The sequence below is a fragment of the Monodelphis domestica genome, chromosome 1 (genome assembly GCF_027887165.1).
Source record: "Monodelphis domestica isolate mMonDom1 chromosome 1, mMonDom1.pri, whole genome shotgun sequence".
NCBI classification, from domain to species: domain Eukaryota; kingdom Metazoa; phylum Chordata; class Mammalia; order Didelphimorphia; family Didelphidae; genus Monodelphis; species Monodelphis domestica.
The window spans coordinates 286840915-287994347 of NC_077227.1; the positions used below are offsets into that span (position 1 = coordinate 286840915).

Here is a 1153433-nt window from a genome sequence, read left to right on the forward strand (position 1 = left end):
AGTAAACTTAAAAATAAAAAACAAATACAAAATTTAACTAAATCTCATCCTTTGAAAAATTAATTGTCTTTCCTGTACTCTGATTAAAAAGAAGAGGGCAGAAAGTTAAATCAATGAGATAGCAAATGAGCAAAATGAAATCGCAACAAAACCAGAAGAAATAAAAAGAAGAGGAACATCTTCAAAATTATAAAATACTCAACTAATAAAAGGCCAGATAAAGATCTTAAATAACTTAATCTCAGAAAAGGAAATAGAACTAGCCATAAAGGAACTCACAAAGGAAAAATTTGTCCTGATGAATTCAAATATCAAAATTTTAAAGAACACATAATATTTGTGCTTCACAAATTATTCTCAAAAATTGAGAAAGCACCCTTCTGGGATCCTTTTATGAGACAAATATGGTCTTAATGAGGCAGCTGACTCAGTGAATAGGATACTGGGCCTGGAATCAAAAAGACCTGAATTCAAATCCAACCTCAATTGCTTCCTACCTGTGTGACTCTAGCCAAGTCACTTAACATTTGATTTTCTGACATAGGGATCTAGTGAAGAAAGAAATGGCAAACCACTTCAGAATCTATGCCAAGAAAACCCTGTGGAAAGCCCAAGGGACCATAGAACTGTACATGACCTTTCACACAGCAATACCTCTACTAATACTGTATCCCCAAAGAGATTAAAGATAGTGGGAAAGGACCTTCTGGTATAAAAACATGTTTAGTAGCTCTTTTTTGTGGTGTCAAAGAATTGGAAACTAAAGGGATGTCCATCAATTAGGGAATAGCTGAATAAGTTGTGGAATATGATTGTAGTAGAATATTATTGTGCCATAAAAAATAACAAACAAGATGATCACAAAGAAACCTGGATTAATAGGAAATGATGCAAAGAGAGCAAAACCAGGAGAATGTTGTATATAGTAACAACAATAGTGTATAATGACCAACTATTATCAACACAAGGATCTAGGACAACTCAAAGGGAATCATGATGAAAAAAGAATGATGATAGAAGGAACACTCAGAGTCCTGAAGCAGAACAAAGCATACCATTTTTCACTTTATTTGCTCCATGAATTTTTCTCTAGTATAAGCAATATGTATCTTGTTTCACAACATGGTAAACATGGAAATATATGTTGTTTACTAACATCTGTACAACCTGTATCATATTACCTTCATTCTTGAGGAAGGAGCAAGAGGGAGAGAACACGGTTTGCAAAATTTCAGAAAATAAGTATCAAAAATTGTATCAACATGTATTCTGGAAAAGTAAAAAAAAAATGAAAGATGAAAACCCCATGGGTAATGTGTTCTATGGAGTCACATAGTCAGACATGAATGCCTGAATAACAAAACAAAAACACTATTCTAATACCTAAACCAGGGAAAGATAAAACACAGAAGGAAAATCTAGACAAATATCATTCATTAATATTCTCTTAAAAATTTTAAACAAACTCTTGACAGACTATAGCAATTTATACAAGAAATAATTAATTTTGATTAAATACAATTTATACCAATGATGCAAGTATGTTCCAACATCATTAAACAATCAATATCCATCATATTAAAGTTAAAATATACAAAACCACATGATCATCTCCATAGATGCAGAAAAAATCTTTGACAAAGTGAAATATTATTTTATGCTTTGAAATACTACAATGTTTAGGCACAAAAAGACCTTTTTAATATCATAAAAAGCATCTCTCTAAAATAAAAAACAAGCATCATATGCAATGGAGATACACTAAAACCTTTCCCAATAAATATGGGAATAAAGCAAAGATGCCCACTCTTATTTGACAAAGTGCTGGAAATGCTAGAAACAGTAATTAGACAAGGAAAAAAATTAACATAAAGAAAAGATAAAACTATTCCCTGCTTTCTGATGACATACATACCTGGAAAATCCTAGGGAAACAGCAATGATACCAATCTAGATAATTAAAAGCTTCAGCAAAGATTCAAACTACAAAATAAAATGTCAAAGATCAACAGCATTTCTATGTATAATAACAAAACACAAGAAGCAAAAATAGAAAGGGAATCCCATTCCAAGTAACTACTAGATTCATAAACTATCTGGGATTTTATATGTAAAATTCTTATATACATTTAATTACAAAGTACCCCTTAAAGAAAGAACTTAAATAGCTAAAACAATATTTAATGCTCCTTGGTAGGCCATGTCAATATAACAAAAATGACAATACTCCCAAAATTAATTTATACTTCTAATGCTATACCAATCAATTTATCAAGGCAATGTTTTCTAGAACTTGATAAAATAATTTTAAAAATTCATTTAGAAAAAAAACAAAAGATCTAGAATATCAAGAGAAATTATGAAAATACTTCTTATTTAAAGGGATAAAGGGGAAATAGCACTTCCAGTGCTCAAATATATTATAAAGTCATCAAAACTATCTGGTGTTGTTTAAAATATAAATAGGTTAATGAAACAGACTTGACAAGGAAGTATCAGAAACAATGGAAATGAATAACTCAGTATTTGATAAAGTTAAGACACATAAATTATCTATGGGAATAAAGACTCCGTATTTGATAAAAGCAGCTGGAAAAACTAGAAAGCAGTCTGGCAACAATTCGGCTTTGATCACACCTTTTGGCCAACATCTTTGACCACATTCCACAATGGTTGGTTGTGGCCCTTTGTTGAGTACAAACGGAGGGACCAAAATGACATTAGTATGTAGGGTCAATGTACCGTGTGTCCATTGTGACTGATGATTAGATGAATATGAGCTTGACCTATCATAGTATGGAGACAAACAACCCATATGAACATTTGGGATGCATCTCATATTTCTTTTGAGCTACTACTGAAATTCTGCATTGTTCATAGTGCCTCCTTTGATGTGAGCATACCATGCAGGAGAGTCCTGATCTGATGTCTCCCATGTCTCATAAACAATCCTAAAATTCTATAGAGAGACCTTGAGAAAGTCTTTGTATCTCTCCTGACCTCCTCTGAGCTCATACTTTGTGTGAATTCTCCATATAATAGTCTTTTAGGCAAAGGTAAGGTTGGCACTTCAACAACATGGCTAGCCCATTTAAGGTGAGCTTTCTGCAAGAATTATTTGCAGTTCAGGTGAAGAAAGGACCCAAGTGCCAGGTACTTTATCTTGCCAGGTGATCTTCAGAATTTTCCTAAAACCATTCAAATGGAAATGATTCAGTTTCTTGCCTTTAGCATTGATATACTACCCATGTTTCCCAGGCATACAAAAATGAGGTCAGCACAATTGGCTCTGTTGGCAGCCAATACCTCTTCTATTCCACAATTTCCTTTGGACCATCTCAAATACCGAGCTAGCTCTGGCAATACGTGCATCAACCTCATAATCTATGTGGACATTGCTGAAAGTAGATCACTAAGGTAAATGAACTCATCCACAAAATTCAAAATTTCTCCATTTCCTGTAACTGATAAGTTTCTTGAATGGATGGTGAGACTAAAATATGATGATTAGAATAAAATAAAATTAGGAAGGAAGCAGATCATATACTTCTCACAGCTATGGGTAGGAGATATATTTTTTCAAGTACCTTATGTATAAGGAACTGTGCTAAGCACTTAGGAGAAGGAGCAAAGACAATTCCTGCTTTCATGAAGCTCACAATTTAAAGGAGACCACATGCTCATAACTAATTAAAAATATGCTATACTAAGTTAGAATGGAAACAAAACGTTAGGGCCAAAAAAAGTGTAATTGGTGCCAATATCATCTATAAATAAGGGGGATGTTATTTTTATTTTAAAATTTAAAAAATTTTAAATATTGTCCATGTTTACATATTTCATTTCCTTTCCTTCCCCTCTACCCTCCCCCCACTCCCAGATCCATCAGCACTTCCACTGGGTTATACAAATGTTATCAGTTATATCTATTGCCATGTTATTCATTTTTGCAATAGAACAATCGTTTATAACCAAAACTCCAAATCATATATCCATATAAACAAATGAAAAGTCATGTGTTTTTCTTCTGTATTTCCACTCCCACAGTTCTTTCTCTTGATGTGGATAACATCTCAAAAATCCCTTGGGATTGTCTTGTATTAACAAAGTCCATTACATTCCACAATGTTTCACTTTCTGTGTATAATGTTCTCGGTTCTGCTCATTTCACTCTGCATCAGTTCCTGGAGACTTTTCCAGTTCATAGGGCAATCCTCCAGTTCATCATTCTTTATAGCACCATCAGATACCACAATTTGTTCAGCCATTCCCCAAATGAGGGACACACCCTCATTTTCCAATTTTTTCCCACCACTAAGAGCCTGGCTATGAATATTTTTGTACAAACATTTTTCATTATTATCTCATTAGGGTACAAATCTAGCAGTGGTATTGCTGGATAAAAGGGTATGCATTCTTTTAGCCCTTTGGGAATAGTTCCAAATTGCGTTCCAGAATGGTTGCATAAATTCACAACTCTACCAGCAATACATTAGTTTACCAATTTTTCCACAACACCTCCAACATTTATTATTTTCCTTTACTGTAATATTGGCCAATCTGCTGGGTGTGAAGAGATACCTCAGCATTGTTTTGATTTGCATTTCTTTAATTATGAGAGATTAAGAACATTTTTTCATGTGCTTATTGATAGTTTTGATTTCTTTACCTGAAAACTACCTATTCATGCCCCTTGACCATTTCTCAATTGAGGAATGACTTGATTTTTTGTACAAATGACTTACTCCTTTTAAATTTGAAAAATTAGACCTTTGTCAGAGGTTTTTCTTATAAAAATTTTCCCCCAATTTGTTGCTTCCCTTCTAATTTTGGTTACATCAGTTTTGTTTGTACAAAACCTTTTTAATTTAATTGTAATTTTATTATTCATTTTACATTTTGTCATATTCTCTATCTCTTGATTGGCCTTAAATTCTTTCCTTTCCCATAGATCTGACAGGTATACTATTCTATGTTCACCTAATTTACTTATAAATACCCTCTTTATATTTAAATTGCTTACCCATTCTGAATTCATCTCTCCCATATTGTTTTCCAATTTTCCCAGCAGTTTATGTCAAATAGTGGATTTTTGTCCCTAAAGCTGGGATCTTTGAGTTTATCAAACACTATCTTGCTTAAGTCATTTACCCCAAGTCTATTCCATTGATCCATCTTTCTATCTCTTAGCCAGTACCATATTGTTTTGATGACCCAATTGCTTTACAGTACTGTTTAAGATCTAGTACTGTTAGGCCTCCATTCTTCACATTTTTTTCATTATTTCCCATGATATTCTTGATCTTTTGTTCTTCCAAATGAACTTTGTTATGATTTTTTCAAATTCTATAAAAAAAGTTTTTTTTAGTTTGATAGATATGGTACTAAGTTAGATAGTTTCGGTAGGACTGTCATTTTTATTATATTAACTCATCCTACCCATGAGCAATTAATGTTTTTCCAATTGTTTGGATCTAGTTTATTTGTGTGAAAGGGGTATTGTAGTTTGTGTTTAATTTAATTGTGTTTATTCCTGAGCAGATAGATTCCCAAATATTTTATATTACCTAGAATTATTTTAAATGGACTTTTTCTCTCTAACTCTTGTTGCTGGTTTTTATTGAAAGTAAATAGAAATGCTGATGATTCATGTGGCTTGATTTTATATCCTGCAATTTTGCTAAAATTATTAATTATTTCCATTAGCTCTTAGTTATTTTTCTCAGGTTTATCTGCAAAGAGAGATAGTTTAGCTTCCTCACTACCTACTTTAACCCCTTCAATTTATTTTTCTTCTCTAATTGCTACAGCCAGTGTTTCTAGTACAATATTAATTAACAGTGGTGATAACAGGCATCCATGCATCACTCCTAATCTTATTGGGAAGGCTGCTAACTTATCCCCATTGCAGATAATATTTGCTAATGGTTTTAAATAAATACTGTTTGTTTGTTTTTTGAGGAAAGACCCTTCTATATCTATATTTTCTAGTGCTTTTAATAGGAATGACTGTTGTGTTTTGTCAAAGACTTTTTCTGCATCTATTGATACAATCATGTGATTTCTGTTGGTTTGGTTATTGATATGGTCAATTGTATAGATGTTTTCTTAATGTTATACCAAACTTGTCTTCCTGGTATAAATTACACCTGGCCATGGTGGATAATCCTTGTGATGACTTTCTATAGTCTCCTTATTAGTATTTTATTTAAGATTTTTGCATCTATGTTCATTAAGGAGAATAGTCTGTAGTTTTCTTTCTCTGTTTTGGGTCTTCCTGGTTTGGGAATCAGTACCATATATTTGTCATAAAATGAATTCGGTAAGACTCCTTCTTTGCTTAATAGTTTATATAATATTGGGATTAGTTGTTCTTTAAATGTTAGATAAAATTCACTTGTAAATCCATCAGGCCCTGGGGATTTTTTCTTGGGAAGTTAGATATATTCTTTTATTTTTAATTTTTAAACATTATTTTATTTGGTCATTTTCATACATTATTCATTGGAAACAGAGATCATTTTCTTTTCCTCCCCCCAAGCCCCTAACCCCTTCCCTAGCCAACGTGCGATTCCTCTGGGTATCACATGTATCCTTGCTCTGAACCCATTTCCTTGTTGTTGGTATTTGCATTAGGGCACTCATTTAGCTTATGGTCAATTATGTGGATGGTTTTCCTAATATTGAACCATCCTTGCATTCCTGGTATGAATCCTGCCTGGTCATAGTGGGTGACCCTTGTGATGACTTGCTGGAGCCTTTTTGCTAGTATCCTATTTAAGATTTTTGCATCTATATTCATTAGCAAGATTGGTCTATAGTTTTCTTTCTCTGTTTTTGACCTGCCTGGCTTTGGGATCAGTACCATGTTTGTGTCATAGAATTAATTTGGTAGAACTCCTTCTTGGCCTATTCTGTCAAATAGTTTGTTTAATATTGGGGTTAGTTGTTCTTTGAATGTTTGATAGAATTCATTTGTGAATCCATCTGGACCTGGGGATTTTTTCTTAGGGAGTTCTTTGATGGCTTGTTCAATTTCTTTTTCTGAAATGGGGTTATTAAGGTAATTTATTTCTTCCTCTTTTAGCCTAGGCAATTTATATTTTTTTAAGTATTCATCCATATCACCTAGATTGCCATATTTGTTGCCATATAATTAGGCATAGTAGTTTTTAATGATTGCCTTCATTTCCTCTTCATTAGAGTTGAGGTCTCCTTTTTCATCTTGTATACTGTCAATTTGGTTTATTTCTTTCCTTTTTTAATTAGACTGACTAGTACTTTGTCTATTTTATTTGTTTTTTCAAAGTACCAGCTTCTAGTCTTATTAAATCAAAAGTTCTTTGACTTTCAATTTTATTAATTTCTCCTTTGACTTTTGGGATGTCTAATTTAGTTTTCATCTAAGGATTTTTAATTTGTTTACTTTTTAGTTTTCTAATTTGCATACCCAATTCATTGACCTCTGCCCTTCTTAATTTGTTAATATATGAACTCAAGGATATAAATTTCCCCCTGAGTACTGCTTTGGCTGCATCCCATAGGTTTTGAAAGGATGTCTCATCATTGTCATTTTCTTCAATGAAGTTATTAATTTTTTCTATGATTTGTTCTTTAACTAATGGTTTTGGAGAATCGTATTGTATAATTTCCAATTAATTTTTTATTTATCTCTCCATGTACCCTTACTAATTATTATTTTCATTGCATTGTGATCTGAGAAAGATGCATTTATTATTTCTGCTCTTTTGCACTTGTTTGCAATGTTTTTATGCCCTAATACATGGTCAATTTTTGTGAATGTACTATGTGCTGTTGAAAAGAAGGTATCTTAATTTTTGTCTCTAGTTATTTTTCTCCACATGTCTACTAATTCTAATTTTTCTAAGATTTCATTCGCTTCTCTTACCTCTTTCTTATTTATTTTTTGGTTTGATTTATCTAGTTTAGATAGAGGAAGGTTCAGGTCTCCCACTAGTACAGTTTTTCTATCTATTTCTTCCTTGAGCTCCTCTAGTATCTCCTTTAGAAATTTGGATGCTCTGCCATTTGGTGCATGCATGTTGAGTACAGATATTTCCTCATTGTCTATACTGCCTTTTATCAGGATGTAATTACCTTCCCTATCTCTTTTAACTAGATTTATTTTTACTTTGGCTTTGTCGGATATCATGATTGCGACTCCTGCCTTCTTTTTGTCAGTTGATGCCCAATAGATTTGGCTCCACCCTCTTACTTTCACCCTATGTGTATCTACCTTTCTCATATGTGTTTCTTGTAGACAGCATATGGTAGGGTTTTGGACTCTAATCCACTCTGCTATTCACTTGTGTTTTATGGGTGAGTTCATTCTATTCACATTCAGAGTTATTATTACTAGCTGTGTATTTCCCAGCATTTTGATTTCTGCTCCTTTTCCTGCCTTTTCTTCTTTTATTATTTCCTTCTACACCAATGTTTGCTTTTGAACAGTCCCCCTTGTTCCCACCCTTATTTTACTTCCCTTTCTACCCCTTCCCTATTTATCCCCCCCTTATTTTCCCTGTAGTCTTTCTAAAATTAACCTCCCACTCCCTCCCTCTCTTGTACTGCTTCCCTCCCCACCAGATCATTTGTTACCCTTCTACTCTTTTATAGGGTGCAAATCTATTCTCTGCCCCCAATGGTTTGGATTGTTTTTCCCTCTTTGAGTCACTTTCAAAGCACATAAAAGTTGAGTATTTCCTGTCTCTGACCTCTTTACCCTTCCAGTGTATTGATGTTCTCCCCCCTCCCACCATGAGCTTCTTTGTGACATATAAAATTACCCTCATTTGTTTCTTTTCCCATTTCTTTTAATATTCACCTATTTTTAAGCTCTAGTTATATATGTATATTTGCATACTCATGTGTATGTATTTTTGCATGCATATATCTATATACCTATTTATGTCTTGTCCTTTCATCCTATACAGTTTGTTGCTATTCCCTCTAAGTATACTTCTTTTTGCTGCCCAGGTAATAACAACAGTTTTTAAGAGTTACCAATGACCTCTTTTCTTATAGGGATACATATCATTTTAACTTATTGAGTCTCTTAAAAATATTTTTTTGTTTTTCTTTTTTCCCCTCTTTTTTAATTACCTTTTGATGATTCTCTTGAGTTCTGTGCTTGGACATCAAATTTTCTGTTCAGGTCTGGTCTTTTCTTTACAAATTCTTGGAATTCTTCTATTTTGTTGAAGGACCATACTTTCCCCTGAAAGAATATAGTCAGTTTTGCTGGGTAGTTGATTCTTGGTTGTAGACCTAGTTCTCTTGCTTTCTGGAACATCATATTCCATGCCTTTCTTTTTTTCAGTGTGGATGCAGCCAGATCCTGAGTTATCTTCACTGTGGTTCCTTGGTATCTGAATGACTTCTTCTTGGCAGCTTGTAATATCTTTTCTTTGGTCTGATAGTTCATGAATTTGGCTATAACATTCCTGGGTGTTGTCAGTTGGGGATTAAGTACAGGAGGTGATCTGTGGATTCTATCAATCTCCATTTTTCCCTCTTGTTCAAGGATTTCGGGGCAGTTTTCTTTAATAATTTCCTGTAATATAACGTCCAAGTTTTTCTTTTGTCATGGTCTTCTGGTAGGCCAATAATTCTTAAATTGTCTCTCCTTGAATGATTTTCTAAATCCTCTGTTTTGTGAATGAGATGCTTCATATTTTCCTCAATTTTTTCATTCTTTTGGTTTTGTTTTTTAGTGTCCTGCTGCCTTGTGAGGTCACTTGATTCTAGTTGTTGTATTCTGGTTCTTAAAGACTGGATTTCATCCTTAGTTTTTTGGTCGTCCTTTTCCTTTTGGTCAGATTTTCTTTGGAGGTCATCTTTCATCTTCTTCACCTCATCTTTCATCTGCTTTGCCTCATCTTTCATCTCCTTTGCCTCATTTTCCAGCTGGTTGATTTTGGCTTTCAAGACACTATATTCTGTTTCCAGATGACTTCTCTTAGTTTTTAAGTTCTTTTCCCAATTGTCTTCAGCCTCTCTTAATTGTATTTTGAATTGCATTTTGAGTTCTTCCAAAGCCTGTATCCAATTCGCTGGGATTTCTGATTTTTCCTTTGCTGATCCCTCCCCCTCTGTTTCATTCGCTCTTTGCACATTACCTGTGCAGAAGCTGTCTATTGTAATTTCTTTCTTCTTTTTCTGTTGTTTGCTCTAGTTTACCCCTTCTTTGCTCCCCCTATTTGGCTGTGCTCTTGCTCCTCTCATTTTGTTTTGGTTTTGGAGCTGTCAGTCTCCCCTCTTGGAGCTTTGTCAGATCTCTTGGTCCAGTCTCTAGGGAAGGAATGTTAGCTTCCCTGTCCTCTGGAGGCTTTTGATTCGATTGAGTTCAACTGGGTCGGGCTGTATGTGGTATGAGGCTCTGAGACTCTGAAGACTCCTGGAAGGCTGGGCCACCCAGGCTCTCTCCAGTTCTCTCCAGCTGCTTCTCAGCTGTCCGCAAGTGCCTTTGCATGACTCCCTAAACTCTGAGGAGTTCTGATGGAATTAGGTTCAACTGGATTGGTCTGGATGTGCCCTGAGGCAACAATAAGACTGGAGCCCGATGGAGGGACCCAGCCACAGCCCCTTCTCTCCCTGGCTTCCTCCCTGCTGTCCAAGCTGGATGCTCCGAGCCTGGCTCCCCGCTGCTCACAAGGTAGACCCTCCAAACCAGCACCTTTGCCCGCTCAGAGGTTCCCGCTGCTGCTGGGGGCGCAGCCCTCTGGGTTGTGGGGGAGGGGTCCTTGGACCTTCGCTCTGCCTTCCCCTTAGCCCTGAGTATTCTCGGATTCCAGCTTTTGGGGGGGTGTACCTTTTGATTTGAGTCCAGAAGGAGGGTTCCCCGCTTTTGTCCTGTTGTTCAGCTTGAATTTCGGTGCCCTAGGAGCATTCAGTCTGTATAGGTAAGGAAGGGTGTTCCACGAGGTCTGAACTTTTGCTGCTTGCTAATCCACCATCTTGACTCCGCCCACCCTCTGGAGGCTTTTGATTAGATTAAAGTCCAGCAATCAGTGAGGATGGGTGTGGAGCCTGGGTTTCCCCTGAGTTCTGGAGACTTTTGATGGGATTAAGTTCAGCTTAGTTGGGCTGGGTGTACTCTGAGTCCAAAACTTCCTGGAAGGCTGGAGCAAATATGAAGGATCTCCACAGCTCTGGCCAAGCTGCCAGGTCTGTGCTCCCTCTCTAGCTCCTTCTCTGTGGTCTGTGTTGGATGCTCTGAACTTGGTACAGCCCTGCTCACAAAGTACGCCCTCCAGACCAGCACCTTTGCCCACCCAGAAGTTCCTGCTGCCACTGGAGTCTCAGTGCTCTGGGTGGGAGGGGGGATGGGTCCTGGGACCTTCCTTCTGTTTTCCCCTTAAACCCGAGTATTCTCAGATTCTGTCTTTTCGGGGGGCATACCTTTTGAATTAAGTCCAGCAGGAGGGTTACTTGACTCTGTCTTGTTGTTAAGTTTGTTTTTCAGTCCCCTAGGAGCATTCAGTTTGTGATCGATTAGGAAGGGTATTCAGAGGTCTGAACTTCTGCTCCTTCTAGGCCACCATCTTGTCTCCACCCCCAGGAAATATATTATTAACCAAGTAAGAGATTTGCAAAAGATCAAATAGATAATTTTGATTGCATAAAATTGATCAAAATTAATCTACCTAGATAAGGAAGAAAGTGACCTTGAATAGAATTATCTGACAAAAGTGTAGTGTCCAAAATATATTAATAATAAATATGCATAGTCATTCTTCGATAAGAGAATCAAAGAATATGAACAAACTTCTCAAAAGAATTGCAAAGTATTCACAACCAGTCCAATAAATATCTATTAAGTACTTGCTCTGTGTGTAAAAAGGAATTCTTTAATTTCTTTAATTTAACAGGGGACCTGGAGGTCCTCTTACAATAGAGATGTGTAGGGATTAACCAGCCCACAGTGACAGGAAGTAGGAAGGGGAGGGGGCTGCTGAACCAGCATCATTTGTAGGCTGTCGGTTGCTAACAGTTAGGAGGGTCAGTTACTGACAGTTGGTCTATCTATTGCAGATAGTTAGGCAGTCGTGGCGAAGGTGGTTCCTGAGGTGAGTTGGTCGTTGGGGGTTGGTTGCTAGTGGTGCAGTTGGCATTTAGTTGCAGGAATATAAAGATGGGCCTGAGCTTACTTAGAGGGCTTTTGGCTTTAGCCTTTAAAGGGTTTTTTGCCTCTGGGATCTCTAGAGAGCAGGAGGTCTGTCTGATAGGCAAGGATCTGCTGACAGTTGGCTACTGACAGTTTGGGTTGCTATAGAAATGATTGAAGGAATGAGTGAGTGGTAGCTGTCTATTATTTTAGGGAGTTAGGTAGTTAATGAAACATTTATAGATAATGTAGGGTTAGATAGGCCTTGTGTTTGCCAGGCAAGAAGAAGCTGTCCTCAGAAGACAGTTAGAGGTAGTTATTAGGAATTTTAGTAGTATTTGGAATTTTAGGTATATTTATAGAGTATAAGATTAGTAATCTCTCTCTGCCTCTTTCCTATATTTCTCTCCATTACTATATTCATTTTATTATTTTCTTTTACTATTTCTATTTTAACTAAACTAAATTTTTATTTAGTTTTATTTTCTCTGGCTCAAAGGGATAATATTAAATTACAACTCTACTATATTCTCATTAAAACTTAAATTATTAAAAACTGCTCTCTTATTTTGTCAAAACCCCTATTTTAACCCTTACAAGAATCACAGTTCCTACATGCAATTAATAAAGGGGAAGATATTCCATGACCTCAAAGACTTTATAATTTAATGCTAGGAAGACAACTCAGAAAAGGAGGCAGGAAAGTGAGGAGAGGGAAGACCAGGAGGTAACTAGCATAAGGCTATCTTGTTCAGGGGAGTTGAAATCAGGTAGAGAAGCAGATGCAGAGTGGAGTAAGCCAAAAAGTCCAGTTTCTGCCCTCTATAAATTAAGACACTGGAAGGTTTGGTACTTAACTCTCCAGCTCTTCCAATTAGAAGGAAGAATAGGATGAGGGAGGTCTTGTCTGTCAAAGCTTGTTTGCAGCCTATTGATGAGATTAGAAGTGATAAGCCTAAACTGGAAGAACATCTTTTCTGTTGAGTTGAAACCAGACAGAACAGAAGAAGGTGAGTGAAGAACCACATGAAAGGATATTCCAAATCATCGGGGGAGAGAGAGAGAGAGAGTTGCAAATTAAGATAGCCCTGGGATTTTAGCTCAAACTATGCAAACTCACAAAAATTCAGACTGCCTTTCAGTTTTCCTAGCAATTTTTATCAAATAAGGAACACTGCTAGAGGGATTGTGGAGGAATGAGAAGCACACTATGTGTGAATCTGTAAAATGATGTAACCATTTAGGAAAGCAATTGGGAATTATGCAAAAAAAAACCAAACAAACATTGCTGAGATGTCTATATTTTTAGACCCAGAGACTCCATTGCTAGGCTTATACCTCAAGGAAGTATTTGATAAGAAGAATGAATTCCTATAAATTATAAAATATTCTAGCAACATTTTTTGTGATAGCAAAAAATTGAAATTAAAGTAAATTCTCATTGATTGGGGAGTGGCGAAACAAATTGTGGTACATGGAAGTAATGGAATATTTCTATGTTGGAAGAAATGATGTATGTGATGAATCCAGAGAAGCATGGAAATATTTATGGAACAGGTGCAGAGTGATGTAAGCCTAGCCAAGAAAATCATATTTGCTGTAACTACAACAATGAAAATAGAAAAGAACAAACACAATACACATACCCACAAATAAAAAGTAAGCATAACAAAATTATAAATATCAAGCATAACTAATGAAATAAGAGAATATTCCTCTTCCACCTACCTGTCTATGTAGGTGAGACATCCAGGGGTGTAACAAATTGCATGTTTTCAAACTTTTAACTCTATCAGTTGTACTGATATTTTTTTCCTCTTAAAAATACTATTTTTTATGATAGCTCTCTGGAAGGGGGAGGGATAAGGATAATAGGGATAACTATAATAGTGTAAGAAATAGAAGACAGTGAAAACATTAACAAAAGAAAAGGATTAAAAAAATATGAGGACCCTACATAAGAGCATAGAGTTAGCTGGAAACAAGGAATTCCACTAAATGTTGAGCTGTAGAGAGACTATTACATCGCTTCTTGGCCTTTTGGCTAAGATCAAGTGTTGAGAGAGACCATTCCAACAATACAATAAGGAATTTCCTGGAAGTTTGGAGAAGGAAAGGAGAGGCCTTGCTTTTCCCCTTAGCCTAGATCTCCTTCCCCTTCCCCTTATTTCTCCATGCTTTGGCCAAAGAAGGACCTTGTAAGTTTTGAAAGGTCAGGATGACATTGAACTGCCCATACTCCCTTTGGGGTCCTTATGGCATTGAATCAATTGATAACAGAGTCAAATCAGGCAAGACTGGATGTAGATTCATGACTCCACAAGGAGTTCAACATTGAAATAACGTGCCTAAGGGGGGATTTCTTTAGCACTTCCATAAATAGGAGAAAAGGCATTTTGGTAGTTAGGAGCTATGGGTTACCCTTTTGCCACATGTTTATTCTCTCTAAGCTTAAACCCACTTTCCCCTAGATTCCATATGTATTTGTGAGAAAATATGTCACAGACATCTGGGAGGATGTTTTATGCCAAATGCCACCTTATTGTCATATACTACTTTCTAAAAACTACTTAAGGCTGGCTAAGTTGATTTTTAACTTCTAATCATGGGGGGAGCACACCAATAGGTTCTTGAACCAGTGGCATTAGGGAATCTCTCTTCCTCAGAGATACCCCTACATCCCTGATGAAGAGGATGTAGCCTTATTTTAGAACCCAACACCTACATGTGAGAGTGATTGTTTGGCATGTGTTCTCAAAAGCTTAAATGGGCCAAATGTCTAAGGATAGATTTGCTACTTTTGTTGTTTTTTATATGTTAATTAATTATAAGAACCATCCTTTCTTGGTATGGAAACAAATTAACAAGTGTATGCTATCCATATACACATTAACAATTACCTCAAACTCTATCTCCTTGATGTCTTCAACAAATAAGATATTGAACAAAATTTTGGCCCTATGTGAATGCTAATATGCTTACTACACCTCTAGTGTACCTTACAGTCTAAAGATTGACTCAAGACAGTTGAGTTAAATTATAAATTCAGATCATGAACAACTTTAGCCCCTATTTGTTTTTTGGCCATGTATCCCCTTATGTGTTCATGACCACATGTACAGAAAAGTGGAATCTTGAACGCTGGAAAAGTTTCTTGGAACCTAGTCAAGTCCATGAAAGCAGGTCTGTATTGCTGTGAAAACAGGCCAAGCAAAATTTCAGATTCTCTCCTTTACTTTTATTCTTTTTTTTCTCCTTCAATCAATTATGCCATTGAAACATTCTAAAATATACATCTGGAAGCAGAGATTAACAGAAAACACCTCAGTTCCTCACCAATCAGTGCATTAAAGGATGGATAAAGGAAAATTATTGAAATATCACTGACTTATTTGGGAGACGGGACTGTCATATAAAAAGTTTCAAATATGTCTAACAAGCAGTAAGAGAATCTTATCCATTCATTCCCATTATTATCAAACAATAGTTATCTCATTAGCATCCATTACACTGAGAGGAGAACTTAAAATATTGACGTGTAAGCATTTAACTTTTTGTTTTTAAAAACATCTGCTAATTGACATTATTACTATATATTTCAGCCTATGGAAAGAGATGCAGAAACATGATATTGATGCTGTATCATAATAAATCAGTAAAGTATTATTATGAATAAAAGAAAAAGTATAATTTGAGTCAATAAGTCAATAATATTTATTAAGTCCCTATATTCTAAGTTTTGTACTAAATCTTGGGGATAAAACAAGAGAAGGAAAATACAGTCCTTGTACTTGAAGAAACAAGCTATAGCTAGGATAAAGAGGAAATCATTATCATTATTAAGAGAGAAGGCACTGGAATCAAGAGGACTTGGGAAAGACTTCCTGGAGAAGATGAAATTTTAGAAGGAATTTGAAGGAAACTATGGAGGAGGGAGAACATTCAAGACTTTGGGGGACAGCCAGAGAAAATGCCCAGAGCTCAGAGAAGTGTCTTGTTTGAGAACAGCCCGGAAGCCAGTATCTCTATTGACAGATAATTCAACATTGAACATAGTTATTATTTCAAAGTTATGGCAGTAGCTGTGAAGCAATCGGTTATATAGAGATCAATTCATGTCCAGGATAGGTAAATGCACAGCCCTAGGCAACCAGTTGCTGTAATGGCTGCTTCAGAGACACCCATGTGGTTTGGGGAGGAGTGAGCTGCATTGGTTATGGGAGGCACTGGAGTGCTCTGTTCCTGGGAGAGCATTCACTCTAGCTGATGCCATGGGAAAACCTCCCAGGAAGTTGCAAGAAAGACTTTGTAATATGCAAAGATAATCCTAGTTTGACTTCTGTTGGGCTAACTCTTTTCCTGCTTAGATGGCCTCCTTTAAGAGATAATGTGGAAGAGGAGATGCCATGGGTCTTCTCATCTAAGACCAACATATGGCCTGCTGAATATGCTCCTACTGCATTTTTTTCCTTCAGATGACTGAAACTCACCTTAGTTAAGGAGTCTGGCAGTTAAGTCCATCCTGGCTTTTATAGCCAGACTAACATTGTTGCACTATGTAGTAAGGAGGGACCTGGGAGACCAGTCCCCTAGGTAGTAGTAGGGTAGTACTCATTTGGCAATTGTCTATATTTGGGTGTAAACTTCGTGAGATCTGTTCTTTGTAAAATTTCTTCCCAGAGACTAAGGTGCTATAAGGATGAGTGTCCTATGAAATTGTAGGGGAAATGTTTATACATTAATTCTTGCTATACCTTTGAAATAAATAACCCTTTGCTCTTTTAGTACCCCACTGTCTGTCTACCCAGAGGAGGTAATTGTATCTCATCATCTGTTCTCTGAGATTTAAATTGATCATTTAATCTGAGTTCATCTGTCTGATAGTATTCTTTCCATTTCCATTTTCATGGTTACTGTGAACACTATTCTCCTGATTTTTCTCTTTCATTCTACATTAGTTCAAATAGATCAAACCATGTTTCTCTGAATTCTTCACATTGATTATTCCTGGTGAGACAAAATTATGTTACATTTATGAACCACAGTCTATCCCAAATATTATAGACATTAACATTATCCTGTTACCCATATTTTGACAACAAAAAAGTATTCATATACTTTGACATAAATACTACCTGTTTTGGTTATTATTTAGATTACTGGATCAAAGGTGTACATGACTTTTCTCCCATAGTTGCAAATTGTTTTCCAGTCAGTTTTGCTTTTGACCACTGCCTCTTTTAATTTACTGTCCCTCTTATCCACTCCCCTTTCTCTTGCCTCTTTCCCTTACTACTTCCTTATTGGGCTAAATTGAATTTTGATATCTGACTGTGTTTTTGTTATCATATTAAGAGTGAGGTTCAACTTTTGCATATTCTGAAAACCCCAGTTTTGCCTTCATTATAAAATTCCTTTCTTTCATATTTCTTTTATATGACAATATTTTCCTAAATCCTCCTTTCCTTTCCTTCTTCTACTAGTTTATACTACTTTCTCATTCCATTCTTCTTTTGAGATTGTATCATAATAATAGACCCATGGCCTCCAAATGTGTCATAGACACATTCTAACTTTCCTAATAATAATAAAGTTCTTAGGGATTGCATGTATCATCTCCCCATATAGAAATAGAAATAATTTAATCTTATTAAGTCCCTTATGATTCCTGTTCTTTTTTTGTTTGTTTGTTTCTCTGAAGTCTTCTGTTTAAATGTGAAGTTTTCTATTCAGCTTTGGTCTTTTCATTAGGAATGTTTGAGAGTCCTCTATTTCATTAAATGCCCATTTATTCCTCAGAAGGATTATACCTAGGCTTTTTTTTTTGCTGTAATCCCAAATCCTTTGCCTTCTAGAATATTCTATTCCAAGACTCCTTCTCCTTTATAGTGATAGATACTAAATCTTTTGTGATCCTGACTGTGGCACAATGATATTTGAATTGTTTCTTTCTGGCTACTTGTAATATTTTCTCCTTGGCCATGGAATTATAATATTACTGTGATCTTTCAATCTGGGATTCCTTTTTAGGAGACGATCAGATGCTGGGAGCCATCAAAAACCACACCATTTGACATGGTCACACTTGGAAAGTGGGGACTGCAAAGCAGCCCCCAAGAAAGATGAGACACCCAATAAACCCCCCTGAGTGATTTTCCTTATTAACATCCCCTTATTGTTGGAATTGCTATGATTATTCCCCAGGAAAAATAGAAGAGAGCAACATGCTTGCAGGGTTAATACAGATGTCCCACTCTGTCCCCATGCAGTATCACCAGGAGAACCCACTTACAAAGTTAAACCTAAGGATTCTTATGTACCCACTTAGATAGGACCCTCTTTTCTAGGTTTAAAACTTCTGGCAAATCTGTGCTCAGAATTCCCCAACCTAAATCTGGGTCATGTTGATTCTACCCTCTGACCCTGCTCTTAACAATAATGTTTTGCTTACTATCTCCTTGGCTTCACATCAGTTGTTAGTAGCTATGGAAACATTTATGTTGAGAATGAAATTGTGTGCCAAGTAGATGAGTGATCATGAGGGTATAAAATAGAGCCAAGCTTCAGCCAAGGTGGAGCAGTTTATCCTGTGAAACCTGTGCTGCAGGTTGAATATGAAAGCTGTGTCCCATTCATCATTCCAACAACACCATCCCACCTCCAAGACCCCTTCCCTTGTGGGAGGCTGGACCCGCCCCCAGGAATCAGAGGATTTGATTTCTATTTTACTCCCTGGTTCTAAGATGGCTGAACAATTATCTCTGATGATTTCTTAAAATATGATGGCTAAGCTCTTTTATTTTGTCATGGTTTTCAGAGTCCTATAATTCCCTTAATCTATTTAATGAAATAATTTATATTTTCTTCTATTTGGTTCAATCTTTAGTAAAAATTGTTACTTGATGTCTTATGGAGTCATTAGCTTCCAATTGACCAATTCTAACTTTTTTCAAATAATATTTTATTTTATCCCAGTTACATATAAAAACATTTAAACATTTGTTTTCTAAATTTTTAAGTCCATAATTTTCTACTTCCCTCCCTTTCCCACTCCCTGAGATTGCAAGCAATTTGACATAGGTTATAAATGTAGGATCATGCAAAATATATTTCCATATTAGTCATATTGTGGAAGATATATATATATATATGTATGTTTGTGTGTGTATTTTTTAATGAAGAAACTAAAGTGGAAAATAGTATACATTGATCTACATTTAGACTTTATCAGTTCTTTCTCTGGAGGTAGCCAGCATTTTTCATCATGAATCCTTTGGAGTTGTCTTGCTGAGGATAGTCATTCACAGTGATTACTATGCAATATTGTTGTTACTTTATACAGTGTTCTCCTGGTTCTGTTCACTTCACTTTGCACCAGTGCATGTAAATATTTCCAGGTTTTTCTGAAATCATCCTGCTTGAATTTTCTTATAGCACAATAGTATTCTAATACAATCATATACCACAACTTATTCAGCCATTCCCCAATTGATAGATATCCTCTCAATTTCCAATTTGCCTCCACAAAGAGAATTGTTTTAAACATGTTTACAAATAGTGTTGTATTATTCCTTTTTAAAAGAAATCTCTTTGGGAAATAGAACTAGTAGAGGAATTATTGGATCAAAGGGTATGCACAGTTTTATAGTCCTTTGACTATAGTTACAAATTGCTCTCCATAATGCCACCAACAAGTCATTAATATCCCATTTTCTCCACATCCCCTACAACATTTATCATTTTCATTTTTGTCATATTTGTCATGCTAATGTGATGTAGTGTCTCAGAATTGTTTTAATTTGTATTTCTCTAATCAAGAGTCACTTAGAGCATTTTCACATGACTAGATAGTTTTGGTTTCTTCTGAAAACTTTGACCATTTATCATTGAGGCATGACTTGCATTCTTAAAAATTTGCCTTAGTTCTTTAAATATTTGAGAAATGAGGCTTTTATCAGAGACACTACAAAAACAATTTCCCCAGCTTGGTGCATTCCTTCTAATCTAGGTTTCATTGATTTTGTTACTATAAATTTTTTCAAATTTAATGTAGTTAAAATTATCCATTTTATCTCTTGCAGTGCTTTCTATCTTTTGTTTGGTCATAAATTCTTCTCTTATCCATAGCTCTGACAGAGAAACTCTTCTATGCTCTCTTAATTTGTTATGCCAACACCTTTTACTTCTAAATCATATACACAGTGAAATTGCTTGTCAGTTTAGGGAAGGGAGAGGAATGAAGGGAGGGAGACAACAAGAATTATGTAACCATGGGGAAAAAAAGTTTAAAAAGAAAAGAATATTTAAACCCTGTACTCATTTTGACTTCTCTTGCTATGTAGTATGAGCTATTGATCTTTACCTATTCTGCAATATGGCTTTCTAGTTTTCCCACCAGTTTTTGTCAAATAGTAAACTCTTTTCCCAAAAGTTTGGATCTTAGAGTTTATCATACACTAGTTTACTATACCTAAACTACTCTATTAATCCACCACTCTATTTCTCACCCAATACCTGTTTGATGATTGCCACTTTATAAAACAGTTTGAGATCAAGACCTCCTTCCTTCACTTTTTTCCCATTAATTCCCTTGAAATTCTTGACCTTTTGTTCCTACAAATGAATTTTGTTAATATTTTTTATAGTTCAAAAAAAGTTGTGGCATTGAATTGTTTAGATGTAATTATTTATGTGAAAAGTGTTTTGTAACTGTGTTCATATAATTTCTGGGTTTCCTTTGGCAGAAAGACCCCTGGAATTTTGTCTACAGATTAATGGTATTTCTCTATTTCTTGCTACTGGATTTCATTGGTAAAATATAGTGTGTTTATTTTACATCCTATAAATTTGCTAAAGTTGTGAATTATTTCAACACGTTTTCATGTTGATTATCTAGGATTCTCTAAGTATATAATTATATCACCTGCAAAGTAATACTTTAATTACCATGTTGTCTGTTCTAACTCCTTCAATTATGTTTTCATCTCATTGCTACAGCTAGTGTTTCTAGTACAATATTGAATAATAGTGATGGTGATCTGCATTCTTGCTTCACCCCTGATCTTACTGGGAAGCTTATCCTCATTCCAGATAACATTTGCTAATGGTTTTAAATAGATAGTACTTATGCTTTTGAGGAAAGCTTCATTTATTTCCCTGTTCTCTAGGTTTTACTAGAAATGGGTATTATATTCTGTCAAAAACTTTTTATGCATCTATTGAGATAATCACATTATTTCTGTTGACTTTATTATTAATATGATAAATTATGCTGATGGTTTTTCTAATATTGAATAAGCCTTATATTACTGATATAAATCCCACCTCATCATAGTGTATAATTCTTGCAGTATATTGCTGTAATCTTGTTGGTAATATTTTATTTAAAAATTTTGCAACAATATTCACTAAGGAAATTGATCTATAAGTTTCTTTCTCTATTTTTTGCTCTTCCTGTTTTAGATATCAGCACCTTATTTGTTTCATAAAAAGGAATTTAGTAGGACTTCTTTGCCAATTTTTCCAAATAGTTTATATAATATTAAAATTGTTTTTTAAACATTTGGTAGAATTCATATGGCCCCTGGGATTTTTCTTACAGAAGTCAGCAATGGTTTATTCAATTTATTTTTCTAAAATGAGTTTATTTAAATATGCTTTTCCTGTTCTAATAATCTAGACATTTTACATTTTCACAAATGTTCATCCATTTTGCTTAGATTGTCAGACTCATATATAACACACATTATATAGCATATAATCAGGCAAAACAACACTTAATAATTGCTTTGGTTTCCTCTTCATTGGTGGTAAATTGACATTTTCCAGTTTTGATACTGGTACTTTAGTTTTCTTTTTTAAATCAAATTAACCAATGATTTATATATTTTTTTTTCTGAAAACCAGCACCTAGTTTTACTTATTAGTTCAATAGTTTTTTTTTTACTTTCAATTTTATTAATCTGTCCTTTGATTTTCAGGTTTGTGAATTTGGTGCTTTATTGGGGATTATCTTTTTCTAGTTTTTTTTAGTTGTGTGCTCAGTTCATTAGTCTGCCTTTTCTCTATTTTATTGATGTAAGCATTTAGAAATATAAACTTTCCCCTAAGAATAGCTTTGACTGCATCCCACAAATTCTGATATGCTGTCTCATTATTATCATCCTCTTTAATGAAATTATTGATTGTTTCTTATGATTTGTTCTTTGGCCCACTCATTCTTTAGGATTCAATTATTTACTTTCCAATTAATTTTTAATCTACCTTTCCACAGCACTTTATCAAATATAATTTTATTGCATTATGATATGAAAATAATGCATTTAATATTTCTGCTTTTCTGCCTTTGGTTGTAAGATTTTCATGCTGTAATATATCATCAGTTTTTGTGTAGGTGCCATGACAATTGAATAAAAGGCATTATTCCATTCTATTCCCATTCAGTTTTCTCTAGAAATCTATCATATCTAATATTTCTAAGGTTCTATTCACCTTGATTTCTTTCTTGTTTATTTTTTGGTTACATTTATCTAGTTATGACAGGGTAAAGTTGAGATCCCCCACTAGTATAGGTTTACTATTTCCTCCTGTAATTTATTTAAGTTCTTTAAAAAACTGAATAGTATAACATTTTGTGAGCATATGCTTAATATAGATATTATTTTTAATTGTCTGTGGTACCTGTGATCAAGAAATAGTTTCCTTTCATATCTCTTTTAATTAGATCTATTTTTGCTTTTGCTTTGTCTGAGATCACGATTGCTACCTCTGCTTTTTTTTTAACTTCAGTTGAAGCCTAATAGGTTCTACTTCAAATCCTTACCTCTACTTTATCCACATTTCTCTGCTTCAAAGGATTTCTTGTAAATAATATATTGTAGAATTCTGGTTTTTATTCCACTTTGCTATCAGCTTCCATTTTATAGGTGAGTTCATCTCATTCATATTCACAGTTGTGATTACTGTATATACCATTTCCCCCATCTCTCCTGTCTTTCTCCTCTCTCCTTTCACCTGTCTCTCCTCACAAATGTTTTGCTTCTTACTGCTACCTCTCTTCAATTTACTCTTTCTACTATTAGTCCTTCCTCCTCTTATAAACCATACCTCCTATTTTTCTATAGGGTAAAATAGATTTCTATATCAACCTGAGCATGAAAGTTATTTCCTCTTTGAGCTAATTTCAATGGGAATAAAGTTCATCTATTGTCTACCACTTTCCCTTCCACTATAATAACTCTTTGCATCTCTTCATATATGATAATTTACCCCTTTCTACTTCCCCCTTCTTTCTGCCAATGCAATTCTTTCTCATCTTTGAATTTTTTAAATATCATTCTAACATATTCAGTTTATTTCTTTACCCTCTATGTGTACTCCTTTTAACTGTCCTAATTGTGATAAAGTTCTTAAAATTTACAAGTATCATCTTCTCATATAAGAATATAGTTTAACCTTACTGAATCCCTTATGTTTCTCTTTCCTGTTAACTTTTTGATGTTTCTTGTATTTGAACGTCACATTTTCTGTTTGCTTCTGGTCTTTTCATCAGGAATGCTTTAAACTCCCTATTTCATTAAATATCCCTTTTATCCCCCTGAAGGATATATTGTTTTACTGAGTAAGTAATTATTGGTAGCAATCCTAGCTCCTTTGCCTTCTATAATATCAAATTGCAAGTTCTCCACTCTTTTAATATTGAAGCTGTTAAATCCGATAAAATCTTGACTGTTTCTTTCTGCCTGTCAACAGTATCTTCTCCTTGACCTGAGAGCTCTGGAATTTGGCTATAATATTCCTGGAATTTTTACTTTGGTGTCTCTTTCAAGAGGTGATAGGAAGGTCCTTTCCATTTCTATTTTACCCTCTTCTTCAAGAATATCAGGGCAGTTTTCCTTGATAGTTTCTTGTAATATGATGTAAAAGGTCTTTTTGATCATGGCTTTTGGGGAATTCAATAATTCTTTAATTATCTCTCCTGAATCTATTTTCCAGGTTAGTTGTTTTCCTAATGAGATATTTCACATTTTATTCTTTTTTATCCATTCTTTTGATTTTCTCTCTTTTTTCCTGATTTCTCATGGAATCATTACCTTCCACTTGCCCAATTCTAATTTTTTTAAGAATTATTTTCTTCATTGAATTTTTACCTCCTTTTACATTTGGCCTGTTCTACTTTTATGAAAGTTGTTTTCTTCATTGAATTTTTGTACATCTGTTTTCCATTTTTGTGCTTCCTTTACCAAAGTCATTTCTTATTATTTTCATACATCACTCTCATTTCTTTTCCCAATTTTTCTTCTACCTTTCTTATTTAAAACCTTTTTGAGGCCCTAATTCTAACTTCTATGGTATTATTTCTTCAATGTTTTTGTATCTCTTTTGCCATTTGGTTAATCCTGATTTTTAAGAAGTTATTTTCCTCAGTATTTTTATACCTCTTTACCAAGTTATTAATTCATAAATAAAAATTGTTCTTGTTTCTTTTCTCAATTTTCCCTCTACCATTCTTATTTGATTTTTTAAAAAACCCTTACCTTCTCTCTCAGAACTGATATAGATTCTGTGACAGAAATTCAGTAAGGACTAGGCAACAGGAGTTAAGTGACTTTCCCACAGTCACATAGCTAGGTAATTCCTGAGGTCAGATTTGAATCCAGGTCCTCCCAACTTCAAGTCTGGTGCTCTATCTATTGTGCTACCTAGCTGTCCCCTTAATTAATTTTTTTTAAAGTTTTTCTCACTTTTATCTTTGTCTTAACTTTTCTAGAAATTCTTATGTCTAATCTGTGTTTTTCCCCTCTGTGGCTGTGCTTGTAAATGTTTTCAAGTCATTGTCTTCTTTAGAGTTCATGTCTTGAACTTTTCTTTCACCATAGTAGATTTTTATGGTTAGGTTCTTTTTTTGTTTTTGTTGTTTGCTCATTTTCTCAACCTATTTCTTCACTTTGGATTTTATATTAGAGTTGGGATCTGCTTGCCTCTTGTGGGGCAGTGACTAGCCTGAACTTTTATGCCCTACTATTTTCATGGCTAGTTCTGGAGACCAGTAAGTTTTTAATATTTCCAAAATATCATGATATGGTATGTGGTCTGATCACTACGCTCCTTTTCTATGCTCTGGTCCTACCCAAAAGGAATAAGTTCCTTATGGGCAATATAGCTGCCAAATGGCCCCCATAATCTGGCTGATATTAGTACAGGTATCTACCTGTAATCTCTAATCAGGTGTTCAGTCTTAACCTTATCTGGGCATTGTACTGCCACTGCCTTCAAGATCCATTGGTGGTGAGGCTAGTGCCCACCCCACTGTCCATAAGCCTCTTTTTCTATCTTCCTAAATTGTCTTGGACTAAAAAAAATTACTCACTGCAATTTTTGTTGATTATCGCACTCAGAATTTAGTTTGATGTAATTTTTTTTAAGTTCAAAGGAAGCTGTTTAGGAGAACTCGGTAAAATTTCTCATTTCACTCCATTGCCTTGGCTCTGCCCCTTTATGGGATTCAAAATAAAAGTAGTTTTCCCTGGGTGCTATGAAGGGGAAGTTAGTAGCTTACTCTCAATAGTTTTCTCATTAGTTATCTTCCTCTAACCAAGTGGGCACTGAAAAAATGAATAAAAAGGAAAGAAAGAAAACATGGATATCTGGCAAATACATTTATCCAAGGAAAAAAAAGAAATATTAGGAAGTTTTATAGATTTGTGCATATAATAGGACACAAAATAATGAATGAGCTTTTGAACTCAGTTGGTCTTAGTTGAACTCAGCTCAATTAAGCAGAGAACAGTCTCATTGGTGAAATCTACTTTTAACAGTATCTATAAATTCAGGTCCTAGGAGTGAAGGGCAATGTTGAGTAGCTAATCTCCATATTATATATAACTACTCTGGATACTCCTTTTAGTTATCAAAAGTTTACGCCATGCTTCTCTAGAACTCTCCTCTCTCCTCTCAATTCTTTCCACATGTAAGCAACTACTAAATATAATAGCACCCTCATCCAGTCAAGGGTCAGGCTTTTCAGTCAGTACATAGTATGACAATATGTCCTTCACTGGCCAGTCCTCCTGGGGACAAGTGAAGTACAGATGTCACTTTTTATATTTAGATTACATATCCACATGGACCTTATTGTGGTACCTACCAGGTGAAAGATTCTGGTAGAAACTTAACTTCTGCCAACTGCTTTCTAGTTTTCCCATCAGTTCCTTCAAATAAGGATTACTTCTCTCAGTAGTATGTGTTTTGGGGTTAATCAAACATCAGACTTTTCTGTTGATTTCTTCTGGATCTTGCTTATCCAGAGGCAAAAGTCGTTACTGTTACATTGATCTATATATTTAATTTTTAACCAGTACTAATAACTTTGATGATTATAGATGTAATTTATTTGGAATTTAGAATTACTAAGCCTCCTTTCATTACATATTCCCTGAAATGCTAGTACTCCTCGTCCACTCTAAATGAAATATTTTTATTACTTTGTGTACTTTCATATTTACAGGGTTTTTTTTATTATATTCCTAATTACTGAACTCTAATTTATGTGATGAATATTTTTTAGTCTTTGTATGACATTTGTTTGGTTTGGTAAGTTAACAAATAATGTTTTATGTATTTTATAGTTGTTTTTAACAGAATTTAACTCTCTCCTGTTATATATAAAAAGTCTGATGGTTTCTCTGAGTGCTATATTTTCCCCAAATATATTGTTTAAGTTATTTTATATAAAACCATCACCAGTGTATCTGCTAATCAATAAAATTTTCCCTTCTCTTTAATATACCATATTCTCTAATTTTATTCTCTTTTCTAATTGTTATAATTAGAATTTCTAGCATTATATCAAATTATAGCGGATATAATGGCCTTCCTTTACCTTGATCTTATATGCAAAGTTTCTAGCATTTCTAGATTACAAATAATTCTAATGATTCTAGATAGATTTTTAAAATGAAGTTTTGAAAGGCCCTTTAATTATGTGCTATTTTAGTGTTTTAAGAAATAGGTGCTGAATTTTTTAAGGTTTTTTTCTGTACCAATTGATTTTTATTTTTATTACTTTATGAATATGTTTTTTATTTATGTTAGAGTATATTTTTCCTATTGTAAACCATTTTTAATTACTCATATAAATCCATCCTTGACATAGTGACTAATTTTTAAATAGTGTGGTATGTATCTTTTAAAATATTTTTCCAATATTTTTTCATAAATATTTCTTAATGATATCTATAGTACATTTTTTCTCTGCATTATCTTTCTTTGGTTTAATGTCAGAACATAGTTGTTTCATAAATACATCATATTCATAGGAATGGAAGGGTCTTTCCTAAAAATAATAAACAGTATTTATCTAAAACCATCAGCCAACATCATCTGCAATGGGGATAAACTATTCCCAATAAGATCAGGAGTGAAACAAGGATGCCCATTATCACCTCTATTATTTAACATTGTACTAGAAACACTAGCTGTAGCAATTAGAGAAGAAAAAGAAATTGAAGGTATTAAAATTGGCATTGAGGAGACCAAGCTATTACTCTTTGCAGATGATATGATGGTCTGCTTAAAGAGAATCACCTAAAAAGCTAGTGGAAATAATTAACAACTTTAGCAAAGTTACAGGATACAAAATAAACCTGCATAAGTCACAGCATTTCTATATATCTCCAACACATCTCAGCAGCAAGAATTAGAAAGAGAAATTCCATTTAAAATCACCCTAGACAATATAAAATACTTAGGAATCTAACATAATAAAAATGACCATCCTACCCAAACGTATTTACTTATTTAGAGCCATACCCACAGAAGTACCAAAAAACTTATTTCCTGTATTAGAAAAAACCATAACAAAGATCATTTTGGAAGAACAAAAGATCAAGGATATCCAGGGAAATAATGAAAAAAAAAACTGCGAAGGAAGGTGGCCTTGCAGTACTAGATCTCAAACTATACTATAAAGCAATGGTCATCAAAACAATATGATATTGGCTAAGAGACAGAAAGGAGGATCAGTGGAATAGACTTGGGTTAAGTGACTCAGCAGGACAAGCCCAAAGATCCCAGCTTTTGGGACAAAAATTCACTATTTGATAAAAACTGCTGGGAAAATTGGAAGACAGTGTGAGAGAGATTAGGTTTGGATCAACACCTCACACCCTACAACAAGATAAACTCAGATTGGGTGAATGATTTGAACATAAAGAAGGAAACTATAAATAAATTATGTGAACACAGAATAGTATTCATGTCAGATCTTTGGGAAAGGAAAGATTTTTAAACCAAACAAGACTTATAAAAAGTCACAAAATGTAAAATAAATAATTTTGATTAAATCAAATTTAAAAGTTTTTGTACAAACAAAACCCATGTAACCAAAATTAAAAGAGAAGTAACAAATTGGGAAACAATCTTCAAAACAAAAACCTCTGACAAAGGTCTAATTCCTCAAATTTACAAAGAGCTAAATCAATTGTGTAAAAAAATCAAGCCATTCTCTAATTGATAAAGGGGCAAGGCACATAAATAGGCAATTTTCAGTCAAAGAAATCAAAAGTATTAATAGGCACATAAAAAAGTGTTCTAAATCTCTTATACTCAGAGAGATGCAAATCAAAACAACTCTGAGGTATCATCTCACACCTAGCAGATTAGCTAACATGACAGCAGAGGAAAGTAACGAATGCTGGAGGGGATGTGGCAAAGTCGGGACATTAATTCATTGCTGGTGGAGTTGTGAATTGATCCAACCATTCTGGAGGGCAATTTGTAACTATGCCCAAAGGGCACTAAAAGACTGTCTGCCCTTTGATCCAGCCATAGCAGTGCTGGGTTTGTACCCCAAAGAGATAATAAGGAAAAAGACATGTACAAGAATATTCATACCTGCACTCTTTGTGGTGACAAAAAAAATTGGAAAATGAGGGGATACCCTTCAATTGGGGAATAGCTGAAGAAACTGTAGGTGATGGAATACTATTGTGCTCAAAGAAATAATAAACTGAAGGAATTCCATGGGAACTGGAACAACCTCCAGGAATTGATGCAGAGTGAGAGGAGCAGAACCAGGAGAACATTATACACAGAGGCTGATACACTATGGTACTTCTCCATTATGTATGTATGTATGTATGGACTGTAATGTCTCCATTATGTATGTATGAATGTAATGGACTTTTCCATTAGTGGCAATGCAGTGATCCTGAAGAACTCAGAGGAATTTATGAGAAAGAACACTATCCACATTCAGAGGGAAAACTGCAGGTGTAGAAACATTGAAGAAAAACAACTGCTTGATTACATGGGTCAAGGGGATATGATTGGGGATATAGACCCTAAATGAACATCCTAGTACAAACATCAACAACATCGAAACAGGTTCTGATCAAGGTCACATGTGGAATTGCCCATCGGCTACAGGAACAGTGGGGGGTGGGGAAGTAGGAATAGAATATGATTTTTGTAACCAAGGAATAATGTTTGAAATTGACCAAATTAAAAATAAATTAATAAATACATCATATTCATAAAATGTTTGATAGACATCACTTTGTATAATTAGAATTTTGTATCCCTGGACTTCATTTCCCAGAATTCTACTTTAGTCTTCAAGTTATGTCCTTATGTTTTGAAGATAAATTTCTGTAACTCCACCCTCTGTATATATCTCTTTCTTCTCCTGCTTTTCCTGGTCTTGGAAACTGTTCTTTACTGATGGTTTTTACTTTCCTTTACTTCCAAGTGATTATTAATAAATCTTATAAAATATAATACTTGGAGTATTGGATATTAGTGTTTAATCTAACATTTCATAAATCTGCTTGGGACTAGAACATTTTAATTTGTGAGTTCATCTGAATGATATTCAACTTATTTTTCTGAAATTATACTATTAAAATTTCCATTTCCTTTCTTGTTCATCTGATTATTTTATATTTTTGTAAATATCCAACTAGAGTATATGGACATATAATTAGATTTAATAATTTCTTGTTTTTTTTTATCTTTCTCAATTTGCTTTGAATTTTTCATTTTTATTTTCTTTTTTGGCAAGTCGGTTTTCTTCTCTTTTTAAAAAATATATTAGTTAATAGTTGATTCATGTTATTAATCATTTAAAATTAATTCATTTTGTTTTTATTTTTAATAGATTGTTTTCAGTTGTGTTTCCTGATCTCTTATTTTTAGAGTTTCTTCTTTTGTGATTTATTGGATATTATTTATTTGTTGACTTGATAGCTTTTTTAGTTGCATATTCAATGCTCTCTGTTATATCTGATTATCTTAAGGAGACTTATTTCCTTTTTCTTCTTTTGATTGCTATTATCTCCATTTTTATAGTTGTTGAAGTAAAAGTGAACAGAGCTGAGCTTAGCCAGAGCATTTCACTGTAAGACCTTGCTGAAAATCGAAAATCTTTTTTTATTTTGTTAGACTATCAAAGACCAATATATGTTGGCTGCTTGGCAAAATATTACCAACTTTCTTGATTTAAAGGCCCATGCCACATCTATATAATGTGTAATTAGAATTTGGTTCCCCAGGAGAACTTTTCCCAGAATCCTTCTTTCATCCTTATGTTTTGGAGAGAAGTTTCTGGAACCTTGCCCCCCCCCTCCCACCCACCCTGTGTGTGTGTGTGTGTCTCTCTCTGTCTTTCTCTCTCTCTCTCTCTCTCTCTCTCTCTCTCTCTCTCTCTCTCTCTCTCTCTCTCTCTCCCTCTAAAACTTTAATACTTTCTTCCTCCTGTTGTAATTAAAACACCATAAAAAATTTGGCAGCTGACTTGAGTGTTTCATTTAGGAATTACATAAGTGAATTCCTTGATGACCTTAAATTTATATATATATATATATATATATATGTGTGTGTGTGTGTGTGTGTATATATATATATATATATACACATATATATATATCAGTCTTTTAAAGTGATTTCAATATCACAATATCACAAACACCCAAGAATGAGTTCTTAAACTGATAGGACTAGAGAAAATGATTTAGGAATATTATTAGAACCCTGAGGATGTGATATAGCTAGCCACAATCTGGGATTTGATTCTTTAGTCCCAGTGGAAGTGGGGATAAGGGCCACTAGAGTCTAGAGGGCTACATTTACAATATCTTCACTTCAAGAATAGTAACAGTCAGAGATACCTTGTGGTAAAAACAATATCCTTCCTACTCTGCCCTCCGTGCAAGTTAGCTTAGTTTTTCCTTGAAGGATATTCCTTGAGACTTGGTTGGCTCAAGGGACTAAAGACTTAGACTCTTATGTCCCTTACTCATTGATAAGTTACTCTGATGCTTGGCTGGTGCATTATGATAATGTTCAGCTAAATCAATTTAGAGTGTCCTTGATGCTTGTACTCTGTATAAGTCTTCTTCTACAATGGCTAAACAAACATATATTTTCTTAATTATCCAGTGGCTTCATTTTATTTGAATACTAAGTCTAAACTTCAAGGGGACTGGCCAGAATCAGACTCAAGCCAGAACATACCTCTAACCATCTCCATAATCACAAGTGACTTCTCCTTACTTATGGAAACTGAGTTCTCCCAAGACACAGAAATAAGTTTTTTCTCAAAATGTCTCTTCCTCTTTCCCAGATTGAAGTTATGATAGATTCTTAAAGAAAGACAACATCTTGGATTTCTTCCTCTGTTTTCTTTTAATGTTTCTCCAGACATGACAGGTAAACAATCAGATTCTCCCAAGGCTCCTCTTTTTTTTTAATAATTGAAAATCTTTAATTAATTAATTAATTAAGAATATTTTCCCATAATTACATAATTCACATTCTTTCCCTCCTCTCCTTCCCCCCCACCCCCACAGCCAAAGAGAAATTCCACTGGGTTTTACCTGCCTCATTAATCAAGATCTATTTCCATATTACTAATATTTGCATTCTGGTGATCATTTAAAGTCTACATCCCCAATCATATCCCCATCAACCCATGTGATCAGGCAGTTGTTTTTCTTCTGTGTTTCTATTCCCTCAGTTCTTTCTCTGCATGTGGATAGTGTTCTTTCTCATAAATCCCTCTGAATTGTCCTGGATTGTTGCATTGCTGCTAGTAGAGGAGTCCATTATGTTTGATTATGCCATAGTGTATCCGTCTCTGTGTACAATGTTCTCCTGGTTCTGCTCCTTTCACTCTGCATCACTTCCTGGAGGTTGTTCCAGTTCACATGGAATTCCTCCAGTTCATTATTCCTTTTAGCACAAATAGTATTCCATCGCCAACATATACCACAATTTGTTCAGCCATTCCCCAATTGAAGGGCATCCCTTCATTTTCCAATTTTTTGCTATCACAAAGCATACAGCTATAAATATTTTTGAACAAGTTCAAGGCTCACTCTTAATAGATTCTCTCAAGACTTATTTCTCATAAAATTATCTTTATAAAATTTATCCAGAAAATAATAGTTGATAGTTTAAACAAGAAAGAAGTTTCTTCACAAGCTTGCCATAGGTCCTTAGAGAGTAAAATTGAACTCATAAATACTCTTCCTAACTCCACAGGGAAAAGCACTTAAAAAAAAGAAGTTAAAATTGTAATTTTTAGTATTTTCTCTTTAAAGAGACAGTAACAGTTCCTATAACCTCTGTAAGGAAGTCTTTTGGAACAAATGTTACATATACAGGATAAGTGCAAGACAAATTTTTATTTTGGGAACTGGAAGAGAGTAACAACTGAGGGGAATCAAGAATGGCTTAAGGTAAAAGGTGGCACTTGAGCAATGTTTTGAAGGAAACAAGGAATTCTAAGCTGAGGACGTTTACACAGGTTTTCCTAACTCTAAGTCCAATACTAACTATAATTGTTTCTTCTGTCCCTGCATCTTATCTGGATGATATATTAAACTGTTGCTCAGGCAACAGTCAAGACTTTTCACTCACCAAAAAAAATCTCAAGTCCTTAGTTCTAGGTGGGTCACAATAAGCAAATTCCTTTTACTTTTTGCTTGTATCAGAGCCTAGGTTATGTGCCCTGGCCTCTTTCTCAATATAGTCCTAGATGTTTAAACACATGCCTTGCTTTTAATTTGCCCTTTTTATAATGATTAGGCATTTAGCTTCCAAGCCAGGCAAATTGCCTTGAAATTTTAATATCATAAAGAGGTGTGTAGTAATGAATGAGGGGAAGGGGTAAAGTTGACCCATCTTTACTATCCTCAAGCTTTCTCTCCAAAAAATGTCTGCCCCCTTTTCATAAGACACAAGGTCTCTGGATCCATTCATAAGACATATAGAAAAGAATGAGAATTAAAGGACAAAGGAAGCAAAATAATTTCCCTCCACCTTCCTATCCCAATAAAAAATAAGAAGAAAGTAAGGAACCTGAACTAAAACAGCCATAAGGCCTAAAATGAAAAGTTATCTTGCTCAGTTAGTAACTAGTATTTAGCATTCCAATCACACTTCGCAATTGAAAAGGATTTTACTTAGGTATTTTTTGAACTATGAGTAATGCATTGAAGGTTTTAGTATTCTGAGATAGAACAATTTCTTTTCCAAAGATAATTATGTATGAAAGTTGCATGGACTTTGTAGCCCAAACATTGGGCTTAGAGTACCAATGCCCTGTTTACTCTTAGCCAAACTAAAGGTTATCCCTAAGCATACTGTAAAATCTGAGCTTGCATTAAGTGATGATAACTGCCTGAATAGATAGGCTTCTTAGATCTGACCCCACTAAAATAAATCCCTACATATGCAAGAAAAAATTAATAAGCACCAAAAATTCCTTCCTTCCTGGAAATAAAAAGTATTTTATTTTACTTACTTAAATTTGATTACTATTTAAAGCAGATTTTTAAAAATTATACACATTATTTTGGAGTTTTCTTTAATCATGCAAGTGTCTTCTAAAATTTAAAGGATATATCCTTCTAATGTTTACTTAGTGCAAGAATTTTAATCAGTTGATGCAATGTCATTTTCAGCAGATCTAGCACAAAGCCTTGAATGACTTAGTCACTCATTACACTTTATTATCTTTATAAATTATATTTCAAGATCAGCTGAACTTTCTTGTACACTTAGGGTAACATTTAAGTTTTTAAAACTATTTTTTATTAATTTATTTGTTTACTAGTTACATTAAAATTCCCAGGCATCTCCCCTCCTCTCTCTCTCCTCTCTCCCTGCACTAGAGAAGGCATCATCTGACAAAAAATGCACATATATAAACTATGTCTTATGTGTTTCTGTTTATCTTTCTCTGGAGGTGGACATTCACAAGTTATTCTTCAAACATTAATTCTGAAACTATAGATAATGTTATCTTGGTCATACTTGTTCTGCTTTTCATAATTTCATTTTCAAAATTAACTCACTCATCATTTCTTATAGAGCAGTAGCATTCCATTTCAATCATATGCCACACAACTTGTTCAACCATTCTCCAATTGATGGACATCCTCTCAATTTCCATTTCTTTGTCACCATAAAGAGAGCTGGTATATAAATATTAGAACATAACAGTTCTTTTCCTTTTCCTCTGATGACTTTGGGAAACAGAAAGAAGAGTGGTATTGCTGAGTCTAAGAATATACATAGTTTTATAATCTCTGGGTATAATTCCATACTGTTCTCCAAAATTGTTGAATTTTAGTGTTCTTTTCATTTTTATTTATTTTTGGGTGGCAACTCAGTTCTAGAAAGAGCTAGGGAAATTTTTTTTCCTTTAACTGTCTGAAGAAAAAGGAGAGGGAATGATAGATTATTGAGCTAAAGAGGACTTGGCAACCATCTGGTTACACATTTTGCAGAAAAGGAGACTGAGGGGTCATATCTCTTTAGAAAAGATAGTAAGGAGAGTCAGAATTAAAACATGGGTCCCCTGACTTCACACCCATTCTGATGCTCCTCTATTCTATACTGCCTTTCTTGGAAGTGAGGAAGAGATCCCAAGAAAGTTCCAATTTAATTTAAATCTTGCCTCTAAACAAATGCTATCCACATCTAGAGAAAGAACTGTGGGAATAGAAACACAGAAGAAAAACATTTGCTTGATCACATGATTTGATGGGGATATAGACTCTAAATGATCACCCTAATGCAAATATTAATAATATGGAAATAGGTCTTGATCAATGATACCTGTAAAACCCAGTGGAATTATTCATTGGCTACAGGACGGGAAAGGGAGGAGGAGAAGGAAACAACATGAATCATGTAACCATGGGAAAATATTATTAGTTAATTAATTAATTAAAACGCTAAAATTATAGTAAAAATACATCAAAGGAGGAAGAAAATAAATCAACAAAAAAATGAAAAATAAATAAATAAACAAATCTTGCCTCTAAATCTCTACTCGGTGTTCCTTTAGTTTCCAAATTTCACAGTCCAATTTCCCCTTCCCCATTTTCTTCTGAAAGTCCTTAAATGGGCACACTGGCATCTAGATATGAGAGGATAGGATATGATCTGTTTGCATCTTGCATTTAACCATTTTTGCTTTGTTTTGTTTTAAGGGGTAGAGGGTGGAGGGACCAGCCCCTTCTCAGCTTCAGTGTAAGGCACTGGTATCTTCAATACCAGTACAATAGACCAGTACAATACAATAGGCCTTCCTCCTATTTCCTCTGTTTCTCCACCACAGCTTTCAAGCAGAGAGCTGACTGCTAATGTAGAGGATCCACGGAGTCACACATCGAAACTGTGAACGAGCAGTTAAGCATTGTTCTCCTAGATTAGCCAACTCTCAGTCGGAGTTACAGAGATTTTAACAGCAGCAACAAAATCCCAAGGACAGTGGATTCCACCTCTCCTATATTCCACCCCTTCCTTCAGAAGAGAGCTCCAGAAGTTACAACCAAAGACCTTCAGCCGCTAGAGGCCAGCGCAGTGCAATGCTTGGTGTGGGCGGGTTGTGGGATGCGACTAAGAGGGCTATCCAGCATCTGGAGTCTGAATCAGGGGGTTCTTAACCTTAGGTACACAAATTCGATTTTTTAAAAATACTTTGTAAACTATTTCAACCCCTTTGTAATCTTATGGTGGGTTTTTTTTTTTTAATTTCATTTTGAGAAGGGGCTTCAACATACTGCCAGAGGAGTTTATGGCACACAAAAAAGATTAAGAACTCACTGCTCCATTTCTTTATCTAGCTTTTTAGGAACTCGTCGCCATTCGAGACGCTAAATAAAGACTGTTGCTAAAGTTACTTCGAATTGGCAAATACTACAAAGTGGGAGAGTTCTGGGTAGAGAAAGAACGCCAGCTTTTATAGGTTAAAAATATCCCTAGTTTGATGAATACGTGGGTACATCAGATCCCTTTAGGTGGTATCCTTTCCCCCTCATTAAAAAAAAAAAAGTGTTAAATAAAACTCGAGTACTCTAATTGGATTACAAGATCAGCTTACCCTATCTAAGACAGTGTGGTTTAGTGGAAAGTGCTGTAAACTCATTGTCAAATCGGGGCTCCCATGTTTGCTCCTGCTGTCACTGTGAGCAAAGTTATTTAAACTCCCTTGACTTCTAATTTCGTCATGCGGAAAATGAAGATAATAATGCTTGTACTATCATCTCACAAAGCAACATATAAACGTGCTGGGCCAAGATTTTCTTTAACAAAAGAAAAAAAAACCCCATAAGTCTTGCTTATACTTAAGACAAAGTAGATGGATGCACCCAAATACGCCAAGCCTTCATTAAAGTGAGATCATGGAATTTGATAAAATAAAATGTCATGACGCACACAGCTTAAGGTAAAAAGATGGATGCCAAGAAAATGCCCTTATTGGAAACAATGCAACAGACCTGGGGAAATTGATGCTGCTCGGTATTGTCTGCGGAGCAGAGTAGAAAGATCCAGCCTCAGAAGTCAGGAAGACTAGAATTTATGTCTTGCTTGCTTAATTGTGAGTTGGGTGGCTGAGAAAAATCACTTAGCCTCTCAGTGCTCTAGGCAATTCTCTGAGCCTATAAATTGTAGAGAAAATACTGATATACATTGGTGGAGGGAAAGTCTTCACTAGGAAGTCTCCTGTTCTAGAGAAATCATACAAGTCTGATCCTTATCCCCTTAGTATTAAATTATTTTTTTAATTATACACTTAGGACCTGTATTTCATGGGTAGTTCTAAAATATATATATATATTAAAAATTCTCAAAGTCATTAAGGAGTTTTATGATGTTAATGGAATTAAGAGTACCTTTTCCTAGCAAAGTACTGGTCTTTAATTTGGTCTTTAATTCCCTTTCCCATGTTGAGGAAGTACAGGAGGGAAACAGAAGATTTTGGCAGTGGAGAAACCTTGCTGAAAGTGGTGGTTTAAGGAAGATCTTGATTTGAATTCCACCTCCAATTGCTATTTGTGTAGCCATGGGCATCATTTACCCTTCTGAACTTCAAATTTTTCCATCTATAAAATGTAGATTATATCTATAGCACTAGAGTGTTGGGGAAGCTTAAATGAACACCTATGTAAAATGTTTTACAATTCTTAAATCTCCACATAAATACCAGCCTGTATTGTGTTTTTAAGAAAAGTAGTTCAGAGGGAAAACACTAAGGATTGAGTAAAAATAAGAAACCCATTTCTGTGATTTATTCTACTGAATTTTTTGGAAAGGCTTCTTTCTCACTGGAGAAATAATATCTCAGTGTCTGGGCTTTTTCTATTTTCTTCCCCTATTATATTTCTCGTTTTCTCACGCCCCTCTTTTTATGTCCATAGCATGAGTCATCATGCCCAATGTGGTTCATTCCTGTAATTTAAAATTGATATTGTGTTGGTTCTTCCTACTTCAGTTTCCCTCTCTAGTAAATCTTTCCTGCTCCCTTATCACCTTGGTATTTTGAATTAGGTGTAAGATTTCTGCCAGTGGTAATCTATAGATGCAAAAGGCCTTTTGTAAAATTAAAAAGTAATAATAATAAACTAAATTCATGATACTTCTATAACCAAAAACATGCTTTCCTTTCCTACTACTCTTTGGCTCTGACATAAGTTCTTTGAGTTTGAATTGTCTTGGAAGAATAAAATGTTTTTCCACTCTCACAGTGAGCACCTACTTAAGGGTACTCTAGACCTAGCATTTTGGCCTGAAAGCTGAGAAGCTACAATGATGATGAGTCTAGGTCCAAATATCTTGTTGTATAGCAAGAATTAGAAATTCTGAGGTAGTTTTGTTTGATCCAGCCTTGAAAGCAGGAAATATGCAGTAGGTAAAAATCTTAATGGAAAGACTGTGGCTCTGGCCAAGTCTCTCAAGCTTTTGGTACTTTGGGCAACTCTCTAAGACTCTAAGGGACAGAGAAGGTGCATTAATAGTAAGAGTTTGCCTCACTGAGGAAATCTCCTTAATCAATGAAATCACAGCTCTAGCTCCTATCCCTATCCCCAGTTGATATTATATCTTATTTTTTACAGCTTTTTTTTCCACAGCTGTTTTTCAGTCTATGATACTTTTAGTTCAACTAACTAGAAAAAGAAGTGAGCCCTATTTGACAGGGATTTGCTTATGTCTTTTACTGAATCTCCTAATACTATTTTCATGGCAAATAAGCCTTCAGGATGAAAGGGTGACACTTTGGGTCTCTGATTAATACCTTGCAACAACACAGCAGGTTCTGGCAGGGATTTGGTGGTGCCCTCAAATGATTAGATTACACAGAGATGGGCTGTAAAATAAAAGTATTTGCATCCTAAAAGTCAGAATAGTATTTAATTTAAATGATCTAATTTAAGGAGCACTGTTAGTTTTGCTCATAGAGCTCAGCTGCTTAGCAAACTGTCAGTGTCAGTAACCAGGGCATCATATCTGTGACCCTTAGCAAATATACACACACTGGCTCCCCTAAGCTCCATGTGTGTGAACTCTGCATGGCTGTTTGCAAAATGTCTGTGCTTGCCAATCTTATGCCAACAGAAATAATTTTGTAGTTACAAGTCTTTTCCTTCTAAATTTGTAAGCTCTGCTTTATTTGTTTGCCAATTTAAACACATAATTTAAACACAGAGATTTCCTTTACTACTAAAGTTTAGCACTTTGGTTGATGGAAAGTTAATGGGGTTATTTAACTTTTAATCAATATCTATTGAAAAGCCAAAGGGTCATCTTTTTATTTGTGGGAAAAAGTGAAACAAATGGGCAATATGAAGAATGTGATTACCTCTAGAAGTGAAGGAAAACAAACTTATCACAATTTCTTTTGGAATTTGGTTAGCAAAAAAAAAACACACACAAAAAAAACAGTAGTTGTGTCTCGTGTAATAAAGTTATTTTACTATATCTTGCTGGATGTAAACTTTATGCAAGTAAACTCAGGAAGACAATAAGTGTTAAAAAGGAAAATCATAGAGATATAAGTAAAATGTTGTGTCTGGGTGTGCATGTATAGTTTTCTAGCCTGGTCTTACCTTTTGCTTTATTTATCTTCCTCCTCCCCCAAATTAGATTACATGAAATTGATATTTCTAATAAATGCACATTCTGAGAATACCTCCAATTCCCTAGTTTATGCCCAGCAAGAAATGACTAAAGTGAACAGTAAGAACTGAGTTAGCAACCTTCCTCTGATAGAAAGTGAACCTAAGCAAGTCTCTTCACTTCCATGTCTCTAAGACAACCTTCTAAATCTCTTATGGGGGTTGATATCTGCTGATGCAGGGAGTTACCTCATGCTGATGAGACCAGATGTTCCCAGTATATCCAGGTAGCCAATGTACTGGAATTAGTTGGATCTACAATTATTTAATCATCATTTATGAAAGTCATTGTGTGGCCAAATAAACTACTTACTATAATTATTTCAGATATAAACTCAGGTGCAATCTAAGGCTCTGCTTGCTTATTTTGGCATATACTTCCCACTAGATGTGTTACAACCACAGAAGTTTGAATACATACATGAATTTTAATTTTTTAAATTTACCTTTTTCTGAGGTGCTCTCAAAATGGCTGCACAAACCTTAGTAAAAAAATAGCAATCAGAAAGTAAGTTATTATTGTAAAAAGAATGTCCCCACTCTTCAGTGATCTATTGATGAGTTCATGATTCTAATATAGAAAAAATTAAGATAAGAATAGAGAATTCAACCTACAATTTCATTAGGATAGAGAACTCCAGGTTAAGGAAACTCCCTCAACAAATGCTATTTAAAAATTTCTTTGTTAGACAATAAGAAATTATGTGACTTGTCATTATAGCCAGGTCATAGAGCTAGTATATATAAAAGGTAAGATTTGAATACAGGTCCTCCTGGTTCCCGGGTTGCTCACTTCCCACTGTTCTTTTTTAAATTATACTTTAAAAATTATGATTACTAACACAAAGTTAATTAAATGCTATAAAAATGGAATGTTGCAAAAATTAAAATTAAACTTTTTAAGAAGAGTACATAATGTATAGTTGCTAAAATATCTAATTTTCTAATATTATTCTATAATCCAATATTCTTATTATTGCAAGAATCTAAAGGATAGTGCAAACACATTACTAATGAAATCTATGGGTTCTTTTCTTGTGGTTTATCAGTTTCACAATTGATTTCAAAATCAACAATAAACATATATATTTATTTTTCTGGGACTCTTAAGGTCTCTTCTGCCTTGAGAAAGGAAAAGAGATTAAATGACTTTTGGTAGTCTTTTCCAGATCTAGTATTCCATTAATGTCTCTTCTAGTTTTATTTATTTCCCCCTTGATAATAACATGACTCTTCTACTTTTGGATAGGTATCAGAGGTGACATCTTACAGAATGTGATGAGAAGATAGTATGTGGAAAGAGAAGTAGATCTATAGACAAAGAATCTGGGTTGAAATCTTGACTGATCTTTAATACTTGTGTAACCATTGAATAAAATGAATAATATTCCCGATTCTCAACTTTTTCACATGTAAAATAAGGGGGATAGATAGGTGATCTCTAAGGCCAATTTCTCATGAAAGTTTACTTCTTCAAGTCTAGGGTAACTCTTTCAGGAAAGGGGATATACAATGCATAGATTTAGATTTTAAAGTAGCCCAATTCCCTCATTTTACAAAAGGGGAAACCAGGGCCTGGGAAGTTTGTAATTTATCCAAAGTCATTCCAAAGATAGAGGAAGACCTGGAGATTTGGACCCAAGATAAGATTTTAAAATTAATGATGTTTTCACTGCACCACAAAATTTCCCACTCAAAAAAAAAAGGTTAAACAACTCTGCAAATACTAAATTGCCTTCAAGAATATTATATCCATTTTACAAATGAAGAAATTCAGGCTCTCAGCAGTTCAGTAACCTTCCCAAGATCATGCAGGAAGGAAACTCTATATAAAGATGCCTGTCTAGGTAAAACCATGAGTTCTAACATCCCACAATCAATTGACAATTTAGCAAACATATTAAATTCCAAAAGTAGTTATAAAAACCTACTTTTTCCTAACTTGTGGACAATGGGAAGAATCACAGAAAAAAAAAATAAGGTGGCGAGGGCAAGTGCCACAGTCTCCACCCTTTACCAGGGACTTTAATTGTCACAAAGGAAATTTGGTTGAAGATAAGAAGAGGTCTTTTGTTCTTTTGGAAGGAGGATGTATGTTGTCCTATAATTTTCATATCCTTGGTAATTGCCTCCTCTCTAATATTTATATTTGCACAGAATAACGATACAGTTAAAGGCTGCTGGAGAGAACTGAAACAGCCAGAGAATTCCCCTCAAGGGAATTAACTTCTGAACATTTCCAGGCACCAGAATAAGCTCACAGTTCAACCAGTTCATCATCAGATTTCGACTACTAGTGGCAATGATTTTCATTCTTCTCCACTTCCTTGGAGAAGTTTCTTTTTCCTACAGTATTTGTTTGACAGTTACTCAAGATAGAAAATCTCCGTATAGATCCTAGTTCGTTTGAATAGTTCAAAATGTAGGCTGACTCAAGAACAACGGCTGATACCTGCAAAAGGGGTTTTGTAGCCTACGGCTAAAAGGAGGAGGGGTAGCAGGTCCGGGTTTGACATCCTGCTCCTAGTACTGAATAAATTCCCTGCATATAAAGTGGATTTTTTTTTAAAGGTTTAGAGAACGAGTGGCAAAATATGAACTAGGGGCGGGGGAGGAGGGGCTCGAGAATGTAGTGGGGGGAGGGGGAGATAGGGAAGCCTAGTGGGAATAGAACGGGAAAGAAAGGAGAAGCATAAGAGAGGAACCAGCAGGTGAGTGAGAAAGGAGAAGGATGGAGAGGAATGGAGGAGGGACAGGAAGAAGAACAAAGTGGTGGGGGAGGGAAGCATGTCCAGGAGGGGGGAGGGGGGGGAGGAAGGGTAAGCGAGCAGAAGGAAGGAGATCTCTAGCAGGTTCTACCTGTATTTTTTATCATCAACTTTGTACAAATGAATACAACTCAGATTAAAATACTTTTCAAGCTAAGGTAGGTGAAAGAGAGAAAGAGAGGAAAGTCCTAGAGACAGAAAAATAGATGCAGAAAAATAGCTGACCCTAAAGGAATCTTCTCAGGGGTGCAGAATGCCTAGTGCAACCTTCAGTGCTTTATTACCGAATCTGTGATATTACTACCTAGGTTTGGGGTTCTACACTAGCTATATGAACATCTGTTACCTAGTCTCCGCAGCTGGCTGATATAAAAAAGGGCAGTTGGTTTACACCCCCACAGGCCAACCAAGCCTAGCCTTTGATATGTCTGAAGAGTTAAAAGAAGGCACTGTTCACATTTCTGGCCTTCAGTTTCAGTAACATACTGGAGATGGGAGGGTAGGCAATATTGAGCATGCTATCTATTATTAGATTATAGATTGCTGTGGTTTCCAGATCCTAATCAAACTGAGGATACCAGGAGGAGGGCATTTTACTACATCAAGAGGTAAATTTCAGATGTAATTAGGACAGCTGAGTTCTTTCCTTGCTGAGGAAATTTAAGCTTCTTATCTAGGGAATGGAGATAGTCACTAGACCATACCACACTAAACTCTCCCTTGGGCTTCCAAAGAGGGAAACTATCTGACAGATCCTGAGTAAACATCTTGTTCAGTTAGATGGGAAATTCTGCTTGATAATGACCAAATCAAAAGAACAGAACAGATCAACAAATAAATGGGGGAGAGAAGGGGAAGGAAACAATTTTCTAGAGGAGAGAGAGAAAGAGCTGTCCCTGGTTCCATCCTATTGAAGTCAAGCTGGGGGGTCCCAGCCTAGAACTCCTAGATTTCTAGGATTCTGTGTTGATAGACAATCTTGTACTAAATCTCTGGTAAGTAGAAGAAAGAGTAATCAGAGGAGCTCAGCAAAAAAACAAAACAAAACAAAACAAAAAACACCCTCACCTTAAAAGGTAGAATGTTAGAAAGAGTATTATGTAATAGTGAATGTTAACCCCTAGTCTTAACCTCTCTGAGCCTCAGTTTCCTCATCTACAAAGCAACACTAGATGTTAATAATACCTATAATTACCTACCTATCATAAATCATGTCGTTCTTTCCTTTTTTTTTTTGCTTATCCTTGACCATGAAACATTTCAGAGTAGTTTTGAATGGAATAACATTAAAAGAAAAATGGATATTGAATAAAGTTTGTAGTATTGAATTGCCTTAAAATAGCCTACTGAATGAAAAACTTTTGAGGCTGAAGAAAAGAGGCAGCATTTCCACCTTATGAAATTCTTGAAAACAGAGGAGGTGTCTCTCTTGCCCTCTTCTGCCCTAGGTATACCACCTTTCCACCTTTGGTATTGAATACTTAATGATGACCTTTCTTCTTTGCTCCCCTACTCACTGGTTTATCAGACTTCAAAAAGGTAGAATTTCAAAGCTAGAAGGAACTTCAGTGACCATTTAATCTAACCTACATATGAATATGAACCCATCTTAATTGTGCCCATCCAGACCCTGCTTAAAGACTTCCGAGGAGAGATAATTCACCATCTAAGGAAGCAGCCCATTCTGCTTTGGGGCAGCTCTAATTGTTAGGAAGATTTTCCTGCTATCCAGTTTAATTTGTCTATTTGCAACTAGCCTAATCCTCCTTATCACAACAGTCCTTCAAATATAAGACTGATCAAACTCCCCTTGAGTCTTCTCTTCTTCAAGCTAAATATGTCCAGTTTCTTCAACTGATTCCTATGACATGAACTCAAGATCCTTCATTGATTGCACTCTTCTGGGCCCTCTGCAGCTTATCAGTGTCCTTCTTAAATTGTAGTGTCCAGAACTGAGTGCAATACTCTATATGAAGTCTGATGGTGGTAGATTAAAATGAGACTCAATTTATGGAGACTGTGCCTCCCGTAATGTTTCCGAATATTGGGATTTTTTTTTTACTTAGTGTAAAATATAACTTAAGTTCTATTATACCATATGACCTAGAAACCCATTCTTTAAGAAGGGAGAGCCTGGGCATAATTGTCCTTGTAGTAGTTCCATATCTATGGGATCAAATTTGGGCCCTAGAGAGCTAGGTTTAGAAACTACAGTCAGAAAGTTGCCCAAAGCAGGAAATATATTCCTGTTTAAATAAAGGATCCCTGTATCACCACTGCATTATTGGGAGGTACACTGATGGAGAATGTATGTTGCACAATAGGGAAACAATATGAGGTCCTATGACTTCGTTGTAATCTGAAGTTTCCTAACCAAAAAGAAAACAAAGACAAGATACATAACCTAGCAGCCAAACTAGTCTGTGTTCTAGTCCCTAAAGATACTGTTAGAAATTTATTTGAATTATTATTCAGGATTTGTAGACAAAAAAGGATTACTGCCTTTGCCTGCCTACCTTCTTTCCTTCCTTCTTTCTTCCCTCCACTCCAAACAAAAAGTGGCCCAGGAGATAGAGTTCTGTGTCCCTAGAGGTCTTCAAGGTAAATAATCATTTGCTGAATGAGTTGTAGTGGCCTTCTTTTTTACCTATAGGTTTGACAAGATGATTCTATAGTTTGATGAAGTTTACCTTTCTTGTACAAGTCTATGTCAAAGTCAAAACTATGAAGTTTGGGAAAGTAGACCAGGAACAGAAAAAGTTGACTATTTGGCATTTTAGCTTGAAATTGGTTTTCCTTAAAAACCTCCCATTTTACACCCTTCCATCCCTGAAGATGTTACTATACAGCAAAATAAATTTGTAAAATACTCAAATTTTTAAACAGATGGCCAAAGAGCAATGAAATCACTTAGAGTACTTAGAAAGAATAAGGAAAATCTTCTTTACCTGAAGTTAAGCATCCCTAGTATTATATTTTTTCAAGTGGAATTAAAATCCTGATGCTGACATGAAGACACACAAAAGAAAGCTGATTTAAGAAAGTTGTTTGTTTCAAAGGTTGTCTGTTGCCAGATTTCAGAGTTTAAAGAATAAAGAGAAAAATGATATTATTATTAGCAATATACTTGTTTAGAAAAGTCAAAACATTTCTCAAAATAAAATCAATAAGATAAAAACCTATGAAAATTTGTTTATTCAGAACTATTTTTGCCGGAAACTCAATCAAGGATTAAGAGAGAAAGAGAGAGAGAGAGAGAGAGAGAGAGAGAGAGAGAGAGAGAGAGAGAGAGAGAGAGAGAGAGAGAGAGAGAGAGAGAGAGAGAGAGAAAGAGAAAGAGAGAGAGAAACCTCTTTAACTTTCATGAGATCATAGATTTAGAGTCAAAAGGGACCTAAAAGGTCATCTGGTCCAATTCCCTTATTTTATAGTTGAGGGAACTGAAAAGGCTTAGAGAAGTTAGGTAACTCGCCTGAGATCACACAGGCAAGAAATAGCAGAGCCACCATTTGAAACCAGGTCTTCCGATTCTAGAGCAAGCTCTTTCCCCAGTGAGGTGAAAGCTCACTGAATTCTGAGTCAAATACCTCTGGGTTCCAATCCTCCCCCAACCCCCACCCAGCTTACTTGTAGTGAGACCTAGGGGCAAGTCACTTAAGTCTCTGGATCTCAGTATCTGGAATGGGACTCAAGGACCTCAGAGATTCCTTCTAGCTCTAAGTATATGACACAAACAATACACACACACACACACACACACACACACACACACACACACACACACACACACCCCTATCACCTTTCATGGAGTTGATACCATCTTAGACTCAGACTCAAGAAAAAGATGGTTTTTTTTCTATCACTTAAGTCCAGTTAGCACCATTACTGTTTTTAATGGAATTTGTCTCTCTTCTCATCTATAGTAATCATGGTAGATCGTAAGGCAAGAGACTGTAATTGACTCTTAACTAATTATACTTTAAATAAGTCCTAGGTGAATGGGGGGGAGGGGGAGGAGGGGGAGTATCAGCTGGGGAACCAGTATTTTTTCCAGTTCCAAGATGGTCTCTTAAGAGGATCTTTCTCCTTCAAATCAGTCAGATGGTTTAAGAAATTTCCATCTCCCCTCCTATCTATCTCCCCTCCCACTTTACCCTGACCCTTCTCTGTTAGGAAAAACTACATAGCATGCCTCACTCCTTTTCCCAATGAGCAGAGTAAAAGGCGGGAGAAAGATGAGGAAGCAAAAATAGGTTTTCAATTGCCTGACCTAGTACACAGACATCTGCCCTCATTTTCTTTTTTCTTTTTATGATTGCTTCAGATGACAAGGGGAATGGACAACCCAGCCAGGAAAAAAAATGTCATAAAGATATAAAATTATTACAATGACTCACCTGCTGTAGCCGCAGGTACGGGTTACATTTCAGTGCATCCCGGTCTGCTGCTAGCTTGGGTGTTCTGGGTTGGCTTTTAACGTCATTTTGGGGTGACTCAGATGACTGGATTTCCAGTGACAGAGCAAAAACTATTATTATTTTTGTAATGAGGCGGAAGCTGGGGCGAAAAAAGAAGAAAGTCCTGGATTTAGAGCACGCCAGCATCCTAGACCCTTCCGACTATAGAAAATTCCAGGGTTGAACTTTGGGAAAGGAGACAAGGAAAAGAGGCTTGCGAGAAGGCGAAGTAGAATTAGGGGAGAGAATGAGAATAGTGGGCGTAAAAAAAAGGCTCTAAACTGGCATAACTAGGCTCTGTGATGGCAGCCGTTCCCAAGCAGCCATCTGGAAAACAGTAGGGTGCCCAAGTAAGGGGAACCTCGATTGCAGTTTAGTGAACACAGTCTTCTAATCTCCAGGCTTTGGCGCCGGCTGTCCTTTGACTTTCAATTCAAACAGAGCGACTGCCCTTCCCCGCCACTAGCGCCTCAGCTACTGAATTCATTTAGGAAGATCTCAGCTATCCTGAGGACAGCCCCACTTTTTTCTTTCCAAAGGAGAGTATTTCCCTTTTTGTTTTCTTCCCACTTCCCTCTTTCCTCTCCCTCCAAGCTTAAACCAATTACATCGCTTTGCAAATAAAGTGACGCCTTAGTTGGGGGGGGGGGGGGAGGAGGGAGTGGTACGAGAAGGAAAGAAGGGAGTTAGGGTGACCAAGAGGGAGACAGGGTGGGGGGAGTTGCGAGTGGCTGGTGCCCGTTTGTTTGCAGGTGCATCTTTGGCTTTGTAGGTGCAAGCGTCTTTGTGCAGCGGACAAATGGGGAGAGGAGAAGGAGGTGGGCACTTGGGCGACGTAAGATCCACATCAGCTCAACTCCACTCGCATCCCAGCCGGCACTTCCTCACTTTCTCAAGTGTCTCTCACCCACGCCGCTCTACGCCCGCCTTTCCCTCTCTCCCCGACCCTCCCCCCACCAGCTGCAATAAAGCATACACCGGGAATTGGCTTCCTCTTAGGTGGGGTGGTGGTTTGGTTGGTGGTTGGGGCTTTTTGTAGTGTTGTTATTGTTGCTGGTTGTTTCTCCCCCTTCTCCCTTCCTTGCTGCCTGCCGCTTTGCAAAGGGCTGGATGATTACACCGGGCAGGTTGGCTCCATGATGTTAGGTACGGTGAAAATGGAAGGGCACGAAACTAGCGACTGGAACAGCTACTACGCGGAATCTCAGGAGGTGAGTGAAGTTGGGAGACCTGAGGCTGCTGCTCAGAAAGGGGAGGAAAAAAGGACTGGAGTACAGGGAATGAGGGAAGGACAAACTATTTCGTGGGACTGGGGAGCTTTTAGACACCACGACGACTGCCAACCCTGCCTAGTCCTGAACGAAAACAAACCATAAACTAAGGTCTGAGATTTGGGGTCAAATGGCTCAGGAGTTCGAGAGGTGTCCCCAGGTTCAGAAAAAGGAATTAGACTTTTTGAGGGGCAAGAACTCGGGGTTTTCAGGTTTTCTCTTTTGGGGAAGCATTAGCCTCCACGAAGAGGAAAACTGGAGCACGAGCCCTAGCCTGGCCACACTGTAGGCAGGCAGGGACATGGGCAAGTCGAAATGAACCCCTTGAGAAAACAGGGCTTCATTATAAGGTGGATGCTTCCATCTCTCTTTTTATTTCCAAATATCTCTCTAATCAGAGTAGCTCAGTAACTTATGGATTGAAAAGAATCAGTTGTTCATTCAAAAGCAAAACAAAAACTTAATCTTTTAGAAAGATCTTTGAGGAAACGACGAACGTTCTTAGATAGAACCACTGGGTGGCGATGGTGAGAGACGAATCGTCCGCTTTGCAGACAGAAAGAACCTGTTTCTCTTCATTTTGGTTCACACACACACACACACACACACACACACACACACACACACACACACACACTCCCCTTTGCGTGTTTGGGTGACTTTTATTTTAAAATAAGTACAAAAGAATATTGAGAAAGAGTAGATAGGCCTACCAGGTAAAACTCTATTTCGCTTGAAATTACCCTGTGATTACTCAGGAGATTTATGATACTGGCACTTCCTGGATACATCTATTCAACCTGCGTTTGCTGCGAATTGTATGTCCCAGTGCAAAAGGTATTAAGATTATCTTAATGCCATATACAGCTTAGTAGAGCAACAGAAACTATTTTCATAGATCATATGGTTGCATTTATTTACACACAATGTTCATATTAAACACGAGTTAATTCTAGTTCATGTAATCTTTTTATACACTTTAACTCCTTTTTATTTCCTAGAGTAGGATGAGGATAAAACATAACTTTATGACAATTATTTATAAGAATGAAATATTCTCTTAAGCAAAAGTTAGCAATTCCTTGCTTAATCAGACTCACTTTCAAAACGCTAAGGAGAAGTGCTTTAATGCTAGGTTGATTTGTAAGGGAATGCAAACTTTTTAAACTGTGAAGTACTGTCTCATGTCATAGCTAAATTAAATCTCTTTCTAGTCAAAGAGCTCCTATATGGGTTTAGACTGTGAATATAAATTGATAAAGTGATCGATATCTTTTTAAGTGGAGCTTTTAATGAATGGAATTCGCATTTGAGAAATTTAAAGTGGTTGAAATTGTTCATTTCTGATATATCATCAAGTTTGTAGTTAATTGATAAAGTGCTCTGATTTAAGGTCATGATTTACGAAGATCAAAGTATGTTGATAAATATTACAGTTGTAATGTGCTATATTACCATATTCTGGAATATACTGAGGATTTTAGAAAAATAGGAGAAATTATATTTGGACATTTTCAAAGGTGCATTATATTCTTATATTAAACTTAAATTTACACATTAGTACACCTTTATCCATCCCTTCCAAATTTTCTTTATATATTCATTTGCACAAAACATTTAAATTTGATGGCAACTTTACAGAGCTACATGAAAATAAAACACACGCACACACACACACACACACACAACTATTATTACCTTAAGGCCAACTATACTCTACATTAGGAAAATGAATTATTTTTTCCTTCATATAAATTTAAATAATTTTTGGTAAGAAATGGTGTGGAAATACTGTACGGAGAGACTGAGGAACCCAAAAGAGAGAATGTTGATTAGAAGCCTGTTGCAACTTCAGCCTCAGGCCTTGGAAATTACATATGTTAAGTAACAAAGGGAGTTTGCACTCTCCCTAGTCTTTTTTTTTTCTTTTCTAGAATGCCTATCTGGAGGTCCTTCTGGAAGTTGGGTTTAGTGAATATAAGTGAAGAAATATGTTCTTTTTGTGGACAACAAATACAGAATAAGAGGGCTTTGGTTTAAAGAGAATTTTTTTTTTCCTAAAAAGAAACCAGATTTAGGAAAGCAGAATAGAGGAAGATACAGGATAGTTAGAAAGTGACTTTTGGCTAACCTCTGGAATTAATAAGGTTCATCCCGATCTTTCTGAGCCATGTTTTTGTTAGCATTTCTTCTATGTTTGTGGAAATCTGAATTTATTTTTATTTTTTACCTGTTCCTCTGTGCCCTCATTCTTTGTCGGGCAATCTATAGTCTATTTATATTGTATTGAGTGGTCTCTTGGATTAGAGGGGAATGCAGGTGGACTTAGGTCAGTCCATTACTCACATCCATCACTTATCCCCCTAACCCACCCCTTTTTATCTTCTTTTACTCTCTCTACTGCAGGCCTATTCCTCAGTGCCCGTCAGCAACATGAATTCGGGCCTAGGCTCAATGAATACCATGAATACCTACATGACTATGAACACCATGACCACCAGCGGCAACATGACGCCAGCTTCTTTCAACATGTCCTATGCCAACCCAGGCCTGGGGGCTGGACTAAGCCCGGGTACCGTGGCAGGAATGCCAGGAGGTTCAGCCAGTGCCATGAACAGCATGACTGCTGCAGGGGTGACCGCCATGGGAGCGGCCCTGAGTCCTGGGGGCATGAATGCTATGGGAGCTCAACAGGCTGCCTCCATGAATGGACTGGGTCCTTACCCTGGGTCTATGAACCCCTGCATGAGCCCTATGGCATATGCCCCTTCCAACCTTAGCCGCAGCAGAGGGGACGCCAAAACTTTCAAGAGGAGCTACCCGCATGCCAAGCCCCCCTACTCCTATATCTCCCTCATCACCATGGCCATCCAACAAGCTCCCAGCAAGATGCTGACCCTCAGTGAAATCTATCAGTGGATTATGGACTTATTTCCCTACTATAGGCAGAATCAACAGCGCTGGCAGAATTCCATTCGCCATTCGCTCTCATTCAATGACTGCTTTGTCAAGGTGGCTCGCTCTCCTGACAAGCCTGGCAAGGGTTCTTATTGGACCCTGCACCCCGACTCTGGCAACATGTTCGAGAACGGCTGCTATTTACGACGTCAAAAGCGCTTCAAGTGCGAGAAACAAGCCGGGGCGGGAGGCGGGGGCGGCGGCGGGGGCGGAGGCGTAGGCAAAGGAGGTCCAGACAGCAGGAAGGAGCCCCCTGGAGGTTCCAGCACGAGCTCCAACTCCCCTTTGCATCGCGGGGTGCATGGCAAATCCTCCCAACTGGAAGGCTCCCAGGCGTCGGGACCTGCGGCCAGCCCCCAGCCTCTGGACCATAATGGGGCAGGGGCGACAGGGGGCGCCCAGGAGCTAAAGACTCCGGCCTCTGCGGCCCCGCCAATCACCTCTGGGCCAGTGGCTCTTGCCTCGGTGCCCCCCTCCCACCCAGCACATGTCCTGACACCCCACGAGTCCCAGTTGCACCTGAAAGGGGACCCCCACTACTCCTTCAACCATCCTTTCTCCATCAACAACCTTATGTCTTCTTCAGAGCAGCAGCACAAGCTGGACTTCAAGGCTTATGAGCAGGCTCTTCAGTACTCACCTTATGGCGCGGGGCTGCCAGGGAGCCTGCCCCTGAGCAGTGCCTCCATGGCCGGGAGGAGCACAATTGAGCCTTCAGCTCTGGAGCCTTCCTATTATCAAGGTGTGTATTCCAGACCGGTCCTAAATACTTCTTAGCTTCTGTGACTGGTGTTTTCTCTGGGATGGCCATTCTGATAACAGGAGAAAAAAAATTTAAAACACCATTCATGAAACCCCAATAAACTTTATTTTATGTTTTTGCACAATCTTTTCCCCTCTCCAGTGCAAAGGACTGTTACTTTATTATTGTATTCAAAACGGTTGTATATGTTGTTATAAAGCAATCCAAATAGCCAAACATAAACGAGAATCCTTCCTGCAAAGTTTAGTAGTCTTTGATTGTATATATAAAGGTATTTCCTCTGGTTCTTCCTTCCCTCCTCCTAGTCCTCTCTCTTTCCCTGTGTATTTAAAAAAAGGAAGAGGTGGTCAAACTTGTAAAATATTTGTTTGTGGGTTTTCCCCTCACTCTTTTTACTGTCCAAGTTCCCAAAAGTTTACAGGTATGTGGCAATACTCTTAATATTAAGAACCCACATGAATAAACAAGTAGGTTTCAGGGCTCTTTAAAAATTATTGAAGGATAGCACTGCTCTTAATGTAGCAAAACACAAGCAGAATCCAAGAATCAGAGATACTTTCTGATAGAGATAGCTGTTCACTTAAAAGGATATATATAATGTATAATTTCTCAATACATACAAACACATATGTATATCCTCTCTGTTTGCCTATGTGTATGTGATTCTACATATATGGAGGTAATATACATACAACATCTTCAAGAGTTGCCTGACCAAGTGATGTTACAAGGACCACTGCTCATTTGGAACTTCAGTCCCTTTCCTTCTCACTACCATATAGACCTGAGAAAAATTGCTTTTTAAAAATGCCCACATGTAGCTTTCTATTCTTTGATTTCCTATCAATCAGTTCATAAACATCAACTATTTGTTGGCACAGTGGGAATACAAAGACAAAAAGGAAAGAGATATGGTCATTTTACTCCCCCGGTCATGTAGAACATAAAAAATAAACAAAGGTATTATGCCATTATAGATATATTGCTTTTCCAGGAAAAATTATTACAACTTTAGAAGAGGCAAGGAAAAGAGTGCTTCATTTTGAAATCTAGCCCAAGGTCCCCAAATTATTTTTATTGTGCCACTTATTGCCATTGTTCGCTTGTTTCTTCCAGTGTTAATGCACCTTCCACAGTCTGACATGGTGTTAGCATAGCCAGATGGATTTTTATCATAATTCTTGTTTTCTTTCTCAGTGTTCTTAATTTATTGCATGGTTTATATTCCTTTCTTTTACAGATGATATTGCTTTAAATGATGGTTAAGATTACAAATTAAAAGATTAATTTTATAACTGTGATTGTACTAGGAAATATTTTCATTTAATTAGCAAAGAAAATGATAATTGAGACTTAAAGCTGTGGAGTATGTTTTTGATCACTTGCAGTTAAGGACTTTAAATAAAACAAACGTTAACAAATATTTCTGCTCTCTTCCTATTGCTTGCTAGCAAAATAAAGACAAAATTATCAAATTAAGGAGTTGAATATGAGAGGAAAAGAGAAAAATTATCAACATTGAAAACTATTTGATCTAATATTCAATAAACATATCTCTGATATAGGTAAATTCAGTCTTCCTAAAGAAAAACGACTGCAGGTAGAACTTGCTTATGCAGGATGATATAGGTGAGTAAATAGAGGAATTCTAGGAATTAAGATTAAAAAATTATTTTATTCTAAGAAGAGTTGACTTCCATTTTAAGAAATGGAGTTATGCCATGAGAAATACCTTAGCACCTTTCTTTATACTACAAAAGGTAATGTATATTTAAACCATTTTTTTCCTAAGCAAAACTCACCCTGACTTTTCCCTTTATTTGAGATGTATGCAAACATAATTAAGTCCATTTGTGGATACAATTAAAGTGATAAAATTAGCAAATCTGATTAAAACTGTTCTTATAAAAAAACAACAATAACAACTTAAACAGAGATAGTCCTAGCTGCAATGTACTCCGAGTGGAGGGAACAGAATACGACGTTCATTTCTGCGCCTGAAGTCATATGTTTAGGTTTACCAAGGTATCTGTGATTCTGCATATTATAGTGATTTTAATGTCGTTAATAAAATTATAGACGCCAGATTTCAGACCTGGCGATTTCTATTGAACTCTAAGAAGCTTGAATACAATTTCTCAGCGATAGCTATCCGTGATCACAAAATCATTAATCTCCTTGGATAGCAGGCTCGCTTTCCAGTCCACCTATTTCTTTGTCAATCTTGTGCAGATTGACATCAACAATAACAACAGCATCCCAAGCAAAAGTTGATCTCAGGAGCGGAGCGTGTGTTTGTGAACTCCATCATCCGGAAAGGTTTGAACTTGAACAACTCTTACTTTGATCACTCGCTCTCCAAACGGGAGAACAAGATATGAAGAATTGTGTAATTCTTTTACTTATCGCATAATTGATTCTCCAGGTGAAAGAAGGGAAGATCACTTCCCCCACTGAAATGTCCAAGCTCAGTCATCTTTCTTCAAACCATTGTCCATCAGAGGAGACGAAAAGGAGACTGCTGAGTAATTTAACTAATACATGATAACGGAGGAGTAGAAGGAATGTTTAAAGACTTAACCAAAGGAGATGGAGAGAAACCTGTAAATCCCATCACTTCTCCACTTTTGTAATCGTGAAATCCTAATTCCAAGTACGATATACAAGCGCGCGGCAAGGGATTCAGTAGAGTTAGAGGCTCTTACAAGGCCACGAGATTTCACTTTGCAGATTGTCTCATTGGTTTTTTAAAAGCGCCAACTTATTTTGGATTCTTGTATGTCTCCCTTCCTCGAGATATTGTCTAATTACTGCTTTGCTCCGTTTTGCAGCAACTGAATATGCCTTCCCTAATTCTTTTATTTTGTAAGCGTTTTGATTTCAAGGTGAGGAGAATCGCCCTCCCCCTCCCCCACTAGTTGTTGCCGTGGAGGGAGCGGATTTTAGAAATAGAATCTGCCCTTTCCACAGTGCGCACTAAAAGGCTATGAAGCACCAAAATGGTAAAACTTTAAAAAGGACGTAGAAGCCGAGAAACATTCACCCAGTCGGAGCATCTGCATCGGGGCACGAGAACTCCAGCTGCCTACTCCAGAGCTTTTAAAAAGCGATTTCAGCATTTTTGCACTTTTTCTGGCTCTAGGAATAACTCTGCAGTGGGAGGGCTTGTTGGGGGCGGCAGGGAAAGGAATGGTTGTAAGGCAAAATTGTATGCACCTCCGAAGAAGTGCAGTTATTCATTGTTCACTGCCCCACCCCCAGCGAATAACGCTTTTGTTTGGCCGGAGACCTAAAAGTCAACAACAAAAAAAAAGAGGAAAGTCGCCTATTTACTGCTCCTGTAAGCACAACTGTGCCTATTTGCTGCGGAGGCTCTGGCTGTTAATCCTCTCTCTCCTTCGAAGCCTGCACAACAGGCAGGGGGAAAAAAAACAACTCTGGACTTTTGCGTTACGAGCCTTGGTGCAAAGCACGGGTTATATCTGGAGCAGTAGCGATCAAGAAAGCAGGGAGAACCTTTGGGAATCAAATGGGTTGGTGTCAAAGAATACTGCGTTCCTGACATCCTGTTTCTGGTGCGAAACATCTATAATCTGCCACCTGGGGACTCTGCTAGACCTTAAGGTTACAAGACAAGATCCAAGCTCCTTTCAATAGAGATAGTGGAGACTCAGCTTCATTGGTGTTCACAGTCCTCTAGATTTTAATATTTTCTTTCTGAGCATTCTACCCCCAGTTTTTTTTGGGGGGGAGGGGTCGGGAAGGGAAGGGAAACTTCTCTTACTTCTCGTGTAACAAAAACGTCAAAGAATTTAACTGTAGCATAAAGTCCTTACGATTCTATGGGAGGAGGAATTCGAATCATTAGGGAAATAGTCCAAATTTTCATCTAGCACCAATAGTGATGTGGTGGAGACACTGGCACTTAGAAACCTTTCGGGTCCCTGAGGTCAGGAATTTCTTTTTTCACCTGTGTATCCACAGCACCTAGCACATCTTAGCTTAATCAATGGTTGTAGAATTGACTTGAAAGAAAATTAGACATCAGGAAATGGAAGGATATTTTTTTAAAAAAACGATTCTAACAATAAAACCTTGAGGAACTTATTCAGAAGCATTCTTAAGCAGAAGTGAGTTCAGTTACAACGTAATATTTACTACATGACTGCAAAACAAATAGAAATCTTAATGTGTCATTCATTGCCCAAGGTCTCGTGCTTCATTCTAGAGGAGAATGAGCTTGTGGTAATCATCAAAAGAAACCAAGAGATACAAAGCAGAACCTCCATGAAAAACATTTTTTTCCAATTTCTTTTTTTCCCCCCTGATTGATACATGCTTAAAACAGATTTTCTTGAAAGAAAAAATTAGAGATTATATGATTTTCAAAACTATGTCTATCTCCTATTGTTTTCTATTTGAACCGAATAAAAGAATTTCTGAAGAGATAATAATTTTAAAAAAAACCATGCTTTAGAATTTTGTAAATTGACTTCCATCTGTGTTAAATAATTAAAAGAAAACTTTTTCTCAAAAAAGTGCTCAATAAAAACCTCTTAAAAGTATTCTGAAGCAAATGAACTCTACCCAAACTAATACCAAACCCTTAACTAATCTTTTCTAAATATTCGATCTTCTTTTGGTTTAGCAGAAATCCTGTAGATTAAGACCCTATTGCAGTAACAATGTGTGCAGTGGCTATATAGCATTTCCATTTGTTATACATTCGAATGTCAAAAGAAGAAAAAACAAAATTGCTTAGAAATTACACAATTAGCATTTAATAAAATAAAAAATATAATTATATATAATATAATAATGGAAAACTATTTACATATGAATTCTTGCTGAATAACACTTTTTTTTTTCCTGAAAAGGAGTAAGAGGACTAAAACATTGTAAGATACTGACTTACCAAGATGTTGGTTTGTGTCATAAGCCTCGCCTATAAATTGATATCTCTAAATTACATGAAAAAAAAACAATTCTCTCTCACTCAATATTGGAAATTACACAGTAATTTAAAATTAAAATTTCCTTTAATGAGAAGAAATTGGGATATATACAAGATAATCCTACAAGTAAATGTAAGAAAAATGATACAGAATTGAAAGCTGTTATTACACCGCAGGTTTAAAAATAATTACCTAAAAATATGAGATTAAAAACAGTTCGCTGAGCATTTTAATGTTTCTTTCCAATGGATCTGATTATTGTAGCAAGCATTTAACATTATACCAAAGTTTAACAATAGATTAGTGCAGATTGTCTTGCATTTCGCTCCAAATAATTGCCCTTCGAGGCTAAAGCAGTTCTGTTTGTATTTCTCTCCTTAGTCTCCAACAGAGACTCACTGGGATTTCAGATCTCTGAACTTTGGACAGCTCAACCGAGTGCCTCACGTTTGTTCCCTGCCACCCTGGAGCAAACAATTTTGGGCCCCCAAACAGTCCAAGTGGTTTCATCTTAAGGCGTCAAATGTATTTATTTCTTCTATTAAAAAGATTTTTCTTTTAAACCAAGGGAGAGGGGAAGGGAGATGTCTCTTAAAACACTTGCTGCTTCTTCAGTTTTATGTTTTAAGGGTCTTGGCTCATTTGTATGAAGACAAACTCTGAGTTTACACTGAAAGTGTGTAGTTTTTCATAAATGAAAAAGTATCCCACCCGCGAAATCAAGTGAATTTCTCCTTTGCCCCTCCCATCTACTTCAAAATAGTTTTGAAGCTTTTTGTGTAACTCTCTTTGCTATGACTAGACATGTATTTTCTGCTGTGGAATCTGGAAAACAGATCGTTCTGGTGGGGAAGAGGCATTCCAAATTTGGAGAATACAGATGGAATGCTAATTGTGGCACAGATCAAACTCAAAGCCCAACTAATTGGTTCGATGTCTAGTTTTAAACATATTTAGCGATTGTGCATGTTAAGTAGACTTAGAGTTCATTGTTGCCTAATTCACCTTTCCTTTTCCTTCGCCCCTCCTCATTTGAAAAGTTTCCGCAAATTAAGAAATATTACATGCAAACCCCTTTAAAACACCTTGCTTGGAAAGTACATTCAAGTATAAATCTCTCCAGTGATGGTAGACTTTCCCCCCTTGGGTTTTTAGCTACATATCTGCTTGCAAGATCATGTTCTGGATCAGCTATTTCGCAGCAAGGAGACAATGTATAATTAGTTATTTTAAAAACACAAACGTTTTAATAAGAAGAATGTAGAGGTTTTTTTTTTTTTTTTTAAGAAACCATCGTACATATCAACCATCGCCGAAATGGGAGCCTTTCCGTTTGAGTCTATTGACACTGGAGATTTGCTGCTCTTGAAGGTGATTCAGGTTGCTGGGGATGGCTTTAGAAAGTTCCCACTCCTCTTTCCTGCGTATGTACATTCCCAGTGCTTATGTGTCTGCTTATTTCATTTCTACAGCCTGAGGGGGAAAAAAAAATGGTACAGCCCAGCAACAACTTATGGCTCAAATCCGGCTCCGGAACACCAGCAACCTCCACTTCCCCCTGCTGGCGTATTTCCTTTGGAGGCCTCCGATTTATTAGCTAAAATTGAAATGAACCATGCTTCATTTCAAATACTTGTGATTTTTTACCCTTTCTCCCTGGTATAATATCCCTGACAAAACCTACTGAGAAGGTCTTTAAAAGTAGGTGAAAGGGAAAATGGGTTGAGTTTGTCACAGGAAATTCTAAACCCAATATCAGCATCTCTGATAGGCCTTTTGGTTAAAGAGCCTAGAAAGTAAGGACTGGGGAATGGAAGGAAGTAGAGTAATTTCGTGTTGAGGAACAGAAGGTATATTTGAACATATTCAACAACTTTCCAGATAAGATGAACTGATATTAATGAACAGTCCCCAAATTTAATTCTGTGCCATACATTCCAGGAAGCCCTCAATAAATTGATATCAATGAAAATAATGATCTCATTTTGTGTCCAACTTTTTCACCGAGGCTCCAGTCTGTAGCATGTTCTCTGATTTCTTTTTGTTGTATCCTTGAATTTCAAATGACTAATCATGGCTTTTATGTTCATATTCCAGAGGATTCCAAAAGCAAGGTGAATGTTCATGTTACAGAGACATTTAACAATATCTTAAAGTACCACGACATGCCTGTTTGTTACTATGTCTGAATTCATGACTCGATTTTTGCCAGAAATTTTGTATTTTCTGAAATAAACAGTTTTGAAGATTTGATGAACCGAACCTTTCCCTTGACCACTCCTTTCTTTGAAGAAACTTTTACAGGCACCAAATCTGTCTTTAGTTGGGCTAGCCATTTAAGGTAATATGGAGGCCTTTAATGGTTAAAAAAAAAAAAATTAGTGAATCTTCCATTCCTAATCAAGTTTAAAAAAAGTTACCATGAGCCCCAAAGTACTGGATCTGTGAATCTGAGTTTCTCTGTCCCAACAGATTTAAGCACCATTCATAAAATATGTACAGCTCGTATACACCAGGAGATAAACGCCCCATAATCAAAGAGAAAGCAGTCTTTGTGACTTTGAGCCCAGAGATCCCCAATCTCATCTTTTAAAGTCTAAGATCAGCTTCTGCTGGACACTTCGGAACCCCGAAGGCATTCCCGGCACGGGCCACTATCCTCATATGCCCCCCTACACAACTTCTTCTTGCCAACGCCATCCCCTCTGCGTCCCTGCGTAGCCCCCACCTTCTCCTTTCCCGTCCAATTGTTCTCCCACCCTCCCAATTAATGCGGGACATATGTTATCCACAAGCATCAGGGCCGTTGGAGAGGCTCAGTCAGGCCGACTTGTTGCTCAATTGCATCGCCTCATCAAAAGCTGCCGGGCTTTCTTCAGCCGTATGGGCCGCGATGTGAACAACAATGCCCTGTCCCTCTCACTTCAAAAGCGGCGATCCGAGGAAAGGCTACCCCCGAGAATTTTTTTTTTCTCCTTAGCTTTTCATTCCAGGTTTACACTCCTCCCCCCCAACTCCTTGTCCTATGGGGGGAAAAAAGAAGGGGGGGGGGTAGCAGCCACTACAGGGCTCGGGCAAGCCTAATGCCCTTTGATGGGGATTGAATTCATTATCTCCAATAACACAATTGTGCTTGGCCAACGAAAAGAGCAAAGTAATACTCCCTAGCCCCGGCCTGAGAGGGAGAGGGAGAGCCCAGGAGGCCCGGGCACGGGAAGGGAGGAGGGTCGGGGGGGATTGGGGGGGGGGCGGGAAACAGAGGGAATGGTGATGATGGTTTTTTTTTTTTTTTTAAGGAAGGCTCGAAGAGGAAGAAGTGAACACCTCCCCCAACCTCTGAGGAAGGACCAGGAAGCTCTATCCAGATCCCCAGCACAGCACCAGGGGCATGGGTGTGTCTCTGACCAATCTGAAGAGGCGGCCTCTCATTCTCTCTTCCCCAAGGACTGTTGAGCTGGTCCGGCTTTTGCTTCCTAGCTAGATGCAAGAGGAGACCAAGGAGGGAAGGTTTAATTTATGCATTATTTTTATTTTTTATATTTTGCTCCCAAATCCACCCCCACTTCCCCTCCCTTTTGCATACTGTCCAAGCAAGCAAGCTGGGTGTTTACTTTTCCGCGTCTCCAACGCAGAACGGTTCCCACATCTTTTGGTCCCAGTTTCAAAGGGGACGCTGGTGACAGATCCGGTCCTTACTGGGCTCCACTAACTGAACCCTTAGCCCCTAGCCCCACGACTATGGCTGAACTACCTTCTCTGCAACTTGACCCGGTATTATTAACACCTATAAACAAACCCTTAAACCGACCTCCTCCAAGTATCCTAGCCCTTTACTCACACAAAAACTCTCCCAGTTCCAGTCAGTTACCTTCCTCTTCCTCACAGTTAGAAACAGGGGGATTGTCTCCTTCTGGTTTAATCACAACATCAAATACCCAAGCTCTTGGGTCTTGTTAGCCCCTTCTGCAAGTTTCGTTTTCTGCGTCTGATCTCTCAAATTATAGATAAAGTGAATGGAAAGAGTTGGCTAAGTTGAATTTGTCATAAATACTCCTATCTCCGAAATGTTGCTCTGTTTTCAATCCCCATCCCCACCTTAGGTCCTTTTGCCTTAAGAACAAAACTGAAAAATTAGAGCATTAATATAACTGTACTTGTATTTTGTATCTCCCGATCTACAATTATGATCAAAGAAGGATCATTCACTCGGCCTCTCTAGAGTATCTTACTAAATACTCATTTAATTTTTCACTCCTACAATCCCACTTTCTTTTTACCTAGTACTTGGTTCAAAAAAATAACCAAATCTTCTATCTAATAGCTTTCAAACATCCTTCAGTTTCGTAGATAATCAGAGAAACAAAGTTAGGAGAAACAAAGATAAAAAAAGAATGACTACTTATAATTTTTAAAATTCTTATGAAATGCTATTTGACATACTTTTCTCATAGATTGATAAGAGCCATTCTATTGCCAATTATTAAGGTTTTAAGCAAACAAATTTACTCATCTTCTTAAGAGAATAGAGATCTAAAAGTTTGCAAAATTGTGAAAGGATGGGTTGAATAGATTTTACCAAAGAAAGAAAAATTAATTAATTAATGATATTATTTTGTTTAAACTAACAGGAGCTTTTTCAAACTTAGGAGTTTTTAGCTATGCTCATCAGGCCCTATGGGGTGCTTAATTCTCTTCAGTATCAAAGGGAATTACTTTTGCAAATTCTACCCATTGAAATGAAATGATACCCTCCAGTTTTTAGGCTTAAGCATTTGTGAAAAGAAAAAAAAAATCTTTCACTGTAGTAGGTAAGATCAAAGAGAATAATCAAAATTATTTTCCTTTATGTATAAGGTGAATATAATTTATGATTTGAAATTCAAGTATCAAAATGTATTGAATAATTCTTATTTTTAAACTTTCCCTTTGAAAGACATTTAAAAAGTATTTTACTACAAATGTCCTGTTTTTTCATAAACATCTCTGTAGGGTGGCAAATGTTCTTTAGACTGGTTGTAAAACCCCCAGGTCTTTTTGGAATACATAGAATACATTACCTTCTCCCCCTTCTTATCCCCCCCCCCCAATTTTCTTTTTTCTTCTTGAACACTAGAGGTAGAGTGATCCTGGTGTCCCAAATCAAGTCCATTTTGTTGACAGCTCTTCTTTATTAAATCGGTTGACTGCATCAAATGGATTTTTATTTCCTACCCAAGTTATGACCCAAGTTCACAAGTTTTTGGTAGGTTGCTGTGCATCCTGTAAATATGCTAGAGATACTTGGGAAGGGATGACATTAAATACTCAGTGGCATAAAGACAAAAACTATCTGCATTATTTACCTGTGTATATTATCTACACAAGTGTAATTAGGTTTCAGCATTTCATCTATGTTTAAAAGATGCCATTCTAATATATCTATATGGCTAATGACCCAGATTCTTACATGGTACTCATTCTCTTATAAACACAGCTTCTTTTTCAATGTCATGAATACTTAGGGAAGAAAAAATTTACTACAATATTATGGGTTTCCTGAGTTTAAAAATGTAAGTTTAAAAATATGTTAAATTGGCATTTATCCAACAGACTATATAAGTTGTTTTGGGAATGTGATCTTTTATCTCATAAGTAATTTGTATTGTGCATGAGACAAATATAGAATTGTGATTTCAGGTAAAGGGTTCACCACAGGATGGATGAATTTGGCACCAACAAGGATTATGTTTTCTTATAGGTGTCTAGATATAAAATGGCAAAAAAAAATCAAAGAAAGGGAAAATATTAAATAATTGAACTGAACTGAGGAATCAATGTCTTTTAAAATTGCTACCCCAAAGTAAAGCATATTTAAATGGCATTAAGGTTCACTGAATAATAGAATTATAGAAAATGGAGATGGAAAAGATCTATTATGTCTTCTAGTCCATCCACCTGCAGGATTAGTGCAGGATTATGCTCCACAGAATATTTTCTAGCCTTGCCCAGTCTAGATTTAAATGTCAAGAGCAGCAGGATTTCCACCTCTTCAGAGGGAAGAGTAATAGAACTATGTTATATAGTCCTATCTATTTCTCTATCATCTATCTACATAGTAAAGATAATTTATACTTGCAATAAAATCGATTTTATCAAATGAATACTTTTATTAATACCAAAGCTAACATTTTTTTTCATTTTGAGTATAATTTGAAACCATTTGTGAGTTGTGTTTGCCTTCTTTAGATAGCTAAATTCAATGTTTCTTCTACTTTTCACCTATAGTCAATTCAAAATACATCCTCATTCAATTTTTAAATTTGTCTGAACTGTTCTATGAAAAAATGAGCAAATTCATAAATCTTAGCCATAGATTTCCTATTAACTGAACACCACTGTGGGAGCAGTTGGAGGGAGAAAGGGAAAGGGGTAAGGAGAATATAGGGCAAAAGTAAGGGGATTACAAAGTTGGGTAGAGTTTTTTTTTTACATCAATTATAAATTTTCACTGGGTTCATAATTATCATATACAAGATTTATCCCAGGAGCATACAGTCTCTTTGATACTTAAAGGAGTTTCTAAGAAATTTGATGCAACATGAAAATTTGCCTTATGCTCCTTACATTATAAGAGAAATTTTGTGTATATTAATATAATTAAAAAGATATATTATCCTTCTATTGGATATGTTATAGTATATTTATTGTGCACAAATAGATGATGATGATGATGATGATGATGATAGTTTTTCATGGACTCTTCCATAAACATAGTTAGGGTATGATTCATATTATATAGTTGACTTGCATGGTAGTCATTTAGATCAAATCTTTATTTAGGCCAAAAAACCCCCACCAAACCCAAAATTCTAACATTGACAATAAAGTAAAAAAAATTTTTTTTAAATGCTTCAAAAGGAGACAACTCTTTGGTAAACTGATTTATCATAAAGTTGAAACAAAAAAGTTTCATTAAGGTTTAAAATGAAAGTCAGAACTAAAACTGAGTCTCCAGGCTTCCAGGCCTTTATTTTTTATCACTAAATCATGGTATTTAAATTTTAGTGAACTACAGAACTATACCCTTCTATGGATTAAATTTATCATATCATTCCTATCTATTATAATATCTATCCTGAATCAGACTAAAAGAAACATTTATTTAATCTTATCAACAATCTATACTTTAACTATAGGTATCATAGGAGAGATTAACAGATTTTATCTGTCAGAGGAACCAGATTGTGTCTTCATGAGAAATATCAGGAGCAGATGAAATCCCATTATCCTTTTGCAAAAACAATTTTTTTTATTTAATATAATGTTTATCTAAAAATTTTTAGAAAAATTAGAAATAAAACTGAAGTTCTCAAAATAAGAAGCACTTTTGTTTCTCTGAAAGTCATATAAAGTAATAAAGTTAGCAAACATTATATGTCTATAATTTCATATTATGTAGAGTTATATGGGTACTTCTTTCTTCATAGGTGCCTTATGTAAGTCCCTTTCAAATGGAAAGGTCAACCCACAAGATGATAGTAGGTTTTATTTGTGGACATATATTAGGATAAGGGACCTTAGAAATCATCTCTTCTACAGATGGAAAACTAGTATGGTGCTGGCTAAGTGACTTGCTCAAGGTCATCATGTAATTATTGAGTGACAGAACTCACAGTGGAACCAAGGTCATCTGACACCCAAACACAATAACATTTCTATTATATAAACAAAAATTATAAACAAAAGGATGATATTTATTTCTCAACTAGTCTTAACTTTATATTTTTGCTGTAAAATTACTTCTGCTTGTGAAAGGAACTGATATTTCAGGGTAACATAGTACATTTAAGAATCCTTCATTCCTCACAGCAGTTTGGAACTTCTTTGAGTGAAATATCATTCCTTTTTCACTTACCAAAGCAGCAACAAAACTAGGAGAGTCAGAATGTTGAGACTGGAAATCTAAAAAGAGGGAGAAAACTGATTTTTTTAGGACTACACTCAAGATTATGGGGCAAAAATGTTTTAGAACAAAGAGACAATATAAAATAGAAACCATATTAAGAAAAAATAGGAAATCTATTTCAGAATTTGGAAGAGTAAACCTGTTTACAGGAATAATGGATTTGCCAGGGAGAAACTGGGGGAAAATAACTTAAAGGCTTGTGAAGAAAGAAATGGAAAAAGGAAAAAGTACAACAGCAGAAGCAGCAGCAGGTGTTGGATAATGTGTAGACACATGGACAGAGGGATTGAAGGATTGAGAGATGGGGCACAGTCAAATTAATGGCTGGAGAGATCTAGTCAGAATGTACTGAGGAAAGACAAGGAGTGAAAAGATTTGGTGTCGTCATAGCAACGGACTCAGCCCTGCTCCCCCTGAAGCCCATTCATCTCTGAGCTGCCGGAACACGTTTTTAATTAAAGCGTATAAAAAGTTGTTTTGTAAGGACTTCTCATCCGATTGGTTTCAAAATGGTTAATCAGGCTTCATCTCCTTTTGATGCTCAGAAGAGCATGGGATGCAGCATGTACAGAAACTGCTGCTATGGCTGTGGGAGTTATCTCTCAATCACACCTAAAACCAGGAGAGGGAATGCATCTAGTTAGTTAGTTATACATAAACACTAGGGTTAGACTTAAGGTGGGGGTTGGGGACTAGATTTTGTAGATTTCCCTGGCTTTAATAGACATTCCTGAACTCATCCTTTTAGGAGTATCTGCTCTCACTGGCTCATGCAGAACAATTTCAAATTTAACTTTAGAAACATCAGGGTTTTTCCTTGGAAGACATTATACCAAAATTTAAGAACTAAGGCCCCAATTATTTTTTGTCAAATATTCCTAAACCTCTTGTACCTTCTGTAAGAAAAGATTTGCTGTGCTATTGCTATGCAGACTAGCCTATAACTTATTAAAGTTTGCTTGAGAAGATGAAAGGATTCTCATTTCCAAAACCCTACACAGTTTCAATATATGTATATGTATTTATATATGTACACATGTGTAAATACATGTATATCACTAGAATTTTGTCCTGCGAATGAAATGAACAGAGAGGGCTTAAAGGAAAAACAAGTCATCTCGTGCTGATTCCATAATACTTCTGACAAGAGGCATTCTGATTTTTGAATCTTCCCTCTCAGTCTGAGAAAATGACTTCAATCTCTATTCCACTGAGAGAATTGAAACCATCATTTGCCAGCTAGCTCAGTGTATCTTTATTTTTATACCTATCTGTTTTTTCTTCCAGAACTCTAACCAAGAATAGGGGGAGGCAGTGGGAGAAAGCAAGAGACGTCAAATAGAAACCACTGTTAGGCAGGCCACTCTGAAGGAAGGGAAGAGGTTGAGGTAGGGATCAGGGAGGAGGCCAGGTTAGGAAGAAATTTTTCTAGGGTTTCAGAAGGTCTTGGGGAAAGGAAAAGGAGGGATTCTAGATGGAAAAAGAACTAGGAGGGAAAGGAACAAATTTATTAACAACAATCTTGAAATAGGTGTTATTATGATTCCCATTTTGTAAATGAGGAAACTAAGGCAGTTAGAAGTTAAATGACTTGCTCCCAGGGTCACACAGTTAGTTAAGTGTCTGGGGCTGGATTTGATCACATCTCTGTTGCTCCAAGCCATTATAATGCTATCCATTCCACCTCTGTTGGTAAATGGCTTTAAGGCATCTTCTCTGTATTCCAGGAGATTTTCATGAAATCTCTGGGCACGTGCTGTCTCCAGCCATTGGCCCTATCCAGTTGTGGACCACTAACTCCCCAGACCCTAGGAAGATTTTGAAAAAATAAATTGGCGAGTTTTAAAAATAAAATATTTAAATGAAAAAACTGTTCCAATATAGCTTCAAAACTTTTCAAAGTTGTTCAAAAACTGTTTGGATACTTTAACTTGCCAATCAGTTTCAAACTGTTTGAATACTTTTGATAGAGGCAATCAAAAGTATCCACAGCAATGAATCTCAAATTTGAACTTCCCTTCAGGGCCAGGCACAAGGACGCTAAAGAGACTCTTATTATAAACATAAAATATTTATTGAAATATATAATGATAAATAAAGGATTTCTAATTCTAAGGCATTCTAAATCCACCCAAATAAACTCCCAGGTTCTGTAAGGAACCGCTTATCCTGTGTTTCATAGGCTATACTCCTTCTCCCTGATCTGACTAACCCAAATATATACTATCTAAGTAAAAACTACCATTATTATCCTTATAAATCTTAACTTCACCTTCAAATTATAAAATAGCAAAGGCTAGCTAGTTGAGTCTCAACAAGAGTCAAGTTAATAGACTCAGAGTCCAAACAAGACCAGATTTTTCTTTGATCTTTTCAGAGTTAAACAATTTATAAAAACCACAATAGATATTCAATAGTGTTTCCCAAGTTGGGAAAGAAAAACACTGAGCTCTTAAGATCTTTCCCTCAGATATAGAGAGAGGCAAAGATGGTACCTCCTCCAGCCCTGAGAAAGAGTCTCTGAGAGTGTGTCTCTGCCAACTGCCAAAGACCAACTCCAACTGCCAGAGAGAGTAATTGACATAGAAAAACAGTTATAACTGTCACATCTGAAATTAATACACTCTCTCAGCTCTGCTTCAAACTCCAGTTCTTTTCTCAAGCCAGCCACTTTACTTCTTATCCCTAAACTAATAAAACAACATTTATTTTCTAATAAAATCCTTACAATATGAGGGTATAATGGATATAATGAAGGACATTCAGTAGTCACTTCCCTCAACTCTGGAATATGAAGCAGACCAGGTGGTACTGGGAAAGCTAAGACCCAGGAAAAGGAAAAAGGGTGGTTGCACTGTGAAGTATGCCCTAAGGCCATGGGAAGAGGAAGTGCACTCTTCTAAATTTTAGTGCACTAGTTGCTGGGTTTGTACCCCAAAGAAACAATAAGGAAAAAGACTTGTACAAGAATATTCATAGCTGTGTTCTTTGTGGTGGCAAAAAATTGGAAAATGAAGGGATGACCTTCAATTGGGGAATGGCTGAACAAATTGTGGTATATGTTGGTGATGGAATACTATTGTGCCCAAAGGAATAAGGAACTGGAGGAATTCCATGTGTGACAAGGAAATCACTTTAAAAGACTGATATATATTAATTTAAGGTCGCCAAGGAATTCAGCTATGTAATTCCTAAATGAAAACTCAAGTCATCCGTCAACCTTTTATAGAGTTTAATTACAAACAGGAGGAAGAAAGGAATTAGAGATAGAGATAGAGAGAGAGAGAGAGAGAGAAAGGGGAGAGAAGGGAATAGGGCTTAAATACCCCTTCTGTTTAGGCTGGGCCAAAAGGCCCAAGCCCTTAGATAGCTGGGGCAAAGAAAGGAGATCAGTCCCTATTATTCACGTGATCAAAATGGAGAAACAGTCTCAGGGGCCTCCACCTCCAGCTTCCTTCAGAGCAAGCTTCTCAGAGCACCTCTCCAACCACTCAGAGCCAAAACTCTCCAACCAACCCCTCAGTCCTCAGACCTCTCTATCTTTAAGGAAACCATCCAAGTTCCCTCCCCTCAGTTCTCACATCTACCAATCACTGTCCATCATTTTCCCTGTGCCAATGGTGGCTCTAGCTTAACCCAGGACCACCCAGAGGTCTGTGGCTTTGCACATGTCTGTTGAAGGTCATATTCTCAAATAATTAAATCTTGATCTTTTGGTACAAGCCCTTCCTAAATCCTATTACCCTGAGTAGGGTAGAGATTGGAATAATTAAATTTTGATCTATGCTGCAGCCCTTCCTAAATCCTGTTAGGACTGAGTAGGGTGGAGATTGCAATTTCCAAGACCTGGTTCTGTCATTCCAAGTATCTCCATTGTATCAATTCTAAAATCAATCATGACTCAAAGAAATTCCTGTTCTATGCTTAAGCATAGGTCAAAGCCCTTTCCATTGTTCAGCAAAAGGTTTCTGTCCTAAAGTAATCTTAAGAAGGGAAGTGAATGACCCTCCCATGCCAATGGGGTTCACATTCCAATAGACTATCAATAGGAAATTTTTCAAGTATGAAATTTCCCAATGGTGAAATTTCCAACATTTATAGGTCTAAGAAATTTTAAGGTTTACACATGTGAACTGGAATGACCTTCAGGAATTGATGCAAAATGAAAGGAGCAGGACCAGGAATATACACAGAGACAGATACACTGTGGCATACTCGAATGTAATGACTTCTCTACTAGCAGCAATGCAATGATCCAGAACTATTTGTAGGGACTTATGAGGAAGAATGCTAACCACATTCAGAGGAAGAACCATGGAAATAGAAATCTAGAAGAAAGAAATAACTGCTTGATCACATGGGTTGATGGGGATATGACAGGGGATATAGATTCTGAATGATTACCCTCATGCAAATATTAATAATATGAAAAAAGGTCTTGATCAATGACATATGTAAAGCCCAGTATAATTGTGGGCCAGCTATGGGAGGAGGTTGGGGGGAGGAGAGGGAAAGAACATGAATATTTTAACCATGGAAAAATCAACTAAATAAAATTTTCAAAAAATAAAAATAAATTTCAGTGCACTAGGGAAAAATTCATATTTTTCTAGTTATGACTGCATTCTTTCTAAATTCAGTGGAAGAATGTCTTCAGTGTCTTGTCTCTAAGGGTAACTTCACTTATAGATTTATTCCTATCATCTTTTCTTTCAATTTTATTGCCTAATTTTTTAGTATCTTTAGTCTCTCTGTCTTTCTTATAGTTTCTTCCTTTCTATCTTCAAACACAATGACTTTGTCTTTAAAAAAAGTTCTTTCTATGACAGTGGATAGTTTTTTCACCATGAGTCCCTTGGACTCAGCCTGGATCCTTGCAATGTAGTAGTTATTTCTCTTTTTCAAATGAAAAATCCAGAGATCCAGAGTCTGAGAGGCAAAGGCAGTAGAAGGTGTGTGTTTCTGAGGACTCAGATGGGGAATGAGTTTTTGTTTTTTTTCACTGTCTTTTGAATGTGCTTCATCCTCTGCCATCTTGAGATAATGCAATGAATATAAATCTAGTCATATAAATCATCTGTTTTGGTGGTGTAGTTCTTAGTTCAGAAGTTTTTAAGTGGAAGATAAACCTTATTCAGGGAAAGTAGATGGTACAGTACATAAAGTACTGGACCTAGAGTCAGGAAGATTCTTCTTCCTGAGTTCAAATTTGGCTTCAGACTCTTAATAGCTGTTTGATCTTGGGCAAGTCTTTTAACCCTGTTGCCCTCCATTTCCTCATATGTAAAATGAGCTGGAGAAGGAAATGGCAAACCACTCCAATACCTTTGATAAGGAAACCCAAAATAGGGTCATGAAAGATAAGATGGGCCCTAACAACAACAAAACTTATAGGTAAATTAATCCAATTTCATCATATTATAAATAAGGAAATTTAAGCCACCATTGGTACATGTGAGACACAGGAAGTGATGTAAAGAATTGCCTTTATATTTCATACCACTTCCTGTGAGAGGGGCTTTTGTGGACTTTGGAGGCTTTTTGTGGTGGTTCTTGACTTGAAGGGCTGGAGCATGGAGACCTGAAACTGCTTCCCTTAGGTGACCACATGATGAGTGTTAAGGCTGAATCCTCTTTCCCTGACTTTCTGAAGGCATCAGCCTCCAAGGAGGCCCCTCATCTTGGAGGAAGCCTCATGGCTGGAAACTGAGCTAGATTTAATCTTCTGGGAAGGCCTCTTGGCTGAGGCCTCTGAACTCCCCTGGACAGACCAGACTGGAGTAGATCTTCTACTCTTTTCCCTCTTTCTCCCTCATTCTTAATTTCTTCCTTCTATTGTAAATAAACCACCATAAAATTAAATTCTGATTTGAGTATTTCATTGGGATATAGAATTAAATCCCTGGGGAACACTAAAATTATATTCAGTCTCCACCCTAAAAATTTACCCTTCCAATTATCCCATAGATCACCATCTCAAATTCAACATATTAAAAACTGAACTTACTATAAAATACGAGAACATGGATCTTTGGGTTCTACTTAATGAAACTCTAATATGTAGTCCTACAGCTAAGACTCTTAACCAGTAGTTCATGGATAGATTTCAAGGTTTCTATGAATTTGAATGAGAGATAATTACATCTTTATTTGTACTAACTTCTATTGGAATGTAGTATTGACTTCAATTATGAATATAGCCCACAAACTTTATTTTGAGAAGAAATCTATACTTTTCACAAGACTGCCAAAAAGGCCTATGTAAGAGATGCCTAGATCACTGAAAGATTACATGACTCCCAGAATCATATAGGTATTTGTAAGACTTGGGCCTATTTTTCTGATTGTGAAGTGCCAGCTATCTGACACTCTGTCATGTTGACTCTCAATTAATGAATTTTATTTCACCCCAAACTCTTCCCTCTTTCAAACTTTCAAAATTCTGTAGAAGGCACTATCATACTTCTTGTCACTAAACTTTGCTACCTTGGATATATCCTTCATTCTTCACTCATCTTGATCCCTTCACACCCAATCATATCACCACACTTCTCAAACCTACTCACTTTTCTTCACTCATCATAATCTTAGATCAGGCTCTCTTACCTGAATTGCTGACAAACATTCTAATTAGGCATCCAGTGTTTAGTTTCTCCCTACTTCAATTCATTCTCACCTACCAATGCTGCCAAATTAATATTCCTACAATACAAGTTTGATCAATGTCACATTCAGGGGTCCCTGTTGCCTTGAGGACAAAATACAAATGCCTCAAATGAAGATGTTAGATGCATGAGTGCATTCTCTGCTCCCCATCTATCTTTCCAGATTTATTTAATTTCTTTCATGCATTCTCAGTTCCAAACTAACTAACCTAACAGCTGTTCCTTGAAGTCTACATGTCATTTCCTTCTCTCTGCCTTTGCAAAATTTCCCCAATGCCTAGAATTCATTCTTTTTTTAACTCCACTTTTAGAATTCATAGCTTCCTTCAAGATTCAGCTCAGGAGTAACATCTTATAGGAAGGTTTCCCTAAACTCCAGTTGTTATTACTTCCTCTTCCTAATTGCTTCCTAATTGCTATTTATCCTCCTAATTACTTTTGATCTAATTATCATCCAGTAGAATATAAGCTCTTCAGGAAAAGAACTATTTCATTTTTGTCTTTCTATCCCCAGCACCAAGCAATCCCTTGAATGTAGCAGTTATTGATGAATTGATTGATTTCAGCACATTGTTTTCACTCTTCAACAATTTTTCCTATCCCGTTGTAATATAGTCAATTTACTGAAGTCAAAAGGAAACTTCTCTTCACTTTACAGAATCATAGATTTGGAGTGTTGTCAGAAACTTTAGTGGCCATGTAGTCTAGCCCATATATGAAAGGAATCCCCATTCCAACTTGAAAAATGGCCCTTTAAGCTGCTTTTGAAAGACCTCCAAGAAGGGAAATCTTGTATACCCCATTCTATTTTTGAATGGCTCTAATTGCTGGAAGGTTTCCTGTCTTTAAGCCTGCTTGTAACTCTTTGTAGTATACATTTTGTATTTCATTCTATATTCTAGGACCAATCAGGAAAGGGACAGGGATGTGGACTTAACACTTCCTAAAATGTACACCTAGAATTGAAAACAATACTCTAGTATGCAATGCATTCTAGTACCATCACTCTCTTATTCCTAAAACCTACATCTTTTTAAAATTAGCCCAAGATAGCATTAGATGTTTTAAGCTGCCACATTGTGTGGCTAAATCATATTGAGTTCATAGTGTACTAAAATCCCACCCTGCCTTAACCATCTTGTATGTGTGAAGTTGATTTATTTTTTACTGAATGTAAGAATTATATTTATCCCTATTGGATTTTACATTTAACTCACTACTCAAGTCTAGCAAGATTTTTTTCTAATGATTCTGACCCTACCAACTAGTGTGTTAGCACTATTCCTTTTAATTTTTTTCATCTGCAAATTAAATGAGAATATAATTTATCCCTTCATACAAGTCATTGATAAAAATATTAAACATCATAGGGCCAAATGCCCCACTGGAGAACTCCTACTATGTTGCCAAAGAATAGTTAAAAATCCTTCTTTAAGTCTGGTCATCCAATCAATTTTAATTCTGTCTAATTGTTTTATGATGTTGTCCATCAGACTTATTTTCCACATATTCAAGATTGGTATGAGATATTTTTATTATGATTGTCACCAGCCATGTGTATTTCACTATACAAAGAGAGAAAAAGATGATCTCTCTCTCTCTCTCTCTCTCTTTCTCTCTCTCTCTCTCTCTCTCTCTCTCTCTCTCTCTCTCACACACACACACACACACACACACCTATAGGCTTCTATTACTTAGGTTTTTTTTAAACTTTATATTAACTTAAAAAAAAAGAAAAACTTTTACCTTCCATCTTTTTTTCCAGGTTTACCATTGTTTTATTTGGCAAAACATGCTCATCAACAACAAATTTAGGTAAACACATTTTTTGGATTTCCTTTTTAGATGTGTTATTAACAATTAATTTAAAAACTCCTGCCAGTATGCTTTTAGTTACTGATTTTTTGACAAAATTAAGGTTCAAGATCCCAAGAGAGATATTCACATCCTGAATTTTCTGGAACATTCAGATATCCTGTCCTAACTAAATGTCTGTTAGGGTTATTGATTGATCTGGGATGTGGCAGATACACTAAGAGTAAAGGTGGTTCTCTAACAGTTATTGGTTAAAAAAACTCTCAATGATATGATAATGTTAGGATTAAATTATCCCACCAAATATCCAATACAGTAGAAGTAGTGCAGAAATTGATATTCTAAGCATCAATGAGTTTGTCAGCAGATTCAATTGTTTATAAAATTCAACATACCAATTATTCATTCTGCATGAAATAACTGAATTCAGGAACAACAAAGGGAACAAATATTGAATCGAGGGATATAATTCTTCCCTCCCTCAAAGCTGTCCATCCCATACAAACTCAAAATGCCCAGATACATTAATAAAACAAAGCATCAAAGGGAAACTTTAAGGAAATGACTAAAGTATTCATATCTTTAAGGTGCCTTTATGTAAGGAAGCTGAATCTCATTGTAATGATAGGAAAATACTGAAAAATGTCCATCCATTTCAGGAAGATTTCTTGAAACCCATAATGCAGGTTAGTTGTCTCAGTCCCATTTAAACCCTTTAGGCTCTTTGAGAGTTGAATGGGTCACATTACAGACATATTCACCATTAGAATTTGAATCAAACTTCCGGTTAAGATGGCGGCTTAGAGAAAGCTAAAGTTCAGATCTCCGGAAAACCCTTCCCAACCGATCTCAAACTATAAGCTCCTAAGGCCCCGAAATTCAAAACGATCAACAGCACAGACCCTGGGAACCCTCCTCCTGGACCTGGACCCGGTTCAAAAGGTATGGCCCCCCTAAAAAGCCAGAACCCAAGATCACTCGGACCTCAGGGGTAGGAGCTGCAGAGTCCAAGGCTCCCGGAAGCCGCAGCCTGGCCCGGCTCAGAGAGCAGGGTCCTCGGAACAACAACCCTCAGGGCCTTCTACCCGAGTCCCGGTGAAAGTTACTGCCTGGGGCTTCCGCTGCAGAGAGCTGGTCGAAACAACAGCAACCCTCAGGGCTGGCAAGACAGCCTCATGGGCTGGATCCTGCTATCCAAGTCTCAGTGAAAGTCCTTGCCCTCGGAGCTTGGGAAAGCTGCAGCCCATCCCCCTGCAGGCCGACAAAACAGCCTCATGGCCAGCGATTCTGAAGGCAACTTCCTGAAAGCGAGCCGGGGGGAGAGTGTGACCTCGTGGTCCGACCCTTCCATTCCAGTTCCAGTGAGGCATATTCAGTTTAACCCAGGGAAAGCTCATAGAACCAACATCTGCCCAGGACTAAAGCCTCTGAACACCAGACAGAGATAAGAAAAGCTAATCCTCCACATTCAGAGATGACAAACTCCACAGAAGCACAGAAGCCCCAAAATACCAAGAAAAATAAGAAGAAAGGGGCGACTTTGGACACATTCTATGGAGCCAAAATACAAAATACAGAGCAGATAGAAGAAGATATACAAGAAAATTCTCCAAAATCTTCCAAAGGAAATAGAAACTCTCCACAAACACATGAAGAATTTGAATCAGAAATGACCAAAAAGATGGAAGCCCTCTGGGAGGAAAAGTGGGAAATAATGCAAAAGAAATTCATGCATCTACAAAACCAGTTTGACCAAACTGTAAAAGAAAACCAGGCTTTAAAGCAAGAACTAATAAAGCAAAGCCAAAACACCAAGAAATTAGAAGAGAACATAAAATATCTCACTGACAAGGTGATAGATCTGGAAAATAGAGGGAGAAGAGAAAATTTAAGAATAATTGGACTCCCAGAAAAGCCAGAAATAAACACCAAACTGGACATGGTGATACAAGATATAATCAAAGAAAATTGCCCAGAGATTCTAGAACAAGGGGGCAATACAGCCACTGACAGAGCTCACAGAACACCTTCTACACTAAACCCCCAAAAGACAACTCCCAGGAATGTAATTGCCAAATTCCAAAGCTATCAAACAAAAGAAAAAATCCTACAGGAAGCCAGAAAAAGACAATTTAGATATAAAGGAATGCCAATCAGGGTCACACAAGACCTTGCAAGTTCTACTCTGAATGATCGTAAGGCATGGAACATGATCTTCAGAAAGGCAAGAGAGCTGGGTCTCCAACCAAGAATCAGCTACCCAGCAAAACTGACTATATACTTCCAGGGGAAAGTATGGGCATTCAACAAAATAGAAGACTTCCAACTTTTTGCAAAGAAAAGACCAGAGCTCTGTGGAAAGTTTGATACCGAAAATCAAAGAGCAAGGAATACCTGAAAAGGTAAATATTAAGGAAAGGGGAAAAATGTTATCTTCTTCTTTTACTCAAACTCTCTTCTATAAGGACTACATTTATATCAATCTATGTATACCAACATGTGGGGAAAATGTAATGTATAAATAGGGGGTAAAGAAAGACCAAATAGAATAATGGTTCTCACACAAAGATTCACATGGGAAGGGGAGGGGAAGAAAACTCCTATAAGAAGGAGAGGAAGAGAGGGGGGGGGTTTACTTAAACCTCAATCTCAGGGAAATCAACTCTGAGAGGGAAAAACATCCAGATCCATTGGGATCTTGAATTCTATCTTACCCAACAAGGGTAAGGAGAAGGGAAAACCAAGGGGGGAGGGGGAGAGGGAGAACAAAAAGGGAGGGAAAGAGAGGGGGGAGGGGGAGGGAAGAAAAAGGGAGGGACTAAAAAGGGAAACATCAAGGGAGGGGACAAGGGGGACTGATTCAAAATAAATCACTGGACTAAAAGGTAGAGCCGAAGAAGAAAAGGTTAGAATTAGGGAAGGCAATCAAAATGCCAGGGAGTCCACAAATGACAATCATAACTTTGAACGTGAATGGGATGAACTCACCCATAAAACGTAGATGAATAGCAGAATGGATTAGAATCCAAAACCCTACCATATGTTGTCTTCAAGAAACACACATGAGGCGGGTTGACACCCACAAGGTCAGAATTAAAGGATGGAGTAAGACCTTCTGGGCCTCAACTGATAGAAAGAAGGCAGGAGTGGTAATCATGATATCTGATAAAGCCAATGCAAAAATAGACCTGATCAAAAGGGATAGGGAAGGTAATTATATTTTGTTAAAAGGGACTCTAGACAACGAGGAAATATCATTAATCAACATGTATGCACCAAATAATATAGCACCCAAATTTCTAATGGAGAAACTAGGCGAATTGAAGGAAGAAATAGACAATAAAACCATACTAGTGGGAGACTTAAACCAACCATTATCAAATTTAGATAAATCAAATCAAAAAATAAATAAGAAAGAGGTAAAAGAAGTGAATGAAATCTTAGAAAAATTAGAATTAATAGACATATGGAGAAAAATAAATAGGGATAAAAAGGAATACACCTTCTTCTCAGCACCACATGGCACATTCACAAAAATTGACCATACACTAGGTCACAGAAACATAGCACACAAATGCAAAAAAGCAGAAATAATGAATGCAGCCTTCTCAGATCACAAGGCAATAAAAATAATGATTAGTAATGGTACATGGAAAACCAAATCTAAAACCAATTGGAAATTAAACAATATGATACTCCAAAACCGTTTAGTTAAAGAAGAAATCATAGAAACAATTAATAATTTCATCAAGGAAAATGACAATGGCGAAACATCCTTTCAAACCTTTTGGGAAGCAGCCAAAGCGGTAATCAGAGGCAAATTCATATCCCTGAAAGCTTATATTAACAAACAAGGGAGAGCAGAGATCAATCAATTGGAAATGCAATTGAAAAAACTCGAAAGCGATCAAATTAAAAACCCCCAGCAGAAAACCAAATTAGAAATCCTAAAAATTAAGGGAGAAATTAATAAAATCGAAAGTGATAGAACTATTGATTTAATAAATAAGACAAGAAGCTGGTACTTTGAAAAAACAAACAAAATAGACAAAGTACTGGTCAATCTAATTAAAAAAAGGAAGGAAGAAAAGCAAATTCACAGCATTAAAGATGAAAAGGGGGACAGCACCTCCAATGAGGAGGAAATTAAGGCAATCATTAGAAATTACTTTGCCCAATTATATGGCAATAAATACACCAATTTAGGAGAAATGGATGAATATATACAAAAATACAAACTGCCTAGACTAACAGAAGAGGAAATAGAATTCTTAAATAATCCCATATCAGAAATTGAAATCCATCAAGCCATCAAAGAACTTCCTAAGAAAAAATCCCCAGGGCCTGATGGATTCACCTGTGAATTCTATCAAACATTCAGAGAACAGTTAATCCCAATACTATACAAACTATTTGACATAATAAGCAAAGAGGGAGTTCTACCAAACTCCTTTTACGACACAAACATGGTACTGATTCCAAAACCAGGCAGGTCAAAAACAGAGAAAGAAAACTATAGGCCAATCTCCCTAATGAATATAGATGCAAAAATCTTAAATAGGATACTAGCAAAAAGACTCCAGCAAGTGATCAGAAGGATCGTTCACCATGATCAAGTAGGATTCATACCAGGGATGCAGGGCTGGTTCAACATTAGGAAAACCATCCACATAATTGACCACATCAACAAGCAAACTAGCAAGAACCACATGATTATCTCAATAGATGCAGAAAAAGCCTTTGATAAAATACAACACCCATTCCTATTAAAAACACTAGAAAGCATAGGAATAGAAGGGTCATTCCTAAAAATAATAAACAGTATATATCTAAAACCATCAGCTAATATCATCTGCAATGGGGATAAACTAGATGCATTCCCAATAAGATCAAGAGTGAAACAAGGATGCCCATTATCACCTCTACTATTTGACATTGTACTAGAAACACTAGCAGTAGCCATTAGAGAAGATAAAGGAATTGAAGGCATCAAAATAGGCAAGGAGGAGACCAAGTTATCACTCTTTGCGGATGACATGATGGTCTACTTAAAGAATCCTAGAGATTCAACCAAAAAGCTAATTGAAATAATCAACAACTTTAGCAAAGTTGCAGGATACAAAATAAACCCACATAAGTCATCAGCTTTTCTATATATCTCCAACACAGCTCAGCAGCAAGAACTAGAAAGAAAAATCCCATTCAAAATCACCTTAGACAAAATAAAATACCTAGGAATCTACCTCCCAAGACAAACACAGGATCTATATGAACACAACTACAAAACACTCGACACACAACTAAAACTAGACTTGAACAAATGGAAAAACATTAACTGCTCATGGATAGGACGAGCCAATATAATAAAAATGACCATCCTACCCAAACTTATTTATCTATTTAGTGCCATACCCATTGAACTACCAAAATACTTCTTCACTGATTTAGAAAAAACCATAACAAAGTTCATTTGGAAGAACAAAAGATCAAGGATATCCAGGGAAATAATGAAAAAAAACACATACGATGGGGGCCTTGCAGTCCCAGACCTCAAACTATATTACAAAGCAGCAGTCATCAAAACAATTTGGTACTGGCTAAGAAACAGAAAGGAAGATCAGTGGAATAGACTGGGGGAAAACGACCTCAGCAAGACAGTATACGATAAACCCAAAGATCCCAGCTTTTGGGACAAAAATCCACTATTTCTTAAAAACTGCTGGGAAAATTGGAGGACAGTGTGGGAGAGACTAGGAATAGATCAACACCTCACACCCTACACCAAGATAAATTCAAAATGGGTGAGTGACTTAAACATAAAGAAGGAAACCATAAGTAAATTGGGTAAACACAGAATAGTATACATGTCAGACCTTTGGGAGGGGAAAGGCTTTAAAACCAAGCAAGAAATAGAAAGAGTCACAAAATGTAAAATAAATAATTTTGACTACATCAAACTAAAAAGCTTTTGTACAAACAAAACCAATGTAACTAAGATCAGAAGGGAAACAACAAACTGGGAAAAAATCTTCATAGAAACCTCTGACAAAGGTTTAATTACTCATATTTATAATGAGCTAAATCAATTGTACAAAAAATCAAGCTATTCTCCAATTGATAAATGGGCAAGGGAAATGGATAGGCAGTTCTCAGATAAAGAAATCAAAACTATTAACAAGCACATGAAGAAGTGCTCTACATCTCTTATAATCAGAGAGATGCAAATCAAAACAACTCTGAGGTATCACCTCACACCTAGCAGATTGGCTAACATTACAGCAAAGGAAAGTAATGAATGCTGGAGGGGATGTGGCAAAGTAGGGACATTAATTCATTGCTGGTGGAGTTGTGAATTGATCCAACCATTCTGGAGGGCAATTTGGAACTATGCCCAAAGGGCGACAAAAGAATATCTACCCTTTGACCCAGCCATAGCACTGCTGGGTCTGTACCCCAAAGAGATAATGGACACAAAGACTTGTACAAAAATATTCATAGCTGCGCTCTTTGTGGTGGCCCAAAACTGGAAAACGAGGGGATGCCCATCAATTGGGGAATGGCTGAACAAACTGTGGTATATGTTGGTGATGGAGTACTATTGTGCTCAAAGGAATAATAAAGTGGAGAACTTCCATGGAGACTGGAACAACCTCCAGGAAGTGATGCAGAGCGAGAGGAGCAGAACCAGGAGAACATTGTACACAGAGACTAATACACTGTGGTATAATCGAACGTAATGGACTTCTCCATTAGTGGCGGTGTAATGTCCCTGAACAACTTGCAGGGATCCAGGAGAAAAAAACACCATTCATAAGCAAAGGATAAACTATGGGAGTGGAAACACCGAGAAAAAGCAACTGCCTGAATACAGAGGTTGAGGGGACATGACAGAGGAGAGACTCTAAATGAACACTCTAATGCAAATACTATCAACAAAGCAATGGGTTCAAATCAAGAAAACATCTAACGCCCAGTGGACTTACGCGTCAGCTATGGGGGGTGGCGGGGAGGAAAAGAAAATGATCTATGTCTTTAACGAATAATGCTTGGAAATGATCAAATAAAATATATTAAAAAAAAAAGAATTTGAATCAAATGGTGCAAAAGCCAGGAGATTAAAGATCCAGTCCTTGCTGAAAGACAGATTGGACTGCTCTACATTCTCAATTTTCTTCCAGTCTTTTAGTATCTCAAAAGTAATCTGAGGTGGGTGGAATCCTGACACATAGGAATTCAAGAAGTTGTTTTTTTCCATTTGAATGAGTTTATTTAGTCTATTTAGAACATTATTCCTTGGTTACAATAATCACATTATTTCCCTCCTTCCCCTCCACCCACTCTTCCAACAGCCAACACACAATTTCATTGAGTATTACATGTGTCCTTGATCAGAACCCATTTCCATGTTGTTGTTTACACTAGGATGTTCATTTAGAGTCTACATCCCCAACAATATGCCTTCAACCCATGTATTCAAGCAGTTGTTTTTCTTTGCTATTTTTACTCCCACAGTGTTTCCTCTGGATATGGATAGTGGTTTTTCTTGTAGATTCCTCCAAGTTGTTCAGGGTCATTGCATTGCCACTAATGGAGAAGTCCGTTACATTCAATTGTACCACAGTGTATCAGTCTCTGTGTACAATGTTTTCCTGGTTCTACTCCTCTCACTCTGCATCAGTTCCTGGAGGTTGTTCCAGTCCCCATGGAATTACTCCATTTTATTATTCCTTTGAGCAAAATAGTATTCCATCACCATATGCCACAATTTATTCAGCCATTCCCCAATTGAAGGGCATCCCCTCATTTTCCAATTTTTTGCCACCACAAAGAGCAAAGCTATGAATATTTTTGTACGTGTCTTTTTCCTTATTATCTCTTTGGGGTACAAACCCAGCAGGATTCTAATCCACTCTGCTATTCGCTTGCTTTTTATGGGTGAGTTCATTCCATTCACATTCAGAATAATGATTACTATCTGTGTATTTCCCAGAATTTTGATTTCTACTCCCAGTACTGCCTTTTCTTCTTTCACTATTTCCTTCAACACCAATGTTTGTTTATAATCAGTCCCCCTAGTTCCCACCCTTATTTTACTTCCCTTTCTACCCCACTCCATTCTTATTCCCCCCTTATTTTCCCTATAGTCTTTTTAAAATTGCCCCCCCCACCTTCTCCCTCCCTTGTATTGCTTCCCTCCCCACCAGTCCGTTTGTTACCCTTTTACTCCCCTATAAGGCGCAAATCTATTCTCTGCCCCAATGGATTGGATTTTTCTTCCCTCTTTGGGTCTGTTTCAAAGCACGTAAGAGTTGAGTATTGCTTATCTTCAACATCTTTACCCTTTCAGTGTATCTATGTTCTCCCCCCTCTCGCCATGAGCTTCTTTGTGACATATAAATTTAACCCCATTTGTTTCTTTTCCCATTTCTTTTAGTATTAACCTCTTTTTTTAGCTCTAGTTGTGTGTGTGTATACACACACATACACATATATGTATTTATGCATGCATATATCTATATACCTATTTATATCTTGTCCTTTCATCCTATATAGTTTGTCTCTGTTCCTTCTAAGTGTAATTCTTCTAGCTGCTGAGGTGATAGCAACAGTTTTTAAGAGTTACCAATGACCTTTTTTCTTATAGAGATACATATCATTTTAACTTATTGAGTATCTTAAAAATTTTTTTGTTCTTGTTTTTTTTGGTTTGTTTTTCCTTTCCCCCCTCTTTTTTAATTACCTTTTGATGAATCTCTTGAGTTCTGTGCTTGGACATCAAATTTTCTGTTCAGGTCTAGTCTTTTCTTTAGGAATGCTTGGAATTCTTCTATTGTATTGAATGACCATACTTTCCCCTGCAAGAATATAGTCAGTTTTTCTGGGTAGTTGATACTTTGTTGTAGACCTAGCTCCCTTGCTTTCTGGAATATCATATTCCATGCTTTTCAGTACTTCAGTGTGAATGCAGCCTGATCCTGAGTTATCCTCACTGTGGTTCCATGGTATCTGAATGACTTCTTCTTGGCAGCTTGTAATATCTTTTCTTTGGTCTGATCATTCCTGAGTGTTGTCAGTTGGGGATTAAATACAGGAGGTGACTTGTGAATTCTTTCAATCTCCACTTTCCCCTCTTGTTCTAGGATATAGGGGAAGTTTTCCTGAATAATTTCCTGTAGTATCATGTCCAGGCTTTTTCTTTTGTCATGGTCCTCTGGTAGACCAATTATTCTTAAATTTTCTCTTCTCAAACGATTTTCTAAATCCTCTGTTTTGTGAATGAGATGCTTCACATTTTCCTCAATTTTTTCATTCTTTTAATTTTGTTTTGTAGTGTCCTGCTGCCTTGTGAGGTCACTTAATTCTATTTGTATTCTGGTTCTTATAGACTGGATTTCATCTCTGGCTTTTTGGTCATCCTTTTCCTTCTGGTCTGATTTTTTTTGGAGGTCATCTTTCATCCTCTTTACCTTGTCTTTCATCTTCTTTGCCTCATCTTTCATCTCCTTTGCCTCATTTTCCAGGTGGTTGATTTTGGCTTTCAAGATGCTATTTTCTCATTTTAGTTCAAGTGCCTCTGTTTCCAGATGACTTATCTTAATTTTTAAATTCTTTCCCCAATTGTCTTCAGCCTCTCTTAATTGTGTTTTGAGTTCTTCAACAGCCTGTATCCAATTTGCTGGGATTTCTGATTTATCGTTTGCTGATCTCTCCCCCTCTGTTCTGTTTGCTGAGTAGAAGCTGTCTATTATAGTTTCTTTCTTCTTTTTCTGTTGTTTGCTCATGTTTACCCCTTCTTTACTCCCTATATTTTTCTGTGCTCTTGCTCCTCTTGTTTTTTTTGGTTTTGGGGGCTTCTGTCAGTCTCCCCTCTTGGAACTTTAAGAGAAGATCTCTCAGTGTAGTCTCTGGGGGAGGGTTGTTGGGGGTTTGAGCTTCTCTGTCCTCTGGAGGCTTTTGATTGGATTAAAGTCTAGCAGTCAATGAGGATGGGTGTGGAGCCTGGGCTTCCCTGATTTCTGGTGACTTTTGATGGGATTAAGTTCAGCTTATTTGGGCTGGGTGTGCTCTGAATCCAAAACCTCCTGGAAGGCTGGAGCAAATATGGAGGATCTCCACAGCTCTGGCCAGGCTGCCAGGTCTGTGCACCTTCTCTATCTCCTTCCCCACCATCTATCTGTGTTGGACACTCTGAACTTGGCACCTTCCTGCCCACAAGGTACACCCTCCAGACCAGCACCTTTGCCTGCCTAGAAGTTCCCGCTGCCACTGGAGTCTCAGCACTCTGGGTGGGAGGGGGGAAGGGTCTTGGGACCTTCCTTCTGTCTTCCCCTTAAACCTGAGTGTTCTCAGATTCTGGATTTTCGGGGGGCATACCTTTTGAATTAAGTCCAGCAGGAGAGTTCCTTGGCTCTGTCTTGTTGTTAAGTTTGTTTTCAGTCCCCTAGGAGCATTAACTTTGTGATTGGTTAGGAAGGGTATTCAGAGGTCTGAACTTCTGCTCCTTCTAGGCCGCCATCTTGACTCCGCCTCACCCAAGAAGTTGCTTTTGCCACTATCTGGTGGGTAACGAGAGTGAACTTGAACCCTGGGAGGACTTGTGATAGCATCTACGTAGGGAAGGAAGCACAAATGCCCCAAGAGGGCAAATAGGAATATGTGCAACATGACCACAAACACAGCCTTCTTTCCAAGTCTGTTTACCTTCAATATTAATCAAAACTGTGCATTGGTTCCAAGGCAGAAGAGCAGTGAAGGCTAGGCAATGGGGGTCAATGACTTGCCCAGGGACACAGGTAGGAAGAATCTGTGGCCAGATTTGAACTCAGGAACTTCCATCTCTGAGTCTGGTTCTCAATGTACAGAAACACCTAGCTTCTCCCAAGTGTGTATTAACTTAATATGATAGTAATATTACTGTCCTGCTTATCTAGGTCTTCTTCTGAATATCCTTATGCTTTCTCCTACATAGTTTTAATGATTTATTGATGCTCTTTTCTTACTTTTATTCTTTTTTTTTTGCACAACTACTTTCCTCATGCAAATCTCCCCTCCCTACAAGATCTTTCTTGTAATAAAGAAGTGTGGCCAAATAGCTAGATTCAAACAATGGCCATTTTTCAGAGTAAAAATAAGGCAGATCTAATCCTCTACCTCTAGTGCCTAATGTCTCTGCTAAAAAGTGGAAAGTATGTTTTATCATATCAGTTTTGTAGAGTTATGAATGGTCATTAAATCAATCAGACTTCTCAAGCTTTTTGAAGTTGTTTTCCTTTATATTATTGAGGTCTTATAAAATTTTCCCTCCAATTCTGCTTAAAGAGTAAATTCTTTACCAGTTCATATAAGTCTTCTTAGTTTTCTCTCTCTTTTAGCCTGTTCATTTTACTATTTCTTACAGCACAATAATACTCCATTATATTAATGCACTATACATTGTCTAGTCATTCTTTATGTGCACCCATGTCTTTCTTTGTTTTCTAGGTTTCTCTTGTCTTATTTTTATGTTTAAAGATTCAACTTACCTCTGATCTTTTCATTAAGAATTCTTGAGAGTTCTCTTCAATTAAAAGTTCATTTTTTCTCTAGTAAATAATACTGAATTTTAAAATATTCAGTCCCACAAGTAAAATTTGCCTTTTGTAATGTCATATTGAAATGTTTTTTCTTATTGAATATTCTCGTGTGATTCTGACATAGTCCTTAGTACTTAAACTCCTTTCTATCAGATTTCTTGCAATGCTTTTCCTTTGGTCTGGAAACTCAGGATTTTGTGTCTGATATTATGAGGGGGTTTCAATGTAGGATTTCTTTCAGGAGATGACAATATATTCTTTTTTTTTTACTTTGAAGTTTGCTTCTAACAGATTTATGCATTTTAATGAATTCTTGAAATATAGCGTGTATATTTTTTGTTTAGTCATGGTTTTCATGGATTATACAATTTTTTCAATTATATCACCTAAATCTTTTTTTAGGTCAGTGTTTAAAAATAGTAGATTCCTCACATCTTTTTCCCCTGTTACCCCTTGGATAATCAGAACATTACCTTGCTTATTTGGGTCATTTTCTGAAACTCCTAACATTATCCAATGAATAATTAGAAGAAAAAAAGATGTGAAGAGTCTACTCTCAACCATTACCCCCAAAATCCCAAGAAATTGAAGAGATATAACTGAGGAAACTGTATTAATATCATCTAATGGAATCATTGAATTCTGTTCTGTTTTCTTAAATTGAATTCTGCTCTATTCTATTTTTCATGGAGCTCACAGCTTAGATCGTATTTCCTATTTCTTTTTTAACAGCTTAATTTAGTTATTTTAAAAATTGTATTTCTTTTATCCACTCATGGAATCCTTGTGGCTAAGTCATTCTGTCATATTCCTCCCCACCCTTACCTCTGGAGAATTTGCTTATCCTTATTTTCTTCCAGGTTTTACTCTTAGAAGATTTGCATAGGTCCAGTGAGCCAAGATGACAGAGTATAGGCAGCTACCTAACTGAACTCTTCCAATATTCCCTTCCAAACAAGTTTGAAATAATTTCTCAAATCAAATATTGGAGAATTAGAACTAACTAAAGATCAGAGTTAGACTATTTTTTTGCATAAGGCAACTTAGAAGATCAGCAGGGGAGATCTTTTCATCTGGTATATTTGAGAATCTTCTATTTCATTAAATACTTATTTTTTCCATGAATAAGTATATTCAGCTTTATTGGGTAAATTATTCTTGCTTAAAGTCATAGCTCCTTTGTCCTCTGGAATATCATATTTCAGGTTCTCTGATTCATTTAATGGAGAAGCTGCTTAATCTTGTGTTATCCTGACTGTGCCTCTATGATATCTGAATTGTTTCTTTTTTGCTATTTGCAATATTTTCACCTTAATATGGGACCTCTGGAATTTGGCTATAATATTTCTTGGAGTTTTCCTTTTCAAATCTCTTTCAGAAGGTAATTGGTGAATTCTTTTGATTACTATTTTACTCTCTGATTTTAGAATATCAGGCCAGTTTGATAATTTCTTGAAAGATGATGTCTAAGTCCTTTTAAAAATATTGACTTTCAGATAGTTCAATAATTCTTAGATTATTTCTCCTTGACCTGTTTTCTAGGTCAGTTGTTTTTCCAATGAGGTGTTTTACATTTTCTTCTATTTTTTCATTCTTTTGACTTTGTTTCTTGCTATCTCCTGAAGTAATTAGTTTCCACTTGTCCAATTTTAATTTATAAAGTAATATTGTCTTTTTAAAAAATTTTATTTGGTAAATTTCAAACATTATTCCTTCCTTACAAAAATCATATTCTATTCCTCCCTCCCCTCACTTCCCTTTGCCGATGAGCAATTCCACTGGGTATTACATGTGGCCTTGATCAGAACCTATTTCCATGATGTTGATGTTTCCACTAGGATGTTCATTTAGCATCTATATCCCCATTCATATCCTCCTTGACCCATGTAATAAAGCAGATGTTTTTCTTCTGTGTTTTTATTCCCACAGTTTTTCCTCTGAATGTGGATAGTGTTCTTTCTCAGAGATACTTCCAAGTTGTTCAGGATCACTGTATTGCAACTAATGGAGAAGTCCAGTACGTTTAATTGTACTATAATGAATCAGTCTCTGTGTACAATGTTCTCCTGGTTCTGCTCCATTTGCTCTGCATCACTTCCTGTAGGCTGTTCCAGGTCCCATGGAATTCCTCCGCTTTAATATTCCTTTTTCTTTAATTCCTTTTTTTCCATTAGAATTAACTTATTTAGTCAATTTAGAACATCATATGTTGATTAAAATGATCACATTATTTCCCTCTCTCCCCTCCACCCACCCTTTCTGTAGCCTACACACAATTTCATTGGGTATTACTTGTGTCCTTGATCAGAATCTATTTCCATGTTGTTGATGTTTGCACTAGGATGTTCATTTAGAGACCACATCCCGAACCATTTCTCCTTGACCCATGTATTCTAGCAGTTGTTTTTCTTCAATGTTTCTACTCCCACAGTTTTTCCTCTGAATGTGGATAGTGGTTTTTATCGTAGATTCCACCAAGTTGTCCAGGATCACTGCATTGCCACTCATGGAGAAGTCTATTGCATTTGATTGTACCACAGTGTATCAGTCTCTGTGTACAATGTTTACTCTGCATCAATTCCTGGAGGTTGTTCCAGTTCCCATGGAATTCCTCCACTTTATTATTCCTTAGAGCTCAATAGTATTCCATCACCAACATATAACACAATTTGTTCAGCCATTCCCCAATTGAAGGGCATCCTTTCATTTTCCAATTTTTTGCCACCACAGAGTGCAGCTATGAATATTCTTGTACTTGTCTTTTTCCTTAGTACAAACCCAGCAGTGCTATGGCTGGTTCAAAGGGCAGACAGTCTTTTATTACCATTTGGGCATAGTTCCAAATTGACCTCCAGAATGGTTGGATCAATCCACAACTCCAGCAGCAGTGCATTAATGTCCCAACTTTGCCATATCCCCTCCAGCATTCATTACTTTCCATAGCTGTCATGTTAACCCCTCTGCACAGTGTGCATTCTGATACCTCAGAATGGTTTTAATTTGCATCTCTTTGACTATAAGAGATTTAGAGCACTTTTTCATATGCTTATTAATAGTTTTGATTTCTTTGACTGAAAACTGCCTATTCATGTCCCTTGCCCATTTATCAATTGGAGAATGGCTTGATTTTTTATACAATTGATTTAACTCTTTATAAATGTGAGTAATTAGACCTTTTGAGTAATTAGTCAGAGATTTTTGTTATGAGGATTGTTTCCCAATTTGTTACTTCCCTTCTGATTTTGGTTGCATTGGTTGTGTTTGTACAAAAATTTTTTAAATTTGATTTAATCAAAATTATTTATTTTACATTTTGTGACTTTTTCTGTCTTGCTTGGTTTTAAAATCTTTCCTTTCCCATAGGTCTGACATGTATACTATTCTGTGTTCACATAATTTACTTACAATTTCCTTCTTTATGTTCAAGTCATTCACCCATTCTGAGTTTATCTTGGTGTAGGGTGTGAAGTGTTGATCCAAACGTAATCTCTCCCACACTGTCTTCCAATTTTCCCAGCAGTTTATATCAAATAGTGGATTTTTGTCCCAAAAGCTGGGGTCTTTGGGTTTATCATAGACTGCCTTGCTGAGTTCACTTACCTCAAGTCTATTCCACTGATCCTCCTTTCTGTCTCTTAGCCAGTACCATATTGTTTTGATGACCACTGCTTTATAGTATAGTTTGAGATCTGGTACTGCAAGGCCATCTTCCTTTGCATTTTTTTCATGATTTCCCTGGATATCCTTGATCTTTTGTTCTTCCAAATGAATGTTTTTTGTTGAATATGTATAGAAATGCTGACTTATGTAGGTTTTGATTTGATTTGATTATGTAGCCTTATTTTGTATTCTGCAACTTTACTAAAGTTGTTGATTGTTTCCGCTAGCTTTTTAGTTGATTCCGTAAGATTCTTTAAGTAGACCATCATATCATCTGCAAAGAGTGATAGCTTGGTCTCCTCATTGCCAATTTTAATACCTTCAATTTCTTTTTCTTCTCTAATTGCTACTGCTAGTGTTTCTAGCACGATGTTAAATAAAAGGTGATAACGGGCATCCTTTTTTCACTCCTGATCTTATTGGGAATGCATCTAGGTTATCCCCATTGCAGATGATGTTGGCTGATGGCTTTAGATAAATACTGTTTATTATTTTTAGGAAAGACCCTTTTATTCCTATACTTTCTAGTGTTTTCAATAGGAATGAGTGTTATAATTTGACAAAGGTTTTTTCTGTGTCAATTGAGATAATCATGTGAATTTTGTTGGTTGTCTTGTTGATATGGTCAATTATTTGGATGGTTTTCCTAATATTGAACCATCCTTGCATTCCTGTTATAAATCTTACCTCATCATAGTGAATAACCCTTGTGATTATTTGCTGGAGTCGTTTTGCTAGTATCCTATTTAAGATTTTTGAATCTATGTTAATTAAGGAGATTGGTCTCTAGTTTTCTTTCTCTGATTTTGACCTGCCTGACTTTGGAATCAGTACCATATTTGTATTGTAAAAGGAATTTGTTACAACTCCATCTTTGCTTCTTGTGTCAAATAGTTTGTATTGTATTGGGATTAGTTGTTCTTTGAATGTTTGATAGAATTCATTTTTGAATCCATCTGGATCTGGAGATTTTTTCTTAGGGAGTTCTTTGATAGATTATTCAATTTCTTTTTTTGATATGGGATTACTTAAGAATTCTATTTTTTCTTCTGTTAATCTAGGCAAATTATATTTTTGTAAATATTCATCCATATCACCTAGATTGGCATATTTATTGCCAACTGGGCAAAATAGTTTTTAATGATTGTCTTAATTTCTTCTCCAGTAGAGGTGATGTCTCCCTTTTCATCTATGATACTATTAATTTGGTTTTCCTCTTTCCTTTTTTTTATTAGATTGACCAGTACTTTGTCTATTTTGTTTGTTTTTTCAAAATACCAGCTTCTAGTCTTATTTATTAGTTCAATATTTCTTTCACTTTCAATTTTATTAATTTCTCCCTTAATTTTAAGGATCTCTAAATTAGTTTTATTTTGGGGATTTTTAATTTGTTCACTTTCAAGTTTTTTGACTTTTTTGTTCAATTCATTGACCTCTGCCCTCCCTTATTTGTTAAAATATGAACTCAAGAATATCCCATAGATTTTGAAAGGATGTCTCATCATTGTCATTTTCTTCAATGAAGTTATTAATTATTTCTATGATTTCTTCTCTAACTAACCAATTTTGGAGTATCATATTATTTAATTTCCAATTAATTTTTGATTTGGCTCTCCATGTACCCTTATTGGTCAATATTTTTATTGCCTTTTGATCTGAAAGGGTTGCATTTATTATTTCTGCTTTTCTGCATTTGTTTGCCATGTTTTGTGACCTAGAAAATGATCAATCTTTGTGAATGTACCATGTGATGCTGAAAGGAAGGGGTATTTCTTTTTGTCCCTATTTATTTTTCTCCATATATCTATTAACTCTAACTTTTCTAAGATTTCATTCACATCTTTCACCTCTGTCTTATTTCTTTCTTTATTTGATGTATCTAAATTTGTTAGTGATAGGTTCAGGTCTCCCACTAGTATAGTTTTTCTGTCTATTTCATCCTTGAACTCCTCTAGTTTCTCCTTTAGAAATTTGGATGCTATACCATTTGATGCATACATGTTGATTACTGATATTTCCTCATTGTCTATAATCCTTTTTATCAGGATGTATTTACCTTCCATATCCCTTTTAATCAGATCTATTTTTACTTTGGCTTTGTCAGATATCATGATTGCCACTCTTCCCTTCTTTTTTTTTTCAATTAATAAATTTGTAATTATAGCCTGAAAACACTATTTTTTAAATTTAATTTACTAAATGTTAAATTTTCATAAGCAGATCACTTATGCATAATTCATGCTTATGTTCCTAAACTAACAACAAAGTTTTTTTTTATATTGAGGAGTTTTTTATTTTTTATTTATTTTTTATTTTTTAATTTTTTTAAAAAATATATTTTATTTGATCATTTCCAAGCATTATTCGTTAAAGACATAGATCATTTTCTTTTCCTCCCCCCCACCCCCCATAGCTGACGCATAAGTCCACTGGGCGTTAGATGTTTTCTTGATTTGAACCCATTGCTTTGTTGATAGTATTTGCATTAGAGTGTTCATTTAGAGTCTCTCCTCTGTCATGTCCCCTCAACCTCTGTATTCAGGCAGTTGCTTTTTCTCGGTGTTTCCACTCCCATAGTTTATCCTTTGCTTATGAATGGTGTTTTTTTCTCCTGGATCCCTGCAAGTTGTTCAGGGACATTACACCGCCACTAATGGAGAAGTCCATTACGTTCGATTATACCACAGTGTATTAGTCTCTGTGTACAATGTTCTCCTGGTTCTGCTCCTCTCGCTCTGCATCACTTCCTGGAGGTTGTTCCAGTCTCCATGGAACTTCTCCACTTTATTATTCCTTTTAGCACAATAGTATTCCATCACCAACATATACCACAGTTTGTTCAGCCATTCCCCAATTGATGGGCATCCCCTCGTTTTCCAGTTTTGGGCCACCACAAAGAGCACAGCTATGAATATTTTTGTACAAGTCTTTGTGTCCATTATCTCTTTGGAGTACAGACCCAGCAGTGCTATGGCTGGGTCAAAGGGTAGATATTCTTTTGTCGCCCTTTGGGCATAGTTCCAAATTGCCCTCCAGAATGGTTGGATCAATTCACAACTCCACCAGCAATGAATTAATGTCCCTACTTTGCCACATCCCCTCCAGCATTCATTACTTTCCTTTGCTGTTATGTTAGCCAATCTGCTAGGTGTGAGGTGATACCTCAGAGTTGTTTTGATTTGCATCTCTCTGATTATAAGAGATTTAGAACACTTCTTCATGTGCTTGTTAATAGTTTTGATTTCTTTATCTGAGAACTGCCTATCCATTTCCCTTGCCCATTTATCAATTGGAGAATAGCTTGATTTTTTGTACAATTGATTTAGCTCATTATAAATATGAGTAATTAAACCTTTGTCAGAGGTTTCTATGAAGATTTTTTCCCAGTTTGTTGTTTCCCTTCTGATCTTAGTTACATTGGTTTTGTTTGTACAAAAGCTTTTTAGTTTGATGTAGTCAAAATTATTTATTTTACATTTTGTGACTCTTTCTATTTCTTGCTTGGTTTTAAAGCCTTTCCCCTCCCAAAGGTCTGACATGTATACTATTCTGTGTTTACCCAATTTACTTATGGTTTCCTTCTTTATGTTTAAGTCACTCACCCATTTTGAATTTATCTTGGTGTAGGGTGTGAGGTGTTGATCTATTCCTAGTCTCTCCCACACTGTCCTCCAATTTTCCCAGCAGTTTTTAAGAAATAGTGGATTTTTGTCCCAAAAGCTGGGATCTTTGGGTTTATCGTATACTGTCTTGCTGAGGTCGCTTTCCCCTAGTCTATTCCACTGATCTTCCTTTCTGTTTCTTAGCCAGTACCAAATTGTTTTGATGACTGCTGCTTTGTAATATAGTTTTAGGTCAGGGACTGCAAGGCCCCCATCATGTGTTTTTTTTTCATTATTTCCCTGGATATCCTTGATCTTTTGTTCTTCCAAATGAACTTTGTTATGGTTTTTTCTAAATCAGTGAAGAAGTATTTTGGTAGTTCAATGGGTATGGCACTAAATAGATAAATAAGTTTGGGTAGGATGGTCATTTTTATTATATTGGCTCGTCCTATCCATGAGCAGTTAATGTTTTTCCATTTGTTCAAGTCTAGTTTTAGTTGTGTGTCGAGTGTTTTGTAGTTGTGTTCATATAGATCCTGTGTTTGTCTTGGGAGGTAGATTCCTAGGTATTTTATTTTATCTAAGGTGATTTTGAATGGGATTTTTCTTTCTAGTTCTTGCTGCTGAGCTGTGTTGGAGATATATAGAAAAGCTGATGACTTATGTGGGTTTATTTTGTATCCTGCAACTTTGCTAAAGTTGTTGATTATTTCAATTAGCTTTTTGGTTGAATCTCTAGGATTCTTTAAGTAGACCATCATGTCATCTGCAAAGAGTGATAACTTGGTTTCCTCATTGCCAATTTTAATGCCTTCAATTTCTTTTTCTTCTCTAATTGCTACTGCTAGTGTTTCTAGTACAATGTCAAATAGTAGAGGTGATAATGGGCATCCTTGCTTCACTCCTGATCTTATTGGAAATGCATCTAGTTTATCCCCATTGCAGATGATATTAGCTGATGGTTTTAGATATATACTGTTTATTATTTTTAGGAAAGACCCTTCTATTCCTATGCTTTCTAGTGTTTTTAATAGGAATGGATGTTGCATATTATCAAATGCTTTTTCTGCATCTATTGAGATAATCATGTGGTTCTTGTTGGCTTGCTTGTTGATGTGGTCAATTATGTGGATGGTTTTCCTAATGTTGAACCAGCCCTGCATCCCTGGTATAAATCCTACTTGATCATGGTGGATGACCCTTCTGATCACTTGCTGGAGTCTTTTTGCTAGTATCCTATTTAAGATTTTTGCATCTATATTCATTAGGGAGATTGGTCTATAATTTTCTTTCTCTGTTTTTGGCCTGCCTGACTTTGGAATTAGTACCATGTTTGTGTCATAAAGGAGTTTGGTAGAACTCCCTCTTTGCTTATTATGTCAAATAGTTTGTATAGTATTGGGATTAACTGTTCTCTGAATGTTTGATAGAATTCACTGGTGAATCCGTCAGGCCCTGGGGATTTTTTCTTAGGAAGTTCTTTGATGGCCTGTTGGATTTCTTTTTCTGATATGGGATTGTTTAAGAAAACTATTTCTTCTTCTGTTAGTTTAGGCAATTTATGTTTTTGTAAATATTCATCCATATCACCTAGGTTGGTATATTTATTGCCATATAGTTGGGCAAAGTAGTTTTTAATGATTGCCTTAATTTCCTCTTCATTGGAGGTGAGTTCCCCCTTTTCATCCTTGATGCTGTTAATTTGCCTTTCTTCTTTCCTTTTTTTAATTAGATTAATCAGTACTTTGTCTATTTTGTCTGTTTTTTTCACAGTACCAGCTTCTAGTCTTGTTTATTAGCTCAATAGTTCTGTCACTTTCAGTTTTATTAATTTCTCCCTTAATTTTTAGGATCTCTAGTATGGTTTTCTTCTGGGTGTTTTTAATTTGTTTGTTCTCAAGTTTTTTGATTTGCATTTCCAATTCCTTGATCTCTGTCCTCCCTAATTTGTTAATATATGCACTCAGGGATATGAATTTTCCTCTAAGTACTGCCTTGGCTGCATCCCATAAGGTTTGAAAGGATGTTTCACCTTGGTCATTTTCTTCAACGAAATTATTAATTGTTTCTATGATTTCTTCTCTAACTATCTGCTTTTGGAGTATCATGTTATTTAATTTCCAATTAATTTTTGATTTGGGTCTCCATGTACCCTTGCCGATCAATATTTTTATTGCCTTGTGATCTGAAAAGGCTGCAGTTATTATTTCTGCTTTTCTGCATTTGAGTGCCATGTTTCTATGACCTAGTGTATGGTTTATTTTTGTGAATGTGCCATGTGGTGCTGAAAAGAAGGTGTATTCTTTTTTGTCCCTATTTATTTTTCTCCATATGTCTATTAACTCTAATTTTTCTAAGATTTCATTCACCTCTTTTACCTCTTTCTTGTTTATTTTTTGGTTTGATTTATCTAAATTTGATAGTGGTTGGTTCAAATCTCCCACTAATGTGGTTTTACTGTCTATTTCCTCCTTCAATTCTCCTAGTTTCTCTATTAAAAATTTGGATGCTATACCATTTGATGCATACATGTTGATTAGTGATATTTCCTCATTGTCTATACTCCCTTTAACAGAATATATTTACCTTCCCTATCCCTTTTGATCAGGTCTATTTGTGCTTTGGCTTTGTCAGATATCATGATTGCAGCTCCTGCCTTCTTTCTATCAGTTGAGGCCCAAAAGGTCTTACTCCAACCTTTAATTCTAACCTAGTGAGAGTCATCCCGTCTCATATGTGTTTCTTGAAGACAACATATGGTAGGGTTTTGGTTTCTAATCCAATCTGCTATTTGTCTACGTTTTATGGGTGAGTTCATCCCATTCATGTTCAAAGTTATGATTGTCATTTGTGGATTTGCTGGCATTTTGATATCTTCCCCTAGTTCTGACCTTTCTTCTTTAGCTTTCTCCTTTTGAACCAGTGATTTACTTTAGGTCAGTCCCCCTAGTCCCCTCCCTTGAGATGCTTCCCTTTCTAGCCCCTCCCATTTTATGCTCCCTTCCCCTCCCCCCTCTCCTTCCCTCCATTTTTATACTCCCTCCCCCTCCCCCTCCTTAATTTTCCTTTCTTTCTTGCCCTAATGGATAAGATAGAATTCAGGTTCCCACTGGATCTAGATGTTCTTCCCTCTCAGATTTGATTTCACTGAGAGTAAGGTTTAAGTAATTCTACTTCATGCTCTCTTCCTCTCCTTCTCATATGAGAGTTCTTCCCCTCCCCTTCCCATGCGTATCTTTATATGGGAAAGATTATTCTATTGAGTCCCCCCCTATTTCTTGAAGTTAATCTTAGTATTATCGATGGCTCCCCCCTCCCTTTTCCTTTCTTTGCCCCCACTTTCCCCAAATCTTCTTAATGCCCCATTCTTTCCCTATGCATGTTTCTTCTAACTACTCTTATGATGCTACAATTTATGAGAGTTACACAAAACATTTTCCCCACATGTTAATATATATAATTTGATGTAAATGTAGTCCTTATAGAAGAGGGTTTGACTTAAAGAAAAAGATAAGATTTATCTCCTTTTCCCTTTCTTTCATATTTACCTTTTCATGTTTCTCTTGCTTTCTGTGCCTGGATATTGAACTTTCCACAGAGCTCTGGTCTTTTCTTAGCAAATGCTTGGAAATCTTCTATTTTGTTGAGTGCCCATATTTTCCCCTGGAAGTATATAGTCATTTTTGCTGGGTAGTTGATTCTTGTTGGAGACCCAGCTCTCTTGCCTTTCTAAATATCGTGTTCCATGCTTTGCGGTCTCTTAGTGTGTTAGCCGCTAAGTCGTGTGTGATCCTTATGGGAGCCCCCTTATATCTGAAGCTCCTCTTCTTGGCTTCTTGTAGGATTTTCTCCTTTTCTTGGAAGCTCTTGAATTTGGCAATTACATTCCTAGGGGTTGTCTTTTGGGGATTTAGTATAGAAGGTGTTCTATGAATCCTTTCTATTTCTATTTTGCCCCCTTGCTCCAGAATGTGGGGGCAATTTTCTTTTATAATCTCCTGTAGAATAATATCGAGTTTATTGTTTATCTCTTGTTTTTCTGGGAGACCGATAATTCGGAGGTTTTCTCTTCTCCCTCTGTTTTCGAGATTGGTGACCTTCTCAGTGAGATATTTTATGTTTTCTTCTAATTCATTAATTTTTTTGGGTTTGCTTTATTGATTCTTGCTGTTTTATCATCTCGCTTTCTTCCATTTGCTTAATTCTGGTCTTGAGGGACTGGTTTTGCTTTTCAGCTTTGTCTGCCCTTCTATTGGATGCTTCGAGTTCTTTTTCCAATTGAGCAGTCTTATCTGTCAGACCGCTGATCTCTTTCTACCATTTTTCTTTCCAGGTTTCCATCTTTTGGATAAGTTCCTGTTTGAGATCATCCAGAGCTTGATAGTTTCCATTTTGGGAGGCATTTTCTGATTTTTTTTGGATTTCCTCTTCATTCTCCTCTATTACTTGGGTATTTCCACCATAAAAGTTTTCAATAGTCACTTTTTTCCGTTTCTTCCTGGAGGCTTGGTTTTGTGCCATGTGAGCCATCCCTTTGGTGGTTTTATTCCCCTTTCCTTTTTGGTCTGGGGTCTGAGTTATATGGGCAGTTTTTCTGTGAATTTAGGTTGCTTCAGACTAGTTCTTCCCAGCCTCCGAGGTTTCTTAGAGTGCTGGGTCCCTGATCACAGCCACACTGCCCAGGTGTTCAGCTCCGCCCAGATAATTAGTGCGTGGTCCGCCCCTGGTGTTTAGCTCCTTGGAGATGTTCAGCTCAGCCTCCCCAAGTACAGCTCCGCTGACCCCCGTAATCAGCGCTGGATTCTCCAGTGAAGCCACCCTGAGATGTTTTTTCCTGGTAGTCCCCAGATCCCAAGGACCCTGGAGTGCCCCCCCCCCCCCAGACAGAGATGTTCCCCTCTCACTCGCTGTCCCGGTGAGTGCTCAGGTAGCTCACTCTGGTTCGGTGGGGGAGGTGGGGTGGGGGAAGGGCGACTCAGTTCACTTTTCTGTGCAAGCTTTTCTCCTTCTTATTATAGTGTGGAAATTTTCAAGCCCCACGTACCTTCGCCTCTGTAGAGTACTGGGAGTACTGGGGTGTCCTTCTGTTCCTGCAAAGGTGATTTTTATGCTCCTTTGATGTAGTCTATTTTGTTTGGTGCCAGGGAGAGGAAGCGTGTGGCGTCTAGATTGCAGCCATGCTTACCCGGAAGTTTCTAGCAACCTCTTCCCTTCTTTCTATCAGTTGAGGCACAATAGTATTTGCTCCAATCTTTAATTCTTAACTTGTCAGTATCTATGGACCTCAGGTGTGTTTCTTGTAGACAACATATGGTGGGGTTTGGCATTCTAATCCACTCTCCTATTTGTCTGTGTTTTATGGGTGAGTTCATCCCATTCTCATTTAAAGTTATGATTGTCACTTGTGAATTCCCTAGCATTTTGATAACCTGTTCTAGTTCTGTCCTTTTTTCTTTTACTTAAAGAAGTAAACCACTTAAGCCAGTGGTTTACTTCTAAACAATCCACCTAATCTCCTCCCTTGATATGCTTCCCTTTCTGACCCCTCCCTTTTTGTTCCCTGCTTGTTTTGTTAGGGTCTCTTAAGTTCCCTCCCCCCTCTCCTTCTTTTTTTTTATTCTCTCCCCCCTATTGCCCTTAGTTTTCCTTTCTCACTTTCCCTGTAGGATAAGATAGAAGTTAAGACCCCAATGGATCTAGATGCTCTTTCCTCTCAGAAATGATTTCACTGAGAGTAATTTTTAAGTGTTACCTATTAGCACTCTCTTCTTCTCCTTCCCCTCCCCTTCCCATGCATATATTTGTGTGATAAAGATTATCCTACTTATTTCTTCAAGCATCTCTTGGAGCCATCTTCAATTCCCCCTCTCCCCTTTTTTTTATATCATCTTTTAGCACTTAATACCCCAATCTCTATCTGTGAATGATTCTTCTAAGTACTATAACATTTCCCCATATATTAATGAATATAATTTGATCTAATTTTATCCCTTAATGAAGAAAGTTTGAATAAAAAACATTTTCCTCTTTTACCTCTCTTCCTTATTTATTTTTCATGTTTCTCTTGACCTTTGTGTTTGGATATCAAACTTTCCACTTAGTTCTGGTCTTTTCTTTACAAATATTGGGAAATCTTCTATTTTGTTGAATGCCCATACTTTTCCCTGGAAGTATATAGTCAGGTTTGATGGATAAGCGATCCTTGGTTGAAGACCCAATTCTCTTGCCTTTCTGAATTCCAGGCCTTGTGGTCCTTTAGAGTGGAAGCTGCCAGGTCTTGTGTGATCCTGATTGGTGCTCCTTAGTATCTGAATTGTATCTTTTTGGCTTTTTGTAGAATTTTCTCCTTAGCTTGAAAGCTCTTGAATTTGACAATTACACTTCTGGGAGTTGTCTTTTGAGGATTTACTGTAGAGGTTGTTCTATGAACTCTTTCAATGTCTATTTTGCCCCCTTCTTCAAGAATATCAGGGCAGTTTTCTTGGATGATTTCTTGTAGTATGATGTCAATATTTCTGTTTATCTCTGGATTTTCAGGTAGACCAATGATTCTCAAATCGTCTCTCCTTGCTCTGTTCTCCTGATCTGTCCTCTTCTCAGTGAGATATTTTATGTTTTCTTATATTTTGTTAGTCTTTTGACTTTGCTTTATTAATTATTGCTGTTTTACAAGAACATTGTCTTCCAGTTGCCTAATTCTAGTCTTTCGGAAATGATTTTCTCCTATAATATTTTGATTTTCCTTTTTGGTTTGGTCTATCCTGCTTTTCGTGTCTTCTAGCTATTTCTCCCATTGGGATTTTCTTGTCCTTTAAGCTGTTATTTTCTCTTTGCATCATTTCCCTTTTTTCTTGCCAGAAGGCTTCCGACTTTTTTTTTTAACATTACTTTATTTGGTCATTTTCACACATTATTCATTGGAAAAAAAGATCATTTTCTTTTCCTCCCCCCCTCCCACCAACCCTCCCATAGCTGATGCATGATTCCACTGGGAATCACATGTGTCCTTGATTCGATCTCATTTCCATATGTATTAGGGTGCTCATTTAGAGTCTCTCCTCAGCCATGTCCCTTCAACCCCTGTAGTCAAGCAGTTGCTTTTCCTCAGTGTTTTTACTCCCTCAATTTGTCCTCTGCTTGTGGCTAGTGTTTATTCTTCTATATCCATGCAGAACATTCAGGGACGTTTTATTGACACTAATGGAGAAGTCCATTACGTTCGATTTTACCACAGTGTTTCAGACTCTGTGTACAATGTTTTCCTGGTTCTTCTCCTTTCGCTCTGCATCACTTCCTGGAGGTTGTTCCAGTCTCCATGGAATTCCTCCACTTTATTATCCTTCTAGCACAGTAGTATTCCATCACCAATATATACCACAATTTGTTCAGCCATTCCCCAATTGAAGGGCATCCCCTCATTTTCCAATATTTGGCCACCACAAAAAGCACAGCTATAAATATTCTTGTACAAGTCTTTTTCTTTACTATATCTTTGGGGTACAAACCCAGCAATGCTATGGGTGGATTAAAGGGCAGACAGTCTTTTATCTCCCTTTGGGCAGAGTTCCAAATTGCTCTCCAGAATGGTTGGATCAATTCACAACTCCACCAGCAATGAATTAATGTCCCAACTTTGCCACATCCCTGCCAGCATTCATTACTTTCCATAGCTGTCATGTAATCCAATCTGCTAGTTGTGAGGTGATACCTCAGATTTGTTTTGATTTGCATCTCTCTGATTATAAGAGATTTAGAGCACTTTTTCATGTGCTTATTAATAGTTTTGATTTCTTTGGCTGAAAACTACCTGTTAATGTCCTTTGCCCATTTATCAATTGAAGAATGGCTTGATTTTTTTGTACAATTGATTTAGCTCTTTATAAATTTGAGTAATTAGACCTTTGTTTGAGGTTTTTATTATGAAGATTATTTCCCAATTTGTTGCTTCCCTTCTGGTTTTGGTTACATTGGTTTTGTTTGTACAGAAACTTTTTAATTTGTTGTAATCAAAATTATTTATTTTATATTTTGTGACTCTTTCTAAGTCTTGCTTGGTTTTAAAGTCTTTCCCTTCCCACAGGTCTGACATGTATACTATTCTGTGTTCACCTATTTTGCATATAGTTTCCTTCTTTATGTTCAAGTCATTCACCCATTCTGAGTTTATCTTGATGTAGGGTGTGAGGTGTTGATCCATACCTACTCTCTCCCACACTGTCTTACAGTTTTCCCAGTGGGTTTTTGTCCCAGAAGCTGGGGTCTTTGGGTTTGTCATATACTATCTTGCTGAGGTTACTTACCCCAAGTCTATTCCACTAATCCTCCTTTCTGTCTCTTAGCCAGTAACAAATTGTTTTGATGAGCACTGCTTTATAATAGAGTTTGAGATCTGGGACTGCAAGACCACCTTCATTTGTATTTTTTTTCATTATTTCCCTGGATATCCTTGATCCTTTATTATTCCAAATGAACTTTGTTATGTTTTTTTCTAAATCAGTAAAAAAAATTTTTTTTGGAAGTTCAATGGGTATGGCACTAAATAGATGAATAAGTTTGGGTAGGATGGTCGTTTTTATTATATTGGTTCATCCTGCCCATGAGCAGTTAATGTTTTTTACAATTGCTCAGGTGTAGCTTTAATTGTGTGGAGATTGTTTTGTAGTTGTGTTCATATAGTTCCTGTGTTTGTCTCTGGAGACATACTCCTAAGTATTTTATTTTGTCTAAGGGGATTTTGAATGGGATTTCTCTTCCTAATTCTTGCTGCTGAGCTGTGTTGGGAATATATAAAAATGCTGATGAATTATGCAGGTTTATTTTGTTTTCTGCAACTTTGCTAAAGTTGTTGATTATTTCGATTAGCTTTTTGGTTGATTCTCTAGGATTTTTTAAGTAGACCATCATATCTGCAAAGAGTGATAACTTGGTTTCCTCCTTGCCTACATTAATGCCTTCGATTTCTTTTTCTTCTCTAATTGCTATTGCTAGTGTTTCTAGCACAATGTTAAATAATAGAGGTGATAATGGGCATCCTTGCTTCACTCCTGATCTTATTGGAAATGCATCTAGTTTATCCCCATTGCAGATGATGTTACCTTATGGTTTTAGATATATATATATATATATATATATATATATATATATATATATATACATATATATATATATATATACTGTTTATTATTTTTAGGAATTATTCTTCTATTCCTATGCTTTCTAGTGTTTTCAATCAGAATGGGTGTTGTATTTTATCAAAGGCTTTTTCTGCGTCTATTGAGATAATCATGTGATTTTTGTTGGTTTTCTTGTTGATATGATCAATTATTTGGATGGTTTTCCTAATATTGAACCAGCCCTGCATTCCTGGTATAAATCCTACTTTATCATAGTGAATGACCCTCCTGATCACTTGCTGGAGTCTTTTTGCTAGTATCCTATTTAAGATTTTTGCATCAATATTCATTAGGGAGTTTGATCTATAGTTTTCTTTCTCCATTTTTGACCTGCCTGGCTTTGGAATCAGTACCATGTTTGTGTCATGAAAGAAATTTGGTAGAACTCCCTCTTTACTTATTATGTTAAATACTTTATAGTATTGGGATTAGCTGTTCTTTGAATGCTTGATAGAACTCACTTGTGAATCCATCAGGCTCTGGGGATTTTTTCTTAGGGAGTTCTTTGATGGCCTGTTGGATTTTTTTTTTGATATGGGATTATTTAAGAATTCTATTTCTTCTTTTGTTAGTCTAGGCAATTTATATTTTTGTGAATATTCATCCATATAGCCTAGATTGGTATATTTATTGCCATTTAATTGAACAAATTAGTTTTTAATGAGTGCCTTAATTTCCTCTTCATTGGATGTGAGTTCCCCCTTTTCATCTTTGATGCTATTAATTTGATTTTCTTATTTTCTCTTTTTAAATTTGATTGACCAGTACTTTATCTATTTTGTTTGTTTTCTCAAAGTACTGTAAAGATTAAAAATTAGGAAACTAAGGCAGGTAGAAATTAGTTTCTCTGCAAGGAATATTATATTTTTATGATGTTTATTAAAGATTAAGGATTAAAGAAAATACAGTATAAGAAAGCACGTGACTAGGCCAGAGAGAGGCCTAGACACAACCTCACCTACATTATGAAAAGAGCCGCATCTGCTTGCAAACGGAAACAGGAAAGAAAAAAAAGAGGCCAAAAGGACCTTTCCAATCAGGCTAAATACCTTCTCGATCTCGGCGCACGTGAGAATTCAGTGAGATTACAAAGCATTTTGGAGGAGTGGAGCAAATGCTTCTCGGTATTGCAGTCCTGAATTCAAGTCTATTTTTTTTAAACATTATTTTATTTGGTCATTTCCAAACATTATTCATTGGACACAAAGATCATTTTCTTTTCCTCCCCGTCCCCCCTCCCACCACCTTTCCCTCTCCCATAGCCAACACACGGTTCCACTGGTTATCACATGTGTTCTTGACTCGAACCCATTTCCCTGTTGTTGGTATTTGCATGAGAGTGTTCATTTAGAGTCTCTCCTCAGTCATATCCCCTCAACCCCTGTAGTCAAGCAATTGCTTTTCATCGGTGTTTTTACTCCCACATTTTTTCCTCTGCTTGAGGATAGTATTTTTTAGATCCCTGCAGATTGTTCAGGGACATTGTATCGACCCTAATGGAGAAGTCCATTACCTTTGATTGTACCACAGTGTATCAGTCTCTGTGTACAAGTTTTCCTGGTTCTGCTCCTTTCACTCAGCATCAATTCCTGGAGGTTGTTCCAGTCTCCATGGAATTCCTCTACTTTATTATTCCTTTTAGCAAAATAGTATTCCATCACCAACATATACTACAATTTGTTCAGCCATTCCCCAATTGAAAGACATCTCCTCATTTTCCAATTTTTGGCCACCACAAAGAGTGCAGCTATGAATATTCTTGTACAAGTCTTTTTCCTTATTATCTCTTTGGGGTATAAACCCAGCAGTGCTATAGCTGGATCAAAGGGCAGACAGTCTTTTATCGCCCTTTGGGCATAGTTCCAAATTGCCCTCCAGAATGGTTGGATCAATTCACAACTCCACCAGCAATGAATTAGTGTCCCTACTTGGCCACATCTCCTCCAGCATTCACTACTTTCCATAGCTGTTATGTTGTCCAATCTGCTAGGTGTGTGGTGATACCTCAGAGTTGTTTTCTTTTGCATCACTGATTGTAAGAGATTTAGAACACTTTTTCATGTGCTTATTAATAGTTTTTATTTCTTTATCTGAAAACTGCCTATTCATGTCCCTTGCCCATTTATCAATTGGAGAATAGCTTGATTTTTTGTATAATTGATTTAACTCTTTGTAAATTTGAGTAATTAAACTTTTGTCAGAGGTTTTTATGAAGATTGTTTTCCAATTTGTTGCTTCCCTTCTGATTTTAGTTGCATTGGTTTTGTTTGTAAAAAATCTTTTTAATTTCCTGTATTCCAAATTATTTATTTTGCATTTTGTGACTCTAAGTCTTGCTTGGTTTTAAAAACTTTCCCTTCCCAAAGGTCTGACATGTATACTATTCTGTGTTTGCCTAATTTTCTTATAGTTTCTTTCTTTATGGTCAAGTCATTCACCTATTTTGAATTTATCTTGGTGTAGGGTGTGAGATGTTGATCTAAATATAATCTTTCCCACACTGTCCTCCAATTTTTCCAGCAGTTTTTATGAAATAGTGGATTTTTGTCCCAAAAGCAGGGGTCTTTGGGTTTGTCATATACTATCTTGCTGAGGTCACTTACCCCAAGTCTATTCAACTGATCCTCCTGATGACCACTGCATTATAGTATAGTTTGAGATCTGGTACTGCAAGGCCAACTTCGTTCACATTTTTTTCATTATTTCCCTGGATATTCTTTATCTTTTGTTCTTCCAAATGAACCATGCTATGTTTTTTTTTTTTCTAATTAAGTAAAAAAGTTTTTTTGGTAGTTCAATAGGTACAGCACTAAATAAGTAAATTAATTTGGGTAGGATTGTCATTTTTATTATGTTAGATCATCCTACCCATGAGCAATCCATGTTTTTCCAATTGTTTAGGTCTAGTTTTAATTGAGTGTTTTGTAGTTGTGTTTATATAGTTCCTGTGTTTGACTCAGCAGATAGATTCCTAAGAATTTTGTATTGTCTAGGGTGATTTTATTTTATTTTATTTTAAATTTTTAAATTTTAAAAATTTGGTCAATTTCAAACATTATTCCCTGGTTGCAAAAATCATTTTCTATTTCTCTAGCCCCTCCTCTCCTGTAGCTGATGCACAGTTCTACTTGGTATTACATGTGTCCTTGACCAGAATCCATTTCCATATTGTTGGAATTTGCACTGGGAGGTTCATTCAGAGTCTATATCCCCAATTGTATCCCCCTCGACCCATATAATCAAGCAATTGTTTTTTCTTTGGTGTCTTTACTCCCACAGTTTTCCCTCTGAATGTGGACAGTGTTTTTTCTCATAGATCCCTCCAGGTTGTTCAGGATCACTGCATTGTCACTAATGGAGAAGTCTATTACATTCGATTGTACCACAGTATATCAGTCTCTGTGTACAATGGTCTTCTGGTTCTGCTCCTCTCACTCTGCATCAATTCCTGGAGGTTGTTCCAGACTCCATGGAATTCCTCCAATTTATTTTTCCTTTGAGCACAAAGTATTCCATCACCAACATATACTACAATTTGTTCAGCCACTCCCCAATTGAAAGACATCCCCTCGTTTTCCAATTTATGGCCACCACAAATAGCGCATCTATGAATATTCTTGTACAAGTCTTTTTCCTTATTATCTCTTTGGGGTACAAACCCAGCAGTGCTATGGATGGATCAAAGAGCAGACAGTCTTTTATCGCCCTTTGGGCATAGTTCCAAATTGCCCTCCAGAATAGTTGGATCAATTCACAACTCCATCAGCAATGAATTAATGTCCCAACTTTGCCACATATCCTCCAGCATTCATTACTTTCTTCTGCTGTCATATTAGCCAATCTGCTAGGTGTGAGGTGATACCTCAGAGTTGTTTTGATTTGCATCACTCTGATTATAAGAGATTTAGAGCACTTTTTCATGTGCTTATTAATGATTTTGATTTCTTTGACTGAAAATTGCCTATCCGTGTCCCTTGCCCATTTATAAATTGGAGAATGGCTTGATTTTTTGTACAATTGATTTAGCTCTTTGTAAATGTGAGTAATTAGACCTTTGTCAGAGGTTTTTGTTATGAAGATTGTTTCCCAGTTTGTTACTTCCCTTCTAATTTTTGTTGCATTGGTTTTGTTTGTGCAAAACCTTTTTAATTTGATGTAGTCAAAATTATTTATTTTACATTTTGTGACTCTTTCTAAGTCTTGCTTGGGTTTAAAATTATTCCCACACTGTCTTCCAATTTTCCCAGCAGTTTTTATCAAATAGTGGATTTTTGTCCCCAAAGCTGGGATCTTTGGGCTTGTTATAGACTGTCTTGCTAAGGGTGCTTACCCCAAATATATTCCACTGATCCTCCTTTCTGTCTCTTAGCCAGTACAAAATTGTTTTGATGACCATGGCTTTATAGTATATTTTGAGATCTGGTACAGCAAGGCCACTTTCCTTTGTATTTTTTTTTTCATTTTTTCCCTGGGTATCCTTGATCTTTTGTTCTTCCAAATGAACTTTGTAATTTTTTTTCCTAATTCAGTAAAAAAGTTTTTTGGAAGTTCACTGGGTATGGCACTAAATAAATAGATAACTTTGGGTAGCATAGTCATTTTTATTATGTTAGCTGTTCCTACCCATGAGCAGTTAATGTTTTTCCAATTATTCAGATCTAGTTTTAGTTGTGTGGAAAGTGTTTTGTAGTTATTTTCATATAGCTCCTGTATTTGTCTTGGCAGATAGATTCCCAAGTATATTATATTGTCTAGGGTGATTTTGAATGGAATTTCTCTTTTTTAATTGCATTCAATTTTCATCTGAGGATTTTTAATTTGTTCACTTTCTAGTTTTTTAATTTGCATGCCCAATTCATTTACCTCTGCCCTCTCTAGTTTGTTAATATATAAACTCAAGGATATAAATTTCCCCCTGAGTTCTGCTTTGGCTGCATCCCATAGGTTTTGAAAGGATGTCTCATCATTGTCATTTTCTTCAATGAAAGTATATTTGTTCTTTAACTAATGACTTTGGAGAATCGTATCATTTAATTTCCAATTAATTTTTGATTTCACTCTCCATGTACCCTTAGTAATTATATATATATATATATATATATATATATATATATATATTTCACTTTCTAGTTTTCAGAATCATGATTATGAGCTGTTTATTTCCCAGCATTTGATTTCTACTCCTAGTCCTGTCCTTTTTTCTTTCATTATTTTCTTCCACAATAGTGTTTTGTTTTAATCTGCCCCCCTTATTCCCACCCTTATTTTACTTCCTTTTCTACCCCCTCCCTTCTTATTCCCCTCTTATTTTCTGTACAGTCTTTTTAAACTCCCCCCCACCTTTTCCCTCCCTTGTATTTCTTCCTTCCCCATCAGTCTGTTTGTTACTTCTACTTCACTATAGGGCAAAAATCAATTCTCTGCCCCAATGTATTTGATTGCTCTTCCCTCTTTGAGTCAATTTCAATGCAAGTAAGAATTAAGTATTTCCTATCTCCAATGTCTTTACCCTTCCAGTGTATTGATGTTCTCCCCCCTGCCATGTGCTTCTTTTGGACATATAAATTTACCCCATTTTGATTCTTTTCCCATTTCTCTTAGTATTAACCGCCTTTAAAAAACTCTAGTTGTATATATGTACATAGATATGCATACATATATCTATATACATATTTCTGTCTTGGCATTTCATCCTATACAGTTTGTCACTGTTCCCTCTAAGTATAATTCTTCTAGCTACCTAGAAGACAATAACAAATTTTAAGAGTTACCAATATCCTCTTTTCTTGAATGGATACATATTATTTTAAGTTATTGGGCCCCTTAAAAAAGGGTTTTGTTTTGTTTTTGTTTTTTCCCTTTTCTTAATTACCTTTTGATCATTCTCTTGAGTTCTGTGTTTGGGCATCAAATTTTCTGTTCAGGTGTGGTCTTTTCTTTGCAAATGCTTGGGATTCTTCTATTTTATTAAATGACCACACCTTTCCCTGTAAGAATATGGTCAATTTTGCTGGGTAGTTGATTCTTTGTTGTAACCTAGTTCCCTTGCTTTTTGGAATATCATATTCCATACCTTTTGGTCCTTCAGTGTAGATGCAGCCAGATCCTGTGTTATCCTCATGGTAGTTCCATAGTATCTGAATGACTTCTTCTTAGCAGCTTGTAATATTTTTTCCTCTGTCTGGTGGTTCTTTAATTTGGCTATAACATTCCTGGGTGTTGTCAGTTGGGGATTAAGTACAGGAGGCAATCTGTTGATTCTTTCAATCTCTACTTTTCCCTCTTGTTCTAGAATGTTGGGGCAGTTTTCTTGCATAATTTCCTGTAGTATGATGTCCAGGCTTTTTCTTTTGTCATGGTCTTCCAGTAGACCAATGATTCTTAAATTGTCTCACCTGGAATGATTTTCTAAATCTTCTGTTTTGTGAATGAGGTGTTTCATATTTTCCTCAATTTTTTTATTCTTTTTATTTTGTTTTATAGTTTCCTGCTCCCTTGGGAAGTCACTTGCTTCTTATTGTTGTATTCTGGTTTTTAAAGACTGAATTTCATCCCTGGATTTTTGGTTATCCTCATCCTTCTGGTCTGATTTTCTTTGGAGGTCATCTTTCATCTCCTTTGCCTCATTTTCAAGCTTATTAATTTTTGCTTTCAAGTCCCTATCTTCTCATTTTAGTTCAAGTGCCTCTGTTTCCAGATGACTTATCTTACTTTTTAAGTTCTTTTCCCAGTTGTCTTCAGCCTCTCTTAATTGTTTTTTTTAATTGTATTTTGAGTTCTTCCAAAGCCTGTGTCCAATTCACTGGAGTTTCTGTGTTTTTTGTTTGGTGTTCCTTGATCCTCCTCTGTTACATTTGCTCTGTGTTCATTGCCTACATAGAAGCTCTTGATTGTAATTTCTTTTTTCTTTTTCTGTTGTTTGCTCATATTTGCCCCTTCTTTTCCCCCTGTAGTTGCATGTAGTCTTGATCCTCTCATTATGTGCTGGATCTGTTGCTTTGGGCTTTTCTGTCAACCTTCACCCTTGTAGCTTAATCAGCAAAGCTCTCAGATGAGTCTGTGTGGGAGGGGTGTTGGAGCTTGAGCTTCCCTGCCCTCTGTAGGCTTGATAAAATTAAGCCCAGTGGAGTTAATATTGCAGAACTGAATGTGCCCTGAGGCCAAAACCTCGGGAAAGGTGGGGTGCAATATGGATTATCTTAGCTACAATTGGGCTGCCTTCTCTGAGGTTCTCTTCCAGCTACCTCCCCGCTGCCTGTGTTCAAAGCCCTGAGCCTGGCACAGCTTTGCCCACAAGGTAGTCCCTCTAGATTAGCACCCTTGACCACCCATATTCCAGCCACTGCTGGAGACTCAGTACTGTAGGTGGGGGAGTAGTCCTGGGACCATCCTTCCTTCCCTTTAAACCAGAGTGTTCTTGAATTCAGGCTTTAGGGGGCATATCTTTTAAGTTGAATTCAGCGGGAGAGTTCCTTAGCTCTGTCCTGTTGTTAGATTTGGTTTTCAGTACCCTAGGAGCATTTGGTTTTTAATTGGAGAGGAAGGGTTTTCAGAGATCTGAATTTTTGCTGCCTCTATGCCACCATCTTGACTCCACCTCCCAAGCTTCTGGTTCTTTGTGTAACTGTCTTTAGATCTAGCTCTGGGGATCTATAAGTTTTCAGTTCTTCCAAGATGATATGATCTAAGGAGAATTATATTTAATATTCTCCTCACCTATACTGTGGCCTTTGTGTGACCATACATACTCTTTTCTGCCTTGAAACTGTGACTAGAGTCCCCTGTTTCCCTGTAGCTACGAGTGCTGATGTGTGCTAGTATTCCTCCTCATCCTGGGTCCATGATCCAGGATTACAACCTGAATCTGGGTATGGATAATGTGATAAGAGTTTTGTACCCAGAGCCAGAAAAAATGTCACTATAATCTCCTTCTGACCAGTTTTCCAACTCCTTTGCCATCTATGGTTGAGACCTCCAGTAAGCTTTGCTACTGATTCATCTGTCCCCAAGGCCTCTGTTGGCTTGCCAAGATGAGACCTATATTTGCATGCTGGTCTGGCCTTCTAAGTTATTTCGGGATAAAAAATTTATTTCACCCCATTCTTTTGTAGGTGATGCTGCTCCAGAATTTGTTTTGATGCATTATATCAAATTGATTTTGAGGGTAATTTGAGAGAGATCAAGAGAGTCTATGTGCCTTCTCCCGAGAAGAGATCATTTAAGAATTTTGTATTACTTAATGTTATGATCAAAGAAAGAGCCTAAACATCAGGTTTCAAGAATTTATGAAGGAAAACTGCCCCAATATCTTAAATCCAGGGGATAAAATAGACATGGAATATTATTCCACTGATAATATTATTATCAATGATCACCTCTTGAAAGGGAGTCCAAAATTAAAATCTTCAAGAAATCCTGAGGTAAAGGAGAGAATATTGCAAGTACCCAAAAAGAAACTATTCAACTATCCTGGAGCCAAAGTCAAGAAAACATAAGATTTATCAGATTCTATGTTAAGGGAGTGGTAGGCTTGGGATGTGATATTCCAGAAGGCAAAAGAGCTAGAATTACAATCAAGAATAACCTACTCAGCAAAACAGTATAATCCATCAGGGATAATATTTTTATTATCTAGCTTCTAAAGGTCTAAAAACCTTTCCCGAGGTTTTGGCCTCAGGGCACATTCAGTTCTGCAATATTAACTCCACTGGGCTTAATTTTATCAAGCCTACAGAGGGCAGGGAAGCTCAAGCTCCAACACCCCTCCCACACAGACTCATCTGAGAGCTTTGCTGATTAAGCTACAAGGGTGAAGGTTGACAGAAAAGCCCAAAGGATATATATTTAATGAAATAGAGGACTTTCAAGTACTTCTGATGTTAAGATCAGAAATGAATAGAACATGACATTTGAAACAGGACTTAAGTGAAGTATAAAAAGTTAAACATGAAAGGATAATCATAAGAGACTCAATAAAGTTTAACTGCTTACATTACTATGTGGGAAGATAATACATGTCTCTCCCAAGAACTTTATCATTATTATGGCACATAGGTGTATCCATAGCCAGGCATGAGTATGAGCCAATTAAATTGGGGTGATCACAAAAAAATGAAGGGATGAGAAAGGGGGATGCATTGGAAAAAAGGAGAAGAGAAAGGTAGAATGGGGAAATTTTCTCACATAAAGGGGCTTTCAAGGAATTGCTTTTATAGTGAGGAGGGAAATGGGGAGTGGTGGTAGTAAGTAATACTCAAACCTCACTCTCATTTTAATTGGTTCAAAGAGGGAAGAATATATGAGTGTGTGTGTGTGTGTGTGTGTGTGTGTGTGTGTGTGTGTGTGTGTGTGTATTTCACTTGATTATAAAAATCTATCTTACCCAGTAGGGAATTAGGAGGGAAGGAGAAAAAGAATATGAGAGAGTGATAAAAGGGAGGGTTGATTAGGAGATACAGTGGGAAGCAATATGGACTTCTGCAGAGGGACAAGATAAAAGGAGAGAGGGAAGTATCAAAAGATATTGAGATGTAGGGAAATACACAGTAATCATAACTATGAACGTGAATGAGATGAACTCACCGATAAAGTGGAAGAAGCTAGAAGAATGGATTAGAAACCAGAATCCAACACTATGCTGTTTACAAGAAATGTACTTGAAAGAGAAAGATTATATATAGAATTAAACTAAAGGACCAGAGTAGAATCTAATATGGTTCATTTGAAATAAAAAAGTCAAGGGTATCAATCATGATCTCAGACAAAGAAAAGGTAAAAATAGATTTTTAAAAAGTTTTATTTAATTAAGAATATTTTTCCATGGTTACATGATTCATGTTCTTTCCCTTCCCTCTTCCCTCCCCCCTCCTGTAGCCAACGAGCAATTCTACTGGGTTATACATCTATCATTGTTCAAAACCTAAAAAGACACATATTTTTAAAAACAATCTAGTTAATTATATTTTGCTAAAAGTATCATATATAAATGAAGTAATATTAAAATATTTACATCAAATTTCTCTGATAAAGGACTCATTTGTCAAAGTATAGGGAATGGAGTCACATTTTAAAAAAATAAGTGTCATTCTCCAATTGATAAATAGTCAAAGGATACGAACAGGTAATTTTCAAAAGAAGAAATCAAAGCTATTTATAGCCATAGAAAAAAATGCTTTAAATCACTCTTGTTTAGAGAAAGACAAATTAAAACATCTCTGAGGTACCATTTTGTACCTATCAGAAAAGATAGATGCTGGAGGAGAGGAGAGAAAGTAGGTAAAATAATAAACAGTTGGTGGAGTTGTGAACTTATCCAAACATTCTGGAGAACAATTTGGCTATCCCAAAATTCTGCAAAGCTGTGCCTACCCTTTTACTCAGTAATACCACTCCTAGGTTTGTACCCCAAAAAGATCAAATGAAAAGGAAAAGGATCAGTAAAAAAAAAATCTATAGGAAAACGTATATAATATTCTTTCTTCATTGTATTCTGAAGGGTTTTGTTTTTTTTTTCTGTTGAGTCATATCTCCAGAATCATTTCCTAGATTCTGCCTTTGTGTCAGGTTTGAACTCTTTCCTACAACCTCTGACTAGATAGGCCTATGTTGTCTTTCATGCAGCTTGAATGCATTACCATGACTCTGAAATAATTCTGGATGGAGTGGTTAGGACCAAACTCCACTCTCTTCCAAAGTCCATTCTAGTGGCCTAACATTGGTGTTGGCCTTGATCCTATATCTGTCTTCTTGACCAAATGGAAGTTTATGAGATAGTTTATGAAAAGGTTTGCTAAAATCTAAGTAAATGGTATATAAAACATTAATTACAATGACCCACTTAATGCATCGGTCAGACCTTTCATAACCCAGGGATGTAGTTAAGTTGGACCGAAAGAGTTGTACATACCAAGGACATACATTTGCTCTTTGTTTCTCTCTCTGCTTTCATTTTAGATATCAGTTCTGTTAATCATTTTGGTTTTCACACAAAAATTTTACTTGACAGAGAAAACAGAAGAATAAAATGAATTAAGTGGAACTGTTTTCTGTCTGTTATCAGTTATCATCTTATCCATCTCAAAAGTCTTATTCATCCTTAATTCTTAGTTTTGTCCAAATATAGCATTAAAAAACTCATTTCCTTTTAAAAAGAATCCTTGACTAGCTTATCTAGTCAAAATGAACTCATTCTATTTTAGCATTCCTCACTTTTTATGTCTTATTTGTTTAAATAATTTAAAATATTCTGAACTAAGAAAACACAAAATGAGTATTTTGGTATTAACAGAATTGATATCTTAGGTCAAAGTCAAAATCATGAAGTACATGATGCTGCAAATGTATAAAACATAGTTTTTTTTCTTTCAGAGTATATGGAAGAGGTCTTTTGGTAAAGTTGGATCTACTGCCTCCACGGAAGCTTAAATTGATGAAAACTATGTGAGTTCTTTTTTCCAAACTTGATCAGGAAGATTTTTATCTCAGGATCAAGAATCAAGGGAGGGTTTTCCAGAACATTGTGTACATCAAGAATTTGAAATTTTTCTCTGAAGAGGACCAGGGCAGGAATTAAAGAGAATACCTAAATTTTGACGATAAGAGATGGTAACTCTTCTCAGGATATATAGTGGCCTCATAAAGGCTGGAATCATTTCCCTTTCCTGGCTTATTAAGAGAACTCAGCAGAGTGACTGAATTCTGCTTTTTTGAAGAAACTGCGAAGACAATGGTAAATCTGCTCCGTTCTCTACTTCTCCCTTTTACTCTATTATCTCAACAGCAAGATTGATTGCTAAAGATTCCTTTGCCATTAAAACATTTTGTCAGCTGATTGTACATATTTTTTAAAGAGGTTTGATGCTGAAAGTACAGATAATTTTAAAGGCTTTTAAAATTTGTATTCTTTCTCCAGAGATTGAGAGAGGGAAAGAAAACTTGCAAATATTTTTGTTTTTATTTTTAAAATTTTATTTAGAATATTTTCCCAGCAAATATTTATTTATTTATTTATTCCTTTTAAACATTATTTTATTTGGTCATTTTCAAACATTATTCATTGGAAACAAATATCATTTTCTTTTCCTCTCTCCCCTCCCACCACCCCTCCCATAGCCGACTCGTGATTCCACTGGGTATCACGTGTCCTTGCTTCGAACCCATTTCCATGTTGTTGGTATTTGCATTAGGGTGCTCATTTAGAGTCTCTCCTCAATCATATCCCCTCAACCCCTGTAGTCAAGCAGTTGCTTTTCCTCGGTGTTTTTACTCCCACAGGTTGTCCTCTGCTTGTGGATAGTGTTTTTTCTCCTATATCCCTGAAGACTATTCAGGGACATTGCATTGACACTAATGGAGAAGTCCATTACATTCAATTGTACCACAGTGTATCAGTCTCTGTGTACAATGTTCTCCTGGTTATACTCATTTCACTCTACATCACTTCCTGGAGGTTGTTCCAGTCTCCATGGAATTCCTCCACTTTATTATTCCAATTTGTTCAACCATTCCCCAATTGGAGGGCATTCCCTCATTTTCCAATTTTTGGCCACCACAAAGAGTGCAGCTATGAATATTCTTGTACAAGCATTTTTCCTTATTATCTTTTTGGGGGTACAAACCCAACAGTGCTATGGATGGATCAAAGGGCAGACAGTCTTTTATCGCCCTTTGGGCAGAGTTCCAGATTGCCCTCCAGAATAGTTGGATCAATTCACAACTCGACAAGCAATGCATTAAGGTCCCAACTTTGCCACATCCACTCCAGTATTCATTACTTTCCTTTGCTGTCATGTTAGCCAATCTGCTAGGTGTGAGGTGATACCTCAGAGTTGTTTTCTTTTGCATCACTGATTATAAGAGATTTAGAACACTTTTTCATGTGCTTATTAATAGTTTTTATTTCTTTATCTGAAAACTGCCTATTCATGTCCCTTGCCCATTTATCAATTGCAGAATGGCTTGATTTTTTGTACAATTGATTTAGCTCTTTGTAAATTTGAGTAATTAAACCTTTGTCAGAGGTTTTTATGAAGATTGTTCCCCAATTTGTTGCTTCCCTTCTGATTTTAGTTACATTGGTTGTGTTTGTACAAAACCTTTTTATTTTGATGTAGTCAAAATTATTTATTTTACATTTTTTGACTCTTTCTAAGACTTGCTTGGTTTAAAAATCTTTCCCTTCCCAAAGGTCTGACATGTATGCTAGTCTGTGTTCGCCTAATTTACTTATAGTTTCCTTCTCTATGTTCAAGTCATTCACCCATTTAGAATTTATCTTGGTGTAGGGTGTGAGGTGTTGATCCAGACCTAATATCTCCCACACTGTCTTTCAATTTTCCCAGCAGTTTTTATCAAATAGTGGATTTTTATCCCAAAAGCTGGGGTCTTTGGGTTTGTCATAGACTGTCTTGCTGAGGTCATTTACCCCAAGTCTATTCCACTGATCCTCCTTTCTGTCTCTTAGCCAGTACCAAACTGTATTGATGACTACTGCTTTATAGTATAGTTTGAGATCTGGGACTCCAAGTCCTCCTTCCTTTGCATTTTTTCCCCATGATTTCCCTGGATATCCTTGATCTTTTGTTCTTCCAAATGAATTTAGTTGGTTTTTTCCTAATTCAGTAAATAAGTTTTTTGGTAGTTCAATGGGTATGACACTAAATAGATAAATAAGTTTGGGTAGAATTGTCATATTTATTATGTTAGCTCCTCCCACCCATGAGCAATCAATGTTTTTCCAATTGTTTAGATCTAGTTTTAGTTGTGTGCAGAGTGTTTTGTAGTTGTGTTCATATAGTTCCTGTGTTTGTCTCTGCAGATAGATTCCAAAGTATTTCATATTATCTAGGGTATTTTTAAATGGTATTTCTCTTTCTAATTCTTGCTGCTGAAAAGGGTTAGATATATATAGAAATGCTGATGACTTATGCAGATTTATTTTGTATCCTGCAACTTTGCTAAAGTTGTTGATTATTTCGATTAGCTTTTTGGTTGATTCTCTAGGATTCTTTAAGTAGACCATCATGTCATCTGCAAAGAGTGATAGCTTTGTCTCCTCATTGCCAATTTTAATACCCTCAATTTCTTTTTCTTCTCTAATTGCTACTGCTAGTGTTTCAAGTACAATTTAAATAATAGAGGTGATAATGGGCATCCTTGTTTTACTCCTGATTTTATTGGGAAGGCTTCTAGTTTATCCCCATTGAAGATGATGTTTGCTGATGGTTTTAGATGTATACTGTTAATTAATTTTAGGAAAGGCCCTTCTATTCCTATATTTTCTAGTGTTTTCAATAGGAATGGGTTTTGTATTTTATCAAAGGCTTTTTCTGCATCTGTTGAGATAATCATGAGATTTTTGTCAGTTTGCTTGTTACTATGGTCAATTAAGTAGATGGTTTTCCTAATATTGAACCATCCTTGCATTCCTGGTATGAATCCTCCCTGGTCATAGTGAATAACCCTTGTGATGACTTGTTGGAGTCTTTTTGCTAGTATCCTATTTAAGATTTTTGCATCTATATTCATTAGCAAGATTGGTCTATAGTTTTCTTTCTGTGTTTTTGACCTTCCTGGCTTTGGGATCAGTACCATGTTCGTGTCTTAAAATGAATTTGGTAGAACTCCTTCTTGGCTTATTCTGTCAAATAGTTTGTTTAATATTGGGATTAGTTGTTCTTTGAAAGTTTGATAGAATTCATTTGTGAATCCATCTGGAACTGTGGATTTTTTTCTTAGGGAGTTGTTTGATGACTTGTTCAATTTCTTTTTCTGATATGGGGTTGTTTAGGTAATTTATTTCTTCCTCTGTTAGTCTAGTCAATTTATATTTTTGTAAGTATTCATTCATATAACCTAGATTGCCATATTTGTTGCCGCATAATTGGACATAGTAGTTTTTAATGATTGCCATAATTTCCTCTTCATTAGAGGTGAGGTCTCCTTTTTCATCTTGGATATTGTCAATTTGGTTTTTTCCTTTATTTTTTTTAATTAGACTGACTAGTACTTTGTCTATTTTATTTGTTTTTTCAAAGTACCAGCTTCTAGTCTTATTTATTAAATCAAAAGTTCTTTGACTTTCAATTTTATTAATTTCTCCTTTGAGTTTTAGGATCTCTAACTTAGTCTTCCTCTGAGGATTTTTAATTTGTTTGCTTTCTAATTTTTTAATTTGCATGCCCAATTCATTGACCTCTGCCCTTCTTAATTTGATAATATATGAACTCAAGGATATAAATTTCCCCCTGAGTACTGCTTTGGCTGCATCCCATAGGTTTTGAAAGGATGTCTCACCATTGTCAATTTCTTCAATGAAGTTATTAATTATTTCTATGATTTGCTCTTTAGCTAACTGATTTTGGAGAATCGTATTTAATTTCCAATTAACTTTTGATTTACCTCTCCATGTTCCCTTACTAATTATTACTTTCATTGCATTGTGATCTGAGAAGATTGCATTTATTATTTCTGCTTATCTGCATTTGTATACCATTTTTTATAACCTAGTATATGTCAATCTTTGTGAATGTACCATGTGCTGCTGAAAAGAAGGTATATTCCTTTTTGTCCCTATTTATTTTTCTCCACATGTCTAACTCTAATTTTTCTAAGATTTCATTCGCTTCTCTCACCTCTTTCTTATTTATTTTTTGGTTTGATTCATCTAGTTCACATAGAAGAAGGTTCAGGTCTCCCACTAGTATAGTTTTTCTATCTATTCCATCCTTGAGCTCCACTAGTATCTCCTTTAGAAATTTGGATGCTATGCCATTTGGTGCATACATGTTGAGTACTGATATTTCCTCACTGCCTATACTGCCTTTTATCAGGATGTAATTATCTTCCCTATCTCTTTCAACTAGATTTATTTTTACATTGGCTTTTTCGGATATCATAATTGAGACTCCTGCCTTCTTTCATCAGTTGATGCCCAATAGATTTGGCTCCACCCTCTTACTTTCACCCTATGCATATCTACCTTCCTCATGTGTGTTTCTTGTAGACAACATATGGTAGAGTTTTGGATTTTAATCCACTCTGTTATTCACTTGTGTTTTATGGGTGAGTTCATTCCATTCACATTCAGAGTAATGATTGCTAGCTGTGTATTACCTATTATTTTGATTTCTACTCCTGGTCCTGCTTTTTCTTCCTTTACTATTTCCTTCTACACCAATGTTTGTTTTTAATCACTTCCCCTAGTTCCCACCCTTATTTTACTTCCATTTCTATCCCCCTCCCTTCTTATTCACCCCCTCATTTTCCATGTAGTCTTTCTAAAATTAACCCCCCACCCCATCCCTCCCTTGTACTGCTTCCCTCCCCACCAGTCCATTTGTTACCCTTCCACTCCCCTATAGAGCCCAAATCCATTCTCTGCCCCAATGGTTTGGATTGTTCTTCCCTCTTTGGGTCAATTTCAAAGCACATAAGAGTTGGGTATTTCCTATCTTCGACCTCTTTACCCTTCCAGTGTTTTGATGTTCTAACCCCTCCCATGAACTTCTATGTGACATATAAATTTACCCCCATTTGTTTCTTTTCCCATTTCTTTTAATATTAACCTATCTTTTAGCTCTAGTTATATCTATCTATCTATCTATCTATCTATCTATCTATGCATACACATGTATATGTATTTATGCATGCATATATCTATATACCTATTTATGTCTTGTCCTTTCATCCTATGCAGTTTGTCACTGTTCCCTCTAAGTGTACTAAGTGTACTTCTTTTTCCTGCCCAGGTAATAACAACAGTTTTAAAGAGTTACCAATGACCTCTTTTCTTATAGGGATACATATCATTTTAACTTATTGAGTCTCTTAAAAATTTTGTTTTGTTTTGTTTTTCTTTTTCCCTCTTTTTAATTAGCTTTTGATGATTCTCTTGAGTTCTGTGCTTGGACATCAAATTTTCTGTTCAAGTCTGGTCTTTCCTTTACGAATTCTTGCAATTCTTCTATTTTGTTGAATGACCATACTTTCCCCTGTAAGAATATAGTCAGTTTTTCTGGGTAGTTGATTCTTGGTTGTAACTTAGTTCCCTTGCTTTCTGGAATATCATATTCTATGCCTTTCTGTCTTTCAGTGTGGATACAGTCAGATCCTGAGTTATCTCCACTGTGTTTGCGTGGTATCTGAATGGCTTCTTCTTGGCAACTTGTAATATCTTTTCTTTGGTCTGATAGTTCTTGAATTTGGTTATAACATTCCTGGGTGTTGTCAGTTGGGGATTAAGTATAGGAGATGATCTGTGTATTCTTTCAATCTCTACTTTTCCCTCTTGTTCTAGGTTATCAGGGCTGTTTTCTTGAATAATTTCCTGTAATATGATGCCCAGGCTTTTTCTTTTGTCATGGTCTTCTGGTAGACCAATGATTCTTAAATTGTCTCTTCTCAAACGATTTTCTAAATCCTCTGTTTTGTGAATGAGATGCTTCAGATTTTCCTCAATTTTTTCATTCTTTTAGTTTTGTTTTATAGTGTCCTGCTGCCTTGTGAGGTCACTTAATTCTAGTTGTTGTAATCTGGTTCTTAAAGACTGGATTTCATCCGTGGCTTTTTGTTCATCCTTTTCCTTCAGATCTGATTTTCTTTGGAGGTCATCTTTCATCCTCTTTACCTTGTCTTTCATCTCCTTTTTCTCATCTTTCATCTTATTCACCTCATCTTTCATCTCCTTTGCCTCATTTTCCAGCTGGTTGATTTTGGCTTTCAAGACACTATTTTCTGTTTCCAGATGATTTATCTTAGTTTTCAAGTTCTTTTCCCAATTGTCTTCAGCCTCTCTTACCTGTGTTTTGAATTGTATTTTGAGTTCTTCCAAAGCCTATATCCAATTCACTGGGATTCCCGATTTTTCCTTTCCTTATTCCTCCTCCTGTTTCATTTGCTCTTTGCTCGTTACCTGTACAGAAGCTGTCTATTGTAATTTCTTTCTTCTTTTTCTGTTGTTTGCTCCTGTTTACCCCTTCTTTGCTCCCTGTATTTGTCTGTGCTCTTGCTCCTCTCATTTTTTTTTTTGGTTTTGGGGCTGTCAGTCTCCCATCTTGGAGCTTTTTCAGATCTCTTGGTTCAGTATCTGGGGGAGGAATGTTGGCTTTCCTGTCCTCTGGAGGCTTTTGAACAGATTAAGTTCATTTAGGTTGGGTTGTATGTGCTCTGAGCCTGAAGAATCCTGGAAGGCTGGAGCCAAATGGAAGGTCTTAGCCACCCAGACTCTCTCCAGTTCTCTCCAGCTGCTTCTCCACTGCCTGTGTTCCACACTCTGAGCCTGGCACAGCACTGTCTGCAAGGCACACCAGTGCCTTTACCTAAGCAGAAGTTCCTGTCCTTGTGGGAGACCCTGCACTCCAGGGGAGTGGGGTCCTGGCCTCCCTGAGCTCTGAGGACTCCTGATGGAATTAGGTTCAACTGGGTTGGTCTGGAGGAATAGAGGAATAGAGATGTCAAAATTATTTTCTTGTTTTCCTAGAATTTTTGTCAAATGCAGAGTTGTCTTAGTGGTTGGAGGCCTTGGGTTTATTAAACACTACTTACTATGTTCTTTTCTCTCTAATGTTGTGTACCTAGTGTTTTGTTATTGTCTTCTCTCTGTTTTTAAAAATTGTAACAAATCATTATGATGATGACTCCTATAGCAAAGATTCATTCTCTCAGAGTGAAGCTTGGTACATCTTTTACTCAGAATTTCAAGTACCTCCAAGTGGCAGTGAAATTAATTCATCCAATGCTATTAGCTTGAGTTCCTATTCAGGTGTACTATTCCAATTGTTTGTTATCAATGATTAGCATCCCAGTTATTCAGTCAATTAACCTACAAAGGTACATTTAGGAATACCTTATATAGCAAAAACTGAATTACTAACATTTTCTCTTAATACTTGGGGTAGGTAGAGGAGATAGTGCATTCTCTTCTATACCACCTTGATCTTTGGAGAGAATGGGCTCAAACCTAAAGAAGTTTCTACATAGCATTAGCACTATAGAGTTTACTTCCCAATGTAGCATAGCTGATAGATGGATGAATTTGCACCTCTGCTACTGCTGAACTTTGCTTCCCACCAACTGGCTTTCTGAAAATCCATTCTTGAGCAGCAGCTGTCAGCCTTCTAGAGGCTGGCTCTCTTGACTTTCACAAGGTCATTCAGAGTCATCTTCAATAACCTCCACCTAAAAGTAGGAAAAAATATAACAGAGATAGGAGATAGGAGTTGTGTTTCTGTCCTTTATTTTCAAGGAGGATCGATGACATAATGGGGCCGATGTCTTAACTTACATGTGAATTAGATTTAAGTGAGGTAGAGTTGCACAAAATCTTCAGCTTTATTCTGTCTTTCAGAATCAAAGAAGTCCAATGGTAAGACAAAAAATGAGGACAACTGGAAATGGCTTGGGATGCAATGGATGGCCTTGGCATCTTTAATGTCTGACACTTTAAGAGCTCCATAGCACATGCTTCAGTTGCCTTCAGTATCATGTTAGTGAATTGTTATGTACAAGGCAGTAGTCACTGGGGATACAAAGAAAAGGCAAAAAATATTCCTGCTCTCAAGAAATTCAAAGTCTGATGGGGAAAATATGTATCTGTCAGTTCTATGGGAAAGGAAGGAATTTAAGATAAAGAAAGAGATAGAGAACATTATAAGTAAAATGAATAATTTTGATTATATCAAATTAAAAAGGGTTTGTACAAACAAAACCAAAGCAAACAAAATTAGAAGGGAAGCAACACACTGGGAAAAATCTTTATAACAAAGTTCTTTGACAAAGGTCTAATTTCTCAAATATATAAGAAACGAAGTCAAATTTACAAAAGATAAAGCCTTTTCCCCATTGACAAATGGTCAAGGAATATGAATAGGCAGTTTTCAGATGAAGAAAAAATTATCAATGATATTGTGAAAAAGTGTTCTAAATCCCTCCTAATTAGAGAAATGCAAATCAGAACAACTCTGAGGTATCACCTCACACCTAGCAGACTGGCCAATATAGCAGTAAAGGAAAGCAATAAATGTTTGAGGAATTGTGGCAAAATTGGGGCACTAATGCATTGCTGGTGGAATTATGAACTGATCCAACAATTCTGCAAGGCACTTTGGAATTATGCCTGAAAGCCTTTAAAAGAATGAATGTTCTTTGATCCAGCAATACCACTACTGGGTTTGTATGAGATAATTAAAATGTTTGTACAAAATTACTTATAGCTGTGCTTTTTGTGGTGGCAAAAAATTGGAAAACAGGATATTGGTTGTCCCTCCACTGAGGAATGGCTTAACAAATTGTTGTATATGATGGTGATGAAATATACTATTTGCTATAAGGAATGGTGAACTGCTTGATTTCTAAATGAACTGGAAAGACCTCTACAAACTGATGCAGAGCGAAATGAACAGAACCAGGAAAACATTGTACACAGTAACAGAAACATTGTGGCATGATAAAATGTAATCGACTACTATTAGCAGCATTGCAATAAATGATCCAGGGAAAGAATGCTATCCACATCTAGAAAAAGAACTGTGGGAGTAGAAATGCAGAAGAAAAACACAATTTATCACTTGGTTATATGGAGATATGATTGGGGGTTTTGGTTTTTAAAAGATGACTCTATTATAAATACGAATAATATGGAAAGAGGTTTTAAATAATAATACATGTATAATGCAGTGGGATTGCTTGTCAGCTCTGGGAGGTGGGAGGGAAGAGGGAAAGGAGAGTGCATGAATCATGTAACCATGGGAAAATATTCTAAATAGATAAATAAATAAAGTTTTAAAAAAGATGTTATTTTAGATGAGACTTGAAGGCCAGGAAAGTCAGGAGACAGAGATGAAGGCAGACAGTGTTTCAGGATGGAGATGACAAAAAAAGCCAGTGAAAATGCTGGGGGTCAGGAGATAGTTTGTCATGTGAAAGGAACAACAAGAAGGCCAGTGTACTGGATTATAGAGTATGCAGAAGGAAGTAATGTGTAAGAAAATTCAAAGGCAAGGAAAGCTCCCAATAGCCACTTATGACATGACTTAGACATAAAGGGTAATATCATAAACAAATTAGAGCATCACCTGTCCAACATATGGATATGGAAAGAGTTCATGACCAAAGAATAGATAGAGAATATTTATAGCAAGTTTTTCTGATATAGATCTCATTTCTAAGATATAGGGATCAAATTCAAGTCAATAAGAATATGAGCCATTCTTTATGTGATAAATCATCAAATCATCTGAATAGAGAATTTTCAGAAGAAACATAAGCTATCAATAGCCATGTTGAAAATGCTCTGGATCACTAATAATTAGGTAAATTCAAATTAAAAACAATCTGAAGTTGCTTATCTCAAATCCAAAGTTGACAAAAATGGAAAGTGACATATACAGGAGAGGCTGAGGGGAAAACAATGTACATTAATATATTGTTGGTGGAACTCTGAATAGGTTCAGACATTTTAGAACTCTGTTCTCCACCCTATGCCCTAAAAACTATTAAACCATGTGTACCCTTTTACTGAATGATAATGAGGGGAATACAAATGGTTAAACAAATTATAGTATAAGAAAATTATACTATTGTGGTATAATAAATTGCAAAGGGGATGTTTTCAGAGAAACCTGGGAATATTTGTATGAACTGATACAAACTGAAGTGAGCAGTCAGAATAACAGTAATACTGCAAAGACAAACAACTTTGAAAGACTTAGGAACTCATCAATATCACAACCTATTGTGATAGGACTAATGCTGCTAAACATCTCTTTGATAGAGATGAAATGGACTCAGAGTATAGATTGAGCTGCATTTCTTTTGGACATGAGCAAAAGGAAAATTTATTTTGCTTAACTATACATGTATATAACAGGGATTTTTGTTTTTCATTATTTTTCAATGGGGTAGAAAAAGAGGGAAGGGAGAAAAGGAAGATCATCATGAAAATTAAATAAAATTTCATTTTAACACCCCACCCATCCACCTACTGGATTAGAAAGGCTGGGAGTAGATTATGCAGGACTTCCAAAACTAAAGAGAGTATTTTATATTTGATCTTTGTTGTAATAGAGAGCTCCTAGAGTTTATTGAATAGGGGAAGTGATATGGTCAGATCTATGCTTTAGGAAGATTCGTTTGACAACTGAGTAGAGGATGGAGCACAGTTGGAATGTGTCCATGAACTCTCAGTTTTATGCTAGCTCTGGGTAAGAGGGTAAGATGGGGTCTTATACCCTTCCTCCACAGAAAGATGCTCTAAAGTTTATCCTGTCAGTTCAGTACTAGTTATAGAATGTCTGCAGATGTTCCAATTTGGGGGACAGGGAACTTAATCATCTATCATCATGCCTTTCCAGAAGCAAGCCTCTTCCACCTGAGGCTTTTTCCCTGGTGTACTGCTTTTTAGTTTGGGAATCTGCTACTGCTAACTTCCCTTCCTTCATATTTTTATTATTTCCCTTGAGATTCTTGACCCCTCATTCCTTCAGTTGAATTCAAAATTATTTTTCCAGCTCTATAATGTAATCCATGGGAAGTTTTATTGGGATAGCACTGAATAAATAAATCAAGCTAAGTAGTCTTGTCATTTTTGTTTTTTATTTTTTTATTTTTATTATATATATTTTTTATTTTATTATAATTATTTTTAAAAATTTTTTTAATTTTATTTTAATTATATTTTCATTGTTCAAATATGAGCAAAAATGAGCCAATTATTTGAGAATTTTTGTTTTCTTGTAAAATATTTTAAAATTGTATTCATGTACTTCCTTTTTTGTATCTTGGTAGGTAAACTTTTATATATAGTAGTTATTTGGGATGTATTTTCTCCTTATTCTTGCTGTGTTTTATAGGTAATATACAAAAAGGGCCTAGAGATGTGATGCTAAATGTTTAATGACTGATTTTCAAAAAATGTATATACAATGCATTTTTAAGTTTAATCTGCATTATTAACATTTTCCAAATCATTTTCTTAATTTTAGGCAATCAACAAAACAGCAAATCAAGCTGAGGTATAAACATGCACTCAAAATTTAACAATTGACTCTCTGAAGCTGGTTTGAGCTAGCCTCAAACATGCCTAAAAAGTCTGAAACTTCATAGGTTGTGAAACTATTTTCATATATTATGCAACACTCATTCAATTCATCTTCTGATACTTGGCCATGCTTTTCATCTTCTGTACTTTTTTAAAACCTTTGTTGGGGGATTCTCTGTGCATCCACGGTGATTTCTACACAAATCTTAGTTTTCCTCCTCAATGGAATTCTCTTAATGACCTCAACCCTTCTCTCCTGAACTGGCTTTTCCTCTAAAATTTTAGTCCATATAATACTACATATCTTTTATTTGAACCATTTCAAATCTGATTTTCTAAAACTTTGAGCATATATATGGCTTATTGGATTTCTTTTTCTTTTAGACCAAAAACTTTAGGAGAAACTGGTCTCTTCTTGGAAGACTGTATGATATAGTAATGAATTTTCATCATTTTTCCTGAGTAACCGATTCTTTTCTGTCAATGAAAATCAGATCCAGAAGAGAATTTTTTCTTGTTGTGTCCTCTACCTTTTGAAGGATGAAATTATCATTAAGGTAAATCAAGAAGTTATTAATTACTTTGCCTTTGAAATTTCTGTAAATATATGGAAAATTTAAATCCCATATTCACTGTCACTTAACATCAGTTTTCCCATCTTTATTAAGGCAGGAGTTAAGCTAAATTATTTCTAGAGTATAATACTATGGTAATATGTTTGAAGGGTTCTTCATTATTTATAGGATATCCAGTGATTTGGTGAATTCATATCCTGAGTAAACCTACTACTGATCACATCATCCACACATATAAAGGATTTGGAAGGGGTAGGAGTATAGAACTTTTTAAGAAGAACTAAATAATTAATTGACAGCTGGGAGTACTTTGGCATAGATATAAATAAAAGTATCTGATTTATGTCTTATGGTATGAAATGGGAAGACTTGGCTGTGGCATGGACAGAGGAGGAGGAATGGAGATAATAATGAAAAAATATATGGAGTGTGATTATGCATATTTATGGGGAAATTAGATAACAATGAGAGTGAGAAACTTATTTTTGCTTTGTTATTTTTCCCTGTTAAATTTCAAAATTCCATTTGGACAACAAAGAAGAACACCATTCAACCTGTAAAGTTTTATTAGGACAATAGTTTTGCTATGGAGAAAAAGTAGGCATTTTGGATAAACTGGGGAGAATTTGAATGAGATAGTAGAACGAAAAATTCATATAATTTGCATTTGACTATAATCAAAATAATGACGATAGGTCTCTGAATGTTTATATTAGCACAGGGTCATAGAAAATATTCTATATTTTAGGTATTCAAAGTGTTAGGATTAATATGGCACATTAGAGGAATGATATCCAAAAAAGGGGAGCAATGTAGATGAGATTAAGTGACTTGAACTGAATGAAACAGTGTGAATGTATTGCAATCTGTATGACAGATCTCACAAAATTACAAAATATATTTCTGACAAAGATATCCCAATAATCCAGATTTAAAATCTCAATTTCTTTCTCATCTCCTAATTCTTCTGCCTATACAATATCTCTTGTATCTATCGCCTCTGCTCTACTCACATAGCCACTACCCTAGTAAAGGTATCCATTACTTCTCATTGGAATATTGAAATAGCCTCAAAATTAGTCTTCCTGATTCAAGTCTCCTTCCAGTCCAAACCATCATCTACATAGCTAACAAAGTGATTTTCCTAAAGCAAGACTTGGTCATCTTATTCAATAAATTCCAGTGGTCCCTATTGACTTTGGGATCAAATATTATTTCATATTTATTAGATCTTTTTAATTTATATTTTTATAATGTACATCATTGAATATGTACATTTGTACAATTAAAAAATAAGTAAATATAAACATATTTTGGATTCTTACTCAAAGAATATTTTCCTGATGAGGCAAATGATTGAAATCTGGAGACCATTGTATTAGAGGAATATAATTTGTTAACTAATCCCAATAAAGATCAATTGTTACTCATATGTGTAGTAATATTTGTTAATGTGCAACCCAAACTGAAGTCTCATAAAACTAAGACAACCAGTGACTGTCAAATATGTATACTTAGAAGGGAATTTTCTTGGTCTTTCCTGTATATTGGATAGGCAAGATAACTTCCCAGTTTTATAAATTCTTCTTCCAGATTCACTTTCAGGAAATCATCAGAGGTTACTTAGAATTCCCAAAGTTCAAAAATGCAAATATTTCTAATGGTGAGTTATCCTCATCTAATTTGTCTGTCCTATAAATTATTTGTAAACCATTAAATGATTCATCTATTGGTGAGGGTTAGAGTATAACAATTATATTTCTTTATCTCCCATTCTTTATACCATTTCTAATGGCTGTTACCCATCTTTCCTGATTACCTATTTATCTATCTATATGAATGTATATAGGTATGTTTGTATGCAAATATACCTATACCTATATACATATGCACACTTATAACCCACTGAAGTAAGCAGCTCAAAAAAATTTGTCTCTATTTTATAGATGAGGAATTAAGATCCACAGTGGTTAAGTGACTTAACTAATCTATACTCATATACCTAGTGTTAGAACCATGATCCAAACCCAAGACCTGTGAATCCAAATCTACTTCATTTTCCACTACATGTTGGTTGTCTCTACATATGAGCATATCCACCTTAGAACTGTGACAGGACCAGTACACTTTATAAGGTTCTTAGTACATTGTCTATTAAACTATAATCATGAATTTGCTTAATATTACATTTTTATGATGGTGATATGCTCTGTGAAGACACAAGGAAGAAACTGGGCCAAATGTTAACTGTCTTCTTACCCTTTTACCCAGCTCTTTTATTTTAATCACCCAATAAGCACATTTCAGTGACTCTGTGCCAGTTTCTATTCTAGATACTAAGGAAACAAAGATTAAAATAAAACACTCCATTCCCTCAAGTAGCTTATATTTTTATCAAAGGAAATAACAATACACATGTAAGTATACACAAAATAAATACAAAATAATTTCTAAGACATTCATGAACTATTCTTTTACATTTTAATTTTTTTGACTAACAAAAATCCTTCCCTCTTCTTCAAACATTTTTTTGAAAAAAGAAAAAAAACTCATAACAAATTGCATATTCAAATAATACAAATTTGTTAGTACAGAGAAAATTTAAGAAATATATGTAAACTAATATGTATATGCAACAGGAAATTTGAAGAACATCAACCAATGTATATCTTGGCAAAATTTAGTAGGTGAGAGAAAAGCACTGATTTAATTTGTGTTGGTATTGTTTAATATGAGGTAGAACTGGTCATTATGAGTGAGATGCTGCATGGAGATGATAGGAAAGTTGCTAATATCTAGGATTTCATACACAACTATAATCCAAATGATACAAACATGTCAATATTTTCATGACCAAAAATGAGGTGAGAATACCTCTAAAAATGCTTTTCACTTTGGATTAGCATATGCTTAGAAGAAAGCATGAAAATTTCTCTATGCATCATACACGTCTTTTTTTTTTTTGCTATTTATAATGAAATGTTCGCCAAAATCTTTTTTTCCAGATATGATGGACAATAAATTGGTCTCAGAACTGATTAAGAGGTGATTGGACCAGATCTCATTTAAGAAGCTGCAAAGTACTTTTCATGTTCCTAAGTTGATTGTGGCTATAAGAGCCCCACCACACAACTCACCTTTAAAATAGCACTTTGCTACTAGTCTTGCTATGAATCATAGAAAAGCATAATCTTGCAAGAATAAAAATTGCAAGTGATCCAAGGGATGAGGAAAAAGAATTATAGAATTGGAAAATTGCAAGGAACCTCAGTGACTTTCTAGTCTGTCATAAATGGGAGAAATCCAAAGAAAAATAAACGAACTAGTCACCCTGCTTTAAAAACCACAGGAAGAGGAATCTACCACCTCTTTTGGACAGCTACAATTGTTAGGAAGTTTTTTTTTTCCTGACATGAAGCCTAAATTTGCCCATTTGTAACTTCTGTTCTTTGCCCTTAGCTCTGCCCTCTGGGACCAAATGGATTATAATCCTTTCTCTACAGGACAGTCCTTTTAATATTTTAAAAGATACTTATGTTTTCCCTCTTCTTCAAGATAAGCATCCTTAGTTTTTTCACCTGATCCTCATATATTATTGATTGAGGTCCTTCACCATCCCACGTGTCCTCTTCTGGATATTCTGTAGTTCTTCATATACCATGGTCCCATGAATTAAACACAGCACTTCAAGAATACCTGTTGTGATAGAGTTTAGTGGGATTATCATCATCTTATTCCTGGGAGCTATCCTCTATACAATGAAAGAATGAATTAGCTTTTTTAGAGGGCTGCTACATAATGCTAAAAATATTAAATAGCACAGAGAGAAATAAGAATGCCTGAGGTACTCTACTGGAGTATCTTCTACCATGTTTATATTGAACTATTAATAATATTCTGAGCTTTGCCATTCAATTATTCTGAATTCATTTGACTATATTATCATCTAATTAGCATCCTTCCATATTCTCTACAAAATCCTATAAGATACTTTATGAAAAACCGTGAAAAAGGTAATTTGTTACCTATAGGATCCCCTTCATCTTCCAGTTTAATTAACCTTTTAGAAAAGGAAATGAATCATCTGATAGCACCAGGAGGAGAAAGGGAAAGGAGGGAGGGAGATAAGTTTAATCATATAATTTAGGAAAACTTGTGTGGATATTTGTTACTACATGTAACTGGTGAAAAATAAAATAAAAATATAATAGTTGAAGAAAAGGAAATGAGACATATAAGTATAGGCTACTTATTGGCAAGGATGTTAAGTAAGTAGTATAAAATATCATCAAAATCATTCATGATGGGATTTTGTAGTGAAAATGGGAGATAACAGTCAGACCACCAGTGTATAAAGGTGTAAATTAAATACTGGAAGGACCAGATACTCTTTGGAGGACTTACAGAAACATCCAGAAAAGAATCTGACAGGATTTGACGGAAGAGTTAGGTTTACATTTGCACTGATGAAGAGAGTACCAGTGTAGATGACATGAATCTATTAAAGTATTGAAATTCTCCTGAAAATTACATAAAATGGGTTTAAAGTTTCCATGGGGAAAATGAGTACATTAGGTCAGTCTTGTTATAGGTATAATTTATTAAACTTATTTCAATGCCTTAAAAATTATATTTAAAAAGAAGTATAAGATAATAGAATGTATAACCAAAGGAGATCAGTGAACTTTCTATGGACGTTTTAAAGTAGTTACCTATGGAGTTCACTTGAATGTTGCCAGAACAGTGTCAGACTAAGTGATACTTTTAGATCCAGTTTACACATGTTCTGCACTTAGATCATGACTCTGAACACATATTTTTATGCAATTTTCCTCAATCTGACAAAAGCATTAAACATCTAATTTGGGTAATTAATATTTTTAATTTTAGATAATTGGATGGCATTCTTAGTCATTTTCATCTTTAATAAAATAATTTGTTTTTTTGAAAATGTCAAATGGAAATTGATTTTCTTGTTTATATATTTTCTTTAAAAAACCCATTAGTTTGTTATCATGGGTGGCTCATGATAAGAGCTAGGCTATAAGGAATGGAGGTTTCATTTTGTCTTTGAAAAGGAACATTGAAACATTTTAATTTTTTAAAGACAAAAATTTTTACTTTTCAAATAAACCTAAGAAAAAGAGACTAGAATTTGATACATACCCCAACATTACTTATTTTGATTTTTGCTCCTAATTTCCTTATTTTCAAATTTTTATTTTAGAAAAGTATAAGTAGGAATGAAAATTTATAGATATGTCAGCATACTTATAGCAGTCTTATGGTAGCTAATCAGAGAATTCAATGTCCCTTAAAAAATGTCCTCATCATCTGGTTATAAACAAAATTACCAATAACACTGTTGTATAAAATTATCATGTGACTCTGCCATGGATTTGTATATTTAAGGAAGTAGTACTATTGCCCTATCATAGAAAACCATTTATTTTTCTAATGTATAGAATATGAGTTTGAAATGGCAATTTCATCATATTTTACTTATGAAATAAAAATGCCAAGTCCTGGAAACAGTAGGAACTTAGAATTGTAAGAATTACAAAGATAGAAGCAGTGGCAACTCCATTTAGATAAGGAGAGAGAAGGGGTGGAGCAAAGAAACAATGCACCAAAGTGCTTTCTTTCATACATCTTGGTTCAAATTAAGGTTAAATTCCAAAGGAGGATATGTGTTTCCCCATATGGAAACTTAAAGGCCCTCACCTTTGTTTCCATTTTCCCAGAGAAGATATATGTTAATACAAACAAAGCACTTCATAATAAATTTAACTTTTATAAGATGACTAATGCCTTACATAGAGATAAGGCAGATTCTTAGTTACCTGAGTTGAATCCAGGTTTCAGGAATTATGCCAAGAGTAGAACAAAATTCTCTTCCTATGGAGAAGGTGGCAGTAAATTGGTGAGGAACAGAAAAAAATCTTGGTTTTTAAGGTCTCATTAGAAGGAGTCTTCATTGCATTATTGTGAACGTGGTTTGATATTTGTGTACTTTGGAAGGACAAAGAGATGAGGTAAGTCTGCCAAAATTTGAACCTGTGCTTCTGGGCACCTATCAATAGAGCAACTGTTATTTATATAAGAGGTGAAACTGCAAAGGTTCTGTGCGCCACAAGAGCTTGGGAACTAGCTTAAAAAAAGGCCAATTAAATATTGGTGAAGGCAAATCACTTAATTCATCAGGGCTTGAAGCTGTCATTCTAACACTTATCCATGAAAAAAATGTTCATACAACCCACATTTTAAGGTAGAAGTGGAAAAGCCGTGAGCTCCTCTTCCCATAAGCTTTGCTTATGCTTAAAAGCAAAAATGGGCTTTTTAGAAATGTTCTGTGGTGTTTTAGTTTAAAGTTAACATCTGTCTTATGAAAAATGAAATCCATCCATCAGAAAAAGATGTGAATGAGGCCTGGACTTAGACTTGAGTCAAAATATTTCAATTAGGTTGACAACAAGTCTGTTCTGATTGAGTGAGTGACTTGTGTTAGGATAGGATTATGGATAAGGGAAATACAAGAGGAAAAAACATAAAAATCTACTTTATTGTTTTGGAAGGGAAAGGAATAAGGGCTTAGGGATTTACTTATGCTTATTCTTATTTTAAAAACTAACTAACTATGCTAACTAGGTTACTAAACGAAAACTTAACCAAGTTCCCAAATCTTACTCATCAGGGGTCCAAAAACAGAGTCAGGATCTGTTGTTGTTAGATGTCCAAGCAAGTCCTGATATCCAACTGAGACAGAATGATGCCAGCAGCCAGATACAGGAACTCTTCAACACTGGGAAATCCTCTTCAGACCTTCCTCTAGACTTCCTCAAGAGACCAGAAGAAAAAGTCTGGTGGGGCAAGATGGAGTTTTCCCAGTTCCTCCAGCTCAGGCTCCCATGTGACCCTTGGTCACATGCCACTGTCAATCATACCTAGGTTTGTGCTTTTCAGTTCTTGCACAGTTTTGCAAATTGCAAACCTTTCCATCCTTATCACAATTCCCCCCTATTGCATGAATCAAAAATCATGTTGGAAACACTATTTTTGAATTTGTGCACAATCTAAATACTTACCAGTTACCTAAACTAAGAAATCTACCCAAAATAACAAACAACCTGCACTCAACTATCTTACTCTAACTTATACTAACCTGTTCTAAGGAATTGTAACAAGGGAAAAGGAAAAGGAAAACAAAGTAAATAATGAACAAGTACAAAAGTCAAACAGAAGTCAAATCAGAACAGCAAATAATATCAAAGAGATGAACATAACTTCCATGCAAATATCAAATTTAAAACATTCTTATCAGCTAAAACAGAACAACGTACTAGCATTGCAGTACATTAACATCAAACTTAGAGAAAAAATTTTGAAAATCACAATAAACACAACATTGCATAAGTTTCACAATGAAAATTAAACCAAACAATAAACTCACTTATGCAAATACATGTAACCGTGAGCTATGTACATAATTTACATATATATACACATAATACATACATACAATATATACATGTATGCTATACATATGCACATATATACACTTATGTACACTTCATATTTACACATAGTTTACATATCAGCACATGCTATAATACAATTACTTTACAATCCTATTATATACTCTATTTACATATATTTACATATTTATTTACAATTTTGTTTGATATGTGATGTCATATGTTGTTTGTTTTCTGTAATGTATGATGCAGTGCAAGTTACCTTATCTTACTTAATTTTACTTAACTTCAAAATACTTCTCCTAACTAAATTCCTATATTAAATCTAAGTAACTACATTTTGTTAGTAAATAACATATCTATAGCTAATCATAACACTATTAGTATCCTTACTATACATTATTTTACTCATTTAAGTAGTGATTCAATGTAACCTAAACATGTTTATGTTTTGTGTTTATGTTTTATTATGTTGTTTCTTTTGTTATGTCATGTTGTTTTGCTATTTAAATGTCAATGTAACTGTTATATAAGAGTTATGTTACTGTTGTATGCAACATACTTCCTTCCTCTTGAATATATTTCTGCAGTTCCTTAGTAGTAAATATCTTTGTGTTTGTGTGTGAATAAAGCCTATGTTATTATTTACTATAATACATTACCCAGAGTATAAAATCATTAGTCCACTTATCCTGTAATCCTCTTCATTGCAAATTTCACAAAGTCTTTTAAATTTTTAAGTTCTCAGTCTTTCATCAATTTCCACTAATTCCTGAATTCTCCTCTTCATCTGCAGTGTCCTCTTCTATCCTCTTCCACAAGAATGGTCCTCTCCTTACTGATTTTTTGACTGCAGACTCAATTTGACTAATGATTCTATCTTTATGCAATCTCTTAATTTCCTTCTTCTTCAATGATTTGTACATTTTCATTATTTATACCATGTGCTAATTTTATATGTGAACAATGATACCAAGAATCTCTACCCAAAACTTTTACTGAAGATGGAGAAACCAACACAATAGTGTAAGGACCTAACCAACTTTCCTGTGTTGCTGATGTTTTAGCAAAATTTTTTACATATACCATATATCCTGGTTCATTATTAGGAAAAGAATAATCCAAAGGAGCAGTTTGAACTAATACTCCCATATCATGTAATTCTTTTAGTCTTTGTTGTAAAGCACTTAAGTAAGAAGCAAGTTGACAATCTCCTCCTAAGAGAGATGTATAGACCGTCTTACAAGTTTTTGCTTGTAGTGGAGCATGTCCAAAGAGCATTTCATAGGATGATATATGCAAAGCTGCCCTTGGTCTCATACATAGGTAAAACAAAGCTATGGGGAAAATATCTGGCCATTTGAGATGAGTTTCAGCACAGATCTTCCCCACCATAGTCTTTATTTCCTTATTCACTTTCACCACAAAGCTAGTTATATTTGTATTTTATGGAAAAGCTTCAGGCCATTTGGTTAATATATCAACAATTACTAAGCAGGGCTTCTGGGTAAGCATGGCAGCAGTCTAATCATGGGACACTTCCCCTCCTCAGACTCACCAATATAGATGACCTAAAAAGACCCCAAAAACATTTTCATAAGAACAAAGGGACTCTACAGTAGGGCACAGCATTGAAGGTATGTGGGATTTGGGCATTTCCACACTATAAGGGCTTTAAAAAGCTCCCACACAAATGTGAACTGATCTACCCTCCCCCACCCCACCTACAGAGCAGGAGTCAGAGCCAGCATGCATCAGAATCAGTGAGTGAGCGGGAGACACCTCTAGAGAGAGCAAGGGGCACCTCTCGGTACTTGGGTGCTAAGGAAGAACACCAGAGACCCACTCCTGAGAGCAGAAACATTTGAACCCCGGCTCGAGGGGGAGCGCAGATCTTGGGTGCTCAGAGCCAGCGAGTGTCAGAATCAGCGAATGAGTAAGAGGCACCTCTAGGTCCTTGGGAGCTAACTAAGACCACCAAAGACCTACGCCTGAGAGCAGCTAAACCTGAAATTTCGGCCAGGGGTGGGGGTGGGTGGGGGGGGAGCAGTGCAGACTCTGGGCGCTCCCATGCAGAGAAGAGCTGCAAATAGCGGCAGCTGCAGAGATTCGAGAGCTTGCCTCAGGCAAAGTCCTTGCTCCTTAGCTCCATACACAGAGAACCAGCCCAGCTCACTCAAATTTCTAAATAAAAAGGGAAGGTAAAACCTCTACAGTTATGGCAAATTCTACCCAGGGGCAAACATCCTCCAAGCAACACACAAAAAAGGCAGTGACCCTCGAAAATATTTACAGAGGAAAAACCCAGGCTACAGAGGAAATAAAGGAGGAAATTCAAATAAACCCAAAACCTTTCCCAAAAAATGGAAATTGTCCACAAGCTCTGGAAGAATTTAAATTGGAGCTTATCAAAAAGATGGAAGCCTTCTGGCAAGGGAAGTGGGAAATGGTTCAAATAGAAAACAAAAAAATTATAGCAGAAAAACAAAAGATTATAACAGAAAACCAGGCCTTAATGACCAGAATTGAACAACTGGAAACCAATGATCTTGCAAAACAGCAAGAATTAATAAAGCAAAGCCAAAAGACTGACAAAATAGAAGAAAACAAAATATCTCACTGACAAAGTGAAAGATCAGGAAAACAGGTCACAGTGAGACAATTTGAGAATCATTGGTCTACCTAAAAAGCCAGAAATGAACAGAAAATTTGACATCATACTAAAAGAAATCATCCAAGACAACTGCCCAGATGTTCTTGAACAAGGGGGAAAAATAGACATTGAAAGAGTTCATAGAACACCCACTACACTAAACCCCCAAAAGACAACTCCTAGGAATGTAATTGCCAAATTCCAGATCTTTCAAGCTAATGTGAAAATCCTACATGAAGCCAAAAAGAGACAATTCAGATACCCAGGAGCACCAATCAGGATCACACAAGAACTGGCAGACTCCACACTAAAGGAGCGCAAAGCCTGGAGCATGATATTCAGAAAGGCAAGAGAACTGGGTCTTCAACCAAGAATCACCTAACCATCAAAACTGACTATATATTTCCAGGGGAAAGTATGGGCATTCAACAAAACTGAAGATTTCCAAGTATTTGTTAAAAAAAAAAAAGACCAGAACTAAGTGGAAAGTTTGATATCCAAACACAAAGATTAAGGGAAACATGAAAAGGTAAATAAGAAAGAGAGGGAAAAGGGGGGAAATGTTTTTTCTCATTCAAACTCTCTTCTTTAAGGGCTAAAATTAGATCAAATTATATATATTTATATATGGGGAAAATGTAATTTGTAACTCTCAAAAACTGTATTCATTATAACAGTAATTAGAAGAATCACTCATAGGAAAAGATTGGGACATTGGGAGTGCTAATTGATAATACTTAAACCTTACTCTCAGTGAAATCAACTCTGAGAGGGAAGAACATCTAGATCCATTGGGATCTTGAATTCTATCTTATCCTAGAGGGTAAGGGAGTAGGTAAAACTAAGGGGGATAAGGGGAAGGGAGTACAAAAAGGGACAGAAGGAGAGGGGGGAGGGAACTTAACAGACTCTAAAAAAAAACCAAGAAGGGAACAAAAAGGGAGGGACCAGAAAGGGAAGCATATCAAGGTAGGGGATTAGGGGGATTGATTAGAAGTAAACCACTGGTTTAAAAGGATATAGCAAAAGAAGAAAGGACAGAACTAGGAGAAGATATCAAAATGCTAGGGAATTCACAAGTGACAATCATAACTTTGAACAGGAATGGGATGAACTCGCCCATAAAATGTAGATGAATAGGAGAGTGAATTAGAATCCAAAACCCCACCATATGTTGTCTACAAGAAACACACATGAGGTGGGTAGATACTCACAATGTCAGAATTAAAGATTGGAGCAAGACCTATTGGGCCTCAACTGATAGAAAGAAGGCAGGAGTTGCAATCATGATATCTGACAAGTCAAAATAAAATAGACCTGATTAAAAGGGATAGGGAAGGCAAATACATCCTGATAAAAGGGAGTATAGACAATGAGGAAATATCACTAATCAACATGCATGCACCAAATGGTATAGCACCCAAATTTATAATGGAAAAACTTGTAGAATTGAAGGAGGAAATAGATAGTAATACTATACTAGTGGGAGACCTGAACCTACCACTCTCAAATTTAGCTAAATCAAATAAAAAAGTAAATAAGAAAGAGGTAAGAGGTGAATGAAATCTTAGAAAAATTAGAGTTAATAAATATATGGAGAAAAATAAATAGGGACAAAAAGGAATACACCTTCTTTTCAGTAGCACATAGTATATTCACAAAGATTGACCATATACTAGGTCATGAAAACATGGCATACAAATGCAGAAAAGCAGAAATAATAAATGCAACCTTTTCAGATAATAAGGCACTAAAAATAATGATCAGTAAGGGTACATGGAGAGCCAAATCAAAAATTAATTGTAAATTAAACAGTATGATTCTCCAAAATTGGTTAATTAGAGAACAAATCATAGAAACAATTAATAATTTCATTGAAGAAAATGCCAATGATGAGACATCCTTTCAAAATCTATGGGATGCAGCCAAAGCAGTACTCAGGGGGAAATTCATATCCCTGAGTTCATATATTAATAAATTAGGGAGGGCAAAGGTCAATTATTTGGACATAAAAATCCAAAAACTTGAAAGCGAACAAATTAAAAATCCCCAGAAGGAAACAAAATTAGAGATCCTAAATATTAAGGGAGAAATTACCAAAATTGAAAGTGATAGAACTATTGAACTAATAAATAAGACTAGAAGCTGGTATTTTGAAAAAAAAATTGACAATGTACTGGTCAATCTAATAAAAAAAGGAAAGAAGAAAATCAAATTAACTATCATAGATGAAATGGGAGAACTCACCTCCAATGAAGAGGAAATTAAAGCAATCATTAAAAATATTTTGCCCAATTATGTGGCAATAAACATGTAAATCTAGGTGATATGGATGAATATTTTAAAAAATATAAATTGACTAGATTAACAGAAGAAGAAATAGAATTCTTCTTTTTTTTTTTTTTATTAAACCCTTACCTTCCTTCTTGGAGTCAATACTGTTTATTGGCTCCAAGGCAGAAGAGTGGTAAGGGCTAGGCAATGGGGGTCAAGTGACTTGCCCAGGGTCACACAGCTAGGAAGTGGCTGAGGTCAGATTTGAACCTAGGACCTCCCATCTCTAGGCCTGGCTCTCAATCCACTAAGCTACCCAGCTGCCCCCGAAATAGAATTCTTAAATAATCCCATATCAGAAAAAAATTGAACAGGCCATCAAAGAACTCCCTAAGAAAAAATCCCCAGGGCCTGATGGATTCACAAGTGAATTCTATCAAACATTCAAAGAACAGCTCATCCCAATACTTTGCAAATTATTTGACATAATAAGCAAAGAGGGAGTTCTACCAAATTCTTTTGATGACACAAACATGGTACTGATTCCAATTCAAGGCAGGTCAAAGTTGGAGAAAGAAAACTATAGACCAATCTCCCTAATGAACATAGATGCAAAAATATTAGATAGGATACTAGCAAAAAAGACTACAACAAATGATCACTAGGGTTATTCATTATAACCAGGTAGGATTTATACCAGGAATACAAGGATGGTTCAATATCAAGAAAACTATTCACATAATTGACCATATCAACAAGCAAACCAACAAAAATCACATGATTATCTCAATAGACGCAGAAAAAGCCTTTGACAAAATACAGCACTCATTCCTATTTAAAAAAAACTAGAAAGTATAGGAATAGAAGAGTCTTTCCTAAAAAAAATAAACAATAACTATCTAAACCCATCAGCCTATATCATCTGCAATGGCGATAAACTAGATGCATTCCCAATAAGATCAGGAGTGAAACAAGGATGCCCATTTTTACCTTTATTATTTAACATTGTTCTAGAAACACTAGCAGTAGCAATTAAAGAAGAAAAAGAAATTGAAGGCATTAAAATTGGCAATGAGGAGACCAGGCTATCACTCTTTGCGGATGATATGATGGTCTACTTAAAGAATCCTAAAGAATCAACCAAAAAGCTAGTGGAAATAATCAACAACTTTAGCAAAGTTGCAGGATACAAAATAAACCCACATAAGTCATCTGCATTTCTATATATTTCCAACTCATCCCAGCAGCAAGAATTAGAAAGAGAAATTCCATTCAAAATGACCCTAGACAATATAAAATACTTTGGAATCTATCTACTGAGACAAACACAGGAACTATATATGAACACAACTACAAAACACTTTCCACACAACTAAAACTAGATCTGAGCAACTGGAAAAACATTAACTGCTCATGGGTAGGATGAGCTAACATAATAAAAATGACCATCCTACCCCAACTTATCTATTTATTTAGTGTCAAACCCATCGAACTTCCAAAAAACTATTTTACTGAATTAGAAAAAACCATAACAACATTTATTTGGAAGAACAAAAGATCAAGGATATCCAGGGAAATAATGGGAAAAAAATACAAAGGAAGGTGGCCTTGCAGTACCAAATCTCAAACTATACTATATAGAAGTGGTTATCAAAATAATTTGGTACTGGCTAAGAGACAGAAAGGAGGATCAGTGGAATAGACTTGGGGTAAGTGACCTTTGCAAGACAGTCTATGACAAGCCAAAAGATCCCAGATTTTGAGACCAAAACCCACTATTTGATAAAAACTGCTGGGAAAATTGGAAGACAATGTGGGCGAGATTAGGTCTGGATCAACACCTCACACCCTACACCAAGATAAACTCTAAATGGGTGAATGACTTGAACATAAAGAAGGAAACTATAAGTAAATTAGGCGAACACAGACTAGCATACATGTCAGACCTTTGGGAAGGGAAAAATTTTAAAACCAAGCAAGACTTAGAAAGAGTCACGAAATGTAAAATAAATAATTTTGACTACATCAGATTAAAAAGTTTTTGTAACCAAAATCAGAAGGGAAATAACAAACTGGGAAACAATTTTCATAACAAAAACCTCTGACAAAGGTCTAATTACTCAAATTTACAGGGTTAAATCAATTGTACAAAAAAATCAAGCCATTCTCCAAATGACAAATGGGCAAGGGACATGAATAGGCAATTTTCAGTCAAAGAAATTGGAACCATTAATAAGCACATGATAAAGTGCTCTAAATCTCTTATAATCAGAGAGAGATGCAAATCAAAACAACTCTGAGGTATCACCTCACACCTAGCAGATTAGCTAACATGACAGCAGAGGAAAGTAATGAATGCTGGAGGGGATGTGGCAAAGTAGGGACATTAATTAATTGCTGGTGGAGTTGTGAATTGATCCAACCATTGTGGAGGGCAATTTGGAACTATGCCCAAAGGGCGATAAAAGACTGTCTGCCTTTTAGTCCAGCCATAGCATTGTTGGGTTTGTACCCCAAAGAGATAAGGAAAAAGTCTTATACGAAAATATTCATAGCTGTGCTCTTTTTGGTGGCAAAAAATTGGAAAATGAGAGCATGTCTTTCAATTGGGGGATGGCTGAACAAACTGTGGTATATGTTAGTGATGGAATACTATTGTGCTCAAAGGAACCATAAAGTGGAGGAACTCCATGGGAACTGGAACAACCTCCAGGAAGTGATGCAGAGAGAAAGGAGAAGAACCAGGAGAACATTTTACACAGTGACTCATACTCTGTGGTGCAATTGAATGTAATGGACATTATGTTAGCTCATCCTACCCATGAGCAGTTAATGTTTTTCCAATTTAGTGGCAATGCAGTGATCCTGAATAACTTGGAGATATTTATGAGAAAGAACACTATTCACATTCAGAGGAAAAACTATGCGAGTAAAAATACCAAAGAAAAAACCACTGCTTGATTACATGGGTCGAGGGGGATATGATTGGGGATGTAGAATGAATGAACATCCTAGTGCAAATACCAATGATATGGAAATGGATTCTGGATAAGGACACATGTGTCCAGTGTAATTGTGCATTGACTCTGGGAGGGGATAGGAGGGGAGAGGGGTGAGAGGAATGGAAAATGATTTTTGTAACCAGGGAATGTTCGAAGATGAACAAATTAAAAAAATTAATTAATTAAAAAAAACAATTACTAAGCAAAACTTGTATCTTCGAGCTTTTGGCATGCTGATGTAATCAATCTTCAGACTCTCAAATGGACAATATGATAAAGGTCTACCACCTAAACCTTTCTGTCTGAATGCTCCTTGATTGACTTTTTGGCAAATAGAACAGCTTGAGCAGATCTTATTTCCTACACTAGTTGTTCCAGGAGCAACCCATTGTCTCTTTATCCTGTCAATTACAGCTTGATTACCAAAATGACCTTTTCTGTGAATGACTTGACACAAATAGGCATACAGGTCTTTTGGTAACAGAGGGTTTCCCGTATCTGTTTTCCATATACCATGTTCTTTTCTAGCTCTAAATTTCTCTTTCGATTTTTGTATTTCTGAATCTACATAAGCTTTTTCTAGATCATCAGATTCTATAGTTGATAAGTTCATAATATACACTGGAGCATTTCTGGCTGCAAATTTTGCCATTATGTCAGGTCTATGATTCCCTTTAGAAACAGAATCTCTTCTATTAGTATGTCTTCCACAATGGATTACCGCTAGCTGTTTAGGCTTCTGGATAGCATCCAACAACACAGTTATTATTTCTGCAGGAGCAATTAGTTTTCCCAATACAGTAATAAAATCTCGTTGTTTCCAAATCTTTCCTGTAGCATGACAAATAGAAAAAGCATCATGAGAGTCTGGGTAATGTTTCCACTTTTACCAGCTGCCAGAAGAAATGCTTGCTTTAAAGCGATTAATTCTGCAGTTTGAGCACTAAGGTTACTAGGTAACGATCCATACCACAGTGTCTCAAATTCTGTGACAACTGTAACACCTGTACATCTAATTCCATTACACAAATATGAAGATCCATCTGTGAATAAAACCAAATCTGGACTTTTGATCGGAGTGTCTTTTAAATCTGTCCTTGGCATATCCACTAAATTTACTACTTCTAAGCATTCATGTAATGGTTCACCATTCTTTGGCAAATCAGGAAGAAGTGTAGCTGCATTTAATACATTATACCTCTTCAATGTGATGTTTTCACTACCTAGAAGTATAATTTCATACTTAGATATCCGTTTGTCTGAATATGCTTGAGTATGAAATTTGCTCATTAGCGCTTCTATTTGATGTGAACAGAATACCATCAATGGACATCCCAAAACTAATTCTGATGACTTTTGATTTAACACAGCTGCAGCAGCTACACCCCTTAAACAAGGAACTGTACCTGCAGCAATTGGATCTGACAACTATAGTATCCAATTGGACAATAACTTTGTCCTAAAGTCTGTTAGTACACCAGATGCAATACCTTTGGTTTCATGCACAAATAATTGAAAAGGTTTAGATTGAATTGAAAAGTCTGGGATTCCAAGAGCTGGTGCAGATAAAATTGCTTCCTTAAGCTTACTTAAGTCTTGCAGATGTTCAGGTTTGAATTTCAGAGGTTCTGGTTCTGTATTCCTAGTTAGATCTTTTAAACATTTAGTAATTTCACTATATGCAGGTATCCATTGTCTACAAAAACCAGTTGTCCCAAGAACATCTGAGTTGCTTCTTGGTCTTAGGTGCACTCAGTTTTTGGATATCAGCTATTCTTTTCTTAGTGATATTTCTGGAACCCTCTGACAAAACAAAACATAGATATTCAACATGTGGCAAAACCCACTGAAGTTTTGCTTTAGAGATTTTATGTCCACGTTTATATAATTCAATCAAAAGACTCTTGCTATCTCTCAAACACACTTTAGCATATGGAGATGCTAGGAGGATATCATCTACAAAATGAACTATTTTGCTTTCCTTGAATGATATTGTTTTAAGTTCTTTGTTCAAAATTTGAAAGAATTGGCTCGGGCTGTCACAGAATCCCTGTGGAAGATGAGTGAATGTCCACTGGGCACTGTCCCATATGGAAGCAAAGATCTTTTGAGAATCCTCGTGAATTGGTATCAAGAAAAACCCTGAACATAAATCTATCATGGTGAAAGATCTTGCTTGACTTGGAATGGATGATATTATAGTAGTTGGGCTTGGTACTACAGGATGAGTCTTAATTACATGATCATTTACAGCTCTTAAATCCAGTATGAATCTATAGACAACTTTGCCATCTTGATGGAGCTTTTGTTTCTTTATTAGCAGTATGGGAGTATTGTAATTTGAAAAACACAGTATTATGATCCCTTGTTGAAATAGGGACTCAATAATCGGTCTTATTCTATTTATAGCTTCTTTACTCAAAGGATATTGAGGAACAGAAAGAACTGGTCCTTCCTTGGTTCTCACTATCACTGGATCAGCTGATTTCAATAGGCCAACATCTGTGGAAGACTTTGCCCATAAACCTTCTGGTCTATCCTCAGGAATAGGATAGATAGAATTCAACTCATTCTCTGCACTGACTGAATCTAAGAATAGCAATGGAAAGGCTTTCAGAGATTCTTCTGGGAGTTGTAATGATATACCCCCAGTGTCAATCCATTGAATCATTGCTCGTAATTTACAAAGCATGTGTTTCCCAAGAAGGTTCATTGGACATCCATGCATACATAGAAATGCATGTTCCACGCTTAATGGACCAAGGATAATCATTTTAGGTTGCAATTTAGCTACTCTCTCTGGTTTTCCAGTAGCTCCAATCACTTCCATAGTACCAACAGCTCTACAATCTTTAGGAAGACTTTGCAAAACTAATTTACTGGCTATAGTATCCATCAAAAGATCATATATCTGATCCCCTATAGTTACAGAAACATAGGGTTCAGTATTATTTGGGGGTTGGAAGGTTTCAAGAATTGGTGCAAGCATAGTAACATCAGTACAAAACTCAGTCATTTCTTGTCCATCCAAGTCAACATCTGCATGAACTACATGACTTTCCCAGGATTTTGCATCATCAGTTTTTATATTACTCTCATTGGTCCTTAAATTCTCATTGTTCCCATTTACAATTTCCTTATTATTATTTAGATTATATTAATTAATTTCTCTTATCATACATTCATTAGGATTATTTTACAATGGTCTTTCTCTGTACAATTATTTACACCAACTATATCCTCCTTTGATTCAATTAATTCATTTGTATTACCACCTATATTATTTTCATTACTTCCATTTTCATTTATCCTCAACTCACTTGCATTTATATCACACTCATTCCTTGATTCATTCTCATGTGTTTCCTGGGCAAACCTTCATAAGATAGTATTCTTACTTTGTTCACCCTTTACAACCTGGTTATATTTAGGCCTTGCTCCAGCATTTACCCAAGACTGCATAGTATTTAAATCAGGTGCTTATTGTCCCTGGCAACAGACATTTTGACATTGATTGGTATACCTAGTTTGATTATTGTTATTATTTACATTCCATCTATTATTATTATAATGATTACTATTCCAGTTATTGTTTCTATTATACCTATATTTAATTGTCTCCTAACCTGGTTCCTAATGTGGCAGTCTCCTCTCCTCTCCTCTCCTCTCCTCTCCTCTCCTCTCCTCTCCTCTCCTCTCCTCTCCTCTCCTCTCCTCTCCTCTCCTCTCCTCTCCTCTCCTCTCCTCTCTTCTCCCTTCCTTTCCTTTATTGGTTTTAGGCTAGGAAAGACTGTTTCAAAAACCAAGGTAGGCCAGAAAAGTTACAATGTGAGAACCTAGTCCATCCCATCTTTAATCTCATCACTCCTTCAACTAAGGGAGAATGAACACAACAGTGACAGAAACATCAAAAACCATTTGTAGAACTATATTAAAGTAAAAGGGTTTTATTCAAACAGAACCAATGCCATCAAGATTAGAAGGAAAGCATAAAGCTGAGGAAAATTTATTTTTACCATCAGAATCTCTGATAAAGATCTAATTTCTCAAATACATAGAAAACTGAGTCAAAATTTTAAAATATGTCATTCTCCAATTGATAAATGGTCAAATGATATGAATAGGCAGTTTCAGATAAAGAAATAAAAGCTCTCTATAGTCATATGAAAAATACTCTAAATCACTCTTGATTAGAAGAATGTATTTTAAAGCACCTCATAAGGCATCACCTTACACCTATCAAATTGACCAATTTGACAGAAAAGAAAAATGATAAATGTTGGAGGAAATGTGGGAAAATTGAGACACTTATCAAACCATTCTGGAGAGCAATTTGGAACTATGCTCAAAGGGCTCTAGAACTGTGCATATCGATCCAGCAATATTCCTTACTAGGTTAGTATCCCAAAGAGTTTTGTTTTTAAAAGGGGAAAGCACTTATTTGTGAAAAAAAATGTATTAATGATTACAAAGAACTGGGAATTAAAGAGCTGTCCATCAGTTGGGGAATGGAAGAACAAATTATGGTATGTGATCATAATGAAATACTCTTATGCTATAAGAAATGATGAGAAAGAGGATTTCAGAAAATCCTGGAAAGACTTCTATGAACTAGGGCAAAGGGAAATGAGCAGAACCAGAAGAATTCTGTACACAGAAACAGCAATACTTTTTGATGAACAACTGTGAATGTCCTGTGGATGACAGTAATAATGATCTAAGACAATCAGAGACACATAATGAAAAATGCAATTTCTTCTGTTTTTTTCCTTTCTTCCTGTCTTTCCTTCTCTTTTTTCCCTTTCTTCCTATCTTTCCTTCTCTTTTTTCTTTTTCTTTTCTCCTTGTTCTTTTTTTTTTTTTTTTTTTTTTTTTGTTAGGGTTAGGCTTAGGGTTAGTGGGTGCCATGTTCTAGGTATTTTGCCAGGCACTGGACTGGGCCATGCTATGGATACTGTGTTGGGTATTGGGGTGGGCACTGAGAGTAGGTACCCTGTTGTAGTGCCTGGGCTCTCTTTCACAAAATGATTAATATCAAAAGATGGTTTATATGATTGCATATGTAAAATCTATATCAGATAGCTTACCATCTCAGGAAACTCAGAAGAGTAAGAATTTGGAACTCAAAGTTTTAAAAAATGAATGTTAAGGAGGCAGCTGGGTAGCTCAATGGATTGAAAGTCAGACCTAGAGACAGGAGGTCCTAGGTTCAAATCTGGCCTCAGACACTTCCCAGCTGTGTGACCCTGGGCAAGTCACTTAACCCCCATTGCCTAGCCAGTACCACTCTTCTGCCTTGGAGCCAATACACAGTATTGACTCTAAGACAGAAGGTAAGGGTTTAAAAAAATAAATGTTAAAAATTGTTTTTAAATGTAATTGAGGAAAAAATAAAGCATTATTTTAAAAAATAACTATATGGGGAGGGAAACTCATTAGCACTCTCCACACTTGCTCCTCAGTCAAACAAAGTCAGAAGGAAAGAAAAAAAGGTAAGCAAATAAGCCTCTTTACTCAAATTTGTAAATCATTATTTGTTGATTTCATATAACTACATTTAAGGACCATTGTGATGTTTATCTGCACATGTAGAAATTCATAAGATCTCTGCAATGTTGATTATTTGAGGTTCTTTCATTTTTGATTTTGTTAGGGGGGATGTGACAAATGCTGATACCTCTTGGAAACCTCTGAGAATTATTCTGGATTGAGTACATGAATAATGTACTTAAATCCTAGCCTATTTGACAAAGGTGGCAAGTTCTTAAATTATGGTAGAGTATAGGGGTAGAATGTAATTGGAGTCCAACTAAGGAAAACTCCGTTTTTGTGTACATATGAGCACTTGATCTGATTCAATTTACCATGTTGACTTCAGAACATCCGCAAGTACCCTGTGGTAAGTAGACTTTGGAACATGCACTGATATTCTCTAGATAGGTCTGGTCTCCTTGCTATGCACCCAGGAAAGGCTTTTTAATTGGCTCCTGAGCCAGAACTGAACATGCATACAAAAAGTTCCAATAATTCAACCTTGTTCTCCTTCCTGCCAGACTGTTTTTGAGAGGAGCAGGTGGGGAAAGTGCTAGTCCATATGTCCAAAGTGCTTTATCCATAGAGTTCTGTGTTTTTTTCGGGAGCAAATGTCTGTTGTTGTGATTGTACCTGTTGTGTTTCATGGGATGGACTAGGCTCTGACTTTCTGAGCTTAAAAAGGGTTGGAAAATACCACAGGTTCTGAAATTGTTGTGTATGCCAGAATTTGTGAACAGCTAAACCTGGTGAGCAAGTGAAGGTCTGAGAACTTCACTAGCCCCAGGTCAGTAGTATATGAATGCAGAGATGTTTGTTTCTACAAGCAGGGAAATGATTTGATCATTGGCTACATTTTGAACAGAAGTGATCTGGATGGGGCTAACGCTTTGTAACCTTTTCTTTAGAGGCCCACTCTTTGCAGGCACTTAGATTATGTGGAAGAGAGCACATCCCTACTTGGAGGAGGGCGTGTTTGCATTGCAGTACTTTCTATATCATTTCAGTGTATAGCATTCTGTAAAAGCCAGCTGATGTTAATTAGCTGCATGATTTGCTAATCACCGGAGATTGATGCAAAAAAGCCTAAACCAGAATGGGAGTTCAAACTGATAGCATCACAAAGACACCTCCAATATCTCAGTGATACCTAATAAATGCTGTTATTTGGGCTATGTAACCAGCGTTGCTCTGGCAAATGAAAATAGGGATTAGTCCTTTCTCACAGACTTTATATGGCCTACTGAAGTGTATGTGAAATAAAGTCAAAGTAGGGTTAATTGTATACATTTTAAAGAAAAAAAAAGTTCCAAATTTCTGTTTTCATTTAAAATGGGTGATCAGCCTTTTCTGAGATCCATTCTAATTATAGTTGGGTAGATTAATATATAATATTAAAAAGTTTGACAGACTCATAGCACTAATTGTTTGAGATCAATGGTTTGCTTTTTTTGCCATAGAAATTTAACTTTTATTTTTAACTTTTCCTCCTATTATCTGAGAGGGGAGCCCTTCATTCAGTGACTACTATGAGCAGTTTCTAGTTACAAATCGCTTTAAATATACTTTCTACTCTAAAATGAGAAAATACCCTTTTTATGCTGGAAATTAGTTCACCCAGAAGTCAAGTTGGGATATAGTGTATATATATATATAATAGACAGTGTATATCTACAACAGAATATAGACACTTCTGAGCTTGCTGAGAATCAAAAGTCAGAGTAATCCAGAAGTAGATGTAACAAGACACACAGAAAAAGTTCACTACAATACCAAGACCAGAAAGAATAAAAACAACTTCTCAGAAGAAATAATCAAAACTCCCCACCCACCCACCCACCACTTGAGCAGAGAAAAACCTCACAGAGCTGAGGGTTTTTAGTGAGAACCTTTCTGACAGCAGTGGAATTATTCGAAAGAAATCCACCCAACCTCTCCTTCCCACTCTCCCACCGATAGTTGGAGATTATTGGAAAGAGTAGCAATTACCACAACTCCCAAGAAGATCACTGAGTAGTTTGGATAAAGACAGGAAAAGTAAACACTCGCCTATTAGAATCCTTTTCAAAAGAATTGATTGGAAAAACACTGCCTTTGCTTCTTCCCTTTTCTAGCTCCCACACAGAGATTTCAAAAGGTCCCTGTACTTGAGGGAGGCCAGGAGTCTGAAGGCAGACTTACCTGTTAGATATGCTGAAGTCAGAAAGCAGTAGTCTTTCTGGGACATAGCACCAGAATTGACAAGGAATGAATTTAGTAGTCTGCATTTTCCTGACTGGGCCAGGGAATGTGTGTACATAAAGGGAGAATCAAACCATGGACAGGCAGGCTGGTCCAACAGCCACATTCTCCCCTTGAGACCTACTAATTAAACAATCATTAGTAATTTTAGACAGAGCAATTTCAGTTGAATGATGAAATCAGAAGGCAGATTACAAAAGTTTAAAAAGTAAATTCAAGGAGAGGAAGTGGAGGTAGTGAGAGAGCTATTTTTTTCAAGGAACTTGGCTAAGAAAGGGAGGAAAGATACAGGGTGGTAATCATGTAGGGGATGGCAGAGTCTAGTCAGAGTTTTTTAAGAATAGTGGAGAAAAAAAAAGGAAAGAAGAAGCTCAAGGGTAATAGCTTCTATTTTCCCAATAAATTAAGAACAATGGTTCTTATCTAAGGGGATATGACAAAAAAAGTGGAAGGGGGGCTTGGCATAGGAGTTTTAAGGAGAGCAGAAATACTTAAATCAGTCACTGTGGGAAATGGAAAAGAGAATCAACTGGGGAAGAATTTCTTTTTGAACTGATGGCCCAGATGAGATAAGAGAACTTTTTTTGAACCCAGTTAACCCAAACAGGTGACTTCCTTCAGCTCTATTCAGTAGTCTGTGTAGGAGCAGAGGAGAAAAATTATGGGAGAAATGTAGTGTTGGATTTTGTCAAGACTTGAAAAGATATAAGATGAGAGGCCACATAACCTAACCAAAAAATTATTTTGTGCCTAAGAGAAACTTCTTCCTCACTCTACCAATGGGAGAAAGGGACTTTCAGCATTGCCCAGGAGCTACAAGCTACCTATACACCACATGGGCTCTCTAAGGTAGCAGACTTTGGGAGGGTAATGTTTTGTTTCAGCTTTTCTTACTTATCACCTTAGCAAAAGCTTAAATAGGTTTAAGTCTGGTAACTAAAGTGATTCTCCATTGATAATATTGCAGACAACACAACAAAACAATGCAGAGAACACAAGTGGAGGCTCAAAATGAGAGCAACTACTGATTCCTCAGGGATACCCTTAGAAGCATGCTCTGGTACTTGAGACTCATCTATGAGACTTGGGATAGGAATCTCTAGACCCTGGTCAAGTCACTTAACCTCTTTCTGCCTCAGTTTCCTCAACTATAAATTAAGATAATAACATCTACTTTCCAGGGTTGTGGTGAGGATCAAATGAAGTCATAATTCCAGATTATCTTGCACAATCTCTGCTATAGAGGAGGTGGTCAATAAATGCTTGTTCCTGTTCCTTCTGTTTCATGTTAATGCAGTTAACATTCCTCCATGGGTTGAGAAATTTTAGAGTTCCTTGCAAAAATCACCTGGTATGTATTATTGAAATATGTAATTAAACTTGGAAAATTTGAATTAAATTTTAATGGGTTCAATGTTTTATATCTTTTGATAGCATGTAGTTTTGTTTTGTTTCTCAGTAGAGCGCTCTCTCTCTCTCTCTCTCTCTCTCTCTCTCTCTCTCTCTCTCTCTCTCTCTCTCTCTCTCTCTTCTCCTCCTTCTCCCTCTTCCCCCTTCCCCAACCCCTCTTTCTTTCTTAAAAATGTTATCCCTAAAAGTTAGATGAGTGCAAAGTATGGCTCTCTGCTTACTTTGATACACCATTACCTTATCACCTTATCAAATAATGCAAGGGTAAAGCATCACTTTATAGGGTAATTCAGTGATTTAATACCCAAATTACATGGACATAGAATATACACATTTTAAGAGTTCATGAACATTCATAAACAAAAAACAAAACAAAATAAAGATAGTCAGCTATATAACAATATCAATAGGCTTAGGAAGAATAAGTAAAATTGCTAGCATATACATAAGGAATTAGTGAAAGAACAGGTTTTTACATTACTAAAACATAACATATCCATAAGCAAATAAACATAATAAAATACAAACACAGCTCAAAATGTATTCACTAAATGTACAGAAATAAACATCCATTAACATGTGTATGTGTAGCAAGTAGGCTCTAGAATCATTCTCCTGTGTTCAGCCTGGCTAATCTGCCCCTAAGTGTAACCAAAAGGAGATTACAGTTTCTATTTTCTAATGCTCACTTCTATTACATGCAACATGATTCTCCAAGAAAGAGATTCTCTTAGATGAAGAATTTGCACCAGCCAAGTGCGCTGAATGCTGCACATGTACCAGTTTACCATTCTAAGGGCAAGGTGCACCTCACATCAGCAATCTCTACCATTGCCTGGATATACATGTAACAACTTACTGGGATTCACTTGTAACCTTAATCAGTCTAGTGACTGATGATTAGGTCTACTTCTTATGGAATCTGTTGATATGAGGAGATTGGCAAAGTAGCTGAGAAAGGATAGAGTCTGGAACCTGTAGCTGTGTACTAGTACAGGAAATCTAGAGAAGAGAGGAGTCTAAAGCTATTTCTCTGACTTGAGCAGGATTACTGAGAAAGACCAAGACTAAGACTAGAGGTTGCAAATGAATAATCAAGATACGAAGTATGAACTAGGAGTGAGTTTGTAGTTCAGAGAATTTCAGATAGCTGACAGTTGTTGGAGTTCTCTCCTAGAGCTCCTACCAGAGGCACCTACAGTTTGGTTTTTCAGACAAAAGACTAAATGTTGCTAGTGTTGGGAGTCTTTAGAGCTCAAATTGGGAGTGCAATGATCAAACCACTTAAAACATGCTAAAAGTTTACAGTTTCTTGGCCTAAACCACTCAATATCTTTAAAGAAATCAGTACTTAATATTTAGAGAAAGTAATGATAGGGCAAGATGTAAAACATATCAGAACAGAATAATGCCTCAACATTCCCCTAGAATTGCATAGAAGCTGTTCCTATCACAAATCTCAATTCAAGAAGCAAGATTGGAAGAATTAGAGGGGAAAAAAAGACATTTCTGATATGAATCATTAGGAAGCCAGAGCTGCCCAAGACAAAAACTGAGAAGACCACCACAAGTAAAGCCTCAAAGAAAAACATAGCTTGTCCATAAGGTCACCTAGAATTCTTGGAGGAAATAAACCAAGACTTCTTTTAAAATGGCATTATAAATGAGATAAATGTAGAAAAAATTGGGATATATAAGAAAGCTCTTATATATAGAGGAAGACATAAAAAAACTTGTTAGGAGAATTAGCAGCTTAGTACAAGAAGTGCAAAACTTTATCCAACTAACAGATTCCTTGAAAATTACAATGATCCAAAAAAAGCTCATGAATTTATGACAGAATAAGAAAATTTAAAACAAAGACCAAAGACTAAAAATGGAAGAAAAAAACCCCATTAGATATCTCATATTAAAGATAAATAGCTTGAACAAGTCAAGGAGAAAAAACTATCTGAAAGTGATGATTAATAAAAAAAAGCCTGGATCACATGTTTAATGAAATCATGATTGAAAACTATCCTGACTTATTCTAACTAAAGGGCAAAATAAAAATAGAAAGTCAGCCAATTACCTATCAAAAGAATCCCTCAAATGCAAACTACAAGGAATTCCATAGCCAAAATCCAGAGCTACCAGGTCAATGGAAAAACAAGGCAAGCATCCAGAAATAAAGAGTTCAAATACTAAAGAGCCAGTCAAGATCAAATGAGATTTGGTTGCAACTGTAATAAAGGAAAACAGAGGATGGGATAAGATATTCTAAAATTCAAGATATAGGCTTATTACCAAGAATAATGTATCTGTCAAAAGAGGAGAATAGACTTTTAATGAAATGGAATACTTCTAAGCATTCATGATGAAAAATCCAAGAATGAATAGAAACTTTGAAATGCAAATGTAGGCATCAAGAGAGAGATAAAAAGGTAAATATGTTTGAGCCTTTGGAAAGGACAATCCAAGGATTAAATATTTACATTCTAAGAGCAAGTGAAACTAGTGTTTCCTCAGAACCTTAATGTCATCAAAGGTCAGAGAGGCAGTTAAATAAGGCAGAAATTTTGGATATATTTTTATTGTGTTTTGGTGATCTTAAAAATGGAAAAAAAAGGGGAAAAGATATAGCAGCATAAAAATGGCAGAAAAGGGGGATAACTTACTATTTCACAAAGTTAGGGTGTAGAAGTATAACTAGGTAAACAAAGAGAAAGAGAGAAAGGCAGGGAGAGAGGAAATGTCCCTTGAACCTTACTTTCTTCTGGACCTGCAAAAGAATGGTGGAAAACACACACACACACACACACACACACACACCTGCACAGATGCATGAAGGGTTTGGTGTGCTATATTTATCGCAACTGGAAAACAGGATGGAACTGGGAAACAAAAGAGACAGGAATGAGATGGGTAGATTCAGGGAGGATTTAGTAATGAGCAAAACAAACTGTCCTCAAGAAAGTGGATAGTGAAGAAGGGTTTTAAAAAGAAATAAAGGGCCTTTGACAAAATACAACACTCATTCCTATTGAAAACACTAGAAAGTTTAGGAATAGAAGGGTCTTTCCTATATCTATATATAGGAATATAGTATATATCTAAAACCATCAACCAACATCATCTGCAATGGGGATAAACTAGAAGCCTTCCCAATAAGATCAGGAGAGAAACAAGGATGCCTATTATCACCTCTATTATTTAACAGTGTACTAGAAACCCTAGCAGTAGCAATTAGAGAAGAAAAAGAAATTGAATGTATTAAAAAAGGCAATGAGGAGACCAAGCTATCACTCTTTGCAGATGATACGATGGTCTACTTAAAAAATCCTAGAGAATCAACCAAAAAGCTAGTGGAAATAATCAACAACTTTAGCAATGTTGCAGGATACAAAATAAACCCACATAAGTCATCTGCATTTCTATATATTTCCAACTCATCCCAGCAGCAAGAGTTAGAAAGAGAAATTCCATTTAAAATCACCCTAGACAATATAAAATAATTAAGAATCTATCTGCCAAGACAAACACAGGAACTATATGAAGACAACAAAAAACACTCTCCACACAATTAAAACTAGATCTAAATAATTGAAAAAACATTAATTGCTCATGGGTAGGATGAGCTAACATAATAAAAATGACAATCCTCCCCAAATAAATTTATTTATTTAGTGCCATACCCATTGAACTACCAAAAAATTTTTACTGAATTAGAAAAAAAAGATAACACAGCTCATTTGGAAGAACAAAAGATCAAGAATATTAAGGGAAAAATGAAAAAAAAAATGTGAAGTAAAGTGGCCTTGCAGTACCAGATCTCAAACTATACTATAAAATAGTGGTCATCAAAACAATATGGTATTGACTAAGAGACAGAAAGGAGGACCAGTGGAATAGACTTAGGGTAAGTGACCTCAGCATAACAAAAACTTCTGGCAAAGGTTAATTAATCAAATTAATAAAGAGCTAAATCAATTGTACAAAAAATCAAGCCATTCTCCAGTTGAAAAAATGGGCAAGGGACATGAATAGGCAATTTTCAATTAAAGAAATTAAAACTATTAATAAGCACATGAAAAAGTGCTCTAAATCTCTTCTAATCAGAGAGATGCAAATCAAAACAACTCTGAGGTATCACCTCACACCTAGCAGATTGGCTAACATGACAGCAAAGGAAAGTAATGAATGTTGGAGGGGATGTGGCAAATTTGGGACATTAATGCATTGCTGTTGGAATTGTGAATTGATCCAACCATTCTGGAAGGCAATTTGGAACTATGCCCAAAGGGCACTAAAAGACTGTCTGCCCTTTAGTCCAGCCATAGCATTGTTGGGTTTGTACCCCAAAGAGATAATAAGGAAAAAGACTTGTACAAAAATATTCATAGTTGCACTCTTTGTGGTGGCAAAAAATTGGAAAATGAGGGGATGCCCTCCAATTGGGGAATAACTGAACAAATTGTGGTATATGTTGGTGATGGAATACTATTGTGCTCAAAGGAATTCCATGTGAACTGGAATAACCTCCAGGAATTGATGCAGAGTGAAAGGAACCAGAACCAGGAGAACATTGTACACAGAGACTGATACACTGTGGCACAATCGAATGTAATGGACTTCTTCTCCATTAGTGGCAATACAATGATCCAGAACAACTTGGAGGGATTTATGAGAAAGAACACTATCCATATTCAGAGCAAAAACTGTGGGAGTACAAACACAGAAGAAAAACAACTGCTTGATTACATGGGTCGAGGGGATATGGCTGGGGATGACGATTCTAAATAATCATCCAAGTGCAAACATCAACAATATGGAAATAGGTTTTGATCAAGGACACATGTAAAACCTAGTGGAATTGCGCGTTGTCTATGTGAAGGGGTGGGGGGAGGGAAAAGTGTTCTAAATTGACTAAATAAAATTTTCAAAATGAAAAAAAAAAAGAAATAAAAGGCAAGAATGAGATTGGAGTCAAAATGAATGGGAAAAAAGAGAGAGTGGAACATCAAGACTACTAATGCTGAGAACTCTCTCTCCACCTCCTTTGTAAAGAGAGGAGGAAGGGAGTAAAGAGATGAAAATAATTAACCTGCAGTTAGGATTTGGAGTTTTCTAGGGGGGCTGAAGTAGACAGGGAGCCAGGCTTGAAGATAAGAGGTTCTGTGTTCAAATATTACCTCAGATGCTTCCTTGCTGTGTGATCCTGGGCAAATCACTTAAGCCCAATTGCCCTTATTGCTCTTCTGTCTTGGAAGCAATACTTATTATCTATTCTAAGACAGAAGATAAGGGTCTAAAAAAACCAACATATAATTAGTATCAATATCTCACAATCTATTATAAAAATGAGAAAAAAAGATTCCCACCAAGCTCTTCTGAGACAAATATAGTCTTAACACTTAAACTAGACCAATGTCATTACTTAATATCAATTTTTAAAATGTAAGCAAAATCCTCCCATAGATTATAACAATTAATCCAAGAACTAATTTATTATGCTCATGCTGGGTTTATACTAAGGTCACAGAAATGATTTGATTTTAGGAAAATAACCAAAATAATTAAGTACATAAAAACAAAAGAAATCTAAAATTATATGATAAAAACAGGAAAAGCTTCAGAAAAATACAACACTTGTTTATTCTAAAAACAAACAATTAACACAATTCTACAAAGTATGGTTGGAGAGAGATTTTTAACATTATAAAACTGTCCATCTAAAACCAAGGAAACATAACACTTAATGATAATACACTAGAGGCTTTCTTGGTGAGTAAAGCAAAGACACCTATTCTCTCTAATATTATTTGATATATTTCTAGAAATGCTAGCAATAGCAATACTAGAAGAGAAAGAAATCTTTAAAGATAAGCAAGAAGGGGCTAAAACTATCCTCAGTTGAAAGGGAAATTCCATTAAAATAACTACAAAATGAATGGAATATTTGGGAGTCAGCCAACAAAAGTACATAAAATACTCATATATATTCAAACAAAAACTATTCCTTAAAGAAATAAAGAATAAAGAGCTGGAAGAATCTTCATTGCTCATGTCTTGATTGAGCCAATATACTAACAATATTACCAAAGTTAACTTATAGCATACCAATCAAACTGTCAAAGGAATGCTTTTCCTTTATTATTATAATTAGATAATTAGATAAAATTATAAGAAAAATTCACCTGGAGCAGTAAAATATCTATACTATCGTAAATAATTTTAAAAGGTAAAAAGGAAAAGGAAAAAAGCATGTTTGAAATTATATTATAAGACAATCCAGGTACATTTGGTATTGGCTCAAAATAAGGATCAATGGAATAAGTCCAGAAGTCATCAGATTTATGACTGTATATTGTTCACATCAAATAGAAGCACCAATGAGGAAATTTCGTACTCAAGCATATTCAGGACAACTGTAATATTTATAGGGGAAAATGGGTGGGAAGAAAAAACAGGGGATACTGAAGGTTTTATAACAGGGAATGGAGGAATTGAATGGAGAGAGGGAATATGGCTTCTGGTGAGGTAAAAGGAGAGAGATGCCCCCTGCTGAGAGGCTATTTTTGAAAAATGGGGTTCCCAAGAAATGGGCCTGTGGGAATATCTTCTCTATGGATTGATGCTGATGATGCCCCAGAGCATGTAAGCACGGACCCTCCTGAGGGACAAGTCTCCCCCCAGACCAAGGTCTCCCAGCAGGGGTCCAATAAGGACCTTTTCTAGTTGAATGGCTGTCCTGAAGTTCAGCTCCCTCTATGTCCCCTGAAAAGATAGTCCTCATCTGACTGTGGTTAATTAAATAAAGATAAAATTTAATAACAAGTTTGGATTGGAGAGGTATTAGGGAAGAGGAAAGAGGGATTTCCCTAGATGAGGTTTTTGAGTCTCTCTCAGCTTTTGAGCTGAGGCCAGGCCTCACAGGCTGGTAGAGGGTTTCTCTTATTCCTGTTTATGCTATATCTGTGCTAGCTTTTTTACTTTCAAAAGTCTTAGCAGTAGACAGCGAGATGAAGAAAAGTTCTGACTTTCAGAGCTGGTTGGGCCTGTCTCTTCAGGCTGATGCCCCTAAAGACCAGCCTTACAGTTCAAAATGCTTCCCTTAAGTCCTTTTGTCGATGACACATTCACAGGAATCCAGGGAGGGCACATAGTTGGGACATTCAGGAATAGAGGCACTTCTCTCCAGAGACAGGGAGTGAGGCCCCTTATGGTTCCAGGGACAGGAAGGAAGTGTTAGTCACAAGACCAACTGCCACTCCCAGTTGCCCCTTCCCCCACCAACTGTCAGTCTTGTCAATATCTTCTCTCTAACATTCCAACTACTGTTGGTTCCAACTCAGTGGCAGAGAGTCCAGAACTTGTTTTAGTTCTCCTTTCCACACAATGAATATCTAAGTATGAAATTAGACTTCTAGGTAGCAAAAACATCGAGTTGAGAAGGTGTAGTGTATTAAATCCAGCTATACTTCTTCCTGATTTGCCAAAGAATGGTGAACATGAATGCTTAGAAGTAGTAAATCTAGTGGATACGCCTAGGATGGATTTAAAAGACCCTCTACTCAAAAATCCAAAAGATTGGTCTTATTCACTGATGGTTCTTCATATTTGTGTAATGGAATTAGATGTACCGGTGCTGCAGTTGTCACAGAATATGAGACACCGTGGTATGGATCATTATCTAGTAACCTTAGTGCTCAAGGTGCAGAGTTGGTCACTTTAAAGCAAGCATGTCTTCTGACTGATGGTAAAAATGCAAATATTTACACAGATTCTCAATATGATTTTTCAGTTTGTCATGCTACAGGACAGATCTGGAAACAACGAGGTTTTATTACTGCATCAGGAAAACCAATTGCTCATGCAGAAATAATTACTGAGGTCTTGGATGCTATCCAGAAACCTAAACAGTCAGCGGTGATCCATAGTAGAAGTTATACTTATGGCAGAGATTCAGTCTCTAAAGGAAACAATAGAGCTGATATCACTACAAAATTTGCTGCCAGGAATGATCCAGTGTATGCAATTAATTTGTCAACTATTGAATCTGATGATCTAGAAAAAGCTTATGAGAAATTCAGTAATGGAAGGAGAAGTTTGGAGCAAGGAAAGAACATGGAATATGGGTTGCAGATACCAGAAAACTGCTGTTACCAAAAGACTTATATACCTATTTGTGTCAAGCCATCCACACAACAGGTCATTTTGGTACTCAAGCTATAATTGACTGTGTAAAGTGGCAAGGGGTAGCTCCTTTAATAAGTACTATAGCAAATAAGATATGTACAAGCTGTTCTGTTTGCCAAAATTCAATCAAGGGGCATTCAGACAGAAAAGTTTAGGTGGTAGAACTTCAGCATATTGTCCATTTGAGAGTCTGCAAATTGATTACATCAGGATGGCCAAAGCTGGAAGATACAAGTTTTTTTCTGGTAATATTAGACAGATTAAATATTAGACAGATTAGACAGGTCTTAAGCATTTCCACCAAATACAAATACAGCTAGTAGTAGTAGAGTCTCGGTAACCAAGGATGACAATTGTCTTTGTGCGTTTTCATCTATGGTGTATAGATGAATGTGCACAAAGACACTTGTGCGTGAAGGAGATTTAAGTGGAAAAGTCGATGCACAGAGACAGTCCCACTCTCTGGCGTTGGAAGCCTGGGTCCAGTGGCACGAAAAATTGTTACACCTGGAGACTTCCTCAGCTGCATTGGATGGCCCTGTTGTCCTTTGTGCTCCAACACGCCCTACGCACTCCACAGTGCTTTGCTGCATCGCCCTCTCAGCCATTGAACCTTCTTGTTGGTTTCTTCCACCTGTTCCGCCAAAGCAGTCTTCACATGCTGGGTGAGCAAAGCCCTGGTTCACCAGGGGTCCACGACCCGATGGCTACCCTCAAAAGGTTTAGCTGGCCTGTCGAAGCCGTTGCCCAGGGTGTGGCCGCTGCCGCATGCTAGCAATACTAGGAGCCACAAGTGAGAGCTGGGTGTCAGGTGGGGGTCAGAGGCTGGAGAGCTGCCCTAGGAGGGCACAACAAGCCCTCCATACCAGAGATACTACCCCTCCCTGAGCACCCCATACACCCCACAAACACAGCTAGCGTTATGGTAAACATGTTGATTAAGGACATTATACCTAGATTTGGAGTACCATTTACCATAGACTCTGATAAGGGATCTCGTTTCACCCAAGATATCTTGAAAAGAGTCTATGAGAATCTAGAAATAACACCTAACTATCATATTCCTTATCACCTACAAAGTTCAGGTCCGGTGGAGTGTGTAAATATGGAACTCAAGATTATGTTGGGGAAGATCTGTGCTGAAACTCATCTCAAATGGCCAGATATTTTCCCCATAGCTTTGTTTTACCTATGTATGAGACCAAGGGCAGATTTGCATATATCATCCTATGAAATGCTCTTTGGACATGCTCCACTACAGGCAAAAACTTGTAAGACAGTCTATACATCATTCTTAGGAGGAAATCGTTGATTTGCTTGTTACTTAAGTGCTTTACAACAAAACTCAAAGAATTGCATGATATGGGAGTAGTAATTCAATCTGGTCCATTGGATTATTTTCTCCATGATTTCAAACCAGGAGATATGGTATATGTCAAAAATTTTGCTAAAACATCAGCAACACAAGAGAGTTGGGTAGGTCCTTATACCATGTGTTAGTTTCTCCATCTTCAGTTAAAGTTTTGGGTAGAGATTCATGGTGTCATTGTTAACATATAAAATTAGCACATGGTACAAATAATGAAAATGTACAAATCATTGAAGAGGAAAATGAAGAAGAGGTTGTAGAAAATTAAAATCATCAGGCAAATTGAGTCTGCAGTCAGAACAATCAGTAAGGAGAGGACCATTCCAGTGGAAGAGGATAGAAAAGGACAATGCAGATCAAAAGGAGAATTCAAGAAATTAATGGACATTGTTAAAAGACTGAAAACTTATAGCTTTAAAGACTTTGAAAAATTTGCAATGAAGAGAATCACAGGATTAATGGACAAATTTATTAAAATTTGGGGTAATGTATTATAAAACAAAACAACATAACACATATTCACACAAACAAATATAAATATATTTACTACCATGGAGTTGGAGAAGAATAATTATTCAATCAAGATGAGAAGAGAGAAGGAAAGATTTGAAGTAGTGGTGAGTATATTGCATGCAACAGTAACATAACACTAACATAACAGTAACACTGACATTGCCCTAGCAAAACAACATGACATAACAAAGTAACAACATAACAAAACATAAACACACAAAATATAAACATGGTTGTGTTACATTGAATCACTACTTAAATGAGTGAAACAATGTATGGTTAGGGTACTAACATTAGTTATAGCTTAGTTAGTGACTAACAAAATTTAGTTAGCTATTTAGATATTTAGTTTTAGTATATAAATTTAGGTAGACAGAAGAATTTTGAAGATAGAGATTTAATTAGGTAGGATTAAGTGTATGAAAAAAGATTATATACTAACTTGTATTATAACATAAATAACAATATACATTGCATAACACAAATAACAAATAACATCACATATCAAATGAAATTGTAAATACAGGTGTAGATATACATAAATAGTGTGTATAATAGGATTGTTAATTAATTGTATTAGAGTGCATGCATATTTACATATGTAACAATCATATGTTGTGGAAAGAAAACAAGAACAAGTTCTGAACTTTCTGCCACTGTGTTGGAACAAGCAACAGTGAGAATATCCATTGAAAAGAAATTGTCATGACTGATGGTTGGTAGAGGAAGGGGCAACTGGGAGTGGTAGTTGGTCTTGTGACTAGAAGCACTTCCTTCCTGGGAGGAACACTTCCTGCTGGCATGGGAAGTGGGAGGAACTTTTGGTTCCGAGTCTCTGGATTGATATGCCTCTATTTGCTTCAGCTGAAGAGATGGGCCGAATCGGCTCCGAAGATCAGAACTGTTCCTGTTGCTTGCTATCTACTGCTAAGATTCTAAAATTAAGAAAATTAGCACAGATATAGCATAGACAAGAACAGGAGAAACCCTCTACCAGCCTGTGAGGCCTGGCCTCAGCTCCAAAGCTGAGAAAGACTATAACCTTATTTAAGGACCTCCCTCTTCCCTTTTCCCTGATACCTCTCCAATCCAAAGTGGTTATTAAAACTTCTCTAATTAGAATATTTCAGTCAGATAAGTGGGCTATCTTTTCTGAGGCATAGAGGGAGCTGAGCCTCAATTCAGTCATCCAATTACAAATGGTCCCTATTGGACCCCTGCTGGGTGACCAAATTCTGGGGAAAGGCTTGTCCCTCAGGTGGGTCCATGTTTAGCCTGCTCTAGGGCAACTTTTGCAGCAATCCAGTGAGAAGACATCCCCACAGGCTATCATAAGTGGCTCATTTCTTGGACACTTCATTTTGATTAAATATAGCCTCTCGGCAGGGGGCATCTCTCTCCTTTGCCTCACCAGCAGCCATATTCCCTCTCTCCCTTCAACTCCTCCATTCCCCTGCTACAAACCTTCCGTATTCCCTGTTTTTCCAATTGACAAGTTTTTCCCAATAAATATTACAGTTTTTGGCAACCTATTTTGTCAAGAATTTGGGAAGAAAAAGTCAATTGGAGGTGTCAGAGAAGTTTCAGAGAAATTGGGCTTACATACATTTCAAAAACCTGTGTGACTGTGGAAAACAGTCATTTTGAAAGCAGTGTTGAGTGCAATTAATCTGCCACAGGCAAAAGAAACCATGCCTTCTGAAGGGAGGAAGTGACTCTTAAAGGGCCAGACTTAAAAACATTTTTTCTGTTGCAAAAGGCTTTTCAAGATACAAGACAGAGAAGAAACTATTACTTGTCATGGGTTATCTAGGCTAGATTGGACATTTATTTTATATGTTTTACAACTTATTTTTTGTCAAGATTCCAGATTATATTTATTTTCTGCTTAGGATCTATGAATGTTTGCAATGGTTGAATATAAGTATATATCACTTGAATTGATTCATTCCCACATATGCTGGAGCATTATTCTTCTTAATCCAATTATACTATGCCCTAAAAAAAGGTGTGCATCTAATTTATGGGAAAAAAGCAAAAGCCAATGAAATGATGATGCAACTAAAGCAAATGATTAAGCAACTGACTGAGGAGAAACAATGTGGCAAATATATTAACACACAACATGACATACCTAAAAATAACAATGTAGTAAAGCAAGAAAATACAGATGGGACTGAAGGTGGAATACCAATATTGCCACTAAGAGATCAAACAAGCCTACAACCAGATAGGGGCATAATTCATATTAAAACACATAAACCATTTACAACAGCTGACCTAGAAAGTCTGAAAAAATGGATGCCTTCCTAGTTTTCAGAACCGGTAAGATGTTTGAAAGAATTTAAAAGAGCAATTAGGCTTTATGATCCAGTTTTTCAGGACACTGAAATTCTTCTCTCAGAATTATTTTCAAAAAAAGAAAAAAATAATTCATTGATGAAACTAGAAACAATCCAAATTTAACATCATGGCCAGAGGAAGGAGTAGACGTAGAGTTATCTAATAATGCAAATCTATGTTATCTAAAAAAGGCCAGAGAAGATTTATTAGAGGCAATGAAAAGTTTTTCAAAAAGACCAGCTACTTGGGGACAATTTAAGAAATAGAGATAGGAAAGTGGGGAACATCCGCCAAAGTTCCTCAATAGCGTGATTGAAATAGCAGAGGATGTGCTTGGATTTGAAAATTTAACTGAACAAAATCTCCAACACATAAAGAGACAATTTGTGAAAGGAAGTAACACAGCTATTAGATCATATTTTAAACTTTAATGCCCAGACTGGGAAACACTAAGTCTGGAAGATTTAAGAAAAACTGCAACTTACATATTCACAGGTCATAAAGAAATCCTAGAGGAAAAGGATGACATAATAAAAGAGCTTAAAAACAAGCTCAAGGAGGCGAATAGCACAATTAAACATAAAGAAATTGAAGAAATAAAAAATCTAGCCAAAAAGAGTTATAAAGGTTCTAAACAAACTGCAAATGAATTAATTGAAGCACATGAGCAAACAACAGAAGGGTCCAGTGTAGAGAAAAATTCAATAACAGAGAACATTCAAATTAGCAGACCTTCTGGAGACAATGACACTGAAAACAGGAATGATATTACAAAAGAAAATACCAATGACACAATAGAAAAGTCAACCTTAAATCCTTATGCAGAAGAATTCCAACCAATAGTAACTGCACAAGAAATAGCAAACACAAACATTATTATGACATCTTTTTTTTTATTTTTATTTGGTCATTTCCAAACATTATTCATTGGAAACAAAGATCATTTAATTTTCTTCCCTCCCCTCCTCCCACCACCTCTCCCACAGCCGACACGCAATTCCACTGGGTATCACATGTGTTCTTGATTCAAACCCATTTCCATGTTGTTGGTATTTGCATTAGAGTGTTCATTTAGAGACTCTCCTCAGTCATATCCCCTCTACCCCTGTAGTCAAACAGTTGCTTTTCATTGGTGTTTTTACTCCCACAGTTTATCCTCTGCTTGTGGATAGTGTTTTTTCTCCTAGATCCCTGCAGACTGTGAAGGGACATTGCATTGACACTAATGGAGAAGTCCATTACCTTCGATTGTACCACAATGTATCAGTCTCTGTGTACAATGTTTTCCTGGTTCTGCTCCTTTTGCTCTGCATCACTTCCTGGAGGTTGTTCCAGTCTCCATGGAATTCCTCCACTTTATTATTCCTTTTAGCACAATAGTATTCCATCACCAACATATACCACAATTTCTTTAGCCATTCTCCAATTGAAGGGCATCCCCTCATTTTCCAATTTTTGGCCACCACAAAGAGTGCGGCTATGAATATTTTTGTACAAGTCTTTTTGTCCATTATCTCTTTGGGGTACAAGCCCAGTAGTGCCATGGCTAGATCAAAGGGGAGATAGTCTTTTATCGCCCTTTGGGCATAGTTCCAAATGGCCCTCCAGAATGGGAGCATTCACTACTTTCCATAGCTGTTATGTTGTCCAATCTGCTAGGTGTGAGGTGATACCTCAGAGTTGTTTTGATTTGCATCTCTCTGATTATAAGAGATATAGAACACTTTTTCATGTGCTTATTAATAGTTTTGATTTCTTTGGCTGAGAACTGCCTGTTCATGTCCCTTGCCCATTTATCAAGTGGAGAATGGCTTGGTTTTTTGTACAATTGATTTAGCTCTTTGTAAATTTGAGTAATTAAACCTTTGTCAGAGGTTTTTATGAAGATTGTTTCCCAGTTTGTTACTACCCTTCTGATTTTAGTTACATTGGTTTTGTTTGTACAAAACCTTTTTAATTTGATGTAGTCAAAATTATTTATTTTACATTTTTTGACTCTTTCTAAGTCTTGCTTGGTTTTAAAACCTTTCCCTTCCCAAAGGTCTAACAGGTATACTATTCTGTGTTCACCTAATTTACTTATAGTTTCCTTCTTTATGTTCAAGTCATTCACCCATTCTGAATTTATCTTGGTGTAGGTTGTGAGGTGTTGATCCAAACCTAATCTCTCCCACACTGTCTTCCAATTTTCCCAGCAGTTTTTATCAAATAATGGATTTTTGTTCCAAAAGCTGGGGTCTTTGGGTTTGTCATAAACTGCCTTGCTGAGATCATTTACGCCAAGTCTATTCCACTGATCCTCCTTTCTGTCTCTTAGCCAGTACCAAATTGTTTTGATGGCCACAGCTTTATAGTATAGTTTGAGATCTGGGACTGCAAGTCCTCCTTCCTTTGCATTTTTTTTCATGATTTCCCTGGATATCCTTGATCTTTTGTTCTTCCAAATGAACTTAGTTATGGTTTTTTCTAATTCAGTAAAGAAGTTTTTTGGTAGTTCAATGGGTATGGCACTAAATAAGTAAATTAATTTGGGTAGGATTGTCATTCTTATTATGTTAGCTCGTCCTACCCATGAGCAATCAATGTTTTTCCAATTGTTTAGATCTAGTTTTAGCTGTGTGGAAAGTGTTTTATGGTTGTGTTCATATATTTACTATGTTTGTTTCGGCAGATAGATTCCTAAGTATTTTATATTGTCTAGGGTGATTTTAAATGGAATTTCTCTCTCTATTTCTTGCTGCTGAGATGTGTTGGAAATATATAGAAACGCTGATGACTTATGCGGGTTTATTTTGTATCCTGCAACTTTGCTAAAGTTGTTGATTATTTCTAGTAACTTTTTGGTTGATTCTCTAGGATTCCTTAAGTAAACCATCATATTGTCTGCAAAGAGTGATAACTTGGTCTCCTCATTGCCAATTTTAATACCTTCAATTTCTTTTTCTTCTCTAATTGCTACTGCTAGTGTTTCTAGTACAATATTAAATAATAGAGGTGATAATGGGCATCCTTGTTTTACTCCTGATCTTATTGGAAAGGCTTCTAGTTTATCCCCATTGCAGATGATGTTTGCTGATGGTTTTAGATATATACTATTTATTATTTTTAGGAAAGGCCCTTCTATTCCTATACTTTATAGTGTTTTCAATAGGAATGGGTGTTGTATTTTATCAAAGGCTTTTTCTGCATCTATTGAGATAATCATGTGATTTTTGTCAGTTTGCTTGTTAATATGGTCAATTGGATGGTTTTCCTAATATTGAACCATCCTTGCATTTCTGGTATGAATTCTGCCTGGTCATAGTGGATGACCCTTGTGATGACTTGCTGGAGTCTTTTTGCTAGTATCCTATTTAAGATTTTTGCGTCTATATTCATTAGGGAGATTGGTCTATAGTTTTCTTTCTGTGTTTTTGACCTTCCTGGCTTTGGGTTCAGTACCATGTTTGTGCCGTAGAATGAATTTGGTAGAACTCCTTCTTAGCCTATTCTGTCAAATAGTTTGTTTAAATTGGGATTAGTTGTTCTTTGAATGTTTGATAGAATTCATTTGTGAATCCATCTGGACCTGGGGATTTTTTCTTAGGGAGTTCTTTGATGGCTTGTTCAATTTCTTTTTCTGAAATGGGGTTGTTAAGGTAATGTATTTCTTCCTCTTTTAGTCTAGGCAATTTATATTTTTGTAAGTATTCATCCATATCACCTAGATTGCCATATTTGTTGCCATATAATTGGGCATAGTAGTTTTTAATGATTGCCTTCATTTCCTCTTCATTAGAGGTGAGGTCTCCTTTTTCATCTTGGATACTGTCAATTTAGTTTATTTCTTTCCTTTTTTTTAATTAGACTGACTAGTACTTTGTCTATTTTATTTGTTTTTTCAAAGTACCAGCTTCTAGTCTTATTTATTAAATCAATAGTTCTTTGACTTTCAATTTTATTAATTTCTCCTTTGAGTTTTAGTATCTCTAATTTAGTCTTCATCTGAGGGTTTTTAATTTGTTTGCTTTCTAATTTTTTAATTTACATGCCCAATTCATTGACCTCTGCCCTTCTTAATTTGTTAATATATGAACTCAAGGATATAAATTTCCCCCTGAATACTGCTTTGGCTGCATCCCATAGGATTTGAAAGGATGTCTCACCATTGTCATTTTCTTCAATGAAGTTATTAATTGTTTCTATGATTTGTTCTTTAACTAACTGGTTTTGGAGAATCATATTATTTAATTTCCAATTAATTTTTGATTTACCTTTCCATGTTCCCTTACTAATTATTATTTTCATTGCATTGTGATCTGAGAAGATTGCATTTATAATTTCTGCTCTTTTGCACTTGTTTGCAATGTTTTTATGCCCTAAAATATGATCAATTTTTGTGAATGTACCATGCAGAAAAGAAGGCATCTTTCTTTTTGTCCCTATTTATTTTTCTCCACATGTCTACTAACTCTAATTTTTCTAAGATTTCATTCACTTCTCTTACCTCTTCCTTATTTATTTTTTGGTTTGATTTATCTAGTTCGGATAGGGGAAGGTTCAGCTCTCCCACTATTATAGTTTTTCTATCTATTTCATCCTTGAGCTCCTCTAGTTTCTCCTTTAAAAATTTGGATGCTCTGCCATTTGGTGCATATATATTGAGTACAGATATTTCCTCATTGTCTATACTGCCTTTTATTAGGATGTAATTACCTTCACTATCTCTTTTAACTAGATTTATTTTTACTTTGGCTTTGTCGGATATCATGATTGCGACTCCTGCCTTCTTTTTGTCAGTTGATGCCCAATAGATTTGGCTCCACCCTCTTAGATTCACCCTATGTGTGTCTACCTTTCTCATATGTGTTTCTTGTAGACAGCATATGGTAGGGTTTTGGACTCTAATCCACTCTGTTATTCGCTTGCGTTTTATGGGTGAGTTCATTCCATTCACATTCAGAGTTATGATTACTAGCTGTGTATTTCCCAGCATTTTGATTTCTGCTCCTTTTCCTGCCTTTTCTTCTTTTACTATTTCCTTCTACACCAATGTTTGCTTTTGAACAGTCCCCCTTGTTCCCACCCTTATTTTACTTCCCTTTCTACCCCCCTCCCTATTTATCCCCCCCCCAATTTTCCCTATAGTCTTTCTAAAATTAACCCCCCACTCCCTCCCTCTCTTGTACTGATTCCCTCCCCACCAGACCGTTTGTTACCCTTCTACTCCCCTATAGGTGCAAATCTATTCTCTGCCCCCAATGGATTGGATTGTTTTTCCCTCTTTGAGTCACTTTCATATCACATAAAAGTTGAGTATTTCCTGTCTCTGACCTCTTTACCCTTTCCAGTGTATTGATGTTCTCCCCCCTCCACCATGAGCTTCTTTATGACATATAAATTTACCCCCATTTGTTTTTTTCCCCATTTCTTTTAATATCAACCTATTTTAAGCTCTAGTTATATATATATATATATATATATATATATATATATATATATATATGCATACTTATGGGTATGTATTTTTGCATGCATATATCTATATACCTATTTATGTCTTGTCCTTTCATCCTACACAGTTTGTTGCTGTTCCCTCTAAGTATACTTCTTTTTGATGCCCAGGTAATAACAACAGTTTTTAAGAGTTACCAATGGCCTCTTTTCTTATAGGGATACATATCATTTTAACTTATTGAGTCTCTTAAAAATTTTTTTTGTTTTTCTTTTTTCCCCTCTTTTTTAATTACCTTTTGATGATTCTCTTGAGTTCTGTGCTTGGACATCACATTTTCTGTTCAGGTCTGGTCTTTTCTTTATGAATTCTTGGAATTCTTCTATTTTGTTGAATGACCATACTTTCCCCTGTAAGAATATAGTCAGTTTTGCTGGGTAGTTGATTCTTGGTTGTAGATCTAGTTCCCTTGCTTTCCGGAATATCATATTCCATGCCTTTCTTTTTTTCAGTGTGGATGCAGCCAGATCCTGAGTTAACCTCCCTGTGGTTCCTTGGTATCTGAATGACTTCTTGGCAGCTTGTAATATCTTTTCTTTGGTCTGATAGTCCTTGAATTTGGCTATAACATTCCTGGGTGTTGTCAGTTGGGGATTAAGTACAGGAGGTGATCTGTGGATTCTATCAATCTCCACTTTTCCCTCTTGTTCAAGGATTTTGGGGCAGTTTTCTTTAATAATTTCCTGTAATATAATGTCCAGGCTTTTTCTTTTGTCATGGTTTTCTGGTAGGCCAATAATTCTTAAATTGTCTTTCCTTGAATGATTTTCTAAATCCTCTGTTTTGTGAATGAGATGCTTCATATTTTCCTCAATTTTTTCATTCTTTTGGTTTTGTTTTATAGAGTCCTGCTGCCTTGTGAGGTCGCTCGTTTCTAATTGCTGTATTCTGGTTCTTAAAGACTGGATTTCATCCTTAGTTTTTTGGTCGTCCTTTTCCTTTTGGTCAGATTTTCTTTGGAGGTCATCTTTCATCTTCTTCACCTCATCTTTCATCTGCTTTGCCTCATCTTTCATCTCCTTTGCCTCATTTTCCAGCTGGTTGATTTTGGCTTTCAAGACACTATTTTCTGTTTCCAGATGACTTATCTTAGTTTTTAAGTTCTTTTCCCAATTATCTTCAGCCTCTCTTAATAATTGTGTTTTGAATTGTATTTTGAGTTCTTCCAAAGCCTGTATCCAATTCACTGGGATTTCTGATTTTTCCTTTGCTGATCCCTCCCCCTCTGTTTCATTTGCTCTTTGCTCATTACCTGTGCAGAAGCTGTCTATTGTAGTTTCTTTCTTCTTTTTCTATTGTTTGCTTGAGTTTACCCCTTCTTTGCTCCCCTTATTTGGCTGTGCTCTTGCTCCTCTCATTTTGTTTTGGTTTTGGGGCTGCCAGTCTCCCCTCTTGGAGCTTTGTCAGATCTCTTGGTACAGTCTCTAGGGGAGGAATGTTAGCTTCCCTGTCCTCTGGAGGCTTTTGCTTAGATTGAATTCAAGTGGGTTGGGCTGTATGTGGTATGAAGCTTTGAGGCTCTGAAGACTCCTGGAAGGCTGGGCCACCCAGACTCTCTCCAGTTCTCTCCAGCTGCTTCTCCGCTGTCCACAAGTGCCTTTGCCCACCTCCCTAAACTCTGAGGAGTTCTGATTGAATTGGGTTCAGCTGGATTGATCTGGTTGTGCCCCGAGGCAAAGGTGAGGCTGGAGCCCGATGGAGGGACCCAGCCACGGCCCTGTCTCTCCCTGGCTTCCTCCCTGCTGTCCTGCTGTCCTCGGAGCTGGATGCTCCGAGCCTGGCTCCCCGCTGCTCACAAGGTAGACTCTCCAAGCCAGCACCTTTGCCTGCTCAGAGGCTCCCGCTGCTGCTGCTGCACACTCAGTGCTCTGGGTTGTGGGGGGGAGGGGTCCTGGGACCTACCCTCTACCTTCCCCTTAGCCCTGAGTATTCTTGGATTCTGGCTTTTGGGGGGCATACCTTTTGATTTGAGTCCAGAAGGAGGGTTCCCCGCTTCTGTCCTGTTGTTCAGCTTGGGTTTTGGTGCCCTAGGAGCATTCAGTCTGTATTGGGAAGGAAGGGTCTTCCATGAGGTCTGAACTTTTGCTGCTTGCTAAGCCGCCATCTTGACTCTGCCCCCTATTATGCCATCTTTAAGCTCCATGATAATGCAATTCCATTGCAAACTGATGATGGAGTGCAAAATGAATATTCAAGCAACAAGAAAAGTCTGTAGATGAAGAACAAAACTGGGATTTGAACAAAATAGAAATACAGGCATGTACGCCAACAAAATGAGAACACAGAACCAAAGGACCTGATAAAAGTGGGAAATGAGATCTACCCAGCTCTTATCAATACAGGGGCAACAGAATCTGTTTTAAAAACATCTCCTGAAGACAGCCAAATCACCAAGCAAGAGTCAGTGCAAGACACGAATCACACAGAACCACTATATACCATATTTGATTCAGAAAGTGAGGAAGACCAAGAACCTTATGAATATATCAAACTTTACAATCAATATCACAAAGCTTTACAAGAGGGGGAGACAGTTGATTTAATTAACAACTCAACTCAAGAAATTATTTAAAAGACACTCCCCTGGAACAACTCAACATTGAAATGTAAACTGATGGTTCGAGCACGATAGTTAACGGAGAAAGGTACACTGGAGTGGCAGTAGTAACACAAATAGAGGCATTATGGTATGCATCCTTACCAAAGCACGTGAGTGCTCAAGGGGCAGAGCTAGTTGCTTTCTTAAATGCTTTGCAAATCAGGAAAGATAAACGGGTCAATATTTACACAGATTCCCAGTACGCATTTTCAGTAATTCATGCCACAGCAGAAATTTGGAAACATAGAGGATTTTTGACAAGTACAGGCAAAGAGATCGCATATGCCAAAGTAATAATGCAATTTCTTGAGGCCGTACAACTGCCCAAGGAAGTGGCAATAATCCACTGTAGATCACACACAGGGGCTAATGACCATGTGTCCTTAGGAAACCATAGAGCTGACATTACAGCAAAATTTAGAGCTAGAGAAGGACCTCTACATGTATTGAATTTCTCAATAGTTGAACAGGACAATCTAACTAATGCCTACAATGAACAGGAAATTCAATCATGGATAAAGAATTTAGGGGCAAAACGAATAAGAGTTATATGGTTTTCACAACTAGGCAAGCCCATCCTGCCTATAACGTTATTTTTATCACATGTGCAATGCAATGCATGTACAAGGACACTGTGGAACCCAAGCCATGATCGATTCAGTGAGATGCTTTTGGACTGCACCAGGAATATCCCCATATTCCATAGGAGTTTGTCAAAAATGTAAAATTTGTATGCAGTTCAATCAGGGAGTTTATAAGACCAAAGTGTTAGGAGGCCATCCCTTAGCATATATTCCATTTGAATGCATACAGATAGATTTATCAATATGCCAAAAGACAGAGGGTTTAAGTATTGCCTTGTCATCATAGACAGACTGACTAGATGGCCAGAAGTTTTTCCTGCCAAAAAGAACAACGTGGCATTTGTAGTCAAAATCCTATTAAAAGAAATCATACCTAGATTTGGGATTCCCTCAAAATTGAACTCAGACCGTGGAAGTCACTTTACTCAATCAATATTAAATGAAATTTATAAAAATCTAGTAATACAAGCCATATCCAACACACCATATCATACCCAAAGTTCAGGGCAAGTGGAGAGATTAAATAAAGACATCAAAACATTGATAGGAAAATTTTGTGCAGAAACACACCAAAACTGGACAGACATTCTGTCATTAATTCTGTTCCATCTTAGAACATGACCCAGTGGAGATTTGCACGTCTCTCCATTTGAGATGCTATATGGACACACAATTTGGCAAGGAAGGACTTGTAAACCAGCTTACATTGTAATGATAGGTGGAGACTGTCAATTAACAAAATATATACAAGCTTTACAAACAAGAATAGAAGAGTTGTATGAAATGGGCTTGATACAACAAACAGTACCCCTGGATTACAATTTGCACAACATCAAACTGGGAGATATAGTATAATTTTAAAACATTTCAATAGAAAATTGGCTACAGACATAAAATGGACTGGAACACATGAAGCATTGCTTACTACCCCAACAGCTATAAAAATTGCAGGGTGGAACTCATTGTTCCACTGCTCCCACATAAAACCAGAAAAATTCAACATCACTGTAACAGACATAGGAGATAATTAGACAAAAGATAGTGCTGAGAAAAGAAAACAAAAAACTGATTAACATCAAAAAAGTATACCACAAAGAAATAATAGTGACACATAATGTTTAAGGCAACTTTACAGCCCAGAGGAAAAGCATCCCAGAAGAAAAACATCCCAGAGGAAAAGCATCCCAGAGATAAAGCATCCCAGAGGAATAGATTTTAAACCAACCCAGAGGAAAAGATTTTAAACCACCCCAGAGGAAAAGCATCAAGAAAAGCTGCTAGAAACAAGAAACAAAGAAAAAAGCTGAAATGGACAGCTAAGACTTTGAACTTTGTAAATCTGTTTATATAAGAAGAGGACAGATGGAAAATAAGACTTATATGTAAGACTGAGTGTGCTGAAATAGTAAAACAAAAGTAATTTCACATATTAGGGAAATAGCATGCATCATTACATAACTTGGAAGAAAGAAGAGATCCACCAGTCAACATGAGAAGTGGAAATCTGAAGAAACTTGATAAGTATTCATTCAACATAACACTATTAGACCCAAAACACAAAATCACAAACTGACACATTGGGAGACCTTGTTTAAATAAACAAGTGTCTGAAATTGTGTTTATGCAAAATGTAAATATGTATATAGTTGGTTCCATAAGGTCTTAGGCAAATAGAAATATCAATAGATATTTCTATTTGACTGACATTGGGATGTGGAACAATGTATATTATTGTATTATATGTAGATAATCTCTATGAATAATGTATATACTATAATTAGGTTAGTAACATAGTGATAGAGTCTGTAAGTATTTAGCATAGTATGTATATATACATATATATACATTGTATATAAGATTAGGTTATAGATTAGACTAGAGACTTAGATAATAGTTATAATAAGTAGGGAATAGATTAGGAGTAAGTTAAGTTAAACATACATTTACAATTAGTTATACATAGGAATAGACAAGCTGCATTTGAAGATAGCTAGTAAACTTTTAATTGTTTATTGTAAAGCTGATGCTGAAATTGTATTTAATGGAAATATATAGATAAGATAGTCTGAAAATAATAATAGATATATGAATATGAAAACTATTTTAGTTAATTTAGCAAGAGTAAATAGTATTAGCACTATGATTCAAATGTATTTGTACTAGTTTTGTTCAAACATTTATTGTAAAACCCTAAAACTACCCTTACCCAAACTTTCCTGCATAGAATTCCTTAGAGTAGATTTTGTAAATTGGTAACTATAATAAAAATAAGTGACCTTGGGAAGGTCACTACAAAAAAAAGGGGATGATTGTGGAAAGGAAACAAGAACAAAATCTGAACTTTCTACCACTGTGTTGTGAATTTAAAAACTACTCCAACCTCTCAGACCGTACTTTAGAAGATTTGATTCAGCTATCTCCTGATTGTAACAATAAAGACATTCTCTTTAACAGAATCGGAGTATCTTGTAGTACTTTACATTACTCCACCCTACTTAGACATACTTTAGGGGAAGATAAATTTGTAATCTCCTAATTGAACAATGAAAGTACTTAGTTTTCAGCTTATAGTAAAGCTAGAACTTTAAGCTAAATCTATTTTTAGACCTTAATACAAAAAGGTGTTAAGTAAACATAAAGGTTAAATTAATCACCAAAAGGTCAAGTAACTAACAAAATGTGAACTTAACAAAGAAGTGTGAAGTAGCTCAAAAGATTAATCAAAGAAGATGAGAACTAAAAGTATGGGCAGTCCTGGAGAAAGCCTTTGATGTGATTGGTAGATGTGAAAATTTAGAGGTGGAGACACAAGGGTGAAAGGTCTATATATTTGGGATTTTTTTGACTCTCAAAACCTCTTTCCCCTGAAAGTTGAATCACTTCCTGTGATCAGCCTGGGCGCCAGTTCAATCCTGGAACTCAACCTGGAGGAGCTCACTCAGACAGCTTCCTTGAGACAGTCTCATGGTGAGTGATAAGACTGACTTCCTTTTCCCTTGGGTTCAGGGAGGCCCTTTTGGCCAAGGCCTTTAAATCCTGCCTGGCTCAGTCTGAGCCGGAGCAATTTAAATTAACTCTTTTTGCCTTCTCCCTCTCTCTTCTCCATAAATTCCTTCCCTCTATATTAATTAAATTACCATAAATTTCCAGACTGACTTGGGAATTTTATTTGGCAACCATTTAAATCTAAATTTAAAGTCACAACTCTAAATTCATCTTTACAGTGTTGGAACAAGCAACAGTGGGAATATCCATAGAAAAGAAATTGTCAAGGCTGACAATTGGTGGGGGAAGGGGCAACTGGGAGTGGTAGTTGGTCTTGTGACTAGAAGCACTTCCTTCCTGGGAGGAACACTTCCTGCTGGCGTGGGAAGTGGGAGGAACTTTTGGTTCCGGGTCTCTGGATTGAGGTGCCTCTACTTACATCAACCAAAGAGATGGGCCCAATCGGCTCTTAAAGTCAGAACTGTTCTTGTTGCTTGCTATCTACTGCTAAGATTCTGAAATTAAGAAAACAAGCACAGATATAGCATAGACAGGAACAGGAGAAACCTTCTACCAGCCTGTGAGGCCTGGCCTCAGCTCCAAAGCTGAGAAAGACTATAATCTTATTTAAGGACCTTCCTCTTCCCTTTTCCCTGATACCTCTCCAATCCAAAGTGGTTATTAAAACTTCTCTAATTAGAATATTTCAGTCAGATAAGTGGGCTATCTTTTCTGAGGCATAGAGGGAGCTGAACCTCAGTTCAGTCATCCAATTACAAATGGTCCCTATCGGACCCATGCTGGGTGACCAAATTCTGGGGAAAGGCTTGTCCTTCAGGAGGGTCTGTGTTTAGCCTGCTCTAGGGCAACTTTTGCAGCAATCCAGCAAGAAGACGTCCCCACAGGGGGTGATGGCTCATTTCTTGGACACCCCATTTTGGTCAAATATAGCCTCTTGGCAGGGGGCATCTCTCTCCTTTGCCTCACCAGCAGCCATATTCCCTCTCTTCTTTCAACTCCTCCATACCTCTGCTACAAACCTTCCATATCCCCTACTTTTTCAATATCCCCAATCTTTCCCAAACAATATTACAATGTCTAAATATGAAGTGTATATATATATAGCATATAAGTATATATGTATGTATGTACTATATGTATATATGTGCATATATGCATTTGTAAATAGCTCACTTATATCTATTGTTACATGTAGCTTGCATAAGTGGGTTTAATGTTTTGGTTTAATTTTGGTGTAAAACTTATGCAAAGTTGTGTTTATTGTAATTTTCAAAAAATTTTCTCTAAGTTTGATTTTAATGTATTACAATAGTATTAGAATGTTCTGTATTAGCTGATAAGAGTAGTATTTATAAGTTTAGTGTTTGCATGGAAATTGTATTCATCTTTTGCTTTTGATGTTATTTGCTTGTTGTGCTTTTGCATATGTTTGAAATTTTACTTGTTCATTATTTAAAAACCTTTTTTCCCCTTCCTTGATAAAATCCCTAGAATAGGTTAGTATTAGTTAGCTTAAGATAGTTGAGTGTAGGTTGTTTGTTATTTTGGGTAGGTATGTTAGTGTAGGCAATCTGTAAGTAATTTAGGTTGTGTACAAATGCCAAAATAGTGTTTTCAACCCAATTTAGGCTTTGTACAAAGCGGGGACTATTACAATAGGAAATAAGACTTAGGACATAAGAGTGATTGACAAGGAATAGGATTAGAATTTTCCCTGGAGCTGCTGGAATAGAATCCCAGAGAAAGTTAAGCAACTGACACAATCTCTCTGGACCTAGATAAAGGAGCAGCTTGAGAAACCATCATTCAAAATACAAGCCTGGGGATATCTTTGCCTGTGGAAAAGAAGGCAGTCTTCATTCTTCTGTGGGACAGAGAGAAGAAGCTGACCAACCTGAGAACAGACCACATTTGGATATTTCTCTTGGGGTTTTGGACTTTGTCCACCAAAAGACTCTGTTGTAAGATTACTAATCCCTAAAGACTTTGCCTTTAATGTATTTAGAAATAAGATAGATTTAGTCAGATACCTTATAATTTAAAGGGTAAAATAATTAAGATCTCTCCCTTTCCCTCTTTCGTTTTTTTACCTTCCCTTTCCTTGTTTAATAAAATCAAAATATTTATTTCCCCTCTATGTTTTTTCCTTAGAACCCCTTCAATCTTATTTTAATTTTTCAATTTACACAGGCAAGGCCTATTTTGGACTACATTGTGCTGGAGTTCAGATCCTCACTGCAGGCTTGGGCAAGGGCTCTGGGCCTCCACATCAGCTAAGCTCACTGCCAACTTGCTGGGGCTTGAGGCTTCATCCTGGGCTTGGGTTCAGAACCTCACTCTAGGCCTACATCAACAAGACACATTGTGGACTGTCTTGCATTAGAGCTTGAAACTTCAAAGGATGGGCATGGGATACTCTGCTGTTGGCTTAGGAGAGTCTTGGAGTTCTGAAGTTGGCTTGTGCCCAGGTTCAGAACCTGGAACAGAAGATGTAGGATGGGGTGACTTGCTGTTGGCTTGCCAGCTGGTGTGGCCTTATTGCAGGATGCACTCCCTGTCACACCATTGAACCAGACCCTCCCTGCCCACCTTTCAAGTTGTTTTCAGGAATTTAATTGCTAACTCTATTCTTTTGTTGGTTCTATTACTCCAGTATTTATTTTGAAGGGTAATTTTAAGGTTGGTTGGAGAAAATTCTCAGAGAGGTTTGAGTTTTCCCTGCCTCTCCTGTGCTATCTTGGTTCTGCCTTCAAGATATACTATAATAAGGTTTATGTATAGAAATATACAGATCATGTTATTGCTCAGCTCTGAAATCTTCTGTGGCTCCCTATTCCTTCTTATTTTAGTATATTTCCTGCCAAAGTTAGCATCCCTGGATTGGCAAATAAAAGCTTTCACAAGCCTTTCCAGCCTGAGCTCGCATTACTCCCCACCACATGCATTCCAGAACTCTGTGCTTTAACTAAACTGGATTCTTCTCTGCCTCCAAAAAGACAGTCTCATACCTCTGAATCTTTTCTCTTTATGTCTGGAATGACTTCCCTACCCTTCTCTTCCTGATGAATACCTATTCATCCTTTAAAACCTATTTAAAAGGTTGCCTTCTCAAAGATGTCTTTCACAATTACCCAAGTTAGTAATATCTTTCTTTGTTTTAGGTTGTGTAAAGATGTCCCCTCATAGGCTCACTAGATATTTTTTTTTAAAAGTAGGGGGGTGGAGCTGAGTAGCTACTCAGGCACTGTGATCTTTGTGGAAACCACCAGGTGGTGCCCTGAGTTCAATATAGAAAGCTGGGATCCTTTGTGTAGACAAGTGCCTATAGGACCTACCTTAGTCCCTCCTTAAAATCTCTTGAACATGTGTAGACACATTCGCCTAGGCTCCACAGCATCCAGTTTATTGCTCTGAATTCCCAGCTCACATAGTTTAGGAAGGACAATATGAAGAGCATCAACAACAATTCATAAATTGATCAAAATGCCATTATTCCAGGAGAATGTCATCTTCTCAACTTTAAACACTGACATTATATTACACATTTATCAGAATCAAAAGTAAAAATGCAACATTAAAACTCTGGAGTGATTGGTTCTCAAGTGCTCCAGCAAGGTCTGATATCTCAACTTATCGTATTTCTCAACTTGGTCTTCAAAAAAGAGAGGATTCCATTATGCTCAATGTCTCAAGAAGAGATCTCACTTGTATCCATTTTCCTGGTCCACATGACAGTCGACAAAAGTCATCTGCTCCTAATGACTCAGCAGGATGGTCATCTGAATTCCTTCCAGAATTTCCAAGATCATTTGATGCTTTCCCATGAACTCACATCTTGAGTTCAACACAAATGCTGTTGTTCTCTACCTCATTTGATACAGTCTCAACTGGCATGTTTTTCAATAAATCAAATACCTCTCTCTTTTTAAGTGTCTTAATATGTTGTGACATGGAAAGATTTTTGGCGACCTCATTTACAATAACTTTAGGAAACTACTTATACCTCATCTTGGTGTCTTTAAAGATTGGAACCAAAGCAAAGAAATGTTAAGGGGGAGAAAAGGAAACTAGTCAAGTAGGTGTTATACTCAAAAAGCAATTTAAAACTTTTAAATGTGCTTCTCTTGCATAGTATATATTATTGTTAATTATTTTGATGACATTTATTTTTAATTTTTTAATTAATGTATTTAGTCAATTTAGAACATTATTCCATGGTTACAATAATCACATTATTTCCCTCCCTCCCCTCCACCCACCTTTCCCTCAGCCAACATGCAATTGCATTGGTTATTACTTGTGTCCTTGATCAGAACCTAGTTCCATGTTGTTGTTTACACTAGGATGTTCATTTAGAGTCTACATCAACAAACATATCCCTTTGCCCATGTATTCAAGCGGTTATTTTTCTTCTGTGTTTTTACTCCCACAGTGTTTTTTCTGAATGTGGATAGTGGTTTTTCTCATAGATTCCTCCATGTTGTTCAGGGTCATTGTATTGTCACTAATGGAGTCCATTACATTCGATTGTACCACAATGTATCAGTCTCTGTGTACAATGTTCTCCTGGTTCTGTTCCTCTCACTCTGCATCAATTCCTGGAGGTTGTTCCAGTTCTGATGGAATTCCTCCACTTTATTATTCCTTTGAGCACAATAGCATTCCATCACCAACATATATCACAATTTGTTCAGCCATTCTCCAATTGAAGGGCATCCCCTCATTTTCCAATTTTTTGCCACCACAAAGAACACAGTTATGAATATTCTTGTATAAGCCTTTTTCCTTATTATCTCTTTGGGGTATAAACCCGGCAATGCTATGGCTAGATCAAAGGGCAGACAGTCTCTTAGCACCCTTTGGGCATAGTTCCAAATTGCCCTCCAGAATGGTTGGATCAATTCATAACTCCACCAGCAATGCAATAATGTCCCAACTTTGCCACATCCCCTACAGTATTCATTACTTTCTGTTGCTGTCATGTTAGCCAATCTTTTAGGTGTGAGGTGATACCTCAGAGTTGTTTTGATTTGCATCTCTCTGATTATAGGAGATTTAGAACAATTTTTCATGTACTTATTAATAGTTTTGATTTCATTAACTGAAAATTGCCTTTTCATGTCCCTTGCCCATATATCAATTGGAGAATGGCTTGATTTTTTTTGTACAATTGATTTAGCTCCTTATTAATTTGAGTAATTAGACCTTTGTCAGAGGTTTTTGTTATGAACATTGTTTCCCAATTGGTTGCTTCCCTTCTAATTTTGGTTACATTAGTTTTGTTTGTACAAAAACTTTTTAATTTGATGTAATCAAAATTATTGGTTTTACATTTTGTGATTTTTTTCTAGCTCTTCCTTGGTTTTAAAGTCTTTCCTTTCCCAAAGATCTGACATGTATACTATTCTGTGTTCACCTAATTTACTTATAGTTTCCTTCTTTATGTTCAGGTTATTCACCCATTCTGAGTTTATCTTGGTATAGGGTGTGAGATGCTGATCCAAACCTAATCTCTCCCATACTGTCTTCCAATTTTCCCAGCAGTTTTTATCAAAAAGTGGGTTTTGGTCCTCAAAACTGGGATCATTGGGTTTATCATAGACTGTCCTGCTGAAGGCATTTACCCCAAGTCTATTCCACTGATCCTCCTTTCTGTCTCTTAGCCAGTACCAAATTGTTTTGATGGCCACAGCTTTATAGTATAGTTTGAGATCTGGGACTGCAAGGCCTCCTTCCTTAGCATTTTTTTTCATGATTTCCCTGAATATCCCTGTTCTTTTGTTCTTCCAAATGAACTTTGTTATGGTTTTCTCTAATTCAGTAAAGAAGTTTTTTAGTAGTTCAATGGGTATGGCACTAAATAAGTAAATTAATTTGGGTAGGATTGTCATTTTTATTATGTTAGCTTGTCCTACTCATGAAAAATCAATGTTTTTTCCAATTGTTTAGATGTAGTTTTAATTGTGTGGAGAGTGTTTTGTAGTTGTATTCATATAGTTCCTGTGTTTGTCTAAGCAGATAGATTCCCAAATATTTTATATTGTCTAGGGTATCTAGAGTTATTTTAAATCGAATTTCTCTTTCTAATTCTTGCTGCTGAGATGTGTTGGAGATATATAAAAATGCTGATGACTTATGTGGGTTTATTTTGTATCCTCAACTTTGCTAAAGTTGTTGATTTTTTTGATTAGCTTTTTGGTTGATTCTCTCATCTCCTCATTGTCTATTTGAAAGGTATTAACCTTCAATTTCTTTTTCTTCTCTAATCACTACAGCTCGTGTTTCTAGAACAGTGTTAAATAATAGAGGTGATAATGGGCATCCTTGTTTCATTCCTGTTCTTATTGGGAAGACTTCTAGTTTACCCCCATTGCAGATGATGTTTGCTGATGGTTTTAGATATATACTGTTTATTATTTTTAGGAAAGGCCGTTCTATTCCTATACCTTCTGGAATTTTCAATAGGAATGGGTGTTGTATTTTGTCAAAGGCTTTTTCTGACCCTTCTATTTCCCTATAGGGTACAAATCTATTTTCTGCCCCAATGGATTGGATTGTTCTTCCTTCTTTGGGTCAATTTCAATGCATGTAAGAGTTGAGTATTTCCTATCTCCCATGTCTTTACCCTTCCAGTGTATTGATGTTCTCCCCCCCTCTCGCACCATGAGCTTCTTTGTGACATCTAAATTTACTCCCTTTTGTTTCTTTTCCCATTTCTTTTAGTATTAACCTCTCTTTTTAGCTCTAGTTGTATATATACATATATAAACACACATGTATATGTATTTATGCATACATAAATATTACAAGACATTTATGTCTTGTAACTTAATCCTATACAGTTTGTCACTGTTCCCCCTAAGTGTAATTCTCCTAGCTGTCCAGGTGAGAATAGCAATTTTTAAGAGACCCCTTTTCTTATAGGGATACATATCATTTTAACTTATTGGGTCTCTTAAAAAAAGGTTTTTTTCTTGTTTGTTTTGTTTTGTTTTCCTTCTCTCCCCTCTTTTTTAATTACCTTTTGATGATTCTCTTGAGTTCTGTGCTTGGGCATCACATTTTCTGTTCAGGTCTGGTCTTTTCTTTACAAATGCTTGGAATTCTTCTATTTTGTTAAATGACCATACCTTCCCCTACAAGAATATAGTCAGTTTTGCTGGGTAGTTGATTCTTGGTTGTAGACCTAGTTCCCTTGCTTTCCAGAATATCATTTATATTCCAAGCCTTTTAGTCCTTCAGTGTGGATGCAGCCAGATCCTGCGTTATCCTTACTGTGGTTCCATGGTATCTGAATGATGTCTTCTTGGCAGCTTGCAATATTTTTTCCTTGGTCTGATAGTTCTTGAATTTGGCTATAGTATTCCTGGGTGTTGTCAGTTGGGGATTAAGTACAGGAGGTGATCTGTGGATTCTTTCAATCTCCACTTTTCCCTCTTGTTCTAGAATATCAGGGCAGTTTTCTTGGATAATTTCCTGTAGTATGATGTCCAGGCTTTTTCTTTTGGCATGGTCTTCCAGTAGACCAATGATTCTTAAGTTGTCTCTCTTGGAACGATTTTCTAAGTCTTCTGTTTTGTGAATGAGATGCTTCACATTTTCCTCAATTTTTTCATTCTTTTGATTTTGTTTTACAGTGTTCTGCTGCCTTGTGAAGTCACTTAATACTAGTTGTTTTATTCTGGTTCTTAAAGACTGGATTTCATCCCTGGCTTTTCGGTCATCCTTTTCCTTCTGGTCTGATTTTCTTTGGAGCTCATCTTTCATTCTCTTTACCTCATCTCTCATCTCCTTTGCCTCATTTTTCATCCTCTTTAACTCATCTTTCATCTCCTTTGCCTCGTCTTTCATTTTCTTTGTCTCATCTTTCATCTCTTTTGCCTCATTTTCAAGCTGGTTGATTTGGCTTTCAAGACACTATTTTCTGTTTCCAGTTGACTTATCTTAGTTTTTAAGTTCTTTTCCCAATTGTCTTCAGCCTCTCTTAAATGTGTTCTGAATTGTATTTTGAGTTCTTCTAAAGCCTGTATCCAATTCCCTGGAGTTTCTGTTTTATTGCTTGAGGTTCCCTCCTCCTTCTCTGTTCCATTTGCTCTTTGTTCATTGCCTGTATAGAAACTGTCAATTGCAATTTCTTTTTTCTTTTTCTGTTGTTTGGTCATATTTATTCCTTCTTTACTCCCTGCAGTTGTCTGTACTCTTGTTCCTCTCATTTATTTTTTGGTCTTGGGGTTTTCTGTCAGTCTCCTCTCTTGAAGTTTTGTCAGGAGATCTCTCAATGTAGTCTGTGGGGGAGGAGTGTTGGACCTTGAGCTTCCCTGACCTCTGGAGGCTTTGAGTGGATTATAATCCAGCAGTCTGTGGGAGAGGGTTGTTGAAACTTGAGCTTCTCTGACTTCTAAAGACTTTCGATGGGATTACGTCCACCTGGATTGTGCTGGATATGCCCTGAGGCCAAAACCTCCTGGAAGGCAGGAGCAATATGGAGAGTCTCTGCCGCTGTGATCAGGCTGCCTGCTCTGGGCTCCCTCTCCAGCTCCTTCCCCACCGGCTGTGTTCGATGCTCTGAGCCTTGCACAGCTTTGCCTGCAAGGTACTCCCTCCAGACCAGTGCCTTTGCCCACCCAGAGGTTCCCACTGCCACTGGAGGCTTAGCATTCTAGATGGAGGAGGGATCCTGAGACCTTTCTTCTTCCTTCCCCTTAAACCGTTGTGTTCTCGAATTCTGGCTTTTGGGAGGCATATCTTTTGAATTGAGTCCAGCAGGAGGGTTCCTTGGCTCTGTCTTATTGTTAGGTTTGATTTTCAGTCCCCTAGGATCATTTAGTTTGTAATTGGTAAGGAAGGGTTTTCAGAGGTCTGAACTTTCGCTGCCTCTATGCTGCCATCTTGACCTAAAGAGTTTAAAAAGATGGCATCTTATCTTTTAGATAGTTACCATACTCAGTTCAAGAGTATGATGACTAATCTTTGATGACTTATTTACCTATAAACAGTAAGCTCCCTTAGGAGAGCTGATCTATTTCATAGTTTCTTCATATATAATTTCATATATAATTTCCTTTCCCTTTCCCTCCCCTATCATACAATAGTAATTTAATTTTATACCAGCTCTAACACTGTTTCATACATACATAACAAGTTCCTTTCAAGTTTTCAAAAAATGTAGGAGAGTTATTTTTGATAGTGAGTGATAATGGGAGTTTACATGAATTGGGAGTTAGAAGCTGGGTTGTAATCAAAGCGAGGCAACCCAAGCTTTGTTCCTAGGGTACCAAATTTAGAGGTTACTGTGCAGTCCTAACCATGCTTAGGTCCCCAAAAAGAGACAGATAATGAACTTTTGCATACCTCAGCTGTGATCTAGACATTCCCTGACAAATATAGTTGTTAACTTAGAGAAAGACAAGAAAAATACTAGGATTTGTGTCAGAGATGAAGATGACAGGCACCAAGGTAGAGGCTAAAGGTCTGAGTGAAGAACTTTCTGACAGACTGTTAAAAACAAAAAATCTTCCTATTAATTTTTAAAAGTCACTTCCTGAGATGTACTTGTTAATTTCACAAGTCAGGCAAAGAAAGTGATTTTATTTTATTTTTTGAAAAAGGAATGCTACAGACAGTATTTTGAATACAATTGTGAACAGCTGAAGTTTTTACAACACATCATTCCGGGAAGTTTCTATAAATATGTTGCCCTCAGTGATCCTGTATAGCAGTGGTTCTCAACCTTTCTAATGCTGTGACCCCGCAATAGAGTTCCTCATGTTGCAGTGACCCCAAACCAAAAAATTATTTTGGTGGCTGCTTCAAAACTGTAATTTTGCTACAGTTATGATTTGGAATGTAAATACCTGATATGCATTATGTATTCTCATTGCTAAAAATTGAGAGGTTGAGAACTGCTGCTGTATAGTAATATAAAGATCTAAAATAGTGCAGCACTTGTGTTCATATGATATAACTGATTTATTTTATTTGTGTATTCTTTTAACTACCACCTCTAAAATCTGCTCCTGAATTTTATAATACTAAAATTTGGCTTACAGCAAATTTATAGCATCAAAGAGAAACATTATAGAAAATGACCAGCACTTACCACTACAACATAAACTTTCATGTAATTAGAAATTTTATTCTTAGCATCCTTTGCCCCCTTCTCTAGTATAGTTGTCCAGTCAAAGAACTTAAGATACACAATTGCAGAGATGGAAGAGATTTATGCTCTATTCTCTCACAGAAGGTAAATAGCTACCACCTCTGCAAATACTTGCCACAATAAAAAAAATTACTTAATTCTTCTGTGCCTCATTTTACCCAATAATGGATAGTCAGGAAGACCTGTGTTCAAGTTCTTTCTCTGAAGCATACTAGAAGTTTCCTTATCAAGGGTTTTTATAGCAATGAAATCAGAAATAAGGTTAAAAAATAAAATTCCTGTAGGAAGTTGGATGCTTGACTTTAAAGTGATTTGAGCACCTTAGATTGAGGGTGCAATGCTAAGAAAAAAGTATTAGACAAGTAAACTTCTGGTGTTTAAGAGTGGCTAAGAATCTGAGGCATTTTCATTTCTTTTAGTATGCATTTCTAGAAAAATTATGTCTGAACACAGGTAGGTTCTTAACCTCTGTGTTACCTCACAAGAATGATGAATCATTTGGTCACAGACCAGCATTTGAGTAGTATTAGTCTTACTTAATTAAAAAGAACTTTACTTTTTCAATATAATATGCAGTGCTAGCAGTTTTTATTATACTATTCCTTTATAATCTAAGCACCTGTATTCCCTGGAAAACCACAAACAAAATAGTATTAATGAAAGTGAAGGATTCTGGTAGTACTATATTATAGCCAAGTCAGCTTAACAATAAAGGTGAACAACATATTAGAACCAATTTCAAAGAAGGATATGTTGTATTGAAAAGCATAATTTGATTAGTCACAGCTGGGAAAGATTTATGAAAAGGAACTCTTATTTAAGTAACTTCGAGTTTTTTGAAGGTACCACTGTCATGGTCACAGAAGGAATATGCAGAGGATATTAAAATGCCTGAGAGTTTCAAAAGGCTTTTGATACAGATGACCTACTTATCAAAGAAGAAGATAATTAGTAAGCTTTGGAGACTTACCTGATTTTTAGTACTAAGTTAGGCTTTGCCATCAGGCATAATGTTCAGTAACCAAATGATGTTTAGAGATTTACAAATCAAAGGTAGAATGTAAGCAAGACTTCAGTGTGTACATAATTTGATATGTAGGAGCAAGAACTGGTGACATAGAGAAAATACCCATATTGGATAAAACCTTCTTGACTAGGACTTTTTGTCCACTTTTTTCTTTTTGTTTTAAATTTTACCAAGCATAAGCATTAGAGACTTTCAGTCCCTCTGTTATGGGTCAACCTGTCTAAAATTTCCAAAGACATGATTTTATTTGTCATTGTTCAGTCATTTTGGTCCTATCTGACTCTGTGATCCCATTTGGAGTTTTCTTGGCAAAGATACTAGAGTGATTTGTCATTTTCTTCTCCAGCTCATTTTACAGATGAGGAGACTGAGACAAATCGAGTTAAATGATTAACCGAGGGTCACACAGCTAGTGTCTAAGTCAGAATCTGAACCCAAGGCTTCTTGTCTCCAGGCCTCTGGGGCTCTATCCACTGCTTTACCTAGCTGCCCTATGATCTTATTTAGTAGGGACTAAACACGCTGGGATGCCTGCAATTCAGTTTAAAATTTTATTGTGTCGCTTGGTTGATTTCTGACTTTTCTTACATATGTGCTCTGCTTTTGCCAGAGGTATAGGTATAGTATTTTGCATGTCTGAAGAAAAGCCAACCATTGGTTTTAATTACAAAATTGATGATATTGCCACTTCCTCCACAACCCTCCCTCAACCATGCTTTATAGAAAGGAGTTAAAGTTTCTTAACTAGAGCTTAACCACACAGTGATCAAGAGGTGGGAGTTACTGCCTAAATGTTTAAATTCCATGCCAGAGTCCCTAGCTACAATCTAGCAGAAAGTTCAAACAACAAAACAGAGTTGCAAGGCCTGGACTTGTGTGTCACAGATACTACTGATTTGCTCATCACGAGGCAGTTTTTGTTCAGTACCAGCAGGCCCTCCCAAGCAACACAGCAAACTGAATGAGGATTCTGAACCTCTTGGGTGCAGATAAAGTGAGGTTGACATATGCTCCACAATTCAAATATTTCATTCTGGGTAACTGTCAGTTTGTGTGTGTGTGTGTGTGTTTTTTTTTTTACCAGGGCCAAATTTGAATTATTTAAACTTCATCTGTTTAAAGAAGAAACTGTTCAAAGTTGTTGGTGGATACAATAACTGCATCACATACTCTCAATTATAAATCCTGTTAACTTGATAGAAAGATTGATCACTTTCCCCTCATTTTCAGGTTATAAATCTTAGTTGTATTATTTGAATATTTATGTTATTTTAACATAATTAGAAGATGCAGTTTCCTTTTAGCATATGAATAAACTTGGGAGAAAATTCTCTAAGTCCCTTATCTTTCTTAGTAGATCGAAAACTATATTTGATTAAGCTAGAGAATCTACTGGGTAGTTTTAGTTTATCTTCTCTTCTACTTACATTACCCACACTACCTTATATTTTTTATTTTATTTTTAAAAGTCAAAATTGTATTGATCCCCTTTTTGTTTTCTATGCTTAGTCATACAAATTTTCTTCCAAATGAATCCTCCACTAGAATAAAGAAAAAGTTAAAGGTATTTAACAAAATGAAATCTGATAGCATGCAACATTCTATATCCATGACTCCTCACCTCTCTGTTGAGAAGGATGTTCACTATTTAAAATTATGCCCTTCATGCAATTTGAATACCTATTATGTTTCACCTCAAATTTGTTGGCTGAGAAAATAAATTATGAAAATTCATCTCAGTTAAGATGCTTTTCAGTGTTGTTTCATAGATGTATAGAGAGATAGACAGAAAAACAAGACAGACCCATTAGATAGATAATATGATAGTTATTTTGCATATTATTATCCCTCTTCTACTCTGATTTAGTTCATAGTTTTATCATATTTCTTTGAAGTCCTCACATTTTCCCTTTCTTTGGAAAAATATTGCACAATTTCCTTCTATATAGCCTTGCTTATAATCTGTCTAGTTCCTTTATGGGACTTTTTTTTTTTACTTAAATCTGGGACACATTAAATTTGACATGAAGGCAAAGTTAGCTAGAGGTCCCACTCTACTGATCTTCTTCCTCTTTTCTTTCTTCTTCTGGTAGGAAAGTGCACATGACTTTATGATAGGTAAGGCTGGCTCCATTGGGCAGAAGTAAGGTAGAATTTCAGAGTTGTAAGGCAGTCATGTATCACTTGATGTAGCTTCCTCATAGCCTTTGGCCAGGCTGACTGATTTCTTGTGTGCCTAATAGCATATAGAGGTCCACCTATGGGGAATCAAAACCTTTTAGATTTGTCTTATGTCTCAGAACCAAATGAATTTACCACCCCTGCTCTCCAAAGATGAAGGGATCCCAAGTTAAGTTCTGCATCCATTATCTTTGTTAACTATCCTTTCTGTGAATGTCCTTTGAAAATTGCTGAATAACTTATGAGTATCTCATTTGGTTCCCATACCAAACCTAAACTAACAGGGTACTATCCTGACTCAGGCCAACCTATTTCAACTAGTTTAGTAGTCTTTAAGTTATGCTTGCTTCTTTCCTTCTCTCTCACTGTCCTTCCCTCATCTAATCAGTTGCCAATCCAGTTGATTCTATTTCCAAAATGTTCATTTCTGTCCTCTTTTCATTCTCATTAAAATCATTAAAATCAACCTAGTTCAAGTTTTCATAATATTACAACATTTTTTTGAATTTACTTCCCAGTTTTCAGCCACTCCTCTCTCCAAGAATCACAGAATTTTGCATCTGGAAGGGTCCTCAGTGTTTATGTAGTCCAACTCATAATTCAGAAGGAATTCCTAATATATATATCCAACAAATCATCATTCAGTCTCTGCTTAGAAACCTCCAAGAAGGGGGAATCCACTATTCATGAGGCAGCCAATTCTACTTTTGGACAGCTCAAATTCTTAGGAATTTTTTCTTGACATCAAGTTTATATTTGTCTCTTTGTAACATACATCCATTGGTCCTTGGTTTCTTCCTTCTGTGGCCCATTAAAATTAGCCCAATTCACCATCCATATAACACACTTTCAAAAGACTGAAGACAATTATCATCTTCCCTTTCCCTTTACTCATCTCTTTTCCAGTATAATGCCCCCATTTTCTTCAACTAATTATTATTATGACATAGACTGATCCTTTATCATATTGATTTTCCTCATTTGGATGCCTTCTAGATTATCAGTATACTTCTTATCCAAACTATCTCTGTTCAAAGTATTAAAATATTCTTTTAAAACTATGATCCTCAGAAATGAATAGAATTCTCTAGTTGTGGTCTGACCATGGCAAGCAACAGAGGGACTATGGCATCTGCAATAGGAAGAAGACATTTGCAAAAGAATTGTGTAATGCAAACATTAGAGTGATTGACAGGAGCATGTGACAGAGAGTCACATGGGAACCTAAGGATCAAAATCTGGATAAAGATTCTAAAGTCCCAACAGTCTTGGCACTTCTCTCCTGAAGGACCTAGGGTTTGAAGGTTTGACAACAGGTTTCTGGCTTTTGGTGATACCAGCTGAAGAGAGAAAGAGGAATCTTTTGAACTGGCTGCTGGCAGCTAGAACAGAGGACTGAAGACCCACTTCTCCCCTGGACCTGCTTTGGACATTTTAGTAATCTGCCTTCTGACTTCATCACTCAACTGAAATTGCTCTCTCCAAAATTACCAGTGATCTCTTAATTATAAAATAATAATCGTCTTTTTTTCAGTCCTCATTCTCTTTGAGCTACCTGTTGCATTTGACAGCCAACCACCTCTCCTTCTAACATTTCTCTCCTTTCCAGGTTTATATATTATTACTCCTGACTGTATTCCTTGTCAATTTCCTTTATTATCTCATAACTCAAAGCTTACCTCCTAAATGAAGTCCTCATGCTTCTTTCCTGGGACTTCTTTTTAAAAGCTATTTTATAACTACATTATATATAACTTGTTTCCTTTTTTATAGTGAGTTTAATTGTTTTTCTTACCAATTACATGTAATAACAAATTTCTACATGTTTTCCAAAGTTATATGATCCAAATTGCCTACCTCGCTCTTTCTCTTCCACTCCTGGAGGTGGAAAGCAATTCAATCTGTGTTATACATGTACTATCAAGCAAAACACATTTCCATATTGTTCATTTTGTAAGTGAATAATCTTATAAAACCAAAACTCCACAACATTTGCCCAATAAACAAGTGAAAAATCATATGCTTTCATCTCTATTCCTACTCCAACAATTATTTCTCTGGAGGTGGATAGCATTCTTTGGCATAAGTCCCTCAGAATTGTTCTGGATCATTGTATTGCTGATAGTAACTAAGTCTATCACAGTTGATCATTTCACAATATTGCTGTTACTATATACAATGTTTTCCTGTTTCTGCTTATTTCATTCCACATGTTGATCTTTCCAGCTCTTTATGAAATCATCCTGTTCATCATTTCTTACAGCACATTAGTATTATATCACTATCATATGCCATAATTTTTCCAGCCATTCCCTAGTTGATTTACATCCCTTTAGTTTCCAATTCTTTGGCACTACAAAAAGAGAAGCTTTAGATATTTTTGTATAAACAGTTCCTTTCTCATTTTTAAATCTCTTTGTGATACAGACCTAGTGATGGTATTATTGAATCAAAGGATATGTTCCAAATTGCCCTCCATAATGGTTATATCAGTTTACAACTCCACCCGCAATTTATTAGTGTCCCAATTTTGTCACATCCTCTCCTATATTTATCATTTTCCTTTATTGTCATATTGGCTAACCAATACCTCAGAGCTGTTTTAATTTATATTTCTCTTTTCAAGAAAGATTTAGAATATTTTTTCATATGATTATTAATAGCTTTGATTTCTTCATCTGAAAACTGCCTATTCATATCCTTTGACCATTTATCAATTGGGGAATGAACTGGATTCTTATAAATTTGACTTAGTCCTTTACATAGAAATTAAACCTTTATCATAGAAATTTGTTATGGAAAAATTTCCCCAGTGTTATAATAAGGACCCTGGGATACTTTGCCTAATGTCTACAAAGTATCCCAGTTCTCCTCCTTAAAGGAAAACTCAACTTTGAACTTTCCTTCACTGGGCTCAGCACACAAACTGTCATCTTGGAGAGTCTTGTATGGAAAATTAATATCTTTTATTTATATTATAAAGGTTTAAATATAAGGATCATACAATAAGAATACCTAAGCACTAAGGGAACCAAATAACCACCCACTCCCCTTTTGTCACAAGACAAAATTCTTCTGATCTTGGGGATTCACCGAAACTACTCTATTATTGCTTATACTGACTAAAATTCCCCAAAAACCTATCTAAAATAAACTAACTAAATTCTTATATAAGTTCAGATATCTATGTCTTAAAAGTGTCTCCAAGTTATTAAAAGTTGTGAGGTCAAAATGGCTGAGGCTCAATGAAGCTGAGGTGTGACTCCAAAGAGAAACTCAGAGTTCAAAACACAGACAGGATCTTCTTGTTCTTCAAATCAAGCATTGTATCAATAGTAGATATTAATAGGTTTTTTCCCTAGTGTTTTCCAAAGTGTTCAAGGGGGAAAAACACTAAAATACAGCAGGATTTTCCTCCTTTCCTCTTAAACCCAAGTCTATGGTGAGAGAGAGAGAGAGAGAGAGAGAGAGAGAGAGAGAGAGAGAGAGAGCGCTAGTTAACCCTTCCTTCATCCCAGGATAACTGTCACTCCACTTCTCTGCTACTCTCCTTTCTCCTTACATTCTAAACCTTCCACAGAATTCCTTGCATCAACCTCTCTGCAGCCCCTGAGACAACATTCCGTATTCCTTAATTTATCAAGCTTAATCTTATCAAAATCTATATTTTTAATCTCATTCTTATTCTCAATTTTAATATTCTTGACCTTTTGTTCTCCTAGATAAATTTTGTTATTATTTTGCTAGTTCTATAAAATAGGTTTTTTGGGGGTAGTTTGGTAGTGAAAAAAGTGAGCTGTTCCCCCTTTTAAGATCTTAATTTGATAACTCTGGTGTCTCTGTCTGATCAGACTAGAAGGCCAAACTGGAAGGCCTCAGACCTGACCCTGAGATGAACGATAATCTGTCTGCTTTTCCTTATGAACAAAAAGGTTTATTTATAAAGATTGAAACAGGGAAAGGGAAGGAGGGCCAAAGGAAATTTCCCTTAAGCTATAATTCTCTTTAACCCCCCAAACTATGCACCCTTCACAGAGTCCTCTTCTGTCTCTTGATGCTCCTTAAATTACCATGTTTATCTCTGAACCCCCAAATCTATTTGACTATCCCGTATATTGCCCTTCCCCCAAATATTTTGTAGAGGAAATATAGTTCAGGTAACTCATATAGGATGGTGGAACTGGCAAAGTTCCCCACAGGGCCCAATCAAGAGGCTGCAGGCTTCAGATGAGACAGACAGATCTTAGCTTCTCAGGTTAGCTCTTGTCAATAAATTTGATATATTTAAGAGTAGCACTTAGGAACACAGCTGTCAGGAATAGATGATCTCTGGGGAATAAATATCTCAGTGTCAATCAAATGGATGGAAAAGAGGAATCACAAAGAGGTAGGATCTAACAGGTTCACTCAGAAAGTCAGTCTTCTCACAGGAAGTTGTCTCTCCTTCAGCTCCACAAAACAGGAACCCTAAGAGACTCTTCCAGTAAACTGGTCCTCCTTTTTAAATATTCCCAACATTCCTTTGGAATCTTTCTTCTTGTGTTCAACAGCATGAGCTGTATGAGCCAACTGCAGAGTAAAAAAGCAAACCTCTACCTTTGCAAACTCTATATTTTAATAGTAGGCACCGAATAAGTAAATTAATTTAGGCAGGATTATCATTTTTATTATATTAGCTCAGCCTACTATTAGCCATTAATGTTTTTCCAGTTGTTTAGATCTAAATTTATTTGTGTGAAAAGTGTTTTGTATTGTGTTTGTAAAATTCCTATGTTTTTGTTGGCAAATAGACCCAAGTATTTTATATTTTCTTTCTTTTTTTTATTTTAAACATTATTGTATATGGTCATTTCCAAACATTATTCACTGGAAACAAAGATCATTTTCTTTTCCTCCCCGCCCCCCCTCCCACCACCTTTCCCTCTCCCACCATTCCACTGTTTATCACATGTGTTCTTGATTGGAACCCATTTCCCTGTTGTTGGTTTTATTTGCATTATTTGCATAACGCATAATTTGCATTAGAGTGTTCATTTAGAGTCTCTCCTCAGTCATATCCCCTCAAACCCTGTAGTCAAGCAGTTGCTTTTCATCCCCTCCTTTTCCAATTTTTGGCCACCACAAAGAGTGCAGCTATGAATATTCTCGTACAAGTCTTTTTCCTTATTATCTCTTTGGGGTACAAACCCAGCAGTGCTATATATGGATCAAAAGGCAGACAGTCTTTTATCACCCTTTGGACATAGTTCCAAATTGCCCTCCAGAATGGCTAGATCAATTCACAACTCCACCAGCAATGAATTAGTGTCCCCACTTTGCCACATCCCCTCCAGCATTCATTACTTTCCATAGCTGTCATGTTAGCCAATCTGCTAGGTGTGAGTTGATACCTCAGAGTTGTTTTGATTTGCATCTCTCTGATTATAAGAGATTTAGAGCACTTTTTCATGTGCTTATTAATAGTTTTGATTTCTTTGGGTGAGAACTGCCTGTTCATGTCCCTTGCCCATTTATCAATTGGAGAATGGCTTGATTTTTTGTACAATTGATTTAGTTCTTTGTAAATTTGAGTAATTAAACCTTTGTCAGGGGTTTTTATGAAGATTGTTTCCCAATTTGTTGCTACCCTTCTGATTTTGGTTACATTGGTTTTGTTTGTACAAAAACTTTTTAATTTGATGTATTCCAGATTATTTATTTTGCATTTTGTAACTCTTCCTAAATCTTGCTTGGTTTTAAAACCTTTCCCTTCCCAAAGGTCTGACATGTATGCTATTCTGTGTTTGCCTAATTTTCTTATAGTTTCTTTTTTATGTTCAAGTCATTCACCCATTTTGAATTCATCTTGGTGTAGGGTGTGAGGTGTTGATCTAAACCTAATCTTTCCCACACTGTCCTCCAATTTTCCCAGCAGTTTTTATGAAATAGTGGATTTTTGTCCCAAAAGCTGGGATCTTTGGGTTTTTCATATACTGTCTTGCTGAGGTCGCTTGCTCCCAGTCTATTCCACTGATCCTCCTTTCTGTGTCTTAGCCAGTACCAAATTGTTTTGATGACTGCTGCTTTATAATATAGTCTGAGATCTGGGACTGCAAGGCCCCCTTCCTTTGTATTTTTTTTTCATTATTACCCTGGATATCCTTGATCTTTTGTTCTTCCAAATGAACTTTGTTATGGTTTTTTCTAAATCAGTAAAATAATTTTTTGGAAGTTCCATGGGTATGGCACTAAATAGATAGATGAGTTTGGGTAGGATGGTAATTTTTATTATATTGGCTCGTCCTACCATGAGCAGTTAATGTTCTTCCAATTGTTCAAGTTTAGTTTTAGTTGTGTGGAAAGTGTTTTGTAGTTGTGTTCACATAGTTCCTGTGTTTGTCTCGGGAGATAGATTCCTAAGTATTTTATTTTGTCTAAGGTAATTCTGAATGGAATTTCTCTTTCTAGTTCTTGCTGCTGAGCTGTGTTGGAATTATATAGAAATGCTGATGACTTATGTGGGTTTATTTTGTATCCTGCAACTTTGCTAAAGTTGTTGATTATTTCGATTAGCTTTTTGATTGAATCTCTAGGATTCTTTAAGTAGACCATCATGTCATCTGCAAAGAGCGATAATTTGGTCTCCTCCTGGCCTATTTTGATGCCTTCAATTTCTTTTTCTTCTCTAATTGCTACTGGTAGTGTTTCTAATACAATGTCAAATAATAGAGGTGATAATGGGCATCCTTGTTTCACTCCTGATCTTAATGGGAATGGATTTAGTTTATCCCCATTGCAGATGATATTAGCTGATGGTTTTAGATATATACTGTTTATTATTTTTAGGAACGACCTTTTCCTATTCTTTCTAGTGTTTTTAGTAGGAATGGGTGTTGTATTTTATCAAAGGCTTTTTCTGTATCTATTGAGATAATCATGTGGTTCTTGTTGGTTTGCTTGTTGATGTGGTCAATTATGTGAATAGTTTTCCTAATATTGAACCAGCCCTGCATCCCTGGTATAAATCCTACTTGATCATGGTGGATGACCATTCTGATCACTTGTTGGAGTCTTTTTGCTAGTATCCTATTTAAGCTTTTTGCATCTATATTCATTAGGGAGATTGGTCTATAATTTTCTTTCTCTGTTTTTGTCCTGCCTGGCTTTGGAATTAGTACCATGTTTTTGTCAAAAAGGAGTTTGGTAGAACTCCCTCTTTGCTTATTATGTCAAATAGTTTGTATAGTATTGGGATTAACTGTTCTCTGAATGTTTGATAGAATTCACTGGTGAATCTGTCAGGCCCTGGGGATTTTTTCTTAGGAAGTTCTTTGATGGCCTGTTGGATTTCATTTTCTGATATGGGATTATTTAAGAAATCTAATTCTTCTTCTGTTGGTCTAGGCAATTTATATTTTTGTAAATATTCATCCATATCACCTAGGTGGGTATATTTATTGCCATATAGTTGGGCAAAGTAGTTTTTAATGATTATCTTAATTTCCTCTTCATTGGAGGTGAGATCCCCCTTTTCATACTTGATGCTGTTAATTTGCCTTTCTTCTTTCCTTTTTTTAATTAGATTGACCAGTACTTTGTCTATTTTGACTGTTTTTTCAAAGTACCAGCTTCTAGTCTTGTTTATTAGCTCAATAGTTCTGTCACTTTCAATTTTATTAATTTCTCCCTTAATTTTTAGGATCTCTAGTTTGGTTTTCTTCTGGGGGTTTTTAATTTGTTCATTCTCAAGTTTTTTGATTTGCATTTCCAATTCCTTGATCTCTGTCCTCCCTAATTTGTTAATATATGCACTCAGGGATATGAATTTTCCTCTAAGTACTGCCTTGGCTGCATCCCATAAGGTTTGAAAGGATGTCTCGCCTTTGTCATTTTCCTCAATGAAATTATTAATTGTTTCTATGATTTCTTCTCTAACTATCCGAATTTTGGAGTATCATATTATTTAATTTCCAATTAATTTTTGATTTGGCTCTCCATGTACCCTTACCGATCAATATTTTTATTGCCTTGTGATCTGAAAAGACTGCATTTATTATTTCTGCTTTTCTACATTTGAGTGCCATGTTTCTGTGACCTAGTGTATGATCTATTTTTGTGAATGTGCCATGTGGTGCTGAAAAGAAGGTGTATTCCTTTTTGTCCCTATTTATTTTTCTCCATATGTCTATTAACTCTAATTTTTCTAATATTTCATTCACCTCTTTTACCTCTTTCTTGTTTATTTTTTGGTTTGATTTATCTAAATTTGATAGTGGTTGGTTCAAGTCTCCCACTAATATGGTTTTACTGTCTATTTCCTCCACCAATTCTCCTAGCTTCTCTATTAAAAATTTGGATGCTATACCATTTGGTGCATACATGTTGATTAGTGATATTTCCTCATTGTCTATACTCCCCTTTAACAGAATAGATTTACCTTCCCTATCCCTGTTGATCAGGTCTATTTTTGCTTTGGCTTTGTCTGATATCATGATTGTAACTCCTGCCTTCTTTCTATAAGTTGAGGCCCAAAAGGTCTTACTCCAACCTTTAATTCTAACCTTGTGAGTGTCAACCCTCCTCATATGTGTTTCTTGAAGACAACAAATGGTAGGGTTTTGGGTTCTAATCCAATGGCTATTTGTCTACGTTTTATGGGTGAGTTCATCCCATTCATGTTCAAAGTTATGATTGTCATTTGTGGATTCACTGGCATTTTGATATCTTCCCCTAGTTCTGACCTTTCTTCTTTAGCTTTCTCCTTTTGAACCAGTGATTTACTTTAGGTCAGTCCCCCTAGTCCCCTCCCTTGAGATGCTTCCCTTTCTAGCCCCTCCCATTTTATGCTCCCTTCCCCTCCCCCCTCTCCTTCCCTCCATTTTTATACTCCCTCCCCCTCCCCCTCCTTAATTTTCCTTTCTTTCTTGCCCTAATGGATAAGATAGAATTCAGGTTCCCACTGGATCTAGATGTTCTTCCCTCTCAGATTTGATTTCACTGAGAGTAAGGTTTAAGTAATTCTACTTCATGCTCTCTTCCTCTCCTTCTCATATGATAGTTCTTCCCCTCCCCTTCTCATGTGTATCTTTATATGGGAAAGATTATTCTATTAAGTCCCCACCCCCATTTCTTGAAGTAAATCTTAGTGTTATCGATGGTTCCCCCCCTTTTCCTTTCTTTGCCCCCACTTTCCCCAAATCTTCTTAATGCCCCAATCTTTCCCTATGCATGTCTTTCTAACTACTCCTATGATGCATACAATTTTTGAGAGTTACATATAACATTTTCCCCACATATTAATATATATAAATTGATGTAAATATAGTCCTTATAGAAGAGAGTTTGACTTAAAGAAAAAGATAAGATTTATCTCCTTTTCCCTTTCTTTCATATTTACCTTTTCATGTTTCTCTTGCTTTCTGTGCTTGGATATCAAATTTTCCACTAAGTTCTGGTCTTTTCTTAGCAAATGCTTGGAAATCTTCTATTTTGTTGAATGCCCATACTTTCCCCTGGAAGTATATAGTCAGTTTTGCTGGGTAGTTGATTCTTGGTTGGAGACCCAGCTCTCTTGCCTTACTAAATATCGTGTTCCATGCTTTGCGATCTCTTAGTGTGTTAGCCGCTAAGTCATGTGTGATCCTTATGAGAGCCCCCTTATATCTGAAGTTCCTCTTCTTGGCTTCTTATAAGATTTTCACCTTTTCTTGGAAGCTCTTGAATTTGGCAATTACATTCCTAGGGGTTGTCTTTTGGGGATTTAGTATAGAAGGTGTTCTATGAACCCTTTCTATTTCTATTTTGCCCCCTTGCTCCAGAATGTGTGGGCAATTTTCTTTTATAATCTCCTGTAGAATAATATCGAGTTTATTGTTTATCTCTGGTTTTTCTGGTAGACCGATAATTCGGAGGTTGTCTCTTCTTCCTCTGTTTTCCAAGTCTGTGACCTTTTCAGTGAGATATTTTGTTTTCTTCTAATTCATTAATTTTTTGGCTTTGCTTTATTGATTCTTGCTGTTTTATGATCTCACTTTCTTCAAGTTGCTTAATTCTGGTCGTTAGGGACTGTTTTTGCTTTTCAGCTTTGTCTGCCCTTCTATTGAATGCTTCGAGCTCTTTTTCCAATCGAGCAGTCTTATCTGTCAGACTGCTGATCTCTTTCTCACATTTTTCTTTCCAGGTTTCCATCTTTTGGATAAGTTCCAGTTTGAGATCTTCCAGAGCTTGTTGATAGTTTCCATTTTGGGAAGCATGTTCTGATTTTTTTTTTGGATTTCATCCTCATTCTCTTCTTTTCCTTGGGTACTTCCACCATAAAAATTTTAAATAGTCACCTTTTCCCCTTTCTTCCTGGAGGCTTGATTTTGGGCCATGTGAGCCATCCCTTTGGTGGTTTTATTCCCCCTTTCCTTTTTGGTCTGGGGTCTGGGTGATATGGGCGGGTTTTCTGTGAATTTAGGTTGTCTCAGACTAGTTCTTCCCAACCTCCGAGGTTTCTTAGACTGCTGGGCCCCTGATCACAGCCAAACTGCCCAGGTGTTCAGCTCCACCCAGATAATCAGTGTGTGGTCTGCCCCTGATGTTTAGCTCCACCCAGATGCTCAGCGCAATGTCCCCGAGTAAGGCTCCCTGGGCCCCTTGTGCTCAGCGTAATATTCTCCCGTGAAACAGCCCTGAGACTTTTTTCCTGGCAGTCCCCAGATCCCAAGGACCCTGGCGTGCCCCCCCCCCCCCAGACAGAGATGTTCCCCACTCACTTGCTGTCCCAGTGAGAGCTCCAGTAGCTCACTCTGGTTTGGTGGGGGAGGTGGGGAGGGAAGGGTGGGTCAGTTCATGGTTTTGTGAAAGCTTATCCTCCTTTTTATTATAGTGTGGAAATGTTCAAACCCCAAGTACCTTCACCTCTGTGGTGTACTGGGGAGTACTGGGGAGTCCTTCTGTTCCTCCAAAGGTGATTTTTATGCTCCTTTGATGTCATCTATTTCGTTTGGTGCTGGGGAGAGGAAGCATGTGGAGTCTAGATTGCAGCCATGATTACCCAGAAGTCCTATTTTATATTTTCTTGACTTATTTTAAATAGAATTGCTCTTTCTAACTCTTGTTATTGGACTTTGTTGGAAATATCTAGAAATGCTGATGATTTATGTGGGTTTATTTTGTATCCTGCAAGTTTGCTAAAGTTATTGATCATTTCAACTAGTTTTTTTAGCTGATTCTCTAGGATTCTCTGACAATACCATAATATCATACACAAAGAGGAATAGTTTAGTTTCCTGTTTCTTTGAATTCCTTCAATTTCTTTTTCTTCATTTTTTTCCTTCATATATTGCTAAATCTAACATTTCTAATAGTGGTGATAATGAGTGTTTTTGTTTCACTCCTGATCTTATTGGGAGGCTTCTAATTTATCCCCATTGCTAATGATACTTACTGAAGGTTTTAGATAGTTACTACTTATTATTTTAAGGAAAGACCCTTTTATTCCTATCTTTCTAGTGTTTTTTAATAGGTATGGTATTGTATTTTGTTAAAGGCTTTTCCTGCATCTATTGAGATAATCATGTTATTTCTATTAGTTTGGTTTATTGCGATTATGCTGATAATTTTCTTAATATTAAACTATCCTTGCAATCCTGGTATAAATCCTACCTGATCATAGTGAATAATCCTTGTGTGATATGGAAATCACTTTAAAAGACTGATATATATTAATTTAAGGTTGCCAAGGAATTCAGCTATGTAATTCCTAAATGAAAACTCAGCAGTCAACCTTTTATGGAGTTTTTAATTACAAACAGGAGGAAGAAAGGTATTAGAGAGAGAGAGAGAGAGAGAGAGAGAGAGAGAGAGAGAGAGAGAGAAGGGAATAGGGCTTAAATACCCCCTCTGCTTAGGCTGGGCCAAAGGCCCAAGTCCTTAGATAGCTGAGGCAAAGAAAATAGATCAGTTCCTAATGGAGAAACTGTCTCAGGGGCCTCCACCTCCAGCCTCCTTCAGAGCAAGCCCTCCTCTCAGACCTCTCCAGGAGCTCTCCCTCCAGGACCTCTCTCCTCTCAGACTCCTTCAGAGCAAAACCTCTCAGAGCAAAACCTCTCTCCAAGAAAAACCTCCTCCTCCTGTTCTCAGACCCCGCTATCTTTAAGGAAACCATCTAAGTCCCCTCCCCTCAGTTCTCACATCTACCAATCACTGTCGATGTCTCCCCTGTACCAATGGTGGCTCTAGCTTAACCCAGGACCGCCCAGAGGTCTGTTTCCTTTGCACATGTCTGTTGAAGGTCATATTCTCAAATAATTAAATCTTGATCTTTGCTGCAGCCCTTCCTAAATCCTGTTACTCTGAGTAGGGTGGAGATTGGAAGTTCCAAGACCTGGTTCTGTCATTCCAAGTATCTCTATTGTATCAATTCTAAAACCAATCATGACTCAAAGAACTTCCTGTTCTATGCTTAAGCATAGGTCAAAGCCCTTTCCATTGTTTAGCAAAAGGTTTCTGTCCTAAATTAGTCTTAAGTAGGGAGGAGAAGGATCCTCCCATCCCAAGGAGTTTCACATTCCAATAGAGTTCTTACTATCAGTAGGAAATTTTTCAAGTATGAAATTTCCCAATGGGGAAATTTACAACATTCATAAGTCTAAGAAATTTTAAGGTTTACACTTGTGACATATTGCTATAGTCCCTTTGCTAGTATTTTATTTGAGATTTTTGCATCTATATTCATTAAGGAAATTGGTCTGTAATTTTCTTTCTCTGTTTTTGGTCTAGAAAGAGGCTTAGGTATGAGCACCATATTTGTGTCATGAAAGGAATCTGGCAGGAGTCCTTCTTTGCTTATATTTCCAAATAGTTTACATAGTATTGGAATTAATTGTTCTTTAAGTGTTTGATAGAATTCACTTGTGAATCCATCTGGTCCTGGAAATTTTTCCTTAGGGAATTCATTGACAGCTTGTTAAATGTCTTTTTTTCCCTGAAATGTGATTATTTAAATATTCTATTTCCTCTTTTGTTAATCTGGACAATTTATATTTTTAAAAATATTCATCCATTTCCTATAGATTATTAGGTTCATTTGTCATATAATACTGCAAAATAGCTTCTAATGATTCCTTTAATTTCCTCTTCATTGGGAGATGAATCCAACCTTTTCATTTTTGATACTGATAATTTTATTTTCTTCTTTCCTTTTTAAAATCAAATTAACCAGTGTTCTATCTATTTTTATAGAAATAACTCCTAGTGTTATTTATTAGTTCAATAGTTCTTTTACTTTCAATTTTATCAATTTCAACTTTGATTTTTTGGATTTACAATTTAGTCTTTAATTGCTGATTTTATAATTTACTCTTTTTCTAATTTTTTAAAGTTGCATGCCCAATTCATTGATCTGTTTTTTCTCTATTTTATTGATATAAGCATTCAGGGATATAAATTTCCCCCTAAGAATTGATTTGGTTATATCTCATAAATTTTGATATGGTGTCCCTTATTGTCATTCTCTTCAGTAAAATCAGTGATTGTTTCTATAATTTGTTCTTTCACCCACCTGTTTTGAAGAATTAGATTATTTAGTTTCCAATTAAATTTTGATTTGTCTTTTGATAAACCCTACTGATTATAATATAACATAATTCAATTGATTATAATTTTATTGCATTTTGATCTGAAAAAGTTTTATTTATTATTTATGCTTTTCTCTATTTGGTTGTGAATTTTTATGCCCTAATACATGGTCAGTTTTTGTGTATGTAGCATGTGCTACTAAAAAGAAGGTTACCTTGTTTTCCTTGATAATCCCTCTGAAAACCATTGGAGAGGTCCAAAACCAATGAAAACTGAGGCAATTATTTCCATCTAAATCAATATAAATCCAATTAATTCATCATAGACACTCCAAAATACATACAAAAAAAACATTTTATAGAGAATAAATATGTTTAATATTAAAAACACTAAGAAATGAATATAAAATGAATATAAAAAAGCAATGTAAAGAATAAATAAACATTTAACATGGCCTTTACCATTGTGAAGATTCTTCTTGGTATATGGAAGACAGTGAGGAGGGGAGAGAGAGGTTATTGTTTGGAAAGAGAATTTTCTTCCAGAAGGATTGTAGATGTATCAAGACACTATCTGGAAAGACTTTGGAAAGAAGCTGACATGTAAATGAGTTGTTACTTTGATTGTGTCCCTCTTCTCAGCTCTCAGATACTATAGGAGAACTTCTACTTGACTGAGATGAAATATTTCACTCCCAATGAGAGAGCTCATTCATTTTGTATATTGTCAGGTACATATTCTCCTCCATATGCTTTATCTGATTTTCATTTGATATCTGTATTCATAAATAGCTTTATTTACTTTTCAATATATGAATTGTTAACACTGAGCAGGAGAATGTGGATCGCCTTTTGTTTTCACAAAAATAGCATCAAGGTCAAGTAGGAATGCTGACAAAATCCAAGGCAACCTACAAAAATGGAGACAAAATTTTTGCAGAAAAAAATCAACAAAACCAAAACTGATGATAACCAATGTCAACAAAAACTGAGGCATTGCTGTATATTCCTTTTTATCCTCATTCAATTTTCTTCATATATCTACTAGATCTAATTTTTATAAAATTTCATTCACTTCCTTTACTACTTTCTTATTTAATTTTTGGTTAGATTTGTCTAATTCTGATAGAGGAAGGTTTAGGTTCCCCACTAGTATAGTTTTGTTGTGTATTTCCTCTTGAAGCTCTTTTATTTTCTTCTTAAAAAATCTGGATGCTATACCATTTGGTGGATATATGTTAAGTACTGATATTACTTCATTGTCTATCCTACCTTTTATTGAGATGTAATTGCCTTCCTTATCTCTTTTTAAATGATCTATTTTTGCTTTAGCTTTTCCTGAGATCATGATTGTGTAAACCTTAAAATTTCTTAGACTTATAAATGTTAGAAATTTCACCATTGGGAAATTTCATACTTGAAAATTTTCCTACTGATAGTCTATTGGAATGTGAACCCCCTTGGCATGGGAGGGTCTTTCTCCTCCCTACTTAAGACTAATTTAGGACAGAAACCTTTTGCTAAACAATGGAAAGGGCTTTGACCTATGCTTAAGCATAGAACAGGAAGTTCTTTGAGTCATGATTGATTTTAGAATTGATACAATCTCCACCCTACTCAGAGTAACAGGATTTAGGAAGGGCTGCAGCATAGATCAAAATTTAATTATTTGAGAATATGACCTTCAACAGACATGTGCAAAGGAAACAGACCTCTGGGCCGTCCTGGGTTAAGCTAGAGCCACCATTGGCACAGGGAAGACATGGACAGTGATTGGTAGATGTGAGAACTGAGGGGAGGGAACTTGGATGGTTTCCTTAAAGATAGTGGGATCTGAGGACTAGGGAGGTTGGAGAGGTTTTGCTCTGAGAGGTTGTGCTCTGAGAAGCTGGAGGTGGAGGCCCCTGAGACTGTTTCTCCATTGTGGTCACGTGAGTGATAGGGACTGATCTCTTTTCTTGCCTCAGCTATCTAAGGGCTTGGGCCTTTTGGCCCAGCCTAAACAGAGGGGATATTTAAGCCCTATTCCCTTCTCTCCCTTTTCTCTCTCTCTCTCTCTAATACCTTTCTTCCTTCTGTTTGTAATTAAAGTCCATAAAAGGTTGACTGCTGACTTGAGTTTTCATTAAGGAATTACATAGCTGAATTCCTTGGCGACCTTAAATTAATATATATCAGTCTTTTAAGTGATTTCCTTGTCACAATTGCTACTCTTGCCTTTAAAAAAAATCTCAGTTGAAGCCCAATAGATTCTTTCTCATCCCCTTACCTTTATTATCTGTGTGTCTACCTGGTTCAAATGTGTTTCTCATAAACAACCTATGGCATGATTCTGTTTTTTGTTTTTTTTTTAAATCCACTCTGCTTCTCTCTTACCTCAGGGTAAGATAAGATTCTATATTCCAAAGAATCTGGTTGTTATTCCCTCTCTGTGCCAATTCTGATAAGACTAAAGTTTAGGTATTTATTACTTGTCACCACCCTCATCCTCCTCTTCAGTGTAATACTCTTTTTTTCCAATGTGCCTCTTTCTGTGATATAATCTACTTCATTTTGGGGACGCACTTCAATTGGGGAATAGCTGAACAAATTGTGGTATCTGTTGGTGATGGAATACTTTTGTGCTAAAAGGAATAATGAACTGGAGGAATTCCATGTGACCTGGAACGACCTCCAGTAATTGATGCAGAGCAAAAGGAGAAGGAGAAGAACATTGTACATAAAGACAGATATACTGTGGCATGATCAAACATAATGCACTCCTCTACTAGCAACAATGCAATGATCCAGGACAAATCTGAGGAATGCTATTCACATTCAGAGAAAGAACTGAGGGAATAGAAACACAAAAGAAAAGCAATTGCTTGATCACATGGGTTGATAGGGATATGATTAGGGATGTAAGCTCTAAATTATCACCCTAGTGAAAATATCAATAATATGGAATTAGGTCTTGATCAATGACACATGTAAAACCCAATGGAATTGCTTGTTGGTTACAGGAGTAGAGTGGGAAAGAACATGATTCAAGTAACATGGAAAAAATATTTTAAATTAATTAAATAAATAAACAAAAAATAATTTACCTCATTTTACCTCTTCCTATTTCTCTCAGGGCAATCCTCTTTTTCACCACCCCCTTTTTTTGGCATATCATCCTAAACAACTTACTCCTACATCCTCTTTCTTTGCACACTTCTAACTACTATGGTTAAAAATGTAAAGAGTTGCAAATATCTTTCTGTGTAGGATTATAAACATTTTGACCTTATTGAGTCCCTTAATTTTTTTCTCTTTCTTATTTATGTTTTTATACTTATTTTGAACTTTGTATTTGGTCATCATATTTTCTGTTTAGACCAGGTTTTTTTCTTCAGGAATGTCTGAAAATCTTCTATTTTATTAAATGACCATATTGTCTTCTGAAAGAATATAGTCACCTTTTAGAATACAATATTACAGAAGGCAAGGGACCTGGGTTTACAATAAAGAAGCAATCTTCTTCTACAATGCCTTGTGCAAATGACCCTTTCCTTCTGTTCCTACAGTCATTACCTTGGTTTAGAGCTTCACCTTTTACCTAGAATAGTTCAATAGCTTTCCAATTGATCTCCCTCCACTGGTTCTTTCACCCCTCCAAACCATTCACTGCAAAACTGACAAAGTGATCTTACTTATCTTTTTTTACTCAGAAATTAACATACATCAAATAAAACAAGCATTTCTGTATGCATATTGGAACAAAAAAGTATTGTATATGAAGCAATAAATCTATATTATGTATTACTAGAGTTTTTAAAGTAATAAAGTCAATATTTTCCAAACTTTCCAAACTCTCCTGTTGTGATTCCTTTTGACCTTCCTTCTGTTCTCTTTGCATTTAAAAATGCTTCAAAAAAGCATTTTACTGCACCTTTGTCCAAATCATTAATTAGTCCAACTATTTTGGAAAGCACTTTGCACATAAAGGAATTAAGCAGCGTCTTAGAGTTTTATGAAATGATGTAGAGTAAAGTAACCAGAACCAGGAAAACAATTTTTTTACAGTGAAACATTACAAAGACAAATAACTTGGAAAGATTATAGAATTCTGATCAATTCACTAACCAAGGTTTGAAGAGGAAGCATTTTATCTACCACCTAACATGGAAGAAATGGAATCCATATGTAGAATGAAACAAAGATATTTGGATATGGTTGATGTGGGAAGTATTTTTGTTTTTGTTTTTGCTTGACCATCCATATTTGCTATAAAATTTTTGTCTTTTATTCAATGGAAAGAGGGAGGAAGAAAAAATGAAATTTTGTTAATTACCAGGTTGTAACCAGGCCTGCAATCAGAAAGATATGTTTAAATCTGCCCTCAGACACTTACTATCTGAATAACCCAGGCAAATGTCTATGTCCTGATCTGTCTCAAATTTCTTCTTCTTTTTTTTTAAACCCTTACCTTCCATTTTGGAGTCAATACTCTGTATTGGCTCTAAGGCAGAAGAGTGGTAAGGGCTAGGCAATGGGGGTCAAGTGACTTGCCTAGGGTCACACAGCTGGAGTGTCTGAGGCCAGATTTGAACCTAGGACCTCCCATCTCTAGGTCTGGCTCTCAATCCACTGAGCCACCCAGCTGCCCCCTCAAATTTCTCTACTGAAGAAAGAGAGCAATTTTGTCTTAGTTGGATTTTTTTCTGGTTATGCAGTCAATGAAAAGAGGTTGCTCCTGTTCCTGTGGTAGGCTTTCATAGGATGTCTTCTTGAAGCAGGTTCCTGGTGTCCTGCATATGGATGCAGGATGTGTAGGCATTTTTCAACACTCCATCACATTGATTATTCTACCCTCTTCTTTTTAATAAGATTGACTAAAGTGTTATGAATTTTGTCTTTTTAAAGAACTAGTTTTAGTTTTACCAATTCTATAGGTTTTTTATTTACATTTTCAATATTTCCTATATTTCTGCTCATTTTGAATTTATTTCTTGGTTTAAAATATTAACTGCCTCTCACTTTCTGTTTTGTCATTTTAAGTTTCAAAGGTCATAGTTTTCCCTCTAAAGATTGCTTTAGCTGTATTTCATAAATTTTCACACTGTCCTAGCATAATCATATAATTCTTAACTTTTCTATGATTTATTCTTTGACCCATTTGTTATGTAAGATTTTGTTATTGTCTATATTAAGGACTCTGGTTTTTGTTTTCATTGTTCCTAGTATTGCTTGAATTGATTACTAATTTTATTTCATTATTGAATATGTCTAGTGCTTACATGGGATATATAGGATATATGTTTATATATATATATATATATGTGCATATATAAAGGATATATCTAGTACTTCTCCCTTTTATATTTATTTGAAATTTCTCTGTTCCCTAAAACTTGATCTTTTTTGTAAACATGTGGTGTTGATAAATACGAATGCAAACATATTCAGAAAATATAACAAGCTTTTTAGCACTAATTTCTGCAGTATTTTGTTCCGTTTTGTAGTTTCTTTTTATCTTTTTTGTTAGATTTGTCTAACTCAGAGAGGAACATTGAAGTCTCTGACTATTATTGTGTTAGTATATGTCTTCTTGAAGATCATTTAACTTAATGAATTTAGGTGCTAAGGCATTTTGAACATACTTTTTTTAAACACTGATATTGGTTTCTTACATGTATTCTTAGCATAATGTCTTTGTTTAAATCATGAAATTAAAAAATATATTTTATTATAATTTAAATGTCTACTTTTCCAAATTTACTCGGTGCATAGAAAATATTTAGTTTCTCAATTTTATAATATATAGTCTTTGTTTTTTTAATATGTATTTCATGTAAGTAATAGGTTCAACTTTTCACTTCTTTTCATGTGTTATCTTGTTTAATCCATCATTTATGAGAGTTTGGTTTATTTTTTCCTCTCTTTCCTTATCTCTAGGACTTGTTTAGATTATGATTTTTTTATTCTTTTAAATCAGTATTTTGTCCCTACAAATTGTTTTGACTGATCTATTTTAATGCAAACATATTTTCATTGGCTTTATACTTCTCTCCATTATCTCTTCTCATTTGCTGGCCCTTTCCCAAATTTTGTAGCTTCAAGCAGTTCATTTTTACGTTCCAAGTACTGTGCATAAGGTCTAGGGATACAAAGAAAGTGGGAGATGGGGGGAAGTCCCTGTTCTCAAGGAGTTCACAATCACATGCAAGCAACTATGTGCAAACAAAATGTAAACAGGATAAATTAGAGATACTTTTAGAGGAAAAAAGGTATTAGAAATAAGAATATATGTGTGCTAGAGTTAGCTCTAACTGCATTCAAGGACTAATCATTGAATTTTCAGTGGAAAAGTGTATACTTCAGAAATGGGCAAATTGCTTCAAATCAGGTCTTTATTGTTTTGTTGATTTTCTATACTTAAGAAAATTAAACTTGATAATGCTAATATGAAAAGTAATAAAAATAACCATATCATTATATTAATAAATACAGGGAAAGCCTTTGGTAAAATTCAACACTCATTCCTATTAAAACACTAGAAAGTATGAATGGAGTTTTTCTGAAAATGATATGAATCATCTATCTAAACCCATCAACAAGTATTATTTGTAATTGAGGACAATCTAGAAGACTTCCCAATAAGATTAGGAATGAAACAAGGATGCCCATTATCACCAGTATTATTTAATTATTATTATTATTATATTATTATCTTAGTATTAGAAATGCTAGCAATAGCAATAAAATTAAAATGGAAGGAATAATTATGAACAAAGAGGTAATAAAATTATCTTTGCAGATAACATGATGGTATATGTAGAAAATACTAGAGATTCAATTAGTTGAAATTATCAATAATTTTAGAAAAGTAAGCAGGATATAAAAAAGCCCACATAAAACATCAGCTTTTTATACATTACTAACATTTTATATGTTATATACTGCTCACTTTCTATGAAAAGAAATAGAGACATTCCATTTAAAATAGCTACATATAAAAACCTGAGAGTATACCTGCTGAAACAAACCCAGGAACTACATTGTCATAATTATAAAACAATTTTTACACAAATAAAGGTAGATCTAAATATTTGGAGAAATATTAATTTTTTCATGGATGGGAAGATCCAAGTGACAATTTTATGTAATCTACTTGTTAAATGCCATCCCTATTACATTACCAAAAATGATTTTATTAAGCTAGAAAAAAATCATTGAAATTCATTTTGAAGAAGAAAAGATCAAGAATATCAAAAGAATTAGTGAAAAAAATTGTAAAGGAAGGAGGTCTAGCACTACCAGATTTTAAATTGAATTATAAGGTAGTAATTAGCAAAACTACCTGGTACTGGCTAAGAAACAGAAAGGTAGATCAATGAAACAGGACAGATATACCACAAACAGAAGTAAAAGGTCATATTACCTTGTATGTGGCAAAAGCATAGAAACAGGCTATTGGGTTGAGAAATCACTACATGATAAAAATTGTAGACCAAGATCTTAAACAATTCACTAGACAAGATCAAAATAGATACATGATCTAGACATAAAAGAAAATATCATAAGTAAATTAGAAAAACAGAGAGCACACTGCGTAGCAGATTTATGGATAGGAGGATGAATTTATGAAAGAAATGGAGAGACTGTGAGATGAAAAATGGATAATTTAAAGCATATCAAATTAAAAGGCTTTTGTACAAATAAAACAAATATTGCCATGATTAGAAGGAAAGGAAATTGGGAAAAAACTTTATAGACAGCCCTCAGATAGAGGTCTTATATCTAAACTACATAGAAAACTTTGTCAAATTTATAAGAATAAGAGGTATCCCCCAACTGATAAATGTGCAAAAGATATAGGCAGACAGTTTTTGGATGAAGAAATAAAAGCCACATATAGGTGTATGAAAAAATACTCTAAATTACTACCGATTAGAGAAATATAAACCAAAACAGTTTTGAGATATTAGCTCACACCCACCAGATTGGCTTAAATGATGAAAGGGTAAAATGACAAATGTTGGGATAATGTAGGAAAATGGGAACATTTGATATGCTGTTGATGGAACTTTGAACTTATCTAATCATTTTGGAAAGCAATTAGGAATTATATCCAGAGGGTTATAAAATATGTAAAACCCCTTTGCTGGGTCTGTTTCCCAAGGAGAATAGATGTTTCAAAATATTTATAGCAACTCTTTTTGTGGTGGCAAAGAACTAGGAATCGAGGAGATGGCCATCAATTGGGGAAGAATTTAACAAATTGTGGCATATGATTGTGATGAAATACTATTGTGCCATAAAAAATGCTAAAAGTTATTCAACTTTTGGATGTCACCTCTAGAGAATGAACTGAAAAAATAGAAACATGAAAGACATAATTTATTTATACATATCTGTCTCCTAGGTGATACCTTTTATGATGTGGTGAGGGAAGAGATGGGATGAAGTGCTTAAAATATATTATTAATAAAAAAAGAAAAAAGAAAATTAAACTTAAAAGTATATATGCATACATTTTTTTCAGTCTCAAATGTTTACATTTATAAATACTGTGCAAGCCCAAGAATACAGGAGAAGGCTGAGAGAATGAAATCAGTTACCAGACTGAAGGTATGGTGACTGTAGACTAATAATTACAATAATAATAATAATTAGCATTTATTAACTAAGCTGTGCCTCGTGCTTTACATCCATTATCTCATTTAAACCTCACAACACATTTGATTCAGGAGGACTGAGAAAGGTTTCTTGTAGAAGGTGGAATTTTAGCCAAGAGATGAAGATGAAAAAGGAGAAAATTCCAGACATGGAGAGAATCTAGTGTAAATGCAGTCAAGGGGGTAGAATGAGGAGCAGGAAAAAGGTCAGTGTCACTGGATCACAGAGTATGAGGAGGGGAATAAGATACAAGAAGACTGAAAAGGTAGGAAGGTTATGAAGGATTTTCTTTAAAAGCCAAACAGATTTTACATTTGATCTTAGAGATCAGATATACTTTGCTTCCTTCCCAATCTTCTGATACCTTACCCCTTTTCATATACTCTGTGATTGTACCCCAAAGAGATAATAAGGAAAAAGACTTGTACAAGAATATTCATAGATGTGCTCTTTGTGGTGGCCAAAAATTGGAAAATGAGGGGATGCCCTTCAATTGGAGAATGGCTGAACAAATTGTGGTATATGTTGGTGATGGAATACTATTGTGCTAAAAGGAATAATGAACTGGAGGAATTCCATGAGAACTGGAACAACCTCCAGGAATTGATGCAGAGTGAGAGGAACAGAACCAGGAGAACAATGTACACAGAGACTGATACATTGTGGTTCAATCAAACATAATGGACTTCTCCATTAGTGCCAATGCAGTGTCCCTGAACAATCTGTAGGGATCTAGGAGAAAAAAACACTATTCATAAGCAGAGGACAAACTGTGGGAGTAAAAACACCGAGGAAAAGCAACTGCTTGACTACAGGGGTTGAGGGGATATGACTGAGGAGAGAACACTCTAATGTTCTAAATGAACACTCTAATGCAAATACCAACAACATGGAAATGGGTTCAAATCAAGAACATATGTGATACCCAGTGGAATCGTGAGTCGGCTATGGGAGGGGTGGAGGGGGGGAGAAAATGACCTTTGTTTCCAATGAATAATGTTTGAAAATGACCAAATAAAACAATGTTTAAAAGGAAAAAAACAAAAACAAAAAAAAAACATACTCTGTGATCCCTTGCATTCCTTGAACTCGACACTACTTCTGACTTCATTTTCATTGGCTGCCTGCCCCCTTCCCAACCCCTCCCAGAATTCTCTCTTCCTCCTTATATTCTACTCTTTACTTCCTTGGCTTCCTTCAAATCTCTGAAAATCTATCCTCTGCAAGAAGTCATTCTCAGGATTTCTTAATCTTAGTGCCTTCCCTCTGTAAATTTATTGTGCGTATTACATAGTTGCTTACATGCTGTCTCCCTCATTAGTTTGTATTCCTTAAGATTTGATTTTGAATTTGGCCTTTCTTTATGTCTGAGGCACTTAGAACAGTTTCTAACAAATAGCAGGTGCTTAAAAATGCTAGTTGATTGATGACTTCCATCCTGATTTCCCACCCCAACTTGGTTGGACAGTATCAAGGTGTGCTACTTGTAACAGGGTGGGATGCACTGCCAGAATATCTGCAGCAGGAGAGGATTCCCTGTGTGAATTCCAAAGCATGGGTTAATGGGTTGTTTTGTACTCTTGACTGACATGTGGAAGCTGGTGGAGGAGAGATGTTATGTAAACACATTAAGGATTGGCATTTTTCAGTATTAATTCATAAGTCTTTTACCTTGTTGGACTTCTTGCTTTCTTGACCTATGGATTTAAGGGAAATTACTCTGACTCTGGTGCATAATCCCTCTTTTGGCGGGGTTTGAGAATTTTTGTGGGAACTTGAGAAAATTTCTGTTCCTTCATCTTGTTGGTTACATCCTTTAATTTGAAAGAAGATGAAGATTCTCATATAAAGTTCATGCATTCTAGTCACTGGGGATAATTTATACAAATGTATATGAGGTGAGCTGGTGAGTTCCGAACCATATATAGCATATTGATTTGGGCTTTGAAAGATAAGTAGACTTTGAACAGGCACAAGGTAGAGTAGAAAGTATTTCAGGCAGGAAGGAAGGGAAATGCTGGTATTCCTATAGATTTAAAGGTATGGCTTCTTGTGAGGTCATCCAGTCCAACTCTCTTGTTTTATAAATGAAGAAATTGAGATTAAAAAAAAACTCCAGGTAGATTGCTTGTCTTTACCTAATTAGGTAAAATAGGTACATGTCATTGTCCTGTCTCTTGCAAGCTGACTATTTCTCTATCTCACTAGATGCAGACTCCAGGCAGAATGACTCCTCTGTTGAAGAGGATTTAAAAACTCCTCATCTCAAGAAAATGTGACTCTTGGGTTCAGACCTCACTTTCACTAGGATATTCCTACAAACTGCAACTACCAGGATTCCCAGTTAGGGTTCCAGAATCATCATCCTTCCTGTAGTAAAGGAAGTACAAACATCCTGTTATGTTAATCAGTATATATTTAATTCTGCATGCTTAAAACATTTCCCCTCCTATTTTTATTTTTATTCTTATTTTTACTATTATTCTGTGCTAGACTAACACCAGCAAACATCAACATTTCCATATATACAGAAAAACCGAAAAAAGGAGTTCACATCAACCTCTATTAGGTACAGTTTGCTTATATTTTTAGTGTCAAAAATCATCGTGTTTGTCTCTGTTTCATTCTGAATCTCATGTTCTATTCAGTACACAAAAGCTACAATGATTCTCTCCTCTTTTTTCTTTCCCCTTTATCTTATAAGCAAGGCTTCTATAATTTCTCCATTGGAGATAAAGCTGACTTTGGGGTTTAAATAGAAAATTATCATGCTGAGGAAGGATTCTTTTATACCTACGGTTTTTCAAATGGCTTTAAAAATAAAAATAGGTATTACATTTTGTCAAAGATTTTTTCATCTACTTTATGGGATCATGATTTTTATTGTTTTTGTTACTAATATGGACTTTTAGGTTTTTAATTTTCCTCATATTGAAGAGTATGAAACAACCTGTCAGTGTATAAATCCGTTTAATAAATAGTAAATAAATAGTTTAATAGTCTTTTTGGTAACATTTCATTTAATAGTTTGATTAGAGATATTAGTCTAAAAGTTTCACTCTCTTCTTTGTCCCTTTCTGGTTTATATATGAGAAACGATTATATATAGACTTGTAGTAGTACTACAAGTAGTAGTATAATACTAACCTCCTTCCCACCCCTCAACCCCCCATCTAAGTCAGGTTAGTTTTTCCTTAAAAGGTACTGAAGCCTTCATTAAGACTGGGTTAGCTCAGAGAGCTAAAAGCTTAGACTGTTGACATTACTCTCTCATTGTGTGAGTACAATGCAGTCCAGGAGTGCCATGATAATTGGTTGGCAAGAGCATTTTACTCAGCTGAATCAACTTGAGGGGTGCTTAGAGCCTATCTTGCTATGGCTAATTAATGTCTTTTTATTTACTGCTGAATGACCTAAAAGTGTATCATTTTGTTCCAGTGTTGTAAACTATCAGGGAGTAATTTTTCTTTGAACTGAATGAATTGAATTCATTGTTAAATAATTTGGTTTTGTTTTATAGACAGAAAGGTCACATATGGCTTATTTAATTTCTTTTCCTAACTTTTTGTTTGTTTTGATAATCTTCATAGTTTATACTTCTGTTAATATAAATCCATTTTTAAAAAACAATCCATTTTTATGGCAGTGATTGAGCAAAATAATTATGAATAATTTATTTCATCTTCATTTGTTTTAATTTAATTTTTCATTTTTTATATAGCGATTTGGTTTTTCTTTGTCTTTGAAACCAGACTATTGACTACTTTATTTTATTTTTTAAATTCAACATCTTTATCTCTATCATTGGTTTTTTTACTTTCAACATTATTAATCTCATCCTTGATTTTCCTGAATTTTAATATTGGTGCTTTGATGGGGGGCTTTGATCTGTTGTATTTCTAGTTATAGGTTTAATCTATTAGTCTTTTCTTTTATATAATTGTGGGTGAAAGTGTTAGTGGTATACATTTGCTACTTCAGAACTGCTTTGGCTATACCTTAAAAGTTTTAGAATGTTGTCTTTTTTATGTTGTTTTCTTTGATGAAATTATTTTTATTATTTTTCTGGTGAACTACCAATTCTTTAAGATAAAATTATTTAGTCTAAAATTAAGGTTGAATGTATTTTTGAAAGGCTTTATATTGAATATACTTGTTTTTTGTATTGTGGTCAATAAAATGTTTTTAAAACATATGCTTTTCTGCATTTGTTTATAAGATTTTTATGTTGTTGTGCATGGTCAATATTCTTAAAAGGTACAGTGCATAATTAAGCAATATCCACACACCTCTCAATTCATATTCAGTAACTACCAAAGGTCTATCATTCTAAAAATTATCTGTTAGATTTCTTTCTTATTTATCTTTTTGTTAATCTGGTTTAAAAGAGGTCCAATTATTATGGTTTTTATATTTATTTCTCATTTTAGTTTTATTAATTTTTATGTGTATCATTCTGTTCATACATATCATTCATATTATTCCATTTTTATAAGGTGCTTAAATCACAATCTAAGTTCCCTTTTATCCCTTGATTAACCACCATAGTTTTAACTATGTCTATTTTATAGTTTTCTCATTTGAGATAATACTGACCACTGCTTTTTTAAAATTTCCCCAAGGTATGTTTTGCTCCAGGCCCTTGTGTGTTAATAATATTTATATTTCCTTTAAACCATGAATTCTTGGATTCTGATTTCCAATATATTTTGTTCTCCCTTCCTTTCCCTGATCCCAAATTTTAGCAAGTTCATCCCATTCATGTTTGTGATTATTATTCATCATATATTTCTCTTTATCTTCTTCCTTTGTACTTTTTACTCTATTTGCCTTTTTTCACTTTTTAAATGTCTCAAGAGAAGTAATGTGATTGACATTAGATATTTATAATTGAAGCAGTTTGGTCTAGATCCGTGTTCCTCCTCTCTTCATTTATATTGCTTTTTCCTCTTCTTCTTCCCTTTTAATTTTCCATCTATTCTCCCAAGTTATTGTTTGTTTTGCTTGAAAGTTCAGGGGTGTGCTGGAGCCAGATCAGACTGACTCTTGAGAGCTGATTGTCAAATTTTCACTGTAAGCACACATCAGAAATTGGCAAATGTTACAAATCAGGGCTTGATTTATTGTTTCATTTAATGTCTAGACTTAAGAATGCAATGAAGAAAATATTATTAATGCAGATCAAACATACAACTTTGTTATATGTACATTTTTTCCAGAGAACTGATTTTTTAAAAAAAATTATCAGTGTATCAATACTTGTGACTATTTCTTTTCTGGCCCTATCTCCTTTCCTCTCTCTTTTTTTCTTTCACCACATGTATATTTAATGTATTTCTACATAAAATTCTCTCTTTGTGTACAATCCTTCTTTTCCTTGTCCAGATAAGAGTGAGATTCATGTGGTGCCAACTCCCCCAAATCTTTCTCCACATTTGTGTTCTCTTATCACACACTAGCATAGTCTAGGCTTGACTAAGTTTATTAGGTACCTCAAACTATAGGGAAAAATTCCTCTAAAAGTTAAGAAAATGGATTTTTCTTAAATGTATCAGGGTAAGAACATTCAGAGAAGGGAAGAGATGCTTATTAAAGATATAGTTGAGCATGAGTTTCCTGTTCTGATATTTGTTATCTATTGGACTGTGGTGTGAAGTTTGAGACCAGAGCGCCATCCTCTCAAGTCCAGACTATTTTTATATTCAGGCAAACAAACAAATTATCAGAGCCTTAGTTCTCTAAACCAATTAGATGCTGAGAGCAATGTCAATTCTTTTTAAGGAAATATTAATCTAATCTCTAGGGCTTTAGGATATTATGCTCACCACATACCCGTTACCTTGATTCTTCCTCCTTTCTTCCACTATGCATTCCTTTTCTCCTCCTTCCCTCCCCCTCTTATGACCATTAAAACAGAATAGATCAACTCTCCCTATGTCTTCTTAATGTCTTTTTTAACTCCCTTGATGATACTTGAAGATATTAAGTTTCTGAAGGGAATCTGATTCTTTTCTCTAAGTCTTTCATTATTATATATCCTCAGCCTTTTGCTCAAATATATTTACCCTTCTGATTTCTTTCTTGATATGTATGTTTGAAATTCAAAGTTTCAATTCTGCTCTGATCATTTCATCAGGAATTCTTTAAATTCCTTAATCTTTTAAAGATCTTTTTTCTTACTGTAGAATCAAACTAATTTGTATGTTACTCTTAGTTCATAAGCCTGTATATCTTTTGTTTTGAACGATCCTTTCCTAAGATCTCTTTTCCATCACGAGGGTAGATACTAAGTCTTGTGTTATATTGTGTAAGACCTTTTTTATTCCGGCTACACATAGAATTTCTTTCTTTCTTTGACTCCATGCTTTAGATTTTGGCTGTGGCATTTCTGGGAGTTTTTTCTGAAGGCCATTTCTGTGGCATTCAGAAGGTGACTAGTGGGTTCTATTTTCCATTTGCTCTATGGTTCTGCTAGGTCTAGGACATTTTCCTTAATGATTTCTTGAAATATGATATCCATAGTTCAGTTTTACTTTGGTCATGATTTTCTACATGATTTACTACGATTCTTTAAAAAAAATTCTTACTTTCTATCTTAGAATCAATACAATGTATTGGTTTCAAGGCAGAAGAGTATATAAGGAATAGGCAGTGGGGGTTAAGTAACTTGCCCAGGGTCACACAGCTATTAGCACAATCATTTTTAAATTCTTTCTCCCTCATCTGTTTTCTAGATCATGTGCTTTTGTTAGTAGACACCTTATTTTTATGCTTATTATTATGCTAAGATAGAATACACTTTACAGGCTCATCCTCCCCAAGTTCTTCCTACCCCTCATCCCATTTTGCATGTGTACTTTGTTGCTGGATGAGGAGCTCCCTCCGGATTGGTGCTTTGGTGGGAGCGGGAACACTGGTGTCTTCTGTGTGCTCAGGGGTTTTTGTGGGGTTTGGTGGCTTGGCAGGCTGCGGAATTTGACTTCCTAATTCAGCTTAGATGATATTTTCTGTCTCCTTCCTACAAAAAGAGGGAAACTTTTTATTTTATCTCCATTGTGATTAAAACTTAATTGTTAAAAGATACTAACTGACTTCTTACTTGAGAGTTAATTTTATAGTCAGTGACCACAATCTTTTTTAAAATTAATATTACATTTAATATTTTACTTTCATCATTACATATTTTTCCAGTAATTTAGTTTTGTCTTAATATCTCTTACTGTTATGTAGTCATTGATATCTATTTTGTCTGTCTAAATTTTGGAGTTTATTTCACAAACACAGTTTAAAACTAATCCTAAACCATTCGTTCCCCTTTCAATTATATCTTCCATAGCTTTCATGTATTCCTTACTTCCTTTATTCCAGACACTCCTGTAGTCTTTTGGGTAAATAATTTTCTTCTTTGAGTGTCTGCGTGTGGTTCTATTTTCCCTGGACTTTACTCTTGTATATTGCTTACATATATGTCTTAGATCCATTTCTTCAATTGTCTATTTACTTATATTTTAACCTTAATTATTAATTTGAGATCAGAATGCAGAATGGACTTCTTTCCCCACTCTGGGACTTCCTGGATCAGGGCACTGGAAGTCTTCAATTCCTTGATAAGACTTCATCAGTTAGTGTGTTACTGCTTCAATTTCTCCTCCCTTTTTCATGTGCTTATTATTAGTTTTGATTTCTCTAACTAAAAATTGCCTATTCATGTCACTTGCCCATTTATCAATTGGAGAATGGCTTGATTTTTTTTTTTGTACAATTGGTTTACCTCTTTATAATTTTGAGTAATTTTGTCTTTTAGCACCCTTTGGGCATAGTTCCAAATGGCCCTCCAGAATGGTTGGATTAATTCACAACTCCACCAGCAATGTATTAATATCCCGACTTTGCCACATTCCCTCCAGCATTCATTACTTTCCTTTGCTGTCATATTAGCCAATCTGCTAGGTGTGAGGTGATACCTCAGAGTTGTCTTGATTATGAGAGATTTAGAACACTTTTGTCAGAGGTTTCTGTTATGAAGATTGTTTCCCAATTGGTTGCTCCCCTTCTAATTTTAGTTGCATTGGTTTTGTTTGTACAAAAACTTTTTAATTTGATGTAATCAAAATTATTGGTTTTATGTTTTGTGATTTTTTTCTAGCTCTTCCTTGGTTTTAAAGTCTTTCCTTTCCCAAAGATCTGACATGTATACTATTCTGTGTTCACCTAATTTGCTTATAGTTTCCTTCTTTATATTCAAGTCATTCACCCATTCTGAGTTTATCTTGGTGTAGGTTATGAGATGTTGATCCAAACATAATCTCTTCCATACTGTCTTCCAATTTTCCCAGCAATTTTCATCAAAAAGTGGGTTTTGGTCCTCAAAACTGGGATCTTTGGGTTTATTATAGACTGTCCTGCTGAAGTCATTTACCCCAAGTTTATTCCACTGATCCTCCTTTCTGTCTCTTAGCCAGTACCAAATTGTTTTGATGGCCACTGCTTTATAGTATAGTTTGAGATCTGGGACTGTAAGGCCTCCTTCCTTCACATTTTTTTTTCATGATTTCCCTGAATATCCTTGATCTTTTGTTATTCCAAATGAACTTTGTCATGGTTTTCTCTAATTCAGTAAAAATGTTTTTTGGTACTTCAATGTGTATGGCACTAAATAAGTAAATTAATTTGGGTAGGATTGTCATTTTTATTATGTTAGGTTGTCCTACCCTTGAGCAATCAATATTTTTCCAATTGTTTAGATCTAGTTTTAATTGTGTGGAGAGTGTTTTGTAATTGTGTTCATATAATTCCTGTGTTTGTCTTGGCAGATAGATTCCCAACTATATTATGGTATCTAGGGTTATTTTAAATCGAATTTCTCTTTCTAATTCTTGCTGCTGAGATGTGTTGGAGATATCTAGAAATGCTGATGACTTATGTGGGCTTATTTTGTATCCTACAACTTTGCTAAAGTTGTTGAATATTTTCACTAGCTTTTTAGTTGATTCTCTAGAATTCTTTAAGTAGACCATCATATCATCTGCAAAGATTGATAGCTTGGTCTCCTCATTACCTATTTTAATACCTTCAATTTCTTTTTCTTTTCTAATTGTTACTGCTAGTGTTTCTAGTACTATCTTAAATAATAGAGGTGATTATGGGCATCCTTGTTTCACTCCTGATTTTATTAGGAAGACTTCTAGTTTGCCTCCATTGCAGATGATGTTTGCTGATGGTTTTAGATATATACTGTTTATTATTTTTAGGAAAGGCCCTTCTATTCCTATGCTTTCTGGTGTTTTCAATAGGAATGGGTGTTGTATTTTGTCAAAGGCTTTTTCTGTATCTATTGTGATAATTAGATTTTCGTCAGTTTGCTTGTTGATATGGTCAATTATGTGAATAGTTTTCCTAATATTGAACCATCTTTGCATTTCTGGTATGAATCCTACCTGGTCATAGTGAATAACCCTCTTGCTGGATCACTTGCTGGAGTCTTTTCGCTAGTATCCTATTTCAGATTTTTTCTTTCTCTGTTTTTGACCTGCCTGGCTTTGGAATCAGTACCATATTTGTGTCATAAAAGGAATTTGGTCTAATTCCTTCTTTGCTTATTCTGACAAATAGTTTGTATAATATTGAGATAATATAATATTTGAATGTTTGATAGAATTCATTTGTGAATCCATCTCGACCTGGGGACTTTTTCTTAGGGAGTTCTTTGATGGCTTGTTCAATTTCTTTTTCTGATATGGTGTTGTTTGGGTAATCTATTTCTTCCTTAGTTAGTCTGGGCCTTTTATATTTTTGTAAATATTCATCCATATCACCTATATTGCCACATTTATTGCCATATAATTGGGCATAATAGTTTTTAATGATTGCCTTAATTTCCTCTTCATTAGAGATGAGATCTCCCTTTTCATCTTGGATACTGTCAATTTGGTTTTCTTCTTCCGTTTTTAAAATTAGATTGACCAGTACTTTGCCTATTTTATTTGTTTTTTCAAAGTACCAGCTTCTAGTCTTATTCATTAAATCAATAGTTCTTTGACTTTCAATTTTATTAATTTCTCCTTTGATTTTTAGGATCTCTAATTTAGTTTTCATCTGAGGGTTTTTAATTTGTTCATTTTCTAGTTTTCTAATTTGCATGCCCAATTCATTGACCTGTGCCCTCTCTAGTTTGTTAATATATGAACTGAAGGATATAAATTTCCCCCTGAGTTCTGCTTTGGGTGCATCCCATAGGTTTTGAAAGGATGTCTCATCATTTTCATTTTCTTCAATGAAATTATTAATTGTTTCTATGATTTGTTCGATTTTGGAGAATTATATTGTTTAGTTTCCAATTAATTTTTTATTTGCCTCTCCATGTACCCTTACTAATTATTATTTTCATTGCATTGTGATCTGAGAAGGTTGCGTTTATTATTTGTGCTCTTTTGCACTTGTTTGCAATGGTTTTATGCCCTCATACATGGTCAATCTTTGTGAATGTACCATGTGCTGCTGAAAAGAAGGTGTATTCCTTTTTGTCCGTATTTCTTTTTCTCCATATATCTACTAACTCTAATTTTTCTAAGATTTCATTCACTTCTCTTACATCTTTCTTATTTATTTTTTTTTGGTTTGATATAGCTAGTTCTGATAGAGGAAGGTTCTGGTCCCCCCCTAGTATAGTTTTTCTGTCTATTGCATCCTTGAACTTCACTAGTTTCTCCTTTAGAATTTTGGATGCTTTGCCATTTGGTGAATACATGTTGAGTACTGATATTTCCTCATTGTCAATACTGCCTTTTATCAGGACGTAATTACCTTCCATATCTCTTTTAACTAGATCTATTTTTACTTTGGCTTTGTCAGATATCATGATTGTGACTCCTGCCTTCTTTTTATTAGTTGATGCCCAATAGATTTGGCTCCATCCTCTTAATTTTACCCTATGTGTGTCTACCCTCCTCATGTGTGTTTCTTGTAGACAGCATGTGGTAGAGTTTTATATTCAAATCCACTCTGGTATTCTCTTGTGTTTTATGGGTGAGTTCATTTCATTCACATTCAGAGTTATGATTACCAGCTGTATATTTCCCAGCATTTTGATTTCTACTCCTAGTCTTGCCTTTTCTTCTTTCACTATTTCCTTCTACACAAATGTTTTGTTTTTTAGTCAACCCTCCTAATTCCCACCCTTACTTTAGTTCCCTTTCTACTCCCCCTCCCTTCTTATTTTCTTTACATTCTTTTTGTACTACCCCTCCACCATCTCCCTCCCTTATACTGCTTCCCTCCCCACCAGTCAGTTTGTCACCCTTCTACTTCCCTATAGGGTGTAAATCAGTTCTCTGCCCAAATGTATTTGCTTGTTCTTCCCTCTTTGGAGTTGACTATTTCCTATCTCTTACTTCTTTACCCTTCCAGTGTATTGATGTTCTCCCACCTTGCACCATGAGCTTCTTTGTGACATCTAAATTTATCCCCTTTTGTTTTTTCCCATTTCTTTTAGTATTAACCTCTTTTTAAGCTCTAGTTGTGTGTGTATATATATATATATATATATATATTTGTATATGTATACATGTATCTATATACTTATTTATATCTTGGCATTTCATTCTATACAGTTTGTCACTGTGTCCTCTAAGTGTAATTCTAGCTGCCTGGGTGATAATAATTTTTAAGTTACCAATGACCTCTTTTCTTATGGGATGGATACATATCATTTTAACTTGTTGGGTCTCTTAAAAAAAGGGTTTTTTTGTTTGTTTTTATTCCCCTCCCCCTTCTTAATTACCTTTTCTTGATTCCCTTGAGTTCTGTGCTTGGGAATAAAATTTTCCGTTCAGGCCTGGTCTTTTCTTTACAAATGCTTTGAATTCTTCTCTTTTGTTGAATGACCATACTTTCCCCTGTAAGAATATAGTCAGTTTTGCTGGGTAATTGATTCTTGGTTGTAGACCTAGTTCTCTTGCTTTTCAGAATATCATATTCTATGCCTTTTGGTCCTTCAGTGTAAATGCAGCCAAATCCTGTGTCATCCTCATGGTAGTTCCATGGTATCTAAATGACTTCTTAGCAGCTTGTAATATTTTTTTCCTTGGTCTGATAATTCTTGAATTTAGCTATAACATTCCCGGGTGTTTTCAGTTGGGGATTAAGTACAAGAGGTGATCTGTGGATTCTTTCCATCTCCACTTTTTCCTCTTGTTCTAGAATATCAGGGCAGTGTTCTTGGATAATTTCCTGCAGTATGATGTCCAGGCTTTTTCTTTTGGCATGGTCTTCAAGTAGAGCAATGATTCTTAAGATTTTTCTCCTGGAACAATTTTTTAAATATTCTGTTTTGTGAATGAGGTGCTTCATATTTTCCTCAATTTTTTTCATTCTTTTGATTTTGTTTTATAGAGTCCTGCTGCCTTGTGAAGTTGCTTGCTTCTAGTTGTTGTATTCTGGATTTTAAAGATTGGATTTCATCCCTGGCTTTTTGGTCATCCTTCTTCTTCTGATCTTTCATCTCCTTTGCCTCATTTTCAAGCTGATTAATTTTGGCTTTCAAGACACTGTTTTATGTTTCCAGATGATTTATCTTGCTTTTTAAGTTCTTTTCCTGGTTTTCTTCAGTCTCTCTTAATTGTGTTTTGAATTGTATTTTGAGTTCTTCCAGAGCCTGTATCCAATTCACTGGGTTTTCTGTTTTTTTGTTTGATGTTCCCTTATCCTTCTCTGTTCTGCTTGTTCTTTGTTCATTGCCGGTATAGAAACTGTTAATTGTAATTTATTTTTTCTTTTTCTGTTGTTTGCTCATATTTACCCCTTCTTTACTCCCTGCAGTTGTCTGTACTCTTGCTCCTCTCATTTTTTTTTTTGGTTTTGGGGTTTTCTGTCAGTCTCCCCTCTTGGAGTTTTGTCATGAAATTTTTCAGCACAGTCTTTGGGGGAGGGGTGTTGGAGCTTGAGCTTCCCTGCCCTCTGAAGATTTTGATGGGATTAAGTCCAGCTAGGTTGGGCTGGATGTGCCCTGAGGCCAAAACCTCCTGGAAGGGGGGAGCAATATGGAGGGTCTCTGCTGCTGCAACTAGGCTGCCCACTCTGTGCTCCTTCTCTTACTGATAACCCCCCACCTGTTTTCGACACTCTGAGCCTGGCACAGCTTTGCCCACAAGATATACTTTCCAGACCAGCACCCGTGCCCGCCTAGAGGTTCCCGCTGCCCCTGGAGACTTAGTGCTCTAGGTGGGGGTGTGGTCCGGGGACCTTCCATTTTCATTCCCCTTAAACCCAAATGTTCTCTAATTCAGGCTTTTGTGAGTGTGTACCTTTTGTGTTGAGTTCAGCAGGAGGGTTCCTTTGCTCTGTCTTGTTGTTAGGTTTGATTTTCAGTACCCTAGGAGCATTTAGTTTGTAATCAGGAAGGAAGGGTTTTCAGAGGTCTGAATGTTTTGCTGCCTCTAGGCAGCCATCTTGACTCTGCCTTCCATTTTATTTCTTGACACAAATTCCCTTCTAAAAATCCCTTCACTGTCTGTCCTGAGAGATCTTCCGTTATCTCCTCACTTTTCCCCTTATTCCTTGATGTGTATTTCAATCTAAGACTTTCTCCCTTTTCTTAAACCCTTATCTCTTTTGTATGGGGTGTATGAGGTGCTCAGGGAGGGGTAGTATCTCTGGTATGGAACACTTGTTGTGCCCTCTTAGGGCAGCTCTCCAACCTCTGACCCTTACTTGACACCCAGCTCTCACTTGTGGCTCCCATAGCTGCTAGCATGCGGCAGCGGCCACAACCCGGGCAATGGCTTCAACAGGCCAGCTAAACCTTGTGAGGGTAGCCATCGGGTTTTAGACCCCTGGTGAACTAGGGCTTTGCTCACCCAGCACATGAAGACTGCTTCGGCTGAACAGACGGAAGAAACCAATAAGAAGGTTCAACGGCTGAGATGGTGATGCAGCAAAGCACTGTGGAGTGCTTAGGGCACGTTGGAGCACAAAAGACAACAGGGCCATCCAATGCAGCTGAGGAAGTCTCCAGGTGTAACAATTTTTCGTGCCACTGGACCCAGGCTTCCAATGCCGAGAGAGTGGGACTGTCTCTGTGCAACGACTTTTCCACTTAAATCTCCATGCACAAGTGTCTTTGTGCACAATCTTCTATACACCATAGATGAAAACGCACAAAGACAATCATCATCCTCGGTTACCGAGAGACTACTACTACTACTACTACTACTACTACTACTACTACTATCTCTTTTGTTTTGTTCTTTACTCCCTTCTCTTAATCCCTTAGTCCCCTATTGGGACTCTTAATTCCTCCTTTATCCTATCCCCTCATCCTCCTGTTTTTCTGTATATTAAACCTTTTACTCTTATATATGTTATATACTTTTTAACCCAGACCTGATAAAAAATAAGGAGCCCTCTTCCCTTTCTACCCTTCTCTGTAGTTCTCCCAGTATGTCTCCTTTACTAGTAATGATTGTTTCATTTTACCTCTTTCTACCCTATTTTTTAATCTTTTGCTCATTCCATGTTATTCAGCTTGACTTCAAGTTTTATATCTATATATATTCTTTCAAAGTATTGAAGTAATGTCATTCTTAATATCAGAGATATGATTTTCCCATATAAGAAACAAACAATTTGACCTTGTCAGGTCTCTTCTGATTAGACTTTTATGTTTAAATTCTTATGAATCATATAGGTTAAATGTTCTAATGAGTTCTGTTTCTTCCTCTAGGAATAATTAAAACTCCTTTAGTTAATTAAATATTCATTTTTCTTGCATAATCATGCTCAAAATTTCTGGATATGTTATTTTTAGTTGTAAACGCAGCTTCTTTTCTCTTCAAAATACTCTTTCATACCCTTTGTTCTTTAAATGTTGAAGCTAATTTGCCTCATGTTATTCTGACTGTAGCTCTATAATTGTTCTTTTCTTGTTGCTTGTAGTATTTTCTCCTTAACCTGGGAGTTACAAACTTAGCAATGATATTTCTGTGCATTTTCATCTTGTAGTCTTTATGTTGGTAGTTGGTATGTTCTCTCAACTTCTATTTAAATCTCTACTTCTATTATCATAATTTTTAGTAGTCTGACAATTTTTATATTGTCTCTCCTCAAAATTTTTTCCAGGGCAATTATTTTTGTACTATTTCATATTCTTTATGATTATTTCATTCTTGATTTTGCTTCATTATTTCTTATTGCCTTAGAAAGTCATCAGCTTCTCCTTGTCCAATTTGAATTATTAATAAATTGTTTTCTTCCAAGAGTTTTTTAGTTTATCAAGTGGGTGATCTTTAAATTTCCTTTACTTTCTTGAATTGCTCTTATTTTTCTAGTTTTTCTTCAACTTCTGTCATTTGGTTTTTGCAATCTTTTTAAAACTTGCAAAATTCTTTTTGGGCTTGTGACAATTTGATACTTTCCTTTATTGTTTTAGAAGTACATATTCTAACTTTACTGTTTTCTGAATTCGAACCCAGATCTTCTCTGTCCCCCAAATAGTTGTACTCTTTCTCTTTGGTTTATTCTTTTTTTTTTAGATTTTAGCAGCCAAATCAATAGTTTTAACTGTTAGTTCTATGCTTGAGTCAGACCCTATTCCCAGGATGCCTCAAGTTTCAGGATTTTATGTGTAATTTCCTGGGCCCCACTTAATCCTTCCAATTTCTATAATCCAGGGCCAGCTGGAGTATTGCTCCCTCCAGTGCAATACTCAGGTCCCTTCCCCGAGAAGTCCTGCCACTAAAAGACAGCTCACTTCCCTCTTGGGATGGCTGTCATGGACTTTGCCCCCTCATGGGTGACCCAGCTCTTCATCAACTGCACTCACAGATGTGATCCCTCTTTGCTCCTTCTCTCCTAGAGCTGAAACCTGGGACATAGCTGGTGTCTGGTCATTGTGTTTGGTCTCCTAAAGTCCTTCCCTATTCAAAGGTCAATCCCTAGCTCCAGGAGAGTAGGAGAGCTCTGGAACTGAGACTGTGGCCCACACAGCTGATTCTAGGCCTCATTGCCTATTGAATCCACTAATATCTGCCAAGAGGTGAAGCTGCTCACCTTGCTCCCAGGACTTGTGGTTTGTTGATTCCAGGGTGCTTATCTGCCTAGATGATAATGTCAGACACTCTCCTCCAAAACTATCTCTGACTGATCTTTTTCAGACCTGACTCTTTTCCATTTTTGCTGCTTTTATCATTGATTCTGTGGAGTTATTTCTGATTGTTTGGGGGGCATTTAGAGGGAGAGGCAGTCTCATGCCTAACCTAACATTTCCTATTTCTCCACAATCCTGACCCCTAGGAGTTGTACTTTTAACCAAACAACAGATAGAGGCAACTACAAAAGATAAAATTAGCATCTTTGATTACATGAAAAGCTTTGCATGGACCACATTACTTCATTAAGAAAGGGAGTAGTGGAATGGGGAAAAAATATTTGTATCAATTTTCTTTTCTTTTTTATTTTTATTTGGTCATTTCCAAACATTATTCATTGGAAACAAAGTTCATTTTCTTTTCTTCCCTCCCCCCTCCCACCACCTCTCCCACAGCCGACGCGCAATTCCACTGGGTATCACATGTGTTCTTGATTCAAACCCATTTCCATGTTGTGGGTATTTGCATTAGAGTGTTCATTTAGAGTCTCTCCTCAGTCATATCCCCTCCACCCTTGTAGTCAAACAGTTGCTTTTCATCAGTATTTTTACTCCCACAGTTTATCTTCTGCTTGTGGATTCAATTTTCTTTGATAAGAGTTTGGTTTTCAGGATATATAAATAACATATACATACACACATATATGTATATAACTAATAGTCATTCCTTGATAGATAAATGGTCAAAGAATATGAAAAATATTTCTCAAAAGAATTGCAAAGTATTTACAACCAGATGAAAAATGTTCCAAATCACTAGTAATCAAGAAACATAAATCAAACTCCTCACACTTTGAAAATTTGCAAAAATGGCAATAGTTAATGTTGGAGAGGTTATAGAAAGATTGGCATACTAACACATTATTGATGGACCTATGGAATGGCATAACCATTTTGGGAAGCAATTTGGAAATATACAATTAAAATGACTGAGGTATTCATATCTTTTGAATGAGTCCATTAGTGCGCTTAGCCCCACTAAACTAACAATAAGAAAGTCCTTATATACACCAAAATATTTATAATAGATTTTTTTGTGATAACAAAAGATTATAAATAAGATAGATGTGCATTAATTGGAGAATGGCTAAACAAACTGGTCCATGAATGTAATAGAATATTATTGTGCTGTAATAAATGATATGTGTGGTGAATACAAAAAAACACGGAAAGATTTTCATGAACTGATGCAGAATGAAGTAATAAAGTGAAGGAAACAACATACACAAAGGATACAACTATGTAAATAGAAGAACCAGATACACAAATCAAAAGGGAATGAAGGAAAAGATACAAGAAGACATGCTTAACTTATGTAATCACTGGGACAGGAGGTCCACAGGTATTATTTATTACATATATCCAGACTATTTTGATGTATCAATTGGTTGTACTGAATTTTTTTCATTCTTTGAAAAATACTATTTGTTATATGAACTGACTCTCTGAAAGAGAGAGAGAGAGAAATATTCATGAGATCCTGGTGTGATATAAGAAACAAAAAATATCAATTAAACTTTTTTTAAAAATGTGAATCTAAACAAAAACAAAAGGACTAACATAGCTTCCTTAAGAACAGGTCATTCCAGCCTAACCTTATTTCCTTGTTTTTATTAGATTATTACAGTTGGGGATAAGGGGACTGCTGTGGTTTTAATTTAACAAAATTTTAGTAAAGCCTTTGACATGATCTGTTGTGGAAAAAAATAGAGAGATGTGCTTTATAACCAAGTATTATTAAGTGAACTCAGAACTAGTTGAGAATGGCCTTTAAGGTCAATTTTGGTAGTGCCTCAGGGATTTATGTTTGGTTTTACTCTCCTTAATGTTTTTATCTGTTACTCAGATGAAGATATGTCATGGTCTTCAAATTTTAAATTGATAGAGAGGTAGGAGAGCTAGTTAACACACTGGATAAAAGAATCAGGAACCATAAAGTTCTCAACAGATTAGATTTTTGGGTAGAACTGAATAAAAATTAATGAGTATGACTTGAAGATGGGGTCAAAATGTCAGTTTTACAAGTCTGAGATAGAAGAGGCACAGATAAACAACTGTTTACCTGCAAAAGAACTTGGAGTCTTAAAGGTCTCTTACATCTCTGAGATTCTGTAATAATTCTTATTTTTATGTTGTATTTCTAGAGCAGAATTTTACTCATTAGCAGGTACTTAACAAATATTTTTTCATGAATAAAAACTTCCTTAAACTACTCAAAGAATTCATAGACTGTTTGACAAAACAATCATTTACCTTGATATATTTTATAGTTTATGATCAAATATAGTGATATGATGATTTTATTTACACAATTTACAAACTTCAATATAAATTCCATTGAAAAAATCTGAATATTTTGCCCTCTTTTCTACTTCCACTTTGGAGCAGTCGTGTCTCTCATGATGTGAGTGAAATTGAATTGGGCCTCTCGGCCCACCTAGCACATGCCTTTCTTACTTGTATTTTCTTTATATTTTAATCTTTAATAAACCTCTAAAAAATATAATACTCCTTGCAGAGAGAAATTAATTTCTACCTGTCCCAGCTTCCCCCCAAATTTTAACTGTTACAGTCATGACCTCGGTGGGGGTCAAAAGACCAAAACACAGGGGTTGCCTAAAGCCATCGGAAAATACATATTTCCGATGGCTTTAGCCGCTGAGAAATCGCACTACTTTATAGCAAGATCTCAGAAAGAATGGGGACCCTGCTGCTCGCACATTGTACTAATATTAGTTACCTATCAGCAGCCCTCCCTTTATGAGGGGTGATGGATTTACCCTGTTGCCTGGAGACCAGACTCAGAGACCCAGAGAGAGCACCTGGGTGCTGGCTCCGGAGGGGTTAAGAACAAGTCCTGGTGTGGATAACTCCTGGAGCGGATAACGGAGCCGAGTAACCCCAGCAAAGTGAAGCCTCAGCTCGAGCTGGAGGGAGATGACAGGAAGAAGAAGGCAGCGTCTGTGGATCCCCTCCCCAGGCAGGACTTATCTCCCGCTCCAGTGCTCAGGTTGCCTCCTGCTGGATTAGTATTTCTTAACATATAATTAAATATTGTTTTTGTGATTAATCACTATGTTTAAATTATTTGTATGCAATGATTTGTAGCAATGAGAATACATAATGGATATCAGATATTTACATTCCGAATCATAACTGTAGCAAAATTATAGTTTTGAAGTAGCCACCAAAATAATTTTTTGGTTTGGGGTCACCTCAACATGAGGAACTGTATTGCAGGGTCACGGCATTAGAAAGGTTGAGAACCACTGACTTATATGATCCTGGGCAAATCACTTAAGTCCCTAAGTACCTTTCTAAAATAAAAGTTGCTTTTCTACATTGTGGAGGGAGTTTCTATAGTTAGAGTTCCATATACCAATGAAATTCCTAGGCCAGAAAAAAATTAAAGTGTCCATATCAAATTTTTGAGATACATTATGAAACTTTGAAATAGGAAGTAAGCTTTAATTAGAGTCAGGAAGACCTGGGTTCAAGTTTCATCCTTCAATTATATGGGTTCTGGGATGATGAGCAAAGCAATTCTAAAACTAAGTTGCCAGATAGGTGCTTATATGTATTGGTGGAGAGAATTTTGAACCAAAAATATTAGTTTACTTTTTTCAACAAACAACCAGAAAATTAGAGAAATGAGTAGATTACTGATTACTCATGTATCCCTGACTAAATCTGAAAAATCATGGACTTAAAAAAAAGAGAGAGAAATTTATTTGGAATATTTTAGCAATGCTTTTATTTATTATGAAAGAAGAAAAATCAAACTTATCAACATTGTTTTATTGTCCAAATGAAATTAATGAATCTCTACTTTTAAAGTAACAAGAGTTTTTTCCATTTCTTTTATATGATTAAAAATAAAATAAAATACTGTTTTAATAAACAGGTTACAAGAATGAGAAATAAAGGCTAGTCAATTGAAACATGAATCTGAAATGTATGCTATTAGTTCAAATGTACAAGCTAGAACTAAACAAATGTTTAAAATATTTGAGCTTTTTAAACAGTGCCAAAACAAACCACATCTTTTATAAAGATGACATATTTAGCTAGACATTGGCAATGTAAATCTTTCAACCATTCCAAGTATTTATTTAAAGGCTTCAGAGAACATGTGCACTCCCAACAAAACAAGAATGAAAACTTTAGACCACTGGAGCCTAACAGCTGACCTACAATCAAGCTTAAACAAGACAAAAACATTTTTGGAGGAGTCTTGCAGATATATTTCAGTTACCAAAGTTGGGCAAAAGATTAGATTTTACACAAACCATATCTCTCCTAATGAAAGCATGAGTAAGAATTTCTTCATCATGCTATAGTCACACAGGACACATTACACACATTAGACTGATGAATATTTGTACTTGGAATATTTTTAAAATAATATTTTGTTCTTTCAAAAATAGGGCAGATAAAACTAAACTTTATTCTGAAAGCATTACTTCTTATTCTGAATTAAACCAATTCTATGAGCAATTGCACAAAATATTTAAGGATAGTCTGAAGTTCATCAGAATTCAGAAATTTGAGATCAAAGGAAATCTTGTAACCAAACTATCATTTGGAGAGAAATAAGTAAAAAGCTCCCTCTCCCAGTATTAAATTACATAATTAAATGGCATAATGGCTTATTTAGAAAAATAGAACTAAAATGTCTTACACATTAGGGATTATCTATTAAACTTACCTTTTCTTTGAATGCATTTAAAATAACATTTAACTGGTTTTGCCTATAGCATTCCACTGAAAAGACTTGACTGGGCTTTGAACTTTTCAACTTTCTGTGATGTCATTTTATAAAATGACACTGTTCAGTATTAGCAACAGTGCAAAAACCACTAAATGAATCTACTTCTTTTCTATTAAATCCCATTTCTGTAAATTAGTGAAAGCACAGGGTTCACTACAAATGCAATTATGATGATGAAAATCATGAACATTATTCTTATTCTGAAACAACGTGATGCTATTTGTGTAGTTTACGGTGGTGTATGGTTCACAGGGTTTCACCTCACTAAGAGATCTCCAGACAAGCCTCTTGATGGTCTGTAAGTGAAATAACTGTAACGCAGTAGTTACAGTGATAAAAACAAATTTGCTTCTTTTTCATTGAACTTATGGTTTTCTAGGGAGCAGAAGATCTGGCTCCATCTTTGCCTTTCCCAGCTAAACTAAATAGTTTTCACTGCTCCATTTCATTTGTGGTTACACAGGTTGCTTTGGAGGAGAAAGGAAAAACATACATTTTTCCTTCACTGTTATCATTTATATCTTTATAAAGAATTGTTTTCTTCTTATAAGGTGAAAATGGTCCCTGACTTCTCTGTAGGATTAGGCTGGGTGTTGTTTGAAGCAATTACACAACGACACTTATGAACAATGGAATGAAGATGAACTTGAATAATAATTAAATCTATAATGCACTCAGCTCTGATGAGAAAGTGTTCCCACACACTAAAGATATGTATTTGTAAGATGAGATTATTATGATTATTATAATATATATATATGCCATTCAGTCAATGCATGGAGCTCATTCATCAGGATCTATATGCATGTATCTATAGCTATATCTATATCTATACATACATATGCACACCATACTACCTTGGACAGACACTGCAAATGGACAATGATCCAGTAAAGAATTGCCTTTGGGAAACTGCATAGTTCCTTTAATGATTCAGAGCTTCTCCCTGAAATAAATTTTATATTCTAAACAATAGTCTGCTTCTAGTGGTATTGTATGGCTCTGGGTCATGTGATATTGTCTCTGAAGAACTGAAATGAAAATCACTCACAGGGCAATGGGGAGATGTGTGGTGGACATGCATGGGTTGCAACATGTTGTTGAGTCATTTCAGTCATGTCTGACTCTTCATGACCCCATTTTGGGTTTTCCTCGCAAAGATACTAGGGGGTTTGATATTCTCACTGCAGCCCATTTTTATAGATGAGGAAACTGAGGCAAACAGGGTTAATGGACTCACCCAGGGTCACACAACTTGTAAGTGTCTTGAGGTGTTCTATGCATTGCATCATGTGACTGCCACACATTACAAATACGTAATTTACAAGGAAAAGCAATGTAAAGGATTTTGTTAAATATATGAATAGAAAAAAGATAAGTCAATCACAAAGGAAGTGTGAAGGCTAACTAATGGATATCTTATATTCTCCATTGGTTTATATGATATCATGATAATCTGGAGAAGGACCCTAACACATTGCTTTTTTTTTTTAATTGAAATTATGGTTTTCTAGGGAACAGAAATCTCTTTGGTAGAGGTACAGGAGACCATGGATAAGACTGACATGTGCAGGTATTCCCTACACATACTTCCAGCCTTCTGAAATAAATGCAGCTTATTTTTGGAGATGTCTATATGTTCTATAGTAAGGATTTAGGCAGGGATTGATTCTTTTTAAGTGAAAAAAAAAATCTTTTTGCAAGGCCACATTAAAATACCAAACTACATAGTTACCACAAAGAACATTAATAAAAACATACCTGTCATAATAAAATATGAAATGCTAATGACATTGATGTAGCCTTATGGATACAAATCCATGCATGTATAAATGTATACATGTATGTCTATGTATGTGTATATATATATAAATACCAAAGTGTAGAAGCAGTATTATAGAGCAAAGATTGTCTCTCTTGATGCTTTTTCTTTTCTTGGGAAGGATGGATTGTTTTGTTTTGTTTTCTTTTTCCTCTTTCTCTTCTAAAATCTGAGTCTTAGCTGTTTCAACCTAACCAGGAGTTTCTATGCACACTAGCCAGACTGATCTGTTTGGAACTTGGGAAAGCTTGTTCATTAGTGGTAATACTCAGTGAAGAGATCTCTACTAGAGTACAGAAACTTTTTCATTTACATTCCAATGGACTCTGAAGCACTACTCTATTTTAAATGTGTAGGAAAATTTTGTCTTTTGCTATTTAAAATTCTATTGTAATTCCATTGTAAGTTACATTGTCCCTTTAAGGCCTTTCTGAAATGGAGCAGTTTAGTGATAAAACAATAACAAAATGTATTTTAACATTTACGTTAAGTGCCAAAGTTCATAAGATATTTTAATTGTTAAAGAATAACAATAAAAATAACTTTTATATAGTGCATGTATGAGGAACTGTGTTAAGTGACTTACAAATGTTTCATCTGAGATAATAAAACATTTTGATACATAAAAGGAATAAGAAAAGAATGTTGTTTTTAATATAAGATGAGATTTGAGCGGTTTTGGAAAAGAAATAAACTGTGATTTTAATATACTCTATTATACTTGTACACAGTGTAGAATGATGCCTTTCATCAATCAGAGGTAGAGAAAGATTTATTTACTGAAAACAGGAAAAATGAGTGTAACAAAAATAGTTTAAGGACACCAAAGCAATGGATGAACCATGTTGCAATCTTTAGAGTTGCAAGACACCTCAGCTCATTTGCATGTTTCTAATTGACTAAAGAGGGTAAAAAGAGGATAAAATAAGAAACAAAATATTTGGAGGCATGTCTGATTTTGAAAGGATTAGAGATTTTAGAGGTGAAATTCAGGGTAGTTATAACCTTTTAAGTGAAAGGGGAGGCACTGATAATCAGATAAGCTTTTGATTAAGTTATCAGAGTAGTACTGAAGAAGTAGCAAGAAGGTTGAGAGTTGCTCTTTTGGAGCAATGACAGAAAGTCAGCTACCAGAAGGCTTCAGCTAAGTGATTCTGCATTGATTTCTTCTGCCATCATTTTCTACTGCTTGTTTTCTGGCTGAGGCAAAATCCTCTGAATCAGCTTGAGTGGTGTTGTGAGCTCCATTAACATTGGACATATTGTGTGAATGAATATAGACTTATGATAGTTTGCTGAGCTTTGCATTTCTCTAATCTAAAGCAACTGCTATTTATACTAAGAAGTAACACTTCTTAACATTATTTAGGGTGATTATAAGTCAACAGAGTTGCCATTTTTGACTACATAGATAACAGAGGATTTGTCTAGCTGAAGAGTGAAATGAGAAGACCTGGAAGATTGCTATGCACAGTAACAGCAATGTTGTAGTTATGATCAACGGTGAAAGATTTGGCTTCTCTGCGCAATACAATGAACCAAGAAAATAAGGAATTCATGAAGAAAAAAATGCTATCCACCTTGAAAGTGACAAAAATAAATAAACTTTTCTCACCTTATCTTGCTTTTTTAAAAAAGTAGGGCTAATATGGAAATATATTTTGCATATTGCTTGCCTTCTCAAAGGGTGGGAGAGTGAGTGGGAAAGAGGGAGAGAATTTGGACCTCAAAATTTTAAAAGATTATTAAAATAAGTAGTGAATTTGAAAAAATACATCACAAAACACATATTAACCTCAATCATCCTCTCCCACCAATACCCTCAGTTTCTCTAGGAATGAACACAGCCTTATAGTAACCCACCAGGAAAACACATGAGGGAGGAAAACTCATTTACAATGAGTTACTCGCAATTCTGGATTGACTTTGATGTCATTAGTTCATTCAGATATACCTGCACTACACAAAACTGCTTCTTTGCTCACTGCTTGACTATTGATCCATCATAATATATTAAAATAAATCAGTTCATATTGTTTTTGCCATGTTTTTCTAAAACTGCAGCCTTGTCATTCCTTACAGAGCGCCACCACAATCATATGCCACAATTTATTCAGTCATTCCCCAATTGATTAGCATCCTCTTCATTTCTAATTCTTTGCTACTACAAGAAGAGCTGCTATACATATTTTTTGAGTATTTGGCTCTTTCCCTTTATTCTCTTTGGGATACAAATCTACAGTGTAACAGTTTTATAGCCCTTTGGGCATAGTTCCAGATTATTTTGCAGAATGGTTGGACCAGTTCATAGCTCCACCAAAATTTCATTAGTATATTTATTTTTCCCTCATCCCCTCCAGCATGTCATTTCTGATAGGTATGAGGAATTACCTCAGAGGTGTTTCAATTTGCATTTCTTTCATCAATACTAAATTAGAGCATTTTTAATATGAGTATAGCTTTGATTTCTTCTGCTGAAAATTACCTGTTCATATCCTCTGACAATTTTTTAATTGGGGAATGGCAATAAGTTTTACAAATTCAACTCAGTTCTGTACTTAATATATATTTGAGAAATGAGGTCTTTATCAGAGAAATTTGTGGTAAAATTTTTTGATATTACTTCATTGGCTGTGATACCCTTTAGAAAAAAAAGTAGTTTCCTCCTTAATCTTTAATTAGGTCTCTTTTTCCTCTTACTTTCTCTGAGGTCATGATTATTATCCTTGCTTTTTTTTTTTTACTTTAGCTGAAACATATTATATTCTGTTCCAGCCCTTTCACTCTGTGTGCATCTTTCTATTTCAAGTGTGTCTCTTGTAAATAACATGTTGGAATCTGGTTTCTGAATCCATTCTGTTATCTACTTTTGTTTTTTTCCATCCATTTTCTTAAACTTCTTTCTCTCTTTTTATTCAGTACCATGTCAAAAGTCTATTTTTCTTCTAATCATTGCTTCCCTTAAACTGATTTCCCTTTTTCATCTCCCCTCCTTTTATCTCCTTCCTCTCCTATTTTTCTAGTGGGTGAGTTAGATTTCCATATGCAACTGAATGTTTATATATGTATATTCTTCCTTTTTTGAACTAATTTCACTGAATGAAGTTTAAGTGTCCCCCCATTTTAAAAGCTTTTTCTTGCATGCTTTGTTGAAATAAAAATTCCCCCATTCCATTTCTCTCTTTCTTCTTTTTCTAGTACATCCCCCTTTCTTACTCATTTATTAAAAAAAAACAACATTCCAATATATTTGACTCACATCTATGCTCTGTCTATGTAAACTCCTTTAACTGCCCTAATAATGATAAAATTATTAGGAGTTACATGTGTCATCTTCCTAAATAGGAATACAAACAACTTAAATAAATATTGAGCCCCTTCTAATTACTTTCATGTTTACCTTTTTAAGCTTGAGTCCTGTTTGGATGTCTAATTTTCTATTCATTTCTGATATTTTCATCAGGAATGCTTGAAAGTGTTCTAGTTCATTTAATATCCATTTTCTCTTGAAAGATTACACTCAGTTTTGAAGGGTAGATTGGTTGCAATCTCAGCTTTTTTGTCTTCTGGAATGAAGCTAATATATCTTGTGTGATCCTGACTATGGTCCCATAATGCTTGAATTGTTTCTTTCTGGCTGGTTGAAGTATTTTCTCTTTGACTTGAGAGCCCTGGAATTTACTGATAATATTCCTGAAAGTTCTTATTTGGGATTTCTTTCAAGAGCTGATTGGTGGATTCTTTCAATTTTACCCTCTAAGTTGCCCTAACATATCAGGGCAGTTTCCCTTGATGATTTGTTGAAATATATCTAGGCTCTTTCTTTGATCTGGCTTTCAGATACTCCAATAATTCCTAAGTTATTTTTCCTCAACCTATTTTTAGATTAGTTGTTTTTGTGATGTGATATTTTATATTTTCTTCTTTTTTTTCATTCTTCTGACTTTATTTTATTATTTCTTGATATCTCATGTAATCATTAGCTTCCATACACCCCATTCTGATTTTTAAGGATTTTTTCAGTAAGATATTGTACTTCCTTTTCCATTTGAACTATTCTGCTTTTTTAAAAAATTCTTTTCTTTAGTGCATTTTGGTGCCTCTTTTATCATTAGAACAATTCTGTGTTTAAGGTGTTTTTTCTTCTTTTTATTTCTTTTATCAAGCTGTTGATTTGCTTTTAAAATTATTTTGCATCACTCATTTGTTTTCCTACTTAAAAAAAAAAAAACCCTTACCTTCCTTCTTGGAATCAATACTGTGTACTGGTTCCAAGGCAGAAGGGCTAGGCAATGGGGGTCAAGTGACTTGCCCAGGGTCACACAGGTGGGAAGTGTCTGAGGCCAGATTTGAATCTAGGATCTCCGGTCTCTAGGCCTGGCTCTCAATTCACTGAGCTACCCAGCTGCCCTGTTTCCCTAATTTTTTGCCTATCACTTATTTCTTTCTTTAACTGTTAGCAGAATTCTTTTTTTTGTTTTTTTCTCCAATTAGCATTTTTCTTTGAGACTTTGTAACTGTTTTCACAATGTTGTCTTCTTTTCAGTTTATGTCTTGGTCTTCTTTGACATTATAATAACTTTTTATGGTCAAAATATTTTCTTTGTTGTCTATGCATTTTCCCAATTTATTTTTTACCTTTAAACTTTATGTTAAAGTTGGGCTTTGCTCATTCAGAGGTGAAAAGGCTCCTAAGCTCTAGTCTTTTTTGTGTTGCCATTTTCAGAGTTAGTTCTGGAGATCTGCAAGTTTTTAGTGTTTCCAAGATGGTGAGATCTTGGGAGAGATGTAGTTTGTGCTCTCCTGGTCTGCATTTTGGTCTGTACCAAGGAAGGGTCCTTGGTTTTCTGTAGCTACATGTGTTAGCACTCTTCTCTGTTTTGGTAATGTGACCAGGGCCCTGTCCTTTGTGACTGACCATGAGCACTCTTTTCTGCCCTGCAACTGCAGCCTAGAACTGTGCATGGGCAATAGAACTGTGTATGGGCAATAGAACTGTCAATCATTGCCAGCTGTACTCTTAGCTAACAAAGGGTGTCCTATAATCCTTTTCTGAGTACTTGTCCGTTCCCCTCATCATCTCTGTGCTGAGAGCTCCTAATGCTGCTGTTATTGATGGCATAGTGTATGTAGCCTTTAGAGAGATCTCCAACCTAGTCACAGACTTCTGCTGACATCTTAAATTTTCTTTAGGACAGAAAAAATATCTTATCCTGACTTTTTGTTGTCTCTGATGTTCCAAAATTTGATTTGAAGAATTATTTTAAAGTCATTTGAAGTGGAATATTGGAAGATTTCAGCTAGGTGGCTGCTCTAATCCATCATCTTCGTTCTGCCTTTGTGATGTATTTTTTATGCATTTCTTTTAATATATTATGATGGCAGCTAGCTGATACAGTTGAACGAGCACTTGGTTTACAGTTAGGAAAATGAATTCAAATCCTGCCTCAGACACTATTTGTGTGACTCTGGGCAATTTTTCTAACCTGTTTGCCTAAGTTTCCTCAATTTTAAAACAGGGTTAATAATAGCACCTACGTAACAGGGTTGTTGTGAAGGTCAAATTAGAACATATTTGTAAAATGCTTATCACTTAGTAAGTGCTATATAAATATGCTTATTCCTTTCCTGTTCCTTTACTATTTTTTTCTTTTTATTAAGAAAATGGTTAGGTAGAAGATCTTGAAGAGTCATCATTGTTGACTGGTTATATAAATTTCACATACTGTATGGACATATTATATTATGAATAGCTGGTTGTGTGAGTAGAAAACATAATGGATAGGTGCTAAACAGCTAGAGTGGTAAATAGGGAAAATGTATTTCTTCTGAACAGGGTTGTTCCTAAAATCTGAGTTTCAGTGTAATTGTTTCATGCTATTCTACCTCTGGGAATTCATACCTGTCAGGCTGAGTGCAGGTTGGAGTGATTTAGTCAAATAAAACATGAATGGGAGTCAACCTGCTCAATGAGAGGGATTACATAGTGTAATTATATTGGGTAGCTATTCCCTATCATGTCATCCATCACACAATAACGCTATTACATTTGGGAGGGTGTAAAGTATAGGTTATTTATAGCAACTGTACTCATTAATAACCATATGCCAGTTTTAAAGTGTTTAACATTTTAAAGATAATTCATTCTTCCTCAAAAATATTCAAAGTCTCTTCCACTTTATTTAACTGGGGTGTGTGTGTGTGTGTGTGTGTGTGAGAGAGAGAGAGAGAGAGAGAGAGAGAGAGAGAGAGAGAGAGAGAGAGAGAGAGAGAGAGAGAGAGAGAGAGAGAGTATGAGAGGGAGGGGAGGGAGAGGGAGAGAGCATGTGCAGAGAATTTAAGGGGCTGATCTGTAAGAAGATCTTTTCTTATAGTATTATGTTTAGATCTCTTCTTTATCCTCATATCTTATCTTCTATCATACTTTTTTGTGACATGTTATATTCTTATATCAGACTGTAAGCTCTTTGAGGACAAAAATTGTGTAATTTTTAAAATTTTTTAGTCACAGAACTAGTTATCAGGAGGCAACTGGGTGGTTAAGTAGATAGTCTGTTGGGTCTGGAATCAGGTGGATCTGAATTCAAATCCAGTCTTAGACACTTACTAGCTGTGTGATCCTGGGCAAGTCACTTAAACTCTGTTTGCCTTAATCCACTGGAGAAGCAAATCGTAAAACATTCCAGTATCTTTGCCAAGAAGACCTCATGACTGAACAACAACAAATGCACATAATACATATGTATTGAACTGGATTTATTGATATAAATTGGAAAGAAAATAAAAACTATGCACTTGTTCTAAGCCACAATAGGGAGCCATGGTCTCCATGATTAAATTAGTACTACAAATTTGATTTATACTAGTTTTATTTATAGCATTCACAAAAATATGTTGAGAATTGATTTTTCTCCATTCTGGACACCTTGGTATAGAAAAAGATGCCTGAAGAAGAATGAAATGTTTTCCATGAAACCCAAAGCTGAGAAAAACAAATCTGAGGAAAAGTTTTTGTCCATTCAGGATGAAGATGATGATGAGGAGGAGGGTTTGTGTGTATATGTTGGGGTAGTGGGAATTCTGCTTTACTTCTGATTAAAAACAGATTTGGTAGGACTCATAAATGCAAGTCATCTTCATTACTATGTTATGAGAGGAAATAAATTATTTAACTCTTAAGCAAAACTGGTGTCATGTGGGGATGCATAAAATTCTGTCTCTTCACTTTACTTATAAGTTACTTTTTTATAACTTAGAGCAAAGTGCTATTGCTCTCCTGTATAATCACCTTGAGTGAATATGTAACATTTGAACCCTAAATCCTATAAATATTTCTGCGTGATATAATGGAGAAAGAAGAGCACTGCTGGTCTGGGAGAAGCTCTCTTTCTTTCTAGCTGAAGATTAGATCTGGCTAGGACAGGCTTAGAACCCATTAAAGAATCAGGCAGCAGGAATAACATATTAGTTTAGAGTTCAGGGGAATGATCCTAATTAGCATTTGAAAAAAAGGAATAAAGGTGGATAAGTAAGGAATTGATTTTGTATTTCTAATTCTTACAAGAAGTTTTCCTTTCTGGGAAGTTCAAATGATACTTTTCTTATGTATTCACAGTCTCACTGATTTATCCAGGTTGTCTCATTCCTGGCTAGCCATACTCATTCCCATATCATCCCACCTGACATACATCTATAGAGCCAAAGAAAATGCCAATAGGTTCTTTCAAAATTACTTGAAGCTACTGTTGTTCTCTGACTACTAGATTATCAGTTTCAAGAACTGAAAGAGATAATGTATGCAAATCCACTTGTAAGATCATCTAGCACTATATACACATAAGGTATTGTTGTTTTATTCTTCTTTAAGAGAAATAACAGGTAATCTTAACCTTGCTAATTCAAACTTCATATTAAACAAGACTTTTTATTTTAGATTATCCAAGTTTTACTAAATATTTTTCTTCTTTCCTGCCAAATACAAAGAAAATTAAGCAAAACTTATAAAATATTACCTTTCAAATTCCAGGGCCCAGGCCCTATGGATATACACTAATTTACATCAGACAGACAACAAACACTAGGCAGAGATTTTGAACCCTTTTTATATCATATACTAAGTGTAGCTCAGTGCTATCCATCACAATTCTTAATAATAACAATAGTGACAATATATAGTCTTGTGAAGGCACATTTGAAATAAGACAATTCTCAATAATGTTCTTAAGACCCCACATGACATTTGTGTGTATGTGTGAAACTAAAACATGATTCCTTAATGATTGTGACCTTAGTGATAGAATTCATTATAAGGCATCTTTAGTACAACTACTTCTTGATGCATATGCTTAATTCTCTTTTAATGCTATCAAAGGTTACGTGTAAGCACTGAGAAAAGGCTGCATTCTTATGTCTACACAATAATCATAGCTTCTTCTTAAGTCTGTACTTTTTTCATTGATTCAGAAACATATTCAATATTAAAATATGCAGGTATTTGAAATCTTGACCTAACATAGTGGATTTAGATTCATACAATATTTGCCTTGCTAAGTTTTGATTCTGAAGCAAGCAATATGGAAAGAATGTCCAGCTTAGCTACACAATGTTCCTACGTTGGTTCCTCAGTATAGAAACACCTTAAAATAAATTGGGACAAAAGAAACAGCTCCAAAGTGTGCTCTAAGCCTTTAGCCACCCATTGGTAAAAGTCTGTGGTTAATACATTTAGATAAATAACCCAAACTCAGCAGCAAAGTGGTTAAACATTTGTGATTTGATTTTATCTCAGCTTGGTATGTCGTTGAAGTGTCCCACTTCTAACAACTGTTTGTTAAGTGAATGCTTTAGTGTTTACACAGTGTTGAATGAAGCAGCCTGGTCACCAGATGTGATTGCTTCCCTAGTCTGGAGCTTTCAATCAGATCACGGTCCTAATGGTCCCTGCTCCAACCTTCTTCCTCAGGACGTCCACCAACCTTTCCAACCTGGAATGGGGGGAGGGGAATGAGGAGAGAAAAAGAGAATTCATGTTAGGAATGTACTGGCTGAAAGAGCCAGTGTTTGCACTGGACCAAGCTGTCCTGGTGGTCATGTCAAGAAACAAAGCATTATTGTAAGGGAGATACAAGGGTACAGAATGCCAACAACTTGAGAAAAACTTTAACTGATAGCCTATATGAAAGCAGAAGTAGTCTCAGTCGGACGCTATCTTATGAAATAGCAAAGATTTCCACAGAAGTTGAAGGATACATTATAATATGACTGGCTATGTAGGAATACAATTTGCAGATGGCTCATTCTTTAAAAACAATATAGTAAATGTTTACAGGTCCCTCACTAGAGTTGTGCTTATACTGCAAGTGCTTTTTAAGACAAGAGTCCATTTCAGCACCCCTGTAAAACACTGGAAATCTTGCACCTGTTACTTAGCTTGTAAGGTGCTCTGTGTATGACATATTTCAGAGTAGTTCAGTTACTAACATATATTTAACTTCTCTTCATTTTGAAATAGACAGTGATGGAAATGGAACTTTCATAATCAGAATGAGTATACTGGTGTGTTGGGGGGAGGGCAAAAAAAATCTATCTCCTTTAAGCACTATCAACATGCAAATTGTATAAAATGATTTGATAGTAATAGTTACAATTCCCAGAGTAAACAAAATATTTTTGTTCCAAACGGCTGCCAAAAGACTGGGAATTGTACACATGTTCCTATACTTGACACTCAACAAAAACCAAAAATGCAATCATAGTTTAGGAGACCAATCTTTAGATGTTATGTAGGCAACTCCTTGGGAAGGCAATCATGTTCTTGTGTACTGACTGGGAATTTTGCTTGACAAAAAGACTACAGAATTAGGCTATTAATTAGGTTTCTGTTTTTGGAGAGAGGAATTCTTTGCCTAAAGCATAACACCTAAACCCAAAATCCCCTTTGATGTTTCACAGAGAAATCTTTCTTTAAAAGTACAAAATTTGCTCAGAAGTTTTCATTTATACTCTTTTTTTTTCCTCAAGGACTTTCCTTGCAACACATTCCAGTTTGCGTCATGGTTTGCCTCCTTTTTACGGGATCCATGCATGGAGGTTCTTTCATAAATAAACACATAGCACAAAGCTAGACACTGAAGGAATGAAGGTATTCTCTGTGTCATGTATATTGGATTAGATCATGTGGATGATGTTGGGGGGAGTGAATATTAATCATACAATTTTTTACAGGCTTTGTTATACTAAATAAAATGCATAAACTAAGCAGGAAAAGTTTTTGCTTTGAAGAACATAATGCTAATATTAAAGAAAAGCACAGTGCTATTTTGATATGCATGATGAATATCATACAAGTAACCTTAAAATGATCAAAGTAGTCTTCAACAAATGGCAAACATATCGGCAGCAGCCAGGGGATTCATTGGAAAATTCATTTTATTCACAGATTAGGAAACATTAGTTAGATTTCCCACAGAGATAAATCCAGTGCTTTTGCCTTTATATATCAGAAGGTATGCACTTTGGATACTAGCACCCATGTTACTATAAAATATCTTATAATAGATAATAAAGCCTCACTAATTAGGACTGATTGAGAGATAAGGTGGGGAGCAATATGAATGAGTGAAGTCTGAATATTTAAAATTCTGTTCTATTATTTTTACTAGTTCTCAGACAAATTGCTAAAAAATATTTTCAAATAGAGATCCTACTGGGTCTGCTTTAATAGTTATATGATGCTTATTCTTCATATTATATGTTAAAGTCCCTAAAACAGTATGATCTTTTTTAAGTTTGTTAAATATGTGTCCCCCATGACGTTATTTATATGATTAACTCACCTCAACAAATCCTTCTATTTGTAAGCAAAAGTACTGGTCAATTATTACAAATTCAGAATCAGTAATCTTAATTAGTGAATTTTGACTAGATTGTGCCTCCTTTGTTACTTCTTTCAGACGGACCCATATTGTCTTGGGCTCTATTGTAATCATAACACCTGACTCTTTAGAATAATCTTGCTGAGATAAGAGGTTAGTAAAAAGTACTTATGTTTTGCAGTGTCTGGTATTTCAACAAGTACCAGAACAACAACATTCTCAATTTATCCTGGTTGAATGATTTGTGAAAATTTGATCTCAGAAATGAGAAAAATGCCAGTTACTTAGCTTCATAAAACCCCAATGACTCTTGAAACACAATTAAGCTACTATCCCTGTAAGTGCTGGAAGCATCCCAGGCAAACATGGGATGCGACCACAGGAAACTAGGTAGTTGTGCCTCACATATCTACTGTATAACCAAGTACCTTACAGAATTAGCCCTGGAGGTCATTTTGACTAAGTGAATCAATAATAATTTAAAAAAAGATATAGTTCTTCCCAAAAGGTTCAAAGTGTTTTCTAAATTATTTCATTATGATCTACATAATAACCCCAAGGAGAGAGAAAGTAATGATTTCTCTTTTAAAGGTAGGTAAATAGAAACAGAATTTATATTGCTTCCTACTGTCATTTCATCAATATGGGTACTTCCCCTAGTGGGACAAATAATAACTTATTCTTGCCTTCTCATCATGATCAATTCTTGTTCAAGACCTCCATTATATCTTCCACTCAATATATTATGGGTCTTCCTTGAGATTTTTTGACCATATGTAGCTACTAGTGGATATTCATTTTATTATCTATCACTATCATTACATGACCAACTCATATCATTTTTGAGTTGTACATTGGTTTCTTAATGGTTAATGTAATTTTTGTTTATTCATTTTCACAGTCTTATTTCCTGAAGTAGAACTTTGTTTTAGAGTCATACTTAATGCTCTTCTGGAGGGCATGGTTGACCATATTATCTGGGGTCCTGCCCCTGCTTCCTTGAGGTAGTGAGAATTATGTTCTTCAAAGATTTCAGGAGTAGATGACAGAGAGTTGCAAACTTTTGGTACTCTAAGCACCATCCTTCCCATTCTGAGGTTTATATACTTCTCAATTCCAGTTAGGGTCTGGGGAACATAGCTATAGGTTTGCCCTTAGTCAAAGCTCTAGTAGATAGCTGCTGGCTCCACTTCCTTTCATGTGCTAGAAAGCTCTGCAGAGACAGAACTGTGGGTTTATCTCTGGTCTGTGCTATGAATAGTTCTTTCTAATGGGATGTCCTTCCCAGTATTTGTAGACCTCTAGCTGTCTCTCTGTGCTGACCTAGCTGGGAAAAAGATACACACTATAGTTTCTCTGTGGATTTCCTCATAACATTTGGTCTAGTGTTTTTCTTCAAACTTTGCTAGAGTAGCTGGGATGTAGTACTGGGATGGGCTGCTCACTTCTTATACTCCATAATTTTTATCTATCTCACAATCTTTTAATTTTATTTTTCTAACATTTTTAAAGAGGCAGCCAAATACCTTGGCCATGAAAATAACAAAGTTTACAGACCTAAATTTAAGCATAAGTTTTGGGTGAAGTAACTTAGAACCAATAGCCATAGTTTTCAAAATGAGAACAGAAAAGAACTTGAGATCAATTTGTTAACAAAACAGGAAAGAACTATTCTTAATCCATTCATTCTAACCATTTTCTCCTTTGACACTGCCATCACCCTAGTGCAGACACTCATCATTTGATGCCTAGATTACAGTAATAGTCGATGGGTTTCTCTCCCTCAATCTCCCCACTCCAATATATACTTTATTTAGCCACCAACATAATTTTCCTAAAGCACAGACCTGATTATGTCAACCCTCTACTCAATAAAGTCCAGTGGCTTCTTATCACCTCCAGGGTCAATTATAAAATCCTCTACTTGGTATTCAAAGCCCTTCATAACTGAGCCACATCTCTCCTAATTTCCCAGTCTTCTAATACCTTACATTTTACCAATGAATTTTTTGACATATTAAATGCTTATTATTTGACCGACTTACTCATTCTCTCATAATTTGTTCTTTAAAAATTTGCATAACAAAGTTTTTTTTCATTTTTTTGGTATTCTTTATATTTTTCTATGTTAACCGAATGATATTATTTTGTTATACTAATGTACTACAATTTAACCATCACAATACTGTGAGATATTTGGATTCCTTCTAACTTTTTATTACATATAATTATGCTGGTAAAATATTTGAAGATATGGATCTTTTATTTTTTAATGTTCAAAGAAATAGAGGCTTGTTAGTGATGCCTTCATGTTTGGTTAGGCTAGTCCCTGAAAAGCAGATACATTCTGTTGCTGTCAATGAAATGAAAGTCTTTCCAACCTAATAGAAGCTGTCAGAACTCAAGAACTTGGGAATACCTCAACATTGGGATAAGATGTTAGAGTAGGATCTGAAAACTCATTTTATTAATACCAATAATTTTCCAGTGATGCTAGCATGGAATAGAATTGTCTTTGGAGAGCTAGGTTTGTAAGTCACCCAAAGGAACAAATGACCCACTCTTGAGGATTTATGTGATCATATGGAAACAAGTCATAATGATGATAGAACATGTAGATGGGTTACAATTTTTTACTTACCATGAAATTAGTAAGTATCAAAGTATGAAGCAAACCATTTGGATAGATTTTATTTAAACATTACCCTTGAGACCTATGTGTACAAAAATATTTTTAACCGCTTTTTTATAGTGGCAAGGAATTGGAAACTGGGGAAGGGGTGTCCATCAATTAGGAAATGGCTAAACAAGTTGTAGTATATGTTTGTAATGGAAACTCAATTGTACTATAAGAAATGATGAATAGTATGAGTTCAAGAAAACATGTAAAGACTTATATGAACTGATACAAAGTAAAGTGAACAGAGATAAAAGAATAGGACATATAGTAAAACAAGGCTCCAAGATAACTCCAAGGGACTCATAGTAAAAAAAAAAAATTATCTACAGCCAAAGAAGAAATGGTTGGGACTCTGATTACAGAGCAAAGCATGCCACCCTTCACTTTATTTTCTTCCTGAGTTATTTTTTTAATTGACTATGTAACATGTCTCTATTCATGCTATGGATAATGTGGAAATACATATTGCATGAAAATACTGGGAGAAAATCTGAATTGCAGAATGTAAGGAAATAATTATAAAAATACTTCTACATGTAATTGAAAAAATTTAATTTTAAAAATTACTTTTGAGTTACTTCCAAAATGGAAAATAACTCCATCAAACAAAAGGCCTAAAGCCACAAATGCTCAAAAAAAGGAGTTTCAGAGTTTGAGATTTCATTTAGTTTACACAGAAGTGCCTATTTCAAATATATATATTTCATGTGAGCTGGAAAAACCTAGAACAATGGATATATAGAGAAAAAAGCAGTTCTGACCAAATTCCTTTTATATTTGAATTATGATTTCCATGACACTTGTAATGTAATTTCTTATCTTTAATATCCATGTACTCCTCAGCTAATACTTTTCAAGCATTACAGCAGAATTGAAATTAAATTATACATATCTTTCTTTTATGTATTAAAGCTTTTATATTAAGGATTAATAGGTTCTATTCTCCCCAGTGGCTAAATCCCTTCATGGTAGTAAGTTAGATGCTCAGGGAAGCTCATTAACTCTTTCAGTGTACTAGAGTATGTCAGTGAACTATAGGGAGATAATTCTAGCACTGGGAAGAAAATAGTTCATCATTTCCTAGGGCCACAGAATATAGCAATGGATCAAGAGTATTTGTAAGCCTTTGTATTCTAGAGAATCTAATAAAATGTAGCAGTAATGGGAATAAGATGGTCATGTGACCAACAAGATGGCCCAAAGATTTTTTTTCTTTAGTCACCACCAACTCTGAACCTATTCCACTCCAGCTCCTCAAAGAGGAATTTGAGCCTCATATAGAATTAAAACTGAATATAGGATAAAAAAGAGATGCCTATCGAGATATTAAGATAAAAGCCTTGCCAGTTAATATCATTAAATATTATTAATTAACGAGATATTAAGATAAAAGCCTTGCCAGTTAATATCATTAAATATTATTAATTAAAATGCTCAGTATTATTTTCCCATGAGTTTTCATGATATGAGATACACAAATCAGCAGAAATGGACCTATAGGCTTGTGTTTGGAACCCACATAGGATCCTCATTTGCTTCAGATTCTGATGATTAATGCATCCCTTGTCTACTACTAACCCAAAAGGTATATACTATTGCTGTTCAGTGACATAGGAGAGAATGCATATTCTCTTCTTACTAGGTTGGTTCTTAGTTCAACACTTACTTCATAGTACCTTTTTTTTTTTAAGACATTTTTTTTATTTGGTCAATTTCAAACAATATTCCTTGGTTACAAAAATCATTTTCTATTCCTCCCTCCGTTCCCCTAACCCCTCCCATAGACAACGTGCAATTCCACTGGGTATTGCATGTGCTCTTGATCAGAACCCATTTCCATGTTGTTGGTATTTGCACTAGGATATTAATTTAGAGTCTACATCCCCAATCATATCCCCTTCAACCCATGTCAGTAAGCAGTTGTTTTTCTTTGGAGTTTTTACTCCTACAGTTTTCCCTCTGAATGTGGAAAGTATTTATTCCCCTGTATCCCTCCAGGATGTTCAGGATCAATGCATTACCACTAATGGAGAAGTCCATTACATTCAATTGTACCACTATATATCAGTCTCTGTGTACAATGTTCTCTTGGCTCTGCTCATTTCGCTCTGCATCATTTCCTGGGGGTTGTTCCAGTTCATATGGAATTCCTCCACTTTATTATTCCGTTGAACACAATAGTATTCCATCACCAAGAGATACCACAATTTGTTCAGCCATTCCCCAATTGAAGGGCATTCCCTCATTTTCCAATTTTTTTCCACCACAAAGAGCACAGCTATGAATATTCTTGTACATGTATTTTTTCCTTATTATCTCTTTGGGGTACAAACCCAGCAATGCTATGGCAGGGTCAAAAGGCAGACAGTCTTTTATCACCCTTTGGGCATAGTTCCAAATTGCCCTCCAGAATGGTTGAATCAATTCACAACTCCACCAGCAATGAATTAATGTCCCTACTTTGCCACATCCCCTTCAGCATTCATTATTTTCCTTTGCTGTCATGTTAGTCAATCTGCTAGGTGTGAGATGATACCTCAGAGTTTTGATTTGCATCTCTCTGATTATCAGAGATTTAGAACACTTTTTCATGTGCTTATTAATGGTTTTGATTTCTTTGACTGAAAATTGCCTATTCATGTCCCTTGCCCATTTATAAATTGGAGAATGGCTTGATTTTTTGTACAATTGATTTAGCTCTTTCTAAATTTGAGTATTAGACCTTTGACAGAGGTTTTTGTTATGAAGATTGTTTCCCAGTTTGTTATTTCCCTTCTGATTTTGGTTACATTGGTTTTGTTTGTACAAAACCTTTTTAATTTGATGTAGTCAAAAATATTTATTTTACATTTTGTGATTCTTTGTAAGTCTTGCTTAGTTTTAAAATCTATCCCATCCCAAAGGTCTGACATATATACTATTCTGTGTTCACCTAATTTACTTATAGTTTCCTTCTTTATGTTCAAGTCATTCACCCATTCTGAGTTTATCTTGGGGTAGAGTGTGAGATGTTGATCCAAGCCTAATTTCTCCAACACTGTCTTCCAATTTTCCCAGCAGTTTTTGTCAAATAGTGGATGTTTGCCCCAAAAGCTGTTTTTTTTTGCTGAGGTCACTTACCCCAAGTCTATTCCACTGGTCCTCCTTTCTTTCTCTTAGCTAGTACCAAATTGTTTTGATGATCACTGCTTTATAATATAGTTTGAGATCTGGTACTGCAAGGCCACCTTCCTTTGTATTTTTTTTTTCATTATTTCCCTGGGTATCCTTGATCTTTTGTTCTTCCAAATGAACTTTGTTATGGTTTTTTCTAATTCAGTAAAAAAGTTTTTTGGAAGTTCGATGGGTTTGGCACTAAATAAATAAATAAGTTTAGGAAGGATGGTCATTTTTATTATGTTAGCTCATCCTACCCATGAGCAGTTAATGTTTTTCCAATTGCTCAGATCTAGTTTTAGTTGTGTGGAAAGTGTTTTGTAGTTGTGTTCATATAGTTCCTGTGTTTGTCTCAGCAGATAGATTCTGAAGTATTTTATATTGTCTAAGGTGATTTTGAATGGAATTTCTCTTTCTAATTCTTCCTGCTAAGATGTGTTGGAGATATATAGAAATGCTGATGACTTGTGTGGGTTTATTTTGTATCCTGTAACTTTACTAAAGTTGTTGATTATTTCCACTAGCTTTTTAGTTGATTCTCTAGGATTCTTTAATCCTAGACCATCATACCATCTGCAAAGAGTGATAGCTTGGTCTCCTCATTGCCAATTTTAATACCTTCAATTTCTTTTTCTTCTCTTGCTACTGCTAGTGTTTCTAGTACAATGATAAATAATAGAGGTGATAATGGACACCCTTGTTTCATTCCTGATCTTATTGGGAAAGCATCTAGTTTACCCCCATTGCAGATGATGTCGGCTGATGGTTTTAGATAGATACTGTTTATTATTTTTAGGAAAGGCTTTTCTATTACTATACTTTCTAATGTTTTCCATAGGAATGGGTGTTGTTTTTTGTCAAAGGCTTTTTCTGCGTCTATTGAGATAATCATGTGATTTTTGTTGATTTGCTTGTTGATATGGTCAAGTAGGTGGATGGTTTTCCTAATATTGAATCATCCTTGCATTCCAGGTATAAATCCTACCTGATCATAGTGAATAAGCCTCCTGATCACTTGTTGGAGTCTTTTTGCTAGTATCCTATTTAAGATTTTTACATCTAATTTCATTAAGAAGATTTGTCTGTAGTTTTTTTTTTTTTCATTTTTGACCTGCCTGGCTTTGGAATCAGTACTATATTTGTGTCATAAAAGGAATTTGGTAGCACTCCCTCTTTGCTTATTATGTCAAATAGCTTGTATACTATAGGGTTTAGCTGTTCTTTGAATGTTTGATAGAATTCCCTTGTGAATCCACCAGGTCCTGGGTATTTTTTGGGGGGGAGTTCTTTGATGGCCTGTTCAATTTCTTTTTCTGAAATGGGATTATTTAAGAATTCTATTTCTTCTTCTGTTAATCTGGGCAATTTATATTTTTGTAAATATTCATCCATATCACCTAGATTGGCATATTTATTGCCATAAATTGGGCAAAATAGTTTTTAATGATTCCCTTAATTTCCTCTTCATTGGAGGTGATGTCCCCCTTTTCATCTTTGATGCTGTTAATTTGGATTTCTTCTTTCCTTTTTTTAATTAGATTGACCAGTACTTTGTCTATTTTGTTTGCTTTTTCAAAATATCAGCTTCTAGACTTATTTATTAGTTCAATAGTTCTATCACTTTCGATTTTATTAATTTCTCCCTTAAGTTTTAGGATCTCTAATTTGGCTTCCTTCAGGGGGTTTTTAATTTGTTCGCTTTCAAGTTTTTTTCATTTTTATGTCCAATTCATTGATCTCTGCCCTCCCTAATTTGTTAATATATGAACTCAAGGATATAAAATTTCCCCTAAGTACTGCTTTGGTTGTATCCCATGAGGTCTGAAAGAATTTCTCATCACTGTCATTTTCTTTAATGAAATTATTGTTTCCATAATTTGTTCTCTAACCAATTCTTGAGAATCATATTATTTAATTCCCAATTAATTTTTCATTTGGCTCACCATGTACCCTTTGTGATCATTATTATTATTTCCTTATTATCTGAAAAGGTTGCATTTATTATTTCTGCTTATCTGCATTTGTATACCATTTTTTATGACCTAGTATATGTCAATCTTTGTGAATGTACCATGTGCTGCTGAAAAGAAGGTGTATTCCTTTTTGTCTCTAATTATTTTTCTCCATATATCTATTAACTCTTATTTTTCTAAGATTTCATTGACCTCTTTTACCTTTTTTATTTATTTTTTGGTTTGATATATCTAGTTCTGATAGAGGAAGGTTCCGGTCCCCCACTAATATAGTTTTTCTGACTATTGCATCCTTGAGCTCCACTAGTTTCTCCTTTAGAAATTTGGATGCTTTGCCATTTGGTGCATACATGTTGAGTACTGATATTTCCTCATTGTCAATACTGCCTTTTATCAGGATGTAATTACCTTCCCTATCTCTTTTAACTAGATTTATTTTTACTTTGGTTTTGTCGGATATCATGATTGCGACTCCTGCCTTCTTTCATCAGTTGATGCCCAATTTCCATTTTTTTTGGAAAGTTCTGATTTTGTTTGAATTTCTTCCTCTTTTCCCTCTGTTGCCTGGGTTTTCCCTCCATAAAAATTTTCCAGGGTCAATTCCTTCTTCCTGTTTTTCTTAGAGGGTGTTTGTTGGTCCTGGGGCACAATTAGCCATCCCTATGGTGGTTTTTTTCTTCCTTTTTTAGTCAGAAATCTGAGAGAGATGGGCAGGTTCTCTGTTTATGGATTTAAGCAGCAAGGTTTTTGCCTGAGGCAAGGTCTTGAATCTCTGCAGCCTCCGCTGTTCTCTAGAGCACCCACGGTCTGCACTCCCCAGTGTGCAGGGGTTTCTAGTGTAACTTCTCTCAGGGGTAGGTCCCCGGTGGTCCTAGTCAGCTCCCAAGGACTTAGTGATGCCCCTTGCTCACTCTAGAGGTGTCCCTCACTCACTCGCTGATTCTGGCACACTGGATCTCACTCTGGCTCCATAGGTGGGGTGGGGGAGGTTAGATTAGCTCACGTTTGGGTGGGAGCTTTTTCACCCTCTTATAGTATGGAAATGCTCAAACCCCATGTACCTTCAATGCTGCGCCCTATTGTTGAGTCCCTCCGTTCTTCTGAAAATTGTTTTTATGTCCTTTTGAGGTAGTCTATTTTGTTGGGTGCTGGGGAGAGGAAGCATCCCGTGTCTAGACTGCCACCATGCTTACCTGGAAGTCTCCATAGTACCTTTCTGAAGTACCTTATCCACTCTTACCAAGAGGAAAGGATGAAAGCTAAGGGAGGCACTGGAGCACAGGATAATTTAAATGGATATGCTACATGTGGAGAAAAAGAAATTGAAACCCAGAAGGGATTAGTTCTGTCTCCTTAGAAAATGCTTCTAGCAGGGACTGAGGCTGGCAAAACATAAATCCTTCAAGTAGGAGAAACCTAAGGTAGCTTTTCAGTACAGCACCATATTTAAAGAAAAAGAGGAAGTGTGTGATGGGGAAATATAAGGAAAAAAAATACTGGAAAACCAAAGATTTCAAGAGAAAAAAAAGTCAATGAAAACCATGTATGTGCATGGACACACACACACACACATCACAGTATGAGTACTCAACTCTCAAAGATATTACAAGAGACTGTTAATATTACAAGAGATGGGAAAGTGAACTAATTTCTAATGAAACAGAGGTAGCGGGTAGCACAGTTGAGGGAATGCTGGGCCTGGAGTTAGAAAGACCTGAGTTCAAATCTGATCTCAAGAGTCTTATTATCATATGTGACCATAGGCAAGGTACTTAACCTGTTTGCCTCAGTTTCCTCATCTATAAACTGAGGATAATGATTGCATCTACCTTGAAGAATCATTGTGTGTTTAGCACAATGCCTGGCATATAATATTGCTGTTGTTACTATATAGTTGTCCAGTTGTGTCCAACTCCTTAGTAAAGATACTGGAGTGGTTTGCCATTTCCTTCTCTAGCTCATTTTACTTATGAGGAAACTGAGGCAAATATGGTTATGTGATTTGTCCAGGATCACATACCAGTAATCTGAGGCCAAATTTGAACTCAGGTCTTTCTGACTCTTGACCTTGGCACTATCAACTGTGCCATCTAGCTTCCCCTTACAAAGAGTAGGTACAATAAAAATGCTTATTCCATCTCTTTCCCTTTCTCCCTCCATTCTTCCTGTGTAATTACAAGAAAGAATGGATCAATAAGAAGAAATTCCAGAATGTTTCCAAAGAGAATTGCAATTAATAGATGAAATATGAAATGAATAAATGTTAATATTTATATATTAAAGCAGAAAAATGACTAAATTATCACATTAGAAATACTGAATTCATTGTGTCAAGCTTTTTCAGAGACAAAAAGTAATAATAGATTTAGAAAATAAAAATACTGAATCAGAGAAAAACTTGACAAAAATGAAGTAAGAGCCAATAATCTCTTTGAGAGTTGAGTTCTCAGTGTTAAAAGAATGCAAATTCTCTATGTAAGCCAAAAAAATTCACTGACCTTGAAGAAAGGGTAAATTGAGATAACTTAAGGACCATAGAGCTCCAATAACATAATCTATTTTTAAAAAATGAAAACTCTGAACACTATGATGCATGAAACCCCTCAATTGCCCCAAATTTCTGAATACAGAAAGTAAAATAAAATCCACAATAACCCCACCAAATTAAACTATGAATAAAATTTTAAGACACAGAAAGGTTAAATAAAACAATTCCAGTGACAAACAAGAAATTCTGCAAGCAGTTAGAAAAAATATTAAATGAAAAGGAAAAGGAATTAAAATAACAGAAGATTATTCTATACCCACTAGAATTCATAGAAGAGTATTTCCTAAAAAGCAAAGGAGTTGAAGATGCAGCATGAAATGATGACCTCTGAAAACCTAAGCGTAATTACTAATTATAAAAGATGGACCATCAAAAGAGAGGTAGGAAGCATTTCTAAAAGAAAAGAAATGTAGGCAAAATAATCAGTTTTCAAATATCTCAAACAGCAAAACACAAGAAAGGTAAATAAGTATAATTACCAAGAAAAAATAATCCATAGAACAAATTATCCTGTTTATAGAGAGTATTTAAAGAAAGAGAAATAAAGAGAAAGACTGACATCAAGACATAAAAAACAAACAAGGGAATAATCAGCAGAATTTAAAGAAATGGGAGAAGTAACAGTAGAAAAGAAAAAATAAAATACTATAGACCAAGTCCCATTACCCACTTATAAGTGAATCAATGTTATTTTATAAAATAAAATTACAGAGTGGGAAGGTGCATAAATGGAGAGAATGGAGGTGGAGGGCAGTGAAGAATGGGGATGTATGTCTATCATTGCTATACTATATGTTGGTAACCATTCAGTAATGCTCCAGTCTTTCTATGTCTCCTACAGAACCTACTACCAAACAGGATCAAGTAATTTTTTTTTTTTTTGTAATTTGTAATTTTGTAAATTTGTAAATTTGGCTAGCATTTACTTAAAAATTTTTTTTGGCTTTGATCCATTTAATTCACTTTAAGACTTGTGAACTTAGAAGAAGACACTTGTTTGTTTTTTTCAAAGAAGCCCAATGACATCATGGAGTAATATCATGACTTGTGTATGAATTGGATTTAAGTGAGGCAGAGTTGCACGAAGTCATCAGCTTCACTCTCTCTTCCAGAGTCATCAAGGTCCAGTGGTAAAACAAGATTCAGAATGACTGGTGATGGCCTGAGATACAGTGTTATGACCTTAGCATCTTTGATATCTGTCCAAGCTCTAAGTGCTCCACAGCACCTACTTCAGGTCTTTTATGATTGTTGGGACAAATTGTTCTTATTAGGGAAAATTTTTACATGCTTACATAGACAGCCACTCCCTCAATTCACCAATGAGTTTGTGGTTTATTGAATACCCTCAACCTGGTTTAGTGTATCTGCCAAGATAACTTAACTGGTGTGTGGCCACTATGCATGCTACGCTGTCAGATGGACATGAAGGTAGACGAGCAGCTCTGAAAAGGGCTTTGAAAGCCCCCAAACCAGAGATGCTAGTCCTCCTTGAATACCCATACATTATAGAAGACATTAATGGTGAGAAAGGAGAAGGCTATATAGCTGGCCCAAAGATCCTGTCTTTCAGTATAGGCTCAGCCCCACCTAAATTCAAGACTGAACTATAATAAAAAAAGATAATACAATTAAAAAAAAAAACATGAGGGTTGAGTAGGGGAATACAGGAAGAGGTTTAGCTGGGGACTTGGCTTCCTTTAAAGGGGTAAGAGAATTCTAGGCATCTTTGGTATTATCCCTCATTCCTTCTCTTGATTCCCAGGAAATTGGAGATAGATATTATGATATATATATATATATATATATGAGATATATAGATACTACAAATATCATGGGATCATTAAAAGTGCTAGGGTCTCAAAAGGTGTATGAATGTACAAAAATTTTTTTCTCTTGAGGGGCTCCTGGAGTAATCCTTGGGCTTCTTTTCTGCCGAGGCTCTGGATTTTTTCAAAATTTTTCCAATTTTGAAATCCCAGGACAGTCTGGCTGCTTCTTCCTTCAATTCTATCATCACTTAGCCTCACTGTTTGAGGAGGAAGAGGATTGGTGCACTCTGCACTCTCCTTTCCACTCAATATGTTAGAAAGGATGTTAAGTTTTACTTTCAGCAAGAAGAAGGTTATGGGTTGAATGAGAAAAGTGGAAGAAAGGGGGAACTGAAATTGGGGAACTCAAAATGAGAGGCTTTAAGATAACCCTCTTTAGAAAATCTCAAGGAATTGGTAAAGAAATTGAGATCATTAATATTTCAGTGAAGTTTTATGCTAAAAAAATATATATATATCTACAAAACCTAGAGGTATTTCAATGTAATGACAACAAAATTCAGTAGAAAATAATAGAAAGGAAATTCTCACTTAAAAAAGCTACCAAATGCATTAGATATCTGAATGTCAATTTACCAATGAATATCTACATTGCTATAATTAAATATGTTTGTTAAAGAAATAAAAAAAATAAATAGATGGATATTCTTTATTTGTGGCTATGTCATGCCACTACAGTTTAAGGAAAATTTTGATACAATCTAAATTAGTGCCATGTCAACCAAATTATCAAGGAATTGCTTTACAAAATTAGACAAAATTATAACCAAATAGATTTGAAGGAATACAGAATCTAGAATATGAAGGTAAATAATGAAAATAGTAGGAATGAAAGGCGAATTTCCCCTTTTTTTTATCATTCTCTATTATAAAAAATGACTCCAGGTGGTGGTTAGGGGAGGGTAATGTAAGCAATTAGTAAAGGCAATGTAAAAAAAAAAAGATACTTAAATTTACTTTTAAAAAGAAACAATACCTTTCATTTCTACCATGTAATCTTTTAAAAACATTTCATATTTATTAATAGAATTGCAATTTGCTGAGCAACTGTAGGGCAACTAGTTACCTTAACTGAAGGTTATTCTTTTAGCCTAATTGGAAGAACAATTCACAATGGAAGGCAAAGAGAATAACCTCAAACCTACCTTCTGGAGACAAAAGGATAAAAAGAAAAATTTTCAATGCCATATAAAGAGTGATGCATGAATACTATAAATTTATCTTTTCACAGATTAGATTAGGCTTGGAAAATATAGTGGCCTTATATAATTGCTATTATGGAATATTTTCCTATCCCACATTTCTAAGAAATATATTTTCTGAATGAATGACCCAGCTGTTTCTCAATGGTTGTTAGAAACACTTGTTGTTTAACAGTTTTACCTTAGCATGTTTTGGAGGCTTGAAACAATGAATTTTCTAATATTCTTAACTTTTTTCAAATGGTGCTTTTAAACTGCTTATTATGTACAAAAAGTTTTGCTAAGTGCTGGTGATGCAAATAGAAAAGTAAGATAGCCTCTGTTCTAAAGGAGCCCACCTTCTAATAGGGAAGATATGACATTCTGAAGGTTTTAGTAGCATGTTAGTTGGAAAAGTCTCATGATCATTAGGAGCAAAACAGATGCTAGAGCTTATTCCTTAATGCACTGATAAAGTTCTCTCTGTTTCTGATGTCTAATGGTTTGATAGTGCCAAGACTTTGGTAGCAATAACTTTTTTGGATCTACTACTGGAAGAGTAGTAGTCAGACTGCATCTCTACTGTAATATTTACTGGGAAAGGAAATGGAGGATTGGAAAAATGAGGGATAATGGGAGGCTTGTATGGGGTTAATGTGGAGTTGAGGGGAGAGAGGGAATATTGCTTGGTGAAGCAAAGGAGGGAGATGCCCCCTGCTGAGAAGAAGCAGCAGGGGTCCGATAAGGACTGTTTGTCCTGGAATGACTGAACTGAAGTTCAGCTCCCTCTATGACCAGAAAAGATAGTCCACTTATCTGACTGTGAATTCAAATAATATAAAGTTTAGTAACCAGTTGGGATTGGAGTTTTTTCCTCAGCTTCAGAGTTGAGGCCAGGCCCCGAGGCTGGAGGAGGGTTCTGCCACTCCCGTCTACTCTATATCAGTCCTGCTTACTCTAATTCAGAATCTTAGCAGTAGACAGAAAGCAAACAAGAACATTTCTGATCTTCAGAAGTGATTGGGCCAAAATCTTCAGATGGAACCAAGAAGAGGCACACTACTCCAGCCTGGGCTGAATGAGCTCCTCTCTTCTCCAACCCCAAGAAGGAAGACCAAACCCCTCAGGAAGGAAGTGCTAGTCACAAGACCCAACTGCTACTCCCAGTTGCCCCTTCCCCCACAAACTGTCAGTCTTGTTTCCTTTCCATACTACAGGACTTGCTTTTGTGATGATAAAGGAGGGCACTGGGCCAGAAGCACCACAACTCCCAAGGTTTTTGGGTTCAGAAAGATCCTGGCCTTTGCACTAGTGTTTGAATGGAAATGGTGGTCAATATGGTGGTGATGGTTTGCATACTACCTTTTGTTTCTACAATCAGGAGGCCTTGCTGATTCATATTTTCTTTAATCTCTTTTGGAGTATAAGCTAGAATGATTATCAGTGGGTCAATGACTTAGTATACTTGAGTGGTTTTTTTGTGTATATTTCCAAATGGATTTCCAGAATGTTTAGACTATTTCACAGCTTCAATAATAGTACATTAGTGAACCTATCCTTTCATAGGCCTTCTAGCAGATAGGCTTGAAGTGGATAGAGTGTCAGTCCTGGAATTGGGAAGACTAGAGTTCAGATCCAGTCTCTGACACTTACTTGCTCTGTGACTCTAGGCAAGTCATTTAACTTCTTCCTGTCTTAGTTTATTCATCTATAAAAAATGGGGATAATAATAGCACCTACCACCCAGGGTTGATGTGAAGATAAAATGAGACAATATTTGTAAAACCTTTTGCAAACCTTGAAGTCACATATACATGATAGCTATTATTAGCATCCATAAAGTTCCTTTTTATATTTGTCAATTTTGCCAAACCAATGGGGATGAGGGACAATCTCAATATTGCTTTAATATGCATTTACATTATTAATGGTAATTAGAACATTGCCTCATATAATTAATGATAGTTTACATTTCTTTCCATGAGAATTGACTTCATATATTTTGATCATTTATCTATGTGTGAATGGTCCTTATGGGTATAATAAACATATATATATATATATAATTTATATACATGTATACATATAAAATATAAATTCCCTTTATATTTTGGATAGTAGACCCTTAGCAGAAAAAAGTTGCTGCCAAAATTTTCACAGATAATTACTTCCTTTCTAATTCTAACTTCATTGTCTTTGCAAGACTTTTCAGTAATATGTAATAATAATATCTATTTTATCTCCCATAATTATCTTATAACCTTATTTAGTAATTATCTTTTATCTATAGTTGTGAAAAATATCACTTTCTATTTTCCTCTACTCTTTTTATATAAGTAGGATTAATTATATATCTATTTGGACCTTATTACAGTTTATGGTATAAATCATGACCTAGAACTAATTTCTCTCAGACCTTCCAATTTGCTCAGCAGTCTCTGTCAAATAATGAATCCTTACATTAGCACATTATATTCTTGCATTTATCAAACACTATGCTAGTGCTTTCAGTTCCTTTATAATCTTGTGTTCCTTATCTGTTCCACTGATTATAATTCTACTAGTACCAAATATTGTATTGTATTACTGCATTGTAGCATAGTTTGAGACCTAGTACTATTAGAATCCCTTCCTTCCTACTTTTTTCATTATTTCCCATGAGATTCTTGACCTTTAATTCCTCCAACTGAATTTTGTTATAATTTTGTCTAGTTCTATAAAGTAATCCTTTGGTGGTTTGATTGGCATGGTACTGAATCTGTAAATTAATTTAGGTAGTACTGTAATTTTTATTATATTAGCCTACTGAAGAAATTGATGTCATTCCCTAGGAGCTACCTCTTCTCTCTTCCTTTTCATCTCATATTAATCATACAAATCCTTCAACTTATACCATACATTCATCCTACTCTTTCCTGTCTTTTACAGTAGACTATCCCATCTATAATGTAATACCTTCTGGTCTCAAATTCTTCCTATCTACTGAATCTTTCTTCCCAGGTCTCTCCCAACCTTTAAAAAAGCCCTTGTTCAATCCCACCATACTTGCTAAATACATGTATATATTTCTTCCCCATCATGGCTAAATTTGACAAAACAGTATATGCTCTGTGCCTCTATTTTCCTCCTTTCGTTTTTACAGAAGTATTTATCAAGGACTTACTATATGCCAAGGACCAAAGTAGTCACTGTAGAGTCAAAGAAATACAAAAATATTCTGCCCTCAGGAGCTAACATTCTATTGAGAGAGACAATATACAAACAACTATGTACATAAAAGATATATACATTGTAAATGGGAGGTAATTTCTGAAAGAAGGCAAGAGAATTGGGGTAAGGGGAGAGATAAGGAAACGATTCTTTCTTTAAAAAAATTATTTAATTAATTAAATTAGACTATTTTTCCACGGTAATATGATTCATGTTCTTTCCCTCCCCTCCTCCAAAACACCTCCTATAGCCAATGAGCAATTCCACTAGGTTTTACATGTGTTATTGATCAGGACCTATTTCCATATTATTAATATTTGCACTAGAGTGATCATTTAGAATCTATATCCTCAATCATATCCCCATTAACCTATGCAATCAAGCAGATGTTTTTCTTCTGTGTTTCTATTCCCACAGTCCTTCCTCTGAATGTGGAGAGTGTTCTTTCTCATAAGTCCCTCAGAATTGTCCTGGATCATTGCATTGCTGCTAGTAGAGAAGTCCATTATATTTGATTGTACCACAGTGTATATCAGTCTCTGTGTACATTGTTCGCCTGGTTCTGCTCCTTTCACTCTGCATCAATTCCTGGAGGTCATTCCAGTTCACATGGAATTTCTCCAGTTCATTATTCCTTTGAGCAAAATAGCATTCCATCACCAACATATACCACAATTTGCTTCACCAACATATACCACAATTTGCTTAGCCATTCCCCAATCAAAGGGCATCCCCTCATTTTCCAATTTTTTGCCACCACAAAGAGAATGGCTATAAATATTTTTGTATAAGTCTTTTTCCTTATTATCTCTTTGCAGGACAAACCCAGCAGTGGTATGATTGGATCAAGGGGCAGGCAGTCTTTTAAAGCCATTTGGGTATAGTTCCAAATTGCCTTTAGAATGTTTAGAATTCACAACTCTACCAGCAATACATTAGTGTCCCAATTTTGTCACATCCCCTCCAACATTTATTACTTTTCCTTTGCTGTCATGTTAGCCAATCTGCTTTGTGTGAGGTAATACCTCAGAGTTGTTTTGATTTGCATTTCTCTGATTATAAGAGAACACTTTTTCATGTGTTTATTAATCATTTTGATTTCTTTATCTGAAAATGACTATTCATGTTCCTTGCCCATTTATCAATTGAGGAATGGCTTGATTTTTTGTACAATTGATTTAGCTCTTTATAAATTTAAATAATTAAACCTTTTGTCAGAGGTTTTTGTTATCAAGATTTTTTCATAATTTGTTGCTTCCCTTCTAATTTTGGTTTCACTGGTTTTGTTTGTACAAAACCTTTTTAATTTAATGTAATCAAAATTATACATTTTACATTTTGTAATATTCTCTATCTCTTGCTTGGTCTTATAATCTTTCCTTCCCCCTAGATAGGACAGGTATACTATTCTATGTTCACCTAATTTACTTATAGTTTCTTTCTTTATATTTAAGTCATTCACCTAATCTGAATTTATCTTGGTGTGGGGTATGAGATATTGATCTAAACCTAATATTTCCCATACTGTTTTCTAATTTTTCCAGCAGTTTTTGTCAAATAGTGGGTTTTTTCCCCCCAAAGCTGGGATCTTTGGGTTTATTGTACACTATCTTGCAGAGGTCATTTGCCCCAAGTCTATTCCATTGATCATCCCTTCTTCTATCTCTTTGTCAGTATGATCACTGCTTTATAGTTCAGTTTAAGATCTGGTACTACTAGGTCCCTATCCTTTACTTTTTTTTTCATTATTTCCCCCGATATTCTTGATCTTTTGTTCTTCCAAATGGACTTTGTAATAATTTTTCCTAATTCAGTAAAAAAGTCTCTTGGTAGTTTGATAGGTATGGCACTGAATAGGTAAATTAATGTGGGTAGGATTGTCATTTTTATTATGTTAGTTCATCCTACCCATTAGCAATTAATATTTTTTCCATTTATATAGATCTAATTTTAATTGTGTGGGAAGTGTTTTGTAGTTGTGTTCATAGAATTTCTGTGTTTATCTCGGCAAATAGATTAATAAATATTTTATATTGTCTAGGTTGATTTTAAATGGAATTTCTCTTTCTAATCCTTGCTGCTGAGTTTTGTTGGAAATATATAGAAATGCTGATCATTTATGTGTGTTTATTTTGTATCCTGCACCTTTGCTAAAGTTGTTGATTATTTCCACTAGCTTTTTAGTTGATTCTCTAGGATTCTTTACAGGGAAAGATTCTTGCAGACTGTGCCTGAATTACAACTCATCTCAGTCAAGTATTTAATCAGTTCTGTGAAAAAAAAAAACTTTAAAAGCAAATAACACATTTCATTCAGTATTAATAAGTAAGAGGATCAGATACTTATCACTTAGTTCACAAAGTAGAACAAAAAATCTTAACTTTCTTTTAAAGAAAGGTTGTACTTTACTATCAAATACCAATCTAAATAATTGTGTGTAAATAGTAAAGGCTCAAGGCAGCCATGGGCCTAAAATCTAACTTTTTGCCATCGGGCTTCTGACCACATAATTCCAATATGACTTCTCTCTCTCTCTCTCTCTCTCTCTCAGGATGCCAAATGATTTCTTTGTTACCCAATTACTGGCCTTTCCTCAATCCTCATCCTTTTTGACATGCGGCATTTGGCACCATTCCCTGTTCTTAAGAAAACAGACTGCTTTCCCCTGATTTTCCTTCTACTTATTTGACTACTTTCTCAGTCTCCTTTGCTGATTCTTCATCTAATACATGAACGGTTAACTGTGAGTGTCCCTCAAGGCTCTGTCTAGCACCCACTTCTTTCTTCTTCCTCTATATTATTTTACTTGGTGGATTTAATCAACTCCTAATGGGTTCAATTACTCACTTGCAAATTATTCCTGGATGCATTTATCCAATAGTAATCTCCCTCTCCTGAGCTGTAGGTTCACAGCTCCAACTGCCTTTTGTACACCTCAAACTTTGTGTTCTATGGACATCTTAAAACTCATTATTTTTCCTCCCAAATTCTCCCTCATCCCAACTCTCCTATAATAATTAAAGTTTCCATCACTCCCCCTAGCATCTAGGCTCACAACTTCAATGTCATCAACTTCTCACTTACAATCTCTCCACAAATCCAATCTGTTGCCATATCTCCTCACTTTTCCTTTTTTCCATATCTCTTATATACATCTTCTCCCATCACTCAACCAAATGTCACTCTGAGGCAGGTCATGATAAGTTCAAGAGTAGATGATTACAATAGCCTTCTAGTTGGTCTTCCTGCCTCACATCTCTCTCTATTTCATTGGATCCTCCACTCAGCTGCCAAAGTGGTGTTCCTAAATCACAGATCTGACCATTTTATATCTTTACCTAACTCAAGTGACTCCCTATTATTTCAAGGATCAAATATAAAAATCCTCTATTTGGCTTCTAAAGCTAGAATCTGACCTCTTCCCCATCTTTCAAATCTTTTCTACCTTGTTCTATAATATGTATTTTATGATCCAAACAACTTGCAGGTTCTTGAACAGGATATTTCATATTGTATAGTAGCATTCCATTGCATTCACATAACATAATTTCTTCAGTAACTCAACTGATGGCTATATCCTGAGTTTCAAATGAATTTTGATATTATTTTTTCTAGCTCTATAAAATATGCCAAATTATTGTTTTCAATACTTCCATGAAATTTTCAAAATTTTTTTGGTTTGTTCTTTGACATCAATTCTTTAGGATAGTTATTTAATTTCCTGTTACTTTTAAATATTTCCTTCAATGGCCTTTAAAATAATTTTTATTGTATCTTGGGAAATAAAGAATATACTTCATGTTTCTGCTTTCCTGAATTTATTTGTAAAATTGTTCTTCAAATCCCTTGTCACTGTCTCAAAAAGAGTTGCTATAAATGTTTTTGTACATATGGATCCTTTACCTCTTTTTAAAAAAATATCTTTGAGGGCTAAGGAGATGGAAGAAGGATATAGCTGCCTACTTGTTAAGTTTAGGCCTATTAGAGGGTCAAAGACATGAACAATTTCATGGGTTTAGTTCCAAATTGCATTCCAAAATGTCTACACTAATTCACTGTTTCCTTAAAAGTGACTTGTATGCTTATTTTCCCATAGCCCATTCAATATTTGTCATTTTCCCTTTTTTTCCTTTTTGCCAATAGAGTGTGAGGTAGAATTTCAGGGTTGGCATAATTTGATTTCTCTTATTATTAGTGATTTGGAACATTTTTTCATAAGGCTCTTTATAACTTTGAATTCATCCTTTGAAACTTCCTCTTCAAATCCTTTGACCATTTATTTATTAAGGAATAGCTCTTATTCTGATAAATTTCTATGAATTACTTATGTATATTTTTGTCAGAGAAAGTTATTGCAAGTATTTTCTCCAGGTAATTGTTTCCTTTCTAATTTTAGCTGTACTGCTTTTGTTTGTGCAAAAGCTTTTCGATATGTAATAAAAAATAATCCACTGTATCTTTTGTGACCCTATCCTTTATGTGCTCATGAAAGGCCATTTCCAACTTGGTTCTCTAATTTATGATATGTATGACCTTTTATCTCCAGGTCACATATCCATTTGAAGTATATCTTTTTATGTGTTATTGTATGTGGTATATATATATATTGTTCTAAATGTAATTACTGCCATATTGCTTTATAGCTTCCCAGTGGATTTTATTCAGCAATGTGTTTTTCTTTTTTTATCAGTAAATGGGACCTGTATTGAATAGTGATTGAATACATTGTTGTGGGTGTGTTTTGCTTCTCCATGATGAATACTTAATCTGTTTGTTAATCAATCTCTTTCTTTTAAATACTTCCAAAGCATTTTTAATAATTAATGTTTTAATATATAATTTGAGATCTGGTTCTAATAGACTCCCTTTCTTCCCACTGTTTTTTTAATTACATTTGAGGTTCTTGAGCTCAAATGAACTTTGATACTATTTTTTCTAGCTCTATAAAATATATGTCAAATTATTGTTTTCAATATTGTCCATGACATTATCTAATTTTTCTTTGGTTTTTGTTCTTTGTTCTTTGACTTGCCAATTTTGTAGGATTGTTACTTAGTTTCTGATGAATTTTTAATATTTCCTTCAATGGTCCATAATTAAAAATAATTTTTATTGCATTGTGGAAGAGTAAAGAATTCACATTTCTGTTTTCTGAATTTGTAAATTTTTATGTCCTTATAATGGTCAGTTTTTGTAAAGTGCAAAACTGAGGCATATATGTATTACTTTCTATTCTCATAAGAAAATCATGAGATGTCTTCCATCCCTAATATTTTAAAAATCCTACTAAGGTTCTAAACATCTTTCTTTTTATTTTTAAATTTTATTTTTTTTCTGGATTGGATTTTGTCTGGAGGTATTGTGGTCTCTCGCTATATAGTCTTGATATGGCGCCCTATAATTTGCAAAAATTTCCTTTAAGTATTTTAGATGCAATGCCATTTGGTGTATATGTTAAGTATTAATATTATTACATTGTTTAAGGTAATGTAGTTTCCCTATTTATCTCCTCTATTCAAATATATTTTTTCCTGTTGCCTTGCCTGAATTCATAATTGCTATCTCTGCTATTTCCAGTTTTGCTGTAGCATAAAACATTTTGAATAGTTCTTATTTTAACCCTGTGAGTCTTTGTTTCAAGTGTTTCTTATAAACAATATATTGTTGGATTCTACTTTCTAATCCATTCTGCTCTCTTCATTCATTTAATAGTTGTGATCATGAATTGTGTGTTTCCTTTCATCCTATTCTTTTTCTGTAGTTTAGAGTTTGTTTTGCTTATAACCAATTGTTCCCTGAAATCATCCACTCTTTTATTCTCCCCCTTTCTCACTCCCCATTGTTTTCTGTTTCTCTTTTGAGTTAAATATATCTAAACCCAAATTTGTGTGTGTTCATGTATATACATATGTTCTACTCTTATTTGGCCAATTCAGATTAAAGTAAGTTTCAAATGAAGCATGTTCCTCCCCTTTGCCTGTATGTCCATTCACGTACATCAATTTTAAGAGGTGAATTCTTCTATTCTCCCACCTCCTTTTTCTCAGAGTATATCCATTTCCCTCTTCCATTTTCTTTCTTCTTTTTAAGGTCATCAAAACAGAATAAAAAATTTCCAGACTCTCTATCTTATTTAACTCATTCTATTAGTCATTATAATTAGAATTGTGAGGAAATACTTAGATCAACTCCTTTTCAAACAAAAACATTTCATTTTTGTACATATATTACAATTACTCACATTTACATTTTTTGCTCTTTTCTTTTTTTAAAATTTTATAATATTTTATTTGATCATTTCCAAGTATTATTCATTAAAGACAAAGATCATTTTCTTTTCCTCTCCCCTAACCCCCGTAGATGACGCGTGATTCCACTGGGTATTACATGTGTTCTTGATTCGAACCCATTACATTTTTGCTCTTTTCTTGACTCCCCTCTGTTCTGGCTTTTTCATTAGGAATGTTTGGAAAGTCATCTATTTCCAAAAAAGTCTCTTTTTTCCTCGTAGGTTTATACTTAGTTTTCCTGGCTAAGTTATGTCAGGTATAAAGCTATATCGTTTGCCTTTTGGAATATTTTCAGTTCTCCTCATTTAGAGTGGTAGCTACTAAGTCTTATGTGTTCTTCACTGTGTATTCTTTCTGAATGTTTTCAATATTTTCCCTCTGATCTGAAAGGTGTGGATTTTGCCTACGACATTCCTGGAAGTTAGAAGAAGGAGGTGAGGTGGTCTTTTGGGACATATGGTGCAAAAGAATTTTGAAAGGTAAGTATTGCAAGAAAGCTTAATTGGTTGAACTAATATTTTATTAAGGCTACTAAATGGTGCAGTGGATGGAGAGCTGTGCTTGAAGTAAGGAAGCTTTGAGTTCAAATCTGAACACAGACACTAGCTGACTCTGCGTAAGCCACTTAATTTGTTTGTTCCTCAGTTGTAAAATGGGCTGAAGAGGGAAATCTCTTCCAGGAAAACCTCAAATGGGGTCACAGAGAGCTGTACATGACTTAAAATCAATCAATCAACAATGTTTTATTGGATTAATGATAAATTACTAAAATATATCTGAGAATGTAAAGTTAAAGAAAGAAGTAGGCTAGGTATCTAGTAAGAATAAGGGATGAGATGTGCTGTATGGAACGTTAAGATTCCTATAAGGATTCCACCATGTATGACTTAACTTCTGTGGAGGATTTGTAGGAGAACATGAACAAAAATCTGAGAACACTAGAAAGGTGTGGAGGTAGGAATGTACCAAACCATGATAATACTGACCAAATGAACTATAAATTGGAGTAGTCATGGCTAAGAGAAGTTTCCAGAGTTCTATTTATCAAGTGTTGAATTGAGAGTTTAACTCTTTGGGAAAAATTCCCAGGTTCCATTTCCCAGGAAACTGTGTCTTTGGACAAGTTTTGGACAAGTGAATTGAGAGGCAAGGACTCTTCTAAGGAATCTTCTAAGAAGCAGGTGATTTAACTAAGAGGTCAACACTATAGGATATTGAAAATGAGGGGGGAATCTGGGACTATGGCTACATTAAAAAACTCAGGTATTTTGGTAGAATACTGATGACCTCCCAGAGCAAGTAAGGAGTAATGCCTACATAAGAGTAACTTTGGGAAACTCTCATGATGGATGATGGAATTAGAGAGAAAGATAATGTTATGAAGTCTCAGAGATATAAAGTTTTCCAGTTGGGACGTAAGGCAGATGGAATCGATACCTAAATCCTCCCCTACATAAACAATTAACCCAGTACATTAATTTGGGGAAAACAGGTTAAAAATGTCCCTAATATCTTATGTTTTCTTTTGTCTTTCAGATAAATACTTTTACTGATTCTATGCTGTTATTTGTCCAGGTTTTTGCTCACGTTATAACAAGTGAATATCCACACATAAATTTTTTTCAAGAATTTTTCCTTTCATGTGAGGATACCATAAGGAACCACTACTTCTATTCTTTTAATCCCCCAAACAAATATGCAACAAGTGTCATGTACTTATAGGCTAAATAGCTAGCTGGTACAGAGAATACAAAAGAGGAGTCAGAACAACTAAAACAGAAGTTTGTTTGTTTTTTTTTAAACAAAATGTTGTGGGGACAAAATTACGTTAGTAGTCAAAACTCAAACTGACCAAAGCAAATGTAAGAATTTATGTTATTTTTAATAACTGCAGTCTCCTTGCCAAAAATTTACACGTGCCTTCTGCTTTTTAGGCTGTGTACACATAACCTAGGACTTAAGTCACTCACATTAACCTGTCACCACTATTTAGACATGCTTGCTGAGAACAGAAGGATGACTTCCTATCCTCAAAAACAAGCTAGGAAATCCTGTGTAAACTTTTGTTTTATAATCTGAGCTATATAATAGCTATTTAATGGGAAGGCTGTCTGCCTTGTTCTGCTTCAGATTATTTTACTCTTGTTTAACATTGCCTTGTCAGAATCCTTTGAAAAATCTACTAATTTTGGGTGGGGTATTTGTGCACATAATTTTAATTTACCTATTCCTGTATAGTGCATTAATACAACTGGAACTCAGAATCATTCACATTGAAATGTTTATTCAAAACAATCATGAAGTCAGAAGAAAAGGCAAGCTACTTTGTATCTTAAGGAATCTATGTTGTAAGTAATTAATATTTACTTTTTTACATTTACTAGTATTGTAGGTTATCGAGGTATCTTGAATTCTTAGTATTAGCTTAAATTTTCTCCATGAAAAGGGTATTTTCCTAAATGTTTGAATTTGCAGGAAGATTTTGTTTATTATTTTTGTCTAGACTATGGTAGGTAAATTTAATGAATCCAGAAGCCACCTATCACCCACCATTAGTGTTAAATGGTAATTAATGCGAGAAGTTAGAAGGTGTCTATAAAGTAAAGCAAAGCAAATTAGTGGAAAACAAAATAAACTTTTCCTTTCTCTTTTTATTTTCCTTCTTACTTATTTGTCAGATTTTGTGCCCCTTCCCAAATTTGGAAATGGATATAAAATGAAAGGATCAGAATCACAAGGGGCTCAAGTCTTATTTGGTCACAAGAAACAATGCAATACTGGCTTTCTCATTGTAAATTCTTTTTAGAAAAATTCAGAGCCACTACAGCATCCATTTGACCAATAAGGAAAGCATGATCAAAAGGGCTGCAGTCTGTACTTCACCAAAAGGGTATTACAAATTGATCCAGTCATTCTGGAGGGCAATTTGGAACTATGCCCAAAGGGTGCTAAAAGACTGTCTGCCCTTTGATCCAGCCATAGCACTGTTGGGTTTGTACCCCAAAGAGATAATAAGGAAAAAGACCTGTAAAAGAATATTCATAGCCGCACTCTTTGTGGTGGCAACAAGTTGGAAAATGAGGGCTGAACAAATTGTGGTATATGTTAGTGATGGAATACTATTGTGCTCAAAGGAATAATGAACTGTAGGAATTCCATGGGAATTGCAATGACCTCCAGGAATTGATGCAGAGTGAAAGGAGCAGAACCAGGAGAACATTATACACAGAGACTGATACACTGTGGTACAATTGAATGTAATGTACTTCTCCATTAGTAGCAATGCAGTGATACAGAATAATTCGGAGGGATTTGTGTGAAAGAACACTATCCACATTCAGAGGAAAAACTGTGGTAGTAGAAACAGAAGAAAAAGCGACTGCTTGATCACATGGGTCAATGGGGATATAGACTCTAAATGATCACCCTAGTGCAAACATCAACAACATAAAAATAGGTTTTGATCAAGGACACATGTAAAACCCAGTGGAATTGCATGTTGGTTATGGGAAAGGGGAGGGAAAGAATATGATTCTTGTAACCAAGGAAAAATGTTCTAAATTAACTAATTATATAATTTTGTTTTAAAAAAAAAAGGGGTATTACACCAAGATGGAAGAACCATAGTTCCTTTAAATGAGACAGTATATCAGAATCTTACAGATTTCCAGACTCAGAATTTAAAGAATTTAGAAACTTCATTTTATATGAAAGTGGCAATGTTCTTGGTTTACTTGGCAATGTTCATTTCAGGTACTCTCCTTCACTCTCCTATGCTCAATGAATCCAAATGAGGCTAAACTAGCCCCTCTGAAGAGTCTAAAACTCTCATTTAAATTTCTTTTTCTTTCCAGTAACAAATCTTATACTGCTTTGTTCCTATTTATTCTCTCTTTTTAGTATATTTGATTTAGAAGAGACTTATGGTAGAGGAGTTATGAATAAATAGTTTATTTCCTTCGATAAACTAAGATGAAATAATATTCTCCTATGAAAACTATTACTTACAAGTTGACCTTAATATTAAACCCTTACTTTGGGCTTAGATGATTTATGACCAAATTCTAAGAAAGAATAATGAACTCTGATATTTTACAAACTGTTTACCAAAGAAAGATTGCATATTTTATGAGATAAAAATGATGCTGATACTTAAATCAAAGAGATAAAGCAGGCCTATTCTATAATGAACACTGATGTAAAAAGTGAATAAATTTTAATTAAAAACTACAGAAATATATAACCAAGTTGGTGTTATATTGGGAATTCAGTTTACTGTTAAGAAAACTAGACCACATTAATGACAAAACATTAAAATCACATGATTATATCAGTAATAATAGCTAAAATAAAGTGCCTTGATTTGCAAAGTGATTTATATACTTTCTCATTTAAATAATAATAAAAATAGAATGACAAAAAGCAGTTTAATAGAATGCAATATCCCTTTAGGGTGAAAGCATTAAAAAGCACAGGTATAAATGGACTGACTTTTAATATAAATAATATTTATCAAAAACTGAGAGAAATTATTATTATTAGTGGAGAAAAGCTAGAGGACATTTTAATAAAATCATTGGTAAAGAAAAGATAGAGTCAGCTAGATGGTGAAGTAGATAGACAGTTGTATCTGGAGTCTGGAAGACTCCTTTCTTTGAGTTCAAACCCAGCCACAGACACTTACTAGCTGAGTGACCCTGGGCAAGTCATCTGTAAAATGAGCTGGAGAAGTAAATGGCAAACTATTCCATTAACTTTGCTAAGAAAACCCTGCAATAAAATTGGAGCATGCATATATATACATACATACATACATACATATATATATATATATATATATATATATATATATATATACGTATTAGTTCTTGGGGCATACACTACCAAGAGGTTAAAGACACATAGAAAGATCTCATATATACAAAATATTCACCAACATTTCCATAGTTGAAAATGATTCAATGTATATTTTAGATATGAGACCTCTATCTAAGAAACTGTCTATAAATTTCTCACCCCGCCCAATTTTCTGCTTTCTTTCTAAACTTGGCTTCATTAGTTTTATTTGTGCAAAACATTTTGAATTTAATGTAATGAAAATTATACATTTTACATCTTAGAATGCTTTCCACATCTTGTTTTTTTCATAAATTCTTCTCCTATCCATAAATCTGATCAATAATATGCTCCCTGTTCATCTAATTTGCTCATGATACCTCCCTTATCATGGATCCATTTTGATCATATCCCAGCAAATGTGTAAGATGTTGGCCTATATCTAGTTTCCCCTGCCACCTTTTCAATTTTCCAAAAATTTTTACCAAATAGTGAACTCTTATCCCAAAAGCTTAGAACTTTACTTTTGTCAAATTGGTTATTATAGTCTTTTACTACTATTTGTCTCATAGCTAAATATACATAGAAAACTTTGTCAAATTTATGAGTCTATAAGTCATTCCTCATTGTATGCCTGATCAAAAGATATGAACAGCCAGTTTTAGAGGAAGACTTAAAAGCTCTATAAAGCCATATATAAAATGTTCTAAATCTTTATTGATAAGAGAATTGCACATCAAAATAACTCTGAGATATCAACTTTCACCTATCAGATTGGCTTAAATGAAAAAATGACAAAAACAAACAAACAAACATTGGAGGGGTTATGGAAAAATGGAGGCAATAATACACTGTTGGTGGAACTGTGAACTGATCTAACCATTTTGGAGAGTGATCTGGAATTAGACTCAAAGAATTATAAACCTCTATCTTTTCACCCAGCATTACCATTATTAGTTTTGTTTTCCATGGTGAACAAGAAAAAAAAAGGAAAAGATCTCCTAAAATACTTAAAACAGCTCTTTGTTGTGACAAAGAACTGGAAATTGAGGGGAATTTATCCCCTTTAATGGGAAATGGCTAAACAAGTTGTCATACATGGTTATGATAGAATACCCTTGAACCATAAGAAATGCTTAGCAGATTCATTTAAAAAACCGTGGAAAAACCTATATGAAATTTGAAGAGTAAATGAGTAGAACAAAGAGAACATTATATACAGCAACAGAAATATTTTGTATGTCCACTTGCAGAGAAAGAACTGATAAATAAAAACAAGCAAGACATGGTTTTGTATATACATATATCTTTCTGTTAAATGGTGCCTTCTCTAGAGCAGGAAGGGAAAAGAATGAGATGCCTAGGAATTTTAATGCAAGAAACAAATAAGTGAATCAATAAACTAAAAAACTAAAATTAAAACACTCAAATTACACCTAAATGAATTCACTCATTCAGTACGATATCAATCAAATTACCAAAATTATTTAATAGAGCTAGAAAAACATAATAGGATTCATCTCGAAGAACAGGGTCAAAAATAGCAAGGGAATTAATGAAAAAAATTGTGAAGATAGGTAGCCCAGTCGTCCCAGATCTCAAATTGTATAATGAAGCAATAATCATCTAAACAGTGTGGTACTGGTTAAGAAATACAGTAGTTGGAATAGATTAGATTACATAATATATGATAGTAAATGATCATAGCAATTTAATGTTGATAAATCCAAATATCCCAGATTTTGGGACAAGAAATTACTATTTGAGAAAAACTTCTGGGAAAACTGGAGAATATTATGTTGGAAACTAGATATAGACTAACATCTTGCAATAACCAAGATAAGGTCAAAATGGTTCATGATTTAGACATAAAGGGTGATAGCACAAGGAAATTGGGGGAATTTTGAATAGTTCACCTGAGAGATCTATGGATAAGGGAAGAATTTATGATGGAAGAAGAGACAGAGAACATTACAGGATATAAAATGGATAATTTTGATTATATTAAATTAAAAAGGTTTTGCACAGACAAAACCAATGTAATCAAGAGTAAAAGGAAACCAAAAATCTTGGGGAAATTTTTTTACAGTGTCACTAATAAAGGCCTCATTTCTCAAATATACATGACCTGAGTCAAATTCAGAAGAATACAAGTCATTCCCTGACTGATAAATGGCTAACAGTTATGAACAGACAATTTTCAGACAAAGAAATAAAAGCTTTCTATAGGAATGTGAAAAAATGTTCTAACACACTACTGACTAGAGAAATTTACATTAAAATAATTCTGAACTACTACCTCACACCTATCACACTGGCTAATATGACAGAAAAGAAAAATGATAAATGTTGAAAGGGATGTGGGTAAATTAGAAGTTACTGCATTGTTGGTGGAGTTATGAATGCAACCATTCAAGAGAGTAATTTCGAACTAAGCGCTATGGGCTATCAAACTGTATATACCCTTTGATCCAGTAATATCACTACTAGATCTATATTCCAAAAATATTTTAGAAAAGGTTAAAGGACATATTTGCACAACAATGTTTGTAGTAGCTTTTTATTATGGAGGCAAAGAATTGTAAATCACGAGCATATTCATCAGTTCGGAAATGGCTAAACGAGTTGTGGTATAACGAGACTATGATAGAATACAACTGTGCCATAAGAAATGATGAGTTGGATGCTTTCAGAAAAACCTGGAAAGACCAACATGAATTATTGAAAAGTGAATTGAGTAAAATAAAGAGAACATTATATATAGCAACAGCAATATTGTTCAATTGATCAGCTATGCATGATTTAGCTATTCTGAGCAACATAATTATCTAAGATAATTCCAAAGGACTCAGGAAGTGTTATCCAACTCCAAAGAAAGAACTAATGGAGTATGAATGTGGTTTGAAACACACTGCTTTTAAATTTATTTTCTTTGTGTTTTTAATGGGTCTTCCTCCCCCAAATTACCAATGTATAAATATGTTTTGCATGATTACACATGGATAACCTAGATCAAATTGTTTCCCATCTCAGGTAAGGGTAAGGGGAGAGATGGAGGGAGACAGTTTGGAACTCAAAATTTTAGAAAATGAACGTTAAACATTATTTTTACCTGTAATTGGGAAAGACAAAATATTTTGTGAATAAAAATTTAAAAATATAAAACAAACTGAACATTAATAAATTAGGGAATTGGTGAATGAATTGTTGAATTTAATGTGATGGGATATCATTTTGCTATAAGAAATGACAAATATGAAGACTAGAGAAATATTTAAAGACTTATATGAAGTGATATAAAGCAGATTAAGCAAAACTAGAAGAAAAAATTATTCAGTGTCCACAATAACATAACAGGAAACAATACTGAAAGGCACTAATGAATATGTAGTGATCATCTATGACTTTAGATTTTGAATCATGCCTCTGTGGAAATCTATAGGTACAGAGGTGGGAGACTACAGATGTGTAATGAGTCAGACTCAGACTTTCTGTTGATATATTTTGCTTATGGATGGAGGGGAGGGTCATTGGGAAGTGACAGTAATGTAAAAATAATAGAACATCAATAAAATATTTTTAACTTTGTTTTTTAATGAGGAGAAAATGGGAGTAAGCACTAACAACCAGGGGATCAGAAAAGGCATTCCTAAGAGGATGGTACATGAGCTGAACTTCGAATGCAGGTAAGAGTCAGGGTAGAAAGGCAAAGAAGCAGATGATGAAGGGCCAGGTCTGGGGAACAATCATTGGGCCTTGTTTGCCTGGAATGGAAAGTGGAGGAAGGTGAAAGGGTAGACTGGAGTCAGATTGCAAAGGCCTTTAATTGCCAAAATAAAGAATAAATGCCTAGAGACATTGACATGTCTGAAGAGTAGAGTGATGTAGCTAGATATATACTTGCATGTGAATATCTTGGCAGCTGTATGAAGAACAAATTTGAAAAAGAAGAGACTAGAAGCAGGGAGTCCAATTAGGAGGTCATTCATTTATATTTTTTTAATTGAAACTAAAAAAAGTGCAAAATTAAAAAAAAAACCATCAGTAATATTTTTCTTACCCAACTGAAACTATAAAATTCCTCTTTTCAACCCAATTGCAATTATTTTTGCTTAGGAAACATAACTGAGCCTGGGTATTGCAGCACATGCCTATAATCTCTATTACTGGGGAGGCTGAGGCTGGCAGATTGTGAGCTCCAGAGTTCTGAACTGCAGTGAGTTATTTGGAGTGATATCTGTTCGTATACTATTTATGATGCCACTCATTACAGTTCCTTTAAAACACATTCCTAGGACCCAAATATGCTTTTTATAATTATCTTAATATTCACTGGCTTTACAATTCAAGAAAGTATAATTAATACTACAATCAATTTGTACTACACATGTAAGAAAGAAAGAAAGAAAGAAAGAAAGAGAGGAAGGAAGGAAGAAAGAAAGAAAGGAAGAAAGGAAGAAAAAGAAAAAAGGAAGAAAGAAAGAAAGAAAGAGAAAGGAAGGAAGGAAGGAAGGAAGGAAAGGACAAAAGGAAGACAGGGGGAAGAAAAAAAGGAAGAAAAAGTAAAAAAGAAAATGAAACAATGATGAATATTGGCTCCTAAAAATACCATTTTCTAGAAGTCAAATAGTATTTCTTAGAGTAACAAAGTCTGGCAGAAGAGAAATGCTTACTTTAAATGTATTCATGGGGGTGCTCTATTATTAGTATTTTAGGCAAACACTGTGAGTTACTTTTTTAGGTCTGAAAATTAACTCCATTTATGAAGTTTATTTACTATAATAGCGGTTTTATATTAAGCCAGATGCCACAACTGTAAAATTAGATTTGGGCATGTATCTTGGACTACGCAGTACATTTGTTCAATGCAAAGTATACTCTAAACTAATGAGACTGCTGAAATAATATAGATGCATTATTTTGAAAATTTTGTGTTACAATGTTGGCATCCATTATAAAAAAACCCGTGGTTTATAGAAGGAATATGCTAAAGTGCATTTAATTAAGTTATAGCTTTTGAAACTGAGCTCTAATAGGAAAAATGAGCTTTATTTTAATTATTCTCTTCAGATATTAATGATGGATCTCATTACAATTTCTTTAAGATACATTCCTATGATTCAAATATGGTTTTTATAATTATCTTAATATTCACCAGCATCACAATTCAAGAAAGTGTAACTAATACTATGACCAACTTGCACTACACAATAAAAGATGTATTCTATGAAAGTCAAATGTTTTCAGAGTCAACATAATCACAACATCCCATTTTTTGACCCATGTGTTCATTTACAGTTTGTTTATAACTGCTGTACAGAGATGGAAGTTTGTACATTACAACACGGTTTTATTGATTTATCAGTAACAAAATATACTAAGCATACTCAGTAAACTGGAAAAGCTAGCTCTGGGGCTAGGATTGTAAAACTGCAGCTTGTTGTGGAATACTTCAGAACAAAATCTGTATGTTGGCATAGGAAAGATAAATGGTGTAAACCAGAGTAGCAAAGGCTAATATTTAGTAAGTCCAATAACACAAACAAATTAGGTTTTAGAGTTGTACACTTTGTCCATGACTAAGAAGCATATTTACACAGTATTTTAAAGCATTGAGTCAACTATTCTATAACAAACTATTAAATTACCATTTTTGAAAAAGCTTTGCTGTTTGCCAAAGTGTAGGGAAAACATTGAAATGAACTTCATAAACTGTAAACCAATTTCTCTCTGCAAATGATCCCTTTGCTTTTCACAAACTGCATATAAATAAAGCAAATAGAAATAATTTATGTTAACTTTATTAATGCATACTTATTTCATTAGTTCATAAGTAAAAAGGTAGGACTAAGAAACATGTATGAAAATGAAACTTTTATATAATGTAAACATGTTTCTAAATAATCCAAAGGATGAAAAGAAACCAATGAAACCAAACCTGAACTTTTAAACCAACTTAAGAGTGGAAATTTAAAAATTATTAGTGAGGGAAGTAAGTTTTTTTGTTTGCTATTTAATGCCAAATGAAAAATGTGGCAAGTCAGGAAAATTTAAGATATTTTTTCTCAAGATACTTCAACATTTTCACAGGATTTCAATCTCACACTAAAGTCTAAAATGTAGATTTCTTGAATTTCTAACTTTCATTAGATTCCTAGGTAATTTATAATTAGCACTGTAAATAATAATATTCAAGCCTAATATTTCCTATTGAAATGCCTTTGATTGATTTGATTCAATGAAGATGGGGGTATTTGTACACATCTGATTCATATCTGTTTGATTCATTCAATCTAGATGAATTCACACCTGATACAAGTATCAGATATAACTATCTTGTTAAATAGCAGTAGTACTGAGTCTATAAATAACTCAGAGACACAATCATTTTCTCTATATAGCTTACCCAGGATTCAAAGGGGACTTAATAGCTGCTTAGGGAGTCACAATAAATAAGATGGAGAAATCACCTAGAAGGCCCCAAGGTACACTTTGGCCATCAGTATTCTACAACCAAAATTACTTCTTGTAACTCAATCTAAAGGAAATAAGTTTGGTTATTACCCACTGCAAGGAGGAATGGCCAACATAGCAGGAATAGAAGAAATTGATATATGACAATAAATCACTGTACTTTCTGTATGTGGCTTTTTAAAATTTGTAATTTTAAAGCAGAGTCTAAGGGAGTAGTAGTGTATTTCTTGATTCTAGTTTTACACATATTACTCACTTTAACTGTGGCACATACAAGAAAAGTAGTTCTCAGTACTGGTGGGTTTGGCTTCAGCTATCTCTATTGTTGTTACTATGATGGTTCAATAATCAGCTGAGGCATTATTATCCATTCTTAATGGAGGCAAATACTCAGGTTGAGAAAACGTTTAAAATTTACTGAAACAAAAGAACCATTGATTTGGGCAAGTGTTTGCTGTCCTGAAATGAGGATATAATGTGACAAGTTAAAAATCTAAGAAAAAAATTATACCACTTATCTAATATCAGCATGATGGTTCAATACCTTCTGTGAATAAGCAAGGTTTTAAAACTATTATTAATCTTATTAGAAATTCTGGATTCTATAAAAAGGGGGAAAAGAAATTTTGAATTAACATTGTTTTGAAATAATGAACACCAATTTAAAAACACCCATGTAAAGGCATATACAACAATTTATAACAGAACAAAAAAGAAAAATGGAAGGGTGAGAATATGAAGTTTGGAGCCCGAGTAGAGTCCCAAGTAACTTGTTTCCAAGAGGGCAATAGATTGTACTATAAAAAGAATAAGTAACTTGACATTGAGAAGAGTTGGGATCACATTTTGCCTCTGACACTTACTACTTGTGTGACCCAGGGCAAGATACTCAATCTCTACCTCAGGTTCCTCAACTGTAAAACAGAGATAATAATAACTGTTGTGCTTAACACATAATTGTGATGATCAAATGAGATAATGTATCCAAAGTGGTTAGCAAATTTAAAGCATAGGTAACATTGTTTTTAAAGGAAGAATGAAGAAAGATTTATGATTCAATACAGTTTCTGGCTGTAACACTGGATAAATTCTCACAAGACATACTAATGCAAAGTCACTCTTCATCCATCCATTTACCTGTCCATTCATTCAGCAAACATTTATTGATCACCTTCACTGAAATAATAGTGTTATTTTCCCCGGGAAATACACAAAAAAGCATGGCCTCTGCCTTCAAGGAGTTTACTTTTAGTCATATTATTAGGTTATATTTTGTATCTTATCTTCCACTAAAGTCCTACTGCAAGGTCTCCTTGTTGTATAGAGATGTAGTAGGGTTCTCTCAAAGACTGTGGCAGAACACTGAAAGTTCCGGCAGGTTTTCAGTACAGGCTTGTTAATTGAGTATGCCCAAAGACCATCCAAACTAAAATCACCACTAGGTGAACCTTTTTTTTTTCTTTAACATTTCTCTTATATGGTAATTTTGATAGTTACCAATTCTCATAATGTACCTGGCAAGGCTCCTATAGAGATATGCAGACTCTTTCACTTTGTACATATTTATAATCTAAAAGGGTGGGGAAATGACCAATGGGGAATCTATTTTTCAACCACAATAGTTCCCAAAGCTTGTCTTCTAAGGTATGGAAGGAGACTTGTGATTGCTGAAGTAATTAAAATGATGATACTAAAGTATTGTCCATTGAAGATATCCACTAAAGTATTGAAGTTTTATATCTTTTTTATTAATAAACATTTATTAAATGCCTACTATGTAGTGGCACTGTTCTAAGAACTGGAGATACCAAAAAAAAAAAAAGGTAAAATCCAGACCTTGGCCTCAAAGAGCTTACAATATAATGGGAAATAGTCTTGTTCTAATAACTGATGGTGTATTCTCTAGTCCATGATGAAAGTTTTCTATCTTAAAATTAATTTATATAGCCCAAATGCAGTCATTCATAACTATTCAATGGGTCAACTTTTTTTTTTTAGATTTTTGAGACTACAAGTATTCTTGTCTAAAACCAATGTCATTTTTATGTGAAGATAAAATACAAAAGACCACCTGATAGGCTAATACCATTGAAAAGAAACTTCTTGAAGGCAGAGATCAAGTTTTTTTTTTGTGTGTGTGTGTGTGCGTTGATTATTTTAATGAGGACCTAGGAAAGTTCTTTCACAATGAGAGAGGTCAATAAATGTTTGCTGAATGGATGGATGGATGGATGGATGGATGGATGGATGGATGCATGAAAAGGATTATTTATTATTAGAATATTAGAGTTGGAAGACAATCTAGTACAATAACTTATAAATGGTCATCCAGACTTTTTTTGAAGACTTCCATGGAGTGGCAATCCTACCTAAAGAGATAGTTCATTCTGCCTCTTTGCAACTCACTTTTCATGGTTTTTCCCTCTGGAATTAAACATAAATTTAATGTCAAATTTAAATGACAAACCTCTAAACATTTGAAGATAATTACCATAACCTTCCTCCTCACTTCCCCACATCTTTTATTCTCCAGGAAAAGCATACCCAATTCCTTAGAGTGATTCTCACATCCCATAAACTTTAGGATCTTTATTAATCTGACTGTATTCCTCTAGATTTTACCCAGCTTATCAATGTACTTCCTAATTTGTGATGCCTCAAAATTAACATGTGAGACCTGACAAGGTCTGTGTAAAGTGAGTCTTGTCAATTTGTTCTTAGAAGCTATGCATTCTAATTTCACATTAGCTTCTTTAGGGTACCATATCATAGTTCCAAATCTTTCTAGTCATTTATCACTTATTTCATTTCTTCATTTTTTACATGAATGGCATGAGAAATTTATTGAAAAATTTGCCAAATACAGGTAAATCATATCTACTACAATCACCTCTTTGTTAGAAAATAAATAGGTGTGAATTATGAAGATTGATGAAGTTATGCAGGTTCTTTTTAATCTACATTCTTGTGTTCTTCAAGAAAAAAATTTAACCAAAAGAATTTGAATTTACACTGTACTTTCTGATCCCCTCAAACTATTCATGCCCCAAATACTAGGGAGGTAGTTTAAGTATTTTTAACTATTTTTTAGAGTAATTAAATTTGTATTTAACTATTTTTAGGGCAAATACATGTGTATTTATTGACTTTGTATATATATGCCATATTCATTTATGTAATAATAATAATTATTATTATAACTAACATTTATATAGTGTGTATGTATCAGGTACAGTGGATAAGTGTTTTATAATTATTATCTCATTTGATTTTCATAACAACCCTGAGAGATGGTCTTATTATTATCTTCATTTTATAGATGAGGAAACTGAGGCTGTTAAATGTTAATGTTAAATGTTAAATGACTTATAGGTCACATTTAGAGTTTGAATTCAGGTTTTCCTGACTTTAGGTCAAACACTGCACCAGCTAGATGCTTAAAAGTACTTTTCTCTTCCATTATGAAAGTTCTTGTGACCTGGGTTTGTTTCATTATCTGTATATAGTGCTAAGCACCTGACCAGTACTTAATAAATACTTACTGATTGATTAATTTTTTTCCAAGCATTCTCATGTTAATTTTGTTTGATTCTTTAAAAAATTTTTAATTTTATTATCTTTTAAAATTTCAATAAATATCCACCTAACTTTTTCAAAGTTCTGTGATCCAAATAGCCTCCCTCCTTTCATTCTTCCCTCCTCCCAGAGCTGGCAAGTGATTCAATCTGGGTTATACATGTATTATCACGTAAAACATATTTTCATATTATTCATTTTTGTAAGTGAAAAATATTTTTTGTAAAAAAAACCCCAAAACATATACTCAAATAAACAAGTGGTAAGTAATATGCTGTTATCTGCATTACTTTTTTTTTTTAAACCCTACCTTCTGTCTTAGAATCAATATCGTGTATGGGTTCTAAGGCAGAAATATGGTAAGGACTAGGCAATGGGGGTTAAGTGCCCAGGGTCACACAGCTAGGAAGTGTTTTAGGCCAGATTTGAACTAAGGATTGCCCATCACTAAGGCCTGACTCTCAATGCACTGAGCCACCTACCTGCCACATTTTATCTGCATTCCTACTCCAACAGTTCTTCCTCTGGAGGTGGATAGCATTCTTTTTCATAGGTCTCTCAGAATTGTCCTGGATCATTGTATTGCTATTAGTGGCAAAGTCTAACATATTTGATCATTCCACAATACTTCAGTCACTGTATACAGTATCCTGTCTACTTGTTTCACTCTGCATCAGTTCAAGTAGGTCTTTCCAGCTTTTTCTGAAATATCTTGTTCATCATTCCTTATAACATACTAGTATTCCATCACGATCATATACCACAATTTGTTCAGTCATACCCCAATCGAGGGACATTTCTTTAGTTTCCAATTTTTTGCCACCACAAAAAGAGAAGCTATTGATACCTGTATACCTGGTGTCTGGCTAGGACAGGGGGAAGTGGAGTAGGAGGTTATAAAATTATTAAACAGGAAGTTCATGCTCTCTCTGCTTCTGGTGGTCTGCCTACAAACTTCCCTGCTGTGTCTGTTGGAGGGGTCACATAGGAAAGTTAGATCAGTACCCCATTTCTATCTCTCTCTCATCTTCTACCTCTGTAAAAAATCCTAATAATCCTTTATTAAAATCTAAGGATCAACTCCTATTTTAATCTGACACTCTTGTTTAGTTATAAATTCTTAAATTATCCATAGATCTATGTTGCCCTAATTTGCTTATAATATCAGTCTTTATATTTAAATCAGATACCCATTTTGACCTCATCTTGGTATAGGGTTTGAGATACCGATCTAAACCAAATTTTTGCTATACTATTTTCTATTTTTCCAAGGAATTTTTGTCAAATAGTGAGCTCTTAATCCCCAAATCTGGGATATTTGGGTTTATCAAACACTAGATTGCTTAGGTCATTTATGCCTGATCTATTTCATAGATCCACCCTTCTATTTATTAGTCAGTACCAAATTGCTTTTTGCTACAGTTTAAGATCTGGTACAGCTAGAACACCATCCTTCACATTTTATTTTTCATTAATTGACTTGATATTCTTGACCTTTTGTTCTTCCGATGAATTTTGTTATTACTTTTTCTAGTTCTATACAATAGTTTTTTGGTAGTTAGATTCATGGCACTGAATAAATAGTAAATTAATTTAGGTAAGATTGTCACTTTTATTATATTAGCTTGGTGTGCCCATGAGCAATTAATGTCTTTCCAATTGTTTAAATCTAACTTTGTGTGGAAAGCATTATGCAATTTTGTTCATATAAATCCTGCATTTGTCTTTGCAAATAGATTCCAAATATTTTATAACATCTCAAGTGATTTTAAATGGAGTTTCTCTTTCTAACTCTTGTTGTTGAACTTTGTTGGTAATATATAGTAATGCTGATAATTTATGGGGGTTTATTTTGTATCTGCAAATTTGCTGATGTTATTGTTTTAACTAGTTTTTTAGTTGATCTTCTAAGATTCTCTACACCATCATGTCATCTGTGAAGAGTGATAGTTTAATTGCCTTACTGTCTACTTTAATTCCTTCAATTTCTTTTTCTTCTGTAATTGCTAAAGCTAGAATTTCTAGTATAATATTTAATAATAGTGGTGATAACAGGCATATTTGCTTTACTCTTGTTCTTATTGGGAAGGCTCCTAACTTAGCCCCATCACAGATGATATTTGCTAATGATTTTAAATAAATACTGCTTATCATTTTAAGGAGAGAACTTTTTATTTCTATGCTTTCTAGTGTTTTTAATAGGAATGGGTGTTGTATTTTGTCAAAGGCTTTTTCTGCATCTATTGGGATAATCATGTGATTGCTGTTAGTTTGATTATTGATAAGTACAATTTTGCTGATAGTTTTCCTAATCTTTGTTTAATCCGTGGGATAAATCCCACCTGGTCATAGTGAATAATCCTTATGATGTATTGTTGTAGTCTCTTTATTAGCATTTTATTTAAGATTTTCACATCAATATTCATTATGGAAATTGGTCTGTAATTGTCCTTCTCTGTTTTTTGTCTTCCTGCTTTATTTAGGTAATAGTACCAAATTTGTGTCATAAAAAAGAATTTAAGACTCCTTTGCTTATTTTGCCAAATAGATTATATAGTATTGTGATTATTTGTTCTTTAAATGTTTGATAGAATTCACTTAAGAATCCATCTGGTCCTGGTTTTTTTTTTCTTTTCTTCAGTTGTTTACTGATATCTTGTTCAATTCCTTTTTCTGAGATGAGATTATTTAAGTATTCTATTTCTGCTTTTGTTAATCCAGGTAATTTATATTTTTTTATAATATCTATCCACTTCACCCAGATTATCAGATTTATTGTCATATAATTGGGCAAATTAGCTCGTAATGATTGCTTTAATTGTCTTTTCATTGGAGGTAAAATCACTCTTCATTATTGATACTGGTAATTTGATCCTTTTCTTTCTTTTTAAAATTCAAATTAATCAATGCTCTTTCTATTTTATTTGTGTTTTTTTCATAGAACCAATTCCTAGTCTTATTTATTAAAATCATTGATCTTCTTTTTCTCTATTTTATGCATACAAGGATGGTGAGTACTGCTTTGGTTGTATCCCATACATTTTGATATGTTGTCTGATCACTGACATTTTCTTCAATGAAATCAGTGATTTTTTCTATGATTTGTTCTTTTACCCACCTGTTTTGAAAAATTAGATTACTTAATTTCCAATTAACTTTTAATTTTCTTTCCCTGATCTTCTTAATTTACCCCCATTTTACTTCTCTCTTCCTATATCTCTTAGTGAAATCCTCTTTTTCACTCCTAGTTTTGTTTTGTTTTTTTGCATATCATCCTAAACAGCTTCCTACCTTACCCTGTCTATGTATACATCTTCTAACTGTGATAATGCTAAAAATTTCTTTTAAGAGCTAAAATATCATCTTTCCATCTAGGAATATAAATAATCTGACCTTATTGATGCCCATAATTTTTTTCTCTTTCTCATTTCTCTTTTTATATTTCTCTTGAGTTTTGTATTTAGACATCAAAATTTCTATTTATTTTTCTTAAGGAATGTTTGGAAATCTTCTATTTTATTAAATGACCACATTTTTACCTGAAAGATTATAGTCAGTTTTGATGGATAGGTGATTCTTGGTTTTAACCTAGTTCCTTTGCTTTCTAGAATATCATTTTCCAAGCCTTCTAGTCATGCAGTGTGGAAACTGCCATATCCTGTGTAATCCTGAATGGGGCCCAATGATATTTGAATTGTTTCCTTCTAGCTGCTTGCAGAATTTTTTCTTCTTGGCTACGGAGCTTTTTTACTTGACTATAACATTCCTGGGGGTTGTCATTTTGGGATTTATTTCAAGAGGTGATCTGTGAATTATTTAAATGGCTATTTTATCCCCTTATTGAAGAATAAGAAGGCAGTTTTTTTGGGATAATTTCTTGCAATATGATGTCTAGGTTTTATTTATTTTGAACATGACTTTTAGATAGACCAATGATTCTTAAATTGTCTCTCTTAGATCTTTTTTTCCAGGTCAGTTGTTTTTTCAATAAAATATTTCGCATTTTCTTCTATTTTTTAGTTTTGTTTTATTGTTTCTTGATGTCTCTATTTGCCGAATACTAATTTTTAAAGAATGATTTCCTTGCATGATATTTTGATCCTCCTTTTCCATTTGGCTCATTCTACGTTTCATGGAACTCTTTTCTTCATTGGATTTTTGTGTCTCTTTTTAAGTTATTTTCTTTTTTTGCATTATTTTCATTTATTTTTCTCATTTTTCTTCCACCTGTCTAAATAAGACACATAGATTTTTAAAATTCCTTTTTGAGTTCTTTCAGCACCTGCAATCAATTCCCATTTATCTTTGAACTTCTCCTTGTGTTTCTTGGATCTCACGATCCCTATTGACTCTGTGCTTTGCTCTTTCTTTCTATAGAACTTTTCCATTATTAGGGGGTTTCTTTTGTTATTTGCACATTTTTCCAGTCTTTTTTTTTTGCCTGTGAACCAGGCGTTCGGAAAGCTGCTAATTCAGTCTCCTCTTTTGATAGCTTATAGAACTCAGCACTCTGAGCTATTTTGCCCTGAGGCTAAGGACTTCAAGATAGTTCTGGTTTGAAAGGGCCAAGTGCTATGGACTTCCAGCCCTCACTGTGGACTGGTACCAGGATCTGGGTCTTCAAGGTGTGGATCTGAGGTGTAAGGTACTCTGTTGTTGGTGTAGGCAGAAGCCCAGGATCCTGAAGTGGGCTTATGCCCAGGCTTGGAACTTGGTGGGAGGTGGTTGGCCAGCCTTCCTCTGTGTGTAGTTTTGCTTCTGGTTTTCTCTTATCCCATGAAAATCAACTTTCTCTGCCTCCCTTTCAAGTTGTGTTCAATAGGAGAACCCCTCACTCCATCTTGTTATTGGTTTTTTACTCCTGTTGTTTTGAAGTCCTTTTTTAAAGATTGATTTTGAAGGACTCTCTGAGAGGTTTCAGCTTTTACTGTTACTAAGCCAGCATTTTGGCTTCCCCTTAATACCTTATTTGATTCTTAAAAATATAAAAAAACCTTGCTCTATAGGGGAGAAATAGAGGAGAAAAAATAGAGGTGACAAATGATTTAAATGAAAGAACTGAAATCAGTGTTCTTAATTAAGTGTTACTTCTATTTAATTTCTAATCCAAAAATAGTTCTTTTAAACAAGGAATAGTGATAATTTACCTATTAAGATCCAGGATAGATAATCTCTTTTATAAATAAGTTAAGCTATTTGAAACAAGAAAGATATCCCATAGAACCCAATGAAAAACTCTTCCTTAAAACAAAACTTCATTTGTTTAGAGGTGTGCAGTAAATTCAGATAAAAAATAGTGATTACATTTCCTTTATTTTGCTTAAAACATTAATATAAAATTAAGTAATAACTTAAGTGCAACCAACTTAGCCTTTTAAAATGTTCAAGTTATTATGGACTCCTAAGATTTTAAAAACTATTTGGCATGAAGTAGCAAAACTTAATTTTTAAGGTTAGAATTGTTTAAAAATTCCAAAATCTTATAAATTTCCATACTATAAAAATTGAGTTCTTCTGCTGATATTTTTAATTCACATTTATGTCTTTTACTTTAACTAATTAAAATGAAAATTGGCTCATTCTTGAGGAGGGCAGCAAACATGTAGCTTATCATGTTAACCTTAAGAAAATATTAAGGGATCTAAAAGACAGAGTATGAAATGAGAGACATGGTATAAAAATGACAAATCAGTCAGCATAAACTTGAATCCTGGTTTTGGTCTCCTTTTCATGAAGTAAAATGTTCTCTACAGCATTCAATCTGCACACTACAGATCTAATTTTGGTTGCTGGAAATATAAAAAAAGACTTTAGACCTAGATATAAAAGAAACTTATTTTATCCTTTTCTGACACACTGACCTATATGCTCATTTAAAAAGGAACACCACATCTTTATGTTATTAAATCTTTGTTTTGATCTATTAGTATTCACCAAAGTGCCATTTTATAAAACCGCACACTGAATAGGCAAGGCTGGAGGTGACCATCTGCAGCTTTTGAGTCTGCATTTGAATTGATGAAAAGAGCTTTGTGTTTTCATTGCCAAGTTTGATTCTTCCAGTCATTAGGCATTCCCCTCAGATTGCATCAATGAAGTGGATGCTCTTACACCAATGTGTTAAATTTTCTTCTACTCATGGTTTCCTTTGCCAGCTATACTCAAGAATCACTATTGGACCTAAGTCACATTTTTCTCAGAGCTATGTAAAAAGAGGGGGCAGGGAGGTATCAGAACATCTAAGTAAAGGCCATATGTGTTTCTGGTCATTCTTCTGGCTGAGGGGTCACCTCACATTGTGGTGTGATTATACAGAGATTCATTCTTCTTGAACTGTGCTGCTCTGACCATTCTGAGGAAGATTAGACCCTCTAGTCAGTAGTAGAGAATGTCCTGGGATACTGATGTGAAATGCACACAACTCGACCAGGGGAGCAGATTAGTTTGGTTTTGGGGAAGAATTTAAAATATTGGATATGCTTATGTTCTCCCTTTATCAATCTGTAATGCATTGCATATCAAATGATAGGATGAAAAGAAGTCTATTTTTTCCTGATCATAACATATTATTATGTATATTAAGTCAGTTCACAAACCTGATAACACTTCAAGCACCATGAGTTTTCATTAGTGAAAAGTCAAAAGGTATTTTTTTAAGTCTCATTAAAAATCAGCAAGTTTCAATAATGCTATTAAGTAGGCCATTCTTTTAAATGTTTTTTTTTTGCGTTGTAGAAACAACTCAGTAAAGCCTATTTGCTATAATGACTATTTATGTTTTCATTAAGAAGTGGAATACAATCCCCCAATGAGGTAAAAAAAAAGGAAAAGTTTCATACATAGCAAAATATTTAAAGCTGTAGTTTTGTTAGAACAAAGAACTAGAAACAAAATATTGGCTATCAACTGGAGATAACAAAACAAATTGTGGCGTATGAGTACAATGGAATATTACTGTGTAACAAGAAAAAATCAATATGGAGAATTCAGCAAGTATGCAAAAACACATGAACCCATGCAAAGGGAAATCAGTAGGGTTAGGAAAACCACATATATATATATGTGTGTGTGTGTGTGTGTGTGTGTGTGTGTGTGTGTGTGTGTGTGTGTCTATACACACACAATGATTATCACAATGGGAATAGACAATATTGAACATAGTGTAATTGTAATAATAAAGTTTAGCTTTGAAGATCAGATGAGAGAATATATCTTCCTTCCTATTTTTCCAGAAGTGCTAATCACTTTATACACTCTTATATTCAGTTTCTTTACTAGCTAGTTTTTATGAACTGATTCGTTGCACCCCCACTCCTTTATTCTTTGTTTTTGAAGATGGGATTGGGGAGGGACATATTTAGAAATGAAGGTAATGTAAAAATAAAAGATGGCAATAAAAATTATTTGGAATGAATTGTACAGAAGTACTTCTGTTGAACCTATTATAAACTACACATATAGTCTTCATCTGGCTAAAAGGAGGAACAAAGCAAGAAATAAGTAAATACCTTTTGAATCCTGTTAAAGATGCTAATCTCTAAAGGGCATAGTATTTATGACTTCATTAAAATAACAAAAAAAATTATTGAGTTCCCAACATAGTCATGGAGTTTGTTAGGTTGAAAATTTGCATATTATACATTCAATTATATTTACTTCTAAGTTTAGGTTTTATTCATTTAGCTTTGGCATGCAAATTTTGCACTTTTTAAAGGAGATTTGACTGCAAAAAATGTCCCATTAGTTTTAATTTGAAGGTAGAAGCTTGCTATATCACAAATTTAACTAGCACATAGAAATTCTTGAGGAAAACTGTCTGGATTCCCAGTCTGGATAACTATCATTTTACCACTGATGTAATAACACATGTACATATTAGGTAGAACCTATAAGAGTGAAAATAAGGAAAAGAGAAAAAGAAGAAAGTACTAGGTGAGAAATCAAGTGTGGGAGGGAGAAGCAAATCCAAGAATCTTGAGTCATAGACAACCCATATAATAGTTCATGGTTTGTTTGTTTGTTTGTTTTTGTATTACTTTCCTAGGTCCTCAAAGCCATTTTATAAATATTGTTTCATTAATCCTTGTAATCCATTTAGTTCAAGGATGGGCAAAATTTAAACACTTGGAATCAGAAACACTAAAATAGCTGAAAGAAAGCTAGTCAGAGCTAAGCATTATTGGTTCAGGACTCTACTAGCCCATGTGGCTTTTATAAGGGATTTGAGTCTTATGTAGGGATACAAAAAAGAAAGCGGCTATAAATATCTATAGGCTACAAAGATTCCTGTTCATTAATGACCTACCAGGTTATGATTTAAATAAAATCTACCCCTTTCTTTGTCATTTTATCAGAATATCTGTTTCATAAGACAAGGGTTGATAAGCAACAGGAATTATATCAGAACATTCTATCATAAGAACACCCTACATCTAACAGAATCATGTATGTGATGGGTGCTCAATAAACATATGATGAAAAGAAAAAAGAAGGATAGATGAAGGAAAGAAAGAAAAATAAGTGGAGGAAGAGGGGGGAAAGAGAGGAGAGGAATAATATATATATATATAGGTATAAAAATATGCCAAGATCACCCAGTACTGACTTCTTTTCTCTTTTCTCCCTATCTGCCCATGTACCTATCTGGCATCCTATTCTTTAAATAATATTTTTATAATCCTTACTTTTCCTTTCCAGTTTTTTCTGTCCCAGTGTTTTGAGTCTCTGATGTTCAAAAGTCTTTCCAAATTTCCCTAAGATGGCAAGAGTCTGAGGTTGGATATACACTGCAACCTCAGATCCAAATAGAATCCAAACAAAATTTGTCTTCTACTCCATAAAGGTGATACCGAATTCTGCCTTTTTCTTTTCTTATTTTCCCATTCCCTCTCTTATTTCCCTCATTAACTAAAGTGTTTTTGAACTATAAGATTGTGGAGGAATGTGAAGTTATATAACTCTAGAATCCAGTTTAGCTGAAAGGCAGCTTTTTAATAAACAAACATGTTGGCAAGAAGGGTTAAAATCCAAGGAACTCTGTTTCACCTCTCCTTCTCTCCTTCCATTCATTTTGAAGATCATGTCACAATATTATCAGAGACTGAAAAGGAAAGCACAGGTTTTCCTCCCTCCTTTGAGCTGATCTGACTTCATCATTCTGTGCTCTATTGGCCCTACTCAAATCCTGGGTGAGATTCCCACCCCCCCCCCCAAATACCTTAATCCTCCACTAAAAGTAAGGAACTAGCAAAGAACTGAAACTGTTTCTTCCATATGTAAAAGCAGAACATTTCCAGTAGGTCACTGTGTCAGCTCAAATACTTTGCTTTAAAAAAAAAAGCAAATGAACACAGTAATTATTTGTCTTCAAAGCCTGGCAGGTATCTCTGTGTACAGTGTAGACTGCTGCTAAAGAAATCTACCTTATGTACCTAGTAGAGGAGAGTGGTGATCCACTGTGCAAATATGCACAGGTATTGATAATTTTTTTAAAAATACATACTTGCTAGAAAGAGTTGAAAAAGACTTGGATTTCGCAAACTCAATATGTATCTAAGTATTTTTTTAAGGCACATACTTTGATTCACAGACTCAATATACTAGATTTGTTTGATCTATTATTGAAATCTTTATTTATATACCTTTGTAAAAAAAGCATATCATGTGTCTAAGAAAGCAAATCTAATATGTTAATATGCTACTTTGTAATGTCTGCTTGGAAGGTATTCAAGTCCATCTAAACACTCAAAGATCTGTTCTACCAATATTATGGATGCATAAATGTATGATTAAAAATTATACAAAATGAAATTAGATTTTGAGCCTAATTTTTTGGGAAAAATTTGCACATACATCTTTGTAACTCACAAGGTTCACTATTCCTAAGGTAACTATGCTTCACTCTATACCTTGGCCATCCTCTCATTATCTTTCCTGATCATCTCATCCCTCCCTCTATTCACCTACAACTCTATTCCTTAGTCCTAAAATTTTTCAAATCAAAACACTGCTCCCTGGACACAATGCCCTCATATGTATTGTTTCTCTTATCAAAGTAAAGACTCCTTTAAGGCAGGGATTATTTTGTATTTGCATCTCCAATGGTTTATACAGAATAAGTGCTTAATTAATCTTTTTTTTATTCACCTTACTGCAATGAAAAGACAATTTGACTATTAGTCAACATAAATTCCCTATTTCACAGTGCTTCTAAGTATCATAAACATAAAAGACATATTGAAGGAGTTTCAAGAAATATTTTCATTCAGCCTTCCTCTGTTTCTTTCCCCCAAAATATAATAAAGCACAGCAAATTTCTAAAAATTTTCTAAACTTTGGTTGAACAATCTTGTATTCAAAAATTGGTAAAATTTTATTCTTTAGTCACTGAATCAATCCACTTATAAAATGAGCATTTTTTGAATATTTATTATATGACAAAAATTAGATGAGAGATATGGAAAACAATAGAATTGCAATGGGAGGATCTTAGTTCAGGTTCCGTCCTGGTCAATTACCACCTGTGTGACTTTAGACAAATCTCTGGGCTTCAGTTTCTTCACATATAAAACAAAGGGCTTGGATTAGACAGCTTGTAAGGTCCCTTCCAATCTCTAGGCCTAAAATTCTGTTGCATGAAGTTGTAGAAATAGGAGTGGAATTGAAATATGGAAAGAAACACTAATTTTGGTGTAAGATATTGACATGACAAAAACAATTTCACTGAATTTGAAACATTTAACAATTTGGGAATAAATTTCAGATGGATAAGTGCTAACATCAGGCCCATGTTCCAGGAACAAAATTAAACAGTTGGGTAAAGTCTTTGATGATAATAGCATGCTCTTTTTATCAAGAAAGTGTGGAAATGCTCTGTTCGCCTTCCCAGAACCCAGAGTCATCCACCCCTATCTTATAATTCAACCTGCAAACAGATTAAGCAGTGGACTTTGTGGAAAGTGTGTTTGCTCTGAGCTGAGAACCCTTGTGTGACACTATGGTGACTCTCCTGACACTTCTAAGGGAAATATATATGCAGTTCTTACTCATCAGTTGGGAAACCAAGCTAAGAATTCACAATTTCTTTATAACCTCAAGTGTTTCATACAAATTATTATTCAGCTATGAGACAAGAAATGGTCTGTTAGCTTTCCTTTCAGTAATTTATTTTTAAAGATGTAGAATAAGCTATATTTTATAAAGGAATCAACCATTTTGAAACTCATCAATTAAAAGAAATTGTACTGGTTTTTAAATTTCTTTGTATTCATGAAGGGATTTATTTGAATTTTAAAGATATTTTAAAACTAAATTAGATTGAGTGACTTTTCCCTAAAACAGAACAAAAAAATATTACCAAGAGTCAAGGAATCCTTTTTAGAAATTACAGATGTGAAAAACTTTATAAACTCTGTTTGGACTGCTCCACTTGGAAAGTATCTATAATTTTAAAAGAATTAGGAAAAAAGAAAATACTTTGATTTGTATAATTTGATTCTTATCAATGATAATATTTCATACTAAAGTGTTATATCACAATAGTTGCTTTACTCCAAGAAAAATTTAGTGAAGTGGCCCAAGTTCTAATCTAACTAGAATCTATGAGGAAGATTATAAACCTTTGAGATTGTTTAATTTAGAAGAGAAGAATTAAAAAATGTCTCCAAACATGAATCAATATTGCATGAAGGATGGAGATAGTCAATTCCAAATGAATTGAGATCAGACAAAGACAAAAGGGAATTAAGATGCAGCAAGAGGAATTTTAATTAAGAAGTCTTTAGTAACTATGAGATTTATATTTATTAAAGAGTTATCAAAGGAATTTGGTAAATTTTGTCCTGGGATTTTTTTGTTTGTTTTTTGAAATTATATTGGTCTCTATCAATGTTGGTTTAGGCACCACTCTAACAATGAAGAGAGAGAGAGAGAGAGAGAGAGAGAGAGAGAGAGAGATGGACTACATATGACCCTTTATGTCCCTTTGCAATGTTACAATTCTATTTGTTACTACTTATTATTATACAATCATGCTAACCTAGCTATACAGGGTGCCCTATGTAATTTCAATACTTCCAACAGGAGAAAAGAAAAAAAAATAGATTGACATATTAAAAAAATATTTGGAAAACAATTGCTTCATGCCCAAAGGAAATACATATTAGAGGCAAATAAATGGTCATAAGTCCTGGTTGATTAGCAAATATAATTGGGAGACCTTGATTTATATCCCTATATGCTCCCCTAAAATAGTTCAATCCTTTTTTATTATTTATCATAAGTAAAATAAGGATTAGGCATGGCTCTAGGTAAAGTTTTGAACATTAGTATCTCTTTCAGACCCTTTATGCTTCTTTCTCTTACTTTTCAAAATTCATTCTTTCTCCTTTAACTAACATCTAAAATATCTAGCATTCTCATAATAATCCTTGTGGGAGCGGTAAAAAAGGCATCCTTTCTATAAGAGAGGAGAATAATAAGGAGAAAAACTAAGTCATACTAACATGTTAGTGACTTAATGTGCTACTATAGCAAGGATATGTGGTTTTCAATATAGGATTGTTTGCACTAATCCAAGATAACTTCAGTCTGTATGCTAGCTTAAGGCAGTATTTTTGAATAGCAGACTCTTTTTGGTGCCCTTCCTATTTATTATATTACCTGAGTAAATGATCATTCTATCTGCCCATGAGACAGATACTGATGTGGATAATAACAACTGAACAGCATTTCTTCTTTTAGGTAGATGGCAATTAAAAAAGAAGAACTTATATGTACATACACAAATATGCATATATAAAAATGTTGAGTTTTCTGGGGTGAAATCTTTATGTAAATTCAAATTTTTATGGTTATTAAAGAAATCCATCTATAATACAGAAGATTCCACATTTTTAACATGTAATTAGATTAGAGCTGATAAGGGAAGTTGACAGTTATTTTAAAAGAGAAGAGCTGGTGAATGCTGAAGGGGCAGAGGTCAAAAGGGAGCTGAATGAAAGAGCCTGAACAATAGTGGAATGGAAAGGAATAGATGGGGAAGAGGGCAGATCTAGTTAAAGTCACTTAACCCTTTTATTTTCTCAGTTTCCTCATCTGTAAAATTAACTGACAAAGGAAATGGCAAACCACTCTGATATCTTTGCCAAGAAAACCCCAAATGCCAAATGTGGGTATGAAGAATCAAACACAACTGGAAAATTACTAAGTACCAACAACACATATTAACAATACATCCAAAGCTTTCTTTGCTCAGTATATGATATTTACAAGTGAAGATGAATTGACTGTTGTTAAGAAAAACATTTAGTTATTGAAGTTAGATTAGACAGTAGATAGGAAAAATATTTAAAAACCTAATACTTCAAGACAATTATGATGCACAAAATATGATTTGATATGATTTGGGAATCATGTACAATTCTTTAAGACAATAAGACATCCTGAAGATTAAATGAACTAGTTCTCTGTGGATATTTCATAGCTCACATCAAAAACTAAATATGGTATAAACTGTATCATAATGAACATTTTTAGTCTTAGAAAGTAAACTGTTGCTATATTTACATTGCCCTCTCAACACACTTACTTATTTGTAAACTATTTTACTTCTGACCAACTCATTGATATTCTTTGAAGTCTGGGACAGAGCTTTTGCAATCACTTGGCTCTGTGTTGGTGAACTTGACCTTTAAATTTAGAAAAAAACTTCAAACACTTACACATAAATCAGACAGTTCTAGGCGACCTAGTAGAAGAGATTATGGAAGCACATAGTGCCTAAGCCTGCTTGCCTGGATCTAGGGATGTAATAAAAATATGAATTACCTGGCAACATGATAGGCTTAGATAGAAATGAATGACTCAGTCTCATGTATATCTTAAACTCTAATAAATAAGAAAGCAAAAACTTTACATTAATTAGCATTACTCATTAGTATTGTAAAACTGAAGAAATCATCCAGAAAGTCAAGTATGCCTTAGGAATTAAAGTGATTTGTCTTTTTAAAATTTGTTAATGTGATTAAATTGGAAGTATATAAAATTGGTTCCTTAAGCTTATTTATCTTTCAGCTCCTAGAGAAAAACACCTCCTGGGTTATTAAAAGATATATCATTTAGAAAATGCCATCCTTTTGTTACATTGTTAATATTTAACCTAATTTGGACCGCTATTCAAAGGACTATGCAGCTACTTTAAAAAAAATAAAAATGCAAAGAAAATTATCTCATTTTGTTTGTAAAAAGGTGGGTTTAAAATGTTTTCAATGAAGTGAATTTCATATCTTAATAAAATAAAAAATTAATCAGTACCAGTGTAAGTGATTTCAAAAGGACTCATACAACATAAAGCAAAGTTGTGAGTTCAATCAATCAATTTCACCCCTAAGCCAAGTGAGAAGAAAAAAAATCTTTCCTTTGCTGTTGGTTTTCTCCTTATAAACTGGGTTGAAAAAGGATTAAATAATCTTAAAAGGTGTTTCTAAGGTTATTGACAATGTTGTGTTGTCTTTCTACCTAGGTGGTAGAGGTATGTTGGACTTATAGTCAGGATGACTGAGTTCAAATAGCTAAGTGACCCCAGGCAATTAACTTTTCTTCAGTTTTCTCATCTGTAATATGGGAATAATAATACCAGCTACCTCCCAAAGTTGTTGTGAGAATAAAATATTATTTGTAAAGATTTTGCCAATCTTATAGTGGTATATAAATGTTAGTAGTTATTATTATGAATGATAATATTATTATTGCAAGATTCTTTGTCTTAAGTGGATTGATGGCTTCCAAAGGGTCCCAAGAAAACATTTTAGAACTAAGAATGGACAAAAGATATAAGCTAAGAAAGTCAACCATTTGGCCCAATCTACCTTTTTTTTTTTAAACAAGGCAAACAGCATGAAGAATACCTTGTCTGATTGCCAAATGACAAGATTTTTTAAAAAGCAAAATCATTTTACTTACTTTTGAACTTTTTCATTGGCCTCTTGGGAGGCCTCTAATGCTTGTTGAAGCTTTAATTCCATGTTTGCTCTCTCTGTCAGGGCTTGCTGCAGCTGGATGGCCAGTTCCTCATTTTGTTGTTGAGTGATGGAAACAATATCCTCTCTGTTTTTTAAGGCGTCCTCATAGGTACTAAGAGTACAGTTAAATTGATCCTTTAAACTTTCTTCTTGGGATAAAGATTTGTGTAAACTGAGAAAACAAGGAGGGGTAGTAATTAGTTCTAATTGAAACTTTAAAGATAATTACAAATGGTCTACTTAAACGTCCTACTGTTCTAAACATTATTAAAAATTTCTTTAATATATAAACATTATTTTATGTATTTCTTTAGAGAAAATTATCATTAAATTATAATACTAGACTAAATCTCCAGGAATTATCTATTCCATTCCCTATTCCTTCTTATAGAATGCTGTTTAAGTCACACCAGATAAATGATTACCTACTTTGACAACCCAAATATCTCAAAGATACCACTATGTGTCAACTTAGTGACATAGTCAATATTACTATATACATTACTTGCAATTTTCTTCAAAAGGAATAGCAAAGAACTGGAAAATAAAATGTTTCAACATAAGTTAAAAGAAAACAATAAACTTTCTAGCTGCAAGGCAGTGAAAAGTGGGGTACTGAGCCTTTGACTGGGAAGAACTAGGGTCTATTTTGCTAATACTTAATGAATATGCGTCAGGAGTATGCAAACATGAACTATAAATCATTTTCTCATTTTCATACTTGTGATGCAGGCAGACCAAAAGAAACTCCACAAGAGAGAGTAATATTTTCTTTGTTTGTGTTAATATTTTTTCTTTGTATTAATAAATTCTGTACCCAAAACATACATCCATTAAGTCACATTGCACAAAGACATACAAATTAAGACTAAATGAGCATAGAAGAAATATACAGATGAATAGAACCTTAAAATGCTAAAGGTCAGATCTTTCATATGTCATTACACCTACCAGCTGAGGTTATTTTGAAATGGCACCAAGAACCTCACTCAATTAAATAAAGACATTTGAAAAATATAAATATTTAATAACAGAAATTCAAAATCCACAGAGGAGATGTACCATTTTATTAAATAAAATCATTTCAGTATTTGCATACAAAGGAAATGTCAATTGGAGACTTGCAGTAAAGTGGCTTATCCACATACTATGAATTGAAAATGTGACCAAAAGTTGAATATAATTCTTAAAGCCAGTAAAAAATTTTTTCACAACATTAGGATATTTCCAGATGGAAAGGAATGTGCAACTGCATACAAGTTTGGCTGAGGATTTAAAGCTGAAACTTATATTTTTAAATGTCTGCAGCCCCACTTTGTAGAAAGCAGCATATGGCATCAAGAGGGAAGCAGAAATAATGAAATAGCTTAACTACTCAGTAATGTTTAGCATCTTTGCTAAACTTTTTAAAAGAGGCTGTTGCATATAAAACAAGCATGAATACCTCTAAATTTGTAGTGTGATAAAGCAAACATTCTTCTTCAGTCTTTTCTACCTAATCTCTCATCTTTGTTCCTGTCTTCTGTCTCATAATAATACCACTTCCTATTGTCATCATAGTATAAAAACTTTCTATCTCATCTATGATTTTTTCCTAGAATTTTAATTTTTTCCCATTTCAATCGTCTGTGAAACATCCATTCAATCATAAACATATGCTGCAAGGATTATGGAGTCTTCTAGCTTCATTCTATTGAATCATTCCTATATTTAATATCATTCTGAGCTCCAGGGGTAATCCATAAATATATTTGTATATTTTTCATTAATTAATACAATTGTAACATAGTTCTCAACTAATCAGAGCCTCTATCCCATTTCACTAAATATCATTTATGAAATAGAATAAGGGAATTTTTTCTATGAGTGGTTATTCACATTTTTTTGTAATTTCTCCTGCAAGGTTCTAGGTGGGGAGAAAAGGAGGTTTGGCAAGAATACTCGCAAGACTTGGGGTTTGAGAAAGAGATACAGCATTAAAAGAAGAGGAAATGTAGGATCTATGTCCATGGAGACAAGGAAGAAGAGCAGAGACTTTTCAGTGGGGTGGGGCCTCTTCCTGGAGTAGTGATTGTCCATGGCAGGTAGCAGCAATACAACTAGCAGAAGGGATCTGATCACTAGTGAACTCTCTTTTCTCTCTGAAACCCACCCAATTGTGTTCTGTCTTCATACCTATCAATGCTGATTATATTTTATAAACTCCATTCTCTTTTTCATTAATTGAATTTGTTCCCATTGTCTGTGTTGTGTTGATGGGTTTGGGGAGAGTGGTAAAAAAGGAGGAATGCACCTGAGGGCTGGTTTTCATTGACAATGACACTAAAGCTCTTGATAAAAGACCTCCATGGAGGCTGTTACTATTAAAATTCTCTGGGGACCATATAATAATTTTATTTTATTTTTTAAAATTAAGTTTATTTCATTAATTTAGAATATTTTTCCAATGGTTACATGATTCATGTTCTTTCCCTCCCCTTCTCCTATCCCCTCCCATATAGTAGTAGTCTCTCAGTAACCGAGGATGACGATTGTCTTTGTATGTTTTCATCTATGATAGATGAGTGTGCACAAAGACACTTGTGCATGAAGGAGATTTAAATGGAAAAGTCGGTGCACAGAGACAGTCCCACTCTCTCGGTGTTGGAAGCCTGGGTCCATTGGCACGAAAAGTCGTTACACCTGGAGACTTCCTCAGCTGCATTGGATGGCCGTGTTGTCTTTTGTGCTCCAACACGCCCTGAGCACTCTACAGTGCTTTGCTGCGTCGCCCTCTCAGCCGCTGAACCTTCTTGTTGGTTTCTTCCGTCTGTCTGAAGCAGTCTTCACATGATGGGTGAGCAAAGCCCTGGTTCACCAGGGGTCTATGACCCAATGGCTACTCTCACAAGGTTTAGCCGGCCTGTCAAAGCCGTTGCCCCGGGTGTAGCCGTTGCCACATGCTAGCAGCTACTAGGAGCCACAAGTGAGAGCTGGGTGTCAGGTGAGGGTCAGAGGCTGGAGAGCTGCCCTAGGAGGGCACAACAAGCCCTCCATACCAGAGATACTACTTCTCCCTGAGCACCCCATACACCCCTCCCATAAACCAACAAACAATTCCACTGGGTTTTACATGTATCATTGCATATCATAATTTTATAATTATTTATTAAATAGCAAAAAGCAGGCCAGAGGAAAACAGAAGCATGAGCCCTTGGGGCCAGCTAACTCTTTCAGCTGCCTCCACCACAAGCAGGCTGAGCTAGCCCAGAGTCAGATGCATGCCCTCCTAAGTCAATGATTCCAGGGAAAGAGAGAGAATTCCTGTACCCTCTGCCAATCTACTATGCTCTTTGTGAAGTCCCAAGTCCATAAGATTGGAGGATTCAGACCTCAGTCAAGACCACAGATAGGTCTTCCAGGTAGCATTTAGAATGGGTGTATAGCACAGATACAGCATTTCCTAGCTGGGTAGACAAAAAAGAGGGAAGATTCTATCTAAGGCTTACAGAAGATACAGTTCAGAACCTCAGCCTGAAGGGGCCAAAAAAAAAATGCACAGATTATTAGCTTTCTACACCATCAAATCTCAATTCAGTTTTATGAATTATCTTATAATTTTCCCAGTTGAATCCTACAACTTGAATTCTAGGCTCAGTTAGGTTTCCTGTGGAAGAATGAGAAGACTTGAAACCATGTGCAGCTACAGGGGTGAATACAGACCATAGCTGCTAAACTCTATTATTTATACCCAAAAGAAGGGGAAGAGATAGTCAGGCCTAGCAGAAAAGACTTGTCTCTGAGTCAATCAAGTAGATGGGTGTGTGAAGATTACAAATCAGTCCTTTTTAGTTTGGAGGAGAAATTTCTGCATTAGTCATGTTCCAAAATAAAGGCAAGAAAAAGAAAGAGAAAAAATATGCTGCAATCTGCACTGAGTTCATCATTTCTGAATCTGGAAGTGGACAGTTCTTTTCATCATAAGTTCTTTATAACTGTGGTGGGTTATTGTGTTGATCAGAGCTACAAAGTCTTTCACAGTTGATTATATTTGCAATATTGTTACTGTATAAATTGTCCTTCTGGTTTTGCTCACTTCACATTGAATTAGTTCATATAAGTCTTCCCTGGTTTTTCTGAAAACATCCACTTCCATCATATTCATATACCTTAACTTATTATTTTTGAATTTTTAATTTTTTAAAAATTAAAAAAAAATTTTAGTTACATGTAGAAAAACTTTTTGACAATTGTTTTTTTATACTTTAGAATTCAGATTTTTCTCCTCTTCTACCTTTTTCTTTCCCCAAGGCAGTGAATAGTCTGATATACCTGTACTTTCTGTATAATACATATTTATACATTGCTCATTTCATGATAGAAGACACATATCACACATAGTAGAAATCTCATGAAGGAAATAAAATGGAAGATGGCATACTTTGATCTGCACTTAGACTCTAATAGTAGTTCTTTCTATGGCTGTGTTCCTTACTGTTACCTTGGTGATTTGTTTTGCTGTTAATTTTGCTAATCCTTCACAGTTAATCATTGTGTTTTTTTCTATTACTGTACACATTGTTCTCCTGGGTCTGCTAACTTCACTTTGCATCATCCCTTCTAGGTTTTCCTGAACTCATCCTGTTCATCATTCTTTATTACAACCATATACTTAAACTTTTTCATCCATTCCTCAAGTGATGGATTACATTTCAGTTTCCAATTCTTTGGTATTGAGCTATTAAAGATAAAGATATAAAGAGCTGTTAAAAATATTTCTAGCTTAGGCAGATCCTTTTCCCTTATCTCTGATCTCTTTGGGATACAAATGCAGTAGTGGTAATTTTGGACCAAAGACTATACACAGTTTTGTGGTCCTTAGAGCCTGGTTTCATATTGCTCTCCAGAATGGCTATATCAGTTCACAGTTATACCAACAGTGTATTAGTGTCCCAATTTTCCCATATCCCCCCCAACACTTATCATTTTCCTTTTCAGTCATGTTAGCCAATCTCTAAGGTGGTATCTCAGATTGTTTTAATTTGAATTTCTCTAATCAATGGTGATTGAGAGCAATTTTTCATATGGAAAGTATGGAAAGACTTTGGAAAGTTTCAATTTCTGTCTGAAAACGGCCTCTTCATATCCTTTGACCATTTTTAAAATTGGAAAATGCTTTGTAATTCTTATAAATTTGATTTAGTTCTCTATATATTTGGGAAATAAGGCAGAGACACTTGCTATCAAATTTCCCCTAAAAATATGTTGGATACTTTTATTCTTGGTTGCATTGCTTTTATTGGTATAGAAACCTTTTAAATTTAATGCTATCAAAATTGTCTTTTAATTTTTGTCATGTTCTCTTATGGGTTTTTTTTTGGTTATAAATTCTATTCTTTTCCAAAAGTCTGACAGGTAATTTTTCCATGTTCCTTTAAAGTGTATATGGTGTCATCCTATATTTCAAGATCAAGTATCCATTCTGATATATCCTGGCATATGATGTGAGATGTTGGTCTAAGCCTAGACTCTGCCATATTGTTTTCTAGTTTTTCCAGCAGTTTTTGTCAAATAGTGAATTCTTTCCCCAAGGTTTGAATCTTTGGGTTTATTAAATACTAAATTTCTATGGATATTAACTGCCATGTGCTGAATACCTAATTTATTCCATTGATACACCACTCTAATTCTTAGTACTAGATTGTTTTGATGATTTTCATAGTAGGGCTTGATATCTGGTATGCCAGTCTTGCTTTCTTCATATTTTTTTCATTAATTCTCTTGGTCTTTTGCTCTTCCAGATGGACTTTGTTGTTCTTTTTTTCTGCTTTTAATGAAATAATTTTTGGGTAGTTTGATTGATATGGGCCTGAATAGGAAAATCAATTTAGGTAGGATTGTCATTTTCACTATATTGGCTCAGCCTATCCATGAGAAATTAATGTCTTTTTCACTTGGGTAGGTTTGACATTATTTGCGTGAAGTTGATTTTAATTGTGTTCATATAGTTGATGGGTTTGTTTTGATAGGTATTTTATATTGTCTTGAGATATTTTTAATGGAATTTCCTTTTCTATTTCTTGCTGTTGGATTTTGTTGATGGTAAATAGAAATACTGATGATTTATGTGGGCTTATTTTGTATCCTGAAACGTTGCTGAAGTTGTTAGTTATTAGTTTTTTGGTTGATTCCCTAGGATTCTTTGAGGTATATCATCATATTATCTGTAACAGTGATAACTTTGTTTCTTTATTGCCCATTCTAATTCCTTGAATTTATTTTCTTGCTCTTATTGCTATAAGAAGCATTTATACTATTTTATCAAAAAATTAAAGATAATGGGCATCGTTGCTTTATCCCTAATTTAGTGAGAAGAGTTTTAGTTTACCCACATTACAGATAATGCAAACTGATACTTTTCGATAGATGCCATTTATCACTTTAAGGAAGGTTCCATTTATTCCAGTGTTTTTATAAGGAATGGGTGTTGTGCACTGTAAAATGCTTTTTCTGCATCTATTGAAATAATCATGTGTTGGTTTTTTTTTTTCAATGAGACAGTAAATTATACACATAGTTTTCCCAATATTGAACCAGCTTGCATTCCTGGTATAAAACCCATCTGATCCTGATGTATGATTCTTGTGATATAATGATATAATATTGCTAGTATTTTATTTAAAAAATTTGCATTAATGTTTATTAGGGAGTTTGTTCTATCATTTTCTTTCTTTATTATAGCTCTTCCTAGTTTAGGTATCAAAACCATATTTATGTGATAAAAAGGAATTTGGAAGGATTCCTTCTTTCCCTATTTTTCTAAGTAGTTTATGTAGTAGTAGAGTTAATTGTTCTTTGAATGTTTGGTAGAATTCACTTGTGAATCCACCTTGCCCTGTAGTCTTTTGCTTAGGGAGTTCTTTGACAGTTTGTTCATTTTCTTTTTCTGTGACGGGGTTGTTTTTACCTCATCTCCTCCACTGTCTTTACCTCTTCTTTACCTCTTAATAAGAAGTAGTTTACCCACTTCTATCTCTTTTTTCCCCCTCTTCTCCCCAGGTATCCTCTTTTCCATTCCCCTTTTTTTGTTGGGTATTAGCCCATTTTATTTAGTTTCCTTCTTTCTATGTATACTCATTTTAATTGCTTTAAAATTAACAAAGTTCTCAAGTATCTTAGGTATCTAGCATACTTTAAGTACTTTTCCTTTCTCAAGTATCATAAATATCTTATTTCAATGATCATTTCCCAGGTATGAATTTACACAATTTAGTCTTGTCAAAGTCCTTTTTATGCTTCTCATGAGTGTTCAATTTGCTCATCAGTTTTTTTTTTACCTCTAATTTTTTGGTCAGAAAAGTTTGAAATTCCTCTATTTCATTAAATATCAATTCCCCTCCCCCCCAGAGGATTATATTATTTTGCTGTGTATGTGATTATTGGATATAATTCTAGATTCTTCACCTTTTGGAATATTATTTTTCATGCCTTCCAGGCCTTTAATGTAGAAGCTATTAGATCCTGTGAAATCCTGACTGTGACTCCATGATTTTTTAATTATTTCCTCCTGGCTGCTTGTAGTATTTTTAACTTGGCCTGGGAGTTTGGCTATAATATTCCTGGGGTATTTTATTTTGGGGTCTCTTTAAGGAGGAATTGGTGGATTCTCTCAATTTCTATTTTTCCTTCTCATTCAAGGATATGAATGCAGTTTTCTCTGATGGTTTCTTGTAATATGGTGTCCAGGACCTTTTTTGACTGTGGCTTTCAGACATTTTGATGATTCTTATATTATCTCTCTTGGATCTATATTCCAGGTCAGTCATTTTTCCAGCAATGTATTTTAGATTTTCTTCTTTTTTTTTATTAAAATTTTTTGTCTTTTTGATTCCTGATGTATTATCATTGATTTCTATCTTTCCAATTCTAATTTTTAGGGAGTTATTCTCTTCTTGGAGTATTTATATTTTCCTTTCCATTTGGCCAGTCCTACTCTTCAAAGGGTTGTTCAGTGTTCATTTATTTTTCATCCATTTCCATTTGATCCATTCTGTACCTTAAGAAGTTGCTTTCTTCAATGCATTTTTGTGCCTCCCTTTCCTTTTAGGCTCTTTTAGCTCTTAAGAAGTTGATTTCTTCAGAGAATTTCCCCCCAGTTGTTGAGTTTTTCTACCAAATCTCTTTATCATTTTTAAAAACTTCTCTTCAAGTTCTTCCAGGGAGTTCTTTTGGGGCCTGGCATCTTTTCATTTTGTCCTTTGAAGTTTCACATGTTTCCTTTTGTCCTCTTGTGATTTCATATTTTGGTCTTCCCTGACACTGAAGTAAATTTTTGTGGTAAGGGTTTTGTTTTGTTTTTGGTCTTTTGCTCATTTTTCTAGTTGTTCCTACCCCATCTTCACCCCCCCACCCCCAACCCCATTATCTTTCTTTCTGTTGAGGTTATTTTCGTTTCCTGGGGGAGAGGGCAAACTGTTCTAAGTTTGCAGAGTTCTCTTTTCTGGTACTTGGAGTAGGTCTGGATGCCTTTGTTTCTCACAGTGTGCCAGTCAAGGATGTGACCCTGCCAGCTTGCTCTTGGGGAGGTTAGCTGCTGTTTTGTCCAGCTCTATTCAGTACGCCATTATATTGTTCCTCTATTGTTTCATGGGCTGGGCTGATACCTGCTCTATTGCTTCCCTGCCACTGACAAGTGGCTTGAGCTGAGGCAGGTTCTCTGCTCTGGGCTCTTCTACCTCATGTACTGTGCTGCCACATGGGAGTGAGTAGGATCCTGAAATTCTCCCTGTATCTCCTCCCTTGTAGCCTCAGGGCTCTGCTGCCATGTAGGAGTTGTTTCCTGCCTTCTATGCCTTCTATACCTGGGGAGAGTGGCTTAGGCTGGGCTCATTCCTTGCAGCTGGTTGAATCACAGCATGATGGACTGCTCTAATTTCTTTCAGTTCTCACAGATGTTGTGCTGCTTGGACTACTCTCTCTTCTTACCTCAGTGAGATATTTCTTCAGCTTTCCGTGTGTGTGTGTGTGTGTGTGTGTGTGTGTGTGTGTGTGTGTGTGTGTGTAGGGACTGGGGAAGCAGTGTCCTTTACTCTGCCATCTTAGCTCCCAGCATACAACCTCACATCATAACTTATTTACACATTCTCCAACTGATAGGTATTTCCTCAGTTTTTAATTCTTTTTCACCTCAAAAAAGAGCAGCTATAAATAACATAAATATAAAAAAGAGTTCTTTTTTTCTTTCTTTGCTCCTCTTGAGATACAGACCTAGTAGTTCATTTTCGTAATTTAGTAGTAATTTGTTTGTCACATTAAAATTCCCAAGTATCTCTTCCCTCCATCCCCTCCCCACAATACAGAAAGCATCTATTTGCATGCAAGCTTGCACATGTGTGTGCAAACACACACACACAATGTCTTACTTGCTGACATTATTAATTCTTTCTCTATAGGTGGACATAATAAATTATCCTCCAAACAATATTACTGTTGATATGTATAATGTTCTCTTGGTTATGCTTGTTTTGTGCTTCATAATTTCTTGTCTTATATTCCTGGTATAAATCCACCCTGGTCATAGTGTATGATCTTTGTGAGGTTGCTATAATATTCTTCCTAGTAGTTTATTAAAATTTTTCTTGCATCAATATTCATTTGGGAATTTGATCTATAGTTTTCTTTCTCTGTTTAGCTCTTTCTGGTTTAACTATCAAAAACATATTTATGTCATAGAAGGAATTTGGCATGACTAATTGATCTGTTTTATAAAATAGAAATATATATATATATAATAAAAATGGTTTATGAAGTGTTGGAATTGTTTTAAAATGTTTGTTAGAATTTGTTTGTAAATCCATCTGACCCTTGGATTTTTTTCCTTAAAGAATTCATTTATAGCTTGTTCAATTTTTTCCCTAAGAAAAGATTAATTAATTAATCTACTTCTCATTCTGCTAACTGGGCAATTTGTATTTTTATAACAATTTATAAGCTATTTCATTTGGACTTTTACTTTTATTGACAAAATAGTACCTATTCTTATTTCTTATTTATTGGTTGTAAATTGATCTTTTCATTTTTGATAGTGGTAATTTGTTTTTCATCTTTATTTTATCAAATTAGGCAATGATTTAACAATTTTACTGTTTTAGATTTTCATAGCTTTATTTATTAGTTCAATGGCATTTAAAAAACTTCCCATTTTATTAATCTTTGCTTTAATTTTCAAGAATTCCTTTTTGGTGTTTAATTAGGGGTTAAATATTTTTCTAGTTTTTTTATGCATGACCAATTCACTTACATGCTGTCTCTCTGTCTGTCTCTTCTTCCCTCCCTCCTTCCCTTTCTCTCTCTCTCTCTCTCTCTCTCTCTCTCTCTCTCTCTCTGTCTCTGTCTCTCACACACACAAGAATTTAAAAAGATAAAATTTTCCATAATTATTGCTTTGGGTGTATTCCACTTATACAGTTATGCTGTGTTGCTACTGTCTTTATCATTATTAAATTATTGTTACTATGATTTGTTCTTTAACTGCCCATTCATTAGGATTAAGTTATTCTGTTTCCAATTAATTTTTAATCTGTGTTTTCAAGGTCTTTTTTTGAAAGTAATTTTTATCGTGTTATAGACAGGAATAGAGGCATTTAATATTTCTGCTTCTCTGCATTTATTTGTAAGTATTTAATACCCTGATACGCAATCAGTTGGGGAAGGTGCCGTACAATGCTAAGAAATATGTATATGCTTTTCTAATTCAATATTCTTTAATAGTCTCTCATATTAAAATTTTTTAAAATTCTATTTATCTCTTTAATTCCTTTTTAATTTATTTTATGGTTAATCTAGACCTGAGAGGTGGACATAGAGGTTCCTTCACTATTATGTTTTTCTTTCCATTTCTCCCTATAACTTATTGAATTTTTCCTTGAAGAATTTAGCTATTTGGTACATATACATTTAGTATTGATAGTAATTCACTATTTATGGTAACTTTCAACAAAATGTAGTTTTCTATGACTTTTTTTAGTTAGAGCTGTTTTGACTTTTACTTCTGATAATTGCTACTCCTGCCTTTTTTTACTTCACGTGAAGCATAATAGATTCAGTTCTTACTCCTTACTTTAATTTTATACATATCATTCATTCTGTTTCTAGTGTGTTTCTTATAAATAAATTTCTGGACTCTGGTTTCTAATCCATTATGCAGTATTCTATTTTATTCCATTCACATTATTCTCAGTTATGTTCACTAACTGTGTATTTTCCTTTATCCAATTCTTTTCTATTTATCCTTTTTTTAAAATTAACTTTAATGAATTTAAAATATTTTTCCATGGTTACATGACTCATGTTCTTCCCCTCCCTCCCTCCCATAGACAACGAGCAATTTGACTGGGTTGTACATGTGCCATTGATCAAGACCTATTTCCATATCATTAATATTTCCTCTAGAGTGATTGTTTAGAGTCTACATCCCCAATCATTTCCCCTCAACCCATGTGATTAATCATATATTTTTCTTCTGCATTTCTACTCTCACAATTCTTTCTTTGGATGTTCTTTCTCATAAGCCCCTCAGAATTATCCTAGATCATTGCATTGCTGCTAGTAGAGAAGTCCATTATATTCAATTGTGCCACAGTGTATCCGTATCTGTGTACAATGTTCTCCTGGTTCTGGTTCCTTTCACTCTGCATCAATTACTGGAAGTCATTCCAGTTCACATGGAATTCCTCCAGTTCATTATTCCTTTTAGCACAATAGTAGTCCATCACCAACAGATACCATAATTTGCAGCCATTCCCTCATTTTCCAATTTTTTGCCACCACAAAGAGTGTGGCTATAAATATTTTTGTACAAGTCTTATTCCTTACTACCTTTTTGGGGTATGGCAGTGGTATGGCTGGATCAAAGGGCAGGCAGTCATTTAAAGCTCTTTGGGCATAGTTACAAATTGCTTCCCAGGATGGCTGGATCAATTCATAACTCTACCAGCAATGAATGCATTTTTCTTATTTGCATTTCTCTAATTATAAGAGATTTAGAACACTTTTTCACATATCCTTCTCTATTTTTATTCTATACTCTTGTCAAAAGTTTGGGCAAATTTCCTATATCATACAAGTCCTTTTTATCAGTCTTGTGAAGATTAAATTATAATCCCCTTATTGTAACAATGAAGATGTTTAGCTCTTACTTTATTGGGAAGATTGAATTGTAATCCCCAGTCTATTTTTAGATTTAAATTCCCAAATGTGTTAACTCAGTATTTGAAGTAGATCTACCCATTTTAATCTACAAAAAAGTAACTAGCTACTAAAGGTGCGAACTAACTACAAAAGGTGTGATCTAACCAAAAAAGGTATAATCTAACCAAAAAAAGGTATGAATACTCATTTCATACATTGAGTGGGCAGTCCTGGAGAGGAGCATCTGCTGTGATTGGTAGATGTGAAATTTAGGGGAGGTGACACAAGAGAAATAGGGCTTTAAATAGAGGAATCAAAGACTGAAGAATATAGATAGAAGAACTGTGACTTGGAGTTGGACTGGAGGATCAATCTCTCGAGCTTGGAGTGAAGAAGAGTCACTTGGAGGAGAGACTGGAAGACAGACACTCAGAGTTGGCTATGGAACTCAACCCTGGAGGAGCTCCTGTAGGAGATGTCAGACTGCTTTTCCTTTTAGGGCCTTAGAATTTCTACCTGGCTCTGAGGAAGCTAGAACTTGTTGGCTGATTCTCTCTCTCTCTCTCTCTCTCTCTCTCTCTCTCTCTCTCTCTCTCTCTCTCCTTTTCTCTCTATTGTAAATAAATTACCATAAATAACATTTACTTTAGTAATTCATTTTGGGATTTAGAAATTAAATCCCTGGCAACCACAAATTTTAATGTATCAGTCCAACCACAATTAAATTTAACAGTCTTTTGATCTAGTCTTATTGTTTCTTGATGTTTCACATAATCATTAGCTTTTATTTAGTCAATTCTAATTTTAAGTTATTTTATTCAATAGTTTTGGGCCTCTTTTACCAAGATGCTAGTTTTTGATTCATATTTTTCTTATATAGCTTTCATTTCTTTTCCAAAATTTATCTCAGCTACTCTTAACTGGTTAAAAATTTTTTTTCTCTTCCTATCTTACTCTTTAACTTTTCTAGGAATTCTAATTGAGCTTCTATCCAAATTTCATTTTTGCCCTTAAAGTTTTCCTTGTAGATTATTTTTTCCTATGTTTATGTCTTGTGCTTTCCTGTTACCATTTTTTTTATAGGCAGGTTTTTTGTTTGATCATTTGTCCAGGCTACTTCTTGACTTTGGACTTTACATTAGTGTTGGGCTCTATTCTCTTCCAGTGGGAAGTTCTGGCCTGAACTTCTTATGTCTTTTTTGTTGTTTTCATTGCTTATGGGCTAAACACCATTTTAGATGCTTCCAAAGGAGTATGATCTGGGGAGTATTCTCTGTTCATTGCTCTCTAGATCTGCTCTCTGCAAGTTCTTGGCACAGGTTTGGTTATGTTGGCTTGTGTGTGGTTAGCCAGGTTAGGAAGGTTCTGTAGATTCATAGTGACTCAGTCCCTGGCTCCCTCTTGGTCTCCTGGCCTAGTTTATTTCACTGCAGTATTATTTTGGTATATAGGTTAAAATTGACTCCCCACTCTGCTCTTAGTCTCAGTTACATGTTTCTGGAACTGATTTCTTGATCCTTAAACAAGTAATTCTGCTTCTTCCTTGAGACTATTCCTCCCTGTCTTCTAACTGTGACCTGGGCCTTGGTCTGCGTAATGAGAGATGGTGTTATCTATGGTGGTGAACATATGGCATGCATGCTAGTGGAGGCACTCAGACCTTCTCTGTGGGCATGCTCAACTTCACCTCAGCACAGAGTTTATTATTAGAAAGTCAGAGGGATGTGGGACCAGGCTGCTTCCCTCTGCCTCTTCATGGATGCCTAAGGACATTTTTCATATAACCCACCCCTTTAAATGAGTCACCATCACTGTGCTAGATGTCACCTATTCCTCTTTTCGGTGCATTTATGGAGTGCCCTAGAATCTCTTTTTGTCTGGGTTTTCCCCATGATGCTCAGTCCCCTTACCAGTCCCTGGTGCTGAAACTCTCCCTGACACAACTGCCACTTGGCCCAAACTATTTTCTTAAGTATAATAGGATATTATACTATCTACTCTTTTCAGTTATATTCTCATTTTATACCTGCTTGTATTAGGAAAGTCTATAGTGTTTCCACATTGGGGGAAAAAAAAGCTAGCTCTTGGTTTTAGATATATGCTTTTAATTGTATTTTTAAAAGACCCTGCTCTGCTTTTGTATTTGCACTTTTACCATTAATAAGTACATTATTTTGTCAATGACTTCCTACATTTATTTAAATAAGTCTTCTCTATGATAGACTAAATTCAAGTCATGTGATCTCAAAGACCTTTACTGCCTTGGATGCTTTCCTCTTCATTCTCTTTCACTAATCCTTTCCAAAATGTAGTACCTAGAATTGAAGAGAATATTCCCTATTTGGCCTGACCAGGCCACTGCATTATTATTTGTTTACTCTTGGAAAATAAACTTCATTAATGTAGTCTAAGATTGCATTAGCTTGTATTGGTTGCTAAATATAACTATTAAGTCATAATGAGCTTATTTTAGTCCACTAACTCCTTCATATCTACTTCTAATGAATTATTAACGACCTAGAGCTCCAATACCTTGTGCCTATGGTGTTTTTTAAACTCAGGTTTAAGATTTTATATTTCAGTTCTCAGCTATTTGTCCTCACAACCTGATCAACTTAGATCAGTCACAGAAAATCACAGAATGATATCTTTGGATCAAAGGAAAAGATCAAATGAAGAAGGATTTCCAGATCCTAAGGGGGCAGAACTTTTAGAGTGCACGTTTCTGAAGGAGCATTTCTGAATCACAAAGTACTTACAAAGTGACAATTGAATTATCAGTGTTAAGACTTTTGCGTAACAGAACTATCCTGTTTCTAGCAGAGATGGTGATGAATATATCAGCATGGTTAAAGCTGTGAAACTAGGGACCTTCTTGCTTGCTTGAGTCTTCTCTGGGTTTTCTGATAAAAATCTCTAGTTTGTGGGTAGGGCTCTAATTGAACTCTTACAGATCTATTTACATCTTTTTTTTCCCCTGCACTTTTGAGCCCTCTGACATCTCTGCTATAAAACTGTTTTTTGTCATCAATTGTACAGTTGTTTCCTGCTGTCAGTTGTGGAAGTAGGACAACCAAGAACTAATTATAAGCATTTTTTATAGAGAAATTCCAATATAACAAAAGAATCAGAACAGTTTCTTGGACTATTGTCATAGGATTGCTATAGCTGAATTTATCTTATACTTTCAATGAAAAAAAACCTCACACAACAGAATTCAGACAACATTCTAAGATTCAGCATTTGACACTCCTCTATCAATATAGCTCTGTGTGACAGTCCCCAAGAATAAGTATCCCTTCCACATAGTGGAGGTTAGAAGCCCATAGCACCCCCATAATCTAGAAAATTCATATAAACATTTTTGGTCCTCTTTTCATTCCAGAGAAGAAATCTGAACTTTTCCTTTTTCTTTCATGGAGTGCTTGCAGTCTTTTATGGCAAAATTTTGGTGAACTATTTGGTCATAGGCTATATGTAGGCAAATATTAACATTTCTAGGCATTGCTATCTTTTGGCTTTTGTATTCTTTTGGCAAACTTTAACTTCTTTTAACTTTAAAAAAGAAATAATAGATATTTATGATAACCAAAGATAAAAGATGTTGATATGACATAATACTATACATATATTTTATGCATTTTTGAGTTTCTAAACTTTTTCTGTCTTCTGCTGGCATTTCTATGTTATTTGCAGCTTCCACAAACCTCCCCCCAAATCCCCATTTAATTTTTTATGGCAACCCACAATACATGGAATTCATGATGGGAAAAATCATGATTTGCAAGGGATATCTGTATTACCTTAGTAGATCTTAGGTCTAAACCTATTTGTTTAGCAAGAAATGAATTTACATGGCTATAGAAAATAATCACATTGGGTTTTAGACAGTTTAGACTATTTTAGTAGAGAACCAAGGGCACATCCATATTTATGTTGAAGTGCTGTGTCCTGGGGCCATCAAAATAGTGCTATATTTGAAATTCTGGGGAAGTTGTTTATCCCTGTTGCTTCTATTTCTCAACTCTTACTTTTTAATTCTCTATTTCTGTTGAAAGTACCACCATCCTTCCAGGCATCAAAGTTCACAACTTTATTCTCCATCATACCACATATCGAATAAGTTGTTCTATAATACTTGTCTCTTTCTTCCCACTCATAAAGGCACTATCCTAGGCCCTCATTGTTTCTTTTGGACTATTGCAATAACTTTCTACTTGGTGTTGATGCCTCAAATCTCTTCTCATTCCAATATATTCTCCATAGACCTGTGATAGTAATATTTCCTAATGCACATGTCTTACCATGACTCTTTATTACTCAATAAATTTAAATGGTTCCCTATTGCTTGGTTTATCTTTTAAAGCCCTTTAAAACCTACCTTTCCAACCTTATTGGAATAATAATTATTCTCCTTTGTGCACTATTTGGTCCATCCAAACAGACCTTCCTGAAGTTGTTCATTCATTCCACTCCATTTCTTATCTCCACATCTTTGCCTTGGCTCACTTCCACTCTTGGGATGCCCTCTCATTCTCCCTTCACCTTTTAAAAACCTCTTATTTTCTTCAAAACTATGTTGAACATTATCACTGGAAGTGATGACTTTGAAATGAAATCTTTGTCCCCAAATTTACCTTGTACTCATTGTGTACATATTTCATAAAGCAACTAATAATAGCTAGCATTTATATAATGTTTTAAAGTTTGCAAATTATTTTACATGTTTTAATTTATTTGATGCATACTTATTTATATACATGTTCTCTCCCCCAATCAGGAGGGAAGACATTATTTGTTTTTGCCAGGGTCTGACACATAATAAATACTCACTGACTATTTGGTTTCCATTAAATAGGTCACAAGGAGTTAGATATTACTGAAATAACTCAACAACAACAAACCATCTATGGTTGAGTTAGTTCTGAATCCTCTAGGGAGCTGCAGGTTAGGAATGAATCAGATGTTGGTGAAGCAATAGTGTTCTGGAAAACTTGTCCTGAATTAGTTTCAACAAAGTATTGGCTATAGGGATGTCTACAACAATAGGACTTTGGGGTCAGTAAATTCTAAAGTTGTTCCATTCTATGGTAGATAGTGCAAATTCCCTTGAACTCAAAGAGTACCTTTAAAACCAACTTGTCTGGGCAGTCTGGAAAAGATTTATTTTACCTGTTTGTTCTAATCTAATCTAATCTCCCCACCTCCAGGTATATATGTTTTGTGGTATATATGCTATGGCTCTGGTGACTCCAGCTTGTGCATCCAAACTGAACACATAAAAATGCTTAGTGTTCTCCTGAGGGTCCTTGAACTCTCCGAAATGAATTTAATCAAATCAAGTTTACTGTGAATTACTTTGTTTTAATGTGGAATTTATTTTCATTGTGACTACAGCATCATTCTCTGAAATGTTAACTGAGAGGCTATAAAGTCTCTGAACCAGCTAGAAAAAAGTGCTAGTTGAGGCCTCTTTATGTTTGGGTGAACCTTGGCCAGACATGGAATAATGCTCTATGTAGAAAGGTATTCTATGAAAAAGGAAAACAAAAAGCTGTGAAAAAAATTATCCTATGGAAACCTCTATTTTCCTTAAACTTCAAGGCAGTTAATCAAAAAGAAAATCTTATAAATTTGAATAAAACAACAATACTTCATTCTTAATCTACTTGAGTTTTGCATATTTTGTAATGTGCATCTAGAAATGTTAAGATAGTGAAACTTAAAGCATTTTTTTCCGTTGGAAACTGAAAATTACAAGAACCAATTTTGCCTTTTAAGCTTTATTTTTATTGTTTTTAAAACCATTAATTTGTACTAGCACTGTTGCTTAAGTTTAGAAAATCACATCCAAGCTACATACTCTATTTTATGTAGAAAATTCCATTTGCTATTTTATTCCTTTTTTGCACCATAAAGAAATTTAATTGTACAGTACAAAAGTTAGCTTCTATAACATTGCTCAATTTAACATGCTATTGGAATTAGGAAACATAAAAGTAGCAAGAATATTTTTTCCCTCAAAACTTAAGTGCTCTGGGAAGTACTTCTTCACCATTTTTTAAAAAGGCACACGTGGCAATAAGCTATCAAGTCTGATAACATTAAAACATGCCTTACATCACAATGCCTGTGGATCTGGGGGAAAGTTCTAACTAATGACCAGGATGTATGATATTTACTTTTATTTGGTCTCCAGGGAATACTGTTTATCTTGCTTTAAAATTTATATGAGTCATTTTGTTATGTGCTTTTTTAATTACCTTGAAGGAAGCAATCATTGTGTAGAAAGTGGAATCAATTTGGATTCAATATTGATAGCTACTGTGCTACAGATTTCTAATTAAATGCAAACACTTTGCTAAAGTTAAATGTTCTAAAGTCCAGCAGCAATGATAACAGCCACTAGAAAATATTGCTTAAGCACTCACTGTTCAACTGATTTTCTTGGCCTGTCTTTCTGTCTGCTGCTCTCTCACTCAGAGTTGTGCTTGTGCAATACATGGGGTGAGTGCCAGTTGTAACCGACTCTTTTAGGTTGTCTTCAGGGAAAAAAAAAAGAAATTGACAGGAATGTTGAGTGCTCTGTACTATCTAAAGTTACTTATTAACTATGTCCTGATAACTAATCAATGGCACTGCATGGAGCCAAATCTGCCCCATAGAACTTGTCCCCCACTTCACGGCCTTCCTAAGCAAAGGCTCTGTAAATACCTAATGGCAGTAAAGGTGTTTTGCAAGATAGCATTCTGATATGTTAAAGAGTTTTTAAAAGAAAAATTATCTGGCTTTTTCCCCCACAAATAGTTTGCTTGAGGGCAAACCATCATCATTAGCAGCCTAGAGTAAAAGCACTTAAATTAAGGCATTTTAACAAATACTTTGGCAGAAAATAAATGAATTGCTGAAGGAATAAAACTAAGGAAAATGTCATTTATTTTAACCAGATCTGTGACACTTCAACAGAAGGAAAAACAAAAGGTTTCTTTCATTGGTAAAATGCCAACCTTAAGCATAAAACCCAAACCCTTTCACTTTACTAAATACTGCATTAGACTTGTTCAAAACCTGTTGTACAGCTGCTGTCATGAGGAACTCTTATAAAGTTTCTGTTGCTCTAGGGTTGTCATGAGCCCTGTTAGAATCAGAAACGGTTAGGGTTTTCATTCTTTAGACATAGCAGAGAGATTAGGTTTTTAAAAGCCTTTTGCCTCTTTGTTACTGTTGAGTTTTAGGACTATAAATGTATCTACCCCATTCCTCTCACATTCACATCCTATATCCTTTCATGGCTTTTTATTGTTTTGTTTTTAAAGGGAAATATCTTTAGCCTTTTAGTAGTTTTCCTGATCTCTTCTTTTTAATCAGATTGGTAAAGATTTCATTGTTTTAGTCTTCTCTAAGAACTAGCTTTTAGTTTTATATTTTTTTATTTTTCCAGTTTAAGTTTTAATATCTTTGTGCTTATTTTATTTTAACGAATAACTATTCGTTAGCTTTCTAATTTTTGAAGTACACATTTTCAGAACGTCAATTCTCTTTTTCTATTTTGTTAATTTATGTGTTTAGAAATAGGATTCTTTCCCCTAAGAATTCCTTTAGTTGCGTCTCTAAAATTTTGTCATGTTGCTTCATCATTATCGGTTGTAAACATAGTTATTATTCATATTACATATTTCCTGATACAGCCATTATTTAGAATTTAATTGTTAAGTCTATGTGATTTTTGTTTGTACTTTCTGAACTGATTGCTACTTTTATTGTGTTGTGATTTATAAAGGATGTATTTTCTACTTAGGCTATTTTACATTTTGTATAATAACTCTGTACAGCACACCATTAGTTTTTTTAAAAGTTCCATGTGGTACTGAGAAATATGTATATTCTTAGTCTTTTGTAGTACAATTTAGAGGATATCACAACAAGTCTTTTAATCTTTTAGCTATAGTTTCTCTAGCAATTTATTCAATTCTATATTTCCATTTTGTTTATCTTTCTGTTAGACTAATCCAAAGCTGAGAGGATGTTGAAATTTCCTACTACTCTTGCTTTTTTAAATTTAAAATTTTTAAAAGAACTTTTACTTTCCATCTTAAAATCAATACAAAGTATCCATTATAAGGCAGAACAGTAAGGGCTAGGCAATTGGGGTCAAGGGACTTACTCAGGATCACACAATTAGGAAATGTCTTAGGCCAGAGTTGATCCTGTTACTTTTGTATACTTGTTTATGACTTGTTGTTACATTCAATTTTCCTTTATGGATTTAGATGCTAGGGCATTTAGGGCATATGCATTTAATATTGATATTAGATTGTTATCTATGGTTCCTTTCAGCATAATGTTATTTCTTTGTTTACTTATGTTTTGGATTTTTTTTTTGTTTTACTTATAGAATAATTGCAAGTCCTGTTTTTTTGGATCCACTTGATGCATGGTAAATTTTTTCTCCCATCTGTGCATTTTTATTCTGTGTATATATTTTCAAACATATGTAACAGACTACAGGTTTTAGGGCTGTGTTTTCTTATCCACTTTCTCTTTTTCTCATTTAAATTTATCATTTCAATGGCTATTTTTATCCAGTTGTCTTTAATCCCCCCCCTCAAAGTTTGATTTTCCAATAAATAGTCTGAATTAACTTCTTTATGTATTGATTGATTCAATCTTGCTGACCAGGGAATTCTCCAGTCTTTTTTAGCACCATAATTTGAAAGTGTTGATTCTGCCATACTCTCTCAGAGTCATATAGTGCTTCTGCAAAAACCACATTTTTTACTATATGGACCTTTGTCGCCTCAGTGATATCTGCTTTTTGGTATGCAGTCCAGATTTGCCATAACTTTCCTTCCAAGTAGCTAGCATATTTTAACTTCATGACTATAATCACCATCTGCAGTGATCTTTGAGCCAAAGAATCAAATTATTTTGCAATTAATTTATGCCACAGATTGACTAATTCATTTAAGCTGTCAGGATCTTCTGTGATTAATTGGGATGGGGGAACTTCACCCTTACACTGAATGTATTTGTATTTTGCTTGCTATTGATGGTGTGGTTAGGAAGCTTTAAGAAGGCCTCTAGAAACATGGAGTGCCTTTTTGAGGTAAAGGCATATGGCTACAAACACAAAATCCCTTAAATTGGTCTTTATGGTTATTTGAATAACAACTGAATACTATGCTGTTTCTGAACTTTTGTTGAACACTGTTAGGGCTGGAGGTGGAACTCAGTACCCTGGTCCAATGTGTATTAGATTTTCATTTTTAAATTTCTAACATTAAGACACTGAAGTTTAGTGAAGCAAGATGGAAGAAGGGTATTTCTACTGTTATATTCATATATCTGGCCAGGCTTCTTTCTCTTGAACAAAGCTATAACTAGAGTAGGGTGATCAAGCCTTTCTTCATGTCACCAAAATGGCACTTCTACTCCTTCAAAATAAAACTCAGAATGAGCTGCTCTCCAGTCTGGTTCTGTTCCATTCCTTCCTTGCTAGTGATCTCCCTAGCAATGGTCTCTAGGATCTTAAAGGCTCTTCCTTATTTGAGACCTCAGAGGTTCTCTAGTATAATTTTTATCACAGGGCCTTGCATTTTGACTTCCAATGTCTTTCCCCAAAGTCTTTCCTACTCAGTACTTTCATGAATTGTTTTCAAAAATTGACTTGGGAGCCCTTTATATACTTCCTACCCTGGGTTCAGCTAGTTTACATAATGCCACAATGGTATCTATCTTATATATGAAAAGAATATTCACAGATTCTGATTGCTTAAATAAAAGAGTTGACAAGTCAGGGAGATTTACTAAAAACCCATGGCTAGACTGAGAAATTATAGGGAGAGATGGCACCAATATTTAATATAATAGCTGGTATTTATAGAATGGTTTAAGACCTGAAAAGTACTTTATATACATTATTTCATTTGAATAGCAACTTCTATACAATAGGTACTACATGATTTATTATTCCTATTTTATAGATGAGGAAACACAGGTTTCCAGAGGCTAAATAATATATTCATGATCACATAGTGAGCACTAAGCATCAAGGGGCTTGCATCAACTTAAATGTTCCTTACTTCAAGTCTAAAAGTAACACACCATGTTGCTACAACAATATAGCACTGGTCTTTGATACTAATTCTCAGGGAAGAGCATCTACTTCTAACAGATGATCATATTGAAGATACAGAAGACAATCTAGAAAGGATTCCAAATGTCACAGAAATACAGGAAGAAAAAATTAAATTCATATATGCTTATTATATTTACAGGGTTAAGGAGGGTAAATTTAATGGTTACAATTATCACATATAATTTATATTAGTAAAACAGGGCCAACACACTCATTGAATATATGAACCACTGGATGGAGCTACAGTTGTCCATATTTGAGGAGCTTTTGGAGTAACTTTTTTTTTTACTTCATGATCATTTAGAAAGATAAAAATCTCATTTCATTATGAATCTTAACCTAGGTATTCAAGATGTAGGAGGAAAAAAAGTATTTGTGATCCTCAGTAGTATAGTAAAACAAATCAATTTATTCTAGTGCTTAGTTTTGTGCCACACATACATAATATGCTTTATTATATCATTTGTTGCCTGAGATTTAGAGGCAAGATGACTTTTGCAAGGTTATATCATGGTTACAAAGATAACTTTAATAAATCATGCAAAGCAGTTTTGCCTTATGTCATAAAGCTCACTGGCAAGGTTCCCATTAAGTTGTATGTATGTATAGTATAAAATACTTCCTTGAGTAGTTTCTACTTGTCCACAGTGCAGTTTAAAGGTAAAGTAGTCAAGTCTGTGAGGTTCATTTAAGCTACTCTTTAATTTTTCCCCTCCTTGGAAGTGATCTCTCTTTTTGTCCTGTCTGCACTTCAATAGCTCAGTGATCTCTTGGTCTCTAGTACTCTCCTTTCTATTAAAAAATGGATGAATATGACATCAAGCCTTTGCACTTGTTAGAATTTCACAAAACCAAAGAATATCAACAAGTTGGAAGGAACCCCAGAGGCTATTTTAGTCAAGTATTTACCTAGAGAGGAATTAGTTTTACAACAGCTCAGACTCAGCTTGTGAGAGGGAAACCATTCCCTCTTAAGTTTTGGAGTTCCACTTCTGGACAACTCTGATTCTTAAGAATAATAAATCTAGTCTCTTTTATGTGGCAGATAGATGGTTGCTTGGTTTGGCCTAGCCTTTTGGTTTAGGTTTGTTTAAATTTGGATAAATCTCTCTACTCCGAAATTCCTCTATTTCCTCCACCATTGGTATGCTTAAGATATTTTGTGTCATAAGAATTCGACTTAGATCTGTAAGAAACACTAAAAGTTATATGGATTATATATATATATATATATATATATATATATATATATACATAAGTGTATATATATATATATATATATGGATTAATCCCTTCATTTTTATAGAATAAAGGAATCTGAGTCTCAGAAAGCTTTAGTTTTCCAGGGTCATACAAGTAAGTTGCAAAGTAAGGAGTTCTACTGTATTCTATTCTAGATTCTTATTCCTTTACTGGGCTATAAGATCTATGAGATGAGTACCTGAATCTTATTAGTATTTAAAATTTCCCTCCAAAACCTAGGTTCTGGAAGTATTGAAATATAAAATTACTTTTCTACAGTGTAGGTGAAGATTTAAAATGTGAGCAATAAAAGTCAGAGGGTACCCATATGCTTGGAGTCCAAGGCATTAGCCACACTGGCGGCACTAACAAGGAAATTTTGATATTGAGTCAATCTTATTTCCCAAACAAGAAGTTTCTTATATATTTTTGGCTTTGGCCCTTCTTATATGTTTCCTGCTTTGGTCAGAACTAATATCCGGTTAACTTGCAATGCAAGAACTTTTATAGAGTGAACTGACAGTGACAGAGTTGCCATAATATCTCAATTTATCAGACCTAGCAGATTCCATATAAGATTCTAAAATTCATGCCTGAAAAAATAAAGGATTCAATATTGCTTAATTTCTCATCATTCTTTTATATAGTATTATATAAAAATATTAGCAGAAACATCTTATAAAGTAGTGTGGAGCTCACAAGCTGATCTAGAAGTCAGAAAAGACTCAAATTCCACTTTTGACAAGCAAAACCACAAAGGAAAAAAAAAAGTGAATTGGACACACGCCCAACTAGAATTTCTGGAAGAGGGAAAAAAAAGAGATGGAAGCAGGTAGGTGGCTCAGTGAACAGCGCTTGGAGTCAGAAAGAACTGATTTAAAATCCAGCCTCATACACTTCTTAGCTATGCAATCCTGGGAAAACCACTTAGCCTCTAATTGCCTGTGTAAAGGGGAAAAAAGGGTTTATTTTAAAGTGGTTGTACTTTATATTTTGAGTGTGGTTGCCAGGAATTTAATTAACTCCAAAGAGATTTATTTACAATTTCATTACAAAATGTAGAAAGACTGAAGTAAGAATTCAGAGAGAGGATGAGGTAAGATACCTAGGCTAAACACTAAGTAATTTACTCACAGCACCTGGGCATGGAGAGTTAATTGCTACTGCTAGTGTTTCTAGTACAATGTTAAATAACAGGAGTGATAATGGGCAACCTTGTTTCACTCTTGATCTTATTAGGAAGGCTTCTAGTATATCCCCATTGCAAATGATGTTTGCTGATGGTTTCCAATATATACTGTTCGTTATTTTTAGGAAAGGCCCTTCTATTCCTATACTTTCTAGTGTTTTCAATAGGAATGGGTGTTGTATTTTATTAAAGGCTTTTTCTGCATCTATTGAAATAATCATGTGATTTTTGTCAATTTGATTGTTAATATGGTCAATTATGCAGATAGTTTTCCTAATGTTGAACCATCCTTGCATTCCTGGTATGAATCCTACCTGGTCATGGTGAATAGCCCTTGTTATGATTTGCTGGAATCTTTTTTTTTCTAGTATTCTATTTAAAATTTTTGTATCTATATTCATTAGGGAGATTGGTTTATAGTTTTCTTTCTCTGTTTTTGACCTGCCTGGTTTTGGAATCAGTACCATGTTTGTGTCATAAAAGGAATTTGGTAGAACTCCTTCTTGGCTTATTCTGTCAAATAGTTTGTATAATATTGGGAATAGTTGTTCTTTGAATGTTTGATAGAATTTGTTTGTGTATCCATCTGGACCTGGGGATTTTTTCTTAGGGAGTTCTTTGATGGCTTGTTCAATTTCTTTTTCTGATATGGGGTTGTTTAGGTAATTTATTTCTTCCTCTGTTAGTCTAGGAAATTTATATTTTTGTTAGTATTTATCCATATCACCTAGATTGCCATATTTGTTGTCATATAATTGGGCATAGTAGTTTTTAATGATTGCCTTAATATCCTCTTTATTAGAGGTGAGGTCTCCCTTTTCATCTTGGATCTGTCAATTTGGTAACTCTTAAAAATTGTTATTATTAAAAATCTTTCCTTTGCCAAAGATCTGACAAGTATACTATTCTGTGTATACCTAATTTAGTTATCATTTCCTTCTTTATATTCAAGTCATTCACCCATTCTGAGTTTATTTTGGTGTAGGGTGTGAGACATATATCTACATACATATATCTATATACATATTTATATCTTGGCATTTCATCCTATACAGTTTATCACTGTTCCCTCTAAGCATAATTCTTCTAGATACATAAGTGATAATAACAACTTTTAATAATAATAACATTTATGTTGAATAATATGAATTCATTTGTGAATCCATCTGGAGCTGGGGATTTTTTCTTAGGGAGTTCTTTGATGGATTCTTCAATTTCTTTTTCTAGTCTAGGCAATTTATATTTTGTAAATATTCATTCATATCACTTAGATTGCCATATTTATTGCCATATAATTGGAAATAATAATTTTTAATGATTGCCTTAATTTCCTCTACATTAGTGATGAGTTCTCCCTTTTCATCTTGAATACAGTCAATTTGGTGTTCTTCTTTCCTTTTTTAAATTAGATTGACCAATACTTTGTCTATTTTTTTTTCAAAGTAACAGCTTCTAGTCTTATTTATTAAATCAATAGTTCTTTGACATTCAATTTTATTAATTTCTCTTTGGTTTAACATTGTCCTAGAAACACTAGCAGTAGCAATTAGAGAAGAAAAAGAAATTGAAGGTATTAAAATAGGCAATGAGGAGACCAAGTTATCACTCATTGCAGATGATATGATGGTCTACTTAAAGAATCCTAGAGAATCAACCAAAAAGCTAGTTGAAATAATCAAGAACTTTAGCAAAGTTGTAGGATACAAAATAAATCCACATAAGTCATCAGCAGATTTATATATCTCCAACCCATCTTAGCAGCAAGAATTAGAAAGACAAATTCCATTTAAAATCACCCTAAAAATATAAAATACTTAGGAATCTATCTGCCAAGACAAACAGAGGAACTATATGACGAAAACTACAAAATACTCACCGCACAATTAAAACTAGATCTAAACAATTGCAAAAATTTAGACTGCTTATGGGTAGGACGCGTTGGCATAATAAAAATGAAAATCCTACCCAAATTAATTTCCTTATTTAGTGCCATACCCATTGAACTACCAAAAAATTTTTTTTACTAAATTAGAAAAAAACCATAAAAAAGTTTATTTGGAAGAACAAAAGATCAAGGATATCCAGGGAAATCATGAAAAAAAAAATGCGAAGGAAGGAGAACTTGCAGTCCCAGATCTCAAACTATACTATAAAGCAGTGGTCATCAAAACAATTTGGTACTGGCAAAGAGACAGAAAGGAGGATTAGTGGAACAGACTTGGGGTAAGTGAACTCAGCAAGGCAGTCTATGATAAGTCCAAAGATCCTGGCTTTTGGGACCAAAACCCAGGATTTGATAAAAACTGCTGGGAAAATTGGAAGACAGTATGGGAGAGATTAGGTTCGGATCGACATCTCACACCCTACACCAAAATAAACTCAGAATGGGTGAATGACTTGAATATAAAGAAGGAAATGATAACTAAATTAGGTATACACAGAATAGTATACTTGTCAGATCTTTGGCAAAGGAAAGATTTTTAGACCAAGTAAGAGTTAGAATAAATTACAAAATGTAAAATAAATAATTTTGATTATATCAAATTAAAAACCTTTTGTATAAACAACAATGTAATGAAAATTAGAAGGGAAACAAATTGTGAAAAAATCTTTATTAAAAAAAAAACTACACATGTGTGACCCTGGGCAAGTCATTTGACCCCCATTGCCTAGCTCTTACCACTCTTCTGCCTTGGAGTCAATATTGACTCCAGGACAGAAGGTAAGGGTTTAAAAAAAAAAAACCTAGCAGTTTAACTAACATAATAGCAAAGGAAAGTAATGAATGCTGGAGGAAATGTGGCAAAGTCAGGACATTAATACATTGCTGGTGGAGTTGTGAATTAATCCAACCATTTTGGAGGGCAATTTGGAACTATGCCCAAAGGGTGCTAAAAGACTGTCTGCCCTTTGATCCAGTCATAGCACTGCTTGGTTTGTAACCCAAAGAGATAATAAGGAAAAAGACTTGCACAAGAATATTCATAGCCATGCTCTTTGTGGTGGCAAAAAATTGTAAAATGATGGAATGCCCTCCTATTGGGGAATGGCTGAACAAATTGTGGTATAGGTTGTTGATCAAATACTATCGTGCCCATAGGAATAATGAACTGGAACGACCTCTAGGAATTGATGCAGAGTGAAAGGAGCAGAAGTAGGAGAACATTATACACAGAGACTGATAAACCATGGCACAATAGATTGTAATTGACTTCTCTATTAGCAGCAATGCAATGATCCAGGACAATTCTAAGGGAATTCTGAGAAAGAACACTATCCACATCCATAGAAAGAAATCAGGGAGTAGAACACAGAAAAACAACTGCTTGATCACCTGTACAAGAATATTCATAGCTGCTCTCTTTATGGTGGTCAAAAATTGGAAAATGAAGGGATGCCCTTCAATTGGAGAATGGCTGAACAAATTGTGGTCTATGTTGGTGATGGAATACTATTATGCTCAAAGGAATAATAAAGTGGAGGAATTCCATGGAGACTGAAACAACCTCCAGGAAGTGATGCAGAGCAAAAGGAGCAGAACCAGGAAAACATTGTACACAGAGACTGATACACTGTGGTACAATCGAACATAATGGACTTCTCCATTAGTGTCAATGCAATGCCCCTGAACAATCTGCAAGGATCTAGGAGAAAAAAACACTATTCACAAGAAGAGGATAAACTGTGGGAGTAAAAACACTGAGGAAAAGCAACTGCTTGACTACAGGGGTGGAAGGGATATGACTGAGGAGTGACTCTAAATGAACACTCTAGAGCAAATACCAACAACACAGAAATGGATTCGAGTCAAGAACACATGTCATACCCAGTGGAATCATGTGCCGGCTATGGGAGAGGTGGTGGTGGTGGGGGGAAGAAAAGAAAATGATCTTTGTTTCCAATGAATAATGTTTGGAAATGACCAAATAAAATAATGTTTTTTAAAAAAAGAATCACCCAGCAAAACTGATCATAATAATCCTTCAGGGGAAAAATGGTATTTAATAAAATAAAAGACTTTCAATGATTCCTGATGAAGAGACAAGAACTGAGTGGAAACTTTGATTCTCAAATACAAGTCTCAAAAGAAGCATTAAAACAGTAAACAAGAAAGAGAAATAAAAAGACATTCAATAATGTTAAGCTGTTTACACATCTACACAGGATGATGATTCTTGTAATTCCTCAGAACATTATCATTACATAGATAGAGGCCAAGGGTTGTGAGTTGAATATGATGCGATAATATAAAATTAAAGCATGAGAAAGAAGAATGCATTGGGAGTGGGAGAAAAGGAAAACTAGAATGGAATAAATTATTTCCCATAAAAGAGGCATGAGAGTTTTTACAATGGAGGGGAAGATCAGGGACATGAGGAGGGGAAAATATGAATCTTACTCTCATTGAAGCTGGTTCAGAAAGGGAAGAACACACACAATTCGGTACAGAAATCCATGTTACCCAATAGGAAAGGAGGAAGGGGAAGGGATGAAAGAAGGGAGGGGCTGATAAAAAAAAAGGCAAATTGAGGGAAGTAGTAGTCAGAAACTAAATAGGGGAAATTGGATGTAAAGTAATATATATTAACCCTAATAGTGAAAATATTTTTTCACAAGTCTCTAATAAAGATATCACTTCTTAAATACATAAATGAATTGAATATATAAGAATACAAGTCATTCCCCAGTTGATAAATGGTCAAAGGATAAGAACAAATTGTTCTCAGATGAAGAGGTTATATAGAAATGTTCTAAATCAGTTTTGATTAGAGAAATGAAAATTAAAACAACTGTGAGGTGGAACTATCAAATTGACTATAAAGAAAATGGCAAAACGTGGAGAAATATGAGATAATTGACACACTGTTTGGGGAACTGTGAGCTGATTCAGTCATTCTGGAAAGCAATTTAGAGCTATGCCCAAAGGGCTGTAAAACAACACATATCCTTTGAGCCAGGAAAACCATTATTAGGTTTATATCCTAAAGAGATTTTAAAAAAAAGGGGGGGGGGAAGGACCTTTATACAAAAATACTTAAAGCAGTTCTTTGATGGGATTCCTGTCAACTGGGGAATGACTAAATTAAAGTATACTATTGAAATGAAATGCTACTATTCTGTAAGAAATGACAAGCAATTAGAATTCAGAAAAACCTAGAAAGACTTACATCAACTGAATCGGAGTAAAATGAGAGAAATAGTAGCACACTATACACAGTGACAGCAATACTACATAATGAACAACTCTGAATAACTATTCACAGCAACACAATGATCCAAAATAATTTATGATAAAAAGTGCTATCCAATTCCAGAGAAGGAACTGATAGAGTCTGAATCCAGATAAAAGCAAACTTTTTTCACTTTTCTTAATTTGGGGGTTGGTGGATTGCATTTCCTGCCACAAAAGGCTTAATATGGAAAAAATGTTTTACATGATTGCACATGTAAAATCTATCTGGGGTGGGTGGTGGAAAGAATTCAAATCTCAAAATTCTTAAAATTATGGTAATTGTTTTTGCATGTAATTGGGGGGGGGAGGAGAAAGAAACATTGGAGGGGCAACCAAGTTGCTCAGTGGAAAAAGAGCCAAGCCTGAAGATGGGAAGTCCTGGATTCAAATCTGACATCAGACACTTCCTAGCTGTTTGATCCTGAGGTAGTTATTTAATTCCCATTGCCTAGCCCTTACAACTCTTCTTGACTTGGATCTAATCCTTAGTATCAAAAAAAATTAATAACTGGAATCCATGACAATTATGACCCAATTAAAAGCTAGATGTCATATTTCAAGTAATAATAAGTGAAAACTTCCCAGTTATCTTAGAACCAGAGGAAAAAGGGGAAAAATGTAATAGTCACTTCCTAAAATGATCTTCAAATTGAAAACACCCAAGAATATCAGTGCCAAAATTCTGAACCTTCAGGTCAAAGAAAAAATACTGCAGGAAACAAAAAATTAATAACTAAAATACCAAGAAGCCATGATCTATACCACAAAAGAACTGACAGTAAAAATGATAAATGAGAGTAGTCTTGGAGTACTATATTCCAAAAGACAAAAGTTAAAAGATTGTAACCAAGAATAATTTACCTTTGCAAGTCTGTGTATAATTTATAGAATAGGGAAATGATTCTTTAATAGAATAGAGAATTTTCATGTATACTTGATGAAAAGACTAGAACTCATAAAATTTCTGAAATGCAAACAAAGGAGTTGAAATCTCAAAAGGCAAATCCTTTTGAGCAATGTGATGGGAAGAAGCAATTATAAAGTGCCTAAATCCTAATAGAGAAGAAATAAATGATCAAGTCCTCTTATCTTCAAGAGTAATGTTCCTGCTCAGTCATTTCAGTTGAGTATGATCCTTTGTAACTTCATTTGGGATTTTCTTGTAAAGATATTAGAGTGTTTTGCCATTTCGTACTCCAATTCACTTTACATATGAAGAACTGTGGCAAATAGTTTTTAGTGACTTGCTCAAGGCTCAAGTTAGTAAATGTCAGAGATTAGATATGACTTCAGGTCCTCCTGACTCCAATCATTCACTCACTGCAAGTGGGGACCAAATAAGACAAACACAAGGAGTAGGGTCATTATACTGCTTTGATGGTTTTAGGAGGGGGAAACAAAAGGAAGGAGGAAGGGAGACACAAATCAAGAAATAAGAGAAAAGGTAGATGAATTTATTCATTTACTCTTTCATATAAATTGGGTATACCAAAGGTGAGGGGTAGAAAGTGAAGACATCACATAAACCTTACTCTTCTTTGAACTGGCAGAAGGAAAGTTGTAAACACACAAACACATAAACATACACATTCACAGAATTTTGTGTAGAAATGCATTAATCTCAATAAGGAAAGAGGAAGGGTCAAAGAAAAAGGAATAAATAAGTTTTAAGCCAGATGTGATCACAGGCAAAATAAAAATATTCTTCAAAATATTATTCACTTCCATATTAACAGTTAGATTAAAAGGAGAAAAAGAAAGACTGTAAGAACCAGTGATGAGTGTCTGAAATGAAGGGTAAGAGAGTACAAGCAGATATTTACAATTATTGATTACTAGTATTGATCATACTCTTTTTGCTATCTTTTTCTTCTTTGTAGAGAGAGGAAAATGATAAGAAGACATGATGGAGAGAAATACACAATATACAATTCTAATCATGAATGTTAAAAACTCACTCAAAAAATGGGAGAGGCTAGCAGTAATCATCACAATTGTGTGTCACTGGTTCAAGATTTAAAACTTTGATCAATGGAGCATATATATATATATATATATATATATATATATATATATGAAAATTCCATTGATACACACACACACACACACACACACACACACACACACACACACCAGAAGCAATTAAATACTGAAAGAGTATTTGATAAGTTCAGAGACTATAATTACTAGGGCTATAGAGGTGAACCTATGGTATGTATGGCAGAGGGGGCACTCAGAGCCCTCTCTGTTGGCATGTGCATCTTTGCCCCAACACAGAGTTTGCCAGAGTTCATAACTAGAAAGCCAGTGGGATGTGGGACCTGGATGCTTCCCCTCCCCCTCTCCACATGGGCCTGAGGATATTTCTCACATCCCTCATCCCTCTAAAAGGTTCACCATCACTGTACTAGGGTATGGACCAGACATATGCTGGTAGATGTTTAATAAACAGCTCTCTGAGGAAAAAATATTTTTGTTTAACATACTTTTAAACTCAGTCTGAATTATTTATACTTTCTTGATCAACTACCTGAAATCCATGATTCAAAAAAGAGTCACTACCCCTTGAAAGTATGACCAAGCCTTGTGCTGTAAAGTGACAGATTACAAGGATACATCTCTACCCTGGAATTATGACCCAGAACTGCACATGGGTAACCGAGTTGCCAATCAGTGCCAGCTATGCCCAGTGCTAGCAAAGGGTCCATTATAATTTCATTTTGATCAGCTATCTAATAATCTTTAATGTTGCTGGGCTATTGTTGTAGGTACCTCGAAGGCTGGTGCTGCCACTGTGTGCTCTGAACTGACCTCCACCCTAGTGTCACAGACTTCTCCTACCAATATTCTAAATTGTCTTAGGCAGGAAAACTGTCTTATCCTGACCTTTTGTTGGCTCTATCCCTCGAAAATTCGATTTGAGGGGCTATTTTAAAATTATTTGGAGAAGAATATTGGAAGAATTCAGCTGGTTTGCTGCCTACTCTTTGCCATCTCAGCCCTATCTCCTTTGGAGTATCTCTTGATACTATCATATTTCTTCCCTGTGTTTGGTTTCTGAAGCTTTAGTTCTTAGTGTAGGATTTTGTGCCAAATCCCTGTACCATATTCTTGGAGAAAATGGTTAGTTTCTGTTGGATCCTGATCTCAAATTCCTAGACTTTAACCACTTTTCATCTTCCCTGTAATGTGTTGTATATACAGATTTTAGGCATCCCTATTATACTGGATCAGTGTTGTAGTCTTCAGACCTTCCTGAAACATCCATAATTTAAGTGCTGTGTTCATCAGGACCTTGGAATGACCTGGTCACTTCGTTGTCCACTTTGAATCTTCTTTAAAACTTCACATCAGAATACTTGAGGCTTCTTGTCCCCTGTGAACATAGTTCAGGCCTCAGATGCCCTGGAGCACCCCTGATCATAGTGATAGCAAGCTTCTGGCTGGGTGAACTGAGTATGCAACTGGCTTTTAACTCCTAGGATCTTTCTCAGTGTCTCATCATACTTCTGCTACATTTTTGTACAGTCCTGAGAAATAGTTTTCTATTGTTTTTCTTTAAATTTCTTGATAATTATTGATTCAATGCCCTATTTAGATCCTTTGCATAGGAATATAGGAGTTGGTTTCATCTATGACCTTTCACATCATCATTTTAACCAGAAGCTCAGTGACTTATTTCTGAATATAAATTCATTTCAGTGCCCTTTAATAAAATAAAAATAAAAAAAAGACCAAGGAAAAAGTCTTAAGAAAGGAGGAAAGAACATTCTTGTATTTGACATTAATCTCATTAAGTCATAGTAACCAACAGATGGCTATGGTATTATTCCTCAATAGAAGATACTGAAATTAAAACCTAGGGTTTTAATATTAATGGGGCTTACACAAGTGAAATACTGTGTGTCAAGTTGATAATATGCCCCCAAGTTATTATTCATGGAGAGTGTCAGTCCTCTGTTTAATCAGGAGTTAAAGCATGTACAATAATTCCTTATTTTCACAATATTGCTTCTGACAATAAAGATAACACTTATGAGAAGTTTCTAGCTGGCTAAACCTGACATACTGGTTCTGTTAATAAAAATTTGTGACTTAATTAACGAAGAGGATATATTAAGGTCATTCCCCTAATGTAGCAGAGCTGCCCCACCTATAATTGAACTTCTTGTGACCTATATTATATAGAAAGAATTGTAGTAAGTTGCACTAAAAATGTTACATACTTAAAAGTTCAAACAAAATCAAAGCACCACTTAAAAGCTGGTGTGAAGCTTCAAATAAAGAATACATATTTTATTACATTTAATACCTTTTCTTTAAACACTAATATGTAGCAACATATTAATAGGATTTGTAATTTTCCTCACTAACCCTAAATTTGAATAAGGGCAATCTCCACATTTTAAGAGTAAATTTGAAAAGTACTAATGATTAATGGGCTAATTTTCAAATTTTCATAACCTTTCATTTCAATTACACTGAAAAGAGAGAATGTATAGCAGTCATCCCTTTTTTCATCTGATGTTATTACTGGTTAGAGGTTAGAAAAGGGTAAGAAGCTTTTTTCAATATGGTTACAACATGGTTTGCCTACTTTGACTTTCAAAACACATCTCAGTAACAAATGCACTTCATACTCACTTTTATGAAAAACCCAGTTTCTCTGTCTAGGTCATCATTTTATTTTTAGAATCTATTCTGGGTTAAAAATGACAGATTATAGATCTCTCTGCTCCCCAAACCTTTTTTCTTGAAAAAGCTATCCATCTGTGACTGAGATGGCTTAATAAATAGTTCAAATGTCTGGATCTCAGATATGAAATTTAGCAAAGACCCCAAAAAGGCACCCAAACAAATAATGATCAGGGTATCCAGAGATCTACTCCTTTAAACTGCTTGATACACCCCAGAAAGCTTGCTTGATATGAGTCCTACCAAAAAGCTAAAAAGAGCATGGATAAACCAGACAGAAACATGTCAATGTGGACAACAAATCTCCAGGCATCTCTAAACACTGTGGCACTGTATATCAAAGGGCAGGAATAATAGGGGGCTTAGATGAAAAAACTCTAGCATTACAGAAAACCCATAGCAGCATGATCTTGGACCAATAGGCAGCATTAGTGGAAGTCTCAGAAAGAGCTGGCTGTACCTAAAGCATGAGTATCATCAGGGATTTGGAAGTCCAAAGCACTCTGATTTGGGATTCTTCGGAGGGACCTGAATATCCATCATCTTGAAGTCAATTCAACAAGAATTTATTGAGCATTAACTATGTGCCAACCATTGTGGTAAGCATTAGGAATACAAATATAATCAAGATCAAAGGTTTGACTTGCTGACCTGAGATGCTTCAAAGGGATAGAAATACTTAGGACTCTGAGCCCTAGCTACCTGAGTGGAGAAGGATAAGATCTACCAGAAATATTTAACTGGAGAAATTAAAGTCTAGGAGGATAGACCCAGGTAATTAAGGGCCAACTAGTCACCCATGGGTACTGAAGTGAGTAGAATCAGATCCAGGCACAATATCCCAGTTCAGAAACAAAGGCTGGAGACAGATGTAAACAGAAGAAAAATATAGGCACAATCAAGAAATAGGGATCCACAGGAACCTGATTCAGAAGAGAATTCTTCTTCAAGAATTCTTCAATTCAGAAGAGAAAAATTCTTTAAATGAAAGCATAACTTTAGAGGGAAAAATGTATTTGGCCACAAGGATTACAAGAATATCTAGAAGAAATGAAGCCAGAGATTTTTTTAAAGTTATGAATGAAGTAAGAGCTCTGAGGAAAATGATTGGTAAGAGAAAAATAGAAAATAGAGAATAAATATTAAGTATGACTCATATAAGAGACTCATTCAAAAATAATATTAGAACAAGGGGGAGGAGTCAAGATGACCACTTAGATGCAGCAAAAGTCCACACTTCTCTGAACACCATTCTACATCAATCAAAAACAAAGTGCTTTGAGAGGACAGAAAACCAAATCTAACAACAGGACAGAGCTGGAGGACCTTCCTGCTAGATTCAACACAAAAGGTATGTCAAAAAAAGCCTGAATTCTTGAACTCTAGGGTTCAAGGGAAAGGAAGAATGAAGGTCCCAGGACCCCTCCCCTACCTACAGTGCTGAATCTCCAGGGGTTGCTGGAATCTCTGGGGGGAGGGGGAAGGGCTTGAGTTCAGAGGGAGTGCCTTGCTGGCACAGTTTTACCAGGCTTAGGGCACTGAACACAGGTCACAAGGGAGGCAGCTGGAGGAGAAGCACAGAAAGGGCAGCCTAGTTACAGTCAAAATGCTTCATCTTGCCCCCCCCCCCTTTTCTCGAGGTTTTAGGCTCAGGGCACATCCAGCTCCTCAGATCAACTTGACCCTGGTTTAATCTTATCAATGGGGCAAATAAGAAGCCTTCCGAGGCCAGGGAAGCTCAATCTCCAACACCCCTCCCCCCCTGACTCCAAAGAGAGCCTTGCTGACTAAGCTCCAAGGGAAAAGGCTGCAACCACTACAGAATATCTTGATAACATGGTGGGAAGCCCAGCTCCCTTCAGCTTCCACAACTTCACCTATACAGCTGGGGAAGATCTGACATTAGGGTTCATTAATACTCCATCAGCCTAACCTAGTCAATCAGCAGAGCAGAGAAGAAGCCCCTTCAGGACAGAATAGCCTAAATCCACAGATCCAGTAAATAATTAGGGGAGCAAGATTATAGCCAATTACAGGGGGAAAGAAGGAAAAAATATGAGTAAAAAATAGAAAAAGAAAAAAGAAATTACAATTGACAGCTTCTATCCAGGTAATGAACAAAGAGTAAATGAAACAGAGGAGGACCAAGGAAAATCAAGCAAAAACTCCAGCGAATTGGACATAGGTTTTGGAAGAACTCAAGACATAATTCAAAAAACAATTAAGAGAGTTTAAAGACAATTGGGAAAGGAACTTTAAAAGCAAAATAAGTAATCTGGAAACAAAGGCACATGAACTAAAACAAGAAAACAATGTCTTATAACCTAGAATTGACCAGCTTGGAAACGAAGCAAAGAAGGTGAAAGATAACCTACAAAGAAAATCAGACCAGAAAGTGATGGATGACCAAAAAGCCAGAGAAGGAATTCAGTCTTTCAAAATTAAAATCCAACAACTAGAAGTAAATGACTTCACAAGGCAGCAAGAGTATATAAAACACAATCAAAACAATGAAAAAAATGAGGAAAATATGAAATACCTCATTGACAAAATTACAGACCTGGAGAATAGAGAAACAATTTAAGAATTATTGGACTACCGAAAAATTATGACCAAAGAAAAAGCCTTGATATCATTCTATAAGAAAAATCCAAGAAAATTGCCACAACATTCTTGAACAAAAGGGAAAAGTAGAGATTGAAAGAATCCACAGATCCCCAACTGACAACACCCAGGAATGTTATAGCCAAATCCAAGAACTACCAGATGAAGGAAAAAAATATTACAAGCTGCTATGAAGAAGTCATTCAGATATCATGTAATTACAGTTAGAATAACAAAGGATTGGGCTGCATCTACACAGAAGGACTAGAAGGCATGGGATATGATATTCCAGAAAGCCAGGGAACTGAGTCTACAACCAAGAATCAACTACCCAGCAAAACTAACTATATTCTTGCATTAGAACGTATGGTCATTTAATAAAATAGAAGACTTCCACGTGTTCATAAAGAAAAGACTGGACTTAAACAGAAAAATTGATGCCCGAACACAGAATGCAAGAGAATAACCAAAAGGCAATTAAGAAAGGGGAAAAAAATTAAAACTTCTTAAAGGGACCCAATAAGTCCAAATGATTTGTATTCCTATAAGAAAAGATGATATGGGTAACTCTTAAAATTATTATTAACATCAGGGTAGCTAGAAGAAGTATACTTAGAGGGAACAGCGACAAACTGTATAGGATGAAAAAAACCCTAAAACTAGAGGTAAAAAAAGAGGATAATACTAAGAAAAATGGGAAAAGAGACAAAATGGGGTAAATTTAAATTTCATAAAGAAGTGCATGGTGAGAGGGGGGTAATAAAACCAATACAATGGAAGAGTGAAAGAGGTTGGAGACAGGTATTGGAGATTTAATACCTTTGTGCTTTGGAATTCACTCAAAGGAAGAACAATCAGATCCATTGGGGTAGATGATTGATCTGTGCCATATAGAGAAGTAGAAGAGTAACAGATAAGACTGATAGGGAGGCTTGATTTTTTTGTATAATTGACTCAGATCCTTATAAATTTGAGAAATTAGCCCTTTGTTGGAGGTTTTTGTTATAAAGATTTTCCCCAATTTGTTGCTTCCCTTCATATTTTGGTTGCATTGGTTTTGTTTGCATAACCCCTTTTTAATTTAATGTAACCAAAATTATTCATTTTGTAATATTCTCTATCTCTTACTTGGTCTTAAAATCTTTCCTTTCCTATAGATCAGAAAGGTATACTATACTATGTTCACCTAATTTACTTATAGTCTCCATCTTTATATTTAAGTCATTCATCCATTCTGAATATATTTTGGGGTAGGGTGTGAGATGTTGATCTAAACCTAATCTCTTTCATACTATTTTCCAATTTTTCCAGCAGTTTTTGTCAAATAGTGGGCTTTTGTCCCAATACCTGGCATCTTTGGGTTTATTATAGACTGTCTTGCTGAGGGCATTTACCCCAAGTCTATTCCACTGATACTCCCTTCTTCTGTCTCTTTGCCAGTACCATATTGTTTTGATGACCACTACTTTATAATTCAGTTTAATATCTGGTACTGCTAGGTCCCCATCCTTCACTTTTTTTTTCATTATTTCCCTTGATATACTTGAACTTTTGTTCTTCCAAATGAACTTTGTTATCATTTTTCCTAATTCAGTAAAAAAAAAAAGTCTCTTGGTAGTTTGATAGATACGACACTAAATAAGTAAATTATTTTGGGTAGGATTGTCACTTTTATTATGTTAGGTCATCCTACCCATGAGCAATTAATGTTTTTCCAATTATGTAGATCCCCTTTTAATTGTATGGAAAGTGTTTTGGACTTGTGTTCATATAGTTCCTGTGTTTGTCTTGGCAGATAGATTCCTAAATATTTTATATTGTCTAGGGTAATTTTAAATGGAATTTCTCTTTTTAACTTTTGCTACTCAGATGTGTTAGAAATATACAGAAATGTTGATGATTTTTGTTTATTTAAACAAAATGTTTATTTTGTATCCTGCAGTTTTGCTAAAGTTGTTGACTATTTCCACTAGCTTTTTAGTTGATTCTCTAGGATTCTTTAAGTAGACCATCATATCATCTGCAAAGAGTGATAGTTTAGTCTCCTCATTGCTTATTTTAATCCCTTCAATTTCTTTTTCTTTTCTAGTTGCTACTGCTAATGTGTATTTCTAGTTATTTATGCCTCATTTTTACCTCAGATTTTCATCTATAAAATGAGTAGGAGCAAGAAACGGCAAACCACTCCAGTATCTCTGCCAAGAAATGGAGTCATGAAGAGCTGGACACAACTGAATAATGAGATCTTTCTAGGTGTTTGTGATACTGCTTTCTGGTTCTCCTTCTACCTTTCTGACTGTCAGTCATTTTTTGCTGGATATTCATACAGGTTGTGCCCACTAATACATGTTTTATATATCCTGCAAGATTCTGTCTGAGGTTCTTTTTTTTTTCTTCCTATTTCAGTTGGTGATCTCATTGCCTTTTATCCATTCAATTATCACCTTAATATAAATGATATCCTTTTCTACTTATCCAGCTCTTTCCTCTCTCCTGACCTCGTGTCAAATCTCCAACTTCCCACTGGACATCTTATAATGTCTCAGAGACATTTAAATGCCTCAGAGACATTAAAATTAAAAAAATTCGTTATCTTTTCCCACTGTAAGAAGGGGTTGGTGAAGAAGAGAAGAAAAAGAAGAAGGAGGAGGAGAAGGAGGAGGAGGAGGAAGAAGAGGAAGAGGAGGAGGAGGAGGAGGTGGTGGCGGCGGTGGCTAAACTTTGTACATCCCTACATAGGACATAATTTATAAAAAGCCAAAGAATGTTGTTATTATTAGAGGAGATAGAAGTATACATAGACAGAGAGCAAGGGTGTAAGTTGAATATGATGGGATGATATAAAACATTAAATTAAGACATGAGAAAGGTGAATGCATTAGATGTATTAGGAGGAGGGGGAAGAGAAAAAGTAGATTGGGTAAATTATCTCCTAAAAGAAGTATGAAAGAGCTTTCCCATTGGAAGGAAGATGGGCGAGGTGGGGAGGAGAGCATGTGAACCTTACTCTCATCGGAATTGGCTCAATGAGGGAAGAATATATACAATAAATCGGGTACTGAAGAAATAAGTGTCAGTCTGAGAGGTTGGTACTGTTGATTAAGCATCATTTACACTCTTCACCAGGCTAAAACACAGAACTAGTTTGGAGAGCAAGGGTTTCTATAAAAATATATTTATTTGTATGAAGTAAATATAAAAGATAAAAAAAAAAGGAGTTCCTGTTAAACGAAGGTTTCTAAACTTTCCCATTCCCTCTAATTGGACCTCGTGGCCCAGCCTTTTGTTCTTCCAATAATTATACTCTCTCCTTACCAAGTAATTATAAAAAAACAATCTGACTAATCTCCAACTACGGGAAACTTATCACTTATTTGTCTACACCCTGCCTTCAAACAGATTGGCCCTGGTAAAGCTAAAAATATCTGGGCCTACAAGTTACTTGGCAATGAGGGAAATCTCAAATTGCCAACAAAGCAAAGGTTTTTCTTTACTCACTGCCTTCTTCTTGATGGTTTCTGAAGACAGGAACCAGGAAACCTTTTAGGATGGTTCAAATCTCTCTCTCATACCAAAGACTTCCTGGGAAAGCAGTCCAAGCTAAATCTTAAAACCAGCTTAAGATTTTACTGCCACAAGGATGTTCCTGGGAATCAGCTTTCCTTCTCTCTTCTTGAATTCTTCTCAGTGGAAATAAAGCATATTTGCAGTCTGTTCAACTTAAGGAAACATCCAGAGCAACCAGGAAAACAGTCCAGTCCCAGAAAGTGCTACAACCGAGCTGTCTTTTTCCAGCCAGCCAGTGTGCTTAACTGCCACACATAGAACTGTACACACATGCCTTATGTTCTAAACCTTGCTTGTACCCTCCAATTTATCTGAGGACCCAGGAGTCTGCAAAACCTTTTTGCAAAAAGATTTACTAATCTTAATTATCTTATTTCCAAATCTACTATGACAGTACTGAAATTTATCTTACTCTATAGGAAAATAGGAATAGAAGAGGATAAGAGAAGGGGTTTGGGGCTGATAGAAAAAAGGGCAAATTGGGAGAAATGGAGGTCAAAAACTAAACTGGGGTAAATAGGATGGAAAGTAATACCCTGTAATGATAATGGTACAAAAATGTTTACAAGTCTTTCTAATAAAGGTCTTATTTCTCAAATACATAGAGAATTAAGTTGACTAAGAAGTTAACTCATTTCCCAACTGATAAAACAGTCAAAGAATATGCACAGGCAATTTACAGACAAATTAATGTGCTCTATAGTCATGCAAAAAATACTCTAAGTCACTATTATTTGGAGACATGCAAATTAAAACAAGTCTGAGGTACTATCCCACACTTATCAGGTTAGTTATTATAATAGAAAAAGAAAATGACAAAACTTGGAGGGGATATGGGAATACTAGGACTCTAAAGCATTACTGTGGGAGTAGTGAACCAATTTAATCATTCAAGAGAGCAATTAGGACCTATGTCCAAAGAGCTAAAAAATAGTATATATCCTTTGAGTCAGCAATGCAATTACTAGATTTGTATTCCAAAGAGATTAAAAAAAAAAGAGGAAGAATGAAATTTTTAACACAGATCTTTTTGAGGGCAAAGATTTGGAACATGGGGGTGGGGGGTTACCTATCCAATGGAATAGTATGTTATTGTAATGGAATACTACTGTGCTATAAGAAATGACAAGCAGGAAGGATCTCAGAAAAATCTGGAAAGACTTACATAAACTGAAGCAGAATGAGAGAAGCAGAACCAGAATATCATACAGTGATAGGAATGAATGAAAAATTGTGAATAACTCAGCTATTCTCAGTTCTACAGTGATCCAAAACTATCCCAAAGGATTCATGATAAGAAATGCCATTTACTTCCAGGGAAAAAGAACTGAAACTGAATCCAAATCAAAGAAAACTTTTTCCATTTTCTTAATTTTTTTGTTTCCTTTCACACAAGGATTAATATGGGAAAATATTTTATATGATTGCACAGGTAAAGTCAATGTAAGGTTGCTTAACATCTCAAGGGGGATGAGAAATTAATGGGGAAGGGAAGAGGAGAGAGAGAATTTAAGATTCAATATTCATTGAAAAATGTTGAAAATTGTTTTTAAACAAAAATTTAAAAAAATTTAATTTAAAAAGAACTTACCCTACTAGGCATATATATATATATATATATATATATATATATATACACACACACACACACACACACATATATACAAATATATTTTGGTCATAGGAGGCCACCAATCTAAAGAAAGTTCCCATATATACCCAAGTATTTACTGCAGTACATTTTATGGTAGCAAAGAACTGGAAACAAAATAGAGTAGATAGACTAGGGAAATGGCGTGATGCAGAAATGTACTGAAATATTGCTGTGTTAAAATAAAGAATAAACATGGAATGCATGGAAAGACTCATATGCATTGATATTAAATGCAGTAAATAACTAAAAGAGTAATATACATGTCTATATGAATATGAATAGAAAGAATAACATCATAAAACAGTAAAAAATACAAAATGTTCTTTGCAAAATTACAAAGAATAATTCAAAGAAGAAACATAAGAAAAAACCTCTCCCACTCCTGTGTAGAGGTATATTGTATACAAGAGATTTTTTTTTAGATATTTTGATTGATATTGCTAATTTAAGAAATTATCTTTTTCTCTTTTAAAGTTTCCTATAAAGAATTGTGCTCTGAAAGAGATTACAGAGAAGGATGAAGAGAGGTGATATAAAAACCAAAAGATTATCAATAAAATCTAAATATATCTAAAAGGTTTTTACAAGTTCATAGGGGGAGGACAGTTAGATGTCTCAATGGATTGAAAGCCAGGCTCAGAAAGGAAAGCTCCTGCATTCAAATCTGTCCTAACATTTCCTGGCAAGTCACTTAAGCCCCATTTCCTAGCCCTTAACACTCTTCTGCCTTGGAGACAATACACTGTGTTGATTCTAATATGGAAGATAAAGGTTTTTTTTTTTTTTAAGTTCATAGAGAGACAAACAAAAAGGGAAATTCTGTTATTACTTTGTTTAATATATACTTAAAAAAGGAAACTATATATGATGGTCTATTGCTTGATATACAATCGCTTAACATTTATTAAGTGCCTACATGCCAGATACCATTCTAAGTGCTTGTTTTTAAGCTTTGCATATATTGTGGTTGTATTTTTAACTGTTAAAATTAATAATAAAAATATCAATTAAATGTTTTTAAAGGAAAAAGGAGTTGTGTAGACAATCATCTACCATTATATCATCCAATCCAAAACTACAATCCTAGATCTTCATTGATTCACCTTTTGCTCCAGTTGTTAGCTTTTAAAATAAATTATCTTGTTGTTTCTAGTATACATCACCAAATTGAGCTCATCCTGAACTTTAGCTCCCCTGAGGCTATATTCATGTTCATCTTCACTTACTTGGACTTGCTTTTACTTCTCTATTCATTAAAAAAACAAAAAAAAAATCTGAATGAGTCAATGAGTTTTCTATGATGCCATGTTGGTCCCTTAGTTCTTTTTATTGTCAGAATAATTTCTGCTTATGTTATGAGAATTTATTTTTGAGGGTACTCTATCCCCTGAAATATATTAAACTACTGACATCTTATGTATGTCTCCTCTGAACTCTTTAAAATCTGCTCTTATAAAAATCTGTATTTTATCTAGATTCTTGCATTTCTCAAAAAGCACCATGGTGGGCATTTTATGAATTGACTGTTATTACTTATTTTCTTATTACTTCTGACCTTATTATGCTACGTGTGGCATTAGAGCAATGATGAGACAACATGACTATGACCATTAATGATAATGAGGGGCATAGTAGCATGGATTAAATTACTGTTAAACACAGTATTTCCCTTTTGCAGCCTGATATATGATATTATACTAAAGCTTAGAAGTTCTCAAAACATTTTTTTAGAAGCAGTCACTCTATTTATACTTCCAGACGCAGACTGCGGTTGTAATTTGTATAGTTTGGTTTAACACAAAGACTATTAAACTCCAAAGCAGGTCATATTCTTTTACTGTTTTAACACGTCTCTAACATGGTCTCATTTGTGAAATAAGCATATCTAGCCTATCCAAATCTGGAAAATAATGCTGAAGTACCAGTTTAGCTGCACTTGTATGTCTGAGGTAAAAGGTGTAGATTAATATGTTTGGGGTTGGGGGTGGGGAGGGCAGTCTAGTGGATAGAGCAAAGGTCTGGGTTTTAGGCAAATTGGGTTATGTTCTTGGCTCTATAACTGACCTGGGTGTGACCTTAGGGAAGTCAGTTAATCTTCCAGTGTTTCACTTTCCCTGTTTGTAAGGAGAAGGTAATAATACCTTTTCCCTAGGGTATTGTGAGGATAAATGAGATAATGTCTGTAAAGACTTCCAAGTTAAGAGATGAAAAGGGTTATAATTGCAAAATTACATTTCTATTGTTCTTAAGTGCTGTTTTGAGATGGTGCATGGGTAAACAAGTATTAAGCTGAACATTAACAAGGTCTCTTCTACCTTGGAAATCTGTTTAGTAGCAAAGCACTGTCTCATTATGCCAGGCACTTAAATATCCTTGGTTCCACCTTTATTCTCCAAAACCTATAAAGTTACACAATGAACAGCTTACAAGCTTAGTTAAGGGTGAAACATGGCTATATTTGCTCCCAATATCTACCAATTCAGTTTCCTTGTGGGTATATTTTCTGGTGTGTGTTACAGGCTGACATTTGTTTAAATATAGAGGTAGTATGACCTAAGTTGTCCTTTTATACTTCTCAAGAGCCATCTCTGTTTTCCATTTCTTATTCTTTAGTTTGATTTTTGTAGCATTATAATTGGTAAGGAATTAGATAATATCTTTGCTTACTACTTCCTGACCTTTTTTATTTTCAGGGTTATTGGCTTTTTAATTGATCTTGGCCTTTATAGTGGTTCACTAGAATTTTTTGCACTTATCATATATAAAACATTTAGCCTATCAGTCTGGCCCTTCACAGAGCCTCTTAGCGGTACTGAAAAATTCAGAAATAATGCAAAACAAATAAAATCTTTACCAATATTTTTGTTCCACTGTTATACAAATACACACACGCACACACACATACACACACACATATTTTTACTAGGGTTAACAGTTAGTATGAAGAGGAGTTGTCTCCAAAATTACAATGTACCATTTGCTTTCATTAGACACAAACTTTCTTAAATTGCCAAGCTGAAGGCAATGTTTATATACCAATTCTTACTGGAATTCTTAGAGGTTTTTTGAACAAGAATGCTTAATACTAGGTATAGGTGAGCTTCTTTTCAAAACTTCTAAGATTCCATGCTTATTTGCTACCTCCATGCTTATTTGCTACCTCTTAAGCTATTCCAAGATAAAAGTATAAATTTTACCTCCAAAGGTAGGAAAAGTGTATTGAGAATTTAGACTCTATACCAGAAGTATGGTAATGTCATGTTTGAGAAATCCTGATCATTATATTAGCCTATCTACATAGCAAATGTAAATGTCATTTTAGGGAATTCTCAGTAAACTGCTAATCCAAGGGAAAAGAATGCAAAGCTTTTAGAGTAACATTTTGACAGTCTGGGAATATAGAAAAATATATTCTCTTCATACATGTAAATAGTTAACACCCATAAAATAGCTTACCCTTTTCCTTCTTGAGGACACTTTAATTCATTCAAACATACATAATGGGCTATATGGTCTTAATTTGGAAAGGTATTTATTGGAATTTTATACAAATGAAAAAAGATAAAAACCAATAGAAGTATTTCTAAAATAAGAATTTTTATAAATGAAAATAAAATAAAATATCCAGTTGACAATTATAAATTATTTAGTGTTTCTCTTTTATGTATATTATCTTTAATATTAATTGGTTTAATCCAGTTTTTCAACTTTTCAATATCTCAGTTCATATTTAGGTTTCCAAAGGAAGTATTTGAGAAAGAAAAGGTACAAAGTGGCAATACTTTACTCAACTGATATGCAAATTCTGTTGTAACCTTTCATTTTCAGATAAACATGATAGACAGCTGTCCCTAAAAAGGGTTGCTGGTACTCATTTGTGTATGGCTCTTTATAAACCCTCATTTATGGTTTTCTTGACAAAAATACTGGAGTTATTTGCCTTTTCCTTCTCCAGCTCATTTTATAGATGAGAAAACTGAGGCAAACAGGGTTAAGTGACTTGCCCAGGAACACAAAGTTAGTAAGTGTCTGAATCCAAATTTGAACTCAGGTCTTCCTGATTCTAGGTCTGGCACTTTATCCACTGGCCCACCTTCTGGATAATTGCCTTATTGTGGAAGAGGAACCTGTTTAGTTTAATGAAACCATTAGCTATACTGTGCAGGATTACTCAAGATTTTTATTACAGGTTATAGTGGAGAGTTATGGAAAAAGGTGACCCACTTGGAGAAGGAAAAAGCAAATCACCTCAGTACCGTTGCCAAGAAAACCCCATGAACAGTATTAAAATGAAAAAAGATATGATACCAGATAATGAGCCCCTCAAGTCAGAAGGTATCCAAAATGCTACTGGGGAAAAGCAAAAGCCAACTACAAGTAGGTCTAGTACAAATGAAGCAGCTAGGCCAAAGTCAAAAGGAAGTGAAATAAAAGGTAGATGCTATAAAGAGAAATATTGCATAGCAACCTAGAATGTAAGATCTATGAACTAAAGGAAGTAGTATGTAATTAAACTGAAGACAAAAAGATTAAAAATTGACATCGTGGTTATCAGTGAACCTAATGAGAACCTAAATGAATGGGAATGGGTGAATTTAATTCAGGTTATAATTACATATACTACCATGGACAAGAATTCCTGAGAAGAAATGGAGTAATACTCATAGTCAAATAAGTTAGAAAAGCAGTTCAGGTATAATCTCAAAAATGACAGAATGATATCTGTTCAGATAGAAGGTAAACTGTTCATCACAGTAATTCAGGTCTGTGTTCCAACCATTGATGCCAAAGAGGCCAGAGTTGGTCAGTTCTAAGAACACCTATAATATATTCTTGAAATAACACCAAAAAAAAAAGACATTATAATCATCATAGGAAATCAGAATGTTGAATTATGAAATCAAAACATAATTGGAATAACAAGCAAGTTTACACAAAATGAAGCAGAGCAGAAACCAATAGAATTTTGTGCTGGTCAAGCAAACACTTTAATCAACAACCCAAAAAGTGACTCTACATGTGGACATCTCCAGATAGTAGCTATGATCTTAAATAACATCCCCTATTAATTTAAACTGGAAGTGATGAATAGATTTAAGGGATTAGATTTGGTAGATAGAGGGTCTAAAGCACTATAGACAGAGGTAAAATTTTATACAGGAGGCAGAAACAACCACAAAATTCCAAAGAAACAGAAGAGCACAAGAAGCAAAATGGCTGTCTGATGACTTCTGCACATAATTGTGGAAAGAAGAAAAGCAAAAGGGAAAGATGAAAGAAAGATATACCTAACAATGCAGAATACTAGAGAACAGCAAGGAGAGAAAAGGTTTTCTTAAATGAGAAATGAAAAGAAATAGAAGAAAATGACAGAATAGGAATGATAAGGGATCTCTAAGAAAATTAGATGGGCATAAGAAAGGACAATAAAATGGTAGGGACTTAACAAGTAGAAGGGGTTAAGAAGAAGTGGCAGGAATACAAACAAGAACTATACAAGAAAAAGCTTAACATCACTGATAACTACAATGATGTGGCTACTGATCTAGAGCCAGATGTATTGAAGAATGAAGTCAAGTGGGGCTGGTGGAGGTGATGGAATCCAGCTGAGCTATTTAAAATCTTAAAAGATGATGCTATTAAAGTGTTATACTCAATATGCCAGCAAATTTGGAAAACTTGGCAGTGGCCACAGAATTGGAAAAGATCAGTTTATACCTCAATCCCAAAAAAGGGTAATGCCAAAGAACATTCAAATTACCAAACAACTGTGTACATTTCACATGCCAATGAGGTTATGCTTGACTGTTCAAGCTAAGCTTTAGTAACACATGAACTAAGAATTATCAGCAAAATAGACTGGTTTTTGAAAAGGCAGAAGAACAATAGGCCAAATTGCCATTAGTTGTTGGATTATGTGGCTCACGATAAAATGTGGCAAATATTCAGAGATGGAAGAATCAGATCATCTTACTCATCTTCTGAGGAACCTGAATGCAAATCAAGTAGCAACAATCAGAATTGAACATGGAACAATTGATTGGTTTGTGATTGGAAAAGGAATATGAGGTTGTATACTGTCACTATTTAACATATATGCAGAGTATGAATCAGAAGTCATAATTAAGGTTCCCAGAAAAAATATCAACAATCTTAGATAGGCAGATGATACCATTCTGATGTCAGAAAGTGAAGAAGAATTGAGAGAAACCTCTTGGTGAATGTTAAAGAAGAAAATGTAAAAGCTAGCTTAAAGGTCAACATAAAAAAATACTAAGATCATGACAACTTACCTCATTACTTTCTGGCAAATAGAAAGAGAAGAAATAGAAGCAGTGTCAGATTTTATATTCTTAGGCCCAAAGATCACTGTAGATGCCAACTACAGCCATAAAATAATGGCTTCTGACATGACTAGAGAGAGTTGCTACTAAGTATGGGGACACACTTGCTGGTACTTAGTTACAATGGAGGTAGAGGTACTTTGAGAGACACTGAGAGATACTGATACAGGGGAACACTCTGGGGTTTGCTTAGTTATCCCTACTGATGACTAGTAGATCAATATATTTCCTAACCTCTTCCTCCCTTCACTCCCTCCATTCTCCAACCCTCTCCCTCCCAGTTTCTTCTTGAAGCCTTGGGCTTCGCCCCTCCCCCCCGAGTGGACTATTATATTTATGAGGAAAAACTTCCTTTATTTTCTCAGGTAAGGGGTTTATTGGGATAACAACAGAATGGGAAACTGAGGGAAGAAGGATGAGGGTTTCCCTAAACGATAAGGAGAATTTAGGAAGGTTATGGAAACAATCAGTTTTGTCACAAACTGTGATAGAGAGACAGTTAGAGAGATAGATGGAGGACAACTGTTTAAAATCTTCTTTCTTTTTAACAAAGCCACCAAGAAAAGTCTCTCCTTCAGCTTGGCTTTCATCCAACTCTTGGTCAGTCAAATCTCAGAGAGAGCAGAGGTTTCCCCTTGATCAGAAAGCCCAAAGCCAAGCCCATGGACAGAAGCTAACCGGGATCAGTTCTTCAGTCAGGTTCAACTGTCAACTCCTGGGAACATTCCATTTGGAACCTTCTTCTTGATTGACAGGCAGATCAGGTCCCCAGCTTGTTTCTTGCATCTTGGCTTGTCCTGAAAAGCCTCTCTCTCTTCAAGTCTCTACCACATTTAAATTGTTTGGTGACATAATGAGGAGACAGTACTCACTAGAAAAGACCCTGATATTGAAAAAGATTGAAAGCAAAAGGAAGAGGCGACATCAGGGAAGAGATTTTAATAACAACAAATATGAGGTTAGACAGACTTTGAGAGACAATGGGCAAAAGAAGGGCCTGGCATTCTATGATCCATCAGGTCACCAACAGTAGGACATGACTGAATGACTTAACAACAATAACATATCAGACAGAACTGCTATTTCACTTCTGAGTCAAAAGAGATTGAAAAACTTAGTACTTAGCTTAGTACTAAATCAGTCACAAAAAGTCTGATTTCTCACATTCTTCATTTACTTTGAAAAATATAACACATACCTTTCATTTGTTCTTGTAATTAAGGGAAATTAGACTAGCTAGAACACTCTCCTTTATAACACAGAAAATGAAAACCATTTCTAGAGTTCAAAATATTTAATAAAAAAATTTAAAAATTCATATTTTGTTTTTTCCTTTTTCAAAATCAGGAAGGTTATAAAATACTCATAAGGAAATAATAGAACAAAATTAATCCGGTCCTTATTCTTGAATCTATGTAGGCATTGTTCATCAAGGTTTAAAACACAGAACTAAAAGAGAAGGAAATTTAAAATATTGACCAATTCAGAACTCAAATCATAAAATTTGGGGTTAGAGTTTCTGAACTGATTGCAAACCTTTGCATTTGCATGTATTTATTTATAAAAACAACCCTTTTTATCTGTAATTATGGGAAAAAATAGGGATAGAGAATTAACTTGGAGATTCAAACACAAGTGAAATGGAACCACTACACATAACTCTGGGTTTGGGATATTTATACATTTAAATGTCCAACCACAGGTAAACATTTATCTTTTGGGGAGAGGCACAGATGGAAAGAGGCCCATGGCACAGTAATACAGTGGTGGGTCCAGGATGTTGGACTTCATTGCCAATGTCACCCAGGCTCAAGAATACTGCTGTATCATATCATCATCATGTCAATATTTACTTAATGCTCCAGGCCAACAGTGACAGAAGAGAAGGTAGTGTGGATCTTATGAAGTCTATAGATACTGATATCTTGTTCTACATTGACTTTTTTTTTTCATTTTGAAATAAACAGAATATTCTAAGAAATAAAGATTATATAGGAAGATCTTCTGGTTCTGGCCATTATTTAGGTTTGCCAAATACTTCAAATTATTTTTTAATGTAGTTAAAATAAAAAGATTATATTGTCATAAATGATGTAATTAGGAGGTTAGGGCAAATGTGCTCCCCACATAGAAAAATTTCTTCCATTAGCTAGTGTTCCTTAGAAGGAATTAAGGAGAAAAAATAGTAATTCTACCACCTCCCCTATTAGCCTTATTCTGAGGGCTTCTACTGTGTAAAAGAAGGTTTTGCAAATCAGTATTTCTATTCTTTCCTACCCACTCATGTAAAATAAATGGTATTTCTATGAGGCTAAAATGTTTAAACAGGAACAAAAGTCCTGAACTTTCTTGAACTAAATGTAATTTTTCAATTTTTAGGAACATCCATCAAATGTTACATATAGCTAAAACTGTTCCATTTTCATAGAATATAAAAGTTGGATAGGACTTTGCCACTTAGTCCAACCCATACATGAAAGTAATCTCTATTATAACATCTGACAGATGGTAGTTCATTTTATACTTGAAGAGTTCCAAGGAGGGAATGCCATCTTTTGGGGCAGTATATTACTTTTGGTCAGGTCTGATTGTTAGGAAGTTTTTCCTGGCAGCAAACTTAAATTGGTCTCTATAATTTCTTCTTCACTGCTCTTTGCTCTGTCTCCTGAAGACAAACAAAATAAGTCTAACCGTTGTGTCCCTCCTGAGTTTATCTCGTCTATAGGCTAAACATTTCCAGTGGCTTAAACCAATACTCATAAGATATAGGTTCAAGGCCTCCACTTTTCAACAACCAGGTGACCCTCCTTTGGTGTCTTTCTTAACATATGCTGCTTAGTCTCCAAGAAAGGAAGATGGAGTCTAGTGGGTGATCTCCCCATTCCTGAGGGCTACACTTCTCTATGTGGTTCAACATCATATTAGCTATCTTTGCCTGACATATTACTCTGCAGACCTGTATAAAGATCATAGACAATGTCTTTTTTAAGAGAATTTCTCTATTTCCCCATTACTCCCATTGTGAAGATAATTTTTTTATTGTCCACAAATGCAGAACATTTCATCAATCTTTAATCTAAAATTCTCTTCCTCTTTACCTGCCAATTGGTGCTCTTAATTTTGCTCAATAGGGCCAAGCAAAAAAGTCTAATCCCTCTTCTATAAGATAACTCTTCAGGTATAAGCATAGTCGTCACACATAGTCAACACTTAGCTTGGAGGCTTTGTGACTAGTTGACTAGAATACTCAAAAAGAACTGTTTTGGCCCATTAATCTTCCCTTATTAAAGCTGTGTCTCCAACTCTTTCAACAGGTCATCCTATGAAAATTCATCTCTGGGCCTTCCAACTACTTAGTTGCCCTCCTCTAGACACTCTTTAGTTTTACAGCATCATGTGATACTGGATTTAGAGCTAGAAGGGATCTCAGAAGTTATCTAGACCAAACTTTTCAGAACAAAGTATATGCATGATCACATCTTTCTGTATCAAACATTAAACATAAGCTGTTTAACATAGGTGTCAAACTCAAGGCCCACAGGTCAGAAGCAGGCTACCAAAATGCTCAGTAAGGATCAAACCAGATTAAAATGTAATTGAGAAATGTTTAACAAAATAAATAAAATTTAAAAATATAACACAGATAATGTTAATTTATGGTTTTCTAAGTCAACATTGGCCTGCAGGGATCAGTTTGTTTCTATCTGAGTTTTTAATACCACTGGTTTAGAGCATATATTAATGAAGTCCAAGGAGAAAGTTTACTTTGCACACAGAGGGATTGCTCTGGGATCCAGACCAGTAAGTTTACATAAAGAAAAACAGCTCAGTTACTAAAAGATGTCTTGTGGTTGATAATTCAATGCACAAGATAAAATTTTAAAGTATGCTGAATAATATTCATAAATTCATACAAATCTTAGCAAAGATTGGAAGCATGTACAGCAAACACATGTGAGAGGTCCCAGGGCTCTATAGCAAGGGGTAGAAGTGGCCTTGACTGTCCTTTATTTCTTTCTCCCAGTGTTCTGTGAGAAGTAGGGGAAGGTGAAAGACTCCATTTGCTGGGATGTTGAAGGCTGATGGAATTATTGGAAAAGCAGGGGGAAATGGGAAGAGGAAGAAAGAAGAGGGAATAAAAAGGAACCATAAAATCTAAAGGTGGTGTCATGGAACTAGACTTTAGGCAGGTAGAAGGCAGCTACAGCATAGCTGAAAGGAAATGGTAGCTGTGATAAGGTGAGCCACACCCAGCTAGGGTTGCAGCCACACCCAGCTAGGGTTGCAGCATCTGTTCTACCATGAGACTTGTCAAGGATACTGGGACTTTAATCAGGTTTACTGAGTTTTTGTGGAACAGAAACTAAACAATTGTGGGGGGGGGGGTTGGAAAGTGTAAGAACTGATATCTGCCAGGAAGGTGGGCTGTAATTAATTCCTACTGTATTGACTGAGGGGGAGATGGAATATCAATTTTTTTTTCTTTTAGTCCCTTTCTTTGTCCCAAATAATTATTCAGTGATTACATACTTCCTCTTTGTCTTTTGTTGAAAGGAGAGAAATTGAATGAACTACTAAGGAAATCTTGGAAGTAATAAGATTTGGATTTTCTCAGAAAGATTCTAGAGGAGAGAATGAATCAAGGAGAGTTATAACAGTTGAGAACTCCAAGATTGAGCCTGTATCTATATCTGTTCAGACTTCTGGTAATAGGTGACAGGTTATATACATTAAACCACAAGTATCACTGCAACTAAGTCCATTAAATCCTGTTCTACTGGCAACTAACAACAGGATCCAAGCAAAAGGAAATATAAGGAAGCGCTGCAAATCAGTAAACATTGGGGCTTGGGCATTTCTTCAATTAGAGAAGAGGATGTCATTATGCCTCCTGAACTTTGGAATGCAGCACTACAGGTTTGTAACAACAGGGAAAAAATCATGTGCTAAGTATAATTTTGACCCCTTAGAGCTTCAGAATCTTATTTGATAAAACTGTTTAAGGATAGACTAATATAGCAATTAGTAATGCATTTAATTCCTTTTTTAAGTAGCATTTTAGAGAATATATTAAATTTGTCTTCAAGCAGGAAATAAACGTAGCAAAAAGCCAACTATTTTCTTTTCGTGACACATGGAGTTAAATCCTTGAGAAATTAAAAAGAAGCAAACAACCCAGAGAAACAAAATTCTCTAAAGAGATCTATGATGAAAGAAGTCTATGAACAACAATAACTCTTGAGTAAATTCTTTAGGTAGTAAATTTAGGTCTTTCAACTAATACTTTTGAAATGGTAAAAAATATGCTTATTAGACAAATTGAAAAAAAATTTAAATAATAGAAGATAGTGATATATATATTTATAGGACAAGCAGTCAACATGATTTTTATTTGAGTAGTTGAAAGAATGTTCTGGTTGAAACATCAATAGTCTATATTTATTGATTCATATTTTACACGAAGAAAAGAACATTTGAAGAGGTCAGTGAATGTAAAATATTAGTCAAAATGATCTCTAAAAAACTTATGTTTGCTTTAAATAATGGTATAAAAAGATTGCTTTTACAATGAGAGACCAATTGACATTCTATAATGTAAACTTTTAATAGGGCCAGTAAAGATGGTTTTGTGATTTTCTTATTTCTCTTAAATCATTTAACTAAATCTGCTCTCTCCAATATTAAAAAGATCTTTTAGTGGCTAAATTCAAAATTGTTTTCAGGCCTCATCCATTTTTGACCACTTTGGCAGCATTTGATACAATCTGACACTATTGACCTTGGATACTTCCTTCTCTTGGATATTCTCTCCTCTCTGGGCTTTGTTAAATTGTTTTTTCTTGATCCTCTTGGCTCTTCCCTTAAAGTATTGTATGAGAATCATAATTACTTCTCCCTACACCTAGGTTTCAGTCATTGATCTGTCTGGGACACTCATTTTTTCCTATATATGCTCTCTCTTTTGGTAACCTCATCAGTTTTCATAAGTTTAATTATCATATTTAGGAACATCACTTCAAGATCTATATATCCAGCACTAGTTGCCATCCTGAGCTCTGGTAGCACAGTCCCAAATATTGAATATCTAAATTAGATTTCTATAAAATTCTTTATAACTCTAATTCTTATGAAGCTTTTTGCTCTAATCCAGAGATAAATTTGTCAAAAAAAGTTATAATAATAAGCAGAGAAGAAGGGGTTGCCTAATCTATTAACTACACATGATATGGCATGATATATTAAATATTACCTTGTTTAAAATTTTAATTTCCAAAAAAAAAGCTAAAAGCTATTGTACTCAATTACTGAAATAATTTAAAGGTAAGATTAAGAGTTTTAGAATCCATTTTTTGTGAGTGACTTGTAAAGTGATTAGAAAGAATAGTTTATTGTGAATAAATAGTTTTCTTACATTTATTTATTCTTAAAAAATAAGTAGAAAAGTGTTTAAGTTGCAAGAAGTGATATAGCTAAGATACAATTAACTTTCTGAGAGCAAAGCTCTTAGACTGGGTTGCCAATGGAAATGATGAAATCTCCTTCTCTACTGATCTTTTAGAATGGGATTATAGATACAGGCCATTTCTAATCAATTTAGGGGTTGGCAACATTACCTGATACAGGTGCCAATATAGGAAACTTCTGTTGATGTTTTACCTGTCACAAGGGTCCGTTGATGTTTTACCTGTCACAATGGTCACAAGGGGCTAATCTCCCTCATAGCCCCATAATGGCAATGGGGCTATGAGGGAGATTAGCCCCTTTTGACCATAGAGAAAGTGGTATATGCATAAGGGAAGTAAGCATGAAGACATGGGGGAATGAATAATTAAATAAGCATTTATCAAGCATCTACTTTGTGCCAGGTACTCTACTAAGCTCTGGAGAGAAAAAGACAAGAGTTGAAATAGCCCCTGTCTCAAGCAGCTTATATTCTATCTGGGGAGGCAAGACATATATACATATAGATGCATCCATAAACAAAACATATATACTCTGTGTATATTATAAGATTCTCCCATTTCTGACAGGTATAAGGATACTATTAGAAAATAAGTATTGCTTTATTAGTTTAGAGATAAGAAGTAGAAAATTCTTGAGAAAGAATTGGAGTTTGAAGCAGAGCTAAGAGAGCATGTTAATTTCAATTGCTGACAGTTATAACGATTTTTCTGTGTCAGTTACTCTGGCATTTGGGAGTTGGTCTCTAGCAGTTGGCAGAGAGACAAACTCAGAGACTCTCTCTCAGGGCTTGAGGAGATAACATCTTTGCCTCTCTCTCTGTCTGAGGGAAAGACCTGAAGGAGCTTAGTGTTTTACTTTCCCAGTTTGGGAAACACCATTGATTATCTTTTGCAGTTTTTATAGATTAATTTAACTCTTGGAAGACCAAAGAAAAACCTGGTCTTTGGTTTTGACTCTGAGTCTATTAAGGTTCAGAGTCCTAACTTGATTCTTGTTGAGACTCAACCAGCTAGCCTTTGCTATTTTATAATTTGACGGCAAAGTTAAGAATTATAAGGATAATAGTGGTAGTTTTTATTTAGATAGTATAAATTTGGGCTAGTCAGATCAAGGAGGATTAGTGTAGTCTGTGAAACACAGGAGAAGCAGTTCCTTGTGGAACCAGGGAGATTATTTGGGTCGATTTAGAATCCCTTAGAATTAGAAATCCTACATATTTCAACAAATACTTTATTTTTTTAGCTTCCCATTTATTATTTTTACACAGGGTCAGTGGGAAATAATAATTATGCTAATATTGCTCAAGCCCCCATACTAGTTAACACTCTACCAAATTGGATCCTTGAATCAAACAGCCAATATAACTAATAGAAACAGATTGGGATACTGGCAATCTTGATAGAAATAGGGTAAGTCTGGAATTGGGAAAAGATAATGTGTTTAGTTTGAGAATGTGGAATTTGAGATGCTTCAAGCTTGAGAAGCTTGAAATATCAAATAGGTTAGAACTCAGGAGAAATACTATGGTTAAATATAAAATTTGTGAGTTTAATTTAATTTAAACTTAATATTTGTGGCAGATAATTAAAACTATGAGGGTTATTGATAAAGTACATAAAAATATAAAGAGAGAATAAAAGAGAAGCTGGGATAGACACTTGAAGTATACTCACAGTTAAGGGAAGCGATACAGAAAATGAACTAGGAAATGAGAGCCTGAGGAATAGTTGGATAGATATGAGAACCAAGAGAGAGCAAAGCCATTATAACATTAAGAAAAGAGTATGTGTAAGAGATAGGTAAGAGATAATTGCTGAGAACACAACAAGGCAAATTGGTTAACTATAGGGTCAGGTGAGGGAAGGGAGGAGACTAAACAGGGCAGAGTTGATAGCTTGGGCACTGAGGACCAGAGGGAATGGAGGTTACTCAGGATAAATGAAGGGTTTAGCAAGAGTAAGACACATGGAGAGATGGAATGAATGATAGCATGCCATGATCTGATAACAGGATATAGGAGTTTTTGCTTCATGGAAGTGGGACTGTTGTGGCTAAAGCGTAGAATCAAAGGTGGGACAATCCCTGTGTGTAGCTGAGGTGGAGTCAAGGAGTAAATTATTGGGACTGATGAAATGAGAGATTAGGATATTTGAAGAGCTATTAATATGCATGTTGAAGACTCACACCATAAGGGTGGAAGGAAACACTATGAGCCATGTATTGAATTTCTTGAGAGAGAAAGGTATTAAAGGAAAGGAAGTTTCAGAGAAGCATATACTGCTGCTTTAACCAAGTCCTCTTCCTGCCAAATATTTACTATTCATTTGAAGTAGCAATAATGGAAACAGTCAAAAGGCGTTTGCTCTTTGCTGTTGCTGAATCAAGTTGGTTCTCCTAAAATTGGATGTTGGGAAAAGAGGAAGTTAATTTAATGATTCCAATTGTTATATTACAACAGTGAAAAGAAGTTTCAGACCTACAAGATCTGACTAGGCTTACCATTATCACTGGGGAATGAGAAAGGGACAGGCTCAAGAAATGAAGTTTTTACAGCAATAGAAAGTGGTCCTGGCAGCTGGTGCTAATTTGCCTTTCTTTTTTTAAAACTGGAAGCGAGTTTGTTTCATAGAAGCCAATAGTAAATGACAATGAAAATAGGCTTATTTAATAGACCCAGAATGTTGTGTTCCCTTATACAATTTTAGTAGAAATAATATGTTAGCAAACCCTGATCTCTGAAAATCTCTTCTACCTGATGACATGTGTTAGAGTCAAATGGGTAAAAAAAAAAAGGTCTGGGAAAAGCACTTGAGCATTGTTACTTCTAATGAAACTTTAAAAACAGAACTCATGAAATCCTAATTAAGAGATTTTACACACAGGGAATAAGTTCTTGCATTTCCTACTTTGAACACATTTGAAGTTTGGTGGAAAAATGCTCACTTACTATTTATCAGACTCATTTTTTTCTATTGTACAATTTATTTTTTATTTTTTGTTTAATTATATTTTTAGTTTCAATTTCTCTTTCTCCTCTAACTCTTCCCTAGCCACTGGGAAGGCAAGAAATACAAAACCATTAAAAATCTTTTGTATAATTCTAGAAGTGGAAGTAAAATACATATATACATAGATTTAGATATTTCATAGTCATAGACATGAGCTTCCATTCAAATACTGTAATGGATGAATAGCTAAGATTACTAATATAATGAACAATAATTACTAATATTATATCACTTTAAATATATCTTAACTTTTATATTTATAAAATTCAAGTCAATAGGGACTCTACTAAACAATTTAGTTATAAATTATGATGTCCTTTTGTCTTGCTGGTAGCAAAACAATCTTTTCCTGGCTGTAGAAATAATATTTTATTAAATAAAAGGAAAAAAGTTAAAAAGAATATTTTGTGATATTGTTTTGTTTTCTAAAATGACAAAATGACAAAAGCAGTTTAATGGAACAAAGTTTAACATCATAAGGATACTTCCTTAATTTGCAAGAACAAGTAGAAAATAGTTCAAGTTAGCTAATACTGTATTCTAGGCTAAAGTAGATGAAATCTTACCTGTAGTAAATTCTCAGTGTCTGGATTTCTTCTTTTAATTTTTTATACTGTTGAACAGCAGTTTCTCTAGCTTGTTGCATAGATAACAACTTTGCCTGTGAATAGATATGAGAATTTGTGAAAGGTGCTATTTTCAATATTTTTAAAAGGCTTCCACACCCATAATATTACTATGTGAGTGTCATAGGGACAAGAAATGGCCTTTAATTTCACTGGTAGATAGAATTCTCTTTGAGGATTAAAACTCCCTGTATCAAATAATACAGGTCAATACATTTACTGCAATTTATAATCTTAAAGAATTGCCTAGAGTATTCAGTATGTGTTAGGGGAGGATCATGAATCCAGTTTTTCCTGGCATCAAGGCTAGCTTTTTATATCTATTATGCCACAATGTCTCTAATTAAGTCTCATACAGTTAATCAATTTACTAATATATCTGAAATCTGGGACTAATTTTAGCACTATTCCAAGGTTTATTTCTAAAATACTACAGTTCTATATTATTATTATTACTATTATTATTACAATTACTATTCAGTCTAGTGGCTAAAGCAGGTGCTATGGAGTTGGTAAGACAGTGAAGATGCCGAATGCATCCTCCTCACCCTGGGTCATTGCCAGTAATCTTGACTTTTGTCTTGTCACTAGAGTTCAATGACTCCAGAAGAAAGCATGAAGTTGCCAACTTTATGCAACTATGCCTCACTTAAATCCAACTCATGAGTAAGTAAGGATATCACCCAGTGATTTCATTGGTCCTCTGAAAATGAAGGATGAACAATAAGAAGGACAATATTAATATTACCATTAAAACTCAGCAAAATTCTAAATGTGTAGACATCATTATCGGGATTCCCATTGGGGTGGGGAGAAAAGTTCATAAGATCCAAAGTCAATCTCATTAACTAAAAGTTTGGCATTTTAATGTTCTTTTAAAAATATATACATTTTTATTGTCATGCAAAACACACTTCCATATTGGTCAAAACCCCAAAATAAAACTATAAATACAAACTGATGGGAAAGACAACGCCAACAGTTTTTTTCTCTGGGGGTGCATAGCATTCCCCAATGTAAGTCTTTAAGGATTATTCCAGATCATTGCATTGCTGAGAGTAGTCAAGTTTTCACAGATAATCATCATACAATATTGCTGTTACTGTGTACAGTGTTTTCCCAGTTCTGCTTATTTTGCTTTGCATCAGTTCCTGCAAATCTTTCCAGCTTTTTCTTAAATCATCTTGTGTATCATTACTTATAGCACAATAGTGTTTCATCACCAACATGTACCACAATTTGTTTAGCCATTCCCCAATTGATAGATATCCCCTCATTTGCAACTTCTTTGACACTACAAAAAGAACTGTTATAAATATTTTTGTACAAGTAGGTCCTTTCCCCTCTTTTATTATCTCTTTGGGATATAGACCCAGTAGTGGTATTATCAGATCAAAGGGTATGTACAGTTTTATAGCCCTTTTATCAGAGTTCCAAATTGCCCTCTACAACTCCACCAACAATGCATTAGTGCCCCATTTTTGCTACACCTCCTGCAACATTTACCATTTTCCTTTACTGCCATATTGACTAATCTGATCAGGGTTGTTTTAATTTGCATTTCTCTAATAAAGAACAGTTTAGAATATTTTATTGTATGATTATTGATAGCTTTGATTTCTTCAACTGAAAATTGCTTGTTTATTTCCTTTGACAATTTGTCAATTGGGGAATGACTTGTATTCTGAAAAATTTGACTTAGTTCTCTATAAATTTGAGAAATTAGACCTTTATCAGAGAAATTTGTCATAAGAAAATTTCCTAGTTTGCTGTTTCCCTTATAATCTTGATTACATTCATTTTGTTTAACATAATATAATCAATATTATTTGTCTTATATCAAATAATACTCTTATTGTCTCTTGTTTGGTAATTAATTCTTCCCTTCTCCAAACATCTGCTAGGTAAACTATTCAGTGTTCCTAAATGTTCTTTTATCACAATCATTTCTATTAATTTTACTGCAACATCTATGGAATCACATAACATGATAGTTGGGAGGGCCCTCAATGGCTATCTGATCCAATATATATATGAAAGGCATCTCTACTCTAACATATCCAACAAGTAGTCTTGATGCTAAAGATGAACTATTTAAGAAGAAGCCTGAACCTACTCCTAGTTAAAGTGGTAGAAATTCAATGGACCTATTCTTTTCTTTGTTTTTTTTTCTTAGAGTTCAAAAACAATAGTCTAAAGGAGATTCACTTTATCATAGACGGAAAAAATTTATTTCTCAGAATCTCAAACTTATAGTTACAGGACCTGGGCTTGAATCCCATTTCTGACATGTATACCTCAGTGACATTTGACAAGTCATTTAATACCTCTGGGCCACAGTTACTTCAGCTTAAAAAACAAAAACAAAAACAAAAACAAAAGGAAGTAAATCTGATCCCCCTCACATACTCTGGCAAAAATAGGACAAATAATGTTCAAGAAATCCAATGAGAAACAGTAGTAAGTGATATTGTCCACCCCCATAACAGCACATTTAGCCAGACAGAAACCCAGAGGCAAAAGGAAAGGGAGCTGCCAACAAAGCCAACATAAGTCCACGTAAACAAGATGGCAATCTCATAGCATAAGCAGAGATGGGCCAAAGACAGTTATTGCCTGCAGAGCTCTGTATCTGGAAAGAGAGCAGAAGCTCTGAACAGAAAAACCCTAAGGGATTCAGAAACCCTTAGAAGCCAAGTGAAGTAGGAATGACCAATAATAGCATTTTGTTACTCAGAATGAGACATTCCTGGGCTCTGAGGTCTCTGATACTGTCCTGCCATACTCCCAAGGGCACTGAAAATCCAGCACTTTGAAACTTTAAAATCCAAGAAACATAAGCCCAGCAATTTTAGGTCAGTGCTGAAACCTCGGTGATAATTAAGGCTGACCATCTCTTCCAAGAGTATAACAGGATATAGAAATTGGATCTGACACAAAACTGAAGCTGAAGAATGAAGGCTGAAGATGATTACCACAACTCTAAAGAATTATTATAGACCAAAGAAATCCCAAAACCCAACCTATAAAAGAATAATGCCATAACACTTACCAAAGAGACTCATGGGAAAATAGGTTTTCCCCAAGGACTACATGAATACTAAGAAGAAACAAGACAAAATGATATTTAAAATCTAGGAAGGAGAATAAATTGTTTAGAAAAGAAAATACTAAGTCATATCCAAAAATCAACTCTTTGAAAATGACAATAGACTAAATAGAAATCAATGATTGTACAACTGCAAGAAATACTAGAATGAAATCAAAAGACCGAAAAAGTAGAAGGAAATATAAGATACCTGAAATCAAAAGCAACTGATCTGGAATACAAATTAAGGAGAGCTAATTTAAGAATCACTGGATTCTCTGAAAATCATGACATAAAAAAAGCATGGACATCACATTTGAATAAATCATAATGAAAACTGGCCTATTAGAAACTAAGGGCAAAAAAGAGAAAGGAGAAAGAATCCTTCTGAAAGGAGCCCCCAAAGGTAAAGTCCTAGAAATGCAAATAATAAAAATATAGAACTTCTACATCAAAGAAAAAATACTGCAAACATACAGAAAAAAGTTTAACTAGCAAATAACCATAGGCAAAATCACACAAGCCCTGGCAGCTTCTTTTAAAAGTAAAAGATTTTGAAATACAATTTTCCAAAAAATAAGAGAGGTGTACAACAAAGAATAACTTACCCTGCAAAGCTATGCAGAATCCTACTGAGAGAAAAAGGGATCTTTCAGAAATAGAAGACATGAAAATGCACACACAGGAGTTATGAGAAAGCTAGAAAAGCAAATTTATTTGAACAATTGGAAGGGGCTATTTTATGATTCAGAATAACACCGATGAGAGAAAAAAAAAACAAGTGTTCCTTTAGAACCTTAAAAGGGAATTGAAAGAGTTAAATATGAAAAGAAGAGGACCTTGGGGGATAGACTAGTTTTGTTCTTAAGGTTTTAAGAAGGGAAGGAGAAGGAAGGGTAAAAGGAATATACAATTATAGAAAGTAAGAAGAAAAATAATACTAGGGAGAGAACTGTCAAATTCCTGTTCCTGTAGTGGCAATTAAAAGGGAAAGAAGAGGAAGGAAAAGGGAATGGAAAAAAGGGAAGAGGGAAGGAGATGAAGGACAGAAGAAAGAAGTGAAGAGAATGAAAGAACCAACATCTAAGGTTGGATCTTCATAATTAAGGAATGGCTGAACATACTGTGCTATAAGATTTAATAGAATATTACTGTGCTGGGAGAAATTATGAAAGAAATGATTTCTGAAAATCCAGATTAGTATGAACTGAAGTCATAAGTTATACAATGACAAAGACACTGTAAAGAAAAAGTACTCTAAAAGAATTCAGAACAAAGTAATCAAAGGATTAAAGCAATGAACAACTAAAATCTTCTAAGGACCTACAGCTCTGACAGAGATGGATTCAACATATGGACAGAAGCATGTGTTTTTTAACATGGTCACTGGCAATGTATTTTCCTTGACTGTGTTTTTGTTACAAGGGTTTTTCATCTTCTCTTTTTCAATTTAGGTGAAGGGCTAGATGAGAGATGAAGTGAATTAGCCATAGTAATGCCCCGCAAATGATGACTACTGGAATATTTAAATATCCATATAATAGAAGGGAGTAAGGATAAGCAGGGCAATATCTGTAATTATTACACATTTTTAAATTAAAATTATTTATTATTAATAGAAATCTATTTTCTCTTTTTCTCTCCTCTGTTCCATTGAGAAAAAAAGCAACAAATTTTTTGTAGTAAATATTTATAAGGAAGCAATCAAACAAAACAAATTTCCTTATTGGCTTGTATCCAGAAAAAATGACTGCATCCTAAAACCCATCACCTCTCTGACAGGAGGTGAGAGCATATTTCATCATTAGTTCTCAGAAATCAAATTGTTTGTATTTTCATTGTTGTTATTTTATAAATTGTTCTCCAGGTTCTGCTCAGTTCATTCTTTAACAATTTATGAAAATCCTCAAAATTGTTTTTATAAATTGGGGTCCTTTTGTAAGTTTTATTCATTTTACTCTATCATTTCATACATGTCTCTTCACAACACTGAAGTTATCTATTTCCTAATTTCTTACAACATAACACTACTCCATTATATTCACAATTTATTCACTCATCCTTCAATTGATGAGTAACTCTTTGTCTTTTTTTTTTTCCACCATAAAAAGAGCTGCCATAAATATTTTTTACATATAGGCTTAATTCCTTTTTCTTTGATTTTTTTTGGGGGGCCATGAGTCTAAAAGTGATAGAGCTTGGTTAAAAGAATGCACAAGTTTGTGTATAATTCAATTCCAAATTGCTTTCCAGAATATTTGGACCCATTCATAGCTTCAATAGTGCATCAGTGTGCCTATTTTCCCACAGTTCCTCCAGCAGTTTGTTATTTTGGGGGTGATTTTTGCTAATGTAAAGGATGAGGTAGAGTTGCAAAATTATTTTAATTTGCTTTTCTCTAATTATTGGTAATATGGAACATTCATATGGAAATAGATAGCATACATTTCCTCTTTTGAAATTCTTTAACTTTAGATCATTTACCAATTTTTATAATCATTGATTTTTTATCATATGAATTTGAATCAGTTCCTCACGGAACTAAAAACTTTATCAGAGAAACTTGATGTAAATAATTTTTCTCATTTGTTTCCTTTTGAAATTTTAGCTTTATTGATTTGTACAAAAGCTTTAAAAATTTTATATTTTGTGATCCTTTCTATCCTTTGACTTGCTGTGAATTTTTATTCTATAGATAAATCTTATGAGTAAATTTTTTTATTTTTCTCTAATTTGTTTATAATATGACTTTTCATATCTAGGAAACTTATTCAATTGGAACTTACCTTAGTACAAACTGTGAAGTATTGGTCTAAATTGAATTTCTTCTTTGTTTTTCAATTCAGTATATTCAATTCTTTGTGATTCTGTGGACTATAGTACGCCAATACTCTCATAGAGTGTTATTGGTAGGGATAATGGAGGGGTTTGCCATTTCCTTCTCAAGAAGATGAAGGCAAACAGAGAATAGATGACTTGTCCAGGGTCATATAGTGACCACATTGGAACTCAGGTTTTTCTGATTTCAGGCCCAGAGCTCTATTCCACTGAGCCACTTAGCTGCTTCTAATGTCTTCTTTAGGTCTATTTTTTTCCTCTAGAAGTTGTTATCAAATAATAAGCCTTTATCCTAATTCTAATAGCTGTAGTTTTTGTTTAAATTGAACAATAAATTTATAGGTTTAATTAGATATGTTATATGCCTCTCATAAAAGATAAAAAAGGCATCAGCAACAGGTGGAAAGAACACTTCAGTCAGCTTCTCAACCGACCCTCTTCAGTCAACCAAAGCGCCCCTTGACCAGATCCCCCAAAACTGCACCATTGAGCAACTTGATGTCCCTCCCTCAATAGAGGAAGTCCAAAAAGCCATCAAACAAATGAGTGCAGGCAAGGCACCCGGTAAAGACGGGATCCCAACCAAGGTGTACAAGACCTTAAATGGAAAGGCGCTCCAGGCATTCCACATAGTGCTGACCAGCATATGGAAAGAGGAAGACATGCCCCCAGAACACAGAGATGCCTCCATCGTAGGCCTATACAAGAGCAAAGGCTCACGAGCAGCCTGTGACAACTACAGAGGCATCTCACTACTCTCCACTGCTGGAAAGATCCTTGCCTGTGTTATACTCAACAGACTCCTGTCATCTGTTTCAGAGCAGAACCTGCCTGAATAACAATGTGGCTTCCGACCAGATCGCAGCACAATCGACATGGTCTTCACGGTGAGGCAAATGCAGGAAAAATGCCTTGAGCAGAACCTGAGTCTCTACATTGTCTTCATAGACCTGACAAAGGTGTTCGACACAGTGAACATGGACGCATTGTGGGTGCCTCTGACAGAAGCAGCTAGCGAACCCACATTAACCATGCCGCCACCACCTTTGAAGATGAACGACGTCTTGCCGCTGCACGTGAACTCCGACACCAGGCCACAACCTCACCTCCTGTAACAACTGGCGTCCCATGCCCCATGTGCCACAAACTCTGCGCCTCAGTCTTTGGACTCCAAAGCCACATGAGGGTACACCGTAGATGAAACTGCACAAAGACAATAGTCATTCTCGGTCACCGAGAGACTAGCACTATATGCCTAATCTGTTCAGATATTTGAAGGCAAAATATATTAAATGGTGACTCACGGAAGCATATACAACACTCAACACTTTATATCCTACTGTGTATTTAAAAATGCTATTTTTTTATTTCACTGTTTAGGTCCAGAATAAAAAAAAGATTTTATTGAAAATTTTGGTATTAGCATCCATGAATGAATATGATTTTCTTTCTTTGCTTTGTTGGTATCTAGTCAATATTTGTCTCATAAAAGGAATTTGGAAGAGTGCTCTTTAATATGTTTCAGATCACTGAATAAAAAGAAATAAAGGATTTTTAGGGTTAGAGAAATCTTAGCAATCATCTAGTCCAACTCATACCAATAAGCTATAGTCGACACTCCTTATGCAGAGCTATAATTATTAGAAAGCTTTTTAATGTAAGGATGGGACTCCATTGAATATTCTATCCCATTTAAACATTATTAACTTTTATATTTAAGAAATTTTCATAGACTCAATCCATCAATCATAACCAAGTGTGAAAAGTGCCCAGTACATTTCCCTCAAAGAATCAGACATGGTTCTTTTTTTTAAAAAAAGGGAGGTGCTACCTAAGAAAAAGCCATAGATGGTAAAGATCTGGGAGTAAAGAGAAAAGAGCAGAGTCATAAGGAGCATAAAGAATCAGTGGCCCATGTCATAAACATCAAAAAAATAAAGAGAAAGTGGGACTGAACTGTGGTAGAGAAAAGAGATACAGAGGATGATCATTGTTCCTCCAAGCATCTCAGAACAGAAAACTCAGTCAGATTCCACAAAAGCATGTTGCTACTTTTGGACTCAAAATCCTTGGAAAAGATCTGGTTTTTCCCTAACTTCCCTTTCGTTCTGGTACCCACCCCCCGCTCCCATTAAAGATATAAAATCAGTTGTTTTTACTAACTGAACAATTTCAGAAACTTGATTTTTGCTTCAATAAGAAGCCAGAAGTTAGTTAGAAGTAGACATATTTTTTTTTGTAAACTTTACTTTTGTCTTAGAATCAATACTAAGTATTGGTTTCAAGGCGGGAGAATGCTACGGGCTAGGCAATTGGGCTTAAGAGACTTGCCCAGGATCACACAGCTAGGGAGAGCCGAAGGCCAGATTTCAACACAGGATCTCCTGTCTTCAAGTATGGCTATTTACTGAGCCGCTTAGCTGCCCCTGATAGAAATCCAAAGGAAGGCAAAGGGGTTCGACCTCTGCCAATTGCTAGGAATTATCCTAAATGGGGCTTCAGAATGTCTGTGATTGAACTCATAATTTTTCATGTAAAATTAGCTCTTGTGAAAGTTGCAGAGGAGGAAATCATGAGAATTTTAGGGACCATTATATTGCGCTTAAAATAAGCTAATTACTTTAATAGAGTATTATACTACTATCAAACCTAAACTTGGTTCTGTAACTTTTATTCATTGTTAGGGTTCAGCTATATGGAAAGAAAAACAACTAACTACACCACCTGGCTTTTAGTCTCTTTGCTTTCCAACTTCAACACAGTGGCCAAATTGATATTGGTAAAACACATCTGACCAGTTTTCTTATACCTAACTTAAAATACTTTAATGCCATTCTATTTCCTCTAACCTGAACTAAAAACTTCTTCAGGATGGCATTTAAATGCTCCACGACCAACCTTCATCTATATTTCCAGGCTTGATATTACTCTCTTTCATGTACTCATTGTTTAATTTAAACTGGCCTTCTACCTGGTTTCTGTATTTGACCTATTTCTCACATTCATCCCTTTGTACAAGTGGTTTTAACATCTGCAAATTCCCACCTTCCTTCAAATCTTAGCTCAGGTATCACTTTCTACATGAGATTTTTCCTGATCACTCTACATATTAACACTCCTTCCCTCATAAAATTACTTTGTATTTACTCACTTGTGTACATATTGTTGTCCATTTCCCATTTTTGATTGTCAATTACTTGTTTAAATAGTTCAGGATTAAGTTATTTCAATTGTATAGCATTTTTTTCTCATTATTATTCTTTCTTCCTGCTTTTTGCCAATTCTGATCTTAGCTCTGACAAATCAATGGTCTAATTCTACATTCACAGTTGAATCCAGGATAACTCTCACATGAATAACAAATATATTCCAGTCTATTAAAATATAATCTATTTCTTTTTGTGATGTTATTTGGCACTTGCCATGACTAGCATATGCCAATTCTTTTCTTTAAGAAAATGTTCATGATTAAAGGACATGAATTTTTGGTGTATTTATTTCTTTAACTTTTCTCATTCTTTCTTCATGAACCATATTTTCTCAAATATTTTTATTCTGATTCTCATCTTTACCTAACAACAAGTATGAGAATATATGTAAAATTAATAGAGTGAATGTTTTCAAGTTTTTCCAGGTTTTCTCTATTTTTCATTCTCAACTGGGGCATAAGCTGCAGTTATTTTCCAAAATAATTTTTCCCAATTTTTTTATAATTATAATAATAGTTATGATAGTCTGTGATTACCAAATATCTCATAATTTTTCTTCTTACCTTCAAGTAGACAACAAAGTTCACTTCATCAATTCCTTTTGTTGCTATGCTAATTTCACTACAACTTAGTTCTTTCTTTTGGTTTGTTTATAGTAAGAATAGACAACAGAAATGGCATTGAATTATAATAATTTTAAATAGAAATTTAACTAATCTAAACTGATTACTACAATAAGACCACCAAAATGGTTCAGAAAGCTCTTAGTTATTAGCATCTGACCTACTTGCCAGGGAGAGATGGCTGCCAAAGTAAATAAATGTTAGGTAACAAACTAATTTATAAAATCTTACCAAAAATAAGCAAAGGAAAATTAGAAGCTGTATGATCTCCCAAAGAGAAAAAAAAAGTAGTAAAAAGTAAGACCAGTTTAAAGAAGCCTTGCTAAGCAAAATCACCCCCAAAGACATTGAAGGAAATGGAAATAGAAAACAATAACCAAAAAAAAAAAGGTGGAAAGACACAGAATGATGAAATTTACCATTTAACACCACAGTCCTGGATGTGTTTATTAGAGAGATAGAAAAGGACTAAAAGATAATAAAGATGAAAAAACAGTTAGATTGGACAAAGAGTATATAGAGAAGATCAGTGCTGGAGGTGACACAACTGTGAGAGCATTGAAAAATTAACATATAAAATGATTGGAGGGGAAGATACCTGAAAGAGTCATCAATGAGGGTCTTAGTTGCAAATAAACTTTGAAAATGGTATTCAACAGTGAACTATTTCTATTGATCTTCTGGCATTCCCTGAAATCTAGATCCTGCCTGACAAAACAATCTCTAGCCACTTTTTCCAGAACTGGCCATATATTCACTCATCTCACTTTTTACTCATTCCATTTCTTGGCTCTGGATATTTTCAACAGCTATCCTCCAAGCCCATATTAGTCTGTGAGTTTCTTGAGAGCACGGTTTTGCTTTTGGTTTTTATAATCTCAGTGGTAAAACACAGCAGGGACTTAATAAATTCTCATTGACGAATGAATTAATTCCCCATTCACCCCAAATCTTTGGCCTGGGAGGAGGACTTGTATTACTATTTGTTTTCCATTGCTTTTACCAGACACTCTCTTCATTAAGCAACTTCTTCTTTTGGTCAAATATATTACTCAAAGCAGATTCTAATGACCATTTTCTATTTACTCCCAGGATATTTTCTTATTTCTTTTTTTTAATTTTTAGTTAATTAGTTTTTTTTTTAATTTGGTCAATTTCAAGCATTATTCCTTGGTTACAAAATTCATATTGTATTCCTCACTTCCTTCCCCCTGTTCTTTACATAACCGATGCACAATTCCACTGGGTATTACATGTGACCTTGATCAGAACTTATTTCCGTGTTGTTGATTTTGCATTAGGATGTTCCTTTAGTGTCTACATCTTCAATAATATCCCCCTAGACCCATGTAATCAAGCAATTGTTTTTCTTTGGTGTTTCTACTCCCACAGTTTTTCCTATGAATGTGGATAGCGTTCTTTCTCATAGATCCCTCTGGGTTGTTCAAGATCACTGCATTGCCACTAATGGAGAAGTCCATTAGATTCAATTGTACCACAGCGTATCAGTCTCTGTGTACAATGTTCTCCTGGCTCTGCTCCTTTCGCTCTGCATCACTTCCTGGAGGTTGTTCCAGTTGCCATGGAATTGTTCCACTTTATCATTCCTCTAAGCACAATAGTATTCCATCACCAACATATACCACAATTTGTTCAGCCATTCCATAATTGAAGGGCATTCCCTCATTTTCCAATTTTTTTGCCACCACAAAGAGTGAAGCTATGAATATTCTTATACATGTAGTTTTCCTTATTATCTCTTTGGGGTACAAACCTAGCAGTGCTATGGCTGGATCAAAGGGCAGACAGTCTTTTATCGCCCTTTGGGCATAGTTTCAAATTGCCCTCCAGAATAGTTGGATCAATTCACAACTCCACCAGCAATTAATTAATGTCCCAACTTTGCCACATCCCTTCCAGAATTTATTACTTTCCTTTGCTGTCATGTTAGCCAATCTGCTAGGTGTGAGGTGATACTTCAGAGTTGTTTTGATTTGCATCTCTCTGATTATAAGAGATTTAGAACACTTTTTCATGTGCTTATTAATAGTTTTTATTTCTTTGACTGAAAATTGCCTATTCATGTCCCTTGCCTATTTATCAATTGGAGAATTACTTGATTTTTTGTACAATTGATTTAGCTCTTTGTAAATTTGAGTAAAAAGACCTTTGTCAGAGGTTTTTGTCAAGAAGATTGTTTACCAATTTGTTACTTCCCTTCTAATTTTGGTTACATTGGTTATCTTTGTCCAAAATCTTTTTAATTTGATGTAATATTATTTATTTTACATTTTGTGAATTTGTCTAAGTCTTGCTTGGTTTTAACATGTTTCCTTTCTCATAGGTCAGACACGTATAATATTCTGTGATCACCTAATTTACTTATAGTTTCCTTCTTTATTATGTTCAAGTCATTCACCCATTATGAGTTTATTTTGGTGGGTGTGAGGGTCTATCCAAACCTAATCTCTCCCACACTGTCTTCCAATTTTCCCAGCAGTGTTTATCAAATAGTGGATTTTTATCCCCAAATCAGGGATCTTTGGGCTTGTTATATAGACTGTCTTCCTGAGGTCACTTACCCCAAGTCTATTCCACTGCTTTATAGTATATTTTGAGACCTGGCCACCTTGCTTTGCATTTTTTTTTAATTATTTCCATGGATATCCTTGATATTTTTTTTCTTCCAAATGAACTTTATGGTTGTTTTTTTTCTAATTCAGTAAAAAATTTTTGGTAGTTCGATTGGTATGGCACTAAGATAAGTAAACAATTTTGGGTAGGATGATCATTTTATTATGTTAGTTAATGTTTTTCCAATTGTTTAGATCTAGTTTTAATTGTGTGGAGAGTGTTTTGTACTTGTGTTCATATAGTTCCTGTGTTTGTCTCGGCAGATAGATTTCTCAGTATTTTATATTATCTAGGGTGATTTTAAATGGAATTTCTCTTTCTAATTCTTACTGCTGAGATGTGTTGGAGATATATAGAAATGCTGATGACTTATATGGATTTATTTTGTATTCTGCAACTTTGCTAAAGTTGTTGATTATTTCCACTAGCTTTTTAGTTGATTCTCTAGGATTCTTTAAGTAGACCATCATATCATCCAGAAAGCTTGGTCTCTTCATTGGCAATTTTAATACCTTCAATTTCTTTTTCTTCTCTAATTTCTACTGCTAGCATTTCTCGTACAATGTTAAATAATAGCGGTGGTAATGGGCATCCTTGTTTCACTCCTGATCTTATTAGGAATGCATATAGTTTATCCCCATTGCAGATGATGTCGGCTGATGGTTTTAGATAAATACTGTTTATTATTTTTAGGAAAGATCCTTCTATTCCTATCCTTTCTAGTGTTTTCAATAGGAATAAGTGTTGTATTTTGTCAAAGGCTTTTTCTGTGTCTATTGAGATAATCGTTATTTTTATTGGTTTGCTTGTTGATATGGTCAATTATGTGGATGGTTTTCCTGATATTGAACCATCCTTGCATTCCTGGTATAAATCTACCCTTTGATCCAGCCATAGCACTGCTGGGTCTGTACCCCAAAGAGATAATGGAGAAAAAGACCTGTACAAGAATATTCATAGCTGAGCTCTTTGTGGTGGCCAAAAATTGGAAAACGAGGGGATGCCCATCAATTGGGGAATGGCTGAACAAATTGTGGTATATGTTGGTGATGGAATACTATTGTGCAAAAAGGAATAATAAAGTGGAGGAATTCCATGGAGACTGGAATGACCTCCAGGAAGTGATGCAGAGCGAGAGGAGCAGAACCAGGAGAACATTGTACACAGAGACTAATACACTGTGGTATAATCAAACGTAATGGACTTCTCCATTAGTAGTGTTATAATGTCCCTGAACAATCTGCAGGTATCTAGGAGAAAAAACTCTATTCATGAGCAGAGGACAAACTGTGGGAGTAGAAACACCGAGGAAAAGCAACTGCCTGACTATAGCGGTTGAGGGGGCATGACAGAGGAGAGACTCTAAACAAATACTCTAATGAAAATACTAACAACATGACAATGGGTTCGAATCAAGAACACATGTGATATCCAGTGGAATCACACGTCAGCTATGGGGGGTGGAGGGGAGGAAAAGAAAATTATCTTTGTCTTTAATGAATAATGCTTGGAAATGATCATATAAAATATTATAAAATTAAAAAAAATAAAATAAGCATTTAAAATCTAAAAAAAAATTTTTTTTTTCCCCAGGGTCAACCCCTTCTTCTTGTTTTTCTTGCTGGAGGGAGGTTGTTCTTCCTGGGTAGTATTTGCCATCACCGTGGAGGTTTTTCCTTCCCTTTTTAGTCAGAAATCTGAGTGAGATGGGCAGGCTCTCTGTGTATGGAATTAAGGAGCAAAGATTTTGCCTGAGGCAAGCTCTCAAATCTCCGCATTTTCTGCTGTTTGTTGCCCTTCTCTGTGCTATCTTCCTGCAAGCTCCCACAATCTACACTCTTCAACGTGCTGGGGTTTCAGTTGTAGCTGCTCTCAGGGGTAGGTTTTTGGTGGTCTTAGTCAGCTGCCAAGAACCTAGATGTGCCCCTTGGTCACTCTAGAGGTGCCCCTCACTCAGTCACTGATTCTGGTACATGCTGGCTCTGATTCTGACTCTCTAGGTGAGTTGGGGGAGGGTAGATCAGCTCGTGTTTTGGTGGGTGTTTTTTCACCCAATATATTGTGGCAATGTCGAAATCCCATGTACCTTCAATGCTGTGCCCTACTGTAGAGTCCCTTCATTCATATGAATTTGGATTTTTTGGTCTTTTAAGGTAGTCTATATTGGTGGGTGCTGAGGAGAGGATGAGTCTTGTGTCTAGACTGCTGCCATGTTTACCCGGAAGTTCCCTCTTTCCTCTTTACTAGCACCTACTTCTCAACTCAATGCCTGTCTTCATAACAAGATTTCAATATACATCACAATGCTCTCTCAGTATACTAACATCCTTGTTCTTCATCATTCTATTCAATCCTCATGACTCACCTCAGCTCACACAGTGATGGTATTAACCTTTAATCTTGTGTTCCACTTCCAGGTTGATGAATTTTGAAATTCCTTTATCAGATCACAATCTTTGATAATCTCATCTTTTCCTATGCTTTATGACACCAACTCCTGTTCAGCATTCTAACCATATTCTATCTCCTTTTTATACCTCAATTCTTTCCTAAGTCTTCCTCCCTGATACAATATTCTTATTCTCTGCCTAGTTTTCATTTCTCCAGTGGACAGAGTGCAAGGCCTAAAGTAAAAAAGAACTGAGTTAAAATTCAGTCTCAGTAACTGAATAACCTTGGGCAAGTTTTTTTAATCTCTTTAGTTCCTTTAGTTTAGCCTTTTGTTCCTGCAACTATAAAATGTGGCTCATAATAACAACTACCTTTCAGGATTGTTAGGAGGATCAAGTGAGATAATACCTGTAAAACATATATAGCATAGTAAAGAGCCTGGAACAAAGGCACTTAATAAAGTCATGTTTCTCTCTGATGAATCTCCCATCTTTAAAAAAAAAATGTGAGATGGCCTGAACATTCCTTTTAATTGTCTCTATATAACTCAGGACCACTACTTCTCTTATTCAGTTCTAACCTTTCTGCCTCTCTGGCTTCCACTGAAACTGCTTTCTCCAAAATTACCAATAATCTCATTGCCAATCTAATAGCCTTTCTCAATCTTTATTTTTGTTCTTCTCTCTTTAGTCTTTGACACTGTTAATCACTTTTTCCTCCTAGAATCTCTCCTGCCTAGGTTTTCATGAAACTGATCTCTCTTGGTTTTTCTATGTGCCAAACTACTCCTCAGTTCTCTTTACTGGGTCTTTATCCCAGTTGTAATTTGCTAATTATGTGTAACTCCTAAAGTTTTATCCTGAGCCTTCTCACTTTTCCCTCTCTATAATCTCATTTGGTGATCTCATTAAATCCCGTGGGTTCAACTATCATGTCTTATTATGTACATAATACTCAGATATGTATATACATGCATGCATATATGTAGGCATATGTGTATATACATATGTATATACATGTGTGTATATATCTCCAGCCCTAACATCTCTCTTGAGTTTCCAATCCTGAATTACTAATTGCCTTTTGGAATTGGATGTCCCTAAGCACCTCAAACTCAGCATGTTCAAAACTGAACTCATTCTTTCCCTAAAAATCTTCCTTCTTTAAACTTTCCTATTACTATCAAGGGCACTATTATCATCCCAGTCACATAGACTGCCAATCTTCATCTCTTTATTCTCTCTCAGTCCACATATGCACTCTATTGTAGAGTCTTGTCATTTCTACTTTACAAACATATCTTGTATATGTCTTTTTTTAATCACACAGTCAAGGTAGTCTTAGTATGGCTCTCATCATCTCACACCTATACTAATGTAATAGCCTTCTGTTTGGTCTTTCTGCCTAAAATCTCTCTTTATTCCAGGCCATTTCCCTTTCATTAACAAATTGATATTCAGGATACATCATCTCCTGCTCAGTAAATTCTAGAGGCTAACTATTACTATCTCTGGGGTAAAATATAAAATCCTCTTCTTTTAAAGCCCTTTGCCATGTGACCCCTTCTTATCTTTCTTCTTTCACTTCAATCCTCTCCTCACACTTTAAGATCCAACTATCCTAGACTACTTACTTGGTGTTTCTCACACAGAGATTCCATCTCTTGAGTTCATGCCTTTTCACTGATTATGGCCCATGACTGTATTCTCCTTCTTTATCTCTTCCTCACTGCAAGACTCACTGCAAATTCCATATTCTATAGGAGGCCCCTTTACCTTTCCATCTTCAATGACCTTCCATTCACATCTATCATCTCTCTCTCTCTCTCTCTCTCTCTCTCTCTCTCTCTCTCTCTCTCTCTCTCTCTCTCTCTCTCTCTCTCTTTCTATATATATATATATATATATATATATATATATATATATATATATATATATCTTGCATGTAGAGTTAGTGGCTTTTGTTTTATTGACAGCTAGGTCTATGTTTTTACTTTTCTTTGTGTCCCCATGGACTAACACAGAAAGTGAACAAGGTACTTTCACTTCCTCACTTCCATCTTTTGCCCTCCAGATTGCCTCTAGGTTATGGAAAGTGAGCCCTGAAGGGTCTTCCAGATCAGTGGCTGATGAGTTCGGGCTTTCCTTTTTTTCATTTTGGATGATATTGAATGAATCTCACAGGATGAACATGTATGGGTGAATTCTGATAATTTTCAGCTTTTATTGTATTTTCTTTCTCCCCAAACATATCCTTATTCTGAACTCTATTTCTTTTGAAAGAACCACTGTATTGATTTCTATTCTCTCAGGTTCATAACCTTGGTATGGCCTATAATTCTTCACTTTTCTTCACTGAATATATCCAATCAGTTATCAAATGTTTTTTAAGTCACCATAGAGTCATTCATATCTCTTCTTTATTTTTACTTACAAATCTATCACCCTAGTTCTGACCTGCAGCACCTTTCACCTAGGTTACTAAAGTAGCCTTTTAAACAGTGCACTGTTTAAATTACTCCATCTCTAATCAATCCTTCAGAGCTAGCCAATATGATTTTCTTTTTAAAGCTTAGGTTTGACCATGTCTCTCCTCTTCTCAAACTCTATTGGCTCTCTGTTGATTTTAGAGTCGAATATAATTTCATCTTTTTCTATTAAAGATGTGCATTTCTATGTAAATTTTACAATGTAGATTATTACCATTACAGAAATGCTTGTATGCAATTTGTAAATAAGTACACGTGTACTGGGGTACATGTCAAAACCTTTTTAGGGATGTAGTGGTGATTATAAAAGTCTGGACACCGCTGTCCTAGATGCCCTCCTTTCTCAAGGGTGTCTTTCCGGAGGACTAGGACAGTATGCAGATCTTACATACATGCCCTACTTTAAACCCAAGCAGTAAACATTTCTCTACATGCCAATACCTTTCTCCAGTTAGCATTTTAGCCAGCAGTGTTTTGTTTGTTTGTTCAAAGGATCTTATATGCTTTTTGATTGTACTTACGGTACACCTCATAACCTGAACACCTGCTGAACAAAACTTGTCCTTGCCAGCAAAAATTTTTACAATTATGCAATCTTCACTCAGTCAATGGCAAGCACTTGGGTAGAATTTCTTCTATACCTTTCAACATACCTAAGAGACAATTAAAGCACTGACTATATAGAAATACTTGCCAACTGTAATGTTAGTGAAGCAAGTTTAATCAAGTGAACTTGACTAACATTTTCCTTAGACATATCAGTTTTTAAGAACTAAATAAGTACTTTAAATATTATTTACCAGATTAACTTTAGTAATCCTTCAAAGAAAGATTTTTCTTATATGTCTCATTGAAAGGTAGCATAATTATGTGTTTTATTTTATAATGATAAAATATAGTTGCTTTTTTGCTGATCTTCACATAGAGAGAAAATCTGATATATATATATATATATATATAGGCAATAGGGACAGGAATTGGACCTTTGTTATTTCATTGGTATAGGGATTTCTCAAAAGGCAAACTTCTACCAATGTAAGCTAGCACCTTTCTGTCACTTAGAGTCTTACAAAGTAGCCTCAGATACCGAGGGGATAGGAGCCTTATATAGTCACAATATCAGTAGGTGTAAGAAATAAGACTTGAACTCAAATCTACTCATGTTTCTGCTTTCTATATGCCATGTTACTTATTTAGATCTAGAGTTATAGGCTATTTTTGAAAACCTAAACAATTATGAAAAATAATACTTTAAACATGTTACTAGATACTTTCTTCAGATAATGTCTTATAATCTTAAAAAAAAAAAGGAATCATGTGCTAAATGTAAAAGAATTATAGCAGAGTCTATAGGACAAAGAAGGAAGAACTTTGACAAGGCAAAATTTTTATGAATATTACCAGAGAAGTGTAATCCTTAAAATCTTCACTCAGCACCTTTCCCCATTCAGCTTTTATTATCGTAGAAGGGATATATAAATTGACCCACAGGTTTGAGCATGGAGCCTATAATGAAATCTTCTCTTGTTACACAGATTTTTCTGATATATCACAGCACATGTTCTATTTCCAACCCATAAAAAGTAGGAGACACTGATTTTGTCTTTTGCCTAGCCACAAGGGATGATGTGAGGAAAGGGAGGGTGGGAGGGGTGGGGAAGTTTAAAAACATACTATATTTGACCTAGGTGTGGCCCTGGTTTGGAGGACTATCAGTGAAGGAAACATATTACCTGGAATACCTTCCTTGTCCTTGTTCTCACCCAATAAAAACCAGGAGATTATTATTTATTCCAACAAGGCAAAGAAAGGGAGAGAACCAAAGAGAAGAACTGGGTTATAGGGGAAGAGCACGTATACACAGTATCTGTGGTCAGTCTTGTCCCCCCATAGTTTACTAGGAGCAAAATTGCATGCTGATGAATCTGAAACTCCCCAACTCTGGAGCAGAGAGAAGCAGCTTTCCAGATTGGTCCGGAGGATACCCAGCAGCAAGGGTAGGAAGAGTCAGTTAGTAAATTATGGGAAATATGTAAGAAAAAAGGTTGAAACAAAAAAGATCCCAAAAGACAAAAAATGAAATAAAATTTTAGAGCACAAACAAATATACCAATATATATATATAGAATCCTAAAATTATTCAGATGGAGAAGTATTATACTCTAAGAGAGATTGCAAAACTTTAACAAATATACGATAAATGTAAATGAACTAAAGCTTGAGGAAATGTAGGCTAACAAAATGTTAAACTGCTTCAAAAGAAAAGTAAAATCTATAAAGAGAGGAAACTAAGAATGAATGAGCCAGAATTAAGAGCTCTGGATAACAAAACAGGTTAGGGAAAAATAAACAAACAAAAAAGCAAAACTTTAACTCCAAGATATATAGTGGTTAAAATGAAAAATCAATGACAAGCAAGTGGCCAGGATATCTTCAAAAATAAAGAAAATTCAAGTTAACACAAACTATTCTGTACATATTAGAAATTACAGAAGAGAATGGAATAATATATTTCAAAAAACATAGAACAAACTTGCAATCCAAAATAACATTCTGTGAACCTGAGTCTAATTATCGATGAAAAATAATAGACATTCAAGAAATGAGGCATTTTATATATTAAAACAACCTCAACAAAACACACAGGAATAAGCAGTATATTTAAATCATAATACAAGAGAAGTAAATAAGGTCACTTACAAAGAAAAAATAAATGGATACTTAGCGGTTATTTGAAAGAGACACAAAGAAACAATTAGAGATATAGAGTTAGAGACTTAACTGTGATATATTTTTTTAAACCCTTACCTTCTGTCTTGGAGTCAAGACTGTGTATTGGCTCCAAGGCAGAAGAGTGGTAAGGGCTAGGCAATGGGGGTGAAGTGACTTGCCCAGGGTCACACAGCTGGGAAGTGTCTGAGGCCAGATTTCAGACCTCCCATCTCTAGGCCTGACTCTCAATCCACTGAGCCACCCGGCTGCCCCCTATCTGTGGTATTTTTAAAAAGTGGTTATTAAAGAATATGAAGACACATTCGTGAGAAATTTGACAGAAAAAACTGATGGAATCTGAATGCAGATTAAACCATATAATTTTCATTTTATTTTGTTCATGAGTTATTTCTTGCAATGTTCTATTACAATATGAAGAAATGGAAATACATTATATGATAGCATATATATAAGCTATGTCAAATTGCTTTCTGTCTCAGGGAGGGGGAAAGGGAGAGGAGTGAGGGAGAGAATTTGATTTCAAAATGTTAGAAACAAATGTTAAAAATTGGTTCTATATGTAATTGGGAACAATACAATAAACTATTACTGGAGGTAAAAAAATTGAAAAAGGTTAATCAATAATGGATGAATTATGAGAAGATGGGTACACTAATGCTTGATGGAGCTACTCTATGTATTTCAGAAAGTAATGTGAAATTATAAAAAGAAAATGACTAAAATGTCCATTTTTTTTCCTAATTAGTATATTTATTTAGAATATTTTTCTATGGTAATACAATTCATATTCTTTCCCTCCTCTCTTCCCTCTCCCTCCTTGAGCTGATGAGTAATTCTGCTGGGTTATACATGTATCATTGTTAAAACCTATTTCTATATCATTAATATTTGCAATAGAGTGATATTTTGAAGTCAGCATCCCCAGTCATATCCCCATTGACCCAAGTGATCAATCATATGCTTTTCTTCTGTGTTTCTACTCCCACAGTTCTTTCTCTGGATGTGGTTTGCATCCATTTTCCTAGGTCCCTCCCAAGAGATGTCCTGGATCATTGCATTTAAAGTATTAAGTTTTGCTGACCTTCCTTCCCCCACCCCCATCTTATTCTTCATTATAAGAATGGTTCTCTGGGAGGAGGAGGATAGCATATATTAGGAAATGGAGTTGATATAAAAACAAAAGATATCAAAAAAATTTAAATAAATGTCAGTCATGGTGTTTTGAATTAGCTCCTGAAAAAAACAGAATTAAAGTTTTGGTTAGGAATAATTTTGATGAGCATTCATAACATATTGACTATATTAATGCAATTATGAAAACATCATAAATGAGAGTATTGAAAACTATACCAAGTATCCCAAAAATCTAAGTGCAGGTTTAAGCTTTAAAAGCTATTAAAGCTATTATATGACTATTGGTGAAAGTCATGCTGGCAGTAGTCCAATGAAAATATCAACTCTGTAAAAGGTTTCAAATAAAAACATTCCAAATGTCACAAACATTTTTCTTTGTGAAATAGCTATGCTCCAATCTGAGGTTTAAAAGATGCTAATTGTCTATTCAGATGTCATAAAAAACAAACAGCAAAACTCTTTAAAAACATACAAATCACTTTTTAAGAAAAGTTAAGTAAAACACAATTTCTTAAATATAATAATTAAAAATTTTAGAATATCATAGTTATAAAAAACTAAAGTTAATTATAATGCCAAAATAAATAAACATTTTTAAAAGAATTTATGGTACAAAAAGGTTTTTTATAGAAAGATGATGTTGATCAACAAACTGAGTTTCCTTAATTTTAATCAAGAAAAGAATAAACTTGCATGAAAATTCTGTATACAACTAGTCTTTCCAAATGGGGATGTGTCTAAATTTGGGAGCAGTGCTTAGGCATGTGAAAAAAAAATAAGAAAAAAAAGAGACACCCCCATCTTCTTTTGAATACTTAAAAATTTGGTAACATAAAATTGCCTAGGGCACATTGCTGAAGATTTTAACCATTGTATGACGTACTCAAATTGCTTTTGATCCATTTTATTTTGCAATTTAGCAAAGAAATGTCGCAATAAGAAACACCAACAAAGATCTGAAAAAGTTAAGCTCTGGATTAGCATATTGTGTTCTCTTGCCATTCAATGCTTCATACAAAGAAGAAGAAAAAGAGAGACAGATCTACAGAGGCAGATAGAGAGACAGACAGAAACAGGGACTAACTGCTCACAAAAATATTCTTCAACATCCTCCACTTTTATAAATTGTATGTTTAAAAAAGTTGCAGCAATTATGGTTTTGTTAATTACCAGCTGTTGAAACAGATGTGTTGACTATTCTTATTAGCCAACAGCTGGATAGGGAGAACAACTGATGCTCTCTAAAACCAGCAACCAGCTGTTCTGTAGTAATTACATCTAATCGATAATACAGGTAATGATAAAAACAACAACAAAAAAGCTTATAGCCCTATTTTCAATAACCAAGTTAGTTTTATTATACTCTAATAGTAGATAACACTTCTTGAGAAGATGAATAAGATTAATATATTACAGGAGATTAAACTCTATGACCTAGCAAAGTTCTTATCAGTTCTTCTTTTATCAGCAAGCATCCAGACAATTTATAGGAACTACAGAAACTTTAAGTAACATACAAATAAATCAAAATAACCAAAAGAAAAGAAAACCTTTTTCTTTTATCATTCAATACAATTTCAAATTTAAGTTTTAAGAGATTTGAAGGTATTATTAAAATTTGCTGTTTTTCTAGATACTCTCTCTTATCATGATTGATAATTATAATTTTCAGTTAACTGGCAACAATATTTTTCGTTTTGGTATACTTTACTGGCAACTGATTTTTCTAATGGCTATAATTTCCAAATGACTGATAATAGTAATCTCACATTTTAAACTTTAAAATCTGAATGGAACAAATCGATTTTTTGCATGTTTCCAAATATCTGCCACAAAAAAAAAAAAAAATCTGCATCGGAGGCCATTTTGTAACATAAAACCTTGCAAGTTTCTAATAGTGGTGCACAAAAATTAATACGAAACATCAGAATAGAATAGCTTATACTATGAAAATAATAACTTAGTAGGTCACATGATTTTTACTGTTACTTGTGCAGTGCTTTACAATTCTGTATCTTCTTCATCAAACTTTCATTTTTAAAAGGAAGGCAATGTAAAATAGATATTTATTATCACTTATACTATAGATAGTTCATCTCAGTTCAACAAAAGATAGGTCTACTAGATCCTTCACCCATATCTATTCACTAATTAGTCTCCTTTTAAAGACATTGCCTAACTGAAAACAAGGATTAGAGTTGGTTGATTATACCTCTTTCAAGGACCTTCCTTACATCTCTGTTGGGTCATCATAAGCAGCTTGTTCTCTGGGATTTAAGTAAAGAAGTTTACTGAATATCAGTTCTGCTTTCATCAACAAGCATCAGATGATTTATGAGGAACCATAGGAAATTGAAGAAAAATACAGACAAAAAACAAACAAAAGAAAAATAAACAAAATGCATGGATTCAATATACTTTTTTTTCCCACTTTGGGGATATCATGAATTAGGTACTTATGAAATTTGAAATAAAAGTTTACATGTGAAACTCTAGGATATTCAACAAGCTTCTTGTGATATAAGAGAACTCCTGGAAATCAGAACAGTTAATCGTATACATGACTGCAACTAACATAATGGAAAAATTTATTTAGAGAAAGAAAAATATTTTAATATGAATTAATTCCATCCCTGCAGTTCCTCCCAATGAGCTCCTAAAATCTGAGACAACCTCTCCCTCCATCTCCGTCACCCCCCTCTCTCCCTCTCTCCCTCTCTCTCTCTCTCTCTCTCTCTCTCTCTCTCTCTCTCTCTCTCTCTCTCTCTCTCTCTCTCTCTCTCTCTCCCTCCTTTGTGGAAGCTTACTTAATTTGTTAACCATTTACACTTAGATTAAGATGTTATATCACAGTAAAATTGTATTAATGACAGATTTGAACTTGTGGGAATTTTTAGATGTCAGTTAAGCATTTATTAAGCACCTACTAAGTTCCAAGTACTGCTAAGTGCTGGGGATACAAAGAAAGGCAAAAATATGGTTCCTGATTTCAAGGAGCTCCCAGTATAATGGGGGAGAAAACCCACAAATAACTATGTACAAAGCAAACTATTTACAGTATAAACTAGAGATAAACAACAAATGGAAGGCACAAGAATTCATACACTGTCATCACTACCAACTGCAAGAGTGAGAAATCAGTTTTTTGGTTTCTGATCCTACTTGATTCTTTGCTCCCAGCCTCTTTCTCCAAGCAGAGCTAATGGAAAAATAATCATTAAAATAATAAATCTAGAGCTGAGCTTTATAGGGCAATTAGGCTAAAACCATCATTTCAAAAATAAAGAAATTGAGGCACAGGAAGATTTAAGTGACTTGCCTGAAGTTATATAGGTAAGAAGCATCCTCCTTGCAGAGGCCATTTCTGCTGAATCAGTCAATTGGCAGCCAACTTAGACTCAGAAGATGACTTAGCTACTAAGAGTCTCTCATTATTTTTACCTCTTCAGGGCTTTATATGGCCATGGGGCTAATTCCTCACTAGGCATGGTCATTGCTGTGATGATCAGATAGTTCACTCAGCTGGCTTGTCCCAAGGTGATGTGTCTGCTGGATGGGTCAATTTGTTCACTCTTTGAGTTTGGTCTTTATTGGGAACCTGTAGCTTCTACCATACCCAGCTTCTAGTCTAGCAGAAGATTCACTGTGCTTTTCCTTCAGTAATGGTACAATGTTCTTTTCACCTGGAATGCTGTTGTACTTTTTTTTGAAAAGGTCAGAAATCCTTATTCTGAACAATTGGTAGAATCCTTTCCTCTTAGACTACTTCAGGATTTATCACCTCCCAAAATGGAGGTGAGAGAGGTGCAGCTTCTCCTATTTAACAATTCTTCCTGATTTCCTTAAGAATTCCCTTAAGTGAGAAGTTGGACAGGGCTTAACAATAACAACAAAACGAGGGATCCCACTCTAACTTAAGTTGACCAGACAGTTATATTTCCCAGATTAGAATCTGTTCCCCTAGATTTTTCGTGTGTGTGTGTGTGTGTGTGTGTGTGTGTGTGTGTGTGTGTGCGTGTGCGCGCGCGCACTGTGTACATGAGTAGCAGGGGACATAGATATTGAGGCAGTCTAGGGACTCTGTGGAAAGTGCATTTCCTTTGTTGGCATTTTCACATAAAATTGAAGTATTCAAAGCCTCAGTCTCCCCTATGCCTGAAGTATGATATATTTCACTTATTTTTGGAAGTCTCACCTTGGCATTTTAGTGTCTTTGCCCCATTGCTGATTTCTATATAGGGAACACACATTATTATTTTTTAACAAAATAGCATATTATGAGCTTTGTGGCTTTATATACAACATCCTTTTCCAATTTCCTGTAAGATAAAATGTTTACATTTGCTTGTATTGATCAAGTTCAGAATAACAATTTTAAAAATTAAATTTGAAGACCTTAGAAACAGTCATAGTAAGTAAAACAGAAGTAACTTTCTCCATCAATGCCAGAATTTCATGAAAAGATGGTCAGAAATCAGCAGAAACTGGGCAAATGGACACAACAGAGAAGCCAGTGTACGATCCCATAATTGATTTTAAACCAATTGACACTATGAAACCAATATAATCTTCAAAGCTTTTTGGAGGCCTTAAGTCAGATCTTGACTGCTGTGCAAGAGAGAAGAAGGGGATCAATACAATATGGTTTATAGTATTACCTGTGAAAGGTTATAGATTGCCTTTTCATACTTTTATCAAGGTATCCTTAACATGTATATAGATAATTTCCATTAAATGTTTGTAAAAATACAAAAATGGGCAGGTGGGCCAGAATTTTGGTGTTCTCTTTCTTTTTCTACATATCTTTATAAATAATTCTCCATGTCCTCAAAATTAAGTACTCTCCAACATAAACTTTCTAAGGCATACCTATTCTGGTATGACTTTATTTCCATCCTCTGTTTTCTTGAGATTATTTCTACTTTCAAATTGAGGATTTTAATGTGGGGGTTCAAATGGACATAGCCATTACACTATCATTGATGGAGAAAATAGTTTGTTATAAAAACGATTATCATATCTTTTCCATTTTAAGTTATTTTTGTTACCCTCTTTTCTGTTTCATTATTAAGAGCTTTTGGTATAATCTGGTCCATCATCTCCAACAGATTTTCCCCATTATTATTCCCACTCTTTCATTAATATTCAGTCTTTCTCCACCTACTGGTTGCTCCCCAAATATATGCACTTCTCTTTCATCTGTAAAAGACTCTCATTTGATCTGATCATCCTTGATTGATTGCAGTTGTCATTCATATATATATATATATCTTTCTCCATTCCCTAATTTCTTTCTGACCAAACTCCTTAAGAAAACTGATTATACATAGTGTTTCTACTTATTGTACTATCATTCAATTCGAAACTATTTGCCATTTGGCTTCCAACTTCTGCATTAAACCCAAACTGTTCTCTCCAAAGTTACTAATGACCACTGCCAAATCTGATGGACTTTTCTCAATACTTATCCTTCTTGACCTTCAGTCTTTATCACTGTTGATCACTTTCTCCTCCTGGATACTTTTCTCTCCAGATTTTCATGACACTGATCTCTTCTAGTATGTCTCTAATCTTTCAGACTGCTCCTCTGTTTCCTTTGCTGGATCTTCATCCAGATCAGACCTACTAACTGACCCTGTCCTCCCCCACTGACAGAAAATAACACACTCCATACTTTTTCACTAACTGTTCCCCATTAATGAAATCCTCTCCCTTCTAACTTATGCTCTTCTTGTCCTTCAAGACTCTACTCAAATCTTACTTTCTAAAAGAGTCTTCAGTGCTAATGTCTTCTAAGATTACCTTCCATTTACAATGTCTAGATCATATATGTACAATTTTTTTGCATGTTGTATGCCTTATTAGAATGTGAGGTCATTGAAGACAAGGACCATATTTTTGCCTTTCTTTGTATTTCCAGTTGCATTGGATGGCTGTGTTGTAACGATTTTTCATGCCATTGGACCCAGGCTTCCAACACCGAGAGAGTGGGACTGTCTCTGTGCAACGACTTTTCCACTTAAATCTCCTTCACGCACAAGTGTCTTTGTGCACACTCATCTATACACCATAGATGAAAACACACAAAGACAATCGTCATCCTCGGTTACCGAGAGACTACTACCACCACATTTCCAGTGCTGAGAACAGTGCTAGCATGTAGGAAGCTTGTTCACTTGTTGAAGTTTTTGGTTCTTTAAAAAAAAAATTTTGTAGACTTGCTTTTCCTTCCTCGGAATATCTTTGAGATCAGTAGTACAAGTATTACCTTCATTTCATGTATATAAAAATCAAGACATATGGTCCAATAAATAAATACCAGAATACTATACTCAAAATATATATCTTACATTCCCTTTTCTCATGATTCCAATGTTCTTTCATTTTTGTAAAAAAAGATAATGTCAAAAATAAGAAAAAAGATGCCAAAGGTTAATGACCTTGCTAGATTGTAATGAAGAATTAATATAACCTTCTCTAATAACAGCTTAAGAGGTTATTCTCTTTCAAAGCTGAACTGTAAGTGGCCCAATCAATGTAAACCATTTTCAATTATTTATATCATGATCTCTTACTTGTGAACAACATAGTTGAGTCACTTAACTTATTTTTTTTAGTTTCATGAATATAGTAATAAAATGATAGGATGAAAAAATGAAAAAAAAATGCCATCATCTTCGCCCATGAATTTAGATCAATATTAATGATACTAACAAAACATGAACTGAGTATGTTTCTGAAGTTCAAAACATGAGATTTTGAAGCACAATAGTGAGCAGAATGCTTTCAGTGAGTACTGTTGAGAAATTCTTTACATAGCCAGTGAATTCCTTATATTGCTCTATCACGTATTAATGTAAGCTTTGCTGAGAAAAAATAAATCAGAAGGCTTTTGCAAATAATCACTATCCATTGCCTAATATTTCTCTTTCAAGAAAAGAATATTCAAAGTGACAAGGCCACTCCAGTAATATCTAATTGAAGCATAAACAGAAATACTTAGTGACATGAAGACATTTGTAAAGTTGATATAAGTAATTATATTGCTGATTACATAAGTAGAAAAAAACTAAGAATGCATATAAAGAAGTAATGAGTCAGTTGCCACCATCAAAAGCAGTTTTGTTTAAAATATTCCCCAATAAAATTTTTAAATGATGCTTGACTCTTTCATATGCCCTTCATAATAGGTCAAACCCCAGGCCAACATTTTATCCAAGATATCAACAAAATTTGCCTGGCAGTAGTTGAGTAAACAAAAGTGTTACAATTATCATTACTATCCTTTTCCTCCAGCCACTGTGAAGAAGGAACAGAAGTAGTTGCAGCAACACAACCAGGTCTAGCGGCTTCTGCCTGTTGAGAATCTAGACCAGTACCACTCATTGCCCATCCCAGCCTAGTCACTGTGGAGAATGAACAGGCAAAAGTGACTCAGATCTAGTGCCCTGTGGGGGGCAGAAGAGGAACATGAGGACCTGGGCTCCAATAAAGCCCATCCTTCCTTTGTTCTCTTACTTTGTGAGTAAAAACATCATCCTACAATTGTAGACTAAGAGCTTCACTTTTTATCTGTTCTCCCACTATTGCCCTTATGGCTAACAATTTCCCACCTATCTGTTTCTCTCCTCAACCTTATCTTATTTGCATTTCCAATTCATTGATCTCTGCCCTCCCTAATTTGTTTATATATGCACTCAGGGATATGCATTTTCCTCTGAGTACTGCTTTGGCTGCATCCCATAAGGTTTGAAAGGATGTCTCACCATTGTCATTTTCCTCAATGAAATTATTAATTGTTTCTATGATTTCTTCTCTAACTGACCGATTTTGGAGTATCATATTATTTAATTTCCAAGTAATTTTTTATTTGGCTCTCCATGTACCTTACTGATCATTATTTTTATTGCCTTATGGTCTGAAAAGGCTGCATTTATTATTTCTGCTTTTCTGCATTTGTATGCCATGTTTCTGTGACCTAGTGTATGGTCAGTCTCTGTGAATGTGCCATGTGGTGCTGAGAAGAAGGTGCATTCCTTTTTATTCCTATTTATTTTTCTCCATAAGTCTATTAACTCTCATTTTTCTAAGATTTCATTCACTTCTTTTGCCTCTTTCTTATTTATTTTTTATTTGATTTATCTAAATTTGATAGTGGTTGGTTCAGATCTCCCACTAATATGGCTTTACTGTCTATTTCCTCCTTCAATTCTCCTAGTTTCTCCATTAGAAATTTGGGTGCTATGCCATATGGTGCATACATGTTGATTACTGATATTTCATCATTGTCTACAGTCCCTTTTAACAAAATATATTTACCTACTGTAATGGTAGAAATTTTAGGCTTCTGGGAGAGATTATAATATTGTAATGGTTACAAATGTGACTACAGGATTTATGTAATATTGTACAATGGCCGCCAAGGAATTTACTTATGGAATTCCTAAAATGAAACACTCAAGTCAGAATGGAGTTTATGGAGGTTTAATCACACTGGGAGTAGGGAAAGGAGAGGGAGAGAAGGAGAGAGGAGAAAGGGAAAGGGGCTACTCAACCTCTGACCAAGGCAGAGAGAGTTTTAGGCCCAAAGGGCCCAGGTGGAAAGAATCAGTCCTTAACTCACGTGAGTGATCTGAAGGAAAGCTGTCTGCGGGCGTCCTCCCTCTCCAAGCTCCTCACACCAACTCCCTGTCTAGCTCCCTCCACAGGAAGTCAGCGAATTCCAGAGGCTGTTCCCTACCTCACTTCCTGTGTCTCACAAATCCAATGGTTGGCTCTAGCTTGGCTTAGGACAGCCCAGGTGGGCAGTTAGTTATTTCTGATTTGTCATTGACTAGCACATGCCCGTGTACTGTGGGTGTGCACAATTTTTGGGTGCTAGACCAAGATGGAGAATTTTAAAATTCACACTTCCCTATCCCTTTTAATCAGGTCTATTTTTACTTTGGTTTTGTCAGATATCATGATTCCAACTCCTGCCTTCTTTCTATCAGTTAAGGCCCAAAAGGTCTTACTTTGTCCTTTAATTCTGACCTTGTGAGTATCTACCAAACTCATGTGTGTTTTTTGAAGACAACATATGGTAGGGTTTTGGATTCTAATCCATTCTGCTATTCGTCTATGTTTTATGGGTGAGTTCATTCCATTCACGTTCAAAGTTATGATTGTCACTTGTGGACTCCCTGGAATTTTGATATCCTTCCCTAATTCTGACCTTTCTTCTTTAGCTATAACCATTTAAACCAGTTATTTACTTTAAATCTGTCCCCCTAGTCCCCTCCCTTGATATGCTTCCCTTTCTAGCGCCTCCCTTTTTGTTCCCTTCCCCTTCCCCCTCTCCTTCCCTCCCTTTTTGTGTTCCCTCCCTCTACCCCCCTTGGTTTTCTCTTCTCCCTTACCCTGTTGGATAAAATAGAATTCAAGATCCCAATGGATCTAGATGCTCTTCCCTCTCAGAGTTGATTTCACTGAGAGTAAGGTTTAAGTAAAAACCCTCTTCCTCTCCTACTTATAGGAGAATTCTTCCCCTCCCCTTCCCATGTGTATCTTTGTGTGAGAAAGATTATTCTATTTAGGGTTTTTTTCTATTTCTTGGAGTATATCTTAGTACCCTCAATGATTCCCCCCTCCCTTTTCTTTCTTTCCCCTCCCCTTTCTCCATCTCCATGAGGCATCGTCTTGATGCCTCAAACTTTCCCTATGCATGATTCTTCTTACTACTCTAATGATGCATACAATTTTTGAGAGTTACACATTATATTTTCCCCACATATTAATATATATAAATTGATATAAATGTAGTCCTTATAGAAGAGAATTTGAATAAAAGAAAAAGATAACATTTTTCTCCTTTTCCCTTTCCTTCATATTTACCTTTCATGTTTCTCTTGCTCTTTGTGTTTGGATGTCAAACTTTCCACAGAGCTCTGGTCTTTTCTTTACAAATACTTGGAAATCTTCTATTTTGTTGAATGCCCATACTTTCCCCTGGAAGTATATAGTCAGTTTTGATGGATAGCTGATTCTTGGTTGAAGACCCAGCTCTCTTGCCTTTCTGAATATCATGTTCCAGGCCTTATAGTCATTCAGAGTGGAAACTGCTAGGTCCTGTGTGACCCTGTTTGGCATTCCTTTATATCTAAATTGTCTTTTCTGGATTCTTGTAAGATTTTTTCTTTTGCTTGCAAGCTTTGGAATTTGGAAATTACATTCCTGGGAGTTTTCTTTTGGGGATTTAGTGTAGAGGTTGTTCTGTGAACTCTTTCAATGCATATTTTGTCCCCTTGTTCTAGAATCTCCAGGCAGTTTCTTTGATGATATCTTGTATTATGATGTCAAGATCACTGTTTATTTCTGGCTTTTCTGGTAGACCTATGATTCTCATATTGTCTCTCCTTCCTCTGTTTTCCAGATCTGTCACCTTGTCAGTGAGATATTTTATGTTATCTTCTAATTCCTTAGTCTTTTGACTTTGCTTTATTAATTCTTGCTCTTTTGCAAGATCATTGTCTTCCAGTTGCCTGATTCTGACCTTTAAAGACTGGTTTTCCTTTTCAGTTTGGTCTGACCTGTTTTTTGAGGCTTTGAGCTGTTTCTGCATTTGCGTATTTTGGTCCTTCAGATTGCTGACTTCCTTTTGCATTATTCCCCATTTTTCCTGCCAGAAAGCTTCCATCTTTTTGATAATTTCCAATTTCAATTCTTCAAGAGTTTGTGGAGAATTTCCATTTCTTTTGGAAGGTTTTGGAGCATTTGTTTGTGTTTCCTCTTCTATTTCCTCTGTATTTTGTATTTTTGCTCCATAAAATGTGTCCAAAGTCACCCCCTTCTTCTTGCTTTTCTTGGTGTTGGGAGGCTGACCCTGAGTACTGTTTGAAGTCTCTATGGTTTTTTTCTCCCCTTTCCAGTCAGAAATCTGAGTGAGGAGGGCTGGCTCTCAGTGTATGGGTCTAATGATCGAGGCTTTAGCCCCAGGCAAATTCTCCATTCTTCGCAGCTGTGCTGTCTTCCCGGGGAAGCCCAGGGTCTGCCCTCCCCTGCCTGCCGGTGTTTCGGTTGTTACTGCTCTCATGTGTGGGTCTTTGGTGGTTTTAGTTAACTCCCAAGACCTGTGGGTGCCCCTTGCTCACTTCAGGGGATCCCTTCGCACACTCATTGATTATAGTGCTAGTTCTGGGCGCCCACGATCTGAGTTCCCCTTGCCCACCTGCCGGGGTTTTGGGTTTTACTACTCACAGGAGTGGGTCCTTGGTGGTCTTACTCAGGTCTCCAGACCTGGGGCTGCCCGTTGTTCAGTCCTGGGGTGCCCCTCCCTCACTTGTTGGTTCTGGCCAGTGCAGACTTAAACTCTGGCTCCATCAGTGTGGTGGGTAGGGGAGGGTAGGTCAGTTTTTTGTTCCCTTATATTGTGGAAATGCCGGAGTCCCACTTACCTTCAGTGCTGCGCCTTAGTGTGGAGTCTCTCCGTTCTTATGAGGATTGTTGTTTTTGTTTTGGGGGGAGTCTTTTGAGGTCGTCTGTGTCATTGGGTCTGAGGAGAGGAAGCCAGCCGCGTCTATTCTGCAGCCATGTTTACCCGGAAGTCCCTCCTCAACCTTATCTTAATAAATCACTAGCCATATAAGAGAAAACTGTCCTTATCATTTACTTCTTGTTTTCTCATTCCCATCCACCTCTCATCTTCCTTCTCCCTACCTTAACCACATCCCACTAGAACCCTGCCTAACTTTCTCTGTGCCCTGTGGAATCACCATTCTGTAATGAACAAATTTACCTTACCTCTTTATCTCACACTCTTTCCAATTACTAGCCCTCACTGAGACTTAATGCTCACCAATAACACTAAAAACCTGGCCCTGCCCTCTGGCAGTCCAACATGCTAAACCTGGAAAGGGTGTAGGAATATTCTTTGTACCACACAGTCACTTTCAGATTTGTATGTATATAAACATTATATTCTCATGGTTTAGAGTAATGGTGTCCAAACTTTTTTATACAATATACCTTTTAGTAATAAAAAATTAATTCATATCCCATAGTTTCCTTCAAGGCTAGTTAGGCTCTAATCCCACCCTTCAGGTGAATTTTTCTCTAAACTTATTCAACTCTCCCATGCCTTTTCTACACAAGATTTATCTTAAATCTATTTTAGATATATTAGATACATTTAAATATATAATGAAATAAAGTTTTAAAAAAGCAAAACAGAAAAAGAAGAGGACTAGAAGACTCTCAGGAAAACCAAAGAACAGAGCAAATCAAAAGAGATCCCAACTGTAAAGCAGCTTGATACAATAGGTGCAGTGCTAGATGTGGAGACAGGCAAGCCTAGGTTCAAATCACACCTCAGACATTTGTTAGCTGAGTGACTATGGGAAACCAGTTCTCTAAATCTCAGTTTCCTCATCTGCACAATGGGGACAAAAATCACACTGACAATACAGTGTGGTTATGAGGATCCGCTGACATAAAGTATGTAACCTTAGAGCCCTACAGAAATGCAAGTGACCATTGGGATAACACAGTGAATGAAAATTATGATATAAAATAAGTGAGGAAAAACATCCAAAAGTAAAACATATAGTTCATGGAAATAAACCAACCAAAACCTCCCAAAACTATCCATCTAGAAGGTGCCTATCAAACCCTCCAGAGTGGTTTAGAATTACAATAGAGATTTAAAGAAAGACCAGATATCTACTTTAATTGGGAATTAGATAACTGACAGGGAAATTCAGGAAGAAATATATGAAAACGTACAGCTAATAAAGATGGTAGCAAACCTCACTGAAGTAGAAGATTTTATGAGAAGCAAAACTATTATTACTAATAATGATAGACAATATGGCAGATATGTGTTTGTGTGTGTGAATATGACATATAAAATATAAACATATACACATATAAACATCATCTAGCTGACTGATAGGATAGCTGATTTAGATCTATTTATAATACACTTATGTATTATAAATATATAATATATAATACATACATACATATATCTGAGCTGTCATGCAGTCATTTTTAGTAGTGGCAATCATGCTCATAAAATCCTCTACTTTAGCACACACATATACAACACATCAGCCATCCTGCCTCAGTTAGTTAGACAATGTATGTTGATATAGATAAATACATAATACATATATCTGACATGTCAGTTATATCAGTAAGCTAGACTCCATACAATGTATAAGCATGAAAAATGCATATACATATGACATGTCAGTTGTATCTCAGTCAGCAAAATTATACACACTATATATAATAAATACATATATCACATGTAAGCTATCATATCTTGGTCAGACTATATGTATATATACATGCATAAATACATATATAACATAAACATATAATTTTAAAATTTCCTAAGTGCTTTAAGAAACAACAGCTAAATTTGAAAAAGGCAAAACTGGAAGACTTCAGAGAAATAATAACAAGCAACAGAGCTACAGGATAGATCATGAGGAGAGATTGATCAATCTCTCCCCTTATCATTGGGCAAAACCCTCACCTTTAGAGAACAAAGAATTAAAGTTTATAGATGATCAAAAATTGTATTTTGCTTGCATATTTCTACTATTCTGCCACCATTACTGCAGAAACAGACAGGTACCATAAAGGGTTGAGAGTCATTTTGATTTGTTTGTTTGATTCATTGTCACAAGGTGGCCAATCTACTGGTGATATTTTTCTACATTCAACTTTCAAACTAATACAATTATTGAAGATAACCTAAGGAAAGGAAATAAAACTCAGTAGGTTTAGCTTTTGGATTGGGATACTTTGCTAAAAACATGTTCAATGTTAGAGCATGAACTCTAGAGGATTTCTAAAAAAAAGGAAATATAACATATAAACACCTGCCAAGAAAAACTCAGATAAGACCCTGAAACTTTCAAATCAAATGAAGAATCCAAATTTTTACCTTTGCTTAAAAAAGAAAACTTTCCATGCAGAAGTTCCCACAGAGGAAGAAATCCTAGACAGCAAAAGCCCACCATCTCCTGAAAGGGAGTCTCCCTTAAAGTATATACACTAATTTCTTTGAAGGGCTGCTGGACAAGATGATATCTCAGTTTTGTCTAAGACTCCTAACTTTTTTACTTTCTTTTTTTAAATTTAATTGTATTCTTTCCCCCAATTAGATGTAAAACGTTTTCAACCTTTTTCAAGGAGCACTAAGTCTCAAAATCTCACTCTCCTTCCTTCCCCCCCAAAGCCCCACCCACTTTGAGATGGTAAGCAATCTCATATTTTTAATGTGCAATCATGGAAAACATTTTTCCATATTAATCCTTTTGTGGAAGGAAACTAGATTAGAAAAAAAAATGAGAAAATTTAAAAAGTTTGCTTTGGTCTGGATTCAGACTCAGTTCTTTTTCTCTGGAAATAGATAATATTTTTTACCATTAGTCCTTTGGGATACTTTTGGATCACTGTTTTGCTGAGAATACCTAATTTACTCAGTTATTCACTGTCAAGTATTCCTATTACTGTACACTATTCTCCTGGTTCTGCTTAATTTGGTTCTGCTTAATTTACTCTGTTTCAGTTTATGTAAATCTTTCCAGTTTTTTCTGGGCTCCTCCTGCTTGTCATTTCTTACAGCATAATAGTATTCCATTACAATCATATACAATAACTTACTCAGCCACTCCCAAATTGATAGGCCTCCCCTAACTTTCCAAATTTTTGCCCCCACCCAATGAAAAAAGCTGCTTAATTTTTTTTTTTACATATAGGATCACACACACACACACACACACACACACACACTTTTTAAAAAATCTCTTTGGGATGCAAACCAAGTAATGGAACTCTTGGCTCAAATGGTATGATACTGTTTCATAGCTCCTTGGGCATTGGTCCAAATTGCTCTATGAATGACTGAATGAATCAGTTCACAACTACCCCAACAATGTATTTGTCTTTCAGTTTTCCCATATCACCTCCAAGTTCTGTCATTTTTTTCCTATAATAATAGCTAATCTGACATGTGTGGGGTGGTACCTCAGAGTTGTTTTAATTTTCATGTCTCTAAATAATAGTGATTTAGAGCATTTTTTGCATGACTATAAAGAGCTTTAATTATTTTGTCTGAGAACTGCCTGTTCATATTCTTTGGCCATTTATCAATTGGGGAAAGACTTGTATTCTTATATATTCAACTCAATTCTCGATGTATGTGAGAAATGAGGAATTTATTAAGAGAGATTTGTAAGAATTTTTGCACAGTTGTGATTACTGTGTATTACTTTCCATCCTATTTACCCCTAGTTTCTGACCTCTCTCAATTTGCCCTTTTCTATCAGCCTCACTCCTGTTCTTTTATACCCTTCCCCTCCTACAGGTTAAGAAAGTTTTCTGAACCCAACTGATTTTGTATGTTCTTCTCTCATTGAGATGAGAATATGGTTCACATACTCTCCTCCCCACCTCCTCCATCTTCCCCTCAACAGTGAATGCTTTTTTAGACCTCTTTTATGTGCAATAATTTACTACAATCTATTTTTCCCTTCCCCCTCTTGCTAATGCATTCCTCTTTCTAATGCCTTAGTTTAACTTAATATTTAATATTATTTCATAATGTTTAACCTGTACCCTCATCCTATGTCTATGTATACACTTCCTAACTGCCCTAATAATGACAAAGTTCTATGGTATTATGAGAATCATCTCTTCATGTAGGAGTGTATACAATTTAACCTTATTGAATATTTTTTATTTATCTTTCCTGTTTAATTTTTTTGTGATTCTCTTGAGGCTTGTCCTTTAGAGTCAAATTGTCCTTCAGCTTTGGTATTTTCATCAGAAATGTTTAAAAATCCTCTGTTTTATTGAATATCCATTTTCTCTCTGAAGGAGTAGGGGAGTAGGCTCAGTTTTGCTGCAAAAGTGATTCTTGGTTGAAGTCCTAGTTCCTTTGCTCTCTGGAATATCACATTTCAAGCCCTCCAATTGTTTATTGTTGTGTTATCTTGACTGTGGTTCCACAATATTTGTATTGTTTTTCTTTTTTTCTGCTTGCCATATTTTTTCCTTCACTTGGGAATTTTGGAATTTTGCCATAATTTTCCTGGGAATTATCCTTTGGGATTCTCTTTAAGGAGATAATCAGAGGATTTTTTCAATATCTATTTCATCCTCTGGCTCTAGAAATCATCCTTGATGATTTCTTGAACGGTGATGTCTAAGCTCTTTTTTTTTTATCATGGCTTTCAAGTAGTCTAAAAATTCTTAAATTATCTCTTCTAAATTTATTTTCCAGATCATTGTTTTTCCAAAGAGATATTTCATATTTTCTTCTAATTTGTGCATTATTTTGGCTCTCTCTGATCGTTTCTTGATATTTTCATTAGCTTCCACTTGCCCAATTCTAATTGTTAAGACCTGGATTTCTTGAGTGACCTTTTGAATCTCCTTTTCCATTGGTCAATTATACTTTGTTAAGAGTTCTTTTCCTCAGTGAATTTGAAAAACTCTTTTCCCCTCTGGCCAATTCTGTCTTGCAAGAAGTTTTCCTCTTCATTGCCTTTTTACATATCTTTTTCCATTTTCCTTATTCTGGTTTTTAAGATATTAATTTCTTCAATATTTTTGTGCCTCTTTTTTTCAAGCTGTTGACTCTTTTTAAAAAAGGATTTTCCTGCATTACTCTCATTTTTTTCACATTTTTTCTTCTACCTCTTTTAATTTTTAAAATGCTTTTTGAGATCTTCCTTTAATTCTTTTTGAGCTAGAAAGCAATTTGTAGTTTTATTGGTGGCTTTGGAAGCAGCAGTATTGGCTTTGCTGTCTCCTGAGTTTGAGTCCACCCTGACCCCAAAATAACTTTCTATGTTGAGTTTTTTTGTTGTTGTTTGCCCATTATCCTTCATTTTTCTTTTCTTTTCTTTTCTTTTCTTTTCTTTTCTTTTCTTTTCTTTTCTTTTCTTTTCCTTTCTTTTCTTTTCTTTTCTTTTCTTTTCTTTTCTTTTCTTTTCTTTTCTTTTCTTTTCTTCCTGTTATCAATCCTTCCAAGGTGGTATGATGTAAAGAAAGGAGTATTCAATATTCTTCTGGCCAATGTTCTGGTCTGGTAATAATCCCATGCACTCTTTTATCCATTGGCACTGTGACCTGGGTCCCCTGTTCTCCTGTGGCTGCAAGTGATGCTGTGTGCTGGTGCTCCTCCTCATCCTCTAATACTCAGGTATCCAGGATTATGACCTAGTTCTGGGCATCAGCAATGAGACAAGAGCCTTGTGACCAGAGTCAGTAAATTGAGCCCTGTAATATCCTTTTGAACTCCCCTTACTATTCGTGGCTGAGATTTCTGCAAACTTTAGCTGCTGCACCAAAGCCCTGTTGCTTTGGTGCAGCCTGCTCTGGAGAATTGAGCTCCACCATCACATTAGCATACTAGATGCTTCAGGCTGCTTTTTAAAACTGTTTTGGGCTGAAAAAGGACTTTACCTTGTCTTTTTGTGGGTTATGCTGCTACAGAATTCATTTTGAGATAATACAGAATGGCTTTTTGGCAGGTAATTCAGTAGAAATCGGGTGGGTCCCTATACCTTCTTTGCTCGACTCTGAACATTTTTTAAAAATTTTATTTAGTCAATTTATAACATTATTCCTAGGTTACAAGAATCATATTCTTTCCCTCCCTTGTCTCTCCCCAACCCCTTCCCATAGCCATCATGCAATTCCACTGGGCTTTACATATGCCCTTGATCAGAACCTATTTCCATGTTGTTGATGCTTGCACTAGGATGTTCATTTAGAGTCTACATCCCCAATTGTATCCTCCTCAACCCATGTAATCAAGCAGTTGATTTTCTTCGGTGTTTCTGCTCCCACAATTTTTCCTTTGGATGTGGATGCTGTTCTTTCCTGTAGATCCATCCAAGTTGTTCAGGATCACTACATTGCAACTAATGGAGAAGTCCATTATATTGGATTGTACCACAATATTCTCCTGGTTCTGCTCCTCTCAATCTGCATCAGTTCCTGGAGATTGTTCCAGTTCACATGGAATTCCTCCAGTTCCATTGAGTGCTATACTATTCCATCACCAACATATACCACAATTTGTTCAGCCATTCCCCAACTGAAGGGCATCCCCTGATTTTCCAGTTTTTTGCCACCACAAAGAGCGCAGCTATGAACATTCTTGTACAGGCCTTTTTCCTTATCTTTTTTGGGGTACAAACCCAGCAGACCTATGGCTGGATCAAAGGGCAGACAGTCTTTTAGTGCCCTTTGGGCATTGTTCCAAATTGCTTTCTAGAATGGTTGGATCAATTCACAACTCCACCAGCAATGAATTAATGTACCCACTTTGCCACATCCCCTCCAACATTCATTACTTTCCTTTGCTGTCATGTTAGCCAATCTGCTAGGTGTGAGGTGATACCTCAGTGTTGTTTTGATTTACATTTATCTGAATATAAGAGATTTAGAATACTTTTCATGTGCTTATTAATAGTTTTGATTTCTTTGACTGAAAATTGCCTATTCATGTCCCTTGCCCATTTATCATTTGGAGAATGGCTTGATATTTTTGTAAAATTGATTTAGCTCTTTATAAATTTGAGTAATTAGACCTTTGTCAGAGGTTTTTATGAAGATTGTTTCCCAAATGGTTGCTTCCCTTCTAATTTTGGTTGCATTGGTTTTGTTTGTACAAAACCTTTTTAATTTAATGTAATCAAATTTATTTTACATTTTGTGATTTTTTTCTAACTCTTGCTTGGTCTCAAAATCTTTCCTTTCCCAAAGAACTGACATGTATACTATTCTGTATTCCCCTAATTTACTTATAGTTTCCTTCTTTATATTCAAGTCATTCACCCATTCTGAATTTATCTTAGTGTAGGATGTGAGATGTTGATCCAAACTAATCTCTTCCATACTGTCTTCCAATTTTCTCAGCAGTTTTTATCAAATAGTGGATTTTGGTCCCAAAAGCTGGGATCTTTGGGCTTATCATAGACTGTCTTGCTGAGGTCACTTACACCAAATTTATTCCACTGATCCTCCTTTCTGTCACTCAGCCAGTACCAAATTGTTTTGATGACCACTGCTTTATAGTATAGTTTGAGATCTGGGATTGGAAGGCCACCTTCCTTTGCATTTTTTAAAATAATTTCCCTGGATATCCATGATTTTTTGTTCTTCCAAATGAACTTCTAACCTTTTAATATCACCTCAAATTGTTTTTTCATGGATTTTTTAATTTCATAAGTGATTCCTCATCCCATGTTCCCTTTACTGGGAAATAGTTCCTTCTGTAGGAATCTTAAATTTATTACCTTAACTTCCAGAAGAAAACTTTGCTGATAATCTTATGGAAACAGTCTTAGAAGAAAAATTCCCAATAAAATTCCAGGATAAATGGAGGATTATTTCCAGGAGAAAGTGGCTTTGCTTATTAAAATCTAAATTGGTTTGACTTGAATCAACTAGTCTTTAAACTAGAAACCAAAACAAAACCTTGTATCTGATATAGAGATGAACAGTAGTGACTCAAGAGAGAAGAGCAAAAAAAAAAAAAGGAGGAGAGAGATGGAGACAGAGAGACAGAGAAAGAGACAGAGAGAAAGGATTGCACAAAAATGCTTGTAAAAGAAGAAAAGGATGAAAGACTTAGTGGCTTAATGGCTTCTTTCTAGACATATTTACAAAGATTTTTGAGGAGCATTCAGGCATTGAGAATCCCTTGACAAATGTCCCTCATTATGTTGGATGTGCCTTTGTCAACAGACTCCCCCTCAACATTTAATAGCATTTCAAATACATGGCTGGGCAGTGAAAGAATACTTGAATACATTAATCCAGCTGGTACATCATTGCACTAGATGCAATGACAATTCAAAGGCCCTTCCAACACTTTATTGGAACTTTGAGAGAGTGGGGCAGGGTCCAGGGAAGGGGATAGACCTTTATGGTCAAAAATATTTTGGACAGTGTGGAGAGCTATGATGAATGAAGTCCCTCAACTAGTAGTTCCAGGAAATAACCTTATCTCAGAAGTCACCTATATCTGCCCTTGGGGAACTATTGTTATTGTCAGGAGCCTCAACAATGGAATTCTCAGTTGCCCAGTTGACTCCATGTCCCTAAAGCAATTCTCCTTCCCATGGCCAATGAATAGAACCGTCAAGGGAAATTTTATAATGTTGCCCCTTTGATTTCCCTACCCCCAAATGAGTCTTTTGTCATTTGCCACATCAGTAAAAAGTGCATCCAACTATGCTAGTGAATAAGGATGCCACTTAGCCTGTCATATAGTTCTCAGGATTCAATTGATACTAGTAGTATTTCCAAACAAGCATATCATACTACTTTATATCCAAATCACTTTCCATTTCCTTAGACTATTGAAAATGATTATGCCTTCTTATTTAGCCCTGCTTTTTACATGAACCTTCTAAGGAACAAACTTCTGTGTTTTCTTATGAGCATTATCTCAACCTAAATGGAGTACTTCTTGAGATGACCAACACTGAAGGGAAAAAAGGTAATTCTCCTTTTGATTCTCATAATTTCATTGATTTAATGATTTTTTCCTATTCCAGAGAACCTTGAGATTCTTACCCAGATCTCATCTCAGTTATGGAACACCCAGTCTAATTATATGACCAAACTCATTTTTATTAATCTTACTCCAAATTTTTTCCTTCTTAGATTTGCACAAAAATCCCCTAATATTGATGCCAAATGGCAGATGTAACCTGTGTTTCCTCACTGGTGGAAAAGGGAATTTTGGTCTCATGAATTAGTCAATGTTCAATGAATAGTCTAATACTCCCTTTAAAGAAGCTAAGAAAGGATAGACAGATAGATAGGATCATCCAAAATAATTAAGTTTATCAATTATGGAGGGCTTTTTAAACTCTTAACTTCTCTCTTAGAATTAATGGTAGTAGTTCTAAGGCAGAAGAGCAGTAAGGGCTAGACAATGGGGATTAAGTGGCTTGCCTAGTGTCTCACAGGTAGGAAGTATCTGAGGCCATATTTGAAACCAGGACCCCCTGTCTGTAGCCCTGGCTCTCAATTCATTGAAACACCTAGCTGCCACCAGCCAAGGAGTTCCACCTTTCCCTGTGTCCCCTAATGTAGCAACCATCATCAGATTTCACCGTGGTTGATCCCTTCTTTCCTCCCTCCCTCTGTCTCTGTCTCTCCTTCCTTCAGCATCCTGTCTTCTTTGATGGGCAGTTTGTTTGCCTTCACTAACCATGTGCAATAGTAATCCTGAATGAAGCTGCCTCAAGGTCATTATAAGTGTCCTCTTCTTAAAGCCTTTAAGAGAGTGTTGCTCTAAAATCAGATCAGTCTGGTCTTTCAGATTTGGATTTTTTGAGACACACAGATAATTTAAAATTCAAAAAAAAGGTGGTTTATTTAGTCATAGGAGAGATAGCATATTCAGAAAAACTATAGAATTTATTCCATTGAGGATAACCTGCATCTGGGTGAAACACACTTGTCCAGTCAGAAGAATGAGGGAAAAGCCATGCCTGACTTGACTCTTCAGCAGTTAATCTTTGTACTTTGGCTAATGGGAAATTATATTACCCACTATTTCTTCCTACTTGTTTGTATAGACTTTTGCTTTCTTACTCTGATTATGTAAGGTCATTTCCTCTATCTTCCTTTTCCATTTTCTTACCTAATTTATTCCTCTTCCCTTCCATTCCCATTCATTTTTTAAAGAAAATCAAACATAACAAAACTATTCCCAGGTACTTCATCTAATTAGAATCTATCTATTACTACTAACAATAAGGGTTCTGAGGTGAATCATGCATCATCTCCCCATAGTTAGTTCTTATTTAGTATCTTATGACTGTCCATTTTCACCATTTTACATTTTCTTGATACCTGTGTTTCCACATCAAAGTTTCTAAGCAGCTCTAGTTTTTTTCATTAGGAATGCTGGAAAGTAATCTATTTCAATAACATGACAGCTATGGAAAGTAATGAATGCTGGAGGGGATGCAGCAAAGTAGGGACACTAATTCATTGCTGGTGGAGTTGTGAATTGATCCAATCATTCTGGAGGGCAATTTGGAACTATGTCCAAAGGGCGATAAAAGACTGTCTGCCCTTTGATCCAGCCATAGAACTGCTGGGTTTGTACCCCAAAGAGATAATAAGGAAAAAGACCTGTACAAGAATATTCATAGCTGCACTCTTTGTGGTGGCCAAAAATTGGAAAATGAGGGAATGCCTTTCAATTGGGGAATGGCTGAACAAATTGTGGTATATGTTGGTGATGGAATACTATTGTGCTAAAAGGAATAATAAAGTGGAGGAATTACATGGAGTCAGGAACAACCTCCAGGAAGTGATGCAGAGCGAAAGGAGCAGAACCAGGAAATCATTATACACAGAGACTGATACACTATGGTACAATTGAAGGTAATGGACTTCTCCCTTAGGGCCAATGCAATGTCCCTGAACAATCTGCAGGGATCTAAAAAACACTATCCACAAGCAGAAGATAAACTGTGGGAGAAAAAACAGTGAGGAAAAGCAACTGCTTGAGTACAGGGTTGGAGGGGATGTGACTGAGAAGAGACTCTAAATGAACACTCTAATGCAAATACCAACAACATGGAAATGGGTTTGAGTCAAGAACACATGTGATACCCAGTAGAATCATGCCTCAACTATGGGAGAGGTGGGGGGATGGGGGGAGGAAAAGAAAATGATCTTTGTTTCCAATGAATAATGTTTGGAAATGACCAAATAAAATAATGTTTAAAAAAAATGAAATAGGCCCATTTTTTTTCCCAACACAGGTTTATATTTGGTTTTATTAGATAAGTTATTCTTTGTTATAAGCCTATAGCTTTGTAATACAATAATAATATAATATAATCATTGCTCCTTTATATTGCTATTACTAAATCATATGTGATCCTGATTGTGATTTCTTGGTTGTTTAATTTTTTTTTCTGTTTTTTTTTTGTGGTATTTTTTTCCTTTTGACTTGGAAGCTCTATATTTGAGCTATAAAGCTCCTGGTACTTTTGATTTGAGAATTTGTTGTTGCTTTTGTTTTGCAGGAGGCTGGGGAATTCCTTTAATTTCCACTTTCCCCTGTGATTCTAAGAGGTCTGGAAATTTTTCTTTAATGATTTCTTGACATATAATGTCTAGGCTCTATTTTTGGTCCTGGATATTAGGTAATCCAATTATATAATTTTTAAAATGTTTCGTTTCTATTTCTTAGACACTATTTTTATATAACATATACCTCTTACATTTTCTTCCATTTTGTCATTCTTTTGATGGTTCTAATATTTCTTTTCTCATGAATTCATTATTTCCTATTTAGTCTATTCTCATTTTTGAAGTTTCTTTCTGTAATAAACTTTTGTTTGTACCTTTTATAACAAGCTATTATTTTCCTTGCCAATTCTTTCTTGTAGAGTTCACATTTCTTCCAATTTTTTCTCCAGTGCTCTCATTTATTAAAGCAATAACAAAAAACTCCCCCTTTCATGCTCTTCTTTTGTTTCTTCCAGGAATTATAAATGTACTTATGTATAAGTTGCATTTTATTTTGTGGCTTTGCTTACAGATATTTTGGAAACATTGCCTTCTTTTGTATTTTGAGTGTTCCTGACATTATGACAGCTTTTTATGTTAGGAATCTTATTTTTCTCATTCATTCAGCACACTTCCTGATTTGGGACTTTATCTTCAGGCTGGATTTTTAAAAACATTTCTAGAGAGAGTATAAATTGAGCTTGTTTCCTCTAGAATCTTTCTACTGCTTTTTTAAAGTATTGAGTGTTGTGTTATTCCAAAACAATCACAGTTGAGTAGGGGGATTTGCAATCTTTTACTAATTTCAGTGGTTTGATACAGGGCAAAGTCTAATTGTGGCTTTCTTGATCTAAGCTTTGCAAGTTTCTAACCTGGGATTAGGTCTTAACTTGCTTCTTGCTGGAGTTCCAGTAGACTTGCTGTACGCAGCAGAAAGCTCTGCTGGTTCAATGACAGAACTTCTGATTTCCCTTTGGTCTGGGATTCCTGACTTGATTATTCCACTATAGGCTTCAAACTGAGCTGGAATCTGAAATTGAGATCCTGATCTGCTTATAATATCAGAAACATATGTCTGCTGTTTACTTCTGAATCTGCTACTTGTTTAGTAGCCTATGACCATTCTTTAACCTTAAGTTCCTCTTCCTCTGCTCTGGATCTATAACCTGGAACTGGGAAATAAGCAACAGATCTGCCAACTGGTATTTATTCTTATACCTTACATGAGGTCAGTTCCCTCTGTGATGGGTCTTGGACCTTTTCCTGCCTGGGTTGCAGCTTTAACTGGAGCTGGCAGGCTCATGTCGACCTCCCTGATCATTTCTCAGGGTCCTAAGGCCTTTGTTTCTTTATAATGACCTGGTCTAAATGAAAGATCAATTTTTATTTTCATAGATTTTCTAATCAGGACATGGTCTAGTACATTTCCTACTTTTGTGTGGAGAAGTAGGAAGAGTAAGTCTATAACATTTCCTTTCCTATTATTGTCTTGGCATTGCCCTTAAGTAATTGTTACTCAGGGTTTTCACTGAAGCATTCCCTTCAATCATACCTCAATGGAAGCTCCATCTTATTTTTGCACTCAGAACATGACTCACTCAACCAATTCAAACACTACTATGCAATGTCACATTAGTTCACCCAACAGATCAGAGCCATCTAAACTAACCAACACATTTTCACACTTGGTTGGAATGCCTCTGATTGACTTGATTTAATCTTCTTTAATATTTTATTCTGAATAAGAAGTTTCTTAAGCAAAGAGTAATATGGTCAGAATTGTAATTTAGGGCAATTATTTTGACAACAGGGTGGAGGACAGATTGAAAGGGGAGAGACTGAAGGCTGAAGTATAATTAGAAGACTGTTTCAGTAGTAAATATGAGAGGTGAAGAAGGCATGAACTAAACTGATGGTTGTATGAGAAAAAGAGATAGATTTGTAGAAGTAGAATTGATTAGACCTGGGAATTAATTAGATATGGGGGAGTGAGAGAAAGAAGACAGACATTAAAGAATAGTAGTATTTTAAGAAAAGGAAAAACAAAGGTAAGTTTGGAAGAGGGATAGATGATGGAAGGAAAGAAAATAACTTCTATTTCATATATATTAAATTGGGAATTTAGTTTTAGATGTAAAATAGAAAGTCATCTGAGACTCAAGTTCAGGATAGTGACTAGGGTCTGATATGGGTTTGAGAATCACCTGCATAGACATAAATACATATAAAGCAATTTAATCAACAATTTAAGATGTAGTGAGAGAGAAATGAATCTAGGACACAGTCATAAGGTATAGAATAGAACAGAGATAGTAATCTGGCAAAGTGCACCAAGAAGGGGGTGTTAGGAAGGGAGAAGAAGCAGCAAGAATACATTTTTAGGGAGGTGAAGTTGAGTTGGCAGTGTAGAGGAAGAATCATTGGTCTGCTGAAGGACCATGATGAAAGAAAAAGCCTGGACATCACATACTACTGGAAATTATCTAAGAAAACTGCCCCGATATTCTAGAACAAGATGGAAAAGTAGAGATTGAAAGAATCCATAGATCACCTCTTTCAAGAACTATCAGACCAAGGAAAAAAAATATTACAAGCTGCCAAGAAGAAGTCATTCAGATACCATGGAACCACAGTGAGGATAACATAGGATCTGGCTGCATCTACAATAAAGGACCAAAAGGCATGGAATATGATATTCTGGAAAGCAAGGGAACTAGGTCTACAACCAAGAATCAACTAACCAGCAAAACTGACTATATTCGTACAGGAGAAGGTATGGTCGCCTAACAAAATAGAAGAATTCCAAGCATTTGTAAAGAAAAGACCAGACCTGAACAGAAAATGTGATGCCCAAGCCCAGAACTCAAGAGAACCATCAAAAGGTAACTTAAAAAAAAGGTAAAAAAGAAAAACAAATACAAAACCAAAACAAAACAAAACAACCCCATATTTTTAAGAGACCCAATAAGTTAAAATGATATGTATCCCTATAAGAAAAGAGGTCATTGGAAACTCTTAAGAATTGTTATTATCACCTGGGCAACTAGAAGAATTACATTTAGAGGGCTTAGAAGGAACAATGACAAACATTATAGGATGAAATGCCAAGACATAAATATGTATATAGATATAATGTATGCATAAATACATATGTATGCATATCTATATATCTACATAGATATATAGACATCTAGAACTAAAAAAAGAGTTTAATACTAAAAGAAATGGGAAAAGAAACAAAAGGGTATAAATTTATATAACACAAAGAAGCTCATGGCAGGAGGGAGGAGAACAGCAATACACTGGAAGGGTAAAGCAGTCGGAGATAGGAAATACTCGACTCTTACATACACTGAAATTGACTCAAACAGGTAAGGACAATCCAATACATTTGGGCAGAGATTTGATTTTCACCCTATAAGGAAGTAGAAGGGTAACAAAGGGATTGCTGGGGAGAGAAGTACAATGGAGGGAGAGGATGGGGGTAGTTTAAAAAGACTGAGAAGAAAATAAGAGGGGAATAAGAAGAGAGGGGCTTAGAAAGGGAAGTGAAATAAGGGTAGGAATTAGGGGGACTGATTAAAAACAAAACATTGGTGTAGAAGGAAATAGTGAAAAATGAAAAGGCAGGACTAGAAGTGGAAATCAAAATGCTAGGAAATGCACAGCTGCCAATCATAACTCTGAATGTAAATGGAATGAACTCACCCATAAAATGCAAGCGAATAGCAGAGTGGATTAGAATCCAAAACCTACCATATGCTATCTACAAGAAATACACATGAGGAAGGTAGACACGCATAGGGTAAAAGTAAGAAGATGGAGCCAAATCTATTGGGTATCAACTGATTAAAAAGAAGGCAGGAGTCCCAATATTTCTAGTTAAAAGAGATAGGGAAACTAATTATATCCTGATAAAAGGCAGTATAGACAATGAGGAAATATTAGTACTCAACATTGTGACCTTGAAAATGTGGGTTTCAAGACTTTGAATTGCCAAAACTGTAAAGATAATTTTAGTGTCTTGATTTTAAATTAAAAATAAGTGGTCACCATGGGACAAATTCCCAAATATGAAAATACCCAAGTCAGCTGGGTTTTATGGAGATTTTAATTAATATGAATGAAGGAATTAAGGGAAGGGAGAGAGACAGAGTAAGAGGAAATAGTAGGAAAAGGCTAGGGCCTAGGCCAAATTTCTCTTTAAGAGAAAAAACTAAGTCAGTCTTTTATCCACTCACCATGAGATTTTTGTCCCAAGCAAAACTCTAGTGTTAAGAGAGACCCTCCAGTTCAGCTTCCAAACTCAACTAAGTTCAGAGGCCCAGCTACTCCAACTAGTTCAAACTCCAACTCACTCTAAGTTGAGAGAGTCAGCTCCCTTTAAGGAGAAATTTCTCTTATGTCACCTCCCCTAAATTTTCACATCTACCAATCACAGTAGACGCTTTCTACAGGACTGACCATTCTTAATTCACATCTTTTTTTTTTAAAGCCTTCCCTGAGTAAACTAACACTTCACACCTCTTGCTAAGCCTGCCCTTTGTAAGTTGCTTGACATTTTAGTGATTAATTTAACCTTTAAAGGTACTTAGCACCATTTTGTATTAGATCTAAAAATAGACCTAGCTTAAGGGCTTTTGCCTCAGTACAACTATGAGTTGGGGACTTTTCATTGTTCAGTAAGGAGTTTACAACTTTATCTTCCCCTAGGGTATGCCTAAGTATGGGTGGTGTAATGTAAAATTCTCAATACATTCCTGATTAAGTACCTTCATTTGTTACAATAATGAATAACCTTAACCAAATCTTCTAAGGTAGAGTCTGAGCAGTTTTAAGATTCACAATCCCCCCTGATGATCATAGGGAGACTAGTCTCCCCATTGATCATTTAACATAATCATCTTGTAGTCCTAAATCACTTTTAACTACAGATATATATAATATTCAATATATACAGATATATATAATATTCAATTTTCTAAGAAGAAATTACAGTAGTTAGGGAGGAATAGAAAAGAAAGAAAGCAAAAACCAATGTTTTGCTAGGCGAATTGACAGAAAGCCAAATTAGGGGCAGTCCCCTTGGCATAAAAGTGTACATTTACAATACATGTTCAATCAAACTTCAGTTCAATCAATCACACCCAAAGTTCGTTCTGGATCTCCTTGATGTAGTGTGGGTTTTTTGGCATCTTTCTGCAATAGTTCATTCTCTGGACTTAGGAGTTAGCAACCGTCTTCCTTGAAGATCTTTTCTCAAACAAAATCAAAATCTTAGATTTTTATAAAAATACAATCTCGAACAAAAAATCAGAAAAATCTTGGATTTTATATTAAAATACAATCCCCCCTGAAGTTGGTGTTAAAAAAAAAATATCCAGTTGAGCTCAGGATTAAATGTTGAGTTATGGAGGTGTATGAGTCAATTATCAAAAGAAGAGAAAAATACAACCAAAAACATAAGGAAAAAAATTCAAAATAGGCCCTTATATATAGGTGCAATTTAAAGTAGTTTTTATCCCACAAGTCTGTAGGACAGAATGCAGTAATATTTTACTTACCCATTTGCAGCCAAGACTACAGGAAGTTGCCATACTATAAGAAGAAAAGGAACTAGAATTCTATTTTTGATAGGGAAGTGTCATTCCCTGGTCTGATTTTTATCATTCTCAGGGATATAGGGAGCCAGCATGATAGTCAAACTTTGTACTTGTATGAGTACTTCACAAAACGTGTAGATACAAGGAAGTCCTATGACTTAACATTTGTCAAGCGTCGCAACCGAGTCCACACTAATTTCAACTCCTTCCATATTGGCATAGAAGTTCATCAATCCCACATGGATTGGTTTCATTTTGATCCGTGTGCTCTTTTTGGTGCTTTTCAGGTTAAGTCTGTGCTGCTTGTTTTTATCCCATTTACAACTTTATCTTCTCCTAAGGCACTGTTTAAGTATGGGTGGAGTAATGTTAAAATTCCCAATACATTCCTGATCAAGAACCTGCATTAATTAAAATGGGGAATAGCTTAATCAAATCTTCTTAAGTAGAGTCTGAGCAATTTTAAGATTCACAACATGTATGCACCAAATGGCATAGCATCCAAATTTCTGTACAACCCTTAACCATGCCACCTTGCTTCCAGATTTACGAGCTTCAGGAGAACCATTACACAGTTGTGAAACAATAGTGTCCATGGCAGAAAAGCCTTGAGATAATGTCTTGGACACTCCCTTAGACAACCCACATCTGGTCTTATTTACTGATGGTTCTTCTTTTATGAGGTATGGCATACGCTACACTGGAGCTGCTAAAGTCACAGAATTTGCCACTGAGTGGTCAGCTTCACTGCCCTCTAATATAAGTGCTCAAGGTTCAGAACTCATAGCTCTGAAACACACCTGTATAATTGTCAAGGATATAAAGGCAACAATTTATATGGATTCTAGATATGCTTTTGGCATTTGTCACTCAGTCAGGATGCTATGGCTCCAGAGAGGATTTTTAACCTCAGCTGAAAAATCCATAACTAGTGCAGAAATTATTAATGAAATTCTTTCTGCTCTCAATCTGCCTGAAGCCCTAGCTGTAGTTCATTGCTCTGTCCATAGGTGGCACTGACCCTATCTCTAGGGGAAATGACCGGGCAGATACCACTGCAAAGCTAGCAGCCAAAGAAGGGCCTGAATTAATTTTAATATTAACAACCACTGATGACTTAAATTTATCACTTTCCTATAATGAAAAGGAAGTGGAAAAATGGAAGCAAAAATTCAAAGCAAAACAGATTAATGAAGTATGGGTATCATCTGAAAGAAAACCCCTGCTCCCTAGAAGTTTCTATCACCAATCTGTTCATAAAAACAGTCACGTTGGCACCCAGGGTATTGTGGACTCTGTTAAGAGACTATGGATAGCCCCTGGTATAACTACCATAGCCTTTAAAGTGTGTACAGCCTACTCTACTTGCCAAGCACATAACCAACACGCCTTTTGTAGCAAAGACTTTGGTGGGCGTCCTCTGGCTTACACACCTTTTGAGCACCTGCAGATAGATTTCATAACAATGCCAAAGGCTGGAAAATATAAATTTTGTCTAGTCATAGACTAGACAACTAACTTCTTAGTTACTTTATTTGAATAATTCCAAATTGTTCTGCAAAATAGTTATACCATTTCACAGCCCCACCAACAATGCCTCTCTTCCTGGAACACCTTCAATATTGACTGTTGCCATTTTTTGTCATTTTTGCCAATTTGCAGAGTGTTGAGGTAAAACCTCGGAGTTGTTTTGATGTGTGTTTCTCTTATTATTAGTGATTTGGGGACTTTTAAAATGTAGTTGTGAATAATTTGAAATTCTTTTGAGAATTGTTTGTCCTCATCATTTGACCTTATAGCTTCTGGAAAATGGCTATTAGTTATATGTATATTTTAGATGCAAAACAATTCAGAAAAGAATTGATACAAAGATTTTTTTCCCATATTTAAACACTTCTTTTCTTTTCATAGATTCATTAATGTTGTCTATGCAGAAACTTTTCAGTTTCAAGTAATGTTATCTATTTTAACTTTTGTAATTGACTACTTCTCTTGTTTGGTTAAAATTCATCTCACTGGGGACAGCTGGATAGCTCTGTGGATTGAGAGTCACGCCTAGAGGCCTAGGTTCAAATCTGGCCTCAGACACTTCCCAGCTGTGTGACCCTGGACAAGTCACTTGACCCCCATTGCCTAGCCTTTACCACTCTTCTACCTTGGAACCAATACACAGTATTGATTCCAAGACAGAAGAAGTTAAGGGCTTACCAAAAATAAATAAATAAATAAAAATACATCTCACTGCAACCCAGTTAAAGGTTAACTGTTTAAAGCACTCTTATAGGTAAAGGACACATTAGTAACCATATAACAGCCAAACTCGACAAGAGTTTTTTTATTCTGAAACACAAAATCTCTAGCATTTTCTCAGGGAATGTGATAGGGTACCTAAGAAAGACAACTGTAATAACTTGCTAGTTACTCTCCTTGCTTCATCTCTCCTCATTTCAGTGTATCTTCCTCTCTGTTTTCAGTAATCTGTCAGAAGCACAGGCCACAAAATCCATTGGCTCCCATGTGTGGTCAGCCAATTTTTGAACAGCCTCTCCAGCTAGTAGGCACAGCCAAACCTCATACTAGGCTATGTGAATCCTAACTCTGTGGTTCTAAGGGAAGAGAATGAATTGTGCCCTCTTCACCCATTTATGCTCTTCCTGAGATCCCTTTCCCAAGTCGGAACAAGAAGTGGGTTGGAAAACATCTGTGACCATGTGGTTTTTAGAATGGCTGCACAGTGTATATAAAGCTTTTCATATCCTGACCCTTCCAATTTTTTCCAATCTTTTTATATATGACTACCCTCCAGGTATTCTATGATCCTATGACAACTGGTCGTTTTGCCTTGATGTTCTTGGCCCAAAACATTTTATCTCCTAACTTTATGCATTTTGACGGGCTATTTCCCATATACTACTTCAGTGGAATCAAATTCATATAGAAATGGAGAGCACTAAAGTGAATATAAGGATTCTTGTGAGATGTATATTGACTAAGTTTTCAGAAGTAATATTATCTTTGCCTCACATTTTAATTTATTTTGTTTAAATATTTCTCAATTCATTCTAAATTTAGTTCAACTTGCACTTCGAAGTACACAAATTTGACAGTTAAAACCTACCTCACTCTCTCTGCCTTAGTGTCCATCTTCAAGTTTTAGCTAAAATTTTACTTATTACAAGAAGTCTTTCTCATTCTCCTTAATCCAATATCTTTACTTTGACATTGTCTCCATTGTATACTGAATATATCTTGCAGATCCATAGTTGATTGTATGTTGTGTTCCCCATTTGAATATAAGCTCTTTGGGAGCATGAACTATTTTTGTCTTTTTATCCCTGACACTAGGAACAGTGCCAGCCACACAGTAATTGCTTACTAAATGTTTGCTACCTACACAAACATATTCCTGACAGCATTGTCCCAACATGTCAAGTCTGTTCTTTGTCCATGACTTTGCATCTTTGCGTAGCCAAAATTTTCACAAAAGTAATAGGGTGATTTTTTTGTTTTTGTTTTTTTTTCCCTAAAGGAATAGTTCATATCACATGAAACTTTCGAGGCAATAGTGTCCCATTCTAGTGGACTTTAGAGCATGAGTATTTCCCTCAGATAGAAGTAATTTTGTAGTCTCATTTTCTTGTTTCTTCTTGTGAATGAAGGAAGAGGCACAGAGCCTCTATCTTTTCCAAATCATCCAAGTTTGACTAGAGAATGTCTTTCAGTGTCATCCTGGTGGATCACAGCAGTTATCTTGCTTTCCTCACCAGAAGATTGTTTCTCAGGTGTTCTCTCTGGGAGTGAAGTACCAAATAAAGCATCTCTGTCTATTTTATTGATAGTAGACTAAGAGACCATTAGCCAGAGCATAATTTAACAGAAGTCCTGGAAAACCTCCTAATTGTCTCACTAACTATTTGTTTATTTATTTGTATGATACACTTATCTCAAAAGTGTTTTTTTATGAATTTGTACCTCCTTTTAAAAACAGGCATCATTAGTGGTGACAGTGGGATTTCTCCTTCAATACATGGAGAGGAATTTTGGTTCTGCCTGAAAATAAGTCATCAAAACAGTAAATTGAAAGCATCAGTTCCTGACAGCATCAAAAATTTTTCTAAGAAATCTGAAACAATACCATAACACCGTTTTCTTTTTTTCAAAAATACCATTTATCCAAATTATATGGTCCCACAAGGATATATCAAAAGGGATATTGCCATTATCCATCAAAAGGTTCAGTAGCTAGAAGTAAGTATTTTTAAAACTTTAGTTACAATTCATTTATGGGAGACTACTAACTTTATTTTCCAGTGTTTTATGCTGCATTAGTCAATGTTTCTTATCACACACAATACTATTGTAACATATTCAGTCTTTCCATGTAATAGTCAAACAGCAAATAGTCAAACAACTTCTGACCTGGTCTTATAACCATATACTTTGGGGCCAGCTAAAATGAATTCTGTGATATCTTCCCCTGCCGGCAGTTCACTTGGGAAATTTTCTGAAGGTGGATTCCATTTACCCTCCTGACTAGTGAAAATCACACTGTCAGTATCATGGTAAAGTCAGCACTTTTGTAAACATTTAACTTATAAAATACTAGAAGAGGTAGTGATGTAAGCTATGAAGATGTTTGAAGTACACTCTATAGTATATTGTTCCTTGGCACACTTTATTAACCATAGCCATGACATGCTATTTATGATTTGATCAATATAGAGGTGAAAATATATGTTTGAAAAGCTCTGAAATTTTGGTTCTGGCAGTGGTACTATGGAGGTTGATCTGCTAGACAAACTGATCCCACAACAAGTTCAACAACAGTTTTACAAACTGTTTCCTATAAAGATTTGCTCAACTCCTTTCAAGGACAAGCTTTCTGCCCACTTTGAAAAGGTGAGTTTAAGATCAGAGAATTAGAGATAGAAGAAGCCAAGTCTTCATTTTACAAATGAATAATATGAAGTCTTAGGAGGATGACTGACATCCTCAGGGTCATATAGCTAATAAATGTCTTTGATGGGATTTAAATCCAGATCTTCCTTTCTCCAAATTCAGTACTCTATCTTCTATAACATGCTGCTTCTATGTATTGTGCTTCTTGGTTTAGTATCTCATACCAAAAGTTTCTTATTTTTAGTGCAGATAACATTACAAAGACCTATGTAGAAATTTTAGAAAAGCCCACATTTTCCTATATGTACTCTATACATTTTTTTTTTCTGGAGTAGAATTCAATTCCTAAAGGTACCTGTTAAAACAAATCAAGGGGAGGCAGAAACAAGATGGCAGTATAGAGGTAGCAAACTTTCAGACCTCTGAAAACCCTTCCTTGCCAATTGCAAACTAAATGCTCCTAGGTGACTGAAAATTAAAAACAACAAGACAGAGCCAAAGTCCCCTCCTGATGGACTCAATTTAAAAGAAACACCCCCAAAAGTCGGAATTCCAGAACACTCCAGTTTAAGGGGAAGGAAGATGGAAGGTCCCAAAATCCCTCCCCCACCTAGAGCTCTATGCCCCCAGCGGCAGCTGAAACCTCTGAGTAGGCAAAGGCACTGGTCTGGAGGGTACCTGGTGGGCAAAGCTGTGCCAGGCTCAGAGGGTCCAACACAGGCAGTGGGGAAGCACACAGAGGAGAAATGCAGAGCTCAGAGTAAGAGGAATAGTCAGAGCAGCTGAGACACTCCATATTACCCACCCCCCTTCTTCTGTAGGTTTTTGCCTCAGGACATATCCAGCAACCCAGCTGGATCTAATCCCATCAAAGCCTCCAAAGGACAGGGAAGCTCAAGCTCCAAAACCCCTCCCCCACGGACTGCTGGACTTAACCCCATCAAAGCTTCTAGAAGGCAGAGAAGCACAAGATCCAACACCCCTCACCCACAGACTACACTGAGAGATTTACTGACAAAATTCCAACAGTGAAAGCAGGAAGAAAAGCCCAAAACCACACATAAAAAAAAATGAGAGGAGCAAGAGCTCAGGCAACAGCATAGAGTAAAGAAGGGGTAAATATGAGCAAACAACAGAAAAAGAAAAAAGAAATTAAAATCGACAACTTCTATACAGGCAATGAACAAAGAGCAAATGGAACAGAGAAGTATGAAGGAACTCCAAGTAAAAAAATCAGAAATCTCAGCGAATTGAATGCAGGCTTTGGAAGAACTCAAAGTACAATTCAAAACACAATTAAGAGAGGCTGAAGACAACTGGAAAGAGAACTTTAAAACTAAGATAAGACATCTAGAAATAGAGGCACTTAAACTAAAACAAGAAAATAGTGCCTTGAAAACCAAACTCAACCAGCATGAAAATGAGGCAAAGGAGATGAAAGATGAGGCAAAGAAGATGAAAGATGACTTCCAAAGAAAATCAGACCAGAAAGAGAAGGATGACCAAAAGTCCAGGGATGAAATCCAGTCTTTAAGAACCAGAATACAAAAACTAGAATCAAGTGACTTCACAAGGCAGCCGGACACTATAAAACAAAATCAAAACAATGAAAAAATTAAGGTAAATATGAAGCGTCTCATTCAGAAAACGGAAGATTTAGAAAATCGTTCCAGGAAAGACAACTTAAGAATCATTCGTCTAACAGAAGACTATGACAAAAGAAAAGCCTGGACATAATACTACAGGAAATTATCCAAGAAAACTTCCCCCATACTCTAGAACAAGAGCCAAAAGTGGAGATTGAAAGAATCCACAGATCACCGCCTGTATTTAATCCCAAACTGACAACATGGAGGAATGTTATAGACAAATTCAAGAACTGTCAGACCAAGGAAAAAATATTACAAGAAGCCATTCAGATACCATGGAAACACAGTGAGGATAACACAGGATCTGGCTGCATCTACACTAAAGGATCAAAAAGCATGGAATATGATATTCCGGAAAGCAAGGGAACTAGGTGTACAACAAAGAATCAACTAACCAGCAAAACTGACTATATTCTTATAGATGAAAATATGGTCATTTAACAAAATAGAAGAATTCCAAGCATTTGTAAAGAAAAGTCCAGACCTGAACAGAAAATGTGATGCCCAAGCAGAGAAATCAAGAGAATCATCAAAAGATAATTAAAAAGGAGGGGGAGAAAGAAAAACAAAAAAAAAAACTCCCAACTTTTAAAAAAAGACCTAATAAGTTAAAATGATATGCATCCCTATAAGAAAAGAGGTCATTGGTAACTCTTAAAAATTGTTATTATATGGGGGAAGCTGGGTAGCTCAGTGGATTGAGAGTCAGGCCTAGAGATGGGAGGTCCTAGGTTCAAATCTAGCCTCAGATACTTCCCAGCTGTGTGACCCTGGGCAAGTCACTTAACCCATATTGCCTAGCCCTTACCACTCTTCTGCCTTGGAGCCAATACTGACTCCAAGATGGAAGGTAAGGGTTTAAAAAAAAAATTGTTAAATTGTTATTATCACCTGGGAAGCTAGAAGAATTATACCTAGCTGGAACAGTGATAAACTGTATAAGATGAAATGTCAAGACACACACACACACACACACACACACACACACACACACACACACACACATATATATATATATATATATATATATATATATATATATATACACACACACAAACAAACACAAAACTAGAGCTAAAAAAAAAAGAGGTTAATACTAAAAGAAATGTGAAAAGAACCAAAATGGGGTAAATTTATATATCCCAAAGAAGCTCATGGTGGGAGCGGGGAGAACATCAATACACTGGAAGGGTAAAGATGTTGGTGATAGGAAATACTCAATTCATATGTGTATTGAAATTGACTCAAAGAGGGAAGAACAATCCTATCCATTGGGGCACAGAATTGATTTGAGCCCTATAGGGAAGTAGAAAGGTAACAAACGGACTGGTCGGGAGAGAAGTAGTGCAAGGGAGGGAGAAGGTGGGGGGGTAGTTTAAAAAGACTGTAAAGAAGGGAAGTAAAATAAGGGTGGGAATGAGGGGAACTGATTAAAAATAAAACATTGGTGTAGAAGGAAATAGTGAAAGAAGAAAAGGCATGAAAAAAACTGCAAAGGAAGGAGGACTTGTAGTCCCAGATCTCAAACTATACTATAAAGCAGTGTTCATCAAAACAATTTGGTACTGGCTAAGAGACAGAAAGGAGGATCTGAGGAATGGGCTTGAGGTAAATGACCTCAGCAAGACAGTCTATGATAAGCCCAAAGATCCCAGTTTTGGGGACAAAAACCCACTATTTGATAAAAAATGATGAGAAAATTGGAAGACAGTATGGGAGAGATTAGGTTTGGATCAATATCTCATATCATACACCAAGATAAACTCAGAATGGGTGAATGACGAATATAAAGAAGGAAACTATAAGCATATTAGGTGAACACAAAATAGTATTCTTGTCAGAATTATGGGAAAGGAAAGACTTTAAAACCAAGCAAGAGCTAGAAAAAAATCACAAAATTTAAAATCAATAATTTTGATTACATAAAATTAAAAAGTTTTTGTAAAAACAAAAATAGTGCATTCAAAATTAGAAGGGAAGCAACAAATTGAGAAACAATCTTCATTACAAAAACCTCTAACAAAGGTCTAATTACTCAAATTTATAAAGAGATAAACCAATTACAAAATATCAAGCCATTCTCCAATTCATAAATGGGCAAGGGACATGAATAGGCAATTTTCAGTTAAAGAAATCAAAACTATTAAAAAACACAGGAAAAAGTGTTCTAAATCTCTTATAATCAGAGAAATGCAAATCAAAACAACTCTGAGGTATCACCTCATACCTAGCAGATTGGCTAACATGACAGCAAAGGAAAGTAATGAATGCTGTAGGGGATGTGGCAAAGTTGGCAAAATTAATGCATTGCTAGTGGAGTTGTGAATTGATCCAATCATTCTGGAGGGCAATTTGGAACTATGCCAAAGACTATCTGCTCTTTGATCCAGCCATAGCACTGTTGGGTTTGTACTTCAAAGAGATAATAAGGAAAAAGCCATGTAGAAAAATATTCATAGCTGCTCTCCAAAAAAATTGGAAAATGAAGGGATGCCCTTCAATTGGGGAATGGCTGAACAAATTGTGGTACATGTTGGTGATGGTATACTATTGTGTTCAAAGGAATAATAAAGTGGAGGAATTCCATGGGTATTGGAATAACCTCCAGGAATTGATGCAGAGTGAGAGGAGCAGAACCAGGAAAACATTATACATAGAGACTGATACACAGTGGTACAATCAAATGTAATGGACTTTTCTCCATTAGTGGCACTGCAGTGATCCTGTACAACTTGACTGGGTCTATGAGAAAAAACACTGTCCACATACAGAGGAAAAACTGTGGGAGCAAAAATACCCAAGAAAAACAACTGCTTGAATCCATGGATCGAAGGGATATGGTTGGGGATGTAGAATAAATTAACATCCTAGTGCAAACATCAACAACATGGAACTAGGTTCTGATCAAGGACACAAGTAATACCCAATGAAATTGTGCATGGGCTGTTGGAAGGGTGGGTGGAGGGGAGGGAGGGAAATAATGTGATTATTGTAACCAAGAAATAATGTTCTAAATTGACTAAACTAATTCAAATGAAAAAAGTGTATTAGTGTCCCCATTTTTCTACATCACCCCTAACATTTGCCATTTTGTCCTTTAGTCATTTTAGGCAATCTGATGGGTGAGACAATATCTCACAACTATTTTGGTTGGCATTTTTCTAACCAGAAGTGACTTAGAGCATATTTTAATATATGGCTATGCACAATACAGACAGAAATGAAACATTTAGCTGGTAAGGTTGGAAACTTACTTTTAAGAGGCAAAAGTTTGGCTACTAAAAGTAGAAGAAAAAAGTAATTGTCTATAATGAAATAAATTTGTTTGTGAAGAATGTAAGGTAATTCTCTTTTCATAGATGAATAGGTTTGTTTCTAGAATGGGCAGAATAAAAACTTTGGTTCAATTTTTTTAAAAGACTAAAATCCATCAGTAAAAAAAACGAGTTTTCAGATGTGACACAAGTAATTTGACTACAATATGGGGCAGAAACAAAAAAAGACTTTACCGACTTTGTAAAGGATATAAGATGATAATTTTTTCATATATTAACAGTTTAGTGGCTCAAAGGGACAAAAAAGAACATTAACTTAATAAAAACATAACCTTAAAATATGAAGAAACAGTTTTTGGAAAGAAAATATTGGTTTTAAGAGCTAAGAAAAGGCAAGTTGTTCTGGTCCTTCTCTTCACTTGCCCATAGAGGATTTTTGAGTCTCAAGAAGTTAAAACTGACAAAATTATAATTCACATATATATTTTAGACCTTATAGAAGAAATAAGTAAGGTTACTGCTTTTATAACTAACAGAAAAGGGAGGATTTATGAAGCATTTAACTCACAGGGTTAAGGAGAATTACTGAGTACCAAAAAGAAGTATGCTGGTTTCACCTGACATGAATAATTGAAATTGCTAGTTCCTAATTTCTAGAGAGAACCAGTCTCATTGGAAGACAGCCAACTTGTCTTTTAGTGCCATCTATCTTGTGAGGACATAGTCAGTTTGATACTTCTTAGAGGTGCCTGTTGCTCTATGCTGTGAGAAGGAAACAATTTCCAGTGTTACAATCTGAGTGACAATGTTAAGGACAGGAAAGAAAAAGTGCTGCTGCTGGCCCAAAATATGGGCTCCTGAGGTTGCTGAAGATGTTGCCCACAATCTCTAGTTGACTGATAGATGGGATAGAAGTTGGCCTTGTTCATGAATGGTTACCAGCTTGTGAAATCATAACAGTGCAACTTCTCCACTCATTATTAAACATGTTAGATAATATTTAAAACCAGGAGATCTTGGAATATGATATTGCAAAAGACAAAAGAAAGACAATTAATACCAATAATAACTTACCATAAAAAGCTGAGGATCACTCTACAGAAGGAAAAAATTAAATTTTACTGGAATAATTCTTACGAGCATTTTAAACGAAAAGATAAGAGTTGTACAAGAACACTGAAATACAAATGCAAGAGAACCTAGAATGCAAATGAAAGAAATCTATGAAGGCAAATTTATTCAGTTACTGGAATTATGCAGGAGGAGAATAAGTGTTCCTTCATAAATTTAATGTCTTTAAAGGATACTAAGTAAATTAAATAAGAAAAGCAGAGGTCCTGAGAATGGATGAGATCTATTGTAAAAATTTTAAGAGGAGAAAAAGAAGAGAGAGTAAAAGGAATATAAAAGATGAAAGGGAGTAAGACTTGCTATTTCTAACAATGATTGTGCATGAAAAGAAACATGAAAGGACAAACATGAAGAACCATGGGAATGGGTATCATATGAACTTCATGTAACAAAACCTCACTCTGATTTCAGCTAGATGTGTTACTTCATTCTAGTCCAGTTTCTCTGATTCCATTTTCCAAGGAGTCAAAACAGAGGATCAAAGGAAATGGGGAAAGGAAGAAGAAATAGAAACTCTTCCCTTCTAAGAATAAGTCCCTCTGTGCCATGGCTGCAACTCTAGAATCTTCAGCTGCTAGATTATTCTACTTTTTAATTAGATAATATTTTTATGCATAGAACCTGAGTCATGTCTTTTTCTTTCAACTAATCATATTTCCTACATAGCATAATCTGTTTTCACCCAATAGTTAGAATCTTATAATAATTTCAGATTGATAAATGATTGATTTCCACATTCTGAGGGAGTTATAGAAAAATGGGAGATTGCCTATTAAGAGTATGGAGAAAAGAAACAAAAATTTATATAGCACCAACTCTGTACCAGGCATTATATTAATCACTTTTACAAAGAGTATCTGATCCTTTGAGGTGGCTGCTATTAAAATCCACTTTTTACATTTGAGGAAACTGAAGCAGGGATTAAATAACTTGCCTAGGGTCACACAGCTAGAAAAACTCTGAGGCCAGATTTCAGGTATCCTTGGCTCCAGGCCTAGGTCCACCACACCCACAGTTGCCTTTAAGGGAGAATGGAAATGGAGTGCTCATAAATGAAAAACAGAAAGAAGTCCAGTTAGGCAGGATTATAGAAAAAGAAGGGGAATATAATGAGGCTATTTAGGGCCAAGTTACTGTCTTAAAAAAAGATAAAAAGGAGGAAGTTTTGTACCCCGAAAGGAGGTTTGAATTTTCAGTATGGAGAGGGAGAAAGAAAGAACCCCCTCTTCTCAAAGCTGGGTTCACGGGAGACAGCAGATGTAACGGGTTGGCTCAGAGAGAGGAGAGGGGGTTTGAAGATTTCCCCCCTTCTGCCTTCCCTCCTTAGCTAAAGCTGCTCACCCCAATCTCTCTTGTCCTTCTTGTCCCCCCTTCACTACTCAAGATTGTAATATTTATTGGGAAAGGAAATAGGATTGGACAAAGGGGAGATAATGGGAGGTTTGTATGCGGTATGGAGAAGTTAAGGGGAGAGGGGGTATATTGCTTGGTGAGGCAAGAGAGGGAGATACCACCTGCTGAGAGGAAGCAGCAGGGGTCTGATAAGGTCTGTTTGTCCTAGAATGACTGAACTGAAGTTCAGCTCCCTCTATGACCAGAAAAGATAGTCCACTTATCTGACTGTGAATTCAAATACTATAAAGTTTAATAACCAGTTGGAATTGGAGTTTTTCCTTAGCTTCAGAGTATAAGGCCAGGCCCCAGAGGCTGGCGGAGGGTTCTCCCACTCCCGTCTACTCTATATCAGTCCAGTTTTGTATAATTCAGAATCTTAGCAGTAGACAGAAAGAAAACAAGAACAGTTCTAACCTTCAGAAGCCTGTGTCTTTAGGCTGAACCAAGAAGAGCATGCCATTCCAGACTGGGCTGAACAAGCTCCTCTCTCCTCCAACATCAGGAAGCAAGTCCCACCAGGCAGGCAGGAAGTGCTAGTCACAAGACCCAACTTCCACTCCTAGTTGGCCCCTTCCCCCAAGACTAAAAGGTCTCCCCTTGATCCATTCACTCACACTCAGCTTGGAGAACAGATAACTTTCAATGTTAACTCAATCCGGCAATACAAAAGGAATAAAGGGCAGGGAAGAATGGGAAAAGGAAAGTGGACAAAGGGGGTCCCTACCTTTATCTAAACCCTTTCCCTGACTTCCTCGTGTTTGGGGGAACTCGGGCCTTGGCAGCCTAAGCCCCCTGAAAGTCAGGTTGACTCACCCCTGGGCAACAGGAGCTGAGGTAAAGGCTGCTCAGGTTTCTCTTCAGAAAGTCCCTTCAATTGGGAAGTATTGGGGACAAAGATTTCCAATCACCAGCAGGAAAAGTGGGTAACCCTCAGGAGAAAGTCTTTATCCACCTTTTCTGACTGAGAACCTCACTGCTCTCTCCTCCAGCCAGATGTTCTCCTCCTTCCGATTCCACTCCTAGGGTCCCTTCCCCATTGAGGTGATCAATTTCACATACTCCTCAGCCTGGCACTTTTTCCTAGGGCCAGCCTCTGTCACATTACAAAAAGCTTCAAAAGTCAAAGTTTATATTTTATCCTAGAGGCAAACTGGGAGCTGTACTGAATAGGAGAGTGACATGATCTGAAGAAACATAACTTTTCAGTAGAGAAATAGAGAAACTGTCAGACATAACTAGTGTATATTTTAGTTTGTTTAAAATTTTAGTTTGTTTTTTTTTACAAGGTATGGTTAATTGATTATTTTTTAGTGGGGGAGATAGGAGTGGGAGTACAGTATGTGGTGTGAATTTTAGATTTTCTCCATTTTGCTTAGTGGTAGAATTCTAGCAACCAGGAATGTATACACCCCTACTTAAGGATTAAATGTTGAGTAGGATAGTCTATGACCAACATGTGCTAGCAAATGAAAAATGAGAAACAACTGAGACTCCTTGGGCAGGAGTCTCAGGAAGAGATGCAGGAAGTGATGTAAAGAAAAGGTCTATATACTTTGCATCTCTCTCTCTCTCTCTCTCTCTCTCTCTCTCTCTCTCTCTCTCTCTCTCTCTCTCTCTCTCTCTCTCTCTCTCTCTCTCTCTCTCTCTCTCTCTCTCTCTCTCTCTCTCTCTCTCTCTCTCTCTCTCTCTCTCTCTCTCTCTCTCTCTCTCCCTCTCTCTCTCTCTCCCTCTCTCTCCTCTCTCTCTCTCTCTCTCTCTCTCTGACGTTGGGCTCTTTAAGCCTTGAGAGCTTGTGGAGGCATTAGGCTGATTCCTCTTTCCTTTACCTCCTAAAGCGCTATCCTCCTAGGAGCCCCTCATCTCTGAGGAGGCCTTGTGTTTGGAACCCAAGCTAGACTGAGAAGGCCCCTTGGCCTAGGCCTCTGAACTCCTATCTGGCTTGCAAAGCAGTCCAATACCTTTCCTTCTCTCTCTTCATCTTAATTTCCTCCTTCTATTGTAATTAAACCACCATAAAAATCCCCAAACTGACATGAGTATTTTATTGGGATTCAAATTTAATCCCTAGAGACCACTAATGTAATATATTCAGTCAATAACCCTAATTTTTACCCTTAACAGTCTGGCTAATCCATGAAGGTTGTGATGAGTACCCTCAAATCTCTGTGAAACTTTTCTTTCCTCCTCTCTTCAGTCTTTTCAGCATCACACTCAGCAGTTCTAAACACAGCTGTGAGATCAGGTGAGTATAAAACATTTTTTTCTCTTTTGTCCTTAATTTGAATTGAACACAGCTGTTTTTTTTTTTTTAACCTTATAGGGCAGGGATGTGCTGGGGAAGCTGTTTTGAAACGCCCTTCCCTCAAGGGAACAAACAACACAAATAGCCAACACTCACTGACAATACTAGTTGGCTAGATTACTCTTAAAAAAAAAAAAAACCCTTAACTTCCATCTTGGAGTCATTACTGTGTATTGGCTACAAGGCAGAAGAGTGGTAAGGTCTAGGCAATGGGGGTCAAGTGACTTGCCCAGGGTCACACAGCTGGGAAGTGTCTGAGGCCAGATTTGAATCTAGGACCTCCCAGTCTCTAGGGCTGGCTCTCAATCCACTGAGCTACCCAGCTGCCTCCAGCTAGATTACTCTTAACTAGTGGTGCTAAAGACATGGAGAAAGTACTTCTCCTGGAGGTCTACTTTCTTTTTTTTCTTTTTTTCTTTTTCCAAGCCTCCACATGTCTCTATTTTTTAAAAAATTAAGTGAAAAGTAAAAAACCTGGTGAGGCCAGCTAGGAAAAGCAGAGCCTTTGCTCAAAGAAATGGTTTTACCCTGAAGGGGAAGGAGATAAGGCTTGTGACCCCTCCCAAATTAAACAAAAACTCAGCTTTAGCCTCAGGCAAAAGGCTTTGTTTTCTTTCTCTTTTTGGCCTGGAGAACTTGATTGGATTAAAAGATTCTTAAAAAGGACTACACCTAGATCTTTTGTTTTCACTCCCTGACTTTAACCCCTACCAGTAGCAAAATCTACTGACTAAAACCAAAATTATTAATAATTTATATATATATAATGAATACTACATTCTACAAAATGTTCATGATGTTGAAAAATTAGGAACATTAAAGATTTCAGAATGCCTCCAATTTCTTATGTTCTTATGTCATTTCCTTTTATATTCCTAAATATTGCAACAAGAAATGCTACCTTGAGAAAATTTGAAGCTAAAATTCAGGAAAACATACAAAACCAATTTAATAAATACTTCTCACAGGGTCAAGTGGCAAATACTAACCCCACCCCCAAAACATGTCTGATCCTTACAAACCTGCTTCTGAACTGAGGAAATTCCTTCCCCTGATATAGAGATAGAAAACACCTCACCTATAGCTCAGCTACTGGACTACTTCTCTCATGGTCTGCAAATCTTGGCTAAACTTACTTCCTAAGACCCTTCTCCTGAAATACTAACTTCTGAAAACCCAATTTCTCCTGTTCCTTTTCCCACACATACCAATTCCAGCCCCAAGGAAATATTGTCCTTATAAAGAAACTCGTTCTAGGCAAATTGACTCACAAATTCAAATAGAAAGCCTTTTTTCTCTAAGAGAAGGATCTGAAATAGGATGCAGTGGGGATGTGGTGGACGCTAAGGCACTGTTTACTCCCAAGAAATAAATGAATTCACACAAAATGTCCCTATATATGAACAAAATCTCTTTATGGTAACAAAAATGATGACAGACATAATTTTTTCAGTATAATCCATCTTACAAAGACATTGAAAACTTGCTCCAGGCTTTTTTAACTGAACGTGAGAAAAATAAAAAAATTTCTTATGTCAATAAAATCTGGAGGCTCAATGCAGCACACTGGCCATCTCAGGATCCGAATGGGACTATAACAACTCTGAGAATTATTTATAACTATATCATTGTAAAGGAGGCCATTTTAATTGCTATGAGAGAGAGTGCCTGAGAGCATGGATAAATGGAAGGAATTTGAAAAGATTAAGCAAAATGAGGAAGAGACACCCTCAAGATTCATGGATCGAATAATTGAGTTTGGGGGTCGATACCTAGATTTTGACCTTTCTAAAGAAAATTACATAAGACAAATAGAAGGCACATTGTCAATAACTCTTGCAAAGTGATCAGGAATTATTTTAGAACGCATGGCCCAAGGTGGCCTGAAATGGATCTTGATTGATTTGAGAAAAACTGCTCTATATGTTTCAAAGGGAAACAAAGAAAAAGAGGAAGAGACTAATGCTCTCATAGAAAAAATAAGGGAACAATTGAAATATTTAAGAGATAAGACTGATAAACTGGATAAAGGTCATGATACTCAACCAATGGCACTTGCCCCTCTCCATGAATCTAACTATTGATCTGCCAATTCTGTGAGAAGGGCCATGGAATGATGGAGTGTAGAAATTTATTCAAGGCAATCAGAAATAATATGCAGTTTAATAACAACTACAGAAATAATAATTAGAGAAATAACTATAATAATGATAATAGAAAGCACAATTTTAGGAATGATAACAATAGGAATAGAAATTGGGAAAATGAAGACTCAAACCAAATGACTCCACAACAATATAACTTAAGTGGGGCTCGTCCAAGAAATAGTAAGGGTGCTACTGTCCCTCCACATGTGGCAGAAGGTGGTGCCCCATAGATTATTGTTTTTGTAGATATTAACCCTTTTCAGTTTTGTCTCCCCTCCAAATAGTAGCAAAGAAGAAAGAATATAGAAGATAGAAAAAGAAATGGATTTTTGAATACAGTACCCCTATGATTATGAAATATACACATTTTTAACATTATTGTTTTTTCTTCCCTATTGATGGATCTACACTATTTTGTTGTACTTTACTTGTGCCATACAGTATTTGATTTTTTTTCTCTTATTTTTTGCATTGGAAGAACATGTCAGCAATATTGAGACTGATTGACTATATCCCATCACATGCATTGGAGATAATAATCTATAGACAAGTGGACACTGTTCTTTGGGAACACATTGGATTTTTGAATTCTATTTTTATTATTGCTTTTCTTTTATTTTGATTAGAATATTTGATTTTTTACCTTTTCTCATTTCTTGTCCTTAAGGTACATACAATCAATATTAATTTTTTAATTCTGCAATAAGTTTAAATATATGTGTGTGTGTGTGTGTGTGTGTGTGTGTGTGTGTGTGTGTGTATGTGCTATAATATTAATGCATACCCAAAAGCTTTAGAGTATGGAAACCTGCCATTTACTGATAAATATTATGGGACTGTGATTAATGTTTGTGTCTGATTCTATAAAATGGAATAAAAAAGGAGCTCAGACTTCATCTATACATTGCCATAGGAGCACAGACTTAACCTGAATAGTGCGAAAAAAGAGCACACAGGTCAAAAAGAAAGAAATCAATCCAGGAAGGATTGATGTACTTCTAAGCCAATACAAAAGTACTTGAAAGTAGTGTGAGACTTCAGGTTGCAACACTTGACATATGTTAAGACATAGGACTTCCTTGTATCCAAACTCTCTGTGAAATACTCATAGACATGTTCCAAAGTTTGGCTATCATCCTGACTCCCCCTATCCCTGAGAATGACAAAAAATCACACCAGGGAATGACACTTCCCTACCACACACAAAAATCTAGTCCTTTTCCTCTCTTATAGTATGGCAACTTCCTGTAGTCTTGGCTACAAATGAGAAAGTGAAAAATTACTGCTTTCTGTCCTACAGAGTTGTGGGATAGAAATTACTTTAATTGGACCCTGATAAAAGGGTCTGTTAGAAATTTATTGGACCCTAATACAAGGGCCTATTATGACTTTATTCTTGTTTACTCAAAATTTTAGACATAGGTTTTGATATTTTGATGCTCATTTTGAAATTTTTTCTTTCTTCCATTTTTTCTTTATGTTTTTGGTTTTTTTTCTCTCCTTTTGATAATTGACTCATACCCCCCCCCCCAACTCAACCATGCATCCTGAACTGAACTGGGTATTTCTCAACACCCACTTCAGGGGGGATTGTATTTTAATAAAAATCCAAAATTTAAAATTTTTGTTCAAGAAAGATCTTCAAGGTAAGAAGCTTGCTAACTCCAAAATTCCAGAGAATGAACTATTTGTAGAAAGATGCCTGAAAACCCTACACTTCATCAAGAAGATCCAGAATGAACTTTGGGGTGTGGTTGATTGAACTGAAAGTTGATTGAACATTTATTTTGAATGTATTCTTTTATGCCAAAAGGGGACTGCCCCCTAATTGGTTTTTGTCAATGAGCCCACCAAAACTTTGGTTTTGCTGTCTCTCTCTCTTCTCTTTCTCTCTTCTCTCTAACTATTGTAGCTTCCTCTTAGAAGAGAAAATTTTGTATGCACCTGCAGTTAGAAGAATTTAGAGGTGCAAGATGATTATATTTAGTGATCAACTGGGGAGACTAGTTCCCCAATCATCAGGGGGGATTGTGAATTTTAGATTTTCTCCATTTTGCTTCATTTAGCACCCAGGAATGTATACACCCACACTTAAAGATTAAGTGTCAGGGAGGAAGGCCTATGAATGGCATGTGCTAGCAAGATACAAGTAAGAGACAACTGACAGGCCCCCTGGGCTGTCCTAAGTCAAGCTTAAGCTACCATTCGTATATGTGAAATGCAGGAAGTGATGTGAAGAACGGTCTATATACTTTGCATCACTTTCTCTCTCTCTCTCTCTCTCTCTCTCTCTCTCTCTCTCTCTCTCTTTCTCTCTCTCTCTCTCTCTCTCTCTCTCTCTCTCTCTCTCTCTCTCTCTCTCTCACTTACTCTCTCTCTCTCAGAGATGTTGGGCTCTTTCAGCCTTGGGAGCTCATAGCGGTGTGGTTTAGGCTGATTACTCTTTCCTTTACCTCCTAAAGTGCTATCCTCCTAGGAGGCCCCTCATCTCAGAGGAGGCCTTGTGGTTGGAAGACAAGCTAAACTGAGAAGGCCCCTTGACCTAGGCCTCTGAACTCCTTTCTGGCTTGCCAGAGCAGTCCAATACCTTTTCCTCTCTCTACTACTTCTTAATTTCTTCCTTCTATTGTAATTAAACCACCATAAAAATCATAAACTGACTTGACTGTTTTATTGGGATTGAATTTTAATCCCTGGAGAACACTAGTGTAATATATTGTCAACAGCCCTAATTTTTACCTTTAACAGTGCAAGGGAGTTGAGTACAAATTGCTCAGGTGTAAAAAAGAAGAGGAAACAACAAAACAGAACCGAACCAAACCAAACCAAACAAGCTAAACCTTCAAAAATCTTACCACCACCAGATTATTTTGTTAATTTTCAATTTTTTGTATATTCCATAATTTTTCTACATTCTTTTTTTTAGGATTAAAGGTAAAGAACAAAGCACATCTTAATTTTGGGAAAAAAGTCACAATATAAAACACAATATAAAATGTAATCATTTTTAAGAAAAAAGTAGAAGTACAGGACTGGGTTATACCTCAAAAGCAGAGCAGTACAATCCAATGAGAACTGTCACCAAAGAAGATGAAATCTGGTTTCATGATATGTGTTAAACAATCTAAGCTGATACTTTTGAGAAAAAATGCCTTTATTACTGGGACACTCCCCCTCTATTTGTTTAGTTTTTTCCCAATATCAACTGGACATACTGGAAATATTATAAGAGTTCTGTAACTTCGTAGTTCTTCTAAAATGAAGTATTTTATTTTGTTATTAGCCATTTCTAGTGTTGTATTTAATGGTGTTTTTTTTTTTGTTTAGGTGATATAAAAGTATAATTTACTAAAGTTCTTAGTTTAATTTTATAATAGACTTCCCATCATTTCTCGTTTTCCCCCCCTAATTTTAATTTGTAAACCTAACTCAATTACTCTCATCAAAGTTTCACTTTTCCAAATAAGAACCATTATAATTTTTCTTTAATTCCCTTAAACACTGTTAGCAGCTGAGCAATCAGCATCAAGACAAATGCCAATATCAACATTATATCACTTTAGAAGTTGAACCCTTTTCTTTTCAGCTTCTGTGCAGTAACACTACTTAGACACTTTCTGTATAGTATAAACATTGCACTTGTCTTTGTTTGATAAACTAAGAGGTGTGAAATTTGATTTTTCAAATCCATGGAGTTGTTATTAACACTCATAAATTGAACCATCACATATGATGTGAATTAATCTTTCTTTTCTTCTCCCACCTCCACCTATTTCCCTCTTGGTACACAAAATTAAACACTATTACATTGCAACCTCCATCTTAAAGGTCTATCTCACAGAGACAATAAATGATGATACCACAGCCTTAAGAGTCAGCAGTTTGTGCCGGCAGTTGTGAAATAACATCAGAGAAATAACTTACTATGAAGTTTTTTCCTTTATAGAATCATAGAGACAGTATGTGTTTTATCAATGTTTTGACCTATGGGCACATATGAAGAATCTGCATAGAAAACAAAGAAGGAGAAATGGTTTGTAGAACTTCTTCCTTGACAGAACTGCTGAAAATTATATGTTATAAATAAACTTTATAAAGAGAACTATATGGAGAATCTCTGAGGAGATGGTAAATATAATATATTTGGGAAAGAGGAATTCCTTTGATTTCTGAAGAGTTGACAATTAAAGAGGACTAATTTAGTTTAGTTCCTAAGAGACTAAATTTAATGTTATCTTGAAAAGAAATATGAAGGTTCTTAAGAGATATTAATCAGTTTTCAGAATGAATTGAATAGTAATAGTTTACAGATAACTGAAGAGTGGTTATATATTGTTATTTTTGAGGGCTGAAAGTGACTTGTTATGGACATTTGCAAAATTAAAATATTATACATTGCTATATATGTTTGGTATTGATTTAAATAGTAACACATTATATATCCTCAGGATTTTAATATTTATTTATATAGAAACATGTAATGACTATTGGGAAAAGAGTTGCTTCAATTCATTAAATATTAGATCAAGATTTGTTAGAAATTGATGAAGAAAAGCAGCAAGAGAAAAGCATATAATTATAATAAACAACAGAAAAATGCTCACTAAAAGGCATCCAAATTTTGTTTAATTATAATGATTAATATTGTTTCATAGAACTCACAATAAGAAACAATAAAACATTTATTAGGTTTATACTATATGCTAGGCACTGTAATAGGTCCTGGAGACAGAAAGACAAAAATTAAACTGTCCCTGTTCTCAAAGAACCTAAATTCAATTACTTACATTCTATAAATTCAGAGGGTAGAGTTGGAGCTGGCATTAACTGATTAGTTAGTTGAATATTTAAAAGAGACGGGCCATGATAAAGCTTGGAATGTTAAACTAAAAAATATGACCAAGTCAAAAGTGATTGACTATTTGGTGACTCACTCAAATGAGAGTAGCATAGCTCATCATTTCAACTTGCTATAACTTGTTTCATGTTGTTCAATGTTTAGCACAATGCAAATTATCTGCAAATGTAACTCATTTATTTTAATTCTATAATTCTATATCAAATTGTAAGAAGTAATAAAATCCAGAGAAACAAAGGGAATAGTTTTATTGTCAATGACCAAAATTGGTTCATTTTTACTGGCTAAAGCTGAACTTGATTGAAGTCTCAGAAATTTTATGTTATTATCTTACTATATAAAGAATCCATCCATCTTAAAGTATCTAATATATTTCTTATCTATCAAAGTACAGAACCAAAAGCAGTCTGACAATATAAAATTATAAAAGAAACTCTAAAGTCTGTCATATTGATCAGGCTAGTAAATGCTGATAATTGCTCATTTTAAGAAGGAACCACATATAGAAATGTGGATATATTGCAAATTATCACAAAATTTTAAAGAAATAAAATTAAATTATAGTTAACTCTACATGATTACCACACACTTTAAAATATTTAAAATAAAATATTTGGGATTGACTAGATAGATGATTCTAAATACAAACTCCATCAGATATGTAGCTTAATTGGCTAAACCACAACAAGAGGGAAGGAAATTGTTAGTTTAAAAGGAAAAGTACATTTACAGATTAAAAACAAAATGTTTAAAAATTAAATCATTTGTTTAAAGATTAATATAAATAGAAGAGGAAAGGAACAATGATTTTGTACTAGAAGATAAGGAAAATACTAAACAATATGATCTTAGTAAATGTTAGGCTATATTTTGAAGTCAATTTGTAGCATAAAGTCAATTCAAATTTTGTGTGCATTTTTGTCACCACAAAACCATACACAAATTATTATTATCTTTTCACACTTGTACTTGTCAGTATGCACTTACACATATGTATATATACTATATAAATATAAAGTGTTAATTAAAATCCTAATAAATACTCCAAAAGAAATGTATTTTAAAAGGAGAACAAAAGTTTAGTTAATGTTTAGCTATCCAAAAAGGTCTAATGTTCCTTCTACTCCTTTCTGCATTACAGAAGCCGACCAACTACCATGCAGGTCTGTGCCATTCTTAGGCCACTTTCAGGCAGATTGAGAAAAGCTGGAAAGTAAACACAGGTGTTTTAAAACTGGAGCCTGCTGTCATGGACAACCACAAACACCCTTAACTCTGATGTGGCAACACCCCTTTCCTGCCTTCTGTTTTTTAAGTAATGCCCAAAAAGAAAATGTCAAATGTTTCACCTTTCAACACCTCAAAATAACTTGGAGCTTAAAGTATTGTTTTGCAAATCTCCAGCAAATAGATAAAAATTTCACTCCTTTTCAAATGTAGCCAATTAAACATTACTCATATAAAATAAATGTAAAACATTTGGGGGGGGGGAGAAGAATTCCCCTTACTTAAAAAAAATTATTTGGTTCCCTTAGGGATTGAATGGATTATTTCTCTATAGCCAGGTTTAAATTACTTGCTTGGTGGTCTAATTTTGCCTAGGAAGTGCCTGAGCTAATTCTTCTAGGTTTAACATAAGTAAATTTGAACCAAACAATAACAGGATAAAGAAAGTTATTTGTATATCTCTGTTCACTGTACTATAAGAGGAAATACAGATGTTGTGATTCAGAGCTTTTGAAATATGAAATATATACTCCAATATACAAAATTCAGAAAATACTGCATTTAATAAATAGCTAGGTATAGGTATACAAAATCCTAAATTTTAAAAACTTGAATGTTGAAAATTTGAAGGAAAATTCTTTCCCAGATATCACATGTTTTTCCATTATTCTTCATTCATGATAAAAATATAGTATTCTACATAATGCTTATCGTGGCCCAAAGCAAAAATCCAGTTTTAAAATCTGCATCAACAATTATCTATTTCAAGTCAACACCATCATTCTCATTCGCAAATCTGCACTTGCTTTATAACTTTGAAACACAGAAATATAAAAGCACAAACCAAAAAATATATTAAAGCAAAGTATATAATATCTATTAATGATAAAATGAAAAAGAAAAAGAAAAATTTTTTTACCTTATTCAAGAAATGAGCACTGCTGAGAAGGCAGTCAAATCTAAATCAATCTCCAAATCACTTATTTTAAAGACTGCTTTTATGTAGGAGGGGTGTCAATAGCAACTTTGAAATTCCACAAATGTTTTTGTTTCATTCAATACCTACTATACTGAACATTAAAAAAAGAAAGCACTATGCATCAGAATCTGTGTGTCCTGTGACCTAACATAAATAAACATGGGAATTACTTTGCAAAATCAAATTTCTGTGCATCTTAGGCCATAAGCAGGTGTTTGTTGATTTTTTTAATAGGGAGAAGATTATTCAAAATAACATTATTAAGGAAATGAAATCTAAATTGGATAATAAGGCAATCAACATTATTAAAGAAAAACATTTCATGCCAATTCAGAAATGTTTATTTTTAACAAAGCTCCAGTCACATACTTTAGAAGCATTTAATTTTTATTTTTATTTAAAGTATTGTATTTAAAAGATGAAGCAGTAATGTCATTAAAAAGATATAATCTATTTGCTAACTATAGACAATCAACTGTGGCTTAAAGGAAAGCAAGCACACAACTTCTATCATCTAATTTAAAATTTCTAACACATTGCTTCATTTAACATGTGAAAGTCATTCTGAAACATTGAGACAAAGTAATTGATGTTAAGATTGTGAAATAAGTAAAAAAATACTTAAAATTAAGGTTAATAGTCCTTAATTGAGTCTACTGTACTAAGGCATGGTACCTGATAATGCATATAATACTTAAAGGCATAAGAGGATAAGTACGACAGTGTGTCAGCTTTATAAATTACTCTCCATGACTCTGGTAAGGGTTTGTCTTATCATTTTATATTACATTAACACTGCATGTCACTTCTATTTCTAGATAGTTTATTTGTGAACATGCCATATGAGCTGTTTTAAGATATAATTTGCTGTGTAAGTTAGCATAAGCTTGAGCATATAAAAGTTCAATTCAGTTGTATCAAATATTCCAGTTTACATAATACATAAAGAATTCATGATATATCAAGTTGATTTTGAAAATGGAGTCTATCTAATAGCAAGGCTTATATTTTGAGACCTCTAAGAAAGTATTTGAGTCAAAGGAATGGATTCTGAATAATCCCTTTAACTTTTCATATTCATAGTTTTAAAATATGTTTCTTGTGTTTATTAAACTATATTTATTGTCTTAAAGTTTTCAGATACAAGAATAAGATATATATAAAATAATAGTGTACAAACTATAATGTTATTTAATTAATCTTATTCTTGTTAATTGTTTCAGAAGGAAAAGCTTTTGCTGTTACTATAAACGGCACTTAAATCAAAAATAGAGAAACATTTTTGCTAAAATTAAATTCTATTTGGGTCTAAAAGAAACAATGAAAAGAAGTTCCCCATGAGTTTAAATAATTTTACATAATTGAGGGAAATATAAGGAAAATTAGAATTTTAAGTATTTTTAAAAGTAGATAAAGCAAAGCTAATATAAATCACAAAAGTAACATATGAGAAAATGTTTTTCCTAGGTCTGCTATTCTAAATATTAGATTGAAGTAAAGATGTTACTATGGCCCTCTGAAAGCATAAGTTTATAAAAGAAACATTTCCTTGATGTGCATGCCAAGCACAACTACAATAATACCAAAAGTCTTTCAAAATTTTAAGCAGAGAAATGATATCTGAAACACAGAGCCAAATGTAGTTGTAATGCAATAAGATCTTGAGTTGCATATACTAAAAAGGAACTATAAAATCTCTAAACTACCCGAGAGGCACTCATTCATCTGAAAAAGCAACAGAACTAGCCAATTTTTCAAGATTTTCTAAGACAATATAAGAAAACCTTTTCATAAAAAAGAAATATTTTATATTTAAAAAAATAAATATCTTGTTTCTAAAAATCTTATATTTTAAATGTTAAGCCATAACTCAAGATTTTTCAAAATGTGTGGTTCTACATGCTACTAGGAAAGAGTAATTTTTCAATACCCCTCCCTTCTTTTTGTTAAAATTAAAACCCATGCTGTCTAATCCTTGGAGTCAATCTGTAATTAAGGGGATTTGATGAGAGACCAGGCACTGAATTAATGATAAATTTTAATATCTGTTTTAATGCATCAACATAATAAAAAAAACTTACCAACACAATTGATTCTTTGTTTTTAAGGTATACAGTATAGAATATGGAATGCCTAGTAGAAAGCTAAATTTGAGTATGGCATAAATTTTTTGGTTGTTGTTAGTAAGAAACAGTGTTAGAAGAAATAATATCTGTGCAGTTTACAATCATATTTATCAGAAATTTGAGACAGTGTTTAAAAAGCCTAGTGAAAAATCATTTTGTAGAGAAAGCTACATTATTACACTTAACTGCTTTTATTGAAAAATTTCTATTATCATGGATTGAAGTGCTTTTCGTTCAACATCTAAGCTAACTTTATCTCAAATCTTGAGACTAAAAGATATTTCAATCTTTACTTGGCAGACAGAGCAAGTTGATTAATTCTATTTGGCATTATGATTAATATTTTAATGGTTAGAAAAAATATCTATTTTATTCTTTAAAAATTCCCAATTCAATAAGCAGTTGTAAAATTTTCATGTGTACACAATGTGTACTATATCTTCAGATCACTAACTACATTGCTCTCATTGCCCTTTACATGTAAAGTATTTGTGTGTCTATCTTCATATATGTATGCATATATCTATATACATATATAGTCATGCATATGACTAGTAGCTAGCCTGTATGTAGCATGGACAGATATGACTGAACTGGGCTCTGACCCAAACCATCTCCAAGCAACCTTATGATTTCCACCTTTGTGAAGAGCAATGGGAGGGCCAGGGCTGGACATTTGCTCCTTCACTTATGTATGTCCAAGGGGGTTAGTGGAATCAAATTATATCTATCTACTACATTTAAAACACTGATGGTCTTACAGTACAATTCTTTTGAAGTACACGATAAACGGCACATTCCGTAGCCACTGTAAAAAGGAACATAACAGTTTACCCTTGTCAGCTCAGCTCTCCATCAGATGCCTGGGACATATGAGCACACACACACACACACACACACACACACACACACACATGCATGCATGCATGAACACACACCATCCAAAAAAAGAGCATCCAAACCCATTTATACAAATGAAGACTAAATAGAAATTTGGAGAATTATAATTATTAGAGTAGGTGTGAGAATTCAGAAGAATAGGGGAACTTTTCAAATAGAAGTTCAATAAACTCTCAGCTTAACCAAGATGAGAAAGAGCTCACCAATGAAGTCTGCTTTAGGTAGTATCTAGGCTTTCAGGCACTGGATATCAAGAGACATGTTAGGGGCCAAGTTCCCCATATGTCTGCAGTTCCAGGGAGATGCCCCATTAGCCATTCAAAAGTTTGCCTTTCTCACCAGATCTCATTTGAACACCACTTATGAAAGTCTCTATGATTTATGCAGTCTGAGGACGGAAGTCTCTCAACTAACATATCTACCTCCTTATACTGAGCAATCAGTATCACAGAGCAGATCTTCAGAAAAGTGCCTCCGGCTTGAGGCAGGAGTGGGGTTGCATATGGAAATAGTTTAATAATTCAGATACTTCAAATCACATTAAGTTGAAATCTAGTTTATAATAATGATAGAAATATGGAAATTGTTTTCAGTAAGAAGAAAAAAGCGAAATGTTTCTTGATACTTTATATCTATTTAAAGATACTAGTTCAAATTAGAATTTTCATAAAAGAAAAAGTATGGTTGCCTCACTATGTATTGATATAAAGACATTATGGAGGTTAAGATCTAAATTTTTAAAATACGGATATTGACTATTAAAAAAATCATTGTTTTTATCAACAAAAAAAAGTTTATTGAATAATGTTTTCTTATTTGTTTTTGTAAACTCAGTATGTCAACGAAGTCCTGATTCAGAAAGACCTTTGTTCAAATCTTGCCTCCAAACACTACCTGGATGTGTGATCCAGAGAAAATAATTTCTCCTTCCAGTGGTCCAGGCAATTCTCTAAGATTACAAATCATGGAATTATTGACTCACATTCTTTATCTGGACTCATCTACACTGATGAAATCCTAGGTCTGGAAAATCCTAACCTCATAGAACAATGTCTGGAATATAGTAGATATTTAACAAATGCTTGTTGTCTTGAAATATTTCCTAATGTAATATGATCACAATATGATAATGAACATGTTTGCTCTTAGCATTCTATACCATGGAATATGGTTTAAAGCATCTCAATGGAAATGTGTTAAATTTGGGTAACAAGAGAGTGTCATATAAAACTATTATTACTGCTGGCTCTTGCCATTTGTTTTAAAATAAATCTCATTTTATTCTTTAATTTTTTTAAGTGACTTTTTTTTAACTTTAAAAAATCATCCTCTGGAATTGGAATAATTCAAGATATATTTTATATTTAACATGACAAACTTTCAATTTATAAAGCTCAATAGCTGTATTGCATTGTTGGTTTTTCAAAGTTCATTTTCATATGAATAATATGACTATACAATTAAGTTCTATAGATGTTGACTAGGCGTTGACTCTTTCTGGGTGATGTTTGTCATTTTTTCCTATAAAATATGTTCACATGCATTCCCAAATAAAATTGTCTAGGATGGCATGTTGTTTACTGGGAAAGAAGGTAAAAAATCAGCCAAGATTTAAATTTTCCAGAATATTGTATCAAAGTAACAGGGCTTCATTGTCAACAGATATATGTAATAAAGCCAAGAAAAAGGGTTAGGTAGTGAACAATGTCCTCTCTCATTAGCTAGTGAGCTCCTTGAAAATGAGGGCTTCTTTTGTCCTTTTCTGTATTCTCAGTGCTTAGCAAAGTGGCTGGCACATAGTAGGCTCAATAAATGCATGCTGACATGAATCATATTGAACAGGCTCCATACGCTGACTTTTTTTTCTGGCTAAAATTTATCTGTCACCTAAACTAAAGAAAATCTTGGGACCATCCTACCCTAAAATACGGCTGCAATATCTTGGCAGATGTAGGGGATAGAAAGAAAAGACTTAATTTTAGCTGTGGGACACAGCTTTTGTTAGCTGGGGAAGGTGGCTAAGACTAAAGAAATATGTGTCTGATCTTATTAGAGAGAAGTTCTGGCCTAGCTAGACCTGAAATTATAATGGAAGCTGGAAGCAGAGGGGAAGAAACAGTACAGAAATTTTCTATGTTCACCTAATTTATTTAAGATTTCACTCTTTATATTTGTCATTTACCCATTTTGAATTTATCTTGGTATAGAATGTAAGATGATATGATGGTGATGGAATTCTATTGTGCTAAAGGGAATAATGAACTGGAGAAATTCCATGTGAACTGGAATGACTCCAGTAATTAATTCAGAGTGAAAGGAGTAAAACCAGAACATTGTACACAGAGACTGATACACTGTGGTACAATTGAATGTAATGGACTTCTTTACTAGCAGCAATGCAGTGATCCAGGACAATCCAGAGGAATTTATGAGAAAGAATGTTATCCACTTCCAGAGAAAGAATTTTGGGAACAGAAATGCAGAAGGAAAACATATGATTAATCATAAGGTTCAATATGGGTGTGATTAGGGTTTTGATGTTAAAAGATCACTCTACTGCAAATATGAATAACATGGAAACAGGTTTTGAATAATGATACATGTATAATCCAGAATCCAGATGGGGGGGGGGAGGAAAAAGAGGGGATAATCATGAGTCATGTAACCATGGAAAATTTTTCTAAATAAAAAAAGGGGAAAAGAAATTTTCCTTCATGTTTATGTGTCTCATAGATATTAGGCATTATAACATCAATGGAATAATGCCCTATTAAGATTATGGACTCATATAACTAAACAGTCACCATTAGTTGAGCTGGAACTAGGAAAAAAAATTGCCTGACATATATGCTACACTCTGGGAATAAAAGCAGTGGAAGTGCTAGGATGATATTAGAGGAAGACATAGGCAGTGTTACAAAGACAGGAGGCATGAGCTTATTGATCTATACATGGGTAATGGTTACATGCATCCAGTATGTATAGCCATTATATTTGGTCTACATCTACATCTACATCTACATCTACATCTACATCTACATCTACACACATTCCCCACCAATGGAATTGTATTTGTGGGAGAGTATCCTAGATTTATGGAGGGAATGATCTACTAAAACTTTTCTTAGTATTCATTTTCATTATAAATCCTTTGCTTTTAACTAACTTTGTTCTCTGGCTAAAGAAAAAAGTAAACATCATCTGAGGATAATTTTAGAATCATAGTTTTAAGCAGATGCAGACCCATAAAGTATTTTGGACCAACAGTAGGCTATTATGGAAGACCTATGTAGCCCATATGGTACATTCATACATCTTGTATTTTTATGAGTTTCGTATGTAATAATGCCTTGATTTGGAAACAAGATATTATTGTACCTTAATACTAAAAGCCATTCCCCTTGACTGGTAGCACTGATTTTCCTAACAAATATGTTTCCCAATTATTATGTGACAGAAATTAGTTTCTCATGTGAATGCTAAGGAAGAATACTATGAATCATCAAATTCCTTTTTTTAATAAGTCGTCTCTACATTTTCTAAAATGCATTCCATTTTTTTAAATCATGGGAAACTATATAATGCCTTAACATGTAAAAGTCAAACTTTTACTATAGAGAAGCATGAACTATTATTTTTATAACCTGGGAAAGATCATTTGAAAAATGAAGTTCTGTGAAATGATTTTATATATGTAAGTATAATGAGAGTGGAAATTTGAAGTTCTTGATCCTGGCTAAATAGCATAACTTGTAAAATATTTCATTGGGAATTAACATTTAAGTCTTTAACTTACACTGACTGAAGTAAACATGCTAGCAAACTAAGTGGTAAATACCAACAACTTCTTTTGCTAGTTCCTATATTGTCCTTCAAAAATTTTGTATATTCCCCCCCAAATCATGAAGTAAATAGATTTGATTAAAGTGGACTCAAAAATACTGGGAAAAATTTGGGAAAGCAGAGGCACCACTTCCATGTTTTTTGGCCAGTTTAAACAGGCCTATGACACAAAGATAGTAAAGGTAAACAAGGTTTGGTCTCTGCGACTTTGAGAGTGCATTAAGGGGCCTTGGCTTCTGTGTCTCTGTTACCTCAGCCTCTGGTCTCTTAGAAGGCTAAAACTAGACTAACAATAGCATATAAAACTTGGATAAACAGGAAAGATTTTCAAGCAAAAAGGGCCAGACACCCATTTAGGAAATTGACAGGGAGGGGGAAGATTTCATTCTGAACCCATCCCCCAAGTCTCCTCAATGTCTACCCTAAACCTGAAGTTGATTCCATTGGTAATAGATACACTTAGAGGCTTTTTGAGATAAGAAGGTCATGATTGGGTCAGTTGAGGAATTTTGTTCTTTAAGATTCATGTAACATATCTTCATTGCTCAAAGACTACATTTTTCTTGGCTTTCATCCATTTTCTTACAACATTTTGAGCTGATTGAGCAGCAAAGAGAAACTGATCAGTGAATCATGTTATTGCTTCATTTGAAGCATTGATAAAATGACATAACACAGAAAATGAAAATATGAAAAAATTAGAAAAAAACTGTAGGATGCTGAGAGTGAAGAAAAAGAATGTATTTCATCTCCAAGATTTGCATTAAAATTGCAAAATCTTTAAATACTTTTAAACTATTTTAAATTACTTCTCTAATTTTTAATTTATCAAAATGACATAGTCATCATTATCTAAAATTGTTAAACAAAATTTAAAATTGTTAACATAAACACAACAACAAATACCTGGAGTTTTTACATCATTTGCATGAGAGAATAACCTTACAGCATGAGGGAAAAAATATAAGATAAAAAACCAAACCAAAATATACATAAGAAACTTGAATTCATACACCCACAGTGAAAAACTTCCTTATGTGGGATTCATCCAGACTGCATGATAGAATAAATGTACCACATCTATTGAGAAATAACTAATGACCTAAACGTTTTCTTGAGACTATCCCTAGTGAATTTATGCCTATTTAGATCTGACACCATTTGAAACTAACTGTATAATTTATTTTCATCAAGAAACTATATATAAGGCACTCTAATATACTGGGGACATATAAAGTAGAATGATGGTAAATAATGAGACAAAAAGATAAGTAAAAATAGAATCAATTGAGAAGTCATACAAATGGGTTTGGGAGGATGGGGAGGGGAGGTTACCTAGGTGGCTCAGTGGATTCAGAGCCAGGTCTAGATATGGGAAATCTTGAGTTCAAATTTAACCTCAGATACTGCCTAGTTGTGTGACCCTGGGCAAGTCACTTAACCACCATTGCCCAGCCCTTAATGGGATCTTCTGCCGCAGTAGTGATTCTAAGATAGAAGGTAAGAGTTTAAAAAAAAGAAATTATATTAGGTACTAAGTATTTATTTGAATGATTCCTTCAGTAAAAATCAAACCATTTCTATAAGAAATGTGATAAACGATTACAGAGTTGTAAACTGGATTTGCCTATTTTGTCTCCTATAATACCATTTATCACTTGTATTGTTGACAATTATACTTATTTATGTTTTGTCTCCTAAATAAATAGTACCTTTCTTGAAGGCAAGGTCTTTGTCTCCATACTTTACACAAACACCACCCATGAACTTAACAAAGGACTTGGACACAGTAGTTGCTCATTAAATGCCTTGAATGATTGAGAAAACAGATCAGGAGAATTTTCTCTACCTTTCCCCTATGGACCAAGTTAAAGAAGCAAGAGAATGAGATTATTAGTACAAATAAATGTTATTAAAAGGTGACATCACAAGCATATATATTCCCTTTTTAAAATACATTTAGTATGTATTATTCTTTCTCAACTGTTTTGATTTCCTTTGACCCTTCTGTTTTCTTATACCTTTTCTTTAGTTTATAACTGTAAGAGAAGCTAATAAGTAACAGCACATCTAAACAAGTGGGTCATTTTTATGTCAGGCTGATCCATTAGTCCTGTGGTTACTTAGGTCATTCTGGTCAAGTCTACATCCTCAGAGGGTTACTTCCTTTCTCATTCCTATTCTAGCTAAATGATTTTCCAAACATAATAGGAATTGGATTGGGAGTTCCCCTCTTCATTGTTGTTGTTGTTCAGTCATGTTTGACTCTTCTTGAACACATTAGGGATTTTTTTGGTAAAGATATTAGAGTGGTTTGTTATTTCCTCTCAAGATTATTTTACAGATGAGGAACTAAGGCAAACAAGGTTAAGAGACTTGCCCAGAACCAGCAGCTAGTAAGTGTCAAAAGCCAGGCTGGGTCTTCCTGTTGCCATTTAGCAGTCCATTCTCCACCCCACCCCCACCCCACCCCCCAAACACATCAATGCCTCTGGCTCTTTTGGGCAGAACCATAAAATAATTCTAGTCTATGTAAGGATTCTAAGTACAAGTCCAGGACTTCACTTCCTTACTCCTCTCAAATGCTCAAAGGCAGAGTCTTTACGACTTTCCATCTTATCACAGTAAGAGGTCTACTAGTCCTTTGGTATTTGTAACAAAGTATACAGTATGCAATCTCTCTCCAAGGAAAACATCTCTTCACCTTTCAAGGGATCCATTCATAATATGATAGACTGGAGATGTGGTTTTATTATTGCAATGGAATTATCTTGGGGTTTTCTCGCTAAAGCCACATTGCTATTTGAGTTTGAGAAGCTTGCCATCCATGAAAATCTAGATGTTAGGGGAGCATACATCCTTGGCCCATAAAGTATAGACTCGGTGACATTCTTCAAGCATATTTCTGCCAAAAAAGATCTTTCTTTTTTTTAAACTCTCACCTTCCGTCTTGGAATCAATACTGTATATTGGTCCCAAGGCAGAAGAGTGGTAAGGGCTAGGCAATTGGGGTGAAGTGACTTGCCCAGGGTCACACAGCTGGAAAGTGTCTGAGGCCAGATTTGAACCTAGGACCTTCTGTCTCCAGGCCTGGCTCTCAATCCACTGAGCCACCCAGCTGCCCCCAAGAAATCTTTCTGTAACATTCCCTTATGGGTTAAAATCCTAACCTTTCTTTTAAATCCAAACCTTAATTGTGGTGTCAAGTCATCATTTCTATTCCTTAATGCTTCTAATTTACATAGTTCTACTTCAAATGGAGGACAGTAAATCAGTTTTGAAATACTGCAACCTACATGAATTTTTTCAGGGTATTAATAAATATTTGAAAGATCTAGTAATAAAAAGAGGTGTAGACCTTTATGGTCTACATCTTACTTTACTCCCTTGTATACTTTTCTACAGTCCCCAATTATATTACTCTGTTTTGTTCAGTTGTTTTTCGGTCATGTCCAACTCTTCATGACCCCATTTGGGTTTTCTTGGCAAAGATACTAAAGTGTTTTGCCATTTCCTTCTCTAGCTCATTTTTCAGATGAGAAAACAGAGGGGGAAATGGTTAAGTGATTTTCCCCAGGGTCACATAACTAGTGTTGGAGGCCATATTTGAAGTCAAGAAGATGCGTCTACCTGACTGCAGGCCCAGAATTCTACCTATTGTGCTGCCTGGCTGCCCTACTCTGATGATCATGTAAAAAATGACCAAACCAATAAGGGTCAACCACATTTATCAACACAAAGTGGCTACAGATCAGAATTGAGATTATTGAAATATATGTGTAGTATCTGTAGATAGATATTAGGAAGAGGAAGTTGGGGGGAAAGCTGACATTCAGGGTTACTATTTCAGCAAGTTGTTACCACCCTATTATTCTTTTACAAAGTATGAATATTTCTCTGTCTCTCTCTCTCTCTCTCTGAGAGTGTAATTGAAAATTAACAATGCCAAGGCAGCAAAATGGCAAGAAGATTGAAAGCCAGTAGAAGAGATGGGAGGTCCAGGGTTCAAATATGACATCAGACACTTACCAGTTATGTGAGCCAGGGCAAATCACTTAACCCCCATTGTCCAGACCTTACTGCTCTTCTAACTTAGAACCAACACACAGAGTTGATTATAAGATGGAAGGTAAGAGTTTAAATTAAAAAAAAAAAGGAAAGAAAGAAATTAACCATGCCCTGGAAGGTATTAAATGACTTCTTAAAAAGGCAATCAGATAATCTGAATCATTCTCTTTTCTAAGATTTTAACTGAAGTTAATCCAAAAATCTCCTATCTTTTTTACCTTATACTTTCGTTTCTTCATTTGTATTCTTTTTTTTTTGCTGGTTTTTCTATGGTGTTTTTCTTGAGAATGTCTTTCCAACTCTTGTTCTCTTACCCCATAAATTGGTACCATCATTCTCTGTCACTCAGGAATACAAACTCAGTGAATACAAAATTCCTTATATTCATATCTCTACAATATCTCTCATGAATGTCCTCTTCTCTCAACTCAGATCACTATAACTCTAGTGAAGGCACTGATCACATCTAACCTGTATCATATTTCAATAATAGATTTCTTATTTTAAATCCATCATCCAGTCAGATGCCAATGTGACTTATCTAAAGTGAAATTCTGGCCATACCATAAAGATATACAATTCCATTCATTGTACATTAGCATCTCCATATTACAGGAACAAATATAAACATCTTTGGCATTTTAAAGAGTGTTATAACTGTGCTCTTCCTACCTTTCTAGTCTTCTTACTCCTCTTACTGAAACTTATTCTTCTCCACACACTAAATTTAGCAACACTGGCTTGCCTCTTTCCAATACCTAGAATGTTCTATTTCCTCTCCTCAATCTCTTATTTTCCCTGACTTCCTTCAAGATCCAGCTCCAATCCCATCTACTCCAGGAGATCGTCCTTGTTTCTTCCTGCCATAAATGCATCCCTTTTGCAATATGCTTTCTATTTACTTAGTCAATTACATGTTGTCTTCCTCATTAAAATATATACTTTTTGAAAATAGAGATTGTCTTTTTGATTTTTATTTGTATCTTTAGAACAGAGCACAGTGTTTGGCATATAATAGGTATTTATTGACTTCACTTCATTTCTTGCAGATTATGGCTAAGTATTATCATTGAATGATAAGTAGTTGTTTCCTGCAAATCAGATGGGGTATTTCATTGTTTTGACTGTGGTTTTCTTCATCCAACATAAGAAAACTGAATTTGATATTTCTAATGGAATTATTTTCATTTATGAGGGTAGCATCAAAAACAAATGATAGAATCAGCAGAATATGACACAACAGTAATTCCCAAAATTAAATTATGATAGTTAATGCAACAAATGAATATAAGATTATAATAAAAAAGCATAATTCATATGTGTTAATTGCTGAATGTAGTTCATGAGGCTTATGTGTAGTGATTTATACTAAAACTGTTAAAGGGGAAAATATGAACGTATCCAATAGAAATTATATTCAATATCCCAACCATGAAGGTCCCTCGAAGTGTGTGAGTAGTGTGTTTGTCTTCGTACAATAAGGATTCATTGGAAAACATATTCCAAAAATTAAAGAGCATTTTCCAGAAAGTGGGTGAGGACTGGAATGATCTCCAGGAATTGATGCAGAGTGAGAGGAGCAGAACCAGGAGAACATTATACAGAGACTAAAGCACTGTGGTACAATTGAATGTAATGGACTTCTCCATTAGTAGCAATGCAGTGATCCTGAACAACCCGGAGGGATCTACAAGAAAAACCACTAATACTTGGGTTAAGGGGATATGGTTGGGGATATAGACTCTAAATGATCATCCCAGTGCAAAAACCAACAATATGGAAATAAGTTTTGATGAAGGACATATGTAATACCCAGTGGAATTGTGTGTCAGCTACAGGAAGGGGTGGGTGATGGGGAGGGAAAGAATATGATGCTTATAACCAAGGAATAATGATTTAAATTGACAAATTAAATTAAAAAAATTTTAAGTGGGCGAGGCCAGAGCCACATTCATATGAATATTGTTATTTTTTCCCAGACTCCATTTTGAATAATATTAGTGAAGGTGTGATTAAGCCTGTTTAGGCACATATTAGAAAAGGGTGATCTCTTGTGTAAGCATAAGAAGAACCTTGTTTGAGACCAGAAGCTAGAAGAACTAGTGTCAACTGGTCGACAAATATCTTATACTCTTTTAATGTTGAATTATTTAGTTAATTAATTTGTAGTTTTAAGGTTCAGTCACTTTTGCTTAACTTAATTAAATAGTAGTCTGCTTTTCTAGCAAGCTGAAGAAAACAGGTATAACTGGCATTTCCACAAAGTGACACACACCTTTTACTTTTCTTTTTCCTAAAATCAACAAATAGATTTTTGCACTTAAGATATCCAGTAATTATAAACTACTGATTGACTTTAAAGAGTATCATTTCAGTCTATATTACAGAAGTTTATATGATTGCACAAGTATAAGCTATATCAAAATGCTTGCCATTTCAGAGTGGGGAGCAGGGAAGGGCAGAGGGAGACAATTTGAAATTCAAAATTGTAAAAAGCAAATGTTAAAATTTGTTTTTATATGTAACTGGAAAAAATACTAAGAAAAAGAAGTTTATGATAGGATGCTACTTTGTATCCCATGGCTTACCATTAGCTATAAAATCCTATTTTCTCTACTGCTTCCTGTAGGTAAATTTGGGCAGCCAACTAATTTACATTACCTAAAAATACTTTGGTAGCCTAATAATGGTCTCAAACAATAATAATAATCAAAAGGTAAATAAATAAAACATTATATCAAGGACAAAATAATAAATAGAAATACCAAAGTATACTTTATTTGTGCCCAATTAATCAACAAATAAACATAGTGTTAATATTTTGAGCACTATGATCAGAAAGTAGTTATTTAAATTCTCTGATTGTCCCAAGGGCTCCCAAAGAACAATGATTTCATAATCATGAGGTCAGAGAAAAAACAGATTTCAGGTGAAAAAGAAAGGGATTTTACAGAAAATTTGAGCAAACTATATCCATCCAATTAAGGAGAAAATACCAAATTATTTAGTTTTTTTGGTAATAAAAATAAATTTTTAAAGTTATAACAATGTCTATGAATAAAGGAGCTATATTACTAGTCAGAAGAGATTATGAAGTCTTATCTCTATACCCTGCATATTATAGCATAGTATATATCACTTTAGAAGAGATTGAAATTTATTTCCATATGTAAAATAATTAACACTACGTCTGAGAAACTAATCTCTAAACATATTCCTTTATGTAATATTACTGTAATGAGCTAAAATAATACAAAGAAGAAAGGCCTTCACACTTCACCCTGAATTTAGAGATTCATATGAATTAAAATTGATTATAGGAAAAGTTGCTTATTGTTTGCTATATCAGAAGCTCCACAAATCCAAGGACTATATTATTTTGTTTATCTTCCTGAAAGATCATCAAGGATAATTTATTATTGTTGTTTATCATGTAATTTCCTCACAGCAGAGGAAATCCTGATGTGAATTTTTTTCCTCCAAAAGCAGCTCTTAATATATTGTGTATGAAACTAACATTTGTCTTCTTGTCTGTCACTTATTGTCCTAGAGAGTGAGTTACCTGGTGGTACTCAGAAGTTAAGTGACTAACACATAATCTCATTGCCAGGATGTGTCAGAGGCAAGACTTGAACCTAGGTTTCTAATTCCAAGGCTGGCTCTCAATGAGATATTGCCATCCTACGAACATTCAATAAATATTAAATTAATAAGTCAACAAATAGTATTTCTGAATAACTCAGAAAAAGGAAGCAAGTTGATTAGAGAAGAAATAACTAATGTTTACATATAAATACTTTGACAATCAACTATTAATATTTATAACCTTATGAGATCATACATTATGCATGATGCTATGTTACAGAAAGTATGAAATGGGAATTTAACTTCGAGTTTCTGAGTAATTTAGATTATGCAAGATATGGAAGAAAAACTTTTTCAAAAAGCATGATTCAGGGGGCAGCTGGGTAGGTCAGTGGATTGAGAGCCAGGCCTAGGGACAGGAGGTCCTGGGTTCAAATCTGACCTCAGACACTTCCCAGCTGGATGACCCTGAGCAAGTCACTTATCCCCTATTGCCTAGCCCTTACCACTCTTCTGCCTTGGAGCCAATACACAGTATTGACTCCAAGTCGGAAGGTAAGGGTTTAAAAAAAAACAACATGATTCAATGATTCAGAATAAATAGAGAAAATGTTATAAAAACATTTTTTGTAATAAATTTTGAAGGACTTTAAGAATAAATAATTTCAGAAATTAGAAATTAGAAATTCAGAAATAAAGCAGTGAAAGGAGGCAAGTTTTAAAAAGTTAGCTTGTATTAAATAGGAGATATTTAGGAAATAGTGGAGTTATGAAAGTTTTTTTTTAAAGTATATTTATTGATATTTATTTTTTAATACAACAGATATTTCTAAATACTAGCAAGTCTTGTTTAAAAGCACATCTCACAAGAAATATATTACTGGCTATTAACAGAAAAGAAAGGTGAATACTTAAACTTTGTCAATATGGAGACCGTAGTCACTCATATTTAATAAGAGATTTTTTACCTCTTCAATGGAACTTTATTTACATTATTGTAAGTAATACTGTATTTATACATTCTTTGGAAAGTTGGACAAAGGAGTTAGCTGAGTAGATTTTATTTCATATACCAAAACAAGAAAATATACTATGTAACTAAACATTTGGTAATCACATACTGCAGTTCTAATGATATTTAGCAGGAAAATTATTGTAACTCTTGTTGAAGATAAAGTGACAGAAATTCTATGTACTTCATAAAATCATCCAAATCAAATTGACATCAACATAAAGGTAAGAAAATATGAGGATGGGTAGAAATCAATGGGAAAGTATGGTTCAAAAAAATAAAGCAAGTACGGTTCAGAAAATGAATGAGTTAAAATCTTATAGGCTATATAGAAATCTAATAGCACTATATGAGGAATATTTTCTTAAATAAAAGCATTGATAGGCACTGGAATAATAAGCACCAAATAACATAAAAGGGATTGAAACTGATTATGTATTAAAAAACATGAAGGACTCATGGATGTAGAAGTTATCCTTTCTTCATCTGCTTTTGCACAATCAGACCACTGACTTATCAGAGCTAAGATCGGGATTCATAATAAACAAAAAGAAAGAATAAGTAATAAGGAGAAGAGATTGCATGCAATTAAAAAGATTTAACCCTGAATTATTTAAACAAGTTATTAAATTTTGTAAAATGGGAAGATGACAATAAATTAGAAGACCAATGTAAACTCCTGACCAGTAGACTGTTTAATTGATAGTATCTTTACTGACTACTACACCACTGCCACATACTAAGCACTAGTTGATAATTGACTCATTCATAATAACTTCATTCAAAAGTTAAATCACTCTAAATTACAACAAAGTAGTCAAAGAACAGAAAAAGTACTCAAGGTGACAAAGATGCAAAACTGAGAGATGTTTATGAAAATAAACACTGTTATAATAAAAATCCTCTAACTCACTGACTAGAGATCAATGAACAGTTTCACCAACAGTACAAAGTGTTCCCATTTTCCTGAAGCATTTCCAACAGCTATCATTTTTACTTTTTGTGAAACATCTTTTCAATACAAACATTTACTAAGGTTGTTCTATAGCAGCAAGTACTAGAACAGCACTCCTTTAAGGAACTATAGAATTAAATGAGTAGGACACCCAGAATGCTCCACAGATACCTTAGTGTCAGTGAAAAAGCAAAAAAGGATTGTTGGATGAATCCCCTGTTGTGAACTTCTAGTAGGAGATGAATGAGAGTTGTAGAAGAGATGCAGGCATGAAGGCATTTTAATTCTAGATGAGAGAACTCCCATATTAATTCCTAATTGCTAGAACTATAAAAAGTAATGAGATAATAGATCCACTTGACTATTGTCAATGTGTATACTGTTTTGCTTTGTTTTGGTTTTATGCCTGCCTTCCTTTGTATAATTTCAAAAAATTTATGACATATTTTTCTGATTTTAATGTCACTTCATAATACAGTAATTATTTTTAGATTTATATAGCATAACTTCTTCATTCATTTCCAAAGCACTGGATACACAATTCCAGGTTTTTGGCTTTCTGCCTTGGGGACTTTGCAGTGGGTAATTCTTTGCCCTCATAAAGATGTGCCTCTCACCTTAGAATTTTATTATCTCATTTTTTTTTCCTTCCTACCTCAAAGTCCTATGACAATGAACAAAGCAGCAGGTGTAGATGCAGGTCATGACAGAGGAACATCTTATCCCTGGATGAAGTAGTAGTGGGATTTGGTAGCCCCTTAAGTGTCTGAGCAGCTTCTTCTAAGAACAGGACTACTCACCTCCTGGCATGATGAAGGGGACAGAAAAAATACCTTAAAATTGGCAACTTCACCTAACCCTGGTCTGCTTACCATAGTAGGTGGAGATCCTACCCTTTTTACAAAAACTTACAAAGATGATTTCATTCACCATTGGTAGATGAAATGTGTCCACACTTATAGACAATATAGGTAGTCTTGAAGAGATAAACATTTCTTATTGTGAAAGAACTCAGCAGATATCCCATCGAAATAGCAGCCCTGAGAGAATCAAGGCTGAGAAATGAAAGTCAGCTTACTTAAATCAGAACTGGATACACATTTTTTTGGAGCAATCACTGTGATGGGGAGCAAGATAAAGATGGCATAAGTTTTTCAATCAAATTTAATCTAGCCAAAGTTTGTTTACCAACTCAAAAGTGTGAATCATGGGTTCATGACAATGCATCATTGGTGCCTATGCTCTTACCATGATGAACCCTGATGAGGTTAAAGAGAAATTTTACAAAGATCTGGAGACCCTTTTCAATAGTGTGCCCAAAGAGGAGAAACTTGCAATTCTGGAAGACTTTAATGTCAGAGGAGGCATAGACTATAAGACATGGTAGGGAGTCCTTGGGAGGAATGGAGTTAGAAACAGTAACAACAATGCTCAGTTACTATTGAAGGCTTGTGTTTCTCATATTCTACTTATTACCAGTATTGTCTTCAGTTTACCTAAATGCAATAAAATTTTGTGGATGAAGCCTTGAAGTAAACATTTAATAAACTGTCATTGTAAAAAGAAGAGATGCGAGAGGGACTAAATTTGTGGCAAAGAGAGCTGGACCAACCATAGACATACTCTCCAAGCTAAACTTTTATAATCAACAACAGTGGCAGCCAAGGAAAGATGACTACCAGAAGACTTTATGTCAACAATTAGAGCAATTTTCCTTGCAATAACAGTTTGTTGCTGATTTGGAAGGAAAACTGTGCTAACACATACTTGGGAACAGTGGAGCTAAAAAGGAGTGGGCAGTGTTCAGAGATTTGTTGTAAAAGACCACATTTCCTCATCTGGGCCAAAATCTTATAAATATCAGGATTGGTTTAATGAAGGGGATGGGGAAGCTACTAAATGAAAAAAGAATTTCCCTCCATAGGGTTTACCAGCAAGATAGTTCATCTGTCTCTAAAAAGGCAATGTTTAATTCCATCAAAAGATAAGTGCAAATAAAGCTTAGAGAGATGCAGGATTCTTGGATCAGTAAAAAAGGCAGATTAAATTAAGTTTCATGCTTATAGAAACAATCCAAAGAAATTCTATAATGCTCTGACAGCTATTTATGTGTCAAAGACCCATAGTGCATCTCAACTACAGAGAAATGATGGAGTCACATTGATTAATGATAAGGACACAATCCTGGACAGGTGGACTAAATACTTTCATAGTGTGTTCTTAACAGAATATCATCAATCAGTGATGAATTGACTATATTCCTCAAGTTGAAATTAATTCCTCACTAGCCAAACTTTCAACTGAAGAAGAGACTTTGAATACCACTAGGTTGCTGTTTTTTTTTTTAATGTGGCAATGCACCTGGTGCTGATTCCATTCCAGTAGATTCATAAGGCACTATTCATACAAAAAAATGACTGAAATCTTCTGAGTTTTATGGCAAGATTATCCCCCAGGAGATCACAGATTTCTCTAAAAAGGAAAAGGACAAGGAAATAGATTATCTGTGATAATCACAGGGCAACAGAGGTTGTCTCTCTTAGTCACTGCTGGCAAGATTCTTGCCAGAGTTCTCCTTAAATGGTGTATCCCTCATTTGGAAGAAGGTCACCTACCTAAGAGCCAATGTGGCTTCAGAAAGAGCCAAGGAATGGTCCATATGGTGCCTGCAGTCCAACAACTATAGGAGAAATGCCAGGAACAAAATAAAAGAAGGCATACAACATTTATTGATCTGGCCAAGGCTTTTGATGTCAGTTGTGGGAGCATGGTGGAAGAACATAGCAAAAGTTGGTCACCTGGAGACGTTCAACAGTTATTTATTGTATACCAATTCCATGATGGTGTGCTTACAAAGGTTCTAAATAATGAACAATTTCTCACACTTTTTCAGTCAGACCATCGGGTAAACTCATAACAATAATGGTGAAAATAACATAAAGGAAGAAGTTTAAGAGGGTATCACAACTACCCAGAAAAGAGAACCTATCTATAAGTAGATAGGAAAAATGAGCAAACAACAAAAAAGGACCTAATTCTAAAGAACTTTTATGGAGACAAAGAACAAGGTACAGACAAAAAAAGGACAGCAAAAGCAAAGGAAACACGTGGAAAGACCAAAAGAAAACTATGGATTGGACACGGAATCTGGAAGAACTCAAAAAAGACTTCAAAAATCATTTAAGAGAGGCAGAGGAAAAGTAGAAAAGAGAAATGAAAGTGATGCAAGGGGAAATGAAAGTGATGCAAGAAGAAATGGGCCAATTGAAAAAGGAGAACCAAAATCTGACAGAGGAAAAATCAGGCCTTAAAAATCAGAATTGACCATCTAGAAACTAAAGATTCCATGAGAAATCAAGACACAATAAAGCAGAATCAAAGAAATGAAAAAAAAAACAGAGGAAAACATGGAATATCTTATTGGAAAAAAACAAGTGACATAGAAAATAGATCAAGGAGAGAAAATCTAAGAATTATTTGACTACCTGAAAGCCATGATGGGGGGGAAAAAAAAAAACTTTGACATGATATTGCAAGAAATTATCAAAGATAATTTCCCAGAAATCCTCAAACAAGAAAATGAAATTAAAATTGAAAGAATTCACAGATCACTTCCAGAAAGAAATCCTCAAATGACAATTTCTAGGAATGTAATAGTTAAATTCAAGAGCCACCAAGCCAAAGGAAAAAAAAATATCTGCAGTAACCAGAAAGAAACCATTCAAATACCATGAAGCTACAATCAGGATCACACAGAAACTAGTGGCTTCTACATTAAAGTACTGAAAGGTATGGAATATGATATTCAGGAAGGCAAAAGCTTTGGGTTTACAACCCAGAGTTACCTATAGAGCTAAACTATGTATATTCTTTCAGGGGGGAAATGGTCATTCAATAAGATAGAAGATTTCCAAGCATTCTTGAAGAATAAGCCAGATCTAAATAAAAAATTTGAAGTCCAATCACAAGACACTCCAAAAGGTGAATAGGAAAAAAAAATTAAGGGACTCATTAAGGTCAAACTGTCTATATGTTTAGTTGGAAAGTGGATTTCTATAATTCTCAAAAATTACTCTTAGTAGTAGAGATGATAGAAGCAATTTACTCAGAAAGAGAGTGTAGAAGTAAGCCGATTATAATGATATGATATACATGATGATATGATATATATGTGAATGTGATGATATGGAATGATATGTATGCGTGTGAATCAATCAAAGGCAGAAAGAGAGGGTTACACTGAGAAAAAAGGAAGGGAGAAATAGAATGGGGGTAAATTATATAACATGAAGAGGTGTGAAAAATCATTACAGAGAATGGAGGATAAGGGTTGTGACAGGCTTAAACTCTACTTTCATTGTAACTGGCTCAGAGAGGGAAAAATGAGTATAGTCAGCGGGATATAGAATTCTAAGTAGAAGAAGAATAAGACAAGGAAAGGGAGAGGTAATTGAAGGGAGGGAGAAGTGGCAGCGGGTGATGAAAAGCAAGATATCAGTGAGGAGGAACAGAGTGAAAGGGAATAGAGCAGAATCTAAAGGGGATAATATGATGAAGGGCAATACAGTTAGAAATCAAAAAACTCTGAATGTGAATGGGATGAAATCACCCAGAAAACATAAGTGGATAGCAGAGTGGATTAAAAACCAGAATCCTACTACATGTTGTTTACAAGAAATACATTTGAGGCAGAGTGACACACACAGACTCAAGGTAAAAGGCTGGAGCTGAATTTATTATGCATCATCTAAAGTTAAAAAAAAAAAAGCAGGAGTAGCAATCACGATACCAGACAAAGCCAAAGTAGAAATTGATCTGATTAAAACAGATAAGGAAGGAAATTACATTTTGCTAAAGGGTATTTATAGTACTATAAATACTATGTTCACCTCCTAGCTGGCTTGCCAACTGAAATAATGATAGTATACTGAGGTATATTTGAACCTTCAGTATCCCTCACTAAAGGAACGCTGATGGCCTCACTCACTGGACAATTGCACTATAAGGCCTCCAAGACAGTCTTGATGGACAGGTAAAAGGGATTTATTAATCATAAACAAAGGATTAGCAAAGGAAGATTAAGGAATAGGGGTTCCCTACCTCTAAGAAATCTCACTAGCCTCCCCCTTCTAAATTTCCCTCATAGGAAATTCTTCATTTGCTTGATACTCTCCAAGCCTTGGCCTATCTCTGGCTAAGATTCCCCAAGCCTCACTATCTACACCAGAATCTAATTAATCCTCTGCGTTGGTTTATGAGATAAAATAATCTTTACTTGGCCAAGGACTGAACTCCTGATGGCTAAGTCGAACCCAGCTGGGCCAGGCAATGAGCACTGCCTCAGGCCTTCAGACCAACACTGTCTCTTGATCAAGGGAGTTGTTACACAGATTTCCTTCGAATTAACATTCTCAGTAAGGAAGTTACTTCTCAGCAGGTAGGAATACTTAACTTCAACTGCAAGGTAGCTTTTACCAAGGCAGGAACAACAGAGATCAGATATCTTATCTCTACTCATCTCCAGGGCCAGGAAGCCAAAATCTCCATTCAGCTCCAGGGACAGGTAGCAAAAGCCCCCAGCTATACTTGGTGCTCCTTCAAATCTTCCCTCTGAGATCCAGAATCTATCATTCAGTTCCTGGCATGTGGCTAGATCATCTTCTGCAAAATCCTTCTTTCACTTATTTTTCAACCTATTTCTCTCTCTATCATAATAATACTAAACATTTATGCACCAAATGGTATAATATTTGAATTTCTAAAGGAAAAATTAAAGGAGTTCAAGGAGGAAAAAGATCAAAAGACAATAACAGTGGGAAATATCAAACTTCTCCTTTCAGAACTAGGTAAATTGAATCGAAAAATAGATAAGAAAGAATTAAGGGAACTGAATGAAAGGGTAGAAAAATTAATAAATATCTGGATAAAACTGATACCTATACATGGCATTCCCGGAACCATAGATTTGAACAAGGGTCCCATTTTCACTTCCCAAGTTCTATAAGAAATGTGCAAGAACATGGGATTAAATGCAACTATCATTCAGTTTATTGGCCCCAAAGTTCTGGTCAGGTCAAGCTTATGAACAAAGAATTAAAGATACAGATACATAAACTCTGTTCAGAAACACACTTAAAATGGAAAGATATTATGTCTCTTGCTTCATTCAACATAAGAACTAGACCTAGGACTGACTTGCATATATCACCATTTGAAATGCTATATGATCAGCCACTTTGGCATGGTAGGACAGTAAAGCCACCATACTTGTCCATGTTAAAAGGGGAATGTGTACTTCATGAATATTTAAAACAGATACAAAAACTGGGCTTGCTTGTGCAAAGAATACCACTAGATTTTTCACTGCATAAGATAAAACATCTATAAAGGTTGATCAAAGAGATCCATGGTTCCATGCTTCCCATGTAAAATTGCATCACACCCATAATTTTAGTAGCCCTAGGAAAATAATCAACAATCAATAACAATCTTTATAGAAAACAAAGGAAAGCACATATGAGAGTACGTATTAATAGATAGTACAGACAAGAGAGCATTGCATATGTTAAAATGATAACAAGAAAGCACCCCTGAAGCACATAGAACAGTTCCAGAAAGAAATACAGCCAGTAACACATACAAAAGGAAAACATGCATTTAAAATTTAACTCCAAAAAAAAGCCTCTACATATTCTATACAAACTCTGCCTACAATAACAACAGAAATGGAAGAAACAAAATTATTTCAAATTAATACGTAACTCCATGACCAAATGAATTACATTGTATCTAAATTCTATCTCTAAGACATAACTAAAGACAACATACAATAAATCTTGTGAAAAATTCAAAAATCAAAAAAGATAAGAAAACTTCAAATTCATATTCTTAAAATCCTGAGAAATTATACTATGTTGCTTAAATCCACTCATGACGATGAACAAACACATGTAATGCTTACTTCCAATCAAAAAGATAAACACATAAAATGCTTACTTCCACACATGAAGAATAACTGATGAATTCTGACAAGCACTCATGAAGAACTCATAGCTTACTTCCATGCACCATGAAAATTTCAATCTTACATACATACACATGTAAAAACTTTACATGCATGACTGTTCCTGATTGTTCCAGTATGTTCTTGAATTAAAGAACACAGGACTACAATCAAGAGTGAGAGCAGGCAAGCGGCATGCTGACCAGATGATGAAGGACACACAAGAGTTTCTACAATCAACATCTAAAGACATAGAAGGACTTTGAAAGTTTGGACTTGTGATCATGAGGTTATGTAAGAAGGCAGCACATATGTTAACATCACACATATACATACACATTCTACACAGAAATATAATAAAGGAAGATATCTCATGGAATGGGTAAGTATAAAACATATGCATGTTGCAAAACACAAAAGTCACACAAATAAATTTCTGTGGAAAATGCAAACATACAAAAATATTTCTTATCTGCATGAGTTTGCACAGAAATCTAGAACAATGTATTATGGATGTACATATGTAAATCTGTATAACTACAACCTTTGTGCATATGTAAATACTAATGTACTAACAAACTAACTATATTAGAATAATTAATTAATGTTCTAATGACTAACTATAGGAACAGTTTAGAAAATTTGTTCAAAGTCTTAGGGAATAGGGACAGACATAAAACTACTTAAGCATGGAAGTCAGATTACATCATGATTTTAGGTTAGCAAATGTTAGCAATAGAAAATTTTATTTAGTTGAATTTATAGTTGAATTTATAGACATTAGGAGATAAGACAGCTGCATAGTCAAAATGCTGTTGAAATTGTTGGAATTGTTTAAAGTTGTTACATGAGTTATTATGTCAAAACTATATTTAATGTAAAATCCCTATTACCTAAACCATTTTTTCCTGTCCCCAAATTTAGCTTTGCACTTGATAGAATAGCTAAGATGAGTTTAGGATTTGTTATTTTGGGAGGATAAAGGAATATTTAATATAGTACAGGGTTAAGAATTAGATAGAAATATAACCAAATATATTGAAAAGGTAAGTATCATTTTAAAAAAATGCAGGTTGCATTTTTTAAGACAAAAAGGAAGGATTTGTGAAAGAGAGAAATTATAAGGCATGCAAAAGGACAAAAGCTGGAGGTTGATCAGCTGTCATTCAAAGGAGAATTCCATTTGGAATGTTACCGGAAAACAGCTGAAGGCAAGAGCTAACCGCTGAATGATTTCTGGGCTTCTTGGCTGATGGTGGACTTATGATTTTGAAGGAAGAAGCTGGGTTTATCTCTAGGACTTGGGATAATAAAGTTGGAGGTGGCCTGGCTGATTTGAAGGCAGAAGAAGGACAAGAGTCCATATAACTCTCTCTGACTTGCTCTGTTTCATGGTAGTGACTGAATTGCCATTTCTTTCAATATTCTCCAACCCAAGGCTCACAGTAGATAATAGGGAAACCTCCAACCCTCTTACCTCCATTCTCTTCCCTTTCCTGTCTTTCCCAAATAAACCCCTTATTTGAGATAAAAGAAGAAAAAGACTATATCATTTGAAACATCATTAACTCACCCTGATTTGGAAACCAGAAGAAGGGGGGAGGGGAAAAAGAGGGAGGTTGAAGAAGAGGCTGGAAGAGGGAGGAAGAGAGGTATAGAGGGAGGAGGATAGGCAAAAGGAAGATAGCTGCCTGATCTAGTAGTAATCATTTACCCATCAAATATACCCCCTCAATATTATCTATTACAACAGGGATAAAAAGGAATAAACCTACTTTTCAGCAGTACATGGTACATATAAAAATACTGACCATGTACTAGAGCAGAGAAATATTGCAAACATGTATAGGAAAGCAGAAATAATAAATGTAACTTTTTCAGATCATAATGTGATTAAAATTATAAGTAAGAAGAGTCCCTGGGAGGCAAATTTAAAATTAATTGGAAATTAAATAATCTAATTCTTCAGAATTGGTGGGTCAAAGAAGAAATCATAGAAACATTTACAGGCTTCATTAAAGAAAATGACAATGAGGAGACAATCAAAACCTATGAGATACAGTCAAAGGGGAAAATTTATACTTCTGAGTGCCTATAGCAACAAAATAGAGAAGGAGGAGATCAATGAATTGGACTTGCAACTTAAAAAATTAGAAAAAGAACAAAATAAAAATTTCCAGATGAAAACTAAATCAGAAATCCTAAAAATTAAAAGTGAAATTAATAAAATTGAAAGCAAAATAATTATTGAACTAATAAATAAGATTAGGAGCTAGAATTTGAAAAAACAAATAAAATAGATGAAGTACTGGTTAATCTAATAAAAAAAGAAAGAAGAGACTCAAATTAACATAATTAAGGGGGAAAAAGGTAATCTCAACCCTAATGAAGAGCAAATTAAGGTAATTATTAAGAACTATTTTGCTCAATTTTATAGCAATTAATATGACAATCTAAGTGAATGGATGAATATTTGCAAAAATATAAATTGCTTAGATTTAAAAAAAGAGGAAATAGAATACTTAAATAATCCCATCTCAGAAAAAGAAATTGAACAAGCAATCAAGAGCTTCTTAAGAAAATGTCCCCAGGGCCAGATGGATGAAGAAGTGAATTCTATCAAATATTTAAAGAACAACTAATCTCAATACAATATAAACTATTTGACAAAATAAGCAAAGAAGGAGTTTACCAAATTCTTTTTTATAATAAAAATATGGTATTAATTCTAAAGCCAGGCAGACTAAAAACAGGAAAAGAAAACTATAGACCAATCTCCTTAATGGGCATAGAAGCAAAACGTCTTAAATAGAATACTAGCAAAAAGAGTACAGCAAGTTATCATGAGGATTATTCACAATGACCAGGTGGGATTTATACCATGAATGCAAGGATGGTTTAATATTAGGAAAATCATCCCTATAACTGGCCATATCAATAATCAAGCCAATAGAAATCACATTATTATCTCAATAGATGCAGAAAAAGCAGAAAAAGGAAACAAAACCTAGTTCTTCTGATTTAACAATAACAATAATTTCTATGCTGTCAGATACTGTTTAGTCAGAAGCATACACAAAAAAACTGTGCTTAAACTTGAGATAAAAGAAGAAAAAGACTATATCATTTGAAACATCATTAACTCACCCTGATTTAGAAACCAGAAGAAGGGGGGAGGGGAAAAAGAGGGAGGTTGAAGAAGAGGCTGGAAGAGGGAGGAAGGTAGGTAAGCAATAAAATTTATGTCAATAGATGCAGAAAAAGCTTTTGACCAAATATAATACTCATTCCTACTGAAAATACTAGAAAGTATAGGGATAGAAGGGCCTTTCATAAAAATAATTAACAGCATATATTTAAAACCATCAGAAAATATCCTCTGTAATGGGGACAAGTTAGAAACCTTCCCAATAAGATCAGGAGTGAAGAAAGGAAGCCCATTATCACTTCAATTATTTAATACTGTACTGGAAATGCTAGCAGTAGCAATTAGAGAAGAAAAAGAAATTGAAGGGATTAAAGTAGGCAATGAGGAAACAAAAATATCACTCTTTGTAGATGACATGATAATATACTTAAAGAGTGCTAGAGAATCAACTAAAAGGCTAGTGGAAATAATTAACAAGTTCAGCAAAGTTGCAGGGTAAAAGTTGAACCCACATAAATGATCAGAATTTCTATATATTTCTAACAAAACTCAGCAGCAGGGGTTAGAAAGAGAAACTCCATTTAAAATCAGTCTAGACAATATAAAATATTTAGGAATCCATTTGCCATGACAAACATAAAAATTATATGAACACAACCTCAGAACAATTTTCATACAATTAAAACTAGATCTAAATAATTGGAAAAATATAAATTGCTCATAGGTAGGATGAGCTAATATAATAAAAATTTCAATCTTACCCAAATTAATCTAGTTATTCAGTGCCATACCTATCAAACTACCAAAAAGAATTTTATAGAATTAGAAAAAGTTTTAACAAAGTTCATCTGGAAGATCAAAAGATCAAGAATATCAAGGGAAATAATGAAAAAAAAATGTGAAGGATGGAGGCCTAGCAGTACCAGATCTTAAACTGCACTATAAAGCAGTGGTCATCAAAACAATATGGTACTCTCTTAGAGAGGCAGAAGGGTGGATCAGTGGAATAGACTAGGGGTAAATGACCTCAGCAAGCTAGTGTTCGATAAACTCAAAGCTTTTGGGACAAAAACTCACTATTTTACAAAAACTGCTGGGAAAATTGGAAAACAGTACAGGAAAAATTAAGTTTAGATCAACATCTTACAGACTATACTTAGATAAATTCAAAATAGTAAATGACTTAAATATAAAGAGTGAAATCATAAATAAATTAAGTGAACATAGATTAGTATACCTGTCAGATCTGTGGGAAAGAAAGGAATTTAAGACCAAGCAAGACATAGAGAACATTACAAAATGAAAAATGACTTTGATTATGTCAAATTAAAAGATTTTATACAAACAAAACCAAAGCAACCAAAATTAGAAGGAAAATAACAAATTGGGAGAATGGTTTTATAACAAAACTCTCTGACAAAGGATTAATTTCCCAAATATATAAGGGACTAAGTCAAATTTACAAAGAATCAAGCCATTCTCCAATTGACAAATGGTCAAGGGACATGAATAGGCAGTTTTCACATGAAGAAATCAAAACTATCAATACATACATGAAAGTGTTCTAAATCCCTCCTGATGTGAATTTTAAAATCTCCATCTTGCTTGGCCTAGCACCCAAAATTGTGCACACCCACACTACACAGGCATGTGCTAGTCAATGACAAATCAGAAATAACTAACTGCTCACCTGGGCTGTCCTAAGCCAAGCTTGAGCCACCATTGGCACTTGTGAGGCACAAGAAGTGATGGAGAAAGCAGCCTCTGGAATTCGCTCACTTCCTGTGGACAGGGCTAGACACCAGTTCATGCTAGAAGCTTGAGCAAGGTGGAGGCCTGCAGACAGCTTCCCTTCTGATCGGTCACCTGAGTCAAGGACTGATTCCTTCTCTATCTTGGCCTTTTGGGCCTAACTCCCTCTGGCTCCCTGCCAGAGGTTGAGAAACCCCTTTCCCTTTTCTCCTCTCTCCTTCTCTCCCACTCCCTTCTTTTACTCCCATTGTGATTAAACCACCATATATTCCATTCTGACTTGAGTGTTTCATTTTAGGAATTTCATAAGTAAATTCCTTGGTGGCCACAGTTTTAATATTATAAGGTGAAATTTTCACTAAAACACTGATTAGAGAAATGCAAATAAATAAAAACATAAAAACAAACAAAAAACATAAAAAACAAATAAAAACAAAAAAATAAAAACAACTCTGATGTACTACTACCTCATAACTAGTGAACTGGCAGTAAAGGAAAATGATAAATGTTTGAGGGGATGTGACAAAATTGGGACACTAATACACTGCTGGTAGAGTTGTGAATTGGACCAATCATTCTGGAGGGCAATTTGGAATTATGCACAAAGGGCTTTAAAAGATTTTGATCCAGCCATAACACTGCTGCTTTTGTACCCCACAGAGTTAATAAGGAAAATGACTTGTACAAAATTATTTATAGCTGCACTCTTCTTGTTGTCAAAAAATTGGAAAATGAGTGTCAATTTATTGGGGAATGGCTGGACAAATTATAGTATCTGATGGGGATGGAATACTATTGTGCTGAAAGGAATAATGAACTGGGAGAATTTCAAGTTAACTGGAAAGACTTCCAGGAATCAATGCAGAGCAAAAGGAGTAGAACTAGAAGAACATTGTCCTCAGAAACTGATACATTATGGCACAATCAAATGTAATAGACTTTTCTACTAACAGCAATACAATGATCCAGTACAATTCTGAGGACTAATGAGGAAGAACATTATCCACATCTGAAGAAAGAACTGTGGAAACAGAAACACAGAGAAAAAACATATGATCGAGCACTGATTCATGTATAATGCAGTGCAATTGCTTGTAAGCTCTGGGAAGTTGGAGGAAAGAGAGGTTGGAAAAATCATGAATCATGTAACCATGGAAAAATATTCTAAATAAATTTAAAAAAATAAATTGGGATGGTAACTTTCCATTGAACTAGATACTGTAGAGTCAGAGAATTCCTTTTAAACATTCTAGCATTATTAATCCAGAGGTTCTGTAATTTAGATTCTGCTGGTATTGAAATGTAAATCATTTAATATTTTCCACCATACAATGCCTGTCTCATGCCTGTTGGCCTTTTAGTAGCTCTTTTGCATAATCTGACCTAATCTCTATAGAACCTATCACTGGTAAGAAAGTTATAGAGTCTCTTTTTGTTACACAGAAATTGTTACAGACCTAATCACAGATGATTTTTGTGTGTGTGCATCTCAGAGTATTTAGAATTCACTGGTATCAGTGAGCTATCTCTTTCAATCATAACAAACATAGCTTTGGACCTCCTCATAGATGGTTATGATGGTATCACATTGAAAGGAATAAGACTTCCATCTAAGCCTCAATGGAACAAACTCTCCATTGAAGCACAAAACTCACTTTTGGGCAGTGATTATAGAATCAACTTCACTCACAAATGAAGAGTATAACCCTGCCTTCTGGAATCTTGAGTTCTTTTATAGATGAAAGCCCAAGTATAAGTTTAAGTCTTAACTGCTGTGCCATGTCATCATCATTATTCAATAATGTTACATTTACATAGTACTACTCTACTTTGGAAAAGGGATGTTATTCCATTTGTCTTACATTGTCCCACATCTGAATTTGTTCAGGCTTTCTAAGTGATCAATTCAGTCTGGCAATTCATAGGGCACATCCTTAGTGGAGCCTCCTAATATCATCCTAAAAAACTATTCTACAACTCCCAAGTATAGTATTTTAATTTGCCTACTAATTATTCTGTAATGTCTTCAGTCCTAGATGTAAGGACTATGCCAAATGTCAGCAATCCCTTATGAATGTCCACATTCATCTAATGACAGAATACTCCAACTATCACTCTTTATTTTCCCAGGATTGATTTGCAATGCAAATATTTAATCAATCACCAGTGGGCTATCCACTAAGTGACCAAACAAGTAAGCAAAGAACCAAAACAAGAGATGCTCTGAATTAGAAAAAAAACTTATAAGCATTATCTGTAATAACAGCAGCTAAGTATCAGTAAAGCAAATAAAAATAAACTAAAATGATGGCATTTTGCTTGCACTTTGGCAGGTAACTGGATATTAGTGATCATTTGGGCACCATCAAATAATAAACATTGAACAGATGGAAATGCAGGGAAACAATAGATTAAGCACAATAAAAGTCAAGACAAGAAAGAAGCCAAACAAAACAATGTAAAATAACTCAAATTTTAAATACCATTCAAAATAAAATCCAACTGATTCCTTTGGTTAGAGGGAAAATAAAGTATCACAGAAAAAAGTGTACTTGTATTTTAAATGGAAGTTGTAAATCAAGTTTGGAGGGAAAAAATCCAATAAATTACAAATGAAAATTTAAAAAAAATTCAGTTTTCAATAATCTTCAAAAGTAGCCAATGTTAAACTGTAAATTCAAGTTGAAAGGCTAAAAGAATTGATAAGATAGTTTTCAGAAAAATAAAATTTTAAATATTTGTATAATATATTATCAAAACATGTTACAATAATACAAGAAATTCCACTTTACAAAGAAACAGAACAATTAAAATTACAAAAGGAGGAAAAATTAATATTCCAAGTGAAGGGATAGAAATTTGACAGTTTTGTTCATAACATGGCAACTTTATCCACATCATACCTTTTTCCTAGCAGCCATCCCACTGGACTTCACCACTAATTGCTTCTATTGGATTTCTCACTGTGGAGACGTTTAAGCTTCCCTGAAACACATGCCACTCTAAACCATTTGAATTTTGTTTATTCAAGGCTCCAAAGACTAGGAATAAATGGTCTCAAGTAACATGGTTAATTTATTTCAGCTATTTAGCAGAATATGTGACCATTGATTAATGCAAAATAAAAATCATAAGATTCTCTTACATTTGCTCAGCTTACAGCTGGTGGAAAAACAAACCATCAAAACAATCTTAGCATTTTGGACCAACATATTAACCTCTACAATGTTTAACACTGTGTTTTCCAAGCTAGTAACTGGCTTCCTCCATTACAATCTCCCTATAAGCAATTAATTAAAAAAAAAAAAGCAAACCTATGAATTATAGGTCATTGCTATTGCATCAATGAATAGGAGCAAGTAGACAGAGAGCAAGGAGTAAGTTGAATATGACTGGATGGTAAACAAAACAAAAACCAAGGGATAAGAAAGAGGAATGCACTGGGAAAAAAGAAAAGGAGAGGAAGTTGGAGATGAATGATTTCAAATGAAGAGGTGTATAAAAAATCAATAAAGTGGAAGGGAAGATTGGGGAGAGTTTAGAGGGCAAAGCTTGAACCTTATTCTCATCAGAATTGTCACAAAGGTAGAATAACATCCACACTTAGTTATAGAACCCCACAAATAAGAAGGGGAGGAGGTACAAAAAAGGAGGGAGAGATAAAAGGGAGAGGGAAATTGAAGAAATCAGTACTAAGAAGCAAAAACATGTGTGGAGGGAAAGTTTAAAAGGAGAAAAAGAGAAAGATAAACAGGGAGGAAATAAGATGTATGAAAACAAATAGTATGATAAATGTGAATGGGATAAACTCACCCATAAAATGGAAGAATGGATTTTTAAAAAATCCAGAATCTCACAATATGTTGCTTATAAGAAACATACTTAAGACAGGGAGTCACACATAGAGGAAAGATAAAGGACTGGAGGAAAATTGATCCAGCTTCAACTAAAGGTAAAAAATCAGGAGAACCAAATTATCTTCTCAGATGAAGCAAAAGTGAAAATGATCTAATTAAGGGAGATAGGGAAGGAAATTACATATTGATCAAAGGAACTAGACAATGAAGTAATATCAATATTAAAGATATAGGCACAAAATAGCATAGCATCAAAATTTCAAAAGGATAAATTATGTAATTTACAAGAGGAAACAGACAATAAAACTATATTAGTAGGAAACAACTTTCTTCTCTCAAAATTAGATAAATAAAACAAAAAAGAAACAAAAAGAAAATAAAGGAGGAATATAGAATTTTAAATAAGTTAGACTTGATAGAACTCTGGAAAAAAACTGAATGGGGATAGAAAGGAATTCTATTCTTCAGCAGTATATAGCACACTCACAAAAATTGATCATATGATAGGACAAAAAAACTAGAAGTTACACTAAACAAAGGAGCTAGAGAAAAAAAGACTAAAAATTAATTGGAAATTAAATAACATCTTAAAGAATGAGTGGGACAAAGAACAAATCACAGAAACAACAATTTAATTAAAGAGAATACAAGGTGTGAACTTTAAAATTACTCCACCCTACTCAGACAGTACTTTAGGGGAAGATAAAGTTGTAAAATCCTGATTGAACAATGAAGGTACTTAACTCATAACCTAGAACTTTAAGCTAAGTCTATTTTTAGATCTGACACAAAAAGGTATTAAGTACCTATAAAGGTTAAATTAATCACAAAAAGGTCAAGTAACTAACAAAAGGTGAACTTAATAAAGAAGTGTGAAGTACTCAAAAGATATAATCTAACCAAAGAAGGTGAGAACCTGGAGAAAATCTAATCAAAGAAGATGAGAACTAAAGAATGGGCAGTCCTGGAGAAAAGCATCTGCTGTGATTGGTAGATGTAAAAATTTAGGGGAGGTGACATAAGAGAATGTTTCTTTAAAAAGAGGTCTAGAAAAGTCAGTTCAGACAGTGGAGAGGAGGAACTGAGCTGGAGAAGAGGAACTGAGGAAGAACTGGAGGATCTCCCTCAGACAGCTTCCTTGAGAAGGACTCATGGTGAGTGATAAGACTGACTCCCTTTCTGGTAGGCTCAAGGAGGCCACTTTGGCCAAGGCCTTTAACTACTGCCTGGCTCAACCTGAGCCAGAGCAGTTTAAATTAACTCTTTCCTCTTTCTCTCTCTTCTCCCTATATTAATTAAAATCACCATAATTTCCAGATGACTTGGGTATTTTATATTTGGGATTTTCCCTGGCAACCAAATTAATTTAGATTTTCAAGTCACAATGCTAAAATTATCCTTTACAAAGGAAACAATATAGAACAACTTTTAGGATGCAGCCAAAGTAGTATTTAGGAGAAAATGTATAACTATAAATATTTACATCAATAAATTAGAGAGAGAACAGATCAATGAATTGGGTATGCAACTAAAAAAAACTAGAAAAAGAACAAATTAAAAATTCCCACTTAAATACCAAATTAGAAACACTGAAAATAAAAGGAGAGATTAATAAGACTGAAAATAAGGAAACCATTGAAATAATAAGATAAACAGTTGGTTAAAAAATAAAATAGATAAGCTATTGTGGTTAATTTGCTTTAAAAAAAAGAAAACCAAAATATCAATATCAAAAAGTAAAAGGTGAAATTATAACAAATGAAGAGGAAATTAAAGCAACAATTATGAGTTATTTTGCCCAATTATATGCCAATAAATCTCATAATCTAAGAAATATATATATATGAGTATTTAAAGAAATGAATTGTCTAGATTAACAGAAGGAGAAATAAAATATTTAAATAATCCCACCACAGAAAAGGAAATTTAACAAGCCATTAATGAATTCTATAAGAAAAAAGGCACAGGGCCAGATGAATTCACAAGTGAATTCTACCAAACATTTAAAGCACAATTAATTCCAATACTATATCAACTATTTAGGAAAAATAGTTGAAGAGCGAACTCTATAAATTCCTTTTATGTGACAAGTATGGTGTTTATAACTAAATCATGAAGAGGAAAAAATAGAGAAAGAAAACTAGAGACTAACATCCCTAATGAATATCAATTCGAGATTTTTAAACAAAATATTACAAGGATTATCCACAAGGACTTATACTAGGAATGAAGGGAGGAATCAATATTAGGGAAATTATCAACATAATTGACTATGTCAATAAGAAAGTCAACAGAAATCATGTGATTATTTCAATAGATGCAAGAAAAAAACTTTGACAAAATATACTTCTTCCTATTAAAAACATTAGAGGACATTGGAATAAATAGAGAATTTCTCAAAATGATGAATAGCATCTATTTAAAACCATCAGTATGCATTAACTAAAATGGGAATAAAGTTACAAGTTTTCACAATAAGTTCAATAGTGAAGCAAGGAATCCTATCATTACCACTACTATTAAATATTATACTGGAAATGCTAGCTATAATAATAAGGAAAAAAAGAAACAGAAGGAATTAGAAGGCAATGAGGAAATAAAGCTATTACTTTTTGCAGATGATATAATCAACTAAAAATGAATGGAAACAACAACTGTAGCAAAGTTGCAGGATATAAAATAAATCCACATGAATAATCAGCATATTATCAACAAGGCAAGGATTCAGGACAACTCCAAGGGATTCATGATGAAAAATTATTTCCACTGCCATAGAAAACTTTTAGACAGAGTCCAAATGCAGATTGGAGTATACCATTCGAATTTTTCTCTTGGGTAATCAGTATGTGTCTTGTTTCACAACATGATGTAGATGGAAATATGTATTGTATGAAAACATGTTCAACTGATGTCATATTATTTGCCTTCTTGAGAAGGAGAGATGGTGGAAGGGAGGGAGAAAATATGGATTGCAAAATGTCAGAAAATGAGTTTTTAAAATTGTATCTAAATGTAATCTGGAAAAAAAAAGAAATGAAAGCTCTTTGAAGGCAGGATCTTTGTATTCTGAATTACCAAATACAGTTCCTTGTACATTGGTGGAACTTGGCAAAATTTGTTTAACTGGGTTCTGTTAATAGTCATTTGGCCACCACCAGGTCTAAATTTCTCCAAATTCTAATACCCCCTTGAATATGTAAAGTCATTTATCTCATCAATAACAGCTACTTAATGATTATACTAAATAAACACAAGAAGAATGTTAAAACGGGGATTTGTGGGACAGCTGGGTAGCTCAGTGGATTGAGAGCCAGGCCCAGAGACTGGAGATCCTAGATTCAAATCTGGCCGAAGACACTTCCCAGCTGTGTGACTCTAGGCAAGTCACTTAACCCTTATTTCCTAGACCTTACCACTGTTCTGCCTTGGAACCAATACATAGTATTGATTCCAAGAAGGAAGGTAAGGGTCTCTAAAAATGAATAAATAAATAAATGAAATGGGGATTTGCAAATTTGTCCTGAGGTCAAGGAATTTTTAAAAGACATTTACATCACAACTTTATACAGCACATAGCTATATTACATATATCTAATGAATCAACTCTTGTCCTTAAAAAAGTGTAAAAGTTGCTTTATAGCAAGTATCTATAAAGGAAATTTACTTTCTCTTCTGTATATGCATATGTTTTATTTTTTAAAAAGTAATTTCTCACAAGATTTATTTATTAAAAACTTCACAGACCTTGGGACAATTAAAAAAGGAATTGAAATATTTTTTTCTCATTCCCTTTTCAATTAATTAGAAAGGAGGAAAATAATTTTTTTATAATTCATTGGATTTTTTATGATTTTGCTATTCAATTGTGGTCTAAATGTTTGTTTTCTTTTTAAAACAAAGAAAATAACAAAATTCTATATAAAAGACTGCATAAAATAAAATTTTAAAATACATTAAAAACTCTCAAGTTGCAATCAAAACAAAACTGTCTTTTCCTCCAAAGAAAATTCATTTCCTATGAGGAATACAGAAAATGCAGACAAAATGTCTTCTTCAGGATGGGATAACGAAAACTCCATAGGAAAAAAATTTAACACAATAAAAACTTTAAGCCTCAGAACTATAACAAAATAACCAAGGATTAAAAAAATAGACAAAACTATGTCTTGTTGAAATAAACAATCAGGAATTATTACTTTATTTTTACAGATGCACTCCCCTCTTCCTCCATGTAGTGTCCATATGCATTTTGCCCAGGTAGTAGGACCTGGGTATGGCTCACAAAGAGGGATGAGATGGACATCTCTAGAGTCTCATTTGCCCAAATCCTCCAACTATTCTCTATTAAAGACGGGAGTCTTGTGGAAATCGGTTAATGCCTTGGGATTGCATTCATGATAGTAAACACATACATTCCTTATTTGATGGTCTCCCGTTTTCTTTCTTTCTTTCGTTTTTTAAACCCTTACCTTCCATCTTAGAATCAATACTGTGTATTGGTTCTAAGGCAGAATAGTGGTAAGAACTAAGCAATGGGGGTCAAGTGACTTGCCCAGGGTCATACAGCTAGGAAGCATATGAGGCTAGATTTGAACCCAGGACCTCCCATCTCTGGCCCTGGATCTCAATCTACTGCCAGCTACCCAGCTGCCTCCTCCTATTTTCTTTTTTAAATAATCTTCAGTTTCAGTTTCTATGTAACTAAGTGAAGAATAATGAATTTAGAATGACAATGCCTCATCCTAAATTTAAACTCTGCCTCTTATCTAAAAATTAATTTTTTAAAAAGAATCAAACAAATCCCGTTTATTAATGACAACAGAATGATTTAGGAAATATTTCTAAGCACTTAATGATTCTTGAGATGGGATGAAATAGTATGAAGTATTTAATTTTAATTTACCTAGGGTAAATTAAGCACTTTGGGTCTCTGTATCTTCAGTGAAAAAATGAAGGAGTTCGCTGAAGATCCTTCCACCTTCGAACCTATGATTTTATGATGTTTCTTAGGATTTTTTGATTCACAATCCCTAATAGTTGGGGTTAATTACTTTTCAGTATATATCTATGCTTATATCTTATACCCTTATTTCTCTTGTAGTCATTCCTCTTCTAGATAGCTTGAAATCATTCTATTTTCAAAAAGATTACTATTCACACAACTTTTAGCATCTTCTAATGAAAAGGTCAAATTCTCCCAATTAATTAACCAATGTTTCTATTTCTAGTCCAAAATTCCAAAAATGCAGGCTTTCCCTCTATGCTTGTGAAAAACAACAGCTGAATAAGTGAAATGCAGATATCCTCCACTGCCTATAACAAGGAATAGAGAGTAAAACATGTAAACAATTCATAGATCAATGGAAAAACTTTATTTCAAGCTCATCTCTAACCAAATTTTTAACCATAGATGTTCCTCTTCTAGTCATTGTTCACCTTTTGTAGAAGTAAAAATATATAATGAAATGGGGATGGAAGGATGGGAAATAGGAAATAAGCATTTATTTAGTGCCTACTATGTGCCAGGCAGTATGCTAAATGCTTTACAAATATTATCTGACTTTAAAAAAGGCATTAAAATTAAGAATAATTCTACAAGAAGTACTCCTGTTCAATAATCTAGTTCATATACCCAAAAAATCATTCTATTTGAAATGAAACTATTTGTAGAAGAAAAAGCATATGTTTAGAATATTCTCAAATTTTCGTCAATTTAGGATCAAACTCCATTTTTTGAGTTCCCTATCAAGTGGGGAATTTATATACAGTTTAATTAGAGTTTAACTTTAAAAAGTGCAAGTTACTCTAATGTATGCGCTTTTGATCATCCTTGAAAGAATACTTGGATTTTTAAATAAAGGCAAATTGACTGAAGATTATAATCTGAATTCTACTAAACCCCAACCATGCATAAATCATTACAGCTTTGCTCTCCCAAATGAGGTATAGCCTAAGTTATTCATACTACTAATGAAATGTTATGTTGACACCTAGCAATGTAGTTCTTGTATTTTCAGTACTACACTATAACAATTTGCTGCAATAGAAAGCTAAGCAAAGATACAAAATAATTTTCATGCATAAAAAGTAACAAATAGGAAATAAATTAGTATGTGTATGGAAAATAATGAAATCTTTTGGAAAAACAGCTGACTAGCAGAATATTAATCATTAAATGGATAGCAAGGGCCAAAATCTGTTGAAAATTTGAGTTATCAGATAGCCAGCACATAAATATCTCTATTTTAATGAAGACAGTTTAAAACACACATACGCACACACATACACAAACAAAAAATCCAATCCTATTCCTTAAAGGAAGGACTGATGCTTCTAAATGGCCGACAGTGACTGACTCAGCTCAATCTTGAATGTGATCTCAGCAATACTTGTTGAATTGAAAAACAATTCTCATAAAAGACTACGGAATTATTGAACCAAAGTATTAGTCACAGAAACTGAGCTGGAATGGTTCTCTGATATCTAGTATAACCTCTTATTTTTCAGATGAGGAAACAGATCTAGTAATTTGTTTGAAGCAAAATATCTTTTTTTAGTGACAGAGCTGTAAATAGGACTTATCTTTCATGTACTTTTATTATTACTATAGGGTTCGTTAATATTTATCAAATTAAATTTTTTTCAGCTTACCTAATTTATTAGTTACTTCTAAAATTTTGAGCATTAAATCATTTAATACTATTTACAGAAACACAGAGTTAAAAAAAGAAATGCACCCAAATCTATCATTATATTCCCAGAATATGAAACAAAATAAGTATAGGTAGAATTAAAAAGAAATTTCAGAAAGTAATTTTTTATGAAGCATATTTTATAATTATGCACAATGGTCATGAAATTTCTAATTTATAGTTCTGTAAAAATGTTTCCATTCAGGTAATTTAATTATATGAAAAAAGAAATTTCATCACAAGTGACACAAGTTAAAAGCCCAATAAAATGTTCAGGATATTATTATGAAAATTTGATTATTGAAATTTATACTTTTAGAAATAGTTTTCAAGTAGCAACTCTGTAATTAATGATTAGGATCAATTTCATCTATTATGGTCTACTGAAGTATCATTCCAAGATTCTAGTTTGGCTATGCCCATAATTTCAGGTTACCCAAATCATTTATTTACCTTATGATAAACAACTAAAGAAGAATCTAAAATACTTAAGAAGTAAATGAGGGCAATACCATTATATTCAGTGTTGGGAAGGGTCCAAGAGAGGAAACTTTTCAGTTAATGAAGTAGCTATTTTCTATATCTTTCTATCAATAACCTTTACCCAACTTTCCCTTCCTACTCCTTATAAATGCCGGAAATTTTAAGTAAATAGAACAATTTGCAATAACATCTATTTCCTCAACATGTCGATTTTTTAAATAAAAGAAAACAACTGAAAGATATATATTAAATATACTCTTTAGTTATTTATAAATATGTATGTAAATATGACAAAATATTAACAAGAAATGTATATATCGTAAAAACAAAACAGAACTACAACTTGTTTAATAACATGTCATGATGATATAATATATTTGATAATTATGAAATGTCAACTTTGTCTCAACCTTTGAAAAAATTCAAAGTATATATATCATCTTTCCTTGTTTTCATCTCTTCTTATCAATTATACTTGTTTTTTTGAAGATATCCTTTTCAAAAGTATCAACTAGTATACATCACTAATACAGGTCATGCTATTATTGATCTAATGAATACTGATGAAAAGAGATTCACATTTAAAGACACATAATTTAATGTGATTAGTGTCAATTAAATTAAAAAGTAATACATAGATAGGAGAATAAAACTGATGCCAAAAAGTTGCCACCCACACTGCCTTGACAATTCTGAGAATATATCATTCTATGTTGTTTTTGTGCAAGCACACACACACACACACACACACACACACATGCGCACACACACACACACACAAATAAAATAATACCATAACAGAAGGGTTCTGTATCTGTGTTTAAAGAAGGGGTTGTTGGCAAACACCACAGCTCACTTCTGCTGAAATGTACACAACTGATATATGCAGCACAGAAAGCTGGCACCAAGGGCTTATAACCTTAATTTGCCTGCAAGAAGGAATGGAGATTTACCTTCAGAGCACGTTCTTGATTGTTTTCAGCAGTCAGATGTCTCATGTTGTTTGCTGAAGTCTGGTTCTGCTCTTTCAGATGATGAAGCTCCTGCTCTAGCCGTTTGCACTGCAACGAGAAAAGAATCCCATTAAGTAAAGGAGCTATAGCATTTTTTTTTTTACAACAAGCCACATGAATTAATGTAAATAACATCCTCACTTTTTCTAAAAGAGAAAGTATTATAGCAAAAGGAAAGCTTCAACAAAAGCAATGTTTAATCTATAAGGTAAAATAATGCTGAAGAAATAATGTTCTGATACCATTTCAGGTTTTTAAAAATTCCTATCTAAACCATTAAAATGAACATTTTTATTAGATTAAGCAAGAAATGCAAATAGGTTAAATTATTTCTAAGTAAATGGATGCTTACAATTTATCTGATACTTGCTAAAAACAATAACATATATTTTGTTCCTGATAATTATTTTATAGAAAATACATCAAAATCTTAAAATATAATGCTATATTCTGTGACTATCCTTCATTAATTTTATTGCAACTTCTAAAAATAAAACACCTATGTGTAATATACATATTTAAAAACTCTTAAGATTCTTTATTATGAGCAAATTCATTATAAATACCTGGCTAAATTATTTTGAAAGCAAAATCCATAAATAACTCTTGGACTTCAAAACAAAAAAAGAAAATTCAACATGATGCTACCTGGCCCTCATGTACACTTATCTTCACTTTGAATAGGTAACATAACACCAAACAACTGTCATTATAGCTTAGATTCTTGATAATTTAAAGAATATCAACAAAAAGTAAATACTAGGAAATCAGACGTACAAGTAAAATGCCATATTCAATAAGCTTTGTAGAGTCATGACCATTAAAAATCAAGTATTGCAGTTCATATGTACATGTATAAATGTACATGTCTCTAAATAATGGTTGTTTCTGAAAATTATATGTAAAGTTTCATAAACCATGCTATTTTAAAGTACACCATAAGAACTGAATATTTAAAGAAAATTTGTGATGAATTATTTAACAGTATGGTTTCAGAACTTGTCCAAGTATTCAAGCTGGAACAGATCACTGACCACTAGTTTGCAAGAATAAATGAAATTTATTTATTTATTTAGTGCTTACTATGTTCTAAGCACCTGTGATACAAATAGAAAACAGAGACAATCCCCGTTTGCAAGAAGCTCATATTCTAATGAGAGAGGCAGGGAGACAAGCACACAGAGGAGGTTTCACCTCTAAGTCAGATGGAGAGGGCATGTAGATGTAGAGACCAAGCAGATGGTGATACTTTTTCCTTGTGTCATTTTCGATGACAAAAATCATATCAGTTTCTAATGTTGAACCAAATGGCAATGACTAGGTGTTATGAGCATTCTTTTATGGATAATCAGTAGCTAAAGGAATGAATAAAGATATTTTATACTGTAGATTAGCATCTATCCTTATAGCATCTGTTCCATTCTCTATTATTTTTATTTGTTAAAATAAACTTTATTGAATTTACCTCACAGAGAACTGGTTACCCAATAGAAAATAATATTTTTAAAGAAAAAAGGAAAAATCAGCAAAGCTGATCAATAACTTTAAAAAGACCTACCACCTTTGCAAAGATATATGGGTATCTTGTCATTTTTCTCCCTTGGAGTCATATACATGTTCTTTTTAATTTTACAACATACACTTTTGATTCTTTTGTGGCTGTTCTTTCCATTTAAATTGTCATCATCATTGTATATATTGTTTTCTTGGTTCTGCTTACTTCCTTCTGCATCAGTTCACAATGATCTTTCCATGTTTCTCTGTATTCCATATCATTCATCATTTATTACAGCATGATAATATTCTATAACATCATATATTATAATTTTACTAGACATTATTGAGGGACACCTACTTTTGTTTCTAATTTTAGTATCACTAAAAATATAACTTAAGTATTTAAAAATATTTTGGTGTATTATTTTTCAAATATTATCAATAGTGAATTAGTAATTACATTTGCCAGTCCTTTTCATAACCCAAAATGTAGTTAATCTGTATCTAGTGATTTAAATTCATCAAAAGCTTGGTCTTCTCACTTAATACTTATATTCAACTCCCTATTAATATTTCTTGTCTTTCTATTCCTATCCACTGATAATTCTCTTTGGCTTTAAAAGCTGAAGATAAAGAACCAACACCAACCCATTGACCTCTGTGTGAGGTTCCTTTGGTCATAATCTTCTCTTGATCTAGCTTTTAAAAAAATCTCTTTTTAGTAATGATTGGGAAGAAGGAAAATGTCTCCAAGTCTGTGATATGATCATAGATTATAGATGTAATACTAAATATAAAGATTGGTATAATAAAAAAAAATAAAGGGGCAAGAGATGATGAAGTGTCATTGTGTTAATATTCATTCTGTTACCCCTTTATGACAAATGTGAAATTCCCCCTGATGATATTAAAAGAACGGCTAGTTTTTGACTAACAGAACACTCTCAATGCCCTCAATCAATCACCTTTCAAAAGATAACTTGCTAAATTCTATAAAAGGCCAGCATCTACTTCATGGAATATGGTCCCCTGTACATATATAAGAGGTTAAAGAATAAGAGAAGGGAATTTTCCTTTCTCCCTCCCCCACCTATTATTATCAAAGCACAGCACAGTAGGAGATAATGCATCCAACTAGAAATAGAAATTCATAGTCTCCATTAGGACCCAAAAAGAAAGAATCAAGTTGATTATACATGATGAGATGGAAAGGTCTCTAGCAGCAAAGAAGAATGCTAACAATAAACTCTAGAGAGAACTAGTGCCAGCAGTTCAGAGTTGAGTTATAGAAAGGAGTGGCTTTTGGAAGTTGAGCAAACCAACACACTTAGCAAATCTGTTCTGTCTGGGAGGAGAGTTAAGGCCTGGAGAAGAGCAGCAGTGAAAGATTCAATAAGGAAAAAAAAAAGTACATCAAGGCACTGCAGTTACTAGAGGCATGAATTGCCTTGTCTATATGTGTTCCCTCTATATGTGCCTCAGTACCAATGTACCCTAAATTTATATGTAATCTCCCTAAAGAAACTATGTGTGTTCCATAGAGTATACCTTAAATGAATGGGGGAAATATTAGGTAGCTACTCTTTTTACTATTTCAGCTTCGTAGATGTCTTTGCTTTGAACTAATTGTGTTTATTGGCTAACTACTAAAGTTAAACTCACTATCAGAGGCTCATGAGAGTACACTTACCTAACTTGGCTTCCCTCTTCCCTTTTGGTTATTGTTTTATTAATACATGTTGATACCTTTAGACATCACTTTCTTTTTCTGCTCAACAAAATTGTTAGTTTTTGTGTCCTGCATATTATATTTCTGAGCATTTCCCAAACATCCTGAGCTAACCCACTACACAAGGTCCATGGGATCCTATCTATCCTTTGCCTAAACCTGCTTAAATTTGTTATCTTAAATTCCAAATACAAATATTTCTCATGAGCATATCCTCTTAATATATTCCTCTTCTCTCTTTATCTATCCAATTCCATATGAGCAAGGTATACTCTTTTAGAACCATATTCTGGTAATACTGACAAAGTCCATTTTATGTTTAGATATACAGATCACCTTGCTTTGTGTATTTGTGAATAGACACAAAGCAGGTACGTGGCATAGTAGACAGAGTATTGGATCTGGAGACAGGAAGGTTTGAGATAGTCTGAGATCCTCCTTCCTCAGATACTTATTAGCTATATGACCCTGGTCAGGTTATATAAACTTCTGTCAGCCTCAATTTTCTCACCAATAAACTGAAGATAATATCATTGTTGAGAGGATCAAATAAGATAATCTAGATCATGTTCTATAAATAATATTATATTAATACTATAATTGACTCCTCTCTTAGATTTTGTCTCCTGAAATTTTCTTGGTGTCTACATTGCTGTGTACTTCTTTCAAATATATATATATATATAATATTTATATTTCTATATGTATAGGTATATGGTATTTAGCTCAGTGGGTATATGTAGGCAATTTTCCTTTCTCACTCTTCCTTACCATTTAAATATTTTTCTTTGATTAAGTTTGTAAGACTCCAGGCAAATATATTTGTAGTAATCTCTATTAAGTGTATGATATTACTTAGGAGATAACATGCTCATGAATAAACCCAAGTTAAATATACTCTCTCACAGGTTATTGTGACTATACCTTTAAAAGGCAGAGTTTTAAGAGAAAGAATTCCTGGGAAGTGATAATTAACATGTTTTTTGAGAGAATTTGAAGACATTTTGAGAAAAATAAGTTTAACTTTCATTTTTTGGAAAAAGACTTTCTTTGGCTATGACATTCAGAGAGAATTGAATTATTAGAAGGCAGAAGTTACAGTTTTTGGTATAGTCCTATGAAGATATTTATCATAACTTCCATTCCCCTCCTATACATTAATTGAATCCCCAAAGCTTGGCTAGATCACCATCATCACTAGTATCATCATTAACAGCAATAGTAACAATGACAAATTCATTAAGAATGACTATGTTCCAGGAACTGTGATAAATGGCAGAGGCTACAAACAACACAAAACAAAACATGATCCCTGCCTGCATGGAACTCACATTCTAAAGGGAGTAACACCATGCTAACTATGTAAATAGAAGAGGTAATCTTGAAAGAAAGGCACTAGCATTTGTATTGATTTAGAATCTTGAACCCAGAGACTACATTTCCCAAACTCCCCATTTCCTTTTTCTGTTGTGTGTCTCTTTACCTTTCTCTGTTTTTTTTTAATTCTCTGTTGTTTTTTAATTTCTCTCTGGTTTAAGTGGATTTTTAACAAATAGTATTAAAATAATACTGAGACTATTGAATATCAATTTTAATCTTTACATTTTGGCAACCACAAAGGGACTTAAGAACTCAGAGCTTTACTTTGTTGTTGTTTTTGGTTTTTTTTAAGCCAGCAGTTTCTGCCCTGGGTACACTACCAGAGCCCAGATGCCTACATCAGGTGTTAGCAATTGACATTAAAGCAACAGCTTTCCTACACCCCACTGTTTAAAACTGCTACAGGTTTGCAACCAAAAGCTGCATTCCTGATGGGAGTTTTTAAACCCTGTCTCCAGCTTCCCAGCTGAGGCTTGTTCCTCTAGCTCTCCTACTGCCTTCCAAGCCTCCAACAGTTATGAGTATTTCCACCCTGGCCTGCTGGTCACTCTCCTACTGGCCCATCTGCCTTATTTGGGAAACTTGATGGAGAAGCTGCTCCCCCACCCATGGCCTGGAGAGCAGCCCAATCAGCCTGATCAGCCATTCCTGCCCATAGCTTGGCCAGCTAAGTGGCAGGCCCACTCCTCCCCCACTAACTCAAACTGCTACCTCAGCTGTAGCACCCTGGGCCCACCCCAGTACCACTACTGACTCCTGCAGCTGCTGAAGTCTAATCATGCCTGGTTTGGCCACTCTTGCAGTTGCCACACCCCTAAGCTTTCTGCCCCTTCTGCAGACCTGCTCCTGTTTACCTGGTGAGTATAAGCTTCCCTTTTCCCCACTGGCCAGCTGATTGCCAATTAACCTCTACCAGGCTTTTTGCCTTGGCAGGGAGGGCCTTCTTTCAACAACCCCACCTTATTCCATCTCTCTTAGACTCTGCCTGATTTTGTAGTCATATTCTCCTGCCCGATTTTGTAGTCATATCCTACATTTAGATTTCTGGTAGTCCCTAGCAACACCCTTTACCCTTAAATCCTCCCCAAACCACTCCTAGTTATAGTGCTGCCTCATGGCCACTAGAGGTCAATATTGAGAACTGATTTTTTTCCTATTTTTTTCTCTCTTGTCTTGTTTTTTCTCCTCTTTTATTTTTTCCCTTTTCCTGCTTAACTTCAGTGGTTGTTTGCTACCACTAGAGGGTAGCAACAAATAAATAACTAAAAACTTTTCCCCCTTTTTTACAAATAAAAATTAAATCAAAAAATGAAATAAGCTAAATACCCTCACCTTACTCTACCCCTACCCCTTATAATAATAATAATTTTAAAATATATCAATAAAAATATACATTTTTTCTTTTTTAATCAAAATACTAAGCAGCATAAATGCTACCATGCATGAAAGCCTTCTGCTTCTTGCCCAATTAGAGGTATGTAAGATGCCAAATTCCCTCCTTCTACTTGTACTCCTAAGAAATTTTATTTTTCTCATCTTCAATTTAAGACACAAAATGCCATGATATGAGAGATTAAAGCAGAAATGCTGGCCAACGGGAAAATTCAATCAAAAAATTTCAAACACTTATATGATCTAATGAAAAATACTGATTCCATCCAAAACAAGTATGAATTTTGCAAACCTGTTCCAAAACCACTAATAGAGGACAATCCTATTTCTCCCAAATGTAGATGAGACACTCCTCTCGTATACATCAGGTAGAGATCCTTCTCTCTCACATTCTGCAACATCTCTCTCATACTCTGCAACTCCTGGCTGATCATACCTCCCCTGATCCTTCTTCTAATCCCGCATCCTTCCTTGTCCCTTCTCCCACCACACAACCAGCCCCAGCTCCAAAGAAATCTCGTCCTGCTACAGTACTTGTTCATACCCATTTTGCCTCTGTATCCCCACAGTCAATATCTGAGAGACCACAGCCATCAAATGTTTCCTAAGAAGTGCTTTTCCCCTTAAGGGAAGTGCCCCAAAATAGGACACAATGGGGATGCAGTGACCCTAAGACACCATATACCTTTCACTCATCAAGAAATTAGAGAACTGAAATATAATGTTTTGAATGCGAACCTCTCATGGTAACCAAGAAAATGGCTGATATTTTTTTATCAACATGACCCATCCTATAAGGATGTTAAGAATTTGCTAAATAGTTTTCTAATGGAACGTGAAAAAAAATAACATCATCTCTCATGTTAAAAAGGTCAGGAAACAAGGATGCCCATTATCACCTCTACTATTTGACATTGTAGTAGAAACACTAGCAGTAGCAATTAGAGAAGAAAAAGAAATTGAAGGCATCAAAATAGGCAAGGAGGAGACCAAGTTATCGCTCTTTGCAGATGACATGATGGTCTACTTAAAGAATCCTAGATATTCAACCAAGAAGCTAATTGAAATAATCAACAACTTTAGCAAAGTTGCAGGATACAAAATAAACCCACATAAATCGTCAGCTTTTCTATATATCTCCAACACAGCTCAGCAGCAAAAACTAGAAAGAGAAATGCCATTCAAAATCACCTTAGACAAAATAAAATACCTAGGAATCTACCTACTGAGACAAACACAGGAACTATATGAACACAACTACAAAACACTCTCCATACAACTAAAACTAGACTTGAGCAACTGGAAAAACATTAACTGCTCATGGGTAGGATGAGCCAATATAGTAAAAATGACCATCCTACCCAAACTTATCTATCTATTTAGTGCCATACCCATGGAACTTCCAAAAAATTTCTTTACTGATTTAGAAAAAACCATAACAAAGTTCATTTGGAATAACAAAGGATCAAGGATATCCAGGGAAATAATGAAAAAAAAATACAAATGAAGGGGGCTTTGCAGTCCCAGATCTCAAACTATATTACAAAGCAGCAGTCATCAAAACAATTTGGTACTGGCTAAGAAACAGAAAGGAGGATCAGTGGAATAGACTTGGGATAAGTGACCTCAGCAAGACAATATATGATAAAGCCAAAGATCCCAGCTTTGGGGTCAAAAATCCACTATTCGAAAAAAACTGCTAGGAAAATTGGAAGACAGTGTGGGAGAGATTAGGTTTGGATCAACACCTCACACCCTACACCAAGATAAATTCAGAATGGGTGAATGACTTGAACATAAAGAAGGAAACTATAAGTAAATTAGGTGAACACAGAATAGTATACCTGTTAGACCTTTGGGAAGGGAAAGGTTTTAAAACCAAGCAAGACTTAGAAAGAGTCACAAAATGTAAAATAAATAATTTTGACTACATCAAATTAAAAAGCTTTTGTACAAACAAAACCAATATAACTAAAATCAGAAGTAAAGCAACAAATTGGGAAGCAATCTAGATAAAAACCTCTGACAAAGATTTAATTACTCAAATTTACAAAGAACGAAATCAATTGTACAAAAAATCAAGCCATTCTCCAATTGATAAATGGGCAAGGGACATGAACAGGCAGTTCTCAGCCAAAGAAATCAAAACTATTAATAAGCACATGAAAAATGCTCTACATCTCTTATAATCAGAGAGATGCAAATCAAAACAACTCTGAGGTATCACCTCACACCTAGCAGATTGGCTAACATGACAGCAAAGGAAAGTAATGAATGCTGGAGGGGATGCAGCAAAGTAGGTACACTAATTCATTGCTGGTGGAGTTGTGAATTGATACAACCATTCTGGAGAGCAATTTGGAACTATGCCCAAAGGGCGATAAAAGACTGTCTGCCCTTTGATTCAGCCATAGCACTGTTGGGTTTGTACCCCAAAGAGATAATAAGGAAAAAGACTTGTAGAAGAATATTCATAGCTGCACTCTTTGTGGTGGCCAAAAATTGGAAAATGAGGGGATGCCCTTCAATTGGGGAATGGCTGAACAAATTGTGGTATATGTTGGTGATGGAATACTATTGTGCTAAAAGGAATAATAAAGTGTAGGAATTCCATGGAGACTGGAACAACCTCCAGGAAGTGATGCAGAGAGAAAGGAGCAGAACCAGGAAAACATTGTACACAGAGACTAATACACTGTGGTACAATCGAGGGTGATGGACTTCTCCATTAGTGGCAATGCAATGTCTCTGGACAATCTGCAGGGATCTAAAAAACATTATCCACAAGCAGAGGATAAACTGTGGGAGTAAAAACACCAATGAAAAGCAAATGCTTGACTACAGGGGCTGAGGGGAAATGACTAAGGAGAGACTCTAAATGAACACTCTAGTGCAAATACCAACAACATGGAAATGGGTTCGAATCAAAAACACATGTGAAACCCAGTTGAATCACGCGTCGGCTATGGGGGGGAGGGAAGAAAATGATCTTTGTCTCTAATGAATAATGCTTGGAAATGATCAAATAAAAAATTATTTAAAAAATAAAAATTAAAAAAAAAGGTCAGAAGCATGGTGTCGCACACTGGCCTGCTCATGATTCTGAATGGGATTATGATAGTACTGAGGACCAGTTGCAATTAAATCATAGAGAGTTCGTTATAACAGCGATGCAAGAATGCTTCCAGGATACGAAAACATGGCCAAAATTTGAAAGCCATAGACAGTCAGATGATAAGACACCCTCAAAATTCATTGATAAGCTCATTGAGCTTGGGAGTTGGTACCTAGACCTGTATGTTTCTAAAGACAATGATATTAAGCAAATAAAGAGACATTTTGACAACAACTCTTCCAAGGTAGTCTGATTATTTTAAGATGCAATGCCCACAGTGGCCTCAGATGGACCTTGAAAAGTTGAGGAAAATTGCTGGATATGTATTTAAAGGCCAAAAAGAAACACAAGAAGAGGCTAATAATGTCATAGAAACCTTGAAAAAAGAAATCAAATCTTTAAAGGATAGGCTTAATAACCAAGAGAAAGGGCATGGTGCTCAACCAATGGCACTAGCCCCTCTCCAAGAATCTAACAATTATTCCTCTACCTGCTGCTTCTGTCAAAGAAAAGGCCACCTAATTACAGAATGTAGGACTTTGTCCCAGGCAGTAAAAAACAATATCGACTAGAAAAATCATCAAAGAAACAATTATAGAAATAACAATTATAATGGAAATTTCAGAAATCATACCTTTAGGACTGATAACAATAATTCTAGGGACATAAATCAGGCACCTGACAACTCATACTAAATGACCCATAGCAGTATATCTTGAGTGAAGCTCATTCACAAACCACCCAGGGGGCTACTGCCCCTCAGGGGGGGCTCAAGAAACTACCCAAGATTATGAAGGTGTAGGGGGGGGGTGTTGGGGCATAGGAATCAAAGGATACAATCTTTGATTTTTCTAGACCCTGACATCTTACTGCCCTTTCTCTCTATCCACTGTCATCCCTTACTGATGAATCCCATGTAACATTAAAAGTTATACCTATTATGAATGTCTTTTGGACACTGGAGCTTCCTAGTCTGTACACCTAATTAGTACACGTAATTTGGATTGCAGTTCCATTGGTTCAATTTGGGGGGGGGGGCATCAGGGACACCTCTAAAAGTTCCCCAAACATTCCCCTAGAATAGTGTCTGTAGGACCCCTTAGTGTGTAACACTCCTTCCTCTTAATGTCTGGCTCCCCCATAAATTTGCTGGGGAGAGGCCTTTTATACAAGCTTAGGGTCACAATAACTTGTTCTCCAGATGGCTCTATGACACTGGAACTTCCTGAGGAATCCTTAACTTTACTCCCTGTACTTCTTTCAGATGCTCATTAAATGAAGGACACTTGTATTATTGAGATCCTAGCTGATATAACTGAGTCTCTTTAGGCCACATCATCTTCTGAAGTTGGCCTACTTAAATCAGCCTACGTAAATTTGTCCCTGTACAAATTTAAACAAAATCTAGCCCTCCTTCTTCCATTCCTCAGTACCCTCTTTCGAAGGAGGCAATTTATGGCATTACACCTGTGATAAATTCATTGATTGACCAAGGCATCATGATTCCCTGTAAATCTTAATACAATACACCCATTCTGCTTGTTAAGAAGCCAAAACTGGGGCCCAATGGCAAGCATATCTATCAATTTGTCCAGGATCTGAGAGCTGTGAACATTCAAGTTATAAAGATACACCCTATAGTTGCTAACTTAAATACTAATATTTCTTCTATTACTAGCACAGCTACATACTTTACAGTAGTAGACTTGTGCTCAGCTTCCTTTTCTATACCTAAACATGACAACTCCAGGCATAGCTTTGCTTTCACCTGGAAAGGTTAACATAGACATGGGATTATTTGACCCAAGCATTTGTGGACAGCCCCATCTTGTCCACAGAATTTGTAACTGCTGCTAGAGATTTCATAAAATTTAAATACAGTTGTTTAAATCAGTATATGGATGATTTGCTCTTGGCATTACCAAATGCTGAAGCATGCCAAGAGGATAACAAGCACCTCCTCTTAGAGCTACATAAGAGAGGCCACAAGGTCTCCAAAGACAAAGTTCAGTGGTGTCTCCCCAAGATACAATATTTCAGCTTCATTCTAACTGCTGGGTCCCATTTAATTTCTCCCAAGCATATTGAACATGTCCAAAAGGTAAGTGTTCCTACCACTAAAAAGCAATTACGGGCGATTCATGGAGCAACAGGATTTTGTCAGCAGTGGATGGAACCCTTCCTATGAGGAAATCACTAAGCCCCTTGTAGCACTTACAAAAAACTCGGGTCCTGAACCACTTAAACTAGAAGCAGAACACCTAACAGGTCTTTCGAATTTAAAACAAGCTATCCTGTCTGCCCCTGCTCTAGGCATAACAAATGATGATAAACCATTTACCTTATATGTCCATGAACAAAAAGGGGTAGCTTCAGGTGTTCTAACTCAACTTTTTGGACCTTGCTCAATGCCCAGTAGCCTATTATTTAGTCCAGTTTGACACAGTAGCTGCTGGAGCACCACCATGCCTTAGAGGAATGGCTGCCACAGCTTTATTGGTAACCAAATTTGCTGATCTAGTATTGCAATTGGGATGCCCTTTGACTTATAATGTGCCCACATGAGATCGAGGCATTGTTATTAAGACATAAATACAGGTATTTACTGACCAAAGGATAACTAGGTATGAGATAAACTTAGTAAATAATGAACATATCACATTAAAATGCTGTGGAGTTCTTAATTCTATAACCTTGCTCCCTGATTTATCAATTTCCAGAGAACCTTTTCACAATTTTACATCTTTAGAGTCCACTGTAGATAAACCTTGTAATGATTTACTGGACACACCTTTAGACAATTTGGATTTAATATTATTTAAATATGGTTTTTCATTCATGAGGGATGGTGTACACTATACAGGAGATGCGATAGTTACCAAATTTGATACTCTGTGGTCGGCTTCCTTATCTCAAATGTAAGTGCACAGGGTGCAGAACTCACAGATTTGAAACAAACCTGTATCATTGCAAAGGATAAACGAGCCACAATTTACACAGACTCCCACTATGCCTTTAGCATATGTCATTCCATTGGCATGCTATGGCTTCAGAGAGGATTCTTAACATCAGTTGGAAAATGCATTGACAATGCAAACCTTATTACTAAACTTCTTTCTGCCATACAGCTCCCTGAAGCTATAGCTATCATTCATTGCTCTGTACAAACAGGTGGCACTAACTGTCTCCAGGGGAAAGAGCCAAGCAGATATGACAGCCAAACAAGCAGCCTTAGAAGGACCTGAATTAATTATGCCACTAACAATTATTGATGATTTGGATCTATCCCTTTCTTACAATGACAAGGAAGCTGGGAAATGGAAGCAGAAATTTAAAGTGAGACAGATAAATTGAGGATGGTATCATCAGATGGCAAACCCCTGCTCCCTAGAGGTTTCTATAACGAGATTTGTCACTCCATTCATAAACATGGCCATTTTGGCACCCAAGGTAATGTGGACTCTGTTAAAAAGAGATGGATAGCACCTGGAATAATTACAATTGCCTCCAAAGTATGTATAGCTTGTTCTAGCTGCCAGGCCTTTAATCAACATGTCTTTCGAGGAAAAACCTTTGGTGGACTTTCTCTTGCTTACACACCATTTGGGCTTTTGACAATTTGACAAATTGACTTTATCTCTATGTCAAAAGCTAGACATAATAAATTTTGTCTGGTCATAGTCAATAAACTGACCAGGTGGCTTGAAGCATTCCCTATTGTTGTTACAATTAAAATAGTTGTCTGCTATAAACTGTGGCAGTTAAAAGAGTTAATGCCATAAACTGTAAGAGTTAAAATGGTTGAGATATAAATTGTGATAGATATAAGAGTGGGTGAGTAAATTTGACCGCAGAAAATATGTTTTACTACAATGTCTTGGTTTTAAATCAAATATAAGGTGGTCGCCAGGGAAAAATTCCCAATTATGAATATACCCAAGTCAACTGGGTTTTATAGAGAATTTAATTAATAATACAATGAGGAATTAAAGAAAAGAGAGAAAGAGAGAAAAAGTATGAAGGGCCTTAAGCCAACATGGCCTAGACCTGAGACTTAAGAGAGAGAGATCAGTCAGTCAATCTTTTATCACTCACCACAAGGCCTGTCTAAGCAAGGATTCTAGTGACAGAGTCTCCTCAGAGGGAGTTCCAGCAAGACCTCCTTAGAGATTGTCCTCCAAGAGCTTCCCTTCTCCAGAGCCTCTCTCAAGAGATTCTTCAAAAGGATTCTTCAAAAGGATTGATTTTCAAGAGATTCTGCTTTTTCTTATATAGGGGGTTTTCTCCTATGTCACCTCCCCTAAGTTCTTCCATCTACCAATCACAGTAGACATTTTCCAAAGGACAGCCCATTCTGAATTCACTGCTGGGTCGACTAATCCCTTTAGTAAGTCTGAATCAGAAAAAACACTGCTGGGTCAACTAATCCCTTTAGTAAGTTTGAACCAGAAAAAAACTTCTGAATAAGTTTTCACCTCTTTGCTACTGGCAAGTTTACAAGTTGCCTGACCTTTAATAGGTACTTAGCAGCCCTTTGTATTATTTCTAAAAATAGGCATGGCTTAAAGAACTTTTTGCCTCACTATAAGTATGGGCCCAAGTACCCTCATTGTTTAGCAAGGAGTTTTTTTCCCCTAAAGCAGTCCTAAGTACGGGTGGAGTAGAGGTCCTCCCATTTCTGATCCAAGTAGAGTTCTCACTGTCAAAATGGGGAATGTTCCCAGTAGGGAATTGTTCCAATGGAGAATTCCCCAATGTGGAAATTTTTAACATTCACAAGTCTGAGAAATTTCAAGATTCACACTGTTTATGCCACAGTGGCTTTTGTTGCTAAAATACCTTGAAAGAAATTATTCCTTATTTTGGCCTGCCAGCATGTATTGATTCAAATAAAGGAAGTCATTTTACTGATTTGGTGTTATCTCAAATTTATTCATGTTTGGGGATAACTCCAAAATAACTTTTAATTAAATGAGAAATGGACCACAAAGGAGCACAGAACTTGACTTGCAAAGTACCAAATGAGCACAAAAAGGTAAAAGAAGCCAAACCAATCCTACGGGGATTGATGACATTTTGCACAAAAAGAAAAATGACTTGATCATGTGTGAGACTCGAGGTTGCAACTGTTTAACATGTGTTAAATGCAGGACTTCCTTGTACCACACTATATATCAAGCATATAATATCAATTGCTCTGGCTCCATTATCCCGAAAAGTGAAGAAATGGGTTGAAGTAGGAAATACTATTTCCCATTTGTTTCTAGATCTAGTCTCTTTTTCTATTTTCTCTCATGGGGTGACAACTTAGTGTAGTACAGACTGCTAAACTGGGTTAGTGACTGTTGTTGTAAGCTTATGAGACATGGATTGCTACAAGAACCTGTTATATGTTGTGATATTTTTCTTCTTTTTTTCTTTTTTCCTTCTTCCCAGTAATTTTTTCAAATTTTCTTTTTATATTTTATATCTGACTCAGAGATTATTTTTAAAATTTTCTTGACTTCTTTGATATTTTTTTGATACTTGATTCATATGCCTTCTGACTTGACCATTTATCCATGTGTACCCCTGTATCCTCCTCAGGAGGGAAATATATTATTATTTTCCTCAGGGGAGACTATGTTATTGTTGTGAACTTTGAACTTAATTTGAGCCCAAGTTAGAACAAGAGACAACCTCTCAGAATCTAGAAAGCTCTGTGAAGATGCTTGTAGAGACCTCACACTGCACCAGAAGATCCAGAATGAACTTTGAGATATGGTGAATTTGAACTTTGGGGGGTTGACATGCTTTTGTTTTGAATGTACACTCTTATGCCAAAGGGGACTGCCCCCAATTGACTTTTTGTTAAAGCACCTATCCTTGGTTTTGTTCATTTTTCTTTTTATTTTCCTCTTATCCCCAAATTATTGTAATTTACCTTTGAAAACTGTAAAACTGTAATATTTGTATATACCTCTAGTTCAAGTAATAAGTTAGTTATGCTTTCATGATCCATTGGAGAGACTGGTCTCCAAAAGGATCACAGGGGAAACTGTATTGCTTTAGAATCTTGAACCCTAGAGACTACATTTCCCCCAATCCCCTTTTCCTTTTCCTGTTTGTGCATCTCCTTCTTGGCTTGAGGTTTTGAATTTCTGTTTCCACCCACACAGCTGATCTGGCTGGTATCACCATGAAGGGAGTGGGTTTTTGCCTTTCTCTATTTTTTAAAAATTTCTCTTTTTTTCATTTCTCTCTGCTTTAAGTGGATTTTTAATAAATAGTATTAAAATAATACTTGGAATATTGAATATTAATTTTAATCTTTACACATTATAGACCAGGACAGATCTCTTGTAAAAAAGGGGACTTGAGCTGAATCTTTAGGGAAGTCATGAAAGTCAGAAGGTAGAGGTAGAGCAGGTACAGGTCCAGAGATAGTATTTTAGACATGGGGGAGAGCCAGTGAAAATGTAAAGTTGTGAGATTAAGTGTCATGTTCAAGGTATAGCAAGAAAGGACAGTAAAAATGGATTATACAGAACACAGAAAAGAGTAAAGTAGGAAAGAGAAAAGACAGGAAATGTAGGAAAGGGCCAGGTTGTGGCCCTTTCATGGGTGTCATGATAAGTGGCTGTGTGAAGGCACTGAAGGGCATACATATGAAATATATTACAAAGTTCTGACAACAGAGTAGATACATGAGGTGAAAGTGTGAAGAGGTAAGGCATGTGGGTGGAAGAATGATGATGGCCCTCCACAGTAACAGGGAAGTTTGAAGAAGGAAAATGTGTGAAAGTAACAGAAATGTAATACTTTACCCACACATGAGCATTAAGGTAGGCTGACATTGAGCCATGTGCTCAGTTTGCCTCATGGCAATCCAATTCTTGACTTCCAGAAGAAGCTAGAGGGTGCTGGGACTGGAGGTCAGGACTCATGACCCAGATTGTTGAAACAAAGAGCCCTAGCAGGAGTTATGTCATTGGTCTTATAAGAGATGGGGACAAATGACAAGATCAGGTTCTTTCATTTTTCTTGTGGGACCAGAGCTCTCTTCTCTGCTCAGCAGTCTGATTTTATCTGGCCTTCTGCTACTTTTGGTTGACCTTGCTGGACTTGTTGATGTTTGGACTGAGAACACGGTACTATAAAAAGGCAATGCAGTAAGGAAACCTTTCATAGCTAGCACCTAGTGGTTTTTCTTTTTCTCTCTCTCACTTTTACCAGTACATAATTATAATTTAATATATAGTCTCCAAGTTTAATTTTAATTATTACAAATGGAACATGTTGAATTCTACTTATCTATTGCCCCTGTGAATGTCACTTTTTTATCTTTATTGTTTATGTACTATGGTTATACATGTGCTCTTGTGATTTATATTGAATACTGTATATACTCTAGTGGATATCATTTAGATCTTTACTCATGGAAGTAGTTTGTCAATTTGTGCTTTACATTGTGATATTTGTTGTATATATTAATGTGAAACTGATGTGTTTCCAGATTTCATATCCATCATTTTCTTTCTTCTCTTAAGTCACTACCCTAGTTAGATCTTCATCATCTCATCTGGATTATTGTAATCACTTCATAATTGATCTCCCTTGCCTCAATCATCTCCCCTCTCTGATTCACCCTTTATCCAGTGGCCCAAGTAATTTTCTTAAACTGTATGCCTTACCATGTCACTTTTCCACTCAATAAACTCCTCTGGTTTCCTCTTGCCTCTAAGATCAAATATATAAGCTCTTCTATTAAGATTTTAAAGCTCTTTACAACCCGGTATCAACAAATATTACATCCTCCTTCACACCCCTTATAATATGGCAAAGCTGGTCCTCCCTCTGTTCTTCACAAATTATCATGTTCAGCCTTATACACTGGTTGTCCCTAAGGTCTGTAATGAACTATGCTATTACAATACTTCCACACATTATTTTTCCTTTAATATTCTGTTCAAGTGCCACCTTCTGTATGAAGCCTTTCTTGATCCCAACTATTAGTACTCCTCCCCCTGTAAACTTATCTGAATTTATTTTGTATATACTTATTGAGATTTATATTATCTCCTATGATTGAATGGGAATTCCTTTATAGCTGAAGATGTTTCATTTTCCTTTTTGTATCTTCTGAAATACCTGACATAATAGCTGTTTAATAAATGTTTGTTGACTGATTTATTGACAGAAGATGATAAAAAGTGTAAAAGGCTCAGAGTTCAAGAAGGATGAGACTTGTGAATCCTTTTTTCCTTCTAACCTTTTTAATAGAATCCTTTTATCTTTAGTTGATTAACTATTATACTTCTCTCAGCAACTGTGGTTAAACTATCTTCAATCTGCTTACCTGTCCTACTCATCAGATAATTTTGTATCCCACTTTACTTGGAAAATCAATATTGTATATCATGAATTATTTTATCTCTACCCTTCTATACATATATGTTATGTAATATATAAAATGTATTCATATGCTCTACTCTTTTTTAACTGAAGAGAACTTCTTTTTATCAATACCAGTTCTACCACCTGTACTATAACTATACTATCCCATCTCCACCTGGAATTTGCTCCACTGATTATTTTTTCACTCATATTCAATCTTTCCTTATATACAAGCCTCCTTAATATCTGCAGGTAAACTTGTGAAGGTATCTCCATCGTTTAAAATCTTTGAAACTATTGTCATCTCACCTTCTGTTCCATCTCAAACAACTATAAATTGCTACTTTTACTCTTTGCATATAGATACACACATTTATAGTTTAAAAAAACTTTAAAATTATAATAATTTGAAATACATACATACATGTGAGGTAGAGGTAATCTGATGTGAATTCCTTTGAGATGCATTTTTGCATCTCAAAACTCTTCTATTGTTCTCTTACTCTCTCCTTTTTCCCATAATAATCCCATCTGATACTTAATTATATGGTCCTTCTTGGCAAATTCACACCTCTACAAAATACTCGACTCCCTCCTTACCTGTATTCTAGAGCAAATTGTAACTTTAATCATTTCCTCTTTCAAATCATCAGCTTCTCTCTAACTACTAGTTATCATACTTCTTTCAAATACATCCAATTTTCTTTCATCCTAAAAAAAAAATCTTCATTATGCTCTACCATCTATCTCCTCAAGTGATTGTTCTATATGTCTTTGAAATGTATTTCTATTGGTTCTAGATATATCTATAGCTTTGAAAAACCTGTTTACAGTTTTTGCTTCCTCTTCTCTTCTTATTCATTTGATAGCTCTTTGCAATCTGGATTCAGGCCTTATGATCCAACTGAAACTACTCTCCAAAGTTATTAGTGATCTTTCAATTGCTAGAGCTCATTTTGGCATTGCTGACCACCCTCTCCTAGACACTCTCTTCTCCTGGTTCTTCTTTTACCTCTGTGACTGTAGCTTTTAATTATCTTCTGCTGGCTTACCATTCATATCATGTTTCCTAACAATGGGTATTTCCCAAAGTTCTGTACTAGGCCCCTCTTCTCTTTTCCCTCTGTATAATCTTATCAGTTCCCATGATTTAATTATCACTTCTACACAGATGATTCATAGTTCTATGTATCCAGTCCAACTATCTGAAAATCTTATAGACATCTCAAATTCAACATAACATCATATCTCTTTTTTCTAAACTTTTTTAGCCAATGCACCATTCTTCTATTCCTCTAGGATAACAACTGTATCTTTTTGCTTGACTCATTACATATTCTGTTACCTTAAATATCTAATCAGTTGCCAAATTATACCATTTCTATATCTAGCATACCTCACACATATGACCTTTTCTCTTTCCTTACACAGCTAACATAGTATTTTAGGTTCTCACCACATTTTGCCTGAATAATTACAACACCCACCTAATTGATTTCTCTTTCTGAATTCTCTCCACACCTCTAGTCTACCTCTGCTGCCAAAGTGTTCTTACATATGAACAATTCTGACTATATGTATCACCACTTAGTCAATTCAGTAGTTTCCTATTGCTTCTAGGATAAAATTTAAACTTTCATTCACTTTTAAAGCCCCTCACAACCTAGTCACATTCTCAATAGAAAAAAAGTTAGAAAATACGGTTCAAGATTAAGAAATAAAAAAGTACAAGCACTTATATAAGCCTCTTTCTTCAAGACAAAGATCAAAGTGAACATAAAAGGATGAAATTAACTTTTCTTTAAGAGTTAGTTAAGTTATTGATGGGGGTAATTTAATTGACATCTGTCTATGTACACAGATCATATACTTCTCTTAAAAAGGTAAATTGACTTTCTGGGTAAGCATGGAGGCAATCTAAACACGGCTTACTTAATCTCTCCAGCACACACCAATGAGGACTATCCCAAAAGACCTTAAGAATCATTGATAGAGGTGCAGAAGAGCTGTAAAATGGGATGCAGCATTGAAGGTACATGGGATTGGGGCTTTTCCAGTCTATAAGAGGGTGAAAGGGCTTCCACCTAAACTCGAGCCGGTCCACCCTCCCCCAACCCCACCTACAGAGCCAGAGCCAGTGCATGCCAAGACAAAGGAGCAAGGGACGCCTCTGAAGTGAGTAGGGGGCACACCTGGGTCCTTGAAATCTGACTAGGACAGCAGGGGACCCACCCTTGAAGGCAGCTAAGCAGAAAAATCCCAGTGCGCAAGAGAGCGCAGACCTTAGGAGCCCAGAGCCAACTTGCCCGCCGGAGCCGGAGAATAAGCAAGGAGGAATGCTCCTGGAGCTAGCAGGGGGGCACTTCTGGGTCCTTGGGAGCTGACTAGGACCCCCAAGGGACTTACCTCTGAAATGAGCTAGACCAGGCAGGCAGGAGAGCGAAGACCTTGAGCGCCACTGGGAGGGTGGCACAGAGAAGAGCTGCAAAAGACTGCGGAGAATCGAGAGCCTGCCCCACCCAGGCAAAATCTTTGCTCCTTAACTCCATACACAGAGAACCTGACCAGCTGACTCAGATTTCTGACTAAAGAGGGAAGGGAAAACATACAGAAAAATGGCTAATCATGCACAGGGGCCTCAAAATCCTACCAAAAAACCTAAAAAGAAGGCTCTGGCCCTCGATTTTTATGAAGGAAAAAACCAGGCTACAGAGGAAATACTGGACAAAACTCAAAGAAAGGCAAAACCAAAAATAAAATGGAAATTGTCCACAAGACCTGGAAGAACATCAAATGGAGCTTATCAAAAAGATGTAAGCCTTCTGGAAAGAGAAGTGGGAAATGGTCCCCCACCCCCCCAAAAAGGGAAGAAATCATAGCTGAATACCAAAAGGTTAAAGCAGAAAACCAAAAGATCATAACAGAAAACCAGGCCATAAGAACCAGAATTGAGCAACTGGAAACCAATGACTTTGCAAAACAGCAAGAATTAAAAAGCAATCTCAAAAGGCTGACAAATGAGCAGAAAGCATAAACTATCTCACTGACAAGGTGACAGATCAGGAAAACAGAGGAAGGAGAGGGAATTTGAGAGTCATTAGTCTACCTGACAAGCCAGAAATAAACAAAAACCTTGACACCATACTACAAGAGATCATCCAAGAAAACTGCCAAGAAGTCCTCGAACAAGGGGACAAAATAGATATTGAAAGAGTTCATAAAACACCCTCTACACTACCCGCAAAAAACAACTCCCAGAAATGTAATTGCCAAATCCCAGAGCTTTCAAGCTAAGGAGAAAATCCTACAAGAAGCCAAAAAGAAACAATTCATATACAAAGGAGCATCAATCAAGATCAAACAAAACCTGGAAGCTTCAACACTAAAAGACCACAAGGCCTGGAACACAATATTCAGAAAGGCAAGAGAACTGGGTCTTCAACCAAGAATCACCTATCCATCAAAACAGAACTAAGTGGAAAGTTTGATATCCAAAAACAAAGTTCAAGAGAAAAATGAAAAGGTAAATATAAGAGGTAAAAGGAAAAAATATTTTTTCTTTTTTTATTCAAACTTTCTTCTTTAGGGGCTACAATTAGATCAAATTATATATATTAACAGACAGGGAAAATGTTATTTGTAACTCTCAAAAATGTTTTCATTATTATAGTAAACAGAATAATCATTCATAGGAAAAGATTGGGGCATTAAAGGATATAAAATGATATGGAAAAAAAAAGGTGAGGGAGAATTGATGATGGTACTAAGAAATACCTGAACAAAATAATCTTTGTCACACAAATATACACATGGGATGGGAAGGGGGAAATACTCTTATAAGAGAGAGAGGAAGAGAGTGCTAAGAGGTAATACTTAAAACTTACTCTCAGTGAAATCAGTATCTGTTGCTCCACCCTTTAATTCTGACCTTGTGAGTATCTACTTGCCTCATGTGTGTTTCTTGTAGACAACATATGGTAGGATTCTGGATTCTAATCCACTCTCCTATTTGTTTTTGTTTTATGGGTGAGTTCATCCCATTCACATTCAAAGTTATGATTGTCACTTTTGAATTTCCTAGCATTTTGATATCCTCTTCTGGTTCTGACCTTTCTTCTTTTACTATATCCTTTTAAACCAGTCGTTTACTTTTAGTCAAACCGTGGGAACAAAAACACTGAAAAAAGGCAACTGCTTGACTACAGTGGCTGAGGGGATATGATCGGGGATGGAGACTCTAAATGAACATCCAAGTGCAAATATCAACAACATGGAAATGGGTTCGGATCAAGGACACTTGTGATACCCAGTGGAATCTTGTGTTGGCTATGGGAGAGGTTGTGGGAGGGGAGGGAGGAAAAGAAAATGATTTTTGTATTCAATGAATATTGTTTGAAATTAACCAAATAAAAATAATGTTTAAAATTTAAAAAAAGGTAAACATTAGGAAAAAATAAGAAGAAAAGATCAAGAAAAGGAAAAGATAATATAAGAACTTACAAAAGCGCCAAACTTATCAAATAAGTTCTTGTAGCTGAAAAATGGGGATAGAAAAATGAAAATACCATTAACTATAATCACAATTTATATGATGTTTAAGTACTGTGCAGTGATTACAAAAATAAGGAGAAAAAGGTAGCATTGAAAACACTTAAGTAAACACATATTTTTTCCCTCCTTACAAAGCAGGGAGAAATTAGCAGTCAAAGGCAATACTACTTTAGAATATAAACACATTTGCAAAATGAGGATTTAGATTTATTTTTGTTGGATCTGGAGAACATGAATAGAACAAAATAGGTAGAGTTTTTGAAGTAGATTTAAAACTGGCATAAGTGCCATATTCTGAGAGCAGAACAAAAACGGCAGAATAAAATCAAGGGTTTAATTGAGCTCTCCAAACTTCCACTGGTTAGAGGATCTTGTAGTATGGGGTGATTAAGGAGGATTAGTACCTCTGGTATACAGGCATGCAGCATTTTTCAGGTCTGCTCACCCACCTTTGGTGTCTACTTGGCATTCAATTCTAACCTTGCTCCTAGAAGCTTTAGCATGTATAGTAGCACTAACAAAATAAACCATCTTGGGAGATGGGCTAAACCAGGTTGAGGGTAACAGATGAGAAACAAATCTCTTGGTTAGTGTGGTGTCTACTCCAAGCATGTGAAGAATTCCCCAGATAGAATGGGAAGATGAGACTAATTTGTCCTAACAGCCATGAAGGTGGCTGAAAGCAGAGGATGCTGAGCCCTTAGATCTCCGTCAGCCATTGAAGATGCCAAGGTCTGTCTAGCAATTACACTAGCTTCCACTGAACTGGAAATACTCTAGGGCTCCTAAGCAGCTTTGTTCCTGCATGTCTAAGGCCATGGACTAGCTACTGACTGCATCATAAAATTTCAATACAATCAATTTTTGGCTTTAAATACTAGTCCAATGTTTGAAATGTCTAAATTGTTTCTCATTTCTCTGGCTGGCTGTTGACATACCACCAAAGCTATCCATTTAGAAAGCATTTTCTGCTAAAGTGGTTTTCAATTAAGCAAAATCATATAATCAACAAGTTTTAGAGTTGGTGGAGATTTTGGTACAACCCATACTGCAAATCTCTCTTTGAATCGGTACAGGGAAGTTATAAAAGACTTTGTAAAGACAGAGATAGGGTGAATAAAACTCAATTCCAGCTATAATCATGATTACTGCTATGTCAGTATAACACCTCGTCAGGCAAGCAGTAGTAAAAATCTCATCAAGGGGAGCTACCCATGTGGCAAGCTAAGAGATTCTCTAAGCTGCAACCAGAAAGGCATTCTGAATAAAAGAGACTACCCCAAATAGACTTGTTGCTTCCATCATGATCAAGTTAATGATGTCAGAAGGTTCCTTTATAGGAGAACATTTTATAGGGTCTTTAACAAGGCTTCCCCATGCATCTATAAATGTGAGATTAACCCTTAAATAAAAGGTTTTTGCATTTTTCTTTACTACCACACCGCTGTTGCCAATTTTCAGGTGCTCACATATTCAAAATTGGCAGTTAAAGAAGAGTTATAGGGTGAAAGATCATTTATTGTTTGGAATAAAAAGAAGGCAGGAGGAAAATAAATATAAATTGTAAAAACAGAGCAAGTGAAAGACCCTACAAATTATAAAATTGGGGAAGGCTGATAGATAGTGGCTGCTTGCCTATGGGTAGAGTTGTTTTGCATCCCTGGATAGGAAACATCAATGGGGGCCTCTATACTTAAGACCATGCCTGAACTAACATCAACTGGGGGGGGGGGTGTAGGAGTTGGTTGTGCTCTGCCATCTTAGTAGTAAGAACACAGGGAGCTAAGAAAGCCTGAACTAAGTATGAGCTTATACAAGAGAGCTGGAGGTCAGATTAGTGGAGCCCATTACATGGCCTGAATTAAAGAAACTGGCACTAAAAAAAATGTCAGGCAGAACCAAAAGGAGAAGAGTCTCTGGAAAGGGTTCGGGTCATGTACCTGAAAGAGAATTTACTACAAGAAGCTAAAACAGACAGCTGCAGGAATATATTGATGGATGAAGGGACAAATAAATCATACAGAAGGAGACTAGAAGTAATACCATTATGATAGCTAGACAGTGAGGATGAAAAAGATGCCACTGTGGTCATTAAAGCAAAGGGGCCCCGAGGAGGTAAGATTCAGGCCATGAGACAATCCAATACTACACCCAGACTGAAACATGGCTTTTATGAGTTTGGGACAGAAGAGGAGAATAGGGGATCCTATCTCCCTAAGAAATGTTATGACGGAGAAAGAAGGGAAAATCTTTGCAGGCATCCCTCTTAGAGTGCTCTGACCACTGAGTAACTGCTTTTCTATCTTTGCTGGGGTTTGCTGTAGAATCCCTAGCAGGGTTGGAGCTGGGACAGGGGAATGTGGTTATACTTATTCACAGAGGCAACCTTTCCATTTATTTCCCTCACCAGGCTACACTTCTATGCCCCAGGACCCTGCTGGGATGGTAGAGAGATGCTGGCCAGGCTTGAAGAGACACCTGCAGAGCCACGATTGGAGGCTATCCTGCAAAATCACTGGCTGTGCCTGAAATCCAACTGTGAACAAAGAGTCTCCAACTTGTCAAAAAAAAAAAAAAGGCACTCATATGTTAATGTCTGCTCCACAGCAGCCACCTCCCAGGGAACTGAAAACTTACTAGAGCCCTTTTTGTTCAAGAAGTGGATAATAGAAAATAAGGAATTTATGGAAGATTTTATATGGAAAAGACAGAGCAAACTAAGGTTCTCTCTTGGTTCCAGCTACAGTTATGACCACTATCTGATCCTAGTCAGTAGAATCATAGTAAACACCTAGTCAGCCAGAAAATGGCATGAACTTTACAAGGTGAATTCCCTTTTCTTTAACTGATGACAGATCTATGTGACCTTCTAAGTTGAGTGCCTATGGATAAATGGAATAAAAGAGACTACCCTATAAAGACTCATTAAAACTTCCATTTGATGGAATCAGAGAACCCAGAAATATCCTATTCAGGCAGACATTTTGCAAAATTTGTACTGGAGCTTCTCCTTGCCTTTTACATGTTAACTTTATTCCCTCAAAGTTCTTTTTTAAATTTGTTCATTTTTATTACCTATCCATTCTGGACTAGTTCTCCTACAATTCAACTTTGAAAAGTTCTGTTGGGTATAAGAGGCCAAGATGGGGCACTTTCTTCACCACTAACCCTTTAAGTGGCTTGGAATAGCCTATTCAATCTTGTCTTGGCATCTCTGGCTACCTTATTAGGTTTTTATTTCTTTCTCTAAATGTAGGTAGTTAAATAATGATCAAGAAAGTTAATTTTTTTAGGAGACTTTGGGAATTTGGAGTTCCTATCTTCCTCAGTGTCAACTGTACTTCAGGAGGAAGTGTCCTTGCAACTACTATAGTGCTATTTGGAAAGGATGACCACTCACAAGAGGAGAAGTCAAACTCCTGGCCCTTTCTGGACCAGAAGACATTTGCTTGAGAGGATTGATGGTACAACATGCTACTTTAAATAAGTCCAAAATGTCTCAAATTTAAATATTTTTTAAAATTCTCTAAGGATAGTTTAATAGCACTCATTAGTGCTTCATGTTTAAGTTGTTTTCAATGTTTGCTTGAGTCTTGCATTTCTTGTTTGAAGGAAATAAAAAGCTGTTCTATATTTAATATACATTTTGTAGATAGCACCTTCCTACTCTCCTTTGAGATGTGAGTCAAGTCTAAGCTTTAAGTGGTTCTTCCTAGGCTTTTGGAGCAGGGGTATAAACAAGAGAATTAGAAAAAGAGAGTACCTCTTTATGGAAGTTAGGCTCTCCAGTACTGAATTCAATCTGTGTTTGACCTAAAAGCTTATTCAGAGCCTTACTGGGCCCAGAAGACTACTATTACAAAAAGACACTTTAAAGTGAATATAATTTGAAATAAACCGTGATCTCTGTAAACATCCTCCCCAAGCTCTCAGTATTTTTATTCTCATCTCCTACCTTCCAAATCACTGCTTTTACATGTCAGAGGTTTTTGTGGACTATTTATTAGTTTTGCTGCAAATTTGGTAATCAAGAAAATTACAAAATAAAAAGGTTAGAAGGATCTTAGAAATGATATAGTGCAGTGGTCTCCATATGTTTTTGATCACACAATAAAAGAGAAAATGTGGTGTCTGCACCCCTGATGTATGTATATTTATTTGTAAACTATATGAATGTACTATTATCTTAATGATTTGGGGCATTAAAAATTAACAAAAATAGACATTTTAAAAGAATGAAATATATGAGCCTAGAATTAAGAGTCACTAGAATCAGTTGAGTAGAGAAGGGACCTACACAAATTTAACTTCACAAAATCACTTTGAAAGGTACATCAAATGAAACATCTGTGAAGTGCTTAACACATTCCTGGTACATAGGCACTTAATAAATACTTTTTTTCTTTTCCTTACTATCCTCCTGTATGAAGACAAATTGGTGATGAGATAAATTTGAGACAGGAAGAACAATGAAGTGATGAGGGTCAGATTTGGGTAGGAGCTATGGGAAGAGAGAAGGGGACAGATAGGCCAGATATGGTAGAACTGACAAGATTTATCAAGTGACTGGATATGTGGGGTGAAGGAATGAAAAGAGTCAAAGGTGTCACTGAGGTGATGAGAACCTAGTTGATTAGAAGGATGATCGTGCTTTTGAAAATGATGGGTCAAGTTTGAAAGAGACATGGATTAAGAGGCAATGCTAATGTAACTTTAATGCAGATCACAATTCATACATAATGAAAAGTGGCTCATACCAGCAAGTTGAGCTGAAAGATAAAATTTTCCTAATGGCATCTGTATGATTTCTGCTGTGGGTAAGTGGAAGTACTGGCGAGCTGAAACTACATCAGAATCAGGGGGAGGAAGATTGATAGCTTGTACAGCAGAAAGAAGGGGTCTCAAAATAGAGAAGTGGTAGGGAATATTGGTAGATATGAACCATGATTGAATATTGCAGTGGAAGGAAGCAAACCATCTGCCTATCCTGTGACTGGCTAAGTAACATACCCTTCAGGCCAGTGTATTCACAAGGTCCTAGCCTCTATTTGGAGAAAAGTGATTTATAGACCATAGAGTGTATATAATATATGAAGGTATCTTTTTTATTTGTCACAGAAACCCAAAGTATTGGAAAAAGTGATGGACTTGAAATCAGGAAGGTCTCAGTTCAAATGCTGTCTCTTATTTATGAGCTTAGTCAACATGGAAAAATCTTTTATTCTCTCGGAGGCTCACTTTCCTCATTTGTAAAACTAATGTGTATATAAAGGGATTTATAAATGTGAAATCCTAAATGTGTGTGCATATATGTGTATATGTATACATATCTAATATTGAACATGTACATTTTATAGGAATACAGTACAGGTTCTTTGGCTCTGCCAAGTTTTGGAATGCACTCTACCAACACAGATCCATTCAAACCTCTCTATGACTTAGTTGCCACATCATGGGAAGTATGAGGCACAAAGAAATTGTAATTTGACAGGGTCACATATTTACAGAGTAGTAACTAGAAAATCTGTACTTGGGGCAACTTCCAAAAATGTATCCAATACAATGAACAAGAAATGCACCTCCATTTAGAGGGGGAGAAGCAGGCATGAAGCTCTGAGTGAGAGGCTGCCCATTCGGGCTCCTTTATTCAGCATTAATAGAAATTAAAGCTAGTTGTTTATTTATGTGTGGCATCCGATAATCATGATTACTAGGGGCTAAAGAAACACTAGCAGTTGAGGGGATTAGTAAAGGTAGTGCAGAAATAAGTATCTGAGCTGAGTTTTCGAGGATCCTTAAGATTCTAAGAAGCAGCACAGAGGAGGGGGTATATTGCAGATAAAGACACAGAGATGAGAAGCAGAGTTCTTTGTACGAAGAATAGCACTTTTGTACTATGTGATTAGACTAGGAAAGTCAAGGGAAGTAATGTGTAAGTAGGCTGGAAAGATAATTTAGCAACAGGTTTTAAATGCTAAGGGGAAGTCTTAAATTGGGATCTGTGAATTAAAAAAAAAATTCTGATAATGCTGTTTCCATATAACTGTTCTCCTTTAGAAGCAGGAAGATCAACATTCAAAATCAGCCTCAGATATATATTAGTTGTATGACCCTGAGCAAGTCACTTAATCTTTGTATCTCTCACTTTCTTCATGTATGAAATGGGGATAATAATAGCATCTACCTCACAGGGTTCTTGTGAGGATTAAATGAGATAAAATTTATGAGGAACTTAGCACTTGGCATATAGTAAATGTTCATTTCCTTCTTTCCTTTATAATACTCTATATCTTGTTTTATGCTTAAAAATAAAGGGCCTCAATAGACTGTTAATGGGCTCCCAAGGAGATAAGGGAAAAAGAAAGAGAACCTCTCTGTTACAAGATATTTATAGCAATTCTCTTTGTAGTGTCAAAAAACTGGAAATTGAGGTAATGTACATTAACTGGGATATGGCTGGACAAATTATAGTATATGATTGTGATTAAATATTGCTGTATCAAAAGAAATGGTGAATAGGATATTTTTTTAGAGTATGAAACAAGTAGAACCAAGAGAACATTATAAATAGCCATAGGATTAACATCCACCTCCAGAAGATGAACTGTAAAATTGAAACATGGAAGACACAATTTATATATATATATATACATACATATACATATATATTTATGTATGCATATCTTTTTGGCAGGTGATACCTTCTATGGTAGGGGTCCACAAACTATGGCCCGCAGACCACATGCAGCCCCCTGAGGCCATGTATCCGGCCCCCACCAAACTTCTAGAAGGGGCACTTCTTTCACTGGTGGTCAGTGAGAGGAGCACAGTATGTGGTGGTGCCTCAAAACACGGCACCACTCATGTACAGTACTACTTCCGGTGACATAATCCTTTGGTGGCACCTTTTTCTGAGAGGAACTGAACAAGAATGAGAAGCCATGCAAAGGATTATGTGGCTGCACAATGGAAGACGCCAGCATGGTGTGAGTGGCGATCTGGGGGAGGGGATTCCGCACTGTGTATACTGCTGCCCAGTATAGTGGTGGCAGTACTGGGCCTGTGCAAGGTTTGACAGGCCCATCACAGCCAGCCCTGCAGCCTCCTCTATCCCAGACAGTGGTATACAGATTTGTTCAGTTTTTTTTTAATAGTCTGACACTCCAACAGTCTGAGAGACAGTGAACTGGCCCCCATGTGTAAAAAGTTTGGAGACCTCTGTTCTATGATGTGGGGAAGTAAGTACTGAGATACCTCAGAATAAATTCTACTAAATAATTTTTTTAACGAATTAAAAAAAAAACAAAAATCTTTTGACCTCCCCATTCTTTCAAATTTTCATCACATCTTCTCCTTTTGACTCTTAAATCATGGAAAGAAAAGCCTATTTTAGCTGTATTTAATTCCTCATTACCAATTCATCCTTACAATCTGATTATAGACCTAACTATTTAAAAAATTGTCTCCCAAAGGTCACCAATTACATTGGTAGATGAACTAAACAGGTGTATAATACTTAACACCTATTGTAACAATTAAAATTAGTTTCTCTGCTAAAAGTATTATATTTTTATGAGATTTATTAAAGATTATTAGAATTAAGAAATAAGGAAAATAAAAAGTAAGAAAGCACATGCAACCTACATCTTATCTGCTAGGTAGAGAGCCACGTGTGCCTAGAAGCAGAAGCCGAGAGAGAGGCCAAGTAGGCAGAGAGTCAGTTTAAATACAAATTGTGTTCTCACACTCAGGTGAGGACTCAGGGTAATATTATAGGGAATTCTGGGAACTACCAAGAACTTCTTGGAATTGAAGTCTGGGGTTCAAATCTCCATTTTACATTATCAAAAACATTAAACTGCTGCTATGCTTGTAACACTCAAGTATTCAATTTGTCAGCTGGGGAAGCCTACTTAGAAATAACAATTTATTCTCTCTTTGATTGATCAGAGCTCCAAATGAGCACTTTATTCATTTAATAACTCAGCTGGGTGATACAGTGAATAGAGTGCAGAATCTGGAGTCAGGAAGATCTGAGTTCAAAACTGCTCTCAGACACTTGCTAGCTGTGTGACCCTTAACAAGCCACTTAACCCTGCTTGTGTCAGTTTCCTCATCTGTCAAATTAGATGGAGAAAGAAAAGGGAAACTACTCTAATATCTGGGCCAAGAAAACCCCAAAATTTGTAAAAGGCAAAGAACTGAACATGACAACTGAACAATGGCACTCATTTAACTGGCTAGTGTTGCCCTAATAAGGATATTTCATAACTATATAATAAAATCCTCCTTACTCTTGGACCAACAATTGCTTTCACTTCTCATGCAAGTAAGGTAAATATTTTTTAAGCTAGGTTTCAACAATATCTGAGTTGAGCAATTACCAGAAGAACAGGCTGGTTTTTGAAGAAGTAGAGGAACTAGAAGAGATCATATTGCCAACATTTGATGGATTATGAAGAAAGTAAGAGAGTTCCAGAAAAAACATCTTTTGCTTTATTGATCATGCTAAAAGTCTTTGACTATAAAGATCACAATAGAATGTTGCAAGTCTTCATAGAGAAGGGAATATCAGATCATCTTACTTGTACGTAGGTCCAGACGCAAGTTAGAACTGAACATGAAAAAAGTGATTGGTTTAATATTATTTAACTTATATGCAGTGTACATCATGCAAATGTCGGCCTGGATGAATGTAAAGCTAGAATTAAGGTCATTGGGAGAAATAACCATTTCAAATATGCAGAAGATACCATCCTGATAGCAGAAACTGAAGAAGAGTTAAGAAATCTCTTGATGAAAGTGAAAGAGGAAATTGTAAGAAAAGCTCTATATTAAAAAATAAAAACATCAAGATCTTCACAATTTGTCCCATCACTTCCTGGCAAAGAGGGAGAAAAAAATGAAGAAATATCAGATTTTGTATTCTTGGGCTCAAAGATCACTGTAGATGCCAACTGCAACCATGAAGTTAAAAGACACTTGATCTTTGAAAGGACAGCTGTGGCAAATATGAGCTGCATACTAAAAAGCAGAGACATTATCTTGCCAACAAGGGTCCATATAGCAAAGTTATGGTTTTTCCCAATATTAATGTATGATTGTAAGAAGCGAACTATATGGAAAGCTGAGCACTGCAGAATCAGTGCTTTAGAATTATGGTGCTGGAGAAGACATTTGAAAGGCCATTGGATAGACAAGATATTAAACAGTCAATACTTCAAGAAATTAATTCAGACTATTAACTGGAAGGTCAAATACTGAAGCTAAAGTTTAAATATTTTGACAAGATAATGAGAAGACAGGACTCATTGGAAAAGACCCTAGTATTGGGAAAGATTGAAGGCAAATGGAGAAGGGGATGGCCAAGGATCAGATGGATAGATAGTATCATGGAAGCAACAAACATGAAGTTGGACAGCCATTAAGAGATAGTGGAAGAAAGAAGGGCTGTGGGGTCAAGAAGAATTGGACATGGCTGATCAATAATAGTATCATGAAATAAGTCAAGCAAATAGGAAAAGTAGACATTTAAAGGGGTCAAACCTAGACATGTCCTTCAGAAGTGCTTCCACAACAGCTCAGTAAAGCTATTCAATAAGATGTCTCTGGCCTATGCAACCCTTTGCCTTAAAGTCATACAGATCAATAGACTTTCAGAGATAGGTAGATTGGAGTTTGGGTGGGCTATATGGAAATCTAATCCAAGGACCATCTGAATATACATTAGAGTATATATATGTGTGTATATATATATATATATATATATATATATATATATATATATATATATATACCAAATAAAAACAGCAATGATAGCAGCTAACATTTAGAGCTTGAATAGTGAAGGGTAGTTTTTCAACATCTCATGAGTTTATCAATGGCTACATCCTTGTATTGATAAATTTTCAACATCAAGGAGTTTAAATAAACATACGCATGTACTTTTGTAGGTTTTGAAAATCTCTATCTTGGATACTTAAAAAGAAGTCTGATTATTATTTTCAGTATCAGAAACCTAAAAATGATATCAAGAAGACACAAATATTAAAGAGTCAAATCACATACTTTCTCCTCAATTTCCTTAACTGTCATATTGCCACATTTTTTTGTATACTATCTTTTCTTTACTTTCTATGACAAGGTACTTGCCTAGTTCTGTTCCTACTTATCTAATCACTCTACCTGGATCTTTGCTGAAATTCTCTTCCTCCTGAAATCTTCCTAAATATGAATGGTCCCCAATGTTTGGGCCCTGGCCGTCTCCATTGATATTTTTATTCATGCTCTGGATTTACTTATTACCTCTGCATAGAAAATTTCCAAATTTATATAACCATACCTAATTTCTCTCTGGAACTTCAATCTTATGTCCTAGGGCAGTGATGATGGACCTTTTAGAGATGGAATTCTGTGCTCTGCCCTCACTACACTCCCCAGACTGAAAAGTCCTGGGTTGCCCTCTTCCCCTCCCCCCACCCTCTTACACAGGGGAGAAAGTACTTCCATTGGGCTGCTGGGTGGAAGAGCAGATGAAGTGAAGAATGTCCTCAGCTAGTGTAGAGAGGGATTGGGGTGTGGCCCAACTGCTCCTCTCCCCTCCAGGTTTGTTTAAATTAAATCAACAAACATTGATTATTTACAGAAATTTATCTTCCTGCAAGATCAGATGAACTCTGAAACTCACAACTCTGAAGTACCCTCTGTCCCTCAGGTCCCTTCCTTCTATTAATTGGTGAGGAAGGAGATCACAGATAGCTCCTCCCAAATCTTCCATTTAAGGAGGGCTTCCCATTTTACAGTTGAGGAAAGTAAGACAAAGAAGTTAAGTAACTTGCCAAGAAATTGAAATTGAACTAAATTCTTCTGGACTTTACAACTTAAATAAATCAAAATATTTTGATTAGACCTCTAAGAAAGGAAAGATCACTTCTAAGAGTATATGGTAAGGGCTTCATTGAAAAAATTGGCATTTGACTTGAACTTTTAAGTATGGAGTGGGATTCCATCAAGTAAAATATGGAAAAAGACCATTCTAGTCATGGGGAACTGTAGGCAAAAGCAAAGAGGTGTAAAATATATATAAACAGTAGACTAGTTCATTTTGGCTGGACTGGAGGTCACACTTAGGGCAATAGTGGGTCAGAAAATTAGGGAGACACTAAATTTCAAAGGGCCTTGAGAGCTGGCAAACAAGTGTATACTTCATAAAGTAGAAAAGAGGGAAACCATAGAAAAAATCATTATAATCAGGGGCAGAAGGCTGCATAGAGTACAGTCTCTGACAATACAAGTATAAAATGTGTGTAAGATAACTACACTCATATTAGCACCTCACATTTTTCACATAAAATATACTAAGCACTCTACAAACACCTATTCTCTGGACTGCTTTGCTCATGGCAGTCTAACTTCTCAGAAAAGATCCACTACTAAATTAGTATACGCAAATTCTCCAGGGATCCTAGAATTATCCTCATTGTTGAGAAATACAATCTCTCTTCTCACTATGCTAGGTCTTCAGTCCTCACTGGCACACAAAACAGCCACTCACAATGATGACTCAGATATTATATATAATTATTTGCTTAGGAATAAGGCAAAAGAATTGATAACATTAGAGGTGCTTATATATTAAAGCAAATGCAAAAATACTAGCCACATTATAATCTACACATAAACCTGGGTCACAATATTCCACCAAATGAACTTAGTATCTGAAGGGGTCAGTGAACACACACTTAAAAAACCTGGCAAGGAAACACAGGAAGGGGTAAACTCACAACTCTCAACTGCAAGTTTTGCTATTATTGATCCATCCAAGAATATCTCTATACCATATTAAACCATTTCTCTGCAACTGTTTGTCTGTTGTTCCTAACTGCTACTGGTTATACATAGTCCCTTCCCTTCCCTTCTCAAACTGATACAGGATTTACAAGGTTTTTCAATTTAAAATCACTGTCAAAAGGATATTGGATAACTGTTATACTATTCCATTGGCTAACAGAATCTTTTAAACCAGAGAACTGTGAAACAAATCACTAACTTTTCTTAGGCAACACAAACAATACTATCCAACTGTTCATTAATTAGAGTTTAAAATGATTATCCAAAAAGAACAGAACTCACATCAAAACAAATCAGGTTAACTCTCTGTGAAAGGAAATTCAGTCTTCAGCCTTCTTCTGCTCACAAGGATTCTGTATCATCTAATTAGATTTCAGCATTTTTTCCTTTATGGCAAGATAGAGTAAAATTTCCTTCTCCTTTCTGTTTCCCCTCTCATACCAAAGGGGGCAGCAAAAAGTAATAATCTCTAATCTAATTCTTCACCTCTGAAATTCTAGGTGGTAATGAAGTTTAGGAGCTAGACCTCTAATCTTTATTCAGCCTTAAGACTTAGTAGCCAAAGCTTTCTTGTTAGCAAACTGATCCTTATGCTGGCTTGTTCAAACACCTTCAGAAAAGCTGCTTTTTAACCTCATATTTAACTTTTCCTCTCCATTTTTTGACCACTCTAGCCTCACTCTCCATTGCCTTCCCTGGCTTAAATCAGTCTTACCTTCAACTTATAAGGTAATAAATTGCCAAATTTCCCCTATAAAATTAACAATATTTACTTAATCATCTCTCAGTCTCCAATATGAAAATTCATTTTCTAAATTACACTTTTTCTCAGTCTTAAAATAAGCTATATGCCAATGGGCCTGAGAAAAAATTCCCTGAAGCAATCACTTCTCAGACCAGTCCTTCACATTCTATATCTCTAAAATTATGCTTGTTCACAGTTACAGATTTTAACAAATTAAAATTCTCTGCCATTTTAAATAAACAGATCTTACAAGGATGTAAATTTTAAGCTTGTTTTATAAATCATCTTCTGTCCCAAATTCTTCAAATTACACTATAAAATTATTTCTATGTATATTTTAGTAGCTTCTTTATTAACAAATTTCTTTTACCCCTTTCAGGCAACAAATTGCATAACTATAAAAGAGGTAAAACTTTCCTTCTTTTACCAATAATTTACATGAATAGCAAGGGCAAAACAAGTCAAACATAATTTTCAGTACACTGGTGTCATTTAGCAATGAACAAAAAATAAAGTTGACCCACTAGTCATTTTTGAAAAAACAAATAGAAGAAAATAGTCTTCAATTTGAATTCCGAGCTTAGCATTTCTCTCTGGAAGTAGATAGCATGCTTCTTCGTTAAGTCCATTGGAATTTTGGAGAGTCACGGTGCAGATGGAATTACTAAATCTTTCATAGCTGGTTCTCCTTATAATGTTGCTGTTATTCTATAAATTGTCCTCTAAGTTTTACTGATTATGTTTGGGTAAAAACTTAAATTCTACATAATCAAAATCATGCCTTTTAGCTCCTATGAACCCCTCTTATCTCTTGCATGGTCATGAACATTTGTCCTATCAGCTGACCTGACAGATAATTTTTTTCTATGCTCAACTAATTTGCTTATAACTTTTTACATCCAAATCTTCTACCTATTTTGAGCTTATAATCCTGGTAAATTGTGTGAGACTGTGCTAGTTTCTGACAGACAGCATTTCAATTTTCTCAACAGTTTTTAGCAAATAGTGAGTTCCTGCTTCAATAACTGGGATCTATGTTACTAATATGATACTATTCTCATTTGTTTCTGTATATGATGCACCTAATCTATTCTGACCACCCTCTATATTTCTTACAAAATATCAAATTATTTTCATCTTTGTATTATAAGTTGAGACCTGGTGCTAATAGTCCCCTTTCCTTCCCATTATATTTTCATTGATTTCTTTGATATTTGGAACCTTTTGCTTTTCCAGATCAATTGTCACAATTTTCTCTCCCTTTATAAGGTAATTCTTTGGTAATTTGAATGTAATGGCACAGAATTAGTAAATTAATTTAAGAAATACGTTTTTTTTATTATTTAGGTTGAACCTATCCATGAGCAATTAATTTTTCTCTAATTATTTACATGTGCCTTTATTTTTATGAAATGTTTTTAAATTTTGTTCATATACTTCCTGAGTGCATTACCAGGCAGATTTCCAAGTATTTTATACTTGCTGTAGTTATTATAAGTATAATTTCTGTTTCTGTCTCTTCTTATTTGTTGGTAAGAAAAAGAAATGCTGATAATTTTTGTGGGTTAACTTTCTAGCCAGCAACTTTGATAAAATTATTAATTATTGTATTTAGGTTTTTAGGTGATTCTCTAAGATTTACCAAGTCATTTTTTTGTTGCTATTCAGTATTTTCAGTTGTGGTTGACTTTTTGTGACCCCATTGGAGCTTTTCTTAACAAATATACTGGAAAGGTTTGCCATTGCTTTCTCTAGCTCATTTACTAAGTAAATCAGTATACTTTTTGCAAAGAGTGAATAGTTTTCCTTTTGCTTATGCTTAGTCTGTCAATTTCTTGTTATTATAGATAACATTTCTATAACAATGCATAATAGTATTGGTAATAATGGCCATCTTTGCTTTTTCTCTGATTTTATTTGAAGGGCATCTAGCTAATCCCCATTAGAGGTCTTGGTTTTAAGCATATACTAATTTATAATTTTAAGGAAAACTCCAACTATTCCTGTGCTTCACAGTATTTTAATAAGGATTGGTATTCTATTTTGCCAAAATGTTTTCTGTATCTATTGAAATAATCATTATTTGTCATTTTGTTGTTAATATGGTCAATTATGCTGCAATCATAATATTGCATAGGTCTGATATAAATCCACCCAGTCAGAGTGGACAATTCTTATGGCAATATTCTTTCTTTACTTAATATTTTTCATACAGTTTAGGTAGGGTTAGAATTGTTCTTTGAAAATTTAATGGAATTTACTTATAAATTTATGACTTTATTTAACCTTACAGAGTTTGTTTATGGCTTATTTGTGTATGGCTTTTTCTAGACAAGGTGATTTAAGTATTTATTTCCTCATAGTCGAATGTGGGCAATTCGAATATTTATGAGTATTCATCAATTTCAGTTAAACTGTCATTTTTATTGTCAAATAGTTGGACAAATAGCACTTATTCACAACCTTCCTTAGTTGTGAATACACCTTTTTCATTTTTGATACTGGTAATTTAGTTTTATTCTTTTTTTAAAATCTAATAAATAACCAGTAGTTTATCAATTTTATGGAGTCTAAAAAAAGTTCCTGGTATTATTTGTTCACTAATATTGTTGTTTTAAATTTAAATTTTCAATTTTCTAAATCTCTTCTTTGACTTTCAAAATTTCTAGCTAGGTATTTGATTCAGGGCAGGTTATGTAAGCATTTAGATACACGGATTTTCTCCTTAGTAATAAAATGTTTGTCCTTTGCCTTCTAGAATATTATATTACAAACCTTCTGTTTGTAGTGGCTATTAAATTTTGGGTGACTCCAAGTGTGGTTCAGTTAGTTTTGTACTTGGAATTTTTTGTTTCGGGATGCTTGAGGTTATTTTTTTCTTGATCAAGGATCTCTGAATTTTGGCAAAAATGTACCTAGGAATTTTCACTTCGGCATATCAAGAGATAATCAGTAGATTGTCTCACTTTCTATTTTGTTTTCTGGATCTAGAGTATTTTGATAGTTCTCCTTTTTAATTATTTAAATATGAAGTCTAGGCTAGTTTTTTCATAATTTTCAGGTAGTTGAGTGATTTTTAAGTTACCTACCCTTTATTTTCTAGGTCAGTTGTTTTTCTTAGGAGATATTTTACATTTTTCTTCCATTTTGTTTTAGTCCTTAAACTTTTATTATTTCTTGATATCTAATGGAATTTTTGTTTTCTCTTTCATCATTTCTCATTTTTCAAGGAGTTTATTTTTTTCAGGAAGATTTTGTACTCTTTTACTGAACTATTAAATCTCTTTTAATATATTTCTTACAATGCTCTCATGTGGTTTTTAAAACAGTTTTTTAGCTATTTCATTAACTCTCCTGGGTTTATTGTTGTACTTGCTAATTTACATTTTTCATCTAGGCTTTGCTTGTAGATGTTTTCACATATATCATTGCATTCTGTTTGATTTTGAACTTCCTTGTCACAATGGTAACTTTATGGCTAGCCTCTTTTATTTTTGTTTACTTATTCATTTTTCCAAGCTATTTCTTGACTGTGGACTGCAGGGGAAAGAAGAGAGGGATGTCTGGTCTGAGCTTCTGTAATTTTTATGTCCTCCCCAATGCTTTCACAGCTCAAACTAAGAGCCTGCAGGTTTTTCATGCTTCTTAAATGCTTCTAGGGAGAGATCTGTTTAGTGCCTTTCCAATCCTAGCTTTGCAAATTAGGTTTGGTGGCTTATGTTTAGTTGAGTTTCAGTATACTGTTGCTCAACTCAAATCAATGTTAATCTGATAGGAAGTCCTATAGGTTCAAAACAGAACTTGGCTTCTTGTTTGGTATTAGTCTCCTGATTATTCCATTGCAGATTTATATGTTAGGCTAAATATCAGAATTCAGTTGTTGCCCTGGTCCTAAGCTTAGAGATACACAGCTAAGTTTCTAGAATTTGTTCTGTAATTCAATATTCAAGTGACCTCTCTCTCCTCACTTGCTAGCAGCAGAGCCACTCTGAATTGAATCTATGATCTGAAACTGCATAATGAGTGACAGAGTTGCCAGATGGCACCAATTCTTATTCAAAGTTTCTGGTCTTGGGTTCTCTTTCTGCCCTGGGTTGCTTTTTTGCTCCAGTGGTAAGACTCAAGCTCCTTTACCATCTCTGGATGCTGAATACTCCTTGCTAGCCTATGCTCTAGTATCCATAGACCTCTGTCTTCTTAAAGTGCCCTAGGATAGGAAATGAATCACTGTGATTTTTATTGGCTTTTCCATCAAAATCAGTCTGGCACATTTTTTAGGTTGCTATGGAAGAGATGTGTTTGAGTGCTAAGGAAAAAAAGGGTTTCTCTGACTCTGGCATAATGGCTCTGCCTCCACTTACAGTCATCAAAAGGGAGAAGAAACAAAAGGATCACTATAAGGTTATGTTTGATTCTTCCAACAAGGAGAAATTACTTGCTAAGTGGAAATAAAGAGAAAGGAAAGTGATTAATTCATAACAGAATTTTCAATAACAACAAAAAAAATTTAGAATTGCATAACATGCACAACAAATCTCAAGTGATTGAATGATTGATTAGCTGATTTCAAAGGTATCAAGAAAGTATAGATAGGGTCCCAGGAACTAAAATTATAAAGGAAGTCATCCCAAGAGGGATGTTAAACAGGAATAAATGAACCAAATGAAGTAAAATAAGAATAATTAATGAATTCACCCATGGAGAGAAAACGGATAGCAGAGAGGATTAAAAAAAACAGGACCTGACAATGTATGGTTTATAAGAAAAACACTGAAAATGAGAGACATATATAGAGTGCAAGTGAGGGGCTAAAATAGAATATAAATATGTCTCAGTTGAGTCTCAGAGGAGGCAGGAGTAACAGTTATGATCTCTGACAGAACTGGGGCTAAAATGGATACAACTAGAAGGAAGAAAAAGGGTAACTATATTATGGTGGGGGCTATTATGGATAAGGAAGTATTATCAATATTGGGCCTGTATGCACCAAGAGTTATAGCATCAGGATTTTTTAAAGAAAAAAATAAATGAGATATAGATGGAAATAGATAATAAAATAATAATAGTGTCAGACTTTAATTTTCCTCTCTCAGAACTAGAAAAATGTAACCAAAAAAGAAAAAAGAAAAAACTTAAGGAGATGAATAGAACCTTAGATAATCCAACTATGGTAAATATCTGGAGAGCTCCCACATACTTGCATGAGGCTAATAGTAGATTTCAGACTGAGTATATACATAATCCAAACATATTTTTTTATGGAAAAACAATTTTTTAGAGAGCATAAATATTTTGCAAAAGTCTTACTTTAATACTCATCATACTATATAGGCAATTTGGAATTCCTGAAGGATTGTGGCATTGGAACAAAAGTTCTACTGGAAAGACTTGGTTATGGAAAGAGTAAGATCTTGGCAACATAAGAATCAATCTCATTAAATATGGTCTTGGTAATGTATATCAACTGAGAACCAGAAAAATTAAATTGATCAAATTAAATCCTGATAGGAACATGGAGAAGCAAGCCTAATATTATATTGGTAGAGCAGCTATGGATTGTTTTTGAGGAAACAAGATGGAAATAAATATTAAGAACTCTAAAGCTGTCCATACTCATTGATCTAGGGATTCCATTACTAGGATTAGGCCCTAAGGGAATTATTGAGAGGGTAAAAAGTTGTGTATGTATGAAAATATTCCTGGAAGCTTTGTTTGTAATAACAAAATAACAAGGATTCAATGATTGGTATAAATGGTTGAATAGTTTATGATTTCAGAATGTAATAGATTGAATTATTATTAAAAATAACAAATATTGGGAATATAAGGAAATATATATAAGATGAAAAGAGAAAAAAAGAATAAGAATAACACATACTATAATTACATAAAAAAGCAGCCACAAAATTGAGAGAATAAAGTATCAAAATAAAACAAGTCCAAAGGGAATTCAAAAGCAGAGGATATTTATATTAGCACACATATATAATTTACAAAATTTTAAGCAAATTGTAAACAATGTGGAGTTTGGGGTTTTACACATAATTTTTACACAACTGGTTTTTTTTTAATGTGCTTTTGGTGGTGGTCACTAAGTATATAATTTACAAATTGGGACATTTTGCATGAATGCGAATGATCATGCGAAATGAATGTGAAACATGAATGCAAATGATCAACAGATTTTTTTAAATTCTATAGTCTGAACTTCTAGTTAAAGTGAAATGAATAATAAATCTAGTAATTCTTAGTTTATGAATATGAAACCTGAAAATAAAGAAGTTTAAATGTGTATGGATATTTAAGAACCTACATTTCTGTATGTTCATATTTCCAATACCTAGCAACTATTTGAATAGATGTGATCTGTATGTGAGTAAACTATTCATAGTGACTTTCTATTATAATCTTTCTACATAAATGTTTTCTGACATTTCTTGAATAATTAAAAGATAAAAAAAGGGAAAATGTGAAAGGAAATCACTAACTCACTAAAAGAAACAAACTAAAAAATGGAGGTGAGGAGAGGATACTCAATAACATGAGAGAGGAAAAAGAGTGGAAAACTTGTTTTTTTCTTGATGGTAGTATTTCACAATGGATATGAAATACACACAAATTGTGAAATACACAATTCAAGCTGAGATGTGTAAAGGCAGGAAGAATGTATTTTAGAAATCAATCTTTTATTTTAGAACTACAATAAAATAAATATGAAACTAAGATGGAATGGGATGGGGAGGGGGAGAAAGAGTATGAGGAAACAGTACATTGAGGAAGTCCACAAGAAACTCAAACTCTACAGAAAACTGAAATCAAGAAAGGTGAAATAAGAACTGGATTATTTAAGTAATACAAATTATACATATCTAGTACTGATATGATACCTTTATTTTTCCTAAAGAAAAACTGGAAAAAATATGCATCCATTGGAAAAGAAGAGGCATATAACATAATCTTGTGGAAGAAAGAAAAATCAATTGTATATTGAAAGAAGGGTTATAAAATGAATTAGAAAGGAAAATTCAACATCCAGTTGTTTACAGGAAACATACTTAAAATGTAAGAATTTCATAAAGACAATATGATGGAATAAAAAACGTCAAGAAAATCCTCAAAGAATAGCAATCACAGTCAAGGCACTAATGAAAATAACAGATGTTTAACAAAAATGAGAAGAAAATGTATAGTATTTTAAAGGATTGTACATAATGAAATAATATTAATATTAAACACACAAATTAATATTAAACACATACAAATTAAGTATGTAGAAGCTAAATACCAAAAATCAAAACTCGAAACTAATAATTACTGGTAGACCCAAATAGGATGACAGCAAATTTCATTATTAGAGTCTATTGATTCCTTTCCTACCATTTTGTCATTATCAAAGCAGAAATTGGAGGAATTCAGGTCTGACTAATTTGAAAAAAAAAAAAGAAGGAAAACCTGATTCTTGACACCCCTTTTATGCTACTCTGCCACTCTCACTACAAATAAAGAAAACAAATAGATAAAGCTGCACTGAAGGTAGTATGCTCAAAGTCTATACTAATACTATCTTGAAGCATGAGTGAAATAAATGTAGTCTCTAAATATACTTTTCATGAATGAATATTGAATTAATCAAAAATGTTGACAGTTTTATTTTTATTTTCTTTTTAAAAATTCGATATTCAACAAACTATTCTTCCTATTGTACAAGCAAGTACTCTGTACAGATAAAAAGAGACAGAAAATATAAAACTCTATATAAATAATCATTGTTGTTTTTACAAAGTATTGTATAAATGAATGATTGAGGAAACTTTAGAAATGACATGGTCCCAACCTTAATAAAGAATAAGATAAAAACATACCTAAACATAATAAACAATATTTCATAAAAATCATAATAGTGAGTTATAGACTAGAAAATTAAGAAATACATTAAAGGTAGAAACTAAATAGAAATATACTAATACAGAAATGAGATAATCATAATGCAAATGTATAGGAATGAACCTCAGAGACAGAAGCAAAATGATTATGATTTTAAGAAAGGTAAGAATACACTTCCCAGCTGTGTGATCCTGGGCAAGTCATTTGATACCCACTAACTAGCCCTTACCATTCTTCTGCATTAGAGCCAATACACAATACTGACTCCAAGACAGAAGGTAAAGGTTTAAAAAAAAAAGGTAAGAATAAATTATATTATATTTTAATACAATTACATTAAATATAAAATAAAAGTTCTCATGAAAAAGCTTCTTTCAATTCCCCTCTAAAAAAACCCGACATTGACACTATGAAATGAAAGCTTTTAGTTATAAACATCAACAAATCTATTTCTAGTATATTTAAGTAAAACTCCTTAAATATTTTTCTGTCATTTCTTATTTCACATGAAATTTCCTTTTACTAATTATCTATGTACAAATCAAGTATATAAAATCCATTACATGCACATAATTTATAAGAAACTTTAGAGAGTATATTTTTATTATTTTAAAGTTTGGAACACAGGAACCAAAAATTCAATAATGCAGTTTCAGTTTGTGACAGTTCAGTTGTGCTTTTACCATCTGAATAATCTGTCCCTTGTTCCAAATTCATATCCTTGCTGGAGAAACAAACATTTGCCTGTTGGATCATACACAATTCTTTCCTCTGCAGACAAAAATAACATCAAACTCTTCCAGTCGCAACACAAATGGCCCTGTGGTGTCAGCGTGGATTCTGTACTTTGAACTGCAGATATCTGGAAACACTAAGGTTTATGAAACATGATGTATAATGTTTTGTTTTGTTTTTACTCAGAAAAACTGAAACAAAGCAGTAGAATTAATTTCATATATAATATCTAGAAGGACTTTAGAAAATAATGTAGCATTAAGAACCTTGGCAAAAAACCAATAACTGATTATTTATACAATTTGCAGGTTTAAAACAGTGAGTGTTTCCAGATAAACTGCAATTTCCCATGGAAGTATCTGAAATCATATATTGCTCACTTAAGTACTTGATGCCCTACTATATATCTGGGGGTATACAAACACACATACAAAAGATACACACACCCACTTATGTGGGAGTCCTTCCTGAATCACTTCCTTTGTGTCAGAGCACTAACTTATTAAAGAAAGGATAAAAATTTATACTAATCTCAAAGAATAACAAATTCTTAAAAATTCAAATTGACCTATTTAACCATTGCTAAAAATGGGGGAAAAGATCAAGAAATGGATATTGATGCAGATTATCACAACTTTTAAAGTAAAACTGGCATAAATCAATGACCAAACTGAAAAGAGCAAGATCATAAAAAGTACCATAACTAGTAAAAAACTTGATCTTTCCATCCAATGAGAGATAAGGCACTCTAAAACAACATTGTTTTAGAAAACAAATTCCTTTAAAAATATTATAGAGAATGATGAAAAATAATACTACTGCTTCACAAAAGAACAAGAAACAGTCAAAGGCAAGACAAAATTTGTGAAACTTTGGTAAGAAACACAAATAAGCAAAATTATTCTATGGACATTTAAAAATGAAACTGGGAATATCAAGGCAGAACAAAAAAAAAGAAAATATTGATTTAAAAGAGAAAATATCAGCTTAAAAGGACAAAAAATAACTGAAAATAAAAATGATTCTATTGGTCATTGGTTTGAAAATAACATTCATTTTTGAATGTACCCATTTCTCCATCTACCCCATGAGTTTTCCTTTGTAAGCCTGATTTAAAAGGGGAAAAAAAAGAAAAAAAGTAAAATAAATTATTTTGACTACATCAAATTAAAAAGTTTTTGTACAAACAAAACCAATGTAACTAAAATCAGAAGGGTAGCAACAAATTGGGAAGCAATCTTCATAAAAACCTCTGACAAAGGTTTAATTACTCAAATTTACAAAGAGCTAAATCAATTGTACAAAAAAATCAAGCCATTCTCCAATTGATAAATGGGCAAGGGACATGAACAGGCAGTTCTCAGCCAAAGAAATCAAAACTATTAATAAGCACATGAAAAAGTGTTCTACATCTCTTATAATCAGAGAGATGCAAATCAAAACAACTCTGAGGTATCACCTCACACCTAGCAGATTGGCTAACATGACAGCAAAGGAAAGTAATGAATGCTGGAGGGGATGTGGCAAAGTAGGGACACTAATTCATTGTTGATACAACCATTCTGGAGGGCAATTTTGAACTATACCCAAAGGGCGATAAAAGACTGTCTGCCCTTTGATCCAGCCATAGCTCTGCTGGGCTTGTACCCCAAAGAGATAATAAGTAAAAAGACTTGTAGAAGAATATTGATAGCTGCACTCTTTGTGGTGGCAAAAAACTGGAAAATGAGGGTATGCCTTTCAATTGGGGAATGGCTGAACAAATTGTGGTATATGTTGGTGATGGAATACTATTGTGCTAAAAGGAATAATAAAGTGGAGGAATTCCATGGAGACTGGAACAACCTCCAGGAAGTGATGCAGAGCGAAAGAAGCAGAACCAGGAAAACACTGTACACAGAGACTGCTACATTGTGGTACAATCAAAGGTGATGGACTTCTCCATTAGTGGCAATGCAATGTCCCTGAACAATCTGTAGGGATCTAAAAAACACTATCCACAAGCAGAGGATAAACAGTGGGAGTAAAAACACCGATGAAAAACAACTGCTTGACTACAGAGGTGGAGGGGATATGACTGAGGAGAGACTCTGAATGAACACTCTAATGCAAATACCAACAACATGGAAATGGGTTTGAATCAAGATCACATGTGATACCCAGTGGAATCACACATGGGCTATGGGAGAGGTGGTGGGAGGGTGGGGAGGGAAGAAATGAAAATTATCTTTTTTCCAATGAATAATGTTTGGAAATGACCAAATAAAAATTAAAAAAAAAAAGGAAAAAAAGGTTAAGAAAAAAAGCAAATAAAACACCAAACAGATCTAATACCACGTTTAATCTTCTTGGTCTTTGTAACAAAAAAAGGGGGTATAATGAACATTTATATACAAATGTTGTTTTTTTTTTTTACAAAACTCTTATATGAGTTTTCTTTCTGTCTCTAGCTTCTTTGTATATATCTAAACATGAAAACTCTGAGTGAAAAGGAATGGTAATTTATTTTAGTCACTATTTCCCCCCACATATTTATTAGTCTTTTCCAGAATGTATGGAAAATTAATTACTCCATTAGAGTACATTAAGAAGACATCCTGCCATCTTAAACCACCAGATACTAGAAATTTTAGTCTTTTCTCATATTTGACAATGTTTTAAGTGCAAAGTAAGAACCCAGACCTCTTTTAATTTGAATTTCATTTTGGAGATATTTTTCATAAGAGTAATGAATTCCAATTTTGAGGAAATATGTTCATAACCATTCACTAGTTGGAGTCTTTTACATTTGTGTTATTATATACACAAATATATCACAAGTATATACACAAAGTATATCAGACCTGTATTAGAATTATTGATATAAGTATCTTCCCCAATTGACAATTCTTATTGAAGTAGCACTTTTATTCATGCAAATGGTTTTCAATTCAAGCAATCCAATTATTAAGTTCTGTGTTCTGTAAACTTCAATATACTGTGTTTGGCATAACATGGTGGCACAAATCTAATTTTTTTAAAACATGTTCAAGTTTCTCTAGTAGACCTTGTGATCTTCCTTCCAATTAGTTTTGTTGCTTATCTATCAACTTGTTATGTATTATATTATTCTCTTAACTAGACTTTCATAGTTCTGAGGATTACTCATTTATAATATGATTGGTGTCAACATGAGTACTTCCCCCTCTTCTTTATTACTTGTTCCAATAATTTCTTTGAGATTCTAAACCATATATTCTGCCATATGAACTTTTAAAATTATTTTATATAATTCTATAAAGTAATTATTAGAATGACTGGCATAGCGCCAAATCTATAAATTAAGTAGTAGTATCATTTATTGCATTGGCAAGGCACAGCCATAACAATTCTTCCAATTTTATTTGTCTTTATAACTTTTTAAAAATTTTATTATTTCAACAAGTTTTAATTGGTATCTTTTTTTTTAACATGACCTAAATGCCTCCTTTAATCCCATTCCATACCACAAAAAGCCATACTTTATGAAACATGATTTTTTCCCTCTTTAAATTTTTATTTTTTAAAAATTTTCCCATAGTTAAATGATTCCTCTTGTCTCCCCTCTGCTCCAGTCCCCCCGCCCCAAGTTGACAAACAATTTCATTGGGCTATACATGTATTATCACTCAAATCATATTTCCTTATTATTCATTTTTGTAATAATAAATGTAATAAATGTAATAGATAAATCTTTTAAAACACAAACCCCAAATTATATACTCATATAAACAAGTGATAAAACATGTTTTCTTCTGGGTTTCTGCTCCCACAGTTGCTCTAGATATGGATAGCATTCTTCCTCACAAGTCCCTCAGAATTGTCCTGATCATTGCATTGCTATTAGTAGTCAGGTTGAATACATTTGATCATTCCACAATATGAAATGATTTTTAAAAAAGAAATACAAGTTTAAAAAATTTAAATGAAATAAAGAAATAAAAAGGTTAACAATAAGAAAAATATTAATGCATCCAAAAAAACCTCACCTAAATAGCTGGATACCTAATTGATATTAACCAATCATAAATGGCCAATGTATACTGTGAATTTTAAAAGTCTCCATCTTGGTATAGCACCCAAAAATTGTGCACACCCACACTACACGGGCATGTGCTAGACAATGACAAATCAGAAATAACTAACTGCCCACCTGGGCTGTCCTAAGCTAAGCTAGAGCCAACCATTGGCACTTGTGAGACACAGGAAGTGAGGTAGGGAACAGCCTCTGGAATTCGCTCACTTCCTGTGGAGAGAGCTAGATGGGAGTTGGTGTTAGGAGCTTGGAGGGAGAGGACGCCCACAGACAGCTTTCCTTCAGATCACTCATGTGAGTTAAGGACTGATTCTTTCCACCTTGGCCCTTTGGGCCTAGAACTCACTCTGCCTTGGTCAGAGGTTGAGTAGCCCTTTTCCCTTTTCTCTTCTCTCCTTCTCTCCCTCTCCTTTCCCTACTCCCAGTGTGATTAAACCTCCATAAACTCCATTCTGACTTGAGTGTTTCATTTTAGGAATTTCATAAGTAAATTCCTTGGCGGCCATTGTTCAATATTATAACAATCCCAAAAGCTAAAATTTCCACCATTACAATTGGCGTAACCACTTCGGGAAAAAGAACTATATCAGTCTTCTGATCTTCCTTTCTGATCTCCTTACTAATCACCTGGGAGAGGTCCCACCCCGGCTACCCACTCCGGCTCTTGGCCCTGCTTTAGTGCTTCAAAGGTTTCTAGAACCTCAATAAATTTCCTGAATTTTCTTGCCCTTTCACCACACTTATTACTCACTCCGTCAGTCCTTTTACCAAATACCTTGGCTTAAAGACACAGCTGCCAGAACAGGTGAGTATAAAACACCTTTTCTCTCTTCCCTTTTCTCCTTAAGTTAAATTGGGGTCAACAGGATTTTTTTTTCTTCTCCCTTTTGTCTCTCATTTCCGTCTCCTTTTACTTTAAGGAGGTGGCTCAGTAGATTGAGAGGCAGGCCAGGCTTACCTAATCAACTGATTAGCAACAAGGAACCTCAGGAGAAGGAGCTCTTAGGAGCTCCTAGCCCGCAAAAAAACAAAACAAAAAACAAAACAAAAAAAAACCCAGCTGAATACAGCTAGGGAGCTAATTTAAAACCCATTTTTCTGTTTCCTGGCCTTTCTAGTCTTAAAAAATTTAAGTGGGCTTTGCTCAAGGAAGATAGCACATGGTCCTAGCAGTTTTAGCCTGAGGGCTAAAGAAGATTGCTGGGACCCTCCCATATACACACTTTGTAAAAGAAGGAGGTTTAGCTCTACCTTTTGTTTACGGTCTATTCACTCCTAATCAGCCCTTTCATAGCTTTTACCTTCCTGCATTCCGCTTTTGTAACCCCTCCCAGAAGCTTGATAAGGAGAATTTACAACAGAATAGGCCCTTAGCCTGTATAGGGTTGTAGACTAGGGAGCCACCTACTGTAAAAAAAAAAAGGTACAGGCAACCTAGTAATTGACTCAAAGAAGAAAAATGTGGCTACAACCAATGTCTGCTTTGCTTTGAAATTGGCTTATAAGTTTAATGACCAAGTACATTGGATTTTTAGTAGGTGTTCCTCTAAGGTGGTATTTTTCAGAAAATATAAACCTCTTCGTGACCCTTACATTCATCTTCCTTGGGATTGTAATTGTTGTACTTACAATAATATACCTAACCTCTAAGAGAGAACACTCCCTTGTTCCTTCTATTACTAAACAAATTAAGGAACTACACACTTTTATTGATCTACAAATTAATGAGCAATATACTATCACTGATCAATGAATTAGGGAACTCCACACTTTTATTGACCAGCAACTTAGGGAACAAAATACTGTTACTCAAAGAATTAGGGAACAGAATATTATTACTGATCAGAGAATTAAAGACTGCACACTTTTATTGATCAGCAACATAAAGAACTGAATACTGTCACTGATCAAAGAATTCGGGACCAAAATACTTTTATTGAACAAATTACAAAAAAAAATACTTTTATTTATCAATAATTGGTGGAACGGGATGAAGTTAGGGAGAAAAAATGGGGAGAGATAAAAACTTCCCTGGATGAAGTTAGGGGGAAAAAATGGGGAGAAATAAAAACTCCCCTGGATGAAATTAGGGAGGAAAAATGGGGAGAGATAAAAACCTTCCTGCAAAACATTGAAAGGGAGTTAAAAACATCCTATAATAGGAGTGATTTAACTCTTCATCCCCCATCATTATCAGATTCCCTGACCAACCCTGCCCAAAACGATTTGGCTCAAATAGCAGCCCCTTCACACCAACCAGCTCCTCCCCATCCTGACCACCCAGCCCCTCCCCCTGCCACTCTTGCCCCTCCCACCCTGATTCCTCCTTCTATTCATGCCTCTTACCCTGCCTCCTCAGCCCCGGCCCCTCCCCCTGCCCTCCACCCCACCTATGCTCATGCTCCAGCCCCACCCCCTGTTCCTGTCCCAGCCCTTCCCCCTGCCCTCCCCTCCACTAATGCTCTAATCTCCAACCCCCATGCTCCAACAGCCAATAATCCTAACATTGAAAATGGAGCAAGTAGCCTAGAAACAGTAACACCAGATAGTTTAGACAGAAGTTTATTTCCATTGAGGGAAGTACCCACCTTTAATAAAGAAGGGAAATTGGTGTCTGTAAGACACTATACACCTTTTAAACCTGATGATTTAGAAAAATTCAAGCACAGTGTTCAATCATTTGAGGCAGAACCAATGTTGGTTAAAGAAAAATTAGAAAATATATTCAGAAACTTTGACCCTTCTTGGTTGGATGTGGAGAATTTGTTAGATACATTTCTGACAAAGAGAGAGAAAAATAAAGTCATCTCTCTAGCTAATAAGAAAAGTGGTAGAGGAGCTCATCACTGGCCAACTGTAGATCCACACTGGAACCCCAATATTATACAGGATCACACAAAACTAGTCCTGGCCAGAGAAGCATTATTAAAAGCCATGAGAGACTGCTCTGATAGCCCTGATGCATGGGAAAAATTTGAACAATCCTGACAGGAAATTGATGAGACCCCCTCCCACTTTATGGACAGACTTATTGACGTAGGAAGTTCCAGAGAAAAAGACATTAAACATATATGCAGACAATTCGTTAGGAATTGTTATTCAGCAGTAAAAGACTACTTTGAAACCAGCTGTCCCAACTGGGAGTCTATGGACCTCGACGAACTGAGGAAAGTAGCAGCATATGCCTATAAGAATCGTACAAAAAAACCTGAGACACACAATAAATCAGTGTCAGACTTAGAAAAAGAAATTGAAATTTTAAAGGAACAATTGAAAAGTAAGGGAGAGACCATGGCCCCTTTGCAGGAATCCACAGATAGATCATTAACAAACCCCTTAATATGCACCTTCTGTGGAAAGAGAGGCCATGCAATGAAAGTCTGTAGGAGCTGGCTACGGGAAATAAGAAATAACACCTTTAGGAATAATAACTATAATAGTTATAATATATAATATATATTATATATATAATATATAATATAATATAATAATAACTATAATAGTTATAATAATAGGAATAATAAAAAATAAAAATAGGAATCACAATGCCAATCAAAATGACAGTGCTCAAAATACAGAAAATGATACTACCCCAAAAAATGCCCAACAACAATATATAAGAAATGGAGCTCGACCATGCTACACTCAGGGTGAACACCCCCAACAGCGTGGAGGGTCCCAAAAAACTGCCCAAGCATCTTTATGAAGGTGTGAAGGGGGGGTGAGGGCCTTGGAATCAAAGAATGAGACCTTTGATTTTCCAGACCCTGATATTTTAATGCCAATAATCCCTATATATTCCCCCCCGAACAGTAAGGAACCTCATGTCACTTTAAAGGTAGGAAATTCATACTATGACGGTCTTTTAGACACTGGAGCATCTAGGTCAGTTCTAGTAAGCAAACCAGATGAGAAATGTGATTCTATTGGCTCCTTAAATGTAGTAGGTGTTTCAGGAAAACCGTTAAAGGTCCCAAAACTTTCTCCACACATGGTACGTGTGGGACCCCTAACTGTTGAACATTCTTTTCTTTTAATGCCTGGATCTCCCACAAATTTGCTGGGGAGAGATTTACTATGCAAATTACAAGCCACAATAATGTGCGCCCCAGATGGCTCCCTCTCTTTAGAAGTGCCTGAGGAAACCTTAAATTTACTCCCTGTATTTCTCTCAGAGAGCCAGGAGGCAAAGGAGCCTCCCACCTTTGAAATACCTACAGATATACCAGAGTCTCTTTGGGCCACATCTTCTACTGATGTAGGCTTACTTAAATCAGCTGCTCCCGTGCAAATAAAAACTAAATCCAACCCACCTCCTTGCATTCCTCAGTATCCTCTTTCCAAGGAGGCAATGGAGGGCATTACCCCAATAATAAATTCTTTAATTGACCAAGGAATAATTTTCCCTTGTAAATCTGAATACAACACACCCATCCTCCCCGTTAAAAAACCAAAAAGGGGGCCCGATGGCAAACACCTCTATAGATTCGTACAGGATTTGAGGGCTGTAAACAATCACGTTATAAAGAGACACTCCATAGTTCCCAATATCAATACTATTATTTCTTCTATTCCTAGCACAGCTACATACTTTACAGTGGTAGACTTGTGCTCAGCCTTCTTCTCTATACCCATACATGAGAACTCAAGGCATATTTTTGCTTTCACCTGGAATGGCATACAATATTCCTGGAGTCGTCTGCCCCAGGGTTATGTAGAAAGTCTGACCTTATTTGAACAAATTTTGGGACAAGATACAGATAATATAAAATTTAAAAACAGCAAATTAATAAAATATGTAGATGACCTACTCTTGGCTTCCGTGGATGCAGAAGCATGTCAGGAAGATAGTAAACACCTTCTTTTGGAATTGCACAAAAGAGGTCATAAGATCTCGAAGGTTAAAGTTCAGTGGGGTCTCCCCAAAATAGAATATTTGGGGTTCATTCTGACAGCTGGGGCCTGCTCTATTTCTCCCAAGCGGATTGAGAATATTCAAAAATTGAGTGCTCCTACCACTAAAAAACAGTTAAGAGCAATTCTGGGAGCAACAGGGTTTTGCAGACAATGGATTCCTTGCTATGGGGAAATTACGAAACCTCTTATAGCACTAACAAGGGATGTAGTCCCTGAACCCCTCAAATTAGAGCCTGAACACATGTCAGCTCTATCAGAGCTAAAAAAGGCTATCCTATCTGCCCCTGCTCTAGGCATCCCAAATTACAACAAGCCATTTACTTTGTATGTACATGAGCGAAGAGGAGTAGCCTCAGGCGTTTTAACTCAGACTCTGGGGCCTTCTCAGCGTCCAGTTGCTTATTATTCAGCCCAGCTGGACCCAATAGCTTCAGAAGCACCACCATGTCTTAGAGGAGTGGCTGCTACTGCTTTACTAGGGACAAGAACCATTGATCTAGTATTAGGATGCCCTATTGCTAAGACAGAGAACACAGGCATTTTCTGATCAGCGAATTACAAGGTATGAAATAACCTTGCTAAATAATGAAAATATTACTTTGAAACGCTGTTCAACCCTCAATCCTGCCACTTTGCTTCCAGACTTACCAACTTCAGGAGAACCATTACACAGTTGTGAAACACTAGTGTCCATGGCAGAAAAGCCTTGAGATGATCTCTTGGACACTTCCTTAAAGAACTCAGACCTGATCTTATTTACTGATGGTTCTTCTTTCATGAGGGATGGCATATGCTACAGTGGAGCTGCCGTAGTCTCAGAATTTGCCACTGAGTGATCAGCCTCATTGCCCTCTAACATTAGCGCTCAAGGAGCAGAGCTCATAGCTCTGAAACATGCCTGTATAATTGCCAAGGGTAAAAAGGCAACAATTTATACGGATTCTAGACATGCTTTTGGCATTTGTCACTCAGTCGGGATTCTATGGCTCCAGAGAGGATTTTTAACCTCAGCTGGAAAATCCATAGCTAATGCTGAAATTATTAATGAAGTCCTTTCTGCTCTTCAGCTGCCTGAAGCCCTAGCTGTAGTTCATTGCTCAGCCCATACAGGTGGCATCGACCCTGTCTCTAGGGGAAATGACCAAGCAGACGCTGCTGCAAAGCTAGCAGCCATAGAAGGTCCTGAATTACTTCTAACATTAACAACTACTGATGACTCAAATTTATCACTTTCCTATGATGAGAAGGAAGTGGAAAAATGGAAACAGAAATTCAAAGCAAAACAGATCAATGGAGTCTGGGTGTCATCTGAAGGAAAACCCCTGCTCCCTAGAAGTTTCTATCACCAAATTTGCCAATCTGTTCATAATAATGGCCACTTTGGTACCCAGGGCATCGTGGACTCTGTTAAGAGAGTATGGATAGCCCCTGGTATAACTGCCATAGCCTCTAAAGTGTGTTCATCCTGCCCTACCTGCCAGGCATATAACCAACATGCCTTTCGTGGCAAAGCCTTTGGTGGACGTCCTCTGGCTTACACACCTTTTGAGCACCTGCAGATAGATTTCATAACGATGCCAAAGGCTGGACAATATAAATTTTGTTTGGTCATAGTAGACCAACTGACCAGATGGCCGGAAGCATTTCCTACAGCCTGAGCCACAGCAGCTTTTGTTACTAAGGTGCTTTTAAAAGAAATTAAGCCTTGCTTTGGCCTACCAGCATGTATTGATTCTGATAGGGGGAGTCATTTTACTGATTCTGTTCTAAACCAGATATATTCTTGCTTGGGGATAACTCCCAAATTCCATGTTCCATATCATCCCCAGAGTTCAGGCCAAGTTGAGAGGATGAACAAAGAACTTAAAACTATGATTGGAAAATTATGCACTGAGACCCATTTAAAATGGCCTGAAATTCTCCCTTTGGCCCTATTTTATCTTAGAAGCAGGCCTAGAGGAGACTTACATATTTCATCATTTGAGATGCTTTTTGGACATCCGCCTATACAGGCTAAGCCTTTCTCCCCGGCTTATACATCGCTATTAGGGGGAGATACTACTATTGCTTCCTATATACAGGAATTACAGCACAAACTGCGTGAGCTACATGAATCCGGAGCTGCAGTACAAGCTGGACCATTAGACTTCTCACTTCACGACCTGAACCCAGGAGACAACGTGTATATAAAGAACTTCCAGTGTACAGGAGCAACCCAGCCTTCCTGGGAAGGCCCATTCCAAATATTGTTAACTACTCCGACATCTATAAAGGTTGGAGAAAAGGACTCTTGGATTCACTGTTCTCATGTAAAGAGAGCATCTTCTGTTGAGACTGATTGACTGTATCCTATACATGCATTGGAGATAACTACCCATTGACAAGTGGAACTGTTTTATTTTGCTTTTGACACATTGAATTCCTAAATTTAAATTTTTCTTTTTTCCTTTTTCCTTTTTTCCTTTTTTCTCTTTTCCTTATTTTATTATTATTATTATATTTTTACATTATTTTATTTTTTCCCTTTTTCTCATTTCTATGTACTTAAGGTACATATGATCAATATTAATTTTATTCTACAATATTAGTTTAAATATATATACTTGCTGTTATTATTAATACGCACCCAAACAGCTTTAGACTATGGGAAACTGCCATTTATTGATAATTGTTGTGGGACTATGATTAATGTTTGTGTCTGATTCTAGGAATGGGATCAAACAAGGAGCACAGAGATAACCTGGATAATGCCAAAAGAGCTCACAGGTCTAAAGATCAAAGACCAATCCAGGTAGGATTAATGCATTTCTAAGCCAATACTAAGGACTTGAACCTAGTGTGAGACTCGGGGTTGCGACACTTGACAGACGTTAAGATGTAGGCCTTCCCTGTATCCACACTCTTCGTGAAAATACCTACAGACAAGTACCTAAGATTGGCTACCATCCTGGCTCCATCCATCCCTGAGAACGAAGGTAAAATCAGACGAGGGAATAACACTTCCCTAGATATAAAATAAGAAATCTGGTCCTCTTTTTTCTCTCCTATAGTATGGCAACTTCCTGTAGCCTTGGCTGCAAATGGGGAAGTAATGCTGCATTCTGTCCTACAGACTTGTGGGATTAGAAATTACTTAACTGGGCTCAGTGGATTGAGAACCAGGCCTAGAGACGGGAGGTCCTAGGTTCAAATTTGGCCTCAGCCACTTCCTAGCTGTGTGACCCTGGGCAAGTCACTTGACCCCCATTGCCTAGCCCTTACCACTCTTCTGCCTTGGAGCCAATACACAGTATTGACTCCAAGACGGAAGGTAAGGGTTTAAAAAAAAAAAAGAAATTACTTAACTGGACCCTAATACAGGGGCCTGTGGAAAAAAAAATATATATATATAAAAAAATTTTTTTTTATTCTTGCTTTCTCAAATTTTGTATACATAGATTTTGTTGATTTTGATACTGATTTTGAATTCTTCTTTAATATAAATATGCATATATAAAGGGTTTATATTTTTTCCCTTAATTTTTCCCTTTTTCTTCTTTTGATTTTGATTTTTTATTTTATTTTCATTTTGTTTTGTTTTTCTTTTGGATCAACTCACACACTCCCACAACTAAAACTTGAATCCTCAGCTGGACTCAGTGTTTTTTCAACACTTTCTTCAGGGGGGATTGTATTTCATCAAATCCACGATTTAAATTTTGTTCGAAATAAATCTTCAGAGAAGAAGCTTGCTAACTAACTGAATCCAGAGAATGAACTGTTTGCAGAAGGATATCTAAACCTTTTCACTACAGGAAGATCCAGAATGAACCTTGGGGTGTGGTTATTGAACATTTTTTGAATGTACACTCTTATGCCAAAGGGCATATGAGTGCCCCCTTATGCCCCCTAATTGGCTTTTGTCAATGCGCCCAGCAAAACATTGGTTTGCTGTCTTTCTCTCTCCTCTATTTCCCCATATTTACAACTATTATAATTTTCCTCTTAGTGGGTAAAAAAATTTTTGTATACACTTACAGTTAGAAATTTTTGGGGTGCAGTATGCTTATGTTTAGTGATCAATTGGGGAGACTAGTCCCCCAATCATCATCAGGGGGGATTGTGAATTTTAAAAGTCTCCATCTTGGTATAGCACCCAAAAATTGTGCACACCCACACTACACGGGCATGTGCTAGTCAATGACAAATCAGAAATAACTAACTGCCCACCTGGGCTGTCCTAAGCTAAGCTAGAGCCAACCATTGGCACTTGTGAGACACAGGAAGTGAGGTAGGGAACAGCCTCTGGAATTCGCTCACTTCCTGTGGAGAGAGCTAGATGGGAGTTGGTGTTAGGAGCTTGGAGGGAGAGGACGCCCACAGACAGCTTTCCTTCAGATCACTCATGTGAGTTAAGGACTGATTCTTTCCACCTTGGCCCTTTGGGCCTAGAACTCACTCTGCCTTGGTCAGAGGTTGAGTAGCCCCTTTCCCTTTTCTCTTCTCTCCTTCTCTCCCTCTCCTTTCCCTACTCCCAGTGTGATTAAACCTCCATAAACTCCATTCTGACTTGAGTGTTTCATTTTAGGAATTTCATAAGTAAATTCCTTGGCGGCCATTATTCAATATTATAACAATCCCAGAAGCTAAAATTTTAACCATTAGAATACTGATGATCACTGTCATCCTTAGAATCCTGTAGGAAGTAGCAGCAGCCAGCTGCACTTAGTGGATCCAGTCTATTCTGAAGAGAGGGTTGAGAGGGTGAGAGCAGTATCTGTGCTATAAGTGCCGTAAGTGAAAAAAAAAGATTCTAAGAAATGTGAGAAGAGTTATATGCTCCAATGCAGAGCAAAGAGAACTTAACCAGGTAAACTATTTATATAATGACTACATCAAGGTAAAAGAAACCAGTTTTGAAAGACTTATGAACTCTGATAAATCCAATGATCAATCATGACATTAGAAGATTTTATAATGAAACATTTAAAATATATTAAGCTGTTTTTGTTGCTGAAATTTAGTCTTTCACTAAGAGTTTCTATTAATAATGCTTTTGTCAGTAAATAAAATCAAAGCTTTCAATAATTTTGGATCATATGCTTGCTTTGAGTTTTCTATAATTAAATTTCCTTCCATTATAGAGGTTAAAGTTCAAAAAATAAAATAACTTCTGTATTCAAAGGCCCCCCTTTCTCTGAAAGAAAATTTTTCAAACATGAGCAAGTAATTAAAAAATACCAACAGAATCATACATTTAAACTTGGAAGAGACTTTAGAAATTATTTAGTCTGAATCCATCCCTATATATATACACATGTTTTACAGATAAGGAAATAAAACCAAGATAAATGAAGTTATTTGTCCAAAGGCCCACAAGTAGTAAGTAGAAATGTCAGAACTTGAGTCCAGGTCATACAATCATAAGATTATAGTTCTAGAAGTGAAAAGGATCTCAGAGGCCATTTAATCTATTCTCCTAATTTTGTAGTTAAGGCAATAACCATACATAGAAGGAGCTAAGGGACTGGCTCAAGGTTACACAGATTGTAATTATCAGAGGAGGGGCTTGAAACCTAGATTGTGTGACTGTGGAGTCTACTTATACATTTAAAAATTAATGGAAATAAAGACCAAATTTCTAAAACTACCTCATAAGACTTCAGGATTTTTCTTTCTTTCATTCTTTCTCTCTTTTTTTTTTTGCTAAACACAAGCGATGCATTTCTGAAATCATAACTGTGCTTCTTTGAATAACTAAATGGCTGGAACTAAGTATTTTGATCCTTTGTGTACAGTTATAACCTTGTAATGCTAAACCCTTGAGTAATCTGATGTTAGGAAAACAGAATTCTGTCACTAAGATCATGGGATTGAGTTGGTTCTTAAATAAACTTAAACAGATTTTCTTAAAACCCATAAACAAACAACAGTATAAACTAAATGTTAAGGTGGCAATTATTACCAAAAAACAAACAAAACAAAACAAAAAGGAATGGGGATACTTCTTGCCCACTTTGAAAAATACCACATATGACCACTTACTTGGATGACAGTCATCCATGGAGATTTTATTAATCTCTGGTTCAGTTGTATTCATAGGATCATAGGTGCTTCCTCCTACTTTTTGAATGTTATTTACCACTAGAAATATTCTAATCTCAACACACCTGCCAGTTACTTAAATGTTCATATTTTATTTTTTTGTGAAATGTGTTCCTCAAACAATTTAAGATACTCATGGAAATTTTGAGGTATCATCTCACACCAAGCAGATTGGCTAACATGACAGCAAAGGAAAGTAATGAATGCTAGAGGGGACGTGACAAAGTCAGGTCATTAATGCATTGCTGGTGGAGTTGTGAATTGATCCAACCATTCTAGAGGGCAATTTGGAACTATGCCCAAAGGGCGATAAAAGACTGGCTACCCTTTGATCCAGTCATTGAACTGCTGGGTTTGTACCCCAAAGAGATAATAAGGAAAAAGACTTGTACAAGAATATTCATAGCTGCGCTCTTTGTGGTGGCAAAAAATTGGAAAATAAGGGGATGCCCTTCAATTGGGGAATGGCTGAACAAATTGTTGTATCTGTTGGTGATGGAATACTATTGCGATCAAAGGAATAATAAAGTGAAGGAATTCCATGGACACTGGAACAACCTCCAGGAAGTGATGCAGAGTGAAAAGAGCAGAACCAGGAAAACATTGTACACAGAGACTGATACACTGTGGTACAATCGAATGTAATGGACTTCTCCATTAGTGGCCATTCAGTGATCCAGAACAATCCGGAAAGATCTATGAGAGAGAACACTATCCACGTCCAGAGGAAAAACTGTGAGAGTAGAAACACAGAAGTAAAACAACTGCTTGAATACATGGGTCGAGGGGATATGGCTGGGGATGTTGACTCTAAATGAACATCCTAATGCAAACACCAACAACATAGAAATGGGTTCTGATCAAGGTCACACATAATACCCAGTGGAATTGTGCATTGGCTACGGGAGGGGTGGGGGTAAGAAAGGGAAGAATAGAATATGATTTTTGTAACCAAGGAATAATGTTTGAAATTGACCAAATAAAATTTTTAAAAAATTAAAAATAAATGTTATCTCACTGAGCTTAAAAAAAGATACTCATGGAAGATGATCTTTAAGCTTAGAAGAGATAGAAAACTCAGATTATATTAAACTTAAGGTACAAATATATGTTTAAAACAACCAGTTATTCTCTTCAGATACATACCATAGATACATAGTATGCCATTGTATATTTCTTTGGAATTCAATAAATATGTGATAACTAATTGGCCTATAGAGTCCTATGAAAATGAAATTAAAAGTACTGGGAAGCAACTGAATTTTATATCAAAATCAATTATGTCATCACTGTAAGCTTTGTTTCAAATGTTTTTAAATTGCTTTATCAAATTCATGGATGAATTTGTGTGGACAGAGAAAAGAATAATCATCACTAGATCTATAACTAAGATGGGGTTGGAAAGAATCTGCTAAAAGGAAAAGTAATTGCTAAACGATAGAAATTTTATTACAGGATAGAAAATTCATAAAGGACTGTCAACAGTACTTATATTCCTCTAATAAAGTGGCAAGGGCAGAGGCTGGTGGCAGGACAAAACTAGTAACAAGATGGTGAAAATGAGAATGGAACCCAACTCTATTTGTGATTATAGTTTAACTATAGCTTTATTGGGTTGGATAGGAGAAGGTACTTGGGTGAGAGAAAAGTAAGGGCAGGGGTCAAAGTTGGTAGCATCTGACATCTGAGTCATTCTAGAGGTGGGGAAAATAGGATGGGAGAGAAGGGAAAGGATGTTCCTGGTGTAGACCCAGAAAGTTGTTCTACTTAATTCCAAGAGCAGTGGAGTTTTAGGGAAAGGCTTGTATCATGTTGTGTCCAAATAATGAAACACGTTCCTGGGAACAAATAGTCACTGGTAGAGTGGTCTCTGTCATTCCCTCCCTCCTCTAAGTTTGCAAAAATAAAACTTCTTTTGAATTGGCAAAGTCAAGGAAGAGAAGCGTAACAATTTTTTTCCAGGCCTTGAGTTTCTAAGGTAGAAGAACTCATAAGTCAATCCCAAGGAAGGAGAAATGCTATCCTAAACTCAGGGATTGTTAGTCAACTTTTAAGAGACTCCATCTCAGTCAGGAAATTGGTGGGGGAAGAACTTCATGTGGGGCAAGGCAGGGGAAGGAGAAAGACTATCTTCCATATTGGAGGCCCGTGTCTTCCTGGCAATATCTCTCTTCCTATTCCATGAGCCTTCATTCTCTAAGTTTTTGCCCTGCATTATTTCTCAGACTTAACTGCTAAGAAGACTTGGAAACAAAGTGAACTTGAAAGAACTAAAGCGATCCCCTTTAAACTTAACTGTCTGTATTATTCCATGAGGCCAGAGGTTATAGCTCTAGAACAATGATGGCGAACCTATGGCATGTGACCACGCTGGTGACCCTCTCCTCAATGCCCCCCCCCCCCCAGCTGTGTTACTAGAAAAGTAGAGGAACTCAGGCAGAGTTCCACCTCTCCACCATTCATAAAAACATTTATTCGCATTACCTGCCCCTCTAACCAGTAGCCCAATTGGAACGCCTCCTCCCCTATTTGGGGTAAAGGGGTGTGGCCTTGGCACTCAGTCTCTGGTGGGAGGGTTGGCAGAGCACTTTATCTAGGGAGTAGGGGGCAGGGCCCAGCACTTTATCTCTAAAAGAAGAACTTGTGTCCAGTGAGAGATCAAATTTGAACAACTCACTTGGAAGTACATTTTGACAGGGTTCTAGTCCTTGATTCTGTATCTCTGTTTCCTCCTTTGTAAAATGAAGGAGCTGGATAAGGTTCAACTCTAAGATCCCTTTCAGATATAAGACTGTAAGTGGCTTTTTAAGTATTTGATTCCCTCGGTTCTGCCTCAGTATCAGTAAGAGCTGAACACCAGACAAGTAACTTCATTACTCAGAGGCCTCAACACTTGGACACTCATGTAGAGAATATGGCTTGGCTGCTCTAGTCCTCACTATGCTCTGCTGACCAGATCCATTTTGATTTGGAGGTAAGGAGGGATTACCCAAACTGAATGCTACATTCTTCAGATTACAGTTTCAGAGCATTATGACATACCCTAGAAGTATAGAGCAATATTGTCAAACTCAAATAAAAATGGGGGGTAATGAAAATGTATATAAGGAACCATGAGGCGGTTATAAAATGTAATATGATCTATTTTGTTTTCTTATTGTTTATTTTATTATTTCTTGAATACATTTTAATTGGGATTAGGCAGGACTCAAGTGGTTTTGGCCAAATACTGCCTGAGGGTCATATATTTATCACCTATGGTCTACAGCGAAGGTGGCAAATTTATAATGAATAGTAACAATAAGCAGCAGTCAATCAATCAACAAGTATTTATTAAGTGCCTACTATGTGTTAGCCACCGAGAACAGAAAAATATATGTGAAATAGTCCCAATCTTTAAGGATCTTACATTCTTTTTTTTTAATTTTAATAAAACGTTTCCACATTAATTTTTCAAAGCTTTAAGATCCAAATTGTCTTCCTCCCTTTTTCCTGGAGATGGTAGGCAATTCAGTCTGGGTTAAACATGTATCATCACCCAAAATATATTTCCATATTATTCTTCTTACAAAACTAAAACCCTAAAATAACCAAAATGAAAAAGTGATAAATCATATACTTCTATCTACATTTTTATTCCAAGTTCCTTTCTCTGGAGATAGATAGCATTCTTTTTCATAAGTCCCTCAGAATTCTTCTGGATCATTGTATTGCTGTTAGTAGTAAAGTCTATCACATTTGATCATTACACAATACCACAGTTATTTTGTGAAGTTTCTTGATTCTGTGTGTTTCACCCTGTATCAGTTCATGTAGGTCTTTCCAGCTCTTTCTGAAATTATCCTGTTCTTTATTTCTTATAACACAATAGTATTCCATTACCATCATATACCACAATTGGTTCAGCCATTTCCCAGTTGAGGGACATTTTAATTTCCTATTCTTTGCTACCTTAAAAAGAACAGCTATTTTTGTACAAATATATCCTCTCCCATTAAAAAAAAAAATCTCTTTTGGATATAGAATTAGTAGTGGTATTACTAAATAAAAGGATATGCATTGTTTTATAGACCTTTGGGCTTAATTCCAAATTGCCCTTCAGAATGATTGGATCAGTTCAAAACTCCAACAGCAGTTCATTAGCATCCCAATTTTGCCACATCCCTTCCAACAGTTATCTTCTTCATTTACTGTCATATTGGCCAATCTGATAGATGTGAGGTGGTACATCAGGGTTGTCTGAATTTGCATTTCTCTTATCAAGAAAGACTTATAACCTTTTTATATGATTATTGATAGCTTTGATTTCTTCATCTGAAAATTGCCTATTCATATCCTTTGACCATATAACAATTGGGGAATGACTTAAGATTCATATAAACTTGACTTTGTTCTTTACACATTTGAGAAATGAGACCTATATCAGAGAAATTTATTGTAAAATTTCCCCCCAGTTTATTGTTTCAGTTCCAATCTTGGTTGCATTGGTTTTGTTTGAACAAACCCTTTTTAATTTAATATAATCAAAATTAGTGTTTTACATATAGTAATGTTCTCTATCTCTTGTATGGTCATAAATTCTTCCTTTCTCTATAGATCTGACAAGCAAACTATTTTATGTTCACCTAATTTACTTATAATATCACTGTTTATGTTTAAATCATATACCCATTTTGATCTATCTTAGATGTGAGATCTTGATCAAAACCTTAATTTTGCCATACTGTTTTCCAATTTTCTTAGAGTTTTTGTCAAGTAAGATTTTTAATCCCCAAAGCTGGGATCTTTGGGTTTATCAAACATTAGAATACTGAGGTCATTTACCCCTAATCTATTCCATTGATCCTACCTTCTATTTCTTAGCCAGTACCAGATTCTTTTGATTATAACTTTATAATACAATTTAAGATCTGGTACTGCTAGGCCACTATCCTTACCTTTTTTGGCTTTTTGTTTTTTTTTTTTTAGTTTCCTTGATATTCTTGACTTTTTTTCTTCCATATTAATTTTATTATTTTTTCTAGTTCAATAAAAGTTTTTTAGTAGTTTGATTGGTATGGCACTGAATAAATAAATTAATTTATATAAGATTGTTGCTTTTATTATATTTGTTCAGCCTATCTATGAGCAATTGTTTTTCCAGTTGTTTAGATCTAACTTTATTTGTATGAAAAGTATTTTATAATTGTGTTCATATAATTCCTGCATAGGACAAATAGATCCACAGATATTTCATATCATCTAAAGTGATTTTAAATAGAGTTGTTTTTTATTTTCCTAACTCTTGCTGCTGAGTTTTGTTGGAAATATATAGAAATGCTGGTAATTTATGTGGGTCTATTTTTTATCCTGCAAATTTGCTAACAATATTAATTTAAACTAGTTTTTAAGTTGATTTTCTGCAATTCTCTAAGTATGCTATCATATTACCTGTAAAGAATGATAGTTTATTTTCCTTATTGCCTATTTTAATTCCTTAAATTACTTTTTCTTCTTTAATTGCTAAAAATAGCATTTCTAGTACAGTATAAGAATAATAGTGGTGATAATGGGCATCCTTCTTTGACTCCTATTTTTACTGGGAAGGCTTCTAAATTATCCCCATTGCAGATGATACTTGCTGATGGTTTTAAATAAATGTTATTTATTATTTTAAGTAAAGGCAATTTATTCCTATGCTTTCTGGTGTTTTTAATATAAATGAGTATTATATTTTGTCAAAGGCTATTTTTGCATTTATTAAGATAATCATGTGATTTCTATTAGTTTGATTTTATTAATATGGTCGACTATGCTGATATTTTTCCTAATATTAAACCAGCCTTGTACTCCTGGTATCACTCCCTCTTGGTCATAGTGAGTCTTGTAATATAATGCTATAGTCTCTTTGCTAGTGATTAAGATTTTTGCATCAATATTCATTAGGAAAATTGGTCTGTAATTTTCTTTCTCTTTCTTGGTCAGATATCAGCACCATATTTGTTTCATAAAAAGTATTTAACAGGACACCTTCTTTGCTTATTTTGCCAAATAGTTAATATAGTATCCAGATTAACTATTCTTTAGATATTTGATAGAATTTACTTGTGAATCCATCTGGCCCAGGAGATTTTTTTCTTGTTAAATTCACTGATGGCTTGTTAAATTTCTTTTGCTGAGGTGAGATTATATATGTATTCTATTTCCTCTTTTGTTAATCGGGGTAATTTATGTTTTTGTAAATTTTCATCCATTTTACCTAGGTTATCAGATTTATTTTTATATAATTGGGCAAAAAAGCTACTAATGATTGTTTTGATGTCCTCTTCATTAGAGGTGAAATCATTTGTCATTTTTGATATTGGAATTTGATTATCTTCTTTCCTTTTTTTAATCAAATTAACCAATGCTCTATTTTATGTTTTCTTCCCCATAAAACTAGCTCCTACTCTTTTTTATTAGTTCAATAGGTTTTTTTTTGAATTTTATTAAAATTTCCTTTGATTTTAATGATTTCCAATTTAATCTTTAAGTGGGAATCTTTAATTTGTTTTTTCTCTAGTTCTTTTTTTTTTTAGTTGCATGCCCAATTCATTGATTTGCTTTTGCTCAATTTTATTGATATAAGCATCGAAGGATACAAAGTGTCCCCTGAGTACTGCTTTGGCTGTATTCCATGAATTTTGATATGTTGTCTTCTTATAGTCATTCTCTTCAATGGAATCAGTAATTCCCTATTTTGAAGAATTAGATTATTTCATTAACAATTAATTTTTAATTTGCCTTTTCATAAATCCTTATTGATTATAATTTGATTGCATTATAATATGAAAATTTACATTTAAAATTTCTACTCTTCTGCATTTGGTTAAGTGTTTATGCCCTAGTACATAGTCAATTCTTGTATATGTTCCATGTGCTACGAAAAAGAAGGTATATTACATTTTATTCATATTCCTCTAATTATCTGTTAAATCTAACTTTTCTTAAATTTCATTTACTTCTTTCTCATTTATTTTTTGGTTAGATTTATCTAGGTCTGATAAGGAAAGGTTGAGTTCCCCTTCTAGTATAGTTTTATTGTCTATTTTCTCCTTAAGCTCCTTTAGTTCCTCCTTTAAAAATCTAGATGCTATGCCAGTTGGTACATATATGTTAAGTACTGATATTATTTCATCGTCTATAGTACCTTTTAACGAGATGCAATTACCTTTCTCGTCTCCTTTAATCACATCTATTTTTGCATTAGTTTTGTCTGAGATCATGAGCAATCTGAATATGATGGGATCATATCTAAAGAAACAACATTAAGAGATAAGAGGAAGACACAGGGAAAAGGGAGGAAGAGGTAGAAAGAGCTAAATTACCCCACATGAGGAAAGCCAAATGAAATATTAATACACAGGACGAGATGATACTCATTAGAACTGGCTCAAAAAATGCCGGTGGAGTTGTGAATTATTCCAACCATTCCAGAAGGCAATTTGGAATTATGCTCAAAGGGCTTTAAAAGAATATATAGCCTTTGATCCAGTAATACCACTATTAGGTTTGTACCCCCCCAAAGAGATAAAAAGGAAAAATGTTTGTACAAAAATATTCATAGCCATACTCTTTGTGGTGGCAAAAAAATGGAAAATGAACGTGTGTGTGTGGGGTGTGTTCCTCAATTGGAGAATGGCTGAATAAATTGTGGAATATGATGGTGATGAAATATTATTGTGTTATAAGGCCAGATAAACTGTTTGATTTCCATATGACCTAAAAAGACCTCCACAAGCTGATGCAGTGTGAAATTAACAGAACCAAGATAACATTCTATACAGAAACTGAAACACTGTGGGATGACCAAATGTAATCAACTTTGCTACTAATAGCAATGCAATAATCCAGGGAATTCTGAGAAACTTATGAGAAAGAATGCTATCCACTTTGAGAGAAAAAACTAATGGGAGTAGAAATGCAGAAGGAAAACACATGATTTATCACTTGTTTATATGGGTATAGGATTTAGGGGTTTGTTTTTTAAAAGATTACTCTTAGAAAAATGAATAATACGTGTTATAAGGAATTAAGTAATATTACTCTGGCTCTTTAAGAGCAGAAGTCTTATCAATAGAACTCCAGGGGGCAGCTGATTAGCTCAGTGGATTCTGAGCCAGGCCTAGAGACAGGAGGTCCTAGGTTCAAATCTGGACACAGACACTTCTCAGCTGTGTGTTCATGGACAAGTCACTTAACCTCCATTGCCTAGCCCTTACCACTCTTCTGCCTTGGAACCAATACATAGTATTGATTCTAAAAGGGAAGGGAAGGATTTAAAAAAAAATAGAACTCCATCTCTTTAAGAGGCCCTCCATAAAAGATGAAAAGCAGTTAGTTCTGGGTTCTTATTTCTCTTACTTCGTTGGGAACAGGGTTACTGAGCCATTCTCTCAGACAGAGAAGATCTCTTAGTGACTTTTGAGATAGTTACTTTGAGATTTGGGGATACACCTACAAGTAGAATTAAAAGTTTGACTCTGGAAAGCTTTTCTCCTGAAGGGAGAAGGAGCTGTCAGAGGAGCCTCTGTCTATTCTCTCTGACTTGGGAATAGGGCCTGCATCAGTGACTCTCTGCCAAGAGATTCTGACAGTTATATTTGACAGTTTAATTTCATATATTACTTTAAGAAGTTCATTATCAATTTTAAGGTTCATTGATTAGCATAGGTTAGTATAGTTAGAAATATTATTTAAGATAGTTGAGAGTAGTTTAAGGAGGTCTGCTCTGGCAGACAAGAAGACACTGAAAACAAAGCAGTTAGATTATTGGGGGGGGGGTATTTAGATATTTTTAGTATAAAGATTAAGAGATTTCCTATCCTGACCATGGAAAAATATTTAAAAATAAATAGAAAACTTAAAAAAAAACTTTTTAAAAATAATTGGCTCAGAGGAAATAACATCCATACTTATTTTGGTATAGAAATCCATCTTACCCTATAAGGAAGTTGTAAAAAATAGACTCGAATACAGGACTACAATCCCCATGAGCCTTTGCTCCACTTCCCCAGAATGCCTTGTAATCTCACCTGGGCCGAGTTCGAGAAGGTATTTAAGCTGATTCAAAGGCTTTTGAGGCTCTCTCTCTTGGCTCTTTTTGGACTTCCTTTTTGGAGCAGGCAGTCTCTTGCGTGATGTGAGGTTATTTTGTCTAGGCCTCTGGCCTAGGCACATGTTTCTTACTTGTATATTCTTTAATCTTTAACCTTTAATAAACCTCTAAAAAAATATAATACTCCTTGTAGAGAGAAACTAATTTCTACCTGCCTCAGTCTATTCCTGAATTTTAATCTTTACAATTGGCGACCACGAAGGGAAAACGAAATATCTCAATCTTCTGATTTCTTTTCTGATCTTTAGTTCAACTTTTAATAGCTAGTACCTAAAAAAATTTTTTTTGAGCCATATCTCTCTGGCCAAGGTTTTCTACCCTTGCAAAGCTGCTACAGGCTCCGGACCTGTTGCGTTTGCTGCCCACCCCACCTGGCTCGGCCCCGTCGCTTCCTGCCTGCAGCCTGCAGCCCTGATCATCCTCACCTGGTACCTGGTCCCAGTCTTGCCCACCCCCGCAGCCGCTCCTGCTCCTGGTCTCTCACCGGTCCGCTGCCTGCCTATTTCTGCGCCCCAGACCCTCAAGCACGACCCCAGTTGGCTCATCACCCAGATCCTTGGAGCAGATCACTCAGGATTCATTGCGACCAGCTCGTAACAGTATTGGCCACGTGGGAGGAGGGGAGAGACGAGAGTGAAAGGAGACCCGGTAATTTTCCCTTAGGCTAAGCCTCCACGTGGCTGGGGGTATTGGCCACAGGGGTATCAGAGAGGGGAAAGAGAGAAAATACTAGAGAGAAGAAACAGACTTTTCAAACAGAAACCTAAAAAGCAATGGGTTTAAAAGGATTTTTGACTCTTCTGGCAATTTCATTGATTTTACCTGCCTGTCAGGGAGCAGACTCAGCCCAAAGATTCAACTTTAACTTTGGGGAGGAAAATGGGTGGCCCAGCGAACTGGAAGCCAGGCCCAGAGACGGGAGGTCTCTAGTTAAAATCTGGCCTCCGATGCTTCCCAGCTATGGGGCCCTGGATGGATCCCTTGAACCCCATAGCCTAGCCTTTACTACTCTACCTTCAGACAATAGACATTTAAATGGATAATTAAAAACAAACAAACAAACAAACAAAAAAACCCAAGGAACTTTGAAGAGACTAAAGGCTATATTCTAAGGCATTTCAGACTCCAATGGTTTATAAAAAAAATCTCTGTATTCTATTGCATTGTTTTGTTTAAGATATAACTTTGTGATTTTAAGTTCATATATTACTGGATTGATTATTATTCTGTGAACTGAAGGTTGATTGAATTTATTTTGAATGTACTGAGTTTTAAAATTCTGTTGTTTTTCCCCTATAACTGTGTTGAACAAATATTATTGTGAATAAGCCCATATATGAAAAAACAGCTTTTTTCTATTTTGCTGAGGATAGATGGACTTCAGAACTGGTTATAATTGTATTAACAACCTTTGGAATTTTAATGTGCTAAATATCTCAAATGATTTTAAGGGTTTTTTAAATATGATTTTTGGATTTTTTTTAAACAATCTGGTTATTTTTGCCTCCCCCTACCACGAGGTAAGGCCCATTAGCTGAAGTGAAATACATTTTATAAACCCCCAACCTTCCCACATGTGAATGGAAGTTGGGCAGTTAATCTCAGGGCATTTGTATCCCTAAAAGCCTCTAAGAAAAAGGAGCACCCCTTTATTTATGCTCTTCAGCTCACTATTTTACTTCTACCAGAATGATATACAGATTTCTTGATTATGTCCAAAACCCAAGATGAGTTTTACTTTGTTTTAAAAAATATGTTTAAATACCAAGGTTGAAGGATTGCTATGTTTGTAAAAATTGTGACAAATGTCCATCAATTCATAGGTATTAAAAATGTCATACAGCAACTTATGTGAAATATGAAAGTGTGTTTGTTTGCTATTGTAATTAATTGGGCTATTGAGAATTTTGGGGATTTTGATATCTACATATTTGTACTACTGTATTTTTAAAGATGAAAAAATTGTTAACCTTGTTCAATTCATTTGCCTTCTACTCACAGTGATCATGGCCAGATACAAAGAGGAAATGGATCTCATTTTTTGGTGAGAAAGCCTTGTATTTTATATTTTCTTAACTGACACAGAGTGTCAATGATTATAAGCTACATTTTTGAATTTTTTAAAGCTCTTTTATTATTATATTTTTCTTGCATGTACAATATACTTTTTCATTTTTTTATTATTTTTCTCTCCTTTTTATATTTGAAGCACATGTCACCAGCATTAAGATTTTCTTTAACATTTTGATTTTTCAGTACTACAAGTGTAAGATACATTTGTCAGAGCATGCCCAAAAAGCTTGTGACTATAAAAATGATGCCACTAATTATTTAAATAAATTATGGGACTTTGCTTAATGATTCTGATTCCAGGAGAAGATATACACACAAGAGCCATTGCACAGAGCCAAAGAAAGGCCAATCTAGGATGGATTGATGCACTTATAGGCCAATACAAAGGTCTTGAACCTAGTGTGAAGACTTGAGGTTACTATGTTTAACATGTGTTAAGACGTAGGCTTTCCTTGTATCCACACTCACCCTGAAGATACTCACAGACGATTATCCCCAAAACCTTGGCTCCTATAATCTGGTCCCCTTTTCTGCCTCTCATAGTGTGGTACCTTTCTGTAGTCCTGGCACTGATTGGGTAAATGCATCATTACTTAGATCATTTAGATTGGACCCTGATTGAAGGACCTGTTATAGATTTATTTTTCTTCTACTTGGAATTTTTACACATAAGACTTTGATAGTCTATATTTTCATCCAGAAATTTTTCTTTTCTTTTGGATTTTCTGATGTCTTTTTAATATCTTTTGCCAATTGATTCATATACCTCATACCTCAGCCATGCATCCCTAACTGATTCTGAATCTTTCAATCACCCACAACACAGGGAATGTAAAAAAAATCATTATTTAAATTGCAAAGTTTAAATTCCTTTTGAGAAGAATTTTAGGTAAAGAAGATGCTACCTCTCTGAATCCAGAACTGAACTGTTGGAGAAGCCACCATGAAGAAGCCTCCAGACCACAAGTTGCACAAAATTGAACTTTGGGGGTGGTTGATTGAACATTTATTTGTATGTATACTTTTATGCCAAAGGGGACTGCCCCCTAACGGCTTTTTGTCAATGTGTTCAGCAATTATTGGTTTTATTCTTTTTTCTCTTATCCTCACACTATTGTAATCTTTTAAGTTTATTATGTTTTTATGATCCTTTTGGGGAAAAATAAAATTTTCCAAAAATGATCATACAGGGGAATGTAAAAAATAGACTCGAATACAGGACTACAATCCCCATGAGCCTTTGCTCCACTTCCCCAGAATGCCTTGTAATCTCACCTGGGCCGAGATCGAGAAGGTATTTAAGCTGATTCAAAGGCTTTTGAGGCTCTCTCTCTTGGCTCTTTTTGGACTTCCTTTTTGGAGCAGGCGGTCTCTTGCGTGATGTGAGGTTATTTTGTCTAGGCCTCTGGCCTAGGCACATGTTTCTTACTTGTATATTCTTTAATCTTTAACCTTTAATAAACCTCTAAAAAAATATAATACTCCTTGTAGAGAGAAACTAATTTCTACCTGCCTCAGTCTATTCCTAAATTTTAATCTTTACAAAGTTGAAAGGGAGGGGAAATATGAGAAAAAGAGAACTCATAGATGGGAGCTGGAAGAGGTGGTGGTAAGAAGCAAAAAAAAAATGTGTATACATAGAACCAGGGAAAGACACACAGAATTGGAGTTGAATCTGTTTTGCTTTGAGTAAAATTTTAAAAAAGAACAGAAGTAGCAAAATAAATTAGATCAAAAGTTATAAAGAAGGAAATTATATCTTGTTAAAAGGCACGATGATGAAACAATATAAGTACAAAATATACATGTTCCAAGTGGCATAGAATCCAAAATCCTAAAAGAGAAGTTAAATAAGTTACAGGAAGGAATGTCAACTCAATATGAATGAGAGACCTTAACTTTCCCCTCTGAGAACTGGATAAATCTAGCTAAAACAAGAAATAAGTTAAGGAGGTGAGTAGAATTCGAGAAAAGTTAGATATGACAGACCTTTGGAGAAAACCAAATGAATATACGTTTTCTCAGTGGCACATGAAACATAAACAAAAACTGAGCATGTAGTAGGACATAAATCTTCACACTCAAATAGAGAAAAGCAAAAATGCACCCTTTTCAGACCATAATACAATAAAAAAGTATTTTCAGAAAAGGGCTTTGGAAAACTGAAAAATTCAATCCTAAAGAATAAATGTGTCAAAAGAACAAATCATAGAAATGATTAATAATTTTACTAAAGAGGTAATATCTTTAAAGAGAATGAAAATAATGAGACAACATACTAAAATTTAGCAGATGCAGTCAAAGGAGAATTTAATATTTGGTTCACACGCCAACTGTGTACATTAATAAAAGAGAAAATAAGGTCAATGAATTTGTCATATGACTAAAAACAACTAGAAAAAGAATGAATTAGAAAAACCCCTATTACATATTAAATTGAAAATACTGAACATAAAAGGTATGACTAATAAAAATGAAATTAAGAAAACCATCGAAATAATAAAAAAGCCAAATAAGTAGTGTTATGAGGAAAAACAATAAAATAGATAACTGCCTGATTAATTACATTTAAAAAAAGAAATGAATAGAGAAAAGCAATCATCAGGATCTATTTGGCCCGATTATATGACAATAAATCAAGCATTCAAAGTGAAAAGGATGAATTTTTACAAAAATATAAATTGCCTAGATTAACAGAAGAGGAAATAGATACATAAATAACACCATCTCAGAAAAAGAAATTAAACAAGCCATCAATGATCTCCCTGAGAAAAAATCCAAAGGGGCAAATGGATTCACAAGTAAATATTGCCAAATTTTTAAAGAACAATTAATCCCAATATTATTTCAATTATTTGGGAAAATAGCCAAAGTGGGAGTCTTCTCAAATTCCTTCAATAAGTCCATAGCAAAGATTAAACAGTAGTTCAGAATCCATATAATATTCTCAAAACAACAGTAATTTAAAATGTCAAATAACCATTGACAAAAATTTTCCTAAAACCATTCAATGCTGCCGTCAGGGTCCAGCCTCACTCACGACTCCAGGACTCCCGACTGGTGGCGAATGATCAGTCAAAATAAATAACAAATGGAAGACAGCTTAATCATTACGGCCATAGGACTGCTTTGCATCTGACATCTGCTCCACCATTCCCAGGCTTGGTTTTTATTTTATACCCATTTTCTTGGCATGCAGATTACATTTCCTAACACACATTTTCAAAGAGAGATAACTGGAAAAGTGATACATTAACTTTTAACAAGTCACTTGATTAACATTCTATATTTTTGTATTGTGATTAAAGACAGAATAAAGGTTGCACACAAGATAAATGATTTCATCATAGGTGGCCTACTAGGGAGTTTCTGAGTTACTGATTTATGTAATTGAGTCACTGAGGCATATTGAAGCTTAGTGTATCTGTACTGTACCTGTATGTATTGTATGGGCCTCTATGATAGATTTGTGTGCTGGCTTCATGAGAATAGGCTTCTGTGAATGGGAACATTTTGGACTTGGCCTGTAGCTGCTGTTTCACTGGGAATTATGTTCCTAAATAAAAGTTAACCCATGATAGCCTTTTTGGGATTGGGTTTAAGGGTCTGATGTTTTGGGGAATTAGGGTACATGTTTTTTCCTCTTGCATTATTTCTTTTGAGACTAGGGGGAATAATAATCATAGCAATTCATAGGTAAGGGGCATTGATGAAAGAGGTCATATAAAAGGGGATACAGTGGGCAGTCACATCTCATCAAGGACCATTCTGTGGTCTCCCCAGCTATCACGTGTGACTCTGTCAAGGTGTCGTGGCCTGATGGCTCCCAGCAATTCAATCCATCCTTGACCACTTCCTCTAAGAATTTTCCCTTCCACTTTGTCAAAGTTGACCTTAAAAAACAATTTCAATAACTGAAGTAATCAAAGATTTCTTCTTTCTATTAGTCTCTGATCATTACCTTACTACAGGCAAGCCATTGTCTAGCCACTGCATTAATTTTATCAGCAGGGAGAACTTCATCCCAGAACTTTTATCTAATTTCCTCGAGGAGAGTAGTTAGACCTTTGGTAGAGGGAGGAAAGAGATTTAGTGCTACATGTAGTTTTGGAATTCATAATTAAACAAAATTGAGAAGAGGTTCTATTTTGAAAAGAGCAAGGACTTCAGATTAAAGTACTACCCTGATATTATTTTGAATATGTAGTCTAAAAGGAAAATGTTAGGTATGCTTCTATAAGCTATTTCTGGGACCAATGAGGTTGGGATTTTGTGCTCTTACCCTATCCACTATGGGGCTCATAGCTCTGGGCTTAGATATGTAAGAACTGAGTACATCCCAGGGGAACTTGACTTAAAAATCAACAGGGTTAAGCTCTTACTTGCCATCTTTGATTCTACCATGTTGCTCCAAGAAAAAATTCTTAAAGATTGGGCTTCAATTCATGCCCAACATCTTCCCAAAGTATAAAAGTACAAGTAATGTAATATATGTATATATGTGCGCACGCACACACACATAGAACATGCATACATATATGCACACATATATGCAACACAATATACATGTGTAAATATAATGCGTCTATAAGGAACATGCATGTCATGTATAATATATACACAAGGATAACATGCATGTGCATATACATGTGAGAGAGACCCCAAGGAAATATAATATCCCCAAAAACAAAACAAATAGACACAAAGATTCACAAAATGCACTGACAAAAATTTAAAACAGGGCACAATAACTTAATACTGTGAGATTTCTCTGGATAGTTTATATTTAAAATATCAAGACAATATTAAAAATAATTAAATTTCTTTTAATTGGTTCCAGAAATCAGAACTAGCTTTGGAAAGTTGAATGCTGCAAAGGAAATTTAGTAGAAGGATTATATAAAAACTTGAGATGTCTCAAAATGAAAAGGATTTCCTAGGAAAATGATAATTCCTCTATCATTGAATACCTTCAAAGGGAGGCTGGATATTCATTTGTCAAGAATGCACAGTGAAGTTTCTTTTACAAGAATAGGCAAGATTGGAAGATCTCTCAGTTCACTTCCCACCCTGAGATTCTATTGGCATTAGAAATTTTTTTGCTTTTATCACATCTACCTAGTCAGGAAAGTAGTTTTGCCCCTTGTTGCATTATATTTTTAAATTTACTTTTCTGTCTACAAGCGATAATATTGGTTCCTTTAATTACATGAGGTTATTAATAGAATCAAGAGAAAACACTAAGAAACTGATATGCATATCTACATGTATGCATGTCCATATGGAAACAAAAAGACATTTAAAAACCCCACATAGGATTATTGAGCTAAGAGAGATTTTATGGATAAAAACATCTCTAACATGGAACTCAAGTAATCTAGTACCATATATCTTTTAATTCTTCCTACTTTTTATTTAAGATTAGATGATTTTATTACTGTACAAAGTAGTAGACCCTTGTGTTTCAAAAGATGTAATGCAGTCTACTGAAGAAAGTATGAAAAGAAATATTTATTTACAAAAAAAAACAAAGAAACTAAAAATAAGTAAAATTATTGAAAATTTTAAAGTATTTTTTGTTTTCTTAGATTCTATTTTGTAAAGCCACTATGAGGAAATTGGATAGGGTCATCATTAGAATCAATTACATATATGAAGATAGAATGAGTCTTCCTTCTTACTAGGGAAGGGTAGTAAATTTCTTTCCTTTTCAAAAGAACCAATGATCAATTTAGGACCCCAATAAATTTTTAGCTCTTCTAGATAGACAGTAAAAATCATTTTATAATCAAGAAATACTTCTTAATTCTATTGTTTTATAATTCAAGTTCAACACTTATTTGGGCAAAAGAGAAATGAGATAAAAATAGTCCCTGTGCTCATGCCGATTACTATCTGGTAGTCATATTGCCATAGATTCAAAGGACAGAACTGACCTTGTAGATAATGAAACCTTCAAATCCTTTGAAATTAAAAAAAAAAATAGTATTAGTAGGAGTATTAGGCAACAGAGTATTTAGGAAGAGGGAACAACTCGCATGTAAAATGAGTCAAGTTCCCTTTTTCACAACTCTTAGCCAATATATGCTGGAAATGTAAATCTAGCAAGAGATGTCAAAACCAAGTTGAGTGGATATTTTTCTTGTTTAAATTTTTATTAAAAATTAACAAGCAACAACAAAAACAATTAAACATACAAATCAAATGCTAATCATAATTTTTGGACCTAGCACTTTCTACCACTCCTATAGCCTGCTCACTATTCAATATCCCTTTGTAAACCATTAAAATTTAATCCCTACAATTTTGGTGACCACAAAGGAATGATGAGTACCCATAATCTTCTGATATTTTCCTTCCTACTATCTCTAAACTATCCCTCAGTCAGTTATTTGTAACTAATTCCACAGCGGAAGAAAGGTAAATCCTAAACTTTAAAAATAAATATGCAACCAAACATGATACTGAGTGGCATAACCCAAACTGGGCCTGGTTCTCCTATAAATATGCTAAGGAGAGACCTATTAGCTCAAGATTGTGCTTTGACACTAGAATTACCTGAGATATCAATTGTTTCAGTTTGTTCCCCTCCAAATAGTGAAGAAGTCTCTGTTATGGAGCATTGGAATTGGAAAATGTTTTTTAAAAAGGGAGGACTCTTGAATTCAGTACCCATATGACTACACTGAAGACAATATCATTGTAAGAGTCCAGGAAAAATTTAATGATCTTAAAAAAATTAAATTGATTTTAAAGGGCCTGTTGAAGTGAAGTGCCTATTATATTCCCCACCTCCACATTTATAAAAATGTAGTGGATGAGATATATAAACATCTCATCTAGAAGTTGGAAAGTTTTTCTAAGGGGCATAATATCCCTAAATATTACCAATCCCCCAATTTATAATAATATAATGAATGAAAAATCTGAAAGTGATTTTCACTATTGTAGTCCTTGCCTCCACATTACAATGAGGGGACATATAACAGTCTCATGCAAAAGGATGGAGCAAACCCAAGGGGTTTGTTACTCCATGATGGGTTACAGTCTTTGCACAAGGTGGGAAAATTTTCATAAGCGGTGTGGCACCCCTAAATGGCCAATAAGAGGGACCATTTTCTATGAAGCCTAGTAGCTACCGAATGATTTATATATATATTAAAAAGAATGACGAATTAAAGATAGAGAACATAAATGAAGTTCCTATTATAAAAGTTTTATATAAAGCTGTTTACTAAATGAAAATTAATGTATCCTGAGTTGATTTGGGTATTGGTCAACACCCTCCTCAGGGGGTATTGTATAATAATCACAAAATCCAAGACAAAATTTTATTTGAGAAAAAATTTCAGGGAAAGAAGTTTGCTAACTCCTTGAATCCAGAAAACCTAACTCTGCAAGAAGTACAGGATACTTATACTATTTATCCATGTAAAGGAAAGATGAATTCAGAAAATTAACTGTTTGAAGAAGGCGCCATGAAGATGCCTAAAGAAACCTCCACAGCATCAGAAAACCCACAATGAACCATGGAGCATAACTGAATGAACTTGTAGGGGGTTTAACACATTTATTCTTAATATAAATTCTTATGTCAAAGGGGATTGCCCCTAATTGGCTTTTTTGTCAATGCACCTAGCAAACACTGGTTTTGCTCTATCTTCTATATCCCTATTATCTCTAACTATTGTAGTTTCCTCTTAGAAAGTGCAATATTGTATGCACCTTTCGCTAGAAGATGTTTGGAGGTATAAGATAGCTATGTTTAAATGATCCATTGTGGGAAACTAGTCTCCCAAGGATCACAGGGAAGATTGTAAAAAGAAATTCTTGGTTCTCTTCGTCTATTCTGAAAGGGAATTGTTTATTCTCTTTGCGTAGTTGGAGTTAACACTCTGCTTAACAATAACATAAGTAGCCATACTTAGTACCTCACTAGATTGTGAAGACAGGATTAATTCTCATTTGTCTACCTTTTGACTGAATCAACACAAGCTTGAACTAAATGGAGGAGCTCCCAAACCACTTAGATAATTCACACCCTCAGAAACTCAATCAGCCAAGCAACTGTGCACCCTTTTGATGAGAATTCTCACCTCTAGAAGGTGAGAAGTGGATCCCACAGACACTTCCCCCTTGGGCAGTGCTAGGCAATTTGGAAGCTGTGAAGAGACAAGAAGCCACTATAAAAGGTCCTGAATTTCTGGAGTGGAGAGTTCAGCTTGAAGAAGAAAGTCAGTCTCAAGAGGAGAGTGAGGCTTAAGGAAGAAAGTTGGCCTCAGTAGTCACCTACAGCTCTAGTCGTTTTGACCTATCTCTATGAATGAATAGTTTGCTTTCATCTACTACTGCTGAGTTTGCAATATTCTTCCTCAAGCCTCACTCCTCTTCTACCAGTGGTGAATTTATACTAGAGGTTCCATTTTGTGAAAGAGATAATCTTTTCTTTATTCATTTCTACGTTGTTTCTAATTTTAGGCATTTCAAAATACCTTCATTAATCTTCCCTCCTCATATTTGAGATTCCTTTTGTGTGTTGCCTTGTTCCATCAGAATGTAAGGCTGGGATTATGTTTCTTTTGATTCTCTCTGTCTCTGGATATTTCTTTTACTCACCGAAATATGCATGTGTTGTCTCCCTGATTATCTATCTGATAGAGATATTATTGTCATTGTATTCTCAGGACTTAGCAGTTTTTGTGCTACATAATAAAGACTTTAAAATGCTTGTTGACTTTAAATTTTTCTTAATTTGGAATTTTACTATTAGTGTTACGCATTTTTTCAATTTCTATATCCTACTTAGTAAATTGACTATTTGTATCCTTTAGTCATCACTCCTTTGGAGAATGTTCACTATTAGTCTTAGGATAAATGTATGAGTTAGTTGTAAGTTAGTACTTTCTCAAATATATTTACTTCAAATATATTTTGCAATGCTTCTTTTCTTTTAGTGACTTGGTTAATTCAATGCTCTTAGGAGTAGATTATCTTAGCAATTTATCTTTTTTTTTTCTTTTCTGGTTAGAAGCCTTTTTTTCTTTAAAATGTCCTTGTGAAAACTTTTCAAAATATTTTTCACTCTCAAAAAATGTTTATCTTTTGTATTCATAGATCACATAGAGGTTTACTGGGCAAACAAAACATATGTAAATATAAAAAAAATTATATATATAGTGCCTTTCTACCTATAAAACACCCTCTTCTCTCCTCCCTGCCCAACCTAACTCTCAAGAAGTACAGGATACTTATACTGGTTATCCATGTAAAGGAAAGATGAAAGGGACTCAAGGAGTTCATGAAATGACATAAGTAGGGCAGAAGACATAAATGGTGTTCAGAGCCACAAGCTATAAGGGAACAGTGTTGGGTTTAAGAAAAATGATACCAGAAAGTTAGGTAGCATAATATTCTCCCTGAGATGTAACTCAGAAAAGCAACCCAGGAAAAGTGAACCTCCAAATCCCCAAGGAGGGAGGACTAATATTGCCCATCAGTTCAATACAAGGAATTTATGCATACCTGAAAGTGGGAAAGGTCAAGGAGGGAAGATTTTCAAAAGGGAAGTGATGGGGAATACAAGGGAAATGTTGAAAGACCACGATGAAAAGATTAAATAAAACCCTATCACATGAGGAAATAAAGTAATGAAGAAATTCCTAAAGACAGAAGGATAAAAAAGACTTCAAAGACTAAAAGCATAGTGAAGAAATATTATAATATGAAGAAAACATTACTAATACTACTTTACTTAGAGAATCTGGGACAATCACAGAATTCAACAGCCAGAAAACTCTAAAATGTCTCAAAGGAAAAATAAATTTTTAAAAGAAAGTGAGAATGAATTGATCCCCAAAACAATTTTCAATGAAAAAATTAAAAAATATAAACAGAGTAAGAAAAATGAATCCATACGTTTTTCTAATGAAATAGAAGCTATAAGGGGAAAAAATTCTGAAAAGAAAAATATTAAAATAGAATAAAAGCCAGTATAAGTCAAATAAAAGATAGCAATGTTTAAAGAAAGCATGACCTCTATTCAAATCAAGGGGAGTGGCCTTGAAAACTATGCAGAGAATTTTTTTTTATTATGAACATATCAACAAGCATAGGCCTTTCAACATACAGAGACCAATGAGGTTCATATATAAAACTTTAAACTTTTATTACGCAAGATTTTTATTAAAATGCATAAATATACCTTATTTTATTGTGCTTCACCATTGTGAACTTTGCAGATATTCCATTTTTAAAAAATTTATGAACTGAAGGTTTGTGGCAACCATGAGTTGAACAAGTCTATCAGTGCCATTTTTTTCCAATAGCATGTGCTCATATCATGTCTCAGTGTCACATTTTGATAATTCTCACACTATTTCAAGTTTTATCATTTTTATTGTATTTGTTAAGATGATCTGGGATCATTGATCTCTGATGTTACCATTGTAATTGTTTTGAGGCACCATATAAAACAACAAACTTAATCGATGAATATGCATGTTCTGAGTGCTGTACCAACAGTCTATTCTCTCTCTCTCCCTCTGTCCCTATTCCTTGAGGCATAACAATATGGGAGAATATTACATAAACTTAGTTGATAAAGCAGTAGCAGCACTTAAGAAGATTTACTACAGTTTTGAAAGAAGTTCTATTGTAGGTAAAATGCTATCAAACAGCATTGCATGCTAGAGATAAATATTTTTGAAAGCAACAGTCAATACAGGAAACTTCATTGTCCTATTATTTTAAGGAACTGCCACAGCCACCTCAACTTTCACTAACCACACCCTGATTGGTCAGCAGCCATCAACATCAAAGTAAGACCCTCAGCAGGAAACAAGATTACAATTCATTGAAGGCTCAGATAATGGTTGGTATTTTGCATAATAAATTGCCAAACTTATCATAGCTAATCTTATAAAAATTCTGTTTAGATCTTTATCATCTTTCATCCTTATGCTAGATTGGTTTAGGTATGAAAGGGGTTATCTTGATTTGAGTTTTTAGTGTTATGCCAATCAGTGCATATGTAATCATTTCAAATATTTCCATTTCTATGGTACCTTTCTGTATAACATAGCTTCATTGCTTCTTTCTTTTGACAATGACTATTTTTATTGTTGCTTCACCTTGAGATAAAGATGATCACTTCTGGTTTTTATTAAATCATTTAAACTATGAACATTTATATTTCAAGTGTTTATTGTAAGCAATACATTTTTGGATTTTGGGTTTCTAATTCATTGTTACAATTATCTCTTTTATTGATGAGATCACCACATTCACATTCACATTTGTTTCTCCCTCAATAGTGAACTATAGGGGGTTGAACATTTATTCTAAATGTAAAGTCTTATGCCAAAGGGGATTGCCCCTAATTGACTTTTTTGTCAAAGCACCTAGCAAACATTGGTTTTGCTCTCTCTTTTGTTTTAGCAAGGAATCTATCACTGGGGTAATTCCCTTTATGGCTTCTTTTGACAATGGATATTCCTGTATTGATGGAGCTGGACTACCTCTCCTTCCAATTTGGACAGGGACTGCTGATTTTAGTAAGCCCACATCAGTGGAAGATGTTGCCCACAGAGCTTCTGGTATATCTGCAGGAATTTTGTAAATAAAATAATACAGGGAACATATGCAATGATTCTTCTGGTAATTCCAGAGAAATGTCACCATTTGGGGTACATATTATTGTTGCTCTTAACTTGCATAACAAATCTCTTCCTAGCAGATTCACAAGGGAGTTTGGCATTAATAGAAATGAATGTTCCATGGATAAAGGTCCAACAGACACCATTCACACACCATAATTTATTGAGCCATCTCCCAATTAATAGGAATCATTCTTAGTACATAATTTTCTGCCACTACAAAAAGATAAATATGTACATGTATATACACACATATATACATATTTACATATGGGACTTTTCCTTCTTCTGTGATCTCTTTTGGAGTACAGACCCAATAGTGGTATTACTGAGTCAAAAGATATGTCACAGTTTAGTAACTTTTGGAGGAAAGTTCCAAATTACTTTTCAAAATAATTAAGCTAGTGGGCAGCTGGGTGGCTCAGTGGATTGAGAGCCAGGCCTAGATATGAGAGGTCCTAGGTTCAAATCTGGCCTCAGCCACTTCCTAGCTGTGTGACCCTGGGCAAGTCACTTGACCCCCATTGCCTAGGCCTTACCACTCTTCTGCCTTGGAGCCAATACACAGTATTGACTCCAAGATGGAAGATAAGGGTTTAAGAAAAAATAATTAAGCTAATTCATAGCTCTACCAACAGTACAATGTAATAGATTACCCATACCTGCTCTAACATTTGGAATTTTCCCTTTTTTGTCAACTTTACCAGAAGTGAGAGAGGAATTTGCTTTGACATTCTAAAAGTAGTGTTTTGGAGAATTTTTACATGATTATAGATTTTACAAGTGGCTATATCTTGGATTTCTTCCCATGAAAAATGCTTTTGTTTGTATCATTTGACTATTTATCAATTGGAGAATGGCTCTTATTAGAAATTTTTTTTTAAACCCTTACCTTCCATCTTGGAGTCAATACTGTGTATTGGCTCCAAGGCAGAAGAGTGGTAAGGGCTAGGCAATGGGGGTTAAGTGACTTGCCCAGAGTCATACAGCTGGAAAATGTCTGAGGCCAGATTTGAACCTAGGACCTCCCGTCTCTAGGTCTGACTCTCAATCCCACTGAGCTACCCAGCTGCCCCCTTATTATAAACTTAAATTAGATCTTTATATATCTTGAAATCCTTATTAGAGAAAAGAAAGAAAAATTTTCAACTGTTTTCTTTCTGATGCTACTTGAATTGAAATTGTTAGTACAAAAACTTTTAAAATTTTATGTAATCAAAGTCAAAATATTTTTTTTTCTTGTTTTGGCCATTTTCTTCTGTTTAGTAACAAACAATTGTTTAGTTATGAATTATTTTCCTGTGTATATAACTTGAAAGTAGTATCTTCCTTAGACTTCTAATTTACAGATGATATGACCTTTTATCTCTAAGCCTACCGTGGTATATGTTGATCTAAAGAGAATTCTTACAGAACTGCTATCCAATTTCAGCTACTGGGTTCTTTTCCTTCTATATGCTGTGCACCTAATCTATTCTACTTAGACATCAAACTATAATTTTTTTTGATAAGTATCAAACTATTTTCTGGTTATAACTTTGTATTAATTGTTTGAGATCTAATAGTACAAAATCTCCCTCTTTTTCATTTTTTTCACATTATTTCCCTTGTGATTCTTAACCTTTTGTATATCTGAATTAATTTTATCATTTTTCTGGTTCTATATAGGAATCCTTTGGTTATCTGATTGGTAAGTAACTAAATAAGTAAATTAATTTAGGTAGAGGTTTAATTTTTATTATATTGGAGTGGTCTACCTTGGGCAATGAACATAGCTCTATTTTTTTAGGTTTCTATTTCTGTAAATATAATGCTTCATTTAAAAAATTCTACTCAATTTCCTTTCTGCAAGGCTATTCCTTTTTTATTTTACTTTTACTTGCTTTTTATATTTACTTTTATTTGTTATAGAATTATTCTTTTTTATATTCTTACCTTTTGAGCTTCTCTTAATACATGGTATTTATTCATTATTTTTGAAGTTTTCTTCTACTTATTCACCTTTAGTGTCTCACTTCCGGATTGGAACATCTTGCAATGGCCTGTTTTGAATGACAAGTTATACTGAATCTTTTCATCTCTGCCACCTGGATATCAATGACCTTTGCCTGAAAGGTTTTTTGATGGAGTGGCTGATTCATTTCCTTGACCTTCTTTGCATCCTTGGCTTGACAGGGACCTATGCTTGGCAGGGACCTGTGCCCACAGTTGGGCATAGAACCAAACCTATGCCTCAACTTCTGGATTCTCTACCTGTTAACTCATGACCTAATGCAGTTGGGGGTTTTAGTATTACCTCTTATATCGTTACCCTGTGAATCAAACCCCTAAGAGCTGACTTTGGCCCTAGCTGAAGCCCTGAAAACAAATTTTCATTTCTGAGTTAGTGAGACATGTGAGGAACCTATATATTTTAGTTGTCTCACTTAGATCCTAAGAGCAGATGACATAAATTAATATTTCATAAATAATAGGGTGGAGGGGTTCTGTTCAGCTTTCCTGCTATACCTATTTAGCAATTAAATTATGAAAAATTAGATTAATAGGGGAGTATCTCTTTCCACAAATGTTTTACTACACTACTTTATTTTATTTTCATGAATAGTTTTCCTGATTTAAATCATATATCATAACTAGAATACTGGTATTAGACATCCAGAAAATGTTAAACACTTAATGTGGTATCACATAGCACTTAGGAGAAAAAATACATTTATTTTCCAGAGGTATTTAGTTATTAAACTAAACCAGAAAAGTATTGCCAATTATTAATATTTTGTTGTTCATTTTTCAGTTGTGTCTAAATTTCTGTGACCCCATTTAAGATTTTCCTAGCAAAGATATTGGAGTGGTTTCCCATTTCCTTCTTCAGTTCATTTTATAGATAAGGAAACTGAGGCAAATGGGTTTAAATCATTGTCCAGGGTTATACAGGTATTAAGTTTCTGAGACTGGATTTGAATTTGTGAAGATGAGTCTTATTGACTCCATCAAGCTGTCCAATTAGTCATGAGTTAAAAAGTATTGGATCAAAGATTTAATGCTGAAGCCCAATCCCTTCTTTTTACAGATGAGGAAACTAATGCATAGAGATTAGAGATCACTAGAAGTCACATTCCTGAAATCAGTGAGAAAGTATCTGAGGCAGGATTTGAATCCACATCTTCTAGACTCCAAGGCCAGTGTCTTATCTACCACACCATGCCTCTCATAGCATATACTCTTTACTTGCAAAATCCCTTTGAGATTCCTGTTGCCAAACAAGGCATGTGAATATACTTCAGGCAAGGGCCTGGGAAAATGCCAAACTCAAACATGAACTATCATAAGCAGGTTCCTACATAGCAGGATGTGATCAAATCATTTCAAGCTTCAAAAGCAGAGGTGCTTGCCAATTGGATATTAATACAGAAAAGGGTATTAAAGAGATAATGGTATACCAGTCATAAAATTATAGGTTTTCTTACATAAGGAGCTCAAACTTTATAAAACTGCAACTTGATTATAAAATATCCATAGCAAGTTATAGCTGAATACATTTAATCTCTAGTCATTTGTACTATAAATTCAAGGGGACCTGCTTTTACCTTTATGGCATTTTCTCAATTTGAAGACCAGTAAACATTTCCTTACCAACCCTCCTGGGAATATTTGTATAGAAGTTTTCCAACTTGCTTATTTTTTAGTGTCAGTTCTTTCATGAAACATGATTTTGCAAAGTGCTGTGGGAAAATAGCAACTAGTTCCTAATTTAGGCACTAGAACATACTTTCAACTAATAACGTGGTAATAGATTACTAGGTTAAAATAGAGATTGTGTCTTAACTAATTTAAATAAGACAAAACATGGCAGTTAATTTTAATTTAAAACTATATCTAACTACAGAGAAAAATATTATTTTTATCTTCTGTGAGTTAAAAATGGCATATCAGAATAGTCTCTAAGGAAAATTAAATCTGATACATTTATTTTTTTTAAGAAATAATTAATACTGAAAATATTTGAAATTAAAATCCAAATACTATTAAATGATCAAAATTCTTTTTGTTACTTTAAAATATTTTTCATATCTTTATGTAAAAGGAAGAAATAGTGTCCTTTCAGAAGAATTATTTTGAATGAACAAGTCATAAGATAATTAGATCATAAATGTAGAGTTAAAAAGACCATGAGAAATCATTTCCAAACTTTCATTGGCTGTAGAGAAAATATATATGGAAAAAAAAACATTCAAAAGTATCAAATATAAGCTCCCATATATAGCACATTTCAGAAATTGACATGCCACATTAAACAAATTGTATGCTACACCATCCCTCATAACTCTCTTTCACTGGCTCATTCCTTTATTAATTTTCTACTCACCATCTAGAGCAATGAGGTGCTAGGTCAGGAAGACCTCAGTTCCATCTCATCTCAGACTCATACTGGTTATGTGATTCTGGGGAAATCACTTAATATAAAAGGGGGATAGCACCTTACTCCTACATCTGTAATGTGAATCAAATAACCTACTTGATAAGCACTTAGCTTGGTAGTAGGTGCTATATAAATGTTAGCTATTATTATTATTATTGCGGTTCTAGGACAATGAAGGCTTATATTTTATAATTTCCTCATATTACAGGGCTTTTTGAAGCATGCCCAAACCACCCAAGATGGAGACACTGAAATGAAATATATGTTACCTGTTCCTAAGGGAAGAAATTCTGCATTAGCCCTGAGATTTTTCAATTGTTTGTGTAGCTGGAACTGGCTGCATCTTTAAATCTACTTGACCAGGGAAAATCCACTTTCTTTGGAAGCAATCATTCACAGCAGGGGCACCATACAATAAGTTGTAGGAAAAGAGAGCCTTTCCTCTTCCCTATTGGCCCAAGAAACAGGGTTGGGATTTTGGTCTTGTTTTCTTTTAGTCTTGCTCTTTTTAGTTCTCGGTTCAAGGAGTACATTCTTTAACCCAAGAAGTCAAACCACTGGAACAAGGATCCTAAGCCAAGGATGGGTCAGGAAACAGACAAGAGTTCAGACAAGAAACTGAGTTAAAATGTGAAAACTAATTCTTTTCTCCTCCCCCAGAGACTTCAGTTTTAGAAGAGAGATTATGCCCCTCTGATGTTGGGGGGATGTTTATATATTTGCTTTGTATATACTTTCAAAGAAACCATTCCTATATACTAATTTATTATGTGTTTAAATGGAACTCGGGTACTTGGATCCAAAAAATTGGGAGAATATAGTCACAATTTGAGCCTATATTAAAAAAAAGAGTTTAGAAAGCTCTTAAGGGTAGCAGAGAACCCAGGGAATGGGTGGAAATGTAAAAGCCCCAGCCTTCACAAAGAGGAGAGCATTGAAAATGAGATCAACTGTGTCTCAAGTAGATTTAAATATGCAGGCATTCTCCTTAGGTGGACAATGGAAAAATGCTGTTTTAAATTCCATAGTGGTGGAATACAAAATGACTTCTCCCAAAAGCAGCTCCTTACAATCTGTCTGCATATTAGGTGGTTTGGGAAGCCTCATTATATTCTATACAGTAATTTTCATTATTTAATCAACTAATTCTGAACCCCTTCCTCAGGTGATAAATAAGCCATAGTAATTTATTTTCCCATAGGCTATCACTCCTCCCTTACTTTCTCAATCTTAAATCCCTGGGATTCATCTATGTTATTGATCCTATAATTTAGTTAATGATAACAAAAACATAAATAATTATTTACAGTGAACCATCAATGAATCAAATTTGTTGCCAGTTATGCTCTCAAAAGGCAGGAGAAAATAGCATAGAACGGAAGAGTCTCATCAACACTGCCCCTCTTCCACTCTAGAAAAACAGTTCTCCCAGGATGGTAATTCAAGTTCCTCAGATATTCTCTTAAAAATGTCTTTTTAAGTTCTCCAACAAGATAATAGATAATTGTCATAAGCTTCTTATAGAATTTTCATAGACATGAGTCAGCTTCTTCATTTTCAATCTCATACTAATGGCAGCTAAACTATCTCTTAGTCCTCTCACAGACTCTTAACAGATGTTAGATAATTCTCAATTTTAAGTTATTTGATCATATAGCCAAAAAGATAATAGACTACATATTTTCTCTAGTTATCACTAATTCTCGGGAAAAAAATGTCTAAAAGGGAAATTATATGTAAGTTGTAGAATGATTGTAGCTGAATCCACGGGACAAGAAAATGAGAAGCCCCATCAAGGAAAAAGCCTTTTAAATTATCACTGTTTTTGTTCAGTTGTTTTAATTGTGTTTGAGTCTTTGTGACCTCATTTAGTTTTCTTAGCAAAGATACTGCAATGCTTTGTGATTTCCTTCTCTAGTTCATTTTACAGATGAGAAAACTGAGGCAAACAGATTAAGTAGCTTGTGCAAGGCCAACTGGAAAATATAGCAAAAGATGTTGAGTCAATGTTGGAGGGACTATGGAAATTGTAGGCATACAATTGTGGGCACTGTTAGTGAAGCAGTGAAGTGATATTAACCATTTTGATAAACAAGTTGGAATAATGCAAAGAAAGTGGTTAAAATGGCCTTACCCTTGTACTCAAAGATTCCATTTTAGGCCCAAAGGAAAAAGATTCTATATACACCAAAATATCTCTAGAAAAATTTTTTGTTGTAGAAATAAAATAGGTGCCCACTGACTGGCGAATGACTAAGAAGCAAAGAATCACATATGAATTAATAAAATATTAATAAGCTATAAGAAAAAACATAATTAATATAGAAATTAAGGCTTAGATGAACTGATAGTAATTAAAATACACAGAATTCACAATTACCTCCACAACACTGTAAATGGAAAGAGCAACAAAAGAACTGAAATTGAAAATACTGAAATCATTATGACTGAGGTTGGCCCAAAAGGAAGAGATGAGAAGAAAACTACCTCAATTCCTTTGCAGAAAAAAGCACTGAACAATGGGAGTAGGAAATTTCATTAATAGCAGACTTTTTAAATGTAATTTACTTTTGTGAGTTTTTTGTTATTTTCTTCCTTTCTTCAATTTTCCTTAAGAGATATGTCCCTCTGAGAGGGAACAAATGGAAGAATATAGTGGAAACACACTTGATATTTTTAAAAAGTCATCAATAAAATTTTGTTTCAAAAACTCAATATTTTTGCTCAGAAAACCATCATTTAAAATGAGCTCTTAATTTAGATTGTTCATATTTAAGCATCACCAGAATAACAAAGCTATATAATATTTGTATAATTGAAAATCTGTTACCCTCAAAAAGAACTACATTTCCTGGGAGCCAACTGACTTCCTGTCATTACATATTTCCTCTAGTCAGGGGATAAATATTGAATGGACAGTCCTGCTCACTCTCATGGGCATACAGCAAGTTTGGTGACAATGGTGAGTTAGATGGACTCCAATTTTATTCTCTTGAAAGGGGAAAACCTAGAAACTAATCTCAAAATATTGCAACAAAACTGTATATTGTCAATATCTCTTTCTGTCCATTTTCTCTACAAAGAATAGTCCCAAAATGAGTTGTTGTGTATAGCTATTTGCTAACAATGATATCTTGGCAAGTATAACCAAATTTTGATTTGTATATATGTACATATGTATGCATGCATGTATTTATATACTTTTATCATAAAGGTCATGTATGGGGTAGAAGAAGGAAGAAGAGGATAACAGTCAATATTTAATCTTGCTTTATTTGTTTGCTATTTGTTCACTTAGGAAAATGTATCCTAAAAGGAATACCAAATATTTGAATTTATACTATTATATTTGTATGCAAACAAACAAAAAAGTATTTTGGATGTTTGCTTAGTAGTATAATGAATGATCCTGAGATAATGTACATTGTGTACTTTAATATAGTGAAACTATGTTCATACTTATTGAGAATCTTTTCTAATACTGATCTAAGTACAAGAATCAAGGTTGTTCTTAATTAGAAAAATGATCCTTTGAAGAAAGAAGTACAAATGATAGTAGCATAGTCATATACAGTAGATGTGTTAGGGACTCACTTGCTGAAGAGAAAAGAAAACTATGTATCTAAAAAGGGTCAATCCTATCTCCAAAATACAAGTCAGAGAAGGCATAATAAGGTAGTAATTTATATGAAAAATATCTGAAAATATCTGGAAATTCTGAAATGAAGAAAAATTAACTTTAAAATTAAGCAAATATTATTTTCAACTTAAAGAACCTCAGTTGTGGTTCTTTAAGCTTCTTTTTGTTTTCTTTTTGTATACACACCTTAATCTAAGTTATTAAAAAAAATGTCAAATAGCACAAGGTCAAACAGATACTTGGAATATTCCAAAAGGAATCATTAATGACTCTAGTTCAAACTCTGGCATTCAAACATTTATAAAGTTATTTAACTATTTTATCATATAGACAATATCTTTGTCTTTTTTATACGAATAAGCAAGAGACATTTAGTGAAATGTTTTGCTAAAATTTTGATTCACTTTATACCTTTTCCCCATCTAATGTTTAGTGAACCTGACAAAAACAGACAATGAAATTACTAAGGCATAACTCAATCTAGATAAAGCCAAACTGGCTTTTTACATATACCACTTTCTTTTTTAGGTTTTCATAAACCAGGTCTTCTAATAATATAGTGTACAACTTTGTCAAGAATCAAATTTATTGGTCTATGATTTGCAAATTTCATTCTTTTATCCTTTTTAAAGTTAATATAATTTTTTTTTACTTTATAGTAGGTAGTAACTTCTGTTCTCCCAAATATTTCAAAGATCAATCAATCAATAAAACCCTTGAGAGTAACTCAGTCATTAAAACCACCAGATCTTTCATTACCTCTCAGTATCCTTTCTGACAGAACCTCTGTCAGATATTTCCTTATTTTGGATATCACTTCTCACTTGTGTTTTTTTTTCTGCTTTATTTTTAAAGGATGATTTTGGGGGCAGAGAAAACAAAGCAAAAGAATCATGTAGTTTTGATGCTGCTATTACTAGGAATGCGTCTCCTTGATATAAATATGACTTACCTCTTACAAGCTCCAGGATATTCCAAAAGCCCTAGTTTCAATTGGTTTGGAACATAAAAGGTAAAATTTTTACCTCCAAAACCAACAGGTGATTTAGAGCAAATTACAACTACCTGAGTAAGAAGGAAATTATGTATGTACATATATGTGTATAATATTTTTTTCACTGAAAAAACAGAGAAGGAAGTTTATTTCATAGTTCAAGGTCTATATAAAGAACCCCTTAAAATAACCACTCTCACGCCATTTCTTTACCCATAGAAAATGTAATATAATCATTAAAGAAGAAATATCACATCACTTTAGAATTAGCATTACACACTGGGAAAGGAAAATGTACAATCTGGTCTCCTGGAATATGTCTGATTTCTCAAGTTTTCTAAATGCTTAGATAGCTAGCTTCAAGATTATAATGAAAAAAGTCACTTCAAATGGATATTCTGAGTTGCAGGTACAAGTGAAAATCTTTCTAGGACTAATGATATTCAAAAGCAGAGTTAAGGTGCTCTCTTAAAACCTCATTCTTGGGAGGAGAGTGAGGGTTTACAATATAAATCGCAATAAGTGGCTCTGGAACTGGTCTCTTCTCTTTCAACCCTTCCCAATCCTAATTCTAACCTCTTTGCTAAAGTACTTAACCTCTTGCTTTAATTCCAGAGCCCAGGACTAAAACTAAAGGGCAGGTAGCTGGCTGAGAGGATAAAAATATACATATATATATATATATATATATATATATATATATATATATATATATATATATATATATATATATATATATATACATACAAACACACACACACACACACACACATTTTCTAAGACTGCTCTGGTCTTTTCAACATGAATGATTAAACATTTTATCATTAAAAGTCTATTTTTTCCTGTGAAGGATTACACTCTGTTCTGCTAGATACTTATTCTTTCTTGGTTGTAATCCCAGTTCCTTTTCTTCTGGAATATAATATACCAAGCCCTCTGCTCCCTTAGACTTGTTGTTGCTAAATCTTTTGTGATTCTGACTGTGTACCCAGAGTACTTAAATGGTTTCTTTTGGCTGCTTAAAATATTTTTTTATTGACCTATGAGTTCTGGAATTTGTTCATAACATTCCTGGGAGTTTTCATTTTGAGATCTCTTTCAGGTGGTGATTTATGGGTTCTTTCAATTTCTAATTTACTCTCTGCTTCTAAAATATCAAGGGAGTTTTCCCAGATAATTTCTTAAAATATGATGTCTACATTCTTTGATCATTATTTTCAGTTAATGTAATAATTCTTAAATGATCTTTCTTTAACTTGTTTTCTAGGTCAATTATTTTTTCCAATGAGATATTTCATGTTTTCTTTCATTTTTTCATTCTTTTTAAATTTTTATTGTTTTTTGGTATCTCGTGGAGTCATTAGTTTCCATTTATTCAATTCTAATTTTTAAGGAATTATTTTCATTCATTTATTAAGAAGTTTTTGTAACTGTATTTCTGACAATTCTTTTTAACATGTTATTTTCTTTAGTATTTTGTTCCTTTTACTAAGTTGTTATCCATATTTTTCTTCTTTTGCTTCCTTATCTTTTAAAAATTTATTTGATTTTGAAGATAATTTTTTAGCTCTTCTATGAATTGTTGCTGGACTTCTGTGAAAATAAAATTTTTTTCTTCAAGGCTTTATTTGTAGCTATTTTGACTTCATTGTCTTTTGAATTTGTGTCTTGATCTTCTTTGTTACCAAAGTAGTTTTTCATGGACCAGTTCTTTTTTGTTGTTCGCTCATTTTCCCACCCTATTTCTTTTGTTGTTACCAGATATTTTAATTTTATATACAATATACTATACTATGAAATGTAGCAGTAATTTAATATATATGGTTTGTTATAAACATGTAATAAAATTTAATATGCTTATTCAAGAGAAATAATTCTTACATTGACTATGTTAAGAAATCTGTCTTATTCTTTCTTTTTCCCATCTCTATCACCTTTTTTCCCTCCCCAAGAAAGCAGTTGTTATGATATAGGTTGTACTTATTATCATATAATACATATTTCCAAGTTTATCATGTTATGAAAAAAGACATTGCTTACATTAAAGAAAAATTAATGAAAGAAATAAAGTGAAGAATGATATTATTTCAATCTGTATTCAGACTCTATTTCTTTTATGCCATCATGAGTCCCTTTGAGTTGTCCTGGATCCTTGCTTAATTGATAACAGTGTTAAGTCATTCACAGTTGATCATCATTATATATTGCTTGATTTATTCATCCAAAAACTATGTTCCTATCTTATGATTAATTATTAACTGAAGAATGGCTCATCTTCTTATACATTTGAAAAAGTTCTCTATATATTTTATATACGAGTCCTCTTTCCAAGAAATGTCCATAAATTTTTTTCTCAAATTTTTATTTTTCTTCTAATCTTGGCTACATTAATTTTATTTGTACAAAAAATTCCAATTTAATGTATTCAAAATTACATTACATTTAATAATGCTTTATATTTCTTATTCATTCATAAATTCTCCTATCCATAAATCTGATAGGTAATCTGTTCCCTGTTCTTTTAATTTGTTTATAATATTTCCCTTCATACCTAGGACATGTAACCATTTTGATCTTATCTTCATAAATGGTGCAAGATGTTTATATCTAGTTTCTGCCAAACTACTTTCCAATTTTCACCAAACAGAGAATTCTTAATCCAAAAACTTGGAACTGTCCTTTGGTCAAACACAAGGTTACTATAATCTTTTACAATTGTTTGTTGTAGGTCTGTTCTGTTCCACTGATTTGCTTTTCTATTTAGTATTCAATATCAGATAGTTTAATTATTACTGCCTTATAATGTAGTATGAAATCTGGTAATACTAAAACTCCTTCCTTTACATTTCTTATCATTTCCTTTTATATTCTTCATTTTTTGTTTGTTATTATTTTTCTAGTTTAACAAAAGAAATTTTTATTGATTAGGATGGCATTGATAAGTACATTAGTTTAGGTAAGATTGTTGTTTTAATTATCTTGATCCTGCTCATTCATAAACAATTTATAGTTCTCCAACTATTTAAACATGACTTTGCATAAAAAAAGTGTTTTATATATAGTTCAATTTCATATAGTTTCTGGATTTGTTTTGGAAGATATACTCAGATATTTTATTCTGTCTATGCTTAATTTAAATTGGTTATCTCTGTCTCTTCCTGCAGGATATTGTTAGTGATACAAAGAAATGCTACTGATTTATGTGAGCTTCTTTTGTATCTTGCAACTTCATTAAAATTGATAGTTTCAATTAAGTTTTAGTTAAATATCTAGGATTTTTTATATATATTATCATATTGGCTAATTCTGATACCTTCAATTTCTTTTCTTATTGCTATTGATAGCACTTCTAGGTCAATATTAAATAATATTGATGATTATGGGCATTCTTGTTTTACTCCTATTTTATAGGAAAGGCTTCCTACATCCCCATTATAGATAATGTTTGCTGATGGTTTTAAATATATACTTATTAATCTAAGGAAAAACTTATTTGTACCTATGATTTCTAGTGTTTTGAATAGGAATGAGTTGTTTTTTGTCAAAAGCTTTTTCTGCATTTATCGACTAAATCATGATTTTTGTTAACTTATATTAATAGTTTTCCTTATAGTAAATCATCCTTGCATACCTGGTATAAATTCTATTAGATCGTAATGTGTAATCTTTGTGATATTTTGTTGTAGTCTTCACTAATATTTTATTTAGAATTTTTGCATCTGTATTCATTAATGAAATTGACCTATTACTTTTTTTGTTCTCCCTAGTTTAGGTATGAGCATCATATTTGTTTCGTAAAAAGAGTTTGGTAGTATTCCTTCTTTATCACCAATTGTTCTAAATAATTTATTTAATATTTGAATTAGAAGGCCCTATTTCTTGATTTAGAATTCATGTTATATTAATATCTGTTTCATATCTGGGGTATGAGGAAGGGGTCATCTCAAGCTTAAGGCTTTTTCACACTGCACTTTTCAGAACTGAGATTCACAGTGCTTTCAAGATGATGTAATTTGGTGAGATGTTTGGCCATAGCTTTCTTGGTCTTTACTCTAGCCTGTATCCAGGAAAATACCCTGATTCCTTGAGATTGTAATTGATACTGATCCAAAAGAGACTTCCTCCCTTGGGACCATAAATAATACTGTTCCTTAGGGTTTTTGATCCTTTGGAGTTGAAAGTAATATTGCCTCTTGGGCTTCTCCTTCTTGTCTCAAAGTGCTCCTTTCTGCCTTTGAACTATGACTCAAAAGTGAATGCACAGAATATTGGGGTTTAAAGTTGTTCCCAAATTCCATACCATCCACTATTTGATCAAATGTTGAGATGTTTTTCTCTTGTTTGTAGTATAAATTCATTGATTTATAACTTAACTCATGTGGATGTTAGGCTCTTCTAAGATTTGAGGGAGTATTACAGAGCCCTGCATTACACTCTCATACATGCTGTCTTTCCTGAAATATTTACCCACTTCCTTATTTCTCTGGTTCAGCAGTATAGAGTACTTCTACACTTGTGCTATTTCATTTGGAGCTGACTTCTATACTTTGATATTTAGGCCTCTGAAGCTCTAGGAGAAGAGTGGTGGTTGGGGGTGAGGGACATCTATATTGCTCCATTCTCTGTTCTTCCACTCTTATTCACCAAGTTCCCTATCCTAGAGATTTCTGATGATTCTAGGACATCCTCCAGAGAGCTATAGTCTCTTCTTGCCTTTGGAAAAAGAACCTTGATCACCCTCAGAAGCTAATATGGTCGCTTCTTACAAGAAAGGATTCTTTTTTTATATTGCTTATGAAGTTTTGGCTAACCTTTTCTATGGTTCTGGTTTGGAAGAAGTCACTTTTTGTAGTTTTTCATGATTTCTTGTTCCTTGTTTATACTAATGTGAATTTCAGGATTGTACAATTCTTTAGTCAGTACCAAATTCCATTGAGAATTCCTGCTTTGTAGAACAGTTCCAAGATATCACAATGGCAGGCTGCCCTTGAGATACTTGAAAATTTGCTTCACTAGATAAATTCTATTATTATTTTTATTTTTTTAATTGATGCTTCTTTGTCTTTATTATTCTTTCCCTTTTAAACATATTTCACTTTTAAACATTATTCATTATAAACAAAGATCATTTTCTCCCCCCCGCCCCCCATCACCCCTCCCAAAGGCAATGCAAGCTTCCTCTGGTATCACAAGTGTCCTCGGTCCGAACTCTTTTCCATGTTGTTGGTATTTTCATTAAGGTGTTCATTTAGAGTCTTTCCTCAATCATATCCCCTCCACCCCTGTAGTCAAGCTGTTGTCTTTCTTCGGTGTTTTTACTCCCACCTTTTGTCCTCTGCTTGAGGGTAATGTTTTTTTCTCCTTCATCTCTGTGGATTGTTCAGGGACATTACATTGCCTCTAATGGAGAAGTCCATTATGTTCAATTGTACCACAGTGTCTCTGTACCACAGTATCAGTCTCTGTGTACAGTGTTCTCCTGGCTCTGCTACTTTCACTCTGCATTACTTCCTGGAGGTTGTTCTAGTCTCCATGGAATTCCTCCACTTTATTATTCCTTTTAGCCCAATAGTATTCTATCACCAACATATATCATAATTTGTTCAGCCATTCCCCAATTGAAGGGCATCACCTCATTTTCCAAGTTTTGGCCACCACAAAGAGCGCATCTATGAATATTCTTCTACAAGTCTTTTTCCCCCATTATCTCTTTGGGGTACAAACCTAGTAGTGCTATGGCTGGATCAAAGGGCAGACAGTCTTTTAGAGCCCTTTGGGCATAGTTCCAGATTGCCCTCCAGAATGGTTGGTTCAATTCATAACTCCACCAGCAATGAATTAATGTCCCAACTTTGCCACATCCCCTCCAACATTCATTACTTTCCTTTGCTGTCATGTTAGCCAATCTACTAGGTGTGAGGTGATACCTTAGAGTTGTTTAATTTGCATCTCTCTGATTATCAGAGATTTAGAGCACTTTTTTCATGTGCTTATTAATAGTTTTGATTTCTTTGGCTGAAAACTGCCTATTCATGTCCCTTGCCCATTTATCAATTGGAGAATGGCTTGATTTTTTGTACAATTGATTTAGCTCTTTATAAATTTTAGTGATTAGACCTTTGTCAGAGATTTTTGTTATGAAGATTGTTTCCCAATTTGTTGCTTCCCTTCTAATTTTGGTTGCATTGGTTTGGTTTGTACAAAAATGTTTTAATTTGATGTAATCAAAGTTGTTTATTTTACATTTTGTGACTCTTTCTATATCTTGCTTGGTTTTAAAGTCTTTCCCTTCCCACAGGTCTGACAGGTATACTATTCTGTGTTCACCTAGTTTACTTATAGTTTCCTTCTTTATGTTCAAGTCATTCACCCATTCTGAGTTTATCTTGGTGTAGGGTGTGAGGTGTTGATACAAACCTAATCTCTCCCACACTCTTTTCCAGTTTTCCCAGCAGTTTTTGTCAAATAGTGGATTTTTGTCCCAAAAGCTGGGGTATTGGGTTTGTCATAGACTGTCTTGCTGAGGTCATTTACCCCAAGTCTATTCCACTGATCCTCCTTTCTGTCTCTTAGCCAGTACCAAACTGTTTTGATGATCATTGCTTTATAATATAGTTTGAGATCTGGGACTGCAAGGCCACCTTCCTTTTTATTTATTTTTTTCATAATTTTCCTGGATATCTTTGATCCTTTTTCTTCCAAATGAGCTTTGTTATGGTTTTTTTTCTAATTCAGTAAAAAAAATTGTGGAAGTTCAAAGGGTATGGCACTAAATAGATAGATAAGTTTGGATAGGATGGTCATTTTTATTATATTGGCTCGTCCTATCCATGAGCAATTAATGTTTTCCCAATTGTTTAGATCTAGTTTTAATTGTGTGGAGAGTGTTTTGTAGTTGTGTTCATATAGTTCCTGTGTTTGTCTCGGGAGATAGATTCCTAAGTATTTTATTTTGTCTGCGCTGATTTTGAATGGGGTTTCTTTTTCAAATTCTTGCTGCTGAGCTGTGTTGGAAATATATAGAAATGCTGATGACTTATGCGGGTTTATTTTGTATCCTGCAACTTTGCTAACGTCTATTATTTTTCAACTTTTATAAAATGATATTTTGATAGTTTTGTATGGCAATGAATAATTAACTTGTGTAGTATTGTTTTTTATATTGGCAGTGCATACCCATAAAGAATTAATATTTCTCCAATTTTTAGGTCTTTGTTTGTGTAAAGAGTGTTTAATGCATTTATTTAGTCTCTATGTGTACCTTCATAGATTTCCACACATTACATATATCTATAACTATTTTGAATTCAATTTCTCCTTTTTATCTTTATTTGCTTATTTGGGATTTTTTGTTTTGGTTTGGTTTTGGTAATATGCAAGCATGATTATAATTTACACGTTTTTTTTTTATCCTGAAACTTTGATGCATTTGTTACATTAGCTCAAATGATTTTTGGTGATCTCTTTTGAGCTTCTATAGCCAGACCATAAAGCAATACTTTTTAAAATTTATCAATATTTATTCCTCTCATATTGTGTTTATTTATGTGTACCTTTTACTATGTCAAATAGTAGGGGTCATGAGCATCCTCACTTTACCCCTTATTTGGAAATACTTTTTCCCATAAAATATAATTATTTTTTCTTGATCCTACTTAAGTAAACATCTAAGTATAAATACATTCTTAGGAAACGTCTATTAACTTCTTTGCTCCATTTAAAACTAAAAAAAAAAAACCTTTGCTCTGTTTTCTTTTAAAAAACAGAAAAGGGTATTCGTTGTTGGAAGAATATACACAAAATGTATACCCTCTGATTGAGCAATAATATTATTAGGTCTGTATCCTAGATATCAAAGAAAAGGAAAAAGAAGCTTTTGTAGAAAAATATTTATAGCAATTCTTTTGGTAATAACAAAGAATTGCTATAATATACAAAGAAATCTGGAGAATGCCCATCAATTATGGAATGACTTAACAAGAATTTGATTGTGATGGAATACTATTGTTCCATGATAAATGACAAGCAAGATAGTTTCAGAAAACCTGGGAAGGCAGTGAAGTAAACAAAACCAGGAGAATATTGTACTCAAAAAGAACAAATATTTTAAGGATGATCATCTGTGAAGGACTTAACTACTCTGATCAAGTCGGTGATTCTATGCAATGCCAAAGGTGGTTGTTATGCAGTCATTTTAGCCATACCCAACTCTTTCTGACCCCATCTGGGATTTTCTTAGCAAAGATAGTAAAGAGTGGGTTGCCAATTCCATCTCAAGCTCATTTTACAGATTACGAATTTAGGCAAACATGGTTAATGATTTGCCCAGGGTCACACAGCTATAAGTGAATGAAGCTGGATTTCAACTCAGAAAGAATCATCTTCCTGACTTCAGGCTGGCACTTTATCCATTGTGCCATCTAGCTGTTCCTAAATCCAAAGGACCCATGATATAAAATGCTATCCTCTTCCAGAGAGACAATTTGTGAACTCTCAATGAAAACTGAAGCATACTTTTAAACTTATATTGTTTTATTTGTGTTTTCTTTTTCAAAAGGCTAATATGAAAACATTTTGCATGATTTCACCCGTATGACCGATATCAAATTGCTTAATATGCTCAAAGAGGAGAAAGGGAATTTGGAACTCCAAAAATTTATAATTAATTGTTAGTTTTTTATGTAATTGGGAAATATTTATTTTCCTACTTTTTAAAATTAAAATATTAATTATTAATTAAAAAATATTAATTTTAAAAATATAAATTTTTAAAAAACAAAAAAATGGATGGTGGATTTTGTCAAAAAGCTTTCTAGCAATCTGTTAGGGTATTTATTATTTTTATTAATGTAGTCTATTTTTCTTATATTTAATAAAACTGTATTCCTGGCATAAATCCAACCAAAAAATTGTATATAATATTTTTAATAAGTTTGCAATGTCTTCTGTAATTTGGTCCATAATCATCACGTAAGTATATGTCCAATAAACCTCAAGATATACCTTGCAACATGCTATCTGGCCAAAGTAGTCTCTTGAATATCTTCCAAACACATCCTACTCATTCCTACTTCCTTGCATTTGCTCTATTCTTTTCTTCCTGTTTGTACTCTACTCATCTCCCTCTCTCTCTCCCAGTTCCCTTTAAGAGCATATATAATAATAGCCAGAATTTAAAAAATATTTTAAGGTTTACAAAGAACTTTACATATATCATTTCATTTGATTTTCACATCTCACAACATAGATTCAAAAAACATAACCATCATCAATGATAAGGACCAAACCTATAATTTCATTGATATAAGGAACTCCAAAGTAAGGAAATTCATCTCTCAATTCTGTTTGATACATCTGCTGCAACTTATAGTCTTGGAAAGTTGTCAACAACACTAAAATGTTGTATCTTAGTCAAAAATTGAGACCATGTCTTCTTGGATTTGAGGTCAATTTTATACAATGTCATGTTTCATTTCCATTTATTTATACTACATTTATCACTTTTGTTTCATATGATCTCATTATTCTAAAGCGGTCATATGTGTAAGTCTTAACACTTTAAACAAGATTACTAACTGCTTGTTGGTAGAGACGACATCACAAAACATTACCTCCCCTCAGCACCACATATATGGATATTTACAGAGCACTCAAAAAGTATTTGTTGAAATGAATAATTTCAGAACTCATGTAATTTTCATTAGAATAACTTTTAAAATTTATTCCAAGCTATTTTAAGTACTATCCATTCACATTTTGCTCAAAAGAAGAAATGTATTTAATGTAATTATGGGGAGAGGTTGGAAGAAGAAAGATCTTTTGCAAAGCATTGAAGGTTCCAACAGTTGCCAGCATCTGGAACATAGTAAGAGCTTAATAAACAGTATTTCTTGCCTTACACCATTTAAAAATTCCATCATTATGAAATTTCAGAATAACTAACAGGAGAAAGGAAAATGAGAATTGGGTATATGTTAACTATCACATAAGTATTAGAACCTATGTCAAACAATAAAAGTAAATTAAAATAAAGGTTAAAATTATCTCCATCTGATAAATTACTAGTATTATAGTTTAGATTAAATACTAACCAGAAAAAATGAATGCATCCCACATGAATCAATACTGATTTCTAAAAGCTTTCAAATGCCAGGAAACAATGAAATAGGAGAAAATTTATGAAATAAAAATAACTCCTCTGAAGCAACCAATCAATAAACAATACACACACATATTCCATACTATCAGATAGAAAAAATTTCCTTCAATAAGCACATTTTGAAATTTCCTCTTTTAAGTGAACTTGCCCTAAGAAATTCACTTCTGAAAAAACAGAAGGGAAACAAAAACAAGCACCACTGAAAACTGAAAACCACAAATTTACCTGAAGAGTTTTGTTTTATTTTTAAGAGACTTTAAAAGCATGTTATATGTATATATAAAACTATTAATAATTTCACCATTATATTTTGTCACAACTGATGAAACATTCATTTTCTCCACAAAGCATGACTCAATTCCTTCAGCCAGCAATATACTTCTCTTCTTTGAAATACCATAGCACTTTATATTATTCTTATTACAGATTCATCACATCCTTTGTATTAATTACATGCCACCTCCTCTTCATATTTCTCTTTCCACAGTGTCTAGGAAGTGTTCTGGATATAGTAAGCATTTAATCAATATTTGTTGAATAGTGGAGACTGTCTGGACTGAATAACATTATTAACTGCTACAAATTATGAAATGAATTTTAAAAAATATTCCTCATAAATATCACAAATTTGTGTCTAAATGCATTCAGGTATATTAATAGAATTGAAAGGGTTTTTAATAATTTTACAGTAATGGCTATCTATCATTACGATGAGGTCCTGTAATTCAGCACATGGGATAATGGCAATAATGAAGCTTGCCTTCTCATAATATTGAAAAAGGAGTTTCCTAAGCAAATCAATAGCATAGATAAGGGAAATGTTTGCCCTTCCTAAGAGTGAAGGGAATTACCTTCTTTAGAGTATAAATTTGGTATTATAATTTGCATTCCCAAGACCAGAGAATCTGGGAGTTGAAAGAGACGTCAGAGAGACTATCTAGTTTCTCTATAATATATACTCTCTCTATGTACTCTCTATATAAATATATGGTTTATATATGTAAATAAGAATCCTTTCTACAACATATCTAACAATTTGTCATTTAAACCTCTGCTTAATAGTAGTTTAAATTATTAGAAAGCTTTTAATATAAAAATCACTGCGGAATAATGGAAAAATAGCCAACCTTGGAGACAGAAGCCCTAGATTCAAGGACCACTTATAACACACACACACACACACACTATATATATATATAATCCTAGGCAAACTGCATAACCACTCAGTACTCTAGGAGGCTTTCTAAAGTCCAAAAACTACAGATAAGCTCCCTACTGTCACTGGTAGAGAGTTTCTTCATCCAAAAGTTTCTTTTAGCACTGTGATAACAAGCCCAGTCCCTATTTCTATCCTCTTTATTATATTAAGACTGTTTGCCTCTTTGATCTTCATATTGATCTTAATTTTGCCCTTTAGAGCCACAAAGAACAATTATAATCTCATTCTATAAGACTGTGCTTCAAAAGCAACTAATTTGTTCTGCTTTCTCCAATCCATGTCAGTTAATTCAGACTCATATAGTATGAACTAAAGGTTCTACAGCATCCTTGTTACCCCATCTCTAGGATCTCCAACTTAAAAAAAAAATCTTCCTAAAATGCTTCATCCAGAACAAAAAAAAAAGAACGTAGCATTCCAGGTGTGGCCTGACCAGGGTAAATTTCTCAAAAGGACTGTCATTTCACCAGGACTGGAAACTACTGCATCTTAATGAAGATTAAAATAATATAAGCTTTTTAACTACCACAGTTTACTATTGGTTTGGTTTTTGGTTTTTTAACTACCACAGTTTACTATTTACATTGAGATTTTAGTCCACTAAACATCAAAAATTCTGTGTCCTTGATACGAAAAACTTGCACCTTTATTTTGATATAATTGGTTTCCTTTTTAATCTTGATCTTTATTTTATGTACTTAAAAACCTCACTCCAAGCACGGATTCATAAGTTTCACCATATTGCCAAAGGGCCCATGACTGCACATTCCCACAAAAACTCTCGCATGATAAGAACTCCAGCTCTAGACGTTTTATCTGAGAAGTTTCTATCTTGCCCAGCCTCTTCTTCCCTAGAAGTTGATTTTTTGAACCCAAACATAAGAATTTACATTTATCCCTAACAATTCTCATCTTAAAGGATTTGGCCTAACTTCCTAGTCTTTCAAGAACTTCTTGGCTTTCAAGAGTTGCCTATCAATTCTAGCTTTGTATAATTTGCAAATCTGGCAAGAAGTTAATTAAAGTATTAAAGTAGCACAGAGACAAACAGATTGCTGGGATACTTCAATACAGAATTCAAAGTTGGTATAAAAGCCTTAGTAATTGAACTTTGAGTGAAGATATTCAACCTGTTCCAAATCAGCTTAAATATACTGTCAAGTACAGATCTCACCATCTTATCCACAAGAATAGTGTAATAATCTTTACTAAATTTCTTCCTAAAATCTAACCAAATTCTTTATATGCCATTCCACAGACCTACTGAACTATCATAAAAAGAAATTATATTGGTCTGACATAACCTATTCTTAATCAAGTCATAATTAAGATTATATTTTCATGGTCACCTCTTACAATTCAAGATATTTTGTAAATAGCCCTTTAATAATATGTTCTAAGAATTAAAGTTAAATTCAGTCAGTGGCCTATAGCAATTATTTTCTTTGGTCTATGAAAGTCAGGAAATTTGTCTTCTGCTACTAAGTTCAGCTTCTCTCTAATCCTTCAGAGATCATTCACATATTCAAACAATTGATTTGCTTATTGTAGGTGAGTCTTACCTACTTTAAAAACACTTAAAAGATATTCTGAGAAGGCCCTTCCCTCCTATCCTAGTCATTCATAGGTCCTGTAGATAACGAAAAGTAATAAAATTATTTCCTTCATTTTTTTTTCTTTTTTCTGAACACAAATCAAATCTACTTTCCCCAAAATTACAATTCCCTATTACAATTAGCAAATGAAAGAAGCAGAGATTTATGGCTTAAAGAGACTACACAGGCCATGTAGTCTTTCACCATCCCCATTCCCATCTTACAGATGAAGATCTAAGGTCAAGAGTAGTTAAATGACTTGGTTAGGGACACACAGCTAGTAAGTGTCTGAGATAAGATTTGAACCCACCTCAGGTTAGGTTTTCCTGACTTTCAGTCTAGCACTAGATCTACTATGTTATACTACCAAAAGAAAGACATATATTTGAAAAGAAAGAAGTAAAGAAAATAAGTAGAGACAGAGGATTGGTAGATACAAATATAGATACAAAATAAAATACAGGAAGATGGATAGATGAGAGGAATACAAATGTGTTCTATGTTTAGAATATGTATATTTCTAAATAGACTAATAAAATATCTGCTTTTTTATTTCATATTAAAAGCCATTTATAGAGCTAGTCCTCTAAAAATACTTACTATTCACATTCTTATCTCCTGAACAAACTATGTACAAGCAGCTGAACATTAATACTCACAATTTTGGTAAACAAATAAGAAGCGATTGTTTTTATATTATAGTTATTGCTTATAAACTAGTATAATCATTTAGCAGAGAAAAAGGCATTAAACAGATTAACAAAGAGAAGGGATAAAGTATAAACATAATATATAGCATGTACGCTAAAAAAAAGTTATCTAGAAATTTCAAACTTGTTCTAGACAAAATTGATGTGAATTTTCACATTATTTTCTTCTTTCTGTTAAAAAGGGAGTAAATTATTATAAACTTATTCCAGATAAATAGAAACTCACCTTAGACAAAGCCGCATCACGTTCTTCTATCACTGTACTCATTTCTTCAGTAGTTATTTTCTCTTTACATTTGTTGGTCTTGTATATTCGATCCATAATTATAGCTCCATTGCTCTGGATAGCTCTCCCTGTGTCTGCATTGTTTATTCTGTTCAATAATTCCTGTAATGTCTACCAACAGCATTATATGTTAGTCCTACATGAAGTTTTAATATATTTTATTTAATATGGGGTTTTAATTAATAGGCACATGTGAATGGTAAATTGACGGAGTGAAGTTATTGAATTTTCATATTGCAGCAAAGATGTACATTATTAGTGTGTCAATTCTTCTTTTTCCCACATCTTAGTTCTTGAAACCCACTCAATTGAACTTAAGCCTCTAAGATATACGACTGACATCAAGAAATCTCCTCAGAGAATGGCTTACCATGTCATTTTCTTCAGGGTTAATATTTTCTAGCCTAGAGAAAAAGGGACACAGAAAGCCTGATCAGTAGCATTTCCTTAGTGCAGCAAAATGAGTTCGCTTTTTAAATCTTTAGAACCTCAAGTAATTTCATTCGACTAGTCTTTAGAGTCAACCATAACACTGAACATATTAAAGTGCCACCTGCTCGACTTCATCTTTCAATAATGCTCCATATCTTCAGCACTGACTTCAGACTGTTAAGTTATTAATGTTTACTACTATATATGACTACAAGGATCAATTGTTCATATGTGCTTAGATGAAGAAAGTTCCCCAGCGATAGAAGCACTGGAACTCATCATTATATTTATTCCTAGACTTGCCATTTTTTTTCTAGAAACTGTATTCCTTTCCTCTTTCTTTTTGGGCCCCTCAAATAAAACAAGGTAATGTTTTTATTGTTAAATTTAATAATATTCTCCCAAAAACTTTACCTGAAAATCTCCTGTGAGATTCTCTTTGTTAGAAACAAATAAATAAAATGTAAAAGCCAAAAGAAGGCTGAAAGATTTTTTTTTCAATAAATCACAGATGACACTATACCTTTTCCACTATATCACAACACTGAAAGAATTAAAATTATAGAAAGTAAACTGGCTTCCTATATATGAAAATTTCCCTTTGAAATAGCTAACTTGTCCAATAAATCCTTGCTTTAAAAAAATGCTCAAGTACAGAAAGGGGAAAATGTGGCCAGACAACAGTTTATTTGAAAAGGAATCCAAAGATTAAGATTTTAGAGGGCATGTCAGATTGAAGGGGATTGGATAGTCTCAAAAATGGAATTTTCACAACACAAACACAGTGGATTCAGGTGAAGGGTGAAAATGGTTAAATGGGATAATACAGTAGTTTCCAAACTTAATGTCCCTTTCTTACAAGAAAATAAGTAACATTTTCCTATACCTTTCTTTAAAAATATGGACAAAGGATTCTTTCATTACTTGATTTTAACAAAAACAATGCTTTCTTTTAAAGCATATAACCAAAAAGTATATAACACAAATCCCACAACACAAGAAATATAATTCACACAAGTATTTATTGATAAAAATCCTATACAGATTCAATATTTATAACTTGAAAACACTAATTAAAATATAAATAGGCAAACTTTTCTGGGGTGAGCAAAATTTATATTTCTACTTGTAATTCTTTTTTATTGCTTATTATGATTAGCATTTTGTCTTTATAACAAACTAAAGTAAAAAACCCTTTTTCACAGAGAATTTAATAGGAAATTCATAAAATATATATTAGTTTGTAGTATGATTCAGAACTCTTTATTCACCCATAGACAAAACTCAACAAAACTTCCAATGTCATATGCTTCTTTTTTAACAGACTATATACTAACACTATACACTAATTTGCTCTAATGGACTAAGACCAAATATAACATTTGCATATGGCACATGTGTTCCTTATCCAATGGTATTTAGTTTTGTCCAAGCCTTTGAAATGAAATGAGATTGTTTCTATAAATGGGTAGTATATCTTCAGCAGCAAAGTAATACAGGAGATAAAGCACTAGTTCTAGAATCAGAAGACCCATATTCAATTCTGGCCTCTAACACCCTAATGACTGTGTTACCCTGGACAAGTCAGGAAGCCTCAGTTTGCTCGAGTATTCACAACTGCAAAATGGAAAAATAATAGTACCTACTTCCCAGAAATGTTGTGAAGATTACATGAGAACTATAAAGTGTTTATCCTAACAAATGGTAGGTACTATATCAATGTTTATTTACTCTATTTCATTTATAGGGTAGGTATTGCCAAATTGAGAAATATAAAAAGTATTATGTATCAATCATAGCTCTAATTTAACATAAATTTAATCAATGCTTCTTTGGATTAGAGTATGAATTTCAGGATTTTGCATTTAGAATATTCAGATTTTCAAAATTTTTCGCTAATATTTAAGCTTCAGTCAGATTTTTTTGTTATCAAATGAAAATTATTGATGTTTATAATGACAACTCTGAAAAAACAGCACTTTCTGGTTACAATTCAAATGTCCTTCAAAATATATTGGCACAATAAGGTCAGTGTTTCAGTTATAAAGAGGTTTTTTTATGCTTTTCCCCCTAACAGTACACAATTTTGCAAAGAGATTTCTTTTTATTGACTAAAAAATAAAGTTAATTATTTTTGCAACAACTTGACAAAAATATATTTAGCTCCTCACTCAGATTTCTTGATATGTTAATTACTTGAGAAATAAACAATGTGAACAAAATGCCTGGTAGGGAAGGATGTCACATTTTTAGAGATATATTATCCTACTATCACCTGATCTTTGTCACTGCAGAGCTCAAAACAATTCTCCAACATATGATTTTTATTTAAAAATATATCAATTACATTGAAAATTTCTCTTGAAGTGGCATTACTATTAATGGACGTTCAAGGCAATGAATCTTTCCTAATATTAATTTCAAACATGTTATGTAATCAATTCAACATTTATAACTGCCTCTGTTACCTCATCCATGTTTAATGAAATAGGAAGATTTAAGTTTCTTAATGAATTGATCACAAAGGCCTTCCCATGTCCTTTGTTCTCCTTCCTACCACATTATCCGCAAGTAGAATCACTGATAATTGCTTTTCATAAGATACAACAAGCACCATTTTAACTATATCAATAATTTCAAGGATTAATGATGTTTTTCCTGGCAAATTAAGGGTTATTACATTTAGTAATTTCTTAAACATTGCTCTAAGGAAACAGGTGGAAGGCTTAGTGAATAGTATTAGGCCTGGAGTCAGGAAGACGTGAATTCAAATATAGCCTCAGACACTTACTAGTTGCGTGTCTCTGAACAAGTCACTTAATTCTGTCTACCTTAATCCACTGAAGAAGGAAGTGGCAAATAACTCTAGTATCTATGGGTAGTATGGTCTATAGTGTCACAAAGTCAAACATGATTGAATGACTGGAAGACAACAAAAAGATGTAAATAATTATTTTTACTTAACATAATTGGGAGAAAGATTTTTTTTAAAATATTTAAAACATCTTATTTTCTCTAAAACAATTTGCCAATATATTCTGCATACCCATTTTAAGATTTCATTTTGATTTATTAGGCTTCATGTTATCTGCAGCAAAACCATAAACACAAAGCAAATATAACTGTCTTTCCTCTCAATCAATAATGGTACTTGTGAATCTCAATAATAATTATAGCAGACTATTTTCTGGATTTTAGAATTTGACTTTGTCTTTCTGTACTTCTGCTACTTACATTGACTTGCAAATGTTCGTCATTTTATACTATTTATTATTTAACTTTTTAAAATTAGAGATAATAAAAATGTAAAGCAATTAAATTTAAATTCAAATAATTATACCTATTATTGAGGGGGTTTTTAAAGTACCAGTTTGGAGGAAACCAAGACTCTGATGTTAAAGAAATAAGATATGGTGCCTTTAATTGGCTACAAAAGGACTGTTTAAATTTACACTTTACATTCAAGTGGCACAAGCAGCATAACATCACAATTCATTTGTGTTGTGGACTTATACTAACTGATAAATACCATGACAAAAAGCACCCATACTTTGCATCAATGTGCACCAAATTGAACTTTTATCTTGTTTATGCATATTCAATATTAAATAACCATAGTTTTGCATTAAGTTAAAATGGTATGTATTTTCATAGAAAAGAGTGGGTATATTCTTGTGGGAGTTTAACTTGAAAATATAAAACAGTTTTTAGGCACTCTTCTCCCTTTGACTGGGTCTTAATCCTGACTCCTTCTCCCTGAATAGTGGGGCAGGATGTACTCCATAGTTTTGGTCTCTTTGTCAAGATTAACTTTTCTAAATAGTTGATCTCATCTGTTGCTCTCTCTTCCCCCTCTTCTCTCTCTCTCTTTGTTTTTCTCTTTCTTTTGCCCTCCCTTCACACCCTTTGGGACATTCCTGGAAAACTCTAATCTTGGATACTCAAGAAGCATGGAAGAGGCAGCACTAGAAGAAAAACAACAACAAAAAACTAAATCAGAAATATAGCAAAATCAAAATGAAACAAAAAAGGAAAGAAATTAATATTCATTTCCTTGAAAGAGTTACCAAATTAGGAAGAAAATGAAGAATAAAAGTTCTAGACCTCACCCATCCCCTTCAGAAGGACTAAATCCAGATCTCATCAAACACCTATTCCACGTGGTTTGTGATTATGAATCTTCGCAGTTCATACTGGGCCTTACAATGTAAAGTATTGATAATGAAAAGAAGCAGTACCAAAGACATGAGTCAGAAGGGTAAAACTTCTCATCTCCTACATGTGGCCAGTTTTAGTGCTGATGCTGGCATACAGACTCGCCTGGGATCATCCCTTCCTAGGGCTTACTGGCCCAAGAGAGGACATTCCTCTACCTGGGAGTTCCAATGGGAAAGCAATGTCAAAATCTCTTTCCTTTTAAAGACCTCTGTTTAAGATTACTGCCTTCTTTCATAGGGGGTGCTAAGGACTTACTGTCCACTTCATATAGGAACTCGGGATTCGCACCAAGTGAGCTAGAGGATTTCATTTCTTTACCATGGTTATGGAGACAGTTTCACCCTCCTCTGCCACTAGTTAGAAGGATACACTACAACAATGCCTTGTTTTGACAGCCCTCCCCTTTCTAGGAAGGAGGTGCAAAATTTTTCTGGTAAAGAAACATACTACTTAATACACAGGAGCTTCCTCAATGTATATGGAAAAGTCTGAGGGAAGAGGAACCTTGAAGCTTAAATGATTGCCTATTCCAACAGGCAAGGGATGTCTAAAAGCAGTTGTCCTAATTGGGATGTCTTCCAAGGCTTGGTCTGGGAAATGAGGATTGGAAAGTCCTCTCCTTCTGAGGTAGGCATTGGTTTGTCCTGGATCTGGATTCTGGGAGGTGAAAATGTTGATTAGCCAAGACAAACCTCTTACCCAGAAGTGGGGGAAAAAGGCCAATTTGCCAGTTGATCCTGCGCTGCTTCTGACTACACAGGGCAAAGCCTTTATTCATTACTGTGCTCTCCAGACTCCAGGATATTCAGCCAGAGCTGTGGGCACTGCTGAGGAATCAGTGCAGATTAGTATCTTATCTGACTCTTTCTATAAGTTTGTTGTTTTATTTTTTTCATACACAAGACCCTTGGCTTGTCATTCAACCTCCTGAAGGGGCTGAATAAAGCACTCATGGAACATTTGAACCAAAGAAAGGAGAATCTACAACTCTATGGAATTTGGCTTGGGTAGAAAACACCTCCTTCATTTTCATACAAAAACACATCTGGTCAGCATGGCAGGATGTGATGTCTTAAACTGTAAAAGGGCACTCATAAAAGAGAAAACATTGAAGGAAGCTGAATGCACTTATTCTAGACACCTTTGTTTCCTTAGGCAATAAGGAAGGAGTGTTAAGGGGCCAGCTGGGTAACTCAGTGGATTGAGAGCCATGCCTAGAGACGGGAGGTCCTAGGTTAAAATTTGGCCTCAGACACTTCCCAGCCATGTGACCCTGGGCAAGTCACTTGACCCCCATTGCCTAGCCCTTACCACTCTTTAATATACAGTATTGACTTCAAGACAGAAGGTATGGGTTTAAAAAAAAAAAGGAGAAAGATGTGCTAAAAGGCATGGGCCTTAGCCTCCTGGCTTAATCAAGTCTCAGTGACAATTTGCTTTTTAGGAAAAGAACCAGTCTAGCCCATATGGTGGAGGACCCTAGCAGATACTGTTCTTACTACACTCACTACTCGAGATATCATCTCATATCTTTACATTATTAAGCCAAAATCTCAGGGGAAAAAAATTATTCAATTTCTTACATCTATCCATTTCTGTACTCTTGATATTCTGGCTCTGATCCCAATAATTTACTCAATGGGCTCTTCAAAGTTACCCAAAACATCCATCTCTTAAATACTAAATCCTATGTACTTTGACTTAGAACAGTCAAATCTCTTCAGATTTTAACATGAATAATCACTTTATCTTCTAATATATTTACTCTTCTTTCATTATCAATTATATTACTTATCCTGCATATTATCCTGCTCATTTTCTGTCTCCTTCACTTGTCCATTAACTATTTTTCTTCTCACAAGAGGTCTTTCCTGGAGCTTCCACTCTATTTCCTCTAAACTCTTTCTCACTCTTAGTTCTCTCATCAACTCCAGGGAATTTAATGATGATCTCTATGCTGATGACTTCCTCAAATATATATCCAGATCTAGTGTCTCTTCTAAAATAGAGCTCCATTAGGATCAACTATCCATATGTTGCCAACTGGATATAATGCTAGACATAAAATTTAACATATCCAAAATTTAACCTACCATATATCTCTTGATATCTGCTCCTCCTGCAACCCCCCCCCCTTTTTTTTACTGATTGTATAACATCTTCAGTTGACCAGTTCAAAACTTTGGAGTAATACCTGATATTGATCTCTCTTCCATCTCCGATATCAGTGATAGCAAACCTATGGCACAGGTGCCAAATATGGCATGCAAAGTGTGCTCTTTGGGCACATGGCTTCCCCCCTCCCACCAAGTTTGTTACTAGAATGGCAGAGGGACTCAAATGGAACTGCTCCCTTCCCCCGTTCCACCAGACCTGATGATATTTTTTCACATCCCCGCCCCTCTGCCCAGCAGCCCAATGGGAGTGCACAGAGAGTAAGATGGGCAGCTCCCAGGCAGCAGAGCTGGAGGGGCATGGAGGGCTCAGGTCACCCCCTTCCCCCATCTATACTCACTGAGGACATTCCTCACTTAACTCACCCCTCCATCCAGCAACCCAATCTGAGCATTTCCCCCTCTCCCCTGTGTGGGGTAAAGAGGATGTGGGGAGGGTGTGCCAGGCTCTCAGTTGGGGAAGGGGCACAGCACAATCTGGGAGGGCAGGCAGAGCACTTAGTCTCAAGGTGCGGGGGCCTGGCACTATGTCTCTAAAAGGTTCACCATCACTGTTCTTTATTCTATCAATTAGAAAGTTTTATGAATTCATTCTTAAACCCTCAAACCTGTGTTCTTTTTCTTAATTGCATAGCTACTCCCTTTATTTGAGCTGTCATCGGTCCTTTTTTGGAATATTGTAATAGCTTCTTAACTGGATTCTCTGTTTCCTGTCACAATGGAGCAGAGGTGATACAATCCCCCATGATGAAGAAGTTAGGGAGCCTACTTCTCGAAGGCTGTAATATGTAATAGAAATGTTCTATTCCACTAGTTCAGAAAAAATGCAGATATTCAGGAGCTGGTTCTGGCTTGCTTACCACAGGATGAAAGAATGGTCAAAAGACACAGTTACCAATAAGTCTGGCACAGTCTATCCTGAATTATGTGGTTAGTAAGCTCAGTAGTGAAGCCCTGGAGAAAAGATTTTATATAGTGGCTAGGCCATATTTGGAACTGAATCTGCTAGGGCAAATGCTTTATGTAGAAATTGTTAAATGTCAGCCCACTCTTTCCAAATGAATGACATGTGACAGAATTTGTCCCCAGGTGTTGAAGGAAATATTCATAAGCTTTCTTTTTTTATCTTTCTTCTTCCTTTCCTTCTTTCTTTCCTTCCTTCCTTTTTTCCTTTCTATATGATTTATCTTTTTAATAAATATTAATTTATAACAGTTAATTGATATTATTTGGTTATATGAAATTAGAAGCATTAGTCATTCTTTATTAATAGGAAGATGGAACAAATCAGATTGGAGGTTTAAACTGACAGCATAAGAGAAAAACATACTACATTCCTTCGGAGTATCCCTATAACTGGAAGATGGAAATATAGCCAGCCTTACTTTATCAGAGTTAATCTAATATCAGTGGTTCTTATTCTTCTTTGGACTCATGGACTCTTTGGATACTCTAGGAAGCTTGTTATATCTTTTTTCAGAATAATTCTATTAAATGAATAAAATAAAATACCGAGGACTACAATTAGTCCTACAATGCAATAATGAAATAAAATACAATAATAAAAAATTATCAATTTTTTAAAACCAAGTTCATAGAGCCAGGTTGAAAATCCCTGCTCTTCTAGAGTATTTCCTTTCCTAAATTATTTTTCTTCCTCCACACAGCTGCCAAAATAATTTTCCTAAAATGAAAGTTTGTCAAAACTTTTTTGTTTGATTGTCAAAATCACTATATTGCTCAAAAATGTCAAGGGCTTTATTATCATTTTCAGAACAAAATATTAACTCCATATTTAAGACCATTCACCCTTCTACAATTTATAGACTTTACACTGTAAGCAGAATGGATACTATTTGATTGGAAACTCTGAATTCAATATGTTATCTATTATCTTCATATTTTGGGAAGTCATCCCTGGAATGCACCTCTTACATATCAAAATATTTCTCTCACTAAGTTTGGGGGTGGGGGAGGAGGAGCACATAGGTGGCTCAGTGGATTGAGAGCCAGGTCAAAGTCAGGAGATCCTGGATTCAAATTTGAACTCAGGCATTTCCTAGCTGTGTGACCCTGAGCTACTCACTTAACAACCATTGCCTAGCCCTTACCACTCTTGTGCCTTAGAACTGAGCCCAAGTATTAATTCTAAGTCAGAACATAAGGGTTTAATGAATAAAATAATAAAATTAGTTGAGGTGCCAACTCCTAATGGAAGCCTTCTTTGATTCACTCATATGTCCATTTTATCTCCTTATCCTTAAAGGATCTTGTATTTATTTATCAGGGACATGCTGAATCCCCTCAAAAGAAGGTAAGCTCCTTTGGAAGAAACTATTTATTTGTGTCTTTATACCTTTGGAAGAAACTATTTATTTCTGTCTTATACCACTTGGCACATGAACCAGAACATAAAACATTCATTAAAGAAATATTTTTATGGGTCCGAGTTTCCTTACTTTGTCCTATTCTTTTTGCACAAAACTTCATTGTCTCTCGAGAGGTTATATTATAATCTCAATCATACTACTGAGCATTTTTGAAAAAACTAATAAAGTACAAAACCTTGTGTATTAGATACATTTTTTGAGATGTCATACTTAAGGAAACTAACATGCTATGTCAAAATTGAATTTAAAGAGAGATAAATTTAGGTCCATGATGTATATTTCTTATTATGATAGAAAAAGAACAATAAAATAAAATAAATGGCATTAAGTTTAAAATTTTTTACAACTTACAGTATTTAAATTTACTTTTAAGTTCAATAAAGAGTTCATTTTGAGAAATACTGATAGAAGATTATAGTTCCCTCTTTTCAAGTATTTCAAACCTTTAAACAGTAGTTACTCTGCAAAGTTGTAAAAAATCTGTAAATTAACAAATGATATTTTATTAACATAAGATTAACACATGATACCTTGTGAATTTTGAATTACTCCTGCATTATTATGAACTACATATTCATGACAATTAGTAAGAATTTTGCTGAAGCAAATGTCTGTAAGCTCAAGTTCTAATTGATTTCCAATACAGTGCAAATTCTGCCTGACAACCTTATACTCTAAGTCAAGACACCAATGCATGAAATGCCACATATCTCGATTTATCACTAAATCAGTCAATACAAGCTTTTTTCTGAACCCGCAGTCATTCACCTTGTGCAGTGTGTGTACAGCAGAGCTCTGACCTCAAATAATGAAATGAACCACTGACCCTTGACCAGAAATCCTCTCACCACTACAATATTTAAAAAATAAAACTAAAAAGAACAGTATTCAAAGAAATATTATAAGTTGTTAGGAAGCATATATATTATAAATTATTTTTAATTTATGTTCTATTTTATTTTTTTAAATCCAGAGAAAATATAGAAAGAAAAAAAAGGCTAGACATATAATGGAATAATACAAAAGTCAAAAAAACCTTACAAAAGGAAGAAGGGTACATCACAGATGACAAAACAAGTAAGAAAAAGAGAGCATTAAAAAAAAGATGAAGAAGACAATCAAATAAATTGGTTTTAAAATTTATTTCTTCTTTAAAATAAACTGATTTTTAAAAAATTAGGTGCTTTACTTAAAATGTACAACTCTAGATAGTCAATGGCTATAGAGAGTTAAACAGGAGGAAAATGCATGAAGCTTTCTGAAACCTGGTTATCTTTTTCTTTGGTAATCTGAACTTCTACAGTACTTACAATGTGCACATACAAGTTGTGACTCTGAATTTTATTATCTTAACATATGCATGTGAGCTGCCTTAGTAGAAGAGAGACTTTAAGGCTGCATTTTTCTCTAAGTCAAAAATCAAAAAACATAAATATATTGAAGTTCTGTGTTTTCTGGACCTTTTCAATATAAAGATGTGGTCTACTTTAAAAAATTGGAAAAACCTTCCTTTTTCCTTGACCTATTTTCAACCAGAATTCTCTTAATAAGTATATAAATCATTCTCATTAAGATTTTTATAGATAAGATATAGAGAAAGTAAGCATTCAGTAAAGTATCTACTGATGTACTCTTGACAGCATTTTTTCTAGTAATAATACCATCTGTGATTTTTTTCTGGTAATTCATAATTACTTTTTGACCATTAAAAGAAAGAATCTCAAAATTTATTGTCTCAAGCATGTATTTCTTTTACATTGATTTTGTTTGGCCTATTCATTTTTCCATCTTTTTCTTCTTTAGCGTCATTTCAATTCTCTCAAATATCTTATTAGAGAAATTCTGGCAAATCTGTTCCTTATTCTTTTTTGTACCTTCTAGAGGAAAAGATAACATATCACGAGAAGAAAAGATAGAATGTGTGTTGGGCTTATTTTAGAACTGGGCAATTGCCGATGGGTCCATTTCATAGATGCAAATAATCTCAGTATATGAAGTATTGAACACAAAACCTTAAATAAAATGGTAACCAACTTGTTCAATGCATACTTGTTCAATGCAGTCTACTAACTGGCACAGGAAAGTTAGGAGTTAAATGAGAAATTCAAGCCATGAACAAATTTTGGCACCTTTGTTTTTTTAATAAGCAGATGATCTCATGTACTAGAAAATTTCTTGGGAGTCTAGCCAAAAAAAAAAAAAAGAATCTGGATATCATCTTTCAAGAAATTATCAAGTAAAATTGTCTCGATATTTTAAAACAAAAGGGTAAAATATTATACAATGATCCAAGATGATTCCAAAGGACTTACGATGAAAAATATTATCCTCTTACAGAGAAAGAGATGATGGAGTCTGATTGCAATTTCAAAACACACTTTTTCAAACTTAATTTTTGTTTTTCTTTTTTATGTGGGGGGCTGTGTATTCTTTTACAATATGACAAATATAGCAGTGTGAACTGTGTTTGGGTGGTATATGTTCACATCCAAGAAAGAACTGGAGACTAAACACAGATCTAAGCATGCCAATTTTTCACTTTATAGTCTTAGTAGGTTTGTAAAAATATATATTTCTTCCACAACATGACTAATATGAAAACGTTTTTCATGATCATACATGTAAAATGTATATCAAATTGCTTACCTATTTTATATCTAAGGGAGAGACGAAGGGAGATGAAGGAGAAAATTTTTGACTCAAAATTTATAAAAAAAGAATGTTAAAAAGTGTTTGTACATGTTGTTAGAAAAATAAAATATTAATATAATAAAAAATTTCAAATAAAAGAAAAAAGAATTCTTGGACTACCTGAGAGCCATGATCAAAGGAAGAGCCTAGACATTCATTTTTCAAGAAATCATGAAGGAAAAATGCTATTATATTCCAGAACTATAGGGCAAAATGGAAATTGAAGGAATTCAATTATCATTAGATGCATATTATGCATCTAATGCATATAATGCAAATAATATTCCCAGGAATATTATAGCCAAATTCTGTAATTCCTAGATCAATGAGAATCAACTTCAACCTGCCAGAAATAAACCCAAAGATCCAAGGGTTTGGGGTACAAAGGCAACAGTTGACAAATATCTCATACTATATAAAATATGGTCAAGATGAAATGACTTAGACATAAAGGGTGATATCATAACTAAATTAGAGAAGTACAGAAGAATATCTGTCAAATCTATGGATTGTAGAAAAGCTCATGTCAAAAAAAGTAATGAGTATCACAGTAAGTAAAACAGATAATTTTGATTACATGAAACTAAAAAAGATTTGTACAAACAAAACAAATGAATTCTAGTGGGTGGGATTTTAAATAAAGTCTTTGATAAAGGCCTTATTTCTCAAGAATACAGGAAACTGAGCCAAATTTATAAAAATAAGAGCGAATCCCCAGTTGATAAATGGTCAAAGAATATGAAAAGGCATTTTCCCAAAAAAGCAAATCAAGTTAGCAATTACATGGGAAAATGCTCTAAATTACTAATAATTAGAGAAATGCATATAAAACAAAACTGAGATACAACTTCACACCTATTGGCTAAAATGACAGAAATGGAAAACGGCAAATGTTGGAGGGGATGTGAAAAATTCAGACACTAAAGCACTGCTGATACCATTGTGAACTAATCCAACCATCCTAGAGAATAATTTGAAACTATACTGAAAAGACTACCAAACTACATACTCTTTGACCCAATAACACCAATAACAGATCTCCATAATGTGTACAAACTTAAGCAAAATGAATTTTTACAGAAAGAGAAAAACATGGTACATAGTAACATTAATATTATAAGGATTATCAACTTTGAAAAACTTAGCTACTCTGATCAAAATAATGATCCAATACAATTCCAAAGGGTCCATTATGAAAAATGCTTTCTACCTCTAGAAAAAAAAATTGAACTCTGGATGGAAAGAGAAACATATTTTTACTTTATTATTATTTTATTTTGTTAGTGTTATATTTTTAATATGGTTAATATGGAAATATGTTTTACATGATTTCACATATATAATCAATATCAAAGAGTTTGCATCCTCAAGGAGGTGGGAAAGGCATGAGGAAAAAAAGAATTTATTATTCGAAATGACTTAATTTTTTTACATTCAAATAGAAAATATTTAAGGAAATAAAAATAATTTTCAAACACAAAAGAAAGTATTAAATATAAATATCTCAGTAAGCTGAATTAGGGCCTTGGAGAAAAGAACTAAATAAAAAGGAACAATTAAATTGTTATTCAAAGAATAGGAAAAGTAGGAGTATAAGGCTAAACAGAAGGTAAATTAAAGAATAAAGAAACAGATATTATTGGGGGCAGCTGGGCAGCCCATTGGATAGAGCCAGGCCTAGAGACAGAAGGTCCTAGGTTCAAATCTGGCCTCAGACACTTCCCAGCTGTGTGACCCTGGGCAAGTCACTTAACCACCATTGTCTAGCCCTTCCCACTCTTCTACCTTGGAACCAATACACGGTATTAATTCCATGACAGAAGGTAAGAGTTTAAAAAAAAAAGAAATGAAAAGAAATAGATATTATTAATTAATGGAAAAATTATAGGAGTCCAAGAGGAATAGGATGAGAAATTTAATGTTAATTTTTAAATTAATGTTAAATCCAGCAAGAGGAAACTCAAATGTACCAAAGGCAGTAAGTTGCTTTTGTCTAATTGTTTATCCAGCACAAAGAAGGGATAAGAAAGGGATATAGTGTCTGACCTGGAATCAGGAAGACTCATCTTCCTAATTTCAAATCTTGCCTCAGATGCCTAGTAACTATGTAACACTGGGCAAGTCACCCAACCCTGTTTATCTCCATTTCATCATCTGTAAAATAAGCTAGTGAAAGAAATGACAAATTAATCTAGAATCTTTGCCAGGAAATTCCCAGAGACATGAAGAGTCAGACATCACCAAAAAAATACTATCTATCAGGCAAGCAATCAATGATATTAGAGAAAAATTAGCTCAATATGAGATTTCACTGAACAACATATGTTGCCTGGACGAGGTGCTTTTGATAACCTCTATTAGTTTACAAATGTGTACATATACATACTCTTTCAGAGACTTCTCCAATTGTTTGGCTTGTGAAATGGCTTCATCTCTCTCCTCATTGGCTAATTTCAGCCTAGACATGATAGCTTCATCATGTTCTCTCTGTGCAAAATATATCTCTTCAACCAGAACTGTAAGGAAAAAAAAATGTATTTAACAGAAGACACTGAAACAATAAGAATATTCAATGTAAAAGAACATATGTATATCCAACCAAATTGATTCAAAAGTAAACTACTTTTTAGAGAAAGCAACACTAAATATCACTATTGCAATAGTTTTAGAAATGAGGAATTCAAAATAGAGTACAGATTTAGATCATTCACACTCAATTCAGAAACATAAGCTCATAGCACGAAACAAATTCTTGAAGAGTCCTTTAAATTATAAGATTCTATATTTCTCCTAATATATTATTTAGAAAGACATCCTAATTTCTTAAAGATGATGCTTTTGGGCAAATCAAAGGATGAAATTATATCCACAAAGTCTTGACTAACAAAATGAAACTTAATCATCATTATCTTTCTTAACAAGTAACTTTTATGCTTCACTTTTTATAAAATTGGCAATTTTAGTGCCAAAGCATATACTCTGTGAATATGTATTTCCTTTTTAAAGTGTTTCTGTCAACATAGTCTCTGAATGCATTTTTTATTTATCAAATTACAGCTTAAACAAGTTTTGTACCCTATCTTGAACAATGTTTTATTTTAAAACAAAAATTTAATAATGACAAAGAAATCGAAATCCTTCCATCTAAACTTCAGATACTGAAGATGTGGGTAATTGGCAAAATGATACAGTTGTTATTTTCACATTTCTCTAACAACTCTAAAATGAGAAGAAAATTGCTTAATAGAGAATTAAGCAATCTAAACAGGAGAAAACTGAAATACTACCACAATACATAAAGCAATATAAAAGTGTAGAGTCAAAAAGTATCCATTCAACCTACTACAATTAAACAAAGCTTTGTAGGGCACAGCTAGCTCAATAACCTGCCAAGCTTATATTTCAAGCTGTGATGGCTTTTACCCATTTGCTTCAATGTGATGACTCAATCTTATCTCTCCTTTTCCCACTGTTAAAGAGACAGGAAAAAAGTTATTCACTTATGTGACTAAAAGGGAGTAAATCTCAGGGTAGGAAAGCAGAAGAGGGTAATGAGAATCAATGTCTCAGAGCTGCCTTGAGGAAAGAGGTAGAGAAAACTAGCAATGGTCACTGCTCTTTAGGTAGAGAGCCAAGATACAGAAAAAGCTTCACATTTCCAATCTGAAGCTGAGTTCATGACCTAAAAGAAATTCTGTCCTAGGGACACTGTCATGACTAATGATTGCCTTTTCTCCATGTTCTCCTACATCCCTAGTTCTTTAATCAGAAATAATGATGAAATCAATTCTGCCACAGTCCCTTAAATGGGTGTATTAATCTATTCCTCTATGACTCCACTCATTATGCCTATAAATTTCTAAATAAAAGTGCCTTTATCAGGGTATGACTTTATCAGGGTATGTATGTAGTCTCCTGCATCAAAATGTAAGCTCCTTTAGGACAGTGATTTTTTTGACCTTATATCTGTATCATCAGAAAATAGTAACATAGTTGACACATAGTAAAGTATTTAATAAATATTTTCATTCATTCATTCATATTAGGAAAGAAACCAGATTTGAAATCAGGTACTTATATAAGTAAATTAATTTGGATAGAATTGTCATTTTGATTATGTTAGCTCATCCTACCCATGAGCAATCAATGTTTTTCCAACTGTTTAGATCTAGTTTTCATTCTGTGGAGAACGTTACATAGTTGTGTTCATATAGTTCCTGTGTTTGTCTCGACAGATAGATTCCGAAGTAGGAGGGGAATGTGGCAATGTGGGGACACTAATTCATTGCTGGTGGAGTTGTGAATTGATCCAGCCATTCTGGAGGGCAATTTGGAACTATGCCCAAAGGGTGATAAGAGACTGTCTGCCCTTTGATCCAGCTATAGCACTGCTGGGTTTGTACCCCAAAGAGATAATAAGGAAAAAGACTTGTACAAGAATATTCATAGCTGCACTCTTTGTGGTGGCCAAAAATTGGAAAACAAGGGGATGTCCATCAATTGGGGAATGGCTGAACAAATTGTGGTATATGTTGGTGATGGAATACTATTGTGCTAAAAGGAATAATAAAGTAGAGGAATTCCATGGAGACTGGAACAATCTCCAGGAAGTGGTGCAGAGCGAAAGGAGCAGAACCAGGAAAACATTGTACCCAGAGACTGATACATTGTGGTACAATCGAAGGTGATGGACTTCTCTATTAGTGGCAATGCAATGTCTCTGGACAATCTGCAGGGATCTAAAAAACACTATCCACAAGCAGAGGATAAACTGTGGGAGTAAAAACACCGATGAAAAGCAACTGCTTGACTACAGGGGTGAAAGAGATATGACTGAGGAGAGACTCTAAATGAACACTCTAATGCAAATACCAACAACAGGGAAATGGGTCAAGAACACATGTGATAACCAGTGGAATCGTGCGTTGGCTATGGGAGAGGAAAAGGTGATGGGAGGGGCGGTGGGGAGGAAAAGAAAATGATCTTTGTTGCCAGTGAATAATGTTTGGAAATGAGCAAATAAAATAATGTTTATTAAAAAAAAAACTCTTTCAGATGCAGACATAATAATGGTATGGCTGGATCAAAGGGAAATAGTTTTATGTCCCTTTTGGAATATTTATAAATTGTTCTCTGGAATGGTTGAATCAGTTCACAAATCCACAAACAAAAAATAGTGCATTTGAGTGTCTAAGATTTCCCATATTCCTTCTAACATTCAGCATTTTCCTTTTGTGTCATATTAGCCATTCTGATAGTTGGAAGTAGTGGCAGAGTTGTTATAATTTGTATTTTTCTAACCAATATTGATTCAGAAAATTTTTATATGACAATATATAGATTTGATTCCTTTTTCTGAAATCTGCCTGTTCCCATTCTTTGGCCATTTTTAAACTGGGAACGTCTTATAATCTTATATATTTTACTCATTTCTCCATTTTGAGAAATTTGAGATCTATTTGAGAAATGAGACCTTCATCAGAGACACTTAGTATAAAATTTTTCTGGGTTTTCTGTTTTCATTCTTCATTGGTTATATTGGCTTTGTTTGTTCAAAAATGTTTAATTTAACATTATTTAAATGACCCATTTTATATCATGTAGTATCCAATCACTTCATCATAAAGTCTTCCCTCATAAATTAGATCTAAAAGGTAATCTATTCCATGGTCTGCTTATGGCATCCCCTTCATTTCTAAATCATGTAGTCATTTTGACCTTATCTTGGTATACAGTGTGAAATATACCATATTGTTTTCTAGTTTCCCAGCAGTTTTCAATACTGCATTCTTGTTCCAAAAGTTTAGATCTTTGGGTTTATCAAACACTAGATTACTAGGATCATTTCCTACTATGTATTGTGCATCTAATCTTTTCCACTGATCCATCACTCTATTTCTTAGCAAGTACCAGATTCTTTTGATCATTACCACTTTAATAATAGACCTCCTTCTTTCCTTCACATTCTTTTCATTAATTCCCTTGATACTCTTGAAATTTTGTTCTTCCAATTAATTTTGTTATTATTTTTCTAGTTCTATAAAATTTTTTTGAGAGTTTGATTGGTATGGCACTGAAAAAGTAAATTAACTTAGACAGAATTGTAACTTTTATTAATTTGGCATGGCCAAACTATAAGCAATTAACATTTTCCCAATTGTTTAGATCTAACTTTATTTGTGTGAAAATTGTTTTATAATTATGTTCTTATAGTTCCTGGGTTTGTTTTGGCAAGTATATTCCCAGGTATTTCATATTATCTAGAGTTATTTAAAAGGGAACTTCTCTATCTCGAACTGCTGGACTTTGTTGGTAATATACACAAATTGTTAATGTGTAGATTTATTTTGTATCCTAAAACTTTGCTAAAGTTGTTAATTATTTCTAATGGATTTTGCATTGAGCATTTTATGATTTTTCTTCTTTTTAAAAAAGTTATATATGGGATAGCTCTCTGGAAAGATAAAGCAGAAAGGTTACTGGAAAAATTTTAGAGCTGTAACAAAATATATCAACAAGAATTTCTTTCAAAAAAGAAAATTAAGAAATGATTCATCTCTGGTGATTACAAAATAAGGTACATTTTGCATGGCATATTTATAAAAGCTGAAATAAAAAACATAGCTCATAAAATCTCACAAAACAAATGTAGAAAAGGAAAAAATGAAGCAAATCCTTTACCAATAGTAACACGAATTTGTATTCAGTAAGGGACATTGTAAGAAAAGATTAAAATTGGAGAGAAAATAACTAAAACCAAAAGAATCCACAAAGTGAACAAAACATAGCAACAAAATTAAATTTCATCCAAAAATGCCAACAATGATACAAAGTATTAAAATTTTTGGCAGCTAGGTGGGATAATGAATGTATAGATACAGAATAAGAAATAGACATCTTAATCAAAAAACATTCAATTGAATAAGCAAAAATGAACTCTCCTAAATTGAAAAAAAGTCTTGAATGGCTTTATAAGTGAGTTCTATTGAATATTTAAAGAAAGATTAATTCAAAGACTTCATAAATTATCTCCAAAAGAAAAGGAACATGTTAACAAATTTCTTTTATCAAACAAGCATGGTTTTGATGTAGGGTCAAAACAGAAGATAAAAGTTGTAGTCCAATCTTACTAAAAATCATTAACTCAAGGGCTGCCACAAGATAATAAAGAGATTATACATTATGGCAAGGTGAGAGATATGCAAAGATTGGAGATTTAGTTCAATATTAGAAAAGTGTTAAATATAAGAAACTGTATAATAATAAAACAATAAAAATTACAAGGCTATCAATAGAAGCAAGATAATTTTAATAAAATACAACACCCATTTGTTTTAAAAACATGTAAATAGAATGCTAATTAATATTATATTATTATATAATATATATAATATATAATATTATATAATATATATTATAAATAATATATACATATTACCAAGAACTAAAGCTATCTAAGATCAAGAAATCTTAAAGTAACTTGCAATAAGATTAGATGTCTACTGTTATCACTATTGTGTAATATAAGTGTAGACATACTATACATATCAATAAGATAACCAAAAGAAATTAAGAAAAATTAACATAGGCCAAAAGGAAACATCATTATTGAAACTTCGAGGTGGTATGATGGCTTAAAAAAAAGAAGGCTAAATCTTCAATGGTAATTATTACAGTAAGCAAAGTCAGTTACAAAATTAATAATATATAAAATATATACAAAAATTATTAGTTTTTCTATATATTGTCAACAAATTAAGCAGAAAGAGATGGAGAGAAAACTTAATTCAAAATAACCACAGAAGACATACAATATAATGGAGTCCATTTATCAAGCTACATAGAAATGCAACTATACAGAACTCTACATAACAATATGAATAGATATATAGATATAATATATAACTATATAAGGAAAAAAAATCAATTTGCATCACAGATCACATATTAATAGTTCGTAGTTCATCTATACCAATATAATAAAAATGACTACTAACTAAATTTATTTAAAACTTTAGTAATATGGCAATTAAATTACCAAAATGTCTTATAGAACTAGACATAATTATAAAAAATTCATAAAAAAGAATGAAAGGAAAAAGATTTTCATAGGTAAATAATGAGGAAATGTGGAAAATTAGGAGGTCTAGTAATACCAGTTCTCAAACTATATTACAAAGCAATAATCATCAAAACTATTTGGCCCTGGTTAAAAACAACAGAAAAGTAGAACAATGGAAGAGATTAAAAATGCAAGAGCTAACCATAAACAAATCTATAAGAAATTAAGTTTAAAATACTTCAGACCATATCCTACAATAATCTCTCAATGCTTCACCTAGATTTAAAGGGACATATTATAAACAAATAATAGAGTAGGAGATAGCTTTCACAATTCTGTATAGAAGGAATGTTCTGAATCAAACAAAGGATGGAAAGGATCTGAGGAGATAGAATATATAATTTTGATTTTGTAAAATGTTTTGGACAGACAAAACTAATGCATGTAAAGTTAGAAGAGAAACAATTAACTAGGGGAAAATATAAATAAAAAATTTCTATGACAAAGGTCAAGTATTTAAGATGTATATGGAAATAATTCAAACTAACATTAACAAATTATTCTCCAATATATAAATCTATGGTGTTTGTCAAATTTATAATAGCAAAAAGAAAGGTATAAAAATATATTTATTGGTCCACAAAGCAAATCCTTCACCAGCCTCCAACTTGAATTCCAACTGGAACTCTAACTCCAAAGAACTTCCCCTCACAGGAAGTTATAACTGCTTTTAAAGACATTTCTTTGTGTCACTTCCTGTGCCTTCCTCCACTTTTTGTGGACCATCACAGTCTTAGAATTTTCTTAGGACTGTCCAAAGGGCAGTCAGTTGTTTCTGATTTGTCACCCACTTTTAGCACATATGGGTTATAGACCTCCCCATACTCAAGCATAAAGTAGGGTTTATATGCTTCTGGTAATTAAATCTAAAAATGGGCAGGGGAGAGTTAATCCCATCTTAATACTATTTCTTTCTTTTCCATTTAACTCTTGGGTGTCAATAGTTCACAGTTCACAGTTCTGCTTACCTCTCTCTTCTTTTCATCAAGGTCACTGGAAAGTCTATTCTATTAGAGATCCTATTTTTCTTTCATCTGATTATACTAAAATAAAAAAGGCAGCTTATTCCTTTTTTCTTTCTTTATTTTATTTTAATAATAAATTTCCACATAAGTTTTTCAAAATTATATATATGATTCATATTGTCTCCTTCCCTTCTTCCCTACTAGCTAGAAATGACAAGCAATTGTCTGGGATATACATATATTATCAAACAAAACATATTTCCAGATTATTCATTTTTGTAAGAAAACCAAAACCTCAAATCACAAACCAAAATAAGCAAGTGATAAATCATATATTATCAACTGCATTTCTACTCCAAAAGTTCTTTCTCTGAAGATGGATAATTCTTTTACTTAAGTCCCTCAGAATTGTCCTGGATCATTGTATTACTGTTAGTAGCTGTCACATTTCATTGTTCCAAAATATTTCAGTTACTGTATATAATGTTCTCCTGGTTCTATTGATCTCACTCTGCATTAGATCATGTAGGTTCTAATTCTTTTCAAAAAATATTGAATGAATTTATGTGTTATCTTTGTGCAAGGGCCATGCTAATCTTCTCTGCATCATTCCAATTTTAGTGTATGTATAGCTGCCAAAGTGAGCATAAGAGGTGGTTTATTCTAATGTAAGTCTTTATCTTTTGCTTTTCTGGAATATTACATTCTCTGCTTTACTATAGTTGCTGCAAGATGATCCTGAGTGGTTTTTAGGATGTGTCAAGATTCTTAAAAAAAAAAAAACACCTTAGCTTCTGTCTTAGAATACTTTGTTTTATTCTAAGGCAGAAGAGCAGTAAGGGCTGAGCAATGGACTTGCCAAGGGTCACACAGCTAGGAAGTTTCTGAGGCCAGATTTGAACCCAGGACCTCCGATCTCTGGGCCTGGTTCTTAATCCACTGAGACGCTCAGCTGCCCCTGCCATGATTCTTAAAATACTTCGTCATCTGTTTTCCAGGTGAGTTGTTTTTTGATAGTTGATACTTTATATTCTTTATTTTTAAGTTCTTAACCTTATTCTAATATTCCTTGTTGCTTCCTAGACCAATTTAGTTCAATGTAATTCATTCTGTTTTTAAGGCAATTAACTAGTAGTTGATGTCTGCTACATATGTGATTTATTCTCCTTTCCATTTTTCCATCTGAACTCTAAATTCATTTTTATCCCTAGTTAAATTTTTTACATCCACTACATTTTAACTTTTTTATTTTGAATTTTAAAACATCACAAAAGAGAATTTCCAAACACACAAGTAGAATATAAAAGGCAATTCCTTAAAACTTATAAAAATTATAACCATTGCTTTTAAAACTGTCCTACGTGTTTGTGTTTCTTTCTGCTCTTTTTATGTTCTCTTTTTAAAAAGGCATGATGCCCTATCCTCTTTTTTGCATCACTTAAGTTCTCCTCCACATCCAATTAAAATCCAAGGGGGGGAAATGTTTAAGGCAAATAAACATTGTTACACAGTTAAGCAAAATGAATCTACAGAGTGGCTGTCCAAAAATGTAACTTTCTGAACCATACATTCATAATTTTTCTGCCAGGATGGACAACATAATTTATCATAGGTCTTCTCAAGACATGACTGATCACTGCATTTACCAGTGTTCTTATTTTTCAGGTTGTTTTTTTTTCTTTCCAATGCTGTTGGTTTTGCTGGTTTTACTTACTTCATTGTGTCAATTCAAACTAACCAAGATTCTCTGAAATCACTTCATGTCATTTTTATGGCAAAGTAATACCCCATAACAATAAAATATCACAAATTGTTCAGCAAATCCCCAGTAGTCTAAAAGACAGTCCATGGATCTCCTTTCTATGTTAGTTCTTTTTTTAACATTATCTTCCAATCCTCATTTTCAATCCCTCTTGACATTAAGACATTTTCTTTTGCTTGTAATTATTTCCTCTGGTATTGAAATTCCTCTTAGCCCCACAATCTTTAACCCTGTTTTTTTTTTCCCTCAAAGACTGATATAGTTACATATATACATACATCTCACACACACACACACACCACCACCACCACCACCACCACCACCAACAACAACAACAACCCTCTTTTGATAATTTCAAGTCAATGAGCATTAATTAAGAATCTACAAAATGCCCAACAGATAGAAGTAAGTTAGATTACCACTTGTCCCATTCCTTTGTGGTTGTATTCCCTTCTCATTTACATTAAGACCAAAAATTAGCAAGACCCAACCCCTACTTCCTTCTCTCTGCAGTTCTTTTATATTCTTTTTGCTTCTTCCTCTTAAAATCCTATGAACAGAATTAATCCATTCCTAAGATTTCCTTTTCCTTCTTTAACTCTTTTAATACCATTTGAAGATTCTAAAGAAGCACATTTTTCTCCCCTATTAGAATGTTAGTACTGATTACATAATCATAAAGATTCTTCCAATTATTCAACTAAATTTACCTTTCTAGGTTTCTCTGCAATCTTGTGCTAATATTTCAAAGTTCCTATTCAACTCTGTTCTCATCAAAAATGCTTTAAAATCTTCTATTCCATTAAAGATTCATATTTTTGCCTGATAAGATATCATTTAGATTTGCTAGCTAAGTTTTTATTTACTGGTGTTTTATCTTTTGCCTTTTGGAAAACTGTCTCTTCTTAGAGTTCTCATTTTTAGTAGAAACTATCAAATCTTGTATGATCTTTACTATACTTCTATAGTATTTGAAGTGCTTCTTTCTGGATATTTCTGGATACTTTGAAGAAAGTTAGATATTTTATGGAACATGGAGAGAGAGAAAGAGAGGGAGAGAGAGAGATATTGCAAAGAAAGTAAGGGAGACATTACTGAGAAAGCAGTGATTAGTTCCCTCCATATATTCACCATTAGTCTAACTTCTCCCCATTCAATGGGAAAGTTTTACATCTATATTACTTAGAATTCCTGTCCTTTAAATAATATGAAAATTCTCCGATCTTTACCTAGCATCAAACAAATAACAAAATAAATTTTTCCCAACATTACCAAGAATGGTCAAATTATTACTTTCAGAGTCAAATCTGACAAAATAATTTAATGATATTACAATGCCCACTTTTCCCATCTCTAACTATCATGGAAGGTAGTCACAATAACTAGGCATTTATAAATCAATGGTGATGGGGATTTTCAGGTAAGAAAACTTTACTTTAAAAATGAACTATGCCAGGGGCACCTCAGTAGATTTAGTTAGGCCTAGAGATGAAAGGTCCTGGGTTCAAATATGAACTCTTGCTATCTATGTGATCTTGGGCAAGTTACTTACCCCGCATTGACAAAACCTTAAAAACCCCTCTACTTTGGATACATAGTTTTGATTTTAAGAAAAAAGGTAAGGCTTAAAAAAAAAAACCAGCCATGTTGGGAAAATATGAATAGTAAGGTACAACAGAATTATGTATAAACCTCTACCTCTCAGAGTGAATGAATTTCCATAATCCAGGAGCGAATTATTTCGCTCTAATTCACCAATGAGAAAGCTTTAAAGTACAGTCACCTAAAGCCACAGTTTTTCTTAACCTAGTGCTATATCATATGGTGTACTTATTTATGAATAAAAATATTACATATTTTTCTCTGGATCTACTACTTGTACTTTTGAATCCAGTGAGTAGCTATCTAAATTGAAATACAAGTAAAAAAACTGGCAGTAGTTAAGAGAGGGCTTGATGACAATGCAAAAAAAATATTTTGGAAGAAATGTGTGTATCTATGTGCTTTATTATATATGTATGCAAATACACACAAATTTAATACATACAAATGATGCTAATAGGTATGCACATACATATAGACATACACAGAAACACTCATACACACTTATGCTCACTGTGTCTTCTGATAAGAGATGCTGACTTCAAATAATGAGTGTATGCTGATTTTAGGTCAAATAGATGGACTGTAGACACAGAAGAGTTATGTTAGAAAATGTCCTTTTGTTGACACCATTAAAATTCCTTCTTCTTTACACTAACTAAACACATAGGAAGCTTGCCAAAATAGTTCTTATCATAAAATTCTGCAACTAGTCCTGAAAACAACCACAACAGCATCTAGTTGGTTAGGACTGCCTTGGAAACAAAGAATATAATGTTATTTAAAAAAACATAATGGCTTCCCAGATTTGACAAAACTCTACTTTTAACAATATTCAAATGGTCCTACCCATGTGTTTCTTCATTACACTGAGAAGAGACATGAAAACTATATATTAGCAAGCACCCGATGAAAGGAAATTATTAATACCTCCTCCAACTCTCATTGCACAAATATATTCTTATTCTGTTATATGAAATGTGAATTATGCAATTATAAGCCCTTTTCATAACTGTGTTATCATTGTATAATAAAATTAATACTTTTGGTACAGAAGATGAAAATTCAATGCTTTTTGTTCATGAACAAAATCAATGCAACTGGAAAAAAAGAAAAGAATCTTTGCATTAAACATTTCTAATAAAGATCTGATATCTAAAATACATAAGAAATTAACAGAAATGCATAAGACTGAGATGTAGCTTCATCTTCTGTATATCAAAGACAGAACGAAAGCGTTCAAGCTATAATGGATAAATTTAGCGTTTTCACTTAAAATCTAAATTAATTGGTCACCAGGGAAAAATCACAAATAATAAAATACCCAAGTCAGCTGGAAACTATGGTGATTTTAATTAATATAGAGAGAAGGAATTAAGGAGAAGAGAGAGGGAGAGGAAAGAGTTAATTTAAACTGCTCTGACTCAGGCTGAGCCAGGCAGGAGTTAATGGCCTTGGCCACAGGGGCCTCCCTGAGCCCAAGGGAAAAGGAAGTCAGTCTTATTACTCACCAGGAGGCTGTCTCAAGGAAGCTGTCTGAGTCAGCTCTTCCAGGCTGAGTTCCAGGATCAAACTGGCGCCCAGGCTGCTCACAGGAAGTGATCATCCAGATCCACCTCTTCAGGAAAAGAGGGTGTTTTTTTGAGAAAAAAAAACCCCAAATATATAGACCTTTCACCCTTGTGTCTCCTCCTCTAAACTTACACATCTACCAATCACATCAAAGATTTTCTCCAGAAATGCCCATACTTTTAGTTCTCACCTTCTTTGATTAGATTTTTGAGTTACTTAACACTTCTTTGTTAAGTTCACCTTTTGTTAGTTACTTGGCCTTTTTGTAATTAATTTGACCTTTATAGTTACTTAACACTTTTTTGTATTAAGATCTAAAAACAGACTTAGCTTAACATTCTAGCTTCACTATAAGATGAGAACTAAGTACCTTCATTGTTCAATAAGGAGATTACAACTTCATCTTCCCCTAAAGTAAGGTTTAAGTAGGGTGGAGTAATTTAAAGTTTACAAACCATACCAAAAATCTTTAATATAATGCAACAGTATTTTACCTAGAGAAACAAGCAGTAATTTAATAAAGAAACAATATGAAGAATTTTGAGAAATGTGAGACTTAAATAAAATGATGCAAAATGAAATAACCAGAACCAAGAAAACAATATAATTAACATACAAACTACCAACAGGCTACTACACAAAAGGCAGGTAAGGTGATCTAGATAAAGAAGAAAGTCACCTTAGGGGACAAATAGGAAGTAGCATGGACTAGTCAATCAAGTCAAACGATTTTTCTTCATTTGCCATCAGTTGCTTTGCTTAGTTTGACTCCATCCATCATCGTCATGCCCTGTATTGCTAACCTCATCATGGACATTGCTTCATCTTTGCTACTCACACTTTAGTTATTTCTGTCTCTGAGTAGAGGGAAGAGCAAATATTCCTTCTATAAGCTGCTCTTTATGGAAGGTTCAAAATGCCATCTATCCCTTCATTTGTCAGCAGTTTCTCTGCTTAATATTGACTTCATTATCATCATCATGCCCCTTTGGTCTGGTACCATCTGACACTCCTCCCTTTTCAGCTTCTTTTTGTATACTGCCCCCCCCCCCCCAATTAGACTGCAAGCTTCTTTATGGCAAGAACTGTCTTATTTTTTCTTATTTGTATCCCAGTAAACAACACCTAGTGAGCACTTAATAAATGTTTATCATGTGGCATCATAAATTAATACCTCAAACTTGACAATCAAAATGTCCAACTTTGATAGAGAGCGCACAGGACCCTGAATCCAAAAGCCTTGAGAAAAGCAATGCTCCCTACCCCAAACCCCACCTTCAATTTCCTTGAACTCCTTCTAGCCCTTCCATCACAACTGTCATTCAGGGAAGTAAGTGCTGTAGATAAGGGGTCAGCCGCCACACTGACTGCAACACACAGAGCAAGCAAACCAGCCTAAGTAGCAAGGGACCATAAGGAAGAGTCAGGAGGAGGTATGTGTTAGGCAAATCCATCCACCACTGCCTTGACCACTATTCTCCCCCATTCTGTCTCAGACCCTTATAGAGAAAGAAGAGGGCCTTGAACCAAAGAATGTTTGGAAGAGCAATATTTTCAGCTCAGTGCCCTCAGCCATCACCCTGGGAACCAACTCTTCAAATGCTCCTGCACATGCTATAGCCACAGCTACTAAAGATCCAGAAAAGACAATGTCTTTGCCACCAAATTCTTTGCACTGTCAAATAGTTCAATGTCAGAAACTGATGTGAAGGGGGCAGCTGGGTAGCTCAGTGGATTGAAAGCCAGGCCTGGAGACAGGAGGTCTAGGTTCAAAATTGGGTTCTGATACTTCCCAGCTGGGTGACCCTGGGCAAGTCACTTGACCCCCATTGCCTAGCCCTTACCACTCTTCTGCCCTGGAGCCAATACACAGTATTGACTCCAAGAGGGATGGTAAGGGTTTAAAAAAAAAAGAAAAGAAACTGATGTGATTATATCAGTGGAAATAAGATTAAAGGAGAGATATTACCATCTGCTTTGTACTCTATGAACCATGAGGCTTTTACATCTGACTTGTACCTGAGGTCTCCAGTGCTTTATCTTCCTCACCAAAATGTGAGCTCCAGGAGGTCAGATATTCTTATTTTCTCTATCTGTATCTTCAGTGCTTATTATTCCAGTACTTTGAACTTAATAGATAATCACTAAATGCTTTATTCAGTCAAGCTTTCATTCACAAAGACCTTAACTCATGTAAATGAAAAGAATAAAATCAAATTCAGCACTATGTAATTATAATGATCTTATGCTTGCTCTTCCCTCTCTTTACTGCAGACTATGAGTGTAAGATAATTGAATTTACTGCCAGATTTCCTTTATGTGTTTGGGGGATTTTTACTGACTAAATTTTTCCTTCTCTCTGAATTTTTGTTACAAAAGAAGTTTTACTATGTTTCAGAGGGCTAAATAAATCTACATATATGTGTTTAAAGCAGTAATATGCTATAATTCATAATAAGTAATTTTATTTTTAAAATGCATCAACACAAATGAGAATTCAAGAAAATAAAAATAACCCAAATTATTCATTGTGAATTAATAGTATATTGCTGCTTTAAAAAGTTCATGATAATCCATGTTAGTCTTTTCAATATGCTCTCAGTTGAAAGAATAAAAATAGCTAAGAGATACAAGGGAATCCTTCTATACAATCCTCAATTTGACCTTATATATGCTATCATGCTACCTTTAGACAAATTTTTTTCTTCCATTAAAAAAATTAGAAATGAATATAACTAAAATAGTGAGACTAAGAGATGTTATTTAATTTGTCCAAGATTACGTGGCAGGATACCCAAATCACAGATCTCATTGTTGGAAAAAGAGTTGGTCATTTTGCGCTTAACAGTAACAGTAATTCACTCCATAATTTGAACCTAAGATTCCTTACTAGGATTTTACTCTGATAATGGGTGCTTCCAAAATGATCTTATTCAAATCTAAAAAAAGAATATATTTTAAGTTGCAAAAATTAAATTTAAGAAATTCTTTAATTTATGTAATCTTCAATGATTAGGCAGATGAATTGGGCAATTTGCATTTTGGAAACAGTACATGACTACAAAAAAAGAAGCACTAACAAAAAATCAATTTACAAAAAATCATGATGTTATAAGATCTATTTCAAACTGTTAAATTATAGAAATGCATTTATATCTTGGTTGCAGCTTTATCAATAGAAAAGTTGGAAGCAACAAGTTAAAGCTACTATAACTAAATTCTTAACTTTACAGCAAACAGAGGTCATCAAACATTTGCTTGTTTTTTCCAGTCCTCAAGGAGATCAATATCTGTAACTCTCAAACATTTTTAGTTTTTAGTAAAGAAAACTTAATTGTAAACACTGAGCTTTTTGAAGGTGGATGACTATTACAAAGTTCACTAGAAAATCAATATAGCATTTTAGCTGGAATTTGCTCATTAAACACTCACAGCTCTAATGCAAATTATGATGGAATGAATAAAGCAAATACGCATGCTTCTTTCTTTTTATTAAATGTAAAATCTACTGTTAATTACATCTGGTATGTCATACAAACTTTTCTCCTTAACTATTAAATAGAAGCTTTTACAAAAGTCATTAGAGATTCTCTTTCTTTGACTTGTATAAATTTCAATATTTGTTCAGTAAAGGTTCACAGCAGTTAAATTACATTAACAAATATTATTAGCTACTATGTAAGCCAACCAAGTAAAATACTTATATTGTAGGTAAAACAAACCATTGGGTGTTTACAATAATATTTGGATATCTCCATTTTTAAACATGCTTATCAAATATCCTATAATTCTTAATCAAATGAGAAAGACTCAAGGTAGATTTTTTCCCAAATACTCAAATTTATTTAGTAAGCTAATTGTTTTCTAATGCAGACAAAAGTAAATATGAAGAAGCTGAACCATAATGAGCATGAGTTTACTGAGTCAAAGCAGAGTACATATTTTCTTAGTAAAACCTGATTTTTTTTTTTTGGCAAACTCATCTCACACTACCTTTAAAACTACCTTTAAAATATAGTAGCAAAAAGGTATGTTGAAAATTATTCTAGTTTAAACATTGGTTTATGATTCTCCAGACATCACAACTTTAGGGGAAGGTGGAGCATTCCCAGGGAATAATAATTTGTTTGCTGACAGCCTAAATGTTGCCTGAGTAAATAGAAATAAAGCCAATTGGAAGAGTTAAGAAATGATTAGGATTCTAAACACTTACCTCATCATGTTAAATAACTATACAATCCACCTAGAACTATAAAATTCTAAACATATAAAATCAATAAAGGTTTCTAAAAAAACAAACAGCCTTGCCACAGTTCACAAATACAATTTTTGCACTTAATCCCTCAAATTTAATGTTTTTCAACAAAAATGAACAAAGATGAGAAAAAATATTTTCAAAATTTACAAATTTTAAATCATAGTGAATACTTTCCCTACAAAGGGGAAATATTACATTTTTACCAAAAATTTCCACTGAAATCCTAGGCAGTATATGAAAATGTATGTTTTCTACAAAATATTTCTTTAGAACAATTATTTCAACTCTGTTGAAACTGGTTACTGTACTATTCATGTCAATATCAGGAGCATTCTTTTCATGTAAGTTTTAAATCTCAAAACTGTTATTTTTGGAACCACTGAAGCCCTAGGATTTCTCCACATATGAACTGTGAGCTGACTGTAATCATTTAATAGTGAAAAACCCAGGTAGAGGTTTTGGGTTTTGTTGTTGTTTCCTCAATTAGATACATGAGGTTCAAAAAAGAAAGAACCAAATTAGAAGATATATGTATTCTTCACTAAAATTTATACTAGAAATTAAAGTGGTTGCAGTATTTACATATAGCTTTAGTATGCCATTTATGTAATATGCACACAATTTATGTCTTCTTTGCAAACCTAACACAATAATGTAATTTGATATTATCTTTCAGTTCCTTATTCTACTAACATGACTACAAGAATCAATATACTGAGCACTGCTTTTTTCTTCATTTTGGAATTGTTTGGTAGGTTCCCCCTTTTAACAGTTTTTATAAGGAAGGGCCTATGAGATAAACTTTGAAAAAAAAATACCAAGTAGGGTTTCTTCTCCTTTAAAAAGATGTAAACATTCAAAAGAAAGCATATCTATTAAGTAATTTTCTTATTTACTCAGTTCTTTTTTCTCTTTTTCAAAAAATGAGCAACAAGAGAGATGAAATAAGATGCTAAAGCACTTTTTATGGTTAATATAATCACAATATGAAAAGGGCCATTACTACTGAATCTTACTTAAAAGAAATACAAAATATTTTATTTTCCAGATAGTTAGATTCATCTTTTTCAACAATGAGATCCCTGATCTTAAAAAATGAGCTGGATAAGGCCATTAAAAAATACACTTTATGAGGTTTCATAATTCAAAATAAAAAAAATTAATCACTTGAATGATATTAATTTTGCCCATTAGAGATTAACATGAGAGTGCATTTTGTAGATTTTAAATTTAATCATTTAATATCTTTACTATATTTCAGTTTTTTTATAACTGTCACGAATTTTAGAAGTAAAATCAATGAGTTAAACTATCCACGAAGTTTTGAAACAAGCATCAAAATGAAAAAAAATTATGTTTCAAAATTACTAAAATATACATTCATTAGATTTACAGATTATTTGTATCACATTTTAATTGACAAATGATGATATTTTTAAAAAACATAGAGGTATATCCAAATTTTGGATCCCTACTAAAATTCAAATGACAAATATTTTTTGTGAAACATTTAATTAGTTGTATATCTTTGAGATTTCAAATACAGTAATTATATGAGTTACTTATGACTATTTGATATCAGCCCAAATTCAAAAGTAAAAATGCTTATTTTCTACGTTTTTAATGTAGCTCTTCATATTCACATATTCATATTCAGGAAAAAAAATGTATCTCCACTCCCCAGTGAATAAAGAATTGCCCAGTCTCCCTTTAGGCACTATATGTCCTGGCACTTTCCATAATTAATCCTAATTCATGTTCACAGATACCAGGAATTGAGGTATAAATGTAATCAAAATTTTATTATTATCAGATGTTTCAAAACAGATGATTTTTCAAAGCTACAGTAACCTTTTTTAGGCCCATCAAAGTCATAGTAATCTTTTACTTTAAAAAAATCAATATATTCAGTTAACTTTAAAATGTATATGTTTAATCTAAGCTTATAATTTTGGTTTAGTGAATTAATTTAATTGATTAAAAGTGATAAACATAATATGCATTTTTTCAAGAAAGTAGATTGTATTTAGGATTGGCTCATTTTTGAAAATCAGACAAATAGAAAACATTATTTGAAAGAGTAAATAAGAAACCTTTTAACATAAGAAAAACTTAAAGACTTCCACTATTAAACTCTTAATCTGTCCAATGCTTATACTCTAAATATTCTTGCTATTCTGATTATAATATAAACTACGTGCCCATTCTTTAAGCTATATATATGAGGAATATTTTATCATAGATAAATGTTTTATCATAGATATTAATCAAAATGTTTTTCTTTTTATATCAATCTTCTAAGAAATAAATAACTGAAGATTTAATATTTTTGTAGAAGTTACATTAAATGTCAAGGGTTTAAAATTGGATCTGCGAAGAAATCAAGAAAATAAATTTCATAATGAAAAACATACAAAGAGAATATTAATTAGTGAATATATAAACAATGAATACTACTGAAAACTTAGGTGATTCTTTTTTGCTCATACAGACATATATAATGTGCGAGATTTCTATATACATGCCACCAATCATTTATATATATATACACACATACATATATGTGTATAGTTTATAAACAATATACATATAATTTATAAATGAATGCATATGCATATATATAATATATCATTTATAAACAAGAGTTGGGGACTATGAAGTTATTTTGGCTAAAGCCCAATATTGTCCTTATTTCAGTTTAATTGGAAGAGGATCTCAAATTCATCTTCTTCATGAGATATCAGGAACCTGGATTTCTCTTTGTACCAAAGGTTAATAAGAAATGTGTCTGCAAAAGTCAAACAGCATTAAATACCAAAAACTGATTATTATTCCACAGGAGTTGTTCTGTCATTCATAATCTCTTCATGCTTCAACCTTCCTCAGCTAATCTTTAATGGATGACATGGAAGAGGAAAAATAACTAACATCTAGAGCAGGGACTCTGAAGTAAGCTTTTCAGGAAAAGAAAAAGTCAGCTTTTTAAAAAATTGAAATATAGGTGTAAAAGAGACTCTTTAATCATGAGTCAATAAATACTATCACATAAAAATCTAAATAGTCCTAGCATCATAGGTGGGGGGATACAAGGAAGTGTATGGAGGGAGGAAGTAAATATTTATATAATACCTACTATGTGTCAAGCACTGTGCTAAGCACTTCTATATAACAAGAAAATTAAAATTAAGATGAGCTATCCTGAAAATGAGTTATAATTAATGAAAGTTTTACTAAGGTTGTTCAGGAAAATTAAAAGTATTAACAGAACATGTATATCTATGTGTAATATGCAAGTTTACACATTAATCAGAGCCATAATCAATTGTCAGAAACAAAGGGATATAAGTATTTTGTAAACCTTAAAGCATTATTTAAATTTGTTCTTATGATGAAGGTGAAACTTAGTTTTAAAGAGCTGAAAGCAAGTAACATTTGACTATCTAAAATCTCAAATCATATATTTGTACATATAAATATATGTTTAAGAGTATAATGTTCCAAAACTAAAGTAAAACATATTAAGTTTTATAAAAATGTGACACTATTCTTCTATTAAAAGAATTGGAGAATTAACAAAACATTAGAATTGCAAGTGACCAAAAAGGCTATCTAATTTAATTATAAAAGAATATAGACATGTTTGTGCTACATACTTATTTTAATTTGGGGGAAAGATACAGTGATTCAAAGCATATGTCACAGTTTTATCTAACATAATTTTTAAAGTACTACTTTAATGTTAATGGTTAAAATGTAATAAATAACCTGCCACCTATCATTAAAAGAAATTGCTCATCTCTATAATTTATGAGTCAATGCATAACTAATATCTTTTGCATTAAGCCATATCTCAATCCTGTTATAGTCACTAGGAGGCACCTAGGCACTTTTGGAAGCTCTATTAACTCTTTTTAGAACATTAATATATTTTTAGCATGAGGAAATAGAAATCTATCAAGTAATATCCTGAAAGCCTGAAAAAATGATAGCAATTTTCAAATAACTTAGGTCAAATAACCTTTCATAAACTGACATGTTTTTTTCTTTTTGCTTCTGATGACACCTCAGAAAGTTTTATTTTAACTCAGTAACTGATAACATTTTTATAGACATAAAAATGAAAATCACAATGCAATGTTCATTGTAAATTTTCCCCTTCAGTTATTTTTTCATGATTTCATTGTCTATTCAGACTACAATAATTCTCATACATTTCCAGTCAGGCAAGTACTGTATACTTCATACTTTTAGGATGTTATTGCTTTTTACTCTCTAAAAACTTAATGAAAATTACATCATGATTTTGCAGATAAATTTTTATATTGCTCAGGTTGTTGAAGTGCAGGCTTAAACATGGGCTCAAGTTATTTTCCAATTAAAGAGCAAATCTCTAACATGTTGATAAGTCTCTCATTTGATATTTTCTATAATATTCTCTAAAAATTAGCTCTGCAAAGAGCTTCCATTCCACTTATTTCCAGGTAGAAATATATTGCACAACTTATTTTGATGGCATACAAATTCTATTACAGTCAATCTTGGTGTATTGTATAGGTATTTAACATGATTCTGAATTTCAGAAGCTAAGGAAGAAAAAAGTTAAAGAACCCAATAGATTAAAGAAATTTCAAATTGAGCCCAGCAAAGATTGTTTTTTTAACCAAAGATTTGCTATAATTATATTAATCGATTACTAGCAATGTTTGAAGTGAAGGGAAAAGTGAACTAAAAGCAACCAATATTTATAGAAAGAATCACAGGGATAACTACTTCCTTATTGCCCTAATTATTACTTTCTCTTCTACATATCAAGCTAGAAAAGTAAAAAGGAAGATGTAATACATAAATCTACTCACTTTCCATTCCTGACACATACATAATATATCATTCCAACATGACTTGGAATCTCCTGCATGTTTCATAAGATCTATTTTGGGATGGGAATCAAGTTAATTTAAAATCTAAGTATTCATTAAAAATCTAAGTACTAATTAGTGTGGGTACTAATTGAGTGGCCTTAAACAAGTTACTTCATCTTTCTAATCTTTAGAAGAAAGAGAAGGTACACAAGATAATTGTTTAAAAAAAATGATATAATAAACCAATTATTTTAATGACACTAACTTCTGAGAAAGAAAAAAGGAACATCTGCAATCTCATGAGGATAGTGAAAGTTGATGAGCAAAGGGCAATTATGAAGTAGCACCAATTTGTCCTCATTGGATAGAAATCAAAGGGATGAGCAGAAACCAGGATTGAAGGATATGCTTATATGTGTCAATTAGGATTAAAATTAAGAAATATTAGCATGTAGAGAAAACCTATTCGATCTCCCTTTCCTAAACTGTCGCTACTACTCAATTTTGACTCCATAACTAGTATTATAATTATTTGTAGACATGTTTTATATCTCCCCTACTATTTTGATTAAGAACTCTGGTCACTCTATTCCTCCTTATTATGCCATCCAGTTCATTTTTCCAGCTCCGGTTTTACATTCAGTCCTTCCCAAACTTGATATCATAAATAATCAGTTCGATTTGCAGAGCCCCAAGATGGGGTTATTTTCAATATCTTCCCTTCCCTATAACTACATTGCTTGGACACTGATGGAAGAACTCATTCGTAAATAATAATACTGGTATTCTTCCCTAATAAATTTCATCACAATAGGCATAGCAACTGCTTTTAAAAACTTTTCTTCTCAAGGCATTTAAATCACTCCAACCAAAGCAGTCTCCATCCCTTATTTTACTAAAAAGAAAATTTAGACCCTTTGTCCTGAGCTTCTATTTTCCCGTTGCCTCACAACTCAACATCTTTCATTCTCTATTCCCATACCCATGTCTCAGGTGGTCATTTGTTTTGCTCAAGTCAAGCTCTCAATAAAAACTCTGATTCCAAGTTCTCTCATTTCCTCCTTATCTCTGTCTCTGTCTCTCTGTCTCTGTAGATGTCTCTGTCTCTTTCTGCCTCTCTCTCTCAACTGTAGCTAGGATGAAAACATGGGATTTAAAACCCTTGATCATGTAGTATCAGCCTCTATGTCCACACTTCAAACTGAGAGTTCATAAAAAGGGAAAAAGCAAGCATATATAGTAATGAAATATAACTCCTTCAGGTCAAAAAGTATTTTTTAGTTTAGGTTTTTGTCTTTCTATTCCCAACATCCAACAGAGGTCCTTGCACACAGGAAGTGCTTAATAAATGTCTATTTAATTGAATTATTACCACCACAATACAAATCAATACAAAGGTAATATATAAAAGGTTGGATCTGGAACTCTTTACAAGAGAAAACAAGGCAAGATTTGGCAATCTCAATTATTACAAATTTCATAGACATGAACACAGGCAAAAAATAACCACAAATATAACTATTTTGCATTTTAATAAATATTTTAAATTTTAAAAATTAAGGTAGTTACATGAAATGGATAGACAAAGATGGCTGAGTTTTATGAATCTTGCTCTTTCCTGAATTTAAATGAGATTTTATTTGAAAATATTTTCCTTTCCTGGAGAGGTTCCTCTCCTGAAGAGAGTTTAATTTGTAAAGTATTTATATTCTCTCAAAATGTACATAACATTTTTATTTTATAAATAAAATTATTTATATGTGTTTATGATATGCTTTTCTGAAGCTACTTTCCTATTCTAAATTTAAAAATCCAAGAACATAAATCCATCTTTATAGATCGAATTTGTTGTCGCATATAGACTAATTAAATAAAATATTACTTATAATTCAATCACTAACTTACATTGCTTTTTTCTTTCTTTTCCAAAATTCTGACACAAAAAAAAATGGAACAGTACATGAAAGCAAATGACAAAGCTAATATAAGGAAATTTATAAATGGACAATATGTAAAGGTTCAAAAGTTCACTTGAGGATCAGTTTTATATAACTTCTTGAGCCACTAAAGAAAGCCTGAAGGATTTTATTATTCTCTATATTGGGTAGACTAGACAACACTCACATTTGGATCAGACAGAAATGAGATATATACGTGAAAATAAATATGATATATATATATATACATATTTTGGAAAGTAGTGTTTTTTTATGTCTAAAAAGTTATTTTTCCCTTAATGTCAAAAAGGGAACAATTAGAACAAAATTTACTTAAAGTGCATAATTTTTGATATGAAACCAATGGAAAATAAAGGAATATGTGAAGGAAATCTTTTTAAAGAATTTTATTTCACATATATAAATTAATTTTTAATTTTGATGTATAATTTTAATGATTTATATGTGATTCACGAGCTCAAAAAAATCAAATATTTCCAACAAGCAATTTATTTAGTTCTTAATTTAGTCCTAATTTCTCACATAAAAAAAATTGGTATTAACTATTCACATAAAAGGCCTACTCTTAGTTGGATGGCATATGTCAGGCAAACATCACCTGTTGAGTTTTTGTTCTATATGTGGAATATTGGTTTTTAATTCTACCAAGTACTAGATGAGGACAACAGTTTTCCATAATTTTCAGATAGAATAGTATAACATAAAGAATCCTCTTTTTGGAGGCAGAAAAACTAGGTTCAAGTCCAAACTCCAAAACATATTAGTTATATAAACCATGGCAAGTTATTTAACCTCTTGTGGTATTTAATTTCTTCACCTGTCAAAAATGAGGAAAGCATTTTGAAAATACTAAAGCACTACATACATGTTAATTGTTTGTTTCTTCAACAACACATAGAAATAGATAAACAACATCTCAAAATAAACATATGGCTTGCAATAAAGTCCAAATTATTTGCATAAATGATTGGGGACCAGAGTGCCAAGAAATTAGTTTGTAACCATATTTTAAACCCCTCATTTTTACAATAACATCATTTTTATATGTGTAATTCCCATATTCCCATCATAAGATGAAAAATCAAATTCATGGGAGTTTGACATTAAGGGAAAAGCCAACCATCTGGTATTCAGCTGCAGAATTTACTTTTACTCTTCTTTGTTTTATTTTCCTGGTGATATTTCCTTTCTAGCAATATTTTACAGGCAGCTTATTCCTCTTGCCTCTAAAATGATGCTAAATAATGAAATTATATTTTGTGTCAAAATTAGATTAAAGATAACAGAATTTCCTACAATACAAAAAAAATTACATCTTTTTTTCTAATCACTTTTATACATATTCTGATTAAAATAATAATTTGTCTTCCAGGTCTCCAAACATATTAATTTCATGTACTTGTGTGAAAAAACATTGTAACTTTGTAGCATTGTAATCTAAATGTTAGAGTACGTTAAAAAAATTCTCTTTAAATTATATTATATATCTTTTTGAAAATATTTCCTCATATCGACCTACTTAATGAAGTTATTCACTAACTCCTATACAGAAAATTCTAATCATAACCTTTCACTTTTAAAATCACATTTTATTCTTCTTACAGAAAAGCATTATTTTCTTCCTTATTATCCACTTCATCAGAAGAAAATTCATTAACTATAGAAAGCAAATTTTTGATCATCTAAAGGTTTCATTTTGAAATAAATGAGACTATTTACATACAAAGGAGAAATAGTTCTCCGAACATGCTAAAACAATAAATGGTATTTGAACTGCTGGTTGAAAGGTAGAGGCACTGGTAATCATTATTTCACCTTGTTTGTTCAGGCCTTTCCAACAAAACAAACAACCTTTTTGTGATTGGATTGACATGGTGTTAACAATGCATTTAATGCCCAAATCAGTATGAATACAGGTAAAGCTTTCACTAATACCAGTACCAGGATGTTAAAGCCACCTATTTTCTAAGCAACTCTAAACAGCCTTAAAAAAAAAAAAGGCCCGTGGTCAAATCTCCCCTCCTTCAGCAAACAAGCTAACACTCACCAAGCCACGTCAGAACATCCTCAAGTATAATCCATATGGCCATCTGTCAAATAGTTATCTACTATACCTGCTGACTTTTCAGCAATTTTAGCTTCTGTCGCTCTCTCTAGGAGTTCCAACTCAAGCTTTAATGTCTTCAGTTCTTTACCTTCTTGAGCCAGTTTTTCTTGAAGCTGAAAACATGTTGAAATGAAGTTTCTTATCTGATTGGCTCCCAGAAGATATATATATAATTATGTATTCACATATGTCAAGATATTCGATATATAAAGTAAAATTAAGTCCAAAGAAAAACTTTACATTTTCTCTCAAATGTTCTTTTTAAGCATGCATGTTGTTCTAAATATGATCATTGGAAATAATAATATAAAGATTTTTAACACATTTCATTTTAATCAAGAGTTCTTTATATCCATTAATTAAAGTCTATACAAAATTTTATGAAATTTTTTGTCAGGACAAAATATAGCATTAAAATAAATGAGTACCAGTAAGTGTTATATTGGCTAAAGAACTTAGAAGACTCCTGAACATAACAGGTACTTAAATAAGTGTTTTATTCAATTTAACTGAGAATACTGCAGGAACTAATCAAAGTCATTTTCCTGGGTTTTTTTTTTACAACTATCCACTGACTATGGCACTGAAAATACATTACAAAATGAGAAAGTGACTTTTACACTCTTACTATTAGTGCATATCTCATAATTTAAGTTAGGAAGTTAATACTGATATCTAATCTAAAACATTACTACTGCTATTCAAGGATCTTCTTATCCCATCCCAAATGGAAATACTAGCACAATGCCTGCCCCACAGAGCAGACATACAATAAATATTTGTAGATTGATTCAAAGAATAAACTGCTTTTTCTCTCTCGCATAGATAAAATTACTCCATATACTTCAAAACTCTTACTGAATTCTCTTTTGATATTTCTTTTCTTCTTTTCTTATCTAATCTTTCTTCATTCTATTGTTCTGTTATAACAGGGATTTTTTTTTGGTGTGTGTCATGGATCCCTATGGCAATCTATGGAAGACTACAGATCCCCTTCTAAGAATAATGTTTTTAAATGCATAAAATAAAATGCATAGGATTACAAAGGAAACCAATTACCTTAAAATATAGTGCCCAAAATTATAAAGAAAAAAAGTATGAAATAGTTCATAAACTCCCTGAAATCTATTCATGTACCCTGGGTTAAGAAACCCAAACCTATAGAAAATCTCAAATTTCCCCACAATGTACTTTAGTTATAAAGGCATAAACAGAATAAAGTATTCTAAAACATGCATGACTAATTCTAAGTATGCTGAGAGGCAGCCTGGAATCGTGGATAAGGGTGCTACCAGCAGAATCAGAAATACCAAAGTTGAAATCCCAGTTCTGACACATAATCACTATGGGACCTTGGGCAAGTCATTTGGCCTCTTAGTGGTCTGAGGCAATTTTCTAAGACTCTAAGTTTAACAGAAAGTACAGGTCTGTATTGGTAGAAAGAATTACTTACTGGTAATTCTCTATATCAATGAAATGACAGGTTCATTTAAAAAATTACTCAATATCAGAAATATTAATTCCAATGTTTGAGTGCTATAGTATTTTATAAGCGGGCTCTATATAAGTAAAACAACATAATCAGAAATGCCAGTGCTTTGATAAAAACATGAATTATACAAGAAGGTAAAATGATCTAGTACAACAGCTAGAAATATTGGAATACAAAGAATTAGAAGAGAAGAAAATAAGATAGAAGAGGCCATTATGGTGAAAGGAATAAAACTGGCATAAGATTCAAAGAAGGTGGTGAAACAACATGATAATTTATGAGTTTGGGAACAATGCCTAAGGAAAAACAAAGAAAAAGGAAAACTACTTGCCAAATCTCAATACATTAGCGCTCCATTACAAATTTCAGAGAGGTAAAATACAAGGCAAAAACTAATAAAAAAGAAAAAGTACTTTGTAAAAAGTAATTTGAAACTAGCTTTTGTAAATCTCACATTGCACAATTCTGAAAAAAGCATAGTAATTTATCAATGGATTTTTTTTCAGTATATGTTCAGAGTACTTTATAACTTTATGATAGATGTGACATCAATGCCTGGAAAGGCACAAAAGATACAAAAAAATCCCCCTTAGCCAATCCTGGGAAACTATAGAGCTATTGTTAAAATGTTAGAATAAAACAAACAATAAAACTAAGTTATAAGAGGTGAAAAGACAGTAAATTAACAGTTAAAAGCAAGTTATACAGTCATCAGACTACCTATAATCTACCTTTTTATTACTTATTCTGAGAATGTTCAATTCTTTTTGAAGGAGGGAGATAGTCTTGTCTTTATCCACATTTTCTGCAACTTGAAAAGGTACCATAAAATCACAGAATGGATCACTGTTTCTATGCTCCGTAATTCTGCAATAAAGAAATCAAAGCCAAAATACATATGATAATTATTATCTTAAAGGTTAAAATACAAATGTTCATAAAGTTTCCTAATGAATTTATACTAATTATGAACTTCTTTTAATAGTTGTTTATTGTGTACTAAATTGAAATTTGGTATAATACAGTAGACTCAAGGTGTTATTGTTTAAAATTACTAGCACTGGTAAATCATAAAAATCAAATTTAGATGACTTTAATAACTGAAATTTTTAAATACATAAGAATAAAAAGGATGTAAAACATAACTCTCCTTCAGCAGTTAATTAATTAGAAAATAAAGGAGGCATCTTATAAGTAATTCTGACTGAAGAAAATATTTCTAACAATCTTCACTGACCCCAAATCAATACTTTTATAATTCAAACCAACAGATTTGGCTGCCAGGTGGGACTAAATCAAGGGGTGGAATAGAGGATGGATTGTGGCACAAAAACTCACTATAAACCACTCCCTGGTGATGAGTTTCCAAAAATGTTCAAGGAGACCTTTCAAAATAATCTCAAAATAGCCCTTAAAAAAGAAAGGCTCTTAAGACAAATAACATCTATAATGATTTAAACAATCATTTTTAAACAGTTAAAAAACAATTTCATGAGAAATTCATAAAAATTTTCTGGGATATGGTAATGATGAAGTCCAGGAAAGTACCTGGAACATCAGTTTCATTGATTTAAGTGCGAAGGATATAAGGGTATATGTATGACATATTTTTAAATATGTCTTTAAAACTGGTCCAATTATGATTTTATGGTTAATGGCTCATAGTATCATAGGTTTAAAACTGGAAGTTCCCTTAAAGTTACCTATTTCAACCCTCTCAATTTACAATTGACAAAACTGAGTCTCTGAGAAGATAGATGCCAAGGGTCACACATGTGATTTAAACATCTGAGGCAGGATTTGAGTTCAAGTTTTCTCCACTGCATGTCCTGTGTTCTATCTACTTGTACCACCTACCCAAACTCAAGACACTTTCAGCATTCTACTATCTTTATGCTTTCAAAATAAAAATGATAGAAATATATTTAGTGGTAGAAAAAGCATCATAGTATTCTTGAACCCATTCTTGAACCACAAAATTAATTTGTGTTGAGTCATTCTATGGAAAAAGTAATGATGCCTCATATTTATATATGTTTATTGTTTGTAAAATTGTGTACATATATTATCTCTTGTTCCTCATAACAGCTCTATAAGATATGGTTCTAGAAAGTATATTAACTACACATTAAGGAACTGAGCATCAAAAAGTGTGAGTGCATTGCCTATAACAGTCACACTGCTGGAAAGTATCTGAAAGCAGGATGTAAACCTAAATATTCTTAACACCAAATTCTTACAACCCATTATACTGAGCTACCATTCAACAGCAAGGAACAGAAATGATAGAACACTATGCCATATATTCAAATATATAAAAATTGCAAAAGTAGAAATATGACCCAAATTTATTAACCAAGTATACATTTCTCCCCATTTTTGCCTTTGATTTTAAATGAAAGCATTTAATACTCACTTGAATTTTTCAGTAGTACAATACATAGTAACATCCTCTGGGCGGAAGTCAATGACCTGAAAGCACCTTGGATTTTCCACTGGAAGTTTTGTCTCCTCAAACGCAGTCTGTTTTACTAGTTTATTTTGTTCATTTTGCAAGCATCCAGCAGAACTGGTAACAAGTTGGTCATCTGATTGTGAATTTTGATTTCTCACTATAATCTCTTGTTCATGGTAACTTCGAACAACATCTATATATTAAAAATATAATTTGATTTTAAATTATGATTAAAGAAAAATACTTCTGATTTTTACAGAAATTCAGTTTTACATAGTGCCACTTATGATGGTATTGTTAGCAAGTAGGCAAGTTTATCTTGTAATGGTTGCTACTAATAATTAATTAATAAATAAATAGATAGGGAGAATATTTTAAAGCCTTTCTTCTTTCCCAGTAGGTCAAACAGAATAAAAGTAATACAGAATCACTATTTCAGAATTAAGGACTAGTAAGCAGTGGATTATATGCCTGGAAATACTACTCCTTGGCTTTATATTAATGAATATTTTTTTACCTACTATTTTTTCCTAGCCAACTAGTAGATATTAACTATATTATAGACATGTTTTAAGGATTTAATGTTAAGTTCTTATAAATTCACTATAAATATAAAATTTTAAATGTAAACATTTCTATCAGAAAATCAAAAAATATGCACAAGTGGTGAGTGCAGTGATAATTTACATTATTCTAAAACAAATGATTGTTGGCTTTCAAATAGTGACTAAGACTTTCTTAATTCCTATGGTGGAATAAAAGGAAGTTGAGGAACAATAGGAATCTAATCTCTTATTCAAAAATATTTCTCACAGGAGAATTTTCCAGTGAGAACATACTGAAATAATCATAAACTAACATTATAATTTTCATATTTACACATTATTTCAACAAGCATTTTAAGCACTATGAGGAATTATGAATGACACAAAGATAGATATAGTCTGTCTTCCTTCAATGAAAGCTATTAGAAATCTTGTTAGGGACAAAGAAAACATCAAATAACAACACAAAACATGCTTAAGAGAGTTATGGAAAACATTGTTAGTGAAATTTTCTATACAGAGAGAAACAAAGAAAGCTAGTCTAGGATGTTAGATCAGTAAGATTTCCTTGTAATATATGCTTTTGAAATGTATGCGTCAGCTGGAAGTAAAAAGTTAAAAAACATTTTAAAATTATAGTCAATTTCAGTGTAATTAAATGAAAGGGATATAGATTTTCATCAGCCTAATTAAATGTTAAAAATGATATGTCTATATGTCTTTCGATATCAAAATCTGTTATGAGCTACAGTTCTATAATTGAGGAAATCATAAATCTGAAGATTGCTTTTTGATTTATTACAAGAATACCTACTCTTCTATATCTACAAGATTTTCTTTGTCTTTTATTGCCTAGACAATCTGATAATGGCAGCAAAAAAGTCAGTTTATTTTACTAGATGATTTTTTAAACTGAGATTTCAAAAAAATGCCACCATATTCTTAAGAAATTAAATAATTATTGAAATGTAGCACTCTAATTTATATTAAACGCAAATTCAAAACTATAAAACACGACAGATACTATGAAATATCTATGCCTAACAAAGTCACCTAAATAAAAATGGTCTTTACTCAATAAATAATTTTGCTTATCTAAAAACTTCTTTAAAGGGTAATAGAACATAAGAGTTTTTTATAATTCACTCATTTGATACATGAGGAAACAGGACTAGAGAGAGCAAGAGCCACTCATCCCTGTCATACTTCCAAAATTCTATCCTGGACCCTTCTCTTCTCTCTCTGTACAATCTATTTTGGTATCTCATCTGCTTCCATTGTTATCTTTATGTGGTTAACTGACAAATATCTATATCTAACTTCACTTTTTCAACTCAATAGTTCTACAACAAAAAATGCTTATGGGATTTCTGTAACTGGATATCCTAGAACTGGGATATGGACCTATACCCTGTGTACCAAAGATGGCACACAGAGACTTCTTTGTGGGCATGCTCAGTGTCACACACCATAATTACTAGAAAGGCAGAGGGACTCCAAGGGAGCTGGTCCCTTCCCACTCTCCACAGCACCTTCCCACCCCTCTGCAGAGCAGCCCAATGAAAGTGCTTTCTCCCTCCTAAGAGGAGTGTTAAAACCACTTTCCCCCTCCCTTGTCTGGGGTAAGGCAGGGACAGAGAGACAACATTGGTCTCTGAGGGGGAGGTACATGGCACTCAGTCTGAGGGGTAAGGAGGGGCACAGCATACAATTTCTAAAAGGTTTGTCATCACTATCCTTTAGACATCTGAAAAATCAGTATGCCCAAAACAGAAACTCATGTCCCCCCATTTCCTCACCGCTATCAAACTCCCCTATTTTTGTCAAAAAACTTAAAATATTTTGGAGACATTGTCTATCAGACAGAATGCTCTGAAATGAATCATAGAATTTGGGGAAAGGAAGGATACACCAGCCTAGATAGGGACCACATTTTGTAAGATATTAAAAACAAACACAGGAGTTTATATTTTTTCCACAGATAATAGGGAAGCACTAGATTTGGGTCAGCTAGATAAAGTACTAGGCCTAGAGTCAAGAGGTCTCATCATTGTGAGTTCAAGTCTGGCCTCAGGCATTTATTAGCTATAACCCTGGACAAAACACAACCCCCATTGCCTGGTCTTTATGGTTTTCCTACCTTGGAACCCATATTAATTAACAAGTATTAATTCTAAGATGGAAGATAAGGGTTGTTGTTGTTGTTTTACAATGATTGTGCAAATATTAAAAGAGGTTTTTTGTTGGGGGTTTTTTAAACCAAAGAAAACAAGTCCCAGGAATGCAACTTGGCTGTGTAGGTCCCCTTCTCACTTTATCCTGGATAGAAGTGTGTAGTGGGTGACAAAGCTGTTAGTTCACAATTTTCATCATCACAATAGTTCAGTATCAGTCTAGGTGTGTCCCAATTCAGATCTGCTACCTTTTCTTGCTCAGGTACACAATCTCTCCCTGGGCACTGGAGGGATCTGTACTGTGCTCCTCACCCAAAAGGTTGCCATTGTGCATAGACCTCTTTTGGCTCTCTATGCAACAGGCTGGACAAATGACTCATTGGGGCATTTTCTGGTTTCCAATCCAGATATCATTTAGTGCATTTTTTAGATCTGTTTAGAGAATTTTGTAAAGATGATTGACTGTATTTCTTCTTACAACTTTGTCATCTAGTTCTTTCCTCATTCTTTTGACATTTTTTAAAGGTTTGTTTTATTTCTCCCAGGATTTCTATATGAATTTTGGGGTCAATTTTTGTTCTTATTTTGAGGTTTTGCTTTTAGATAATTTGGTTTTCTCTTATTCTGAGTTTGTGTCTTTGGAGTCCCTTGCACAATAATGGCTCTTTAAAATTGGGGTGATTTTTTTTCTGATTCTTTTATCAGCCTTACTTCCTGAATGGAGATTTTATGTTAGGATCAGGGTTTGAGCACTAGAGAAGAGAATTTTGAGGTTTTATTTGGTCCTCAATTGTATTCTCCAAGAATTGAGCACCTTGTTCTTCAGATCTCAGGGACAGTTCAATTCAGAAAGCTTTCTACTCCCTCTTAAGTAGGCTGATCAAAGATGAAATCTGATTCAGTCTGACTGAGTTTTGAAAGCTCCTGACGCAGGTTTTGGTCTGCATAACAGACTAGCAGGTTCACTCCTAATAGAAGGTCCAAAAATATACATATTGTATCCAATTCATCAGCTAGCTTATGGATTTATGAATTCAAAGTAACAGAACGTTTAGGCTTGTCTTTGATGTAAGCATCCTACCTCAAGATTCCTAAGCTGTAGTATGATACCAAGCAGGAGTAATGATGGATCAATTTTCTCCAGAATCAGAGCCAGGAAAGCCACTTAGTCTTTGCCCAAAATAGCTTTAGGCCAAGTTTGAGCTGGATATATGACCACTCATTGACCTGGAACACGTTACATGGCACCTAGCTAACTGCTGGTTAGCTTTTATAGTTCAAAGTTGCATCCTTAAATAACTTTTGGAGTCAGAGGGAGACTACTGGTTTACTTCAGCTCCTGATTCTAGGACAGTATTAAGTCTCTGTAATAGCTGGATCTGTGACTTCTCCACCCTAGTATACAGCAGGAAGCCCTTCTTAGTTATATCTTGTCTGGAGTCCCCAGGTCTGTTTTCCTATGGTAATCTATATGAAAAAAATTTTTTCTCTTTAGATTTCATAATTACCAGTTGGCTTGATTCTCTTACTAGAGAATTCTCTTACCCATGCTAGAGTACTCATAAGGGAAATCTGTGCTGTAGCTCCTCCTTTCCCACCTTCCTTAATTCCTGTTTTTTTCCCCATTTATTCCAGATACTCTTCTAGTTCTTATTGCCAAAGTCTTTTCTCTTAAAATCTATTTGCTTTTGGAAGTACAAAGTATCATTACTTCCCCTAATTTTTCTCACATCACTAGCCTTAGTTGTTGGATTGGGAGCTTATGCTTCAGTTAACTTTTCATTTTGTTTTTTCGTTCCTTTTAGTTATGGATAGTATCAGTAGACCTGAGTTAGTGGGCTAAACCTCAGTCCCAACTTTTATGGAAATTGTCTAGCCTTGTTTCTTGTTGTGCTTCATGCCAGGCTGCTTCCTTGACAGACTGAGCAAAGACTACTAGGAAGCTGGTCTAAAACCATCTTCTGCCAAGGTCAGACATGAAGCCCAAAAGTTCCTCATTACTCTTGAGGCCTCACCCCCAAAATTTCATTGTTATATAGTTGTCATTTTCTTTGATGGAAATAACAAATGTCTTTGATTTGTCCTTTGACATATCAGTTCCTTAGGAAAGTTTTTTAGTATTCAATTAATTTAAATTCATCAATGGTTCTGTATTGAACATAATTTTATTAGACAATGATCAGGACTGAGTGGGTTAAATATTTCTGCTTTCCTGATTATGTGAGGACAAATTTCTGTAAAGGTGCTATATATGGCTACAAAAGATATTTTCTACTTTATATTCTCAATCTGCAATAGTCACAAGATCAATTGTGTCTAGCTATTCTCAAATTCTATTTAGGCTCTTAAATTCTTTCTTGTGTATGTGTGTGTGTGATTTAAGTATGTCTAAAAAGGGTACACCGAGATCCCCAATTATTATAATTTTGCTATCCATTTCTCCATTTAACTTGTATGGATTTGGTACAAGTACACACACATTAACACATACATACTTTTGGACACTATAAACAAACATTTTATTAATTTATTTAAATAGAGAATTTATTATATATGGTGTCTTTAAGCAAAAATGAAGTTTGTCAGTTTATCTTTTTAAATTCAGTCCAATTTTGGTGTTATCATGCTGGATCATGATTAATATTCCTTTTCTTAAGAGTTTAGTTGACGCATGAAGGAACCTAATCTTTAACTTTTATTACATGACAATTTCTGTATTTCAAATGTTTATTGTATACAACTTGCAGTAGGATTATGCTTTCTAATGCATTCTGCCCTTCTTCATTTCTTCCCCTCCCTCCCCTCTCTATATCTTCTCCTTCCCCCCCAGGTGTTCATGAATTTGATTTCTAAGTTCCTTTGACAGATCCAGACAAAAATAAAGTTCATGAGTTAACTAAGGGGGCGGAGGCAAGATGGCGGCTTAGAAGCAGCAAAAGTTCACACCTCTGAAAACCCTTCCTTACCGATCACAAACTGAATGCTCCAATGGGACTAAAATTCAAACTTAACAACAGGACAGAGGCTGGGAACCCTACTTCTGGACTCAAATCAACAGATACGCCCCCCACCCCCCCAAAGCCGGAATCCGAGAACACTCGGGTATAAGAGGAAGGCAGAAGAAAGGTCCCAGGACCTCTCCCCCCTAACCCAGAGAACTGAGCTCCGAGTAGCAGCGGGAAATTCTGGGCAGGCAAAGGTGCTGCTTTCGAGTGTCTACCATATGAACAGCGGGGCGCCGGGCTCGAAGAGTCCAGCGTGTATAGCGGGTAGGAAGCCAGGGAGAGACTGAGGCCCGTGGCTGGGTCCTTCCATCTGGCTCCAATCTCACAGGGAGGTTTTTGCCTCAGGGCACATCCAGACCAATCCAGTTGAACCTAACCCCATCAGGACTCCTCAGAGCTCAGGGAGGCCAGGACCCCTCCTCCCTAGAGTGCAGGGCCACTGGCAAGGACAGGAACCTGGGAAGAGGGGGGAAGGCAAAGGCTCTGGGGAACCTTGCGGACAGCAGAGAAGCAGCTGGAGAGAACTGGAGAGAGGCTGGGCTGCCCAGCCTTCCAGGAGACTTCAGCCTCAGAGCACATACAGCCCAACCCAGCTGAACTTAATCCGATCAAAAGCCTCCAGAGGAGAGGGAAGCTAACATTTCTCCTGTAGAGACTGTACAAAGAGATCTGGCAAAGCTCCAAGAAATGAGACTGACAGCCCCAAAAACTAAAAAAAAAAATGAGAGGAGCAAGAGCACAGACAAATACAGGGAGCAAAGAAGGGATAAACTCGAGCAAACAACAGAAAAAGAAGAAAGAAATTACAATAGACAGCTTCTGCACAGGTAATGAGCAAAGAGCAAACGAAATAGAGGGGGAGGGATCAGCAAAGGAAAAATCAGAAATCCCAGCGAATTGGATACAGGCTTTGGAAGAACTCAAAATGCAATTCAAAACACAATTAAGAGAGGCTGAAGACAATTGGGAAAAGAACTTAAAAACTAAGATAAATCATCTGGAAACAGAGGCACTTGAACTAAAACAAGAAAATAGTGTCTTGAAAGCCAAAATCAACCAGCTGGAAAATGAGGCAAAGGACATGAAAGATGAGGCAAAGCAGATGAAAGATGAGGTGAAGAGGTTGAAAGATGACCTCCAAAGAAAATCAGACCAAAAGGAAAAGTACGACCAAAAATTCAAGGGTGAAATCCAGGCTTTAAGATCCAGAATACAACAACTAAAACCAAGTGACCTCACAAGGCAGCAGGACACTATAAAACAAAACCAAAAGAATGAAAACATTGAGGAAAATATGAAGCATCTCATTCACAAAAAGGAGGATTTAGAAAATTGGTCAAGGAGAGACAATTTAAGAATCTTTGGTCGACCAGAAGACCATGACAAAAGAAAAAGCCTGAAAATTATATTACAGGAAATTATTAAAGAAAATTACCCCGATATCCTAGGACAAGAGGGAAAAGTGGAGACTGAAAAAATGCACAGATCAACTCCTGCACTTAATCTCCAACTGACGACACCCAGGAATGTTATAGCCAAATTCAAGAACTATCAGACCAAAGAAAAGATATTACAAGATGCCAAGAAGTCATTCAGATACCAAGGAACCACAGTGAGGATAACATAGGATCTGGCTGCATCCACACTGAAAAAAAGAAAGGCATGGAATATGATATGCCAGAGAGCAAGGGAACTAGGTCTATAACCAAGAATCAACTACCCAGCAAAACTAACTATATTCGTACAGGGGAAAAAATGGTCATTCAACAAAATAGAAGAATTTCAAGAATTCGTAAAGAAAAGACCAGACCTGAACAGAAAATTTGATGTCCAAGCACAGAACTCAAGAGAATCATCAAAAGGCAATTAAAAAAGAGGGAAAAAAGAAAAACAAAACAAAACAAAAAAAATTTTTTAAGCGACTCAATAAATTAAAATGATATATATCCCTATAAGAAAAGAGGTCATTGGTAACTCTTAAAGACAGTTATTACGTGGGCAGCAAAAAGAAGTACACTTAGAGGGAACAGTGACAAACTGTATAGGATGAAAGGACAAGACATAAATAGGTATATAGATATATGCATGAATAAATACATACACATGAGTATGCATATACACACACACACACACACACACATATATATATATATTAAAAACAGGTTAATATTAAAAGAAATGGGAAAAGAAACAAACGGGGGTAAATTTATATGTCACAAAGAAGCTCATTGTGGGAGGGAGGAGAACATCAATGCACTGGAAGGGTAAAGAAGTCAGAGACGGGAAATACTCAACTTTTAGGTGTTTTGAAATTGACTCAAAGAGGGAAAAGCAATCCAATCCATTGGGGGCCAAGAATAGATTTGTGCCCTATAGGGGAGTAGAAGGGTAACAAATGGTCTGGTGGGGAGGGAAGCAGAACAAGGGAGGGGGGGAGGGGGTTAATTTTAGAAAGACTACAGGGAAAATAAGGGGGGGATGAGAAGGGAGGGGGACAGAAAGGGAAGTAAAATAAGGGTGGGAACTAGAGGGACTGTTTAAAAGCAAACATTGGTGTAGAAGGAAAGAGTGAAAGGAGAAAAGGCAGGAACAGGAGCAAAAATCAAAATGCTGGGAAATACACAGCTAGTAATCATAACTCTGAATGTGAATAGAATGAAGTCACCCATAAAACGCAAGTGAATAGAAGAGTGGATTAGAATCCAAAACCCTACCATATGCTGTCTACAAGAAACACACATGAGGAAGGTAGATACACATAGAGTGAAAGTAAGAGGATGGAGCCAAATCTATTGGGCATCAACTGACAAAAAGAAGGCAGGAGTCGCAATCATAATATCTGACAAAGCCAAAGTAAAAATGAATCTAGTTAAAAGAGATTGGGAAGTTAATTACATCCTGTTAAAAGGCAGTATAGACAGTGAGTAAATCTCTGTACTCAACATGTGTGCACCAAATGGCATAGCATCCAAATTTCTAAAGGAGAAAATAGAGGAGCTCAAGGCCAAAATAGATAGAAAAACTATACTAGTGGGAGACCTGAACTTTCCTCTATCCGAACTAGATAAATCAAGCCATAAAATAAATAAGAAAGAGTTAAGAGAAGTGAATGAAATCTTGGAAAAATTAGAGTTAGTAGACATGTAGAGAAAAATAAATAGGGATAAAAAGGAATATACCTTCTTTTCTGCAGCTCATGGTACATTCACAAAAATTGACCACGTATTAGGGCATAAAAACATTGCAAACAAGTGCAAAAGAGCAGAAACAATAAATGCAACTTTCTCAGATCACAATGCAATGAAAATAATAATTAGTAAGGGAACATGGAAAGATGAATCGAAAATTAATTGGAAATTAAACAATACGATTCTCCAAAGCCAGTTAGTTAAAAGAACAAATCGTAGAAACAATTAACTTCATTGAAGAAAATGACAATGATGAGACATCCTTTCAAAACCTATGGGATGCAGCCAAAGCAGTACTCAGGGGGAAATTTATATCCTTGACTTCATATGTTAACAAATTAAGAAGGGCAGAGGTCAATGAATTGGGCATGCAAATTAAAAAATTAGAAAGTGAACAAATTAAAAATCCTCAGATGAAGACTAAATTAAAGATCCCAAAAATCAAAGGAGAAATTAATAAAATTGAAAGTCAAAGAACTATTGATTTAATAAATAAGACTAGAAGCTGGTACTTTGAAAAAACAAATAAAATAGACAAAGGACAAGTGAGTCTAATTAAAAAAAGTAAAGAAGTAAACCAAATTGACAGTATCCAAGATGAAAAGGGAGAACTCACCTCTAATGAAGAGGAATTTAAGGCAATCGTTAAAAACTACAATGCTCAATTATATGGCAACAAATATGGCAATCTAGGTGATATGGATGATTACTTACAAAAATATAAAATGCCTAGACTACAAGAGGAAGAAATAAATTACCTAAACAACCCCATATCAGAAAAAGGAATTGAACAAGCCATCAAAGAACTCCCTAAGAAAAAATCCCCTGGTCCAGATGGATTCACAAATGAATTCTATCAAACATTCAAAGAACAACTATTCCCAATATTAAACAAACTATTTGACAGCATAAGCCAAGAAGGAGTTCTACTAAATTCATTTTACAACACAAACATGGTATTGATCCCAAAGCCAGGCAGGTCAAAAACAGAGAAAGAAAACTATAGACCAATCTCCCTAATGAATATAGATGTGTGAACCTTAAAAAATTCTCAGACCCTACTTCATAAGGTTAGGATTGTGAACCTTAAAAATTTCCCAGTCCCTTCGTGGTTGCCATAAACTGAAATAATTAAAATAGTTGAGGTCATAAACTGTAGTGATTAAAATGGTGGAAGAATTAAATTGTTGTAGATAAAAGAGTGGATGAGTAAAGTGTGACCCCAGAAAATATGTTTTCACTACAGTATCTTGATTCAAATCAAATATAAGGTAGTCGCCAGGGAAATATTCCCAATTATGAATATACCCAAGTCAACTGGGTTTTATAGATAATTTAATTAATACAAATGTGGAATTAAAGAAAAAGGAGAGATTGAGAGAAAAGTGGAATAATGAGAAAAGGATAGGCTGGCCTAGGGCAGCCCTGGCCAACCCATGCGTAAGCCCTAAAAGAAAGATCAGTCAGTCCTCAATCACTCACCACAAAATCTCTCCAAGCAAGGATTCTAGTGACACCAGGACAGCTTCATCTTAGTTGCCTCCACCAGCTCAATCCTGAATCTCAATGTCTCAGAATGTCCCCGAGAGAGACCCTTCAATTCAGCCTTGGCCACCTGCCTCCTTCAATTCAGCCTTTCCCAGCTGACTGTCCTCAAGAGACTGTCTCAAGAGCCTCGCTTCAGAGCCTCCTTAGAGACTCTTCTCTTTAGGAGACTGTCAACTCCTTATATAAGGAATTTTCTCCTATGTCACCTCCCCTAAATTCTTATATCTACCAATCACAGTAGACGGTTTTCAAAGGACAGTCCATTCTTAGTTTATACCTGAGTAGACTAATCTTTTGAGTAATTCACACCTGAGTAGACTAGAATCTCTGAGTAAGTTTTCACCTCTTTGCTCCTTATAAGTTCACAAGTTGCCTGACCTTTATAGGTACTTAGCACCCTTTTGTATTATATCCAAAAATAGGCATGGCTTAAAGAACTTTGTCTTACTATAAGTATGGGTTTAAGTACTTTTCATTGTTCAGCAAAGAGTTTCTTCTTCATCTTCCCCTAGGGCAGACTTAAGTAGGGGTGGAGTAGAGGTCTCACATTCCTGATCTAAGTACCTTTACTGCCTAAATGGGGAATGGTCTCAATGGGGAATGGTCTTAACCCAACCTTATGAAGTAGGATCTGAGAATTTTTTAAGGTTCACAGATGCAAAAATCTTAAATAGGATACTAGCAAAAAGACTCCAGAAAGTCATCACGAGGGTCACCTACTATGACCAGGCAGGATTCATACCAGGAATGCAAGGATAGTTCAATATTAGGAAATCCATCCACATAATTGACCATATTAAGAAGCAAACTGACAAAAATCACATGATTATCTCAATAGATGCAGAAAAAGCCTTTGATAAAATACAACACCCATTCCTATTGAAAACACTAGAAAGTATAGAAATAGAAGGGCCTTTCCTAAAAATAATAAACAGTATATATCTAAAACCATCAGCCAACATCATCTGCGATTGGGATAAACTAGAAGCCTTCCTAATAAGATCAGGAGTAAAACAAGGATGCCCATTATCACCTTTATTATTTAATATTGTACTAGAAACACTAGCAGTAGCAATTAGAGAAGAAAAAGAAATTGAAGTTATTAAAATTGGCAATGAGGAGACCAAGCTGTCACTCTTTGCGGATGATATGATGGTTTACTTAAAGAATCCTAGAGAATAAACCAAAAAGTTACTCGAAATAATCAACAACTTTAGCAAAGTTGCAGGATACAAAATAAAACCGCATAAGTCATCAGCATTTCTATATATCTCTAACCCATTTCAGCAGCAAGAATTAGAAAGAGAAATACAATTTAAAATCACCCTAGACAATATAAAATACTTAGGAATCTATCTGCTGAGACAAACACAGGAACTATATGAACACAACTACAAAACAATTTCCACACAGTTAAAACTAGATCTAAACAATTGGAAAAACATTGATTGCTCATGGGTAGGATGAGCTAACATAATAAAAATGACAATCCTAAGCAAATTAATTTACTTATTTAGTGCCATACCTATTGAACTACCAAAAATCTTTTTTACTGAATTAAAAAAAAAACATAACAAAGTTCATTTGGATGAACAAAAGATCAAGGATATCCAGGGAAATCACGAAAAAAAAAATGTAAAGGAAGGAGGACTTGCAGTCTGAGATCTCAAACTATACTCTACAGCAGTGGTTATCAAAACAATTTGGTACTGGCAAAGAGACAGAAAAGAGGATCAGTGGAATAGACTTGATGTAAATGATCTCAGCAAGAGGGTTTATGAGAAACCCAAAGACCCCAGCTTCGGGGACAAAAATCCATTATTTGATAAAAACTGCTGGGAAATTTGGAAGACACTGTGGGAGAGAGTAGGTTTGGATCAACACCTCATACCCTACACCAAGATAAATTCAGAATGGATGAATGACTTGAACATAAAGAAGAAAACTATAAGTAAATTAGGTGAACACAGAATAGTAAACTTTTCAGACCTTTGGGAAGGGAAAGATTTTAAAACCAAGCAAGACTTAGAAAGAGTCACAAAGTGTAAAATAAATAATTTTGACTACATCAAATTAAAAAGTTTTTGTACAAACAAAACCAATGTAACTAAAATCAGAAGGGAAGCAACAAATTGGGAAACAATCTTCATAAAAACCTCTGACAAAGGTTTAATTACTCAAATTTACAAAGAGCTAAATCAATTGTACAAAAAATCAAGCCATTCTCCAATTGATTAATGGGCAAGGGACATGAACAGGCAGTTTTCAGCCAAAGAAATCAAAACTATTAATAAGCACATGAAAAAGTGTTCTACATCTCTTATAATCAGAGAGATGCAAATCAAAACAACTCTGAGGTATCACCTCACACCTAGCAGATTGGCTAGCATGACAGCTATGGAAAGTAATAAATGCTGGAGGGGATGTGGCAAAGTTGGGACATTAATTCATTGCTGGTGGAGTTGTGAATTGATCCAACCATTCTGGAGGGCAATTTGGAACTATGCCAAAGGGCAATAAAAGACTACTTGCCCTTTGATCCAGCCATAGCACTGCTGGATTTGTACCCCAAAGAGATAATAAGGAAAAAGACTTGTAGAAGAATATTCATAGCTGCACTCTTTGTGGTGGCCAAAAATTGGAAAATGAGGGGATGCCCTTCAATTGGGGAATGGCTGAACAAATTGTGGTATATGTTGGTGATGGAATACTATTGTGCTCAAAGGAATAATAAAGTGGAAGAATTCCATGGGACCTGGAACAACCTCCAGGAATTGATCTAGAGTGATAGGAGCAGAACCAGGAAAACATTGTACACAGAGAATGATACACTGTGGTACAATCGAAGGTAATGGACTCCTCCATTAGTGTCAATGCAATGTCCCTGAACAATCTGCAGGGATCTAAAAAACACTATCCACAACTAAAAACACTGATGAAAAGCAACTGCTTGACTACAGGGGCTGAGGGGATAAGACTGAGGAGAGACTCTAAATGAACACTCTAATGCAAATACCAACAACATGGAAATGGGTTCAAATCAAGGACCCATGTGATACCCAGTGGAATTGCGTGTCGACTAAGGGGGGGGGGTTTAGGGGGGGAGGAAAAGAAAATGATCTTTGTTTCCAATGAATAATGTTTGGAAATGACCAAATAAAATAATGTTTAAAAAAAAAAGTTAACTACTTCCTCCTTGTTTGTAGTCTTCTTACATATTCCAATTATGTAAGAAAGTAGTCCTACCACACCCCTATCCAACCTAATATATTACCCCCACCCTTTTCTTTTGAGATAAACAAAACTACTCTTAAGTTATGGTGTTCAATTATCTCTTTGCCATTAATAACTATATGGACCTGATCATTTAGACTCAATACTTCCTGGGACTATTCCAGATTCTGTCACTCCTTCATTTATTTTGCTTTAGTTTTTCTCTTTTAGTTTTCATCTCACTATCTCATATATTAATGCTTATTTTATGTGACTTCTTGAATGCTGGAGGTCAGAGCTGACCAATAGCAACCTTATAGTGATTTCAGCAATGAAAGATTTCCTAAAAAAACCTTAAAGACCTTAAGGAATGTAGTGTGGTAGGGGCACTATCCTAACCCTTTCCCTCTACTCCCAATTCCTCAAGTAAATCAGGACAGTTTTTCCTTAAAAGGTATTGAAACATGTCTAAAGAATTGGCTGGCTTTCTTATCAACTGAGTACAAAGTAACTGTGAGTGACCCTTTCTTGGCTAGTAATTCAGGCAAGGAAGATTCTCTAAGCTAAACCATCAAGATGTCCTTAATACCTATACTTGTTGAATATACTTTGCCTGCTGTGATTTTCTCTTCTCATTAACCACCGAATAACCTAAAAGTGTTTCATTTTATTCTAGTATCTAACCTAAATTACTAGGGAACTGGTCTGTATAAGGTCCAAGCAAGACTGTCCCATTAGAACATAGTCTTCATCCTTTTGAGGTTCCTTCCAATGATTCAAATATATTTACCATTATTATGTTTCTCTTGAGCTCTGCATTTGAATTTCAAAGTTTCTACACTCCTCTAGTCTTTTCATTATGAATGCTTAGAAATCTATTTCATTAAAAATTTATTTTTTCCCAGTAGGCTTATACTCAATTTAATATAATAATATAATAGTAAACATCGTAATTCTAAAGCAGTTTTTCTTTAAAATAACATATATTAAGTCTGCTACTACTTTATTGTGGTATCTGTGAAGTCTTGTGTAATTCTTAGTATCTAAAGATTTTTGGTGGTTATTTTTTTTTAATTTGACGTGGAAATCCTTGTTCTGGATATCATGTTCCCAAGACTATCATCACCATTTTCTTCTTCATTATCCTCTTCATCATCTCTTCTTACCTTCCCCTCTCCTTCCCCCTCCTCCTTTGGATTTTGGGCAATTTTCATTCATGATCTAAAGTATATCCATACTTTTTTTCAGTTTTCAGGATCTTTGATGCTTTCAACATCACATATTTTTATATGATATGCTTTCTTTTACTTTTTTTCAGTCTTTTGATTTGTAGTTTTTCTTGCCTAATGGAATAAATAACTTTTGTTGGGGCCATTCTAATTTTCAAGGACTTGGCTATTTGATTTAGACTTTGTATCTCTTGCATTAAGCTCTTAATTCTCCTAAATATTTCCTCTAGAACTCTGATTTTATTTATAATATGATTTATAAACTATTGCCCATTCTTGCAGGAATTCAAATTGATCTTGTGCCAAGTTATGTTTTCTTAGAGGTTTTGTAAATGTGCAGTTATTTTGTTCTTCTGGGATGTCTTCAGAATCCATGGCTCCGTAACAGTTCTTTACTGTGAAAGTCTTTTTTGTTTACTCTTTTTTTCCAGCCTTATTTCTTGAATTGACTTCTTTATTTTCACTAACCTTTAACTAAATTGGTTGTTGGGACTCTATGTTAGGCTAGGCTCAGTGAATTTAGAGGATGGAATTTTGGAGGCTTTGTTTGATCTTGATGTGTATTCTCTGGTATCCTTCTGTTGCTTTCTCTAGGCATAAAGTGTTTGTTCTTCAAGAATCTCTGGGGCAACTCTTACCAGGATGTACAAACTTTCAGCATGCCCAAAGCTATCTGTCCAGGATGATGTCTAATTTATTCCCTAAAGGTCAGTTGTGCTAGCTCTGAACCCTGGTTGAGGAAAGGACAATCAAAGGCTTACTCCTGGTTGAAGCTCAGTTTTGTGAACAATACAAGTATTATTGAGTCAGCTAACTCAAAGGCTTCACAAATTCAGATTGAAAAAACTGAAAGTTTTCCTGAGGTTTCAGCAGCCTGTCTTGATTACTCAGCTTAGGTCTATAGGCTGAATCTGAGAACTTGCTCTAGAATAAGTGATAAAACTACTTTCTTGTTCTCATTCATAATTTTTGGCCCTAACCATTCTGGATCTTTGACCTTATTCATTTCACTGGTAAACAATCACAGGCTCCAAAATCAGTTCATGACTAATTTTTGATCCCATGCCAGAATCAAATCAAATAACTTTGTTATTTTAACGAAGTTGCCAGAATACTCCTTACCCTATATGAAACTCAGATCCCAAATCTTCAACCATTCCTTATCATGGTGCACAGTTATAAGATCCAAGCTGTTATTATAGTTCCTTGAACTGAACTGGATTAAGAAGGGCACTTTGTACACAGTTAAGGTCACAAATACATTACAGGCCCCAGCCTTAATTCAAAATCGATCTGCAACCCTGTTCCGAAGTCAGAGATACATAGATGCCAACTCTTTTTTGTTCTCTATAATGGATCCATGAGTAAGTACTCTTTGCCCTGGTAAGTCATCCCTGGTTTCAGTCTACTCCTAATAAAAGGTTCTGTGTAAGCCTTCCTGGTTAGACCTCAAATAATATTAAAGAAAACACTTGAGTATATGAACAAGGCAGATTTCAGAAGAAGAAATCAAAGTAATCAGTAACCATATAAAAATTGTTCTAAATCACTGCTAATTAGAGAAGTGCACATTAAAATAACTGAGATATTGCCCCACACTTTTCTGGAGAGAATGTGGAAAAATTGAGACACTAATGCACTATTGGTGCAATTATAAACTAGCCCAACCATTTGAGAGAACAATTTGGAGCTACAGCAAAAGAACTGCAAAACTGGGTTGGTCCTTTGTCCCAGTAATAACACCACTAGATCTTTGTCCCAAAGGGAAGAGGATCCATTTGTGAAAAATATATTTATACCATCTCTTTTTGTGGTGACAAAGAATTGGTCATTGGGAGGGGATGCCTATCAACTGAGGGATGGCTGAACAAGTTATGGTTTATGATTATGATGGAATACTATAATTCTATAAGAAATGACATGCAATGATTTCCATAATGTGTGGGATGAAATAGAACAACCACCTGCCCAAATTATACTTACCAACCAGGATTCAGAGAGTAGTTAGTAGAAAATGCAGTCTTTATTCTTACTCATGAGTAAAAGGGCAGGCCCTAATGGCGATGCTCAATGCGTTATACAGATAAAAGCATTTTATCGATCCTGGTGCAAAGCCCCCTCTGTCTCATACCACATGGTCTGGGGGTAGAACTTACAATCTAGGTGTAAAAATCTAGGCACTCTGAAAACAAGAAGTTATCCAACATGAATCTCAACACAAGTTTCACCAGGCAAGGGAGGGTGGGGGTTTATGGAGAGGCAGCTATGTACTCAAGAGCTGCTCTTCTGACTCCTAAAGGTCAGGGGAGATAAGGAGGTAGGATAGTCTAATGGTCTGCTTTCTTTGAGAGAAAAGATCTCTAACTCACTGGGCCTATGGCAATAACTGAATGTCCTTAAAAAGTTGTTTTTAAACCCAAAGCATGTGGGGTCTGCAATGGGATCCCACCCTGAGAAGAACAAATTAAGTCTTTTCTCGCCACACATATACAAACTGAAAAGAACTCCATGAACTGATGCAGAGTAAAATGAGCAGAACCAGAACACTGTAAACAGAAACTGAAACACCGTAGTACAGTCAAATGTAATAGACTTTGCTACTAAAGCAATGCAATGATCCAGGACAATTCCAAGGGACTTATTAGAAAGAATGCTATCCACATCAAGAGAAAGAACTGTGGGAGTAGAAACACAGAAGGAAAACATGATTTATCATTTGCTTATGTGGGTAAAGGAGATGGGGTTTGGGTTTTGGTTTTTTTGTTGTTGTTGTTGTTGTTTTTTTAAAAACCCTTACCTTCAATCTTGGAGTCAATACTGTGTATTGGCTCCAAGGCAGAAGAGTGGTAAGGCCTAGGCAATGGGGGTCAAGTGACTTGCCCAGGACCACACAGCTGGGAAGTGTCTGAGGCCAGATTTGAACCTAGGACCTCCCATCTCTAGGCCTGACTCTCAATCCACTGAGCCACCTAGTTGCCCCCTGGCGTTTGCGTTTTTAAAAGATTACTCTATTATAAAAATTAATAATATGGAAATAGGTATTGAGTGATAATACATGTATAACTCAGTGGAATTACCTGTTGGCTCCAGGAGGGGGGAGAGAAAGAACATGAATCATGAAACCATGGAAAAATGCTTTAAAATAAGTAAATAAACAATTAAAAAAAAAGAAATTATAAACAGGATTGTTTCAGAAAAAACTGAGAAGTCTTAAACTGATACAAAGTGAAATGAGCAGAACCAGAACACTGAACATAGTAACAATAATAATGTAAGGGTGATCAACTGTTAAAGACTCAGCTACTCTAAGATAATGATCCAAAAAAATTCCAAAGGACCCATAATGGAAAATGCTATCCAGAAAGAGAACTGATGAACTCTGAATGCAGATTGAAGCATGCTTTTTTAACTTTCTTTATTTTGTTTTATTTTTTTTGCTTTCCTTTGTAATATGGCTAAAATGAAAATGTTTTGCATGACTTCTGTGGAGAAGAGAGAAATTGCAAGACATGCATCAAGAAAAGAAGCTGGATATTGATCAGCTGTCAATCAAAGGAAAATTCCATTTGGAATGTTACAGGGAAAAGCAGTTTAGAGCCAAGTCAACGATGACTGATTTTCTGGGACTTGGCTGAGGGCTTTTAGCTGATGGTGGTTATTTTGAAGGAAGAAGCTGGGTTTATCTCTGGGACTTGGGATAATCAAGTTGGAGGTGCCCTGGCTGATTTGAAGGAAGAAGAGGAAGAACAATAGTTCATATATCTCTCTCTGACTAGCTCTTTTCATGGTAATGACTTAATTGCCATTTCTCTCAATATCCTCCAACCAAAGGCTCCCTGTAGATAATAGGGAAAACCCAACCCTCTTACTCTTACCTTTCCTGTTTTCCCCAATAAACCCTTAATTGAGATAAAGAAGAGAAAAGAGTATTTCCTCTGAAACATCATAGTTCACCCTAAGTGACTTAGAAGCTAAGAAGAAGGGGCAAGGGGAAACAAGGGAAAAAGAGGGGAGGAAGGGAAGTATAAAAGGAAGGAGGGTAGGCAAAGGAAGATAACTACCTAATCTACTAGTTATCTAGTATCCATCAAATATACCCTCCAATATCATCTATTATATTTCACATGTATAACTGATAACAAATTGCTTGTCTTCTCAAGAAGGGGGGGGGCAAGGTAGAAGGGAGAGAATTAGGAAATCAAAAAAATTTTAAATGATTATCATTTTTAACATGTAATTGGGAAATATTTAACAAAATAAATAAAAATGACTTTAAAATAACAATCTGCTTTATCACTGTAACCTAAATGGCAGAGTGCCTTTCTATCTGCCTTATAGCTAAAACCCCCCCTTTGTGTGTTATCTTTCCCTAATTCCTTGAAAGTAGGAAATGTCTTACATTCTATTTTTATCACAAGCACTTAGCATATTGAATTGTACAAAGTAAGTACTTTTTTTTTACCTCACTCAAAGACACATCAAAACAAATTATATAAGTATTTAATGTGTTGAACTGATTTGTTAAATGTGAGTTTAAAAAAACACAACAGTGTGCTTGAATTAAGTTGGTAACATGTATAATAAAATAATGCAAATTTCTAGCACAAGATCTGCTTAAAATAGCAGATAATGTTCTTTCCACACCTTCCTAAAAATGACTTCGTATTTATTTTGTATAAACTCACTTGTGTACATTTCTGCCCAATAGAAAGCAACCTCCTTGAGGGCAGGAGTTGTTTCTTTTTATCCTTTGATCTCTATACTTTTTATCCTTTGATCTATACACATTAGAGATGTTAAATAAATTTTACTTAATTGAATTTAATAGTGATAGAACAAAGCAAATTTAAGAGGTTTTAAAATATCTTTACTTGACACCTCCAGAATTGAAATAAGTCAAAATTTAGTCTCATTTAAATTGTCATCTTCACATGTAGAGTAGCATATTATGGGTTAAAATAGTGTGAATAAAACTATTCTCAATATTACATATTATTATAAATGCTTTTAAATTGCTTCATATACATAACAAAATATACAATTCTAACTCAATATTTCCCCATTTTTCTTAATACAAGCATAATTTATATATGTGTGTATATATGTACACATACATACTTATTTAACAGAGAATACATAAACTTTTTTTTAAGTCCAATATCAACCTAAATATAATTGGCAAATAAAAAATTCTTAAAACTAATTACTTATGTTAATCATGTTTTATAAGTATAATCATTGTATGTATGTGTGAAAATACACATTTTCAATGATATTAAAATGTAATTTCATAAATCATTACTATAAGGTTATCCCATCCATATTAGCTATAGAGAAAACCCCAGATCTTCTTTTATATGTCTCTCTCAGTTCTACTTTAAAAGCATCTTTAGATTCTGAACACATCAAAATAAAAGAATCACTAGTCAGATACTAAGTGGGATTCACTGAAACACAATGTTAGTTCTAATGGGTGGATGATTGTGTTTGGTCTTTTGAAACTTTGAAGTATAGGTAAGTCTTGATCACACAAATTAATAAATCCTAAAGCTGGAGTTAACAATAACCATTACACCCAAATTCTGCAGCTTAGCCCAGCCAATTTTTCAAAAGGTCAGGTTGTGAACTGGAGAAGATCAGGGAGGTCCACCGCATAGCTTTGTTGCCAGGCATCTCTCGTCTGGATTGTTGCAGGCATTTATTAGTATTCGTCAGCAGACTCAACAAAGCAAACAAGAAATTCAAGGACGAATAATAAAATGAAATGCTGCTATATAACCCTTTGTCATTCAGCAAATATGGGACTTTTTAGCTACATTGTTCCTAAACCTGGGTTACTACTTTAATTTTTCTCCACAGTGCTGACTGAATGAGTATGCATATGTGTTAAATGCAGAACTCCCCTAACAACTGCAGGACTGCCATTTAATCTGTTGGTGGATGGACCATTTCCTGTGGGAACCCTAGCTATGATTTCAAGACCCACCAAATAAATCTCAGATTAAGATTCCAAATGAAACCTGCCTTTGGAAGATAAAAAAATGTCAAGATGGCTATAGACAGTAAAATTATACATTATCTAGGTGTTGCATGATGACTCAGATGTCCTCTTTTTTTTGTTTACATATTCCCAGATATCACAACTACACAAAGTATTCATCAAATGTCACACTTTCATAATATTAGAGGCATCATTAAAACTGTTTGGCTAAGGACCTCAAAGTGTTTAAGCAGTAGCTCAAAAGTGTATTTGTGCAAAGTCAAAGAATAAATTTACATATCAGCAGCAGCTCATAAGGGATAGGTAAATATTCTGTTTATCACTCATAATTAAGGTTAGTTTAAATATAGGGCTTTGAGCTATCAATGCAGTCTGAAGAATTATTATATAATTTTTAAATTGAAAAATAGTTGTGTTTTATTCAAATTCACTCTTTCTCCATAAAATAATTGAATCAAAGGAAAGGTAAATTCTTTCATTTGTAGACTCAGTAAAATATTGCCCAGTGGCAAGTACATTTATAACTTTTTGAAATGTAAAAGTGTTTTAAAAATTTTAGGCAGATTAGCCTTAGAAAAGTAATTTTTAAAAATTAATTTTTCATTTTAGATGACTACTATTATTAAGGGGAAAAAAGGAAAAGATCACTTGTGGTAACAAGGGGCCAACAAAAAAAATTCATATAGAGCAAATGGTCTATTAAAGATGCAAGTGAACCTTCTGATGATAGTCTATTGCATTCGCTGGAGATCAAAGACTGCTTTTTTAATGAAATTTTTTTGTCATGTATTTGCTCATCTTACCTGTTCTAATGCAGCCCTGTCCTGATCTTAAGCTCCATACTAGTTGTTAATAAAACACAAGCAATGGTTTCTGAAAGGAAACAGTCATTTTTGTTATACTAATATGTTTTAAATTATAATTCTTCTGGAAAATGATAGGAAAAAGGAAGATTGACCACTATTTACTCCATTATGATGCTAACATTTAAAATATAATGGAGTACAATAAAAATGGGAAGTTTCAAATTGTAAAATTCTTCACTAATTTTACTTGGTAATCTTTTCTGTGATATACATCATACTAGGTATGTATCTAGTATGTACCAAATGCATATAAGTAATATACTTTATACTTTGTAAGTAGATCTATGTATAGATCTTTGTTCATCCTATGTATGCAAGTTGAAACATTTGTGCACACAAAAGAAATAAGCTCTGAACCCTTGAGTAGGAAGTATTTGTTTTGTTTTTCCAGTATAAAGTTAAGGTATTTTGGCCAGTTCAACAAAATTAATGTGATCTAATTGTCCTAAATAAGAACCAATGTTTCTGAATTTGGGAGAGGAGAGAAGAAAAGAAGAAAATTTGAAAATAACATATATGTAATCTTTATCATATCAGAAAATTTCTTCCCATTCATTTAATTCTAAAGATGCTATGAAAGATAGTACATGCAATGCATTAGAAAAATACTTCAAATAACTATGCTAGCTAACCAAGTAATAATAAACATAATAGTGGAAAAAATAATATTCATTTCTAAAAATTACAGACTTCCCTAAACAAAAATGCTCAATTTTAATCCAGTCTTAATATTAAAAAATCCAGCATACATTTTAATAATTTTATATGGACTTTTTCAAATAAAATAATGGCATTTATAAGGAAACACCAAAAAATCCTTCCAAACTGCAGATTAGAATGTTGGACTACAAAATAATATTTTTCACCCAATTTGCAATGTATGGGTTGCTCTGGTTTCTATTTAAGTCTACATTTCTTTTTCTTGAGCAAAATTCTAAATCAATAAAAAATATTTTTTGGAAATTATCATTCAAAAACATTACTTGGTACTCATAAACTACTTTAAGCAAAAAGACAATATGAATTCACTGAATTATATTGAAAAGTACTGATGCACTATTAAAAATTGTATAAAATTCACTTTTCAATGTTGATGCTTTACAAAAATTACAAAGTATGTAAAGTAGCAGACATACCTTGATTTAAAAATCTACTGTTTTGATTTTATTAGGAGTAGTACTATTAGTACAGGTCTCCCTCTAAAGGATACATGAATTTAGACATGGGGAAAAATTATATCTTTAAATATTTAAATATTTATTTTTCTTTCTATTACTATATATTATAGCTTGTGTATTTAAACATCTTACTTGGAAAGGAGGTCCACAGGTTTCATCAGATTGCCAAAGGGATTCATGACACACAAAAGTTAGAATTATTATGCTAGTATAATTTCAACTAGTAGAAGCATGGACTAAATTCCTTAGTAAACATGTAAGCCGACTTTTACTGATTCAAAGTTCTAAAATTTAAAAAACTCTAAAAATGAGTTTCCAAAAAACAATATGCTATATATATATATATATATATAATTTTGGAAGCACATATTTGAACACAATGTATGCTGGTTTAAATGTTATTTACATTAAAATTCTACTTTTCCTTATAAATTTTGTCCTATTAATTAACAGAAATTATTTACGACAGAAGGTATTCTTACAAAATAGTTTATTGTAAAATTTATATATTACAAAATTTAATCTTATTTGAAATGCAGATTCCTCTTGTTTTGATCAGTTTTTATATTTACAGGAAGTATAAAATCAGATATCCCCAAAAGCCAACTTGACTTAATAAATGTATTTAAAGTAATGGATTTCTTTTCCATAATGGACTATATCCTCAATCGTTTTTCAATTGGAGTTTGCACATTTCCTCTGGAAATGAATCACTCTTTTTTGGCCAGCTGCCAATGGTCCTGAACCACTCTCTCAAGTATTCTTAGATGGTAATGTGTGAGAAGCCACTATCACTCTATTAAACTAGGTCCTGTGGAGATAAACAGTAAATTTAATCAGCCCTAAGACATGTCTTTTTTAACCTCTCCTAAGGCACATGGATAATGAAATATAATCAAATTCATATTTGCCATAAAGTGCATATAAAATCTTCTAGGATACCATTAGTGTTGAGATTTTGAATTGTAATAGAAATTTCAATACTTACAAAAGTTTATTTTATCCTAAATGAATACCATTAGTTCTTTATGCTATCATGTATAATAAGTAAAATATGTGTTTTATCAAGTAATTATGAATTTTAAGGGTATTTTGGTTTTATGTATATGATCATATGAAGCAGTCTCTCTATAGAATTGAACTAAACTAATGGAAATCATTTCTATTAATATGTTTAAGTCTTTCAGGGATGGCTATTATTCTACTTATCACATCTATTCTTATTTTCATGTTTTATTTTCCCAGGAGTTTTAAATAAGAAATTTACTATTAAATGCTATGTTCTGAAGAATTAAAATCATAATACATTATCAATTCCATAAGTGGAATAAAATATATCATTAAAGAAGTATATTGAAAAAAGAGGAAACGGACCTATAGTCAAAATGAGGAATAATGGGCACATAAACTCCAGCAGCACGATGAGTGGAGCCCTTTGGAGGGCTTATAGGAAGATGTGTATGACAGTCACATAAAATGAGAAGGCCTAAAGAGATTTCTATCACTGGATGGAATACCCAAAGCTGAGAAAAATTGCAGATCCATTGAAACAAACTTTGTAAAACAGTTGTGGCTTCTTTAAAGAGAGAATGCTATCACTATGAAAAGCAATAAGTAATTTCAACTTTTACTTTAAGAGATAATTTCACTCAGCAGATGCAAGTTAATCTAGGTATTTCTTTCAATATAATCACAAGGCAGTAATTTATTTTCTGTAACAATTTAGACACACAAAATTATGACTACTTTTTCCCTTTAGGCAAACTTTAGCCTGGAAAGCTATTTTCAATGTCATTCTTCCTACTTCTCCAGTCAGATTCAAAAATATAAGGCATTAATTATTTTTCTAGGGAGTTCATTATACACATACCACATATTAGGTTCAAAACCTATTCTTTAGACAATCTAGTCTATGACAATTCAAATGTGATTAATGGAAGAAAAGCATTACAGATTGTGAAGTAAAGACAAAAAGACCAAATTAAACATATTTTCAATAATATTTAATATAATGAAACAATACAACTCTATATAAATACATTATGAAATATTAAGAGCCAAAAATTTTAAAGAAATTCAAGAAATTGAAATGTACAATCTTAAGCTAAGCTTTGAAGAACTCAATCAATATTATTTTGTTAAAGACAGGAAATATTTAGTTGATAACAGACTTAACTAAACTTTTGTTTTGGTTAGTCACAATTATACAGTTAGCCTTTTTAACCTTTCTTAGTATGTACTGACCCCCTAAAGGTTTTAAATTTTAATAAATTAAATATTTTTGAAATACCTTAAATTAGAAAAATAGTATATGACCTCACTATCAACTTCCAAAAATACAAATTCACTCAATATGAGAGATGCCTATTGAAAAAGTATGTTAGCAATTTCCATAGGACTGTAAAATGATGACCGTTAAAACATTTAGTGAAACATCAGAACTTTTTTTCAATTTGTGGTTTAAAAAAAAAAAATTTTAAAATTCAGAAAAGCCATAGATATGTGGATCTCTGATGACACTTTCCTTCCTTCCAGTTTATACATTTATAAAATGTATTTTTAAGCAATATCTTATATTCTTTTTGGTTCAAAAATATTTCTTTCATGTCTTCTGAGGGTTGAACTTGTGAAATGATACTCCTTTTTATCATTTATAATTGATTTTATAAGACAACTATGTTATATCCATTGAAGTTTTTTGGTCAGCTTAATTAAAAAAAATAAATTAGCAGAAAGTACTCTAGTAAACATTCACACTGGACAAATCTTTAAAACAGTGTTATGTATGAGGAAAAGTTGCCTGACCACTGTTGGGCCAACTTGTTGGAAAGAAGTTCTAGATAGCAAAAGTTTCACAGTATAATACTATAGAAGGAACCATTTAAAAAAAAATCATGGAAATATTTATTATCCTTTGTATATATTCTCTTTTTTTAAAAAATATTATGTTGTCCCTCAAATCCTAGTTTCTCCATGCAACAATGTAAAATGAATACTATCTCCCAATCACATCTCTCTCTCTCTCTCTCTCTCTCTCTCTCTCTCTCTCTCTCTCTCTCTCTCACTTTTTCTCATATGAGAAAGAACAAATATATTCCACAATCCTTGCACAAGCACAACACCTGGGGTTACATATTAATACCTTAAAAGTTCTTACCTTTTGACCAATTCTCCATTTGTACTTCTGAACTTGTTTGATCTGGCACAGTCACTGATTGTTCCTCCAAGATTTTAAAGCTAAAGTAAAGCCAAGTCTAGATAAATAAACTTAAAACAATATATCAGAACAAGCCTATTCCTTAGCTTTGCTTAACACAGAATTTATAAGATGAATGGTTTTTATAAATTTATTTTAATTAAGGCAGTAACCTGGTTATTTTTATATTTGATGCTAAATAGTATTTCTCAGAAAAAAAGGTTATTTTCTTTACCATTAGTTATAATCGTTCAGTTTTGTAATGAACTCATTACCTTAGTTGAAATATAAGCTTTAATTTACTTTATTATTTAGTTGATTTTTAGAAATCAGGACTTCAAATTTATGAAACATTCCTCTTTTAAATCTTTATGGATATATGGATTATTAGAAGTATTTTAAGGTTATTTCATAATTATTTTAAAATTTTAGAAAAATAAAAAAATTTCACACATCAAATGTTTTAACATAACTTTTGAACTTCAAACTATATTTTTAATAACGTTGCATGATCGTGGCAATAATACAGAATGGAAATGGAAAATACTAATAAGTAAAAACTCAGTAATGTATCTAGTATTACACATTATAAACACTACTGTTTTTCATTTTATCCAAACTAAAAATTATTCATCTAGTGCCTTATTAAAAACTTTCCAAGAAAAAGTGTGTCACATATGTTCAATACTTGAGTGAATATTAATAGATAACTAGTGAATGAAAATCAAAACAATTTTTTCTCCATAGTCATTTTAATGGTGTTAAAAAGTTTAATGTCAACCCATGTTTACGTTTAAATCATATTATTCCAGGGTGGCAAAGAATCATCTATTAAATGTTACTTTTATAATTCTAGCCATATAAACAACCTAACCATCCACATTACTATAGAAAAACATGAACAGTCTTATATTTCTAAACTTCTGATCTTGAAAAAACTGAAGATTATTTATAAGACTTCTCTAAGACCCCATTTATCGTAAATATACAGCAATTATCTCTTGCACTTTTAAAAATATATGTAAAGATGATAAAAGCTATTTTTTAAATGTTTTAGCTTTTTAATAGAGAAAAAATGGCAGTTACCTCATATACCGTATACAGAGTTCTTTACAAAAGTCCTCAAATGAAGCTGTAATCTTTTCCTTTTCTAATTCTCTGTAACCGTGTTGATTTGGAGGTGCAATCTTTTTCTAAGTTCCACATTTACTTTTGGATTAGCTGAAAATATATAAGGTTATTAATATCAAAGAAATGTTTCAGTCAATGAAGCCATTTCTCTACATATTGCCCAAAAGGTTAATAATAATTGGACTCTTTTAATAATAGATTCATATAGCAAGACAAGAAGAAAACACAGTATTTAATAACCTCTGGAGTATTTAAAAACATGTCTTAGAGGCTTTAATGTGCGAGTAATATACTATTTAAAACCATAATTTTATCCTTCTACAATATACAGTCATTATTCCTTGCCATTTACCCAGCTAATGAATGCCAGCAATTAGTAAAATGTAATCCCATTGCACAATCATTTTAATGCTTTTAGCACTCAGAAAAGTAAACACCAAATTAATACTGCTCAAGCCATATCAGATCCTTGTTGGAAGCGAGCAATTATAGTTCAGCTCCTCAGGTGTAATTAAATGATTGGAATGATTTAGTTCCATAAATGCAAGTTAATTCATAAGCAAGCAACAAATATACTGGGAGTAATTACAAGAAACACTGACAGTGTAAGCAGGGCATGTTCTTTTACAGTATGTACCTGGCAAAGGAAAATGCTGCCCTCTCCTGGACATATTAGTGAATGTCATTGAACCAAAAAATACTACTTGTGGAGCCATCACCCCCAATATGGAGGTGTGAGTAGAACCTTAATATAATATGCTTAATATACAAAGGCACATAGCTTTATTAAAGTCGTGTAGAACTTTCCAAGGTGCAGCCAAAAAAAGCTGTTTAATACTGAATATAAAGCTATGTATTAAAATATTTTGCAATTCTTCAATTCCAAAGCAATACATGGTAGTCAATTTTTATGACTGCTCTTAAAACAGAATGGACTATCTGTGAGACTGAAAAGCAACTGAAAAGGAGAGATTTTTCAGGGAAATTCTTAATTCACTCAAGATTTTAATTTATGCTCAACTAGTTCTATAGTCATTAACACTGTTTTGATGTTAAACTCTATTCCTTCATAAGCTGGATTCAATTAATAACACAATTCAATTTAATTTTAAGAACAAAAAATGTACAATAGAAAATCATATCCAAAAAATCATAGACTATGAACTAGAGTCAATTTTATTAATAACTTTATATTCAAAATAATTTCTTATGCATTAGCCACAAATACCATTAGATAATAAAACACAGTCTGGAAATCTAGAAAGAAAATAAATCAATAGAAGAAATTATGGGTAATACATAGTTGGACACTCAAAAGTAACATACTTCCTATAAATAATTACATTATTATAAAATCAACCAGACAAGACTAGGGAATTCACATTCTAAACACATAAACACTGAAAACATAAAAAAATAAAAACAAACAATAATGCTACATTGAGATTTACTCTATGTAGGATTATCATTAATAACAATACTACCTCTGACTTGCCTCAGATGAGAAGGTACTTTCTAATAATACACATTCTTAGAACTACTGCTATAAATGTTTAGCTTTACTAGGATTTTCAGGGGCATCCAACTATTCTAATCTAATAATTTTTCTCATGCATAAACATAAATAAGCTTCATAATAGGTACTACACAAAACTGTAAAAATAAAATAGGTCAAATTACTTTAAAGTCCTGTCACTAAGTTAAAGCTCCTTTGATGTCAAAGGCTTATTTTCCTATTAAAATCTTGTACACTGTAAGTTAATTGCTTTTGGAAACTACTTATTATTCATGTAAAAATTAATGTGCCAATGTATCTAAATCCTTTTAAATGACCATTCATGCATCTTCCTACTTTTACTACAAATGAAATCTGTCAAATGATATCAATGCAAAATGGTCTTAAAGAAAAGTTCTATAAAAATTTTTCCCTGCTAACAAGATTTTCATATCCAACAAATTTACTTAAATTCCATTAATTTTTTAAGCTGCTTTTAATAAATTCACCAAATAAAAAATAGACTCCATAGTCTGTCATTTGTGTTCCAGCTGACTTGATGAATATTAATAACAGTGTTACCCTGATTAAATGGGCTTCGTATGAAATCCCTGTGAATCCTATAGCTCAGACATCTCATTTTTCCAACTCTTTATGAATTTGGATTTAGACATTAAACTGAAAAAAACTCTTTAAAAAGACTTAATGGCACATTTGCATATTCTTTAAAATACTTCTAATGATTCAAAAAACTAAAATGTATATGCATTATGTAAATACTATATTATTGTTGCATTCTTTAAGTAAACATATAAACATTAAAATATGTTTATTTTAAACATCAATGATTTCAAGAACAAAGAAATTTAAATCTATCATAAAATAAAAGACTGTCTGCCCTTATGTTAACCTTAAATAGTAAAGGATAAAAGCTTAAGTTTATACAACTTTTTAAATTGCTTTTCAAAAATAAAGAAAACTTATTTTTCTTATCCTTCTCAAAATAAAAGGGTATAATTCTAATTTAACATTAATTTAATGATTTAACAATATACACTTAATCACATGAATAAGATTTTAAAAATAAAATGCTGTTTAAAAATCAAAGTATAGAATAAACGTTAAAAGTGGTTGGGGTTTTCTACCACAAGAAAAAGAAAACATGTTTGAAAAATGTTTAAAGAAAAATTCACTTCTGTACTTATAAGATTTTCAAATATGAATACAAATCATTTTCTTAGATTAAACTTTCATTTCCCATAATCTTCAAATTAGTCTTAATTTGCAAAGAAAATAGTTGTTCAGATAAAAAATTAATCATGACTATTAGAAAACTATGAAAATTTCTTATTAAGGAAAAAAGCTAAATTCAGTCGACAAAAACAAATCTGAATATTTATTATTTTATCACACATGAACCCAAAATTATAAACACACAAAAAAATTCCTTTTTGTTCTTTTCTTGCTTCTGGAATACTGAAAAATTTTTTAGTAAGAAAGGACTAAAATCTCCCTTAATATTCCATACCTTTCCAATTAACCACTTGCTAATAATATATTCTCTTGAAAAAACTACTAATGTTCATTTTCAACAAACATTTAATTTGGTGGTTGAAATTCTTATGGTAATGTCAACCAGTTATTTTATATATAAATATATATATGTATATAAAACAGAGGAAATATCTTTTTGAACCTTTATAAAAGTGACATCATAGGCAAATTTTTTGGCTAATGGAGTTAAATAGCATTTTCTTCAGGTTTCTTTTTGGTTTAGTTATGTGAGTTTATGTATATTGGCTGCAAGAATATGAAAGTAGGAAAAGGGTTTGGGTCAGTTTCAGTACTGTATCTGTAACATAAAGTTGACTATAATATAAATAATCTGTATCTATATATACAGGAGATCCTAAAATCAAATTAAAATGATGTTCCCTAAATCCTGAGAAAGGTTAATAATTTTTTTCACTGAATTTTCTTCATTAAACCTGTATCACAAAAACACAACACTTATATTTTGCATGAGTAAAACTTCATTTTATATTGTTCCATTTCTGGATACAACTGTATAATCTACAGTTGATCAATGATTGTTGGACATTTTCAGGCCAAGATATACTTCCAAAAGACTAGTGTAGATAATGAACAAATCTCCTATTAAATTAGGAGAAATATAAAGGATGTATTAAATTGGCCTTTACACCCATTAAGTGAGCCTAAGGTTAGACCTACAAAGTAGGGGATAGAGTACAGAAGAATGCATTCTATAGGAGAGCTATCTGGTACTAGAAAGGAGAGAAAGCCTGTTTCCAGTTACTTTGCAATTTTAAAAAATATCACTTTGAGAAACAGTGCATTAATATGTTCTTGTCTGAGTAAGTTTCTATGACTACAACTTTAGTCTAGATAGCATGAAAATATATTTCTAGTAATACCTAAATTTAAAAATTATGAAAAATGCCTGGATTTCCAAAAATGAAAGTAGCTCAATATAAAAAAGATAGGAAGACTGTAACAGCTTTAAAATATCTTATAAGAACTTAAATATTAAAAGTCCAAATGTGAGCAAATTGTTCCTCTGTTTAGTAAGCAAATACTATTGAGTATTTTATCCAGGTCTTCCTGGTTTACTAATAGTTTATATGGCAATTGACTCTATTTTCCAGGAGTTTATAATCTGAAAAGTCTTTTGGAATCAATTTGTCTTGTGTCATACTTATAGCTACCAATGAACTGTATTAAACCCATTATTCAGCAAAAAAAGTTTGCCACTGCAAAAGATCAGACCTGGGGAAATTTTATAAATAGCTAATGTCAAAAATATATTACATTTACAGTTTAAAGATTTTTAGTTAACAATGATAGGCCCAAGGAGCATTTGGAATAATAAGAAGTCAATTATATATGTGTGCACAGACACACACATATATACATACACACAAATCTTTGGGGAGGGGGAAAGAAAGGAGAGACTACTGATAAGGAAGAAAAGCTTGAAAACTAAAGTATTTTCAGAGAGTAAATTAGATACCAGGATCTTCTAAAATATCCTGAAACGTTTTGCCCTAGGCCAAGCTAACCTAAATCACTTAATCTAGGAGGATACAATACATAAAAACAAAGTTAGCTTTTAGAATAGTTTCCCCAGGGAACAAACAGCCTGTTTTCTTAAGATTCAGTGTGGATGCCAAGTTCTGATGCAAGGGCACACTTCTTCAAACAAAGATTTACATTTCTACACAACCAATAAAAACTGTTGGCAAATCAAAAGTCCACAAGTGTTCAAAGCAAGTTAAATCAATCTATAAGGTCAATTGGTATGAACAGTATCTTCAATTAGAAAATGATTACCACATCTTTTTTTCTAAAATGTCTCCTTTAATGAAGCAACTCTCACAATACTTTTGTAAAACGAGTTTTCCTTAGGGCAAAAAAATCATTCAGTGTTTTTTTCCTACATTCTACTGTAAATAAATAATAGCATTAAATGTTTGTTAGAGTGAACAGGTCTTGACTATTCCAAGGAACTAGTTACTAATGATAGTAAACATACTATAAATTTTAAAAACTCAATTACATTCTTAAAGCACTTCATATTCTGTTAATTTTGTCATTTACTGAAAATAGTGTATACAACAAAAGTATCAAAAAAAAGTTTCCAGTCAAAATAATCAAATATGAATTTGATGCTAAGTACAATTAGAGATATTTCTGACTAATTAACCATACCCAAAGAGTGTGGTTTAAATGATCACTGCTAATTTAGATGGTGGCCTCTACTAGCATACTATGATTGGTTCTGAGCAATTGCTCTCAAAAGCAACTTTATCAATCATATTAACACATACAAAAGTGAAAAACTGGAAATTGTCAATTGTTTCAAAAGGATTTTTTAACTACTCAGAAAATTAATAAAAGAACCTAGATTAAATTAGAAGATGAAACTATTAATATATAAACTAAACACAAACTAAGGAAGTTAGTTATGATATCTCATGTTGTCTGAATTAAAAGTTTACAATATTGATTTGAAAGCCAAATCATCTATTAACTTTGAAACAAAAAAACAAAGAGACAGACTTGGGGGGGAAAAAAGACCAAATAATAAAAAAATAACCTGACCATAAAAAGCTACTGCCATGACAGAAGCTCAGGACAAAAACAGAAGACAATGATTTGAAATACCTACAAACAAATACTCAAAGAAAAAAAAGATTGCATACTATGCAGAAATACAACAAGAATTAAAAGAAAGGTTAGAGAAACTGATTGTTTTTTTTTTTACAGGTGGGGTAAAGGAATGAAAGCTGTGCCAGAAAATTAAAGTACTAGTAAAAACTAGGTTAATAAAAAATTGAAACTCCCTAAAAATGAGAATTGGTCAAGTGGAAGCTAATGACTTCACAGGACATAAAGAAACAATAAACAATAAAACAAAGTCAAAAGACTGAAAAATGAAAAATATGAACCATCTCATGAGAAAAAGAGACCTGAAAAATAGATTTAGGAGAAAGAATTTAAGAATAATTGGACTACCTTAAAGTCATGAACAAAAACAATTCTAAATATTATATTTCAAGAAATTATAAAGGAAAACTATCAGAGAGCTTAGAACCAGAGGGCAAAGTAGAAATTGTAAGAATCAACTAATCAAATTCTGAAAGAAATTCCAAAATTAAAATTTCTAGGAACAGAATTTCATGGTCAAACAGAAAATAACAAAGAAACAACTCAAAATAATACAGAATTATAATCAAGATCACAAAAGATTTAGCAACTACCAGAATAAAGGAGATGAAGATTTGCAATATGATATTGCAGAAGAAAAAGGAATGAGGATTACAACCAAAATAATTACCTAGCAAGACTGAGTATAATCCTTCAAAGGGGGGAAAATAGACATTTCATGAAACAGAGAACTTTCAGGTACTTCTGATGAAAAGATGAGTCAAACAGAAAATCTGGCATTTAAATACAAGACTTGAGGGAAGCATAAAAAGGTAAGAACGAGTGAGAAATCATCAGGTAATAAACTAAGTTAAACCATTTACGTACTTATATGGGACAATGATACACTAGAAACCCCTGAGGATTTTAGCATCATTAGAAAGGTTAGAGACAATTTACTAGACAGAGGACCTGAACATGATTCAATTATGTTGGAGAGTAGGGAGAAGGGATAGAAAGAATGAAATAAGGATTTAAGGGGGAAAGAACAATATTGGATTTGGAATTAAAACCTAGGTGTTTGTCCCAAATCCATTACTAAAGTAAAAAATCAGTACATCTTAGGCAAGTCTATTAATTTTCCTGGGCTTTGTTTGCCTTATCTATAAAATGAGGGGTTTGGGTTAAAAGTTCTATACGATTACTTTTAGGAGAAGTGGCAATTCATTTGACTTGACTTTAAGACCTGCCTCAGTACTAGCTCTGTGATTCCAGGAAAGTTCTTTCTCCTCTCGGGGCTTCAGATAACTATCTAAGACTAAGTTTCAGAGAAGCTGATCTACATTGGTAGAAAATGTTTCCTAAACTAACGCTTCCTACATTGGTGAAGAAAAAAAATCTAGTCCCCTTTTTCTACCTCAAAAAAGGTAATATTCCTGAAGCACTGTAAAAAATATAAACTCATTGTTTTGGCACTTGAATCCCTTTACAATCTGACTCCAGGCTATAATATGTCCAGAATTTTTATTATTACTTCCCTTCCTTAAACCTGTAGTTCTGTCAATCTGGCCTATGTCCTGGTCTCACATAGAACATTCCTCCTCCTCACATTTGCATAGCTAGAATGAGTTTTTGCATTATCTTTCCCTCTTAGAATTGCTAAGTCTTCTTAAGAACTCAACTAAAGTCTAACCCTTTTTCATGAGGCATTCTCTCAGATGCTTTAATTACTGAATATTAGTAATATTTTTTTAAATTGGTATGTAATTTGTTTCCTCTAATAGAATGTAAGCTCCTTGAATGACTGCTTCATTTTTTTATCCCCCATATCTAGCACAGTGTCTGATAGTAGCTGCTTTAAAATGATGATTAGTTATTAATAACTAAAGTTAAAATAGAGTTTTTAATTTTACACTGTAATTTTCATAAAATTTAAATGTATACTATGACATAACTCATTGCTCCTTTTGGAAAATATAGTAAAAGAAAAACAAGGAAAAGCATATAATTGAAGAATAACTAATTTTTAAATGTAAAAATTATGGGGGGAAAACTTCTAAATAACTTTTTAATAAAATGCTAAACTTTCTACCATGCCTGCCTTCAGTTTAAGAATTATATGAAGCACTTAGAAACCAAACTTATGACCAACAGGCAGGCAGCTAAGTGGCCCAATGGATAAAACGCTAGGCATAAAGTCAGGAAGACCTGAGTTCAAATCTAGATCCCAACACTCATGTAACTGTGGGAAAGTCACTTAACTTCTGTCTCCTCATCTGTAAAATGGCCTGATAATACCTCCTAGGATTGTTTTAAGGAAAAAATGAGATATTTTTAAGGTGCTTTGTAAATCTTAAAGCACTATATAAATGCTAACTATTTTTATTACCAATAATTCCCACTCCCATATAACAGGTGAGTTTTTCCTTCTTTTTTTTTAAAGATATTGAATCATTCAGCTCAAGCAACTCATAGTGCTCCCCATATATATCCTTGTTGAATATCCTCCCTCTGCTATGATTAAGTAAATATCCTTTTGTTAACTGTTGATTGACCAAAAAATCTCATTCCATCCCTATACCAGACAAATTATCAGAATACTGGCCTGAGTTATCCTTCATATTCCTCTGCTTAAGACATTCATATAATAGTCAGGAATTTAATAGTTTTCTTGGACAGAATACTTTATAATCTTTTCTTAAAATTAAAAAAAAATTAATGCTTGCCTTGTATTTTATAAATAACAATAAGTATAAGTTCCAAGACAAAAGAGAAGTAAGGGATAAGCAACTGGGGTTAAGTATCTTTACATAGGAAGTATCTGAGTTCAGATTTGAAACCACAACCTTCTGACTCCAGGCCTGGCTCTCTATCTACTGAGTCACCTATCTGCTCCTCTTAGAAATTTAATTTCCATAGTTATTTAAATCGATGTTATAGGAAGTGCTTTTGCACTTAGAGAAATCCATCTTAACGTCTTTATAGATATGAAAATTCTTTTAAATTCTTTAAATATTTTTGAAGGTCATGAGCAAAAAAAAAAAGGAAAAAGGAAAAAGGGTAATAGCCAGTTAGGTATTGTAAGAAATTAAAAGTTGAATGAATCAATCCATTTAAAGAGTCATTAGTGTCTTTATTCTAATATGTTAAGATTATTATAGAGCAGCAGTGTCAAATTCAAATAAAAATGAATCTCTAAAGGCTATGTGTTGACTTAGAAAACCATTAATTAAAAGTATCTGTTTTACTGTGTTTTATTTATTTTATTAAATATCCCTCAATTACATTTTAATCTAGTGTTACATAGCTGCTACTGGGGCATAAGTTTGACATCTCTATAGTAAAAAATAAAGTAGATAGGTTAAGATAACAAAAGACTTTCACCATTTAACTTATGACCCAGGCACAAATATTTTGGCCTAAATTATCCAGATACCTGAGTTGTATCAATTCTCTATTTCACTTGCCATAGTGAAACAAATCATTTGAAATCGGGTAATGAATTTGAGTTCTACTACTGAATGCAGAAAGACCCTCTTTCCTGAAGTTTTAATTTCCTAAAGTTTTAATTTCTGTGGTTTCAGATATTCTGAATATATTCAGTCAACCATAAAGCTCCATAAGTCCCCTTAGAGTTTCAGTTATCCTGACCACAAAGTGAAGGAGGTCTTTCTGGTTTCAGTCACCAGCTGTCAACCAAGAAGCATTTGAGATCTGCCTTTAGCAGCAGCCTGTCCTGCAGCTGTAGTCCTTTCTGCTTCCATTTCCACTTCTTTTTTTGATGGGAGGATAGGTCATGTGTGAGGAGATGACAGACAGGAGTGGGCGAAAAGAACACATATATCTCAGGTCAGAATTATTCACTTTTGCTACCATTGTAAGTCATTTGTGGTAGGTATCCCCTATGGATACATTTGTTTGCCCCAGGACATGATCTCTGAGCCAGAGTTTCCTCATCTAGAAAATAAAGGGCCTACATTAATCAGTAAGATATTTTTCATCTATAAAGTTTTGGCCCTATTTCCTACATAAAACTGAACTCTATTAATGCTTCAAAAAGTGCTAGAAAAAAGAATTAGAAAGAGTTACAAAATGCAAAATAAATAATCTGGATTACATCAAATTAAAAAGTTTTTGTACAAACAAAACCAATGTAACCAAAATCAGAAGGGGAGCAACAAATTGGGAAACAATCTTCATAAAAACCTCTGACAAAGGTTTAATTACTAAAATTCATAAAGAACTAAATCAATTGTACAAAAAATCAAGCCATTCTCCAATTGACAAATGGGCAAGGGACATGAACAGGCAATTCTCAGCCAAAGAAATCAAAACTATTAATAAGCACATGAAAAAGTGCTCTACATCTCTTATAATCAGAGAGATGCAAATCAAAACAACTCTGAGGTATCATCTCACACCTAGCAGATTGGCTAACATGACAGCTATGCAAAGTAATGAATGCTGGAGGGGATGTGGCAAAGTGGGGACATTAATTCATTGCTGGTGGAGTTGTGAATTGATCCAACCATTCTGGAGGGCAATTTGGAACTATGTCCAAAGGGCGATAAAAGACTGTCTGCCCTTTGACCCAGCCATAGCACTGCTGGGCTTGTACCCCAAAGAGATAATGGACAAAAAGACTTGTACAAAAATATTCATAGCTGCGCTCTTTGTGGTGGCCAAAAATTGGAAAATGAGGGGATGCCCTTCAATTGGGGAATGGCTGAACAAATTGTGGTATATGTTGGTGATGGAATACTATTGTGCTAAAAGGAATAATAAAGTGGAGGAATTCCATGTGAACTGGAACAACCTCCAGGAAGTGATGCAGAGCCAAAGGAGCAGAACCAGGAAAACATTATACACAGAGACTGATACATTGTGGTACAATCGAAGGTGATGGACTTCTCCATTAGTATCAATGCAATTATCCTGAACAACCTGCAGGGATATAAAAAAAAATACTACCCACAAGCAGAGGATAAACTGTGGGAGTAAAAACACCGCTGAAAAGCAACTGCTTGACTACAGGGTTGGAGGAGATAAGACTGAGGAGAGACTCTAAATGAACACTATAATGCAAACTCCAACAACAGGGAAATGGGTTCGAGTCAAGAACACATGTGATAACCAGTGGAATCATGCGTCGGCTATGGGAGAGGGAAAGGCGGTGGGGGGGGGGGGGGGGGGGGGGGAGGGGAGGGGAGGAAAAGAAAACGATCTTTGTTTCCAGTGAATAATGTATGAAAATGACCAAATAAAATAATATTTTAAAAAAAAGTGCTAGAAAAGATAAAGAGATTAAATTTAACAATTATTTATTAAGCACTTATGCTGGGCACTGTAAACAAAAAAAAGGAAATTCCCTTGAGAAGTTTACACTCAAGTGGAGCAGTTGGGTGGCTCAGTGGATTGAGAGCCATGTCTAGAGATGGGTGGTCCTGGGTTCAAATTTGGCTTCAGATACTTCCTAGCTATATGACCCTGGGCAAGTCAATTAACCACTCTTCTGCCTTGGAACTAATCATCATATTAATTCTAAGGTAGAAGGTAAGGGTTTAAAAAAAGAATTTTACACTCTCCTGAGAAAGAATACATACATAGTTAAATCAAGACAAATTAACTGGTAGAGGGAAAGAGCAATAACAGCAATCAGGAAAAGTCAGGAAAGGAATCCTATATGAAATGGCACCTGAGTGATGTGGAAAGAATTTAAAGATTTTAAGGGGAACAACTTGTGCAAACATACATATCTTGCAGTTGAAATACCAAAAGGAAGAGTCATGAATCCAATTTGTCTTGAAGGGAAAATGACTAAAGGAAAACAATGTGGAAAGTTGGATATGATAGAATGGAGACAGACAGTGAATGACTCTTTCAACTCCCAAATTGAGAGTTTTATATTTTGCTCCCAAACTGATAAGAAGTGACTAAAGATTTCTAAGTAGGGAAGAATAGTATGTGCCTCAGGAATATCACCTTGGCAGATGTTTTGAAGGATGGATTGGAGTGGAAAGAAACTAGAAACAGGGAGCTCAATTAAGAGGCTATCAATCTGTGAAAAAAAGAGATACGAAGGCCTGAAGGATGGTCATTGTATGAGCAGGGAGGAGATATAGAAGGGATGTTGTAGAGCTCAAATGAACAGTATTTAGCATATGATTAGATACTGATGAAAGAGACAATGAAAATCCAAGAATAATTATAACTCTGTAACTAGAACCTGAATGGTACTCTCAACAGAAAAAGAAATGCCTAAAAATGGGGATGAGTTGGGGGAAAGATAATAAACTCTGCTATTAGGATACAGGATACCTTGAGCTGAAATGCATATGGGACATCCAAATGGAAATGTTACAAAGATGCTCAGTGATTGCTTGTGGACTTTAAACTCAGGAGAGATATTATAGTTAGACACACATATATGAATTTGGGAGCTCTGATATCATGAAGAATGAAGAGGGTATAAAAGAAAGCTTTGAAAACATGAAGGATTATTCAGCACTAGAGTCTAACAAAGAGTAGCTATGCAGAAAGGAAAAAGAACCCAGAAAGAAAAACATCACAAAAGCTTGAGGAAGAAGAAAATTTGCCCCCCCCCCCCCCCCCCCCCCGCTAAAAGCTAAAAGGTGTCAAATAAAGGTGTCAAATGCTTCAGATAGATTAGATAGATTGACAGAAATAAAAACTGAAGGAAAAGCCATTAGATTTGATAATTTAGAAATTATCTGCTTTTTAAAAAATAGTTCTAATCATTATCTTAGGGATGCTATTTATTTGTCCTGAGGAGGCTACTATTTGTGAGCAGGTGAGGTGATGAAAGGTAGAAGACAGATGGAGTGACTCCAACTGTGCTCACTCACTGACTCACTCTTCCTGGGCTATGATATCAAGGGTATAATTCAGAACTATGTGATTTCCCCCATGGTAAGAAGGTGATGGGGAGGTGAAGGGAAGTCTCCCCTATCAGATGGTGGAAGGGGTACCCCCCCCCAAATTCCCGTACACAAACCAACCAGAAAAACAAACCTCCCCCTGGTCCACTGACCCAGCAGGGTAGGGGTTCTGACCAGCACTAGCAATGACTGATAAGTACCTCAGAGAGTAGCTCCCCCAAAGCTCTGTTGAATAAAAATCCCTTTGGTAATGTCTGACTGCAATTGAATAATTTAATAGATACTGGATATAAGGAAAGTAGGGAGCTGGTTTGAGGAGAGCAGAGTTCCTATTTTTCTAAATCCCACAAAGTCCTTCATTCTGCCAGCATCAGAGCAGATCAGAATTTCTCCTCACCTCCCAACTATCTTATGCTAAATTAAATACTGAAATTGGTCAAGGAAAGAGTAGAGGAGATGCAATAAGGCTGACAGGAGGTCCAGCTCTCAGGCCGTGAGTCCGAGGACTACCACAGGTCTGACAAAACCAAAAATCTCTCTATAGATGTTGTTAGAGATATTAAGATATAGTATCACTCTTCTGGAGAAGTCCAAGGACTAGTCACTTGGAAATATTTCAGTTGGCTCTTGACAAATCTCTAGTAAGGTGAGACGTTTCCTCCCACCTGGATTCAAAAGCCCAGAGTTCCTCTCAGATCTCTGTCAGATCATCGTTCTCCCAAGATCCTCTGCTACCAACAGTTTTTGCCTGCCAATCATGTCTTCTTCCAAGGTCCATCCTTACCTTTGCTTACTGCTCTTACAATAATCTAGTATTAGGGTCATAAACCAGATGTCAAAATGAGGATAATTTTTTTCTAGGAAGTTGTCTTGAAAGGGATAAGAGATAAGCAGTGATGACTTGAGGGCAGTGTAAGGGTAACATGAAAGACTGTTTGCTTTATTAAGGACAAGAAAAATTAGAATCTTTTGTAAATTACAAGAAAGGAGAGAAGGAGAGAATAAAGAAAAAGATGTTCAAATAGGTATATTCCTGTAGGAGATTAAAAGGGATTGGAAAGGAGACACAAGTAGAAGGAGGAGTTAGCTTTGGCAAAGAGAAAACAAATATCTTCTACAAACCAGAACAAAGGAGGAAAGAATGGGGAATGATGGATTTTGTAGTATAAAATATGGTAACAGAGTGATCTCACACTGGATGGCCTCTATTTCCTAGGTAAAGTAAATGATATTTTGATAAAATCTTAAGATGAGTAGCTAAGGAGGCCAGAGAAGATTTGGAATAGCCACTGTGATATGTTATATCAATAAATATCTAGGATAGTATAAAAGGATTACTGAGGAACTGAGTCAAATTGATATTAGAACTGAGTTTCATTTCCCTCCCCTGTAAAACCTAGCTAATAATACTCTTTGTATCTACCTTGCAATGTTGTTGAGAGATTCTGATCAAATTCTGATATGGTACTATATATAAAGCACTTTACAACTTTTGAAGCATATATAAATATTGTTATTATCGATTTCTCATGTTTCAATGGAATTTAGTTAAAGAGACCTAGGACAAGTCATTATCAAGCTAAAATTCTTTTTAAGTTTAATGTTCTGTGAACATTACAGGTGGACTGCTTTATGTAATTGAATAAAAATACTGGAACAGGGGGCAGCTGGGTGGCTCAGTGGATTGAGAGCTAGGCCTAGAGATAGGAGGTCCTAGGTTCAAATCTGACCTCAGATACTTGCCGGCCAATACAAAATATTGACTCCAAGACGGAAGGTAAGGGTTTAAAAAAAAAATACCGGAATGTAAGATTATTTCTTTAGGCCCACTGAAAGTATCTTCAGGACTAAGCTCAACAGCAGACAGGACAAGAGAGATGATATACTTTTAATTCTGTGAAGTTTAGAGATTAGGAATATTTGATATGAGAGCTATAAAAAAGTTGTTTTATCATTTATAAGAATCCATGTTATATCCAAGTGATTGTGGGCAACAATTCTCTCTGCAATGATGTTTCAGTTCCAGTACAGTTGTTTATTTCTTAAGGATAATTAAGGATGAGGGAGAGGGGAGTCTGTATTTGCAATAGAGATTTATCATCTATCTATTAATAAAAAATAGTGGATGTCAGGTGATTAACTCTAGCTACTTAATCATGTCTCTAGGTAGTCAGCAGATGGTAAATTTATTACAACTTGCAAAAATATTTTGTATACTTTTTTCTGATTCCAGCCACAATGCTCTATCTGCTGGGTTTTCTGATTCCAGCCACAATGCTCTATCTGCTACACCATCTAGCTCCCCAAATAAATCTGTAGAGCTGGGAAATTTGACACATTACCACAGACATTGAGTTCATATGGAAGCTCTTCATAAAGGGCCTGACTATTATAATCGCATTGCTTGTTCTCATCTTTTTTTGTTCAGTTCAAATAGAAATACTATGGGAACTTCTAGGCTAAGATGGTGGCAGAATAGAAGGAAGGGACTTCTCCTCACAACAAACCAATATAAAGTATCTCAAAAGGACAAAAATCAAAATCAGACAAGTAAAGGGGGCTCTGTTGAAGGGCACAGCCTTGAAGTTAGCCAGCTTTTGGGCATTTCCACACTATAAAGGGGTAAAATTATACCTACCTAGGCTTGAGCTTCTCACCCCTTCTCCCAAATCATGTACCATGCCAGAGTCAGAGTGAGAGCCGGGACAATCTTTAAATTCTTAGAGGCTGGTTCAGAGCACCACAGATTTACTCCCAAAGGAAGTGCAAGGCCTTTACAGTGAGACTTGGGACCTGAGGCAGAGGAGCCCAGAGCACAGGCACCAAGATAGGGCAGAGACAGGAAAAATAGACTCAGAGAAAAAAACCTCTCTATAGCTGGCTACACCCAGAGCTGCCTGCCCTCCTCACTCGGACTTCTTGGTGAGAAGGGAAGATAAAACTAACATAGCAATGGCCACCAACACCCAAGAACTACAATCCACAAGTACCAAAAAAAATTAAGATATAACTGAAAAAGCCTGAAATTGGATAACTTATATGGAGAAAAACATCAGAGTACAGAAGCAACAGCAGTGAGTTACAAACAAGAAAATACATGCAAACTTTTTCCCAAGAAAATGGAAATTAGCCACAAGCTCTCAAAGAACTCAAAAAGGAGCTTAAAAAAATCAAGTAAGGAAGATAGAAGAAACTTGGGAAGAAAAAAAAATCAAGTAAGGAAGATAGAAGAAACTTGGGAAGAAAAAAGAAAAAATGAAGTATAAAAGATAGAATCTCCCCCTTGGAAAAAGAAGCACAAAAATCAAATGAAGTAATAAGCAAATTGGAGACCATAATTGATCTGCTAAAAGCCATGAAAAGCAAGACAGACCAAACTGAAAAGGAAAATCAAAAGATCACAGCTGAAAACCAGTTTTTAAAGGCTAGAATTAGGGAAGTAGAAGCTATCAATAAAGCAAAGTCAAAAGAATGACAAAATAGAAAGAAACATGAAATATCTCATTGAAAAGACAACTGACCTAGATAACAGATCTAAGAGAGACATAACTCCACTTGCCTAGCCTCTACCACTATTCTCACTTTGAACCAAGATTTAATTATAACACTGAGAGAAAAAGTAAGAGTTTAAAAAAAAAAAGAGAGAATACATAGTTTCTGATATATGTTTGCTTTTTAGATTCCAACCTTTATATTTATTTATTGTCATTAGTTGGCTGATATACTATTTAAAATATTTTACTGTACATACCAGCAAAACATTGATGTAATCAACCAGGGCCTTTCCATGATCTTCAATAGCACTTTTTGCACTTTTGACATGACAGGTCATAGAGACCAATACTTTTTTACTTGATAGCTATACCTGTCCAACTATGTTTCCCAAATAGACACGGTTACCATATCTACCAATGTGTGGTGCTTCTGAAATGTCATTTAACTACAAAGTTACCAAAGATCTCAGTTGCCAAATCTAACAGCCTTTTCCCAATCTATCTGAAATATTTAACACCCTTGACTACCTTCTTACCTTAAACATTCTGTTTTCTCTAGGGTTTCATGACAATGTGTCCTGGTTCTACTATCTGTCTGACTGCTCTTTCCCAATCTTCTTTGCTGAATTTTCATACTTACATTGGATGTCCTCTAAAACTATGCTGAGCCCTCCTCTCTTTCTCATACTTTTTCTCTTTCTGATCTCATTGGCTCCTATGGGTTCAATTATTATCTCTTTGTTAATGATTCTCAAATCTATATATCCACCTTTATCCTCCCTCCTGACTTCCAGTTTCATATTCAAATGCTATTGGGCAAGTCACTTCTGACTTCTGTGAGAAAAGACTGTAAAAGAAGGAACAGAAGAGAAAAGGTTGTAAAGCAATTAAGAAGGAGAAGGAAATCATGTAGATGACTTGAAGCGATTTGGACCAGTGAAACTGGTAAGAGTTTAAAGAGAATGATTGTATGGCAAAATTTGGAAGAAATTTTAATAAAATTTGAAGACTGACCTTTAGGCTCAATTAAAATTAAATACATATTCTACTCCTGGATTTTAGGAGAGGCTAGATTAAGGACAATTAAGGAAGATGTGAAAAGATTAATGAGGATAAAGGAAGATTAGGAAAAGAAGCTGAAGGTGGTAAAGGCAGATTCTCAAAGAATAAGATCACAGTTGGAAAGAGCAGGGAAGGAAAAGTAAGAAAATGTAAGTAGGACAAATAGAGTTAAACACACTGAAAGAGAAGATCAGGCAAATCATCTATAAAATGTCTTTACTTTTTTTATATTTTATTTTCAGTTCTAGATTCTTCCCCTTTCTTAACTCCTCTCCCACCCATGGAGAAGACAAGAAATATCATATCAATTAAAAATATTTAGTCATGTAAAATATATTTCCACATTATGTGAGGGGGTAAAAAAAAAAACACACAAGAAAAATAAAGGAAAAAATATACTTCAAGTTTGCACTCTGAATTCATCACTTCTTTCTCCAGAGGTAGATAGCACTTTATATCATGAGTCCTTTGGAATTGTGGTAACTCATTGCATTGATCAGTTTTTAAAACTTTCACAGTTGATTATCCTTACAATATTGCTATTATTTTGTAGATTGCTCTCCTGGCACTTCTCATTTTATTTTGCCTCAATTCATATAGGAGGTCCCTAGGTTCTTTTCTGAAATCATTTCCTTCATTGTTTCTGATTAGTATTCTATCACAATCACATACCACACCTTGTTCAGTCATTCTCCAAGGGATGTTTCCAAGTCTTTGATACCACAAAAAGAGCTGCTGTAAATATTTGTATATATAGTCCTTTTCTTTTTTTCTTTCATCTCCTTGGGTATAAGCCAGGTAAGAATATTGCTGGGTCACAATATATGCACAGTTTTATAGTCCTTAGGACATAGTTCCCAATTGTTCTCCAGAGTGATTACAATAGTTCACAATAATGTACCAACAGTACATTGGTGTACCTATTCCCCCATATTCCCTCCAGCATTTGTCATTTTCCTTTTCTGTTATCTTTATCAAAACACTTAACTTTTTCTAAATAATAGTAGCTAAAAATTTTTTTTAACTAGATGCTTAGGAGCTAAGATATTAACCACCACAAGTAGTTTCGAAAAACAAAGCTAAATATCTCAGTAGAGGAAAATGTAAAGTGACTTGTAATCCAATATGTGATTCCTGTTTTTCTGACCCAGTCAAGTAACTGTTCCAAATATAGAGTGGTGATCTTCCTGAAAGAAAAAGTGAAAAGAGCAGAAAAACATCTCTTCACCTTACAGGGAAAACAAAGGGTCACTAAACAAAAGAAAAGACTTTAATGGGAGCGAGGAGGAGCTCTGGGGTGAAGGAAGAAATAATTTATCAAGACCACAGATGAATGTCACACAGAAAAGGAATGAAAAGGACAACTGTAGAATTATGGCCTAAAAACAGATTTAAGGTTCTTCTTAAGTACAGAGCTAGATTTTTTGAGGAGGATAAAGCTATCAAGTATGATATAGTAGAGGGGGCAGCTGGGTAGCTCAGTGGATTGAGAGCCAGGCCTAGAGACGGGAGGTTCTGGGTTCAAATCTGGCCTCAGACACTTCTGGGCTATGTGACCCTGGGCAAGTCACTTGACTCCCATTGCCTAGCCCTTTACCACTCTTCTGCCTTGGAACCATTGGCTCCAAGACAGAAGGTAAGAGTTTAAAAAAAAAAAAAGAATGATATAGTTGAGTCACGGAAACTAATAAGAGACAATCATGGAAATGGCAAAGAAGAATAATTGGCGATTCCTGCCTAATAATAAAGTTGTTAGTTGTCGTGATAACAAGGACAACAAAGGAAAGGTATGCCTTCTTGAGCTACGTATTCAAGCTATATCAAAAAATCCTAATCAAAATGGATGACAACTACCCTCTTCTGATGATTACATGGGCACAAGTTACATTTCCCAAAGGAACCTAAAAAGTATTATTACCAGTGATTATAAAATCTTGTGCAAGAAACTAAAGGTCACAAAGGCATAGAATGAATATATTTTCCCCCATGCTTTTGTTTACTGCAGGAAGAAACACAGGAAAGAAAAATTAATTTGCGAAGTGAAAGGATGCCTAAGAAGCTAACATCTAAAAATGAAATTTAGACTTCTAGATCATCTCTTCCAAAAGGGAGTTAAGATATTTCTGGCCAGTGTCAACTAACAAAGAATAGAAAGGCTGTATTTGCCAAATGTCTTGCAAATATAGTTAAAATATATTTAAACTAGAAAAAAATGAAGGAAACTGCCAATATATAGCTTCTATAGAAAGTAACCATATAGAAAGGAAAAGCTATTCTTCTAGGAGTGGGCAATGGATAGAGTGCCATGTATGGAGTCAAAAGACCTGTATTCAAATCCAGATTTAGCCAATTAACAAGCTTTGTAACTCTGGCACTTGTTTCCCTCAGTTTCCTCATTCAAAAAATGAGAATAATAATATCCACCTTATGGGGTTGTTGTGAGGATATAAATGAAATAATTTTTGTCAAGAGCTTATCTTTACAGTGCTTGGCCCATAGTATGTACTATACAAATTTTTGATAATATTATCATTAATTTTAGAAAAAGAGGAATAAGAGCCACAAATTCATAGGAAATAAAAAAAAAAGAAGAGTCCTCTAAATCCTATGGCCTTACATGTCTATAGACAAATACCCAAAGTTTCAGCAACAAATGAGAGATGAGAAGATCTAAGGCATAGAGGCCAATTTGATTCATATGTAATATGGAGACTTACTGATATGAAATTCATAACTGAATTATAGCCATCTGCAAACTTTATTCAAAAGAAATAGGATAATTAAAAAAAAAGAGATTGGAATAGGTCCCTCTCTCTATTGCTGTCTCAAAAACAAAACAGTTGCTTGAATTGTCTAATGATGATTTCATCTATTAAAAAATGAAGCAACTAAGGAAAATCCTATTCTGGGTTTTATTTTGGTTTCTGGGGTGGAAAATGATGGGAAACTTGAAAGAAAGTAGTCACCCCCGCCTAGGATATTATAATAGAGAAATTTGGACAATATCTAAGGTGTATTCTAGATTTAGAGAAAGCAGATTTCAAGTAGTTCAGGGGGCAAGTGGGTAGAATCACAGTATCAGATCTCAACCTATATCACAATGCAGTAATTAAATCTGCTCTGGATAAGAAATGGAGTGGCTAATCAAAACTGCTGGGAAAACTGGAAGCAATCTGGCAAAAACTAAGCATAGACCAGTATCTCATACCATATACTACCAAAATAGGGTTGAAATGAGGACATGATTTCTACATAAAGGGTGATATGATAAGCAAATTAGGGGAGCATAGACAAAAAACCCTATACAATTTATAGATAAGGAAATAATTTATAACCAAAAAAGAGATGAGAGGGCCACAAGAAGTAAAAGGGATAATCTTGATTATATTAAATTAAAATGTCTTTGCACAAACAAAATTACTATAATCAAAATCAGAAAGAAAGCAGGTCACTGGGGAAAAATTTACAGCAAGTTTCTCTAATAAAGGTTTTATTTTTCAAATATATAAGCAACTTAGCCATATTTATAAAAGTATAAGCCATTCCCCCAATTGATAAGTGATCAGAAAATATGAACTGGCAGTTTCTAGAAGAAGAAATCAAAGCTATCAATAGTCTTATGAAAAAATGCTCTAAATCCCTGGTAACTAGGGACATGTAAATTAAAACACTGCAATAACACCTCATACCTATCAGACTGTCTAATATGACAGAAAAGGTAAAATAACAAATGCTGGAGATATGGAAAAATAGGGACACTGATGTACTGTTGTGTTATGAACTGGTTCAACTATTCTAAAGAACAATTTGCAATAATGCCCAAAGGGTCATAAAATTGAGTACAATTCTTTGACCCAGCAATACCACTACTCAGTCTCTAACTCCAAGAAAATCAAAGAAAATGGATGACAAATATTTATAGCAGCTCTTTTTGTGACAGCAAAGAATTGAAAACTAAGGAGATACCCATCCACTGGAGAATGGCTGAATAAATTATGGTATATAGCATACTATTGTGCTATAAGAAATGATGAAGAGGATGGTTTCAGAAAAGCCTGGAAAGACATATGAATTGATGCAAAGAAAAACCTATGTAATATCAACACTGAAATGATAATCAACAATGAATGACTTAGCACCTCAGATGAATACCATGATCCATGACTATTCCAAATGACTCATGATAGTAAGAAAAGATGAATAGAGGTATGGCTCCATAAAAACCTGGGCAAAGGATAGTAAAACTCAGAAAGAGCTAAGGCAAACTAAAGACAGAAAAAAGGGAGAGTGAGTGAAGGAAGTAAAGACTTTTTTTTTGAGTGGGACAGTCACTGACGACTAAGAGAAGGCAAGGTTGCTCAACTCATGTTTTTTATTTTCTCACTTATTTTTCTTTCTTTAAAAAACCTTTACTAAGTAATGATTCCAAGGTGTGGTAAGGGTGAGGCAACTAGGGTTAAGTGATGTACAGTTAGGAATTTTTAAACCCACATTTGAAACCCAGGACCTTCTATCTCCAAACTTGACACCTAGCTGCTCATTTTCTCTTTCAAAGAGAATGACCTTAGTCATTGTAATGTTAGAACAAAAATGATTAATGGTGAGTTAAACTCCCAGGTAAGTCAGTAAGGCAGTAAGAGAGGATCTAGCTTCCTTTGATGAATTAAAATATGAGTTCTTAGTTAGTGAGTAAGGATAGGGAAAGATTCCAGAAAACACAAGATAGGAAAAAGGGAAATGTACTGATTTTCAAACAAAGAAAGACAAAATTTGCAAATCATTGGTTCAATCTAGAATGGATCATTAAAGAAAGGGAAGTAGTGATTATAAGGAGCAACACAGCTTCATCAAGAATATGTTATGCAGGGAGAATAGGGGAGGGAGAGAACCAAGATGGCAAAGAATGTACCCAGACTCACCTGATTTCTATAAAATTATGCTCCAAACAACTATGATACAATGACTCAAAAACAAACTCTGGAAAAGCATAACCCACAAAAGGATGAGGTGAAATAATTTTTCAGCCCAAAACAACTTAGAAGGCTGGAACAAAAAAATTTATTGGACAGGGGTGGAAGTAGAACACAATGAAGCACACCAAGCAACAGGCCTTGAGTACAGTTGAATCAGTAGGAAAGGCTTCCTGAGCTCTCAGCCATAGAGGATAAAGAGGATAGGACAATTGCTCAGAAGGAGTTTACAAGGGTTCATTTTCTGGCTCTGGGCACAAGATTCTTACCACATTGCCCATACACAGATCCAGGTTATAGTCCTGGGTTATAGTATCAAGATGAGGAGGAGGGCTAACATACATCAGCACTTGTGGTCACAGAGGAGCAGGGGACCCTGGTGAGAGTTCCAAGGTTGGAAGAGTACTTGTGGTTGCTTATAGACAGATCAAAGGTCAGGAAAGTATTAAACACATCTTTCCTTATATCATACCACCTTGAAAAAACTGAAAACTTATAGATCCCCAGAGCTAGCTGCACAAAGAATCTAAACCTTGGGACTAGTGCTTGCTTCACCACGGGAATATAGCTCAACTTTAAATTTTTTAAGTTCGAAGAAAAATGTTGGAAAATAAGCAAACAAAAAAGAAACAACACAGAAAGTTATTTTGGTAACAGAGAAGACAAAATACAATCTTAGAAGAAAACAACAAAGTCAATAATGTTGCATCCTAAACCTCCAAAAGAAATATTAATTGACCTCAAACCCAAGAAGTATTTTAAAAATCAAGTAAGAGAAGCAGAAGAAAAATTGGGAAAAGAAATTAAAATGATACAGAAAAATCAAGGGGAAAGTGTCAACAGTTTGATAAAGAAGGCACAAAATGGGAGGGGCTGAACCATTTGGTTCCAGAAAGTAAAAGCAGAACAATGGGTAGGAACTGTAGACATTTGGGCCCATCTTCAGGAAAAAAAAAATTCCTAACAATTAGAGCTATCTAACTATAATATGTACTTCCTTGAAAGATTGTGCATTTTTCTCTCCTTGGAGGTCTTAAACTAGAGTATGGAGGTCCACTGGTCAGGTATGTTAAGAGGGAGGAATTACTGACACTCCAATGCTCAGACATTGTCATTTTATGATCTTAATTTCTAACTGCCTGTTCCTATGCCTGCCTGTTCCATAAGCAACAAACTTGTTTTCATCTTAAATCTTTTCCTTTCCAACTCCCCTTCAATCTTCTGGCTCTCAGTGAGGCCCAATGCCATCCTGATTACAGTCTCTCTTGGCCTCCCTTTCCAGCAGAGGCTTCACTTTCACTCATTTCCCCAGACCCACTAGTACAGATTAGGGGAAGTTGCTCCTCATTGCCACTTCCAACTTCTCATTCTACCACCAATATTCAGTAACTATTTATCTCTTGAGATTGATTCAATTCTTATCTACCACCAAATCAAAATCCTGTTAGCTGTTGTCTCCCTCTTATATGCTCTTCTTAATGAGATCAGTATTTGACTTGTCTTTTTCTTCTCAACTCCTTCAACATACTTCAGATTTCAATATACATATTGATAATAACTTCCAACACCTCACCAGTTCCTCAACTTACTCATTTCACAAGACCTAGTTCTCCACTCTTCCTCAATCACAAAGATAATCATTCCCTTTAGCTTTCCAGCATCCACAAATGCACTACTTCTATGGACAAGAACTCTGGAATTTCTTTATCTGATCACAATCCATTGTCTTCTTCATCTACTTCCTGACCTCCAATCCCTCAGTCCTTCATTTCTTTCCCAAGTCATTATCCCTAGACTGGCTACACCCTCTTCTCCTTCCCATCTTGACCCACAGATGAATCAGTTCAACTCCAAGTTGTCCTCTTCACTAGAAACCCTTAACCCTCTTATTATATTGCAGATCTTACCCTGATAAGACTCAACCATGGACCTCACAGTCCACTGCCTTTGCTCCTATATACGTGCTGCTGAATAAATGGGAGAAATCATAAAACTATGCTTAACTGGATCCACCACAAATTCGTATTCTATAACCTCAACTGGACCCTCACTGCTACAAGGCAATTCTTTTGTACCTCTCTAACTCACTATCCTACTCTCCATGGCAGTTCTTATGAACCCTTTTTTTTTATCACTCTGTAAGACTCCCAAGACTCTCTCTTCCCCTGCCCTCTCTGCTGAGAACTTTGATTCATATATTCCTGAAAAAAATTCTAAATCCTTTTCATCAAGCTCCAGTGCCACATTTCCAAGTGCTTATTAAATTTCTCTATCACAATATAAAATTCAATTTAATTGAGCAATGATTTGTTAAGCATCTATTAAAACATTAAGCTCGTAGATGTGAAGATATAAAGACAAAAATCAAACAGGCACTGAATCCTATATTCAATAAGAAGAAATGGGAAGATCAAGAAAGACTTCATTTGGAAGATGATATTTAAACTGAATCTTAAAAGAAGGAACCTTCCCTTACATTACACACTATTCTACTCATATTGCACAAACCATTTCCCGTGTCCACTGGTAACCTCCATTTTTTGCTTTTTGAAATCCCTGATTTTCTTCAAAAGTCAGTTGGAGCACAATCTTCTATAGGAAGTACTTTCTAATTCACATAGCTGCTATTCAATTTTCTCCACAAAAGCATACTCATTTTGTATATGTTACATATATATATTTAAAGACAAACTTCTTGAAGGAAGCAATTCTTTCTCTTTTGCCATATTCTTCCCAAAGATTAATATGTTGCCTAGCACTTATTTCAAAAAAGTTTATATGTAAAGTAATTAAAATAGCATTTTAAAATCTTCAAGAGACATTACATAGGTTATCTCACCTGATTCCTAAAACAACTATATAGAAGGGTCAGTCATTATGCCATTTTTCAAATGAGGAAACATTATCAAAGACATTAAGTGAAGAAGAAAGGAAACAAACAAAAAAATAATTTTTTGAAGAAAAAAATCTTAAGATCATTTTATTAGCTCTTTGTAACACCCACATATACCCTCACTGTTTTGGTTCTTATCCCTGTTATTCAAACATTAACAAACAATTAATTAAAACAGCACAGAATGAAGGAGAAGGAATAATGTCCAATGAATGAAGTGTGGAAATGATGGTAAACTCACTAAGTAGCTGTCTAGATCCCTATACCAACTCTAGAAAAACCCATATTTTACCAGACAAAATAGCAATTAGGAAATCAAAGGTGAAACTACAGTAAGTGCTTCATTCCATCCCATAACTACAAAAAAATGTAATCCAGAAGAACTTTGGGGATACCATAAAACATATTACCAGAATAACCAGAATTAGCCCATATTTAGAATACTGCAAGGTTCTGTAGGACAAACAAAAACAGAGTATTTCTCCAAGAAAGCTCTATTATGATCAAGAAGTCCCAAAGTGGCAACAAGCATGAAGCTGCCTACTGCAGTGATGCTTTAAAAGGCCTCCTCAGATCAGTTGTCCACACAAAGGCCAGTCTAATATGAAGAACTCTTGAAGTCCTTAACATTCTGAGTTAAGAGAAAGGGTCTGACAATCCAGTACTTATATCTTCAAATAACCAGGAGGTTAGAGATTTGCATGAGTCAGGAAAAAGCAATCCTCCCCACATCTGAACCACCATCCAAATGTGCAGCAGAGGGAGGAGCCTGAACCTGGTACAAAGCCTTAAATCAGCAACTAAAACTGGAGAAATGAGTAAACTAAAAGAAAATACCATGTAGTATCAAAAATCATTGTTTTTTATTCCACCCTGCTTAGTCTAACAAAACTGGAATGTCTACACCCCTACCTAAGGATTAAATATTGAGAAGGATGGCCCATGACAGACATGTGCTAGCAAATGACAAATCAGAAACAACTGACAGACCCTTGGGCTGTCCTAAGTCAAGCTTAAGCTACCATTGGTGCATGTGAGATGCAGGAAGTGATGTAAAAAATGGTCTATATATTTCACGGCACTTCCTCTCTAGGCCTCTTTTCACAGAGAGGTGGCTCTGCCAGCTGTGTGTTGAGCTTCTTGCCATCTTGGCGTGGTTGCAGCTATTGTCAGGGTTTGGCGGTTAGCATTCTCTCTTAGTTTAGAGGCTGATTCCTTTTTTTTTTCCTTTACCTTCCAAAACACTATCCTCTTAGGAAGCCTCTAATCTTCTGAGGAGACCTCCTGGTCTTTGAACTCCCCCTGGCACAGGCTAGGCCAGAGAAATTCTATACCCTTTTCCCTCTCTCTTCTTCTTAATTCCTTCTCTATATTAATTAAACCACCATAAAATTTCCAACTGACTTTAGTATTTCATTTGGGATTTTCCCAGGCGAAGAATTAAATTTATATTCAGTCACAACCCTAAATTTACCTTTACACAAGAGAGAGAAAAAAAAATTAAAGTGCTTGAGAAAAAAATGGGGGGGAAAAGGGCCACAGAAAACAGTAAATGTTACCAATAAACATAATCCCTGAAAACTAGAACAGAAAAAAAACTAGAACAGAAAAAATAAAAAAGCAGACTCCATAAAACAATAATAAATATTATCTTAAAAATCAAAATATTGAAAAAGTACAAGAAAATGCAAGACGTTTTATATGAAAAGCAAATGATTTAGAAAACAGATAATGGAAGAATCACTGGACTGCTTGAAATACAAGTTTTAAAGCCTGGTCATAATATTTTCAAAAATCATTAATGAAAAACTTCCCAAATCTGTTAGAATTATAGGGCAAAGTAAAGATAGAAAGAACCAATTGGTCATCTCCTGAAAGGAACCTGAAAAGCAAAAAGTCCAAAAAGCATTGTTTATACAAAATTGAGAGCTCCTAACAGTAAAATAAATACTATATGCACTCAGAAATAAATAGTTTATATGCCAAAGAATTACAGTCAAGTTCATATAAGACCTAACAACTTTTACCAAAATCTAGAAGAAATCCTAGAATAACACATTCTAAGACAAAACATGTAGAATAACAATCACAAATAATATCCTGCTCAGTACAATCTTTCAGGTAAAAACAAAGGACTTTTAATGGAATAGATGATTTTCAAAATTTCTCATGAAAAAACAAGAGCTGAGGAGAAACTTTTAAATATGAACATGATATTCCAAAGGAACCTAGAAAGGTACATGTATCTGAGAAATTGGAAGAAGGTATAGGATGACATAGTAATCACTAATTAATTCTAATAGAAAAAGAAGATACAAGTGGCCCTCCAAAGTCAGTAAGTTAATAAATATTTATTCAATACCATTATGGACCTGCTAAGTACTAAAGAGAGAAAAAGGCAAAAAAAATAGTCCCTTTCTTCAAGAGATCCCAATCTAATAGGAGAGACATGAAAACAATTACATAAAAAAAGATACATAATGGATGAATACGAAATAATCAACAAGGGGAAAGCAAATTTAAAAGGACTGCTTCCTGTAGAAAGTAGAATTCTAGCTGGGGTTTGAGGGAAGCCGGAAGGGGAAGATGGAGATGGAAAACAGTTCATGGATGAAGGACAGACAGTGAAGATGCCCACAATCAGTGTCTTCTTCCATGAACAGCAAGGAGGCCAGTGTCACTGGATCAAAAGTATGCATATGTGTCTGGGGATGAGAGGGTAAGTATAAAGTATAAGAAGACTGAAAAAGTAGGATGGGGATAGATTACAAAAAGATTTGAACTTACACAATCTAAATATCTTCAAAATTATTAAAGGAATTGAATAAGAATAAGAGGTAATGAAGGTGAATTTGTTCAGTTTTGATGGTTTGAGGGGAAAGAGAAGGAAAGGTAAAAGGAAGAACAGTGTAAGGAGAAAAAACAGATGTGAGGAGAGGGAGGATGTTTGGCAAGAGGAGTAGGAGAGATACAGGACAAAGGTGGTCTGATTAAGTGAGGAATTTTTAAAGAAAAGAGACAGGTATGTTTATAGGAGGCAAGGAAGAACTCAATATATAGGAAGATACTGAAGAAAATAGAGAAAGGTAAATAAACTAGTCTAATTCCCCTTACCAGTGACAGCCTGTCAAAAGTAAAGACAAGTTTTCTACTCTCCAGGCTAATTGTCCCTAATCCCCTTATGAAATCCTCACGTGGAATGAACTTGAGTCCTTCACAATCTTAGATCCTCTACTCTGGACACTCTCCAGTTATGCAATTAGTACCAAAGCTATGTAAAGGTCAGCTAAACTATGAAAGTCACAATTCATTCTATAATGCCTGTTCTATGACTGCTAGATCTTTTACCAAAAAAACTATGTTCTTTATTTAGGAATTTTGTAACTGCAAATACCATTCTTATTTTGTGAATGTAAATTAAATGAATATTATTGCTTGATAGGCAATTCACAAAGAGCTTTCTCTTCCCCCTCTTCCTTGTCTCAGATCACCTAGATGGCTTCTGTCATTATCTCCTGTTAATACTATCTAACATCCTTATTCCATATTGTCTCCTCCAGTTGACTGCCCCCTCTATCATCCTCATTCTCTTCACCTACCTTCAATCTCTTCACAGTACAAAAAGATATCTCCCCTATATTAAAAAAAAAAAAAATCTTCTTTTGATTCAATTAAAATGTCGAGGCACAAATTACCCTATTCTATACTCCAGCAGGAAGTCCCTTTCATCATCCCCATTCTTCTATTTATCTTCAATCTCTCCTTATCTATATGTCCATGTCTTTCCCATCTTCCAAAGTTTTCCTTTGAATCAGTGGGGGAAAAAAATGTGAAGGAAGGTAGCTAGCGTGTCCAGCTTTCAAACTATATCACAAAGAAGTAACCATGAAAACAATCTGTTACTAAGAAATAAAATGGGATACTAGTGGAATAGATTAGGTACATAATACCCAGTAGTAAATGACCATAGGAATCCAGTATTTGATCCAAACTTCTGGGGAAAGAGCTCAGCATTGGAAGAAAATAGATGTAGACAAGTATCTCACACCTTATACCAATACGGTAAAAATGTATGAATGATTATTAAGAGTGACAAATTATGGGATCATGGAAAATTTTACCTAGGTAAAAGAAAAGTGACCAAACAAGAAATAGAGATGATCATGGTAAATAAAATGGACAATTTTCATTACATGAAATTAAAAAGCTTTTGCACAAGCAAAACAAGTACAATCAAAATTAAAAGGATATAAGGAAACTGCATGGGGACTGTAAAGATAATTTTAGGGTTGTGACTTAAAATCTAGAGTTAATTGGTCGCCAGGGAAAATCCCAAATAAAAATACCCAAGTCAGTCTGGAAATTTATGGTAATTTAATTAATATAGAGGGAAGGAATTTAAGGAGAAGGCGGGAAGAGGATATAGGATTCCTCCTGCCTGGCCTGGGCCAAGGGGAGTTTAAAATTCTCACCTTTAGGTCTCTGAAAAAGATTAGAGGCTTCTAAGGGAATAAAGTTGGAAAAGTACAGGAGGAAACTCAGCCAGAAACTCACCACTGAACCGGACAAATAGCTTATAGCCACGCTAAGATGCAGGAAGGCTCAGCACGCTGCTCTCAGCTAACTCTCCACTGCCAATAAGGTGCCAGAGAGAGCAAAAATCCCAAATATATAGACCTTTCACCCTTGTGTCTCCTCTGAATTTTCACATTTACCAATCTTATCAAAGGCTTTGCTCCAGGACTGCCCATACTTTTAGTTCTCATCTTCTTTGATTTGATTATATCTTCAGAGTTACTTAACACTTCTTTAAGTTCACCTTTTGCGAGTTACTAGACCTTTTTGTGATTAATTTAACCTTTATAGTTACTTAATACCTTTTTGTATTAAGATCTAAAAATAGACTTAGCTTAAAGTTCTAGCTTCACTATAAGGTGAGAACTAAGTACCTTCATTGTTCAATCAGGAGATTACAACTTTATCTTCCCCTAAAGTAAGGTCTAAGTAGGGTGGAGTAATTTAGAGTTCCCAAGACATTCCTGATTTTGTTAAATTAAGTATCTTCATTGTTACAAACAGGAAATAGCTAAATCCAATCTTCACAGAAGGGAGTAGGAACTTAACAGCAAATTTCTGTGACAAAGTTCTCATTTTTCAAATATATAGGGAAATAAGCCAAATTTATAAAAAATAAAAGCCATTTCTCAATTTATAAACAAAGGATATGAACAGGCAGTTTTCAGAAAAAGAAATCAAAGTCATCTGTATCACATGGAAAAATGCTTCAATCACTACTGATTAGAAAAATGAAAATTAAAATAACTCTATGATACCACCTCATACCTATGAAATTGACTAACATGACAGAAAAGGAAACTGACATGCTGGAGATAATGTGGAATAATATAGTGGTGCTGTAAACCATGCTAGAGAATGATCTAGAACAAAGGATTATAAAACTGTGCATATCTAGCAATATGACTACTAAGTCTTATATTCCCAAAGAGATCAAGTAAAAGGTGAAAGGACCTATCCACACAAAAATATTTACAGCAGCTTATTTTTTTGGTGGCAAAGAATTAGAAATTCTTATGATATCCATCAATGGGAAAATGGCTGAAAAGATGTGGTATATGATTGTGAAGGATATTGTTGTACTATATGAAATGGCAAGCACACTGGTTTCAGAAAAAAACAAGGGAAGATATATAGGAACAAAAAATACCTGAATCGACTTTTATGGAGTGATGCAAAGTGAACACTGAACACAGTAACAAGCAATTCAGTAACAAAGACTTGGCTACTCTAATCAAGACAATGATTCAAGATAATTACAAAGGATCCATGATGAAAAAAGTTATTCACCTCCATAAGTTATAAATTTCTACTACAGATTGAAGCATACTTTTTTCACTCTTTCTTTTTTGTTTGTTTGTTTGCTTTCTTTTGCAACATGTCTAGTATGGAAATGTTTCTTTATAACTGATATACTGCTTGTCTTCTTAAGGGGAGAGGGAAGGGAAAGGCAGGAGGGAAAGAATTTGGAAATGTAAGGTTTAAGAAGAGACCCTAATAAGATCCTGCCGTCTGATGGAGAGACTAGCCTGGGGGCAGGGAAGAGTCTGCTGAGGATTCTGGGAAAGAGAACTGAGAGCTGAAAGAATTCTGAGCAACCACCTGACTTCCAGTTTTGGAAGGATCCTGAGAAGAGTGTTTCCTGAGGGTCAGAGAAATATCTGAAGCCAGAATGACAAAAAATCTGATTCCCACCTTGTTATATATCTCTATCTCCAACTAGAAAATCCTCCACAACCTCCTTCACTGGTCTCCTGCCACTCAAGACTGACAAGGAGGCAGTTGGACTCTGGCCAGAGTCAAACTGCCCTCTCCTTTGGGCTCTGCCCATTTTACCCTTCCTTGGATAGATCACAATAACTTTAGTTTAAGTTAGGGTACTATAAAGAAATAAGAAACAGGGTGTTGCAGGAAAAAAGGTTTGAGGCACAAAGTCCTTGGACTTTGATTCCCAACCACTGCAAGAGATACCTACTAGGGCTTCCTATTCCTCCATCCTACTCCCTGATCTTTCCTACCCTTATTTCCCGATCTCTCAAAATAAATTTCAGTTCATGTCAGTTTAAGTTTGGTTGGGGTTTTCTTGTGAAGTTAGAGGTGGAGGGTGTTAGGAACAAGATCAAGGTAAAATCTTGTTTCATCCATGGCAAGTAAAGATCCAGCTTGTCACTGTGCTCTAGGGGAAGGGATCAAAACAAAAACCCTTACCCTTGAAAGGACTGTCTGAGATCCAACATCTCTCTCAGCAGTTGAGCCCACATTTCAAGGTTCAAGGATACAGTTTGTAGTGTATCGTTGGGCAGAGAGGTAGACAGATTTCTTCTATCTCTCCCTGAATAAGCCACAGCTCTAAGGTCAGTTAAACTTGAGGAAAGGAGAGACATAGCCATTTTCCTCAGATTTTCAGTTTCCCCATATCCCTTTTCCTTCTCATCTCCCTTCAACCTCTCTCTAGAGAAACATATCTATCCAGTGGGGTAAAACCTTTTGCCCCTCTCCATTAGTAAGAGAGGATTTCTCTCTTCCATTTCCCTCCTCTTTTACAGAAATCAAAATTTTTTTAATTTATGTTAAACATTTTAATATAACTAGAAAATATTTAATGAAATAAATAAAAATATATTTCAAAAAAATTTCCTTAATTCTTTCATCTTCACTTCTTAATGTCCTATTTCTCTCCTGCTTTTTGTAGCTAAATTGCTTGAGAATACAATAGGGGTCTCCATTCCCACATCTCTTATTCTCTTAACTCTCCTGTCTGGCTTATGACACCATTATTCAGTCAAAATTGGTCATTCCAAAGTTACCAATGATCTTTTATTTACCAAATCAATGGCTTTTTCTCAGTACTCCCCATTCTTGACCTCTCTGTAGTCTTAACACTGTCAATCATACACATACTCCTTGATACAATTCTTCTCTCTAGGTTTTTGGGACTCTACTTTCTCCTGGTTCTTTTCCTATTTATCTACATTTCTTCAACCATATTACTCCCTTTCAATAAAATTCTACTGGCTCCCTATTACATTAGGATTAAATGCAAAGGGCATTTAAAAGTCCTTCATAATCTTCCCAGTCTTCTTATCCATTACATAGCATCTAGTCCCTAATTCTCTGTAATCTAGTGATATTGACCTTCTTAATGTCCTTTGAAGGAAATACTCTTGATATTTTCATCGACAATGCCTCATGCTCTATCTCTACCTCTTGGCTTCCCTGGCTTCCTTCCACCAGCTAAAAATTCCACCATGTCTAAGAAATCTTTTCCAATCCCTCTTAATTCTAGTGCCTTCCTTCTATTGATTACTCTTATTTTTCCTGTATGTAGTTTCTTTGGACATAGTTGTTTGCATACTGTTTGTCCCATTAGATTGTGAACTTCCTTGAGAGCAAAGACACAAAATTCCTCTTTTATGGCCTTTGTCTTTCTTTTTTATCCCTTGCACACAGCACAGTTCCTCATACATAGCAGGTACTGAATGTATGCTTGCTTGATTAACAGAAATGTTATATATAGATATACACACATATACATTATAATTTCCAGTAGACTCGTCCTATACATGCGAGATACCCCATTACATCAAAAGCTGAACAAAAGTCCTTGTTAGCTGTACAATAGCATGCTCTTTAGCTTCTGGAATCTGGCACAAGAGAAACGAGTTAAGTAAAAGTCAGGCCATTAACAAACTTGACAGCACCAATGTTCTGTTTTTCTTTGAAGTTTCTTTTTTGTGTTTTTTTTTAAATATTTTTCTAGATTACATGTAGATAACAATTTTGATAACTGTTTTCTGACATTTTGTCATCTGCATTCTCTCCTTCTCTTACTCCTCCTGCCCTCCCAGAGACAGAAGGTAATGATACAGATAATGCATATGCTATCATACAATACATATTTCTATGTTCAACATGTGGTAAAAGAAGTCATTGCTTTTACCAGAGAAAAATTCATAAAGGAAATAAAGTAAAGAATGGTATGCATCAATCTGCAATGAGGCTCTTTTTTCATCATAACTCCCATGGAGTTGTCTTGGATAACAGTTAAAGTCATTTACAGTTGAATATCGTACATTGCTATTATTATGCATAGTGTTCTGCTGGTTCTGCTCACTTCACTTTGCTCAGGTTTTTTGTGACATTCTATTGATCATTTCTTATTGAACAACAGTATTCCATCACAATGATACACCATAACTTGTTTGGCCATTCCCCAACTGATGGACACCCTTCAATTTCCAATCCTTTGCCACCACAAAAAGAGCTGCTTATAAATTTAATATAAATATTTAGTAGAATATTTTGTACATTTTTGTCTTTTGGGGATACAGACCTAGCAATGGTATTATCAGATCAAAGGATATTCAGTTTTATGGCCCTTTAGATCCCAGAATTTTCTTAAGATCTCTTGGACAACTTGTGTCCCTGAGCTCTGATATGTTTCATAACATCCATCCAAGGGCCTAAGGAGTAACTTCCATCAGAACAGGCCCAAAATCAAGGTATGAAGTTAATATTAATCTCATTTTAACTTCACTCCCAACCTCCACTTCTTTCCTGTCTTAACTATCTACCAATTACAATTTTCAACAATCCTAATTTTAGCACTGTGACTACACAAAAAGAAAATGCCTTACTTCCCCCTACCCATTATTCCCTAGAATCACCAGCAAATACCCCAGGATAGCAGCGGCTGTTTCAATTCTATTAAATCACAGTACTTTGAATATAAGAAATGAATAGTTAAGCCTGGAGTCAGGAAGAACAGAGTTCAAATCTATCCTCTGACACTTAGTATGACTGTATGACTCTAGGCAAGTCACATCACCTCTGGCTACCTCAGTTCTCCCAAATGTAAAAAAACAAATTGTAACTACTTCACAGGGTTGTTGAGAGGATTAAAGGAAATAACAGGGGGCAGCTGGGTAGCTCAGTGGATTGAGAGTGAGGCCTAGAGACCGGAGGTCCTAGGTTCAAATCTGGCCTCAGACACTTCCCAGTTGTGTGACACTGGGCAAGTCACTTGACCCCCATTGCCTAGCCCTTACCACTCTTCTGCCTTGGAGTCAATACACAGTATTGACTCCAAGACGGAAGGTAAGGGTTTTAAAAAAAAAAAGGAAATAACAGTAGATGTTTAACAAATGCCTGTTTATTCCTTGTTCCTCTTTCAAATTAATTAAAAATGAATAAAGTTAATTAAATGGTTTACAATCAAACTCACTTAAGTTGCTAGATCTTTACTAGTTCACTCAAAATTGAAATGACCTGAAGTACATAAAATTGGCATTAGTAAGAAAAAATGCTCCAAAAATTATTTAGTCTTTCCTGGTTTGTATGATCAAGAGTAAGTCAGGAGGTTATAAAGGAAGCAGGTGTAAAAATCATGATAGTCATGATTTTCATTATTGTAGCAAACAGGTCACCTTTAGAAGTAACAATGACGCGTCAGCTTTGGGAGAGGTGGGGGTGGGGGGAGGAAAAGAAAATGATTTTTGTTTCCAACGAATAATGTTTGGAAATGACCAAATAAAATAATGTTTATTACAAAAAAAATAAAAATAATAACAATAAAAATAAATTTAAAAAAATAACTTTCAGAGATCAAGAAAAAAAAAAGAAGTAACAAGGACTTTATCTATTTGGTCCAGTTCATTTAAAATTTGCTATAGATTTGTAAAGTGTATCTGGCTCCATCATTTTAAAACACATATATATGTATGTGTGTATGTGCATCTATATATATATATATATATCTTTTCCCCTCATTCTAGGCAATCAAACCTTTCCTAGAGAAAGGAGAAAGAGTAGTAAACACCTGTATACGTCTAAGGAAAGTACTTTTATGAATAAAAATCTTTGGTTCAACTCAACTACACCCCAATTCTCCAGCCGCATTTTAGTCTTTATTCTCTCTATCCCTAATTGTCTAAAGTTTAATGGCTTAAAGTTGATTTAGGGATCATTGGCAACATTTATTAAGATTTTAAAATTCACTGGTCTGATTTTGTAATTTAACAAAGGAGACATTTAGGAGACAATTTAAATGATCTCTAATTTAAAGTATTATAGACAACTCAACAATAAGCAAGGCAATTATTTACAACTCAGAGCAGTAATTCTAAGGAGAAAAGATTTTAGCAGAGATAAATGTGATTTGCAATCAACAACAAAATATCTCTCTATTATATACTGCCAATCTTTTAAATTCTTCTTGCTTAAAACTACTAGCCTATAATCTGTCCTCATTTTTAGAGTTTTCCCTAGAATACAAACATAAGGCCTAATAAACTAAAGGAAACTATTACTCTGACATTTGAAATCTTAGCTAAGGAATTCATGCCTAAGGAGTGTAAGCTAAAAGGAATTTGTTTCTTTAAGTTCTCAATACTGTGGAAAAGGTATAATAATAGCAAGTCATCTATCTTCAAGTTTTCTTTAACCTGATTTGCTTTTCCTCATGGCTGCATTACAAATTCTAAACTTGTGTTTAATAATAGAATGGAGCTATTATAAAATGGTCTTTCCTGAAGGAAAAAAACCAGCAAGCAATAAAGATAAATATCATAAAAAGTGAAAGCTATACCTGAGAATAATGTCCAAATGAATAATAAACTTAATACTAGAACAGGAAAATAAGTGAAAACAAAAAACAATAAACAAAAAAAATTCAGTATAAATAGCAAAACATTTTGCACCAGGAAAGTCAATGCAACTTCACATCTTCCCTCAAACCCTAATGGGAGAGTCCTCGAGAACAAGCGCTCAAGAGATTCTGGAATAGCAATAACCCACAGACCAATGGCTTTGCGAAAAGCCCAGTCCAGGGAATTAATCATTGCAGAGGTGTTCCTTGGTAACTACTTCTAAAGAGGCTGCAGGCTTATTGTGTCCAGAGCCGTAACTTATTAAGATCTGGAAAAAAAAAATTCTTGTCACCAAAGACTTTGTCAATTGTCAAATTTTGCAATATCTGAAATGGATATGGTAAAGAATCCTGGAAAGTCAACTAAAAAACTAATTAAAACAATGAACAACTTAGGTAAAGTTGCAATATATTAAATAAATCCACATGAATTATAAGCTTTTCTGCATATTACTAATAAATTCAGTGGAAAGAAACAAAGAAAAAAGTCCATTCAAAAATATAGAATTCCAGAGACTCTATTTTCATAATATACATAGGGATATATGAGCACAATTACAAAATTTTCTACACAAATATGGATCTTATTTGAGAAATATGACAGATAGTTCAAGCTAAAAAGCTATTCATAAAGAGAAACAAAATGGCAGGAATATCAAGGGAATTAATGGAGGAGGGAAGTGAGAAGGAAGTAGTTCTAGCAGTATTAGATCTTAAACAATACTACAAACCATAATCATTTATGAAAATTTGGTATTTGTATAAAACAAAAAGTTGATACACAATATACTGAAACAAACAAGAACAATAACCTACTATTTGATAAAAGCAAAAATCCCAACTGGAACAAGAATTCACTATTTGACAAAAACCACCAGAAAAACTAGAAAACACTCTAGAAGAAACTAGGCATAGACCAAGATCTTGCACTATGCACAAAAATAAATTCCAAGTGGGTACATGATTTAGACATAAATGGTGACATCATGAACAAAAGAGAAGGACAGAGACGTTACCTGTGAGGTTTAAACATGGAGAAAGAGTTCATGACAAAACAAGAGATAGAGAGCTTTATTAAAGAAATGTTATACAACTTTGATTAGACAAAATTAAAAATCTCATACACAAACAAAACCAATGTAGCTAAAATTAGAAAAGAAGCAAATAATTGGAGAAAAAATCTTTACAAGTTTCTGCAATAAAGGTCTCATTTCTAACATATGTATGGAGAACTGACTCATATTACAAAAATAAGGCCTATTCTCCCAATTGACAAATGAACAATCACTTTTCAGAGGAAGAAATTAAAGTTATCAATAGCCATACAAAAAAAAATGTTCTGCCATTAATAATTAGAGAAATGAAAATTAAAACAAATCTTAGGTATTATGTCACATCCATCATATTGGAAAAGATAAAAAAGGAAAACTCAAAGCAGTGGAGGCTATAAGAAAACAGGTGCATTGTTGGCAGAACATTGAACTGATCTACCCATTCAGGAAAGCAATTTGGAACTCTACTCCAAAAGTCACTAAACTGAATATAACAAATACTTGATCTATACTGTCAGGCTCAAAGAAAGATGAAATGAGCCTATTATGTAAAAAAAAAAATAGCAATGGTATCTCTTTTGGAGATAGCAAAGAACTGGAAACTAATGTGGTGAATGGCTTTTTTTCATTATTACCATTAAGATTCTTAAGCTTCTAGCTCTATGAGGTCTGACGTGATACTGAATAAGTAGTTTAATTTAGTTAATATTAAAAATTTTATATTGACAGAAACTAACTTTGAAAATACATATTTCCAGTTCTTTAAGGAGGTCTATTTCTATAGAGTACTTTATAGTTGTATTCAGGTAGTTATTCTGTATCTCTTGGTAGGTGGATTCCCAAATATTATATAATTTTGGAGTTAATTTGAATAAAATTTACCTTAGTTATTTTGGATGCTAGAAACATATATACAAAAGCTTACTTAGTTCAGTTTACCTGATATATTCTTGCTATTTTCCTTATGTTATTAATTATTTCATTTGATGTCTTAATCAAGCCTTTGGAGTTCTCTAAATAGGTTATCATAACATTGGCAAAAAGTGATATTTTCCCCTCCTTTGGCTATGCTTATACTATTAATTTTTCCCCTATATATCGCATGTCTAGAACAATTCAAATAATCATAATTATAATAGACATGCATGCTAAATCTTTCCTAGTTTTTGAATGCTCCCTCTTTGTCATATTTGTCAATGTGATAGATGTGAGGTAAAAGATCTAGGAACCAGAATCAAGATAATTGATTCTGATCAAGATAATTCTATCACAATTCCATAAGACTCATGATAAAATGTACTACCCACATCCAGACAGAGAGGTGAGTGCAGACTGAAGCTCATGTCTTCTTCTGTTTTGGTTTTGGAATAGGAAAATAGAGGAATTTATTTTGCTCTACATAACTGTAACAGGCTTTGTTTTTCTTACTTTATCAAAATAAAGTTAAAATTTTTAAATGAACATGATTTTATCAGTGAAAATAAAATTAAACAAGATGTATTACCAATGCTATCTTAACTTCCTTTACTTTATAGTTGCAAATGAAAACTCTTTTATGTGCTACCTTCTATTAGAATGTGAGTTCCTAGAGTAATAAAAATAATAGGGAACCACTGAAGAACTTTGAGTAGAAGTGTAACATAATACATCATGTAAAATGAGTAACTGCAAAGTTTTTTAAACATTATAAATTTTATTACAAGTTAAGTTTTAAAAGTTTACTTTGATCCATTTAATATGCTAACCCCACTAATAGTATCTATCTATATAATATGAAGAGGCAGCATTACCTATGGTGTCCCAAATAATTTCACAAAAGAAAAAAAATAAACTACTTCTGTATCTTTACCAAGAAAATCTCAAGAACTATTTTGGCATTTTGTGGTCTGTGGAGGTCACAAAGAGCCAGAGATGATTAAATGATTGAATAAAAACAATAAAATCAGTAAGACCATATAATATGATCAGATAGGATAACAAAAATGCAGTACTAGCTCAATATTACAAAAAACTATAATAGACCATTTCAGTTAAAAAAAAAAACCTACAAAAAGTATATGCAATAGATGCAGAAAAAACTTCTGACAAAATGCAGTATGTTTGAAACATTCTTAGAAAGAAAACCAACCCTGAAGAGATTAATTACTTCTCAAATACCCCAAACAACAGAAATGCAGGAATAAATTAATGAAACAAGTCAAGAACAGCAGTAGCAAGAGTACAACAGCAATCTAGTTAAAATTATATTTTTCTTTTTTTAATATACTTATTTTATTAAATATTTTCCAATCATATTTTTCTTTTTTTCAATCATATTTAAAAATATTAATGTTCATTTTTTTTAATTTCAAGTTCCAAATTCTCTTCCCTCCAGTCATTTCCCTACTCATTAAGAAGCCAAGCAATATATATTACACTGAAAAAATCATAGAAACAATTAAAACTTCATTGAAGAAAATGACAATAATGAGACATCCTTTCAAGCCTTATGGGATGTAGCCAAAGTACTAAGGGGAAAATTTATATCCTTGAGTTCATATATTAACAAATTAGGGAGGGCAGAGATCAATGAATTGGACATGCAAATCAAAAACCTTGAAAGTGAATAAATTAAAAGCCCCCAGAAGAAAACCAAAGTAGAGATTCTAAAAATTAAGGGAGAAATTAATAAAAACAAAAGTGATAGAACTATTGAACTAATAAATAAGACTAGAAGCTGGTATTTTGAAAAAACAAACAAAATAGACAAAGTAGTGGTCAATCTAATTTAAAAAAGAAAAGAAGAAAACCAAATTAACAGTATCATAGATGAAAAGGGGAACCTCACTTCCAACAAAGAGGAAATTAAGGTAATCATTAAAAACTATTTTGCCCAATTATATAATAATAAATATGCCAATCTACGTAATATGGATAAATATTTACAAAAATATAAATTGACTAGATTAACAGAAGAAGAAATAGAATTCTTAAATAATACCATATCAGAAAAAGAATTGAACAGGCCACCAAAGAACTCCGTAAGAAAAAATTCCCAGGGCCTGATGGATTCACAAGTGAATTCTATCAAACATTCAAAGAACAGCTAATCCCAATACTATACAAACTATTTGACATAATAAGCAAAGAGGGAGTTCTTCCAAATTCCTTTTATGACACAAACATGGTTCTGATTCCAAAGCCAGGCAGGCCAAAAACAGAGAAAGAGAATTATAAACCAATCTCCCTAATGAATATAGATGCAAAAATCTTAAATAGGATACTAGCAAAAAGACTCCAGCAAGTGATCAGAAGAGTCAGTCACCATGATCAAGTAGGATTTATATCAGGAATGCAGGCCTGGTTCAAAATTAGGAAAACCATCCACATAATTGACCACATCAACAAGCAAACCAAAATAAATCACATGATTATTTCAATAGACGCAGAAAAAGCCTTTGATAAAATACAACACCCATTCCTATTAAAAACACTAGAAAGGATAGGAATAGAAGGACCTTTCCTAAAAATAATAAACAGTACCTATCTAAAACCATCAGCCAACATTATCTGCAATGGGGATAAACTCGAAGCCTTCCCAATAAGATCAGAAGTGAAACAAGGATGCCCATTATCACCTCTATTACTTAACATTGTACTAGAAACACTAGCAGTAGCAATTAGAGAAGAAAAAGAAATTGAAGGTATTAAAATTAGCAATGAGGAGACCAAGCTATCACTCTTTGCAGATGATATGATGGTCTGCTTAAAGAGAATCACCTAAAAAGCTAGTGGAAATAATTAACAACTTTAGCAAAGTTGCAGGATACAAAATAAAGTCACATAAGTCATAGGCATTTTTATATATCTCCAACACATCTCAGCAGCAAGAATTAGAAAGAGAAATTCCATTTAAAATCACCCTAGACAATATAAAATACTTGGGAATCTATCTGCTTAGACAAACACAGGAACTATATGAACACAACTACAAAACACTTTCCACACAACTAAAACTAGATCTGAGAAATTGGAAAAACATTAACTGCTCATGGGTAGGACAAGCTAACATAATAAAAATGACCATCCTACCCAAACTTATCTATTTATTTAGTGCCATACCCATCAAACATCCAAAAACTTTTTTACTGAATTAGAAAAAAAACATAACAAAGTTCATTTGGAAGAACAAAAGAAAAAGGATACTCAGGGAAAAAATGGAAACAAAAATGATCTCAAACTATACTATAAAGCAGTGGTCATCAAAACAATTTGGTACTGGCTAAGAGACAGAAACGAAGATCAGTGGAATAGACTTGAGGTAAGGGACCTCAGCAAAACAGTCTGTGACACACCCAAAGATCCCAGCTTTTGGGACAAAAATCCACTATTTGATAAAAACTGTTGGGTAAATTGAAAGACAATGTGGGAGAGATTAAGTTTGGATTAACACCTCACACCCAAACCAAGATAAATTCAAAATGGGTGAATGACTTGAACATAAAGAAGGAAACTATAAGTAATTAGGTGAACACAGAATAGTATACAGACCTTTGGGAAATGAAAGATTTTAAAACCAAACAAGACTTAGAAAAAGTCACAAAATGTAAAATAATTTTGATTATAGCAAATTTAAAAGCTTTTGTACAAACAAAACCAATGTAACCAAAATTGGAAGGGAAGTAACAAATTGGGAAACAATCTTCTCTGACAAAGGTCTAATTACTCAAATTTACAAAGAACTAAATCAATTGTAGAAAAAAATCAACCCATTCTCCAATTGATAAAAGGGCAAGGGGACATAAATAGGCAATTTTCAGTCAAAAAAAAATTTCACTGAAAAGAACTCCTTAAAAAAGCAGAACTGGCCTTCTCGGGGGAAAGGTACAAAAATTCCATGAAGAAAAGAACTCTTTAAAACATAGAATTGGTCAAATAAAAAATGAGATACAAAAGCTTACTCAAGAAAATCATATCTTAAAAATTAGAATTGAACAAGTAGAAGTTAATAACTCCATAAGACATCAAGAAACAATCAAATAAAGTCGAAAGAATGAAAAAAAAAATTGAAGCAAATCTGAAATAACTCATTAGAAAAAGAACTGGCCTGGAAAATAATTCCAGGAGACATAATCTAATAATTATTGGACTTCCTAAAAACCAGGATAAAAGAAAAAAGCCTAGATATTATCTTCCAAGAAATTATCAAGGGAAACTATCCTAATATTCTAGAACCAAAAAGTAAAATAGAAACAGAAAGGATTCACCAGGCTTTGCCGTGGGTCTCTGGAGAAGTGACCCCTCTCTTTCTGGTGAGGTCTCAGCATTTATTCTAGCATGTAAAGAAGCCTAAGTAGCAGTCTTTAGAAGTTGAAATGAGACGTCCAGTCAAGATGGCGGCTTAGAAGCAGCAAAAGTTCAGACCTCGGAAACCCTTCCTTACCGATCGCAAACAGAGTGCTCCTAGGCCACCAAAATTCAAGCTGAACAACAGGATAGACCTGGGGAAACCTCCTCCTGGACCTGGATCAAAAGGTACTGCACCCCAAAAGCCAGAACCCTAGATCACTCGGATCTAAGGGGTAGACAGAAAGAAGGTCCCAGGACCCATCCCCCCTAACCCAGAGTGTTGAGCCCAGGGCTGCAGCGGGAACCTGAGGGCTCAAGGACTCACCTTGAAAGCAACCTGAGCCAGTCTCCGGGGAGCCCAACACAGACGGCAGGGAAACATAGAAGGGGGAAGCCGGTAGCCCCCTGGCTGGGTCCTTCCATCTGAGTCTCAAGGGAGGTCCCAGCTTAAGGGCACCAGCTGAAACCAATCCCATCAGGAGCCCTCAGAGCTACTGAAAGGACAGAAAACTCAGGGCTGGCAAAGGGGTTGCTCTGGAGAGCTTACATTGAAAGTAACCCGGGCCAGTTTCCGGGCATTCAACGCAGACTGTGGAAGAGGAGGTTACTGCTTTTTTTTTCTTCCTTTTTTTGGCTTGGGATCATTCCGCCCACACCACCTGAACCTAATCCCATCAGGAGCCCTCAGAGCTTCTGAAAGAACAAAAACCTCAGGGCTAGTGAAGGGCTTACCTTGAAAACAACCCACCAGTCTCCAGGCATTCAACACATATTGTGGAGGAGGAAGCTTATTGCATCAGGGCTCATTCCACCCAAACCAGGTGAACCTAATCCCATCAGGAGCCCTCAGAGCCCAGAGAGGCCAAGCTTCTCCCCCCTTAGAGAGCAGGGTCTTCTGAAAAAAACAGAAACCAAGAGGCGAAGTCAAGATGGCAGTCTAGAAGGAGCATAGACCTGGCAGCCTGGCCAGAACTTTGGAGATCCTCCATATCTGCTCCAGCCCCGTCCAGGAAGTTTAAAACTCAGAGTAAACCCAGCCCAACTAAGCTGAACTCAATACCATCAAAAGTCTCCAGAACACAGGGAAGCCCAGGCTCCCCATCCATCCTCATCCACTGCTGGACCAGAGGACAGGAAAGCTCAAACCCCCAACAACCTTCCCCCAGAGATTACACCAAGAGATCCTCTGTTAAAGCTCCAAGAGGGGAGACTGATAGAAGTCCCCAAAAAACAAAAAAATGAGAGGAACAAGAGCACAGACAAATATGGGGAGGAAAGAAGGGGTGAATTTGAACAAACAACAGAAACAGAAGAAAGAAACTACAATAGACAGCTACTACTCACCAAATGGAACAGAGGGGGAGAGATCAGCAAAAGATAAACCAGAAATCCCAGCAAATTGGATACAGTCTGTGGAAGAACTCAAAACACAACTAAGAGAGGCTGAAGACAATTAAGAAAAGAACTTAAAAATTAAGATAAGTCATCTGGAAACAGAGGCACTGGAACTAAAACAAGAAAATAGTGTCCTGAAAGCCAAAATCATCCAGCTGGAAAATAAGGCAAAGGAGAGGAAAGATGAGGCAAAGGAGACGAAAGACGATCTTCAAAGAAAATCAGAACAGAAGGAAAAAGACGACCAAAAAGCCAGAGATGAAATCCAATCTTTAAGAACCAGAGTAAAACAACTAGAATCAAGTGACCTCACAAGGCAGCAGGACACTATAAAACAAAACAAAAAGAATGAAAAAATTGAGGAAAATCTGAAGCATCTCATTCACAAAACAGACGATTTAGAAAATCGTTCAAGAAGAGACAATTTAAGAGTAATTGGACTACCAGAAGACCACAACAAAAGAAAAAGCCTGGACATAATACTAGAGGAAATTATCCAGGAAAACTGTCCCGAGATCCTAGAACAAGAGGGGAAAGTGGAGGTTAAAAGAATCCACAGATCACCCCCTGTATTTAATCCCCAACTAACAACACCAAGATATGTTATAGCCAAATTCAAAAACAATCAGAATGAAAGAACAGGTATTACAAGCTGCCAAGAAGAAGCCATTCAGATACCATGAAAACACGGTGAGGATAACACAGGATCTGTCTGCATCCACACTGAAGGACCGAAAGGCATGGAATAAATAAGATATTCCAGAAAGCAAGAGAACTAGGCCTACAGCCAAGAATAAAATACCCATCAAAACTGACTATATTCTTACAGGGGAAAGTATGGTCATTTAAAACAACAGAAGAGTTCCAAGCATTCATAAATAAAAGACCAGACCTGAACAGAAAATTTGAAGTCCAACCACAGAACTCAAGAGAATCATCAAAAGGTAATTATAAAAGAGGGGAAAAAAACAACAACAACAACAACAAAATTTTTTAAGAGACTCAATAAGTTAAAATGATATGTATCCCTATAAGAAAAGAGGTCATTGGCAACTCTTAAAATCTGTTGCTATCACCTAAGCAGCTAGAAGAACTACACTCAGAGGGAACAGTGACAAACTGTATAGGATGAAAGGACAAGACATAAATAGGTATATAGATATATGCAGGCATAAATACATATACATGTGTATGTGTGTGTGTGTGTATATATATATATATATATATATATATATATATATATATATATATACAACTAAAGCAAAAAAAAAGAGGTTAATACTAAAAGAAATGGGAAAAGAAACAAATGGGGGTAAATTTATATGTCACAAAGAAGCTCATGGCGGGAGGGGGGAGAACATCGATACACTGGAAGGGTAAAGAGGTTGGAGATAGGAAATACTCAACTCTTACGTACTTTGAAACTGACCCAAAGAGGAAGAACAATCCAATCCATTGGGAAAGAGAATAGATTTGCGCCCTAGAGGGGAGTAGAAGGGTAAAAAACAGACTGGTGGGGAGGGAAGCAGTACAAGGGGGGGGGGGGGGGTCTTAAAAAGACTACAGGGGAAAATAAGGGAGGGAATAAGAAGGGAGGGGGGTAGAAAGGTAAGTACAAGGGGGACTGATTTAAAGTAAATCACTGGACTAAAAGGTAGAGCTGAAAAAGAAAGGTTAGAATTAGGGAAGGATATCAAAATTCTAGGGAGTTCACAAGTGACAGTCATAACATTGAATGTGAATGGGATGAACTCACCCATAAAACATAGACGAATAGCAGAATGGATTAGAATCCAAAACCCTACCATATGTTGTCTCCAAGAAATACTCATGAGGCAGGTAGACACCCACAAGGTCAGAATTAAAGGATGGAGTAAGACTTTCTGGGCCTCAACTGACAGAAAGAAGGCAGGAGTGGCAATCATGATATCTGATAAAGCCAAAGCAAAAATAGACCTGAACAAAAGGAATAGGGAAGGTAATTATATTTTGTTAAAAGGGACTTTAGATAATGAGGAAATATCACTAATCAACATGTATGCACCAAATAATATAGCACCCAAATTTCTAATGGAGAAACTAGGAGAATTGAAGGAAGAAATACACAGTAAAGCCATATTAGTGGGAGATCTGAACCAACCATTATCAAATTTAGATAAATCAAATCAAAAAATAAATAAGAAAGAGGTAAAAGAAGTGAATGAAATCTTAGAAAAATTAGAATTAATAGACATATGGAGAAAAATAAATAGGGATAAAAAGGAATACACCTTCTTCTCAGCACCACACGGCACATTCACAAAGATTGACCATACATTAGGTCACAGAAATATGGCACACAAATGCAGAAAAGCAGAAATAATAAATGCAGCCTTTTCAGACCACAAGGCAATAAAAATAACGATCAGTAATGGTACATGGAAAACCAAATCAAAAACTAATTGGAAACTAAACAATATGATACTCCAAAATCGTTTACTTAGAGAAGAAATCATAGAAACAATTAATAATTTCATCGAGGAAAATGACAATGGTGAGACATCCTTTCAAACCTTTTGGGATGCAGCCAAAGCAGTAATCAGAGGTAAATTCATATCCCTGAGTTCATATGTTAACAAACTAGGGAGAGCAGAGATCAATCAATTGGAAATGCAAATAAAAAAACTAGAAAGCGACCAAATTAAAAACCCCGAGCAGAAAACCAAAATAGAAATCCTAAAAATTAAGGGAGAAATTAATAAAATTGAAAGTGATATAACTATTGATTTAATAAATAAGACAAGAAGATGGTACTTTGAAAAAACAAACAAAATAGACAAAGTAATGGTCAATCTAATTTAAAAAAGGAAGGAAGAAAAGCAAATGAACAGCATCAAAGACGAAAAGGGGGACATCACCTCTGATGAAGAGGAAATTAAGGCAATCATTAAAAATTACTTTGCCCAATTATAAGCCAATAAATACACCAATTTAAGTGATATGGGTAAATATATACAAAAATACAAACTGCCTAGACTAACAGAAGAAGAAATAGAATTCTTAAATAATCCCATATCAGAAAATGAAATCCAACAGGCTATCAAAGAACTTCCTAAGAAAAAATCCCCAGCGCCTGATGGATTCACCAGTGAATTCTATCAAGCATTCAGAGAACAGTTAATCCCAATACTATACAAACTATTTGACATAATAAGCAAAAAGGGAGTTCTACCAAACTCCTTTTATGACACAAACATAGTACTGATTCCAAAACCAGGTAGGTCAAAAACAGAGAAAGAAAACTATAGACCAATTTCCCTAATGTATATAGATGCAAAAATCTTAAATAGGATACTAGCAAAAAGACTCCAGCAAGTGATCAGAAGGGTCGTCCACCATGATCAGGATTTATCCCAGGGATGCAGGGCTGGTTCAATATTAGGAAAACCATCCACATAATTGACCACATCAACAAGCAAACCAACAAGAACCACATGATTATCTCAATAGATGCAGAAAAAGCCTTTGATAAAATACAACCCATTCCTATTAAAAACACTAGAAAGTATAGAAATAGAAGGGTCGTTCCTAAAAATAATAAACAGTATATATCTAAAACCATCAGCTAATATCATCTGCAATGGGGATAAACTAGATGCATTCCCAATAAGATCAGGAGTGAAACAAGGATGCCCATTATCACCTCTATTATGTGACATCGTACTAGAAACACTAGCAGTAGCAATTAGAGAAGAAAAAGAAATTGAAGGCATCAAAATAGGCAACGAGGAGACCAAGATATCACTCTTTGCAGATGACATGATGGTCTACTTAAAGAATCATAGAGATTCAACCAAAAAGCTAATTGAAATAATCAACAACTTTAGCAAAGTTGCAGGATATAAAATAAACCCACATAAGTCATCAGCTTTTCTATATATCTCCAACACAGCTCAGCAGCAAAAACTAGAAAGAGAAATCCCATTCAAAATCACCTTAGACAAAATAAAATACCTAGGAATCTATCTCCTGAGACAAACACAGGAACTATATGAACATAACTACAAAACACTTGCCACACAACTAAAACTAGACTTGAGCAATTGGAAAAACATTAACTCCTCACGGATAGGACGAGCCAATATAATAAAAATGACCATCCTACCCAAACTTATTTATCTATTTAGTGCTATACCCATGGAACTCCCAAAAAATTTCTTTACTGATTTAGAAAAAAACATAACAAAGTTCATTTGGAAGAACAAAAGATCAAGGATATCCAGGGAAATAATGAAAAAAAAAAACACAAATGAGGGGGGCCTTGCAGTCCCAGGCCTCAAACTATATTACAAAGTAGCAGTCATCAAAACAATTTGGTACTGGCAAAGAGACAGAAAGGATGATCAGTGGAATAGACTGGGGGCAAGAGACCTCAGCAAGACAGAATACGATAAACCCAAAGATCTCAGGTTCTGGGACAAAAATCCACTATTCGATAAAAACTGCTGGGAAAATTGGAAGACAGTGTGGGAGAGATTAGGAATTGATCAACACCTCACACCCTACACCAAGATAAATTCAAAATGGGTGAATGACTTAAACATAAAGAAGGAAACCATAAGTAAATTGGGTAAACACAGAATAGTATACATGTCAGACCTTTGGGAGGGGAAAGACTTTAAAACCAAGCAAGACGTAGAAAGAATCACAAAATGTAAAATAAATAATTTCGACTACATCAAATTAAAAAGCTTTTGTACAAACAAAACCAATGTAACTAAAATCAGAAGGGAAACAACAAATTGGGAAAAATCTTCATAAAAACCTCTGACAAAGGTTTAATTACTCAAATTTATAAAGAGCTAAATCAATTGTACAAAAAACCAAGCCATTCCCCAATTGAAAAATGGGCAAGGGACATGGATAGGCAGTTTTCAGATAAAGAAATCAAAACTATTAATAAGCACATGAAGAAGTGTTCTAAATCTCTTATAATCAGAGAGATGCAAATCAAAACAACTCTGAGGTATCACCTCACACCTAGCAGATTGGCTAACATGACAGCTATGGAAAGTAATGAATGCTGGAGGGGATGTGGAAAAGTAGGGACATTAATTCATTGCTGATGGAGTTGTGAACTGATCCAACCATTCTGGAGGGCAATTTGGAACTATGCACAAAGGGCAATAAAAGAATGTCTACCCTTTGATCCAGCCATAGCACTGCTGGGTCTGTACCCCAAAGAGATAATGGACAAAAAGACTTGTACAAAAATATTCATAGCTGCGCTCTTTGTGGTGGCCAAAAATTGGAAAATGAGGGGATGCCCATCAATTGGGGAATGGCTGAACAAATTGTGGTATATGTTGGTGATGGAATATTATTGTGCAAAAAGAAATAATAAAGTGGAGGAATTCTATGGAGACTGGAACGACCTCCAGGAAGTGATGCAGAGCGAGAGGAGCAGAACCAGGAGAAGAACATTGTACACAGAGACAAACACACTGTGGTATAATCGAACGTAATGGACTTCTCCATTAGTGGCGGTGTAATGTCCCTGAACAATCTGCAGTGATCTAGGAGAAAAAACACTATCCATAAGCAAAGGACAAACTGTGGGAGTAGAAACACCAAGGAAAAGCAACTGCCTGACTACAGCGGTTGAGGGGACATGACAGAGGAGAGACTCTAAACGAACACTCTAATGCAAATATTAACAGCATGGCAATGGGTTCGAATCAATAACACATGTGATACCCAGTGGAATCACACGTCGGCTACGGGGGGTGGGGGGAGGAAAAGAAAATGATCTTTGTCTTTAATGAATAATGCATGGAAATGATCAAATAAAATACTATAAAATTAAAAAAAAAAAAGAAGTTGAAATGAAAAAAAAAAGAAAGGATTCACCAATTACCTCCTAAAAGAGATCCCCAATGGATTATTCTTAGGAATATTATAGCCAAATCTCAGGACTCCTAGGTCAAGAAAATATTATAAACAGACAAAAAGAAAAAATTCAAATATCATGGAGTTGAAGTCAGAGTCAGAATAACACAAGATTTACCAGTTTCTACATTAAAAGATCAAAAGGTCTGGCATATGATATCCCAGAGGACAAAGGAGCTAGGACTTCAACCAAGAATCACTTGTCCAGCAAAACTGAGCATAATAATTCAGGGGGAAAAATAAATATTTAATGAAATATAGGACTTTAAACACTCCTGATGAAATGACCAGAACTTAATGGGAAATTTGATTCTCAAATAGAAGACTCAAGAGAAGTATATAATTGGAATTGACTCAAGGAGGCAAGAACATACACAACTATTTGGGTATAGAAAGGGAAAGGAGAGGAGAAAGGGGACAGGGCTGATAGAAAAAAGGGCAAATTTGGGAACAAGGTGGGTAGAAGCTAAACACTTTTCAGTATGGACAGCCAGAATGAAAGGAAAGGATAAAGGACAAGCTTGGGAGATAGGCTAGAAAGTAATACAGAGAAACAACAATGGTGAAAAAATACCTTACAAGTCCTTCCAATAAAGAAAAAAAGATTCTCAAATATAGAGAGAAATGAGTTAAAAGTATAAGAATAAATTCATTCACCAATTGATAGTCAAAGGACATCAACAGGCAGTTTTCAGACTAAGTAATTAAAGTTCTCTATAGTCATAAATAAAAATATTCTAAATCACTAGTAATTCAAGAAATGCCAATGAAAACAACTCTAAGGTACCACTACACACCTTGACTATTATGACAGAAAAGAAAAATAACAAAACTTGGAGATGAAGTGGGTCACCTATTGTGTTGTAAGAAATGACAAGCAGAAGGTACTCAGAAAAACCTGGAAAGGCTTATATTAACTTAAGCAGAGTGAAATAAGCAATTCCAAGAGAACATTGAACACAGTGACAGGAATACTACACAATGAACAACTGTGAAATCCAAAACAATCCAAAAGACTCATGATAAATGCTGTCTGCTTTCAGAGAAAGAACTGATAGAATCTAAATCCAGAACAAAGCAAACTGTTTTTCACTTTTAAAAATTATTTTGTTCAAGTTTTTTTTTTTCCACAAAAGGATTAATATGGGAAAATGTTTTCTATTATTATACATATAAAATCTGTATCAGTGTGAGGGAGTGGGGAGAGAAGGAAAGCAGTAAAAGAGTTTGAGACTCAAAAGACTCTTTTTAAAATTTTGGAAATGTTTTAAATGTAATTAGGAGAAATTTTTAATTAAAAAGAGACAAATATATTGTTGGATTATAATTTTGAATCTATTCTGCTATCCACTTGTTTTATGGGTGAATTCATCCTATTCACATTCACAATTATGGTTACTGAATACTCCCTCTATCTTTTATTTTCTTCAGTTTATCCTTATCTCTTTTTTTATCCTGTCTCTCTTCTAAGGTCTTTTTTGCTTCTGAGCACTGCCTCCCTTAATACCTTCTCCCTTTTGTCAGTCCGCCCTTTCTCTTATCCCTTTCCTTTCCTTTTTTCCTGGGTAAGATATATTTTTATATGCATTTGAGTGTGCATATACTTTTCATTCTTTGAACCAGTTCTGGTGAGGTTCAAACATCCACTCTCATCTTCTCTTCCACTGTAAAAACTGAACCTTACATACCTCTTTTATGTAAGATAATTTTCTCCATTCTTTCTCTCACTTCCTCCTTTTCCCAGTATATCCTTTTAAATTATCCCTTCATTTATGTTTCTGAGATAATCAACTTAGTCCCATACCCTCTATCTAGGATCCTGCTAATTGTCCTAATAATGACAACGTTCTTGGATAATATTTCCAATACAATCATAGATTTCTTCTCCTGATGTGAGGTGCTATCAATTAGAAGGAAAAGCTCTAGGAATTTCAGGGCCATAGCACAGATACTTCTTGAACAGACAATTCTTTATCCTGAATCAGGGCACTCTGGAGCAGTGACTTAGAAATGATAAACATGCAACCTGTCCTCAGATTTAAGATACTGAGGTTTTCCCTGTATCTCAGTCAAAAGCTCTCCTTTCTATAAAGTCATGTGATGGGAATATTATTAATTAATTCAGAGTAAAATAAGCATAACCAGAAAAACAAAATGTACATAATGACTACATCAATGTAAATGAATACTAAAATGAAGAAGATTAACTAATGAACAATATTGGCATTGGAAAATAGAGTAGAAAAGGAAAACATATCACCTTCCTTTCCTTGGAAAGGAAGATGACTGCAGGACAGGAAGTTGCATATATTGTCTGATACAATCATTGTCAATTGCTTTTGCTAAATTGTTTTTCTTTGGGAATTGTATATAACATACAAAAAAAAAAGAATGCATAAATAAAACATTAGTATAAAAAGAATACTGAATAAGAAGATGTGGGATTTAATATGAAATAATGAAGGAAGTGTTCACATAAATTAAGTCACAGATCCTCCAAAATATCAAAGTTAATCTTAGATGGTCATTGGGGCATGAAGCAAAAAGGACTATGAGTCAAGGGAATTGTCCTCATGAGCACCACTAAATTCTGTTCGGTCAACCCTTGGCCTCAGCTTCTACCCTTAACTCCAGTTACATGTCTTGAGAATGCATATGACTGCTCACAATGGGATTAAGTAAGAGTGAAGGGATCATTGCAAAATAATTATCATCATTATCATTACAGCACACATTCTAGTAACAGTGAGTCAACAATACAATTATTATATATTAAGGGCAAGGCATTCATTAGTCTTAAATGTATTAAATAATAAACAGAAAAAATCTCAAATGTAATTTGGGGTTATATTTAGCCTCAGTATCATCAGTAACATCAGTTGCAATATAATAGTAACAGTAAGATAAGGAGTATAGCTAAATCTCATTTGCATGTAGCTCCATCTAGTGGCTAAACATACCAAGATCTCTTTTTCTAAAGTCTATGATTCAGTCACAATAAATTTGGTAGCAAAGAACAGGTTTTAACCAACATTTCTACTAAATTATTGAAATTTTCGCCGAGATTATCATTAATGTTACTAGGAATCTGAAAAATCAAAGTGCTTTGTTTTCATAGCAACACTGCAAATCATAAGGGTTTGGGGTTTTGTTTTGCTAATTTACACAAAAAAACCTAAATGTCTTACCAAGTTAATGAAATCAAACTAGTAAATTTGCCTAGAAAAATGCTAACTCATCCGTAAGATTCGCCTTGTTTTATCCCATAGATGAAAATAATTCTCTACTTATCTGATCTCATAGTACTTTATTCTTTATGTATTTATATCCTGTCTTATCTTCTCCACAATCTATTGTAATCTCATTTTTTTGTTGAGTAGCACAGTATATTGCATGATGCTTAAATACTGAATGAATTAACTTAATCATATTACTGCTATAATAAAAAAATAAAATATATCAATCCTCCTTAAAAATTTTTGATTGTCATATTTTCTTTTCTGAGAAAGGTTGAAGTGTTACCAAATGAAACTTTATTTTTTAAAGTAGCAATAATACTGTCAATTCATTTAACTCTGCATGTACTTTTTGACTCTGTCTCTTCTCAATTTCATCCTGCCTGACTTCTGCAATATCTAATGAATAAAGTACACTCTAGCATGAACCCCTTAGAATTTCGGAGTGAAATGAACAAAAAAGTGGACTTCTCTCAACTAAATTACTGCTCTACAAATATAAAATTTTGTTCCACAAAAAACTCAACTTGTTATAAAGTTGAGTCAAAAAAGTTGAGTTTTTGAAGGGACATATGTGGTGCTCCTTTTTCAAATTTCAAGGGGATTTGAGGTCATTGATAACACTGAATTTTCAGTCATCATATATAATAGGCATATACAAATTCACTTTTCGCTAAACAACTTTAAATAAACAAAATAACAGTGTAAGAAGCTACACAAATAAGTTAGTACTACAGACTGCTTCTTTTTAAGGAATAAGGTGAAACAAAGAGAAGCTACTGCAGAAGGATCTAGGTGTGGTGAATATAGGTAAGTGCCAATGTAAAACTTTAGATTTAAAGAGACTGTGGTTAAATAAACAGTTTGGGAGAAAGAGCCAGAAATGTAAGTTCATTTCTAAAATAGTCTGTTGATTTTGCTCCCAGTGATTGTCTACCTTATAAATTGAAAAGATTTAATGATATGCTGCTTTTAATCTGGAAATTCAGATGTAGATACAGAAATATAAATATATTATAGGTACCTATATTACATTATGTTGAACATAAATGATAACAAACACTGATTCTTTTAAAATTATGTTTAAATAAACTTTATAAACAGTGATGTTAATGACTTTCTAGTCAGAATATTTTTGGATAATGACTCAAAAAATACACAAATTTACCTTTAACAAAAGACATGCAAAATTAGCCACATGTATATAATCTGTGTTACTGCCTCTATAAAAACTCTATTTCAAAAAAGACAAAAAGCTCAGATAACACTTAGAAAAACATTTCTTTTCTGCCCTGGTACTAATTTATTCTGCTTTTGTATACAACTCTGGACATGTTATTCCACAGAATGCCCTGGAAATGCCATTCCCTACTTCCATTAATTTGTGTTCCTGCTTGCGTTCAAAATTTGACTCAAAACTTAACCTTTTCATGTGTATAAAAATATTTATAGTCACATTCTTTGTGGGAGCAAAAAATTGGAAAATGAGGGGGTGTCCATCAATTGGGGAATGGCTCAATAAATTGTGGTATATGTTGGTGATGGAATATTATTTTGCTGAAAGGAATGATTGAGGAATTCCATGTAAACTGGAACAACCTCCAGAAATTGACGCAGAGTGAAAGGAACAGGACCAGAAGAACATTGTACACAGAGACTGATACACTGTGGCACAATCAAATGTAATAGACTTTTCTACCAGCAACAATGCAATGATCCAGAACAATCCAGAGGAACTCCAGAAAGAACTGTGGAAACAGAATTGCATTGCAAAAATATGTAATCGATCACACAGTGTGATAGGGATATGATTGGATTTTGATGTTAAAGGATGGTTCTACTGCTGATATAAATAACACAGAAATAGATTTTGAACAATGATAAATTGTGAATCTCAAAATTGCTCAGACTGTACTTTAGAAGATTTGATTTTAAGCTATTTCCCTATTATAACAATGTGAGAACTTTTAAAATTACTCCACCCTGCTCAGACAGTGCCTTTAGGGAAAGATAAAGTTGTAAACTCCTTACTGGACAATGAAAAGTCCCCAACTCATACCTAAAGTGAAGCAAAAACCTTAAGCTAGGTCTATTTTTAGATCTAATACAAAAGGGTACTAAGTACCTATAAAGGTTAATCACTAAAAGGTCAAGCAAATTACAAAGGGCAAGCTTAGCAAAGAGATGTTAAATACTCAGAAGATATAATCTAATCAGAAAAGGTGATAACAAAAGAAGATGTGAACTAAGAATGGACAGTCCTGGAGAAAATGTCTACTGTGATTGGTAGATGTGAAAATTTAGGGGAGGTGATACAAGAGAAAATTTTCTTTAAAAGGAAGGTGGAGTTTGTGGAGTTGGGAGTTTGGAGTTAGTTTGGAGGAGCTGGCTCTCTGAACTTAGTTGGAGTTTGGAGTTAGTTTGGAGGAGCTGGATCTCTGAACCCAGTTCAGAGTTGAGGATTTCAGTGAAGGACTGGAGTTTTGCTTAGGACAAATCTTATGGTGAGTGATAAAGGACTGACTAGTCTCTCTTAAGGCTCAGGCCTAGGCCATTTGGCCTAGGCCCTTCATACTATTTTCTCTTATTCTCTCTCTCTCCCTTTCCTTAATTCCACAGGTTTGTAACCTAAGCGTCATCTTCAGCTTTTCATTGCTTCTCATTCTCTATATTTAATTAGTTGCCAAGTCTTGTCATTCTACCTCCAAAACATCTCTCCTTTCCAGTCTGTTCTCCTCATTCATAAAACTAGCATCCTAGTTCAATCTATCCTCACCTCTTGTCTGGAATATTACAATAGCTGCCTACCTGATTTCTGTGCTTCCAATTATCTCTCCATTCTGATCCGTCCTCTACAGAGCTCCAAAATTGTCATTCTAAAAGCACAGGGATGACTCTGGGGGCAGTGCCAAGATGGTAAACTAGAATATCTCAAGGCCACCACAAGAATCCCCTTAAACCAATATTTAAATAATGCCATAAAACAAATGGGAGTAAAAGAACCAACAAGGAGAAACTTTCAAGAAAAGAAAAGACCTAAAAGGTAGGCAGAGAACATCTGAGGCACTGTGGGGAGAGGAGAGCATAGTCAGCAAGAGTAAAGAGCAAGCCAAGAGCAAGCCACACACACCCCCACCAAACATCTGCTGTTACAGGTTCTGAATCTAATCCCAAGACAACATTCAGATACTAAGACCCTACTTGGGCAAACAGAGGTCCAGACCAATGCACATCCCGTGAGCTTTCAAATCTGTGGTAAAGTCCAGAGTCCCAGCCCAGGACAATATGTGCTAAAGTGCATTGATTTGGGTGAGCCCAGAGCAAAGCCAGGGGTCCAGTCTGGGCCTTCGGTGAGAACACAGCCCAGTCTAGGGTAGTTGGTAGACTCAAAGGGGGTCTGGATATTTCTGCCAGGGGATCAGGGTGAAGCTCCAGGACAGGGCAATCAACTGTATGCCTGACTGGATCATTGAGACCAAAAACTTGTGCCTACCCTGGGACTAGAATTTGAGTAGTCTCTGACCTGATCAAGCTCTGAGTGAGAACAAAAGCTTATACCTAAGCCTGAGGTAAGTCTTAACTTATCCAGCATCAAGAGTTAATTGAATCAGCTGTGAAAGGCGGTCCTCAGAACTCCCAGCCCTTAAACCATTATAATATCTTAGAAGAACTGAAATTGGCAGAAACCCAGAAAATAAACTGAGTATCATCAAGGAAAGACTAAAGTTCAAAAGGAAACCCTAACCCCCCCCCCAAAAAAAAACAGATAATCTATGAAAAGGTAGGAAAAAATGAGCAAACAACCTAAAAAGAACCTAACTCTAAAGAATTTTAATGGAGACAAAGAGCAATGTACAGACACAGAAGGAAACAGTGAAAGTATAGCAAACACATGCAAAGTCCAAAAGAAAAATATGGATTAGACAGATTCTAGAAGAGCCCAAAAAGGACTTCAAAAGTCCATTAGAGAGGCCGGGGAGGGGGTGGGGGGAAGCTGGGTGGCTCAGTGGATTGAGAGTCAGACCTAAAGACAGAGGTCCTAGGTTCAAATCTGGCTTCAGACACTTCCCAGCTGTGTGACCCTGGGTAAGTCACTTAACCCTCATTGCCTAGCCCTTACCACTCTTCTGCCTTGGAACCAAAACACAGTATTGATTCCAAGACGGAAGGTAAGGGTTTTAAAAAAAAAGAAAGAGAGAGAGGCAGAGGAAAAGTGGGGAAGAGAAATGGAAAAAATTAAAAAGGAGACCCAAAAAGCTGATAGAGGAAAATCAGTCCTTAAAAATCAGAATTAAGCAACTAGAAAGTAATGATTTTATGAGAAATTAAGAAACAATAAGACAAAATCAAAAGAATGAAAAAAACAGAAGAAAACATGAAGTTGCTTATTGGGGGAAAAAAAAGTGACCTAGAAAATAAATCCAGGAAAGACAATGTAAGAAGTATTGAACTACCGAAAGCCATGATCCAAAAAAAAAATTGCTTGGACATCATAATACAAGAAATGATCAAAGAAAACTGCCCAGATATACTATACTCGAACAAGAAAATAATATAGAAATTGAAAGAATATACAGATCACGCCCAGAAGGATATTCTCAAATGACAACTTACATCAAAAGAAGAAAATACTGCAATGCAATGATACAGGACAATCCCAAGGGATTCATGAGAAGGAATGCTATCCACATCGAGAGAACGAACTGTTGGGATAGAAACGCAGAAGGAAAACATTTGATTTATCACTTGCTTATAAATGGGTGTAGGATTTTGGTTTTTAAAAGATTCCTTTATTATAAAAATGAAGAATATGGAAATAGATAGTGAGTGATAATACATGTATAATCCAGTTGTTGACTCTGGGAGGTGGTGAAGGAAAAGGATAAGGAAAGAACATTAATCATGTAACCATGAAAAAATACTTAAATAAAATAAAACAAAAGCACAGGTATGACCACATCGTTCACCTGCTCAAGGAATTTCAATTATATACAACTGCACTGTTGGACACTTAATAATCTCTATAATTTAGTTTTAAGTCTATATTATCAGTATTTCATATCTACCACACACCTTTATGCTTCAAAGTGAATCTGAGAAATGCAAATTATGGAACCTCTCAGAGTCAACCTAACATTCATCATATTGGACTTTCTCTTCTAAAATATGCTTTGACCATTTACCAACTGAGGAATGTTCTTATATAAATTTGATTCACTTCCTTATATCTTGGAAACAAAACCCTTATCAGGGAAAATTTGCTGTAAAAAGAAAAAAATTCTCATCTGACTTCCTTCTAATTTTAGCTTTGTTGGCTTTATGAAAAAAACAATTTAATCTTGAATAAAACTGCTCATTTGACCTTCTATTATCTTCTCTATCCCTTGTTGGATTATGAAATCATGATCAAACACAATCATGAAAGGTAACTTCTTCCTTGCCCCTATGCTTATGATCTCACTCTTTACATCTACAACATTTGAAGTTTATCCTGATTATATTGCATCAGTTGTTGGTGTAAAACTGAGTATCTATGAGTTTTCTCAATTGATAATTTAGAATTCAGTTATCAGATGGTGAGTTCTTTCCTTTCCTGGGGACTTAGGTTTAAATGCTGTATCCATTTATATTACTATGTTGTGTAACCAATGTGTTCTAGTAATCAACCTATTTATTTTGTGGGATAATTTGACAGCAGGTACAGCTAGGTCCACTTCTTTTTTCATTATTTCCCTTGAGATTCTTGTGCTTTTGTTCCTCCACATGAATTGTCGTTTTTCTAATGCCATACAGTAAACCTATGGAACTCTGATTGATATGGCACCAAATAAGTAAGTTAATTCTAATAGTACTGTCAGTTATATTACTCCAATTATTTAAGTTAATAAAGAATATTTTGTAGTTGTACATTTAAGAATTCCTCTGTGTATACTGTTAAATTGACTCTCAAATATTTTGTTTTATAGTCATTTTAAAAAGAATTTCTATTTCTAAATCTTCCTGCTGAGTTTTCTTGATAATTTAGAAGAATTGAGAATTTGCAAATATTTATTTTCAACCCTGCAACTTTAAAAAAGATATGTTTCAAATTTTTTTTTATTTCTTTTTTACTTCTTTAGGGTTCAACCATCATCTCTGCAAAAGTACTAACTTTGTTTCCTCTTTGCTTATACTTATTTCCTCAATTGCTTTTTCTTGACTTATTACTATAGATAATCTTCTTAACATATCTGTTTTCCCACTTCTAACAAAACTCCCCTACCCCAACATCCCATTCTAATGCTACACAATGCTTCCACTGTATTCAGGAAAATGAATGACTTTACCTTAGAAAATTATCTTGCTTTCATCTTATGTCTTTTCCTTTCCCATTCCTTTTAATATTTTGGATTTCACAGAGACCTAGATTTCTCCTTACACAGCCTCCTTGGCCTTTCAGCACACCAGGGAAATTCAATATGCATATTGATTGATACTTCCTCTAACACCTTGACCTCTCACAGCAGCCAAATATAAAAATAATCACATCCTTGATCTTGCAATCACCCATAAATGCATTACTTCCATGTTCATGAACTCTGAGAATCTCATTCTTTAAGTTGCAAAAAAAAAAGGACTGTATTGGTAGAGGAATTTCACTATTCAGGAGATCACATGATTGAGTCCCTATCCCTTATTTTCTCATCTTGTCTTATGTCCATTTTCATAATGAAATTTCATCAAGCATCAAAGTATATTCTGATTATACTTTATCTTCTTTAACAAGAGGACTGTAATTATCTTCCTAGTGATAATTTTTTAATGATCATCATGAGTAGTACAAAACAAGATACCTAAATATTACATGAAATGATGTTTTATTACTTTTAAGCCCTTACTTAAATCAATTCTGCTAACTGTTTTGTCTCTCAGAAGAACCCATAAGCCATCCTTCCAATTAATTTCATTTATCTTCTGGTTTCATTAATGTGAGACTACCAATATTGAAGTGGTTTAGTTCCTTATTCATATGTAAATGCACAAATAGCTCATATTTAAAAAACAGTTAAATTAAAGTTTGCAAAACATCTAAACTGGAGTCATTTTTAGCATCCTTTCCCACGATTCTACCATAGATTGTGGAAGAGAAAGGGAACTAAATACATTCTATTTCTTTCTTTATGGCTCTCTATAGTCAAACTATTAATGATGAGTCGATATTTAAATACGTTGCTCTTTTAATACAGGGATGTCTTAAAACCTTCCCACCATGATAGAATATGCCAAAACTTACATTCCAATGCATAGCCTTTAACAACTTACAGTCATCTCCATGTCACAATGAGGCATCACAGTAAAATTTTGTGGATGTGATGATAAAAAAAATTAATTCTGTTTAACTATTCCCTCTAAAGATGTCAGAGTTTTTCATGAACATTCATTCAACAAAATATACATTGTATGGGGGACTTCCGCTCACGATGGCAGCTTAGAGAAAGCTAAAGTTCAGATCTCTGGAAAACCCTTCCCAACCGATCTCAAACTATAAGCTCCTAAGGTGCCGAAATTCAAAACGATCAACAGCATAGACCCTGGGAATCCTCCTCCTGGACATGGACCTGGATCAAAAGGTAAGGCCCCCCTCAAAAGCCAGAACCCGAGATCACCCGAACCTAAAGGGTAGGAGCGCAGAGTCCAAGGCTCCGGGAAGCCGCTGCTCCTCCCCCCTCAGAGAGCAGGGTCGTCTGAAACAACAGCAACCCTCAGGGCGGGCAAAACAGCCTCACCAGCTGGATCATGCAATCCAAGTCTCAGTGAAAGTCACTGCCCTCAGGGCTCCGGGAAGCCTCGGCCCCTTCCCCGCAGAGAGCAGGGTCCTCTGAAACAACAGTAACCCTCCCTGCCGACAAAACAGCCTCACGGCCAGCTATTCTGAAGGCAACTTCCGGAAAGCAACCCCACCCAGTCCAGTCGAGGGGGCACCTTAGCCAGGGGAGAGTGTGGCCCCCTAGTCTGACCTTTCCATTCCAGTTCCAGTGAAAGTCATTGCCTTAAGGCATACTCAGTTTAACCCAGGGAAAGCTCATAGAACTGACAATCTGCCCAGGACTAAAGCCTCTGAACACCAGACAGAGATAAGAAAACCTAATCCTCCCCATTCAGAGATGGCAAACTCCACAGAAGCACAGAAGCCCCAAAATCCCAAGAAAAATAAGAAGAAAGGGGCGACTTTGGACACATTCTACGGAGCCAAAATACAAAATACAGAGGAGATAGAAGACGATACACAAGAAAATGCTCCGAAACCTTCCAAAGGAAATGGAAACTCTCCACAAACCCATGAAGAATTTGAATCAGAAATGACCAAAAAGATGGAAGCCTTCTGGGAGGAAAAGTGGGGAAATAATGCAAAAGAAATTCACGCATCTACAAAACCGGTGTGATGAAACTGAAAAGGAAAACCAGGCTTAAAGGCCAGAATCAGACAGCTGGAAGACAACGATCGTGTAAAAGAGCAAGAATTAATAAAGCAAAGCCAAAATACCAAGAAATTAGAAGAGAACATAAAATATCTCACCGACAAGGTGACAGATCTGGAAAATAGAGAGAGAAGAGATAATTTAAGAATAATTGGACTTCCAGAAAAGCCAGAAATAAACACCAAACTCGACATCGTGATACAAGATATAATCAAAGAAAATTGCCCAGAGATTCTAGAACAAGGGGGTAATACAGCCACTGACAGAGCTCACAGAACACCTTCTACACTAAACCCCCCAAAGACAACTCCCAGGAATGTAATTGCCAAACTCCAAAGCTCTCAAACAAAAGAAAAAATGCTACAGGAAGCCAGGGAAGGGAAGGGGAGGGGAGGGGAGGGGAGGGGAGGGGAGGGGAGGGGAGGGGAGGGGAGGGGAGGGGAGGGGAGGGGAGGGAAGGGGAGGGAAGGGGAGGGAAGGGGAGGGAAGGGAAGGGAAGGGAAGGGAAGGGAAGGGAAGGGAAGGGAAGGGAAGGGAAGGGAAGGGAAGGGAAGGGAAGGGAAGGGAAGGGAAGGGAAGGGAAGGGAAGGGAAGGGAAGGGAAGGGAAGGGAAGGGAAGGGAAGGGAAGGGAAGGGAAGGGAAGGGAAGGGAGAGAAAGAGAAAAAGAGGGAGAGAGAGGGAAGGAGGGAGGACTGGAGGAATTGATTGAAGATCTTAGGAAAAATGGAGTCTATGCTTTTGAAGATGAGTATTCAGGATCAGATATACTTTTGTAAACCAATCCACTCATTAGTCATAAGACTTTTTCATACATTATTTGACCAAAAAAATTAAATTAAATTAAATTAAATTAAATTAAACAAATCAAAATGGGTACATGTTGTGTAAAAATTAATTTAAGTTAAATATGAGAGAAAGTCTTTCACATACCCTGGGAAATCAATAAAGCCTAGTACACATTTTAGAGAAATATAATACTTTATAAATAACATGTAATATTAAATTAATACTATAATGCATTCTGATATTAATATTTTCTATTAATATATAATACACAAATTACATAATATCTAAATTAATTGACTTGTACACAATAGCAAAACAACAAAAAGAATGTAATATTAGGCTTAGGGCATCTTTTAAATTAAGAATTCCTATAATCTGATTCCTTTGCTTTAGTCTCAAAGGATGAAGTGACAATTGACAACACTTCTAATTTTGTCTTTGTTCCCATACCTTCCTATGTCATTCAGGAGTTGCCCTTTTGATTACCCTCTCTCTGTCTCTACCTCAGCCTAATTTTCAGTCTCTCTTTGTAGATTGGCTAACATGTCAAATCTCCAGAGTTTTTATGAATAAACCCCCTAAGCAGCATCTCACTTATCAAAATGAATTAAAGTAATCTTACCCACTGTGCCAGCTCATGCCATTGAATAAAATGTAATACTTGGAAAATTATAACATATAAAATATGCGGCATCCAAGCTGGCAATCGGTTAAACATAAATTATAGCACTGCATAAATTTCTGTTAAACTTGTAAAGTAATTCATATTCCTTGCTCTAATACTTCAAAAGATATTACATTATTAATTATTTTTGAGATTGATGAGAGGGAAAAGATGCAATTACTATTTTAAAAATACTTTGGAGAAACTACACAATGCAGAAGGAGTCTAAATACCTCTGGATTTTAAAATATATAGACCACTAGATCTAAATATCCATGAAATTTCATGCAGAAACATGCAGTTGCAACACTTTTTTTAAACAGTACCATTCAAATGACATTCAAGAAAACAAGCTCTCTTTATAATTGTTAAAAGCTATTATATAACATGTTCTTTATAAAGATAAAAGATGCCCTCTTACCTTAATATAGCATTACTAAAGATCTTTTCAGGACTCCCTTGATGGGACTTTATTTCCTACAAAATAAAAACTATTCTGAATTTTTTTGCCTAAAAAATTACATCTACAATTTATCTAACCTCTGCACATACACATGTGTGTACATATATACATACACAATACACACATTCATATACAAATCACTCTCATAACGAAAAACTATCCATTAGAGTGAAACAGCCTGCTCAGAAAGGGAAAGCCTCAAATTTCATGAGCTGTTAAGTACATGATATCCCCAAATTTGTGGGGTCCAGGACTCCAGATATACCTTCAGGTTTTTTTCATTGCAAGTCTAAGGAGACAAACCCCACAAAATAGATGTATAATTTTCCACAAGAGAAATTTCAAAAGTTAACTATCAGCATATAAATTATATGCTTACCTCTGTATAGAACAAACCAATCTTTGTATAAGATGAACTATCAGGCACATGTATTATCAATTCAGCAATGGATTTACCAATTTTAACAAAAATGAATCCTATATAATGAAAATAGAATCCTTAATAATAATCCTAAACATATGAAATGTAAATTATTAATAGATCCATAGATTTCTTCAGCTGAATGGAAACTAATTGAACAATAATGAAAAGATAAGATAATAAATACAAGGATTAAGAAGCAAAATACAAATTTAAAAAAACTACTATACTTCAGACTTATTCAGGAAAATTTCCCTCACGTATTCCAAGTAGTAGTAGGATGACGATTGTCTTTGTACGCTTTCATCTGTGATGTAGATGAGTGTGCACAAAAAACACTTGTGCGTGAAGGAGATTTAAGTGGAAATGTCGATGCACAGAGACAGTCCCCGTTGGAAGCCTGGGTCCATTGGCACGAAAAATCATTACACCTGGAGTCTTCCTCAGCTGTATTGGATGGCCATGTTGTCTTTTGTGCTCCAACACGCCCTAAGCACTCCACAGTGCTTTGCTGCGTTGCCCTCTCAGCCGCTGAACCTTCTTATTGGTTTCTTCCGTCTGTTCGGCTGAAGCAGTCTTCACATGCTGGGTGAGCAAAGCCTTAGTTCACCAGGGGTCTATGACTCGATGACTGCCCTCACAAGGTTTAGCCAGCCTGTCAAAGCCGTTGCCCGGGGTGTGGCCGCTGCCTCATGCTAGCAGCTACTACTTCCAAGTATATAGTAGTAGTCTCTCAGTGATCGAGAATGACTATTGTCTTTGTGCAGTTTCATCTACGGTGTACCCTCATGTGGCTTTGCAGTCCAAAGGCTGAGGCACAGAGTTTGTGGCACATGGGGCATGGGACGTCAGTTGTTACGGGAGGTGTGGTTGTGGCCTGGTGTCAGCATTCACGCTCAGCGGCAAGACGTCGACGTCACTCATCTTCAAAGGTGGTGGCGGCATGGTTAATGTGGGTTCGCCAGCTGCTTCTGTCAGAGGCAGCGAGTTCTAGTTGCTTTGGTGTAATGCCAGCCCACTTCAAATTTGACTTTAGCTGATCCTTGAATCTTTTCTTTGGTCGGCCTTGTTTCCTGAGTCCAGCTGACAGTTCACCGTAGAATACCTGTCTTGGTATTCTCTGTGGGTCCATGCAGATGACGTGTCCAGACCATCGTAGCTGGGTTTTGAGGACCATGACTTCGATGCTGGTGGAGTTGGCTCTGTCGAGGACTTCCTGATTGGTGATTCGGTCCTGCCAACGGATCCTCATGATTGACCAGAGGGAGCATTGGTGGAGTACAGATGAAGCAAATGCACATTAGGGAAAAAATGGAAAACAACTTGCAAGAAATTTGGACTTCAAAACTACAATACCAAACAACATATACTAAAGTGTGGCTATTAATGTTAATGTTAAAAAGAGTTAAATTTTAAAATGTTAATGTTAAAAAAGTTCAGGGCGTACTATGAATCCATGGGAAACAATATTCTTTCCAACACTCTCAGTATCTGGTCACTAACTACTCTCAGGAGCTGGTTAATAAACATCTAATTGTATTATAGCCTACATCTCTCCCTCTTTTTTCACAACAGAATGAGAGACTTAATTAATTTCTTCAATAAAAGCTAGGTAAACATTCTAGCATTCCTCTGATCTATGTCTAGATTTACTTGTTTGTTGAGGGGAAATGAGGAGGAGGGGAATTTGAAACTGTTATTTTATTGATGTTGGGACCTTTCATTGTGAAAATTCCTTCTACATATGTAACTCAGCAATTCATTTATAATCTTAGACAGTTGCCTAGAGTATTGAGAGGCAAAGTAATTTACCTGTGGTCACAAAGGTATTAAGGACCAGCATCAACTTGAATAAAGGTTTCCCTAAATCTAAGAGCAACCTGCCATACTATGCCATTTGCCTACCCTAATAACTACAACACAAAGGAAAATGAGGTTAATATGGCATGATAGATTCTTCACAACACTATTTTCATTTTTGTGATCATTTTTCTTTTTCTAAATATTCACTATCAGTATCTTAAGACATTATAGAATTTTGCTGGGAATCAAAGTGAAACTCAAGATGTCATTCATTTTCTTCCTTCTAAAAAATCATAGTAAAGTTTCCTTATCTCCAATTCTATAATATTTTTCCATCGTCCATGATCTTTAAAATATCACTAAGCTCAGAAACAGCATTAAATAGTTTTTAGAGTTTTTAGTATCATTCCTCAGACTCTCCACTTTTGATCTAATCTTAAAGGTTGAGGTGATTCTTGGTTACATCAACTCTTCTACTTTTAGCTTTTTTCCCATACCCTCCTATATCATTTAAGAGTTTGTCCTTCTGTTTTTGTCTTCACTCTAACTCAACCTAATTTTCAGTATCTCTTTATGTATTCATTCTTTCCTAATGTGTTCAACAATGCTGGATCTTCTCTGCTTTAAAGAATAAAAATGTTTTAATCCTCTACATGACTCTACCATTCCCTCAATATCCTCCTATATAGAAAATCTTATCTCCTTTCTCTTTCCAATTCACTTTTCAGTAACCTAGTTTTTCTTCTTCTCCTAGTCCCTCCAAAATGACCAATATTTTCATTGTTAAATCCTATAGCTTTTTCTCAGTACCCTGACAATGTCATCAATAAGCTTATGGCTCCCTTTTAGGATCAAATATACTCTTCTGTTTCGGCCTTTAAAGTTCTTTACATCCTGGCATCATCTCAACTTTTGATGGATTCAAGGTGTACAATAGACTTTTTAAAATTTTTTGCAAACAATTAGTTTTTCTCTTTTTCTCCAATGGGATGGGGGTGGGAGGGAAAGAATTGAGATTTTTGCTACCTAAAGAAAAAGACTTTCAACACCAATAAATCTCAAGTTAAACACAAAAGATAATCCAATAATATTATATTTCTAAGGTAGGAAAATCTTCTTTGTTTCAACAGTTATATGTACCTTCAATTACTCATTGAGGTAATTTCGCTTATTTTCAGGGAGTATATTTTGACAACTGATGCTTGACGCTGTGTTAAATTTAAATGAGCAAATTGTAAACCTTAAAATTTCACAGACTTATGAATGTTAAAAATTTTACTCCACATTGAGGAATCCTCCAATTCCCTACTTGAAATAATTCCCTACCAGATAGTGAGAACTCTACTTGAATGTGAAAACTCCTTGCTATGGAAGTATCCCTACTCCACACATACTCAGGACTGCTTTAGGGCAGAAAACTCCTTGCTAAACAATGAAAGTACTTGAAAACCATACTTATAAAGGAAAGGAGTTCTTTGAGCCATGTCTGTTTTTGGAATTGATACAATGGGATGCTAGGTGCCTATAAAGGTGGGGAAACTTGTAAACCACTTAGACCTAAAAGGTGAAAACTTGCTCAGAGGTTTTCTCTTAATGAAATTAGTCGACACAGTAGCATTTTTTTCCTGACTTACTAAAGAGATTAATCTACTCAGCTGTGAATTCAAAATGGGCTGTCTTTTGGAAAACATCTACAGGGATTGGTAGATGGAAGAACTTAAGGGAGGTGACATAGGAGATTTTGCCCTTAAAAATAAGAGCTCAGAGAAGAGCTGGAGAGGTCATTCTGAAACATTCAGATTGAGGAGGACTGATTCTGAAACATTCAGATTGAGGGAGCTGGTGAAAGCAGCTAAGATGATGCTGGCCTGGTGTCACTAGAATCCTTGCTTAGGCAGACCTTGTGGTGAGTGTTAAAGGACTGACTGACTGATCTCTCTCTCTTAAGACTCAGGTCTAGGCCATGTTGGCTTAAAGCCCTTCATACTTATTTTCTTTTTCTCTTTCTTTCTTTTCTTTAATTCTACATTTGTATTAATTAAAATCTCTATAAAACCCAGTTGACTTGGGTATTTGAATTATTGGGAATATTTCCCTGGTGACCACCTTATATTTGATTTAGAAACCAAGATACTGTAGTGAAACATATTTTCTGCAGTCAAATTTACTCACCCTCTCTTATATCTATCACAATTTATATCTTCCACCATTTTAACTCACTACAGTTTATGGGCTTCACTATTTTAAACCCCACAAAACAATAAAAAAAATTGAAAATTTTTATTGAGACAAAGAGCAAGGCCAGTGAAAACAAACAAACACACGAAACTTCAAAGAAAATATGAATTGGTCTCGGGCTCTGGAAGAGTTCAAAAAAGGATTTCAAAAATCAATAAAGAGAGGCAGAAGAAAAATGGGAAAGAGAAATGAAAGCAACACAAGAACAAAATAACAGCAGAATTGCTCAAATGAAAAAGGAAGTTCAATGGCTCATGAGAAGAAACTATTACTTAAAAATTAGAATTAGACAACTAGAAGCTAATGACTTCATGAGACATCAAAAAACAATAAAGAAAGATCAAAACAACAAAGCAAGAGACAGAAAGAGAAATTCCATTTAAAATAACTCTAGACAACATAAAATACCAGGTAATCTACTTGCCAAGACAAACACAGAAATCATATGAACACAATTGCAAAACACTTTTCACACAATTAAAGTCACATTTTAACAATTAGGAAAATATTAGTCATGGACAGGCCAAGATAAAAAAATAAAAATGATAATTCTACCTCAATAAATTTATTTTTTCAGTGCCATGTCAATTAAACTACCCAAAAACTGTTTTACAGGACTAGAAAAAATAATAACAAAATTTATCTGGGAGAACAAAAGGTCAAGAATATATTCAAGAATATATATAAGGGAATTAATGAAAAAAAAAAAAGTGAAGAAAGGTGACCTAGCAGTACCCAGATCTCAAACTGTACTATAAAGCAGCAATCATCAAAACAGTCTGGTACTGGCTAAGAAATAGAATGGTAAACTAAAGGAATAGATTAGATATATAATATAGGGAGGTAAATGACCTTGGCAACCAGGTGTAAATTTAAAAAAAACAAAACAGTTTTTGGGATAAATACTACTGAAAAAAACTAATAGGAAAACTGAAAGTCACTATGACAGAAACTAAGTATAGACCCTATACCAAGATAAGAGTCAAAATGGATATACAATTTAGTAATAAATGTTGATATTCTAAGTAAATCAGTAAAACTGAATAGCTTACCTGACAGATCTATGTAAAAGGGAAGAATTTATAACCAAACAAGATAGAGCACACAAGATGCAAAATGAATAATTTTGATTACATTAAATTAAAAAAGGTTTTCAACAAACAAAATTAATGTAATGATTAAAAGGGAAACAAACTAGAAAACAAATTTTATAACAAATTTCTCTGATAAAGGTCTCATTTCTCAAATTTAAAGAAGAAAACTAAGTCAAATTTATGAGTAAAAGTCATTTCTCAACAAATTATTAAAGAATATGAACAAGCAGTTTTTAGATGAAGTAAAAGCTAGCAATAAATATATGAAAAAATGGTCTAAGTAAATTAAAACTGAGGTACCACCTCATACTTAACAGATTGGCCCATATGACCATAAAGCCAAGTGATAAATGTTGGAGGGGATGTAGCAAAATTGGAACACTAACACACTGTTGATTGAGTGGTGAACTGATCCAATCATTCTGGAGGGCAATTTGTAATTATGCCTAAAAGGCCATAAAACTGCGCATATCCTTTGACCTTGTGATGCTAGGTCTTTATCCCAAAAAGATCATAAAAAGAGGAATAAGGACCTACTTGTACAAAAATATTTATAGCAGCTCTTTTTGTGTTGGCAAAGAATTGGAAATTTTGGGGATACCCATCAATTAAGGAATAGCTGAACAAATTGTGCTATATGGCAATGATGGAATACTATCGTACTATAAAGAAATAATGAATGAGCTGGATGATTTCAGAAAAAATTGGTAAGACCCACATGAACTGAAGCAAAGTGAAATAAGCAGAGACAGGAAGAACACTGAATACAGTAACAGCAATATTGTATAGTGATCAACTATGAAAGACTTAGATACTCTTAGTTATACAATGAATGATCCAGGACAACTTTGAAAGACTGATGATAAAGAATGCTATTCACTTCCAGAGAAAAAAACTGTTAGGAGTCTGAATGTAGATCAAAACATACTATTTTTCCCATTAGTTTATGTTTTTATGTTGGGGTTTTGGAGAAAAAGGTTTTATGTTGGGATTAAGGGAGGGAAAAAAGACCTTTAATAAAATAAGAGGACTTCCAAATATTCCTGATAAAAAAGTCAGATTTAAGTAGAAATTATGAAATGCAAACACAAGAATCAAGAGAACATAAAAAAAGGTAAATACAAGTGAACAATTGTGAGGAAATAAACAAATATGAAGTGTTTACATTTTAATGCAGGAAGAGGGTTGGGTCCCTAACACTCTAATATAAGGATACTATCTAAGGATATAAGTATCCCCATAATAACTGGATTATGTTGTTGTTTAATCTTGTCCAACTCTTTGTGACCCCATTGGAGTTTTCTGGGCAAAGATAACTAACTAGAAATGGTTTGCTATTTCCTTCTGAAGCTCATTTTGCAATTGAGGAACTGAGGCACATAGAATTAAGTGATTTGCCAGGGTCACACAGCAAATAAGTGTCTGATGCCCTGGTACTCTATCTACTGAGCAACTGAGCTGCCCAAGTAAATCACTTAGGGAAGAATTTTTTTAAAGACTGTCTTACTGCAGTGAGAGTCCATTCAGTTGAAGTTGGATAACTTTTTGTAATTAACCTGGTTATCACAATTGTACAATTATAACAGAAAATAATTCTCAAGGTAATTCACTACATCTATAGACTACATCAATGACAGTGAACCTTTTAGGAGCGCTGGGTCCTACCCCCCAGACCCAGTGCTATGACTGCTCTCCCCACCTCACCCACCAGCTCCACCCCTTAAGGAACAGAGGGGTGGGTGATAAGAGGAGCATGTGGAGAGGAGAAGGAGATCAGCCCCCAGTGATCTGCTCCCCTCCAGCTATGTGCCACACTGTGAGCTTTGCTCCCCTCACAGGCTGCCATCTAAGGCACATCCTCATGAAGCGTGTTGGGCCAAGGGACAGGGGAAGTGAGGAATGTCCTCAGGTGCATGGAGATGGGGAGGAGTACAGCTCTGCCCACAAATCCCTCTGGCTTTCTAGTAAGGAACTCTGATAGGAGATTGAAGGAGTACCCACAGAGAGGGCTCTGTATGCTATTTTTGTCATAAGTTCACCATCACTGCACTAGATATTTCTCTTTGGCCAAGCAGAATGGAACATTAAATTAAAATTTACTTCAAAGATGATAATGATGAAATTGTCTGGCAAATTTCTAAAAAGTTATTAATTCCACTAAAAACTATTATTAATAGAACTCAAGAGCTCCTAGGTCATTTGGGATTCAGTGTGAAACAGCTTATATAGAACACTAGATTTGGAGTTAGAGATCCTGAGTTTGCCTGGCTCTTGCCACTTACTACCTTTGCAATGTTGAGTAAATAATTTCTCCTGGGCCTCACTCAGTTTCCTTATTTGTAAAATAAGGGGTTTAGAGTAGACAGTTAAGGTTCCTTCCAACTCTAAATCTATAATGCTGTAATCTCACTTTCCCCAATTCTGTGAATTTTGATAAAATGAAGGATTATAGAAACATGATATCCCAAAATTAGAAAAGGTCTCGGAGACAATCTAGTCCAAACTATATTTAAATAAAAAATTTAACAAGTAGTAATTCAGTCTATTCTTGAAGATTTCCATTAATACTAAAGGCCTTAACTTCTAAAGTGGCTCATTTCAATTTTAGAATGGATCTAAATATTATGAAGAATTTTCTTATATCAAGTGATAGGACTCTCAGCAACTTGTACCTATCAATCAATAATTGATCCTGTACATAGGTTGCTTTGTATATATTTGTTTGCATATCTTCTCTACCATTAGATTGTAAGCTCCTTGAAAAAAAAAGGTGCTGACTTTTTTCTATTGCCTCCCTATCTGTACCAGTGAAGGGTTTTTCCATAAGAGTTTCTACGTGGATAAAATTACAAGTCTAGAATACCTTTCCTTCCTTAAAAAAAAAAAAAGGGTATTTCAGATTCTGCCGGTCCCCCCACCACCCTCTTTATGAAAATGTGAGTGCAACCTTCACAGAATTAAAAAATTTAAGATGTATATGGGGTCAGAGAGTTGACTTCTGAATAGTACTGACAGGAAATTTCTCCTGACACCAAGCCCAAATTTATGACTTAATTTATGACTGGGTCAAAGAGAGAAATTCTATTCTCTTCCAGAATTAAACTAAATCCCAGAGTAAATGGAGTCCTGGGCCTAGGGTCAGGAAGACCTGAGTTCAAAACCAACCTCAGCTATATAATCCTAGACCAAATCACTTAACCTGTTTCCTTAACTCCTCTTTACCTGGAGTGAGCTTAATACTTGTTAAGGGATTAATTCAAGTGATTGATAAAAATGTTAAATAGCATTGGGCCTCATAGCTTCCTGAGTTGATATCAGACCAGTTATGACTACTGTTTGAGTAAGCTATTCAACTAATAACAAATTCATCTGATTATAAACTTATCTAAACCAAACCTCTCCATCTTTTCCTAGAGAATAGATGATTACCTATAACCTCAAATATATTATATATATAATATATGGTCACTGTATACACTAAATTTCTTTGCTAGACCTTTACTATTTTTATGATATGCAAAATATTTGTCATACTAAAAACTTCAAATCAGAAGGGGGTAACAACAAAAATTCAGTATTATTTTAGAGCAAAGTATTCAATTCTGTATCAAAATTAAACTATATTCCCAAGCCACAAGGTGATGGAAAAACTGGTCTGTAATTTCAGAATCTTAATTCTTGATCTCATTTCAACTAGTATTTAGCCTTTTTTACCATCATGTAAATTAAACTCTCAACCCGCCCCTCCCAAAGTGTTTTAGGCAGATTTTCACCAAAAAAAAGTAGGCTATAAAGTTACACCCCACTATCATTACTGCAGTGTTGTAACATCACCACTACTTTATGTTACACTCCTATTATGTGGCCCCGTTTAAAATACTTGAGTTCACCTCCTTAACCTTCACAAGTTGATCAGGGCCTTCCGATATTTCCCAAATGTTACGAATGAGATAACTGAAGCAAAGGGAGGAGCAAATAATTTGCTCGAGAATGCAAAATATTTGCTGTGGAAGTCAGCCCCGAAGCCCTCAAGGTCCCGCTTTAGTAAAAATCCTCCGAAAGCATCCCAATTTTTGAAATTCTGGGTTGCTTCCCAACCGCCAAATGCCATCCAACTGGGAGTAAAGAGGGTAAGGCTGTAAAATCTCTCCTTCCATACAGATCGCCAGAGGGAACAAGACCCTCTCCCACCCCATTCGTCCCTTCCCTCTCCCCTTGCCACCATCCCTAAAACCCAGCAGTAAATGAAAGCGAGCAGCAGGAACTAAAGTGCCAGAGGACGGGGCAGCAAATGTCTCATCTCCCCAGTTTTCGGACTCGCCGCTCGGCACATGGGTGAGAGTCCACAATCAAGCCACCTCCCCTCGGCCCCACCAAGACCTCCCAGCCCAGGGTGCTAAACCTTTACCTGTGCTCAGCCTGGCACCTCCCCCAGCCCCGAGGAACTGTGCGCACTCAGAGTTTCTCCACACCGGACGTGCCGCTGATGAAATAACCAATCACGTCTTGAGAAATGGCCATCGCCCCGCCTTCTTCTAACTCCTCACTCCCCGAACGTTACCCCTCCATCCAGAGGCAAAAAAAAAATCAATCAATCAATCAATAAGTAAATGAATAAAGTAAGACTGACTGGAAGGGGAGCGTGCGCACTCAAGAAAAAGAGAAAAAAGAAGAGCCACAGAATTTTGCTTGAGCACGCGCCAGGCCCGGAAGGGGAGGAGTGTAAAGGCGACGAGGTGGGGCATGTTCGGGGGAAAGGAGGTATTGAAGGAGCATGCGCAAGTGGGAGTGAAATTCCCTTTTGAGAGGGTCTAGAGCTGGTAACTCTTGAAGGTTTTAGGGATCTTGGAAAAAAAGGAGAAATGCTGTAGGAAGGGCTTGAGAAGCCATCTCTGGTCTAAAACTTGAGTGGCTTAAAAAGAGAGATGTCAGGGACCACTTTAGAAAACTGAGAAAACCATGACTGGAGGGAGCATCCCCTGATATTAACACTAGGTGGACTGTATTTTAATTTTTTCCTAATTATTCTCATTGGAAAACTGAGGAGCATGAGATTGACTGTAAAAAATGATTTGAGGGATAAGAACTTGGTTATTTGGTATACAGTATATGTAGTTGTGAGGGACAATTAATAGACACCTTCAGAAAGTAGGAGTCAATTCTTCCTTAGGAGGGGCATCTCCTTTAGCTATCCCCTACTTTCTCATTTTCTACTTTGAGTTTCGGAGAATAGCAGCAGCTCCTGGCAAAAGCTGTGGAACAATGACTTGATTTACCCTGACACATAAGTTCTGCAGTTGGGAATGCATTAAGGAAACTCCAAATTACTGCCTTGGAGTTAGACATCTTATAACATCGCCTCAGAGCTCTTTGAAACCCAGAGGGATTTAGATGGCATCCCTCTTCTCAAAACTGCTGAATACCTCACCAGCTATATTTCCCCATTCATAAGCATGGATTTTATTTAACCACTTGACTTGTTAGCTTTTGGCTTTTGGAAAGAGAACAGCAAGTGGGGGTGCAGTCTATCTGTGTGAGTCTGTGTTTTTCTCCCAGAAAGGTGTGTGGCATAATTACCTTTTGAGTCCTCAGCTTTCATTGGCCTGCTTCTGAAGAAATTGGAAGCTGCATCTTGCTCTTAGGGGCAACACTTGAACTTTAGGATTCCTCACCTTTCAATCTAACCCTTCATCTAGAATAGTTTTTAAGCTAGCATTTATTTAACACTTTAAGGTTTACCACATGCTTTGCAAATGTGATCATTTTTCCTGAAAAAAAAACAAACAAACTTGAGAAGGTGCTGTTATCTTCATTTTTTAGATGAGGAAACTTGAGGCACATGATGGTTGAGTGACTTGTCTAGGGTCACCTAGTTATTAAATGTCTGAGACAGGATTCGAACTCAGGCTTCTTACAACACCTTGCTTCTTGCTAGAGCAAATGAAGACCTCAGAGAGTAGAGGCTTGTTATTCAGAGCCACGTGATCTTATAAAGAAAAGCAAACACATAGCAGATCAGAATAGCTTACTGAATGTCTACACATGCTTCTCTTACATATTATGACTCTAGGGTTTTTTTAGCCTTTCCACATGGCATGTCAACCAAGGCATTCTACACATATTCCAGATCTCCTTGACAAGAAGTTTATCTAAATGTCTGGATTATTAAAAATCGCAATAGTTTGTGGTAGAGTACTAGACTTGGAAATTGGAAGACCTGTTACAATTTTCTCCCCGCCCTGTAACACCTCTGTGACTCTGACCAAGTTATTTAATCTTTCCATTCCTCAGTTTCCTTATCTGTGAAATGAGGAGGTTGGATTCTGTGATTTAGTAAGATCTTTTCCAGATACAATGTAGGATATTGGCAACTTCTAGACTGCAAGCTATAAAGGAAACTTTCCAGCTAGTTAAATTCCAAAGCAAATAGCCAATTGACATAGGCACTGTACCCCAGAAACGCAGGCGGCCTATTATCAGGGAAACTCCCTTGCTCCCTTCCATCCCCAATACTCTGAACCTGGAAACACTCAATGACCCCCCCCCCCCAGGGTCTTGAGATGACTATCTACCTTTGAACATCATCTAGACTTAAGATGGACAAAGAGATGAATCTTTATGCCTCCAGGTAGACCCCAGTCAGATGACCACCTCACCCATCCTCACCAGTAGTATCTGTTGTAAAAAGTATAAAAACCCCAGAACTGGGGAAACAAAAAGGGAACAGCCTTTCCTTTCATGCTGTCCTCCCAGGGAACTGCTCCCCATCTTGCTGTTCCACCTTGCTATCCTCCTGGCCACTCTCAACATTACTTTCTAAATTAATAAATATCTTTTTTGTTTTTAAGCTAAGTTTTGGAGTCTTGCATTCTTGCAAAAGGTATTCTTCCCAAACCCCAGGGGTACACATCGACCTCCACAACACAATGACTTTCCCATTGTCAAAAGGGAAATGGGGGTGTTATGGGCGTGAAGGATACCTTGGGGTTCGGGAAGGGAGATAGCAAGGTAGAACAGCAAGATGGGGAGCAGTTCCTGGGAAGACAGCATGAAAGGAAAGGCTGTTTCCCCCATGGGGACAGCATGGATGGAGAGGCTGTCCCCCAGACAACATCAGTTCTGGGGTTTATATACTCTTTTTGATGCTATGTCCTGGTGTGGATGAGACCAGAGTGAGTGTTAGTCCCTCAGGCATTTGGTGGGGTCTGACTGGGGTCTGCCTGGAGGCATAAAGATTCATTTCTTTGTCCACCTTAAATCTAGAGGACAAAAGAGGGTAAACATCTCAGGACCCTGCGTGGGGTCATTGGGTGTTTCTAGGTTAAGAGTCACAAGAATGCAAAGGCAAAGGAGTTTTCCCTGATAATAGTTGGCCTGGGTTTCTGGGGGTACAGTGCCCATGTCAGGGGGACCTAAGTTGGGAGAGGACATAATTTTATTTTGTTCTACATTCGCCATTTTATTATTATTATTATTTTTTTTTTTGCCTTAGCAGTACTGCAGAATGGCTTCTTAGAATGTCCTCTTTCCATTTCTAATTGCTTTAAAAGGGTTTTATTTTGCAAAGGAGAACTCTGGTAGGTCAAGGAAATCTGTCCCTTTTCTCTATCTTGTCTGTCAGGTGGTTCCATTGATCTCATGTGAATAAATGTGCCAACAAGGACACATTTCTTTGTAAGCATTTTCTCTTTCTTTGGTAGCAAATCAACATTTCCTCTCTAGAGTAACCAAGAAGCCTCACCTAAGGAATGGTTAGATTGTTAACTTGGAAATAACACAGAACTACCAAAGTAGTCAGAAAACCCCTCTTTAATCAGGAAAGGGATAAATCCAATATCTGGCCCTTTAGTCAGAGTCTGGCACCAAACTTTTACAGGCTCTACCCCCTGGACTCTGGGGGCATTATCCCTGGGAGTGACACTGCCCTAGATAACAACTCTAAAGAGCCATTAAAGTTGAGAAGCTTAAATGCCTTTCTAGGGGAACATGGAGACTAAAGATGGGAGGGATAGTTGATTGATTTTACAATGTTAACAAAGGAAAATGAAGAGGTACACACAGGAATAATAGTGAGGGGTTGATGCTTTATAATAGGGCTGGGCCACCTTAGTAAAAGTCTTTGGCCTAAGGGGAGAAACCATTGGGACAAAAGAGATATTTAATACCTAATGGGATTAGCCATCTTTGCTTAAACTACTTTAAGGTCTATAGTTAGTCTTAGGCTAGTAAAGTTGGAGGAAAGTATCCTTAGGGAGAAACTCTCACCTGACAAAATCAAACCTGGAGCTTTCACCTTTAAGCTAAGTAAATGGATTCATTAACTTTCTCTAGGTTACAATTTTGGAGACTTCTAGATTCCAAGTTGACAAGGTGAATGGTAGGCTGGCATAAATTACATAAATTTAATTATAACTACCATGTTTATCATCTACTGCTAGAGCATATTGCAGTCTGAATGAATAAACAGCAATTGCTCCTGTGTCTGTCCTGCATTGTCTTATTGGCAAGGGCTAGTCAGAACCCTAAGCACACTATCTTTCTACTTAAATAAGCTGCAAACATGCAACTGTGAACATGGAATCTAGGAACCCAAAACTTGTGGCCTAGTGGGATCTGTTGAACCTCAAGTTTTAGGACTAGCTTATAGGTTGGAGACCCCAAAGCTTGTCCTTGTTCCCTTTTCCCATGGGAATCTACCCTGAAGAAAATCTCAGGGTAGCAGTTTCAGACTGAGTGGGGGGGGGGGACCCTCTGGGGAATGACAATCCTAGTTGAGTGGGGCTAAGCTTATGCTAAGGATCCTTTAGTATCCATTGTAAGTAGCCCCTTTCTCTTACACCCTAGCCTCTAGCTAAGATTCCTTTCCCAAGCTTGATTATATCCTATCAATGTAGTTTGAACACTCTCATTTTCTTTGTAACTATAGTGATGTCAATCATCTTTTCTTGCCCCTGCACTCCCCAAATGGCATATAGGTTCCCCAAATTCTTTTGATCCTTGGAGTCATCATCTAGCATTGTGGCACTCCCAGGGATAACATTCCCAGAGTCCAGGGTTTATACCTTGAAAAAGTAGTGGCACCTGACTCTGAGCAAAAAATTAAATACTGGACTTATCCCTAACCTGATTAAAGACTTGTTTTTTCTGACTATTTATTAGTTCTGTGTTATTTCCAAGTTAACACAACATATAACTTTTAATGGAAAAAAAATTGATTTCACATAAACATAAAATCAATATAAAAAAAGAAATTAATGATAATTAATAAATTATGGAAAGACAAAAATGGAAGGCAGATTGTAATCAATCATGAACTGTGACCTCCTAGAAAGATATAATCAGAAATCCTCTGAGGGAGCTTAGTGAGATATGCTAAAACCAATCACTATGACATGGGCACTGTACCCCAGAAACCCAGGCTAACTATTATCAGGGAAACTTCCTTGCCTTTGCATCCTTGTGACTCTTAACCTAGAAACACCCAATGACCCCACCTAGGGTCCTGAGATGTTTACCTTCTTTGATAGTCCTCTAGACTTAAGATAGACAAAGAGATGAATCTTTATTCCTCCAGGCAGACCCCAGTCAGATGACCACCTCACCCCACCAAATGCCTGAGGGACTAATATTTTGGTCATGTCCACACCAGGACATAGCATCTAAAGAGTATATAATCCCCAGAACTGATGTGGTCTGGGGGACAGCCTTTCCATCCATGCTGACCTCCCAGGAACTGCTCCTCATCTTGCTGTTCCACCTTGCTATCCTCCTGGCCACTCTCAACATTACTTTCTAAATGAATAAATCTCTTTTTTGTTTTTAAGCTAAATTTTGGAGTCTTGCATGCTTGCAAAAGGTATCTTTCCCAAACCCCAAGGGTAACCTTCCTGCCCATAACAACTACAGTAGGTGTTCTTAACCTGAGTTCATCAGCTTTTTGAAATATGAATATATATCATATATATATATATAGGAAACTATATAATAAAATATTGTCAACATGGGATTTAGAAGCCCTAAACTTGTAGCCTAGTAAGATATGATTAACCCCAAGTTTTAGGACTAGTTTGTAAGTTGGAGACCCCAAAGTTTGTACTTGTTTCCTGTTCCTGTGAGAATCCATCCTGAAGGGAATCTCAGGCTAACAGTTTCAGACTGAATAATGGACCCTATTGTATTAGAGACCCTTTCCCAAGAAGACCCACACCTGGGCAGGGACCATCCTTTTAGTATCCATTGTAAGCAGCCCCTTCCCTTACACCCTGCCCCCTGGTTTATGATTCTTTTCCCAAGCTTGATTGTATTCTGTCAGTGTAGTTTTTACACTCCCATTTCCTTGTAACCATTGTAATGTCAATCATCTTTCCCTGTCCCTGTATCCCCCAAATGGTATATAGGTTCCCCCAAATTCTTTTGTTTCCTGGAGTTGTCTATCTAGCATGGTTGGCTCTCCCAGGGGTCAGTATCCAGAGTATCCAGAGTTCAATCCTTGGACTCTGTGTGGAGACCTACTATTACAATGAATCCCTTTTCCTTAATTAAAGAGTGATTTTTCTGACTATTCAATAGTTCTGTGTTTTTTCCAAGTCAACACTATATTTAGATATAGTTAATTTTCTTTATGTATTTTAATACATTTAAAAACATTCTCAGAAATCCTTTGCTTTTCTCACACTTCCAAAGTCCATGCCACCAAAAAAAAAAAAGAAAAGAATTCCTGCTCTATACTTAGTCCCAGTCACAAATAATAATACAGTACAGTGGTTTCCCTGCTGCAATCCAAATTCTTAGCTTCATTTCTTTACAAAAAACAAACAAAACAAAAACTCCTCCTGTTTATTTCACCTTGCCTTTCAGTGACTGTAATGATGTCTCACTCCTTCCTAGGAGAGCGAACTAAAACTCCTAAAGTCCTTTAATTAGGATTCTCATTTTTAGTCTGGACAAAGAAAAAATCTGGATCCATTTTAGCAAGAGGAGGAGAATTGAGAGGAAGGATATTACCTGGGAGAGAATTTGCTGTTGAGTCATTTTAGCATGAATTTTAATGACCCCATTTTGGGGTTTTCCTTGTACATATACTAGAGTGGTTTGCATTTCCTTCTCCATCTCCTTTTTACAAAAGAGGAACTGAGGCAGAGATAAGTGATTTACCCAAGGTCACACAACTAGTATCTGAAGCCAGACTTGAATGTAGTGTAAGGCCTGAACAATCGAAGGACTCATTGTAAAAAATAGACTCAAATACAGGACTACAATCCCCACAAGCCTTTGCTCCACTTCCCTAAAATGCTTTGTAATCTCACGGGAATTCTGAGGTGGGCCGAGATCAAGGAAGGATTTAAGCTGGTGGCAAAGGTTTTTGGGGCTCTTTTTGGACTTCCGTTTTGGAGCAGACGTGGCTCTTTCCATAATGTAGGTGAGGTCTTGTCTAGGCCTCTGGCCTAGGCACGTTTTCCTTATGCTGTATTTTCTTTAATCCTTAATCCTTAATAAACCTCTAAAAAATATAATACTCCTTGCAGAGAGAAACTAACTTCTACCTGCCTCAGTCTCCTCTAAATTTTAATCTTTACAGTTGGCGACCACAAAGGGATAAGAACTTCTCAAATTTTTTAGCCTAGATAATGATTTTTTAAAAGCCAGGTTTCTCCAAGATGCTCTTTAGAAAACCCTCTTGATCAGCTCCTGCCTGCGGCCCTCTCCGGCTCCTGCTTCTGTTCCTGGCCTCTCACCTGGTGCCTGAGCACTGCCTGTCTGCTCTCCGGCTCCAGGCCCTACCCACCCGGCGGTCTGTCTCTCACCCATCTGGCCTCTGACCCAGACAGCTCATCACCCCAGCCCCAGACCCAAGAGCGTGACCCCAGCCAGCTCATCACCCAGATCCTTGGAACAGATCACTCAGGACTCATTGAGACCAGCTGGTAACAGTATTGGCCACGTGGGCGGAGGGGAGAGAAGAGAGGGAAAGGAGAATGGGTAATTTTCCCTTAGACTAAGCCTCCACGTGGATGGGGGTATTGACCACAGGGCGTTCATAGCAAGGGAGAGGAGAAGAAACAGACTTTTCAAACAGAAACTTAATAGCAATGGGCTGTTTAAAAGGATACCTTTTGACTGTTCTGGTAATTTCATTGATTTCACCTGCATGCCAGAAGAAAGATTCAGCCCAAAGATTCAACTTCAACTTTGGGGAGGCAAATGGGTGGCTCAGCGAACTGATAGCCAGGCCTACAGACATGCAGTCCTGGGTTAAAATCTGGCCTCAGATACTCCCCAGCTGTGGGTCCCTGAGCAGATCCCTTAACCCCCATTGCTTAGCCCTTACCACTCTGCCTTTGGACAATAGACATTTAAATGGATAATTAATTAAAAGAAAGAAAAAACACACCTAAAGAACTTCAAAGAGACTAAAGGATAAATTTTGGGGCATTTCAAACTCCAATGGTTTATAAAAATCTCTGTATTCTATTGCATTTTTTGTTTAAGGTTTAACTTTGTGATGTTAAATTCATATGTTACTGGATTGAATATTATTCTGTTACACTGAAGGTTGATTGAATTTATTTTGAATGTACTGAGTTTTAAAATTCTGTTGCTTTTCCCTTATAACTATTGAACAAATATTATTGTAATTAAGCCCATATGAAAAAAAACAAAACAGTTTTTCTATTTTGACTTTGTAAATTCTCACATAGAGGATGGATGGACTTCAGGACTGGTTATAATTGTATAAAACCGTTGGAAAATTTAATGTGCTAAATATCTCAAATGATTTTAAGGGTTTTTTAAATAGTATTTTTGTAATTTTTTTTAAACAATCTCTGGTTATTTTTGCCTGCCCCTACCACGAGGTAAGGCCCATTCTAGTAGATGAAGTGAAATACATTTTATAAACCCCAACCTGCCCACATGAGAATGGAAGTTGGGCAGTTAATCTCAGGGCATTTGTACCCCTAAAAAGCCTCCAAGAAAAAGGAGCATCCCTTTATTTATACTCTTCAACTCACTACTTTACTTGCACCAGAATGATATATAGATTTCTTGATTATGTTCTTAACCCAAGATGAGTTTTACTTTGTTTTTAAAATATGTTTAAATACCAAGGTTGAAAGATTGCTATGTTTGTAAAAATTGTGACAAATATCCATCAATTCGTAGATTTAAAAATGCCGTACAGCAACTTATGTGAAATATGAAAGTGTGTTTGCTTGCTATTGTATGTAATTAATTGGGCTATTGACAATTTTGGGGATTTTGATAACTACATATTTGTACTACTGTATTTTTAAAAATGAAAAAGTTGTTACCTTGTTCAATTAATTTGCCTTCTACTCACAGTGATCATGGCCAGATATTAAGAGGAAATGGATCTCATTTTTTGTGAGAAAGCCTTGCATTTTATATTTTCTTAGCTGACACAGAGTGTCAATGATTATAAGCTACATTCTTGAATTTTAAAGCACTTTTATTATTATATTTTTCTTGCATGTGCAATATACTATTTGTTTTTTTATGATTTTTTCTCTCCTTTTTATATTTGAAGCACATGTCACCAGCATTAAGATTTTCTTTAACCTTTTGATTTTTCAGTACTACAAGTTTAAGATACATTTGCCAATGCATACCCAAAAGCTTGTGACTATAAAAACGATGCCACTAGTTATTTAAATAAATTATGGGACTTTGCTTAATGATTCTGTCTGATTCCAGGACAAGAGCCATTGCACAGAGCCAAAGAAAAGCCAATCCAGGATGGATTGATGCATTACTAGGCCAATACAAAGGTCTTGAACCTAGTGTGAAGACTCCGGGTAACTATGTTTAACATGTGTTAAGACATAGGCTTTCCTTGTGTCCACACTCTGTAAACCTCAAAATTCCTTAGACTTATAAATGTTGGAAATTTCACCATTGGGATATTTCATACTTGGAAAATTTCTTACTGATAGTCTATTGGAATGGGAACCCCATTGGCATGGGAGGTTCCTTCTCTTCCCTTCTTCAGATTACTTTAGGACAGAAACCTTTTGCTGAACAATGGAAAGGACTTTGACCTATGCTTAAGCATAGAACAGGAATTTCTTTGAGTCATGATTGATTTTAGAATTGATACAATGGAGATACTTGGAATCAATCTCCACCCTATTCAGTCCTAACAGGATTGAGTAAGGGCTGCAGCCTAGATCAAAGATTTAATCATTTGAAAATATGACCTTCAACAGACATGTGCAAAAGCCAGAAACCTCTGGGCGGTCCTGGGTTAAGCTAGAGCCTCCATTGGCACAGGGAAATTGATGAACAGTGATTGGTAGATGGGAGAACTGAGAGGAGGAACTTGGAGGGTTTCCTTAAAGATAGGAGGGTCTGGAGACTTGAGTGGTTGAGGAGTTTGGTCGGGGTGATTGCGGTGGACTCAGAGAAGCTTGCGCTGAAGGAAGCTGAAGGTGGGGGCCCCAGAGACTGTTTCTCCATTTTGGTCACGTGAGTGAGAGGGACTGATCTCTTTTCTTTGCCCCAGCTATCTAAGGGCTTGGGCCTTTTGGCCCAGCCTAAACAGAAGGGGTATTTAAGCCCTATTCCCTTCTCTCCCTTTTTCTCTCTCTCTATCTCTAATTCCTTTCTTGCTCCTATTGTAATTAAACTCCAAAAAAGGCTGACGGCTGACTTGAGTTTTTCATTTAGGAATTACATAGCTGAATTCCTTGGCGACCTTAAATTAATATATATCAGTCTTTTAAAGTGATTCCCTTGTCACATTGTGGCTGACCACACGGGAGTCTAAAGAATCCTCTCAAATAACTTTTGAAATTCCTTGCCTTTTTTACTATACCGTCTCACCACTTAGTCCCTCTTTTTTTTTAACAAAAAACTTGGCTTAAAGACACAGCTGCTAGAACACGTGAGTATAAAAAACTTTTTCTCTTTTCTCCTTAAGTTAAATTGGAATCAGCAGTTTTTCTTTTTCTTCCCTTTAATCTTAAGGGACAGCTGGGTAGCTCAGCGGATTGAGAGCCAGCCCTAGAGGCAGAAGGTCCTGGGTTCAAATCGGACCTCAGATACTTCCCAGCTGTGTGACTCTGATAGACAGAAAACAGCTGTTTTAAATCTCAGCAACAGGACTCTAAAGTCCTGGCTGGAAGAGCTGTTTCTAAATATCCTTTCCCTTAAGGAACAACTTCCTGGATTAAAAAAAAAACCCTGTGGAAAGTTTGTTGCTTTGCCCTGCTCCCCACGTGTTTTGTGAAATTACAAAATATACATATAAAAATGAGTACTACATTCTTTGACAATTATATGGCAGCTGAAGAAGTAGGGGCATTGAGGAATGAAGGATACCTCCAAATTTTTATATTAATAGGTACTGTCATTTTTGTAATCCTCAATACTATATTTAGAGATGATAAAATAAGAAAAATTGAGGATAAAATGCAAGCCCAATTAGAAGATCTAAAAAGTTTCTTACAGGATCAATTGGCAAACAAACACTCTACCAGAAACAGACCTGTTTCTGAACCTTTGAATGAGGAAATTTCCTTCCCTGAAATAGAGATGGAAAACACCTTCCCTATAGCCCAGTTAACAGACTGCTTCTCTTGTGTAGTGCAAATCTTGTCTGAATTTAATCCCCAAAACCCTTCCCCTGCAATCCCAGTTTCTCATGTTCCTTCTCCTACAGAAAACCAAATTCCAATGCAAGGGAGATCTTGTCCTCCTAGAGAAACCTGTCCTTGTCAAACTGACCCACAGGTACAAAATTCAACTAGAGGCCTGTTTCCTCTAAGAGAAGTACCTGAAATAGGACGGAATGGGGATGTGGTGACTTTAAGACATAGGATACCGTTTACTCCCCAAGAAATAAATGAATTTACATGAAATATCCCCACATATGAACAAGATCCTTTTCTAGTAACAAAAAAGATGGGAGACATATTTTTTCAGTATAATCCGTCTTACAAGGACGTTGAGAGCTTACTCCAGGCTTTTTTAAGTGAACGTGAAAAAAATAAAATAATTGCTCATGTCAACAAAACCCGGGGGCGTAATGCAGCACATTGGCCATCTCAGGATCCCGAATGGGACTATAACAATCCTGAGGATTATCTACAACTATACTGTTGTAGAGAGGCCATCCTCACGGCCATGAAGGAATGTGCAGACAGTACAGATAAGTGGATGGAACTGGAAAAAATTAAGCAAAAGGACGAAGAAACACCCTCCAGATTTATGGACAGAATTATCGAGTTTGGGGACAGATACTTAGATTGGGACTTAACTAAAGAGAGTAGTTTAAGACAAGTTAGAAGAATCTTTGTAAACAATTCTTGCAAAGCAATTAAGAATTATTTTAGAACACAATGCCCAAGATGGTCAGATATGGACCTTGAAGAATTGCGAAAAACAGCTATATATGTTTTAAAGGGAAACGAAGAAAAGGAGAAAGAAAATAATGATGACATGGAGGAAATGAAGAAAAAAATGAGATGTGTAATAGATAGGATAACTAAATTAGAAAGTGGGCATGATAATGAACCAACAACAATTGCCCCTCTCCAGAAATCCAATTATCAATCCATTACTTGCCACTTCTGTGGGAAGAAGGGCCACAATATGATGGATTGTAGAATCTTTCTTAAGATGTTTGGAAGGAATACACAGTTTAATAATAGTTTTAGAAATAATAACTATAGAAATGATGATAATGGTTATAGAAACCAGAATTCTAGAAATTATAATAATGACTATGGAAATAACTATAATGAATATAGAAATAAGAACTTTAGAAACCAGAATTATAGAAATAGGAATTGGGAATTTAATGACAATGTTCCAATTAAAGAAAATTATAATGATAGTGAACAACAACAATATATGAGAAATGGAGCTCGTCCAAAAAATACTCGAGGTACTAATGACCCTCAGAGAGGTGCCCTTCAGGGGGGGTGCCCAAGGAATATCCCAAACACAATGATGGTGTCCGGGGGGGGGGGCTGGGGCACAGGAATCAGAGGATACAACCTTTGATTTCCTGGACCCTGATGTCCTACTACCCGTTGTCCCTATCCACTGCCCTCCCCATACTAATGAACCCCATGTTACCTTAAAGGTGGGTAACACCTATTATGATTGTCTATTAGACACCGGAGCTTCCTGGTCTGTATTAAAGAGAACACCTGATTTACAATGTTATTCTATTGGCTCAGAGAATGTAATGGGAGTATCAGGAATAACCCAAAGAGTTAAAAGACTTCCTCCTAGAATGGTGTCTGTAGGACCCCTAGAGGTACAATACTCCTTCCTTTTGATGCCTGACTCCCCTTTAAATTTGCTGGGGAGGGACCTTCTATGCACACTCAGAGCCACAATAACCTGCTCCCCAGATGGCTCATTATCATTAGAAGTACCAGAGGAATCTTTAAATTTATTCCCTGTACTTCTCTCGGAAAACCAGGAGGCAAAAGAGCCTTCCATTTTTGAAATACCTAAAGATATACCGGAGTCTCTTTGGGCCACATCTTCTTCTGATGTAGGCTTACTTAAATCTGCTGTTCCTGTGCAGATAAAAACTAAATCTAGCCCACCTCCTTCTATCCCTCAGTATCCCCTCTCAAAGGAGGCAATTGAGGGTATTACACCAGTTATTAACTCATTAATAGAACAGGGAATAATAATCCCTTGCAAATCTGAATACAACACACCCATCCTGCCAATTAAAAAACCAAAAAAAGGGCCCGATGGCAAGCACATCTATAGATTCGTACAGGATCTAAGGGCAGTGAATAATCACGTTATAAAGAGACACTCCATAGTTTCTAACATACATACTATTATTTCATCTATTCCTAGCACAGCTACATACTTTACAGTAGTAGACTTGTGTTCAGCTTTCTTTTCCATACCAATACATGAAAACTCCAGGCATATTTTTGCTTTCACCTGGAAGGGCTCACAATATACCTGGTGTCGGCTGCCACAGGGTTATGTCGAAAGTCCGAGCTTATTTGAGCAAATTTTGAGCCAAGACACAGACAATATAACATTTAAAAATAGCAAATTAATCAAATATGTATATGATCTACTCTTGGCTTCAACAGATGCAAAAACATGTCAAGAAGATAGCAAACACCTTCTTTTGGAATTGCACAAAAGAGGACATAAAATCTCTAAGGATAAAGTTCAATGGTGTCTCCAAAAAGTAGAATATTTGGGATTCATCTTGACTGCGGGTGCTCGTTATATTTCTCCAAAACGAATTGAGAACATTCAAAAATTGAGTGCTCCTACCACTAAGAAACAGCTGAGAGCAATTTTAGGAGCAACAGGGTTTTGTAGACAATGGATTCCTTGCTATGGGGAAATCACTAAACCCCTTATAGCATTAACAAAGGATTCGGTTCCTGAACCCCTCAAATTAGAGCCTGAACACTTATCAGCTCTATCAGACTTAAAAAAGGCTTTCATGTCTGCCCCTGCTCTAGGCATCCCAGATTACAACAAGCCATTTACTTTATATGTGCATGAGCGAAGAGGAGTAGCCTCTGGTGTGTTAACTCAGACTTTGGGACCTTCTCAGCACCCAATTGCTTATTATTCTGCCCAACTAGACCCAGTAGCAGCAGGAGCACCACCATGCCTTAGAGGAGTAGCTGCTACAGCCTTACTAGTAACAAAAACCGTTGATTTAGTATTGGGATGTCCATTAACAATAACGTGCCCACATGAGATTGAAGCATTATTGATAAAACATAGAACACAGGCATTCTCGGATCAGAGAATTACAAGGTATGAAATAACCTTATTAAATAGTGAAAATATTACCTTGAAACGCTGTTCAACTCTTAACCCTGCCACCTTGCTTCCAGATTTACCTACTTCAGGAGAACCATTACATAACTGTGAAACTGTGTCACAACTCACTCTGAAAATACTCAAAGATGAATATTGCCAAACTTGGCTCCTAGTTGGCTTCTATAATCTGGTCCCTTTCTTTTCTGCCTTTCATAGTGTGGTACTTTTCTGTAGTCCTGGCTATTGACTGGGTAAATGCATCATTGCTTAGATCATTTTGATTGGGCCCTGATAGAAGAACCTGTTATAGATATATTTTTCTTTTTATTTTGAATTTTTACACATAAGACTTTGATAGTCTATATTTTCATCCAGAAATTTTTTCTTTTCTTTTGGATTTTTCTGATATCTTTTTAATATCTCTTGCCAATTGATTCATATACCTCAGCCATGCATCCTTAAGTGATCCCTGTTTTTTAATCACCCTCTTAATGGGGGGAATGTAAAAAAATATTATTATTTTAAATTTCAAAGTTTAAATTCCTTTTGAGAAGAATTTTAGGTAAAGAAGATGCTACCTCTCTGAATCCAGAACTGAACTGTTGGAGAAGCCACCATGAAGAAGCCTCCAGCCCACAAGTTGCACAAAATTGATTTTTGGGTGTAGTTGATTGAACATTTATTTGTATGTAAACTTTTATGCCAAAGGGGACTGCCCCCTAACTGGCTTTCTGTCAATGCGTCCAGTAATTATTGGTTTTGTTCTTTTTTTTTCTTATCCTCAAATTATTTTAATCTTTAAATTGATTATGTTTTTATGATCCTTTGGGGAAGGACTTCTTCCCAGAGGATCAAATGGAGATATGTAAAAAATAGACTCGAATATAGGACTATAATCCCCACAAGCCTTTGCTCCACTTCCTTAAAATGCTTTGTAATCTCACGGGAATTCTGAGGTGGACCGAGATCGAGGAAGGATTTAAGCTGGTGGCAAAGGTTTTTGGGGCTCTTTTTGGACTTCCGTTTTGGAGCAGACATGGCTCTTTCCATAATGTAGGTGAGGTCTTGTCTAGGCCTCTGGCCTAGGCACTTTTTCCTTATCCTGTATTTTCTTTAATTCTTAATCCTTAATAAACCTCTAAAAAATATAATACTCCTAGCAGAGAGAAACTAATTTCTACCTGCCTCAGTCTCCCCTAAATTTTAATCTTTACATCATCCCCCCCAAAGACTCTTGATCCATGACCTAACCCTACCCAGTTAGTTAGTGGTAGTCTCTCGGTGACCAAGAATGACAATTGTCTTTGTGTATTATCATCTGTTGATGTACCTTCATGTGGCTTTGGAGTCCAAAGACTGAAGCGCAAAGTTTGTGGCACATGGGGCATGGGACTCCAGTTGTTAAGGGAGGTGTGGTTGTGGCCTGGTGTCAGCGTTCACGCGCAGCGGCAAGATGTCAATGTCATTCATCTTCAAAGGTGGTGGCAGCATGGTTAATGTGGGTTTGCCAGCTGCTTCTGTCAGAGGCAGCAAGTTCTAGTTGCTTTGGTGTAATGTCAGCCCACTTCAAGTTGGACTTTAGCTGATCCTTGAATCTTTTCTTTGGTCAACCTTGTTTCCTGAGTTCAGCTGACAGTTCACCATATAATACCTGTCTTGGTATTCTCTGTGGGTCCATGCGGATGACGTGTCCAGACCATTGTAGCTGTTTTTTGAGGACCAGGACTTCGATGCTGGTGGAGTTGGCTCTGTTGAGGACTTCCTGATTGGTGATTTGGTCCTGCCATTGGATCCTCATGATTGACTGGAGAGAGCGTTGGTGGAATTGCTCCAGCTGTTTCATGTGCTTTCAGTACAGTGTCCATGTCTCACAACCATACAGGAGCGAGCTGAGGACCACTACATTATACACTTTGAGCTTCATCGCAGTGCTTACACCTCTGTGTTAGAGGACTATGGAGCACAGCCACCCGAGTGCCTGGCTGGCCTTTTGGATCCTGGCATTAATCTCATTGTCTACCGACCCATCGTTGACAATGGTGCTGCCCAGGTACTTGAAAGTGTTGACGTTAGAAAGCTGCGTGCTGTTGATTGTAATGCACAGCTGGTTAGTTGGCCTCCCTGGTGCAGGTTGGAACAGAAACTCTGTTTTGCCGAGGCTGATAGTCAGGCCAGTTTTGTTGCGGTAGAGAATCTGTGTCCACAATGGTTTGAAGATGATTTTCTTGGTGGGCCATGAGAGCACAATCATCTGTGAAGAGAGCTTCCAGGATGAGTCTCTCTGTTGTCTTTGTTTTTGCAGTAAGGCGGCGAAGGTCGAATAGTGAGCCATCTAGTCGGTATTTGATGTAGATGCCCAGATCTAGATCCATCATAGCATGTCATAATACTTGGGTGAAAAATAGGTTGAATAGTACCGGAGTGAGGACACAGCCTTGTTTTATGCCACTGGAGATGTTGAAGCGGTCGGAAGTCTCTCCACCAGATAGGACTTCCCCTGTCATGTCAACATGAAAGAACTAGATCAGTTTGATGAATTTTGCTGGGCAACTGAGCTTGCTGAGGATCACCCACAATGCGTCCCTGTTCACTGTGTCGAACGCCTTTGTCAGGTCTATGAAGACAATGTAGAGACTCAGGTTCTGCTCAAGGCATTTTCCCTGCATTTGCCTCACCGTGAAGACCATGTCGATTGTGCTGCGATCTGGTTGGAAGCCACATTGTGATTCAGGCAGGTTCTGCTCTGAAATAGATGACAGGAGTCTATTGAATAAAGCACGGGCGAGGATCTTTCCAGCAGTGGAGAGTAGTGAGATGCCTCTGTAGTTGTCACAGGCTGCTCGTGCGCCTTTGTTCTTGTATAGGGCTATGATGGAGGCATCTCTGAGTTCTGGGGGCATGTCTTCCTCTTCCCATATGCTGGTCAGCACTATGTGGAATGCCTGGAGCCAGTATTCCCTACCCAGTATTTCAATAAGATATCCTGTCATCCTGTTATTGCAACTCGAGATATCCTGTTATTGCAACTCAAGATATCCTGTCATCCTGTTTTGCAACACAAACCTACCCTATATAATGCTCCTCTCTCCTTTGTTCAGTGTTCCATCTGCCTTGGAGGCTGTGGGACCCAAGCTTGAGCTTGTAATAAAGCAGTACCTCTTGCTTTTACATTATCCAATGTGCCTCCTAATTTGGGAAATCAGAAATGGGTCAAAGAGTAGAAAGAGGAGAACACTATGTAGAGAAAAAAGGCCCTTCCCCCTTATACTTGATTGGATTTTAGTGATAGTGGTAGGTTTAAGATAATCAGTATTGTGATTCTAAAGTGATTAGTATAAATTCCATTATAATCTTAAGACAATCAGTAAAATTCACAATTTTACAAGGATTTCTAACTACAGCATAAAAACTGCTTCTAATGGGATATCTAAACCCTTCCTCAGATTGTACTTCCCTTCATCATAAGATGCTGACTATCCGGATCTCATGTCCAAATATGGCACAAATATCATGTCCCCTTTCCTGTTTGGAAATAGTCATCTCTTCCCCCAGATCATAGGAGAGAGAGGTAACAGTCACTTGATTTGACTAAAGGACTAATATGGGCTTTCCAAAATGAACTAACCAATCAGCTTTGTAATTGGATAACTGTTATAAATAAGGTCTATATGATGTTATGTCTTGTGATCTTGTACGGAAGTATTCATTTTGTTATAAAAACCAAGTCTCAACCTCTGGGTGTTATCTCTTGCCAGGGTCCAACAATGTAAATACATGAAAGAGAATGCTTTTATTGTAGGACTTGACTCTCTTGCAATCAAATCCAACTTTCTACCTCGACTTGGAGAAATTTGGCTTTTTTACTTTATTTACCTAAATTGTCTATATGGAATCTGTGGGTTTCTATTTCACAACAACTATGCCACCTAGCTACCTCAAGGAAGAAATAGACCCAAGCAAATTTCTTGATTTTGAAAAGAGGATTAAAATGGGAAAAAAGGAAAAGAAATCTTAGAATCTAAGAAGATACTAATTAAGTGGAGAATAACTGAACAAAATGAGAGTTTGGAAAATAATGGAATATTATTGTGATGTAAGAAGTGATGAAAGAGGTGATTTCAGAGAATCATGGGTGGTATGAACTAATGCAGAACCAAGCATACATGGACAATTACAATGTAAAGAAAAGTAATTATGAACAACTTAAGAACTATGAGAATTTATTTTTCACAAGCTGCATTAAATTCTTATATCAGACAAGGCTACAGAGTAGAAAGACTGTAAATTAACTCCTGTATGTTAAGAAGAATTACTGTGTATTTCTGTGTCAAGGGTCTTTCTCAGAGATTCCATGGAGTCTACAGCTTTTTGCATTTTCTTTGTCCTTAGGAATCCCAAAGAATATCTTTTTTTAGTAGAATTTGGTTAATAAAAGAAGGGGGAAAGGTTTCTTTTCCTGCTTAAGATAAATCCTTCACCAGTCCACAGGTGGGGACAGAAAGAGAAGGATGGCTTAATTAGACCGCTTCTTAATTACCTGTCCACCAATTAGAAATTTCTTGGGATATTCAGGGGAGAGACTAAATAATGGGCTTCTAAAACTCAAGATGCCCGACCAGTTTCCTAGTTTCTGGTCATTCAAGAGGGTCTTAGATCTATGTCACTTTATTGGCCAACCAATAAACCTGATATAATCAATAAACTTATATTCTGATGCAAAAATAAGTTTCTCAATAACAGAACTCTTATTAAAGCAATAACTAACCATCCATCCAAAGGATATATAATGAATGTTACCCACTGTTAACTTGGAAATAACACAGAACTATTAGTCAGAAAAACCAAGTCTTTAATCAGGATAGAGATAAGTCCGATTTGGCCCTTTACTCACAGTCAACGCCACAACCTTTTCAGGGTGCAAACCCTGGACTCTGGGGATGTTATCCCTAGAGAGTGCCACAAAGCTAGATGACAACTCTGAGGAACAAAAGAACTTGGGGAACCTATATACCACTCTAGATGACCTGGGGGGTTTAGGATTAGAGAGACAGTTGATTGACTTTACAATGGCAAGGAAGGAAAATGAGGAGTTCCAGAGAGGAATAACAGTGAGGGGCTGATGCCCTATAATGGACACAAAAGGGAAAGACTCAGCCCAGGGCTGGGCCTGCTCAGCAATGACCCTTAGCCTAGGGGGAGAAACCGTAGGGACAAAAGGGATACTTAATATTGGATGGGATTAGCTGCTCCTGCCCAAGCTACCAGGAAGTCCATTGTCTGGTGAAGAGGGACCTTCCCTTAGGGGTAAACCTCTCCTGTGACAAGGTCAAAAACTGGGGTTTCTACACTCAAACTAAATTAACTGGAGAATTCTAGATTTCCATGTTGACACCACCTTCTAACAGAAAGAAAGGAAACAAGCATTTATAGTTAAGTGCCCACTATGAGTCAAGTGCTATGTTATCTTTTTTGATCCTCTTAAAACTCTTAGAGATAGATGCTATTTTCCCTAAAGTTGCATAAATTGAGACAAATAAAATTATTTAATTGTATTAAGTACCTTAGTAAAAAGAATTTTCTGGATCTTCAAAGAATGTTGATATAGCAGGCTGCATTTCTACAGAGGTTGATTTTTGAGAAGTGTGGATCAAAGGATTAGACTAGACTAGAAGGATTGTTCTTCCCAAAGATCTTGGGTTCAAGCTGTATCCACCAGGGTCTAAGGCAAGATGGTGGTCAAGTCAGTGGTGGTGATGCGACTTGTGTGGGACTTTATGCCCTCCATTTCCCCTTCTGGGGGTCCTGGTGCTTAAATTAGAGATGAAAAGATTATCTAAAGGGTCAACACCTTTCAGAAGAGAGGTGATAACATCAAAAGCACAAGTGGAAGAGTAGAGCTTGGCAACAAGAAAAATCACCTATCATGAGAGACACTTTTATTACTCTTCCTTTTCATAGCAAAGTCCTAGAAAAGGCACATATACCAGTTCATTTCACTTTTTGCTCACTTTTTAATCAATTGTAATCAGGCTTTGGTAAGTCAGAAAAAAATAAAAGAAGTAGTAGAAGTAGCAAGGACCTAATTGAGACAAGATAAACAGATAACTGTAAAAGCCCATTCAGTATAGTATAGTATGGTGACTTTCTCTAGCTTCACTTAGCAGTATACAAGAAGGCACAGAGGTGGCTGAAGATGAGAATAACTAAGGGTTGATTTTGGCATGAATAAACATAAGATAAGTTGGCAAGGATTTTAAAAACAGAGGACAGTGCCAGACTGAAATTGTTTTGTAAATATTAAAATTAAATCTCAAATAATAAAATATTATATTTTAGGAGGATTATTAATGATCATTGGAAATCAAGGAATAAAGAGGATACAAAATAAAGACTATGTGCCCATGGCTGATTAGCCATTTTGAAATCCTCACTCACCACTGCCATGCTCCCCAACAGGGCCAAAAAAAAGAGCAGGACCCTCTATGTCCCCACCTAATATCCCCTGTCTACAGGAAGTACATAATGACAAGAAGTCAGTGGGCTCCTGGGAAATGTAGTTCTTTTTTAGGGTAACAGATTTTCAATTATGCATTTTCCCCCACTCCCCATCTGGTGGAAGACTGATCTCTCCAATCAATCTTGTAAACATAACCAACTTTTAAATTACAATAATTTGAGGATAAGAGGAAAAGAGAACAAAACCAATAATTTCTAAGCATGTTGACAAAAAGCCAATTAGGGGAAGTCAGCACAAGAGTATACATAAAGAGTATACATAAAAAAAAAAATGCATTCAACTCCACATCATTCAAATCAACACATATCAAAGTTCACTCTATATCTTCTGGTGTGGTCTGTGGAAGAATCTTCATGATGCCTTCTCCACACAGTTCACTTTCTGGATTTGGAGAGGTAGCATGTTTCTTAACTTAAAATTACTCTCAAAAAGAATTTAAACTTTGCAATTTAGAATAATAATACAGTTCCTCATTGTACACAGAGACAAACACACTGTGGTATAATCGAACGTAATTGACTTCTCCATTAGTGGCAGTGTAATGCCCTTGCACAATCTGCAGGGATCAAGGAGAAAAAAACACTATCCATAAGCAGAGGACAAACTGAGGGAGTAGAAACACCGAGGAAAAGCAACTGCCTGACTACAATGGCTGAGGGGACATGACAGAGGAAAGACTCTGAGCGAACACTCTGATGCAAATCCTAACAACATGGCAATGGGTTCGAGTCAAGAACACATATGATACCAGTGGAATCACGCATCGGCCACGGGGGATGAGAGCGAGGAAAAGAAAATGATCTTTGTCTTTAATGAAAAATGCATGGAAATGATCAAATAAAATACTATAAAATTAAAAAAAAATAATACAGTTCCTCCTGAAGAGGATGTTGAAAAAACACAGGGATCACTTAGGAATGCATGACTGAGTTATGAGGTATATGAATCAATCGGCAAGAGAAATCAAAATCATAAAAAAAATCTAAATGAAAAAGAAAAAATAAATTCTGGATTAAATATAAAGTATCGAAGTCTTATGTGTAAAAAATCTAAGGAAAGGAAAATAAACCTATAGCAGGTCCTTGAATCAGGGCCCAATTAAGTTGATTTAAGCAATTATGCACTTACCTAATTAGTAGCCAGAACTACAGAAAGTTGCCATTCTATAAGAGAGAAAAAAAGGCCTAGATATTTGTGTGATATGGCAGTGTCATTCCCTAGTCTGATTTTACCTTCACTTTTAGGGATAAGGGGAGCCAGGATGATAGCCAAACTTTGATACTTGTCTGTGAGTATTTCACAAAGAGTGTGGATACAAGATGTGCTGCGTCTTAACATCTATCTAGACTCGCAACCCCAAGTCTCACACTAGGTACATGCTGGGAGCCATCAGGCCATGACGCCTTGACAGAGTCATGTGTGGTAGCTGAGGAGACCACAGAGTGATCCTTGGCGAGATGTGATTGCCCACCCAGGTCCCCTTTTACGTGACCTCTTTCATCAATGCTCCTTACCTATGAATTGGCATGATTATTTTTCCCCCTAGTCTCAAAAGAAATAATGCAAGAGCAAAACACCTGTACCCTAATTCTCTAAAACATCACCAAAGATCAGACCCTTAAACCCAATCCCAAAAAGACTATCATGGGTTAACTTTTATTTAGGTACATAATTCCCAGAAAAACCACAGCTACAGGCCAAGCCCAAAAAACTTTCCCATTCACAGAAACCTATTCTCATGAAGCCAGCACACAAATCAATCATAGAGGCCCATGCGATAAGTACAAGTACATCAAGCTTCAGTATACAAAAATCAGTAACTCAGAAACACCCTAGAAGCCACCAGTCTAAATTTGAATTATGTTCCCAGTACCTCTCAACCTCAATGATATGATTGTTGAATTGTATTTTAATAACTGTTGATTAATTATTCCATTTTATTAAAAGCAATAAGTAATTTTCCTTGATTGTTTGTAAGCTTAAAACTTCTCACAGGGTAATGAGAAAATTAAGCCACCTGTGACAAAATCATTTATCTTGCATGCTATTTATAATCACAATATAAAAATATAGAATGTTAATGAAATGATTTGTTAAAAGTTAATGTATCACTTTTCCAATTATCTCTCTTTGAACATGTATGTTAGGTAATGTAATCTGCATGCCAAGAAAATGGGTATAAAAATAAAAGCCACACATGGGAATGGTGGAGTAGATGTCAGATGCAAAGCAGTCCCATGGCTGTAATCATTAAGCTGTTTTCTGTTTGTGCTAGTCAATGGCAAATCAGAAATAACTAATTGCCCACCTGGGCTCTCCCAAGCCAAGCTTGAGCCACCATTGGCACGTGTGAGGTGCAGGAAGTGAGGTAGAGAACAGCCTCTGGGTTCGCTCACTTCCTGTGGACAGGGCTAGGTGGCAGTTCATTCTAGGAGCTCGAGTAAGGAGGAGGCCCTCAGGCAGCTTTCCTTCAGATTGGTCACGTGAGTGAAGGACTGATTCCCTTTTCTACCTTGGCCTTCCAGGCCTAAGCTCCCTCTGGCTCTGCCAGAAGGTTGAGTTAATCTTTTTCCCTTTCCACTTCTTTCCTTCTCTCCCTCTCCTTCTTTCTTACTCCAGTTGAAATTAAACCACCATAAAACTCCATACTGAGTTGAGTGTTCATTTAGGAATGTCATAAGTGAATTCCTTGGCAACCTTAAATTAATATAAACCAGTCTTTAAAGGTGATTTCACTATCACAACATTCCATTGACACTAATGGAGAAGTCCATTACGTTCGATTGTACCACAGAGTATCAGTCTCTGGTTACAATGTTCTCCTGGATCTGCTCCTTTCGCTCTGCATCACTTCCTGAAGGTTGTTCCAGTCTCCATGGAATTCCTCCACTTTATTATTCTTAGGAGCACAATAGTATTCCATCACCAACATAAACCACAATTTGTTCAGCCATTCCCCAATTCAGAATTGTTGTGATTTGTATTTCTCTGATTATAAGAGAATTAGAACACTTTTTCATGTGCTTATTTTTTTATCTTTTATTTTTAGGAAATTTTATTTTTTATTTTTTCCACTTTAAAAAGTTTATTTAGTCAATTTAGAACATTATTCCTTGGTTACAATAATCACATTATTTCCCTCCTTCCCCTCCACCCACTCTTCCCGCAGACAACACGCAATTTCATTGGGTATTACATGTGTCCTTGATCAGAACCCATTTCCATGCTGTTTACACTAGGATATTCATTTAGAGTCTACATCCCCAACAATATGCCTTCAATCCATGTATTCAAGCAATTGGTTTTCTTTGGTGTTTTTACTCCCACAGTGTTTCCTCTGGATATGGATAGTGGTTTTTCTTGTAGGTTCCTCCGAGTTGTTCAGGGTCATTGCATCACCACTAATGGAGAAGTCAATTACATTCGATTGTATACAATAGTGTATAAGATTCTGTGTACAATGTTTTCCTGGATCTGCTCCTCTCACTCTGCTTGAATTCCTGGAGGTTGTTCCAGTTCCCATGGAATTCCTCCTCTTCATTATTCCTTTGAGCACAATAGTATTCCATCACCAACAGATACCACAATTTATTCAGTCATTCCCCAATTAGGGCATCCCCTCACTTTCCAATATCTTGCCACCACAAAGAGCCCAGCTAAGAATATTGTTGTACATGTATTTTCCCTTATTATCTCTTTGAGGTACAAACCCAGCAGTGCTATGGCTGGTTCAAAGGGTAGACAGTCTTTTATCACCTTTTGGGCATAGTTTCAAATTGTCCTCCAGAATGCTTGGATCAATTCACAACTCCACCAGCAATATATTAATGTCCCCACTTTGCCACATCCCCTCCAACATTCATTACTTTCCTTTACTGTCATGTTAGCCAATCTGCTAGGTGTGAAGAAACCTCAGAGTTGTTTTGATTTGCATTTCTCTAATTATAAGAGATTTAGAATACTTTTTCATGTGCTTATTAATACTTTTGATTTCTTTAACTGAAAAGTGCTTATTCGTGTTCTTTGCCAATTTTTCAATTGGAGAATGGTTTGATTTTTTGTACAACTCATTTAGCTCTTTATAAATTTGAGTAATTAGACCTTTGTCAGAGGTTTTTGTTATGAAGATTGTTTCCCAATTTGTTGCTTCCCTTCTAATTTTGGATGCATTAGTTTTCTTTGTACAAAAACATTTTAATTTGATGTAATCAAAATTATTGATTTTGCATTTTGTGATTTTTTTCTACCTCCTGCTTGGTTTTAAAGTTTTTCCTTTCCCAAAGATTTGACAATTATACCATTCTGTGTTCGCCTAATTTGCTTATAGTTTCCTTCTTTATTTTCAGGTCATTCGCACATTCTGAGTTTATCTTGGTGTAGGGTGTGAGATGTTGATCCAAACCTAATCTCTCCCATACTGTCTTCTAATTTACCCAGCAGTTTTTATCAAAAAGTGGGTTTTGGTCCCCAAAACTGGGATCCTTGGGTTTTTCATAGACTGTCCTGCTGAAGTCATTTACCCCAAGTCTATTCCACTGATCCTCCTTTCTGTCTGTTAGCCAGTACCAAATTGTTTTGATAACCACTGCTTTATAGTATAGTTTGAAATCTGAGACTGCAAGTCCTCCTTCCTTTGCATTTTTTTTTTCATGATTTCCCTGGATATCCTTGATCTTTAATTCTTCCAAATGACCTTTGTTATGTGTTTTTCTAATTCTGTAAAGAAGTTTTTTAGTACTTCAATGGGTATGTCACTAAATAAGTAAATTAATTTGGGTAGGATGTTCATTTTTATTACGTTAGCTTGTCCCACCCATGAGCAATCAATGTTTTTCCAATTGTTTAGATCTAGTTTTAATTCTGTGGAGACTGTTTTGTAGTTGTGTTAATAAAGTTCCTGTGTTTGTCTCAGCAGATAGATTCCGAAGTATCTTTTATTGTCTAGGGTGATGTTAAATGGAATTTCTCTTTCCAATTCTTACTGATGAGATACATTGGAGATGTATATATAAATGCTGATGACTTATGCGGGTTTATTTTGTATCCTGCAACTTTGCTAAAGTTGTTGATTATTTCGAGTAACTTTTTGGTTGATTCTCTAGGATTCTATAAGTAAATCATCATATCATTGGCAAAGAGTGATAGCTTGGTCTCCTCATTGCCAATTTTAATACCTTTAATTTCTTTTCCTTCTCTAATTGCTACTTCTAGTGTTTCTAGTACACTATTAAATAATAGAGGTGATAATGGGCATCTTTGTTTCACTCATGATCTTATTGGGAAGGCTTCGAGTTTATCCCCATTGCAGATGATGTTTGCTGATGGTTTCAGATATATACTGTTTATTATTTTTAGGAAAGGTCCTTCTATTCCTAAACTTTCTGTTTTCAATAGAAATGGGTGTTGTATTTTATCAAAGAATTTTTCTGCATCTATTGATATAATCATGTGGTTTTTGTCAGTTTGCTTGTTAATATGGTCAATTATGCGAATAGTTTTCCTAATGTTGAACCATCCTTGCAATCCTGGTATGAATCCTAACTGATCATAGTGGATAACCCTTGTGATAACTTGCTGAAGTCTTTTTGCTAGTATCCTATTTAACATTTTTGTATCTATATCCATTAGGGAGATGGTCTATAGTTTTCTTTCTCTGTGTTTGACCTGCCTGGCTTTGGGATCAGTACCTTGTTTGTGTCATAAAATGAATTTGGTAGAACTCCTTCTTGGCTTATTCTGTCAAATAGTTTGTATAATATTGGGATTAGTTGTTCTTTGAATTAGGAGTTCTTTGCTGGCTTGTTCAATTTCTTTTTCTGATATGGGGTTGTTTAGGTAATTTATTTCTTCCTCTCTTAATCTAGGCAATTTATATTTTTGTAAGTATTCATCCATTTCACCTAGATTTCCATATTTGTTGCCATATAATTGGGAATAGTAGGTTTTAATGATTGCCTTAATAAGCCTTCATAATAATATTGTGAATAATATATGAATAACATATGAATAATATGGATAATAATAAAATGCCTTTATAAGAGGTGAGGTCTCCTTTTTCATCTTGGATACTGTTAATTTGGCTTTTTTCTTTCCTTTTTTTAATTAGACTGACTCGTACTTTGTCTATTTTATTTGTTTTTTCAAAGTACCAGTTTCTAGTCTTATTTATTAAATCAATAGTTCTTTGACTTTCAATTTTATTAATTTCTCCTTTCATTTTTAGGATTTCTAATTTAGTCTTCATCTGAGGATTTTTAATTTGTTTGCTTTCTAGTTTTTTAATTTGTACGCCCAATTCATTGACTTCTGCCCTTCTTAATTTGTTAATATATGAACTCAAGGATATAAATTTGCCCCTGAGTACTGCTTTGACTGCATTCCATAGGTTTTGAAAGGATGTCTCATCATTGTAATTTTCTTCAATGAGGTTATTAATTGTTTCTACGATGTGTTCTTTAACCAATTTTGGAGAATCGTATTGTTTAATTTCCAATTAATTTTTGATTTACCTCTCCATATACCCTTACCAATTATTATTTTCATTGCATTGTTATCTGAGAAGGTTGCATTTATTATTTCTGGCCTTTTGCACTCTTTTGCAATGTTTTTATGCCCTACTACATGGTCAATTTTTGTAAATGTACCATGTGCTGCTGAAAAGAAGATATTTTTTTGTCCCTATTTATTTTTCTCCACATGTCTACTACCTCTAATTTTTCTAAGATTTCATTCACTTCTCTTACGTCTTTCTTATTTATTTTTCGTTTTAGTTTATCTAGTTCTGTTAGAGGAAGGTTCAGGTCCCCCACTAGTATAGTTTTTCTGTCTATTTCATCCTTGAGCTCCTCTAGTTTCTCCTTTAGAAAATTGGATGCTATGCCATTTGGTGCATACATGTTGAGTATGGATATTTCCTCATTGTCTATACTGCCTTTTATCAGGATGTAATTACCTTCCCTATCTGTTTTAACTAGATTTATTTTTACTTTGGCTTTGTCAGATATCATGATTGCAACTCCTGCCTTCTTTTTATTATTTGAGGCCCAATAGATTTGGCTCCATCATCTTACTTTCACCCTATGCGTATCTATCTTCCTCATGTATGTTTCTTGTAAACAGCATATGGTAGGGTTTTGGATTCTAATCCTCTCTGTTATTCGCTTGCATTTTATGGGTGAGTTCATTCCATTCACATTCAGAGTTATGATTACTACATGTGTATTTCCCAGAATTTTGATTTCTACTCCCAGTCCTGCATTTTCTTCTTTCACTATTTCCTTCTACACCAATGTTTGTTGATAATCAGCCCCCCTAGTTTCCACCCTTATTTTACTTCCCTTTCTACCCCCTCCCTTTTTATCCCCCCTAATTTTCCCTGCAGTCTTTCTAAAACTCCCCCCCCACCATCTCCCTCCCTTGTACTGCTTCCCTCCCCACCAGACTGTTTGTTAACTTCTACTCCCCTATAGGGTGCAAATCTATTCTCTGCCCCAATGGATTGGATTGTGCTTCCCTCTTCGGGTCAGGTTTAAAGCATGTAAGAATTGAGTATTTCCTATCTCCAACATCTTTACCCTTCCAGGGTATTGATGTTCTCCTTCCTCCCACCATGAGCTTCTTTGTGACATATAAATCTATCCCCATTTGTTTCTTTTCCCATTTCTTTTAGTATTAACCTCTTTTTTTTTTGCTTTAGTTGTATATATATATATATATACACACACACACGTATATGCATTTATGCATGCATATATCTATATACCTATTTATGTCTTGTCCTTTCATCCTAAACAGTTTTGTCACTGTTCCCTCTAAGTGTAATTCTTCTAGCTGCCCATGTGATAGCAACAGCTTTTAAGAGTTACCAATGACCTCTTTCCTTTTAGGGATACATATCATTTTTAACTTACTGAGTTTCTTAAAAAATGTTTTTTGTTGTTTTGTTTTGTTTTGTTTTTCCCCCTCTTTTTAAATTACCTTTTGATGATTCTATTGAGTTCTGTGCTTAGACATCAAATTTTCTGTTCAGGTCTGGTCTTTTCTTTACAAATGCTTGGAATTCTTCTATTGTGTTGAATGACCATACTTTCCCCTGTAGGAATATAGTCAGTTTTGCTGGGTAGTTGATTCTTGGTTTTAGACCTAGTTCCCTTGCTTTCCAGAATATAATATTCATTGCCTTTCGGTCCTTCAGTGTGGAAGCAGCCAGATCCTGCGTTATCCTCACTGTGGTTCTGTGGTATCTGAATGACTTCTTCTTGGCAGCTTGTAATATCTTTTATTTGTTCTGATAGTTTTTGAATTTGACTATAACATTCCTGGGTGTTGTTAGTTGGGGATTAAATACAGGAGGTGATCTGTGGATTCTTTCAATCTCTACTTTTCACTCTTGTTCTAGGATATCGGGACAGTTTTCCTGAATAATTTCCTGTAGTATTATTATGTCCAGGCTTCTTTGTTTGTCATGGTCTTCTGGTAGACCAATGATTCTTAAATGGTCTTTTCTTGAACGATTTTCTAAATCGTCTGTTTTGTGAATGAGATGCTTCATATTTTCCTCAATTTTTTCATTCTTTTTGTTTTGTTTTATAGTGTCCTGCTGCCTTGTGAGGTCACTTAATTCCAGTTGTTGTATTCTGGCTCTTAAAGACTGGATTTTATCCCTGACTTTTTGGTCATCTTTTTCCTTCTGTTCTGATTTTCTTTAAAGGTCATCTTTCATCCTCTTTACCTCGACTTTCATCTCCTTTGTCTCATCTTTCATCTTCTTTGCCTCATCTTTCATCTCATTTGCCTAATTTTCCAGCTGGTTGATTTTGGCTTTGAAGACACAATTTTCTCGTTTTAGTTCAAATGCCTCTATTTCCAGATGACTTATCTTAATTTTTAAGTTATTTTCCTAATTATCTTCAGCCTCTCTAAATTGTATTTTGAGTTCTTCCACAGCTTATATCCAATTTGCTGGGATTTCTGATTCATCATTTGCTGATCTTTCCCCCTATGTTCCATTTGCTGAATAGAAGCCCTCTGTTGTAGTTTCTTTCTTCTTTTACTATTGTTTGCTCATATTCACCCCTTCTTTACTCCCCATATTTTTCTGTGCTCTTGCTCCTCTCATTTTTTTGGTTTTGGGAACTTCTGTCTGTCTCCCCTCTTGGAGCTTTAACAGAAGATCTCTAGGTGTACTCTGGGAGAGGGTTGTTGGGGGTTTCAGCTTCTCTGTCCTCTGGAGGCTTTTGATTGGATCAAAGTCCAGCAGTCAATGAGGATGGGTGTGGAGCCTGGGCTTCCCTGAGTTCTGGAGTCTTTTGATGGGATTAAGTTCAGCTTAGTTGGGATAGGTGTGCTCTGAGTCCAACTTCCTGGAAGGCTGGAGCAAATATGGAGGATCTCCACAGCTCTGGCCAGGCTTCCAGGTCTATGCTCCCTCTCTAGTTCCTTCCCCTCCATCTGTGTTGGATGCTCTGAACTTGGCACAAGCCCTGCTCCCAAGGTACACCTTCCAGAACAGCACCTTTGCACGCCCAGAAGTTCCTGCTGCCGTTGGAGTCTCAGCACTCTAGGTGGGAAGGGAGATAGTTACTGGGACCTTCCTTCTGTCTTCCCCTTAAACCTGAGTGTTCTAGGATTCTGGGTTTTTATGGGGTGTACATTTTGTATTAAGTCCAGCAGGAGGGTTCCTTGGCTCTGTCTTGTTAAGTTTGATTTCCAGTCTTCTAGGAACACTCAGTTTGTGATCTGTAAGGAAGGGTATTCAGAGGTCTTAACTTCTACCCTTTCTAAGCTGCCATCTTCACTCCACCTCCTAGATTCTTTCATGTGCTTATTAATAGTTTTGATTTCTTTAACTGAAAACTGCCTATTCATGTCCCTTGCCAATTTATCAATTGGAAAATGGCTTGATTTTGTGTAAAATTGATTTAGGTCTTTGTAAATTTGAGTTATTAGACCTTTGTCAGAGGTTTTTGTTATGAACATTGGTTCCCAATTTGTTGCTTCCTTCTGATATTAGTTACATTGGCTTTTTAATTTGATTTAGTCAAAATCATTTATTTTACATTTTGTAACTCTTTCTAAGTCTTGCTTGGTTTTAAAATCTTTCCCTTGCCAAAAGTCTGACATGTATACTATTCTGTGTTCACCTAATTTGCTTATCATTTCTTTCTTTATGTTCAAGTCATTTACCCATTCTGAGTTTATCTTGGTGTATGGTGTGAGGTGTTGATCTAAACCTAATTTCTCCCAAACTTTCTTCCAATTTTCCCAGGAGTTTTTTTTTTTTTATCAACTAGTGTATTTTTGTCCCAAAACCTGGGGTCTTTGGGTTTGTCATAGACTGTCTTGATGAGGTCATTTACCCAAGTCTATTCCACTGATCCTCCTTTCTGTCTCTTAACCAATACCAAATTGTTTTGATTACTGCTGCTTTGTAATATAATTTAAGGTCTGGGACTGCAAGGACCCCATCATTTGTGTTTTTTTCTTCATGATTTCCCTGGATATCCTTGATCTTTTGTTCTTCCAAATGAACTTTGTTATGTTTTTTTTTTTTAATTCAGTAAATTTTTTTGGAAGTTCCATGGATATGGAACTAAATAGATAGATAATTTTGGATAGGATGGTCATTTTTATAATAGCTTATCCTACCCATGAGCAGTTAATGTTTTTCCAATTGTTCAAGTATAGTTTTAGTTGTGTGGATAGTGTTTTGTATTTGTCTTCATATAGTTCCTATGTTTGTCTCAGCAGATAGATTCCGAAGTATTTTATATTGTCGAAGGAGATTTTGAATGGAATTTCTCTTTTTAATTCTTGCTGCTGAGATGTGTTGGAGATAAATAGGAATGCTGATGACTTATATGGGTTTATTTTATATCCTGCTACTTTGCTAATGTTGTTGATTATTTCCACCAACTTTTTGGTTGATTTTCTAGGATTCTTTAAGTAGACCATCATATCATCCACAAAGAGTGACAGCTTGGTCTCCTCATTGCTAATGTTAATACCTTCAATTTCTTTTTCTTCTCTAATTGCTAATACTGCTAGTGTTTCTAGAACAATGTTAAATAATAGAGGTGATAATGGGCATCCTTGTTTCACTCCTGATCTTATTGGGAAGGCTTCGAGTTTATCCCCATTGCAGATGATGTTGGCTGATGGTTTCAGATATATACTTTTTATTATTTTTAGGAAAGCCTCTTCTATTCCTATACTTTCTAGTGTTTTCAATAGGAAAGGGCATTGTATTTTATCAAAGGCTTTTTCTGAATCTATCAAGATAATCATGTGATTTTTATCAGTTTACTTGTTGATATAGTAAATTATGTGGATGGTTTTCCTAATATTGAACCATCCTTGCATTCCTGGTATAAATCCTACTTGATAATAGTGAATGACCCTCCTGATCACTTGCTGGAGTCTTTTTGCTAGTATCCTATTTAAGATTTTTGCATCTATTTCATTAGGGAGATTTGTCTGTAGTTTTCTTTCTCTGTTTTTGACCTGCCTGGCTTTGGAATCAGTACCATATTTGTGTCATAAAAGGAATTTGATAGCAATCCCTTTTTGTTTATTATGTCAAATAGTTTGTATAATATTGGAATTAGCTGTTCTTTGAATGTTTTATAGAATTCACTTGTGAATCCATCAGGCCCTGGGGATTTTTTTCTTAGGGAGTACTTTGATGGCCTATTTGATTTCTTTTTCTGATATGTGATTATTTAACAATTCTATTTCTTCTTCCTTTAGTCTAGGCAATTTATATTTTTGTAAATATTCATCCATATCACCTAGATTGGCATATTTGCTTCCATATAATTGGGCAAAGACGTTTTTAATGATTGCCTTAATTTTCTCTTCATTAGAGGTAAGGTCCCCCTTTTCATCTATGATACTGTTAATTTGTTTTTTTTTCTTTCCTTTTAAAAATTAGATTGACCAGTACTTTGTCTATTTTGTTTGTTTTTTCAAAATACCAGCTTCTAATCTTATTTGTGAGTTCAATAGTTCTATCACTTTCGATTTTATTGATTTCTCCCTTAATTTTTAGGATCTCTAATTTGGTTTTCTTTTGGGGGGTTTTAATTTGTTCGCTTTCAAGTTTTTTGATTTTCATGTCCCATTCATTGATCTCTGACCACCCTAATTTGTTAATATATGCACTCAGGGATATGAATTTTCCTCTGAGTACTGCTTTGGCTGCATCCCATATGGTTTGAAAGGATACCTCACCATTATCATTTTCTTCAATGAAATTTTTTCCCTCCCCCTCTCCTTCCTACCCTTTTTGTATTCCCTCCCCTCTATGCCTCCTTAGTTTTCCCTCCTCCATTACCCTGTTGGATAAGACATAATTCAAGATCCCAATGGATCTAAATGCTCTTCCCTCTCAGAGTTAATTTCACTGAGAATAAGGTTTAGGTAATACCAATTAGCACTCTCTTCCTCTTCTTATAAGAGAATTCTTCCTCTTCCCTTTCTATGTGTATCTTTTGTGTGACAAACGTTATTCTATTTAATTTACTTCTATTTCTTTCAGTATATCTTGGTCTCATCATTGAATCTCCCACTCCCTTTTTCTTTCTTTCTTTTTTTCCCCTCCAAATCATCTTAATGCCACAATCTTTCCCTATGAGTGGCTCTTCTGATTACTCTATTAATGCATACAATTTTTGAGAGTTACACATAACATTTTCCCCATATATTAATATATATATGTATATATACATACATATATATATATATATATATATATATATATATATATATAAAATTTGATCTAATTGTAGACCTTATACAAGATTTTTCTCCTTTTCCCTTTCTTTCATTTTTACCTTTTCATGTTTCTCTTGCTTTTTGTGTTTGGATCTCAAACTTTCCACTGAGTTCACTGAGAAAAGATTCCACTTTTCTTTACAAATATTTGGAAGTCTTCTATTTTGTTGAATGCCCTTACTTTTCCCTGGAAGCATATAGTCAGTTTTGATGGATAGGTGATTCTTGGTTGAAGACCCAGTTCTCTTGCCTTTCTGAATATCGTTTTCCAGGCCTTGTAGTCTTTTTGAGTGGAAGCCAGGTCTTGTTTCATCCTGATTGGTGCTCCTTTGTATCTGTATTGTTTCTTTTTGGGTTCTTGTAAGACTTTCTCCTTATCTCAGAAGTTCTTGAATTTGGCAATTACATTTCTGGGATTTGTCTTTGGGGATTTTGTATAGTGTGTGTTCTATGAACCCTTTCAATTTCTGTTTTTCCCCCTTCTTCAAGAGCTTCAGGGCAATTATCTTTCATTATTTCTTATATTATGGCATCAAGATTTTTGTTTATCTCTGGTTTTTCAGATAGACCAATGATTCTCAAATTGTCTCTCATTCCTCTGTTTTCCTGATCTGTTACTTTGTCAGTGAGATATTTTATGTTTTCTTCTAATTCCTTAATTTTTTGACTTTGCTTTATTAATTCTTGCTGTTTTGCAGGATCACTGTCTTCCAGTTGCTTAATTCTGGTCTTTAAAGACTGGATTTCCTTTTCAGTTTGGTCTGCCCTGCTTTTTGTGGCTTCCAGCTGTTTCTCCAAACTGTTGTTCTCTCTCTGAATTTTTTCCCATTTTTCTTGCCAGAAGGCTTCCATCATTTGGATAAGCTCCAATTTGAATTCTTCCAGAGCTTGTGGACAATTTCCATTTTTGGGGGAACGTTTAGATTTTGTTTGAATTTCATCCTCTTTTTCCTCTTTAGCCTGAGTTTTCCCTCCATAAAAGTTTTTAAGAGTCACTTTCTTCCTGTTCTTCTTGGAGGGTTGGTCTTGGGCACAATGAGCCATCCCTTTGGTGGTTTTTCCTTTCCTTTTTAGTCAGAAATCTGAGTGAAATGGTCAGGTTTTCTGTGGCGTTACATTGCAGTGCTTTTGCCTCAGGCAGCTTCTGGTGTCTCCTCAGCTTCCGCCATTTGCTAGAGTGCCTCCAGACTTTGCTCTGCAGGGCGCAGAGTTCTCCTGTGTACCCACTATCAGGGGTAGATCCCTGGCAGTCCTAGTCAGTTCCCAAAGGTCATGTTGTGCCTCACTCCGGGGCATCCCTAGCTCACTTGCTCTCTTTGGTGGTCAAGCTGGTCCTGACTCTGATCCCTTAGGTGAGGTGGGGGAGGGCAGTTCAGATTACATTTTGGTGCAAGCTTTTTCTCTTTCTTATAGTGTGGAAATACTCAAACTACATGTATCTTCAATGCTGTGCCCTACAGTGGAGTCTCTCTGTTCTTCCAAAGATGATTTTTATGTTCTTTTGAGGTAGTCTATTTTGTTGGGTGTTGGGTAGTGGAAGAAATTCACATCTAGTTTACTGCCATGTTTATCCCCAAGTCCATAATTTTTTTTTAAACAATCAATGGCATCATTTTTATAGTTAAAGCTTTTTGCATTGCATTGGCATTAGGACAAATGTATTTTAAACTTATATTACTGCAAGATCAAAAAATTAAATAAAATCTTCTCAATACTGGTAACATGTAGAAATACAAAAAGGAGAGAAAAAATAAAACTGAAATAGTATATTTCACATGCAAGCAATATATATATATATATATATATATATATATATATATATATATATATATATATATATATATATATATAGCTTACAAACACTGACACACTGTGTCAGGTAAGAAAAGGTGGGATACAAAGGTTTCTCATCCAAAAAATGAGATCCATGTTCTTTTTAAACTTGGTTATGATCCTCTAACAATTTTTCATAAGGAATAGTAATATATCATGTAATGCACATTCATGAAGTATGAAAATTCCTAAAGTTATAATATAATATAAATTACCCTATTTAATGACAATAGCAAAAAAACCCCACTATCATATTTTACATAAATCTGCTGTATGACATTTAAAAAACCTATGAATTGATGCACATTTGTCACAAATTTAACAGATTTAGCAAATCTTTCAACCACTGCCGAAATTACAAAAATGTGGCAGAGGAGTTTAGAAAAAAACCAAACCTCTCTTCTAAAAAAATGTCACCAAGAATCTATATCATTCTGGCAGAAGTGTAGAATAAGCAGAAGAGTTACAAATGAGAGATGCTCCCTTTTGGGAGCCATCCAGGGGTACCATGCCCTGGGATCAGCTTCCCAGATCCATTGGTATGAGACTGTTATGTTCCATCCATTCACATTTTTACAAATGTGGAGGTGGGGATTATAATAGTGCTTCACTTCAGCTACTAAAATGAACTCTTTACCTCTTGTTACAAATAACTCAGTCAGGCAAAATGATTAGTCAGAGCTGCTGAAAAAAAAATCTAAAAATCATGTCTGAAGACCCCTTAAAACTAATTTGAGATATTTAGCTCATTAAATTCTTCAAAGGTTTTTAGACAGTTTAAGCCCATTGTAAGGATGATATTAGAAAATAAGTATTGTTTTATTAGTTTAGGGATAAGAAGTAAAATGGCTCTCTTGAGAAAAGAACTGGAGTTTGAAGCAGAACTGAAAGAGCATGTTAATTCAACTTCTGACAGTTATAACCTTTTTTCTATGTCAATTACTCTCTCTGGCAGTTGGCAGAGACACACTCTCAAGAATTCTCTCTCAGGGTTGGAGGAGGTAACATCTTTGCCCCTCTCTCTCTGTCTTAGGGATAGATTTGAAGGAGCTCAGTTTTTTCCTTTCCCAACTTGGGAAACACTATTGACTCTCTATAGTGGTTTTTATAGATTGGTTTATATATGAGAAGACCAAAGAAAGATCTGGTCTTTGGTTTGGACTCAGAGTCTGTTAAGACTTATAAGATTTATAAGGATATTAGTGGTAGTTTTATTTAGATAGGATAAATTTGGGTTAGTGTGATCAGGGAGAATTAGTGTAGCCTGTGATACACAGGAGGAACAGTTTCTTGTAGAACCTGGGAGTTGATTTTGGTGGATTTAGAATCCCTTAATATTAGAAATCCTTTATTTATCCTTATATCTTTCAATATACATTTTATGTTTATAATAAGAGTCTCTTTAGTGTCCTTGTGCCTGGCCTTGAAAGGAAGTTCACATTTGAGCTTCACTTCATCACTGAGGATACTTTTGATTACCTCTATCAAAAATATCTGAACAGTTTAAACCTGATTGGTGAGTTAGACAGTTTTAAAAAATTTTGAACCTATATTGGAACAATTTTTCTATATAAATATTTTATTTTATATAGTTTTCAAATTTATTTTTACACCATCCATCATGTATGTGACAATTACCAAATGCAAAATGGAAAAAAAAATCTATTTATGGGCTTTTACTATATATATATATTTCAGTATAGTTACAGGGGAAAAGTAACAGAATATATGTAATAGTTAAAAACAGTAGATTAACATGACTCAGTGTAACAGAATAGTTTTTATCAGATTAACATATGAATTTAAAACAACAAAATTATATCACAAACAAAACAATCAGCATAATACAATAAAATACAGAGACTTTCATAAAACAATGGAGTCTGAAAAGTCTTAAAATTTTCACCTCCAGACTCTTTAAAGATATTTCTTTATCCATTTAGATTCCTTTTGTCAGAACTGTGAGACTTCCCTTAGCAAGGAAGAACATTGGGTTGAGTTATCTCAAACTGGATGAATCTTAGAGAATACACAGTGGCAGCTACCAGCAGTCTGGGACTCGGCTGGGGCTGGGGCTGGGGATAGAGCAGGAGGAGGAGTGATTGGAATCAAGAGGATCAGGAGCAAATGTCTGAGACATCCTAGGAGGCTGGATCAGCAGCAGTATCAGCAAGGTCAGAGGCAGCAGCGAGGAACTGAGGAACATGGGCTCCAGCTGATTGGGAGAGAAGTGAGTTATCTCCTCTTTGCCAAGAGTCCCCCAGCTCAAAATAGTTCAACCAGTAGGGGGAGCAACCATGCAAAAAGTAGGGAAATGAAAAGGGAGCAGCTCTAAAGAGAGTTCAGAGTTTTCTTGGAGTTTGTGAAGGTAGGAGGGGTGGGCAAAAAGCCTTGGCAGAAGAAACATGGCTTTAAAAAATTCATCTAGGTTATATTAAAAAATTGAGAGTAGCAAGGAGCCACTGTGAAGCCAAGAGCAAGCCAACCCACCCCATCCCTCCCCACATCTGCTGTCCCAGGAGCAGAACTTAAGTCCAAGCCAACATTCAGATCCTAAAATTCTGCCTGGGTAAACTGTGGTACAAGCCAACCCACACCCCTTGAAATTTCAAGCCTGTGGAGAAATCTGGAGTCCCAGCTGAGGGCACTCTGGGTGAAGTGAACTGATCTGTGTGGGCCTATAATGAAGCTAAGATTTCCAATCTGGCCTTGGGATAAGGACAGAGTACAAAGTTTGGAGTGGCATATAGTATTAAGTACTTATCTTTCTGCCTAAAGCTCAGGACAGAGTTCCAAGATAGGGCAATCAAGGGTGTGCCTGATTAGATCAATTATGCAGCAAGACCAAAAACTTGAGCCTAAACCTGGGGCTAAAATTTGATCAGCCCCTGACCTGATCAAGGTCAGAGTGAGATCAAAAGCTTAAGCCTAAGCCTGATGCAAGTCCTTATGTCATTGTCATCTCAAGGGTCAATTGAATTAGTAGGGGTAGGGGGATCCCAGAGCTCTCAGACATTCAGACCCAGAAATTAAGCTATTAATAACACCAAGCAAGGACTAAAGTTCAAAATGGTACCCCAACTTCCTAGAAAACAGAGTTTACCTATAATTAGATAGGAAAAATGAGCAAACAAAAAAAAAGGACCTAATGCTAAAGAATTTTTATGGAGACAAAGAGCAATGTACAGACACAGAAGGGGACAATGAAAGCAAAAGAAACACATGCAAAGTCCAAAAGAAAAATATGCATTTGACACAAATTCTGAAAGAACTCAAAAAAGATTTCAAAAACCAATTAAGAGAGGCAAGGGAAAAGTGGAAAAAAGAAATGAAAGTGATGCAAGAAGAAATGTGCCAATTGAAAAAGGAGAACTAAAATCTGACAGAGGAAAATCAGGTCTTAAAAAACAGAATTTATCGTCTAGAAATTAATGACTTCATGAGAAATCAAGAAACAATGAAACAGAACCAAAGGAATAAAAAAAAACAGAAAACATCAAATATCTTATTGAAAAAAAAAACTGACCTAGAAAATAGGAGATAATTTGAGCATTATTGGACTACCTAAAAGCCATGTTGGTGAAAAAACCTTGGATGTCCTATTACAAGAAATCATCAAAGATAATTTCCCAGAGATCCTTGAACAAGAAAACAAAATTGAAATTGAAAGAATTCATAGATCACCTCCAGAAAGAAATCCTCAAAAGACAACTTTGAGGAATGTAATAGCTAATTCAAGAGCCACCAAGCTAAGGAGAAAATTCTTCAAGCAGTCAGAAAGAAAGCATTCAAATACCATGGAGCTATGATCAGAATCACACAGGACCTAGTGGCTTCTACATTCAAGGATTGAAAAGCATGGACTATTATCCCTGGAGTTTCCAGGAGAGTCTTTAAACTTATTCCCAGGATTGTTTTTAGATGCCATTAATACAGAAAAATGAAGGGGACTATATATATGAAAGTTCACCAGATATCCCTGAAGGTTTATTAGTTCCACAGATATTGGGTTGTTAAAATCCCTGTCCCTGTTAAGATTGTTATTAAGGAAGGTCCACCCATCTATCTCACAATATCCATTAAGTAGATAGGCTATTGAGGGTATAACACCAATAACTGAGTCCATAATAGAGCAAAAGGTAATAGTGCCATATAGATTTGAGTATAATACACTCATATTACCAGTGAAGAAGCCTAAGTTGGATGCCAATGGCAAAGTTGGGTATCACATTGTCCAAGATCTTAGAGCAGTTAACAACCATGTTGTTAAAAGGTACACTATTGTCCCAAGTTCTGCAACAAAAATTTCTGCAATTCCCAGCCAAGCAAAATATTTTACTGTGGTAGATTTGTGCTCTGCATTCATTTCAATTCCACTTCATGAAGACTCACAAAAGATTTTGCATTCACATGGAAAGGTACACATTTTACCTGGTGCCATTTGCTGCAAGGTTACTCAGAAAGCCCCACAATCTTCTTACAAATATTAACACAAGACCTTGCAATTATGCATTTTAAGGAGAGCAGACTAATCCATTTTGTGGATGACTTGCTTCTAGAGTCACCAACAGCTAAAACATGCCAGAGAGATAGCAAACATCTTTTGAGTAAGTTGTATAAGAGGGGACACCAAATAATAAAGTCTAAAGTCTGCAATTTTTAGATTCTCTCCATCTGATTTGGTCTAGCACCCAGGAATGTGCACACCCACATTACACAGGCATGTGCTAGCAAATGACAAATCAGAAATAGTGGACAGACCCCTGGGCTGTCCTAAGTCAAGCTAAGCTATCATTGGTACAGATGAGATGTAGGAAAGTGGCTTAAAACCATCTATATAAGGCATGTCACTTCCTTTCTCTCCCTCTTTACCCAGAGAGGCGACTCTGGCTGGCAGCATACTAAGCATTCTGACATCTTGGTGTGCTGGTAGCTATTTGTCTGGGTTTGGCGGTGAGTTTGCCCTTGAACTGATTAAGGTCAGGCATCTTAGCTGAGCCATTTTGGAGTTCAGGCTGATTCCTTCCTCCTTCACACTCCAAAACCTTACTTTCTAGATCCCCTAATCTTCCTACCTGATACAAGCCAGAAGGGAGAAATCCTTCACCCTTTCCTTCTCCCTTCTTTTTAGTTTCTTTCCACTATATCAATTAAATCACCATAAATTTCCAGCTGACTTGAGTATTTTATTATTTGGGATTTTCCCTGGTGACCAATTAAATTTAGATTTTAAGTCACAATGCTAAAATTATCTACACAAGTCCACTGGTGTCTACCCAGGTTGGAATATCTGGGCTTTTTGTTATCAGAAGGGTTCAGATATATCTCACAAAAGAAGAATAGCAGACATATAAAAACTTAGTGCTCCAAAGACCAAGAAACAACTCAGGGCAATAGTGGGTTCCACAGGATTTTGTAGGCAATGTATTCCAGGATATGGGGAAATTACAAAGCCACTAACACAACTAACTAGGGATAATGAGAAAGAGCCACTGAAGTTAAAACCTGAATATTTTCAAGCTATCACCAAGTTAAAAGAAATCCTTTCAACATCTGCTCTAGATATCCCTGTTTACAAAAAAGTCATTTGTCCTCCATATGCAAAAGATCAGAGGTGTGGCATCTGGTGTGCTCGCACAAAGTTTGGGTCCATTACAAAGACCTATAGCTTATTATTCAGCCCAACTTGATCCCATTGCAGCAGGAGGACCTCAATGTCTTTGGGAGTGTAGCAGCCACAGTATTGTTAGTAACAAAAACTGCAGACCTTGTGTTAGTAGGTCCATTGAAGGTGATGTGTCCACATGAAGTGGAAGCTCTAATGTTAAGGCACAGAACCCAAGTCTTTTCTGACCAGTGGTTAACAAAGTATGAAATAACTTTATTGGGGAATGACAATATTACTCTCAAAAGATGTAACAGCTTGAACCCAGCAACTTTGTTACCTGACTTACCTATATGGGGGGAGTTGTATGACTGTGGGACAGTAATTAAGCTAGTAGAAAGACATTGGGAACTTCCCTATGATACACCTCTAACCAATTATGATTTGATTTTGTTCACTGATGGCTCATCCTATAATAAGAGAAAGATTAAGATACACAAGACCAGCAGTAGTGACTGAGTTTGAGACTCTGTGCTTTGCCTCACTGGTAGGAATTTAAGTGCCCAAGCATCAGAACTTATTGCTTTAAAACAAGCTTGTGGAATATCAAAGTACAAAACTACAAATACACAGATTCAAAATACACCTTTGGTATATGTCATGCAATTGGTTCTCCAAGGTTTCAGCATGGATTCTTAACATCATCTGGAAGAACTATTGCTAATGCAGAAATAATCCATGAACTGTTGCAAACTTTGCAGCTTCCTAAACAACTGGCAGTAATCCCACATGCACAACAATGATTTTGTAGCAAGGGAATATCATAGAGAAGATATCACAGCTAAACTGTAATAATTAAAATAGTTGGAAGATATAAATTGTAGTAGATAAAAGAGTTGGAGCCTTAAACTGTGACCGCAGAAAATATGTTTTCAAGACAGTGTCTTGTTTGAAATCAAATATAAGGTGGTTGCCAGGGGAAAATTCCCAATTATTAAATATACACAAGTCAGCTGGGTTTTATAGAGATTTTAATTAATACAAATGAGGAATTAAAAAAGAGAGAAAGAGAGAAAAAAGGGGAATAATGAGAAAAGGATAGGCTGGCCCAGGGCAGCCCTGGCCAACCCAGGCCTAAGCCCTAAAAGAAAGTCAGTCCTTAATCTCTCACCACAAGATCTGTTCAAGCAAGGACTCTAGTGACACCAGTTCAGCTTCAGTTAGCTCAATCAAGTTCAGCCATCAAGCCCTTCAAGGCAGCTTTGGCCAGTTCCTCCCCAATTCAGCTTTTCCTCTCCTTATAAAGGGAATTTTCTCCTATATCACTTCCCCTAAGTTCTCCCATCTACCAATCACAGTAGATGTTCTCCAAAGGACAGACCATTCTTAGTTCACACCTAAGAAGTCTAAACATTTGAGTAATTCACACCTGAGTAGACTAGAATCTCTGAGTAAGTTCTCACCTCTTTGCTCCTTGTAAGTTCACAAGTTTCCTGACCTTTATAGGTACTTAGCACCCTTTTGTATTAGTCCTAAAAATAGGCACAGCTTAAGAGCTTTTTGACTTACTATAAGTATGGGTTTAAGTACTTTTCATTGTTCAGCAAAGAGTTTACAACTTTTATCTTCCCCTAAGGCATGCTTAAGTATGGTGAAGTAGAGTTCTCACATTCCTGATCAAGTACCTTCACTGCCCAAATGGGGAATGGACCCAATGGGGAATGGTCTTAAACCAACCTTATGAAGTAGGATCTGGGAAATTTTAAGGTTTACAATCCAACATTATGAAGTAGAGTCTGAGAATTTTTAAGGTTCACAATCCCCCCGATGATCATTGGGAGACTAGTCTCCCCATTGATCATTTAACATAATCATCTTGTACTTCTAAATGCACTTCTAACTATAGATATACACAATATTCAATTTTCTAAGAGGAAATTAGAGTAGTGAGGGAGGAATAGAAAAGAAAGAAAGCAAAACCAATGTTTTGCTAGATGCATTGACAGAAAGCCAAATTAGGGGCAGTCCCTTTTGGCATAATTGTGTACATTTACAATAAATGATCAATCAAAGTTTAATCAACCATATCCAAAGTTCATTCTTGATCTTCTTGATGTAGTGTGGGTTTTCCAACATCTTTCTGCAACAGTTCATTCTCTGGATTTAGGAGTTTCAAGCTTCTTTCTTGAAGATCTTTTCTCAAACAAAATCAAAATCTTGAATTTTCATAAAAATACAATCTCAAAAAAAATCAAAATTCTTGGATTTTAAATTAAAATACAATTCCCCCCCCCCAAGTAGGTGTTAAAAAGCATCCAGTTCATCTCAGGATGCAATGTTGAGTTATGGGGGTGTATGAATCTATTATCAAAAGAAGAGAAAAATAATCAAAAACATAAGGGAAAAAAATTCAAAATAGGCCCTTGTATAGGTCCAATTTAAAGTAATTTCTATCCCACAAGTCTGTAGGACAGAATGTAGTAATATTTCACTTAGCCATTTGTAGCCAAGACTATAGGAAATTGCCATACTATAAGAAGAAAAGAAAAGTAGAATTCTATTTTGATGGGGAAATGTCATTCTCTTGTCTGACCTTTTTGTCATTCTTGGATATAGGGAGCCAGCATAATAGTCAAACTTTGTACTTGTCTGAGTACTTCACAAATAGTGTAGATACAAGGAAGTCCTATGACTTAACATATGTCAAGCTTTGCAACCTTGAGTCTCACATTATTATTTCCTGTGTGCTCTTTTTGGCACTTTTCAGGTTAAGTCTGTGCTCCTTGTTTTTTATCCCTTTTTCTGGAATCAAATGCATTAACATTAATCACAGTCTCATAACATTTTATCAATAAATGGCAGGTTCCCATAGTTTAAAGCTTTGGGGTATGCATTGACATTATAGCAAGAATATATATATTAACTTCTATTGCTGCAAAAAAATTATTAATTATATGTACCTTTTGTACAAGAAACGAGAAAAAGTCAAATATTCTGATAAAAATAAAGAAAAGCAATAATAAAAATAAGGAAAAATCAGTAATTCAATGTGTTCTCAAAAAACATCATCCATTTGTCTATGTATTATTATCTCCAATTCATATGATAGGGTATAGTCAATCAGTCTCAACAGAAGATGCCTTCTTCACATGTGAGCAATGAATCCAAGAGTCCTTTTCTCCAACCTTTATAGATGTTGGAGTAGTTAACAATATTTGGAATGGTCCTTCCCATGAAGGCTGAGTTGCTCCAGTATGCTTGAAATTCTTAATATACACTTTGTCTCCTGGTATGACAAGGAAATCACTTTAAAAGACTGATATATATTTTCCTGTATTAGCATCGTGTACTAGCATAGTTAAAGGTTTGGTTTGATTTTTTTTCATAGTATTTGTAAGGTGCCATTTTAATTAGTTTACAAATTTGTTTGTTTACAAAGTTGTTTCAGATAGGCTTTTGCTTTCTGTAACAGCATGGGCTACAATTTGTTGTTGTGTTACTATGCTATTGCAAATGTTTGCCTTTTGAGTTTCTGTAATTGTAATGTTTGAACTTGCAAGTTTTGCAAGGATTTTCCTTAATTTATTTTTTCTGTTTCTTGAAATTCTCTTTCTATCTTTAACATAGTTAGTTTAGAATAGTGATAGAATAAGATAAGGTTAAGATAAGGACTGTGTTTGGGGAATTGAATATTGGTTTAGGAATAGTATGGTTTACTAAGATTTATTGGGAAAGCCACAGCTTATTGGGATTAAAATAAACATTTTGGGTAAATTAGAATCTTAGCAGATAAGGACTGTCAGATTACCTTTTAAGGCCCAGTTAGAATCTTGGACAGGATTCTGAGGAGCTGGAGGTCTGTTGAAGTCCAATTGACAACCTGCCTCCTGATGGTCTGTCTGCGCTGGGAGGAAGTCTGTGAATTGGCTCTCTGGAAAAAACAAACAAACTGGAAAACCAAGTGGCAGTTGGAGAGGAGAAAATGTTGAAGCTTTGAGAATAGCTGGAGAAAAAAGGTCAACAGGTAAGAAGAAAGAAAAACTGTTTTGTTCCCTCTGTGTGACTACAGAGTGGGGTAGGCCTATTAGGCCTATCAGGCCCGAAGCCTGACTAGGCCTTGAAGAAGCTGATAGTTGGAAGAGGAGCTGGGGAGGAAGAATACAAGAAGGCATTGATTTTAAAATATATATTTAAGGAGATTATTTATTAGAATAGGATATCTGGCATAGACCCAGGGAATTAGCATAGATTAAGGAGTTATAAGGAGGCTCAGTGAAACCTGAGCAAGAAGAATGTTTCTTGCAAATCAGAAGGCAGTGGGATAAGTTTAGACCCTTTTGGATTTAGGGAACTAATTCTCCATCTTCTCTTAACTATCCTTTCCTACCTTAAACCTTTAAGATCCCTTAAACTAGGTTTTGTTAAACTGTCTCCAAAGAGCATTACTCAGCCATTTTTTGATTAGTGTTAAGGGTAAATTTTAGGGTTGAGACTGAATATATTTTTTTTAGTTGGTTGCCAGGGATTTAAATTCTAAATCCCAATGAAATAAGTCAGAAAGGAATTTTATGGTGGTTTATTTACAATAGAAGAAATTAAGAATGAGGGAGAGAGAGGGAAAAGGGAAGAAGATCTGCTCTAGCCTGGTCTGAGCTAGGGGGAGTTCAGAGGCCTCAGTCAAGGAGCCTTCCTAGAAGATTAAATCTAGCTTGGCTTCTAGTCATGAGGCCTCCTCTAAGATGAGGGGCCTCCTTAGAGGTTGGTGCCTCCAGAAAGTTCAAGGAAAAGGGGAGTCAGCCTTAACATTCACCATGTGATCATCTCAGGGAAGTAGTCTGCAGTCTTACACTAGAGTTCCTCCAAGTAAAGTTCCACCACCAAAGTCCCTCTCACAGGAAGTGACGCAAAATATTAAGGCAGTTCTTTACATCACTTTCTGAGTTTCACATGTACCAATGGTGGTTTAAATTTGGCTTTGGACTGCCTGGGGTCAGTCAGTTGTTTCTGATTTGTCACTTGCTAGCATGCACAGGTCATAGACCTTCCTCCCCCACACTTAATCCTTAAGTGGTGTATACATTCCTTGTTGCTAAAATTCTAAAGACTAAGAAGGGGGGAGTAAATCTAAAATTCACAATCGACCCCCAACTGTTACTCAGTGCCTCAGTTCAAATCCAGCTGGCAGTCAACTGTTTCAAATAGCAACAACAACCAGTGCAAACAAGAAGATAAAGTGTTTCCAAATTCCCCTAACAGACTTTATGTTACAATTTGATAGTCAGGAAGACAAAAGATTTGGGGTTACAACCCAGAATCACCTATCCAGTAAAAATGAATATATTCTTTCAGGGGGAAAAATGGCATTCAATAAAATAGAAGATTTCCAAGCGTTCCTGAGGAATAAACCAGACCCAAACAAAATTTTGAAGTCCAAACATGAGATGCAAGTGTAAAAATGGAGATTTGAACCCTGGACTTCAATCCCCAGAAGTCCTTGCTCTAGTTCCTGAGATGCCCTCTAATCTCACTGAGATTTCCACCTGGGCGAGATCAAAATTTCTATTTAACTGGCTGTAAAAGCCTACTGGGCCCTTTTCCTATTTCTGCTTCCAAGCAAGGAAAAAGAAATACCCTCAATCTTCTGTCACTTAGTTCTGCCTTTAATAGCTAGTGCCGAGTTTGTTTGTTTTTTTAAGCCACGTTTCTCCAAGATGCCTTTTTAGAAAACCATCTTGATCAGCTCTGGCCTGCAGCCATCCACTTCGGACTTTCTTGAGCCTTTCCCACCGGCCTGGCTGGCTCAGCTCCTGTTCCCAGCGTCTGGACCTGTTTGACCCAGATCTCACTCACCTGGTGACCCGTTCTACCATCCCAGAAAACTCTAGCCTTGAAGCAGACCGCTTCTGTGCCACAGCAATTGCCACCCCACCCTCCCGGCCTCTGCCTGCCTGTTTCTGCACCCCAGACCCAGACAGCTCATCACCCAGGCTGCTGGTAGCAGACCCTTCAGGATCAAAAACCAGCTGGTAAAAAACTGGGGTAATTTTCCCTTAGGCTAAGATTAGCCTTCACGTGGACTGGGGGCAGGGGAATCACAGGAGGGGAGAAAGAAAGGGAAATAAGGAAGAGACTTTTCCAAACAGGAACTTACAAGCAATGGGCTATTTCAAAAGGATATCTTTTAACTATATTGGTCCTTTCATTAACTTCACATGATATTCAGGAAAAAAATTCAGCTCTCTGCAACTTTTTAGCTAACTTTGGAGGGGCAGCTGGGTGTCTCAGTGGACTGAGATCCATGCCTAGAGATGGGAGGTCCTGGGTTGGATTCTGGCCTCAGATACTTCCCAGATGTGTGGCCCTGGATGGGTCAATTAAACACCATTGCCTAACCATGACCAATCTGCCTTCTGATAATAGGTATCTAAATGGATAAAAAAACCCCAAGGATCTTTAAAGAGACTGGAGGTTATAATTTTAAGGTATTTCAGACTCCAATGTTTTATAAAAATCTCTGCTTTCTATTGCTTTTTGCCGATTGCTTTGTTTAAGATTTAACTTTGTGATTTTAAATTAATTTATTACTGCATTCAATATTATTCTGTTATACTGTTCATTTTAATGTACTGAGTTTTAACTACTGTTATATTCTGTTGCTTTTCCCCTGTAACCATACTGAACGAGCAAACATTGAGTAAGCCCATATAAAGAACAGCTTTTCTATTTTGACTTTGTAAATTGTCACATGGATAGATGGACTCCATCAGAAACATTGCTACAACAACCTTTGGAAAATTTAATGAGTTTTACTTTGTTTCTAATTATCTCAAATCGATTGTAAGGGTTCTTTAGACATGATTTTTAGAAAAATATTTAACAATCTCTGGTCATTTTTGCTTTCCCCTACCACGAGGTAAGGCCTATTCTACAGCTGAAGTGAAATACAATTATAACCCACAACCTTCCCGCATTTCTAAAAATGTGAATGGAATTTGGGCAGTTAATCTCAGGGCATGTACCCCTAAAAAGCCTCCAAAAAAGGAACATCTCTCATTCATTACTCTTCAGCTCATTATTTTACTTCCACCAGAATATCTAGATTCTTGATGATGTTCTAAACCCAAAATAAGTTTTACTTTGCTTAAAAATGTATTTGCCAAGGTTGAAAATTTGCTACATTTGTAAAAATTGTGACAAATATTCATCAATTCATAGGCTTTTAAAAATGCCATACAGCAACTTATGTGAAATATGATAGTGTGTTTGTTTGCTTTTGTAATTAATTGGGCTATTGAGAATTTTGGGGATACTGATATCTACATATTTGTACTACTGTTCTTTAAAAACAAAAAATGTTACCTTGTTCAATTAATTTGCTTGTATTCACAGTGGATCATGGCCAGGTATGAAGAGGAAATGGATCTCATTTTTAGTGAGAGAGCCTTGCATTCTGTATTTTCTTAGCTGACACAGTGTGTCAATAATTATAAGCTACATTTTTATTTTTAAAACTCTTTTATTATATTTTTCTTGCATGTGCAATATACTATTTCAGGGTTTTCTTTGTATTTTTTTCTCTCCTTTTTATATTTGAAGCACATGTCATCAGCATTAAAAATCTTTAACCTTTTTGATTTAGCAGTAATATATAAGTTTATTAATATAAGTTTAAATTACTTTTAAATTACTATTAAATTAATATAAGTTTAAAATACATTTGCTATAATGTCAATGCACGCCCTAAATGCTTGAGACTATAAAAATGATGCCACTAATTGTTTAAAAAAATTATGGGACTCTGCTTAATGATTCTGTTTGATTCCAGGACAAGATATACACAAAAGAGCCATTGCATAGGGCCAAAGATAAACCAATCCAGGATGGATTGATGCACTTCTAAGCCATTACAAAGGTCTTGAACCTAGTGTGAAGACTCAAAGTTGCTATGTTTAACATTTGTTATGACATAGGCTTTCCTTGTGTCCACACTCACTCTGAAAATACTTACAGAAGAGTATCCCTAAACTTGGCTCCTACTTGGCTCCGATAATCTGGTCCCTTTTCTGTCTTTCATAGTGTGCAAACTTTCTGTAGTCCTGGCTACTGACTGGGTAAATGCATCATTGCTTAGATCATTTTATTGGGCCCTGATTCAAGGACCTGTTATAGATTTATTTTTCCTTGACTTAGAATTTTTACACATAAGACTTTGATACTCTATATTTTCATCCAGTAATTTTTTTATTTGGATTTTTCTAATGTCTTTTTAATATCTCTTGCCAATTGATTCATATACCTCATAACTCAGCCATGCATCCTTAAGTGATCCTATATTTTTCAATCCTATATTTTTCAATCACCCTCAAGATGGGGAAATGTAAAAAATATTGTTATTTAAATTGCAAAGTTTACATTCCTTTTAAGAAGAATTTTAGGTAAAGAAAGATGCTACCTCTCTGAATCCAGAAACTGAACTTTTGGAGAAGACATCATAAAGAAGCTTCCAGACCAGAAGCTGCACAAGAAGATCAAAATGAACTTTGGGTGTGGTTGATTGAACATTTATTTATTTGTATTTATGCTTTCATGCCAAAGGGGACTACCTCTCTAACTGGCTGTTTGTCAATGCGTCTAGCAATTATTGGTTTTGTTCTTTTTTTTCCTCTTATCCTCAAATTATTGTAATCCTTAAGTTGATTATATTTTCATGATCCTTTTGGGGAAAATATAATCAACAGGATCAGACAGAGGATCAGATGAGGAAATGTAAAAATGGAGATTTGAACCCTGGACTTCAATCCCCAGAACTCCTTGCTCTTTCTTGTTCCTGAGATGCCCTCTAATCTCAGTGAGATTTCCACCTGGACGAGATAAAAATTTCTATTTAACTGTCTGTAAAAGCCTACTGGGCCCTCTTCCTACTTCCACTTACAAGCAGACGCATCTCTCATGATGTAAATTAAATTGAATGGGCCTTTTGTCCCTCCTAGGCATGTGCTTTCTTACTTGTATTTTCTTAAATTCTTAATCTTTAATAAACCTCATACAATATAATACTTCTAGAGGAAACTAAATTTTAAATGCCACACAAGAGAAGCTCAAAAAGGTAATAGAGAGAAAGAGAAAATTTAAGGTACTCATTAAGATAAAAATGTTTATATGTCTATATGGAAAGAAGATTTATGTAATTCTTCAAAAGAGGGGAAAAAACTCTTCATGGCATACATTTAAAAGGAAATGGTGTTTTTTTTTTCAGAAAAAGTTGTTCATATTTTGTTTTCCTACTTAATAATATATATTGCCCAAGGCATTTATATCATATCTCCCTTCTTTCAGCAAGTCATTATCAGAAAAATGCCCAATTTTTCCACTTGAGAATAGGTGAATAATGAATTATAAAAAATATTATGGTAAAACTATGTGCTACTTTTTCACAAAATGAGATACAGATTTTCTATCTAAAACTGAAGCTAATCATTCTAAGTGCATGACTCAAAAAAGAATTTTAATCATTTTAAGAACTCCATTTCTTTTTTTATATTTCATTTTATCAATTATATGTTATATCAATTATCTACATAAATTTTCTGAAGTAATGCAATCCAAATTGTTTCCCTTCTCCCTTCCCTCCCCTTCTCAGAGATGGTAAGCATTTTGATCTGGATTATATATGTATTACCATGCAAAACATATTACCATATGGTTCATTGTTATAAGAGAATATTCATATGAAATCAAAACCCCAAAATAAAAACAAAAACTAAAGTGAAAAATTGTATGCTTTGATCTGCATTCCAACTCAAACACTTCTTTCTTTGCAGGTGATAGTATTCTTTGTCATAAGTCCTTCAGAATTGTCTTGGATCATTGTTGAAAGTAGCTGAATCTTTCACAGTTTATCATCTCACAAGACTGCTGTTATTCTATACAATATTTGATTGGTTCTGCTTATTTCACTCTGCATCAGTTTACATAGATATTTCCAGCTTTTTCTGAAATCATCTTATCATTTCTTACAGCACAATAGTATTCCATCACCATTGTACAGCATAGTGATGGTGAACCTTTTAGAGATTAGAGTGCTGGGTTCTGCCCCTATCCCATACCTAAACTAAGTGCTGTGCCAGCCCCTCATCCCACCAAGTGGCACACCCTACCCTCCCAAGAACCCTAGTGCTGCATGCCCACCCCCTTTCACTCCCCCACTCTTGCCTCATACTTATTGGGCTGCTGGGTAGAGGGGCAGGTGATGAGAGGAGAGTGGCCCCAATCCTCCCCTTCCCTCTAGCTATGTTCCATGCTGTGAGCTATGCTACCCTCAAACTAGCTCCTCTCAACCCCACCACAGGAATCTCTTTTACCACAGACTCAACAGGCTGCTGAGTGTGCCACACCCTCACCTCCCTCTCCCCCCATAAGTGCCTTACCCCAGATACGGGAGGGAGGAATTCCTCTTATTGGGCTGCTGGGTAGAGGGGTGGGGGAGTGAGGAATGTCCTCATTCTCAAGCCCATGGAGAGGGGGAGGGGAACAGCTTCACCCTGAGACCCTTTGGCTTTCTGGTTAAAAAATGACTGCAGGTGTGCCCACAGAGAGGGTTCTGCATGTCTTTTTTTTTTTTGCATGTGTACCATAGATTTGCCATCATAGATATAGTACAATATGTTCAGTCATTCCCCAATTAATGGACATCTTCATAATTTCCAAAACCCTTTTTAATTTAATATAATTATAATTACTCATTTAACATATGGTAAGACATGTTTCCCTTATCCATACATCTGACAGATAAACTATTCTATATTTTGCTAATTTACTTATGTATCATCCTTTATGTCTAAATCATGTGCTCATTTTGACTTTATCTTAGGATAGAGTAGGAGGTATTGGTCTATATCTTGTTTCTGCTATATTGTTTCCAGTTTTCCCAATAGTTTTTGTAATGAAGTCAGTTCTTATCCCCCAAACTGGAGATTTTTGGGTTTATCAAACACTAGATTGCTAAAATCATTTACCTCTAATCTATTCCATTGATCTACCATTCTATTTCTTAGCCAATACTAGACTTTTTGATGATTACTGTTTTATATAGGATAGTTGAGATCTACTACTATTTTTCCACCTTCCTTCACATTCTTTTTTTTTTTACTAATTCCCTTGATATTCTTGATTTCTTGTTTTTCCAGATGAATTTTTTTCTAGTTATATAAAATAATTTTTGGTAGTATGACTGTTATGGCATTGAATAAGTAAATTAATTTAGGTAGAATTGTCATTTTCAATATATTATCCCAGCCTTCCCATGAGCAGTTAATAGTTTTCCAGTTGATTATAACGAATTTTATTTGTTTACATCTGATTTTATTTGTGTGAAAATCACTTTTTTATTCACATGTAATTTGTTCGCATAATTCCTACGTTTGTCTTGGCAAGTAGATTCCAAGTAAATTTTAATCAATTTATGGGAATTAGGATAACATACATTATGCTACATCTTATAATTTAAGATACTATATACAATTTAATTTGTTTCTTATGGTCTTTAAATCAGAATTATGAACATTAATTATTAAACTGACCTGTAAAACTGTGATATTTTCAGAGGTTATTGAAGCTGTTTTTTCCTATCCTAAATGTTTCATATTAATAGTTTTTTTAAGTTCTTCTATCAATTTTTTTATATTTTTCAGTTTCTTCTACCATAGCCAGATTTAAGCAGATCTAGAAACTCAGTTTGAGATTGGAATAAAACAAAACACTCATTGTACATCTAATAGTTAACAAAAAGAGTCATATGTAGCCTTAAAAGCACAAGAATGGTCTTCTGGATACAATGTTGATTCTTTTGGGTGCAACTTTCTTTTGGCAGTGATGATCATGCTGGTCGGCTACTCAGAAGTCTCAGGAAACTCATTTTGCCCTGGCCCTTTTGTTCTTGGTAAACCAGAAACTATAATCTTTAATAACCTGAACTACTTAAGTTTTGAGGAGAATGTTTCAATGATTTCTTTTCTATTCAAGGTACCATTAGTATCTTTGCATCAATGGTAAGCATGGTGCCAATTTTGGCACCATAAGTCCTGTTGCAAGACTATATATTAGGCACCAATATCCCAAATTTATCCATATGAAAAAGGGCTATCATTTGGATTAATTATTTAAAAATATGGAACACCAGGAATGTGCATGTCATCCTTGTGTAGTGAGCATATTACTTTCTATATCTTTCCAATTTTAGTATATATTATACAACTCACTTTTACAATGAAGTTGTGAAGCAAGCACTGTTTCAATGACTTTTAAAGAAAAAAAAAAACTAGCTTAGCCTACATAGCAAAACACCTGGTAAAATTTTCTATTACCATTACCACCCCTTATAGTCATATATCATTTTTTGCTGCAATCAGGATTCTGTGTTCTATAAATTCCAATTCCATTTGTACAATTTACTGCCACCTTATCTATTCTTTATCTTCTAAATGACTAGTTTTAATATGGCATTAAATAGGAAACCAGATAACCAATCCTGTTAGAATATGATCTAAAATAGTCTATAAATTAGGACCTCTCCTGGCCTTTGTAATATATTTTTGCTGCCTAAGATAGAGATTAGATAATTTTTAATATTGAAATATGATTTATCAAGGGTCATAAATAGATTTTGAGGCCATAGAGTCTACTTAGTCCAACCTCATTATTTTATAGATGAGGAAACCAAAGCCCAAAGAAGACCTGAAAAGGTATAATTTAGTAACTTTTAGATTTAGGATTTTAACAATGGATTATAAATTGTAGGATTCATGCTCTTTCAAACTCAAACTCTGATATAATATGATATCACTACAATAAAAACATTCTGCAGGGCATGAGGTGGTTCTTTTAAAATTACTTGTATTTTCTTGGGCAAATTACTTTAAGGCCTCTAGACTTCAGTTTGTCTATAAAATTAGAGGATTAGACTATATAATTAGAGTTTTCCTACAGAACATACTGTCATTGGACAAAGTATTGGGAAGCCAAAGGATCACCTACCTAGGTGGAAAAAAAGAGTAATTAAAAGAATTTGAGGAACTATTAGAAGTAATTCAAAGCCTGACTTTTCTCCCCGTTTATCCTTCCTAAACAATGAAAAAAAATATAGAACAAGATGAGATAACAATTATATAACCATTATATAAATGGTAAGTGGTCCAAAAGACCTAAACACAGGTAGTGTTCAAGGTTGAAAAATCTCTAGCCAAATAAAAAAATGTTCCAAATCACAAATAATTAGAGTAATATTATTTCTCTCTCTCTCTCTCTCTCTCTCTCTCTCTATATATATATATATATATATATATATATATATATATAAAATATATATAATATATGTATATAAATAAATTAGAGAAATAAAGCAATCATGAGCATCCACTTCACAACTATCGAATTAGCAAATATAATGTAAGAAGACAAATATTGGAGGGGCTACAGGAAAGCAGATGCACCAAGGTACTATTGATGAACTTGTGAATGGGTCTAGCCATTTTGAAAAGCAATTTGGAATTATACAGAAAGTTATGAAGTGATACATGGCTTTTGGACTCAGTTGTACCACTGGCAAGCCTTTATTGGCAAGCCTCGATTCCAAAAAGATCTAAGAAAGAGAAAAGATCTTATGGGTACAAAAATATTTATAGCTATTCTTATCATGGTGGAAAAAAACTGGAAAATAAGGAGGTTCCCATCAATTGGGGAATGGGTTGACATTCTGTGGCATTTCAAGTAATGAAATATAGATGTGTTATTAAAGATGGGGAAATTGATGATTTCATAGAGGCATGGAAAGACTTGTATGAATTAATCCATAGTGAAGTGAGCAGAACCAGAAGAAAAATTTATATAAAATACTTCAATATTATAAAAACTAACCAAGTTTGAACACTTTTATAAATGGATGATAAAAAATAAAATGAACACAGCCAAGAAAACAATTTATACAAAAGTAATAGTACTGTAAAAAACCATATCAACCATGAAAGCCATGAAAACTCTGAATGATACAACCACCATCCATGATTCCAGCATGTTATCTACTTTTTGATAGAGAGATAGATGATAAACTCTATATTAACATATTAACATATTTTTGGACACATTAAATGATTGAATTGGCTTTCTTTAATTGCGTGTATTCATTATAAGGATCTGGTTTTTGACGGGGGGGGGGAAGGAAAATAAAATTCCATTAATTTAAAAAGTCATATGAAAAGCAAATATCAACTTTAAAAGTTGAATCAAAAAGTGGGGATTCAAAAGTGAATAAAAATGTAAGAATCAATGATTGGGTTCTAAGCTATAAGTATAATTACCTGGGAAAAATTCTTCACAAATTTTTCTATTAAAGGCATGATATCTAAGGCATATATGAATTTGATGAAGTTATATAAGAAAAATTATTCTCTAGTATCTAAATCGTCATACAATTTAATAAGTTAGATTCAAAAGAAGGGCAAGCTATTAACATTAATATGAAAAAATACTCTAAATCACTAATAAGAGATATGTGAATTAAAATAACTGAGGTTCCACATTAGAGCCATCAGATTGACAAAGATTATAGAAAAAGAAAATTATAGTTGTTAAAAAGGATTTGGAATGACATGAATACTAATGAACTATTGATAAAGCAGTGAATTGGTCTTGGTCTAGTCATTCTGAAAATCAATTAGATTTTATAACTGCAAAGTCACTATCCTCTGCACATCCTTTGGTCTATCAATACTATTAGTAGGTATATAGTCCAAATATTTCAAAAAAGTGGGAAAGGATTATTAAGATTAAAATTCTCTGGAGACTATATCTTAATGTATAATTATTTATTAAATCAATTGAAATAGTGAGTCAGAGAAAGGAACCAGGCTGGTTGTTCCCTTCACAAGCCTTCTTTCCTAGCTAGCCCAGGCTCACATTCACCTAGTAGTCTCCTCTTACTATGATTCCAGGGCCAAAGTGACCTCCTTCCTTTTTAGACCCCAAACTATTTTCTTTACATTATCTTTTTATTTGGTCAATTTCAAACATTATTTCTTGGTTAAAAAAATAATTTTCTATTATTCCTTCCCCTCCCCTGGCCCCTTCCATAGCCAACATGCTATTCCACTGGGTATTACATATGTCCATTTCCATGTTGTTGGTGTTTGCACTAGGATGTTCATTTAGAGTCTACATCCCCTATCATATTTCCCTTGACCCATGTAATCAAGCAGTTGTTTTTCTTCTGTGTTTCTACTCCCACAGTTTTTCGTCTGAATGTGGATAGTGGCATAGTTCCAAATTGCCCTCCAGAATGATTGGATCAATTCACAACTCTACCAGCAATGCATTAATGCCCCTACTTTGCCACACCCCCTCCAGCATTCATTACTTTCCTTTGCTGTCATGTTAGCCAATCTGCTAGGTGTGAGGTGATACCTCACATTTGTTTTGATTTGCATCTCTCTGATTATAAGAGATGTAGAACACTTTTTCATGTGCTTATTAATAGTTTTGATTTCTTTGGCTGAGAACTGCCTGTTCATGGTCCCTTGCCCATTTATCAATTGGAGAATGGCTTGATTTTTTTGTACAATTGATTTAGCTCTTTGTAAATTTGAGTAATAAGACCTTTGTCAGAGGTTTTTGTTAAGAAGATTGTTTCCCAATCTGTTATTTCCCTTCTGATTTTGGTTACATTGGTTTTGTTTGTACAAAACCTTTTTAATTTGATGTATTCCAAATTATTGATTTTGCATTTTGTGACTCTTTCTAAGTCTTGCTTGGTTTTAAAATCTTTCCCTTCCAAAAGGTCTGACATGTATGCTATTCTGTGTTCACATAATTTACTTACAGTCTTCTTTATGTTCAAGTCATTCACCCATTCTGAGTTTATCTTGGTATAGGGTATGAGATATTGATCCAAACCTAATCTCTCCCACACTGTCTTCCAATTTTCCCAGCAGTTTTTATAAAATAGTGAATTTTTATCCCAAAAGCTGGGATCTTTGAGCTTGTCATAGACTGTCTTGTTGAGGTCACTTATCCTAAGTCTATTCCACTGAACCTCCTTTCTACCTCTTAGCCAATACCAAATTGCTTTGATAACCACTGCTTTATAGAATAGTTTGAGATCTGGGACTGCAAGGCCATCTTCCTTTGCATTTTTTTCATTATTTCCCTGGATATCCTTTTTCTTTTGTTCTTCCAAATGAACTTTGTTATGGTTTTTTTCTAATAAGGTAAAAAAAATTTTTGGAATTTCGATGTGTATGGCACTAAATATATAGATAAGTTTGGGTAGGATGTTCATTTTTATTATGTTAGCTCGTTCTACCCATGAGCAGTTAATGTTTTTTCCAAATGCTCAGATCTAGTTTTAGTTGTGAGGAAAATGTTTTGTAATTGTGTTCATACAGTTCCTGTGTTTGTCTCGGCAGATAGATTCCTAAGTATCTTATATTGTCTAGGGTGATTTTGAATGGAATTTCTCTTTCTAATTCCAGTTGCTGAGATGTGTTGGAGATATATAGAAATACTGATGACTTATGTGAGTTTATTTTGTATCCTGCAACTTTGCTAAAGTTGTTGATTATTTCCACTAGCTTTTTAGTTGATTTTTTAGGAGTCTTTAAGTAGACTATCATATCATCGGCAAAGAGTGATAGCTCTTTCTCTTCATTGTCAATTTTAATACTTTCAATTTCTTTTTCTTCTCTAATTGCTTCTGCTAGTGTTTCTAGTACAATGTTAAATAATAGAGGTGATAATGGGCATCCTTGTTTCTCTCCTCATCTTATTGGGAATGCATCTAGTTTATCCCCATTGCAGATGATGTTGGCTGATGGTTTTAGATACTGTTTATTATTTTTAGGAAAGACCCTTCTATTCCTATACTTTCTAGTGTTTTTAATAGGAATGGGCATTATATTTTGTCAAAGGCTTTTTCTGCATCTATTGAGATAATCATGTGATTTTTGTTGGTTTTCTTGTTGATATGGTTAATTATGTGGATGGTTTTCCTGGTATTGAACCATCTTTGCATTCCTATGTATAAATACATTCCTATGTATAAATATGCATTCCTAGGTATAAATCCTACCTGATCATAGTGTAAACCTCAAAATTTCTTAGACTTATAAATGTTGGAAATTTCACCATTGGGAAATTTCATACTTGAAAAATTTCCTATTGATAGTGGGTCTTGACTATTGGAATGTGAATCCCATTGGCATGGGAGGTTCCTTCTCCTTCCCTTCTTAAGATTACTTTAGGACAGAAACCCTTTGCTGAACAATGGAAAGGACTTTGACCTATGCTTAAGCATAGAACAGGAATTTCTTTGAGTCATGATTGATTTTAGAATTGATACAATGGAGATACTTGGAATCAATCTCCACCCTATTCAGTCCTAACAGGATTGAGTAAGGGCTGCAGCCTAGATCAAAATTTAATTATTCCAATCTCTACCCTACTCAGGTTAACAGGATTTAGAAAGGGCTGTAGCAAAGGAGCAAAGATTTAATTATTTGAAAATATGACCTTCAACAGACATGTGCAAAGCCTCTGGGCGGTCCTGGGTTAAGCTAGAGCCTCCATTGGCACAGGGAAATTGATGGACAGTGATTGGTAGATGTGAGAACTGAGGGGAGGCAACTTGGATGGTTTCCAGAAAGATCAGGGGGGTCTGAAGACTCGGGAGGGTTGAGGAGTTGGCCAGAGTGGTTGCGGTGTGCTCTGAGAAGCTTGCACTGAAGGAAGCTGAAGGTGGGGGCCCCAGAGACTGTTTCTCCATTTTTGGTCACGTGAGTAATAGGGACTGATCTCTTTTCTTTGCCCCAGCTATCTAAGGGCTTGGGCCTTTTGGCCCAGCCTAAACAGAAGGGGTATTTAAGCCCTATTCCCTTCTCTCCCTTTTTCTCTCTCTCTATCTCTAATTCCTTTCTTACTCCTATTGTAATTAAAACTCCATAAAAGATTTACTGCTGACTTGAGTTTTCATTTAGGAATTACATAGCTGAATACCTTGGCGACCTTAAATTAATATATATCAGTCTTTTAAAGTGATTCCCTTGTAACATTGTGGCTGACCACACAGGAGTCTAAAGAATCCTCTCAATAAAACTTCTGAAATTCCTTGCTTTTTTACTATACCGTCTCACACTTAGTCCCTTCTTTAAAAAAAAAAAAACTTGGCTTAAAGACACAGCTGCTAGAACATGTGAGTATAAAAAACTTTTTTTTTCTCTTCTCTTTTCTCCTTAAGTTAAATTGGAATCAGCAGTTTTTTCTTTTTCTTCCCTTTAATCTTAAGGGACAGCTGGGTAGCTCAGCGGATTGAGAGCCAGCCCTAGAGACAGAAGGTCCTGGGTTCAAATCGGACCTCGGATACTTCCCAGCTGTGTGACTCTGATAGACAGAAAACAGCTGTTTTAAATCTCAGCAACAGGACTCTAAAGTCCTGGCTGGAAGAGCTGTTTCTAAATATCCTTTCCCTTAAGGAACAACATCCTGGATTAAAAAAAAAAAAAACAAAAAAAACCCTGTGGAAAGTTTGTTGCTTTGCCCTGCTCCCCACATGTTTTGTGAAATTACAAAATATATATATATAAAAATGAGTACTACATTCTTTGACAATTATATGGCAGCTGAAGAAGTAGGGGCATTGGGGAATGCAGGATACCTCCGAATTTTTATATTACTAGGTACTGTCATTTTTGTACTCCTCAATACTATATTTAGAGATGATAAAATAAGAAAAATTGAGGATAAAATGCAAGCCCAATTAGAAGATCTAAAAAGTTTCTTACAGGATCAATTGGCAAACAACCACTCTACCAGAAACAGACCTGTTTCTGAACCTTTGAATGAGGAAATTTCCTTCCCTGAAATAGAGATGGAAAACACCTTCCCTATAGCCCAGTTAACAGACTGCTTCTCTCGTGTAGTGCAAATCTTGACTGAATTTAATCCCCAAAACCCTTCCCCTGCAATCCCAGTTTCTCATGTTCCTTCTCCTACAGAAAACCAAATTCCAATGCAAGGGAGATCTTGTCCTCCTAGAGAAACCTGTCCTTGTCAAACTGACCCACAGGTACAAAATTCAACTAGAGGCCTGTTTCCTCTAAGAGAAGTACCTGAAATAGGACGGAATGGGGATGTGGTGACTTTAAGACATAGGATACCGTTTACTCCCCAAGAAATAAATGAATTTACATGAAATATCCCCACATATGAACAAAATCCTTTTCTAGTAACAAAAAAGATGGGAGACATATTTTTTCAGTATAATCCGTCTTACAAGGACGTTGAGAGCTTACTCCAGGCTTTTTTAAGTGAACGTGAAAAAAATAAAATAATTGCTCATGTCAACAAAACCCGGGGGCGTAATGCAGCACATTGGCCATCTCAGGATCCCGAATGGGACTATAACAATCCTGAGGATTATCTACAACTATACCGTTGTAGAGAGGCCATCCTCACGGCCATGAAGGAATGTGCAGACAGTACAGATAAGTGGATGGAACTGGAAAAAATTAAGCAAAAGGACGAAGAAACACCCTCCAGATTTATGGACAGAATTATCGAGTTTGGGGACAGATACTTAGATTGGGACTTACTAAAGAGAGTAGTTTAAGACAAGTTAGAAGAATCTTTGTAAACAATTCTTGCAAAGCAATTAAGAATTATTTTAGAACACAATGCCCAAGATGGTCAGATATGGACCTTGAAGAATTGCGAAAAACAGCTATATATGTTTTAAAGGGAAACAAAGAAAAGGAAGAAGAAAATAATGATGACATGGAGGAAATGAAGAAAAAAATGAGATGTGTAATAGATAGGATAACTAAATTAGAAAGTGGGCATGATAATGAATCAACGACAATTGCCCCTCTCCAGAAATCCAATTATCAATCCATTACTTGCCACTTCTGTGGGAAGAAGGGCCACAATATGATGGATTGTAGAACCTTTCCTAAGATGTTTGGAAGGAATACACAGTTTAATAATAGTTTTAGAAATAATAACTATAGAAATGATGATAATGGTTATAGAAACCAGAATTCTAGAAATTATAATAATGACTATGGAAATAACTATAATGAATATAGAAATAAGAACTTTAGAAACCAGAATTATAGAAATAGGAATTGGGAATTTAAAGACAATGTTCCAATTAAAGAAAATTATAATGATAATGAACAACAACAATATATGAGAAATGGAGCTAGTCCAAAAAATACTCGAGGTGCTAATGATCCTCAGAGAGGTGCCCTTCAGGAGGGTGCCCAGGGAACTTCCCAGTATAATAAAGATGATTCTTCTTAGATTGTATTGATTTTGTTGATGTTAATTAACCTTTTTCAGTTTTTTTTTTCTCCTCTCCAAATAGTAGGAAAGATGAATAAAGAACTTAAGACTATGATTGGCAAATTATGCACTGAGACCCATTTAAAATGGCCTGAAATTCTCCCTCTGGCCCTATTTTATCTTAGAAGCAGGCCTAGAGGAGACTTACATATTTCACCATTTGAGATGCTTTTTGGACATCCGCCTATACAGGCTAAGCCTTTCTCCCCGGCTTATACATCGCTATTAGGGGGAGATATTACTATTGCTTCCTATATACAGGAGTTACAGCACAAACTACGTGAACTTCATGAATCCGGAGCTGCAGTACAAGCCGGAGCATTAGACTTTTCTCTGCATGACCTGAACCCAGGAGACAAAGTTTATATCAAGAATTTCAAGTGAACTGGAGCAACTCAACTTTCATGGGAAGGACCATTCCAAATATTATTAACTACTCCAACATCTATAAAGATTGGAGAAAGAGACTCTTGGATTCAGTGCTCACATGTGAAGAAAGCATCTTCTGCTGAGACTGATTGACTCTATCCTATCATATGAATTGTGACTCTATCTTATCATATGAATTGGAGATAATAATCCATAGACAAATGGATATTTTTTTTCAATAATATATTGAATTACTGATTTTTTTCTTATTTTTTCTTATTTCTTTTCTTTTCTTTTTTGATCAGAATATTTGATTTTTTTTCTCATTTTTGTACTGAAGGTACACATAATTAATATTAATATTTTTTTCCCTGCAGTAATACAAGTTAATATATATACTCTTGCTATAATATCAATATATGCCTAAAAGCTTTAAACTATGGGAACCTGCCATTTTTTGATAAAATATTATAGGACTGTGATTAATGTTTGTGTCTGATTCCAGGAAAAGGGATAAAAACAAGGAGCACAGACTAAACCTGAATAGTGCCAATAGAGCACACAAGAAATATTAAAGTGAGACTCGAGGTTGCGACGCTTAATTTATGTTTAAGTCGTAGGACTTCCTTGTATCTACACTCTTTTCGAAGTACTCAAACAAGTACAAAGCTTGACTATCATGCTGGCTCCCTATATCTCTGAAGGAAAAAAATCAGACAAGGGAATGACATTTCCCCATCAAAATAGAATTCTAATTCTTTCCTTCTTATATTATGGCAACTTCCTGTAGTCTTGGCTACAAATGGCTAAGTGAAATATTACTGCATTCTGTCCTACATACTTGTGGGATAGAAATTACTTTAAACTGGACCTATACAAGGTCTATTTTGGATTTTTCTTATGTTTTTGATTATTTTTCTATTCTTTTGATAATTGACACATACACCCCCATAACTGAACATTGCATTCTGACCTAAACTTGATATTTTTTTAAATACTTACTTCAGGGGGGATTGTATTTTAATTTAAAATCTAAGAATTTTTGAATTTTTTTTTGTTTGAGATTGTATTTTTATAAAAATCCAAGAATTTTGTTTAAGATTTTACTTTTATATAAAAAAAAATTCAAAGATTGATTTTGTTCGAGAAAAGATCTTCAAGAAAGAAGCTTGAAACTTTTATATCCAGAGAATGAACTGTTGTAGAAAGATGCCGAAAACCTACACTTCATCAAGAAGATCAAGAATGAACTTTGGATGTGATTGATTGGACTGAACTTTTGATTGAACATTTATTGTAACTGTACACATTTATGCCAAAAGGGACTGCCCCTAATTTGGCTTTCTGTCAATGCGCCTAGCAAACATTGGTTTTGCTTTCTTTTCTTTTCTATTTCCTCTCTCACTATTCTAATTTCTCCTAGAAATTGAATATTGTGTATATCTTTAGTTAGAAGTGAATTTAGAACTACAAAATGATTATGTTAAATGATCAATGGGGAGACTAGTCTCCCAATGATCATCAGGGGGGATTGTAAACCTCAAAATTTCTTAGACTTATAAATGTTGGAAATTTCACCATTGGGAAATTTCATACTTGAAAAATTTCCTATTGATAGTGGGTCTTGACTATTGGAATGTGAATCCCATTGGCATGGGAGGTTCCTTCTCCTTCCCTTCTTAAGATTACTTTAGGACAGAAACCCTTTGCTGAACAATGGAAAGGACTTTGACCTATGCTTAAGCATAGAACAGGAATTTCTTTGAGTCATGATTGATTTTAGAATTGATACAATGGAGATACTTGGAATCAATCTCCACCCTATTCAGTCCTAACAGGATTGAGTAAGGGCTGCAGCCTAGATCAAAATTTAATTATTCCAATCTCTACCCTACTCAGGTTAACAGGATTTAGAAAGGGCTGTAGCAAAGGAGCAAAGATTTAATTATTTGAAAATATGACCTTCAACAGACATGTGCAAAGCCTCTGGGCGGTCCTGGGTTAAGCTAGAGCCTCCATTGGCACAGGGAAATTGATGGACAGTGATTGGTAGATGTGAGAACTGAGGGGAGGCAACTTGGATGGTTTCCAGAAAGATCAGGGGGGTCTGAAGACTCGGGAGGGTTGAGGAGTTGGCCGGAGTGGTTGCGGTGTGCTCTGAGAAGCTTGCGCTGAAGGAAGCTGAAGGTGGGGGCCCCAGAGACTGTTTCTCCATTTTTGGTCACGTGAGTAATAGGGACTGATCTCTTTTCTTTGCCCCAGCTATCTAAGGGCTTGGGCCTTTTGGCCCAGCCTAAACAGAAGGGGTATTTAAGCCCTATTCCCTTCTCTCCCTTTTTCTCTCTCTCTATCTCTATTTCCTTTCTTACTCCTATTGTAATTAAAACTCCATAAAAGATTTACTGCTGACTTGAGTTTTCATTTAGGAATTACATAGCTGAATTCCTTGGCGACCTTAAATTAATATATATCAGTCTTTTAAAGTGATTCCCTTGTAACAATAGTGGATAACCCTTGTGATGACTTGCTGGAGTCTTTTTGCTAGTATCCTATTTAAGATTTTTGCATCTATGTTCATTAAGGAGATTGGTCTGTAGTTTTCTTTCTCCATTTTTGACCTGCCTGGCTTTGGAATCAGTACCATATTTGTGTCATAAAAGGAATTTGGGAGAACTCTCTCTCTGAGCTCCCCCACCCACTGGCATTCAGGTGTAGCTGCTTAGCTGTTTTCATGGGTAGGCCTTTGGTGGTCTTAGTCTGCTCCCAAGGACCTAGAGGTGCCCCTTGCTTGCTCTAGAGGTGCCACTCACTCACAGATTCAGGTGCACACTGGCTATGACTCTGGCTCCATAGGTGGGGTTGGGGAGGGTAGATCAGCTCACATTTGGCTGGGAGCCTTTTCACTCCCTTATATTGAGGAAATGCCCAAATCCCACATACCTTCAATGCTGCACCCTACTGTAGAGTCCCTCCGTTCTTATGAGAATGGTTTTTTGGTCTTTTGAGGTAGTCTGTATTGGTGTGTGCTGGGGAGAGGAAGTATCTGGTGTCTAGATGACCACCATGAGTACCCAGAAGTGTAGACCCAAAACTTAGTGTATTTTGACATGACTTTTTCTGAGTCCTTCTGATTTAGTGGACTCAATCTTAGCCCAGATCAGAAGCCAGTCTTCTGGATGCTAAGAGTCATAGTGGATACGAGGCAAACATATTTTGAGTGCCAGAGAGCCATGAGGTTTCTGGCATTCCAGAATGCACATGTTCCCTTTATACAGATAAGCTTGGGCCTCTCCTCACAGGAGAGGCCCTAGAAGGAACTTATTAATGGGAGTAAAAGGACCAGAATTGTTCTTAGAGTCAGTTCTCTAGTATTTTCCATGTGGTTGATGACATCTTAGCAAACTGGTTCTATCTGTACACTGATCATCAATTAAACTAAAAGGTACATAATTCCTCTAAGATCTGCAGTGTGGAAAGGAAACTAGACTAACAGTTGGTGGGGAAAGGGGCAACTAGGAGTGGCAGTTGGGTCTTGTGACTAGTACTTCCTTTCTGCCGGGGTTGGTGTTCCTTCCTGGTGTTGGAAGAGAGAGGAGCTTGTTCAGTCCAGTCTGGTGTGGTGTGCCTCTTCTTGGTTCAGCTCAAAGATTTAGGCCCAATCACTTCTGAATGTCAGACCTGTTCTTGTTTGCTTTCTGTCTACTGCTAAGATTCTGAATTAGACAAAGCAGGACTGATATAGAGTAGACGGGAGTGGGAGAAACCCTCTGCCAGCCTCTGGGCCTGGCCTCAACTCTGAAGCTGAGGAAAAAACTCCAATCCCAACTGGTTATTAAACTTTATATTATTTGAATTCATAGTCAGATAAGTGGGCTATCTTTTCTGGTCATAGAGGGAGCTGAACTTCAATTCAGTCATTCAAGACAAACAGACCTCATTGGAACTCTGCTGCTTCCTCTCATCAGGGGGCATCTCTCTCTCCTTTGCCTCACCAAGCAATATTCCTTCTCTCCCTTCAACTCCTCCATACCCTGCTACAAACCTCAAATTATCCCTAGGTTTTCCTATCCTCCCCATTTCTCACATTAAATATTACAGCAGGGCAGAGGTGGTAGTAGGTATGCTTTCTTAAAGGAGTTTCCTTGTGACCACTGGTGTTTCTATGTCTTCAGCATTCCTTTAATAATATTTCTACTTGCTTGATTATGAGCAAGATGTGATCCATTTACTGTAATAAAACAAGAAGGACCAAATAGATATTTTTTAACAATGGCCTTTGTTTTTTTCTTAATTTGGAAAATCTTATTTAATTAATTAATTTAGAATATTTTTCGGTGGTTACAAGATTCATGTTCTTTTCCTCTCCTATCCTCACTCCCCTCTCAGAGCCACAATGCAATTCCACTGGATTTTATATGTGTCATTGATAAAGACCTATTTCCATATTATTGATATTTGCACTAGGGTGATTATTTAGAATCTACATGCCCAATGATATTCCCATCAACCCATGTGATGAAGCAGTTGTTTTTCTTCTGTGTTTCTACTCCCACAGTTCTTCCTCTGAATGTGGATAGCGTTCTTTCTCATGAGTCCCACAGAATTGTCCTAGATCATTGCATTGCTGCTAGTAGATAAGTCCATTACATAGATTTAATGTTCTCCTGGTGCTGCTCCTTTCACTCTGCATCACTTCCTGGAGGTTGTTCCAGTCCCCCAGTGCTTTTTGCACAACAGTATTCCATCATCAACAGATACCACAACTTGTTCAGCCATTCCCCAATTGGAGAGCATTCCCTCATTTTCCAACTTTTTGCCAACACAAAGAGGCAACTATGAATATTCTTGTACAAGTCTTTTTTCCTTGTTATCTCTTTGGGGTACAAACTGTGAACCTTAAAATTTTTCAGACCCTACTTCATAGGGTTAGGATTGTAAACCTTAAATATTCCCCTTTGGGACCATTCCCCATTTGGACAGTGAAAGTAACTTAGATCAGGAATGTGAGAACTCTACTTAGATCAGGAATGTGAGAACTCTACTTAGATCAGGAATGTGAGAACTCTACTTCACCACACTTAAGCATGCCTTAGGGGAAGATAAAGTTGTAAACTCCTTTCTAAACAATGAAAAGTACTTAAACCCATACTTATAGTGGGACAAAAAGTTCTTAGGCCATGCCTATTTTAGGACTAATACAAAAGGGTGATAAGTACCTATAAAGGTCAAGCAACTTGTGAATTTACAAGGAACAAAGAGGTGAGAAACTTACTCAGAGATTTCCTGGTGTGAATTACTCAAAAATTTACAGCTTCTTAGGTGTGAACTAAAAATGGGCTGTCTTTGAAAACTGTCTACTGTGATTGGTAGATGGGACAACTTAGGGGAGGTGACATAGGAGAAAATTCCCTATATAAGGAGTCTCTAAGGAGGCTCTGAGGACAGTCTCTTGAATATAGTCTCGAAGGAGGCTGTTGGGAGAGAGCTCTGGAAACAGGCTCTTGGGACAATCTCTTGAAGACAGTCATAAGAATCCCTCTCTGGAGAAGGATGGCTGGCTGAACTGGTGTCTATATTCTTGCTTGGACTGATCTTGTGGTGAGTGATTAAGAACTGACTGATCTCTCTCTTAAGACTCAGGTCTAGGCCATGTTGGCTTAAGGTCCTTCATACTTATTCTTTTCTTATTCTCTCTCTCTTTAATTCCTCATTGTATTATTAATTAAATTCTCTATAACACTCAGTTGACTTGGGCATATTTCATAATTGGGAATATTTCCCTGGGGACCACCTTATATTCTATTTAAAAACAAAACACTGTAGTGAAAACATATTTTCTGTGGTCACAAATTTACTCATCCACTCTTATATCTACTATAATTTATATCATCCACTATTTTAATCACTACAGTTTATGACTACTCCAACTATTTTAATTATAACAAAACCCAGAAGTGTTATGGCTGGATCAAAGGGCAGACAGTCTTTTATCGCCCATTGGGCATAGTTTCAAATTGCCCTCCAGAATGGTTGGATCAATTCACAACTCTACCAGCAATGCATTAATGTCCCTACTTTCCCACACCCCCTCCAGCATTCATTACTTTTCTTTGCTGTCATGTTAGCTAATCTGCTAGGTGTGAGGTGATACCTTGGAGTTGTTTTGATTTGCATCTCTCTGATTATAAGAGATTTAGAACACTTTTTCATGTGCTTATTAATAGTTTTGATTTCCTTATCTGAAAATCACCTATTCATGTCCCCAACCCATTTATCAATTGGGAAATGCCTTGATTTTTTTTGTACAATTGGTTTAGCTCTTTATAAATTTGCATAATTAGACCTTTGTCAGAGGTTTTTGTTATGAAGATTTTTTCCCAGTTGGTTGCTTCCCTTCTAATTTTGGTTGCATTGGTTTTGTTTGTACAAAACCTTTTAAATTTGATATATCAAAATTATTGATTTTACATTTTGTGATTTTTTTCTAACTCTTGCTTGGTCTTAAAATCTTTCCTTTCCCAAAGATCTGACAAGAATACAATTTTGTGTTCACCTAATTTTCTTATAGTTTCCTTCTTTATATTCTAGTCATTCACCCATTGTGAGTTTATCTTGGTGTAGGATGTGAGATGTTGATCTAAACCTAATCTCTCCCATACTGTTTGCCAATTTTCCCAGAATAATGCCTTTTATTTAAAAAAATTTTATCCAAAGAGATTTTATTTTCCCAATTACATGAAATAACAATTTTCAACATACATTTTCTGAAATTATAAGATGCAAATTGTCTCCCTCCTTTCATTTCCAATTCTCAGAGATGGAAAGCACTTTGATCTAAGTTATACATGTATTATCATGCAAACCATACTTCCATATTGGTCATTGTTGTTAGAGAATACTCATATAAAACCAAAACCCCAAAATAAAGCTGTATATTAACTAACGTGAAAGATAGTTTGCTTTGATGTGCATTTGACTCCAAAAGTTTTTTCACTGGAGGTAGATAGCATTCTTTGTCATAAGTCCTTCAGAACTGTCACAGATTATTGAATTGCTGAAAGTAGCTATCTTTGACAGTTGATCATTGTACAATATTGCTATTATTGTTTACAATGTTCTCCTGGTCTCTGCTTATTTCACTTTGCATCAGTTCATGTAAATCTTTTCAGCTTTTTCTGAAATCATCCAACTTATCATTTCTTATAGCACAATAGTATTGCATCATCCTAATTTACCACCATTTTTTTCAGCCATTCTCCAATTGATGAATATCCCCTCAATTTCTCATTCTTTGCACCCACAAAAAGGGCTGCTATAAATATTTTTGTACAAGTAGTTCCTCCCCATCCTCCCTTTTTATCTGTTTGGGATATAGACCAAGTAGTTATATTCCTGGATCAAAGAGTATGCATAGGTTTATAGCCATTTGGGCACAGTTCCTAATTGTCTTCAAGAATGGTTGGATCAGTTTACAACTCTACCAACAATACATTAGTGTTCTAATTTTGCCACATTTCCTCCAATATTTATCAACTTTCTTTTACTGTCATATTGGCCAATCTGATAAATATGAGACAGTACCTCAGAGTTGTTTTAATTAGCATTTCTCAAATCAAGTATAATTTAGAACATTTTTTCATATGGTTATTGATATCTTTGATTTCTTCATCTGAAAATTGCTTATTCATATTCTTGTATTACTTGTCAATTGAAGAATAACTTGCATTCTCATAAATTTTACTTAGTTCTGTATAAATTTGAGAAATGAGACCTTTATCAGAGATATTTGTTATAAAATTTTTCCCAGTTTATTGTCTCACTTCTAAGCTGTTACATTGGTTTTTTGTTTGTACAAAAGCTTTTTAATTTAATGTAATCAAAATTATTCATTTTATGTCTTATAGTGTTCTCTAGATCTTGTTTGGTCATATATTTTTCCCTTCTCCATAGATCTGACAGGTAAACTATTCCATGTTCCCCTAATTTAGTTATGATATCACTCTATATCTAAATCATATATCCATTTTTACTTTTATCTTGGTAGATGGTGAGATATTGGTCTATACTTAAATCCTGTCATATTGTTACCCAGTTTTCCTAGCAGTTTTGTTATATAATGAATTCTTATCCCAAAAGCTGGGGTCTGGTTTTCAAACACAGGGTTGCTAAGGTCATTTACCCTTTTATTATTATGTATCTAATCTATTCCATTAATCTACCATTCTATTTCTTAGCCATTTCCAGACTTTTGATGAGTATTCCTTTATAGTGGAGTTTGAGATCTGGACTGCTCAGCCATCTTTCTTCACATTTTTTTCATTAAATCCTTTTATATTTTTTATCTTTTGTTGTTCCAGGTGAATTTTGTTATCACTTTTTTAGTTCTATAAAATAGTTATTTGGTAATTTGATTGGTATGTCACTGAATAAATAAATTAATTTAGGTAAAACTGTCATTTTTATTGTATTATTTCAGCCTACCCATGAACAATGACTATTTTCCCAGTTTTTTAGATCTGACTTTATTTGTGTGAAAAGTGTTTTATAATTGTGTTCATATAACTCTTGTCTTTGTCTTGGCATCTGTACTTTGCATCAGATAATGCAAAGAGTTCCAAAATTCTTTGTTTCTCATGGCCATCATATCTTACAACATAGTAATATTTCTTTTACCTAGCACAATTTGTAGTTAATGGGAGAGATTGATGAGTTTGAGAAGGGGATCATAGGAGTAAGATGGAAAAATAAAACATTTGCACATATAATGCAATTTAAATATATGCAGACATACTGTTTCACATGAAAGTTCCTCCCTCCCTCCCTCCCTCCCTTCCTACTTCCCTCCCTCCCTCCCTTCCTCCTTCTCTCCCTCCTTCCCTCCCTCCCTTCCTCCCTCCCTTCCTTCCTGCTTTTTCTTTCTTTCTTTCTTTCTTTCTTTCTTTCTTTCTTTCTTTCTTTCTTTCTTTCTTTCTTTCTTTCTTTCTTTCTTTCTTTCTTTCTTTCTTTCTTTCTTTCTTTCTTTCTTTCTTTCTTTCTTTCTTTCTTTCTTTCTTTCTTTCTTTCTTTCTTTCTTTCTTTCTTTCTTTCTTTCTTTCTTTCTTTCTTTCTTTCTTTCTTTCTTTCTTTCTTTCTTTCTTTCTTTCTTTCTTTCTTTCTTTCTTTCTTTCTTTCTTTCTTTCTTTCTTTCTTTCTTTCTTTCTTCTTTCATACAAGTACTTTGCATTAAAAAAAAAAAGATTCTGGGAGACAGATGAAGTGCAGAGATTCATTTTGTTGGACCATGCAAGACAGTGAATGAAACCTCAACAACTGCTGAAAAGTATTGGTAAACTGCTTAAATTGAGTATCTCACATCCTCATTTTCCATTCTCTATCCTTGATGGTTGAGTACCAATCTGTCATCTTTCCAAATTACTTTCTGTTTCTCTTCCTTCTGGGAAAGGAGAAAGGAACCTATTCTGTATCCATTGATGGTAGCTTTAAGCATCACTTACAAACCTTTACCAATTTGTCTTTCTTAGAACTTAGTACCATTTCTATAGTTTACTAGTTAAGAAACTGGAATACATAAATAAAATCAATAATTGGATATGAAATTAAAACTAGTGTTGTTATAATATGATCATAAAGCATAGGGACGAGAGCAAAGAACTCAAATTCCAAAAAACATGATTTCAATTTCTTCCTCTTACACTTAGTACGTGACTTTCACTTAGACACCCTAAGTCGCAGTTTTCCATGGGCGATCTCACAGAATTGTTCTGCCTCTCAAAATGGGTAAGGTATGCAATGCAATTTAAAGTTCTAAATAAATGTCAACTTTTATAAACCATTTAACATGAAAGGATTTTAGAATAAACTGACAGCTAAAGGAATCTAAAATAAAAAATAAATAGAAAATGCTACACCTGGATTTTATTCAAACATCTAACTTCCATGCAAGGCTGATCTCTATAGCAAGAGTTCAAAGAAGTATCTTTGAGGATTATTGATTTATTTTTTCCTTGTCACATGGTTATAAAATAAACAATTGCAAACCAAGTGAGGCAAGGGTCAAAACTAAGACCTTCAGTTTGATTTCCAAGCTAGGGGTGTTTTTCATTGATGTTATTCAAAACAAACCAGCTTTTCCAGCTTTAGAGGACTCTGAAGGAGGGATCAGACAGGGAAACACTACATGACCCAAGCTAGAGGAACAAGCCAGATTTATCAAGCATCAGCAAAACCCTACTCTTAAGTTCCGTCACTTTGTTTTAAATGCCAGTGTGAGCTACAGTTGGAAGTTTGATTTGGAGGTAATGAACAAGCAAGCTAGTCTAATAAAGTGGCAAAAAAGGATTACTAGCAGAGAACTGTTGCTGCCGCCTTTAGGGCTCCTGCAGGACTAGGATCTTCAAACGTTAAGCTCCTCCCGCCTTCCGAAGTTAGCAAACTTCCTTCCCGGCATTTCTTAAAGAGAGTGCTCCTCTGCCTTGCCGGTTCCTGCAGTGCTTTACCGAGTTCCTAATCTTCCCTTTTGGAAGTGAAAATGTCTGCAAAGATTGGAGGAGGTTTCGGGAGGGAAGCTTCTCAGCAGATCCTGGCTGGAGGTTCAGCGGGTAAGGCCGATTGGAAATTCCAGAGGAGTGTCCCATAGATTCCCATTTACAGGTTCTGTGAGTAAAGCTTCATCCTAGGCTTCATTTCAGGGTTCTGTCCTGGCTCATCAACTTTTAGTGCCTTTAGCGGAAGTTTTTCTGGTTTGGGAGACCGCTGGCTCCCTGTATTAATGGCTCCCGTGTATACTTGGCAAAACACAGGATTTCATTCTGGTTGGCAGGTGGAGGCTTTGTCGCTGGCTCTATCCGTTTCTAGTGAGCTGAAAAAACACACAAAGAAACAAACAAGGGAAGTAGCAGAAAAACGTGTGTTTACAATGATAATTCAGTAGGCACTTCGTGTTTACGAACCAATTTGATTAATCTAGGCAATACATGCCCTCCCCTTCACAAAGCAGAGTTCAGCAGAACAGGGCTTGCAATTTCTTTAGCAAAAACGTTTCAGGATTTTATGAGTGTTTTATGTAGAGTGTTGCTACTTTGCATTGGTTGGTATAAGCAAAAACATAAATTTAATGTAATCCACATATTCATGAAGATTCATGCTATGAACCCCTTTAAACATGGAAACAATTTAAAACATTTCACATTTTTTTCTTGAAAATCATATAATTAAATTATGACTTTATAAATTATTAACCTGGAAACCTTAAATATAATGTATGGTCTGATAAAATTTACTGTGGGATAGTAGGAAATATTTTAAATAAAAATATTGACAGCAGGGGTTGTAATGACAATATGGGCAGCTAGATGGTACAATGGATTGAGTGCAGGTCTAGAGTCAGGAAGACTTATCTTCTTGAGTTCAAATGTGACCTCAGACACTGTGACCTTGAGAAAATTACTTAACCCTGCTTGCCTCAGTTACCTCATTTGTAAAATGAGCTGAAGACAATGACAGACCACTTCAGTATCTTTGTCAAGAAAACTCCAAATGTGGTCATGAAATACTGAACAACAAAACAATACCATGCTTAATAGTATGCTTAGCTAACTATATGGATTTTAAAAACAACTACAAATGACTTCGTAAGCCATCTTACTAGAAGAGATATCATCTATCTTTTATGTACACACCTGTTTGAATTAGTAAAAGACTACTACTTCACTATAAAATGTTTTCCTTTTATAGTTGGAAGTTAATTGCAGTGCTCTAATATAAATAATCATATGTTTATGGCAGCACTGTGTTAATTTGACTTAATTTATTATTGTCTCTGTGCTGAGCTCTGGGGTAGCTCACAGTCTAATGGAGGACACAACATGCAAATAACTATGTACAAATAAGCGATCTACAGGATAAATAGGAAATAAGCAACAGAGGGAAAAAGTAGCAAGAAGGATTTGGAGAGACTTCCTGTAAAAGGTGGAATTTCAGTTGGGACTTGAAGGAAATTGGGGAAGTTAAGAGGCAGAGATAAGGAAGGAGCACATTTCAGGCATACAGAACAGCTGGAGAAAATGTACATAATTGGGAGATATAATGTGAGGTTTGAGGAACACCAGTGTCACTGGATTGCAGGGCACGAATGGAGGGAGAAGGGGATAAAGTGTGAGAAAACTGGAAAGTTATGTGTATATGAGGGGTCTAGGTTATGAAGGGATTTGAATACCAAAATGAAGATTTTATATTTGATCTTGGAGATGATAAGGAACCAGGGGAAGGTCTCTAGGTCAGATTTGTGCTTTAGGAAAATCACAATGATACTGAGTTACACTAAGGTTTATTTATTTTTTTTTATTATAGATTTATCATAACCAACAATAACTAGGAGTTTGCTTTCCTTGAATGCTGTGCCCTGAATGACAGGCAGGGTCAAGTTGGCAAGAGGGTGAGATTTCTCTAGTCTTATCTGGAACTCCAGTCTTATATAGTACTCTTTTGAAGACTCATTATTTGGATGCTCTAGTTTCCAGAGAGAAGATAAAAGGGCCTAACTCAATTTCCATTTGCTGAGGGAAAGACATAAAAGGAGTAGTCTCCATCATTTCTGTATTTCCATCTTGTTACTCTAGAGACTTTGGGTAGTTTCCCATTACGTGAGATCAATGATATTCTTTCTTGGTTGAGCTGGGTTATTTCACTCCCAGTGGGAGACTTTCTTCACTCTACATCTGTGGTGGTGAACCTATGGCACACATATCAGAGGGGGCACTCAGAGGCTTCTCTGTGGGCACTCACACCATCACCCCAGCACAGAGATTGTCAGAGTTCGTAACTAGAAAGCCAGCTGTCCATGGGGTCAGGCTGCTCCCTCCCCCCCCCTCCACATGTGCCTGAGGACATTTCTGCCTGAGGACATTTCTCACATCACCTGCCTCTCTAAAAGGTTCCCTATCACTGCTCTACATCAACTGATATGTGTTTGATCTCCTGTGTTGGGTAAATGGATTTCTTTGCTCTTCTTGATGTATTATGTTCATTGTGGAATTGGTTTTAGTGGGAAAGTGGCAAGTCTTGGATATAGAGCTTGGGGTCTCTTCCCAAAATGACAAAATGATAAAAGTTAGATAGAACCTGATCACATCCCCACAATGAACAATATTTAAGAGAACATATAGGTGAACTTTGTAGCTTGTACTTCCTTTTGCTGAGGAGAGCTGCATAGTGCCCCCTCATCCCAACCTCCCTGCCTCATCTTCCTGGCAGGAATGAAAGTTTCTTTTAGATAGGGAGAGGCAAGAAAGAGAAGAGACATTTATTTGACCTCCCTTCAAGCTAGGCTCCTTTCAGGCCACGGCTCCCCTTCCATACCTGGAGCCACTCTATTAACATGTGGCCCGTACTTCCTTTCTAACTCTCTTCCAAACTATTTATTTCTTTTCCAGTTAATTTTTTTAATTAATGTATTATTGGTTTATTCCTCTGCTGAGGAAACATGAAAATTTGCCAGACAATTTATGATTTTTAAAAGTAAAAATGCAGAAGTTAGCTAGTAACATCATCATATTAGAACAGCATTAGCAGTGCTACAAATTCAGAATTGAACTGCAGCTGATGAGGAAAAATGAAGGACTTAGAAAAATTATATTGGGAAAAACAGGAGGATAAAAGAAGGGATAGAGTGGATAGGAGAGTAACTCATATCAGAGAAAAATGGAAAATTGCTCAGTTTTTTAAAAATCCATTTTCTTTGATGAGGAGATTAACCCTTGAACTGGAAAGGATAGGAAAAATATCTAAGAGAGTATTAATAATTGAGAAGATTTATTACTAATGTGCTGAATTATTTCTATTTCTGAGTTTTGGATTGAGGCTCAAATATTTAGTCTTCTTAGTCTAAATGAAAGCTCAACTATTGGACATTTATACTCATTCCTTTCTTCCTAGGAATTTCAAAGAATGTCTCACCCTAGAGTGTCTTCCATTGTAAGGTGACAGAAAAGTGAGATTATGTATTCTATACTGGGTAAATAGAAACCAACTTATCATTTCCTTTCCTTTCCTTTCCTTTCCTTTCCTTTCCTTTCCTTTCCTTTCCTTTCCTTTCCTTTCCTTTCCTTTCCTTTCCTTCCTTTCCTTTCCTTTCCTTTCCTTTCCTTTCCTTTCCTTTCCTTTCCTTTCCTTTCCTTTCCTTTCTTTTCCTTTCCTTTCCTTTCCTTTCCTTTCCTTTCCTTTCCCTTTCCTTTCCTTTCCTTTTCCTTTCCTTTCCTTCTCCTTTCCTTTCCTTTCTCTTTCCTTTCCTTTCCTTTCCTTTCCTTTCCTTTCCTTTCCTTTCCTTTCCTTTCCCTTTCCTTTCCTTTCCTTCCTTTCCTTTCCTTTCCTTTCCTTTCCTTTCCTTTCCTTTCCTTTCCTTTCCTTTCCTTTCCTTTCCTTTCCTTTCCTTTCCTTTCCTTTCCTTTTCTTTCCTTTCCTTTCCTTTCCTTTCCATCCTGTCCTGTCCTGTCCTGTCCTGTCCTGCGATGCTCCTCTCTTTCTTCCTTCCTTCCTTGAAGAAAATGCTGTAGATTTACATAATTAATGAGATTTTTAGCAAAGCAGTTGATCAATTCTTTTATATTATTTTTGTGAAAAGGAGATATATTTGTATATGTGTGTGTGTGTGTGTGTGTGTGTGTGTGTATGTGTGTGTACTAAATAATGACAAAATTAGATGGATTTCAAGCTGAATGATTGGACTCACAGAATAATCAGTAATTGTATAATTCCACCTGGGGATATTTCTAACATTTCTACTATTTAACATTTTCATCAGTGACATGAATCAAACATAGATGCCTTGGTTAAGCAAATTTCAGATGACACAAACACAGTGAATTAAAGGGCTGAGATCTAAAAGTCAGAAATCTGGACTGAATCTACTGAGAAGAAATTTAAATGAGATAATTACATAAAAATTTACATTTGGGTTATGCTAATCAATCTTAGAAGTAAAAAATGGGGAAGGCAAGGAAATAGTTTATATGTATAAATTTTGAAGGTTTTCATGGATCATAATTGCAATAAGAGGTAATAAGGCAATGAAGAAAGTTAATGCAAAAGCTGCATTAAGAGACGCATAGGCTCCAGAAATAGGAAGGTGAGGACCAATGTACTGTGTCTTGATTAAATCTTAGTTGGAATATTATATTAAGGTCTGGGTACCATAGTATAGGAAGTATATTGATAAGCTATAGAATATCCAAAAAAGGGCAGGTGGAGTCATAAAGGGAGTTATATTCTAAGAGAATTGGTTATAGGAACTAAGGATTTTTGGCCCAAGAGAAGACAGAAAGATTTTCAAGTATTTAACAATTGTCCCATGGAATAGGAATTAAACTTGTCCAACAAGGCTCTAGAGTACAGAACTAGAAGTAATGAATGGAATTACAAAAGGGAAAATTTAGGAATAATGCTCAGAAAAACTTCCTGACCAACCGAAGTTAAAAAAAAAAAGGAACAGTGGTTCTCACTGATCAGAAGTTTTTAAACAAAAATTTAATTACTACTTTATAGCTTTGCTTTAGATGGCACTCTTTCAGGTATGGGTGGGAAGATTTACTAACTTTTTACTGTGTATCAGATAATGAACTATAGGTACTGTGGTTGCAAAGACATAAATGAAATAATCTCTGCTCTTAAGGAGCTTTTATTTTGTGGGAGCATCACAGAATCATAGATCTAGAGTTGAAAAAGACATTGGAGTATATCTAATCCAACCCCTTCATTTCAAAGAAGAGGAAACTGGGTTCTGGGGAAGTTAATAATTTGCTCAAGATCATAAGAGTTGTAAATAATAGAGGTGAAATAGACCAAGATAAAAAAATCTGCCCTATCCAGAGGAGGCACTGGATGGTCCCATCTCATAAAATAACAATTTGTATAAACATTCATCAGGTTTTATAGTCCTCTGTAGGGCTAGCCAGGTGGCTCAGTGGATAGAGTGCCAGTCCTGGAATCAGGAATATTTGTCTTTCTGAGTTCAAATCTGGCCTCAGACATTTATTAGCTATGTGGCCCTGGGCAAGTCATTTAACCCCCTCCCCCATCCTTATTTTGTGTCTTATAGTGGATACTAAGTATCCAATTCTTAGACAGAAGAACTAACTAATTGGAGTTATGACTTGCCCAAGGTCAGTCATAGAGCTAGAAAGTATCTGAGGGCAAATTTGAACCTAGGTCTGCCTGACTCCAGGCCTGGCTTTCTATTCATTAAGCCACCTAGCTGCCCCACCAGATGAATCACTTAATCCTGGTCTCAATTTTCTCATCTGTAAAATGAACTGGAGAAGGAAATGACAAAGCACTCCAGTATCTTTATCAAGAAAACAGGAAAAGGGATCATGAAGTATACTGAGGGATGACTAAATAACAAATTAGTCTTCAATCTATGTCCTCTAAAGTTTAAACCCAGGCTTTTTTGGATCTACTTTTCTCTTTTTAGTTACCTTAAACGTTTTATTTTTTCTTCTCTTTTCTGACAAGATTGACTTATTTTGTACTTGGTTTACATTTATGTTTATTCCTTTGGATCTGACAGCTTACTCAGTTATATACTGTTTGAGGCTGTGTTTTTCATCTCAGTAGCTATAGCATATGTAATCAAACAGTTTTTGAATGGAATGCTATTTCTTGTGAAAATTTAGAATATGACCATGATATACTAGGTTTCTGTTTGTGTCTAGACATGTGATTTTTTTGGTGTAGGGAACTCTTCCATGGGAAGTGCTTTATACCAACAAATCAGGGAGTTACTCTGATGCAGCCTGCTACATATGTTTATCTGGCTTCCAACAGATTTTGTTGTTAATGGATTTCACCCAGTGCCTAAAATAATTCAGGCTACAAAAAAGCAGAATTTTAATAAAAATTGAAATGTTATTCTTGATTAGAATTAGAATAAGCATCTAGTTTAGTGATTACTTAAAAAATATTTATTAATTACTTGAATTGTATTGAATCCGACATTCTTTCAGAAAAAAAAAATCATCATTATATAGGGCATATATTGTTAATCTTTATTTAGAAGATGATATAATTTTGTGTTTGAAATGATTCCAAATGATTGGAGAGAATGAATACCAAGCATATTCCTACTAGATACATAGTTTATAGAAAAGTAATCTCCCTTGAATAATTCATAGCCTTGGTAGAAGATTTGAGGTTTTGTTTTGTGTGGAAGGAGGCCTAAGAAGAGGTTTTGCCCCAGGTTGTAGATTTCCACACAGGTAGGAAATTTGGCTTAAAGCCTGGACATTAAATATATATATATATATTTACTTTTTGTTTTTGTAACACACTAATTTCCTACTTACCTTCTGATCCATTTGGATTTCCCACTATACAATTAATAATTTGGAGCCAAAACTATATTTGACAAAATTTTAGAAATGTAAAGGAACCCCTGAAAACTTTGTATTTCTGTAAAAAGGAAGTAGGGTAGGATCCTGGTTGTAGGGTGGGACTGTGACAGAATGGAAGCTTGACTGAAGTCTCAAGTTTTCTTTGGGGAATAGAAAGAGAGGGAATAGACTTTGGCTAGTGGTCATTGAGTTTTGATCTGGCTTGGACATAGGGAAAGAGCCCTCGCCTTGGCACAGAAAGCTGATCTAATTGCTTGGTGAGAGAAAAGATAAAGTACCTTTGCCCTTTAGGGCCATTACTTCCTAGAACCTCCTCTGCCTTGAAATTTTACTCTCTTTGGCTGCTTGCTCATAGTTTCTTGTCCCTGATTGTCTGCCTCTATGTATCTGTCACTTTTTTAGAGGTAGAGAAACAGCCAGGATAGAACGTGATCTCTGCTTTTCTCCTCATGGTGTTTGCCTGGGGTTGGGTTGATCTACTATTCCACAACTCAGGCAAAAATATGATTAATCTGGACTGTGTTTTATATAGCATTCTGATTTCAGTAATTAAATCCTATTTACTTGTTGGCTCTATCCTGGAGCCTGACTCCGGCAGTCTGTTTCTGTGGAAATCTTTCAAATAAAACTTAGGTATGGTTCATGCTTAGGTTTCTCCATCTGTGGGTAATAATATCCTCAGTGCCCATAAAGTCACAGAATGTGCAGTATGGATCATAGATATAGGACAACTTTTTAATTTTACCCATCATAGAAAATACATATGACCGCAAAGACCTCACAGGAGCCAATTAACAAATATATAGAAATATAAAGTGCTCATAGAATTAGACGCATTAGATTACCCTTCTGGTAAATGTACATTGCAGGTTTGCAGAATATTTAAATAGTTCCTATTCATCTGATGCTTGCATTATATGAATTACTTACTTACCTTCCAATCAGATTCTCCTACCTCAGGCACATTGTATTGGTTCCCCAGCATTTTTAGGACAACTCTCTATTGAGGAATATCTTAATTTTCAAAGATGGCCCAAGTTGAGAAAATCTCGCACCAAGAGCCCAATGTCCAATTCTTAAACTCAAAGGCTCATTATCTCTTAGGGACTATCAATTTTAGGATTACCCATAAAGTAATCTTTAAAGAACAAAGACATTCTTGGACTCTGAACTGTACTTATAAAAGGAAACAATTAGAAATGGGAAGTCACACGGTTCATGAACTTCTCTTCCTAGCTGATCCTCTTTCTGAGGGGAAGATAATTAATTGGAAAAAGTGGCTTTTTTGTCAAGAGCCTGTCTTCTCTGATTTAGCCAATAATAATCTTGGATGCATATCGAGGCACTGGTACCCAGTTAATAGTAAGTTAGAGAATGCTTAATCAATCCCTTTTATTTATCTTAAGCACCATAAAAATTATTCTTGGTAGTAGACCAAATGTCATCTGTAATTTAGCTCTATTTATTAATTGCTTTAGTTTTACAATGTTTTGAAATATATATTTTAATATTTCAATAAAATAATTTATTTGTTTTTGTTTTTAAAAAAAACCCACTTCTTAAGCAGTTGCTGACAAGATCAGTAGAATTTTCCAGTGAGAATGAAAAATAATGAAAATGTTCTTTTGGGCTATATGATGCTTCATTCTACCTTCCAAGCAAAATATAATTTCATAATTATATTTCCTAATGTCTCTGAGCTTCTGTTGGCCAGTGGAGCTAATTCTTCATAATTTGTAAATTTCTTACTCTAATACACATCAAATGATAATTAAAAGAATTCCTTAGACAGCAGTATTTATATGAATTGTCCCCTTTGACTTTATATTGCACTGTCTAATAAATAGACTAATTCCTTAGGGGATAGTAAGGCATCAAGGAAAACCTCTACTTGGTGGCAGCAGACCACATGTGATTTGGGTAACTAGAACCTTTGGATATTCATGGTTTAAACAACTGTAGTTTGCTAATAAATAAAAGATTGTAGTAGAACAGGTGAGTCTTTTTATCTTTCCTAACAAAATCCATCAAAAGGATACTGAAACTCATTTCTCAGTGTTAATGGAAAAAAATACCACACATTTTAGTTATATAAGAAGAAGCTCTGTTGCTCAGATTTATAAAATGACTACTTATAAGAGGTGTTCTAAATAAAATACTGTTGTGTCATGCTTTAAAAAAACCTAAAATATGATAACCTGAATTTAAAGAAGACACAAAAAAGTCATTTTGTATATTACAAAACATTTCTTTTTGAAAAATTAAAACACAAAGCTTATTTAAATAATTTATACACAAAACAGAGTGATTTATATAGATAACATTGTGGGTGGGCCTGGAGTCAGTAATACTTTTCTTCCTGAATTCATATTTGGCTTCAGACACTAACTGTGTGATCTTGGACAAGTCACTTAACCCTGCTTGCTTCAGTTTCCTCATATGTAAACTGAACTGGAGAAGGAAATGGCAAGCTACAGTATTGTTGTGAAGCAAATCCCAAATGTGGTCATGAAGAGCTGGGCATGACTGAAAAATAAGCAGCCCTTAAAAGGGATTTGCAAGCTTACACTAGAGGTGCTAGTCCTTCCTGAACACTCCAGATACATACAGACTAGAGTTCTTTAGGGAAGAAATTCACAGTCAGCAAATCTATAGGCATCACATATGCTGAAAATAATACTAATAAAAAATAATGATAGAATTTATAGAATGCTTTAATATATTCAAAGCACTTTGTAAATAATATTTCATGTTCTCACAACTCTCAACCTTAGAAGAAATTTTTATTTTATTTTATTTTCTTATTTTTTTAGTTTTTAAACATTATTTTATTTGGTCATTTTCATACATTATTCATTGGAAACAAAGATCATTTTCTTTTCCTCCCCCCCTCCTGCCACCCCTCCCCTAGCCGACACGCAATTCCACTGGGTGTCACATGTGTCCTTGTTCCGAACCCATTTCCTTGTTGTTGGTATTTGCATTAGGGTACTCATTTAGAGTCTTTCCTCAATCATATCCCCTCAACCCCTGTAGTCAAGCAGTTGCCTTCCTCAGTGTTTTTACTTCCACAGTTTGTCCTCTGCTTGTGGATAGTGTTTTTTCTCATAGATCCCTGCAGATTGTTCAGGGACATTGCATTGCCATTAATGGAGAAGTCCATTACCTTCAATTGTACCACAGTGTCTCAGTCTCTGTGTACAATGTTCTCCAGGCTCTGTTCCTTTCACTCTGCATCACTTCCTGGAGGTTGTTTCAGTCCCCATGGAATTCCTCCACTTTTTTATTCCTTTGAGCACAATAGTATTCCATCACCAACAGATTCCACAATTTGTTCAGCCATTCCTCAATTGAAGGGCATCCCCTCATTTCCCAATTTTTTGCCACCACAAAGAGTACAGCTATGAATAATCCTGTACAAGTCTTTTCCCTTATTAACTCTTTGGGGGTACAAACCCAACAGTGCTATGGCTGGATCAAAGGACAGACAGTCTTTTATCGCCCTTTGGGCATAGTTCCAAATCACACTCCAGAATGGTTGGATTAATTCACAACTCCACCAGCAATGAATTAGTGTCCCCACTTTGCCACATCCCCTCCACCATTCATTACTTTCCTTTGCTGTCATGTTGGCCAATCTGCTAGGTATGAGGTGATACCTCACAGTTGTTTTGATTTACATCTCTCTGATTATAAGAGATTTAGAACACTTTTTCATATGCTTATTAATAGTTTTGATTTCTTTAACTGAAAATTGCCTATTCATGTCCCTTGCCCATTTTTCAATTGGAAAATGGCTTGATTTTTTTCTACAACTCATTTAGCTCTTTATAAATTTGAGTAATTAGACCATTGTCAGAGTTTTTTGTTATGAAGATTGTTTCCCAATTTGTTGCTTCCCTTCTGATTTTAGTTACATTGGTTTTGTTTGTACAAAAACTTTTTAATTTGATGTAGTCAAAATTATTTATTTTACATTTTGTGACTCTTTCTAAGTCTTGCTTGGCTTTAAAACCTTTCCCTTCTCAAAGGTCTGACATGTATACTATTCTGTGTTCTGTAAGGAAAGTAAGGAAACTTACTTAAGTTTCCTTCTTTACGTTCAAGTCATTCAACCATTCTGAGTTTATCTTGGTGTAGGGTGTGAGGTATTGATCCAAACCTAATCTCTCCCACGCTGTCTTCCAACTTTCGCAGCAATTTTTATCAAATAGTGTATTTTTGTCCCAATACTGGGGTCTTTGGGTTTTTCATAGACTGTCTTGCTGAGGTCATTTACCCCAAGTCTATTCTACTGATCCTCCTTTCTGTCTCTTAACCAGTACCAAATTGTTTTGATGACCACTGCTTTGTAATATAGTTTGAGATCTGGGACTGCAAGGCAACCTTCCTTTGTATTTTTTTCATTATTTCCCTGGATATCCTTGATCTTTTGTTCTTCCAAATGAACTTTGTTATGGTTTTCTCGATTTCAGTAAAAAAGATTTTTGGAAGTTCAATGGGTATGGCACTAAATATATAGATAAGTTTGGGTAGGATGGTCATTTTTATTATGTTAGCTCATCCCACCCATGAGCAATCAATGTTTTCCCAATTGTTTAGATCTAGTTTTAATTGTGTGGATAGTGTTTTGTAGTTGTGTTCATATAGTTCCTGTGTTTGTCTCGGCAGATAGATTCCTAAGTATTTTATATTGTCTTGGGTGACTTTAAATGGAATTTCTCTTTCTAATTCTTGCTGCTGAACTGAGTTGGATATATATATATATATATATATATATATATATAAATGCTGATGACTTATGCGGGTTTATTTTGTGTCCTGCAACTTTGCTAAAGTTGTTGATTATTTCGACTAGCGTTTTGGTTGATTCTCTAGGATTCTTTAAGTAAATCATCATATCATCCACAAAGAGTGATAGCTTGGTCTCCTCAATGACAATTTTAATACTTTCAATTTCTTTTTCTTCTCTAATTGCTACTGCTAGTGTTTCTAGTATAATATTAAATAATAAAGGTGATAATGGGCATCCTTGTTTTACTCCTGATCTTATTGGGAAGGCTTCGAGTTTATCCCCATTGCAGATAATGTTGGCTGATGGTTTTAGATAGATACTGCTTATTATTTTTAGGAAAGGCCCTTCTATTCCTATACTTTCTGGTGTTTTCAATCGGAATGGGTGTTGTATTTTTCCAAAGGCCTTTTCTGCATCTATTGAGATAATCATGTGATTTTTGTTGGTTTTCTTGTTGATATGGTCAATTAGGTGGATGGTTTTCCTAATGTTGAACCATCCTTGCATTCCTGATATGAATCCTACCTGATTATAGTGGATATATATATTGTGATGACTTTCTGGAGTCTTTTTGCTAGTATCCTCTTTAAGATTTTTGCATCTATATTTATTAGGGAAATTGGCCTATAGTTTTCTTTCTCTGTTTTTAACCTGCCTAGCTTTGGGATCAGTACCATGTTTGTGTCATAAAAAGAATTTGGTAGACCCCCTTCTTGACTTATTCTGTCAAATAGTTTGTGTAGTATTGGGATTAGTTATTCTTTGAATGTTTGACAGAATTCATTTGTGAATCCATCTGGACCTGGGGATTTTTTCTTAGGGAGTTCTTTGATGGCTTGTTCAATTTCCTTTTCTGATATGGGGTTGTTTAGGTAATTTATTTCTTCTTCTTTTAGTCTAGGCAATTTGTATTTTTGTAAGTATTCATCCACATCACCGAGATTGCCATATTTGTTGCCATATAATTGGGCATAGTAGTTTTTAATGATTGCCTTAATTTCCTCTTCATTAGAAGTGAGTTCTCCCTTTTCATCTTGGATACTGTCAATTTGTTTTTTTCTTTCCTTTTTTAAATTAAACTCACTAGTACTTTGTCTATTTTATTTGTTTTTTAAAAGTTCCAACCTTTAGTCTTATTTATTAAATCAATAGTTCTTTGACTTTCAATTTTATTGATTTCTCCTTTGATTTTTAAGATCTCTAATTTAGTCTTCATCTGAGGATTTTTAATTTGTTCACTTTCTAGTTTTTTAATTTGCATGCCCAATTCATTGACCTCTGCCCTTCTTAATTTGTTTATATATGAAGTCAAGGATATAAATTTCCCCCTGAGTACTGCTTTGACTGCATCCCATAGGTTTTGAAAGGATGTCTCACCATTGTCATTTTCTTCAATGAAGTTATTAATTGTTTCTATGATTTGTTCTTTAACTAGCTGTTTTTGAAGGATCATATTGTTTAATTTCCAATTAATTTTTGATTTATCTCTCCATGTACCCGTACTAATTACTTAGAAAAAATTTTTGATGAGTTGAGAGGAATAATATAAAATGTAACACCTTGTGAGCCATCTTCTGATGTTGAAATGTGGTCTCCTGTTTTTACACATCTGGCCTGTTTTTGCAGCCTTTACTGCATCATAAAACCTGTCAAAGCTTTTCCTCCAATAGTTATAGTTGTCTAGAACCCTGTGAATTAGGACTTCTTTGGAGGTTCCAAGTAATGAAATACTAGTTCTTAATTCAAAAGAAGTTTCAATATTTCAAGAACAAATATTTATTCTGGACCTTTTATGCTCTAGTCATTATGCTAGGTGCTGAATATACCAAGACATAATGAAACAGCCTTTTCCCTCATGGAGCTTACATTCTTTTGGAGGATTGTAAAAATGAAGATTTGAACCCTAGACTTCAATCCCCAGGAGTTCTTGGTATTTCCCAGAATTCTCTATAATCTCACCTGAGTCTCCACCTGGGCGAGATCACAATTAGTATTTAACTGACGGTAACACCTCCCATGCTGTCTCTGCTCTTCCATTGCAATAATGTAGTAAGTAAGCTAAGCACAGGGAATATGAATGGGCTAATCAGCCATGGGCACAAATGTGATTTTATTTTGTATCCTTGATTTCTAATAATTCTTAATAAAGCCTCATAAAATATAATATTTTTATAACTAGATACTAATTTAATTTTTATAGTTTTGGCAACCACAAGACTTGGATGAGAACTTCTCAATTGTTTTTTTAAAGATAACCTAGATAATTTTTTTTAAGCCATGTTTCTCCTGACAAGGCTTTTCAGCAAAGCTTCTTGATTCAGCTCCCTCCTGCTGCCTGCTTGACTGCTTCTGCCCTCCATCCGCGCTTGCCTCCAGTCATCTTCTCTGGACCTGCTTGACCCAGAATCGCTCTCTCTGTTCCACCCTGCCCCACCCTGGCCCTGGCCCCAGTTGATTCTCCAGATCGCCCCAGGACCAGCTCCAGGAAACAGGCTACTGTTAGCTGCTGTGTCTTTGGAATCACAAACCAGTTGGTAAAAACTTCCGTTGGGCTACAATTAGCCTCCATGTGGCAGGGTATTAAGGGGTGGGGATGAGGAGAAGGAAGAGACTTTTCCAAACAGGAGGTATGGCGTATTCTATGAGCAAGCAGTGCATTTCCTATTTCAAAGGATGCTTTTTTCATGAGTGCACTGATTCTTTTATTTATCTCACCTGAGATTTAGGAGAGAAATTCAACTCCCTGCAACTCTTTGCTATGTGGGTCTGCCCAATTTGAGATTAAAACCCACCCTTGCTATGGAAAATCCCACCATAGTGCTGACAAAAGGCATCTCAATGGATAAAAAAAAGTGAACTTTAAAGAGACTGAGGGTTATATTTTCAAGACTTTTCAGACTCCAATGTTTTATAAAAATCTCTGTATTATATTGGATTTTACTGATTGTTTTGTTTAAGATTTCATTTTGTTGGTTTTAAGTTCACATATTAATGTATTCAATACTATTCTGTTACACTGAATCATTTTAATGTACTGGGTTTTTAACTACTGTTATATTCTGTTGCTTTCCCCCTATAACTATACTGAACAAATATTATTGAATAAGCCCATATTAAAAAAAAAAACAGCTTTTTTTTTCTTTCTATTTTGACTTTGTAAATGATCACATAGAGGATGGATGTTCTTCATCAAAACTGGTTACAATTGTGTAACAACCTTTGGAAAATTTTAATGAGCTAAATATCTCAAATTGATTTTAAGGGGTTTTTAGACATGATTTTAGATTTTTTTCAACAACTCTGATCATTTTGCCTGCCTCTAACAGGAGGTAAAGTCCATTTTTGTAACTGAAGTGAAATACAATTTTAATCCCCACCTCCCACATTTATAAAAATGTGAATGGATGGGACATCACAGTCTCATACCAAAGGATCTGGGAAGTTGATCCCAGGGCATGGTACCCCTGGATGACTCCCAAAAGAGGAGCATCTCTCATTTATAACTCTTCAGCTCACTTTACCCAATATCAACAGTACAGGGTTTTGGGTTTTTCCTAGACTCCTATGCTACATTTTTGGATTGATCTCTAGATTTCTTGATGATGTTCTAGACCCAAATAAGTTTTACTTTGTTTAAAATATGTTTTCCAAGCTTGAAACATTGCTAAACCTGAAAAACTTGTGACAAATATCCATTTTCTTTACATGTCATACAGCAGACATGTTAAATATGATAGTGGGTTTGTTTGCTATTGTAATTAACTGGGCTACTGTGAATTTTGGGGATTTTGGTACTTTTTGAATTTGTATTACATGTTTTACTACTATTCTTTATAAAAAACTGTTACTTTGTGGAATTCATTTGCTTGTACTCACAGTGGATCATGGCCGGGTATGAAGAGTAATGGATCTCATTTTTGGTGAGAAAGCCTTGTATTCCATATTTCCTTAGCTGACACAGTGGGTCAATGATTATAAGCTGTATTTTTGAATTTAAAAACTCTTTTATTATTATATTTTGCTTGCATGTGCAACATGCTATTTCAGTTTTTTATCTTTTCTCTCCTTTTTATATTTGAAACACATGTCACCAGTATTAAGATTTTATTTAACTTTTTTATTTTGCCATAATATAAATTTAAAATACATTTGCTATAATGCCCCCAAAGCTTGAGACTATAAAAATGATGCCATTAATTGTTTTAAAAAAATTAATGTGACTTTGCTTAATGATTCTGTCTGATTCCAGGGCAAGAGAATACAAAAAAGGAGCACTGACTTAACCTGAATAGTGCCAAAAGAGCACACAGGTCAAAAAAAAAAAGAAGAAGAAGAAACCAATCCAGGAAGGATTGATGGACTACTAAGCCAATACAAAGAACTTGAATCTAGTGTGAGACTTAAGGTTGTGATGCTTGACATACGTTAAGATGTAGGCCTTCCTTGTAGCCACACTCTTTGTGAAAGTCTTTACAGACAAGTACCAAAATTTGGCTCCTACCTGGCTTCTATAATCTAGTCCCTTTTCTGTCTTTCATAATGTGGCAACTTTCTGTAGTCTTGGCTACTGACTGGGAAAATGCTTAATTGCTTATATCATTTTAATTGGGCAATTCAAGGACCTGTTTAGATTTATTTTTCCTTTACTTGGAATTTTTACACATAAGACTTTGATAGTCTATATTTCATCCAGAAATTATCTTTTTTTATTTTGGATTTTTTAAATTTCTTTTGCCAATTGATTCATATACCTCATAACTTAGCCATGCATCCCTAAATGATCCCTGTGTTTTTCAACCACCCTCTTTAGTGGGGGTAATGTATAATTATTGTTATTTTAAATTACAAAGCTTAATTCCTTTTGAGAGTAATTTTAGGTTAAGAAACATGCTACCTTTCTGAATCCAGAAAGTGAACTGTTTGGAGAAGACACCATTAAGATGCCTCCACAGACAACACGCTGCACAGAAGATCCAGAGTGAACTTTGGGATGTGGTGATTTGAACTGTGTGGGGTTTGAATGCATCTATTTTGAACGTACACTCTTATGCCAAAGAGGACTGCCCCCTAATTGGCTTTTTGTCAATGTGCCTATCAATGATTGGTTTTGTTCTCTTTTCCTCTTATCCTCAAGTTATTGTAATTTCCTAGCTTGTATGTTTACAAGACCCATTGGAGAGACTAGTCTTCCTTGGCTATCGGGGGTGGGGGGGGGTTGGGGGTGGGGGGGAAGGGTGGAATGTAAAAATGGAGATTTGAACCCTAGACTTCAATCCCCAGAAGTCCTTGGTATTTCCCAGAATTCCCTTTAATCTCACCTGAGTCTCCACTCCACCAAATAGTATTTAACTGGCAGTAACACCTCCCATGCTGGCTCTGCTCTTCCATTGCAATGATGTAGTAAGTAAGCTAAGCATGGAGACTATGAACGGGCTAATCAGCCATGGGCACAAACATGGTTTTATTTTGTATCCTTGATTTCTAATAATCCTTAATAAAGCCTCATAAAATATAATGTTTTTATTACTAGATACTAATTAAATTTTTTAGAGGATAAAACATGAAAACAGGTCCAAAATACATACAAAGCAATGTTAAAGGAGAAGCAGATTAGGTGGAATCAAGCAAAACCAAAATTTGAACTTTTTTTTTATACCCTTACTTTCCCTCTTGGAATCAATACTATGTATTGAAATTCTTCTTGAACTTCTTTCTAAGCTGCTTTTGAGGTTTTGCTCATAGATTTCTTTGAGTCATTCTTCTTCATTCATCTTGAGCTTTCTTGTCATCATAATATGAGGGGGTTCTTTTGTTGTTGTTGTTGTTTGTCTTTTTGCTTATTCTTCCAGCCTTCTACTTGACTTTATTTTTTATTATTATTTTTTAAGACCTTTATCTTCCATCTTGGAATCAATACTGTGTATTGGTTTCAATGGAGAAGAGTGGTAAGGGCTGGGCAATGGGAGTTAAGTGACTTGCCCAGGGTTTCATAGCTGGGAAGTGTCTGAGGCTAGATTTGAACCTAGGACCTCCTATCTCTAGGTCTGACTCTCAATCCACTGAACCACCCAACTACCCCCAAACAAAGGATTTTATATTTGATCTGGGAGGCAACCGGAATCCACTGGAGTTTACTAAATAAAGGAATGACAAGGTCAGAGTTGTACTTAAAGAAAATTACTTTTCTAGCTATATAGAGGATGGATTTGAGTAGGGAGAGACTTGAGAAAGGGAGATCAATTAAGAGACTATAGGAATAATCCACGTAAAAGGTTATGGGGGGTTAGGGTAAGGACTGTACATAAAAATTTGCCAAAAGGCTTAATTTAGTTTTATCCTTAAGATAACCTTTAAAAAACCTTTTCGGACATACAGTATAGGCCTGGGAGTTATCTGCATAGAAATAGATAATAATTAGACCAATGAAAGTTAGTAATGTCACCAAGTTAGAAAGTACATAGAGAAAAAAAAAAGTGCCAGGACAGAGCTTTGAGAGACACTCAGCATAATATGATAGGTGATAAACTAGCAAAAGAGACTGAGAAGGAGTGGTCAGACAGGTAAGATGAGAATCAGGAAAAAGTTATATCAGGAAAACCCAGGAAGAGAATATCTAGGAGGAGAGGGTGAACAACAATTAAAGTATTTCAGAAAGTTCAGAGAGTTCAAGAAGGATGATGATTGAGAAAGGACAATTAGGATTTGTCAATTAGGAGATCTTGGTAACTTAAGAGAAAGCAATTTCGTTTGATAATAATATTTGGATGTTAAAATTATTTTCAGGTAGGTAAATGGAGGGAAATTCTCTGCTATATGTATATTCTTTTTGTTTGTCTTGGGTCTGACTCCTTATGTCTGATGGATTTAGGTTAGATATAAAAAATTATTTCTAAGGGTTTAGAAATGCTAGAATTAGGCTACTCGGGGTAAAATGTAAATTCTTTCTCCTTTTATATTATAAAACCCCAAATCAATGCCTGATTTTAATTAGACTGAGTCAAAAATAAAAAAATAATAAAATGAATAATTATGATTATAAAATGCATGTTCTGATATTTTTTTAGATTCAACCATTTTTTTTTGTCACCAAATTCACCAAAATAATAAAGTAGTGAAAACTAATGAAAGCAGTAGTTAAAGTTTCTATTTGCTGACGAATGTCTAAATGATTAAGAAAAACTTCGGAACAAGTTGCATAGTTTTACTGTAGAATGGGACTGATCTACATTACTTCAGTGTTCTTTCTAGGCCTTAGTGCCTGCTTTGCTCATTGACATCTGTTAGGCTCAGCAACCTACTGCTCTTGTTTTGATCTATAGATGGTGCTGTCTTCCTATATTTTGTATGAGTTGTTAGGAAAGAAACCACCTCTGAAAATAATCATGTGGAATACTATATACTTTTCTGCCTAAATTCCCATTACTGCAAGGTGATAAAGAAAATTTTATTGTGTAGATCAAGGATAAAACAGGTGTGGTGGTAATCTATGAATTAGGAAACTGTTAGAGATGAAAAACTTGCCTGTATCAGAGAGATGAGGTGAAATGGATCATTATTTTTTATGCTATAAGTTGATTTATTTTCTTTATGGGAAGCCATACCTTAGCATTTGTAATTCTGCTATGTAATGAAAGATATACATACACACATGATGCTGATATGCTTAATATTTAAGTAAAATTCATAGTAAATACTGATAGACATTAAATATTACCATGCAGAATTACAATCTTATTACTTTCTTTCTCAAATTCTTAGAAGTCATGGTATATCCAGTGCTATTGATTGTGCCTAAAAGTACCTCTTTGCCTAAATCCATGATATTAGGACAAACTCAGACCAAGCAAGGAATATGTCTCTCCTAAATTTTTTGTCTACCCTATTATCTGCCACAGATCTCTCTCTATACAACAGATGATGAATATATGATAAATTAAATTAATTTGAGATGAAAATGACTTTTTCGTTTAGTAAATTTTCAAGTAGAAAATTATGTTTTAAAACATATCAAAAGTATACTTTTATGCTTGTTTGTTTTTGTATTTTGAAAGGATTAAATGAAAAGTGTAAGTTTTACATTGGAAAGAACCTGACTCTATAGCAGAGGAATAGAGTTCAAGTTTTGCCTTTGATGATTCTACCTATGAATTTTTGAGCAAGTCACTTAATCTTCTAGTGCTAACTTTACTTATATGTGGAAGTTGTCCTGGGTGGCTTCTGAAGTCCTAATAAGGTCTGGATACATTATATTTTAACTACAAATCTTCAGCTATTGACTAGCTTAAGTGAATATTTATCCACAAGATGGCAGGATAACTTTTTTGTTCCTTTTAAAAGAAATTTTAGATACATGACTACATCTAGAGAAAATATATTGTGAACTTTAGGTTAATGAAATTGTAAAGCATTTAAGTGTTTAAAATATTTTTAATTAAAATATTTTTTAAGAAAATAAGATGGCAAAAGATAGTTTAATTGTATTTTCTTATTAGTTCCTACATCTAGAACCTTAAACATTTAAAAAATTGTCCATCTTTATCAGTAGGATCTATTCCTATTTGCTTGAATCCAGCTAACCATATTCAGATACAAAGAAGATATTCCTTCACTTGTGGAAGAAAAATAATAGAACAAATGTGTGAGAGTCCACCGTCTTAATCTGATAAATGGTTCATCCCTATGTGCTAAAATGCTACCATAAAATAGTAACCACAAAAGTTTAAAATATCTCAAATATTTACCAAAGTTGTTCCCTGTTTATTTTTAAGATCTGTTCTTATTTGACTTGGAATCACATATACTTTGATACAGTTCAATGGATCCATGATCTAACCGATATGGGTACTTTCTCCGCAGGTACAAATAACAACCCATCCATCCCCTCTCATCCTGTGCAACTCATTGTTTATTTCCTCCAGTAAATCCTTCCTAGGAGGTTTGCCTAATGTGCTAAGGGAACATTCTTTTAGGTCTCAGCATTAATGAGTAACAAACTGTGCAGCACTCAGTATGTTCTTCCAAACCATGGATGCATTGTGAACCATCCTTGTGCATAAAGCACCTCTATCAGTGGGATCATGCCCATGACTATGTTCTGTAACTAAGTTTTGCTCCCCAGATTAGCCCTAGATCAATTTTTGAAGGGCATGAACAGTGTGATTACCACCTTCCCCCCCTTCTTTTTGGTGTTCCTCCATTCTCAAATCCATGTTTAGTGCTGCTCTCTTATTTTCATGATTTTTCACTATTCACCTTCTTTCTTCACCATGGCTTAGACCTTTCCAATCTCTTATCTTCACCTCTCCAGTAAAAGCAAACAAACAAACAAAAATCTTACTTGTTCTATGTTATATTTTTCTGAGAACTTGGTTCCTCGGTAAACAGTAATAAATCTGATGAACTATTAATGTCTAACAGATGCTTATCAGTTAATGTTTTATCATTTCTTCTCTAACATATTTTCTTGGAGTTTAAATTTTAATCAGAAAAAGGAACTCATGGTCATAAACCAGTTTAGGTAGAGGAGACTATTTTGAGACTTATGGTCCATTTAGTAATCTTTAATTCAATGAGGAATAACAGTAGTGGTCAGTAACACTGTTCTTCTTACTGTCTTCAGACATGACATTCTGTTTTGAATTTCGATGACTCTACACTTAGGACACCATGTCTAGAATTCACTCCTTCCTCTTATCACCTCCGCCTTTTAGAATACCTTGATTCTTTTGACATAATTCAAATGCTTCCTATGTGGTGAGGCTTTTTCTAATTCCTCCAGTTGATGCTGGAGCCTTTCCACATCAAACTACTTTGCATTTATTTGGCATATTTTTTTACATATATATTTGATGGAATACCACTGTGCTGTAAGAAATAATGAGCAGATTAATTTTAAAGAAGCATGGAAAACTACATGAAATTATGAAGAGTAAAAGAAGCATAACCTAGAGAACATTATATACAGCAACAGAAATATTTTTTTGAAGAATAACTTGTCTATGCCCTCCAGAGAAAGAAGTAATAAGAAGAAACAAGCAAGACATAGTTTTATATATACATATATATTTTTGTGAAATGATGTCTTCTCTAGTGTGGAAAGAGGATGGAGGGAGGGAGATACCTGGGAATTTTAATGTAAGAAACACATTTTTTTTTTAAAAGAGTGGAAACTCCTTGAGAGCAGAGACTATTCTTTTTTTTTTTTGTCTTTTTATCCCTAATACCCAGCATGGTACTTGGTGCATAGTAAGTTTAATAAATATTTGTCTACAGATTGGTTGGTGATCCCTTTAGCAAAGTTTCCTTTTTTCATGCTTCCTTTGATATTAATAATCAAAAGGTTATCAAATGTTTATCTCTACTGTAACAACTTCTAAGGAATTTTGTATGATTTTAATATATGAACTAGAGATACCCTATTGGAGGAGAACCTTTAAAATGCATTACTGCACTAACTCAAATGTTATTTAAAAAAAAAAGAGTCAGTGAATAATAAGCATCATGGGTATTGTATTGTCTGTATCTTTCATTTAAAACAATATAAATGTGATTATAAAGACGTGGGCTATTGTGGAATATTGTGAAAATCTGTTCCTTTTTCACTTTCTCATCAGGGTTATTCTCAAGGTATACATAGTTTCTACTAAGAAAAGTTTTATATAGATGGAAAAGTTGATTTTTGTATCCCCAGGACCTGGCACAAATTCCCGAAACATATTAAATGAAACATATTACATGTTTTTCATTTATTGATTATTAATATTTTCTTCTCCCTGCTTTTTGGGGTATAATATGAAATTCTGAATTTTTTCCACATGCTTTTGATATCTTTCCAAAATTTAGCATTGATTCCTCAAGGCCTCAAAATGGTATCACCTCTAGTATAGGCTTCCTCTGTGACTACTTTGTTTAATCCATCTTCTCCCAATTTTTGATTTTTCAGTGTTATTTTCATTTTCTAATGTAGCATTTGGGGGTCTGTAATAATAGCATCCAAGTGTGAAGGCTCTATTATCCTAGATCCTTGTTGTTGAAGCCGTGAACATGTGCAAAGCCAGCACTCTGGGAGCTTTGAGTCCCCTTCTTCCCAGCACCTGAGGGAATTTTTTGCATGCCCCACCCCTCTCTCCAGCCATTCAAAGCAAACACTTTCTGTGGATAATTCTATAGATTCAATTAAAAATTCATTGAAACTACTTGTAATTTAGTATATAAAATAAACTCAAATCATTTTTATATATTAACAAAGACCGTTAGGATGAGATAGAGAGAGGTACCCCATTTAAAATAATCACAGACAACATATATACTACAAATATATCTGCCAAAACAAAACCAAGAATTATAGGAATATATTTGTAAAATACTATACAATAGGCAGATTTAAATAATTGGAGAAATATTAATTTTTCTTGGATTGGCAGAATCAATATAATTTAAATGATAATCCTACCTAAACTAATTTGCTTATTCAATGATATCCAAATTAAATTGCCAAAAATTATTTTACTAAGCTAGAAAAAGTAATGATAAAAGTTCACTTTGAGGAGCAAAAGATAAAGGCTAGTAAAGGAATTAATTTAAAAAATGTGAAGAAAGAAAGGAGATCTAATAGTACCAGATTTTTAGACTATATTATAAAGCCTTAATAATTAGAACTGTCTGGTACTGGCTAAGAAATGGAAAGGTAGATAAATGCAACAACAGATATACGACAAATACGTGAAAGATTATAGTAGCTCTATATTTGACAAAAGCATAGATCCAGATTTTGGGAATAACAATTCACTATTTGCTGGGAAACTGGCAAGTAGTTTGACCGAAACTTACACTCACTAAGATAGGATCAAAATTATTTTATGACCTAGCCATAAAGAGAGATATCATATTCAAATTGGATGACCAGGGGATGTATTACCTTTCAGATTTAGAGATAGGAGAGGAATTTATGAATAAGTAAGAGATAGAGAGCATTGTGAGGTACAAAATGAGTAATTTTAATTACTTCAAATTAAAATGGTTTTATATAAATAAAACGAATTTAGCCAAGATTAGAAGGAAAGCAGAAAATTTTGGGAAATTTTATAGACAATTCCTTTGATAGCATATCTCAAATACATAAGGAACTTAGTCAAATTTATAATATTAAGAACCTTTCTCTAATTGATAAATGGTTGAAAGATATGAACAGACTGTTTTTAGATGAAAAAATAAAAACCACATATAGATAGATGAAAAAATGCTCTTAAATCACCACCAATTAGAGAAAGGCAAACCAAAACAATTCCAAAATATCATCTATCATCTATTATATAAAAGGAAAAAATGATAGATGTTGGAGGGGAAAATATGGAAAAATGGGGACACTAACACATTGTTGGTGGAACTTTGAATAGTTCCAACCATTTGGGAGAACAATTTGGAATTATGCTCATAGAGTTATAAAACTATGTATACCCTTTTAACCCAGTAATACCTCTCTTGGGTCTGTTTCCTAATAAGATCAGAGGAAAAAGAAAATAACATATGTCTTCAAATATTTATAGTTGCTCTCTTTGTGGTGGCAAAGAACTGGAAATCAAGTGGCTGTCCATCAATTGGGGAATGGCTAAACAAGTTGTTGTATATGATTGTGATAGAATACTACTGTGCCATAAGAAATAATGAATGGGTTAATGAAAAAAAAAAACCCTTAAAACAGCTACATGAAATAATGAATATCAAAACAAGTAGAACCAAGAGAACATTATATATAGTTGAAGAATTAATATTTTAAGAATAACTTGTGAATGACTACCTCTAGAGGACTGATAAATAGAAAGACAAGAGACATAATTTATATATACATATATATATATATTTTGTTAGGTAATGCCTTCTACAAGTGAGGAAGTGAAGAAGGGGGTGAGATGCCTGGGAATTTTTAACGTAACCAACAAATAAATGAATAAAAAATTAAAAAACAGTTATTAACAATCTCTAAAAAAAGAAAAGTTCCTATGATATATCATTGATATATCAATAAAAGACTTCTTTGTAGACGACAAGCTTTTGATAACTCTTCCTCAAGTCCTGAAGTATATTTTCTTAACATATTTTTTGCCATTATGCATTATGCATTAAAGTTACCCAGCATCAAAGCATTTGTTGATTTAATAGGTAGGGTGTTGATGAAATTTTCTCTACCTCATCATTGGTAACAGATGAGAGCATACAATCTGCAATTATTTTTATAGTGGCTTTTTTGCGGATACTTATCTTGAGCACTGGAATGTGAAATTAACAAATATGCTTTGAAATGATTTTTTGTATTACCTATAGATGCATGATTAAAAACCTGCTCTGGCAATTTCTTTATTTACCTTGAAAGAGAACTTATGGATCATTCTTTCATTTGCTTGCAATTTCTTTTTGTATTCTCTTTTCATTTAGATTGTGAATGACTAGAATGATAAAATTCAGTTACTATAGTAGTTCCATTTATTGTACAAAGATCTTATATTCTTTGTATTTTCATTTTATTTTTATATTTTTTTATTCTTTATATTTTTAGTTGAGCTGATGTTTGTAGAAAATCTAGAAAGTGTGATTCTATCTCCTTTTCCACCACTCTGCCATTGTCATTGCAGAAGCATGGGGGTAGGGAGGGGAACATATCTTCATAGGACTGAAAGTTATTTTAAACTTTTCCACTGTTTTGAGGATTTCTGTGACCAAAGCATTCATTACCAAGGGATCAGTAACCTCTAAACAGATATAATCTTTGGCCAGTATCACATTAAAGTGGTAGATGCACAGTTTGCAGTGCATTTGTAGTCTTTGATAACCTAAGTTACTTTTCCTTCCACAAGGAGTCACGAGAGTAGAATTTTGTCTTCCCATGACTCCATTGATGTCATATCTCGTCAATATACATTGACTTTCTTTTGTTCTTTTGCTGGTGGGTGGATTCCAATGAAGAATGCGGGTAGTCCATCAGTTTCATAGATCTTGCTACATAAGCAGTTTATCTTTTCCCCCTACAAATATGGTTTTCTGATCATGCTTTTCATGTAATTCTTCTTTTGTAATATTTTTATCCCATACTTATCTTTCCATTGTTCTTTGGATGATCTTTCTTTAGCTCTGACTTAAAGCCAAATGTCACCAGAGGATTCCTGGTATTAAGAAGATTGGCTGTTGTTTCAGGAATCTGGAGTCTGTAAAAGTTAAATAACTTGCTAAGGTGACACAGGACACAACTGAACTGAGATTACCGGAGCTTTATTGCTTAGTTCTCTGTGATATTACTTTCTTAAATTTAAGCTTAATGCTTCCTAAAAGGCAGAGGTCTTTTGGTTTAATTTAGCAAACATTTCTTAACCCATTATGTTCAAATCACTGTCCATTTAAGTAGTCAAATTATTATTCCTAAAAATGGATTATTAAAAATATGCAGATGTTTCTAGAGCATGCTACACTTGAAATTTTAGTGTGTTAAACTTTCTAGTATAAGATCACTTATGTGCTTAAAACAGTTGAGAAACTGTTTTTTCAGCTGCCCTCAGAACTGTTCTGTAGTTGATTAATACTGACAGATAAAGATAGCTTTCTCCAGAGAATGATGTTTTTGTGGTTATTCTGCTACCACTAAAAATAGACATAGCACACCTTATCCACAGGGGGCACAAAGATGTAGTTTATAGACAGACATATGCTGACTAGACATTAGAAAATAATAGTTGGATAATGACTTCATTGTTCCTGTGCTCATGAGAACCAAGTGTTATACAGTCAGACTAGGAAGCTGCTTACCTACATTACTTCAATTATTACTTTGAGAAAGCTGGCATTCATATTGGTTGGCGGTTAGAGCAAAAGGAGGATAAAGGAGTGGGGAGGATTTTGATTTTTTCTAGTCACCCCCAAATCCTTTTAGCTCTTGGGAATTCACTTCTACTTCCTCCATTTAATTTTAGGGTTAGTTTGTTATTTCTAAATAGTGTAGAATAAAAGTGTCAGTTTCTTACCATAATAGCTGTTTTCCAGATGTAAAAGATACAATTGACCCCAAGAAAATAGTTGCTAACATGGCAGTGTTTCTGATTTGATCATAAACAGAGTGAAATTCATTGAAGTTTTTTGTATTATCTATCTATAAGCTTAATAAGAAAGGAAAATTATGCATATTATTTGACAGTCTTGAATTTTGAGTATATGTTGTAAGGTAAGAACAATGTAAGGCAATCAGGCACAAGATGAATTTTATTTTATATTTGTTGGTATGATTTAACAAATCAATTAAGTCAAATGATTCATAAAATGAGGACAAAAGTAGTGAGATTCAAAAAACGAATATAGGACAAATAAGGACTTCTTTTGTAAATGGGGGAAATACTTGCAGTCTATATTGTAAAATATAGACTACAGAGGTTCAGATAAAAGGAATGTTTTTCAATAGTCAGCTTAAGGTTTAAACCTTTTAGAGTGTTTAGGTTCAGTTCTAGGATCAACACTGTATTCATTTATAATCTTGGACTTGTAAGAACTGATGAGCAGTACACTAAGCAGAATCAGGAGCAGAATATTCACTAAACTACAAAAATGTATGCAACAAGGAACTGGCTAGTCTTCTCTGCTTTGGGTCAATTTATATTTTTTGGGAGCATGCTGCCCATGCATTATGATACATCAAATTGAAGGACCCTATCCTCAATTCAGAGGATATATTCACATATCTTTTTAAAGTTATATTTTTAATATTTTGTTAAATATTTCCTGATTTCATGGGAGGTAGTTTTAAATTTTATTTTTTAAAATTTTAAGTTCCAAATTCTTTCCCACCTTCTTGCAGCTACCTCTTCCTTGAGAAGGAAAACAGTTTGATATTTATTATACATGAGAAGTCATGCAAAAAATTTTTTTCATATTAGCCATGGTATAAAAGAAAACAGACAAAAAAGAAGAAAAATAAAGAAAGTAAAAAAATATGCTTCAGTGTTCATTCTGAATTTATTAATTCTCTTTCTAGAAGGGGATAACATTTTTCATCATGAGTCCTTTGGAGTGTTTTTGGATTGTTGTCTTGATAAAAGTAGTTATGTCTTTTATAGTTGATCATCTTTATAATATTGCTGTTACTATGTATGGTCTTCTGGTTCTGCTCACTTCACTTTGCATAAATTTATATGTCTTTCCAGGCTTTTCTGAAACCATTCATGCAGGTATCTTTTGACTATATACTATCTACTGTTTATTACATAAAACATTTTAATTGGTCGCTAACAAGCAGAAAATAAGTGAGCATACAAAATGTTCCAGTAGAGGAATATGATCTCTCTCTTCCTTAGTGAAGTCTAGGGAGCGCAGTGGCTGCTGTTGCTGTCCTTATATTCCCTTGTAGGCTTTTATGTGGCCATGAATGAATGACTTTGCCATTTTGTCTCAGAGGTTTTTTTTTTTTTGGTTGTTATTGTTAAACTTTGTTGTTCAGTCATTCAGTTGTGTCTGACTTTTAATAATCCTATATGGGGTTTTCTTGTTAAAGACATTGGAGTGCTTGGCCATTCCTTCTCCAGTTGATTAAAATAAATAGAAGTTAATTGATTTGCCCAGGGTCACACAACTAGTGAGTGTCTGATACTGGATTTGAACTCAGGTCTTCCTGACTCAAGATATATTGGAGTAAGAACAGAACTTGTGATTTTGTGAGCTTTGGAAGATCAGTAGAGCTTTTAGAGGTCCCTGAAGTAACAGGAGCTGGTAGCTACTACAGGTGAACTTGGCAAAGAGCTAGACCTGAAGAGCAACTGTCGGGATCCAACCTGACTAGCCCAGTCAGGTATCATTCTTGTAGCCCTGCAAATAAGAGAGAGATTTTTCTGTTAGCTGTGTCATACCCAGAAATGAACTTGTTGAGAAGATAGCTTTATAGAGCAGGGACTAAGATGCTTAGGGGAGAATATGAACCAGTTTTTTCATGAGGGGGTTGTTTTTTGATCCTTGCAATATTTTTTTTCAGTAAATAGATGTTAATAATACATATTAATTGGTTATCAGTGAGATCGATGAAATACATACTGGTTTAAGCAATATTATGTCAGATTATATATGTTATTATATCAGAAATTATGTTAGATAGATTATTTATGTTAGTACTGCTAATCACTGGAAGGAAATATAGAGGATATGCTAACTTATCAAAAACTATTGATGAAGGTTAAAATACATTATTATTATAAAGATAATCTTGATATCTCAAGGTTCCCAACAGAACTCCAATGGGAACAGGATCCAAACTCTAGGTACTCAAAGGAATGAGCCAGTAAGTGCTATATGTATGTAAAGAGAACACTTATGTGAAAGAAGGATTAGATTTGTTGTCTTTGGCCCCAAATAGCTAAATAAGGAGTTATGGGTTAAATTTACAAAGAGAAAAATTTACGTTTGATTTTAGGAAATTTCAATTAAGAGATATACTAAAGTGAAATGGATTGCTTTGAGAGATGGTAGATTCCCCCTACTTGGTGGTGTTCCAGCAAAGGCAGGCTAGTTATTTATTAATTCTGTTGTTCAATCATTCAGTAAAGTCCCACACTTCTTGAATCTGTGGATGATAACACACTAAAGCTGTTCATAGGGTTTCCCTTGGCAAAGGCAATGGAGTAGTTGGCCATTTCCTTCTTTAGTGAATTAAGGCAAACAGGTTAAGTGATTTTCCCAGAGTCTCACACCTAGGAAGTATCTGAGACCAAATTTTAATTCAGGTCTTCCCAACTCCTGGTCCAGTTCTGCATCCACTGAGCTGCTTCATGTTAGAGTAAGAATTACTTTTGTGTATGAGCTAGATTAGATGGCCCTTAAAATATCTTCTAATTCCCCCAAAATCGTGATCCAATGACACAAAACAAATAAGATATTATGTAGAAAAAAATAAAAAAATAAAATAAAAGGGCCATCCAAAAAAAAAAGTTTTCGTAATGTGTGAGAGCAAGAGATACAGAGCCTATATGCCCCAGTTGAATCTTTAAAATGTCAAGAGAAAGCTATAGTAAGTCTCTGGCATTTTTTGTGATTCCTCTGTGGCATGCATGCCAAAGGAGGCTGCTCCCTTTCCCCTCTCCACATGGGCCTGAGGACTTTTCTCACATGACCTGCCTCTCTGCAGCTTAATGGGAGCATTTCCTTCCTCCCCTGTCTGGGGAAAGGTGGGGATGGGGGGGCTCACATGTGGCATGAGGATTGCAGTTTGAGCACTTGATCTCTAAAAGTTTTGCCATCACTGAAATAGGCAATATTTGCCCAGGATAGATTGCAATTTACATTGTTAGAAGATACATAGATATAAATGAAACCACAGATCAAATTATATGCCAACAAAAAAGTTAAAAATTAAATGAAAACAGGATATTAAAAAATATAAAACTCAAATTTTATAGAGGCATTAATATTTAACTATTAAGATGATATATATTCATGAATATATCATATCTATACATATTATATATACCTGCATATGGATTTATATTTGTATGTATTTATTAAAGGAAATATTTGAGATTGTCTATCAGACTGTCATAATCTGGACAACAGTCATTCTTCCACTTGGTGTTTCTTGTGTGGATGGATGAACAATTAATTTGGTATGTTTCTAACAATTTGCTTCATCTGTTAGAAATTCCTTTAACAATTTTTGATTTTTGTTAATTTGGCTCTTTTCTCTTAAAAAAATTAGTTTGTTTTATTAGTTTAACAATGCTTAGGTTTATATATCATCTCAGTAGGTTTTTTTGTTTTTTTTTTATCTTTACTTTTTGGTTTTTAATTTATTTTAGAGAGTGGTTTATTGATTTTCTGTTTTTTAAAAAAACTGCAGTTCAATTTTTTGATTTTCTTCTTGTTCTTGTTCTTGTTCTCCTTCTCCTCTTTCTCTCTCCCCCTCTCTCAGAAAACTGTTTGGAGATACAAATTTATTCCTAAAGACAACTTTGTTTGAATCATAAACACTGGTCTATTGTTTAATTGTTATCCTTTCTTTCATACGTTGATATATTATTTTTAATGTTTTTTCATTCTTCCTTTGGGGTTAATTAATTAATTCTTTTTTACTTAAGTCTGTATGCTTCTTTCAGATTTCCCTTATCAATTATTTTAGTATGCTATTGTTACTTCAGACTATATTAGTTCCTCATGCTTTACATTATTTTTATGCTTAAATTTTTGTAAAGGTTCCATGAAAATGGAAAAATATGTATAATCTTTTTTTGTCAAAGGTGATTGGATTAAATATTTAATTTTTCAAATTTGCAACTGAGGTCCTTAAATTCTTCAACAGTTATTTTCTTTCTTTTTCTGCATACTTTGAATAACTTTTTCTTTAAGTATTTAGATGCTGTTCCATTAAGTTCATTGTTATTTAATATTAGTATTGTTATTAGTATCTGGTGCCTTGAAGCATATTGTAGTTTTTATTTTTTTCTCTCCTAATTATGTCAATTTTTATTGTTGCTTTATTTGAAATTATGATTGTCAACCCTGTTTTTTGCATTCAATGTAGACCTAAAATTCTATTCTAATCCCTAATCTTAATTGCACTAATACATTTTAAGTATCTTCCTTATAAATATCATATATCTAGGCTCTGTTTATTGATGTCTTCTGTAATTCTTTCATTTTATCAATGGGTTCATCTTACTCATATTCATAGTTATGATTGTTAGTTTTTCCCCATCCATCATATCCTATTGTCTCCTTGCTTTGCTCTGCCTCCAAGCTCCCTCTTTAAATAGAAAAAATAATGTAGCAAAAGAAATGAAATCAATATTAGAAATCCATATATGGAAATGTGTAATATTAACCAACTTCCTTTTCCCCTCTCTTCTCTCTCCCCTCCCCCCCCCCCCCCCACATACTCCCTTCTCTCTTTCTCCTGATTTGTTTTGGTTGACTATTCTTAACATAGTCTTACATTCTCTTAATGCTAGCTCTTTTCCTTTCTATTTTTTTTTGCTCAGTTCCTTGCGTTGTTTTATTATAGTTCTCTGACTCTTCATCCCATAACCTTCACTTGCCTGGTTTAGGCAAAATTGATATTTGCAATATGCTCACTTAACCCATCCCCAAACCTGAGCTTATCTCAGCATATCTAGTTTCTTTTCTTTTGCTCATTCTTTCCCTTATGAATTCCTTTTAATATCTTTTTATTTTAACACATACAGAGTCCCTGAGTTATCTTTCTTTATTTCCTCTTTGATCATTAGAGATTGTGGATTTTTCAGAAAATGGTAGTTTAGAATATAAGCACTAGATTGTTTTAGCCTTTCAAATTTCTCAGACTGGTTTACTTTTATAAAATTGTTCTTATCTCTTATATTTTATCTTCAAAAATAGTATCTAATTTAAGTTTTCTTAAGAGGAATATTTAGACACCATTAGTTCTATTAAAAATACATGTTTCTCCTGTCTCTTGCATTTTAACTTCAAAAAAACTTTCTAAACAGGATTTTTTTTTTAAAGAGGAACATTTGGAAACCATTAGTTTTATTGAAAATATATGTTTTGTCTTGTAAGATTATTCTCAGTTTTGAAGGATAAGGTGAAGATCTTTCTTCCTTTTGTTATATCATATTCTAATCTTTCATTTCCTTTTTTATATCCATTACTGTAGTAGAATTAGGAAGACAAACACCCACATATAATAATGTTAACAAGGAATTTGCCACACTCCCTTGTTCATTCCTCTGCATATTATTTTATTCACTTCTCTATTCATTTTTATCAGCCAATGTTTTAAAGCAAATGTTTTCACATTTCTTCATTGGTTGCTAAATTGTAATATCCTTCTTATCAATTAATCAATTATGCTATGAGCTCCTACCCTAATTTATTAAATATTATTTACTTGACAAATAGAGGTCATAATTCCCTAAAAGACCAATATTAAAGTTACTGTCTATACAGTGCATTAAACTGTACTCAATAATTACAAATATAATTATTTATAATAGTGTAGCTGTGAGAAAGTGTATTTCCAGTTACATTTATCACTGTTAACCATATCACTGTTAACCAACAATCATCCTTCTGAAACAGAATTCCAATTTTCTTTTCACTTCTACCATTGATTAGTCTTTCAAGAATCTTTTTCTTAAAAATAAAACTCAAATTCAACTTCTGATGAAATGTCATTTTAATTCTTTTTTCTTTTTCCTCCCTTCTACCAGGAAAGGAACAGTATCTCCAGGATACATTGGAAATTTCCATGGCATCACCAACTTCTCATATAGTTCTCTATCAGTAATCAGAAAAGTTAAAATAAAAAAAAAGAAAGTTTTTTTTAACCTTTTATTCTCTATTATTTCCAGTTTCTTTTAAAGCACTATTGCTAACTGTTCTTAGATACTCAAAATTGCCACTTCCATTGCCAAGTCCCCATCATTCTATTTGACTCTTAAAATTAAAGCAATAGTAGCAATGGCCTCTGGGAGAATCTTTCAAAAAAGGCTTAAACCCTGGTTATCTAACTACTAATCTGAATGGCTAGATGGCAAGGTGGAGACAGAACAACCTGAGTTCAAATGTGGCCTCAGATACTTACTAGCTGTATGACCCTGGTAAGTCACGTAACCCTATTTACCTATGTCCTCATTTATAAAATGAACTGAAGAAAGAAATGGCAAACCATTCGAGTATTTGTGCCAAGAAAATCCCAAATAGGGTCACAAAAAGTCAGATACACTGAAACCACAGAACAACAATTCTGACTAGTTCTATGGTTCCTGACCTTTTTCTTCTTGGCCATTTGGAAGTATTTTTCTTTGTTCTGGGAACTGAAGTTTGGTGAATCTTTTTACCTGTGATTTTTATTGATTTTACACTTTGATCTCTAATTCCATTAATTCTAGGCCATTTTCTTTCATGATTTGTTATAATATGGTATATATGGAATTTTTATTTCATCATTATTTTCAAGGAGTTTAATTCTTTTTGAACGGTCCCTCATCTTTTGCAAGTGAATTTTTGAAAACAGTGGGTACTTTCTTGGCGTCTTTTAACTTTATTTTTAAATTTCCTGTTAAAATTTTATTTCCTACTTGCCCATTCTGTTTTTTACATATGCACCACATTGGAAAACTTTCCAGCTTCTGTTCTAAACTGTTTAGTCTTCCAAGTTTTTTCCTTAGATCTTCTTTATTTCTTGCTCTAAATTTTTCTTCATTGCTTCCACTAGGGTTGCCACCCAGCCCCGTAGTCTTTGTAGTGAACAGCCTATTTTCCCATGTTTCTAATGTTCATTATAACAGTTAAAAAAAAAACCCTATTATATTAGTTTTCTTATTATTCATTTCTTTAGTTTTTCTGCTAGAGATGTGTGGTAAGATTCCCCACTTAATGTTTTTTCCATACTTCTCCTGGTTCTGCAATTGCTAGAGTTACTGTTACTGATTTCTTTGGTCAGGAATTGGAGTGTGAGTAAAATGTGACAAGCAGAAACTCTTGAGTTTTCAGTTAATTGTATGGAGTAGTAGAACTAAAAAGCCTATCCTGTTAATAGTTTACTCTGCCATAATCTTGTATTGTATCACCATGTTATTGATTGTATCTGTGATTTACTTCTTAATACATTCTTAGTTGGCATAGTGAGCTGTGGTCTGTTGTTCTTGCCCATTGCTATATGTGGTCCTAAATCTGGAAGCAGAACTCCCAGATTATACACCTACCCTCAACAACAATTTCCTACACCCAGCATGGTGGGCTGAATCCTGTCCCTTGGTTGTCTCTAGAGTTAGGGTAATTGAGCTAAATTCATTCCCCTCCCCATCTCCGTGTCTTAGACATGTTTTGTAATAGTCAGCCAGATGCATGATCCTCATGCATGCAAATATACCTAGCAGCTGAATTATCTAGGGACTTCTGCTACAATGAAGAATTCAACCTTTATCCCCTGAAATTTTTCAGCACTTAATTTTTTATTTCATCAGGTTGTCAGTAGGAAACATTCATTTCTATTTTGATGGACACATTCAGATTTTAAAAAAATTATTGTTTCTGAGGCACCTGTACTTTTGTTAAGTTGTTGGGAGTTATGCAAATTATGATAACACAAGCACTAGATAGATGCCTATTAATAAATGTTACAAATTTGGCATTATTAGTAAAATCTAACTTTATTTTATTTTATTTTATTTTATTTTTTAAACCCTTACCTTCTGTCCCCGAGTCGATACTGTGTATTGGCTCCAAGGCAGAAGAGTGGTAAGGCCTAGGCAATGGGGGTCAAGTGACTTGCCCAGGGTCACACAGCTGGGAAGTGTCTGAGGCCAGATTTGAACCTAGGACCTCCCATCTCTAGGCCTGGCTCTCAATCCACTCAGCTACCCAGCTGCCCCCAAAATCTAATTTTAAATGCAACTTATTTCCCCCCTACTAGATAGGAAGTCCTGTGCACATATCTTTCATAATTAACATATATTTAATTTAACTATCTTGTATAACCAACCATATTCTACTTTTTCTTAGAATAGTGCAAGAGTTAAGTAAAATAACTTACTTTTTTGTCTAGGATTCATAGTTATCCCAGGGGAAGTCAAGTTCAAAAGAATTACTTATTAGGAATTTTATGGGACTCTCAATCACTGAGTGGTGAAACATTAATAATTTGAAAGTTACTTTTGACCTTATAAAATTAGAGGGAAGAGAGAATCAGTATACATTTTTTTAAATGAGGAAGGCTATAGGACAGAAGTTTAAATGTTAAAAGTAAATATTGTTAAGCAGCATATAAAGTGAAATGTATTTCTTCCTCTTAGTATGAAACTATTTTAACTTAATGTCAATAGAGGTTAAATTAGCACAAACTTTTCTTATTAAAATAAATGTTTCCTTTTAAAATGCATGATAATCATAATCAAGACAAAATTTGTTCTGTTATTTATTTTCAAAATGATTGTACATGTTTAGCAGACTTTTGATTTAAATCCCTAGGGATATATTGGAGACAGATGTTTAGATGACCTCATGTTTAAAGTAATGTTGTATTTTGATACAAGATTAAATTCTCCTTTAAATCTCTCATTATGTTAGACTGTGTATTAGGATGCAGAAACTAATCAATGAAATGCATTGGATTAATATAATTTCTAATTTTTCAAATAAACTGTTCTATTTTAATGGAATTCTACAGAGTACAACAGGGCTGATTATGAAACAGCTGTTTACAAATGAAAATATTGTTTTTGGCTGGTCAACCAAATGAGAAACAGATTTAAAAATTTCCATGAATTTGAATGCAAATTTACCATATCATTTGTACCATCCCCCCAAAGTTTGGTAAAAGTCTACAATGAAGTTGATAACATAAATACATTTGAAGACTATTTTGTATAAAATCATGGGATTTTTAAAAATCATTTTCTTTCACTGAATAACTCTTTTTCTTGGCTAAAATTGACATCATGACCAATAAGCATGATTGTTTGTAGTCCACTGGACAACCTCACAAGTGTAGTAATTTTAATTATTTCATGAGTAGTGACTGGCAAAACTTCTGTTGAAAATATATGCAGAGAATTAAAAATTGAGAAATGTGAAGAGTAATTAAAATACTTGAAAGCCATTTGAAAAGTAGAACTGACTGACTTTTTTTACTAACACATTGGATCTGGCTTTAGACACTTACTAGCTGTGTGACACCGGGAAAAGGCACTAAATCTGTTTGCCTTAGTTTCCTCATCTGTAAAATAGGGATAATAAAAGAGCATACCTCCTAGGACTGTTATGAGGATCAATTGAAATGATAATTGCCAGGCTTCTAGCATACTGCCTTGGCATGTGCTACCACTATATACCTTTTAGCTGTAAGTTAAAAAATACTGAAAACAATTATAAAAAACATGGCACTCTGGCATATAGAGGACTATTACTAATGAAAATAATTTCTTATTTCATTTTTAGGTGTTAAAGAAAACTTTACTATTTCTTTTATCTAAAATAGCCACTAATATTAAATGAGAGGACAGCTAAGTGGCTCAGTGGATTGGGAACCAGAACTGGAGATGGGAAGTCCTGGTTTCAAATTGGGTCTCAACTACTTTCTGGCTGTATGATCCTGGGCAAGTCACTTATAGTTTCATTGCATAACATGGAATGTAAAGGTTTGAAATAAAAAAAGAAAGAAATTAAATGAGTGCCTTCTGGGTTTAGTTTTATTTATTTTAACATAGTCCTCTGTCAACATAAAGATCAAATTGTATTTGTGGAATGTTATATATAATATGCTCAATAATGGTAGATCCTTCCACCTAGTGTTCTAGTTCCATTTTTGCCCTACTTTTTAGTCTTTTTCTGACAATTTTCTTATGTTTCCTCAGTAACTTTTTTTTTCATCTGGGGTTAAATACCTTTTTTGGTAACTCATCAACTTCTATAGCCACTATCTGTTAATAATTCAAACAAAATAGAAGCAGGTGAAACTGGCACAATGCTTACAAAGCAAGTTTAGGAGCAAAATGCAGGAATGCCACTAAATTGAACACTCACATTCTTTTGACATTGATTAATATATCTGCTATAGATGACTAATGTTTAAAAAACATTGAATATTTTTTGTCTAGATATCTTCTTGATATCAGTTGTTTAATACCTTTGAGACATCAATTGACATAAAACTTATACAAACACATACCCACAATAATGGACTACAAATTTAAGATATGTTTTGGGTCTAAGTCCTGATTTATTTATGAACTGTGGGACTATTTTTAGCAACTTGTCCCTTGTTTTTAAGACTATCTACAATATTTCATGTTGATATACCACAAATATCATTTAGAATTAGCTTGTAGTTGTGATTGCTTTTATCCCCTGTTTTCACACTCTTATTTTTTGTTTACTTGTATGCAAAAATGAAATAAACAGCTCAAATGAGAATGAACTTAATAGTTATTAAAGGTGATTTGTTTATGTAATCTCTTACAGAGCAGCAACTAGTAATTTTTGTATCTGGAATAAAAATCCAAGAACATAACAGACATTAGAGTAGGGGAAAACAGAATATAGGATTGTGACCATAAGGGGAGGAAGTATGCCCCTAGATGTTTCTGTTTATGCCCTTAAAAGTTTCTGCCTAGTAGCAAAAATATGATAGCCTCCCCCTACTTATGTCTCTGCTTAAGCTATCTTGCTGACCCAACCACAAGCACCTTATACCCACTTTGTATTTGGTGGAAACCTGATGTTACTCTTGATGGCAATTAGAGTCCCTTGAGAATACAAAGTGCTTATGATAGTTTCTTTTTAAAATATAAGATCACATATGCATCAAAACACTAGGTTCAGAAGTGTTTTATTATTAAAATAAGTTTGGTCATCCAGAGAAAGAATTGTTGGAGTCATATGGTTGTGGATGTGGCTCAAAGGATACTATTTTTCACATCACTGTATTTGTGGTTTTATTTTGGGGTTTTGGTTTTGTATGAATGTGCTCATACAACAGTGACCAATATGGAAGTGTGTTGTGCATAATAATAAAAATAAAATAAAAAATAAGCTCAGTCTTAACAATATGTACCAAATTTCTCCATGCCCCTTTTAATCCCAGATATATTCAATACCCTTAGGCAATCTACTCCTGAAGACCAAGATTTTGGAGTTCCATTAGTGTGTTTTAAGCCTAAACATATTCCAAGATCCAATGTATATTACTCATTTGAAAAAAGTTGGATAATGGTATCATTATAAACTACTTGTAAATGGGATGTATATAAGGTACCAAAAACTTTAAGCTCAGAAAAAAACCTGTTGATATCTTTCTTGCAAATAAGAAATTAAGGAATTAACATTTATGCCTGCTGGAAAAATATTATATGACTTAAAGGTCATAAAGTAGCTTAGCAGATGTGAAGGGAAAAAATTGAAAAAAATACCCACAAGTGGAGAAAGGTAGAAATCCAATGTTTTAATGCTTTACATGAAATCAATTCCTTTAAACAAATTGATTTCATAATATGAATCTGACTATATCAAAGGATCTTAATAAATATTTTATTAAACTATTTTTTATCTATCTTTAAACTATTTTTAAACTATATCTTGCTGTTGAAGATCAAATAACTTCAGTCTCAATCTTAGAAAAGTCCAAAAACTTGACAAGAATTCTTAGCATTAAAATCATACATTAATGTGAAAATAATTTCAGTTCTCCCAAAGTGATCCAATTACTGCCCCTAATCTCTGTAAATTCCTGATGTGGGTTTCAATCTAAGTCACAATAGATGTTTCTGAAACATAGCCTCTATAAGCCCCAAGAAAGCTTTGTTGGTTCAATCAAGGAACTGCAAGTCTTCTTTTTGGGGAACTCATGCCCCAGTTGTTCTGCAAGGTAGACTAAATGCTGGAACTGAGACCCAGCATTGCTCCTGAGATCTGAATCACTGAATAACACCACTGTTGTTTGCTTCAGGACATTCTTCTTCAGTATAGAACTAAGGACCTAATTACTTATGAATGAAATCCCTATGGTTAGCTACACGTCTCAGTCTGTCCTTAATCTGTGATCCAGAACTGGAGATGGGTAACACATCTGCCATTGGCATCTCTCCCTGTGGTTGTGCTAGGGTTTGGGTTTGATGGTATCCTACTATGCAACTGTGATGTTCTCTTGCCAGAATATACAGTTCCTCTTTAAGATAGTAGAGAGTCTTTCATGTGGTGTGTTTCTGGCTCAACTCATCCCTAGTGTCTAAAAACTTGTCTGTCTCCTTAAACCAAGTGGGGGTAGATAAATAAATGAATATTTATTAAGTGCCTACTTACTCAGTTAAGTGGAGATACATTAAAAGACAAAAGATAGTCCTTGCCCTCAAGGAGCTTGTAATCTAATGACTCATTGTCATGTTTTTTGGGTTTCTTTGTCAGGATTCAATTTAGTAAATTTCTAATCCTGTTTGGTAAATTTTATAGACTAGAGTTTGGCTATACTGCTTTCTACAACTCCACTATCATAGTCCTCTCTTACCCCTCCTCCATTCATTGTATAGTAATCTTAAAAAATATATTTTTCTTCAATTACATGTAAAAACAATTTTAAACATTCCTTTTTTTTTTTAAAGCAAATTTTGAGTTCTAAATTTTCTCACTGTCATATTCTTTCTTCTCCCCATTCACTGAAGTGGTAAGCACTCTGATATGGATTTTATATGTGTAAATATAGAAAATATTTTTCCATATTAGTCATTTTGTGGTAGAGATCTCAAACAATAAAAGAAGAAAGTAAACTATAGTATGTTTCAGTCTGCATTCAAATTCCATCAATTCTTTCTTTGGAGGTAGCTGGTATTTTTCATCATGAGGCTTTGGGATTGCCTTGGTTCACCATATTGCTAAGAATAGCTGTCATTTACATTTCACCAAAAACAATTGCTATTACTGTGTTCTTTGTTCTGGTTCGACTCACTTTATATCAGTTCATGTAAGTCTTTACAGATTTTTCTGAAATCATCCTGCTTGCCATTTCTTGTAAGTGTTTTATTACAACCCACATGCCAGAACTTGTTCAGCCAATCCCCAATTCATTGCATAGTTTTGAATTGCTTTCCAGGTTGACTGGATCAATTATCTATCAACAAAACCTTGATTGGTATTCCTATTTTCCCACTTCCAGTGAAAAGGCATGAAGAAGGGAGATGAAGTATCATGTGTGAGGAGCAGAATGGATGCCAATATATCTGGATAATAAAGTGTCCAGAAGGGGAGTAAGAACATTGGCAAGTTAGCAAGAAGCAAGGCTATGAAGGACTTTAAAAGACAAAAGATTTTATATTTGATCCTGGAGTTAATAGAGAGCCACAGGACTTTTTTTCAGTAGGAAAGTGACATGGTTGGACCTGAATTTTAGAAAAATCACTTTGGCAGCTAAATGGAGGGTAGACTGGTGTGGAGAGAGACCAACTAGTTAGAAAGCTAATGAAATAGCAGTCTAGGTGAGAGATGATGATGATCTTTACAAGGGTACGTACCTATGTGAATGGAAAGAAGTGGGCATATATAAGAGATGTTATGAATATAAAAACAAGTTTTGACCAAAGAGTGAATATGTGGAATTGGTTCAAGTAGGGGGAAAGGGATGAATTATACTGGCTTTGTAAACCATGGTTTTCTGGGAAGATGTTTGGTGGTGTCTTCAACAGTAATCAGAAATTTGGTTTAGTTTTAGCAGAAAGTTAATTAATTCTGTCTTGAATCTGTGATTCATCTAAGACATTCAATTTGAGATGCCCAAAAGGTAGTAGATAATGCAAGAACAGGGTACAGGAGATCAATTATGGCTGGGATAGAGACATAGTGATATATATCTGGAAATTCATCTGCAAAGAAGTGAGAGTCAAGCCTATGGGATCCAATAAGATCATCATAGGAGATAGTATAGGGTGAACCTTTTAGAGATGGAGTGCTGGGCACGCAAGAACTTCCATTGGGCTGCTAGGTGAAGGGGCGGGTGAAGTGAGGATGTCTTCAGGGAGTGTAGAGAGGGGGAGTGAGGTGACCCAAGCACTCTGCTCCCCTCTACCTCTGCCACCTGTGAGCTGCCCAACTTATTTCCTTGTGAGCTCCCATTGGGCTTCTGGGCTGATGTTATCAGGCACAGTGGAGGTACCTCAGAACTGAGTCCCTCTACCTTTCTAGTAATGAACCCTTGGGTGGGGGAGGATGGCCACATGCCCACAGAGAGGACTCTGTGTGCCATCTTTGGCACCCGTGCCATAGGTTCACCATCACTGGTATAGGGGGAAAAGAGTAAAAAGCTCAGGAAAGAGTACTGAGGGATACCAGTGTTTAGTGATATTATTTGGTTGAAGACCCAGCAAAGGAGTCTGAGATGGAGTATTTCTCTAATGAATAGTTATTTGGATAACTTTTTTATATGGCAAGAAATCATTTGGATTTTTTCCTTTAAGAACTGACTATTTATATGTTTTGACCATTTATATTTTAGGGAATGGCTCTTATTTACAATTGTCCATTAAGCCATTAGGTTCATTAGAAATGTCAACTTTATCAGAAAATTTTGCTGCAAAGATTTTTTTCTCAGCTCTTTCCTTTCAATTTTAACATCAGTTTTGTTTTTGCAAAAACCTTTCAGTTTTGTGTAATCGTAATTCTGTTTTAATTTCTACAACATCTTTTACATTTGTCTGGGTTTCCTCAGCAGTTGTAATACTTACCCCAATAGTTGTGTTCTCTGATTTATTGAACATTTAGCTACTATGTTCATTTAATTCAGTATGTTGTATCCTTTATGTGTTCTGGTGACTTACTTTTCAAATTTTTTTTTCAGATGGCACCAAATAACTGCTTTGTAGTATAATTTGAGACCTGCTAGGCCTCTTTCTTTCTTGCTTTCCCCCCATTATTTCCCTTGAGAATCTTTGCCTTTTGTTCCTCCAGATTAATTTTCTGCTATTTTTTTCCTAGTTCATTAAGTATCCTGTGATACAAACAACATTTTGGGAGGGGTAGTATTGAATTTAATAGAGAAAAAACTGATGTCTTAATTTTTGTGCTATTAAAATTATTGTTGAAATATCATGTGACCAATAATTTTTGGAATTAACTAATATGGTAAGTTTTTTTTTCCTATGTGAAAGAACTAACAGTAATTGTAAATCATAATGGCAAAATCTAAAACTGAGGGTAGAACTTTAATAATTATAAAGTTTTATATCTTTTGTTTTTATACAAGTTGGCTTCCAAATATAACCTTCCCCACGCAAAAATCCTTCACACTTAGAATAAAATCCTGGAAGACATAAAGATAATTCTGGAATTTCTGAAGAGATATTTGGTTTCAGCTCCCACCCAATTCTTCTAGCTCTTTTGTTTTCCTTCATATAGGTGGGCAGAATTAGTGTCAACTGCATTTTTCCAGTGAGGGGAAAGGGTTAAGGATATCTCAGTGGAGTTGTGGATGTCACTACTATTAGTTTTCTCTGGGCTTCAGAAATAGTCCTAGTGTGGTTTGTAGTCCATTCACTCTTAGACCTAGTGCTTTTTACGGCCTACTTATTTCTTCCTCTGTATTCCTTTTTATTGCGTGGTAGAGTATATGTTGATTTTACTTGAGGGAGGGTCAAAGAGAAGCTTTTTTTTTTTTTTAATTTTATAATATTTTATTTGATCATTTCCAAGCATTATTTGTTAAAGACAAAGATCATTTTCTTTTCCTCCCTCCCACCCCACATAGCCGAAGCATGATTCCACTGGGTATCACATGTGTTCTTGATTTGAACCCATTGCCATGTTGTTAATATTTGCATTAGAGTTTTGTTTAGGGTCTCTCCTCTGTCATATCCCCTCAACCACTGTAGTTGGGCCGTTGCTTTTCGTCGGTGTTTCTACTCCCACAGTTTATCCTCTGCTTATGAATAGTGTTTTTTCTCCTAGATCCCTGCAGATTGTTCAGGGACATTACACCGCCCCTAATGGAGAAGTCCATTACATTCGATTATACCAAAGTGTATTAGTCTCTGTGTACAATGTTCTCCTGGTTCTGCTCCTTTTGCTCTGCATCACTTCCTGGAGGTTGTTCCAGTCTCCATGGAATTCCTCCACTTTATTATTCCTTTTAGCACAATAGTATTCCATCACCAACATATACCACAATTTGCTTAGCCATTCCCCAATTGATGGGCATCCCTCGTTTTCCAATTTTTGGCCGCCACAAAGAGCGCAGCTATGAATATTCTTGTACAAATCTTTTTCCTTATTATCTCTTTGGGGTACAGACCCAGCAGTGCTATGGCTGGATCAAAGGGTAGACATTCTTTTGTCGCCCTTTGGGCATAGTTCCAAATTAGCCTCCAGAATGGTTGGATCAGCTCACAATTCTACCAGCAATGAATTAATGTCCCTACTTTGCCACATCCCCTCCAGCATTCATTACTTTCCTTTGCTATCATGTTAGCCAATCTGCTAGGTGTGAGGTGATACCTCAGAGTTGTTTTGATTTGCATCTCTCTGATTATAAGAGATTTAGAACACTTCTTCATGTGCTTATTAATAGTTTTGATTTCTTTATCTGAGAACTGCCTATCCATGTCCCTTGGCCATTTATCAATAGGAGAATGGCTTGATTTTTTGTACAATTGATTTAGCTCTTTATAAATTTGGGTAATTAAACCTTTGTCAGAGGTTTCTATGAAGATTTTTTTCCCAATTTGTTGTTTCCCTTCTGATTTTAGTTACATTGGTTTTGTTTGTATAAAAGCTTTTTAATTTGATGTAGTCAAAATTATTTATTTTACTTTTTGTGATTCTTTGTATGTCTTGCTTGGTTTTAAAGTCTTTCCCCTCCCAAAGGTCTGACATGTATACTATTCTGTGTTTACACAATTTACTTTTGGTTTCCTTCTTTATGTTTAAGTCTTTCACCCATTTTGAATTTATCTTGGTGTAGGGTGTGAGGTGTTGATCTATTCCTAGTCTCTCCCACACTGTCTTCCAATTTTCTGAGCACTTTTTATCAAATAGTGGATTTTTGTCCCAAAAGCTGGGATCTTTGGGTTTATCGTATACTGTTTTGCTGAGGTCGCTTTCCCCCAGTCTATTCTACTGATCTTCCTTTCTGTCTCTTAGCCAGTACCAAACTGTTTTGATAACTGCAGCTTTGTAATATAGTTTAAGGTCTGGGACTGCAAGGCTCCCCTCATTTGTGTTTTTTTTTTCATTATTTCCTTGATCTTTTTGTTATTCCAGATGAATTTTGTTATGGTTTTTTCTAAATCAGTAAAGAAATATTTTGGGAGTTCAATGGGTATGGCACTAAATAGATAAATAAGTTTGGGTAGGATGGTCATTTTTATTATATTGGCTCATCCTATCCATGAGCAGTTAATGTTCTTCCAATTGTTCAAGTCTAGTTTTAGTTGTGTGGAGAATGTTTTGTAGTTGTGTTCATATAGTTCCTGTGTTTGTCTCAGGAGATAGATTCCTAGGTATTTTATTTTGTCTAAGGTGATTTTGAATTGGATTTCTCTTTCTAGTTTTTGCTGCTGAGCTTTGTTGGAGATATATAGAAATACTGATGACTTATGTGGGTTTATTTTGTATCCTGCAACTTTGCTAAAGTTGTGGATTATTTCAATTAGCTTTTTGGTTGAATCTCTAGGATTCTTTAAGTAGACCATCATGTCATCTGCAAAGAGTGATAACTTGGTCTCCTCCTTGCCTATTTTGATGCCTTCAATTTCTTTTTCTTCTCTAATTGCTACTGCTAGTGTTTCTAGTACAATGTCAAATAGTAGAGGTGATAATGGGCAGCCTTATTTCACTCCTGATCTTATTGGGAATGCATCTAGTTTATCCCCATTGCAGATGATATTAGCTGATGGTTTTAGATATATACTGTTTATTATTTTTAGGAATGACCCTTCTATTCCTATGCTTTCAAGTGTTTTTAATGGGAATGGGTGTTGTATTTTATCAAAGGCTTTTTCTGCATCTATTGAGATAATCATGTGGTTCTTGATGGTTTGCTTGTTGATGTGGTCAATTATGTGGATGGTTTTCCTAATATTGAACCAGCCCTGCATCCCTAGGATAAATCCTACTTGATCATGATGGATGACCCTTCTGATCACTTACTGGAGTCTTTTTGCTAGTATCCTATTTAAGATTTTTGCATCTATATTCATTAGGGAGATTGGTCTATAGTTTTCTTTCTCTGTTTTTGACCTGCCTGGTTTTGGAATCAGTACCATGTTTGTGTCATAAAAGGAGTTTGGTAGAATTCCCTCTTTGCTTATTATGTCAAATAGTTTGTATAGTATTGGGATTAACTGTTCTCTGAATGTTTGATAGAATTCACTGGTGAATCCATCAGGCCGGGGGAATTTTTTCTTAGGAAGTTCTTTGATGGTTTGTTGGATTTCATTTTCTTATATGGGATTATTTAAGAATTCTATTTCTTCTTCTGTTAGTCTAGGCAGTTTGTATTTTTGTATATATTCACCCATATCACTTAAATTGGTGTATTTATTGCCATATAATTGGGCAAAGTAATTTTTAATGATTGCCTTAATTTCCTCTTCATCAGAGGTGCTGTTCCCCTTTTCATCTTTGATGCTGTTAATTTGCTTTTCTTCCTTCCTTTTTTTAATTAGATTGACCATTACTTTGTCTATTTTGTTTGTTTTTTCAAAGTACCAGCTTCTTGTCTTATTTATTAAATCAATAGTCCTATCACTTTTGATTTTATTAATTTCTCTCTTAATTTTTAGGATTTCTAGTTTGGTTTTCTGCTTGGGGTTTTTAATTTGATCACTTTAGAGTTTTTTTATTTGTATTTCCAATTCATTGATCTCTGCCCTCCATAGTTTGTTAATATATGCATTCAGGGATATGAATTTTCCTAAAAATACTGTTTTGGCTGCATCCCAAAAGGTTTGAAAGGATGTCTCACCATTGTAATTTTCCTTGATGAAATTATTAATTATTTCTATGATTTGTTCTCTAACTAACTGATTTTGGAATATCATATTATTTAATTTCCAATTAATTGTTGATTTGGTTTTCTATGTACCCTTACTGATCATTATTTTTATTACCTTGTGATCTGAAAAGGCTGCATTCATTATTTCTGTTTTTCTGCATTTGTATGCCATTTCCCTGTGACCTAGTGTATGGTCAATCTTTGTGAATGTGCCATGTGGTACTGAGAAGAAGGTGTATTCCTTTTTGTCCCTATTTATTTTTCTCCATATGTCTATTAATTCTAATTTTTCTAAGATTTCATTCACTTCTTTTACCTCTTTCTTATTTATTTTTTGATTTGATTTATCTAAATTTGATAATGGTTGGTTTAAGTCTCCCACTAATATGGTTTTACTGTCTATTTCTTCCTTCAATTCTCCTAATTTCTCCATTAGAAATTTGGGTGCTATATTATTTGGTGCATACATGTTGATTAGTGATATTTCCTCATTGTCTATACTCCCTTTAACAGAATATATTTACCTTCCCTATCCATTTTGATCAGGTCTATTTTTGCTTTGGCTTTATCAGATATCATGATTGCCACTCCTTCCTTCTTTCTGTCAGTTGAGGCCCAGAAGGTCTTACTCCATCCTTTAATTCTGACCTTGTGGGTGTCAACCCGTCTCATGTGTGTTTTTTGAAGACAACATATGGTAGGGTTTTGGATTCTAATCCATTCTGCTATTCATCTACGTTTTATGGGTGAGTTCATCCCATTCACGTTCAAAGTTATGACTGTCATTTGTGGACTCCCTGGCATTTTGATAACCTTCCCTAATTCTAACCTTTTTTTCTTAGGCTCTACCTTTTAGTCCAGTGATTTACTTTAAATCAGTCCCCCTTATCCAGTCCCTTGATATGATTCCCTTTTTAGTCCCTCCCTTTTTGTTTCCTCCCCCTCCCCCCTCACTTTCCCTCCCCTTTTGTTTTCCCTTCTCCCTACCCTTATTGGGTAAGATAGAATTCAAGATCCCAATGGATCTGGATGTTTTTCCCTCTCAGAGTTGATTTCCCTGAGAGTAAGGTTTAAGTAAAAACTCTCTTCCTCTCCTTCTTACAAGGGTTTTCTTCCCCTCCCCTTCCTGTGTGAATCTTTGTGTGAGAAAGATTATTCTATTTGGTCTTTCTTTTCCCATTTACACATTACATTTTCCCCACATGTTAGTTACATAGATTGATATAAATGTAGTCCTTATAGAAGAGAGTTTGAGTAAAAGAAGAAGATAACATTTTAATCCTTTTCCCTTTCCTTCATATTTACCTTTTCAGGTATTCCATGCTCTTTGATTTTCAATATCGGACTTTCCACAGAGCTCTGGTCTTTTCTTTGCAAAAACTTGGAAATCCTCTATTTTGTTGAATGCCCATACTTTCCCTTGGAAGTATATAGTCAGTTTTGCTGGATAGCTGATTTTTGGTTGAAGACCCAGCTCTCTTGCCTTTCTGAAGATCATGTTCCATGCCTTACGATCATTCAGAGTAGAACTTGCAAGGTCTTGTGTGACCCTGATTGGCATTCCTTTATATCTAAATTGTCTTTTTCTGGCTTCTTGTAGGATTTTTTCTTTTGTTTGAGAGCTTTGGAATTTGGCAATTACATTCCTGGGAGTTGTCTTTTGGGGATTTAGTGTAGAGGGTGTTCTGTGAGCTCTTTCAGTGGCTGTATTGCCCCCTTGTTCTAGAATCTCTGGGCAATTTTCTTTAATTATGTCTTGTATTACTATGTAGAGTTTGCTGTTTATTTCTGGCCTTTCTGGAAGTCTAATTATTCTTAAATTATCTCTTCTCCCTCTATTTTTCAAATCTGTCACCTTGTCAGTGAGATATTTTATGTTCTCTTCTAATTTCTTGGTCTTTTGGTTTTGCTTTATTACTTCTTGTTTTAAGGCCTGGTTGTCCTTTTCAGTTTGGTCAAACTGGTTTTGTAGATGCGTGAATTTCTTTTGCATTATTTCCCACTTTTCCTCCCAGAAGGCTTCCATCTTTTTGATCATTTCTGATTCAAATTCTTCATGGGTTTGTGGAGAGTTTCCATTTCCTTTGGAATGTTTCGGAGCATTTGCTTGTGTTTCCTCTTCTGTCTCCTCTGTGTTTTGTATTTTTGCTCCATTAAATGTGTACAAAGTTGCCCCCTTCTTGTTTTTTTTTTTTTTTTGGAATTTGGGGGCTTTTGTGCTTCAGTGTAGTTTGCCATCTCTATCTGAGTGGGGATGATTAGCTTTTCTTATCTCTGTCTGGCTTTCAGAGGTTTTAGCCCCAGGCAGATTGTCCTTTCTATGAAGTTGTTCTGTCTTCCTGGGGAAGCCAGGAATTGCTGGTGTGTCCCTGTTACTGCTCTCCTCGGTTCCCTCCTGATGTTTCTCCATTGCCTTACTTCCACGCTCTAAGCCTGGCTTGGCCCTTGTTTCTGTGCCTTAGCCAGCCAGATGAGCCTGCTCTCTGAAGGGAAGGGGTCCTGGTTTCCCGGAGCTCCGCGGGCTCCTGATTAAGATTAGCTTTCCCTGGGTTGAACTGAGTTTGCCTTGAGGCAGGGACGTCCCTGAGACTCGGATGGAAGGATCCAGCCAGGGGGTTATGAGCTCCCCCGTCTCTCTCTGTTTCCCTGCTGTCTGGGTGCCCGCACGACTGGGTCAGATTGTTTTCAGGGTGCAGCCTTCAGAATAGCCAGCCCTGGGGTCCTTTTGCCAGCCCTGAGGGTTACTGTTGTCTCCGAAGACCCTGCTCTCTGAGGGGGAAGATCCGCGGCTTCCCATAGCTCTGGGCAAGGGCTCCTGATAAGAAGATTAGCTTTCCCTGGGTTGAATTGAGTGTGCCCTGAGGCAGGGACCTGAGACTCGGATGGAGGGATCCAGCCAGGGGGTTATAAGCTCCCCTAGTCTCTCTGTTTCCCTGCTGTCTGGGTGCCCCCTCGACTGGGTCAGGTTGTTTTCAGGAAGCGGCCTTCAGAATAGCAGGCCCTGGGGTCCTTTTGCTGGCTCTTAAGTTCCTGCTGCTGCCTCAGACTCAGTGCTCTGAGTTGGGGGGGATGGGTCCTGGGACCATCCTTCTGCCTACCCCTTAGGTCCGAGTGATCTTGGGTTCTGGCTTTTGGGGGGGGGCGTACCTTTTGATCCAGGTCCAGGAGGAGGATTCCTGGGGTCTATACTGTTGATCATTTTGAATTTTGGTGCCCTAGGAGCATTCGGTTTTAGATCGGTAAGGAAGGGTTTCAGGAGATCTGAACTTTAGCTTTCTCTAAGCCGCCATCTTGACTGGAAGTCTCAAAGAGAAGCTTTTTTAATAGTGCCATTGTAAAATATTTATAACTGCACTTTTTGTAGTGGAAAGAGAATTGGAAATTAAAGGAATTGAGGGATCTCAATTGGGGAATGAGTGAATAAAATGTGGTATATGATGATGATGGAATACTATTGTGCTATAAGAAATGAAGAACAGGATGATTTAAGAAAGAAGTGGAAAGACATATGAACTGGTGCAGAGTGAAGTAAGCAGAACCAGGAGAACATCATATACAGTAACTGAAATATTGTGGAGAAATCAAATGTGATAGACTTTGCTACATTAGTAGAAATGCAATGATCCAGGACAATTCTGAGGGACTAACTAAAAAGAGTGCCATCCACCTCTAGAGAAAGAACTGTTGGAGTATAAATGAAGATGAAAACATGTGATTTATCACTTGTTTATTTGGGTATGTGATTTGGGGTTTTGGTGTTATAAGATTATTCACTTACAAAAATGATTAATATGGAAATAAATTTTGTGTGTAAATATATGTTTAATCCAGATTGAATTGCTTGTCAACTCTGAGAGGGGGAGGGAAGAAGAGAGGAAGACAACTTGAATCTTATAATTGAAAAAACTCTGGAAATGTATTATTAAAATAAAATAACTATTAAAAAATAAAAAAGTGTCATTTTTTTAACTTCAGAATATCCTAAACCCTTGTTTCTTAGGCCCATATCCCCACATAATCCTAAGGTTTAGCTTATGCTTACTACTTTGTGAATGAAAGATGGGTTGGTAGGATATTGAGTTCATGCTCTAAGGAAGTATTGATTCATAAGATCCCTACCTTACTTAGTCAGGGCTGTTTTGTCTTCTAATCTTTAGAATTTGGTTCCAATTATTTTTACAACTGTCTCTGAATCTCTTTAGAGGCTGGAGAGTTGAAGTTTGTGGAAAGTAAGTAATCCTCTATTTTGTTAGTCATGTGTCTCAATTATTGTTTTGAATAAGATAATGTTTGTTGGTTACTTTGATAGGTCTATATTAGAAAACTCTTGTTCTAACAAGTATAAAGTAGTATGAAATTTAGTAAACCATCTGAAATATTATACAGTATAAATGTAGGAGTATTGTATAACATTTGCATTATAGTATATATTTACTCCCAGTCAGAGAGAGTAGGCTTAATGAAGATTAAGGTCACTATGCCATAATCTTGAAGTGCCCCATAACTCAGATCAGGTTCCATGAAAGGCTACCACAGGTTCAAGGAATTCTGTGGTTCTTTACCACTCAAAATCAAAGCTTGTGAACAAGCAGTCACTGATGGATTTATTTTATCTAGTCAGCCCTAGTTTACAATTGGTTCAAAACAAAGGCATCCAATGAAATAACAACAAAAAAAAGAGCAATATAATATGATCCCCACAGTCCTGTAGCACATTCTCCCATAAATAAATACATCATTAGTGGGGAAAGTGAATATATACTGAACAAATATGACCAGGAAACATGTAGGGGATAGAGGATGTGTGTGGCCATGATGTACATGTATTAGAAGAGAATATGTGTGATCAGGGCACATGCAGATAGAGGAAACTCCCACTTCTAAAACCACTGATCTTTTGCACTGCTTTTATAAGCCTTGTTCTCTCTTATCTTTTCTGGGAATTGAAGCTTTGTATAGCTTCTACTAGAGGTGCAGTTTCTACTGGAAGTTTCTCTCCTGTTCCTGATTGCTGTTGTCTGCTGCTAGGCATGGCTTCATTGAGTTGAATATCTTCTCTTCTTCCCTCTTCAGCTGGAGTATTTTGTTGGAGTACTGTTTCTTCCTAACTAAAAGTGGAATTTTGCCATGCTTTTTCACATTTTTTCCAGGTTTTTAAGAAAGTAGCACCCACTGGACCACCAGGAGGCATTCTGAGGTAACAAAGACTTACCCAACATTTTTTTTCCTGAAGGAATTATCTGTCCCTTCATTTTAGATTCCAAGCTCTTTAGAAGTACAGCAGAGCCTCTAATTTGTGCTCTCTGGTTCAATTCCATTTTATGAATTATACTTCTGGTTACTGAACTTTGCCTTCTTGTTTAAGGTTCCATGACTTACCTATATCTGATCAGCTTAAGATGTTTCCTTCCTAACAAATTGTCCAGGGTTCTCTCCAGTTTCTTAATTCCATAACACTCCCATGCAGATAATGGTGGAATGGAAGGGCAGAGAAACAAAATATTGCCCATTAGAAACCTTACTCCTGCTTAGCCATATTTCTGTCTTTGTTATGTATATGCCATTAAAAAGCCTAATTTGGTGTTGGCATCCTCTCTGAAGGATTATAGACTCAATTCTAGGAGTAACAAAAATATTTGGAAGTAACTGATATGTAGTGTTTCTTATAATGTGAGCACTCAACAAACTTTTTGCTCACTGAGAGGCAGCTGGTGGCATAGTGAATAGATCATTGGATTTAGGGTCAGTGGCCTGCCTCAGACACTTGGCTGGGTTATTTTGGGCAAGTCATGTAACCTCTGTTTACCTCAATTTCCTTAACTGCAAAATGGGAGTAATCATACCACTACATCCTGACATTGTTGTGAGAAACAAATGCAATATTTATAAAATGCTAAGCAAAGTACCTAGTACAGAGTAGGATCTATATCAATAAAAATTTATTCACTTCCCCTTCCCCTTCTCTTTGACTGAGACTTTAAAGACTATCTTTAGGTAAGCATTTTAGTTAAAGCAATATGGTATAGCAGAAGGACTGGGCTTGAGTCCCAGCTCTGCCACTTATTAATTCTATTACTGGGGGAGAATTGCATAACTTCCCAGAGATTTATTTTTCTCATCTGTAAAACAAGGGCATTGTACTGAATGGCCCCTAAGATTTCTCATTCTTGGAGACCCATTTGTGTTCAACTTTTCCCTTTTGTCCTTTTTGCTATTAACCTCCCCCAAATCCCCCCTTTCCCCAGGGTTGCATCTTCAGCATAAACATGTCTTTTATTTAAAATAACTTAACATAAATGCTGTTATTTCTGTTCATTTACATTGCTACTTTTAACAGAACTAACAAAAATGTTACTCAGGCAGAAGAGATTCTTGAAATACATACTCTGCACTTGAAGCACTCCTACAGCTGTAGTCATCACCAGAACTTTTGCTGCTTTTCATTTCAATTGGAATAAAAGTATAAAGATGGATGAATGTAAAATTCTTGATAACTGAATGACACAATTGATTTAATTCACATGTAAATGACATGTTTTTGGCTTCATGCATTTTAATGATTAAAGTATTCTGAACATATTTGACAGTAGAATTGGTATTTTTACAATAGTTTGTCAGTTAATGTGATGTAAAAGTTGAATAACTAAAGACTAGATCTTGCTAAATCTCTTGGAGGGACAAACTTACTGTATTTATAAGGTTTGCATTTATATATAAAGTAAATAAATCATCAGAGGAGAGCCTCTTAATATTTTGGAGCAATGTGGTAATGAGATTACAAAATTATCTTACTCTCCCCTTTTTCTACCATTCTTTATGGTGTCTCAGATGCTGACAATATTAATGTGTTTTTTAATGCTGATATATGTTCCTTTGATCATGAGACTCTTGCTTAGGCACTGTTTTCAATCCTAGGCAGCATCAGTACTTGGCAAACCTCTTGGGATCCTTTGGCAGTGCTGTCTCCCTTAGACCTGTGTCTCATTATGATATGTAAAGAGCCACCTCTCTTTGCCAGTCTCCTCAATATAACCCAGGGGAAAAGACGCCAAAGAGTCTAGGACATTTGGCCTAAGAGAAAGTATTCTTGATTGAGTGGTCAGGTTAGCTATTATAGGCAGAAAGTTGATAATATACTGGCATCTGGCCATCCCACATTTGGATCAGGATACTGTTCTGAATAAAGTCATCAGTCTTTCCCTCTCATTCTGGCTATTGTTAACAGGTATGCCCCAAGGAAGCCACATCAGCAGAATGGTTCTGCCTATCTTCTTTCTTTTGGATAGGAAAGCTGCTTTGTGCTGGGGAAGGAGAATATGAAGACATAATTTTTTCTTTCAAAAAAATAATATAATCCCATGCTGGGGGCTGCTGGATGGTTCAGTGGATTGAGAGCTAGGCCCAGAGACAAGAGGTTCAAATCTGGTCTCAAGATACTTCCTAGCTGTATGATCCTGGGCAAGTCACGTAACCCCCCTATTGCCTAGCCCTTACTACTCTTCTGCCTTGGAACCAATACACAGTATTGATTCCAAGATGGAAGGTAAGAGTTTTAAAAATATATATAATTCTGTACTTTCTTTTCAGCTATGTAGCTGAACAGAAGTTCTCAACTTGAGATATAAGGGTAGATGATACTGAATTTGATTGGGAAAAAAATTACATCATTTTTCCACTAACTGAAATTTACCATTGCCCTTCATTATGAATATAGGTAACAAACTTTAGTAGTATTAACAGTAATATCAAAAATAGTAGCTCACATTTATATAGTGCTTTAAGATTTGCAAAGCACACTACAAATATTGTCCCATTTGATCTTTACAGCAACACTGGAAAGTAGGTACGTTGTCTTTGTCACTAATAGAACATCATGTATTTTCATGATATTATTACAGCTGTTGCAGATTCCTTAAAATGTTATTTACCTTCATTACTTCTTCAAAATAACTTTAATTATTAAAGCTGCTGCTAGATTTCATATGATCACATTCTTCTTTACAGACATTTTTCAATATAGTTTCCTTCATAATCTTGTGTTTTTTTTTCTTAATATTATGCTTTAAAAAACCTTGTCCTGAGAAAAGGTCTATAGGTTTCTATTGCCTTTCAAAGTGATTATCCTAAAACACTAGTCTGATTATGTTACCCCTAGACACAATTAACTCAAGTGGCTCCTTAATCACCTCCATTTTCTTTGAGTCACTTGAGTCTTTATGGGCTGTAGAATTTTTCTGAGGCGCTTCTGCATTCCAACTTTGAGAGAAAAGATGGAAGATGCCACTTCTATTTTGCTGAAGGAAAAGACTAAGAGGAAGCTACTTTGAGAGGAACAGGCAAACCCCATCATTTCTCTGCCCCCAAGTTTGCTACACTAGACACTTGAGGTCCTTAGTCTTGAGTGAGACCTAGGACTCTTTCTTGGTCAAATTGAGTGACCTCACTCCTGAAGGGAGAACTCCATGACTCTATATTGTCTGGTATATATTCTCATATATATTTTCTCCTGCTTTTGACTTTGCTACTAATTTGGATAAATTGGATTTCTTTGATAATTTAAAAATTATTATGTGTAGTCATTATGGAAGTGGAAATGGTGTAGTCATTAAGGAAAAGGGGCAAGCTTTTAATATATAGCTTGGAGTCCTTTTTCCCCTCTCAATATTAAAAGTGATCAGAAGTTAGCTTGAACCTGAAACACAACCCTTAGACTAATAATATTTAGAGGAGTAGATAGATATAATTCTAGCTCAGCGTTTCTTCTTTCTGAGGAGAGTAGAGTGGAAAAGCCCCTGCCTCCCAATTCTTGTTTCTCTTGTAATCAGTAATTAAATTCTGTCTTGTAGAAGGATCATAAGAGAAGCCACCAGAGATGTCTGTTCTCCCTTCAAACCATAAAATGACAACCCTTATAATACAAGGTGCTAGAAATACAGTAGAACCAAGTTGTTTTGGTTTTCAGAGATCTCAGTTGTTCCAATTTTACTGCCTACCAACTATTCTAATATTTCTTCTTGTGTCTCTGAATGTTTATGTTTTTTTCTGCCATTTTTTCAGAATTTCTACTTTTTAAGTGATATTTATGCCTTCTTAGGTAAACAATCACCTCTATTATTTGTCTTTTAAAACTTATATGAGGGCTTTAATTTTTTGATAGGTACAAGGTAAAGAATAAGGGTGATTAGAATTATTAGAATTATATATATGTATATGTGTGTCTGACTGAATAAGATTAGGGAATTAGTATAATAAGAAACAGGAAGGAATGTTATGTTCCACCTGCAGAAATTTGAGAATAAATTATTAATTTGCCCAGAAGTTCATGATAGAATCCGGAATTCTGCTGTTCTGGCATGTAGTGACAAAATTTTGCCCGAGGGAGTTTGCTTACTCTTGAAACCTCTATGGAGCTTCCAAAATTGGTTTTTGGGAAAGAAGGGTGCATGGTGAACATTATAAGAAGTATCATTGAAATTAAAAGAGAAATCAATAATGCTACTGTGGTACAACACAATTAAGTATGATAAATTTTACTCCTTTGATTGGAAGGAAAATAACAGTTTACCCCCCAAAAAAGTAATATTTAGAGAAATTAACTTTGAGTTTGCCATGACTCTCCCTCTCTGCCCTTTCAATTTTTTCTTATATTGTCACAGAAAATTTGAGGACATTAACCAAGATCTCCCTATTATGCCCTTTCTCTTTCCCTATCATATCAGTCAGTTGCTTTCTCTTATTACCTCTTCCTTCACTCCTGTTTCACATGAAAAGATGGTGCTTTTCCTTTATAAGGTTAACCTCTATACAAGAGAAGCTATTCCATATTGATTTCTCCTACAGGTTACTTCCTCTGTTCTTCCCACTCTCATTAATTTTCAAACTCTCCCTTTTTCTTCCTGCTTTCCTACTGTCTTCAAACACAATCTATCTTCCCTATTCTTAAAAAAATATAAACAAAAGCTCCTTACTTGAGCTGGCTGTTACTGATATCAATCAATCTATATTTCTTCTCCTTTTTTTGAGCTTTTAAATTCCTTAATAAGGTTATCTGTTATTGGTGACTCTATTTCCTTTTATTTCATGCTCTTTTCTTTGCCATTTGGCTTCTCATTTTATCATTAAATCGAAACTTTTTAGCAACTAAAAGTTACTAAAACTTTCTTATTTATCTATATAAAAGCTTTTTTTAGAGTCTTCATCCTTCTATAGTTCCTCTGTAGCCTTTGAAACAGTTAATCATCCTCTTCACCTTGCTGTTCTCTTCTCTCCTGGTTTTTTTAGACTTCCTTTTCCTCCTACCCATTCAGTGGCACTTTCTCTGTTTCTTTTTCCAGATCTCAAGCCACATCATGCTTACTAGTCATGGATGTCCTACAAAGCTCAATCCCAGATCTATCTTCTACCTTTAAAACATTTTCCTTGGGGATCTCATCAGCCCCCATGGATTCAATTATCAGCTCTATGCTGATGATACTTACATCTATTTATCTTGTCCTAATCTCTTTCCTGACCCTGACATCTCAAACTTATCAAATCCAAAGCAGAATGCATTATCCCCCTCTCTAAACCTCAGCTCTTTCTCATTTCCTTATTACTGTGGAGGGCACTATCAACTTCCTAGTGAGTCTTTCTAGATGCAACCTAAGTATCATGCTTTACTTCTTCACCCTCTTCCTTTATCCAATCTGTTCTCAAGTCTTATTGATTCTAACTTTGCATCATCTTTCTTTTTTTTTACTGTTTATATGCTGTGATTAAAATTATTTCCAGAGACTGTTTTTTTTGGGTAAGAATATAAGTTTATTGATTATATCAAGTTTATTGGTTAGGCCAGTATAATAACCAATAAAGTGACATAGGTCTTCAAGACTCATGACCAGGGATGACCCAAGCTGCATCAGGCAAGCTTAACAGATATTTTTAGGAGCTCATTATTCAATCCCTCCCTTGATTATCCAAGTCATCTTTAACTGGTGATAGTTAATTAAGAGGTGGTCTTTCAACCTATCTACTCCTCTTCATCCTCACAGGTCGGCAGGTCATGTGCACAGGAAAAGAATCCTTCTCCCTTTCATTTATTAACCAAATTCTGTTAAAAAGGAAGACATTCTTTGGGATTACCAAGGACAAAGAAAATCCAAAAATCAGCAAGCTAGATGGTATTTCTGACCCAGATTCCAGACACAGAATACATAGTAGTTATCCCTAATTTATAGGAAATAATACATTATCACAATATATAAAACTATGTTTTGCTTACTTCTATTCATCAGTTATTTCTTTGGAAGTGGACATTCAACAAATTGAATGTAAGAAAACCATTGAATTAATAAATAAAACTGAGTTGATTTTATGAAAAAAAAAACCCCAACAAAATAGACAAACCATTGGTTAATATAATTTAAAAAAGAAAAGAAAAAAGAAAACCAAATTATATTAACCAATGGTTTGTCTATTTGGTAGACAAAGAAAATGGTAGAAAAAGAAATTGGACAGGCCATAAATAAATATCAGTACCAAATGTATTTACAAGTAAATTTTACCAAACATTTAAAGATCATCAAATGCCAATATGAAATAAATTATTTAGAACAATTTTTAAAGAAAGAGCCCTGCCCAACACCTTTTATGAAACAAATATGGTGCTTATTCCAAAACCAGGAAGAGCAAAAATAGAGGAAGAAAATTATAGGCTAATTTCATTAATGAATATAGATGTGAAAATCCTAAATAAAATATTAACCAGGAGGCCACAGCATTATATCACAAAGATTATACATTTTGACTAAAAAGGGTTTATATTAGGCATGCAGGGATATTTTAATATAAGGAAAACTATTAACATAATTGATTGCATCAACAAAAAAGTAACAAGATCATATGATTATATCAATAGATGCAGAAAATGCTTTTGGTAAAATTAGTTTTTATTTCTATTAAAAAGATGGGGGAGGGTAGCTGGGTAGCTCAGTGCATTGAGAACCAAGCCTAGAGATGGTAGGTCCTAGGTTCAAATCTTGCTTCAGACACTTCCCAATTGTGTGACTCTGGGCAAATCCCTTAACCACCATTGCCTAGCCCTTACCACTCTTCTGCCTTGGAACTGATACACAGTATTGACTCCAAGATGGAAGGTAAGGGTTTAAAAAAAAAGACGGGGAAGCGTAAGTATTAATGTATTTTCCTTTGGATAATAAGTATATGCTTGTTATCATCATTAAACATTATCTGTAATAGGGAAAAGTTAGAAACTTTCCATATAAGATCAGGAGTGAAATAAGAATGCCCACTATCACCAATAAATATTTTAAAATACTATTTTAGAAACAGTAGCAACAGCAATGAGAAAAAGAAATGGAAGGAATCAGAATGGGCAAAGAGGTAATAAACATCTTTTTTCATGTATGATATCATGGTATATATAGAAAACCCTAGAGAGTCAACTAGAAATTAATTGAAACTATCACTATTTTTTTTGCAAAGAAGCAGGAGACAAAATAAACCCTCGTAAATCATTTCTCTATAATACTAAAAAAGTTTTGGAGAAAGAGATAACAAGAGATAACTCATTTAAAATAATCACAGCTAGAATAAAATACCTAGGAGTATATCTGCAAAAACATATCCAGAAACTACATGAACATAATTATAAAATATTTTTATAGCAATAAAATACTAACATAATTGGAGAAATTTAATTGTTCATGGGTAAGCAGAGCCGATATACTCAAAATGACAATCCTAACTAAAATAATCTACTCATCCAATGCCATTCCAATTAAATTACCAATAATTATTAAACTAGAAAATGCAATAATAAAATTCATTTGGAAAAAGAAAAGGATGTCAAAGGAATTAATGAAAAAAATATTAAGGAAAGAAGTCTAGCATCATCAGATTTTAAACTATATTATAAAGTGATAATTTTCAAAACTAGCTGGAATTGGCTAAGAAATAAAAAAGGTAAATCAGTGGAGCAGAACAGACAAACAACAAATAATTGTAAAAGATTTTAATTACTTTGCATTCGACCAAAGAAAAGATTCACATTTTTAGATAAGAATTCATTATTTGGCAAAAATCGTTTGCAAAACTGGAAAATAGTCTGGCAGAAACTAGGTACAGATCAATGTCTTACACCATTTATGCTAAGGTAAGGTCAAAATGGATGTATGACCTAGGCATAAGGGGAGATATCCTAAGCAAATTAGAACAGGGAACATATTACCTATCAGATTTACAGATAGGAGAAGAATTTATGAATAAACAAGAGATAGAGAGTATTGTGAGATATAAAATGGATAATTTTTTTATTTTAAAAAATGTATTAATTGATTTAGAATATTTTTCCATGCTTACATGATTCATGTTCTTTCCTTCCCCTCCTCCCTACCCCCTCCTGTAGCCAACAAACAGTTTCACTGTGTTTTACTCGTGTCATTGATCAAGACCTTTTTCCATATTTGGGTTAGGGTTAGTGTTAGTGTATCAGTCTCTGTATAAGGCTCTCCTGGTTCTGCTCCTTTTATTCTGCATCAATTCCTGGAGGTTGTTCCAGTTCACATGGATTTTCTCCAGTTCATTATTTCACAATAGTACTCTGAAATGGATAATTTTGAGTATGTTAAATGAAAAAGATTTTGCACAAATAAGATTAATGTAGCCAACATTTGAAGGAAAGTTATAGGTTGAGGAAAATTTTATGAACTGTTTTTTGGAAAGAGGCCTCATGTCCAAGTATATAGAGAAAAATTTCAAATTTATAAGAATATGAGCCATTCCCCAATTGATAAATGGTAAAAATGTATGAACATACAGTTTTTGAAAGAAGAAATTAAAGCTATATATTACTATAAGAAAAATTACTCTGAATTATTATTGATTAGAGAAATTCAAAACAAAACAATTCTTAGATATCATACCTATCTGATTGGCTAAATGATAAAAGGGCAAATGACAGATGTTGAAGGAAATGTTTAAAAATGGGGACACTGATACACTGTTGTAGAACTGTGAACTGAACCAACCATTTTGGAGAACAATTTGGCATTATTCCCAAAGAGTTATGAAACTTTTTACATTTTGATCCAAGAGTACCACTTTTAGGTTTATTTCTTAAGGTGATCGGGGAAAAATGAAAAGAAGCTATATGTTCTGAAATTTTATATGATAGCTCTCTTTGTTGTGGCAAAGAACTAGAAATTGAAGATATACCCATCAATTGGAAAATGACTCAACAAGTTGTGGCATATGATTGTGATGGAATTCTACTATGCTGTAAGAAATGATGATCAGGTTAATTTTTTAAAAAAATCATGGAAAGACCTACATCACGTTATGAAGAGTGAAATTAGCAGAACCAAGAGAACATTATATACAGTAACAGAAAGAGCTAATAAATAGAAATAAGTAGGATGCAATTTTATATATACATATATCTTTTTGTCAAATGTCAAACCTTCTCTGATGGGGGTGTAGAGAGGGAGCTACTAGGGTATTTTAATGTAACAAATAATTAAAAAAAGAAAAATGGTGGAAAGGTATAATCAACAGGACTTGGCATTGATTGGAAAGGGGGTGGAAGTGAGGAGTAAAGGATGATACTAGGTGTGTCTGAGTGACAAAGTATAAATTTATATAAAAAATTCAAATTTCATATACTCTCTCTTCTCAGACTTTGCCATCACCCTGGTGTAGGTCTTCATCACGTCATGTCTATACTATTACATTCCTTCCTTGCTTGAAGTGTCTCTAGTCTGGTCCACTGTTCACTCATCTGTCAAAGTGATCTTAGTAAAGATCTGATCATGTCATCCCCCTGTTCAATGAATGTCAGGGACTACCTTTAGCCTGTATCTTTTAAAATTCTTCATAACCTAACCTCTTCCTACATTTCCAGTCTCCTTACTCTTTATTCCCCTCCATGTACTCTGTGAAAAGTGATATTGACTTCCATGGTATTCTTCATATAAGACATTCCTCCCAATTCTGTGCATTTTAATAATCTTTCATACCTGGAATTCTATCCCTTCTCATATTCATCTCTTGGCTTCTCTTAGCTAATATTTACTTTTTGTGAGAAGTTTTTCCTGGTTCCCTTTAATGCTAGTGCCCTCCTTTAGAAATTGGCTCCATTTTTTCACATACATATGTATACCTACATATACACATATATATGCACCTCTCTCTTTCCTTCTCTTCCTCCCTTCCCCCCTTCTCTGTCTGCCTGTCTGTCTGTCTGGCTGGCTTATGGGCTATATGAAATTCAGGGAGGACTAGTTCCTCTGATGTGAAGGCTTGCTGAGCTCTTTTCAGGGCTGCTCATCCATTTCTATGTACACCTTTCACCCAATTCTCATTTACAGTTCCAAGAAGCTGTAGCATGCCCGGCAGGTAAACCCTGATAAAACTATCTTAAAAGATGGGATAAATAAACCGGGCTGAGCATAACTGATGGGCCTTAAATCCATTGGTAAGTTAGGGGCGATGTCTACTCCAAATGTGTGAAGACTTCCTCTGGTGGAATGGGCAGATGAGAACATTTTGTTTCAACAGTCATGAAGGCAATTGTAGCAGGCACTGTGGAGCATTTAGAGCTTGGTTAAACATTGAAGAAGCCAAGGTACACTTGGCTTCACTACAGCCTGAGCCAGTCATCATGACTTTTGTTTTGCCACTGGACTTTGATGAGTCTAGAATACAGAGTGAGTCTGATGACTTTGTGCAACCCTGCCTCACTTAAATCTAACCCAAGTGCAAGTGCAAGTCAAGACACCACTCTTGTGACTTGTATTTATTTTATTTTACTTTTGCTCTATTATGGAAAGGGAGTATTAAAGAAAAGATAGGATCAGTACTTAGAGAGGACAGTGGCAACTGACAACAAAGAATGAATGAATTAAACATTCTTTGTTGCTTACTATGGGGGAAGCATGATACTAAGAATTGAGGTTACAAAGAGAAAAGCAAGAAATCCCTGCTTTCCAAAAACTCAAATTCTAATATGGGAAGACTGACTTAATAAGAGGTTTCAACAGCAAAGGCCATTGGTCTCTAGGTACAGTGACAAAGCAATCATACATTATTTTATAAGCCATTGCCATTGATAAAACCTTGTTTCTGATGTTGAACCATTTGACAATGCAAAGAGTATGGCAGGGATAACTGCCTTTTCTGGATCTTCAGTACTTGTGATTGCAGAAGTGGTGAGGGCTACAGCACCTTCACAGGCAATTGGCAGGTTGCATTTCTTTAAGATGTGCAGAGACTGAGCTAAAAACATGGATGGTTGCTGGGGGACCCTGCTCTTCTTGAGTCTTTTGGATTATCTGCCATTCAAGTAGCAATCAACCATTAGTTTTGATAATGGGTAAGAATTTTCTAGGACCCTTGGCTTCAGAATTCTCAGCTGTTTTTTGATCAAGATCTAAGTTAGAAGATGGTTGGAGGTTTGGCATTGTTGACACCTGTTTCTTTCTTTGAGTACCTTGTTGCTTCAGCTAGGCTACTTTAGCAGTGGCAATCGGTGGTGGCAAAGCTGATGATCTCTTTTCCACAGGGACTTTTCTCCTGAATAAAGGCTACGAGGTAATCTGGAAGCAGGGCCAATGGCTATGTGTGTGTGTGTGTGTGTGTGTGTGTGTGTGTGTGTGTGTGTGTGAGATAGGCTATAGCCTATCTTTAAAAAAATTTTTTATTTAGTCAATTTAGAACATTATCTAGGAATCATATTCTTTCCCTCCCTACCCTTCCCCTACCCTTCCTGTTGCCGACACACAATTCTACTGGGTATTACATGTGTCCTTGATCAGAACCTATTTCCATGTTGTTGATTTTTGCACTAGGATATTCACTTAGAGTATAGAGCCTATGTTGATGTAAGTAGAAAGAGAGATCTGTGGATTCTGGGGAAGGAATCTGGCTAGGATCTGACTCCAGCATCCAGGATAGGCTATATACTAGGGCAAGAGGAGATATTAGACCCATAGAAGAGAACCATTATGGAAACACCAGCCATTTGGAAGCTTTGTTGCCCACTACCCTATTCTGGGTCACTCTAGGGCTCTGGGTAGCTCTAGGAAAAGAACTGCACTAAAAGAGTGGTATTTTGGGGTAAGGAGCAGTTAAGGGACTTAGTCTGTGTACCAAAAAACAGCAGTTTGATAGACCCAGGAGAGAGTGTGGTCTCAGTTGCATCTTCTCACTCATTCTGAAAACAGTAGAGCAATAACCAGGGTAGGAATTCCAGACCTAAGGAAGCCTACAGTTTTTTCCCATTTGAATTAGTTTATTTAGTCAATTTAGAACATTATTCCTTGGTTAAAATAATCACATGATTTCCCTCCCTCCCCTTCACCCACCCTTCCCGCAGCTGACGTGCAATTTCATTGGATATTACTTGTGTTCTTAATCAGAACCTATTTCCATGTTCTTGATGTTTGCACTAGGATGTTCTTTTAGAGTCTACATCCCCAACCCTATCCCTTTGATCCATGTATTCAAGCAGTTGTTTTTCTTCTGTGTATTTACTCCCCCAGTGTTTCCTCTGAATGTGGATATTGGTTTTTCTTGTAGATTCCTCCAAGTTGTTCAGGATCAATGCATTGCCACTTATGGAGAAGTCCATTACATTTGATTGTACCACAGTGTCTCTGTGTATAATGTTCTCCTAGTTCTGCTCCTCTCACTTTGCATCAATTCCTGGAGGTTGTTCCAGTCCCCATGAAATTTCTCCACTTTATTATTCCTTTGAGCACAATAGTATTCCATCACCAACAGATTCCATAATTTGTTCAGCCATTCCCTAATTGGAAGGCATCCCCTCATTTTCTAATTTTTTTGCCACCACAAAGAGGGCAGCTATGAATATTCTTGTACAAGTCTTTTTCTTTATTATCTCTATGGGGTACAAACCCAGCAGTACTATGGCTGGATCAAAGGGCAGACAGCCTTTTAGCACCCTTTGTGCATAGTTCCAAATTGTCCTCCAGAATGGTTGGATTAATTCACAACTCCACCAGCAATGCATTAATGTCCCAACTTTGCCACATCCCCTCCAGCATTCATTACTTTCCTTTGCTGTCATGTTGGCCAATCTGCTAGGTGTGAGGTGATAACTCAGAGTTGTTTTGATTTACATTTCTCTGATTATAAGAGATTTAGAACATTTTTTCATGTGCTTATTAATAGTTTTGATTTCTTTAACTGAAAATTGCCTATTCATGTCCCTTGCCCATTTATCAATTGGAGAATGGCTTGATTTTTTGTACAATTGGTTTAGCTCTTTATAAATTTGAGTAATTAGACTTTTGTCAGAGGTTTTTGTAATGAAGATTGTTTCCCAATTTGTTGCTTCCCTTCTAATTTTGGATACATTAGTTTTGTTTGTACAAAAACTTTTTAAATTGATGTAATCAAAATCATTGATTTTATATTTTGTGATTTTTTTCCTAGCTCTTGCTTGGTTTTAAAGTCTTTCCTTTCCCAAAGATCTGACAAGCATACTATTCTGTGTTAGCCTAATTTGCTTATAGTTTCCTTTTTTATATTCAGGTCATTCACCCATTCTGAGTTTATCTTGGTGTAGGGTGTGAAATGTTGATCCAAACCTAATCTCTCCCATACTGTCTTCCAATTTTCCCAGAAGTTTTTTTTTAATCAAATAGTGGGTTTTGGTTCCCAAAACTGGGATCTTTGGGCTTATCATAGACTGTCTTGCTGAGGTCATTTACTCCAAGTCTATTCCACTGATCCTCCTTTCTATCTCTTAGCCAGTATCAAATTGTTTTGATGACCACTGCTTTATAGTATAGTTTGAGATCTGAGACTGCAAATCTTCCTTTCTTTTAATTTTTTTCATGATTTCCTTTGATATCCTTGATCCTTTGTTCTTCCAAATGAACTTTGTTATGGTTTTTTCTAATTCAGTAAAAAAGTTTTTTGGTAGTTCAATGGGTAAGGCACTAAATAAGGAAATTAATTTGGGTAGGATTGTCATTTTTATTATGTTAGCTCGTCCTACCCATGAGCAATCAATTTTTTTCCAATTGTTTAGATCTAGTTTTAATTGTGTGGAGAGTGTTTTGTAGTTTTGTTCATATAGTTCCTGTGTTTGTCTCGGCAGATAGCTTCCCAAGTATTTTATATTGTCTAGGGTGATTTTAAATGGAATTTCTCTTTCTAATTCTTGCTGCTAAAATGGGTTGGAGATATATAGAAATGCTGATGACTTATGTGGGTTTATATTGTATCCTGCAACTTTGCTAAAGTTGTTGATTATTTTGACTAGCTTTTTGGTTGATCCTCTAGGACTCTTTAAGTAGACCATCATATCATCTGCAAAGAGTGATAGCTTGGTCTCCTCATTGCCATTTTTTGGGGGGTGGGGTGGGGAAGTATTTCTCTTTATTCTTGTTTCCAAATGTTTACATGAGCTAAGTGAATGAGTTAAGGAGGTGACTTTTTTCCTTTTAACATTCTAAAGAATATTATAAACTTTTGATACAAATATAATAGAATCAGAATGAACCAGAACAAATCTCTTATCCCAGAATGGGGGAGAGGGAGAAGAAGAAGAGGAAGAGATGCTACTATTACAATGGGTGCAAAAGAATTTCTCTGCATTGAGGTAAGAAAAGACAGTGCCAAGATGAACCTTGTACATAGTAGATGCTTAAAATTTACCATATTTAATTGAATTAGTAGTAATGAGATTTAGAACTGTAAAGTTCCAATTAAGGGACTATGTCAATGATAACAAAAGATGAGGCTAGGAGAAACTTCTGACATTACACAGTAGCAGCCAACCTCTACAATGCCAATGTATCAAACCAAGAAGCTAACCACAGTAGTTTATTTAGCATAGACGTATTCAATATCTAGTTTTTTTTTTCTCCTAGCATTCTAGGAATCAGACAAAGTGGGTCAGGGAATAATTTCATTTTTCTTAAAAATTTGCAGAGGTGAGGCAGAGAGCAAAGGAAGCTTTCTTGTGGTGAATAGAAGGTAGTTAAGAGAACTTTTTAAAAAATGATCCCAAGCTACTTAAAACTTAACTGAGGTTTTGTCATTATTAGCTTTCATTTCTTGGGTCATTCTGTATTCAGGGGCAGGGCTTTAAGGTACTGGGATTTTTTTTTCCTGTGTTTTACATTTCTACTATTTTAGTGGTTGCTCCTGTGTTACCATGGCTCCTTATTTTTCTAGACATTAAATAAAAGTAGATTTGTTTCTATTTGGCATAGACCAATTATATATACAAATAATGTTCTTTAAGGGTAGGTTGATGGTTCAGTGTATTTGAACAATAATAGTAAAATGAAAATTTTGTGCAAAGGCTACTACCCAAACTTTGAAAATGGCTAGTTTGGAGGTCTTGGTGCATGTAGTTATGCTACTTCCAAAGCCTACAGTACCCTGAAGTTAAGTGTGGCCTTTCATTGAAACAATAATGCCTGAGGATCACATTCTTTCAGGAAGAAGTGAAAGGGCAGAGCCTTGACACCATGCCTTAGATATAGAATCAGAGACTAAGAGAATATAAGGAAAGACAAATAGAGAAGATTGACATTTAAGAAAAGATGAAGATAATTGCACTGAACACATCATTTTCTTACAAGTTTGGAGATGAGATCTTTCCATTCTACCCTCTTCCTCATGATATACATAGGCATGAAGTGCTGTAGCTGTGGCTCTGGCTGTCCCTTAAAGAAACCCTGACACAAGGCCTCTGTGTTATAGATTACATACATTCCACAATCATAGCTGTTTTGTTGAGCAGGGGCTTTCTCTTCTACAAATGCTACTTTGTCCCCTCTTTTCCCCCAAAAGGCCTCCAGTTTCCCTGCTACCTGTCTTGCATGTACAGAGTTGCTTCTGCTATGTGAATCATAATGGGGAAAATCTATTTTTGTCTTGGTGATAAACCAACAAAATCCAAATGAGTTCCCCCAGATACTTGATTGGAGTTATTATTGATGGGTAAGAACACAACTCTTTTGTGGGGAAAGTCAAGAGGCTGAAGGAACATGGTGATCTCCTCTGGGCTGGTGGTACACCTGATGAATTGAGTAACTTCTGGGCTGATGAAACACATTTGGTCTGAGCAGTCATGGAACTGGTCACTAGCAAAGTACTCAAAAGCAATTCCAATAATATGGTCATTAAGCTAGCTGGGAGAATCCAACAGTGAGACATCTGATACCCGCAGAAAACTGTCCACATAACTCAAAACAACAGGGTCCATTCTGCACAGAGACCAACTGGAAACAAATGGCAAGAGCTGCCTCAGGCTTCACCTCCTGGGAAGCGCCTCTGTTTTGGCTTGCACCAGGCTTCCTCTTGCTCATTGGCAATTTTAATACCTTCAATTTCTTTTTCTTCTCTGATTGCTACTGCTAGTGTTTCTAGTAAAATGTTAAATAATTGAGGTGATAATGGGCATCCTTGTTTCATTCCTGATCTTATTGGGAAGGCTTCTAGTTTATCCCCATTGCAGATAATGTTTGCTGGTGGTTTTAGATATATACTGTTTATTATTTTTATGAAAGACCCTTCTTTTCCTATACTTTCTAGTGTTTTCAACAGGAATAGGTGTTGTATTTTATCAAAGGTTTTTTCTACATCTATTGAGATAATCATGTTACTTTTGTCAGTTTGCTTGTTAATATGGTCAATTATGTGTATGGTTTTCCTAATATTGAACCATCCTTGCATTGCTGATATGAATCCTACCTGATCATAGTGAATAATCCTTGTGATGACTTGCTGGAGTATTTTTTCTAGTATCCTATTTAAGATTTTTTGCATCAATATTCATTAGGAAGATTGGTCTATAGTTTTCTTTCTCTGTTTTTGACCTGCCTGGCTTTGGGATCAATACCATATTTGTGTTATAAAATGATTTTGGTAGAATTCCTTATTTGTTTATTCTGTCAAATAGTTTGTATAATATTGGAATTAGTTGTTCTTTGAATGTTTGATAGAATTCATTTGTGAATCCATCTGGACCTGGGGATTTTTTCTTAGGAGTTCTTTGATGGCTTGTTCAATTTCTTTTTCTGATATGGGGTTGTTCAGGTAATCTATTTCTTCCTCTATTAGTGTAGGCAATTTATATTTTTGTAAGTATTCATCCATATCACCTAGATTGCCATATTTGTTGCCATATAATTGGGCATGATACTTTTTAATGATTGCCTTAATTTCCTCTTCATAGGGGTGAAGTGTCCCTTTTCATTTTGGATTCTGTCAATTTGGTTTTCTTCTTTCCTTTTTTTAATTAATGACTGACCAGTACTTTGTCTATTTTATTTGTCTTTTCAAAGTACCAACTTCTAGTCTTATTTATTAAATCAATAATTTTTTGACTTTCAATTTTATTAAATTCTCCTTTGATTTTTAGGATCTCTAATTTAGTCTTCATCTGAGGATTTTTAATTTGTTCACTTTCTAGTTTTTTAATTTGCATGCCCAATTCATTGACCTCTGCCCTCCCTGATTTGTTAATATATGAACTCAAGGATATAAATTTTCCCATGTGTACTGCTTTGACTGCATCTCATAGATTTTGAAAGGATGTCTCATCATTGTCATTTTCTTTAATGAAGTTATTGTTTCTATGATTTGTTCTTTAACTAACCAATTTTGGAGAATCAAATTGTTTAATTTCCAATTAATTTTTTATTTACCTCTCCGTGTACCCTTACTAATTATTATTTTCATTGCATTGTGATCCGAGAAGGTTGCATTTATTATTTCTGCTCTTTTGCACTTGTTCACAATGTTTTTATGCCCTAATTCATGGTCAATTTTTGTGAATGTACCATGTGCTGCTGAAAAGAAGGTGGATTCCTTTTTGTCCCTATTTATTTTTCTCCACATATCTACTAACTCTAATTTTTCATTCACTTCTCTTACCTCTTTCTTATTTATTTTTTGGTTTGATTTATCTAGTTCTGTTAGAGGAAGGTTCAGGCCTCCCACTAGTATAGTTTTTCTATCTATTTCATCCTTGAGCTCCACTAGTTTCTCCTATAGAAAATTGGATGCTATTCCATTTGGTGCATACATGTTGAGTGCTGGTTTTTCCTCATTGTCTATACTGCCATTTATCAGGATATCATTACCTTCCCTATCTCTTTTAGCTATATCTAGTCTTCCTTTGGCTTTGTCAGATATCATGATTGGGACTCCTGCCTTCTTTTTATCAGTTGATGCCCAATAGATTTGACTCCATCGTCTTACTTTCACCCTATGCGTATCTACGTTCCTCATGTGTGTTTCTTGTAGACAGCATATGGTAGGTTTTTGGATTCTAATCCTCTCTGTTATTCGCTTATATTTTATGGGTGAGTTCATTCCATTCACTTACAGAATTATGATTACCAGTTGTGTATTTCCCAGCATTTTGATTTCTCCTCCTAGTCCTGCCTTTTCTTCTTTCACTATTTCCTTCTATACCAATGTTTGTTTTTAATCAGTCCCCCTAATTTCCACCCTTATTTTACTTCTCTTTCTACCTCCCTCTCTTCTTATCCCCACCTTGTTTTCTTTGCAGTCTTTTTAAAACTACCCCCCCCACCATCTCCCTCCCTTGTACTGCTTCCCTCCCCACCAGTCTGTTTGTTACCCTGATACTCCCCTAAAGGGTGCAAATCTATTCTCTGCCCCAGTGGATTGGATTGTTCTTCCCTCTTTGGGTCAATTTCAATGCACATAAAAGTAGAGTATTTCCTATCTCCAACCTCTTTACCCTTCCAGGGTATTGATGTTCTCCCCCCTCCTGCCATTAGCTTCTTTGTGACATATAAATTTACCCCCTTTTGTTTCTTTTCCCATTTCTTTTAGTATTATCCTCTTTTTTAGCTCTAGTTGTGTGTATATATATATATATACATACATATATATATATGTATTTATGCATACATACTATATGCCTATTTATTTATGTCTTGTCATTTCATCCTATATAGTTTGTCACCGTTCCCTCTAAGTGTAATTCTTCTAGCTGCCCATGTGATAGCAACAGCTTTTAAGAGTTACCAATGACCTCTTTCCTTATAGGGATACATATCATTTTAACTTATTGAGTCTCTTTAAAAAAAGGGTTTTTTTTCTTTTTTCCCTCTTTTTTAAATTATCTTTTGATGATTCTCTTGAGTTCTGTGCTTGGGCATCACATTTTCTGTTCAGGTCTGGCCTTTTCTTTACAAATTCTTGGAATTCTTCTATTTTGTTGAATGACCATATTTTCCCCTGTAAGAGTATAGTCAGTTTTGCTGGGTAGTTGATTCTTGGTTATAGACCTAGTTCCCTTGCTTTCCGGAATACCATATTCCATGCCTTTTGGGCCTTCAGTGTAGATGCAACCAGATCCTGTATTATCCTTACTGTGATTCCATGGTATCTGAATGACTTCTTCTTGGCAGCTTGTAATATTTTTTCTTTGGTCTGATAATTCTTGAATTTGGCTATAACATTCCTGGGTGTTGTCAGTTGAGGATTAAGTACAGGAGGTGATCTGTGGATTCTTTCAATCTCCACTTTTCCCTCTTGTTCTAGAATATTGGGGCAGTTTTCTTGGATAATTTCCTGTAGTATTATGTCCAGGCTTTTTCTTTTGTCATGGTCTTCTAGTCGACCAATGCTTCTTAAATTGTCTCTCCTTGAACAATTTGATAAATTGTCTGTTTTGTGAATGAGATGCTTCATAATTTCCTCAATGTTTTCATTCTTTTTGTTTTGTTTTATAGTGTCCTCTTGCCTTGTGAAATTACTTAATTTTAGTTGTTGTATTCTGGTTTTAAAAGACTGGATTTTTCCTTGGATTTTTGGTCATCCACCTTCTGGTCTGATTTTCTTTTGAGGTCATCTTTCATTCTCTTTACTGTGAATTTTAGAACTACTCCACGCTACTCAGCCTGTACTTTAGAAGATCTGATTTAGTTATTTCCTGATTAGTAACAAAGGAGATACTTGTTCTAACAGAATCAAGTCTTGTGAACTCTTCATTTCTCCACCCTACTTAGTTTAACAAGGTCAGGAATGTCTGCACCATACTCAAGGATTAAGTATCTGAGAAAATGGCCTTCAACAGACATGTACAGGAACAGTGGACAGACCCCTTGGCTGTCCTAAGTCAAGCTAAGCTAACATTGGTACAGATGAGATGCAGAAAAGTGACGTAAAACCATCTATATAGGGCATGTCAATTCCTCTCTTTGGTCTCTTTTCCCGGAGAGGCGTCTCTGGCTGGCAGCGTGCTAAGCATTCTGCCATCTTGGTGTGGTGGCAGCTATTTGTCTGGGTTTTGGTGGTGAGTTTGCCCTTGAGCTAATTCAGGTTCAGGCATCTTGGCTGAGCCCTCTTGTAGTTCAGGCTGATTCCTTCCTCTTTTACTCTCCAAAGCCTTACTTTCTAGAGCCTCTAATCTTCCTGCCCAGCACAAGCCAGTTGGGAGAAATTCTACACCCTTTCCTTCTCCCTTCTTCTTAAATTTCTTTCCACTATATTAATTAAATCACCATAAATTTCCAGACTGACTTGGTTAAATTTTTTTTTTGTTGTTATTTGGGATATCCATGGTGACCAGCAATTAATATTGTTTAGGTCACAACGCTAAAATTGTCCTTTACATTACCTCATCTCTCATCTCCTTTGACTCATCTTTCATCTTCTTTGCCTCATTTTCAAGCTGGTTGATTTTGGCTTTCAAGACACTATTTTCTGTTTCCAGATGACTTATCTTAGTTTTTAAGTTCTTTTCCCAATTGTCTTCAGCCTCTCTTAATTGTGTTTTGTATGGCATTTTGAATTCTTCCATAGCCTGTATCCAATTAGCTGGGATTTTTGCTTTATTGTTTAGTGATCCCTCCTCCTCTGGACCATTTGCTCTTTCTTCGTTGCCTGTGTAGAAACTTTTGATTGTAATTTATTTTTTCTTTTTCTGTTGTTTGCTCATATTTACCCTTTCTTTACTCCCCGTATTTGTCTGTGCTCTTGCTCCTCTCATTTTCTCATTTTTTTGGTTTTGCGGTTTTCTGACAGCTCCTTTTGGAGCTTTTTCAGGAGATCTCTCCATGTAGTCTGTGGGGGAGGGGTGTTGGAGTTTGAGATTCCCTATCCTCTGGAGGCTTTTGATTGGATTAAAGTCCAGGTGTCTATGAGGGAGGGGTGTTGGAGCTTGGGCTTCCCTGATCTCTCTAGACTTTTGATGGGATTAAGTTCAGCTGGGTTGGGCTGGATGTGCTCTTAGGCCAAAATCTCCTGGAAGGCTGGAGCAATATGGAAGGTTTCCACCCCTATGACCAGGCTGCCCACTCTGTGATCCCTCTCCAGCTCCTTCCCCACCCCCTGTGTTTGACACTCTGAGCCTGGCACAGCCCTGCCCACAAGATACAACCTCTAGACAGCACCTTTGCCCGCCCAGATGTTCCCACTGCCACTGGAGGCTTAGTGCTCTAGGTGGGGTGGAGGGGTCCTGGGACCTTCCTTCTGCCTTCCCCTTAAACTGGAGTGTTCTCAAATTACAGCTTTTGGGGAGGTGTACCTTTAGAATTGAGTCCATCAGGAGGGTTCTTTGGCTCTGTCTTGTTTTTCAGTCCCCTAGGAGCATTTAGTTTGTAATTGGTAAGGAAGGGTATTCAGAGGTCTGAACTTTTGCTGCTTCTATGCTGCCATCTTGACTCCCCCTCCCCAAAGCACTGGAAGCCTACAGTTTTGTCCCTCTTCATTAACAAAACTTCCCTGCTGCCGTCTGTTGCTTAGACTTAAAACCAGATCAGGAATTTGCAGAATGGAGACCATGGAGATGGCAATCAGACTTGTCCTTGGATAAGTCCACTTTGAATGTACTGAAAGTTTTCAAGTCTGCATCTGTGATTGTCCCTGATATTATGGAACAACACAACATTCAAGACATCAAGAAATCAGAAATTGGAACATCCTAGACTTTTCCATAGAGGATGACCCTAACATCAAGAGCAAAGTCACTAAGTAGCAGGAAAAATGTATCAATAAGAAGAATCTCACCATAAAAAGCTGTTATATTGACAAGGACACTTAAGACATAAACCCAGAAGATAACAAATCCAAAACTTCTATAAGAAAACTTCACAAATAAAACAAAGCTTATGGTGCAGATTCAACTAAAATTATTAAAAGATAAACCAAAAATTTTAAAAATGTCAAAAATTATTAAGTCAAATTAGAGTATTAGAAGAAAAATCAGAAAAGGAAAAAGTTATGGAAGTAACATATGAAAAGTAATTAACAGCTTGGCACAACAGGTACAAAACCTTTCCTAGACAATAAACTTCCTAAATTAGAATGGACCAAATATAAACCAATGAGTCTATGAGACAACAATATTAAAACAAAGTGTAAGGACTGGAAAATGGAAGAAAATATAAACTACTTCTAGCAAAAAGAACTGTTTTTGATTAAGAGGACATTAAAAATCATTGTACTACCTGATGTTCTGACCAAAAAAAAAAAAAGAGCTGTCATCATCTTTCAAGACATCTTTTAAAAATTGCCCTTTTCTCTTAGAAGTAGAGGAAAAGAAAGATTTTTTTTTAATGAGAAAGGCCCTATTTGTACAAAATATTTATTGCAGCTCTTTTTATGGTGGCAAAGAATTAGAAATTTAGAGGTTGTCCATTAATTAGAGAATGGTTGAACAAGTGGTATATCATTGTAATAGAATACATAGAATACTACTGTGCTATTAAAAATGATGAATAGGATGATTTCAGAAAAATCTGGAAAGACTTACATGAACTGGTTTATGGAAAACTAAGTCAAATTTAAAAGAATACAAGCTATTCTCTAATTGCCAAATCACCAAAAGATATGAACAAGCAGTTTTCAGATGAAGACACCAACTATCAATAATCATATGAAAAAATGTTCTAAATCACTCGATTAAGAGAAAAGTACATTAAAAAAACCTCTGATTAAAAACTTATCATATTTTACCAATATGGCAGTAATATCAAAAGATGAATTTTGGAGTGGATGTGGCAAATTTGGGACACTAATATATTGTTAGTGGTATTGTGAATTGATCCAGCCATTCTGGAGAGCAGTTTCGAATTATGTCCAAAGAGCTATAAAAATGTATACTCTTTGATGCAGGAATATACTACTAGGTCTTTATCCCAAAGAGATAGAAAAATGAGGGGCAAGGGGAAGGAACTACTTGTACAAAAATATTTCTAGCAGCCCTTTTTGTGGTGATGAAGAATTGGAAATCGAGGGGATGCCCATCAATTGGGGAATTACTGAACAAATTGTGGTATAGGTGGTGACAGAACACTATTGTTCTGTAAGCAGTGAGAGGATGATTTCAGAAAGAGCTGGAAAGACCTACATAAACTGATGCAGAATGAAATAAGTAGAACCAAGAGAACACTGCACACAATACCAGCAATATTGTGGGATGATAAACTGTGAAAGACTTATCTAGTCTCAGTAATACAATGATCCAGGACAATTCTGAAGGACTTATGGCAAAGAATACTATTTACCTACAGAAAAAAGAAGTGTTGGAGTCAGAATGCAGATCAAAGCATAAAATTTTTCACTTTAGTTTATTTGGATTTTTATTTGTGTGGTTTCAGTTTTATAGGAGCATTCTCTTTCAATAATGAGCAACATGGAAATATGTTTTGCAGGATAATTCATGTATAAACCAGATAAAATTGCTTATGATCTCTGGGAAGAGGAAGGGAAGGGAGAGAGGGACACAATTTAGATCTTACTACTTCAAACTTATTTTGAAAATTGTTATTTCATGTAATTGTCAAAATAAAATATAGTTTTTAAAAAGAAAGAACAAATCCCTACTTTAACCTCACCTCCCTTTAATGCTCCCTTTTCCATTCTGCCTTTTCTTATTTCCCTGTTTATGTGTAGTTTATTTTGTATACTACAAGTTTGCTAAAGTTATTAATTATTTCAACTAATTTTTAAGTTGATTCTCTAGGATTATTTATTCTCCATGAATATCCTCATTATCATCTGCAAAGGGTGGTAGTTTAGTTTACTCATTCCCTACTTTAATTCCTTCAATTTCTCTTATTGCTAAAGGTAGTATTTCTAGTACACTTTATATAGTGGTGATTGTGAGCACCTCTGATCTTATTGGGAAGACTTTGAACTTATCTCCATTGCAAATGATACTTGCTGATGGTTTTAGAGATAATACCTATCATTTTAGGTGTGGAAAGGAAACTAAAACAAGTTCTGGACTTTCTGTCACTGTATTGGAATAAGCACTGACTGTTGGTGGGGGAAGGAGCAACTGGGAGTGGCAGTTGGTCTTGTGACCAGCACTTCCTTCCTGGCATGGGAAGTGGGAGGGGGCATTTCTTCCCAGTCTCTGAATAGAGGTGCCTCTATTTTCTTTAGCTTGAAGAGACAGACCCAACCAGCTCTTAAATTCAGAACTTTTCTTGTTGCTTGCTGTCTACTACTAAGATTTTGAAATTAAGAAAACTAGCACAGATATAGTGTAGACAGGAATAAGAGAAACCCTCCACCAACCTGTGAGGCCTGGCCTCAGCTCCAACACTGAGAGACACTCAAATCTTATCTAGAGAAATCCCTCTTCCCTCTTCCCTGATACCTCTCCAATCCAAACTGGTTATTAAATTTACCTTATTTGAACATCACAATCAGATAAGTGGGCTATCTTTTCTGGGACATAGAGGGAGCTGAACCTCAGTTCAGTCATTCAACTACAAACAGTCCTTATCAGACCCCTGCTGGGTTAGGGTCCATGTTTACCTGGTCTGAGGCATCTTCGGCATCAATCCATAGAGAAGACATCCCCACAGGCTATCATAAGTGGCCCATTTCTTGGACACCCCATTTTGTTCAAAAATAGCCTCTTGACAGGGGGCATCTTTCTCCTTTTGTGTTACCAGTAGCCATATTCTCTCTCTCCCTTCTGTGAATTTCAAAACTACTCCACCCTATTCAGACCATTCTTGAGAAGATTGGATTTCCTGATCAATAACAATAGAGATACTTGGAATAGCTAAATCCGATCTTCTAAAGAATGGTCTGAATAGGGTGGAGTAGTTTTGAAATTCACACTTCAACTCCTCTATTCCCTGCTACAAACCTTCTGTTATCCCCTGTTCTTCACATCCACCCATCTTTCTCTATAAGTATTATATAAGGAAAGGCCTATTTATTCCTATGCTTTCTGGTGTTTTTTAATAGGAATAGTTATATTTTGTTGAAAGCTTTTTATGCATCTATTGAGAAAATGATGTGATTTTTGTTAGTTTTCTTATTGTTATAGTCAATTATGCTGATAGTTTCCCTAATATTAAAGCAGCCTTGCATTCCTGGTGGTATAAATACCACCCAGTTTTCATGAATGATTCTTGAGATACTGCTGTAGTCTTCTTGCTAGTATTTTATTTATGATTTTTGCATCTTTATTCATTAAGGAAAGTGGTCTGTAATTTTCTTTCTCTGTTTTTGGTCTTCCTGGATTAGTTATCAGCACCATATTTGTATCAGAAAAAGAATTTGATAGAACTCCTTCTTTGCCTATTTTGTTAAATAGTTAATATAGTATTGGGGTTAATGTTCTTGAAATGTTTAATAGAATTCACTTGTTATTCCATCTGGCCCTGGCAATTTTTTCTTAAGGTCATTCATAGCTTGTTAAATTTCTTTTTCTGACATGGGATTATTTAAGTATTCCATTTCATCTTTTGTTAATCTGAGCCATTTATATTCTTAGAAATATTCATCCATTTCCCCTGTATTGTCAGATTCATTGTCATATAATTGGGCAAAATGGCTCCTCACGATTGCTTTAATTTCCTCTTCATTGGTGGTGAATTCATCCTTTTCATTTTTGATACTGGTACTTTGATATTCTACTTTAGTTTTAAAAATCAAATCAACCAATGCTTTATCTATTTTACTTGTTTTTTCATAAAACCGATTCCTAGACTTATTTATTAGTTTAATAGTTCTCTTACTTTCAATTTTATTAATTTCTCCTTTCATTTTTAGGACTTCAAATTTAGTCTTTAATTGAAGATTTTTTAATTCCTTCTTTTTCTATTTTTTTTTTAGTTGCAAGCCCAATTCATTGATCTGCTTTTTCTGTTTTATTGATGTAACCTTTTGGAGATATACATTTTCCCCTAAGTACTACTTTGGTTGTATTCCATAAATTTTTATATTTTTCTCTGAATTGTCATTATCTTAAATGAAATTATTGATTATTTCTATAATTCACTTCTGACCAAGAAGTTCTAAATTCTAAGCAAAACATTTTCTACTAGGGAGTTATAATAAAGCTGCTTTTGATTTGGAAGAATGGCAATCTGAAAAGATGCCCAGAAATGGCTGAACAAATTGTGGCATTTGATGGAATTCTATTGTTCTATAAGAAAAGATGAAGAGGATGGTTTCAGAGGAACCTGGGAAGACAGAAGAACTGATGCAGAATGAAGTAAATGGTACCAAGTGAACAACTTATACAATGACAAAAATATAGTAATGACAAGCTGCTTTTGAAAGAATTAGGAATTCTGATTAGTGATAATCAATTATGATTCTAGAGGGTTTTTGATGAAAAATGCTACCCATCTTCTGATGGAGAGGATTCAGAATGCAGAATGAGATTTATGTATGTATACATATATATGTGAATATATTTATATACAGAGTATATATATGTGTATGTGTGTGTTGATCTTATATTAAAAAATTGGTTTTACTTTATTGTACATGCTTAATATAAGCGTTTTGTTTCTTTTTTTCCCCTTTTTTTCTCAATTGAGGGACAATTGGGATAGGAGAGAGAAGGTAATATTTTGTGAATTAATATTAAATAAACTTTAAAAAAAAGAAAAAATTAAAATGCACTCAACTCAGTGATGAGTCACACAAAGTGGAAAGTAGTCTCTCTTAATACTTAATGTAGTTTATTACCCTGAACTCAGAGTATGTCCTATGGCAGTTATGACAAACCTATGGCACGAGTACCAAAGATGGCACACAGAACTCTCTCAATCCCCTGACCCCAAAGTTCATTATACTAGAAAGGCAGAGAGACTCAGGTGGAGTTGCTCCCCTCCCCCTCTCCACTACACTTGATGACATTTTTTCACATTCCCTACCCCTCTGCCTAGCAGCTCAATGGGAACACACAATGGGTAAGCTGTGTGGCTCAGAGTAGCAGAACTGGAGGGGAGTGGAGCACTTGGGCCACTCTCCTCCCCCTCTCTATACTCGCTGAGGACATTCCTCATTTTTTCCACCCCTCTGTGCAGCAGCCCAATGGGAGTGCTTCCTCCATCCCCTCTGTGGGGTAAGGTGGGGATCAGGGAACAGAATATGGTCTCTGGGGGGTGAGTGGACATGGCACTTGGTCTGGGGGAGTGGGTTAGGGGTGGGGCCTGTGACTGTCTCTAAAAGGTTCACCATCACTGTCCTATTTGGTGGCTCCTTGTTACACTATGAAAAAAAAAATTATCTTTGGGCTGGAAAGGCTATAACAAAAGTAGCTAATAACAAATTACTACTTAAGTGACATGGCAAATATCTCTTCAGATGTATTGAGAGAACTAGCAGATTGTAACCTTCAGTAAGTTAGTTATCCCTTCTGGATCTTAATTTCATTATTTGTAAAATATGGTTATTAGATTAAATGACCTATAACAGTGATGGTGAACCTTTTAGAGATGGAGTGCCAGGCCCTACCCCCATCCTACCCACCCCCAGACTGAATTCTGTGCCCCCCCCGACGCAGCATGCCATACCCCACCATCACATGTTGGGTATGTCCTGCACCCCACCTTACCCCACACAGGGGAGGGCAAAAGCACTACCATTGGGCTGCTGGGCAGAGGGGTGTTTTGAAGTGAGGAATGTCCTTGGAGAGTGTAGAGAGGGCAAGGGGAGTGGCCCAAGTATTCTACTCCCTTCCAATTCTGCCATCTCTGAGCCTTACCCCCACTGAGCTGCTGGAGAGAGGGGTAGGGGAAATAAAAGTAAATAAAAGTAAATAAAAGTAAAGTTAAAAATGCTCTAATCTGCATTCATATTTCATCAGTTCCCTTTATGGAGATGGTTTGCATTTTTCATCATGGATTCTTCAAAATTATCTAGAATTACTGTTTTGATCAGAGTAGTTTAGTCTTTCATAGCTGATCATCCTTCCAATATTGCTCTTACAATGTACAGTGTTCTCTGGGTACTGTTCCACTCACTGCCTGAGATTATATGTCTTCTCAGGTTTTTCTGAAACCTACCTGTGCATCATTTCTTATAGCATGAGAATATTCCATCAAAATCTTTTACCATAACTTGTTTAGCCATTCTCCAAATACTAGATTTCCCCTTGATTTCCAGTTCTTTGCCACACAGAATGAGCTGCTATAAATATTTTTATATAAATATATCCTTTTCCCTTTTCTTTGACCTTTTTAGGATACAGATCCTGCATTAATATTGTTTGTTCAAAGGGTATGCATGATTTTATAGTTCTTTGGATCTAATTCCAGTTTGTTCTCACAACCTACTAACACAGCCTTTTCCACTTTTAGATGACTAATTAGGATAAAATTTTTCCTGACACTAAGTTTAAATTCACTCTTTTGCAACTATACTCATTACTTCTCTTTTCTCTCAGTGCAATCCTCTTTTATCATCCCTTGATTTTTTTTTTACATATTATGCCATCTGAAACAGATTACTCCTTTACTCTCTTTCTATATATGCACTCTTTCTAACTGTTCTGCTAATGATAAAAAATGGAGTTAAAATATCATTTTTTCATGTAGGAATATAAGCAGTTCAACCTTATTGAATCCCTTACATTTTCTCTTTCTTATTTACCTCTTTATGCCTCTCTTGAATCTTGTATTTGGACATCACATTTTCTGTTTAGGCCAGGTCTTTTCATTAGGAATGCTTGGAAATCTATTTCCTTAAATGATCATTTTCTCCCCTGAAAGAATATGCTCAGTTTTGATGAGTGTATGATTCTTGGTTGTAAAGCTAGTTTCTTTGCCTTTCAGAATATCATATTGCTTCTAATTTTGGTTGCATTGGCTTTGTCTGTACAAAACCTTTTTAATTTGATATAATCAAAGTCATTCATTTCACATTTTGTAATGTTTTCTATTTCATGCTTGGTCTTAAATTCTTTCCTTTTGCAAATATCTGTCAGGTATACTCTTCTATGTCCATCCAATTTATTTATTATTTCACTCTTTATATTTAAGTCATTTACCCATTTTGAATTTATCTTGGTTATCCTCTTGATTCTGAGTCAGAGAGCCAGCCACATGTCCAGGTAACTTGCTTATTCTTACTTTGCATGAGGAGAGATTCTTTATCAATTTATTTCTCCTCTCTTCTTAGAGACATGGCTTCCATTTCAAGACCTATCTGACAAAATATCTCTGTCACATTGGCTTTTATTTGCTGTAATTTTACTAGGAATACTCTGGTTGCAAATTTATTTTCCAGCATACAAAGCATTATATTAGCATACAAAGTATAATACAGGTCTACCCATTTTTGTCTCCAATCTTTATAGATTGGCTCTAAAATGTCAGCCCATATTACTCAGGCAATTTGTCCTTCTGGAAAGATTTCATTTCTCCCTCTAGTCTCTCTTATCTTCTCCACATTTATAACCATTAAAAAAATTAGTTTAGAATTTCTTCTGATCAGTAAATTTTACCAAAAATTCCAAGACCAGGCAAAATAATAAATATTTAAGAAAACACAACAATGTTCCCTGATTCTTAGCTGCTCTTTTCAAAGAGTTTGGGGAGAGGTAGGAGTAAGAGGTATGTTACAGATACAAAGAGCAGTAGGTTAAACTGAGTCAATAACCCAAGGGGGGCATATTTAGCTTTGCTAGGAAGTAAAAAGAGTCTCTGGCATTTTGTAACACAGAATCAGTCCTAACTCTGTCAGGTTCTCATTACCATGGAGATATAGATTCTTTTCTCTGCTTTTTTTTATGGACCCTGGTCACAACACAGGATTAGTTTTGACCCTCTTACAGGCATTCATTGCTTATCTTTCATCAGCTATTCCCAGTATTATTTCTTGGGTGTCTTTCCACTCTAATGGCTTTCTCTTCCATCCTGCTTTCCTGGTTATTTTGTATTTTGTTTGTCTAATATTCACAAACTCCTCCCTACTGCAAGCTTATGGAACAATGGAGGATACTGCCTGATATTAGACAGCTCCCTGGCACTCCCTGCTTCATAGCAAATTCTTTATGAGCAGAGTCCAAAAGGTGGATTACAATCCTCCTCAGGGCTGGAACATTTTGTAGTCCCTTACAAAATCAGTCACAGTACACTTGACATTTGCAAAGGCATACTACTAGAATCAAAGTAAATATAAATACTTAAAAGAAAAACAATGATTATCCCAAGTAATCATCTTTGGGTGCCACTTAGAGCAAATATACATCCAGAGCATAAATAATAGACACAACACAATGCAAAAATGACAGGTTAATTCAGTAACCAAACTTTTAAATTACATGCACATATCACATTAATACAAGTGTAACCATAATACATAAGTAAATGAGCATAGCAGCAAATGATGCAAATCCCATAAAATAAGAAAACATGATTAAGCATTAGTATGTATCCAAAAAAAGAAGCAGAATTACAATGTATAACTAACAGAAAAATGTAACCAAAGTACATGGAAAATACATGTGCACAATCAAATAGAGACGAACAGAAAAAGAATAAAATATAGCATTATAACTCAGAGCATGCTGTCATTAATGTGTGAATTTATAAACATGTGCAATTAGGCATAAGGCTTATATTGTCAGGTTATTAGTTTTATTGCTTGCATTCCTGTGCATCTAGTTCTTTGGTTTCACCTGCAACAACATAGATTAGTTTTGTCACAGATTAGATAGAACTAACTCTTTTGATCTGTTGCTGTCTGCACTTATATCTGTTCTGGTTAATGATATAATAGATCATGGTCCTTATGAGAACTGTAAGCCTGTTTTCATAAACTTGAACTTGAAAAAGACTGTGATGGCTGTCAGTCTTTCTGGTCTTGTATATGTTGTCTGTGTGTCCTGGATTCTTCACACTAAAGTTTTGGGCATTAAAATTGTTATCCTTGGTTTTTATATTCATTCCTTATTAAAATTAGACCCATTAAAGATTGACGGGTTACAGTGTCTTCTTCAAGGGAAATGTCAACTTTTTAAGCTAGATTCTGATAAGACAGCCTTTCTTCAACTGGCAGCTTGCTTAGAGTTTCTTGATGTTTCTGTTACTTATCATTACCTGCTCATCAAAGAGCTGATTATCCTGTGGGCAATAAGCAATTGTGGTAAATTGTCTTTACAAGGCCCCTGACACTCATTGAGACTATCCTGAAAGTAGACATATTGTCAGTCCCTCACCAGCTTGGTAACAGGGTAGCTTTTTATCAATATGCTAACTTTTTTTAGCAGAACACATGGTGCAAATCCTACAAAAATCTTAAAAAACACAAGTTTCTCTGTAGAATTGTCTCTTATTCTCATTTGTCTTCTTATTGTATTTGATAAAACACTTGGACATCAAATGATTGCTTCTGCATAGTTGGAAATTCTTGAACCCCTAAAACAACATTACCCAAATTCCTTTCTGTATTACCCAGAATACTTTTCTCTTTGAGCATGTTTGTGTGGTCACATTATCATTTTATAAGTTCTGTAGTTCCTCCTGCTCCCTCTTCTCCTTTGCCACCAAACTGGGTTTAGGTAGTTCTTTTACTTTAGTTATTATTAATAAAACTTTTAAAATGTAATACTTAGTTTTGTATAATATGTTAATTTTAATCTTTACACTTCTGTCAGAGCTCTTCTGAGCTGATGTCATGCCTCATCGATAGGTTTCCTTTAGGTTGTATCATGCAAGTGATGTACTAGTTAGGAATGCTGGTATCCTCCCCATTGTCTGAGTCTTCAAAGCATGCCAGTAGATAGGTATGACACTTATTTAAGCATTAGTCACTAAGATGAATCAGCAAAGTTACATGGTTCAAAGAAATAACATTTATGTCATACTGCCTGGTGGAGTTGTAAACATGTACTAGATATGCCACATGTTAACACTTCTGTTCTGAGAGTTTCTGAAACATTCAACAATATGTAGTTAGTTTGTGTTTATCCTTTAGCATGATGAGATGTAATTCTTGACTTCTTGACGTGTTCTAAATCTAGCTTCTCCTGGTCTAGCATGCTCTTAATGTTTCTACTTTGGTCAGAATAAATCTAGGGCAGAATAGATCCATAGGGTTTAAAATACTTACTCTCCATCAATTTAGCAACTGCTGATGCTTTCTGGTGCCTAATTGGGTACGCTTATGCAAACCTGGTGAAATGATTAATAAAGCAGAAATTGTTATCATTTTTCTCTTAACATATGGGCTCAAATATCATACTTTTTAGTGACATATATTACCTGCCAACCTAAATCAATATAACTGGTTCCTGCCAACTGCTCATCAATAATGTGTTCATACAACTTTGTCCAAAATTTCTGAAATTATAACAACAATGACTGCATCCATGTCTGCCAGTTCTTTCAATTCATATTCATCACCTAAACAATATTCTGGTAACTGTTAGCCACTGACTTGTAGGACACTCTCTTTCCATCCTTCCTCAGTGAGTTCATTGCTTGGATGACAGTGTTTTGTTCTTCCCCATCTCCTGTGGTCTTCAACTTACATACTGATACTTGTTCAAATACCTTAATATTCCAGTTACTCAATTTATTTATTTTTCCATGATCTATTCCTCTACCCAATCTCAGCCACACACAGAGATGGTCATATTCTTCATTTTGTCTTCAATCACAAATGCTTCATGTCCATATTCATGAGCTCTGAAATTCCTTTATCTGTTGTCATCCCATTTGTCTTTCTGCCTTATAGTTCAACACCCTGTTCTTTTCATTATGACCACCATACTTTTACCCTTTAATTCTTTTCCAGATCATCACTCTTGCCTGCCCACATTCTTTTTCATCTTGACTCCTTGATTACAACTCCTTGAAATAGCATAAAACATGGTATTCTTTACTCTGGAGCCCCTGCTCCCTTATTCAGCACCTTGTGCTATCCTTAAATTACTTCATTAGCTGCCTTTGTTGCTATAATTGTGCTGAATTTAGATGGATAAAATTTCAAACTGTCTTAACTGGGTCTAACCTTTTTTCTGTCTAACCAGATAGAACCCCCCCCAACCCCCACGGATCTTTCCCTGGGCAATGGTGTTGTTTTTGTCTTTGTTAAACTTGATTTATCTCCATAAGAAAGTTTATTCTCCATTGTTTTGCCAAGTAAGACTGAAAATGGCACCCTAAGTTTGCTTGGAGTGAGGGAAGGCTCTGAAGAAATTTTTTCTTTATATTTCACAATATATATTGTGTCAGTATATCATCAGATTATAGTAACTTGTATGGTTTCAAAAACCTAACTAAGCTGAGAAGCCCCAACCATATGTGGCTGGGACCTCTTTTGTCCCTAGACAAAGAAGTTGAACCAGAAAATTGCTGCCTCTTGGTGGCAAGGTCTTAATGATCCTCTACAAGACTTTTTATCATCTAATTATTGTATAGTACCAAGGGAGGGGAAAAGAGGGAAAGTAGACAAGATAAAAACCAAACAAGAATGTGAAAAACAAAAGCCAAAATGCAAACCTTTCTCCTTCTTTGGGAAAGATCCAGTCTCTATTCAACAATCTTCCTAAAATGGGCAGTATTAAGAGGATAAGGGGGACCCTAAAAGAAATAAAATAATGCAAAAATCAAACAAAAATAAAAGGCAGACAAAAATCAGAAATCTTAGACCTTTCATTCCCCCCTTCCAAAAGACTAGTCTCAAAATCTGGTTCATGCAATGGATGGTGCTGCATCTTTGAAGTTCTTAGTAGATCTCCTAATGTAAAATGAAAATGATGACTAAGAGCAGCACCTAGAACATCATCACCACAGTGAGATGATGATTTACAGATTTCTTCTTCTTATATGAAGTGATAATGACGAGCATAAGGAATATCCTGGCTTCTGCATGGCTACTTCTAACACAGTAGTAAAAAATTCTTCATCTTGGATCAGACAATAAAGTGGCTAAGGTCATAAGTCTCTTATACACAACCTCTCCCAGCATCTAAGTTGAAACTGAGATTCTCCCTGAATTGCCACACTCTCAGCATTCTATGGTCTACCTTAAAAATGTCCCCTCCCCAAAAGCAGCATCAGGGAACATGGCTTAGATATCTAACATAGGCAATCAATGATTTAGCTGTTCATCAGAAGGGGCAAAATTCTTGTCCTTAGATAGGGGAGTGCCATTTTCCTAGTAGAAAGGAGAGGTTGAGAACCATTTACATTAGGAATAGTTGCCTTTTTCTTAGTGGGGTTGGGATGAGAAAGCTGGGGTTCATCAGGTTGTGTGAGAAGATGCTGGGTCAGGCAAGCTGAGGCAATCAGGAAAACTGCACCAGGAAAACACTAGTCCTATCAGATCCATAAATACATCATCTAACAGAATCTCTGACGTTTCTGTCAGCCTATAAGACCACAAGACTAATTTCATTTCTGTTTGGTTGTAATCAGCCAGTATGATTCAGTGATCGAGCCTGGTCCTTGACTAGAAGAGAAAATCCCAATCTTGCCATCCCAGGAACTGGAGACATTAGTCTTTTAGATTCTTTTAAAAATTATTTTAAAAATATAGCATTTAAAATTTGGCAAGTAATACTGGGAATAGGGTACTCATCAAAGATAATATTTTTGGTCACCTCATCTTTGTACAAAAAAACCCCCAAATGCTCTTTGTTTTGGTGTAAAGAACATATGCTTTGACAATATCATAAGATCCTAGATTTAGATTTGGATATAGAGTGCAAGCAAAAAAAATGAGATGGATTAAGGTACATTAAGAAAAATAATATTCCTGAGATTTGGCAAGGTGAGAGCCTATGTATGGGGTGGAGATATGTTAAATCAGGAAACAGGTCCTTTGCTAATCAGATTCTCTAGCTCCTTACTTGAACATTTTATCCACTTGAAATATCAAGTGAAGGGAGAGAACATCATCCTTGATTCATTTACAGTGCTGAGACTTTTTTCAAGTGTTTCAAAATGCATTGAAGATAAATATCCTTCTTAAGCTTTCAATTTGGAAAAAAAAGAACTCTGTGTTCTTCCTTCCTTCCTTCCTTCCTTCCTTCCTTCCTTCCTTCCTTCCTTCCTTCCTTCCTTCCTTCCTTCCTTCCTTCCTTCCTTCCTTCCTTCCTTCCTTCCTTCCTTCCTTCCTTCCTTCCTTCCTTCTTTCCTTCTTCCTTCCTTCCTTCCTTCCTTCCTTCCTTCCTTCCTTCCTTCCTTCCTTCCTTCCTTCCTTCCTTCCTTCCTTCCTTCCTTCCTTCCTTCCTTCCTTCCTTCCTTCCTTCCTTCCTTCCTTCCTTCCTTCCTTCCTTCTTTCCTTCCTTCCCTCCTTCCTTCCTTCCTTCCTTCCTTCCTTCCTTCCTTCCTTCCTTCCTTCCTTCCTTCCTTCCTTCCTTCCTTCCTTCCTTCCTTCCTTCCTTCCTTCCTTCCTTCCTTCCTTCTTTCCTTCCTTCCCTCCCTCCTTTTGAAGAGAAATATAAGAATTATAGGGAAAAAACATTTTCTTCCCTCTAGTACTTTCCAAGTGCCACCCCTTGCTCTGCTAGACCAAAATTGATGGGGTATGGTGGTTTTAGGACTAATAATAATATTCTAGCTGGAAAGTAAAAGCAGCTTCCTAGCTCATAGTAAAATGCCATATGGAATCTATAGTTCATTCACACATTACCCTCCTCTTGCTCTCCTGTATACTTCAACACAGAAGACAAAATATTGAATTGTAATGTCAGGCATTTGAATACCTGAAGTCATTATGGTTGAGAACTACTAATTAAACATGGATCAGTTCTTTGAGAAAGGAACTCTTTGCATACAGGGTTTTGGTTGCATCATTTCATTTGACTTTTATTTCATTTAAGATTGGGACTACGTTGCCAGCAGCAAATATACTGACTGAAAACTGTCACAACAGCGATCATTACAATCTGGGAGTTAAGTTTGACTGCAACATATGTCTTCAATTTTAATAGCTCAGCTTCCCAGATGCCCTAGAGGAGAATATTGCCTGAGAAGGAGCTTTTCATGTAAGAATAATTTGTGTTAAGTAGCTCAGTGATCTGTTTGTTAGGTTAGAGCTGACAGTTTGTTTATATTTCTAAAGGGGTATGATGAATGGGGGAGAAGTTGATGCTAATTAACCTAAATTGTTCCTAAGAATGTAGCAGGCTTTGCCAGTTTCATTGTTTCTGTTTCTTTGCACATTTTAAATAATTGAATGGAGGGAGCTCAGACCATTCATCATAATTTTAGACAAGATGGAAATAAATGAATTTATCATGGTCCACAACGTGCAAATGGCAGTGTCACTTTATAGAGCAATTAGGTAAGACATCAACTTGGAAATAATGCAGACTCTTCTAATCCATTTGTATAAAAATATCCAACATGTACATCCTCATTTATGGCATTAATTATCACTGTCATCACAGCAGGAGACATGGTTACTACTTGGAAAGTCACTTACTACCATTAATGAAATGGTACTTTGTTATTAAATTTGGGAATTGATTGACCTCTGGGCCAAAGACCCATGAAATACTGCTTAAGAAAGTTTGCATTTTTCAGTTACACATTAAAGACATCAAATAACAAATCTGTTCTTGGGATGAACCTAAAGTCTGGTCAAGTGGACAGTTTAAAAAACTCATTGAAAATTTCAGCTATATAAAGATACATTACATAAGATGAGTTAGTCTTCAAACTGAAAATATTTTAGATATAGTTTTCCTTTTATTTCACTTATATTGTATTTTGTGTATTGATATAATTTTCCCTCCTGTTGCTTTGGATATTTTCATTTCTTATACAGAACCCAAAATCAACTTCTATGTAATGTGGCTAACATGAATGGATAATTTCATGAGCCTATATTTAAAAATGTATGCTTGTATGAATCTACATTTTTAGTTTCTGAAATAAGTAAAGTGAAACTAAATGTTAAAATATCTATGATTTTAACCTATTAATCCTCGTTGTTGGCCATTCCTTTTTCATTTATGCACATAACATTCCACAGGAAGAGATGGTATAAATTTGTGGACTGTGGAGAATGAGTGAACATTTTTGAATCAAGATCTTTAAAAGGGGTGAAATTTGAGTATGATTAAGTTAGGAAAAAGCCTCGCTAACGGCGGAAGTCAGATACTCTGTATACATTATGGGCATGTCACGGCTTTTAAAAAGTTATGTTAGACTTCTATACAAATTGTGAAGGAATTTGTATAACCCCAAACAAAATTCTGTGTGGTTCTGAACTTTTTAAAGGTTAGACAGAGAAAGAGAGGGAGACAGAGACAGAGAGAGACAGAGACAGAGACAGGAGAATGCTAGTTAGTATTCTGGTCAGGAGTGAGTCTTGCTGTAGGGCAGTCTGGTGGTTTACACTACATGGGTATTTTGTTGGTCACTAATTTTCTCAGAAGGAAATGATCCCATGGCTTATGCTATCCATGTTTGTGCATATTTGCCCCATAATTGTCATTTATTAAGGAGTCTTGGGGTTTGATGGATGACTGTCAGAGAATAGCCTTCTAACTTTGCAAGTAATTGCTTTTGCTTGTGTTTTGTTACATTAACTCATTAGAACTCTGCTCTACTTCAACTACATTGTTTACTTTCTTATAATTAAGAATTTTGAACAATAGATTTTCAAAGGCTTGGCAAAAGCCCATGCTCAACTTTGAGACTTTGTCTAACAAAAAAAATATGTAAAAGAATGAACTATAAGTTTTAAATGAAGGCATTTTTAGTCTTATTAGTTACATGTTAACTGATTCCATTTGAAATAATAAGGGATTATGAATTATCTCCAATTTATACTGTTAATGTAATAATTTATAAACACAAAATATTAATTCCTTAATTATCAAGTAAGAATATTTTTGAAGCAGGTTGCAATATCTGAATTTGGATACTCTATACACAATAGCAATGAATCAGCACTAAACTGTTCTTATATTAGAAAAATATTGATGAATGAAAATATGAGGGAATGCCTAATAAAGATATATTTTTAAAAGAAGAAGATTTAATAATCATGTGACTATTTTTATAGATAGCGATCAATATACACATGTTCAAGACTAGGATGACTCATTTAATTTAAATACTTGTGTTTGATTGTATCTTTTCATATAAAACTGTAACGATTAGATGGCAGCTGGATAGCTCAGTGGATTGAGAGCCAGGCCTAGAGATGGGAGGTCGAAGGCTAAAATTTGACCTCAGACACTTCCCAGCTGTGTGACCCTGGGTAAGTCACTTGACCCCCATTGCCTAGCCCTTACCACTCTTCTGCCTTGGAGCCAATACACAGTATTGATTCTAAGATGGAAGGTAAGGGTTTATATATTTAAAAAACAAACAAAAAATGCAAACCTGTAACTATTATATAAAGCTTATATATATATATATATATATATATATATATATATATTTTAAACCCTTACCTTCCATCTTGGAGTCAATACTGTGTATTGGCTCCAAGGCAGAAGAGTGGTAAGGGCTAGGCAATGGGGGTCAAGTGACTTGCCCAGGGTCACACAGCTGGGAAGTGTCTGAGGCCAGATTTGAACCTAGGACCTCCCATCTCTAGGCCTGGCTCTCAATCTGCTCAGCTACCCAGCTGCCCCCAGCTTATATTTTTTTAAAAGTATATATTAATTTTAACAGTAGTCTTGATACTATTCTGCTTTTCTGTGTTTGTGTATTCAAAAATTTGCATTTAAATTTTCAAGGAATTTTCTTTTCTTTTGCATTACCATTATTTCTTCTTTTATCTTCCCTCTCCTCGTGAGTACAAGCAATAGTTTCAGCTGTAGCCCTCTGTTCTAAAATGCTTTCAGGACTCAGTGGTCCATTTCAATCTTTATCTTGTCTGCTGTTTATCAATTAAAAATTTTTTTTTGTAAAGGAAGTATAATAAATAAAAACAATCCAAATATTGGTCACAAAAATCTCCTCTATTAAGAAGTGGCTGGTCATTATATTTATCATAGTTCTTAATTCTTTTAAAAATATATATTTATTTTAAATGTTTTTATGAACTTAGAAATGATCAAAAAGCACAAATATTTCCACATAAAAAGGTGAAAAAAAGAGAATTGTATATGAAACTAAAAATGTATTATTTACATTGTATTTTTAAAAATCTCTAATATTGGTAGATGTTAATTAGAAAGGTAATTTTGCCTTTCTGCTTTTGTTTCTATCCTGGAAATGGCAGGGCTGAATCTCACTTATGCCTCCTCTGTTTTCAAGAAGCTCTCTTTCCTTTCTTTCTTCTGAAGGTAGAGGTTTAATTACTGCATCCCATTAGAATAGTTCATTCACTTTTATCCAGAGGGCAAAATTATAGCCTTCAGGTACACATGACTACTTTCTTTACTGTCTTATAGAGTTATATCAATGTTATTAGAGTAATCACAGTAGCTCAGAGCCCCCAGTTTAGAAAATTTCTAACATTTAGTGACAAATTCAGCTTTCTGTTATAATTTAAAGTTTTGTTTATCTCTGGCTAATTCTTACTCTCTTTGTGTTTGAAGGCATCAGCATGCAGGAAATTTGTAGGTAAAAGAAGCCAGCAAAGTAGATTATAGTATCTTTTACTGGATAGATTTAGGGAGGAGGGAATTAGGGAAAGAGTAGAACTTTTTTTGGGAACATTCCTTAGACCTCAAAGAAGTGAGTACAAGCAATAGTTTCAGCTGTAGCCCTCTATTCTAAAATGCTTTCAGGACTCAGTGGTCCATTTCAATCTTTATCTTGTCTGCTGTTTATCAATTAAAAATTTTTTTGATTGTTAGTTATGCCACTAACTCTTTCCAAATTAACTCATTAAGCCCTAAGTGAGACTGCTCCTCACTTTTGTTTGTATCTCAGCTTCTGCAATCATCATATTGCTTCTCAGTTTGTATTTCACAGATAGTGTATATTTCTCTAAAAGCTACATTATTCACCTTTTCTATTTTGAAAACATTTCCAAGTACTTGTGATAATTACTGCTTTGGTTCTCACTTCTCCACTTCTAGAGCCATGATTTGAAGGACCTAATCAATTCAACTTTGCACTTGGCATCAAGCATCTTTATCTTCATCTTTTTATTTTTTTTTTTGCCTCAGTGCTTCCACTGCTGCTCCAGACTAGATTACTAGATGTCATGCCTAGAAGAAACTAAGCCATTTAGATCCATACAATCTAAAAACTTATATCTTTATTTTCACTTTAGTCATTTTCTGCCCTTCTCTCCCTTCTTTTTTTTCTTCTGAAAACAATAATCAAAATGGCACCACAGTTGCTTTTGTAAAGTGTGTGTAAGTGGATTGATTTATCTTCTACTCTGAATCTTTGTGACTTCTCAGACTTTAATTCCTTTCCCTGCCTACAAACCCTTTATCCCAGATATGTTGTCTTCTTCATTATAATGTGAGCTACATGAGGGAAGGTGCTAGCTCACTTTGTACTTCAATCTTCATATCTTGGCTTGGTGCTTGGTATATAGTAACTGCTTGATATATTATCATCATTCATTCATTTAAAATACATTTGCATTGATATCTTTTGTATTTTTATCACCTAAATTATTTGTATCATATCTTGACTTCACATAAAGCCATCTTTTAGGACAAATAATATTTTTAATGATAAAAATAAAAAGAGGAAGAATAGGTAAAGAAATAAAGCAAAATCAATCAAATTGAAAAAAATTCTACCATTATATACTATTTTCCACATCTGAGAAAACCTGGTACTGCTTGTTCCCTCTCTTCTGACCTTTAAAATTATTTCACTTTACTTTCTTGATATTTTCTTCCTTCAGATGAATTCATTTTTATTTTTTCTAATCTATAAGGCAATCTTTTGATGGTTTTATCAGTGTGGCACAAAACCAGCAAATAAAATTTAGGTGGCACCATCATTTTTATTATGTTAACATGCCTCAAATCTGAGCAATGAATCTTTCTAGTTATTTAATTAATCTTTTATTTATAGAAATAGTATCTTGTAGTTTTATTCATAGGATTGATATGTGTTTTGGTATTTGGGCTCCAATATTTCATATATTCTATAATTGTTTTGAATGTTTCGCTCTTCTTGCTGAATAATTTAGGTATTATACACAATACCTACTGATTTTTGTTAGTTTATCTTATGTCTAGCTACTTTACTAATTCTATTCATTGTTTCAACTAATTTTAGTTGAATCTCTAGGGTTTTCTAAGTAAACCATTATATCATCCAAGAAATGATAATTTTGTTTCTTTTTTGCTTAAATTTATTTTAAATAAATTTCCCTAAATCTATTTTTGTCTTCTTACCATAATTATCATCTCTTGCATTATATCAAACAATAGTAGTGATAGTTGACATTTTTGTTTTAAGTTCCTTAAATGACTATAAAGCACTCTAAGTAACTCTTGGTTTTAGAGGGATACTATTTGGCATACTAAGTAACAGTTCATTTATTACTATACTTCTTAATTTTTTATCATAAAAATATAATTATATTTTGTCAAGTTTTTATTAAATCTATTATGTGATTTTCTATTTAAAAATAATAGGTCTGTTATGTTTGTAATTTGAACCAATACTTCATTCTAACAGGCAAAGTAGTCTTTTTAAAATGGTGGTGCAGCATCTGTACTAATATTTATTAAACTTTTATTCAAATTGAATTTGGCAAACTAAAGATAATAGGCATAGAATGGTTAAATGATAATTAGAAGTTTTAGTTTCTCACAGAAGAAAAACTTTTGCTTGATTATATGGTTTGAATGGGATATGATTGGGGATGTAGACTCTAAATGATCACTCTATTGCAAATATTAATAATATGGAAATAGATTTTGATCAATGACATATGTAAAACCCAATGGAATTGTTTGTTGGCTATGGGATGGAGGAAGAGAGGGAAAGAATCATGTAACCATGGGAAAATAATCTTAATAGATTAATTAATTAATTAAATATTTAAAAAAGTAGCCATTGGGTAGACTAATAAACATTTGAGGAAGGAAGGTAGGGAGAAACCTTTGTAAGAATATAAGACAAAAATATATAACATGAAAGTTTATGAAAGGAAAAATATTTAGGTAAATTGAGCAGGAAAAATCAACTAGAAAAAAGTTGAATAAGTTTTGATATCAGCATGATTAATGTTTTTACCAAATTACAAATACAGTTTCTATCTCATTCTATTTTTGGCTGCCTTGTTAAGAAATATAGAAATAAGACATTTTCTAAATTGTTCAATTAGAATATATTTAAATGTAACCAACATATCTTCATTATAAAATAAGAAGACAAGACTTTTATCTCTATTTTTTACTTGTAGCTCTAAGTATATGATGTTATAATTGGTCACAAAAAGAAGTTTTAGTTTCTGTAAGTGCATGATTGTTATTATTTTTGGTTTCAATTTATAATTCCTTCAATGTAAAGAACTTCAGTTGTGGATGCTTTCTTCATTCATGAAGATTTATGACTACATTACAGTTTACAATACTAATTATAGAGTTATCTTTCACCTTATGAGGTTGTGTCTTAGCCACAATAAAAAATCCAGTATTTATCAGTAATTCGGCTCAAACATTAATCTTTCTAACTACAAAATCATTATAACATTATATTAATAACATTCTACCTTTCATTATTAAAATTATTAGCAATATAGTCTATATCTTTCAGAAAGACAGACTCAAGTATCTCTGTATGAATCTATAAAATCTCTTTTATTTTCTATATATTTTATTAAATGTATTGTCTAAGGCCTCTAAGTTAATGTGTCTATGCTGGTACTTGAAATCATAACCTCTGATTTTATTTTAGCACATTCTCTGGAACCACTCTGCCAACTTCCATTCATATTGTCAGACTAAGTCCCCAGAGTAGATGCTATTTCTCCCCTTAGGCTACTGCTCAGAAGCCCCTGTTGGTACTTTTCTCTTCATTAACTATAAATGGATATTAATTAACTATTCAGGTTTAATTAGGTTTTAGAAACAAGTATTTCTAATGTTGTATAGGAAAGATATTGGTATAAAACATATTCTCCCCCCATCCCAATTCTGTGACACACTCTCCCACCAATATGTAATCATTCCTGAGAAAGGTAGGTTAACATTTAGAGAGCATATGTGTTATGGGGGGAAGAGGATAAGGAAGCTCCTTGATGTCTTCTTTTGTTTTTCATGTATTCCTTCTATTATACTGGAGGCATGATGCAGCTCTCTATTGGGCTTCTTTTAGGGTCTTATAACTGCATTTCCTTGGGGTGTTTAGTTTTTTCTGGACTTCTTATGCAGACCCTACTACCAGGAATTGTTCTCCTGGGTTTGTTATTAAGATATTGATGAGAATTCTGAGTCTAACAATCTCCAGAAATTCATAAGGTTCTCCAATGTTCAAGTGGGGAACAAAGACAGAGACTCTTCTTTCTCCTAAAAACTCTGAAGGGCTTTGCTGTATTTCTTTCTCTTCTAGATTGACAGAATGTTGAATTCTGTATTTAAAGTAGTGTGCTATTTTACATAAAACCCATGGGATATGACCATGTTTCTTCAGCCAATCTTAACATACTTCTTGTCAGAACTAGTTGATTGTCTTTGAGTGATAGATTGAATGAAATGTACAGACCTTAGTCACACCAAGGTCATACTTCTGACTACTGCAGTTAAACTTTGGTAACTCCCTTCCTTATAATGTGTTTAATCCTCTCTCTACTTTGTGTTTTCCCCCAAAACATAATATACTCTTCGATTTCCTATCCAATCAGTTACCAAGTTCTGTCAGACTACCTTAGTAGTGTATCTTTCACTCACACCTCTCTAGTCCTGCTGCTAATAAGTACTGGTTCTCAATATCACCTGGCTATAGTAATCTTCGAGAACTTCTTTCCTCTGTTACTTCCCTCAAAACTGTCTTTTACAATGCAACCCAACTTATCTTCCCGATGAATAGTTCTAGTTATGTCACTTACATCCTTGAAATCCTCGAATGACTCCTTAATGTCTAGTGAAGAAATTTAAAACTCATTTGCTGGAACTCAGGATCATCTTCAAAATTGTGCTTCACCATTTTTTCATCTTTATCTCATAATAATCACTCAATTAGCCATTCAATTAACAAACATTTATTATATATCAAGCATTAGATCAAGGAGTGCAGAAAGGGGACTAATTTGTAATAATGCTAGTAAGAGAGAGTAAGGTCAGGTTATGAAGAGCCTTAAATTCCAAATGGATGAGTTTATTTTTGATACAAGAAGCAAAAGGCATCCAGCCAGTCAGTCAAGAAGTACTTAATATGTGTCAGGTACTGAGCACATAAAGAAAAAGCAAAATCACAATTGTTGAATTTAAGGAGTTCACACTCTAATGAAAAAGAAAACATGAAAATAACTATGTACATACAAGGAATATATAGTGTTAATGGAAGGTAATTTCAGAAAGAATAAATGAAGAAAGACTGGAAGTGGCCCTTTATATAAGGTTGGATTTGAGTGGAGCTGAATCTTGAAGGAAGACAGATAATGTAGAAGGAAAAATTGAATAGGAAGAGCATTCCAGGTACAGAGCACAGCTTGAGCAAAAACATTGTTGCCGGATGGTGCAGTGGATTGAGTATTAGATTTTGAGTCAGAAAGAGAAGTTCAAGTCCTACTTCATATATTTACAACTGTGTGTTGGTGGACAAGTCATTTAATCTCGCTAAGACTCAGTTTATTTATCTCTAAGATAGGGATAATAGAAGAACTTACCTAGTGTTGTTATGTGGATTGAATTAAATAATAAATGTAGATCTAGTGAGATTTGATGAGCATATGGACCAATGTGGTGGCTTGTGAGAATAAAGAGAAGGAGATGGAAGGGAGTTCGGCTAGGGTCTTTGTCATTTAGACTAGGTTAGCATTTCCTTAAAAGGAACTGAAATTGTCTTTGAGAACTAATTGTTTCAAGAGATTGTCTTGTACCATTCAATTGACATAGCTTCCTGGTATCATAAGTACAGAAGCCAGTGCATGAAGAATTAGGAGCCCCTTCCTGGCCCAACTATGGAAAATTCAGTGACAAGAAAGCTGTGCTAACTAAATCAATAGTGCATCCTCGTTAAATATATTTTCCATGATATTGTAAAGTAAATTTTGTTTTGCTAGCTGTTAAATGGTCTATATTTCATTCCAGTCTTGCCCTCAAATCACTCAACCCAGGCCTAGTCTAAAACATTTTTCAGTAGTTGGCAGGTTTGGATAAGAATGTTCTTGTGTTCCGAGTAGTAAAGGGCAATAGGGAAATTGAAGCCTGAGGTAATCATATGATCTCACATAGGAACTTAATATTCTTTGACTACAGTGGTTGTGCCCTTTGGGTCAGAGAAGGGATCCCTATAGACCTAAAAGGATTAGCCTGGTAAGTGCTAACTTGGGTTTAAAAGGATAAAAATAGTGTAGAGGTGGATATTCTTGTTACTATCAACTTTCTTAAATAAGCTGGATCACTTGCATAAGGAAAATAAAGGTAAATCCTGCTTGTGAATTTAGGAAATGGAGATAGAGCTCTTGATTTTTATGGGCCAGGAAGGAAATAAGGAAGGGAAGGAAAAGATGCTGCTGAGTAGGAAGATCCTACTGCCTGAAGGCCAGGTATGTTAAATCTCATCATACCTCAAAGTTCTCTAATACTATTGTGGTGATTAGGAGATACCTAGACTCTCTGCAAACGTCTTCAGATGCTACTGGATTTTGTTCCTCCAAATGTAGGGAGTACATTGCCTGTATCTGAGTTTCATTTAACTTCTAAAAAATAAAGAAGTATTTTACATCAAAGGTATAACCACAAATATATAAATTTACTCCCATCACATAGTGCTTCATAAGCTTCATAGTTGATCTCAGTTCAATTAGAGCTCAGTGCCAAGTTTCAATCCAAGCCTTCTCTACCTTGAGTTTGAGTTCTAGGCATCTGGCTTTTCAGGGCTTCCTTGCTAGACTGGCTGGTTGGCTGCAATATCCTGTCTGAAATTCTACCTCCAAGGTCATCAAGGATCAAACTCTCAGGTCATCTGAAACTGAGAAGTACAAATGAAACAGAACAGAAACAAAAACATTCCAACTCACAGGGAATAGAAAGAGAGAATAAGGTAAGGATTCCCCCTTCCTAATTCAGTTCCTAGTACCCTCAGTGTGAGTGATTTTCCACCTTTGGATTCAGCAAGAAAAAATATACAGGAAATAGAAAGACTGCCACAGTCTGGAAGTACTCTTTAATGTAACATAGCCTGTTGTTGCTGTGCAACCAGATTAAGGTGTTTACTCCTATGTATCTGGTAGGGGAATGCAGAGAAGCAGGGTATGCCCATGTTTGGCCATTTGGGCATGCTGAACACCCCAAGGCCCCAAGGTGCCATTACATTGGAAAATGAGTAGAGTCCACTAATGAAATGCATAGTGCATAGATGAAAATGAGAATGGAGTGTAAGAACGGCTTGGGGATATCTGTGTCTGGGCTTTCAGAATGATGAAACTTGGGATGTTGGAGCTTCTTCTCTAAAGAGCAACCTAATTAGCAATAGTAGCAACTGGGAGTTTCTATCTTTAGCAGATTTTGGCTTGTGGACATCAGAGAAGACTTACTTTTGCAAAGCCAGTTAAATTAACCAGATAATCTGGATAGGCATCAAACTTTCCCCCTTTAAAAGTGGTGAAGATATACTTATGATCATGTGGAAGCCATGTTTTTGGAGATTTCTTATAAAAACTATGCTGAGTGGAGCTTTTGTCAAACCCTTAGGAATGACCAAAGAATAAAAAGAACAAATAACTATTTGGCTTTTGGAAGTGCAATCTCTCACAAATGGCCATTTGATAGACTGCTTTCAAAAAACAGTTGGTATCTGTTACTAGGTTGGTCAGTAATGTGAAATGCTGAAGAGATATCAGGAGGGACAAGAAATGAGAAAAGACCATTATTTTTTACAAAGTCATAGCTTTCTTTCATTGTGAAGTTCTGGGAGTCATCAGGCCACGACGCCTTGACAGTCACACATGGTAGCTAAGGAGGCTACAGAGTAGCCCTTGGCAAGATGTGATTGCTCACTCTATCCCCTTTGCATGACCTCTCTCATCAATACCCCTTACCTATGAAATTGATATGATTACTATTCCCTCTAGTCTCAGAAGGAGTAATGCAAGAGCAAAATACCTGTTCTCTAATTCTCTAAAAACATCACCAAAAGAACAGACCCTCAAACCCAATCCCAAAAGACTATCATGGGTTAACTTTTACTTAGGTACATATTCCCAGCAAAACCGCAGTTACCAGCCAAGCCCAAAACTTTCCCACTTACAGAAACCTATTCTCATGAAGCCAGCACACAAATCAATCATAGAGCCCATACAATAAGTACAAGTACAGCAAGCTTCAATATGCCCCAGTGACTCGATCACACAAATCAGTAACTCAGGAACTCCCTAGTGAACCCTGAGAAATGACCAGTCTAATATTAAATTTGAGTTGTGTTCCCAGTACCCCTCAACCTCAATGGTATGATTGTTGAATTGTCTTTTAAGAACTGTTGATTAATTATTCCATTTTATTAAAAGTAATAAGTAATTTCCTTGATTGTAAACTCAAAACTTCTCACAGGGTAAGGAGAAAATTAAGCCACCTGTGATGAAATAATGTATCTTGTATGCTGTCTGTAATCACAATATAAGAATATAGAATGTTAATCAATTGATTTGTTAAAAGTTAATGTATCGGGGACTTCCGGTTAAGATGGCGGCTTAGAGAAAGCTGAAGTTCAGATCTCCGGAAAACCCTTCCCGACCGATCTCAAACTAGAAGCTCCTAAGGCGCCGAAATTCAAAACGATCAACAGCACAGACCCTGGGAACCCTCCTCCTGGACCTGGACCCGTTTCAAAAGGTACGGCTCCCCTTAAAAGCCAGAACCCGAGATCCCTCGGACCTCAGGGGTAGGAGCGCAGAGTCCAAGGCTCCCGGAAGCGGCAGCCGCGCCGGGCTCAGAGAGCAGGGTCTGAGGAACAACAACCCTCAGGGTCTTCTACCCAAGTCCCAGTCCGGGTGAAAGTTACTGCCTGGGGCCTCCGCTGCAAAGAGCCAGTCGGTCAAAGAGCCGGTCGGTCCGGGTGAAAGTTACTGCCTGGGGCCTCCGCTGCAGAGAGCTGGTCAAAACAACAGCAACCCTCAGGGCGGGCAAGACAGCCTCACGGGCTGGATCCTGCTATCCAAGTCTCAGTGAAAGTCTGTGCTCTCGGAGCTTGGGGAAGCGGCAGCCCATCCCCCCGCAGGCCGACGAAACAGCCTCACGGCCAGCGATTCTGAAGGCAACTTCCGGAAATCGAGCCAGGGGGAGAGTGTGGCCTCGTGGTCCGACCCTTCCATTCCAGTTCCAGTGAGGCATATTCAGTTTAACCCAGGGAACGCTCATAGAACCAACATCTGCCCAGGACTAAAGCCTCGGATCACCAGACAAAGACAAGAAAAGCCAATCCTCCACGTTCAGAGATGACAAACTCCACAGAAGCACAGAAGCCCCCCCAAAATACCAAGAAAAATAAGAAGAAAGGGGCGACTCTGGACACATTCTATGGAGCCAAAATACAAAATACAGAGCAGATAGAAGAAGATATACAAGAAAATTCTCCAAAATCTTCCAAAGGAAATAGAAACTCTCCACAAACCCATGAAGAATTTGAATCAGAAAGGACCAAAAAGATGGAAGCCCTCTGGGAGGAAAAGTGGGAAATGATGCAAAAGAAATTCACGCATCTACAAAACCAGTTTGACCAAACTGTAAAAGAAAACCAGGCTTTAAAGCAAGAACTAATAAAGCAAAGCCAAAACACCAAGAAATTAGAAGAGAACATAAAATATCTCACCGACAAGGTGATAGATCTGGAAAACAGGGGGAGAAGAGAAAATTTAAGAATAATTGGACTCCCAGAAAAGCCAGAAATAAACACCAAACTGGACATGGTGATACAAGATATAATCAAAGAAAATTGCCCAGAGATTCTAGAACAAGGGGGCAATACATCCACTGACAGAGCTCACAGAACACCTTCTACACTAAACCCCCAAAAGACAACTCCCAGGAATGTAATTGCCAAATTCCAAAGCTATCAAACAAAAGAAAAAATCCTACAGGAAGCCAGAAAAAGACAATTTAGATATAAAGGAATGCCAATCAGGGTCACACAAGACCTTGCAAGTTCTACGCTGAATGATCGTAAGGCATGGAACATGATCTTCAGAAAGGCAAGAGAGCTGGGTCTCCAACCAAGAATCAGCTACCCAGCAAAACTGACTATATACTTCCAAGGGAAAGTATGGGCATTCAACAAAATAGAAGACTTCCAACTTTTTGCAAAGAAAAGACCAGAGCTCTGTGGAAAGTTTGATACCGAAAATCAAAGAGCAAGGAATACCTGAAAAGGTAAATATTAAGGAAAGGGGAAAAATGTTATCTTCTTTTACTCAAACTCTCTTCTATAAGGACTACATTTATATCAACCTATGTATACTAATATGTGGGGAAAACGTAATGTATAAATAGGGGGTAAAGAAAGACCAAATAGAATAATGGTTCTCACACAAAGATTCACAGGGGAAGGGGAGGGGAAGAAAACTCCTATAAGAAGGAGAGGAAGAGAGGGGGGGGGTTACTTAAACCTCAATCTCAGGGAAATCAACTCTGAGAGGGAAAAACATCCAGATCCATTGGGATCTTGAATTCTATCTTACCCAACAAGGGTAAGGAGAAGGGAAAACCAAGGGGGGGAGGGGGAGAGGGAGAACAAAAAGGGAGGGAAAGAGAGGGGGGAGGGGGAGGGAACAAAAAGGGAGGGACTAAAAAGGGAAACATCAAGGGAGGGGACAAGGGGGACTGATTCAAAGTAAATCACTGGACTAAAAGGTAGAGCCGAAGAAGAAAAGGTTAGAATTAGGGAAGGCAATCAAAATGCCAGGGAGTCCACAAATGACAATCATAACTTTGAACGTGAATGGGATGAACTCACCCATAAAACGTAGACGAATAGCAGAATGGATTAGAATCCAAAACCCTACCATATGTTGTCTTCAAGAAACACACATGAGGCGGGTTGACACCCACAAGGTCAGAATTAAAGGATGGAGTAAGACCTTCTGGGCCTCAACTGATAGAAAGAAGGCAGGAGTGGTAATCATGATATCTGATAAAGCCAATGCAAAAATAGACCTGATCAAAAGGGATAGGGAAGGTAATTATATTTTGTTAAAAGGGACTCTAGACAATGAGGAAATATCATTAATCAACATGTATGCACCAAATAATATAGCACCCAAATTTCTAATGGAGAAACTAGGAGAATTGAAGGAAGAAATAGACAATAAAACCATACTAGTGGGAGACTTAAACCAACCATTATCAAATTTAGATAAATCAAATCAAAAAATAAATAAGAAAGAGGTAAAAGAAGTGAATGAAATCTTAGAAAAATTAGAATTAATAGACATATGGAGAAAAATAAATAGGGATAAAAAGGAATACACCTTCTTCTCAGCACCACATGGCACATTCACAAAAATTGACCATACATTAGGTCACAGAAACATAGCACACAAATGCAAAAAAGCAGAAATAATGAATGCAGCCTTCTCAGATCACAAGGCAATAAAAATAATGATTAGTAATGGTACATGGAAAACCAAATCTAAAACCAATTGGAAATTAAACAATATGATACTCCAAAACCGTTTAGCTAAAGAAGAAATCATAGAAACAATTAATAATTTCATCAAGGAAAATGACAATGGCGAAACATCCTTTCAAACCTTTTGGGATGCAGCCAAAGCGGTAATCAGAGGCAAATTCATATCCCTGAAAGCTCATATTAACAAACAAGGGAGAGCAGAGATCAATCAATTGGAAATGCAATTGAAAAAACTCGAAAGCGATCAAATTAAAAACCCCCAGCAGAAAACCAAATTAGAAATCCTAAAAATTAAGGGAGAAATTAATAAAATCGAAAGTGATAGAACTATTGATTTAATAAATAAGACAAGAAGCTGGTACTTTGAAAAAACAAACAAAATAGACAAAGTACTGGTCAATCTAATTAAAAAAAGGAAGGAAGAAAAGCAAATTCACAGCATTAAAGATGAAAAGGGGGACAGCACCTCCAATGAGGAGGAAATTAAGGCAATCATTAGAAATTACTTTGCCCAATTATATGGCAATAAATACACCAATTTAGGAGAAATGGATGAATATATACAAAAATACAAACTGCCTAGACTAACAGAAGAGGAAATAGAATTCTTAAATAATCCCATATCAGAAATTGAAATCCATCAAGCCATCAAAGAACTTCCTAAGAAAAAATCCCCAGGGCCTGATGGATTCACCTGTGAATTCTATCAAACATTCAGAGAACAGTTAACCCCAATACTATACAAACTATTTGACATAATAAGCAAAGAGGGAGTTCTACCAAACTCCTTTTACGACACAAACATGGTACTGATTCCAAAACCAGGCAGGTCAAAAACAGAGAAAGAAAACTATAGACCAATCTCCCTAATGAATATAGATGCAAAAATTTTAAATAGGATACTAGCAAAAAGACTCCAGCAAGTGATCAGAAGGATCATTCACCATGATCAAGTAGGATTCATACCAGGGATGCAGGGCTGGTTCAACATTAGGAAAACCATCCACATAATTGACCACATCAACAAGCAAACTAGCAAGAACCACATGATTATTTCAATAGATGCAGAAAAAGCCTTTGATAAAATACAACACCCATTCCTATTAAAAACACTAGAAAGCATAGGAATAGAAGGGTCATTCCTAAAAATAATAAACAGTATATATCTAAAACCAACAGCTAATATCATCTGCAATGGGGATAAACTAGATGCATTCCCAATAAGATCAGGAGTGAAACAAGGATGCCCATTATCACCTCTACTATTTGACATTGTACTAGAAACACTAGCAGTAGCAATTAGAGAAGATAAAGAAATTGAAGGCATCAGAATAGGCAAGGAGGAGACCAAGTTATCACTCTTTGCGGATGACATGATGGTCTACTTAAAGAATCCTAGAGATTCAACCAAAAAGCTAATTGAAATAATCAACAACTTTAGCAAAGTTGCAGGATACAAAATAAACCCACATAAATCATCAGCTTTTCTATATATCTCCAACACAGCTCAGCAGCAAGAACTAGAAAGAGAAATCCCATTCAAAATCACCTTAGACAAAATAAAATACCTAGGAATCTATCTCCCAAGACAAACACAGGAACTATATGAACACAACTACAAAACACTCGCCACACAACTAAAACTAGACTTGAACAATTGGAAAAACATTAACTGCTCATGGATAGGACGAGCCAATATAATAAAAATGACCATCCTACCCAAACTTATTTATCTATTTAGTGCCATACCCATTGAACTACCAAAATACTTCTTCACTGATTTAGAAAAAACCATAACAAAGTTCATTTGGAAGAACAAAAGATCAAGGATATCCAGGGAAATAATGAAAAAAAACACATATGATGGGGGCCTTGCAGTCCCAGACCTCAAACTATATTACAAAGCAGCAGTCATCAAAACAATTTGGTACTGGCTAAGAAACAGAAAGGAAGATCAGTGGAATAGACTGGGGGAAAACGACCTCAGCAAGACAGTATACGATAAACCCAAAGATCCCAGCTTTTGGGACAAAAATCCACTATTCGATAAAAACTGCTGGGAAAATTGGAAGACAGTGTGGGAGAGAATAGGAAGAGATCAACACCTCACACCCTACACCAAGATAAATTCAAAATGGGTGAGTGACTTAAACATAAAGAAGGAAACCATAAGTAAATTGGGTAAACACAGAATAGTATACATGTCAGACCTTTGGGAGGGGAAAGGCTTTAAAACCAAGCAAGATATAGAAAGAATCACAAAATGTAAAATAAATAATTTTGACTACATCAAACTAAAAAGCTTTTGTACAAACAAAACCAATATAACTAAAATCAGAAGGGAAACAACAAATTGGGAAAAAATCTTCATAGAAACCTCTGACAAAGGTTTAATTACTCATATTTATAATGAGCTAAATCAATTGTACAAAAAATCAAGCCATTCTCCAATTGATAAATGGGCAAGGGACATGGATAGGCAGTTCTCAGATAAAGAAATCAAAACTATTAATAAGCACATGAAGAAGTGCTCCACATCTCTTATAATCAGAGAGATGCAAATCAAAACAACTCTGAGGTATCACCTCACACCTAGCAGATTGGCTAACATAACAGCAAAGGAAAGTAATGAATGCTGGAGGGGATGTGGCAAAGTAGGGACATTAATTCATTGCTGGTGGAGTTGTGAACTGATCCAACCATTCTGGAGGGCAATTTGGAACTATGCCCAAAGGGCGACAAAAGAATATCTACCCTTTGACCCAGCCATAGCACTGCTGGGTCTGTACCCCAAAGAGATAATGGACACAAAGACTTGTACAAAAATATTCATAGCTGCGCTCTTTGTGGTGGCCCAAAACTGGAAAACGAGGGGATGCCCATCAATTGGGGAATGGCTGAACAAACTGTGGTATATGTTGGTGATGGAATACTATTGTGCTCAAAGGAATAATAAAGTGGAGAAGTTCCATGGAGACTGGAACAACCTCCAGGAAGTGATGCAGAGCGAGAGGAGCAGAACCAGGAGAACATTGTACACAGAGACTAATACACTGTGGTATAATCGAACGTAATGGACTTCTACATTAGGGGCGGTGTAATGTCCCTGAACAACTTTCAGGGATCCAGGAGAAAAAAAACACCATTCATAAGCAAAGGATAAACTATGGGAGTGGAAACACCGAGAAAAAGCAACTGCCTGAATACAGAGGTTGAGGGGACATGACAGAGGATAGACTTTAAATGAACACTCTAATGCAAATACTATCAACAAAGCAATGGGTTCAAATCAAGAAAACATCTAATGCCCAGTGGACTTACGCTTCGGCTATGGGGGGTGGGGGGGAGGAAAAGAAAATGATCTATGTCTTTAACGAATAATGCTTGGAAATGATCAAATAAAATATATTTAAAAAAAAAAAAAGAACTCCCCACATGAATACTAAAAAAAAAAAAAAAGTTAATGTATCACTTTTCCAATTATCTCTCCTTGAACATGTGTGTTAGGTAATGTATCTGTGTGCCAAGAAAATGGGTCTAAAAATAAACCCCAGGCCTGGGAATGGTAGATGCAAATCAGTTCAATGGCCGTAATGATTAAGCTGTCTTCCGTTTGTTATTTTCTTGACTGATCATTTGCCACCTGTCGGGAACCCCTGGAGTTGTGAGTGAGGCTGGACCTTGCCCGTGGCAGTGAAGGTAACAGGTAGTAAGTAAGTAGTCAAAAGAATCATTTGCTAATATCCTGAGTTTAAGTTTTCAGTTTTAGAATAGAATGTAGTAAAAAGGGAATAATGATTAGCCACCCTTCTACCTGACTTCAACTAATTATAAATGAAATTTTAAAAATCATGTCATATATTAAATCACATCTTTCTATTTATAGCACTTTATGAGACTTAAGATGATATGTTAATATAAATTATTATTATACTTTAAGAAAAATTTATTGTAATTTCTAACTGATCTTCAATAGACAGTGCTTTCTGTTTAATTCTAAATTTTTCTGTAGAAACTTCTTGGTCAAATAACTGAAGATATATAAATAAATATTTAAAAAAATTAAGGTTGTATTTCAAAGGAATCTTTGGTATATTCTTCAAAAGAATACTTTATGAAGAATATTTTTCATAAGCTGACAAGTCACATACATAAATATTATAGAAGGAATATTCTACTAGGGAAGAGATTTTGATTTTTATTCTGTTTCTGCCACTTAATAGCTATTTGTACTTGGGTAAATTACTTAATTTTTCTAACCCTGAGGTTTTTCTTCTGTAAAATTGAGATATAATATCTACTTCCCTTCATCACAAGGTCTTGTGGGACCAAATGAGATAATGCAAGTGAAAATATTTTATAAGCCATAGAGTTCTACAAAAATATGGCATGCTCTTAAATCCTCTACTAAAGTGTCATCAGGTATCATTTCTCCATTTCCCCTGGAAATATAATAGTTAATAACTGGTAACAACTGTTTCCAACCTCTCTAGCCTTTTAAATGTCATAATTAACACATTATACTATAGCTAATTAAATGGGGAGTGAGGTCTAAAAGTCCAATCTCTCTCCTACCTATATCGTCATTATAGTTGAGGGAGCAACTTAGCATTGTCAAATGGGAATATATTTTTGCTTCAATGCTTGATAGACTAAACTATGTGAACTGAATTGAGGAGGAGGTTTTTATGGTCATTCATGTCATTCTTTATGGCAGAACTTCCCAAGTAAATTATATTGTCATACTTGGGGATAGTACTGATGGATGAGGGGGAGCACGAGACTAGAAACATGTGATTTGGTTAAAAAGGGAAGTATTAGTCAGATCTTCAGGAATTTAATTAAACCTCTCTTCATGTCTCATTCTTCCTTCTGGCTGGTGACAAGAGTGGTTGATTCTGGATTGTTTGTACTTTTTCTTTTCTATCAATGTTTAAGGAGATTTATTCACCAATTAACATATGCCAGTACCTACTATGAATGGTACCTACTGTATAACCAGTATGTTAAGCATTAGGCATACAAAGAAAGGCAAAAAAAAAGGTTTTTGCTCTCAAAGGAGCTCTCAGTTTAGTGGAGGAGACAATATTCAACAATCATGTACAAAAAGATAAATAAAAAAACAAGATACAAAATAAAAATAAATTAGAGATAATTAAAGAGAGGAGGAATTAATACAAAAGGGGAATAAAGAAAAGCATAAAAGGAAGAATTTTGGCTTGGACTTCAAGTCAGTGAAGCCATGAGATGTAAATGGGGAAGAAAAGAAATCTAGGCATATGAGATAACCAGAATTCAGAGTCAGAAAATAGGGTGTCTTTTGTGAGGAACAAGAAGGAGATTAGTGTCACTAATGTGATACTTGTGATACTTAACAAAGTATGTGTTGGTGTTGGAGTAAATAAGAAGACTGAAAAATATCCCCAAAGCCAGGCTGCTTTGAAAGCTAAAAAGAGTTAGATATTTGATCTTGAAAGAGATAGGAAGCTAATAGAGTTGATTGAATGGTGAGGGTAGAGTGGTGGCATTTGACATGGTCAGACTTTTGACTTAAGATCAGTTCAGTGGCTAAGTTTAGGATGAATTGGAGTGGGAAGAAAGTAGTGTCAGGGAGAATGATCAACTGGATTTTGCAGTGGTCAAAGTGTAAGGTAATGAGAACCTTCATCATCATAGTGGCAGTGTGAGAGGAAAGAAGAGAGTATGAAAAACAATACGAAGAATTGATAGGATTAGGCAGTATTTGGTTGTTATACTGAGAATAGTAGGATTAGAAGATGAAGTTCAGGTTGTGGCTTGGATGGCTAGGAGAATGATGAAATTTTCAGTAGTAATTGGAATTTTAGGAAGAGACTCGGAGATGAAAGAGTGAAACAAATTTTAGTTCTTTTGGTTCTCATTGGATACTAGTTTTTTTTTTCCTTCTAGAATTAAGATAAAGAAATAGGAGGCAGTGTTAGGTCACCATATTGTGAAAGCTTTTAATTCCATGTAGATTGGAGATAATAAACATTCAGTATGGCAAAATATATTTTAAAAGGTTGTTAATAGATTTTTAATGGATCAATGCTATATTCAATCAATTTTGCCCAAAAGTTTGGTCTGTGAAAAATAGACTGGTTTTAGTGCAGTTTATAGAATTTAGTTTTCCATGATATTTTATAGTCTGTAATTGATTTTCTAGGATTCTTTAAGTATACCATCATATCATCTGCAAAGGGTGATAGTTTAGTTTCCTCATTGCCTACTTGAATCCCTTCAGTTTCTTTTTCTTCTCTAATTGCTACTGCTAGTGTTTCTAGTACAATATTAAATAATAGAGGTGATAATGGGCATCCTTCTTTTACTCCTGATCTTATTAGGAAGACATCTAGCTTGTCCCCATTGCAGATGATTCTTGCTGATGGTTTTAAATATATACTATTTATTATTTTGAAGAAGGGCCCTTCTATTCCTATATTTTCTATACTTTTTCTGCATCTATTGAGATAGTCATGTGATCTCTGTTGGTTTGATTATTGATATGATCAATTATGTGAATGGTTTTCCTAATATTAAACCAGCCTTGCATTCTTGATCGAAATCCCACCTGGTCATAGTGAATAATCCTTATGATAATTTGCTATAGTCTCTTTGCTAGTATTTTATTTAAGTTTTTTTGTATCTATGATCATTAAGGAGATTGGTCTGTGATTTTCTTTCTGTTTTTGGTCTGCCTGGCTTTAGAATCAATACCATATTTTTGTCATAAAAAGAATTTGGTAGAACTCCCTTTTTGCTTCTTATGTCAAATAGTTTGTATAGTATTGGGATTAGCTGTTCCTTGAATGTTTGATAGAATTCATTTGTGAATCCATTAGGCCCTGGGTTTTTTTTTCTTAGGGAGTACTTTGATGGATTGTTCAATTTCTTTTTCTGTGATGGGATTATTTAAGTATTCTATTTCTTCTTTTGTTAATCTAGGCAATTTATATTTTTATAGATATTCACCCATTTCACCTAGATTGTCATATTTATTGCCATATAATTGGGCAAAATAGGGTTTTTATTTTGCACTGAATGTGGTGAATTTATTGATGGTACAGAAGATAGGACTCTATCTTCTGAACCAGGCATTGGATCCACAGCTTAGAGACATAGGTTATGGGTGTGGACTCCCCAGTGGTGGAACTACTTTTTTTTTTTTTGGTTAGGGATGAAGATCCATGGTTTTACGCTTTACTCCTTGAAGGCCATGTACAGCATGTGATCTACTATATGGTGACTATAACCGTACTCATTGTCATTCCTAGAAATGAACTTGACAAAATGGTCATTGAGGGCAATGCCAGCACCAGCATTGAAGTTAGAAGAGTAGGTATCACTGTTCAAGTCACAGGATACAACCTGGTCCTCTGTGTAGCCCAAGATGCCCTTCAAGTATCCCTCTGCAGCTTGCTTCAATATCTTCTTAATGTCATCAAATTTGGCAGCTTTCTCCAGGTGGCAAGTCAGATCTACCATAGAAACATTGGCAGTAGGAATATGAAAGGTCATGCCTGTGAGCTTCCTATTCAGCTCAAGTATGAACTTGCCCATAGCCTTGGCAGCACCAATGGAAGTAGGGATGATACTCTGTGCAGCACCATGCCCATCACACCATAGCTTGCCAAAGGGTCCATCTACTGTCTTTTGGGTAGTGATAATGGCATGACTGTGATCATGAGTCCTTCCACAATGCTAAAGTTGTCATGAATGACCTTGGCCAAGAGGACAAAGCAGTAGGTAGTGCAGAAGGCATTACTGACCATTTTGAGGGAATTATATTTCTCCTGGTTCACCCCATCTCAAAATTGGGGCATCAACAGAAGGGGCAGAGATAATGACTCACTTGGCTCCACCCTTCAAGTGAGCCTTGACATTTTAGATGGTGGTAAAGACACCAGTGGACTCCATAATGAACTTGGTTCCAGCATCTCCTCATTTAATGTTGGAGGGAACCCACTCCTGGAAGATGGTAATGGCTTTTCCATTGATCACCAGCTTTCCATTCTCTGCCTTTACAGTGCCCTTGAACTTGCCATGAGTGGAATCATATTGGAAAGTGTAATCTGTGTATTTGAGGCCAATGAAGGAGTCATTGATGGCCACAACATCAACTCCTTTGGAATTGAATACTGCCCTGGTGAACAGGTGTCCAATATGGACAAATCTGTTGACTCCAACTTTCACCATCTTATCTTAGGAATGCAACTGCTAGCAGCAATCTTGGGAGAAGAGCTGAGAGCCCCAAATAGTTCTTAATAATTATCTTAATTTCCTCTTCATTAGAGGTAAGATCACCTTTTCATCTTTGATACTGTAAATTTGATTCTCTTATTTCTTTTTTTTTATTAGATTAATTGGCATATTATCTATTTTATTTGTTTTTTCAAAGTACCAGGTCATAGGCTTATTTATTAGTTGAATAGTTCTTTTACTTTCAATTTTATTAATCTATACTTTAACTTTTAGAATCTCCAATTTAGTTTTTTTCTGGGGATTTTTAATTCATTCTTTTTCTAATTTTTTAAGTTGCAAGTCCACCCTCTCATTTTTTTTTTTGCTATAGACACTCAGAGATATAAATTTTCCTGAGTACTGCTTTGGTTGTATCCCATAGGTTTTGATATGATATCTCCTCATTATCATTCTCTTTAATGAAGTCCTTAATTATTTTTATGATTTATTTTTTGACCCACCAGTTTTGAAGAATTATATTATTTAGTTTCCAATTAATTTTAAATTTGCCTTTCCATGGATACTTGTTATTAATAACTTTTTATGATCCTAGAAAGCTGTATTTATTATTTCTGTTTTTCTGCATTTGTTTGCAATATTTCTATGTCCTAATACATGGTTGATCTTTGTATATGTACCATGTACTGCTGAGAAGAAGGTATATTCCTTTTTAACCCCTGTTCAATTTTCTTCAGATAGCTATTAACCCTAATTTCTCTAGCATTTCATTCACTTCCCTTACTTATTTCTTATTTATTTTTAGGATTGATTTATCTAGTTCTGAAAGGGAAAGGTTGAGATCCTCCTTGGGTATGGTCTTACTATCTATTTCCTGCTTGAGCTCCTTAAAATTTTTCTTTAGAAATCTAGATGCTATACCATTTATTTAGTGATGTTTGGTAATGATATTATTTCATTGTTTATAGTACACTTTAGCAAAATGTAATTTCCTTCCTTATCTCTTTTAATCAGATCAATTTCTACTTTAGCTTTGTATGGTACCATGATTGCTACCCCCTATTTTTTTTTTACTTTAGATGATGCATAATAAATTCTGCTCTCACTTTTTACCTTGAATCTATGTGTTGCCCTGCCTCAAATGTGTTTCTTACACATTTTACAACATATAGTAGGATTCTGGTTTTTAATCCATTCTGCTACTCACTTCTGTATTAGTTCATGCCATTCACATTCAGCATTATGATTACTAACTGTGTATTACCCTATATTATATTATCCCCTTTAAATCCTTCTCTATTCCCCTTCTCTCTTTCTTTTCACCAATATTTCACTTTTTGTTCCCACACACACACTTCCTCTTCCCTTTGATTATTTCCCTCTTCCCTTTTCTTATTCCCCTTCTACTTCTCTGTGGGATAAGATAGAATTCTATACCCCACTGAGTATACTTGTTTTACCCTTTTTGAGCCAGTTACAATGAGAGTAAAGTTTAAGCATTGCCTGTCATCATCCTTATCCTCCCCTTTTTATAATGATTTTTTAAGCTTCTTTATGTTATATAATTTGCCCTATTCTATTTCTCCCTTCCCTTTTCTCTCAGTGAAACCCTCTCTTTCAACCCTTGATTGGTTTTTTACATATCATTCATATGCATACATATCATACCACACATACATATCATTCCATATCATCACATTTACATCATATCATCATAATCAGCTTACTTCTTCACCATCTTTCTGAGTAAATTCCTTCTATCTTCTCTATTACTAAGAATAATTTTTGAGATTTACAGAAATCCTCTTTCCATGTAGATATATACACATTTTGAACTTAACTAATTGCTTAAATTTTTTGTTTCTTATTTACCTTTTTCGGGCTTCTCTTGTGTCTCATGTTTGGACTTTAATTTTTTTGTTTAGGTCTGGATTATTCCTCAGGAATGCTTGGAAATCTTCTATCTCATTGAATATCCATTTTCCCCTGAAAGAATCTACTCAGTTTTGCTGGATGGGTGATTGGGTTGTAAACCCAAATCTTTTGCCTTCCTGAATATCATATTCCATGTCTTTTGATCCTTGAATGTAGAAGCCCCTAGGTCCTGTGTGATCCTGATTGTAGCTCCCTGGTATTTGAATGTTTTCTTTCTGGCTGCTTGAAATATTTTTTTCTTGCCTTAGTGGCTCTTGAATTTAGCTATTATATTTCTAGAAGTTGTCATTTGAGGATTTCTTTCTGGAGGTGATCTGTGAATTCTTTCAATTTCACTTTTATTTTCTTGTTTGAGGATCTTTGGGAAGTTATCTGTTATAATTTCTTGCAATATGATGTCTAAGGTTTTTTCTTGATCATGGCTTTCAATAATTCTCAGATTGTCTCTCCTAGATCTATTTTTAGGTCAGTTGTTTTTTTTTATGAGATATTTCATGTTTTCCACTGTTTTTTCATTCCCTTGATTCTGATTTATTGTTTCTTGATTCATCATGAAATCATTAGCTTCTAGATGGTCAATTCTGATTTTTAAAGCCTGATTTTCTTCTGTCAGTTTTTGGGTCACCTTTTTCAATTGACCCATTTCTTCTTGCATCATTTTCATTTCTCTTTCCCACTTTTCCTCTGCCTCTCTTAACTGGTTTTTGAAGTCTTTTTTTTTTTGAGTTATTCCAGTATTTGTGCCCAATCCATATTTTTCTTTTGTACTTTCTGTGTGTTTCCTTTGCTTTAATTGTCCCCTTCTGTGTCTGTACCTTGCTCTTTGTCTCCATAAAAATTCTTTAGAGTTACATGTTTTTTTTTTTTTTTTGCTTATTTTTCCTATTTAATTATGGGTAGGCTTGGGTGGGGATGATGTGATCTGAGGGCTGAAAGCTCTGAGAGTCCCCTCCCCCTGCTGATTCAATTGACCCTTGTGATGCTGATAGCTTAAAGACTTACTTCAGGCTTAGGTATAAGCTTTTGATCTCACTGATCTTGATCAGGAATAGGGTTGATCAAATTCTAGCTCCAGGGTTAGGCTCAAGTTTTTTGTTTCACTCTATTCTTGATCCAGTTAGGCATACCCTTGATTGTCCTGTCTTGGGACTCTTTATATAACATAAAGAAGCTTGAAAAATCATTATAAAGAGGGGAGGAGATTTAGGCAAAAAGATCAGTATTTAGTACTTAGTAATATTAGCTACCCCAAGCATAGACTAGAATTCCCTGGACAAGGGCTCCAGACTTCTCCACAGGTTTGAAATTGTCAAGGGATATGGTTTGGCTTTTACCACTATTTGCCCAGGCAGGATCTCAGCATCTGGATGTTGCCTTGAGCATAGGTTCTGGAACCTTGAATAGCAGTTGTGTGGTTGGTTGTATGTGGCTTGCTCTTGGCTTTCTCTTCCCTCCTTGCTACAGTTTCTTGCTGGCTCTGCTCTCTTCTCACCCCAGTGTCCTAGATGTTCTTTTTTCCACCTTTTGGGTTTTTCTTTTCTTGAAAGTTGTTTCACTCTCTCCCCTTGTTGGTTCTTTCACTTCTTCATTCTTTTTGTGGTGATATTTTCATCTTGATTGGAGAGGATTCTTATGTTGGCACAGAGATACTGAGGATTGCTCTGCAATTTTGGCTCCACCCCTAGAACTGGGATCCTTAATTTAGTGTGGACTGTATTTGTAATACTAGAATTTATTGTCTGCAAACCCAGGAAAAGTATCAAGTTTGTGACTTTAAATTCTAGGCATTATTAGGTAAGGTCTTGTTAGATATTAGGCAAGTGCTACATTTTTTCATTCTACAATAATACATTACCAAGATTCTATTGTTACTTTGCATAATATTATATTCATTTGTCACTATGTCTGGGCATCTTATAGATAGCCCATCTTTACTTTCTGTTGGCGATGACCTGGGCCTGAATTTCCATCATAAGCTCCTCTGTTTTCAGAACCCAATTTATATGACTCAGACATGTGTTTGGTATAATTTATGTCTAACTGAATTCATGTAGATTTTACTCATGGAGGAATTTTTTATTCTATTTCTGGATATCAGCCTTTTCATAGACTCCCTCTGAGTTGAACCACTTCCAGAAACATTCAATAAACCCAATGCCAAGTACATGTGAATAGACTTCTATTGCTTAGTAAAGTAGTGTCCACTTAGTGCAAAAGTATTTTTGGTAGATTTTTAAAATATTTATCATATTATCCAAAAATGTCCATCAATTGACTTCCTCTTTATTGATGAAATGCTAATATTTCTATAGATTCCTCAGGCAAATGGGCTCTATCTTTCATTAATGTATAGGTTTGGGTAGGATAGTTTCCAAATCAATATGGTCCATTTTATAGTTCTGAACATGGACAGTAAGAATAGTATCATGATATAGGTCTTAATTATCTTAAATGCATTCTCCTATTTAAGTTTGATTTCAGTAAGTGGCTATACAGAAAGAATTACACACAAATAATTATGTTAAAACTATAGACTGGGGACAGTTAGGTGCTCAGTGGATGGAGAGTCAGGCCTAGAGTCAGGAGCTAATGGGTTCAAATCTGGCCTCAGACACTTCCTAGCTGTGTGACCCTGAGCAAGTTACTTAACGCTCTTTACCTAGCCTTTACCACTCTTTTGTAACCAATATTTCCCACTCGTTCTAAAACTGAAAGTAAGGGTTTATAAAATAAATATAAAATAAAACAAATCTACAAGTTGACCATAAGAAAAACTTTAAGTATGTTGTATGGACTTTCTCTGATAGACTTTTTGGTTGATATGGATAAGAATCACAGAGGATAAGCAGGTCTGGATTAGTTGAAATTCTAATGGTTGAACAGGAAGTGGTAATAAAATCACAGGTCCATTTCAGTATTTAAGTATCTATCCATAATCTTGTCTTTGATATCTTTATGGGGAAATTGTCTTGTCCAAAGAGTCCAAATTGTTTGTAGTTATAGTTTTAATCCATTAGCTTCCATATTGAAGCTGAAACTTTTAATCTCAATATATCCTTTTTATATGCTCAGAATATGTAATCAAGTTCAAATAATGTTTTGATATCACTGGAGAAAAATTCCATGAGGTGAAGAGGCTATTTAAATGTGCTGCTTTTGTGGAGCCGAATAACTTGATAGCATCCATGTAGATCAAATGACTAATCTGTTTTGATTTGACTTCCATTTAAATTTGGAATCCATATTTAGTTCTATTTAGGTGATAGAATAATGCATTTAGGGCTCAATAGAAATATAATTAACTTAAATTGCCAAAATGTCATGCTATATCATGAAACTAATGAACTATTCTTGGCATTATACTTGGTGATGGTATGTTTTAAATAGTTTTCCATATGAGCATTGAATATTCTAGCATTGCCATTATACTCAGGTCTGTTTTATACATTTACCTATATGAATAAGCCATCAGCATAAAACTGAGTCAAAATCCTTGGAATAATCAACAAAAGCAGTATAAATGTTATAGTACTTTTAGACAGCTTGTTCAATAATAGCACAACTTTATGCTTCTCAGTCAAAACTATTATTTTCTTGTATTCATAGATTTCTAAATGACTCATTTGCATAAAGACTATAAATATATTATTTGCTTTAGTGTTTGAGAAGTTACTCTTTTTTTTTTTGAATGTTGATGTATTTAATGGAGAACCCAGTTTTGACCTAAAAAATGAATGAGGAAAAATTTTATTTTGGGCACTAAAAATCAAGGAAAAGTCTATTTCAGTATACTTAACAAATAAAGGAAGAAGAAGAAGTAATTACTAGGTATTATTAGCAGGTAAGTTGGGGCATGAGAAGCACATTCCTATTTCTGTATAGGAGAGGCAGGCAATTATATGCAATCATCTATGTAAAGGGTCAAATTTTGGGGGTAGGAGTTTGAACAAAGTCAGGAGAGCAGTTTCTTAAACACAACACATTTAGTTTGTTATTAGGAAACTATGGATAGGAAATAGAAAGGAAGAAAGTGAGAGTAATCTTTTAATAGTTTATAACTATACCTAAGATCCCAATCCTGACTAAAATTTTCTAAAAATCCCAAATCTATCTGCCTTTGAGGGCAGTTTCTTCTGCCAGGGCTAGGCTTAGACCTAGACTTCTCTACACTGACTATTTAATAATTTATTCACTATCTATCTATCTATCCAAATTAATCAATAATCAATAAGGCTGTTAAGGCCTTAAATCAATTTTTCTAACTGGTGGAGACAGAGAAATGGATGTAAGGCCTTAATAATACCTATTTCTATATTATTCATTTTTGTAATAGAGTAATCTTTTAAAACCAAAACCCCCAATCATATACCCATTGAATCACATGATCAATGATATCTTTTTTTCTTTTGTATTTCTTTTCCCACAGTTCTTCCTATGGATGTGGATAGCATTCTTTCTCATAAGTTGCTCAGTATTGTCCTTGATAATTGTAGTGTTGCTAGTAGAGGAGTCCATTACAATCGATTATGCCATAGTGTATCTGTCTCTGTGTACAGCATTTTCCTGGTTCTGCTCTTTTTACTCTGCATCAGTTCTTGAAGGTCTTTCCAGTTCATATAGAATTCTTCCAGTTCATCATTCATTATGGCACAATAGTTTTCCATCATCATCAGATACCACAACTTGTTCAGCCATTACCTAATCAATGATACCCATTTATTTTCCTATTTTATTTATTTTTTCAAAGTACTTGCTTCTAGTCTTATTTATTGAACCAATAGTTCTTTGACTTTCAATTTTATTAATTTCATCTCTGATTTTTAGGATCTCTAATTTAGTCTTCAGAAGATTTTTAATTTGTTCACTTTCTAGTTTTTTAATTTGCACGCACAATTCATTGACCTCTGCCCTCTCTAATTTGTTAATATATGAACTCAAGTATATGAATTTCCCCCTGAGTACTGCTTTGGCTGCATCCCATAGATTTTGAAAGGATGTCTCATCATTGTCATTTTCTTCAATGAAGTTATTGTTTCTATGATTTCTTCTTTAACTAATTTTGGAGAATCATATTGTTTAATTTCCAATTAGTTTTTGATTTGCCTCTCCATGTACCCTTACTAATTATTATTTTCATTGCATTGTAATCCGAAAAGATTGCATTTATTATTTCTGCTCTTTTGCACTTTTTCTCAATGTTTTTATGCCCTAATATGTGGTCAATCTTTGTGAATGTACCATGTGCTGCTGAAAAAAAGGTATATTCCTTTTTGTCCCTATTTATTTTTCTCCACATATCTACTAACTAAAAATTCCCCAAGGTTTCATTCACTTCTCTTACTTCTTTCTTATTTATTTTTTTGGTTTGATTTATCTATCTAGTTCTGTTACAGGAAGGTTCAGGTCTCCCACTAGTATAGATTTTCTATCTATTTCCTCCTTGAGCTCCACTAGTTTCTTCTTTAGAAAATTGGATGCTATGCCATTTGGTGCATACATGTTGAGTATAGATATTTCCTCATTGTCTATACTGCCTTTTATCAGGATTACATTACCTTCCCTATCTCTTTTAGCTATATCTATTCTTCCTTTGGCTTTGTCAGATATCATGATTGGGTCTCCTGCCTTCTTTTTATCAGTTGATTCCCGATAGACTTGGCTCCATCCACTTACCTCTATCATGTGTGTTTCTTATAGACAGCATATGGTAGGGTTTTGGATTCTAATCCACTCTGCTATTTACTTGTGTTTTATGGGTGAGTTCATTACATTTACATTCAGAGTTATGATTACCAGCTACATCCCAGCATTTTGATTTCTCCTCCTAGTCCTGCCATTTCTTCTTCCACTATTTACTTCTACACCAATCTTTTGTTTTTAATCAGTCCCCCTAATTCCCATCCTTATTTTACTTCCCTTTCTACCCCCTCCCTTCTTATTCCCCCTTATTTTCTTTACAGTCTTTTTAAACTACCCCCCCACCCTCTCCCTCCCTTGTACTGCTTCCCTCCCCACCAATCTGTTTGTTACCCTTCTACTTCCCTATAGGGCGCAAATCAATTCTCTGCCCCAATGGACTGGGTTGTTCTTCCCTCTTTGAGTCAATTTCAATACACTTAAGAGTTGAGTATTTCCTATCTCCAACCCCTTCCAGTGTATTGATGTTCTCCCCCCTCCCACTATGAGCTTCTTTGTGACATATAAATTTACTCCCTTTTGTTTTTTTCCCATTTCTTTTAGTATTAACCTCTTTTTTAAATCTCTAGTTGTACACACACACACACACACACATATGGATTTATGCATACATATATCTATATACATATTTATGTCTTATATCATCCTATACAGTTTGTCACTGTTCCCTCTAATTGTTATTCTTCTAGATGCCCAGGTGATAACAATTTTTAAGAGTTACCAATGACCTCTTTTCTTATAGGGATACATATCATTTTAACTTATTGGGTCTCTTAAAAAAAGTTTTTTTTGTTTTGTTTTTCTTTTTTGCCTCCTTTTTAATTACCTTTTGATGATTCTCTTGAGTTCTGTGCTTGGGCATCAAATTTTCTGTTCAGGTCTGGTCTTTTCTTTACAAATGCTTGGAATTCTTCTATTTTGTTAAATGACCATATTTTCCCCTGTAAGAGTATAATCAGTTTTGCTGGGTAGTTGATTCTTGGTTATAGACCTAGTTCCCTTGCTTTCTGGAATACCATATTCCATGCCTTTTGGGCCTTCAGTGTAGATGCAGCCAGATCCTTTGTTATCCTCACTATGGTTCCATGGTATCTGAATGATTTCTTCTTAGCAGGTTGTAATATGTTTTCCTTGATCTGATAGTTCTTGAATTTGACTATAACATTCCTGGGTATGGTCAGTTGGGGATTAAGTACAGGTGGTAATCTGTGGATTCTTTCAGTCTCCACTTTTTCCTCTTGTTCTAGAATATTGGGGCAGTTTTCTTGGATCATTTCCTGTAGTATGATGTCCAGTCCTTTTTTTTTTGTAATGGCCTTTCGGTAGATCACTGATTCTTAAGTTGTCTCTCCTGGAATGATTTTCTAAATTGTCTGTTTTGTGAATGAGGTGCTTCATGTTTTCCTCAAATTTTTTATTCTTTTGGTTTTGTTTATAGTGTCCTGCTGCCTTGTGAAGTCACTTTCTTATAGTTGTTGTATTCTGGATTTTAAAGACTGGATTTCTTCTCTGGCTTTTTGGTCATCCACCTTCTGGTCTGATTTTCATTGGAGGTCATCTTTTATCTTCTCTGCCTCATCTTTCATTTTCTTTGCCTCATCTTTCATCTCCTTTGCCTCATTTTCAAGCTGATTAATTTTGTTTTTTCAAGACACTGTTTTCCATTTCCAGATGACTTATCTTGCTTTTTAAGTTCTTTTCCCAGTTGTCTTCAGTCTCTCTTAACTGTGTTTTGAATTGTATTTTGAGTTCTTCCAGAGCCTGTATCCAATTCACTGGGTTTTCTATTTTTTTTTTTGCTTGATGTTCCCTCATCCTTCTCTGTTCCATTTGCTCTTTGTTCATAGAAGCTGTTGATTGTAATTTCTTTCTTCTTTTTCTGTTGTTTGCTCATATTTACCCCTTATTTACTCCCTGCAGTTGGCTGAGCTCTTGCTCCTCTCCTTTTTTTTTTTGTGGTTTTGAGCTTTTCTTTCTGACTTCACCCTTGGAGTTTTGTCAGTAAATCTCTCAGTGTAGTATCTGGGGAATGGGTGTTGGAGGTTGAACTTCTATGCCCTCTGGATGCTTTGATGGGATTAAGTCTAGCAGTCTGTGGGGGATGGGTGTTGGTGCTTGAGCTTCCTTGCCCTCTAAAAGCTTTGATGGGATTAAATCCAGCTGTGTTTCTGGATGTGTCCTGAGACCAAACATCGGGATGGGTGGGGGGCAATGTGGAGTGTCTCCACTGCTACAACTATGTCTCTTGCTCTGAGCTCCATTTTTCTACTCTGTCTCCCCACTGCCTATGCTGGATGCTCTGAGCCTGGCACAGTTTTGCCCACAAGGTACTCCCTAAAACCAGCGCCTTTGCCTGCCCAGAAGTTCTAACTGCCACTAGAGTCTTAGCATTCTATGTGGAGGAGGGGTCCCAGGACCTTCTTTCTTCCTTCCCCTTAAACCCGAGTGTTCTCAAATTCTGGCTTTGGGGGCATATCTTTTAAGTTGAGTTCAGCAGGAGGGTTCCTTGGCTCTGTCTTGTTGTTAGGTTTGATTTTTAGTCCCCTAGGCACATTTAGTTTGTAATCAGTAAGGAAGTGTTTTCAGAGGTCTGAAAGTTTGTTGCCTCTATGCCACCATCTTGACTCTGACTTCTACCCATTTATTTTCTAATTTTTTTTTTTTGCCACCATAAAGAGTGTGGCTATAAAAATTTTTGTACAAATATTATTCTTTATTATCTCTTTGGGATATAAACCTAGCATTGGATCAAAGGGCATGCAGTCTTTTAAAGCCCTTTGGGCATAATTCCAAATTGTGGGGGAAATTTTTAATATTAGGACTGCCATATTTTGTAGTAAATTCCTGACTATACCCTTGACCAAAAAGTATAAATGTAAATGAAGTATCAAACATCTGTTTTTGTGTTGTGTTTTGTGTGAGAAATGCCCAAAGGAGAAAAACCAAGGAGATTTAACAGAAATTGTTTTCCAATACTAAACTTCACAAAAAGTAAAGAGGAAAGTACTGCAATCATCAGCTTAGTAACAGAAGTGAGGTCTCCAACAATTATATAAGCAGTATACTACACTGGTGTTTCCCTGCAAATTTTCATACAAGAAGTGCTGTATCTTTTTCACAAAGGAGATATCAATTCCCATTAATTGAATAGAATATTCACTCAATTCACTACAGTGACAAAACAGTCCATCTTTTCCACTTTGCATTAATAACAGGAAAGATTTCATATTTGACTCTTTTTTATAGTTTTCTTTTGGTCACCAAAACACCAAAACCCCTTACTTCCAAGTGCCACCATAAATACACATTCCCTCAGGTCCTGAATTTCCTGACTGGAAATTTTCAACAGCAGTAAGAGTACTTTCAACTTATAATACTCCCAGATCCGCTGAAATGGAATCAAGGCCAATGCTTCCACTGATATTTACTCCTTTTCCTACAGCTTTTTCATGATACTTCTAGTACTTCCAGAAACTATAGTTTCTCCAGAAATGTCAATATAGTGAGCTCCATTTTCAATACAAGCTTTGACACAGTCACTATAAAATCACTGCGTTTCTATACAATTGAGAACAACAGTTGCTTGTTCTGCCATTTTTTCCAGAGAGGTTGAATTAATGACATCTCAGATGTCTATTCAGGCTCAAATACTAATTTCGATTGGGAGTGTTGGTCTTTCCAATGTCTGTGCTGCCTTCTTCAACATCTGCAGCAGCTCTTCTCCACTCTGACCAGTAACAGCCCAGGGCAGTGGAGTAGCTCCAGGCTCATTTGCTGCTTGGTCACTTTCTCTGGCATAAATTGGTCAGTGAAGCCAGAAGCTCCAGGAACCACCAAGTGAAAGTACCTCTTTTCAGTCTCTATGACTAGCTCGCAATGGGGCCTGCAGTATGACTCAAGTAGATCAGATTTGCATCTGTGTGGTAGACAGCGCCGCCATGACATGATATCATCTGTGAAGAAATGTGTGATTGAACTTGCATTTGAGAAAACTGGTGGAGCATCATACTAGTAATTCATGCATTAGGCATTTGAGCTAATAATTATGTAACCTATCTGATTCTGCCAATGCCCAGTTTGGAGAAAGCTACTTCTTTCTTCCTTTCTTCCTTTCTTCCTTCCCAGGGTCTTGCCCAGGGTCACACAGCTAGGAAGTGTCTGAGGCCATATTTGAACCCTATCTCTAGGCCTAAAAATCATTTTCTAAGTAAGTTTTTGATGTCTTCTGTGTGTTATATCATCATAGTCATCAATAGTGCCCTGTCTCCTTCTCTTTCTCAGATAGCCTTGCCATATGACAATACTTCTTAATGAGAAAAAAACAAAGCTAACGCAACTCCCAGGACCATTTTATATCTTTGGTACATTTCATGTGCACTCATGTTTTACTTGCTTTAGTGATCAGTGCAATTTGCACTGAAACATTTCTAGAAGGTAGGACATTGATGTTTCAAAATTATTCCAAATTATCTTGCCTTTTTGTGGTATCAGAACACTTATTTCACTGTCCTCCATGTCAAGCCATCATCATGGTTTTGATTAGGTTCAGTCTATAAATTTATGTTTCATTGTCTAGTTTTTGGACTCAGTAGTACTTGCATCACAGTGATCAGAATGTTGAGCCACTCTGTCACAGAGCAACTCTGTCAAAGCCCATTTCTCCAGAGTTTCAAGGTTTGTATTAGGCCTTCATAGTCACTCTAGAAGTCTCGGGGCATATGAGGTCCCTACTGAACAGAAGTCTGGCTGGTATTCCCGTACTTTGCCTTTGCTAGCTCTATACTCTCTTCCTCAACTCCCAGGTCATCATGATCTGCACTTTGAGGGAATGATTGTTGTCACACTGTGGCAGTTGTTAGCAGTGTAATTAGTGGAATCTTTACTAAAAGTTTATTGCTACTCCCTCTCAATTTCTATTCGAAAACATGAGAACAGAGTATTATGAGGAGAAATCGATATTTATATGGAGAAATGGTCACAAGGATAAATGGATTTTGAGCTGACTCCGTTATATCATATGAGGTCTGTAGTGATTCAACAACTGATTTCTGATAATTTCATCACTTAGTTCTAAGTGTTTTGAAATTATCTTACCAAAATATGGAAAGACTTTTATAAATTGATGCAGAGTAAATAAAAGAAATATATATATATACATATATATATGTATGTATATGGATGAAAACATTCTAAAGACAAATGACTTAATACTTCTGTTCAATGTAATGATCAATATGATTCCAGAGGACCCGTTATAAAGCATGCTCCACGTCTTCTGACAGAGATGATGGACTCAAGATGCAGTATAGTTTTTGGCATGTCAGTGTGGTGATGTAGTTTGGCTATGTAGGTTTCTTACAAGATTTTTCTTTTTCAATGCAGGGAAGGCAGGAGAAAGAGAAAATAAGTGCTTGTTAATTTAAAAAAAATATGATGATAATTATTGCTAACCCTCAACCATTTTCTTCTTCATTCTCAATTCTTTTGACTGATATATATATATATATATATATAATAGAATTTGTAGTTTATATATAATATATGACAGAATTCCTAATTTATTTTATAGGGATTCTGTTATTGGAGGAGATAGGAGGATGAAGCTAGGGAAGGGAAATGTCTGAGTTATTTTCACTTTGTGTACAGTCGAGGTAGATTGGAGGCAGAGAGCTAGTGATGTGTATTTATCTATTTCCCAAATTTCTTTTCACTAACTTTTGAGTTAGTGGAATTTGGAGTTGTAATTTCATTCATTGTTTCCTTATCTTTATTCTTCTGACTCATCATTAAATCTGACATTTCCTTTATTGAGTCATATTGGTGACTAGACATTTTCTCCTGATAAAGTAGAGGAAATTTAATACTTTGTGATATTGTTTGATGCTTTCCATTCTCTTCTTGAATAAAGTTTTAATATAGGCATGAAGCTTCATTGACTTGAACTTGTTTAATTGTTTAACTGTGAACTATATTTTCCATAATCTCCTTGTATTTTTCATGATACTATCCCATCTCTAGTTTTTAAGTTGAAGCTCATGAGTTTTAAGGAATATTAATTTAGTGTGAAGGATCTTGTTAAGATTTGCTTAGAATTTTCATAGAATTTCTTTACCTCTTAATTCATGCTAACAGTTTTGAGCCATATGTTACAATTATCATCATTTACTCTTTTTCTCTTTTTATTTATAGGCAAAATGACAAAGAGTTCCAGAACAATTAAACTAATTCTGGCAACTTCCTTATTTGTTTATGAAGGAAGTACATTTGAGCTATTCTGATATTTAGCTTCAACTTTGTCTTGAGCATTCCGTTTTGTTTATATCACAAATATCAAAAGATAGCATGATTCATTTTATCTGGATATGTCCACTTATTGGTCATTAGCCAAGAATCTCATATTCATAGCACTAAAAGTTAAATTAATGTTTATATAAGCAACTCAAACTCTGTGATTTTTTTGTGTCCTTCACACTTTCACCATTCTCTCATCCTGTAGATTTCAGGGGCAGAGTCTGTGGAAGGCTGAGAACTATTTAACAAGTTGTAGTTTCATGGATTGTTGCCATGACCAAAGAATTCCTCATAACATGGCTAGCTTAGGGGCAATGAGTCTCTGCATACTTAGCCAAGCTAAGGACCACAAGTAAATTCTTTAAATGAGTCAAGCACAGAACCTTGATAGAATCTACTATAGCCTGAACTCCACTAAAATAACTTTCAAGAATGCTAGATGATCTCCATGCTGTGGTGGAGTATTGGCAAAGGGCTGTTGCTTTGAGGCATTTTTGTCTATCCAGAATTAACCTATTCAAGTTCAATAGAAGATTAACTCTTTTTGCCAACCCTTATCTACTTGTGTTTAGATATAGGACTACTAAATAGGGTTAATAATATTTTTGTCTGAGGAGAAGGTGATAGAATTAATGTGTCCTATAGTTTGTGTAGCTACCCAGTAGCCCTCCTTTAGGTTTGGTAGTCATCAAATTGAATGAAGGTGGGAACAAACACATACATCAATAGCAGTTCTTTTGACCTGCCTTAATGGGAGTGGGAAAGGCTTTCACAAAAATTTCTTTCTAGCATTAGGATTTGGAAGACAAATACAAATGGTAGCAAATGTGGACAAATCACTTTCCTAACTTAGTATTACTATTTCTCTGACCAACTTCAAATTTTCCCAACTTAGTATTTTCCTGGTCAGACTTTCACCCCTGCCCTGACCTTTCCTCCCAAATTACCCACCAGGAGTCAAGTTAGTTATTTGAGTGGCAAAGTTCAATCCTCATCATCTGATTTACCCAATGGATTGATCTTTCAAGGATTTGCTATGAGTCTCCTGAGGAAGTGGCAGAAAGAATTGGAAAATTTGGAAAGAATGCTACACTTTGGAGGCATAGTAACAGATTTCCAACACTGTCTCTGATGCTTCATGCTTTACAACCTAGATCAAATGACTTAATATAACTAGGTCCCAATTTTTTCTTTATTCAAAGATATTTTATTTTTCCAATTACATATAATAACAGTTTTCAGCATATGTTTCCTGAAGTTATGAGATCCAAATTGTCTCTCCCTTCCCTCCATCCTCTTGGAGATGGTAAGCAATTTGATCTGGGTTAAACATGAATATGCATATTTTTTTAAAAAAATGAGAATAAAATTTGCTTTTGGGATTGGGACCATGCTTATGAGGATAAAGGGAATTTATCTTGTTTTTTTAAAGCTGATTTCCATCAGTAAATTTCCATGTCAGTGAAGTTATAAAAATTCCAAATCATGTTCTTCTCTGATGTGGTTAAATCCATTCTGGAGCACAAACCATTAAAAAAAATATTCAGTGAAAAAAAATGAAGAGGAAAACTGATGCAATACATTTTACAGGTTAGCATTTCTTTTAATTTAGCCCATAATCAAAGCAATCATAAAAGAAAATGAGTGATAGATAACTTCAAAACTTTGCCACAATTGCTTCCCCACTTCTACTTCTTTGTAGCTTCATATATTCTGCTATTTTCCAAGTTCTTTGGAGATAGGAATCTTAGTCTACTTTCCAGCTTTGACTGGCAGGTGTGGCAAAGACCAAGAGTACTGACTCGAAATATTCTCCTTATCAATAAAATTTGCTCTTCTTTTTTATATGAGAAAACAAATTTTGCACTCACAAAATATTTGAATTTTTGGTGTGATTGTGAAGCTCTCTCTTTTAAGCACATGGTGGACCTATTCTTTTCCCTGGCAAACCATCCAACTAGGTTTCTGTTTTCCCCTCCAGGGAAGATAATGTGGTTTGCATTCTTTTAAAAGTCTTGGACATCAAGAATTTTGAGGTCAGTACATCTAGGGAAGTGAAGCAATGAATGGCAACTAACCCAGTGGTATAACCTCTCAAGTGTGCTCCTTAAAGGCCATTTTCTCCTTGTTTTTCTTTTTCTTTTTTCCCTTTCATGTATTAACCACAAATAACAACCCACAATGTTTAAGTCAGCTTCTCAAGAAGCCACTAACAAATGTTCAAAGCATTTCAACAAAGTTTCTAAGAAAGTTCCCTATAGAATTTCAATTACACGAACACCAATTCATTCTCAGTGTTCTACTGACTGTCTCTTGGTGATGAAAAAATAACTGAAATTCAATTCTATAAAGAAAACAGGAAAACTTGTTGAAGACATTGTAAGCTTGTTTTTGGGGGGATCTTTATGTGTAAGGAAGCATCTGGGGCTATCTCTCCCAAATCTATTTGGACTAACAGTCTTATCCCTAGAGTTTGGTAACCTATTCTCAGGGTTTAGGAGAAAAACTGATAGGCTAGAAGTTTTCTAATAATTCTACTATTGCTCATCAGTTTTTTTCTAGTCTGTTCCTTCCATTATCATATAACCTGTTAGTATCTCCTCAATATAAGTTAACCAGTTAACACAAATAGCTTTTACAAAGGAATAAAACCTGAGTAAAATATCCATTCAAATTCGAAGGTTTATTTTCCCCTCTGTTTCTATAAAACTTTCTCCCCTACCTCAGCTTAGGCAGAGAGGCACTTGATCTCAGAAATCAGAATCCTAGCCAAGTTAATTACTGAGTGCAGCATAACAAATCGTTCTTTTGCTTGGATGCTAGGTAAATTCGCTGGTAGGTTAGACCAAACAAGCTTTTTGCCAGGACTGAGTCCTCACTTTAGTTGGCTATTGGCTCCAGAAGTTAGTATCTCTTTTTGCTGGTGGAACTTTTAATAGTTCTTCTAACCTTTTGAAGTTTAAAAAGTTGCAACTTGGTTTTTTTTCCATCTCTGGTACTTATTCACTATGATCATGAAAGGATAAACACTATGAGATAAATGAAACAAAGGTGTCATGCTTTTATGGCCATTTGGGAGTTAGCACAATGGTACTTGCCACTACCTCTTTCCCTTACCTGCAGGTTCACTGTGTTTCCTCTTCTTCAATCAAAAGCTGCCAGGGAAGAAATAAAGAGGGATTATTCCCAGAGAGTTATAGAACTGTGTAAACTCTTAGACCCAGAAATTCCATTGCTAGGTCTGTTTGCCAAGGAGATCAAAGAAAAAGGAAAAGAAATTTGTCTCAAGATATTTATAGAAGCTTTCTTTGTGGTGGTAAAGAATTGGAAATTGAGAGCATGTCCATCAACTGGGGAATGGCTGGAAAAATTGTGGGATGTAATTATGATGTAATATCACTGTATCATAAGAAACAATGAGCAGGTTAATTTAAAAAAAACTTGGAAAGACCTACATGAAGTAATGAAGAGTAAAATGAGTAGAAATTATAGAATATTACATATATCTTCAGAATTAATATTTGAAGGATAACTTATGATTGTCTACCTTGAGAGAATGAATTGAAAAACAGAAAAATGAAAGACACAATTTGTATATCTACATATCTTTTGCTGGGTGATACTTTCTATGATTTGGGGTGGGGAAGGAGAGGCTGAGATACTTTGAAATAAATTATATTAAATAAATAATTTTTTAAAAAAAGAAGTTTGCTTACTCAAACCTTTCTTATGCATGATTAGTTTTGACTCATCAGCAAATTAAAGACTTTTCATACAATAAGCCAAAAGAAACAACCTGAAAATTCATCATCCTCAAAAATGATTGCGGTGGGTTCTTAAAATTTCCAGACATTTTCAAGGAAGCTCTGGTTATATGCTCCCTGGAATGGCCCTCATAGGTTCATTTAGTCCTACTATATAATCATATGTTTAACAGTTGATTTCAAGGAATAATATATGATTACACTTCTGTGGGTCCTCCCTTGGATATAGATCATAATTCCTTTATGTCTTAGTAAATAGTTTTAGTTAATTGCAGGGACTGAAAAATTCATCACTCTGTGGTTAGTTTGGTTATGAGACTCTGAATTCTCTGTCTTTTCTCAGATAACACTGCTGACCTTGTAAAAACCTTTCTAGTTTAGTTGGACCCACCAGAATTTGTGTTTTGCTAGAATACCCCTTAGGAACCAAGGGCCAATTCCATTCTAAACAAAACAAAACAAAACAAAACAAAACAAAACAAAACAAAACAAAACAAAACAAAACAAAACAAAACAAAAAACCAGAAAGGGCTTTTAATAGAGGGAGTTAAGTATAGATTCGTTTATAAAAAGTAAATGATTTACTGAAAATATAGAATGTTTTTGAATCTTAGAATGTAGTGATTTTAAGAATAGGATGTCATTTTTATGACATGCTTTATCTAAATTATTTTAGAATGTTTTAATCTATCACTGCATGATGGAGAATGAGTATACAAAATGAATTGAATTTGCCACTTTATTGTTTGTGATATTACATCTGATAAAATACCTGTTCTTTTGACACATTTCTTCAAGATTCCCTTCCTCACAGTGAGTCTGGGATTAAATGTTTCAATCTTGCATATCTCTTTAAAGTGATTTTGTTTCTTTTGGGTAACTGCCACTTTAAAATAACAAAAGTGGAATGCAGAGTCAGAGTGGAAAGGTCATAGAATGAGAAACTCAACCTCTTCAAAGTACCTAGAGTTAGTGTGTCCTACAACTTGACTCATCATGTTTTATTATACCTAACTATTCATTATAAAGAAATTCTCTTAAAGGAAGAAGAAAAGAACATTTTAAAGTTTCTACTTTGGGATGAATTTGGAAAGAAATAAATTCCTGTGGAACTTTTAGAGTCATTTATTCCAAATTTTAGATTTTAATGCTGTGCCAATATTATACATTTCTTTTGGTAAATTGAGAGAGAAGTGTTAATATGGTTTTAAAATGGAGAGTTGTACTTAATACATACTTACATTAGTGCTCATGCCAATTCTGAGAGGTCTCTAGTTCAACATTTATACACAAAATCCTTTCAGAAGATATTTCATTTGGGAAATGTAACATGAATCATACCTAGTTTAGATCGCAAATATTATATAAATAACTCAGCATTTGGTTGTTTGAGAGGAAAACTGATAGAGGATTTTCTGAATTTGTTTTTATCAGAAAAATAGTTCTCTCTCTCTGTGGCTCCCTTGTCTTTCAGTCACACTTCCCCCCCACCCCCCCACCCCCACCTCCAGGTTCTTAGTGAGATATGCTAAAAATTTCTTTGTTATAAATGCCATATAGATTTTCCTGTGGTCAAAGATTGTGTTTGTATATATAGGGTAGTGTGGAGATAGTCAAATAAAAAAGTAAATAAAAAGATATCCAGTTAAAATTCAGCAAACTTTACAATACTGCAAAGTAAGTAAAAGCAGATGTTGTAAAGTTTAGAAAATCAAGACATTATTTCCCTGTTTCCATTGATTTTTTTCTAAACACATTATAAATAAGCTTTGAAGTAATACAAAGTACCCAGTTTGGTTTACTGATATCATCTTTTGTAAAAAACTTTTATCAATTCTTGTTTAAATTATTGACTAACTGATATCTGGTGTGGTTAAACAACTGACTATCTTCTGGCAAATACAATGCTAACATTACTTGCAAAGTCTGAGTCACTTATATGTCTATTTGATCTATTTGTTTAGATTTTTGTTATTTAATGCTAAATAGTTTAATTTTTTTACTACCAGTATTTAAAAATTAAACCCTAATTTTTCATAATTCACATGCTTTTTGATTTTGTAATTCTTATTTTGGAAATTATATTACTTGAGATGGTCAACTGAATCAATATTTTCCTTAATTATGTTAAGGAGTATGGTCCTGCAGTATTACTTTTTTTTACCTTTCTTAATCTTTATTGCAAACTCTATTGCAAAATGAACAAATTCTTGCAATGGGACATTTATTTAGTCACATTTCAAACACATATTCAATTACATATATGTGTTTGGAGTGTTGGAAAGAATAAGTGCTAGGCATTATTAGAAGGGACAGAATCCCTTCTCTTCCTTTCCCCAGGAGCCAATTAGCTTCAATCATATGGTTACAAGAAAGACAAAAATAAACTCCAAATTACAAGGAAGAATAAAAATGAAAAGATATACATCCAGACCCTGCATTCTGACTCACCACTACTTTCAATGGTGGTGGATAGCCTTTTTCATCACGGGTATCTTAGAGTTGTCTTGGGTCCTTACATTCTTGATAATAATTATCATTTACATTGTACAATATTGCTATTAATGTGTGCAATGTTCTTCTGGGTCTGCTCACTTTATTTTGCATTAGTTCATTTAATTCTTTCTACATTTTTTTGAAATAATCCTATTCATCATTTCTTATGTCACAGTAGTATTCCATTACAATCATATACCACAGTTTGTTCAGCTATTTCCCAATAAATGGGCACCCTTCAGTTTTCAATTTTTTTGTCACTACAAAAAGAACTTTTAGGTCCTTTCCCCCTTTCTTTGATGTCTTTGGAATACAGACCTACTAATGCTATTGCTGGATCAAAGGGTATGCACAATTTGATGGTCTTTGGATGTGGTTCAAAATTGTTTTCCAAAATGGCTTTATCAGTTCACAACTTCACCAGCACTGTATTAGTTTTTTAATTTTCCCAAATCCCCTCCCACATGTACATTTTTCTTTTTTATGATGTTAGCTAATCTGATAGGTATAAAGTGTGATATTTCAGAGTTATTTTAATTTGCATTTCTCTAATTAATAGTGAGCATTTTTTCACATGACAATGGATAGTTTTAATTTTTTCATCTGAGAATTGTCTATTCATATCCTCTGACCATTTATCTTACAAATTTGACTCAGTTCTCTATATATTTGAGAAATGTATCCTTTGTCAGTGACATTTACTATAAATCCCTCCACCCGCCCCCGTTTGTTGTTACCCTTCTAAACTTGGTTGTACTGGCATTTTTTTGGGTATAAAAATGTTTCAATTTAGAGTAATCAAAATCATCCATTTTATATCTTATAATGTTCTCTATATTTTGTTTGGTCATAAATTCTTCCCTCCTTTGTAATAAAAATTTTTCCAATTGGTTAGATCTGAATTTATTCATGAGAAAGGAGTCTTAGTAACATGTGTTCCTGGACTTGTCTTGATGGGTAGTATTCTATATTGTTTACAGTTATTTTAAATGTTATTTCTTTTCTATCTCTTACTGCTGAACTTTGCTGGTAACATATAGAAATGCTGATGATAGGTTTATTTTATATCCTACAACTTTGCTAAAGTTGTTAATTATTTTGATTTGTCATTTGGTTGATTTTTCCATCATATCATCTAAAAAGAGTGATAGTTTAGTTTCCTCATTACCCATTCTAATTCCTTAAATTTCTTTTTCTCCCTCATTAGTATAACTATTAGCATTTCTAGTATAATATTGAGTATTAATGATGATAATGGGCATTCTTGCTTTATCCTTGATTTTATTAGGAAAGCTTCTAGTCTATCCCCATTGCAGACAATACTTGATAATGGTATTAGATAGATGCTATTTATCATTTTAAGAAAGATGCCATTTATTCCAGTGTGCTCCAGTGTTTTTAGTAGGAATAAGTGCTGTATTTTGTCAAAATATTTTTTACATTTATTGAGACACTTATATGGTTTCTGTTAGTTGTTTTGCTATTTTTACGGTCAGTTTTGCCCTAATATTGAACCATCTCTGTATTTTTGGTATGAAGCTTATCTAGTCATAGAGGATGATCCTTGTGATATATTGCTATAATCTTGCTGGTGTTTTATTTAGAATTTTTTCATAAATATTTATTAGATATAATATGCTCTAATTCTCTGAAATTCCTCATTTATAACCTGCCAATAGCTACCATGTACTTTTCCATTGGACTCTATACAATATCCATTTTCTGTTCTCCAGATATTTTTTTGCAATTCCATATATTGCAATTATATAATAATATCAGGAGCAGGTTGGACTTAAAATATGGCCTTTGCACCTAGTTTTGAACCACTAGTTGTTATTTTCAATGCCTTAAAGGCAATACTGTATCCTCTTCACATTTAATTCTAGGCCCAAATGATTATCCATTTATATAATTTGTCCTAGATATATATGAATAAACTCTATTCATTAACCTGGAAAATAGACATTCCCTTTTCATTCTACCATCTTATGGTTATAAATGAAATACCATTATTTCCAAAGTATCAAATTTTCAGGTCATCCAAAAGGCAATAATTATATTGTAGGTATACCATTTTCATTTCCAAATATATGTTTCTACTACTATCCTGCTAAAAATCCATCCTTAGTGTAAAAAAATAAAAAAGAAGTAAAGAAAAACAGTTTGGCAGAAATTCCCAACCTATGAACCAGTGCAATGTTCCATACTTCAAGTCTTTCAATCCTTCAAAGAAGGGAGCAGTGCACATTTTTCACCTATTTTCCTGATTAAAACATGGTCTTTATATTTCAACAGCATTCAGTTTCAGTTTTGTATTAATTCCATTAATAAAAGACAAAAGTCTTTTATTAATTATATATCTTGGAGTAACAATTTCCAAATTTTTTTCTCATTGATAGTTTTCCTTTTTTCCCAAGTCATGCTGATATTTTTATTGCTAAAACTTGTTTGTTATGTTAAAAATGATCTGTTTTATCTTTTTTTGACAAATAAGCTCAAAATGCACATAAAGCCCATTTAATAGTTATAAAAAATGAGAAGAGAATGTGATTAGTATCTTATTTATGCCAAAGGAGAGATTTCTTAACCAAATTCCAAATAAACATTCACATAATATAAAATAAGTAATATCAGTTATATTAAATTAAAAGCAAAGATTTATTTGAATGAAATATGTTAAACTAGGATAAAAAATAGAAAATTATCAGTTGGGAATAAACATCAGCTGTGTCTCATAATGGACTGATATCCAAGATAGCAAGATTTGAAATTATCAAAAGAATTAATTTTAACATATTTCATACTGGGTTAAGGCTTTTTTGATTTTTAAAAAATATTAGCATTCCAATTTCAGCTTTTTCTTGTGAATTGATTTTAATTCTATATTCTCGGAATTGCCTTTCTTTCATATTTTTCAGATCTTTGTTCTAGTTGCTTAAAAAGTTTATTGTTATTGAATTTTGAAATTTTGCATCTATAAGCTCTTAGAGACTGAGTAGCAGTGAGTTTTTTTTTATTTCAGTGACATATTGATTTGATCATTGCTTTGTGTTCTGTATTCAGAAGGTCTAAACATGTTTTTTTTTAGAATTGCCTTCATTATGTTATTCAAAATTTTCAATTGATCATTTTCTACTGGGAGAACTATGATCCTTAAGTTATCACTGTAAATAATTTTTTTTTTAAATTCAGTTACTTTGGCTTGTATAGAATTTGATTGTTTTCTTCATGATTTTATTCCTGCATTTTGCTTCTTTTCTGTCAGTACTTTTTATTCCAAATCTGCTATTTTTTCTTTCAGTCTCTGCTTCTTTCATGAGATTCTCCTTCATGCATTTCATTTTTTATTTACCCGTTCTTTATAAGTTCAGATTTCAGAATTCTGATTTCCAACCTAAATTCACTTATAACTTCTAAGAGATTTGGTTCTTTTATAAACCATCTTCTGTATTATATTTTTTCAATGTGCTTTGGTTACTCTTTTGGATATTATATGTCATTTCTTAATTTTTAAATGATTTTCTCCCCCCCCCCCCATTTTACATGCTTCTAAACTAGACTCCTCATATTCTATCTAGTCTTTCAGCTATTTTCTTCTATTCCCCATCAGCTGCCTTTGGGAATCCTTCATTTACCTTTTCACTGCTTGGCCACTGCCCTTCCAAGTGCTACACAGATACCTAAAGCTTATAATAGGCAATAAATTATCTACAAGGCTTAGATTCCTGATTTGAGAATGTGTGTGTGTGTGTGTGTGTGTGTGAGAGAGAGAGAGAGAGAGAGAGAGAGAGAGAGAGAGAGAGAGAGAGAGAGAGAGAGGAGGGAGAGACAGAGACAGAGACAGAGAATCTCAGCTGGATTTGCAGTCCCTTTTATGGCTTGATTTTTTTCCCCTCTATCCTGTGGCTCTTTTATTTTTTGGAGGAGAACGAGTAGAAGGAAGATGAGGAGGGGGGTGAAAGAGGTGAAGGAGGAGCTAGTTTGTGGCTTTTAAACACTATACATTGCATCTATTTTAATGCAAGAGTTTAATTTCACTCTTTTCTTCCCCTCCTGTGGTCATTGCTTCTTTCCTTCAACTACATGGGTAGAATCAATGTTTGCTGTCTTTTTGTGAAATTGGAGGTTTTTGGAAAGAATTACTGCCTTGGGAGATCCTTTAAGCCAGAACCTGATTCACAAGTCTATGAAGTTGCTTGTTCTTCATATGAATGTTATATAGATTCATTTCCAGGTAGTGACTCTGAATGTTTTGGAGGTTTATGGCATAATATCATGAGTTATTAGTTAACTCTATATCTGAGGCATATTTTTTTGTTATTTTGAAGTTATGGCATTTTACAGAAAAAAATTGTTCCAGTGAATTGTTGATAATATGATTTTAAGAGAGACAAAGAGAAAAGTTACAACATATTGGTTGGACCTCCTGTAGAAGACATGTTGGGGAACATGGAATAGCATTACACTGAGGTATGGAAAAACTCCAATCTGTACTGTTGGATGGAGCTATATAGCTCCATACATAGCTATATAGCTATATAAATTACATTGGGGTGTCCTTAAAGTATTAAGTGATGATTTAATACCTGTTTCTATATGGTTAAAGTAAGTAGGATAAGTTTTTTCTCAGGTTAAGGATTCTGATTATTTGTGGTTAGAAGTAGTCCTAGAAGCCATGAAGTCATTTAAAGTCAAGACAGGTAATCCACTAGAGATAGTTGCAGATAAGGATTGAGATGTAGTTTACTGAAAAGAAAGAAGCACTTGACTTGACTTGATATGAATCAAAGACTTTGCTTATGAAAAATACTGGTTTGAGATACAATATTTAGACTAATTTCCAGAATGCTGGTTTTGTTCAACACACCTCTTTATGTTTAGACTTTCCAATTTTTTTAAGTTTTAAAACAATTTATCCCTTTTATTCATGGTAGCAAAGATCCCTATTTCCTTGGTTAAATATAATTTTATTCTTTATGTAATTTCTCTCTCATCTACTGATTCTTTAATTTTCTGGAAGACAATCCAAGAGAAATTCTTCTTTTAAGCCAATCAAGTAATATGGCAAAATCACTAATACTGTGAATTTTCTATGCTATTTCAGATGACATTAATTCACAGAAAACCCAATTAGTAGAAAATAAGGAGGAAGGAAAAAAAAGACATCAAATGGTAACAATCTAGGAAAGGATTAATATGTAAAAATTTAGTGTGTTTACTGTGCTTTTCACTGTGGGTTGTAAAATAAATGAGTAAGAAAACAATCTTAATGAGTTTATCCCATCATTTGGAAAGTTCCATATTATTGTATTATCATAATGAAAAACATATCAGAATATGTCTAGACATATGACATGCTTTTGTTAGAAAATTCTACATACTTCAGAAATTGTGGTTCATTTTTCCTTCTGGAAAAAATATCCAATAGCACCACGTTTGACTTTTCTTGAAATGCTCCTCAGAATGATTATCTTTGGGAATGATACCTTAAAAGTAGACATAAGCACAGAGCATGGTTAAGACTGGCAAGAACTACTGTAGAAAAATGGTGAGAAATAATTTGGTTCCATTGTAGAAACTCAACCTACAATATTGCATTGGTGCATTTTTCTGTGTCAGAGCATCTATGAAAATATAATAAAACTTAAAATACCTCTAAGTAAATAGTAAGTCCCATACTTTTATTTTGGTCATTTTTCAATTTTAGCCATATCATCATTAAACATCGTGTGTATGCACATTTCCCTCTTTATTAATTTTGTCTAAAATCTTTAGATACATTGAACAGAAAATGTAAAACTAAGGAACATTTCCATGAGCCTGAGAAATACAATGATGAGTAAGGCAATTCATTTAAGCCGATTGCTTTTCAACTAGTTGAATGGGGTCTTGAAAGAGAATCATTGGCCAGTCTACTTTAAAATTTGCTGTGGACTATCCTTCAAGTAAATTGCCAGATCTTGTATTTGACCTAGGTTCTCCTGATTTAGTAGTGCCTTTTATCATTCTTGGTATCCTAATGCTTAGCATGATGCCTGGCACATAAGAGGTGCTTATTAAATGTTTACTGACTGACTGAGCTCTTTCCCACTATTAATTGGGTTCCTTTAATCCCAACACTGATACTAATAAACTTTTCTATATGTCTGTTATTAGACATCATATTATATCTTTAACTCTGTTTTCTACTTATTAAAACCTATCAACACTTGAGGTTGTTTCAAGATATATATGGATCAAATATTACTAAGAGAATGATATATTGGTGATGGTATTTGGTAACAATCTGTCCAGGTATACCTATAGATTTTAAGATCAACTATGACAGAATCACAGAATTGTAGTTACAGGGGACTTTACATTTCATTAGTTTAACCTGTACCTAAAAGGGAATTCCTCTATGACATATTAATAAGTGATCATCCAGTGTTTGCCTGAAGATTTCTAGTGGGAACGTACTACCTCTCAACATATTGTATTCCACTTTTGGATAGCTCTATTGTTAGTAAGCTTTTTAAAATGTCTCTTGTACATCAAATCTAAATCAATCTCTTCTGGTCCCTGCCTTCAAAGAACCTGTACAAAAGTGATTTCCTTGTCCCTTCGTGGTTGCCACAATGTGACAAGGAAATCACTTTTAAAAGACTGATATATATTAATTTAAGGTCGCCAAGGAATTCAGAAAACTCAAGTCAGCCGTCAACCTTTTATAGAGTTTAATTACAGACAGGAGGAAGAAAGGAATTAGAGATAGAGAGAGAGAGGGAGAGAGAAAAGGGAAAGAAGGGAATAGGGCTTAAATACCCCTTCTATTTAGGCTGGGCCAAAAGGCCCAAGCCCTTAGATAGCTGGGGCAAAGAAAAGAGATCAGTCCCTATTACTCACGTGACCAAAATGGAGAAACAGTCTCAGAGACCCCCACCTTCAGCTTCCTTCAGAGCAAGCTTCTCAGAACACCTCTCCAACCACTCAGAGCCAAAACTCTCCAACCTCCCCCCAGTCCTCAGACCCCTCTATCTTTAAGGAAACCATTCAAGTTCCCTCCCCTCAGTTCTCACATCTACCAATCACTGTCCATCATTTTCCCTGTGCCAATGGTGGCTCTAGCTTAACCCAGGACCGCCCAGAGGTCTGGGCTTTGCACATGTCTGTTGGAGGTCATATTCTCAAATAATTAAATTTTGATCTATGCTGCAGCCCTTCCTAAATCCTGTTAGGACTGAGTGGGGTGGAAATTGTATTTTCCAAGACCTGATTCTGTCATTCCAAGTATCTCTATTGTATCAATTCTAAAATCAATCATGACTCAAAGAAATTCCTGTTCTGAGCTTAAGCATAGGTCAAAGCCCTTTCCATTGTTCAGCAAAAGGTTTCTGTCCTAAAGTAATCTTAAGAAGGGAGGAGAAGGAACCTCCCATGCCAATGGGGTTCACATTCCAATACACTATCAGTAAGAAATTTTCCAAGTATGAAATTTCCCAATGGTGAAATTTCCAACATTTATAAGTCTAAGAAATTTTAAGGTTTACACTGGAGAGATAGGAATTACACACATAAAGCACACAGAAAAGATTATAAAACAACATATAAGTAAGTTTTAAAGTGCATGACAGAGGTTATCTACTTCAGAGTTGTGAGGATCAAAGAGAATAAATGAATGAGTGGGTAAAAAGACATTTTAAGGACATTGTGCCAAGAGATCTACATCTACACTGATACAAATAACAAAATTATTCTCGTTCTGTTAATTTCACTCTGCTTATATTTATATATCTACCTAATTTTCTCCAAAGCTATCCTTTATTTCATTGTATTCAAATAACATTTTTTCAGCCATTGAAGTGAAGACTACATTATCATTGGCTATATTTTCGACTCAAGAGATACCATTATCAAGAGTATTTATTTGTCCTTGGAAGTTTCCATGGTTCAAACAAAACTGCATTGTGTACTTATGAAGAAATCTGTAGCATCAGCAGACTCTGAACTATATTGTTTGCTTATATGTATTTTTATATAATATGAAAGCCTGAACATACATATAAATATATGTATGTCCATATGTATGCATGATAAATGTATATGAATATTCTTATGAATAAATGCATGAGGATTCATGATGGTAAAAGAAAAGGAAAATGTTCTGTCATTGGTAAAGGTAGGAGGTGAGAAGAATTACCACACACATTTTAATAAAAATGCAGACTGTTTTAAATTAAATTAGTTTCAGCCTTCTTTGTTGAAAACAGAAGTAAATTATGTAAGGAACTAATTCATACTGGGAGGGCCAACAAAGAATGCCAATAAAATGTGTTCATAAAAATTACTACAAGAATATTTCTACCACATCTTCAACTTTTCTTTAAATAAAAGAATGGAGGTTCCTTTCCAGGAACATTTTAAAAGTGCATGGTTTAAAGAAAACTTTTTGAAATTTTATTTGGTTTTTCTTTTTAAATATATAACTGGTTTCATTTATTATGAGCTAACTTGTAGACAAAATCCTACTTTTCACTTGCAATGAAGACTTGACCCAAAGCAAAAAAATACAGCTTGTTGGTCTGTGAAAAGAAAGGACTTTATTGTTCCTTAGGACCTTATGGCCAATATAGGTTAATGGATTTAGCACTGGAAGGGACTTTAGAGGCACTTTAGTCCAATTGCTTTATTTTACTGGTGCAGAACTGAGGCCCAAGGATGTTAAATTACTTGTTAAATGTTGTATAGGTAGTTATCATCAGAGATAGGATTGGAACCCAGATACTTATGACTTTAGAGCCAATGTTTTTCTACTGTATCATTATATGTGCCTGATATAATTTTCTGCAATAAAATTTTATAGACTAAGTGTCATTAGATGACACCAAGACTCAGTAATCTCTTCAATATTGGTGTTACACAATTCACAGGTAGCTCTGCCAATCTAATCTAGATGGATGCCATTATTTTCCTTTACCTGAGAATTATATTATTTAAGTAATGTCATTTGATGTTTTACATCAAATATTAGGAGTATACACCAAAGCATCTTTGTTTCCCGATATGTCAGTGAAGACTTTAACTAAAGCTTTTATAAAGTTATTTATGCTTTTACTCTAAAACTTTTTGAAATAATTAGTTGCTATTCACTAAATAGTATTTCCTTTTATTTGTCCCAATTACATCTTTCAAGCACATCTTAGTTCTAATAAATAAGGATTTGATGACCATAACCTCTCAATTTATATTACTTATAATTTTTATAGACTGAACATTTCTCCTCTCAGCCTTTGTCCTTTCAGACCCACTTCATAATATTTTGAATCTGTCATCATACAATAAATAGCTTCTCATTTTCTTTTAGTCATTTAAGATCTCTTCCTCTGAACTTACTTCTGCTCTACTATATCCTTCTTCAAGTCTGATGGATAACTATAAATTCAAAGAAGATACCATGTTTTATATAAGAATGGGATGTGATTGTTTTGTTCCTAAGGCTCAGGAACATTTTCATTTGCTCACACACAATTGTCACTGCAAAACTTATGAAATTTTCAGGAATCAAGATGGCAAAAGATTGATAGATTTGTATCAAAGGTTTTAGGAGTAGAGAAGAAAAATGAAGTTTTAAAGAACAGTAGCTATTACTACTGCCTGCATGAAGTCAGAGTCATCTCCTCATAATGAAAGATCTCACCTGCCTATTAAACAAGCAATAATTTCTGTTCTGGTGGACAAGGATATCCCCCCCACCCAAATGCATTGAAATACAGCTCATGTCTCAGGTCTTTCCCTAAAAGCAAGATTACCAAATAATTTTTTTGTAGTAGACATCTGCAAGAAGGGGAAATGGAAAACATTATCTAAAGACATGTGGTAAGTGATGTAGAATACTGGTAAATAGCATTAAAGGACTGATTTCCCTTGGTTACAATAATTAGGGTAGAATTAAGGGATGTGGGGAGGCAGTTTTCTGTTTGAGTTGAGACTTTATCCTAACCAAAGCTTAAGAAACAAGGCTGCTTACACCGGCATCTGTAAATAAGGAACAAGGGAGCATTAGTTCTGTCTCTGATAATGGTCTAGTTCCATTACATTTTATTGAATTCTCAAGACCACTTTAGGGTCTGGTTAATTTTTTCTACCAGATTTTATATTGCTAGGTATTCTTAAGGTGCTAACATTTTTTTGCGGCCTGCAGTGATGTTCCAGTTTCTTCCCTTTACTGGCAGAGTTTATTGCATATTCTTGTGTAATAGAAGGCCAATAATCAGATTAGCCTCTAGAAATAGCAAAGGTGTCATTACTCTAGGAAGAATACTATGTGCTGTTCCCTTGTCCTGTAATTTTATGAAGAATGAAAAGTATGCATGATGATATAAGAGTGATTGAAGATCCTGAGTTCAATTCAATTGTAATGAGATTAAGTAAGAGTGAGGAGGAGTCAGGAAAGATGATGGAAAGAAAGACCAAAAGCAGGGGAATGACTATCAAAGTTGGTATTTGAAAAGAAATATCCATAAATTTCATCACCACCTTTCTCTTCCACAGACAGTTAAAACAGCCTGAAGCCCCAGCAAAAAAAAAAAAACACCAAAAACAAACAAACAAACAAACCATATCTGATCAACGGAATATCCCCTGATAAGAATATATGCATAGATAGTGAAGTAGCTGCCTCCCTTATTCTTCAACATCTCTTCCAACCCAAGGAGAGGGCAATGCTATTCTAAAATTTTTTTGCTCTTAAAAAATTTTTTTTTGTATTTTCTGCTTAATTAGTTTTTAACTTACTGGTTATATGAAGTGATTCATCATGATTGCTTCTGGTCTATTGCTACATCGAAGGGAAGGGGAATTTAGAGCAGAGGGCTGTGACAGTGATTTATAGGCAACAGTGATTGGGATTGAATATGTGAAAATTATCAGAATGAAATTTTGTCTTATATTTCCCCGATCTTTAATTCCTGACTAAGGAAGGGGTCTTCCTTTTGATTACTCCAGCAAAAGGGAATTGCACTGTGCTAACAATTGCAGATAAAAAGAAAGATAAAAGATAGTCTCTGCTCTCTAGGACCCCCATAATCTAAAGGGAAAGTCTACTTGCAAACAAGGATGAATTGGAAATAATCAAAAAGAGGGAGAGAATCTTATTGAGTTTGGTTATAAAATATTTTGGCAAACTTCCAAGTAGGGTAACAATATGAACCCAGATCTCATGAATCTTCCCTGGATACCAGCAAGTTAAAACAAGGGAGTCAGAGAGAGGAATTTTAGTACATAGAACATATTATGCAAATTTACTCCCTCTATTATCTTTTAGCAAAGTCATTGATCCCATCTGAGTGTGGGATATACCTGACTGATGGGAGAATTAGGAAAAGGTGGTTCTGCCTCTATAATTGATGCTATCCAAAAGGGAGAAGGGAGTTTTCTGCTAACTTGTACACCCTGAGCCCAAAATACCTCTTAGACTTGCATCCTGGGCTCTTTAGCTTAGACAAACTGGTCCAGAATTTCTATTTATAAAGAAATCTGCATGAATTGGACTTTGTTTAAATTCTTCTTTCTGAATGTATTTTTCTTTGAGTTTATTTTTATGTCAACAGTTGAGGACCTTTTGTTTCTACTCTTAGATCCTAACTATTTTTAAGGCTAATCCAGGAGGCTTTAATTAGATTTTTTCAAAACCCACTGCTTACTGTCAGCTTTTATTGTTGCTCAGTGAAGTAGTACTTGCTTGCTTCAAAAAGTTTTAACATGGGCTCTGACAATGTCTTTTAATCCTTTTCCTACTTAAAAACAAACAAACCAACCTTTTTATTTTTCAAATTACATGTAGAAATATCTTTAAAATAATTAATTAATTTTTATTTGATTAATTAACTTAGAATATTTTTCCATGGTTACATGATTCATGTTCTTTCCTTCCCTGTTTCCCTCTCCCCCTCCTAGAGCTGATGAGCAATGACACTGAAATTTACAGTTTTCATTGTTCAAAACTTATTTCCATGTTATTTATATTTGCAATAGAGTGATCATTTAAAGTCTAAATTCCCACTCATATACCCATCAAATCATGTGATCAATCATATATTTTTCTTCTGCATTTATACTCCCACAGTTCTTTCTTTGAATGTGGATGCTGGATCTAGTGGAGAAGTCCATTACATTCGATTGTGCCATAATGTATCAGACTCTATATACAATGTTCTCCTGGTTCTGCTCCTTTCACTCTGCATCAATTTCTGTAGGTCTTTCCAGTTAACATGGAATTCTTCCAGTTCAATATTCCTTTCAGCACAATAATATTCCATCACCATCAGATACCACAACTTGTTCAGCAATTCCCCAATCAGTGGACACCCTCTCATTTTCCAGTTTTTATGGCATGACAAAAAATAAGGTTAAGAATATTCTTGTACAAGTCTTATTCCTTATTATCTCCTTGGGGTACAAACCCAGAAGAAGTATTGCTGGATCAAAGGGCAGACATTCATTTAAAGCCCTTTGGGCATAGTTCCAAATTGCCTTTCAGAATGGTTGGATCAATTCACAACTCCACCAGCAATGCATTAGTGTCCCAATTTTGCCACAGCCTCTCCAACATTTATTATTTTCTTTTACTATTATATTGGCCAATCTGCTAGGTGTGAGGTGGTATCCCAGAGTTGTTTTGATTTGAATTTCTCTAATTATGAGAGATTTAGAACACTTTTTCATGTGCTTATTGATAGTTTTGATTTCTTTATCTGAAAACTGCCTATTCATGTTCTTTGCCCATTTATCAATTGGGGAATGGCTTGATTTTTTTATTTTTGGTAGAATCAACTTAGCTCCTTATTGATTTGAGAAATTAGATCTTTGTCAGAGGTTTTTGTTATGAAGTCTTTCCCCCCAACTTGTTGTTTCCCTTCTAATTTTGGTTGCATTTGTTTTTGTTTGTACAGAAACTTTTTAATTTAATGTAATCAAAATTATTCATTGTATATTTTGTAATATTCTCTATCTCTTGCTTGGTCTTAAATTCTTTTCTTTCCCATAGATCTAACAGGTATATTCTTCTATGTTCACCTAATTTACTTATAATTTCCCTTTTTATATTTAAGTCATTTACCCATTCTGAATTTATCTTGGTGTAGTGTGTGAAATGTTGATCTAAACCGAATCTCTCCCATACTATTTTCCAATTTTTCCAGCAGTTTTTGTCCAATAGTGGGTTCTTGTCCCAAAAGCTGGGACTTTGGGTTTATCATAGACTATCTTGCTGAGATGATTTACCACAAATCTATTCCACTGACCCTCCTTTCTGTCTCTTAGCCAGTATCATATTGTTTTGATGACCACTGCTTTATAGTACAGTTTAAGATCTGGTACAGCTCCAGAACTGGTACCCCCCCTCTACATTTTTTCATTATTTCCCTTGATAATCTTGATCTTTTGTTCTTCCAAATGAACTTTGTTATAATTTTTTCTAATTCACTAAAAAAAGTTTCTTGGTAGTTTGACAGGGATGGCACTGTATAAGTAAATTAGTTTAGGTAGGATTGTCATTTTTCTTATATTAGTTTGCAATTAATGTTTCTCCAATTATTTAGATCCAGTTTTAATTGTGTGGAATGTGTTTTATAGTTGTGCTAGTATAATTCCTATATTTGTCTTGGCAAATAGATTTCTAAATATTTTATGTAGTCTAGGGTGATTGTAGAAATAATTTTTGACAATTGACTTTTGACATTTTGTGATTCCATTCTCTCCCTTCCTCCTCTCCCCCTCCCTGAAATGGCAAATAATCAGATATAGGTTATACCAATGCTTTCATATAATACATATTTCCATATTTCACATGCTATGAGAGAAGACATTTATGACATGTACAATAAAAAACTCACAAAGGAAATGAAGTGAAAGATGGATATCAGATTCCAACAGTTCCTTTTTTGGTCAGTAGATAGCTTTTTTCATGAGTTCCTTGGAGTTGCCCTGGATCCTTTCATTTCTGATAATAGTTTTCAACCACAGTTGATCATCATATTTTATTGATATTACTATGTACAAGTGTTCTTCTGGTTCTACTCACTTCACTTTGCATCAGTCTTTACAGATATTTTGTGATCATTTTGTTCATCATTTCTTATGGTGCAATAATATTCCTTTACAAAAATATACAAAAACTTGTTCAGCCATTCCCCAATTGATGGACATTCCCTCAATTTCCAATTCTTTGACACTAGAAAAAGAGTTGCTAGAAATATTTTTGCACAAATTAGGTCCCTTTCCCTTATCTTTGATTTCTTTGGGATATAGACCCAGTAGTAGTATTACTGGGTCAAAGGGCAGAAGAAGTCCATGTGACTTACACTAGATTCACTCATCTAAGAACTACCTCAGGCTGGATTTTAACCTTTCTTCCTAGTTCCAAGGTTCATCATTGTGCTACCATATATGTTGTACAACAAATGATTAATAAGATATTTTGACATAATCTCTAACTTGGAAGGCACACTCAATTTTTAAAAGGAAAGATTATAATTTTTAAGAGTAACATAAACATGAATTTTATACAGTATCCCTGACAGATGCCACATCATATACATTGTTCTTGACAGTAATTGTGTTAGCATATTTTAAAGAGATAAATAAAAAATAGTTTTCCATGGGGACATCAACTAATTTATGTTCTCAGTATTCTGGGGTCTATTTATTACACTTTCTCAGTGAATAAATAAACCATCAGTGTGGAAATGAGTAAAAGGTTTTGTGATTCTGTGATTGCTTTTTAAAGGCAATATAAATGTTATGACACTTTCAGTTACCATTTTCATTTATATCAAATCACTATTGAATCATCCCCTTTATTTTGATAATTTATTTTCTTTTGGTTTTCACCTTCTCCAATTATCTATCTGACCATTCCTTTTCATATTCCTTTGCTGGATCTTTATCCAAATTTTATCTGGTAGCTATGCATTTCCAGGCTGTTCTGGTATCTTTTCATTTTTCTTCTATACAAGTTCACTTGATCATATCAATTTCTATTAATTCAATTTCAATTCTGTGCTGGTGATTCTCAGATCTGCTTTTCTAGACACAACCCCTCTCCTAATCTTTTGACTCAATTCTCAAGCTGTTTATTGAACTACATTTGGAAACCGAACTTGAGTCATTATTTTCCACCCCAATTCTTCCCTGCTTCTAACCTTCCATAAATGTGTCAAGGGTACCATCATATTCCAAACTGGCAGTGTAGGTGACATATTCTTCACTCTTCAATTTTTTCTCATTCTCCATATCTGATCAATTGCCAAGCCCTATCAATTTTGCCCTTATAAAGGTATTTTCCTTTCTTTTCCATAGATTTTCCATTTTCTCCCCTGACATAGCCATAAGCCTAGTGCAAGCCCTAATAGCCTCTCACCTGGACTACTATAAGGCCTCCTGTTTGGTCTCTTTCTCAAAACTTCTTCCCACTCCAGTTCATTTTCTACTAACCTAGCCAAGTAAATTTTGTAATGTGCAAGTCTTAATATTTTACATTCCTATTCAATACATTTGAATGTCTTTCTGGCATCTCCAAGATTAAATATAAAATCCTATTTGGTATTCAAAGTCTTTCAAAATCTGCACCCCTCCTCTTCTTACATTCTTATACATTATGATGTCTTCCCCTTCATCTAGTAACAGTAGCTTGCTGTTCCTCAAACAGGGGCACTCCATCTCCTGGCTCTGGGAATTTTCAATGGCTATCACCTAGAACTCTATTCCTCCTTTTGGACTTTCTGGGTTTTTTCCAGGCTCAGCTAAATTTTTACTTTATACAGGAAAGCTCTCTCAATTGCTCTTAATTCTAGTTTTTTTTTTTGCCTATTTATTATCTCCAGTTTTTTTTTTCTGTATATTGCTTATTTGTACATAGTTGTTAGTATGTTGTCTCCCTTTTGAAAGCAGGGTTTATCTTTTTCTTTGTATCTCTAGCAGTTATTACAATGCCTGACACCTTGTAGATAAATAATATTTGTTGACTAACTAATGTTTCTCCTTTCATCATTGGTATTTTTGGCATATTTAGTAAATTTATTGTTTTTATCATATTTACATATGTTTTTAGTTATATACACTGTGAATATTTTTTAAAAAGCCACAAAATTATAATTTCTCCTATATTTGGAGGAATCATTGGTGTAGTTATCTTTTGGTAAGAAGTATTATTAATAAAGGTGGGATCAAACTTATTTCTGAGACTAAGCGAGTAAAGTGTTTTTCTTGAAATCTTGTGCCATGGTAAGATATTTTAGCCAATAATTTTAAATCCATATCTCACTTTTATGCTTTCCAGTTTTTCAGAGAAACTACTTCACATCTCTTGACATAACTTTCTGTCAGTTATCACACTGATGTTTAAGTTTTCTCTTTCTCCTTTGTTTCAATTTTCATTGTGTTTGTATTTTTTGCAACATTATTGATGATCAAACATTTCCCACATCCTCTCTCTTTAGATGTTCTCTTTCGCCTCTGATTTCTTTGTTTCTTAAGCCTCTGCAACAAAGTTGTTGATTGATGTTGAATTGTTTATCTTGTTCTTTCCACTGCTTTGACTCCTTGTATTGCTTTAAACTTTTGATTTTTCCTTTTAACTCCTGATTAAAGGGATATATATTTCTAATATACTTTTGTTTCCCACATCTCTTTTTTGTTAGCTTTTTTTGGGGAATCATGGTCTTCACCTTTTCTTTTGTTTATGCTAGTTAGATGTAAATTTCAAGTGTCTTTTCATGGATCTTCTATATATTTTTCAAGTCACTTTTGACATGGTAGTGTTTGATGCCCAACCTTAAAAATATTCCTTGATAGATATACTTTTCCCTATATATTTTCTTTTTACTGAGACAGTGCAGTGGTTGTCAGATATTCTCCTATGTGAAGTTCCTTTGATGTAGTTACAATTTCTGTCAGATACTGTGGGACACTATTCTTTCAGGATGGTTACACAAATGTTGAATTTTAAAAATTATGCTTTTTAGGCCAAGTTGGTCCCATAGTTGGAGCTGTGTCATCAAAACACATTTTTTTTTTTGAAATTTCATTTTAGTTCTTCAGATTCATTTGACATATTGGCATTATTTTTGTCATCCATTTCATTTTTTAGGTGTTGATAACCTATTATTCTGTCAGAAATTTATTATTCTGTTTTGATCCACAGCCCAAAGAGAGGTTGTACCTTAAAGGGACTGTGTTGCTTTTCTTTTCTCCTGGAAGAGAAGCTTTTGGGAAAGAAAGTGATGTGAACTGTGTCCCTGGATAAAGCTATATGTAATTTAGAAGGGGACTCTGAGAGGATATGAGTAATTCAAGAAAGATGAACAAGGAAGAGGAAAAGAATGAATGGCATAGAGAGTGCTGACTGCCACTAAGTGTTTGAGAATCTATCTTTACTGTTGCTGCTTCATCACTTGTATCTATTTGAATTCTGAAAAGGTGGTGTCTGGAGCAGGAAAATTCTTGGGCAATTTTTCTTTCTGGATAATCTAATAAAGGATAACTATTTACCTTATTTATTTTTAACCCTTGCCTTCTCAATGCTGGAGAAGGCTGATATTAAATGCAATATTTACTTATATTTTAAAATGAACCTACATTTCCTGTTTTAATCATACCAATTCCAGATTCATGTAGATTAAGATTACATTGATCGTGAAATCTCTCTTTCATCTATTACTGATTTGGAAGTTTCAGGAGAGTGGAATTCTGATGATCTGAACAGGTGAAACGGCAAGGAACAGGGAAGAGTAAATCTCCCTGACTGGGGCTTCAGGAGCTAAATGAGAATATCATTGAAATGGATTTTTTAAATTTATAAATCTTGCAAGTTAGAGTAAGCAAGGGTCCTGATCTTTTCCCTTGGGGGCTAAAAAAAGCAGTTAAATAATCAATGGACTGGCAAGGTTGGATAGTAATAATGGTTTTCCTCCATTAATGCAGTGATAAATCTGTCTGTAGATAAGGAACTACAAAGAAGTCAGGCTTAGTGGCAGGAAAAGGAGAGAGACTAGATTATACCACTGACATTTACATTCCAAGAATGGGAATCTGAGGAGAGAGAGAAAGAGAGAGGCAGACAGACAGAGTTCTGTTCCTTCTTGCAGTACCTCAACAAATAACCTTTTCCCACTTGAACAAACAGTATACTCAGATACCCTGCTGTGAAATTTATGGCATTTGTGTTAAGTGAAACTTTTCAGTGACCTGAGATTATTCAACTCTCTTTCCATTTTAGTAGTTTCTTGATTTAATCTCTCATTTATTTAATTCAATATCAACTTACAGTTGAAATTATTTCTCATGACTGCTCTATATGACTCCAATAAATCTTTATGTGTTATACTGTTCAAGGCATTATTGACATAAAACATTAAAAAAACTTGTCTATTCCTGATAACATATGCTTCCAATGTGATTCTAACATATAACAGTAGTTGTTTAATAAATGTTGATTGATTGATTGAAATAATGAAAATGATTATATTTCTATTCCATTTCATATTGTCTTGGTGTGCATATTTTAATCAGCAGTATTAGTTGCACTAAAACATTTCCAACATTGGTATTTATGATTTATTCTGGTATTTGTTCACTTTGTGTCGTACCAGAACATGAAAGCACATCACTCTTTCATGTCTGAAGTTGATCTTCTCTATGGTTTTAAGTAGGTTCAATATAAACAATGGAGTTTCAGAACCAACAAGGGGACATAATGAGGTAAAGCTCCTATAGAAAACAACTTGAAAGGTAGGCTGAGAAGGTCTATTTCACTGGGATTAAAGGGAAGTACAGCTGGAAGTAAAAGATTGCAATGAGGAGGACAACACCTACTGCTTCAGGTTCTGAAGTTGGGTCCTAGTCAATTTCAAGACCCCAGTAAGCTAATAGCAGAGCACCCCATTCCCACCCCTGGATGTTCCAAACCCTAGCACAAGCCTACAGTGAGGCCCCAAGCCTCAGAGCAAGGCAGTATACAGTGTGCCTTGCCTGTGTAAGTCCAGAGTGAGGCCTAGAGCCCCTGCCCGGGCTTGAGGTGAGGTTATGAGCCCCAGAACAAGGTAGCTTCAGTGATCTGAGCCCTATTTGACATCAACAGTTCCTAATGGAGACTGAATCAGCAGTAGGAGGTGGCTTTCAGAGCTCACAGCCCATAGGACATCATTCCACCTTGGAATAACAAACAGAAATCCAGAACTTGTGCTGAGGTCAGCAGTAAGAAAAAACTGGTTTAAAGAGAGTGTACTCTCGGCCCTGAGAACAGAGCCCACCTTTAAGGTAAAAGTAAATCACCCCTCTACCCCACCCCCAGAAAAGACTGGGAAAATGAGCAAACAGTCAAAAAAACATCCAAAACAAAAACCTAACCACAGGGAATTAGTATGGTGACAAAGAGCAAGGCAGAAACTCAGAAGAGGATAGTGAGATCAAAGCAGACACAACATAACTCCAAAGAAAGATGGGAATTGGTTTCAGTTTCTGAAATAGCTCAAAAAAGAATTCAGAAATTTAAGAGGTAGAATAAAAATGGGGAAGAGAAATTCAAGTAATGCAAAAATAAAATAATAGCTTAAAGAGCAGAGTTGGCCAAATGGAAAAAAGAGGCACAAACATTTAATGAAGAAAGAGTTTTTTAAAAAGTAGAGTTGAGGAAATCGGTTCTGATCAAGGACACAAGTACTACCCAATGAAATTGTGCATGGGCTGGGGGTGGAGGAGAGGGAGGGAAATAATGTGATTATTGTAACCAAGGAATAATGTTCTAAATTGACTAAATAAAATAATTCAAATGGGAAAAAAAGTAGAGTTGACCAAATGGAAAAGGAGACTCAAAAGCTCCAGGAAGAAAAGAATGCCTTAAAAATTAGAATTGGGAGAGCTAATATGGCAGACTAGAAGCAGGGAAAGCTCAAACCATTATGAGAATCTTCTCTAACCAACCTGAAAATAATGCCTCAAAATGAATAATGGAGTGAAGGAACCAACAAGGAAATGAAGGGAAGCAATTTTCTTGTGGTAAACAAATTGAAAGGTAGACAGAGATGATCTGGTTAACTGGAGTGAAAGAGGAGCATGACATTCAGGCCACATCACAGCCTATCAGCTCAAGTCCCCCACTGCACATCTACTGTTCCAGGTTCTGAATCTGGGCCCAACCAAGTGTCAAGATCCTGCCTATACTTTTTGCAGTACAATCCCATGTCCACCCCTTAATGTTCCAAACCTTAGCCCAAGCCTGCAGTAAAGCCCCAATGCCTAGCACAGGGAAGTCTACTATGTGCCTGACTGGTGTAGGCCAGGCCTACAGCTCTCACCAAATCCTTCAGTGAGTTCATGAATCCCAGCCAAGGCAGTTCATGAAGCAGACCTGGCCTGTGTAAGCCCATCTTAGAAGAATTGAAATGTTCAGAAATGCAGAAATAGAGCTAAGGGTAGCAGCAAGGAAAAACTGAAGTTTAAGAGAGCCCTTCCTCTACCTTGATGCTCTGTTCTTGAAGATAAAAGTGAAAGTCTAGAAAAAGACTGGGAAATGTGTGAACATTAAAAAAAAACACCAAGTCACAGAAACGTTTTATGAAGACCAAGAAGAACAAGGCACAGATACAAAAGAGACAGTGAAAGAAAGCAAATACACACAAAAATTTCAAATAAAGGGGGCAGCTGGGTAGCTCAGTGGATTGAGGACCAGACCTAGAGATGGGAGGTCCTAGGTTCAAATCTGGCCTCAGACACTTCCCAGCTGTGTGACCCTGGGCAAGTCACTTGACCCCCATTGCCTAGCCCTTACCACTTTTCTACCTTGTAGCTAATACACAGTATTGACTCCAAGAAGGAAGGTAAGGGTTTTTAAAAAAAATCAAATAAAAATATAAATTGGTTTCAGGCTCTAGAAGAGCTCAAAAGGGATTTCAAAAGTATATTAAGAGAGGCCAAAGAAAATTTGAGATGTTTTGAATTTTTCAAACTGTAAGCCTCAGAAGATAACAGTTTGCAAACAGGTCTGAATTCTAAGTTATATTTAGAACCTGGAAGCTTTCTAAGTTTGGCATAATTAAGAATTAAGATGTTACCTGTTGGGGAGTATTTGTAGAGGGGGTAGAGAGGCTTCTGCCAGAACAGAGGAAGAGGGGTCAGAGGAAGCAGAGAAGCCAGATGAGAGCCACTACTCCTAAGATAGGGAGGTGGGGGAGACAGTGATATGATCAAGGGACTGAGTGCAGGTTAGGGAGGGTGAATCCAATTTGGAAGGTAAAGGAACTTCCATGGGGGTTCTGGGTTTCAAGGAGGTAAGAATGAGAGAGAGAGACAGACAGACAGACAGACAGACAGAGAGGAGGGAGAGAGAGAGAGAGAGAGAGAGAGACACAGAGAGAGAGAGAGAGAGAGAGAGAGAGAGAGAGAGAGAGAGAGAGAGAGAGAGAGAGAGAGAGAGAGAGAGAGAGAGAGAGAGAGAGAGAGAGAATTTCAGGAAATCTCAAGGTCAAACTGGGTTAGGGGGACTGGTGGTGTCCCAGCATGGCTGAATCACCCCTGACCAGTCCTGGGTTTTGGCACCACATGTCAGTCTGACTGATGAGGATTAAATCTAAGAGACAAACGAGACTAGAGTGAGGTGATATAGTAAAGCTTTAATGGGGGGTGGGGGGAAATGGAAGGAAGCAGCAGCAAGGAAGAGACTGACACTATTAAAAATGACTGTCTAGTCTCCACCTGAGGGGGGAAGTGTATAATCTTATAGGCTTGGAGGAACTGAAGGTTGTCAGGGATGAGGAAACTTGTGTTGCTTCTGTTGGTTGCCTCTGAGCAAAGTGAATTTCTTGGATTAAGTTCATTGGATGTCCCTGAGAACGTGGGGAATCCCAGTCTTTGGTGATGAGGGGTTTGGTTCCCAGACCGATGCTTAGCCATGCAGGATGATCTGAGGAACCAGAAGTTCTGGTGTTCAGGTACATTTCATACAGGTGCTGTTGGGGCTTTGCAGGTATTGGTGGTGTGTGTGTGTGTGTGCTGTCTGTTCCCATGACCTGTCAAGAAATGAAAGTATTGTAAGAAGGAATACAGCAGAATTAGCCAAATTAAAAAGGTGGTTCAAAAGTTCATGGAAGAAAATCTGTAAAATCATAATAGGGCAATTAGAAGCTAATGACTTCATGAAACATCAAGAAACAAAACAAAATCAAAAGAATGAAAAGACAAAAACAAATATGAAATATCTCATTAAAAACAACTAGCCCAGAAAACAGATATAGGAGAGACAATTTAAGAATTATGGGACTGCTTGATACCCAGGATTAAAAAAAAATCTGGACATTATAATACAAGAAATTATCAAAGAAACTGTTCTGATATTCTTGAACAAGAGGGTTAAATAGAAATTGAAAGAATCCACTGATAAACTCTTGAAATAAATCCCCAAATGGCAACTCCCAGGAATACTATGGCCAAATTCAAGAGCCCCTAAGCCAAGGAGAAAAAACTGCACACAGCCAGAAAAAGAAATTAAAATACCATGAAGTCATGATTACAGGACTTAGTAGCCTTCACATTAAATGATCAGAAGGCTTGAAACATGACATCAGAAAAACTGAAAATATTATTTCAGGGGAAAATGGTCATTTAATAAGATAGAGGATTTCTAAGCATTCTTGATGAAAAGACCAGACCTAAAGAGTAAATTCAGTGTCTAAACCAAAGACCCAAAAGAAGCCTAAAAGGTCAATAATGGAAAATTAATTGATTCAATAAGGTCAAACTTTTTATTCCTATAAGGAAGTTGATATTTGTCATGCTTGAACTTTATTTTGTCGTTATTTGAACCGTTAAAAGGAGTATACATTAGACAGAGAATGTGGGTGTAAACTGATTAGTATTATATGATGGGGGAAATGAAGGGGTGAAAAAGAAAATTGCACTGAGAGAAAAAGAGAGATGGAATGGGTTAAATTATCTTATCTAAATGTCATAAAAAACTATTACAGTGGAGGGAAAGATGTGGGTAGTGATGGGTAATTCTTAAACCATACTCTTATTATAATTGACTCAGAGAGGGAATAATAACCTTACCTATTTGGGGATAGAATCCTCTCTTACCCAAAAATAGAAGAAAGAGAGGAATAAGACATGGGGATATGGAGCCAGTAGGGAGTGGGAAGTAAAGGGTGAGAATTAAAAGGAAAATACTTGTGAATAGGGTCAGAATGAAAGGAGAAAGAAGAGGATCAATAGAGGATAATAAAAGATAAGGGATTACAAAGTTGGTAAACATAACTCTGAATGTGAATGGGAGACACACATATAGTAAAGTTAAGGGGCTGGAGCAGAATTTATTGCACATCATCTGAAGTAAAAAGAATGGGAGTAAAAATCATGATCTAAGACAAAGCTAAAGCAAAAATAGATCTAATTAAAAGAGGTAAGGAAGAAAATTACATCTTACTTAAAAGTTCTGTAAACAATAAAGTAATATCAATACTAATCATATATATATATATATACTTAATGGCATAGTTTCCATATAAAAATATAGGAGAAATTAAATAAGCTTCAGGAAGAAATAGACAGTAAAACTATACTGGGTGACCTCCCCTTCCCTCTTTCAGAACTAGATAAATAGAAATAAAAAATAAAGAAGAGAGAAGGGAGTGAATGAAATTTTAGAAAAGGAGAACTAATAGATCTCTGGAGAAAATTGAATGGGAATAGAAAGGAATTTACCTTTTACTTCACACAAAATTGACAACATGTATTAGGGAATAAAAAATTTAACAGCCAAGTTCAGAAAAGCAGACATAATAAACGCATCCTTTTCTGATCATAATACAATAAAAATTAGAATCAATAAGGGTCCATAGGAAGACAAATGAAAATTTGATTGGAAATTAATTTAATTCTAAAAAAGGGGTGGGCAAAAGAACAAATATAAAAAAAATAATTTCATTAATTAGAATGACAATGAAGAGAAAACATGTCAAAATTTATAGGAGACAGCCAAAGAGGTTGTTAGGAGGATATTTATGTTTCTGAAGAAACATAAAAAGAAACATCAATAAAATAGAGAAAAAGCAGATCAAAGAATTGAGCATCCAACTAAAAAATTAGAAAATGAACACTTTAAAAATCCTCTATTAAAGACTAAATTGGAAATCCTAAAAAGCAAAGGAGTTAAAACTACAAAAGAATTATTTAACTAATCAATAAGGAGTTGGTTTTTATGAAAGAACAAGTAAAATAAATATAGCATTGGTTCATCTGATTAAAAAAAAGGAAAGAAAAAAAATCATGTAATCAATATCAAAAATAAAAAGGGAGAACTCAACATGAATGAAGAGAAAATTAAAGCAATCATGGGGAGCCATTTTGTCCAATTATATGATAATAAATCTGACAATATAAGCAAAAAGAATGAATATTTAAAAATATAAATGGAGTAGATTAACAGTAGATGAAAATAAATATTTAAATAATCCTATCTTAGAAAAAGAAATTTAACAAACCATCAATGAATTCTCTAAGAAAAAATTCCCCAGGGCCAAATGGATTCATAAGTGAATTTTATCAAACATTTAAAGAACAATTAATCCTAATGTTATATAAACTATTTGGAAAATTAAGTAGAGAAGGAATCCTTCCATTTTTTTTTTTATGACACAAATATGGTACTAAGTGAATGGATTTCTTATTTCCAAATGAATAATATTTTTTTCTGATGTTTTATTTCATTAAATATTTCCCAATTACATGTAAAATTTTCTAAACATTCATTTTTGAGTTCCAAATAGTCTCCTTCCCTCCTACTCTTTCCTTCTTTATGAGAGGCAAGCAATTTGGTATTGATTATATATGTGAAGTCATAAAAAACACATTTCTGTATTAGTCATATTGCAAAATAAAACAAATACCCCCCACCCCCGATTTTAAAAATGCTTTAATCTGTATTGAGATTACACTCGTTCTCTCTTAGGAAATGATAGTTTTTCTTTTTTTTTTATGGATTCTTTTGAGTTGTCTTTGTTCATTGTTTTGATCAGAGCAGCTAAGTCATTCATAGTTAATCATTGTTACAATATTACTGTAACTTCATACAATGTTCTTCTGCTCTCTTCATTCAATTCATGTATGTAATCCCAGGTTTTTCTGAAATCATCTTACTTGTCATTTCTGATAGCACTATTGTATTCCATCACAATCATAAATGACAACATTTTTAGTTATTCTCCAACTGATGGATATTTCCTTGATGTCCAGTTCTTTGCCACCAAAAAAAAAATCTGGTAAGCAGTAGGCAATGGGGGTTAAGTGACTTGTCTAGGTACATACAACTAGAAAGTGTCCGAGACTAAACTGATACTTTTTAATGGCCAAATCTATTTGTAAATTTCTGTTGAAAATGAAATATAAGACCTAATACTGCACCATTTTAATTTTTCTAGTCATCATTTTCCAAAGCAAAAATGATAAAGTTGAAATCTAGAGTGAAATTTTTCACAAAAGCCACCCTCTTCTCAGCAAATTAAAGAACATTTTTACCTGATATATGTGAATATTAAAAAAGGCTTTTTCTGGGAACTGGATAAATATTTAAAAAAAAGAAGCCAAATTTCAATTTTTAGCTTCTGTTTCAGCTTTCATTATTATCCTAAACAATTCTATTTAGATTAGGAAATCCTCCTGAGACCTTCCTTTTCCTATGATGAAGTGGTAAGGGAGGAGTCAAAGCCTCTGAGGTAACTTCCTCTATTAATATTTTATAATCAGAGATGTCCTAGGTGTTGCAGGAGAGCTTGGAGATGAAACCCCAGGTTCCAGACAGGTTGTTCTTTGCAAGAATGCAAAACTCCAAAACTTAGCAGAAAAATAAAAAGGGGAATTTATTAATTTGGAAGCCATGTTGAAAGGCCAGGAGACAGTATGCAGATAGAACATTGCTTCCCCAAAGAGAGGAGGTTTGGGGTTTTTTATATCCTTTTAAGAACAGAGCCTACATGTTAGAGATAGGATGATGATGGCATGTTTCTGGGTCTCTGGTACCCAGATGGGTCAAGTGGTTATGTCCTATGCTTCAAAGTCAAAAGGTCACCACCTGTCCAATTTAGAGGATAATCAGATATCTGAGATAAAAATAGATGTTTATCAGGAGCAAGCTGGGGAGTACCTATATGAGCTCATCAAGAATGAAGGGAGAAAGGGCAGCTGGGTAGCTCAGTGGATTGAGAGCCAGGCCTAGAGATAGGAGGTCCTTAGTTCAAATCTGGCCTCAGACACTTCCTAGCTGTGTGACCCTAGGCAAGTCACTTAATCACCATTGTCTAGCACTTACAACTCATCAGTATTTATTCTAAGACAGAAGGAAGGGTTAAAAAAAAAACGAAGGAAGAGGCCAGAGGGGCTCAAAGTCACCTACCCTAGCATTGCAGGAATGCAAGGAAAAATGGGTCTTTTATGTACTCTCTGACTTGACCCACAATCTAGGGTTTGAAGTGTCTAGGGGAAACCATATCACTGCTAAGGGACTGAGTGATGACATCACAGGAGGCAAATATTTACACTTATAGAAAGTTCAAATATCTTTTTTGCCCAGCCTAGCTGCTTAGGTGGTTGAGTTCTTCTTATAAAATATTTGGGTTTAATTTAATTTTAAATAGAATGAAAATAACCAAGATCTGAAACTGAAATGGAAGAAACTGTAAACAAAATCATGGAATGAATAATATATAAATAATACATAAAAATATAGAATAAATAAAACCAAAGGAAAAAATAACCATGATCAAATGGATTTACAAGTGAATCATATTATCATATTATACATTCAAAGAGCAATTAATGTTGATATCACATAAATGATTAGGAAAACAAAGAATTCTTTCAGGTTCATTTATTATGCAAATATATTTTAAAAAACTAAATTAGGGAGAGACAGAAGAGAATAGAAATTAAAGTCCAATTTCTCTAATGAATTTCAAAGAAATATTTTGAATACATTTTTCAAAAACATGAGAAAAGCTATGTTAAACTTAATTGTAGTTCAGACTGGAGTATATTATTTAGGTGGTCGCCAGGAGTTTAATTTCTAAATCCCATCATGAATTACTAAAGTAAATGGAATTTATGGTAGTTTATTTACAATAGAGGGAAGATATTAAGGAATGAGAGAGAGAGAGGGGAAACTCTGGCTTCCTCTGAGCCAGGTAGAAATACTAAGGCTCAGTGAAAAGAGTCTCAGGACAATGGGCATTTCTCTAAGGTTTACACCTCCAAGAAAGGCAGGATCAATGTAGCAAAGAGCTGGAAACTAAGGGGAAGCCCATGAATTGGAGAATGGCTAAACAAATTGTGGTATATAATTGTAATAGAATATTACTCTACCATAAAAAGCTATGAGTAGGCTAATAAAGAACAAAGCAACAAACAGACTTGGAAAGAACTACTCAGGATAATGAAGAGTGAAATGAGTAGAACCAAGTGTTCTCTTATACACAACTACAGTATTAATATTGGAAATTTCCTCCAGAGAGTGAATTGAAAGGGCAAAACATTAAAGACTTGATTTTTTGAACATGTCTCCCTCCTGCATGATATCTTTTGGAATGCAAGGAGGGCATGAGGGGATCAGGGTATGGATGAATTTTATTAATAAAAAAATTAATTAATTAATTAAAAAAACCAAAAAGTGACTTGTTCACTGTTCTTAATTTCCTCATTGGGAACTATGGATGGGCAGTATGGAACAGTGTAAAAACATTGGAATTGTATTGATTGAGATCAATCATGAATCATTTAAGTTGTGTATGTATGTACACATATATACATATGCATATCGACATGGAGAACATACAAAATAAATAAAAGGAAAATTTGAGAGTGAGGTTATTTGAAGCTGGGAGGAACAGGAAAAGTTTCATATAGAAGTGATATGTGAATTGCATTTCTAAGATAAAAAGGAATTTTAAGAAATAAAAGAAAGTAAAGAAGATATTGATGAAAAGGGGGACATCACCTCCGATGAATAGGAAATTAAGGCAATCATTAAAAATTACTTTGCACAATTATATGGCAATAAATACACCAATTTAGGTGATATGGATGAATATATGCAAAAATACAAACTGCCTAGACTAACAGAAGAAGAAATAGAATTCTTAAATAATCCCAGCAAATGATCAGAAGGGTCATCCACCATGATCAAGTAGGATTTATCTCAGGGATGCAGGGCTGGTTCAATATTAGGAAAACCATCCACATAATTGACCACATCAACAAGCAAATCAGCAAGAACCACATGATTATCTCAATAGATGCAGAAAAAGCCTTTGATAAAATACAACATCCATTCCTATTAAAAACACTAGAAAGCATAGAAATAGAAGGATCATTCCTAAAAATAATAAACAGTATATATCTAAAACCATCAGCTAATATCATCTGCAATGGGGATAAACTAGATGCATTCCCAATAAGATCAGGAGTGAAACAAGGATGCCCATTATCACCTCTACTATTTGACATTGTACTAGAAACACTAGCAGTAGCAATTAGAGAAGAAAAAGAAATTGAAGGCATCAAAATAGGCAAGGAGGAGACCAAGTTATCGCTCTTTGCAGATGACATGATGGTCTACTTAAAGAATCCTAGAGATTCAACCAAAAAGCTAATTGAAATAATCAACAACTTTAGCAAAGTTGCAGGATACAAAATATACCCGCATAAGTCATCAGCATTTCTATATATCTCCAACACAGCTCAGCAGCAAAAACTAGAAAGAGAAATCCCATTCAAAATCACCTTAGACAAAATAAAATACCTAGGAATCTACCTCCCGAGACAAACACAGGAACTATATGAACACAACTACAAAACACTCTCCACACAACTAAAACTAGACTTGAGCAATTGGAAAAACATTAACTGCTCATGGATAGGATGAGCCAACATAATAAAAATGAACATCCTACCCAAACTTATTTATCTATTTAGTGCCATACCCATTGAACTCCCAAAAAATTTCTTTACTGATTTAGAAAAAACCATAACAAAGTTCATTTGGAATAACAAAGGATCAAGGATATCCAGGGAAATAATGAAAAAAAAAACCCACATATGATGGGGGCCTTGCAGTCCCAGACCTCAAATTATATTACAAAGCAGCAGTCATCAAAACAATTTGGTACTGGCTAAGAGACAGAAAGGAGGATCAGTGTGATAGACTGGGGACAAGCGACCTCAGCAAGGCAGTCTATGATGAGCCCAAAGATCCCAGCTTTTGGGACAAAAATCCACTATTTGATAAAAAACTGCTGGGAAAATTGGAAGACAGTGTGGGAGAGATTAGGAATTGATCAACACCTCACACCCTACACCAAGATAAATTCAAAATGGGTGAATGACTTAAACATAAAGAAGGAAACCATAAGTAAATTGGGTAAACACAGAATAGTATACATGTCAGACCTTTGGGAGGGGAAAGACTTTAAAACCAAGGAAGACATAGAAAGAATTACAAAATGTAAAATAAATAATTTCGACTACATCAAATTAAAAAGCTTTTGTACAAACAAAACCAATGTAACTAAAATCAGAAGGGAAACAACAAATTGGGAAAAAAATCTTCATAGAAACCTCTGACAAAGGTTTGATTACTCAAATTTATAAAGCGCTAAATCAGTTGTACAAAAAACCAAGGCATTCTCTAATTGATAAATGGGCAAGGGACATGGATAGGCAGTTTTCAGATAAAGAAATCAAAACTATTAATAAGCACATGAAGAAGTGTTCTAAATCTCTTATAATCAGAGAGATGCAAATCAAAACAACTCTGAGGTATCACCCCACACCTAGTAGATTGGCTAACATGATAGCAAAGGAAAGTAATGAATGCTGGAGGGGATGTGGCAAAGTAGGGACATTAATTCATTGCTGGTGGAGTTGTGAACTGATCCAACCATTCTGGAGGGCAATTTGGAACTATGCCCAAAGGGCGATAAAAGAATGTCTACCCTTTGATCCAGCCATAGCACTGCTGGGTCTGTACCCAAAAGAGATAATGGAGAAAAAGACTTGTACAAGAATATTCATAGCTGTGCTCTTTGTGGTGGCCAAAAATTGGAAAATGAGGGGATGCCCATCAATTGGGGAATGGCTGAACAAATTGTGGTATATGTTGGTGATGGAATACTATTGTGCAAAAAGGAATAATAAAGTGGAGGAATTCCATGGAGACTAGAACGACCTCCAGGAAGTGATAGCTTTGATTCAGTAATAGCTGAACAAATTGTGGTATCTGTTGGTGATGGAATACTATTGTGCTAAAAGGAATAATGAACTGGAAGAATTCTATGTGAACTGGAATAAACTCTAGGAATTGATTCAGAGTAACAGGAGCAGAACCAGGAGAACAATATGTAATGGACTTCTCTACTAGCAGCAAGAACAATCCAGGACAATTCTGAGGGACTTATGAGAAAGAACATCCAGAGAAAGTATTGTGGGACTAGAAACACTGAAGAAAAACAACTGCTTGATCACATGGGTTGATGATGATATGATTGGGGATGTAGATTCTAAACGATCACTCTAGTGCAAATGTCAATAATCTGGAAATAGGTCTTGTTCAGTGATAAATGTAAAACTCAGTGCAATTGGTCATTGGCTATAGGAGGGTTTTGGGAGGAGGGAAGGGAAAGAACATGAATCATGTAACCATGGAAAAATATCCTAAATTAATTAATTAAATAAATAAACTTAATTTTTAAAAGAGCTATAAAAAGAAATGCTTTTGTAAATTGTCTTATGTCTCTTAGAAATGATAAAATAAGACTATATCTTCCTTCATGTTTTGTCATACACTTGAGGGAAATTGGGACCCTGTAGGGATATTTTGCCTTTTAAATATTAATAATGAAGCTAATTTTTTACTAGTTCTATGGCAGTAAAAGAGAGGAATAATTATGGCACAGTTGATAGAGAGCTTGCCTTGGAGTTAAGAAGTTCAGATCCTATTTCTGTTATATGTCAGCTATGCAACTCTTGCAAGTCACTTAATTCTTCAGCCCTTATAAATGTAAGAAATGGTGACAGCCTACATTGGTAAGTAGTTTCCTATCCTGGGGATTTCCTCTGCCAAAGAAATCATCTATCTAGCTGCATCCTGCTTCTATGTGGTAGGAGAAGCATGACCTTATCAAGAAAGAAAGGTATTGAATTCACATGTCTGTTTTCTCATTACAGGTAAGAGTAACTCCACTAAATATAATGAGAAAGAGAATAATGAGGGAAAAGTGGATGGAAATAACTTTATTTTGCCTTAAAATACTTTAAATTATAGTTTCTTTCCTTGAGGTAGGAGATAGAAAGTGTTGCAGTGTTCTTCTGAAAACTTTAACTAAAATTATTGTTATTCAAAATTAGAAAAATATTTATATTTTGAATTTTTTTATTTGTAAAGTTGTCCTTTCCAATTTTTTTTTCTGGTGAAGAAAGGGAGGATTTTGTTTAGACATTAAGGACTTTAATTTAAGGAAAATGAATTCAGTTTGCTATTTGCTTGTTATTTTTAAAATTTTTCATGGCCTTCATAGAAGGATGAAAGTCTTAGAGAACTTTCTTTTAACCATGTATGATGATATTATTATGAAATATACAAAAGTCATATTGCTAACTAGTGTATGAAACTGGAAAATACTTTTTCTTTTAATTTACTGACTCAAGTTAATAACAGGAAAAACTGCATCAAAATAATTTAAGTCAAATAGAACAGAAACAGAATTTGTTTTTATGCAGCTCCTTTAACAGACTAGCAGAGTGAGTCTAATAATTTTTACTTTCTTGGCGATTAACATAGGTCACTTAGGCTGAGGTAGTTGTTGTAAGGTTCAGGTTCCTAAGGCTGCCCCAGGTTGGCGACCATGTGTAGAAATTAATCAATCAACAAATATCTGAGGGCATGGCATGTACAAATCACTGTGCAAGATCTGGAGTCTGTGGGTAAAAAGAAGTAAATGACAGGATTCCTGTCTTCAAACAACTTAAACAATTCATTTCAGAAAATGACATCTACACAAAGAGAATAGCAATAAAAATATTGCTTATCCCAGTGGGCTGGAATATTATACCTTTTCTTTCTTCACACATTTACAGACTGTTTAGCTTTGGCAGCAGCTTGACTTTTAAAAAATACTTTGCTAACTGTATTTGTCCATTTTTCCTTCAGAATCTTATGCATTTTATTTTACACATTTAAATGTTATTCTTAGAAAAGATCTATAGATTTACCAGAGTGCCAAAGCATGACCAAAAAACATTTTGAGATTTTATGAAATAAATGTTTAGGCTCCTTTCCTTATCCTCTTGACTTTCTGCATCACTCTGGAACCCTGGGGAAGATTACTTAAAACTCAGATTTTTAAACATATATAAGGTTTCCTCAAAAAGAGGGAATACAAAAGAAGTGAATATATGATATAAATCAGGTATAGGACAACAATTTTTTGCTCCACACAAAAGAAATTTTAACAAATACAAGTCTCAAAATGTGGATCAACAAAGTCTTAAAGTAATATACAGTAACATATTTATTATTGCACTTTCTTGGGAGTCTGAGTTATAAAAAGGGAATGTAAAGGAGTTTGCAGGATTGTTAAATAGAAATTTAGTTTTATATCTCTTCTATACTGTTGGAATAATTTCCTCCAAATCTATTGTGTGAAGATTGGATTTAGCTCTCCCCTAATTATAACAATGAAATTACTTCACACTTCCTTTATTGTGAAGATTAAATTGTAATCTCCCATCTATTTTTAGATTTAAATCCCCCAAAGTGTAAATCCAGTATTTAAAGTAGATCTACCCATTTAATCACAAAAAATGGTATGAACCAACCTCAAAAAGGTATGAACTAACTACAAAAAAGTGTGAACTAACCACAAAAGGTATGAACACCCATTTCATACATTGAATGGGAGATCTGTGACCCACATATGAGTGGGCAGTCCTGGAGAAAAGTGTGGGCTGTGATTGGTAGATGTAAAATTTAGGGGAGGTGACACAAGAGAAAAAGGTCTTTAAATAGTGGAAACAGAGACACACAGTGATCAATCAGTCACTCGGAGTTGGAATATATCAGTCACTTGGACTTGGAGTGAAGATAATCAAAGTCACTCAGAGTTGGACTGGAATACAGATCATTCAGAGTTGGAGTGAAGAGAGTCTTGGAGTTGGAGTGAAGACAGACACTTGAGGAGAGACTGGAAGACAGACACTCAGACTTGGAGTGAAGACACTTGGCTGTGTAACTGGACCCCTGGAGGATCTTGTACAGGAGACCTCAGACTGCTTTCCTTTTAAATAGTCACCATGGTGAATGTAAAGGCTGGCTTCTTTCCTTGTCCTTTATGAATGTGTGAGCCTCTGAGAAAGGCCTATCATCTTAAGACTCCTTTCTCCTGACTGGTGCCTTAGAATTTCTAACTGGTTCAGAGGAAGCCAGAGCGCACTCTCTCTCTCTCTCTCTCTCTCTCTCTCTCTCTCTCTCTCTCTCTCTCTCTCTCTCTCTCTCTCTCTCTCTCTCTCCTATTCTCTCTTCCTTAATATCTTCCCTCTATTGTAAAATAAACTACCATAATTCTATTTAGTAGTTGAGTAATTTATTTTGGGATTTAGAAGTTAAATCCCTGGCGACCACCAATTTCATATTCAGTCCAACCATAAATTTAACAATTTTTTTTTGACAAGCCAGTCCAGGTGTTTGATCTCTTAATGAACATTTATATAGTGCTTACTATATGCTATATAATATATATATATATATATATGCATGCATATATATATATATATACCTTCCATGTGGTGATCATCTCTAAGAAACACTGTAATTTATGTAGTGATGTCAGTCTCTATACCAACTGAGGAAATAATCTTTAGTATACTTGAACTTAGAAGATGACCTCTATTTCTGGTCATGTCTGTCTCAGGCACATTGCTCTGTTACCTACAGTCATGCAAAGGAACATAAAATAGTAGGTAGGGATGTAAAGGCTTTGTGATTTCATTAGTGTCAGTATTTCCTCGCCTGTTATACTATACAACACTTCTCTGCCTCAGTAAATGGTCTTTGTGAATTACTTTGCCAAAAAGTAAAATACTATTATCTTAATAATTATCATTTTCTGGTTGACTCTGTTGGGATGAACATCTCTAAATTTAGATAGACTGGTCCTCCAATGACAGACACATAATATGCTTGTATCAGAAACCTTTTCATTTTGGAAGAATCTGTCAGAACTTGACCTTCATTTGGCATTGCATTTAACAAACTGATATCATCTCAGTGCCATGAAATAGCAATAGAACGAAACTTTAATGGAAAAGATAGTATCATAATTGTACTGAAATTACTTAAATTTTTTTTTGTGTGCCATTCTATTGTACACCGAGCCTCTAAAACATTGTAAGCTGGTAAATTAATATTACCACAACATAGTTCAAAATGTGTTTAAATTACAATAAAAAAGTTTAAATTACAATCATTTTACAATTGTGTCCAAATCTTTATGACCTCGTTTGGGATTTTCTTAGCAAAGATATTGGAGTGGTTTGTCATTTCCTTCCCTGGGTTATTTTTTACAGATGAAGAAACTGAGGCAAACAGGGTTAAGTGACTTCCCTTGGGGTCACTCAGTAACTTTCTGAGGTCAGATTTCAACTCAGGAAGATGAATTGTCCTGATTCCAGGCTGGGCATTATCTACTGTACCACCTAACTGTCCCAAATTATGGATATAGTGGTGTAAAAATTAAATTATATTTCTACTAATAAAAATATTATATTTTTTAAGGTTTATTAAGGATCATTAGAAATCAAAGAATAAAGAAGATATAAAATAAAAAAAAATTATGTGCCCATGGCTGATTAGCCCAATTAGAATCCCCATACTTAGCTTACCACTATATATTGCAATGGAAGAGAAGTGTGGGAGGGGTTACTCCCAGTATTGTGATCTTGCCCAGGTGGAGACTCAGGTGAGATTATAGGGAATTCTGGGAAATGCCAAGTACTTCTGGGGATTGAAGTCTAGGGTTCAAAATTTTCATGTATATATATTCCTCTGTGATCCTATTGGGAAACCAGTTTCCCCAAAAGGATCATGGAAACATAATCAACTTAAATATTGTATTAATTTGTGGATAAAAGGAAAAAAGAACAAAACCAATAATTTCTAGGTGCATTGACAAAAAGTCAATTAGGGGGCAGTCCCTTTTGGCATAAGAGTACACTTACAAAACAAATGTTCAATCAACCTTCAGTTCAATTAACCACACCCAAAGTTTACTCTGGATCTTCTGGTGCAGCTTGTAGTCTGTGGAGGCATCTTCATGGTGTCTTCTCCAAACAGTTCACTTTCTGGATTCAGAGAGGTAGCAAGTTTCTTAAGCTAAAATTACTCTCAAAAGGAATTTAAACTTTTCAATTTAAAATAATAATATTTTATACATAACCCCCTGAAGAGGGTGATTGAAAAACACAGGGATCACTTAGGGATGCATAGCTGAGTTATGAGGTATATGATCAGTTGGCAAGAGAAATAAAAAATATTTTAAAAATCCAAATAAAAAAGATAATTTCTGGATGAAATATAGACTATCAAAGTTTTATGTGTAAAAATTCTAAGTAAAGGAAAAATAAATGTATAACAGGTCCTTGAATCATGGCCAAACTAAAATGATTTAAGCAATGATGCATTTACCCAGTCAGTAGCCAGGACTACAGAAAGTTTGCCACACTATGAAAGACAGAAAAGGGACTAGATTATAAGAGTCAGGTAGGAGTCAAATTTGAAATACTTGGTACAATGTGGAACAAGGAAGACCTGTCTTTAACACATGTTAAACAGCCACAACCTCAAACCCCAAACATGTTCAAGTCCTCTTGTCATGGCTCAAAATTACATCAATCTCACTGGGATTGGTTGGTCTCTTTGACCTTGTGCTTGATTGGCACTATGCAGTTTAGCTTTGTGCTTCTTTGGCACTGTGCAATGACTCTTTTGTATTCTCTTGTCCTGGAATCAGACAGAATCATTAAGCAAAGTCCCATAATTTTTTTAAACAATCAGTGGCATCATTTTTATAGTCTCAAGCTTTTGCGGCATTAACATTATAGCAAATATATTTTAAACTTATATTACTGCAAAATGAAAAAAAGTTAAAGAAAATCTTAATACTGGTGACATGTGCTTCAAATATAAAAAGGAGAGAAAAAATAAAACTGAAATAGTATATTGCACATGCAAGCAAAAACAGTAATAAAATAGTTTAAAAATAAAAAATATATATATATATAATTTAAAATCATCAACACTCTGTGTCAGCTAAGGAAATGTAGAATACAAGGTTTCTCACCAAAAATGAGATCCATTTCCTCTTCATACCTGGCCATGATCCACTGTGAGTGCAAGCAAATGAATTTCACAAAGTAACAGTTTTTTATAAAGAACAGTAATACGACATGTAATGCACATTCTAAAAGTACCAAAATCCCCAAAATTCACAATAGCCCACTTAATTACAACAAACAAACCCACTATCATATTTCATATAAGTTGCTGTATGACAAAAAAGAACCTATGAACTGATGGATATTTGTCACAATTTTCACAGATTTGGCAAATCTTTCAACCTTGGCAAATACATTTTTAAACAAAGTAAAATTTATTTGGGTCTAGAACATCATCAAGAAATCTAGATTGTTCAAGTGAGCTAAAGAGTTATAAATGAGAGATGCTCCCTTTTTGGGAGCCATCCAGGGGTACCATGCCCTGGGATTAACTTCCCAGCTCCTTTGGTATGAGACTGTTCACATTTTTATAAATTCACATTCACATTTTCATAAATGTGAGATGTGGGGATTATAATTGTATTTCACTTCAGCTACTAAATGGACCTTACCTCCTGATAGAGGCAGGCAAAATGATCAGAGTTGTTGAAAAAAACTAAAAATCATCTCTAAAAGACCCCTTAAAATCAATTTGAGACATTTAGCTCATTAAATTTTCCAAAGTTTGTTATGCAATTGTAACCAGTTTTGATGAAGTCTTTCTATCCTTTATGTGACAATTTACAAAGTCAAAATAGAAAAAAGGCTGTTTTTTTAATAGGGACTTATTCAATAATATTTATTTGGTATAGTTTTAGGGGAAAAACAACAGAATATAACAGTAGTTAAAACCCAGTATATTAAAATGATTCAGTGTAACAGAATAGTATTGAATACATTAATATATGAACCTAAAACCAAGAAAATTAAATCCTAAACAAAACAATCAGCAAAATGCAATAAAATACTGAGATTTTTATAAAACATTGGAGTCTGAAAAGCCTTAAAAATATAACCTTCAGTCTTTTTAAAGTTCCGTTTTTTTTTTATCCATTTAGATTCCACTAGTATTTCAGTACTATAGGATCTCCCCTAGTGAGGGTGGGTTTTAGGAATCTCAAATTGGGTGATCTGGCTTGGAAGCTGGAGATCAGTCGGGACTGGGCAGGGGCAGGTTGGGACTGGGAGAGTGATCTGGGTAAAGCAGATCCGGAGCAGATGGCTGGAGGCAAGCATGGATGGAGCACAGAAGCAGGCAGCAGGAGTGAGCTGAATCAGAAGCTTTGCTGAAAAGCCTTGGCAGGAGAAATGTGGCTTAAAAAAATTATCTAGGCTATCTTAAAAAAAAAAAAGAGAAGTTCTCACCCAATCTTGTGGTTGTGATTAACTGTAAAAATAAATTATCTCTCTAATAATAAAAATATTATATTTTTTGAGGCTTATTAAAGATTATTAGAAATCAAGGAATAAAGAAGGTACAAAATAAAAAAAAAACATGTGCCCATGGCTGATTAGCCCAATTAGAATCCTGCACTTAGCTTACATTGCAATGGAAGAGAAGTGCGGGAGGTGTTACTGCCAGTTAAATACTAATTGTGATCTTGCCCAGGTGGAGACTTGAGTGAAATTATAGGGAATTCTGGGAAATACCAAGTACTTCTGGGGAGTGAAGTCTAGGGTTCAAAATCTCCATTTATACAGTGGATAAGTAAAGACAAGTTTTATTCATAAAACTGACTCATAAAATTCATGGCAAAAAATATATAAAATTATATAAAATTTTAGAGCATAGCACAAGTGTTAGATTAATGGGGGGTTTTTAAGTGTTTTTTTTCCCAAAACTTAAATACAAAATAAAATGTATTTCCCCATATAGTAGTCCAGAAAAGCAAGATTGTTCATGAACCTAGAGTACTTTATTATGTATAGCTATCTTTGTTTTTTAAGGTTATGATAAATTAAAAGTCTTGGCAACCAGAGGCAAGTAGATAGTGCAGTGGATAACATCCTGGGCCTGAAGTTGGGAAGGCCATGTTTCCATTTCAGTCCCAGAAACTTTCTAGTTATATGGCCTTGGGCAAGTCACTTAATTTGTCTACTCCAATTTTCTCAACTATAATATGAGGATAATAATAGGATCTACCTCCCCGAGTTATTGTGAACATCAAGTGAGATAATGTTTCTAAAGTGATTAGTGCAGTGCTTAAAAAAGTAGGCACTGAATAAATATTTGTTCTTTCCCTTTCCCTTGCAGCTTTTAAAGCTGTTCTGCTTGTCTGTGTTTCTTTCAGGCATTCTTTATGTTCTCTTCTCAGCAGTTTGTAAAAACTGTTGTCTTAAAATTCTTTTTTTCTTTTTCTTTTGATTACCTTGTCCTTGTCCCTCTTTACCTTCTCATCCTGTCCCCACCGGGAAAGAAAAAATGCTAAACTCCTATGGCTGATGTACATTTGCTACATTTATCAAGCAAAATAAATTCCCATAATGACTATATCTGAATATGTTTATTTTATCCTGTATTTTTAGTGCATCACCACTTTGTCAAGAGTGGGTAATATGCTTCATTATCAATCCTCTAGAATTCATCATTGTATTATTTGGAGTTCTGAAATCTTTAAAGATTGTGTTTCCATATAAAATTATTAATTTAATTGTTCTCCTGGTTCTACTCATATCATTTATTCATCCAATTCATTCATTCAATGAACACTCGTTGTTATGAAACTCCTACTAAGTGTCAGGCACTGTGCCAAATGCTGAGGATTAAAAAAAGTGAAAGGACAGGAGCAACCCTTATTTAATAGGTGAAACAACATAAAAACAAATATATGCAAAGTAAACAATATGCAGGATAAATAGGATATAATTAAAAGAGAAAATGCACTAGAATTGATGGGTTTAGGAAAGGCTGTCTATAAAAAGTGGGATTTTAATTGGGACTTCTTACATTCATTAATTACATTCATGTCTTCCCAGGCTTCTTTGAAACCATTTTATTACTTCTTATGGTGAACGACTACCCCCAATAGTTCATTTAGCTATACTCCAATAGATGGGCATCCCAATGATAGGACCAAAGGACTGGTAATAAGAGAATGGGATGAGTTCCTTATTATTCTTTCTGCCTCGGGACCTTACTATTTTTTAAGACGTAGGCTTTTCTATTCCCCTGATAATGTAAAAACAAACATGTTTATGCTAAGAACTTAGAACAGTTTAAAGAAAAATAAAGAAGTTCCTCATTCCCCTAAAGTTTTCTTCATCTCTTACATACAATTTGAAAATTTAAAACTAAGAAACAAATATTTTCATACTATATTTTCATTGTACCCTTAGAGTAAAAGGCAAAAGATTTGTACGATCTGAAGAGAAACCAGAGTATGTACCCTTAGAGTAAAAACAAGTACCTGAAAAGTTAACATAAAGTTAACAAAGTATGAATGACTTTTAGTTATGCTTTGAGAGAGGAAATTAGATTCTCCTGTTTTTAAGATATTTTATTTTACAAAGGACATGTAATAATAGTTTTGTACATAATTTTTCTGAAATTATAAGATCAAAATTATCTCTGTTCCTTTCTTTTCTACCCCTTCCCAGAGATGGTAAGCAATTTGATATGGGTCATACATTATCATGCAAAACCTATTTCCATATTGTTCACTGTTATAAGAGCATACTCATATAAAATCAAAATGCCAAAATAAAAACCTAAATAAATTAAAGTGAAAAATCATATACTTTGATCTGCATTTCTATTCCAATAGTTCTTTCTCTGCAGGTGGATAGCATTCTTTGCCATAAGCCCTTCATAATTGTCCTGTATCATTATATTGCTAAGATTAGCTAAGTCTTTCACAGTTGAGCATTCCATAATACAGCTGTTACTATATACAGTGTTTTAATGGTTCTGCTTATTTCACTCTGCATCATTTCATAGAGGTGTGTCTCTAGCTCTTTCTGAAATCATTCTGTTAATTATTTCTTATAGCATAATAGTATTCTGTCATATACCACAGTTTGCTCAGTCATTCCCCAATTGATGGACATTCCCTCAATTTCTAATTTTTTGCCACCACAAAAAGAACTGCTATAAATATTTTTGTACAAGTAAGTCCTCTTGCACCCCTTTTTAATGTCTTTGGGGGTACAGAACTACTAGAAGTATTACTGTATCAAAAGATTCCCTTGTTTTGAAAGGAGTAAGAATGTGTCACTGATAAAGAAAAGGGAGCATAAAGATAGAAGCTGTAAAATAAAAAGAGTCTTTGCAATTTTGTGACAGATAGCAAGCACTCTTTATTTGTGGTTAGAGAAATAAAACTATAAGGGTACAGGGTAGCCACTGGTATTATGAAGACTAGAGAATTAAATCTATATTTGTACGATTTAATAACTTTTATTAGAAAATTTATGTGACTGGTACCCAGGTGAACTGGATATTAATACTACTTCTGCCTGTGGCTACCTATGTGCTCTTGGAAGTCTCTTTTTCAACATCTTGGCATCAGATTCTTCATATGTTAGATGAGAGAATTAACAAGATTGCCCAGTCCCAAGTAAATGTTCTAATGTGATGAGCTTCTACTTTTTTTTTTTCATAGCACTGTATTTAAAAAATGAAGGGTAGGGGGCAGCTGGGTGGCTCAGTGGATTGAGAGTCAGGCCTAGAGATGGGAGGTCCTAGGTTCAAATCTGGCCTCAGACACTTCCCAGCTGTGTGACCCTGGGCAAGTCACTTGACCCCCATTGCCTAGCCCTTACCACTTTTCTGCCTTGGAGCCAATACACAGTATTGACTCCAAGATGGAAGATAAGGGTTTTTTTTTTTTAAATGAAGGCTAGAAGATCATCAAGAAGATGGTAGGTGGTGGTGACAAAACTATGTGAGAGATATGAAGAAGAGATGAAATAAGAAATCTAATCTGAATTATTTATTTAACCAGTCTATAGTTTGTGCAGTTATTGTCTCTCCCATTAAACTGTTAGCCCTTAAGGGGCCTTTTCCTTTTGCCTTTTTTTTTAGTACAGTGTCTGGCATATAGGAGGTGCTTACTAAATGCTTGTAGAAGAATTGCTAAAATTATGTAATGACTGTCCTCACAGATTAATTTTAAGGATTTAAAGTATAGTAAAGTCAAATGTAAGTAGTATAAAATAAAACCCTGAAAAAGAAAAGGATAATAGCCATAACTGGTGAGTGGGACAGGGTCTAGAAATAGCATACTTAATATTGAGAAAACATGCAAAGTTGTCACATTCTGCTTGCAAGAGAGTGTTCATTAGAGGATATCTCAGTTTATTTTCAGAACTCTCATTACTGTAAATAAGTTAATGATGCTGATTACAAACTTTCTTTCCATTTCTATTAAACAGAACATAGGATGAGCTAAATTTGTGCTTCTGAATCTGGGAATCTATTTCTTTGGATTAGCAGAAGGGCATGAAAAGTAGGTAAATTTGAAAATGAACATGAAAAAGAGGTAAAATTAAGTTAAAATTGTTAAGGAGATACTTAATTAGCATCAGTTTCCCACAGACTAAGAGGAGGTATGACAGTTGAATGTAATTATTTTTTCCTATTTAGATTTTGCAAAAATTCAGTAGATTTTGTTTCACTTTCCAAGTGTAAGATTGTTGGATACATATATGTATATATATATATATATATGTCATATTATGTTGACTATATGTGTTTATTATTAAATTATACACACACACACACATATAAACATATGCATTTCTAGTAGGGTTTTTTGTGGTGGCAAAGAGCTGGGCCAACAGTTGGGAAAGGCTGAGCAAATTGTGGTATCTGATCATAATGGACTACTATTGTGCTATAAGAAATGACAAACAAAATCATAAAAAAAAATCAGAAGGACATTTGAAGTGATGCAAAACAAATGAGCAGAACCAGGAAGAAAGTTTTATATAGTAACAGCAATAAAGTATGATGATCAGCTATGAATACTTTAACTATTATCAGAAATGCAAGAATCCAGAAATTCAAGACTCATTATGAAAATGGCTACCCCCTCCTATAAAAGGAACTGATGAAGCCTGAATGCAGATTGAAGCATGACATTCGTCACTCTATTTCCTATATGAAATTTTCTCTAGTATAAGTGTTATGTGTCTTCTTTTATAACATGAACATTGGAAATATGCATTGTCTATATCATATTAACTGCTGTTTTGGGGAAAGGGGAGATATAGGAGGGAGAGAAAGAACACAAATAATAAAATATCAGAAAATGATTATTAAAAATTATACCAACATAAAATCTGAAAAAATTTTTAAAAGTTCAAAAAAATCTATCTATATAGGAAAGGTGGAAATGCTGTCAAAATTATAGTTGAAGAAGGCAATGTCCTTGCACCTTGGATTTACTTTTCTTCCTGTGCCTTTGGACTCTGCCACTCATTGCATGTGAAAACAAAAACAGTTTTTAGGTTGAGAAAAGTAGGTGCTCTGAACTATGAGAACTTTTGGCATTTTACTGGTTGAGGTATCCTTAATATTCAAAATGGACACTGACTGGGTGAAGTTTAGTAATCAGAAATTAAGTAGACATCCTAAAGGAAATTCTAGCTTCAAGGCAGTGATATATCAGACATATATCTAGACTATGGTAATCTGGAGTTTGTAATTAAAAAAAGTGATTTGACCCTGAAAGTGCTAATTGGCTGGAGTGACTCAGGTTCTGTTTTCTACAATTTATATAGTGCCTATAGCAAGAAATCTCCTTTTAGAAAGGAAATGGTCCTTCTCACCTAACCAGAACCTCACTTAAAGGGAGAAACAAGTGAAGGATTTTTTTTTTTTTCTGATGAAGAAGATCTGAGAGGGCTATGCTTTTCTGAAGAGTCTTGTAGAAAAAAGCCTTTGGGATTTAAGTTAAAAGAGCAATGGGAGAGACTAATTCTGATCCTATAAGGAAGGGGTCACAGCTCAGCTAAGCTAGCCAAATGCTGAAGAGCAGCTCCACAACTTTGCCCTCAGTGGAATCACATCTGGAAGTGACCACAAGCACAGCAGAAAACTAGGAAACAGTGGTAAAACCAATACCTAACATAGACTAACCACAAATACACCACTGGAGATTAGACAATCCATAGAGATTGTATGTCACCTTAGACCAGTGAAGAGCAAGTATAGCAGGAGTAGTATGTTCATCGGTAGTCTTAGTTTTCAAAGATATGAGTTGTAACCCACATGTTCCCTCTATGCATACCTTTCTACATTTATTCTTAACATGCAGGTGGGAACAATTGTCCCACCAATTGTATTTATTTGTGAGAATAGTTTCACCACTCTCTCAATGTTTATTTCTACTTTTCTTACTGTGCTATTTCATTAAATAGCCTAGCTCTGAAATAATTGTGTCCTCCAGTGGATTAGAAAAACTATGTATTTTGTTAAAGGCTCATGGATATGGATATGAACTTTGAAGTAAAGTTGTTTTGGTTCTAATCACTTATACTTTCTTACCAATCCTTTACATGAGCATTACTTTGACCCCTACTCTTCAGAGTTGCATTTAGTGTTATAGTTTTATATCATATCATATCATATCATATCATAATATCATATCATATCGTATCGTATTGTATTGTATCATATTGTATTAATTATATCATATCATATCATATCATATTATAGTATAGTATAGTATAGTATATATAGTATAATATAGTATGTATATAGTATAGCAGAGTAGAGTAGAGTAGAGGTTATAGACTATTCAGTAAAGAACATAATTGAAAAGGAGTTGGCTCCTTCATTTTACAGATGAAAAAACTCTGGTAGAGTCAGAGAGGCTCAGGTAGGTTAAATGACTTGCCCTTGATCACATTGCTGAAAGGTTGTCAAAAACACTATTTGAATCCAGGTCTTGCTGACTCCAAGTTTATCACTTTAATCATTATAACATACTGTTTGTTGTGAAATGGAAAGTAGTATAGAGAATTTCTTTTTCTTAATATTTTTTTCTAGGCCACCTGTAAACCAGTGGCTTCCTAAATAAACAGGAAGGTTAGCACCTCCTCCTCAGAAAACTAAGTATCTGCCCAGAGACTGAATCTTATTGTACATAGGTTAGTCTTGACCTACATTTGAGCATCTGGTTTCCTTCTTTTAAATGTAAGACATTTTTAATTTTGTTAACTTTTGTAAAGCTAGAAAAGTCTCCCTATTAATTAATAAGAGAATAGGGAAAACTGTGAACAAATATTATTGAAATTAGAGTAAATGGAGGAAGGAATTCAGGTAGAGGAAAGAGAAAGAAGTATAAAGAAACCAGACAAAAAATAATAAGCTAGCAGGAAGCATTTGGGATAGGGATTTAAAAAGAAAAACCCCCGATATTTGAATTGTGGCTAGCATATTTGTCTAGACTGGAAGAAAATGCTGAGCATAAATGTTGAAGAGATCGACAGTACAGGTATAATTTAAAACTACATATAATCAGAAAACAACTCAATTATTTCTTCTCCCTCATTCTATCATATGTCAAAATAGTGCCTGCAAGAGAGTTAAAGTGAAAAACTATTCTTCATTTCAAGTCTTGTTCTGTTTTTGACCGACAGTTGCTTCTTAAGTGTAAGCACAGACCTGGCAGAAGATTCCAACTTGGCAAAATAGAAAAGCTTTAAAAACAATCTCTGGCATTTCCTGTTGGTTGAAAGTTGTTTTGCTTTCTGTTAGTATTTGGTATTAGTGTTGGATGGAAAAATGTGACTTGTAGAAAAATACTGTTGCAAATGTTACTAGTGAGTTGAGAGTTTTGATCATAAAAACCCTTACTTTCACTTTTAAAAACTTCAGTCATTTGTCCAATAGAAACGAATACAGAGGTAATATCAAGCACAATAAAACAATCTTACTTGCTGGTGGTATATGACATAATGACCCAAATATGTTTTTTAAAAATCATTTACTGCTGTATATAAACAGCTAAGTTAAGCACAAGGGATGATAAAATAACATTGTTAATTATTCCTTTAGCTGAGAACCTTTGGTGGCCCATTAAGATTCCAGATGTGGTCATGTATGCTTTTCCATTTGTTTCTCAGTGTCTAGTACCAGGGCTCTCAGTATCTTAGCTGTGTTTGTCAGGCATGTTGGCTTTTCAGCTTGAGGTCTTCCTTGGAGAAACACATTGATCTGGCTAACAACTATAAAGCAGCTTATTGTCTCAGGTTGGCCTCATTGGGAATAGCAAATTCCCTGTCAAAGGTCAAACACCAGCTTGACCAAAGTTCCTGGAATAAACACTGAATATTCCCCAGACAGGAGATACTCCAATTCCTCCTAAAGGGGAAAAAAAAGGATTTCTTATTCCTTTATTACCCAATAATAACATGGACTATAATAGTTCATAGTATAAATAAACGAAGAATACTTGGAGTTATGCTTTTAATAATTGGCACTTATCAGCAATCTAAAACACATTAAGTTAAACAGTCCATTATAGTTTAAAAAAATAACTTAAAGCCAGGTCATAATATTTAAAAAAAATGAAAATTGTTCCATTGGTTCAGGCATCAAAAAAGGCACAATTCTAAATTTTACTCCATATGAGAGAGAGAGAGATCAAATTCCTATTTTTCTAAGCTCTTGTTGGACATGGTTATAAAACTATACAGATATATTGTATTTTAGGCAGAAAGAGAGAGCAACTAAAAATAGAACCATGGCTAATTTAGCAAGCTTATTGACTGCCAAAAACACATGTATGAAATCAGGTGGTTGTCTCTTTATGAGTCACTTAACCAAACAGAAAATTCATAGCCAGTCTTTTCCTGGGATTTCAATGTATCAGTTTCTTACAGTGCTACTATTAAGGATAGTTACAATTTCCCAGCTTTACACTTCCCACCACAGGGGTCTAGTCTTAGTTGGTTATGATTGGTTCCATCCCAAACATTTCCAGTAGGCAGAAGTTTAAGCATTCAGGTTTGCAATTAGACCCTTTCTACAGGACTTAGTGCTCTCCCTTCTGGGGAACGGTACTCCCCATCTCTGTGTCCTATAAGAGTAACTCCCCTTTGCTTTCTACCTCTTTTTACCTATGTCCTGGCTTAAAAATAAAGCACCAAAAATAATGGCAAAAGAAAATAAAATAAATAGCACATGGTTGACTGCACTCTGGGATGAATAAATTATCCCTATGAAGGAGAGCAGGTCAGTCAATGCATATGGGTATATTTGTCATTGATATACAGGATGCTCAGTATACTGACATCAGCATGCACCAGGCCTTCTACCATTAATCAGTTCATGTAATCCAAACCTGGAAATTTAGAGAGCTCAAGGGAGTGGTGACTGGGGGAATTTAGAGACTCAACCACAGGCAGAATTGCAAAAGTGTCTGTATGTCATGTGACAATAACCTTTGCCGACCAAGAAATTGACATGATTTTGGGTGGACCTAAACCTACATTGGTTCAGCTTGAGTAGAATTTTCTTATATGTTAATATTTTTTCCTTTAAACAGGATATTGATCTCTTAGGATATCATAATGTCACATGGTAACCTCTTCTCTAAGATGAAAATTTGTTCTGAAAGAAAATAAAAACAGTAGGAAGGAAGGAAGCAGGGAAGGAAGGAAGAAAAAAGATTTGCCAAATACATTGTCAAGGCAAACCTTAAACTATCTTTTTTTTTTAATAGGAATATAAGCTTTAATTAAACACACTCAAAATTTAAGAATTTTAAGAGGTTATCATTGCAGTAATTTATGTTAGCTATCTGAATTGTCCTAATTTATGAAAATTCAAAGCTAGAGTTTAGGCAAAAGTATAAATTTGGAAAATTTATCTCTTTCTATCTTCCTTATCAGATATCTCATTCAATCTAATACTGTGCCAACCTTGCCAAAACACTCTCTAAAATAATAAGCTATTAAGCCCGAGTCTTTCTTCTAAAACATTAATGAATAATTACATTATTAGCTGATTAGAGTTTAAGAATTGACAGCTTTCTGTGAACATTTTCCTTTTAAAAGGAGATATATAATGGGGTTAGAGAGGTGATGGGATGTGGGAATAATAGGTAAGGTAAGTATTTTCCTAGGTAATGACATTCAGGAGATATACAAGAATAGATGCTTTTAAAAAATAAATTCCTCTTTTTAGACATAGCCAGTATTATGTAGTAGGTAGAAAATTAGACTCAGAAAACCTGAGTTCAAGTTTTGTCCTTGACTCATACTGAGTCTAACAATAGGAAAGTAATTTAACCTTTCTTTATCTTTAGAAAACTCACAAAGAGTAATAGGTCACTGAGTAGAAGCTGATTTGCTTGATTGATGGAGTTTCTTCTATTTTACTTGGTTATTTTATTAGCTCCTCAGAACTCAATTTTCATCTCTATCCTGATGATTCTCAGTTTTAAACTCTCTAATGACTTTTATTCCTGTATTTCCAATTGTCTACTGGACATTTTAAATAATGTTTCATAGATATCTTAAAACTCAGCATGTCCAAAACTGAACTCTTTATCTTTCCCCTCCTCCCAAGTTTCCTATTACTGCAAAGGGTACCATATCTTCTTAGTCAGCCAGGCTCACAACCTAGGTGTCATCTTCAATTCCTACATTCCCCCATACCCAGTTAATTTCCCCCACAGTCTGTTAATTTTATAATATTTTTTGATATGCCTCTGTCTCTCTGACACTTCCACCATCCTCATAGAGGCCCCCATCATCTCACATTTGGAAACTATAGTACAATAACAGTAGTCTGCTTGTTGATCTCCTTCACTTGTCTATTCACACTCTAGTTTAACATCCATTCAATTGTCTAATTCCTCTTCCTAAACCACAGGTCTGTTGGTGTCATCCCCACTGTTCTACAAACTCCATTGGCTCCCTTTTTCATTGGAGGTTGTTTGATGGCATAGTGGATAGAGTATCAGACTTGAAGTTAGGAAGACTTTGAGTCAAACTTTTCTCCATTTTAAGAGAAATACTATACATTGGATAATCACTACTAATATCAATGGGAAGGAAAAGACAACAAATGTTTATTAACTGCTTACTATATGGCAGGTCTTGTGCTAAGTATGTGAGATAAAAATACAAGGAAAAATACAGCTCCTACCTTCAAGAAGCTTACATCCCAATAGGGAAAATATGGCATAATAACTAGGAGCTAAGAAACCAGAGGCATGTTAGGGAAAAGAGAGGGGAGAGAAGATAACCATGCTGGGAAATGATGTCAAAATCTGGAAAGTTAAAAACAGAGCCAGGAAGATGAAGGTTGGCTGGTCTGTGCCCCTCCCAAAAAGGAAGTCCCAGGAGGAACTCACTAATAGGATAAAGGGCTAGAATCCTGAACGTTTGTTCCAGCTCGCCGAAGACTTTAGGCTTTGAGGGTGGTGGCAAAGCCTATTAAGTTAGAAGCAGATCTGAGAGGGGAATGAAACTTGATCATATAGAATTATACAAGCCCAGGGAATAAGCACAAAGGTTACATGTATATAGAAATCATAGCTATCTGGGTCAATAATGATCTCAGGGTGATTCATGATCCTATGGTAGCATATTTATTATCTGCTTCAGACTCTGTATGCTTCCCCAGTGTTTCTGATGACTGTTTTCTTGATTTAGCTATGGTCCTCGATCTGTTCTTTTTGCTGAGCTGTTCTCTGATGCTCTTGTTTAGATATTTCTTCTGAACTACTTTCTCCTGCCTTATGATTTTTACCTGCAATGAGACTTCTTTCCCTATCAGAGGAAAGGTTTAATAAGCTTTTTAACTCAATCCTTTTGTGATGTGGATGCCAAGTGCACCTAGCCAACTAACTTGAGGATGTCCAAGATGTCAACGTTTATCTTTTCATTCCATAATTTCTGTCTTGCTTGCAACTATGTGAACTAGAAAATAGCTTTCAGTCTGATGTGGTGGCCCCTTAGTGATTGAACTCCAAGCTTGATATACAATGGGCTAAGTTGAGTATAAGGCCACCAGGCTGGTAAAGGAGTGTCAAACCCAGGAAAGTTCTAGAGCTGCCTTGAACTGGTTAACAATTTAAAAAATTTCAGTGTAAGCATTTACTATTCAAAAATCAACAAACACTATGAGTCACTACAATTTGTTGTTTTGTTTATTTTCTAGACTTATCTAGAAGCTGAGGAAGAAAATGTTAACAATGCAAATCGAAATTTAGAGTTTATAGTTGCTACTTTTTTATGTATTTGAGTGTTAGTCGTTAAACATTTGTTACTGTTCAGCTATATCTGACTTTTTTGTGATTCCATTTGTTTTCTTGGCCAAAATACTGCAGTGGTTTTCCCTTTTCTTTCCCTACCTCATTTTATAGATGTGACTTGCCCAAGGACAAATAGCTAGCCTGTATCTGAGACCAAATTTTAAATCAGGAAGATGGGACATCCTGATTCTAATCCCAGCGCTCTATTCACTGTGCTACCTAGCTGCCCTGTTAAATATTTCTAGTTTCCTATGTTCCTATGTTAATAAGTTCCCATGTTAATAAATTATGGTATTGGTCTATGAAAAATTAATTATATTTCTAACCAGGAAGAGATAGTGAGATCCAGTCACCCCACAAAAATACTTTTAATTTCTTTTTGCTCCCATAATGCCAACCGTGTCCAGACAAATATTACGTCACTTGGAATCCAGAAAAGGGTTGAGTGAACCTGGCAACCTTTGTCCTACTTCTGTAGCAATAACAAAATATCTATACCCAAAGCATTTTCTTTCTCATAGAGACTAATGGGATTTCAGCAGAGTGCTTTGTGCTCAAAAGAAAAACACGATGACTATACAAAATATGGTTACTATTTTCCTGTTAACCCTCCTCAAATGGCAGACAGAGAAGAATGTAGACTGCTTTATTTTGCCCTATCATTTTTTAAGATCTGTAGTAAGCAGGATTTGAATTAACTGTCTGAAGGGGGAAATTAAGAACCTCCTTTTGCCTTTCACTAAGGTCTTACTCTGTTGGAGTGTATTTTAGTTGGTATATTTCTACAAGACAATGTTTGAATGGAAATGAAAGCAAAAGCAATTTTCTTTCATGCAAGAAACATAGAAACTGAAAGTGAATTGTCATACAGTAAGGTTTTGAAACCAATTGTTATTCTTTGAGTCTAACAACTAGTTACAAAAAGAACATCTGGAATCATTACTTTCCTTTCAGGACTTAACTAATTTTCCCCGAACTATTTATTTTTTAAAAATGGACATGTTGCCTCTTAGTTGAACTGGATCCACCTAGATCTTTTTTTTTTTTTTAAATTTATTTAAAGCTCCCATTTCAGTCAAACATTTAAACTGTACCTCTGTTTCATCTGATGGCATATCATAAGAAGTGTTTTAAAATTAAAATATTCCTAATTATTTTAAGATTAACAATTAAGAAACAGTCCAGAAACTCAGCAGAGATTGACTTTATGTCTTAACAGCCTGATTAAGAATATTACTAAAACTTTTGATGGCAGCTTTTTTTTTCTAGATTTAGAAACTTTTAAATATATGATGTTTTCTCGGTTTCCTTTTTTGAAGATATGGGTGTTAGTGTAGATGACCTTTTAAGTCTCTGTAAGGTGTAAATCTCAATGTAGTTCTTTGATCACAAATATTTATTTTCTAATAAGAAATTACTTATGCCTCAAAAAGCTGTCTTTGACTTGCAGTTACTAAAGATAAGTTGAATCAGACTTAGAATGCTTGAATAAGGTAGTGTTTCTGTGAATAATTTACATAGCCAGAAGAATGAAAGGAGTAAAGGTAATATGAGAATGAATGACAAAAATTTTGAAACTGAATTTTACATATTTTACTGTAAAATAAGGTTTACCATATGAGCCTCTTCCTAAAAAATCAGTCTTTTGCTATGAATTATCTTCACCTTAATTGATTTTTCCCCGTTACTTCTTTGGCATGTACAGTTTGAACAGAGACTCTTATAATGTATTGCTGGGTTTATTTTATGAATAAAGATATATGACCTTTGGTGATAAGAAGATTGAAAGTTGCTATTCAAGTGCTGGATTATTATGCTATTACCATCATACATCAGCTCTACTTTAAAAGGCGTTGTCTTTACAAGTGTTTTATATATTGACATATATCATTTCAGTAAAATTAAAATAATAGTCTTTAAGAGTTAAAATCTTAAATATTTTCTCAGTATATATACTGAAGATTATTAATATAATGTAATTATGTATAGTATAATTATGTCTTAGAAGATTTAATCAATTGGTATTTGAAAAGGTTTATAGGTAAGTTTTTAAAAGATTATGTTTCTGGAATTTCTTTTATGCAGTGGAATTTCTGATGCTACAGTAAATTAAAAAGTTGGATGATTTTCATATGATATCCTATTTCACTAATACAGAACAACCTTGAACCACACTAGAGCAATAATTCTTTAACTTAAATCAGAGACCAACTTAGGCCAAACAGCTGTTTTCATTTTGTTAGGAGATCCGTTTGATTTACTCGTTTAGTCAGCTTTCATTACTGTAGAAGACAAAACTTCACTTGAGTTTTTAACCCTAAATTCTCTACCTTGTTTGCTGCTTGCTATAAAATTGCATGGTTGAACTGTTACAGCCACTGAACATGCTAGAGAGCTACTGTGGTCTTATAGGAGATGTCTGCTTTATCTGAAGTAGAGAGATTTTACAGAAGCAGATAAAATCAAGAATTGTCCTTTTTCTAAAGTTGCTAGTTATCATTTTTCTGACTCTGACACTAGACTTTCATAGTAATAACATCCATATTAAAAACTAGCCTCAAGTGTAGGCTAGACTAGGTCAAAGACCCCAAAATCATACCATGGCTTATTGTTTCTTGGATTGAAATATATTGTGTAGTCTATTATGCCTTGAAAAGCATCTAGGGTAGTAGGTAGAAGTCTGGAAGTATTTGAATCCAGGTTATAGGATTTGAACCCAAGAAGACCTAGGTTCAAATCCTGCCTTCAAGACAAAGTAGATATATTAGTAGTATCTATCCTCTCAGGATCCTAGGCCATTGTATGTAATTATCCCTTACTGGTCTGCATCAGGAGGAGTAGCCAGGAATTTTCCACACAGAGATAAAATCACAAGTCTGGACCCATCACAATGTGCTTCACCTCCCCCAAATTCATAGACACAAAATAAACAATCCCCTAATTTTTTCCTACTTCCTAAAGTAAGCTCTAATGTAACATGCCCAGCAGCAAAGCGGGTAACTAATTCTTTTCCTAGCACTAATGCTTTAAAGGAATTAATATATACTTCCCCCCACTAATGTGATTCTTGAAATGATCACATAAATGTCTCAATCTTTGATAAAAATTATGTGGAGCAATATATCAAGGTTGTGAGACTTCCTCTGGAACTGATCCTATACCTAAAGAGAACTTTCTTACTAGAAGGAAGATCCATGGGGTTTGTTGATTTTTCCCTTAACTTAGAGATTGGCTGTTTTCAGTCTTTAAATAAATGAAACATCTTGTCCAATGATTTGCTATGGAGACTATACTCTACTTGGGTAAATTTGTTATAGTTGAATTGGTTGTATATATATGTGTGTGTGTGTGTGTGTGTGTGTGTGTGTGTGTGTGTGTGTGTGTGTGTGTGTGTGTGTGTGTGTATTTTTTCTTTTTGGCAGAGAAGGGGGCTGGATTGGTATTTTTATTGGTATAGGAAACTCCCCCTGAGGAAATTTCTTCTATCAGTGATCAACAATTGGTATATAACTTAATGTCTTTAAGAGGTCAAGTTTTAAATTCAGGTGTTCTTGATTGATCCTCTATCCATTATTATCTGCTGTCTTTCTGCAAAATATTACAGACCGACTATTTAGATGGTAACACTGACTACTGTAAAAGTTCATGCCATGTCAGAGGTCATTTGATTGGTCCATATATATATAAATATTTAAATGTTCAAATTCTGAACTGTATCTTTCTTGTTACTAATTAATGTAAGTTACTCCCCAATGATGCAGTTCACAACCAATTCATACCTGCTTATTCTTATCCATGTTCTCCCTCAAGCCTTTCTCAAGTGGTAGACCCATCTGGGATGCTTTCCTCCTTTCCTCCTGTGGTTGCAAAGATACAGCTAGCACATCTTTTTTTACTCTCATCATATTATCAACCTATATCCTTTCTCTGTCAGCCGCTTCATAAGATCATAGATTTAGAACTTGAAGAAATCTTAGAGTTTTATCTCATTGAGGGCCTTCTTTTTTTTAATAGATAAAGATATGGAAGTCCAGAAATATTAGGGAACTTGTCTAAGGTTACACAGAAAGTGAGAGATAGGATTTGAACTCAACTCTTCTGATTCCAACACTTTCCAATATACTATACTACCTACAATTTTTCTGATACTTTAAATACCTTGATGAAAACTTTTCATTAATTTTTTCCTTCTTATTTCCTCATTCATAATATTATAAGTTGGTTTTTGACCAGTATGAACTTCACAACTGCTCTTTGGGTGAGTCTCAGTTTAAATTCTTTAAGTGGCTTATACCTATATAACAATATTGTAAGAATAGGATATAATATTAGGAAATTTCCTGGAAAGGAAATGATAGATGTATCTATGCAGATCAGACATGTCTCTGAAATTTATAATCATAGAAATTTTTCTAGAGTGCTGAGAAGTTAAATTTCTTGTTCCAGGGTTACATAGCCAAAATTGTTTTAGAAGAAGGTCTTTCTGGCTTTAAGAACATTATCTCTCACTGTGTAATATTGGTATAAAAAATATGGACCTTTGTTTTAGGGAGAAATTTAAGGTCATTAAAATAGTTTTGAAATTGCCTTATCCCTATATGCAGCAGTCAGATAGCTCAGTGGATAGAGTGTCCTTTCTGCAGTAAAAAAGAAGACTCATCATTCTGAATTCAAATCTGGTCCCAGACAATGGCTTTTGTGACCCTGGGAAAGTCACTTAACTTTTTGCCTTAGTTTATTCATTTGGAAAATAATGAAGGTAAACCACTCTAGTATCTCTACTGAGAAAACTCTGAATAAAGTCACAAATTAACAGATATGACTGAAAACAACAAAACAACAGAGATAATTTATCCTACTTTGTTTAATTTTGGAACCAAATTGCTATCCATTATCCAATATCAATCCAAGATACATATAATACACATGTTAATGTATATACGTATATATATCTAGAAACACATATATGCAATGTAAAATATGGATAGATATGATTTGAGGTGAGAGTAGCAGTAGGGGGAGTGCCAGGAGCCTCACTGGAGAAAAGGTGGCCACTGAATCTGGGTGATCATTCTTTCTGTCACTTATCTCCAAGGGAGCAATTTAGGTTAGAATTATATCTATTTGCTAACTTTCAAAATATTTCATGTCTGAATATGTGTAAAAGGATGTGACTCTTGATTGGTTGATAGAATGCTGAGCTGACACAACATGAGAAAAGAGACATCTCATATAGTTGGGGATATACTTCAAGAGGAGACCAAGAGAGGGACAGGTTGAGAGAGAGAGATGAGGCATGGATTTTGGAATAATGTACTGGATCCCTGGAATCCCATGTATGGAAGCCGCCCCCCTCTGTAATCCTTCACTTTTAGCATTGGTAGTCCTAGAGAGTCTCCTGAAAATGGACTTCCTCTCAGTATCATTGTTATTGAGTTAACAATGAATCTGGTATGGAATCTGGGTTCAGAATAAAAGCTGTTGCCCTAATTGATCTCAAAGGAAAATATGGCTCTTAGCTTTTACTCTTCAGTCTTTTATCCCACGAAACAATGGTAGTACAAAATCTTAGGAATAACTGGTAAACCTCTTTATTCAAGAAACCAATACGTGGAAAATAGAGAAATTATATATGCTATCTGCTGGGAATGGGGTGAGATATATCAAATCAGGAGAGGGAACAAAGTTACCAAGAGGGAGTCCATGCTCAGTAGTTTTTAGGACTACAAAGGCTGAATGTCAAGGGACATGAATGGAGCCTGCTTGCATTCATGTCTGAGGCTCCAGGGCTCTGGTCTGTTTTTGAAAAATCCATTCCCCCAATCTTTTTCAACCTGCTCCTCTCCTAACCTTCTCTTGAAGTATATCCCTAGCTATATGATGTAATTCCTTTTTTCCTCATAATGTCACAGCTCAACATTCTCTCTACCAATTTAAAAGTCACATCCACTTAACACAGATTCAATACAAGTCACAGGGCTATCCCTCAGGAAAACCTGCACCAGGCTTGAGTAGAAGCAAGGTTACTATACACATGCATGCACTAAGACACATACACACATATGTCTATATGTATTTGTGCACCAATGCACTCATATAGGCATGCATACCTATATGTCTATGTGAATATATATGTGTATATATATATATATATATATATCTTTTAACTATAGTTTTTCCAGCATTTTGTTTGGTTCCATATTTCCCCACTTGGTTATCTATTAGATTTTTCCAAAATTAGGAGAGGTACTGAAGTGTCCTGTCCCTATTGTGCCATTATCTTTGTCTTCTTGTGGTACAGGAAGTGTTTCCTTTATGAATTTCTATGCCAAGGCTTTTGGAGCATGATTTTTACTTATATTGGTTTGTTATCTATGATTCCTTTCAGTATGATATGGTTTGTTCATCTCTTTTTATTTTTTGAATGTTTGTTTTTTACTTTGTTAGATAGTATGATGGCAGCTTCTGAATTTTTGGAATCACTTAGCACAAAGTAAGTTTTTTTCTCCATTGTCCATTTATTTTGTTTATGTGTTTTTTTAAATGTGCTTTTTGTAATCATTGGATTTGTAAGGTTTTGTTTTCTTATCCAATGTCATTTTTATGGGCAAGGTTGATATTTTCTTCCACCTATCTCTAATATTTAGGTTTTTTCCAATTTATGATTTCCCCCCTTCTGCTTTAAATGCATTATTATGTTCTTCAGATATTTTAATTAAAAAAAAGATTCTATTCTTGATCCCATCCTCTCATTTGTTATCCTTTTTTCTTTAGGGTTTTGCTTTTTCTCTTTTTCTTTCTTGATTTTATTGGGTTATAGAATTCTTACCCATCCTTTTTCTCCTCTCCTTCAACTAGTCCTATTCACAAGCATTTAAATTTTATCTTTTGTGTCCATTTCCAAAAGTGATTTCTTTCACTTTTCATTCTCCATTCTTTATTTCTGTCTAGACCCTCAATTTCTGATTCATGGTCTCTTTGATTACCTGTTCTTGGTCTTTTCTCTTTTTTCCTCATGTAATCGAAACTTCAAAGATATGTATTCTAGTTACTCCCCTGTAGGTGATTTCTGCTGCAATCTTGTAGAGCATACCCTATGTCTTCCATTTTTCCATTTTATGTCACTCCCAGAAGCATGCCAATTATTGTTTGTGTCATAAAGGAAACTAGTCCATAGTAGGGCCCCCACTATTTTTTATGATTATACAGCCCACCATTTCCTGATAACTTTATCCACCACACATATTTTCCTAAATGTCTCCCTGGTTTTATGGTCTCCCACTCTTCCAGGTGCCATTTGCCCAGAAGGTTCCAATACTACCACTTCCCAAGGTAGGATAAGTAGACATTTCAAGTACCAAATCCCCTATCCTTCACCAAGTGAAAGATTTCATCTCCTTTCAGAAACTAGTTCTCTATACTTGTAGAAGTATTTGTTAGAGGAACCTGCTCACACCATCAAAGTAAGATCTCTTTCCTTTCCTCCTACCCTTTTCTATCTTTCCTTCTCTTTTTTCACTAACTCTCAGTAGTCTCTTCTCTTTCTGAGACAATAGAATCCAACCCCCCCCCCCCCCCCCGTCTAGCCTTTTATTTGACCCAGATACAACACACATTCCTTTCTGTTCCCCTGCTCCCCTTCCCTTCTTTATCTACTTTCCTATGCTATAATGTTCCACACAAAAAAATAAACCAACAACAGATATTAACCCATAGAGAAGGTGATACTAGGTTCATTTCATAATCTTCTTTGCCTCTTCATTGCTACTTCTATCAGATTTCTACCTTCACCTTTTTCTCTTTGTACATATTTATTTTATTTTTGTTAGTATAATATTTATTTCATCAAATATTTTTCAATTTACATATAATTTTTAACAATCATTTTTTAAAGTTTTGAGTTTGAAATTATCTCCTTCCCATATCTCCTACACCCCTTGAGCAGGAAAGCAATATTGATTATATATGTGAACAGTCATGCAAGAAATATTCTGTAATATTCATGTTGTAAAAGAAAACATATAAAACAAGAAAAATAAAGAAAAAAATTCAAAGTGTGCTTCATTTTGTATTCAGAATTTATCAGTTCTTTCTCTGGAGGTGGAAAGCATTTTTCATCATGGATCCTTTGGAATTATCATTGATTCAATGTCTTGATTAGAGTAGCTAAATCATTCATTATAGATCATTGTTACAACATTACCTTACTATATAAAATATTCTCCTGGTTCTGCTCATAGCACATTATCTCAGTTCATATCAGAATCCCCAAGTTTTTCTAAAAGCATTCTGCTAATCATTTCTGTAGCACAATAGTATTCTATCACAATCATATATCACAACTTGTTTAGCCATTTCCCAATTAATGGACATCCCCATAATTTTCCATTCTTTGCCACCACAAAAAAAGGCACCATAAATCTTTGTACAAACATGTCCTTATTTTTTCTTTTCTAAAACTTATTTGATTATAGAATAGTATTGCTTAGTCAAAGAGCATTCAATTTCATAGTCTTTTGGTTGCAGTTCCAATTTATTCTCTAGAATGATCAGACCAGCTCCACCAACAGTGAATTAGTGTCTTAATTTTTCCACATCCTGTCTAATATTTGACGTTTTTCCTCTCTGTCATGTTAGTTAATTTGAAGGTGTAAGGTAGTGGTGTTTTAGAGTTGTTTTAATACTATTTTTTATGTTTTAATTGTATTTTTCTAATCAATAGTAATTTAGAACATTTTAATATATTTTTATATTTTATATTTTTTGATAGCTTCAATTTCTTCTTCTGAAAAGATCTAAATGGTCAAATCCTTTGATGATTTATCAACTGGTGAATGGCTCCAATTTTTATAAATTTGGCTCATTTCCCTATGTACTTGAGAAATGAGGCCTTTATCAAAGAAACTTTCTCTACATTTTTTCTTCGTTTCTTGCTTTCCTTCTGATTTTGGTTGCATTAGTTTTGTTTTTACAGACCTTTTTAATTTCATGTAATCAGAATTATCCATTTTACTTCCCATGATTTTACCAAAGATGTAATAGATATATCTTCCCATTCTCCCTTAATTTACTTACATGTCACCTATGTCTGCCATTTATTCATTTTAATTTTATCTCAGTATACAGTATGAGACTAATTTCAACCTGTTTTGCAGTTTTTCCAGCAATTTTTTTTTTGTCAAATTCTTCTCCTAAAAGCCTAGACTTTTGGATTTATCAAACATGTGATTACTATGTTCATTTACGACTGTGTTTTATGTACCTAATTTATTCCACTGAATCACCACTCTATTTCTTAGCCAATGCAGATTGTTTTTATGATTACCACTTTGTAACATAGTTTGAAATCTGGTACTGCTAGGCTTCATTCCCTCACAATTTTTTTTCACTCATTCTCTTGATTTTCTTAACCTTTCATTCTTTCAGATGAATTTTGTTATTATTTTTTTCTAGTTCTATAAAATAATTCTTTGGCAAATTGTTTGAGATGGCACTTAATAAGTAAATTAACTTAGGTAGAATTGTCATTTTTATTGTATTGGCTCAACCTACCCATTAAAAATAAACATTTCTCCAATTGCTTAGATATGTCTTTGCTTTTTGTGAAAAAAAATTCTATAATTGTGTTTATATAGTTCCTGGGTTTGTCTATGATATATTTTATAGCAAGCAGTCTATCATGTATTTTATATTCTCTGATGTAATTTTTATATGGGAATTCTCTTTCTACCTCTTGCTGCTGGGTTTCAATACTAATATATAGAAATGCTAATGATTTATGTGGGTTTATTTAATATCCTGCAATTTTCCCTAAGTTAGTTGTTTCAGCTAGTTTTTTAGTTGATTCTCTAGGGTTCTCCAAGTATAGCATATCATCTGCAAATAATGATCATTTTCTTTCTTCATTGTCTAGTTTTATTCCTTCATTTTCTTTTTCTTGTCATTGTTACAGCTAGAACTTATAAAAATAGAATAATAGTGGTAATAATTGACATCCTTATTTCAACCTTGATCTTATTGGGAAAGCTTCAGCTTTCCCCCTGGTATAAATAATGCTTACTTTTGGTTTTATTTTTTTTTTGTTTCTGTGCTTATATATATATATATATATTATATATATATATAATTACTTTTAGTTTTAGATAGATACTACTTATCATTTTAAGGAAAGACCCATTTATTCCTATGCTTTCTAGTATTTTTTACCAGGAATGGGTGTTGCATTATGTAAAAAGCTCTTTTTTTTTTGCAACTATTGATACACTCATAATATGGTCAATTATGTCTCTAGTTATACCGAACTATTCTTGCATTTCTAATGTAAATTCCACTTGGACATAGTATATGATCTAGGTGATTTATTGCAATAATCTCATTATTACTATTTTATTTAAAATTTTTGTATTGATATTCATTAATGAATTTGGTCTATAGTTTTCTTTCTCTGTTTTTGCTCTCTCTGGTTTAGGTATCCAAACCATATTTGTGTCATAAAAAAAAAAATTGTGATGGCTTAAATGGTATTGAGATTAATTGTTCTTTAAACATGTGGTAAAATTCATCCATAAATGCAATAAGTTCTGAGTAATTTTTACTTTAGGAGTTCATTGATGTTCAATTTATTTTTCTAAAATAGACTATTTTGGAATTCTATTTTCATTTCTATGAATATGAATAATTTATATTTTTGTAAATATTTGTCCATTTCATTTAGATTGTTAGTTATTGACATATAATCTGGTGATTTTGTCTTCATTGGTGGCACATTTACCCTTTTCATTTCTGATACTGGTAATTTGGTTTTCTTCTTCATTTTTTAAAGCAATGGTTTGTCTATTTTATTATTTTTTCCCCCACTAAAAGCAAACTCCTAGTTTTATTTAAAATTTCTTTCTTTTTTTACTTTCAACTTTTTCAGTTCTCTCTTCTGGTTTTCAGGATTTACATTTTGATATTTAATTGGAGATTTTTAATTTGTCCTTTAAAAACCAGAAAGTTTTTAAAAAATTGTCTGCCCAATTTATTGATCATACTCTTTCTCTATTTTATTGAGATAAGCATTTATAGTTATAATTTTTCCTTAAGCCCTGCTTCCACTATATCCCATAAATTTTGGAGTATCAATTCATTGTTTTCACGTAATGAAATTATTGATTATTTCTTTAATTTGTTTTTTGACCCACTCATCCTTTAAGATCATATAATTTAGTTTCCAACTCTGTTGATTCTCCTGTCCATATCTGTTGTATTCAGTACATTCATATTTCTGTTGTTTGTAGGTGTTTGAGAAGGTAATAATCTTTTCCATTCCAATTTTCTTTCTAAAAAATTGATTCAAACAGCTCTTTATTATTGAACACCTTTCTTTTTTCAAGTATGATTAAGTTCAGATTTGCAGCTTTAACCTGGGCTCATCCTGAGCTCTCTTATGGTTCTATCGTTGGCAGTATAGGAGGGGTAGGTACTACCTGAGCTCAGGGTCAACGAGCATCAAATCTTTAAAAAAATTTTTTTTTTAGATTCTGGGTACCAGCCAAAATTACTTTATCATTTGCCTTCAATTTCTGTTTTGGAGAAGTTTGGGAAGTCATGGAGATTATAGAAAATGTCTAGTCCTCTATCTTTTTTCTCATACGATCCCTCAAAAAGCTCTGTAAAAACCAACCAAAAGTAAGTACAGTACTGATTTCTCAATATTTTTTTAATAAATAGTATGATGGGGGGGGGGCAGAGCTGAGAATGGAAGGTACTTTCTCTGTTACAGCCACAACTGTCACTAGGGCCACCTCCATAGCCACCAGCTAGAGCTTCCCACCAGCCCAGCCGGCAGTGCCGTTGCCTTGAGCCCTCTCCTTTGCCTTCTAGTTCCCATACACTGTCAGGCCCAGGACTGCTTCCACCATGGCCACCTGGGCTAGTTCTCAATCAAGCAGCAGTACTTGAACCTGCCTCAAGGCAACAAAGTCCAGGCTTCCAAATTGATGGCATTGATGAGGGTATGAGCTGTAAAACCCAAACCCTAGACTGTGAGCCCAAGAGCATTGATGATCTACCTGAATGGAATTTTGATGGCTCCAGCACTTTTCAGTCTGAAGTGACATTCCCGCTGCTCTATTCCTAGCCCCCTTCCAAAAGGATCCCAACAAATTGGTTCTCTGTGAGGTTTTCAAGTATATTCGAAAGCCTGCAGAGACCAATTTGAGGCATACCAGTAAACCGATAATGGATATGGTCTCCAACCACAAATCTTGGTTTGGTATGGAGCAAGAATATACTCTCATGGGAACAGATGGACACCCTTTTGGTTGGCATTCTAATGGCTTCCCTGGGCCCCAGGGTCCATATTATTGTGGTGTGGGAGCTGACAAAGCCTATGGAAGAGATATAGCAGAAGCTCATTACCGAGCTTGCCTGTTTGCTGGAGTCCCTTGTGAAGGGACTGAAATGGGAGATCACCTCTGGGTCGCTGGCTTCATCGAGTGTGTGAAGATTTTGGAATGATTGTATCATTTGATCCCAAGCTAATCCCTATGAACTGGAATGGAGCTGGTTGCCACACTAACTTCAGTACCAAGGCCATGAGAGAGGAGAATGGTCTAAAGCATATTGAAGAAGCAATGGAGAGACTCAGCAAGACACCAAATATCACATCCGAGTCTACTTTCCTAAAGGGGGTCTGGATAATGCCCGACGCCTGATGGTTTCAATGAGACCTCCAATATCAATGAGTTCTCTACATGGTGCCAGCATCCACATTCCCAGGATGGCCAGGCAAGAGAAGAAGAGCTACTTTGAAGATCGCAGCCCCTCTGCTGACCCTTACGCAGTTTCAGAGGCGCTTAATCGTACCTGTCTCCTCAATGAGACACAAAAACTAAGTGAACTAGACCTACAGATACCTTCTGTATCCCCCACCCCATAACTCTTTTCTCATGCCCTTTTCCACCTCACCTGTCTCCTCTTCCATGTTTTCCTACTAGATGTAACTCAGGGCACAAAATACCATGGTTTTTTTGGTGCCCTTGCTTTTCTTTTGTGGGGGAAAGGGAGTAGGGTTGGGTGATTGTTTTTAATCTTTTCCCATCATTGAGGACTTTTTGAAGACTGAGAAAATAGTATGTTAGTGGGAAAAGGGGTTGGGGAACATAACCACTGTTTCCATCTAATCAAATTTGTACATTGACAGAGACTTATGGCTTCCAGAGAAAAAAATAAAAGAATAAATATTTGAGAGAGGCCATTTGGGGGTTAGGGGGGAGTGGAAAATGGGTAGAGGGAGGAATTTACTTGTTTTTTTTTTTGGTGGAATGGAGAGGAGTATTAAATTCATGCATGAGACTGTAAAAAAATAGTGTGATGATAAACACTAGACTAATATTAAAGGTCAGTGGTAAAAGCCTTGCTTTGAATAGATTATTCTCATGAAAATGTAGATAGATGGGAAAGAAAGCACTGAGCTTGAAAGTAACTGATGTTCTATTAGTTACATTTTCTAAATCCTAAATGTTTCTCACACCTTTGACACTTTCCCTTCTTTCTGATACAGTGAGAACTGATCTCGCAATGCTTTCAACATTGCTTCAGTTCTGGTCCACATTTCTTTTGCAGATTGTAGAAAGATATATGAAATGAAAAAATTATATGTAATATGAAGATTGGCAAAAAGTAGTTTCTTTCAGGCCCGATTTAGGGAAAAAAAAGCTGTAATATGATGAATCTTCTTTTGAGTTAGGAAAACACTTAGCTACATCTTTCTTATTATGATCTACTTCCAATCAATTGTTATTTCTTGAGGAAAAGGCTTTTCTCACATGACTCTCCATTACCTTTAGAATAACTTATAGATTTCTCTTATTAGCATTGAAATCCCTTCACAATCTAGCTTCAATCTAGTCATTCTAAACTCCCTTCAGCCAAATTCATCTTCTTGCTGTTCCTCACACACAATATTGCATGAATCATGGCAATACCTTAATATTATTTTCTTTCATAACTAGAACACACTTTTCTCAATTCATTTCTAGCTCTTGTAACTTGTCATTTCCTTCAAAACTGTTTATTTTATTTTTTAATTTGCTTTGTGTATACTTGCTTATTCACACTGTCTCCCTAGATAGAATGTAGTTTCTTCCAGGGGGAAGGAGTGTTTCATTTTTGCTTTTTTATTCCCATTGCCTCATATACGATAAATACTTTATAAATGCTTGTTGATTGTTTGACATAGGATGAGTTAATATTATTTACAGTGTTCAAAAAGGAAGAACAATGATTACAAGTAAAGGAGGCAAACTATTTTGGGTCTCAGCATTCCAACTTGTTTTGCTCTAGGAAGCAGTACTAATCGAAGTAATGCTTGTTTCATGTGAATACTTTGAATCCTGCCAGGGAACTCTGGTTTTTTAGGAATAGATAGTATCCTCTGCATGTTTCCTTATCAAAATTCAGATAACTTATCCAAAGAAAAGCATTTGAACTTTTCCCTTGAGTTTAGTACTTAACTTTACCATGAACAAAGCAACTTTAACCTCTATTTAATTCTTGGGTTGTTAAATTTGCTACAATTTCTGGTATTTGTCATTCATGTTTTACCTTTCATATGACTACCTAATAGTTTCTTGCTCTTACTTCTTAATAAAAATGCAGCTGCTCTTGGCTATTTGCAGGTACATTTATTTTTCATGAAGCATGAACAAGAGTTGTTAAAATTGCATCTGTAATGTACAAGTCAAGGGAGCCAGACACTGAAAAAAATCACAAGTCAGAAGTTTTTTCATGGTCAATTTAATTAAAATATGACTGACATTTGAAAATAGATATTTATGAAGGAGCAGGGAAAATTCTGGTGTCTCAAAAAATGTGAACTGGGTTATTTTTGTTACAGTTTTTAGTGTAGCTATTCAAATTTATTTACTTTTAAAAATTTTAAGTTGTTTTTCATTCACTTTGTTCTAACTCTTTATAAAAAAGTTTTCAGTTAAGTAGAAAGCTTTAGAAAAATCAGTTCATTTACAAATATGGCTTTAGCCTTTCATCTCTTTCCTAATATCATAGAAATTGTGCATCCGTTGTCCACCGTGACTGAATTATCATGCACACTTTAAATTTTCATTAAGATTCTTAGTTCTTGTCCACTTAAAATTTTAAAATTTAGTCTGACTTTTTTCAAGTCCTGAACATAAGTGAATAAATGTGACTGAAAATATCAGTATTGAACATTGCTTTGGAGCCTGTATTCTATCATTACAAACTCGAATATGGATCTATTTTCAAAAACATGTTTTTGAGTGATTCCTCAACATTTAAAAATTTACTTCTCATAGAAACTCAATAAGATCAATTTTATTTTCTTCATTTTAGATAAGAACCAGTGCACAAAATGTATATATTATTGTATTGTATGAAACATAAGAATTAAAGTAAAGATTAAAAAATTAGATCTACTGCCTGGTCTTTTTATTTATGTTGCCACTTATAATTTGATGCTCCACACACAAAAAAGGGAGAGCACTACTTACAATGAAAATAGAATCTGTTATACTTGTTTATTTTTTAAAAAATGATTCTATACACACAGAGATACAGAGTCATGAACACCCTATCTGTCTTTGAAAACTCAGGGCATAGCCTCTCAACCAAAATAGGACTTTTTTTTAAGGAAGCTCATCCTCTTCTCTTCAGATTATCTAAACTATTTGGAGGAGTCCTCAAATCAGGACTCATTTTATTATTTAATGTCCTATTTTTCACATTTAAAGATGATACTATTGGCTTTTAAGAGTATTACTTTGAGTAATTTTTACACTAGTGATAATGAGTTCCATAATAGCCAATTTGGCTTTTATAGTTTGCAAAGCTCCTTATAAATACTACCCCATTGTATTCTTCCAACAACTCTGAAAGCTAGTTACTATTATTATCTCAATTTTACAGCTGATAAAACTGAGATAAATAGAGGATAAATAATTTTCCAGGGTCACACAGTCAGTAAGTGGCTAAAGCTAGATTTGATGTGAGGATTTCTGGTCTAATGCTTTATTCAGTATGTCTTCTAGCTGTCTAACAAGGAGTTCTAAGTTAGACTACCAAATTCTTGCCTTGTCGCTATTGTGAGATAGTTGACAATGGGTAGAGGTATAATCTATGTTTTGTTAACATATTCACAATAATATCATTTATGAAATACAATTTAGATAGGACTTTCTACACAATAACATGGTGAAGTAAGAAGTGTATTATTATTATCATCATAGAATAGGAAACTGGGGATAAGAGATATTAAATGACTCCCAAAGTCATAAAGGGTCACGATCACTGTATAGTGACATTTTGGAATTTAAACTTAGGTGGTCTGAATTAAATATAATGTTCTTTCCATTTGTTATGCTGTATTTCAGTTTGAATAAAATAGAGCAAATAATGACTACATAAACCTGGAAGGCTAAGTGGGGAATAGGACTGCTCGCTCATTAAAGAAACAAAACCCAAATTTCTGTTCACTTCTTTATGGAACCAATGAAAGAGCTAAAATTGGAGACAAGAATTGTTCTCTCAGCATTTGATAAATACTAATTGAACTTGCAATCTATTAATTGATTATATTTTGATCTTGCTATAAGTTCTTTTTTCCTGGTAATGTCTTTTCTCTGATAGTATCCTTTAAATTGCTTCTCCCCTATCATTCCTCATTTTTAACATGTTGTAACCTGTGTGATCCTTGATTTAATTTCTTTGGTGTTTGTGGTATTCTTTGACCTACAACCATAGGATATCACCAGAAGACTATTGATCTAAAAAAAGTGAGGTTTTGTGTCAAAGAGAAATTTATGATTAATAAAAAATGTGGAATTTCCCAAAATTAATTGGTCTTGCTCTCTTCCTCATGTTTAATTCTAGGTTCAATATATCCATTTGCAATGCCTTTTCAAGATAAATGAACTAAACATATGAATACACTAATATTATGAGAATGTAGGATTTCATCAGGGGAAAGAATACTTGGCATAACAATTCTTTCCAAAAATGAAGACTGCAACCCACCAGTGACAGTAGAAAGACCAGGGAGTTGTCTGACATGAAAAGAGGAAATGGCTTGTCCCACTTCCAGGGTAGGAAGGCCAGGAGAGGAATGAATTTAAAGGGTTGAAAGGCCACTATGGAATGGTTGAAAAAAATCTGGAAAGTTTGCAGCCCCTTTCTCTTTGGTTTTCTTAATTATCCTTTTGGTGTATTTTTAGAGATTCTCTTAGCTATTGTTGCCAAAGACTAGAGAAAAAGAGAGACTGGGCTCTTCTAGGTCTTACCATGTCATTATCTTAGCTATAAATGGTAAGGTTAGTTTGAAATGGACTATTTAGGGATAGCATCAGAAAGCCTATTTTTAAGTTGATCAGTCGATCAACATTGATCAAGTAAATTCTATGTGGGAAATAAAGACAAAAGTGAGACACCTTCTACCTTCAAGGATCTGTTAGGGAGATGTGACATATAGACAACTAAGGAAAGATAGTATTTATCAAATAAATTTGAATGATTTGAGCAGGGAACTAAGAACTAGGGAAGACAGGAAAGAGCTATTGAAGTAGGTGGAACTTAGTCTCCATCTTGAAGGAAGTTAGGAGATAACAAGCAACGATGAGGAAGAAGATCCATTTAGGCATGGGAGGTGGCAGATGGAATGTCATATATAAGGGTTGGCTAATTGATCAATTTTTCTATAATACCTAGAATGTGTGAAACTAGTATGAGGGTGTGTAATCATCTTTGAAAGATAGACTGCAGTGATAAAGAAGTTCATAAGTTCAGTGGAGAGTCATAAGAAGAGGAATAACATGGTTAGACTTTTTGTTTTAGTCGTAGCCTTTGGGCAGTCATTACCTGCCCAATAAAAAGGTGGACTGAAGAGGGACTGCTTTAGAGGAGTCAATTTGTTTGGTATTGAAATAGCCTAACTAAGATATGATGAAGGCCTTTTTTGTGCTGTTTATTGTGTAAATAGAGAGAAAAAATATGTTCCTGTGCTAGAATTAGAATTGACAAGACTTGGAACCTAAATGAATATGTTTATTGAGAGATGGAGAAAAACTGGTGATAATTCTTGGTTGTAAAAATGGGTGATTGGAAGAATGGTGCCACTTTTAAAGAAATGATGAAATCTGGAGACAAGATGGGCATAGCTGAAATTATGAGATGTTTGTACTTGTTGAATTTAATTTGGTGGAGTTATCAAGCAGATAGTTGGTAATGCACGTCTAAATCTCCAATGAGAGATGAAGACTAGATATGGAGATTTGTGAATCAATTTGCTATCAGAATACTGTAGATATCAGTTGAATACATGGTAACTAAAGAATTCAAGAGAAAGAAAGAAGAAAGAGAAAAGTATAGGGCTCAAGGTAGAGCTCTTAAATAGAGAGGCAAGAAGTGTGATGAAAACCCAGGAAGGAGAGTATATTTGGAAGGGGATGGCCAATAGTGTCAGATTATAGAATGAGGTCAAAGAAACAAGACACAAATTAAGTATATTGTAAGATTAGTCTTTTGTGGAAAGTTGGAGCTTGTAATATAATTTTCTTTAGGGTAGCTATGAGAATTGAAAATATGAGAAGAGAATTCTATGAAAAGAAATTAAAGTTGATATTCAAATCAGTTTTAGGACTCTTTAGAAACTGCTGCCTTCTCTGAGAAATCTTTTATTTTCTTTTTAAAAAATTAATTAATTAATTATTTTATTTTATTTTTTGGGGGGTGTTACAATACTCACTTTATTTCCATCCCTCCCCTCCACCTACCCTTCTCACAGCCGATGGACAGTTTCATTGGGTTTTACTTGTGTCCTTGATCAGAACCTTTTCCATGTTGTTGATGTTTGCATTAGGATATTCATTTAGAGTCTACATCCCCAGTCATATCCCCTTGACCCATGTATTCAAGCAATTGTTTTTCTTCTGTGTTTATACTCCCACAGATCTTCCTCTGAACGTGAATAGTGGTTTTCTCATAGATTTCTCCAAGTTGTTCAGGATCACTGCATTTCCATTAATGGAGAAGACCATTACATTTGATTGTACCACAGTGTATAATGTTCTACTGGTTCTGCTCCTCTCACTCTGCATCAATTCCTAGAGGTTGTTCCAGTTCCCATGGAATTCCTCTGAGCACAATAGTATTCCATCACCAACATATACCACAATTTGTTCAGCCATTCCCCAATCGAAGGGCATCCCCTCGTTTTCCAATTTTTTGCCACCACAAAGAGTGCAACTATGAATATTTTTGTACATGTCTTTTTCCTTATTATCTCTTTGGGGTACAAACCCAGCAGTGCTATGACTGGATCAAAGGGCAGACAGTCTTTTAGCACCCTTTGGACATAGTTCCAAATTGCCCTCCAGAATGGTTGGATCAATCCACAACTCCACCAGCAATGCGTTAATGTCACCACTTTGCCACATCCCCTCCAGCGTTCATTACTTTCCGTTGCTGTCATGTTAGCCAATCTGCTAGGTGTGAGGTGATACCTCAGAGTTGTTTTGATTTGCATTTCTCTGATTATGAGAGAATTAGAACATTTTTTTCATGAGCTTATTAATAGTTTTGATTTCTTTTCTTTTCTAAATGCTTCCCTCTCTCTTCTCTCATCCAGTTAATAACCCATAAATCCCAAATACAATATAATTGCTCAAAAAGGTATGCAAAGCATATCATAACAGAATCAGATTTTTAGCAGAGATACATTTACAAAAATACATTTTTGTAACAATAAATATTGACCTAATATGCAACAATGTAATTTAATATTTTTTGCTTTAACAACAACAATTAACAAAAACTATTTATAGAGGCAGTGTTGTACAGTGAAAGAAAAAATGGGCTTTTGGGTTCAGATCTTTCCTCTAGTCCTTGATAACATGGTATTCAATTTCTCATTTGTAAAATGAACTTCTTGGCCTAAGCAACTTCTGAATTATTTTGTAATTCAAGATTTACAGTTCTATAATACTTCAATGTTTATAGAACACATTCCCACAATAACTTTGTTACATTAATTTTACAACTGCTATTACACATATTTTACATATGAGGAAACTGAAGTACAGAGATATGAAGCTCATGACCACATAGCTAATTTTAAAGCTTAGTTAATAGTGAACCAATAAGCATTCAATAAACTCCTATTATGTGCCAGTCTCTGTGACAACTCTTGGAGATATAAAGAAAGGCAGGTTCTGCCCACAAGAAGCTCACAGCCCAATGGAGGAGACAAGAAGAATAAATTGGAGATACTTACTAGGAAGAAGGCATTAGCACTGATGGGGATCAGGAAAAAGTTTTCTGAAGATAGTGGGAATTGAAGGAAGCCAGAGAAACCAGGAGGTAGAGATGAGGAAGGAAAGAATTCTGAGTATGGTGGAAAGCCAGTGAAAGTACCCAGAGTTGGAAGATACAGTGTCTTGTGTGAGTAACATCAAGGAAGTCACTGACACTATATTGTAGAGTCTAGGTAGGAGGGAAAATATAAAGAAAGTGGGATAGTAAGGGGAGGCCATATTATGAAGTACCTTAAAGGTCCAACTGAGAATTTTATATTTAATTCTGGAGATAATAAGATGTCACTAGAATGTGTTGAATAGAGAGGTAACTTGATGAGATCTATGCCTTAGGAAAATCATTTTGAGAATTCTGTGGAGCTTGGGCTAACATAGAGACAAATTTGATGCAGAGAAACCAACCAGTAGTCTGATGCATGTCTCATGGTTTATCATTATGTTGATCATGAGTTTAAATTCTTTCAAAGTTATTTTTCTTTTTAATATTTTAAAATTTTGTTGTTAGAGTATACATTTTTCTCCTAGGTCTATTTATTTCCTTCTGCCTCAGTTCCTAGAGATCTTCCTGGTTTCCTCTGAAACTATTTCATCATTTCTCAAGGCACAATAACATTTGATGGGAATCAATAATATTTATAATGTAAATATCAACTCCCTCAGGAGACTTTACATAGTAGAGCCAAAATTAGTTCAATAAAGTGTTAGGTGCAATATAATATGCACTATGATCAGAGTAATCATTTTTCTGTTTTTTTAAAAAATTACAATAAAAGTAAGTGATTAGAATTCCCAAGAAAGAAAAGAACTTCCCACTTTTTGTAAGGCATTTAAAAGATGAGGCATATTCCATTTTTTGCTTAAATTTTTATTTGTAAAAGATATTTTTCAATTGTATTGTTTAGAAGTTCTCTCATTAAATCCTTTTTTTCCTTAGCTTTCTATGGCTCAATTTCCTTTAGGACTATGATACTTATTTGTTTTAAATTTGTAGCCAGCTGTCATATTATATTATTAGCTTCTGCCACCCTGAGTGAATTATAACTAAATCAAACTATACTATTAGTTGATCAAAATAATGTTTGAGGTAAATTAATCAAAAGCTCTAACTTTTGTTCTGAAAACGTTGCCAGTACATAGAGAGTTGCCAATAAAGAAATAGATGACCTAAGGAAATGTCTAGCTTAACAAATGTATATCTTCAAATTGGAAATCTAATTATTTGCCTTAGATTCTCACTGCTGGGAACTTAATGCAAGATCATGTTAAATAAACTTATTATTTCCGTTTTTCATTTAACCTATGGATTGTAGTATGACCAATCTGTTTTATATCCTCAATCAACAGATGATTGTATTTGGTAATAATTTATCAAGAATAAAAATCTGTTTTTGAAACTAATCACCACATGTTAGGTCTGCCCTTTTTCAAAACCACCATCTGATATTCATTTTGTCTGCAAGACAAACATACGGATGAAAATGCATCTACCCCAGGATACAGCAGTGGAATGAAGCATTTCCACTCTTTGTATATATTTAGAACATTCTCTTTTTTCCCAACAGATGGCCCGAATTTTGGTGTTAAAGAAAAAAAAATCAATTTTACATAGTACAGACAAATTGAACAAGCACACTCTGTATTTCTGATTATTTTATAGCAAAATGTTCAGGAGAATCCAGGTTAGATCAGGTCAGATATAAACTTCATAGCTTTTTCACATTTCTTGTAGGTATTTTAGCTGAATAACAAATGAAGAAATGAATTGAAAATTATGAGATATGAATTTATTTTTGTGGACCTCATTTATAATTTTTAAAAATTTACTGGTTTTTGTTTATGCTAAATACTAGAAATCTGAAGCTTATTCAGTCTTCCTACCATTTTATTCTACCTCAACAAATGAATCTTTCTGAATTTATTAAAGTAACAGATAATAATTGCTCCTTAATCTCTTTAATAGCTCAGTATTTCACCTTGTTTCTTCATTGAATGTAGTAGTAGTAGTAGTAGTAGTAGTAGTAGATTTCTTTTCAACAGTTATATGGCCTTGACTCCTTTGGGAAAAACCGAAAAAAAACACCCAAATAATTTCATTCAGAAATCTTATGTTTTTGTTCTTCCTAAATACTTTCTATTATGTTTCTTATAAGTTTTATTTTGATAGAAAATAGCTAATTTCCTCCCAGAATCAAGTTTTAATATATATTTCAGAAGTTGGTTCCAAAAACTCATTTTTATTTATTTAAATTTTCTTTTTATTATGAACCTATTAATTGTGAACATTCCCATACATGCTAGACAAAAAGAAGTCTATATGGAAGCAAGGATATATATTATGTAGTTTAAAAGTATTTATTATAATTAACAGCAATATTATCCCTGCTTTTAATATGTATTTCAGAAGTTGGTTCCAAAAACTTATTTTTATTTATTTAAATTTTCTTTTTATCATGAACCTATTAATTGTGAACATTCCCATACATGCTAGACAAAAAGAAGTCTATATGGAAGCAAGGATGTATATTATATAGTTTAAAAGTATTTATTATAATTAACAGCAATATTATCCCTGCTTTAGTTGTCAGTATCCATTTCTGATCTTCCTTCTCTTGACTTTGTAATTTTTGTATTACTGACATTCTTTCCCCACTCTTTTTCTTCATCTTTCATTTTTTTGGGGGGGATGGCATTATTATTACTACTTAGCAACTCACTTCTTAGCATTTAACATAGTGCATGGCACATATAGTAGGTGCTGATAAATGTATATTTCCTTTCTCCCTTCCTTTTATATTTCTTATCTCCCATTATAGCAAGGGCAGGTAAAAATTGCAAGAATGATTGACAGGGATTGAGACTTAGAATCTTTCCTGAGCTGTTTGGGTCAGAGTTCCAAGGAACAGTTTACCAGCTGATGTAGTCTGGAGCTGAAAGGTGAAGAAGGAAGGTGTGTAGCTGAGGCTATTTGAAAATCCATCTATCAAGCAACTGGCCTTTGAGGATCAACTGGCTGAGGGTGAGAGAAAATCTCTACTTTTCTAGTGCACAGATAGACTTGGGAGAAGACCCCTACCCTACTGAGACCATATTAGGAAACCACAACTTGGATTCCTGCTATCTAACCAGCCATTGATTCTGCGTGTGTGAGAATTCTGGGTTTACTGTGGGATTTATTCTTAATATTCTTTAGTTAAGATAGACAGTGTAAACATAGATAATTAAATATAGTGGGTAAAAGTCAGATGCTACCCCTACACCTTATTCCCTTCCCAACAACTTTTCCTTAACTAAAGAAGCAATAGAGGATATCAGACCAATCATTGAATCCCTAATCCAACAAGGGATCATAATACCTTGCTTCTCAGAATATAATACACCTATATTTCCAAACAAAAAGCCAAGGCTAGATCAAAATGGCAAAGTGGTATATAGATTCATATAGGATTTAAGAGTGGTAAATTATTATGTGGTAAAAACACACCCTATTGTACCAAGTCCAGCTGCTATAATTTCTTCAATTCCAAGTCAGGCAAGATATTTCACCATGATTGATTTATGCTCAGCATTTTTCTTGATACTAATTCACAAGGATTCTCAAAAGATCTTTGCTTTTACACGCGAAAAAACTGAGTGGACATGTACTCCTCTTTCATGAGGTTTCATCAATTCACCAAGCTGATTTTCACAAATTTTAAATAGTGATCTAAAAAACATAACATTCAATGTGCATTTTGTGGATGATATTCTCCTTGCATCCCCAAATTCTAAAGTGTGTCTAAGAGATAGCAAGATTCTTTTGATAGAATTATATATGTGTGGGCATAAAATCTCCAAGGCAAAATTACAATGGGTTTTGCCTTGAGTGAATATCTTGGATTTGTGTTATCAGAGGGTCCCAGAAGTATCACACAGAAAAGAATAGCAGACATCCAGAAACTGAGTGCTCCTAAGACCAAAAAGCAACTCAGAGTTGTTCTTGGAACAAATGGTTTTTGTAGGCAATGGATACCTGGATATAGTGAATTAACAAATTGTTTAACATATTTAACCAATAATACAGAACCAGAATGTCTGAAACTAAAATCTAAACATCTGCAAGCCTTAAGTAAGCTTAAAGAAGCCATTTTATCTTGCTTTGGGTATCCTGGACTGTACAAAATCATTCCAACTGTTTGTAAATGAAACAGAAGTTATTGCTTCTGGTGTACTGACACAGACTTTAGGACAAAGTTATCATCCAATTGGATATCATAGTTGTCAGCTTGATCCAATAGCTGCTGGTACAGTTCCTTGTCTAAGATGTGTAGCAGCTGTGTCTATGTTAGTCCAGAAGTCAGCAGATTTAGTTTTGGGATGTCCATCAACTGTATATTGTTCACATCAAATAGAAGCACTAATGATGAAATTACATAATCAAGCATATCCAGATCAACAAATATCTAAGTATGAAATTATATTCCTAGGTAGTGAGAACATCCAGTTAAAGGGGTGTAGGTATTAAATACAGCTACACTTCCTGATTTGCCAAAGAACCAGTGAACCATTACATGAGTGTGTAGAAGTAGTAGATCTAATGAATATGACTAGGATGGATTTGAAAGACACTCCTATTGAAAATCCAGACTTGGTGTTATTCACTGATGGTTCTTCATATTTGTGTAATGGAATTATATGTACAGATGCTGCAGTTGTCACAGAATTTGAGACACTGTAGTATGGATCATTACCTAGTAACCTTAGTGCTCAAGGGGCAGAGTTGGTCTCTTTGAAGCAAGCATGTCTTCTAGCTGATGGTAAAAGTGCAAATATTACAGACTCTCTTTATGCATTTTGTGTATGTTGTGCTACAGGAAAAAAACTGGAAACAGAAAAAACTGGAAACAGCGAGGTTTTATTACTGCATCTGGAAAAAACAATTGCTCATGCAGAAATAATAACTAAGTTGTTGGATGCTATCCAAAAACTTCAAAGGCTAGCAGTGATCCATTGTAGAAGCCATACTTATAGCAGAGATTCAGTTTCTAAAGGAAATCATAGAACTGATATAACTGCAAAATTTGCTGCCAGAAATGCTACTGCGTATGTAATGAATTTGTCAATTATTGAATCTGATGATCTAGAAAAAACTTATGTAGACTCAGAAATTCAAAACTGGAAGGAGAAATTTGGGGCAAGGAAAAAACATGGATTATGGGTTGCAGACACTGGAAAACTGCGGTTACCAAAAGATTTGTATACCTATTTGTGTCAAGTCATCGACACAAAAGGTTATTTTGGTACTCAGTCTGTAGTTGACTCTGTAAAGAGACAATGGGTAGCACTGGGAACAAGTACTGTAGCAAATAAAATCTGTACAAGTTGTTCTGTTGGCCAAAAATTCAACCAAGGGACATTCATACTGAAAGGTTTAGGTGGTAGACCTTTAGCATATTGTCCATTTGAGAGAGTCTGCAAATTGATTACATCAGCATGCCAACAGCTGAAAGATACAAAGTTTATGGTAATAGTGGATAGATTAACTAAATGGCCTGAAGCATTTCCATCAAATACAAATACAGCTAGCTTTGTGGTAAAAGTGTCAATTAAGGAAATTATTCCTAGATTTGGAGTACTACTTACCATAGACTCTGATAAGGGATCTCATTTCACCCAGGATATCCTGAAAAGAGTCTATGAGAATCGAGGAATAAAATCCAAATATAATGTTCCTTATCACCCACAAAGTTTAAGTCAAATGGAGTGTGTAAATAGGCAACTCAAGACTATGGTGGGGAAAACCTGTGCTGAAACCCATCTAAAAGGGCCAGCTATTCTTCTGATACCTTTGTTTTACCTATGTACGAGACCAAGAGCAGATTTACTTATATCATCCTATGAAATTCTCTTTGGATATGCTCCATTTACAGGCAAAAATTTGTAAGACAGTCTATACATCTCTCTTAGGAGATTGTCAACTTGCTTTATACTTAAGTGCTTTACAACAATGCCTTAAAGAATTACATCATATGGGAATATTGATCCAAGCTGGTCCATTGGATGATTCTCTCCATAATTTCAAACCAGGATATATGGTATATGTGAAAAATTTTGCTAAACCATCAGCAACACAAGAGAATTGGGTAGGTCCTTACACAATTGTGTTACTTTCTCCATCTTCAGTAAAAGTTTTAGGTAGAGATTCATGATATCATTGTTCATATATAAAATTAGCACATGGTATTAATAATGAAAATGTATAAATTATTGAGGAAGAAAATGAAGAAGAGATTGTAGAAAGTAAGAATCATCCAGCAAATTAAGTCTGCAGTCAGAAAGATCAATAAGGAGAAGACCATTACAGTGGAGTAGGACATTTGGAAGAGGACAATGCAGATGAAGAAGAGGATTCAGGAAATTAATGGACATTGTTAAAAGACTGGAAGGACTTATAAATATTGGGATAATTACTTTGAAAGGAATTTATAATGAAGAAGATCAATGGATTAAAATTTGGGTAATGTATAATAACACAAAATAACATACATATATGTATATATATATACATATATATATGTATATATATAAACATATATTCACACAAACAAACATATTTACTACCATGAATTTGGAGAAGAAGAATTCTTCAAGCAAAATAAGATGAGAAGAGAAGGAAAGATCTGAAGTAGTGGTAAGTATAATACATGCAATAGGAACATAACACTGTAAGGTGTAAATTTAGGGTTGAGACTGAATGTAATAATTATTGGTCATCAAGGATTTAATTTCTTAAATCCTAAATGAAACACTCAAGTCAGAATGGAATTTTATGGTGATTTAATTATAATAAGAGGAAGAAATTAAGAAAGAGAGAGAGAGGAAGGGGGGTGAGAGAGAGAGAGAGAGAGAGAGAGAGAGAGAGAGAGAGAGAGAGAGAGAGAGAGAGAGAGAGAGAGAGAGTTAACTCAAACTGCTCTGGCTCAGGCTGAGCCAGGCAGGAGTTCAAGGCCTTGGTCAAGGGCAGCCTTTCCCAGAGAGCCAAGGGAAAGGGGAGTCTGTCTTATCACTCACCATGTAACTGATTCAAGGAAACTGTCTGAGGGAGCTCCTCCAGGCTCGAGTTCCAGGATGGAACTGGTGCCCCGCCCTCTCCACAGGAAGTGATGAGAACTCCAAAGGCAGTTCTCTACACCACTTCCTGTGTCTCACAGGTGCCAATAGTGGCTCAAGCTTGGCTTAGGACAGCTCAGGGGACAGTCAGTTGTTTCTGATTTGTCATTTGCTAGCACATGCCAGTGTAGTGTGGGTGTGTACATTCCTGGGTGCTAGACTAAGCAAGATGGAGAAAATCTAAAAATCACAGTCCCCCCTGATGATGATTGGGGGACTAGTCTCTCTAGTTGATCACTAAACATATGTGTCATGCACACCAAAAATTTCTAACTGCAAGTGTATACAAAATTTTACCCTCTAAGAGGAAAACTACAATAGTTAGAGATAAGGGGGAAATAGAAGAGAGAGAGACAGCAAAGCCAATGTTTTTCTGGGGGCATTGACAAAAGCCAATTAGGGAGCAGTCCCCTTTGGCATAAGAGTGTACATTCAAAATAAATGTTCAATCAACCTTCAGTTCAATCAACAGCACCCTAAAGTTCATTCTCAATCTTCCTGTAGTTTAAGGATTTAGGTATCTTTCTGCAAACAGTTCATTCTCTGGATTTTAGGAGTTAGCAAGCTTTTTCCCTGAAGATCTTTCTTAAACAAAAATTTAAATCTTGGATTTTATGAAAATACAACCATCCCTGAAGAAGGTGTTGAAAAACACCCAGTTCAGCTCAGGATGCAAGGTTTAGTTATGGGTGTGTGTGATTCCATTTAAAAACAAAAACAACAAAAACAAAAGACAAAAGAAAAAATAATGGAAGAAAAATTAAACCCTTTTATTATATATATATATACATATATATACATATATATATATATTTAAAGAATCCAAAATCATTATCAAAATATCAAAAATCTATGTATACAAAATTTTGAGTAAGGAAGAATAAATTTCTAACAGGCCCTTATATTAAGGTTCAATTAAAGATATTTCTCATCCCACAAGTCTGTAGGACAGAATGCAGTAATATTTCACTTACCCATTTGCAGCCAAGACTATAGGAAGATGCCATAATATAGGAGAGAAAGAAGGACCAGATTTTTATTTTGATAGGGAAGTGTCATTCCCTGGTCTGATTTTACCTTCATTCTCAGGGATAAAGGGAGCCAGGATGATAGCCAAACTTTGGCACTTGTCTGTAAGTATTTTCACAAAGAGTGTGGATACAAGGAAGGCCTACATCTTAACGTATGTCAAACATCACAACCTCGAGTCTCACACTAGGTTCAAGTCCTTTGTATTGGCTTAGAAGGACATCAATCCTACCTGGATTGGTTTCTTTTTCTTTTCCTTTTTTTTTTGACCTGTGTGCTTTTTTGGCACTATTCAGGTTAAGTCTGTACTCCTTTATGATCCCGTTCCCTAGAATCAGACACAAACATTAATCACAGTCCCATAACAATTATCAATAATTTAAGTAAGCCTACATCAGAAGAAGATGTGGCCCAAAGAGACTCTGGTATATCTGTAGATATTTCAAAGGTGGGAGGCTATTTTGCCTCTTGGCTCTCTGAAAGAAGTACAGGGATTAAATTTAAAGATTCCTCAGGTACTTCCAAGGACATAGAGCCATCTGGGGTGCAAATTATTGTGGCTTGTAGTTAACATAGTAAATCCCTCCCCAGCAAGTTTGTGGGGGATCCTGGCATCAAAATAAAAGAATGTTCAACAGTTAGGGGTCATACGCATACCATGTGAGGAGAAATTTTTGGGAACTTCAACAGTGTTCCTGATACACCTACTACATTTAGAGAGCCAATAGAGTCACATTTTGCATCTGGTTTGCTTACCAAAACTGTCCTAGATGCCCCAGTGTCCATAAGACAATAATAGTATGAATTTCCCACCTTTAATGTGACATGAGGTTCCTTACTATGTGTGAGGGAGTGTATAGGGATTATTGGCATTAAAATATCAGCGTATGGAAAATCAAAGGTTTCACTCTTTGATTCCAAGGTCCTCACCACCCCCCCTTCACACCTTCATAAAGATGCTTGGGTAGTTGTTTGGGATCCCCGACACTGTTGGTGGTTTTCACACAGAGTATAGTGTGGATGAGTTCCGTTTTTAAAAATAATTAATATTGGTTCTTCCTCAAATGATGGAAGATCTTCCTTGAATTTATTTAAATCTTCAGGGTTAAAAGGTGTATGGTGTCTTATAGTTCCCATCTTTATTAAAGGTGGGTACTTCCCTTAACAGAAATAAACTTCTATTTGTATTATCTAGTGTTTCTTTTTCTAGGTTTCTTGCTCCGTTTTCAATGGGGTAGGTAAGAGAAGAGGAAGGGGTGGGATGGTTAAAAGTAGGAGGGGTTAAGGTAGTGTGGGCAGGGCAGGTAGCATGGGTGGGTGGGGTAGCCAGGGCAAGGGGTTAGGGATGGAAGCATCAGAGGCAGGGGTAGGAGCTAGGGCTGAGGGTGTCGGGAAGGAGGCATGGGGAGGGGGAGGAGCAAGGACTGAGTGGGCAGGGGGAGAAGCAGGTTGGCTAGGAGTGGGGGGCTAGGGCTGAGGGGGCAGGACAGGAGATATAGGGAGGGGGAGGGGCTAGGGCTGAGGGGGTGGCAGGAGAAGGGGTTGGTTAGGAGTTGGGGGGGCTAGGGCTGAGAGGGCAGGACTGGAGGTATAGGGAGGCGGAGGGTCTATGGTTGAGGGGACAGGGGGAGAACTGGGTTGGTTAGGAGTGGGGGCACTATTTGAAAACTAGGAGCCAAATTGCATAGAGCAGGGTGGGACAGGGAATCTGATAATGATGGATTATGGAGAGATAAATCACAATTTGAGATTCCTAAAACCCACCATCACTGTGGGAGATTCCACAGTTCTGACAAAAGGCATCTCAATGGATTAAAAAAACAAACAAACCCGAACTTTAAAGAGACTGGAGGTTATATTTTTAAGACTTTTCAGACTCCAATGTTTTATAAAAATCTCTGTATTTTATTGCATTTTGCTGATTGTTTTGTTTAAGATTTAATTTTGTTGGTTTTAAGTTTATATATTAATGTATTCAATACTATTCTGTTACAATGAATCCTTTTAATGTACTGAGTTTTACCTAATGTTTTTCCTTATAACTACACTGAATAAATATTACTGAATAAGCCCATATATAAAAACAGCCTTTTCTATTTTGACATTGTAAGTTGTCACATAAAGGATGGGTGGACTTCATCAAAACAGGTTAAAATTGTATAACAACCTTTGGAAAATTTAATGAGCTAAATATCTCAAATTGATTTTAAAGGTCTTTAGACATGATTTTTAGATTTTTTCCAACCCTGATCATTTTGCCTGCCTCTAATAGGAAGTAGGGTCCATTTTAGTAGCTGAAGTGAAATACAATTATAATCCCCACCTCCCACATTTATAAAAATGTGAATGGATGGGAGGTTGAAGTCTCATACCAAATGAGCTGTGAAGTTAATCCCAGGGCATGGTACCCCTGGGTGGCTCCCAAAAAAGGAGCATCTCTCACTTATAACTCTTCAACTCACTTTAGCTTTTCACCAGAATGATATCTAGATTTCTTGATGATATTCTAGACCCAAATAAGTTTTACTTTGTTTAAAAATGTATTTGCCAAGGTTGAAAGATTTGATATGTCTGCAAAAATTGTGAGAAATATCCATCACTTCATAGGTTTCTTTAAAAGTCATATAGCAGACTCATATGAAATATGATAGTGGGTTTGTTTGCTATTGTAATTAACTGGGTATTGGAATTTTGGGGATTTTGGTACTTTTTGAATTTGCATTGGATGTTGTACTACTGTTCCTTATAAAATACTGTTAGTGAAATTCATTTGTTTGCACCCACAGTAGATCATGGCCAGGTATGAAGAGGAAATGGATCTCATTTTTGGTGAGAAGTCTTGTATTCTACATTTCCTTAGCTGACACAGTGTGTCAAAGATTTTAAATTATGTATATTTTTTTATTTTTAAAGTCTTTTATTATTGTTTTTGCTTGCATGTGCAATATACTATTTCAGTTTTATTTTTTCTCTCCTTTTTATATTTGAAGCACATGTCATCAGTATTAAGATTTTCTTTAATGCTTTTTGATTTTACAGTAATATAAGTTTAAAATATATTTGCTATAATGTCAATGCATGCCGCAAAAGCTTGAGACTATAAAAATTATGCCACTGATTGTTTAAAAAAATTATGGGACTTTGCTTAATGATTCTGTCTGATTCCAGGACAAGAGAATACAAAAAGAGCCATTGCACAGTGCCAAAGAAGCAAAAATCTCAATTGCATAGTGCCAATCGAGCACAAGGTCAAAGAGACCAACCAATCCTGGTGGGATTGATGTAATATTGAGCCCTGACAAGAGGACTTGAACATGTTTGAGGTTCGAGGTTTCAGCTGTTTAACATGTGTTAAAGGCAGGTCTTCCTTGTTCCACATCCTACCAAGTATCTCATATTTGGTTCCTACTTGGCTCCTAAAATCTAGTCCCTATTCTGTCTTTCATAATGTGGCAACTTTCTGTAGTCCTGGCTACTGATTGGATAAATGCTTATATCATTTTAATTGGGCCCTGATTCTAGGACCTGTTATAGATTTCTTTTTCCTTTACTTAGAATTTTTACACATAAGACTTTGATAGTCTATATTTCATCCAGAAATTATCTTTTTTTATTTGGATTTTTTTGATGTTTTTTATTTCTCTTGCCAATTGATTCATACACCTCATAACTCATCCATGCATCCCTAAATGATGCCTGTATTTTTCAATCACCCTCTTGGGGGGGGATGTATAATTATTAATATTTTACATCGCAAAGTTTAAATTCCTTTTGAGAGTAATTTAGGTTAAGAAACATGCTCCCTCTCCAAATCCAAAAAGTCAACTGTTTGGCGAATACACCATGAAGATGCCTCCATAGACAACACGCTGCACCAGAAGATCCAGAGTGAACTTTGTGGTGATTTGAACTTTGTGGGGTTTGAATGCATTTGTTTTGTATGTATACTCTTATGCTGAAGGGGACTTCCCCCTAACTATCTTTTTTTTTTTTAATTTGATCATTTCCAAGCATTATTCATTAAAGACATAGATCATTTTCTTTTCCTCCCCCCACCCCCCATAGCCGACGCATAAATCCACTGGGCATTACATGTTTTCTTGATTTGAACCCATTGCTATGTTGATAATATTTGCATTAGAGTGTTCATTTAGAGTCTCTCCTCTGTCATGTCCCCTCAACCGCTGTATTCAGGCAGTTGCTTTTCCTCGGTGTTTCTACTGCCACAGTTTATCCTCTGCTTATGAATGGTGTTTTTTTCTCCTAGATCCCTGCAAATTGTTCAGGGACATTACACCGCCACTAATGGAGAAGTCCATTACGTTCGATTATACCACAGTGTATTAGTCTCTGTGTACAATGTTCTCCTGGTTCTGCTCCTCTCACTCTGCATCACTTCCTGGAGGTTGTTCCAGTCTCCATGGAACTCCTCCACTTTATTATTCCTTTTAGCACAATAGAATTCCATCACCAACATATACCACAATTTGCTCAGCCATTCCCCAATTGATGGGCATCCCCTCGTTTTCCAGTTTTTGGCCACCACAAAGAGCGCAGCTATGAATATTTTTGTACAAGTCTTATGGTCCATTATCTCTTTGGGGTACAGACCCAGCAGTGCTATGGCTGGGTCAAAGGGTAGATATTCTTTTGTCGCCCTTTGGGCATAGTTCCAAATTGCCCTCCAGAATGGTTGGATCAGTTCACAACTCCACCAGCAATGAATTAATGTCCCTACTTTGCCACATCCCCTCCAGCATTCATTATTTTCCTTTGCTGTTATGTTAGTCAATCTGCTAGGTGTGAGGTGATACCTCAGAGCTGTTTTTATTTGCATCTCTCTGATTATAAGAGATTTAGAATACTTCTTCATGTGCTTATTAATAGTTTTTATTTCTTTATCTGAGAACTGCCTATCCATGTCCCTTGCCCATTTATCAATTGGATAATGGCTTGATTTTTTGTACAATTGAATTAGCTCTTTATAAATTTGAGTAATTAAACCTTGGTCAGAGGTTTCTATGAAGATTTTTTCCCAGTATGTTGTTTCCCTTCTGATTTTAGTTACATTGGTTTTGTTTGTACAAAAGCTTTTTGATTTGATGTAGTCAAAATTATTTATTTTACATTTTGTGATTCTTTCTATGTCTTGCTTGGTTTTAAAGTCTTTCCCCTCCCAAAGGTCTGACATGTATACTATTCTGTGTTTACTTATGGTTTCCTTCTTTATGTTTAAGTCACTCACCCATTTTGAATTTATCTTGGTGTAGGGTGTGAGGTGTTGATCTATTCCTAGTCTCTCCCACACTGTCTTCCAATTTTCCCAGCAGTTTTTATCGAATAGTGGATTTTTGTCCCAAAAGCTGGGATCTTTGGGTTTATCATATACTGTCTTGCTGAGGTCGCTTTCCCCCAGTCTATTCCACTGATCTTCCTTTCTGTTTCTTAGCCAGTACCAAATTGTTTTGATGACTGCTGCTTTGTAATATAGTTTAAGGTCAGGGACTGCAAGGCCCCAATCATATGTGTTTTTTTTTTTCATTATTTCCCTGGATATCCTTGATCTTTTGTTGTTCCAAATGAATTTTGTTATGATTTTTTCTAAATCAGTGAAGAAGTATTTTGGTAGTTCAATGGGTATGGCACTAAATAGATAAATAAGTTTGGGTAGGATGGTCATTTTTATTATATTGGCTCATCCTATCCATGAGCAGTTAATGTTTTTCCAATTGCTCAAGTCTAGTTTTAGTTGTGTGGCAAGTGTTTTGTAGTTGTGTTCATATAGTTCCTGTGTTTGTCTCGGGAGGTAGATTCCTAGATATTTTATTTTGTCTAAGGTGATTTTGAATGGGATTTCTCTTTCTAGTTTTTGCTGCTGAGCTGTGTTGGAGATATATAGAAAAGCTGATGATTTATGTGGGTTTATTTTGTATCCTGCAACTTTGCTAAAGTTGTTTATTATTTCAATTAGCTTTTTGGTTGAATCTCTAGGATTCTTTAAGTAGACCATCATGTCATCTGCAAAGAGTGATAAATTGGTCTCCTCCTTGCCTATTTTGATGCCTTCAATTTTTTTTTCTTCTCTAATTGCTACTGCTAGTGTTTCTAGTACAATGTCAAATAGTAGAGGTAATAATGGGCATCCTTGTTTCACTCCTGATCTCATTGGGAATGCATCTAGTTTATCCCCATTGCAGATGATATTAGCTGATGGTTTTAGATATATACTGTTTATTATTTTTAGGAATGACCCTTCTATTCCTATGCTTTCTAGTGTTTTTAATAGGAATGGGTGTTGTATTTTATCAAAGGCTTTTTCTGCATCTATTGAGATAATCATGTGGTTCTTGCTGGGTTGCTTGTTGATGTGGTCAATTATGTGGATGGTTTTCTTAATATTGAACCAGCCCTGCATCCCTGGTATAAATCCTACTTGATTATGGTGGATGATCCTTCTGATCACTTGCTGGAGTCTTTTTGCTAATATCCTATTTAAGATTTTTGCATCTATATTCATTAGGGAGATTGGTCTATAGTTTTCTTTCTCTGTTTTTGACCTGCCTGGTTTTGGAATCAGTACCATGTTTGTGTCGTAAAAGGAGTTTGGTAGAACTCCCTCTTTGCTTATTATGTCAAATAGTTTGTATAGTATTGAGATTAACTGTTCTCTGAATGTTTGATAGAATTTACTGGTGAATCCGCTGGGCCCTGGGGATTTTGTTTTAGGAAGTTCTTTGATGGCTTGTTGGATTTCATTTTCTGATATGGGATTATTTAAGAATTCTATTTCCTCTTCTGTTAGTCTAGGCAGTTTGTATTTTTGTATATATTCATCCATATCCCCTAAATTGGTGTATTTATTGCCATTTAATTGGGTAAAGTAATTTCTAATGATTGCCTTAATTTCCTCTTCATCAGAGGTGCTGTCCCCCTTTTCATCTTTAATGCTGTGAATTTGCTTTTCTTCCTTCATTTTTTAAATTAGATTGACCAGTATTTTGTCTATTTTGTTTGTTTTTTCAAAGTATCAGCTTCTTGTCTTATTTATTAAATCAATAGTTCTATCACTTTCGATTTTATTAATTTCTCCCTTAATTTTTAGGATTTCTAGTTTGGTTTTCTGCTGGGGGTTTTTAATTTGATAGCTTTTGAGTTTTTTCATTTGCATTTCCAATTGATTGATCTCTGCTCTCCCTAGTTTGTTAATATAGGCATTCAGGGATATGAATTTACCTCTGATTACTGCTTTGGCTGCATCCCAAAAGGTTTGAAAGGATGTCTCGCCATTGTCATTTTCCTCGATGAAATTATTAATTGTTTCTATGATTTCTTCTTTAACTAAACGGTTTTGGAGTATCATATTGTTTAATTTCCAATTGGTTTTAGATTTGGTATTCCATGTACCATTACTAATCATTATTTTTATTGCCTTGTGATCTGAAAAGGCTGCATTCATTATTTCTGCTTTTCTGCGTTTGTGTGCTATGTTTCTGTGACCTAATGTATGGTCAATTTTTGTGAATGTGCCATGTGGTGCTGAGAAGAAGGTGTATTCCTTTTTATCCCTATTTATTTTTCTCCATATGTCTATTAATTCTAATTTTTCTAAGATTTCATTCACTTCTTTTACCTCTTTCTTATTTATATTTTGATTTGATTTATCTAGTTTGATAATGGTTGGTTTAAGTCTCCCACTAATATGGTTTTGCTTTCTATTTCTTCCTTCAATTCTCCTAGTTTCTCCATTAGAAATTTGGGTGCTATATTATTTGGTGCATACATGTTGATTAATGATATTTCCTCATTGTCTAAAGTCCCTTTTAACAAAATATAATTACCTTCCCTAAACCTTTTGATCAGGTCTATTTTTGCTTTGGCTTTATCAGATATCATGATTACCACTCCTGCCTTCTTTCTGTCAGTTGAGGCCCAGAAGGTCTTACTCCATCCTTTAATTCTGACCTTGTGGGTGTCAACCCGCCTCATGTGTGTTTCTTGAAGATAATATATGATAGGGTTTTGGATTCTAATCCATTCTGTTATTCGTCTATGTTTTATGGGTTAGTTCATCCCATTTACGTTCAAAGTTATGATTGTTATTTGTCGACTCCCTGGCATTTTGATATCCTTCCCTAATTTTAACCTTTTCTTCTTCGGCTCTACCTTTTAGTCCAGTGATTTACTTTGAATCAATCCCCCTTGTCCCCTCCCTTGATGTTTCCCTTTTTAGTCCCTCCCTTTTTGTTTCCTCCCCCTCCCCCTCTCTTTCCCTCACTTTTTGTTTTCCCTCTCCCCCTCCCCCCTTGGTTTTCCCTTCTCCCTACCCTTGTTGGGTAAGATAGATTTCAAGATCCCAATGGATCTGGATGTTTTTCCCTCTCAGAGTTGATTTCCCTGAGATTAAGGTATAAGTAAAAAACCCTCTCTTCCTCTCCTTCTTATAGGAGTTTTCTTCCCCTCCCCTTCCCATGTGAATCTTTGTGTGAGAAAGATTATTCTATTTGATCTTTCTTTACCCCCTATTTATACATTACATTTTCCCCACATGTTAGTATACATAGATTGATATAAATGTAGTCCTTATAGAAGAGAGTTTGAGTAAAAGAAGAAGATAACATTTTTCTCCTTTCCCCTTTCCTTAATATTTACCTTTTCAGGTATTCCTTGCTCTTTGTTTTTAGGTATCAAACTTTCCACAGAGCTCTGGTCTTTTCTTTGCAAAATTTGGAAGTCTTCTATTTTGTTGAATGCTCATACTTTCCCTTGGAAGTATATAGTCAGTTTTGCTGGGTAGCTGATTCTTGGTTGAAGACCCAGCTCTCTTGCCTTTCTGAAGATCATGTTCCATGCCTTACGATCATTCAGAGTAGAACTTGCAAGGTCTTGTGTGACCCTGATTGGCATTCCTTTATATCTAAATTGTCTTTTTCTGGCTTCCTGTAGGATTTTTTCTTTTGTTTGAGAGCATTGGAATTTGGCAATTACATTCCTGGGAGTTGTCTTTTGGGGGTTTAGTTTAGAAGGTGTTCTGTGAGCTCTGTCAGTGGCTGTATTACCCCCTTGTTCTAGAATCTCTGGGCAATTTTCTTTGATTATATCTTGTATCATGATGTCAAGTTTGGTGTTTATTTCTGGCTTTTCTGGAAGTCCAATTATTCTTAAATTATCTCTTCTCCCTGTATTTTCCAGATCTGTCACCTTGTTGGTGAGATATTTTATGTTCTCTTCTAATTTCTTGGTATTTTGGTTTTGCTTTATTAATTCTTGCTCTTTTACATGATCGTTGTCTTCCAGTTGCCTGATTCTGGCCTTTAAAGCCTGGTTTTCCTTTTCAGTTTAGTCACACCAGTTTTGTAGATGCGTGAATTTCTTTTGCATTATTTCCCACTTTTCCTACCAGAAGGCTTCCATCTTTTTGGTCATTTCTGATTCAAATTCTTCATGGGTTTGTGGAGAGTTTCCATTTCCTTTGGAAGGTTTTGGAGCATTTTCTTGTGTATTGTCTTCTATCTTCTCTGTATTTTGTATTTTGGCTCTGTAGAATGTGTCCAAAGTCACCCCTTTCTTCTTATTTTTCTTGGGATTTTGGGGCTTCTGTGCTTCTGTGGAGTTTGCCATCTCTGAATGGGGAGGATTAGGTTTTCTTATCTGTGTCTGATGTTCAGAGGCTTTAGTCCTGGGCAGATTGTTGGTTCTATGAGCTTTCCCTGAGTTGAACTGAGTATGCCTTAAGGCAGTGACTTTCACTGGAACTGGAATAGAAGGATCCGGCCAGGGGGCCACACTCTCCCCCGACTCTCTCTGTTTCCCTGCTGCTAAGGTGCCCCCTCGACTGGACTGGGTTGGGTTGCTGTCCGGAAGTTGCCTTCAGAATTGCTGGCCGTGAGGCTGTCTTGCCGGCCCTGAGGGTTGCTGTTGTTTCAGACGACCCTGGTCTCTGAGGGGGGAGGGGCTGTGGCTTCCCGGAGCCTTGGACTCTGAGATCCTACCCCTTAGGTCCAAGTGATCTCGGGTTCCGGCTTTTGAGGGGGGCCGTATCTTTTGATCCAGGTCCAGGTCCAGGAGGAGGATTCCCAGGGTCTATACTGTTGATCGTTTTGAATTTCGGCGCCTTAGGAGCTTATAGTTTGAGATCAGTCGGGAAGAGTTTCCGGAGATCTGAACTTTAGCTTTCTCTAAGCTGCCATCTTGACTGGAAGTTCTCTAACTGTCTTTTTGTCAATGTGCCTAGCAATTATTGGTTTTGTTCTCTTTTCCTCTTATCCTCAAATTATTGTAATTTCATAGCTGGTATGTTTACAAGACCCATTAGAGAGACTAGTCTACCTTGGGCCTCAGGAGGGAATGTAAAAATGGAGGTTTTTGAACCCTAGACTTCAATCCTCAGAAGTCCTTGGTATTTCCCAGAATTCCCTATAATCTCACCTGAGTCCCACCATAGGCGAGATCACAATTGGTATTTAAGTGGCAATAAAGCCTTCCATGTGGTCTTCTAGGCTCTTCTCTCTGCCATTGGAATGTTGTAGGAAGTAAGCTAAGCCTGGGGATTTGAATGGGCTAATCATCCATGGGCACATGATCATTATTTTGTATCTTTTTTATTCCTTGATTTCTACTAATCCTTAATAAACCTTATAAAATATAATATGTTATTACTAGATATATAATTTAATTTTTACAACATTAACATAACAGTGACACTGACATAATGCTAGCGAAACAACATAACATAGCAAAAATAATGACAATAATCACATAAACACAAATACATAAACATTGTTAGGTTATATTGATTCACTATTTGAATGGGTGAAACAATGTATAGCTAGGGTACTAAAAATGTTATAATTAGTTATAAATTAGTTACTAACAAAAATAGATACTTAGTTTAGTATAGGAATATAGGTAGACAGGAGAATTTTGAAGATAAGGATTTAGATAGATAGGTTTAAAGTAGATAAGATAAGGTAAGATACTGACTTACATTACAAAAATATATTACAATATACATTACATTACACAAATGACATGTAACATCACATATAACATAAAACTGTAAATACATATGCAAATATATGTAAATAGTGCATATAATAGGATTAGATTATAGGTATATCTATGTACATATATAACATGTATGTAATACATGTGTAAATATAAAATGTATAGGTATATCACACATGTGTGTTTTATGTATTATATGTATATGTATAAAATTTATGTAAATAGATATTGTATATTTAATTTTACCTATTATTACATGTAGTTTGCATACGTGAGTTTAGTGGTTTGGTTTAATTTTCTTTGTAAAACTCATGCAATGTTGTGTTTATTGTAATTTTCAAAAAATTTTCTCTAAGTTTGCTGTTAATGCATTATAATAGTAGTAGAATGTTCTGTATTAGATGATAAGAATAGTATTTGAGTTTAATTTTTGCATGAAAGTTGTGCTTGCCTTTTGTTTTTCATATTTGCTTGTTGTGTTTTTCCATATGTTTGATCTTTGTTTGAAATTTGTACTTGTTCATTATTTAATTCCCTTTTTTCCTTTCCTTGATTAAATCCCTAGAATAGGATAGTTTTAGATAGATAAGATAGTTGAGTGTAGGTTGTTTGTTATTTTGGGTAGACATTTTAGTTTAAGTAATATGTAAGTAAATTAGGGCACAAATGCCAAAATAGTGTTTTCAACACAATTTAGGCTTTGTGCAAAGGTGGCACTGTAGCAAGGGAAGGTAAAAGTTGCAAGAATGATTAACAGGGATTGAGACTTAGAATCTTTCCTGAGCTGGTTGGGTCAGAGTTCCAAGGAACAGTTTACCAACTGATGCAGTCTGGAACTGAAAGATGAAGAAGGAAGGTGAGACTTCTTGAAAATCCATCTATCAAGCAAAGGGCCTTTGAGAATCAACTGGCCGAGGTTGAGAGAGGAAAATCTCCAGTCTTCTGGTGAACAGATAGACTGGAGAGAGGACCCCTACCCTACTGAGACCATCTGAGGAAACTACAGCTTGGAATCCTAATATCTGACCAACTCTGTGTGTGAGAGAATTCTGGGTTTACTGTGGGATTTATTCTTAATATTCTTTAGTTAATATAGTTAGACAGTGTAAGCATAGATAATTAAATATAATTGTAAAAGTCAGATGCTACCCCTCCCCCTTATTCCCTTCCCAACACCTTTCCCTTCTCTATTAATGAATTAATTTTATTTATATGTGATTCTTCCCTTGTGTATAAACCTTTCTCCTTCCCTAAATCACAATAACACCACTCATAGCAAAAATTCAGACAATGGTCATTTATGAGAATGTGTCTAATTTTGCTTCTTGTATATATGCCTTTGCTAAAAAGAGGGGGTTATAGACACCATTAGTCTTCTGGAATTGGGATTAGTTGTTGTATTCATCAAACTTATTAAACTTTGGAAGTTGTATTCTTTAACATTATTGAAGTTGTATACATGGTTGTCCTAATTTTGCCTGCTTGGCAACAGTTTTGCAAGTTTCCCAAGGTTTCTCCAAATTAGTTTCTTTTGCTTTTTTATGGTGCAACATTTCATTAAATTCAGATGGACAGAGAAAGGGATTAGACCTATGATAGACAAAACTCCCTTTACTGATGTGGGTTGGAAAGTTGTTTAGTTCACTGAGATATTAAATGACTTTATAGGGGGTCACACTACTGGTATGTGTCAGAGGCTTCATTTGAACTCAGTTCATAATTTCAAGTCCTTCTTGCTCTATACAAACCCACAATTGCCTCTCTTCTTATATCATAATTTATCTAGGCATTTTAGCAGTGATAGGTATCCATTTTATTTCTTCTTTCTGATAACAATAAGGACTTTTATAAATATTCTTACATGTCTGAGTTCTTTTTCTTTTTCTTTGACCTCTTTGCTTAATTATGGTTTTTCTGAGTTACAGTTTAGTGACCTCCTTAGGAAAGTTAAAATCTTTTTCAGAATCATTAGATTAATTCTCAGCTCTAGTAAGAATTTATTCATGTGTGCATTCAATAATTGTATTTTTGTGCATATGTATGTGCACCAATTTGATGTATTAGTTAGAATTTTTCAGTTTTAATTCTTATTGCTTTGATCATTAATATTTTGAGACATTTTTCATGTGGTTCATGATAACTTGCTTTTTCTTCTTTTGAAAACTATCTTTTTAAATCCATTGACCAATTTTATGGCTTTTGGTTTTGCTCATTTGTGCCTATCCTCTTATCAGAGAACTTTATTAGGAAATTTTATCCCTAGTTAACTTTTTCCTAAATAATTTTGTTTTGTTTTGAAATAACTTCAATAGCACATAATCAAAATAAGAGATTTTGTCTTGTTTATTTTGGTGGAAATATTTGTAAATATTTAACATATTCTTTCATTATTATAAGAAGGTTCTCCTTCCCAGATCTTCTCACTGGATTTTGCTGGTGATATTCAGAAGGACTGATAATCCTTCTACTTCACTAAAGATTTTGTTTCAAATATTTTTTCATTTGAATCTCTAGGGTTTGCTAAGTAAGCTATTTATTTTTTTTTTTTTTTGCAAAAAAAGTAAATAATTTTTTTTCTTCTATGCTTATTTCTCAATTTCTTTTTCCTGTCTTATTGTGACAGCTAGTATTTAAGACTGCCATTTTTATTATATTAGCTTGGCTTACCCATGAGCAATTATTGCTTTTTCAATTGTTTAGATCTAACTTTATTTGTGTGAAAAGTGTTTTGTAATTGTGTTCACATAATACTTGTCTTGGTAAATAGATGCCCAAGTATTTGATGTTCTCTAGAGTTATTTTAAATGGATTTTCTCTTTCTAATTCTTACTGCTGGGCTTTGTTGAAAATTGATAGAAATGCTGATAATTGTTATTGGTGTATTTTATATGCTGCAACTTTGTTAAACAGTTTTATTTTAAAAATGAACTCTTATTTTTGTTAATTCAATTTCATCTCATCTTTGAGTTTTAAAATGCCCATTTTTGTTTTTAGTTATCTTTCCCCCCTACTTCGGCAAGTTTTTAATTTATATTTTCACAAAAAATAAAGTTTCAGAAATGGAAGGAAACTCAGAGACCATATAGTCCAAGATGTATCACCCCTGTCCCCCAAAAGTATTCTGAAACCTTTAGTTTTTCAGAAACCTGAAAAATTGTCATTAATTTTTTAACTGAAGATCTTAATCTGCTACTTTCCAAAGACAGTTCATCTCACTTTTGTATGGCTCAAATTATTAGGTAAATTTTACAGACAATACACCTTTCTGCCTCTTTGAAACTTTTACCCATTCTGCCTAATTCGATTCTCCAAGACTAATGAGAAAAAAATCTCCCTTCCTTTCATATACTTAAAAATATCTATCATATTCCTCCAATTCTTTTCTTCTTTAGGATAACTATCCCCAGTGACTTAAACAGATTTTCATATAGCAAGAACTTTAAACATTTGGTGACTCTCCCCTGGATATTCTCCAATTTATCAACGTTCTCCCTAAAATATACCACCCAGAATTAAACAAATTATCCCAGGCGTGGCCTGATCATAACATAATATTTCAGTACTATCACTATCTACTCTAGTATGTTATGTTTCTCTGTGAAATTCAAACTAAGAATGTATTAGCTTTGCCCCCCTACTACATCATATAGCCAATTCATAGTAGTTTGTAGTTCATTCAACCTCTTGATCTTTTCCTGAAAAAAAAATGCTTATCTTGCAGTGCTCCCCCTATATTATAGGTGTAAAGCTAATTTTTAAATGTGCACATTTATTACTATTAAAATTTAATCTTAAGGTTTTTTAAGTTATAGCAACTCTGGAGAATCATCTGCTAAGTAAAATGGGAATTGGAATCTGTTATCATGGAAAGAATTATCTACAATAATGAAATTATCCATCTTAATAAAGTATGCATTAATAAACTAAAAAAATTAATCTTACTAGGTTGAGAGAATTCCCAAGCCTTTTTGGATCTTGGTTTCTTCACCTAACTTGTTTATTGTCCCTCTGCAAATGTAGTCATTATTCTATCTCTGACTTTATTCAAGTCACTGGTAAAAATGTTAGATAAACAGGATTGCTGGAGCATTCTGAGGTCACACTGAATCCATAGGGGGGGCAAAATAAAGATGGAGGAATGAGAGGAAGTAAAAGAATGTAGCTTACCCCTTCATACCCTTTTGAACAAAGATCTAGAAAATTCACCAAACTAAATCAGGAAAATGAAGAAAAAATTATACTGAGTCATCTTTCCCCCCACATCCTACAGTGGCCTAGGGAGACAGGGTCTAGCTAGCTGGGTGCTTAGAGCTTCGCTATGGAAGAGGGCAGAAAGCACTGGACAAGCAAAGGGTGCAGGAACAGGTGCTATCTGGCAGCACTGTCACACATTGTTTCAGATCACAGATCTGAGGCAGAGAGGAAGATCAGAGAGCTGAGGCTATGATTATTGGACTTAAAAAAAGTTATTGAGTAAAACTTTTTCTTTTTACAAAATAGCTGCCAAGGCCTGGGCCTCCCTGGGATAAAAGAAAGCACCAGGAAGGGAGAGAGGCTAGACTACTTTGGTCATAGTAGTATGAACCTCAGCTCCAGTTCTCCCTGACCATGCAATGAGTCCATCGCCAAGCCCTGGCCCTTGTGTTTCTGACAGGCAATCACTTCTAGAATGAAGCAGAAGCTATTTGACTCTGATCTCAGGAAAGATTGCAGCATCTCAGACTTAGAAACATTTGTTATTTCAATGGCTTTGAATCTACAGAACCTCTCACTAGGTGAAGAGTGGCTAAGTCCAGCACAGGACTCTGAAGTTTCTGGTTAGGGACAAGCCAACAGACCCAAACCTTAGTTAGGAATTTATAGAATTAAGACAAAGAAGGTAGTAAACAAACCTATCCTCGGGTCATTCCACTTCTGGAGCACTGAATGCTTGCAGCCTCCCCAGCCAGATATGTGAAAGTAACATCATCTGCAGAAGAATACAGATATTAGCAGTAACATACAATCTAAAGTCAAGTAGATGGGGCAGCTGGGTAGCTCAGAGGATTGAGAGCCAGGGCTCGAAATGGAAGGTCCTAGGTTAAAATCTGGCCTTAGACACTTCCCAGATGTGTGACTCTGGGCAAGTCACTTAACTCCCATTGCCTAGCCCTTACCACTCTTCTGCCTTGGAACCAATACACAGTATTGATTCTAAGATGGAAGGTAAGGGTCTTAAAAAATAATAAAAAATAAAGTCAAGAAGACTGGAAGAATAAGCAAAGAGACAAACAACAACAACAAAAGAACCCCTCCATATTATGATATCATGGAAGCTCAAGATGGAGGAAGAAGAATGACTCAAAGAAATCTATGAGCAAAGCCTCAATTGTAGCTTAGAAAGAAGTTCAAGAAGAATTTCTAAAAGAGTTAAAGCAAAAGTTACAAAAAGAGCTAAAATGATTTTAAAAAACAAATAAGCTTAGTAGAGGAAAAATTGGAAAAATAAGCAAGACTTAGAGAATAAAGATCTTAAAAGAGAAATAAAAGCTTTTGAAAAGAAATACAAAGCCTTACTGAAGAATATAATTCCTTGAAAATCAAAATTGGCCAAATGGAAGCTAATGAATCCATGAGACATAAAGAAATAATTAAGTCCAGAGACTGAAAAAAATAAAATAAAATTTGAATTATAGAAAAACTACTGATGTGGAAAGTAGATTGAGGAGAGGTACACAGGGCAAGGAAAAATACTTAAAGTAGCAGGAAAGAATGTTTTCAAATACTAAGAGATAGAGTTTTGCAGCTACATATAAGGAGGAGTAGAGAGATTAGAATAAAATATTATAGAAAACAAGCAATCTAGATCTAGGCACATAATCAGGAATAACTTATTCCACAAAATTGAGTGTAATATTTTTTTGGGGGTGTGAATGAATCTTTATTGAAATAGAAGACTTCCAAGCATTCCTGATGAAAAGGCCAGAGCTAAGTGGAAAAATTGATAGAAAAATATAGGAGTCAAGAGAAATTTTAAAATGTAAACCAGAGCTGGCAATTATAAGGGTTTAAATAGGATCATACCATATATATTCTTATATGGGGAAATAAGACATAGAGCTATTCAGAACTCTATTAATATCATAGATCATAGAGGGAGTCTATTTGGACAATTGTCCAGGAATTAATTCTACTATGTTTAAGTACTTATTATATAGGTGACCTTTTCAAAGACCTTAACTACAAAAGAGCAGAGAGAAATAGGATTATAGTAGGGAAGGATAATCAAGTGAGAATTTTGGAGGATGAGGTAAATGGGCCTGCTTGTAGGTAGTAAGGAAGCAGCTAGAAGATGTGGAATGATTTATGATTAATGAGAGTAAGTTCCATAGAAGCAGTAATCTCTTGGAGAAGATGAAATGATTAAAATAACTTGTACATGCAGACAGGTTTGCTTTGGCAAAAAGGACTACTTCATGTGAGACAGTGTTTTTTTTTTAAATAACCCTTACCTTCTGACTTAGAAACAATGCTCTGCATTGTTTCCAAGGCAGAAGAGTGCTAAGGGCTAGGCAATGGGGGTTAAGTGACTTGCCCAGAGTCACACAGCTGGGAAGTGTCTGAGGCCAAATTTGAACCTAGGACCTCCCATCTCTAGGTCTGGCTCTCAATCCACTGAGCCACCCAGCTGCCCCCTGAGATGGTGTGGAAAGAGGAGGTGGTGGAAGAATACACTTGAATAATGCGAGGTGAAGAGGAGAGAGAAGAGGCAATTTTCCTTGTATGAACTTATTGTTTTTCCAGTGACATATGATGCAGAGTTCTTAACTGAGATAGGGAAATTTCAGAAGAGAAGAAACCCTGGATTTGATTTTTAACTTGCGTTTCCCTTATTATTAGTGATTTGAAGTGCCTTTTCTTACAGCATTTAGCAATACCCTTCAGACAGGTATAGACGAGGAGCATCTGTAGCCAGAGACATGTGCCTCCATATCACTGTCTTTTGTTAATGTCATGGTGGTGCCCTCTGTTGTACTCTGCTATGCATCACTACTGATACGTTGCTACTCTCTGCTGCCATCTACTGATCTACTGATCATCACCTTCAGCGTAGCTTTTTACTGACCTGCAAAATTCTTTCCCTCCACCCCCCTCACATCCTTTGGGAACACAAGAATTATAATACCAATATACATGTAAAGTCATGCAAAACATTTTTGCCACAGCCACAATACTGGGAAAAATATATTACAGTTGATTACAATATTGCTGTGACTGTGTACATTGAACAGAACACCTAGTTGTATTCACTCTTTATGTCCATTCATGTTGTCCCAAGTTTTTCTTAAACTATCCCTTTTGCCAATTCTTATAGAACATTAGTATTTCAGTACATCATATACCATTACTTGTTTAGCTTTCCCCATTTTATGGATGAGTTCATAACCACATTAAAGATTATGATTCTTAGTTTTGTTTTTCTCATATATCAAATCCTAAAAAAACCAAAACAACAACAAAATCTTACTCTTCCTGCTTTTAAAAGAAAAATGAGAGGAAGAGAAAAATATTTAGGTCATTAAACATCTGGATTTTACTTTGAATAATCCACTGCCATTTCTGTCTTCTCCCTATCGTCTTGCATTCTAGACTTGTTACTGAATCTCACCCCAATTCTCTATTTTCTTCTCTCTACCCTTCCAAACCATTTTCTGTAGTTAAAGTTTGTTATACTGTCATGTAATCTCTGCCCACTATCTCTACCCTTTCTAACCCTACTCTTTCTTCCCTCTACCTTCCTCAGCTGAGTTTTCTTTTTGCCTTATTTTATTCTTAGAATCCTACTCTAGTATGTGTCATAGGTGTTTTAGTGACTACTTCTCTGAGCCCTCCTTGTTGCCCCCAGAAGATTAAAAGAAAACAACAAACCTCTGCAGTCTTCTCTGTCTTCACCTCTTGGACTATCTGGATTAGGTCTTTGTCTTCTATTCACTTCAGCTCACTCTTCCTTTCATTCTCTTTCTGGAGACTTAAGGGGAGTGTCAGGCTTTAGGCCAAGCAGGGAGCCACAGTGGATGATTACAACCAACAGAAATGAAAGATAGTCTCCTGTGCTGAGAGACAGATGGAAAGAAAGCCCAAAGTTCTTTTCCTATTCTGCTCTTGGGAGTTTAGGTATGGAACATATATGATAAATGGCTAATAAAGTATGCCCCCAGGTCATCTCCTGGACCACCAAACCAGGATTGAGGTCCAAACTTATATATACTGTGAAATATAAAACCTCCTTAGAGCTCTCATCTCCTGCTCTTAGCATATGCATTTACAATTACACACAGCAAAGCTGGAGAATGAACACTTTAAATGAATAAAGATTAAACCCAAACAAAAGAAAACAAAAACAAGAAAACATTACATTGGGAAATATTCATGTGACAGTTGAGAAACCTTTAGGGGAAAAAATAGTCTCCAGCTGCAAATGAAAGGGCGCCCCTTGTCTGGCATTGAATCAGGGATGAAGTCCACTAATTTCTTGTTACCACTTCCATTCAGGTTCTGCCTATGGGGCAGAACTGTCTTCCAGTGCCCCAAATATTGTGCAACCATAAAATTTTATCCTCCATCTTCTTAAATTCCACATAGCTTTGGTAAACATTCACCTTTTTTTGAGAACTATTTCATTAGTTCATGAAGGGTTTGTCAGAGGTTCTAATGATATCTTAAGCATTTATACACTTACCCCTTGCTAGAATGAAGTTCATGAAATTCCCACTCTTTACATTTTATAGAGATATCCAAGCCAGATTTCATTCCTCTCCTGACCCAATTCATGACTTTTGTACTTCACAACCACGAAAATATGCCGCTATCTCATCCTAAAATTTTCCTCAACATCTGGGGTTTCATTACTCTGGAACATTCTATCACCTCTGTGGCCTACTCAACCTTTAATATCTTTCCAAAGATCTATCCCCTTCTTTCACTGATGAGTTCCTCCAGGGATTTTGTGTAAAGGATCAAGCTGATTTTTATTTCCTTCCTGGCTCTTTTGCTGAGTTCTGGACTTCAAAATTCTGCCCCCACAATGGATACTTTCATTTATACTTCTTCCCTCAGCTTTTTAACTCCCTTTTGTATGCTACCTTCCTCCTATAGAATTTAATTTCTTTGAGGTCAGTGACTGTTTTTCTTTTTGCCTATATTTGTATCCCTAGTGCTCTAGCACATAAGACGCTCTTACTATATATAACTCTGATATAATAAATATAACCCTAATCCTAACCCTAAACAATCATTCATAATAAATGTTAATTTTCTACTCTCCTTCACTCCTTTCTTCCATCTTTCTCTTTTAAACACTCCTTTCAAGAAAACCAAATAGGGAAATAATTTTCTAAAAATGAATGTAGTATATGAAAGAAATTTAGAAAGAGAAATAAATTTGAATAAAAGGATAAACCATTCATAATAAATGTTTGTTTCTACCCTTTCTTTCCCTCCTTCTTTCCTCCTTCCCTTCTCCATTCCCTCTCTCACTTCTTCACTCACTCCCTCCTTCCTTTCCTTTCTTCTTTTCTCTTCCTGCTCCATCCTCATATTTGACCAGTATTCTCTTGTTCTATCTCACTTACAAGGAACAGCTCCCTTTCACCAATTCCTTCTTTAAATTAATCCTTACCCCCACCCCTCCTCCTCCTTTTTTAAAACATGTCATTTCCCACAAACTTTTCTTTACTTACAACAATAGGACATTCAATAACAAATAAGAATAATAAAATCCTGCAACATTTTCTTGTCTAAACATATACCTCATATCTCATCTCTAGTCTATCGGCTCTCTGATGAGATGCTAAATCAGTTTTCTGAAATGAGTTACTGCATTCATCAAAGCTTCCAATTTTATTTTCTTTTGTTATTTTAGTCATTGTGCAAATTGTTTTCCTAGTTCTGGATATTTCATTCTATCTCAATATGTGTGTCTTCCCAAGTTTCTTTTCTTTTTTTTTTTTATTAAAACCCTTACCTTCAATCTTGGAATCAATACTGTGTATGGGTTCCAAAGCAGAAGAGTGGTAAGGGCTAGGCAATAGGGATTAAGTGATTTGCCCAGAGTCACACACAGATAGGAAGTGTCTGAGGTCAGATTTGAACCTAGGACCTTCCATCTCTAGGCCTGATTCTCAAACCACTGATCCATTTGCTCAGCTGCCCCTCTTCCCAAGTTTCTTACATCTGAGTTCTTCATATTTTTATTGCTTAACCCTCAACAATAACATTCTTATGCCATGAATTATTTAAATATTTCACAATTCATATATACCCAATTTGCTATTGTAAAAAGTGCCATTGTGAATTTTTTTGGTAATTTTTTGTATATATTTGACTTTTTGTCTTTTTCTGTTTTCTTTTTATACTGTAATTGGCCATATACCTCATTTGGCCATCCCTGCCCCTATTCTGAAGGAATTAATCTATTCAGTTTTTGAGCCTTTGCTCTGAGGCTTAGCTATTTTGACTGGTGAGTGAAAACTCATATATCTCATTCTATTTTGCCAGTCCCAGTCCATGTTTCACAACCCTAAGGCCTATTCATGCCCTATTGTCTTTTCCTTTTCCTTTCTCTCTTTCCATCTCTTGTTCTTGTTCTCAGAACAGTAATCAAATCAATATTACCTTGTTGCTAAAAACAAAAGGCTTAATAATTGAAAATGTCCCCTGGTTTCAAACACAATCCCTATAATTCTAGCAAACAAAATTCTATTCCCTTGATATAACTGTCCCATAACTGTTGTATTACCGTATTAGTGAGTAAACTACTTGAAGGCAGGTATTGTCTTACTTTTGTGTGTATATGCCCTAGCATATAGTTCTAGCATCTAGTCTCAAATAGGTCCTTAATTAATTATTTTTCACTAAGATGTTCATTCATTCAAATTTGTAATGTAATGCTACTGAACCAGAGATGCTTATGTAATGTAAAGTAATGCTACTGAACCAGAGATGCTTAACATTTAGTGATTTCTTGGTTAAAATTTTGAATTTTTTTTCATAACAGATTAATTCATAAGTCTACCAAAGCATTATTATGCTTATTGTCTCACATTCCCTACAATAATCATACTTTTTTTTGTTTTCATTTTTGCCAATCTGGTAGGTCTGAGGTGAAACCTGAAAGTTGTTTTAATGAGCAATTTTCTTTTTAGGTCATTCTTTTATAGGATTATTGATAACATATTTCCTTCTAAAATTTTCATTCATATTTTTTCTTTTGTCTACTGGCAAATAGCTTCATTCTGATATAATTCTATATGACATAATTTCCTATATTTTTTAGACATTAGGCAAAAGGGGCAGCTATATGATGTAGTATATAGAGTGCTGGGCCAGAGTCAGGAAGACCTGAGTTTAAATGTGGCTTCAGACATGTGCTAGCTGTGTGACTGTTTAAGTTGCTTAACCATTGGCTTCAGTTTCCTTATCAGTACAATGAGCCAGAGAAGCAAATGGCAAACTATTTCAGTATCTTTGCCAAGAAAATTGCCAAATGGTGTTATGAAAAGTCCAACACAACTGAAATAACTGAACAACAACAAAATTAATGAGATCCTTTAAAACAAATTCAGATGTCCCTTTAGACTCTTATTGGTTCTTTGAGATATTAGGCCTCTAAACAGACAATTTCTTCTGCCTCTTTTGGGGTATAAGTATTTGATCATCGGTTAATCATCTAAACTTTTAAAGTTATTCAGACTTATTTATACCTCTGAATTTCTTTGCAACATTTGTTTTTGGAAGATTTTTTCCTTAGTTTTCTTGATAGGGGTGATTGGAAGCCATAAAATTTCATAGAAAAGAAGAATTTTAATATTCATATTGACAGCCAGACAACAAACATTTATTAAGTACTTACCATGTACCATGAAGTGTGATAAACTTTGAGAATTTAAATACAATCAAAAAAAGAGATAGAGGTTGTCCTCAAGAAGCTTTCATTTTAATTGAGATGACAATCCATAAAAGGAAGCAAAAAAGTAAAGGTAGACAAAATGCTTAGTGCTAAGGCATGATGGAGAAGCCTAGAGGAATGTAAACTTGTGAGAAATGGAAAGATGGCTGGGCACTCTCCTGAAATGGAAGCCCTAGGAGGAATCATTCACTCTCCAGTCAGAAAGAGGAGCCCCAAGGACAGTGTGTGCTCCTGAGGTGCATGTTCCAGGGCTGAAGATAGTTTTCTGGTTGAAGAATTTCTGGGGCAAAATACAGATGTTTGGGGAAGTACAGTCACTAGATTCTGTGTGTGTGTGTGTGTGTGCGTGTGTGTGTGTGTGTGTGATGCACACATGCTCACACATTTGTGGTCTGGTTTATTTTTTTCTTTGTGAGACCCTGCTGTTTTGACCTTCCCCACCTCAACTCCTAGAAAACTGAATTAATGAAGGTGCAATGGAAGTTCCTCTAAAGTGACAGGGTCCAATCTTACTTTTGATTTTAACCATGACTATCTTATCCTATATATCTATATCTATATCTATATCTATATCTATATCTATATCTATCTATCTATCTATCTATCTATCTATCTATCTATCTATCTATCTATCTACATATATATATATTTCCCCTCCCTATCACCTTTGATTCTGACCATCTCAGGACACCACATATTAAAATCTTCCTCCTCCTGGAATAATTGAAATCTTAACAATTAAATACTTACTCAAGTTCCTAAGGTTTCTATGAGAGGAATAGTACGAGAAATGAGTGCTCTGTCATATTATTTATTGTGTGTTCTAAATTGTCTGCTTTATTATATGATTTGATTTCTTCCCTGGCAACTGATTTCTAACTTTAATTCCCATTTTATGGTTTCCTTTAATACTTTTTAAATCCTTTAAATTAATTTTTAGATGTTGGCTTATTTTTGCTTTGAGCCTTCTAGGATTTATTGTCTTGTTTTCCTTTTCCTTTTGAATATTTAGGTTGATTTATTTTATTGTATTTTAATGTATTTATTGTCTCCATTTCTAAACTAATTATTTCCCCTTCTTTTGAATCTTATTTACTTATTTCTAGTTTAATTTCTTGTTAGCTATATGCTTTTTCATAGAGCAATTAGAAGCTGCAGATTTTATTGCTTTATCCTTTGCCATATTTTAAACACACTGAATATTGTATGTCATAGTATGTATCAAATTTATTCTATTCCTAAGTACTTTTCAAAAACTTGTAACACCAAATATCAACATATATTGGTATATCAACATATATATGGTATATCAACGTATTATCATCATTGCTACTAATACTACCATTGTTATTGTATCATCTCCCATATTGTGATTTTATTAGGCAACAACATTTTTAGAAATTCATTATGGAAGTAAAGAAAACACAAAAACATGTAGCTTTTTGAATAAAACAAGAACTCGATGATGTGCATATTTTACAGAAGGTAGGAGTGTTAATATTTCATAATAATCAATTTTTTGTTTTTCTTTCTTGATTTCCTCACTAAGGAAATATTAGAAAACATTTTAGCAAGTGAATCTATAAGGAATTTGTGCTATCAATGAAAAGTTTAACTTTTATTTAGTAACATGTGCAAAGAAACATTGATACTGGTATTCTTGTAGCTATTATAAAGGAGAATACAAATTAAAACACTTGGTTTGATCAAGTTCTTTTAAAAAAAAACCTTTGTACCCAGTAAATGTTCCACAGCAATTGTATACTTTATAGGCTACTGAAAAGGAAAAAAAAATCACTCTTAGCTCAGCAAGAGGTCACTCTCAGCCACTTGCATCAAGATTTAGATCCTGTTTTATTAAGAAAGGAAATGTTCACTAAGACACTGGGGATTAGCTGCAACTCATTTTCTAAAATGCCCTGGAGTCGATCTCTATCTATATAACCAACACAGACAGGGGAAAAAAATTGAAACTAGTATAAAACTTGGATTTTGATAGGTAAAAATTCGGTATTTCATTTCACAAACCTAGAGATATATTTTAAGATTGGGAGTAAGGCCTTAAAATTACATGTATATGCTATTTTAAATCATTTAAGTTATCAAGGTATCTTTTGGCAAAGATTTTAAAAAGAAAGATTTATTTCATTTGAATGCAACCAGATTTCCCATGTCACTTAATAATTATTTACATTCTATCGAAACAGACATTGGAACATGTCCATAAAGTCAATAAACTGGTTGCAATAGGTTGAACCCCATAGTTTGTAATTTCAGAGATCAATTTGGGCAAATAGATTTTTTTTTCTGGCCAAGAGATTAAGTTAAAAAGTTTACTAAAATGAGCTTTTTTGTTGGCTCTCCTTTTTATTTTTAAGAGCAAGTGTTTTAAACCAAATGTTCTAATGAATTAGTCTTTTATGAAGATGAGTCTCTTTAAATTAAATAACTATTATTAAATCTTAAAAACTAAATGGCAACTATAAATTTACAAATTTATCATATTTTAGTATAAGCATTGTTTCTAATTAATAGTACCACTCAGTATTAGTGAATTAATAAGTAGTCATATATCAAAATTCTGCTAAAGATTTCTCATCTACCAAACCTTTTGAATATATTAAACATTTTCTTTGGATTAAAAAAAAAGTAATTCAATGAATGTCTTGTTCATTGCTTCCCTCTGCATTTGTAATTATTAGAATTTATTGGAGTTAAATTGCTTACAAATTTTATTTGTCTCTCATTTTTCAAATCAGAAAAGATTGTGCAGTAATTAGGCACTTGCTCCTTATTTTGTTAAAAGTTTAAATGAAAGTTTTGTGATTTTGTATATTGATATTAATATTTTCAAATATATATAAAATATAAATATGTAACTTAAAAGAAAATATTTGTAACTGCCTCTTTTATTAAATCTAAAATACTACTTCTTTGCTCTAATTTAAGTAGAGAATATTTATCATGTTACCTTCAAACTAGTGATCACATAATCATAATTGAAATGAAGGGCTTCTTTAATGTTCTGAATTCCCAAGGATTCTTTAGCTGGAGTCTTCAAAGTTTTTGTAAAATTTTTGGTAAATTTTTTGATTTTTTTTTTTTGCATTTGTGTGTATACACACACATACATTTTTTTTCTCAGAAGAGGTCTGAAGGCTTCATTATAATCCCAAAAAGGTTAAGAACTCCTCCAGACAACACAATTGTTGTAGGAACAATATTATCTACCAAAGTCCTTTAGCTTGTTTATCTTTTCCTAAAGATCCCATGAGTCTCATGCAGCATAGGCTAGTTTCTCTTCAAATATATTCAAAGTATTGAAACTATCCTTGAGATTGGATTGACCCAGGGAACTAAGTCTTAGAAGGGCTCTTGGTCAACTAAAGGAATAAAAAATGTTATTCCAACTGGAGTTGGAGCTCTTCAGACTCTACTGATGCCACTAGGTTATTTGACTACTCTACTCTGCTGGCTGGAAGGTTCTGATATAGAGACTAAGATGAGCTAAGTGCTGTATCCCTGTAGATTATACTTTCTATGTGATGGCTAAATATATCTCATTTATTTTCTGTTGAATAATCTATGTGTGCATTATTTCATTTCAGTAGTGGACTTAAATGACCAGAGGATTAGCCTGAGTCAGATATTTCCTACAATAGCCTGCCTTTGTTCTAGAAGAGTTGTCTGAGATGTATTGAGAAAATTTACTTATTTAGAGTAACACAGCTAATAAGCAAGAAATAGTAACTGATTTTGACAGGTATCTCATAAGTTATATGACTTGGGGAGATAAGAGTCAAACTGTTCTTAACTCCAAGCTCTACTTTGTATCAGTTTCATGCATACTACAGTTTCTCACCATTGCAGAGATCTCCAGGAAAATAAAACATAGATCCATGCTACTTTGTCACATAGGGAGCCTCTATAATTAAAGTTTTTGTGTTTATTAAACCCTAGAATTTGTTTTTTTCCATTTAAAAGTCTTACAATCTATTGAAAAAAAGTGAAGGAATTACAATGTGTAAATAGAAGATGAGTAATGACAGTATATAGGATAATTTTTTTTTTTGGCCTAGACCTATGAGTTAATTAATATAAGGAATTCTGTTTGTGGAAATTCCCTACACTGATACTGATTGATCACAGCTTAGAATACTTTCTCATACATTGAGTAGCAAATTGTGGTTTCCTTGATCATTTAAACTAGCATGTGTTAGATGCAGGTCATGAACCCAGGTTTTCCTCATTCTATTGTTGGCCATTAATCTACTATATCATATTTCCTTTCATACAAAGTAATAGTAAGTAAAGTTAAGATGGAAGGTGCATTGATTTTAGGCACAAAGAAAGGCCTTTTGTTAGAGATGTGATTGAGCTATTCTTTGAAGGAAGTTAGGAATTCTAAGAGGCAGAACTAAGGGTAGAGTGCATTCACAATATGACAGTCAGTTAACTAGAATTTTATAAGCACCTACTATGTACCAGGCATGGTCCTAAGAACTAAAGGTCTGAAGCACTTATAAAGGGGTACAGAAATGGGAGAAGCAGAGGAGACGTCTGGTAGTTCATCTTTGATTTTTGTTAAAATCACTTAAAATTTGCCTTTATATAAGTTTCATGTTTCATAGTTATTATTAATATTTGAAGCATTTTGTTGTTGTAAATTCAATGCTTTTTTATTTCAATGTTCTTTCCTTTTCTTTTTCAAAGTATAAGAATTCAGATGTTATTTTGTGGGATTATATTTATAGGAATTCATTGTTTTGGAAACAAAAGTGCTTGAGTGTGTTGGCATACTTGATTTGTACTCTATTCATGTCTGTACATATCATATCCTTAAGAGACAGCTTAACATTGTGAATAGAGAATTCAGGAAGACCAAGGTTCAAGTGCTGCTTCTCACATGTACAGAGTTTGTGGTCCTGGTCAAGTCACTTAATCTCTCAAAGCCTCAGACAACTAAGTCTATAAATTTCAAAGCATATGATAATTTTATTGTTATCATATGAATGACCAGAAATGGAGAGATGGGCAATAGACAACAACAAAAACAACTCATTAATATCCCAAGATTTCTAAGAGACCTAGAGAAAAGAAGCATTGGCTATAACTCATAAGTCTCAGGTTTTTAAATCTTGGGTTTTTCTGTACTAGCCTACTGTGAATTCTTCTATTTGTAATTTCTTTTAAAACAACTCTAGGACATTTTCCTGGATTACAGTGCTTAGGTTATTTTATTTTTCTCATTTTTTTAATGCTTGTAATCCTGAGATTATGGGGTTTTTTTGTTCTATCCTCTTGGTCTGCCACTTTGGTCTGCATTTTTTGAATTATTTTTATAAATGATGATTTTGAAGACTATTTTTAGTTGATTTGATTGTATGAAGCATAATTTTTCTCAGTACTATATTGCCTCTTAGTTGCTTCTATTAATGTTTGAGTTTTTATTTATGTTTTCCAAATTAGTGATTTTTTTCATGATTTCTTCTCACTTCTTATTAGAATTTTTAAAAATTATGCTTCAAAATCAGAAATAGATATTTTGAATGGGAATCATGTTAAAGAAGATATATTGCCATTTGCTTTGTGATGCTTTCTGATTCTATCTTATATCATAGCTAAAGCTATATAAATGTCCTCTCTCCCTATTTGGATATGAACTCTTTGAGAGCACAGAGTATCTTGCTTTCTGTTCATATCCCCAAATTTAGCACAATACTTGTCACATAGTAAACTCATACTAAAAGCTTTTTTTTTTATTAATTCATTCTTTTTTCACATTCCTGGGATGAATTAAACTTTGCATCATATGTGATAGTCATTATTTGTAATTTTTATTTTTATATCTAAGTGCATAGGGAAAACAAACACATTTGTATTTAAACTCAGAAATTCAAGATATATATATGCATATATATGTATATATGTGTACATAAACCTTTTCCCTACCAGTATGAATTATGATTTTTCATATCCTAAAATTTATCTGTAGTTTCAATTGAACATTATATCTTCTGTTTCTCTGTAAACATTCTTGAAGTTATGTCTCAAGTGTGATTAAACAGCTTTTGGATCCTATTAGAAAATTCCATAACATGTGAGCAATTGATGTATTCAGATCATTCTCTCAAGCACTTATTAAGCACCTGTTGTGGTTCAGAACAAATGCTAGGTACTATATATACATATATATCTGTATCTATATACATAATGACAAAAATTAAAAAATCCCTGCATTTGAGAAGCTTATATTGTAATATTTATTGGGAAAGATGGGGAGGATATGAAGAACAGGGGATAAGGAAGGTTTGTAGCAGGGAATGGAGGAGTTAAAGGGAGAGAGGGCATATTGCTGCTGGTGAGTCAAAGGTGAGAGATGCCCCTTGCCGAGAGGCAACAGCAGGGGTATGATAAGGAACATTTGTCATTGAATGGCTGAGCTGATGTTCAGCTCCCTCTATGTCCAGAAAAGATAATCCACTTATCTGACTGTGATATTCTAATAAGAGAAATTGTAGCAACCAAGGAAAGTTTTAACTTTCAGAGATGATTGGGCCTGTGTCTTCAGGCTGAAGGAAGCAGAGGTACTCCACTCCACACTGGGATGAACAATCTCCTCCCCCCTCCAACAACAGGAAGGAAGTAAAGCCTGGCAGGAAGGAAGTGCTAGTCACAAGACCCAACTGCCACTCCCAATTGCCCCTTCCCCACCAACTGTCAGTCTTGACAATTTCCTTTCTCTTGATATTCCCACTGTTGCTTGTTCCAACACAGTGGCAGAGAGTTCAGAACTTATTTCTAGTTTTCTTTCCACAATCGTCCCCTTTTTTTGTTGGGACCTTCCCAAGGTCACTTATTTATATTATAGTTACCAATTTATTAAATCTACTCTAAGGAATTCTTAGTAGGAATGTTTGGATAATTAATGTATAATTAATATCTATATATAATTAATTTTCTATGCTATGTTAAACTTAACTAACTCCTAATCTATTCCCTACTTATTATAACTATTATCTGTCTCTAGTCTAAACTATGACCTAATCTTATGTACAACATATATACATGTTATGCTAAATATTTACAGATTCTACCACTGTTACTAACCTAATTATAATATATACATTATTTATAGAGATTATTTACATATAATACAATAATATACATTGTTCCACATCTTGACATCAGTCAAATAGAGATATCTATTGATCTTTCTATTTGCCTAAGACCTTATGGAACTAACTATATACATATTTACATTTTGCAATAAATACAATTTCAGACACTTGTTTATTTAAACAAAGTCTCCCAATATGTCAGTTTGTGATTTTGTGTTTTGTGTCTAATAGTGTTGTGTTGAATTAATACTTATCAAGTTTCTTCAGATTTCTACTTCTCATGTTGACTGATGGATTTCTTCTTTCTTCCATGTTATGTAGTGTGATCCATGCTATTTCCCTAATATGTGAAATTACTTGTTTTAATATTTCAACACAGTCAGTCTTACATATAAGTCTCGTTTTCAATCTGTCCTCTTCTTATATAAACAAATTTACAAAGTTCCAAGTCTTAGCTGTCCATTTCGGCTTTTCCTCTTCTTTTTCTTTTTTGCCTCTAGCTGCATTTTCTTGATGCTTTTCCTTTGGGCTGGAAAGTTGTCTTGAACATTATGTGTTACTATTATTTCTTTGTGGTGTACTTTTTGATGTTAGTCAGTTCTTTTTTTTTCATTCTCAGCACCATTTTTAAAAAATCTAATTATCTTCTATATCTGTTACAGTGATGTTGATTTTTTTCTGGTTTTACATGGGAACAGTGGAACCATGAGTCTTTCCCTGCAGTTTTTTTCATAGCTGTTGGGGTAGTAAGCAATACTTCATGTGGCCCAGTCCATTTTATGTCTATAGCCAATTTTCTATTGAAAATTTTTAAGTATACTATGTCTCCTGGTTTGATGTTGTGCAAATTGTAATCCAGGGGTACTGTTTGTTGTATCAAGCCCATTTCATGCAACTCTGCTATTCTTGTTTGTAAAGCTCGCATTTATTTTGTTAATTGGCAGTCTCCACCTATTTTTGCAATGTAAGTTGATTTACAAGTCCTTCCTTGCCAAATTGCATGTCCATATAGCATCTCAAATGGAGAGATGTGCAAATCTCCACTGGATCATGTTCTAAGATGGAACAGAACTAATGGCAGAATGTCTGTCCAGTTTTGGTGTGTTTCTGCACAAAATTTTCCTATCAATGTTTTGATGTCTTTATTTAATCTCTCCACTTGCCCTGAACTTTGGGGATGATATGGTGTGTGGTATGTTGCTTATATTCCTAGATTTTTATATATATTTATATATTTTTATAAGTGTGTTGAAATAATAAAAAAAAAAGTAATTACACAATATTCAGCTACAAGGGAGCCTTTTCTCCTGAATTAGATAACCATGGCCCACCAAGAAAATCATCTCCAAACCATTGTGGACAGGCTCTCCACCGCAACAAAACTGTTTGGCCTGACCATTAGCCTCAGCAAAACAGAGGTGCTGTTCCAATCTGCACCAGGGAGGCCAACTAACCAGCCGTGCATTATAATCAACAGCACGCAGCTTTCTAATGTCAATACTTTCAAGTACCTGGGCAGCACCATCGCCAACGACGGGTCCCTAGACCACGAGATTAATGCCAGGATCCAAAAGGCCAGCCAGGCACTTGGGCGGCTGCGCTCCAAAGTCCTCCAACACAGCATTGTAAGCACTGCGACGAAGCTCAAAGTGTATAATGCAGTGGTCCTCAGCTCGCTCCTGTATAGTTGCGAGACATGGACACTGTACCGGAAGCACATGAAACAGCTGGAGCAATTCCACCAACGCTCCCTCCGGTCAATCATGAGGATCCGATGGCAGGACCGAATCACCAATCAGGAAGTCCTCGACAGAGCCAACTCCACCAGCATTGAAGTCATGGGCCTCAAACCCCAGCTACGATGGTCTGGACACTTCATTTGCATGGACCCACAGTGAATACCAAGACAGGTATTCTATGGTGAACTGTCAGCTGGACTCAGCAAACAAGGCCGACCAAAGAAAAGATTCAAGAATCAGCTAAAGTCAAACTTGAAGTGGGCTGGCATTACACCAAAGCAACTAGAACTCGCTGCCTCTGACAGAAGCAGCTGGCAAACCCACATTAACCATGCCGCCGCCACCTTTGAAGATGAACAACGTCGATGTCTTGCCGCTGCATGTGAATGCCGACACCAGGCCACAACCACACCTCCCGTAACAACTGGAGTCCCATGCCCCATGTGCCACAAAATTTGCACCTCAGCCTTTGGACTCCAAAGCCACATGAGGGTACACTGTAGATGAAACTGCAGAAAGACAATAGTCATTCTCGATCACCGAGAGACTACCACTAGATAAATCAATAAACCAAGGTTCTTTCTGGACAGGAAAACTTTACTAATACTATATTAATATCTGTCAACAATAGAAAAACCTTGTGGAATTTTAAAAAATGCTATTCTTTCATAAATAATTTTTAATTATACTTTATGATAGCCTCAATTATAGAATTTCAAAATTAAAAGCAACCTCAGAGGCCACTTAGCTATATTTTTAAAATTCCTTCTACAATATATGTGATAAGTATGAATTCTGCTTTCTGTGGCCAGATAGAACAACTCAGATCTTCTTTAATACTTACAGACAATTCTCATAAACCTATAGAATCTTTTCTTATCCCAGCTACATATTTCTAGCTCCTTTATTTTTCCTTCTCTGAGTGACCTTTGGTTTATGGTATACCTAGGTTGAATGAAATGTGATTTGGCCATTGAAGAGTGCTGTGGCAATACCAAATCCCTAGTCGTGGACATCATGTTTTCTTACTATATCTTAAGGCCCTGTTAGCTTCTTTGACTGACATAGCATTCTGTTTATCTGTAAAATGTATATGGTAATATTTGCTAGTGCATACCTGACAAAATGACTTTTTGTGAAGATCAAATGAAACAGTATATACAAGTACTTTTTAAACATTAAAGAAATATAGAAATGTTAGTTAATATTTTCATTTAATTTTTCTTATCTTTACGTTCAATGGAACTCAGAAATAGTGCTAGCATGATCTGATTTTTTCAATTTTAATTTAATTTTATTGATTAATTAAGAAAATTTTTCCATGGTTACATGATTCATAATGTGCAATTCTACTGGGTTTTACATGTATCAAGACCAATTTCCATATTATTGATATTTGCACTAGGGTGATCATTTAGAATCTACATCCCCAATAGGATGAGCTGTTTTGTTATATGGGAGAATCGGAATATAAAAGCTATTCCTTGGCATATACACAGATCTTCCTTTCCTTATTCCAGTCCATTGCATAGAAAATTGGAAAGAGGAGCTAACTGTACATATGAAGAGGAAGGCTTTCACTTTCTTTTTAAAAACTATTTTTATTTTCATTTATTTTCCACATTATTTTATTTATTTATTTTTAGAATGTTTTTCCATGGTTTCATGATTCATGTTCTCTCCCTCCCTTCCCCTCACCTCCTGGAGCTGACAATCAATTCCACTGGTTCATACATTTCATTACTAAAAATGTATTTCCACATTCATATTTGTAATAAAGTAATCTTTTGAAACCACAACCCCAAAACATATATCCATATAACCAAGTGATAAATCATGTTTTTCTTCTGCATTTCTACTCTCATAGCTCTTTCTCTAGATGTGATTAGCATTTTTTTCAATAAGTTCCATGGGACTGTTCTTGATCATTGCGTTGCTATTGCAGTCTATTGCATTTGATTGTGCCTCAGTGTTTCAGTTACTGTGTACAATGTTCTGGTTCTGCTCATTTCACTCTGCTTCTGTTCCTAGAGGTCTTTCCAATTGATATAGAAATTAAGTGGTTCATCCTTCTTCATAGCAAAATAGTATTCTATCACCATCATATACTACAATTTGTTTAGCCATTCCCCTATTGAAAGACATGCTCTTGTTTTCCAACTCTTGTTTTCCAATTTTTTGCCACCACAAAACATGCCCATAAATATGGGCTTTCACTTTCTGATAATGACAAATCTTGCTATTTTGCCTATTGTGTATACTTGAGATTCAGGGGTTACACAAAACCAAACTCCTAGGGCTATTGGGTTCTTTTTCTTTTTATCTATTCTGGAATGTTAGACTATTTGGAGCTGATTCCAAGAGGCAAATAGGGAAAGGGGAACTGACCAATTTTTTGCATAGCCTCAATGTAGCCATGAGCATGTGGTTCCCTTTATCATAGGAAGTGATGATCGTTGTACTTTAAGTTTAAAAGCTCTCTTTCCATGGAACTGTGTGTGAACTTCTGAAAGAACCTGATCCAGGATTTTGGAAAGACTATTTTAATCAACTATTCTCTACCATCAGTGGGGTAATTATGAACTATAATATTGGAAGTATATTCTCACAGTATTTCCTCTTGAACCTAAGGTAGCAGTTACCTCTCTGGAGATCCAAATTATGAGTGTGAGTAAAATTTTAGAGGAAATACCCTAAGGATCTGTAAGAGTTGTAAAAGTTAAAATTAATGTCAATAATAAAAATGTTACATTTTAGGAGATTTATTAATGATCATTAGAAATCAAGGAATAAAGAAGATACAAAATAAAGACCATGTGCCCACAGCTGATTAGCCATTTCAAATCCCCTCTTACCATCATCACCATGCTGATAGGAAGCCAAAGAGAGAGGGGCAGGACCACCCACTCAATATTTATCCCCTGTCTACAGGAAGTATGTAATGACAGGAAGTCAGTGGGCTCCCAGGAAATGTAGTTCTTTTTTAGGGTAACAGATTTTCAATTATACACAATGCTTTCATTCTTTTATGTTCAGTGTTTGGCAACATGTGGCATAGGTGAATAAAAACTGTTTTAAAAAAATTAAATTAAAGTATTTGGGTGAAAGTTTAACTTCTTTGGGAAAATTATAATAGCATATGGAGTGATGGTGATTATGTGTACTTCCTTTTCCTAAACTATTTAAATATCTTGTTAGGTCTTTATATCTTGAAAATTTTTAATATCATATAGCTTGGAGGTTATGACATTATAAAACTTTGGATAAATGGTATGTCTGAAAATAGTGAAGGTAGTTAGGTGGCATGGTGGACAGATAAAATGAATTTGAAGTCAAAAAGATGTCAGTCCAAATCTTGCCTTAACTCTTGCTTCATGAGCCTGAGCAGTTCTCTCTCTTCTTCATTTTCCTCTGTACAATGGAGAGAACTTACTTAACAAGGTTATGAGGATTAAATGAGAATATCTGTGAAGCACTTTGCAAACCTTAGCATGCCTTAGAAATGTGCTATTATAATTTTTATCATCTGTGGTAATGTGAAAATTCTAGCATAGCTGTCTTGATGAATTATCCAGGACAGTTTTAGAATTGTTTTTTGTACATAAATATGCCCAGCTGTTAGTTCATGAACTTCTGGTATATATTTATGTTCACTTTATAAGATTTAGTTTTTTATAATATATCATTCTCATCCTTTTCATGAGTTTCATGGCTTTGTGAAATACATTTCCCACATAGTTTCATAGCCATTAATTCCTCTCCCTCATTATTGTGATTAAGACAATGTAGCTAAGCAATATAAAAATTTAGAAGACATATCCTTAAATCAGTATATCAAAAGCAGGGGTACATGGGGTGTTCAGGAAGAACTAACACCTCTACTATGAGGACTTGCTCCAGTCCTTTTTAGGGCTGCTCATTCTCCTTTGCTGTCCACCTTTTATCTAATCATCACTTGTGGCTCTAAGAAGTTGTAGCATAAGTAATAGCTACACCTCAGTAAAGCTGTCTTGGCAGATGGGCTACACCAGGTTGAGGATAATCCATCAGTGAGTTAATGGATTATCTCTTCCAAGCATGTGAAGACTTAGCCAGGTGGAATGGACAGATGAGAACCATTTGTTCCAATGGTGTGAGGGAAGCTGAGGTATGTGCTCTATAGTTCTTAGAATTTGGTCAGACGTCAAAGATGTCAAGATGATCCACTGCATCTCAGTCATCCTGAGTTTTGCCTTCCCACTGGACTATGTTGACCAACTCATGCACAGGTCAAGATATCGCCCTCATAATGTCATCGATCCTCTTTGAAATAAAGGATGAACAATATTAAACAGGCATTTATGGGGAAAGGGAAAAGTAAATAGACCCCATGTTATAAAAAATTTAGCAAGAGGTGGAGTCAAGATGGTTGCTTAGAAACAGCAAAAGTCGATTCCTCTGTGAAAACCCTTCTATACCAATAAAAAGCAAAGCACTTCAAGGGGGACAGAAAACCAAATACAACAGGAGAGAATGGGGGGACCCTCCTGCTTCATTCAACTTAAAAGGTATGTAGAGAAGGTTGACTTCTTGGGTTTAAGGAAAAGAAAGAAGGAAGGTTCACCCACCTACTGTGCTGAGACTTGGTCAGTTGGTGGGATTTCTGGGCGAGGACTCCAGCCTAGAGGGAGTGCCTTGCTACCACAGCTCCTCAAGGCTTAGGGCTCTGACCATAGCTGGTAGGGAGGCAGCTAAAGGAGGGGGGAAGAGAGGAGGGCAGCCTGGTCACAGCCTTCAGCCACCACTCCTCCATCTTGGGCCTCTGCCTCTGGAAATTTTGGGCTCAGGGCACAATCAGCTGTGTAGATCAGCTCAACTGGCTTAGTCTAGTCTATCAATAGTGTGCAGAAAAGAAGTCTACAGAGGGTAGAAAAACTCAATCTCCAACACCCCTCTTCTACCTACTGCACTGAGACCGGCAGTAAGAATTTGGCTGACTGGTGAGATCCCAGGGTGAAAACTACAAAAAGGACAGAGTACTTCAGTAACACCACAGGAAGCTCAGGGCTCTGACTGCCCAGCTGGCAAGGAGAAGGCTGAATACTATTGTACTGAAAGGCATAATAAACTGGAGGAATTCCATGTGAACTGGAAAAAGCTCCAGGAATTGATGCAGAGTGAAAGGAGGGATATGATTGGGGATAGAGACTCTAAATGATCACCCTAGTGCAAATATCAATGCTATGGCAATGGGTCTTGAAAAATGATACATGTAAAATCCAGTGGAATTACTCATTGGCTAGAAAATGGGGAGGGAGGACAGGAGGGAAGGAACATGAATTATGTAACCATGGAAAAATATTCTTAATTAATTAATTAAATAAAAATTTAAAAAATTAGCAGTTAGGGGACAGCTGGGTGGCTCAGTGGATTGAGTGTCAGGCCTAGAAATGGGAGGTCTTAGGTTCAAATCTGGTCTCAGACACTTCCTAGCTGTGTGACCCTGGGCAAGATGTTTTCTTGTGGGCTATAGAGGTGTACCCCTGGGGTTCGGAAAGGATACCTTTTGCAAGAATGCAAAACTCTGAAACTTAGCTTAAAAGTAAAGAGGGAGATTTATCAGTAATGTTGAATTTTTGGCCAGCATGAGTGGAACAACCTGGGAGGTTGCTCCTAGAATGCTTCAATTTTGAGGTTTTTATATTCTTCTACAGCAATGGGGACATGACTCTGTAGCAAGGGGTTGGGGTGGGGAGGTTGGCCCAAGGGCTTGGGGGTGGTTCTTGTGATTTGGAGGATGAATGAACGAGACTTGCCTTTTTGTCCATCTCAATTCAACGGGGAAATCAAAGGAAGATAATCTCCAAGGTCAGATGTTTTGGGTTGGAAGACTGGAGGGCCTATGGGAGCAGAGAAATTTCCTTGATAATAGTTTGCCTGAGTTTCTGGGGGTACAATGCCCATGCAGGCTTAATCCTCATTGCCTAGCACCAATAGACAGAAGGTAAGGGTTTAAAAAATTAGCAGTTAAAATAATGATAATAATTATAATAAAGTTTAAAAGTTATTAAGTATCTTGGTTAAATAGGAAAGTACACAGTAGTGAGGAATATAGAAGTTGAGGTGGGGATATGTCAAGTAAAATGGACCAAAGGAAAATAGAAAAATGTAGATGTGAGTACATATATAATTTTTGTGACTGAAAAATCAGAAGGCAAACATGCTTATTTACTCTACAAAATATTTATCATTTATTATTCTACCATTATTCCTTTGTATTCAAGTTTCTTAGGACCTTAGATGGGTAAAATACCATTCTTTTGTGGTTAAACAAAAGTATTAAGATGTAAAATAGATTTGTTGAAAATATCTTCAGTATAATTCTAGAGTGGGTAAGACTAGATAGATATACCTTATCTTGTTTCCACATCGTTTTAAAAAAACCCAACTCAGCTAGGTCTTTATATTAAAAAAAAAAACCAAAAACCCAAACAACTTTTTGTTCCAGGAAGCTTTGATATTTTTATTATTTGGTATGATATCATCTATTTAAAACATAGTTCTTAAAGTTGTATGGATCAATATTATATTAAGGTGATTGTCAGCCACAGTTCGGTTATTGTTCAATTCCCATATAATTTATTGGTTTAATTTTCCAGGATATTATAAAGTCAGCATTTGTAGCACAGGAAGTTGTCCTTTAGTCCATGAGAGATTGCCAGCTTCTGATGTATAATTCTAGGTACCAGCTCATATGTTTTTAGGCATTAGAAACATGTTAAATTTAAAAAGCTTCCTGTGACATATTGCACAGTTTCTATCATTTCTTTGCATAGCCCACATAAGTTACTATGTCAAGCTTCTTAAGGAAAAATCTTCCGTAATTTCTGGTGACAATGACCTTCTTTATGTCTCGGATGTATGATTAATTATTATTTGTCAACATATTGTTAGTTGAATATATGTAGATGTTGCCAGTGGATTTTTTTTCTTTTCTTGGTTCTTAGTGGTTTAATGATTTCTTACTAGCAGTAACAGTCAATAAATTCAGTGATAATTCTCTCTTATTAGTCTTTACTTGTGCTTGATAAAGTGACAATTGCCTGTTCAAAAATATTCACATATATTTTGATTTGTTTATCATATCTCTGAGAATGCTTATCAATCCCTTTTCATCATTTAAAAAAAGAATTATTCTAGGGTAAGTGACCTCAGCAAGACAGTCTATGACAAACCCAAAGACCCCAGCTTTTGGGACAAAAATCTACTATTTGACAAAAACTGCTGAGAAAAATTGGAAGACAGTGTGGGAGAGATTAGGTCTGGATCAACACCTCACACCCTACACTAAGATAAACTCAGAATGGGTGAATGACCTGAACATAAAGTAGGAAACTATAAGTAAATTAGGAGAACACAGAATAGTATACATGTCAGATCTTTGGGAAGGGAAAGACTTTAAAACCAAGCAAGATGTAGAAAGAGTCACAAAGTGTAAAATAAATAATTTTGACTACATCAAATTAAAAAGGTTTTGTACAAACAAAACCAATGAAACCCAAATTAGAAGGGAAGCAACAAATTGGGAAACAATCTCCATAACAAAAACCTCAGAAAAAGGTCTAATTACTCAAATTTATAAAGAGCTAAACCAGTTGTACAAAAAAATCAAGCCATTCTCCAATTGATAAATGGACAAGGGACATGAATAGGCAGTTTTCAGCCAAAGAAATCAATACTATTAATAAGCACATGAAAAAGTGTTCTAAATCCCTGGTAATCAGAGAGATGCAAATCAAAACAACTCTAAGGTATCACTTCACACCTAGCAGATTTACTAACATGACAGCAAAGGAAAGTAATGAATGCTGGAGGGGATGTGGCAAAATTGGGACATTAATTCATTGCTGGTGGAGTTGTGAATTGATCCAACCATTCTGGAGGGCAATTTGGAACTATGCCCAAAGGGTGATAAAAGACTGTCTGCCCTTTGATCCAGCCATAGCATTGCTGGGTTTGTACCCCAAAGAGATAATAAGGAAAAAGACTTGCACAAGAATATTCATAGCTGCACTCTTTGTGGTGGGAAAAAATTGGAAAATGAGGGGATGCCCTTCAATTGGGGAATGACTGAACAAATTATGGTATATGTTGGTGATGGAATACTATTGTGCTAAAAAGAATAATAAAGTGGAGGAATTCCATGGAGACTGGAACAACCTCCAGGAAGTGATGCAGAGTGAGAGGAGCAGAACCAAGAAAACATTGTACATAGAGACTGATACACTGTCATACAATTGAATGTAATAGACTTCTCCATTAGTCTCAATGCAATGTCCCTGAACAACCTGCAGGGACCAAGGAGAAAAAAAACACTACCCACAAGCAGAGGACAAAGGGTGGGAGTAAAAACATTGAGGAAGGACAACAGCTTGACTACAGGGGTGGAGGGGATATGATGGAGGAGAGACTCTGAAAGAACACCCTATTACAGAAACCAATAGCAGGGAAATGGGCTCGGGTTGAGTATGCATGTGACACTCAGAGAATCATGCATCACCAATGGGAGGGGTTGGGGGAAAGGGGGAGGTGATCTTTGTTTCTAATGAATAACGTTTGAAAATGACCAAATAAAATAATTTTAAAAAAGTAATTCAATAAACATTAAATCCAATTATTCTTACAAAAATTATTCTTAGGACTATTATTATTTCTTCTTATTTTTTTTGTCATAGGATTCAGGTAGAAAACATCTACGAACCATTGTAGGCAACAGTATATCTGTTGTGATGTTATGGTTCAAGCCCAATTTATTGGTTTAATTCTCAAGGATATTAGACATTCATATGTTTACTATTTGAATTTGTAATTTGATAGTTTATAAATAATAGTGAATATTTAGCTACCTTATCATGTCTTCATTCAATGAGTGCTAAATTTTTAGAGTTTGAAAGAGTATGTTGCAATTTTACCTTCCCCATTTCATTCTTTTATCTTCATAGATTAATTAATAGCCTAGGATTTTCAAGAATAATTAAAAAAATATTTGGTGACCAAAATTTAAATTGCTTTCATAAATCAATCCATTTCTGCAAGTAAATCCATATTATTCTGTCATTTGTTCAACCCTTTCTTGTTGAGTTATTGTTTGAACCCTACCCAAGAGTGCTGAATTACTGAGGGCTGTAGAGAAGGGTTATTTTGGAATAAGTAGAAGAGGAAGGATGAGCTTTGAATTTCAACACAATCTGTAGTATAGAATGGGCAACAATTAAATTTTCCCCAATCCTCTGATAATGAAAGGTACAAAAAAGAATTTTTAGAAGTTTGATTAAGAGTACAAAGACTATTGTCATAATTGATGTTGAGAATTTAGATGTGTAGGATTTAAATTAATGTCCAACATTTCAAATATTATATTTTATAATGTTTGTTATCTAACAAAATAGAACTATGTGAGTAAGTTTTTCTACCTCCTCCAAAAACCTGTTCCACCTAAGCTGAGACAGGAAGACAAGAGAGGGAGAGACAGAACTCCATAGAATTTATATCTTGTCTATGTCAGCACACAATGACAGGAAGAGAGTGGGGTACTGGGAATAATATATTTTTTTAGGATAATATATTTTAATTACACAATCACCTCTGGCACCCTTTGGGAGACCATTCTCTCTCATGGATCATGTAAACATAATATTGCAATAATTTGGGGGTAAAAGGGAAAGAGAACAAAACCAATGCTTTCTAGGGACATTAAAAACAAATGCATCCAATCCCCCACAGTTCAATTTCACTACATCCCAAAGTTCATTCTGGATCTTTTGGTGCAGTGTGAGGTTCTGCAAGCATTTCCATGGTGCCTTCTCCAAACAGTTCACTTCCTGGGAAGTAGCAAGTTTCTTATCCTAAAATTACACAGAAACAAGAAAAACCTTTATAAACCTAGAATTTTATGACAATTATACAATCCCCCATGAGGAGGGTGTTGACAAACACACAGATTAACTCAGGATACATTAATTTTCACTAAAAAAAAAGCTTTTAAAAAATAAAAGTAGAATGGTAGCTAATTCAAGGAAACATGTTGAATCTAAAATGATACCAAGAATCTAGATTATTCTGGTGGAGGGGTAGAGTAACCGGAAGAGTTACAAATAGAAAAAAAAAAACTCATCTAGAAGCCACTAGGCTACCTGGGTAATGCTCCCCTCTTGAGAGCCATCCAGAGGGGGCACACACACTAGGAAAACCTTCCCACCTTCTGGGTAGACTGTAACAGCTGATTACCACATATCTTTTAATGTCTCATCCATTATATTTTTGTAAATGTGGAAGTGGGGATTATAAGTGTGAACTTCACTTCAGCTACTAAATAGACCGTTACTTCTTGTTACAAACAACTCAAAGGTACTTTTACAATGGTATTTTCTCTAGTCTGGTCATATGGGAAGGTACAAATAAAGAAAATATAAAAGCACAAATAGCTAGTTGTCAAAACACAGTAACTTAAAGTGATATAGTGTAAAAGAACTTAACAAATAAAACAAAATGTTAAAACAAGCAATCAGCAAATACAATATATGACAGGATACAGGCACTGAATTCAAGAATCCTTTTTTTTCCAATTCCAGTACAGAGACTTCCATAAAACAATGGAGTCTGAAAAGGTTTAAAAATTTCACCTCCAGACTCTTTAAAGTTCCTTCCCCTCCCCAGTATCATCATTTATCTGGATTCCTTTGGTCACACCTCTGGAATCTCCCATAGTGAGGGAGAATTCTGCACTGAGCACAATGTGGAGGATTCTCATATTGAATGTTTTGTAGACACTGGGAAGGCCTGAATGGCAAGGAGAGATGAATTTCTCCCCTGAATTTCAGGATTATTCAAGCTAATCCAAGGACCAGTGTACCCAGGAACAATGGTAAGAGAAGATATCCCCAAACTGGGAGCTGTTTGAAATAGCTAATGTACTGCTCTTTCATAGTGTGGGCCATGCTTGCAATTCTACTTCCTGTCTATAGTTTAGAAGAGTCACCTTTCTTTCCCTCACCCTAGGAGTAAAAAAAACCACCAGGAAGCCATTTGCTTCCCCTGCCATGTGGACAGAGAGTTAAGAGGGTAGAAGCATCTCCTCAGGTAAAAGCCCTTTAGGAGGCTAATTATTGCCTAAGACAAACACACCCAGGCTTCCAAGGCAAGCAGCAAGGAAGCACTCAGATGTTGGCAATGTAAGGGAAAGAGGAATTTATACTTTCACAGCTCCCTGGAGAGCAGTTCCAAGGACTCCCAGCTTGTGTGTTCTAAAAGACACAGCAATCAGTAACAGCTTGGCTGGGACCACCCAGGCAATTAACAGCAAGAGGAGGATAGGCAGCAGTATGGGAAACTTGGAAGAGAGGCCACGGCAGGAGAAACATGGTTTCTTTTCAAACTAATATACTCAGAGAGAATTAAGGGTTCTAAACCTCATTTCTGTGGTTGCCATAAATGTAGGATTTAAATTAATGTCCAATATATCAAGTATTATATTTCATAAAGTTTATTATCTAACAAAATAGAATCACATGACTAAATTTTTCTACCTGCTCAAAAAATCTCACTCAACCAAAGCCCAGACAGGAAGACAAGAGATTGAAAGACGAAACTCCACAGAATTTTTATTCTGTCTACATCATCACGTAATGACAGGAAGAGAGTGGGGTGCTGGGAATCATAGTTTTTTTTTTAGAGTAACAGATTCTAATTACACAGATGAAAAGATCTTTATTTCTAGGTAGTTATGAAGAACTATCAGCCTGTGAATTTAACAAAACAAGAGCAACTAACCAAGAAATCACAAACCAATGTGATTGTGAACTCTGAGATTTTTAAAATAGCAAATAGGAGTAGCTACTTTTCCCCAAAAAACACAAAACTGAGAAATACTCTAAAGCTTTTATATATTCCTATACATGTTTTTAATCTGTATTTGGCAGTCAACATAACTTATAAAAAGTATATTTTATATCTAATGTTTTTAATTAATTAATTAATTAATTATTGTGGTTAAAGTTATTTTTATCTAATTTTCATTTTTTATGGAACTCTAAAATTATACTAGGACAAATTAGAATCTCTTTTATAATTAATATTCTATGAAAAAGCATGTGGGATACTTGCTTTTTATAGTTGAATAAAATATTGATTGTAAAAAAATAAGCACAGAAAACTTATCTTCCTTTATATCACCAATAAAATCCAGGAGTAAGAAATGAAGTTCAATTTCTAGAGAGAGACTAGGACTGTATACATAGATTTGACAGCCATCTGAATTGAGTGAATATGCAATCCCATGAGAGAAAAAGAGATATTTTTTGGTAGGCTTATTGAAATGATCTATGATATAACTCTATTAGGAGATAGGATGATGGCAATATTTTTTAAATCTTATTTCCACATAATTATTTTTTATTCTCAAACTATTTTACATTTTGAAAGTTTTATTTTTAAGTGGTTTTAGTATTATGAGTATTTTTATAGAAATATGTTTTAAATATGTTCTTAAGTTTTTATGAATGGCCTTATATCTGATGAATTACAAGCTCAGTCTGTGATAATGTTTCCCTTTCAATACTGGCTGTATCCAGTACTGGTTGAGTTTCCCAGAGTATTTTGAAGTTTCTATTCATGGTATGGGAATGTTTTATTCTTCTAGTCATTAAAAATATAGCCATCTCTGAGATATAATTTTAGCTATAAAGCTTGTGTCTTATTAGGTATTTGATAGATACCAAATTGTTGCTGTGATATTTTTCACAGTTTTTAGCACTTTTTTCATACTCTTAATTGATCATTATGTTGGGTTTGTTGTTGAATTGTATTAGTTGTGCCTGACTTTTTGTGATATCATTTTGGAGTTTATATGGTCAATATACTGGAATGCTTCTCCATTTCCTTCTCCAGCTCATTTTTACAGATGATGAACAAAGGCATAAAGGGTTAATCAGGCATCAGGATTGCACAGCTAATAAGTATCTGAAACCTGATTTGAAATCATAAAGATGAGTCTTCCTGTCTAGAAGTACAGAGTTCTGTTTACTGAACTCACCTTATCTTTAAAGATAACCTTTATGTAATTTCTTTGACAATTACTTGCCACCTGGAAACATTTCTTTTTGTAAAGGAATATGAAAGACTTAACTATCTGTTTGATCCCTTTTTTGTCAACATAATTTTGTTTAGTTCATGTACATATTGCCCTTTGTCTTTTGAACCACTTTTGGATCTTAGTCTGTCAATCTGTTCTTGATGAGGCCATAATGATTCTTTTCATCACCTTTTCCTTTTCTGGATCACTGGTGATCATCCCTTTAGTAATGCATTTTGGAATATTGCCAGAAATTTTTTAAAAAGGGCATCAACTTATGGTTTGCAGACTTCTTTTCTCCCCTTTCTTGATCACCAAAACTACATTTGCCCTATTTTAGTCATGGGTCTCTTCTGTTCATTAAAATCTTTCAGAGATCACTTATTGGGTTAGAAATCATACTTCTTTTAATATCTGAGGATGTTGTTTCTCTTGGTCTAGGGTTTTATATTCATAAAGGACATCTGGGTACATTCTTATTATCTCTCTACTCATCTTCAATTTAATTCCCAAGGAACTATTTTTCCACAGTCATTTTAATTTCAAGTATCATTCTCCTTGGTTGTAAAAATAAAAGGAAGCAAAACAGCTTTATTTTGTCATCTTTCCATCTATTTGGAACAGTGATCCAATCTCTAATTTCCCATAATTTTCTTAAGAAAATCCAGCTTTTCTAGTCAGTTGCAACCTATTTTTAGGAACTCCAGTGTCTTTCTGATTACTTCTAGTTCACTTCCAGAACTATTGCTCTTATTTGGAAGGGACATTCAATCTCTGATCCCACCAACACTGCCCAATTGCTTCATTGACTAAGACATAGAAGATAGCCCACTTCTTCAGGTGTCCTGAGTAAAAACTGAGGAGGCATCATATGCAATGTAAGTTAAAATCATTTTTACTATCTTTACTACTTCTTAGACTCCAGCTCAGCAACAGTAGTGTTCCCTACTACACCAACTCTTCCAACCTAGGAGTAATCCTCATGAATCAGGGATTTGTCATCCTTACCATAACTGCCACCAGCCTATGACCAATTGGCATTAAGGGGAAAATAAGCCCAGGAACCATGGAAATAACAATAATTCCCCATAACAGACCACTGGTCATGCTTTTAGGTTGTCCCTTTTTTCTTCTAAGTCATTGTCTAGGAAATCAAATCTTATGAAAATAAAACCTGACAGCTGCTTCTGCTAGTGCTATAGCCTCATTTCCTCGGCAAAGGAAAGTTTTTTTTTCCTTTTTAATGTTTAATATTGAGTCATCAAATAACCTTCCAGTAAGATAGATATGCTTTTATTAATAGAAATGATACAATGGAAGAATCATTACTTGCTTCTTGATAGTCAGAACCTCTACATTTTTCCATTGTACTTGTAGCAGAAATTTTCATTATGTTTTGTCTCTCCTTAAGGTGTGAATATCTTAAAATTTTTTAATTTTAATAACAAATTTTCACATGTTTTCCAAAGTCATATGATCCATACTATGCCCCTCCCTTCTTCCCTACACCCTTCCAGAGCTAATAAATAATTCCATCAGTTATACATGTATTATCATGAAAAACATATTTCCATTTTATTCATTTCTGTAAGTGAATAATCTTATAGAACAAAACCCCCCAAATATGTGAGAATTTCTTGAAAACTAAGATCACCTTTGGTTCCCCAGAGCTTATCAAAGTACTTTGTATATAGTAACCATTTAATAAATGCTTTTTATTCCTTCATTTATTCATATATTCATTAATTCATTTTGAGTTTTATTATGTCTTACACTGAATATGGATAGGACCATAATGTGCATTTTTATTTATCCTCTCATACATGCTCTTCTATCCTCTGTACATAATTTAAAAAAAATAACAATAATAGTAACAGTTCCTTCTAGGAACTGTCCTAGAAGTATGTTAGATATTACAACTCACCTAGGAACTCTTCAAGTTCAGTTAAACACCAAACCCATGGCTTATGGAAACAAAGATTATTTTAATAAAAGGAATAAAGGAAACTTGTAGATATGACCCTAACACTCTTCAAACTACCACCACCCAACTCCCAAATCCCATGTTTAAGGGAAGCCTTCTGTTTCTTCTCTGGGCCCTACCTATAGCTCCTTGTCTTGCCTAAACCCCTTTCCCAAGCTATCTGACTTATTCTAATCTTCCCATCAATAATTAATAAAGAAAGGGAAAAGCCCTGGGCTTGGCTGCTTTACTAAGTAGCCCAAAATTATAGATAGTAAACTTTGGATTACCTTAGTCAAAAGGAATTCTGGCAGCTGGACCACTGGCAGATGCTCTTTGGACTCAGGGAAAAATAGGTTTTCTCCAAATAAATCATCTACCTAAATGTCAGATTACTCCATGAAAACCTGTCTATCCAGGGATAATCTCTTAGAGCAAAACCCCTCCTTCAGCTTAATGGAAATGTAGGCAAAGAGACAAGAGCTACTTCCTGCTCAGATGGAATCCAAGAAGGAAGCCAAGTTCAGTTATTTTCAGTTTTAGACTCCCACAATTCTTTTCTACCCAGAATTCTTTCCCAGGGCTTATCTCAAAATTCCTTTCTTTCACTAATCCTAGAAACCTAGAAACCTCTAACTATATTTCTACATTTACACACTAATTTTTTTAGACACCTCTTCCTTAAAGAAGAATTTCATCAGATTTTTTCCCCTTTTTCTTCAGAATTTAATTCCAGACTGATTTCTTTGTTGTAGTTTTATTTCAAGGGTTTCTTGTTCTTTCTTTGAACCCTTTGAAATCTGCTCTTCCTCAACTTAAGGTACATGTTAGACTTTGTCCAATTTTCCTCTCCTCTATCACAAGTTATAAGATGGAACAGTTTTTTTTTTCCTGCCAATGTTCTCATCATTTCCATTGTAGAAACCTTCTTGTTGATGAGTATTAGATATGGAACAGAAATTCCTCTCATTGGTTAGTCTACCTTTTGACTATATGAAATGATCATTAAGTCACAGAATTGTTAGCTGCTTTGCTTTTGGCAGCAAGAGAGCTCCAGCAGATGTCTGGATAATTGAAGTCTCCCAATACTGCTATATCTTGGCTCCATGTGAGGCTTGTGATCTGTTTCCCAAATCAAAATGGATTTAATCATGAGTGACCTCATAGGGTCAATAACTCTAAAATTAATTCTGGTTTTAATGATATGTGCCACTAATTTATATCTAAAGAGTTTGGACCACCTGGGTTGTTGTCTGATTGTAGTCATCCAGAGAGTTAGTCATTTATATGGAGAGAAAATCCAGATATACAGAACACATACTATTTTTTCAAACAGATTTTTATAAAATTACTGTTTTCTCAATATGATCTAAGTGATTCACTCTGTATTTTTAAAACCATGAAAATTCATGGTTTTGAAAAGATTGAAAGATTTCATGTATGTTTATGATTTGTTCCAATAAGTCCTTTCCTTGCTATCTTTCTTTAATGACAGCATTCATATATTATAAGTAAAATTCTTAGAAAGAATGGTGTGTAGGCCTGATTTCTAGCACTGATCAAGTAGCCTATAAAATGTTAGTAGGAAATAAAAGAATTAATTATGTATATTCCAATGAGCTGTAAGTAAATATTTATGGTTATTGTTTAAAGCCAAACAGGAAAATGTAAAAACAATAATAGATTTGTTCTAATATACTTGCTTTGGTCAAATTTTTGGCTGGAAAAGCATAAGTGAGTAATTAGATAATTGCTGCCTTGATTGAACTTAATAGGAAACATTTCAATTAGACTAAAACTACACAGAAAGGAAGTGGGTTTTTTACAAAGGGAAACATTCCTTGTCATGCAACTGTCAGCTTGTGCCCACACTAAGAGATGGGATTAAGTGGATCTCTGCAAAGGAAACAAAAAAAGAAATGATTGCCATAATTAGACTTATAGTTAAACACTGTGTCTTCTGATAGAATTTCTTGATGATTCTAGCTTCGATAACACAGCCCCTATAAACCTCCTGCCTGTAACACATTATTATATTAAATCTGTGGAAGAAGTTTAGGTACTGGGGAAAAAAAAGAGGTTGAAATTTTCTCATCCTACATAAACTAACATTCTAGAATTGCACTTCTCTGCCTCAAACCACCTGCATTTTAACAAATAATCAGAAAAGCCATTTGGGGCTAGTTTGCATGGTTAATAGTCTCTCCCTTTCTTTGGCATACAGTTTGTAAGTATCCAGTTGCAGATGGAGAATACTAGCTAGATGGAAATAGTCTCTTTTCTCTCAAAATTGCCCAAGTGAGTGCTGCTTTTAAAAAATGTTTTGGCTATAGAAAAGGAGACATGAACAAGATTACCTGGCAATACAAGATCTCTTATAGCATAATTTCATTCTAAATAGAAGTTCACTTCTTGGGGGATAATGAAATCTATATGATCAGAATGATTCACTATCATTAAGTTTAACCCTGTAGGAACTTGTACCATCAATAGCAAATGTTTAATAGCCATCCAGAATTGATTTGAAAATGAATAGAATCATCTTAGAAATTTAGAAATTCAGATCCTAAATGGACTTCAGAAACAATCTAGTCTACCTCATTCCTGAATAGGGATCCCTACTACAATTTTCCTAGTTATGGTCATTTAGCTTCTAAGAGATGACTTGCAATCTGCTGAAGCAATCCATTCCTTTTTTGTACAGTTTCAAATGTCAGGAAGTTTCTTCATATTTTACCCACAAGATCCATCTCTTTTAAACTTCCACTCACTGCTCTTAGTTCTTCTCTCTGGTATTTGAAAATGAAGTGTAATCCACATGAAAGCTTTTCAAATTCTTGAAGACAGTTCACCTTCATATTTTTTCCCAAGCTAAACATCCATAATTGTATGAACCATTCATACCATGGAATCATGTGTGTTAGTCCTATTGCAGAAATCCCTAACTCCCTTTTGGAATTGTTATGGTATTTTGAACACTTTAGTAACAATAACCTTACTCAAAAAAAGCTGTCATGGCCAAAAGAACACAAAAAAACTTAGTAATATTAAATTCTAACCATACCATACCTTACCTTACTATCCTGGTTACTTGCTTCTGGATATGTTTTGACTTCTCAAAATTATCCTAAAATATGGGACCCAGAACTAAACATAAAACTAGAGCTGGGATATCACCAGAAGAGAGTGCTTCAAGAATCTAATTGGAAACTTATAATCTGTCATTTTGGATACTATGCTTCTATTAATTCAGCTCCAGATAATATTTTTTTATGTTTTTTTTTCCTCTAACAGGCTATGCTATTGATTTCTTTTGAGTCTGAAGTCCATGTAATTCTAAAATTCTTTACAAAATGTTTGTTGTCATTATTATTATTCCCAATAACAGCCTTTACCCATAGAGTTCTCTTTTTTAAAAAAGAAAAACAATTTAAAAAATCATCACAACAACCACATCTTAGAATTTATGCAACATTCTGCCCTTGGTGTATACCATCTCTCTAATGAAAGGAGGGATTTTATTTTATCATTGGTCATCTGGAGTGAAGATTAGTCACATGGCATTCCATCTGAGTTCAAATGTACTTTAAAACTATTACTACTACTATTACTAATAACAACTAACCCTTCCTCCTCTTTCTCATCTTCCTCTTACTGTCATTGTTGTTGCTGCTGCTGCTGCTGCTGCTGCTGCTACTGCTATTACTAAAGACTGGGCCTCCCCATCTCACCCAAACTGGAAATGCATGAATTATTAATGAACCCAGGCCCAGTACTGATTAGCACAAAAGCTATGACACTCCTATTTCTACCTGGGTCAATTTACCTTATCTTAGTGAAAAACCAGTGACTCCTCTACTCCAAGGGGCTCACCATACTGATACCCAATTTAATGTGTAAACCTGATTGACATAGCACATTATTTCTCAGAATTTTGAGCTCAAGAGATTTACTAGCCCTACCCACCCTGTTTTCTGAAATTATAGGTGAAAACACCTTTTTCTAGCTTTAGAATTCTTTTCACTTATATTATTTTGATCATTGTTTATATTGCTTCCTTGGTGCTTCTTTTTTGTTTTTTCATAAATTCTTAAAATTCTTCATATACACTTAAATGCCAAAATTTGTTCAGTAATTTGCCATTCAGTGGGTAATTGAACTGTTTTCCAGATTCTTGTTCGTTTTCCCCCATCTCCCATTCAATATAAATAGTTTGCTAGGCATAATCCTCCCTTTTTCTATGGGTGCAGTAGGTTTTTAAGGAAACAAGTAGAGGAATTTATATATAAGTTTAATAAAAGTTCTCTTTTTATGTTTGACTGAGTGCTCCAGCCAGTTGAGATCTTTTTGGTTTCTGATTCATTTTATGTGAAAATTCTGTTATTTAACATATTTACATAAATCCACCTTCATGGAGATGGTGGAGCCTAGATGGGAAAGTGGCAAGAAGAAGTATACCAAATTTCTTTCTCTGTTATTTCTCTAAACATATCTAGAAAGCATATCTGAACAAATACTAGACAGGAAATCTAAGAAAATAATTGCAGTCATTTCCCCCTCCCATCCCCCCCCATCGCAGATTAAGTTGGCATAGGGAGATAGGAAAACTTCAATAAAGGAATTGGTACTCTGAAAGAAAGAATTGGAAAGATTATTAACAGCTTGTCACATTAGGCATAAAACCTTAAACAACAAACTCCCTGAAAAATTATAATGTATCAAATGGAAGATAACAACTCCATGAGATAACAAGAAATATTAAAATTAAGTCAGAAGAGTGAAAAAATAGAAAGAAATATAAGGTATAATGTCTATTGCAGTAGAAATAAAGGAAGGAAGTATAATTTTAAAATCAGTAGGTTACCTGAAAGTAATGACTTAAAAAAAGAGCCCAGACATTATATTACAAGAAATGACAAAAGAAAATTGCCCAGATCTCTTGTAATCATAGGGTAAAGGCAATCTAAAAAGAATCCACTGGCCACATCCTGGGAGACAAACTAAAATGAAAATTGTCAGGAACTTTAAAACTAAAATCTAGAGTTTCTGGGTCAGAGAAAAAAATATTGCAACCATCCAGAAAGATATTAGCTAATAAGAAACCACAATCAGTATTACACATGATTTAGCAGCCATCAATATAAAAGAAAAGCATTAATGCAATATTCCATAAGGCAAATAGACTTACAGCCCACAGTATTATAAAGATAATTTTGAATGTCTTAGAAACTCTGATCAACATAATGAACAAGCATAGTTCCTGAGGACTCATGATGAAATATGCTACTTATCTCTTGATAGAAAGGTGAGAGACTCAGAGTGCAGAGTGTTTTTTGTTCTTGTTTTTGCATGTGGTTAATGCTAAAATTTGTTTTGCCTGATTTTTAGGGCGGGGTTTTGTTTTTCTTTCCTTCTAAATGGATGAAAGAGAGGTGGTATATGGAAGAAAAAATATTTTTTTTTGCTGACTGAAAAAAATTAATTAAAAAACCTTTAATTTTTACTCTTACATTTATGCTATGCATATAGTTACATAACATCACCTACTATGTAATGATAGATTGAATCTCACATATTTGGATATAATTTTAGGATCACAGGGTAGATGAAAGAAAATGTTAGAAAAGAGGCAGAATTGCAGTATAAAAACTCATTTTGTAGTCAACAGAAAAGGGCTTAAAAGCTGCCTCTGGTTTGTTGGTTGTTCAGTAGTTTCCATCATTTCTTCATAATACCATTTTGGAATTTTCTTGATAAAGATACTGAAGTCATTTACCACTTCCTTTTCAAGCTTATTTTGCAGATGAGGAACTGAGGCAAATAGAGTTAAGTGACTGGCTTAGTCAATCAGCTAATAAACATCTGAAGTCAGATTTGACTCAGGGAAGATGAATCTTCCGGTTTCCAGGCCCAGCATTCTATCCCCTGTACCAGCCAGCTGCCCTGTCTCTGATACTCTAACTGCCTGTATTAACTTGCAATTCATCTAGCTCTTCAGTCCTCTATTTTCATATCTGTAACAAGGTGAGCTCCTTCCCATTCCAATTCTGTGATCCTTGTGAAGATCTGTGCCTTTTAGATCTTGGATAGCCTATATACACATGAAGAATTTGACAAAATTTCCGAGGATTAGCAAAGACAATAGAATTGCCTTTGATCAGCGACCTTCAATTCCTTTGTGTGGAAAAACAGAAAGGGCAAACTTTTAAAACGAGGGAACTGATCCTGGTAGAGTTTTGAAAAGACAGCTATAGAAGGAGGACCCAGCTTTTGAGTCTCCTCAACACTGTTCTTGTTTCTCTTAAACTTTGTGTCTTCGATAAATACATTTGTTTCATCACTTGCACTTGATGTCTAAAAGGGGCATGGGAATGTTCCTTAAAATCTCATTGTTCATTACTTGTCAATAATTTCATCAAGTTGACTGAGGGACTCAATTATTTAGGCATTTCCTGATCAATCCTTTCATATAGTTGAAGGAATGATGTGGCAATGCCTACTTGTTCCTCATCAATCTGGAGAAAAGAACAATGGCGTGACCTGTGTTTTTGGTCCTAATTTTGTTATGTGAGATTTGAACAATTGCTTAATGACTCTGTGCTTTGTTTGCCCTGTAGCGTGGTAAGCATAGTAAAATATCTCTTTATTTTATGGAGATTTTATGAGTATAAAATTAAACAACATGTTTAAAGTGTGCCAAATACTTAGGAAAGAAGAACAACAAAGTTGTCCAAAGCATGATTTTTTGACAACAATTTAGGACTGACAGAGCTATCTTTGCTTGCAATAGGTTTAGGAGAACTCTGTTCTTTCTGCTTCTACTGGAACTATCATATACAGTTCTATGATTCGAGTGTTTCTTCTCTCCAGCAGAAGGTAAACTGTGTAGTTTGATCTGACTAAGATTGTAAACTACTAGAGCAGGGGTTCCCAAACTTTTTACACAGGGGACCAGCTTACTGTCCCTCAGATCGTTGGAGGACCAGATTATAAAAACCTAACCCTAACCCTAACCCTAACCCTAACCAGGCAGCAGTATACACAGCGTGGAATCTCCTCCCCCAGATCCCCACTCACCATGCTGATGTCTTCTATTGTTCAGCCACATAATCCTTTGCATGACGCCTCATTCTAAGGTGCCACACAAAGGTTTATGTCACTGGAAGTAGTACTGTACGTGAGCGAAGCCATGCTTTGTGGCACCACCACATACAGTGCTCCTCTCACTGATCACCAATGAAAGAGGTTCCAGAAGTGTGGTGGGGGCCAGCTACATGGTCTCAGGGGCCACATGTGGCCCATGGGCCATAGTTTGGGGACCCCTGTACTAGAGGGCAAGGTTTTTTTTAAAGATATGTTGCTGTATTCTACCCAATAATTGCTTCTAAGATGTTGGTCTTGACTAAAAATTTCTTTTTAACATTTTTCTTTGCCTAGAACCTTAAGTTACCACTTCCTCCTTTCTCTCTCATCTTTTCTTATTTACCTGTACTATATATGTAAATATATAAACATATACATATGCATATACACATATTTCTTTTTTGTATACAAATCTCTATGTAAAGGTCAAAAGCTCAATTGAATAATACCTGGACACACAGGGTTACAATATTTCAAATATCCAGAATTTCTTTAGTCTACATACTATCTTTTCCAATGCAATTGGTAAAATACAATGCAACAGTTTGCAATACCTTTGAATCTCATTATATAGTAGTCATGCACTGATGAGACCAAAAAATCATTATCTAATTCTTATGTAATGAGAAGCCCTGAATTTATCTAGTTGGATTCTTGGACAACCATCACATAGTCTATTTAAAACCTTCTTTCCACCTCCTCCTTTTATTTATTTATTTATTTATTCACTCATTTATCTATTTATTTGCTATGGTAACTTTTTTAATTAATTAATTTATAATATTTTTCCATGGTTACATGATTCATGTTCTTTCCTTCCCCTCCTCCGACCCCCTCCCATAGCCAATGAGTAATTCCACTGGGTTTTACATGTATCATTGATCAAGAACCTATTTCCATATTATTTATATTTGCATTAGGGTGATCTTTTCGAGTCTACATCCACAATCATATCCCCATCGACCCATGTGATCAAGCAGTTGTTTTTCTTCTGTGTTTTTGCTCCCATAGTTCTTCCTCTGAATGTTGTAAACCTCAAAATTCCTTAGACTTATAAATGTTGGAAATTTCACCATTGGGATATTTCATACTTGGAAAATTTCTTACTGATAGTCTATTGGAATGGGAACCCAATTGGCATGGGAGGTTCCTTCTCTTCCCTTCTTAAGATTACTTTAGGACAGAAACCTTTTGCTGAACAATGGAAAGGACTTTGACCTATGCTTAAGCATAGAACAGGAATTTCTTTGAGTCATGATTGATTTTAGAATTGATACAATGGAGATACTTGGAATCAATCTCCACCCTATTCGGTCCTAACAGGATTGAGTAAGGGCTGCAGCCTAGATCAAAATTTAATTATTCCAATCTCTACCCTACTCAGGTTAACAGGATTTAGAAAGGGCTGTAGCAAAGGAGCAAAGATTTAATCATTTGAAAATATGACCTTCAACAGACATGTGCAAAGCCTCTGGGCGGTCCTGGGTTAAGCTAGAGCCTCCATTGGCACAGGGAAATTGATGGACAGTGATTGGTAGATGTGAGAACTGAGGGGAGGCAACTTGGATGGTTTCCTTAAAGATCAGGGGGGTCTGAAGACTCGTGGGGGTTGAGGAGTTGATCGGAGTGGTGGCAGTGTATTCTGAGAAGCTTGCTCTGAAGGAAGCTGAAGGTGGGGGCCTCTGAGACTGTTTCTCCATTTTGGTCACGTGAGTAATAGGGACTGATCTCCTTTCTTTGCCCCAGCTATCTAAGGGCTTGGGCCTTTTGGCCCAGCCTAAACAGAAGGGGTATTTAAGCCCTATTCCTTTCTCTCCCTTTTTCTCTCTCTCTATCTCTAATTCCTTTCTTCCTCCTATTGTAATTAAACTCCATAAAAGATTGACTGCAAACTTGAGTTTTCATTTAGGAATTACATAGCTGAATTCCTTGGCGACCTTAAATTAATATATATCAGTCTTTTAAAGTGATTCCCTTGTAACAATGTGGATAGTGTTCTTTCTCATAAGTCTCTCAGAATTGTCCTGGATCATTGCATTGCTGCTAGTAACCACAGTGTATCCATCTCTGTGTATAAGATTCTCCTGGTTCTGCTCCTTTCACTCTGTATCAATTCCTGGAGGTCATTCCAGTTCACATGGAATTTCTTCAGTTCATTATTCCTTTTAGCACAGTAGTATTCCATCACCAACAGATCAACAGATACCACAATTTGTTCAGCCATTCCCCAATTGAAGGGCATCCCCTCATTTTCTAATTTTTTGCCACCCCATAGAGCGTAGCTATGAATATTTTTGTACATGTCTTTTTCCTTATTATCTCTTTGGCGTACAAACCCAGCAGTGCTGTAGCTGGATCAAAGGGCAGGCAGTCATTTAGTGCCCTTTGGGCATAGTTCCAAATTGGCCTCCAGAATGGTTAGATAAGTTCACAGCTCCACCAGCAATGCTTTAATGTCCCAATTCTTCCAATCCCCTCCAACATTTATTACTTTCCTTTGCAGTCATTTTAGCCAATCTGCTATCCACTTCCTCCCTTAAAAAACAAACAAACAAACAAACAAAAAACTTAAAAGGGCCCTACAGAACTCTATTGAAATACTCTTAAAATTCAGGGTCATCTTTATTCCAGAGTAGAAATTTAGTCTATCTGAGGGAGAACAAATACCAAAAAAAGATCCAAAATAATTGTTAATTTCTCCTTGTTAATTGCTCTCTTTCAAAGGAAGTCTCTTTTCTGTTGATAAACATTTTAACAAATAAATATTCAATCATTTCAGCAATCTTCTCTGCATAAATCATTGCAGTGAGTAGTAGCTTGGGTATAGCAACAAGTTAAGTGAAATATTGTTGAAAATGTCACCATGTGAATGTTTACTTTAGAAACCAAACTTAAAGTAGGTTTCAAGAAATTTTAATCTTAATGTAAATTTGAAGAAAATCCCACAAATAAAATAATTCCCTCACTCAATTTTCTAACATGATATAAAATTGAATAGTAAAGCAGATGGCTAAATATAAAGGTTAGAAATTTGAATGAAACTGTGGTTTTTACAGCAATTGACATAGAGAAGATGGAATCATGTCCATTTGGAGGTAGAATGATTAACATTTAATGTGCTGACAAGAGAAGAATTATTTTAATTTCCTTCTTCTAGCTCTTAAAATCTACCATGGAAGATTATCCTGAAATAAAATATCAATACAAATCTTTGATTTAAGGTATAAAATTTAACCAGAAAATACTTCTGAGTATTGCCTTTATAAATGGAAGACCTTTCTTGTATGTTTGAATGTACTCATGGACTGTGTCTATGGCATCCCTATGGAATTTTACTATTGCTGTTGGAGGTAGTTTAGCCTAGAAATAGTTGGCCTGAGGTAAAGAACCAATGGAGATTTGCACATCTGCAGATATAACTCAGTAATTTGTGTTTATGTGGTCTATGACAAATTGACTAATGATTACCCTGAAGAGAAATGCCAGCTTGGCATTTTGGATGCTAAACCTAATTTTATGCTAATATTCAGGTGTGTTGTGTGCCCTAAAGGGCAGGAAAACTTCATGGCCCTATTGTTTATTGTGTTTAAGGTAGATTTGAGTGCAATATTTTGTCTTTTCTAGAAAGAACCACTTTCAGAGAGCACTCTGCATTATGACAGCATCTTGACTGGCTGCCAGGAAGGTTGTAAATGAAGTGGGCTTAAAATAAATACCAGTGATAATTTGTTTTTTGGTTACTCTCTTTCACTCCTTTTTTTTTTTTAAAGAAAGGCATATACTTATTCTCTAACTTGTCCCACTAGAAGATCAATTATAACCACTCGCCTACAAATTCAATCCAAGAAAAATATTCAGAAGAAACTATAGCTGGTGGTACAAAAGGCCTCTAGTATCACCAAGAGTATTCAGTGCATGTTTAATGTTAATTTGGAGCCTATATGTGAAATATTTTTAGGCTTCAAATTCCCCATCATATCCCCAAATGAATCAATAAATTATCTAGACATTTATGCATAGTTCAGAATTTTTCTGGAAGGCCTCTTATGGTATAAATTCTTTTATGGAAGATGGAACAAAGTAATACTTAAGAAAAATAGAACTTGAAGCTTAATTAACAGGTAGTTCATTGGAATATAGAGACAATTGGAAAATGATTTTGCCTAGTACCTCTCCCAGCTAGTTTTGCTAACATTAACCTTCTCTCCTACACTTTTGTGATGGAGACAATATATTTAAGCAATATTAAAAACTTAAAAGACCTATTCAGAACTATTTAATTAAAGGAGGAAACCCATGGGGGAAGACAATAGAAAAAAAAAACATTTAGGAGTTGTTAGGATAATGTTATAATTAAAATAAGTATAATATATTTTAAATATTAATAAGCATTTTGGAGATATCTCAAAACTGGTGGGAGTAATATGGGAATTTGTAGGGGAATGATTAACTAAAATAGGCTAAAATAAAAGAATTTGTATTTCAGAATAAATATAATTCAGAATAAATATAAATTTAAAAATTCAGAAGCCAAACAGCCTTATTTACTGTACAAAAAACATATGGTACTTCTCACATTTATTCATGGGACATTATAGATATGACCATTGTAGTTTTTTCTTGTGCTCATGTAGTATGTGACATATATACATATAAATGTATATTTATGTAAATGCAATACATATTTCCATATTGTTCATATCACAATAGAAGACATACCCTACCTGCAAAAAAAACTCATTAAAGAAATAGAATAGAAGATAGCATTATAAAGGAACACTGGTTATAGAAATGCATAGTCAAGCAAAAGTAAATTTCATGTGTTCATATAAAAATGTGTGCCCTATTTTGAATTTTTAATCTAACATTTCTCTCTTAGTAATTAGGTACAACTATTGGCCCGGTAGAACTGTATTTGGATGTTGAATTAATCAGAGTTCTGAAGTACTTCAAAGTTGTTTGAAATTACAATATTGTTATTATATAAAATGTTCTGATTCTACTCACCTCACTCTGCATTATTTTTTGTTATCTCGGTATTTTTGAAAATCCTGTTATGGCACAATAGAGTTCCATTACATTTTTATGCCATAATGTGTTTAGCCATTCCCAAACTGATGGACACCCCTTTTCCAGTTTTTTGATACCACAAAACAGCTACTATGAATATATTTATGGATGTCTTTTTTCTCTTTCTTTGATCACATTAGGTTATAGGTCTAATAGTGATATTGCAAGGTCAAGGAACACACACAGTTTAATGAATTTTTGAGTATAATTCCAAATTGCTTTCCAAAAATATCTGAACAAATATACTACTCTATTTGCATAATGAGTCCGTGTTTCTGCAATCTCTCCAACTTTGCATTTTTCTTTTCATCCACTCTGCCAATCTGATGGGTATGAGTCTATGTCTTTAGAGTTTCTTTAATTTACATTTCTAATTATTAATAATTGGAACATTTTCATATGACTTATTAATAGAATAAATCATTCTCTTAATTTTCAAAAATTACTGTATGTAGCTTTTCAATCATATCTCCTAGTTTTTTCATTATCCTCTCTGGGTCTCACTACATAAAGTTTGTGTTTTATTTTTGACTTTGTATTTCCCATACCTAGCATAGGGCATAGCACATGGTCATCACTTAATAAATGGATATTAAATGTAAGTAACTATGTGTCCTTTTATTGCAGTTTTCATTTATCTATTTCAGTTTTTTAGTCATTTTTGATCTGGACTTACTAGGTTGAAGACCATTGTATTTGGTAAAGAATTGTCATCCATTCAGTTTCTCTCAAGCAGTGATCTTTAATTCATAAGTATTTAATAAATGGCCTTTTTGGTTATCTTTATGTAACATTGGAGTTACATTTAGTATTAATTGTAAGTTTCCTTCTTATTCTGGACTTTATCCTTCCTATAATTTTCATAGAGTTCTGTTTCTTAATCATCAATTGATTTTCCCTTTTTAGTACATCTTTAAAAAATCTAAGTTGGACAGTTCATATTTTCTAAATAACATGCCTTGTTCTACTTCTTATACAAATCATATTTTGCAGTCTACTTATGCTTACTTTCATTGAAAAAAAGTAAGAGCTCACATTTGCTTAGGACTTTGAGGTTTGCCAAGTACTTGTCTCACAACAAGTTATATTGGGCAGATACCATTAACCCATGCCATTTCATAAGTGAAGTTATGGAAGTTTAGAGATATCATCCTCATGATGCTCACATAGCTAGGTAAAGTAGAATTCGCATCTCAATTTCCTGACTAAAGGTTCTTAGGTCAATGCATTCTACCCAACTACCTCTCATGAGTTTACCTTTGTTGCCCTTTAAGTGGCTAATATGTTTGATTCATTTACCTCTTATCTATTCCATTGATCCACCCTTCTGTCTCTTAGCCAGTACCATTTTGTTTTGATGACCACTGATTTATAGTACAGTTTAAGATGTGGTACTGCTAAGGATCCATCTTTCACATTTTTTTTTCTTGATCTCTTGTTCTTCCAGATGAACTTAGATTTTTTTTTCTAATTCTATAAAAATGTTACATTGAATAAGTAGATTAATTTGGGTAGGATTGTCATTTTTATTATGTTAGCTTATCTTACCCATGGACACAATGTTTTTTCAGTTATTAAAATCTAGTTTTAATTGTGTGAAAAGTGTTTTGTAGTTGTGTTTATTTAATTCCTGTGTTTTGGTAGATAAATCCCTAAATATGTTTATATTGTCTAGAGTGATTTTAAATGGAGTTTCTCTTTGTAATTCCTGTTACTGAATTTTGTTGGAAATATATAGAAATGCTGATAATTTATGTGGGTTTATATTGTACCCTACAACTTTGCTAAAGCTGTCAATTATTTCTACCAGTCTTTTAGTTTATTTGCTAGGATTCTTTAAGTATATCATCATATCATCTGCAAAGAGTAATAGTTTAGTCTCCTCATTGCCTACTTTAATCCCTTCAATTTCTTTTTCTTCTCTAACTGCTACTGTTAGCATTTATAGTACAATATTAAATAATAGAGTTGATAATGGGCATCCTTGTTTCACTCCTGATCTTATTGGGGAGACTTCTAACTTGTCCTTATTGCAGATGATACTTGGTGATGTTTTTAAATATAAATGGTTTATTACTATTATTATAATTTAATGTATGAGGAATGTCCCTTCTATTCCTATACTTTATAGTGTTTTTCAATAGGAATGGCTGTTGTATTTTGTCAAAGGCTTTTTCTGAAGCTGTTGAGATAATCATGTGATCTCTGTTGGTTTGATTATTGACATGGTCAATTATGTGGATGGTTTTCCTAATATTAAACCATCCTTGCATCCCTGGTATAAATCCCACCTGGTCATAGTGGATAATTCTTGTGATAACTTGCTAGAATCTTTTTGCTAGTATTTTATTTAAGATTTTTGCATCTATGATAATTAAGGAGATTGGTCTGTAGTTTTCTTTCTCTGTTTTTCATCTTCCTGGCTCAGGAATCAATACTATATCTGTGTCATAAAACGAATTTGGTAGGACTCCTTCTTTGCTTATTTTGTCAAATAATTTGTAAAGTATTGGGATTCATTGTTCTTTAAATGTTTGATAGAATTTACTGGTGGATCCATCTGGACCTGGGGATTTTTAGGAAGTTCCTTGATGGTTTGTTCAATTTCTTTTTTCTGAGATAGGATTATTTAAGTATTCTATTTCCTCTTTTGTTAATCTAAGGCAATTTATTTTTTTGTAGATATTCACCCATTTGACCTAGGTGGTCACATTTAATTACCTTAATTTCATTTTCATTAGACGTGAGATCACCCTTTCCATGTTTGATATTGTTTATTTGATTCTCTTCTTTCTTTTTTTAGATTAATCAGTACTTTATTTTATTTGTTTTCTCAAAATGCCATCTCTTAGTCTTATTTATTAGTTCAATAATTCTTTACTCTTACCTTCAATTTCTCCTTTAATTTTTAGTATTTCCAATTAAGTTTTTACCTGAGGATTTTTAATTTGTTCTTTTTTCTAATTTTCTAAGTTGCAAGCTCAACTCATTGATCTTCTCCCTCTCTATTTTGTTGGTATAGGCACTCAGAGATATAAATTTTTCTGAGTACTGCTTTGATTGCATCCCATAGGTTTTGGTATGATGTCTCCTTGTTGTCATTCTCTTTAATGAAGTCCTTAATTGTTTTTATGATTTCTTTTTTGACCAACCAGTTTTTAAGAATTAGGTTATTGGTTTCCAATTAATTTTAAATTTGCCTCTCCATGGACCCTTGTTGAGCAAAATTTTTATTGCATTATGATGTGAGAAAGTTGTATTTATTATTTCTGCTCTTCTGCATTTGTTTGCAATATTTCTTTGCCCTAGTACATGGTCACTTTTTGTATGTGTACCTTGTATTGCTGAGAAGAAGATATATTCCTTTTTATTCTTATTCAATTTTCTCCAAATATTTATTAATTCGAATTTTTATAGCATTTCATTCACTTTACTTCTTTCTTATTTATTTTTTCATTAAATTTGTTTAATTCTGAAAGGGAATGGTTGAGATCCCCCACTAATATGGCATTACTATCTAATTCCTCTTTGAAATCCTTTAATTTTTCCTTTAGAAATCTAGATTCTATGCCATTTGATGCATAAATGTTTAATAATGATATTACTTCATTATTTATAGTATACTTTATTCATGTAATTTCCTTCCTTAACTTTTTAAATCAGATAAATTTCTACTTTAGCTTTATCTGGTATCTTGAATACTACTCCTGCTTTTTTTTTTAATTTTAGATGATGCATAATAAATTCTGCTCCAACCTTTTACCTTGAATCTGTGTGTCACCCTGCCTCAAATGTGTTTCTGGCTAACAACATATAGTAGGATTCTGTTATCCATTTCCTTTTAATGGGTGAGTCCATCTTATTTTCATTCAGTGTTATGATTCCTAACTGTGTATTGCCTTCCACCATATTATCCTTTTTAAATCTTGGTCTATTCCCTTTCTCTCTGTTCCTCCTCACCAATGTTTTGCTTTTTGTCATTCCACCCCATTTCCCCTCCCTCTTCCCTTGCCTTATTTCCCATCTAGTTCTCTGTGAGGTAAGGTAGAATTCTATATTCCAATGAGTAATGTAAGATAGGATTCTATACCCTACTGAGTATACTTATTTTACCCTCTCCGAGTGAGTTACTATGAAAATAAATGTTAAGCATTGCCTGTCAGCATCCTTATTCTCCCCTCTTTATAATGATTTTTCATGCATCTTTATGTTATATAATTTACCCCATTCTATCTCTCCCTTCCCTTTTCCCTTGGTGCAACTCTCTCTTTCAGTCCTTGATTGATTTTTTAAATTTCATTCATATGTATATATCATATTATACATACTTATAATTCCATATCATCATATTTACATATACATATCATCATTATTAGCTTACTTCCCACCCTCTTTCTGAGTAAATTCCTTCTATATTCTTTACTACTAAGATTAATTTTTGAAAGTTACAGAAATCCTCTTCACATGTATACATATAAACATTTTGACCTTGATGAGTCACTTAAATTTTCTCTTTCTTATTTACCTTTTTGGGCTTTTCTTGTGTCTTATATTTGGACTTCAAATTTTTTGTTTAGGTCTGGCTTATTCCTCAGGATTGCTTAGAAATCTTCTATGTTATTGAATGGTCATTTCCACCCCGCCCAAAGGAATATACTTAGTTTTGCTGGACAGGTGACTCTGGGTTGTAAACCCAAATGTTTTGCCTTCCTGAATATCATATTCCATGCCTTTTGATCTTTAATGTAGAAACTGCTAGGTCCTGTTTGATCCTGATTGTACTGCCATGATATTTGAATGGTTTCTTTCTGGCTGCTTGTAGTATTTTTCTCTGGTTGGTGGCTCTTGAATTTAGGTATTACATTCCTCAAAGTTGTCATGAGAATTTCTTTCTGCAGGTTATCTGTGAATTCTTTCAATTTCAATTTTATTTGCTTGTTTGAGGATCTCTGGGCAGTTATCTTTGATAATTTCTTGTAATATGATATCCAAGGTTTTTTCTTGATTTTCAGGTAGTCTAATAATCCTCAAATTGTCTCTCCAAAATCTGTTTTCTAGGTATGTTGCCTTTTCAAAAACATATTTGATGTTTTACTATGTTTTTTCTTTCCCTTGATTCTGTTTTATTCTTTCTTGATTTCTGATGAAATCATTACTTTCTAGATGGCCAATTCTGATTTTTAAGGTCTGGTTTTCCTGTGTTAATTTTTTATTCTCCTTTTTTCGATTGGCCCTTTTCTTCTTGCATCATTTTAATTTCTCTTTCCCACTTTTCCTCTGCCTCTCTTAATTGGTTTTTGAAGTTCTTTTTGAGTTCTTCCAGAATCTATATCCAATCCATATTTTTCTTTTGGACTTTGTGTGTGTTTCCTTTGATTTCACTGTCCCATTCTGTCTACCTTGCTCTTTGTCTTTATAAAAATTCTTTAGAGTTAGGTGCTTTTCTTTGGTTGTTTGCACATTTTCCTATCTAATTATAGGTAGACTTGCATGGAGATGATATGATGATCTGAGTGCTGAGAGCTCTGAGAGCCCCTGCTCATTGGTGATGCAATTTACCCTTGTGATGCTGATAGCTTATAGACTTGCTTCAGGCTTAAGTGTTAGCTTTTGATCTTACTCTGATCTTGATCAGGTCAGGGACTTGGGGGGGTGTGGTTCACTCTTGGCTTGCTCTTCTCTTCTTGCTGCAGGGTCTTTCTGGGTCTGCTCTCCTCTTACCCCAGTGCCTGAGGTGTTTATTGCCTAACTTTTAGGTTTTTCTTTTCTTGAAAGTTGTTTCACTCTTATTTCCTTGTTTGTACTTTCACTCCTGTATTCATTTTATGGTGATATTTTAATCATTCATCTGAAAGGATTCTCATGGTCGCACAAAGCTGCTGAGATCAACTCTGCCTTCTTGGCTCCATGCTTAAAAAACTCACTAATAGACATTTAATAAAATGCTGATTGAATTGTGTTGATAGCTTCAGAAAAGTCAATAATTTTTATCCCCATACCATGGTTAATGTGCTGAAATGTACTGAAGTATAAAACTATACCATCTAAAGTATAGTCCTTGCCATATTATTACTTTTCCACTCAAAAAAATACAAGTCTTTAGAGCACTCCACCATCTAGTTTAAGCTTTAACCTTCATTAAATACCATTTCCCTTCACAAACGTTGATATTCTGGCTAAACTAGAGTACTGACTATTCCCTGATCTTGTCCTACATACATGCACTTATTCAGTCCACATTCTGTACTTTGTACATTCTTTATTTCCACCTAATGAATACTTCTTTCACATATTGTAATGTAGTTGCTCCAGGCATGCAGATAGAAAAAGTGAAAAATACTATTTGAAAGTTTTTTCAGTGTCATCAGAGTGTTGTATTTTACAAAAATATTTTCTTCCCAAGAGTAAGAATACAGTGTATAAGAAAATGAGAATCACTCTGCTATTCCAACATTTTGGAAAGGATCAATTTTACTTATTTTATGGCACAAAGACTCCACTAATGTTTCCTCAGAGGATTATGATGAAATGTAGTCAAATCCTGATAGTTTTAAAAATAGATAACTTGTGTATTACACATACACTAATAATCCTTTAAAGTATTCCTTGGTGAAATAGAAAATATTCATTTCACAGAAAAAGAGATAATTGGCACTGTCTCTTGTGGAAAGTGAACCATTGGGAAAATTTTTTTGAGAGAAAAAAAGAAAGGTCTTATATCACGGTAGCAAAATGCAAATTAGAAGAATCAGACAATTCAATTAATTAAGAGATTATTGTCTTGAAACCTTAACCCTGAGTATGATGGAATATATTTTTAAAGAGAAAAAATATGAATCATGGGAAACTTTTTGCTTTCTTTATAAATATTGAGAAATTTCAGATTTGCAAAATTTTTTTTCCTGAATAGCACCTTTTAATCTCCAAAATACTATTTCCACCTTCTTCCCCACTGCATTACCTAAGATATGCTTACATTTTCTTCTTTGAATCAAACTTTATTCATAAAACATATGTTAAATTCCAACTATATATATATATATATATACATATATATATATATATATATAACATTGTATAGAGGGGACATATGTTTAGATAAATAATTTCTTGTCCTTCAGAAAATTTCCATCTAAGTAAAGCAATTAAAAACAAGCACAGACAATTTCAGTGCTGCAAAACAAATCATTTAAATGATATAACTTTGATTTAGTTCTATTAGATTATTCATTTAAAATTTACATTTATATATATAAATATATATATAATATATATATACATACATAATTAAAAATTACACATTCAATAATCATTAATAAAAACAAACATTTCTAGATAAAAATTTGCATAAGAAACAGTGGACTTCTGCTATGTTTACTTAAAAAGAAACATATGTATATGTGCAAATTTTTTAAATGTAATAACAATATTGCCTTTTTTGAGTTTCCTTCTGCAGTATTCTATTTGGAAATGTTTATGGATGCTCTTTTTAAAAAAATCTTACCTTCAGTCTTAGACTCAATAGAACCCAGGACCATCTCTCAGCCTGACTCTCAATCCACTGAGCCATTCAACTTCCCCTAGGATGCTCTTTTTAATATTCATCATTACCCACCATCCTACCACCTTCCTCATGATATTCTTGTTTTATAGCAACCCTCCCCATACATTGTTGTTCCTTTTCAAGGAAAACTAATGAGAACATGAACATGATGTCTCAACTTGCACATGAATCAGATTTCAGTGAGGCAGAATTGAACAAAGTTTTCAGTTTCACTCTCTTTCAGTCATCAAATTCCAGTAGAAAGACAAAGGTCAGGAGAATTGATGATGGCCTGGATACAGTGGATGATCTTGGAATCTTCAGTGTCTAAATAAGCATTAATGGCTCCAAAGCTACCTTCATAGACATTGGAACAAATTGTTCTTATCTACCTAGGAAAGCATTTACATGATTAAAATAATTTTTCATATTATTTTCAATAGTTTGCATTTTTTCATTTGAGAACTGCCTGTTTATTAACTTGGATATTCACTTATTGGAGAATGGACTTTGTTCTAATATATTTATATTTATTCCATTAACAAAAAAAATTTCCTTTTAAGATTCTTTCCATATGATTTGCCCCTTCTGTTTCTACATACATTTAAAATAATTGTTTGTACAAAACATTTTTAATTTTGCATATTCAAAACTATGAAAGGAAAAATAATTTAAAATTCTCAAAAGAAAATGTGACCATGTGAGTTCTCTAATATAATACACAATTGACTAGGAAAAGAGGACACAGAGAGAACATTTAAAAATCTTTGGCTTCAGGGTAGATAGGTAGTTCAGAGATAGAAAGCCAGGCCTGGAAACAGGGGGTCCTGGGTCCAAATCTGGTCTCAGATATTTTTTAGCTATATAACCCTAGTCAAGTTACTTAACCCCAATTGCCTATTCCTCCTTGCTCTTCTTGCTTGGAACCAATACCTATTCTCAATTTTAAGACATAAAGTCTTAGAAAGTAAAGATTTCTAAAAAAGTTTAAATTCCCTGAAAACGACTACCAAACAAAACACAGCAAAATGTAGACACTCATACTTCAAGAAAGTCATAAGACTACTCAGAACTATTATTATTCCAGGGCAAAGTAAAAATAGAAAGAATTAATATGTTTTCTCTTGAAACAAAATGAACATATCCAGAAACGTCCAAGCTAAAATTCTGAGTTTTTGAATCTAAAAAATATACTGTAAGTAGCCAGGAATAAAAAAAATGAAAATACTTGAAAAAAATACTTGAAAATACTTGAAAAGTCAAGATCACAGTCAACAGTTACTTAAATGAAAGGAAATCTTGTAACACAATTTATCAAAAGAGAAGAAAAAAATTTCAACCAAGATTAATTTACCATTCAAAGTGAGCATAATTTTATAGAGGAAAATGGACATTTAATAGAATAGAGGAATTTCAAATATAACAAAGACTTCTTTATTTTCTTCTCTAATATTTCTTTTATGGTTCATAGAATTATTGTATTTTCTTTACCTATTTTTCTGGTGTCTACTACCTGAATAAAGTTTTCAAACTTTTAAAAATATTATTCTTTCTTTTTGTATTCCTTATGACCAATCTTTTTTGTTTGTTTCTTTTAATTTTTACTGTTAATTTTTGCTTTTAGAATTTTAATGTAACTTGGGGTGATTTCAACTCCCATTATGAATTTTTGAGTCGATTGCTGACATATTATTTTATAATGTGGATAGGCTCTGCTCTTTTTTTGGTAGAAAGGGTAGCTGGACCTTTTATTCATTATTAATCTGGACAAGGATGTTATTGTAACAGGGCTAATTACCTTCTTTACCTAGCAATCAAGATGATGCTACATAGCCATAATGTTTGAACTATGGGTGGTTTTACTTCCAAGATGGAGTGTCTTGGAACTTGCCCTTTTCTCACTTATCCATGGCTAGAACTGCTTTATTTTTCAGTCCTGACATGGAATCTTGAGCCAATTCCAGAATCTGTCTACTGCCCTTGAGCTTTGACCATGTCTCTTTGTAGCCCCTAAGCAGCAAGAATGCTGACGGCTCCATTTCCTTTGATTATCACCTACTGAGAGGGCTATAGTTTCAGACTTTCCTCTGTTCTGGCTCTAAGATCCCAACTGACTATACTGTCCACAGGCTTCTGGAAATGTTCTTAACTTGACAGAGCAGGTAATTGATGATTCTCTTTAGTTGTGTTTAATATTAGTTTCACTTGGCTTTTTCAGGGAAGGAAACAAGAAAGGGAAGGAAAATTTGTTAAGTGTTTATACTATGTCCTAAGCACTATGGTCATCACTTTACAAATATCTCATTTGAAACTAAAGGTAACCCTAGTATTGTTGTTATTCAGTTGTTTCAGTTATGTCCAACTCTTCCTGATCCCATTGGGGTTTTTTTGGTAAAGATACTGGAGTGGTCTGCCATTTTCTTCTCCATCTCATTTAACAGAAAAAGAAACTAAGACAAACAGGGTTAAGTGACTTGCCCAGGGTCACAAGCTACGAAGTGTCTGATGCTGGATTTGAACCCAAGTCTTCCTGACTCTAGTCCTAATACTCTTTCTACTGTGCCATCTAGCTTCCCCTAGCAACTCTGATAGGTAGATAGTTGCTACTATTAGCTATTATCCCCATTTTACAGTTGAGGAAACTGAAGCAAACAGTTAAATGACTTGCCTAGGGTCACACTTCTAAAAAGTTTCTGAGAGAGATGGTCTTTTACTGACTTCCGGTCAAGATGGAGGCTTAGAAGCTGCGAAAGTTCAGACCTCAGAAACCCTTCCTTACCGATCACAAACTGAGAGCTCCTAGGACACCAAAATTCAAGCTGAACAACAGGACAGACCCAGGGAACACTCCTCCCGGACCTGAATCAAAAGGCACATCTCCCCAAAACCCTAGATTACTCTGATCTAAGGGGCAGGCAGAAGGAAGGTCCCAGGACCCATTCCCCCCAACCCAGAGTGCTGAACCCACGGCAGCAGCGGGAATTTCAGGGTCGGCAAAAGGGCCCCAGGGCTGGCTATTTTGAAGGACTCACCTTGAAATCAACCTAAGCCAGTCTCCGGGACGCCCAACACAGATGGCAGGGAAACATAGAGAGAAGGGGGAAGCCTGTAGCCCCCTGGCTGGGTCCTTCCAACTGAGTCTCAAGGGAGGTCCCAGCTTTAGGGCACCAGCTGAACCCAATCCCATCAGGAGCCCTCAGAGCTACTGAAAGGAGAGAAAACTTAGGGCCTGCAAAGGGGTTGCTCCAAAGAGCTTATCTTGAAAGTAAACTGGGCCAGTCTCCGGGCATTCAACACAGATTGTGGAGGAGGAGGTTTTTTGCTTTAGGGCTCATTCAGTACAAACAAGATGAACCTAATCCCATCAAGAGCCCTCAGAGCCCAGGGAGGCCACAACCCCTCCCCCCTTAGAGAGCAGAGACTTTTGAAAGAACCAGCTGAATCTAATCCCATCAAAAGTCTCCAGAACACAGGGAAGCCCAGGCTTCCCACCCATCCTCATTGACTGCTGGACTTTAAGCCAATCAAAAGCCTCCAGAGGACAGGGAAGCTCAAACCCCCAACAACCCTCCCCCAGAGACTACACCAAGAGATCTTCTGTTAAAGCTCCAAGAGGGGAGACTGATAGAAGTCCCCAAAAAACAAAGAAAATGAGATGAACAAGAGCACAGACAAATAAGTGGAGTAAAGAAGGGGTGAATTTGAGCAAAGAACAGAAAAAGAAGAAAGAAACTACAATAGACAGCTACTACTCAGCAAATGGAACAGAGGGGGAGAGATCAGCAAATGATAAAACAGAAATCCCAGCAAATTGGATACAGGCTGTGGAAGAACTCAAAACACAACTAAGAGAGGCTGAAGACAATTGGGAAAAGAACTTAAAAATTAAGATAAGTCATCTGGAAACAGAGGCACTTGAACTAAAACAAGAAAATAGTGTCTTGAAAGCCAAAATCAACCAGCTGAAAAATGAGGCAAAGGAGATGAAAGATGAGGCAAAGGAGATGAAAGATGAGGTAAAGAGGATGAAAGACGATCTTCAAAGAAAATCAGACCAGAAGGAAAAAAGACAACCAAAAAGCCAAAGATGAAATCCAATTTTTAAGAACCAGAATATAACAACTAGAATCAAGTGACCTCACAAGGCAGCAGGACACTATAAAACAAAACAAAAAGAATGAAAAAATTGAGGAAAATGTGAAGCATCTCATTGACAAAACAGATGATTTAGAAAATAGTTCAAGAAGAGACAATTTAAGAATAATTGGACTACCAGAAGACCACAACAAAAGAAAAAGCCTGGACATAATACTAGAGGAAATTATCCAGGAAAACTGTCCCGAGATCCTAGAACAAGAGGGGAAAGTGGAGATTGAAAGAATCCATAGATCACCCCCTGTATTTAATCCCCAACTGACAATACCAAGAAATGTTATAGCCAAATTCAAAAACAATCAGATGAAAGAAAAGGTATTACAAACTGCCAAGAAGAAGCCATTCAGATACCATGGAAACATGGTGAGGTTAACACAGGATCTGGTTGCATCCACACTGAAAGACCAAAAGGCATGGAATACGATATTCCGGAAAGCAAGGGAACTAGGTCTACAACCAAGAATAAAATACCCATCAAATCTGACTATATTCTTACAGGGGAAAGTATGGTCATTTAACACAACAGAAGAGTTCCAAGCATTCATAAATAAAAGACCAGACCTGAACAGAAAATTTGATGTCCAACCACAGAACTCAAGAGAATCATCAAAAGGTAATTAAAAAAGAGGGGAAAAAAACAAACAAAACAACAACAAAAATTTTATAGGAGACTCAATAAGTTAAAATGATATGTATCCCTATAAGAAAAGAGGTCATTGGTAACTCTTAAAAACTGTTGCTATCACCTGAGCATCTAGAAGAATTACACTCAGAGGGAACAGTGACAAACTGTATAGGATGAAAGGACAAGACATAAATAGATATATAGATATATGCATACAAAAATACATATACATTTGTATGTATGTATATATATATATATATATATATACATGACTAGAGCTAAAAAATAAAGAGGTTATGACTAACAGAAATGGGAAAAGAAACAAATGGGGGTAAATTTATATGTCACAAAGAATCTCATGGTGGGAGGGGGGAGAACATCAATACACTGGAAGGTAAAGAGGTTGGAGACAGGAAATACTCAACTCTTATGTACTTTGAAACTGACCCAAAGAGGGAAGAACAACCCAATCCATTGGGGAAGAGAATAGATTTGCGCCCTATAGGGGAGTAGAAGGGTAAAAAATGGACTGGTGGGGAGGGAAGCAGTACAAGGGAGGGAGATGGTGGGGTGGAATTTTTGTTTTTTTAAATTTTAAACATTATTTCATTTGGTCATTTCCAAACATTATTCACAGGAAACAAAGATCATTTTCTTTTCCTCCCCACCCCCTCCCCCCCACCTTTCCCTCTCCCATAGCCAACCCATAATTCCACTGGGTATCACATGTGTTCTTGACTCAAACCCATTTCCCTGTTGTTGTTATTTGCATTAGAGTGTTCATTTAGAGTCTCTCCTCAGTCATGTCCCCTCCACCCCTGTAGTCAAGCAGTTGCTTTTCATCGGTGTTTTTATTCCCACAGTTTATCCTCTGCTTGTGGATAGTATTTTTTAGATCCCTGCAGATTGTTCAGGGACATTGCATTGCCACTAATAGAGAAGTCCATCACCTTCGATTGTACCACAATGTATCAGTCTCTGTGTACAATGTTTTCCTGGTTCTGCTTCTTTTGCTCTGCATCACTTCCTGGAGGTTGTTCCAGTCTCCATGGAATTCCTCTACTTTATTATTCCTTTTAGCACAATAGTATTCTATCACCAACATATACCACAATTTGTTCAGCCATTCCCCAATTGAAGGGCATCCCCTCACTTTCCAACTTTTGGCCACCACAAAGAGTGCAGCTATGAATATTCTTGTACAAGTCTTTTTCGTTATTATCTCTTTGGGGTACAAACCCAGCAGTGCTATAGCTGGATCAAAGGGCAGACAGTCTTTTATCACCCTTTGGGCATATTTCCAAATTGCCCTCCAGAATGGTTGGATCAATTCACAACTCCACTAGCAATGAATTAGTGTCCCCACTTTGCCACATCCGGTGGGGGGGAATTTTAAAAAGACTACAGGGGAAAATAAGGGAGGGAATAAGAAGGGAGGGAGGTAGAAAGAAAAGTAAAATAAGGGAGGAAATTGGGGGGGATGACTATAAACAAACGTTGGTATAGAAGGAAATAGTGAAAGAAGAAAAGACAGGACCAGGAGTAGAATTCAAAATGCTGGGAAATACACAGCTTGTAATCACAACTCTGAATGTGAATGGAATGAACTCACCCATAAAATGCAAGTGAATAGCAGAGTGGATTAGAATCCAAAACCCTACCATATGCTGTCTGTAAGAAACACACATGAGGAAGGTAGATACGCATATGGTGAAAGTAAGAGGATGGATCCAAACCTATTGGGCATCAAACGATAAAAAGAAGGCAGGAGTAGCAATCATGATATCAGACAAAGCCAAAGTAAAAATAAATCTAGTTAAAAGAGATAGGGAAGGTAATTACATCCTGATAAAATGCAGTATAGACAATGAGGAAATATCTGTACTCAATATGTATGCACCAAATGACAGAGCATCCAAATTTTTAAAGGAGAAAGTAGAGGAGCCCAAGGATGAAATAGATAGAAAAACTATACTAGTGGGAGATCTGAAGCTTTCCCTTTCTGAACTAGATAAATCAAATCAAAAAATAAATAAGAAAGAGGTGAGAGAAGCAAATGAAATCTTAGAAAATTTAGAGTTAGTAGACATATGAAGAAAAATAAATAGGGACAAAAAGGAATACACCTTCTTTTCAGCAGTACATGGTACATGCACAAAAATTGACCATGTACTAGGGCACAAAATCATTGCAAACAAGTGCAAAAGGACAGAAATAATAAATGCAACCTTCTCAGACCCCAGTGCAATAAAAATAATAATTAGTAAGTGTACATAGATAAATCAAAAATTAATTGGAAATTAAACAATATGATTCATCAAAACCAGCTAGTTAAAGAACAAATTGTAGTAACAATTAATAGCTTCATTGAAGAAAATGACAATGGTGAGACATCCTTTCAAAACCTATGGGATGCAGCCAAAGCGGTACTCAGGGGGAAATATATATCCTTGAGTTCATATATAAACAAATTAAGAAGGGCAGAGGTCAATGAATTGGGCATGCAAATTAAAAAAACTAGAAAGTGAACAAATTAAAAATCCTCAGATGAAGACTAAATTAGAGATCCTAAAAATCAAAGGAGAAATTAATAAAATTGAAAGTCAAAGAACTATTGATTTAATAAATAAGACTAGAAGCTGGTACTTTGAAAAAACAAATAAAATTGACAAAGTACTAGTCAGTCTAATTAAAAAAAGGAAAGAAAAAAAGCAAATTGACAGTATCCAAGATGAAAAGGGAGACCTCACCTCTAATGAAGAGGAAATCAAGGCAATCATTAAAAACTACTATGCCCAATTATATGGCAAAAAATATGGCAATCTAAGTGATATGGACAAATACTTACAAAAATATAAATTGCCTAGACTAAAAGAAGAAGAAATAAATTACCTAAACTACCCCATATCAGAAAAAGAAATTGAACAAGCCATCAAAGAACTCCCTAAGAAAAATTCCCCAGGTCCAGACGGTTTCACAAATAAATTCTATCAAACATTCAAAGAACAGCTAACCCCAATACTATACAAACTATTTGACAGAATAAGCCAAGAAGGGGTTCTACCAAATTCCTTTTATGCCACAAACATGGTACTGATTCCAAAACCAGGCAGGTCAAAAACAGAGAAAGAAAACTATAGGCCAATCTCCCTAATGAATATAGATGCAAAAATCTTAAATAGGATACTAGCAAAAAGACTCCAGCAAGTCATTACAAGGGTTATCCACTACGATCAGGTAGGATTCATTCCAGGAATGCAAGGATGGTTCAATATTAGGAAAACCATCCACATAATTGACCATATAAATAAGCAAACCAACAAAAATCACATGATTATTTCAATAGATGCAGAAAAAGCCTTTGACAAAATACAACACCCATACCTATTGAAAACACTAGAAAGCATAGGAATAGAATGGTCTTTCCTAAAAATAATAAACAGTATATACCTAAAACCATCAGCAAACATCATCTGCAATGGGGAAAAACTCAAAGTTTTCCCAATAAGATCAGGAGTCAAACAAGGATGCCCATTATCACCTTTATTATTTAATATTGTACTAGAAACACTAGCAGTAGCAATTAGAGAAGAAAAAGAAATTGAAGGTGTTAAAATTGGCAATGAAGAGACCAAGCTGTCACTCTTTGCGGATGATATGATGATTTACTTAAAGAATCCTAGGCAATCAACCAAAAAGCTAATTGAAATAATCAACAACTTTAGCAAAGTTGCAGGATACAAAATAATCCCAAATAAGTCATCAGCATTTCTATATATCTCCAACCCAGTTCAGCAACAAGAATTAGAAAGAGAAATTCCATTTAAAGTCACCAGAGACAATATAAAATACTTAGGAATCTATCTGCCGACACAAACACAGGAACTATATGAACAGAACTACAAAACACTCTCCACACAATTAAAGGTAAATCTAAACAATTGGAAAAACATTGTTTGCTCATGGGTGGGACGAGCCAATATAATAAAAATGACCATCCTACCCAAACTTATCTATCTATTTAGTGCCATACCCATTGAACTACCAAAAAACTATTTTACTGAATTCGAGAAAACCATAACAAAGTTCATTTGGAAGAATAAATGATCAAGGATATCCAGGGAAATAATGAAAAAAAATACAAAGGAAGGTGGCCTTGCAGTCCCAGATCTCAAACTATATTACAAAGCAGTGGTCATCAAAACAATTTGGTACTGGCTAAGAGACAGAAAGGAGGATTAGTGGAATAGACTTGGGGTAAATGACCTCAGTAAGACAGTCTTTGACAAACCCAAAGACCCCTGCTTTTGGGACAAAAATCCAGTATTTGACAAAAACTGCTAGGAAAATTGGAAGACAGTGTGGGAGAGATTAGGTTTGGATCAACACCTCACACCCTACACCAACATAAACTCAGAATGGATGAATGACTTGAATATAAAGAAGGAAACTATAAGTAAATTAGGTAAACACAGAATAGTATACATGTCAGAACTTTGGAAAGGGAAAGATTTTAAAACCAAGCAAGACTTAGAAAGAGTCACAAAATGCAAAATAAATAATTTTGACTACATCAAATTAAAAAGTTTTTGTACAAACAAAACCAATGTAACTAAAATTAGAAGGAAAGCAACAATTTGGGAAACAATCTTCATAACAAAAACCTCTGACAAAGGTCTAATTACCCAAATCTATAAAGAGCTAAACCAGTTGTACAAAAAAATCAAGCCATTCTCCAATTGAAAAATGGGCAAGGGACATGAATAGGCAATTTTCAGTTGAAGAAATCAAGAGTATTAATAAGTAACATGAAAAAGTGTTCTAGATCTCTTATAATCAGAGAGATGCAAATCAAAACAACTTTGAGGTATCACCTCACACCTAGCAGATTGTTAAACATGACAGCAAAGGAAAGTAATGAATGCTGGAGGGGATGTGGCAAAGTAGGGACATTAATGCATTGCTGGTGGAGTTGTGAATTGATCCAACCATTCTTGAGGGCAATTTGGAACTATACCCAAAGGGCAATAAAAGACTGTCTGCCCTTTGATCCAGCCATAGCACTGCTGGGTTTGTACCCCAAAGAGATAATAAGGAAAAAGACTCATGCAAGAATATTCATAGCTGTGCTCTTTGTGGTGGCCAAAAATTAGAAAACGAGGGGATGCCCTTCAATTGGAGAATGGCTGAACAAATTGTGTTATATGTTGGTGATGGAATACTATTGTACTAATAGGAATAATAAAGTGGAGGAATTCCATGGAGACTGGAACAACCTCCAGGGAGTGATGCAGAGCGAGAGGAACAGAACCAGGAGAACATTGTACACAGAGACTGACACATTGTGGTACAAGAGAAGGTAATGGACTTCTCTAGTAATGGCTTTACAATGTCCCTGAACAACCTGCAGCGATCTACGAGGGAAAAAACAAAACAAAACTATCCTCAAGCAGAGGACAAACTGAGGGTGTAAAAACACCGAGGAAAAGCAACTGCTTGACTACAGAGGTTGAGGGGACATGATAGAGGAGAGACGCTAAATGAGCGCCCAAATGCAAATACCAACAACAAGGAAATGAGTTCAGGGCAAGGACACATATGATACCCAGATGAATCCTGAGTCAGCTAGGGAAGGAGTGGGGGTGGGGGGTTTGGGGGGAGGAAAAGAAAATGATCTGTTTCCAATGAACAATGTATGAAAATGACTAAATAAAATAATGTTTAAAAAAAAAAGAAAAAAGTTTCCGAGAGCATATGAACCCAGCTCTTCTTGGCTACCAATGCCCTATGTACTAGATCACATAGCTGTTTCTAGGCACAGTAGCTGGGCTTGGTCAGAACCTTTTATCTAACCATCTTTACCAAAAGCCTATCCTCATAATGTTAAAAGACCTAGAGGACAATTCAGCATTTTGTTTGGACTCTCTTTGTAATATCTTTTTTTGAGGTACAGAAGAGTATATATTTTGAGACCAGTTTTCACAGTAATTCTCTTTCTCCTCTTCCAATTTTTTGCTTTCTCATCTCTCTCAAAATAAACAAGGAAGCAAATATTTTATTGGTTTTTATTTTGACATGTTATTCCCACCAAAAACAACTTCTTCGCTGCTCTCTTATAACATATTAAAATATTTAGGCAAAATCAGCTAACAGTAAATGTCTTAGTGTGCAGTCTACCTTCTACATTAACAATTTCTTGCCGCTCATGAACCAAGATTGGTCATAAGAATAAATCAAGGTGCAATGCCTTTTATTGTGTGTTTTCATATACATGAGTGTACTAATTATACATATTTTTCTCTTGGTTTCTCTTGCTTACTTCATTCAGCAGCAGTTTGTGTAAATCTCATGTTTCTCTGAAATGCTTACAATGATAAATTCTTTAGGTAAAAATATTTCATTACACGTTTACACCAAAACAACTAGTGTCATATGAAATTGAAAAAATACATTGTTTCTCCTTTGTTGTTGGTGGTGTTGCTACCATAAAAAGGTCTCCTAGAAATATTTTGGTATGAATTTTATCATTCTCTTACTCTTTGATTGCCCAGAGTTAGGTACCTAGTAAGGGACTTCTGATTAAAAGAATATGAACATAGAAGTAAATTCTATAATTCAAGGGATATTTATTTCAAACATTTCACAGAATGTTTGAAATGATAAAGAAGGGATTCTATGAAATTCCTTCTATCAAAATCCATCTAGATTTTGATCTAGATACTTAAAATAGGGCAATATAAATCAGAGAATGAAAACTATAGCCTAATATCTCTCATTTAGTATCACAAAGATACTAAATACAACACCAGGTAGAGGTATCACATCAAACAGGTTATATATTTATTTTTTTTTAACATTTGAATTTTTTGCTTTTATTTTATTCTTTCAAGGGTCCCAAGGACCAAACATCATAGCTATATAGGCTGCTCCAAAACATGTAAGTCAAAGATACAACATATTTTAACAGCACAATAAGAGTCCAATTGTTTGATCCTATGTAGATAATTCTGTAACTCATTCAATTAATATATTTTTTGCTTCCTCCTTTGAAAAAATATGAAGAGTTTTTACTACTATTTATAAAATGCTTTCAAAATCTTAGCATGTAAAGTCTTAAAACCAAACAATACATTCCTAATGGTAGCATATACTCACTGTAGATTTTCTTTCTTTTCACTGTAAATTGGTTTATGCCATAAGTAAAAACCAGTATCTCTCCACTGATTTAGATAGCCTTTGTTGTGATATTTTATTGCTTCCTCTGTGGGGTGAAATACTGGCTTAACACATAATTAAAAAAACAAACAAACAAGAAATAGAATGAAACTAAATGGGAAATTCTGCAAGGAAGAAAATTGCTTGAGAAAATATGTCACTTAACAGGTTTTTTTCAAACCATTACTTCAATATGTGTACCAAGCAGCTGCTATATTCAGGGTCCATGCTAGGTAACAGTGACTTTTTTCTTTATTACATACTCAAAACAGTGTGTATATATATACACTGTTATCTGATTGGACCAACTCTACCTATAATTCCTTGGATAGGGCTATGTTGGCATTCATTGCCCTTGCAACATTTACTACTTCAACCACTAATCATTCTTTCTATTTTGGAGGATGATGTTTTATATTGTTATTTTTTGATGTGTTATTTTAGAGCTATTTTAATTCATATTTCTCATGTTACTGATTTTTATTAATCTTTCATATGGAGGTTTGTAGTTTTCATATTTGGATATTTTCCTCTCATTAAACTTCATTTTTCAAATCCTAATTATTGATATTGTTTATATAAAAGGTAATTTCGAGAATGAAATCAGGTATTTTACTATTTTAATTTACTTGTCCATTTTTAATTAAAAAACTTGTTCTCAACAATAATTGTAAAGGGATATGTGTAGTTATCTAATTCAATAATGATATATTTTTATATTTAATTTATACATAATTTTAGAGATTATTGTGGAATAAGTTGTAAATTTGTTAATCTAAACCTACTTTCAATCAGATTTCCTTCTAGCTGTCCCAGCAATTCTTGTCTAATACAATACTTTCCTTTGTAATTTATGTTCTTGAATTTATCAAACATTGGGTTACCCTTTAAGTTATGCAAAAGTAATTGAATTATTACTTATCAATTCTGTTCTTTTGATACTTTCTTTTTTTATCTCATTTACCAAAGAGTTTCAACAATTATTATTTAAAATAAAATTTGAGATCTGGCAATGTGTTGTTCCTTTCATTCCTGATTTGTTTTTCCATATTTACTTTGAGATTCTAAAATTTTCAAATGCTTTTTGACTTTATTTTCTCTAGTTTGCTGAAAAGTTAATCTGTATATTGACTTAGAGACTAGTCAGTTTTGTTATATTAGTGTGCCTTACTTAACCTAGAATAATGAATATCTTTACAGTTAAAGTATTTTTATTAAGTTAAGAATATTTTATTTATTTTATTTTATATTTCTATCTATCACCATTCTTTCTCCCTCCCCATTATCTACAAGACACTCTCTGTATATCTCTGAGGTTAATAAGTTTTATGTCCTATTTATTTCAATTGGTATTCTCTTTCTATCACTTCTTTTTGTTTTTGTTAGTAAAGTGTAGAAATGCCAATAATTTGGGGAGATTTATTATGTGTCTTAATACCTTATTAAAGGTATTCATTATCTTAATTTTTGCTTTTGGTGCTTCTCTGGACTTTTCTAAAAAATTTTTCATTTGATATATACTTAAGGATATATTTTTTAATTTATCCTTATTCCTTTCTACTCTTTTAATGTCATCTCTAGGACTTCTAGATATATATAAAATAATAGTAAGGTCCAGTGGGAAAATCCTGCACTTGTGGTAAAAGCTTCCATTTTTTCACTACCGTTTATGTTTCTAGTTCTTGATTTTAGAAATTTCCTTTCACTAATATTAAAGAAAAGCTCTCAAATCACTTTTGTTTGGCCTTTATTTTAGAACAAATAATTACTATTTTTAAAGAATTATCTGCACTAATTAATCAATCAGCAGGCATTTATTATTTACTTGCCATGATGGTGTTGGAATACTTTTGTGCTGTAAGGAATGATGATCTAGAGGATTTCTATATGAACTGGGAGAACTTCAATGAAGTGATGCAGAGTTAAATGAGCAGAACCAGGAGAACTTTGTACATAGAAAGTAAAACACTGTGGAATAATCCAATGTAATGGATTTTGCTACTAGTAGCAATGGAACAAACTAGGATAATCTGGAAAGATTTATGGGAAAGAATGCTAACTACATTGAAAGAAAAATACTATGGGTATAGAAATGGAAGAGAACATATGACACAACTTATCACATGATATATATAGGTATGTTATTTGGGATTTATGCTTTGAAAGATCACTCTATAGCAAAAATGAATAGGTATCAAGTGATAACATTTGTACAACCCAGTGAAATTGCTTGTTGCCTTTGGGAGTGGGAAGTGTAGGGGAAAAATGAATCAAATAAACATGGAAAAATATTTAAATATAATAATAATAAATATAGCAGTGATGGCAAACCTATGGCATGAGTGTGAGAGATGGCACACACAGTCTTTTCTGTGGGCATTCAGCTTTCCTCCTCTCCTCCCCCCCCCAAGTTTGTTACTAGAATGGCAGAGGGACTTGTGTGGTGCTGATGCCTTCCCCCTCTCTACCATGTCTGATGACATTTTTTCACATCCCCACCCCTCTGTCCAGCAGATCAATGGGAGAGCACAGTGGGTAAGATGGAAGGATCATGGGTGGAAGACCTGGAGGGGAGCAGAGCTGGAGGGGAGCAGAGCTGGAGGGAAGTAGAGTGCTTGGGCCACTCCCCTCCCCCTCTCTACATTTGCTGAGGGCATTCCTTACTTCACTGGTCCCTCCACCCAGCAGCCTAATGGGAGAGCTTCCTCCCCCTCCTGTGAGGAGTAAGGATGGGGGTGGGATGCAACCAATGCTCAGTGGGGAGAAGGATATGGGAGGGACCCAGTATTCCCTTTCTAAAAGGTTCACCAACACTGCTATACACTATTAAGGTAGACAACTATGTGAATATATTATATATCAGTCAGTCAATAAACACTTATTAAGCATTTTCATGAACTGAGCTAACCTATGGGAATACAAAGAGAAGCAAAGGCAAGTCTCTGCTCTCAAGTATTTGCCTGTTGGGGAAGAAAAAATGTCAACAGCTGTGTACAACCAAGCAATATACAAGATCATTTAAAGATAATCAACAGAGAAAAGGGACTAAATTAAAGAGGAATGGGACAGACTTCTTATAGAAGTATGGGTGTTAGCTGGGGATTGAAGGAAGCCCAGGAAGTCCAGAATACAGTATGAAGAGGGAGAGCATTCCAGGCATGAAGGACAGACATATTAAATAAATACAAGTAGAATTAGAATTATTTTGGGGGGGGAGGGAAAGGAAAGCTTAGTATATTGTGATAGTTCAGATGATTTTTATGAGGTCGAGGTGAAAAAGGAGTGCATTCCAGGCATGAAAAGACTTGTGGTTTTTGTCACACCCTTTAGAGTAAGGTCTTCCTGACCAGTCTTAGGTAGGTTTGGATCTTTGCAGCTACAAGCTACAGCATGTTCTTAAGGTATTGGGCTAAGCAAAATTCCCAAATGTTGTAGACAACCTAGAGAAAAAAGGTATACTCAAAGGCACAGTTGTGTGCTTTATATTTCCCCTCTTTTCCTAGGTACCAATGACAAGGTACTTGCTGCTGGATACAAGTATTTTTTTTTTTTTGGTAGAAAGTCTCATACCAACCAGCACTAAAGGTTCAATGCTTCTTATCTCTTTTCTTCTCTTTGTGACATTTTATTACCCTCTTACCCTGACACATTTCCTTCATCTATCACTTCTTTTTATTTTATTTCCTCATTAAAGTCATTCTTCAATTCTTTTTTTTTTGGGGGGGGGCATAATTCTCTTTGACAACCTGGAGAATTAAGAGATATCCCTTTAGATTTCTCATCTAATAGGGAAACTAAACAGCACTGTATATGAAAATTCTATCTCACTTCTGAAAGGAAACATATAAAAATATGTACATATGTTACATGTGGAAGCAGTGCCACTTGGTGGTGTCCCATTTGTGGTCTGTTTGTGGATACAGTTGAACTGTTCCAGTCTCCTGTCTGATTTCCCCTATTTTGTTGCATTATTGGTGGTCTTCTATACACTATACAGATGTTTCCCCCATGCTATTTCATGATTATTTTTCATGTAGCCTTTTAGTCAAGGGATAGCAGGTCTGTACATGGTAACATCTGCTCTTTCCATTTTTCTAAGAAAACAGCAGATGGCATTGCTGCTGTCCTTTTGATCTAAAGAGAAAAAAATTCCATAGCCATGGTGTTGGTTTACATTGAAGACTACTTGGCAATGGTGTGCATAAAGATGTACCTCCCCCAACAGTAGCACTGCTTACAGATGTTTTCTCTGCAACTTTCATTTTCAGTCCATTTACTTCTCTGACTCTGCAGAATATCTTGATGTATGCTTTGTTAGATGATTTTTTCCTGTGATTCTAAGAGAAATGCCATCATCAGAGACCCAAATTTTTCTTCTCAGCTTTTCATGTGTTAGTAGGTTTTTATTCCAGACATGAAAAATCATCTGGCCACCAGCAGAGGAATAAACATTAACTATGTTAGTGCTTCATCTCTGAGAAAGTAACAATCTTGCTTGAAATCTGTATTATTAACTTTTCAAAGTACATATACTTGTTTTTCTCTATATCCTCAAAATAGTATAAATTCAGAATTCTCTGTATAGAGGAACCTTGAGAAAGACAAGATAATTATTAATTGCCTTATTTTACATTGAGAAATGTTCTGCCTATTCCAGCTTAAGTAATGCCTTCAAATCTTTCCTCCATCTTCTCCTTGTTTTATTAATCTTGGCAACATTAAGAAAAAAAAAACCTGTTACCTTCTATCTTAGAATCAATACTTCATGTAAGGCAGAAGAGCAGTAAGGGCTAGGCAGTGGAGGTGCCCAGCGTGACACAGGTAGGAAGTGTCTGAAGTCAGATTTGAACCAAGGTCCTCCCATATTCAGACCTGATTCTCAATACACGGAGCTATCTAGCTACCTCCTGGGATATTTTTTATTGTATTTCAGATATATGTCCAATACAAAATTAGACTTTACTATCATTCTGGCAAATAGATATCTCATTATTTCTTACAACTTCCACTCATCTTCTGATCCTTGACAGACAATCTCTATCTTGGTAGATCCATGTTATCGTTTCTTGGAGAAAAGCCAATGCTTCCTCTTTGCATGTTGCCACTCCTTCCTCTTCTGTAAAGTCACGTACCAGCTCCAAAGGATCAATGGTTCTTCTCTCTTTTGTCTTCTTTGTGATATTTCATCATCTTCCTACTTTTTTTTCTTTTAAAAAAATTTCCAGAGTTATATGATTCATGTTCTTTCCTTTCTCTCCTCCCAACCCACTCCCATAGCCAATGTATACTTCCACTGAGTTTTACATGTGTCATTGATCAAGACCTATTTCCATATTACTGATATTTTCACTAGGGTGATTATTTAGAGGCTCTATCCTCAATCATATCCCCATTGACCCATGTGATCAAGCAGCTATTTTCCTTCTGTGTTTCTGCTCCCACAGTTCTTTCTCTGGATGTGGATAGTGTTCTTTCTTTTTTTTTTTTTAATATTTTATTTGATCATTTCCAAGCATTATTCATTAAAGACATAGATCATTTTCTTTTCCTCCCCCCCCCCCCCATAGCTGACACGTAAATCCACTGGGCATTACATGTTTTCTTGATTTGAACCCATTGCTATGTTGATAATATTTGCATTAGAGTGTTCATTTAGAGTCTCTCCTCTGTCATGTCCCCTCAACTGCTGTATTCAGGCAGTTGCTTTTCCTCGGTGTTTCTACTCCCACAGTTTATCCTCTGCTTATGAATGGTGTTTTTTTCTCCTAGATCCCTGCAAATTGTTCAGGGATATTACACCGCCACTAATGGAGAAGTCCATTACGTTCGATTATACCACACTGTATTAGTCTCTGTGTACAATGTTCTCCTGGTTCTGCTCCTCTCGCTCTGCATCACTTCCTGGAGGTTGTTCCAGTCTCCATGGAACTCCTCCACTTTATTATTCCTTTTAGCACAATAGTATTCCATCACCAACATATACCACAATTTGCTCAGCCATTCCCCAATTGATGGGCATCCAATCGTTTTCCAGTTTTTGGCCACCACAAAGAGCGCAGCTATGAATATTTTTGTACAAGTCTTTGTGTCCATTATCTCTTTGGGGTACAGACCCAGCAGTGCTATGGCTGGGTCAAAGGGTAGATATTCTTTTGTCGCCCTTTGGGCATATTTCCAAATTGCCCTCCAGAATGGTTGGATCAGTTCACAACTCCACCAGCAATGAATTAATGTCCCTACTTTGCCACATCCCCTCCAGCATTCATTACTTTCCTTTGCTGTTATGTTAGCCAATCTGCTAGGTGTGAGGTGATACCTCAGAGCTGTTTTTATTTGCATCTCTCTGATTATAAGAGATTTAGAACACTTCTTCATGTGCTTATTAATAGTTTTTATTTCTTTATCTGAGAACTGCCTATCCATGTCCCTTGCCCATTTATCAATTGGAGAATGGCTTGATTTTTTGTACAGTTGATTTAGCTCTTTATAAATTTGAGTAATTAAACCTTTGTCAGAGGTTTCTATAAAGATTTTTTCCCAATTTGTTGTTTTCCTTCTGATTTTAGTTACATTGGTTTTGTTTGTACAAAAGCTTTTTAATTTGATGTAGTCAAAATTATTTATTTTACATTTTGTGATTCTTTCTACGTCTTGCTTGGTTTTAAAGTCTTTCCCCTCCCAAAGGTCTGACATGTATACTATTCTGTGTTTACCCAATTTAATTATGGTTTCCTTCTTTATGTTTAAGTCACTTACCCATTTGGAATTTATCTTGGTGTAGGGTTTGAGGTGTTGATCTATTCCTAGTCTCTCCCACACTGTCTTCCAATTTTCCCAGCAGTTTTTATCGAATAGTGGATTTTTGTCCCAAAAGCTGGGATCTTTGGGTTTATCGTATACTCTCTTGCTGAGGTCGCTTGCCCCCAGTCTATTCCACTGATCTTCCTTTCTGTTTCTTAGCCAGTACTAAATTGTTTTGATGACTGCTGATTTGTAATATAGTTTACGGTCAGGGACTGCAAGGCCCCCATCATATGTGTTTTTTTTTCATTATTTCCCTGGATATCCTTGATCTTTTGTTGTTCAAAATGAATTTTGTTATGGTTTTTTCTAAATCAGTGAAGAAGTATTTTGGTAGTTCAATGGGTATGGCACTAAATAGATAAATAAGTTTGGGTAGGATGGTCATTTTTATTATATTGGCTCATCCTATCCATGAGCAGTTAATGTTTTTCCAATTGCTCAAGTCTAGTTTTAGTTGTGTGGAGAGTGTTTTGTAGTTGTGTTAATATAGTTCCTGTGTTTGTCTCGGGAGGTAGATTCCTAGATATTTTATTTTGTCTAAGATGATTTTGAATGGGATTTCTCTTTCTAGTTTTTGCTGCTGAGCTGTGTTGGAGATATATAGAAAAGCTGATGATTTATGTGGGTTTATTTTGTATCCTGCAACTTTGCTAAAGTTGTTGATTATTTCAATTAGCTTTTTGGTTGAATCTCTAGGATTCTTTAAGTAGACCATCATGTCATCTGCAAAAAGTGATAACTTGGTCTCCTCCTTGCCTATTTTGATGCCTTCAATTTCTTTTTCTTCTCTAATTGCTACTGCTAGTGTTTCTAGTACCATGTCAAATAGTAAAGGTGATAATGGGCATCCTTGTTTCACTCCTGATCTTATTGGGAATGCATCTAGTTTATCCCCATTGCAGATGATATTAGCTGATGGCTTTAGATATATACTGTTTATTATTTTTAGGAATGACCCTTCTATTCCTATGCTTTCTAGTGTTTTTAATAGGAATGGGTGTTGTATTTTATCAAAGGCTTTTTCTGCGTCTATTGAGATAATCATGTGGTTCTTGTTGGTTTGCTTGTTGATGTGGTCAATTATGTGGATGGTTTTCCTAATATTGAACCAGCTCTGCATCCCTAGGATAAATCCTACTTGATCAGGGTGAATGATCCTTCTGATCACTTGCTGGAGTCTTTTTGCTAGTATCCTATTTAAGATTTTTGCATCTATATTCATTAGGGAGTTTGGTCTATAGTTTTCTTTCTCTGTTTTTGACCTGCCTGGTTTTGGAATCAGTACCATGTTTGTGTTGTAAAGGAAGTTTGGTAGAACTCCCTCTTTGCTTATTATGTCAAATAGTTTGTATAGTATTGGGATTAACTGTTCTCTGAATGTTTGATAGAATTCACTGGTGAATCCATCAGGCCCTGGGGATTTTTTCTTAGGAAGTTCTTTGATGGCTTGGTGGATTTCATTTTCTGATATGGGATTATTTAAGAATTCTATTTCTTCTTCTGTTAGTCTAGGCAGTTTGTATTTTTGTATATATTCATCCATGTCACCTAAATTGGTGTATTTATTGCCATATAATTGGGCAAAGTAGTTTTTAATGATTGCCTTAATTTCCTCTTCATCGGAGGTGCTGTCCCCCTTTTCATCTTTAATGCTGTTAATTTGCTTTTCTTCCTTCCTTTTTTTAATTAGATTGACCAGTACTTTGTCCATTTTGTTTGTTTTTTCAAAGTACCAGCTTCTTGTCTTATTTATTAAATCAATAGTTCTATCACTTTTGATTTTATTAATTTCTCCCTTAATTTTTAGGATTTCTAGTTTGGTTTTCTGCTGGGGGTTTTTAATTTGATCGCTTTTGAGTTTTTTCATTTGCATTTCCAATTGATTGATCTCTGCTCTCCCTAGTTTGTTAATATATGCATTCAGGGATATGAATTTACCTCTGATTACCTCTTTGGCTGCATCCCAAAAGGTTTGAAAGGATGTCTCACCACTGTCATTTTCCTCGATGAAATTATTAATTGTTTCTATGATTTCTTCTTTAACTAAACGATTTTGGAGTATCATATTGTTTAATTTCCAATTAGTTTTTGATTTGGTTTTCCATGTACCATTACTAATCATTATTTTTATTGCCTTGTGATCCGAGAAGGCTGCATTCATTATTTCTGCCTTTGTGTGCTATGTTTCTGTGACCTAATGTATGGTCAATTTTTGTGAATGTGCCAGGTGGTACTGAGAAGAAGATGTATTCCTTTTTATCCCTATTTATTTTTCTCCATATGTCTATTAATTCTAATTTTTCTAAGATTTCATTCATTTCTTTTACCTCTTTCTTATTGATTTTTTGATTTGATTTATCTAAATTTGGTAATGGTTGGTTCAAGTCTCCCACTAATATGGTTTTACTGTCTATTTCTTCCTTCAATTCTCCTAGTTTCTCCATTAGAAATTTGGGTGCTATATTATTTGGTGCATACATGTTGATTAATGATATTTCCTCCTTGTCTAAAGTCCCTTTTAACAAAATATAATTACCTTCCCTGTCCCTTTTGATCAGGTCTATTTTTGCTTTGGCTTTATCAGATATCATGATTACCACTCCTGCCTTCTTTCTGTCAGTTGAGGCCCAGAAGGTCTTACTCCATCCTTTAATTCTGACCTTGTGGGTGTCAACCCGCCTCATGTGTGTTTCTTGAAGACAACATATGGTAGGGTTTTGGATTCTAATCCATTCTGCTATTCGTCTACGTTTTATGGGTTAGTTCATCCCATTTATGTTCAAAGTTATGATTGTCATTTGTGGACTCCCTGGCATTTTGATATCCTTCCCTAATTCTAACCTTTTCTTCTTCGGCTCTACCTTTTAGTCCAGTGATTTACTTTGAATCAGTCCCCCTTGTCCCCTCCCTTGATGTTTCCCTTTTTAGTCCCTCCCTTTTTGTTTCCTCCCCCTCCCCCATCTCTTTCCCTCCCTTTTTGTTTTCCCTTCCCCTCCCCCCCCCTTGTTTTTCCCTTCTCCCTACCCTTGTTGGGTAAGATAGAATTCAAGATTCCAATGGATCTGGATTTTTTTCCCTCTCAGAGTTGATTTCCCTGAGATTAAGGTTTAAGTAAAAAACCCTCTCTTCCTCTCCTTCTTATAGGAGTTTTCTTCCCCTCCCCTTCCCATGTGAATATTTGTGTGAGAAAGATTATTCTATTTGGTCTTTCTTTACCTCCTATTTACACATTACATTTCCCCCACATGTTAGTATACATAGACTGATAGAAATGTAGTCCTTATAGAAGAGAGTTTGAATAAAAAAAGAAAACATTTTTCTCCTTTCCCCTTTCCTTAATATTTACCTTTTCAGGTATTCCTTGCTCTTTGTTTTTCAGTATCAAACTTTCCACAGAGCTCTGGTCTTTTCTTTGCAAAAAGTTGGAAATCTTCTATTTTGTTGCATGCCCATACTTTCCCTTGGAAGTATATAGTCAGTTTTGCTGGGTAGCTGATTCTTGGTTGAAGACCCAGCTCTCTTGCCCTTCTGAAGATCATGTTCCATGCCTTACGATCATTCAGAGTAAAACTTGCAAGGTCTTGTGTGACCCTGATTGGCATTCCTTTATATCTAAATTGTCTTTTTCTGGCTTCCTGTAGGATTTTTTCTTTTGATTGAGAGCTTTGGAATTTGGCAATTGCATTTCTGGGAGTTGTCTTTTGGGGGTTTAGTTTAGAAGGTGTTCTGTGAGCTCTGTCAGTGGCTGTATTACCCCCTTGTTCTAGAATCTCTGGGCAATTTTCTTTGATTATATTTTGTATCACGATGTTGAGTTTGGTGTTTATTTCTGGCTTTTCTGGAAGTCCAATTATTCTTAAATTATCTCTTCTCCCTCTATTTTCCAGATCTGTCACCTTGTCAGTGAGATATTTTATGTTCTCTTCTAATTTCTTGGTATTTTGGCTTTGCTTTATTAATTCTTGCTCTTTTACATGATCGTTGTCTTCCAGTTGCCTGATTCTGGCCTTTAAAGCCTGGTTTTCCTTTTCACTTTGGTCAAACTGGTTTTGTAGATGCGTGAATTTCTTTTGCATTATTTTCCACATTTCCTCCCAGAAGGATTCCATCTTTTTGGTCATTTCTGATTCAAATTCTTCATGGGTTTGTGGAGAGTTTCCATTTCCTTTGGAAGGTTTTGGAGCATTTTCTTGTGTATCGTCTTCTATCTTCTCTGTATTTTGTATTTTGGCTCTGTAGAATGTGTCCAAAGTCGCCCCTTTCTTCTTATTTTTCTTGGGATTTTGGGGCTTCTGTGCTTCTGTGGAGTTTGCCATCTCTGAATGGGGAGGATTAGGTTTTCTTATCTCTGTCTGGTGTTCAGAGGCTTTAGTCCTGGGCAGATTGTCAGTTCTATGAGCTTTCCCTGAGTTGAACTGAGTATGCCTTAAGGCAGTGACTTTCACTGGAACTGGAATGGAAGGATCCCGCCAGGGGGTTACACTCTCCCCCGACTCTCTCTGTTTCCCTGCTGCTAAGGTGCCCCCTCGACTGGACTGGGTTGGGTTGCTTTCCGGAAGTTGCCTTCAGAATAGCTGGCCGTGAGGCTGTCTTGCCAGCCCTGAGGGTTACTGTTGTTTCAGAGGACCCTGCTCTCTGAGGGGGGAGGGGCCGGGGCTTCCCAGAGCCTTGGACTCTGTGCTCCTACCCCTTCGGTCTGAGTGATCTCGGGTTCTGGCTTTTGAGGGGGGTGGTACCTTTTGATTCAGGTCCAGGTCCAGGAGGAGGATTCCCAGGGTCTATGCTGTTGATCATTTTTAATTTTAGTGCCCTAGGAGCCTATAGTTTGAGATCGGTAGGGAACGGTTTCTGGAGATCTGAACTTTAGCTTTCTCTAAGCCACCATCTTGACCGGAAGTCTGATAGTCTTCTGTCTTATAAATCCCTTAGAAATGTTTTGGATTATTGCATTGCTGCTAGCAGAGAAGTCCATTACAATCAATTGTGCCACAGTGTATCCTTCTCTGTGTACAATGTTCTCCTGATTTTGCTCCTTTTACTCTGCATCAATTTTGGAGGTCGTTCCAGTTCACGTGGAATTCCTCCAGGTCATTATTTCTTTTAGCAGAATAGTATTCTATCAACAACAGATATCACAATTTGTTTAGTAATTCCCCAATCGAAGGGGATGCCCTCATTTTCCAATTTTTGCCACCACAAAGAGCACAACTATAAATATTATTGTACAAGTCTTTTTTCCTAATCTTCCTATCTTCTGACACATCTCCTTTATCTCTCATTTGTTTTTTCTTTGTTTTCTTATCAAAGCTGTTTTTCTGTCCTTGAAAGCATCTTGAAAATCTGGAGAATGGATAGATATTCCTTGAGTCCCATACTTTCTAATATAATAGTAAGACCAACCAGAACTATCTATCTAGATAATTATGACTAGAATATGGCCACTGAATATATGGCAGAATCATCACTATTATATTCTCCATCCAAATTCCAATACAGTTTTTTTTTGTGCTCTTTATACTTCCTGAAAAAAGGAGATTCTTAGTTCTAGTTCTTTGTTTTCTTTGCTAGTAGTTCCCTTAGAGAAAACTGCTGTGGTAAACTTATAGGCATTTTTGGATCTGGACCTGGCAGCCTCTTTATCCTTGTCCCATGAAGTTAGCATCTTATCTCTTGGAGGACTATACCAAATTTCCTTTCCCCTTTTCCACATTAATCTTTCCTTTTTTTTAACAAACTTGTTTTATTTTTTTTCATCATGACAACTTCTCTTTCCTTTTCCAGTTGATATCCTTCTTCCCCTTCTCCTCCTCCTTTTTTCTCCTCTGGGCCTTCTCCATTACCTCCTGCCTCCCCTCCCCCATTCTACTTAAGTCTTTCCATTTACTTCTAGTTCTTCTCCAAATCCAGTTGTTCTTTAGCCTGAGTCCTCTTTCTCCTGTTTCTGAGTGATTTCCAGATATTGGTGGGAGAGCAAGCAGATGGTGCTAAGATTCACACAGTTTTAAAGCTGGCACGTAACAAATTCATGTTACATAATCTCTGTTGGGAGCCTCATTATGGCAAGACAGTTTTTTTGTCTTTCATAATTAATTTATACTTCCCCTTCACAAAGCAGTTCTAAACATTTTTATTTCTCTATCCTATCAGCTAAGGAACTGACAAAAATGAGGCCATTCACTGAGATTTCCCTCTTACTCCTTAATTTCACATTGCTCAGATATTGTGCTGTGTTATCATCTACATTTCCATCTGACATGAAGACACAGCCCTTCTCCTTACCCAGGAAATACCCTTCATATCTTTTTGATCCTGCCCTCTCCCTTCTTCTTTGTATTGCCTCCTTTATTATTTCCAGTCTGTCTTTGATCTTCAATCTCTCCACATCTACTGGCTTTTTCCTTGTTTCCTGCAAACATGCCTATGTCCAACCCCTCTTTCTTAAAAAAAAAAAAAATCCTCACTTGATTAGAATATTCCTGTAAACAAATTTCTTATATCTTTTCTTCCCTTGTCATCTAAACTCCTTGAGAAAGTTAACTATATACACAGTATGGCTTCTAATTAGACATTTAATGGAAACTGTTCTCTCCAAGGTTAACAGTGATGTCTTAACTGTCAAACCTAATGATCTTTTTTAAGTCCTCATTCTTCCTGATCTTTCTTCTATCTTTGACACTGTCAATCACTTTCTCCTGGATAGTTTATTCTTTCTGGGTTTTCCTAACATTGCTCTCTCCTCCATGACTGATTATATTGTACTAATCTCTTTTTCTATATATTCCTATCATTGATACCCACTAACCATGGGGGTCCTCCAACACTCTGTCCTTGGTTGCCTTCTTTTCTTCATTTCTACTTTTACTTTTGATGATATCCTCCTCTTCCATAATTTAATTAATATCTCTATGCACATGGTTCCCAGAGATATCTGTCTAACTATAGTCTCCCACTAGAGTTCCAATTTCACAACACTAATTACCTTTTGGACATCTTGAACTGTTTCCAAGACATCTCAAATTCATGATGTTTAAAGTAGAGTTCATTATCTTCTTCTCACTCCATTTCCCCATAGTAAATTTTCCTCTCTTTCTAATTATTCTGTTAATGTTGTGGGCAAGGCCATCATTTCAATCACCCAACCTCACAATCTAGGTGTCATCTTCTACTTCTCATTGACTCTGAACCCACATATCTAAATTGTTGTTAAGTTTTGTCATTTCTATCTTCATAATATCTCTCAGTAGTGGATGAAAGAAAAAGGGAACACAATCTCTGCCTTCTTTTCTAAGGGAGTGTAGAGCAAAAGTGTACTACTTACCACCAGGACAGTCAAAGGGAGAAGGCAAAGTGGGTTGCTACCCTCTATCTATCAGCCCTTCAGTTCTATAGGCAATAAGGAAACTTTTCATCATTTTAAAGTGTTTCACAAATGGTCAGAAGCAGGACTCAAAATTTCCACATAATCAACCAGATACTGATTTTAGGACCCAATTGTGATATTTCAACTATCCATGATGGTGAAAACAGTTTGTGGTAAGAATTTTTGCAAATTGTTCCCATTTTTTTTCTGTTTGTAGTTCTCTTCCATTTTCATTCATGAATAATGAATTAATTTAATGAATTTGCTCATTTTGTTATATGTTTTAAGCTTACTTTAGTCCATTTTTACCTTTTCTGCTTTATGAAATTAATCTGTTCATTACCGATAAATTTAAATTTCATTTCAGTGTTGCTTTTGTATTGAAGTGATTTGGGGAATTTTCTTGTTATTACAATTAATTTACATTTCTTTTATTTCTGGATAACCTTATTATGGGTGATATTGATGTCATTTCTGCAGTCCATTTCCAACTTTTCATTTTCAACTACTCGTCCAAATAAATCTAGGTTAAATCTTAATTTCATGCCATATTATTTTCTTGTTACCAATCTTTCTTCTCCTTAATAAATATTATGATCTTAATCTGTAAACATAACACAAACCAGCTGACTCATAGTTAAGAACTTTTATAATTAGTATTTTGTGGGTTAAAATGTAATAAATTTCATCTTTTCTAATGTTACTTGGTACTCACCATTTGCATTACCTACTGGTTCTTTTTTTTAAAGGAACTATTTTTTCTATGGTGCCATGAAGATTCTCTTTCTCATATGCTATGAATTTTCTTTTTACCCTAGATATCTTCATAGTTAATGCCATAGAAAGGAAAGAAACTTCCTCTTAAATCATCTCTGTATTTCTGGATTGAAATTTTTTTCATATGACAGTATGCAATGCCTTCCTCAGCTCTAAAAGAATCTTTCTGCACCAAATGAACAGGCTTGATCTCCAGAGTCAGTTTGGTAAACTATCAATCCTTTTCTGCTTACCAGACTATCTGACAACCAGTATTTGGTAATTGGTATCTATATTGAATTGTCTTTGTTGCATAACCACCATCCCCTAGAGCTATTCTGTAGACAGATGAGCTTCCCCATATCTCAATTACTTGGTAGAAAGTGATTTTTCCATTTGTTCACAATCTTGCTTATTTCAACAATTTTTTCCATTCAGGATAGCAAACACAAGCAGTAAGCCTTTTGTTTATTTCAGCAATCTCTTCTGAACTAGAGTCATGGCTACTTGGTAGGCCTGCTTCAGACAATATCTAAGACAAGATATCTTTAGTCTTCTAAATACGGTTGCCACCATTTCCAGTAGTATTGCAGAAATGTACTAGAAATATCATATCTAATTCCACTGTTCAGTCTGTTCAGATCATAGAGTTACTAGCATGTTCAGAATTTTGTGATTAAAATATTCAAACTGTAGGTCACCCTAGAGACAAAAATGTGTAATTCTAGACTTAATTCATGTCAAAGCTAAGACTTCCTTGAATATGCTGCTCTGAAATTTTTACCTTTGTCAGAGTAGATCCTGATAAGGAATACATATACAGAGAAATATTTATCCTACAATACTTTAACAGTTATAGAGTTAAAAAAGCATTTCTTTTTTGGGTATACTTATATATGCTAAGTTAAAGTTTATCTATTAAGAAATGACTATTCTTTCTTCTGTTCTAATTGCTTGTTGTTGCTTATATACTCTAAATAAGCAGTACAAATAAATTGTATTTTTCTTTCATTTTAAAAATTGTAAAAATTTAAGCAATATATTTTTTAAACTTTTGAGTTGAATTTCTCCACTTCTTTCCTGACCCTAACTCCTTGAGAAGGCAGAGGCACTTTGATTTCAATTATATGTGTGAGGACATGCAAAACATATTTTCATGTATAACCAATATTCTCCTGGTTCTGATCACTTAACTTCCCATCAGTTCATAGAGCTCTTCCCAGGTTTTTTTGAAATCATAATCATTATAATTTCTTGTAGTACAATAGTATTCCAATCACACTCATATACTGCAACTTATTCAGCCATTTTCTAATTAATGGGCAACCCCTCAGTGTCCAATTCTTTGCCTTATCAAATGTACAAATAAGTCTTTTCTCCTTTTCTTTGGTCTCTTTGGAGTAGAATGTACTAAGTCAAATGTTATCCATAGTTTTTTGGTAATTTTGGTATAGTTTTAAATTGTACAGAATGGTTGGATTAGTTTACAACTCTACCAATACTACACTAGTGTGACAATTTTTCATGTCCCCACCAGCCTATAGTTTTGTTTCTTTTCCTTTGCTCTCCCTGACTTAGTTATCAAAACCATATTTGTGTCATAAAAGGAATTTGGGAGAACCTCATCTCTACCTATTTTTTTCAAACAGTTTATATAGTATTGAGAATAATTGTTCCTTACATGTTTGGTAGAATTCACTTTTGAATCCATCTAGCAATGAGAATTTTTTCTTAGAGAGCTTATTTATGTTTTGTCCAATTTGTTTTCCCCCCTAAAATTGAGATATTCAAGTATTCTACTTCCTTTTCTTTTAATCTCAGCTGTTTGTATTTTTATAACTATTCATCCATTTTACTTAGATTCCTAGTTTTACTGGTATGTAATTTGGAAAATTTCCTAATATTGCTTTAATTCCATCTTCTTTTGCCCTTTTAATTTTTGATGTTAGTAATTTAGTTTAATTTTTCAATTCAAAGTAACCAATGGTTTATCTATTTTATTGTTTTTCCCATAAGAGCAGCATAAATATTTATTTATTAGTTCAATGATTCTTTAATTTTAATAATCTTTCCCTTGATTTTCAAGAATTCCATATTGATGTTTAATTGATACTTACTGTCATTTTCCTAGTTTTAAAAATTGTAAGTGAAATTAATCAATTCTATTTTATTGCTTTCTATTTATGGAAGCATTTATAGTTGTAAAATTTCCCCTAAGTAATGCTTTGGTTGTATCCCATAAACTTTGGATTGCTATCTCATTGTTCTAATCATCTAATAAATTAGTGATTTTTTATTTGTTCTTTAAATCATAAATTCTTCCAGATTAGATTATTTAGATTCCAATTAGCTTTTAATCTGCTATTTTATGGTCCCTTCTTACATGTAATTTTTATTACACTATGGCCTGAAAATTGTGCATTTAATATATCTGCTTTTTTTTTTTGCTTTTGATTATGAGGTTTTTAATGCCATGATACCTTGTCAATTTTTGTGAAAGTGCCTTGTTCAGATGAGAAAAAGGTATATTCCTTTTTATTTCCTTTTTTTCTCCAGAATTCTATCATATCTAACTTTTCTAAGATTTATTTATTCATCTATTTGACTTCTTTTCTTATTTATGGTTAGATTTATCTCTTACCGAGAGGGGAATATTTTGGTCCTTCACTAGTATAGTTTTAGTGTATTTCCTTCTTTAATTCATTTAACTTTTTCTTTGAGAATTTGGATGCTATGCCATCATTGTTTATATTTTTTGAATTGATATTAATTTCACTTTTCTATACTCACAAAGAGTACAGGTCTTGTATTCTTAGTGATGTCTGAAGGTATCTTGAGCTAGAAAATGATTTCTTACTAGCTCAAGTATCCTCTTGTGAATCAGATACCTGTCTTTTTTAAATGCCTTTATGATCATTGAACAAAGCATAATGAAAACTAAATGCTTCCTGGTGTTTTGATGAGTAATAACATTGTACAACACAATATAGCTTCATATTCTGTCATTTTTTTCAAAAGTAGAAATACAATTTCAATCTATCAAAGTCCCTGCCTTGTTTTTTTTATCTTTTGCCAATCAATTAATACTGCTATAGTAATCCAGTGAGTATTGAGGAAAAGAGGATTGATTTAATGAAACAAAGTTCCTAGACACTAAACAGATAGCTGACACAGTAGGCAGGAAAGTGGCTTCATGGACAATGATCTGGACTTGGAGTTTGGAGGACTTGAGCTCAAATCACACTTGAGACACTTATCTATGAGATCCTGGAGAAGTCACTATAATGCCCTCAGTCCCAATTTCCTTATCCATTAAAAAAAGGGGGGTTGTCTAAAATGATAAGAGACCAAAATAACAAATGGAATGTAGAAAAATGAGGACATTAAAATGGTAGAACAGTGAACTAATCTAAACATTTTGAAGAGCAACGTGAAAATATGTATATAAAACTGTCTTAGATCTGGCAATACTACTGTTAGATTTGTATCCCAAGGTGACCAGGGAAAAAGGAAAAGAATTTTTGTGTTCTAAAATATGTATAGCAGTTCTCCTTGTGGAGGTAAAGTCCAGAAAATTGAGGGCATATCCATCAGCTTGGTCACATAATTTTGTTGGAATATTAATGTGCCATGTGAAATGATGAGCAGGTTAATTAAAAGATATGAAAAGATCTACCTAAAATTATGAAAAGCAAAATGAAGAAAGCTAATAGAATATAATATATAGCTACAGAATGGATGTTTAAAGACCAGGTTGTGAATCTTGTATTAGATGATTGATCTTTAAGGATTATGGGAATGAGGAATCAGATCTGCCATCCTCCTCCCTTTGTCACCCTCCTCCTTTCTCCCTCCCCCTTCAGTTAGTCTCTTCAGTTGGTGACAAACTGGAAGTCAGTTCTGAGAAAGTTTCCTGATATATCTAATAGATAACTCACTCTTTGAATTGTTAGAACAAGGGGTTTATTTAGGGAAAGGGGGAGGAAAAGGAATTTGGATGGGAGAGAGGGTTTAGGGTTTCCCTGATCTTAATAATCCTAAATTGAGAATAATATTGTAATCTTGAATGAGGGATGTGGCTAACAGGATTGAGGATCTTTGAGTCACTTTATGATACAGTAGAGAGTAATCAGTAAGAAGAGGATCTTCTCAGTCCTTACACCTTCCTGACTCAGGAGAAAGAGAGAGCTCCAACAGTTTGGATGCCTCCCTTCAACAGTCTTCTCCCTGTCACGTTCTCTTTCTGAATGCTCCTTGATTGACATCTTCTGCAAATCTTCATCCATTGTCTCTCTTTCAGGTTTTCTTCAATTTACTCATCCACAATATCTACCTCAAGAGACATGAAAGACATAAAATATAGTATATGTATCACATAAATACATATTTATACACACATATGTGTATATATACATATGTATATATGTATATATATATATATATGAGTAATGCTTCTCTAGTGCAAGGAAGGGAGGGAGATACCAGGGAATTTTGAATTAATCAATTTAGTTAATGAACAAATATATTAATAAAAAGAAAATAAAGAAAAAAGGGGGAGATGGGACCTACCTTCCAGGGTTATTGTGATGGTTAAATGGCATAATATTTATGAAGTGCTTTTCAAATCTTAAAGTCTTGCTATTACTATTAGCACTGGATTTTACATGTATAATTGTTCAAAACCTATTTCATATTATTAATATTTGCAATAGGGTAATCATTTAAAGTCAACATCCCCAATCATATACCCATTGAGCCGTGCAATCAATCATCTGTTTTTCTTCTGCATTTCTACTCCCAGTTATTTCTCTGGATGTGGATAATATTCTTTCTCATAAGTCCCTTGGGATTGTCCTGGATCATTGTATTGCTGCTAGTAAAGAAGTCCATTATAATCGATCCTGCCACAGTGTATCCATCTCTGTGTATAAGGTTCTCCTGTTTTCTGCTTCTTTCACTCTGCATCAATTCCTGGAGGTTGTTCCAGTTCACATGGAATTCCTCCAGTTCATTATTCCTTTGAGCACAATAGTATTCTATCACCAACAGATACCACAATTTGTTCAGCCATTCCCCAATCAATGGACACCCTCTCATTTTCCAGTTTTGTTTTGTTTTTTTTGCTACTACAAAGAGTGTGACTATAAATATTTTTGTATGTGTATTTTTCTCTATTATCTCTTTTGGGTACAAACCAGCAGTGGTATGGCTGGATCAAAGGGCAAGTAGTCTTTTATTTATTTGTTATTATTTTAAGAATCCTTACTTTCTGTCTTAGAATCAATACTGCATTGATTTTAAGGCAGAAGAGTGGTAAGGGCTAGGCAATGGGAGTTAAGTGACTTGCCCAGGGTCATACAGCTGAGAAGTGTCTGAGACCAGATTTAGATCTAGGACCTCCCATCTCTAGACCTGACTCTCAATCCATTGAGGCACCCAGCTGCCCCCAGCAGGTAATCTTTTAAGGTCTTTTGGGAATAATTCTAAATTGCTTTCCAGAATGGTTAGATCAATTCACAATTCCAATAGCAATGTGTTAGTTGGGACAGAGATTCTTGACTGCAAAAACAAAAACAAAAAAACCCTGGCAATTGCTATTTGTCAGTTGCTGGCTTCAGACCAGCTTGCTTCTTCCACAATCCAACACTTTCACAATTATTTCTTTGCATTTTTGAAAATCTTTCTAAAAAATGAGATCCATGTATTTTTGAAAAGCAGTAACTATTCCCAAGATATATACTCAAACATTTATAATTCATCTGGTTAGATAAAAGCTGATTTATCCTTGTCAGTCACAGGTATTATGAGAGTATCTAATATCAAAAGTAGAATAGTGAAAAGCACTGGCTGTCTAACAAATTTTGTCATGTTGATGGGTGACTATATTTCTCTTATTCAAAGTCTGGTATCTAATATTTTCCCATTCTTCTATATTAGGTGATACATAAAGTGATACATTCAGACTTTCTAGACTCCAAGATGATAACACTGAACAACATTTCTTTCAGGTTTTTTCCCCCTGAGATCTTCCATAAGAATAAGAGTAGATATCCAAGTTTAATCTCAAAAAGCCTGGGAATCAATGAAGTGAATTTTATCTGTAATTTCTTGGGCATGTTGTCCTCTATACTACTTGTGTAATGAGAACATAACTATCCATTAGCCAATGTTATTTTCTCAATGAATGTCTTCAGTCTTTAAGGCATTAGAAAACCACTAAGGATGAACTTATCTGGAACAAGTTCCAAGTTAAAGGAATCAGTGCTCTTTTGATGAATGTTCCCTGCCATTAATTGTTTTTGTCTTTATATAAGTCTAAACAGAATTTATAGGTGATCTTGGTGCCTAAGTATTGAATTCAGATTCAGAAAGGATGAAATTGGTCTGAATCAATGTGGACATTGAAGATATTTCATAGATCTAGGAATACTAAAAGCACATTGTATACCTTCTTGGTAACATCAATCACTTTCTCAGAAAATATTAAGTTCATTCTGATGAAACCCAAGACTAGGCTACTAGACTTTTGCCTTTCCTCCTTGTCCAATTTATGAGAATGTTCTGAGGTCAATTTTGGCAAGATATTTTTCTTTGTGAGGCTAATTCTATTGTAGTTAGTCATACTGTTTTATCGTGTCATAGTCCATCCATTTCTTGTCTTCCTTAAAACCAGCTTTCTGTGGTACACAACAGACTCTTGATCTCTTGTGCCTTTCTGATACAGTCTGAGTCTGCATTTTTCTCCCTGTCACTACTAGTCCATCTAATATGCAACCCATATATATCACAGTGAGTGGTGTGATTTTCTCTTTACTTTGAAAGGCATGAATGAGAATTATTATATTGTGCATCCATGTACTTACACTCTGTTGACAATATTAGACTACTAGTCTTTGTATTAATTTCATTTCAGTTGGGTCCAACTCTTTATGACTTTATTTGGGGCTTTCTTGGTAGAGATATTGTAATAGTCTGTCATTTTTTCTCCAGTTAATTTTGTAGATTAGGAACTAAAACAGGATTAAGTGACTTTCCCAGGGTCACACAGCTAATAAGTATATGAGGTTGGATTTGCAGTGCTGTATTCCCTGCACCTGTGTAAATTACTACTGTTACTTTATAATTTGCCTCTTTTAGACTCCATCTAAGCCCAAAAGGAGACCTTTAAGACTTTACATAATCCTACCCACTTTTTTTCTGAATTAGTTACTAGTTATTTCTATAGTACTTTATGAACAGAACCAGATCAATTTATAGAATAGCAACAATGTTAAGACATTAATAAATATCATTGAGAATGTTATATATTGACATATTTGGGAACGCTGATCAATACAATGGATTTATGATGAAATATGCTAGGTGATAGGCCCAATGTGTGAAATTTATTTTAATAAAGCATTCATATTTGTTTCAGGTTTTGTTTTTCTTGCTCTATCAATTAGTGGGTAAGGTAGAGGACAAAGGGGGAGAATTTGGAAATGAAAATCTAATAAAATTGAATTTAAAAATACTATACTTCAATCAGATGATTACTAGAAATTCAATTTTTTTCAGAAGTCCTCAGAAATGCCCTGAGAAACATTTTTGCTTAACATGAATTGAGGAAAGCTCAACTTGCCTTGACTTAAAAAACATATTAATCTTTTAATTTAAAAATATTAAGCATTTTGGTACAACTATATGTAAACCATGGCCCATTATAGATTCAAACTGTCTAAACAAATCTTTGTCTTCAGAGAGAGGTTTAGTGATAATTTTTCAAATATTCTTCCTAACTCTTCACTAGGAATTGTGGAATGATTTCTGGCAATTTGCAGAAAACAGACTAGGCCTTGTCTGCCTCCTCACACATGTTAGTGATCACTTCACATTGCCACAAGTCTTTTACAGTGCCGTCAATGCTCTTAAAATATCTTTATCTTCAGATTCAGGGTTGATTCTTTGAAATAAAAAATCCTTGGCCTATGTCTATGTTCCCTTCCATATACTTCATTTTTTATCTGCACTGAGTTTAAATTCTAGTTAAAGGTAAATTATGCAAAGCAATGATGGATGTGCAAGGAAACCTAGAGTCCCAGGATTTTAATGATAATCTTGTATATCTAAGCAATAAACATTGAATAAGACATGCAATAACAATGAGATCAACTTAACACAAATATAATTAAGCAACAGGATTACTAGGTTAGGCTTCAGACTTCAGCCATTAATAGCAGAGCTTGTACTTCTATATGCAACAACATATAATATCAATGACAATAACATACTGGTAGTCAAAGACAGAATGAACTTAAAATCGTATAGGACATGCTGACATATGTCGGTCTAGTGCCATAGCTGAATGTTCAAATATTTCATGAGGCTGGTCCTTTTTGGTCCCTGCACTCTCAATCAGTTAATCCATAAATATTTTAAGTACTTTGTGCTAGACACTATACTAGGTGTTCCAACATGTTACTGATGCTTGTTGGTCTTTCCATAGATTGGTTCTAAGTCCTCTCACCGAAGGCTGCTCATGGATCAGTTTTTTTTTTTTTTATCTAGATGGTACAGGTACCTCAGGAATATAAATCAGTAAAGAGAAAATGCCAGGAAAAAAGATGCCAGAAAGCTCTCCCAGCAAAATTGTGATTCTTTTTGAAAGTTATCCTAGAGAACTTGACTAAGAATGATTTTGATAGCTTCCCTTTACAAGAGAGGTAGACCTGTTATACTTGGCACTTCTGACTCATTTTGGTGCTTTCAGATCTGGAAAAAATCAAGGGAAGAAGGTACCAACAGTACAGGAAAAGGCTGTTGCAGAATAGTTGCATTATTATATAAGTAATTTCATAAACATAAATTGCTGTTATTCATTAGCAAAAGAAATGTCCACACTGGAAATTTGATACATATTGAAATCATAGGTATAGCAACTACATATCTTAGATTACCTTTTTTGATTTAAGTTTTTCTTCTTGTTAGTTGAACTTATATTCAAAGTCAATAATCCTCTTATTGGTTGAATATATTCAGTTAACAATTAATTTTTATTCATAAATTGCCTACTGGCATTTCCTTTAAATTACTGTTCCCTTCCCATCTCCAAAAGTCCACAACTACTATTTTGTAATTTTTACAGTATTTTTTGTAATTTATTTCTCTCTTCTCCTTTCCTAATCAAAGATTTCCTTTTAAATGAGAGGTGAAAAGGAACTATTGATACTATTTACCCAATGAAAATCCTGAGGAAACTATAATAATTTAGCCTCATTGAAAAAGCTTGCAAAACTTTTTCAACTTGAGAATCTCTTAGGTCTTTAAGTAAGGGTGTAAATGTCAAAATATTTTCTTCCATTCATTCAAAATTATTTGTTGATTACATATAATGTGTTAGAAGTTATAGACTTCCTATCTGTTAATAGATCAATAATGTGAATATGAAAAATGTGTTACATTAAATATATGAATAAAATATAATCCTTACCCATAAAGATGTTATTATAATTTTGTTGGACCCACTTCTACTACTACTACTGCTACTCAACTTTCATATCCTTGCAAGGGTCCTATTGGTGTGTTTCTCATTTACACAAAACAGTTACAATGACACTGTTGACTCTCAAACATCAAATATTTACTAATCAGTAAGTCAAAAGCAATAATAAATATAACTCTTAATAGAAGGCAAAACCAGGAAAATAATAACAGCATAAAACAAAAGCGAGATACTTGAAATATCACAGTTCACACATAAATCCAGATCATTCAGAGATACTACTGCAGAAAATCATGTATCTAAAAGAATGTTGGACATTAGGGTTTGATGTCCTTGATCTCTTTAGGGAAGAATCTTTTCACATATTTTGTCACAGAAAAAATAACTTTTCTACTCAGAGAAGCAAAATTATGCCTTTGCTATTTATGGGCTACTGAAATAATCAGTATTAAGGTATTAGTGATAAACAATTCCCCTAATTTTGAAAACTACAAAGCTCTGGGTTGCTATAGAATTGCTTCCTTTCAGGTTGTAGATATTAACATAGCCAAGAAGTTTTCTATAGCCAGCTTTTTAAATACCAGGGAGATTATTTTTTCTCCAAAGCAAAACCTCTTCTCTATTTAACATGGCTCATTGAAAAGTAGATTCCTCCTTCGTTCTCTCTTAAATAATGGAGGACAAGAAAGGGCAAAATAGGCAAGATCTCAAAATGTTTCCCCTCTCAGGTTGCAGATGCTTCTAAAAGGCAATAAGTCTAATCAGTTCTTCATATAGGGAAAAGATTGTGCTTTCTCCAATAAGCTTTCTTCCAGTCAAAGAGCAACTTGAATCATCTGCAAAACCTGCTAATTCCCTAAGCTCATGCTCTCTGAACATGCTGTCTTCTGTTAAGCAGCTTCTCTTATTATCTGGGTCTTTAGTCTGACTTTTTTTGCTATTATTTCTATTTGCTATTATTGCTTCACACCAGGGCCTTATATTCAGTGATTTATTTCTACCTCATGATGTAAACTTTTTAATACATACAGTTCTTGCTTTACATAAGTGGACTGTTTGGTAGACCACTGTGGAAAGTAATGTGAATTTGCCCAGAACCTGGGGAAGGAAGCAGGTTAGAGTACCTTGCACTTGAATGGAGAAGGCTCCCACATTGGTTCATAGACATATGGAGGTCAGGGAAAGAGAAACAAGAGCAGGAGGAGGAAACATGCAGCTGAGGCCAGTCCCATGGGGGCCTGGCCAGAACCCAGAGGCAGGGACAAACACAGGGACTGGACAGAGACTCAACCACAAACAGGAGAGGGTCACAAAATGGGCAAATCTGTGATCTGTGAACAGCCATAATGAGGGATGGACACTTGAGTGGAATAAATCAAAGGGCTTTTCTCTTGGAGGTTTCAAAGTCCCCTTGAACCCTTTATCCTGATTTGGTGAGCTCTCTTGGAGTTCATTTGGAGGGTTTAATTTATTTATTTGATGGAATAGGGAATGAGAGGCCAGGGAACAGCAAGCAGAGGGAGAGGAGCAGAGAGCGAAAGAACAGAGTATTGTACAGAAAGCTAGCAAAATTTCTTTTGGAATGCAGATTTCTTTTAGAATTCTTTATGTAAAGTTGAATTCGAATACATTACATAAAGTGAGAACTCTCTTGATACATTTATTTGAGGGGAAGTTTTCTCTAAAACTCTCTCCTCAAGCATTTTCTTCTCTAGTTGATTTTACCAGTGTTCCTTACACAAATGCTTTTTACTTGCTTCAGAAACCAAGCATTCATAGAACAAAAGGGCAGTACCTTACACATCTAACAATTAATAAAAGGAGGGTAAGGACATTGAGAGCAGGGAAAGAATGCAGCATTGATTCAGAAAAGCATAGCTTTCTTGAGCTGATCATGCTGCTGACCTGTCAAGCAGAAGCCCGAGGAAGGATTTTCTGCTTCCTTATGAAATATATATACATATGTATATATATATATTTCACATATATGTGTATAATATCTATCTATCTACCCATCTACCTATCATCTATCTTGCTCTAGAGCCAAAGAAGTGATGGAACTATCATCCTATAGCTAGCTAACTATAACAAGTTATAAAATATCTGTACATGTCCCAAATCTCTCCAAGAACTTCTATTACACAACATCATGCTTTTTCAATATGCTTTCAGGTTTGCAAAGCATCTTAAACACATTAGCAGCCCATTCCACCATGAGGGATTGTATCAGCTGAGCATGTCTGCTCACCAATCCCTTCTTACCTCAACATGGCACATAGTGTATTTCTATCTCTATCTTCTATGCATATATATTTAAATCCAAGTGATCAGGAAGCTTGTTAATAGCTCAAACTTAGTCTATGGAACCAACTAAGTCTCAATGACAGTATTAATGCCTTTAAAAGGAAAAACTAATCTAATTTTGTTGTTTTAGACCATTGGAAAAGCTATCCCAGCCCACATGAGGGGGAACTATTAGATATCCTTCTATTTTCAGACACTATATCATTTATGCTTTAATTTAAACACAAATATACATAAATATTAATGCCTAACACACTAGGCATATTTCCAGAGTAAGGGTTATATTTCCTTTCAGGGTTTTTAGGAATATCTCTGAGTACTTTGAGGTATCTCTCCAATGCTATTGATTTTAACCCCTAGTTCAGTGTGTTTCCATAGTGTTAACCTTGAGAAATTAACTCCCTAATTCTCTTGAGCCAATTAACATTAATTCACTATACAAATGGATATTTACTATTGTGTTGGAGGAATGGTTTGTGGGGTAAAGGAAACAGGATCTAGGAGAGAGACAGTTAATGTTTAGGTTTGACTCAGAGAAAGGAGATGGGGTTTGAAGATTTTCCCCCTTCTGCCTTCCCTCCTTAGCTATGGCTGCTCTCCCAGATTTTCTCTTGTCCCTCTTGTCCCCCCCTTCACTACTAGAGACTTAAATATTTCTTCTTATGAAGATGTCTTTCCTCCTTGAAGCTGTTCACTCACACTTGATTCAAAGCTTAGGGAAAAGATAACTACTTTAATGTCAATTAACTCAATCTGGGTAATACAAAAGAATAAGTGACAGGGAGAAGAATGGGAACGGATAATGGGGGAAAAGGGTATCTCTGTCTCTATCTAAACCCTTTTCCTTCCCTCCTTGAGTTTGGGGGGGGGGAACTCAGGCTTTGGCAGCCTGAGCCCACTGAGAGATAGTCAGGTGGACTGACCCTGGGTTTGGCTCCTTGGCCACAGTTCAGACCCAGGGAAACAGGAGCTGAGGTAAAGTCTGACAGACATTCAAAATACCTTTTCTCAGGTTTCTCTTCAATAGTGTTTTTTTCAATTGGGAAATGTTGGGGGGAAGGATTTCCAGTCACAAGCAAGAAAAAAGGTGGGTAACCCTCAGGAGAAAATCTTATTCACCCTCCCTCTTCAGTTTCTCCAAACTGAGAGACCAACTACTCTTCAGAGTGAACTTTCTGCTCCTCAAGATTCTAGCTTCCTAAGGCTCCTCCCCCATCGAGGTGATCAGATCCACACACTCTTCAGCCTGGCACTTTTTCTTTAGTGCCAGCCTCTGTCACACTATGTAGAAATAGCAAGACTAGAAATATGGCCATCCTCAATACCTTAGGGCACACTCTCTGTTATACTATTACAATCTTTGGGAAAAGTGGGATCAACCTTAACTTATTTTCTACTTAGCAGTGGACATTGCTCCTGAATGGTTTTTCTTTTCAGTCACAGATGGACTGGTTCTTGAAGATTATTCTTAACCTTACAGACTCCTGGACTAGATGGCCACAAAACCTTTTGTGATCTTCCCTTTTGGCAGCATGGTCTCTTAAACCCATTGAAACTGAGTGATAACACTTTGCAATCAGTTTCATTTGCAAACTGAAAAAGAAATGTAACTAGAGACAAAAATAGTCTTTGTGCCATATACTTTAGTTTCATCCTTTCTCAGTTTGAGAGATGCCCTAATATTCTTCCTCCATCCGAGAGCCCTTAACAGCTCATCCTCTTTTCAAATTTCAGTAAATTCAGAAAAAGCTGGAGCCAAGGGAGCAGAATCTGACTGAATATTGCCTCTGAATTCAGCCCTTTTCTTGCTCTAGAGGCAATCAAGAGACTAGAACAAGTCTGTATGTGCTCCAAATCTTGCTGGCATTTCTATTATATGACATCATGCCTTTTCAAGAGTAGACTGCCCAGCATTTGGCAGGAAGCTGACCTAAAGGGTAGTCGTGCAGCCATGGCGGGGCGGTGGGGTGCCCTCATTGTGTTGGAGGGCATGGATCGTGCTGGGAAGACTACCCAGGGCCGCAAGCTCGTGGCGGCCCTGCTGCAGTCCGGACACCCAGCGGAGCTGCTCCGATTCCCAGAGAGATCCACAGAAATTGGCAAGCTGCTGGGCTCTTACCTGGAGAAGAAGAAAAACATGGAGGACCACACAGTACACCTCCTTTTTTCTGCAAACCGCTGGGAGCAGGTACCTTTGATCAAAGAAAAGCTCAGTTGAGGGGTCACACTTGTGGTAGACAGATACGCCTTCTCTGGTGTGGCCTTCACAAGTGCCAAAGAGAATTTTTCACTGGACTGGTGTAAGCAGCCTGATGTGGGGCTCCCAAAGCCAGACGTCATCCTCTTCCTTCAGCTGAGCTCAGTGGAGGCAGCAAAACGGGGAGACTTTGGCAATGAGCGCTAGGAAAACAACACCTTCCAGGAGAAAGCCCTACAGCGCTTCTACCAGCTCATGAAGGATGACTCTTTAAACTGGAAGACCATTGATGCTTCTAAAAACATAGAAGACTTACACAAGGAAATTTACTTCCTTTCTGAAGAAACCATTCAAATGGTCCAAGAGATGCCCGTGGGAGAGTTATGGAAATAGAACTGGCCCACCAGCTCTTTCAGCTTGACAGGAAGGAGAGAGAACTCCTTGGCACAGTCTATCCAGCAGAAGAAAAATCTGATAGCACAGAATGGAAGAAGTTAAGCACTAGCCTTCGGTTTGAGACCACACTGTTGTGTGGTCACAGTTGTCATCAGGAGGCCTGAACTGGAGGTTCCTTCATTGAGGCCCAGAATTACAGCATAAAGGAAATTATTTTTCAGAGGATCACAGAGGATGGTAAATGTGTTTTTGCTAAGCCACAAGAACGATTTAAAGTTGATTCTCGATTCTGCATCAAGAGAAAGTTCATTCTCCTTTCTAACACTGTCCAGTTTCTTCCTCAGCCTTGCTTTTAACTTGAATTATAAAACCTAAGTGAAATTAAAAAAAAAAAAAAAGAGTAGACTGCCCAAACCTTTTAACAATGGGAGATCAGCTGAGCATGCCTACTCAATCCCTTGTTACCTCAACATCATACATAGTAAAATTTTTATAAAATGATTATTGATTCTTTGATTGACTGGCACCTTAGGCTTTTCTTTTTTGATTCCAGCTGACTTGCTCTATTTTGTCTCATTTTTATTTCTGTTTTGTCTGAACAGATGGAGGTAATTACAGAATGCAAATTAATAATGTTGTTTCCCACCAGTTGCTGGCAATTAATAGTAATTAGTTCAGATTAAATATTTCCATACTCCAAATGAATTTATGATTTCATGAGTGTAGATACCTTTTCTATTTGTTCAGTTCACAATCCATCCATACTCAACCTATGCTAAGAGGAAATAATATAAAATCGGTTATTTTCTTTCCTAGGAAGTTGTCCTGATAGATATGTAGTAACTATACTTCAGTAACATTTTTGACTTAGTGAATTTAAAATTTGAGATTGAAAATTACTTAATAATTATTTAACCATAATTTGGTATGTGATTTTCTCTCCTGAGAGTTCTATTAATAAAAATTCAGTGATTAAGTGTGCTATATACAATAGTAGTATTATGAACCATTTTTACTAAATATATACTCCATTTCAATTTTGTAGAAACCCACTTGACTTTATGACCAAGATTACTAAAGACATGAAATTTTCACATATGTTTCTGAACAATTTCTGGCCCCTTTGAAAGTAATGAAGGACTATTCCTACCACCCTATTCCAATGCCTGCACTTGCTAAGCCATCTCAAGTGTGGTTTCAGATCTGTGACCATATCACTGGATGTTCAGAGCAATCAGATGCCTCTTATATACTAATATTCTGCTTATGATGGAGGAATTAAAATTAGTAAGTGGCTATTTATGAATAAACCCTTTACAATGCATTTAGGTCATATTTATGAGTTAACTCATTGATCATTCAGCAAAGTTGGTTATTCTACAGTTGATATTCATACAATGCTTTAAGGCTTGCAGGGCACCTTAAATAATGTAGTCTTTTGATTCTCACAACCACATTATGATATAAATAGTATGCCTATTTTTTATTTTATAGATAAGTAAATGATGGTTGTGAGGTTTAAATGAATCATCTATGATTATATAGCAAGAAATTGTCAGAGTAGACTTTTAAAGTACAATGCTTTTTCTATAGCACCATGCTTCTTTTAATAAGATGGTGCTTTAATAATGGTGGCACTAAAAACAATCTTGTGATTTCATTTTCTGTAAGGTTTAATTAGATTCATTGTGGTAATAGGCATGGATTGTACCCCTAATCTATAGTCACCCACATATGTGCAACAATATCATTAGAGTGTATACTTAGGGAATTTTATTCTTTAAAAGACTAAATTTATTGAATATATCATAAAATACATTAAATTAAATTAGTTTAAAAATTAAAATTTACTTGGAAACACAAAAATGGCATGCAAAAAAAATTGAGTTATGCTGTGGCTGGGCACACATAACAATAGCCAATGTTCATCTTCATAGTCATTTGTCTCATAAATGACTTCCTTTGATTATAAAGAGGAATAGGTTAGTGAAAGGGTATGGATGTTGTTGTTGGTGGTTGTTTAGTCATTTTAGTCACGTCTAACTCTTCCCAACTCTATTTAGAGTTTTCTTGGCAAAGATATTAGATAGTTCTCCAGTTTCTTCTTCATCTGATTTTACAGATGAGGAACTGAGGCAAGCAGAGTTAAGAGACTTGCCCAAGGTCATACAGCTAGTAAGTGTCTGAGGCTAGTTTGAAATCAGGAAGTAAGTTTACCCAACTTCAGGCCTAGCACTCTATTTCCTGCAACAACTAGCTGCCCAAGAGGGAATGGATATCCAATAGATAAATCCATCATCACAGCTAGTTTTTTTTTTTTTTTGTAAAGATCTTAAGAACACTAAGAATGAATTAATAGCATCATCCTTGTATTTCAAAGTCATCCCAGTTTTTTTTTTTACCACTTATTTTGTACCAAAATTAATTTTTCTCAAATTTGGCTGATTAAAATAAATATGAATTGTAGAATTTTTCAGGACATAGGAGGATAGGAGATAAATGTATGAATATTCATTGAACTTTTCTTTTAACTTATCCATATATTACTAGTTACTTCTGATACTGCCTTTTTTTTTCTTTTTGTTCCAGATCTTTAACAACATTTTTTCTTAAACGATATCTAAAGGTCTGTGTCCTGGCAAACTATAAATTGTGTAATTAATGAGAATAAAATATATACTCTTTATATTGCCTTGGAATGACTCCACATTTCACTGCATATGCATTAATAAGTTCACAATGAAATACTAGATGGCCAAATGAAACCTTTTGTTGAATATATCTCTCTGATGGAGAATCTATGTATAGATACCATGGCATTATCTCTTATTGGTAGTATGGTTTGGTAGTATGGTTTGGAAAAGTTAACATCGCTGAAAGTTTTAAATTCTCATATTGTTGAGCCTGCTTAGTTTTGTCAGGTGGTATAATTTGGACCCAACACTGAGCTGTGCTCAGGAGATAAAGCAGTCAAAAAGCTTGGAAAAGTCTCCATGGGTCAATGAAATTTACTGTGGGCAGCTGCTGCTTCAAAGCAGCTCTCCATGTAGAAGCCCATTAAGAAGAGGTAGGTTATGTTCCTACAGTTTTCCCTAGGTTGATGGATGACTCCCCCAAAAGAAAAAGAACTTCCTGAGCTAAGGAGATGGTTTTCCTTAGCTGCTTCACCTGGATTCCTAATTTCTCACAACAGCTCTCTCCTATAGATCTTAACCAGTGAATTCTCTGCCCCACTATGTTTAATAATGGACTGAATGTTAAAGAGTCAGTCACTCCATGTTAATAGTGTGGCTTGTCAATCAGTAAGATCTTCTCACGGAAGAGGTATACAGCTGAGAGAGCAAAAAGGTCATGAGGGACAAGAACAAGTTATAAATGAAAAACAAAAGAAGTGGCTTTCAAGTTTGTTTGACCTTTCCTTGTCTTTAAAAATATTTTCTCTTTACTTCATGGTAACATGACTGCAATTGAAAGTTGACTTTGTACAAGTTTAGAGTAGTAGGAACTTGCTGCTGATTCAGTCTCACTGCTTCCTTTCAAAGGCATGATACAAATAAAAGGATGAGAGAACTTTTAAAACTAAAAGTTTGGTTTACTTATTTTTTTATTCAATTCAATTTAACAGACATTTCTTAAGTGTCAAGAAGAGGAAAAGCCCTATGCTGTAGGGATACAAGAGTGAAACGAAACACAATCTCAGCTCTGAGTGAATTTGTAATTTTAAATGTAATATTTAAATAAAACCAGAATAACTTGAGGCAAATGATGGTTCTATCAGCAGATGAATTAGGGGAAGTTTTGTATAGGAGATAGTACTTGAGGAGAAACTTGAAAGAAGATTAAGATTTTTAATAGGAGAAGATGTGAAGGGAATACATTCTAAGCACAGGACAAAATCTCAAATCATCTACACAAAATTTTTAGGACAACAATATATAATAGTAAAGTACTGGAAAAGATCTCATGTATTCAGAGTTTTTCAAAGACCAAAAAAAAGGTGGTATATAAATGTGCCATAAAGATTTTCTCAGTTCAGTCACTAGTGTGAACCTAGTTGGAGGGGAAAGCTTATGACAGGAAACATTTCATTATTTTCATATGAAGTGAAAAGGAGGTATAGTTAAAATATAATAAATAAGGAAAAAACAAAAATCATTTGAGTAAATGAAAGTAACAAAGTGCTATTTTAAAATATTTATTATCATAATTGGAAAAACTTTAGAGGACATTCAGACCAACCTCTATCAAAAAAATATTGTCCATGATACTCACCACCACCAATGGTGATGCAATCCTTGTTTAGCCACCAGTGACAGGAAAGTCATTGTGTTATGAGTTAATATTCATATTTAGACAGCTTATTATGAAATGTTTATACTGAGTCAAATTTTATCTTTTTGTAATTTTCATTAACTGGTCCTTCCCTTTCCATATGATAGACCTATTTGAAGATAGTTGACTGGTCCTCATTAAGTATTTTCTTCTTCAGTATAGAAATTTTCAAGTTTTTCAACCATTATTTGTACCCCAACTTGTTAATTCCTTTCTAGTTGTGCTCCACTGTGGGCCTCCAAAAATGTTATATATTTATTTCTTTGTATTCGAAACTTATACTCACAGGTTTTTTTTTTTTGCTTAACTCTTAACATTATTATATTAACATTTGAGAGTAGCAATGTAATATAGCAGAAAAAAACAGGGTGTGACAATAGGCAAGTCATGCATCTTCAACTTTTTTGGCCTCAATTTCCTCATGTGTAAAATGGGGATAGTTGTATTACTTTGCTTACAAAATTGCTTTATGAAAATTGCTGTGTCAGCTTTATAGCATTATAATTATTATCAGAGGTCATATGTATTATCCACAGCTCTCTAGTTACGTCCTACTATTCATTACTTTTCTGTAATAATCAATGCTCTTCATATCCACATTTATACTTTTATTTCCTATCATCAGTGTATACTCTAATATTAGCTTCAGTTAAAACTGAGTTAAGTGACTCCTGCAGCACAGGCTGGATTGAGTGATTCTGCAAGACTCTCCTCTTATATATGTAATCCCAGAGACATGCCTAATTGTTTCAACCAGTCACAAAAATTTTATCAACCAGTAGCTCAAAGCATTTTACTCCTTTCCAATTTGATTGATTAAATTGTTTAATTAGCTTTGTTTTTTTTTCTTTCTTTCTTTTTTTGCTCTGATTGCTTGCTTCAATATTAGTAACTAGGATTTTTCACACTTATTTTGCACCTCTGATTGATTCTGTAATTTGGTGCAAGAGGCATTTTTACTCTATAAAGCAGTGATGGCAAACCTTAGAGACCGAGTTCCCAAACTGAAAGTCTCACACCACATGTGAGCACCCCCTCCAACCCACTGCTGGTCTTAGCCCAGACCTGGGAGGGAGGAAGAACTCCCATTAGGCTGCTGGGCAGAGGGGCAGGTGATGTGAGAAATGACTTCAGGCATGCTTAGAGGTGGGAAGTGAGCAGCCCCCTGAGTTATGCATGCTGTAAGTTTGCCAACACTGCTCTAGAGGTATTAGAGCTTAGAACATCTTGCTAACTACATTAAATCAGGATTGGAGTGTGTGACATACTTTTCTTTCAATTTAAAAGAGTTTGACTTAACCATCAATATAGGAGAGAGCAACTGAATAAGGAATATTTCTTGTTCACCTTTTAATATACATTTGAATGAACACTATTGAATTTGTCATTATTATATTATATATATGTATGGGTCCCAATATATGGTTATATTGACCCTCCTCCATTTGATGGGTTCCCTAGTCTGGCAACAATACTTGACCATTCATGTTCCTTCAGAATCCATAGATGTTGTCACCATCTCCCTTAGCTAGGTATCTTTTCTAACTTTCACCACCCTACTTTTTAGCTTGTTTTATAAGTTGCATTTCTTCATTGGAAGGTAAACTGTGTCCTTTTTTTAAAAAAATATTATTTGCATCTCCAAACAATTAGAATAATGCCTGAAACATACTAAGTGTTTAATAAATGCTAGTTGCTTGATTGCCTGTAGAATATTTGTTTGATTCCAATGAGGTGAGACAAAGGATATCCAAAAACACTTATGTATTTATATTTATATTCATCATTTTTATTTTTAAATAGTATTATGTTTCTAAATAGGATGATGTTTTTTCTGATTTTTTCTAAATTGAATAAGACCCTTCTACAATAAGAGAATGAAGTATGAAATGAATCATTATCAGAAATTATGTTTTAAAAATAGTGGACTAAATAACAGAATAGATCCAATCAGTCAACCAAACAGTGAAGTGTCAGCCAATAAATATTTGCTTGTATTTACTATGTGTTAGGCAGCATGGGAAGTTATGGCATTCAAGGAAAGGGAAAAACATCATTTCAGTGCCTGCCTTCAGGGAATTCACATTTTAATGGGGGGGGGGATAATATACAAACAATTATATACAAACCTGAAAAGGGAAGAGGGGTAGAAAATGCCCCCTGAGAAGGAAGGAATGACAAGAACAGAGAACAGATTAGATATATGGGTTAGTATGAATGAGGGTATCTTAAGATATATAAAAGTAAGGAAGATACAAAATAAATGAGAACAATCAAATAGTATTTATATACCCCAAGAAATGATAAGTAACTACCAAACCAAATATCGATTTTCTTGATAAAAATACAAAAAGTTAAAAGATTAACTTTCTTGAATGTTACTTTATAGCAAGTTATAGATATCTACAGTTGACTGAAAAGTTCAAACAATGCAATGTATTCATGTGCTTATTGTTTGCTGATAATACCTTTTGATTTAGTAGAGTGAAATCCAGGTTCAAATAATTTTATCCAAAAAAGTACCTCCAATGCAGAAATTAAGATTATAACAGAAAAATCTGTCTTCAAAAATCTGATTATTAATATCAAATGAACCCTGAAACAAAATATTTGCATGTATGTTTGCTAATATTATAATAATGATAATAATTTGGATCTTTATATAAGGAAGAATCCCTTTATATATAACTTATATATTTATATCTTTAATTAGGGCCTTGAACTTTTTTTAAAAATTACTATTTCAATATAGTTCATTTCCTTTGTGAGCCTATGCATTTTATTCCATGCATTTTAAAACATTTTTCTGAAAATGAAAAATAAAAAATAATATAAAGCTTCACCAGATCTTCAGAGTTCTTCCTCACTTCATCAGAGTGCCCCTGAGAAAGTATACTCCTACTACCATAATTCATACATGGCACAGTGTGCAGAGCCCTGGGCTCAGAGGCAGGAAGACCAAAATTCAAAACTGGTCTCAGACCTTAAATAGCTTTGTGATCTGGACAAATCACTGAAGCTCCATTTACTTCAGTTTCATCAGCTGTAAAATGGAGATGATGAAACACCCATCTCTTAGGATTATTGTGAGGATCAAACAAGATAATATCTATGAAGAGATTGGTGTAGTGGAAAGGGGGAAATAAAGGGAACAAGCATTTAAATAGCCCCTAGTACCACCTAGGTTCTATCTACAAAGGAAAGTCACACAGGTAGTAAAGTGTCTGAGACTAGATTTGAATTCATGTCTTCCTGACTCTAGGCTAAGGTCTCTATTCACTCCTATCTGCCTAGGTAAGTGGTAGGTGATAAAAAATGTTCATTTCTTTCCTGTCTTTTCTCCCTCCTTTGCCCTGGTCACTGTACTTTTGACTAATAGTAGTCAGTAGATTTAATTAACTTTTAGCAATGGTATTTACTAAGATGGTATAAGAATTGTTGGTTCTTTATTATTTTTTAATTTAATAATAAAATTATATTTATTATTTCCCCAAAGTCAGGGGGCACTCTCACATATATATGCAAGTCCTTGGGAAGAGTGGGCACACAGTTACATTTATAGTACAATGGTAATGGGACACATACGGAAGTTACATTTTTGACCATAGGGTAACTCACAGTTTCTCATTCTTTGTAACATGAAAGTATTTAGCCTTCTTCTCTAGTGCAAAGGATCATATCTTAAAACTATTCCCTGCCCCAATTGCACAATTTAACTATCTTTCTGCATCCATTTGTCATCCACGCACCACTTCTCTCAAATGGGTGTTTTGTCTCCAGTTGTTCTCATCCCATTTGATAAGAACTTAATGAGGGGGAGGGGGAAGACATATCTATTCTTAAGAGCCACAGGAAAACATAGCAATGAAAAGGCACAAAATCCAGCACTCATCTTGACAAATAAGAAGCTAAAGTTATAGTTGTTGTTCAGTTGCTTCAGGTATGTCTAACTCCTTCTGACTCCATTGGGGGTTTTCTTTGCAAAGATACTAGTTTGCCATTTTCTTCTCCAGTTCATTTTACATATGAAGAAACAGAGGCAAATAGAATTAAGTGATTTGCCTAGAACCACACAGCTAATAAGTATCTGAGGCTGGATTTGAATTAAAGCCTTCCTGACTCCAGATCCCACTTCATCTACTATACAACCTACCTGTCTTCCAAAGTTGTAGAAATGACTTTGATCTGGCTTCATCTCATCAAAAATAAATATTCCAAATTAGCCTAGTATCAATAGAAGCACACTGTAAAGACCATTGCTATCAGAACATGCAATGATATAAAATTCATTCTCAAAGCAATTCACATGCCCCTCATTGGTCTTCTGACTCCCAGTGGTCTTTTCACTCTTACCTTCAGTAAAAATTATATGGCAATGGAGCTAGATGCCTTTGAATATTGTGTCTCCACCTTTGCCCAGTAAAGCCTTGTGTAATATGATCCACTGTTCCAAAGGACACTGGACATCCTGAACTATTGGTTAAGCTTTCCATTAAAAGAATAAAAGTATACTGTTTTCTGGCCATATACTAGAAAAAGATAAATGTAAAACACTACCTACATGAATAACATTTTACATACAAATTTTCCAATTGACATTGTCAATGATAAATGCTTTCTTTTGCTGAACATATTAAAAGATTTCTACACTCTTGGGAGGACCATTTTATGTTTTCTCTTCACATTCTCTAGTAACATTTTTGCATTACTTTGGGGAATATAACAGGGAAAAAGGAAAATTTAAAAATAGAGCCCATTTAATGGTACTTTTGTTATGTTTTTCTGCTTTAATGCACTCTGTGTGTGTGTGTGTGTGTGTGTGTGTGTATGTGTGTAAATGTGCTAGCTTTTTGTGGAAGCTTATTTTATAACACCCAAACTGTGTTAAATTTTTTTAATCCTTTGTGTTTCTCAACCTTTTAAGCTACTTACAAGTCTTATGGTAACTTCTGTCCTAAAAACAACCTAACATTATTAGTACCAATGGGGCTATCCTTATAACAAAAAGAGATTGACTAATTGAGCAGTTTTCAATGCTTTTGTCTATCTCTTATACCCCAAATTCTAGGAACAAGAATAGCTATAGAATGAAAGGGGTTGTGTTAGATATCTTCTTTCCTTCCTTCTTTCTTTCTTTCTTTCTTTCTTTCTTTCTTTCTTTCTTTCTTTCTTTCTTTCTTTCTTTCTTTCTTTCTTTCTTTCTTTCTTTCTTTCTTTCTTTCTTTCTTTCTTTCTTTCTTTCTTTCTTTCTTTCTTTCTTTCTTTCTTTCTTTCTTTCTTTCTTTCTTTCTTTCTTTCTTTCTCTCTTTCTCTCTCTCTCTCTCTCTCTTTCTTTCTTTCTTTCTTTCTTTCTTTCTTTCTTTCTTTCTTTCTTTCTTTCTTTCTTTCTTTCTTTCTTTCTTTCTTTCTTTCTTTCTTTCTTTCTTTCTTTCTTTCTTTCTTTCTTTCTCTTTCTTTCTTAGGATTGAGTCATAACTGGCATTCTAATAACCTTAATGAAAAGGAAATCCTGTTTAGGGAATTCTAGTTGTAGTTTTTGGCCATACAGATTCCTATAACTCTTTTTAAAAGTATGTGTTCAAAATGTGTATTATGTGGGTTTTTTTGGATACTTATCTGCATAAGAAATATAATAATTTTTGTCAGGAATACCCTTTTCCAATTTGATTCTAGGACTTTTTTGATTATACATCCCTTCAAAATGCTATGCCATGAGGGAGTGCTCAGAACTCAGCAAATAGGAAATTTGCCCACAAACTTCTTTAACATATTTAAAGTTATTGCATATAATCATAATCATAAACAGTCATGCACAATTTATCACTGTAACTCTTGCCAAAGGTATTCAGAAGCATTTTGTATGTATATAATCTTCAAGCAAGAGTACAAAACTTCATTATTAAGTGTGCCATACCTCCAGTCAGTCCATTCCCAGAAAACACATTATATCATAGATTAAATCTGCCACCATTAAATATGTGCAAATTCAGTAGGTAATATGGCCCTCTCATAAACTCAATCTTCATTGCACAGATGCTATGATATAGGACAGGGACAGGGATTATACCTCTGGTTCGTTGGTGTATGGAATATATTCCTAGATAAGGAACCTTCATCTATCAAAGTGAGTTGGTGCCTCCTCTGTAAGTTACATTCTTAAAGAATTTCCTAGAGAACTAAAATGTTAAGTAACTTAACTCAATTATGTACCCACTGTGGCAGAAGCAGACTCTAAACCAGATCTTCCTGCCTTCAAGGCCTATTCTTTATCCAAGACATAATGCTGCTTCTTGAATAGTAAATCAATCCTGTAGTGTAAATTAATTGAATATGCAGTTCTCTATGAATATGATAGAATAAGATTGAAGATGTCTTTGCTATTTGTACAAGCAAGACTAAGTTGGCAAAAATGTCTATTCCCAAAATTTCAACTTATCTCTTAATGAATACCCTACAGAGCTTGCCTCTGTAAATATATAATATATGTGTGTGTGTAGATGTGTGTTTGTATGTATGTATATACTTTCTGCCCCAGAAATAATCTATACAAATATAGACATATAATGTACATATTCACATATGTACACATACATATTATAGCCAGCCAGCCAGCCAGATAGATAGATAGATAGATCTAGAGATATAGATATATGTCTCTGGGACAAATAGATGGTACATTTGGATGATGAGCTAGGCCCAAAGTTGAAAAACAGGAAGAGAATGAAGCTCCATTGCTTTTTAAAAATTAAAAAAAAATATTCACCCTAGTTATTGGAAAATGTCTCATGTTTCTATCAACTTGAACCTTTTTAAACATATCTTCTTAATAAGATCATTATCTGAGAATGAAATGTGGAAGGGAAGAGAAAACACATTTATTAAGCACCTACTATGTACTGTGCTGAGCACTTAATATTATCTCATTTGATTTTCACTAAAACTTCGTGAGTAGGAGATATTGATATTCTGATTTTATAGTTAAGGAAACAGAGATATACAGAAATTAAGTGAGTCTCACACATAATACATACAGAGTCCCACACAACTGTGGTCTTCCTGAATCCAGGCCCAGTGCTTTATCCATCATGTATTTTTTTTTATAGTGTTGATTTGGTCTTTCCTCAACCTATTCTTCAGGTTTAAGTTATTTAGCATCTAATTAGCTTTCATCCTTTCTTAAAAAGTCTTTTATTTAATATAACCTTATTGCATTGTGGCCAGTAAAGAACGTTTGATTTTTCTCTTCTACTCAATTTTAGTGGTGTTTTATGTTCTTATAAGTGGTCATTTTTGGTAAATCTGTCACTTAAGGTGATAAATATGTATAATTCTTTCTATTTCCATTTAGGTATGCCTATCTATCTTAGTAATCCTTTCAAAATTTCTCTTCAGAAGCTTCTTTTTATGTTGGATTTGTCTTCATTTGAAAGGGATTCATTAAATTCCCCAACTATCATAGTTTGACTGCTTGTTTATTTATCCTCATAATTCATTTAACTTTTCTATTAGATCTTTAAATACTATTATATTAGATGGATATTGTTAAATATTAATATTAATTCATTGTGAATGGTGTCTTTAATCATAATGTGATTCACCTGTTAATATCTGTTAATCAAGTATTTTTTCGTTGAATGCTTTAATCATATTTGCTACCCCTGATTTTATTGTATTTTAGCTGAAACACATTAAAGTTTACTTCATCCCCTCATTTTAATGTTGTATAAATATCTTTTTCAAATGCCTTTCTGGAAAACAACATATTCTTGGATTCTGTTTTCTATTCCATTTTTCTCTTCTCTTTTATTTTATGGGTAAATTCATCCCATTCCCATTCACAATTATCACTATTAGTTATGTATTTCTTTCCATTCCATTATTCCTCTCTTCCCCCTTTCCTTTTTTGTAGTGGTGAGAGAGAACTGCTTTTCTACATGATGTTTTTGTCCCTCTTCTCTTCCTCTGCCCCATACTCCAGTGATGACAGGTTCTTACACTTTCATTCTTTCCTTTTAAACCTCTCTTCGCAATCCTCTCTCTGAGAATTGAATTTGTTTTGCTTATGAATAATTCTTTTTGAATTTCTCTCATCCTTATTTTAGCTCTCTTCACTCTCCAGGATTTCCCATTTTCCTGTTTGTGTATATTGACTAAAATAAATGTGCACACATTTATGTGTGTGTATATGTGTTTAAAAGTAAGGTTTTAGTGCTCTTTCACATTCCCTATAGTTTGTATGGTCCATATTTTGTAATAATTGTGGGAGAGAGCTGAGTTGTACTACTTCATCTTACTTTGCCAATCTTTTGTTTCTAAAAATTTATTTTACAAAGAAGCTTCAATTTAAATTTGGACTTTTTAAAGGTTTTTTTGTTTTGTTTTGTTTTGGTTTTTAGACATTATAGATTTAAGCAGTTTATTATGGACTAACCTTGGACCTGAAACATGATTTATAGACCATTCTTTTGGGAAAATACATTCAGTTTCTTCAGATAATTCCTAGTGGTACAGCCCTGGACAAGTCACTTAACTCCAATGATCTCTTTTCTGCCTTGGAACCAATTCACAATATTGATTCTAAGACAGAAGGTAAGAGTTTTTTTTTTTTTAAGATAATGTGCTTCTTCATAATCTCACCAACTAGAAGAAAGAAATTCCAGAAGATTTCTTATTCCCTTCATTTTCAAAGTAGTTTTTCTACATAATGGCCCAGCCAACCTTTTGCTTAGAACATTTTAATGTGAAGTATATGCCTTTTTTTAGAGGGTGTCTTTGGGGCTAATAGGCTCTTTCCTTTTTCTAGTAAAAATGTTTCTTGGTCAGGACTAGAACATTTTATTTCTGTCAGATAATTCTTGCCTACATCATAAAATCAATGACAAAGAGCTGAAAGTGATTTCAGGGGCCCATCTAGTCCAACTTTTTCATTTTACATATGAGGAAAATGAAGCCCACATAGGTTAAGTGACTTGTTCTCTTGCCAGTGATGAAGCATAGGAAGGTGTCAGTAGAATACATAATTTGAGTTTATAAAAATAAATGAAACAGTGCCAGATCTGAGTTTGGAATGCTTTAAGACTATGAATGTTTTTTAGGTATTAATGGTATGCTTGGCTGACCCCAACCTTGGTGGCCACTGCTTCAAAATAACTTTACGCATTTTTTTCTTGGAAGGCACATTATTTTATGAGTGAATGAAAAGAAAACTTCATGGACAATCAGGTGAAAATGTTTTGAATCTGGGTTCTAAAACTAAGTAGCTAGTGATGATGAACAAGTTGCTTAATCTCTCTGAGATTTGGTTTCTACATTTGTTAAATTACATTAATAAAACCTTCACTATTTAACTCATTGAATTCTTGTAAAAGAATTGCTAAACTGAATATAAACAAGAGTTCTTCTTATAGGGCTTCATTACCTTCTTTTCTGCTTTAGCAGTGTGTTTTTCAGATTTTCAGTGGTGTGACCCTTAAGTTATCATCTTGTTTAAGTCTGTATTGGTTGTGCTTTGCCCTTCTCATTATCAAAAGGTGAGAATTACACAGGGGGAAAAATGACTCCCTGTTTTTGATAGCTTAGAGAACAGAATCACCACTGCTGTTTGGATAGGTGTTTCCTACTGACTCTCTTGCTTATCTTGGCTATGGCTACATTCCCTGCTGCTAAGCAGTATGTCAGAAAATAACCTCCTGAACTAAAATTTCTTCCTTTAGGGAGAATGATCAGCCTTTCAGCCTTCTCCTTCCCACCTACTTTGAGGACACAAAGATTTCTGAATGGGTTTAAGGCGTGGGAGGAAAGGACTGGCTTAGCATGCTGGGGCAGAGGCTCTAGAAGCAAAAACCAGGGGTGCTGTTGAGAATAGAAGAGATGCAATTTAGGTCAAAGAGAGTGTAAATTGTAAGAATAATAATTCACAGTTCTATGGTCTTTCCTAACTTACAAAGTATTTTTTCCTCATCAGCTCCTTAAGGCAAATGGTGCAAATGGTGCAAGCTTTTTGAAAATAGGAAACAGGCCTTTTTAAAAAAATCTTTCAAATCCCTCATTCCCAGTATAGTGTCTTGCATATGATAGGTACTCAATATTCAATGTAATTATTGTGTCCATTTTATGTATAAGGAAACTGAGTCAGGAAAGTCATGTCATATGCCCCAAGTTATGTAGCTAGTAAGCATTGAATTGTGTTTAGATAAACAGATGGGGCCAACTAGGTGGTGCAGTGGATACAGTGCAGGACTTAGAGTCAGGAAGATTCATCTTACTGACTTCAAATTTGGCTTCAGACACTTATTTGTTGCAGTCCTGGACAAGTCATTTAACCCTGTTTACCTCAAGTTCTCATCTAAAATGAAATGGATATATAGTAGTGGAAAGAACAGATTCACCTTAGAGTCAGAAAAAATAAGTTTGAGATGCAGTTGTTTTCATTGTTAGTGATATAACCTTCTGCAAGTTAGTCAATCAGTCTCCATAAGATATCAGTCTACGTTGCCATTTTAACTCTAAAATGTTATATAACTTTAGTCTTTTTCTGTATAGTTTGTCAAGTTATTGTTATTATTTTAAAAATCCTAATTTTTACATTCTTTTCTTTCTTTTCTTATCTCCCTGATAAATTCTAAAAACATTTTCTAGCTAGTCACAAAACTATATCTTAAGAGCATTCTTAAGTTTTGTACTTTAATGAGTTATAGAACTGGAAAGACTGAATTGCATAGGAATCAAGTTTAATTTTATAGGAATAGGAATGACTATGACTGTATACAGATAAATGTGTATATAATCATGTATTTAAATAGATTATATGAAATATATACATATATATATATAAAACATAAAAATTAACACTACCTCAGTTTTTATCTATGATTAAAGATTTAGGACTTTATTCCACTAAATTAAATATTTAGAAAGCACCCTCCCATAAAAAGGATATTTGATTATGATATTAGAATATGATTTTTATTGTTAGCTTAACGTCAATAATGAGGCAATCTATGTGTAGGAATTCACTTTCCTTTAGCCAGGAGCATTATATCAGATATCATAAAATCTGTTTCTGGGGAAATAGCAAAGGTGCATTTGTGTAGCACTCTCTCTCCCCTCAAATTGCATGAACCCAGATGCCCTTACTGCAATTACATTTTCCTTGTTATAAGGATAAATGTTCCATTTCCAAGAACTCTAAGAAACATTGGGCAAAGATTTTGAATGCCTTGGTCCATGAAGATAAGGTTATACAAGTAGGTGAGGCATTCACTATTTCATATAATTCAGTGAGAGATTAAAAAGAATTAGGAATTTAAAAATTCTCAATGTTTGTTTTTAGAAATGATAGAAATGAATATAGACTACTTTGAATGATTGAGATCAGATTCAATGACTTGTAGTTTTAGTGTAATAGGGTTTTGAGAACTGACTGGCATCCTGGAATTTGTAGTTCAAAGAGATAACCATTGTTTCTCAGTCCTGAGAGCTGTTTTGGGGGTTATCAAAATTTTTGAGTTGAATTAAATTTAGCTTTGGAGTTCTTAAAGAGATAGTCTCCAAGAGATATAGTGAAAGGAAGAGAGGAGACCACAATAGTTGAACTAGAAAGAATTGGTTGCAAAGGGGAAACAGGTTAAAGTAGAAAAAACGTGGTTGAATTGCAGCAGAGGAGGTAGAGATATGGGGGACCCAGCCCCTTCAGGTGTCTTGAAACAGAAGAAAATGAAGCTGCTTCTTGCACCCAAATTTCCAATGAATTCAAAAATTTTAAAAAAAGGGGTCTACTTTTTCCTCAATTTCTCCTCCTACTACAACTTTTTGTCCTGGTGTTTCTGATTATCTACATTTTTCTCTTACCAATAAAAAGTCTAGAGGTAAACATAAACCTTAAAAAAGAAAATAAAGTTATGTCTAAATGTTAGAAATTTTCTGACCTGGGGTTTCTGAGTTATTGTGATTGTACTCTTAACATTTCCCATAATGTGAACTTCATAAAATAGTTAAGAAGAAGATTATATGAACCTGAGCAGACTTTATATTGTCCATGGTTTAAAAAAATCCCAATTATAACAAGTTGTGGTTGATTAAATTTCAAGAGACAAAAAAAGTTGAAAGGAAAAGGTGATGATAAATATATTCAGCTAACTGTATACTCTCGTCGCTTTCAAAATCAACAGTGTTATGCTAGTAAGGGCTTGGCTATTGCACTCTTTGAAAACAAGGCACCTTCACTCAGTCCCCAAACTTCTAGGCAGAGAAAATTGAAAGAGTGAGATAATTTTTTCCTGCTTAGTCAAATGTAATGTGGAAGAGCCAGACTCATGTATTAAGGAAGCAAGAGAAATGAAATCATTGTTGCATTGTACAGTTTGATTGTTAGACTGAGAATTAGTACATTTACTGAAATAAGAACCCTGCACAGAGATGATGTATAAATTCTTATAATGTCCTTTATTTTCAGAAGGAAGTATGATGCAATGTAAAGAGCCCTTAACTTGGCCTTTTGTCATGGCTCCAATTCACTAGCCAGGTAATTGTGACCAAATCATACCCTCTCTGAATCTTAGTTTCTTCTTTTATACAATGAGAATAATAATATTGTTTGAGGAAAGCAATTTGTAAGCTTTCAAATGATGCATTGATGTAAAGGATGATGATGATCATCATGTGTGACCAATAAACATTTGTTACCCTAACAGGCAAAACAATATAAGAGCCAAATTAAAAATGTCTGTGTTCTATTTCAGTATATGAAGCTGATGCTTACTTATTTCCCTCAAATACACTATATACTGAGAAGGTTAATGCACTCATTAACCAAAGTCATTACCAAGAACAAGTCTTTCTTGATATATTCCATATTTAAAATCATTAAATAAATTTTAAAATTTTTATTTGTTTGTTTGTTACATTAAAGTACCCAGCTAATTCCCTCCCATCTCCCTATTAGAGAAGCCATCATGTGATAAAATAATATATGTATATATTAAACTATGTCTTATTTCTGTTTTTTTCCTCTGGAGGTGGACATACAAAAGTCATTCTTCAAACAATATTACTTTTTGCTATTTATACTGTTCTCTTAGTTCTATTTGTTTTAATCTTCACAATCTCATGTAGGTCTTTCCATGTTTTCCCAAAATTAACCTGTTCATCATTTTTATGGCATAGCAGCATTCCATAACCATATGCCAAAACTTGTTTAGCCATTTCCCAATTGATGGACATCTCTTCAGTTTTGACTACTTTGCCACCACAAAGAAAGCTGCTATAAATATTTTAAAACATACAGGTCATATTCCTGAAATTATATGTATGTGTGTATTGTGTATGTTTTTGTAAGGTATAGAAAATATAAAATTCATGGACATACATATACACTATCTACTTAATAAAATTATATATTCTTAGGGACCAGGAGTACTTCATTTTTGTCTTTGTATCCTCAATGCCTTGCACAATGTTGGACACATAATTAAGTCCTTATTTGATAATTCACTGACTCAAATAAAGGGAAAGAATTTTAGTTAAGTGAAATTGGTCACAAAAATTCAGCTTCAGCTCCCTACCTCATGTGAAGGGACTTACTCGCCAGAAAGTCTCTTTACTAACATGCCACTTGGTCTTCCTTTTAAATCCCCACACTGGCCTAGTCTCTGAACTCTCTACTGTCCTTAGAGGCTCTTCTTTTCTCCTTCTCACATCTAATCCTTCCTTCTGTCCCATAGCAGGACCTGCTCTCATGACTCTGAGTGTCATTATTAGTATGACCAGAGAATGGAGTGTCAGCCTCCCAGATTCAAGGAAAAGTTTCAGCCTCTTGTGAAAGAGACTGTTCAGCAGAGAACATGTTAATGAATTTAGTGATATCTGAATGTTGGAAAAACTCCCTTCCCCACTAGCCTAACTTGATATTGATTATATTGTATGAATTGCATAAATTCTCTTTTCTCTAAATTGAAATCTGAATATAGAATCATGCTAAAGCAAATAGCTGCACTTGACCTTTTAGTCGTTGGGATATGAGGATTTTTTTCCTAAATTAATTTTCCTATCATGCAGGACATAACTGCCCAGATAGTCTTCACTTTTCTCCGTGTGAAATACATTAGTTCCACTGATTATATGTAATGAAATAACTTTAAGTGAGTGTTTATATACAGTTGTGATTGTCTTTGTATCTATCTGTTCATGTCAATGCTGTCTGTCTTAGATTATAAAATTCCAGAGAGCAGGGGCATTGTGGTTTTTTTGAATTGTATTGTTTGGCACCAAACATTTTGTGATGAAGATGTCATGCTTTTGTGCAACTTGGATACTTTGGAGAACATATAATTGGAATGTTTTCTGTAATATCTCTCACATTTCTCCCTCTTTTCTTTTTCTTTTCCAGTAAAAACACTCATTATTGCTCTATTTTTGCAGTAGCCTCCTAACTGATCTTTCGGCTTCTCTTCGCCCCCTCCCTTCACACAACTGTCAAACACATGTGACTTATGGACAGATCTGATGATTCTGTGCTCAAAACCTTTCAATGAATTCATATTACCTACCATGTAAAGTTTAGCTTCTTTACTCTAGTTTTCTACTCTCTGATGCAATCCTACTGAGAGCCTTGTTTCTCATTTTTCCTCAGATATTCTCAGATCCTAGTCGACTAGAATACTAAGTGTTCTCTTTACATGCACTGTACTTCATTGTCAAAATGCTTTTTTTTTCTTTTAAAACCCTTACCTTCTGTCTTGGAGTCAAAACTGTGTATTATTGGCTCCAAGGCAGAAGAGTGGTAAGGGCTAGGCAATGGGGGTCAAGTGACTTGCCCAGGGTCACACAGCTGGTAAGTGTCTGAGGTCAGATTTGAACCTAGGACCGCCCATCTCTAGGCCTGGCTCTCAATCCACTGAGCTACCCAGCTGCCCCCTAAAATGCTTTTTTTTTTTAAAATGGAATTTTATTTATTTTTCAATTACATGTAGAAAAAAATTGGCAATTATTTTCCTACATGCAATTTAGATCCTTCCCTCCCCCCACCTCTTCAAGGCAGCAAATAATCTGATATAGGTTATGTTAGTGCTTTTACATAATACATATTTCCATATTTCCCACGTTATAATTGAAGACATATATTACATATATAATAAAAAATTCACAAACCAACAATAACTTTGACTGGGGATAGTAGTTTTCTTTTAAAATCATGGTTTCTTTAAATCTTGGGGTTTCTTAAAATCATGGGATTATCTTGGAACCTTGTCTTGCTGATAACAGTTTAGTCCTTTGCAGTTGATCAGTATACAATATTTCTGTTATTGTATACACTGTTCTGGTTATTTTTACTTCATTTTGCATCAGTTTATATAAGATTTTTCAGATTTTTCTGAACTCATCCTGTTCATCATTTCTTATAGCACAATGGCTTTCTATTATAATCATATGCCACAGCTTGTTCATCCATTGCCCAATTGATGGATACTCCCTCAGTTTCCAATTCTTTGCCACTACAAAAAGAGCTGCTAAAATATTTTTAGTTGAAGTAGCTCCCTAATCTGTTTTCTCTTTGGCATAAAGACTCAGTAGTTGTACTTTTATGGCCCTTTGGGTGTCATTGTAATGGGGAAATTTAAGGCTTCTGGGAGAAGGTTATAATATAGTAATGGTTACAAATGTGGCTACAAGATTTATATAATATTTAACAATGGCCGCCAAGGAATTTACTTATGAAATTCCTAAAATGAAACACTCAAGTCAGAATGAGGTTTATGGAGGTTTAATCACACTGGGAGTAGGGAAAAGGTTAGGGAGAGAAGGAGAGAAGAGAAAAGGGAAAGAGGCTACTCAACCTCTGACCAAGGCAGAGGGAGTTTAGGCCTAAAGGCCCAGGTGGAAAGAACCAGTCCTTAACTCACGTGACCGATCTGAAGGAAAGCTGTCTGCGGGCGTCCTCTCTCCCCAAGCTCCTAACACCAACTCCCCCTAGCTCCCTCCACAGGAAGTTCCGCCAATCTCAGAGGCTGTTCCCTACCTCTCTTCCTGTGTCTCACAAATCCAATGGTTGGCTCTAGCTTGGCTTAGGACAGCCCAGGTGGGCAGTTAGTTATTTCTGATTTGTCATTGACTAGCGCATGCCCGTGTAGTGTGGGTGTGCACAATTTTTGGGTGCTAGACCAAAATGGAGACTTTTAAAATTCACAATCCCCCCTGATGATGATTGGGAGACTAGTCTCCCCAATTGATCACTAAACATAAGCATACTGCACCCCAAAAATTTCTAACTATATGTGTATACAAAAATTTTTTCTACCCACTAAGAGGAAAATTATAATAGTTGTAAATATGGGGAAATAGAGGAGAGAGAAAGACAGCAAACCAATGTTTTGCTGGGCGCATTGACAAAAGCCAATTAGGGGGCAGTCCCCTTTGGCATAAGAGTGTACATTCAAAAAAATGTTCAATCAACCACACCCCAAGGTTCATTCTGGATCTTCCTGTAGTGAAAAGGTTTAGATATCTTTCTGCAAACAGTTCATTCTCTGGATTCAGTTAGTTAGCAAGCTTCTCTGAAGATTTCTCTCTCGAACAAAATTTAAATCTTGGATTTGATGAAATACAATCCCCCCTGAAGAAAGTGTTGAAAAAACACTGAGTCCAGCTGAGGATTCAAGTTTTAGTTGTGGGGGTGTGTGAGTTAATTCAAAAGAAAAACAAAACAATATCAAAATAAAATCAAAATCAAAAGAAGAAAAAGGGAAAAAATTAAGGGAAAAAATATAACCCTTTATATATGCATATTTACATTAAAGAATTCAAAATCAGTATCAAAATCAAAAAATCTATGTATACAAAATTTGAGAAAGCAAGAATAAAAAAATTTTTTTTTTTTTTTTACAGGCCTCTGTATTAGGGTCCAGTTAAGTAATTTCTAATCCTACAAGTCTGTAGGACAGAATGCAGCATATTTTACTTCCCCATTTGCAGCCAAGGCTACAGGAAGTTGCCATACTATAGGAGAGAAAAAAGAGGACCAGATTTTTATTTTATATCTAGGGAAGTGTTATCCCCTTGTCTGATTTTTACCTTCGTTCTCAGGGATGGATGGAGCCAGGATGGTAGCCAACCTTAGGTACTTGTCTGTAGGTATTTTCACGAAGAGTGTGGATACAGGGAAGGCCTACATCTTAACGTCTGTCAAGTGTCGCAACCCCGAGTCTCACACTAGGTTCAAGTCCTTAGTATTGGCTTAGAAATGCATTAATCCTACCTGGATTGGTCTTTTGATTTTTAGACCTGTGAGCTCTTTTGGCATTATCCAGGTTATATCTGTGCTCCTTGTTTGATCTCATATCTAGAATCAGACACAAACATTAATCATAGTCCCACAACAATTATCAATAAATGGCAGGTTCCCATAGTCTAAAGCTGTTTGGGTGCGTATTAATAATAACAACAAGTATATATATTTAAACTAATATTGTAGAATAAAAATTAATATTGATCATATGTACCTAAAGTACATAGAAATGAGAAAAAGGGAAAAAAATAAAATAATGTAAAAATAATAATAATAATAAAATAAGGAAAAGAGAAAAAAAAAGGAAAAAAGGAAAAAAATTAAATTTAGGAATTCAATGTGTCAAAAGCAGAATAAAACAGTTCCACTTGTCAATGTATAGTTATCTCCAATGCATGTATAGGATACAGTCAATCAGTCTCAACAGAAGATGCTCTCTTTACATGAGAACAGTGAATCCAAGAGTCCTTTTCTCCAACCTTTATAGATGTTGGAGTAGTTAACAATATTTGGAATGGTCCTTCCCAGGAAGGCTCAGTTGCTCCAGTACGCTTGAAATTCTTTATATACACGTTGTCTCCTGGGTTCAGGTCGTGAAGTGAGAAGTCTAGTGGTCCAGCTTGTACTGCAGCTCCGGATTCATGTAGCTCACGCAGTTTGTGCTGTAATTCCTGTATATAGGAAGCAATAGTAGTATCTCCCCCTAATAACGATGTATAAGCCGGGGAGAAAGGCTTAGTCTGTATAGGCGGATGTCCAAAAAGCATCTCAAATGGTGAAATATGTAAGTCTCCTCTAGGCCTGCTTCTAAGATAAAATAGGGCCAAAGGGAGAATTTCAGGCCATTTTAAATGGGTCTCAGTGCATAATTTTCCAATCATAGTTTTAAGTTCTTTGTTCATCCTCTCAACTTGGCCTGAACTCTGGGGATGATATGGAACATGGAATTTGGGAGTTATCCCCAAGCAAGAATATATCTGGTTTAAGACAGAATCGGTAAAATGACTCCCTCTATCGGAGTCAATACGTGCTGGTAGGCCAAAACGAGGAATAATTTCTTTTAAAAGCACCTTAGCAACAAAAGCTGCTGTGGCTCGGGCTGTAGGAAATGCTTCTGGCCATCTGGTCAGTTGGTCTACTATGACCAAACAAAATTTATATTGTCCAGCCTTTGGCATCGTTATAAAATCTATCTGCAGGTGCTCAAAAGGTGTGTAAGCCAGAGGACGTCCACCAAAAGCTTTGCCACGAAAGGCATGTTGGTTATATGCCTGGCAGGTAGGGCAGGATGAACACACTTTAGAGGCTATGGTAGTTATACCAGGGGCTATCCATACTCTCTTAACAGAGTCCACGATGCCCTGGGTACCAAAATGACCATTTTTATGAATAGATTGGCAAATTTGGTTATAGAAACTTCTAGGGAGCAGGGGTTTTCCTTCAGATGACACCCATACTCCATTAATTTGTTTTGCTTTAAATTTTTGTTTCCATTTTTCCACTTCCTTTTCATTATAGGAGAGTGATAAATTTAAATTATCAGTGGTTGTTAATGTTAAAATTAATCCAGGTCCTTCTATGGCTGATAGTTTTGCAGCGGCATCTGCTCGGTCATTTCCTCTAGAGACAGGGTCTGAGCCACCTGTATGGGCAGAGCAATGAACTACAGCTAGGGCTTTAGGCAGTTTGAGAGCAGAAAGAACTTCATTAATAATTTCTGCATTAGCTATGGATTTTCCAGCTGAGGTTAAAAATCCTCTCTGGAGCCATAGCATCCCGACTGAGTGACAAATGCCAAAAGCATATCTAGAATCCGTATAAATTGTTGCCTTTTTATCCTTGGCAATTATACAGGCATGTTTCAGAGCTATGAGCTCTGCTCCTTGAGCGCTAATGTTAGAAGGTAGTGAAGCTGACCATTCAGTGGCAAATTCTGAGACTACGGCAGCTCCAGTGTAACGTATGCCATCCCTCATAAAAGAGGAACCATCGGTAAATAAAATCAGATCTGCATTGTCTAAGGGAGTGTCCAAGAGATTATCTCGAGGCTTTTCTGCCATGGACACTAATGTTTCACAGTTATGTAGTGGTTCTCCTGAAGTAGGTAAATCTGGAAGCAAGGTGGCAGGGTTAAGAGTTGAACAGCGTTTCAAGGTAATATTTTCACTATTTAATAAGGTTATTTCATACCTTGTAATTCTCTGATCCGAGAATGCCTGTGTTCTATGTTTTACCAATAATGCTTCAATCTCATGTGGGCACATTATTGTTAATGGACATCCCAATACTAAATCAACGGTTTTTGTTACTAGTAAGGCTGTAGCAGCTACTCCTCTAAGGCATGGTGGTGCTCCTGCTGCTACTGGGTCTAGTTGGGCAGAATAATAGGCAATTGGGCGCTGAGAAGGTCCCAAAGTCTGAGTTAAAACGCCTGAGGCTACTCCTCTTCGCTCATGTACATATAAAGTAAATGGCTTGTTGTAATTTGGGATGCCTAGAGCAGGGGCAGATAAGATAGCCTTTTTTAGCTCTGATAGAGCTGACAGGTGTTCAGGCTCTAATTTGAGGGGTTCAGGGACTACATCCCTTGTTAGTGCTATAAGAGGTTTAGTAATTTCCCCATAACAAGGAATCCATTGTCTGCAAAACCCTGTTGCTCCCAGAATTGCTCTTAACTGTTTTTTAGTAGTAGGAGCACTCAATTTTTGAATATTCTCAATTCGCTTGGGAGAAATAGAGCGGGCACCAGCTGTCAGAATGAACCCCAAATATTCTACTTTGGGGAGACACCACTGAACTTTGTCCTTCGAGATCTTATGACCTCTTTTGTGCAATTCCAAAAGAAGGTGTTTGCTATCTTCTTGACATGTTTTTGCATCTGTTGAAGCCAAGAGTAGATCATCTACATATTTGATTAATTTGCTATTTTTAAATGTTATGTTGTCTGTGTCTTGGCTCAAAATTTGCTCAAATAAGCTCGGACTTTCGACATAACCCTGTGGCAGCCGACACCAGGTATATTGTGAGCCCTTCCAGGTGAAAGCAAAAATATGTCTGGAGTTTTCATGTATTGGTATTGAAAAAAAGGCTGAACACAAGTCTACTACTGTAAAGTATGTAGCTGTGCTAGGAATAGATGAAATAATAGTATGTATGTTAGAAACTACGGAGTGTCTCTTTATAACGTGATTATTTACTGCCCTTAGATCCTGTATAAATCTATAGATGTGCTTGCCATCGGGCCCTTTTTTTGGTTTTTTAATTGGTAGGATGGGCGTGTTGTATTCAGATTTGCAAGGGATTATTATTCCCTGTTCTATTAATGAGTTAATAACTGGTGTAATACCCTCAATTGCCTCCTTTGAGAGGGGATACTGAGGGATAGAAGGAGGTGGGCTAGATTTAGTTTTTATCTGCACAGGAACAGCAGATTTAAGCAAGCCTACATCAGAAGAAGATGTGGCCCAAAGAGACTCAGGTATATCTTTAGGTATTTCAAAAATGGAAGGCTCTTTTGCGTCCTGGTTTTCCGAGAGAAGTACAGGGAGTAATTTTAAAGATTCCTCTGGTACTTCTAATGATAATGAGCCATCTGGGGAGCAGGTTATTGTGGCTCTGAGTTTGCATAGAAGGTCCCTCCCCAGCAAATTTAAAGGGGAGTCAGGCATCAAAAGGAAAGAGTGTTGTACTTCTAGGGGTCCTACAGACACCATTCTAGGAGGAAGTCTTTTAACTCTTTGGGTTATTCCTGATACTCCCATTACATTCTCTGAGCCAATAGAATAACATTGTAAATCAGGTTTTCTCTTCAATACAGACCAGGAAGCTCCGGTGTCTAATAGACAATCATAATAGGTGTTACCCACCTTTAAGGTAACATGGGGTTCATTAGTATGGGGAGGGCAGTGGATAGGGACAACGGGTAGTAGGACATCAGGGTCCGGGAAATCAAAGGGTGTATCCTCTGATTCCTGTGCCCTAGCCCCCCCCGGGCACCATCATTGTGTTTGGGATATTCCTTGGGCACCCCCCTGAAGGGCACCTCTCTGAGAGTCATTAGTACCTCGAGTAATTTTTGGACGAGCGCCATTTCTCATATATTGTTGAGTATTATCATTAAAATTTTCTTCAATTTGAGCATTGTCATTAATTTCCCAATTCCTATTTCTATAATTCTGGTTTCTAAAGTTCTTATTTCTATATTCATTATAGTTATTATTTCTAAAACTATTATTAAACTGTGTATTCCTTCCAAACATCTTAAGAAAGGTTCTACATTCCATCATTTTGTGGCCCTTCTTCTCACAGAAGTGGCAAGTAATGGATTGATAATTGGATTTCTGGAGAGGGGCAATTGTCGTTGGTTCATTACCCTGCCCACTTTCTAATTTAGTTATCCTATCTATTAAATATCTCATTTTTTTCTTCATTTCCTCCATGTCATCATCATTTTCTTTCTCCTTTTCTTCGTTTCCCTTTAAAACATATATAGCTGTTTTTCGCAATTCTTCAAGGTCCATATCTGACCATCTTGGGCATTGTGTTTTGAAATAATTTTTAATTGCTTTGCAAGAATTGTTTACAAAGATTCTTCTAGCTTGTCTTATACTACTCTCTTTAGTTAAGTCCCAATCTAAGTATCTGTCCCCAAACTCGATAATTCTGTCCATAAATCTGGAGGGTGTTTCATTTTCCTTTTGCTTAATTTTTTCCAGTTCCATCCACTTATCTGTACTGTCCGCACATTCCTTCATGGACGTGAGGATGGCCTCTCTACAACGGTATAGTTGTAGATAATCCTCAGGATTGTTATAGTCCCATTCGGGATCCTGAGATGGCCAATGTGCTGCATTACGCCCCCTGGTTTTGTTGACATGAGCAATTATTTTATTTTTTTCACGTTCACTTAAAAAAGCCTGGAGTAAGCTCTCAACGTCCTTGTAAGACGGATTATACTGAAAAAATATGTCTCCCATCTTTTTTGTTACTAGAAAAGGATCTTGTTCATATGTGGGAATATTTCGTGTAAATTCATTTATTTCTTGGGGAGTAAACGGTATCCTATGTCTTAAAGTCACCACATCCCCATTTCGTCCTATTTCAGGTACTTCTCTTAGAGGAAACAGGCCTCTAGTTGGATTTTGCACCTGTGGGTCAGTTTGACAAGGACAGGTTTTTCTAGGGGGACAAGATCTCTCTTGCATTGGAATTTGGTTTTCTGTAGGAGAAGGAACATGAGAATCTGGGATTGCCGGGGAAGGGTTTTGGGGATTAAATTCAGACAAGATTTGCACTACACGAGAGAAGCAGTCTGTTAACTTGGCTATAGGAAAGGTATTTTCCATCTCTATTTCAGGGAAGGAAATTTCCTCATTCAAAGGTTCAGAAACAGGTCTATTTCTGGTAGAGTGGTTGTTTGTCAATTGATCCTGTAAGAAACTTTTTAGATCTTCTAATTGGGCTTGCATTTTATCCTCAATTTTTCCTATTTTATCTTCCATATTTCCCATTTTATCCCCAATATTTCCTATTTTATTCTCAATATTTCCTATTTTATCCTCAATTTTTTCTATTTTATTCTCAATATTTCCTATTTTATCCTCAATTTTTTCTATTGTATCCTCAATTTTTTCTATTTTATCCTCAACATTTTCTATTTTATCCTCAATATTTTCTATTTTATCCTCATTTTGCTTTATTTCCTCCTCATTTTGTTTTATTTTCTCCTCATTTTGTTTTATTTTCTCCTCATTTTGTTTTATTTTATCCTCAATTTGTTTTATTTTTTCATCTCTAAATATAGTATTGAGGAGTACAAAAATGACAGTACCTATTAATATAAAAATTTGGAGGTATCCTTCATTCCTCAATGCCCCTACTTCTTCAGCTGCCTTATAATTGTCAAAGGATATAGTACTCATTTTTATATGTATATTTTGTAATTTCACAAAGCAAGTGGGGAGCAGGGCAAAGCAGCAAACTTTCCACAGGCTTTTTCTTTTTACAATAGGTGGCTCTGAGTCTACAACCCTATACAGGCTAAGGGCCTATTGTATTGTAAATTCTCCTTCTTTACAAAGTGTATGTGGGTGGGTCCCAGCAATCTTCTTTGGCCCTCAGGCTAAAGCCGCTATGACCATGTGCTATCTTCCTTGAGCAAAGCCCACTTAAATTTTTAAGACTAGAAAGGCCAGGAAACAGAAAAAAAAATGGGTTTTAAGTTAGCTCCCTAGCTGTATTCAGCTGTTTTTTGCGGGCTAGGAGTTCCTAAGAGCTCCTTCTCCTGAGGTTCCTCCTTGCTTAGTTGATTAGGTAAGCCTGGCCTGCCTCTCTCTACTGAGCCACCTCCTTAAAGTAAAAGGAGATGGAAATGAGAGACAAAGAGGAGAAGGAAAAAAAAATCCTGTTGACCCCAATTTAACTTAAGGGGTAAAGGGAAAAGAGAAAAGGTGTTTTATACTCACCTGTTCTGGCAGCTGTGTCTTTAAGCCAAGGTATTTGGTAACAGGACTGAGGGAGTGAGCAATAAGTGGGTTGAAAAGGCAAGAAAATTCAGGAAATTTATTGAGGTTCTAGAAACCTTCCAAGCACTAAGGCAGGGCCAAGAGCCAGAGGGGGTAGCCGGGGTGGGATTTCTCCCAGGTGATAGTAAGGAGATCAGAAGACTGATAAGGTTCTTTTTCCCGTAGTGGTTAGCCAAAACTGTAATGGGGAAATTTAAGGCTTCTGGGAGAAGGTTATAATATAGTAATGGTTACAAATGTGGCTACAAGATTTATATAATATTGAACAATGGCCGCCAAGGAATTTACTTATGAAATTCCTAAAATGAAACACTCAAGTCAGAATGAGGTTTATGGAGGTTTAATCACACTGGGAGTAGGGAAAAGGTTAGGGAGAGAAGGAGAGAAGAGAAAAGGGAAAGAGGCTACTCAACCTCTGACCAAGGCAGAGGGAGTTTAGGCCTAAAGGCCCAGGTGGAAAGAACCAGTCCTTAACTCACGTGACCGATCTGAAGGAAAGCTGTCTGCGGGCGTCCTCTCTCCCCAAGCTCCTAACACCAACTCCCCCTAGCTCCCTCCACAGGAAGTTCCGCCAATCTCAGAGGCTGTTCCCTACCTCTCTTCCTGTGTCTCACAAATCCAATGGTTGGCTCTAGCTTGGCTTAGGACAGCCCAGGTGGGCAGTTAGTTATTTCTGATTTGTCATTGACTAGCGCATGCCCGTGTAGTGTGGGTGTGCACAATTTTTGGGTGCTAGACCAAAATGGAGACTTTTAAAATTCACATCATTCAGTATTGTTTTTCAGAATGGTTATATCAGTTCATAGTTCTACCAACAATGTATTAGTGTCCCAATTTTCCCGCATCCACTCTAACATTTATAATTTTCTTTTTTGGTTATATTAGCCCCTCTGATAGGTGTGAGGTGTTGCATTTCTTTAATCAATAGTGATTTGGAGCATTTCCTCATATGACTATAGATAGCTTTAAGTTCTTCATTTGAAAAGTGCTTATTATGTCCTTTGACCAATTAGCAATTGAGTAATGGCTTGTATTCTTATCAATTTGGGTCAATTCTTTACATATTTGAGAAATAAGGCCTTTGTCATTTGAGAAATGAGGCATTTTTCCTCCCAGTTTGTTATTTCCCTTAACATTTTGATTGCATTTGTTTTGTTTGTACAGAAACTTTTCAACTTAATGCAAGCAAAATTATCCATTCCATTTTTCATAATGTTCTCTATGCCTCATTTGGTCATAAATTCTTCTCTTATCTCTAAGTCCTAGAGGTAAAAATTTCCCATGTTCCCCTAATTTGTTTATGGCATCCCCTTTTACAAAATTCTTTTGTTTATATTGTTTATTTCATATGCCTGGAATACACACCACTGGTTCTCTTTCTATGAAATCTCAGCCAATAAATAAGATTATGTCACTTGGAACTGGAGAGGACCTTAGAATTAATTTAATTGCAAAGACCTTTTTTAAAGATGAGGAAGCAAAGAAAAGAGAGGATAATTTAGTATTCCAAAGTCACATAGGTAGAAAATAACAGGGTTGTTGAAATGCTACCTCCTCAAGAAACCGTCCTTGAATTTGTACCTGCTCTTTATTACCTGCTTCCACTTTTTATGCAGATTGCTTTGTTAGAGTTTGTGTGTTATCCAAACAGACTGTATAATTCTTGAAAGAAGGGACAATAATTTGTATATTATGCTTAGTGCAGTGATCTGTACATATTAAATCCTTAATGGATTAAAAAAATTTAATTCCATTATAATTAATTACTAATAATGATAGTCTTGATAAATTCTTAACATGAAAAGAAAGTTACTTAAAAGTGAGTAATTCTTCCCTTTTAATATTTTAATCTACTGTAATTATCTGGTTTCTATAAGTTCACATACACTTATTTACATTTTCATGATGACTGCATTCACTCACTGCAAATAAAATGGCTATCTTCTTTTTTCTCATCTAGCTACTAAGCAATTCCTTGGCATGGGAAGATATATATGAATGTCAAATATAGGTTTGGCCTGGTTTTGATTCATAACAATAAAAAACAAATTCTATATTTTTATAATCTGTCTAATACTTCATAATTACATTGCTTTGTTAAAGTGAATGAGATGTGTGAGAAATTTTGTATCAAAATGTTTATTTAACAAAACACTAATGAATTGCCTACACATTTTGATACTTTTGCAATTTACAAGAATTCAGTGAGGAAAAACCCCCCAACTTCTTAAAAAGTAGATCTGGCCAAGTAGAAAAGTAAATGCAAAAGCCCAATTGAGACAACATTTCCCTAAAACTTAGAATTGAGCAAATGGAAGCTGATGAATCCTTGAGATATCATGAAATAATAAAGCAAAATAAGAAGCATAAAAATAAAAGAAAATGTTAAATATCTCATTGAAAAAAAATTTAAAAAAAAGGCCCAGAAGAGATAATCTAAGAATTATTGGAGTACTTGAAAGTCATTATCAAAAAATGAATCTGGACACCAAATTACAAGAAATTTTAAAAGAAAATGCCCCTAATATTCTTGAACAAAAGGGTAAAATTGAAATTGAAGGAATTCGTAGATCACTCCTTGAAATAGATGCCAAAATGAAAGCTCCCAGGAATATCTAGCCAAATTTAAGAGCTCCTAGACCAAGGAAAAAATACTATGAGCAGTCAGAAAAAAATTCAAATACTCTGAAACCACAGTAAGGGCTACACAAGATTTATTAGCATCTACATTAAAGGCTCAGAGGGATTGTAATATGATATTCCAGAAGGCAAGGGATCTAGGATTACAACCAAGAATCATTTATCCATCATAATTGAGTACAATCCTTCCCCTGAAATTTAATGAAATAGAGTATTTTCAAGCATTCTTGATGAAAATATCAGAGCAGAAAAGAAAATTTTATTTTGAATTACAAGAATTAAGAGAAGCATAAAATAGGTAAACACTGCTCACATCACTTTGCAACATAGATAAAATACTTCATTTTCTAATTTAAGATGGCAAAAAATTGGAAACAGAGGGGATGCCCATAAACTGAGGAATGGCTGATCAAATTATGGCATGTTAAGATGATAAAATAGTATTGTGCTGTATGAAATAATGGCACAAAAGTTTCAAAAAGATATGGACAAGAACTATTCTATTTATGTTGCAACATGAAGTGTGTAGTCTCAGAAAATAATTTATTCAATAAAACCAATACTGTTAAACATAATTAAGACTTAGAAACTCTCATCAATGCAATGACCAACCTCAATTACAAATGAATTTGAAACATGTTATTCACCTCCAGAGAGATAATAGTCTTAGTGTAAAGATTTAAGCATTTTTTTGCTTCTTAATTTATTTGTTTTCTTCTTTGTTTATTTATGACATGACTAATGTGGGAATGTGTTTACATGACTGTAAATATTTTATATTTAATAATATATATTATATCTATATAATATATATTACATAATAATAATAATAAATAAATATAAAATAAATATTTTATGAATGAATTTCATTTTTCTTGTCTTCTCAATGGATAAGTGAGAATGAAGGCAAGGAAAAAATTCAGAACTGAAAATAAAATTGAATTAAAAATTATTTAGTTAAGGAAATCAAGCTGTGGATGACCACATAGGAGGAGAACCAGAAGAAATAAATGAAATAAAACTTAGAGTGGAAAGAGTCAATTAGGAGCAGTGGATTGACAGTGTCAAAGGCTACAAAGAGGTCAAGAGGGATCAATATTGAGAAGTAGCCATTAGATTCAGCAATTAAGATATTACTGGCAAATTAGGAGGATTAAGATTCAGATTAATGATAAAGCCTGAAGTTATAGGCAACTTTTCTAAAATTGTATTCTGTTACTGTACTTCATTGTTTGTCTTCCTGTGAAATTTATCTTACTCTTATATTGAAGTCCCTATTAGATCTTTGTTTTTTTAAACATTTTGAGAGACTGTGTTTCTTCTCAAGTAGTTTTCATTTTTCCTTACATCATTGTTCTTTTCAGCCACTAAAATCAATGTAAAAAGGAGACTACTTTAAATCTGCCTCTGAAGAGCCAAAACAGGCCATAAATAAAATAGTTAATAAGATGTTTCCCAAGAGTGTTCCAGCAAGCATTTAGTAAACATACACTATATTCTAGGGACTGTGCTATTACACACTAGGGATTAAAAAAATGCCCAAATCTATTCTTACCTTTTAAGGAGGTCAAAATCTCAATATGTTTGGCTCTATCTATGTCAATCTTCATAAGAGATAGGTAGTAGTGAGAGGTTTGACCTTAGGGTAAAGGAAGATCTGGGCATAAATATAACCAGTGACCTAAATTTACTCTATATCCTTACAGAGATTAACTTCTCAATGGCCCCTGGCAATTTTCAAAGGACAATTTACAGTTTTTATATCAGTGATTTCCCTTCAATGATGGAATCATAGTTCCAGAGTCTATTTGTCTATGTGTCTGTCTCACTCTATTTCATTCTCTGTCTCTCTCTGACTTTGTGTCATTTAACCTCAGATGTTTATGGTTTCTAGCAAAATGTTTGCAGTGAGAAAAATAAATCAGCAATGTAGACATTCTTTGATAAATTTCTTTAAATTTTATTAATTGACTATCTACCCAAAATTATTATTTAAAATATAAAAATCTAAAAGACAATGTAACAAATTCAGTGACCTCAACAAGGACATTTTATCTGCTAATTGGTTGTACCATAAGTAAAACAACGGTCAAGAAGCTAAATTCTCTCTCTCTTTCTCTGTCTCTCTGTTTCTCTCTCCATATATAGTGTGATATTAAATAAATTTTTTGCAGAATTGGTCACTGTTATCCTATATATTCAACTTATATGCACTTAGAAATATTAATACCATGCTAGTTTATTATTTTTCCTTGATTAAAGAGTGTATTATGATCATCTTTACACAAAGCTAGGTATTAGGCTTTTGATTATTAAAACAATTACCCATTAAGACATTTTATATATATATATATATATAAGATTAAATCTTCAACATCTTGATTTACAGTGAACTTCATATTAATGTGTCATTATGGGGAAAGACACATATGTGTATATATTCTTAATAGCATGGAAATGTTTTTCAAAATAATATTAGCTATATTATAAAGCTATATGTATAGGAATATAAGCATATTATATGCAAGTATATACACTTAACTCCTCAATATAATCAATGCAATATTTGAAAGTTATTTAAATGTTAAGAATATTTTAATTCTACAGAGTTGTATTTATAATAGAGAGATATAGTTAAAATAAATTCTTTTTTAACACTTTCCCAGAAAATCTGCCATTTAAAAATTTTTGTATCCATAGTTCATAGTACAATTCCTTGTACATAGTAAAGACTTCATAAATATTTGGTGAATTATTAAATTCAGATAATTAAAAATTATTGTTTGTAAGCAGCTAAATTTTCTTAGGGAACAAATTTAAAATAATTTTAAAAACAAGTAATGTCTCTTTTATATACTGTGGCAATTTACCTCACTTTTGCTAGGATTTGTACATAATTCCAAACTATGCTTAATAGAAATTTATCTATATTTGTCAGCTTATGGCAATATTTTCTCAAGAGTGAAGAGGGTGGTGAATGCAGGAAAAGGAATTCATACTGCCAAGCTGGTTCAGGAACATTATGCAGAATCTTCTTTCCCCCATAGTCTTAGGCTTTTTATCTGTTTATGTGCCAATGATCCCAGAGCAGAAACTCTGAAAGGAAAGGACAAGGAAGATACATCTCACCTTTCCCCTTCATGTATAAAATCATTAGGACCAACACAATTGTAAGATTGTGGCTTAGGCATCAAAGAAAAGACTCTCTTTGTTTTCAACTTAAATGAAAATATCCTTTACAGGATTCATTTCTAAAAATTTAGTTTTTAAAAACATTTTAGCAGGATTTAAGAGATACAGTCTATTAAATGAAGGAAGGAGAAATAAATACTAGTGAGGTAAGGAGGAAGGAGAAGTATACCTAGCATGAAATTTTCTCTCTCTTCGTAACACCAATATCTTTATCAATAGCAATCACCACATGGAGTACCTCTAAAATATGTTCCATAGATTTCCAGTCTCTGAACTAGGAGATTTAATGTTCTTGATTAATTTCAAAATATGTCATGAAAATTGAGGAACTTAGTGGACTTAAAATTCAACATGTCAACCTTGTAAAAGAGTAGCCAAAAACCCTAATGCAATATTGGGTTTCATTGGGAGCTTTACTACCATGAATAGGGAGGTGATAGCTCCCTTGCACTCTGCCCACGTCAAATCTTCTCAATAATCTGGACATTTCTTTCTTCAAATGATTTTATTGCCCAATTCACAGTCATTATTCTCTTACTGTTGCCTTCATACCAGGTGACTTCAACATATATCATGCTACTCTATTAGGAATTCCAACCTTCCAGTTTTTCAACCTAGTAACTTCTAAGAATCTATTCCTCTACTATACTTCAGCTACAAAAAGAGAAGCTCTTGTTAGGGATATGTTATATCTTCTTGTTTTTCAGTCATTTAGTTGTATCTGACTCTTTGGGACTTCATGGACCATAGCATGCCAGGTTCTTTATTATCCACTATCTCTTGAAGTCTGTTCAAGTTTATATTCATTGTTTCCATGACATTATCTAATTATCTCAGCCTTTGCTGTCCCTGTCTATTTTTGCCTTCAATATTTTCCAGGGTCTTTTCCAATGAGTCTTGTCTTCTTATGTCACCAAAATATTTAGTTAGGGTCAATATTTGACCTTTCAGTGAATAGGTTTCTATTTTCTTTAAGTACTGACTGATTAGATCTCATTGCTGTCCAAAGGACCCTCAAACCTCTTCTCTAGCATCACCCTTGAATTTGTCATCATTCATAAATGCTTCATTTTTATGTCCATAAACTCTGAAACTCCTTTTCAGAGGCATCTGGTGACAGAGTAAAAAGAGTGTTGATTTAGGAGTTAGGAAGACCTTAGTTAAAATCCAGCTTCAGATATTTAGTAGTCATATGACTCTGAGTAGGTCACTTAATTTCTGTGTTTCCTCAACTGTAAAATGGTAATAATAATTATTATCCGTTACTAGGCTCCCAATTGACCCCTCCATTTTTGTTATCCCTACATCCAATTTGTGACTGAGCTCCATTAAGTTAACCTTCACAATACCTCTTCATCTATGCCCTTTTATCTCTTCTAATACTCTACCACCCTGGTATAAGCCCTCATCATCTTTCAGCTATACTACTGCAATAGCCTACTGGTTAATTTCTCAAGGCTCTCTCTATTCTCTCTATTCATTTTCCACTTAGTTGTTAAATTGAACTTTCCAAAGTAAAGTTGTGGTTGTCTCATCTCTCTTCCCATTTAATAAACTCTAATGTCTCTCTGTTACCTCCAAGATCAAATATAAAATTCTTGTGACCCAATATCAAATACTCCATTTGGCATTTAAAGCCCTCTTTATAACATGACCTCCTACTACCTTTCTATTGCTCTTACCCCTTATTTCATCCCCTCTATCCTCACACACATGCTCAGTAATATAGCTACACTTATTGGAGCTGTTCCTCAAACAAAATATTCCATCTACCAACTTTGGACATTTCTCCCTGTCTGTTCCCCATGTCTGGAATTCTCTGCTTTCTCATCTCTGCCTTCTGGCTTCCTTGAATTCCTTCAAGTCTCAGCTAAAAGCTCATCTTCCTTAAGAAGCCTTTCCTGTTCCCCTTAATTCTTCCTCCACTCTGTTAATCATCTCCAGTTTGTCCTTTCCATAACTTGTTTTTTTATATAGTTTCATATTTCTCTCACTTAGATTATGAACTCCCTGAGAAAAAGGACTATCTTTCTTTCCACTTTCTTTGTATCCTGTGTTTATCACAGTATCCGACACAGACTATATTGATTCATTAACAAAACAATTTAAGATTGATGGTCAAAAACTACACTGTGTCCAGAGGAGAGCAGTCAGGTTATTGAAGAGCATGCCACATGAAGATCAGCTGAAGGAACTGAGAATGTTAATATACAGAACACTCAAGGTGATAGTATTTGAAAGCTTTGTCATATATAAGAGGTATTATTAGGCTTTTATTTGTCTTAGTGGGCAGAACCAGAAACAACAGATACAAATAGTAAAGAGAACAATTTAGGCTTGATGATAAGCATTTTTATTTCAATAAAAAGAGCTTTGTAAAAGTAGAAAGAACAGCTTTGAGAGTTTATGGGTTTTTCTTCCTTTGAGGTCTTTAAGCATGAACTTGTTGGTTATGGCATAGTAGGGATTCCTTTTATCTATGTATGGCCTCTGAGGTCCCTTCTGATTCACAAATTTGATGTTTCTGTGTGTGAATGCAATTTCTTTTTCATCACTCTTTCACCTTCAATCTTCTCCAACTGCAAAATGATATTCTAAAACAAAATATCAGTTGAATACATTGATGTAAAACTATTATAAAGGTAGGCAATGTGAACTCATCCTCACTTTTTACATGTATAATAATGAGAAGTGGTTTGGCTTAATGAATAGAGAGCTTGCCTCATAGTCATGAAGACCTGTATTCAAACTATATAATGGCTTTGTGACCAGGAGCAAATCACTTAAATATTTTTTGCAATAATAAATGTTTTATTCATTCTCACTTTCTCCATACATTCTAAAAGGAATAGCAAAATTTTTGTAACAAATATTCATAATGTAAGGATTTAATATGAACAGACACTGGTGTTACTTTGAGGATGGTAAATGATGGTCTAGAGGAGCTTGTTGTGAATGATGAAGGTGAAGAATGGCAAGAGCCTTGATGGGATGACTCCTACTCTCTCTCACACTCCTGCTGTGCTGTACTAACAATGGGTGTTTTCTCAAGAAATTGGGGATCCCCTATTATAAGAGGGTAATGGAAAGATGAAGGAAAGTCTCCCCTATCTGGTATAGTAAGGGGTACTCCCAGATTCCCTGGCACAAGGAGGTCAAGGGGATAAGCCTCCCCCGAGTCTTCAGACTCAGTAGGGGAGGAATCTTGGTTTGCACTCTGATATGGCTGATCTATCTGTAGCCTCAAAGAGTTACCTACCTTCCTTTAGCTCTTAGAATAGGCAATTTGAATAAATCTGACTGTGTGTTATATTATTTAATAGACAAACAATATAAGGAACGATGGGGAGTTGGGTTGTGGAAACAGGAGTCCTTGATTTCTATTCCCTGAGGTCTGTGGCTCTGGGAGCTGTCAAGATACCCAGAGTTTCTCCTCCCCTTTCCCTCTATTGTCTCACTCCTAATATAATACTACTAGGTCTAAGGAATAATCAGAACAGGTGCAAAAGACTAAGGGGAGAGAGCCAGGCTCTCTGGTAGAGAGTCCACAACCCTCTCAGGACTGAAGAGACTTGACACTCTGGTTGGATGTTCTCAGAGGTATAATGCTGTTGAAATACTTTGTTTTAGGGATTAGGTGAATCCTGGATTGGCTCTTGGCAAGATCTCCAGCAAGGAATATAGCTTCCTGCCTCTTCAAGATCCCAGTTCAAAAGTCAAGAATTCTTCTCTGAGCTCCTCTAAGTCCGTTCTTTTCTCCTAGCACACTCTGCTACCAACAGTCTTTGCTATCAATCTTCTCTTCATTCAATTCAATCTTTCCCTTTGCAATCTGCCCTTACAATAAGTAAGCCAAAATACTCCCATATTGACTCTATGTATCTGGTACATTTTTTTCTGATGGGAGAACTCACTTAACATTTCAGTTCAGTGATTTTAATCAATTTCCCAATGTTAATAGTTACTGATGTGAATCTTTTTTTTTTTTTTGGGTGGGGGGAGGAGGTGTTTCCCAGCAGAATTTCTTTAGACTGAATATCTACAGAATCCTCTCATCTAATATCCATCACCAACCCCTTTTAACAAAACCATGAAGGAGTCAAGAAATAGGTATCTACAATTTCAGGAATAGACACATAATTAATGATTAATTAAGTCTTAATTAAGTAGTTAATTGTTAAATTTTTGAAGAAATTGAGGCAAAAATATTATATGCTTAAAACTTTTCCTTGTGGGTAATGATTTGATTGCATGTGGATAGGGGGCTTCAGGATACCTATCTTCAGAGGTCATGCTGATTATTAAAAAATAAAAATAACTTCATTAGTTTTATGTTATTAGGTGGGTATGATGAAAGACAGTATGTGTTACTAAACTATTTTGCACAATTTCTATGAGAAGTTTTTTATTAGATTTCCTTTAAAAGGTATCATATTTTTGGCATTTTTAGTTCAATTAATATGAATAAATTTTAATTTTTTTACTTTTATAGTTAAATAAGCAGACATGGAAAATATATAAATGTGTCAGTATTAGGGGAGAGAAAACACATGAATGCACATGGTGACTTTAAACTTATAGATGCAGTGTGATACAATTTATTATGGTGACTTTTAGAAAACTCTGTCCCACATAAAAAGAAAGAATAAGGTCAATTTAGCTTTAACAGATGCAAGGTTTAAAAAAATAGCTTGAAAGAATGCACATCAGCTTTAACAGGTGCACAGAACATTCATTTACAGTGATGGATGATCTTTTTGTTAAGAGTTGACATAATGTTGAATGGAATGTTTTGTTTATATGTGGTCCTTGATTTTATTGACCAGCAGCAAAAAGTATTACCAAACTGGGATTTTGAACAGTGAACTGTTTTCTTTCATTAGAAACACCTCCCCTCCCAGACTTTGTATTTTCTCCCTTACATGCAAAAGTTCTTAAGTTATTTCATAGATATTCCCCAAGATTGATTGCTACCAAGGGAGGGAAGGTCCTATCCAGTGGGCAGGAGAATACAGAGTTGATGATAGCATGGGGGTGATTCTCAGTGGCCTCAGGACAGACAACATGCAAATGGGGTTTGATTTCTTAACTTTCTTACTGCAAATGATCCTGATCCCTGCATGATGAGGATCACTGAATTTGCCAGCAGTACTATCTGTGTTGTGACCCAGATGTTTCTGTTGTTCATTCTGTCCATGTCCAACAGGAGATTCACTGTGAACTGCAAAAATTTTACTTCACCCTACCCCACTACATGAATCAGATTATTAAAATCTGGGACTCTGTCCTTCTGACACTGAGAAGTGAAGTCTGGAATTTCTGGTCTTCATTTTGCTCCATATTTGGTTCCTTCTTTAAAACATTTTTCAGTCTTTCTTTTTGTATTTTTATTATTACTTGCCTGAAGCTTTACAGATGCTACCTGCACCAGCCTTCTTATATCTCCAAGGTTAGAGTTGTTGGTAATAACCCTGTGCTCATTTAAGTCATGGGAATTCTTCTAAAAGATTATGTCCTTGCCTCTAAGGGGCTGGAATGTGATGAGAGTAAATCCATCCCTGGAAAATTTAGATGCCAGGAAGATACACCTAACTGAATCAATTGTACATATTTTGTGAATTCCCTTTCCATGCTATTGATAAGCTTTCCCCTTTTGGTAACATCTACATGGTCCACAAGTGTCTCATTTTGTTCTAGTCCTAAATTGGAGCAACTAATAAAACAGTTTGAATTAGGTGGTTCTAACCTAGGGCAGAAACAGAAGAGAAGTCCTATAAGACAACCAAAACCTTAAAGAATGGAACTTAACTGAAGTTGAGCTTCAGAGGAAAGCAAGTCATTTTGAGTTACTATATGAAATGTAACAAAGATGAGCCGGGAATTCTGGGTCTTTCACTACAGTTTCCACTGTCAGTGTGTCAGGCAAATTGTCAGAGAGAAAAAGTGATAAACAAAAATAGTGACTATGTATGAATCACATGGAAGAGATAAAGTGGTTAAAAGAGAATAAAATTTATGAATCAAAATTTTCCTGTTCTCTGCTTCATTTCCCTACTTATCTATTCCAAATCTCCCAATTGGTTTGTCTACCCAAATTATCTGCCACTGGTGGGTCCCTGTTTCTTTTTAGAGGCCAACTAGAAAGTTCAAGTGTGTGAACTTGAAGATCTTCACTGTACTCAGGATAAGAAAATTTCATACTTTTTTTCCAAAAAATGTTTACTCTATCAAAGAAATCCCATGTCTACTTCCTGTATAAACATATGTGTATACACATGATCTATTTATTTATTTGTAATTAGGTATAATCTTTCTCACAATGTGTAAAAAGATTAAATATGAAACTCAGATATTGTCACAGCTATAACAAAAGACATTAGAAAAAAGCAAATAATAAAAACTAACTGGTTTGTAGATTCACATATGCATATGTATTTTTATGTATATGTATGGTTTTATATGTGGTCATATTTACATAAGTTTAGGTATAAATATATTAATAAAATACATAGTTATATATAAATCTACATAAAACTATTGTTCAATTTAATATATTTTATTTCAGAAATAAAATATATTTAATTGAGTAAATAGTTATAGGTAGCTAACTACATATTAAATTTAAATATAGAAATTTAAAGTTATATATAACTGTAGGTAACTATATAAACTATTGAACTAAAAAGAAATATATATATATATATATATACATATAGAATCTATAACCAGTGTTTTCATGACTTGAAGTTTTCTAATTTCCTTTATTCTAACTTGAAAAATTAACAAGAGCCTCTGTTTCATCAAGAGCTAAGAAGATTTTTATTTTTAGAGAAATTGGGAAAATGCAATGTCTATAACTGAAACAATTAAAAATAAGAAACTGCTTAAGGTATGCCTTGGATACAACCATTTGTAAGGAAAAAAATATTTCTTAGTAACCAACCCTTCAACTTTCTTAGTATGCTAAGAACATCCAATCTGTATGTCTCTGTGTGAGACCTTTTTATAAAAGTCTATGTAATTTATTTCCAAGCAGACCTGGTAAATCATTCTGACCTGAGGACCACCACTGTGTTTGTATAGCAAAAAGCTTGCCTTTCTTTACTGAATAATAAATGATCACAGGACTGGAAATGAGTCACACATTTCAGACTGCCCAAAGACAAACTATCTTTGATTCACCTGTACATATCCCACATTATTACTCAGGTGCAAAGCAGAAATGTTTTTTGTCCTTAGGTCTGAAAAGGCCCTTTGGTTTAAATTATGGACCTTCTCTGGTCTTCTTTGAGAAAGTAAAATAAATGTAGTATAGGTTACTGGTTGTAAAAAGCTGTTAAAATACACAAGTTCTGCCTCATTTCCAGTGAAATGTTGTGACTTAAAAATGCTAGGTTGTTGTTATTCAGTATCTAACCTAACTATGCAGGTATATGGAATTAGCTTATTTTTCACATTGCCTTTAGAATTTCATTATTACTTAAGGGTTACTATAGAAGGAAAGAGAAAGCAGTTTAAACACAATAAGAGCAAAGAACTAACTTGGATAAACTTTCTCTGCCTATATAAAATGGAAGAAAAAATCAAGGAACTAAGGAAGTCCTCACAATTTTCTGTTATTTAGTTGAGAATATTTTTTTGAATGGAGTCGATAACCTCAGAAATATTTCAGTGTTTCTTAAAGAAAACTTTTATTTTGCTGAGATATGTAATTTTATCTATGTAAAGTAGGGAATTCTGGGTAAAGAAAACTCCTACTACCAATGCAGATTAGTTGCAAAGTTGTCTCACTATCCATTATGGCATATTGTAATGTTACCTCCAATAAACATTTATTAGGCAATAGTAAAACAAGATTTGAGCATAGAGTATTTTGTGTGTACATCAACTTTTAACTTTCATGTTCAAACTGTGTCACTCTGAGAATATGCAAGTATTGCCCAAGATCTGTTTTCCCTTTGTCTGACATAACTGTGAATGCCTTATTAATTTATTAATATAAAAGATTTTTAGAAGCAGCTATGTGGCTCAATGGACAAAGAGCCAGATCTGGATACCATTGGCCTTAAATACATCTTAGTTGTGTGACCCTGGGCAAGTCACTTAACCCTAGTTGCCTAGCTCTTGCCACTCTGCTTTGGAATTGATAGTATTAATTCCAAGTCAGAAGGTAAAGGTTTATTAAAATATATACATATGTATGTGTGTGTGTAAATATAAAAGAATTTCAAAAACATTCAGATTCATGAGTACAATATGACAAATACCATTCATTTAAGGCTCAGAAGCTCTTTTTTAAAAATTAGTATCAAGCATATTGGACAATTAAATGCATGTAAAAGTGGAAGCTAAATGATATTTTTCAAGATTTTAAGGCCACATATAGTTGTTAGTTATTACTGGCATTACTTTATTAATAATAAATAGTATATAAAACACATTTTATATGCTTTGCTATATAGAAGACTAATAATCACATTTAATCACACCAATAATCACATTATTGTTAGAGTACATTTAAAACATAATTTCTGAAAGTAGCAATCTCTTTTTTCTTATGCTATTCATATCTATTACTTTGAAGTAGACTAATTATTTGGAAGTATGAGATTTAGAATTGAAGTTGTCTGCAACATAATCGATTTCTGACATTTTGAAAAAAGATTTTGTTAATACTTTTTCTTTTTAAATTGCCTAAACTTCCCTCAGTATCTTTTTTCTCCCTTATAAAAATGACTATTTTAGTTATTTATATTTTATATTTTGTTTAGTAAAAAATGTAGTCTCATTGATTCTCACAATAACCCTGCAAAGTAGGTGCTATTACTATCCTCATTTTCTAGATGAAAACACTGAGGTTAAGTGACTTGCCCATAGCTAGTAAATGATTAAAGCTAGACTTGATCTCAGGTACTCTTTTCACTGTACCACCTGGCTACTTATTTAAAAAGAAAATGGTGAAGGAGAGGAAAATAATCTACAAAACTAGTCAATATATTAACAAAATATCTGAAGTTATATGGGGGATTCTATTCCCATGAATATACTCCACACCTCTACAAAGGAACTGGGGGGGAATTGTTTTCTCATTTTTTTCCTTTGGGAATAATCTCATCCTTTACAATATCATAAAATTCAGTTTGAATTGTTTTGTTGTTGCTCTTTCTATTTATATTATTATAGTCCTTGTGAAAATTGTATTCCCAGCTCTGTTTATTTCAATTTGCATCACTTTATATGTCTCTCTGGACTTCTCTGTATTCATCATTCTTGTTGTTTTGTACAGTGCAGCAATATTGCATTATATCCAGAGTATGGACATTTCAGTCACTTTATTTGCATAGTTTCCATTTACTTTCCAGAATGTTTTTACTAATTGACAGTTCCAATAATAATTCATTAGTAGTGCATGTTTCCATGATTCTTTCTACACTTAACATTCATTCTTTTTTGTCAGATTTCTGATATTTTAAAAATCTTCGTACATCATTCCCTTACCAAATAATTGTGAGGTATTCAATTTATAAAAAAAAGAAGAGTAAATTTGAATAACAAGATTTGTGATATGTTTAAACTGCTTAAAATTAAAATCCAGAATTAATACAGTTGGGCAAAATAAAACAATTTTCAATTTATATATTCTTTTATATGCAAGATGAAATTAGTTAGAAATATATAATTTTATCTGATATCTAACAGTTTATTTATTGGCAGAGATGAGTATGGCTTCAAAAAATCTGAAATTCCATAAACTGTTTTCATTTAGTTTTTCTAATCCAGTTTAACATTAATTGTATATAATTCAGTTATTTATTTCGTAATCATTGTCTTGTGTTATTGCAAGCCCTAGAATTTAATAGAGCAAGAAATATTATCCCTACGTTATGGATGATGAAACTGAGTCTCACAGAGGTACAATAATTTATCAAGTTCATATAGCTAGTAATTTTCAAAGGCCAGCACCTAAGCTGTTTGTGATCTCCTGAATCTCAGCCAGTGCTCTTCCTTCAATATTATGCAAACTCTTTTAATATAGATGTATATAAAAATAATGTCTTTGGTTAGAGTTAGTGAACCATTAACTATTTAATTACTTTTCTTCTATCTACTGTGGGATGGTTCTGTGCTGTCAAATTGATGGAGGTTGAATTGTTGGCTCACATCTGTCCAACTAATGAAACCATCACTCTTGCTCTAGATTTGAAGTAAGCCATTTGACTTATAAACTAGGAAATAGAGAGATCATCTGGAATACATGTCTTAACCCTTCTCTGTAGTAATAATAGCTCATATTTACATGCTGTTTTAAGATTCACAATGCATTTTCCTATGGCTCTGTGAAGTATGTAACATATTGTTTCTTCAACTTTTGGATCTGAAAAAGGAATAATCTCTTTCCTTTTTGGCATAGGAATAAACATGACAGAATGGTAGATTATTAGACTAGAGCCGCCAGTGCAGCTCTGTCGGTCTTCTTCAGTAACACAGAAGAACTAGTTGTGACAATAAAATCATCTCCTACAGGATCTCATTGTATGCTTCCTGCTCTACTTATTTTATTGAGGTGGGAATAGCCTCTGTTGATTTTATCATTTTCTCAATGTATTATGGGGAGGCTGAGATTACACTGTGTACCTTGATGCCAGCCTATTCTTTCTGTTGAATTAAGATCAGTCTTTTATTAAGAGTTGTAGGGCATAAGATCTGAAAATTATTTTTAGAGATCCCTCCTGGTACCGATAAGGAAACTAAGGTCCAGCAATTCAATCAACAATATTGGGCTTTGGGGATACAAAAACAAAAAAAGAAAAAATACTTATTTTCAGGGGATTTATTTCCCATGGAAACATGTGTACCTTTAAGATGGAAATTTTATATATATGTGTGTGTTCATGTATAGATTCATATGTGTATATACACATATATGGGCCTACATAAATACACATATACAGTTTTATAAACAAATGCAAATTAATCTCTCAGTGAGCAGGAACTAGCTCAAGGCAAAGCGGGTAGCAGGAAAGGCCTTAACTGGGGAATGACAAGACAAACTTTGAAGAGCTATGCAAAAAGGTATAAATAAGGAGTGAGGGATTTCTAGACATGGAGAGAGCTTAGAAAGACTTGGAAACAGGACCTGTGGATTGTTAAGTGTATGGCAGAGCCAGTTTAGATGGAAAAATGGAAGACAGGAAGAAGAGTAATGTATAAGAGCATTGGGAAGATCCACTGGAGCTAACTTTGAAAGGTTTTTAGTGTAAAATTGAGACATTTTTAACCATATTCTATAGGTAATAGTCACTTAAGCTTTTTGAAATGGGGAGGGACATCATTGTCACCAGATTTAGGCAGTTTTGTGTAGGATAGATTGGAGAGGGAAAGACCTTAAGAGGCTAATGAGATTGTCAAGGTGAGAAGTGTCCAGGACAAAAGTAATGAAAGTAGTTTAACTTTTCCATTATTATGTTAATTGTCTGTTTAGAATCTTTTACCTGAATTTTATAAATCAAAGTTCTACTAATAAAGCAACTCTGAAGAAATTGATTTTAAAAATAGTTCTTATATACAAGCTACTATATCATCTACTTAACTAACCACCTAAGATGGACATTTAAGTCAAGGACCAGAGGAAAGTTAAAGAAATGACTTTTTCTTAAAGAGAAAAATAGAATTCAAAAGTTAAGGGATTTGCCCAAGATGACATAGGTTCAGATTTTGTGATTCAGGATATGAACTAATATCTTCTGAATCTGCTATGCAAGCCTTAAAATATTCTTTGTTTCTATTTATGCTTTTCCAATTTTGTCCCTTCTCAAAAATGCATATCCTTATTCCAAATGTTATAAAAAAATTGTTATTAGGAGACTCTAAACTTGTCTTCTTGAATTAAGCATGCTTGTTAGTTTTAATGTTATAATCAGGTTGCTTAAGTACATTTCTGAATCCTGTTGTTTTTTTTAAGAATTAAGAATTTTTCCTGACATAACTTTCTAGTATTCTTAAAGAATACAATGCAACAATTACTCACCACATTGACCCAGTGTGGTTATTGGAAAGCTCCCTACAACTTATGTGGGCTGAATGATTTTCTATTCTTCTTAGGGGGGGTAGTTTACAATCCACTTTCCTAAGAAGAAACCATCCTATTATGCCATGGAATCTCATGGTGACATAAACCGGTTGTTATCTTTTCATTATAGTTGGAATATAACATTTAGTTCCTTCAAGTACTCTGGAAAACTTTTTTAAAGTATCCTAAGCAAGATATAAAAGATTCTTCTAAGGCAGTGATGGTGAACTTTTTAGAACCTTTTAGATATCATGTGCCATGCCTCCTGTGTGCAGTATCCTGCCGCCCCCCCCCAACCCCGGACTGAGTGCTCCCCAGTCCCTCCCCCTTATTCCAGATAGGTGAGGAATAAAAGGTGGGGAATGGCCTGAGCATTCTGCTTGAGGGAGAGGGGAGTAAACACAGATGGATGGGAAGGCACAGTGAAGAGGGATGAGGGAGCAGCTCCACCAGAGCTATTTGCCTTTCTAGTAACTAACTCTGCTGGGGATAGCACGTGTCCCCAAAAGAGTGCCATAGGTTCACCATTTCCATTCTAGGGAGTTCCACAATCAGTTTTAGGAGCTAACAACAGTAGTTCTCAAAGTATGGTCCAGAATCACCTGGAGGTCCCCGAAACCCTTTCACAGAGTTCTTGAGGCTGAAATTATTTTCATAATAATTGAAATGTTTTTATTTCTAATGGCAAATACTGTTAGACACAACCCATGTAAATAAAAACTTTTTGCACTTCTTAGTTTTTAAGAGCAGGAAAGGATCCTGAGACTTAAAAAGTCTGAGAAGTGCTATCTTCATACAGTATAGTTTAGTACACTAAGTCTTTGTATCCTTCTGTAGAGAGTATGAGCATTGCCAGTCAACTCATTCTCAACTTTGTATGTATCACTAAGGAATGAGGTGATTAATTCTGACTTTTTACATGTATTGAAGTGAGAGGAGCTTTGTGTTGGCTTATAAAAGAGTCATCATCACGAACTTGACCTTTGCTACTATTGTCTATAACTCTCCATTTTTCTCATTTTTCAGAGATAACCTGAGAAAGCAGTATAAATACTAGTGAACCTGTCCTGGAGAGTGCAGAATCTCTACCATCTAGCAACCTCTAATGACTCCCCCAAATTAGAGACAAATACAAGGGTCACATCCTTTTCATTTATGAGACCCCGAATCCTGAATGGAAAATTTCTGGACTTGAGTCAAGGAAAGATAGACATAACCTTCTGTTGACAGATGGCAGATGCAGGAGAAAAATCCCATGAAACAAGTGATAGAAATTTCTGAATACTGTCTTTTTGAAGGAACATCGAATTCTTTAACTCCAGCCAGCTCGATAGAGGAGTTGTGATTTTCCATGCAGGAGAATACTGCATTCTCTCTTTTTAGAAAGAGAGAATTTCCTGAGTAGAATAACTTTTATAGAGATTAGAGGATTGGGCATATATATGCTCCCTCCCCAACTCCTCCCCTCTCTATATGCACAGCACTAGTAGGAAGGTAATAAAGCCACTTTACAGAGAAACAAAATACACGAATTTTGCCCTTTGTTATCAAATAACATTGATATGAGTGTTATATCACTACACTGAATTATGTAGAAAATTCAAGTCTGTTGGAAAAATTTGCTTTCTAACAATTCTAAGTCACGTTCACAGCAATACAAGAACTAAATGTAGTACTATAAAGCTACCTCTGGGAGTAAAGTAGAACACACTAGAATGCTAGGAAAGTTCTGTTCTAGGTCTTATCTCTTTTCTCTCTATATTCTCAATAGCTTCATCTACTTCTATAGGTTTATTTTCATATTATATTATCCATACACAAGCAGATATAATGTATACATATATGCTTTGACAGGTTATTATATGTATGTTCCTTTAGGTTTGATTTTGTGTATAATTTATGTATATTATATGTAATTTATACATATTATACATATAAAAGTAAACTCATAGGACCATAGGAGGCTACTAAGAGAGTATAGAGGGAGAGGAGATGAGGACCTAGGATGGAACATATAGATAGATAGATAGATAGATAGATAGATAGATAGATAGATAGATAGATAGATAGGTAGGTAGGTAGATAGGTAGATAACTC

The 1153433-nt window shown here is 35.0% G+C and overlaps 3 protein-coding genes, 1 non-coding gene and 4 pseudogenes across 8 annotated transcripts in view; 4 read left to right on the forward strand and 4 right to left on the reverse strand.

The window, feature by feature from the left end:
* The first annotated feature begins 46951 nt into the window (after positions 1-46951).
* On the forward strand, positions 46952-53234 carry FOXA1 (forkhead box A1). Its single transcript, XM_003339448.3, has 2 exons — positions 46952-48030; positions 50497-53234. The coding sequence occupies exons 1-2, from the start codon at positions 47956-47958 to the stop codon at positions 51823-51825; spliced, it is 1404 nt and encodes a 467-aa protein (XP_003339496.3). The 5' UTR covers positions 46952-47955; the 3' UTR covers positions 51826-53234.
* A 175669-nt stretch (positions 53235-228903) lies between these two features.
* MIPOL1 (mirror-image polydactyly 1) lies at positions 228904-716762 on the reverse strand. 5 transcript variants are annotated; one of them, XM_056811003.1, is made up of 15 exons: positions 716452-716762; positions 706446-706501; positions 700729-700817; positions 642930-643064; positions 641805-641884; positions 615662-615893; positions 613977-614112; positions 611761-611866; positions 586935-587064; positions 573014-573047; positions 572584-572754; positions 468389-468496; positions 354294-354388; positions 295362-295592; positions 228904-240754 (listed from the first exon to the last, which is right to left on the reverse strand). In XM_056811003.1, the coding sequence occupies exons 4-15, from the start codon at positions 642932-642934 to the stop codon at positions 240688-240690; spliced, it is 1395 nt and encodes a 464-aa protein (XP_056666981.1). In that variant the 5' UTR covers positions 642935-643064; positions 700729-700817; positions 706446-706501; positions 716452-716762; the 3' UTR covers positions 228904-240687. The 5 variants fall into 5 exon arrangements, with proteins under 5 accessions (XP_056666981.1, XP_056666980.1, XP_007473247.1 ...); XM_056811002.1 differs by lacking the exon at positions 706446-706501 and having other exon boundaries at positions 716452-716758; XM_007473185.3 differs by lacking the exon at positions 700729-700817 and having other exon boundaries at positions 716452-716758.
* LOC130456639 (U6 spliceosomal RNA) lies at positions 594181-594285 on the reverse strand. The gene has a single exon (XR_008915708.1). It is a non-coding gene; the product is annotated as a U6 spliceosomal RNA (small nuclear RNA).
* Positions 716763-788405: 71643 nt separating the features above from the next.
* Positions 788406-1153433, forward strand: part of SLC25A21 (solute carrier family 25 member 21) — a 989784-nt gene continuing 624756 nt past the window's right edge. Inside the window, exon 1 of the mRNA XM_056811006.1 lies at positions 788406-788913. Coding sequence (XP_056666984.1) covers positions 788844-788913 — 70 coding nt within the window. The 5' untranslated portion in view covers positions 788406-788843. The remainder of the gene's footprint in view (positions 788914-1153433) is intronic.
* Positions 855554-856200, reverse strand: LOC100024648 (sentrin-specific protease 8-like; annotated as a pseudogene).
* Positions 897900-899219, reverse strand: LOC100024671 (glyceraldehyde-3-phosphate dehydrogenase-like; annotated as a pseudogene).
* Positions 980241-998657, forward strand: LOC100029478 (glutamine synthetase-like; annotated as a pseudogene).
* On the forward strand, positions 1102959-1105716 carry LOC100024735 (thymidylate kinase-like; annotated as a pseudogene).

Excerpts from the sequence above, each read along its gene's own strand:
- MIPOL1 (XM_056811003.1), bottom strand. Across the intron at positions 587,065-611,760 it reads AATTGCTGAAAAGTCAGCAG|TTCTGGTTGAAGAGATATAT; the intron begins GTATAGTAGATA and ends TTTTCCTTACAG. Across the intron at positions 572,755-573,013 it reads ACCCTGAAGAAAATGACATG|ACATTACAGGAATTATTGAA; the intron begins GTAAGCCATTCT and ends TGCTGTTGGTAG.
- FOXA1 (XM_003339448.3), top strand. The coding sequence starts at position 47,956 with ATGATGTTAGGTACGGTGAAAATGGAAGGGCACGAAACTAGCGACTGG. Across the intron at positions 48,031-50,496 it reads ACTACGCGGAATCTCAGGAG|GCCTATTCCTCAGTGCCCGT; the intron begins GTGAGTGAAGTT and ends TCTCTACTGCAG.